At 38.6% G+C, this 1,153,433-nt stretch overlaps 16 protein-coding genes and 3 long non-coding RNA genes across 115 annotated transcripts; 9 read left to right on the forward strand and 10 right to left on the reverse strand.

The window, feature by feature from the left end:
- The first annotated feature begins 4,578 nt into the window (after window positions 1-4,578).
- Window positions 4,579-23,003, forward strand: HNRNPA3 (heterogeneous nuclear ribonucleoprotein A3). 50 transcript variants are annotated; one of them, XR_010473865.1, is made up of 14 exons: window positions 4,600-4,779; window positions 8,520-8,631; window positions 9,120-9,143; window positions 13,053-13,175; window positions 13,257-13,403; window positions 13,486-13,696; window positions 13,943-14,032; window positions 14,094-14,201; window positions 14,321-14,401; window positions 15,505-15,651; window positions 16,514-16,639; window positions 16,725-16,796; window positions 19,863-19,935; window positions 22,530-23,003. XR_010473865.1 is itself a non-coding variant. In XM_065069818.1 (13 exons), the coding sequence occupies exons 2-12, from the start codon at window positions 8,566-8,568 to the stop codon at window positions 16,775-16,777; spliced, it is 1,158 nt and encodes a 385-aa protein (XP_064925890.1). In that variant the 5' UTR covers window positions 4,579-4,779; window positions 8,520-8,565; the 3' UTR covers window positions 16,778-16,796; window positions 16,883-19,315. The 50 variants fall into 50 exon arrangements, 41 of the variants coding, with proteins under 41 accessions (XP_064925890.1, XP_064925874.1, XP_064925880.1 ...); XR_010473863.1 differs by lacking the exon at window positions 22,530-23,003 and adding an exon at window positions 20,133-22,504; XR_010473864.1 differs by lacking the exon at window positions 22,530-23,003 and adding an exon at window positions 22,188-22,504.
- A 2,045-nt stretch (window positions 23,004-25,048) lies between these two features.
- Window positions 25,049-50,248, reverse strand: NFE2L2 (NFE2 like bZIP transcription factor 2). 5 transcript variants are annotated; one of them, XM_065069788.1, is made up of 5 exons: window positions 50,004-50,248; window positions 30,731-31,000; window positions 30,471-30,566; window positions 29,617-29,796; window positions 25,049-27,616 (listed from the first exon to the last, which is right to left on the reverse strand). In XM_065069788.1, exons 1-5 carry the CDS (start codon window positions 50,031-50,033, stop codon window positions 26,411-26,413), a joined length of 1,782 nt encoding a protein of 593 aa, XP_064925860.1. In that variant the 5' UTR covers window positions 50,034-50,248; the 3' UTR covers window positions 25,049-26,410. The 5 variants fall into 5 exon arrangements, with proteins under 5 accessions (XP_064925860.1, XP_064925862.1, XP_021137401.1 ...); XM_065069790.1 differs by lacking the exon at window positions 50,004-50,248 and adding an exon at window positions 49,484-49,806; XM_021281726.2 differs by lacking the exon at window positions 50,004-50,248 and adding an exon at window positions 49,298-49,496.
- A 5,084-nt stretch (window positions 50,249-55,332) lies between these two features.
- Window positions 55,333-78,592, reverse strand: LOC110355776 (uncharacterized). 4 transcript variants are annotated; one of them, XR_010473876.1, is made up of 3 exons: window positions 78,282-78,592; window positions 76,947-78,137; window positions 55,333-55,445 (listed from the first exon to the last, which is right to left on the reverse strand). It is a non-coding gene; the product is annotated as an uncharacterized LOC110355776 (long non-coding RNA). The 4 variants fall into 4 exon arrangements; XR_010473874.1 differs by lacking the exon at window positions 55,333-55,445 and adding an exon at window positions 62,340-63,313 and having other exon boundaries at window positions 65,450-78,137; window positions 78,282-78,517; XR_010473875.1 differs by lacking the exon at window positions 55,333-55,445 and adding an exon at window positions 62,360-63,313.
- Window positions 78,593-78,639: 47 nt separating this feature from the next.
- On the forward strand, window positions 78,640-129,004 carry AGPS (alkylglycerone phosphate synthase). Its single transcript, XM_065069787.1, has 20 exons — window positions 78,640-78,895; window positions 86,086-86,175; window positions 89,774-89,864; window positions 93,938-94,058; window positions 94,140-94,214; window positions 95,877-95,948; window positions 97,797-97,876; window positions 100,062-100,142; window positions 103,752-103,877; window positions 105,234-105,342; window positions 105,749-105,876; window positions 107,273-107,324; window positions 109,573-109,649; window positions 111,205-111,317; window positions 112,939-113,008; window positions 113,945-114,006; window positions 115,114-115,203; window positions 115,641-115,740; window positions 117,518-117,575; window positions 125,636-129,004. The coding sequence occupies exons 1-20, from the start codon at window positions 78,702-78,704 to the stop codon at window positions 125,755-125,757; spliced, it is 1,911 nt and encodes a 636-aa protein (XP_064925859.1). The 5' UTR covers window positions 78,640-78,701; the 3' UTR covers window positions 125,758-129,004.
- Window positions 129,005-164,561: 35,557 nt separating this feature from the next.
- On the forward strand, window positions 164,562-190,798 carry LOC110364300 (uncharacterized). 2 transcript variants are annotated; one of them, XR_010473879.1, is made up of 4 exons: window positions 164,562-165,974; window positions 184,264-184,392; window positions 185,319-185,439; window positions 190,515-190,798. It is a non-coding gene; the product is annotated as an uncharacterized LOC110364300 (long non-coding RNA). The 2 variants fall into 2 exon arrangements; XR_010473880.1 differs by lacking the exon at window positions 164,562-165,974 and adding an exon at window positions 179,602-179,790.
- Window positions 166,728-169,333, reverse strand: LOC102090598 (intraflagellar transport protein 70B). Its single transcript, XM_021297810.2, has one exon. The coding sequence runs from the start codon at window positions 169,268-169,270 to the stop codon at window positions 167,270-167,272; it is 2,001 nt and encodes a 666-aa protein (XP_021153485.2). The 5' UTR covers window positions 169,271-169,333; the 3' UTR covers window positions 166,728-167,269.
- PDE11A (phosphodiesterase 11A) lies at window positions 174,040-307,836 on the reverse strand. Of its 3 annotated transcripts, none has more exons than XM_065069784.1 (20): window positions 306,596-307,836; window positions 289,809-289,967; window positions 250,305-250,394; window positions 248,057-248,197; window positions 244,481-244,545; window positions 240,000-240,135; window positions 237,539-237,614; window positions 236,032-236,099; window positions 235,588-235,680; window positions 232,285-232,335; window positions 210,721-210,867; window positions 210,508-210,615; window positions 205,205-205,314; window positions 202,114-202,204; window positions 198,947-199,047; window positions 194,645-194,722; window positions 193,208-193,271; window positions 190,286-190,360; window positions 188,349-188,432; window positions 174,040-175,065 (listed from the first exon to the last, which is right to left on the reverse strand). In XM_065069784.1, exons 1-20 carry the CDS (start codon window positions 307,391-307,393, stop codon window positions 174,904-174,906), a joined length of 2,697 nt encoding a protein of 898 aa, XP_064925856.1. In that variant the 5' UTR covers window positions 307,394-307,836; the 3' UTR covers window positions 174,040-174,903. The 3 variants fall into 3 exon arrangements, with proteins under 3 accessions (XP_064925856.1, XP_064925858.1, XP_064925857.1); XM_065069786.1 differs by lacking the exon at window positions 306,596-307,836 and adding an exon at window positions 300,735-300,850; XM_065069785.1 differs by lacking the exon at window positions 194,645-194,722.
- Window positions 307,837-315,255: 7,419 nt separating this feature from the next.
- Window positions 315,256-328,323, forward strand: RBM45 (RNA binding motif protein 45). 3 transcript variants are annotated; one of them, XM_065069793.1, is made up of 10 exons: window positions 315,256-315,911; window positions 317,448-317,570; window positions 317,704-317,830; window positions 318,958-319,068; window positions 319,424-319,603; window positions 320,508-320,637; window positions 321,908-322,004; window positions 322,349-322,515; window positions 323,948-324,144; window positions 327,285-328,323. In XM_065069793.1, the coding sequence occupies exons 1-9, from the start codon at window positions 315,633-315,635 to the stop codon at window positions 324,138-324,140; spliced, it is 1,407 nt and encodes a 468-aa protein (XP_064925865.1). In that variant the 5' UTR covers window positions 315,256-315,632; the 3' UTR covers window positions 324,141-324,144; window positions 327,285-328,323. The 3 variants fall into 3 exon arrangements, with proteins under 3 accessions (XP_064925865.1, XP_064925867.1, XP_064925868.1); XM_065069795.1 differs by having other exon boundaries at window positions 315,286-315,911; window positions 322,352-322,515; XM_065069796.1 differs by lacking the exon at window positions 327,285-328,323 and having other exon boundaries at window positions 315,302-315,911; window positions 323,090-324,503.
- An 11,255-nt stretch (window positions 328,324-339,578) lies between these two features.
- OSBPL6 (oxysterol binding protein like 6) lies at window positions 339,579-443,734 on the forward strand. Of its 6 annotated transcripts, none has more exons than XM_065069779.1 (25): window positions 339,579-339,878; window positions 385,555-385,792; window positions 399,457-399,552; window positions 401,630-401,752; window positions 404,421-404,474; window positions 405,177-405,290; window positions 405,410-405,574; window positions 406,101-406,233; window positions 406,647-406,750; window positions 407,668-407,760; window positions 412,036-412,110; window positions 416,337-416,502; window positions 417,476-417,606; window positions 420,180-420,287; window positions 422,659-422,796; window positions 424,126-424,213; window positions 424,415-424,668; window positions 426,226-426,363; window positions 426,698-426,761; window positions 427,376-427,454; window positions 428,705-428,849; window positions 429,975-430,119; window positions 431,148-431,274; window positions 431,857-431,979; window positions 432,911-443,734. In XM_065069779.1, exons 2-25 carry the CDS (start codon window positions 385,691-385,693, stop codon window positions 433,017-433,019), a joined length of 2,874 nt encoding a protein of 957 aa, XP_064925851.1. In that variant the 5' UTR covers window positions 339,579-339,878; window positions 385,555-385,690; the 3' UTR covers window positions 433,020-443,734. The 6 variants fall into 6 exon arrangements, with proteins under 6 accessions (XP_064925851.1, XP_064925855.1, XP_064925850.1 ...); XM_065069778.1 differs by lacking the exon at window positions 339,579-339,878 and adding an exon at window positions 339,932-340,077; XM_065069780.1 differs by lacking the exons at window positions 339,579-339,878; window positions 412,036-412,110 and adding an exon at window positions 339,932-340,077.
- Window positions 443,735-443,946: 212 nt separating this feature from the next.
- On the forward strand, window positions 443,947-463,265 carry PJVK (pejvakin). 2 transcript variants are annotated; one of them, XM_065069836.1, is made up of 6 exons: window positions 443,947-454,537; window positions 456,777-456,972; window positions 458,441-458,582; window positions 459,216-459,333; window positions 461,090-461,194; window positions 462,630-463,265. In XM_065069836.1, the coding sequence occupies exons 1-6, from the start codon at window positions 454,327-454,329 to the stop codon at window positions 462,929-462,931; spliced, it is 1,074 nt and encodes a 357-aa protein (XP_064925908.1). In that variant the 5' UTR covers window positions 443,947-454,326; the 3' UTR covers window positions 462,932-463,265. The 2 variants fall into 2 exon arrangements, with proteins under 2 accessions (XP_064925908.1, XP_064925911.1); XM_065069839.1 differs by having other exon boundaries at window positions 458,441-458,575; window positions 459,215-459,333.
- A 1,356-nt stretch (window positions 463,266-464,621) lies between these two features.
- FKBP7 (FKBP prolyl isomerase 7) lies at window positions 464,622-469,692 on the reverse strand. The gene is made up of 4 exons (XM_005504076.3): window positions 469,424-469,692; window positions 467,627-467,778; window positions 465,282-465,415; window positions 464,622-464,992 (listed from the first exon to the last, which is right to left on the reverse strand). Exons 1-4 carry the CDS (start codon window positions 469,627-469,629, stop codon window positions 464,831-464,833), a joined length of 654 nt encoding a protein of 217 aa, XP_005504133.3. The 5' UTR covers window positions 469,630-469,692; the 3' UTR covers window positions 464,622-464,830.
- A 92-nt stretch (window positions 469,693-469,784) lies between these two features.
- On the forward strand, window positions 469,785-482,241 carry PLEKHA3 (pleckstrin homology domain containing A3). Its single transcript, XM_065069840.1, has 8 exons — window positions 469,785-470,091; window positions 473,556-473,672; window positions 475,166-475,321; window positions 476,006-476,142; window positions 477,113-477,277; window positions 478,391-478,434; window positions 478,972-479,090; window positions 480,394-482,241. Exons 1-8 carry the CDS (start codon window positions 470,052-470,054, stop codon window positions 480,519-480,521), a joined length of 906 nt encoding a protein of 301 aa, XP_064925912.1. The 5' UTR covers window positions 469,785-470,051; the 3' UTR covers window positions 480,522-482,241.
- A 2,898-nt stretch (window positions 482,242-485,139) lies between these two features.
- Window positions 485,140-728,070, reverse strand: TTN (titin). Its single transcript, XM_065069777.1, has 320 exons — window positions 727,844-728,070; window positions 725,550-725,653; window positions 721,529-721,732; window positions 720,542-720,829; window positions 719,715-719,803; window positions 719,389-719,624; window positions 715,294-715,588; window positions 714,896-715,048; window positions 714,295-714,414; window positions 713,150-713,287; window positions 712,200-712,337; window positions 711,581-711,718; window positions 709,709-709,984; window positions 709,470-709,595; window positions 708,187-708,468; window positions 707,843-707,908; window positions 707,087-707,345; window positions 706,707-706,767; window positions 706,383-706,595; window positions 705,528-705,670; window positions 704,661-704,866; window positions 704,316-704,546; window positions 703,559-703,803; window positions 702,616-702,839; window positions 702,316-702,480; window positions 702,044-702,212; window positions 699,871-701,561; window positions 699,504-699,785; window positions 698,963-699,229; window positions 698,537-698,809; window positions 698,167-698,430; window positions 697,808-698,068; window positions 697,267-697,527; window positions 696,519-696,782; window positions 696,166-696,426; window positions 695,722-695,982; window positions 695,017-695,277; window positions 694,789-694,930; window positions 694,534-694,699; window positions 694,106-694,337; window positions 693,267-693,551; window positions 693,031-693,156; window positions 691,996-692,184; window positions 687,687-687,743; window positions 673,649-676,162; window positions 672,675-672,953; window positions 671,019-671,582; window positions 670,308-670,589; window positions 669,916-670,194; window positions 669,224-669,502; window positions 668,847-669,125; window positions 668,433-668,720; window positions 668,035-668,313; window positions 667,653-667,934; window positions 667,267-667,545; window positions 666,878-667,156; window positions 666,505-666,783; window positions 666,100-666,387; window positions 665,720-665,998; window positions 665,299-665,580; window positions 664,892-665,170; window positions 664,470-664,748; window positions 664,086-664,364; window positions 663,669-663,956; window positions 663,194-663,472; window positions 662,712-662,993; window positions 661,832-662,110; window positions 661,442-661,723; window positions 660,656-660,934; window positions 660,243-660,530; window positions 659,762-660,040; window positions 659,382-659,660; window positions 659,001-659,279; window positions 658,611-658,898; window positions 658,191-658,478; window positions 657,030-657,311; window positions 656,002-656,280; window positions 655,603-655,884; window positions 655,179-655,457; window positions 654,750-655,037; window positions 654,254-654,532; window positions 653,881-654,159; window positions 653,525-653,803; window positions 653,087-653,374; window positions 652,629-652,916; window positions 649,650-649,931; window positions 649,103-649,381; window positions 648,690-648,971; window positions 648,292-648,570; window positions 647,500-647,787; window positions 647,071-647,349; window positions 646,689-646,967; window positions 646,315-646,593; window positions 645,512-645,799; window positions 645,070-645,357; window positions 644,282-644,572; window positions 643,256-643,543; window positions 642,321-642,413; window positions 641,913-642,198; window positions 641,487-641,667; window positions 641,055-641,144; window positions 640,708-640,975; window positions 640,354-640,614; window positions 639,559-639,768; window positions 639,370-639,447; window positions 639,229-639,255; window positions 638,694-638,741; window positions 637,800-637,856; window positions 637,608-637,685; window positions 637,099-637,353; window positions 636,355-636,447; window positions 635,737-635,814; window positions 634,981-635,049; window positions 634,281-634,364; window positions 633,979-634,041; window positions 633,649-633,717; window positions 633,231-633,311; window positions 632,601-632,678; window positions 631,852-631,929; window positions 631,557-631,637; window positions 631,278-631,361; window positions 630,861-630,959; window positions 629,644-629,721; window positions 628,674-628,748; window positions 628,430-628,504; window positions 628,097-628,180; window positions 627,782-627,844; window positions 627,405-627,482; window positions 627,089-627,172; window positions 626,053-626,136; window positions 625,582-625,662; window positions 623,866-623,949; window positions 623,331-623,666; window positions 621,417-621,494; window positions 621,137-621,211; window positions 620,840-620,923; window positions 620,550-620,636; window positions 619,940-620,020; window positions 619,658-619,750; window positions 619,355-619,438; window positions 618,363-618,464; window positions 618,083-618,166; window positions 617,652-617,729; window positions 617,338-617,421; window positions 617,024-617,107; window positions 616,452-616,784; window positions 615,788-615,868; window positions 614,830-614,913; window positions 614,180-614,260; window positions 613,565-613,648; window positions 612,861-612,944; window positions 612,574-612,654; window positions 611,430-611,510; window positions 610,775-610,855; window positions 610,452-610,562; window positions 609,122-609,202; window positions 607,971-608,051; window positions 607,262-607,345; window positions 606,812-606,934; window positions 605,102-606,070; window positions 604,911-604,994; window positions 604,585-604,668; window positions 603,005-603,079; window positions 601,342-601,425; window positions 600,976-601,086; window positions 600,501-600,626; window positions 600,161-600,244; window positions 599,100-599,183; window positions 597,969-598,052; window positions 597,603-597,713; window positions 597,230-597,430; window positions 596,904-597,002; window positions 596,496-596,579; window positions 595,778-595,861; window positions 595,210-595,305; window positions 594,562-594,636; window positions 593,570-593,650; window positions 592,330-592,434; window positions 591,732-591,809; window positions 591,296-591,349; window positions 590,989-591,072; window positions 588,008-589,960; window positions 586,989-587,039; window positions 586,513-586,908; window positions 586,031-586,306; window positions 585,521-585,796; window positions 585,244-585,383; window positions 584,666-584,792; window positions 584,316-584,579; window positions 583,946-584,212; window positions 583,539-583,802; window positions 582,864-583,003; window positions 582,611-582,737; window positions 582,225-582,491; window positions 581,868-582,134; window positions 581,084-581,350; window positions 580,849-580,988; window positions 579,776-579,902; window positions 578,880-579,022; window positions 575,823-575,946; window positions 574,729-574,995; window positions 574,484-574,581; window positions 574,128-574,296; window positions 573,769-574,035; window positions 573,346-573,612; window positions 572,976-573,254; window positions 572,461-572,869; window positions 572,234-572,358; window positions 571,876-572,142; window positions 570,292-570,561; window positions 569,854-570,156; window positions 569,429-569,731; window positions 568,891-569,078; window positions 568,691-568,805; window positions 567,847-568,131; window positions 567,409-567,560; window positions 567,124-567,271; window positions 566,817-566,994; window positions 566,602-566,723; window positions 566,216-566,503; window positions 565,826-566,122; window positions 565,523-565,709; window positions 564,814-564,929; window positions 564,424-564,723; window positions 563,881-564,180; window positions 563,683-563,788; window positions 562,432-562,628; window positions 562,020-562,325; window positions 561,652-561,930; window positions 560,967-561,266; window positions 560,567-560,869; window positions 560,094-560,468; window positions 559,693-559,995; window positions 559,130-559,429; window positions 558,749-559,045; window positions 558,365-558,649; window positions 557,980-558,273; window positions 557,282-557,581; window positions 556,873-557,181; window positions 556,590-556,780; window positions 555,678-556,107; window positions 554,878-555,186; window positions 554,308-554,456; window positions 554,190-554,222; window positions 553,961-554,090; window positions 553,561-553,860; window positions 553,156-553,473; window positions 552,769-553,065; window positions 552,362-552,661; window positions 551,375-551,689; window positions 551,130-551,278; window positions 550,055-550,205; window positions 549,683-549,964; window positions 549,291-549,593; window positions 548,901-549,203; window positions 548,504-548,785; window positions 547,751-548,050; window positions 547,355-547,657; window positions 546,927-547,235; window positions 546,561-546,842; window positions 546,036-546,335; window positions 545,570-545,863; window positions 542,507-545,473; window positions 542,083-542,403; window positions 541,686-541,970; window positions 541,185-541,484; window positions 540,575-540,877; window positions 539,195-539,470; window positions 538,785-539,084; window positions 538,392-538,694; window positions 537,877-538,176; window positions 537,464-537,751; window positions 537,075-537,371; window positions 536,684-536,986; window positions 536,285-536,590; window positions 535,048-535,335; window positions 534,649-534,939; window positions 534,267-534,554; window positions 533,502-534,092; window positions 533,306-533,410; window positions 532,254-532,451; window positions 531,873-532,169; window positions 531,156-531,743; window positions 530,759-531,061; window positions 513,535-530,640; window positions 512,907-513,203; window positions 512,216-512,803; window positions 511,815-512,117; window positions 511,336-511,632; window positions 510,584-510,871; window positions 510,197-510,496; window positions 509,800-510,102; window positions 509,327-509,632; window positions 507,454-509,220; window positions 507,061-507,357; window positions 506,185-506,472; window positions 505,793-506,092; window positions 503,649-505,715; window positions 503,255-503,557; window positions 502,868-503,173; window positions 502,486-502,776; window positions 502,068-502,367; window positions 501,650-501,955; window positions 501,077-501,382; window positions 500,695-500,976; window positions 499,807-500,400; window positions 499,419-499,706; window positions 499,000-499,299; window positions 498,259-498,561; window positions 497,671-497,973; window positions 496,971-497,555; window positions 496,377-496,682; window positions 495,985-496,284; window positions 495,170-495,745; window positions 494,772-495,077; window positions 494,086-494,679; window positions 488,016-493,963; window positions 487,771-487,924; window positions 486,541-486,834; window positions 485,140-486,416 (listed from the first exon to the last, which is right to left on the reverse strand). The coding sequence occupies exons 2-320, from the start codon at window positions 725,638-725,640 to the stop codon at window positions 486,118-486,120; spliced, it is 105,543 nt and encodes a 35,180-aa protein (XP_064925849.1). The 5' UTR covers window positions 725,641-725,653; window positions 727,844-728,070; the 3' UTR covers window positions 485,140-486,117.
- A 6,384-nt stretch (window positions 728,071-734,454) lies between these two features.
- Window positions 734,455-813,769, reverse strand: CCDC141 (coiled-coil domain containing 141). Of its 9 annotated transcripts, none has more exons than XM_065068863.1 (31): window positions 812,348-813,769; window positions 807,093-807,285; window positions 801,140-801,372; window positions 799,375-799,497; window positions 789,992-790,183; window positions 788,064-788,172; window positions 786,011-786,264; window positions 783,466-783,585; window positions 778,707-778,901; window positions 774,644-774,816; window positions 772,212-772,353; window positions 770,321-770,440; window positions 769,430-769,621; window positions 768,263-768,439; window positions 766,558-766,737; window positions 765,564-765,689; window positions 764,776-764,964; window positions 764,276-764,455; window positions 763,062-763,211; window positions 757,215-757,355; window positions 755,392-755,586; window positions 753,565-753,748; window positions 752,212-752,321; window positions 751,585-751,692; window positions 750,868-750,951; window positions 746,397-747,280; window positions 744,267-744,439; window positions 736,885-737,039; window positions 736,657-736,786; window positions 736,397-736,562; window positions 734,455-734,750 (listed from the first exon to the last, which is right to left on the reverse strand). In XM_065068863.1, the coding sequence occupies exons 3-31, from the start codon at window positions 801,239-801,241 to the stop codon at window positions 734,624-734,626; spliced, it is 5,181 nt and encodes a 1,726-aa protein (XP_064924935.1). In that variant the 5' UTR covers window positions 801,242-801,372; window positions 807,093-807,285; window positions 812,348-813,769; the 3' UTR covers window positions 734,455-734,623. The 9 variants fall into 9 exon arrangements, 6 of the variants coding, with proteins under 6 accessions (XP_064924935.1, XP_005504121.2, XP_064924936.1 ...); XM_005504064.3 differs by lacking the exon at window positions 812,348-813,769 and having other exon boundaries at window positions 746,397-746,592; window positions 747,130-747,280; window positions 807,093-807,368; XM_065068864.1 differs by lacking the exons at window positions 799,375-799,497; window positions 801,140-801,372; window positions 807,093-807,285; window positions 812,348-813,769 and adding an exon at window positions 795,246-795,951.
- Window positions 807,493-820,217, forward strand: LOC135579865 (uncharacterized). The gene is made up of 2 exons (XR_010473690.1): window positions 807,493-807,619; window positions 819,402-820,217. It is a non-coding gene; the product is annotated as an uncharacterized LOC135579865 (long non-coding RNA).
- On the reverse strand, window positions 816,766-877,193 carry SESTD1 (SEC14 and spectrin domain containing 1). Of its 8 annotated transcripts, none has more exons than XM_065068873.1 (21): window positions 876,892-877,193; window positions 876,681-876,794; window positions 871,433-871,495; window positions 870,661-870,763; window positions 862,802-862,881; window positions 857,542-857,650; window positions 853,873-853,963; window positions 851,724-851,837; window positions 839,792-839,905; window positions 837,951-838,048; window positions 837,484-837,539; window positions 834,805-835,016; window positions 831,101-831,223; window positions 827,541-827,735; window positions 826,762-826,876; window positions 825,544-825,703; window positions 823,552-823,633; window positions 823,116-823,238; window positions 821,734-821,925; window positions 819,713-819,834; window positions 816,766-817,514 (listed from the first exon to the last, which is right to left on the reverse strand). In XM_065068873.1, exons 5-21 carry the CDS (start codon window positions 862,854-862,856, stop codon window positions 817,385-817,387), a joined length of 2,091 nt encoding a protein of 696 aa, XP_064924945.1. In that variant the 5' UTR covers window positions 862,857-862,881; window positions 870,661-870,763; window positions 871,433-871,495; window positions 876,681-876,794; window positions 876,892-877,193; the 3' UTR covers window positions 816,766-817,384. The 8 variants fall into 8 exon arrangements, with proteins under 8 accessions (XP_064924945.1, XP_064924942.1, XP_064924943.1 ...); XM_065068870.1 differs by lacking the exons at window positions 876,681-876,794; window positions 876,892-877,193 and adding exons at window positions 872,257-872,335; window positions 874,529-874,663; XM_065068871.1 differs by lacking the exons at window positions 876,681-876,794; window positions 876,892-877,193 and adding exons at window positions 872,257-872,335; window positions 874,177-874,335.
- LOC135579923 (basic proline-rich protein-like) lies at window positions 871,744-874,920 on the forward strand. Its single transcript, XM_065069887.1, has 3 exons — window positions 871,744-871,819; window positions 872,876-872,990; window positions 873,840-874,920. Exons 1-3 carry the CDS (start codon window positions 871,744-871,746, stop codon window positions 874,918-874,920), a joined length of 1,272 nt encoding a protein of 423 aa, XP_064925959.1.
- Window positions 877,194-917,785: 40,592 nt separating the features above from the next.
- ZNF385B (zinc finger protein 385B) lies at window positions 917,786-1,070,441 on the reverse strand. Of its 11 annotated transcripts, none has more exons than XM_065068878.1 (9): window positions 1,070,308-1,070,441; window positions 1,039,544-1,039,846; window positions 966,242-966,372; window positions 954,933-955,043; window positions 942,430-942,592; window positions 923,331-923,576; window positions 922,069-922,247; window positions 920,869-920,970; window positions 917,786-919,242 (listed from the first exon to the last, which is right to left on the reverse strand). In XM_065068878.1, the coding sequence occupies exons 2-9, from the start codon at window positions 1,039,842-1,039,844 to the stop codon at window positions 919,024-919,026; spliced, it is 1,452 nt and encodes a 483-aa protein (XP_064924950.1). In that variant the 5' UTR covers window positions 1,039,845-1,039,846; window positions 1,070,308-1,070,441; the 3' UTR covers window positions 917,786-919,023. The 11 variants fall into 11 exon arrangements, with proteins under 11 accessions (XP_064924950.1, XP_064924951.1, XP_021145501.2 ...); XM_065068879.1 differs by lacking the exon at window positions 1,070,308-1,070,441 and adding an exon at window positions 1,070,073-1,070,205; XM_021289826.2 differs by lacking the exon at window positions 1,070,308-1,070,441 and adding an exon at window positions 1,068,819-1,069,042.
- Window positions 1,070,442-1,088,608: 18,167 nt separating this feature from the next.
- Window positions 1,088,609-1,116,483, reverse strand: CWC22 (CWC22 spliceosome associated protein homolog). Of its 5 annotated transcripts, none has more exons than XM_065068889.1 (20): window positions 1,116,375-1,116,483; window positions 1,115,746-1,115,856; window positions 1,112,983-1,113,050; window positions 1,112,073-1,112,189; window positions 1,111,667-1,111,945; window positions 1,111,025-1,111,153; window positions 1,108,779-1,108,947; window positions 1,108,280-1,108,333; window positions 1,107,216-1,107,351; window positions 1,106,922-1,107,128; window positions 1,106,742-1,106,804; window positions 1,106,308-1,106,400; window positions 1,105,003-1,105,084; window positions 1,103,852-1,103,912; window positions 1,096,597-1,096,674; window positions 1,095,304-1,095,456; window positions 1,094,278-1,094,405; window positions 1,093,169-1,093,270; window positions 1,092,842-1,093,035; window positions 1,088,609-1,089,469 (listed from the first exon to the last, which is right to left on the reverse strand). In XM_065068889.1, the coding sequence occupies exons 2-20, from the start codon at window positions 1,115,770-1,115,772 to the stop codon at window positions 1,088,865-1,088,867; spliced, it is 2,745 nt and encodes a 914-aa protein (XP_064924961.1). In that variant the 5' UTR covers window positions 1,115,773-1,115,856; window positions 1,116,375-1,116,483; the 3' UTR covers window positions 1,088,609-1,088,864. The 5 variants fall into 5 exon arrangements, with proteins under 5 accessions (XP_064924961.1, XP_064924958.1, XP_064924962.1 ...); XM_065068886.1 differs by having other exon boundaries at window positions 1,111,667-1,111,948; window positions 1,116,375-1,116,480; XM_065068890.1 differs by having other exon boundaries at window positions 1,116,351-1,116,391.
- Window positions 1,116,484-1,153,433: the final 36,950 nt, after the last annotated feature.

A 1,153,433-nucleotide genomic window follows, 5' to 3' on the forward strand; every position in this document is an offset into this window, starting at 1 on the left:
ATATTGCCACAAATATATCCACCACTCAGCATTTTCCAACTGTTTATTGCACATGGCCTAAAATATTTGGTAAACAAGCATGTGCAGCCATTTTCATGGCAAATATTCTAGCATTACAGGGCATTTTTTTTTAACTCATAAAAACAATTTTCCATGGAATACATCAGTTCATACACTTGATGTCTCTGAATGTACAAATGACTGCTAGCTGCAGTTTCCTCACCTTTGGCTATATCATCCCAGCATTTTCAATATATTTCTCTTAATTAAGCAATCTAATCAGCCACAATGAGTAGATTGGCTCTTGACAATCTCTAGAGTTTTATTCTACTTACCCAGCATCTCCACTGAACTCCTGGTATTGGTCCATACGATCATTTTAAATGTACTGAGAAAGAATTACAAGATACTTACCAGAAACTACAATAATGCATATTATACTGGTTCAAATTACAATCACTTGTATTCTATTTTAGAGCATATTATTTTGCATTTAGCAATATCTATTTCAAAGTAAATACAAAATGTGTATGTTAGGAAGAAATAGAAAACTTGTATGGAATTCATTATGAAGACTCAATGAGGTTTTTTTTAAACAGATATCCCTTAATGTTCCAAATGCAAACATCAGCACATGTGGTATTAGCCTCTGGAATTTAAATTTATTTTGGCAGCTTTTGAAAGACATAAACTTATTCATATACATTTCATGCTATATAAAAATAACTGCACATATGTCATTGTATCATAGTAATCTAAAAATCTCAAATGCATGTTATAAAATGAATGTTTCTCAGCAGCAACAACCTGAAGATAGTTATGTAAAAAATCAACACAATGCATTTTGAAGTATCTGACTTGCCATGGGGGTGTAATACTTAAAAGTGGAGTACAATTTACAAACAGATTAAAGCATGGCATGCCATCAGAAAGTATAATCCTAGCATCTTAAGCATAGCTGGGAGACTAAATACAGGAAAGGAATCATCTATGTAGCCGTGTTCCCAAAAAAATCTTGTCTGTGACAATCCTTGCCAAAGCAGTTGTTAGGGTAGCTACAGTGTATACCAGATGAACAGTTAAAATTATGTTTGATATAAATCACAGTCTAAAGAATATATGTAAATTTAATTTAGAAAAAAAAGGGTGAGGTTTTCACATTTAGCAGTCAGAAAAGGCATTATGAGCCACACAAATTCAGTGCCAGATGTAAAGCTAACTATTGGCTGAACACTGACCATGTGTTTGAGCCGTGCGGATATGAAAACCCCTCCCAGAGCCAGATCTGCATTGCAGTCAAGGAAAGAACAAGATTTATTTCCCCTGCCCCACTCTGTTGTACAGATATGTAGGCAAGCAGGAAATCCACCTGCAGTTCCTCGTCTTAATATAATGTGCCAAATAACACTTAATATTTATGTAGTTGTACAGTTAATGCTACCTAGTGTTTTCCAAAACTTGGTAACAAAGAATGAACACTAAGATCAAGTATAATCATATATTATTTTTTACAGTTTTGATGTCAAGAACAGCAGATATTACCTGCTACCTCCTCTGTGTTTCTTCTTTCTTCTGCATCTCGAGTTTGTTTTTTTTTCTTCCTGTGTAAACAACATGAATCCCAATTAAGGATTATACTACAAATCGTATATTTCTTCCATTTTTCCCAGCTGTTATGATTTTATTACACAATTTTTAGCACGGCTGACTCCTGAGGCACTGGCATCTCAAATACAACGTATTAAATTACATTTTACCTAGAGTTTTCAACTGTAAGTGGCTATCAAATTCTCTTTTCCCCTAACAATACATATACCCCTTTCTATTTGATCTACATTTAAAGAAAATGTATGTTTGCTAACAAAATATATAGCACTAAAAAGTATTGCTTTTAAGAAATCCCTAATTTATCCCAGACCCTTGTGTAAATCAAGCAGCATAGAATGTTAGCCATACTTATCTCAGGTAAGCTCCTTAAATATTATTGTTGACACTTTACATGAAGCTTTATATTTTGTCTAGTGCATAATTTTGCTAGTAGCAGAATTTGCCCTATCCTACGATCTAGACAATAAACATGAAATTCTTGTGCATAAAGTCACAGAGCCAAACTATATTATAATGGCATCTCAGCAAGCTGTCTTTCCTTCACTGCGAGAGGTTTTACTGTTTGGTTACTCCTAATATCATCCCAAATGGACACTTCTCCCTTTAATTTGTGTCAGGAGGCTTCAAGCAAATAAAATGTTAAGAAGAAAACTCAGATAAAACACAGAGAGAGCAGAAGTCTAGTATAATATGTTCAGATTTAATTGGCATCTAAAGAAGAGCAGAACAAATGGGAAAAATGTTTAGGAAACTATTCAATATATGAAGTTCAATGAATTGGCTCTATTAACATCAATATTCTGGAGGCTAGAATTCAAAATCAATTTCATATTCCCATCCTAATCTCTGTGTAAAACTAAAACCAAACTTTGGCCAATTTCACCAACAATATTTACATTCCAAAGATTCACTTTACAAACAAACGCCATGTAAGAATCAAGCAACAAAAACCTCCAACAAATCCTCAACAAAAAAGGATAATGAAAATAAACCAACATTTCAGCCACATAAATACATAAAAGTTAAAAGCCTTTCAAATGTTTTGGGTTTTTTTAACAAGGTACAAACTGTTCCATTGGCTTACAAAGAGGAGAGAACATGTTTACAAACACTGCTAGCAAAAAAGAAAAGCATGTTAGGCATCTGCATAGATCACCAATACTGCATCTGCTACGTAATATAAAACTACATCTTACTATGAAAATAAATCAGCAATATTCTACTAGATAACAACCAACCTGAAAACACTTTACTAGCAGAAAGTTGTTTGCCTCAAATCAAAATTATTATTTTTCATCCAAGACCTCAATCTTGTGGATAATTTTCATCAGCAACTGTGAATCTTTGTAAAATGTGTATCTCCCTCATTTACTGCCTTGTCTTTTATGTCAGTGCAGTAAGCATTATATTATAAAATTATCACATTCTGTAAAACTGATTACTCATAGGAAAGGACAACTGTGAACTGAAACTATAGAATTCAAATGTGATCTACCTATGCCTGTGCAACCAAATGAGACTGCAAGACAATCAGGATTCATGAGTGACACGTAGCTGTGAAATGAATGACAATCAAACTAATAAAGGTATGGTGTGCTTCAAATTTGGGGAGGCAGCTCCTTTGTAAAACAGAACAACCTTTTAAACTAGGAGATACATTAAGCCAGTACTATTGTCTGTCTCACAGTATTATCACCTTGGGGGAAGAGGCATAAGAGAACAGCAACATAAAAGACACATATATGAAGAATTTTATTTGAAATAAAAAGTTGTGTGGTTTGCTTGGTTGAGAGAAAGAAGATGAGAAATTGTTTGGTCTGGCTTTGATGCAAAGAATATCTGGGAGCTGTTGAGATTTCCAGTGGGTTTTACTTTCTAGGAAGTCACCTTCTCACAGAGATAAAAATCTAGGAATAGTCTAAAAACTTCTGTCAGCTTCTATACACAATAGTGGGCAGAACGTTTCTAAACCTATTGGGAATTTCTCTACATATTAAGAAAATTCTCTTTGGTTAGAGAAATGAAACATGTTCTGACATTGCAAAAATGAAACATACCTATATGAAACTCAAAGATTATATTTTCCTCTTTTTTTGAGAGAACTGCAGGGTAAGGGTATAAAATTAAATAAGCAGTTAATGCTGAACTTCTAGTGATTGATAACCCTTTTATGCAAGTATTTCAGATGAGGGGCACCCACCTACAAATCTTTCAGTGAAACTACATCAACTGTTTTACTCCTTTATATAGCAAAAAGATATATTTAAAGAGAGTAAGTGCCAACACCTCCTGCCTAGGGTTAGGTCATTCTACTGAAATAGCTACTGGTACTGTGAGAGAATCAAGACTGAAGGAACTCTAAGGGTGAGTTTTTGAAACGCTGTTTTTCCTTACGTCATTTTACAGATAAAGAAAAAAATTGTTATGTATGTGCTTAACTCTGCTTTGTTCTATACAAAATTGTTGCAGAACACCCCTTTCTTTTGAACTCTCTATGCTAGTTTATGATGACAAACACCATTAAAAGATATGGGCACTGCCTGTTTAAGAAACCACAGGAAAGTTTATAAAACTTACTGCTTTGATATGTTTTGGTATTCAACCAGAAATAGACTAACCTGCCCTCACTTTCAAAGGGTGAGTGCTAAACAGTCTCCGGAGAGTGAATATTTTTCTTATTTCCTCTTTGCAGCACCTCCAGAATAAAAACAATGCGTGGAGAGAGAAGTAACTTTAGAAAGTTCTGGGGGCCATCAGGCATAACCTGATGTATCCTCCTGCACAAGTCCTCTCTATGTATCACATCCCCTTCTTCTCGTTTCTTTTCCACAAAGTATTTTAACGTGTCTAATCAACATTGTCCCTCACGGGCTCCCCTCCCGCCCAGCACCCCCATGGCTGCAGTCACACACGACACGCCCTGCAAGCCGCAGGCTGCGCTCAGGACTCTGGGCCGGCGCGGGGGCGGGGGCGGGCGACAGTGGCGGGGGGAGGCCGCGGGGCTGGCGGGCGGCCTGACGTGGCGGGGAGAGGCGGGGTCGGCCTGTGCGCACCAGTCACGGCTGCGCGCCGGCGTCACCACCCCCTCAGCGGGCGGCGGTTAGTGCGCGAGGCCGGCGGCTGGCGTGGGATCGACGAGGGCGGGAAGGCGCTTATCCGAACGCTGGCACGGTTATATCTTCTCTTTTCTCTCCTCTCGCACCCCTCCCCGCCTCCCCTCTCCGGCTGTCCCCGTTCTTTCCCCCTCTCTGGGTGAGGAAGGGGTCTTTGCGCTGAGCGCAGCCCAGCTCTCGCGGCACGCGGGGGGAGGGGCGGCGGGCGCGGAGAAGAAAGCGGTTAACGGCCGCCGCGCGAGCGCAGCTGCGGGCTTTCCCCTCGCGCCCTGTCGCGCGGTGCCTGGAGCCCGCCTTCCCGCCACGTGACCCCCCTCCTTCTCGGCTCCATGTTGGCGCTGTAGGAGGTGAGGCTGGTCACAAAATGGAGGTAACGGCCCACCGGGCCCGGCCGAGGCGCAGGTGGAAGGGACGTGAAGCGGCCTCCTCCCCTTCCCCCACCCTCGGCGGCAGTGTTGCTTGAGCTCTCCGGCAAAGCTCCCGGGCGGGAAAGGGGGGCGCTGGGCGCGGCGGGGGAAAGGGATCACGTAATGGTGCCCTTCGGCCTCGGAGCGGCCGTCGCCTCTTTGTCGCGTTTTTGCCGCGCTCCAGACGCGTTTTTTCTCTGCGAGATGGCGCATTAGCCCGCAATGGCGGCTGCTGGCAGGAAGAGGGAGGGTGCGGGAGAGGCTGCGCTTCCGCCCTGCGGCCCCGCGGGCACCGCGGCGCCGGCCGCCATTTCGCTGCGGAGCGTGGGGGTGGGCCTGGCCCTCGACGGGAGACGGGGCTGTGGAGAGTAGCGGCCTGCTCAGCTCTCCTGGGGGACACAGAAACACCGGGGCGCGTGTTCGGGAGAGTCTGGCGAGAACTGGGGCACACACATGCGTGTGTCGTTGTTCTGCCCTCCCTACGTAAGCTACCCGGAGTAGTGCGCCAAGGAGATGGCTTTCCTGCTCACTTTCCTGGGGACAGGCTTTTAAAGTATTAAGGTCGTTTAGTGAAGTTCCCTGCTTCTCGCTAAGGAATGCTGGCACACGTTGCAGCACCACCTTCCCCCCCTTTCCGGGAGGGCTCCCACGTGCACGGAGCTCTTGCTGCCCGGGGAAGCAGGAGGGCTCTCTGATAGCTTCCCATTTTCCTTTATCAACTCCCTCAGCCACACACGCACAAGAGCCACGACATTTGGCCAGAGTCCTGCCGTGATCCTGGTGGGCAACACGAAGCAGGCCTTCACAAACCTTGCTTCAAATTTTCCTCAACTTTAATGAGGTTGTGGTCAAATGCACGTCGACATACAGAGGAAAATACCGTCACGATGTCTTTTTGTTCAAGTATTTCAAGATATGCCAAGCAAAAATGCTGCAGATGATTTTTTTTTTCTTTTTTCTCTTGGCCCCCTTAATTGCAAGCTGAAAAGTAAGAGAATTGAGAACAGAGAAACCAACAGGTCACGCTAATTTCTGTTCTTACATTAAAAAGAGAAATTGGATCCCTTAGGAAAACAGCTAAAAATAACTTTTCCACGTAAACAATTGTTTTAGTTTCTTCAGGGTTGTTGAATAGTTTGGCAAGTGGGAAGGATTATGATCATTTGAACATGCTTGGAAGCTTGGAAACCCACCACAGAAGTTATTAAGCTAAAATATTATTGTTTTTTCTCAGCAGACGTTCCTATTGGCGTTGGGAATAAACTGCCAACACAGAGCTGAAAATGTGTTTTGCTGCTTTGACTCTTAGGTTTGGCATGATACATTGTATGCACATTAGGTCCAATGTAGCTTTTTACCAAAAGATCAACACATCTCCATAGTATTCTCTGGATGGACCGGTGAACTTCCATGTTGGAACTGTCTGTTTCGCCTCTTGTCTCTGTAAGAGATACAGTAGCACTATAAGTTCTTCTGAGTAATGAGGCATCTCCTAGTGACTTTTTGCTCCTTAGAAGAACAGATTTGTTCTCAGACTACTTTCAGTTCTGTAGCTAACTTGTGGTATATGACTGTTTCAATGCTACTTTGACTTGGCTGATAAAAATGTGAATATTTTTATTTAGAGTTGAATATAGCATTTTCTTGATGCTAAGTATAATAAAGCTAATATTGACAGCTTTTTTTTAAACAATTTTGTATCAAAGTAGCAATGGGCTGAACAGGGCTGTGTTCCACTTCAGCTAATGGTATCCATCAGCAAGGAGGCAACTCTTGTGGGCCATTGTGGCAGAAGCCTTCCCTGAGAGCCTCATGCTGGGCAGCATGGAGCCTCGCTGGGGAAAGCAGCAGGTGACAAAAGCAGGGAGCGATTGCATGCTCTTACTTAAAAACTTAGTTAGGCTTATAGCTTTCCTCCCTAACAATTCCCCAACTTTCATTTTGCTGTGCAGGTACTTTTTTGAGAGCCCTTGAGTTGTTAATGTTGTTTCATACCTCCCCTGTGTGCTCATTTGAAACATTTTGTATCCTAATGCCTCCTGAATCAAACTGATGTTTCACTTAAAGGATTTCAAGAGTGGACTTAACATTGTATAGAAAGGAACTGAAGATAATACAAACACTTTGGTGTTATTTCTTCAAACCTTTAAAACTGTCAATACACTAAATCATGATACTCATGATTTCACAGTTGACTTCATTTGGAAGAGGGATTTTAACATAAATTACATTAAATAATAGTTTTCACTCCGAGTAATGGTACATATTGGTCATTAGTAGAGACCTGTCTGCCTTCCCTATGCAGTATTTGCAGGAATAATAATGGAAAAAAAAACAACAAACAAAGCACAACCTAAACAAAAACCCTACTGAAATATACATCTAATCTTGTAAATTTCAGTAACCTTAATGTAGCACAAATATAGTTTTTCAGAAGCATCTTATTTGATTGACAGTATTCTATTTTGGCTACTGTAATAAAGTTTAAAGAAACATCCAAAGTAGCGATGGACTGTAGCCAAAGATACTAATATAGTATAGTAAGACAAATTAGGTACCTTAATGATCTAAGGAAACTTGAAATAATAAAAACTAAAGGAAAGCTTGTTGGTTTTTTATTTTTAATTTGAGTGCTTAGATTCAGATTCATTGAGCTTATCTTGTGAAATACCTGATTTTTTAGTGATACAAAACATTTATTGTGAATAGTTGGGCATGTGAATAGAGTACAGGGTAGTAATTGAATATATTACTTGGAAGGAAAGTGTTGCAGATGGTTAGTGCTACACATTGCTGAGGATCAAGTGGTAAAACTTTTGATGCTGCAAGAATAGAATCAGTAAAGGATTCTTGCACTGGTGTTAGTGGAAAATATTTTTCAATACAGAAAACAAGTAACACATCCTCAGTTTTGTAGGCTGCTGGGTCACTGATTAAAATAGGTTACACAGAAGATAATTCCAATAAGCAGTATTTGCGAAACGTAAAAAAAATCTGGATTTAAAATATGGAGAAGTAGAATTTGATTTATGTTGTGGGCTTGGGTGTCAAAGGTGGAATTTGCTTGCCCTGTGCCAGTGGTATTCATGATAGTTACGGAAGACAGTAATGGACATAAGTTGTTTGCTATTTTAGCTTTAGGTTGTACCTAGTTATTCCAGCAGCTGTAAAAAGACCTTTGCTAGGACAGCAGGCGTTCCCTCTGCAACTCTTCTTAATTGTGAGCAAAAGAGCTTGAGGATTTTAACTTTACTCTTTTAAATACTTTTTTTTTCTGCTTTCACCCCTCTCCTGTTTCCTCCCATAAAGCCACACCCATGCGTTACAGCCCGAGAAGGCCTCGCTCTACAGCATTTGGGGTAAGTACTGACTTATCCAACCTGTTTTCTAGGTTTCCTAGATCTAAAAGAAAGGCTGAGGTAGAGTACCCTTCCAAAATGGCTGCTATTAAGGAAGAGAGGGAAGTGGAAGACTACAAGAGGAAAGGAAGACGATCCTCACAGGTGAGAGGATTGCTTGTTTTTTAAAATTAAAAAGTAGCTATAAGGGGTAAAGATTAAAAAAAAAACTTAACCATTTTTATCTGATGTATTAATTCATAGCTTGCTTCCTACCTTCTTCATCCCCATATTAGTGGAGTAACTTTAAATTGCAGTATGTTACTTACAATTTTAAGGGGTGGGGTGTTAAGCATAGTGGGGATATTTTGCTTTCTTAGTTTTCTGTTATAACAAAACTAATGAAATGTATGTTTTCTGATTAAAGCAAGGTTTATTTTTTTTTTTAAGAAATTAATGCATCCTCAGTATCTGCAGGAACTTGATTCCTTCCTATCTTCAAAATCCTGTTTTTAGTGGGAATGAAGACAGGTTCCTTTTTTTTTCTTTTTTCTTTTTTTTTTTTTTTTTTAATAAAAATGGTTGCCTAATAGTCACTGCAAATGAAAGCGAGGCTGTACTAAGTAAAAATAACTGTTTTCTTTTGCTTCTAGCAGAAATACCGTAGACTGAATAAGGTGCGTAGTATAGAGAAGATGTTGGGGCTGTTTTGGGAGGATGGGAGCTAGTTACTGTGGGGCAGGGTGTGGAAATGGGAGGGGGGAATAAAAAATCTTGATACCCTTCAGAAAATAAACTCAGTTTTAAGATCAGCAAAGAGGGTGTTAAATATGTTTATGCAGCTTATAACTGAGACATTTTCTGATTGTTTGCTTTCTAACATTGTTTTTCCAGCGTGCCTGAATATTTTAGCTAGTTCAAGTTTTTCTGGAATGATAGACTACTGCAGTGTGGGGAGGGCTATGCACTTGAATTAAGAGCAAAACTTGTCGGAATTGCATGTGTCTGGTTATTTTGTATTGAAGTACAGCTGCTGGAAGGAGTGTTGTAACTGTCTCACTGCTCTTGGACTTTGGACAGAATGTTACTGGGGTCACTCTGCTGCCTGCAAAATGAGCTCTTGTACTTCACAAAAGTAGCTTGGGCTAGAGTGTACTTTAAAGTTAAGTTACTACAGAAAATGCTTCACAGAGCAATCTGAGGAGGCGCCAGATGTTTGTAAGCTTTCTGGTTGCAGAAGGCAATGCAGGGTTGAGCTGCCAGGGCACAGAGCAGTCTCACCGCGCAGGTTTAGGCGCAGGTGAGCGTGGGTGCAGTGCCACATATTTTGTGGGCCCTTGTAGGAGGTTCATATGGTGCACTGGAGCACTCTCCTGAAAACAGTGCCTTTAGAGAGAAACTCTGCAGCTCCAAAGGGCTGATTATTCAAAACCCCTGCTATAGAGAAGTTAGGTTAATAGCAAACTCTGAATAAAGGCAGCGCGTGTCTGCAGCAGCATTGTCAGAAGGTCCTGGGATTTCTGCAAAGATCCATATTTTTCCAGGAACCCTGGCGGGGAGGCTGCTTATTGCCTTTTTTTTCTTCCTCTCGTATGAGAGGTGCAGTTAGACTGCACTGAGCGTGCGGGGCTCTAGGTAGGACGCAGGAACCGGTAATTGGGTTTTGCTGGCCAGGAAGGGCGAGCAGAGGAACCAGCTGCTCCCGTAATGCCCCCCCACTCCGCACACTCCCGTGGCGCCACTGCGGCGCGCGTGCGGCCCGTGGCCCCGCCCCTCCGGCTCCATATTGAGGGTGGAGGAGATGAGACCGCTCACAAAATGGCGGCGGGCAGTGCTACGCAAGACTCGGGCTCAGGGGAGGGAGTCCCTAGTCAAGGCTGCAGAGAAAGTCTCCCGCCCCCGCGGATCCTGTTAGTGTGTTTGGGAAATCCCTTAGACTGCTTATGGGGGAGAAACAAAGCGTCTTGCCAGCTGCAGGCAGGCTGGGCATTCTAACTGCTACCCCCCCACTCCGAGTGAAGGAGTGCTGCAAGATGGCGTGTTGGCCCACAGTGTCAGCTGAGTGGGAGGGAGCCTGCTGATCTTGCTGAAGCAGTGTGGTAGTTACACTAGGGAGGGAGAGATGTTTTGTTGAAAGTTTGCTGCCCAGGAGAGATGGCTTTTATAGCTGGCTTGCAGCAGGACTGAGAAACAACATCTTGTGTGACAAAGGGCAGCACTTTGAAAACTCTAGAGATTCTCATCCTCACTAAGAACAAGATGCCTAAAACAAACAAAAAAAAAAACAAAAAAAAAAACAAAAAAAAATTCCCTAAGAAAGTGATGCCTTTTATTTCTGTGGAGAGCTTGTATACCATAGGTGTGTCCTGAGAATAATTTCTCTCTGACAGATGAGAGAAGCTGTAACAGCAGATGTTTTTCCTCCCCTATGAGAATGGCAGTTCATGTGCAAATAATAAAAATGAGCAGAAAAGAGCTTCACTTTTCCTTTCAGGAGTGACCTGAGGAGTTCTGTGGTCATTCTTTTAAGGTAAAAGCAGTCTGAGTTGCCAACTGAAAACCCCATAGACTTGAGGGGTGTCAGAGAACTGTAAAAAATCTGTCTGGTGTTTCTTTATATAGGTTTTTGTATTTGTATGAGTCGGAGCCCTACAATTTCACGTCATAGATTTCCTTTAATATGCATAGGAGAGTGTGAAATACTTAATGTTCCCAGCTTTAGCATAACCCTGCTAAAAATCCACTAGTGTCAGTAGATTTTAAAAAACATGCAATTAGCAACAGAAAACAACATTTCACTTAACCTAGAATACTTTCTATATACAGTAGATGTGTCACCCAGTAAGATTTTAAGTTTATATATAGTTAGAAGGAAGAATTCTTTTTTTATTCCTTAGTGCAGACCACTTGGAAGACCACAGAAAAGCAGCTTTACTTTGTACTCACAGAATGATTGATTGTCAATCATTTATATAATGCGTGTAGTAACAAAGTGCCTTAAAGAGGTAGTTGTTACTGAAAATGGTGGGGCTCTTTCTAACCAAGTTTAGCAGGTGTAAGAGCAGGGATTTACTTCCCAGCCAGCTTTTCATAGTCTTTAAGAGTGTTGTTTCCTCCAGTACAACCTGACCATCATAAGCCAATGGTTTCCTGAAAGCAGTATATAATTCAGAAATTCTCTTGTATCATGTGTTGCTTTACAACATTCATTGCTCTTTTGGGTGGTTGTGTTACACTCAAAGGGATGTGTACTTTTCTGACAAAGCCTAGTGCTGCCACCCCCTTTATTTGAACTGTGGCAGAGGTGAAAGCACTTTACCTTCAGGTTTGAAGCAAGACATCTACATGTATAAGTCTGTGGCTGGTTTTATGTCATTCACCTCTCAAGCTAATGCTGCATCTAGTCTAGATTAACCCACTGCAGCGAAAACAGTGAAGCCTGTTACATATTCATGCTGCAGAATTGAAGTCATATGTAGTATTGCTACCCAGCAGCATAGCTGGCCAGCACCTTGTTGCAGAGTATTTTACAAGCACAGAAGTACCAGCTTGTTAAATAAGATTTTAATCTGGTTGCTTTTTATATGACTTCTCTGTCTTGGGGGTGGAAGAAAGTTGTAAAATAATTTTTCATAAACTGCTGTTAAATGTGCAGGGACGTTCCCTGCCTAACTGAAAAAAAGCATGCAGCACTGAAAGAGAGCAGAAACACTAATGCACTTGTAGGCCCACTTTAATTGTGCTGTAGAAAACCAGACTCTGAAAATTAGAACATTTTAAAATGTGGCTGCTCACATGTAGGTGGTATTGTCAGGAGCTTCAGTTAAAATTGTTGTACAATGCTTGCCAAGGTACCGGTTGTATTCCAGTGGTTGTACCCACTACTGGTCATTGATTAGTCATTACTGAAGACGTTTTTTTAACCTATAAGACATAAGTCCATGTTGATTCCCATTTAAGAGGTATCTCCTGTAACACTGAAAACCACATACGTACTTCTACTTCATTGCTCACATGCACTCAACTTACAAAAGGATCAGAGTACAAAATTTACCATTTAAAGGAATTAAGAATTGATAAATTTCTTCAAAATGCATAAAACTAACCTTTCAAAATTTTTTCCCAAAAGATTAGACAGTTTGGACAATAACCTTTTTTTCTTGTACACTGTGTTCTTTAATTTTTTATAGTTCCTCATGATTATGCCTCATAAAGTGTTAGAACTTCCCTTTATCTAGCAGTGCTTCGCTGTTTATCCCTACAGAGCAACATGCAACTCGAAAGTAAGATAGGCATAAAATGGATGCGCATCCGAGGGGCTGGGGACCAACCGAATTATTTAGCGTATTGAAATCTCTTCACTGTTGTTTGAGCAGTCTTAAGTTGTTAGTTAGGGTTTTAATTAAAATCACGCCTCATTTAGTGTTTATTATGCTGCTGTCTAAACCCATTAGAAGTCACTGGTTTTATGTAAATGTATTCCACTTATTTGTAGTTATCATGTACACAGATAATTTTTATGAATTCTGTGGAATTTTAACTCTGGTTTTGTATTCAAAATATGGTTTTGATTTTTGATTTTGTAGGGCCACGAGCCAAAGGAGCCAGAGCAGTTGAGAAAGCTGTTCATTGGAGGTCTGAGCTTTGAAACAACAGATGACAGCTTGAGAGAGCACTTTGAAAAATGGGGCACACTCACGGACTGTGTGGTAAAGTGTCAAATATTTGTGCTTTTGAAAAGATACAGGTACTTAATACAGAAATGCAGAGTTCCCCCTGTGTTTTTGCAGGTGATGAGAGACCCACAAACAAAACGTTCCAGAGGCTTCGGCTTTGTGACTTACTCTTGTGTGGAGGAGGTGGATGCTGCCATGAGTGCTCGACCACATAAGGTTGATGGCCGTGTGGTTGAACCAAAGAGAGCAGTTTCGAGGGAGGTAAGTTGGTGTTTTGGTCAACCTTATTTTCTGATCTTTACCTAATAATTTAAAATGTTCAATGTCATTTTTGGCGTTGTAGGATTCTGTAAAGCCTGGGGCACATCTTACAGTAAAGAAAATATTTGTTGGTGGAATTAAAGAAGATACAGAAGAATACAATTTAAGGGAGTACTTTGAGAAATACGGCAAGATCGAAACCATAGAAGTCATGGAGGACAGGCAAAGCGGAAAGAAAAGAGGCTTCGCTTTTGTAACTTTTGATGATCATGATACAGTTGATAAAATTGTTGGTATGTAACTCTTCAGCAAAAAATGACTTACAGCATAAAAGCGTAATGTTAGATTTCAGAACAACAATGTGGAATGTAAGATGTTGGCATAATTAACTACTTGACTCTTCTAAGAGATGGGGTAGATTTAAACTTCCTTTTTAAAGTGTGGTCATGCCTTACAGTAGCTTTCTGTGAGAGTTCTACAGCATATTGGTTTCAATCATTTGATTTTCTAACTCTTTGCTGTTCCACAATTTTCTCCAGTTCAGAAATATCATACTATAAATGGACATAACTGTGAAGTGAAAAAAGCACTCTCAAAACAAGAGATGCAGACTGCTAGCTCTCAGAGAGGTGAGTTTTGAGTTGTGCATGGTTATTTTAGGTAACTGATTTTCATTTAATGTAATTTAAGCCAAATATTTTGTAGGTCGTGGGGGTGGCTCAGGCAATTTCATGGGTCGTGGAAACTTCGGAGGTGGTGGAGGGAACTTTGGCCGAGGAGGAAACTTCGGTGGAAGAGGTAAATGACTGGAATGTTTATACAGAATGCAATTTCTGTTTTTTTATTTCCGGTGTCACTTGGCTTAAACACCAAACACGTGTGTTCAGGGAAACATTCTCATCTGTTTTGTGTTCCAGGAGGCTATGGGGGTGGTGGTGGCGGTGGTGGGAGCAGAGGAAGCTTTGGGGGTGGTGACGGATACAATGGATTTGGTGATGGTAAGTGTATTGTTCACTTTTTTTTTTTTCCCCTCTCCCCACAATGTTGTAAGCAACTCTAAGTCTTGACTTCACCTTGGAAGCCAAATCTGCTTTGGTGATAATTTTTTCTACATTGTAGAGCTGTGAAGAGTTAAAAGTTTTTTTGTTTTCCCTACAAAATGATGGAGGGAAAAAAAATACTCCTATATTTACCTTTTAAATAACCTTATGGCATGAGGTCATACAGCAGCTGTTTATGATTATTTAGAACTAAACAAAGATTGTGGTGTCAGTTAAGATGACTAAAAACGAATAAAGCAGTGACCACCAGCTAACACACCAAGAATCTTCTCTGTCAACTGTTAGACTTTCCATGGCTCAGTATTATCTTTTTCATTGTCAAGTTTGGATGGGTGTCAAATGCATGTGAAGAGGACTGTGGAAATTAACAATGGCTATGGAAGTAGCGTTTTTGTATGGAGGGAAAAATGAGTGAAGTAGTATGTGGTTACTTGTCCTGATTCTGTAAGCAGATGCATTGTAGTGATGCTGGGGTGTTTTTTTGAACCATTTCCCGGTTTGGATCTAATCCATCAAAATGTTGCAGGCCAGGTCACCGTCTAGAATACTAAGAATTTCAGATATGCTTTATGAGACTATAAAAGAATACATGTGTGTCAAAGCTACTGGACATTCAAATAAAGCTGTGTATCTAGATAAAAACTATAAACCAGAATTATTTTGAGGGCTTTGCCTACTGAGTTATTTCTGTTCAGAGGAATAAAAGAATGATACACAGTACTGACGGAGCCATTTCATTTGTGTAAAGAGGCAGTTATTACACACAGTGCATGGTTGTGGTGGTAGCAGCATGTCCATGTGGTGAACTTTTAAGTATTGTACTTCAAGGGTATACATAAACCAATGGGCTTTTTTTGTCTGGATTAAATAGTTACGATAAATTATGCAATCACAATTAATATAATACAGGGAAAACATTGTGGGACTGTTTTATTGTATGTTTGTGTTGGTGTGTTTCTTGGGGGTATTTTTTGTTAAATGGGTCTTTTTCTTACCAGTATTGAGCTTTGGTGTGTTTTGTTTGACTCTTCTGTTCAAAGGTGGCAACTATGGAGGTGGTCCTGGCTATGGCAGCAGAGGAGGGTATGGTGGTGGAGGAGGACCAGGGTATGGAAACCCAGGTGGTGGATATGGAGGTGGAGGAGGAGGATACGATGGCTACAACGAGGGAGGAAATTTTGGAGGTGGTAAGATGCCAGCTTTAATTAGACATCCTTTTTTTTTTAGGCAGGTCTGAGTTGTACAATGCCTGAAGTATGATACTGCATAAAAGGAATTATACAATTAGGTCTTAATGTAGAATGCTGTGTTACTTAAGGAAAGGTTTTTTCCCTCTGGGTCAGCTTTGATATACTTCCTATACAATATTCTTTTGCCTGGAACTTATTTTTCAAAATGCAGCCGCTATAAATCAATGCATGGAGGTAGAGTAGGAGAATTTTGAAGCTTTTGACCATTAGAAGTACATTGTTACTGGCAAATACCAGTTTATACCATGTACCCCACATCCTCCTTTGTGAGGACTAGAAATTTTAAGTTTATACAAAGCTCTTGAATGTTTATCCCAAGTTTGGGGAGTCAAACTACAAAGTCTGCTACATACTTCATTGTGACCTCTGGGTGTCTATATACAGCATGTGTGTTACAGTTCTCTTTCTAGAGCAAGTAAATTGTAGTTAACACTGTTGTCATACGTGCAAAGTGTTGAGCAGTGGAAGAATGACAGTGAAGCTCGTGATTTTCTGAGTTCGGAGGCCTCAAATTTGGCCTGTTGCATTAACGTCAAATTACCTACTCAAATCTGTATATGTTTGCTGCTATTGTGTGATGTTTTTCATCTTCAATGAGATATCTTTCTAATCTTCAAAATGCTAAGGGTCTTCCATCATTTGTGTATTGTGAGTAGAAGTAGCATGCAAAAGGCTTGCAATTCTGTTTAAATTGTTTTAAACAATTAAAATTTACATCTACATTGGATGTCATAATTTGGCAAGCTTCATGGCCTAAGTGTTGAACAAAAGTGGCTTTATAAATCTGCATTTCTTTCAGGTAATTATGGTGGAAGTGGAAACTACAATGATTTTGGCAATTACAGTGGACAACAGCAGTCTAACTATGGTCCCATGAAAGGTGGTGGCAGCTTTGGTGGCAGAAGTTCAGGCAGTCCCTATGGTGGTAAATATGATTTTGTACAGAAAATACTTTTGTGGGCAAAATTTCTTGTTATTCGTTATTTCCATGTACGCTTTGTGTTTTGTAGGTGGTTATGGATCTGGAAGTGGAAGTGGGGGCTATGGTGGTAGAAGATTCTAAAAATGCTACCAGGAAAAGGGTAGGTGCAATGCATATTTTTAATGATGATTAATGATGTACAACTGTTCACTGAGAGTAATAATTTTCTTATCCTGTATTCAACAGGCTACAGTTCTTAGCAGGAGAGAGAGCGAGGAGTTGTCAGGAAAGCTGCAGGTTACTTTGAGACAGTCGTCCCAAATGCATTAGAGGAACTGTAAAATCTGCCACAGAAGGAACGATGATCCATAGTCAGAAAAGTTACTGCAGCTTAAACAGGAAACCCTTCTTGTTCAGGACTGTCATAGCCACAGTTTGCAAAAAGTGCAGCTATTGATTAATGCAATGTAGTGTCGATTAGATGTACATTCCTGAGGTCTTTATCTGTTGTAGCTTTGTCTTTCTTTTTTCTTTTTATTTTCCCATTACATCAGGTATATTGCCCTGTAAATTGTGGTAGTGGTACCAGGAATAAAGAAATTAAGGAATTTTTAACTTTTCAATATTTGTGTAGTTCAGTTTTTCCACATTTAGTACAGAGAACTCTATAACAGAAATAAAATGTAGTTTAGGGTGTTTCCTTGTTAGTTAATAGAGAGGATTAATGCATTTCTCAATTACTATTTTGTATTAATTTAAAGTTAACAATAGAAACACCTATTGATTTGCAGTCTTAAGGGGTCTAGTCTCAGTGTATATATGTAACTGTCATTGACATGAGTTACATAGGCATACAGAGGGAAAACATCTGTATGTTGCATTATAGTTTGTTTAGATGTATAACTAGGATTGAGTTACTCAAATTAGTGTTTGTGAATTATAGAACTAAGCTTTACCTTAATGAAAATTTCAAATTACTTTTTGGTTTGTGCATATTTTTTTAATTTGTAGTTCTGTATTAGTACTAGCGCTTCAAGAAATTAAGGCATGATAAATATTTTAACAAGACCAACTTTAGACACATTAAAGCTGTCTCCCGTCTCATTTGAGATGTATAAGGGATAACTGCAGTTGCTTAAGTCTTGGGTGAAGAGAAAAAGAAACTTGCTTTTTACTTTTATATTTATTGTAATTCCCAAGAAGTTAAGGTGGGGGGAATCAAGTGCCTGTTTCCTTGGGATATACAATGATTCTGTTTCAATAAAACTATACTTTGGGGAGGGTGGCTTGGAATTTTCATCCCCTTCCTTCGTCCCCATTTCCCCCTCCCTCACACCAGACTGCGCTGTTTCGATTAAATGAGGCGTCATAGTGAGAGTTATAGGTGTGTTCCTCAATAACTTAATGGCTATATACTTTCTTGCATGCACCCTAGGCAATTTTCTGGACACATTCTTCTGACTGGGAGCCAAGGGTAGCGCAGGTGTAATCACTGACAGTCCCAGGTAACGCGTTCCAAAAGCCCATCCACAGTGGGCTCTAAGTAGTATAGTTTTCAAGCTTCTTCCCTTGCAAACGTCTCAAGTAAGAGCTCAAAGATAAAACACAATCTAGTTGTATTTTACTGACTAGAAACACTTGCCACAATGTAGAATGGTACAGTCTTCAGTTTCCACAGGTAGAATGATAGTGTGTTACAATTTGGTTTGATGCACTGGAGTAGCAAATCTTATCAGCACATATGGCTAGAAATTGTACTTCATTCTCACTTCTGACCTCCAAATTAAGGCACTGCATCTGTCCTTTTCTCAGCTGATGTGAATTCTCTCAACTATTGCCAGGACAGTGATTTCTGTCAATTCAGACTCAGAAAGTAGGGACCCAGTCAATAGAAGAAATGCTCAAACACTTGACAATATGGTATTGGAATTACTCACACCTGTTTCACTTCTGGGTCAATGTGCAGTATAAGGTAAATGCAATTCCAGTGTAGGAATGAATCTGCAAAGATGTGTGAAATGGCTCAAAGGCATAATCAGTCATATTAATAATGAATTATAATTTTAAGAAGTAGTAGAAAAATGAGTGTGTTGTTTGGAAAAAAAACAATTAAACAATGTTATTTAAACACTGTTATTGGCGTGTATTTAGACTGCAGTACACTTAACCAAGGAACTGGTGTCAAGACAGTAGTCTCCAAACTGGATTTCAAAGTTTGCTTATTCTTTTCTGTGGAGTTTTAAAATATCTCTAAAGTGAAAGCAAGAATTGGTGATCTAGTGAACGCTTTTGTTGTACATATTAATTTGGGCTTGGGGTGGGGGGGAGGTTGTATTTCAATAAAGGCATTTTTTTAAACAACCCATTTGGAGTTTGAAAACATTGGAAACTAAGACACAACTCACTAGGGAGTGAGCCACCCAACTACTGCCTTGCTTTGTGCGTCACTATGCTTAGAAGATGTGTAGACTTGTACCCGGGGCCTGCATCTGATTGCAGGGACAACTGGAGGATGGGGTTGGTGTCCCTTCTGACAATTGATCTGGTATTTCTAAATTATTTTAGAATGTATTGACAGTGTTCTTGTTAACAGGGCCTGTACTGTTTTTAACAGTAGCTGTACTGTGACAACAATGTTAACTTTGAAAAATAGTGTCATAATAAACTTTATGAACAAGATCTGTATGCAACCTGTTAAAAGAGATGGATGTAAGTGATGGCTTTGTAGGTGGGTGGGGTAGCATAGCTGTTGTTTGTGTTGTGGGAAGGTGCAAGGACAGTGATTAACCAGCTTTAAAGAACCTAGGATGTACTTCTGTGATCCATACTTTGCTAAGGAGACTCGTAAGACAGGACTTCAGCAGCCTATTGAGTATGGAGAAGTCAGCATAATTAAAGAATGACAAGGCAGCAGGAGCGGCAGCTTCAACTTCCAGACAAGTGAAGGCATAAGATACTGTGCTGATAGTGAGCAGCTGTCCCGAGGCTAGTTAAATCTGCTAATCACAGCTGAAATATCGAAGAAAGTCTAGCAAGAGTTCTTCACGTTTTGGAACCTCCTTGAGTGATAGCTACTTGAGTTGACTCAAAATCAATAGGTCTAGCGGTTAGACCTGAAAGGAAGGGCAATGAGCATAGGTAAGGTTTGCCTTTAAAATTTTTCATGAATTATAAAGAGTAGTGGGAGATTGTTAAACAAGGTAAGAGTAATTTCTTTAATTTTCAGGTTGAATGAAGCTGCTGCTTGACAAAATGGGCAATGTCTTGCACATCCTCTTCAATTGAAGGTTTCTGACTGGGTAAGATTTGTAGTGTATAGTAAAACACTTGCTTAACCCTTATTTCCTTCTAGGCTTTCCTTTGCCAGCCTTTTGATACCAAGGAAAGCCTTAAGTACTGAGGAGCAAGTATTCCAGCCTGTCACTCAGTGCTGCCTGTGCTGGCTGAGGGGTGCTTGCTGCCACAGTGCTGTTCAAGAATCTTCTGTCCCTGGCAGGTACAAAATTGCTGTGTGTCCGAGACCAACAAGACCAAAATGATAAATGTTACGAAATATGAGCATTAGTTACCACGGGGAGTGTGCTCAAAGGGGTTTGAGAAATTGTTTGGTACCTTGTGCTAGAAAGCCGCCTTACAGAAGCCTGGAGAGGTGAAGACGCTGAAGCGGTTCCTTCATCACAGTTCTCAGCAGTGTGATGTGCTGCTGCTGCAGTTCTGTAAAGGCTCTTGGCACTGGTTAGAGCAGTGAGTTCTCTCCTAATTAATGAGTCTTGGTGTACCAGGTGGGTTTGGATTTCTCTGTACACTTCAGAGTTCCCTTTCAGGTTTTTGGTGCTTTCAGGCAGGCCAGTTTAGTGGAGGCCAGTGCTGTCACCCAATACCCAGCTGAAAGCACAACCACGTTTATACAGATGAATGGCAATGAGAGAACTTACCATGGAATCTGCTTTTATGCACACTGGTTCTTAACTCTTGGAACATGTATTTCCTTTTCTGCATCTTTGATTGTTACCGATCTGGAATATTTTTAACTGCTTTTATATAGTCTAGTATCTATTTATACTGATGAATGTATTTTTGAGTCTGTGACTTCCTTTTGTGAAGTCAGTTTCTATTTTAGTGTTGGTTATGCTCCAGTTACTCAGAAAAGAAAGTCAAATGGGACCTGTGCATTTCAGTTTAACCTGGGGCTTCTGCATGTTCACAGACTGATTCAAGTATTTAACCTCATTACCTGCTGTCTGTAAACGTCCAGAAAGCAAGCTGTTGACATTATAATGTACAGTTACAAGTTAACTTGGACGAAGTTTACAATGCTGACATTGAGATTTTCTTGTAATCAGGAGCTGCTTAGTGGAAATCTCAACAATGAATTGATAGATTTTTTTTTTTTTTTTTTTTTTAGAAAAACATTGGCAAGCATTTTTGTTGAGCCAGAATTTTTAAAGTTGCAGTGAGGTGACTGTCCTTAGCGTAGCATGCTAGGCAGGTTGGTGCTGAGGTGACGAGTGTCCTTACAGCTGACGGTGGAAGCTTTTGCTCTCCTCTGCTGGGCACGGTTCTCTTGGGAGCTCACCCAGGCGCCTGTGCGTGGCAGCGGGTGACAGGGAGCCGCATCGCTTGCCTCAGGATTACTCAGTTGAGGGCAAATGCCTGTGTACCTGGGGGAGGAGGAGTGTTACAATTTTTTAACAGTAATGTTTTAACAGAAACTCTAGTTTGCATCCCATTAGTAGGCCTGTGTATAGAACGAAGCTCTGCCCTAACAGGACAGGTTTCTACATTGCTGCAGACCTGCCTGTGCTGTGGAGAGGTCCTTTTGCACCACACATAAAACTAGATACACTGTTAGAATGATTTTCACATTTGCATTCATAACATCCTTGTTAGACTGACTTGCTTAGTTTCAATTATTCATATCCCAATTTATTCAGAAAGAAACATTGTCAAACACATCCTGAGGTAGTACTTTGTCAAGTAGATCTTTGTCCAAGAGTTAAGAACGTGGTTTCACGGCTAAGTTTTTCTGTGGTGGCTGCCATTGAAAACAGCAGCTGTAACTGGAGAGGTAAAGATGGGAAGTTTACAAAGAATTGGTCCCGAAGCTGCAGTTCTGCAGAAGTTTATTTGATACCTCAACCTGTGTGTTAATCTATACTAAAAGTAAATGGTACTTTATAATGTATTTCCCCAAAAGGGGCCCTGGTTGATGCAGATGCGATAGGTGTTTTGCTATTATAGAACAGTGAAATTAGACACTGTGTCTTAACGTTGATATCCTTTAAATATGTAAGGTGGGCAGGGGAATGCTCCTAGCCTTTCAGACATTGATTGTGTGATGTACTGACTTGCTGTCTTCGGTTCCTGTGTTTAAGACGTTAACATGTTCTCATATGCTGTCTGCACTGCGGTGGAACATTCACTCACGTATCAGTCTGTGGTCTCTGACAAGTGTTTGTGTCTTAAATTGTGTGGAGCATGAAAGATCTTGAGTATCACTAAAATTCAGGTTATCTGATGGATGATTCTTTTTCTGCTGTGGGTGCTACAGGTTGACATCTCTATCTAAGATTAGCTTTTTCCTGAACTAAAGTAATCCAAGTATCTCCGTAGAAGAAAAATGGCCTTCATGTAGAAGATAATATCGCAAGACTGGAACCACAATGATCTGTTAAAGTAACTGGCAAAGACTTCAAGAGCAATGGTGCTAGTGTGCTGCAATCTTAGAACTTGTGGTTAAACAAGTTTAAAAATAGCATGGAAAAATGAAATATTTCAGTATAGTCCATAATGGATTGAAATTTGTTAAAATATTTCTATTTTGTATCAGAATAAAGTGTACATTGTCAAATGACTTACCATCTAAAATGTGTTGCCATCACTTTTTTTTTAGTGCTGTGAGGAACACGATGTGGTCTTAAATTATTGTAACACATTATGAGTTACAGGATCATCTTTCCAACTCGGCTCTGCAAGTCAGAAAGCCTTGGTTCAGCCCAGCTCCTCTGCTTTTAACAGTTTTAAAACTGAACGTTTTGATCAAGAAATAAATGATCTCCAGGTCAGTGTATGGAGTCAGCGCTGTGATACATTGGACTTGGCAATGTCACTCGTCCCTCTCAGGTTTGGGAACATGCTCTCTATCTCAGTAATAATAAATTGAAGGATATAGCTTGCAATCTGATGTTTTCACATACACCAAAATAACGTTGGATTTTTTTTCCTTACTGATGTTGGGTGTTGTGGTGCGATAAATTCACTGTGTTCATGAGAAAAATACTGGTTTAAACAACACAAGTTGTTGTGGTCTGAGTTACTTCAGCCTGATTCTTTGCTTGGTGGAATTAAAACACGGCTTCTGTGTTAACTGTGGCTTTGTTGCTCTTTTCATCTTGGCAGTGGAGTAAGTCTCCCTGTGTAGGGGTTTAGACGGGTAGTACAAATCCAGCAGCCCCTGCAAAGGCTGTAAGGATGCTGTTTGCCTTCAGCTTTTGCATTAGTGCTAAAATAGGGAACAAACTGGAGGGCAGGTGGTTACTGAGGTCTCTTTTTTATAGCCAATTTGTAATGAAAGTATTTATATTACAGTGAGAGAGAACACTTCGGCTCGAAGTTGGAGACATTTTATTGCTCTGTTAATGGTGGGGGGGGACCCAGGAGCACTCCCTCTTTTTAGGTTCTCTGTGCTTTGCCATCAGACCTACCTGTGCATTAGACATAGGGTGGGGCAGTGCTGAAAAGACCACCCTGGGCCACAGCTGGCTGTGCTTCCCCCTTAATGCTTTTGCTCTGAAATTGCTGTCTTTAAACATGGATGAGATCCTCTTGCTTTTAATGGCAGCAAAGTGTGGCGTTCCTCGTGTCTTGCCCAGGTGTGGTGACTGTGAGGGATGTTTTCCTGCCCAGGCAGCTGGTGGCAAAGTCAATAGAGGCACATTTGAACAACAGCAGCAAGAAAAACCTCTTGCCGCTGCAGTATCTTCGAGTGAGTTTAGCTGGTGCGCGGCTGCCCTGTCTAGAGCAAATAAATCTGCTTCATCCATCTAATCCAGCCTCTAGGTTTTCAACCACTACTACTGACCCACTGCTTCAAAAGGAGTCCCTTGCGCTCGGCGCCTGGCAAGAGCTGTGCAGACAGGACTGACGCCGCTGACAAGAGGAAGGGCAGTACAAACAAGGTAAGTGGCCTCCAACTGCAAATTGTATCACCTGGATTTACATTTCCCAGCATCTTCTGCAAAAACACAGATGTTACTACTTGATGTCAGGTGTGGGATTCCTAGTGCTTCCAGGGAAACCTGAGGATATGTGTTTTTTTCATGAATTTGCGGTAGCTCAGATACAAACGTTTATGTGGCAGAAAGTTTGCAGCAAGTTAACACAGTATGGGAAGTGTGAAGCTGACTTTTCTCTTAAGGCAGACAGGGCTGGAGCATCTGACAGCCCCAGGCTTAGGTACCAAAGACTCTCCCGGTGCTGGCCCTTGGCCCTCAGGCCTGCCTTTTAAAGAGGACATGGCAGACAGGATCACGGTTCCTGGCGTTTCACTGCCCCGCAGCACAGCTGCCCCCTCAGTGAAGCTCTTGTTACTGTTCTGCTCTCCCCGGGTTAGCAAGGTCACACTGCAGGTCATGTTTGAGTGTGTGTTTGCACCAACTACTAGAGGCCTCCGCTATTCAGAATCAGTGAACAAGTTAGCAGGAAGATGAATTACAAGGTGACCAAGACTGGAAATACAAAATCATTTGGGGTTATTAAACCAAAAGCTGACTGTGAAGAGTTACACTGATAGTACTGTGACCACCTGGACAATAAAATAGCATGTGAAATTCTGTACATACAGGGAAAACCAAAACTGATGTCTACATAACCACCGGCTCCAAAGTAGTTAATGCCATTCAGCTGAGAGGGCTGGGAGGCACGAGAGTGTTGTATGAAAGTGGCAAACGCCACAGAACCGTCACAACCACCAGAACGTGCGCAGCGTCCCGTGGCAGAGCAACATTCATCAGAACCGTGGCTGCCTGTACCAGCCCCTGCCCCTCCTCTTTGTGTTCTTGGCGACACTGAGAAGGTCCATAAAAAGCGATGGAATGGGGATGATGATAATAAAAAAGTTGTGCTTTTGGCTTTTGTGGCCAACCATGAGAGGAGATGCTTTCTGCTGGATATACAGCTGCACCTTGGTTCAATGGTTTGGGAAATACAAACCCGAAGGCTGAGTTCATGAGCAACATATCATTTTATTTAGCATTACTCTGACTTTGTGAATAAGGAGCTGATGGAAGGCTGGTTTCATAATCGCATGTCCCACTTCAAACCCATTCTCCTACAAAATTATTAAACAATCTTTGCGGGTCCTATCCTGCCCTTCTCCAGTTCCTTCTTTTTCACAAAATATACTGTAAGCTCTTGCAAAACAAATAGTTATTTATTATACTAAACGTGGTCATGTATAAATATTGTAATAGACAAAATATTCCTAAAAAGATAAAGGCACATCTGATCTGAAATGTGGGGTTTTATTTTCCACTGGTGCTCTAATTAGAAGTGTCATAGGGAAGATAAAGGAAGATTAGATGGTTTTTAATGTTCAGGTCAATATGTATTACAAATTACACACTTTCTGTATTCAGAAAATACACAATGACCAGGTACAATGAGTCCGTTTGAAGAGTAAACAAAACGATGCTCTTGATTTGTCCAATTTTTATTCTCTTATAAATCGTACTTGAAACTCCACAATGCTTCTCAGTTAAGCGAGCGCAGGTTCCCAACAGTGCAGTGGGCTGGCAGCTCATCGGCCTCTTCCGCGAGCTCCAAAGCGACTGCAGTGACAATCGCTGCTCAGCGACACAGCGCGGGGACAGAACAACTGCTCCAAAGGGTACACAACTTCTGGTTGAAAAATGTGTAATGCTGACAATGTCTTAATTAACACATTTTAAATGCCTTTGGAGGAGAGATCTCATCATGAATTTCAGTAGTGTTTGAAGAGCAAAACAAATCATGTAAACCTACATCAACTGGAAACAACGTTCTGTTCCACAATCCTTCCACCAAATGGCAGTTAAAATTAGGCTGAACAAAGCGTCAGTGATGCCAACAACGCTGTGCGGTAGATCACTGGTTATTAAGCATATTTGTTACACAAAGACTTAGCCTTGGAAAACCAGTGAGGATTTCCCTGCTTTAGGGAAATAAACGTGTGTGAAGCAGAGTTAAAAACAAAAGTTTAATGAACTGATAAATCAAACTCAAGCACTATCAACTTTTATACTAAATTAAAATCATATATTAAATATAAAGCAAGTATAAATGTGTAAGAAAAATGGGAAACAAACACTTGCATATTTATAAAAAAAAGTATCAGAAGCCATACTGGTTGTCTTGCAAGAAATTATATTTAGAAGGCTAGAATCATTTATATATATATCAAATAAATCTATGAATATAACAAGAGATAGGAACAGTATATAAATACGGTATCTTTAAATATTTACATGTATATGGAAACTAGGCAAAGTGGTGCTATAAGAAGGAAACATCTGTTATAAAAGTGAGATTACAAATTTTGCATACATCCATCTGCATTACACTATTCATTTTAAACTTGCCTCTTCCATAAACAATTATTAACTTCAAAATTATCATTGCATAGAATTACTTCAAAAATATTACCTAATTCTGCATTCCACCTCACAGTACAAACTATCAGGATAATGATACAAAAATACTAACTCGGAAAACAACAGTAGCCAGCTGTGCTGCCCTTCAAAGTTTAGTCTCTGACTTCTTGCTCTTCGGAACAAGGAAGACGTTGCCATCCCTAGTTTGCTGCAGGGAATATTCGCTAGGAGAGTAGGACTTCCCGTCTTCATCACGTAGCATGCTGAACACCTCCAGGTACAGAGTGGTTAGTTGCTTTTTCATCTGACGAAGGCTTTTGTCATGCTCTCCTTTTTCCTTCAGCAATTTCTCTTTCTCATCTTTTAGGTTACTCAAGTCTTGCTCCAGTTCCACTATATTTTCCAGTTTTCTTTTACGGCAATTTTGAGCAGCCACTTTGTTCTTGCCTCTCCTGCGTATATCTCGAATAAGCGCAAGCTGGGCTTCGTTGAACTGCTCCTTAGACATCATCGCGTTGAAGTCATCGACGGGGAGATTGATGATTTTTTCGACAGGAAAAGGGATCTGCAGAGCTTTTGCTCTTTGCTCATCTCTCGTGAGATGAGCTTCAAGGCGGCTTGAAGGTTTGTCTTTTGTGAACGGAGCTTTGGGCTGGCCTGGATTGCCCGGGGGTTCTTTCTTTGGCGTGTTTGTACACTGCAAACCAGGCGCTTGAGTGCTTGGCCCCACAGAAGAAAACACCTGCTCCCGGAGCTGCAATGAGTAGGCGCTGGCGTTGCTCTGCGGCACGCTCCCCGGAGCGCCCTCAGTGTCTTCCATCTCAGAATCGCTGCAACCAAAAGTCTTATCTCCATGGGCAGAGGACTCCAGAGAGTGTTCAGGCGATGCTACGCCAGAACTTGCATTCAGTGAAATGCCAGAGTCTGAATCGTTACATTCTGGTGCGGTTCCTGAGTGGTTGCCATTAAAAGCTTTACACAGTGAGAAATCGGAAAGATCGATAGGTTCGCTCAGAATTTCTGCGAGTGGCTGACTGATAGGCAAACGGTGACACAGCAACAAACGCTTTGCATCAGTAAAGGTGCTGTAGAAATCATCACAGAAATCGGAGTTTGAAGGGGATGCGTCGTTTAAAGAGTTCACACTCAGCTGGCTGGTGTCTTCTGGCGGCAAAATGCTGGAAAAGGGGTCCTCAATGCTATCCAGGAAATCTGGACCGCAGTTAACATCTTTTCTCATGACGGGTAACGAGCTGTAGTAATTATAGCCGCTGTGCATCTCTGTTGGCTTGGTTTCGGGGCCTGTGATTGTGCTTACCTCAGCCAGGTTGTCGTTTTCAATGTTAAGACACTACACGGGAAATACAAGAGAGAAGTTGAGTAACACATCACCAACTAGTGATAAAACCTTTCCATATAACCCACCAACATTACATATTTTAGCTATCAACATGCACATAAAATGGGTATTACAACATCGCTGTAACCTGGCTGACTGCAACACGCTTTTGGCACAGAGATGCAATCTAGACTCGATACCTAAAGCAACGGTATGAAACAACTTGTTCTGGATGAAGCTATTTAGATCAAGACAGCAGAGCCTCTCAAACTCAGAGCAGGATGCTGGAGACCCATTCCAATGCCCTCCCGTTCTGCTGAATCGCTGGTGCGGATCCTGGAGCCGCCAGGTCTGAACATCTCACAAGCAGCACTGCTAGAAATGGCAAATTACTGCATGAGACTTAATGCACATTACTCGCACACAATTACTTGTTGCACGCTTAATTTCATGCTATGTGATGGATTTCCTCAAAGGACAAGACTGCTTCAGGATTTACTAAATGAAACAGCTGTTCAGTGCAGAGAAATGTAATTCTCAGTGAAATAAAGAATACGAACATAAAGCCTCGCAAACATTAACTCACCCCGCATACTTTTAGTTAAGCCGGCTGACATCAGTGTGAGCCACGAAGACCATCAGGCTGATGGGCTTCCAGTGGCTACCAGCCCCACGTGCTTTCCAGCGGGGTGGCATTTGCTTAACTGAAACTGAAGGAAATGTGCCTGCTGTCCCCAAAGAATCAGGCAATTACCAGAATGATTCTGTTTCTCTTAAGAAGGGACCACACGCTGATTATTTAACCAGAGATTTTTCAAGGCTTAAACTGAGGTTTGGAACATGAGGACTGTTTTTTTTAAATTTTCTTCAAACATAATCTGTAAACTGCAATGCCCTCAATTTAATTATCTCACTTCTTTCAGGAGATTATTCCATTATTATTACAAATGACTGCAACAGGTAATTTTGGTTTGGTTTGGTAGTGTATTTTCAGCATCACTGCTGCCCCTTCACAGCCACTTGCCCTTGTTACTTATGTGGGGCTTTTAAGCCAACCATGACAGTAAAGATTAGGAAAACTGGAAAATGTTCAAAAATACAAAGAGACAAAGAGAAAAAGTGAAGCGGCAGAAAAAATGCAGTTCCTGCAAACACCTTCTTTGGTTTTCTTACTATGAGTTGGATTTACAGGTATTCCACTGAGCAGTCATCTCTTGTATTAACAACAACAACTAGAGCAGCATCACGCTGATGCATTATGACGTTCTACAACATACTTGAAAATAAATTCACTCAATTTTATAATCAAATCTAAGGAAAATATAAATAAAAACATATGGATAGGAGAAAAAGAACCCCTAGATGTCTCCTGTAATGCACAATTTAGAAATATAGCAAAGTGATTTTTTTGTTGAAATATTCCACTCATGTACATTATTAGTTCTTTCTGCACATATATGAACAGTAGTTACATAACTATACCTGACTCTTCTATGTGTCTAAATGTATGTTCTATTATCATCTTTACAGGCCCTTTTCCTTAGATAAAAGTTGAATGCAAAAGTAACCGTAAAAGATTCACACAGACACAGTAAAACCAAAGAAACAAAACAGCATTTACAGTAATGCTTGTGGAAACAATTCCCGGTTTCAATCTATAATTCAGAAGCTCCATTTTTAAGCAGCGGACATTTCAACCACGATCAGGCTGTAACAAGGTGCATACAGAGGCAAACAATGATTTGCTAAACCTGAGGAAGTTCTGATTGGGAAGATACACTGTGTTTCACTAAGGCCTTCTGCTAAGCAACTCATTTCCTTCCTCCTACATCTTTTCAATATATTATTTTTATGAAAATTAAAGCTCATATGGAGTTACAGACAACCTATGGGTGTAGGATCCAACACGACAGTCATGATCACCATCTGTTAAGATGCTCTTGTACTGCAGTCCATACTCTTCCAAAATATCATGCTATTTTTTTAAGGTCTTTATCATACTAAACCTTTACCTGTAACTCTGTAAGGGACAATAATTCTTCCCAAACTTGCTCTATGTTCTGCATATTCTCCGCATCAGTGAGTGGAACTAGAACAGGTGATTCAGGTGGCTGAGTTTGGTCAGAGGAGATGAAGACTGGGTTGCTATCCACCTGAGCAGGATCCAGTGACTCAAATACAGCTGAAGAAGCCTGGAGTGTTCAAACAGACAAACAAAAAAATCAACCCTCCCCCAGACAAAACAGTAACATCAGCCAAACCAAAACAACACAACACTTTGAATTTTCCAAGGCTAAAATCTGGTTTTGGGTATTCTACAATTTCTTCAGAACAGACAGGTATTTCCTAACAACAACAAAAAATTTGTAAATAATGGGAATACAAAAATATTCCTATGAGAGGAGTTTTCATATTAAGGGAAGAAACGGTGGGGGTGGGAAAAAAGCTAGAAACTGAATGCGGCTGGTGAGGGGCTTCTCTTTACACATCCCATAGCGAGGGTCAGCACCTGGGAACTAAGCAGCTCAAACACAGCAGCTCCAGAGAGCTGCACGATGGCCACCGTGACAAACTGGCCCGGTCCAGCCACGCTGTTTGCAGAAGCCGGAGCAGCTGCCAACAGCTGGATCCACAGCAAGCCCCGGCTGCGGGTGCAGCCAGTAGAAGACAAAAGCAGCGCTTCGCTCCCTCCGGGTGCAGCCCGAGTTTAAGCCTAGGGCGGTGCTTTATTCCAGGTGGAGTCAGCTTGGGGACAAAAATCATATCACAAACCAATATTGTGGTGAAGACAAATCTTAGTAAGGGAAGACATGAGGCTGATCCCCTAGAAGACCACCCGCAAAACCACTGCATTGATTGTTTTTACCTCATCGTCCTCCAGAAATGGGAAAGCTTCTGCCAAGAGCTGCATGCAGTCATCAAAGGACAAGGCCTCTGCTTCTGGTTTTGAAGTCTGTGTGGTCTAAATAGGAAAGCGATGAAAAAATGTTACTGTATCTTTGCATAACTGAAGAATCTTCCATTACAGCAACAAATGCAAATCCATTTTAGGCAACCACTCGCATTATGGCTTCCTGTGAATGGAAAAAGGTTTAAACATGCTCACAAACGCACGTTAGAGTTTACCTGAGAAAAATCGATCGGTGGCTCAGTATTTTCTGCCTGAATGTGCTGAGCCGGCTGAACTGGAACAAATTCCCCCGTCTCTTCGTCTAACTCAAACTGAGCCAGCAAGGCTTTCTCCTGCTCTTTTTGGAGCTGCTCTTGTCTTTCCTTTTCAAGTTTCTTCTGTTTCTCGAGTTCATACTCCTTCTGTCGTTGACTAAAATCAAAAACTTCACGCCTTGCCCCAAGGTCTATATCTTGCCTCCAAAGGATGTCAATCAAGTTCATGTCCTGTAATAGAAATGATTTTTTTAAGCAAGCGTCCTCCCCAGCAAAACTGGTTTAGAACAACAGCAAAGCTTTCAAATTCTCTATTAAACAGGTACGCCCATGTAACCAAGGCTTCTTCTCTTAATCCTACAAAATCATCTAAGTGAAATATGGCTCTGCACAACCTTTCCGAAGTGTGCGAACTGACGGTTTGGTCGCTGTGGGCTGAACGCAGGCTCAGAGACACAGAGAAGCAATTTGTTACAACTGGAAAGGTAATACGTGAACTGAACAGAGAATAAATACATTTCTTCCTAAGTTAGCTCATAGAACGCATGAAGCTATAAAATGAATTATGTCACATTAAGAAAGTCATTTTTAGGAGAAAATAACAGAAATTTAAAAGTTTGCCCATGGAAATTTTTTTCAGTATGATCTTTTAATACTGTAAAAGCTGATTAAAAACATGACAGGGGCTGTCTGAAGTGGGTCTAACAGCCATACTGCACAATGTATTTTAAAATATTTATGTTCCATCCTGCTATTAAGTATGAAAGGACAGGAGAACAGGGCTTCAGAGCCAGAGGATAACCTGGTTTGAAAGGCACCAAGTGACATAACATCACTGTAGAACTAAACACAATTATTGAGACTGTTACTAAAAAATAATGATTTAATAATAATTACTAAGAAATAATAATTTAGTCTAAGTTGATGGCCTAGTGCAGTTGGTTTGGAGCAGCTGAGTGTAAACTAGAGGCCAATAGCTGTCAAATTTTGGTAAACCATTTGGCCTCTGGCTCGCCACAGAGTCAATCATTGCCAGACAGCTAACGATGACCTGTATTTATTGGAGATCAGCGATCCCTTGTGCCTGTAGTGTTTCAGAAGACAAATTAAACTCTGCTATTAAAAGAAATCCACCCCCTTAATATTATTTTATTTGGCTAGAAATTATTTTGATTTTTTGCACATGGGCTTTTTTAGTGAGAGGCGGGTTGGTGAATTGCTTTGGTTTTTTTACTGTTCAAACAGTCAATATTTTTCAGGGCTAAATTTGGATTACTTCTGTGAAGAAAATCTAGCACTCAAAAAATCATCGCCTTCAATGTCAGCTGATACAGAATTTTAACACTTGGTAGCCAAAATTGTCAGATGGGTAAATGCCAACCATTTCTAGCTGGTGTCCAGGAGTTTTGATTTGATGGCATGTTTCATTATTCTTAACATGACCCTTTAGAGGCAGCGCACAAAAATAATGTTCAGTGTAGGGCACTCTCACCAGGCTGCACACTACAAATAACACACCAAATGCCACATGTCATTTCAAGAGAACCTTACTGCTTTAGTGAACAGCTCTACACCCAAGATACATTCATTTGGCCACCATATCAAATTAAAACATTCCATTAACTCTAAAGACTATTTTCGAATAGAGAAGCAAAGTAACCTCAATGTCAAGTCACGTTGCCATTCAAAACGATCCCTTCTGTACGGCCGTTACAGCAAAAAGCTTTAGGGCAAGTCCACATCTGAACAAACCAATTCTGCATTCTCATTTCTTTATTAAAAATGCTACACTATTAACACTCCTATTTAAACATCGCACAAACTACCTCTACCAGTTACTAAAAAAATTACTTTTCTCTACAATCAAGCAGTTACATCAAATATCTGTGTGTAAAACAATGCAACCATTCCCAAATCTAAGACATATTTAATATACCTTGCTGGGGGAGACCACACTTGGCTTTAATGGCCAGCAATGAAGAAGCTGAAATAATTACAGTAGCTGCCCAACACAATGTTTGGTCTCTCCAAATTGGCAGGGTAAAACGAACTAATTAAGTTCTGCAGTAATTGGAGATATTGCAATATGGTATAGTTTCATTAAGGGCCCGTAGTTTACCAGCTGCTCATTGTCTCCTTCTGCAGCAGATTCAAAACTGTTTCCCAGTCTCGAAGCATTTGCAATATGTTCTAGATAAAACTGCAGGATCTGGATTTTAGGGCTCACTTCTGAATTATTCATTTACAAGGCACCATTTAAAATGTGACTCAAAAGATTTTCTGTGTGTATCATGCACGAGGCTGTGAATTAACAGAGCTGCTTTCATCCCCAAGTTGCAAAAGCCTAGAGCACAGAAATAGCAGAACTGGTGCTCAGTTTCAGTTTAAATCATGAAAAACAAAAGTGATGGAAAAAAGAGGCACAGAAGCCTTAACATGTTTTCCTTCAGAAGAAAAAACACTCAGCCTTAGCACACAAACTGAAGTCACAGCTATTAAATCTTTCAGTGACGCTACTGGCTGTATTCCTTACCAAAATAAGTAGCTTTGGGTGCTGCCTGGTGTGTGGGATGAGGGGTCTCCAAAGCCACCAGCTGACCAAGGACAAGGTGGTGGCTGAACACCAGCACCTCCAGCACCACCACTGTGTGTCGGGAGCAACCAGCCCAGCAAGCGGAATCACATTTGGAATGAACCTGCTTGCCTGCTTTCCAGGATGGTCAAAACCTGGGCTGTTGTCTGAGAAATACAGCAGCACTGATCTGCTCCTGTCACCATGTTTCCGGGGACCACATTCAGCCCCATATCTTGTCTCTGGCAAGGAGCGGAGCTTTGCTGACCCATGGGGTGCTCTGCCCTGGGGAGATGCTTGTCAGTGGCACCTTCTTAGAATATTATTTAGTTGTTGTGTTTGTGGCACATAAAACCAAAAGGGTAGGGGTTTTTTAATTACTAAATAATTGGAAAAGAGCCCGCCTACTTTCAATTAGAAAAGTTCTGTATAAATACAGCAATATTAGCTTTCGAATAACAGTTCGAGTAATCACTCTTCACATGAATGGGTTGCATGGAGGAAGTGTTCTTCTGTTCAATATGCTAATATGTAATATCATAAAACAGCACGCTGATTTAAATATTAACCTGCCATTTAACGCTTATCTATAAGCTCAACCAATGCTTTTAGTAATACTGCCCTTGAGAAAAAAAAAATCTAGGCACTAGTCCAAAGCCGCAGGTCAAAGCTAATGGAGTCAACATTGACCAGTGATTCACTAAGCCGTGAATCACAACCCCCAGCACGAGGTGATGGCAGAGAACCAAAAAAGAAAAATTTTAAAAATTGCAGTCTAAAGCAAATATTTTGCAATTTTGTTCCTTCAGCCTCCCACATCCATCCTCTTTAAATTATTTCTCTGCCTTGTTGAACACTGTCACACACACACACAGAGACAACCACAGATATAGGCAAGCGCTCTATTTTAGGTTTATCGCTGAAGCATTTTTCCCCCTCCACTGTGAAAGCAAAAATAACTGCGTATTTGATGCCTGGAGTGTTTCACTAAAGCTATTAAAAGGTATTTTACTTCTTGCCTGTGCAACAGCTACCCTCTGATTTGTAGACGCCTCAACGTGATGTGCTGGTCTCAGAAAGATTCACTTGGAGGGACGAGCGAGCACGGATTCACGTCTGAAATGGAGCACGAGAACCGAGCGCTCGTGAACGATTCACCTGCCCCCGGGGCTGCTGCTGCCCCTCTGAGCCGCTCCTGACCGCTCCTGACCACTTCCCTCAGTGTCAGACCGATGTAGTGTAAAGGCGCCAGCCGTCCCTCATGTGACAGAGTCCACAAGTGCCCGTTTGTTCTTTCCCCCGTTGTGCAATTCCTGGAATTGCATCAGAGGAAACGCTGGGTCTGGCAGCACGAGGGGCGGGGGAAGGACCCAGCCAGAGCTCAGCTCTTGCGCACTGAGCACCAACGCCTTGATTTAATGTAGTACAGTAACAGGGTTTTAATCCATTTCCCAAGCAGGCAAACCATGATTGTGCTTATAATATCTTCTTCACAAGTTTGCAAACGGAGAGAACTTCTCTGGACAGAGGACATGCTTTGCTTTCCCGTGACCCATGTAAGCAGGAGGTGCCTTGCACTCATGGTTTGATTTTTTTTGTTCATTTACTGATATGCTCTTCCACCACATTGATAGCTTAGTTTGGACATATAAAGGCACTTCTAATAAGATAAACATAAATGTTAAACAATTCACATTAAGCCACCATCTGGCCCCCAGTGGAAATTTTCATGTTTTAGATTTACATATCAGCATTTGCCATCTGGGCAGAGTCTGTTATACATTTTATGAGAAAATCTCTGACTACATTGTAAAGTTTGACAATTAACTCTTACTGCTCCTAAGTGAACATGCTTGCAGGAGGGTGAACAAAGGCAAGGGACCCTGTTTTCATGCTACTTTCAGAGACTGACTTTTGTGCTTTAAACAAAATGCCAATCTTTCATTTCATCCCTGTTTGATTTATCTGACTGGTTTTGGTTTTGTTTGGTAAATAAGCCTTTTACAGGTACCACTGGTAGAAACATCCAGCAGTGAAAACAATCCACTGTATCTCAGACGGCACTTTCAACCAGTTATTAGCTATCCCCTAAATGCAGAGCACATTTACTTCTTGAAGTCAAGCCTTTTGCAACATAAACTGGGATAACACCAGCAGAATATCTTCACCAGGCAAGGTTTTGTTTTGCTTGCCCACAATCCATTAGCACCTCACTCCAAAAAGAGAAAAGATTTCACATGCCAGCACAATTAAACTTCAGAGCTCAAGAGCCACCAAATCAATGGCTATTGCAGCCAGCAGGGAGCTGGACCAGGACCACACAAAAAGCAGAAAAAACACTCTTACAGCTCACTCACAGAATGAGAGATGACAAAGTATCCCCCAGTTCCTATTTGTTTTCCAGAAAGTGAAAGGAATGGACAAAAAGCACCTTACATTTTTGCTTTAATAACAAAAACAACATGTGGGAAGTGAGGATCAAGGACCTGAGATGCTCCAAGGCAAGACTGAAAGGCAAGGGGATGAAGCAATAAAGCAAGAGAAGGAGCTGGAAGCATCTTAACATTTCAGAAAAGCACAGGCTGCAGAAGCAACAGCTGAATGTCTACCCCTCTTTATCCTCAGGAGGAACTGATTTTATTCAAGTAGGTTTTAAGAAAGATTTATAAAACATTTGATGTCTTCAGAAGATCTCTGAAATCACCATAAATAGTAGTTTTCTAAATATTTTTCAAGGTAAGTTACTTATTTAATTACAACTCATAATTACAGAAAAAAATCCTGGACACATAAGCCTCGTGCTTCAGAGAAAGTACTGAAAGCAGATAAAATTAGTCCAACACTGTAACTTTTTTACAAACAACTGAGTTTTGAAGCTGACCCATGATTTTCAATCCCACACAACTGGAAACTGAAGAACAAAAGTTAACTCAAGAATGAGGAAGGGGCAGCGAGGACATAAAAACCTTCGAACGAGCAGCTGCCCTTATGAGAAGAACAGGGGAAAGGGAATGGCAGGAGCTATTTAGGCTGGAGGGCAGAGGGGTACAACAGCAATTTTAGCTGTCTGGATTTAGGATTTGGAAGCGTGACAGCATAGACAGCTGTCAAACTAAGCCACATGACAGCAACCTGTGATTTGTGAACACACAAGGTCACATCCCCGACTGCTCTGTGGAGCTCCCTGCTGTCCCACATTCTTCCCCAGGAGCTCCCAGGACATCCAGAAGGAAATGGTGCTTGGGTGGGTGTGAGAGGGTGTCTTTTTTCCCATGTTTCATACCTGTGCCAGCTACTACTGGTGTGACTGGACTGACACTAAACCAGTACACCATGACACTAAACCAGTACACCAGCCTGCTTCTGCTTCTTGATGCCCGTATGTTCTTCCCAGACATAAAAAGTCTTTGGATGCCTCATCTCTTGGTCAGTGTTTAAGCCCAGGTGGGCTAACTTACCTGAAAAAGGACACCAGAAGTGTTGCAGAGCCATAGCTTTAGAGAACTGACGTTGGAAGGGAGTTTCCACTCCATGTATATATAAATAAGCCTGTTGAAAAACACTGACCATGTGTCTTGGGACATTCTTTTGCCCAGACAGAGACATATGAGATAAGAGCAGTCCCTGAAATGTTAGTGCTTGTAGGCAAATTTCATTTTCTTACTGAAGTAAGAAACCTCTAGAATGCTTTGCCAGGCCAGGAACAGAAGTCGTCTTGATATTTCATTAGCCAAAAGCATTTGGCCTCTGTTTCATCCTAACATCTCATATTTCAGACTGTACCTCCCACTGTATTTCAGCAGAGTCTACCAATAAATGTTAAATTGTTCAGGATCTACTCTTACAAATTAGATTAGTTGAAAAACTCCTTGGCTGGATTGTCCAGCATTCTTAAGACAGTTTCACTACAAGCCTTGTCAGGGCGTTATTCTGACAGGGAAGGGGGAGGCTCTGCCCGGCTGGAAGGACAATCCTCCCCTGCAAGTGCAATTCTGGACACCACCCACCCACTCTCCCAACCCTCACTCCAGAAATAACTCCTCTGAGAGGGGGATGATTTATGTATTTCACCTGAAGCATCATCTTCCAGGAATGGCACTGACAAAGGCTACAACTGTAAGATCTGTACAGTTCCCAACAGGCTGCTCACGGTCATTAATGTACTAACATCATTCCAGCCCCAAAAGCTGCAAAATCCTAATGCTAACAGTAGAACAAGACCACAGCAGGTGAAGAAAAACACCCTCATCAGAAAGACCGCAAAGAGCAGGGCAAGAGGGGACACAAAGAGCCGTTTACTTCCACACTTTGACAATAGTCTTCTTTTTCTGCAAATCAATCCTCACCTCCATGACGCTCCTTAACATACCAAAAGTGTGCGAGAGCCTCAGAGCCCCCTGTCCAGCCTGGGGCACGGCAGCAGGAGCGAGATTCTCCTCCCTGGTTCATTAACCTCTGGAGACAGAAATACACACATTTATCCTTTTCCCACCACATCTGGTCTGCCTTGAGGTGACCATTTCTGGTACAACAGATTCTTGCTCAGCACCGCACATCTTTTTGCAAGAAGATTGTTTGGTGCTCTGTCTCAGACACTCCAGAAGTAGCTGTGTTTTTCTGAATTGTTTAATCAATATATATTTTAGAATGTAGCTTTGAAATAATATAGAGCATGCAGTTTTCCAGGGGCTGAATGGTCCCAAGACAGATCCTGCCTCAACTTTTTTTTTTATTTTTTTTAAAGCAGGGGGGAAGGCACCAAACCCCATTTCATTTGCATGGCTTACAGAAAGCAGTCTTACATTTGACATTGGTACTCCTTTGTGTAATACCTGATTGTTCAATATTTTCTAATATTCATGGCCAAATCTGTCACGCATTGTATTTGCTCCAAATTCCCCTATTTCTGCCTTAGCCTAAAGGAAAAGTCAGAGTGAGGTCTCATGTTGCGAGCTGATGATGATAAAATTCTCCTGAATAAATGTAACTATGCCCTTATTTACAAGCACTGCCCTCGCTGCCAAGCAAAAGCCAAAAATGGCCATGGGTGTCATCCAGCTTCTTCAAACTTAGTCTCTACATCTCCTGACATCCCAGAGTGCTTTCTGGAATATCAGTATCTGAAGTAATGAATCTTGCATGTTTTCAAGAGCTTTGCTGCTTCAGTTAGATGGGTTCTATTCTTCCGTTTTCAGGTCTTAATTATATTGTGTTAATCTAAATTTCACTTTTCCACAGTATATTTGGCTAGTATAAAAGTGTTTTGATCCCTTCTACTCAAATTCTGAATCCCGCTTTCAGCTTAACAGAGCCATTTCCTTGCCACTATCTTGCATCAGCAGCATTACAAAATGATGAAGTCAATAAGCACACAAAGTTAATGTGCATTCAAGTTACAATCTATTACACAAGTTGCATAATGAAATTGGGAGGCTGGCAAGAATATGGGATTGTTTTATAAATGAGTGGGTTAGGCTGTTGGTTTTTACATGCTTGATACATCAACAAAACTCTGCTGTGTTGCCTCAGCAAGTAAAGTGAGGGATTCTGCTGTGGAGAACTTCCTAGTTTTTGTCTCATCACCATGTAGCATACCGTGTAACTCCATTTTGAAAGGTATTAAATAGCAGCCATCTCAGACAGAAGTCTACTTCATTTCAGGAAAAGCTGAACTTAATGGCTTTATTTGTGTCTGGGTTTTTTTCCCTCCCAAGGAAAAACTGCATCATAAAAAACCCATGACATTTATTGAATTTTGTCATTTATACAACAAAATAAAAAACGAAAACAAACAAATCACATACAGCATCTGAAGATACTGCTGATCTTTTAACCATAGGAATACAAAAGCCTTTGTGTCCCAATTCATTTTATATATTGAACCTACAGTACTTGGAAAACAATTACCTGTTAAATTATTATCTTCAAGCTACCCTGCTGTACCCACCCAGTACAGTACCCTGTGTGTGGACATTGCCACAGGCTACACATTAGTTTATCTACAAGAGGATTTGTTTATAATAATGGCTCAGTCATCTGGGAAACACGATCCAGTCAAATTACAGCACACTCTTACGTCCCGTGAAACAAACCAGTAAGAAAGAAAAGATTAACAGAGAAACAGATAAAAGAGCCTAATAAAACTCAGATAACATATATCAGATTGTATTAACCTTGGGTTATAACCTATTAGCCACTACTTTGATTTCATCAGGATGCCATACTTTTTGGAAAAGTGTTTCAAACCATGCAAGAAAACAGTGTGCGAGTCAAAATATTATCTGGGTGTATTTAGAAACTCTCTTCTACTAAACATTCTCACTGCACTGGGATCTTCTTATAAAGCCCCAATTTTTAGCTGTAATTTTGCCAATGACTGGGCAAGTTACAGGGACAGGCACCAGACGGGACAACATAGCTGCCCCACAGCCTGGATGTGGAAACCGTGTGCTCTGGTATTAGAAGAAACGTGTCACAACAAGTTCCACTTCACTGATCTCACAAGTATCTTACTTTGTTGTTCGTGGACCAAAGGACAAATGCAAGCAACAGGAATACCTGTGTGGGCTAGAAAGCAAGACTAGAGGGTTAAGCATTCAGTTCCACTGAGGGGAATACAGCCTGCTCCAGAGGTTGTCAGCTGTGACATGTTCTGCATGTCAGCCCACATCTGGCAAAGTACATAAGTGCCCACCTCCCACTGCAGCCCGTGGGGCACGGGTGTTAAATACCTCTGTGGGTCAGAGTCTTGCAATTATTATGCACTTTTCACGTACATAATTTATATAGATTACGCTAAGAATTTAATGTCAATGCACATTTTTGAACAAATAAGCAGCGCTCGTTTTTGAGTGTTCAACTTCAAATACACTTGGAAAGGTTATTTTGTTTCTACAATAAGAAAAAAAACCCACACGTAGACAGAAAAAAGGCCAAAAATGCATTGCTATTCAACTGCTCACCACTGGACAGTACAGGATTGTAAAAGAATCGAGGAAGGGAGGCCCAGTGTGTCAAATTTTTGCTGTGGTGACACTATCTTTCCACACAACTAATTCACAGTTAAATGGTTTGACACTGTGCACAGCCTTTATTAATGACATACTACAGAAGAGCTTCAGTAAATAACAATACTATTCAACTGTGTACTGATGACCAAAAATGCTCTCCCTAAATTTACATGAAACATCATAGAAATTATTTAATTTGCATGAAAGGGATTTGTATAGCTTCCCCCCTTCCTGCAGCCACACCAAGATACATTATGAGAGTTGTTTTTCCATAGTATGAGGTAAGGACAGATTTTAGTCATTTTCTTCAGCACTTGCAATTCACATTTTTCTCAGCAAAAAGCAAACCTCTAGAAGCCATCAACCCCCACAAAGGTTCCAGGAACCTCTTCCACTTGAAGGTCCTGCAAAGTTAAAACACAGAACCAGAAAGCTCAAGAAGGGCCAACAATATAGACATCTACATGCCAGTTTATCGTTTTTGCACACAATGACAGCTTTTGCTTAAAAATGGTAAACCCACTGCGGAACTGAACAAGACTGTGTACAAAACTAAAGCTTTGTTTCTGCATGGGGCAATCCAACCCTCACTTTTTCAAGTCCTGCACTCCACCAGCACTTACGACAGCCAAAACAATACTGTTTGTCATGAATAAACATGTCAATATACCTCCTCCATCCATAAGCAGCAAACGTACTCCAGGCATGTTAATATGCTTAACAAACCTTATAGACTGTTTCTAAAATCTTCATTTACAGCTGATGTTTCTAGTAGTAGACATCACAGAAGATTTGATTGCTTCCCAGATGTAACTAGAATCAGTTTGCTGAGCAAGATGTTCAAGAAGATCACTTGTAAAATAAGAAAATATGGAATGCAAAGAAAATGTCAGGTTTGGATCTTAAAGTTTTCTGCCTTTTGGTCAAAACACTTGACTTCATTATGCCTCAGTAAATACTTGGGGAAAAAAACAGATCACAGCAAATTAAGAGTAAAAATGGCAAGATTCTGAAATTTCTCTATAGCATAGTTAATTCAGACAATGAGAGAGAAAGATCTTGTTATGGTAAGTCACTGCTCACAGAGTCAGCTACAAACTGTTAATTCTGTAATTACTACTTGCATTTTGTAAGACCTTGTACATCATCTTGGCCACATATACACTATTTATTAAAAACTCTCATCCCAAGCTCCATTTTGAATTTAAAATAACTCTATGGTTCTGACCTTAGTAACAGACTTTTTCAGAATAATTTAAAGCACTCTATTTAAAGTTTCATTATTTAAGTAGCTCCCATTCTTCATTTTGCCAGCAAAAAAACTGTGAGAGACAGGAGATGTCTAGAGATGTTTGTATTGTTTATCAGCTGAGCAAGGATTCCTCACAGCAGTAGGTGCAGACTGGATTCCTGAAGTGGGAGATGATAAAGGATCACAGATTGAGCTGGAAACATTCTGCAGAACTACAACATCTCACTAGAGTCACAACTATTTATACGAGTTGAAGAAGTGACCTGACAATATTCTAGCTCAAATACTAAAAGCAAATTGGAAGGCACAGCATCAGAAGTCGCTATTTCTAATTCTCTCTGTTACAGCTTATACAGCTATGAGGCACCTAAACATGACATGCATTTCCATAGTGAAAGAATTCAATTTAAACAATTTGGAAGACCAGCTGTCAGAAGTTATGTCCTAGTTTAAAATATAAGTTCTGTTTTATCATATTACGCTATTTTAATAGTACCATTTTTGTTACTGAAGTACTTCCATTTTCATCCTTAGGTATCATAAATCCTACTTGTTTCAAAAGCTTACTCAAGTTTATTTTACAAATACCAGTGGGATAATCTTACAGAAACTCCTCAGCTGACACAGATCTGCTCAATACCCATCTACAGCAGAAAAACAAAGTGCAAATATAATTCAATGTTATAAAACACAAAATATGTCTCTGTGACTCATGCCAAATAATTAACAGAAGGCCGCATTAGGGTCTAGAGTACACTTGTTGCAAGGACACTTAATGAATATATTAAGTGCACAGGTGCACACAGATCAGTCACTATTTCTGTGATACCAGTGAAGTTGAGTCATGTAACAAGCTGGGGTGGTATCCTACCACTGATTAGTCTCAGATAATCTTTGCCACTAAATTCTCCCCATTCTCCTCCCAGCTGTAAAGCTTCTGAAGAATTGTTACACATCTGAGCTGAGCTGCACCAACCTTCAGACCTGCCCGTCCACACACCCTACCACTCTCTTTTACCCATCTTTTTATTATTCATCTGATTGTGGAACATGTCATCTGGTCACATAACTGCATGCAATATAACTGGAAATACCCTCTTTTAGGACAAAATTCAGCCTTCTTACACAACAGCACATAACCAAACAGTTCCTGAAGACAAAAAGAAGGACTGACCAAGCTTCCAGGCCCAGGCAGCAAAAAACACAAGCCCCAGCTGTGCAGCAGACAGGACCGGCCACCTCACAGAGGAGCAGGTGGCACCCAGGGCAGCAGACTTGCATCGACCACCTGCTGCTGGGAATTCTGAATGAGGATCTTCCAGCAGCCCAAGCAGCATGCAAACTGCTCTACTCTAATTATAGCAATTAGTAGGGAGATACCAATTTTGGAGCACAAGTCTTATGACGAGTGGTTGAGGGAACTGGGGCTATTTAACTTGTAGAAAAGGAGGCTGAGGGGAGACCTTATCGCTGCCTACAACTACCTGAAAGGAGGTTGTAGCATGGAGGGTGTTGGTCTCTTTTCTCCCAAGAAACAAGTGATAGGATAAGGAGAAACGACCTCAAGTTGAGCCAGGGGAGGTTTTGAGTGGATATTAGTAAAAAATTCTTCATGGAAAGAGTTGTCAGGCATTGGAACAGGTTGCCCAGGGAAGCAGTGGAGGTGTTTAAAAGGCACATAGATGAGGTTCTTAGGGACATGGTTTAGTGACAGTGTTGGCTTAATGGCTGGACTCTATGATTTTGAGAGTCTCTTCCAAGCAAAACAATTTTATGATTTTACCACAAGGATTCAAACAAACAGAACTCCCCAGGATCTTTCTCTCATAGCTCTTTATAGCTAGACGGCAGTGATGATCTGAGCAGGAAGCAAATCAAAGTCACGGCAGCTTTTCACGTAACTCAGCAGTAGAAAAGTCAATGCTTCAACATTTAGTGGATATTAATTTCAAGCCCAGCAAATAGACGCACCCTTAATCTTAAAACAAACCTCTTCTGAAAGGCAGGCTATCACTCAAGCTCCTCCCGAGCCAATTTCTCAAGTATGCAAACTTGGTTTTGTAAGCAGTCTCCAGGAGTGGATTTTTTCATACTTAAAACAGCATGTAAAAGCAATACAGCAAACAGCAATAAGACTTGGAACTGTGAGACAGAGGTGGGTCCAAGGAGGGAGAAGTTATCTTTACATTTCAGAGTTATACAGAAGATACTTCCTTAAAAGGTCTGAAAGAGATGGCTTCAAACTGGTCTTACATAACTTGTTGCTGCAACATCAGACTTTAAGGAACTTTATTTTCCTTTCTCTTCTCTTTTTTAATTGCATTGCTCATAAAAATACTGCAGAAGTCAGAGTAAAAGTCTTAAGACTCTGCGAGACAAGTACAAGGCCTGGTGGTCTCAACTCCCCCAGTGCTGCAATAGCATCAGAGACCATACTTCTAGAAATGGTTTAGTTTAATTGTGAAGATAGGAAACATCAGCAGTCATTTACAGCACCCTCAAAATAGCATAGCTAAAAAAAAAAAAACACATTACTTTATAATTCCTTCTTCCCAGTATAAAAACTGCAGCTAATAGGCCAAAAGCAGAAATCTAAATTGACATAACGAAAAACTTAAACCAGATCTGTAGTATATAAGTTGCACTGACATAGCATTAATATTACTTCTAAACTATACCCATTCTGCTACAGCCTTGCCACTTAGTACTTGTGCTAGGAATTATTAATATATCACTGAGTAGCAGTTACACTCTGCTGGTAAAACAATGCTAATGTCCACTACTATTATTGAGTTATTAACACTCTTATTAGCTCCTATTAGCTTTCTAACAGCTCCACAATCATATCAAAACACTTAAATTAACTCTTTGAGAAATCAAGAGTCAAACACCAAGCACATCTATAAACACATAGCATTCAAAAAAACCTGTCAGCTAAAGAAAAATGAGCAAATATTTCACCAAGAATTCAAAATGGCTAAAGACCGAAAAAAGAAGATGCTTCATAAGACAAATCCTCTTCTCCAAAGCAGTCAAATAACTAAACATTTTTATCCATACTTGATGTTGTTACAGACCAGTTACCCAAATTAATATTTAATTTAAATGTATGGCTCTAAGAGACTTTGCTTCTATTTGAAACAGGTACTGCTGAACTAAGCATTTCAAGGTAAAACTAAACTAATAGTAGAACAAGATATTCTGCTGGGCAATGTACTTTTTTTTAATTTCCTTATTTTAAAAGGTAGGAAATAAAAATGAATAAATAGTTATGTAAAAACTCACTGAAACAAAGAAATCCTGAGGCAGAGCTGTCCCTGTACTTGCTTCAGTACTGTGCTGCACAGAGCAGAAATACTCTTCTTATACTTCAGAAAAACTTGAGCACTACATGATAAATTAACTTATTACTACCGATTAATATGCGACTGTCACTAGCTGTGCTTTTTCTGTACAGAAATCAGTTAGTGGGCAGGAAAGATAATAGTGCACAATGCCTATCTTTACTTGAAATGTATCTGCAGGTATCGGTTTCAGATAAGTCTTCTACAGTTTAATGCAGTTTTATACACCGCAGATAGTGTTGCTGGCTTCGTTTCTTACTGGCTGGTTTAATTGTTTACCTTAATAAAACAAATATGCCATAAAAGTATTACTGTTGAGCAACCCTGAGCAGGATTGGAGTTTGCTGTATATCAGTCATCTTTGGATAACATGAATTCAAAGTCACAACTTCCAGCTCCTCCTGCCTGACTTTTCATTAATCTGCATAGAAAGACCTGCAGAGGTAACAGGTGACGTGTTCTCCAAACCAGTTAAACCAGATTGTTACTGAAAAACAACTGATCTGGCCAATGTATTGTATTCTTTTGCCTTCACCTCAAGCAGTACTCTGTGGCACAAAGTCCAGCTTTGGTATCATAAACTGCATCAGAAAACTGAACAGACTTCAAACCCTTTCAAGTTCTTTAGGAATGTGCTATATTAAAATAATAGGTCACTTGGGGTTGGAATGAGATGCAGGCCACAACAAACTTTAACAGGGTGATTAACCTGGAGCCTTTGGCAGACTTTTTGCTGGCTGCAATCCAAACACAACAGCAGGGGATTAATATTTAATTTATGCCGAGAGGTTACTGTCTGGACTTGTCCAGACTAGCCTCAGCCAACACAATCATTGCAAATACATCACACTTCCACAAATTGGCCTAATTTTAGTGAATGGTTTAGTCATTTTAAAGCTTATCTTTATGATTTCAAAGGGGGGGAAAGGAAAGAAGCAGTGTTCTAGATACAAAAATCAACCCAAATCCTTCTTTGCAATTAAGCATGCATCCAGTGTTACAAGCAAAGCTGGTGTCATTTGATGTCATCATCTGAACCTTCTACATTGTCCCTAAGACCACCCCTTTCTGAGCCTGCAATTGACTCTTTTTCACTCTCCTTAGAAATCTAATGCATTCAAAAATTTTTCAGTGACAGACTCCAAAGGCTTTTGCTGGTTTAGAGTTTGTTGGTTCTATTGAAACATGAAAATTTTACAACTATGCAGGAAAAATTACATTTAAAAATAGTACGAATCGATTTTACTGAGAAAGTATATAAACAAGTATTTCACCCAGTCCCTTCCATTTCTAGTGTTCGCTGTCATCATCTCACAAAGCCCAGCATATTCCACAAAGATGTCCAAGATTGCAATACCTATCAGATATTCTTCTGTGTTAAAATTTAAGATCTAGAACTTGAGGAATAGAAACCACAAGAAATCAAAAAGGCATTTAGGTGCAACATTAAATGTAATAACCTGACATATTTTTAACAACATCCTTGTCCTTCAGGATTATACAAAACCTGCTGCATTCTTATTCAGGATAAGTATTATACTCTTTCTATTTCTTCAATTAAAAATAAAGAAGGTACAGAGAGCCAAAATTCATTCTTGTCCATGACCATTAGTGGGAAGTGTACACAAGCCTTCCTAACCACCCACACAGTGCTATAAAAATGTCACAAGTTCTTTAAAGCACACGAGATCATCCAGCTGCCCTCTGCTTGCACTCTATGTTCTTTTTGGTCCCAGTTTGGTCTCTTTCAAATATTATCCAACAAATTTTCAAGGCCAAACTCTTCTCTAGCTTTGAGTCCTAACCACACTTCAAGCTGAATTTTCTGAGGCAATTAGCTTCTTGCACTTCCATCAATTTCCAATATAATTGTAAATGATTAGCACATTTTGAAGACAAACTACAGAAGAGTGTTCCTACAACAGAGAGGATATTCACTACAATAACAGTGATATCCAGTTAGCTGTCCTCCTGAAGGGATTGACGCAGTCAGCTCCTATGAGTCTCCATACATTTCAGGTAAACATACCACATTGCATTGCATCTAGCACTGGCTTAACTGAAGATACTTTTTAATGAGTTTTGAAGGAACGAAAACCCCCTCAGTTCAACTTGATATCAAGGCAGGCACAGAAGAACTGAGAGGTTCAAAATAAATGCATTTTCGCTTAAGATAAAGCTTGTGGTACTCATTTGCTTCCTCCAAACTTGTCCATAATTTTAATAGATAACATTATATTCAGAAATTTGGATGTTTTCTTATATTTAAATGTATCTACATACATAGATAAATAGATACTTCTACAGACATCTTGATCAGATATTTCTATTCAACAATGTTATTAAACCTCATTATCAAGAAACAAAAAACCACCAAGCCAAAAAACAAAGACTTGTTGACAAGCCTGAGCAGTGCACTTGTTTGTCTTTGCCTCCAGAATCTACCTCATGTGGAAATGATAGGCCATTAGGGAATAAAAACATAAACCCATTCACTTGACAATTTAATGCACCATGTCCTAAGAAAAAAACAAAACCAAACCAAAAACACAAACAAAAAAACCCAAACAACAAAGTATGTGTAATTCCTCACTAAAGCCCTTTAGGCTGAAGAGATCATACTAATTGAGCAGGAGATTCTTCAGGACGGTTCTCCAGGTATAAAGCCCCCTAAGATACACAGGCACTCAGTTATTTGCTTACTTGGCTTTGCCAGTTGTTACAGTTGGTCTTGCTTCAGTCTAAATACAACCCATGTCTTCATTCTTTGTGCTGGAAAGCAAATTCTTTTTGCTCTCTTCTTGTCATACGGCTCAAAACTTAACTGATGAGCTTGTTGAGCTGTTTTACAAGGTTACAAGCAACCATTTCAACAACTTCAAATTTCCTGGAGAGAGGAACAGCTACTATGAGAATATCATGCCTTCACAAGTGTGATTTGAAACATCTTGACCCTTGTTCCAATGCACCCTTTTCTCTTAGGTGTTTTGATGTCCATGTTACTAGTTTGTAACAGGCAACATCCCATTTCAACTTTGCATACAGAGATACATCCTATTTCCAGGCAGAGAAGTCCTGTTGTTCCAAGCATGCTGCAGGCAATGGCACGGTTAACTCCCTCAGAATTATGCAGCAGAACGTGGTGATTTTACATCCTAGTTGAGGAGCTAAACCAACCCCTGTCTTTCACATTCACCTTTAATGCTACAGCAATTGCTACCAGGCACATAAAGAACTAAGAGCTTGTACTGCATTTGCACAAGTGCACACCCTTCCCAGCTACTGCCTTGCAAAACCTGAGGGGCTAAATGAAGACTGTGTTCCTTGTCTCTCATTTTGAGCAAACACTTTACGGGAAAGGGTATTTGAATTTTCCATTTAATAAATACATCTAAAACCATACATCAAAGATGGTAATCATTTATTATCTAAAAATGCAGCACCTTTTCAGGCTAAGTCTGCAAGGGAAGACACCAGCAGCTGCTGAGCTTAGATAGGAATATTGCAGCAGGTGGCTCGGTAGGAAGGGTTTGACAAAGCAGGCAAATGAAGAGCAAAAGCTAAGTTTGCTGGCAGAGCAGATACAGTGGATCGGACAAGAAGGTGCAAAAGCAGATACCCAGGAATCAGTCTGTCAAGATTCTCTCAGAAATGAGAGAAAAAACAATGCCATAAATGGATACTATAGGCAAAAAGAAATTAACTTATTAAATTTATGTAGCGCAGGCCAAGAGCCTGGTTTTCATTGCAGTATTTTCCAAGAAAGTGAGAAGGCAAGGTGGAGGTCATGGACATGCTACATGGGGCTAGAGAAACAGGTGGGGCATGAGTGGCCTAAGACAGAAAAGCAACAGCATTCAATGAACTGAGAAACTTAACAAGGTGTTACTTGTACTGACATACACTGAAGGACCCTCAAAAATCTCGAGTCTTAAAAGAGCTTTAGACGCAGTTTCAAATATTACTTTTTAAACCTAATATGTAATTGATAAGGGTATGTTTTCCATTTAAAAGCCCAAGAAAAACATGTAATGACATATATGATAAATGTAACTATATAAATTTAAAATGGAGTTCAATTATCTTTTCAGTTATTCACCCCACTCTTGTGCAAACAGTTTGTAATCCAAAAGCACTGAACTTCCCCAGCCTTCTAGAGAAGAGGCTTCATAGCACAAGAGCACGAAACACAAACACATGCAAACACGCTCATGCCTCCAAGAGCTCTGCCTCGGAGGAGACCACCAAGCCTCAACCTCGTCCTGTGCGGAGCCCCCGAGAAGCGCCCTGGCCCAGCCCGCGCGCCCAGCGGCCGAGGTGCGAGGGGAGGCCCCGGCCACAGCCCCTCACCTGCGGCCCAGGCCGGTGTCACCCCGGTTCAGGCTCCTCAGGCTGCATGTGAGAGAGGCTGGACCAAGGCCACCCCAGGGAAGTGCATGATTGTGCAACAGCTGCTGCCGGCCCGGGCCACGCTGAGGGGACAAGGCCCCGGCGGGGCCGCCGCGCTACGACAGAAGGAACTCTGCGGTCACTCACCCGAGTGCGGAGCGAGGGGTGCGCGGCCACGCCGGGGGCAGCGACGCGGGGCTGCGCCTCAAGCGGGCGGCTGCGCCTCAAGCGGGCTGCGCCTCAAGCCAGCAGCCCCTCCGGCAGCAGGCGGGCACCTCCCCGGCCGCTCCCTCAGGGGCCGGCGCCGGCCCTCTCGCCCTCCCCGGCTCCTCGGAGCTGCTGCCACCGCCCCAGGCTGCCCGCAGCGGGCAGCTCCCGCGGGGGCGGCTCCTGGAGGCCCTGACTGACCTTCCGCGCCCGGCATGGGCGGGAAGAGACCAGACCCGACCCGACCTGCCCCCCGCCTGGAGCGGGAGGGGGGGCTGTGTGGCCCCGCCCCGGCCCCGCAGTGACTCAGCGCGTTCGCAGGGGCGGGGCAGCGCCACGTGCTCCGCCAGTCTCGTGACCGCCCGCCCCACCCCTCGCCCGGACACCGGGCCGGGCCGGGCCGGGCCCTGCGGGGAGAGGAGGGGGCGCCGGTGGTCCCGCCCGCCGGCCGTGTTCTCACCTGAGCGTCGGGGGGAAGCTCGATCTCCATCGCGCGGGGCCGGGGGACACGGAGGGGCCGGTACAACGCGATGGCGGCTGAGCTGGCACCGCCTGTCCGCTCGCTCCGGTGCTGTTTGGGAACGGAGGCGGCCCGGCCCGGCCCGGGCCAGCAGCCGCCCCCGCGCTCCGCCCCGCCGCCGCCACCCAGCCACTCAGCGGCTGCGGGAGCCCGCGGAGGCGGCTCCTTTCCCGGCAGCGGCGGCGGCCGTACCGGGAACTTCGCCCGCCCCTGGCGCTTCCACAGCCCCCCCGCTGCCGGAGCCTCCGTCGCTGAGGAGCCGGCACCCCCCCGGGGCCAGCCCGGCCCTGCTCGCGGTAACGGCCAGCAGTACGCTCGGCCGCACCGGGCAGGCGCCGCCGTTCCCCGCGCAGCCCCCGGAGCCGGCTCGTTGTGTAGGGTCTTGTGCCTTAGCGCAGCTGCCCATCTGCTAGCGGATTTGCGTGTTTCACATTCGCAGAGCGCTTGTCAGCTCCGTGCGGTCGCACTGCGGGCTCAAGCACTGTAAGGGTGCGATGGAAGTGACGGCGAAACCCGGCGGAGCGCCCGGGGATCCCAGCGGGGTTGTGCGGGGAACGGACAGGCGGAGCGGCTGCCCCCAGCTGCCTCCCGCCCGGCAGGAGGTCCCCGAACGAGTGACCAACACGCGAACCAGCCAGTTCGGAGACGTGGAGATTTGGAGTTCGGTACACGAAATTGTTTCGACTTTACGTCTTCAGACAGGACCCCCACAGAGCAGTATTGTCACTGCTCCTAGTAACTTTTTGCCAGCCTTTTGACTCCTCCATCTGTTTAATATGGATCCATCAACGCATCGTATTCCTTGGGTGTGAGAACGAGCAAGGTGCCTCAGCACACCCAAAAAGCAGTAGGGAATGCTTTAGAGCAGGGGGGCCCGGGCCTGGATCCTTACACCTGTGTCACAGCGACCGAATTGTCGGGGTGCCTTGTCTTAAATCACTTCTCATTATTTCATAAATGGTATCAATCACAAAGCAAGCTGAATTCCATTTAGAAACGCAAGTAGCAGTCAAATAGTTAATCAATTTAGTGCACTGAATATGTCTTTGAACAGGGTGTGACCGCTGCCATTGTGTTTGTAGCCTGGCTGACAGTATATGACAATATATACCTTTCAAATGATCATTTGGGACCATTTTTGAGGTTACTTTCAATGATCGAATATAACCAAATAGCATGGGATTAGGACGATAACTAGCCAGAACAGAAGGTCTAACTGTTCTTTTGCAGGTGCTTATTTAGCCCCCGTGGCTGCTGTAGCCCCTCTCAGACTGGCACTGAGCCTGCTCTGGATAGTCACAGCTGCTGAGCTGTGTTAGTGCACCTTGCACCTTTAAACAGCACTAGGGTCAAGATCTCATTTGCACATTTGCCTTACAAGGTACAGGAGTGTGACTTTAAAAATTAAAAAATAGCGCAAGTGTATACGTTTGATAAAGCTGTAACAATTTAAAAAATTATTTGCACCACTATGTTGCAGGTGGGTGTCTACCCAAATATATTGCTTGCTGTAATTGTATTAAATTGATATATGCCTTTGAAGGAAGAAGAACCTGTAATCCATGTAGATTTATTATATGAACATTTGACAACTGTATTAGATAGAGCACTCGCCTTAAAATCAAAGTTCAGTTGAAACACATCCATAGAGCCACTGAGCATATGATGGAGTTCTAAGCAGAACATGCTGCATCACTGAATGAGCTGGGTGTACTGAAGGAGCTCTTATGATACTATGGCTTGATTCCTTGGAGGGAGAATGCATGACAACAATACATCATTTGTAATGGAGAACCAGCAGGAAAGTTTTAAGTATACTCCTATATATTATTTTTGTAATACCACTTCATTCAGTGGTCTAAAAGTGAACCCAACTAAATCCAGCTGAAAGGACTCTGTTGGAGGCTCTGGAGAAACAGAAATGGGCTGTCACAATTTAAAAAACCTTTTGAGTTCAGCTGCTGCCTGCTCCTTGCAAATGATGTTTTTATTAAGTACCAGCTTTTGACTTTCTCAGTACTGTAAGAGAAACAGCAAGCAGACCACATTAGCACAAAATGAGTAATACACAATGTCAGTTTGTGAAAAATTACCCTGAAGCTATAAAGGTGTATTTTCTGCATGCTTTATTTAATAGAATACAAAATAAAAGCAAATGTGAATCTCAGGCATTGGCATAGATTATATCATAGTGCAGAAACAGCATGCAAAGCTAAGCAGCTTGCTTGGAGCCCGGGGTGAAAAAAACAGGCAAGGACACTTTCTGGCTGGGCCAGATAAAAGAGCATTGACTATATATTTCATTTGTGCTCCTTGCTTAATTTCTTTTCTCCTTTCCTTATCTTCACACCTTGAGCTCAGGCAGGCCAGTGCTTCATTTCTGATGAGTAAGGCAGCCATCCAAAAATCAGCTTAATGAAAATCCTTTATCTGACTGCACTATTCCCACTGTATGCCACTGATGAACAAGGTGTATGGCATTAGGAGCTTTCTGAAACAAAAGTGTGAGCAATACTTTTGCAATATTGTTATTTTCATTTGATTAGACAACCTAAAATATCTGGAAACACAGACTTTTTGTTAGTTTCCCTTTATAGGGGCAACTGACCTTTTGTCAATTGCAATATTTAGAAAAACATTTATTTTATTATCAGGATTTATATATATATATTATTATTATTATTATTTATGTTTTCATGCTTTGTTTAAAATGATAGGAAAATTGAAAGATGTGGACATATTTTCAGATAACTGACTATTAACAACATTCTAATGAAGTTCTTTCTAATATATCTGCATAACATTTAATATTATTTTGTATTAGAACGAGTATGAAGATGGAAACTTCATAGTGCCACCTACTGCTGAAAGTACACATTTTATAATAAAAACCTTGCTAGATTTGATACCTTCACATAAAAGGGCAATGGTGGTAAATATCTGTTGGAATAACATCATTCAAACCTCTGGAAAACACTGGAGACAAGTCTTGACTTGTTGAGTGAATTTCAGTCACAGTGAATTTCTGAACTTTGAACCAGTGACTATTTTTGACTGATTCTGTAACAGGAAGAGAACTGAGAATCTGGGATTTTGACTAGAAGTATTTTTGATGTTACATTTTTAGCAAGAACTTTCATTTTAAAATTAGTCCCTGTGACATCACTAGAAAAACATCGATGAAAGGATTCAGTTAAAGTGTTTTTCAGTCAGTGATAAGGAGACATCCTCTGTTTTACAGAGAGCTCTGCATGAGATGTAAATCAAGGACCTTGGAATCAGGATCACATGTGGCAGAAATTTGTTCCCTTCTTACATTGCAAAGTCATGAGATGGACCACGGATCCCCACTTGGCTGTTGGCACAAGATGGTACATCCTCAGCCACGATGTTTGGAATTCATCTTCCCTGACCCTTACCATCTGAAAGTTAGATGAGGTTAATGTACAGTCTAAAGTACAGTAGCTGGTTCCTTCCTCACTCCGGGGAGAAGGTCCTGTCTCTAGTACTAGTGAAATAGTAACCGTGTGCCTACAACCGTTTCCCATGTCCCAGAGGTTAAGTATTTGTTATTATCTTATTCCCAGGAAACACGCAAATACAAAAAGTGGTAGGACTTTATACATGAGTATGAACAAGAATATAGACCTTTATTCTTCCCGAGGAAAGTTCAACTTTAAATTTGGCTCTGCGGAATCAGGAATTGTTTCTCTTCTGCTGGTACTTGTCTCATCCTGTAGAATAAACTGACATTGAAATGCTTTGAATGCATGACTGTCAGAGTTTATGTCTTGTTATGGCTTGATGACTTAAACTTAGAAATTAATTTCTTTTCAAGTTGAAAAACTCTTGAGAGCAGTGCATTTCAAACACACAACAGAGCTTCTAAGGACAACTTAGCCACTTTGTGGCAGTATTTTAGAAGCCTTTGGAGGAACTCTGCGTGACCACCCCCCTTTTCATTCCCAGAGAAGAACTGCTGTCGTGACAGTATCAGTCTGCAGTAGTTCATTTTGCAACAGCAGCCTGATCTACTCAACAGATAACAATTTTCATAAGAGCTTTTTGTAATGTACAGATGCTTATGTACATGCAAGTCCGGGTGCACATTTCACCAACCCTACACATTAAGAATTCACTTCCTGTTAAGTTAGCTTGATAAAAAACAAGATAAAAGACATTTCTTAGTTGTTGATCTTACTGTGTCTTTCATGCAATGAAAACTCATTATGACTTTTTGGTCAATTAATTATTTTTTTATTTACTAAATTGGTATTGGTTGGGAGAGAGTTAATTTTCTTCATAGTAGCTTGCACAGTGCTATGTTTCGGATTTGTGAAGAAAACTATTGATAACACAGGGATGTTTCAGCTGTCGCTGAGCAGTGCTCACACAGCATCAAGGCCTCTGCTTCTCAGGCTGCCCACCAGTCTGGGCATGCACAAGGAGCCGGGAGGGGACACAGCTGGGACAGCTGACCCCAACTGACCATAGGGATCTTCCACACCATACGACACTGCTCAGCAATAAATACTGCAGGGAAGAAGGAGGTAGGGGGGATGTTCAGAGTTATGGCGTTTCTCTTCCCAAGTAACCATTGCGTGTGATGGAGCCCTGCTTTCCTGGGGATGTCTGAACACCTGCCTGCCCGTGGGAAGTACAGAATAATGTCCTTATTTTGCCTTACTTGCACATGCAGCTTTTACTTTACCCACTAAACTGTCTTTGTCTCAACCCGCAAGTTTTCTCACTTTTACCCTTCCAATTGCCTCTCTCATCCCACCAGGGGAAAGTGAGCACATGGCTACATGGGGCTGAGCTGCCCACTGGGATTAAACCATGACAGTACTTTGTGGTGCCCAGTGTGGGGCCTGAAGGGTTCGAGGTAATGACAAATTTGCCTGGAGTTTGCTAGACCAAATCTATAGCTGTTACGGCGTTTTAGCTATTATTGTCAGGCTCCTATGCTTGCCTTACTGTACATTAAGAGTCCAGAGCTTGTTGGTGGCTGCTGTTTGCTCTTGCTGTTTGCTGTAGTGTTTATCATCTCACCCGGTTGTGCCTGGGAGCATTTTGATAACAGCAGTGGCCATGTGCCTGGGCTGGCTGGTGGCCAGGGCATCGCTGCTGTGCCTGTGCTGCTGTGCTGGACAGGCTGGAGCTCCAGTGCCAACTTGACTTGAAGGGACTGTGACCTGTGGATAAGTCCATGTGGGAGGAGGACATCCCGAAGTGCCTGTGGCTGTGGATAAGTCCATGGTGGAGCAGGTACACCTCAAGGCATCTGTGGCCATGGATAAGTCCAGGCTGCGGCAGGTTACACCCCTGAAGAGGCTGTGGCTTGTAAATCCATACTGGAGCAGAGGCAAGGGGAGGAGTACACTGCGGTGTCCAAACAGACCAGAGGCAGAGATTGTAATGGATATACCTTTACATTGTTGTAACCTATGACTGAAATTGCATATGATAAGAAGTACTATAGCAGGAACCACCCCCAGTGGAGGACGGGCCTCACAAGGAGCAGAGCAAGTGCAGCAGTGACCTGACCTGAGCTGGTTTTGGTGCCCAAAAACTCCACACAACACACCACCTCTCCCATCCTGAGTGACCAACGTAACAGACAGAATCCAAGTCATGGACTAATCAACTCAGTGGACATTTTGTGGATATTTTATGGATATTTTACAGGGGTGGTCCATAGATTAAGGGAACAATATCTGTGTATATATCAAAGGATGGGAAGGGGGAAAGTGTCTGAGGATCTATTGAATAGTGGTGGGTCTTGAGCATTATGTCAATGGTATGGAATAAGGGTTGGAGATTGTACCAGTTTTGGCTGGGATAGAATTAATTTTCTTCATAGTAGCTTGTATAATGTTATGTTTTTGATTTGTGATGAAAAGAGTGTTGATAAAACACTGATGTTTGTGATTCCAGTGTGATACAGGGGACCCTGCACCATGAAGGAGGAAGGATGAGCAGTCTCACTGTTGGCTAGGGAATTATTTTGCTCATAGGCGCACAAGTTACAAGTTACGAGTTAATGAATTGCGAGCTATGAATTAGAAAACTTGTGAGATAGAAACCTCATGACTTAAGTGACAAATTAGTGAATTCACGTGCTAGACTAGCTGGTACAAAGGGGACTGAGCCCTTGCTTGTCATGTTTGTTTTCTTTCATAAAATAAAGTTCAATTTTGTCCTGTAAATTTGAGAGATCCAAATGAACTGCGACACAGAGCAAGCAGTCTGTGGCCAGTCTCCCTGCTACCTCCTCCAAATACCTTAAAACTGCTTCTTTTCAGAAGAGCGAACAAGCAGTGACTGGGGACGCTGCTCTGACTGCAGCAGGGGAAATCCTTCACAATGCACGAGTTCTAATTAGTTGTCTACCCCAAATTCCTGCCTTCCCAGAGGCCTCTGGTGCCTCCTCCTCTTCCTAGGGCAGATATAATCCACTCGATCCTTCCCTCTTGTTTCACTCACTGTAGACTATGGACTTCTAGTGTCAATGTGTGTCAGCCTAAATAATTAAGAGCAACACATGCTGTATCCAAGAAACTAAAAAGGTTGAAAATACGCTTCTTCCTTCTCAAAGAAAGGCGCAAACTCAAATCACAGTCAGCAGGAAAATGAATAAGCTATTTGGTAATACCATGTACAACAAAATAGCATCATAAAAATGAAATTATTTGAAGTAATATTCAGATCTCGCAGTCATCGTTGATTTAGTTTCCAATTATACAGAGGTAATTGTATTAACGAACTGCCGCATTCAGTTTGGTGGGAAAACAATTGAAAGTCTTAATGTTCTGGCATCTGCAGATAATAAATGATGTAATCTATGGTCCTAACTCCTTATTCTTGTTTTACTCAATGCATACTATAGTATCAGTATGTGTGATGAAAGATACCTCTATGACCTTCTGGAGCCAAGGAAATTCTGGAATAATTCTAGAATGGAACAACTGCTCTAGAATTAAATCTTGAAATAACCTAAAATAGATGAAGGAACTTATTCCAGAATTAATGATTTGCAATTTAAAATCCAAGTTCAGTTCCATGAATAGAAATGTTTGCAACCTGCATTCCACTGAATACACTGGGAATAGTTTTAAAAGACTTAGCTTTGTGACTTCAACTGCTGAAGCCAGACTAACGATAAACAAACATTTTACAAGAGTCTAAAGTGCATCATGTGGTTTGAAGTTGGAACCCCACGCCTGACATGCTGTTGAACTCCCCACCATCCTCCAAGTGTTGGAATACATTTATGCCATAGGTGAGCTGCCCCAGCACCTGCCTGCCTTTCCCTTTAAATTCTCAAATGTTCCCTGGAGCTCAGAGAGCCTAGGCATTTCCCAAATGTATACTATAGTTCGTAAGTTTTTTTGTTGCCCCTTCCACCAACAAAAAAATCCAGAAAGTATGAAAGCAAGAATACTACTGAGGTCTCTTTGACTTTCATTTTCTGATGCAAGAGATAATCTCATCTTCATAATCTCCTCAAGGAAGTATCTTTCTTAACCTCTAATTAATCATTCTATATGTCCTCTTATAACAAAATAATTTGCTAAATAGGGGAAACCCCAAGTTATTTCCTGTTCTGATTTTCAAAGAGAAAGGGAGAAGCTGGCTGCTTTATTGTCGCTATTTTCCCTTCCCTTTTATCTTTTTTTGAGATCTCCCTCCTGATACTCATATGACATGGGAATACAATATGTTGTTTACTCCTTCGGCCTCTTGTCATGCCTGTATATTCTGCTAACCCAGCAAGCAGTCCTTACTCACCACGTTTAAAATACAAGCAGCCTGCTGACTCTATTCAGGCTGTTGTGCCGGAGCGGCTCCTGGAGCAGCAGCACGCATGGGGTGTAGCGCGGGCAACCCCTCAGCTGTCGGCAGCCTCAGTCCTGGTGCATCTGGTGGGTTCCGACTTCCAGATGCGCGCAGGGCTGGGAAGGTGGGCAAGGGCAGGAGGGCAGAGGCCAGCGCTGCTCGGCCGTGTTTGTGCAGCCCCAGTGCTGCGGGGCAGCAGAGGCGACACCCTGAAAGAGCCACACAGACCGGCTTCCAGTGTCGGTGTGTCCTCTGTGCCTCAGTATGAAGGGAACAGTCAGAAATGCAGAAACCCTGGAGTCGCAGGGTTTCTGCTGGTATTTTGTCTCATTTCTCTTTATCTTTTTTTCTTTCTTTCTAGCTTAACTTTTACTTCTTTCTCCTCTCCTAAATATGCCATTATATACGTGGTGCTGCCACCCATTAGCCTCACTCCTAATCTCATCCCCATTAGTGCACCATGGGGAGAGGACAGCACACAGGCCAGGGGATGAACGAAAGCTGGATTTCCATAGGAAGCAATATCAAGCAATTGGTGTGATCCTCAGCACTACATTGCACCGTGTGCCTACTTTTTATTTAAATATGTGGTAGAAACAGGGAGGCTTGTCTCCAGAAGTGTGTTTCTGAGGAAAGAAAAGCTAAGCTTGATTCTCAGAATATAAATGTAGCCCTCATTTTTACACGCTCATTTGGGATCTGCTACTAAAATAATTTGGCAGCTGCTCAGCAGCAGCAAACAAAGCAGTGTTGGGATCTCTGGCAGCCCATGACCTGCTGACCCTTTTTTCCTACTTTGTATTTCTAAGTACCCTGTTCCAGAAGAAAGCATCCATTATGGGTTTCTCTTAATCACCCTTTAAGGTTTGGACAAATTAAACATATACATGTATTTCCAAATAAATCTGGCCTCTGGCTGTTTATTTTTTTTCTGGCTTTTTTCAGAACTCTTTCTCATTTATCTTTGGTCTTTTTGATAGCACTGTGGATAGAACTGAACATTTTAGGCCAAAATCATAGAGAAAATGACTTAACCTGATGTTGTTACAGCTCTTCACGTGGAGTCCAAAGTGACATTGCTGTTTTGCCTTGCCATGTTCTGTGCAGACTTGCATCTGGTTTCCACAGGGAAAGGAGAATTTCCTATCATGTTATTTTCCAAGTCATGCTTTTTAGACTATTTCTTCCACTGAAAAATTATTTGGATTATTTGTACACTGTCAACCTTATTCTAGACCGAAACTATTGCTTTTTGAGTGCATCATTTCTTTACACCCCATCTATAATTCTCTCTTCATTGGTATTTGTGGCTTTTTGCAATGTACAACTATAAATGTCAGCAGCAGGCTGATGTTTACTTCATTTTCCCAAAGAATATATATGTAAAAAAAATCAGCCCTCACACCTCTATATATCATACCCCAAACTTCTACTCACAGATCAATATGTCGTATGTGTCTTCGCAGTGCTGTATTGAGGCTCCCAGTATATACCGGGTTTTCCAGCATGCTATAAGTGGTGCTGGAGGGGGGAAGTGTACCCAGGGCTGAGCAGAGCCTGGCAGAGGAGGCAGCTGGGCTGTGAGCAGCCTCAGGGCTTCCCAAGGAAACAGCCCACTGCTGGCAGGGCAGCATCCAGAGCAGCAGGAGGACACGAGGATGGGGGAGATACACCAAGACTGCCTCTGTGACTGGCAGAAGACTGGTGTGAAATGGCCCCAACAAGGTCCACCCCATATGATCATAATGCTCATTAGGTTCAGCTGCAGGGCTGATAATGTTGCCACTGTTAAGAGTTAATTGTGCTGAAGGGAGTTGCCCTGTTTGTTCTGAGAGAGTCGTGAAGCAGTGTTGTTTGTTCTGCAGAGCCTGGCTGTTGGAGGAGGCTCAATGGGCAACGGGAGCTCCAAAGGCTCTGCCACCCTTGCTGAGGGGCTGGGGGAGCCCTCTCACCCCTTTCCCAGCAAAGCCAGCTCGAATCCACTGCTCCAGTAAGATTTTTATGGAATATGATTTGGTATCTTTAAAAAAAATCTACTGTATTACACCTGCTGCCTTGTCTTCAGCCATTGCTTTTATAAATCTGTCTGAATGGATCACTCAGGTTTGCACAAGATTTTTTTTTTTAATAAGGCCATAGTGTTTGTTGATTGTGGCCTCAGAACCTTCCAGATGTTGTCCAATATTTCTAGTACTATTCACTAGTAACAGAAATAATGCTTAAGAGAGATTGTTGCCAAGTAGCACTCTTTTTTTCTTGTGAAAATTAGTGAGATGTTTGGTAATAAATGCTTCTCAGTTTCCTACATTTATTGTGATGATAATTTATGCTGTAATTACAATGAGCATATCCCACGCATTCCAGGAACTACAGTGGAATGCAGCTAGTATCTCTTGATCCCTGCAGCGACCGTAAATAATTTCCTGTATTCACTTACAGTTTCTTCATCAATTAAGAATTTGATTTTCAATCAAGCTATCTGTTTGCAAGGTCACCACGGCAGTTTTTATTAGCATGCAGTGTGTGTCACGTTTGCTTGCAGACTGTTTGCAAGCACAACAAAAGCGCTGGAGGTATGTTGCTTGATGAAAAACGTCTGCTGAACACCTATGCTTTGCTTAGATGAGCCGGCAATACCAAGCTGGAAAAGCAGTCCTGGAGCAGCTCATGTGCTATAATTTGTGGTGTTCAGGAGCTCTGCAAGTCTTTTCAGGTTTTTATGCAAACTAAACAAGAATGAGAACTTTTCAGAATATGCAGTTCACACACACAATTTTTTCTCTGCTAATACAGACAGTAAGTTGGCTATATTAGTTGGCTAGGTTTTCAACAAACTAAATTCCTGGGACTCTGCCCAACTTCCTTGGAAAATTTGAAACCATTTTTAAGGATGCTCTGTGAGAAAACGCGGCACAGTGGATTTCACTACCTTTGGCCAGCTTATAAGGGAAAGATTGCAGTTCCCCTCAGGCATGAACTTGATTACACGAAGAGTAAGCAATACAAAATAAATCATATGCTTTAATTCTAAATTACATTATTTGATGTAATAAGAACTTCCATACCAGATCAAATCTAAATTAGTTGTCTGCCAATAGTAATTCCCAGATGTCTCTGAGGAAATTGCCCTATTCTTCAACCTCTTTTCCCCCCCTCCGCAAGTATAATGGATAATTATGTAAGAACCTGACTAACGGGGAAGTTATTTTCTAACCTCAGGCTGGTGGCTGATTTATGCCCTGAACTGTGAACATTTATATCCATTATGAATTTTTATCAGGTCCAATCTAATTCCCTACATAAATGTATGAATATGTATGTATAACCTTTTACTGAATCCTGCTAAGCACTTGGCCTAGATACCATTTGCCAACATGTTTCAGAGGCATATTACTTTTGCCCATTTTAAATATATTGCCTTTTACTTTCATTATTACAATCAGTGTTTAGTTGGGGAATGTATCAGTGGTAGCAATAACCCCAGTACCTGTTTTCCCAGTCGCTCCCTACCCTAAACGTGTCCGAAGCCCCGGCTGGAGCACCCCTGACCTGCTGACATTCTCTGCTGCATCTCCTCCTAGCCCAGACCTTGCCTTTTACATGGACAGGTAGGTGAAAGGCAGAGGGATGATGCTTGCAGGAAATGAAAGGTTTCTAGGGCTACTATCATTCTGCTGCACCATGACCCGCCTGGACACCTTCCTGTGTAACCTCATCTGGGTGTTCCTGCTCCGGCAGGGGGATTGGACTGGATGATCTTTTGAGGTCCCTTCTAATCCCTAACATTCCGTGATTCTGTGTGACTTCCTGAATTTGCAAGTGTCATTCCAATATAATGTCAAGAGAAGAGTTTATTTGGGGGAGAAGAAGTTGTTTTGGACTATGGGAAATAAGTTAATTTTGATTTGGGTTGTGTTGGGTCAAAGAGGTGCTTTTGTGACATACTGGTGAGGGGGGAATTAATCTTGGGGTAGGCTATTATAGCTACATTTTATTTTGGGAGGAGGGTAGATTATCCATGATTATGAGGACATTGGTTATACCTGGTAAAAAAAGATTGGATTAGGAATGATTCGGAATAGAAAAGTAAGAACTATTTTACCTAAAGAAGGAATTTCATTGTATGTCAATGTGGACTGATTACTGTCATAAAAAAGTAGTCTGGTTTTGACTGGAAGCAAAAGAAGATGGGACACACTGTAAGGAAGACCATGCAGAAGAAGTAAGAAAAGATAGTGTTTCCCTTTCTCCTCTCAAACCTGGACATTACTGGCGGTATCTGCACTCATAGGAATTTGAAAGGCAGGCCATTCCCAGGGCTGCCAAACGGAAGAGGCACCCTGGCAAATCAAACCTTGAATAAGCACCTGAAATGAAATGAAGGCCATGAGACTGACTTTAATAGTCCATATATGAAAAATCTTGAGTTTGTGAATCCTCATGACACACTCCCAGTGAAGAAATATTATTGGGCTGAAAAATTTCATTTACAGCAAATGGGGATATATGTAAAGCCAACAGAGACACGCGGAGTGGTTACAACAGACAGCAGAAGTCAAGAGTCAATAACTGCAATCCAGAGAACTTTGGTGATCAGGGCATCTGTGGACTTAGCTACAGAGGCTCAATTTTGGTGTAAATTCTTTAGTTTGGGAGTGCTGATACACAGTCTCTTGTTGCTTCACTTAATCATATAATGAACTGCTGTGAAGTTTTTATTTGGATTAAAATTTCCCTGGAACTCAAGGTAATTTAGATCTGAGGTTTTGGCTCTGGTCCCTCCCCAGCTTGTTACTCAATATAAATTACTGCCCTAGAACTATGACATGTTCAATTTATCCTCCATTTTAGATGGCTGAAAAGTGCATGCATAATTCTGTACATGCCATGCTTTCTGTAATCTACTGTAACTAACAGACCAAATGACTAAAACTGCTAGGCAGACGCTTTATTTTAGTCACGAACACACATCCAGCATTAGTTTAAATACCAGGAAAAAATGACATTTGAATTATTTGATTTGAATCAATGCCTAATTCAACCTTACGCAAACTCAGAAAGTAGGGGGGGAGGGAGGGAAATCTTGGAATAAACCCAGTGATTTATGCATGGGAACATAAGGCAATAACAAGTAGCAATTGATTCAATTTTAACGGCAGGAGTGGACTACCATGAAAAATCTGACAACGTTTCACTGGAGCTGCTGTGACTGAGTGACTGGGAACGGACCGGTATTTTCACACATGGATAATGACCACAAGAAAAGTAGACTTGGGGACCAGCATTCCCAGTTCCACCTTCTATCAAAAACGCTGGTCCGGCTCCGTATGCGATGCTCCACGCGCACTGCCATGAGGTTCTCCATTGCTCAGTACAATGGAGGATGGAAACAGAAAATAGTTATATCACACCTGTCAGAGAGAAAGATATATATTTTGATGATCAAAGTCTATGTTCAATTAAGAGCTGTATCCAGAAATGATGAACCTTGGTGTTGAGTGTTGATCTTCTGGGTCAGCCTGACTTTCCCGTCAGTGCCACGAGTTCAGGTGCGGGGAGGCAATGTCCCCTGAGCATCCCCTGAGGAGAAAGCAGGGCTGCCCAGAATTTTGTCAGTGTTACACATCCCACAGGGATAATGATTTCCAGGATTATTTTACACTCTGAAATATTACTATTTTTCTTAGGGCTTTTTTACTCTGTAGCACGCCTTTCTAATGAGGCCATGTTTGCATAACCAAATACTAGGAGAAAAGAAAAGAGACTGGGGGGTAGTTGCCTAGAAAATTTGTTACTGCATTTCTCTTTGCCCACTGGTACCCAGAGAGACTCTGACTGAAGTTACACACAGAAATGTCTGACTCTCTATAGCCCTTTAAACAATTTTGTCCTCAGCCAGAGATCTATCCTCTAATTTGATGCCTCTCGGTGGATTTTTTTTCCTCTGAATTGTCATGCCAAACAGTTGTCTGCTTTGTTGTGATTTTTTTTACAGAAAGGCACCTGTTCAATTTTAGATACTGTTCATTCTGTTCCACTTCAGTGGTCTGCGCTGCTCCTCTGAGAGCCCTGAGCTAAGCATGTATTTCAGCCCGCCAGCTCTTCTGTGCTGTTCCCCAGCAGCCAATTTTGCTCTGAAGCTCTTACGACTGAGCCAACTACCATTCCTTCATAAAGGGATACCCTCTTGTTATTGCAATTGAGGAGTTCCATAAAAGGCTTTTAATGTCTCCAGAGTGTTGTTATGTACGATAAAATCTTGAATTAAGCTTTACCTAATGCTTGTTCATGCAATATTCATTTATTGGCAAATTGCATGTTTCTGCTGTTGACAAATACTTTTAGGTTTATTTCTAATATTGTAAGTACATGATCGGATTAATATAGGACAGAATAAAATGTTATATGCTCTGTTTGAGTAGCAGGAGCAGCTTGAAGCCTGAAATCACTACAACGTACACTGCCATCTTGTGTTCTGAAGTACTAGATAATATAAAAATGCACGCTATACATACAGGTTTTCAGAATAGGAGTTGGCTACATGAATGGCATACACAGGGTTAGCAAAAGTTGTTTACTGTAATTTTATTTTCTTTCTTGCAAAATGTAAACCAGTCAAAATAGTAAGTCTCACTGGTAACTCTGAATTCATCTGTTCTAAGTATCCATTCCTTTTAATTAGTGATTTGTGGATAACCCAGCTAAAAAAAAAAAAAAACAAAACACCACTATAGAGAAGATTGTCCTATAGCCAAGCCTTTCCCTTTTTCCAGCAATGCGATCCAGTATGGACTCCAAGGAATAGCTCTGTGGCGAGGCAGCCTCTGAGCTGGTGTGGAGCTGCCAGCGGAGCTGTGTGCCAAATGCTTCTCTTCTGCAGAAAGGGGGTATGACGGAAAAGAGGAAAGACTTGTATTTTTAGCTAGAATCTCCCTTTGGAACAACTGTAGTCTGAGCATAACTAGATCATCCCTGAGGCTGTTCCAGTATACACTGCAGTACTGGTCACTTGGTAGAAAGAGGACCTAAAGTGACATTTACTTCCAAAATGAAGACAGTGAATCTCTGCCTCGTTGTGTTTATTCAAAACACAAAACCAAGGACACATCTTGGTGGATGAAATAAGTACTGCATGCTCTTCCTCTAAAAATGATCATTCTTCACAAAGTGCTAATCAAAGAAGTCTTTTTGTACAAGTATACTTCCAACTGCTTTCACTGTATTATTTAGCTCTGCCTTTTTATTACATTTTAATTCATTCCAGCTTCTTTCTATAGTTGTTTACTATTGCAAACATGTAGGAGCACTCTTAAACACAGCTTTGAACAATGGCTCTATAAGACCCAAAGGATTTATTCCAGGCAGCTGCTGTTGCCTGAAACAAGCATTAGCAAGACAGGGAAAAGGGTGCCAAAAATCAAATACTAAGCTTAGAGATACCTGGGGCAGGGCAGGAAATAGTAAAAGCACATCAAGGTAACAGATGCAAGGTAAAGGGCAGAATGGCAGAGATCATTAGCAGGGGGGGGAAGCACACTCCACCTTACTTGCTCAGAAGTTCCCCTCAGGTTAGTTGCTTTCCATGTTAGAAACCTTCCATTCCACCTGTTCGGCATTTCTTAGCCCATTTGCACCCGGTTTTGTATGTGAACTTACAGTATCATTTGCCACCTCTGAAAGGCAAATGCCTGTGGCACCCATTCTTTGGTGCAGGCAATGCTTCTGTCTCCCAAGGCCACTTTTTATGGCTTACGTGCATAATATACCATGGCACAGAGTTTAAACAACCTCCCTCTCTTGTGAAATGAGCAGTTAGAATGATTCAAAAGAGCTTTTGCTGCTGTAACAATACTTTTACAATACTTTACTGCTCTTTAAACTTCTCTTCAAAAGGCAACGTGTGTATTGCGGTCTGGTTGCACAACCTCCTGTTTCAGTAAGAGGAGAGCATTAAAACTGTTTGCACAGCACATTGCAGCCCGTGTTTAAGTAATGCAAAAAGCTTATTGAGAAGGACTTTGTCATTTCAAAATCTGGAATGCTTTGCTAAGATTGTTAATGCTGTTTTATTTGCTTTATCTGCCTATAAGATTCCTGCCAGTTTTCTTTGTTTTCTAGCACAGAGTCATACTTTCTTAATTCATATTCTTTGCTGTGTTGCCATATGAGAGATTTTCAGACAGAAAATGCTAATTGGCTACATATGAGGAATAATAAAACAGTAGCTCAAATTGTGCTAGAAATTATACCAAATAAAGCGGGAAATGGTTTTCTGTAATGTCTGCACTACAGCAATCTCTGACGGGGTGTACATATTCCTCCCTGGCAATTGAACAGCATTGGCTGTAACAGTTATGGGAAAAGCAGAAGGGGGAAAACTACTGCAAACACAGCATGTCTGGGAGGACAGCTGATGTCTACTGTGTCCTCGGTTCTGGAGATGTGGGTTGACAAAGCCTGTGGTTGGTCAGTCTAAGGCTCTTAAGCACCTCATGCTCCAGCTTTTGAGTGGCCACCAACGGCTGCCACACTGCAGTAGACTGCATAATGTCCTAGCGATGGAGGAAAGTTTGTTGTTTACATTTCTAGCCTGTTTTCCATTTCATTTTGCAACTGTGAGACCTTTACTGATGCTAGAAGATGTTTGTCCATCTACCCGCCCATGCCTACCTACTGTTTAAAAGTTAATGGTGGGAGACAAAACGTTAGGGATAATTCTAAGTATGTGAGTTGAAGCTGTCCCCTCCAGATGAGTAACTGTACATTGCAGCACCGTGTCTGAGCTGCTAGGTTAACCCTGAATGTGAACTTTGGAGGAAATACTAGCTCAAGTTTAGATTTTCACGTTCCCATCTAGGAGCGCTCTCCGACCACCTGAAGTCACAGGCATCAGGCAGAATTGGAACCACTGCAGCTGGGTCCAGCTAAACCTGCAGTGCCATTGGGAACAGCAATGAACTTTCAGAGAAAGAACAGGATCAGGGAATGGCAGATGGAGATTCATTGAACAAAAATTCAAAATATTTGTTTATGTTTTCTCCTGTAACTAAGCTTTTCCAGGGATACAAAGCCTACCATTTCTGTTATTGCAGCCTTTTGCACTCCTGGTAGAAGCAAACCACCACACATCCCTGAAGCACATGCTACACTTCCCAGAGGCCTTGCATGAATTTTACTGCCCAAGGAGAGCTGTCTGGAAAAAAGGGAGATCCACCACAGAGCACAAAATAATCAGGCCTTGAATTTAAAGTTATTGTTTTTTGTTTTATTTTATACCAAAGCTGCCTTTCCTTTAGAGTGTCCATCTGCAGGGCTATAAATGGCACAGAGGAAGCCTCTGCTGAGGTTTATTCTCTGTTTCCAAGAGCAGTTGGCCATCTGCTGGGTAAAAGGAAAGCTGGGCTTTGTTGCATTTGAAAGCCAAGGTCACAAATAGCACACCCCAATCTTTTGCCAAAGACATGTTTACGCTGTGTCTGACCAAAAAATGTCTTGTTAACCCACCCTGCTCAGCTTACCAGACCTCATTAGATCAGAATTCAGTATTGTGCCATTTCAAATGGCTTTCACGTAAAGTTGCTGTCTATGTAAGACTCTTGCTGTCACCAGATGTGTTAGGACAAATGAAAAGTTGTCCCCAGATTTTGGGGCACAACTTCAGCCTCTGTGTTCCAGAACACGAGCTTTTCAGTTAAATCCAGCCAAAACATAACTGACTGAAATCTCAAGTAAGATGGACAAGGCAAAAGCATCAAGTCTGTTTTAACACAGCCAACAATACCGTACAAGTCAAGTAAGAGCTACAGAAGGCAGAAACGTTTGGCAATTCTGGGATACACGGTATCACCGGGAAAAGAAATCTGAGGCAAGTAATTTCTCCTTTTTAATTTCTTAATGGTGTTTAGAAACTGGTTAGAAGCTCAAATACAATGTATTTAGACACAATAATAAAAGTTTTTAGAAAATACTTTGCTGAGAAACAAATATCTGCTTCAGTTGACTACAAAAGAATTGCTAAAAAGCTCTCTGCAGAAGCAATGTGCTGTATCTCTGATTCCTGTTCCAAAACTAGAGAACCCTTCACTGAAGACCCAAAAGCAGTGCGTTCTGATCTGAGAGCTGGAGAATCTGAATGATGTACTGAGTGGTAAATGAGGAATTTAAAGATCTTGTTGGAGGAATAAGACAGAAATGATCTCTAGCCATTTGAGGAAAAATTGAAACACAGAAGAAAAACTCAAATTAGGGGCTCAAGAACAGACATTTCAGCTCTGTCTCGATTTCCTGTCTACAAGGAGTCTCACCCTCTCCATTCCAGCTGAAACTTGGTATTTAAATAGGGTTAAGGCAGTTTTAATGCTCTTGGCTCAAGCTGCTTTGTACCAAGATGTCCAGGCTAAGTACCACTATTGTAACAGCAAGACATTCATCCTGATAGTTGTCTCAGTTTTCCAACTTTTCCTGTGCAGAATTTATTATAATGGTTTTATTCTTCCTTCAGTCACAAGGTTGTACTCCCTGTTTCCTTGAAAATAAGACCTACCCCAAAAATAAGCCCTAGCACGATTTTTCACGATTTTTTGAGGATGCTCGAAATATAATCCCTACTCCAAAAACAAGCCCTAGTTACAGTTCATTTTAAAAGTCAATTTAAATAGTGTCCAGGCAGCTACACATGTAAAAAAATAATAGGTTTTGGAGGAAAAATTAAAATAAGATCCTGTCTTATTTTCAGGGAAATGGGATATTAACTTATTCTTAACTAATTCTTACATTGGCCAGGAGGGAGTGCTCTAGCAGGGCAGCCAACTCTATTATCCTAGAGTACTGCTGTACCAGCAAGCTTGGGAATGATTGCCCTGAGGTTTCTCACCAAGCTGCTTTCAGTTCACAAGAGCATGAGGAATCACTCAGTACTTCTTTTTATGGCGAGTCATTTGGTATATTTACAGTAGTACTTTCTCCCTCAAAGTTTGGCACTGCTTGCTTTGCCCCTACTTTCTGGTTTACAACTGTTCCTTTGCCCCTAAACTTCCAGTGTTGCAGCTCTGAGGAGCCACGAACACAAGGACAGTTTGTTTTTTTACTTCTCAACACACAAAGAATGTTGTGTTAAAGAGAAAATAGATTCTGTTTTTCTCTCATTTGAAAATGCCCACCTTCTTCAGCAATATCATTGCATGTAATGGAGCAGTAAGCTGGTCCCCTATCAAACAAAGCAAGCAGTAGAGATTAATTATCTCACAAATATTTTGGAGAATCAAGCAGTTCACCCATTTGTGCTGCTCCATTTCCCATGTTTTCAGCTGAAAGAGCAGGCTGCTGTCTAAATTGATGGCATCCTTTTCAGCTGAGACCAGCTTAATCTATTTGGTGTTCTTCAAAAAAAGGAGCTGCCTTTGTTATCCCTTGTATGCACCACATTTCTCTGTGGAAACAAAGCCCTGGTGAACAGCGCTGCCCCGACAGCTCCTGAGACTGGAGTCCTCAGGTCTGGCAGGGCTGCAGCACTGCGAGCATTTAAGGTGTCCTGCTGGTGCCAGTTCCTCAGAATGGACTGAAGCTATGCTTTCATTTTATATACTTACTTAAGCTTCTACAATACAATAATCAAATATGCAGATGAATTCAAATCACATCATCATCGGGAAGGAAACAAAATTTTCCAAAGTTAAAATAAACAAATAACCAATAATTTAAAAAATGAAGGGGAGACAGCCTGCCAGGATGCCTGCAAGTGACTCTCACGATTCAGCCCGCTCTAGCAGTGCTTGCTTACTTACAGGTAATGGTGCTTTTTAACAGTTCCTACCCATGACTGTCCACTCTGCCCTTCTCCAAGAGGCTCTTGCTCTCATCACAAAGACAGTTTAGCTGCCTGTGGAGCAGCTGCTGAACTGCACCAGTTTATAGCCTTGCATATTCAGATAAATTGCCATTCATTCCTCTTAATATACTGTGCTATAATTTGCAAAATCCTGAAAAACATAACTTTTTTACTAGCATCTCTCATGTTAAATCTGTATTTTAAAAACTGCAACAGATTTGCATCTGAGCAGAAATGTTGCTTTTACTCATACAAATATTCTGTTCAGCTGCCTTTGACTCCCTAGCCTAAATTATAGTTAAATCAACATTTGTTTTGTTTCACAGAATGACACACTTAGCCACATTTGTTCAAACTTCCTTGATTTACTACTTGATCTCATTATTATTACTTCAGCCCGTCTCCTCCTTCTGGTTTTTGTTTCTCAGATGGGGCAAAACTGAAGAGCTTCAATCCAGGTCCAGGAAACAGGGAATGAAAATGAGCTCTGGGAGATGCAGGCTTCTGCCCCAAACAAAACGCAAATGGGATAGTACTGGCATGATGACAATTTAGCTGATGTAAACCAGGAAATCACTCCCTTTCTGCTGTGGTTAGCCACAAGTCAACACCGCGTGGTGGATGGTGCTCACCAGCCTGTGGTTAAGTTCCCTTTTCACAGCTCTGTGCCTCCGGTTCCTCTTTCGCTGACTGCGACTCCTCCTTCCCATTGCTCTATTCCTTGAGGAACAGCAGAGGTACAAAAGAAACCTGGGTCAAGGACACAGAAGATCTTGTGCTCATGGCATTAGCAGTCTCCTGCTGAAGCTTTCTGTGGCACAAGCCCGTAAAAAGCCCTTGCTGGATGCTCAGTTTGCCTCCACTGTCTTGCCATACAATTGCTTAGAGTGCTTGATCCACTCTTGGCACAGCACATGAAAAGAGACCACTCAATGCCTAATAACACCACCTGTTTCTGTCTACACTCTGCCCAACTCTTATCTCATTTCTTCTCATCATCTCTGCATTTGTTCTTGAATGTCTTTCTAAACTTGCCATCCTGCAGCATCCCTCTAAAAACGAAGGTGAATTGTATCATTCCCCTATATCTCGTCAGCGCAGACAAGGAAAGCATCTCTGATTTGTCGGAAGGCACCTCTGATTTGGACATGCAGAGGGAAGCTGGGCCAGACTAGAAGGAATAATATAGCATTGCAGGAGAACTTGGGGGAACAGAGTCAGAGGGAAGTGGATATCCGTGAGGGCTAAACAAAGGTACACATATAGTGGATTGGGACAATGGTGGGTGTTTGGATACAAGTGCATGTAGCTCAGCACATAAACTGCCAGTCTGCTGCAGGACATGAGGACACAGCTGGACCCGCGCCCCCAGCAGACTCCGTGGCAGCCATGGTATTCACGCTTAGCTGTGTGTTGAAAGACTGTGCATCTGAATTATAAAAGGATACGGGTGCCCGCATGTATCAGAACAAACGCAGAGGCTTCGGAGTCGTATTCTGTCTACCATTTTCACAAAGCACTTATCATGCACTGGGAAATTTAGGTGTTTAATAAAATTCTCCCTTGTTAGTTATAAAATCTTAACTTTCCATTAGTAGCTACCTTTACATGGCAATTGTACTATTGTGTGGGAGATAATTATGCAGTAATATAAGATCATATGAGAATAATATAAGTATTATTGAGACAGCGTTAACAGCTTTAATCTAAGCTGTAGATGTTTCATTCTGCTTTGACATCCATTCCCTTGAGATCATTGAAAAATGTATCATTTCAAGCAAAAGAAAAAAAAAATCAATTGTGCATGAAAAGTGACCACAACAATGGCATTACTTAAAGGGAACCCTAAAAGTAGAATCAAACACTTCAGTCAAACACAACTCACATTTAAAGACTGTTTTGTTTATTTTAAAGAATCACATTATTATTTGTTAGCTTCCCTTTGGGAATAGTTTTCGCACGGTCTGTTTAAACACTTTGCCTGTCCCAAATACGGTGTTTATGCAATTACATTGCTTAATTGTGTGTCTGGTGCTGCAGACCTTGGTATTCCCTAGAGCACACTCAGGTAATTGTCTTAAAATGTAATAGACACTAGAAGAAATTGTTCCTTCCCATTAAGCTCCAAGGAAGGATTTGCAATAGCTGATTTGTTTGCTAAGCTGATGCTATCTGATCTAGGAAACGTTTGTTTTTTTTTAGCCACAACAGTTAAGTGTTACAGCTTTAACTGAAATATGTTAAACATTTCTGCTTAGTCTATCTTCCAGCAGTAAAGAATTCTGTAATACGATTCAGTCAAGAACTGCACGAATACACTAGGCTTTTCATCAGCACCTTATTCATATTTTAATTAAGCAAGTAAAAATCCAACAGACTTAAACTGCATTCAACCCCCATCATCCCTCTCCATACCCTTGTATTTCTCCTCCTCCTGAGATGCTATTTGTCACCCAGAAGTTGTAGAGCTCTTGTCATACCTCTAATATTCTCAAAACTATTCACAGGGATTGAGTTTCTAATTAAAACCAAAGCAACATTCTCTTCCACAAAACAGTTTATACGTTATATACCCTTAGGAGTAAAACAGTGGTTATTAGAAGCAATAATACGTCTAGGGACATAAGCAGGGGGAATGCAGTATTAAGCAAACGCCGTTAGTAGGTAATTTCTTCCTCCTCCTCTAAATTCTTGGAAATTGTGGCAGATTGAGAGAATTCCAGTGCAATAATTTTAGTGCATCAAACTACATACTTAAAATGGATTATTTAAGAAAATGCTATAATATATTTTAGGTTCCAGTAGCTCCCCGAAGGATCAGATGTACACAGAGATCCCAACAGTATCCTGAGCCCATCTCACACTCAGTACACATTAGAGCACAGGGGGGTGCCAGGATGTAGGATTATTGGGACAAATTTTTGAACATGATTAATGCTTACTGCATCCAGCTTCTCCTGCCTCAATTCCCCATTGAATGTTTCTGTACTGTCTGCTGGCTATCAAAGCAACATATTTTGAGAAAATATAGGAGGTCATCTTTCTTTACCAAACATATGTAACTATCTAAATGAGGAGAGTGTCATAATTGTATGAATTAAATCTCTCAGAAGGAAACTACCAACTATATTCAGGAGAAATTAATAAACTGGGTTGAGAAAGGTCATGCTACTTCTCAAAAGGGGATTTTCAGAGTTGCAACACTTCCCGCCAGACTCTTCCACAGGATGGCATAAAGCTGGAATGAAAAATGGAGCTTCTAAAAGTAAATAAAGATAACAGACAATAGTTATGAGATGAAGTCACTGAGATAAGACGCAGGTGTACAGGAGTTGCAACAGCCAAGAAAGTGTTGAGTGGGCAAATAGTTCCCACAGAAGCTCCCTTGTCGTGCTGGGCAGTTACATTTCACTTTGACAACTCTCTTAAAAAAAGGGGAAGGGGAGAAAGTCTTGGGGCAGTAAAGAAGAGTCTGCAAACCACACTCAAGCTCCTTGGGAGAAGCAACTTCAAAACTAATCGTCTGTAATGTCAAATTGTGCTTGCCTTCGCTGACAGAGCCATGGGAAGCCATATGTAGTAACTATGTTTGGTTTTACTAGAGCTGCCTCAATAAACAAATATTAAAGCTTTTTCTCTTGACAGGCTTTTGACATGTATTGTGGAAGAGTTGCAGCTGTGCAGAGCTATACATCTCTACACAGTTTCCTAGGAAGCTTGCCTTTCTTCCCTTCACTTATCTGGATGCAGCAGGACTGTTGTTACAGTAGAATGAACGTGAAATGAGTTAATTTGGAACCTGCACAGCAGGTACTTTGATAAACATATCTGCCACTATTGCTACCAGTGATGGAGTTTAACTGGTTTTACTGCCAGAAGTAAACAGAATAAACAAATAGAAACGTGTCTTATTCCGTTCGCAAAGGTCAACCTTGACTTGATTGATGCACAAACTCATCTGTGCATATAGTTAACAATTTAGCAAGTATTTTTCCTTCATGCAAAATGTGATATACAGAAAAGTCAGACCTGGAGTTATTACTAGAACACAGATGATAATAATAACATATTACTAATAACTCTGTCTTGGGGCACCAGTGGAAGGCTTACTGAAGTTACAGCAGTTCAAAGAGGAGTTGATATATATTTCTTTAATATATTAGGGACAAGGATTTAGCACTTGCTTCTCAGTGATCAGCTCTTGTTCAGATACAGACTTACTTCTAAGCTCTAGCATTTCTAAGCTGTTCAGATCATCTTGTTGACTGAAAGCTGAAATAGTTTATTATCTTTGACACTTTCCCTCTTTACAGGAGAGCTGACCAACATGTAGAAAAAATCTATTTTCGTATGTTTAAAGAGAGAGCATGCTGCCCATTAACCTTTTCCATATAAAAAAGGTCAGCTTCTAGGAGGAGATTCCTAGAGAGGAGGTTACATTCATGGCCCATATTCTGCAGGCTTTTAACACTTTTTTCTTAGTTTCAGCTCCTCCCATCCTTGTGTAGCCTTTCCAAATCCAGGCTGACCCTTGGCAATGGCTTGAGGTCCTGCAGGCTTCTCCCTAGTTGTAAGCTCTGAGGCCTGAGCCTTTCTTGTTCTGTGACACTGAGGCGTGCAAGCTGAGTCCCATATTGCCATAAGCTGGTAATGGATGGACGGACGGATGGATGGATGGATGGATGAGGTGCCTTTCCCCCAGGGTCTTTGCTGACTCTACAAAAATGGCACAAAGCCTAAGTATGTCTTAGTCAAATCCGTTCCTTCCAGAAAAACTTCTTGGTCCATTCAAATATATCAACAAAACTCCTCTCAGCACATGAATAACTTGGTGTTGAATGACATGTTCATGAATGGGTGTAAGCTGCTTTCTTTTTTTTTTTTTTTTCCCTCTGGTGAAAAAATGTCTAATTGAAACATGATCTCAAGGGCTTATGCCCTTTTCCCCCTTTTATTGCCTCATCAGCTTCTTCTGAGCCCATGACTCAGTTGCGCATGTCCCACACCCATCCTTTACCTAGGGCAGCCAAAACCCCACCTCTTCTGTAGGCGGCGGCTTTTTGTACAGGAGTGCAACTAAAAAGGTGTTCTTATATATTAGTGTCAATCGCATCTGAACAATAGTTGAACTGGAGAAAGCAAGAACATCTAAAACACACCTTATTCAAGTAGGCGTTTCGTTCTGTTTAAATCTTGCAAGTAGCGTGTTGAAATGAAGACTCTTGAAAAAGTTAGTTTCTGATTTCCCATCTTTCAGGAAAGCAGAGGATTCTTTAGGTTCATTTTCTCATTAGCTACTATTATGATAATGTTCTTGTGTTGCTGTCAGAAGCAGTGAGGTGAATTATCCCATAACTCAAAGCTGTGCCACTTTAAAAGTGAAAAATAAAAATAAATAAAAAGTCCCACAACCTTTTTCTGCTACTTAGTAAAGGAAGAGCACAGGCATGTACTACAACACTGGCAATTCCTGCTAGTTTTGGCTGGGGCCTGGAACTTTCATGGGTTTCAATAAAACTTCTTGGAAATTTTTCAAAATTCCTTTTACAGTTTAAGTTGGACATAGTACTCTACCTTCTCTTCTAGTTGTGTGTAAAGTTGCTCTTTCAGCAACTTGTAAGTTGCTGAAGCTTCTAAGTCTGGATGTGTGTACCATCAATTAATTTTCCACATCCGATACATACATCTCAAGGGCTCCCATGCTACATTAGGTGATTTTCAACAGTTGGTTGAAGAGCTTCATTCAAAGCAAGAAAATTTATCAAGGAGTCTTTTCTTTTCACAGCCTGTGTGTGGGTTGCACAAGAGTGTAGCCTTTGTCCTGAGCAGCATGTCCCCTCTGAGCCTTCCCACAGGACTACTGTGAAATAAGAGCTCCAAGACAGCTTGTTATGAAGACCTCTCTGAAAGTTTGAAGTATTTTGGCTACTTTATTTCGTATTACACTGTAAACTCTCCCTAAAACTATTTTTCTTGGAAATGCCAATGTGCACAATTCTGGAAATGCAGGTCTTTGATGACACGATGACGTTGAGCTGGCATCTCACACGTGCAGATGCACACAGGTATGTGGGAAGGACAGCTCATGGAATGGCAAATGCTGCTGCTTTGGCTTGGCAACGACCAGCATACTTAAAACTACCACACTGTAGATCTACTGGCATTTTTACTGAAATCAGTTCTCTTTGGTGTCACAACCCTATTACTTCCAAAATTATTGTGTTTCCTAAGTTTTCTTTTCAACACTTCTACTATCAGATAGACTTTATATGAAGCAATTAGACATATTTTTTGAAAACATGCCAGTGGTTCACTTCAGGCAATGACAAGAAACAGTGACCTCATGATCTGTTATTATGTTGCTGCTTCTTTTTATAAAGACTGCTGTCCTTCCAAGGGAGCTGGGGATTGCACGCAGAGCACTGGCATGAATTCAGCTTTCTTACCCCTCTTACACAAAAATGAGGTGTTGCTTAGCTGTACCTTCGCTCTGCGTAAGACAAGGGCTCTCCCTGGTTTCCAAACCATACCACCATGCCTCTACCACCCCCAGTTAAGTCTCTGGACACACACACACATGACAATTAATTTGGAACTTTTTGGAGAATTATGTTCTGAGGGTGTGACAAATATTGCTTATCAGATATTAGTTGACTTTTTTTTAGTGGGAACCTCTATGATTAGGATCAAATAAGTGAACAATGGGCTTACTGTTGTTCCTTACAAGTGACTGTGAGACAAAGAAATATTCTAGGAAAATCTGAAGCCTGCTGCAATGAATCTAGTATCTCTTTGCCAGCACTTAGCAATGTGGAAAAATTTAGATAACTGTGGCTTAAAGTCCCCCCCCACCTATATCTACAACTTCAGTAAACAATGTGAACGGAAACTCAGTTGAGAGACCTGTGTTTGTTCCCCACAGAGTGCCTCCACAGTACCACACAGATAAATGAGGATATGCATGAGTTAATCCAGAGATCAGTATACAAATCGTTCACAGGGGGGAAATTTAACTCCATAACCAAACTATCAAACTGCCGGAACAGCTGTTAATGTTGCAATAATACCGGAAAACTATCCTAAAGCGGAGACCCCACTGCAACTAGTGCAACTCCTGCCCCAGGAAAATTACAGACTATTTTATAGTCAAAGTACATGAAAGGAATAAAATCAATTAACAACGGTGAGAGTGAAAGCAAAATAAATAGTAATAATACCTAGGTGGTTTTAATATACTGCTTTTCACCAGTAGGTCTTGCAGAGCTTGATCCTTGATTGTCACACTGTCCTTAGTGTATTTGTCTTCAAGTCATTCTCTCTAGGAAGATACTGTTATCTCTGGTTTATATATGGGGAGCTATGACTCAAAGAAGAATAAATATCACATGTGAAGCACAGAACCGAACCAAAGTCTCACTGCTTGTGCACCACATACTGCTCCCTGGAGAACCTGCTGCTTGTTGCTTACCTAATGGAAAGGTATTGTGTTGAAGTATCATGGGCGAAATAGGTCCCTGAAGAGGGTAAGAGTTCTATGAGTTTTCATGTGTTTATTAGTAATCGCATAGATATTAACATTCCGCTTCAAAACTTACAAACGGCTGGTCAGTGCCAACCAACTGCAAAAGCTGATCATGTAAGTAGGTCCTGTGTGACAACCGAGTAGGCTTCAACAGCGTGAGTACAACCATATCATCTCTGATAGATGTGTGTTGTCTGTTCTTAACACTGTCTAATGAAGTGACTTCGTTCTCTGCTTAGGCAGACTACAACAGTTTTTCATTTTCACTGTCATTAGAAAGTGGTCTAATGCTAGTACTGAAGTTATATCTCCCTGTTTGAGCTCATTATTTCTCACCAGCATAGCAAAGACTTGAAGGACAGATTGACTGCCTCCTTTCACTTCACTGCAGTCTGGGCTCAGCTTGTTCAGCCTTTTTTTCATTGTCTGATGAGAAAACAAACACCTTATCTCTCTTATCTCTTCTCCTTTAAAATCTTTCCAGTTTCCACATCTTTTTGTGAGTGAAAATTCAAAGCTGACCAAAGCACTCTGGTGCATGATGGTAAATTCCTAGCAGCAGAAAGCACCTGGGGTTGCCATCACATCTATGTCTTCCCTTAAATCCCAGGTCTTCTCCCTCTGCAAAGTGATGCTACAGGGTGAATCCCAGCTGTTCCTGCAGGGCTCAAACACAGCTCTGTACCCAGTGATGGCTGTCTTGGGTACAGAAGGGGACACATTCCCACCAGTCGGTTGTCACATCACGGTGTGGGTTTGCTGGGGTGTGTGGGTGATGGGGAGGCCGGAGCCTCTTCCAGCAACGTGTGGCGTGGGACAAGCAGCAAAGCTTCTCAGGTAGCGGCAGCTGGATCCGCAGCCCTTCACTCACCAGGGTCCTGTGTCCCTGTCAACAATAATGACAAAATCTGTAACTCCTGCAGGATTGTCATCTCACCAATCTGTGTCTTAAGTAACCCACGTACGTTATTGCCATTAATTAGCATTTCATCATTAGCTTAGGCAACCCTCAGCTGTAAAGAATATGCACCTTTGTGTTCTCTCAAATCTGCTTCGAGATCTAGAGAGGCGATAATTACACCACAAGACGTGAGAAATCTCCAATAAACCCTTTTCTGTCTCCCGTTTCGTCCCGTAAGCACGGAACCGCTGGGGCAGGCTGTTCCGGCGGGCGGCACGACGGCTCATGGAAAACAGGCCACGGCTTCGGAGCGCCGGCGATCGCCGCCCGCTGCCGGTGAGGACGGGCAGCCCACAGACCGGGTCCCGCACCGGCCGGGCCGCGCTGCCCTGCCCTGCCCTGCCCGCGCTCCCGTCCGCTGCCCCGGGGCGGGGCGGGGCGGGAGGCGGTGCACGCCGGGACGGCCCATATGAGGGGAGCGCCGGGAGGCGCCATCCGCCTGCCCGACCTCTCACCCGGCGGCGATCAGCGGCACAACACGGAAGTGCGATGGCGGCCTCGGCGGAGGAGGCAGCGGGAAGCGGCGGCGGCTCGCCGTCCTCCGCCCGGCGGCGGCTGCGCATCATCTCCGGGCACCTGCGGGGCTCGCCGCGGGCCCCTGGGCAGGAAGCGCTCTCCCCAAGCCCCTGCAAGGCGCAGGGCGGCTCCGCCGCGCCGGCTTCCGGCTCCATCCCGAAAAAGCGGTGGGTGCGGGCGGGGGTCCCCGCGGCGCAGCGGGCCCCGGGCTGTGGCGGAGGGCCCGTGCCAGGCTGGGCGGGCTCCCGGAGCGGCCGGCAGCCGGTGCGGGTCTGCGCGGGGCAGCCTGAGCTGCGGATAGCGGTGTCGCTGCCGCCCGGTGCGGGCGTGGGCTGGCGGGGCCGCGGGAGGCCCCGCGGGGGCTGCGGGGCGGGCAGGGCAGGAGGCGGTAGAGCCCAAACGCGGGTAGAGTGCTGGAGCGGTTCGCCGCTGTCGGGGCCGGATGAAACCGAAGGAACGTGGTTTTTAGCGTCTTACTTGTGTCTGTAGTGAGGTTATGTTAAAATGGGAAGTCGCTCGCAGTCACCTTACCAACTGGAGCGGAGGTTCAGTATTTGTGAAGTGCTTTGAGGCTACCCGTGTCAGAAGCAAAGTTTGCATGTGTCTGTCAGTCCTCTGTTCACAGACACGTGAAACCTTCAGCTTACGTGAATGCTGCCAAAAATGTACGTGTAGATTAGGCTCTAACTCAAGTGTCAGAGAAGTTAATAGTTTTAACCATGTCAACTACCTTTTCTTTTTTTTATGTAGTAGTAAGGAATCTCAGGTCTTGTGAGACCATGGGAAGACAAGTAGTCAAGTTGTCTAGTTCAAAGTTTCACTGGCTATCGGATTTATTCTAGTAGTTGATTTTAAATGCCATAGTTATGATACCATGATATGGGGTTGACTTGTATTTGTTCTGTGATTTCCCCTTTATTGAGTGTGGATTTTCTACATATGCCTTGGCTTGATATCCTGTAGGAGCATGTTCAGTTTTAAGTTGTAGACAACCTGCTGCTCTCCATTGAGCTGTGTGCAGGGGCTAGTGTGTTAGTGTGTGGAGGCAGTAAAGTGGCAGATAGGGCAGGCAGTTGTTGTTGTTCCTTTGAGGAAAATCTATCCAGCCCATGGTTTGCTCTCAACTCTTTTAAGAAGAAAGTGAGGGACTGTCTGAATTATTCTAACAGGACATTTGTGGCCCAAGGCCATAAGCTGAGCTTGCCTGCTTTAGGAGGGCTAGGATGTCATGGGCATGTAGTCAAATGTTAGCAACTCTGAAAGCCTTTAGTTCTTATCACTGAGGGGTATTTGATGCTTTTGCAGGAGATCTGTCAAACAGTCTGCTCACTGTTTGCTGCTCACTGAGACAAATGGGTCTTTCAAAAGTTGTTGCCTTCCATATTGAGATTTTCTTTGGTTTGAATATATGAAGAAATTGCTGTTCCTGAAAAAAAATACCAGTTTAGCTAGCTTTCAGGGATTTATTTTAGATTGATTATTGCTTAATTTCTGCAGCCACTTATTTCATCTTTGAAGAGCAGGAAAAACAGGCTTTTGTGAAGATGCACGTGACGGGAGGGATAACCTTCTCTGTGGAAACGCAGGCATGGAGAACTTGACACCTGTATTTTTACAAGATATTGACATTGCTCTCTGTTGTGGTTTAACCTGAGCTAGGAATACAACCATGAAATCAGCTCACTCACCCCCTTCCCCCACATTGGCGAGAGAATCAAAAGAGAAGGGAGAAACTTGGACTGAGATAAACACAGATTAATAAAATAACAAAATACTAACACACTAATAGTAAATATATGTATAAAATAGAAATAAAAGATATTTAAGGCAATTCCCCGCAAACTCTGTCCACACTGAGCAGCCAGTCCCAGGAAGTGATACCCCAGTCCTGAACAGCTGATCCAAAAGAGAGGAAAACTGCAGAAAAGCCTAGAGACCTCTGCAAAATGGCAAAAGGGTGAACTAAATGTCCTGACTGAGACTTCCCCACTTGTGCCCCAGAGAGTAGGAGAGAGCAGAAGAGCCACCTGGGAGGTCCTGACTCTTCTTAAATAATTAGCATGGTGCTAATGGGATGGAATACTCTTACTGGTAAGTCTGGATGTCAGTCAAGCTTTGCCCTATCTCTGCCCCCCTTCCTTGATGCCTCACACCTGTGGGCAGAGCACTCAGACTGTCCTTGGCTCTCAGACCAGACCAATTAAAAACATTAGCTCTGTGCTGGGATGTTATCTCTTTTTTTTTAAACTAAGTCCAAATAAAGACTGTGCTAGCTAAGGAAAAGAAAGGCTCCTAACTGCATTAAGAAAATGAACCCATTTTCAGTCAAATCAGCACACTGGGGTTTGCTACAGGATCATAGGATCAGAATGGATTTCTATTTTTGCTCTAAATAATTTTTATTCTTAATCCAGAAGATTGTTTTGAAGGGTTTATGGTCAAAATGATAAAACTGCTGGATACTTGGCTTTGGGAGTGTAAGGGAGCTGCTGGAAAGCTTGATGCACACAGCAGGTACAACTGTCTTGATGTACATAGAGCCCATCCATTTTTTTTTGTGTAGCAACAACAACAACAAAAACAATTAAGAAAGCTATATCTCTGTCTTAAGGTTCCCTCTGATCACCTTAGACGTGTTTGAAACATGTTTGCAATGTTACACGTGAAAGTGCTGATACTGAAATATAGCTTGGATATGAGGACCTAGGTAGAGTTTGTGTTTGATGGTAATATTCAAGTCTTCAAGTGAGTGATGGGAGAGGAAGACAAATCTTTTGCCTATGCTGATTTGCAGGCAGCAAGTGATGAACTCTTGAGTCCTGCTCAAGTGATTTCCACTTAGTCTGGAGCTGCTTGATCTATTTGTGAGACCTAGAAGGCTCATTGAAAAATCTGGTAGAAAATAACTGGCCTGTTGTTGGGTACATTGGTACTGTATGGCTTTTTATCAGCAATATTAGGACAATCCAAACCAAGGTGCTTTTTTCTTGCAGCCTTCTTTATGATGATTCAGATTTTCTGCCTCTTTTGAAATATAAGGTTAGTTTTTCCTGGCAAAGCTGCAACCAAAACTACTTTAAACAAAATTTTCATTCATCATACCTGTTGCATCTTCCCTGCAGTGCTTGAAATGGTGTCGAAGCTGCAGATGCTATTGTGTCAGATTTAGGTGCACTCTCACGATGTTGCATTTGTTCTGCAAAGTAGACTTCCTATGGCAATAATAAAACAAACCAAAACACATTTGTGGTATTTTAGATGTGTATCTTTGATCAGATTTTTTTTTTTTCCTGCTGTTTATCCAATAGTCACAAGAGAGTGACCTGCAGAAACATGGCTTTCTTGATAGTTCAAAGACCAAACTGTTAAGGATCTTATCCAGACATCCATCACCAGTGAGGGGAGGAAGGAGAGTATGTGGTATTGACTCATAGTCTGTGGGTGTTTATCTAAATGTTCCTGTTTCCAAATAAAAATGCCTCTGGAGGCTAAACAATATAATTGGAAATTGATGTTTGAAGATTGTAATATGCTTCCTACTTTTTTAATACGAGTATTATGGAGATGGGAAAATGTCTATGAAAAGACAAGCAACTCTATACTTATCTGAGTATCCTGTTGAGGGAAATCTCAGGTGCTGTAAGAGTGGAGAGATTTTATATCTTGGTGACATTCCTGGCTTGAATTTTGTGTTTTAATACAGTGTTGCAGTGGAAGGTGGGGATCATAGTTGCACAATGCGTGTTGAAGCCTCAACAAGATTATAGGTGTGCTGAAAAACTTACTAAAAAAATTAGGAGGAAGATAACTCCTCCTTGAAATTACTTTTTTCTGAACTTTTTGGTTAAGCTGTTGACTGGTTATTTTTAGTAAGCTCAGTTTGGTGGTGAGATTTGAGTTAAAAACTTATGAGCAGGTATTTTGAGGATTAAGTGTTCAACTTGTACTGCTTTGAAATCAGTAGGATTCTACAACTCCCCAGGATGCAGTTGTACCAGAGTAACTGTTCTGTCTGCTGGGAAGTGAGAGTGCCTCAGAGGTGGAGTGTGCACTGATGTTAATCTTCCCATAATAGCTTGTATTATAACGAATTCAAATCAAACCATAAACAGTTTGGTCCGTGTTAAAAGGGAATATTGATTGAGTGTAACTAAATATTGACTCAGTAGCTTGTAGGCTTAAAATTTTTGTCATGGAGCAAGACAAAGCAGCACAGGATTTTTTTTATTTTTTTTTTTTTTGTGGAGAAGCTTCTTTCCTGTGAGATGAAGAGAGGCTTGTGGATCTTTTAATTACTGTGGGCACACTGTTCTCCAGGGTATGCGTGTATAGACAGCCACCTGCTTTGTGTCAAGTTCACACCCAGGTTGCTCAGGGTCATGTGTTGATATCTCCTTAACTTCATACAGACTCTTGCAGTTCTTGCTGTGGTTGCTGGTCACAATTAGGACTTTATTGAACAGCAACATGAATTAACTCCTTAAAGAGTTGATACTATTTGAATTTAACAAGTAATATTGAAGAGGCTTTGTATCTTCCCACCAATACTCAGATCAATATTTTATAATAAACACTTAACTCTTTAGACAGTGTCTAAAGCAACAGTTGGCACTAAGCTGAATCCTGGTGTATCTGACTTCTGAGCTTAAGGTGGTGGAAACTTGGGGCAAAGAAAGAAAGGGCTGGTGCCACTGGAGAGTCTGAACAGAAGAGTAAGAGCCTGTTGCATTGAGGAAGGTGTGGCAGTTCACAGGTGGCTTTGTGATTGTATCAAAGCACTTAATTACTAATCAAGGATAATTCTTGAAGTGGAGAAACAGATAAAGTAAGAAGATTCTCATATGGAAACATTAACCTGATAAAAGGAGGTGTCATCATCTGAAGGCAAATGTGACTTCATACGCAACAGCAATTCCTATCTGGCATCTTGCTGCAAACAGTTAAATGTCAGGGAGATGAAATGTAAGAATTTAAGTGGGAGAATATGTATTGTTAGATTATTTGATACCAAGTAAACTGGATATATTAATTGGTTAAATTTTATTAGGAAAAATCCCAGATGCAAGGTGGAAGTGTGAAATATGTTTAATATGTAAAGTACAATATGGATTATTATATGAAAGCAAGTAGCAGCTTACAGCAAACACTGGGAATGCTGTCAGCTTAGGAGAAAGGCCTTGCATCTGGACCTTTGTTCAGTGCCTTAATTAGTCGTACCACCCCTGGATTTTGTGGGAAGAATCTACATGTACTGATACTGGTACTAATGATACTTTGAAAGCTGTGTTTTATCAGTTAATCTCATGTCATGGGTTCCTTTAGAGCTGATCTTTTGTCTTTGTCTGAGTGTCTCCAGCTTTGCAGGTCGTTTCTGGAGCTGGTTCCATGTATCACAGCTTGGCATGTTCATTGTGGCACTGCCTTGCTAGGGGACTTATCTCTCTGGGGGGAAGCTGATTGGAAAAAATATCACTTATTAATATAGAGTCTATTCAGATTTTACAGGATTTGACAAGCTATAGAGGTCAGGTATGTAGAAATACTATGTTTAGTCAGCAGAGGGAGAAGTCTTGCCTTGAGGAGGATGCAAGGATGGGGATTTGAGGGGAACATTTAGTTTAAAAAATAAATGTCACTTGAGTTGGCCAGTTCTGTGTCAGCCTGTTCTCAGCTGGGAACAGCTTGACTGAATGTGACTTAGTGTCTTTGTGGAGTTTGTTATAAATACATACAATATTTATAAATATACATGTATAGAATATAGGAATACATGTGAAAATAGGCAAGAGTGCATAACATGTATTGAGGACACTTTTTCATAATATGTCATGTCAGTGGAGTAGCACAATTCATTCCTATGCTGTTGAACAGGAGTCCATACTTGCACTTTGAGTGAACACTACATGTGTGAAGACTGAGTCCATGGAGAGACGTGGCAGCCAGAGAGGCTTCTGGATCCGGACAGCTGTCTGATCAAACAGTTGAATTTTGGCTGAAATTTTAGAAAGTGATCCTCAGTGTGGAAGAACAACGTAGGCTGGCTGTTCACAAAACTGTAGTAATTACTAGAGTACTCAAACTGCTCTATAAAGTGTGCTTGAAGTGCTAAATTTGTTAAAGGCTCGTTGAAATGTCTGATTCAAACAATTGTAATGAAATACATGTCCGTGCTTGTGGGTTTCTTTTCCCCATTTGATTAAAACCTTGTGTACAGGCAGTTTGAAGAAAAATGAATTTTGATTAAGCCAAGTCTATTTCATTACAACATTGAGTCTGTTAGCAGCCTATGTTAATATTATCTTCATAATTAAAACCTTTGGTAATCAGTTATCACCCAGTTATCTTGTATGTAACGCTGGATTTATAACTGACTTCAGGCAGTGTTTTCTCTTAATTGCAAGGTCTTTTTGAAATGGTCACCCGATCATCATCTCACTCTTAACTAATACAGTCAAAGAGTAAGTCACATTGACTGGATATAGTGGAGTGAGGTAAATATTCTCTTTACAGACTTTAAGATGTCTTTTTAGGAAGTAAAATTCAGATTTTTGATTAGTACTTCATTTCTAATGTAAATAAATAGCGAACTTTTGAGCGAAGTTAGATTAATATGTAATTACTTTCTGTATCAGAGTTTTAAATATGTTTATACTGCTAGATTTTTGACTTCATCATAACTAAGATCCTGTGTTTTGGTATGGTTGTGCTTAAGGTATTTCAATTTTATCGTTATTTTTTTGTGGTTATGGTTTGTTTTGTTTCGGTTTTTTAATATTCCTATTCTTATGATGGCATGCTTTGACAGCACATTCAGGTTGTATTTGGTATGTTATTCCTGCAGTTCTTGCGGATTTTTACTTTCCAAAATATGTTTTCAATTCAAATGTCTTTGAGTGCCTCATAAGGGAATATTATTAAGAATGCAGCGGGATTACAGTAGTGATGTCCAACAACTAAAATTTTTAAATTATTCTCTTGACAGAGGGGGAAAAATGCCTAATGTCTTTTTCATTCTGAAAATATTTAGCTATTTGTGTTTTAGTATTTGTGTAGATTTAAAAACAATCATCTTTCAAACATCGTTCTTGCTAATTTCAGCGTATCACCATACAGTGTGCATTGGCTTAAGATGGTTGTTTTTCTAAAGTATCTTGTCTTTCAAGTCTTAGGATGTGATCTGAAGGAGACATGATTGGTTGCAGAATGACTTTTAGCTCTAAGATACGCACTGCTGATATGTACTTGATTTCTTGAACTGCTGTCTGATAAGACTTTTTTTTCCCAAAGCCATGTAACTACAGATCATTCTAGGTTCACAATATGCTAACATTCTCATATATATTTTTCTCCCTTTAAGGCAAGAACTTCTGAAGTGGAATGGCTGGGGATATAATGACTCCAAATTCATCTTCAATAAGAAGGGTCAAGCAGAATTCACAGGAAAAAGGTAAGTTGAAAATTTATATACGTGAAGTGTGTTAGTGTTGGTTTATTTTTCTTTGAAAAGAGTTAATCCAAAGAAGACAAACTTGCTTTATCTCATAAAATAGGTTATTTGTTCTCAGGTTTACTGATTTTTATACACAGTAATCTAATGTGGTAAAACAGACTGTGTGGCTTATTGGAAGGTTTATTAAAAGTATTACAAACACAAATTAATGCAAGTGTTTTCTGTAACTAGATACACTCTCTGCATTAAACTTCAATTGGAGAAAGGAATTGGGCTGAGGATCTGCACTGTGTTCTAAAGCTTTAGATAACATTGAGCAGGCCAAAGCAGTTTTGCCAGTTTTGAGAATCTTTTGAGCATCAACAAGTTGCTTTATTAAACTTCCAATTTGTGTTTTAGGTTTCTTAACTGTTGTGCGTGGGCATAATTTGTTCTCTGAGCTTAAAAATAAAAACTGCTCTTCAGTTGTATGTTCTGTAGTAGCAACACTTCTGATTTATTACCTGCTAGCTCTCTGTACAGCAAGCTTGCTTTTCCGATAAATACTTTTTTGAGGAAAAGACATTAAGTCTACTTGGGGATCTCTAACTTTTTTCCAGTGCGATTTAAGCCTGTCACTTGACATCTTACTGGGTTTTTTTCTGCCTCAGTGGAACGTAGTCTTGCAGTTTCTTCACTGGTTTTAAAAAAAGTACACTCTTTGTAAGAGTAAAGAAAAAGAATGGAGAAGTAAGTTTGAAATAATGCTGTCCTTAAGAAAAATTCTTTCCTGGTCTTTGTGTAAACTAGCAGGAGCTAGTTTGAGTCAAAGCTTCAAAAGCCTAATTTATGTTGAATACTTTAATCCTTAATTTCTTAATTTTCAGGCCCAGATTAAAAAGCAAAGCCTAGTCTTAGGCCCTTGGGTTCACTGTATAATATTTAGGGGGATCTTGGTGTCTCTCCTTCTGCTAGGATTCTGATTCTTGTCACTTTGCTCATTCTTTCATCTGATATTTTTAGTTTATCTGGGGTAGGTTATGCTGCACAGAAAATACATGCAGTGCGCTTTGAAAGAAGTTTAAGGGCTGGACTTAGATTATTTTTTTTCAGGAGGAGGTATATTAAGGCTGCTGTTTGAGTACCAGTTGCTGTTCTAGAATGGGAGGGAATGGTGTTTTCCTCCATTGGCATTCTCTCTCTCTAACTCCTGGATAATATTAGAAATGTCCTGTTGGGTACCACCAATGTAGTTTCTATGGAATACTTTGTCACAGTAGCAAAGGAGAGTCAAGTGAAAATAGGAGAATAGGCTTCTGCAAAAATATGGTAAATACCTTGTCCTTTTAGTATCTACTTAAAGATCTGTTGATAAATTTGTCTAAATAGGTTTCAAGTCTGTTTTCCTCTATAGCATCCTCTGGCACAAGTTGCAGGTTGCTGTTGTGTCAAGTGCTTGTGTTTTAAACCAAGTATCCCTTACTGTGTTGCAGGGTTAGGTTAATGCCAGTTCTTAAGCCCATCTACTGCTTTATTGATTATACAAGATTCAGTCATATCCTCTCTTCTCCTTTCTCTCTGTGCTGGGGAATCCTGGGCTCTTTAGTCTCTGTCAGGCCCCTTGGTCTTTATAGTTGCTGTTCTCTGAACCCTCTAGCTCCACTACGTCTTTCTGGAGATACAGGGACAAAACCAGTGTGCAACACTCAGGTGTTGGTACCTTGGAGTTCCACAGAGCTGCAAAAAGAGTTGAACTGTCTTTTGTATGCCTACCTGGTTGATGCATAACACTGGCTGCTGTTGTATGTTGTCAGTGAAGATGCCATGATTTTTCCTATACTAACTACCACTCTGATTCTGCAAAGTATGCAGGTAATTTTTTTTACTCTTGGAGTTATCTATATCTTCCTCCTTTGTCTGCTTGGGTTTAAGGTGCTGAGTTCCATCCTATCAGTGTAGTATCTGTTTACCCAAAAGAGCTTAGTATTATTCACCTGGTTGGAAAGACCATCCAGATCACTGATGAAAACTTGATGTAAAACAGTACTAGTATGTGGCAAGTTGCACTCCTGAGCCTATCTTGGACAGTGATCAAGAAAGCTTGCCCTTTGCTTCTTGACTTTCTTATCCTTCAGCCTGTAGGAGAATCTTTTCTTTAGTACTATACAAATGTATTATCTCCAATAGCTTTTAGGGTTGCATATAGCTGTGGAGGTATAAAGGAGTGTGAAACTTAGTGTTACTTCTATCTTCTTTATTCACTGACAGTTTTTACACACTGATAGAATTCCAAGGGTTAGTTAAACAGGATTTCCCTTTTTGAAAGTCATATTCACTTTCCCAAGAGACCATGCTTTTCCATATATCAAGTGATCTTTTTTTATTATAGACTCTACCATCTCACCAGAGAGAGATGATTCTTGCTAGTCTAGAAAAGAAAGCACACCAAGCTGACTTGAGTGTCTCTGTACCTTTGCAAATGCAAACTTCCATGGCTTATTGCACTTTCCTTTTTGTAGAATTCACTTAACTGTTTCATGTGGACATGATGAAACAATAACAGCTGTCACAAGGAAGAACAACTGAACGCTGTCTTTCAAGCTGAAGAGTCTAGCTTGAGTTGAGACAGGGTTATAGCCTTTTATCTGTAGCAGTAGTGTAGGGTTTGTTTGCCATAGGAGAACTGGGAGGTGGTTGACATGAGGAAACAAAAGGAATTGATCTTTCTGTGTAATAGGTGACTTAGTTGTAGAGGTGGTTGCAACAGCTCTGAGGACAGGGTCATAACTGAATTGACAGTGACAGAATAATCTCAGAAGGAAGACCCATGAGGTTTAATGCAGTGACCCAGGTACAAACTATAGTAAGGATTCTCAGCTGCTGAAAGTTCTTAATACTAAAGAAAGGTCCTTTTTCTGTTTTCTTTGGAGAATGCTTGTGCATACATAAACATACACAAGGTGTGTATATGTATACACTTAATAACAATAGATTATCCCTGGTTTGTGTCCTCAGCCCTCTTTGTTTTCACACGTGGTACACATATTCACCAACAGCTCCCTTGTCTGTAAGTCTTCATCTGTCACATGGCTAAGCTCTTGCCAAAGAGTGTGCAATAGAAATAAATTCATGTTGTCTGATGGATTCTGATGAGGGCAGAACCTTCAACACTGTGTTTCCTCTTAACATGTAGGGTGTATTGAGCTGTGTCTGAGACTGTTGCTGTTCACATTGCATCATGTCCTTACATACTGTCCTCTACCTGTAACTGCCATATAAACTGTGACACTGCTTTCTGTCCTACTGAAAAGGAGAGACCTTTCTTAGAAGACTGGGGTGGGGGGGTGGGATATCTGAAAAGCCTTATGCCACAATTCCCAAAGATCATGAAGGTGAATAATACCCAAGATATTGACAATTGATTTTGTGTGGCGTACAGAACAATAAAATACAATGAAATGTGCAGCTGTGTGAAATCTAAATCTGCAGAAGCTTTGCAGGCTTGTAGGTAAAGAATTTGGTTTAAAATTTAAGTATTTGTGCATACATAAAATCAAAAGTGTATCTGACATAGTCTTTTAATTTGAAATGACTCTGTGTAATGTTGACTTTTCAGGTACAGATTAGGTGGTATGGTATTACCAACTTTTAAGGAATGGATAGAAAAAACCTTTGGAGCAAGTCTGGAGCACAGAACTACCTCTAGAGTAAGTAAATAGCTGAACCAATTGCTTTGAACATTAGTCTTGGTGGTAATCAAGACCACATTGTTAAAGATTCAGCTGTTGTCCTGAAAGTCACCTTGCATGTTATTGAAATATACTGTATTAATATTAATACACAGTTTTTGAAAAAAGTGTTCCACATGAAATGTTTGACTTAGCATGACTTGTGGTTCCAGGTTAACTGGTAGTGCTTTCGTTGGAATCAAAGTCTCCAATACCAGGAGGTGTTTTTGTCCTTGTTTGCAGGTTGCTTTTCAAGATATGGAAACTGTTAGCCTAGAGGGAATTGTTTATGCAACTTGAGCACTGTTCATGATAACAAAGACAGAAGGTTCAGTGAAGTTAAATTGTGCTGTATTTTGAGTGTATTTAATTATACCCAAAGCCTGTTTCTTCAGTCTTCCCAGTCAAGACATACTTTAATCTGCTATGAGTTGCACAGCCTCCATCTGCCAAGATATTTTGGAAAAAACTCATCTTGATGTGTTTTCCTTGACCAGGATTGCTCTTAACTGTCAGCTGCTTTAATTTGCTGCGACCAGAGGTCTTGAGGGACATTGTTCCCTTTCTACATGTAGAGGAAATAATAGAACTAAGAGTCAGGATGAGTGTGGATTCTTGAATGGTGTCTTGGTTTCACAGCATATCTTGCAAAACAGGTTTTAAGGATATTTGCCAGCAATGTTGAATGCTTTCCTGTTGTGTTGTGCCCCTCTGGTTCTGACATTCTTGTTGCAATCTGAAACAGGCTGACTGCCTTGACACAGAATAGGACTCTTTAGTCTCCAGTGTGTATCTGGACTTCTCATAGCTATTCTCAACTACTACTGTAGGTCTCACATTTTCATGTCTCTGTCATGGTTCCTAGTTATCTTTCTGGTTGTTATGTTATACTGGTCCTTCACCCTCTATCATCTGAGCATGAAGGAACTTGAGTATTGGAGAGGCAGTAGGAGAAAGATCTCCTGGACCATTTGTCTTTCTATCTCATCATTTCCTGCTTCTGTTCTATAAGACTGGAAGATTCTCTGTTCCATGTGTTTTCATTTGTTTGTTTGCCTTTTTCCTGCTATAATTAGTAACAGTAAATGTACCTGCTTCTGTGATGCTCTAGGCCTGGTGTTTTTTTCCTTTTTCAGACAAGAATCCCTAAAGATAAGTCTAGACCTAGTTCACATGGGCTTACTGTCTAGCCTTTCAGTGCACAATCTTAAAATATTACAATACCATAAAAATAAAGATAGATATATTTTTGCTTGGCATTGTATGTAGGATTTATATGGACAATATTAACTCTTTAGTCTTTTGTTTTCAAAGATGAAAACAAAAGGATTAAAATGCTTATAGAAGAGAGATAAAAATCAAGATACTTAAAGCCACCTGGAAGGAATTGTCATAGTACTTTGTGTTCCTCTTATGGACAAAAAAGATCTTCAGGCACTTGATGTTCAACTTGAAATGATTGTTCTGTCTATGGAAATCCATGAGGAAACCAAAGTTTAAAATAGAAAATGTAAGCACAGCTAGTAGGGATTTTTTAAGTGTCTTAAAGATCTTATTTGGTACCTGGTTCTTTGTTTCTCATGTTTCCCAGTTTCTGTCAGAGCTCTGGTATTTGGGTTAGCAAACAGGACTGTGTGAAAGTGTATTAATAGCAGAATAGTAAGAGCTGAGAGCAGCATCCCAGGACCTGAGTTCCTCTGTGCTCGTTGTGACTGACCACTACAATCATGGTCTCAGCAGCAGTGTGCTCCTCACCTAAGCAACACTTGATCTCAACTTATGTGTTTGTAGGTGACAAAGTGAATATGTTGGAGGGAAAAGTCTTTCTCAGATGTCTGACACCTTATTTCAAGAAGTGTAATGTTATCCTTAAAGCAAGTCAGAACAGCACTTACCCTCTTCCAGAAGTCGAATCATTGTTGAAACTATATTTTCACTAGGCCATGTCTCCCATATGAAAACTTCAAAACAAACACTTGGCTATCCTTTTGAACCTCTAAATGTTAGCTATCAGTCATGAACATCCCATGCGGATATTGCTTGCTGAATTATTCATGTAAGTACTCTTAATTTCTATATAACCTTACATAGTTTCTTGTAGGGTGGACAGGCAGGTAAGTTCCAACACCATGGGTGTTCTAACTGCCTGAAAACTTTACTGTTGAAGGTTAAAACTTCCCTTCTTTGGCTCTTATTACTTTGAGAATCAAACCCATTCAGAATAGGCTGCTGCTGTGGTGGCAGATGGGAGACTATTAATCTCTATTTCCTTTGCTGTTAGTTTGGTAACTGGTGCTATCCTCTAAGCTTGTATCTTAGAGATGCATGTTGGCAAAAAGTATCAACTGTTCTGGAGGTTATGTAGAGCAAAGATGGGCAAAACTCTGTTCCAGGAAATAAAAGCTGAATGGGTGTGTATACTTTTTTTTTGTAGAAGACTGAAATTTCAGAAGGTGAAAGAAAAATGAATTCAGTATTGCTGTTTGCTCTTTGTAATTTCAAAGAAGTGTAGGCTAGGCTGGTCAAATAAATGTTTTTTGACTATGTGAGACACTATACAAAATACTTTTTGCTGTAAGCAACCTCATCCTGGCATCATTAGGCAGCCTGTAGTCTTTCCTAATGGCTTTATACCAAAATTGCAAGAATGTTCTTCTATTTCATTTGAAGATGATTTCTGTTAATTTGTCAGTAAGGTTTTCATGACAGATTTAAAAGCACTGGACTGTTCTGACATTTGTGCAACTCCTAATTTTTTGGAGTGTATTTAAAATAAACGATGGCATAGTAAAATTTTCTTTTGCAATAGGATTTGAAGTCCAGAAGTTAGTTTCAGTCATAAGACAAGCCTTATCTAATTTTAAACTGCTTGATTTGAGGCCACTTATAGTAGAAAACATATTGCTTTAGGGAGACTACCTGTAGAAAAGTATACATAAATTTACTGGCTCCATTTTTAAGGAGAAAGAAAAAACATGGCTTTGGAACCATCGAAGAACATTAAAAACATTACACTTAATGTCGACAAAGATCTTATTTTTTTTGGAACTGGATTCTGTAAAGCATCCTCATTCTCTAAGTGGGTTTAAAAAATAAGCACATGAACTATGTTTTTATGTGCTTGATATCTAAAGTGGACTCTAGAAAAGGGAATTAAGTATCTAGGTCTGCATTCTGAGAAGCCCTTAGAATACTATATGACATCTGTTGTAAGGACCTGGAAGAACAGGTTGTTTAAAAAACCTTAAGCAGGGATTCTCCCTCTGGATCTGCAGAACCTTGCTTCAACACCAGTTGGTAAGCCAAAATGTCCAGTGTACCTTCTTTGAAAGAAAACTTTTTTCCAAGGTGTTGATTAGCACTTCTAGCTAGAGGCTTTCTGGAAACACATGCATGTTAGTGGCTGAACAGGGATTTTTATGAAGTCTTTCTGATGTGTGAGGTCTACTCAAATTATGCTGGTTGTGTTAGATCAGTCAAACTTAGTTTTGCCTTGCTTTGGACTTAGGATTAGGCTTTGGTCCAAAGTGGATTTAACTTCCACTACATGACAGGAGGAGGGGGGAGTGGGTTGGTAGAAACAGAAGTAGAAGATTTGTAGAGTGGTTAGCTGCTTTAGTATATATTCCTCTGTATTGGAGGAGGGATTTATATTCAAAAAGGGATTGTGACCTTCCATTCTACCCCTTTATCAACAAGAGAGTCTGTAGTTCTGTTCAGGCAGCTGTTTTTGTTGGATCTTGGGAAGTCTTTAAAAAGGTATTTTGTTTGGTCTGCACTCATAAGGTGGTGCATTTCTCCAAACTTCTGGGGAGGGAAGAGGATAAGAATGTGTTATTTGAATAAAACTTCCTATGTGCATCTGGTCAGCTGAGTACCAGGTAGGACAGGTGGGATCAGCAATTGAAGATGAGGAAGAGAACTTCTGTATTTCTGATCTGAAATAGTTGTGTTTTGGGTATCAGTTAGTGTTAACCTGTTATTATTTCTATTGTACAGAAATGCTGTAACAGTGAACCTACCTTTACTGAACTCACTTTCTTATATTGTAGGCATCCTTAAATGTTAATGATGTACCTCCATCCATTGTAAATGAAGAATTTCTTCAGGATCTTAGAGCCACTAAAATCTCATATTCGCAGGATGCAGAAGATCGGGTATTCAGAGCTCATGGTGAGAGAACTTCATTTATGTAACTGTGCTGCTTTTGATGCTTCCTTGTTTGAACTTGTTAACTTATTGTTTGTGTTTCAGGTCACTGCCTACATGAAATATTTGTACTCAGGGAAGGAATGTTTAAGCGAATTCCTGATATAGTTGTATGGCCTGGTAAGCTTTAGTTGTCTTACTCTCCCTCCTGATCTTGGAGGCTGTTATTTACTAAACTCTTATGTTTTCTTGTTATGGGGAAGCTCTCTTGGTTCACCGACTTCACTCATATTTATAGACATTAAAGGAATTTTCTCATGAATGGTAACCATTATTGTTTAATATCTGGATTGCAGATTGTGCTTGTGAAATCCCATTTTGTGGGGAAGTCAAATTTATTGAATATAGCTTAAGTTCCTGTTGACAGCTGAATTTGTGACTTAAGTAACCATGGTGTAATTTGAACTTGTATGTTCACCAAGAATAGTTGTCTAAACTGCAGTCTAAGTCTTGTTTTTGAAAGGAGTACATAACAGTAGAAGGGTAGTGAAATGTTTGCATTAAAGAACTTTGGTTTATAACATGTTGTTCTTTAATAGAAAAGATATAGCACCTCTAACTCCTATCGGAACACTTTACAAAGGATCATTGACCTGAAGAAAGAGCAGTGCAATCTGAGTGCAGGCTAGGCTCGCTTTAAACAGAATAATAACTAATGCCGTTGTACATAATCAGTAGCAGAAAATATGCTTGCTTCTTTCTGGTAGAAGGGTACAAATACTTAAAACTGATATGACTTTATTTGTGCACTTGTGGGAATTTTCTATTTGAGTCATGATTCTCTGGTCCCTGGGAGCTACTTCCAGTAGCTAACCAAAAAGTCAGTTGATCTCAGTAGCTGCCGATTTCTGTTCAGCTGTACAAATCCAACTCTTTCCTTACCTCTTGTAACTTTCTGATATTTTAGCTGCACTACATTAAACAGCCCAAAATTTCTGGTAAGAACTTTGTCTTAGCTCAAGTTTGCTTCCTTTATTTAAGGGGAAAAAAGATCTCATATGGGAGGCATAAAAAGAGGTGCTGTAAATGCACCTCATTACTTGAGTACAGGTATTGACATGGCAGCAGTGATGACTATGAACAGCACTTGCCACAGCTTTTTGTGCAGCTCCACAATGAATAAAGTGATTGACTTACCACTGTTGAAAGCTGCATTGTGTGTCAAGAGCAATGTAGCCAGAGTTTCTAAGCATGTTTATTCAGTTCTGCTCATTCTGTGCTGTTTGCACAAGCTCAGGTACATGCTGTATTTGATCTTCTTCCTTGCCTGTGCACAAGCATTACTGCTTTCTCCTTTGACCAGATACAGAATACATTGTGAAAAAGTAAATTTCACCAGCAGCTCTGCTTCTGAAACTGAATGTTGGCCAGGAGGAAAAGTGTGGTGTTCAGCTCTCAGAAGAGACTTCTTTCTCACTTAAATTGGACCACTTATTTTCAACAAAAGCTTTAAATTTTGTTTTCCCAGACACCTAGATTAATTGTTAACTGTTTGGTAGCCCACCTTGCCCTGATAATTTGCATGTTTCAATTTGTGAGTAGAGCAGGAGACTAAGGCTATAGTTAGTTCTTCAAATGTAGAATTGTTTCAGGTTTAAACTTTGCCCTGGAACTGTGATACTTCTGAGCCCAGCTCTTATTTAGTGCTTAACCCTTTGAGATGTCATCCTTGCTGGTGTCAGAAAAGGAGCTACTGCTTATTCAGAAAGCACTATTTAGTACTAAGCACAAATAATGGTACTATGCATAACTCCTGGTTTTTAATTGTTTGGACTTTTTTAGTTTGCCATGAAGATGTAGTTAAAATTGTGGAATTAGCCTGCAAACACAATCTCTGCATAATACCGTTTGGCGGTAAGTGTTATGGAATCTCAAATCTGTTTAACATTACTAGTGAAAATATATTATACTTGGATTTGATTTAAATACGTGATCTTAGTGATATTTTGTAACAATAATTCAATAGTTAGAAATTTTTGGGGGAGTATTTTAAATGTGGTCTTAATTTTTTTTTGTGATCTTGCAGTATTAGAAGCTGCTATATTCAATTTAGTGGAAATCATTAAAAGTATGTCAACATTTTGAATATTGAATGTGCAAGAGGAATGATTGAATGAAGCTGAAATCTACCTCTATGCCTTGGAAGTCTTCTAGGAAATACGTCAAGAAATTCAAATATCTGTGTTAGAGATATTGTGATTTTGGATGGATTACACAGGCTCTGTTCCCAGAAACCTATATAAATTGGGTGTTTTTGTACTGTTGAATCTCATAGGTCCTGTGAGGATTGTGGTCACACGCTGTACTGCGAAAGCATTAATGATAATTCTAATTTTCTTTTAGACGTTGTTCAGTTTGAGAGTTAGAGTAGAGGTTCCTGTGACAAAGGGTTTTCAGGAAATGTTCCAGGTGCAGAGCACAGGTAAAGGCATCTATAATCTGTGTCTTTCTCAGCCTAAAGAACTTCTAAAGAACTTCAGGTTTTTAGTTGTGGATGCATTTTCCTTGAAGCCTGCTGAAGTAGAGTCATGAGCTGCTTTGTTTTGACTCAGCTCAGGGAACTTGGGATGTTGGCTTTCATGAGTTCATTCTGTGAGAAGCTTTTTGGTCAAGAACTCTTAATTCTGTGGGATAAATCTGTGTTTTACTTGGTACTTGCTTATGCTGTAGGAGAGTAGTCCCTGCAGGAAGGACATTTATTATTTGAGAAGATCAGCATGTCACTTGAAGGCGACACCAAACCAAAGGAGCTGTTTTTTCCCTCAAACACTGTCACTCTTGCCAGATCTGTAGAGTTGTAAGGCTGCTGCAGGTCACCTTTGAAACCAGTAAATTGGTACAGCTGAAAGCAGCAATACTGACTATCTTTTGTTCACTGAGCAGGACAGAGAAAGATCTTAGATTGTTTGCCAAGTCTGTTTGTACTGGACTATGGTTAACTTCTGGAGTTGCTACTGTAGGAGTTGGTATTTGAGGAAAATGCCACCTTTCCTGTCATTGGAAACCAAGTTAACAGGCTTTACTGCTCTTGGAGGCTGTTGTATTAGTTGGCACTGTCTCTGTACTTGCCATTGGTTTTTCACTGTGTATCTCCTAGCATATTAGTCTCTTTTCCTATGGCTCTTGCAGCCTTTCAGAAGCCAAAGGCTTCTTAGAGCCTGTTCTGGGACATCCTATAAAGATACATTAGAAAGCTCCAAAGAAGTCTGACAATTGGTTTTATGTTTTTTTTAATAGTTATATCGTTTTAGTTTTTCGTGCTTTCAGATAAGTATTGCGTTCCTCTATTAGGTAGACTTTTAAGCCAACTTTCGAGGTAGAAGTATAGTGGCTTCCATAGTGATCTCAAAAGTATATATAGAAACCATAGCTATCTCTGTTTCTTGGATGGCCTTTTTTTTTATCCTTCGCTGTTTTTAAACTATTTTGGACTTGAAAGAAGCAGCTGAGATGGTAACAGAACTTCATGGTTTGTTATTGAGTGCTGTTAAAACACTGTCAGCTCCAGTGCTGCATTAATTTCTGTGAAACCTGGTTTGGGAGAATGGACAGCCTTAAGAGGCTAATCACCAGCCTCAAACAGTTAACTTGAGTGATCTTAATAAAGTAAGTTCAATATCAGAAAGGAGGGAGTGAGAGGGATGGTATGTGAAGAAAAGCTACCTGGGAATTTTGTGATCAGTGTCACTCCCATATTTGCAGGAGGGACGAGTGTCTCTAGTGCCCTTGAATGTCCTGAAGAAGAAAAAAGAACAATTGTCTCACTGGATACATCACAAATGGTATGTGATTCTTAATGTTTTATTTCTTTAAAATTACCCTTTGTTTACTTTGCTGATAACCAGTGATTGAGCTTTCTTTGCAAGAATAAAGTAGGGATGGAAGTTTTAATCTGTACCACGTATGATTAAATTGATGCACCTTCAGTTTAACTGATATTTTGTTGATATTAGTCCTGTAGTACTTCATATGACCTGTATGTATTTAATAAGAGAAAAATCACTGTTAAGCCTCCTTATAGCAGCTTCAAGTGAGAATTGGAGGAAGCTGCTGTTCTTCTATATTGGAACTTGTATCTGAGGTTAAATGAAAGGTCAGGAGGTAGTTATTTGTTATTACAAATTTCACTAGTTTTTGCAGACTGTAAAAAAATACTTAAAGCAAAGGTTGGCAAGGTGAGCTAATATCTATAAATCAACTTGAAGGATCAACTTTAAAGGTAAAAATCTAGATTTTTAGTGTATATAGCATCTAGAGAATGTGAAGTTCATAGCTTTATGGCAGTCTAGAAATGGAGTTCTTTAAATTTTAGTGCTGGTTTTCATATTTCCATTATGAAGGAGCTTCATACTATTAAAATGATAGTTTTATGACTACATGGTAATGAGATGCCTCAGGAAGAGCTCTATCTTTGATGTAAGGCTCTGCTGCCTCTGAGCACCTGCTGAGCTTATTAACTCCTGTAACCTTGAAGGTAAGACCTGGGGTTTGGCTCCATTTTCTCTACTCAGTGGTCCTTCAGTTACGCTTATTTCTCAGCGTGTCTGGCTACAAAGCGATTTTTTTCTGCAAAGGCAGTAGCTGTGTGTTGAAGGAAGCTCTTTGGCTGTCTGTATGGTGTGAAATGTGAAGAGTGCGATGCTGAGCCAGGTCTTCATTTGAATGCATTGATTCATAGCCCATAACTTTGACTGGGGGTGGGAAGTGAATGTGGTTAACTCGTCATGCTTTTGTGTCAGCTGGATATGTAAGTATACACCAAGTCAGAAAAGAGACCATTTTCATGTGTCTCTAACTCTGCAAGCCAATTCTTTTAATCATTAATGAGGAGGGAAATAAAGAAATGAAGATGAAAAAGAAGCATTGTCAGAGTTAAAACCTGGATGTCTCAAAGCAATTAAGATGATTGGCTAAGCTTTAGTATTTTAATAGACACTTAATGGGCATTTTTGTCTTGTGTGTAGGGTCTGTATTGCAAAAAACTTGATTTACATAAGCATCTTAGATCAGTTAAGTGGTTTATGTTGAAACTAAAGGTGTCTGCAAAGAGCTGAAATAGCTGGCTTTGAATAATTGATCAGCTCAGATGTTGTGAGGGGAGACAATTGCTTAAAAACAGAGTTTAGTTGGACTACAAGATGTCTATATTTGTTGTTTGAAACGTCAAGGCAAAAGGAAATTAGAGCTGTTCTCCTTCTATACAAAATTAATACACAAAATTATGGAAGTTCACCAGCAGTGTAATTAATAAAAACTAAGAGTAGAAGCTGAAGCTTCTGTGTTGTCCTTATATAAACAAAGCTAAAACCATATTCGTTAAGTTTCTCCTTCAGATGGACTGTCCTCATTGACAATCATGGCTAGTGTACCATGTAACTTGCAGTGTTTACTATTTTTCCTGTTTAGTAGAATATACTAATGGGGCAGTGGGTGTCTCATCAGACAAAATATAATCCTTCCAAGTATCTTCAGTTTTTAAAGTATGTACATACTCTGATATCTTGCAGTAATATAGTGATTCTTGCTTGCTGTGTCAGAATCCAAGAGCTGAATTGGAATAACTTAATGTGGCCAATTTAACCCATTGAATATATTTAGGACTACTTTTCTTGCTGTAACTTAAGGACTGAAGGTGCCTGAATCCAGACAAGTTAATTGTGAAAATCCTTGTATTGCTTAACTTCTGTAAAAGTTTTGACTTATTTTTTTTCTGTCTTTTCTATATTATTTCTGTAAACATTCCTAGTGTAAATTGACTAATGAGTATATCACTCTTACAGTGATGACTTCATAAATTGTAACTTGCTGTGTAGCTGTTCGAGGGAGCTAAGGGCTCAGCTTCCACAGCTGTAATAACTGGAGTTGTATTAATAATAAACTGTGACCAAGGACGTTGATCCTATAGCATTAGGGAAGGAAATAAATAGAAATATTTAACACTGATTCCTAGTTTTGGCTTTTCAACAGAATCGGATTCTCTGGATAGATGAGAAAAATTTAACAGCATGTGTGGAAGCTGGCATTGTTGGACAAGATCTGGAAAAACAGGTATTTTTTACCTTGTCAAGCACTAGTATTTCTCCGTAGTACTCTTAGCTGTTCCTCATGTCTTGCCTAAATAATTGAATTCTAGCTTAGTTTTTGTGTTTTCAGGCAGACTTGTGTGGTAAGCATTATGTGCATGGCTGTGAACCAAATCCTGTATTTGAACACTTTTTCTTACTCTAGCCACAAAATGGCATTACAATAGTAAGCTGTGCTTCCTGTTCCAGAGCTTAGAATACATCTTGTGATTGCAAGGCATGACACCTGGTGCCAATTACCAGGAAAGGTGTGAATTGTCATTTTGTGGTGCATGTTTTAGTCATTTTGGCCAGAGGTAGTTTCCTCAGGTTAGAGCATAGAACAGATTTGCTGCTGTTGCTGCTTCCTAAGGCCAGGTACAGAAGAGAAGCAGAAAGGATGGAGAGCTGCCCAAAACAAGAGTCCAGTGGAAGATGAGATCACCTTCATTTCTAAGTGACCTCTAGTGGTTTTTAATTGTAGTTTATCAGATGAGCCACATCACCCTTTTTGGGGTCTTTTTCAGTGCAAGTTGTGGATGTTTGTTGCTATTCTTCAAGACATGCAGTTCTGCTTATCTAGAAATATATATCACAGTATCACAGTATGTTTGGGATTGGAAGGGACCTCAAAAGATCATCTAGTCCAATCCCCCTGCTGGAGCAGGAACGCCTAGGTGAGGTTGCACAGGAACATGTCCAGGCGGGTTTTGAATGTCTCCAGAGAAGGAGACTCCACAACCTCCCTGGGCAGCCTGTTCCAGTGTCTGTCACCCTCACTGAGAAGAAGTTTTTTCTCAAATTTAAGTGGAACCTCTTGTGTTCCAGCTTGATCCCATTACCCCTTGTCCTATCATTGTTGGCCACCGAGAAGAGCCTGGCTCCATCCTCATGGCACTCACCCTTTATATACTTATAAACATTAATGAGGTCCCCCCTTAGTCTCCTCTTCTCCAAACTAAAGAGACCCAGCTCCCTCAGCCTTTCTTCATAAGGGAGGTGCTCCACTCCCTTAATCATCTTTGTTGCCCTAATATTCTAGGACTTGTTTCATAGATAAATGTCTAAACTTTTCTTAGTGCCTAAATGCATTTTACAAATATACAGAAATTTGAAGGGTTTTTGAAGTTTTTTAGATGACTTTTTAGAAGAAAATTTGTCATACTTGACAAGCAGAGCTGTTTCTGATGAGAGAACCATTCTTGCCTCTTATTTTCCTTTTTATCACTTGATATAGTATGTTAACCTTTCTGGATCTGTTTCTTTCAAGATTGGAATTAACATGGAAAGAGAATATTCTCTGCATTAAATGACATTTTTTCTAGGGTAGTAGTTTGATATTTCACTACTATTCTATGCTTTAAACACCATTACTCCTCCTTTCACTGAGAGAAAGGGACAAAATTCCATTGCTGCTTATAGCCCTTATGAACTGAAATACTACTGTTGTAGTTATTTTTGAATATTTTTGATCAAAAAACTTTTTTCAATCAGGTGTTGGACTATGAAAAGTGTACTGGCTGTCAATTTGTTCAATATTGAATAAAAACAAGTATTCATACGAAGGGTTTGATACATGGAGTGATTCTGAGCATGTGAGGGATTACATGCAATTCCTTCAACATGCAAAGAATACATCATCAGATCATTTACTTTGTGTATATATGTTTTAAAAACTTATTACATATACTAGAATTCCAGCATTACTAACAAATGGGATGTGATTAAAGCTAGGACTTCCAAGTTGTGCTTGTTTGTATAGTATGATGTGAGCATAGCTGTGACTTTAGTTACTGCCAATGCAGACTTCCACTGGAGTACAGGTAGAATGCAGAGATAAATTTGGACCATGCAAAGAGGGAACTGTTTGAAAAGGGGTTTTCTTGGTTGGTTTACAGCTTGCTAATATTAAGCTTTGGATTGGAGACTAATCCAACTTCTGTCTTCATAACAGATTTTACCAGCATTATCTAGGAATTATGTTGCAGTGAAAAGGTTTGCTTCTTACTGTGTTCCTAACTTCCTGGGTGCTGGAGTTATTAGTAGGCTATCTCATTTACAGATGACATGAACCCTATAACAGTAACTAAAATCAAGCACTGAATTCTACACAAATAAGATCTGGAAAACCTGATAGTTGACAAAAGTTAGGCTGTAAGTGTTGTAATGGGGGATTCAAAAATCAGTGTACACTTCACACATTTGTCTATCTTAGCTAGTGACTCTAGTGTGAATGTGACACTGTTTTCTGTGGGATGGGAACCCCAGGTATTAGTGGGTTCTATAGAGGAGCCTCAAGTTACTTGTTTTTGTCAGAACATAATACGGAATAATAGCTGATAGTTGAAGACTAAGGGTGACAAATGGATAACAAAGGTAGAACAATCTTTGATATCTTTTTTTGTAAGAAGCATTATCAATCAGACTGATTCTGTAGGAATAGCTAGTACATGATCATTTGCTGGATGGGGCTGTCTCTTGCAACTGCAGTGTGCATAGCAGAGTCCTGTTCTGTCAGTGCTCTTAGCATGTGCTGTTCATCCAACAGGATTCAAGGAGTTTAGGCCAAGTGCTGTATACATGCGCAGCCAGTTACGAGTTTCCAAGTGCGTGGTCTTCTGCTGTACCTGTGTTTATACAACTTGTAGAAATTGGTAAATTGTAACTGCAGCAAATTTCTTGTCTTGGAGAATGAGGATGGTGCAGGCTCTAGTGCTTCCCTAATACATGACCAGTGAGCATCTAAAGCCACAAGCTCCTCTGGTGTGAGGACTGTGTCCTAGATGAGTCACTGTAGGTGTTATATAGAAGTGACTTCCAATTTTTTAAGTTAGAACCACTTTGTACAACAAACGTAGTTAATGATCCACATTGTGTGGTATATTTAAATACCAAAGTCCAACTGGATTGTTATCAGTTGGTCAGTGCAAATTGGTCGTCTCAAATGTGCTAACACAGTTATCGCTTAATGCGAGACTGCTGGGTCTTTAATTCTTCCTGTCCAACAGCTTTTGTGTTGTGATTCTGAGGCATCCAATCAACCTCAGGTGCTGTGCAGATGGCAAAGCCAAGCTAATGCAGAAGAATGAGAAACAAGTGACTCCTTAATGTACAGGAATGCATGATCTGCATCACAAATAGTTGACAGCATTGCATATGGGAAGCCCGGCCAGATGGTTGTATATTATAACACATCACTCCTTGAGAGAATTAAGTACAGGCAATTTGCTCACATTTTCTGCAGACCTGCTGCATATCACATTAGGATAGAAAGAAGAGATGAAGTGCCTTATTTATTGGCAGCATTTGTGCAAAGTTGGCAGTTACTTAGTTCTAATTTTTTTCTGAATTTGCAGCCTCTATTGTTTCTAAGAGGCCATGTGGGGGAGGAGTATTATAGGTTGATATGTAGCAGAGTGTATGCACAGTAGAAGCAGAATCAATTTTTATTTCTTTTACATATCAAAGACAACTTGTGCCTCAATAAATGGGCGTGTGCTCAGGATGTTTGTGTTAAAGAACAAATGTAGAATATAGAGACTTAGAGTACTAAGCAATACAGGCTCTGTAGAATGTATTTTTTTCTTCTTTTTAGCTTGCTGAAAGTGGCTTCTGTACAGGCCATGAACCAGACTCCATGGAGTTCAGCTCACTAGGAGGATGGGTAGCAACACGAGCATCAGGCATGAAAAAAACCATCTATGGAAACATCGAAGATCTGGTAAATCTTTTTAATACTTTCTCTAATCAATTATTCTAACTTAAGCCTTAACTTCAATAATGGCTCGCAATGAGAGGGAAAAGGGCCAGTAAAGTGTGGGTCTCTTAACAAGTGATACAGTTTTGGCATCAAGTCTTGTCTGAAATGCTTGTTTGCTTGCTTTTGGTATTAGTACTAATAATTTTTATTGCTCATCTAAAAGTCAGTTTCATTTCAGTACTCACTGGCTATGTTGAGGAATAGTGTTACCCTGTACTGGCTCTGGTGCCTTCTACCATTTTGTACTATTACTCCAGTGCAACAATCCCCTGCTGCCTCAGTGGTGCTGGATGAGTTTTGCTCATCCTTTGAGATGTGCAGCAGAAGGCTTTGCTATCATGGAAGCATAACTTCAGGTTAAAACAGCTTCTAAAATTTTCATTAGGAGGAAGTAGGGTTGAAAATTGGTTTGGACCAGTTCAAAATGCCATAGTGAGAAACTTTCAGGGAAGCATTTACCTTCTGAGGAAACTTTATATCTAGAAATGGTGTGTTATAAGCCACCTAAAATCCACTTATTGCAGAATCAACAGTTTATAAAATGCATTAATGAAATTCTTGAGCAACTGAGTACGTTGGAAGTTACTTAGCTACCGGTGCTTAAAAGTTTTGAAGTCATTAGTTGAAATTCAGTAGTTTTTCTTCATTTAAAGGTTTCACTAAAACCCAAACCCAACCCTTCCTTGATATAAAATAACTGACTTAAGGATTAAAAAATCTGGGCTCTATTGCATATGGCTGAATAAAGCTGCAAGCAATAACATAGAAAAATGTTTTGAAAAAAAACAACCCTCTAACCTTGCGTATCTGTCAGTCTTATGGCAGGTTTAGTATTGATAATCTATTTCACAGAGCTTACTTCTGTCTTTCTTCCTAATAGGAATACTTCTATAGCAACTGACTGAATTATACTAGGTTTATCAAGCAGCAGGTCTAAAGCAAAATTTAAAACCTCGCTTTTTCCTCTGAAGTACTATGTATAAATCCTGGATTAAAATCCTAGTATTCATAAAGTGCTGTCTATACTGAGAAACAAAACCATTTTAACTGGTACTGTCTGCACGTGGCCAGCATTTGATTTCATTTGGCATGGAACAAGAAACAATCTGAGTGTGCAAACCATGCTATGTTAGAAATAAAGGCTGGTAACAGTCCTTAGGTTATCCCAAAAGTTCCTGGGGCTGACTACAGAACGTCTAAAGTCTACAAAGCTGAACTGTATCAAGCTTACAATGTATTTTGAAGAAAATGAATATCATACAAAAATCCTCTGTCCTTAGTACTAGTATTTATAGTCATTGCCTTTTATTTAAACAGGTGATTCATATAAAAATGGTAACTCCTAGAGGAATAGTAGAAAAAAACTGTCAAGTACCTCGCATGTCAACAGGACCCGATATCCATCACTTCATTATGGGATCTGAAGGTATTTCAGTCATTTCACGTAACTGCATCTTAATTCAGCTTCTGTAATGGCTTGATGAGCATCTTTAATGCTGTGGCTTCCATTGTGTCTGTGCATTGCATTAAGTGTGCATTAATTTCTTGTGTTAGGATAATACATTGAGACCTTAATTATGACTGTGAAGTTCAGCAGTTCTGAGCAGTGCTTAAAACAGATCTGTGGAGGTAACAAACATGATGATTTAGAGGGTAACTTGTAAAAATTTGCCACGTAAATAGTCAGGAATAAATTGCCTACTACTGCAATACTGAATTTTTGGGGGTTTCCAATTTGTTACCTTACAACATCCCAGGAAACAGTTAAGTAAGACAACTTGTAAGAAGTACATCTTGCAACACTCCACTAATTTTTTTCTTTTGTCCTGAAGGAACTCTTGGAGTGGTTACTGAAGTTACGATAAAGATTCGCCCAGTCCCTGAATACCAGAAGTATGGCTCTGTGGTCTTCCCCAACTTTGAGCAAGGGGTAGCCTGCCTAAGGGAAGTGGCAAAGCAGGTAAAGAAAAGCTGGCTGACTTCACTCAAGAACACAGATTCTAGCACTAGGGGTGTACTGATGCTCTAGTAGTTCTGGCAATTGATAACCAAGGATTTGAAATAATGTGAACCTCATAAGTATGTATGGTCCATGAGACAGCTGGAAACTATACAATTGAGGATTGAGCATGTTCTGAATTTGCTTGATATTCTGGGTCAAATTATGGCTGTACCTTTTGACAGCTTATTTTTTTCAGTGGGAGTTATTTTCTGTGCTGAGATATGCAAATTTGGCTTTGCATCTCCTTCAACAGAGAGCTTTATCCTTAGATTAATTCAGGACTGTGTAAAAGGAACCAGTATTTAAAGCAGGGGTGTCAAACTCAGTTTCTCCAGTGGCCACATCAGCCTCACAGTTGCCTTCAAAGGGCCAAATGTAATTTTTGGTCTGTATAAACATAGGAGTAGTTACATTTATACATTCTTAAAATTGCATTTGACCCTTTGAAGGTGACTGCAAGGCTGATGTGGCCCCTGGTGAAAATGAGTTTGACACCCCTGATTTAGAGGAATTAAGTTGCAGGAAGCAACTAAAAGGCAGTTGAATTTATGGCTCTGAAGTAACAAAGGAACAAAAGTCATGCAATGGAAGGTTATAGCCTGTGTTTAAAAAGCGCTTCTTGAGGCAAAGTTACATGTTGAGGCGGGCTGGGTATTGTGAGGTGGAATTGTGCTTACACTGTAGTATTTAAGTAGAGCCTTCTGAATAGTGTGGTCAGATGGCTTCAGGTAGCACAACTCAGACATGGGTATCAAAATTGTGTAACATTTTCCCTGTGGCTATGCTTCCAAGCAAATCTTACACTGGCTATCCTCTTTCTTCATGATCTTACATTGTGCAAAACACATCAAATAATTTGTATGAATGGTGGCATGTACCCTGAATTAGGGAAGTAGTTTCAGAAATGTTTCAATTAAGGCCAAACTAAACACAGATTTACATTTTTTTAGGAAAGATTTCTTCACAGAAGGGTTTGTGAAGCAGTGGAACAGGCTGCCCAGGGAAGTAGTTGAGTCACCATCCCTGGAGGTGTTTAAAAGATGTATAGATGAGGTTCTTGGGGGCATGGCTTGGTGCCAGAGTGAAGTTATGGTTGGACTCTATTCTGAGGCTCTCTTCCAATCAAAATGATTCTATGATCATATCTAGATATACTGAATAAATGTTGCTACTCAAGGGAAAACAAGGGTCACCCCTTTTCAGTGATGGCAATGGCCATAGGTCTCTGGTATTAAAGTGTGCTTTCTTTTATGCTGTTTTTAAATGAAAATTTGAATGACATGAATTTCAGCAAAACTATGTACCTAATCTTTTTATTCTCCCTCCATCTGATTCCTGTAACTTTGCCTCCAAGAGGTGTGCTCCTGCATCCATTCGCCTTGTTGACAATGCACAGTTTCAGTTTGGTAAGTATGTCAACCTTCAGGGACAAAGCTTTCCAGGGGTTTTGATTTTTAGTAGCTTAAGCCTACTTTAGGCAGTAATTCCTTTGCTCAAAACTAGACAAAGAAACTAATGAACCTGAAGTACATACTCCAGATAGTGCCATAATGTGTACTTTCAGAAACAGAAGACTTTCTCTGGGAAAACAGTATCAACTACAACAGTCACTAAAGAGCTGTGGTCTTCATACAAATACATAAGATTTTTTTGGCTACCTTTCCATTCTTGGCATATAGTCTACTGGAGAGTTTGAAATTCTGGGGGTACTTCCTCTATTTTGCTGTAAAGAGCAGAGATGATAGTTTTGCAATGTAGTACTTGAAAGATTTTCTTGCTGAGAGTACTAATGAGAAGTTTGGTATAAAAATAATGGGATGCATGTGCCTTACTTTGAAGGTAAGCTGGTCGATTCCTCTAAATTTCATAAGAGCATCACAAGTGGTATACAGATTCCTCAGAAGTAGCAGGGGTTTTGAAAATATTCTAATGTGTCAGTGATTGGGTGGGAGAGAGGCAATGATGTATTTGTTGAAAGTGAGCTGTTTATTCTTAAAAGCAGCTCAAATGTTGTGAATGCATAACTGTATGCTAGTAGAACTAAGCTATAGGCCTTAAGTGTAGAAAGTCATTTGTGAAATTTCAACTACCTCAAATACCTAAATAGCACGGTGTCAGACATACAGAGCAATCGTGTTTAGCCCTTTATAGGGAAAGCTGTAGGAGATTGGGCAAACATGTGTTCTGGCTCAAGACAGTCTTGAGGAGAACCTGAAGTTACACTACTGAAAAGCTAATAGTTTACAGAACTTGAAGGTCTTGCTGAGATGCTGCTGTTTTGATTGTATCCCAAAGACAAAAATGTGAAGTGTGATTGACCTTGAAAACCTCTATTTTAATACCACTTGAACAAGTCCAAATTTCTGAAACATCTTTTGGGCAGAAGCCTCAGTGATGAATCTTGACTTCAAATGGCATTAACACAATGATGTTGAAAAAGTTGAATTTTGTTTTTTTCAAACCAAGGAAATCAGGATCTTTAAGACCTGAGAGCCCAGCACACTTTGGTTGCTTTGGTCACTCCTTTGTGTTGTATATGTCTGAGAGAAACACTATAACAGAAGCTAGATGCATTTTTCCTTCTTTTTGATTGCTAAGAAGTTTGACCAATTACAAGCTTTATAGAATAAATCATTCTTCTGCTCTTTAAGCTTTGATCTGAGGTTGCAACATGTATGGTCACCTGCAAAACATAATTTCAGGTGTAGCAACAGATTTTTTTTCTTGCAGTCATTATTAAGTATACTTCAATCCAATAACTTTTACAAATTGTGGTTAAATAAGTTCATGGTCTTCTGTTATCTGGTGCTTTTCTGTGCACTTGAGGTGTATGTCTTGAGGTTCTTTTATCTCCAAGGAGAGTCCCTTTTAACTGAAGAGTAAAGGAGACAGGTCAGTTGCTGAAGCTCATGCTTTTTTTTCCAGGAGGAAATACTCTGAAGTATTTTAGAAAGTATTATGGAAATGGTGCATAACTTTTTTTATGAATTGGGCTCACAGCATGTAGGCCAGATGCAAGACTGTTAAAGTGAAGCAGTAATGGGAGTTCAGAAGTTGCTTGAGACTGAAAACAATGGAACAAACAGTAAAAGACTTTCATCTCAATTAAACTCAGTCCTGAGGCAGAGATGTTAATTTAACAGACTCCAAGACACCATTTATATATCCTGGTAATTTTAGTTCCCTGTATGTGATTAAGGAAGCAATTACTGGGTTTATGTAGAAAATTTTGCACAAGTGACATAACCGTTAAGGAAAAAACTGCGTGACTCCTAAATTGCACCACTTTTGGCTATTGGTTTCAGTGGTTTTGGCATAACTTTAAAAAAGGTCACTGATTTTGTTTAGTCTAAGTGTAAAAAACCTAATGAAGTGCCCTTTTAAAATTTTCCATGTGCCATACTCGTATACTTGTGAAGATCTAAACTAGTGTGGCCTTAAAGTGTCAAATGAAATATTTGTGCACAGTTGTATGCTTTAAAAATTCCTAAATCATATTCTAAATGGGTAGAGAGAAGTCTCTTTAATCATGATCATCAAAGTGCTCTAACTTGCAACTTTGACTATCAAGCTGTTTTTTTCATTTGCACATTGAAGTAGGAACTGCAAGAGCACTGTTTGCCTTAACACACCTTTTTCCACTTTTTGCCAAAGGTCATGCTCTTAAACCACAAGTTGCATCTATTTTTACATCATTTTTGGATGGACTGAAAAAATTCTACATCACAAAGGTAACTTTTGGAGTTTAATACTGTTTGGAGCTTTGCATGCTACTCAAAATGCAAGGGTCTTTTTGGTATACTGTCTTTAATGCAATGGAGTTCGGGTGTAACAGATCCTACATTGTCATATCAATTAACTTGAGATTCTCAAGGTGGTTTAGTCCAAAATGATACTATCAGTTTGAGGAGTTACTCCATGAGAGCTGTTCTCACTGGTCATATCTGTAAATGGCATTAATGTCATAAGTGTTTATCACTATACTGACAACATTTCTTTTTTTGTTAGCTATGCTGTTTTTGTAGGACTAACTGATAGGACAGATCCTTTCCCTGGGGAGGTATATTCTGTTTCACTGTGGTTTTCATGGTGGTGTCTCGTAGGGGTGGCAGGATGCAATATCCTTTTCAGAAATAAGAATTTGGATGTCTGACTGGGGCTTACCATACAGATTTGAGCTCATTAGTTGGAGCACAGAGCCACCCCAAAATATTTTGCCTCCTTGCTGCTTTTTTTTTGTAATCTCCCTGGTACCTTGAGTTAATTTCCAGTACAGTTATTCTATTTGCTTAAGAGAATAATAAAAGGAATAGCAACTAACTGGTATTTTTGTAGTATAGTTCTTGTGCATAAAGGATGAATTTCAATCTCTTGACTATTAATGTAACTTCATATAATCTTACTTGGTGCATAAGTAACAAGTTACCGCAAGCTGAGCAGAGACTGGAAGAAATGATTGCCACTGGAAAGGGAAAGGTTTTAAAAAAAAATGCTGGTCAATATTCATATTAAGAATACATTGTTCTAAATTTTTACTCTTTTTACCTGGAAAAAGTTGTTAAACTTTGTTGCAACTTTAATCTCCATTCCTTCTGAATCTTGCTTAATAGTGGTACTTCACTGGAGCTAATTAATGAAAAAAAATAAAGGTAATGTAGAAAATAAGTCAGACTCTTCCTTTTTGGACCAGTTGTGAAAATGTAACTGTTGACTTACTCCTGAAACAAAGCCATACAGACAGCCTGACTGCATTACTATTAAACCTTTAATAGTTTTCTCCACATTTCCACTGGGATATGCTCCCTGCCACAAATTTAGAAGCTATTTTCCTTTTATAGTGATTTTCACAGCTTAGAGACTTTAGTTGTATCAGCAGTGTGCCACAATTTTGAGAGCAGTGATGTTCATTGTGGTCATCAGTCATCCTCCTGCTTTAATACGGAGTAGCTGATAGAATATGTCAATGTCTTGCTCAAAGCATTTAAGACCTGTTCTTTCTTCAGCATAGGTGGACAGCTGTTATGTCTATCCTGCTTTTTAATGGGGGGGAAAAAAGATGACGCAGATAATCTGTTATTTCAGTGGGTTTATAAATGTTTGCCCTGTCAAGGAAAACCTTGATTGTTCTGGGAGTAAGTTTTTGAAAGATTGTTTTCACAGTCTTTCATCTTAGTTGCAGCAACACGTATTAACCAGAGCACATGCTGTATATTTGAAAAGTAAAAACTTTACCTTGTATTCTACCACACAGGCTATGACATAACACAAAGTTTTCTCTCTTTGCAGTTTAAAGGATTTGATCCCAACGTACTATGTGTAGCTACCTTGCTCTTTGAGGGTGACAGAGAGAAGGTTCTTCAACATGAAAAGCAAGTCTATGATATTGCCACCAAGTTTGGGTATGTCTTTTAATATGCTTTTGAAAGAACTTTTTCCATATGAAGCTGGGAAAAAATAGGATTACTGTATTTCTATAGTGATTACTGTATGGATATGTTCTCAATTTACTAGTGGCAAGAATCAATTAGCTCCTGAATGTTCCCTTTGATAAATATGGCTCGTGCTATCTCTTAATTGGTAACCTTACTAAAAAATGTCACCTGTCTGTGTATTGCAGAAAAATAACTACTTGACTAAATATAGAACTGATGTTATTAAAATGGAATCAGCCCTTGTAGTTGCTTATGGGCATGGAGGCTGCCTATTTTGAAATACTAGAGTCTACATTTTAACTACAGAAGGGGAAGACAAAATCATAAGGGTGGTATTAAATCTTGACAGAATTGATGTGAGCATATGAATACAAGAAGCTTGTTTAAAACAGAAGTCTGTGTTTAGTTAAAGGAATTCGGTGAATTCCTGTCCCAGACTGTGTTCTGTTCTTACAAAGGAACAGAAAACATTCATTGGAGTGTCAGGCTAAGTAATGCTCAGGTAGCTTCTGTCCTTCTGCTTTGATTAAGCATGACTGAGGAAAATAGTCATTAAAAGTGTGATTTGTCAAGAAAATACTTTTCTTTTTAATAAAGTTATTGCTAGTATTAGTCTCAACTATTCAAATATACCTAAGTATTGTCTTGTCCATTTCAAGGCTGTCCTTTCTGAAATTTGTGTTTTGATTGTGCTTTCATTTACCACTTAAAATAGCTTCTAAAAGTGAGATTTCACTTGAGCAGCTTGCTAGCATTTGGTGATAAGAATAACATTGCTCTTGATCTTAGGGTGTTTTAGTTATTTTAATGGTATATGCATGAAGAGGCTTCAACTGTGAAACCTTTGGCTTTTGGTGTTTCAAGATGGTTTATTGATAAGGGGGAGACTTTTCGGTTAGAAGATGGTGCTGTCTGTGCTGCTCAGTTAAGGCTATTACCTGGTCTAAAACTCTAAACTGTTTAATGGTTTAAAATGCTTTAATTCTGTGTTTCTTCAGGATGTCTGATGCTTCCCCCCACCCTCAGACTTAGGGGAGCTTCTAGGAAGACAGATTACAGATAAATAGCGCTTTGTTGTTCTCAGAAACCAATAGGTCAAAGACTTCCATAATGCTCCTAACTTGAATGGTTTAGTGAAAGCAAGGCTTCCTTTAGTGCTGTGTCATCCTATCCATTCACACCACTTAGGCTTTTGGGATCTCAAGTCAGTAGTCTTGCTCTCATCACCTATGAGCACACAAGTGCGCAAATCCAACATGCTTAAATGTAGTTAAACATATTTCTGTAAATGTACAGCAAAGATATACTGTATCTAGTTCAGTTGCCCCTACTCTTTTGTGATGTTTGAAGAGTGATACTTTAAGATCACATCAAATATTTTGTTGTTGTTCGTCTCTATTCAGATTATGGAATTAAGAGAAATACAAAAAATTAAAGGTCTGGTCTGAAGTAATTTCTTTGCTGCTACTGTAACACAGCTTAGAGACAGCTATACGTGCACATATATTTAATAAAAGTATTTTAAAAAATATTTTGGAAACTGGTGACTACTGTTCTGGAAAGTTAAATAAATTCTTGTTAATTGCAGTGGCTTGGCAGCAGGAGAAGATAATGGACAGAGAGGATATATGCTGACATTTGTCATCGCTTACCTTCGGGTAGGTCACTGTTTGTCTGCCTGCTGAAACTTCTTTTCATTAATGTAACAAAACAGATGTCTTTTTGAAGATGCTTTCTCTGAAATCTAAATACAGGTTGCCTTGGTTGATATCTCAAACTTCTCCCAGAGGTGGTATCTCTTCCATTTCTGACTTAACATTTAGTTAGGGAACTTCATCTGCAAAACACCATAAAAACATTATTCTCTTTTAAAGAAAAGAGCTTCTAATAAAGGGTAGAAAAAATTAGATTGAAGTATCCACAAGCAGTTGCTAAATAAACCAGACCAGACTAATAAATCTACAGTTTGTAACGGAGGCTGGCAAAGTACTTGAAATACTCATGTGCTCACTCAGCTCTTACTCTTCTTTGGACATCTGCTTATGGTTGTGGTTTGAATCAGAAATACAGGACAAATTGACCTTTAGTCTGTACTGCTGCAGCTGTTCTTGCAAATTTTAGTCTGACTGTTTAAGAGTACATCTGGAATACTAGATTTTATTTGGCTTTTATAGTCAGGGATAAATCACTGAATTTCACTTTATTTCAGCAGGCTATGTGTAAAATAGGAAAAATGTTTGTCTTTGTTCTACCTAGGTAGGAATTATATTCTGCATAAATATTTCTACTAGGTATTATATTGGTTAGCACAGTGGAGCTCATGGCTTGATGCCATAGTGATACAAATATTTGATTACTCTGAGAAGTTACCTCACTGTATCTGTGACATCAAAATGTTTGTCATCTGTGTCTTTGAAGAGTTACCCTATTTCCATAATTATAAACTAACATCACTGAGACAGGTGGATATTTTTGCTTTCTGCTTTTTTTTTCATACAAACTAAAGTTGCTCAACTGGTAGCTGTGTAGCATACATTGGAATCCCAGATGCTGATGCTGAATGTTACTGATAATTTCCTTTCTCGATTTATTAGGACCTGGGCCTCGATTACTATGTAATAGGAGAATCATTTGAGACATCTGTTCCTTGGGATAGGTAAACAGTGATTATTCTTTAGAATTGCTTAAAGCTTGTGCTTGATTTCATTCAAATTATTCCTAACTCATGCTTGCTCATGGGGAAACTTAACTTAATTTAGGCCTTATGTGTATTGGAGGCTCCCTGATGTGCCTCAGGTGTTGCACCTGTGTGTTCTTGCTCAAGTTGCTAGTAAATTACATATCAGGGTTTTGTAAATGCAATATAGGCAAGCATTCAGTAAAATTTCTACTTATGTTAGCTTACAGCAACAAATTCAGGATTTGAAATTGCCTGGTTTAGGAAGCTGGACAATGGTGACAATAACTGTATGGTGTGATCAGCAGCTGTGTGTGTGGATCAACAGTGTATTTCAACAGAAACATAAAAAGGAAAGATCTTTAAGTCTTTTCTTTCCCCAGTAGTGCGGGGAAATGACAGAACAGAAAAGATAACTTTTGTCCAAGATAAATCTTTATCCTAAGCTTATCCTCTGTTAGCTATGGTTGAGAAACACTTGTTTAATATATGAAATAATTTTGGATGCTTCTGTCTGTTTGGTAAGCCAGAAGCATCTTATGTGGGATCTAAAGTAATGTAAATCAAAGCTTTACAGTATTGAATGTGAAGTGGAACATGTGGCTTATGAGAAATTTTAATAGCTCTTTGCCATATTAGAACTATTGATATAATATTTCAAGCTGGCAAACTATTACATGGCTGGAGTATTTCCAGGTTTGGCCTTGCAGTGTACCCAGGGTACAGTGTTAGCAGAGTATACAAGGCCTTAGAGTTCTCAGGCTTTCTACTGTGAGCTGTATTGGTTAGCTACTCTGGAAAAAATCTGACCCTGTTCTGCTGACAAAGTGAAGACATACAGAACTGGGTAGCCTCTGTTTTCTGTTGAAAACTCTTTATTCCTGCTCCTTATGGAAAAGAGCTTTATGTTCTCTGCTTCAGAATAAACTTTCTATTCAGAAGCAGTACGAAAAAGCAATACTAGTGATGTCTTGATGTTTTATTAGATTATACTTTTTTAAAGATTACTGAAACTGAAGGTATGTTTAAGAATGTGTATAAAAACATATGTTAAGATTTTACATTTTCATATGTTTTCTGTTACAGGGTTTTAGACCTGTGTAGGAATGTGAAGGAAAGGATACTAAGAGAATGCAAAGAAAAGGGTGTTCAGTTTGCTCCTCTTTGCACCTGCAGGTAAGCCATGCAACAACTTAAATAATAATTTTTCTTCAATCTTTGATTAGTAAGAGAACTAAGGAAGAGGTCATTGAGCTTGCTAGCTAGCAGGTAAATTTTATCTATTAATGATATTTCAAACACTAGTGATGTTGGTCTTCCTCTTAACCTGCAAACAAATTAGGAGTGAGTAATTCAAGGGATTAGAGTAGCACTTGATTAGTCTTGACACTCCTGCTTATATGCACAAGAGTTGAGTCTAACAATTTATTAAGAACTTCAACTCAGTCATAACATTGAGTTGCTCATGAAGTATGAACAAAAAGCATATAAAGTTATTGAAAAAAGATGCTACCCTTTTAAATAATATAAGTAACCTTATGAATTGAGTAATGTCGCATAGTGACTGACTTAATACTGTAGAGCTTTGTTTGTAATGCAGTTCTCTTCAACAGGGTGACACAGACTTATGATGCAGGTGCATGTGTCTACTTCTACTTTGCTTTTAACTACAGAGGAATTAGTGATCCTATTCATGTCTATGAACAAATTGAGGTAATGTATATAAGAACAATGGTTAAGGGGGAGGGGGAGAGGCTCAAGTCCTGTGATAATATATAGTGAACCCATTGGTCAAGCTACCTGAATTCTGCAGGAAAGATCTCAAAAGTCTGTTTGTAAAGCTTTGATCACTAGCAGCTTGGGAAAGAAGTTCACACTAATAGTACACCAAGTGGAGGAAAGACTACAAGGTGACTATTTTAGACATCAATAAATTACTGGTTATGACTATGCTCCAGGAAAGCTTGAGCTGGAGTTTGTTCTTGGATCATAGAAACTGGTCAACCACAAGAATCAAATCCATGGGAAGACTTCTGTAGTACCATTATTTACAAAGCTACTTCTTTCACTTAATACTCAATTAGTCTTTAAAACACATGGTAAAACTTTCAAGATCATACTTTATTAATAGTGCTGCATGTAGACAATAATGAATGTGAGGGTGTCTCTCATGCTGTTTCAGAAAGTCAACTGCTGTGGTTGTTTCTGTGTAGGCCTACATAAGTACTGGTTTAGGTCTGCTGTGTTAGAACAGTTGTGAACTGCTTCAGTGTTTACCAAAAACCTCCAGAATAACTCTCTGCTTTAACAGTTTGGCTGGTAAAACACTGTACTTGCCTAGTTAGAGGAAACCAATATCCTCATTACCTTGAAGATGTTAGACATAGAAGAACTTTAGCCAAATTGCATTTCAACCCACCTTTTGCTGCACATGCTAAAGCTTCAGCACCAGGAAATTGCTAATAGGACTGTGGAGAAAGTCTATTTAGAGCTGGGATACCATTCTTCTCATGCTTATTCTTTAGAAATTTGTATTGAACTTGGCAAGCAGATGTGAAATTTTATTTACATATTCTGAGGCTTCTGTGCTGTTGAATCTAGACCATCAGAGAATGTAATACTTGAGTGCTTATTTAATAAAGCTTTTTTAATACTTAAACATTACCGTTTATTGAAATGAGTTAGCAGTTTGATCACCTGGATGCATGTGTTTCACTGTAGGTGACTAAATTAAACCGAACAGAATGAGTTTGCCAACCAAGTATATGTACTCTGTGGCAGACTGAAAAAAAAATCTTTAACTGTATAGGTATGGTTATATACATTATTCTGAAAGTACACTGTTTAAAAAGCAAAAATAGGGCTTGTGCTTAGGAGAGCTTTCTTTGTTACAACCTTCTAAACTGTCTTAACTATTAATAATTAGAGCTGGATGAGAGAGAAGATTCTGGAGTTGAAAGTGTTCAAATATTTCTTAACATAAAAATATAAATTTTGTTTTCTGCCACAAATGTTACCCATGGAAGAGTTGTCAGTTGTAAAATACCTTGTTTCCTCAACTAGGATCTTGGAGATCTGAGTCTAAACTATGGTCTGAATAAGAATCTCAAGTCACTCTGGGGAGCCTGTTTTCAAACTTCTTTATTGCAATTTCAGTAGGCACTTAACCATCTTCCAGATGAGCATCACAGCCATTAGACTATTCTGGTTTTGGTAAGGGCAAAGTAATCCAGAATATTCCGATCTGGAATAATATATCTGTTGTAACAGATGCCATTTTAAATGTCTTGGCCTTGATAGTGTTTATTTGGAAAATCCCCACTTAAATTTATTTGCAGACTTGAAGGAAAATGTTTACCTGTATTGTGTACCCTAATTACTTCTGAAATTTTCATGCATCTGTGTAAATGAGTACAATGGCAGGCATTTCACTGCAAACAAACATCTTGTGCATTTGCTGTTGAGTAAATATCTTATCTTTCCAATTTAGAGGGCTGCTAGAGAAGAAATACTTGCCAATGGAGGAAGTCTGTCACATCACCATGGAGGTAATGTTTTCAGTCTAATATTAATCTGATATTGCTAAATATTCATGAGTATATAAAATCATTTGTAATAGAACTTTGAAAAACATTTCACAGGCATTAACTGAAATTACTGGGGGCTGGGGTGTGATCTCCTGGCATTCTTTCCAGAAACTTCTCACCTCTTTGCCAGGCTTTCAGGGGAAGTGTCCCTAGACCTGGTTTGCTTGACATCAAGTCACACAATGTGGTGTGTTTGAGCACCACCAGCTTAAAACCTTTGATAGGAAGTCTACAAGCTGTCTGAGAATCTGAAAGTGTAGTTGGTAAGTTTGTCTTAAGCAACTACTACTGAACCTTGTTCAGGGGTGTATTCAGTTATGAAGACCTCAAATGGGACTTTCACAATTCAAAGACAGTTTAGTGTCCCTGGTGGGCTATTAGCCCCAGTTCCAGAGCATTTCGTGAAAGTATCTGCATGAGAGCGCTAGTGACTGTCAGCTGGGCTGCGTTGCAATCTACCATTTGTTGCATGATTGGTGTTAGGTAAGTGTCAATATTACTGGCTTGCTGTCTGCTAACTTCTGATTATTCAGTTTCCTTTCTTGGAGTTTGGGAATTACTTGTTCTAAGTTACTAGCCTCTTTGCAAGCTGGTTCATGCTTTATGTTAAGAGCCAATGTCATATAAGTGATCCTTCATATAACCGGTGCTTTACATATGATTTTCTCAAATATTCAGGCTAATTTGATTGCATGTGTCCTATATAAAGTTGTAGACTCAGATGTCAGGAAGACTTGCTGTGAACTCAGTTTGATTTGTGTAGCTAGCCATCTTTAAAGTGGTTAATTTAATGCATTTCTTCTCTTCTCTTTTGGGGTATTGTCTGGCCGCAGAAATAAGGGAAAAGAGGAAGAAGTCTCGTAGTTTAAAACCAGATTAAAACTTTGTCTTTCCAAGAAAGCTCTGTGTGGGGAAGACTAAAGGGCAGAAACTGCACTTTAAAACATGTTGGTGACTTCTTGGACTTGAAACCCCTCATTGTTGTTATAGATCAGCTTATGGGTGTTTTCAGGCCTCTAGCTTTAGTGATAGAAACTGGAATGGACTCTCCTTTAGCTATATCAGGATATTGAAGGATGTGTAGCTAATATGTGAAAAGTTTCAGTATTTTCTTGTTTAATATGGTCTCTGATTAAATCTTTAATGTGCCAGTATAGGGGGCTGGTCAATTCTCACACATGGGATGTGGAATTACTCCCTCGATATACCAGTGTGCTCTCCCCTGCTGTGGCAGCTGTATTTTACTGTGACTAGCGTTTCATCCATTAATTCGTGTGCAGCTGGAGCTTGTCACATATTTGGATGTATTTGCCCTCACCATATGAAACCTTGCTTACAGCATATGTTGAACAAGAAACACTGTTTTGTAGTATTTTCAAACCTTTGCACACTTGAACTTTCTGACTCCACAGATATGGGAATCTTGCTTTCTGTTAGACTGCTTACGCGCTTGTTGCATGCATGACTGCCTCTTACACTGATAAACATTTTCTGCTTTGAGTGTTTTTCGTCTGGCAGTTCATAGAGTGTGACATTCAAGATCCATTTCTCAAGTACTTAGTAGATGTGCTGCTGAGAATTAACTCGATAGTGTCAGTTTTATTTACTGATCTTCAGGCCTTGTTACCCTTAGCACTGCTAAGACTGGTCTATTGTGTGGGGTAAAAGAAAATACTGGTGCAGTTTCTTTTAGTATTTGTCTTGTAATTGTGATTAATAACAGTTGTTTTCACTATCTGGAAACAGACAGGCTGGTTTGTCTGCCTACAATCACACTGTGATAAATGGAGCTATTTTAACTCTGGTTTTGTGTATCAAAGAAAACAGATGTAGTCTGGGACTTGAGGCTATAGGAAATACAAAGCCTGCTTAAGTCAATCTTCATACAGTCATTGAGTGGTCATAATGACAGTTTGAGATGTGTAAAGCTCTAAATTACTTTACATGTAGTGAAGTATTAACTGTAGGTAGATATATAGCTACAGTGAGAACTGAAATCATGATACTTTTCAGTTTTATGAAGAGTAAATTCAGAAAGACTTTACTTTGGATTGTATTTTAATCTTGGTATCTTTCTCTTGCCCTCCTGCCAGGCTAATGGAAAATATAGTAATTCATAGGCAAGACTTACTACAGGTAGCAGTACTGTGAGAAGATCACCCCTGATGACTTTTGAGATTTAAAACTTGTAAGAAGCATATGTTTTATTTGTTAGTGCATTATATTAAAGATCACATCTGGCAAGGTGTAAGAACAGCAACATTCCTATAAAGACATTGCATATGTGTATCAACACCAGCTTTGCAGCATGCATTTCATGGATACAAGAAGCTGTAGCAGAGCCAGACATGCACATCTCTTTAACTAATTTAACCGTTCAGTGTAACAATTACTTGTATTTTGGGGCAGAATATGGATTTGTGTTTCTATAAATCTGGATATAATTTCTGTGATACTGCAACTTTTTTTTGTCCTTTTAATCAAATTGGCCTTTTCTTTGAAGTCTTATGCTTGACTTTAAAACATGTAGATCTAATTGGCAAGTGTCAGGAATGGTTTTCCTACTTTAATGTCAGTATTTAATGCTTGATAAGGTTTCTGGATTATGTAACAAACAGAATTTACATTTAGGAAGAATCTGAGGCATGTAAGTTGCCTTAAAAATATACACCCAAAATACATAGCTGATCAGATAGGCACTTCTTATGCAGGGGAGTTCAGCCATTCTCCAGTGCATCCAAAAGAAGCTCCTCTATAAGGATCGGTCAGATTTTTTTTATGATCCTGACACTTTTGTCTAAATGCGGTAAGTCTGTTTCTCCCTAAATTTGTTGTGAACAAACTGCTGCAAAGCTTCTTAGCTGCTTTAAAGTAGTTTTCAATGTGTGACTTTGAAGTGGTTTCTTATGCCTTCTTTGTCCCTTTTAATTAATGCTATGACGTAATTTGTGGATTAGTAAGAGTTTTGGAAAGGTATTCAGGAATTACATATCCCGTTCGTAGCATTCCTTCATTTCATACATGAGATTTTACGATTTTGATTGTAGTTTTCACTTTGCCTTGACTGTGTCCTATACTAAGCAAGGAGTAGCTTTGATCCTTCTGTTCTTCTGGCCACTCAGTAGCTTTAGATTTGAGAGTTATGTGAGGGTTGCTAGAGCCAGTTATCTTCTAGAAACTTAGCACTTAAAGCAGTATTGCAAATGCCGATGTCATGTAGATAAGTTTTAGTTAAATAATTCTGCTAGTCATATAGGGCAAACCCTAAAACCACACATACAATGTCACACCTTGCATTCTTGAATTCATGTTTCATCAAATATAAGCTTTTTTGTATATATAAAATACCATTTGCTGAAGAGGTATCAATAGGTACAATTGGTGTATAAATACCCATGTAAAACTAAAAAACAGTGTAAAAAATTAATGATTGTTTCTTTCACAGGGAATGTTCTAACTAAAACTCCTCACTTAAGGAAGCAATTACCAGCTTGGGGGTTTGAGGAAAATATCCCCATTTAGCCATTTACCATAATAGAACTAATTTTCTTCAACTTTCTAGACAGATTGACGGGAGTAAAGGTTAATGTAGCCTAGGATTCACAGGTTTGGGTATAGTATTGATTCCCTGGCAGTTTATGTAGGAAAACTCTAAAAAATACCCGCAGAACACCTTATGCATTCAACTGTTCAGTTGCATGTTTGACATTGCAATTCATTGGAAGACTTTGGCATCATTAAGAGGCTGTGGCTTAAGCTATGCACTGCAGTAATTGACCCCCACAAACTACAAAATCTGGAATTATAAAATTCCCGTGTGGGAAGAGTTTAACATATTATTCTTTTCCTCTACACAGGAAATGTATCTTACCTTTAAGCACTGGAGACTTGATCATACTTTAATCTTAACACTAGAGCTTGCTATGCTGGTTAGATGAGTTTAAACCCTGAAGTTTGTCAGACATGGAGTAACATTAAGTAATAATGCATTTGTATTTTCTTCCTTGGTCTGTTGAATGTCTTAACAGAAAGTTACCTTCAGTGCCTCTTATACTAAATAAATACAAAGGACTTTCTGATTCATCAACACAGAGCCTGAAAGTACTTAAGTTATTCAGATATCAAGTGAAAATGTGCAAGATGTTATGGTGATGGTAGGTGTTAGTTATGTAGTGGACTTTAGGTACACTGGTCCAATATACTCCAGCACTACCACAGCATTAGGTTAATGCACTGATATTTTTCAGTATTGCAGAGTTCTCTCTCGAAGAGTAATAACCTGTTAAGCAATTTCTAAGAGCAGAGAGATGCTTTCTGTAGAGACAACCAGCTTCAGGAGGACCATGTAACAGCTGGAAGAGTGCCTTCCTTATGACCCTTCACTGCTTCTCCTTTTGCAGAGCTATCGTTCTGCAATAACTGCATCTTCAAGTTGAAAGGGCTGGAGCAGAGGAAGCCTCTGGCCATGAGCAGTACCCCTAGAGCCTGTTTCCAGTGCCTCCATGTGCTGCTATGATTCCGTTCTGCATGGGTGTAGAGTTATTCCTGGAATCTGTCAGCTACAACTTTACTACAAGGCTGTTCACATGTGCCCAGTTACTTCATATTCCAGAAGTGAGAAAACCTGCTGCTTGCTGCCATCCAGATGCATTTTCAAAGATGAACAAGTATAGTCTTAATGACCCAGGGGAGCTGTACTCCCACTTTATATTCTTTGTGGTCAGCAGGTATGGGCTGTCCATCTAATGGCACTTCTCTTTGAAAAACCATGCACATGGGAAACTATTGTCACTTTTGGCAGTGAATGTTAGCTCATGTTCGCTTGTTTTTGTTGTTGTTGTGGTTTTGTGTGTGTGTGTTTTTTGTTTTTTGTTTTTTTTTTTTGTTTGTTTGTTTTGTTTTGTTTTTGTTTTTTTTTTCAAAGGGTGTATTCTATATGAGCAGTATAGAGTATTTTATTGCCCAGCAGATTGAAAGGGCACTGGAACTGGCATGTATCAGAACTGGGGAAAAAAAACTACTTATCCAGCTCACATGTTTTTCTTCTGTACATGGACGATAATGGTAAAACTTGAAAGTGCAGCAAAAATTAATGTTGGACTGAATTTGAGAGTTGCTAATCAAGAAGCTTCTGGGCTTTCTGGTCTGAAGGACTTCATGTGAAGTAGATGCCATGTCAGGCTGGGGTGTTTGTACTCTGTATAATAGGCTGGGCTTCAGACTGAATACTCCTGGTTTCCAGGCAGCGAGTGTTTTAAGGGATTAGACTGCTCAGCACATCTTGGGAACAGGGCACTTGCTGCTTTTAAAACTTGAAAAATAATTCTGTTGGACTTCATCTTAATTATCTAAGATGCAAGATTGGGGGTATTCAGAGGAAGAAGATGCAAGAAGGAAGGGCTGTATTTGTTTCCAGTTGGGGCAACAAAGATCATATGTGTAATGGTGTGTATAGCTGAATTGACAAGTAGTAACTTGTTAAGCTACTACAAATTGACTGTATAAGGTTAAACTGATTTGAGAACCTTATTAATAATGTTATGGTGTATTGTAGAGAACCAGATGAATTTGAGCTCAGTTTTTAATTGAGAAAAGTATACTGGGCCTGAGAGCCTGTAAGTGGTAGATGCTTTGATAAAGTCTGATTCTCTGCACTGTCATGTTAGTTCTATGTAAATGGCATCGTCTAGGCCTAAAACTAAAAAGTCTGCTTTCTTTGGGCTAAAAATGGGAAGATGGTTTTCTCCATGGTCCATGGTAAGATCAGGCTTAACTGAGACTTTTTATTGTTGTGGAAGACTTCCTTGAGCCCAAAGCTGCTCTTTGGCTGGGCTTAGAGTGGAATTAAGCAATGTTGCCACTTGGAATTCTTTTTGCATTCATGGCAACATCTTTTACTATTATGGCATGTTCTTCTTCCTTTTTTTTCCTCATCCTTTAATCTACTTAGATCCTCCTCTGGAGGAGGACCAGAATACTTACAGGGCACCACTAACCTGAAAGTGAACCAAATACAAACATTGCTTTTCTAAGTAGTGCTCTCATCTGCACAGAGCCTTTCCTTCACTTTGTCTCCTTTCCATTTAATCAGATGGACCAGCTTAGAATTCTAAGAGTAAGGCTGATTCAATGCTTTTTAACTCTAATCTGAAAACCTGAGTAGCTGAAAAATCCATGTATGTCTTATTGATGTGAACTGTAGGAGCAGGGGCTCAACCTACTGTTAACAAGGGGTTAAAATCTTTTCATTGGACATGTTTGTGAAGGACTACTGGTAACTGTAGTACAGCTTTTTTTTCTTTCCAGTTCACTAATCAAATGTATGTTAGATTTATTATTGCAAAAGTATAAACCATAGAAAATTTGACAAGATAGATGTGTAAATTATCACTTTGACAGAACTAATGATGCACTCCCAGCACCTTCTGTTTTCCAGCACTTGGTGAGCGACTTCATTAAATATGCAACGACTGTTTGGTGCTGCTCAGACAGTAGTTCAGTTCCTTGTGGAATTGCATTATTACTGGAGGTGTAAAAGAGGCAGGCATGCTAGCTGTTGGGCATCCTGCTGTGATTCTAATGTGCTCCATCTTGTTGGAGCAGTTGTTTGCAGTCTTTTCAGGACAATTACATCCATAACCACAGGACACATTCACTGAAACTATATTACAGATAACAGTTGAGAATGGTAATGACTGTTCTTCAGCTGCTTGGGGAAGAGCCAGTGGGAGTCACTTGAGGTGATGGTCAAACCACATCCGTGATTTTTATTTTTTTAGGTAGGCAGTATTAAAGTATCCCCATATAAAATTCAACTACATCAGCTTGCTCAGACAGTCAAATTGTAGTGATGGTATATTTACGGATTGGAATTATTGTCATTGAGTTGGACTGGAAAATACAACCACAGTTCCTACCATGTAAAAAATTCTTTTGTCCTTCAGTTGAGTTTTGCTTTTGACATGCGTGCTACTAATAGTTGTTTTCTAGCAAACTGTAAATTTCATCCTTTCTCACAATATTTGCTTTTTCAGTTGGCATTGTGACTAGCTCATATTCCTCGAGGTATAAACAAATATACTCTGTTCTCTAGAGGTATCCCTGTAATTTATTACTCTGCTGACAGTTTGATGGTTACTCTGAGAACAGAGTACAAAAGATGGCTTGAATTTAGCTTCAGATACTCTTAAAGCATCTGTCTCCCAAACCTTTATTATATCACATCTTACTGACAAATGGATTGTGTGTCAGGCTGACAAGTTAAATGCTATAGTGCGTTTAATGAAAAAATGTCCTTTATTTTGAATGATCTGTTAAATCAGGGTTGATGACTTGGTTAATTAGTATGTGAGCACTTGGCCATTTAACAGGACTATTGTGAGACTTTAGTGAAATGAATTCTTAACTGGCGGGTGTTTCAGCTTTGCTCTGTGTTTGGTATCTGTTGTGAAAATACAGTTTTACATGGGAAACTAAGCTCTTGGGTAATGGTATGAGCAATTACCAGCCCATGTTAAATTTTTTGAATGGAACAAGGTGTTTTGTTGATTTAAAACTAGGATTTAAGCCTTTCCCTTAAGTTTTTTTGTTTCTGCTATCGAAGCAGATACTGGTTTAAGTTTGCTTGATTATTATGTCTTTACTATCAAGCAATCAAGATGTGTGGAGTCCTGCTTTTTAGTAATCTCCCTTTCAGTTTTCTACTTAAAATGAGCTTGGCCTTTTAAAAACCTACTACCAATTCCCTATTTTAATAGAACATGTAATTTCAACCTAAGCTTAATCTGAATTTCATCATTTCTAAAGAAAGTAGACAGTGTGGAACACAATCTTCCTCTGGGAGTATGCTGAGCTTAATGAGCTTGATAGTCTGCTGGGCTCAATAAATCAAATAAAGCAAAACATTTCTCATTTTTGAATAAAAGCATTTATCACACAGTGTTTATTCATTCATGGTCACAAGATTGATTGGCTCCTAGAATCCTGCCATATATTGAAACACTTTGTTTTTGTTTTTCCAGTAGGCAAATTGCGGAAGCGGTGGATGAAGGAGAGCATCTCTGATGTTGGCCTGGGAATGCTGAGATCTGTTAAAGAATATCTGGACCCCAATAACATCTTTGGAAACAAAAATCTTTTATAAAGCCCCACACAATGTGATATACTCAAACTCCTTCAAAATTACTGGTGAAATTCCTCCACTTTCATTGTATTGATATCCCAGTAATCAAATATAACATAGACTAAACTTTAGAAACTAGTCACTTATACTGTTTTTTGCCACCCCCTTGCTCCTTCCCCCAATAAAGTGTAAACATCACTGTTAATGTTTATGGATTTTTCACTTACAATGCTCTTAAACTCCTAAACAGTATACTTTGTGCCCACTGGGTTACCAACCAGGAAATGCAAATTTGCTTTTCCAAGTTTGGTTTGATTAGGTAACACAGCTGACAGTATCTTCAGTGTTGGGCACTGCCGGATGTTTCTTTCTACAGCACCCCCTGCGAGGAGAACAAAGGCTGACAACAGTGTTTCCCGCAGCAGCTGCTCAGCCCGGGCTCTTGCCAAAGGAAAGCTGTGGGAGGCAGCTGAGAGGACACCGAGAGAACGCCACTGTGCTGAAGGATGAGTGTGTAACAGACTTGTAACCAGCAAACACTTAAAAGTACAAATGTAGGCTTGATCAAAAGAGACAATGTAAGTCAAACTACTTCTTAAAAACTCAGTCTCCCACCATTGTACTATTGGAAAAACTTACACAATTGAGCTGTTCCGAGTTGTATTTGCATTGCTGGGATAATCTTAAATTAACTGTAGGTCAGTCACTATAAGTTTTGTACAATGGACATTTCTCACTGTATGTTGAAAACAGGTTTGTAACAAAACTCGCTTTCATCTGTACTTCAGTCCTAGCGTGTATGGGTTTTGCTCCTGTTTTGTTTGGTTTGCAGAGATGCAAAATATTTTTGAGTAAAAAAAGTTTTGGCTATTCAAATGAAACTGCCCAGCACTGTCTTTTGAAACAGTCTCACGAATTTAGTAAAACACCTAAGTGGACAACATAGTGTCATCCTAAAAGTATCATTTCCCATTTTAGTTTTGTACAGTTTCTTATGGCCTTTATGAATCATTTGTTTACTAGTAGCCACAATTTTAATTGTCCATTGAACTTTAAGAAAATGAAATATTTTCTTGATCAGTATCGTATGAGAGTAAGCATTTTTACATTGAAACTTGAATTAATCAGTAAAACAAACTAAAAGTGTTTGTCAATACTCATGATCCATTTTTAATGTGGGTTCTTTTCTTAAAGCAAATTATCCAACTTTTTGATAATTAATGTATATGGTTGCATAGGATAGAAAAAGTACAGACTCTCTTTTGAGAACACTATTTCTCTAGCCAACTGCTTCACAGCTCTGTAGTGTCAATTTGGACACCTTTTGTATTGGTAGTGCCCTTAATGAGGAGAAAAAGATAAAATCGCGTTTTTGTTTTTAAACTATTTTAGAATATTGTCTGATTAGCTCTCAGTTTTGGTAATGTACCAAAAAGAGTATAAAATGCTTGAGAAATAGTGCGTATCAGAAAACTTCAAACTTGTTTAAAGAATAATTTAAATTCTATAATTAGTGATCAAAAAAACTTGAACACTCAAAATGCATGCTGTCAAGGTACTTAAGGAAAATCTGTTATGATCTGCAGGTCATAAAACAATGTGATCTTTGCAATGCAGCTAGATTTATTTTAAATGGTCTTTGTTTCAGAACATTTCAACATAAATCTACTGTGTTTTTGGATTGGGCCCCCAGAGTTTGTATCTCAACAGCCACCAAACCAGTAGGTGTAGTCTGTTTTTAGGACTGTCACTCCTCACACCGTGGTTGAGTGTTCCTTAGGTACACGGTGGTGTCAGCACAGTCTATCTGTCCATGTTCATGCAGGGGACTCCCTCATCTCAGTGCTGCCTGGTGGTGAGTGTGTGGCCAGAGCTGGCATCTTGTATCACTCTGAAACAGAGACCCTTCCAGGCCTTGGTAAATACGAAGGGTGTTTATGTGCCTCTGTGGAAGTACATGTCTAACTAAAGAATCAGTTTTGAAGGATCTGAGGCCTTTTTGCAGAATGACAGCACAAACAGAATTAAAACAAGTAGACGTAGCTCAATAATACTGATCTCTTAAGCTTTTGACTTCAAGTACTTACACAGCTCTACAACATTCTTTTCAGTTCTTAATTTTCTGACTATGGTTTCTGCATCCTTTTTTTGTATTGAGATTAGACAGATAAACCTCCTTACACTCTGAGACATTTAAATAGCCACTGGCTTCTGAAGTGATTTAAAATGCAGTTAAGATTTTTACTGCATATCAATTGTCCTATGGGAAGGTGAAATAATAGGCTGTAAGGTCCCAAAGCAATGTCACCTGATAGCTCTGAGGGAAAGAATAGCTACAAATGTAATGGGTATTTTTTCAAATGGCCACCCTATTGCTGTCTTCTTAAATATTTTTCTGTTTTATGAACCAGTCAGAGCTTAGTGAAAGCACAGTTGAAATGCATGTATTACTGACTGTCTTTAATTTCACAGTTAAGTTCCTAATGAAAATAGAGGAAAGTGTAATGCAAGTTCAGGAGCCCTAGATACACACAGATGGCTACCCATTTAAAAGAAATCTTTCCTCCTCTCATACTGAAGTCATCTACCTTTCTTCCTTCTATATATTCTACTCTCTTTCTAAAGACTCAACTTCCCATAGCTGCAGCCTGTTCAGACATGGAGTTTGATCCATGCAGATCAGAATTGTATCTTGGCACAACACATTACTTTTTCATTTGCTTGACTATTTTGGCCATGTGTAAGTTACAAGCAGTTTTAATTGAGGTCGTCATGACTTCCAGTTACACAGCTGCTCTATTTGAAGGAGGAAAGCTACCAAGTGAGTATGGCTTGACTGCAGAATGTATTTACATTAGAGAGACTTTTATGAAGGTTTTGAGGGGAAAGAAGAAAATCTGTTATAAATTGATCCACGGTCTAAATCTTACAGTCAAAGAATCTTGTTTCTTCCTGAATTGATTTACAGTGTATTGGTGGAGTTATAGATATCATCTTTGCATTACAGCTGTGAACAGAGGCCAGGCCAACAGCAATGTTAATGAACATACTCCTACCTTTGAAATTGGTTTCAGTCAGCACTGAAATCCAGAAAACATAAATTGCTTTTCAATCTTGGAAATGTATGTTTATCAAGGCTGTCATTTAACTTTCTGCAAATAAAGCCAAACAGTGTTTGTCATTTTAGTGTGAGATTAACTGTAAAACTTAAGTTGTAATGTTAAGAGATTATAGAACCTTATATTATTAATAAAAAAATGGGCCTAAACAGTTGTGGTTTTGTGCTGAAACTAAACTAAACAAATATATTCTACTAACTTGTCATCTTTGGTTCATTTTAATTTGGTTGTAAACTCTTATATAAGGAAAACTATTAGGAAGGCTTTGGCACTTGCAGAGGGAAATGAGATTAAATTTCTAAATATATGCTAACAGAAGCTCGGCACGTAAAGCAAAATAGGAAAATGAGAGAATTTCAGTGAAGGAAGGGCAAAACAACACCCGAACACCAGCCTACCCAGTTCAGAAATGTCACCTTGGTATTTCCCATTTGGGCAGCCAGGGGACCATGTTCAACTGCTCTTTGAAAGTTCTCTCGCTATAATGCAGGACCATACCTTGTCTTACTTAGCTTCCCCTTATTTCAAAGACCTGCTGTATTAAGCTATTGCAACGGGTTTATAGGTTCCTGCGGTTGTGTGTGTCTCATTTAAAACCTCCTTGTTACAGGTCCTAGAATCTACTTGAAAGCTCTATGTGCACAAATGCACCGCGTGTGAGCAGGAGAGGTATTTCTCAGTTGTCTGCATCATTCATTGCTATGAAGTCCTTAGGCAAGTCCTTTAAGCAAAAATGGCTGAAATCGCATCTTGCTTGAAAGAGCTGTTCAATTGTTTTATGTTAATGCTTTATCTTCAATGCATATTATTCAAAACCTGCAAAAGTCATAGGTATGAAGGGGACGTGAGAGCTAATAATATGGTTCAGTTTGTAGAACTGTAACAACTTCTCAATATTATCCAAATTTTTGTGTGCTTGTTCACAGAAAGGAGAAAACTGACAGTCAAACATTTTATTTGTTTCCCTTCTATTACCAGCATAAAAATACAGTATTTTTACTTGAATCTAGATAGTCTCCATTTGAAGGAAATCTTAGATGATGATACACTTGCCTCAGGATGACAGCCAGATCCCATCAGTGTGTTTTTTGTTTCATGTAAGTTAGTTTTGTAAAAAGTTGGACCTGGAATCACAGCTGTGTAAATAGTATAGTCACACTGCTTATGGTTTTGTAGTCCCAACACTGACTCTGAATTCCACATTACCTTTAACATAAATCGATGTCTTTCCCTAGACTCTTTATGGAGACCAGAATTGGCAGGTGGTTGCTTTGTTCATGTTGAGCTTTAAGGTTTGCTGTGGTGCTCAAGAGCAGAGGTCGTCGTCAAAGATATTTTTCAAAAACATTTGCCATACTGTCTTTGAAAAATACTAGTGCTATCAGTTTTTAAGTTAAAATTCAGTTTCAAAAATATGTGGGTTATATTATTTTAAATCATATTGTTACTTGCAATATTTACCAATACAAGTTGCAATAATATATACCTCTACTGAAATGCTGTGAAATGTTTCATTTACAGATTTGTTTTTGCACTCTGGGAAAACAAGGAACTGAACTTTTTATGGGAAACTTTATGAATGTTGAATTTTAATTTAGAGTAAAGCTAAGTTTGTTTCAGTCATCTGTTCAGAAATTCCAGTATAACATTCCTATTACATGAGTAGCATTCAGCCTATTTCTACCTTCATGGTAATATGTAGTGGTCCCCCCTTGCCTATAGGGACATAACAGCTTTTAAATTAATGTATTTATTGTGGTATTATGAGGTACCTTCTAAAGGATAAAACAGTAGTGTTGATCACAGCAATGACATTGTGTGTATGCAAAAAGTTGATGGATAAAACCTGATGATGTGACTGTAACCATGTAAAGCTTAAACTGATGCTTCTAGAACTTCAAATCATATTAGGAAATAAGTGAAATGTTTTTGTTTAAAAACCATTTTAAAATTAAACTATATTTTCTAACAATGAAGAATGTCAAATGATTGTCACAACTTTGCATTTCAGTATAACGTGGCTTGTCCCAGGATGCCTCTGCAAGGTGAAATGTAAAGTGGATGGTCTTAAGATAGGGCCTTGATAAAGCTGCTCCCATTTCAGGCTGCTGGAAGGGCTTGGTTCTGTTCCCATGAGTGACACGGACACTCGGAGCATATGGAAATCTGGAATTGCTCTTGCAGTAGTCAGCACTAGCTCAGCAGCGTAACATTCAAAGCAGTCTGAAAACAATGAGTGGCATTGATGTAAGGTACCCAAATGAAGTTCAGCAAATACTGAAAACATAAAAGGACAGTTGGTAAGTTTGATTATTCATCAACTGGTTATTGATAGTGGCATTGATAAATGCAGTCCTGCCCAGACACAGGCCTGAGGATGTGGGAGCAATGAGAGGGTACAAACAGCCGCTGACCTTTCTCCGTCCCGCCGCTGGCAGCAGCCGGCAGCCTTTCCTGTCTCGCCCTGTTCTGCCGCTGTGAGCAGGATATCCTGGCTGCCCGGAGGCCAGGGTTAAAAGCCCTTCTGGAACAGGGAGTGACACACGTGCTCACCTAGCAAATACATAGCAGCTGGGTAAATACATGTAGAGATGAGGCCATAAAAGCTGGTCATTAAGTCAAGTAAATCCTGCCAGTGTTAGAAAGCAAATGCAAGGAAGATGTGGGTGAGCCGAATGCTGCATGAAAACCTCAGGTTTAAAATGACACTTGTTGACAGGACTTAGGTATGATACTGACCACACTACGGGCTTAGAGCCTAGTCCCAGGTGTATTTGCAGTTTGTTCATTGACTTGCTTAGGACAGAATTCTGGGTTTGCTTAATTCGCTACAAAAGCATAAGCAATCTCTGCTGCTTAGTTTTCTCGTCTTTCTTCTCCCTTTGTCCTCACCAAAGCTTTGGAGTTTTGTGGACAGCTTCAGCCAAACTCCAATAAGATAGAACTCTCAATGTATTAAATTCTTACGGCCCTAATTTGGGCTGGTAAGAAAGATGAAAACTGATATGTCAGCTTGACCTTTGTTAATAGCAGAGAATCCATGTGGTAAAAACCCAAATGTTATCTGGTGTACATCCACTTCAGATGGTCAGGGTACTCTGCCTTGCAGTTCTTGGACCCCTAAAATACTTGGAGTGGGTCAGCCCCAGGGCAAACCAGCCATTTTAGTACTGCTGCTTCTGGAAGTACAGGGCAACACTCTTCTTCCACTCAGGTTGTTTTGTTTTTTTAATTGAGATTTTCTTAATAAATGAAGGTTGTGTCTTTCTCTGTTCATGCTGTTAACTATGTTATGCCCAAGTTCTCAGTTGTGCACAGCTTTACAGGTTAGCATATTCTAGTGCAGGAACATGAAGAACAGAAGCTGCTGGCTTCCTTGAGATGGTATTGGAGCTCAGCTTACACATGCAGAAGGGCCTCAAATGGATTGTAGTTGGTTGCCTTGTCCTTAAGAGGTGAGATCCTTTTAAAGCATAGCATTAAAAACAGTCTCCAGGGAACAGGAGCAAGCTGTGAAATGGGGCTAAGGAGAGAGAAGGGGAAAGATTTTGGAAGAAGACAGCAATAGGCTGGGTCTGTATGTTTGTTAACAGAGTCTTGGCTGTTCTCCTGATGAAGAGTTGCTCTAGTTTCACAAGCCTGGAGTCCTTCCATGTTTTTGTCCCAACGTGTGATTGAGGAAGCAGAGTTTACTGTCTTAGGTGGAGGAGATGAGTGACTGCTGCCCAAGGGGCAGTGGAGAAAGGCTTTCAAGAAGGCTTTTACTCCTGTGCTGTGCAAAGGTTAGCATCACAACCTGGAACGCAGAGGCTGTCCATCTGCAAAGCTTCAGCAGGCAGCACAGCCCATCAGCACACTTAATAAAAACTTCTTTGTACAACCTCGCCTGTCTGTTGCATGACTTATTGCTAATGAAATAGTGACCAGGAAGCAAAGAGAACTGCTAACAGGGAAAACAGAGCAAGGGCAATACAAGCCAGTGTCTTGTGTGTGTGGCTAAATTACACTGAAATGAACATCTGGCAGCAACAGCCAGGCAGAAGGGGCCTGGTTGCTATGGAGAAACAATAAATTTAGGGCGGTAACAAATCTGCTGCCTTGGTTACAATTTAGTACTTTTTAAGGCTGATGAGAGGAAATCACTATCTCTTCATTTACAGAGCTGTGTGCTGCTCTGCAGACATGAATAAAATGTGACATTATTTCCTGTTCTCTTCAGTAGCTCATGTAAGATTCCCCTATGTATCTGAGCTTGAGCAGTCAGTTCAGGTGTTTACAGCTGAGCATTTCTGGGCTGGCCTGTTGAGCCGTGCTATGGTGTTTCAGCTTCTTCCACCCAACCTCTATCCAGCATAGATAAACCCAAAATGGTCCTTGTTGCTGTTGCAAAATGGATAGGCTAATTATTATCTACTCCTTTGAAAAATGATAGAAGAGCCGAAGTGTTGCTTTCGTTTTCTTTTGTTTGTTTTAAAACCACATGCTGATAGGCCACAGCTGCAGAGCAGTCAGCACACAGCAAAGTTAAAACATCTGTGAGGGGTCGGGGAGGGAACCTTATGATGAATGAAATGTTTGTAATGAGTTACACAATTGCAGAGACACTATAGCAATCAGCAAGACCTTCAACAGCCAGAGCACAAGTACTGACTGCTGAAGTTAAATGCAAGTTGTATGAACACAGGGACTAGTGTCTAGGCGAAATTGTGCTTGCCCCATTAGCCTCTGCGTGCAGAGTGGTCTGTTTGGTGCTGATGCTTGGCACCCTGAATCGTTACTGTGATGTTACACTTCTACTGTGATTCTGAATAACAGCATTTGCTTATTGCTTGCAAATAAGGTCTTCGGAAACAAAATGGTGGCACACACTGATTTCCCGGGAAGCTGGCTGTGGCGCTGCACGCTGAGAGCAGGGGCTTGCTGATCTCCCGCAGGCTGGACTGCGTTGGTGTTTGACACACAGGGAGCTTAGCTGCCTCACCAGGGCTGTCAGCATTCTCTGCATTTGCAAATGCCTGCCATTTTATACCAGATAGACTTTTCTTGCTCTGGCTGTGTGTATTCTGGCCCTGAGAGAGGCAGCTTTCGCTGCATATGGTTTCCAGCCCTGCCAGAGCAAGTCTCACCTGCCTTTGGCAGGTCACGTGTGGGCACATGCACCTCACCTGTCTTTGCAGCCACAGAAGTAAAGCTCTCACCCCTGAGGAAACGGAATATTTAAGAAAAGGAGAAAAAAATTCAGAAACTGCTGTCTGAGGGCTGCCCATTTGAAGATGGTGGTTGAACCTTTCCCCACTGCAAATGCCTCAAACTATTTATCCCCTTCCCCAATGGCAATGATGGGTCTCAGCTGTGGTTTTGTGGCAGATGAGGAGGAGATGGGTGCACCTGGTGGGAGGCAGGGTCAGCCCTCCCCCAGTCTGGGCATGGCTGTTTGTGAGGGGGCTGCTGCTGCCCCAGGTGTGTGGAGAGGGGCCGCAGTCCCCACACAGTGGCTGCTCTCCACAGAGCACCCAGAGGCTGGCAGGACGCTCCCTGTTGAGGTAAGAGGATTTGCCTGTGAGAACATGGATAATTTTAGTGCCTTGTTGACTGCTTGCTGATAGTAACATGAGGGCTTGGGGGAGATGGCTGGTGTGGGTCTCACGGAGGGAAGAATCTCCAGTAGGGCTGCCCTTGGCTGGAAGGGGTGTCCTGAGGAGGCCCTGTGGTCAAAGGGGCTTGGAGGTGACAGCAGAGCAGCAAAGACTCCTTTCCCTGGGCCAAAATGAAGCTGTGTGAGGTGTCCCCTCAGAGACAGGCCCTTGGAGAGGGGCTGGGAGATCCAGGTCTTCCCCAGGGAAACAGGGAGCTCAGGGGACAACCCGAGTGTAGCTGTGGGGAGTCCGGCTTCCCTCAAGGTGTGTCTGTTCATCTGTGGGTACCTCTTGGCTTTGGTTTGTGTTTCAGGTGTGTTGAGACAGGATTTGGATGTGAGACCTGTGAGTCCCAAATGTTTTAAAGAAGCTATTTTGTTTCTGTGCAGTTGTATTAGTTGCTTATGAGAACCACTCTGCAAACCATGTTCTGCCCTTGTTTACAAGCAGCCAACTCTCCTGTATCTAGCCTGACTTTGCTAGTGGATCCATTTTTTCCATGCTGAATGAGCTTGATGTTAGCAACTGCTCAGCTGCAGAGCAAGGACAGCAATTGTTATTTGCCTTCGTGCTCTGAAATCGCTTGGCTGTTTTTAGGAGAAAGAAGTAAAAGGAGTATCATCCAAATTTTGGTGGGTGTGCTGAGGTTTCTGAGAGCAGGAGTGTTCTGTGGTGCAGCTGTGGGTCACTTGTGTATTAATATGTGCTGTGAGTTTGGCCTTTAAAACACCCCTCTTTTCTATGGTGTTTCTCTCAGCTTTGAAATGTGACTATGAAATATTGACATACGTGCTTACGTGTTTGGATTGTGAAGAATGGCTCCTTTTTAAAACAATACATATGAAAAAAAAAATGAAACAACTCTTTCCTATACAGTGGAAGCTACAATTGAATTTGCCCTTAACCACTCTACTACAGTGACTTGGGTTTAACCTGCCTGTAAAACTCTCCAGCTGCTCTTACTCCTTTTCCTGTCAGAATGCTGGCCATAGAATAAATTAAGAGTACAGAACTGAAACCGAGATGTGAAATTAAACTTTTATTAAAGTAAATCAGGTCTTGGATTTATTTTAAAGAGTGAGGCAATAAAAGTGAACATATAAAAAATTGCAATTTAAAATAATGCACATTCTTTTTATGTCATTTCTCTGTTTTCAATTTTATTGGTACAACCGAGTTATATTTACTTAAGTTGCATACCTGTGTTTTTCCAACTGTGATGGTGGCTTGTGTGTTTGATGCCCTTTGCTTTCAGGATGCCATGGCAAAAGAAAGGGGAATATAGTGGAAAAAGGAAACTGCAGAGAGCTTGTTACAGCTCTCTGGTTTGCCGCCATCTGGCACCAGTGCAACACAGGGTTGCCCAGAGGTCTCCTTATTTCAGTACAGAAAAGGAAACCTCGGGCCTCTGCCCCACCGTGGGGTGTCCTACAGTGCTTTCCCTCTTGCTTTAGGATCTGCTGGGGTAGGAGGCAGAACCTTGGTTTCCTTTCTGAGTCTTCTGAATGAGTTATGTTTGTATTGCAGAAACTGTAATTCCTGTAAAAGAGCATTTTGCAGTGTGCCCTATGAGGAAGTCTGGCGGACAGGGAGGAGCAGGGGGGTGAGGGTGCATCTTGTGCCCAAAAGGAATGTTGTGTTTGCCATGGATGCAAAAGGAAGAATTACCTGACTGGAACAGAAAAATGACTTTAGAAAAAGTATGTAGCTCTGCTTGTGTAGTTTGCTCATTCTCTCTCTCCATCCTATTTTTCTGTAGGACTGCAGTCTCAGTCCTGCAACTACCAAGCCCCTTCAATGACCATTGTCTTTGAAGACACACTAATTGTAATGGAGCAAGCCTAGATCCCACAATCAGTCCAAAATGCTGCTCTGAATCTATAGTGGCACTATCCACAGGTGGCTGGCAAGGTTAATCACCTCTTTCACAGGTACTATAGTTGCTTTCAAACACAAAAATCAATTTTTCATCTGTTTGCAATTGAAAATTGCCCTATTTCTAAGAAGTGTTGGCTAGCAAAGACTGCAGGGGCAATACATTTTAAGGTATCAGCACAGGTTGGCTCAGTGCATTCTTCTGAGTTTCTTGTGTAGCAGAAACAATTTCTGTGCTTCTGGTGGTGATTTTCTTGTTTTGGATTATAGGGACATTAACCGGGTCTCCACTGGCAAAATTGTGCAGATGTTTTATGGAGGACAACATTTTCCTTTATCATTGTTTCTCCTGGCATTTGATAAGTTCAAAGGAAACAATGTATCTGCTTTGCCCAGTTTACAGAGCTGGAAGGAAAGGGTTTAGGTTATTTCAGCCAGACAAAAGATGAGGGTCCTGAGCCAGACCTGTCCACTCAAGATTCATCAGCTGGAAAGTGAGACTACGGTGGACCTTTGCTTGTGCTTCCTGATACTCCCAGTGTAGACCCTTCTCTCCTCAAAACTAGGGTAAGCTGCATATTTAGTGGTGGTCTTAGTTCACGTCAAGGTAGTCTAGATGGAGAATTAATACAGATTAGCTTCAGTAATGCAACCATTTTGTTACCTATTCATTCATTCGTAGAGACATAGTTTATGTCTCTATGTGGACAAAATGTTAAACTACCCTGGAGCTATGGTTTATCAAGATTTGCACAGTCAAGCACTAGCCTGGAATACTGATGTTCCCTTTTGGGTTTTGGGAATGGGCAAGGTTTTTATGTTGATAACAGGATCCTATTCTTGCCTGCCCCATTGTCCTCTGAACATTCTACTTTGGGACGAGAGAGATGCAAAGGACAGAGGAGGCTAAAGCTCTTGTGGTTTCTCTGCTGTTACCAGCATATTGCCATCTGGAAATCACTGAAGGAGTCTGTTAATTCAATTTTATTGCTGTATACTTTAAAGACTGCCAGAGAAGCTCAGGGATTTGGGACAGGTCTTAGTTTTATTTTAGTCTAAATCAAAATAAATAATAAAATCCTCATGAAGATGTACAGGCACTGTGAGATACTTATCCAGCCTGACATGATGAAGAAATAAACTAATGATGTTTTATAGCCTCATGAAAAAAATATTTACTTACCTCATATGACTGTGCCAATAAAGTTTTAAACAGATTAAAAGTGAAGACAGATGCCAATGTTCATATCAATTACTTTGCATGTGGGAAAAAAAAATAAGGCAAAAAACCCCAAACAAACAACAACAAAAATGCAAAGAAGAACACACAATTATCCCAAATGCAAACTTGCTAAATCTGATTTAAATCCATTAATGTCTGGTGCAACATGTACCTGTTTCTCTACTAAGACCAAGCAAGTTTTGCTACAGATTTGGCAAGCCCCTTGAAACTGTTGCAGAAAAATGGCACAAAAGTATATTGGATAAGATTTTGTATAAAAATATGCAGTTTAAGAATGCAACTAAGCTTGAAATTAGACTACTTCAGTGTGTGCAGTGATGTTTTTAAAGAGACATCTGATATACCAGTGGCTGTTAGAGTAAGGTTTTGTTCACCAAAAAGACAGGGCGCTTGCCAAGTAAGCATGTGAACCCAGCCGAATGCTCTGCTGAATACAGGTGCGTTTAAGTGTTTGCCCAGGAAGTATAAATGCCTAGAAAAACTGGAGGACATGAGGAAATGCTCTACCTAGCACAGTGTTCGCAAAGTCCATGCTGCATGCCAGAAATAACTAGTTTTGGTTGTATGTTTCTTAGACGGAAATTACTTTTGGCACAGAGCTGCACTTCTGCTGTGATTTGCATCCTCTGCTAAAAAAAAAAGCCAGATTGGTAGCTCTGGTGTTAGAAAACTTTGGAATGAAAACTTACCACATGGATAGCTCCATAATGAAAAAAACCCAAGTTTTGTCTATATAGCAGCTGCCAGCCCAGCCCCAGTGAACACAGTGATGAGGCTGGTGGGGGCTCAGGATGGCTGAGCAGGGCGGAGCTCAGGCATATCTGCAAGTACACACATGTGAGTGTAAAATGGAGCATTTGGTAGATGGTAGCAAGGAGAGGAAGTTCTGTTTTGAAGATTAAACAGTTCACAAGAAAGATGGAGATGTCTAAAAATTACTAATTCAATACATCAGCTGTACTGACTTCCACACAAGCACACCCCTTGCCTCACAGTATTTCAGCACTACTAGCCTTTCTCCTGTTGACTACCCCGAGTAACTAATAGATTTCCATACAGCAACAATCCTCCGTGGCTCTCAGGAAGCATCCCTGGCACTCCATCATGTCATTGTTCAGGACTTGCAAAGTCCCACAGTCGTGTAGCACCGGCTTTCCTCTATTTTCCCTGGATGACAAACCGATGGTGCATTAAGAAATTGTTATAAAATGTTTACTTTTTTCCTTGAACTTGGTCTGCCGCAGGAGTGAACACAGGATGTGCAAATATAAAAAATGTACAAATAAAAAATGGGAGAGAATGTGGTCTGGGCATCATGAACAAGCCCAGCCAGCTGCCTCGGGAGGGGCTGGGACTCGGGACACAACAGCAGAGCTGAACTTGAACTTTGCATGAGTTAAACTTCTCTTAGTGGCGTACTCAGCAGCAAACTTATCCCAGCTCTCCAGATCTTCTCTAGATCTCAGTTCTGCCTGTGAAAGGCCCCTATATCTGATTTATATCTGTGACAAGTTTTTCATAAGTCAACATGCTTCTAAGATGGATAATAGTGCTTTTATTTTCCTAACTTGTTTAATTCAGACCTGCAAACAAGCTTGTAAAACCATGTGCAAGAGTTGCCTAATGCATTCCTGCCCATGGGAGATCCATAGCAGGCTTTTTTTTTTTTTTTTTAAATTGGATTTGGAAACTTCTGAGCAGCCCCGAGTGTGATCAAGATTAACTGCTATGCAAAATGACTGTTTTCAGAGAAGAGTGCTGACCAAAGCTCAGCAAGAATAAAAGATGTGAGCTCTGTTAGGTGATACAAATCTATTGTGAAAAGACTGGCAGTGCTTATTGTCTTGCCTCTATCTTTCTTCCTCTTTTCTTTTCTTAAAAAAAATATAAATAAATAGTGCAGCATGTGTCATATCAGAGCCACAGTAAAAGCTGTCTCTGTGCTCCCTGGCAGCATGAGCAACACCCACTTGAGCTGAGCACTCACTGACTGATACAGCTGCTGCTGTCTCCTACCAGCCGTGCTGGACTGACATACCAGACAACGGAGTCACTTTCTCCTCTGTCTCTTCTCCAGTGCTGGCCAAAAGCAGTATGAAAATACAATAAAATATTCATTTAACTCTAGATCAAAGATCACCTTATGACTGCAAAGAAAGTTAACTTGTACTTTGAAGCCAGGTGGTGCAGGTTCGAATGCTAAGAAGAAAAACGTTGAAAAACAAAAGGGTGACAGTGTATTTACTTAGACTTACTGGACTTCGCCTCTGTTCTTAAAAAACATTTGCAATTGCCACCATACAGCAGCCACAGATCAGTCTGATGTTATTATTCTAGTTTTCTGAAATGAGTTTAAGGTGTCTAACACAAAAGTTTTAATCACAATTAGCAAGTTGACTTTTTTTTAAATTTGAGTAAATGCTTTTCTAAGCACTTGTCTTTATTTTCCTATTGCCTGCATGCTATACAACTATCATAACATTTCATAGGAAAAACTGAGCAACCTGGTCAGTACTTATGTCAGTGTATCCTAGAGAAGTACTAACTGGGGTTGGCAAGATTCCTCCATCAGTTCTTTTACAGTGTCTGTCGTGATCTGAAGGAACCTTGGTCAGAGGAGGAGGAAGACTCCCCGTTAATTTAACCTTTGGGCTTGCTGAAGGCATAACAACAGGAGTATTTATTACTGCTGTTTGTTTTTAACAGCCTTACTAAAGGCCAGCAAGTCCTCAAGTGTTTGGTGAGCCCTAGCCCTGCCATGAATAATGAACTGTCTGTGACAAACTCTGATGTGAATTCAGACCACGCAGGGCAGTTTGCCATAAACAGGAATTCACTGGCTTTCCTTTTGACAGTTATCTTTATCTCTCTTGTAGACTGAGCAAAAGGATCTGCTTCAAAGATCCCGAACTCTAAGACATTCAAAGTCTCTGTACAAACACTGCAGTTGAGGGGCATCTCTTAATCACCACTGACCTAGGCGAGACCTAGATGTGCAACTGTGAGATGCAAGGCTGCAATGGCAGAAAAGATTGTTCTCTTAGAAAACACTTGGGAAAAAACTTCAGTTGCAAAGGAGAACTAACCTGTTGGGCTGCCCCTTCTCCTGTCCCAGGTGACAGAGGGCGTCACCTCTGTTGATGAGTCCTTAGGTTTCACCATAGTCACTTCTAGGTCTGTTCTCCCATTCTCTTCCTGTGCTGTGGTCCCACGGCCACCCAGCCCCCAGGAGATTGCTGCTCGCGGGAAATTGCCCTTCCCATACAAAAGCACAGGTCCAATTCGAGCACCTCTGCTAATAAATGGCTCTGAAACAAGGACTGACCCTTCCGCAGTTTCAGGGTGCCTTCCTCATTTCACCTTTTTTTTTTTTTTTTTTTTTGATAATTGAGTCTGACTGCTGTTAGCTGCTCTGATTTACCTTTTGGCAGTTTATGGAGCTTAGCTTAGTTTTTGTGCTGGTTTAAATGAAAGTATAATTCTTTCTGTGGGTGGTGGGTTACAATTAGGAGGTATTAAAGGCCCTTGGCAGCGCAGTCGTGTCCTGGAGCACATTAGGTTTTGCTTCGGGCCTTCTATTCCATTTTCTCTACAGCTTGAATATGTGTTTGTTTGCTGTTTGGCTTTACCTCTGTCCCATTGCTTTCACTGGCTTTTGTTTCTGTTCTGCCAGGCTACGAAGTTTAGTGGGATTTTTTGCCACACAGAAATATCGCCATGTGGAGTCCTAAAGCAGCATTGCTGGTGGTTTGCTGATTAGTGTTGTGTTTAACCAGAGAATGGACACAATTGCTGTGCTTTGTTGTGTATTTAGATTTGTTAAGTCAAATAGATTTTACTGTTTCTTTCTTCCTTCTTGGGCTTCTTCTGTTTCTATTCATTACAGGGATTTGCTCAAAAATTAACATGCTTGGGCTGACCGTTTGCACTTTGTACTTTGTTCTGATTGAAATGGTAACTTTCTGTGATCTATGGCCCCAGGCACAAGGAATTGGCAAGGAAGTGCCAGATATGTAGTTTAGAGTCCTGTCCCTCTATTACTCTGCATTACAGACAATAGGCTAGATTGGGGCAACTCCACCAGGCTTTGATTCAGCAACCCAAAAGTTATACTAGCTGAGAATCCAGCCCAATGTCGTATTTGTAACTGAGATAAAATCTGCAGAGAGAGGTAATATCTTTTATTAGACCCCCTTGATTTATCGGGGGGCAAAAGGGGAGTGTGGAGGGCTAGCAAGTTTGTGAGGATGCCACAGAAATTGGTATCATAGTCTATTTGCAGCAAAAAGACTTTAATAAAAGATGTGCATGAAAAAGTGTGAATAATGATGAAGCTTTCTCTCCTGGGTCCTGCACCCTTGTCTTAGCTGTCTTACCTGGGGAAAGGAAGACTTATAGTCATCTGTTCCTAGATTTGTCAGTCTCCTGTGCAACTGGCCCTATTTCTTCCTAGAGTTGATCTGCTTGTTAGGGTTGGTGTGGGAACTTGCCATTCCCTTGTGGGAATGCTCCTTCTCTCTTCCCTTGAATGGAGTGCACAAAACCATCTCACTAGGTTTATGTAAGTGGGCAGGGACCTGGGACTTCACCTTCTCCACCACGTCCTAGGACAAGTCTCAGTTAGCTGTGCTGCTGTTTGCACCTCACAAGTAACAGGATGCAATTGGAAAATGTGCGTTTGGATGTAGTCTCAGAACTATTAACATAGGACCTCTTCAAATGGGACTTGAGAGGAAGAACAAGAACATTTGAGTGAGTGGACATCTCTGGGTCCCCCTCTGTAGGCCTGTGTTCAGCAATGGTGGCACTACAGAGAGTTTTTCCTGTGACCATAGTGAGGTGAAGGCTGCTCTCTGTTTTCTTCAGACACGGCTGCCAGGCCAGCGTGTGTGAACATGAGGTGTAGGTGTGTGATTTTGGCTGTGAGTACAACCAGCATGACAAACCCCCATGAAGCAGAAATGGCAACGCCACCTTTCAAAGCTTGTGTGCACTGGGAGTGCAGAGTCCCATGCATAAATCAGGATTTTCATAAACATCCTCGAGCAAGGGAACCACTTCCTCAGTTCCCCTAAGTGCAAGAGAAACCAATGCCTTGTCTGGGATCCCCGTGGGCCACTGCCAGCAGGTGTCCCAGCTGTGCCTGGGCCAGGGTCTGGCTCTACTGAAGGTTTACTGCTTGGTCTGTCAACATGAACACATCCCACCTTCTTCTACATGCTCTCTGACACCCTGGTGGGGTTTGCTGCAGAGGCAACACTTAGATTTCTTCTTCAAATTGGCCAAGGGTATAATAGGTGAAATGATGGAGGGAGCTCAGACTTAAATGCAGGGGATACAGGATAAAACAGAAGGAATAAATCTTTGTCCCCCCTTCCCAGCCAGATGCACCGTAAGCCTGACAGACTTATGATTTTATATGGAGAGCAACATATGCTAGAGTTTTTATTTCTCTAACCATTAATCAAAATGTATTTTGTATAAACAACGTAATTGCCAGCTCTGGCCAGCGTGGGTGGGCTGACAGAAAGGCTTTGCAGCTCTCTGCGGCACAGATAAGCTTTGCCAGACGCCAGCCCTGGTATCCAGTGGCAGCTGTAAGGACTGTACTTCAGTGCGGGCGGGTGTGTGGGGCCTCAGACTGGGCTCCAGCCTTGGCGCTGGCGGGGTGGGCAAGGCTGCATTGTCAGCTAGACCAGCGTAATGCTGCTAGGACTGAGACTATTAGTGTTTCAGCAGAGACAAACCCTCCTGCATCTGTCTGGGCTTTTTGTCTTCTTCACGGGTTACAGCCCGCGTTATGTCTGCTCATTTTGTTGCAAAACCAAACCTGTGATTTTTCTTTTATTAGATGAGCCAAAGAAAGTAAAACTGTAGACAAGACAGCTTAGTGCGCGGTAGCAGGAAACTTCTTGCCCACACCCCAAAATATGGCTGGAAACCAGAAACACTGAGAGGACTTTCCCTTGGTGCAAGGGGCCAGGGGCTGGTGGGAGCCAAGTGCTGGGTGTGGAGTTGGGTGTGATGTTCGAGCAGTGGGTGCCTGCTGGCAGCGAGCCGGGAGTGAAATGCTGGGCTGGAAGCCCATGGGTCTTCTGAAAACCACGCCACAGGTCCTTTCCACCTTATGGGAGCCTGCGGTGGAGGAATGGCCGCACGGGCCATGCCACTGCACGGATGCTCGAGCACCTTTCTCTGGAGGGCAGGGAGATTTGATTTCAGGCTCTGCAAGGGTGCCTGCTGTGAGTACTCACAGTGCTCAGATGTCTTCTGGGGAATTGGCAGGAGAGCACAGCAAAGCCTCACAATGTCAGAGTTATTTCTTGAAAGGAAAATGTTTTATTGTCCAGTTTTATGCTGCTATTTGGTGCAGTGGTCATTTATCTCGAAGGACTGTTTCCAGGCTACTGATGGCAGGTGATGTGAAGCTGCAGCCAGGCCAGAACTCCAGTGCCAAGGTGATTCTGAGTAGCGGCCAGAGAAAGAAGTGCCAGGGTGCTAATAAAATGTTGCTTCTGAAGGCACTTCCAGGAATTAACAATCTATTTTAACTTTAAGAAATCTGACAGTTTTGTAAGGGTAATTTCTAGAGTGCTGGGATAGATCTACCAAAGAGAAAAGGCTCTGATTCTCTTCTCCTATAAATATTCTTTGAGGAATTTAAAATAGCAGACTTACGATAGGATTAATGCACAGATGGCACCAGAAACTAACATTGTAAGAGAGTGACAAAAATCATGCATCTTTGTTGCTGTCTTCATCTATTAGGAAGGATCTCATCAACTACAGATTATCTCTGAACTCCGGTAGTTACCAAAAGCCTGCCAGTGGCAAACAAGGCTAATGTGAGGTGTGAAATATGCCACTGGGTCAGCAATCCTCCCCCTGCCTAATTCCAGCTGTTATACAGTGTTAGTCTGGTTTGGGAGTGGTGGTTCTGCTACATTTAATTTCCCTAGAAATCATCATAAAAGCAGGGGACAACGGGAAATGAATTCAGCAGTACAAATTGCTCCAACATAATTGCTCTTGCTTGGTTTTTGCTCAACTTGGACAGCTTTAAAGGGTTACAGAAAACGTAAAGAGATCGGCCCCAAGTAGTAAATTTCAGAGCCAGATCTTGATGCCCCAACCATGAAATTTTTAGATCTGGACTTTTGATTTGGCCCATTCTAGAAGTAAATTACTTTCTTCAAAACTTGCGCTGGAGCCAGGCTTGCATTCCTCACCATCTCAAAATTTAGTGCTGGTTACTCTGTGGTGAAAGCAGATTTATATTTTGCTGGTCTTGAAGTGACTGATTTGCTGAGCATCAGATGATAGAATTTGCTATAACAAATTGGTGGATCGATGATCTAACACGCAGGTATGCTGTTGCTGACAACATGTGATGATTCAAAAGCAACAAACATATCTTGCTGTGCCGTTTCTTAGGGGAATAATTTTTTCCTGACACTTCTAGTGATCGTCTTACACTGTGAAGCATGAGATTTGATTACCGATACTTTAGCATGCATAACTACAAAGGTTGTTATTTTTAATGGAGTGGACAGTGTGTCTCACGAGAGCTATAAACAGACCATGTGTGTTTGAAATGTGGTGGCTGTGATTTGGCTGATTCTAATGCAGAAGGCTTTGCACAATTAGATTAGCTGATGAAAACACAGCATTGCTCAACAAATCAGCGGGATTCATAGTTAACATTTTTCATTAAGATTCTATGTAAGGCAGTTAGTTTTCCTCTCGGTATTATGTCTATCTTGAGTAGCAGCAATTTCTGCTGAGAATGCCAGGCTGGGGAACAGGAGCCAGGAGTTGGATGTACCAGAACTATCACTTTTCTGTGTCTTGAGGTTAGAACTGCAATGACAGGGCACTATGGTTTGGAGTGACTCATCAATTAAGTAATGGATTCTTGATCAGCCTTTGTCCCTCTCTTCCATGGTGGTAATTTTGGCCAGCTACCTTGCAAATCAGAAGGATTTGTCTTCGATTCACGTCTTCTTATGCTATTTTTAACTACTGCTTCAAAAACTAATGAGTTGACTTCAGTCTTTGATGCACAGGTGTTTCAGAAGCAGCAACATACTAAAATCTCACACACTGCCTCAGGAAATTTCTAGCAGGTATGCACCAATGCTCTGTCTTGGATTTAACAACCAAATTTATTCTCAGCTCAAAGGCTACACAAGTAACCTTCCTGTGGTTGTTTTTGATTTGATTCTAAAGTCTCATATGAAATAAAAGAGCTGAAATAAATTCAGAATGGGCTATTAGCATAAGCTAAAACTATTTTTCTCACATTGTTCATTAGTTATTTCAGAATGTGGACTGTGTGGGATTTGCTGCTGAGCTGTACTGTACAGAGGATGACAATAAATGTTGAGAACTTTTTTTACCTCTGTTCCCATACCGAGTTTTGTAGTCTGACTCCTCAGAGCGATCAATTCAAGGCAATTTACAGCCTGGGTGCTGGATTTGCTTCCAATCTGGTGTGCCCTGCACAGAAAGCATGTACACTGCATCAGAACATGCTTTTGTGATTAGGCTTTATGTTTTCACAATGGATTGCTTCTCTGAAGCATCTATTCCTGTTACTGTATGGGTGCTTTTTCTTCTTGCATGATAACAACATTGAAAACTCAGTACAGGGCTATATAAGGGGGGCTTATGTGTATATATATATGTAGGGCTATATAGAGTATGCAGCCTCCATATAGGGCTATGCTTTGACATATACATAACTATATTCTGCCCTCCCCTTATTTCTTGATACAAGCAACTTCTAAGTGATGCCAAACATTTGACTGTGTAAGCTGATGGATGCATATCACGGAAAACAGGAAAACTAAGTTCTGGTTAACACTGATGCTTCAAAAACTGGGTGGGCTCCTTCTTGGGAATGCTTTTTGTTTAAAATGAGCTTTTGAGTTTCTAAGTGGCACTTGAAGCTAACAGACAAATCCAAGGAATATGGGGAGACCTTGACCACTAAAAAAACCCCTCCTGCTGAAGATAATGTTCTCATCAATCTTCAGCATAAGGTAAAATCCTTTAGCATTTGGGTTAGTTCCAAGCTCATAGGGTTGTATTTCTCTTTTGGCTCTTCTTCTCAGACAAATGATCCGAATGGGAAAATCCTACAAATAGTGCTCTCCTGTCCAATCTGAGTTCAGCCACGACCTTAAAGCCAGCCAAGGTTACTGTGACTTGCAGCACCCTTCTCATTCCCCCTCTTCTGCCTAGCCCATCCTCAAAAACTTGAAATATCTGAATAGATTAAGTTATTTTTTAAAATATTTTTTTTAAAATCACCTTTTGCTTGGTTTTATCATTAGACCACGTAGCCAGGAAGGAAACTGTTGGTCTACAGTGATTCATGGCTGAACCCTTTTCAGCTCCTTTACAGAGCTGAATGCATGTGGGTCTGACTGTACTCTCCACCAACAGAGATTTTTGGACCTTCAATTTCAGCAAAACTATATAGAGCTTACAAGCTGCCTACTCTTAAATATTTATGTAATTTTAAGGGACAGTTTTTTCTCTCTTTTCTCCCCTCCTTCTTTCTTGATAGCTTTCTTGTTTAGTGCCTTTCAGATCCAGTTCCTGCATTTATAGATGCCAGGGGAATATGTCTGCCTATCCACCCCACCTTTTGATTTTTATGGAGACCTGTAGCAGTGACTGCATTTACAGTGTGGCAAAATGGAATTTAAAACAAATTGAATCGCACCTCATGGCCACCACAACTCAATCCAAATGCTGCAAGTAAGAGGGACCTTAAGTTATTATGCAGAAACCCTTATTTTCTTCAAATATGCAACCAAATGTTTTGTGTCTGTTTCACTTTTTCTTCATTTCACCTTATTAGAAATTAGAGTGACAATGGATACAGACCATGCCTGTCTGCCCATGTCTGGCAGGATTTTGTTCATCTATGAATTCATATTGCTTTTTTAATATTGTTGATAAGTGATAGCTTTATTTGTAGACCATCTAGGGGATACAGAAGATGCATTAAGCCTTACACAGTAAAATCAATGCAGTGGCCAAGCTCACATTCATATGAATTTACCAATAAACTAAAGTTGCCAGATGTATGCAGACAATTATGAAAAGCCAAAATTGAAGACATCGTATAACCAGGTTTCTTTTCCAGACTGGATGTTAAGATCAGGTATTTATTTGTTATCTAAACCAGGTGAGAAGTAAGGTGAGTGGTGTTAAGACACACTACTTACAGTGCCATTCTGGACACTTTTTTAGTGGATTTATAATGGGCAGTGGATTGCCTATTGAAGAACTCTGTAATTTAGTCTTGAAAGGAGATTTGTTTGCTTCTGTACCACCCAAGCAATATTGGATGGCAATTATTCTCTCTATTGAGAGAGTGTTAACGTGAATCATCTCACTCTGTGTTATCACTCAAACCTTTCCAGTTCACACCAATAAACATGCTCATACTTACTATGGCAACACTAACAGCCACAGGGGAACAACCTAGCCTTTTGTGCTGCAGTGTAGTTTTATAAGCAACGGGCCTCTCCGACCGCATCCGTGCGGTTTAGTATTTCATACTGTTTCATTAACCACCCTTCTGACAGCTTCTCAGCTTAACAATGGGTAAGGCTACAGCTGCAGTAGGCGTCTCTTAAATTCTCCCTGATGTGAAGAAATCGTGCAGCTCCTCTCCTGTCTCCTTACTATGAAATCCTGCTTCTAATCCCCATTAAACCAGCTGATTTGCTAAAAGAATTTCTAGTTATTTATTTTTATGTCTTTCATTATTGGCTGTTCATAATCACTCTCAGACTTTCATTCACTGACATTTTATTTGCTGTAGTTCATATTCCCTTTCTATTGGCTTCAGTTGGGCTGGGGTTTCATGTTTTGGAAGGCACCTGTTTGGCTTGAACAATACCTTGCCATTTAACCATTTTATTGCTTTCCCCCATACTTTCCTGCCTCCTTCACCTCATGCACACCTCTTTTTTTTTTTTTTTTTTTTTTTTTTTTGTGCTCTCCATGATTATGTTCAAGTTTCCTAAATAGCTTCCATGCTGAGTCTAAAGATTTTAATTTCCTTATTTTGAATTTAAAGTCTTTGCAATATCCACCACAATTAAGCACAAAGTTTCCCTTCCACGGAGCCTGTTGACATGATGAGCTTCTCCCTGGGATGCTGAGTTACAGCATGGCCTCAGCTGCTGGGGCCATGTCCTCTCTGACCACCTTCTGGTCACTTCTGTCACCTCTCTCCTCTGCTCCAGCCTGGCCCCTATGACTGGGTTAGTGAACCTGGTGGAAAACTGCCCCAGGAAGAAAACAAAAGGGAGCTTTCTGCTGGTCTTGTTGGAAGGCAAAAACCAGCTCCTGAGATCCAGCACCTGGTGTGGGATTTGTAGCTCAGTGTTTCTTGCCTGACTCCTTGGACAGGGCTGGGTTTGGTTTCAGGTCCTGCCTGTGCCTGTGTGGTACAAGAAGATGGATGAAAAGGTATGGGATCATTTGATGTACTTTGGGAGCAGAATTAAACCTGTTTAGCCAAAAATCTTTGTTTCTTTATAGGAGCTGCAGTTTGACTGTTGGTTTGAGGAGAGTGGAAGGTCTTAAGATAGGCAATTCTATAAGAAACTCTGAGCTGGCAGGAGTGCCTGTCTGCAGGGATCCCACTGCTAATGACCTGCCCTGTATCCAGACCATAATGTGCTCCTATGGGGGCACAATGAGCCAGTTGTGAGAATGGCTCCAACTAATAAAGTAATTAGAACTCTCTATAGATTTGTGGACAGACTAATTGGGATCAGAAGATCTGGGAGCAACAGAAATCAGTGACATGCACTGGCCTTTTTTTAAAAAAAAGTTCATTTTCAATCAGTCTTTCTAATTTTTCTTACTACTAGACTGTGATTACTCTCCAGGAAAAGCTAAGTGTGTATTTTAAATCTCCTTTTGTATTAATCTTACACCACAACTTGTCTTTTCTCTGGATGGGGATTTTGCTCCCACTAGGTTGAAATAAACTACCTCTAAATCAAAATAAGTGGGTACCTGGCAGTTTGCACCAATAATCTCCTGAAACCTGATTTTACAGTTTGTTTATACCCTAAGAACGTGCTATACTAGCACCATACTCAGCCTGTCCTGACCCCACACACCCATGGGGCAGCTGCCTCTCTGGGGCCTGGCTGCTGGGAGCAAGAGACACCAGCTTTCTCAGCAGGTGCCTCATGTGCTGCCCCTTCTCCCTTCATGTGCATCCCTCTGGTGAGCTCCACACAGCACAGGCTGTTTCCTGTCGCATAAGTAGCAGCATGAAGACTCACTTGTTGATATTTGGGGCAAACAAGGAAACACCCAGAGACTTTCAGTGGAAAAGGACAAGCTGTTCTTTAATTTTAGTGGTGTAATTCCAGGAAATTCAGGAAGCTCGCAGACTTGGGAGAGCGGTAGTAAAATCTAAACAAAGATTTCAAGGTATAATTTCCTCAGGTTTTAAGGCAGCTCTTTTCTAAAGTTCAAGTGTTTCCTATCAAGGACTGAATGAAGGAAATAGAAATCTGAGCTTTGCAGAACTGAATCCAAATTGTCCAGTTCTAGCTTCATTCTGTTTTCTTTCTCTCTGCATTGTTACCTTGAAACTATCAAGCTCTATTTTTAGTTATTACTTTATTTTTTTTGCCATTCTCCAGTGTCAAAGCGCAAAGTTTCAGCCTCAAACAAATTTTTATAATTAGGTTCCAAAAACCTTAAACAAGTTATTTTATTGAAAGTACTGTTAGGCCTTTGACTGGGGCTGTGCTAGCAGGGACTGCAATAATATCTAATGGCGCTGTGAATGCTGTGGCTGGTCTCTATTACTACCCAAAAGGAAATTCAGACTGTAGGAGAAGGGGAGAACTTTAGCATTTCCCCATGGCCAATGGGACTGTGCTTGCTAGAAAGGTCCCTTGACCATTCTTACAAGATAAGACATGGAAAATAAACTATAGTTATTTGTAATGATCCTTTATCATTGCAGCAAAGCTATGGCCAGTCAGAACTGGTAATGAGTTTAGGTGAGTCCCTAGTTTTGTTACATTCTTATGTCTGGAGAGTTTATTTAATGGAACCAGTGTGTATTTATTATCAAACTTTCCAGGCTTGAACATACCACAAGGCAGCGCATGGGCCAAGGTGTGCTAGGAGAGCACAAATCAGCTTTAATTGTTTCAGATTCCCACAGGCTGTTCCTCCTCCTCCACTACTACGGTCTCTCCAGAGGTGCCTCTGGGTTGAATTGAATCGAGATGTTATTTAGTGTGAACACTTTAACATGCCTCGGTTGGTCCCACAGGCAGTGGGCAAGGTACCAAATATCCAGGCACTTCAAGAACAGCCTGAGGACAGCGTGCCATAGCAACACCACTGCCGGCTGCAATCACGGCTTGCATGCTTTTCTTCACCAACACTGTAATTCCTGCTATACTTTAAACAAGAACAGACACTGTCCTCTAGGTTTCTCTCCACAAATGCATAGAAACTGGGCCAAACTCTTTCCTCAGTTGCACTGAAGTAAATCAGAAGCAATTCCACTGACAACTGTGAATGTTACAGTGAAGTTACACCAGCTGAGGGCAGGAGCTGGACTGCTCTGCTGACACTGCCAGCCAAGCTGAAACGCTCATTTACTGCAGCACATGGGCAGCATTACTGTTGCTTCAGACTTTGTTTGGGTGGAAGTCAGTGGTTAAACACCTGAAATCTCAGTAGACAAAAGAGAAGACTATAAAATTTTATGACTGTAGAGTAGGAGATTGCAACATGTAGGTTCCACTAAAAAAAAGAATCAGAAACTATGTTATATTACATACCTTAGAGGTTTTGTCACTGAGTTGATTAGTATGACTTAGTTATTAGCTGTTAGTAGAAGCTTTCCACTGAGAAATGGAATTAGAAATACCAGTTGCTGTATTTTTTTTCACGATCTTGTTGAATTCATCTCAGTCTCACAGATGCACAGAGAATGAGTCCTAAGGCTGTTTTATATGTTTAAGTATTTGCCTATTTCATTGTGGGGGGATAAATTCAATCTGTGGAGAGAAACTCAGTGTTTTGTAACAGCTGGGTTTCAGATGCACATGCCAGAGCAGAAAGGGATGAGGGCTGTCAGCCACATTTGTACTCAGCAACTGTAATTTTGCTGACTGGGATACTTATTTTCCCAGGCCAGCACTAGGACCCCAGTTTCTGACTCTCTCCAGCATCCCCTGGCCTTCTCCTACCCCTTCTGTTTCCCTCTTCTTTTCTCTGCCATTGCCACAATTCTCCTTCACTCTGCATCCCCCGCCCAAGCACTGGAATAGCTGCCCTCACCACTAGAGAAAGGTGGGGGATTCTTTAAGAAAGCAAGGATTCTGCCTTTATCTCATATGGACAAGAACTCGCAGGCAGACATAATGTTATTCCTCATTTCTGAAAAATATTTTATGTGTTGTGTTGTTTATTTCCTTGCAGCTAGATCATATATATCTTTTTTAAAAAGTGGGTTTTTTTTGTCCCGTCTCTGACTGGACAAATACAGCTATTTTCAGCGCCAACACATACACGAGAGGATTTTAAATTGGCAGAGGGAGGTGGACTTGACTTTGAATGCAGCTTCTAGATGTCTTTTAGACAACTAAATTCACTACTCAGAAGGGCCTAAAACCAGAACAGAAAAGAGCCTTCATCCTAACTGTAGTGCATTCAGTAGAAACACAAAAAAATGTTTCTAGACATTCGTTTGTAGTATCTGTCCATCCCTATTCCTGTACAATGCCCCTGTTTCTGCTTCTTCCTCCCATTTCACTTCCAGTTTTCACATCTTATCCTGTGTATCTTTAGCCAATACAACTGGTGAGATCCAGCCTCTACCCAAATTGAGTGCCAGTAAGTGCATGTACTGGGCAGCAGCATTTAAAGGCAGGAAAAGCTTGCATGTAAGCACAGTGATTTTAGAGGGCAAGTTAAGGATTAAAATGAGCTTTTGAAAGTGTGTCAGATCCCCAGTCAGCCCACCCTGGTGACTCTGACTTGCGCTGGTTGCAGTGATGCTGCTTTGCAGTCATGAGGCTCCTCTGGTCTCTCTTAAAGCAACTGGCTCCAGCCCTCGGGCAGCTGCAGCGCTTCCTCCCAGCTCACACCGCAGGAGCCCGCCAAGTCCTGCCTCTTGACATGATCATGAGACACCCTGATTAGAGCAAAAACATTGATAATGCAAAACTTTCAATTGCTTTCACATTTGTAGTTGAGTGGTGTGTCCAAGGGAGATTTGTGGGTGTTCAGGAGTTGCCTGTTATTTTACCCATTTTTATTACTGATTGGAAAGTGCAGGGTTGAGGGGATTTCTTTTTCTTGTCATGTTTTTGCTGGTGAAAAAAAGCAAAGCAATCCCTTTTGGCATGGGAAATGATGTTATATTTTATTTAATAAAAAGTAAATTTTATTGTTCACCAAGCCGATTTATAAATGTGATCTCTGTAACTCGCACTTTTAATTACAAGGGGAAAGACGGAATTAGTTCATTAATGCTGTGAAAAGGAACAGTGCCCTACCTGCCAAATGACAAGGTGGAAATAATTAATCTGGTCAATTAAAAAGAAGCTGATAAATTAAAATGGAAAGCCTTCCATGTGGTGCATTAAATTAGAGAGTCACCATTTCCAGAATGCATGTTTATTGTCAGACTTGATCCTTCCTTTTCTTGCTTGACTTGACTCTGTGTTTGGCAAGTCCTGTTAGAGAGTTGTTTGGCGTTCAGAGCTGACATACGAATTCATACGCCCAGGCACATTTTGCAAAAGAGAGCTTGCAATATCAAGGTTGTTACAAAATCCAGCTGATGAAATGCACATGCCTTGTTTTTATTATCATATTACAAACCCCCTTATTCCCTTTGCTTTGTTTTCTTTCCCATCGTTAAATGTCACTTGCCTTTCCTTGGGATTTAAAAGATCCAGGCATGATGCTGAAATGCCAGGGTCATCTCAATCAATTTATGACCTTAAAAATCTGATCCACACGGAAACTACTGAGCTGCTGGAGCTGAACCCTAAAGTATACAGCATATTTGCTCCACAGAACTGGAAATAGTAAACCAGTTTCTTTTCTATAAATATCAGTAACTCCTCTTGACATTTACAAGTACATAGTATTTTTTTTTACACACTGCATGATCTCAAAAGTGTTTAACGGGTCAGTGAACTGTGTATCTGCTCAGCATAGGTAACTACAAAGCCATTATGTGCCCTGCACCATCCCTCACAAAAGCTCAGGACATTTACATTAGCTCCTGTCCATCTCAAGGCCATAAATTGCAACAAGAAATATGGGCTACTTACTGAATGGTTGACCAGTGCTCTGGTGCAGCCTACAGGAAAATATGAATGTTATTGTTTACTTTAAGTAGGGCATATATCATACAGAGCCAAGGTCTTCTCGTTTGTTAAGATGAGAGTTGGTCTGGTCAGAAACACTTTGGGGCACATCCTGTTGCTAGGAAAAAAATTCAAAAGCAAAAGCTAGGCAGAGGATAGTATGAAAGTTTTATATCTGAGGTGTTAGAATTGGCAAGCATTAAAAATACAGCAAGAGACCAGAGTCAGATGTTTCTGTGATGTGGTAAAAATAAGCAGTGTGTTGTAGCCTCTTCAGATGGCATGGGTTTGCCTCATGAGGGGGAACAGTATGAGATGGAATAAACAGCTGTGGCCAGAAATCAAATTCCTGGCAGTTCAGCAGCTCCGGTCCTCCTCCTCCTCCAAAACTATAAATCACCAGGGGGATTCCCCTCGCCCCAGATCCCGCCAGCAGCTCTGCAAAATCACTAGACAGCCCCCACAACTTGGTTTTAACTCTTGAATGCTCATGTGTCGATAGATTTCCTCGCTAAATTCTTAGGACATCATGAATCAGAGCTGAATTATACAGTCTGCACCTGTTTTTCCCATCTAAACCAGCAAATCATTGCCTGTGTCCAGCTGAGAACTTCCTGGAGATGGGAGACACAAGCAGCTCCTACCAGAGACCAGATACAAGGGTGCAGCTTCAAAGGGAATGGCACAGGAAAGGGGCAGGCAGGGGAAAATAAATTTATTTACTGTAAATGTGCACAGAATAAATAAAACCTGCCCTGGGGTATGAAACTTGCAAAACTCTGTTAAAATCATCAGGTTTCCCAACACTCCTGTCAGCTTCTGCTGTAACAACCCTATACAAACTAAGGCAGGAGTCATTGCTGCATGATGAAAGCTATCCCAATTAAAGAGGTGAGCTCTCCAAAAGTAGCTAAAAAGTTGCTGAGACCAGATATGCATGGGAGGCTGTTCTCACCTGGCAAATTGTACAACCGTTGCCAAAGGGAAATCCCAGCATTCCGGTGTCCGCCGAGAGCAACTGTGCTGTGCTCCAGGCTCTGTCCCGCTGGCTGGTGAGTCTTGCTCTCCTCTCACCCCACCGGCCCACGCACAGGGTTGTCAGCTCTCATGTACAGTCCCATCTCAGATCCAGATGTCCACCCAAGCTGTGTGATGAGACCTTCTTATGCTTCCTGAGCTTGTAATAGGACAAGGGGGCATGGGCTTAAACTCTACCAGGGGAAATTTAGGCTGGATATTAGAAAGAAATTCTTTACAGAGTGGTCAGGCATTGGAATGGCCTGCCCAGGGAGGTAGTGGACTCGCCGTCCCTAGAGGTTTTTAAACTGAGATTGGACATGGCACTTAGTGCCATGATCTAGTAAACGGACTAGAGTTGGACCAAGGGTTGGACTCGATGATCTCTGAGGTCTTTTCCAACCCAGTCGATTCTGTGATTCTGTGATTCTGTAATGAAGTGCTTTCCTTGCGTGCCATAAGCTTAGGCTGTGTAATGGAAACTGAGTCTCCCCTCCTCATCGCTGTACATTTTGTCTCAGTGTTTTGCTGCCACAACTGATGGTTGTGGATTTGGTGAGATTGACCTTGACATTGCATATAACAGCAGAACTGGCATAGGAATAAACAAACATCAAGCTGTGTTTCATGGCAGCACCAAGTTTTCAAACCCACAGCCTAAAGGTGGAAGACGAGAGGGTTTAAGACATGTAATAAACCAAGCCATTTAAAATGTGTTGGCAGCAGACCACTGAGCTCAGCATCCCATTCTCGAGGCCCAAAGCAGGAAGGTGAGGGTCCGCCTGCTCAGCAGGGGTTGAGATGCTGCTCCTTGCCACCAGGAACCATAGCCTGGCCAGCTCCTTGCTCTCCACAGGGGCAAGCAACCTTGCAAGGGCAGTGATGTAGCCCTGGTGCAGGTGTGCATTTTCAGGTGGTGTCTCAGCACGCCATATCCTAAGGTACAGATTCCCAAAGACATTCAGTAACCTCTTGCTGAAATGGCAAGGCCTGGGTGCCTACGTGCCACACAGATTTTGGCCCGAGGGCTCTATTGCTTCATCTGTGTTACTTCATCCCTGTCCTTGGGCCAGAGAGGGAAATGGCAGAGGGGACTTAAAGATCATTATAAGCCACTTCTGCACTGAGGGGCCAGCTTCAGGACCTGCATGGTTCAGGTCCCACTTGCCCATCCCCAGGGGACAGAAGAGCTGCTGCCTGCTGTGCTGGGGGCTGTCCCCTGACCCAGGGCAACCCTCACGGGTGTCCCTGGCCATTTACAGGCCCCACTTGGGGCTGAAGGAGGGGAGGGGAGCACAGTGCACAGCAGCAGCCCAGCATCAGTATGGCAAGTGTGTTATCAAAACTTGAGTCATACTTGGGCTTCCCCACTCATTACAGTTCATATTTTTCCAACAGGCTGTGGCTCCTTACACTATAGTTTAATTCTCCTCCCTCACTCTTTCTCTTTCCATCTCACCCATGCTATACTTGTCTTCATTTTGAAACATAAGTGCTCACCTCTAAGCAAGCTTCCAGGCTATGGCATGTTTTATGCATTTTTTATTAGGTCCGCTCCAATGCTGAACTGAGATTACATGATGTCTGGATTTCCCTGCAGTCAAACTTAATATCCTGAGAAATGGAAAATTTTACTGAAATTCAGCAGCCCTGGCCAGGGTGTAGGAAAGTCCACACCACCATTTCCATGCTTGTGTTATTGTCATGGATGTGCAGAATTATTGGACTTTTTTTTTGGAGGAGGAGGGGTTGTGGGTTTTCTTTGTTTCTTAGGGTGGGGCAAATGCACTTTAGGTAATTTTGCCACTGCTCAGTTTAAATTACTATTAAGTTGTGATGGGAATTTAAGATGTGTAAATACGAAAAAACCTATGGGGAAAAAATTACAGTGAAAACTGACCATGTTGCATGATAAAGGCACTCAGCCTAGCTAGTGCTATGAGAAAACAAACAGAAATAGCTGTGAGAAATAATCAGAAGGATATGAAATGCACACCAGATCTTAGCTAGTATAAATATTCATTGCTTCAGGGGAGCCAGGCAAGCCAACATCAACTGAGGATATTAGCTACATGTCATGGATTGAAATATTTATTTCTGTGCGAAGAGGAAGGGAGGTGGCTGTTAGCAACTGCATTTGCAAGGAGAGGCTGGGTCCCTGGGAGGCACAGCCTGCCCTGGCCCCCCTGCAGCATCCCCCCAGCCTGCCCCTGCTGTAGCTCCTGCCCTGAGGAGCCCAGTCTTCCTCCTGTGCCTCTTGTGGGTGTCCTGTTCCCTGCCAACTCACCCACCGAGGGCCTTTATCCCATGTCAATACCCTTGCTGCTGCTGGCACTCCCGCTCGGCTGCTCCCAGCCTGAGTTCCATTTGGGATGGGAGAAATGGTGCTGTGTTTTTCTCTGGGGAGCTCTGCATGGGGCTCTGCTGTACAAGCAGGATACACAGAGAGGGAAGGTGCTGGAGGGCCTCTATCAGAAGCACTCAGCTGGTCCTGGGGGCTGCACAACTACACGGCATTATCCAGCTGCAGGCTCACTGACACGTGGTGACAGGCTTGAAATGATCCCCCTGTGAGATCCCCACCTCTGCTCTTTAATGACGATGAGCAGGCTCTCAAGGAGAAAACGCAGGAGCAAGCTGCTCTCAGGAGGCAGCGTTGCCAGGCTTACTCCCCTGGTTGAAGGTGAAACTCCTGCTGTATGATACCTGGCACAAATCCCTGTTAAATGGCAATGTGGTTACTGTTAGTGCTACAATAGTGCCCGGGAAGGCTCCTCCAGGACTGCACCAGGTTGCAGGGAGTCACATGCAGGAGGCAAAGAAAATGACAGTCAGGAAAATGTGTAAGTGAATGTGTCTTTGTTCAGTGTCAGGAAATTAATGCCAGCTTCTTAAGGCATGGGAAATGACATTGGCTGCCAAATACAAAGTGCTCTGGATTTCATGGGAATAATTATGACAGTGAAATATTTTCCTAACTTGACCTTGGGCCACATACTAAATGGAAAGAAGTAAATTTGGCACTACAAATGCAAACTGAGCCATGGTAACTTATACCTGTGGAAGATCAGGCCTTACAGACCCTGCTCCACAGGACCAAATCCTGTTGTCACTTATACTGGTGTAAATCAGAGAGTGCTTTGCTGAGTTGGATGGAAGTACTGGGGCTTGCACTGAGTAAGTGTGAGCATAATTTAGCGCTTGGTGAGGACTGTTTTCTCATGGAGGTCACCAGTTATCTCAACTGAACAAATCACCAGCTCGTGTGGTGCTCTCAAAGAAGAACCATAAAACTAGAAAGCAGTGGCAAGGAATAAAGTTATCCACCCTGGAACACTGGATGGGGTTTGATAGGAATGTGGTCTGAGGTGACAATGGGTTCTCACCCCAGATCAACACCTGATTGCTGCAGGTTCAAACAACAAACAAAATGCCAGTTCCAGGAAATGACATGAGGATCTGTTTTGCATTCTCATTCTGGGCTCGTTTCCCCTTGTTTAATTCATTAATAACTTTAGAAGAATAATAGAAAAAAAGTGATATTACTCTATCAGTACAACAGGATAAGCAAAACCTGGACTCAGACCGGCTAATATTTTCGTCAGATAAAGGGAGAACAAAATAAATAGGCAAAAGTATTTTAGGAACGAAAATGTCACAGTGCACCTTTGGTTTACTTTTCTGCAGTAGCTACACAGCAGAAATATTAAGCAAGTGTTGTCACGTAGGTTGCTTTCCTCATCATCCTGAAGACAAAGCTGACTAACTTAAGAGTCAGAATGAAGGCACTAGTTGTTTAGGTTTGTTGTGTAAATATACATATATTTGGCAAATGGAAATTAGAGAAATAATTTTGGTACAGTCTTAAATTATGGGAGGTTAATACACATCCTCGGTCTTTTCAAATGCAAAAGATAGGAGGTAACTATTTAACATGTCTCTCTAGGGAGGATTTGTCTGATTTCTAACATGAGAAAACATGAAAGCCAAGGCAGAGGCCTGCTGTTACTCCACCATGGAAGAACATGTTCCTTTGAAATTTCATCAGCTAGAAAATCAATGAGCAGGGTTTTGGATTTCATAGAGGAATTTTACTGGGGCTTTTTCTAGGTCCAAATGATAAAAATGCTATAAATTCTATCTTAGACTCTGCAAGTGAAAGGTTTAAGAGATTACGTGAGTAAATCATTCATCCCTTCTGAATATCCTGCTGATAAAAGGGATCCCCTGATGTGATATGTACTGTCAGGTTTGAATTTGAAGCAGAGAATTTCTTTCAAGTTCCCTTTAGGGAATCTGTACATTTTACACTGATTATTAGGATCACCTCTCCAGGCATGGAGAGGAAGCCAGAATGAGACCCTAAAGCCATAGAGAAATTATCAGAAAGAGATAAACTGGTTTCCTTTTTTATTAAATTCTCTTATAACCAGCTTTATAACCTAGCAAGTAACAAAAATTTCACAGTACATTACACATGCTCACTTGCAGGCATTTCACAAGATCAGGGAGGCGTCCGTGCACTTTCTGCCCTGGACTGAGCACAAAGGCAGCAGGCAGGGCTCCCACATCTCCCTTCCCAGAGACTCCAGCCTGCTCTAACAGCTTTATATTTTGTTGACTGTTTCATTGCTATTAACTCGTTACCAGTATTTTGTGCCTTCGGAAGCCCCAATTTGATTCTTGAGCAGGAGCAGGCCAAAAGGCATTTAAGTGTTGCAGAAAAGAAGGTGCCACTCCTTACACTGGGAAAAACTGTGGCTGCTCCCTTTCTCTGGAGGAAGGGCGATTCCTATATGGCACACAACTGTAAGGGTTCAGTGAAGATTGCTGGGGAGGTGCTTCTGTGCATGCAAGTTAACAATCCCTGCAGTGAAACCAGCACAAGTCCTAGAGAAGTTCCAGTGGAGTCATGCCCTCGACTGTACATATACATATAGGTCAGACCTACATGTACTTAAGGGCAAGTTCTTCTACATGGTGCGATCCGTGTAAGGGTGCTACAGAGGCATGCAAGGGATGCAAGAGGCAGCAGGGGTGCACAGCATTGCCTGCACCTCTAGGAGGAAGGCACTGGTACCCAAAACTGCTCCCTCCCTCTCCCCGCCCCAGGGCTTGTGGTGATGCTGAGAGGCAGCACAAAATCCTCGCTGGCAGCCCGTGCATGGCCTCGCCCCTCCTAAATGCAGGGCAAGCAGCAGCAGGGAGCTGCAGGAGAGCCAAGGGCAGGGCAGGGCTGCCCTCAGGGAGCACTGACCTCCCCAGGGCAGAGATTGCCCTTCACCATTCGGCTTTGGCTTCCCTTTCTTCCTTCCTTCTCTCCAACCAGGAGGAGCAGCAAACTCTTGCGTGGGCCGGGAAAAACGGGATTTTGTTACCCTTCCGTGTCTGGAGTGAATATTAGCTGTCAGCATTTGTTCGGTCTCGTTCCCAGCGACGTGGCTGTCCCAGCCCCGTGGCGGGGACCCGGGAGGGCAGATGGGGGTCCCGGGGATGCTGCACGCCGCCGCCAGAGCCCGGCTGGGCCAAACCTGGCGTAGCAGCACCCCCTGTAGCACGGCTGGAGCATGGCAGCAGCCGCCCAGCCCTCTCCCTGAAGGTTACACAAAGGCAAGCGCTGCCAGGGAAAGAATAATGCCGCTCTGATAAATCAGGCGGTATTTCCTAATGGAGCTGTCTCCACACCTGCCTCGCACCCACGGACAGCTGCGGGAATTGTGTCAGTGCAGCGGCATCTCTTCGCTATCGAGATGGCTGAAGTAGCAATCAGATGACAGCCATTGGGAGACGTGGCTCTTCTTTTATTTTAAAAATGCATTGACCTGCTCTGCAGGGGATGAGTGAAGGATTTATGTGTGCTCTGAAACCTCCGTCCCTCAGCTCTGATGGAGAAGCAGACCCTCCCGCTCCGCATGGGAGCTGCAGTGATAAATACTATTGACAGAGCAAAAAAATCAGATACGCCATGTCAGAGCTCTTGCATTTCTGTTTGCTGGCTGTTTGAGCAGCCGTGAATCAGTGGAGGAGGACACAAAGAGCTCTGTGAGGCACTAGAGAAATGCAGTTAAGAAAAATCTGAGCTGTCTTAATTTTAATTTGGAAGACAGCTTTTAGAAAAGAAGTTCAACCCAACAGGATCTGAGTGTTAGCCAACTCCTCCTGACCTCTCCCACGGGAAAGAGGGCTATAAAATAAAACTGACTCATAAAAAGCTGTTAGTCAACCTGTCCCCTGCTTGTGACACAGGATGGCAAGGATCCTAGAGGCAGAGTTGCAGGGAAGGAGAAGGTAACCATCAGGAAAGGCTGAAACCAGAGGAGGAGATGATTGTGTGCAGCAGAGGACAAAAACACCACAGAGAAGCTTAGACTGTTCAAAGCCAGTGTGCAAACTCACCCTGGGAAGCTTAAAAGGTTGCAGTGCCGAGTGTTGATTCCCATGTTCCAGAAGAAAATCTGGTGCTTGTGTTTCGATTTCCATCTCCGAGCAGTTCCTGGTGGGGTGGCCTCGCAGAGCCGGGGCTGCACTGGTGGAACAACCTGACACTAGAGGCCCCAGAGCCACAGCAGGTTGTGTGGGCTGCTGGTGGAGGCTCTGCCTGGCTGGGTCCAGTAGAGGATCAGGATTCCCTGATGACTTGTACCTCTCATTGTGCAATGGTGATGTTTTCTTAAAGAGCAGCAGTTGCACCATGGGAAGCATGGGGTTAGCTGTCTTCTAAGCAGTATTTTAAGTGGGTGCAAACAAGGGGATTTGTCACTGGATTTGGGTTGTAGCATTTCAGTACTTTCCAAGAAGTTGCTCTTAGATGGCTTGAAATAGTCTGTGAAAACTGATATTTTCTAAGGTGCCAATTTCAAGCTAATTGAAGTCAGTGGGAACTTTTTTATTGGCTTCCCTGGGCTTCAGTTTGGGCTATAAACTATACTGAATTTAGGGGAAAAACCCCCAGAATAGAAACATTCTGGACTGAAGCTGCTGGGTTTGGCAAGGTCTGCTGTATGAGCGGGCTTTATTAGCTTAAATTCAGGCAAGGTCTAGGAAAATTATGCTAATCAAAAGGTTCTTTGGAAAATTAGTCCAAATGTTTCAATTTTTCTACTTGATGGAAAAGCATAATCCAAAAAAGTAGTAGTTTTGCTGAAAGCAAAGCCTAAAAATTCATCAGGACTGGAAGCCTCTTTTACTGTATTAAGAAACTGTTTCTTTGGGAGTCATGGGTAGGTTGCAGTGTTCAAATGAGTTGCAGAGGACTGCAAAACAGCTGTTCATTGTATCAGTTATGTCTCAGTATTTCCCTGCAGCATCTCCCAGACTGTGTGCAAACTTAGATGTTCTTATATTACTGATTAGAAGCAAATTGATCAAAGCTGGCAGGATTTTAACACTAACTGGCTTATCACCATTTCCACAAGTGTGGAAATCCTCCTTGCCACCCCCTAGGACACCAGCCAGGTTCACTTCTCCTGCTACCAACTTTCATTGTCCGTGTCCCCAGAGCAGCACAGAGTGACAAAGTGGTGTGTGCCTTCTCAGAAAGGCCAGCCTGCAGCTTGTGAAAGCTGATGGGGCCTCTTGTGCAGGCACTGACTCAGGGGTGCTCCACAAGAGCATCAGGGTGCACCTCGCTAAAGGCTCCTTGACTGGGGGTGCCATTTAGATATGGTGGATGTGCAAGGGAAGCCTAGAGATGCCCCTTGCTGTGCTTGTGAAAGAAGATGGTGTTTTACCATTCTCTCTTAGCTCTTCGCAATAAAAGATGGTTTTGCAGGGAATTTGATTTTTTGGACTAGTTCTTGGTAAACCAGATGGTATTTATGTGTTTATCTTTTTCTCTGTATGAACTACACGTCATGATGCGAAGAAGATGCGCCTTGTCCCAGGCATACTCATTCCTTTAGAAGACAGCAGGATTTAGCAGAGGCCCAAAATTTAGAGAAGGTTTTATTTGCTGAAAGGCCAAAGGGAGATAAAGGAAGAAAAGCTGGGGGAGAGGAGAAGATGGATCTTTTGGTGCTCTTCTTTCAGCCCACACAGCCACGTTATCACAGCAGTGTCCTGAATCTGCAAACCATCAGACAGGGCCAGATTCTGCCGCCTTTGCTGGAGGCTAAAGCCAACATGGGTGTGTGAAAGTTTTGAACTCAGGCATCTAAAGCAGGATGTTGTAAGTTAGATATTGTGGAATGGGCTGCCCAAATCAGCTTTTATTGCTTTATGCAACTTCTACCATTTTTAGAAAAATAATATTCCTCTCCCTTGTCCATTGTCTCATAGGGCTTGCTTACCCAGTAGTAACACCCTTGACTTCCCCAAGTAAGACTCTAGTCATGCTTCTCCCAGAATTGTACAAAAAAGACTCTTTTGTCTCATCTTTTATACCTGTCTTACCATAAAGTCAGCCACCCCTTGGTTACTGCAGTTTTTTGATCTGCTCTGACACTGGAGCTGATCACAAGTGTCCCTGGCATCCACTACCTCTGCTCCGCTGGTGGTGTCAGCAGACCTTTGATTAACTACAGAGATTTGAGCCCCAAGGGGATTCAAGGTGGGCCGTGAAGTAAATCACATCTCAGGCCCTTCATGCCTCCCCTGCTCCACCCACTAGTGCAGGGGAGCTGCTGATAGAATGGCAGTTCGAGGACTTTGCTTGTGTAGCGTGCGCTGTAATTACCGCAAGGGTAATTGGGGAAAAATATCACAGGTGGCAAGCCCTTGTAAGGTTTGAGGACAAGAACATCTCACAAGGTGCACTGTAAGGACATGGTCCAAAAGAGGCTATTGATTCAAATAAAAACCTGGAGATTGGTCTCAGTGCAGCAGTAGTGTGTGTGTGGGAAGCATCTCATGCTGCCCATCTTTTGGATGCTGATGCAGTGACAGAGGGCTGAGAGCTTCCTTCTCCTTGCTTCCACCAAACAAACAGCTGAGGTTCTTGCTATAGGGATCCATGCTTATCTGCAGCTGCTTTCCCTCTGCAGCTCCCTGAGAATGTGGTCAGCTATTTCTGGGTAGTGTTTTCTGTTTGCATTCTTTTAAATGAAAACAGTGATTTTTGGTTGTGGACAAAAGAACTACTGTTCTGGCTCAGGGCATTAATTTAGGTGGATTTTACTATATTTCTAAGGAGCATAAACCATTATTTGGTGTCCTCCCTTTTCTCCAAATAAAAATGTACGTGCTTTCCTTTAAAAATGTATTTTGTGTGTAAGTCACATAGTGATAACATTAAATGTGGTATAAAGATGGTAATAAAACTGGTTGTAACATTTATATACTTTTCATGACCAAAGTGCTTTGCAGTTGGAGATGCTATAAATGCATGCTTGCCACTGGAGGAAGCGACACACACTGCAAAAGATGACAGCTGCGTGACCCCAGGGGCTGTGGCCACGGGAAGGTTGGGTGGTTGATGCTGAGGAAGAGGCTGTGGTGGACAGGGTGGAAAATACTGCTGGGACGGGGAGGAGACCCTGCACAAAGCATCCATTGATGCGGCAGAGGAGGGAGCACTTGTCTCAGGTCTCCTCCTGTTGTGTCTCAGCTCTGCTGCTTCTCCCTCTCCTCTCAGCAGCAGGGGCCTCTCTGCATCGGGGTCATGGTGTTCAGCATCACCCAGTCTGTGCAGAAACCCATTTCCCCTGGGGGTTTCTGTGTTCGGTATTTTTGTTTGGTTTCGTTCGTTTTTTTTGATCGGGTTGTTTTGCTTTTGGTTGGTTTTTTTTTTGTATGTCTGAACTGTTGCAACAGGATGACGCAAATTCCAGACATGCTGACTGCCCTCTAGCTGTATTTTCTAAAACAGTCCGATCTTACACGAATCTGTGTCCTTTTATGGGGACTTTTTCCCACAGCAGCATGGCTGCTCTCCCGTCCCACCCTGCGGCCGAGGGCCCTGTGCGTTCCCCGGTGGCTGGCAGGATGGGGCAGTGTGTGCCAGAGCCAGTCAAGCCTGTCACCTCCGCTTATTCCTGGTGGAGCCCTGCGTGCCACGGGAGGCAAGAAAGAGATGAAGCGCTTAGCGCGGCTAATCCTGGCTGCAGTGCCCTAATGAATGTCACGCACTGGTTGTATGGAAACCGCTAGAGCATGTGAACATCCCTGAACAGTCAGCCGTGGAAAAGTCTCTAAATTGCTCTCCATGTGAGGGCATTCAACATTTGCACGGGCACAAATCTGCTACGTGATTTTTTTTTTTTTTTAATGTCCACTGACTTTTACAGAATACACACAATGAATATTAAATAAAGGGCTGATGTTCCTGAAGTCATTGCCCATTACTGCACTCCAGATGCCATTATGTGGCGTGATTTTTAAAAACTTTTTTTTTAAAGGTCATGCTGTTTATGCTGCATAATATATAATACAATTTCACTGTAAATTAGAAACATACTTTCCAGCCTGCTGCTGTGCTTCATGGAGGTGAACAAGATTTGAAATCACAGGTCTCCTCCTTGTGGGGAAGCACTTGTGGGCAATATTTAATAGCACCATAATTGGGGGCTTTATGGGCTAGTACTGAGCTATGAAGGCCTCTCTGGGACACCTTGCTGCATCTCCTGCCTGCTCTCTAGCCTCTCTAAAACATTTTCCCATTCTTAACACGGTGAAATTTATTTTTACTTTACTGTTATAGGAAGTTTTGGGTAAGCTGTAACTTTACCTAACCCACAGCAGTTTTCTTTAGCTACAGAGGATATTCTCAGTCCTGACAGGTTTCTCTCCTATCAGAGAAGTGGAGTTGACTTTCTGCATGTTGAAATAGTTGCAGGCCTGTTCAGTCCTTGTGTACACTAATCTCTGGAAGGATTAAGTATTCTAGAGCAACTTTCAAAAATGCTGTCCTCTTTCTTTCCAGGTAAACCACAGTATAGACACTGGATTTTGAGGGACATGCAGCCCGATTACAAAATTCTCCATGTGACAGCTCTTCAGGGAGCCCATATCAAAGGTAAGGAAATGAGTTAAAGCCATGGATCTTTGATCCTTATTTAAAAAAAAACTTCAGGTCATGCCTTGCTTCAGAAAGCAGAATACAGAAGAAAGAGAGGAGCCAGGAGCACAGAACGAGACTGCACAATAACATTGAGAGGTATTTTGGTCTCACTTTGCTGTGGAACATGTAATATGGTTGAAAAGGTATGGGAGACTACTGAGAAAATACACTGTCTGATGCCAGTGTGATGGACGTGGCAAGTAAAGGATTTAAGCAAATAAACAGGGTTTCAGAGAGGCGTTGAGAAACGCAGGAACAGTAGCATAAAGAGGAAACTGAGAAGCAGATTTCTTCCATTGATTGGTAGAAGATGTAAGCCTCGCAGGAAATGGAAGTTACATGCTTTTTGAGAAATATGATAAAAAATATAATTTCACATTCACAAGGTCTCTCACCAGAGACTGGTATGTTCTGAGAATGGTATTTGGATTAAAGGGGCAGGCCAGGCTGTGTTACCAAGTGTGTGCTCGCTATCAAATGTGTCTGTGGGGCAACAGCTGCCGCTCGGATGGCAGAGGCGTGGGGACTCTGGGGGTGCAGAAGCCAAGAGGCAGTACTGGGCAGTGTCTCTGACTCATAACCAAGGGTAGACCTGAACTGAAATGCCATCCCGATATATCCTTCTTGGAATATATTCCTGGTCCTTGTATTAGGTATACAGTTTGCCAGAATACTTGTGCGTTATTACTGAGTTAGCAAAAGGCAATGTTAATTTTTGTAGGACCGATTTTTTATTTTAAAGACATTTTTTGTGTTTAAATATACTATCAACATAGGCTGTAACATAATAAAAATACCTCAGAAAAGCAGAAAAAACATTTCATGCACAGGTACAGATTGGAGGATTAAACCAATTCTGTTTCTTCAGTTTCTGTGCTAGAAGAGATGAACAACAAATTATCTTCAACTGTCAATGACTTAAAAGAACCTTGGTCAAAATTTCAGATGGATAAGGTATTTTATAGGTAAAAACTCTATGGTATTTCTGTAATGAAAGTTTTTGATCAAGACATCTTAAGGTGTATTTAACATGACAGATTACTGAAAATGCCCCTAGTTATTTGGAACATGTTAATTTTATGCAAATGTTCTATTTTTCACTGAATGCTGTTAAAATACAGGATAAAATCATTAAAGCTAAGCAGTCAAGAAAACCCCATATCACTAATGGACTACCAGGGTGAGCATGGCCTCACAAGCTCAAGAAAAGAAAAAACAAAGTTCTTGTCTCTCCTGTAGGGGAACACCATTTACCCAGTCCACCCATTGATCTTATACAGCAGTGCCCTTAGAAGCCTGGCTTCATAGGTAACTGTATTCTTCCCACTGTGCATCCTCTTCTCTTCAAGGGGTTGCTCAATGACAGCTGGGATGTTTCTTCCATACAGCTCACACTGCTTCAGAAACTGAACGCACTCTTGAATAACGCTGTCCCGCAGCATGATCATGTGTTTGGACATGTTCTCCAGCAAGGACAGGAAACACCGTTTCGCGTAATACCATGTATCAGTGCTCAGTTTTTTGTTATATGGCTCCAGACTTTTAATGACTCTTGAAATACCAAAGTCATAGTTTCCCTTCACACAGTAGAGGGTACCAATGACTAGATTGACAATGCAAAGATGGTAGGTATTTTTATCAGGGTGATCATAGGACAGCTGCTCTTCTCCCTTCTCGATCTTCCTCATCAGTTCCTCTGCATCTTCATTCTGGCTTGTCAGGATGTAGGAAACACAGAGGTTGGCTAACACAATGGCACTAACATCGAGAATGTTGTCATAGTGCTTTTTAACTATTGGCTCATAGAAGCTAATAGCCTCTTTGTGCTTGTGGTCTTGCATGAAGAGCACGTGAGCCACGTTGAGCTTCCACACTTCATGTTCGTTACAGAATTCCACCGATTTGCGAAAAATCTTTTCTACCATTGTGTAATTCTTCATGTCCCAGTAGATCTTTGCCTGGGCCATCAAGACAGGGATATATTTATCCAGGGTCTCATCATACTCATTAATTGCCTTTTGCACAGCTTCATCATCCCAGTTCTGCCTAGCTTCCTGTACCTGCTTTGTGAGTTTTCTCAGCTGCTCAGTCAGCATCCCTGCTGAATCATCTAGCTTGTGGAAAGCCTCCTCAGGGGCAGTTTGACAAGTAATAATGGCATCCAGGAAGTTGTACAAGTAAGGCGTGAGCAGTTTGTAGGTCAGATGGGCATTCTCTGCCAGCACATCAGCTGCCAGGTCGTAGTACTGATGCTTGCAATAGAGGAGTAGCAAGTTTCCAAAAGTTTCTGGTGGACAGGGGTTCTGCAGCAGAAGAAACTGCAGCTTCTCAAACCCTTCAGTGGGCTGGCTGTCCATGTTCATTAGTGCTTGGTTGTGCAGCGTGACCGGATCCAGCTCTTCTTCAGCCCTTGGTGGCATGTCCGTGAGAGCCTCCTGGGCTGCTTTCAGGTTGCGCAGCTGGTACTCAATGGCGGCTTTGAGGTTGAAGGTCTCCACCAGGGCCGTGCGGTGCAGGAGCAGGGTGTTGCCCACACTGCGGACATCGATGCCCTCGGTGGTCATGCCCACGCTGAGCTCTGGGTGCTGGTGGATGCCACGCTCTATGATATCAGAGATGTGTTTGAGGGCGGGGGCGTACTGCTTGGCTGCGTAGCAGCACAGAGCCATGTTGTAGGACAGCTCAGGGCAATAACCCAACACCTGCATGGCACCAGCGAACTTGACGCTGGCCTCTTCGTGCCGCCCCTGCTGGTACAGCAGGCAGCCCAGGTTGACTTCGGCGTCAGCCCGTTCCGAGGGGTCCTCGGTCGCTCCGGGGCCGCCATCCGCAGCGGCGGCCAGCGCCTCCTCCACCAGGCTCTTGGCGGCCGGGAGGTCACCCTGGGCATAGTGGATGGCGGCCTGGAGGCGCAGGGCCCGGCCCTGGTAGGCGGGGAGGTCCAGCAGCGGGCTGACGGCCCGCAGGGCCTCGGCGTAGAGGCCGGCCCTGTAGAGGGCCTGCGCCTGGTAGAGCCGGTAGGCATCCAGCTCGGGGTGCAGCGCCGCCAGCTGCTCGTAGCACTCGGCCGCCGCCGCGAAGTCCTGCAGCTGGTAATGGCAGTAGCCCAGCAGGGAGAGGCCGCCCCGGGAGCGGCAGCTTTTCTGCAGCTCGCGGCTCAGCAGTGACACCGCCTCCGCGTAGCGCCCGCCGCCGATGAGCCCGTACACCGCGGCCGTGTACTGCCCGTCGGGCACCGGCTCCGGCCTCATCGCTGCTGCCACGGCAACGGCCCCGCCGCACCGGCAGCGGAAGCCGGGACCCCGCTGCCATGGCAACGCCTGCCGCGGAGCGGAAGTACTTCCCACGCGGGCGGGTGAGGGCGCAGCGAGGGCCGCTGCCCCGGAAGCGGCTGGTGGGGCCGCTCAGTGACGGGTTCGGTCGGGTCGGCCTACGCAGGCCGCGCCTCCTGGAACCCGGCCCGGCCTGCGTGCGGGCGGTGGGACGGTGACTTGGGCAGCTGGGAAGAACTGCGAGTAAAATCAAAATTACCTCACTGATTTTTTTTTTCCCAGCTCCTTTAACGTATATCTAAAACTTCCGTAATAGACTGTAGCTCTGTTGAGCAGGGAGTGGTCGTGTAAAAGCAGGCCCGATGCTAAACGCACAGTCCTGGAACACAGGCCAGTATTTTATTGATGGCTTTGGCTTTTTGAACGTGAAACATCCGCTCTGCAGCCTACCAAGATCCAAACTGTGGTACAGCTGGTGGGAGGGAGGTTGATTGTACCTTAGCACAATCTGCCAGCTTTTCTACAGCTTTAAAAACGTAGTAGCGACACCCCACTTCTCCATAACTACTTCAACGACATAATTGTTCTTTGGAGGGATATTTTTTTCTCTGCACAGTATGTTTACTGAACAGTGGCATGCCCAGTGTCACAAACTGTATAATACGATCGGTATAATTGCTGTACGTGTAAACAGCTCTGCTAAAGTCACCAGCCAGACTCGCTTGCTGGTCATTCCAGGCGAAGGCCAAGTGTACCCAGCCAAGCTGCCATTGCTTCCAGGGGCGAGTGCTGCAAGGTCGTGTGTCAAAAATCTTGTGTGGGCCGCTCAGTCACACGTTTCCATGCTCTTGTGTTTGCGTAGTTCAGTGATCAATAGATGCAGCTCTGATTCATCCCAACAGGGTACTTTCAAAGAAAAAAAAAATACTGAAAAACCACAGGAAGCCATTAAAATTATTTATTTATTTTTTTTTTAGAGAGACAAAACCAAGTTGTTAATTTCAAAAACATGCTTTAAAAATCTGAATCAGTGTTGTTTGATCTATTAAAGCAAAACAATTAGGGTAATGGTCTTAAAATGGAAAAAAAGGAGAAGGATGTAGAAGTCTTAAGTTACACATTTTGAAAGCCTGTAGGATTCGCTTGCATTGGAACATCCACAGAGTATTTCTGTTGTTGTTCTGTCAGTTGTTTCTCATAGGCAAAGGTTCGAAGCCTATAATGGTATTTTCCTCACAACTGTAAGATGTGGTGGCCAATGTGCTTATGAATTGGTAATAATTAAATACAAGGTAATCCAGGAAAGTAAAGGTAACAAGCAGTATACAGTACGTATTCCAATACGGGAACATTCAAGTGATGGGAATTTCTGGAGTCTCTCGTTTCAGCTGATTTATACATCCCACTCCACTGTTACGTTAGAAACCATTCACATGATTTTACTCTCAAAAAATTTCTGCTTCTTTGACAAAGCAAAGAAAAAACCTTCTTGCTCTATGTTTTCTTTCCCAGAACACTCTCAGCATTGGAAATTTCTGTTAATATGCTTTACATAACCTTGAAATAAATCTGTTCTAAAATTTCACACAATGCATGAACGATATATCAAAATCTAAGATATATATCAGTAACTAAAATGGTTTTAATTTTATGAAGGGAAAATAAATATTTGGCCTGTAGACTGAAACACTCCTATTTTTCTACTAGGATTAATTTGTCTAAATATTACAAATGATGTTAGGCACTGCTGGTTGCAGTTTTCAACAATAGTTTGTGAATGCTAGTATTGGCTTTGTTGGTAACTACAGGCACGTTGCGAGATTGCAGTGCACTCTAAGAAGGAGGAATTAGCAAGGTCACCAATCCAGAAAAATGCAGCTGCTGTACCAAGGACACCACCTAAGGAATACCTGAGCTAAATGAAACATGCTCCTCTACTCTATGGCTATTTTCTGTGGGGCACAAAACATGCTCATGACCTTGTCAGCAAGATCCCTGGCGCTGCAAGTGGCAGGGTCTGGCTGTGACAGGGCTGCAGGGGGAGGTCAGGCTCTAATTGCCACACGTAGCAATTCAGTTTAAAATTCTGTGAGCTGCTGCTGCTGCCTAACCTTGTGGTTCTGCTTGGAGTGGGAGCTACAGAGTGTTCTGACAGAGGCAGGTGTCTGCATCTCCATCCGGTTCTGTTGAAGCAGTTCTGTTTTGCCTGTAGGCCCCAGGCTGGGAGAAAGGCAAAATGATGGGACATTTTTAGGGGAAACTGTCTGATTAGACTATTGAACTACGGCCAAAGACACCTCTTGGACTTCAGGAGGTGGGAAACCCGTCTCCTGTCTGAGTCACAGGAGAGCCTTTTCCCCAGGTGCTCCTCACCTTGAACAGCGTTTGGGTTTCTGGTGCTGTCACAGTGTCATGTTGCAGGGGAGGGCTTTAATCCGGGAGTATGCACATACAAGACCCTCCTGAGCTCTTGCACCAAAGTCTGTCACGTCTGTGTTTCTCCCAGGTGTCATGCAGAAATTGGGGCTGTACTCACGTGTAAAGGGCTTGGGCAGGATACAAGCCCACCCTTGTGACTCCTCACAGGCTGGTGGAGAAGGTGCACCCACAGTTCAAAAGCCTGCTCCAAACCAAGCAGTATTACCCTCTGCAATGCTAGGGCATTTCTGTTTTGGTTTGGGTTTTTTTTTGGTGGTGAGGCAAGGTTGATTTTGGTAAGCAGACTCACAGGTGGGAATCCTGAGTGGAATTACTGTGTGGCCTGAACTGTCTCTGAGGATGGGGATGAAGACCCAGATCTTCTCCCAAGCATTTTCTGCTGATCAAGTGAGACCTCATGCCCTGTGATTCGTGAGACAAGAAATCTGACCCAATTCAGGCTGCAGTTAGCACTAGTCAGTAGGACACCTGGAGGAGGCTGGCAAAACTGACTGAAGTACTGGGAAAATGTTTCCCTATCAGAAATAATAAAAAGCTGAAAGAATTTAAATCGAGCTTGTAAGCACTAGCTAAAAAGTGTTTTCCACCATCTTAAGATATGAGAAATTTAGACTATGTTTCTTTACTCTGCTGCATGTTTCCATAAAGAATCTTCTTCCTCTCAAAAATGCAAGTCTCTTGCTGATTCCTAAGCCAAGTGTTAAAAAAAAAGTATAAGATTTTTGTTTGGTTGTTTTCTAAGTTGAGCTCTATCACTTTGAGAGACCCAATGCTGTTCTGACATGCACCACCGTGCCCCCTGTTTTCAGCAGGGTTGCTTCATTTGGCTTGAGAACATTTTGATAAAGATCTAGCCATGCTCTCTCATTTTCTTCCTTGTGATGGAGGAACAGAACCATAACATTAGTCAGCAGTTTCTGAATTTTGACTGACAATAGCAAAGATACTGAAAGACAGGAGAAATAGATGGAGGCAATTACGGTTGGTCACTTGATTGATGGTTGACATTGTTGAAGCTCCAGCTGTGTGTCAGGGTGCAGCGGTGCTGCCTCCCCATCCCTGCGATGTGTGTTGCTGTGGGCAACAGAGCTCTGAGGCCAGTCCAAAGGCGAGGAAATGGGGGAGACCTTGGCGGGTGCTGTCAGATATGCTCTGTAAATTACATTATACTTAGCAATATGCAATATCAAAATTCAGGAAAACTGTGTGTACCTGCCAGCAGTGCTATGTCAGTTCCTGGTGTCTGTTTCTTCCATAAAGTAGGTGATGTAAGCTTCATGTAGTTTGCTGCTTACTATACTGCAGCTGTCTTTATTCAGGGAAAAGAAAAAGTGGTAAAATAATAGCAGAAACATTTCCATTTGGTGCATGTGTTCACTGCTGTGCAGTCTGCATCTCTGCTCCTTCCCTGCTTCTTTCTGCTAGAGACAGTGATGGAGTTCAGTTGCACTAACAGATTGGTTTGTGATGGTACTGAATTTTCCAGCTATTCTCCTGTACACGTGATTAGTAGCAAAGAGGGTGTGGTGTTTTGGGGGGGGTTGTTTGTTTTTTAAATGAGTGATCAGCAGATTTGTTGTTTCTGTTTGATTGTCGGATAGATGTAGTCAGCATTTTAGAGGCGCTAACAACTCACTTTCCTTAGAAAGGAGGAAATCTGTTTTTAGCATCTGGTCAGCTGGGCCAGGTTCTGATTTCCATCAAGTCGGTGCCAGGTCAAGGTAATTCCACTGACGTAAATGGAGTTTGGCACAGGTGTAAAATTAAGCTGAATTCAGCTTTAATTTCTGCTGCCAGACAACCCTATATTTAGAAACCCATTTTTCATGGAGTACAAAGGCTTTTTTTTTCCTATGAATGGGAACTCATGTGAGCCCTGCAACATGACTCCTCTTGTGTCTGATCACGCAGCAGAGTACCCTCAAATCACAGGTCACAGCTGTGCTACACCAGTGATCTTTGCACCAATGCAGAGAGACCAACCCTCAGGTAATACTAGTGTCATCACACAGATCTAGACACATTTGGTTTTGTGACTTACCATGTTTGATTAGATTTTTATGAACACCGCTACCACAGATGTCTACGTGTAAGCCTTGGCTAGTGCTGTGCTAGCTCTAATAACAGCATCTCAAATTGTACTGAAAGAACTGCAAGAGAACTAAGAGGTAGTCAGTCCAGTATGATGATAGTCTTCCTCTCTACCATTTCAAGATATTAATTTCAACTGGAAATTATACTGAAAAGGCTTACCCATGCTCCATCTTTCAATGTAATACAAACCTGAAGCACAGGGCAACAGATTTACCTTTTTTTTTTTTTTTTTTTTTAATTTGTATTCTATTTTCATTAAAGACCATTAATCTTTTCCTTAGGGGACACTGTAATTGAAAAAAAAAATCAATTTGTTAAAGGAGCATTTTTTAAAAGAAAAAAACCTCTAAAATTACCATGCAATATTTTGCATTTATGCAAACTTCCCCTTGCTGAGAAATTTACTGCATTGTTAATATAAATTTTTCAGGGAAGCAGGGACAGGTTAGTGTTTTTAAAGATTATAAAGTTTGTTTTTAAATGTAGCAAAGGTAGGCAATTCTAAAGGCCCTGATCAATCACTAAGAAGCTTTGTTGTAAAAAAATACTTCTTTAGAATACAAAGCAGGCTTTTCAGAACATTCAGGCATAAAAGAGGGGGGAAAATGAGGAACATCGCAAAAGCAGGCATAATTGATTCATAACATTACTGAAGAGATGCAAAACAACAATGTAATTACATACTATTCTGTTTTCCTGCAGCTTCTTGCATATGAATTGACCAGCTTGCATCCCAGTTCTGCTCTGTATTATTAATTTTATTAAGCTGTAAGTTCTTATATTTCAGTCTGTTGTCAGCTTTACAGATTTTTACAGCAGCAGTTGAAATGTAGTGGAGCTGAATGAATGCTTCTTGTGCTAAATCTTCCGTGTTGCTCCAGATAGCAGCGCAGTCTCACCGCAAGCCCTTCCTTTCAGTCCCACTAAACCTCCCAGTAAAAGCAAAATGTGCTGCCGTCAAGATAATATCCAATCAATTAAGCGTGTCTGTGAAAGCATTTCTTAGAAAATGGTGGGCCTAAGCTTGTGAAAACGTTTCAGACAGCTCTTACTGTAAAGCGACACTGACATTTGCAGGCTTAATTTATGTCTTTGAGAGACATAGTAAAGCTAGAGGAAAAGGAGGATGAGGTGTCTGCCTGAGAAGGAAGTCTTTTTTGGTGCAGCTCCTCCCATTTACCTCTGTTCACTGCCACTGAGTCCAGCATAGGCTGCAGTTTCACATTCAGCTTCACCAGACACTGGAAGTTAAAAAAAAGGGGCGGGGGATGAGAGAAAAAATATTGACAATATATCCTTTGATGGACAGTCCAGGGAGCAATAGGGTACAAAGAGTTTAATCTGGGCCGTCTCCCCACCCTCCTCGCCACCAGCTTTAGATCCCTGTGTATGTAAAACTTAGTGTTCCCATTGAGATCTCTAACTTATCTTTTGCCTGAGGCATTAAGTAAGCCACCAAAAATGCCAAAAAAGTGCACATAAGGTGGCAGAGTTGCTGCTCAACTACTTTAGCATTCTTGTAATCCTTAAAGATAGTCCTCTTAGGCGTCCCCCAAGTGCCCGAGGCTCTCTGCTTGCTGGCATCTGCATGAGCAGGAGCTCCACTGCTTGGATGACAAGTTGGGCAAAGCTGAAATAACCTTCAGATTCTTCTTTCCTATAGATGAGTAAACTACAACAGTACTGTGCTTTCCAAAGCTGGCAAAGAATCCAGTTCTGTGTGCTCAAAATGAAGAAAAAAATAGTTTTCTTTTTCGATTGTGCTGAAATCACCTCTTTTTTACAAACCCAGCCCAAAACTCACAGCAGCCGGTAAGAATCTTCTATCTGATTTCAGCTGGCTTTGAATCAGCCCCCAAATTATATAATTGCTGCACACTTTTGCTAGAAGTTTGTTTTACTTTCCCCTTTAGTATCAAATGTTTATGTGAAAAGACCACGAGTGCTTCACTTTTTTTCCCCTACGTTGAAGAGAGACAGAACATAATTAACAGCAGCAACTGAATGATTAACCAGTTACCTCCCTAGTGGTCATCAAATATGCCCTTTCAGGACAGAGAAGGAGTATTGGTTTGCAGCTTTTTTGATGAGCAAGAAGTGGGTTTTGCTGAGGGTTGGGTATTGCGTTTTCTCTGCTAGCATGGAAACTACAGACTTGCCATTTGAAATAAGGTGTTGGTGCAAGATAGATAAAAAAAATAATGAAAGACGAGAGATCAAAAGCTGTTCTTCTAAAAGTGCAAAAAATTAGAAGGAAAAGAAAGGAGTTGGGAAGCAGGTACCTTTGCACTTGATAATTTTCAACATTTGTTTTAAATAGCAGGGTTAACAGCAACCACTTTAAATGGTCCCCAGAGCCCAGACACCACTGAAGAACTGGATTTTTTATAGCTAGGCTGCAATCTATGGGAGCTTGGGTAGCTACTGAAGTAAGTCTTGGTAGATTTTTAATTGAGCTATTATATGATAATTAAGGGTTAATGGCCTGATTTTAAGATGTGCTGAAAACTTGCAATTTCAGTTGACTTCAGGAGGAAATATGAATGCTCAGCACTTCTGAAAAATCACAAGTGGCTGATTTGTGTGGAACTTGAAGCAAATCCACTTGAAATTATTCCCTTAGAATATGGCAGAGACTGGATAGATAATTTTGCAACCTTGTGCCTGGGGTAAGAGGCAGAGGTTACTGCTGTCTCTGCGTATAGTTTTGCTCACTGGTGATGGTCATTCATTTGATAGAATGGATGTGGATTTATGACATTCCTTTCACCATGCCATCACTGAGCTCCCCAATTTTTTTAGCTCTTTATTTCAGATCATTGTGTATTCCCCAAACCTGCTTTTGGTGGAGTCCAAACCAGAGGGGCAGTGATGCACCATTAACACCTGAAAATCTCACTGCTGCCATCACTGGCATCTGCATTACCACTGGCTGCTCAGTGTCTAGAGGCAGCACATTAGATATTCAACTCTTGGCAGCAGCTTAGCACATCCTTTCTGTGCAAACCCAGGATCCATCCACTGGCAGTTAAGCTTGCTGGTTATTTCTTAAATCTTGAAAAAGTTCTCCTGAAGTATTTTTCCAATATACACTTTAAGCACAAAGACAGCATTCTGCATTCACACCCTGCCAGCTCCAGGACCCATAAGCACAAGATGCAGTACAGGCTGTTCCTGTTCGAGTGCTGTACCAGCAGCCTGTACCTGCCGCAGGCAGTGTAGAGGAGAATGGGCGCATTGAGACAGTGGCCTCTGCCTCAGCACCAGTGCGCAGCTCTAGGCTACCTCTGTGTCCTTTCTGTACTGTTTTGTTACCAAGACTGACCACGAGACTCTGATGTTTTTGGTCCTAGTGCCAGGGAGCAAATGGAGAGATCTGGGCATGACCCGCTGCTGGGCCAGCCCTGCAGGCCTGGCGCACAGTGGGAGCCGCTTCGGGCAGCGAGCTTTGCATCCACTGCGGCAGAGACCAGAAGCCCAAGTAGGCTGGGAATGGATTCAAGAAGCCCCCACGTGGTTCTACAGTAATCACTGTATCGTGTGAGCTGTAAACACCTTTTAAATCCAAAAGTACAGGCATACATTTCTTAGAAATATATGCCTAAGTGCATATTACAGGGTCTAGTAACCCAGGTGCAGCAGAGGTTACCACGTAAATAACAAGAATGGCTAACTAAAAACATTAACTTTGATTAAATAAATTAAAAGTAATATTTAAGAAAGAACAAACCATTTATTTAATATTCAGTTTTACCATAGCACAATCAATTAATTCTATGGAATACTTAAAATATATAGTGTAATTTTGACCAACTTTATTTTGTTACACATTAATTTAGATTAGGGATACTTGACAGTGCAGATTTTGCACTTGGTCTATAAAATGTCTTTACTCAGACATTGATTTGATGTTTAAACCACTGCTTCTGTATTTAGTATCCTTTCACTTTGGGACTCTTTCGTTCTGATCTATTCTTTTAATTAAACCAACTACCATAATTCCTATGGAAATTAGCTTTTATTTTATCTTTTCCTGCTACCAAAGCATTTCAGTAGGACTTTTCTGATACAAAGTACACAAATTGGATTTTATTTCTGCTTGAGATGTAATTAAAACCTCATTTGATTACTATATATCTGGTCCTGTTTTAATTATTAAACCTCAGTAATCAATTTTCTTTTATGAAGCTTCTGGGAAATTATCTCAAAAGCCACACATTTCTCTCCCTTCTGGCAGGCTCTCGACCATTTACTGAATTACATTCAGAGCACCTGTTCATGATCAGGATTCAACCACCAATTTATTCCCAAAGCTATTTAAGTTTATTTTGGCTGTAGCCTTGTCAGGGTTTTCTACCTTCTGGATGCACTTTTTACTTTCCATTTGATTGCCTAACCTCCCCCACGCCTTAATGTACTGCTCAGCCATGCCACTGGTTTTGATGTATGACTCATATGAACGGCTTTGCTAGTGATCTAATTTGATATCCAGCTTCTTAACCCCCAATTGGTTATTTGCTTTAGTAGGAAGAGGCTTGGTCTTCAGCAGTTGTCTGACATGGGGTCCCACCACATAAACTCATAGCTCCAGAAACCTCTTTTTCCTCAGCCTTCCTTGGTGGGGCTGAGGGAAGCCCTGCCTGGACCTCAGTGCTCCCAGCTGTCCTGCCACTGCAGTAGCTGCCTTGCTGCACAGCAAGAGGTGCTGGAATGGTGATCTTTCCTGTTTTATCCGCTTTGCTGTAAAAGTTGTTCTTAGCCGCAGAGCTGAAGGGTGCCAGGGCAGCGGTCGTGCTGGCTGCTGCGTGCTGCTGTGTTAGGAAATGCCAGAGAGGTTTGCAGTTTCCTTCTGCATCCATGTGTCACCTCAGGTCTGTGACTACACTGGTTTTCAGGAAGTTGATGTATAGCACTGACTTTTTCTTACCTCCTTCAATAGTTTAGGTGTCTTTTGTGACTATGTACAGCTCTGCCTACAGCATACCTTCACAAGGTATAGCTCCTCTTACAGATAAGCTCTTCCAGTACAAGAAGAAGTTAAATGCACTTCAGTGCTCTGTTGTGCACACCTGGGAGAGGGCAGGGGCTGCATGGAGAACGGGCTCAAAACAGCGAGAGCATGAGATACTCAGAGGAAGCTACTCGTGAGAGAAGGTAGGGAGGGGAGAATGTTGGGGGGTTTTTTCATTGGGTATAGAGAGCTATTTCTTAGGTATATTTTGCTATATAAAGCCTAGAGAATGCAGAAATAGTAGAAGTAGCAACAACCACCTTTGGGAGAGGGTAATGAGTAGCAGTGGAGCTATTTGTTGGTAGATCTGCCTCCTAGGTGGTGTGGAATTGGACTTCATCTGCTAGATCACCTTCATCTCTGGGAAATCATGTTATCTGAAACAGCCAAGATGCAGCACAGATGTGGCCAGAGCCTAAACTATTGCTAAAGCAAATACAACATTTTGTTGTATTCTAATACCGAATCCTTTAAAGAGGAGTATGGTGAGTCCTAACTAAGAAACACTGCAGGACCCTCAGAGTATATTCTTCCCCACCCCCTGAGATTCTCATTCAAATATTGACCAATTCTGACCTTGCCTAACTTATGAGCTTTGACAAAATTACAGCTCACAGAAGTATGGTTGCAGGTCTAATATTTGTAAAGTGAGTTTATGGAATAAGATCATATAAATTCAATTTTATGACTGAGCACATATCAAAAAGTTATAGGTCTCAGTGTTCGCTCTACTTTGGAACCCTGTGGTTTGTAATGAATCACTTTTATTATGTAGGCAGTTTCTGAGTTGGAAGGGAGGACTAGTGACCGAGAAGCCATAGGGATAAATTCAGACCTGGTGTAAGCATAAGAAGCATTGCTGAAGTCAAGAGAGTCGTGACCAGTTACAGCAAAGCTGAATTGGACTCCTGAGTTTTGCTGAAGTGGCTTTCACATGAGGATACACAGGCCAAAGGTGAGCCATCTGTCTTAAAGTCCTTGAACTTCAGATTAGTTCAGATAAAAGGGAACCTGTACTGCAGTCATCCACAGATTTTATCTTCATAATATAAATACTTGGTGGAAGTTGTTTTGAAAATCCAAAAGCATTTCTGTATATACACCCATGTACTAAAAAAAAAACCCAACCCACAACCCTGCTAGAGTTCTACCTTCTACAGGTAGAATACAGAAGATAAAGCGATACAGAGAAGATCTATGGATTAACTTCTATGAAGTTTTGACTGTGTTCGTATATGAATTAACTATTTGCCTTACTGATTCAGGGCCATATTTAACCATTATGTTCCAAAGAAAAAAATTACTGTATTTAGGAGGAGGCTGAATTAATGGAAAAAAAAATAAATTGCTGCAGTCTCCTCATAGTTGAAGGAAACTTCTTTATTCCTTCTAGAGCTCACTGAGGAGGTGTCCAGGTTGTCAAGTACATACTGCATCAGTGCATGACTTTCATATTTCTGCCAGGGCGTTTTTTTCTGATGCCTAAAAATCATAATTAGGTTAGATGAATATATTACTATCTTCTCTGATATTAATAGAAAACAGGAGTTTCTTTTATCTTCTCTGTAGAAATTGTTGGCAGTGCGGAAGGAAGTCAGTTGTGCCTGGAAAGGGATCTAGTATATGCACAAGTGTTCAGCTCTTCCACTATGAATTAGCGTTATGCTTCTTTCTGGTGATAGTAAACTAGCAAGAATAGTGCTGTACTCCTTTGTAAGCAAACATGCACATTATAGAGGAATGATAATAAAGTAGGATTCTTCAGTGGTCAAATGTACCAGATGCTTCAGGGATGAAAATACATACAGAGCTCCTGGTAGCCAAGTGTGATCTGACCAATATCAAGCATGCTGTGCTGTCAAAGGGAAAGAGTAATACTGAAGGACTGGGTACCTAGAAGTAGCTCAACTGATGTGTTGCTGTAGTTGCAGATGATTCATCTGTTCATAATAATTTCATGAAACCAAGGGTTTGCTCAGAGGAGAAAGAGTTATTACTTCATAAACAACTTGTTATTTGGCTCTGCTGTTTATGGTTTTGATTCTACATCTAAAGCATGCAAGAGACAGAATGTTTCTAACTCTTTTCCTTTCGACATTTTAACCAAGCAGCTGATCAATGTCTTCTGCCTTGCTATTAAATGGATTTTGAAAAACTTCTCAAACCGTATCAGTCTCATATCCTTATTTAGTTCTTCGAATTTGCCCTCAGCTGGGAATTCTGCAGGCAACTGTGATTCTGTTGTGTTAAACACTTACTTGAAGTGTTTCATCCATCATCACTTCTAGTCCTTTTCTGATGCAATGTAGTTTGTGCTTTGTCTTTCTTGAAAACTGAATGGCTGTTAAATTATCCATTTATCTTCTTTCAGATTTGCTGTACAATTTGAGTTCCCTCTATTGGCTGTCTCTTCTACCTTATCTGCCAGCTTTTCAATCTACTTCCTCAGATCTTTATATACATTTTCATACACCACTGCATGTCCTTCGCAACACATTGGGCAGATAATTCAAAATAAGACATCAACAGAAATTGTAGTGTTATGTTTTGGTCACTTTTTCTCTCAGATCAGACTGAAAGCCTTTTAGTGAATCCTAGCTTCACTGAAGTCAATGGCAAATGTTGGGTTTTCTGTCTTCTCCCAAATATCTTTCTTGATGACCTGCCCTTTCCGATGAGACATTTTTGGTGTAAGTTGACTCTTGGAGAAGTTGAAGTACTCTTGTTTGAGGGGAAAAAGTACTTGTTTCTGTTGTCTGTTCTTCTAAGCAATTTGGAGAAACTTGTAACTTCCTAAAATTGTTTCTAGTAGTGCATTTCATCAGTATCTCATCACACTACAAAAATCCTAGCAAATCTAATGTTCTGTCCATTTCCAAAACCAAAACTCTCACAAAACAAGAGGATCAGGATCTTTGTGCCCATTGTAAAAAGGTGTTCATGATACTCATACACAAAAAATTCTTGTTTTGGAACCACTAAAGATATGGCTTTCCTTATTACATTGTGAAATAGCAACTGACTGGGAAGGGAATTGCAAATAAAAGCATTCTTTCTTCTTCTCCTGTTTTTTCTTTCCTGTATAGCTCTTCTTTACCTTTTCTCTCTATTAATACAAAAGTAGCAGAAAAAAAGAGACTCTTAGGTTAAGGGTGTGAGGTAAGAAAGAGTTTGCTGATGCTTGTTCCATTACTGCAAGTTGTAACACAGTCATAGTATCTGAGTTTTCTGAAAGCTCAAGAGAGTTCATTCTGGGTGGCCTCGTTTAGGTTCATCGTTAATAGACATGCAGCAAGGCAACAAAGGAGCTGAACCTGCTCAGCTCCTGTTTCAAGGCTACAGAAAGATCCTTCTGCAGTGCCAAAATCTCCTTTCTCTGGGACAAACCCTTGTTCCTAATGTAATCCTTCCTACCAACTCCCCCCAGTACTGGCATTTGGCCTGATTAAGTTTCCTCTGAAGCAAATTTCTTACAAACACAGCAGAACAGGTTGCACCTGCTCTTCCTTAGATAAAATTACCCCCTGGATTTCAACACAAAGTAGGGTTAATTTGATCTGCTGACGTCTGTGCAGCCTAAATCCATGGTGTATCACATACGGCAGCCTGAGCCTATCTGCCTTACTAATCCAAGTCAGACCGGCAGTCCCAGGAAGCATAGATGCATTATCTCTCACTCTCTGTGTCCAAATCAAATGTCAGAAATAAGCCTTGCCGAAAGCATGCCTCTTTATGCCATTTGTTAGGATCTATTGAAAGTTACCCTCCTCTTCTACTACAAAGAAAAAGCTGATTTCAAGAGAATTGCACAGAGCTGATCATATTGCTTCCTGTGAACACATTTTTTCCCGAATAGCTTAATCTTGATTCCCCTTTTTGGTTTTTTGTTTTGTTTGTTTTGTTTTTTGTTTTGTTTATTTTGTTTTTTGTTTTGTTTTTGTTTGTTTGTTTGTTTTTGTCAAAACACTTCTCAACAACTCGTGAATGTATTTCAGGGAACGTCTATATATTGCTCACAGTGAACAGCTCACTACCCAGTGCTATCCCTGCCCTCTGACTAGTTGCAAGCTTTAAATAGAACAGCAGTGCTCTGACTTTCATACCAACAATCTCAGGTATGGGTGAATGGTGGTAAAACAAGCTGTTTCCAAAATGTTTGTGCAGATAAACCCTTCCTTATTAAAGAATTTTTAAAGTTTTTCAGAGTACAGAAACTTCAGAAGGAAGCAATCATTGTTTTGGCTTCATCCAGTGATGCTTGCTTGAGTGAGGACGAAGCCATCCCACACAGTCCATTTTGGACAAGTAGAGTGATCCAAACCCTGAATTTCTTATACGATATTTCCTTATGCAAAATTGTAATTGAAGGAATGAGGAAAAGGAATAGAAGGGGTACCCGAGGAAGGGCTGAATCAAGCCAAGTGTAAGCATGATTCTTAAAGCACACCTTTTCCTCCTCTGCAAAGGACCATTAAAGTTTAATCTCCTGCCTTGTAATTATAACTAGAGCATGGACTTTAAAAAAAAAAAAAAAAAATCACTGTTTTTGCACATGCACTTTCAATTCAGGTGTCAAAGTCAACTGGAACTGGAGAAGTTAAAGCACTGAGGTAGCCATGGTTATTGGAGACTTCTGTTTATTTTTTCCTCTGTTTTGTGGAGGCACTACCATTTATGATACCCTGTGCTTTTAGTATATGCTTACAAGCAGAATAGATGCTTTTGCAGCTACATCATCATAATCTAAAGATAGATTTAATTACAAGGCCAGATATTATCTTCTGTAGGAAGACAGGCATATCAGAGCTCGTGTAGTTGTAGACAGAGTGATTAGATTTCTTTCTAAGTACGTCAGACAATGTGATAAAGAAGGAATCTGTCCCTCCACATTCCGTTCAAAACATTTAAATTACTTGCTAGGCTAAACATAAATGTTTCTACTCTTCCCAGATTCCCCCTAGAATCTTGGATGGAGTAATGCAGATTCCCAGCTGTAGATACTATTATATGTTTAAAGCTCTCAGTACCCAAGAAAATCTTGAATAGCACTAAAAATAGCACTAAAATGGAGCAGTTCAATGGAGCACCAAGGTAGAGGTGAGCAGGGCAATCTCAGGCACGCATAAGTTGTAAAAGCTGTGAGCTTCTTTATCTTCCACAAAGACATGTCCCTTAAATTTAAATAGCTGCTGTCATTGTCACTGACTACCTGACTCTGTATTTATCTGCCCAGCAGCAGAGTGCATGGCCTTTGGCCCTGCTATTCATGGTGTTGCTGTCTCTGCCTAACAATGCTGTGAACAGAGCTGGGCTTCTGTTGGCATCTTTTGTTTGATCTGAATCACTGAAGCTTTGATGTTGTTTGTGAGAAAAAAAATGATTAAAAAGAATAAAATCTTCACTCTCCCACTTTGTTTGCTCCCCGCAGAGAAATCTAATCTGAGTTGGGAAAAATCTGTGACTGATCCTGTCTTAGGTACACACAAACCGCAGAGCCAAGAAGATAATGCTGTTGATGTTGAAACTCTTAGCATCTCTTTACTGGAGGCTCAGAGAGGTAATTTGTCTTAACGATCAAAATTCTGTTTCTTGTTGCATGAGCATATATGACCAAATAGGTACAGAATCCTTTATGTGGTGAACACAGCTGTCAGTGTAGCCACAGTGCTTTATTTTTAGTGGGTTGTCTTAGATTTTTCTGCTTTAGCTGCACGTGCTTCTCCTTTATAGAATATTCTACCAAAAACAAAGGGGGGAGGGAAATGATTACTTCATACTGAAGCTACATTAGTAGATTTTAAATGCTCTACAGTTCAAAAACATTTATTTTTCCTTATAAATTATTATTCTCATAACCTTGTTTCTCATCTGTACTGATGAGCTCTTTTCTTGCTGGCATTTTTGAATGAAGAGCAAATGTGATGCAGTAAAGCGTGACTAAAGCCCCTAAAATCAGAGCTTCAGAGAAATGGATGGCTGTTCTGCTACTCAAGGCACAAACTCCACTGTCACATAAAAATACTCTGATCAGTGATCACTACAGTAACAAAAAAGTAAATTCAATAAAATTATAATGTCCCAAGTGTAATAAAAAGCAATGAACAAAAAATTGGGAAGCCTTTATCTTCACAAACCTTTGATCCACAGTGAGAAGGAATCAGGTTTGATTACTGAGGTATTTTGAAATTGGAGGTTGGTTAACTCCCACACTGAGCAGCAGATGTGGGAGAGCACAAGGGAGCAGAGCCGTGGTTACCTTGTTCCAAGAGCAGAGTCAGGCTTATGGAGCAAACACAAAAAGGTTTTGGATTTAGACACTTGCATATGGAAAATCTAGCTGTGTGTAATTCCTGTGTTGTCTTTTTTTTTTTTTTTTTTCTATCCCCACCTGTCATTACTTATCTATATTTAGCTTCAAGCTCCATGTTAGGTTATGATATAGTGTGTTTTGTATATCTTTGACCTTTCTTCTGGTTTGAGCAGGCATTCCGAGGGACAGTCCAAGAGGATTACTAAGAGAACATGCACACATCTTGAGGATTTGCTAGTCACTTGTAAACCTTCTCACAAAAAGGAGCCAAACACAGAAAACAATTCTAGCCAGGTAAGCAGAGAGATGTGACACACATCCCCCAACAAAGGGGATTCATTATCCTTTAGTTGGGAGAACTGCACCTCAAAGTGGGTTGTCTTGAGCTGCCTTAAGGAAATGCAGAGAGCTGAGGAGATGCATAAGGAGGAGGTAGAGCCAAATGTCTCCAAAAGACTGATCAAGTCCCAAAGAATGTTTCACAATGGACAAAAAAAATAAGGCTAGGAAAGCCATAACTCTCTAAAATGCTTGGCAAAGTTTATATATTGTTTTTAAGTATGGAACATTCCTCGTGGGCACTCTGGTATGTAGCCTGGCTCATAAGCTTTGACTGTGGAGAAGATATGGTTTGTTATAGTACTGTCAGTGGCACTGAGGTGGCGTCAGACCCCTCCTGGAAATTTGGGCTGTGAAGTTCCTTCTGTATTGCATACTTCAGACATTCACGGCTGCCAAGAATAGTCTAGTCTGGGGAACTACTTTGAGCAAAGAAAATTTCAGGTGGCTCTGGTGATCTCCTCACTTTAACAGGAGTTGCCAGCGTTCCCATGGTTGCTGGGACCATCTCTACTGTGCGGGTGTCAAATAAAACAGAACACAGCATTAGGTCCTGCTGTAGCAACTGCGTTGGTGCAAACACACGCACTCCCCACAGAGCTCCCTTCAGGGTGCTGGAGGCTGGGATCTGCCCACATGGATCCAGGACTTCTAATCACTAGCATGGTAAACTCCATGGTTTAATGTTGTGATTTCAGTATCAAAATGAGTGTAAAATGTTTATTTCAAACATACCTTTTTTATTAGCACTATGCTAGTGAGCTCTATAAGGACTGTTAAGATTTTATTAATTTGTCAGCTGCCACTCCACCTCTTCATGTTGCATTTGTAATGATGTAACCTATTCTATCCCTACATGCAGTCCCTACAACATATTACAATGGTTAGAATTTTAAAGAATGTATTTGAAAAGAAAAAATAAAGAAATTTAGGACTTGGCCATAGTTGTAGTGTTCAGCGAGCCCTAAACGGAGGATTTATATAATGCCTGAATACACTGCTGATGTGATCTGTGTACTGAGGTTTGATTAAGCTAGATATGAAAATTAAAACTTGGCTTTCACATTGAAGAGAGAATCTCCCGCAGTGTGATACTATGACATCAAGTTTTCTGTTTACCCCTAAGGCTGGTGCTGCTATGACTTCCAGGTTTGATGGTGTCTCTTTTTTAAGTTGTTGAGCAGCAGGCTAATAGCTGCACAGCATGATGCAAAGACAGCAGAAAGCAGGGAAATCAGATGTGAATATATTCCTCAGAGATCTCCTGCTAAGATGGAGCTAAGTAACCAGAGCTTTAGTGCTCAGATGTAGTCTTCTCATGCAGAGGATGAGCTGATTATCAACTCTTCCTGCTTTATTGTACATTTTTGTATTGCAGATGCTATTACAAATCATGAATTCTGGTACAATATGCATTCTAGTATAATATGAACTATTATATTGAAAGGAACATTATTTTTAAAGAGTTTTTGTCCAAGGTCAGTTCTTCCCCCTGCTATGGTCCAAAATTATCTTGATATTTTAAAAAATACAGGTTTATATTCTTCTTCTGTGCTTGCTTTGCCTTAATTGTTTGGAAGCTGTAGCTTTAGTTTATTTCATCATGACAAAGACTGACCTAAGAAAGGGGCAGAATCTGCTGGCAAAGCAGCATCCCACCTTGCTGTTCACACAAGTTGTCCATGTCACACAACAGGAGCTGCCTTTGCTGCTGGGCAGTCACTTCATTGTTGCCACAGTGGCAGCCTCAGATGGCACAAGGTATAGAGGGCAGGGGAAGCACATCATCCTTCTTACCTCGTATGCTACTGGTGATGTATCTGGTCTATAAAGTGAAAGCGAACTGCCAATCCATTTTTGTAGGGAAGCTGCTTTTAGGCGCAAGTTCATCAGTTCAGTGTTAACATGGGAGCTGGTACCTGCTTCCCAGCTCTTGGCTTTTTATGACCACTGACCACTGCTTGGAGATGTGAGGCAGTTTTGGATGCAGTGGCAACAGGGAGAACTTGTTGCAGTTCCCCCAAAAAGCTAAGTGAGAACATCCCGATGTTTTCTCAGAGATCAGTGGCCAAACTGGCAATCTTTAGTGACTTAAGGCAGTCTGTGTGGTTTCAGTGAGTAGGAGGAAGACTGGCTGACACAGTTATCGATGATTAAGTTTCTAGAGTGTTATTTTCCATTTATCATCCTGCTCATATAGCTCTGTTTTTTATACAGATAAGAGGAAAAAAGTTAAAAAGGTGAAGCTTATGCTACACAAGTCAAATTCTGAAGCTGATCTAATCCATAAAGAGAGAAGCATTATTCTGATCATCTATAGTCTTAATATAGTAGCAACTGAGAGCTTATACATCTTATAGCAAGCACCCAAGCAGTCTGTGTAGAATCATGATTAGATAAGTAAACTCCAGGTTAAACAGTACACATGTTAAACTGTAAGTTGTTTGTCACTGACCTTGAAGGCTTGGCCTAGAGTGCCCCTTAGCAGTTTGGAAAAGAGCCAGAAGGAAGTGCAAAGGCTCAGCCTTGAGCTTCCCTTTGGGTCACAGCTACTCGGACAGGTTTGAGAGCAGCACCTCTCTGCAGAGCACTCCACACCGTGCCATGATGAGAATCAGTTTGTCTCAAACATGATAAAATAAACAGTTGCCGTATCAGCTTTCAGAACTTGGAGAGGAATTATGTTTACACATATTACCACCTCTAGTGAATCTGAAGATTTCTGCATAGAATTTAGGCTTTTGGTAAGGTCAGAGATAAGAATTCAAATAGCCTTCAAGGCTGCAATGTAAGCTAACTCTTTGTCCCTAGAGAGGCAAGAACAATCTTCTCTGGACTCTACTGGAACAGTAAGTAAAAATTACCTCATACAATGGCATGCAGATGCTATCAATCCACTCGAGCTGCAACCTGGGTAGTTCATCTTTCCTGTTCCGATCAAAAATGGCCTGAATTGAGAAGGGAACAAAACTGTCATGCTTTATTACACTAGAGTATTTTACAGACACATCATCCAGCACTTTGGAGCTATGATCAAATTGTCACAACCAGAACATTTTGTAAACCATAATCAATCTTTGCAGCAGTTTTCCTACTGCTTTGTCTGGCATGAAAAAGAAAATGTTTATTTTCAATTCTGTTTTGAAATTTGTAGGCTGAACGTATTTGAATTTTATAATCCTGTGATGTAAAGTAAATGCTCCACAGTTGGAGCTGATCTGGTAAGAAACCTCCTGCAGAAATGTAAAATAGATACCTTGGAGCAGAAATTTCCCTTTTCTCACATGGGCTTTTCCAGCTCTGCAAAATGACCAGTGATGGATCTGGGCTCCCTCCCTCCCAGTTACAGACCCCTCTGCAGAACCAGCCATGCCTGTGAATCCAAAGGGTGAGGAACCAACAGATTCATTTTGGGAGCAGTTATCAGTTTGTCCCTCTAGAAGCAGCCTAAGTCACTGCTCACTGCACTCCCCAGCAAAGAAGTTATAGAGGTCAAAGCTGATGTTTAAGAGCCTCAATTATTGGCTGAAAGGAGATGGAAGAAACTGAGTTCTGCAGAGTCTGAATGTGAGTTGAGTTTCCTCCATACTCTGTCTGAGATTACTTGGGTCCATCAGCTTTCTGCCTACAGAATTTTAATCCTCTTTCTAGTGACCTATCTGCACCATTTACTGAATGCCTTTTTTTTTGTTTAAACTGTCTGCATATGCCAAGTTGATGTCTCCTGAGAAAACCTACTTTCCTTCTTCACCTTCTAGAGCAGTGATGTCAAAGACATTTTCACTGGGGGCCACATCAGCCTCACGGTTGCCTTCAAAAGGCCAAATGTAATTTTAGGACTGAATAAATGTAAGAGTAGTTACATTATATCCATATTTTATGGAATGGCAATTGCAGTTTTTCAGGCCTAGATTTGGTCTCAGAACTGTGGGCTATAGCTACCATTTTTTTTTTGAGAAGATGTACACACACAACTACTATAGGGGAGAAATCCATTAATGTCCCAACCTTTGACTGCACACTAAGTGAAAAGCCATTTATTGTACCTGACCACTATTTACTACAAACTTAAACTTCATTGACTTCATTCCATTACCACAGGCTCATGTGTGAGTATTGTCAAAGTGAGAACAAGTCTGAACCACTGGAATGGTTTTCGTATTTCTGGAAGCATAAGCATACTTGTGAGTGGCTTCTAAGTTGAATTCTTTAGAATACTTTCTTTTCCCCTTCTCCTGTTGCCTCCAGATAATGGCTTGTCACCATTTTGAGGTATTTAACCTATGTAACAGTTTCTCTTCAAATTGCTCACTGAAAATCTTTATGGAACCTTTTTTCTTAGTTGTTGTTTGACACTTTATATCCATCTGCCTGTATTCCACTCAATACCAATTTATTCTTTCAATCACAGTATTATATTTAGTTATATACCTATAGAAATGCTTTTCAGCATTTGATACATCAATTAAAACAGCTAGGTGTGGCATAACGTAGATCTGACAATTTTGATTTCATAAGTAGCTGATGATTTTTTTATTTGAATACTGTATATTAAACCTAATATCTGTTGCTTAGAAAAACCTTAGGAATAGGTACAGAAAGTGGAGAAAAGACTCAATGCAAAAGGAAATGAGTTGAATGAAGAACTTCCCTATATGGCTCTAAATGCATGTTCTTATTGGACAGAGCCTTCATATATTCCAAAATTTTTCTTTACATACAAAATTTTTCTGAATGAACCCAATTATATTTTCTTACCCTATTCAAGTTAGTAACTATTTCAGATGTTATAAAAACTTACCGAAGGGGTGAGTTTGAGTTCAGATCTTTCTCTGTCTCCTTGTTCAAAGAACTCACTGGTTACCAGCTCAGCCGCCTAAAATATAAAACATGATAAAGATTAGGTTTCTGGCTACATAATTTTTAGGGTAATTAGTTCTTGCTCAGACCATGAGTTCAGCCTTAACAGTGCTTAACTGTAAAGAAGTTAATAGCCCCATGTATATGACTAACGGCACATGTTTGCATAGTTTCCAGGACTGGACATAGAGCGGTATAAAGAGCCATAACCAACAATCGACACACTCACCCCTTCCTGATGGGGAGCTGACAGGAGGATTACATTGCAATGTCGAGGTGGAACTCAGTGCAGATACATGCAACTTACTCAACTATTAAGAACAGAACAGAACATTATAGCTTCTTGTTTGTATCCACGATTGTGTCTGTAAAAATGCTTTGTAAAATGTGCAAGAGCTCTCTGGGTATTTACAGGCTGTTGCCCTACATAAACAACTTCACTTGTCAAAAACAACCAACGACCTCTGTTGTCTTAATTTAATGTGAAATCATGAGGCTTTTTTCCCCATGACTGTCATCACTATAGGATCTGAATATGAGCTCAGATTCTGATTATCATATTGAATCAGAATCAAACTGGTGGGTTGGAAGGTGGAATGCGTTTTTCTGACTTGTGTGAACGAGGATGTTCTATTCACAGCAGAGGTTTGTGCTTCTCAGAAAAACACAAGATTTAAAACCAAAATCAGTTATGGAAACAACAGGAGTTTTAGGAAAGTCAAACAGTGAGCAATCCTCATATAGTAAGTAGCCTTTACGTACTGTCCTCTTCTCATGTGAGGGGCTTTGAAGGCAGGCACGTGTGACATTTCAGATGCAAAAAAGAAAAAAAAGGAAACTAATCTGAAGATGTCATACAGTCCTTAAAACTCCTGTCACACCTGCTCATTGTTTTCAAGGTGGGAAGTGATTTCATAACACCAAGACACAAGAGCGTGAACTAAGGACAGAACCTGCACTTCATAAAATCTCAAAATTTCTTGCTCTAGCAACTGCATGGTAGCTAATATTCACAAATCCTAAGCTTGTTACAGTTGAAATAAGGAGTACCAAAATAAATTGGAAGTAGGTGAAGTGATGTTATAAAGTACTCTTAAATCTTGAGCCAGGCTATCACACAGTTTAGGACTTTGCAATGTATATGATCCCAGTGCACTAATAAAATTCTGGATCAATACTCAAGAGAGAGGAATAATTTAACAACTTAGCAGCAATTAAGGGTTTGCCAAGTGTATTGTATAAATATAATCAAGACATAGTCTCACCCCTCTCTCTCCCTGCTATTCTGATCCTGTTCTCCTTGTGTCACTTTCCCTCTTGTTCATTTCTATCTTCTCTTCCTGAATTTTGCCTTCTTACATGTAGCCTCTATTCCTTCTGATTAATATATTTTAGTCTCTTTCTCCCCCCCTTTTCAAGGTTTTTTTCCTTTTAGTACAGTTGAGGTCCAGCTATTCCCTGTTTTCCCTCTGTGGACTTATTAGCCTCTCTGCTCACCCGAGTAACGTTTCAATCAATCCCAGACTGGATTTTTCAATATAAAGTAAACCTGTACACGAGGCTGCAGGGGAGTTTTCACCTGCAGACCTCAAGAGTGATAAGGATAAAAAAACCAGTTTGCCAGAGACTTCAGCACTAATTCAGCATCACAGCATGAAGATTGACAACATGGGAAACAAACCCTACCTGACATTTTGGCTGTTAAAGAAAATGGAGAAGCTAACTGGGTTAAAGAGGAAAAATGAGGAGGGATTTCACACACCACAGCTGTGGCTGGTGGCACTGAAAAATCTTGTGACTCATTTTCCCTCTGCAGGATATGAGCAACCTCCCTGATTTCCATGCGAGGTGGCTGTATTCTGGCCTCACCACATAAATGTGTTTTTACTAAGTTAATGTGCGTATAACGTTTTTAGGTCCCTTTCAGCTTCTGTTGCTTCCTTGTCCTTCTCCAAGACATCTGGCTGCTCCTGCCTCACTAAATCTCTGGTCCAGCTTCTCTTTTTTGTCCCACCACTTTGCTGTTAAGCCAATCCAACTCTCTCTCCAGGTGCTCAGCCACACTCAGCTGCACTGGGCTATTTTCTATTCACTTCTTGATGCTGTATATTCCTCCAAACTCCTGCCCAGCCTGCCTTCTACCAGCTTGTTCTGGGCCTCAGTAAAGGACAGAGGATTTATAAGCATGGATACAGGAGATATTAAAGATGGATGCTGAGTAAGGAAAGATGCCTAGAAGAGGGAAAATCACGTGGCAAAGGACAAGACTTTTGGGGCAGGTTGCTTTCTCACATTCTAATTGTTTGTTAATGCTGGACCCACGTTTTATGTATATTTCTAAAGACCCTACTCAGGTGCAGAAGCTTGAAATTTATTTGTTTCTAAGTACAGAATGCTAAAAGAGGCTCTACACTACATCTGGAGTTTTTTCTATCAGTGTTGAGAAAACGAACACATTTTCCTTATTGTATATTCTGAAGATTTTATGTTAATCAAAGTTTGCAGATCATCTGCCGGTATTTTTGATTTAGGGAAGATTCTGCCGCTGCCAAGGAAAACTTTGGGACAAAACAAGTAAGCACAGCTCATGCTAACACTTTTTTTTTATATGGATTTAAAAGGTTAATAAGAGGAGAGGTTGTAAAGCCAGATCTCTTCAGGTACCTACACGCTGCTCACCAGCATGTGTACATGGAAAGGTTATGCAATAAACCAGTTTTTGGAGAAACCCCCTGCTATTTTTTTTATAGCATTAATACCACTGTAAATTGATTCCAGTTTTGGTCCCTTGTAAGCTGGGGCCCTGGGAATATTGTCCTGCCAGTCCCGCCTCCTCCCAGCCCTGCTATTAATCATGACTTGCCTGTCTTGAAATCTCCCACGGTTTGGTCACAGCTCCAAGGTCACAGGCTGTCATTAGCATTGATCTGAAAACCAGAAATGAACAATACCAGCTGAATAAAGCTTTGTTGGATTTCTACATAACTCTGCTCTGGATGCATAAATAAATAATACATATATAAAATGTCAGCCTTGGCACCTTCTTTTCCTCTCCAAAAGAATGACATGTTTGAAATCTCAGCCATCAGCATGGCTTTTACATCACAATTGAGCCTAGGAAGCCTGATGTGTTGCAGACTATGAATTTTGGTATTGTGCATTGTACTCTAGAAAAGAAATGATATTGCAATGGAATAACTGCTAATTTTGCTATACTTCTAATGCTACTTACATGAATACCTATAATATAATAGAAAACATGTGCTTCACATGATATAGGTAAGGATATTATTACATAAGAACACCTGCAAACTGGATTAATTTATATGCCTATTTGCAAGTGACTGCTGTAGCAGGAGAACCTATAATCACAGGAGGCATCCCAGACACTGTTTAAGCAGTTTCTACTGCTCATCTACAATAAAAATATAAGATTTACTATGAGCTATACTGTTCCGCTGTAGTTTAATACCTAGCTACAACCATGTTTTATATGCATTAGGAGAAAGAAACCATTCAGCTGTAGAAAGCGTTTATGTACAGTACATGATGCAGATAAAAGTCTAAGAAAGTTTAATTGAAGAACAAGGACACTGAAAATGAAGCATCAAATATATTGCCTGGATCTAAAATTAGGAATGGGTGAAATGATATGGAAAATAGAAAATGACTGATATTTTGGTCAAGAGACCAAAAGGAAAAAGAATTTAATGAAATTTCAGATAAAATGAGACATAATCAGGCATGCATATGCAAAGGCACACATTTTGCTGTCTCAAAAGCATGGTGTACTCAAACCACCCACAATGTCTGAGGTTTTCAACAGGATGCAAGCTCAGAGCATTCGTGAGAGCTGAAAGAGTACTGTGGATCTGCAAATTCCCAGGTACAGACTAGGAGAGCAGAGAGAAGCATGGCCACTGAAAGAAAGCAGCTGAGAGGAGGAGGGAACAGGGAACAGACAAGAAAGACCTTTGTGCCCTAAGGCAAAATATTGATGCTTTCTGGAGAAAGAGCAGAAGAGCTGAGCGGTAACTGGCGGGGCTGGGAGGAAGGGAAGAAAACATGGCAGAGTGTGAAGGCAGAACAGGAATGGAGAAGGTGAGGTCACACTGATTACAACCCTGCTGTTTGGTAATGTTTAGAAATCGTAGCATATATTTTACATCATGGATCATATGTTTTAAACAAGCTACTTTTTCTTATTACTCTAAGTCTTCACTCCATGATAGCTGAAATTCCTTAAACAGATATGGGTACACTTTTAAATAACCAGAAAGCAAGAAACAGTAGTGCTCACCGAAATATTTCTCGGTGGTTTTTTATATTCCAATCATAACCACCTTTACCGACAAGTTCAAAAAACTCGGTCCTTCTCCTGGAACAAAACAGATTATCAGAGAAGGAAACAAGACACTTGGAGGGCAGCACTGCAGTGGAAGCACAGTTCTCTGGATGATACGAAACCATTGCGCCTCATGTATTATTGTTAAAGTCGTTATACTGACAGTCCATTTAAGCGAAGCATACTAATTTCCGAACATGTTCTATAAATGTCTGTTATCAATGTCAGAGCTGTCTAGTAAAAGCAACATTGTATTTATGGTCTCTGCAGATAAGGAAATAAATGGTACCAAAATGTTCAGTCTTCCATGGAAGCATGAAATGTTCAGCGGCAGCAGAGGACAGACAGACAATAGAAACACCCCTGAAACAGATACACACTTCTGTCTACTTGTCCTTGCAAAATAATTTTTTACTTCTGGATCCTGAAGGGTTTTTCAGAGATGTGCAATTCCTGTTATTTCCAGCACACAGAACAATGAGACACAGGAGCTGCAGATGTCTCAAGTTAGTAGTTCTTATTGACTAGAAACTAGGTCCCTGTGCTTGATCTTCTGCAATATTTTACCTGTGTCCTCAGAGATGGACAAAACATGAGCCAGAACATGTTAATGCTTTTCTGTTGCCTCTAAGTACCAAAATTCTGAGTGATCGTAGTCTGTGATTTTTTATGGCACTGAGACTCTGAGCAGCTCTTATGGCACGCAGCGTACACTATAATATGAGACAGATCCTGCCCCAGATATAGCAGAAGTTGAGATATAAAAATATGTAAAAAATTGCCCAGGGTGACACAACATATTAACCTGGAAAGCAAATACTTGTGTTCTGAGTGACAGTCCAGTGCCCCCTCTCATGGGAGGATGTGCTGTCTCTTTGTCAGGTGGAAATGTACTTAAGATTCCCCTACAGGAGAGAGTTTGGAAAGCCTTTTCTACATTTACCTCAGCTAGACAGAAATTTTGAACAGTTATTGTTGAAAGCACAATACTACCTGACGGCAGGCAGTACAGGTTCTACACACGAGGAGATGCACACTTCCAGGAACACTGCCCTTGATCAATGGACAGAATTTTACATGGGGCATGTTGCATTATTCTGGTCCCTGACAGACATGCATTATAGACTAGTCACTCCTACTATAGGGCCTTTTCTAGAATGGATTTCAGGACAGCAACTAGAGCAGGGAGATACAAGGACAATGTGATGATATCTAATCCCTTATGTTTCATGAAATAAAAGAGTTTCAGGTTTCCTAATTTGCTGGGACAATGCAAAGTCACGCATGCAGAAAAGAAAATTCAGTTCTTTCACACAGTCATAGCATCATGGCCCCAGTGGAAACAAATATTGCAATGATGAAAATTTTAATGCCAATAGCAGTTGGCACATAAACCTTAAACCAGCCTAATCCTGAGCAGCTCATCAACAACTACATATTCTATTAAGAGAGTAAGCAGTGGATTTTTGCATCCTATATTTCAGTGTAAAATTTGGTAATGATTTCCTTTTGACATATTGGATATCCTGAGCAGTTCTTAAATGGCTACAGTATGTTACTGGACAAAAAACAGGCAAGAATGTTTAAAGCTGAAGGTGCAGGAAGATTACATCCAAGAAGCCTCAAACATTCAAATGTAAAATATAGAGATCCATAAACAGTAACAGAAAATCTGAGTCTCAAGGCCTTATGTTAATCTGAAAACTTTAAAATAAGAATTTTCTTTGAAATCCATTTTAATGGATCCGGAAGTAGTAGTCGAACTTCACAGAGAATTTCTAGTGTAGGAAGGTGTCCCCCTGAGGAAAGCAGCACATGGAAGGAAACTATTTAGTGTTTCCTACCGGTTGCTTATGCATGGTATCTAAAACAAAGATATTTGCTATTATTAAGCAAACACAATACGCCAGGATTTCAGAAATAAACAGCATGACAACAATTTTACAATGTCTTTGAGTAACATTGACACTGGTTGTATTTTGCCTGGAAGGGAAAGTTGTCTCGCTATATATAGCAAATCCACTTGCTCTACAGCCCAGTGGCTCAAGACATCATTTGAGTGAATTTCCATAAACTTTATTTTGGTTCTACACTTTTGTTTGTTGTATTATCTACAAACATCATTATCTGGAATTATCCACTGAAATCAAGTATATTTTTTTGTCTGATCTTTTACTGAAAGGCATCTTTTTGTTTGTTCGTAGAAAAGTAGTATCTTGAGTAGGTCGTAAAGCCTTACTCTGCCTGGAGTTTTGTTGATGTTTTGCTAGTTGGACTTTGCGATCATTAGGTTTAGGTATTCTAAGAATACTGATATGAGAATTTCCTTCTCTACAAAAATATCGAAAACACAGCAAACTGAAAAACACAAGTTAGGTACTTGTGCAGAAACATCTGTTCACAGAGGGTGACTTTAGGAAGTGTAAATCATCAACGTTTCCAGGGAGTGATTTTCAGGCACTTTTGGAAGTAAAGTAGCATAACAACTACCTGATTAATGAATCCTAATAACACAAGAGGAAAAGATAACTTATTTGCAAGGCTTCTGAGTAGAGAGGCCTTGTTTTCTGATTCATGTAGCACATAAAAATCAATTATGCAAGCAGGGAAGAATAATCCTGAAATTCAGCTGATGTCCCTTTTTGGACGTTATTTCTCTGCATTAAAACTAGAAAGACAACTGGACTGTGTAGTTTTTCAAGCTAAGGCAGGCAGGGAAGAGCTGGGCCTGGGCTCCCTCCCGGCCAGGGCAGCTGCCCGCCCGCCCCTGCCACTCACCTCTGCCTTGGCAGCACAAAACATTTCTGCAGCACTTGCTATTTGTGGTGACACAGGAGAACTCGTACTGACACGTCCCTGTGGTCCCTGTATCTCACTTAGACCTGTCAGCAGCTTCCCCTGCCACACCAGCCCCCCAGATATCAAGGGATCCGAACAGACAGCTACTCAAAGAGTGTGGCTTGAAAGGGTTTATTTGTCCTGCTCAGGGTTTTCATGTTGGGAAGCACTAATTTCTTCAAGGACTAATCTTTAGAAGTTATTTATAATAACACTATTCATTAAAACCTTTTCTTAATAAAACAATGCTGAGAATACACTTACAGGAAACAAACAATATCAGCGTTGGCTACTGTCAGGACTGTTTAGAAACAGCCCTTGGCACAGTGACCAAATACTGAGGGGGAAAAAAGACAAAGCAATATTGCAAAACCCCAGTTAGTATTTTTACAATTAACAGCTAAAGATACAATGTTGATATAGATGGTTGGACAGTTTCAGGGTAAAGACTTTGCCTGAAGTTTTCTAGAAACTTGGTTTGCTATCAACCATCAGTACAAAGGAGGGGTGGAATCCAGGTATATCACCCTAAGAAAAACATTACTAAATGCTACCTGAGCACCATACGGGACAGGATGCTAATCGACATCAAACAAAAATTCCTAAGGATGAAATATATAAGGCTGGGAAGGCAGTACGCTGAAACTGCACATCCAACAGCACTTCTCCCTGTCAGTCAGACCCAGGCACGTGCCGGAGACGGCGACGTCAAAAGCGCAATGTGATGGTGACACCACGACTCCTCCGACTACACACATGCTCCCACACATCTCGCTGGGAAAAGCTTGATAATAATGAATAGTATTTGAAAAACATAAAATAGCACCGACTTGAAGGTTGCTTAGAGATTTGATTTGCAAACAAGGGAAAGGACGAAAACTGGATGTGAGAGATCCTATTATGCTTCTCTCGAGTTAAGCTTTTTAAGACTTATCCTCATCGTATGCAAACTGGCAGAATTTGCCTTCAAAGAACCAAGGTGTATGCTTTCATTACCTCTGCACCTGGGTCTGTAACGAAATATAGTATTTTTCAGTATACACATTTAGAAGCTCTGAAATGATGGAAAATAATTCTAAAATGTCATGGATTTTCTACATGCCTGAGGAAATTATCACAGAGGGGACAGAAGAATTATGGGACTGAGCTGTAACTGATTCCTGGGATCACTTTGAACTATAAGCCTAGGATTTCACTTGCTTTTTGTTGGTACAGACATGTTACACATTAAAGCAAAACTTACTTGGACACTTGAGATATTTCTATTAACCTGAGATATACTAAGTATTAAACTAAATCTCTTCAAGCGTAGCTAAACACTGATTTCTCATATTATATATCCTTATTGGTATTTAATAGGTCATTAGAGTAAGTTCTTTGAATTTTCATTTGTCAAATACAAGAAATGCCAATACTTACTCAAAATACAGAGTGAGGTCTGTTGCCAATATCGATTGCTTTAGAAGCTGCATAAGGTCACTGTAGTCCTTAGAGGACAAGTTAGCAAAGATGTTGTGACCCTATAATGAAAGAGATAAAAGAGGTAAAGGGCTAGCAATCAATATAGTTTTTTAAAAGGCTTTCTAACTCTTTAAGTCTACTGTTTCCCTGTAACAGAGGCATTTTCTGATTCATGGCAAAACTACGACAAAATAATAATGTTAATACTGCTGAGATTACATGGGGGTGGAAGAGTTGATGACTGTAATCAAGCACCTGGGTTGTTTTTCTAAACTCTGCTGAAATTATGGCCTCTTGAGTAAAGATTTACTCCTTGCTCTGACCCTGCACAGACTCAGTTTATGGGGAAAAACTATGGATACATCTCAATCTTTCCTCTTATTAAATGTTTGGGGAACTGTGCATTGCAGCTTTTGAGTTGTGCTCCTAATAGATTTATCTGTGCTGCTGCTTGCAGGCACACAAACTGCTGTTAGAGCAGTCAGAGACACTAAATCAGAGTTTCATTCAAAAGAGCCCATTTGCTCACTCTGCCCATTACTGCGTTGTCTTACAGTCTATAGCAGCATTCCCTATGCGGGCTAAAGAACCACAACTTTATGCAGTTTAAATGCCCTTTATAAGCCCAATAGGATCATGGATTAAGAATTTGAAAGGTGCTCCACAGCCAGAATGAAAGGAAACAAATTATTTCATATTGCTATTTGAGAGCGGGAAGGTCTTTTTGTCACTGAATTTCTGACAACTAGGAGGGACAGAGATCTTATAACTTCTCTATGAAATCCTAGAGAAAATAAGCTGAAAGAAACAAAATTAATAGAAAATCCTAAATGTAAGTGTTTTTTGTGACATCAGACACATATAACTAAATTAACATAAATGAAAGTACAACACTTTTTTCCTAATCACCTGTAGAAATAGGTTCTTGCTAAACAGTCTTATTTTGGTGGTATTTAGCACTGTAATGCACACATTCAGTATGCACTGCCATCTGCTGCTTAGGAAGATTAAAATGCCCTTAAACCCAAGAATTTTCCACCAACTGGATTGTTACAACCACAATGGTCTGAGGCCATAAAGAAGATAAGGTCTGGAGGTAGGGATGGCATTTTTTTAATAGATCAACTAATTCTTGGACTAAAAAAAAAAATAATATGCCATACATAAAAGATGGTCTTCTCTGTGAAAATGAAATTATTGTTTCTTTTCAGCTCAATATTGAGAAGGATTTGAGAATCTAAAGCTTATTTACAAAAAACAATTTTTAAACCAAAGCACTCAAAGGAAAATAAAGCAAAATGTACCAGGAAATAACAGTCCTTATAAGAGGGTTAATTTACCAAGTTGTCTGTTATTCTATAATATCTGTTGCCTTTCTGACGTGTTTCATGGTGTATAAACCTGTGTCACTATAAAGCACAAGATCACTTATAATGAGTTTATCACGTCAAGAGTAAAGGATAAATAGCTCCTTTGTCCAACAAGCATAAAAATCTAAAGAAATAATACAATATACTATTTTTCCTTCTAGACAGCAATGACATGAGAATATGAACATTAGTGGATAGGATATAATCTAATTTCATCCTATTTGAGATTCACCAGCGCTGCTCAGCTGGTGAAAGGTGGTTTATCTTTAAGCAGGTTGAAGAATCCAAATCTGCATTTCTTCCAAACTAAGTGGTGTTTGTTCCATTAACAAACAATATCGAGTGGATAAAAATCCCGTAGGATTAATTTTCTTTCTGGTCTAGAAATGAGCACCTGAAGAATTTGCCTAAATGATCAAAGGGGAGGACTTGCATTTCAAGTAACATTTTACATCTCTAAAACAAGCTGGAATAGATTCCAAGGAAACAAGTACTTTTTTTTTCATAAATTTAGTTATTTTTAAGCTGGAAAAGATAAAGAAAAGCATCTAGACTGACATAGGCTATAAACTTCCACAGAGTTTTTTCCATGTCTTGAGCCTGTCTTCAGAGAGACATTCAGTCATGATGAAGTTTTCAGGAACTAGAGAAATCACTCTTGCCCTGGGAAGCTTGTTCCAAGGGCTGAACAGTTTCATTGATTTAGAAAAAAACCCAAACATTCCCTGTTCTGAATCAGTCTGTTTAACTTTCAAATGCTGCTTTTTCATATGTCTTTCCCTGGTAGTACAAGGAGCCATTAAATTCCTAGTATCACCTTTTAGATAAGCTAGGCTAGGCCAAACAGATGGAGCTGTTTAAATTTCATGCTGGTGCTCTCCTTTCCTATATCTACTTTTTTAACGTAATGTCAAGAACCTGAACACTGAAGCCACAGTTCCATGATGAATCTCTGTGGCACTGTACAAAGAGGTAAAGCCATCACCCTGTGCCCATTTTATTATGATCACAGGAAATTACCAGACGCTCTTCAGAAATTACTGCAGATCAGCATATGATCTGCAATCGTGCTGCACGAACATTTTTGCTTTTATATATACTGAATGCACTTTGTAACAACCTATACGTGTAAATTAAGAAAATACATCCGTTGCTTTGTAAGGATTGAGTGTTCACCCTTCTACTTTTCTCGCTTACTACATCTCGGGTGGTGCATGCTGCACACTGTTACGCAGAAGATATTTTAGGCAATAACTATATCTTTATAGGTATCTGCAAAGCAACTAGTATACTTCGAGCAGCATATTACTACTGTTTAAAAAGAAAAATAATTTAGTAAAATTATGCAAAACCGTCATAAAAACACTGCTTACAGAAAGCCTGTCAAAGCAGTTAAATTGGTCCAGTAAAGGATGACTGTGATACTCTGAATGCAACACCTGTGGGGAAAGGGAAGAGCCTGTTTCATATACCTAGAAGCCATGGAGCAGGATACACGTAAGAATACTGAGAAAAGCTGACAATGTGATTAGGATTTGTTCCTCCTTGCCCCTGGCTGATTGAGACAAATATAATCTCTGGGCTCTATGATCAGCATTTGTAGCTGTTTAATTTTGTGCTAGTTGTGACCTTTGTGGTAACCAATAAATAATTCCTCAAGGAGAGGGCATCAAAAAGGTACCGTGTGTGGTATTCCCTTTCCCAGCTGAAACTGCCCAACAGCTTACAGTGAGATTAATAGTCATGCTTTTGTACCTCACTTTGGAGAATCATGACAGCATGATTGAAATGGTGGTGCTCCAAGGTAGCAGAGGTGCCGTAGAGCTGAGCTAAGGCTGATCCGCTCCTGAAACAGAACACACGGAGTCAACAAATACTGATCATCTGCTTACGAAGCAGGTTTCAGAGACAATTTAGGAACGAAAGCATGTAGCCACAGTCTCCCTTCTCCACTTCAGCAACCATACTGAAGTTGACAAGATCAAAATACTAATTTAAAGCCAGATACAAGGCATTTATGCTCCAGATCTTGCTAAATATCATCAGCTGACTAAAGATTTTCCTAGAACTACATTAAATTTTGTAATGCAACTTTCAAAGTGTGTCAGTGATGCAACAGCACAGGCGCACCACTGTGCCGAAAGGACGAACAGTAACGTCCTTGAGCTAGGACTGGCTGTTCTGCTACTACCTTTTATTTTTAATTCTTAGTAGATGTAAACACAGTGGCTTATGATGGATGATTACAAACTCTTTAAAAGAAACCGAAACACAACTACAAAAAAACAACTGCAAAGGCAGTGAGGCTTTGTCTGTAAAATCATGCCCTTAAAGAAATACTAGTGTAAACAAAAAACCACAAGTGAGAGCAGTGGATATGGAAGTAAAGTTAAACATCTCCTTAGAATGTATTTTCTCATAATGTCTATTGTGTAAAACAATATTAGCTTCAAAATGAGCAGAGCAGGTGGGCTTTCTAAGTTTAAAGAACAAAAGTCTACAAAATATAATTATGAAATTGTGAAATGTTGAGGGGTGCAGAGGATGAGACTGAATTGTCAGAACAGTCACTCTTCACCATTACTTTACTTCTGGGATCCAGCCTGAAGCAACAAGATGGGTTTTCTTTCCAAAGAAGTGAGAATGAGAGATTATGCTAGAGACAAACAGAAAGAGTCTCCTAGGAGCATATACTGTAAAACTGCACTATACTGATATTTAATTATCAGAAGCAGCTATATTAGAGAGAAGGACATCCAGGAAACATCATCCCTAGAGAACATTGTGCTGAGATAAATAACAGAGACATTTCCGGCAACTGTGATATTGCCTCCATCATATACCTATTGAACTTTCATCACACAGAACAGCAGTATTGAATACTGAAGATAAAACAGGAAAATATGATGCTTCAATTTATGTCAAGTTAGAGGAATAAATCATAGCTGTTGTTATGAAACCCACAGCTTTTTTTTTCAGGGATGTGTTATACATGTGTGGTAATGTTTGTCTTTTGTTAAATGTCTTCAGCAATTTCTTTATGGAGTCATAAAATGGCAGCCTCCTCTTTGTACTCTGTTGTCAAACACCAAGTATAAGTGATAGCAGTGTAATGCTGGAACCTCTACCTTTAACTCAGCCGTCCCTCTGCATAAGAGCAATTGTTGTGTAATGTTACAGTGAGGAAGTGGTTAACTTAATCAGAGCCTAAAACGGTCAGAATGTAAATCTTAGGTCTAGTTTTTGTAAATTAGGAACATAAACATCAATCAGCTGAGCTTCCTTCCCATTTGTCTCGTCTTTTTTGATTCACTTCAAGATTCAGCTGCAAAAAGGCATCTAGTGGTGCTTGGTAACCTTTGCACCATGAGCTCTGTCTGTTGAGCACTGCAATTGATTTTCCTTGCTATGGTGATTGAAGATCCAGACAGTGTCATTGTTTCATTCAGACTGTATAGCAACACCAATAGCTCAGGAAATGGCAGCTCAGTGAATATCAGAAACATCAGCGTGAGTGATGTTCACTGAGGCAACTCACTCCCAGAAATGCAGCAGCCCGGGCACACACACACTGCAGCAGCAGAGTACTTCTGCAAAATGTAGGGAAAAACAGGCTAACACAACATCAGTCTGTCTTTCTTTGGACAACCATTTGACTACCTCCCCGTCACGCTGAAGGATTAGCAGTAATGCAGAACAGACAAAGCTGACAATGCGTGCTGGGATCTGCAGGACAACAGAGCCTCAAAGTCTCTTATTCTGATTGCAGAGGACCTGTGAAGTTGAAAAAACAACACAGGATTTGGAGGACTCTCTCTGTCTGACAGCTGTATTTCACAGCTTGGCCAGGATGTTGTCAGGGGACATTTCCTGTTCTCTGGAAACACAGATTTTGGAAAGAATTTGACCTTGGTCAGGGGAGTGCCCTTACCATCACAGAAGTACCCTCAAACCTTCCACAAACCTGCCTCTGCTTCACTGTGTCTGAGAGCAGCAACCTGGACGGTAAAAATATGTGCAAGTCAAGGCTGCTGAATCAGGTCCTAAGCATTTTAATACAATAAAATTCATTTTTAGAATTGAAAACAACCTGGAGATCAAGATTTCACACAGGTGATGGAAGAATCTGCCTTTGAGCTTCATGTTCTGGTGGGCACTGACCACATCAGGGGTGACCAAGCCCAGCCCTGCCCACTGCAGCACGTCACCCAACAGTCTCTGTGTGCCCTGGCATGGGGGGCATGCCAGGGGGAAGCATTGCAACAGAGAAGGGACCCTGTGTGCTCCACAACTGACGGGTATGGGGTCAGGCAACTACTCCAGCCACCCACTGCGGACAATATCCATTAGAGCTCCAGCATTGTGGCAACCGTTTCATACTTTGTAAGCCTGGAATTACTTTAAGTATGCTTGCTGTACTGGTGTGAAAGTTTTTGTGAAAGCATTATTTCAGTTTTACCTCTTTTCTTCTTAATAGTTGAACAAGGTTTTGCTTAATGTCATGCATTTATTTCAGCCAGCAAGAACAACCCAGATAGACTGTTTCAGTGTTTCCTAGGTTGAATACCAGAAACAATAATACCTGAGCCCGAAAAGAGCATCAGGTTTTGGCACCACGTTTCAATATGCGGTGTCAGTTCAACAGCCTGATACAAAGGACAAGCCAGCAATTACCCAGAAGAACAGAGAACGATAAAGATGGATAGTCCCCTGCTACATTCAAGAATAGGAACACTTGGCCTTGGCCTAGGAGGCCTGAAATTAATGCTTCATTCTTTATCCCAGTCACCTTTTGCTCTTCTGTGGAAGAAAAACAAATTAAAGTAATAAGAATTAGAAAACTTACTTGGCTTGGAAGGCATTGTTGGTTCCCCTGTGGTCAAGGTCGTGACATAAGCATCCCACAATCAAAGCTAAAATTTCAATTTCAGTTAGAATCTCCTGAAATCCTGCAGTCTGAGGACAGAAAAAAAATAGCAGCTGTAACTATCAGTAGCAAAAGGGATAAGTAATGTTAGTCTATTGAGCAACAGTCAACTTTGTTTTGATACCATGAATGTTTCAGTAAGGAGAAGATAAATGCTTGTCATCTTAGATTCCCTGCTGTATGTTAGATGGTTAGCAGAATAGATAACATCCTTGGAGCGATCTGTTGTTATCTCTGTTGCATTTCCAGCATGCCATTTCCCCACTACCCAGAAGGCATGAAAAGCAAAAAGAGCTGAAAACAAACACCAATAACTACACGCTAATACAGGAACTGGAATTTCATATCAGAAGAATACAAAACAAAACTGATTCCATTTTGATTTATTTTTCAGAGAAGTACTTAGGCAGATTTCCTCCATCCTGAAGTGACCATCTTAGCCAGCCCCTACTGTCTGAGATAGCTGAGATATTAAAGGACTTACAAAAGAATCCAGCTAAAATATACTCTATGGAACTATGACAAACTATTAAGAGATGTGTTATCTGGGACACATTGAATGAAGCGGCGTGATTAAAGAGGAAATGTCTCCAATGGCACATTTCTGCTGCAGATACCCACTTGAATTTAGGAGACAATTTTGAAAACTAATGTACTGAAATTCCCCATGAGTAGCCCAGACCAGATACACTTGTGTGAATAAGATTGCAGATCCTAGAAACATTTTTTTGCCACTATACTTCTCCTCATGGATCCTTGCCGTGGGAGTTTTTGTGCCTGTGCTGCCTCATATCAGAAAAGAAACACTGCGGTTCCTGCAAACCTCAGGCATCCTGAACAGATCCTGTTTGGAGGAGGTGCTGGAGCCAGCGTGGGGCACCACCTCTCTGGTTCTGTGCTTCTTACTCAGGGCAGAAACAACCTGGTTCTTCAGCTCTTCAGAACCATAAGGCCTATTGCCTGCAAGAATGACTGGCTGAGCTCAAAAATCATAACATTTGTCTTTCCACAGTGCCAGGCTCCAATGACACTCCTCAATTAGCCACGCAATCTCATTAGTATGAAAGGAAATTATATAAAAGGAACATAAAACACATTTACACGGGAGGACCAAACCAAGGCTGAACACTAGCAGTGTGTAAGAAATCCTCAATTCCACTGATTTTCAATGGGGCATCATTTCACCCACTGGCAAGGAGAAGGTTAAGTGATCCAAAGACAGTGAGTACCAGTGGGAGTGATGGTCTTACCTGGTAGGAACTTATAGCTCACTCAGAAATACCAGTCGGTTGCTGCAAAACCATGTGAGAACTCTGCTGTTCACCCTGAGGACCACAAATTCTACTTAAATAAATGGACATTCAAATCCAAATAGCCTCAGTTTTCATAGTCTGAAACGTGGCCACAGTTAATACTTAGGCAGTACGGGGAGCCAGACTCCCCCAGGGGCTCGGGAATGCATTTCAGTGGGAACTGAGGAAGTGCAGGACCTGCTACAAAAGCTTTATAATTTTGCTCAAAGTTTACATATCAGAAAAGATGATCAAATGTGAGGAAAAAAGATTCCTTTTGTGTAGAATCCACTGGTGTACAGAGTAATTTGAATATGATGCGATCCTTCTGATTTCTACTGACATTGCTTTTTTTAGTTTCAGTAACTGCTACACAGGCAGAGCAAATTCTCTAAAAAATAGTGTCTTCTCTTTTTAGTTTTTAAACATTGCTCATATATGACAAATAATAATCAAGGTCTATTTTTAAAAAAGGGATTAAAAATAGGTTTGTAACTGACAACATGCCATGCGCCAAGTTTCAATCTAGGGAAAACATTCATGGCTAACTTAAAACAACTTTTATATTTATAGTCTTATATTATAAAATTGATGCTGTAATAAATATTCTTTAGCATAACACAAGCTTTGATTAAACTCAAAGGTTCAACCTATACTGCAAATGCAGGAAAGCCGATTAAAGCATTTATTAACAGCAGCAATATCTCAAAAATAAATGCAACATTTTATTTAATCAAAAGTCTTGTAATAGAATATGTGAAAGAAATATAGCATATTTCACTTAATAAAAAGCATGTAATTTAAAACAATCAGGGGATATCTGTTTTGAACATAATGTAAGGAAACAGAGGATTACATTGCCCCGTTTTTTGAATTTACACAGAGAGAAAAAAATACATGGCTATAGACGACAGTGCAGCAAAATTTATTTTCACCAGAAAAGGAATGACCCATAAGTCATGAGTGGCAGAGTCTCCAGTGAGTTATGGAGGTCATTCTTCCATGTGAGGAAATGAATTGCATTCATTATACCTTGCCCCACATTTATATGTTTTGTTATTAGCACACCAGATGAGATTTTAATTTTGTACTTCTTACTTGTTCATTTTTACTTTTTGAACTAAGTATCAATGTGAACTGTGTTAGGCAAAGGCACTGCTAATGAAGCTAGGGCTTGATCCTGTGGTTTAATTTCATGTGACGCCCTTGACTAGCAGGAGCAGTCTCGCTTCAGCGCTTATCTTCAGGGTATTCGGGCGAGTCTGCAACATAGAAGCCCGGCTCGCAGGACTGGGCTTGTAATTTTCAGTGTCTAACCAGACAGAAAATACGTACTTAGATATACAGGAACATACAGTAGGCTATGCAGAAGGCTGACACAGGAGTGAAACAACTGGTTTAAGCTTTGTTGAATTTCTATTGTTTGGCTTGTTCAACCCAGCTGAATTTTCCTTCTGCATTCAGTGGGAGCATGCTTGGGCCATTAGAGGCTACTGCACTGCAGGTTAGACAGGACTATGCTTTGGTAAATCCTACCTGAAAATGCCCTAAAAGACACATATTGATTTATATTCGTGGTGCAGTCAATGTTGCTGACTGTCAAGATGGATCAGGAATAGGGTGAATTAACTGCACAAAGCAATGCATTCTTGACCACCAGGGCCCCTCTCTGATAGTCAAAGAATTTTCCCTTTATTGCAAGTGAAAAAAGGCACATTCTAACTCAGATGTTTCCCCCAAGACAAATGCAGAGCAACCCCTGTACTGTTACTAATCTCTTGACTCTTTTCTGTCTTTTTTCACAACATCAGTCTTCCTATCTCTGGAAAGGAGAGCAGATCATAGGATCCAAGCAGATCATACACCTGAACTTGTTCTGTTCCCAGCCAGAGCCACAGTGAAGCAGGTGGGATATGCGGTGAGTCCAATGCTGTGGGCACACGTGTCCAGCCCTGCACCTGGAATTGCTCATTTGGTTTATTACCAGCATTGTGGGCAACAAAACAAGCTGGGCTTGCAAATCCCAAATCACCTTCCACAGACACTTGTGTCCCTGTGCTGAAAGGATCCTGAAATTATCCTTTGAGAACCACGGTCAAAGCAGTTTATGGCTGAGGCCTCACAGGCTTGCTGGTGGCTGTTGAAGCAACAGGGATCTGCCTTCTCATCCATGTAGTCACCACTAGCTGGGATGGAGATGCCTGGTGAGAGGGAGCTTTCCCGCTGCAAGAGCAGCCTGCCAAAATCCCAGGCTCGGAGCTCCACCTAGAGCTCCTCACAGGGGACGTCTTAGGCATCTTCACACCCTGGCAGTGTTCAGCAGAAATTAATGTGATTCCCAGCTGAACAGTGCTGCCTGACTTTGCCTTCGCTATTCTGACTAAAAAGCTTTTCATTTTTCTATAACTGAGAAAAAAGGCATGTTAAATTTATAAAACTGTAAAGGCAACCGATACCCACACGTTACCATGAGATGTCATCAGAGATCAGAAAGTGCCTACTGAAACAATGTTAATTCTGCTCAGCTGAACAGCCTGATGCCCAGAAGAAGGGGTGACCTTTCTCTCTTGCCCAGCATCTCCATTTCCTTTGTCTCACAGCATACGGCACAACTTTGCTGTGCCTCTGTAAATGCTCACAGAAACAAACCCACACAGCTGGGACAGACCCAGCACTAGACCAACATCTGTCTGCTCGGGGATGTCACGCTCTTGTTTTTTCTCACTCGACACACAAAGTTCTGACACAGGGACAAGGCCAAAGGGAGGAGGACAGCTGGGAACCCACGCACACAGCAGCTGTGCCCCGTGAGCACAGGCCATGGGTGTCTCAAGTCCATGTAACATGGCACTGAGCTGTGCTGTGAAGAGCACAGGCTGTGCAGTCTCCATCCCTACAGACAGGGTCCAAACACAAACCATGCTGCGGGGACCAACCAGCAATGGGAGCACACGCATTCAGTGATTAAAAACTAGGGAACAAACACACAATATCCCAGATAAATACTTGCGCAAATGCTATTGATATGACCACTTTAAGGTTCACAATAGATGAGTCTGGCCATTAAAACTGAACATGAAGAAGAAATGGAAAAGCTTGAATTCTTATTTTTATCTGGAGATAAGGCAAAAACAAAATGTAAAGTACTGTGGAAAGTGTTGTGTGCACACAGACCTGTTGCTTCTCTTTTGCCATATTAACCAGAATATTAAACATCCAGGACTACTGAGCTTTCTATTGATACATTTACAAGAATTCATTGGCCAAACATGCATTATTTCAGGCAGTGAGGCTGCTGCGGGTTAGGGAGAGAGAACAGGTAAGAGCAGTGGTACTTTCAGCGGAATTTACTTGTATGCTGAGAGGAGTTTCTGGTACTGATGGAGATAAGTGTTAATAAAACCCAGAAGTGTTGCAGTGTCCAATGGAGACACAAGCTTCACTTAGATCACTATGTTGGAAAATTATTTTAAAATGTTTTAAGGCAGGCAATACTTTATACAACTATTTAGATGAAGCTGGATAAGAAGGTAATAAATATCAACATAATAAGTAATTCTGGGATTCTAATCTTCCTTGGTTTTGTACTTCCTAATTTAAGAGTCTGAAATAAATGTCAAATCAAAGAGTTCCAAAAGAAAATCATTTTTGTAAGATCAAGATCTATAATAACAAGCTCACTTCAAGACTGCCATCTGTTTTCAGTCACTTTAATGTGTCTGTGATATCATTGTCACTAAAATACTATAAGGTTTTGCCAAATATGTGCTGCCTTAAATTGAATAACCTAATTCCACGTGAATTTCTACTGGAAATGAATGAGTATCATAATAACTACAAAATAAATCAAATGTTGGAAAATGTTGAGACAGGTAAGGCATTGTGGCAGTAAAAGCTCTTATGGGATTGTGTCTGTAGCTGGATACTTACAGTTAACATGGCAAACATTAGCTGGCAGACGTTGAAAGCATGCCTCCAGTTGTGATACAGAACCATTCGGTAATTCTTCCTCACTGTCAAAAGCCACCTACACAGCGTCTGAAATGAAAAGTACAAATTATATTTGGGCTACTAAATGTGTCCAAATGGACAGAGCAGTGCCAAGCCAAAAGCAGCAGATATCTCCGCAGCACAGATGGTTACCTCGTAGTCAATTTTAAATTTCTGAACCATTCCAAGTTCCATGAACATCCTCAGGGCTGCAGTAATCATGGCATCCACATCAAGCGAGAAGTCATCAAAATGGATATCATCAATGCCAAGCTCTGACACCAGAGGGATATTTGCTGCCTGAAAATGCCAAAGGGAAAGGGAAACTTCTGATTCAGAACTTGGGTCTTTTTTTCTATGTCACTCTTAGAAGAAACCATCCATACATCTGTTCTGACTTGCCAGTGCATCCCCTGCTTGATTTGAATGCTGAGCAACAAAAGTCTTTATCTGAGAAATACAAATGTGTCAAGCTAACAGAGTGGGGGAACAGTGGAAGAAGAACCTGGTATGAGCAGGAAATCTGCTCACCATCCCAACTGGAGCCTGTATACAGCATTTAGACTGTGCAAGCTGACCACTTTACAGCTACTGCAGTAACACAGTATATTCCAATGCAAATTACAATGCTGTAATGCAAGAAACATCTGGACAGCCAGCAACTGTGAATTTTAATTGCTACCATTCAGAAATGCAGAGTAAATATACTGCTCTGCAGAATTTCTTCATCCAAATGTCTTTACATTTATAAGCATAAAAGTGCCCTCTGCTTTAGATTGTTTACTACACATTTGTCGAACCAAAAAAAGAGTAATACAAGAAATGTCTGGCAGAAGTACTTTTCAAAGTAAAAAAAAATAATTTTCAGCATGCTAATTATGCAGTAAGTCAATAAACAGCAACAAAAGCCTTATATTTTGCTTTGTCCATGTAACAGCAGAATTCTATTAGTGAGAGAGGAATGAGCTTTTCATGCACACAAAACCACACGAATGAGTGTACAGGACTGGCTAACACATCCGCTGTGTTGTGGTTGGCTGGGTGGCAGCGCCCGGGGGAGTTGGGTGGGGGTTCTGACAACCCCCTGGGCTCCTCCGCCCTCCCACATCCACCCCTTTGGGCTTGCCACTGTCTCCCAAGTGAGCACAGGTGGAGGAGGCTGTGTTTGCTGAAGGAGCATCCGCTCCCTGTCTCCTGCAGTGAGAAGGTGATGGGTCAGGTAGAAACCTCACAAAGGGGCTAGATCCAGCCCAAGCGCCACGAGCTGGACTGTGCTGAATTAATTAAAATCACCTGGACTCAGCTGGTGTGGCACATCCAGCTACTCGCATAAAACACTGATTTGCTCATGCAGCTGTAAGTTCACTTTCACAGTTACAGCTTCTATGTGACCACCTCATGGTTTCCTTCCTTGAAATACTGCACCCTAACTACAAGTTACTAACACATAAAAAGCTTCTTCTAGCCACCTCAATAATTACTTTATGCAGAGATTAAGCTGGCTTAGCTATACAACATAAGAAAAGATAGTGTCAACTTGCCATAAAATAGTATTAACATCGCAGTAGCAACTAACTTGCTGGGGAGGCGAAAGCCTTTTCAGGGCAGCACCCAGTAAAGTAAGCCAATAGCACAGAAAGCCACCATGTCACAGCAGTGAGCCTTGCTGACATACAAAACCCAAGAAACACATCAAGTGTCATCCCAGGACACTGCTGAAGAACCTCTTGAGCACGCAGGCAGAGATGTCATCTCTGTCAGCTGCGTACTTACTTTTTCTGGTAGCACACTTACCCACGTTGAATCAATTTGCCGTCTTGTTTTGAGTAATTGTTGAAACATTTCAAATACTCCTAGATGATCCCAACAGAAATAAAACCTTAAGAGCCTTTAAGATCTGGCTGAAAATCTATGTATTTACTTTGGAAGTAAAGAAAGAATTTGTGAAACAGAAACACAGACCCAGAAATGGTGCTGTCCAGACCTTCAGTGGTCTTACAAAAACTGTAACTTTTTAATCATTTACTTATTCTTCAGAGCTTTGGGGGATACTCAAGATGCATACTCATATTTATTCTGTGAATACACTCATTGCATAGTGAACGCACTTTCTATAAAATGTCTATGAGGGAAGAAACACATTTGTCCATCTTACTCATTTGTTTCTTAGAAAGAACTTTAACTAACAAAGATGCTGAAACAGAAGCACTTGATTGTAAGTAGACCTATTTGAAATTGTTTTATCGAAACTATCTTTCCAAACCTACTGCTGCATTTTCATTAACATTGAAGTGGGCTCTGATTAAAATTTTCACATTTTTTTGTCCTCTGAAAGGAAAACGTATTTTCCTTGCTATTTTTACTGGAAACAAACACTTTTACCAGCCTGCTACAATTCAAGGGAGAACACTTGAAGCAGTTCCTCAAGTACAATTGTTTTTCCTTTTGTCAAATAGTGGAGAAATAACAATATATTCCAAATCTATTACAAACTGAACAACAGGATATTAACAAAGCAAGTCAAAACAATTTCTTCCCACGTCAGTCTGAAACTTTTAAATATTTATGAGGTTTTACATTCCTAACAGGAGTGCCATAATCCAAAATAACTGCTGAATTAATAGCCAGGAGATAACATTTGTATAAAAGAACCATTTGCTTTATAACAGCAATAAAGGAAACAACAGAATTATGAGTGTTGAGACTAATTTGAATAATGTTAAAAAAATGATATGTTGTGAGGCTGCAGCACTATTCTGGCTGCACCTGGCATCATCTGTCCTATATGTTCAAAGGAGAGCAGTCACTAAAATGTCATTTTTTTTTTAAATGACAAAGATATAAAAAATATTAATAATACAGAATATTAAAACATATCCATCCCTGAAATTTTACTCCACTACAGCACAAATTCCAGAGATTTCTTAAAATAAACAGCAATAACAACACTCTCTTCCAGGAAAAGAGAGAGGATAAAAGTACCATGACAATAAGAGGAAGGGACAGGCAATTAAAATTCAAGTTACAGTGACATTATTTTTTAAAGCACCCCTGTGATTTAGAATCACTTAAAAGGCTTCATTTTGAAGTTCAATTTCCTCGTGCTAAAAACAATTAAGAACATTATTCTCTGAGGTCTTTTTACCCTGTGGATCATGAAATTTCAACACTCTCCATCCTTGAGAGAAATTCACATGACTCTTCTGTGAGCTGATGGTAAATTACAGCCTGAGGTGCCTCCTCTGGTCACATCTCCATACCCCTTGGTACCAAAGCAAAAACTTGTCTTGAAAGGAACCATGAACACGAGTTGGGCTTAACACATGGAAAGAAACCAAAGTGGCTTCTACCAATAATCAAGCCTCAGTTCTGGCCACTATAAAACACAGTCCATAGGAACAGAAAAATAATGTTTGTGGTGGTATCTATAAGCCTTTGGGCTGCTGCATATGAACAAAACCTAAGAAGGAAAACTTTAGAAAACTAGAGTCAAAGTTTTAGGGAACTTTTGAAAGGGTAAATACTTGCTATAAAACCTACTATTCAATGCTTACGTCTTAGTGCTGCTCTAGACAACTATTTCACAGTTTTAGAAGTATGTATAAAACATATGCTGTATAAAATGGTTTCTTTATATTGTCAGCACGCAACTAGATAACAATATAGATAAACATTCATTTTTTCTTCTGGGCAGTACGTGGCATGTGTAAATGTATATCAGAAAAATGCAGTATAATATGCACACACATATCCACAGAGCATTTTACAACATTCTCACTGTAAGGGCTGAATGAAGCGATCATAATCAATCAGCACTAGCAAAAGGGGAGACCTCTGCTGCTCTTACTGAACATATTTCCTGAATGAGATAGAGATTTTACACTCAGCTTGGTTAATGTCACTGCAAATTGCTTTCCTTTTAATCCTCCTTTCAGTTTCTATCACACGCTACACTAGTACCTTCATAACGGCCCATACCAATATTGATAAATGTATATGCAAAGCATAACTTTAAATTCCCTTTTACAAAATAACTCTAAATCAGTTTATAGTTATAAATAGCACAAGAATGATCCCTTGGAGATGGTGGAAAGGAAAGGGGGTGAGCTTCTTGTCCTCAATAACCTATAGGTGTGACAGTTTCTATAAGCTCATGCTATTTTAAGATCTGGAAACACATTACCAGTCCTTCCAAACAGGGAAGAAACATTACAGATTTCTCTAACAATCCACACAGTTTTACAAATCAAATTTCCTGTGTGAGTTGGAAGCCAAGTTTTCAGTATGCAAAAGCTTTACTAAGCCAAAGTCTTCCCATTCCAGCTAGTCAGATGTATCACCAGTGGAGACCAGCACACAGGTCACATGCTGCCAGACGAAGGTAACTCCTTATGCAGGGAAAAACTATATCATGTCAGGAACAAATACGAAATAGCAATTTACATGTTTAATAATCCCCTATAGCAGAATCTGGTTATGCGACAGTCTGGGTCGGGGTGGAAAGGGGGAAATTTCAAGGTGGTGATTACATTTTGTCTCATCTTGCCATAATCTTCTTATTCCATCCTTATTTTCTAGAAGCTGGCACAAACAGATAGACAGTTTCTTAAACAGAAGATACCTACAGTTCAAGAGTCTGGTTGAAACAAGTTCATTCAGCATTACACAATATATGAGAACAGAGTTTTTTATCCCATTTGAAACTAAGAACATGGGACAAAAATACAATTCCACAGATCGACAGGGAAGGCTTGCTAAATAATTTTCCACTAACTCTTGTAATATTAATAGCATATTCTTTATGATCTTACATATCCATATTTGATAATGTGATAAAATCAGATGTAAGGAAACTGGCAAGTTCTCCAGCAAGCATTCTTTCTCCTTGTAAAATGTTTACTACCATGGAAGCAGTCCAGCTCAACACAGAAAACACTGAAATCCTGGTTTGCTGTGTCAGCTTAAACTCTCTGTACTTCAGTTTTACTACCTGTGTGGATAAGACATCAGTGCTTATTATATGAGGAAAGTATTTTGAAAACAACTGATAAGTATATTAGTATGGTTTTATTAAAAAAAAAATAGCACATTCTGCCATTTGGTGTGCTCAGCTTCTTTCCCATGTGATCTCAGAAGTATTCTGTAACAATAACTTCCACTACTGAATACAGTCCAGTTTTTATATAGCCCTATGGACAAGGACATGTGGAATGGTGAGCAAGGTTTCCTAATCAGAAAATACTGACAGAGAGATAGAAAAAAAATAACAAAAAACTTGAAAATATATATATGACACATATGTGTCATGTATGTATGTCCCAATGTAGCAACAGAATGGCAAAACAATCTGATCTGCCTCTTACCTCCCAGGGGCAATCTTTGAATCAGGCATCCATGTACCATGATTTCAATAGTATGTCAGGATTTGACCTCATTCATACTCTATAGTGAAAATGGAACTTCAGACAATGACATACATTAAAAAAATAAAACTATCCTTTCAAGTATTCTCTTTGTCTAGAATCTCTCTCAGAAGATCAGGAACTGAAAAGCCTCAAGTTTGATCATCAAAACCTGCACAGAGAGCATCAAAGTGAAGGATATTTAAATGCCATGCCTTCTTTATCTCTCAATCTTCTATCAAGCCATACTGGAGACTGATGGCAAAGATTTTTATTTGTAAAGGGTTATTTTCATATATAGAGGCCTCTAAACCACTTGTATTTATAGCTGCAGACATCTTTTAAAATGTATCTTTAAAGTCAGTTATTAGCAGTAGTGGTCAAATTTTGCAGTTCTTTGTAGCCATGGAAGACCAAAGCCTGTTCTGTTCTAGTCCAGCACATTTCTTGCTCTCTCCAAAGGGGAAAGAATCAGTTGTTTCAGCTCAGGGATGCTTAAATGCCCAGAGCAACCCAGCTTTTAAAGGCCTCCATCTGTTAGTGCAGACTGCGGATGGCATCTCTCTGTCCTTCACACTGCTGAGTTAGCGCCTCTTTTCCAATGACCAACCGCAGCAGAAGTAACATAGAGGCATTTGAAGGGAATTTTATAATATTTATAGTAAAGAAGAGTGGGTATGGAAGAGACTTTAAAATGTGCACACGTGTTCTCCTCTGCACTTTGATTTTAGTGAACTTTTAACATGATTATCACAGTAGCATTGCTGCTGCCTTTGGGAGCAAAATTGCCCAGAATCACAGAACCCTTTGGGTTGGAAAGGAGCTCTTGAGACCAGCCAGTCCAACACCTGCTCAAGCAGGGTCAATAAAACCTCAACTTCATTTGCCCTTCAGCAACTCTCACCAAATTCCAGTTCTCTGAATGAGGTCACAAGGTGAAGGGATACTCAAATAAACACAACTGGAGACTGGGATTAGACAGGAGTGGGGCTTTGGACTCATCTGAAGGCAGCTGGATGAAAACGTGAGATAGAGAAACCTCATGCTGCCATACAAATATGCTTTGCCACCATCAGATCTACCAGACGCCCTGTTTCTGTGTGCCAGACTCCGTGAATGTTTTAACCAATTGTTCAGGTGTAAAAGACATCAAAAGTTGCTGGAACAGGATTTATGTATTTTAAACCTCTTCAGAGTAACCCAGCAGATAAGCAGAGGGTTGCAATTGTAAAATCAAATGCCCAAACTCTGCCCAAAGTCCCACAGTAGATGTCTGAGCCCTTTGCAGGACAAGGTCATTCATTGCTTTAGTCAAAGTTTCACATCTGTAAATTGAGAATAATGCTGCTTTTGTGTCCAGCTTCAAAATCTGCAGCTGAAGCACGTATATGTAGTGCATACTGCTTCATCCTCAACTGGCAAATTAACAGTGTAACATGTAATTTCAACATAAACTGTGGAACAAAGAAAGTGGCATTTAGTCTTGTTTCAAAAAGTTATATTTGCTTTGACAATTTACCAAACATTACTGCTTAGTTTGAATACTGGTATTTGCTTTAACTAAAAGGGAAACTGCATAGCATTAAGAAAGCTATGTATTCCGCTCCTTCTATTAGAACGAGAAGAGTAACCATTAAGCAATATATAATTATAAAATATAGCATTTATTAATCAGAATTTTTTTAATTATAATGCACTGTGGGCTTAGGACAAAAATACAGTATTTACTTTCTACTTTCGGTATAAGATGTATGTACCTGCAAAAAGGATTTGTCTTCTTAATTTTATTTTTAAAAGGACAAATGAAGATACGTCATTATAGCTTGACACATGCTATTTCCAACAGAAAGTCCAGAATTATAGCTAAAAAGCCAAAAGTATGGAGAATGTTTCTGATCAATCCTGTCTAAACATGCCACTTTCTAAAATTAGGACCCATGAAAAGGAATAATAAATTTCAGAGATAAAAATATTACGTTTAAGGTTTTGTTACAAACTGTAATAGAAAAGACACAAAATACATTATTTATGTTGCTAAAAATCAATCCTTGATGTTGAAGTTTTTTCCTAGTACACAGAAGCAAAATATATGGCAGCCTATAAAAGAAACAAGAAATTTCTGTTTTAAAAGAACAGAGACATAAAATAAAAGCAATTAATGGTCTGAGCATCTATTATTCTTAAGGCCAAAGTCCATAACCACAGCAGCCCAGGACTGAGTTTTACAGGGCATGCACATTCAACACAATGATCTCCTGAGGCGCACAGGGGAGTGTTCATGTCCTTTTGGCTTACGGTGACTGGGAAAGAACTCGAGTGTCACATACTACAGGCTAGCAACTGTCGACTTTTTATGACCATTGGTGCAGATGAGAAGCTCATACAAAAGGGTCTATTCAGTCTCTGTCCCAGAATTTTAAACAAACACAAGCAGCAAACCTAGGGCAAGTATTTCTCCATGATACAAAAAGTGTCAGGCATGCAGGCAGCCATTTCCCACAACAGCCTTGCTTGGTTTTGGTAGGCAGAATAGCTTGGTTGCTCCCATGAAGAACAAAATGGGCAATACGGACTGACCCCCTTGTGTCTCTCAATTTGGGAGGGTGAGGGAAGAGGGACAGAAGGTAGCTGCCTCCTCCACGAGACTACCTCGCAAGGGGAAGGAAGGCTCTAGCTGTTTCCTTGAAGACTCAGAAGAGGAAAAACCTCATTAAGGGTGCAAGGAACAGGGTCAGGGTTATTCTCACAGAGGATGCAATACAGCACAGGGAAGAACTGACTCTTCTGGTGGCAAACAGCCTGGATTGTGCCCTGTTATTCTCAGTTGAACACATGGTGTTAAATTGTGAGACAGAAAGGAGTGAAGGTTCTGTCAAAACCAGACAGAAAGAAAGAAACACCACCACCCACACACACCAAAAAAACCCACAACAAAAAACGACCAATAAAGCCTCAAGAACCCCACCAGTACGACAATGGTGTGTACACTGGTACTATGCTATTTTCTCTCCTGGTGTCCCACCGCAGCACTGGCTGCACCCGAGCCCATCTGCAGGGCCACTGGCCAGGTGGTGCTGCAGGAGTGCGCAGCGATGGCGCTGCATGGAGCTCCTGCTGGCTGCCTAAATTTTCTTCCCAAGCACCTGTGACAAATCAGGCTGGCAGCACGGCGACTAGTGGTGAGAGTTATGCAAATAGATGAGTGGACTACTGCTCCGCTGGGGAGAAAGCTCTATTTCATATCTGCCCAAATGACAGCTAGAGCAGAATATTGTCAGATAGACAATAAATAATATTGAAAACACCTTCAAACCTACAATACAGATTTACAGAAAAGCTGCAAAGTACCTTGATGTGATTATCCTTAAAATATGTTTTATCTTTGTCTTTTTCTCCTTAGTTTTCGTCAAGTTCTGATTGCAGGTTTAAAAGAAACCCATCCATCCTATTCTGAATCCATAAATCCCTCCCTAGGAGCGCTCAGAACTGCCCAAAAGAGCATCCTCCAGAAAAAACAGAGCTTCATCTTGCCACAGCCAAGAGGGTTATCCTGTGCAGGACTAGTGCAGGGCAGACTGAACACAGATCCCAGCTTCTCTCCCCACAGCAAAAGGACTGTCCTCCACAGTACCCTTCATCCCACAAAGCACAATACCAGGGAAAGCCTGAGCACCCACCCCACACGGAGCTCTAGTTCACACACAACTCAACCTAATCACGTTTTCCAAGAAGAAATAAAATGTACTGATTCTGCTCTTTCAACAAAAACAAATAATAGGTGCTTAAATGTTGCATTTATTTAACTCTTTACTTAATACTTTTATCTAACTAGCTTTGTAAATTTGCTTTAAACAAAAGTTGCTTTCATCCACCACTATGTTGAGGTGAAAGGCTGCAACACAGCCATAAATACTTGTTTCTTGTCATTCATGAGGTTCTAATGAAGGTCTTATAATACACATTAACTAGCCCCTATGAAAATGCCTTTAAGATGTTTGATATAACCGTTCCTTTTCTCCTAGACACTTCGCATCTGCCAAATTAATGTTTGAATATAACATCGTATCCTACATTTAGACAGCACTACATCAGCTAAGGAGGTATGAATCTCAGTGAAGAGGTCTGTCTGTGTGACTCCGTTTCGAGGGGCACTGAGGGTTGTCAGTGCCCCACAGAGCTGTGGGGTGCACAAGCACCTCAGCCACCAGTGACTCCAACAGAGAGGCAGTTCAGGTGCACACAGGTGAGACAGGAGCCACGCAAGGAGCTGGATCTGGGACCCTTCTGGGTGGCACTGCAGTGGGTCTCCTTCAGGGAAGTACAGGTAATGCAAGTAGGCACCCAGAATCACTTTAACAGCAGAGCTTATGAAGGCCATAAATAGAAATTGTTTTTTTCTTGTTTTGAGATGGAGTTTGTTATGTGCCCATAAGCTTGTACACCTGGGACAAAACACACGCTGCTGCATGGCAGCACAGAAAGTGGAGTTAGTCAAGTTAAAACACATTTAGCACACCAAACAGGGTGCTGTGTGTGCAAGGGGATCACAAACACACTGCAAACACCAATATACAATGTTCTCAACTTCTCTGTGTGTTTTCAGACCTGGGTGTAGCTGGTTGCAAAGCACAAGAAGACAGAACACTTCACAGAATTGGCCTCATAAAATATTCAGTTTCCTGGTTTTGCCTGGGGTACAATCTGCATATTTTCCATACATTTCCAACAATAAAGAGAAGTGCTAGAGTCTATTTCTCATATATTTAAAGTGTTTGCACATTGAATTTGAAAGACTAAAAACATAGAACTACTGCTATTATCTTTTTCTTAGAAAATACATTTACTCTGCCTGGGATTTTGCCCAGCCTAAACCAAGAGACTTTTGAGACTAAAACAATAGAGGAATTCTGCCCCCTCCCCGCCCCAAGCAGACAGTCAAACAGTGTAATAAATAACACACAGAAGGCTGCAATCACAAAGATTTTTTCCATAATATAATAGATACAGTTTTGCTTAGATGATTCAGGCCCATACACTCTAGATATGAATTGATCTAGAAAACAAGTGTGCATCCATGTAATTTTTTTCCCTTCAAACAATCCCCGAGCCCAAGTTAATACTGTACAGGAGCACAGTCACACACTTGTGTGTGGGAAGAGTCTTTCAGCACAGCCTCATTCTTACCAGCTCATGGAGAAATAAAAATTTTAAAAAATACATAAATTTTTTAAATGCTGCATATGAGACTGTGGCTGTAACATGGCTGAGCCTGTGGGGACATTTCTCCTGAGTCTCTTGGTGACTTGCACATGAAGGACACGCTGCCTGTGCTGCTAATGATGCTACTACATGCGCACACACACACTCACACAGAGACATTACGATGGTGTGAAATCACACTGGTGTTCCTTTTTCAGGATTTTACAGCTTAACAGAAATGCTGCTGGGCGATCAGCCTTACAATGGAGCAAGGATGGCACCCAGTGGCCAAACAGATTCATCTCAGAAAAACGTTTCTCATCTCTTTATTTTGCACTCTTCACTCTCTGAAGTTTTAATTATAAAAATGTTCTAGCTCTAATATGAATTTATTGGCAATGTCAGAGGACACTGCCTATTCCTTTGAGATATATTTTAAATTTCCTTTTGGAAAACTACTTTGTAAAAAGACTGCCTATGAAAACATCACCATGAATAATTTAAAATTAATACCAGGAAACATTTATGACAAACAAGTGTTCGTAGCCAGAACACTATGTAGAGGCAGAAATAAACAAAGAAAAGTATTTCTTTCCTTTTGTAGGTTAAATGCTGGGCAAAACACCAGTACTACTACAAAAGACCTTGTTTAATTTTAAAATTAACCTTGCTAATATTAATGCCAATTAGAAAATTTCTATCCAAAGTTTGGTGAAAAACAACTTGATTTTTTACCCAGAAAATTCCCAGTTATAACTGTCAATCTGCTGAGGCTACGAAAGGCATCCAAGCACAGATAAAGAATTATTTTAATGTGAAATATTATGACATTTTTCTGTATTTCTTTGAAAAATTCTTTTTTCCATGAATTAAAACAGACAACACAATGGTCTTACTGGCCCATTCTGGGAATGGGGGTCTCAGAACAGTGAGCTGTCACACGCAGGGCTCACCCCAGGGATGTCTGTCAGCTCTGTGAGGAATAATTTGTTCCTTATTGAAGGTGAAAGAACCATAAACACACAGTGAAGAACTCCTAAAGTACCATCATTTGCTGAAGAACCCAGATTTTTTAAAATTATTCTGGTCCAAATTAAGTGCACAAGTCTTTGCTAGATAGAGTTTTCTTCCTATTTGAAAACCTTCCCAAGTATAAATTCCCAAGTCTGGCACTGACTGAAACATACTACTTTATCATTTGACAAATGTTGATTTTCCTTTTTTTTCTTTAAAAAAAAATAAAATCATTCAGCAGATATTCCTCAGGCTGGTGTGACATTTTGCCTTATCACTGGTTCCATGGTCGTTGGCTAAATGCTGCAGCACTTTCCAGCTGACAAGAGATTCTTGTGGAATGTGGTGACTGATCAGATCGAAGGACACACAACGAGTCTGTTGGATAATAAATCATTTCACCTGCACTTGTGACCAATACTATGTTCCCAACAATTGCTATTTCTAATTTGTTTTCCTAAGCATTTTCAAGTCCTGGACCAATTGTGGTTTTGGATAACAAAACAGATGCAATAAATACAAAACTTCCCATGTAAATAACAAAATGCAGTATTTGAGAGCAGTGAAGGAGCAGCACACTTTTTTTAGTTATGGGTAAGATAATAACCGTAAGTGGTTTATTACTCTTCTGCTGAAAATTTCTGTTGAAGTAAGACCACATTAGTGTGCATAATTACTAGGAAACTGAAAAACAGCTACTATTAAAAGGCAATAAGTCAGTAATATTTCAAACTATTTAGAATGTTTTGTTAATACTATAAAAGAATATTAGAGCATATCAGAAATTCTTAGAATTATCTGAATCAACTGAAATCTATTTCAGCTTCACAAAAGAAGGCTTTTTTTAAAAAAGTAGTGCAAAGACTGGTTTTGACCATGCATGTAATTTTCATTTTCTGTTATTTTCAGTGATTGAAGTTTTCTACTTGTTAAGGTATTTAACAAGAAGATTCAAGCTCTGATCTAGCTATGAAGTAGCTGATCTTAGAAATAGTCATTTATTATTTAATGTTTCTAGTTACTGTGTGTCTTTGCAGTCAGAATATGAATGTTGATTTTTCACTTTTTTTTAATCCTAACCCTTAAGCTCACTTCTTGTTAACCTACAGTGTAAATGTATTCACAGGTTATTCTGTATAGCATAAATACTTAAGAAGAAATACATTTTGCCTTTGCATATTAAAAGAAAAATCCACAGGAAGTTCCTTATTGACATGTGCATTACGCCCTTGCCCTGATGTAATCCACAGACCAGAACTTACTCCTTGCTGAAAGAAGCCTATCCCTTTTAAAAATTGATTTAATGACCTGTGCCAAACTCATAAATGAACAGAAAAAAAATGTCTGGGCATGGGATATATGGTTAAATTGTGGGTTTTATCTAGCTGCCAGGCCACACACTTCTTTCATCTGACTTAACCCTCCCAAATCATATATAGCTTTTCCTCAAGAGCAAGACTTCTTTAAAACAGGATTTTTGTATCCCCTACACCACAAAACAAAATGCTTTTGTTGGGGTTTATTGCATCATACAAATATTTTGCAGTCATACAGCAGAAATGTTGAAATCTTTCACAGATTTATTTCAACATTTCTGTTCCCTTTTTGTAGATGGGAAACCAAAACTTGGAGTTACGTCCTGCCCTGCTCAGATGATACAACAACATGAGGCAAGGAACCTGCCCAGTCAGACCACAAATATTTGGAGGGAGGCAGACAGGTGTATGCACTCCTGACCGCTATAACCTCCCTTTACCCCTCTATAGCCAACAAAGGGGGCTGGCCCCTTCAGAGAGCAGGCCTGTGCCTGAGCCTCACCAGGTTAAATTACTCCTTGTGAACCTTTCCCTCCACAGCATCCTGGAAAACTCATATTTTGTCTGCCCTGGAGGGAACAGAACATTTTACTCTGGGAGCTTGAGGTTTTCACCTGGAAATAGTAGACATGATCATTTTAGAAATACAAGAACAATCTTTTACACAACAATTTAATCTCATATTGATCAACTGCAAAGCCAGTAGATTCAAATGCTGAAATTTCAATAAAACCGAATATTTAAAATTTTGAAAGCAAATCCAGAATTTCATTTAGCTTTTTGTATTAACTATTACTAGAATTAGGGTAGATACTATAGTATGACACTAAGTCTAGTAGGACAGCTCCAAAACTAATTCATAAACAGGTGCCTCTCATGCCTCTGACACACTGAAGTCATCCCACTTTATTTCTGATTAAATGCCTCATGGAAAAATTTAGGCAAGAGACCTCATTTTTTTTCCCCACAAACTGTCATGTTGCTCTTTTATATGCCTTATTCTCAATGAAAATACCACGCTGGAAAAGGGGTTTCATGATGGTAGCAGTATCTGTGTGAGAAGGGCTGTTGCATCAGAAGAGGTGCACCTGAGAATCACAGGCCCCAGCATTGACACAAGGAGCTGAAGAACAGCTTAGCAGGACAATCCAGAAATGCTTCCAGGGGCAGATGGTTGAGAAAGGAAAAGAAACAGCTTGTATTAAAGTAAACAATTCAGCAAACTTTGGAGTTTTCATCAGACCTGGTATCTGCAGTGATTTATAACAGTAATAATCAAGTCAAATCACATTTCATTTTTAAAAATTAAAGGTGTGGTCTCTTTTCTGGGTGATAAAAAAGTGATGCAAAGAATGTAGTTGTTTGGGGTTTGTTTGGTTTTGTTTTGTTTTCCCAAGCAGTGCTTTTGGAAGGCTCTGATCAGTAACACAAGAATAGTTGTCTTGGGTCAGACCAAAGGTCCTTCTAATCCCTATAGTACCTTAGCTGTGAGTGACTGAGAGCAGGAAGGACTATTTGAACTGAGAAAACAGGCTTCTTGGTGCCGTCCCCTCAGCTTCGGCAAGTTGCACGTCAGAGATTGCCTGAGCCAGAGATGACCGTCTTCATACAAGAATTCATCATTTTTAACTAATTTACATCTACATTTGCTGAAGAGAGATCTTTAGTCAAAAATCTGCAAAAATCTGCACCCTGATTTCATTTGATGCCCCTAAACCTAAACATTGTATGAGAAAAGACCACAAAAAAATTACTTCCCTACTCCTCCATGCCATTGCCTCTCTTCACTGAAATTTTTTAAAAAATTACCTTTATACATCTTTCAGCTACAGAGCACTAGCCTGATGCCAACAGATGACAGCCTCACATTGCAGAAACTAGTATAAAAACACCAGTATTTTCTTTTTAATAATTATTTTTTAAAAATTATTTTCAGTGTATGCAATGTGTTCCTGACTTCTTGTTTCCATGACAACTGGAGGCATAGGCACATGTAAAAGCATATGGAATAACGTAATACAATAAAGACCTCAGTTTCATGAATTATGAAACTCTTAACACTGTGCTTTAGGCCTTATGTGGGCAGTGCATGCGGAAAAGCAGAGAAAATAAACTGTGTTTTACATCTTGTGAGCATGTGCATTTCTCAAAAGGGGAAAAATGGAACGCGGTTCAATATTAACACTTAAGCCCTGTTCACCCTTGGGGTTTCTCCTTATTTTCTTCCCCACTGTCACTACTCTCAGTGGAACCTGAGCAGCTGGAATAGCATTGGGTAAAGGCTCAGAGCCAGCACAGGCCCTCCTGTGGCAGTCAAGGAGGAGTCCGAGAGCCTGTGTGACTCGTCTTGGAGGACAATCTGAAAAATACTTAAGCATGTGAATAACTTCACGCACTTAACACAGAACTGTAGGTCTCTAAAGAAAACTGTACGCTTCACCATGCGCACGGCTGGGCCCACGGCTGCAGTACTGGCTGTGCAGTGGGTCCTTGGTAAACGCTCCTTACCAAACAGATCGAAATGGTAACATCATCAATGCATTAAAAAAACCCTCATCTTCTAGCTAAACACATTTATATGGCAATATTTCATAAGTGATCCAAAACACAAAGACCAGCTTGCCTTTCTGAAATTTAATTACCGAGGAACACTATAATGTAATTATTATAAACCACTATGAATTATTGAATTACGAAAATATAAAAGTAACTAAAATAGTCCTAAGTTGAAAGATGGCATTACAGTGGAAAATAACATAGCCTAGGAACGCTTTCCCAATCCTTACAGGTATTAGAGATAAAATTAATACATAAAATTCAATTTTTCATTGTGCTGCCCGCTGTTATGCATTTAAGGATGGGTATAAAATTGTAACAGCATAAGACATTAATAGCAAATTCATGTTAGATTATACGGGTAATGCACTCTAAGTATCAAATTCACTTAAATCCACCATCTTTCATGGATTCAGCTGTTTACACTGTCACATACAGCAGCAGTCTTAAAAGTTGTTTCCTTTTCTGGTTCAGCTCTTTCCATCATTTAGTTAAATATCTGTGTGTGTCAGAGAGACACAAAAGCCTCCCTATGTGGGTGTAGGTCTTAACCAGCCATACCTCGGGTTACAGAATTGAGAATCACAGGAATTGTTATTCATGCTACATTTTGAATCTAATATTCTGTAAAGCAGGTAATACATTATTTTCCATTGTGTAGCTCTCCTGTGTGCTGTTTGACCTAAAAAAGGGAATCTCTCACAGGGCTATAAATAATGCATCATAGTCATTAAATATTGATCTGGCTTATACCATTCACAGCTGTGCAATTAGGTTAACTTTTTAAAAATAGCTTCTTGTGTATTACCCATAATAGGACAATGTTTACATATTCTCTTTGGAAACTATATTAGTTAAATGCAAAGGTGATATGTGTTTGTGGGACTGCTTGCTAAGTCACAGGACTTGTTCATTGCTGTCGCAGAAGCCAGTAACTCTTGCTATAAATATCCAGTCCTGGACACAATTCTGCTTTCTTTATTCATGTATCTTGTCTTTCTATATTTGTCTACAAGAAAACTATTTTTAGGATTGGAGAGCCTGCATTTCAATAAGAATAAACCTGGCACTACAGGACAATGCTGTAGGATAGCATCAATCTTAGATTAATCAGATTTCACTAGTCTTACATTCCTTTATTCCAATAAAACAAATGCTTATAGCTAAACACTAACGCTAGTACACAATGGAAATAATGGAATTGTCTTTTAAGTCTAAAATACAAGAGAACATAGTTGCCACAGTTCTTAAAAAAATAAATTGAATATTGATATGGATATGATTCATTGGTGCATTACTTTAGCTCATCCTGCCAAAATTCAGTTTGAATTTAGTATAGTTATGTAGATGCAAGTGAGAAGCATTGTGATAAATCCGGCTCTTGACACATTCTCAGATATGCAAGAAATGTTTGCACTCAAGGTGTTGTTTTTTCTTTCTTACTCTAAAATGCCCATGAAAAGTTTAATTTTTCTCTCCATATCTAGAGCAACAGTATCAGAAATTTACCTATCACAGTAATGCAGTACACATCAGAAAACTTTAAAAGTGTAAAAGTGTTTTGTTTATATTAACTTCACAGTTTGGAAGTTTGTTTTGTGGTGGGGTTTTTTGTGTGTGTGTTTTGTTTGTTTGTTTTGGAAGCCATCATAATCTAAATCTAAAAAAAAAAAATCAAAGTTGAAAAATGCTTAGTAGCAAATAAATGTAAAATGATCTAGCAACACAGAGCGTACATACAATACTTACTATAAATCATATGTTTTTGTTGCTCTTGTTGTAATCCTAGAAATTGATCACAAAAAAAACATGTCCTCTTTCTTAGAAGCTGGAAGTATGGCACATATCCCAAATTCAGGAACAATGATAGATGGCCCATGATTAATTCTGATTAATAATTACTTCTGATTTAATTATCTGTTACTGAAACTATTAATTAAGCTTCCATATGTCTTTCCTCATTTGAAAAACCTACCTGCTTTCAGGAAAAAGGCCCTATTTTACACTGCATGTAACTCAAGTGTTTACTTCACCTACATTTTAAACTGTCATAAAAAGAAGACTGGATCTTAAACCTTAACTTTTTTCAGAGATCTTGTTCTATCAGACAATGCAGCACAAAAGACTGACTGCCATGAACAGATAGAGGAGAGGTGACAGAAGGAACACTACTATGCAATTTTACAAGTGCCAGGTCAAGTTGAAGACAGCAACATGCTGCTGAAATCAGTGGCAAACCTCCCATTACATGGAATCACAGAATGGTTTGGGTTGGAAGGGACCTCTGGAGATCATCTAGTTCAACCCACCTGCTAAGGCAGGTTCACCCTGAGCAGATTGCACAGGAAGGTGTCCAGGCGGGTTTTGAATGTCTCCAAAGAAGGAGAGTCCACAGCCTCTCTGGGCAGCCTGTTCCAGTGCTCTGGCACCCTCAAAGTGAAGAAGTTTCTCCCCATATTCAGATGGAACCTTCCTGTGTTTCAGCCTGTGCCCGCTACCTCTCATCCTATCACTGGGCACCACTGAGAAGAGTTTGGTCCCATCCTATTGCCACTGACCTTTAAGATATTTATAAGCATTGATCATCACCCTCCCCAGGGTCAGATTACCACCTACAGAGACTAAGGGATTTTGCCCAGGCTCTGAATCCAGATCTCTGAAGTTCCACTTGTACCTGCCTGGAGGGCTAAGCCCCCTCTATCTCATCACTGAAACAAGCTCTCTGGGTTAAGGGCATGAATTTTCCATCCCACTGCCTGGGCAGGAGCAGCAGATGGGGCTGGTGGCTCCATCCCACTCAGCAGAGTGGCACCTGCCCACACTGTGTCTGAGCTGCATGCCAGTCCTGATCACCAGCCTCCTGAGCAATGCGTGCCTGCGAGGAGCATAGGTGCTACCGAATTCCAAAAGCTTTAATGCAAATAATGAAAGGGACTGGTGACACAATTTTTTACACTAATGATTCACATAATTGGATTTTCTTCTTGGGGAAAAAAAAAATGCTCCAATCATTAATAAAACAATTTCTAATCATAAAGCATGCTTAGACTTGGCTTTCAGGTTTTTATTAGTGAAAGCTATAGTCTAGTAACACCAGAAGTGGAATCTCTCAAAAAAAAGTGCAAAAAAACCCCATTCAATGTGACTCTATGTTGCTGCTTTTTTTTTTAGATAATTGTAAAATCAGATATGGAACAGGCCAGTTGCATGACATGGTCCATTATCATACATTCATGTTTCATTGTTCCATATTGTGAACTTCCCTCTGTATTTTCCAGCTCCACAACCAATGGTGCTCTGCATTTTTTCCCATCACCGCATCTGAAGAAAGGTATTTCATTTCTTAAGGGTTTGTTACTAAGATTTGTTGTTGTTGTTGTTGTTGTTTCATTAATTCTTGAACAGGTTTGGTAGCAACAGCAATAAATGTTATTAATTTTACAGAACATGCTCACAGTGATTATGTTTAATTCTTAAAAGGATACCAGTTATTATTTGTGAATTTGTATATTTGTGAACTCATCCAATAACAGTAGGAAATTATTGGCAAAATTTCAAGTAAAAAAAACAACTTTAACTAGTCTTGCTAATAATTGCTGTAATGCAATAAAATTAGTTAACTTGTAAAAGCCAGAGGAAAAATAAACTTTAAGTACACTTGCAATTTTTGACTTTTAACAGAATATTTTTGAGATCTTAGCCAATAAAAATTAATGGGAAAGCATTTTATTAAGACTATAAAGAAATGAGATGTCAAAGGTGGAAATAAACAACCTGAACTAGGAGGAAAGAATATTTAATTATTTCCAGGCTGCTGGGGCCAGTTACAGTATGTTTGGGGTAATGTGTTGAAAAGTTGTCAACTCAAATGCCTTGTCACTCCAGTGTCCCTAATTACTGTTAGGTCCTGTGTCAGTCAAGAGTCAGTAGGGCATTACTCTCATTTAGATGTTTCTGTCATGTGTGTTACTGCTTTGACTGAACCAGAACATCGGGTAAATCATAACAGGCATTTCCTCTGACATCTGCCAACAAATCACCAAAGGGAGCAGGGAGAGTTTTAGCCCCAAACACCCCCAGAGGGAGGAATTGTTTATTAGCCAGTCAAGTCTAGATGACCCTGATATAACAAAGGGCTTATGCAAAAAACAGCAATACAACGAACAGAGAAAAGAGCAGTGATTTCAGGGTAGGACGCCCTAGGAGACCAGCTGCCAGAGCTCTGCAAGAGGAGAGACAGGAGCAATTTCATCCCATGGATGGATGGTCCTCTCTGGGGCTGAGCTCTCTGTCGAAGGCCCACAAGACACACTGGTCCTCTTTGGGTTTTTGTTGTTTTGTTTTATTTACAACAAGTGGTGTAAAGCATTAACAAACACCACCTGGCACTCATTTTGCCAAGAGTTGAAAGCAAGACAACTGGATATAGAAAAGGGAAAAATCTTTCTGAAAAAAAATAGTTTAATTGAAGCACAACTTGGTTGTAGTCCTCATTTTCTCAGCTATGTTCTTTAAAAAAAAAAAAAAAGTATCAATTTGGGTTTGTTAATGAATAAATGTGTTTAATTTCTCTTTATCTTATCATTAACCGTTAAATATATAGTTATAAGTCTTCAAGGTAAATAGATAATGACAAGACCTTCCTTACTTGGACACTAGCCAATCTATTAATGAAGACACCCGGGAAAACAAGCAGAATAGCTCCTCATCACGCTAGTATCTAAGTCCAAAGAGTAAAATAGCAGGCTTTTATTTCAACTACATAGAACATGATGGAGAATTGTCTTTCAATGTCTGACAACAGTGAAGTAGTATGGCTCTCTTGTATGTAGAAAGATATTGGTTGAATCCTGACAGTCAACAGAAGACATATTGCAGACACTTTTTGTAAGGTAAACTAGAAGTAAAAAAAAATTAAAAAAAATATTGTCCATTATCCCTTTCTTTCACCTCTCTTTCAGAGAGTGTTCAGTGTTCTTTTTGCCAAACATGAAACACAACTTATCAAGCACACAATAGTATTTTCTGCTCACTGCAGTGGTAGAATGATCTTCAAGAACGTTCGATTCCAACATTATTAATTATTCATTAATCTAATCTTCAGCTTACAAAAGGGTGGGTAACTGCACCAATAACTACAATGGAGGGAGAATATTACACCCATATCACCAGGTATGAATACAGAGTTCTAAGGCACAGCTATCATTTGGGCAATAGTCCAAAACTAATTAACTAACTAGCCATAGCTACCCTTCCTCTGCCCAGGCTTCCCTATTCCACCACAGCCCTCCCAATGCTGCAGATCAGGTTGCAGCCAGCCAAGTGTCAAAATAACCAAAACAAATATTTTTCAGCCAGACTGGGGCCAGGGAGCCACAGCAGGGAATGCCAGCAGTGTGGCCTCACAACAGTCCAGATCTCCTTCCCAGCCCTTGCTACAGTCTCCAGCGTTCTTTGTGTGCAGGAGACCAACACTGATATCCACCATGAGAGCCTCCCAAACAGCTTTGAGGAGCCCTCTGCAACACAGGCTCCTCACAGCCAAGGAACATGACACCAAGTTTCCCTAATGTTTCCCCAAACAGAAAAGGACAAACAAAGGCTACCACAAAAGCAGCTCTGAGTGCTGGCAGTGATGAAAGAGCAAGGTCAGCATTCCCCCTACTCTCTCCCCTTTGGCAAGGCAGGATTCAGTGAGAAAACATAATTATTGGTCCCCTGCAATGCTTCAGCATACATCGCTTTACCGTTCTGCCCAGTGCACTTACACAAGTTAGAAGAGGATTTCTCACCTTCGGGTCCAACCTTCTGAGCCTATGCACAATCTTGAAAGCAAATGCTCTGCTTTTTTAGTAAACACAGGTCAGCTTCCACACTATAAGCATGTAAAGCCTCAAGTTCCCCTCATTTTCTATAGCCTCTCTCACCTCCCACTGTTACGACTTCCCTATGGTGGTTCTTGCTGAGGAGAGCACTGAACCCACACTGACGTGCAGTTCCAGCAGCTGGTGCTGGGACAATTGTATTTTGCCACTGTGCACCCATCACTCTTTATCCTTTGAAGGATTTTTTTTTTTCCACCTTTCCTGCCTAACATGTAATACGTCCTTCATAAATCCCTGTTAATTATGATTTTCTGCTTTTGATGTAAAACTTTTTTCTCATATAATCCAAATTATTTTTAATTTACTGTTATATTTTAAGAAACAACCAAAAACTTGAATCCTTACCTTAAATTTATCAACTTCTGCCTTCGAACATGTTGCATGATAAGACAACACCTGCCCCAGAACAAAAGATAAAACAAATTTTTGTAGACTTGACAAACAGAAATAATAGGGCTCTGTTCTGCAATCTAATCAATGATGTTTAAAACAAATTTAATTAATATTTATGCATGGTAATTCAGTTCTGAATGTCAGCGTATAATAACTAATTGCAGGTTATCAGCTACACATTTGGCATTTATGTTGCAGGGAATTTTACAGGGAATCATAGACAGTAAGTAATTTAATATTATAAGTATTTCTACATTGTTCTCCTGGAGTTCTACAATTAAAAAAGAACTTAATGTAAAAATAACAGTAGGTTTATAGACTTTAAATAATGCTTTTACTATGCTGTAAAAGCATTAATGCCCTTGCTAGTGGCACATCACTGCATACAAATTAACACCTCTGTGCTATGCTTGATGTTCTCCTCAATACCATTCAGGAGATTAAAGCATCTAATAAAATGCAAAGTAATACACAGCTCCTCTGTACTGGGCCCACTGCGCTCTGATGGTGCTTGGGAGAGTCGCTGGTCCATGAGTGAGCTCATGGAGCCAGAGCACCCTGAGCATGGACAGGTCCTCCTCACCACACAGCAATACACCATCTGCTTATGTGCTGCAGCTTTCACATACATTCCTCATTTTGAAATTGTTCTCATCTATGAATGTCTCTGTTACTCGTACAAATACCTAAACTCTATCTGAAATGCCCTTGGCTTGCAACGCCTTGTGGCAATAAGTCCTAAGATGCATTTACTCATAACAGTTTTAGAGGTTTCATCTTGTACAGTAACAGGAAATCATTCCTGCAGTATAAAATAAGTAACAAACAGCAATTCACTTGTTCTTTCCCACATTTTACTTTCTATAACTATACATCATGTCCTTCTTCAACTGGTATCTAATTGTCTGTCCAGCCATATTGTAGCTTCTCTCCAAATCTATGATTAGTAAAACTATATCTTCTGCTAAAACAGATTACATTTAATACCAAAATTCTCATCAAGCTTCTAATTTATCTTAATTCATTATATCCCTCTAGATTTTTACAGTCTTTCTTGTTGATTACTCTAATCTTTTAATAATTTCCAAATTTTGCATCCTTTGTATATAACAGAATTTACGCTGGTTTTGAACCATATGGCGTTCTCCTGTCAAACTTTCCCCGTTATTTACATTTTGGTCTTTAGTTTATTAGTCAATCTTACAAGAGTTCTATATGAAAACCACTACCTGTATATTTGGATAAGAATCTTATTATGGAATATATAAAATTGATGTATTTTACATCTGATATCAATGTCATTTTCAAATACCAATAATTGCCATCCTAGCTAAACACATGAATACTAATAAACTATTCTATTACTAAAAAATGGATTTACAGTCCTTCAGCATATACCATTATTTCGTTCAGGAGTTTTCTGTTGTATTTTCAAGCATTTTACACAAATATTATCTTAAGTTGTTGTTCATTTATAGAAAGAATTACTCTTCGCTAAAGCACATTGGCCTTTTATCAAACCTATAACCTACATTCAAGCTACATGGCTATTACTCTGTTTTAGACCAAAGAAAGGAGCTATATTTTAAACCAAAAAACGTGAATTTCCTTGATTTCAATAGTAAATAAACTTCTATGTTAGTTTTCATCCCTATTTATCCAAGTTTGATATCTGGCATGGCTAGTTTCTCTTGCCAGGAGGAATATTCATTCTAAGGAGTCATATTGCACAAATATCTGGGGCATATCAAGCCTTACAGTAATTCATTACTAAGATATGTAAAGGATAAGAAATCTTGCAGGAGGGCTAAAAAGGAAAGTTTAAAACTTTTCCTCCTAAGTGAATGCATACACAGGAATTATCTAAAAAGCCACTTAGGCTTAGAATGTTTCTTAACACAAACAGTCCTATTGGCTTCAAAAAGCCTACATGCTACATGCTTTACAGGACAGATTCCCAATTCATAAATAAAAATCTCCAACCCTAAAGCAAAGAAAGAAACTATGTGACCTCCATACCACTCCAGTTTGGTTTGATTTTTGTTTTAATGGAGATAAATTCATATCTCAATCAGGCCAATGTTATTTTTGGGGGTTCTTATTGTAATGGTGAGTATTGTATAAACTTGAAAGAGTTACACAGTTCTAGCGTGCACACATGAGGGACAGCTCTATCATTTTCTTCTCCTCTTCTCACATGTCAAATTTAAACTGATATGAAACCTCAGCGACATTACCCTTACATTGGAGAAATGTTTTAAGATTAATCAGTCTTGTGTAATGATTTTTAAAAGATCTTAAGGTTCATTGAAACAGTTCTTAATGGTTTTAGTAGAAATAAATTTGTAAAGCTATCCGCAAAACTCCAAGCTCTGTTCTCACCTAGATTATTTTAATATGATTATGTTTAAAATCTCCAGAATATAATAGAGAACAGTGCTTTACTGTTGAATCAATTGTTTTAAAAAGTATTATTATTTAAACTTCTAAACATTCTGCATTTTGGAGTTTGTTCTACAGGAGCTGGGAGATTTCATTCTTCATGAATAGGGGGAGCAGAAACAGGAAAATTAAATTCTACAAAGGCAGTTGGCAGAAAAAAAGAGAAAGCTTTCCATCCATTTGCCTACTCTATATATATTTCAAAGAAAGACATGATGTGTTGGACCTTGCATTATGTAGTGGTCTTGATCCACAGTGGAGCTCTTGCTGAGCTGCTAGCCATCCTGTGTTGACTTTATTCTAGTAAGACACATATCTGATAAGGGTTCAATAGATGTTGCTTTTGATACTAAAAACCCTTATAATGATCATAAGTTTTTTCAAATTTCGTCCTGTTCATGTTATGTTTTACTTACACTTCACAACACTAGAAAAACAACAAGCTACCTAAAATATCAAATTCTAAGGAATTTTCAGTTCCTAATGGACAAGAAAATACATAATGCCTAGATTAATTCCTGCACTTAGACCTGTAAGAAACTAGATCCTCCATCATCAATGTCCCCCCTTCTAATGTAAAGACATTGGCACCAAATGAGATATCCAGGTTCAAAATTACTGCAGCTGTGCATGAGCTCCACAGTTAAGCATTGCCAGAGAAAGTTTCCCTCCAGCATTACCTTAATGAGACAACTGTCTAAGATGCCGAGAGATAGATGTAGAAAATTATGCTAAGTACAATAAATTCAGAAGCAGTAGGTTCCTTTACATGTGACACAAGCAAGAAAAGGTATCATTAAGATATATACATACATCAAGAGCTACAGACTGTTTTGCCCAGGACTTCTTCACTTGGTCATACATAATCGTGTTATTGATGCCCAGTCCACAAAAAATAACAAAAGCCTAAAATCAAAGAGAAAAAAAGAAAAAAGAAAGCCAGTTATAATACAGACACAAAGATGAATGCTGGCTTAATCATGAAAAGGAATTGCATGGAAATATTAGGAATAATCATGCTTAGGTTAACTTGAGAATGCAGGTAAGTCGCTGGCCTCAACAAGAATAGAAATATTAGATGCAAGAAACTTGTTTTAATTATCATGCAACCTTTTTTAAGTGAGGTGTTCTGAGAATTAATGTCAAACCACAAATACAGACAACATATTCTTCCCCCCTCCCTAGAGTAGTCTGAAGTAGCATTACCAAATCCTGCTGAAATAATATGTTATTACTACAAAATTGAATGTCTCTTACTTCAAACAGTCGCTGGTCAGCATCATCAAAGGGTTTCCCATCAAGCCTGTTCAACACTTGAGCTACCCCTTTAGAAAGAGTTAATATGAATTATAATCTTCATTCGGTAATTCACAATGCAGATTATTTTAGTCATTGTTAACACTTAAAATACATCTTTCAAACTGAAAAGCAAAACTGCAAATATTTGTTCTGAAAATTGTTAAACAGACAGAAACACATGGAAGTCTGATTGTTTTGATACCAGGAGTCGGTTTATTACATTCAACTGTTACCCTTTACTTTCCAAGTATAATATTCCAAATCTAAAAGCTACTTGCAGTGCTTTTCACAAAAGGTTAAAAACCTCCTTGGGAAAGAACTTGAGCACTTTGCTAATAGCAATCATGTAAGTTGCCCTAGAAATCTGGAGTTACTAATATAATTTGCTGAATCAGTACCTTTGTTTCTAAAATCTTAGTTGGTTATCATCACCTGGGTGTATAAATCATTTCATTCTCATGACTGGTCCATAAATTTATCGAACCAATGAAATAAATGTGATTTCCTTAAACCACTTGAAAAAGTGTTCAAAGCTCTTGGCTCTAGCTGAACTAATACCAAGTTCTACTGCAACAAACAATGTCTATTTAATTTAGCTACAATATGCCCTTAGAAAAATACCATAAGAACTATCAGCAGTGAAGGGTTCAATTTCTTTCTACTTCTCTAAGGTAACACACACAACATACAATGAGCCATATTTTTAAAAGACTCAATTCCCACAGCACCTCTGCTGAATAGGCTCCAAGCCCCTGATCTGGAGTGTCATCCCTGACCTCAGCCTCGCTGACACACAACACCCAGGGATGTGAGGCTGCCCTCCTGGTTTAAATCGCTCTTGCTTTGACTTGGATTCTTCTGTGGAAAGTTAACAGAGGAATCTGGTGCCATTATTTACAACTAGCGCTCCTTTTTGTGCCAAAAGCAGGTAATAACCCCGGGCCACTGGCAGATGTATCACAGCTGGGAAGCATCTCTTCAAACAAGCAATAAAACCCTGTCACGTCCTGATCCAGCACATGCCATGGCCACGGGCAGCTCTGACACCTGCCACAGCCTCTCCAGTGACTCTGTCCTGAGTGGTTCATCATTAAAGAGGGAAATAACCACTTTGCTTGAATGCAAGAACAGTTCCCCGGGTCATATACAAAAAAGGGAGACCCACAAAAAGTATCAAAACATATCAACATTTTTCATTAGTATTGTTAGAATTGCTTTTTTCATCTCATTAGTGCTCAAGTTTCAATACAATGTAACTTAACAATAACACAATGGGAAAGCTGAAAAAGTCCATGCAGTATCCAAGTCAAAACAGCCCTTCTTGGATACTAAGCATGCATCCTAGGTACCATAACTTCTTAGCAATATTCATCTGGGAAAAAGAAGAAAAAGGAATATAGAATTGCAAAGACAGAATTAAATTTACATTAGCAAAAAAATGATGCAGCTACAAGGAAAGTCTTACCTATTATTTGGTGGCTGCTATTCCATATAGGAACACACAGAACAGACCTTATGTGAAAGCCAGAAATCTGGTCAGCCTAAAATATAGAAATGAGACCTTCCATTAGCAGTAGGTACCATTTGCAGCCTTTTGCATTCTTGTAACAGAAATGTCAAAGAGTATGCTTACATTTACAAATGTCATTCTGTATGGAGCAGTTCTCACTCAAAAATTTTGTGCTGAAACTTCATTCACAGTAAGATTAACAAAAAGTCATAAGTATTTTTCTAAAAATTGCCAAAGAAAATACAAACATTGCCATCTTTGCCACAGAAAGTTTACACTATTTGACCTTGATTTGGAATAAAACTGCAACTGAGGCAACGTCCAGACAATTCCCAGATTACTTACACTAGTGTATTAGTAGGAACAACCTTAATTGAGTAAGCATGCCTGAGAAACACACTCCCCAGTTGCCAAACTGAAACTGGATTTAGCATTTAGCAAAGCAGCTATAGAAGGAGGTTTACAGGAAATACGCATTTTCAGAAGAAAGGCAAGAGTAGGTAGGGAATTAAGCAGAAGTGCAAGCTAGAAAGAAAAGGAAGGAGGGGGTCAAAACCAAGACTTGAGATTTTCTATGTAGGTTTAATTGGTCCTGTAGTTCTGAAGAAAGTTTTCTGCCTCATTTATTGTTTTCTGTCTAATATGGTATAAAACTTTGCAATTTATTATAAGTGCCCCTGAACCTCTCTTTTCTACAGTTAATGAGCTTTATTCTTTAAGGTCATTGCTGTAAAATCTGAAGAAAATACTTTTTCAAAAGAGATGAGAGAGTGGGATGAGCCCACTCACAGGAGATCGGGAGATGTTCTCTTACTAAAACTGTCAGTGCTACAGGCAATCTGTAATATAAGAAAAGACCAGCAATAACACATATCACTGTGATTTCCTAGCTAGCATAATGTATAACTCAAGTTTTACTAGAGTACTGCTTATTTGTGCATACTCAGAAAGCATCACTGAAATCAGTGTAGAGTGCCACCTAAAATCCATGGGAGCAGGGGAAAAGTTGCCTCAGAATTATACACCTTAGAATGAAGTCAGTGAAAATACTTTGTCATTAAATTCTCAGTGAATTAGTTGAAAACTGAGCATCGACATTTGAAAACTACAATTAGTGTTCTGAGAGAAAAAAGAGTGTTTTAAACAGACACAGACAACAGAATACCTGTTAATAAACCACAAATGTATGCTCCTCTTGCTACACCTGACTGTCCGTAGAATTGATTGAAACAACTGTATTTAAGAATTAAGTTTTCATAGGAATTACTACCCTTTGTATTGTTTTCTTTTTCTCTATATAAATTGGGCAGTGCCTTTAACTTGGAAAGGACTAACTGTGAAACAAGTAAGAAACAGCTGAGTTATTCCAGGACATGATATATTAAAAGTACAACTGCAAATATATCAAAGGTAGGCATGCTTTATTTTAGCATAACTCTTCATCAAAAACAAACCCCAGGCATTAATTGCACTTTTTCAAATTCTGAACAAATTCGTATCAACACAGTTTTCTTGTACACTTTTACAGCAGGCCCCTTCTATTTTTCTTGTTTTGAGAAATTTAACTAGTTTGAGATGATCCCTTTAACGACACATAGAACAAAACTGGAACCAAGCAAAGTCTCAAAATGAAACATTTCCAAGCACACTTTTTATAGTAATATAGTTTAGCAAGCTTGCTGACAAAGGCTGTCCACTGATTAACGTGCTGCCCAACTGTTGGCCAAGTCCCCTGCAGTAATACTCTTTCACTGGATAGAATTCAGTGAAGATTTTGTCCTTCCATACGCTTCTAAGATTTCTTTAGGTGTTAAGTATGTGTATACATTTTTATCTGTACCTACCTACACCCTCCTAACTGAGGCTGGAATTAATACCTTCAGATACACAATTTTTATTAGGAGTTATATGTATCTTGGAGAAATAACAAATCCACTGGACATATTTTATTTGTGCAAATTAAAAGGTTAGTTGGCTAAGTTAGATCACAAACAACATTTGTCTCTCTAGATACGAATTCTGTTTACATTCTTTGTGTACAGTCCCTGTCACCCCAACAGCTAATAACGATGGTACTGCTAACACTGAACACCAACAGCAGAATTTTCAGCAATAAAAATCAGTTTGCATATATATCAAAGCACTTGATAGTATAGGTATCACTCATAAATAGAAAAAAAAAAAATAATGAACGAACTAACAGCCTAAAGTCAAACACTAATTCAGTGTCTTGTGTCTACTATATTAAGCCATATCAACACCTGCAGACCAAAGGGATGACACAGTGGCTAGAAAAAACAATTCCAAATAAATATTCACATGTTTTACAGCCACTTGGATATAACAATAAAATTGTGTTATATTAGTTGTAATGTCAAAAATATGACGTATATTTAAATTTCTAAAAACCTCTTACTTCAGCATCAAAGCGAGGATCCTGATAGGCGTCACTGATGTTTACCGGGAGACCCGTGGAAGCTACGAGTTCAGCAATGCTATTATTTATTAGCCAGTCTGAATAAGATGGTGATTTCTCCACACTGTCTTTGAAACTATCAAAAGGCATAGCAAGGGAAATAAAAAATACAGTTAAGGTTGCTTGGAAGTGCAGCATGTCTTACAGGCATATTCATAGGAACAGCAGAACCATTCACAGTTAGCAATGGTTACTAAGCATTATCTAGAGAACAATAATTTGATATTAATATTTATTGAAATGGCACATCAAACATTCTCTCCTTTACACAATTCCTTCTATTGAAAATAGCATTCGTCTCCCAAATAAAGTAAACACAGCATTTAATAATTAAATGCATTTACATGTGAAGCAAGAGTAGGATTATATTCCAAGTTTCTGTGGGATAGAGGCCCAGTCATCTAAATCAATCAGTTCTAAATAATATTTTCTGTAGAGCTAACTGAAAGTATATAATGAAGATTTTAATTGTTCAAATCAGTATAATAATTTGGGGTATTTTTAATTCATACTTCAAACAACTTTTCTGTCAAAAGAAATGCCATTTTTAAAATTTTGGTCTGAAATGTCAGACCTGAACAGATGAAGAAGGGATCATGAGTCTTAAAATCAACAAATCAGCAATACTAGTGTGTTGCAACGTGGGGGTCCAAGAAGACATACAATACATGAAGGTTTTTGTTTATTTGTTTGTTTGTTTTACCTGGCTGAGCTTCCACCACAACTACCAAGGGGTTAGAGAGCTGTCAGTAAATGAGCATAAGACACTAGAATTGTGGACTCAACTCACCACACTCCACCATGTCTCCAGAAAACTCAGATTATCTATACAGACCTTAAAAGTCCTCACCTCAAACCTCATCTAATTAGCAGGAAAGTTCTCATTGACTTAGTTCAGACAGGTTTTTGATATTGGCAAGGTGTAGCTATTCACATGTGAATAAATGAATGAATGTCGTCTTAGTTTTGAGAAGAAAACTGATCAATTTTCAACACCTGAAAAACATTACTTAGAAAAAAGTGACTCTGAGCAGCCATAGAGAAGTCAACAATAGTTTAAAGCTTCAAAGTAATGCACATGAATGAAAGAAGGATACACCGTGAAATGCTTGAAAGACTCAATCAAACTGAAAGGATTGATTTTTGTTGGCTGCATTGATTTTCTGGAGACTAATTCAAATAAGTCACTCATTTGAAAGAAAACTCAATATTCTTACAGAACTAAAATAAAGATAGTAATGATGATTTACTCAAATTTATGTGTATAAAATTTAATTTGATATAAGAATTTTAAGTGACTGTAATAAATGTTATGTGTATATTTGGACAGGAACCTTTACAGAAATATAACAGTTTTTGAGCTAAGTAAGAAATTCACATTTATAATTTAAAATTTATTTCAGGACATCAATACTTGAGAAGCAAAAAAAAAAAAAATCTTTAAGGATAAGAATCTAATTTTGAATGCCTAGCTTCCAGTTAATACTTTCAAAAATCTAGATTATATTATCATTATAATATAAGACACTTTACATTGGGACTGCATTATGGGTGTCAAGGATTTTAAGCAGTAACTGAATTCAAGTGAAAGAAACAAGATATAATTCAGGAAGAAGTTTTAAAAGTGTGTTCTGCTATGTAGTCCTCATTTGTAGCAGGTGCTTTACAACTACACTCTGGAAGAGAGGCACTTAACTTTCACTAGGAGAAAATATCAATGATTCATTCTGATGCAAATCACAGCCAGCTGGCTCCCTCTCCATCCTCAGCAGCTTGGAATGCTCAGAAGCTACTCTAAAAAATCACAAGCAACAATTTTCTCCAAACTGTGGAAAGTCGTGAGTGAGCCTTGCAGGATGGAGCAGCAGCTGCACGCCCCCAGCTCCACACTTGCCCACGTGCTGGCAGGAGCACTGCGGGTCAGGCCGGAGAGCAAACCCAGCTCCAGAGCACCGAGCTGTGCTGCAGGCTCCCTCAGGCAGCTGCTCGCCTTGCCATCGTCCCCAAAGCCCCCCAACAGGGGTGGCAGAAGGCACAGTAGGGAAGTGGTACAGCCAAAATCACAGGTACCTTCAGTCCCCTCTCAACAGTCATGTGGTGTGTCCTGGAAAACTGCAAACTGAATAGATAAATGCAGGTGTGGTCCTCCAAGATATTTCTTTACAACTGACAGCAAGGAAAAAAGATACCAGTGTTCATTATAATATTCAGGGACCAAACAGGTGAACTGCTGTTAGCCAGATACAAAAAGGGCAAAAGAAAAGCCAATTTCTTCTAAAACTGTGTGATAAAGTATGTTAAGACATGAAAATTTACGTTGTCCTTGAAGCCTCTCACTCTTTCAGACAAAACTTATAAACTAGAACTTCTCTGATTCTATAATGTCTTTGCATTTCCACAAAAATTTCAAATAAATAATATTTATCTTCACTGGTGTAATGATGGAGAAACTCATCTTGCCATTTTTTTCCAAATGAAATGTCTCATGACTTCACGTCAGTTACAGCTGCACAAGGTAGAATCAAAAGGGCAAAACTCACTAGAAAAGCGCTCAAATGTCAAGGGCTCACAGCATTGTTTTGTACCCTAAATAACCTTTATTCTCTCACTATAGTGCCAATAACTCAAGCTGCGCCTGTGATAGATCCAAATGTGACATCATATCTGCCAGTCTAATCTTGGTCTTTGTAAAACCAACTTCATTCTCCACTGGCTGAAAAAATGAAAGAAAAAGCAATAAATCTTTATATTAAGATGCACAGAAATATACCTTTATAAATATTGTAAAGACTAAATACCATGTTGCATGTGTTTATTCACTTCTCAGACTAAAGTTAAAATAATCTTGACTTGACTACATGTAGAGCAGGCTACTAACAAATTGCTTTTTGGTAACATGCTAATATAACTATGGTAACAAGAAACCAGCCAGCTTGGTTATCTTGACACCACTCTACATTGTTTTGACTAATCTGGCTGCAGATCAAGTTTGAGAAAAACAGGAATAACAACTAAATTCCTTGATTCACAGTCCTGTCCCTGAACAAAAGGAATGTATTTTCACCCATTTAATTAACCTAGGAAAGACAAACTGCTATGCTTGAAGCTCTTTGTCAAAAGCAATAACTTGTGATTCCCAGATGAATCAACAAATTACTTATTCATACTTAAACCTTCCATTCTTTATTATTTGTTTTCCATTTGTCTCAGCATGCCTCTCTCTCAACTAGTGGACAGGGCATGAAAGAGGTACAGCTTCTACCCATCTTTCTGTGCAGTCCTGGGCTGTGCTGTCAGCTTGCATATCTTAAAAATAACACTACTCATTTCTGTAATGCTGTGAAATCAATCCATGAAAAGCCTTAAGAATTACAACCTTTCGTAACCTGGAGCAACATGTGCACATTCACCTTAATGAAGTGGTAGCTTCTTACCGCACTGGAGGTGAAGACATAAAGCACAGAAGGAAAATTACCCCAAATTATTTTAAAAAGCTGCCTTAAAGGGCTTAAATATGGCAAAGCACACAGCAATCTTCAAGTTTGCTAACTTGCGGATAGCAAGTTGGACAAAAGGCCAGGTTTGTCATCATGACAGTCATTTGAAATAGAAAATTCTAGTGCAGAGTCAGTGTGAATTTTTTTGCATAAAATATGTATGACAGTCACTGAGTTTGGGTCCTGATAGATGGAAGAAGCCTTCTCATGATAGTCCTGAATCTTCATCCACGCATTTGATATGTAGGACATTCTATGTGAACTGTTACCAGTATTGTCTTGAAGGAATTAATACAGTAACCCTACACAGGCACAAAGCTCTTTCTACTAATACTTAAAATTAGCCTTTTGACAGTTTAAATACAGGTCCCACTAGGCAAAACATATACTTCTATCTTGATGGGGCTCCCAAACAAGATTTAGTCACAGGAACACAATTTCTAGGAAATAAATGTTCTCTGGGGTTTTTAGGCTTTCCAACTTGACAAGAGCAGAAACAAAATTTCACTGGAAACCTTTCAACACAACTGTAAGGCGGCATTTTGAAAGAGATCAACAAACAATCTAAAATAATTTTGTAATTTTTAATTCAGTATTAACTATGCAAAACAACATTTGCATGTTCTCCATGAGTTCAACAGTAAAAAGTCACCAGTTATTTCCTGGTTTCTTCTGTGAGACACTGATACAATGTCAGTGCATATATTTATGTGTATATATACACACAAATATAGACACATATATTTATTCAAGCAAGTCTCCATTTGAAGCAAGCAGAAGTCTTGTCTGAGTAAAAACTGTATGCTCACATTCTTCAATCAAATCCATCTAAAGTTCCATAAGAAAATAAAACTATGATCAAGCAAATTTAAAACTATGTGAAAAATAAAGCAATTCATTACCACAGAGGGCACGAGCACTAACCTGTTGTCCGTATCAGCACTGCATTTTGGAGATAACAACTCAAAGGATTTTGTAAATTTCACCACCTGTCACAAAAAACATAACTTAAAATTGTTATTAAGATCAATAAATATGTAAGAGAACAGTAAAGTTCCTTTATCTAAACCATATTTTTATCTAATGATCCTAGAATAAAAATTCTATCTGCATTCCCTCAGTGGAGAATTCTTGTTCAAAATACACACTGTGCACAGTTCACTAACAAACAATATCAAATCAAATGATATCTTTAGATTCCTTCATTAAACTATTTTCTGCAACAGTAGATGCTTCCCTTCAAAGGGCTTTGTGATATCAATTATGGAGCTTTACTCAAACTTCACTTTTTTAAAATAGGAAAAGTAACATGAAGATCTGTTTGCACTACTAATTGCAACCAATTGTCCTTTAACACATGGGCCAACAGCACATAAGTGAAACATTTTAAGAGTGGTTGATGTGACGTAGAACACAGATAATATGTTTGGATGCCATCATGGGTCACCATCTCCCACTTCAATTTGTATTGTAAAAGCTTTTCACACAATGTGAAAACAACAATATTTTAGATGTGGCTTAACACTGTGTTACTCTATGGAGATCTATTTTGATACATAGGTTTACCCTTCAAAATAGGGGAAGTCAGGAAAATAACTGTTCTGCCACTTGTAAAAACAACCAAGCAGGTGGTAAGATGCTATTCTCCTACTCCAAATTAACCTAAGATTTATGACTGTTTAGGAAAAGGCCAGGCTGAAACGAATACCTTGGCTGCCCACATTTCAGAATTTAGTCTAGAGAAATGAGAACACATTGCCTGTGGTTTGGGAAAAAAACCCACCACCCAAACCAAACCAACACTCTATGCTCAAAGGCAGAAACAGTGCTAAGAGTGGAAAAATTAAGTGAACAATGCCACCCACAGCCTGCTAATAACACTATGTACTGTTCTGTGAAAAACAAAAATCACAATATGCTTGCAAACATAGTGGCATAAGAATGTAGTAGAACTTTATCTTGCAATTATAAAATGGGGGGGGGGGGGTATAGAAAGAGAAAATGAACTAGCAACATTAAAATTCTATAATAGAGAATATATACGTTAAATACTTCAATCTTGCTTTTATGAAAGCTGGTGTAATTTAGGGCATACTCCACTGAAAGTACTTAATTTCTATTAGTTTAAATGAAATGAGAATCATATCTTTCCTCCAGGAAATAATTTTTTTTCTGCCATACACACAAACCTATGATTTTGTCTCTGATAATCATTTAGAATTGTCATAGCCAAGCAATAAATAATCAGTTACAAAGTCAGTGAATCCAGAGATACATCGACAGAAAAAAGAATTAAATCACAAGCAACATTTTTATCTTTCAACACTGAAGGTAGCTACAAATATTTTACTTATTTTACTACTAATAGTCATAAGGTTAAACATTTTAAAGTGCCTCTCATACCCTATGAATGGCAGTACAACAAAGTCCCAGTGAAAGCCTCTGTCAAAACAGTTCATGAAATCCAACTCTTGAAAAATACTTTAATGCAGCTTACATCCATCTGTTCAACTTAACAGAGCTCTGCAATAATTATTCCTTGGTCAACTGGATGAATCAATTGCAAAAAACAAACATCAGTAACGCCAAAAGTCGTATTTTTGGTCTACCTGCTCGATGCAGAACGAACTTCCTGTCACAAGTACATGACTATCTAGACATTTGTATGCAAATGTGTCTCTTCCAATGGATTTTCTGTTACCTCAGTGAAAAATTACTAGATCAAAAAAACAACACGACTTACCTTTTCACAGCACTTTCATCATGTAGGAACTGAGACCAGTTCTCATTATTTATTTTGAGAAGTATTAAAGAAACTTCTTAAAATGTGCAAACATTGCTACTCCCAAACATACCCCTGCCAACAACTAGAGTAAGTGAAAGACTATTTGGAAGGAACAAATCCCATGGTGGCTGGCCACCAAAAGTAGTTGAGAAAACTCCATGTGTTGCAGGTTCAGCCCTTATTGTCTTGCTATTCTTCCACATTAAAATACTGGATTTCAAAAAAAAAAAAAACCCCACATTCATGAGACAAGTTCAGGAGCTGACTACCGTTAAGACAGTGATTAGGTTACTGTAAAGCCCAGTGAGCTGCTGAATACACAGGATGGTCAGGTAAAGTCTTAATGAGTTTATGCATTATTTCTGAGTGACCAGTCTGATAAAGATATAACACGTTACATAGTAGAATAGAAACTATGTAAGTATTTCGGTTTGCTACAGTTAAACAAGAGTAACAGATGCAAAAGTATGCACACTGTAGAAATATCAACAAAGATGTCTGGTATTTATTGGAATGTATGCAGAAAAGGTTAGTTCTAAAAATGAGCATTAAAGATTTGGTTGATGATGGAATTGTTTCTGTTTCTGAAATGGCTTGGGAGCACCACCCATTTGATAAGTCATTAGCCTGAAAATGTCAGCAAGGTCACAAATTCCCGGTAAATGTAAATAAAGCTACAGACAGGATATTTCTTTCCTTCTAGTGGCTATACCGTGAAAGGAACTGAGCGTACAGATACTTGATATCAGGTCATTTTTCTTTTTAAGCAGACCACAGGAGCACCTTGCTTCTCAGTTAAGCTGCCATAGCTGCTCTGCAGAAAGTACTAATTCTATCATGCAGACAACTGAGAATCGCAGTGTGTCAGCTGGATCACATCACTGATAGTTGCTGATGGATCTAACTCACAAACAACCATTAAATGCCTTCAAATTGCAGAAGAAATCATCTTTTCCATTTCCATTTGAAAAAATGGCTATGCTGGTTTTGGCTGGAATAGAGTTAATTCTCTTTATAGTAGCCTGCATGGTGACACATTTTAGATTTGTGATGAAAACAGTGTTGATAACACAGGGACATTCTCATTAGTGCTGAACAGCACTTACACAGTGTCAGGGCCTCTATTTCTCACTCTGCTGCCCCAGTGAATAGATTGGGGGCTACACAATAAATTGGGAAGGGGACACAGCTGGGACAGCTGACTGGGTCATACCAAAGCGATATCCCATATGATGCCATGCTCAGCAATAAAAACTGGGGGAAGAAGGAGGAAGGGGGACACTTTCAGTGTTAGGTGTTTGTTTTCCCAAGTAACCATTACATGTGATGGAGCCCCGCTTTCCTGGAGATGACAAAACATCTGTGGGTTGACTGGAAGTAGCATATGAATTCCTTATTTTGCTTTACCTGCTGAACTGTCTTCAACTCAACCCACAGGTTTTCACACATTTATCCTTCCAGTCCCACCCCCCATGCCACTGGGGTGGGAAAATGAGTGAGTGGTTGCGTGGGGCTGAGCTGCCTACTGGGGTTAAACCACAACAGTGATGCTGATAAAGATTCAGTCTATATCAAACCTACATTTAATAATGATGTGCTGGAAGAATATTTGCTGTCCAGCATTACGCATGACATGAAACATCTTCACCACAATAAAAGCAGCTGCTCCACTACTTAAATATTAGCTTCTCTACAGAATGTGCCGCCATACTTACTGGTGATTCGATATCTTCAAGAAGTAATACTGAGCACCGTTCACACTTCAACAGAGTCTGGGCCCGATGCATAATTTTCTTGACAATTTTCTCTAGGTCAGTCTGTTCCTCGAAGAGGTCATTCACTACTTCCAGTAAAGCCTGCATACAATAACAGAAAACTCTTCTATTGGTTGCAGAATTAATAAATAAATTGAGCATAGCAAAGGAGGCATAATCTCTGTGATTCATTATAATGAGTGATCCATTGAAATCTTCATTCAAATAACATTTGTAATGATTATGGCATCAGTACTGGGGTGGGTGTATCTGAAGAAAGAAAGAAGTTAAGTGTCTCTTAGCTCAAAACTGGGCACAATCCAGCTTCCAGCAAACAATGGGAATCTTTCAAATTATTTCACTGTGGTCCAAAAATGAAACAATGACTATAACACAACTCTCCAAGTGCACAGTATGGATTGAGTTACTTGATTTGAATTTGCTGGTGCATTTAAACTCCATTTTGTTCATTTATTACCCATTTTGCATGTTCAAAAAACACACATCAATACTTCCATATTCTATACTACTAACAACACATCTGTGAAACACCATGTTTCAAAATGAAAGGCTTCCCCTCTCATTTCATTAACTTTACAAATAACAGGCCATGTTCCTCCTTACCACGGGTCCAAAGAAGTGTGCCTTTTCCTTTATTCTGGTTTAGAACACCAACACTAAAGAACAGCCATATATGTAATCATGTAAATGTTGGTGGTCTTAGCTCTCCTAATGGAGTGGTCATCAGCAAAACATTGGTCACAGTCACTGGAAGTTGCCAGAATTGGTGTCCAGCTTGATAGGGAAGGCGAAGTATGGGACTTGTCCATCATGTGTTACTTGCCAATTAATTTCAACCATGGACTAGGGCAAAGCTAAAGACCACCAACAGGTCAGAAATGCAGTTAAGTACAGGCCACCTTGTAGCTGTTGAATGGCAATAATATTTGTTATGCCTGCATGGCTGAATTGGCAACAAGAAACAAAGAATCTGTATCCCTAATCCAATTTCCTGATGTGTTCAACCACCAGAATTTACCATTCTCTAATGAAGCATGAGAATGTCCCTAATACTTTTCTGCTAAATGCTTCCCTCAGGAGATTAAATGCTGACTCCTCAGAAGTCTGTCATTGTTCCCTGCAGGCTTGGAATCTGCAGCAAATTTTAAGTCTCTATGTAGTCAACTTTATTTTTTTTTAACATCAAATAAAAAAAATATTTGGCAGAAAATCTTCACCCCCCAAGTCTCCTCTACATCTCCAGCCCAAAATATAATGGTCTGTAAGTCAGACCTGGACAGAAGACAAGCTCAGATGCATCATGACCCTCAAATCCATAAGCTTATTAGAAAGGGCTATTGTTAGTTTTCAAAGTATTGGAAAGCTTTCGCTTCCAGACATGGAAAGCACCAAAATTCCTGAATACACAAAAATGTCAGTGCTCAATACACAGACCCACCCCACTGTAGCTTCCACTGCTTTGTGAAGCACAATGAGGTTCAACACTACAAGTGGTATTTCTACAAAAGCTTTAGAGCTCTGATCCATGATAACAGAAGTATAATTTCCCATTATTGTACAATAAGGCAACTTGTTTAAAAAAGGCAAAAAATTATTTTAAAACCCTCAAAATTACCATTTTATTTCTTAAAAATTTAAGACCTCTGAGAAGTACATGATATGTGAGCTCAGCATTATTTTAACTTCTTTGGAGCCTTCTGTCTCAACTCATACATGGCATCAGCAATCGTGAGTAATGTACATATGCAGACAAAGACTTGTTAAAACCCTCCACGTACAAATTTTTTTTCTTGCTTATTTTTATAATGATATATTCCCATTATTTGCACATGAATTGAATATTTCAAATTCAGGATAGCAAAGATTTGATATTACTGGAATTTTATGACAGTTTGAATCTCTGCCAAGGTAAGACACTCTCCTGCACCGCCAGTGTTACAAATGCAATTGTTTCAGCACTACGAAACATGGAACTGACATCAGGAAACAACAGTGACCACCACGAGCGTGTTTCTCTCCCAAGCTCCCTTGCTTGCTGCCTCAGTCAAGATAGTGATCTGTTGAAAATGCATTTTTTGAAATAAATATAGTTAAAACTGTCTGTGTCGCAATCATGTATGCATAGCTGCAATCTGAAGGAACAAGAGACAAAGGTTTGATATTGGTCCAATACACATTTTTTACTTACCCTGCTTCTGTCATATTCCTTCCTTGAAGCTGCAAATAGCTGGGCATTGGATATGGCAATGCCACAGAACGGGAGATACATCTGCATCACCTAGTATCAAAAGAAACCCCCAGTCATTAAAAAGAACTGCTATTAGACAATCATGTTACTAACAAAGAGACCTAAACTTAGGTGACATGTCCCAGGAGTGTCTCACCTCAATCACTCTTCAGCAGAACACTAAACACAAAACAAACTCATAATGGGCAGGACACATAAATGGGTGGAATGGACGTCAAATAACTAGGAAAGAACAAATGCATCTGAGTTCACAGTTCCCAGCAGTTAGTGTCCTCTGTAGCTTGGCTGGAAATCTGCAGATTCTCAAGTCTATAAAATGCCTGAAGAATACATTAAATTACTGTAGACAATACAGCTGCCCTATGAAAAGTGTTCTTTATTTTTCTGGACTGCTTTTTTCTTCTAAGCTCAAGAAGCAAGCTTGAGTCACATTCTTCCTGAGTTCTAGAGAATGTAATTTTTGGAGAATACCAGGCATGGTGGAGCACAGCATATTGATCCAAAACTATTAGTCAGAAAGCTGACTGTCCACTCTATGCTCAATGAATGGGGAGAAGTGGGGACAAAACAAAAAACAAAACAAAACAAAAAACCCCACAAACAACAGCAATTAAAAAAACCCCACCCATCCAAAACAACCAACTAACTACACAAGAAAGGAAGGGAAAGCTAAAGAACATGCTTGAGAAACTGAGCCTTTATGCATCTACCATACATTAAGAAAGACTGGACAAGAGGAACTGGGAAAATATTTTGAGGTGCTATGACTTCAGATGAGTCAAATACTTGAATACCTGTAGGACTGGCACTTTCATAAGGATGACAGTGGATCAAAGTCCAATAAAACTAGCATTTTTAAGCCACATACTGGTAACAAGTCTGTAACATCTGCCATTGCTGAATGGTTCCCAGGCTTAGGTCTGGGACATTAAGTAAATCTTATGGGTGCTGAATAGCCTTGACATTTACAAAATCAGTGAGACTTGGGCACTGCTGTTCACAGAGCCAATAAATGCTGCAGCAGCAGCAAACTATCCTTCTCCTTGGTCTGCCGACTGGGAGATCTGCTGTAAGCAATCCTTTCTGTAACAAGTTTTGGCACTGAGAAAGTAACATTTGTCTTTGAAATCCACTTAATTTGAAAATTATTGCTAACCCAGGGAAGCAGGCTATTGAGACTACTTGAGGAAAAAGCCCAAGAACTGTAAGCATCCAGAAGATCCAAAACGGCAGCAACTGCCGTTCTACTTTATCTCCCTTAAACACTCAATTTGCTACACATCTACTTAGTCTGTGTTTGAGTAATGATGAGGTTCTGAAAAGGATCTTCTGAATTTTGCACCTTTGCAGCTACCCTTCTGTCAGAAGACTGCAGATTTTTAGGTGTATTTGTGTGCACCCTTTACTGTTAATTTGCAAACACTTTACTTTCATCTTCTTCCCACCATGGCTCCCTCTACAGGAAAACTATATACTTTAGATTCTACAAATAGTCATCTTTTTGGAGAGGCAGTAATTAAACTAGTCAACTATCACATCAGATCTCCAGGAAAGAGGACACACAAAATGAAAAGACTGTAACAAATTAGTAAGAGGTGTTTATTTTTTGTAAGGACTTCTCTGATAGAATTTTCTATATATCATTTTATTTCCAAAACAAAAGAAAAAAAACTATCTAATTTTCCTTGTGACAGTACTAAATACCACAGCCAAGTAAGAGATTCAGAGGACAGAAAAAAATAAACACCCTGAGAAAAATCCATCCTTTAGTGCAATTATGAATATCATAGTGAAACTGGGTACAGTTTTACTTAATAAAAATAAGTAAACACTAGTATTTATTGCCCCCACATTGGAACCTCTGTTCCCAAAAGTAACGTGACCTTGTGGCAATGGAAAGCATATAAGAGGTTTATGAACCTCCAGCGACCACAGAAACAGCTAGCAAAGATATCTTTTTAGCAATAAGAAAACACAATTTTGCAATATTGAAAACCATTGCTCTCTGGAACCCAAATTCCAAGCCATTAACTCTATATAGAAATTAACATCCATAAAACACTGGTTTATGAAATGTCAAGAGTCTGGAAAGCTGCTGACTTACATAATTCTTTTCACCACTCAAACTAATTGTGTAAGATGCAGTGCAAAGAAAGAGACACCAAGCTGTTTAAGATAACCAGTAGAAGAAATTAATGAATGTCCACAGCTATGAAAACAAAAATCAAAACCAACCAAACAAAAACTAAACCCCACAACTGTCAGGAAGAGGGGAACCACCCTGTAATAAATCAGTTATCCATTTTTATCTAAGAACAATTGACAAAACAAAAGCTTAGTATCATTCCTCTTTTGTACTTTCTGAAGAGTAAGGGTGATTGCTGCCTAAGCCACTTTTGGCAAACTTTAATACAATACCTAATAAACAAAGAATAAAGACATTTCTAATGGCAACTCAATTTTAAATAAGATTATTTAAGCAAAATTGCAGAATGCAGTAGAAAGAAATTATCACATTCTGATTTTGAGTTATGATTTTAAATCTACAGTACTCAAGAGTGCTTTAGAAGCACCTCCAATACGATGATGCTATGACTTTTGACACTCCATACAAATATGGTCTAACATAGTATTCAACTCTTATCTGAGCCACACACTGTAAGGAGCTGGTATTGTTATGCCAGATTCACTTCAGGGATTTTCCCTCCAAGGAGAACACAGGGTTCAAGAAATGGCACATACCACCAGAAACCGGACATTCTTTTTCCTCCTTCTAAGTGATAGGTACATAATTACTAATACTCTGGTGCTCCAAGGTAAAAACATTCTGCATCACTGAACCATAATGCACTGTAATTCTATTTCCATTCCTGCTGATTACTACTATTTCTCACTAAATAGAAGGTTGTAACTTATAATGGAGCATAAAGCACAGTCTGTATTTTACTATCTTAATTCTCCAGCATGGATGTGCTTCAGTAATATAATACTGACATTTGGTAACAGCAAATAAATTGGGCAGAAGATGAAAGTGTGTGGTAAGGACAGAGTATTGAAAGGTTGGTCACAGACACACTGCTAAGCAGCACATGACAGGAAACAACACAGATAAGTGACATGGTGATTTTAATTTGCCCTGGTGAGACAAAACCTTGTTAAGAAGGAGCTGTTTTCTTTTCGTGCCTGCTGTTCTTCCTGCAGCACTGAACAGGCCAGGAGAGCTTGCCTCTACCAGCCAACATCTGGACAGGTTTTACCATATAGTTTTATTGCACAGTGAAGCCAACCTGATGCTGAAATTTGTCAAGGAACCACAGATACCTGGTCCAAAAGCCCAGTATGAAATAAGTCCATTACACCAATGCACAAAAAAATTTTGTGAAAACTGTGGAAAACAAACCTAACATATTCTTCTGAGGGACTTAAGATAATCTCCCTTTGCTATACAGAAGGCCATAAAAAAAAAAAAAAAAAAAAGCAGCAAAATGGAATATATCTGAAAGAAAATCTCCTCCATGTCTATTTTGAACTAATGACCGGAAAAGAGCCTGCAGATTTATTAAACAAACAAACAATTTTTTCAATAACACAAATAGAATATAAAAACATTAACAAATATATATATATAGCTTTAACAGATATACCTCATTAAATTATTTTGGTAAATAAAATCAGTTGTAATGATTCATCACAGTACTTTGTGGCATATTAACAAACAAATCAGTGAAAATGTAATAGTATATTTGATAAAAATGATGTTCAGCCTGAATAATAAGCTAATCTAATGAACCTGCTGAGATGCTGGAAGAGACTACTGTTTTTTTCGTGCCAGTTATAAGGCATTCAGATAAAATAACTGCCGATTAACAAGATTATATTGTGAATTACTTGAGCATTAAGGTTCCAGGTAGCCTGACCCAGTTTGTCACACCTAACCCTCCAACTAGTACCACATCCTTCAATAGCAACTGCACTTACCTCGCAAGCTCACAGCAGCACACAAAATCTAAAAACCTGTGCTCACTCGAAAACTGTTCAATATTTTATCAAGGCAGGAAACCTTCTATGAAAAGAAAAGGAAGTAATGGACACTTGTTTAATCTCCTCATTTCTTAATTATATTATTCCATTATGAAGTTATTTTCTTTTAAGAGTTTTATAACACAACTACTTAGGGAATAACCAGGATAAGTACCAGAAGCTTTAATATTCAATTATGAAGTCACTTACTTCATCTTTGGGACTCAGCTGAAAATATATCTTTTCTACAAGAATACACCAGTAAGATCTAATGACTACCCTGACCACAGTTACTTTTTCCTTCTCACAGGAGGATATATTCTCACGGCTTTAGAATCTCCACAGATCTCCAAACTTGCATGTCCAAAGTTAGACCCTTAAATCCACAATAGGAACTGAAGCAGTAGCTTGATATAATACATGGAAGTACGATGCATTCCCAAGTTCGGCAATATTAACTGCTAGGATAAGAAAGCTGCAACCTGTACTTGATTCGTTGATTTTTTTTAAGGCATCAGTTCTGAAATCCAGATGAAGGCACACTAGCTCTCCTTCAGAATTTTAGAGGGCAGTCTTCCATATGTTTCCTCTTCATAATCACAATTTTATAGGCCAAAAGTTCCATACCTGGTTCCATCATTATTTGGACACATCAGTATTTGGACACCTACACTACAGCATCACAACGTCTAGAGATATGATGCTCATTTTCCTTTCATCTGGATTTTCATAGATGCTGAGACACAGTCAAAATAAATAAGTTAATAAGGTGCTTATCAATGTTCCTCTAAACTGCTAAAAATAAGTTAAGGGTTTCTCTCATGATCTGGGCTTGGGTTTCACAGTAACTTCATGCATTATGTAATTCTTTTTTTACCATCAGAAACAGGCAGGAGGAGACCCCTGGCCAAGCTCTCTCACCACCTGTCCTCAAGAGATACCACCTTTCACTTCGTCACATGGCCTGGATATGATGGTCTATACAGAACCTGCACACCCCTCCCTTGCTACACAAGGAAAGTCCCTGCTGGCTCCTACTTTAAAAGTTCAACAGAAGTCTATTTTCTAGAACTGCATGTCTCATGGAAAATAAGTTTTCTCTTCACAAGAAGAACGTGCAAAAGCCTTTGGTTTCCAGCCTCAGTGTTCTTTTATGCTCACAAATAGCATAAACTCCACATCAACTACAAAGCAGTATGAAATATTACTTTTCTTACCCTATTTAGGAATATCGGTGTTTGTATCTGCAGATCACAATGTGCCTTTTGCTTGTGTTTTTTTTTTTCTTATGACAGCTAATGATATAGACAATGAAGCTGCATGCATGCAGACCTGCAATGCAGACAGTTATTAGCTAATCGTGAAAAGCAGCCAGTGCTGCAATGCTATATGCTGCAGAGGTGAGATGCTTCACGCTTGCTGACTGGAAAGCAGTTCAGCTGCAGCTAATGCGATGATATTTACCTGCCTCCCCCACATGTGGTTTCACCCACAGTCAACACCCTCGGAGAGCACCCACTGCCATAACTATCTGATCAATGTAGTCTAACTCATGGCTTCTGACATAGTCCAAGTATCCCCCTGCCTGTGTCCACAAAAGAACAATTTTGATGTCTGATAGAAGAAAGAAGCCTCTCAGTAAGGCTTGTGTACCCAGCCTGGCACAAACTCCAGCTTAAGCTCTCAGCAAATGCTTGTCTGGTTCAACTGTTTTCTGTTGTGGCCACAGGAGCCACTTCTCTTTGCACGGCTTGCTTGGTAAGGCTGGGAGGAAGGCAGCTGGTACAGGCTTCCTAGAAAGAGAAAACAAGTCCTTTCAAAGTAAATGTCTTTGCTAGAGTTTAAAGTTATGTTTTGTAGACATACTTAAAACCAAGTCAGGAAAGACATCTGCCCTTTGAAACACTTACTAAAGTATTAAAAATAGGTTCAGAAAATAAAATATTCTATGGAATTCTGAAAATGGTAAACCAAAATCAATTGCAAAATAGTTAAGCACGAGCATTCATCCGGACTCCATTGCCCTTTGCCAGCTGTGCAGTGTCTGGCTATCCACACCTCTGGTAAAATCTGATCATCACCTAAGTTTGCAGTTCTCAGGAATATTTCCCAAAATTATTTTTCCACCCAAAGGATGGATAGAACGTTTACTTGATAAAGACACACCACAAATTACAGGCACACAAATAGGGCATATAGCTCCTGCTTTTATCAGTGAACCTACAGAGGCTCCTAGACCAGATATCTATTGCCCCTGACTTTTTTGTTGTTAGTTTCCATTTGCATGTGTTTATTATTTATGCAGCACCATAAAAATACCCCATTGCTTGCAAACATAAAGCAGCATCTCTGTCGTATAAAGCTCGCTGTCTAACTATGGAATCTTTTGGTGGCTATACACAGCCTGAAAAGGACCACGGGAACATTTCTTCAGAACTGACTCTGCACGTGGCTGCCTCACATAATTACTGGCACACACTCAAAGTGGATAACTGCGTCACCAGACAGATTACAACACATGTCTCCTGTAGGAGCAGATTTATTACAGTTTTAAAACCTGAATCCTATGTAGGTCACTGTCATCACAAGCCACAGCACGGGGAGATTATTCCATGTGGGAGCAAGGGGCAGGACAGGGCAGGAGTGAAGCTTAAAGTGGTTCATCTTCAGCCTCTGACCTTCTGGGCCCCATCACCACCCTCCAGGTGCTGCAGCACAAACCGCACCTTCTTCCTTTTCTGCTATATGCTTAAGATCTTTAAACTGGGAAAACAAACGAACGCATTGAATTTTATTTACAGTAACACACTTGTAAAACAGTTTATACAGTCAGATCTATATACATCTATCAATCCTATTTCATTTTTCTGGCAGGTATTTGGAGGTTTCTTGCCCCAGTCACTTTCCAGCTAAACAGTGTTCACATCTGCCAAACTCAAAAAATATCTAAACAAGCCACATTGAACTCTTCTGTCATACACACAAAAACATTGGCTGTGACTATTAAACCTATTTTTAGCAATATTCTGTGAGACATATTTAAACATTTTAACATTGCATTGAATTTAGCACTTGGTATAAAGTGGGAAGTACAATAAATTGTACTGTAAATTTCCACGGGGCACCTCATTTTGAGTGCTGTTGCTCCAAATAAATCTGAAATATGAAAACATTTCTGCTAAAGACTAGAAGGCCAAAACCAATTTAAATATATGTAAAATGGCTACTAGTCTAGGATCCAATCTTCTGATCTCATACATGCAAAACTCTGGCTATTTTCACTGGAAATTTCTCCTTACTTTACACACACCTGAATCAGTGATGCCCATTAATAAGCCCTGACCTTCACTTCAAACTGCCACTCGGTTATTCAATATGTGATAGTAAACCAGAATTTCCAGCAGAAAAGCAGTAACAAGAGGAGGAGAAAAATTACACAAGAAACAGCAGTGGTTCTATTAAAATGAGAAGTATATGAACTGAGGAAGAGGAGGGGTAGCAAAAACAAAAAAGCAGGAGCATCACCATGCTAGTGTAAGCATCTGTAAGCCCAATGCCTGGCATTCAGCACTTAGCCCTGGGGGTTCAGCAAATGCACATCAAGCTTGAAAGCAAGGAAAACTCACTTTACAGGCAGCGAGGGCTGCAAAGTTCAAGTAATGTGATTAAACCAGGAAAACAACAGGTTTCTATTTTATAAACAAGCTGAGAGCCACAAAAACTCCTGACTGCAATGACTGCTGAGGACTCCCAGATCTTCTTGGCAGAGCTATGCACTATGTCTGTTTGATCACCTACAGTTAGAAGGCCATTAAATCAACCCGACAATTATAGATGACATTTCTTTATCAAGTCTAGTGCTTCCATCCACTGGTTTTGAAAGCTGGCAGGATGCCATGCTTTGTAGCAAAGTCTTACAGAGAAATGCTAGGCAGCTTTTACTAGTTTGTCTGAAATAACATAAATGAGCAGCATTGTGGAGGGTCACCAATGTCCTCAAAACCACAACTCCTAACCACCAAATAACATTCTCTTCTTCAAAGGCTGAACGTCAGTCACATTTGATCCATCCAAATTATATCATCACCTTAAGAAAAGCGGAGAGGGTTCACAAAGGACATTTCACCTGTGTAGTGTTGTTCCGAGAGGCCAAGAGAGGCTGTTACTGTCTGGCTGCTCTCTTCTATCTAAGGATAAGCCACTAGAGGCCAGTCCCCAGGCACAGGAGCTCACAGCCATTGTGTAAGGCAGGCAGTTCTGCAGCACCTTAAATTTCATTATATCAAAGCACTTTGGCAGATGGTGAGTGAAGTTTTACAGCAGCAATATCATGTCATCATCTTTTTTCTAGAGACAGCAAAACCGAGTCAAAGAAAGATTAACTGATATATCTGAGGGGAGGAAGAGGGTCACAAAGATTTTGTCAAAATTTTGGAAAAACTCCTGGTTCTCACTATGCCTGAATCAGTGGACTCCGCCTGCCCAAAGACACAGTTATGAATGCTTTATAAATGTCACTACATGAGACCAGAAGATCTTGGTGTTGCCACTGCAGAGTGAGAGCAGTGAAAATTGATACTATCAACACTAAAAAAGGAGCTGCATATCAGAACTCTGAACTGGCATAGGAGAATTAACAAGTATCTGTTTAAAGTTGATTTTTCCTAAAACACGATTGCAGACTTTTGTTTTACCACTTGAAATTGCCCCTCATCTCTGATCTCCATCAAATTCTACCCATGATAACTGACCATGCTAATTGAATGGCACTGAAACCAAGAATAAATTCCGTATGAATCCATACATTGAGAATGTCATCTTTAAGTCACAATTCTATTTACAATTCAGTTACCAACTCTCAATTCTTGTCAGTGATGAGAACTGGATTTATTCACATACTCCTTGCTTGCAGTCTTCAAGTATCAGAGTACACAAACTAAAAACTATTTCTACTAATTCTTGGCTTAGCTATAACTGAATGAAAATTTCTTCTTTCAGTTTTCATACAAGTTAAATTTTGTCTTTAGAGCCACAGTGCAGGCACAGAATCAAAATCACCAACTGGTTGAGGCTGGCAGGGACCTCTGGAGGTCACCTGGTCCAATCCCCTGCTCATGCAAGACCACCTAGAGCTGGGTACCCAGGATTGTGTCTACACAACTTTTGAACATCTCCAAAGATGAAGACCTAACAACCTCTCTGGACAACCTGTGTCAGTGCTTAGTCACTCACAGTAAAACAAAAAATGTTTTCTGACATTTAGAGAGGAGTTTCCTGTGTTTAAGTTTATGCCCACTGCCACTTGTCCTGTCACTGTGGACCACTGAAAAGAGCTTGGCTACATCCTCTGTGTAACCTCCCATCACCTGTTTATATACACTGATGAGATCCTCCCATGACCATTCTCTTCTCTGCTAAACAGTCCCAGCTTCCTCAGTCTTTCCTCATAGGAAAGATGTCCCAGCCCCTTAATTGTCTTTGTGTACCTTTGTTGGACTCTGTCCAGTACATCCATGCCTGTCTTGTACTGGGAAGCCCAGAACTGTACACATTGCTATGAGTCACAAGTGAAACTCAATCCTGCTGTTGCCTAAATACTACGTGCAGTTTAACCAAAAAAAAATTTAGCTCGTCTATATATAACAGTCTGCATTGAGATCACAGTGATATTACTAAGTTTCTATTCAGGTTCCTCTCTTGCATACTTCAGAAGGTGTTGTTTTTATTTTTGAATAAAAAATTACTTGAACAGTAACTCCCCCCACCTCCCCACCATGGGACTTTGTTTAACAGAGAGAGAGTGTTTTTGGAAGAGTTTACTGCAGAGGCCCAATCCTTTGCCATTCTGAACTCCTCTTTCAGCAAGGTGGGTTTTCTTACTTGACTAAAGCCAATGCCAGTAAAAGTCCTTCCTTCTAACTGAAACCCCGACTGGAATACAACATCCTGAAATGAACACAAAAACCAACTAGATTTCCTGACTTAAACTGTGCCTGGTATGAATCATTTTAGCTCCCCAACTGCCCACTGTTTGCAGCATCAGACCAAAGGGGATGGAAAGGATGGCTTCTGTTCAACTACAAAAAAATGTGAAGCAAGTTTCCCTGTGCAAGTGATATCCAGCATTTGTGTGGCAGCTTAAAAGAAGGCCAGGGACACAGGACGCCAACTGTATTCCCTTAAATTAACGCTTGTCAAGTAAAGCATTTCTAGTGTTTCTTAAGCTACAGAAACTTTGCCCCCAAATGGAATAAAACCTTCAGTGGAATACAAATACCCCACAAAGAACAACATACAGCATAACTGACCTTTCCTTTCACCACACTATGTCTCTTTTCCAGCTGGGATGCACCTGTACCTTGACCCTTTCTTCCATAATACATAGAAGCATCACAACACATGATCACATCACAGTGTCCAGAAGAGGGCTACAAAGTTGGTGAAGGGTTTGGAGAGAGCGCCATATGAGGAGCAGCTAAAGTCACTTGGTTTGTTCAGCCTGGAAAAGAGGAAACTGAGAGGAGATCTCATCTCGGTCTACAGCTTCTTCAGAAGGTGAGGAGGAAGGCCAGGTGCCAAACTCTTCTCTTTAGCGACCAATGACAGAACGTGAGGGAATGGCAGGAAGATGTGCCAGAGGAGGTTTAGGTTGGACATTAGGAAAAGGTTCTTCACCAAGAGGGTGGTGGAGCACTGGAACAGGCTCCCCAGGGAGGTGTCACGGCCCCAAGCCTGACAGTGTTCAAGAAGAGACTGGACAACACCCTCAGACACATGGTGTGACCTGTGGGGTTGTCCTGTGCAGGAACAGGAGTTGGACTCGATGATCCTTGTGGGTCCCTTCCAACTCAGGACATTCTATATTTTTGACATATATCTTTATGCTATTTTGTTGAGTTTCTCCTTGACATTGGAAAATTTGCCAGTGGTGTTCTACATTTGCCTGGTTCGAGTTTATGTATATTTAGTGACTAATATCACTGTTACTGAATGTCATGGCACTTTATGCTGGTGACACTTCTCTTCATATGTTTTTTGTGAAAAAGCTGTTCTTACTTTCTGTTCCAGTTTTTAACAAGAAAAACAATTGTAAGGAATACAATGTATTCTCAGTGTATCATTTTTACTCATTTTTAATCAGAAATAAGACGTTTCTGCAAAAGTACAGAACCTTATTCTAGGAGAACTGGCTATACAGCTGAACACACTTGACAATACTTTTATTTGAATCTGATTATAGCAATTAGGTAATCTGAATGAGTTTCTATTATAGTATTTTCAGACCAAATTAAAAGCAACCCTAACACTTACAACATGTATTTTAATTTCTACCTATCTCATTGTGAGTGTTAATGTTTCATATGGGGAAGTGCGGGAATAAACCCTACAAACTATTGCCTTTAAGAAAATAGCTCACAAACCCTTATGTTGAGCTCATGTATGGAAAAAAAAAAAACAACAGCTACAGTGCGTAGTAAGAACATCATCATCCATGCAAAGTAACAGAGAATTTGCTAGAGGAAAACTTACCTATAAATCCAGACAGTATCATTCTTAGTGGTCTAAGGTTACTAACTACTAAATTAGGGACAGATTAAAACTAACATGATACCAAAGCAACAGAATAATTTCTTAATCCACAAGAAAGAACAAAAATGCTAATTCCTATTAATTTCAAATGAAAGGAGCATTTGAAAGACCATCACAAAGTACAGAAAAATTCCTTAACTGTTTTCTTAATAAAACTAATTACAGAAAAATGTGTTGAACAATTATATTACCTCTCCTTCATTAAGAGCACAGTTTAAAGCAACAACAGCAGAAAAGTAGCCGAGCCAAATATTGCTCATATAAACTACTGTGAACCTGCAATAATAACTCTGACATATTAACTTAGATTTACAGGGTTGTAATTTACAGATTTTTCTCTTCTTTGAAAATATGGAAAGGTTGTTGATGCCTCAAGGACATTTTTGTCAGCTCTGGCTGTATCAACTTCAAGAAGGCAGACTGACATTGAAGTTTATTTTACCCTTTTCAGGCAGATGCCAGTCAGAAGAAGCTGAGCATAAATATTTACAAGTTTTCTGTGGAAACATGTAATTTGTAACACTGCCCAATTCGTTTGACATTCCCTGCTTTCTCTGTGTCTGTTGTGCATCTAAATCTCACATTTTACTGTTTAATCCATGCACAAGAACATCCAATAGAAACAGGAAAGGAAGTGACCATCTCTGCACAGAACTTTGAATCCTGCCCATATTTTCAATGACAGCAAGTAAGGAAAATATATGGTATCTTTTGGTAAGATCTAAAGCCACAACTTTAGAGAAAGTGATCTAAACTTGTGCTTCAACTTTTTATCTATCTTTACTTCACTGCAACTACACATATGGGGAAAAAGATTGTCCAGCAAACAGTAAAATGTGCAGTTTACGAAAATAAACAATAATTCAATCTGCAATATTGAAAATATACCAGTTCTGGATTGCAAATGTGGGTTTATATGAAAAAGAATTTACTTATGTCTTTAATCTTTGCTTAAAAAAATAACCTGAAGCTTTTTTGAACTCAATTGTTTTGTCCAGAGTCTTCACTAGACATCAGTTAGAAAGAATCAGAGTATGGATGAGAGCCACGAGCTTCAGGAGTCAGGTATCCCCGTTCAGCTTAAGTCTTGGAAGGATTAACTTTGCCAGACCAGTTAGAAGTCAGTCAGGTATATTCCTGAACTAAAAGCTTTTTGTTTTCTTTCCATGGTGCTCTCTCTCCAAGACTAGCACCTTATCATAAGGGCTATTTTCTTATTTGTTGATTTCTTCCTTACAGTGCGCACTAACTCTGCAGTCAGGGAGGTCAATATCATTAACTGTTTCTAGTTTCAGCTCATGAAATTTTAAAAACAAAATCATGTAGTAACTTGGATATTCCTCCAATTCCTTAGAACTTGAAAGTACAAATTCTGAAACAATGATTCACAGAATGCAGCTTTGACACACGTTTTTTGTGTGTATGTGTGGGATGTTAATCTATTCAGTTGAAATTGTGGTAATTAACTCACAGAGTAAATTAGTGTCTCCCAAAATTGCCTTTTGAGCACAACTGAGCAGCAAAGCATCAGGAGAAGCACTGTGTTCCATATTACTGTATTATTGCACCTTTCAGTTTTAAGACTGGGTGAGCTACAGCAGACTGGCTTGAAAAATGTGATTTATTTATTTATTTATTTTGTGCTGCAGACTTCAAGGGGCTGATGAAAGTGTGTGGGCTGGTTTGGATGTGAGCCATGCTTTCTCCACACATCATTGTGTCTCCTGCACTAATGACTCACACCTGCACATGCTGCTATCTGATTTCTAGGCAGTTATTTATAAACTGGAACTCCAGGGCCAAATCCTGGTGGTATAACTTCACAGATCATGATTTACCTAGAGCACTTGTCTGTGAAGCACAAATTGGGGACACTGAATTCACTCTTCTTTCAGGCCATGAAAACCAGACACAGCTTCTCCCCTGATAAAAACTCTCACTGCAATTTTATCTTGCAGACTGCTATGGATCTGATGTAGTAAATCACGACTTTTCACCTGGCTGTGAGAGAAACACAATCATAGACCTCTAAGGTCTCCTGGACACAGAAAAACATCCTATCTTCTCTCACAGCAGGTACAGAAATTATTTGCCATACAGGCTGTTTATACCTGGAGACTTGCGTGTTGCAGGCCATCACAGACCAAAAAAAAGATATTTTATTCAATCAAAAATAGCGTTGCCCCAAGCTGATGGTTACAGCCTGGCCTGAAGTGGTCCAGAGAAGTATTCAAACCTTCACATTCCAGTCTCTGCTTTCAGAATCTTCCCAGTGCTCAGAGTCTTTTGCTAGTTAAGATTGCGGAAGCATCAGTATTTGGTAGCAATTATGTATCTTTTTTCCCCCTTTTGCAAATGGCCATGAAGTGTTTTTACTACAGCTTCAGATGAGGCTATTTGTCTTCCTCTCCTTCTTTGGGATAATTTGGTGAAAGGTACAGGGAAAAAGAAAAAAAAAAAAAAAAGGGGTTCAGAACAAGAGCCTAAATGACTTCTCTGTGAGAACAGCGTTACAAACCATACAATGAGATACATCAGAGATATAAAGCAGTGGTCTGCTGCAGTGTATATTTTCAAATAAGTTTATCTCACACCCAGTAAGCAACACAGCATCCTGCCCCTTAATGTTAAAAATCATAGTTTTAAATCTTGGACTAAAGTGATTGTGTATCTAAACAAAGCTTAGTTTAAGTGGAAAAAACCCCACGTCTTTATATAGAAAATCTCATCTATAAGCAAGCCTGTAACAGTTATTTATATAGACACACATTTTGCTTCCAGCAACACAAGTTTATTCTAAACAAATACTTACGTATGCTTCATTGTGTGACTCAGAAGAAAAGCAGCAAGGTATTAATATTAATATGGTTGTCGAACTGCAGACTGGAGGGCATTTGATTTCATGTAGCTGAGTTGTGTTCAGAAATCAATATGCTACTGTCTTTTTTGGTGCAAACTTACTGATGTTAAAGACTTCTGTCTGCAATGTTAACAGTTCAATCTAGGACCAAATTATTTTAAACATTTACAGAGCACCCAGCAAAACAAGGCTTCACTTCCAGTTGAAACCTTTCAATAGTATCATAGTTCACTCAGCCTAAACTTGATTTTGTAATACCAAGGAGTAAAATACCTCAAACAACTGCGTAAGGATATCTGGTCTTTAAGCTAAAGAAATAATAGAAAAACAGTCTGTCCTGTCATCATATGGGCTATCCCCACCCCCAGACATTTCATTTTAAAATGCAGGAAAAGAGCAGTGTTCTTTGATTTGAGTAGGCTTCTCTCCATAATTTTGAACTGCCAAAGTTGTCATTAAACAAGCAATGAACACTAGCCAGGGCAAGGCTGAAAGATGAGCTAAGACCCCTGGGTCATACACCCTTGCTTCTTACAGCTCAGTAGAACTACAACAGAGATGCAAAGAGAAGCTCCAACTCAGCTGACCGCACACCTGCTCACAATCACTTGCCTTCTGCTTTTATTCATTTTCCGTTCTTCATCTGCTTAAGAAACTAGTCTGTCTTAGCTAACCTTTTGAGAGGCATTCAGTCTTGCTGTGGTCCTCATGTCCACTCATTTCTCTTTTTTTCCAACATTGGTTTATTCACTTATCAAAACTCTTACTTCCAACTCCATTCTCTGCTTACAGAACAACCCATTTTCATTTAGCTATTGCTTCCCCCAAAAAATGTCTATTTTAGTTTGTTACAACTCATTTTATGTTATTATTTTTTTAATAGTAAGAAGTTAACAACCTCCATAAAGAGAATCTTCTCTTTATTCACAAAACTGGAACAGCCCAAGCAAGAATGGGTGAATTCTGTATGCTCACCTGTCAAGTGTCCTGAAATACTGTATAGGCAGGTAAACAGGATTTATCTTTGGTACTTTTTTCATGACAAAGCTTTTACCACAACCTGTGTGACAGTGAGTTTCTGAGAAACTGAACTCAAAGCATAAATTGATTTCACTGAAAAAAAACCCAAAAGATGGTGCCAGTACTATCAAGTCCAAAGGACCAAAGAGCTGTATGTCCTCATACAAATTGCCTGAGGCATTTAAATAAAGATCTTGATGCTCCTTTTTCTGTGCAAAGAGATTCTTGATTCTGAAAAGAGTTCAATTTTAATTAGAAACTATAAATCTGATTTCAGATGCCGAAAAACAAACACGCACAAACCCCCTCAAAAAAACAAAACTAAACACATGCTTTTTCCAGTTTCTTATTTCTTACATCTACTGGCCTAACATGCAAATAACTGGCCATCTTTTGCATTGGTGTTGTCACTCCTTCCCATCTATCCACCTTCACCCCCATGCAGATTCACAGAAGGTTCAAGATGACATCCACACTGACAGGGGAAAGGAGGCTCCAGAGCACAGGCGTATTTCTGGCTTTATCTGCTCCTGCCTGGGCTGGCAGCAGCCCTGGCACCACCAGTACCCTCGCACGCTCTTGCTGGTGGCCGAGCAGTGACAGCTGGCAGGTCACAACCACACACTGCTCCAAGGGTCTCTTCTTAGTCACATGTGTAGAGTAGCTTTACTGATCCCCAAATACCCAGCTGTCTGCTAAAGAGAGGTGCAAAATCAGAGCAATCTGTCCTTTTATACTCCTTCCCTACTTTTGTTCAGAGTAAGAAATACTGAAAAAACAGACCACACTGTAAAAACAAGACGGAGATATGTATAAAGCATAAAAAGTTGTCCTTTCACCAAGATTTTATTGATTTAGTTTTATATATTCCCCCCAAAAAGTGTTTCTAAAATGAAAAGCCCAAATAATTTTGTAAACCCTTCTGTGCTCACCTTGATAGCAAAAGTGCTCTAAATAAGCACCTTAGCTGATACTACATTTTGTTTTGAAATAAGTCAAAATAGGATCTTACTTCAAACCATGTATTAAGCTGATACTAACAAAGTAACTCAGCTGCCCGAATTACTATGCTGTTACTATGTTGCTCACAGCTACATCATGTAGCAAAAATACATCAGAATGATTATTTTAGTAGTTCTACACCAACAGCAAAAAAATGGGGGGGGGAGAGGGAGGAGCAAAATAAAAATTTGTAATTTATACGGTGATCAATGTTGGTGTATCTACAGACTTCCTATGGAGTTCACAGATGAGGAGAATAGATGTGTCATATTTGATCTTCCATGTCACCCCCCAGACTCAGTCCTGCTTCCCATCCTTTGGTGTTGAGGAATCTTTTCTCTACCTTGTTCTTGAGGTCTGCCTAATTTTACAAGGGGTTGGTACTTTCTAGTAACTTGTGCTAAACCAGTTTTGTGAACACTTGAATAGGAGAGAATTTCTCAACCCTAACTTGTGGTAATATGTTTCAGAAAAATCAGCTGGTCAAACCAAGAATGAGAACATCTTGTAGAGTCTCAAGGAGGGCAAAGTAAAAGCACACTGTTTAATGCACACCTCTGTGTTTACCAGAAAACCATCAATAGAATAGAAAAGAATGCCTGGCTGCTATATTTAGACATGCTGTTTCAGATGTGGGTATGCTGTTTTCACCCTAATTTCACAATGTTTATTTGAAAGACAGAAGAATAAAATGCAAAGATTGGCAACAGTATCGAACAAAATATTATACTATACACAAAGTTAAATCAAGAAACCACAAAACTGTTGGTTCTTCCTAAATTCTTTAGCAGCCACACTTAAAGAGCAGAAAATATCACATAATCTGTGGTCAAAAAAATATTTGTCATCCTGGCTGTATGGTATTGCCAGAAAACACCCAAATACAACCCTTAACTCTGGTGTTAATTAGTCCAAATAATTTGGCTCCTGACAAGAACAGAAGCTCAGACTTGTTCCTTCCATAAGTGAGCACTACACATTATGTTTCAGTTTATTTTTATGAAGACAACCATAACTTTAGATGGTGTTTCACAAATTGATACAGAAGATAGTTTTGTCACAGTAAGTCGGGTGCCCATATGTACATCATGCACATAAAACAGAAATGAAATAAGAGAGAGAAAAGAAGATACAGAAAAAGAATTACTGTTTTTCAGTTCTCCCTATTCATGTTGAAATACAGCATCACTGCCAAGCTCAGGACAAACTTAACTCCTTGGCTCCTCAAGGCCAGACCTAATTACTGTCAGAAGCAAGGTCTCATTGCAACAAGATATTGAAAAAGCCTGCAAAGAAATATGAGTTCTGAATCAAAGGGGTTGTGCTGTCTCATGTGTGTTCTGACTCTGAAACAGAGTTGCATATCACTGTGCCCCCAACTTTATTTTATGAAATTCTAAAAGGCTTCTAAACCAGAACAAACTCAAACATATCAGATACTAGCTATTTTTTCAAAATGTTGTTATTCTCATTCAGCTTCCTTTCAAGCAAACCACTGCTCTTCATTGAAAAACAGATCTTTCCTCTGCTCCCATATCAATATGAAAGTTTAAGTTCTTCAGAGATAAAGTTGTCCATAAGAACAATGCTTTTTTTCCCCCAATTCCTCCAAGCAGCTCTTTCTGTTCTTCTACCTTTGTTCTGTACCAAAGAATAGCCAAGGCACCGGACAAGCGTTGCTTCTTTTCTGTGTTAGTTACCACTGTGGGTCACAGCCTCTGGCTTCAGAAATGACACTTCTCCTTGTCCTGCAGCTGAGAAGGAGCATTAACATTTCCCTTCTTTGGGACCCAGTAGCAGTGATGCTGCTCTCAGGTCTCTTTGGGAGGAGGTGTCTCCATAAAAACATAGTATGTTCAGGTAATAACAGCTGGTAAATGAAGTGCCACGAAGCCAAAGCTAACTGAAACCATGGGTTTCTGTACCAGAACTTCATCCAGATTGTGGAGGAGCATACTGAAAGCTGAGGCTTTCACAGTCACCCTGCAAGCATGTGTTTTATGTGACAACAAATGTTATGCTTCCTACCGTAAATAAACAAGCTTGACTTGCTACCAGCAGCTGCGCTAGAGCTAGGAGACTATCTGCAAGAGATCCACAAAGTACTCATGAAGCTTCATTTTTAATATAAAACACAATTTCCTTCTGATATATTCAGCAGCCATTAACAATCTTAAAAAAAGGCAAGCTACACTTGAACTTATGGATTTATAAGTAATTCTTACTTATGAAAAAAAATCTTTCCCTTCCCACACACTCTATGAAGGCAGACAATGGGAACATCATTACATGAACAATACCAGCAGCAAACTGATGCTTTGTGCTTATTTTGTGTGTTCCTACATGTGCAAGAGAAATGTGAAAGGGCAGCAACCAGTCATCTTAAGCTTTTTGGATTTCTGAAGGCAAAGGTCAGGTCATTAATGTCTGCCACAAACGCTTCTGCAATTTCTAGAAAAGTGTGGGAAAACTCTTCAAGCACATGAGTTGGTAGAGAACTTCTATCGTTGAGAAGCTATTTCTATCACAAGAAATTTAAACACAGATAGCAGGTACAGATTTAATATTTATATTTGGATAGAAGTACAGAATTTTACACACTGATGCTCCCTATTTTCAGACCCATTCAGCCCAATTGTGACTGCGATTTGGTTTGATTAAAGGGAGAACTAGAATAAGGAAGTAAATATTGCTTTAAAGCAACGTTATTTTATATATGGAGTGTATTAAGTCTCATCACACTGAACCAAGCAGAAAATAAGCAGGATTTTTTTTTTTGCTTTAAGTGCTAACCTTCTTTGAGTCAGCCTTTCTTCCCATCTTACTAAGGGCTCTGCTACTTCTCACTAGTGTGTGCCCACAAACCTCTCTGCTATTTCTGCTTACACAGGCGCATACCACGTCAGCACCTCTGTTTTGGGCTGTCACAAGTGCACATCAGTTTGGGGATATCTGCAGACTTGACCTTTATGCTCCATGAAGGAACCTGATTCCTTCACACGGCTTTTAACAAATGAAGAGTCCAGTGAGTAAAGCCACTGACTTTAAGAAGGTTTAGCCCCACACTCAAAAGTACCAATACACATGTTTATAATGCACTTACTATCCACTAACCAATTAAAGGAAAAGCACTCTCCTTGTTTTAGGTATGAAAAAGAAGAGTGTTATGATTGTCTCCCTGTGTTTTACAGTGTGAGTCATCCTGCATAAAAAGTCCCTTGATTTCAACCATACTGCAGAACACCACATTCATTTACTTCCAGCTGCATGGAAGTCTATAATCTGAGTGTCTGAGAGCTCTTTGGATGTGAGCTGCTGCCCATTCATAGAGCTGCAAATACAACTGGCTAATGCTATTGAACCCAATTATTCGTGTTACCCTGTATAATACAAAACACGACTGAGAGAATTAAAGCCTCATGTGAAAAAATAACCGCATTTCTCACAAAGAGTAATGTAGTGCTCCCTACAAATTAAAAGACAGAATTTTAGTTAAGGGGGACAAGTTCTAACCTTTACTTCCCCAGTCCCAACTCAGGAGACAACTGACACGTCATCTTATCCCTAAGCCAAAGAAGATACATGTAGGTGGAAAGCAGTCATACGTGTGTGAGAACCGTATGCATAAGTGGACTGGACAGGTGGCATTTAGAGCTCTTACAGACTACGGATACGGCTCAGAGAAGCTGCAGTAAATTAGACTTGCTGAGTTTGACTGTTCTGATGTCTACTAAAGATTGCAATGACCTTCAGAATACCAAATAATCTTGAAAATTTAAAACAATCTCTCATTCCTCTACCTCCAGGCTGAGCTCTCCTTATGTTGTTTCTGACAGATACAACAGATTGTCAGCTAAGGACCACAGATTTGATTCAAACTCTGCCTGCTATGCTCCTAAGTCAGTAAAAGTTACAAGTCAGTAGGCCATTCATAATCAAGGCTTACAGCCACCTACAAAACCTTGTCCCCCATAAGTCTACTGTGTTGTATAACTCTCAGTTGCATGATACCTTGAACATAAAGTCATAATAAATAACTAATATTAAAATTACTACCAACCTGATAGAGATATGCTAATTCCTTTCATTAATTTAAAATAGTGCAAAATTCTGTTTCCAAAAACACACAGTAAGGGAAAACAAAGGACAGAGGAAAATGATAGTGAACGCTTCTCAAAAGAATGTATATAGATTTAACCTTGGGTTCCTGTTTTCATTAATAAGGCTTATATTGGTATGCCTGTGCAGAACTGAGTAATATTTTGTTACTACAATTTAACAGTACTGCCAACAGGGCAGAATTCACGAATAATGCCTTTTTTTGTATTTGTCCAGAGTCAAGGAAAATTTCCTGCCCAAAAGAATCCACATGCCTCCACAAAAAGAAGGAAAAACCTTCTTAGTGTGAATCTATGTCTGTGCTCTGGGATACATAGTGCCTGTGATGAATAACTATATAGTATGTCAAAAAAGAATACAAGAAAGAAAGGTATATTGAAGTATACTGATCCAAAAATATGATCTGGGAACAACACAGGATTTATGTAATCTGTTATAGAAAAGACAACAACAACAAAAGTATTCCAAAGAGCTGGCTTTAAGAGTATTCTGGAAAATATTAGCCATGTTAATACCACAAAGTCATCACCAAAGTTGTTTTGTTTGTTTGTTTTTAAGTATTAAACCATAATGCATAAGGAAAACACATATTATGTTTTTGATAGAAAAGAATCTTGAACACTGTATCTGGACCCTTCTACTGTATTGAAATCACTAACATAAAACTGGTTTAATGCAAATGAGTCAGAAGTCCAACTTTCGGTGCAATGGTAGTATTGTGTGATTACCTGAGCCACCCCAATCTGCAACTCTAGTCTTATTCTTACAGGTTAAGAGTTTGCCACTTCTACAGTTTCTTGACTGTGACTACTATTATGTGACTATACTTCTTCCCTTGATGTTCATTTTTGTGGCCTACTTTCAGCTGAAAAATTCATAAGGCACAAAAATTAAATTCCCTCAACATGTACAAAAGGTCTACAGAAACCTACTAAAAGGTCAGACATATTTATATCACCTCATCTGTCATTTTTGTAATGCATCCTACCACCTCTTGGGATATTGCCTGTACAGCACCAACTGTAGTGGGGTCTTGGGCCCATGCATGTGGCTGCTATGTTAAAAAAGAAAAATGTATGGACACATGAAATAAAGGCAAACTTCTTCAAAAAGGATAAACCTATGATGTACCTAAAAAAGCCAAGGATTCCTTATCTCCATAACACTTGTATTAAAAATTTTCTCATTAGATTTACCACTCCTGTTATTCTCTCGAGAGAACCATTTAAGTCAATTGATGTATTACATATGATTTCCTGAAGAGAAAACACAACATATAACAGAATTTAGTTTAGGACTCTTCAAGAGCAGCACATACTAATGATGACACAAAACACAAAGTAAATTAGGGGTTTGCTTGGAACTTGCACACAGTGAGCACCTGAGAAGGAGCCCAGAAATGAAGCCTTGTCCCCCATGCCAGAACCCACTCTGGGTTCTGCCGCGGTTAAACTAATACCAAGGCTCAAACCCTGGATTCCACATTTTTCAGTGAATTTTATCCAGATTATATTCTACCTGGAGCTTGTTCTGGCATTCAAGAGCCAGCAAAGGATCCCATATATACACAGTACAACCAAGTACCGAGTTAACTTCAGGATCTCCTTGCAGCACCCTTCTGCAGGACAGCTGGTGGTGGCTAAAAACAATAGTTCAGAGAGCTAAGAACACAGGATAAACTGGGGACTCTACCCAAGAAATAAATGGCATTATTTCCATTTCTACATGAAAAACAAGTACAGTATCAGTAGTATTTGCTGAACAATTTAAATTGTTTAAAACAAAGAAAAAAAAAAGACTTGAGGGTCTTAAAAACACATTAGCTTCCATATCAGAACTATTACCTTTTATTTCGTTCTTTTAAGCAGACAGAATATCCCAGAACATTCAGACAATCCAGTTAGGCAGACCAATGTATCTCTGTTTTATGGATTGCTTCTTCTTGACTATCTAATCTCCCTCCCTCTCATATGCTCTCCCCCCAGCTTCACCTAGGACAGGAGGTTTTCTATTTTTACAAAACACCCCCCCCCCCCCACAAAACAATGACAAAACCACACACAAACCCTACAAAACAAAACAAACAAACACACACAAAAAAAACCAAAACAAACAAACAAACACCCACAAGCAATAATTTGGGGCTCTGAAAAAGGCTTCAACATTCTGGTCAAATCTGACAGCTAGATACAAAAAGCAAAAAGTTCAAAGAACCAACTACTCCAAAATATTTTCGCATTTAGCACCCTGGCAAATGCTTTCTGAAAGTAATAGTGCTGACCAAAACATGACAAGAAGAAAAATTAAGATACATTTGTATCCTAACAATTTCCAAGACAACTAAAAATTATCACCATTTTTGTGTCTTTCAAGGAGGGTGCGAAAGCAAACATTATCTTACTATGAATCCTGAGGCTTCACCAATTATTTCAAGACAATTTTTCAACAATTAGAGTTCTTCCACATTACATTCCTCCTGCATATTTAAAGGTATACAACCAGCCCCTTGGCTATGCTATTATTTAGCCTGGCAAGCAGAAGACAACCTGCCATCCTGTGTTGTCTATCTGCAACACAGATGCTGTCATGTATGTTCTCCACCACTGCTATCACGACCAAAATTGTTTCCTTTTTTATCTGGTGGGTTCTTTCCCTTTTTTAGTTTCTGCTTTTGTTGAACACACAAGCAGCCCTTACAAAGTTCTCCACTTACTCTTGGCAAGGGATAGTCATTGCTTCCATACTTCCCACATACTTCAAATTTTCCTTTTTATTTTTTTAACCTTTTATTAGATACTGCGCCTACGCTTGTGTTGCTGGTTTTTGTGGTGCTCTATCTTTCATTTGCTTTGCTTCCTCTAGGTCCCTGCATGGCAAGGATGAATAAGGCAGAAAGAGAGGAGAAAAATCCCTTTGTACTGAAGAAAAATAAGTTAGAAATAAAGCAGTACTACATGATTAAAAATTAAATCCAAACAGAGATAGATTGGCAAAACAAAGGAAAATCATAAACAGTACTAAGATAAAATAGTAAAAAGAGTTAATAAAAGAGAAAAGTTCAAAAAGAGTGAACCTACTGCATTGTACATCGCATAGATCAAGTAAACTTAGTTGTTCCTATCTGCAAATTATTTAATGGAGATACAGGATATTCTATATCCTTGTATTCATTTCTAGTAATACCTGACAGTGGAGACATACAATACTGTATGACAAACAATGCCAGACTGTGACAACCTGTGGTAGCAGCTTTCATTGGTCTGAAGTCTCGTAGCCCTTTGAACATGCAGAAGTCCTTACAACACTGAAAGATTTTGTGGAATCACTGTTTTTTACCATCATGTTCAGTGTCTGAGTGAGAAGTGTTACATGCTGAAAGCTAACAAACAGCAAACCTATTGAGACTCTTACCCCTTTCACAAATGCACCCATCTGCACAAAGCGCAGGAAGACACATGAGCAAAAGGATAGCAACAGGATAAGAAAAAGGGAGCACAGAGAGAAGATGGGCATCATATACAGCACCAGGGTCCACTCCCTGTTGCAAAAAGGAGGATACAAGGGCTGAAGTGTGAGAAGAAAAGTGAGAGTCATAGAATGAGCCATAAACCAGAAAGAAGAATGACAAAGTTCTAAGAATACCATAAAAAGAAAAAATTCTAAACCACACGGACAGCATTAGGCTCCTCACAGAACCTCTGACGTGTATCCAGCCATGTGTATCCCAGCTCACAGCCCAGCATCAAGGCTTCCTTTCCAGAACTTTGGTGCGCAAGAGCTTGATAAAGAAAATATTTTCAAAAATACTTTGAGAAAAACTTATTTTGAGTAGATTAAAAGAAAAAAAGGCAAAATTCAAACGAGTTTCTGTTCGAGGAAAAAAAATCAGCATAGAAACATTCACCTTAAATATCTAAAATGTGATAAAGCTATAAATAATCTTGTTGGAAAATGTTCAGCTACTTTCAGCTTCTAACAAAAGAAAAGTTTCCTCAGTTTTTAATAGTCGATGATGCTGCCAGACTAAAGCAGCAACATATGCAGACATGCTGGATAACTTTGTGGGTGGTGCTACTGAGTGCATTTCTTGGATCAGGTAACCATAAGACTATTTTTGAGTGAAGATACACTTAAAGTACACTTCAGGTCTTGCTTTAGCTGTCTGAGTCCATTTTTGGATCTGATCATCTCCTCATCTCGGCATCTTCAGAACAACATTGAAAAGTGGGAGACGAGTAAGGTCTAAGATTACATAATAAAGTCACAAGAGAATAAAGAGCAAAACTTTGCTCAAAAAGCAAACACAACCCCTGGAAAGCTCTAAATGCAGTTGTGAACATTACTTCAATCCTGGCAGTTATTAATGTTTGAGTACTTCGGTCTACATTGAGCAAGTATCAGTAATTCACCTATGATAAGGACATGTATATCAAAATCAACCTTATTTGGTATATCAGTTGCAAACAAACTATGGAGCAAAAAGATCTTGATTTATCTTCCCATGTAAGCACATGTTTTTAGAGAACTAACTCTGCTGCTTCAGTATGGCAAGCAGAAAGGAAAGGCCTCTGCAGGTGTTGCCAGAATCAGACAAGCAAGTAAGTGAAGCTAGGTTTATTAAGATTTTGATGTTATAACAAAGGGGATGAGAAACTTCAGACGTGGTGCCGGTGCCGTGATACCTCGTATCCACTTGATGGCACTGCGAACAGGCTGGTGCTGCTCGCACACGGGACTGGGCGCAGCGAGCGGCCTCGGTCCTCACCTAGAAAGGTAAAGTGCTGTTTTGACGTGGATGGAGAGCTGCAAACACTTGTAGCATTCTTAGCCTAAAGTTGCCTGCATTGATGTGGAGTAAATGTCTACCAAAAAACGTGGAAGAAGCATAAAGATGAGTAACTAGATTTATATTTCATTAACACTTACAAAACACTCTGCCAGCTTTCAGTGTTAAAAAAGTACTAACAATACCAGAAATGCCAACCTAACAGAGAGTCACAAGTTATCTTTGGGAGGCACTGCTCTAGATATCATGTTCATTTAATTGTATATTATTATCACAACCAAGTAGGAACACGAGCCACTAGATGGGGTGAGACCCTTTTCTGGTGGCACACAAGTGCTAGATTCAAACGCAGGAGTGTAAAATGCTTAGCTTTTTGCTGTGCCCTCAGTTTGGATCTGCCCCAGCTTTTCACTCCCCCAGCCCTTGTGTGACAGTAATGGCAAATGAAAATGATAAGGTATCAATATGCAGTGCTGGTCAATGCAACGGTACCACTCACAAGACCGCAAATTTGAGTATTAATTCAGTAGTCTCAATGCCAGACCAACAAGGATGTGACAACCACACCACTAGGCATGGTGACAGATAACTCCCAGCAGCCGCAGCTACTGCCGGTCAGGCAGAGGCGTCTCCAGGAAAAGTAGAACTGAGGATTGGCTCAAAAAAATAAAATATTGAGGGAAAAGTAAATGCAAAATCACTCCATTAAAAACAAAGAAAACAAACACAGTTGTGCTGCTATAAACTCTGCCATTGTAGAAGATGCATCCGGATACACAATGCTCTGATTACTGTTCCCAGTACTTACTTCCATAATCATATTCACATAAAAATCACATTGCCTGATTAACTTCACGTCAGGAGTACAGCAACTATCCCAGAAAAGCAGGTTCTGATTAAAACAGTATATCATGGATATTTTTAACATATATCTCCAGCTTCAACATCACATACTACTATAAGCATCCAACATCTAAATTAATATTTTCATATAAGCAAAAATAGGTCTTTGTATCTGGCTTAACCTATAAATTCTCATAAAATCCACAAAGCTGACAGCAGAAGCAAAACAAAAGGCCATGAAAACTAGAATAAATTAAATTAGAATCAATCCAAATTATTCGTCTCTCTTTCAGTTTTCATTAAAAGAAAAAGTCTAAGTATATGATGAAACAGTAATTGAAGTATTTTCTTTTAATGTTCAGGACATACTAGCTTAGTATTACATCAATCAGGAAGACGACCAGTGGAAGGATTCATTTTATTGATTAACATATATTAAATCCTCCTTATACATAGAACACAGAGGATTATAAAATAAGTTTCTTAAAAGTCTTTTCAACTATTTCTACACTGGAAATGGAACCTAAGTTTAAGAGAATGTGAGAAGCCGTAATATATTGGGGGGGTGGAAATAATAATAACACTTGTCTTTATTCCAAATATAAATAGCAGTGCAGCAACTTCAAACCTCATAAGGCTGATAGCTGAACACACAAAATGCTCCAGCTTGCTCCTACAGGCTCTTATGGTGGTTTACACCTTTCTGCATCTCACTGGAATGGGCTCTGCTTCCTGCGTACAGTGATTTCCCAAAACACACTTCAGAAAAATAAAATACTTTCAATTTGTATATGAACGGCTTGGGTTGGCAGCAACTATTGAGTTTATCACTCAGTGGCCAGATTTTGTCAGATGTTCATGAGATCACACAAAAACGGAGATCGTCTCTCCACTTAAAATGAAAATTACAGTCTCTACTTTGCATGTTTTTCCAAAACTTCAATTATATGCAGTATTTGTTGCTCTAATTTGTTAGTGAGAAGCTTCTTGCCTACCTTCTAGTTTTGCACTTCCACAGGCAGACTGCGGCTTTTATAAGTCATCCCCATCCCTACTGCTCTATCAAATTTTGCCACCTTCTTGAAGTTCACAATTACTTGATATTCTTTGAGAGACTAGAGACTGGAATTTACCCTTGCGACAGTGGTATTATTGAGGCCACATTTCAGCTGCTGTGCATGTCCAGTAGGGTAGCAACAATCTTTGCCATCACCGAGAACTGAAACTTCTGGACATACAGGATTAAAACCTCACGACTTTACGCCTTGAGTTGAAGGAGAAGCCCTGAAGCCCTAGGCTAGAGCAGATAATGAACCATTGTGATTCAAGCACAAAAGCAAGTACATAGTACCCACTAACCACACTAAACATGTTTTCCACTGTGTGTGACAGAACAGGAAAATTCACATTGTGTTTACAGTAACATGTTTTGGCAAGCTTCCTTCTTTAAAAACCTCCTCTCCCTAGTAGGAAGCAGTACCAGATTCATAGTTATTCTGCTCTGTAGGACAAGTCTGCAGGGCTGCTCCAGCTCAGACCACAACACATGGCCCCAGTTGCCCTGCAAGACATCTTGCTGACACCTCACATGGCAGTCAGGACACCCTCAACTCTCACATCTCCACAACTCCATCACCGCTCAGTACTTGCCTCCCTGTATTTGGGATCCCATAACACAGCCCTACACACTGGGCCCTGTGCATTATAATTCCAGGGCGTTTCCCCTCACCTTCCAACTTAAAAGCACGCCAGAACACTGGAGAGCTATTATCATGCCAGAAAGTTATTATCATTGAATTTGACTTGTAACCATGACACCAACAATGCAAAATTCTAGTCTGTTTTTACATAACAAAAGCCTTTAAAAAAAACCACCACAAACCAGGGAAAAAAACAAACAAAAAAACCCCAAACAATCACAACAAACCACAAAACCAAAACAGACAAGCAAAAAAACCCCACAAACCACCCCAGAAGATTTGTTTTTATCTATTGTACCACATAGATAGCAAATCACCAACAAATTAATACTAAGGTTAAATTCACATCAAGTTCAGTTCAAAGACTGCAGCCTTGATAGCTGCCAGTATTTTTTTTTTCATTTCACTAAATATACTAAGTAAAAGCATTCCCCACAATCTGAATTGACAATTAAGGTGCTTACTCATAGCTTTCATAAAGCACTGTTAAACGAAGTGTTCTTTCTGGTGCCCCTGCCTGTATCACTATGCTGTTCACAGGAAATGTTTTTCTAAACACAGTTTGCTTACCCTGTTAAGAATTACTTAAGTGTGCTGCATAATTTCCTTGCTGAAATCCCTGACCATCATTTATGATTACAAACAATCTGGCTCAATTATCTCTGACAGCTCCAACAATGTTCCAACTGAAAAGAAGTCAACATAATATTGATTGTTTTAACACTAGTTTAGTGTCTGCCAGCCAGGCAGGAGAAGCAAAATTGTTATCGTTAGTTGGTTAAACTACTTTAACTTTGATAATTCTAGTCAGCTCCACTCTGAACATGTAGTCTTCATGCACAGTAATTGGTAATCTTGTTGACTAACTTTCACTGGTGACCTGACATGTTTTTTATGCTTTGTTGAAAGTTTTTAATTAAAAAACCACTTCCAAACATCCACAGTGATACAGGAAGCTCTGGAATCTTTCATAAGGACAGGAACGATGTTTGCTAAAGTTAGCAATTGGCAAAGAAGACTAGCTAGGTCAAATGATGAACAAGTCTTTTTGTTTCTTTACGATTTTGTTTGGTTTTAATCTTCCAGTAATGCAGTGGCATCAAGATGCCAACAAGCACTGAAGATTTGCCATTACTTTCAAAACCAGTTCTGGGCATACCTGACAGTTTTACACCACAAAGAAAAATGCAGTTCCTGATTGGTTTGGGATCATGGGGTTTGTTTTGTTGGTTTTTTTCCAGACTAGAGCGTACATGAAAATGGTTCAAGTGACTTTTGCTTCTCCAGACAGGGAAAATACGAACCGTCACCACAGAGCAGAGGCGCTGCCCAGGGCTCTGGGGAGCAGACAGCCCTTCTGCCAAAGCAAACAGCTGATGGCAGGGAATGCTGCTGCTCCAGGTGGGAACTTCACAACATTTAAAGGCTGAAGATTTTTATGGCAAAACAATTAGCGTGGAAATGAATAGGGAATGACTCTCCACTGTGTCCACCAAAAGCAGGAGCAATAACAAAATTAATGGCAGTCAGGTGGCATTTCTTCACACAATGTGCAGGATATTGTGGGAGCTAGAAGTTTATCTTGCTTCAAAAAAATGCCTGAATAAATTCATAGGCAAAAAAAAAAGTCCCCATACCTGGCCCTTAACTGCAAATCAAGGGAAACTGATGCAGTACATGAGAGAAATACCATGGCAGGTATTTGCTTTTGGCAGCTGACAGAGAAGGGTGAGACAGACCTTTCATCTGAGGAGGTCAGTCTCTTCTTATATTTATTTATTCACTTGTGGCCACAGAATTTAACAGCCAGTTTCCCAGATACAGGGGAAACTTGTTCCTATGCACTCCCAGCAGGCCTCACAGTTACATTGCTGCAGACGTGCTCCAACCACTGGGATGCAGACAGGAATCTCTTGGACCAGCAACTGCAAAGATGGCATGGAGGAGAACCAAGTTCCTGCTAATGTACAATCAGGAGTTGACCAATTATAGACCAGTTATACTTTTGCAAACTGATCAAGGACAGCAGGGTGGCACTAACTATCATGGAGGTGATAAATATTATATAAAGCTGGGACTATTAAGCAGCTGAAATCTATTTTTGTGAAATTGCTTTGGTGTTTTCTAACCAGATGTGTCCAGATTACAGCTACTCCATGCATGGACAGCATACAACAAGGCTTTAAGAGCTCAGGCTGAGCTCAATAAGAGGGAAAATTATTTCCTTATTAAAAAGTAAGAATACTTAAAATTGAAAGTATGACAGTACACATGGAACCACCCAATGTCATTTCCAGAATTATGTTTCAAAAGAGAGACCACTGTAAAATGTTTTGCCCTAAGGCATACTATACTGTGAGCCAGTGCTAGAATGACAGAATACTGTTTTAATTATAGTTTCTTATGAAACTTGTAATAACATGTTGAAGGTCAGAGGTTGACTTAATTTTTAGCAAAGTGATTTGCTAAGCAGTTTTCAATATCTCATCATGTAACCTATAGCTATAGACAGGCTCAGCATCACTTATTCCAGCGGGAAATACTTTTGATGGCAGGAACTGCTGCACGAATATTTCATTCTGCTCCAGGAAAAATAAGCAATTCGCAGGAGATGTGAAATGCTATTTTCTAAAAGTGTATCAAACCTTGAAGTTATTATGAAAAACAGCTTTGGAGAACTGAACAGACTGACAGAAGTTCAGAAAACACTTCACTAGGGACAAAGTCCTCCCCTCCATCCCACAGGGCACTTCTCCCTCCAGTAATTGTCAGAAACGAAGGATTCAGCAGCTGCTGACCAGAAAGGTTCCCTTTTACATGCTTCTGTAACGAGGCCCCAATGCAGGTTTCACTTGAAACAAACAAGATTTTTCCAATGCGCCAGTCGAACAAAATAATTTAGATGGTTTAAGGGACTCTTGCCAAGAAACGACAGCTAAAGGTAAAAATCTTTATTCCTTTGGTAATGTAATAAAATAGTTTTCTCCAGGAGAAGAAGAATGAAAAAAAAGATTTTCTAGTCAATTCCTTGTATAGATGGTACCTAAGAGTTTTACTGTAACACAAGTAGACACATCATAGCCCCCAGACTATTTTGTAGCAGGCTTTCTACTGACAGATGAACCAAACAAAATTCTAATCCACCTGAGCCCTTGTACTGTTGTTGTTTTGGTATTCAAAGCATTTAAGTGAAAATTCTATTAATATAATATTTAATCTTTTTTATTAATACTAAGATCACAGGTTCTAGTTACTAAAGTCTCCAAAAATTACCATCAGAACTGCAGAATGCTTGGCTTCTGAGCTTTCTGTTGAAAATTTTACACTATTCTGCTTCTGACTGAAGAACATAGCATGGCTGCACTGTGCCAAGGAAAAGGTGTCCCATGATCACATTTTGTTGCATTACCAGTCTTCCTGCAAAGTTTGTTGATGTTTTTGAGCCATGGAGATTTGGACTCCTTTCTCCAAGCCTGCTACAACCCCCTATGAATACCAGTGAAAAGGGAAAATAGAGCACAAAGCTCCAAGACTACTTTTGTGCTTCAGAATTTGCAGGAAGACCCATAGGTCTCATACTAAGACTGACATCCAAGGGAATACTGAATTTTTCATAATTTAGCTCTAATGGATCACTCCTCTGGAGTTTTGTCAAACAACGATAAAAACTGATAAAAATCATTGCCAGTCTAATTTTTGATAACATGACTGAACTAAGCATGAAGGAAAGCAGCAGTATGTATTCTCAAATAGTGCATTAGATACAAATACTTAATGCTGTCGCATGTGAGAAAAAGGGCTGCAGTTTCATAGGAAATCAGTTGGGCTGCTTCCATAAATTGCCAAACAGAACAACTAAAAACTTAACTCAGGCTGTAAAGCACTGCCTGTTACCATGGGCTTATTGCTTGGAGCCCTGTGTGTCTGTATTTAGACAAAAATCTTCTCAAGTCCTCACACAGTTGCAGAGGCTGCCCTACAATAACTACTACAATGCAGCCTTGGTGATCCTCTAATCTACTTGAAAATGTTGATCCAAGAGACACAAAGATCATCTAATGTATCTACTGGATGAATTTAACATAACCTGCACAGAGCTTTAGGTACATAAAAACCAGCAGCTCTCATGCCAATATTAGACTCAACACAGTTCTTGCGGAGGTGAACAGAGATGAGGCCCAACAAGAGAAATGCATACAAGGCTCCCATGTTCCAACCAGACTGTTCTGCCCACAAGCATCCAACAAACATCATTAAAGTTCTTTTTTCCTGTCTTGTGGCTCTTTGTACAGCTCGGTTTCCAGGACTGACTATCATTTCTAAGTCTGATCACATTTTACAAGCTCAGAAGCAACTTCAGGGTCCAGGCAGCTGACAAAATGCCTCCTGGAAAAGAAAATTAAACTTAACTTGCAGGAGACTGACCTTTATTGTAGGGGAATGGTTGGCCTAACAACCTCTCCAGTTTTCTGACTTTTCAGTGAATATTCATAAAAGGAATTAAGCAGTCTTTTTTTATGCTAGTGAACCAAGATATCTCAGAGAGGTATTTGATCAGCATGACAGTCTACCACAAACTGTATTCTGCTTATTGGGGCCCATTTGCCTCCAGTGGAAGGACACAAGCCAAAACTGATACTAACTTATGTATCAGTTTGATACTTAACTGATGAATTTAAGCTTCATAAAGTCAACTTGGGGATCTGCATTTAATAAGATGTTCTTATCCTAGAAATGGACAGAGGTTTGATGTTTAAAAGCCCATGAAGTCAGCAGAGATCCTTCCATTTAGCTTATTGAGCTTGGAGTCAAATACTACAAGCATTAGCCAAATGACAGTCTAGGTTTACAGACAAGAGCTCTTAATTGTTCAAGCCTCTCTGCATTAATTATTTAAGAAGATACTAGCACATGAAATATGGGAAGAGCCAACAGGTTCAGACTCCTGCTGGGAATTGCAGGAAGAAACTAGACACATTCCCCAATCTCACCATCATACAAGACAAGAACAAAACTTCAGCCCCATGAAAAAAAGGAAAATCTTCACTGAACTGTTCTATAGAGAAACACTTCTTGATGTCAAATCTGACAATGTGTGTGTTTGTTTTATGGCAGCACCTAGAGGCCTCAAGCAGGTATCAAGGATTTAGTGTAATGCAAACCATAAACACACAAAGTAGCCCCTGAGCCTGGGAAAAATATACATTTATATGTGGAAAAATAATCCACTAAAATCTCACTGTAAGAGATCTTACATATGTTTCCATAACTCAGATGAAGACATCCAATTCAAATACTAACTGCCAGCCTTAACAAACATATCTCTATCAATACCTCCGTGCTCAGTTTCAAGCACACTTATAGAGTTCTGTAATTAAGCTGAAAGTCTAGATTTCTTTTTAACTTGAAAGCATGACTGAAAATACACAAGAATGAAGGAAGCCCATTCAAATATTTGTCACTGTAGCCATTTAGTGTTGTTGGTTGCAAATCAGTGGTGTACAGCTGCATTGATAAACCAAATATTCTAGTGACAAATAGTTTTAAACTCTGCAAGCAAGAGAGTTCAGTTACTGTGATTTACTTTAATTTAGATTTGTGTAGCAAGTACTTTTCAAGAACTGTGCCTAATAGACCATTAGTTTTCCCAGACAGTTGTAGTGCTTCAGCATCTTCATCCTTCACATGCCTTTGTTATCTTCTGTCTTCGTTCAGCAAATTTGTCCCTTGCATTGGGATGTAAGTGGCATACAGGCCACATGATACCTTTGAGGGTAATGTCAATTTAAAATAATAGCTTTGAGTCTCACTGCATTGCAGATTTTCAGAGTACCAAGGCAGATGTTAGCAGGAGGTCATCACATACTGCAATATGTGAAACAAATTCATTACCTAATTTATTTCTTACATTACTTTCTAGGGAACCCATCGAAGTAATTTTCAAGTGACTTTTTTTAAGTAAATTCCACACATTCACAAAGATGAGGTCACCATTTTCAACAACAGTCAGAGATGCTTGTCTGTTCTGGATCACTCCCTTCCCTAGTAGTTTTATTTATAGTTGATTACTTCCCCAAGCTAAAGAAATTGTCCTGACTTTGAAATTGCTACCTGCCAGCATGACTTCATTTTCCACGAGTTTTTGCATGATAGGTTTAAATTAGTAGGTATAGCAGAACCCCTGCAAATCATTCATCATTATCATAGACCCATACAGAATATCTTTAAGCCTTAACTAATATGGACCAAGAGTAGCATTTCAAATTGCACAATTTAGAACCATAAGGCTGCTATTAAGAATGTAAGAAATAGAAATGTTGAAGCATGAGAGAAGCATATCTTCAAGTGCCTACAAACCAAACATACACCAGCTGAATCCTGGAATCTGTATACGTATATATATTTCTTAATAAAACTATCTGCAGAGCACAGAACCCAATCCAGTTCTTCCTTGCCACTCCCAGGAGGGATCTCATTCAAACTACTTCTCTTCAGTAACTCAAGCAGGATTTAATTTGAACTGGCTGCCCTGGGTAGTTTCCCCACAGTTGATTCACTTATGCTGGCCAGGAGGACGTCAGAGCCAGAGAGAAGGATGCCAGTTTAAGTGACAGTGGAGCTGCTACTGCTGTTTTTGTTGAACCTCTGACAGAAGATTAGATTTGTTTTGGCACTGTATCTCAGAAGATGCTAAAGGGCACACAGTAATCTTAACTCCAGACTGTCAAGCTCTTGTTAGGCTGAGTTGCTACCAGTCCTGGAACAAGTATGACTCACCAAAACAGCACAAATACTTAAACGAATCTTCAGTACAGTACTGGAAGCACATGCAAGGTGCATAGTTCATTTCAAGGGTTTGGATTTTAATCTTCCTACTTTGTGCAGATAAACTGGTGTCTTGTTTTGCAAGATATATGTCAAAGTATACCACCAGCTTATTTTTCCAAAAAGTTACCAGTTATACAATATAATGTAATAATAATGGCTGCTATACAAAAGTAATGAGGTATTCTGTTGTTTGTATCAAACTGGAAATCTCCAAAATCAGTCTGTTCAATGGAGCCACTGATGTTGCAGAGACAAGACACATGGTGAGACAGAACATTTTCTCTTGTGCCAGTGGCTGTCAAGTCCAGTTTTGCACTTCAGCATTGAATTGGCTGAAACATCCCTTATAGCCAAAGGAAAAAAAAATAATGGCGGTGGGGAACAATAATTACATGTGGAAAATTTGCTTAGACTTGTTGTTAGTGCTGTGTTATTATCACATTGGTCAGAGATGTAATAGAAAAACCTGAAAATTTGCTGTGAAAAACTAGAAAAAAACCCTTCAAAATCTAATAGTTCACTTTACATATTGCAAAGTATAAACTTGCTTACAGCTTGGGAGCATTAAAAACTCCTGAAATCGGAAATATTTTGTTTGTTGTTAATTTACCAAAAATAACTAAGAATACATTAAAATTATGCCAGCATCTACTTAATTCTAATTAAAAACATAATTTTTTGTTTGCCCACTGAATTAAGACAGTATTGTCCCCAACTGACATTTCAATATAGTCTTGCAGCTTTGGAAAAAACTAACATATTACTTTAATTGCTTAGCACAATACTAAGAGATGATAGACTAGGAAAGCAATCATTCCCCTGTACTCTGTGCTGGGGAAGCCATACCTTGAATATTGTGTTCAGTTTTGGGCCCCTCACTACAGAAGAGACAGTGAGGTGCTGGAGAGAGTTCAGAGAAGGGCAACAAAGCTGGTGAGGGGTCTGGAGCACAAGTTTTATGAGGAGCAGCTGAGGCTGTTCAGCCTGGAGAAAAGGAGGCTGAGGGCAGACCTTATTGCTGTCTACAATTACCTGAAAGGAGGCTGTAGCATGGAGGGTGTTGGTCTCTTCTCCCAAGTGATAGAACAAGAGGAAATGGCATCAATTTGCACCGGGGAGGTTGCAATTGGATATTAGGAGAAATTTCTTCATGGAAAGGGTTGTCAGGCATTGGAACAGGCTGCCCAGGGAAGTGGTGGAGTCACCATCCCTGGAGGGCTTTAAAAGGCATTTAGATTAGGTTCTTAGGGATGTGTTTTAGTGCCAGAGTTAGGTTATGTTTGGACTCAGTGGTCTTGAGGGTCTCTTCCAACCTAAAGGACTCTATGAAACAAGAGTCAGACTTAAATGATACTGACATTTTCTTTGAGAGGGCTTGGGGGAGAAAGAGAAGAAGTAATTCACATTTTCATTTTCTAACCATTCTGAAGTTGCTGATTATTGGAAATTGTAGCATCAACATAAAGCTTAATTTACATATTTTGCCAGCTACTCATTAGGCTTTTCTGCACAAACCACCTCAGTACCTCAATAGATCTTTTATTTTGAAAAAGATTTGCCAGTTTTCACTTGCTGTCTTTCCTCGCAACCACTTCTGCGGATGTTACAATTAAAGAAAACCCCACATACCTGTTTGTTACTTCTGCAAGACGTTCTCCTGGAACAGTGTGCTCTCTTTCTTCCCAGAATTATATCATTATTTGGAAATAGCAGCCTATGGACTGCCAGGCCTCATTTAATCTAAGATCTATTACAGGATATGATAATGGTTGCATTCTAATTTTTCCATAAACTCAATATGTGAGAACCCATTTAATATATGCTTGAAGAGTTCTAACATACAGGCTTATAGCAGTGAATGACTAGTAAAAATCATATAAAGATGACAAGTTATGGGCATCTTGATGATTTTATAAAATATTTAACAGTTAGTGAATGGAAGCAAATGCCACAACCTCAGTACTAGCATCAAATATTTATATTAATATGTTTATGCAATACACAATTAACATGTACACAGTTTTGCTAGTCAAGTGTATGATAATCAAATCCATGATAAAGTCTGTATTTTAAACAAAATTCTCTTTACACAGAGAGCAGTAATAAAATGAAGCGCAGAAAAAGCCTATTCTGAGAAGGTCTCATTTTGTCTAATTTGTATTTGGCTACCCATTGTAGCATACACTAACAAGATTTGTATTGTATGCTCATATCAATATTCAACATCCAAGACTTTCAAGAATCAAATGTAATTCAGAAGAAAACTAATTGTTACACAAGTTTAGGTAACTTACAAAGAAACAATTTAAGTACTGGGTCACTTCAGATATCTGAAAAGGTAGCATCTGAAGTTTGAGAACTACTTGTTAGTTATTTAATTCAAACTAAATCACAAAACAGAATCATTTACACTGACACCTTGCAAAAACATATTAAAAGCTAATTTTTATGGAAAAAAGTTTATAAGCTCTCTGCAGAAGAAAAAAGCTGTCTTTAATGTGGTACTAGAATAATTGATACTGCCAGAAACTGGACTGTGACTTTCTTCTTTGTTATTCAAAGCACATTTAGAAGAAAACATCTAACCAAAAAACAATGCCAGATATACATACACACTGCAATGAGTACTGTTCTTATAATTAATTTTTCCGCTTCATAAAACTACTAATACTGGTGGTGTGAAGAATAACCACAGTTAGTTGACATAGATAATTTTTTTTTAAAAGCTCACTCTACAGTACTACATGTATCTAGGGAGCTGAGTCATCTGTATTGTTAGTCTGTCAATCTATAAGCTTTGTTACTGTTGGCCTAATTTAGTCTCCACTCCTTTTATTTGTATTTTAAAGACTGTAATCCAAACATGTCTAGTCTTTCAACTGGGATCCAAATGACTAAGTCTTGAAGAGAATCTGAAGCTTGAAGCTTAACAAGAAGTTAAAAAGTAGCTCAAGAGCACATCAGATCACAATATAATGTTGAAACAGATTTAGGAAAAGCACCAAAACCAAACAGTGGTACATGGTAAACAAGCTGCTTTTCACTTGTAAGCAGGCGTTGCTAAGAATAACTGCTAGAAGACCTCCACTTGATAATAAAGGTGTGCTATGCTAAATAATAAAACTATAATGAAATATTTGCTTATAACTTTTCTGTTGGAAGACATCTGATAACAAATACAAGGTATAAAAATAATCAAGTACTCCTTTTTACTCTCTCAACTTCAATGCACCTACTTTTAATATTTCACTTGGCAAAGATTTTACCACCTGGACTGCAAAAGGTTCCTTCACATTCTAACATTTCAAAAAGGCAATCAATTTTTAATTACTCCCATTGCACAGTGAACCAGAGTATGATGCTATTAACAGACATAATTCATATAAAGATTCTTATTCTCACCAAACATTTGTTTCCAACTATGAAATGGTTATGCACAATGCTCTAATTGTATTGCTGTAAGTATATAACAAGTAAAAATAATAATGTAAGAGCAACTTCAAGTAGTATTCAAAAATGCAATTACTATGGTTATGTGGAAGAAGAGTTTGATTTGTGCAATAATTCACAGCCTTTATAAACCACTAAGTTTAGCTTTACAATGCATTTTGTTCATGTCAATCTATCTTGATTGTCAAAGTCATCTCCATCTATTGAGATGAAGCAATGAGACAAGATTTTTCCCTTCCAATAGGCATTTATCAAGACAAAAGGCTTGATAGCTTTTTGTCATAGCACAAATATGTCAACACATATGTAATACACCAACAATGGCTCTGCATCAAATATTGACTGCTTTTGAATCATCACAAAGAGCTTTTGGGGGCAAAGTCTGCCTCTAACAACAATGCCATAAAGGTTAAATTCAATGCTATTTTAATACACAGAAACATAATTCACTATTACATGAATGAAGGAGTCTCCATTTCTCTCTCCTGGGCAGAGAGAGTTGCTGTTCTGTTCCTCCACAGCTTGTTGCCCTCTACCATTCTTTTCCCCAGTCATCTTTTGTCTTCACACGCATTTCCTTCCACACTCTGTGATATGCATCTGCCTTCAAATGCACCATTTCCTATCCTCCCCACTTTCTTAAATTGTGGCTCCCTCTAGTCTCCTGCCTTTTAAGCTCAGCTCACTTTACTCTCCAAATTTCATTTCACATATACACCTAGTGTCCCCTCTTTGTCCTTTAGGCATTATGCTATTCTAAAATATAGCAGACTTGCAAAAGTCATATATGCATCATCTCCTCTAAAATAAAGTTCTTTTGCATGTGCTACAGGCATTTATCCCACAGAGACCACTAAGAAAAGGTGGCAATTTTTAAAGTTGGCAAGGTTAGGAGTGTCTGATAGTCTTCCCATCATGAACTTATTTTTACCTGTAAGTTCTCAAAATTAAAAAATTCATCCTATTAAGACCTACTGCATGAAAAAAGTTCACATAAGATTTACAGACCACTAAGTTGAAGTTTCAGGCACAAGGTCTCCCATATTTATGGAACAGATACATGTTTTATGTTGAGAAAAACAGAAATGTATATTTTATATTAAGCACTTCTAAAAAACATCATTAACACAAGAGCTGTGCCATTTACTTACTTGGATTAAGTATCTGTAGAAGACTGAGTTACAAAAGACATTTTTTTAAAACCACAAAAGTAAAGGTAATCTTACTTTTTCATCATCGTCTGAAAAAGGGGCACCTCCAGGAGTCTTATTTATTGCTTGGGCAACACCAATAATCTCTCCATCACTGTTCCTTATGGGCATGCACAAGAGTGACTTTGTCTTGTATCCAGTCAGCTTGTCAATCTCATCATTAAAGCGGCGATCCTTCAAAAGAAAACAAGGAAGCATTAACACGCATGTTGTACATCTAAGCTTTCTACAGGAAAAGTACTTTATTTTTGCAATGTCTCATACAGTATTTTCAGTATTATGTTGTTGTTTCTCTGTTATTACCCCACTCTTCATTAGCTGTTTTTCCTCAGTTAAGATATTATGCTTAGAAAAGGTATAACCAGTACAAGGTTTATTACATAACTGTATTCCCCGGAGTCCCACATTGATACCTCAGTTAGAAAAATGACCTACCTAAAGGATTGCTACCAAGCAGCAGATGATGTGGTTTGAATGAAACTATAACAAGCTGCAAGGAGTGCTATGTCACTTTAATTGAGAACACAGTGGAGGAGGGTGAGCCACACAGGTCTGGTATATGCTCATTTCTAGACTATTTCTGTCTAGGAAGTCACCATGTCTACCCCTACATGGAGCAAGGGTGTCCATTAGCTGTATACAGCATGGACAGCTGCAAAATGTAAAATATGGAGCAGATCAGCATGCCACTATATATCCATCTGAAGTCTTTGCCCATTTTTCACAAGCCCGTGGCAGTTCAATCTGATCAGTGATCAAGCTGTTCTGCTGATCTGTACTTACTCTTCACTGCAGGATACTTGCACCAAACAAGAGAGCTTCTGAATTTTCTTGTGCATCATCAGTTACAGGTTATACACCACCTTCTAACTAGTGCGTAAGAAATACCAGCAAGAATCAGTTTCAGACAGAAATGCTATGTAAAGCTGCAACTTTTTTTGTCAGACACTACATCAACTATTAAACAATGAAAGATTTCACAGAGATTGTCCCACATTACTAACACCCAACTAAATCATTGTACAACATGCTGGAAATGTGTAGGCAAATACGTGGTAGTCCAAAAGTTCCTAAAATACAGTATGTATCAAACCAGAGTATTTTTTTCACTAATCTGTAGTGCTTCAAGGGGCAAAATTAACACCACAATGCACTAGTGTTGACAGAGCAGAGCAAGTGAATCTCCACAATAAAAGTTTACCCTTAACCTTTACACGGAAAGTAGCAATTATGTATTCAATAATTTTGCAGGTATAATTTCTTGTGGTTTTGTTTATTTTCAAATTTTGCTGGCAAAGAATTGTATCTAATATCATCAAGTTGTTTTTAATTGTTGTTACATAGAATTTTAGGCATTATTATTTAATAATATCCACTTGCATTTTTTTTTGAACATGTTAATGCATAATTAACTATGACAATTTTTAGCTATTTTCACTAATGCATATATAAAATCTCTAAATAATTAAGTATGCAGCGTAATCCTACTGATCATGTAACTTTTAAAAAGCATGTACTTTAAAAAAAATACAGAACTCATGCTGTGAGCATAAAGACTCCTCTTACAATAACATTATGGAAATCTCTTACAACCAAATAAAAATGTTTATAAAATATCTCATTGAAGAGTAAAGATACTAACAAGATGCTCTTTGAAGTAACAGCAGCAAGTATTTTGTTACTTTAAAATTTTTCTAAGACAATGAATATGCCTAAGGTTACACATGTTTATTGAGGGACATTCATATGAAATAAGTGCTTGCATCACATTCAAAGAATAATTTGTTTTTCAACATAAGATACAAATCTGCTACTAAAATTGCTTCATACTTCTCGTCATTCCTGTTCTATGTGGGGTCGCAGCCCTGCACATAAAATCTATTTCTATCCCCAAAGCTATTCATGTACTAAAATCTTAGTAGTATAGCACTGCTAATGCCAATACATCAAAAAATTCACTTAAGCTGCATTTAGACAGGTCTTATTTCAGATTTGAAACACACTTCAGGGGTAACTGACAACGTTTTACACTAAAGCACTAGAAGTAGTGTCAGTGCCTTATGTCTTAGTGAAAACCCAGGTGCCTTCATATTTATTACATTCTGAATTTCCTATACTGTAAAAGATTATAAACTACCATCTTCAAAAACATATTTAGTAGTGAAAAAATACACACAGAGTGGTAACACTACATCTTGAGATCAAATTAAATTTGATCACCCTTCAAAAAAAATAATGCCATCACTTTATAGAACACCGCTACTGAATGACACCCAGCAAAGACTGATCCCTGGTGTTAGTACCACAAACATACACACACTCTTATGCTAGGCCATACCACCACTTCACATCTATATTTAATAGACCCTCCTGATTTCTCTGTCAAGTAGATGAAGACTTTTTGTCCCCATTCCTGTCTGTTGCACTTTAAATTTTCTAACCCAAATATGACTTATATAGGCTAGTATTCCAATAGAGTACAAATGCTTTTTCAAAGTAGTAAAATAAAACCTCATTTCTTTCTGGAAAATTCAGTACAAGAACATCTCTATTTAAAAAAAAAAAAAAACTCCCCCACATACCAGTATAATTCTCAGCATATAGCTTAGCTAAAGACATGACTCCAGGAATATACTGTTTGGATTTGCAGTTTGTTTAACCTTCTTCTGCAGGATACATGCAGCAAGTTACCTCTGGAGAAAGGCTACCATATATACAAACAGAAGAGTTTAAAACATATTAAATATCTTTTCATATGACTTCCTAGGCTTGCTAGAATAGTAAAAGGAGCTTACAGTACTTTTGATCATTAAACAATCTGAAGCTTTTCTTAAATACATTAATATTTGTAGTATGCAAACTACTAAAAACAAAATTCAAATCTTAGCAGAAAATTACTTTCAATATAGACTGACAAAACTAAAGGAAACTGGATTAAACATGGGTCATTTATTTACATGGCAGTGTGCAGAAATGGATTCTCTGGAACAGGACAACTCCAACTGCAGATCACAAAGGGACTCAAAAGAGGCTGCAAAGTTCAGAAGAAGTAGCACTAAGAGCATCTTTGTTCATCTTGTCTTCACCAGCTCTCCTATCAGCCAAAGAGGGAATTACTGCTGTTCGCTGGCAGCAGCTCCGTCCCTCCAGGTTAAAGTTAGCATTTATGCTGCGGACAACACTCACAGCCAGTTCCGACTCCCCTAACACGATGGAACTGAACTGTTCTACAAAAATAAGCAAAAGTTTTGTTTTCAAGAGTTCAGACAGTATTGACTGTGAAACAATGTCCATACTTGTCTCAAGTGATTAAAACAATTCATACAGCCCTTAACCTAATAAAAGTTGATTGTGACGAGGAAGAGATAAGGCATTATATGTTTACTAATGCTAAAAACTGACAGATTTTTTTCCCCGGCAAATTTATTTCTATTTTTATTTCCTTCTTGTGCATTGCAGATGCTACAGAAATAGGCTTTTTTAGTCACCTAAAGAAAGACATGATTTAGAAATGCTCTGTACTTACTCATCATAAAGATTAAACAAATTCATTTGGCTATTTTATTACATGTTGCAAGTTCACATACCTTTCAGGCACAAGGAATTAATATCAATTGTGGTACTTGTATACAGTTTATAGTGCTCTTCTGCAACAGAATACCAAGCTCTTAGTTCTTTATTACACTATTTTCTTTTGTTTTGTTTTAATTCTATAACTTCATTAGGAGCTGTTCTTCCTTAGACCTATTGCTGCCTCTGCAGTGTATTAAACAGTCTTTCCCTCCATAAAGACTAGATTACTAATATGCCATCTTTGATAAGGCTTTGATGAGATTCCCTTGAATTATTTGTGCCTAACAACTTCCTCAGGAGAACCAGAACCCCTGTGATGAATGATTTTTAATAATGGCATCAAGGGTCTAGACCTGCCTGATCTTGTGATCTTTCCACATGCTTCTAAACACTTATATCAGCTTGCATAGAAGCCAAACTGTTCCGCACTGTAGAGAATCCTGCTTAGAAAGAGATGTTTTTTCTACAATAGAAGAAATAGAAATGCAGTGCAATTATCACACAGTAGGCTTCACCAACAAATAAATTATACATTATTTCCTTAACTACATCTTGGTAATGTCTGAACTATTATTTTGAATTAGCAATTTTTACTAAAATACTGGTAATATGCTTTCTGTTACTGAAGAGACAGTCCCTGCTCTACTAATTTTCTTCAACGCAAAACAGAGTACTTGGTGAAACACCAAAATGTCACTGTGCCTCGACTAGTAATATTGCTGTTGATTTACATCTTGTGGGCCTTATAACAGAAATAAACCTTCAAAAGGGAGTTTAACTGAAAAAGGACAGTTGTTGGACAGACCAAAAGCAGGTTGCAATTTGTCAGGGACAAAAATTAACAAGGTGTACCCATGTTTTTCTGAAAGTTTCTTTTGTTTAGGTAACAAGGTTCACTGTAGTGGGTATTTTAATCCAATTGTAATTTAAAATCTTGAGCATATGTAGTCATTGCCTTTCCAACAGGCCTCAAGATTGATACATAAAGTTTTGTTTGACCTGCACTGGATGGTGGCACACAGCACAGGGGCTTGTGAAGCTGTCTGAGTTGAATAAATATGGTACAGCTGTCAGTGTTAGGAACAGATTTAATGGTGAGCTGTCAGTTCTGTGTTCCTTAATGGATACAATGCAGAACCACAGACACAGGAGGGATTGGTAATCTGAAAAGTGTTTTTTAAAGTACAGCTCATCCCTACCATATTGCTTCTCTGTTCAAGTGGACTTTGGAAGTTTCTTGTTTGTACCTCTTGCTGGGACTTCTACACTAGGAGGAAGGAAGCACAGGGCTCCTGGAGCAATCAGCCAGCCTTAGTCCCAGAAGCAGGCCATCCTGAGATGCAACAAAATGCTTTGGTCTTCCTGCCATCTGATATCAGATTATCCACCTATGACAGAGAACTGGGACTACCTTTTGCAGAAGGGTATTACATCTCTGGAGCAGGAACTAAAGGTACAGTAAGCACAGCATTGGGAAATTAATGCATTTAACTGGAAAAATTAGACATTTTTGAGGCTAACCCCAACAAGAACTCAGTAAACATCTTAAATCATCAAGATGTGAAGTGTCACTCTATCCCTAACCTTCTGTGGAAAAGCAGGCAAGAATTTTATTTTGGTAACATTTGGAAAGTGATTAGGAAAGATACAGAGAAGAAAAACCACTATTTCTGGCAACATTAACATAGTTGCATCATGCAATATACACATAAAAAAACTGGATGACTTGTATTATGTCCCAAACCTCTTTTATCCCCACACCCCCTTCTTTCATCCCTTTAGTTATAATAGGGTGTATGTCACAGGATCTAGCAGAGAGGTCTTAGTGGTTTTAACAGCATCAATAAAAACCTCAATGCCCAAGTGTGAACTGTGAAGGCTGAGAAGCTTGTAAAAGATTTATGTCTACCTCTCCTCACAGGGCAGCAACCTTGAGCAAGGAAGCCTGTTTAGCAGCTGATAACAAAGCTGCTAGGTCAGAGAGAAGTCCTCTGTGAAACTGCAAACACTTAGAGAAAGAAACTGTATTATCCCACATGTTAGAACAGTCTGCAACATAATAGGGTCCTCATCTGCACCAGGCTTCTGGCTAGAAAGGAGTATCAATGTTGATGACACCAATCGCAGCACTTGTTTAAGATTCTTTTATTATCAAGACTTCTATTCAGAAGTTAAGGACAGACCAGATACAAGATATTCTTTTGAGAGAGACTTCACCATAATTATAATTGTACTACCAGTGTTTTCATACAAGAACAGTAAAGAATTACAAGTAAAGTCTTCCACTGATGGTTTAAAACATTACTAAAACCAAACATAGTTGGTTTTACTGCTTTGGTTTCATACAATAATATTTCTAGATGCCAGAGACATTCAAAGTATGAAGACCAAGGCACTTTTAATTAGAATTTCAGAACTGCCAACAAGGAACAGTTATTCTGTAGGCTACACTTTACTCTTGTCTCAAGTTATTTATCAATTGTAAATTCTTCTTTGGGGAAATATCACCTTGTAAAATGTGATATTCAATCAAGACAAGACACCACAGAGAACAGGCTCAATTCATCAATCCAAGCACTGTTATCTCAGCTGCCTGTGCAGTGACACTGCTATCCTGGTTCTTTATGGACATCAAATTTAAGAAGCATCAATAAATGAGAAAAGACAAACATCTTGATGCTTTTATTCTATACAAGACCAGATTAAGGTACACACAGTTTGTTGGGGTTTTTTGTTTGTGTGGGTTGTTTTTGTTTTGCTGTTTTGTTTTTTTCTAGGGTTCTGGGGTCATACATTGTTATCAGAATCCCAACTTTCATTAAAAAATTCCCTGCAAATGAGAATTACATTAGAAGTGGTATTTGAAACTAATCAAGAACACAAGGATCAGAAGTGCTAGAGCCTGGAACAGCAGTTGTAAGCAGCATGAATTCTTATCAGTGAACTGATACATTCAAATTTACTTTTCTAGACCATATGAGCTAAAACCTAAAAATATTAACCATGCTTACAAGCTCTCACACCATAATATACACATTATCTTGATTTACTTGAGGCTTCAGGCAATTTAAATCAGGACCTTATGAAATCGACTTGATGATCCTAAGTGTCTCTTCCAACCAAAATGACTCTATGAAAGGTGGTTGTTAGAGGAAAATGCTTAAAATTGTATGTTGCCCTGTAGTCTAATGGTGCCTGAATGTCTTGGGGACCCCGAGTTGGTGGGTGAGTTACTCCCAGTCTTGGACCAACCCTGAGTTCATTATGAACTAGAGTTAATTAAAATTTATGCCTGAGGCATATTTATATTGCACCAAAACCACAAAAGCTTTAATTTTTATTCCCCATGAGGGCGGTAAGGCACTGGAACAGGCTGCCCAGAGAAGCTGCGGATGCCCCATCCCTGGAGCATTCAAGGGCCAGACAGGGCTTTGAGCAACCTGGTCTAGTCAAAGGTGTCCCTGCCCATGGCAGAGAGGTTGGAACGACATGATCCTTGAGGTCCCTCCCAACCCAAAGAGTTCTATGATTCTATGAAATAAAGCCCATGACCTATATGTCAAGCCCTCTAGACGAACCTCTTTAATTATAATATTAGTTTGTAAATCTGACTATAAGCACTACACAGATATTGGGCAAGGACTGAAAAAAAGTCAAACCAGCTGTAATACTGATAGAAGTGGCAAACAAAAGAAAAAAAAGGATACAACCCTCTTCTCTTTGATATCAAAAGTGAATTGATTATGGATCTGAGGTCACTAAATAACAATCATTGATTGTGATTAAACCTGAACAGGTACATTTAGAGGAGGACCACACAAAATAATCCATGCTGACCATTTAAAGTCACTACTTCTATCACTTACTAAAAGAATCTACATGTTTCCAATTAAAAAAACACCTCAAAATTCTAAGAACATTCACTACTCCACAAAAGGCCACAGAGGGTCTCTGAAACTCCCCATGAAACAATCAAAACAAGTATTTTGTACTTGTTTTGTCTTACTTCAATCTACGTTTCTTCTTTCCTCAAGACATTTGAAGTAACAGAATAGGTTATGTTAGAAATTAAAACAGTTTTAACTTCTGAGCAAACTTTCACCAACTGCATTTCAGTGTTGATTTTAAGTAGGTGGTTCATACATTGTTAGAAAAAGTACAGATGTGTGTGGGTTTTTTGTTTGTTTTTAAACATAGGATAGCTCTTTCAACCTTGAAAGAAAATATATACTTTTCTATCCTTATCAAAGCTAGTTCGATTTATGTGAGTATTATTTGCATGATCTATAACAGAAAAAGTATAATCCTAAACCAAGTTAGCTAAGAGTCAAATAACATAATGGAGGATAAAACCTGCCTGGACACTGTTTTCCTTCTCCGAAGTCTAAGGAGAAAGTGCTTAGTGAAATAGACTAAGTGACTTGGACAAAGCCGACAGCCACAAGGAAAAGCCATTTCTGAATTTTATGATTTGAAAAATACTGCTTTTTAGTCAAACAGAACAGAACACTACAAGAGGTTTTCAATTAACAGGCCCAGCCTACTACATTGGGCAGTTTACTGCATAGTGGTTTTTTCCTTGGGAAGGGCTCAAGAAAAAAAGAAAACTTGCAGCAAAAATTCTTTCACTATACTGTAGTTAAAATATTGATTGAGTCAGCCAAGTTGTATGAAACAACAGTAATAAAAGTAGTATGTTTGACAGCATTGTTAACCCAAATATTACTGTGCTACCAAACTGCATGTGATAGACAAACATGATTAATGTACTTTTGATTGACTTTATAGGAAGCCATACTGCAGGAGCCACTACATTTACAGAAGAAATTTAAGCTAGAAGAGACCTATTCAATTTCTTAATCATACTTCCTATGAGGATATAATACAAAAACTTTTACAGAAAACAGAAAGAGCAATGCTAAAAGACAGCAAGTTGCTTAGATTCAAAGCAGAACATTAAAAAAATCTAAATACAAATTAAAAAATTAAGGCATCCAGTCTGTTCCAGATACTCTTCTCTAAAAATCACATATGGCATAAATTACACTGTGCATAAACAAGAAGCAGAAATCAAGTACTAAACCACTACAGTAGATACAGGAAAAAACCTTGCAGAGAAAAAGCCTGCACACAAAAAATAATAAAGCAATATCTGAAGAGACTGCTGCAGCTATTGCTGTCATCTCCCCCCAGATCCCTAAAGCTCCAGAGATAAAGGCAGCAGGAGAACTAACTAGTACCATTCGCCAGCATTTCAAACCTAATTCTCCCAAGTAAATAAGCACACAGTCCAGTTATGACTATTTATAGAGCAACAGCAATATTTCTTATAAGATAAAACAAATAAAGCAGATAAGAACGTGCAAGACAGCTTAGCAAACTATTTTTTCACTCCCAAAACAATTATTAAAAAAAGTAGAGAACATTGAGCCTCAAAAAGTATTAATCTCCAAATTTAAAACTAGAAAAAAAAAAGCTTACTTTGGAAAAAAAAAAGAGAAGTGTTCATTTGCAATAATGCAATACTAGAGGTGGTTCTTTATGGTGTGAGTTTTCTTTTTGTTGTTTGGTTTTCTGTTTGTGTGGTTTTTTGTTTTGTGGGTTTTGTTTTTTAATGTCAGTAGTTTGGGACTTTTTTTTTTATTGGTGGGACTGTATTTTATCATTTATGTCCTTTTCTGACCACTGTTTCATTTATTAGTTAGACCATGGACATAAGTAACAATGCACATTGGCTATTTATGACTGGCACAAAACTAATGGGGAAAAAAAAATAGTATAGATTCACTTCCTACACAGGAATAAATAACTTTGTAAGCACTAGCAAGTTTGCAGACATGACTGCCAAGCTAATAATCATAATTACATTTCATGCCTCATAGCCAGAGCTGATCAACAGCAGGGATCAGGAAATATTTCTCTGTAGCACATTACCCAGATCCATCACATAAGGTTTTTGTTTTCCTCCCTCAAAGCAAACTCCTGTTAGATCACCAGTAGCACAACAGTAAATCAAGTTGTGGTCTTACCTATGGTAGATTCTGCGCACTTCTGCTCTGCCCATATCATTAAAGAAAGAAAAGTTTACAAAGAAAAATATTTTTCCTCCTATTCTAAATATTTAGAAATCACATCACCACTGTTTACTCCATCAGTGGCTCACTGTGGCCTTCTGTACCTGACCTGACTGACACCCCTCTGAGAACTAACAACAACCACGTCCACATGCCCATTTCATTCCAGCCTTGCATTGAGCCAGGTGCTAGTGCTGGTCTCCTAAATATTAATGATTACTTATATATAATATAAAGCCACTCACAGGGTGGCCTCAAAAAAACTGGTACTCCTCTGAACAAAGAAACCAGCAAGACTCCAGCATGTTTCAACAGACATCTGTGCATGTGTTCACAGCTGCAGGTAATTCCTCAGGTGAGCAACACATGGCTTTAAATATTACAGAGGCAGTATAATAAGATTCTTGAATAATAAATTGAGCAGATCTTATTCTGACAAAGCAGTAGTGTTATTAACTAAGCCACATTCATTTTTAAATGCACACTGTAGAGACATTAAGCTCAGACTGCACATGGTTGCTGCTACCCTGTTAACACGCAGCTCTGGTGAGCCATTAGCTTCAGTTGTTTGTATTTCATAGTTTGTCAATAGAGTTGTTTTATAGAAGTAAAACCAAATTAACTTGCATAATGATCTATGTGTGCTTGTTTATTAATTTCGTTATTCTACAGAATAACTACACAACAGCATACAACTGTAAATAAACAAAATGAAACACCCATTTGTTTCCAAAAATTGAAAATCAATCAAAGAGAACAGCAAAATCCATTACCAAGCAAAACTACAGCTTTATTCACTCTTGCCCTTGTAACAGGCTTTCAGCTAAAATTTGAAAGCCCTAGTCCTTCAATACTTTCTCAGTCACTGACCTGCTCTAATCATATATATATATATTTTCTTCTCACAAGGAAGTTAAAGGCCACAGAGGCACCAGTTTCACAAGGAAGTTTTATAAGTGTCTAAGGAGAAAAAAGATGAGTAACTGTTTTCTTCACACAGATAAACTGAGCAAGCAATAAACTAGTTAAAGTTCATGAGCTTGACAGAAGATGAGCTTGCAAGGGGGCAGGAAAAACATCCCAGGTCTCCAAAAGGCTTCTCCTGCTCAAGTCAGCTGCATGGGCAGAGCTGGGGGGGTCAGGCCTTACAGCCACCCCTTTTTGAGAAAGCAAATGTGCCAGTCTACTGAGCACTTGCTCTGTAAGGCAACTGGAAAAGTGAGCCAGCTAGATTTTCATTGTTAGTACCAAAAAAAAAAATAAAAAATAAAAATTATGCAACAAAATTACTAACCTGTTAATGCTTTGAAGTCCTCCATACTCACATTTGCCTGGGAGCCTACAGCCATGGTGAGCACCCCCTTATACCAGCACTGCAACAAAGCAGCACAACATCCTTCAGTGCTGATTTAAAGTGTGGAAGCCCCATAAAATGGCTGATAATTACCCAACAGATCCAGTGAGAAACCGAGACAACTCATTACACATGGGTATGGGCAGACTCCTCCCCTCAGCCCCCAAGCCCTTCATCACCCCACTGCTCCTACTGCAAGAACTTGTGTCAAACAAGTCCCACCTGGGCACCATGTGCACAGCCACCACCAGCCCAGCTGCTCTTCATTTCAAAGTGATGAGGCAGACACTGCAGGCTCATCTGGGGCAGCAAACAGGTGTTGTACAGCCATGGAGGATTGGCCACTGCCCACCCAGACAGTGGGGTAACCTTGCCTACCCCACACAAGGATAGAGAGGAGTGTGTGTTCCTTCACAATACCTGTGGCATACAGTGTTGTGCAGCCCTGTCTGTCCTGGTGATCCACTTGAGCCTAGACACACAAAGCTGCATGTGAGCCCTCAAGTGGCTTTGGACATGTGCCCTTCTGCATAGCCCTGGCATCCACCAGGAGCTCCTGCCCCTGGTGGACATCTCCAAGGTGAAAACAGTGATGCTGTGACCCAGGGCAGCCTTAAGACATTTTACACGTCAATCAGAAAGGGTTCCATGAGAAGATTTATGCAGAAAGGGAGGTGACAAGAGGTGAGGAGACCTTCTCAGCTGCTGCCCCAAGGGCTCTGCTGTGGAGATGCCAGTAGGGTGCTGCCTCCTGTGGGGACAGCCCTCTCTCCTGGGCCAGCATTGCTTTGACAAGAAGGATGTGTTTGCTTCTGCTGGGCAGCAGATTCAGGGATAATTACAACATTCCTTCACCAATTTACTGACTTGTACTTGCGGTTTCAAGTTTTCCTAAATTTTGCAAGATGGGCTGGAGCATCCTTTTGCGGGAAGTGCATTAGAGCAGTTTAGTTCTTTACTGTTGCAATTATCTCCTGCATTCCCCATGATACTTCCTAGTCATGTTTAATGCACAGCAAAAAATGTTTTAATTCATTTTTTTCTGCATTACGTGAAATTTTTCAAAATTATTGTTGATTCTGCTTGCCAGGTTTTATGTTCTCTGCTCTCTGAAGAGCCACCTCTGTCCTTGTTAAGAAACAGCACTGAAATAAATATGGCCATTGGTGCCAGCTGCTCAAGCACTGCTGGATGAAACAGTGCCTAAGTGCTTCCCATTTGTAGAACTAAACTTCCCAGGACCAGGGGTTTTAATAGTTTAACTGCTCTTTAAAATTGAAAGAGACACACTGTTAATATTGATGCTAACAAACAGCTATGCTATGTGATGAAACATGGCTCCCACCTGTTAGTGACCTTCTCTACCAAGAGCCTGTCCCCCACAGGGGCTCCAGGCTGTCAGCTCTGCACCTACCAGCAGCGACCCTGTATAGCTGCCCTGGCACAGCAGGGGATAATGAACCCTCACAGTTCACTCTGGGGGAGCTGACAAAAATCTATGCCTGTACCTGAGTGCTTAAGGATGTTTAAAACTCCCTGTGAAGGGTTGTGTGTGCACTAGTTGCATTACAGTTGGCCTAAACTCGAAAGAGGCAAGAGGACAGTCCAGAACAAAGAGAGCTCAATTTGTCTTCTGTTTCGCTTGATTTTCAGTTCCAGTAATATGGTTAAATTTTCTTTTTAAGGACTTGAGCTGTACTCAAAGATCATTTCTGATCATCTTTTTTGGCACTCTCTCTAACTTATAAAACCACATGTCTTAGCATGACTCCATTTAGTATTTCTCCTCTCTTTGCTCTTCATTTTATTAAACAATCCATCTGGTAAGCCATTTTTTCTTCTGTCTTTTAAAGATACTTTTAAAATTGCAAATTTAACATAAAGTGTACAGAAACTTTTTTTTTTCAGCTGACACTGGCAAATGGCAGAAGATATTTTTCACTGCCTTCTATTCTTCTGCTTACTATTCTAACAAGTAAGACTTTTTTTCACTAGTTAAAAGGACTTGGGATGCCCTTAAATTATCCCCAAACTTTTGCACAGCTGAAGGTACAACAATAAGCAAGCTTGTGATTTATATTATTTAAATACTGCTCTAAAAGGTGATACAAAATTGAAGTGATCAATGATTTCAGCTAAACATCATAGACAACCTTGAGAAGAAGGAATGACATGAAAAAATCCATAGCTTTAAATAGGAAAAAGCCATAAATTTTTAAACAACACCTAAGAACTGCATATAAAGGTTTAATGGCCTCTGCCTGTGTTCTTACAATACGCTTAATAATCTTTATACATGAATGCAAAAGCTACATCTGTGATCTGTTAAAAGGAGCATCAAAGGATATTTAGATCCCAAATTTCTCTGCCAGCATGATGAGAATCTTCCAACATACGTGCTGAAGATATAGTGCATTATACATATAAGAATAAGGAGTTAGAAATGCTTCCCAAAATTAACATGGGACGACCCAAGACCTTATTTTAAAACTTAAACTGACTAGGAGCTTGATTTACATGCCAACTGGATTACTTCCAGGAGAAAGTTTTAGACTGGTTTCAAAATGCAAAGAAAGTCTCCATCTCAAATCTTCTGTAGTGCTAACTCTTACAGATCGGACCATATATTTTGCAAACTGTTATAATTATAACCTCACTTTCATTGCCTGATGTGGTAATGTAATAAATAAAACTTCTAACATCATGAATGAAATTCTGCAACTTTTCAATAAGTCATGTAACATTCACCTAAACTTTCCCAAAAACTAAGTATTTGTCAAATTCTCTGATGCTGTGAACCTCCAAGAAGTTTGTTCAGTCACTGTTGAACTTCATAAATCAAATTACCATGAGATGTTATATATTGTGTGGTATTAAAATAATACATAATATTAATTTGAAATCTTGTATCTAAGTATGCTTATTGAATTAAGAAAGATTGTTTACATGAACAGGTTTTGAAAGTCAGATTCAACAACAGCAATAATCAACTGGATCAGAGAAAAGCCTCAGACTATTATTTGATTTCATTTTTTAGTATTTTTTTTTCTCTTTAGGAAAAGAAATCTGTAATTGAAATCTTATACTATCTCTGAAAATGACACTAAAAGTCATATTTCCTAAACTAATCAGTCTGCGTATGGGCAGAGGAGACTGCTTACATAAAGCACATTACATGACATGACAGGATTGAAATGCAGTGTTGATTGCACTGAAGTCCCATTAATGTCACCAGCAGCTGACAATACAAGCAGGCAACCCAATTTGTACTTGACAGTAGAATTCCGACTGGTATTTGATCAGGCTCTGAAAAAATAAAGACGATTGGATGACAATAAAATAAATTTCCCAATACTGTAAAGTAGCTAAGTGATGATATAGCAGTATCTTACCCCCTTTTTTTTTTAAGTTTGTTAATTTGAAAAACAAGCAAAAAACCTTCAAATTAATCAAGAGGTCTTCCTCTGACCTAATACGAGGCCTTATCCTACCGAATTGTTCTATTCAATGGACAAAATGGTGCTGTGCTATCGCCGTTTCTCTCAAACTCCGTCTGTCAGCCTGACAAAGTTTCCTGTTGGTGCTTTTTTTTTTCCTGACAGTTGATTAAACATTTCCATCATGAGTGGCAAAGCTGTCAAAAATCATATAATCATATTTATTAATTTTTAAAGTGCTGTATTGTGAGCACTACAATGATCTGAAATGGAACAGCTGTCACTTCTTTAGGCACATGTACCTGGGCTTCTATAGGGCTCTTTATACTATTAAATTAGAAAAGTCTCCTCTTAATGATGCATGATGGATATACATGTGCCAAGTAAGAGAAGATAAACCATACTAATTTCAAAACATAACAGAAAGCAGATCTCACATTATATTTTCAAGCAATTTTTTCATTAAATTTGCAAAGTCTAAAGTTTCTTTTGCACTAATCAAAATTAACTCCACTAAAAGCAGGGACATCACAATTGATGTAATTACAGGATGAGCTTGGCCTAGAACTTTCCCTTCTACCTAAACTAATTTACTTAAGGCTTAAATATACAATTAATTGTGTTCTTTATAATATTTAAATTGATTTTTAATAGAAGCGAGACAAAAGTATAATATAAATAGTACCAGGAATGGTAACTGGATTGATTGTTTTTCACTTTTCTCTACAAATGAAACAGACAATAAACTGTTCAAAGTAGCTGAGCCTTTTCACAGAGAAATGGACACAAAGTGAACAAACACTGAAGAAAAAATAGTACAGTCCCCTATGACTAGAAAATACTCTGCCTTTCAGTGGTGTTCTCCAAAAAAAGGTTGCTGGAGCTATCCAGAGTTGAAAGGAGAGATCGAGTTCTTTCACTGAGATATCCTTAATCTGTTCAGCCACTTAGGACTATAGAGAACATCTTCTGCTTGATCCCCAGCAGCAGCTATTTTGGCACAGTACAGTTTTAGAAGTTAGAGTATTTTTTAAAAATAGGTGGGGTAAGAGAAAGTGTATAGTGGGGAAAAGGAAAAATAAAGGAAGAAATCAGGCTTAGAGTTTTTCAAAGGGGATCCAACACTCAGTCATTTTAGTCTGAATATTACAGCATTTTTACCACACTTTGTTCTTTCCCTTTAAACTCTGTGGGTTGGGAACCTTTGTCACTCTGAATCTGTGAGGTGCCTAGTATTTTTCACTGTTTGACAAATAAGTAGATATTCAGGCCAAAATACATTTAGCCTGGCTCTTCTGTATTTCAAACAAACAACAAAAATCTTATTTTTCAAGTTTCTTCCTTGTATGGTTTACTATAAAGCATCATCATTTTTAATGCTTATTGTTTTTGTTATTACTGTAGAGCAATTTTACATATTGAGCCATGGTTATTACTAAAATTCTTAAAGATATACCTCTCCCACCTCTCCAAGATCCTAATTTAGAAAATCTGCCGCTCTGTGGTTCTTAATTTTCTCAAGAACCTCAAATTGCTGATAGTTTCTCACACTAATAAACACTAGAAATAGCCCCTAGGACTGAGAGACAGAAATTTCAAGCTAGTAAACCGAATGCACTCTTCTGCATCAACACACGCAGGTGAAGGCATGCCTATCCCTGCTGAAGTCAAAGGAAATTTTTGCCTTGAAGACAGGACTACGTTTCCACAATTCACACTGAAGCCTCTATAAAAATAAAAGGTGGAGAAAGCCCTTGTAGAAAAATAACAGGGCTGGTTATATCACTCCTAGGAATAGGTTTGAAAACACATGCCATGTGGGCTGACTGGGCATATGCAAATGTGAAAATATATGCTCTTTTGAAAGCAACGAGGTTATTTCAGCAGCAAGCAGGCAGGGAACATTAAGTGAGACAGAGATTTAAGAATATTATCATTGGGACTGTCACGAGCATTTTTTTTAAGTTTTCTTCGTCCGATTCCAAAATACGTTTTAAAAACCCAGGAAGCCGCCTACTGCTCCTGTAAAACCCAGACGCACTGCTGTACCGATTTTACGGCCACTTTAGCCCCGTTGGCCACCCAGGAGAGGCTTTCCCTCCCGCCTTCACAGGAGTCCCCTCGCGTCCCGCCAACAGTTGCCCCGAGCACAGCAGCGGCCGCTTCGCGCAACCGCCGGCGCCCCGACTGTGGCAGCGCCGTCGCCCGGGCAGGGACAGCCGGGGGAGGCAGGGCGGCGGGGAGGGACGCCCTGCAGGGAGGCAGGGCCGGGCGGCGCTAGGGCTCCTCGGCAGGCGCCTCCGCCGCCACGGACCGGGAGAGAGCCTGGGGCAGCGAAGCGCCGGGAGCCTGCCCGGCTCCTACCTGGTAGGCGTCGGGGATGTTGACCGTCTCGCCGTGTTCCGCCACGTAGCCGATGATGCCCTTGCCCCAGGGCACCTGCACCTCGTTGCTGTTCTCGGTGGACCCGCAAGGCAGCAGCGGGGTGCCGGCGTGCACGTCGAAGAACTTGGAGACCAAGCTCTTTTTGCCGGCGGCGGCCCCCTCCACGAGAAAGAGAGAGCCCCGGTCGGCGTCCACCATGAGACAGACGAAGATTAGGATCTTGTAGCTGAGGCTGGTGAGGTCCAGATCGTTGGAAATGTCCTTGACCAGCTCCAGGAAGAACTGGCGCTCGTTGTGCTCCTTGAGGTAGCGCTTGTAGTCCAGGGCGGTGGGGGGGTACTGGGGCAGGCTGACGCGGGATTCCAGGAGGGCGCTGAGGATGTGAGCGGTGGTGGGGGGCAAGGAGCTGGCCTTCCGCAGTAGCGCCCGCCGCCGCACGCTGCTCAGCGGCTCCTGCGCCCGGGCGTGCACATGCTCGTCGTAGGTGAGGTTGACGTGGATGGCCTTGGAACGGGCGAAGCTCTTCCGCAGCTCTTTCTGGGAGGCTCGCCGCTGCAGCCCCCCGCCGCCGGGGCCGCCGGGGCCGCCCGCGCTGCCCCAGGCGCTGCCGGGGCCGCCGCTGCTCCGGCGCTCCTCCGACGGGCCGGCGGCGGGGGCGGCAGGCGCTTTAGGAAGCGAGTTCTTCCTCTTCAGCCACTTCTCCACCAGCTCCGGGTGCCTCTCTAGGAAACTTTCCACCGCCGCCACGTCGAGGCCGGAGTCAGTGGCGTCCGCCATGGTGCTGACGGCGGGGGCGGCTCAGGCCCCGGGAGCCCCTGCGGGGGCCATGCCCCGCCGCCACCACGTGCTGTCGCTGCCCCGACGGCCGCCCCGGGGCACAGGGGCCTGCCGGCTGCCCTGGCGAGGGGCCGCTCGTGCCCCTTGCCCGGGCACCTCCTCGGAGGCGCGCCTTCTGCTCACCCTCTGCTTCCCCCACGACCTCCTTTTCCTGCCCACCACTCTTTATTATTAGTAGTAGTATTATTCGTATTATTCTAGGTGTTTTTCTGCTTCCCGGCTCTCAGCCTTTCTCTGGTTCTGGCCCGGCTCCCCGGCTCTGGGCCGGCTCTCCCGGTGAGCCAAACAGGCGCTGCCGCCGCGCCTCTGGAGATGCTCCGGGAGCGCTCGGGCAAACCCCTTCTGCCAAGTGCTGTCAGTGCTGGCGGCGGCTCCTGCGTAACCCAGCCGGCGGACCACTGAGGAGGGAGGGGAGGGCGGGGGGAAGACGCGTGAGCCGAGCGGGGGGGCAGGCGGGGAGGAGGGAGGGCTAGCAAGCCGCGCCGCGGGGGGAGGCACCGCCGCCTCGGCAAACCTCCGCGGGGCGAGGGCGGGCGTGCGGGGCGAGGCGCGAAGGGTCTCCCGGCGGGAGGACCCCGAGCAGCGGGGAGCTGCGCTAGGGAGGTCCGCACTGGCAGGCGCCTCATTCAGGACTATCTGGGGGAGGGTCCTTTTGTCTGTGATGCGGTGTAGGGAAGGGGCAAACCCGGCCGCAGCTCCCGCCTCCGGTCTGCTGGGGAAGGTAACGCAAGCGCTCCCGCTAAAGAGGTTTAATTTACAGCATCATTTGCGTTACTTCAGAGAACAGGCGGAAAAAAGTCAGAAAGACTAAGTGAATGCCGTTGATTAAATGCCGAGTTGAGACGCCTGCAGCCTCTCCCGTGCGGGGACCTGGCCGCCGCGCACGGTTTGTGCGGTGTCTCTCGGCCGGGGCTGTGCAAGAGGGGCAGAGCACGGGCTCCTGACCTCTCCCCGCAAAGCCGCCCAGGGCTTTCTGCCCGAAAGCTGCTTTCCATCGGGGCCGGGCACCCGCGGGCTGCCCCAGGGCGCCCCTGGGTGCCCGCTCCTACAGCAGCGGCTGCCAGGTTGGAAACTGGCCACATCCACCGAGGCAGATGGACCTGGGTTATTTTTATGCGCACGTGGAGCACGTTTCATTGCTAAATCGATGCCTACGCGTAAGCGATTGAAAAACCGGAGTCATGGATCTTAACACGTGAAAAATGTCTTTCATGCGCTCACCAAAGACTGAATGAAGGCGGCTCCAGAAATTCATGAATGGGAGTTTGGGCAGCTGGGAAAATACACAGGCAAATGTTAAAGCAAACGAGATTCCGACCTGCCGGGGAACCTGTCCCTGCAGCAGCCCCTCCCCGCGCAGGGTTCCGAGCAGTAAAGCCTGGAAGGAGAGGGAGGAATTTTGGGACGCGTGTGGATGGTGCAGGCGGGTGCGCGGATGTCAGCCGGGGGGGAGTGAGGGCTACATATGTGCCTATGTCTCCCGCAGCACTCGGGGGTGATGAGGGGCTCCGTTCAGGTGCTGTGGCTCCCGCAGCCCTGAGGCTGCTCAGGAAGCGACAGACAAAGGATTTCGCTTCCCGGCCTCGGTGCCTGTGCTGTTGCAAGCTGGGCAGCAGCTTCCTCGCTGCCGCCGGCCCCGGGCCGCCGTGGCAGCGTTCTGTGCCTGCCCCCTGCCCCGCTGGCGGGGTTTCATTCTGCTTTCCCGGCTCTCCCGACTGCGCAGGGAAGCTGCAGCAGGAGAACAGCTCTCCATTGAGAAACTGCGACGCCGACACCACCCACTCAGCAGTAGGGCGGGTGGGAGGGAGCGGAACGCAAGCGCACCGGCAATGGGGGCTGGGGGCACCGCCCCCGCTACAGCACCCGCCGTTTGGTGCACGGCGGAGGGAGCCAGCCTGGCCCCGGGCGGCCGTGCCGGTGCGCGGTGGCGGGGAAGGGGCCGGTCCCGGCAGTCGCACCGTGCCGCTGTCGCTGCTGACATGCCGGGGGGCGCCCGGCTGCAGCACCCGCGAAGCGTGGGCTGCGGGAAGCGGAAGGCTGGGCGAGGGGCGGAAAGCGGGGGCATCGGAGGACATCCTATAGGGGATCGTCCTCTAGCTGCTCGGTCCTCTAAGGAAGCTGGTACACGTAGCTTGGACGTGAAATTGCAGGTGTATCTCGGTAAGGGCAAGGGCGACTCAAATACTAATCTAATAAGCGTTTCTCTCAGTGCACTGCTGGCACACTGCCAGGGCTGTGAAGTAAAGGGATTTCAAGTACGGCAGCAGGCACAATCCCTCAGACCATCGTCTGTCACATCATCGCTGTCACATCATCGGCAGAGACCCTGCTCTCGGGATGACAGGACCGAAGTGCCACCCTCACTGCCCATGGCATCCATGCTGTCAGCACACGTCTGTACACAGCTGCCTGGGCTGCCACTGCACTGTCCTCAGCTGCTGGTGCTCACCCGCACTTGCGTCACCATCACCCTCAAAGGGCACCTGCCTGACTGCAGCTGCTAATTGCTGCCTGCCCTTTCCAGTGGCATTTGCTTTTTTGCAACACTGGCACAAACACTCAATTTATACAAAGAAATCGCATAAGCTGCTGAAGGCCTGGCAGGCACGTACCTGAGCTCTCAAGCGAGGACCCTGGGCATCTGCATGCAACTGAAATAATTGTATGTAAATAGTTTTTACCATCTCACTACAGTAAGGTTTGGTCTGCTGCTCACACTATAAAATGGTTTACTATAAAATGGTTACTGTGTAGCAGTTCTGTATGTAAATATTTAAAGCAATTTAGTGTTTCCATTAGCTTAGGTATAAACAAGGTCTTCTCTTACCATTTACTCAGTTTTGTGGCATCTCTAATTTATTTGCTGGGGATTTTATGCACAGGCTTTGGTTATGGCAAAAACCCACATACTGACGATCTCTCGAATAGGAGAGTCAAGACTGAAGAAAGTAAAAACACAGTTGTCTCCATTGCCTAAAATAGGTAGTGAACAAGTTACTGTAACACCTTAATGGTAAAGAACTCTGCAGCCTGAAATCTCTGTATAAGCTATAATCCTATCTTTTAAAGATAAAATGTAACAAAGCTGATCAACGTTGTTTTTCTAGCCTGTAATTTGCACAGGCTTTTGACATCCTGTAGCGGTAAAACCTGCCTCAGAAAGCTGGCCTGTTGTGCACCAGTGGATTGTAGGAGAAAATTTGGGTCTGTTTGGGTTCTGGGACACATCAAAACATATCTGTTTAAAGGGTGAGTAAACCAGCACACCGTATGCTGTGCTCCAGCACCATGTGTGGGTTTTAGTTTTATCCTTTCATGGGAGGGCCCAAAAGGCAGATGGATTTTATTGGCTCCATGAGATTGTGCTGCCTTTATAATTCTACAGGTATGCTGCAGTAAGGTGCAGGCAGCTTATATCTGATGCATCTTATGTGTGCTGCATCTGTTGTCAGTGTGGATGCACAGCACCAGCTCAGACAGCAAGGCAGGCTTTAGCCAGTTGCACCTGGTCTCTTCGGGTATGAACATACAGGGACACTCCACGAGAATCACAAGGAGAAATGTCAATGCATTTCTCAGGCAGAGTGTGTTGCCCTATGTCAAAAGGCAGTGGCAAATCACTCTTCAAAATGCAGCTAAGAAAAGCACTCAGAAAATTTTTGTCATTCAGGCAAATGCTTTAATTGTCTGAACAGTCAACAGAACAGGTTCCAACTATTAAACTGAGAGGGGGAAGTAACTTACAGCTACAGCACAAAAGAAAAAACAAATCAGGTACTTATCCAATTGCATCACAGAACTTCCTACCCAACTCTCATTTTCTCCCTTACTTAAAAACAGCAGCTCGGCTTTATGGAGCACTGTAAGACAATCAGTTAAAGCCCTCAGTGTGCAAGTATTGGAATAATACCAATAAAATGAGAACCTGGAAATAGACGCTATAGCAAGCTAGCAAGTTTTGTACTAATGCTCCTTTCTGTACTGACATAAGGAAACCTTGCTTGATTTAAGTATGTTTTACTCTATTGTGTTTGTGTAAACAGAGAATTAAATTGAAAATCAGAATTTTAATGGTAGATGTTCAGGAGGAGGTTTTAGGAGGACTTTAATCACCTTCATTGATCCTCTACCCTTGCTGAAAATATCTACTAATAAATTGTTTGAGCTAGTTAGTCCTCATTCATTGTACATGTTAAGAGATAAGGATATCGTAATATATACATATATATATACTCTCAAAGATGACAAAGTAGATTATTATGTTGTTTTAATACACAAGGGTTCACTAACTATACAGTGAGTAGGATTATATTTTTAAACCAAAAAGGTCATGGTTATTCAGGTATCTCCTCAAGATTCTTTTAGGGCAGCATCACTACAGAAAGGTTACTTGTCCCCTGAAAATATCTGATATTCTGGATATTCCACTTCCATCATCTTCTTATAGTGTTCTTTTAATTGAAGGATCTATTCTATTCTATTCTATTCTATTCTATTCTATTCTATTCTATTCTATTCTATTCTATTCTATTCTATTCTCTACATACATTTCTTTCCAGATAATAATGCTGAGGATTTTTTTTTTTTCTAAAAGAAAAACTTCATTTAGTTGTCAGCCCTAATACTTATAGGCACTTTCCTATTTACCTAGCCACAACTGAATAATAAGAGTTCCAGTGAGTACTTCTATAGCACAGTCCACAAAGGTCTATGAAATATATGACATGATATAAATAGTACTTACCTCCCAATGCTGTTTATTAGGTATGCATCCTAAAACATAACCTTATTTGATTTTGCCAAGGTCAGTCCCTAATGAATAATTAACATCAAAATAGTAAAACTTGACGTAAGAGCTAATCAAGATTCAAAATTTTTTTCATGGACATTACAGCTGCTGCAGCAATGTTTCATGAAGTTGCCTTTTTCAAGTATGCAATGAGATCAGCTCTTTCATTCTGCTTTTTCATTCCAGCAAAAATCACGTTTCTACCAGGAACGTATTACTTGATTCAAGCTGTTAATTACAAATACAGTACCTTTTCCTGGTTACTAAGGTGCTTTAGAATTAGCTGGTTTTATTTTTCTGTGTTTTCTAGGAAATGTGTATTTTCATTGCAGACAATTCCTGAAAAACAGAAGCCATAATAAAATACAAGTGTATGGGGATATAGCAGAAGATTTGGTGAGGAGATTAGTTAAATGTAAATATGCTCAAGTGACTTGCCCCTGTCTGTAGAAAAAGCACATACATCACACTAATCGTTTTACTGGCCTTGTGTGCTTGATGAGTAGTACCTCTGTGTTAGGTAACATAGGCCTGTGAGAAACTCTAGGCACCTTATCACTATGTCTGAAATTCCTGCTTTGTTGTGAGAAAGAGTGGGAGGCTGTAACTGCCTGAAGCCTTGAAATACAGGCGAGCTCAGCAGGCCCAGCCATCTTCCAGCAGGGCTGAATTTACTAGCGCCTGCGTCCCTGCTTGTGTCACCTCTGCCTGGGAGCTTATGTGCTACTTCAGAGATCCTCCAGTAGAGAGGTAACTAAAATAGAACTTGCTCTTTGCAATGCATTCATGGCCTCTGGCTCTTCTTGCGACATGCCTGCATATGTGTACACAACAAGGCTGGCCTAACATCATATATTTATGAAAATATTGATAGTCTCAAGTCAAAGGTGTGGTGTTCCTGAACATAATGTGCCTAGAATCTAAGAGGAACGTGACCAGAAATGATACATAATATAAATCGCACAAGGTATACATTGTCTTTGTGTCACTTTTATAACTCAGCCATAAATCCTTTTTGCATCATGGGGAGTTACAATTCTTTGCACCATTTCACATACAACTACTTATTATTTCTAAACCATGTAAGTATCTTTGTAATTCCAGTATCCAGTTGTTGAAAATGAGCATCCACAGGTTGACATGAAATTCTTCAAGGCTGTGCTCCATTGAAGGGCATCAGAAAAAGGGTTGTCAATGGCCAGTTCCTGGAATTTCTAGACAGAAGTTGAAAAAACATTGGTGTTTCATTCAAACCCTTCTAAAACCTGTCTGTCAACAGGAGCCTACCATTGTACTGAAGACCACTGAAATACCTCTAACAACATGTCTGAGTTTCTCTTCTGTCCTCTGGAGTTATCACTTCCCATTGTCTAAAGTGGATTTAGATATCACTTTGATGGTGATCTTTTAAAAACTTTTATTAGCATCTGTATGATACGTTCACTAGGTTTATAATGAGAAAAAATAGTTAATAGATGCTGACAATGTTTTGTATGAAGGAAGTCCCAGTGTAAAGTCAAAATCACAAAACATTTCCTAGAAATCACACAAAAATAAAGCCAGTCAATTCTAAAGCACCTTAGTAACCAGAAAAAAAGGACTGTATTTGTAATTAATAGCTTGAATCAAATAATATAATTTATATACAAATAATAGAAATAAAAACAATGAAATCCACACAGAATTACTTTCAATTTTTATTTATTTATTTATATTTTTATTTATTTCCATTGCTTTTCAAGAGTGACTGAAAACTACAAGATAAGTCATAGCTTACATGTAGGTGATGGTGTTTAGTCAAGTGTTCCGAGCAAGACAACTGCAGCACACCATGATGCCAGTAGAGGGTAGTGACCAGCAAACAAATCTAAAAGCGCTCTTAAGAAACAGAAGCGAAAATCTGCCCACTGATACTACAAAGTTCTGGGGAAGCTATATACCTTCTGACCTGATGTGCTAAATGTTGGTAACGTTTCTTTTTAATATAGGGACTGAGTATTTTTGTTTCTGAAACTATACTTTAGATTCATCTGCAGTAATGCAAAGTAAACAGTTGCGAGAGTAACTCCTTGTGCGTAAGGCTTTCTATTGTACCTCTAAAGAAAAAGGTTTTTTTTTTTCCTTCCAACACTGCACCTCATCCATGTCACCTGTTAAGTTTTATTTTTGTTCTTGTTTGCCTCCGAGTAAGAAAATCCTGCAGCCTGTCCTGTTCTGCTGCCACATATACCCCAAAGATTTGGTCCTGTTTGTGCTTTCCACCTCTTTCAACTGTATGGCACTGAGAACATTTCTGAATAAAGACCCAACAGGCTGGAGAATGTTCTGACAGGAGCATCAAGAAGTTCAAGAATGGGAAGTGCAAAGTCCTGCACCTGGGAACAAGCCCATGCACCAGTACCTGCTGGGGTCTGACCAGCTGAAAGTGGCTTTGCAGAAAGAACTTGGGCATCATGGTGGACACCAAGTTGAATATGAGCCAGCAACATGCCTTTGTGGCAAAGAAAGCTGCTGGTATCCTTGGCTACATTGGGAGTGTCACCAGTAGGACAAGGGAGGTGACCCTTTCCCTCTGCTCAGGACTGGTGAGGCCACACCTGGAGTATTGTACTCCGCACAGTACACTGGAGAGAGGGCAGTGAAGGGCTGCTAAGATGACTAAGGAACTGCAGCATCTTTTCCATTAGGAAAGACTTATAAAGCTGGGACTGTTTAGCTCAGAGAAGGCTCAGCATCGATGTTATCAGTACATATAAACAGCTGAAGGGAGGGAAGGAAGAAGACAGATATAGACTCTTCTCAGTGGTGCCCAGGGACAGGACCAGAGGCAATAGGCACAAACTGAAACACAGGACGTTCTGTCTGAACGTCAGGAAACACTTTTTCATTGTGAGGGTGACCGAGCACTGACACAGGTTGTCTAGAGATGTTGTGCTATCTCCCTCCCCGGAGACATTCAAAAGCTGTTGGTCATGGCCCAGGACAGCCGGCTGCAGGTGTCCCTGCCCGGGCGGGCTTTGGCCCCGCCGGCCTCCGGAAGCTCCGCCCGTTCGGTGCCTGCGACACGGCTCCTGGCCGGGCACTGCCAAGGGCGGCGGGGAGCCCGGGGGCGCCTCTCCTGGGTACCAGCCCTCCAGGTCACACCGCACAGCCCAGCCAAAAGCCACGCTGCCCCATCCGCAGGCCAGCCGCTGAAGTCCGGCGTGGAGCAGGCCACAAAACCCTCCTAACCTCCCACAGCCAGCGAAGCCTCGGCCCAGATTAGGGGCAGAGAGGCGGGCGGGGCGCGGCGGAAGAGGCGGAGGATACGTCGTTTCCCCGGCGGAAGGAGGGTTGCGATCGTTCCCCGCCGGCCTCCGAGAAAAGCCAGTGGTCCCCCGCGGCCTCACTATGGAGGAGAGCAGTGGTTTCCGTTTGTCGGCTGAGTGCCTGGATGAGCCGCCCAACAGCCGCATCTTCGTGGTGCTGGGCAAGGACACCGGGGAGGCACTGATCCGGGAGCGCTTCTCGCCCTTCGGGGACATCCAGAACATCTGGCTGCTGCGTGACAAGCGCACCAATGAGTCCCGCGGCATCGCCTTCATCAAGTTCGCCCGCAGCTCGCAGGCCTGCAAGGCCATGGAGGAGATGCACGGCCGCAGCCTGGCCCCCGACACCAAGCCCATCAAGGTACGGCCGCCGGGTGGCGGCCCCGCTCCCTTCCCAGCATGGCGGCCGTGGAGGGCGGCAGGCCTCGCCCGCCGCGCCCGGACCTTGTCGCTTTTAGGGAGCGCTGACCTACGCGGGGGCAGCGGGGAGCCCTTCGGCGGGGCCGGGCTGCGGGACGGCCGGTGGCGGAGCCCCGCCGGGAGCAGCCCCTGAAAGCCCGAAGCGAGCCGGCGGCCTCGCTTGGCGGCGAGCCGCCGCGGGGAGCCCAGGCCCGCTCCTCGGGGCCTCCTCGCCGCACATACGGCTGCTGATGCCACTTGTTGGGTCAGAGCGGGGCGGTTCGGTTGCGGGCGTGCGGGCTCGTCCCGCCTTTGCCTGACGTTCCCACGCGTGGGATAAGCTGTAACAGGCCTGTGGAAAACGTAGAACCTGGAAACTAGCTTTTCCTTCGTTAGTGTTTGGTTTGGGGTTTGTTGTGTTTTCTGTTGTGTGGATTTGTTTGGTTTTTTGGTTTTTTTTTGGGGGGGGGGGGGGCGGTGGTGGTGGTTTTTTTTGTGTGTGTGTGTGGTTTTTTTTAAACTTGATGGCATCTCTGAAATATTCTAAGACAGCAGGTTTTGAGTGTTGTAAACAAGATCCACATGGATAAATAGAGCTGGCTTTCAATAATATTTTATATTGGATTTGTATTTTGTGCACAAGTTCTTTTCAAATTATTTTTTTCTCACTGTTAGTTTTCAACCTTTTCAGTTGTTTTTGTATTCCTCAAGTACTGAGAAGATATCAATCACTTTGAACAGTGAAAAAAGGTTCCATGTGTTTCATTTGAAAAAGCAATTGAGTCAGTAAAACCTTTTCTGAAGAACTTGCCATTAGAAGCCAAGAGATCAGAGCTGTATTTCTTACTCCCCTGCATGGCCGTTAGAAAAATAATTTAAGAGCTTTGCGGAATCAGTTACTACTTTTGTGTCAGAGGCTTACTTTAAAGGTTGTTTGTGTTTCTCTTAATTGCTTGGGTTTTTCTGATTCGTTTTGTTTGTTTGTTCATTTGTTTGTTTTGCGTGTGTGTGTGGTTGTCTTCTGTGGTGCACTTCTGAGAAGAAATCTGTTTCAGTAATAAAAAAAGATTTTAACACTTACATATGCGAGGTTGTGATCCTTCGTAGAGCACTAGATGTGCAGACCTTAGCCCAGCTGAGCAGTGACCTGCGGCAGCAAGGTTTCATTAAGCTGCTGGGCTTTTCTGTTTGCTTGCTTATTTTTTGTTGCTACGGCTATACTAGGCCTGTTGCAGTATTGCATTTGTTGCTACCTCTTATGCCACCTGCGACATTGACAGTGCTGCTGAATCAGGATTTGTAATTCCTGACAGTTCTTCATTACCTCCAGTGAGAACTTCTGCTGGCCCCTGTCCTGTTTGAGAAACCATTTGAGGTGTATTGTATTTGTAGGTCTCTTGTTATAGATGCATCTGTGATCAGAAATGTTTTGTTTTGTTTTTAAAAACAGTTAAGACCCTTTCTCCAGTAATTAATGTTTTTGTGATTGTTTCATTAGGTATTTATCGCACAGTCAAGAGCTTCTGGAAGCCACCGAGACGTTGAAGATGAGGAGCTTACGCGAATCTTTGTTATGATACCAAAAACCTATACGGAGGAAGATCTGCGAGAGAAATTTAAGGTACTGATTTGTTGTTGCTTCATTGTTATTTGAAATTGGCTTTTTCTTCTTTAGTTTTTCTGGAAGGGTTTAACGCGTGGAACTTTAATGCATTTCAAATATTGTAAATTAATACCCTTTTTAATTGTTCTAGATGTATGGAGACATTGAATATTGCAGCATTATTAAAAACAAGACTACTGGAGAAAGTAAAGGTTTGGGCTACGTGAGGTATTTAAAACCATCGCAAGCTGCCCGAGCAATTGAAGAGTGTGACCGAAGTAAGAATCTGACTGAATTATTTCAAATTTTTCACAATAATTGTGTATTATTGTTGATGTACTTTTAATTTTTAGTTTTGTTTGCAGGTAAATTATTTATGATGTAAACACATCTTGAGACAAAGTTATATTGCAAATAAAAACCAGTATTATTAACATTAATTGAGAACAATCACCTGATTATATTCTTGCAGGACCAACCTGCAAGTAAAATCAGTGAAAAGAGTTTTGAAATGGATATAGAGTTTTCTTTCATGTGTTATTATTGGTCTGTAATGTAGGCTTCAAACACAGGAAAACCTCATTGTACTGTATCCCTGGGAATGTGCGTTTTTAGTCATATATTTGATATAAAATGAATTTATATGTGAAAACATATCTAATAATCCATGGAGATTCTGTTGTGGTTACACATGTGCTTTTTCCCCCTCCCATTAATACATGTAATACATGTAATACATGTATTCTACATCATATCTATCATAAGTGGTTCTACAAAAATGATATTTGTGACAATTGTTGCACAGGAATACAAGTCTGAGATTACTTAGCAGTTAAAATTTATTTCTTTTCTGCTGTGAAGATAAAATGAAGTTATTTGGATATCATGAGGGTAATACCTAATTCTTTCATAAAAGCAAAATCTAGACCAGTACAAAACATACATAAACTGTTGTTACAGCGTGTAAGTTCAGGTGTTTGCCTCTGGAGTATCTCTGAATCCTGCTGAGTATCGCCGAATGGCTGAGGTTGGAAGGTCACCTCTGGTGGTCATTCTGCCTGGCCTCCCTGCTCAAGCAGGGTTACCAGAGTTGCCCAGAACCGTGCCCAGGTGGCTTTTGAATATCTCCAAGGATGGAGACTCCACAGCCTCCCTGGGCAGCCTGTGCTCCGTCCCCCTCACAGCAAGTAGCAGTGTCTGGTTTGTGACTAGGAGTAGTTCTGTGTGGAACCTTCGTACAGTTATTATGACAGACTTCAGTTACAGATTAGTTATTTTCCTGAAGCCAGCACTTACTGAGTTTTCTGAAGAATATGCTTTTAAATACAGTACTTGAAGAATGCAGATCCAGTCAGGTAATTCACATGTGTTGAGGTGTTATAATATGTGTGGTTATTTCTTTCAGGCTTCAGGGCCATTTTGGCTGAACCTAAAAATAAGTCATCAGAGTCTTTCGAACATGATTATTACTGTAATAACATGAGGCAAGACATTAGAGGAAATACGCTTCAGTTTTGTAAGTCACAGCTTTTTATACTAAAAATGATTTGTAGCCATGAATATGGTCACAAAGTAAGAATGTAGTTTGGTAAAAGGGAAGCTAACAGAGGCTTACATCAATGCTTAAGTAGTAAAAGAGTAGATTGGGTGTTGGAGTTAGAAACAAGTCGGGTATTTTGTTTCAATATTTTTATGGCTTGCTTTGCTCTAGTTGGCCCATTATTTTGTGACTTGGATTGGTGATATAAATATGTTACCTTTAGTATATGGTTGACCTAGATTGCTTTTAAAAGTTGAATGAAAATTATGTATGAAATGAAGGCATGCTAGTGTGATGATTCAAATTATTCATTTTAATGTTGATTATTGAGGTGGGCAGCCAGAGTTTTGTAGTTTTGAAAAAAACGAGAGCAGAATTCAAGAGTCAGTCTCCAAACGTCTGTCAGTGTTATCGCGGCTTCCCTTTATCCAAGAGCAGCTGTTCGCCCTCTTTGATCTAGTCCCAGGACTGGAGTATTGTGATGTTCAGCGCGATCCTCATACAAATAGTGGTAAGTAAAGGTGCAAAATTTTTGATTTTGTGAAGGGAATGCATCTTAATTGTACTTCAGTTCATTTGTATTGCAAAATAACGGTACACTTGTCGGAAAGAATTAATGTTTTGTGTGTCAATGGCTGCTGCTATCACTGCATAAACTCAAGAATTCAGTTTTGTTTGAACCCCTGTTTACAGGTGGCCTTAAATACCTTTGTTTTCAGATAATAGAATCTTGAGGACAGAATCAAAACCATGAGAACTGTTCTTTCGTCAAATTAAGTTAGTAGCTTTGGTCAGAATAAAAGAAGTTTGAAAATTATTAGGCGTCTAGTTTTGATGTTCTCTGAACAGGTCTTCTGAGTTTTCATCTTGAAATAAGTTGTGTCTGTGTGTAGAAACTGACATAAGTAAATGCAAATAGATCATTCCAAAACAAATAATGTTTTGTATTGGAAAGATTTTTTTTTTTTGTTTCAGGCTTGTTTTGATATTGTTGAGGAAAAATGTGGAGGAGCTCTCTTCTTCAAGAAGCTTGAAATGGAAATGATTCAGAGAGCTAAAATTAAACTTTAGTACTTGAGATTCACTATTGGTGGGATAATTGCATTTTAAAGTGAAACTGTATATTTTTGTTTCTAAATCAGGGTTAGGGAAGAAATGTTTTTACTTGTGTGGCTTTATTATCAGCTTTTCAAGATAGCATAAATATAGTTGATCTGTCACTAGTTAATTCCACTGAAGCTTTCTTCACAAATCATACTAATGTTGCCATTAAGTCATATATCTGTGGTAAAAGACTTAAGAATTTTGTATCATGCCTGACAAATGTGCAGTTTAATTATATTGCTTTAAATGAGAGTAGTTTGTTCTTTGGATTTACCTGCATCATGCTGAAACTGTGTGCACTGTGTTTGTAGGTTACGCTGTGATTCAGTACAGTACTGCTGCATCAGCTATATATGCCAAGTATAAACTACATGGTTTTGAGTATCCTCCTGGAAATCGATTAACTGTAACTTTCCTAGAAGATGGGAATGATAGCTCAGAGTAAGTACCAGTACATAGAGATAGCAAGATTTAAGTTGTGTTCTGGAGAGCAAAGTTTAAAATAAATAAATGTTTTTAACACGAGTAACAGCAATGTCACTGTGATCTTATTTCATACTCATAGTATTTTCTGAAATGTAGGTGGTTTGGTGGTTGTTTTTTGTTTTTTGAATGGTTTAGAATTAGCTTTTTGAAACTTGCTAGTCTTTTGTAAAGGTAAGATTAAAATGTATATTCTTCAGATATATTGGAAAATCTTGGAGTTGGCAAGAACTGTTGTGAATGTCTCTTGTAATATGTAGCAAGGCTGGAATGTGTTTTTTGATGAGGTTTTTGTATTAAAACCAGATTGATCTGCTTGATCTCTTGGTTGTGTTTGTAGTACTGCAAATAGTAGCCTTGTGAAGCAGGTATGTAGAGTAAAACCGAGTGCTCAGCATCTGGTATCCCCACCATATGGGGATGATCAGGTTTTACTTAGACGATCTCTGGTCTGTTCCTGTGATTTCAATGCCCATTGCAAGTTGGAGCAGCCTGGGTGTTTTCCTGCAGTGAATATTTTGACCTAGTTTTCTTCCTGAAGGAATCTAGTTCATGTCAAACCTGTTCTGGGATATCGGTGAGGATATTGAGGAGAAACAATGGGGAGATTTGCTTCAGCAATCCATGCCTGATCTGAACTAAAAAATTAATTGCAGCCATCCTTCTTGCAAACAATTTCCTTCATTCTTCAATAATTCCTGCTATTTTGTGGTTCTACAACGTGCACTGAGAATCTATGCAAAAAGTGCAATTGCTTTTTCTTATTCCACAGCAGATCAAAGAAAATTACTGAAAATGAGAGCGGGAAGTAAACATTATGTGGTCATATTCTGACTTCTGAATTTTATTTCTGTGTTCTTTATTGAAACAGGTGACATTTTTCTGTCCCTTCTGCCTTTTAGGTACCTTTCACAAAATGTAGTGGGCTCTGTAAAGTCGGTGTTTAATTTATTTTTTTTTTTTCTCCTAGAGTATTAAAAAAACCAAAGATGTTTGTATTTTTTATATGTAGAAATGTATGAGTGTTTTAAGCCAATTGCAGCTGGCAAGCATAGGTCATGTCTGGAGTGTCATGAAAGCCCGATGTGCTTTTTGTTATCTACATGAGTTTACAGATTTCCAGGGATACTTTTAGATGTGCATTAAAACTTATTTTCTCTTGCTGAATTTAAGGTTACTGTAGCTTGGCTCTTTTTTAAAAATGGTTTATTATAATTTCTGCTTGCAGCCTTATCAGAAAAATGGCAACGCAGCTGGTAACGGCACAGGTGTCATCAGTGTTGCGGAACAGCAATGCAGTTGTTCAGCAGTATAGGACACCTCCTGTAAGTTAATATCATGGATACTGTTAATATTCTTCTGAATTGTTGTAAGAAACTTCAGAAATGTCAATAAAGAACACTGCTCGCTTCCTTCTGTAACTGCTTTAGGTGCTACATTTTTAAGATGTACCTCTGGTTCGTTTGTACAGTTTTATTCCCTGTAAAGTTGCCTGACATTACTTGAATTTATTGTCCCATTTAATGAAATAACCGAAGTAAACAACTTAATATGTGAACTGGTAGAGCCTGTTTCTGTCCTGTGATGGGAACAAAAACCATGAAATAGATAAAATGACTCTTCCCCCCCCCCAAATTAATTTATACTTGCATTTTTTTTCCTATTTCAGCAGGTGTTTGGAGGAGCTTCTGGCCCACAGTTACTTCAGCCCCAGACAGATGCCGTACTTCCACCAATCAAAAAAAAAGTTCCACCTGACACTTCCGTGAAGGAAAGGCTTTTCGTACTTTTTCATCCTCATCCTTTACCTGTAAATGTATTGGAGGATGTGTTCTGGTAAGACTCCATTTACAAATATGGACTCTAACAAAAAAAAATAACTGTTAAATATTTAAAATAAATGCTGGGAAAAAAAAAAAAATCATGAAAACTCCGGAAAAGACCTTGTACAGTGATCAATAAGTGATCAAAGGTACCAGTTGGTTTTTCAAACAAATGTGTAATGAAACTCGCCTTGAAATATAAATGCAGTGGCATCAGTACAGCAGCTTTATTATTGGTTAATGTAATTTGAAGTACGATGTCTAGTCTCATAAATGTTTTATTAGCAAATAAATGTAGTACTTCCTGGTCTTATAGCCTAATTTATTTGGCATTCTTACACATTTATTTAAGGAATTTAAGTATTTTGATAAATTTCCACAGTAACTTAAGGAAGTAAGTATAGGGAGGCTTTTTTTCTGGTATGTCCTGAGACATTTTGATGGTTTGCATCTTATTGGCTCTGTTTCAGTTGTCCTTTCACACTATGTCCCTATGAGGAGCAAAGATTTGAGAAACTATTTTTGCCATCTTTAAAACAAATCTGTAGTTCCTCAGTTTTCCAGTATTTTGTATTATTTATTTTTAGTATACTCATGAAGAAAAAGACATTTCCTTCTTGTAATAGCTGACATTTGCGATACATCATTGGAAAGCCGAAGTATTTTCAAAGCACTGGGAGGCGAAAGAAACAATATGCATCTGTGTGGAAAACTACTTATTTGATACACTGGATTTTCTTAATCAGATGCTGGAGAAGAAAAAGACTATGCATGCTAGTCTTGACACTTACAGGACTTCAGTATGGACCAAGTGGACTTTATTTTTTAAAAACAGTTTTTAAGGAACTGTGGGAATCTCCTGAGGACTGGAAATCTGGGGGTTTCCCTCAAGCTTCAGCTCTTGCTTTGAGTCATTTCAGTGAGACCTTTTTGAAGATGAGTCATAACTGAACAAGTTCATTAAAGTTTAGCCTCTGAATTATCTGCTGGTTTATGTGTGTGTATGTTCTTTATGGTTCATTTGTTGTTGTTTTGTGTGTGTGTGTTGTGGGTTTGTTTTTGTTTGTTTGTTTGTTTGTTTTTGTGGCTTTTTGTTGTTGTTTTTTGTGGGTTTTTTTTAAATGCCACTTACTGTTTGGGGACTATGGTATTGTTTGGTTTTACATATTCTTTTAAATGAGATAAATCACTGGTGCTTGTGGTTATGTTGTGATATTCCATAGAAAACATTGCCTACAAACTTCTGGTTTACTTCTATTCCTGCCTGGAATTCTAGAAAAGGAAATATGAAAATTGGGAATTCTGGAAGAGGGCAGCACAAGAAAGTATAGCATACATATGAGAATACAGTTTTTGCAGTTACCTATTATCCAATCTGAAGTATATATGATTTGGTATCTATGTTACGGCAAAACCTGTAAACTATTTTTTTTTTCCCTCCCCAGTCGTTTTGGAAACTTGATAAAAGTTTATCTTGTGGCTGGAAAAAATGTGGCCTATGCAAAATTTGCAGATAGAGCAAGTGCCAGCGATGCCATAACTGCATTACACGGCAAGATTGTAAATGGTGTCAGGCTAAAAGTCAGGCTGGCAGACTCGCTGACAGAAGAATCCAACAAACGTCAGAGAACTTACTGAGCGGGTGAGTACCCAGTCTGTGCTGTTACTTAAACTGGAGTTCAACTACTTGAAATAGCGACAGGCGGAGTATTTTGAAGTTAGATATCAACATGTAATGATAAACTTTTAAATCTATTTTTAGCTAACAACTTGAAATTTGATTTGTTATATATTTGTATACATATCTGTGTATTTATGGGGGGTGTGTATGCTTATATATGCATATGTACACTTTATTTTAGTACAAATCTATTTTTTATAATTTTTGAACAAATATGAACCAGTTGATTAACATCAGTCTGGACATTCATAGAAATGTTCACTTTATGTACGTAAGAGTTAACATTGAAGAGAGTATGTACAAATAAACAATAGAACTGAGATCAGCCTCTGTGTGTCTTTCTTTCATTAAAAACACCATCCCTCACACTGGTGTTGGATAAAGATGCAGAGTTTAGTCCTTCAAGGGCAGAGGAGGGAAGGAATAAATAAAAATGGGTATGGGAAGCACAGGGAAGGTTGTCAGGTGAAACCAAAGCTTTTGGATATTTGGTTCATCTGGGTTCTCAGAAATTGGCTGTAGCTGAAATGTGTATTAGTAAAAATGTTGTGGAGCCTGTTATGGTGGGATTGAGGTGTATGTTTAAGATAATTAGTTTGAAAATTTATTAGTTGGTGCTGATGGCACTGAAAGCTGGCTGAGCTTCTAGAGAGGTTTTATAGACTTCAGAGACCAAAATTCACATGTTCTTTTAAAACATTGGTTTGACTCAAATTATGGTTTTGTGTTTTTTAATCGTTAGGGCTATTGCCAAACGTGAAATATAGTTGGGGGAGAAAAAGCTAAGCCCTGTTTTCTACAGAATAACTCCCAAATATTACTGTAGCTTCCAAATAATTTCAGTAGCCATATTATGTTCATCGGGGACATGCAATTTTGCATTATCTCGTTCAGAAAACATCACATGAAATCCTGATGCTCTTCACATCAATATTTTGCTTCTAAGCTTCACTCTTTGTACCTTTATATGTGTAGATGCTCTTTGTGACCTGGGAGTTGCAAAGATAAAAAAAAGATTCTGCCCACAGTGTTCTTTTCCTCCTTTTGTCCAAAGGACTTTCATGTTGTTCTTTTGATAAGCAGCGGTTCCTAAAGGTGGCCTTAGTCTTTATGTGCAACTTGCTTTAAAAATAAAAATATTTTTAGCATTCTTTTTCTGTATTGAATTGTAGCTAAAACTCATTTGAAACTTTTTTTAATCAGTTGTTCTGGTGAATGCAACTTTAAGTAACTTGTACTCTTATCTTTGTACAAAGGTTTTTTGTTGTTGTTGTTTTTAATGTGAGTTTTATTTCCAATAATGAAAGGCCAGCCTCTTGGTCACTACAGGAAAAACTATGATGTAAAGCGTAACATAATACCAAGTCTATTCTAACTACTTCTTAGGAGAAAAGTGTGGGTACAATATGCATCCAAAATTAGAAGGATGATTTATCCTTCAGAAAGTCATTACCTCTTAAAAAATATGAAATCCTTTCTGAAGTCCTGTTGTATTGCTTGCCTTTTATCTGTAACAAAGTGTTTAGATTTCTGCAACAGACTTTTCTTTACAAGATTCTCTGATTAAAATCCATGATAAGATGTGTGAATTCAATAGAATCTGTATGAAAATAAATTGAATTAGTCAATTGAACTAAATTTAAATATAATGTTTATGATTTTGATGCATTTCTTATGACTTTTTGGAGTTTTCTCCAATAATATTTTTATTCTGTAAGTATTTTAAAATATAATTTACTAAATTGTTTTGTTAAAATGCCGTAGGGTAATGTGCTACTGATAAGACTCTTGAAATGTAAACTTCTGATCATAAGAACAGTTTATCTTATAACCACCTTTGTTTATCAGGAGAATTTGAGTACGTATGTATTAATAATCTAAACTAATACATCTAATGAATTTTGCAGGCTCTGGCTCTCCTTGTTTATATGAGTAGTTAAACGTATCAGAGAAATGATGGAAATACAGACTAATAAGATTCTCTTAACTACTTCAAGTTCTAACATAAGGGTTTTTTTTGGGGGGGTGAGGTTCTCACCTCTTATGCTAAGTATTACTGCTTGAAATAATCACTTTAAACTGACTTGCTTTGAGTCAGTGCAGGCTTGAGAAGGCAACCATGGTGTCTCTAGGCAGTTGCTAAAAGCAGGAACCATTTTAATGTTCTTGGTGTTCATCAGCTTGTGCTCTATTCTCAGGTTTTTTCATTGCCTTCCGTATTTCCTGAGAACCTTTCTGCATTTGTCTGTTGCCTGTTGTGTAAATTATATCACTTGGAAACAGGAGAGAAAGAAAATAATTTGGTGTCTTTCAGAAGAATGTATTGTGGAATTCCGATTAATTCCTTCATTGCAACCTAGTAATTGTATTTAAATACCACCCCCCAAAAAACGCAAGCAAACCCACAAACAAACAGAATAAACCACCAAAATAAACCAACCAACCATCCCAAACATTTTTCATGAAGCTTTCAAGCAGTCCTTAGGAAGCAGAGCTTGTAACTAGCACTATATTAGAAATGCAAAACACAGATATCTAAGGCTGGATTCTGTGGCTCTTAATAATCATCACTGATTGGTTTTAACCCCCCCCTCTGGAAATGTTTGGTGTTGCTTCTAAATAATTATTTAGTTACTTACTAAGTTGAAAAACATTCTGTCATGAAATACTTGGTTATTGTCTTGTATTATGCTTGTCCTGAAAAAGTTCTGCATCACTGATTCGATTTGCATTCCTTTTTTAGTTAAAACTTTACTAAAATTCTGATGTTTAACATGTCTATTTATAATTATTTATTTCTATGCAAAAATGTTTTAAAACAAGGAGTTGTGTCATAGTTGAAGTATAAATAAGTAAAAAAATTAACTCTATCTTGTATAAACTGTACACTTCAGAAAAATAGCTGGCTTTCGCACACTGCTCAGAAGAAAGGATACTTTAAAAGCTAGATAAGCATATATGAAATTTATTAATATTCTTTTAAGTGTACTAAAAGCCTTATATGCTGTTGTAACAATTATATTTTAAAATATGCATATTTTAAAATAAAAATAGGTATGTTGCTTTTTGATACTATTTTTGTACTTGTGTTTTTTCTACAGAAACTAAATAATGACATGACCCTCGACTGACTGACTGACTGAAAACGTGACTAGACATGGTTCCCGTGGACAGTGACAGCTTTTGTTTTAATTGTTACTTAGTTGATCTTCTCTTTCTCTCTCTCTCTCTTTCTCTCTCTATATATAGTACTTCCTGGTTTTGAAAATGCAGACGTGAAGTTCTCAAAATTGTCTAAGCGTTGAAAGTTTTAAACTGGTGGTTGTTCTTGTAGTAGTTTATAGCCTTTTATGACAGAAATGTATCTCTTGTGTTTAGCTAAATTCCTCCTCTAAGATGGAAATTACAATGATGGTGGAAATAAAGGAGTCAGCATTTTGTAGCTTGGCTGGTTAATTGATGATGATTCAGATTATAACTGTTGAAACAGGAGACATTTCTTATGATCCAAATTGCATTGAAAACATAAATACAGCAGTAAATTCAAAGAAAATGAAATAACTATTTCAAAAACTGCTAGCAAACCTGTCAGTTTTAAGCTAGTTTTTAGAAAGTAGCTGTAATCAAGAAAATTATTCAAGTGCTTAAATATTTTGTTGGTTTGGGCCAAAAGTATTCATTATGCTTTGTATGCTGTTTAGTGAAAAGGACATTTAACTGTGGATCAGACTACCAGAGCTGTTCACATTTATGCTTTCTTATCCTGACATCTTTTGGTTGTAGCTGTGGGGAAAGTATGGAGTTTAGGGATATTGTATTGTTTGGGGTTTTGTTGTTTGGTTTTGGTTTTGTTTTGTTGTTGTTGTGTTTTTCTTTTTTTTGTTTTGGTTTTTGTTTGTTTGTTTTTTGGGTTTTTTTAAAGAAGCTTTCAATGCATATGTTGTTTGAGTAAGAACTGGACATTTGAACATTTCAGCAGGATGAAGATAATTACAGTATTGATGAAGCATAAATGAAGATAGTTTCCATAAGTATTTGCACGGAGAATTTTCAAATGCTGAGTGCTTTTCTGTGTATTTCTGAATACTGCTTGTTGAATTGAAAATATCCTGGTTATTAAAATAATTTATACAGATAAAATTGATAAATTCTAGTTGTATGCATACTAGATGCTCTTGGATGCATCCTGCTTCCCAACATCTCCAGTCCTGCTCCCCTCATCGTTGACATGGAGCGCCCTGGAACTTCCTCTGGCTCTGAGCTCCTTCAGAAAGGTTTCCTCCCAAAGAGTCCCCAGCCCACAGGAAAACCGGTGAGAAAGCAGGTCTGGCTCCCTTAGTTACCAGGTGTGGGATAGTGCACTGGGTTTCAGAGTAGACATGGCCAGTGCAGACAATTCTAATAGGATGGGAGAGTTGTTTACATTGATAAGAGGGATTGTGTCACAGGGGAGACAGTGAATGACAGCCCATGGTGGATCTGGATAGCGGGGTTTATTTAAGAACCGCCCTTTACCTACTTTTCTCCCCTTCCACATAGCCTCAGACTGCCTTCCCAGCGAGGAGTTTGCTGCTGTAAGGGGGGGCTGAGGAGAAAGCTGCATTTGTGCTGTGCAGCTGCTCGCAGTCACCAGTCTGGGGTCCCAGTGCCCCTGGGCAGCCTTTGGTGTTTGTTTCTATACAGCTCAGTGAGCTCCAGGATCGTCCCCCCTGCCACAATCTTCGCCTTCTGCTTCTCCAGCCCCTTATTTTTTTTCCAGGAACTACTTCTTATCTGAAACCTCCCTTGCAGCCTCCTTTGTGTTGCTCTGAGCCCCTGACTTTCCCATCTCAATAGTGAATGTGCACAAGTACAGTCCCTTCTGATTAGTGGTTTTGTCTTCAGTCTCTTTATTAATTTAAGCTATGTTTTTATCTACGACAGATGGCCTCCTTTTCTTGGTTTGTCTGTTTCTTTTTCAAAAAGAAGAGGGAAGTGAGAACGTATTGGGAAATACTTCCAGTTGTAAGTAGCTGAAAGCTGTTGGTGCAACCCTCTTTAATTTGTCTCTATTGTTTTACCACAGCAAAAGACATCTACCCATAAAAGCAATGCCCCTGCTTGGGGTTTGGGGTGGGAAGAGGAGGGAACAGAAGAGCAGAGCTTTCAATACAGTCTTTTTAACTGGAAGATAGGCTTGCTTAAAACTTCACCATTTGGTGCTTTACAGTCAGCTGTCTTAAAATCCTGCTAGAAATCAAACCTACATTAGCCATCTTGTAATATTATGTGTCTTCACCGAGTATCAAATTAATGCAATTAGCCAAGTATCTACATGCAGGATACATAATGTTTCTTATGCATCATGTATTTAAAAACATCTGGTAAATTAGTAAGCATCAGTTCTACTGTGCAAATGTGACACAGATGTGGTGCTTGTGTAGCAGGTCTGACACATGCTGCTGAGTGTGTGTGATGTTGTGCATCTTACATCCTAGGAGTAAGTTAAATACAGCCTACAAGAGCTGAGATACTGTGCCAGTCCAAGCATCTTTTAAGTCTATGTGCAGATCTTAACTGTCTTTGTCTTTGCTCAAAAGAGTGCTTTAAAGTATAGGATAATGGTGTGTGTATTCTTTAGATGACAGGTGGAATGCTGAAAATCTCTGTGTAGTCAGTTGAGAAAAGAAAACCTAATTTATATGTTTGAATCTGCCTTTTTGATAAGTCTTTCCTGTGTCAAGATTCCCAGTGTAATGTGTTGCTGAAACTGGCTGGCTGTGTGTTCAGGTGACATAACATCCCCACACGTGTAAATACTCAAAAATGAAGTGACTTGTGTCTGAGCTTAGCCATCCAAGATGGGGAAAGAAGAATCATCTGTTAGAATGATCTTAACAGCTACATAAGGGAGCATTCAACACACACAGAGGGTTAAAAGGTACCATTTACATCTTGAAGTAATGTTACGAAGTAGATCAGTGCTGTTTTCTAATTGTTGTCAGCCCTGTTTCTGTTACTGCATGTCTGTGGGAATAGTGGGCCACTGCACTCCCCTGGGTATGGGAAATCGGTGCTCTGTATGTTGGGCTGCAGAGCTTTTCTGCCTGCTTGTTCGGTCAGGTCTCAGACTGCAGAAAGTTGGGCTGGTACTCAGAGGAAACCAGTTCCCTCTTTTCCAGTACTAAGACTCTGAGATACATTAAGAGGCAACTCTGCAAGCAGTCAGTATTTGTAGTCATTGTTGAATCTATTGTTACATAGCTGTTGTGCTATTGTTATAGAGCACTACTTATAAGTAGCTGGTGTGCTGTTCTTCTAGGTCATTTCATTGGTAAGAAAAAGCTCTATCTTCTGTGAGCATAAACATTAGGTTCCTGTGCTGAAAAAAACCTGTCACATGTATTCCTTTTGCTGGCGGTTAGTGAATCGGCTAAAACTGTGTAGGGTTTTTTGTGCGTTGTTTTGCAGTAATTATGCTTTCATGTTGGTGAGTAGAATTTCGCATGCTTATCTGCAAGTGACTTGGATTTCAGCTGTGTTCCTCAGCCATAGTTTCTCTTGGCATTTAGTGGGGCTTTTGTATCCTTTGAAAATGAGACAATACAGATTTCATACATTATGCTAAATGATATCCAGTAGAAACTATTTTATCCATTTGAATTATAACCAGTTGGTGAGCAGAGGAGCCTTTTTTCTGTCTAACTGGAGAAAGATACTAATTTGCTTATGTTGCCCGAATGTCTTCATTTGGTTATTTCTGATCATTAAGTGAAAAAAAGACCATTCTCAAGAGGGCTGTACATTCCAAACGTGATCTGTGGCTCATGAATGCAATTAGTTCCCTTCACTGGTCTTGGGGGTCCTACTTGAGGCTGTTTTCTTTGGTGGTACAAACCACTACTGGAGTGCCTCAAGTGGGGGCAGAGCCCAGGTTTGCTCTCCGCAGAGGAACTGGATTTCCTTTGCATCCTTTCTTTTTCTTCCTGTTAATAGTCCATTTTCTGACCCAGGGCACTCTGTCATGTTATTTCTGCTCTGTCTACAGTGATATTGTCTAATGTCTACAGTGCTAGGTATTCCCGTTCTTTCAATTACTGTAGCAGTAAGTGAGAGACAGATAAAGGAATAATCATATTTAAGTGGAAGCTGTTGAAGGTTAAACTAGCCTGCAAGTATGTGCACAGTTCCAGTTCAGGAAAACTACTCGCTTAATATTCTTACTGTAACATTTTTCTAAATTTTCTCTCTTTGTTAAACATTGACTTAAAACTTTGTGAAAGATTCTGCTCAAGTTTTTCACAAAATATCAGATTTGAACTGTTACATTTAGTCCACAATAAACCGGAGAAGAAATTATAAATGAAGGTAAGAGTTCCTGATGCAGCGTTCACTTACGGTCACTCTAGCAAAGGAACAAAGGGTGATGCCAGAGCCTGTGGTGCTAGGAGGCAACCCCCTGTTCCAGCAGAGCTCCCTGGACCCCTGGGTGTGCAGCTGGGGGCTGCAACTCCACATGGATGCTGCTTTTGAAAATCATAACCCACTCCTAAGGGAATCAACCTGAATACAGGATTTCTTAAACAAGACAGTGTGGATTTTTTTTTTTTTTAACAGATTGATACACCTTGAGAGAATTCTCCATGTCAAAGACAACATTTAAAATACTGTTTAAAAGTAATTAATTTACAAGTAAGAGATGTCAGAATCCTAGTTTAACTTGCGTATTTTCTTTGATTTTTTTTTTAAATCGTTGATTTCTTCATAGCCTCTTATTTTTGAACTACAAATTATCTACTTGTGCAAAGAAAAATATGCTTATTTCTGTTTTTCTTCTTCCTGTTCCAGAGGCTTTTTGTGATTTTGCAAAAGCAGAATTAGCAGAATACTTTTAAAATTATTGTGCTCAGTATGAAAATTTTCTGTGAGACACCTGGAAACATCACATACAGAAAATCTTTTTGTACCATTTCTTTGTAAAAGATTGAGATAATAGCAGGAACTAGGAAGAGAACCAGCTGAAAAAGACAAACTGAAGGAGGAAAAAAAAAAAAGGAAAACAATAAGGAGTTTTGATTTTGAGACAACAATAGGAAACAGTGTAAGAGATAAGGCATGGGGGGAGGAGTCCTGAGGGAAAGTCAATTCAGATGTTGGGAAAAGCAGGATAATCCGAATTATTCATATCTTAAGATAGAAAAGATGGGGAGAACTGTGGTGCTCTGGATGCCAAATGCTTTAAGATTAAGTTAGGTGTAGGGATTTGGAATCTTTTGGATGTATGTCTATCATGAATGAACTGCAGTCTTATGTCAGTCTAAAGTAACTTCACTCTTTTGTGTCTTATTTCTCCTTTATTTTGAAATCCTGTGATTATCATGCACCATATACATTTTATATACACACAATGAATATTATGGCACCCGGATTACTTTTCAAGCAAGATATGTCATTCAGAAGTGTGTGGGTAATTTCCTCCTCATCCCTCTGCTGTGTGGTGGTTCTGTTCCTCCTCCCTGTGCCCACGTCAGCTGCAGCCGCCTTCCCTTTGGTGAGCAACTTCCAGCACAAATTCACACCGGGTCGCTCCTCTGCAGCCTCTGCCTTTGGCAGGGACAGGCCGGCAGCAGAAGCTGGGGTGACAGGAGGGTCAGGCTCCTGCAGCCAGCCTGGTGCTGTGTCACACTCGGAAAGCTCCAGGTGGTGCCGGGCAGCTCTGGTGGCCGAGGCTGTGCAGAGGAAAAGGCAGCTCCACGTCGGGGGGTCTGGGTGCGAGAGCAAAGGGAAGTGCACAGCTGAACGTAACGCAAACTGCGGTTCAGCTGCTCGCTCTGCTTGGTTATAAATGCTTTAAAGGAAGGTTTAAGAAGGAGCTGCTTGGAGCGATGTTGGCCTTTATGGCCTTGGTGCTTTGTAAACATTGTAAATCACAGCTTGAAAATGACACTTCAGTACTGCGCTATCCTTGTATCTCATAGGTGGTGGGGCTGTTGTTTTGAACTATCCATGGCGCTGTCAGATTAATTAAATATTTTTATTTAATCTACTTTAGCACTATGCATCTGCCTGTTCCCAAACCTTAATTATTTTGTTTTGTTTTCTTGGAAATCTGAAAACTGTTGGGCCTGGGAAAGTGGGGCTTCACCAAACACAAAGTGTTCAAATACAATGTTAATATGCAATATCTGCAGGATCTTACTAACACTGAGGAGTTAACTGCTGACCAGACCCTGCTCTATATTTAGAGAAATTGTTTACAAATCTTGAGCATGGGAGTACAGAAGATACTCTGGGAATTCTTCCAACTCTTCTGACTGAGTTCTGTCTTCAGAAAGTGCTAATGAGTAACTTTTTCAGATGTTATTTTGAGAAATATATGACAATGTTAACAGAGAATATTCAGGTATGTGGAGATCAAAACTCTTACAAACACAAAATCAAAGGTAATGGCATGAGAAAATGTGTACTGTATGTCTTGACCCACTGATGTTTTTAACTTTTAATCAAGTTGACAGAGTTCATGTCTATTTGGAGTTCACTTCTATTATAATAATGCTGGGGGACATTAACATTTGCTGCCTTTCTTCTCTGTGACAACGTACCAACTTAGCTACTTAAAATTATTGCCAGAATTTTGGACACAGGTTATTCATACAGAGGTATCACAGTAGGTTTTTACTTTGCCTGTTTAAAGAACAAGGATGTGAAGCGGGTCTCAATGTCCATATATAACATTATTATTGGAATTTTATCCTGGAGGTAATCTGAAACCATTTGAAACTGGGTAATCTCTGCGGCTTTGGAAAAGTAAATTAAGCAGTTCTTGGAGAGTGCAGAGGAACCTGTACCTCTGTGACCCTTTTTAAAGCTATTCTAGGGTGGAGGTATTGAGAGGAAAGTTTTGTAAATATTGAAGTTTTAAATAACTTAGTCTAGAGTAGAAACTAGAGTGCTGGTAATAGCCACCAGGGTTCTAAGGGTTGTAGTAACAACCCTTTGAACCAGGGATTTCTTTCTTGTTGCTGTTTGAAATCTATAGCTTGAAGTGTTTATAATGCTTTGGTTTTGCACTCTACACAGTAAAGAAATCATATGGCCTCATCTTCACCAGAATGCATAGGACTACAATCTATTGCCCAAATCAAGTATGAAACAAACTCCTTTATATTTGAGTGAAGATAAATGGCTATATAGAGTAGCAACCATGCAGATTTTGTTTATATGAGATTTAACCACTCCAGCTGATTTATCATATGTTTGTCTTCAGGGATTCTTGGAGTTCTGCCAAACTGCATTTCAGATTTGCTTTTCGTATTTCTAGTTTGTTGTATTTAATAGGGATATTCTTAACAGAGTTCTTATAAATTGTGATTATCTATGCAAGACGTTTACCTGTCATTTGAGTTTTAAAGCATCTCTGGGTGGTTCTACTTCCCTTTCCAGTTTCTTCAGTGAGACTACATCATTATCCCTTTCTCCTTCAGGATGACCCAAGAATGGTTTAGATTTTTTTTTTTTTTTCCTGTGATGATCTAGGAATATGGAAAATATTTTTGTTATCTTTTACGAGTATCTTAAGTTATTAGGCTTCAGGATTTCTCTGTGTACTGAGTAGACTAGTGCATATGGATTATTGCTACTGAAACTGAAGAGCAAATATTGAAGAGAAAAACAGTTTTTCCAAATTATTTTCAGGGACATGGAAAATCACACAAAAGGGGAAGATGGTGAACTGAGAGTCTGATTTTTTTAGTCCCAGGGAAGATGAGCAGGAGTATGCTCTCATACCTGGGGATGCTGCTGGTCCTTGGTTTCTGGCAGCTAACTGAGCAGAAAGAAAAGAAACCATGTGGCTGTACAGGACCAGTGTAAATTTCCATTTAATCTGGTATCCTGCTCTCCACCACAGTAGCTGGAAACCGATGCCTGGGGAGATCATTGAAACAGGGCAAATAAAGAGTGTGCTTTCTTGGGAAACTTTCAGCAGGCAATGGGCAGGCACCTTTCAAGCAGGAACTGCAAAGAAGATTATTGTGCTTAACAGCTACAGCTATCATTTGTATAATCCCTGCTTAAAAACATCTGTCTCTTCAGCTCCATTGTGCTGTACAGCAGCAAGCCATCCGATTTAATAACACTTTGTATGGAAAAGTTCTTCTCAGTTGTTTTAAACCCGCTACCCGATCATTTAGTGAGTCTTGTGTGATGGAAAATAGCACGTGTTCATTTCCTGTTGGACTCCTATGTATCGTTCGGGATTTTACAGATTAGAAGACAAGCCTTTCTCAGTCTGTTCTCCAGCTAGAAATTATTACCTGAGATGTATTCCCATACCTCTGTGTGTATTCTTTTAGCTGCCTACATGCATTTCCTAGTTCTGAATTTTCATATGAAGGAACCGGAACTGTACACAGCACTCGAGTGCACAAGAGATTTACACAGGGGTGTAATGAGCTCCTCTGCTTTGTTCTCAGGTGCTGTTGGAGTAATTTCTAACGTTGTTTGCCTTTTGGACTACTGCTGAGTAGCAAGCTCATGTTTGCAGAAGACTATTCACAATTACTCCAAATGATAAAGGCTTATTTAGAGCCCATTATTATGTATGTTTAGTTAGGGTTATTTTCATTACTGTTTACATTATTTTGCAGTTATTGACATAGACTTTCAGCCACCATCTCACTGCCCTATCACTATTGTCAGATTGTTCTACAATTGTTCAGAGTCAGTTTTCATTTTGCTTACTGCAATTTTACATGATCAGGAAACTGTTGCAATCCTTGGTCCTCACACAAGTAATTTTAGGCTATTTAAGTACAAGAGTTCTTGGCCAGAAGTATTCTAAGTAATTCAGTCCTAAGGAAGACTCAAAGTAAGTAAATAATGTCTTGTTGTGTGGTCATTATTTGTGAAAGAGAAAGGATGTTGGTTTCCTACTCAGAACAGTTACCTGATGTCGTTCCTGACAGCAGCTGTGCTTTCTGATTCTTGGAGATTGATCATCACTCTTCTGGCCCTCCCGTACCTAGGGCAGGTCCAGCTTCCATCTCACTGGCACTTCCCTTTTGCTGCCTTTACAACTGCTACAAGCCTCCCCCTGCCTCCTAAATTCTCCCTCCACCTAATGTGTTTTATTACCAGATGCTCTTTACTGCTCTTGCTGCTGTATTTCATGCTTGTTCTTCAAAGCATTTCCAGTTCACTGGTTACTACTGCTGTACTCTCACAGTTTTTCATAATTCAAATAAATTTGCAAAAATCTTTAATAAAAACACGTCTACTACCTATGTTTTGCCTAAGGGTACAGTTTTGCCAAACACACACAAACCCTAATGATAAAGGACAGCAAAGAAACAACAATATTGCTACTATAGGAGAAAATAAAAATATTTTCTTAAGATTCTTTAAGTAAATATTTTCAATGCCCATAGGTCTGCTTAGCCTCAGAGTCTGTATGCAAACATTTCATATTCTATTTAGTAAACTTCCCTGCTGCCTGAATTAAAGAATGGACATTTTAAAGGCATTTGTGTCTGGACAAGAATAGCGGAAAGGATTCTATAGTTTAACTTCCAGAGGTTTTATCTTTGCATTGGAGAATTGAACTGGTTTACAGCTTTCCTTTGGAGAACAATGCCTCCCAGTTGTTAATGGGACTAAACTTGAGAAGAACAGGTCAAGTTCTTGGATGGACAAAATGGAATATAGCTCTTCTCCTACATTTACATTTTTACCTCAGCATTTCATGAGGCTGTTCAAACCTTTGCTCCTGGTGGTGTAAATGATGAGTAAAAATCGGTGAAAAAAATTTTCATGCATTTGGGTAACAACCACACTGATTTTGAAAAAGTTTACATAAGACTATGTAAGATCAGCTTCTATCAACATTTTTTGCCAGTGTTTCTGAAGTGATATGCTTATAATCTTCTACAGTTATCCAAGAAATGGCAATATGCATCCATCTAAATGGTGCCTTATTTCAGGACTAAAGTTTTACATAGATAATGCCTTGGATGAGGAGGTTATCTGCATTTACCAGCATTTTGTCATCCACCATCTATGTCACAAAAGTGTATAATTTAAACAATATTTAAGCTGCCTTTCTACATGTTTATTTGGTTTAGATACAGGCAAATTAGTAAAAAAAGAAAATATCTACAGAATAGCCACTTCAAAATTTGATACCAAGATCTGTAGAGAATGTTGAAGAATAAGTTGTTCAGAAACAAGCCAGCTTCATTAACAACACAGTTTTGTGTAATTTCTTTCTATCCATGGTTCAGTTTTTCAGGTTGCAGATGTTGAGCGGCCTCTTAACTGAAATGAATGATGGTGGTGTTGAGTCCTTTATTTCCTTCCCTGGTTACTTATTTGTTTTAGGAGAAAACTAAGTGACTACATTCCTGATATTATTAAGCTTTCCATAATGTATGTGGCCTGTTATTTAATCTTTCTATGGATTTTATATGAAAACTTACTCTGACACCTCTCAAAATCCCACTTAATGTTTTTCCTGCTTCAATTATTGGAGACTGAGCACAGAAAACAGAAAAAAATGCATTACTTAATGAATTCCCTAATTTTATACAACCACATTCAGAATGAGACTTGCAGGGTCAGCTGAGAGAATAAAGTGATTTTTTTTCTTTCTCTGAGAAACTTCTAGTATAAGTTACACTAAAAATACCATGTCAAGGGAACCTTCTCTAGAGGTCTCTGCTTCCATAGGAAAACAACCATGGCTTTTGTATGCTAGGGTCTCCAAAATGTTCCTTTGCTGCACAGTGATGCTGCCAAATCTGGAACTACCAGTTTGAGAAATTGGGAAAACATAAATGAGCATCACATGGACTGTTTGCTTAATGGATAGTGTAGGCTCAACAATTAGATTTCTGGAATCCTATAAATCTCTCTGCTTTTTCCAATTAATATGGCTTTTTCCCCCCTTTTCATACTGAAATTTGCTGACAGTGGCATCTAGTTCTCCAGGGATTTCATTTGATTTTCTTGGATGAAAAAATGTATTTCCTGTCTTGTTATCATGAACCAGACAGCAGGTCCAAGTGGGAGGATTTACGTAGGACAGGCAGGAGGAGCCCAGTTTGCTAAGAGAGGGCTTGGAGCCTTCCCCAGAGCACAGGACAGTGTGCCAGCCCAGGGGACGGGGAGCAACCAGGTTCTAGCAGAAGAACCAGACTGCTGGAGGCGAGTCATTAACCAAAAAGGTGAGTCTGCAACGTGTCTCCTCCACAGCAGGGTGACCTGTGCCACGCAGTAGCTTCTCTACACAAGGTAGTTCAGCTTCCCATTTCCAAACATGTGTCTAAGCCATCAAGGATGTCATGAAAGCTGTGATGGAGGATCTACAGAAAAAAAAGAAAATGCATTTTGCCAGATTTTGCACCTGGGATACGGCAACCATGGCTGTACATACAGACTGGGGGATGAGATGCTGGAAAGCAGCTCTGCGGAGAAGGATCTGGGGTTTCTGGTCAATGGCAAGTTGAACGTGAGCCTACAGTGTGTCCTGGTAGCCAAGAGGACCAACCGTGTCCTGGGGTGCATCAGGCACAGCATTGCCAGCCGGGCGAGGAAGGTGATTGTCCTGCTCTGTTCTGTCGTGGAGCACCGTGTGCAGTTCTGGAGGCCACAGGATAAAAAAAGATGTTAAGCTACTGGCGAGTGTCCAGAAGAAGGCTACAACGTTGGTGAAGGGTTTGTAGAGAAAGTGGTACAAGGAGTGGCTAAAGTCACTTGGTTTGTTCAGCCTTGAGGAGACTGAGGGGAGGCCTCATCCCAGTCTACAGCTTCCTGTAGACTGGAGAGGCAGGTGCCAAACTTTAACGACCCATGATAGAACGTGAGGGAGTGGCAGGAAGATGTGCCAGGGGAGGTTCAGGTTGGATATTAGCAAAATGTTCTTCACCCAGAGGGTGGTGGAGCAGTGGAACAGGCTCCCCAGGGAGGTGTCACGGCCCCAAGCCTGACAGTGTTCAAAAAGAGACTGGATAATGCCCTCAGACACGTGGTGTGAACTGTGGGGTTGTCCTATGCACAGACAAGAGTTGGACTCCTTGTGGGTCCCTTCCAGCTCTGGACATTCAAAGAAAGAAAGCTAATATAGATTAAAGTAAGGAAATAATAATCTCTGATAGTTTTCAAGAGTACATAATGTGTTTTTTTCAATAATCTCCCATTACCAGATGACAAAGACCAAATCAGCTAATGCACTGAAAGCCGCGGGGGAGGGAGGCGGTGACAGTGCAATCTTGGGTGTCATACTTGTGTTACCAAGCCAGTGTGGGGACAGGCCCGTTCTGTGCACACGCCCGGGTGTCTCGGCGGCACCCCTTTGTCTGACACCCCCTTCCACCGGGCACGGAGGTGCCTCTTGCTTCAGCACGTCCCCGTTGTTGCCCACGTGCTTTCCCTTTAATTTTAGACCTGATCTCATGGCCGAAGCCCGTTACTCGATCCGGGCCGCTGCCCCGTTTCTCCGGCATCAGCTCGACTCCGGGCGTTGCTTCGCGCACCGTCTGCAGGAGCGCCCGCCGAGCTGCCGTGCCGTGCCCCGGCGCCTCTCCGCCGCCCGGCGCACAGGGCGGCAGCCGCGCTCGGCAGGAGCATCCCGGCACCGCCTGCTCGCTCCGCTCAGCCCAGCGGTAGCTGTCACCGGGCCCGGCCCGCTGCCGCCGGCGTGGCGGGGGCAGGTGCCGCAGGTGGGTGCCGGCCGGCGCGGAGGGCACCTTGGCCGGCGGGCGGGGGCGGGGGGCGGTGCGGCGGGGTTGCGGCGGCGGCGCGGCTGCCCGCCCCCTCCCTCCGTCAGACGGGCGGGGAGCTGCGGCGGGAGGGAGCGGGGACCGGCGGGGTGCAGCCGCCTGGGCCGCAGCGGGGATGCGCCGCGGATCCGGCGAGGAGGTGGGCGCTGAGCGGCGGCGCTGGAAGCGCACAGGGGAGGGGCGCGGCGGCCCGGGTCCGAGCACGGGCACGGAGCGGCGGGTCAGGCCCTGCTGGGGAGCAGCGGCTCGGGTCGCGCCGGACCCCGCAGGGGGCTGCGCGGCGCGGCCGGGTGCCGGGGAGGCGGCGCGGGAGGCGGGAGCGGGCCGGGGCGCGGAGGCGGTGGGGCCCGTGCGGGGCTGTGGCCTGGCCCGGCAGTGGCTGCTGCCACCGCCCCCGGGGAGAGACCGGAGCATCCAGACCCGGGAGGGACGGGGCCGGGGTTACGTAACTGCATCCGCGCAGCGAGATGCGCTGGTGCCAGCCCCAGCCCGCGGCTCGCTTGTCGCTCTCCGAAGTCGCATTTTTCCCCCTTCGCATGCAGGGCAGTTTAAAATGCCCCATTAAACTGCCTGGTCTGTGAGAATGAATTGTAGATCAGATATTCCCAAGTTGATGCACTCCTAGGATTCCTTTTTGGTTTAATTCTCTGTCTCTCTCAAAAAAAGGCAGGCATGGCCTGTATTCTCAATTTGCTAGTAATGCTGCAAAACCCTTGCAAGTACTTTGAATATGCATGGATTCATTAAAACAGTTGTCCGGAAATAATCTATTTGCTAGAAGTGTTCATGCTTAAAATGACCATCTGATGGGTTTTGCTATAGGTCAGTAATTTCATTTTATTTTGTAACTGCTTTAGCATTGTGCAAGGCTATATTGTTGATATTCTTCCCAAAAGCTTCAGCAATGCAGATACTATGGACTAATAGCAACTGAAACAAAAGACCTCACTGTACATCTCAGAGTGAATTAGGAATCCAAGGTCGAACAGCAAACTGCAGTGCAACTTGTATGGGGTAACAGAACACAAGTATTCACAGATCTTATTAGAGAGCTTAAGTGAAAAGTGTTCCTTACTCAGATTAAAAAAAAAATTGCTTAGTGAAGGTGTGAGGAAATAGCTATTTTAGGACTACAATTAAGTATATCAGCTCGATTTTAATGGAACTTGTACATTTAATTGCATTCCTAACACATTTCTGTTCTCCAGATGATTAACTTGCAGAATGATACCAGCTCAAAGATTAAAATCTCATCAAATATCTAATGGTTTCTTTATAATATAATTGTGTTTGGTTTATAATAGTTCTTTTCTAATAACCAGCCTTTGTCCCTATAGTTGTAGATACTATAATTACACTTTTTAAATATTGGTATAAATGACATAACTTTGACCTTTAAAGGTTAAGCAGTTGTGGTTGTTAAGGGCCACGATATCTTACATGTTTAGTAAAAACACTTACCTTTATGTATATATAATAAATAGGGTTTTCTTTTATTTTTGTTTAAAAACTGCACAAGAGGAGGTCTGCTTTCTTTTTTTCTCTCCATTTTAGATAAATTAACAGAGGTATGTACGACACTTAATATTTAAAATACCCTAAAGAGTTTTATATTTAAACTACCTTTTCTGTACAAGCCAATGGCAAGATGTGTATCTGGAAAAACAAAATATTGCAGTATTGTGACTGAAGACCTTCTAAACACTTTCCCTTGCCTCCTGAGGGCTGGAAGAGTTACCTTTTATTGTAATGTAGTTCCTCAAGCTCGCTTGTTCCACCTCCTATTAGTTTGCTGTTACACTCCCAGATCCCCTGTAGTGCTTGTCAGCTATGCTGTTAGGGGTCTTGTTAGCAGTCTTATTACTGGCCTCTTTTTTTGTTCTTAGCCCATTCTTGGAGCTTATTCATAAATCTATGTGATGCTCCAAGTTTATATTGTTTTTCTAGTCTTTTTCTAGTCTTTAGTTTGCTTCAGTTCCACATAGGAATAACAAAACATTGGTTCATATACTTGTAGGAACAAGTGTGTTTGGGGTTTTTTTTGTTTGTTTTTTGGTGCTGAAGGTCTGTACTCTGTCTGTGTATTTATATGTTTGGATGTGTTTTTTACACAACCACCCAAAACAACTTTGCTCACAGGTGTAGTTACTGTGCAACTGAGTAGCCATCTGGATCTTACTGCAAAGCCACCCTATGGCTATGGAAAGATAAAGTCTTGTGACTTCTTCAGCAGGAAAGTCCCCTCTTGCTCTGTTGCTAGTACTGCTGAAGACGAGGGCTGCTACTGTGCCTTGCCACTTCTTTATTCAGTCCACCTTGGAGATGAAGGCAGAGGCTGTCTGTAGTACAGCTTCATTTTCCTTCAGCTCTTTGGCATGTCTGTGTGGGGGTATGTACATGTGCTTTGCACTTCTTACACCACCAGATTCTCAGTGTGACAGAAGTGAATGTTTTTGCTCTTGTTTTGCCAAATACATTAGTTATCATAGTTATCAGCATGGACTTTTTTCTGGGATTTTTTTTTTTTTTTTTCCTGTGTATAATCCTCTAGATTCCTGAGAATTTATGCCTCTGTACCATGCAGCTTTGTCTCAGGTGGGTTGTATTTCTTAAGGGACACGAGTTCTCCAGGTCAGCCCTTCTGTGTCATGATGGAGAACCTGCTGTTGCTGATACTGGTATTGCAGTGGGAGATGGGAAGTGAACTGCCAGCACTTCACAGCTGAAAGGGTGTGTGTGTGTGTGTATCTATATTTTTGGTGTGTGTATATGTATAGAGTGAGCATGTCCTAATGGTTTAATTAACCCTTATGCCTCATAATTGTCCATTAATCCTGTCTTTTTTTTTTTTCTTTTTCTGGTGGATGTGGTTCTTTGCCCCCCGTCCAGCCTCCTGGTGACTAAATCCTTGCTGGTTTTGAAGCTTTTGATTGTACTGGCATGGGAAAAGGCAGCAGTTTCTGTAGATAATTTTCATGGGAAATGTTACTCTGGGCAGTTGTACTTATAAAAGGAATTTCTCCAAGAATTTCCTTCAGGCTTGTATTTTTTTCTTAAGCTGAGTTTAATGAGATTAAAAAAAAAAATCCTTCCCACTGGAATAATAAAGCAAATGCTTACTTTCTTTTTTGGAGAGGGGTTGAATTTGCCATATCAAGGTTCTAGATATTGAAGGAAGCAGTAACAGATACTATAAACAGGTGAAAGTAAACATGCTCAGGGAGTGAACATGTGAGGAATGTTGGATTTTGGCTTTGGTGATAGATGAGAAAACTCTCCAGCTATAAGTAGTGTCATGACAAGGAAGCTGCTTAATGAGCTGCCAGGTAAAGTGAACTGAGTTTGATTGTAATAGTATGAAATAGTAAGGAATACAAAATCGTAGAATCATAGAATAGATTGAGTTGGAAGGGACCTGCAAAGCTCATCTAGTCCATCCCCCTGCAATGAGTAGGGACGTCTTCAACTAGATCAGGTTGCTCAGATCCCTGTCCAGCCTGGGCTTGATTGTTTCCAGGGATGGGGCATCTACCACCTCTCTGGGCAACATGGGCCAGTATTTCAACACCCTCACCATAAAAATTTCTTCCTCAATCTCACATGAATCCAGTCTCTTTTGGTTTAAAATCATTATGCCCTGTCCTATCATAACAGGTCCTACTAGTAGAGTTCATGTTATGAATGGTGCTTTTTATGTATGTTTGTAATTAAACTGCTTCCATACCTAGGTTTTCTGAGCTGTAAATACAAACCTACAGCTTTCAGCGGTTTCCTGTAAGAATACAGATGTGAAGGCAGTTAAAAGTTATCTTTAAATGCCACTGCTGTATACATCCTGGTGGATGGTGTTCCTAGCTTATCCCTCTTTTGGGTTATTCCTTTCAGAAGAGCTCAAAAACGATAGAAGAGCCTTTTGGTGCTGACAGCTGATAAGCCAGTGAAAGGGAGGACAGCTGAACATGAAACATAGAAGAGAAGACCACAGCAGTTATAATGTATAAACAGTCAGACTTGTGTCTTTTAGGGAAATTTATTGACTGAATAGACTTATTAAAGTATTAAGGAAGGAAAAAAGTGAACAATACCAAAATATTAGTACAACTGTTGAAAGAGGAAAAAAGGACTTTTAAGTGTTTTGTTGTTGTGCATTTTGTTGGTTTATTTGTTTTGGGTTTTTGTTTGTTTGGTTTTGTATGGGTTTTTTTCTGTTTTCTAAGGAGGTTTGGACCAAATACCATCCCGAGGCTCCTTGTAGCCCAAATTGTTCTGTAGTTCTAACTGTTCTGGGATTAAAGGCAAAACTCAGACTATTTACAATGAAAAATAGATGGTGCTTATAAACTCTGATTTTTTTAATATATTTTTTTTTTTTTCTGGAATATGTATATTAATCCTACAGAATTTCCAGCTGGTTTAGGAGCTGGTTCCAAGTGAAAGATATCAGTATGTACTGAGGGCTGTATGTAGTTATGGGTGATAGCAGCAGGGAGGGAGCTGCTGAATTTCCAAGCTTGTCTTTCTGAGAAAGCTACAGATTAGTTTTTTAAAATGCTTTCAGTGTGAGCCCTTCCACCATCAACTCAGAAGCTAAAAAAGATTGTATGTCATTACTTGTTACCTATAGCTTTAAAAACAGAAGATTTGAAGGAGGAAGAATTTTGAGATTGAAGAAGAGTAAGAGGATGGGACTGGAATGTATGGCAGTTGTAATGTCCTAAAGATTAGGAGAGTTTTATAATTATCCTTAGAAATGTCTCACTGTAGCAGAGAGAACAGCTGCATTTTGAAATCAAGTTAAGTAATTTCCTTATTCTTTGGGTTTTTTATTTGGAATTCCTTAAAGGTGAATATATTTTAATACTAATTGAGAACACTTATCTTAAAGGAAATTAAGTATACACTAACTTGAGTTGTAAAGAAAATAAATCTCTAGTTGATTGTGAGCTTAAGATAGAGTTGCAAGAACTTCAAGTAGCACGTGTCATGTTGTATTAGAGTCAAAGACTAAGTTTTCTGCCAAAAAATCAATTTCCTTCTGGGAAACTGGGTTTTCTTGCTGCCTTCTTGATGCGGGATGGTCTCTGTGTTTCCAGCAGAGTGCAGTCCCTGGGCATCTCTTAAAGATTCTATGTTACTCAATCAAATATTTCACATTTTTGGAATTTAAGCCCTCCCTCCACTCCAATGAAGCATTTCCTCCTTGTTTCAGGATGTTGAGAATCAGATGGATAAGTTGAATCTACCCAGAATTTAACAGATAGGAACTCCAGCCTTGGTTATGATCACTCACAATGAAATCTGACTGCTTGCATTCTTAACTCTGCTAAAATAAGAGTTTTATTTTCCCTGGTTTACCATGGAAAGTGAGAGTTGGAACTGCCTTTGGCCTATAGTCTATATAAAAAGCTCATAATTTTCAGTTTACATGAAACTGCGAAAATCACAAAAGCTATGCTTAGTACCTCTTAATTTGCATGTTTCTAGTCCTAGCAGAGATGCTAAGGAAGTTGTGGATTCCTTACTTAAAAGGCTGGATTAGTTTATTTGTATATGGTATTTAATGTAGTCCTACTTTCTAATGTAAATGATGTTCTGTTGGTACAAAGCTTTTCTATAGCATATATTGTTTCCAATTCAGTTAGTGAATTATGTTTTTGAAAGATTCAAAAGTATTAAAATAATGTATTAGATCCTTTACATTAGTACAGTAGGGCATATAGCTGGGATTGTTTTGTTATAAAAACAATGAAACTCAAAGTAAGTAACATTTGTGTCAGAATGATCTATAGATCAGTTTCAAGCTACCTTATCCTGGGCTGTGCTATCCTTTTTCAGATGGTGAACTGGAAAGTTTCCTGTTGGGAAATGGAATAAGCTTAGGTTGCTCAAAGAAAAGGCCATATGAAACCTGTGCCATGGGGTGAGGGCTACCTGCACAGACAGAGGAGACTTTGGCTACATCTACCCAACTCTACCTGACCAGATTAATCCTGGAAAATGAAAAAACAATAGAACTTTGTTCTGTAACTGTTGCTAACTTCACACTTCTGTAACCCATTTGGGGTGGGAGACCTAAGTGTTACAGAAACCCTGACAGTGACTGCTAATTGACCAGGTGCAGGGGACGAGGAAGCATGACATAGGATATGTACATATCTCTGACACTTAGAAGGCTGAGCTGGAGGGGGAACAGCCTGGTGTGAGGTCCAGGCCACCAGCCAGGACTTGGACACACTGAGCGATTGAGGTGAGCTTCTGTTCCCCTGGCTCTCTAGTGGCAGTCTTAGCTGGACCTTGATTTGTGTGTGTGTCATAGACAAACTGGAACAGAAATGCTGCACCCATCCTGCTTAACAAAACACAACTGGATTAGGTGGCACAGAGTGGTCTTTTTCTGTTTATGCAGCCACCCTCTCCTGCTCCCCTGTGACAAACCCAAGGTGGCTAAGGTGATGTTAAAGAGGATTTGGGTCAGGAGAAGTTATTGTGAACACCTTACAGGAATGGCTCCAAGCTGGTGATTCGTCTTCCCATTTCACCTGTACCCTCACTATCTCTCATGTGTGGTCTACCTGTTTGTGCAGTGGGACTGCAGCTGGGCTCTTTTCCACACTTCTACTGTATAAGCATTTTTATGCTTGACCCACTCAGGGTTGCCTGACACCCTTGTGGTCTTCTTCAGGAAAACAGCTTTTAACTGTTTATTCCTATCCTGTCCTCGAAAATAAAATTCAGTGTTGTTTGGAAAATAATGGCACTGTGGTTAGAGAAGTGGGAGAGAAATTAGTCCAGACAGACAATGGCTCATCTTTTCAGATTATGATTTTTGACGTTTTGTCCACAAGATCAAAGTGGTGAGGAGTTTTGTTGTTGATGTTTTTCCCCAATTTTTTTCTAGAGTAGGAGAACTTTTAGGAAAGTGCTGGGAGATAATGTGGTTACTGATGGTGGATATTATTCTTGGTTAAAAAGAAAAATCTTGAAAATAAAATAGCTTGTTGAGCTCTGAAACTGGCAGCTGGTGTTGAGTCATCTTGGGGTCCCTCTGACCTCAATGGGAACATGACACACACATTCCCCTGGGAAGTAATTATGTCTTTTTTGTGTTTAAAGTCCGTGTTTCTTGGTTTTAATCTGCTTCTAGAAAACAAAATTTCTTCAGAAGATGTTTGTAGGAAATGGAAAGATAGGAATTAGATGAAATGGAGCTGTAGCATACTCAGATGATGAGTCTGGATATAAAGTATTGCTGTGCCCCTGGGACTAGAAGGTTAGCTCTGTAGCTGTACAAATTCTGTGTCTTTTTCTGTAATGGTTGTTGATGCGTAAAATCCATCCTCTTTTTCCCCTGTTCCTGTCAGCTAAATTTGTGTTGGCTTTCCAAGTTCACTTAAGCCTGACGCAACTGTGCTTTTCTGTGTATGTAACTCCTGGTAAATATGGTCAGGTCATAGTTGCCACCTGATTTAATGTTCTTGGGTGACAAAATAATTGGCAAAAATAACCAATTCTCTGTCTGAAAAAATGAAAAAAAAAAAAAAAAGTTCTATAACTCTCCTTAACTGTGACCTGTATTTGTCTAGGTGTGTAAATATGCCATGGGAAGCTAAACTTAAAACATATGGTGGTCCAGTAAGCAGACTTCTCTCAGTCCCTCTTTCACCAGTAGTGTAGCCTACATATAAAACTCATGGTCAGTTTGCAGTATACAATTCAGAGTGATATGCAATGGAAAATAATCTTAAAAAAAATAAAAAATTAAAGGGTATTTTCTTTAGTAGTTGCACACTCTGTCCCCTGCCCAGTTGTCACAAATACCGATGTGTGACAGCTTACAAAGAAAATGAAATGAGTGTCTTCTGTCTCTAATTGATACGATAAAAGTTGTGTTTTCTTGTGACATGCGAGTTGAGGATTAATGGGGTAGGCCTCAAACCAGGTCAGAGTATGAGGATTAGAAGTAGCCAGACTGACTAACCCTCAGACTCTTACAGGACTCTTCAATAACACCACGTGTTTATACAATTTCTGTGAGTTTAGGGGGTAGAAGTAGTTTCAAAAGTAATCTGTGATATGCTATTTAATTTCTCTTTCTGGCAAAGCCCAAGTTGATGTTGGATCCCTAAAGTAGTTGTAACAATTAACATGGCAGCTTGGGTTCATGGCTCTTACCTGTTCCATAATGGTTGCTGTGTGTCCATCTGCCTGAAGAAGAGATGATGTGCTACAAATTTAAATAAAATTTTGTGTGAGCTGCACCAGGAAGAGATGAGATAGTGGCAGAGTCTTTGCCTGTAAAAGTTAGAAATTCCTATTAACCATTTTCTTTCTTTTTTCATAGTATTTTCTGACTTGGCTGCATCAATGAAACATGAACGTATGAACACTAAGTTCGGGTAGAGGGGGTGGTGAAACAGCCATGTTGTAATCACTTGGCCTTTCCTAAAGCTGTGATGTTTTTCCTAATACCCTTAGCTTTTTGGTTTCCCATCTGGAGTGTCTAGACTAGTTCCCAGAGGCTGTGTAACAGATCACTGTTCAGAGTTCTCCTGACATTTTGCTCCTTCTTGAGTGCCTCATTTTTCTCCTAGCTGTACCACCTCTATAGATCCAAATACATACTTGTCCTCTGTGGCGTGTGCACTTTCCAATTGTTGAAGTGCGATTCAAACTGCTAATGCAGTGTACCAGAGCTGGTGGGGGGAGAGGGGGAAGGATCATTGCCTTCAGCTCTGATATCTGCTGACTGTCCAGTCCAGAGCTCTTCTGGCCCATAGTGCAAATATGCTGTGACATTATTAGCCTCTGCAACATGATGCCATTTCTGGTATAATTATTTTCTTATTTTCTTCTTTCATTATTAGATTTCTCCCTCAATGTTCTTTAGAACTTTTTTTGAGAGATATATTCAGCATTTGCAGATCTTTGTTTTAATCTTAATTTTGTGTGCATTCTAACTCTGTCATTTGCATAAAGCTATCTGATAACACAAGTCGTAAACCTGTGCTGTATCTTTTTACTATTCTATATAGTATTTACTATTAGAATTATTTTTAAGATACATGGCATTCTATTGTAAAGTTTAAATACATTGATCTCAGCCTTTTCTAAATTTGCTTAATTCTTTTTCACTTGAAGTTATTTTTACTGACTTACTGCAAATACAGTCATAGAATCATATAATGGTTTGGGTTGGAAGGGACCTTGAAGATCATCTAGTTCCAACCCCCTTGCCATGGGACACCTTTCACTAGACCAGGTTCCTCAAAGCTCCGTCCAAACTGACCTTGAACACTTCCAGGGATGGGGCATCCACAGCTTCTCTGGGCAACCTTTTCCAGTGCCTCACCACTCTCATGGGGAAGAATTTCTTCCTTTTATCTAATCTAAATCTATCCTCCTTCAGTTTAAAGCCATTATCCCTTGCCCTATCCATACAGGCCCTTGTAAAAAGTCTCTCTCCAGCTTTCTTGTAGGTCCCCTTTAGGTACAGAAGGCTGCTGTAGGTCTCCCTGGAGCTTCTAGGCTGAACAACCCTAACTCTCTGCCTGTCTCCATAGGAGAGGTGCTCCAGCCCTCTGATCATCTCTGTGGCCCCCCTCTGGACCCTTTCCTGTCCCTCTTATGTTAGGGGCCCCAGAGCTGAGTGCAGTACTTCAGGTGGGGTCTGACAGAACTGGAGTAGAGGCGGAGAATCACCTCCCTCAACCTGCTGGTCATGCTTCTTTTGATACAGCCCAGGATACATTTGGCTGGCTGGGCTGTAAGTGTACATTGCTGGATCATGTTAGCTTCTCATCAACCAACACCCCCAAGTCCTTCTCCTCAGGGCTGCTATTAATGCATTCTCCACCTGGCCTGTATTTGTGATTGGGAGTGCCCCAGCCCATGATGACCCAAAGATGCAGTAAAGAGGAAAACTATGTAAAAATTGATAGCGACTAACAATAAGGACTTGATAAACATGGTGCTGTTCCCTCGAGGGCAACTGAAGTATGCTAGCTTACATCAGGTGAAGAGGTTTTAGGCACAGTAAACTAGAACCATTTAAGCTATTGTTGATGTAAATTAGGCTCATAGTGCTCTCTAGAAAAAGAGGCAATATCTAATAACAAATAAGTTTTATTTCTTCATTCTACTGCATGTGTTCAATGGTAGACTATCTTTTCTTTTTTTCCTCTGCTTCATCTGGTTGTAGACGCTGCTCAGTGCTGAGAAATGCAGAACATACTCACGGAGGGCACAGCAGCTTTACTCATTTCATACTTTACCATCTCTGGCAACATTCTTGCTTTGAAAGCTGGTGGAAACAAGCTACACTTAAGGCCACAGATATCTTGAGGAATGTGTAGTTCTACTTTCTTGGCTGCTGCTTGGTTGATTTGCCATGAAAAATATGTCATAGCTGTGTGATATAACACTTTAGAAAAAACACCAAGGTTAGATAAATTTGTTTATAAATCAAATTTAGTTTCTTACAATGAAATGTGTTTAGTGCAAATGAATTTGGAAGCTATTTTTTTTTTTTTTTAAAGACAGGTGCACCAGGGTTGTGTTCATTACTTCTCTGCATATCCAGTACCAAGATGTGCTTTCTCAGGTCTTGTCCTCTTTATCATTCTGCCTCTTCCACTGAATATCACTCTTTGCCTGTTAATACACGCCTCTCTGAATTTGGTCCTGTGCCCAAGCTTGTGCGTCCCCTCTGGGGACATAGGCACATTCCCTTGTCCAGGCTGTCAGTGTTCCATGGCTTTCCCCTCCAGCTGCCCCTTGTGCATCCTGGCAGCTGCAGTCTTCCATGCTTCTCTTGAGGGTTCTTTGCTGCCTTAAGACACCCTTAGTGGGGGCTGTCAGGGGCTGGGGAGGATGAAAGGAAAAAAAAAAACATGGAGAACAAACAGCTTGGAAATTCACAGTGTAAGCATACCAAGGAAAATCAGTTATTTCCCTAACAGGCCTTGATGCCTCATAGCAGCATGAAGTGCCATTTCTTAATGGCAGCAAGTGAATATTTTTGCACTTTATGTTGGTGATTCTGTCAAGGGGGGGTTATGCATTTCAGCTGTGCTAAAGCAGATTTAAACCTAATGGTACAACTTAAAAATGCAAGTGTCTTGTTTAGAAGGACAAGTCTGAACAGAAATAAAGGTATAAGTGTATTGTGAGATCCAGAAAGTAATTCAAGCAGAGCTCTCTGAAGTTCTTATTTTTAAACAATCTCAGTATGCTGCAAAAATGACTTTCAGTTCTTTAGGCTCCCACAGATTGCAGCACAGAAAATCAATACTTTTTCAGGGAATGTGAATTTTTTCTGTTAAAGGATAAATGAGGAAGTGTGAGGCTTCTGGGTTTCTCTGACTACTGTGTGCTTCCCAGAGAGCTAATCTTTATTTATCTTTATATTTTCTATAATGCATACTTAGTGCTTATAATTTTATTCTCATTGCCAACCGTTGCTTGTGTTTAAGAGTTAAATACTCAAGTAATGATGGAATTGTGGTGCATTTTTTAAGTCTTTGTTGAAGTAACTTAAGTTAAGAGGGTAAATGTTTTGTTTGAGAAAATTAAACGTTGTAAGAAGCTGCAAATTATCCCAAACATGGGTTAGTTTTTTTGCTGATTCAGTAATGTGGTGGTTTGTGTCATCTTTGTAGTCACTGAAATTTTTCAGTGTTTAAGTATTGGTATGGTGGAGGCTTCATTTTTCGGTTTAAGTTCTCTTGTCCAAAATGTTATAATTCATACATCCGTAAACAAAAGTTTCCTATTAATATATTGGCAGCAAGACAAATGTATTTAATTTTTCATTTTGTTTTTTGCATTAAGAGGATCTTTTTGCTTTAAGGGGATCTTTCTAGAGATCCTTATACACGTTTTTTGAAAACACCATAGGTCTGAATTACAGAAAGTTTTTTTTTTATTATCTGAAGCAAATATGTACTTTGCATTTCTGTTTCCATAGATTTATCAAAAGTAGCAAAAGAGTGGCATGATCAAAGGCAACACGGTGGGTCAAAAGTAAAAGACAGCAAATGTCAGGTTTTGCTCATTATTTCTGTTTTGCTAATAAGGGCATGTACACATATGAGCAGAATGCAGGAGGCGGTAGCATTTGCTTTGCCAGATGAGAAGTAGAGAGATAAAGTACTTAAGGTCAATGGTGCTCCATTACAGGAGGAAATGGGTCTTGCAAATAACCGTATTAATTTTTTGCTAAAGTTTCCCCCATTATGTTTGCTTCTGCTGTTGATGCAAATTTTGCCTGAACATGGGAGCAACCTCACTTTTTAGCAGTGGCTGACAGGAACTGTGAGGTATGAAGTTTAACTCAATGATCTACAAAAGACCCACATAAATCATAGAATCATAGGATAGTTTGGGTTGGAAGGGACCTTCAAAGGTCATCTAGTCCAACCCCCTGCAATGAGCAGGGACATCTTCACCCAGATCAGGTTGCTCAGAGCCCCATCCAGCCTGGCCTGGGATGTCTCCAGGGATGGGGCATCTACCACCTCTCTGGGCAACACTGGGCCAGTGTTTCACCACCCTCATTGCAAATTGTGGAATGTATATGTCAGAAGAAGGATATGTGGAGAACAATTGAACTCTCTGTACAGGATTTAGCAAATGGGTTCTTTTGATCGGAACTCATTCTGTTGATCGAAACTAAGCAGAGACAAAATGTCTTCCTCTTGGGGTTCTACCTGATGACAGTTCTGAGTGGGTTTCTGACCCCACACACCTAGTTTGGCCACGGTAGGTGCGAGCGGCACAGCCGGGCAGCAGTCGGATCGGGCAGCGGCTGCAGCCCCAAGCAATGGGCTTGTGCCTACAAACCTCTGTAGCCATATACATGTACATATACCGCCTGGATGCCTTCCGGTGTGTAACCTCATCTAGGTGTTCCTGCTCCGGCAGGGGGATTGGACGAGATGATCTTTCGAGGTCCCTTGTAATCCCTAACATTCTGTGATATACTTTGGGTAGCAATCCTGCAGTGAGCTGAGCAACATATTTCAGTATTTTTCATTGTAATTAACATTTCACATGCTTCAGTACATTTAGTACCATGCTCCAGTTCTTTCTGCACACAAAACCATATTTTCTCGTCTCTGTTATTAAACTATCTGGCTATGAAAGGCAGAGTCATTCTTAAAGGCATAAAGGAGAAAGTAAATGACAGAAAGTCAGAATTAAGCAAACAATTTCCTGTGTTATTACTAGATTTAAGAGAGAATAGGGTATTTTACAAAGAGTTTTCAGACTAAAACATAAATATTTAACTTGAAACTCATAGCAGTTGTTTGTCGCAGTCGCCTGGTGTCTTGCTGAGGGTCTGACTGGGGTGGTGTATTATAGAGCTGGAGACCAGTGCCCTGCACAGCTGTAGAGAGAGTTTAAGGAAAAAAAAAAGGGAGGGAAGTAAATTTCCTAGTTTTCCCAAATGCATGGGTGAAGCCCTTCTCGGTAGAATAGCTGCAATTTTTCTGCTTCAGAATGCCTGTTAAAATTCAGAGAAAATAAGGATGAATGTGAGATTTTTCTCTACAGAACACTGCAATTTCCAACTGAATATCCCCCTCTCTCTTTGTTAATCTGCCTTTTAGAATTTTTATATTTGGGAAGCTGTCCCAGAACACTTATTTGTTAGGTGTCACTGTGTAGTGTTAATACAATTAACCTTACAAGTCCTTTTCCCTTCCTTAGCGTATTTGCTTGGTAGTCTTTCAAGAATCATTTTACTGCTATTTTCTGATGTTGATTAATTTTGGAACAGGTATTTCATACAGCAGGGGAGTTTCTCTTCTGTGTAAATGGCTATGGGCATCTTGGCTGAAGTTGCTGACACAAATTTGGCAACACACTGACTTACCAGCTATTGTCAAGGACTAAGAATGTTGCAAAAATAAAATGAGTTACTTAAGAAAATGATTGTTATCCTTGGAGTGATCTCTCCTCCAAAGGAAGAAAATAATTTGTAACAGAACTAGAAAGCTGATATTGAGATAAAATAAATGTCAAGGTTAACAAAATATTCGATACTGTTGGGGTATGAAATTGTACTAAAGAGCTTTAAAAAAAAAAAAAAGTGACTCAGTATCTTAGTTCATTTGGTGGCAATATACACATTAATGAAAAATTTCAACTGAAGAACACTGACTAGGTCTCACTTTTGAGCAGAACTTGGATGCTTCTCTAATTCAGTCATCTGGCATAAACTTCCTGGAGGTATATTTGTTTGTAAAAACGACAGTATTATGACTGGTAATACATAATTTTTTTTTTTTTTTTTTTGTTAGATAAAGTTAATGTATAAATATGTCACAATATATTTTCCCTGTCTACATAACAGATGACTCAGAGTCAATGCAATCCAATAGTTTTATTCTAGTGAATTTACAAATACTGAGTTGTCCTGCATATAACCTGAATTTATAATTTGTGAAGGGTAAAAAGGAGCAGAGGGAGGAATTTTATCGGCATTTCTCTTCTTGTTTTATCTCTTATGGTTTTTAATATAGTAGCATTTTATAATTTATATTTTTGGCATTACTCTTGCATGCAGTATGCTTTTCAGGACTATTGTTTTGCTTAGAGGTTCTGTCAGATAGTGTCAGGAAATTACTCAGCAGCTAAGAAATCAGTAGCCAACAGTAAGAGATGCTCAAAAAGGAGATGCTGAACTTCCCATCATGGGTTGCATGGCATTAGAAGTTCAGAAAAACCCGATAACTTGAGTTGCAATTTCCAACACAAACTGTTTTAGGTCTTCGTGGCCAGCAAAACATGAAGTAAACCTCTCTATCCCAATTTCTGCCTCAGCAGTGGTACATAACTGTCCCATTTCATAAATATGTGTGATTACTCTGGAGAGGGAACAGGATGCTTGTATTTCAGTCACCGGTTCTGTTCATACAAATTTATCATTAGAATCCTGTCCATATTTCATTGAATCTTGCTCTGGAAAATCCACATTTATCAGCATCTCACATGAGCCATCAGAAGCTCTCAGAGTGGGGACAGTGATCCAGGGAGTCAGTGTCCAAGTCAGTGAGCAGAGAGAGGAGGAACATTTGATGAACCCTGTTGACAGCAGGGGTGGAAGTGTGGGCAGGATCCAGGCAGCTGAGGGGTTTAATGATACAAGAATGAAGTCTGATGTCACCATGAGATAAAACGTTTAGTGCCCTGTCTCAGAGCATGAATAGATACCTAATGGTAATAAATGCCCCCCGCTTCAGGTTGAGAATCAGTCCTCACAGGACTGGGTTTGAATGTTGTGCTTCGTCCTCCTGAGAAATCATGACAACAGTAATTGACACCACCAGATTTAGGTTCAGCTGCTTACTGCTGGAGGTCTTGTTATCTTTAACCTAGCGTTAACTTAGGTCACCCTTTAATCTAAGTAAAAGAGACCTCGTATGCTTTCTCTTATGACTGTATGTCAGTACAGAATGTCCAGAGAATGCGGTTCATTTTGGTGGTAGTGAATTGTATGACATTTCAGCTTATAATCTTTGATAGAAAACAATGTGGCTTTTAAAATTGATAGTTTATGTTGTGTATTTTTTTATTTCTTTTAGGTATCCTCTGTCTCCTTGCTTCTAAATACAGTTCCAAGTCCTTACAAATTATTTTTTTTAATTGAAGATTAGTGTGCATACTCAACTGTAGCAAGAGTCCATGAGTCTGCAATATTTCTGCCCTGTGAGCTGAAGTGCTCAAGCAATGTCTTTCTGCAGCCCCACTGGAACAGATGAAGGGCTTTTTGTGCTGTAAACTCCAAGGCCTGCATATAAATATCTGTACAAGCAAAAGTGTCTTCCCAAAATTAGCTCAAAATTGTAAACAGAATGCAAATACCAAAATACCCAAACAACAACCCATTTAGTTTTTTGTTTTGTTTTGTTGCTTATTTGTTTGTTTATCTTTCTTCATAACACCAAATACTACAAGGAATGTTTTAACTCATCATTTACTCACATAGCTCCTTAGAAAATTAACATCTTGTCAATAGTAGTAATTGTAAAGGCAAGTCTTACTTTAACTTTCCTGTTCTTTATCTGCTAAATACAGTCCACCACTGTCACTTGTTTTGTTAACATTTCAGAATGCGTAATAATTTATAATAAATAAGACTTCTGTTGTCTCTTCCTTTAGGCTTCAATAAGAATAATGTCTTTTCATATCTGTTTATATTATGTATGTTAAAGAGTCATTATGAAAATGCCTTTGAGTGCGTTTTATGGAAGTTGAAAGCCCGTAAGTGATAATGGCAGGGTATCACTGACCTTCTTGGTGTATTAAGTGCTAGTGGTAGCGTTTCAGGATGCAGAATGTCTTGACAGATGCAGAACGTCCATGACCTGGGCCTCTCAGGTGGTCTTATTGGTCAAGTGTTCTCAGTGGTAAAATCTGCTTTCTCATGTTAGAGAACTGGAGTACTTTTCTTGGACAGGGAAAAATGTCTGAAAGTGTAAAAACACGTGTACAAAAGTACGGCCCGTTCTGGAAGTATGGATGCCAAGAAAGATTTTGGCCAAAAATAGTTGCAAGTGCTTGCAAATCTAGCTAAATAAACACTGTAACAGAGCTTTCTGACTCATTGTGGCTAAGTAGGTCCACCAGAAATTGCTAAAGTTATATCTCTTACACTATTTAGTGGGAGCTATTCTCAGGCTTTGGGAACTGGGATGATCCATGGGGAAAAAAAAAAAAAAAAAGGGTTATAGTTAAAACAACATTCTTAAAAAAGTACTGCTACTGGCTTTGAAAAGGTGTTTCTGTCCTTTTTTCCTTTCCCCCATGTGAAAGCTGTGGCGCACCAGGCCTGCTGAGCCCCATGTCCTGCCCTGGCAGGGACTCCGAGCAGGAGCACAAGCGGCTGCTCTGACTGGCGCTTCTCCAGGTGCTGTCAGACTGGGAGGCATCTCAGACAGCTCCAGATACATCTTTCTCTCCCTAGCTGGTCCAGTCACTCCCCACATATCAAATTTGGTGTGTATATATGCTTACTGTGGTGTGCTACAGGGCATGTAGGTTTGAAGAAACGCAGGGCAGACAGACATTGCATCCATCCAGTACAGTGGACTGGATAGTGCAGGCTAGAGAAACTGCTGTGTGTTACAGGGCAGAGACTGAAGTGAAAATGGAGTAAACACAATTAAAATAAGAAGTTGGGTTATTTTCCATCTTTCTGGTAGGGTCTTAAAAGATCCACAGTAAGTTTCTGTGTGGCATCTGTCACACAGCTCTCCAAGGGTGATGAAAACTGTAGAGGTTCAGGTGGATCTGTATGTACCTCCTGTGGGCCAGGTGGAAAACAGAGAGGCTGTACTTGGATCCATTAAAAGAATTTTTGATAGATTAGGAGGTGCAGTTTATTGGTTTTTTGTACTCTGGGAAAAGTTGCAGTTTTGTACCTCCATTAGTGAATTTGGATTAAATTTAGGAAATGTTTTTCATAAAAGGGAAAATGAAGAAAAATTCTAAAAGCTGAAATTTCATTTTAATATGTTTGCTATGAAATCATCATTTTTGTGTGTCTTGATGTTGAAATGGACTTTTTCTTCCCAAGCTACTTGAAATCTCTCCTTTCCTCCTCCTTTTGGTCTCTGAACTAAAAAATCCACTATTGATACAGCCAAAGTAGGTTCTTTTTTGAGTTAAGGGTTTGAGGTTTATGAGATATGTCAATGATCATGGCCAAGGGAAAACTTGGCTCTTCCAAAAATATAAGGCAGACTTTTCCAGTTAAGAAAGGCCATCCCAGCATATGGTGTGTTCCTTTTAAGATGCAAAATATTCGTATGCTGAAATGAACCTTCTGGAGGAACTTTGAGGCAGTAGCGCCTGCTCTTGAAGCTTCTGCCTTTATTTGTTTCAGCAGAGATATACTTTCTGAAAATTTTTCTTCCCTATCTCTAAAATATGTTAATAATAGCCTGCCAAACTGTTGTTGACAATCTATTTCTTGTAGGACGTTTTTATATATAAATAGCGTCTTTTTATATGTTTAATTTTTCAAGCCAGGAGAAACATTCAGATTTGCTTTCAGCATGAGTCTAGAATGACATTAATGTCTCTGGCATAGTAGCTGTTGTAGTCTTGTATGACAACTGTTGTATACATTATCTTGCATGACTGTAGTTGTGGAACAGATTAGGTTTTATATGTGATTGACATGTTACTGCATACAAGGCTACCTCATCTATTTTTCTAATTCAGTGCCTCACTTGCTATAGCAGTAACCTGTGTTTGCTGCCACTGTGCTAGCGTGACCTTCACACAGACCAGCAAAAAACCCCATCTTCTTTGCTCAGCGTCCCAAAAGACAATTAGGAATGGTTGCCAGAGCAACATAACATCCTTGTCAAACACCCCAGGGAATTGCTGTGATGCCAGCTGGACTGTTCCGTCACATGTGGCATGCTTCCACGCAAAAAACAGTGGAGTAGCGAAGGAATGTTGTTGCTTCCCATTTGCTTTTTTATCTTTGCTTGGATTCTTTTCTGCTGAAATGGTAGAAAACAAGCAAAGGCATAGAGTAAACAGAGGAACAGGAAAAAAAAAAAGATTTAAAAAGCAGCATGAACAAGGAAAAGAATTCTGTGGGAAAGAGAGGTGAGGATGCTCTGCATGTTGAATACAGGAATAAAACAATGAAAAAATAAAATGGGAAAGAGTGTCAATGTGTAAGAAGCATTTAAACAGAATAAAGCCACTTAGTAAAGGAAAGAATGAAAAAACAAAATGCTGAAGGAGTAGTATTATGGGGTAAAAATATTTTAAAATTATCTAGTAACTTATGTTAAAACTGTATTTCTTCGTGAGAAGTACAGTTTTTGTCTTTGTTGAAAAATCTGTATTTCAGGCTTTTTTAGTTAAAAAGAGATCATCAGACTTACTGATGCGTTGATACTTGGGTGTGTTTCTCTAATACAAAACCTGCCAAAGATCCTTTCTGGGTGCAGGTGGCTTATCAGTCCTGTGTGGTTAAGGCACTCTTGTATTTTGCAGCCAACAGCACACAGGGGAGCAATATGGCTGGTATCACATCTGTCTGCCTTTTTTTCTTCTCAGCTTGAATGAAGAGCTACCTATTTACAGCTGGGATAACTGCAGGGAGGCCTTGGTACCCATCCAGACAAAGGACTCACATTCACATCTATAAATCCATAGTGGGATGCTGTAGCTACTTTCCTGCTGCTAACCCACCTAATTTTCCTTGTTTTATACACATATAGTCTGTGAATTCCTGGATAGCTCATATACTGCACGAAGCATTTGTTCCATCTGTTCAGAAAATTTGAACTTTATAATAAATTAAGAGAGATTCAGAGGTTTAGATCTTGACTGTTTTCTTTAGCCAGTAAAGAATTCTAATACATGGAAGTCTTTTGAAATAAAAGCTAAACCATGAGAAGAGAACAAGAACAACAACAAACTAAATAGGAAATAACAAATATCTTCTTTCAGTGTTTTTCCTGAGAGAGGTGTATGCGTTTGTTTGCTACCCGAGGTTTTAATAAGAGTCAGTTTATTCTGCCACTTAGGTGCTAGTTTCTTCAGTTCTTAAAGAAAGACATTACTTGTTAGTCCAGAAGTGTTTGTGTTCTCCATTAGCTGCTTTTCTGCTATGTAATTTCATTATGGATGCTGTCATCCTTAAGGCTTTTTTTCTCTCAGAGGATTCATGCACACAGACTTGGGTTTAAAAATTGGGATGCGCTGGCTTACATCTATTAGATACTTTCATGGGGTCCACTTCTGTTCACATCCTGTTTATATTATAACCAGAACAACATCTCTTCATGTTATTCTGCAATGTTTTGATAGCAAGGTGAAGTTCTGATTGTCTAGTCAGCTTCTTACACAAACATCAATGGCTAAAGTAGCAGAACATAATGAACCTGTTACATAAAAGTACTGATACAGGTTGCCCTGTCTTGTCCCTCTAAATTCCATCTGCAGAGCATCCCACTTCAAAGGACCTGTATTTTTCTTTTAGAGAGCCTGTATGTGATTTGAGTTCAATTTTTGCTAAAATGTTTATAAATTTGAAGCAGTTGCAGTAGCTAGGCATATAAAATTGTCACAGTGCTGTAGGAATTTGAGCATATTTCTTGTGAGGGCTTTGAGTCTGCTATTGGGAATTTTTGTTTTATTTAAATTTCAAGTTGAAATACAGATTTAGGAGCTTAATTTTAGGATCACCCTTGTTAAAAAAAGAATTGACTCTCTAAGATAAAACTAAATAAAGTGAAAATATTATATGTTTGGGTACACCGTCCTCAGGATAAAGCATCTCTGTTTATACAGAGATTTTTCTTTATTTATTTTAGATTATAAAGAACAGTACATCTTTAAAGTGTAGTTGCAGACAAAATTCTTCTGATCATTGTGTAAATGTTACAAAAAGCAGAGAGACCTAGATTAATTTCCCCATTTAGGGAACAGAATAAATTTTATTAACGTTTTTTTTCTCTTGGAGTAAAAATCTCTTTTATGGTATATGTATATAAAGATTCATGGTGCTTGTCTATTGACTAAAAGATATTAATAAAAGAAAGGAAAAGTTTATTAACTCTTTAATACAAAAAAACGGTTACTTTGTGCTTTGCAAAGCTTTGTATTTCATAGGTTGTTCAGTAAATTCTATCTGATGTACCGAGACTTTCTTGCATTTTAAACAATAACTTTTTTATAATAAAGTACTTCTACATAATCTCCTTTCAAAAAAGAAAATGACCATTCTATAACTAGAACTTTATTTTTCCTCTTCCATTTATCTTCTTTACCTGCAGTTTGTGTAATCTTGGTTTCTCTTCTTCTGATCCCATATTTCCAAGGAGATCTCTATGTATTATTATTATTTTTATTAGATTGTAGAATCATAGAATCTTAGAATAGTTTGGATTGGAAGGGACCTTTGAAGGTCATCTAGTTCACCCCCTTTGCAGGGAGCAGGGACATCTTCACCTAGATCAGGTCGCCCAGAGCCCTGTCCAGCCTGACCTTGAATGTTTCCAGGGATGGGGCATCCACCACCTCTCTGGGCAACCTGTGCCAGTGTTTTACCACCCACATTGTAAAAAATTTCTTCCTCCCCTCCTTCAGTTTAAAACCAGTACCCATTGTTCTCTCGTAACAGGTCCTGCTAAAAAGTCTGTCCACATCTTTCTTACAGGCCCCCTTTTAAGTACTGAAAGGCGGTAATAAGGTCTCCCCAGAGCCTTTTCTTCTTCAGGGTTGACAACCCCAGCTCTCTCAGCCTGTCCTCATGGCAGAGCTGTTCCAGCCCTCTGTGGCCTCCTCTGGACCCTCTCCAACAGGTCCATGTCTTTCCTGTGCTGAGGGCTCCAGAGCTGGATGCAGGACTCCGGGTGGGGTCTCATCAGTGCAGTGCAGAGTAGTACAGGTATAGAATGAAATAAGATGGAATATTTACTAGAATGCACATTGTAACTGAAAGGTATTAGCTGAATTTTTTAAATAACTACATAATGAGTTTCTATATTTGAAAATAATCAAATAACATATAGTTTTTTTTTTACAGGCAGCTTTGAGAACAAGTGTGTACCTTTATACGTATTAGGGAATTTTTAAGAGTATAGAAAGAAATGATGACTGTGTTGCTTGGCCTGCAACAATCCAATTGATCTGCAGTATATTTTTTTAGCAATAATTGTAGTCTTTGCTTATACCAACTCCATTTAGAAACATAAAAGTACAGAAGCAGAAGAAACCACCTGAATGTTTGAATCCAGCCAACAGCATCACATGCAGTTCTGTAGTGGACAATAAGTCCAGAAGGGCTGTAAAAGCACCTGCTGTGTCCAGAAGTCAGAAATATTCCCAGCATCATAAGATGAAAATGTGAATTGTGCTATCAAGAGAGTAAGGCTTTTTCTGTTGCCTTGAGGTTAACCTGATGACATGGAAGCATTGATATGTCTCCAGCAAAGTGTTGACACTCATATGTCACATGCCATGCTCCTTTCTTTCTTGCTGTCTCTCCATAAGCCTTGGCAGTTTGAACTAGAGGAAAAACTTTTTCTTGACCTAGGTCAGGTCAGATTAACTCTGGAAGTACACAAGTTCTTGAGAAGCTTCTCATTACCATTAGGATCATCAGTGCTTCCTGCTTGGAACCAGATCTGTGTCTTCTCTAAACCTCAGATGGTTCAGGATCTCTTCAGAAATGTGATGGTGGAAGAATAAGGCACTTCCTGATCCAGGCAGACTGTTGGCACCAACGGTGGAAGGTGATCTGACTCAGTTAAGAAAGAGTAAGCCCACTGTTGGTCAACATAAATTCACACCTGTGTTGGGAAGTCACATTCCGTACACTCCAGGAGCCTCCTAGACTGCTTCCTTTCTGCTGTGTTGTGTTTCCAGCAGACACCTCTAAGTTGAAGCCCCCCATGAAAGCAAGGGCTAGCGATTGTGAGACTTCTCCCAGCTGCTTACAGAATATTTTTCATCTGTTTCTTCATCCTGGTTGGGTGGTCTACAACAGACTGCCACCATGGTATCTGCCTTGTTGGCCTTCCCCATGATTGTCACATGTAAACACTCGACAATCAAGGCACTCCCTGACATCCAGGGCTACCCCACCTCCTCTCCTTCCTTGCCTGTCCCTTCTGAAGAGTTCATAGCTATCCATTGCAGCACTCCAGTTATGTGAGTCATCCCACCATGTTTCTGTGACGGCAACTATGTCGTAGTTTTCCTGCTGCACAATGGCTTCCAACTCCTTGTGTTTGTTGCCCATGCTGCATGCATTGGTGTAGATGACAGTAGTCCTGCTCAAAAATATGTACTTTTATTCTAGTATAAATATGTTAGGTTCAATTTGAGAACAGTGCTTTGTTTCTCTCTCCAAATCCCTGAATTTAGAGCAGGCTGAAATCCCAGACTTTGTGAATTGCACTAAGTATGAGCGCTGGTGATTGGTGTAAAGTCGTGCTGCATGTTAAGTGCGTGCCAAGACAGAAACAACAGCACTTTAAAAAAGCTGTAACTGCAATAGTAATCCTGTTGTCTGGGTCAATTCTTCACATTTTTGAGGTTGGAGAAAGGAAAGGTCACAAAGCTCACTGGGAAGATAAGTTTGGTGACATGATGGGGAGAGAAAGAAAAGGAAGGGCAGCCAAGCAAATTCTGAATTTCCATCAATAACACTTACTAAACTGTGATGGCCATAACCGTGTCCAGTATGCTGTGGCCAGCAGGGAATCTTATATGCCTCATCTTTATTAACCTGGGGTTGGATTTCTTTGTTTAAATTGCTGATAATTTTCCAAGATAAACCATACTGTTAATTGTTGTAGCATTAATCTATGATACACTGGATTAAGGAATAGTTTTTGTCATAATTGCAGCTCATTGTATTTTCCTTGATAAGGGCATTTAATAAAGAAAGTTATGTTTAAATGGGAAGAAAACAAAGAGAGGATTATATGCAATATAAAATCTAGTCAAAATAATTGTTTTAAATAATGAACTGTGGATTCTCACACTACTGCAGCTGTTCTGACTATTGAGAGGATTTATTTTGGAGTATTAGTTTTATTGATACTCTAACAAGATATTTGTGCAGTATTAAAATCTTTGCATTTCAATTGGTATACTGCAGGCAAAATTGGTGCTGAAGGATTCAACTTTTAAAATTGAAAGTGGAAAGTCTTTGTTTCTTTCTGAATGACAGATAACTGAGTAATTCAACAAAGTTGACCAGCAGATATGAGAATGGTACGAGCTATTAAAGAATAGTAATTTGATTGTTGTACTAGGAGAAAACCATTTCTTATGAGATTTACAATATTCTGTTTTCCATTCTGTTACATTAATAATTGTGAATAAATTGCTTTCCTGTAGAAGTAAAAATGCAGCAATTGGCTTATAATTTAGACTGATTTTTCCTTTTTAATTTTTATTTGTGTGATAAGTTTGAGGTTCCTCTTTAAATGGTTTGTAGTTTGCCTAGTCTGGAACTGCTGCATCTTCATCTCTCATGTGACTTCAAAGCACATAGTTTGTAGCATTGCAGGTGTAAAGATGATGCGTTTGGTCATTGTGTGCTCTGTTTGTCCTGGCTCTAATAGTGGCTCTTCTGGTTCAAGAAGGGCAACACAAGCAGCATCTGCAGCTTTGCCACAGCTTTGCTGCATTGTCAGTCTTCATGAGTGTATCAGCTTCTTCCAGTAAACAAATAGTTATATAACATTGTTTTGTCCTTGGTGGGTTTGCTTTGAGTGTGATATGTTCCTTAGGAACGGATCTGTTTCTTTTGTGAAACAGATCACAGTGAGAATAGGATTTGTGTCTTTCCCATGCATCGCTTAGAGTAAGAAATGTGTCCTGTTAAAAGACAGTGTTAATTTCAATGACCCTCTTTTGATGACAAATACATACATGTGTAATATCTTTGAGCTGGCTAGCCTAATACATTGACCTTTTTTTCAAATTCAGTTTTCCAAGATCTTGTACACCAAGATACACTAGAGTTGTCTTTCCCTGAAGAATGCAAAGCATCCAGGTTTCCTCTCAGCTTGTCTCATGTATGAAACACACTACTTAGACTAATTATCCTAAAGTTCTGTGATGGCAGTTGTCATGCACAGAAAAGGTATTTATATAGTAATGGCCAGGTGATACTTGCAGGTTTTCAGGAAGTGCTGGCACTTCTGACTGTGCTAGTTTATTCCTGGTGAGCAGGCCTGTCCCTGCAGCTCCATGCATGCAGCAACCTTTGGTTGTAATGCAGAAAGACAGTGTGTCCACATATCTGTGTGGTGGGGTTTCCCTCCTTTTTTAAGGTTTTGTCAATGTTTCTGCTTTAAAGCATTTATTGAAGCATCTCGATTAGGATGCAGCTTTTCACTCTACAGAGTTAAAGTCTTAAGTATTTTGTTGCATTGTATTAGAGCAAAAGTATTTCTGTAAGAATGGGCTTTTGTGGCCTTTGAGCCCACCAGATGAGCAAATGTTTGAAGTCTGAAACATTCTTATTTCAGGATAAATAAGATATTTTGGATTAGAATAGTTAGTGTCACTGTGACTAAAAATCCAAATTTTTCTGTCTGACTGAGGGGTTTAGGACACTGCAGAATACTCCTGGTATCTGCAGTGTGGAGCGTAGGCAGTGAGTCATACACACACTCCTTAACCAGCTTCAGAAGGAGGATAATGCAAACTTGGCGTTCCTTAGCTCTGGCTTGTCTCCAGGGGCTTTCAGGCAGGACAGAGTGGCAGTGGTCATAGTGGCTTTTGTGACGGGAAAGCTTTTATTGATTGCGTCAGGAACACCAGTGCCTCTTTGGATCTGATAGACAGCTAGCTGGTGTTAGTGAAGAGTGAGATGTGGTTGCTGTCGGTCTGCTTTTAAAATGTGATCCGCTGGACTCTGTTTTGAATTACAGCTCTGGTATTTGACATGGGTGTGCCAGCTTAGCTGGATAGGAAATTACTAAGATTCCTTTTAGAAATGCAATTATGAATCTTGGGTTTGCTCTGGTATGCAAGGACTCTAAAACATACAAATCTAGAAACTTTTATGAAACATCCCACCTTCCTCTAATTTCTGCCTTTTATTTCTCCTTTTTTTCCCAACATATTAAAAAAAAAACTGAAAAGGGCGCTTTTTTTTTTTTTCCTCATGACATAGTATTGTACCATTTTTTCTAACTGCCAGATAAGTGCTGTGTAGGTATTTGCAGATCCAGAAACCACCACCCTATTATGGTGAAACAACAGTTCAAAGAGAGCTAGCTCAACATTCTTCCACTATTAAAACACAATTAAATAGATATAGGTCTGTAGGAAAATACTGCAAGATGAGGTTTTATTTGTTTCTGTCCTGTTTGTTAGCTGTAAAATGTCACTACTGTCCAGGCAACTGATACTGGAGTTTCTTTTTGTGGCAGACTTTTACAAGACATTAGTTGAGGAGACATTTATTTTTGATTTCTAAATAAAAGCCTTATCTCAACACTGTGTAGCAAAAAGTAAGAGCATTTTCTCTGATGGGGTGAGACTAGAATGTTCAGTGTAGGCGGGTTGGTTTTCACTCCTTCCTCTATTTTATGCAGTAGGGTCATGATCAGAGGTTTTAAAGGAGAGTAGTGACTTCAATTTATGCCTAGCTACAACAGATAATGTGTTTAAAGTTGGAAGATGCTTCAAGGAAAGATGCTTCAAGACTTTGGCTGTATTCCATTTGATTGAATGTACCATCATTGGAACATTTCATCATAACTTAGGTGATGAGTCATTTCTGACTCAGGCAAAGAAAAAAAAAATCAATCTATAAAGAAACCAAGCTTTGAAATTAGAATGACAGAATAAAAATATGGAATATTGGAAATCTGGATGTGAAATTCTCTACCATTTCCATTTTGTGTGCTTTTATTTGTCTAGTGGATGAAGGCATGAAGAAAATGTTGCTTGAAAATCTATCTCCAATTAATAGAAGCAACTGTCAATATGGTAATAGAATAAGTGATTTAATTAAATATTCTTGAAATAGTTCTTGTATAGTGAATAGTGGTTGACTTAATGAACTGCAATATATGATACATTTCTCTTTCTTCTTTGCTAAATTCTTTGAACTGTTAGCTTTCAGTTTATTTCACTCAGGATAGTGAGGTGATGGGTGCCACACAGATATCTAAAGGTGGTGGAAGGGGAAGAGGAAGGCAGCAGAAATGTGACAACCTTATTGCTCGGATGTATCAACAGAATAAGGCCTTGTTCCTTGTTCTTTATCCTTTTCTGTGAGAGGCCTTATAGAAATGCCTCAACATCAGCGCCACTGTTGAGTCCTTTGTGTGCTAGATAGAGTTACATTCTATCTTCACTGTTGAATTGGTCTTGCCAGTAGTCAAAAGACATTCACAAATCAGTGCGTTTTCTCTTTGAAATGGGACCTACTGAGTTCCCTGCTCTAGTTTGGTGAAGCTCTCAGGGCAATAGGAGCAACAGGAGGTAAGGAGGGAGAGACGAAGATAAGAAGATTCATGGTGGACAAACATGTAGTTTCATAAAGCGTTTGAGAAAACATGCGAACATCTTAATAAAACGGAACAAAATTAGACTGCTACATTGTACACTAGCTGCTTGCTTTCATTTTATATTTTAAAGTCAAGGGAAATAGCTGAATATTTGCTAGAAATACACAGAAAATTGTAAACTTGGAATATCTTACTCGATGTTTCTGTCACTTGTGCTTTCTTACACAGCTTCCCCATTTAGAGGATAGACTGGATTAACCATTGTATTTGGGTGAATCAAATTTTGAAGACAATTTAAAGGTAGTTTATAATGGATCCTTCTCTTACAATGTTCTGTGCTGAATCATCCTGCAATTGTGAATATTGCAGTCTTAATCTTAAATTACTATTGCTGGGTAATCTTTTTATTATTTTTATTTTTGTGTCCTGTCGAGGTGTAGGCATCATTACTTCATCTTAGAAGGACTGAAAAAAAAAAAAAAAAAATCATATTCTAAGGAGCAGAGCTCTCGTAAATTCTAGGAGCTTTTATTTCTACTTACTTCTGCTTTATGTTTTAATTCCTCCTCTCTCAATATGGAAAGGGGCAGCTGTGTTAGAAGTAGCATCTCAAGAACATCATCTGTCATGTCAGCACTTCATTCAGTTTTGCTGTGCTGAGACTGTAAAGGAGTCTGCAACACAATGTTGATCCTCTGGGTATTGCTGGCTTTGGTCATAAATCATCTTTCCTCAAGTGTTTACCATCCTTGATGATGGTGGATTCAAATTTATGTATATCTTGGAAAGCTCTCTGACTCAAAATGTTTAGGACCACTTAAAACTTCCCTCAAAATAATTTTCATACACTGGTTCATTACCATGTGCTTGCTCTTGTGTAGTGGCTGCAGCTCTCTAACTTCTTGCTGTGACATTTCTTTGTACTTTAGGTTCCTCTACCTTCCAATGATTTGAGCTTCTTTAGTCACATCCATTAGATTTAAAAAGAATATTGCTGTGGTCTCTGTGACATCCTTAGCCTTTGATTTTTTTGGCATGTGGATTAATACAGTGTATGGCAAATATTGTGGTATTGGCCCTCAGCTACCACAGGTTCCTAAGGGTAACCACTAAAGACTGAAACAGCTTGTTTAAGCAAATAACCAAAACATATAATTACTTTGTTAATTAATGTAAAAGCTCTTCAGTTTTCTATGGCATCCTTTTTGGATTTATCATGATGTGTTAGAAGTAATAATTATAAATAATGAAACAGGATTTTTATTTGAACCTCTATGTGAAAACATGGTCTGGGAAAGCAGGCTTGTCCTCTTTATAAAAATGGTTTTGGGAGTTAGCTCCTGCTGAGCTGTTCTCTGGAGGCTGGGGGCAGAACTCGGCTTAGCGCCTTGTACCAAGAACGGCATTCAAACATGGCAGGGTTTTATTGTGGAGTGCGAAGGAAAATATTTTTTTTTACAGCTCATGTTGACAAACACAATTGGTTAATGGTTTGTTAGTGTAAAGAAAAACTTAAAAAGCAGATGAAAGTGGTTCTAGAAATACCTTTTTAGGCCGTGGTAAAGCCCAATATGATTTCCCAAACACTGACAAAATCTTTTTCACTTCAGTGCTGCCTTGTGGAGATGGCTCTGATGTGCACTGTTTTTGCATCCCTGTGCTGCAGCAGGCAGACTATGTTTAGGAATGGTCAATTAGCACCTTCATCTCTAATCCATGGTAGATAGTATGTCATGGAAATACCCATCTGAAATGTGACACAATTATGCAAAAAAAATAGTCAGATTTAATGGATCTATCTCCAGTTTATATTCCACAAGGTACCAGAGGGAAAGCAAGCAGAGGAAATTGGAGGCAGAATTTTAAAACTTTTGGGCTTTTGTTGGTAATGAGACATTTTTGAAGGTGAGTGACTGTTAAATTCTAGAGAAGGGTGACATAGAGCCTCTTTGGGTACTTGAGAAGATAGGCAGTGGGATTTTATTCAGACAAGGAAACACAAATGCCAGTGGCATAACTGGTCATTTTGAAACCAGATGTGTATCAGCACTTGATAGACACAGGGTATGGCATTCTTTTCATGACATGTTTTCAGCAGTTGCTGTAGGATCATACAAAGTTGTGTGTGTTGTGGGTTTTTTGGTGTGTGTTGTTTGTTTGTTGTTGTTGTTCTTTGTCGTCTGCCCACCCTCCTCCCCCCCACCCCCCCCGCCTTTTCCGTGTCTATTAACACAAATTGAAAATGCTTCGTATAGTTCCTAGGAATTTGTGGACTTGAGTGTAAAGCCACTGACTTACATGGTCCTGTTAACACTTTGTGGTTTTAAAAGCCTCTGATGAATTGCTTCAAAGTTGAGAAAACTGTAATGGCAATATTCTGTTAGATTTTGTTCAGGACAAAACACTGCAAGCTGCTTGGCGCTGTGCTGAGAGTACTTGGGAGTACAGCTACATCTTTGTGTACTGTTGCACAAACTATGCTGTGTATGCAGCACAGCAAGCATTTCATTCAGACAATTTGAGACAATAGGTGCATGCTAATTCAATTATTTTCCTTGGTGGTCTTTCCACTACTTAAAAATTTTATACCTCTGAAATACTTCTCAGTGTATCTTTTCATTACAGTCGTATCACAAAAGAAACCACCATTCTCCTGAGTAGACTGCCCCAAATCTCAGGAATTACTATGGAAGGTGAAAATACTGCAAAGTCATACTGACTTCGTTGCATCTGCAGATACAGATTGGTTTGCAGTCGCTCACTGTTTTTAATGCAGACATCTAATTTATGGCTATTTGCTGCTTACTAAATTTAAATTGGACAGTTTTACTTGACTATTTTTGAAACAAAGGTGAGGTATCTTACAGTTTGCTTTTGATTTGAAACTAATTTCTTTTTTTAAATTACTCATCAAGTTACCTTTTAAAAACAGGCCCCTCTGAATTATGTTTTGGAAGCAAATTTCATTTCATTTACATGGCATGTTTGTGGGCCAAGTCCAGAAGGCTACTCATATAGAAAAGTTGTGTTGCTTAGTGTTGACAAAGTGTAACAAGTAAGAGTAAGAACTTCTAAGTACCTCTTTGAATTACTGGCCTGTTCAGACAGGTGAACCCTCATCCTGACTCATCTGATGCCTTGTGGAAAGCACAGGTGCTGCATTGCTGTCATAGAGGACCTGAGCAAGCGAGGCTGTGACCATCCCTGATAACATCTGAAGCTGGTACTTAATCCTCCTGTCCCTCTGGGATTGGAGACTCCCTGGGTGGAGTGAACTCCAAGAGACTTGGAGCAGCTCCCTGTGTGGCTGGCTATTAATTTTACTCATGCCTGGATGGAAAATAGTCTGTAGTTTGGTTAAATTTCATTTAGTTAGAAGTACATAAGAATTGTTTTGCTATTCTGATTTCTATTTCAAGTATGGTAAAATGATTTAGTAATGAAAAGATTGGTAGAAAATGGCTTTATGGTCCATGCATAGCAAAACAACAATTTAACCAAGAGGTGAAGCAATACTAACACATCGTATCTGGGACCAATGGTGTCAGCCAGGATGTGGGGGTGGAAGAGTCCTTTTTTTCTTCTGTTCAGGGCGGTGTTCAAAGAAAATGTTTTCACTGAAGTGCTCATTTTCTTGGGTGGTCCTCTGAATAGTTACTGTACAGATGAGGAGACTAAGTTAATAATTAATAAGTCAACTGAAAAGCAGTAAAGTGTGTGTGTATAAAAACTTTATGACAAGAAATTAGTTATAATCCTAGTTCCAACAGCGACAGTTTCTACTTTCTGTAATATATAAATATAATGAACTTTCCACTGCTATTCCCAGTTTTTTGATAAAAATATTATAGTACTTTCATTACAACAGTCCAAAGATAACAGTCTGTTTGAATAGTTGCAGTAGCACAAGGCAGGAACAATTCCAGCTCTTTTTTGTTTTAATTTCGAACCTTGTTCCTGCACTGTTGATCTTTCCATGAGCCAAAGTAGCAACAGATGTAGGCCTGCACTGTAGGTTAGTTACTCTTGGTCAATCTTGTGTTACCTCATGTGCATGCAAGATTGTATTTTCTGAGTTAGCAAAAAATCCATGTAGTTCAGTGGTATATTGTGTTGCTTTTTAGACCTACCCATGCATATGATAAAAAATAAACTGTCTTCTAAAACAGTAAATGTAGAAGAGGTTGAACAGTCAAGGCTTTGTTATTTTGTCGATGTTCATAGGTATCAGAGGGCAAGAAGTTATTTTAGATCACATAAGGTTTTCATTTTTTTGAGTTCAGACAGAACTCAAATCTAACTTCATCTTTAACTGATGTTACTTTTAACTGAATGTATTGTAGAAAGAACTCTCACATTTCCTTTATGCTTTAAGCAAGGTCATTAATCATGAAAAGCCATCACTTGGTGCTTGTGACCGATGACTCATCCTGTCCAGCCCACCAGTGTGGAAATGGTCAAGACTGCAGAAGAGCCCTCGTTCAGTTTTATTTGTTAATTTCATCAGTTTTCTGCACTACAGCAGCAATTCTATCGGCTGCTAGATTTTGCATCCGTCTCTTCCGATGAGCTGTCACCATAGCTGAGTCACTGCCTTTGGCCAGTGCAGCCCAGATGCTGGATTTGCCTTTTGGCTGTTCTGAAAGTTGCCGTGTTTGCGATTCGCTTTGACGTTAATGCACATCGGACAGCAAAATGCTTGAGTGTTGCTCTCACAATTGAATCGCATGTTTGGCTGCTCATATTTGGTTAGCAGCTGACCAACTTGAGGCACTTGTGCTTGCTCAGGAAAAGGAGCAAACAATTTTTTTCCCCTATAACGTCCATTTTCTTTCTCTCTCAATTTAAAAGAAACCTCAATTTATCACCTTCCAAGTTCTGTGATGCGTGTCAAAGCTTGCTGCAGGTTCTCTACATAGTCTCCCTCACTGTTACCCTAGGAAGCTCTCCAAAAGGTGCCTCTCTAATGACAACTGCTTCTACAAATGTAAAATGTGAAACTGTGGCATTTACATATGAAGAACAATATATCATTTCATGTGCTACTCATTTTAAAAAGTTTTAAACTCACCTTAAATAATCAGAGGTCTTTTAAAACTGTGTTGTTTTGTGTGTGGTTTTTTTTCTGTATCAATGTAGTTAGAATGAAAAATATATAAGTACCTTATATATATAGCATGATTTGGAAAGTTCGAAAAATTAGATTAAAATGAAGAAATTCGATTTCCTGTATGATCCATCAAGTTTTAAAATTAAAATCTTTCCTTAAAAAATACAGGATTTTATTTCTTTCATTGTGTTAAAAGACTACTGAATAAAATTTTCAAAAATTCGGACCTGAATATGAGATATTGTATTTGTGTGGTGTTTTTAATTAAGAAAGTGTATTAAATTTTAATAAATATACCAGGTTACCAATATTCCTGGATAATACTAGGTGATAGTTATTTGCTGAAAACATTAGCAAATTAGTTGCAACCCTAAAACATTATTTAAGCTGTAAAAACTGAATTTATTTATTATTGGTGAAACAAAATATTTATTCTGGCTCTCTTTAAAGTAATATTGAAATCAGCCAGTTCGGAATTTTCTCAAGATCAGTTTGGGAATTTTGCATTTGAGTACAAAAGAAAATGTATTAGTTCCTAGTAAATATTCTGCTAAAGTACAATGACAGACAGTGTTGTGCATAATTGGCAACCCACTGCTAGTTAGAGCTTGAATGCAACTGTTATTTCAGATTATTAATAAGAACTTCGTGAGAATTGATTGCAGCCTGCAAACTCTGCATCTCCTGTGACTGGCTTGACTCTGTGCTAAAATTAAACTCCTTAAAATGCTTTTGAGAAGTACAGCTGAAAAACACTGTGTAAGTGTTGTTGCTGGCATCACTTCTCATTACAAATTGTTTTTCAAAGAAAATTACAAATACTTTGTGATAAAATGACAGTGTACCACAGGTTTAGTAGTGTTGAAAAAAGATCTCTTTTGCTTGTTGTTATGCCATTCAATTTTTCTTCAGATTAGGCTGAATAAAAACTTTATCGCAGCCCTAGAGAGAGAAAGTCTGGGGCATAGACCTAGATATTGCAAAGGGCAGGACTCAGACTTTCAATTCTAGTTGTAGGTTCTCTTCCTTTATTTATTTTTCTTATAACTGGAATCTGCAGCCGTGAACTCTCCCATGAAGAGTAGATTTTTGCAGATACAGAATATGTTTTAAATTGTCTCTAAAGAATTCGTTGCTGTGAGCTGACCTTCTAGGCTGTGCTGTGTAACATAAAGAAGTGGGGCATGTATAGAGCTTGGGTTCGAAAAGGAAAGATAAATTCAAATGATTGTGTGTAATTTATGAGAGGAGCATGAACAAAGAGGAAGAGGGACCTGGCATAGTCATGAAATACAAAGGAGTAACATGGTCTTTCGGGAGGTAGTGTGTGCTTTGTTCTTGCAGGATGTGGGAGAAGAATGAAAAACACTGGAGTAGGGGCAGAGAGGTTGAGCTTTGATGGGGATGGGGCTGCAGGACATAGAGTACTTGTGGGAATGGAGTGATGCGAGATCACAACCAGTGGGGAAAAATGAATTTTTAGTAAAAATGTAAGCTGTTAGTAATATATAGTGGCATGTTAGGGCTTTGTCTCTGCTGCTCTGTTATCCCTACAAGTCTTCCATGCTAGTTTTCACAGGTTATTCATATGGCGCTTGGGGGATAGAGTAGCACTAAACATCAAAGAGCTCGCAAGCACCTAGTGAGCTTAGTGGGTATGTGTGTTGATCACTAGCACAGAATAGCCCTCCTCTCTGGCCTGTGAAAATTAACCAATTTTTCAGGTGATTGACTGAACTTGAAACACCCTATTTCTGGACTGCACAGCTCCATCAGAGTCTCTCAGTCTTGTTCTTCTCTGCAGTTGTATACACTGTGGTTTGTCATGTGCCAGGTAAAAGAAAACTAATTTCACATCTTGCAAGTGGTGCTAATGCAGCAGGTCATGCAGTAATGACTATCACTCATTGAAATGTTAAAAGGCAAGTTGTTTCTAAAGAGTTTTACTTTTTTTTTTTTTTTTTCCAATTCTCTCCCACATCCCACTGGAGAGGGAGAGTGAGCAAACAGCCATGTGTGTGTTTAATGCCTGCTGGGTTAAACCACAACAATTAGCAATAGTTTTCTGTCTATAATGTTTTGGAGATGAATGATGGATGGAGAACATACAGCTTTTCAAAGACGAGAATATTCTAGGAGTGCTCACTTTTTATATGTAAGGTGCCTGAGGGCATTTCTGTTCTCATATCAGATGATGCTTCTTGCACAGATGGAGGGAGTTTAGTGTAGTGTAATTTCAGCTGAAATTGTTAGTAGTGTTGCAAGTAGAGAGTTCATTTGTTACTTTTGAGTGGTTTTACACTGTAGTTTTTGTCAGCGCTGCTAAATGTTAATTAAGTAGTATTTCAAAAGTAGGAAAGGCTAAGCATATCTATCTATTGATGTGTGCAGGACTTAAGTGTGATGATAGGAAATATATTTCCGTCATGGAAAAGACTCAAGAGATAACCAGCTGTGCATTAAGAGAAAAGGGTTTTTTTGTTGTAGTGTGCTTTTTTTTTTTTTTGTTACTGAGTGGCTCTGTCAGGAAACTACCTTTGAGGAACTCACCCATTCTTGTGCTCAGTTTAATTCCAGTCAATATATTTTAGACATTGGAGGAGCTTAAAAAGTGATTATGCCATCTCATGGATCTTTTCAGCTATGCCTGTGTTTCCTAATGTTTTTGTAAAGTGCTTGAGACATTTTTGTCTTTGACATGAACAATAAAAGTTTATTTTTCTTTTCTGTCTTTCTAATGAAACCATCACTCAGTGAGGTGCAAAGAAATTCAGGTAGTAATGAGATTAAAAAATGACTTTATGATGTGTCCCTGCTCTTCCATGGGAACGTGTTTTAAACATGTGTCAGTAAGACAGCAGTCTTTAAAGCAGTAAGAAAAACAAATATTAGCAGTGATCAGAACACATAGTTCTCTAGACTTGAAGAACGTTTAACATTGCTCCACATAAAAGATCAATCTTAATAAATGCCTAGTGACATATGAGGATAAAATTGGAGAACCTCAAGTGCAGAGGTTTTTTTTTCCTTTTAGTTTATCCCTCTTTTTTGTTTCAGTTGTGGGGATGGCGAGGGAGAGGCTGCATTGTGATCTAGCCTGAACTCTTACCATGGAATAGACCATTAGCCTGCCTTGAATGGATTCCTGCTTCCAAATCAGCAATGATGGCTGGAATATGTTTTAAAAAAAGAATTTAAAATTCCAGTCTTAATGTGAACATGCTTTCTCATACACCTACACTCGCTGTAATTCTCAGTGTATTTTATCGATGTTTAATTATCTTCAGCATTATAAATCTGCTTTATTTCTAACCTGCACATATTTATCTCTTCTTTTGTCCCCTTACATTTTGTTATGCTTTTGAAAAGAATTCTAATAATAAATTCCTTTGCCCCCATGTAGTGGGCTATAGATTGCTGTCCACGGACCCTTCAATATTTTCTTTGACAAACTAACAGATTGACCTCTATAAATCTTTTTTTAATAGTGATGTTTTTCAATCTTGTCGTCATGCTCATGGCTCTCTCTTGAACCCATTTGTGAATGTGTTTGAATGGCTGGCAGCAGAACTGGACACAGTGGTTTAATAACAGTCACAGATGTAATACAGCCTCCCTATCCCTTCTTGTTATTTCCCAGATTATATACGACCCATTAACTAGATTATCCTGTGCAGCTGTGATCCACCATGACACTTAGCGTTTGTCAAGCTAATTACTTCCAAGAATAAAATTGCATCCTGTTTTTTGTTCCTGGATGTGACCTTCCATTTAGCACCCCAAAAAACAGATTTGCTGGAAGTTCTCACTAATCTGCCACTTTTGTGTCTCCTCTCTGTGTTCCTCATGACCTGAGCAAACTCCATCAACTGCAATCTTGTATTTGCTCCCATAAATATGTCGTGATTATACTGAGACAGCAGTGAGTTTTTGTGGCATCCTCCCTACTGGCGTTTGATGATATGCCCTTCAAAATTCAAGATTGATTAAATAGGCAGTTCTTAATTTGCTCCGAAACAAAATTTTACTTGGTAGATTTAAAACATATAGCAAAAATGTAATGCTTCTGAGGTACTGGAAGTAAAACATGCAGAGAAACAAGAGATAGGTTAATAAAAGAAGGGCAGTAAAATGCAGCCAGACATGGATTTCAAGGTCCGCAGGAACCTTTTAGGTTCTCGCGCTTTGGTAGTTTAGTGCCATTTTTCTGAAAACATTTTGTGGCCCTTTTATAAGGGAAATTATGTTCTTTGCTTTAAATCATAGTCCAGTTGAGACTCTAATTAAAAAGCAATTTAAGAGTCTTTAGGCTTCTAATCTATTTTTTCATTGTCCAAGTTGCCCATCAGTAAAAAAATTCATTGCTAGAACAAGAAAAAAAGTTGTTTGTTTGTTTGTTTGTTTAAAAAAGAGCTTTTTGAAAATTGTGAGGATTTTTTTTCCTTGAAAAAAATCAGGGTACATGGAACTATTGCTTATTCTTTAAAGCATTTCCTGAGTTTTGATTAACATTTTCAATATCTTTTTGGCTTTTTTTCAAGAATTGAATAATTTTAGTATTTGCAAAAAATTTGATGGAAACAAAAATCCCCCAGTAATATTTTTCACTTTGAAAAAAGGGGTAGATGGATTGAAGAACATGTATTTTATTTTATTGATCTATATTTTAAAAGGTGTTCTAGACTGACGTTAGTCTAGAAGGAATAACGTCCACCACTTACTTTTCCTGTTTAATATTTAACTGGTATATATTACATGTTTGTATTTATGTGTTTGTAAATGTGTATACCTGCTTAACCCTCTACTCACAGCAATTGGTTACAAATGCATACAAGACAGGTCGATACGCTGCCTCTGTAGTATGCAAAAATTTCCACACTGTGCAAGTCAATAGTATTCTATTACTGTGACAGCCTGAGGAGTGTGGAGCAATAAAGACATCCTAATGAAAATCCTATGGTCACTTCAGCTACTGAGACAATCCTCAGAGAATGCAAATGAGCTGAGGGCTTATTTTGAAATTATCATCTAAACTGGACACTTGGAGATGCTGAAACTCCACTAATTACCATGTATGGTTTGGTGCTTCTGGAAGGGCAGGAAACTGCTTAATTGTGTAGGCAAGCAGACAATAGGAAAGGCAGATGTTGCACTAACCTCTTTTTGTTGGAATCTGATTATCTGATTTTTGACCTCATCCATCTATTTGATTTTCTGTCATAACTCTGCATTTTACAGACATATATACACATGCAAGTAATTTTTAAAATGTAGTTTTTTCTTTTTGTATTATTGAGACATACTTGAACTAGGCACTCAGAAAAAAAAAAAGATACCTCAGTATTAAATAAATCATACCAGGTGTAAAGTGTTGTGCGGCACTAGGTTCTGTTAAGGATGACATGAAAATAAATGTTTCAGTGATGTTTGCTGATACTGCAGCCTCCTGTGGAATATGCTGTTTAAGATGTAGAGACTATGTACAAAAGTAGACCTTCTTAAAAGCAAAAACCCCAACGAGATTCACCTGCCCCTTCCCTACCCCCCCAAATTAAACAAACAAACCACCCCTTAACCCAACCACAAAAACAAAGCCTAAGGACTTGAAAAAACACTGCGTTTAATAAACTTAGTCACCATGTTGGGAAACACCATGTTAATTCAATTTCTTTGATAACACTTCCAACAAATGCTTGTTGTGGGAGGTTGTCAAATGAAGTGCTGTAAAACGTGACAGCTATGAAATATGTATATTTTTTCCATTGCTTTTGCTGCATTGTTGACTATCAGTCAAGGAGAAGTGGTAGTCTAATTAAGGATAGTGATACAGGTTTAGACTTTGCTCTTATTGACGTAAACATTGTGTCTTAGCCAATTAATTATCTAATCTTGAAAGAGTTTATAGGGATTTGCATGCGTTAAATGGCTAAGTGCCGCTTTTGTCTATCATCTTATGAAATAAGACATAAAAAAGCAAGGGTTTGGGTGTTTGTTTTTTTTTTTTAATCGAGTTTAATAGTTGCATTGCTACAATGTACATCTAGTTATATATTTAGCTAAATTATCAAACCAAGTAATTGATGAGGTGAAGGAAACAAGTGTCCATATCTCACCACGCCCTGTTAGCAAACGTGAGATCTCAGAGATTTGGTGAAGCCCAGCAGCAGAGCAGCTGCAGGAGGGCGCCCATCGCACCGCAGTGGGGAGGCTGCTGGTCAGCACCGTGATCTCAGGCAGGTCAGCATCACTGGAACACTTGGTCAGTGCAGTTTGTAGTTTCCATGATCACAGGATCGTTTAGGTTGGAAAAGACCTTTAAGATCATCAAGTCCAACCATTAACCCAATGCTGCCAAGTCTACCACTAAACCATGTCCCTAAGCACCACATCTGCATGTCTTTTAAACACATCCAGGAATGGTGACTCAACCGCTTCCCTGGGCAGCTTGTTCCAATGCCAGAAAACCCTTTCTGTGAAGTAATTTTTCTTAACGGCCAAACTAAATCTCCCTGGTGCAACTTTAGGCCATTTCCTCTTGTTCTGTCACGTGGGAAATAGACTGACACCCACCTGGCTACAGCCTCCTTTCAAGTATATTCAGGTAGAAAAATTTATAGGATTTGAAATTCACTAGTCGAGGGCTAGGATATGTTTTTGGATCACTACTCTAAATACAAGATTTGAAAGTTACTACTGGAGCAATTGTGCTGTTTAAACTGTTCTAGAAAAATGCAGGAAATGGATTTTCCTGATGGGAATTTTGAATTTAAAAAGAAATGGTTTCTCTTTTTTTTTTTTTCCCCCTGTTGTCAACATGCAAATGTAATCAGTAGTTTTCCTGAATCTGGACTTGGCCCTTTATTATTTCTGACAGGACCTGCAAAAAACCACAAATCTTAAAATGCATTTATGAAAGCCATTTCCTAAAGAGTTTGTTTTGCTAAAATGATGTGGCTGATTCTGAAATTGTGGCTGTAAAGGGATTGGTTCCCTTGTTTATTATTAAAAAAAAAAAAAAAAGACAAAAAAAAAAAGACGCGAAAAAAGAAGAATTGCTTATTTCCCATAAGTGGTCTATTAAATCACCACAGCATTCCCACTGCACTGAGAGGTTTTAATTTCCATCATACTCTTCTGTTTGCAACATTCATGTACTGTAGAAAACTGAGGTTATGGTTTTCCTGCATGGAAGCTCAGCAGTAGGGGGAACAGACAGTTACACATTCCTGACAATGTGAGAACAAAGGTTGGCTGCCCCTGAGCATTCAAGTACAGAATGACGGTGTCACAGAACCACAGAGCACCACAGCATACCTCTTCCTTCTCAAAGGAAAAGCAGCTCTGTATTGATACATCAGTGTGAAGATGCTTTGCTTGAAATGGTGCTAATGACTGTCATATATTTTTGCTTCATTTATGTCTAGAGGCTCAGTTCTACACCCTTAATTGTCTTCTCAAATTACTCCAATACTGCAGAAGATATTAAACTGCCTATAAAGCATTCTGGGCATTCTTGCAGAAAAGACTCAATCAGAGGGAGAAACAATATAACATTTATGACAGAAGTCTGTTATTTGAATCCAGATTTCACTTGGAATTACCCATTGAGAGCTTCCATTTGTCTGTTATGTGACATGCAGGTTTATTTATAACTCTAGATTTACACCAGTCATGTGTTTGTACGTTTTCGTCACTTCTACTAATAGCTCTTTCACACACCACCCTGCAGCCTGTGCGGTTGCTCAGGCTTGGTGGAACATCTTCAGATTTTGGGAGATGACAGAGATTCTCTATCCAGTGTCAATGGACTTACCATACAGTGACAGCTTGTAAAGCGAGATAGCTGCGATATCCCTGCCTGTGATATTGCTAATATTCATTTCCACAGGCTGCCTCTCTCCTCTGTGTCACCCATTTATTCTGTGCAGTTTATACAGATTAAATTTCCCAGGCCTTTGTTCACTTTGCTCCCTGGTGTATTGCCTTATTTCACTCCTTGTGTATGTATTACAGTCGGACCTTTTAAACCTAATGTGGTTTTTTGGTTTGTTTTTCTCTCACCCCAGAAAATTTTCTTTTTCCATTTCCATTTCATTTTCATTTTCCTCTTTCTTTTCTTTTTTATCTATCTATCTATCTATCTATCTACCTACCTACCTACCTACCTACCTACCTACCTGCCTATTTCTTTTTTATTTTGAATTTTAGTCATTAACACAAAAATACTTGATTTTAAAATGAGATTTCAAATAATGACAATCTCTGTAACTCTATATACCGTGTAGCTTGTCCAGTGAATAAAATTAAGAGTAATGAATTCTTGTATGGAGAGTTAGTGTCTTCCTCAGTATTTTCAAAGTATCACAGTATCACAGTATGTTTGGGATTGGAAGGGACCTCAAAAGATCATCTAGTCCAATCCCCCTGCTGGAGCAGGAACGCCTAGGTGAGGTCGCGCAGGAACATGTCCAGGCGGGTTTTGAATGTCTCCAAAGAAGGAGACTCCACAACCTCCCTGGGCAGCCTGTTCCAGTGCTCTGTCATCCTTACTGAGAAGAAGTTTTTTCTCAAATTTAAGCGGAACCTCTTGTGTTCCAGCTTGATCCCATTACCCCTTGTCCTATCATTTTTTGCCACCAAGAAGAGCCTGGCTCCATCCTCATGGCACTCACCCTTTGTATATTTATAAACATTAATGAGGTCCCCCCTTAGTCTCCTCTTCTCCAAACTAAAGAAACCCAGCTCCCTCAGCCTTTCTTCATAAGGGAGGTGCTCCACTCCCTTAATCATCTTCGTTGCCCTACGCTGGACCCTCTCCAGCAGTTCCCTGTCCTTCTTGAACTGAGGGGCCCAGAACTGGACACAATATTCCAGATGTGGTCTCACCAGGGCGGAGTAGAGGGGAAGGAGGACCTCTCTCGATCTACTAGCCACCCCCCTTCTAATACACCCCAGGATGCCACTGGCCTTCCTGGCCACAAGGGCACAGTGCTGGCTCATGGTCATCCTGTTGTCCACCAGGACTCCCAGGTCCCTTTCCCCTACACTGCTCTCTAATATGTAATTTCCCAACCTATACTAGAACCTGGGGTTGTTCCTGCCCAGATGCAGGACTCTGCACTTTCCCTTGTTAAATTTCATTAGGTTATTCCCCACCCAACTCTCCAGCCTGTCCAGGTCCCGCTGGATGGCAGCACAGCCTTCTGGCGTGTCAGCCACACCTCCCAGCTTAGTGTCATCAGCAAACTTGCTGATAGTACACTCTATTCAGTAGTATTTTCATACTACTGAATAGTCCAGTCTACAGAATTCCCAGGAAATACTTTTAAGGTATGTTGAATCAAACATATTCTTGTAACCTGGGATTGAAGGTGAAGAGAATCAGTAAGTAGCTTTCAGTGCTTCCTTTTTTGTCAAACAGTTTAGTGTGATGTTGGTATAAAAAATAATAATGCAACATCTTGGTACTGGATTGGTCATTTATTTGGATGAATCTGAAATGTTTTTGTTTTTGTTTTTTTTTTCCAGAAAATAGAAGGCAGGACTTCTGGGCTAACATAATATATAGTGTAAAAAGCAGTGGTTTCTGATATGAGAAATAAAGGATGAAATTTTCCTTTATTTATTTATTTAGACAGAAAGAGACCAAAAGACAGGGTGGAAAGGAAGAATAACCTTGTTTTTAAGACATATTTAATACTTGGTTTAAGACATCAGGGAAAAAGTAAAAACCAACTCACAACACTAATGAACTGAGGAAAACATGGGAAAAAAATAATTGTCTAGCAAAATAAGTTAAAAACTGAGACTGAAGTAGAGAAAGATTGGGGAATCATAGGTTTCCATTTTCTTTTTTTTTTTTTTTCCTCTTTTTTCAAGCTTAACTGTAACAATTGAGATCAAGCACAAAAACACTATTGGGAGAACCCCACCTTGAATTCAAAGGCCAGCTTAAAATATAAACATAGTAGGGGTGAACTGCAAGAATATTGTAGTTTCTGTACAGTAATTTTTTTGTTCCTTTTGGTAAATTGTTCATTTTGGTAAATTGAATTTGTTGGCCAAAAAATTAGATTTATAATTGTTTGCCTCAATCTTAGTTTTAGAGAGACTGGCATCTTGTTACATCCATTTCACGACGTCTATTCCTTCTAATGTGCTCTAAACAAGATGTATTACAGAAATTTTATCCAATATTGGAAGATAGGCTCTTAGCAATATAGAGAAACACAAGCCAAATTCCATGTGCAAGAACAGTAACAAAAAGCTCAATGCTAGTTCTTGCTAGTTTGTATTAATATTTTTGTTGTGCTTACAGTGCTTGTTTTCCTAAATATCCCACTTGCCTTTTTTGACTTTTAACCCTGAATTGTTTCCCTATCAAAGAAATTTTGTGTTGAAGTAATTGTTGTTAAATAGGACAAGAAGAAATCTTTGCTTCTTGTAGTGTGAAGGGGAATGGCTTAGTTTTATATATCTTTTTGGTGGGGAGACTGCTATTAATAAATCAGTGTGGTTTGAGCAAATTGTTGGTTAGGTTCAGCTCTTAGTGGCTGGGCACTGCCACAGAACCACAGCAGAGTTTGGCTCAGGTATAAGCAACAATTTATTTTTTTTTTAAATACCTTTCAAAAGAAAAAGCCCATACTTAACAGAATCTCAAATCTGGCAGCTATTTGCAGAACTGTTTTTCTTGTGTTCTCCTTGCTAGCGTTGTGTTTGCTTCTTACAACAGCACCTACGCTTCCTGAGAGCCTTAAAAACACACTTGAAGTGCCAGATCACTGTCCTCCTGTGCCAATGCTAAGTATAAATTTTTGCACATGAGTCAACTGTGTGAAAATCAGATGTTTTAAAAAGGTTTGATTTTAATTTGCATGAAAGCTGCTCTGCAAAAGAAATTTCAGTGACCTCATAGCTGCAAATAACTGAAAAACTGTCCTTTTAGCTGTTAAATAACTCAACTGTTCTGCACAGCTTTGTGCACTAGGATTATAATTTTTGTGTTCTAATTTTTGTAACTTGGTTTTTGATTCATATGAAAATTGCATAGAGCTTGAGATATCACTGTTGGTACACCTCTCTTGCTGAAATTTGCCTAGTGCATTTTTAGCACATGAAAACGCTGTTAAACTAGATCCACAGTCCCTGATATGCTAGGATAGAAGGAAAAGCCTCTCTTTGGATGCAACTTCATTATTTTTTCTCTCTGAAATTCTGAAACAAATGTGCTGTGCAACTTGTTTCTTTCTTCCTGCAATCTCTGTCTTGTAGCTGGCTCTAGCGGCTCCAGCACAGTGCATCTTCTTAGGCCTCTTCTTGCAGCAACTTGTCATCCTGAAAAGACTAGAGAATTGGACAAGATGTTCAGGTTATGTGGGCAGCTTTGCTGGTGGAACAGCCATGTCCTCCCAGTTATGCTACTGGGATGCTGTGTGGGCTCTGTGGATATTATGTGATATCTGTAATTCTATGGGAGACTCCTTGATGGAGATGGAAGCTTGTTCATAAGATGTGGATGATAATCGGACTTGCAAAAGTGCTGATAACTAACAAAGTGAAGCCATTCCACTTCCGATAGTACAGCAAGCAGAAAAGGTGTCTGTCACTTGTGAGTCACCAGAGATCTTGTCTCCAGCAGGAGGGTGTTTGTTCGGGTGCAGTATTTGGAAGCTGGTGGCCACAAGGCAAAATGTAATTAATTATGTAGCTGCCTCTGTATGAGTATCTGGGTTCTGGATGATATTCTTGCATGGATATTGGTTGTGGTTGGATAAGCTAGAGCTCTCTCTTCAACATATCATAATTTCTTGAGCCTGCGTTCACGTCTGAGTGTTATTTAATGTGTTTTTGTCCTGATCTTGTTTAACATGGTGCAGGACAGCACCTTTCTCCTCACTCATCTGAAGCTAGCTGTGCTGTGCTGACCCTTGGTGAGCTGTCATCACAGTGTATGTGGAAGGGCACTATTTTAAAACTAGAGAGAGAGTGGTGGCAAGATAGATGCTAGCTTCAAGCACTTTACATCATTCAGGGAATGATTTTATCTAAGGTTAATGGAAGATCAGACACAGTATCTATCAGCTGAAGGAAGATCAAAGCAATCTGTTAAGCAGTGAGACCTATAACTCTGTTCCTGAACTGTCATGATGTACTGGTCATGTACTTCGAATATTTTCATAAGTGTTTGACAGGTAGCATTCAGCTATTTATTGACACAAATATCCTCTTGTGCTGCCCTAAGTATCCATTTTTCTGTTCATGGATGGAAATTAAGGATTTGGGTAGAGAGAAGCGAGAGAAAACACCTAATACTTGCAAAGAGGTAATCTGCATAGCGGTGGCTGAGCAAAGTGGAAGTAGAATGGCTCCTGTAGGGTGGGTCAGCCCTGGGCAGCAGCCAAACGCCTACCCAGCTGCCCACTGCCCCCACCGCAGGGGCATGGCAGGAGAAAACAGGCCGAGGCTGAGAAAGCTTGTGGGTCGAGATAAAGACAGACTGCTTATCAACTGCTGTTGTGGGCAATTTATTGCCAGTTCAATAGATTTGGGTAGTGAGATATGAAAGACACTAAAACAACAGCTTTCCTCCTGTTTTTCCCAGGTTCAACTTCACTTCTTCACTCCTGCCATCTCTAGTCTCCCCTGCCCCGGGTGGCATGGGTGGTGCTGGTGTTTGTGGTCAGTACATAGCAGTTTCTCCTCACCACTCCTGCCTCCACACACTTTTCCCCTGCTCTAGTGTGGGTTCCCCAGGGGCTGCAGTCCTTTAGGGGAAAATTTGCTCAGCATGGTGCTCCCTAGGCTGCAGCTCCTTCAGGGCTGTCCAGCTCCTCCACGAGCTGCAGGGGAGTCTCTGCCATGGTGCCTGGGGCACCTCCACCCTCCCTTCTTCTCTGACCCTGGTGTTCACGTGCTTGCTAAGTGTTTTGTTCCTCCTCCTCTGCTTTTATGATGTTTTCTGCCCTTTCTTAAATATCTTTTTGCTGACAGAGTCAGCTCTGCTCTGTGGTGGGGATGTTGTTGAGCTGGCTGGACCTGTGTCCAGCTTGGGGCAGCCCCAGCTGCTCCTCACAGAGGTAGATTTCTTAACCTGACTGCAAGGTTTTTAAGAAGTACTGATTATAATGGGGTGTTCAGTGGTATTTGTGTTGTGTTGGAAGTCCCAAGGAGTTACTTGATAATGTTTTGATATAATGCAAGATGGAATAACAACCCTTGTCAAAGATTTGTAAACTTTGCCTGAGAGTTGCTGTAAATTCCTGAAGCCTTTACGTAGGGGCTTTGGAAATAATATAATACCGCTTTAGTTTTCTGTGAGAATGCAGAAAAATGTATTTGTGTTTGTACTCAGTCGTTGTTATGAAGGGAAGTAAAAAAACTGGGAGATGTTGGATTGAATAGTGACTGTCAACAGATTTGTTTGCTGCACAGCTGCTTTGGAGCGAGGGTGTATTCATTCAGTCTCACATTTTTCTTTATTAAGGTGCAGTTCAGCTGAGATTGAATTCCTCTTTGGCTGTCCGTAAACTGTGAAACAGAAGGATGCAGAAGACTATCTCTTGGCTTTTTGTACATGAGTGATAAGAGCACAAGATCATTACTACAGGTTTGCTGCAAAGATGAGTTCAGAGGAGAAGAGTATATCTCCAGCTCACAAAACATCCACTCCATCACATAGAAGTGCCTCCTCTTCATCATCGTCTCAGAGGGACAGGAGGCAGGTAAGGAAAGATCTTGATATTTGTAACATGTGGTGAAATGATTCATTTGTTCCTGTAATGTGGCCATTAGTTCTCACCAGCTCTAAATTCACTTGCTTATCGCATTGGATGACATCACGATAGCCAAGAACTGTTGATTTCCCCCTGCCCCTCACTTCCTAGAGTAGCTTGAAGAAGATTCAGAAGCAAAATGGGCACTATGTGTAGTGCTGGAGCAGGAGGGATATAATCATGTGGACAAGTAGGAAACGTGCTCTGAAGTCTTTTGTGAAATGCTTTCTTTAGCAGTGGGAACATACAGTTGCTTCAAATTTTTTTATGTCCTCTGTGAATAACAATTTCTGTAAATCTAACTACAGAGATTTATTATCTTTTTACAAGGTGATATATCAATTCAATTTAAGTATAATATTGTTCATCCTTTATGGAAGCACCTAATATTTCAAATATTATTTGGTTTGCTACAAATTTAGACTGATTGTCCCGTGTCATATAGTACTAGTCCAACTTTGTTAGACTTCCATTTTCAAGAGACTCTTATCTATGTGGATGTAATATGTCTTTTCTCCTGGATCCCTTTGAGATGAGGGCTGTATTATTTTCCCTCCAAACAATTTAAGCGTTCTTGTGGTTTTTTTGAGGGGTGGGTGTACAGTGTGGCCCCAGCCTCAGTGGGAGCACTTCAGGAAGTATCAGAGCTACCCACTCGATTTCAGATAGTTTGGGACATGTATATTTTTAAATGCAAAGGTTGATACTGGAAATTTGATTAGAACAGAAACATACTTTAAAACTTTAATCCATGGAAACCTCGAACACTAAATCAGCTTCTGAGTTAGTTTAACATCATCACATTTAAAAAAATAAATGTACAAAATGCAAGAATATAATAACTTTATACATTGAAATATTGTGAAAATATTTTCAGTGATGCAATCCTGGCTTCTTTTCAGCTTGACAAGCAAGGAAAAGAGGCAGGAAAAGAACTTAAACAATTTTTTGGTGTGGAATGCGTTTACATGAATGACTGTAGCTTAAGAACATTTTCCCAGCTATTTGTATGCCAGCTGTGACACTATTTTCTCAGCTGCTGCTGAAGTATTTTTTTTCCTCTTACCTGACTTATACAAATTCTGAAAACTGAGAATTTTGATGAAAACTGAAACATTTACAGCTTTGAATGTAAGTACTCTCACCATGAAGTATGTTTAATATGTTAAATCGGGAGAAGAATTCTGATGTGTGTTCTATAATAGGCAGGAAATGTGTCTAGAATTTTTTTAATCAGCTCTGATGCTTTTCACTGAAGCTGAAGATGATATTCTCACAGGTGAAAAATATTTTCCCTTTCATGCTATACAGGATTTGGGATAGCTGTACTCAATTAAGTCCTGATTAGCATATGATCTCCTCTTAATTTTTCCTTAGTTCCATTTGGAACTAATTTTGAATAAGAATTTTGGACATCTTTTGTCTAAACCATCAGTATATTTTATCTCCTGCATTTAAACGCAAAGAAGGTGAATGCAAGACCTGTAGGAGCTGCTGAGCTCAACTAAGAGCATACTGTCTGAGTTCTCATTGTAGTCAGGTGGTTTGGTATGATTATGCAAGTGAGAATGAAAAAACATTACCTTTGGGGAATACATTTTACCATAAATCGAATGGCTAACGTATCTGTTACCATAGCAACAGGGTAGAACAGGGTATACCTGTCCTCATGTGAAATTGGTACTTCGCTTTAAGTCCATATTTGGTCACTGAAAACATGAAGCATCATTTTGAAATAATGCTAAAGATGTCAACGGTGCGATACATCTAAAGCTCTCTTGGATCCAATAATGTCTGATGATGCTTAACAAGTATATTTCAGCATGTAAATGGGGTCTGGGAAGGCTACTGCTAGGCATTCGTTTGTTTCCTTAGTGTTTTCAGTGTTAAAGGCAGAGAACTATCCAGGAGAATGAATGGATTGGAAATTTCTTCTGCTGTGAAACTGAGTTGCAGTGTGCAACACAATGTGAGGTGCAATGGTACCATAGCCAGGGAAATAAATATACAATAATTTCCTTTATGCATGTAGACACCATAAATCAACCAGCTTCATTGTGCCGTCTACTCTAACAATTGTATTTCTGATTTCCTTCCTTGCTTGTGGCATTATTTGTATATGTTCTTGTTTTCATAGGGTTTCTCTCAAATGCAATGGTAGCTAGAGGGTGGGGGATTTTGGATTGGGGGCTTTTGGGCTTTACTTTGAAAAGGCTTGAAAATTCTGTCTTGCTGCCTTCTTGGACTCTTCATAGCAGCTGGGAGAAACTCACTGTTCCTGAAGGAATAATACATATGGGTATGGAAAGTGATGTGACTGGATGAAGTGTCAATGCAGCTTTCATTGCCATATGTGAGGATAACGCTTGATATTTCTAGATGGTTAATGACTGAAATTTTTTCATCGTATAATTCTTGTCAAAGTCAGACCAGCAATTATGGAATAGTTTCCCAATAAATTATGGTGCAAGAGGCTGAATGAGTGTGAACATGACTATAATAAATCATTTCAGGGAGAGTGGAAAATGTCATGCTGTATATAATGCTGGCATTTTAATGTAGCTTTCTTATTTGTGCAATATACATCGCCTAAGAGAATTAGCAGTCAGCAAAAGCTCTGACATTGCCGATTTGCAGGCTCCATGACCAAGTTAAGTGACAAACGAACAGACTACTGAAGCCAGCAATAACCAAAAAACAGTTCAGATTTTTGTCATTGTAGGAACTTCAGTGTCATTAATTTTTGTCAAAATCGTGGTTAATTTCGACTATTAGATAGTAGAAGGCCAATGACAAACCTGTTTTCTTTAAACCCTGAGCCGAGCAGGATGGTGTCCTTGGTAAGGCATGCTTTAGAATGGAGCAGCGACATTTTTTCCTACTGTGGAGCTGTTACAGAGTGTAGAACCCTAGTCATTTCCACTGTCAGGGGATCTCCCTAAGAAAACTAGGAGTCCCATACAAAGGTGAGCATAAAACCTGCAATTCTGACATCTGCTTTTGTGTGCCATGCTGGAGAGGGAGATTCTTGGTTTTCATCTCTTGTGAAACTCTGAAAAGGCTAATCATATTCTGTTGCACAACAACAAGGAGGAAAACCAACACTGTTTTTAGCAAGTACAGCTGAATATGATAAAATCATATGTTGTGTATTCAGTTTGGGTGTAAGTTCTTTATAAATATTCCGTATTTAATTTATTGACTAAGTATGCAAGTCATACTGCAGACTGTAATACGTTGTATGTTCTCTGTAATGAATGGGTAGTAATATTGTGCTGGAAGGCAGAAAGAAATAAATACATTATAGGGTTAACAATTTGCAGTTTGGTAAATTGGGACCTGACCCCAGTCTATTAAACAGAGGGAGTGATACAGAAGGAGAGTAATAATAAAGAAACTGTGAACAAAGGAGAGATTTTGACTTTTCTGACCACCATGTAAAGGGTAGCAAATACATGATGTGAAGTGGATTTAGCAATGTCTGCAATTTTAAATGTGAGGATTTCTCTTCTGATGTCTCAGTTTTCTTCTTTGGTCTTTTAGGGGGGAGGGATGATCAGCTGTTATCTTTTAATTTCTCTTTGTCAGATTGCTGTTTCAACAAATCCTTCATTCTTTTTCCACAGAGCAAACACAAAAGGAGAAAAGCTTTTAGTCCTATTGCTTTTAGCCTTGTGTAGTCACCTTTCTACTAGGAGAGCCTTCGTATTTCCAATGACTGTTTTCTTTGAGCCCTTTGTAAAGAGTGAAAGATAGGGACTTTGGAGGAAAAAGACTTTGCAGAGCAGCAGTCATCTGCTTTTCAGATTTAAATGTGTGGGGATTTTTTTTGTTGTTGTGTTTGGTTTTTTTGGGGGTTGTTTTTTTGTTGTTTCTTTCTTTCTTTCTTTCTTTCTTTCTTTCTGTAAGAGCAATATTGACTAACAGGAGAAGGGGTGTACTCAAGGGATGCATGAAGGACTGTGTTTGGGCTGAAGATGGATTACCTGGCCTTCAAATTTAAGAGCAGAGCATGATTCCAGAGTCAAGGCTCTGGTCTTGCCTAGAGGTCTGTGCTGCAAAATCCCTAGTTAGCTTTTTATAACCACTATATTTTAATTGTCAAAGTAGTCTCCTCTAAGCAGTATTTCCTGAGGCGAGTATCACCATTTTGTAGATATAAAAGCTTTAATGATGATGGAAGGATCGAGTAATTTGTCTGCAGCAACCTTAACTAAAGCTTAGTTTATAGAATAACTAGAAGACTATAAAAAAGTTATTGCAGTAGGTGAATCTGGGAGTCAAATGTATGGTTCCTGAAAAAAGGACTAATAATTGTTATCTGGATATAGTGGTGTAGTAGAAATCCAGGCCTCACAGTGCTGTGCACTGTATTAAGCACGTAATAAAAGGCAGTTGCTAGCATGAAGTGCTTACTAGCAGAAAAAGAGAGAGGTGCCTTGTCTGTTGTCTCTTTCATCAACTAATAATAAAGCATAATGAGATGTGCATAATAGGAAAATATCATTATTGCCATTTTAATTCTAGAGTTTCACACTTTCAGCTAACTTAAAAGTAGAATTATGAAGGGAAGCCTGTAGGCTAAGAAAACCACCATCACGTTTTTTCCAGGAGATAATGTGCTGCAAATTTTTCATTGATGCATTGCAGGGACTATCAGGTTCTGTAAAGCTGAGTTCACGTGGACAATCTGCATTCACTGCAAGTGGGGGGTGCAGGAGAGAGAAGTAAGAAGTGCCAGGAGTGGAGTGCTCAGCTATGCAGTGTAGAAAGCAAAAGGTACTTGATTTAAAGGGTGAGACTCTTAGTGAGGAAATAAATAGGTGAAAAAAATGAGTAGGGGAGAGAACTGGGTGGGCCATGTGCTTTGAAATGTTGTAGGACAAGAACTAAGAAGCAAGGACAGGTTTGTAGGGAGAACAACTGGCTGAAAAAGTAAGGGCTGAGTAGAGAGTAGGAAAGCAAGAGGAGAGGTGTTCTTTAATTGTTGTGAGTTTTTTGTTTTGTTTTTGTGACCAGGAGTATTTTGCAGAGGTGGCTGATGTGAAGTTGCAAACAGTATTTATTCTAATTGCTTGATGTTTAAGATGATCTTTTTGTGTAGTTATTCTAAGCAATAGCAGATTCACTTTTTATCTGTCTCATAGAGAAAGCAGTCTAGTATTCAAGACTGAAGCTACTTAATGCAAAATGCTGGGGCTTAAAATGAGAGACCTGCTGTTGCTGTTGCCTTGGCTTCTGTTGCTGCTACACCTGTCCTGGCAGCTCAGTAGGAAGCAGCAGAGCGGTGGCAATGGGAAGAATTATGCCAGACGCGGCTGTGGCGGCAGCAGCTGTGGGACATCAGCCGCTAGTGCTTTTCCCTTGGTAGGCTATGTTGGCAGGCTGAGGTCCATCATATACACAGATCCATCTTGCCTGCTGGAAATTAAAGTCCTTTGGATTCTCTTTTTTCGTTGTCCTATTTCTTGTAGCATTTTTGGTGTGGCATTTTATTTTTTCTGGGAGACTGAGAACAATTCAATGTGTGGGAGGTTGTGAAGGGATAAGAGGGAGTGTTTGTGCTCGTGTAGTTTGGTTTTGGTTTTAATATATTGAGATACCTCAAACTCAACTTTCTCTTTGTTTGTGACTAGTTGCAATCAGTGACACAGTATCAAAGATGCTTTTATGGCTTCCTTATAGATTTCTGCCCCATAAAAAATGACTATATAATCAATTGGCATTTTTACCATGTCCAGTGTTCCTCAGACAGTGGTGCTGATACAAGATTGCAATATAATATGACATAATATATTCCATGTGGAAGAGAAATCTCAGTGCATTTATATCCCTTCTTTATTCTTAAATTGAGTGGCAACTTACATGATCGCTCACTGCTGTCAGCCTGATGCGACATCTGGGAAAAAATTTTTCATGGTTACCTGTAAATTTCACTTGTTCCTGTCTCTCTGTGACTTTAAAAGAAAGGAAGGCAAGGATTGACAGTTGCCTACAAGATATGGTACAGACCTGTGAACATGGAGCCTTATTCCTAGCTTTGCTCTGTACCAAAGCATAGACTTTAAGAGCATTTTTACTTCTCAGTGGTTTGTGAGAATTATTTCAATGATCATTATTAATCTCCTTGAGAGTTTCAAACTGAAGATGTTACTAAATGCCAAGTACTGTTATTACAGTGATGTAATTCTCTTTTGCTCTCTTTCCTCATTAACTCTGTTCACATAATACCGTTGAAGCAGCTTTAGAGCTGGAGTGTTAAATAAGTACTTTAAAAGCAACAACTCACTGGAGCAAGCAAACGTTCTGAGCAAGCCAAGGAATGAAGTAGCAAAATTGTTAACAAAAGCATGCAATTATCTTTACATTAGATAGCTGCTGCTACTCTACGATGTGTTGGGGTTTTTGTTTGCTTGTTTGTTTTGTTTTGCTTTATTTTGTTTTTCCCCCCTGTGCTTTTAATAGAATCCTAAAAAGTTCCTTATGCCTAGGTAGGGGTTCTTACTTCAGTATCTGAAAAATGTCTGTCACAGCACTTGTCTTAAATTAAATAATAAATCTTGGGCCTGTTAGATTCCTTTTTCATCACTCAAACAGGTAACAGTGAACTACTCACTGAGTGAACATCTACACGTGGCACAATCAGACCTTCACAAGAAGGTAAAGACTTTCAAAGTGAAGTTCTTTGGGCTACAGATTTCTCTGGGGAGGGGGTAGGAGCCCCTGTAAGTGAGCATGGGAGGGAACTGGTGCAGATTGACCCCAGGGGTGAGGCAGCCCCCACAGCATCAATGGGTGTGTTGAAAGCAGGAGGCACTCCTGCTCAGGCACTTCAAATCCTTGGTGTCGGGGCTGCTGGGACACGTTGGCAGCTACACATGCCGTAGAGCCCAGTTCAGGCTGGAGGCATCGAGCTGTCTGTGTGTTGTGCAGCCAGCCTGGAGGCATATGGCAGATGTGCCTGTATTTCTACCTAGAATTTGCATGGCAACCAGAAGAAGTACGTTCATGTGGGTCTGCACTGAATGGGCCCTCTCCAATCAATAGATATTTAGCTCACGAGTGCCCCTGCCCTTGGTAATATCTATAGTGGTTTAGAGACAAGACGTCCCAAAGCACAATCCTGGAGATTAATAGAGATGCTGCCTCTTCCTAAGAAAGACTTGGCCTTAAAGCCGTTGAAGAAATAAAATGGCCTGGATCAGTCAAGGAGAAACAGCCTGGTCTATAAGTCAAGCCAGCACAATGTCTGAAAGATCTGTGAAGAAAAAACAGGCTGTGCAGGAGGCTTAGTTTCGTTCTTATAGTGAGTGTGTGTGGGCCACAATGTCCCACGGGGCTGTGCGTACACATAATCTGAGCTGTATAAACATGGCTGTCTGAGCTGTCTTACCTTTAGGGTGCTTTACCGACCATGTGGAGAATGCTGAAGTTCAGATATATGTTATAAAGAAAGATTTTTTTTTTTAAACTGTATCAGTTTGATTAGAAATGGTGTATGTAACAATCTCTATATTACAGAACCTGGGAAATTGCTCACATAAAAGCTTAATTACCCATGCAAATTATGACAGATAATTTATACTGCTGTTTTCAGAACATGGTCACTCTTGCATTCCTCCTGTTTCACTTCTTCCCCTCTACCATGGATCCACATCCACACCTACATGAGTATGTCTCACTTTCCTTGAGAATATAAACTAAAAGGTCAGCTTGTACATTTAGAAAAACTGAATATTCATACAATCCAAGTGTTCTAAAACATTGATTGACATTATCATAATATGTAGTTATTTTCTAAATGCAATTTGATCCAAGATGTCTGGGATCAGTGAGGAATGTGTGTGTACACACATGAATTCAGAGGGAAGAAATGCAACTCTTCTGAAATGTCATTTAGGATTTCTGGGAAACAAATGGGGGAGAGAATAAAGAGAGGCTTGATTTTATTTTAATTTCATCAGTGGAGAGGAAAGACACAAAAGTAAAGATGGAGAGTGATGGCAGGTATGATATGAAGGGTTCTATTTTCAAGACAGTCATGCATGATTTGGATTATCCATATTCAAGATATACAAATGTATTAGACAGAACAAATGTGTGCCTTACTAAAACTATTTGCTGTTCTGACATCTCTCTTTTTCTGTTTTTATTAAATACTTTATCCTGGAACTGAAAATGTTACATACAAGCTTATTTTTTTTTTTCCCAGTAGAATAAGATTTCATGTAAAAAAAAAAAAAAGAAAATCTGATTAAAATTGATAATTTCTTCCTAGCTCCTGTATTTTTGTACTGCATATATTAAAGTTTAAAGAATATTGAAGAAGTCTAAGTGGTTAGCTTACACAAGGGTTTGAGAGCTCCAGGAAGAAACACCTTCCTTTTTTTTGAACCTAGGCACTTTTTCAGGTGAGCGTCAAGCTTTTTGGCCTATGATTTGTGTTAAGATGCCCTTGCAACCGTTTATTAAAGCAAAAATTCTATGTATTTTCTGAGGAAGGCCATTCAACGTGTCTAGAATGCTTTAGTTGACAAGTTAACGTATAAAGGAATGGTTTTATTTTGTGTATGTAATGTTATTTTCCCTCTTATTTTCTTTCTTTAACTGTGTCAGCATTAATAAAATGAATTGCTAGCCTGAGACTATTTAACAAAATATTTATCCTTGTAATCATGACTATTCAATACTCATAAAAAGCTTTGTATCATTAGCAAACATTTGAATTCTCTCTGACAGATATTCTCAATATATCTGTTTGCTCTGTTTTGAGATAAGCATGTCAAAATCTGAAGTGCAAAAGAAGATTGTCACTAAAGACTCAGGCTGCAACTTGGTAGTCATTCCAAACCATTGCTCTGGCAAAGAGAAGGTTGTTGTTACAATGATAGCTCTTTTCTGCTTTATCCAGTCGTGCTAATACTTCCCTTCAAGAAGCTCTTCAGATGAGCAAGAGCTTATTTCTCTTCAGAGTTTGTCAAAAAGTACCTTGGAAAGCAAAGCTTCTTTGCTTCCAGAGCATTGACGTGAAGTGCTACGTACAATACAAAGCTGCAGCTCCAGCAAGGGCTGGCAGAGAGCTCCTGAGCTAACAAATCCTTGACGGTTCTGTAGCACGAGAAGTGTTTGTTTTGCATCTCCCAGGAAAGAAGTAGACATACATACCTGTATGTTATTATTATGCTACTGAACTGCTGCTTAGATGTACTTGTCTTCCAGTGAACAGGTTACAAAGAGAAAACGTAGCTCTTAAGCACATTTCTGTACAAGATGAGCATGTGCTACAAGTACGACAAAAAAGGTGAGCTATATGTGCTATTCGTAAAGTATTGTTAAGTTCCTTCAGCTGCTGGTTGATAGCCAAGGTTGTTGAAAACAGCTATGGAGCAGTGTCAATAGGAGAGACTGAGGATGAGAATAGGACTGTGGTTGTTTTACACAGATTTAAAAATATGTGCTAGAAGAAAGAAAGGAGAAGAACATTGATGGAGACGTTGTTTTGCTTTGTACTCAGCCTTCTCGCACAATGATATATTCCAACATCAGAAGAAAAGCCAGAGCTGACTGAGAAGCAGCCTAAGATAAAAGCAAGTTTCAAGGTTATTCCCTTCACAAATAATATCGCAGATTAACTCAGCACATATCACAGCTTTGTTTAAAAGGTAGTAAAAACTGGTATGTCTGCAGTCAAATCTATGTCTGCCTTATTACTGCTGCTGTATTTCAGACAACTAGAGAATACGGTATTTTCAGCTGAGAGAAGGTGATTAAACATTGCACTTCATAATAATTGGAATTCAAATAAGAACAAGTCTGTTCATGGGTAGCTGCGTTGCAAAAAGAATGCCAGTGAATAGCAGATGATAAAAGATGCACTGCTTAGTCCTTTGGATTGAAATAAACCAACATAACAAACACAGAGAGAAAAGCCCTATTTTGAGTTACTCTTGTAGAACAATGTGTGTCTAGGTCCCATGGTTATGGGGTTTGCAAGCAAATAAGATGACCCACCAAATATTTTTCATTAATTTTTAGCCACATATTGTGCACATTTCTGAACTAAAGAGTCTGTGTCCAAGGTGAGTGGTAAATCCTCACCAGCTTGTCTTAGTCTTGGAAATGAATAAATTATAAATCAGAGAGAACTCATTATGTTAGATATAATTAATTCCATTAAGTAATTAAGCAGCAAAGCAGAAAGGGGAGGCATGAGTGCCAGACTTGTTCTTCACTGGATTTCCTATCTCTACTTACCCAATATCTCTGGTTTCATTGCCTTCCCTTTGCAAACAGTTGAATGTCTTTTCTTTTAATGGGAAGTCAGATTCAGTTAAGAAACATTAGCATCTGGCCTAATGGAGAACGGATGCTCTGTGTGCCAGTATTTGTTCTAGTGGATGAAGTGAATGGGTTACTCAACTCTTAACTGAGAAATAAAGTTGGCAACACATATACAAAGGTATTGTAAAGTACATTTTCCATTCTTGCCCTCCAGAGAAGATGAGATTATGAAACAATATCATACTGTTATTCTCTCCATAACCTTACTTCTCCCTCACATGTCTTTGGAAAGCAACATGAAGAAAATGTGGGGCAAGAATCAGAATTTGTGTTCACGTTGTGTAGGCTTGTTAGGGCCATTTTGGGGCAAATGTGTGGTCACATATACAATGTATGTTGCCAATAATCTCGAAGCTGAAGGAAGGATTGTAGTTAGGACTAAGATTGAGCAATGGAAATACAGAGCAATTTCAGTTAAATTTGTAATCTTGTTGAATTGATTTCCAAGAGCACACAGAATTTGATGGTGCTGGTGTTCTTCTCCAAGACAAGCCATCTAAAGCACAGGGGTAATCCTGAGCATGAGGGAAGTCTGGAATGGAGCAATGCAGAGGTTGCTTTTGTTTGCCTGTATTCTTGGGATGAGAGGAGAGACCACCTGGCCAATTCATAAATCTAGATTAATGGATTATTCATTTTTCTGTTTGACTATAAACAAAACGCAGGATCTGTACTGATCTGCCTCTTTCTTCCTTTCTTCTCATCAGCTTATTTTATATGATTTCTTTACCAACTCTATTTTTCTTATTAAAACAAAGAAAACCTTGATAATAACTTCAAGATCTAAATAATTTTTACTTCTGTGACACTAAATAAGTAAACTCCTGCATTATAAAAATAGCTGCTTTTCAAAATGTCAAATAATTGTAATTTCTAGCTATAATTTTGTAGTAAAAGAACATGCATTAATGGAAAACATTTTGAACCAAGTAGTGTCTCTTATTGTTATGCTAGAGACATTGCACAAATTTGAAGAAGTTATCTTCTGTCAGTGCAATGGTGGTCATGACAGAAATGAGTTGGAAAGCAGACATTTACAGACAACCGGACAACACTTTGTGAAGTTAGGAATGTAAATAAGGCAATTTTATGCTAAAAGTGTTCATTTTCTTATTTCCAAGCAGATAGTTGAATAAGTCAGCATTCATTAAAGTGCTGTTAAGTAATAATGTATTTCTCAACTGAAGTGGAACTGTAATGACTGAGGGCTGTTTATAAAAAAAAAAAGGGCACAAAAGCCTCTTGCCTTAATATCATGCAGTTGAAAATATCGCTGGAAATCTGGCAAGCCAAGGGCTGTTGTGTTCTTCCACTCTAAATATTGTACAAAATGGAATTGCAGTTATGTAACAACAAACTGCACTGCCTGCTACATCTGAGACCTTCGGAACATCTGTGTTGGGCATTGCTCCATCTCGAGATGGAGGGATTCCTGCCTGCCAAACAAAACTGGCAAGAAAGTTGGGAATCATCCTGATTATGCTTATCATGTGACATTTAAGTCTTCCTTGGAGGAAAAAAATTAAGTTTTCTTGTATATTGTTTAAATGTGATACTGTCTACATAAGTAGCATTTTGTCTATTCAAAGAGAAAACTTTATCATAGTAACTTTGTGGTGCTCAGCTCAAGCAAGCATATTAAATTATTTGACATGAAATGTAGGAACTTGTGCTCTGTAAGTACAATTTTCTTCTCATCTGACTAGTAATAAGCATTGGGTTAAGAAATAAGATTGGCCTTTCTTTGATAAAGAAGAAGATTTGAAAGCATAGATGACAAAGTGGTTCCTGGTTGGTCGTGCAGTATGTGGCAGGTAACATTATACTGCTGCTTTTCCACGTTCTTCACTGTAAAATTAAATTAAAAGTAACTGAAAATAAGTGCCAGTTATTGTTGCATAGTGGCAGGGATGCTTATTAATCTCCACCAACAACAGAGACAACCCTCATATTTTCCTGTTCTCATTCACAGTTGCAAAGTGAAAGCGAACAATGAAGGTCTGTGTGTTGCTCTGCAGCAAGATGCTGTCTGTGTTATATATGCACTCCTGTGAATTGCTGTGTTTAGTTTTGTTTATTTTGCTATGGTCATATGTACTTAGTTATGTGTATAAACACTAATATTTACACTCCTGTTTGTATGTATTTTTATATTCCCTGATTGTTTCTGCTGTCACTTGTACCTATGTAATCTCTTCTTCAGTGAACATAAAGAAGCTTAATTGTGTACAAAATTTAATTGTTGTTTTCAGTTCAGAAAAACTTACCCTTCTCAGAGGGTAATTGCAGTTGCAAGCTTGTCATTGTGCTACATGTCCTGGAAATGAAATAGTTTTATTGCATACCAAAGAGATACTACTGATACGTCATAGTAGAATTCTTACCAAATAATATTATGAGATGCAGCAGCATTTCACCAGAAAATGAAATACAAATCCAAACAGGCCGAATGTGGTTATTTTCTCCAGTTGCAAAAATGCTTTTTCTTTTAAAAAATATGAGTGAAACATTTCTGGAAAACAGGAAGACATTATTAGGTGCTTTTTAAAAATAGCAGTTTTTTCAGGTTTAGTTGTGACATTATGTATTTCTTTTCTGTATCATGCTTTGAAGATATAAAATTTTATAGTATTATCATACGTAAAACCAGCTGTAATGGTCATGTTCCTTAAATGTTCACCAGCAAACCCATCAGCTGAAACTCAGTAACTGATCTTGTGAACACCTGTAATCTACTAAAAACACTCATGTAATGAGTTACTTCACCTAAGTTGAGAAGCCAATAACAACATGCTAAGGCATATGAATATGTTAGAGTCAGAAATATCTTACGTGCAATGCTTTGCTTCACAAGTGAATGTAGGACAGTGCTGACTGCATGATATGTGTATTCAGTGTCTTGTATCTTGGCAGAAAATGTAATAGGGCTGGGTAGGAGCACTCTGCATCCCTACAGGTAAGAACTGCATTACTTGTCTTTCCTGGCCTTTTTTCATTCCCAGTCATTTTTAGGCTGAACAAAGTAATTAATTTGAAAAGGCATTAATAAAAAGGAAAGGAAAGAGAGGAAGGAAACAGAGGTTTATTGCTTCAGAAGACAAACTGTTTGTTTAGTCATGTCATGCATGGGTAGACTTGGTACATTTTGAGCCACAATGCTGATATTTTATATAAGTAGTCTAGTGATCAGTCATTCATTACTTAATATGTATTTTAAAAAGTAACACTGAATGATAAGTTATTATCTGTAATAACTTTTTTTTCTTTTTTAGAGTATTCATATTTTGGAGCGGAAGGCTTCCTCGGGAAGCACAGACCCTTCTTTAAGCAAGCAGTTCCTTGAAAGCGACCCTATTTCTTTATCCAAGGTAAGCAAAATCATGGGCTGTTATGTGGGTGTTAAGTTTCCCCCTAGTAGTTACAAAGTAGTTTGACTAGCAGCTTTGGGACATTATTTTGTGTGATTCTACTATTGAGTATATTGTGAGCCTGCCCTGGAGCTCCCTACTCCTCAGCTGAGGTGTCAGAGTAGATGTTGTATTGACAAAACCAAGGATTTGGATGGTGGTGGTCATCTAGTTTTTTTTTCCCATGGATGGTCCCCAGGAACAAGTTTTACAATCTCAGAGTATGGGGCTAGAAGGGACTTGCAGAAATGATTCAGTCCAATCCTCTTTATTAAAGTGGAGCAAATCACATCCAAGTCCAAAAGTGCTATTAATCAATAATGATATTAATTTTAAAAATATGTCTTTATGACATTCCGTGTGGGTAGTTTCTTAAAGTTTGAAACTTAAAATCTCTTGCTGAACCTTCTTTCCTGAGGCAGAGAAATGGATAGAACTGTAAGGGTAACACCACCAGTTCCTGAAAGGTTCAGCCTTGTGTGTCGTGCTTTGCAGTCAACTTCTTCCTGGCTGAATTCCTCAATTTTGAAATAACTGATTCCAAGGAAATCTAATTCCATGTAAAGAAGCTTCATTTTAAAAGACTTGATATGAAAAAGTCAAGATTGTTACTGAAAAGGTGAGGAAGCTGTGATGGAGTATTTGGTGCAAAAGAAAAATATGAAATTAAATGTCTGTAAGTTCTGAAATAGAGCTGGTGTAACAAATTCAAAAGGAAGCATTCTGTTCATCCAGGGAAAATTAAATAATTAATTCTGTTTTATTTGGAAAAGAAAATACTTTGCAGTCAAAAAGACTGGGTTCAGAAAGCTGTTGTTAGTGACTCCTTTTCTCCCAATTCCTGTGTCACATGAAGACCCAGGGACTGTCAGTTGTGCTTGTGTTCCCCTGCTTCTTCATGCAGAGCTGGATTTCATGTAATACACCGGGAACTGCAGAAGTCCTTAAGTACTAATGCTGTACTTGAGAGTTGGCATTGGATGAGGGTCCTTCAAGTGTGTAACTTTCACTCTGGTTTTCTCCCATTTCTGGCTGCTCTTGCATAATGTCCCTTGTATTGGCCATCTCTCATCACAACAAGCCTGTGGGATGAGGCACGCTTAGGATTGTTAGGATGGTTTTAAGAACAGCTTGCAACACTGGTGCAGCAGAAGATGTCCACATTGCACTGAATAATTGCTCATTTTGTCCTTCTGTATTAGGCCTTTTGTTTAAACAAATAGCTTTATGAGATTGTGTGATTTCTAGTTGAGAAGTAATCGATACTGATGTTATCTAGTAGATAAAAGACTTATGCCTGCAGCTGATGTTCTAAAGGAGAAATCAATATGGTGAAGAATCAGTTGGCAGAGTTGCAGAGAGAGATTCCCTGCTCGCCCCAGGGGACTCATAGCTTAATTTGCCCACCTCAAGTGCCAAGTGCTTCTTTGCAGGGAAAAATAATGCGTATGTGCTTCCCTCTACAGCAGTGGAAATAGAATACCTAAGCAAAACACAGGGAAGTAAAAAGATGGGTTTTGAGCATGACATTTACAGGCACTAGGATAGTTTCAGTTTATAGTTAAGCGGGGAAAATTAAACTAAGTAAACATTTTTACTAAAATTTACTGCAGTATGTATTGATTGGGATAGAACCTTTCACCCTTCTCAGAATAACAAGACCTAATTGAAACCATAGATTTGAAATTTGCTTTTACTTTTGAAATAATATTTTCATAATAATAGTAATGTTACCGTTATCAGGGCCATGTAACTTAATTGAAGGTGTTACAAAAAGTAAAAGTATTCATATTCAAAAAGTATTCATATTCAATAGTATTCATATTCAAAAGTATTCATATTCAATAGTTTTAAATCAGATACAGCTGGACATAATACAGTGACCATGTAGTATGATACCTAAATAAGCTGATTTAAAAGCCTAGCCCTCCTTTACTCTTTGTCTTGTACTGGGGAATTTGTGCTACATAAAAGTGCAATTTTTCATCGTGTGTGTGCACAGTTACTTAATCATTGTCTCTTCATACTTTTTCAACAGGAACCTGACAGCTGGGAAATCATAGAGGGTCTGAAAATAGGCCAGACTAATGTCCAGAAGCCAGACAAACATGAAGGTTTCATGCTGAAAAAGAGAAAATGGCCTTTAAAAGGTTGGCACAAGGTAAATATCTCATAGAACAGTCTAGAGATTATTACCTCATTTTATGAGTTGGGATTTGTCTAGAGGAAATGAGGATGTCAGATGCCCAGGATTTTGGTGTGTGACTTTTTCTTCAAATTGTGTAAAGGATTAGTTTGCACACACAGCTCATGGCTTCCGAATTATGCTGCCTGCTGCCTAACATTGTAATCAAAATTCAGGCGGAAGTTGTAAATAATGCAGCAGATGCCATGTGGTTTAAGAGGTTTAATCAATATCCCTTTCATTCTTTCCAATATATTATGACAAAATGTAGCCACGGACTATAAGATTGCCTTGTGTTTACATTAAAAGTACACAGGATTTCATGATAGCAGAGAAGAGCTGAGGGGCTTTTGCCTGCCACCCTTTTTTGTGCATGCCTATCTACCTTAGATTTTTTTGTTTTGTTTTACCTAAATAGAGTTTGTAGTTTCAGCAGCCAAATACATGTACACTACTTGAATTTTGTCTAGGGGAATTAAAGGATTTCAAACTGAGATACCTGAAACAGTGAAAGAACAGAAAAGGAGAGCGTATTTAAAAACTAAAACAAAAAAACAACAAGCCTAAACAAGCACACCAAAACCACTTCCAAACAAACAAATCCCAGCAAACCACTTGCCCCCCTCAACAAACAAACAAAACCAAAACAATATCAACAACAAAACACAAAAACATCAAACAATTAATCAGATGTATAGGAATATACTGATGATCTGTTTTTCCTGCTGACCTTAAAGCAATTATCTATAAATACTTTTTAATGTGATTAGGAGCTTCACAATTCAGCATCACCCCCTACTCTGCCTTACATTTCATCTAAGGATCTGTTCTGAACTTCTGTTTTGAAACTGTGGCTTTGTTAATAGGTTTCTTTTTTTTTTTTTTTCAACTGCTGCCTTGATATTTTGACATTTCCATGAAAATACTTTGTGCTGAGAACCCAGTGAGGAATTCCAGAGACAGTAGTTGTAGCACGTGCTGTGTTAGTGTTATGCTGACAAAGCCGTAGCATCCTCTGTCTATTGGATGTTCCATGTCATATTCTGAGAGTTCTGAATATGCTTTATTAGCATATCAGGTATAATGTGTACAACTTGGAGAGCAGCGTATCATTTTCTAAAGTGCAGTACGCTTTGGAATTAAATATGAGGAAAGGTTGTTTTCTTTTGTGTGTATGACTCAGAAGCAGAGTGGCATGAAATGACCACGATGTTCTTGTGAAGCCCAGTAATGACCATACTTAGTTGGAAAACAAACAAGCAAAAAACAAAACCAAACTGAACCAAAACCCCTCCTGTTGTTTTGACATCTTATTTAAGAAGTTAGATCTCCAGGAAAGCACTGTTTTCTTGCCATGCTTGATATATCGGTACCATCTGTTGTGCAACTGTCAAAATTTCCAGAACCGTCTTCTGGAGATATTTTCTGCCATCTAACTACTGACCCTGCTCATAGTGTCAATTTAACAGGTTCACATAATGAAAACATTGTCCTTCCCTTCCATGTCATACAGTGAGTCAAGGACAATATTTTGCTGTGTTCTAAATTTTTAACATATATCAGTGCTTTAGGTTAGACTCTAAAAATATGAATTAGTTAATATTAATTAGCTTGTTTTGAAAGTGAGTGGTGGTAAACACAAGTTAGTGAACCTCATTGCAGGTCTGGTTTCCTGCTGGGCTGTATCTTTACGCCGTGTGCCAAAGTCTGTGCTAACTTGTCTGCAGTGCAGCTGGAGTGGTCTGGGACACACAACCTGGGGCAACTTTAGTTGCAGGAGAAGCACATTGTGAGTAGGGGATTCTGGTCTCTGCTGTAAGAGCCACTCAGCAAAATAAAGGTGTAAGCAATGGCACAGAAAGACATCATCAAGTTAGGCTAGCCCTGGTAATGGTGTCAATGAAGACATAGTGGCTCACACCATATCAGTGGCTATCACCCAAAATGTAAGCCCTCCCATGACCTGGGTTTGTTGTGATGAATGCTGTAATATTTGCACTTGTACGAATACCCATATTGGCTAGATTACAGCTAGAAAAGGTATAACCAGCATGAATTACAATCTCGTCTCTACCTCACTGGACAGAGGTCGGCCATAAGGCACGAAGGTTGGGATGGTAGAGCAGTGTCTCACAGCCTGCATTTTTTCCCAGCTGGAAATCAAGGAGACCACAAGAACATGCATATGTGGGTCTTCCATTTGGCATGTAGATCTTGCACTAGGAAAAACTTTTCCATTTCTGGATAGGGAAGGTATGTTGTTAACTTGACATGTGACCAGCTTCTGTGGAAAGAAAAATGGGAAGAAAATGAAGAAACAGACTTGACTCTTTGGACCTGTAGTGCCTTTCTTATAGAGTTTATGGAATTGGCTGTAAAACTAAAAAATTACCCTTCATTATCGAGGTTTGTTAAGTTAAACATAAAACATAATGTTAAAAAAAGAGAATCTAGTTTTTCTTGCCTATAACATAATTGTCAAAAAGCAAGCAAGAAAATTATCCAGTACTGTATTTATCTTCTCTTTCCAACCCACAAACATTCCTTACTTGCTACAGAGTAATCCTTTTCTTTTTCAGAATTATTGTACAAAGTTTAAGTTGCATCTGCTCCTTAATAAAAAGGGTTTTTTTTTTCCTTTCAGAGATTTTTTGTCCTGGATAATGGAATGTTGAAATATTCCAAGGCACCAATTGATGTAAGTAAAGTCGAAGACCATTTAAAAATTTGTATGAGAATTCAGCCTGCCAGGGTGATTAAATCTCATACTCACTCTAGGCCTATGTATGACAGCACACACATGACAGTTGTTGATGGATTGAAAGAGAGATCTGTAAATGGAAAGCATGTAGGGTTTTGTTTGATTTCTGTGCTCCAGAATTCTACATTTTCTTACTTCTATGAAAATAAAAACTACATTACTTAAATAGGTTTATTTAATGAAGGTGCTTGAGAGATTAGTCTGACCATGTATTTTTCAATTTTTATGTCAGTCAGAGCTGATTATTCTGAGATATGTGGATAGGACAGAGAAGTGATTACAGTGTACGCAAGAGATATAAAGGGTAACATCAAATTAGCTAGGTCCGATATCAATAACTATGAAGAGGTAGCAGCAGGGAGCTGAGTACTGTCTAATTTTCTCCGCTTCTCACCTGTAGCTATGTACTAGTGTGAACCAACACACTAACTTTGGAGTTGGCTCTGCACTGAGCACTTCTTGTGAGATATTTTTCTCTGTCTATAAATATAGCAAAGGGTTAGTCTAACTACAGGTTTTATTTTTTAATATGGCTTTGTATTAAAATGTTCATAAAATGGGAAATCATTTGAGCACCAGATATTTTTCCATTAAATATAGTGAAAAAGTGCAATTTCTTACTCTGCTTTTTGATTTTAGATACAGAAAGGCAAAGTCCATGGGAGCATTGATGTTGGTTTATCAGTTATGTCGATAAAAAAGAAGGCTCGTAGAATAGACCTTGACACAGAAGAGCACATCTATCATCTCAAGGTAAAAAGTGGTGCAAATACTTATTCTCTTTTCACCCACAGTGGAAATAAACCAAACCATAAAAGATGTGCAGAAAAGTAATATTTTGAATGCTTTCTTGATAGTGAATATATTTCCAGGTGAAGTCCCAGGATTCATTTGATGCATGGGTTTCAAAATTACGCCACCACCGGTTGTACCGTCAGAATGAGATTGTGAGATCTCCAAGAGATGCGAGCTTTCATATATTCCCTTCAGCCTCTACTACAGAGTCTTCACCAGCTGCTAATGCATCAGAGGGAAAGGTACGTAGTGTGCTTTCATTGAAAACTCATGTCTGCTGCATTTGCTCATGGGCAGTTTCAGTGGGCTCTGCTTGTAATGCCAATAGAGAGGAGTTTCCATTGTGGGAACCAAAGGCCAGCTAAAAGCTGTGTCTGTGTGCAGCTAAAAGACTGTTGAATTTAGCCTTACTGCAGTCTTCATTAATGGTCTGCTGCAGAGATAAAGAATTCACCATCCCCAGAACAGTTTGCACTTGCCTTTGACATCAGGGATAAATCTATCTCTTTACTGTTTGATAATGTACTTCCTCTTAAACAACAGCTTTTCTAACTGGTGGTTAACAAACTGTTTGCCTGTGAGGTTCTCAGTTTGGTTCTCCAACATGCTGCTCAGAAAAATCTGCATCTTAGGGAAATATGTAGTCAAATCACAGATGTCACTGAAATCACAATGCGTATTTTATATTTCTTATTCTGAAGTAATATGGTAATTACATTGACTGAGCAACATAGGAACAGTAAATTTAAGAATTTTATTATGCCGTAGGTGCAACAAAATAGCTTCCCCTGGCAGTCTCCTATACCTTGTAGTAACAGCCTTCCTGCCACCTGCACTACGGGTCAGAGTAAAGTAGCAGCCTGGCTACAGGACTCAGAAGAGATGGACAGATGTGCAGAAGGTCAGTCTTTACCTTTTATTGCCTTGTTCTTTCAGCAAAATGTCTTGTTGATATAAAATAAGAAACATTCAGTTTAACAGTGGTTAAGTTGCATCTTTACATGCACATGAAGCTAATTAAATGCTTGTGGTGGGAACTTCCCTCTGCATGTTTTGGGTTGTTGCTTTAAAAATTGTCTTAATGGTTATCATTGTTAAAATATGATCAGTTTTTGAGGTCTGGACTTGTTGCTGACTCCTATAGAAATAACAAGTGTTCAACATCCCTAAAAATAAAGCTTTTACTTATATGCTTTACTACTAGACATTTGGATGTTTAGCTTTTATAATGCAATAAAGTGCTGATGATGGACATAGTAAAAAAAAGAAGTCTGAACTGAAGCATCTAATGTATTTTTGGTTTATATCTGTTAGATCTTGCCCATTGTCAGTCAAACCTTGTGGAACTCAGTAAACTTCTTCAAAATTTAGAAATACTACAGAGAACTCAGTCAGCACCAAATTTCACAGACATGCAGGTAAATATACTTGAACATAAATCATCACACTGAAACGTTTGTTCTTTGTGTTAAGGGAAACATAAAGATGTCTGTTAACTCAAGTTTTTTCTGAAATCATAGTAAATCTTGCATTAAGGGTTTATCTTAATGTGTAATAATGCTTCATGTGAAAACAAATAATTAAGATCTATTAATCTAATTATTTGAGTTCAATAGGATAAATAAAATTATTAAGTCATTTACAAAGCAAACTGAGAATTGTTACAATAGAAATATATGTATATGTCACATTGTATTTAAGGAGTTTTTGTTCTGCTGAGTAAGATACCATTTTAAGTTTTTAAGCACTGGAGACCAAAAGACCCTCAAAGATGACATTGCGTACTCTAGAAAAGAGAGCATAGTACAAAGGTCCCAAGGGTTGGACTATTTCCCAGTTCAGGGTGAGTTTTGCTCTTGACCATAAGAAAGTGACAGCAGATTCTAAATCCTAAGCACTCTCTTCCTTTTTCACTCAGTCCCCTTGAGTACAGAAATCTCCCAGTGATGCTGGTGCGCTGGGAGCTCTAGTTCCAATGAGGTAATGAGACTTACCATTGATTTCAGGAAGAGGCGAAATACGTATTTCTCTGAGTAGTACCAGAACAGAAATCCATTAGGATTTCAAGATCTGATCCTTAGTATTGTGCAGTCATGAAGAAAGTATACCTTTAGTTTTGCTAAACGAGCTAAATATACCATGTGTTTATAGAAGTGGATGGATACCTTCAGCTAGTCAGTGCTGTAGTTGCAGGCCCTGGCAGTGTCATTCTTCTTTTTACTTTCTAATTTGTAGATGTCTAATGCTGCAGTTCTCTACTAACTTGCTGTACTGTCTGTGTTGCTTGTGTCAACTTAATAGTACTTTGTCACTTTTAACTATTTGTGCAATGTAGGCTAACTGTGTAGATATTTCAAAGAAAGACAAGCGGGTCACGAGACGATGGAGAACAAAAAGTGTCAGCAAAGATGCAAAAATTCAACTTCAGGTACTGAATGCACAATGTTTTACTTTTCATTGTACTTTAAAATTAACTTTTAAGCATGAAATGATATATTAGCTGAGAACAGGAAGTTAGTGTAATGTCTCCTGTTTTCCTGATGAAGTAAATTAAATCTCAATTTGTTGTTTAAAACCAAGAGAAGTTAGTGAGAAAAGTATTGATTTTACTTTCATTCATATGAAAACATTGCCATCTAGGGAAAGGATTGGAATCTGAATGCTAATCAATTAAGGTGCAAGAAAGGCAATGCACATACAGCACGTGGGGGTACTGATGTTCTATCTCAAACCTACCAAGAATGGTAGTGACATCAAGCTAAAAGCAGAAAACATGAATGAAATACTAAACACGCAAGTTGTCTTTGTCAAGACCTATATTAAGAATGTTACTAATGAGAAGTATTTTCATAGACCTTCTCTAATGGAAAAGGCTAGTATGGGAACAAACTGAATAAACCAAATAATAAATTACATGAAGAAAGAATTTACGCCATCCTGCCTTAGAGCTGAAAATAAGCTCAGAAATAAGCATAATATGCTCATATTACTGCTAGATCCAGGGTGTCTAACAGTGTTTTGTCAGAAGTAGTTGTGTGTTTTGAGTTCTAATCCAAAACCTAATCTTTTTATAATTGAGCATCTGGTAATGGACACAATATTCAACTAACTTCAGGAACTAACAATCACCACTCTGCTGTCTGCTACAGAATAAATAAATGTCAGCAACTTTTGATCTATTTAAATGCCTTGAAATTAATGCAAACTTTGAAAGCTTTTAATACGTCTCCTAGAGCCACAATAAGGAGGTTTCTGTGACTCATTTAAGATTAATAATCTTAAAGAAAGAACAAATGGTAGTTGGATCAGCTTTCTCACTGCAGCCGTTGAGATTTTTCTATCTGTTATATTAGATAAATCACAGTAGGTTCAAAAATGAAGCATCTGTTAGGATTAAAAAGGAATTTTGGTGATTGATGTCATGTCCTTTTACCTGCATTTGAAGGATCACTGTGTTTCCCTGCTGCTGAACGGCATAGGGAAATGAAAGTATCAGGAAAATGAATGCAAGTAGTTGGTGCTTATGAAGAATCAACACTGCATGTTTTTCTTTTATGCCACAATAGTCTCAGAGAAATTCCTTACCACAAAAATGATGAAAAATATGATAAAATTCAATGCATGATAATCTAGGGTGGATTCTGTGGAAGCACAAGCTGTTCTTGTGTTGCCTGCACTTGGCCAAATTGACATTGGTCTCGGCTTCCATCGTTTTGGCACCTGACTCCCAAAACGCTTTTTGTGGCTTGGCAGGAGTTGTGCCTCACCTCTTGAAATTCTCAAATACAGTCAGTTTGCAGATTCCCCTGAGAGCATTTGCGTGCATAGCACTGCTCTGCATGGGCCTGTCACTTCTGGGTCAATAATGAACTCTGCCTAACCTGGGTCAACATTAACTCCTGGCAAGCTTAATGGTGGAAATGTGAAGTATATTTTGTTAGAGCAAAGCATGAAGTTATTGATGACTGATTTATAAAATAATTAGTCGTGAAAGAGAAACTTTTCCTGCTCCAATATCTTGCTTAGTTTGATGGGCCCAACACATTGTTTATTCTTCCAAGGGCTGTCTTTCCCTATGAATGGTCTAAAGCTGTGGTCTATGGAAGATGATCTCACTCTGACTCATTGTGTTATTCTTAATTTACTCATGTTGCCATTCTGCTAAAACATGGTTTTCCTCCCTTGCCTATGTGCTTTTTAATCTTACAGTCCCATTTTGTTCTTCTGTTAACTGTTCCTTATAGCTTCATTGGGCTCTGTATGGGTCATGTTTTCAAGACCACTCTAACTCTCTATGAACTCTCTATCATGGCATCCACTACTGACTACTAATACTAACATACTAAATTTAAGCTAGTTGCGCTATTAATTCCATTTGAAGTACTTGCACCTATTATTTTAGAATGAGGAGTTGTTACCTACCATCAAAAGACCCTCTTGTAGTATGATGTTGAGAGCCGTCCTTCCAGGGAGCATAAAAACTAGGAAACTCTCTCTCTAGATGTCTTTTTCATGAGTAATGGGAAACAAGAGAGTAATTTTTGCTAGGTCAGCATCTGCTATGTAAGGTGCAAGGAGAGAATTCTCCCCTCCAGCTTTTGTATTTTACTTGTTAACAGTTTTTTATTTACAAGATAGCTTTTGTTGTATTCTAGCTAACACGTTCTGCAATATGAACGCTAGGTGCATAATGTGTTTACAACAGACTTTTTTTTTGGTAAGAAAAGATGCTTGCTTTGTTTCTTAGAACTATATATTTACTAGCTAGGTGTACCAGTTCTGTATGCAGTTGACTTTGCTAACACAGCTAATGCCAGTGAATAGAGTGGGATTTATTCCCTGTAGTAAAATTGAGTGTAGCGTGTGTGTGTACATTTTCAAGTTTCGGGTTTTAGTATGCTAAATTGTTCAGACTTAACAGCTTAATTGACAGGCCTTTATCCAAGAGTAATATATGGACTGTTTCTCTGAAGAAAGATTGCTTTTATGAAGGAGGTTTACTTTGTTTTTAGAAAGCCTATTTAAAGTTTGCAACAATAGGTTAGTTAACCTGTATTCATTAATTTTATAAATGATGCTTTTGTACAAAACCTGAGTTGTGGTGGATTTTTTGTTTTGTTTATGTGTGGTTTTTGATTGTTTGTTTGTTTTTTCCCTTTGGGTAGAAGACGAATTTGTCATTCTCATGACAATCTAAAGGTCTTCAGAAGAAGAAGAAAAAAATTACTGAAAAGCAATAAAATGACCTAACATTAATTTAATTTCCCTCAAAAGCTCAGAGTTGTGAAGTTTCAAGACTGTTGTTTGTTTGTTTGTTTGTTTTATTTTAATAGAGAACTATATAGTATGGAGCAACCTGAAGAGTCATCTTGCCCTACTAAGGCTTTCAGCTCAGAAAGGAAACCAAACCCAAAGACTGGCTTATTACCTTTTCCCTTAAATAAGTATTTATTTATATTGTAACTCAGATTGTGACCTCTCTCTATTGTGTTGAAGGGAGTGTATGGTTCTGCAAAGCTTATTGTTCCCATTTTAATAATGTATACCTGCATTCAAAATCTTGCAGGCAGATATATATATTTGTGAATGTCTCTCCCTCTGTATGTATAGATACTGTTCTACAGCATGGTATCCGTGTATCCAGTCTACACCATTCTTACTTTTATGGATCCCATGGTGCTTTCAGAAGAAGTAAAAATGTATATAGATTTAAAAATACTGAAGTGGCTATAGCAATAGGTGAAACTATTAGGGAAGAGAAATGTAAAGGGTTTGAAAATTATTTTCTAAAAACAGAAGGGTGGGTTTTCTAGTCTTCTAAAATCTTAAGATTCAAAATAATGACATTTTGATTAGGCATTAAAGAGAAGGACTTTAATAATAGGTGTGGAGTTCCTCTGCATTAGACAATTACTTGCTTGACTTTAATGTACCATGATGAATTTTCATAGAAGTAAAATAAAGGTGAAATTAAGCAGGATGAGCCCAGAAGTTAGGCATGCAGAAAAGGAAGCTGTAACACCTAGTTTTCATTTGTGCTGCTTTATCTTAGTTTTTGCATTGGTTTGGAAGCCAAGAGTTCAGTAACGTATGGGAGAAGCAGTTGGAACTCAAAAAAGTGGTGTGTAGAGAAAATGAACAAATAATGTCAAGGATGGACACAGAAATGTTAGAGCTATGCACAGGAGTGTCTACATAAGCAAGCTCACTATAACATACACACTGAAAAGTTTTACCATGGAGATGCATGCATCTTCAATGACCACAGTTCATGCACTTCCACTAATGCAAAGTGATCTCTCTCAGAATTCATCTTCTAGATGGTTAAGTGACTCCCAGAAAGAGTTTGGGTTTTGTGTTTTCTGCCATGCCATAGCATCCTTTTTGTTTTCTTATTCCATAATTGTCTTATGACTCTGAATGGCAATGTTAACAGAATTTTGGGGGGTTTTTGATAGTCTTAGTGAGTGCACTACAGTCCAGCTCACCTGGAGTGAAGTATATAGCTTTTTTGTGTCTCTGGCATACACAACTGAAAACATATGATATGTCCTCAGAATGTGTAGGCCATAAGAGTTAACAAAATTGAAACCCACTTAAAGACTCTCCCTCTCCCTTTTCTGATCACCTTTCATCTTCCTGTGTCCCATCACCCCTTCCCTTCTCTTTTTCTACTTCCTTCTTTTCTTGCATTCACTGTCAGGAAGGGCCGGCACCGAAGGGCCAGTTCAGCACAACACGACGCCGGCAGAGACTGGCAGCTGCAGTGGCTACAACAGTGAGTGGATTTAAAAATCAAGGGATAGCTCTAAAGATGGGAAGCTTTGTAACTTGAATGTGTAATAAGCTCATGAAAATGTTTCTTGCACTTTTTGGAGGTGTCCACTTTCAGCTGAGTTTCTTGGAAGTGGTCAGGCGTGACACAAATGAAATCCATAAATGTGGATCTGAGATTGTTTATATTGTACACATCCCTCCTCCTTTATGCAAGTGCAAGTGATGGTTAGACTCAGGCCCTGCACTTTTTGAACGTGTCTTTGACATACTCTTCTATATACTGTACAAAATGGAGAGAAATGATCAAATTCTGTTAAGAGATTCTCATGATAGTCTCTAGCAAGACAGCAGATCCAAGGAGACTTGTTACAACCAACCATGGAATGATAAAATTTCCTGATTTTTTTTTTTTCCTTTTTTTTTTTTAAGTAGTATAAGGTTAGCCTTTTAATTTGAGACACTTTCTGTTTACATTCCACAATCTCAAAAAGTCATATTACTACTTCTAGTGTCTGTATTTAGTTTTGCAAATTTTTTAAGTCTTTGACACTAAATCTGGAGCTATGGAATCAACACGGGGGCTGGGAATTGGAAGAGTGAATTGCTGTTTGTGAAATCAAATTAGCATCAAAAGGATATCTTAGGCTGCTGCTTTATCAGGAAAGGACTTATTATGAATGCACAATATAGGCATTAGTATTAATCCATCAACTGATTAGTACAACAGCTAGATAGGGAAGACTCAGTGCAGCTTACCTAGCCCAAGCAGTGAATGTCTTCTCTGGGCTAAAGTATTCCAGGCTCTGCTGCTCCAGCCCATAGCTAAAATGCCCTCCATCAGACATAGCTTCTGCTTAAGCCTGAATACCTTGAGCTCCTGCTACCTGAACCACAAAACTCAGTTACTGTCAGCCCTACTAAAAAGTATGAGAGAAATCAATGTTTCTCCAGTTCCCAAATTAACTCACCTAAATTTAATCTCCTGTAATCATTTGATGCTGAATTCTGTGTTCAATAATTGATTGACATTCCGACATCATTGATCTGCCTGCCTAGCAAAGAAATCAACCTGCTTCTCAGTCTAGGTATCTGAGCAGTGTCGGTGAGAGGTTCTGACCAGCAGGTTCTGTGGTAGTTACACAGCGTTGGCCTGAGTTCTACCAAGGAGTGCTTCAGTGGAACAAAACCTGCTGCACTTTGACAGCAAAGCAGTAGGAGTCCAGGTAATCACTGAGTTGTTACCTGCAGCTGAACTGAGGACCTGTTGAGAGAGGTCTTGGAGGAGCTGGAAAAAGCACAGGAGGAAAGAAAACCAGAGACACCAAAATGTCTCTGCAGCTGTTGCTGTGGTTGTGGCAATGGCTTAGTCTTCCTGGTTGGTGTGGCAAAGTGCTTGTCTCTTCTGAATGGTGAAGCTGTGTGTATAGACTGAGGGATGTGAAATAATAATACATCAGGTAGATGCTTCACAGAAAGAGGAGGTTTTCCTTACAACCCACTCTACCAGGAACAGTCTGTTCCTGTTACATGAACACTTACCTGAAAAAGGTGATGGATGAGTGGGTATTATGCCTCTGGTGTAAAGCAGAGTCGGGACAAAGTACATCTGATGTCCTGTGTAGAAGAGTGTGTGTATGGGGGAAACCAGTGTGATGCATGCAAAAAGAAGCTAAATAATAAAAATAAAGAAACAACAGCAACAAAACCCCTTCAAAACAAGCCACAAAGAAGGGTAATAAAGTCAGAATCAAATAACCTTGGCAACAGAGAAAAAGCACAGCAGTAAAGGAAAAATGGGGGAGTGAAGTACATTGGCAGGGTTTCTTGGACTGTTGCTTATTCAACAGGATGAAGGGGTATGTTCAATGTGGATTTTTTTTCATTTGTTGTGGAAAATAGCTTGGAAACTTTTCTAAAAGATGCATATGAGGAGAGTTCATGTGAGTCAACAATTCAGTATTTTTGGTTCTTGTATTTAAAGCAGTTGGCAAAACAGCTACTTGTCTCTGTCATGGGAATATATATTTCCTACAAGCAGCGTGACAGTATTGGTAGAACATGTAAATGCTGTTTCTAGGACATGCTTTAAAAAGTTGTTTTTAATATAAAACTCAGTGTAGAAACATTGTTTTTCAGCCTGGCCAGCTGAGATATGAGGCAGAAATGATGGATTGAAAGTAGGTCTCTTCAGTGAGGTTTGTCACAAAATGACTGAAGAGCTCCTGCCACGGTTAGGCAGATTGCCTGCAGCTCTGCTGGTCTCTATGGGGCTGGGGCCACCTGTCCCATCACCACAGGCATTGGGGAGCTGTGGGGGCTCTCCCCCCTCGAGGTTCTGTGTTAGAGCTGGAATCACCTTTCTTTCCCTTGCCTTCTGGATGGGCTGGAGGGTTGGGTACGTGCTCTCCGCACACACAAGCTGTTGTGGAGCCACCTGAAGCAGTGGAACCTTTGTGGCGCTCCCTGTCAGAAACTTCTGGGGTATATGCTCTCTGATTTAAAAAGTGAAAATGTTTTGCGAAGGAAACTTGAAATTAACCTACATTCAGTCACAAGAGTCAATTAACCTAGTTGTTTCGGGCTGTTGAGAGAGGCAGTCTGGTACTTATGAAGAAGATAAAGGGATAAACATCCAGTACGAACAGAAGGAATTTATTCTACATCTCTTGCTAATGAAGTCTTCCTGATACGAGGCTAGAATGAGGCAACTGAAAAAACCCTCCTTTATTGATATAGCTGTAAATCAAAACACATGAGAGAAGACAATAAAGTTTAAACTGAATAGGTGCCATAGAGCTCTTATTTTATGTGCTATATGTATCTGGAAATTGAGGAAGAACAGGATGGAAAATGGTATTTTGCAGAATGTGCTCATGAGTGGAATGAGATGTGATGAATTGATCCAACAGGATTTTGAAGGTTTCATTGAAGTCAGAAACATAAAACATATATTGATGAAAACTTTTACAGAAAGGGATTGATAAAACTGTTCCCTGATCTAATCAAATATCAATGTACCAATTTCAAATACTACCAGTAGTGTAGAACTTATCTGTTGATAAGAATTCTTAGTAATATGACTTTTAATGTTGTCTGCTGCTCTTAATCATGCCTTGGAAGACGAATTTTATATTTTGGCCCCATTTTTCATATTTGAATGGTTACATTGGACTGCAGTGTAGAAATTCTAGATTTATACATTTGATCAATACAATGAAATAAATTAGATTTAATGTGTTTGATGTGTTTAACAGTGCTTAATATTTAAGTAACAAGATGTGGTTCTGCATGGCATTCCTTTGCATTTAAACTTGAAAATTGGGTTCTTGGCCTGATTTTTTACAAATGTGTGTAAATGGTAAAATTAAAATAAAATACAACATATGCTTACACACACACATCACATATACAGCAGGGGTAGCCATACACTGCATATGTAGCATATATGTTCAGTATACATGATACAGGTGTATATAACTTACAAAGATTTGCATGTATATTTTTATTACTATACCTGAAAATGTGGAAGGAGAAAGAGAAGTGGAAAAGATAATAAACTGAATTGTTTGTTCCATCTTACTACAATTTATCACTTTGCATTTATGGATCATGTACTTCCAAGGAAAATCAGGTGGAGTTTAGATTTTGTTGTTGGTGGTGGTTTGTTTAGTTAGAAAGACTGTAGAAAGACAATATGCTTTTTCCCTCTTCATAGTTGCCAGGACAGTGAGTTCCAACTCATGATTTACGAGTAGTTTCAAAACACTTCTATGATGTATTTGATAATATTATATTGTATTTCTAGATCTGTGGAGTAGCTTGCATACTTCAAATGTTGGTATTGTAACAACAGAGTCATACAACATGTATTTTCAAATGTCTGAATACAAAGCGGCATGTGTCATGGTTCAGTTTTCCAGTCATCTTTTAAGCATTAGGAAGTGGTCCATTTTTGTAAATCTTAGAATTGAAATGCTCCATTGTCAGCTTCTAGCTATGTATTTAGGCCTTCTTTTGTCTGTTTCTGTGGAGAAAAAAAAAAAAAGAAAATCAAGCCTCTTCTGCTTCAGCTGTGCTGAGATTTGGGAGAGTAAAAACTTACGTGTGCACTCGTACCATGTTTGTGAACTAAGTCTTCTGATTTCAGATGAAAGTTGTATTTTGCTTCAACAGAATCAAAGGGTCTGTTGCACTTTATACATATTTCTTGGCTGTTTCTTGCTGTAGGTCCCTTTCAGTGCTACAATGTCACCCGTTAGACTGCATTCATCCAACCCCAACCTTTGTGCAGACATTGAGTTTCAGACTCCCCCGAGCCACGTAACGGACCCTCTGGAGTGCTCTACAGAGTACATGAAGCTTCAAGAAGAATTCTGCCTGATGGCACAAAAAGGTAACTGGAAATTTCAAGCCTTCCCTTATTTTGCTTCTCTGTTGTGTTTACTTATTGTCTTCACTTAGCTGCGGCCAGAGCATTCAACTGCATTAGATAATCTTGGGGAAGAATTTTTAGCTGGTCAGGTGACTTAGATAAAGATGATGTGTTATCTATCTTACATTTTCTCTGGATGTCATAAATAAAGAGATAGGTAAATCCTGTCTGATAAGAGAGTTTTTTGCAAGTCTTCACAACTGCTTTCTGGATCTTGTAAATATGTGACTGAATTTGTAAACTTTTTTTTTTCCCCTCAATAAAATGCTTTATTCTTCCGCAAAGATGAATCAGAATGTCACCACTACATACAATGTTGTACAATTCATTTTTAGGCAATGTCTTCTACATCAGTGGGAACAACAGAAGAGCTTATTTCTAGAATGTAGTTTAGAAATGCCATTTTATTGCCAATAAATTAACAGTCCTACAGACTGAAAGATACTATTTTTAAAAGGGTTTATTATAAGTTTGCTATTTGTTAGGTAACATAGCAAAAACAGGAGACTGATGTCTTAAAAAAATGTCAAAAAACTGTTTAAAACCCAAGTAATCCTCTTTACTGGTGCAATACTAAGTCTTAGGAGACCTGATTTTTTTGTTACTCTGAAAAGAAAAATTTTAAAATTAAATAAAATAACACACATTGGATACAGGTTTTTCAAGTACGCACCTTTCCATATGTTTGGCACCAAGAATATGCTCAGATGACATATGTGTGAACACATGGTATGCACATTCCAATCTCAAGCTGTGTTTGTACTTAATTTCCATGGATTACTTGCAGTTCAGATCCCTGTTTCAAATTTCCGTAATTGTGGGGTGGAAATCTCACTGTCTGTATTGCTGAAATATTGTGATAGATGTCAATGTGCAGTTCTGTTGCTGAGAAAACATGTGTTTTCTTTTTTTTTTTTTTTTTCTTTTCGCTTAGTGCATTCTCTTTTGAAGTCTGCCTTTAACAGCATAGCTATAGAGAAGGAGAAGCTCAAGCAGATTGTTTCAGAGCAGGATCTTATAGGCCACAATGCTCAAATAGCACACCTCAGACAGTCCCTCTCTCAGGTATGTCCTTGATTTGATTTCAAGCACATCTAGCCTGCCAGATGCACTATTTATTTTGTATTTTGGCTATTTCCAGAGGTAGAAGGAGCCAAGAAAAAGCCAAGTTCTTGACCAGAACTATGACATGTGTTCTGTTATGACACAGGTTTAAGCTCAGTGCATGTGGAGGTGAAGGATATAATTAACTTCAGTAAGCATGTGTCTGTTTTGGTTTTCCAAAATAAAGAAAAAGGACCAAATTTTTTTTTATATAAATCCTAGATACCTATCTTGGAGCTGTTTCCAGTACAGCCAAGGAGATATTATTGTTTTCCTAATTAAGTTTTAAATTTTGACCGTATATTTTCATATTGTTTTAGATATCCATGTTTCTAACTGTAAAATGAATCATGGGTTACAGAATAATAATGGGTAAATTGGATTTTCAGATACACACCTGTAATTCTCTAGCGTCTCCCACTTAAGCCAAAGGAAAAATTGACATTTGCTTTAGTGGGAAGAAGATATAAAACAACAGTAAGTCCTCAGGTTGCAAAATAAATCAAATTTTTTAATTAATTGTCAAGGAAACTTAAAAGCTTTTACTCTGAGGAAGTGTAGGGTACTGCATCTGCAAGAAATGTGAGCAGAAGTTTAAAAGCAAACAGAACTTCACCCAAATGTGTATATATTTTCATACACTGTTATTCTTATTGAATTGGAGGTATTTGCTATGAGATTAAAACTGATGCACAAGGTTTCTATAGATACAGATGCATATTATGTTACACAGATGGATTACTGTGTGTTGTAGTGAAGAAAGATTAAGGACAAGAGACAAGGGTAACCATTTTTAGTTATTCATGCAAATTTAACTAAGACCTTTGGAGACTTATTAACAACTTGTATGAAACTTGGGTTCAAACTGGAACACAAGAGGTTCCACTTAAATTTGAGAAGAAACTTCTTCTCAGTGAGGGTAACAGAGCACTGGAACAGGCTGCCCAGGGGGGTTGTGGAGTCTCCTACTCTGGAGACATTCAAATCCTGCCTGGACACATTCCTGTGTAATCTCATCTAAGTGTTCCTGTTCTGGCAGGGCGATTGGACTAGATGATCTTTTGAGGTCTTTTCCAATCCCTAACATTCTGTGATTCTGTGAAACAGGTGATCCTATTTTCTTCTTGTTCCTAGCCTCCAGTGTCAGTCTAAAAGTCACTGTCACACATTAGTTCATAGTCTCAATGGGGAATAAGTGGAAATTTGACCTTAGTCACTTGGCTGGGTTTGACCAATCTGTTTAAGGAGCTGTTTAAGGAGCTGTTGACAGGCTGCTGTTAGTCAGCAGCTTTGCTTCCTGGTAGATGGTAACTGTGAACATGTCCAGACCATTTCAGAACAAAGCAAAATAGAGTAACTTAAACTGTTTAGTGACAGTGTCAGCTCACGTGTTTTACTTTGGTCCTACTTTGTTTCAGTACATTCATACAATCTATTTCTGAGTCTACACTAGGGAGAGGCAGAAGAAGATTCTTACTCCATTAACAGTAATTTTCTACTAAAACAGTATCTCTGTCTGTTGTTCTTTTATATAATCTCAGTGCTGGGGATGTTTGTACTATGGTTAAGTCAGTTCATGTAACATACTTTTTCTGGATTTCAGAATCTTGCATTTGACTGTTTCTAGATAACAGACAATATGTATATATGCACCCAAATTTATAATTGAGGTTGGGCTTTAAAAAAGGAGAAAAGTCAACAGACACCAGAGAGCAGTTGAATTTTATTGGCATTTGTGACACTCTAAAGCAGGGGTGTCGAATTAATTTTCACCAGGGGCTACATCAGCCTCCTGGTTGCTTTTAAAGGGCCAAATGTAATTTTAGGACTGTATAAATGTAGTATATAAATTTAGAGTAGCAAGTAGTATATAAATTAACATTCGGCCCTTTGAAGGCAATCGCAAGGCTGATGTGGCCCCTGGTGAAAATGAGTTTGACACCCCTGCTCTAGTGGATCAGTGGTTTGAAATGGGTACACACAAGCAAATACATCAGATGGAACTGGACGGGCAAACACCCAGTGATACCAGCAAGTATGTTGTTTTTGCTGGAAAGAAAGCATTATCCGTTTGCAGGCTCTAAGTGCTGATATTCTTGGTTCAGAAAGGGCTGTGTAGTTGTAAACCAAGAATTGGCTCTTTGGGCATTTTGCAGGTAGTTCCCATTTGTTATTCTGCAGTCTCTTTCTTTTTTGCTGCATTCACTCCCCATTTCCATAATGTACATAACCCATCAGTATACCTGCCAAAGAGCTACCTGAAGAATTAAAGCAGACTGCCACTGTTATTTTGTGGGAGAATATCTGTCCCTCCTGCCTCCTGAAAACCACTGAAGGCAAACCAACCAGAAGATTAAATTATGTTAGAGAGCATTTCATAATAGGTACCTCTCTAAAAATGGAAGAAAGGAGGTTCTGTGATTTCTTGGGAAATTGCTAGCAAGAAGCTGTTTTGTTTTGTTTTGTTCTGTTTTGTTTTTCTGTTTAATGCTTCCTCTTTAATTTTAAATGAAATGTGCAATTTTTATTTTAAGGCTCTCAACCAGAATGCTGAACTAAGGAGTCGCTTGAACAGAATACATTCAGAATCTGTTATTTGTGATCAGGTTGTCAGTGTAAATATTATCCCTAGTCCTGATGAGGTAAGACTTTGTCCTTTAATGGATTTAGAGTACAATCAAACCTTGCTAATTCTCACTAATAGCTGAAACACACCTGACAAATTGCATAATTTTTCAGATTGGCAAGTGTTCCTTTATAGAAAAAGTGAGATTATATTTCACTTACATAAAACTTCTGTCTCATGAAAAAACTCAGTTTGGTCTCTGTAGAGAAACAGGGAAGGAATCCAGGTTTGGAATATTAGTTGTTTGCTGTGGGAATTACTAAGGTTTTACTGTATTTGAATGTAGCACAGAAGCTGATCAACTCTGCATCTTAGTTTCTTGTCAAATCAACAGAACAATTTCGTATTTAATGGCCTGAAGTTGCAAGTGCTAAAGGGTCTGATGTTTAGTATCTTGAGTGGCACTGCTGAAAACTAAACGTTCAGTCTATGAACGAAGCACTATACTAATATCATGTTTGCTGCATCTAGTCTTGTTTTGCTTTCATCAGTCAACAGATTACCAAACATTTGTATTAATAACAAATCAGGTTCCTTCATGAAAAGGACAAATCTGAATTTGCGAGCTGTAATAGGTTACAATTAATGTGGTCACTTTGACAGCCATTCTGCTTGCATTTTAGCAAAAATATCTTTCATTTGTCATTTCCACTATTATTTTTCTATCCTTATGCCATTTCAATTAAAATACTCTTGTCTCCTAATTATTTCTTCCAACAAGAAAGAAAAGTTAAGGTATGTTTCTAATTGTTTGTGTTTATTTGCTTTTTGAAAACATCCAAACAATTTTTCCAAGAGTGAGGCATGTTGGAGACTGGCAACAGGAAACAGAGGTGAAGCGGTGCCACAGCACAGCAATCTACAGTGGAGTTCTGAGCAATTACCATTCCTTCTATTTTGTATTTTTTGTTGATTAGCTATGTCTTTTTCATATGTAAATCATTGTTTTGGTACAAGTGTTTCCGACTGAAGGAGTTTTTCAAAGAGGTCCGCAGATCTCTCATTTACTTCTTTTTGTGATTGCTTTATATACATAATCTTGCAGTGTGCAAATAGTGCCTGTGTGAGCATCTTTTTCAGGTAGGGTCATGTGTATTTTTCCAAGTCCCACTAGTTTAACAAAACTAGTTTAACAAAACATCTTTTTCAGGTAGGGGCATGTGTATTTTTCCAAGTCCCACTAGTTTAACAAAACCTGAAAATTTTAACTGAAATGAGCTTCTGTTTCCATTATAATTTATCAAACATAATAAACCATCTACAAGCTTATAAAGCCTAGTGAAAAAGAAATGAGGGAGTGTTTTTTGACCTCTTGGCTTGTTTAAGTTGTTTTTTTTTTTTGTTAGTGCATTTTGAGGCAACTATATAGAATAATTCTACAGGATTAAGATCTCAACAAAACCATTTGCAGGACTTTGTTAGGAAGATTAATGGGGATGGAGTTGCAATCCAAAGAGTTAACTGTGTTTAGAAGGGCTTCATTAGTTTCATTTGTATTATCTCCCAGAAGCTACATGCTGTATAAAGAAAGGGATTAAGCTAGAAACCTGTTTCCCTCCACACAAGCAGCTCTGTTGGTGGAATGGTACAGGGAGAGAAACATCATTTCACCCCCTGCCCTTCTTAAAGCGATAGCCTGTAGGGTAACACATTGAAACCTGGTGTCCTTCCCATCAATAGCAGGAAGAGGAAGATATGTTCCACTATTTAAATTAGCTAGCCCACCTACTGGTGTACACAATTTTGAACCCTTGCCTTTGCTGTTAAATTCTCTTTATAATAAAACATAGAGAGTTCATTACCTTTAGTAGTATTGAATCAGTGTTAATGGCATAATTCAAATGAGATTTGGAGTACAAACATGGGATAAAAGCACAAAAATCTATATTATAGCCATCCTCCTAAATATTCAAGTATTTGTTACTAAGCTGGTTCTCAAGTGCATTTATTTTTAAAGTAACTCATAACTCCCTGACCTTATAAATCTTTATATTTTAGTTTTGGTTGTATCAAAGTTACCTCCCAGTGATGTAATTTATTATCACCAGGTGACCTTTCATCTGAGTTTCATGGTTGAACTTGTCTGACACAGTCCAGCTATTGTCCACAAAATAATTACTCCGGATACAGAACTAGATTTGTGATTATTCATGCTGCTAAAACTTAGCAGTTGATGCTGAGCAGGCCTCAAATGAAGAGATGTATCTCAGTGCTCAAAATGCAGTTTGTTTTGTAATTGTTAGTACACACAAAGCCTTAATAAAATGCTGCCTTTACTATCTGTGCTTATAGTTGACATAGAAAAATTATTCAGGTGATTTACCCCTTCTATGCATACTTCTTTTCTATTAGAAATAATACTTTAATTGTCTGTGCTTTATTTCCAGACAGGTGAGCAAATTCATGTCAGTTTGCCACTGGCTCAGCAAGTTTCTAACGAGAGCAGGCTCTCGATGTCTGAGTCCATTTCAGAGTTCTTTGATGCACAGGAGGTGCTTCTCTCTGCCAGCTCCTCAGAAAACGAGGTAGGCTCTGACAGCATGCTGCAGCTTTGCTATCCAACAGATTTCCATATTGCTACCATTACTGTATGATTTTTTTTTGTAATGCTACCTAGAACAAAAGGTATCAGACTGTGTAAGGTGTAGGTGAATGAACCTGAGACTCCCTTGTGATGGAATGCAGAAGTTCCCTGAAGTGGAAAAATGAGTTGAAAATAGTTTGTATCAGTAGCTGTTGTTCAGTACATGTCCTTGCTAGAATGACATAAGCAGGAGAAATTATGTCTATCTATGCAGTCAACTAAAGTATTATTTTTTAAAAAATTCTTCTAATATGCATATAAAATTATTCTCTGTAATCAGAGAAGTAGACATAATAATGAAAAATTTCCTCGCTCTAGTCAAAGTTGAAGCAGGCAGATACAGTTTAGACTCCTGGATCATGTTCCTTTCCTGAATAAATTCTTCAATTAAAAAAAATTATTTTTAACTTACCTTTTAATAAAGCTACAGTAGTGCTGTGGTCTGCCCCAACTCTTCTGTAAGAAGAAATAAGAGCGTGCCATCATATTTTCTCTCTGACAAGGATTGCTCATGTGCCACGAGTTGGCACAACCATGGCTATAGTTGTTCATCTAAAGAATGCAATGGTTCCTTATTGTATTGCTTCTGGCAGGTGTAAAGTACGTGTTATGTTCAATAGTCTGGATTGTCTATATCAGTGTGGAAAATGGGTGTGTGTGCATGGTATAAACAAAATGGAAACTTTACAAAATCACTCCTAAATGGTATAGGCCTTATAATAAATATTCTGTCATAAGTAAGTTCTGTAAAATATTTTCAGAACAATATTTCTGGGGAAAAAAAAGAGTTAAATAAAAAACTCAAAAATAGTCTTAACACTGATGTAGTTCTTGTTTTGTGAAATGATATGTCAATGTTTATATGATTTTTTTTTTGCTGAAACACAGGCTGCATTTTATTGCTTGTTTTTTTCTTTATAAAGAACACAAATCTGTCTCTCTCTTCTCACCTCCTATCCCCAGCGCATTATGTTGTCAATTTTTTGTTCATCTCTGATCTCATTTGAAGTCACCTTTTTTGCAAATTTTATGTCTGTATTTGTCTTCTTAACAAGGAAATGAGAAACATGGTGAGAGCATGGCATTTGTTTTACACTTCTTGTGCATTGGCAATATGGGCTGATTGAAACATCCAGTTGATTTAGTTAAAAGCTCTAATTGGGTAGAGATGGTTTCTTTGAATATTTGTGTTTCAATTAATTATCTTTGTCTAATTTGTTAGTATATTTTATATGTATTTGACTTAATTAGTATTTTATTTATGTTTTAGGCTTCTGATGATGAATCTTATATCAGTGATGTGAGTGATAACATATCCGAAGACAATACCAGTGTTGCAGACAACATTTCTCGGCAAAGTATACTACTATGTTTTAAATTTTGGGAAATTATGTTGGTTATGTTCGTGTACCAGATTTACTGCATGTCTGTATAAGACCAACTCAGCTGAAATCAGTGAAGTTGTGCTTGTTTGTTTTGGCCGTGAATTGGTTCAATGGATAAATCTGTTTTTCTTAATCTGGTGCTTTCTTATTATGATAGTTTTATTTCTTTTCCAGTTCTTAATGGTGAGCTAACAGGAGGTGCATTCAGGAATGGACGGAGAACTTGTCTCCCAGCTCCCAGCCCTGACACAAGTAACATCAATCTGTGGAATATTTTGAGAAATAACATTGGCAAAGATCTTTCCAAAGTATCCATGCCAGTTGAGCTAAATGAACCTCTGAATACCTTGCAACATCTTTGTGAAGAGCTGGAATACAGTGAACTCCTGGACAAGGCTGCTGAAACAGATGATCCTTATGAACGCATGGTAATAAATGTAGTGTGGCACTTCTTATGTCTGTATTATAGAGAGAGCTGTTTCAGTGGAGGTCTGTGCAGGGTCCTCTTGCTCTCCCTGTCCACAGACAACAGAGCACCCTGCTGGGTGAGACGAATGCTGTGAACAATTGCAGGTGGTAGGTTGGATCTGAACAAGGCTTCAAACCAAGTCCTGCAATTGTGACTCATTGATGTGAAGACTGATCTCAGTCTCTAGGAGTGTCTCTGTAGGCATTGGCAGTTTCTAACCCTGCAGCATCCTTTTCTGGCTTTCAGTGATCAAGTCCAGCAACCTCCAAGAGCTAATCAAATCTGTGGCTGGCTTATGATCAATGTTGGTGTCAATAAGATGTTATCCTAGGCAATTTCTAATAGAGAAGTTCCAAAACACCAAGCCAAGGTTTGCCTGGGAAGCCTGACTCGAGATCCCCTGTGAGTGTGTCTTGTTTTTTTAACTGACAGCGTATGTTCATCTGTCAGGGTGTTTTGATCTGCCATGTCTCCTGTTCCTTGGGGAAAGGCTGCTAGGGGAAAGCGAGCAGTATTCTTGCTGAGCATATCTGATGTTCCCTGCTGTGGGTTGACAGCATTGTGGATACCTGGGAGAAGAGAGGTTCCCTGTGGCTTTCATAGCCAGATGCTCAGGTCCATGGACTGCCACATTCTCGTGGCCTGAAGGAGACCGATTGCTGCTAAACACTGGTATTTTTTCCTTGCCACTGAAGAAGTTGGCCTTGTCTTATGATAGGGGGTTGAGTTATTAATCATCGCATGCTGTTTTCCTACAAGGCTCCTTATGTCCCTCAAAAATGGGAGATCCTGTAGGACTCGGCAGATTCATACTGAGTAAAGCAGGATGTTTCCCTGTAGGACTCTGCCTCCTTTGTTGAAAAGCTTGGGAGGTGAGTAATGAAGGAGTCAGGAGGGCTCAGGAAGGAAAAGCCATAGTGCAACCGAAAGCTTCCTTGGAAATGTGGATTCAGTCCCCTTCTCTGCTACAGATATCTAGTGCAACACTGGGGATATGAGTCAAACTTTTAACATGCACCTTAAAAATGCAAATTGCACCCCCAGGCTGAGGCATGTGGGACTACTTGGCAGAAATGCTGAATACCCAAAGCATCGGTGGCAGCAGTGCTGTAAACATGTTACCTGCTTCTTCACTGTTCTCTGAAAAATCAGAACTTTGCTATCTTAAATAAACAATAATATTTATTACTGGCAGCACAGACTAGAACTGCGTCTGTGTTTTAAATCGTGAGTGTTAAGCTTGGTCAAAGGTAGAAAAATGGTATCTCGCCGAGATCGTTATTTTAGGAGACTTTTGAAAGGGACTGACTGAGGCCATGAAGAAAACCAAATTGTATCAATAAAAATACAGTTAATACTGGTTCTGAATGGGATATATGGCTTCACTCTCAGGCATGCTTCCTTAATCCAGATTTCACTCTGTGTGGAGTGAGTTGTCTGATATCACACAGTGATGACACAAATGAACCAGCATCTCTGCCTGTTGTCACTTATGTTCTTGTCTGTATTTTCACAGGTTCTCATAGCTGCTTTTGCAGCATCAGGCTATGCCTCTACATACTTTAGAGCAGGAAGCAAGCCATTTAACCCAGTGCTTGGTGAAACCTATGAATGTATTAGAGAAGACAAAGGATTTCGATTTTTCTCAGAGCAGGTAAAGCTTGTTTCCAGATAGACACTCCTGTTTAGATTTAGATATTGGTTTCTTCATTTCATAGAGGAACTTTGTTTTTTCTTTCTGGTTAGAATGGTTTGCTTTTTTAGTAGTAAAGAAAGGTTGTTAGTATGAGTGAACTTTGTTAAGTGCTAGAAGGTATATATTTTTATAGTAATCACAAGGAAGCATTTCAAGTACAAACTTAAGTTGCATCTCTTTTCATAGGCTAATTAATAGTGTGGGATATTTAGTATTTTCATATTGCAGTAACAATTTTGTTGTCTTAGAAACAAAAATTATTTGTTTTTAACTCAGACAAACTGTTTTCCAGGTTAGCCACCATCCTCCCATTTCGGCCTGTCACTGTGAATCGAAGAACTTTGTGTTTTGGCAAGGTATACTTCTTTAATTCAAAAGCATAAACTCATTTTTTATTAGCAAGTAAAATCTTCGTCTGTACAAGCTGAGCTTTGCATTTGGAACTTACTCAAAATTTCTGTACTTACTATTTTTGTAGTATCTCTGAGGCTCTGAATTATTTCACTCCAATTTCTCAATCTTTAGAGTGAGCAGATGTGTTATAATACAACTTCCCTTGTCACTTGCAGTCTGTTTATACTTTTCTGCTTAAAAACTTTTAACCAAGAAAATAATTATTTCTTACAAACACAAGCAGTTCTTTTTACACAGTTGAACAAGCAGCTCTTCCTTTCCTTGTATCTACTGGCATATACATTTAATTTGTATTGAATGTTTTAATGAGAGATTTGACAATAATGTAGCTAAGGCATGACTCCTAGAAGAAAGTCAAACTTATCTGTAGTTTTTCTGGCCTAATGTTATTTTCTAGTCTTTTGCTTTGTTTTCTTTTGTATTTTCATGGCAACCTCATAATGTCCTGTTTTAAACTGGATGATCTTGCACAGGTCATCTAGTGTGCCACACAGATCATTGCCGGGGAGAGACTTTGTTCTTTTCCATTTTGTAAATCTTTCACTATTATATTCAGATATCAGGTGGAAAAACAAATTCTGGGGGAAATCAATGGAAATCCTGCCAGTTGGAACCTTGAATGTGACTCTTCCAAAGTAAGCTACTGTCTTTTTTCCTTTTGTTTTCAATCTTTGCTGCAATCTAATCTCTGCTGCCTTGTGAATGGATTGGGGGAAGTGTATGCAGACATCACAGGAATTGTACTGGTAATAGCTAGTGCCTGGCTCAAATCTCTCCCCAGTGCACAGGTAGGGATACTAAAGCATTTTTGAGCCTGAAGACCCATTTGGGATTTTGGAGGAAAAGTATACAAACTCTCTAGAAAGCAACAGACAGAGTGGGATAGAAATATTTTAAAAGAGAGAATCCAAGTTTTGCATGTGCAGTAGTGATCGGCTGTTCAGAACAAGGCTGCGATATAGGACTGCCAGCAGCTAGCATTGTCTCTGCTGAGGGTCTCAATACTACTAAGTGTTCCCTCAGAACAACTACTAGTAACAATGTAAGGTCATTTATCAAAATGTAGATTAGCCAAAGCATGTTCCTCAAACATTGACAGAGTAAAGAGAAGAAGTTTCACCACAGGTAAGACTGGTTGCAAGTTCTAAATCCTGAAAATATGCAAGGAGAGGATACTTCAAACATGTCTGATAGTTTTGCAGTACTGTTGTTGCTCATGTACATTGCAGCCAGCCTTTCCTTCTGCCTCTACCAGTATGGCATCACCGCACTTCACCTCTTTATCTATTTCATGAAATTGAAATCAGTACACTCAGGAGCATCTGTGTCTTCTGTCGTCTTGCTTGCCTCTCAGCCCTGAAGGAGAATGTGCTTTGTACAGTATAATTCCCTTGTTTGACAATAGAGATGCTCTGACTCAGAGTAGTTGTTACAGAGGGAATGGGATGATACGCCAGTGAGCTTCTGCTTCCTACTTCCTTTCTGTTATCTCCTTTCCATATTAGTTTTGTTCTATTTGTGAATTAATTATGTTGTCTGCTTATAACATCAATTCGGCTTTACACTGATCTTTGGGTCACTCTCCTGCCCTTAAAAGAACTGGAGCCAAAGCACTTGATGCTCTGAGGACAGTGAATATGCTGTGCAGGGTTTTAGCGGTTCATAATGTCCATTCTTCAGTTCTCTGCACTAGAGCTTAGGTGAGCTCCTCTGTGGATGATTAGTAACATGTTCAGAACCAGTGCTTTATTAAAGTAAACTGTTGTTTCTTAACTTTTTGAGAAATATGGTCTTGTGTTTATGATAATGGAGCTATGTTTTACTTTCTTCTCTGTGATGATCATGATTAATAGATGTTACCAACTACTTGTTAATCTGTTCTTAGGTACGGAGACTACTATGTCTGGAACAAAGTCACTACTTGCATACATAATATTCTTAGTGGAAGGAGGTGGATAGAACACTATGGAGAGATAACTATCAGAAACACAAAAAGCAGTATTTGCATTTGTAAACTCACATTTGTCAAGGTAACATGTATTCTAATACATATCATATATTCATAAAATTGCACAGTTTAAGCATACCTCAAGCTGTTTCTTCAGTATTCCTGAAATCTACATTCCACATTTTGTCTTACCAACATTTGTAGATGTGTGAATTGTCAACTAAGATTGCTATATCAAGTAGCATGTTTCAAATTCCATTGAACATTTTCTATCAGTGTGTTGCATTGCTGTATAGCTGTGTGCTACACTGTTGCTGGTTTTAGGTTAAAAATGAAATGTCAGCTTTTCTATCATCACAATGAAAACACAACGTCACTGTAGAATTCTGTGCCACTTCACTTCTGCCTTTACTAGAATTTGGTAGTCAATATTTTATCTCTTTAGATTAAATAACACTGTTTGGGTTCATAGGATTTTAATATCCAGGCAAGGACCATATATATAAACAGGTTACTGTATAACTATGTTATTATCAATTCTTTTCCCTGAAAGTAAGTTATCTTTGTATTGCAACAAAATACATCAATACCACTGCAGTGTTAGCAATCGTGCATTACCGTAAATCTGAAATTCATGTTTTGATGGATGTTCCGAGAATGGGCAACTGGCTCAGTAGGAGAAGGTGTAAAAAAGAAAAGTGTTTAATAAAAGCAAAACAGAAAAGAGAAACAGAAAGCAACAACTAACAAGTAATACTGGCTGCATGTCTTCCCTGCTGCAAAGAGTAGTGTGAAGCACCCATCAAAGTATTCCCTTACATGTACAAGTATATTCAGTATTTCTCCATATAGAAAGAAGAGACGTGGCTGGATATGATCTTGCATCTTTCGAAGTGTCATTTTTGCTAAATTCTGTGGCATTTGGGTTAATGAACAACAATATAGTTCCCAGATGTGCAGATAACTTAAATACTTTTATAATAAAATCACATCTCAAATAATTCAGGGTTTCTCATCTGTTATACTAAATCAATTAATATTCACATCTTCTGCATTTGAAACTCTGATATTTTTGGTTCTGTGTGAGCTGTTCTGATACAAAATTAGGATAGTCGGTGCCACAAACTAAGATTCATGCAGTGTCTGTATTGGTACAAAGGGTAACCAAAACCCAGTGTAAACTAGTAATTCTTTGTTAAACTTGCAGGTGAACTACTGGAATTCAAATGTAAATGAGGTCCAGGGTGTTGTGATAGATCAAGAAGGGAAGGTGGTTCATCGCCTTTTTGGAAAGTGGCATGAAGGCCTTTATTGTGGGGTTGCACCTTCAGCCAAATGTATATGGAGGCCAGGTAAGAAGCTTGTAGTAAACTCTGGCAGGCGCTGTAGTGTAACCCTAAACTATATAAAGTGTTCTTAGCCATTAGTTTAAATACACAAAATACTACTGGAGACGTACAAAGTATTGGTCAAATAAACAAGAATTTACATCAGTTTATGATAATAGTAAATGGACATATTCTTACAGGGCATAGTCTTCTGCATCTTAGTCTGACTCCTGGTCAAATATTCTGGGGTCTTGGTGTCCACATAGGAATAAAGTTAAGAAAAATAATTGTATGTCCGGGCCTGCCTGCCTTCTCACTGAGAGCAGGGTAGCGTATCTGGATTCAAGAATTCAAGATTCATGTGCCAGTTAATTGAGCTTGTGGTCTTCATGCTTTATTAGCCTAAAGGATTGGTCTTCAGAGACGGCAAGCTCCTGTGATTTCAGGAGCTGGTTTCAACTTACTGCTTGCCTAGAGACACTGAGGTTGAATTAGCCATCCTTTGCACCTACAGTATCTTTCGTACATGGAGAGTGATTATCCTGGAATTGTCATTATTGTTAGTATTTTGAACCCTACTCTGTAGTGACAGTAGTTTGAACCCTACTTTACACCCTACTCTCTGCAATGTCTACTCTGTGTGCCGTTAGTGCTGATGGTGTTGGGCAGTGCTGAGTCAGTCTGCAAGTGAGTGTTATATGCCAAAATTAACTGCAGATCAGTTAAGGTTAGCTTTTACACAGATATTTGATAAGCCCACTTTCCGGCAAACAGGAAACTGTGTTTAACTTGAAAATCTTTAAAACGGTAATTTTTATTTTAAAAGGAAGGAAGACCATATAAGTTTTGAGTCTATTAGCTTGTAATTACAAGTTCTGCAGGATGGGCATTTGAAATTAATTTTTAGTGAATGTTTTGATACTTTTTAATTGTATGTAAGAGTAAAATATATTAATATTTTTGCTGTTATAATTTAGTAAAGAAATTAATATCTTGCATATTTAGAGTAATAGTTAAAAAATTTTTTTTCTTTCTCACACATACTCCTACAGGCTCCATGCCAACCAATTATGAACGTTATTATGGCTTCACGAGGTTTGCTATTGAGCTCAATGAACTAGATCCTTTACTGAAAGATCTTCTTCCTAGAACAGATGCGCGATTCAGACCAGATCAAAGGCAAGAATGCTCATTTATACACTTACATTGGGTGGTTTTAAGGTTGGATTTGTCTGAGTATTGAATTTTGTGTGTGTCTTCACTACAGTCTGAACTAAGCTTTGGAGGATTCTGCTAGCAGAGAAGGTATTCAGCATTGCGGTCAAATTTCTGCTTTACCCAGTTGAGGGAAAGTATTATAGAAAGCATCTTGTTGGGACAGTGCAGCTATAGTGTGATCTTTAGGCAGAAGTAGGATTCCTCATACCAACCTGGAAAGACAGGCTCTGAAATGTTGTGCCCTCCTGCTGAGAATGGCAGCAACATTAATTCCCTCCCAATTCTCAGTTCATAGTACTTCAATGTTTGTGACATGTGTAAGTTACTGAAGAAAGTGTATGCCTTAGGCTATAGGTCAGATACATGTAGCTGGGGCGTCACACCTTGGTTATTCTTATTTTACAAGGTAATGACTAGATCTGAAAGCGGGTACAACATAGACAACAGGCTTGGCTTCTGCTGGTCTTTTGTGATGATTGTGCTAGAAAATCCCTTGTTCTAGACACTGTGTGATTGCTATAGGACCTGCTGTTATTCACACAGGCTTCTGGAGGAAGGCAACATAGAAGCAGCAGCATCAGAGAAACAAAGAATAGAGGAACTCCAGCGAGGTCGGAGGCGGTACATGGAAGAAAACAGCATTGAATATGTACCCAAATTTTTTAAGTGAGTCAATTCATTTCAGTAGTAATTCTCTGTTTCCTGTAGTGTGACTGGACAAAGAGCTACAAGAATTATCACCGATGTGGTCTGTTAATTGTGAAAGCCTGGAAAATGGCAGTTTAAAGAAAAATAATCAGATACCTGATCTCTGCCTGAAGCAATTTTTACATAGTTTAAAGATTCATAATTGAAACATCATTTTCTTACAATGAGCAACAGCTGTACAAGTCTGCTGCACCCCTTGGTCAATGTTTTTTGAACTCCAAAGTGCCATAGAAGTATAATGTTCGGATGTAAGAACTATGTTATTTTAAGTCATTGCAAAAACAAGTTACCAAATAGTGACTTAAACAACAACATCATACATACGTCTGTAATATGTGTATATATATATACATATATATAGAGAGAGACTTAAATTACAGTTTAATTTTGACTGGAGGGTGTTTTTTTCTGTTTGTTTTTAATTAAGCATTCTTCTGAAACAAGGGATAGTCATACCAAATAGCCTCATGTTTAGCGTGAGGACTTTAAAGTGAAAAGATTGAATGTGTTTGGTGCAGTTTTGTAGTGGAAGATGAGCAAAATAGAGAGGAAATAAAATACATGGTAAAACACTAGGATTCTGCAAGTTAGATCTTTTGGTTGATCCCCTGCACATAATCAGAATCTGTAATGGCCAAAGATGCTGTATGTGGCTCTAAGACCTGCTCGCAGGGATCAGGCAACAGATTTGCAATCTTGGCTGTTCTAAACCTTCCACTTCTGACAGGTAGAGGTTGATTTTTATATTTAAACTCCTGACTGTTCTTGTATTCTTTAGAAATATGAAATCAGGTTCAGTATTCGGTTGCATCAGAAAGGTTTCATATTGCATAAGAACAGAGATTTATGGTCAGAACTTTTTTTTTCCTCTTTTTTTCCCTTTCTACAGGAAAGTTATCGACGCTAATCAAAGAGAAGCCTGGGTTACCAATGACACCTACTGGGAGCTGCGAAAGGATCCTGGCTTTAGTAAAGTAGAAATTCCCATACTCTGGTAAACTCAGAATGTAGATCTAGTAAACATATCACTTTGAAGAAAAAAAATAACTATGCACAATATGTTTCTTAGCTAAGCGTGGTTTGTGGGTCTGCAGAAAAACCTGTCATTTGCATTTATATTCATCTTTATAATGGACTTTTGAAAGTGCATTAGACCAGGCCCCTGACCACTTCTGGATCTTTTTAATTTTGCAGCAGCCATTAAAAAAAAAAAAAAAAAAAGAAAAAAAGAAACAGAAACGTTTTGAAGTTTAATACACTGAAAATTCAGAATAAAAGAAGCAGATGAGTTATCCAAAGTCACTCAGAAGAGATGGTAAATGCAAAACTGCAACTGGTGCTTTAAACAGACATTAAGAGTAATGTAATTTAAATGGGAAAAAAAAAAAAAAGAAAAAGAAGAAGAGAAAAATTCCATTTTGTTTCAACTATTTTTGTTAAAAACTCTTGGGTTACAACAGTGTCATTTCTGGCTTCAGGTCAGTCCTTTGATGTGATGTGTTTGGACTGGCCTTTGTCAAAAAGATATGCTTTTCTGGAAGCTGTTCCCATTCATATGCCATTGTTCATGCCTTAAACAAAATACGAAGATGTACAGTAAGTAACTTTAAAATACGTATGCTTAGGCTTGTGCGAAGGGCAGATTTTTAAAGCACTAGATTTTATCATGATATGAATATTGGAGAACCTGCATTAGTTAAAATCAAAAGACAACAAAACATCTAACTGTATTTTAGAGGAGTGAGATCTGTACATGCTTTAGCTTTGGGAAGCTGACTGTATAATCAGACTGAAGAGAAATTGTGAACTGGTTGAACGTGAGACAGTTGTGATAAATGCACATGAATTGCTAGTCAGAAAGTTCTTATTCTAAATGGCTCTTGATGCTGAGATGCAATCATCACTTTTATCACTGGCAGGACATAGTCTCACAGTGAATCTCATTTCCCTGTAAAAGTTTATACAATTAGAATTCCCTGAAGCTTTGCAGCAGCATTCAAAGCACAGAAATATTTCATGGGGAAGGTCTCTGGCTTCTTTCTAGGAGCTGGATAGTACTGTAAATGCAACTATTTTCTGCCACACACATTGTTTACTTTACTGGCTCCATTTTTTCCTCATCCATTTTCTTATCTAAATTTATATTTGAGAGTATGGCAGAGGCTCCTGTGTGTTGTCTCTAACAACTACTACTTGTGTTGCCAAAATAGCTTTTGTGTAAAATTATGTTTTACAGGTTTTCATAAAGTGATTCTATCATTTTTTGATTAAGAACCAAGTCTCTTATATGTTGCTAAGCCTCAGTTAACGTATGTGGGAGAAGGCTTGGCGCTTTCTACTTGAAGATCTCTGAAACATTAAGCAGTAGGAGGGCAGATTTTAGTAAATGGAAAAAAGTAATTTTATTAGGTAAAAACTGCGTTCCATATGGTGTGACCTAGTGTTCCATTTATGCATGTATTTATACATGCAGGCACTGATTATAGGTTAGATTTCATGCATATACACTGTATTTCTTTCTGCACATACACAGTGTACATAGTGCACTTGAATTTTTTTTATTTAAGGTTGATTCCAGTACTGAGACCTAAAAAAAGCATTAGATAGGTTTGCGATCCTGCCCGCAGAGCTGCTTGAACATTTCTCAGGAGATTGCTACACTTGCCAAGCTCTCCGCCTTCTTCTTCCTTTTGCAGAGTCAGGTTCGTACAGAACTGAGATTACTTCGAGTATTTAATATGCCTTTAGTTCTCCCCCTTGTTTGTATCACAAAGCAACTGGCAGAGCAACTAGCTATGAATGAATTCCAGGTTCTTCTCACAGCTCTGTTATGAGGAAGAACTAGGAAAGCCTAAAGAAAATGCCAGGTAGACTTTTTAAGAATTGTGATTGCTCATTAATCACTTATGAATATTTGGTATAAAAAAACCTGTGTGCAGATTAACGGGATTTCTTCCAAAGAAAATTTTGAATTATTCAAATAATATCTTTTTCTTTCCTAGTTGAGCCTAGTCCGACTTTTTTTTTTTTTTTTTTTTTTTTTTTTTTTTTAGTTCTGCACTTATTATTATAAGAAAATGAAAATATATCAAAGTTTGGGTTTTTAACCATCTTTGGTAAACTTCAACCTACTTGCTTTAATGACAGTACACTATGAATCAAATTGGCATGCTGTGTGCAAAATAGCAGTTAATTATTCTCTGTCACTTCCCTTAAAAACAACATTATTAAACATTTGCCCACCTCATGCTCCAGCCTTTGTGTGCAGTTCACCGTGATATTAGAAAGCATTATGTGAGCATGATTGCAACTACATTTGAGGGACAGAAACTGTAAGTCCTCAAATTTTTTGAAAGTAGGTTTGTAATTTAGATACAGAAGCAAGGCCTTTAGTTTTACAGTGTTCTGCTGGTGCTTTGTAAATGCCATTATTTGCAATGCAAACTGAAACCTAGTGAATGCTAAAGATGGTATCACTGATTTAATTATTTTTTACAATTGTTTATTTGACAGTCATTGAAAGAAAACTAACATTAACATTTTTAGAATTAGAAAAATCTGTGGTGTGCTAAATCTTTCCGTCGAAGGCACTTTTTAAGCCTACTGAGTATTAAATTGCTTAATTAGTAAGTAGAAGAAACACAAATCAATGTATCACAAAATATTTGCAGTCTTTTGTCAGAAATTGAAAAGTGCTAGCAGATGTACCATAAAGCATCTTTTATAGTATAGAATCCTCTGGATTCTCTGCAAAATCTTTTATAGTTTTTTTTTCTTGTAACCTTGGGGGACATCATGACATATTTTGTGCTGTTTCTAAAGAGAGTGTGTTAACAGAGGGCAGGTCTGGAGGCTTCTATCCAAATGATAAATTTTAGAGAACCTGCTCTGCCGCAGGGCAGCTGCTCCACCGCCCCTTCCCAGCACGGGGTTTTCTGCCCCAGGTGCAGAACTTCGCACTTTTGAGCCTCATGAAATGTCTTCTGGCCCTGTCCTCAAGCCAAGCAATGTCCTTCTGGCTGAAGTTCTGCCATTTGACATGCCATCTCATCCTCCTGATTTAATGTAATCTGCAAACTTGTTAGTATGTCATCTATGTCCTTGCCCAGGTCACTAGTGAGATGTTGACTGACATGGGTCACAAAATTGACCATGCAGGACTGTCCTCATTTCTAGCTGCCAGTGGAGCGCAAGCCACTGATCAATCCATGCCCTTCAAGCCTGGGGATTTGGGAAGTTTTCCATACACCTTACTCCATTCATCCAGGCAGTATTTGCTTTTGAAAGGCACGAAAAATAGATTTAATTGCTATAGGTTTGGTATGTGATGAAAATCAGTGTAAAGCATTTGATATTTATAAACCTTTAAACAATTTAAGAACTTCTAACTTTCACTACAAAGACATACCCTTTGCTTTTTCCTGTGTTTCCTGCAAAAACACTTATTTCTGTAAAAAATACACAACCCTTCGGCTTTAGTTTCACAATAGTGAACTGTACTTTCAATTAATATTTTGAAAGTGTACCTTAATTTTTCCTTGTTCTGGTACTGCAGATATGATAGGGTAATAATAATAATAGCTACTTTCACCAAATATGATGTCTTAGAAAGACTTAACTTCATTCCTATTATAGGTCTGTATTAACAAGATAGTAGATTTTTCTGCATATTAGAAATCGTTACCTCTTTGGGAGATACAATTTGAATACAAGTTATTTTCATGCAGTACGGCTGTGATTAAAGTCATCTAGACACCTATTCTTTGGACAGATTAAGTTGCACAAAATAGGGTTTTTTTGCTATTTGGCTTTAAAAGTGAATTCCCACTATAATACTCCTTTCATCTTACAAATAATGTTACCTTTATTTTTCTCATTTTGATCTTCTGACTGAATGATCTTGTATGGCATTTGTGGGTTGTTTGAATAGCACATCCTAGGCATATGTTGGGTATTGCAGTACATATACATGACACAGTTTTGAAAGATATTGCCCTTAATTCCCTACTGAACACTATCAGAGCTTTATGGAAACAAATTACAGAAACCTGAAGGCACACTAGGAGCCAGCCCTGGTCCTCCCCTCACGGACACATGATGAGGAGCTTGCATCTGGGCCATACCCTCTGTTTCCCATGGAGGTAACATGGGATTTTCTCACCTTTGCACCAGGCAAGGTGGAGCGCAGCACAATCCAGTCTTGCTTGAAGAGTTTCTCTCAAAAAATCTGAATTTTTAGAAATACCTGAAAGGGAGGGGAGATCATAATAACCAAGAGGGCTGAATATGCCAATTTTCTGTGAGTTTTGAAAAACTTCCTTTCACTAGCAAAGCCCTATTAGTATAGGGAAGGCTTGTCTGGTCTTCTTGTTTTAAAGGATTTTTAATATTGTCTGGTGCAGAGATAAATACTAGCTGTTTAACATACCATTGGCTGCAGTCATAATCTGAGGAATTAATTCTATTTTAGATGTCATTACTAATGCTGGGGCTGCTTAGTGAAAGTAGAGTTTTCAGATTAAATCCACCTGAAGGGGAAGGGTGTTTGTATTGATACACAAAAATGACAGGAGGGTTTAAGTTAGAGAGTTTGTTCCAGCTGGGGGGAAAGGTTAATATTGACAGAAGTGTGTAAGAAACACTGAAATGGCCTCCCCAGTCACCCTGTGTCATACACACACCTGGGAGAAAGCTAAGAAAGCTTACTGTGTCATAACCACTTACCTTGGCAGCTGCTGGGGTTGAAGATATCATCTTGGATTTTCTTCCTGTCTGTCATTAAGTATCAGTCATCAAAACTGTATAAAACTTGAATTTTATCTTTAGAGCGTATATTGATAAAAGTCAAGGTAGGCTGGGGTACAGGCATAGAATCAATCAATCATAGAATGGTTTGGGTTGGGAGGGACCTCAAAGATCATCTAGTTCCAAACCCTCTGCCATGGGCAGGGACACCTTCCACAAGAGCAGATTGCTCAGAGCTCCCTCCAGCCTGGCCTTGAACACTCCAGGGATGGGGCATCCACAGCTGCTCTGAGCAGCCTCTGTTCCAGTGCCTCACCACCCTCATGGGGCAGAATTTCTTCCTTATATCAAATCTAAAACTACCCTCTTTCAGTTTAAAACCATTATCTCTGGTTACTTTTATTATAGTTCTGGTATCACTCAGTAGTTTCATGGAAAAAGGTTGCTGTTGTTCTAACAGAAGAATCTAGACTGTGTTAATAAAGGTTTAATTATTCCTGGGAAGGCTACCTCCCTGAGCTCCATTAGAACAGTGAATGGCATCCATAAGAATGTTGCAAGTCCCAGTAAGCTCAGAGAAATGGCTTCTTTATAGCAATTTATTTTGTTTTCAGATACTATCTATTGTAAGGGGTCCACTTAGAAAAGCAAATACATTGTTTGCTCTTTAAACTAGGGAACGTAAAACACCTTGATTTGTTAGCTTTGGTGTAATCTATGTCCTTCTTCCCCTAAACTGGAAAGTCCCTTCATGAAAGGATTTTATATGGTATCTTGCAAGTTTAAAAGTGATAGCAATGTACTTGTAGGTGTTTTATATACCCATGTCCTCCTCTGTCGGGTTTCATGGTGTTATAAACTCATCATATCTTTAATTTTTTTCCTCTTTTTCCTCCTAATGATCTTGGAAAAAACCTCAGAAAAGAAAAGGGAAGGAGGGACTACAATGGGGAATAGTGAAACTAATCACAGGAGCTCTGTCAATGGCATAACTGTAACAAAATAAAGTTTTCTAACTTTTATGAACTAAAATGTTAGCAGAGCTGTTGAATCAATTTCAGGCAGGTTATCTTAATACCACTTTTCTTTCCACTGATCCGTGACAGCATGGAAAAGGGAAGATTGGTGACATTTGCTCAGAATTAATTCTGAAGGTGAAGAAAAGTTTTAATTCCTTTTATAAATCATGACTGTGGCCAGCATTTGGCTGAAGGTGCATTGGTGATGTGGAGAAAGAGAGTTACATATTTTATAAAGAAGGAAACCATAAAGTTGGAATATATAATCATGAGTGTGTAATATATTCTCTCTTGACCTATGAATAATTCATTGAAGTATGGTGAAGCTACTTCTTCTTACTCCTGGAGCAATGATCCAGATGCTGTCTCCTGTGAAACACTAAAACATATTTCCATGTTGACTCCTACTTTTAATGGTCTGCAATAATGAAAGAGGGATAGCTTATGCTAATGTATAATGTTGGTGTCCCAGAATATTAGGGATGCAAAAAGGGAAGAAGTGAGGAGATTCCTTCAAAATGTTGGAAGTGGGTAACTTTTACACCCAGAGCAGCAAACTGATCTAAGTGCTATACAAGAGCAGCATACACAGTGATAAATATTCAACCAAACCTACTTCTTCACTGAGGTACTTGCTCCTTGTGCCAGTCAGTGTAGCCGCACATGCAACATCTTTTTCTGTGGTTGTGTGACAGATTACACTTGTGGCCCAGGGATTGATTTGTCAGGTCCACTCAGGACAATCGGTGTCAGACTCAGGACTGCAAATTCAGGTTTCTTTTCTAGTAGTCCTGTGATGAATGCTCTCTCTCTTCCTTTATTAAATTCACCTGAACAAGGAATAGTACAGTAACATTAACGAAAGAATATGTTTAATCCTCAGTATTTTCCAGGCAAGGGAAAAATCGGGATAGCTTCTTTAACTGTACTGAAGAAATACAGATGAAATCCTCAATTAGATTTTAATTTGCTTAACATTTTATAAAATATTTTAAAACTGGAGCACCAATAATAACATTATACATAACCGTATTTAACTTGCTTTGTCACCTCTCTTGAATCAACATTGAAATTATGGTTCAAATTTGAGATTAGATCTATTTAGTTCTTGAAATGAATGTTACTCGTATTCCTTGGTGGTTGAAATATAGTATAACAAATTCAGATCACAATGAATTTTATTTTCAGCTGAGTCTTAAACTAGACCTGACTATGAACTGAGAAATAAGTACTGATAAGTATATTTTGATTTGCAGGCATAAACACAAAGACAGCAACTTCTACCTTAGTTAAGCTTTTCCTCTGATTAGCAAAAGCATCGTACTTGTCCCTTTATAATTATTTCTAAACTGATTATTTTCAGGCATTTGTACCTCACTAAGAGTTAATTACATGTGAAGCTTAAGTTTAAAAAATTAAACGATGTTTGGAGCTCCACAGACATGAGGAGTGGTGCTTCTGTCTTGCACCTAATGCTCAGATCTTGCTAAATCTCCAGCTCTCACAGCAGGGTGGATCTGTAGTTCATACTAAAATTTCATCCAAAAAGAAGTACCAGTGGCTTTTCTGGATGTGACTCTTCTTTGCTTATTGATATATGTCTACATTATTTATTATAAAATGAGTCAGAAATCAAGCTGCTAGCATCTGATGTTTGAAATCTTTTCCTTCACCAAAATGCATAAAAAACTTCTCGTTCTTTATCTGTTACTGCTAGATTGTATGATGCGAATACTTAGCACGTAAACAGCCATCATAGAATTAAACTACTGTGGTATCCAGAGGGATCATTATGATAGTTCTGTATTAGGATATTAGGTATATTTTCTTCGTTGTAAGTAGTAGCAAGACTCTTCACTGGGTCTTTATCTATTTTCTTTTTTATAATTAACTGTTTGATGACTTACGATTTCTCAGTATTTCAACAGCAAAGTATTCTGTATTTTCTTTCATTTTTGCACAAAGTTAATATGAATTGGGAATAATGTCACACTTTTTTTGTGAGATTAGATCCCATACGCACATGTATGAAATGTAGTAAATTTTAGTATTGATACGTTGCTCAGACTCTGAGAATGCCATTAGAAGAGTAAGGTTTAGATTAGTTGTAAATTTTACATTGCCTTACTGAACTTCTTTGCTTTTAACAGCCTTTAATTTCTAATGTGAAACAGCCCTGCATCAATTCTTTAGCAGGCCAAAACGTCAAAACCTAAATAGATAAAAAGCATTCTTTGCTGATTTACCCATATGCCTGTGCTTATTCTACAATAAAACCCCCAAATCTGTTGATTTCTTGTACACCTCTTTGTGTAGAATACTTGTAAAAGGAGGTCCTCAGAGTCCTTCCACTGTGATTATGCTATTATGTCAGCTAGAAAGGTATACAGAAAGTTGGTTTGTGGGTTTTAAAATGAATTGTAAAGGCAAATAGTTTGTTTCTAGAAGCCTAACATACAGAGCCAGTATTTCTTTTGGGTGCTGGATCCACAGTGTCTGTTTTAGAGGGAAGTAACAGACTTTAATTGGGAAGGGTCTGTGTTCCTAGATGCACCAGACAAAATTTGTCCTGTTGTTCAAAAGCAATAGAAAACTGTTACTTAAGGGAAAGAAAGAAAAGGAAGAAAAGCAAGTATTTATGTACCCAGCTACCCAAATGTTTATTTTTTGAGCACTGTAATATTAAACCTCACCTGCAGCACCCTTAATTCTATGCTAAGAAGTTCACTGTGGACTTCCATAATGAGATGAAGAAGAAAAGGACACTGGGGGAAAAAAAAAGTCAGTACCGTAATTTCTGAATAACTCAATAGAAAATCAATTTGCAAATATTTGTTTTGAAAACTATATAAACTACTCGAAGTATCACACTTTTTTAAAGTGCAAGTTTAGTCCTTCATAGTATGTTCAGTAATTTAAAATTTAAAAAGAAAACCTCTTGATTGATCTTGATTGCTTTCTTGCAAATGCATTCATTTGTGCTTGACTATTCACATGTTTTGGGTATCTTTCATGATGAGTATTCTTTACATCTTATTAATTCTGACTCCAAATACTGACTGTAATCATACCTGTAAAATCAATTGTATTGCTTACAGTTACTAAGCATCATCAGCTAAGGAATAAAATAGTTGGGATATAATTTGTATATTGCAAATCTGTAGACTTTTATTTCACATGCAAGAGCTAATCAGCAATGCGCATTTGAGATTTTTTTTTTCTGCTTCATCTGCTTTGACTCTGATCTTGCACAAGCATCAATATGTACTTAACATAAACATTGAAATAGTCTCGTTGAATTCAGTTTAAAATATATAGATACTAAAGTTAAAATGGAAACGCTTAACAGTGACATCCTAAGAAATCAAAACAATGTACCTGGTTACACCGGGCTTTGTGGTACTTGATTTTTAATTCCTACCTGCTCAACGAAATGAGCACATACGCAGATGAGGCTGAGCTGCTGTTGGTGCTCCATTGAGCTCAGTGAGCTCCCAGGTGAGTGGATGATCTAGCTGTCCAAATCAATTTCAGCCGTAGGCCTAACATGCTCTCAAGCCTAGCTATTCAACTAGTTACACTTAAGCTTGATTTTGAACATGTGCACTGTCTTGTGGAAGATAAATGTGTGAAATACAGCTGGTTTGGCTGCTTGTCAGTCAGAGCAATATATTTGACTTTCCTTTGACTCTCTTGCTTTTTGAAACCTTATTCTGGGGCATCTAGTATTTAAAAACCAGTTAACTTCATGTATCTGCAAAGCTCAATTATTTATGGCCTTTGGAAGAAAGGAGATTAAATCAATGATAATTCATTATATTATGTCTCACTCTGGCAGCTGAATTGTAAGAATATTTGCAGTTCCTGTTTCCCTGTACTTTACCCAGGATGGTGCCAGCCCAGAGTGAGGGTGGTTAGTACTGTGTGCCAATCAAAAAAGGAGACTAATCTTTCTGATTTGTGAAGAAGGGGGTGGCTAACTAAGAGCACACTCCTAATTTCAATCTAGAAAAGCATGAATGTGAGAAAGTGCCTCCCCTCTCTCCTTGTAGGCTTTAGCATATAAATAGAATTGCTTTTTTTGGTATATCAAGTTCTCTGGCTACTTCAGAGATTGAACCTAGCCAGGAAGTAGCAGTAAAAAAATGCATTTTTAAGTTCCCATATAATGCAGCTGCAACACTTGTTCTATGTCTTTGCATTGTAAGTTGGTTTTGAACATGCTGTTGTAGTAATGGAGAATGCAGACGAGGCCTCACGCTGACTACCTCTCATGCAATAAAAACCAGGCTCATATAGTAGTTAAAGTTGATGACAGTTGAGCATCTTTTGGCCACACGATTCAGGGAGGTGGTAGTGGGGGGAAAAGTAAGCGAAGGAAATTATTTTTATTAAGACTTTATCCCACTGATGTATGTGGCATACACAATACCCATAATACCAGCTCCAACCGAGGGAAGTCCTACAGCTTTTGGTAGGAAATAAAGGTGAATTTGGCTATGCTGTAGTTTATGTTGTGCTCTAAAATGTAACAAAAGATGTCATCTGTTTCCTTTAAGCCAAGCCGGATTTACCAGAATGTTGTGTCCAAAAACCACACAGACAATTCTAGTTTTTGAGGAAACATGATGCTCTTTTACCTGTTGCAATGTAATTGGATAATGCATGTACAAATGACTTGTTTAGCCTGCCAATGAATGTTGCTAATGCCTTACCAAAAAAAAAAGAAAAAAAAAAAGCATATTTTTTGTATTTTTTTCCTCAGAGGCAAATCCAAACAATGCTAGATTTGGGAAACTGTTTACTGAAAAGCATTTTCTAATAGATCTCTGAAGAAGTGCAATTGTATAATTATTATTGTTCGGCGCATACAGTACATTGTCTCCATCACTCTGTACACTGCTGCTATTAGTGCTTGTTCTAATAAATCTCTATGTACACTGTTTAAACTGTTGTCATCTGTGTTCTGATTTATCAATGTAAGAAACACTTTAGAAATGGTTCTTGAATGAGATATTTGTAACTAGTTAAGTGAATTGACTATTAATCATAACATTCTTAATGTATATTGTATAGACTGATTTTGGAGAGGTAGGTGGTAGTGGCAGCAATAGCACTGAAACAACATCTTCTCACTAGCATCACCCTGTTCCTTTCTAACCTTTTTCCACTGCAGGATTGTTTTTATAAAACTTTTCACATGTGATTCTTTGTGCAGTTCTTTTAAGTCTGGCAGGAGCTACCAACTACAGCCTCAAAGAAGATAATTTTCTTGAGAGTTCCTGGTTTTATCTTCATGTTACAGCTGGTAAGAGCGTTTTGCCTTTTTTTTTTTTCCCCCACTTCATCTTGCTCTTTATGATTAAAGGTTGCTCACAGTATGTTTCTCAAGTTTTGTGAGAGGGTGTAGGGAAGATGGTTCCTGATGTTCTCTAATGGAATTGAAAAAAGAAAAAAATAAAAATTGACACCCACCCCTTCTGGCATCTTGGAAAAATAACACTATGTGGGATTTTTCCAGTATGTGTTCTTGTCAGTTGTTCATCCCTTAAATCAATTACTTTTTATTTAAAATGAAAACATAATAGAAAACAAGAATTTGTTTGGGAGGAAAAATTAAGGGTTTTGTTGTTTCTTGGCATTATTATAAGAACAAGTGTTCAAACAGTCTGGAATGCTGCCTGAGTGGAAGCAACCGTGAAGGAAGGGAAAACACTTTTTTAATGAATGACAGCGCTCGCTTCCGTGTGTCAGAGCACACAGCTGAGCTCCTCCAAACTGATGCTCTGAGGCAGCTTGTACACTGGGAGCTTATTCCCTGTTGAACGATTCCATGAACAAAATTCAGCTCTGGTTTCACATTAGTGTAGTCAGGATCCCTGCTTTGCCTCTGAATGCTTTGCAAAATAAATCTTAACACTTTGAATGACTGTTGCTCAGCCAGACTGCTGTGCATAAGCATGGAAAGCTGTATGTCATTACTTAACTGATTGAAAAACCCAAGGCAATTCTTTGGGAATAGATTGGAGCGTAAGAGGACTGTGAGGCAGCACTACCATCCGACATCTGATTTAACATAAAAACTACTGCTTAAGTGTGGAAGAAATTTAACCAAGAAACAGATGATGCTTCATCTTACCCACAAGCGTGTGGGCGCTGTGCCTGGTGAAGTCAGACAGTGTGGGAAGCTGTTGACAAGATTTCATCCTGACTCAGCTAAAGGAGTTGCCCACAGAAAGCTGTTCCAAGTTTCACTGCCAGTACAGAAATCTGTTCTGATGTGATGATACACAGCATTTTTGTCCAGCCAACGTATCAAGCCACATGGTTCTCCAAGTCCTTATCAGCTTATTAAATATTTAAGTTGGTCTAAATGTCAAAAACCACAAGTATGCAATATTGACTGTTCCTGCACCTGAATAGGCAAACTTATTTTTTGAGTAAGTAATGATTACTAAATCGGATTAAATGAAACTAAGCTGAAATATAATTCAAAACTAATTGAGGTACTGACAGCTTGCTGAGGAGGTACTCCATAGTTTATTTTGAATGGGTGCTGAGTCTAAGTTTACTCAAGGCCAGTAAATAAAATGTCTTATATTTAGATTGTGCTTTTTATTTCTGAAAGCTAGGTCTAAGATGTAACTATTAGGCAGAGTACCTAAGAGACAGGCTAGGTCGTATGTTGTGGTTGAGACAGACAAACGACATAGACGAAGTTCCTTTCATGTACAAACAGCAGTCACCATTTATTGCCACAAACACCAGCTCAAGTGCCTTTTTGCTGTTGGTTACAGGCTGCACTAGTAACATATCGTTGGCTAATTTTGCTGTTGTCAATTTTACTCTTTTACTCCCTTCTTTCTCACAGGTACACCTTAATATCTCTGGATACTCCTTTACTCCCTTCTTTCTCACGGGTAGGCCTTAATATCTTCAAGGCCAATCTCTGTTCCCATGCCCTCCATCAGGGAGTCCATGGACCCACCATAGTCCCCCACAGTTGTATATCCTGTATCTACATCCCAAGCATTGTATTACTAATGGTAAATTTATAAAGAATTCAAACGAGTTAATAAAGTATGCATAAATGTATGTTACAGACATGAATCTGGTGTGAAGATGTTTTTTACCTGTGATTAGTCTACATTTGTAATCACATGGAAAAGGTTATATTTCCTTCAGCAAAGAAATGAAACCAATTACTAGCTCAAATTTTGCGACTGTTCTGCATTCCTTGAGTAGGTTTTTTGACAAGTCAGTGGAGGAAAAAAGTATAATTAACATTTCCAAAAGGTTGCACTTGTTGGACTGCAAATGGACTACAAGTTCTTGTAAGGACATTGAGTTATTTTTCTTTAACTGGCAAATTTTAAGGTGTAGATTGTCTTTTAAGTTCCTCTTTATATAGGTTATTTTTGAGTGCCTGCAATTACATTTAGCAGTCAAAGAAATTGAGGTGATATAGCACAAGGGCACATACATCCTTCAATTTTAGTTCAAGAGCTGATTTCACTTAAATGCTGATCAGCCAACCTAGTACAACAATATTAGTCAGGCTGTTTTTTGTGTTTGGTGACAAGAATTTTGTGTGACCTGTCTGTTAAAATGTTGAGTATCTGGAAACTGCTCAAGTATCCTCTTATTTTACGCCTACACATGTGAAAAAAAAACAACTTAGAAAACCAGATGAGGAAGTATTCTCATAGCATGAAAGTATAGGGGACATTATGAAAGAGGGTACTGAATTCTTGCATGCCCTACAAGCACCTACTTCATTTCATCTGTTTATAAATACTCTGTATCTAAAGATCTTAGAATACTTTAAAACACTTAGTCAGTTCTTCCAGTATCCTGCTTGGGGAAGTGATATATTATCACAGCTACACACAGTAGGTTTCACAGACTGAGGCTGATTGCCTGGTGTCTCAGGACAGCTAGTGTCAATGCCAAAAATAAACCCCGGTCAAGGCTGATTGCCTGGTGTCACAGGACAGCTAGTGTCAATGCCAAAAATAAATCCCAGTCAAGCCTGCTGCTCAGATTAAAACAGAAGAAGCAAGGAACAAGCTGTGTCTGCTACTGAAGGAAGTATTGAATAGAGATAACGCTGCCAGTGCCCATCAGACAGATTAACATGGACAATGTGCATTATATCACAGTAGGCAATTCTTCTGTAGTCTATCTTCAGACACAGTGGCACAGCAGTAGCTGCAGTTCTGCATCCTCATACAGGTGGATGTGCAAGCCCACAAAACTATCCTCTAACAGAGCCACAGCCATTCACAGAGGTTGGAAAAAAAGGATTTAGCCAATTGAGCAGCATCCTCCAAAGGAAACGCAGCATTAAACCTACTTTAGGTCACACCGGCTTGCTTGTTTCCAGATTTGCCTTCACAAGCTAATAATGCTAGATGATGAAAGTAGCTTCATTGTCTGCAGTAACGTTTATGTAACAAATGACTTCTTTTGGCTGAAAGATGTGCCCACTTCTCATTGGTAGCAAGTTTAAATGCAAACTTGCTGTCTCACTTTTGCATTTCTTATTAGTAAACGCTTCACAGCTAACACATCCATCTGCCCACTAAAAATACTGCCAATAATATTAGGGCAATTACAAAGAAGCAAAAGCTGGGATATTTCATACACTTTAGCCAGTGATAGTCATCTAAGAGATTATTTAAAGATGGATACACGAAACACAGATTAAGTAGTCCACACATCTGTGAACAAAGGTCTGAAACCTGAAAGGTAAGTCTGTGGAAGAGCATTTAAAAGTATCCCCAGAATGTATGTTCCTTAATCTCTTTTGTGTTTCCTTTTCATCATTAACATGGCTATGGTGAGAAGGCAGTGAAGTCGTACAAAGGAGCCAACTGTGCAACACATTCCCTTTTCATCAAGTCAGCAGATATATTTCTTGTATAAAGGTGAAAGGGGGATGATGTCAACCAAAAGCCATAGAGAAGCCAGTTGAACTCCACACCTTGTAGCCTTTCATTGATGTAACACTTACAGTACTCTGCAGTTTTTAATATTTTAATTGCTGAGCAAGTGCCACACTGTATTACAGGACCTCCTGGCGGGAGATCAACCTTTTATGTGTACTGTAGCATGGACTATGAATATGTATTACTGCAGTCTATTCTGTGGCAGAGAATAGAAGGAGGTTCCAACAGAGTTTACTTGAGCTGTAAACCTGAAGAGCATTATATAGGAAATATAGTAATAGTGGGTGTATCTGCTTTCCAAAAGGACTGTTAAAACTGACCTTGAATATAATTTAGAACAGCCCTAATAGTATGTTTTAGATATCTGTACAGAAAAGGACAACAGTTTCCTGCAGCTTCGTTTTTTTTCAAATCCACACTAATTGGTGAAGAAACTGTTCACCCACAAAATTCCCATATAAATAAAACATAAAAGTCCATTAAAATACCTCTAGAAGCTTCTTATTAAAATTTTCTCCTGAGACTACAGATAGTGGAATATTCAAAAGAATCTGGCTCCACAAGGAGTAAAACATACTTTATATATGGGGAACTTATGACATTTTAGGACTAGGCTTCTAATAAGTTGCCTCCTTGAATTTCTGAGTTCTGTAATTTTGTTACGGTCTATTTATCATGCTGCCCACAGAGGTTTCCATAAGGAACCAATTAAGTTTCACATACGCAAGCAGTAACTACGTCTTTTTACTGCTTTACCAAATTGAGAGCTTAATAAAGTAAGTCTACATAAAATGGAAATGTTGCCAGAGCTAATTTAATTTTTCCCCTATACTGCATAATTAAAATAGCATTTGTGAACTGATTTAAATTTTCCCTGCACTTGAGCTATATAATAAAGAAATGCAACATGGAAGTATCTTTGCTGAAAACCTTCATCTTGCTTTAACTTTTTTTCCCACAATGGTCTCCATATACCATGATGCTTTGAGAGCAGCAATCACCGCAAGCATTATGCCGAGTGACCCCAGTAACCCAAACAAACTGCTAGATGAGGAGTTCAGCATGACAGCGTCAAGTCAAGTGCTGTTAAAACCACTTAGGTAGTAAAAAAAAGGTATATGTGTAATAAGGACCATATTGGGTCCCATAAATTTGTATTTTTGTTACCTCCTGAAATGTAACAGGATCTATGTTGCACAGATCCTTGCTTTCTAGGGAAATACTCATGCCATCTGCTGGAAAGTTATGTAATTCAGCAAGTATTTTTTTCCATAGCATTTTACTTTACTGTTATTTAGGTGTTAAAATCTTGCACTTGTTTTGCAAAGATCTGTTGGTAAATGTAATATAGTACAAAGGCAATTAGGTCAGGTGGTCTGGCAACTGACAGCACCTTTTTGTACACTAAAAGGGTATTGAACAAATTGCCGGCATAATTTGGTACTGATTATTTGGTCATAACCTTTTCAAGTGAAACACCAACAGTTCATCCAGTCAGTTAGCACTTAAGACATCTTTTCTCGCCTGAACTGACTGGTTAATCATGCTAATTTTATAATATGGTTGATTGTGATTAAAAATTAAAATAAGATCAGTTCATGTGGATTGCAGAAACATCAGAATCATCTGCAGATTATTTCTAGATTTCTGGATTGAAATTAGTGACATAATTCCACGTTTTCAGTTCCTTGGGCAAACCTCTAGCTTGCATGTGGCTTAGGTCAGCCAATGAATACATCTTTAGACACCCCATAATTACAGATATACAATATTTCTGCAAAGATAATGTCGGATAACCATCTAATAATAAAACAAAAATTGTTATGGAGTTGCCTGATAACTACAAAAAGCATCCTGCATCCTCAAAGTTTATGCAGAAAGCAGGACTGTTCTCTAGATTTTACTATTAAGTATAATAATCTCCAGGTTCATATCAATATACTGTATGGAAAAAATACAGTATTTAATCATCAAAATTCTCAGCTATATATAGCCAATACTTTCTTGCTCTGTTACGACTCCATAGCAAAGGCCCGTTCTGAAGAAACAGGACTCATCTTGCATATGAATTAAACTATCTTGCTATTCAGCTTCTGTACTGAGTATTTTCAACTTGTTTCCTCTTGTAAATTCCATTTCTTGATTTCAGGGTGACATCAATGTTTGATCTTCAGTAAGCTCAGCTGGTAGTGCCTCTTCCTTCTGCAAAACAAGGAATCCAATAATCAGTTTTGGGTCTTCATCCAGCTAACTCAGTGATGGTCATTAGATCACAGAAGAATAGTTAACTGTTTCCAAGATAATTCTGTGCTTGTTTTATAAAACTTGCAAGAAAACAAGCGTTAGTGCAAAATCTTTGTGAGTTGATCAACATATGCAAGGTACGTGTTACAGTCAGTAATGATTCTTTGTTGAAAGAAACTTAATAGTGTATATTTGTACAGCATATTTTACAAATATAGAAACACGGTCTGCATGGACATGTTTATATCTTCTGTTTATATTAGTTTACAATTTCTACCCTGTTTTCTGTTGGAAAATAATTTCTCAAAGTAGGCAAGTTTTATTACATGCATTATTTTAGTAGCTAATTAGAATGTTAGCTGGGCTGGTTCTGTTTAGACCATTGATATTATTTCAGAGTACATTAGGTTTTTGATACCACTTTTAATCCCAGCATTAAGGCTTTTAAATATTATCTGTAACCTTGTACCCTAAAATTTTGCAATAAAGCTTGACTAAATAGTTGTCTGTTGATGCTAAAAAGCTCTCTTTTATAAACATATTAAGCTGCAGTAGGAAATCGGAAATGCACTTCAATATTTCAATATATGTAATTTAATGTTATTACATTATGAATGCTTGAAAAGCATAAAGTGAATGCCATATAATATATAATATTCAGATATAATATTCAGATTGCTTTAACATAGATTGAGGAAAGGAGGCAAAGCTCATAATGCATTGGGAACTACTAATGGCAATGAAACATACAAACAAGTTTTGAAGCTGTCAAATTCTGTTTTGAAAGAAAGAAAATAAATACCATCTTCTAGAAATTTTGCTGTTCTGTAAGTTACTGAAATCTGTCTTATAGGGGGACTGAGAATCATGTTAGAGTGAATATTCAGGAAGCCTCCATCCCTTTTGAACTGCCTTTATTTTTTTTAGAGAGAGGTTAGACCAAACTCCATCTAAGGATTTGATTATTTTCTACCTAGAAGCTTCTCTTTCAGCAATTAGTCTTTAGCTACCAAATCTCATTGGTCTTTTATTATTACAGTCACTGTTACTATTTTGGCAATAACAGTAGAAGAATAGGTATCATAAAATAGCCTTTCAGATGTCTGAAAAGAGTGCTTTTGGCAGCGGGAAAGGCTACAGAGATATACTGCACAGAGGCTGGACGAAAGGCAAAGCCTGTTTCACATGATGCCTGGAACGTGAGCTGCAGTACCACTGCAGTGCGAAAGTCAGCTCAGAGAAGCTGTGTGGTCTTAGTCCTGTTGGCCAGACAGTCATAAATCGTGTTGTCATGTTTAAGAATAAGGGAGAAGTTTTAAATATCAATTAATCCAGGAGAAGATACAGCAAAGAAACTGCAGAACACAGAGCTGAACAAGCTACCTTGACGCTGCTTATCCTGTTGAGACTTGTGATGTCTTCAGGCAAACTCACAAACACCTTCAGTCTGCGTGGGATGGACAACCCAAACAGCAGCAGAAGGGGGTGGTAGTTAGGAGGGGAGAGCAGAGTTAAGCTAGAGTTATAGGGACAGGAAAATCCATTTAAAACCCCCATATAATGCAGATGCTACTCTCTGTTTTTATCTTTTACATCACTTCATGTTTTTTCTTGCACAGAGTTCCACCTTACAACTAGAGATGAACCTGCTCTACAGATGAATCAGCAAATGAGTCTTCTGACAGTAAGAGTCTTGATTTATATATTTATTTGTAAATGTCAGAGGGTATATAATTACAAAGAGAAGGGATAACACAAAGTGTATTATCTTGATGAATAAAATGGGGAAATTGGAGGAATGATTTTGTCTCTAACACCAGCAAGGAGTTTGGTATTATTCAGGTGGGCTCACTTACGGAAAAAGATCATCATAGATGGATACTAGCCAATCTGGGTGGGGAGGGGAAGTGGAATTTTTTGATTCGTTTTTTAAAAAGCTGCCTGGTTCTTGGTGAGGGTTCAAGTCTGCCCTCATTCCTTTAGGTGGGCTAAGATCAGGCTAGAAAAGTCGTTTTCTTCTTCTATGAGGGATCCTGTGTGGTGAAGGCCAATGGGATGCCTGTCACTGTTGTTCTGTGATAAGGGGTACAGAAGGCCACAGCTCTGGCACCCCCCAGAGGAAGCCTTGAATCCGTGTGTAGGCAAGGGCTCTCATCTGCACAACTTGGCGAGACAAGATTTTATTCGGGTGCTGACTCAGCCGTAACGTATACACAGTGCGTTTTTAATTGAGAGGGTGCCAGGGCTGCAGAAATGCTGAAAGTTCGTAACTGTACCTATGTGAAAAGTACAAAAATGGCTAATGCTGGTGGAAAAGAAATATATCTTAGGTTTCTTCACTTGGATGCACAAAATTAGATAATGTTTTTTGAATGCGGCAACATTAATGTAGTTGCACTCCTCTGATCTGTAATGTGAGGATGATACAAACAGCTGCTGCAGCATTTCTGGTGGATTATAGGGTGTTAGAGTAACAGGAGTACCACATAAACATATCAGATGAAACTATTCATTATCAAAATTAGTGCTAGGATCAGACTGAGTGTGATCTATGACCACATATTAAGCAAGAGAAGTAGAAATGCACATTAAATATACAGTGCTGGCTGAGCTTAAAAACTAGTATCCTGTCAGCTGTAAGACATATAGAAGATAAATCTAAATCATGACTGAATGGGAAATTTTAATTTAAGAATTTCCTTAGCTTTTCCTTTCCTTTAAAATCTTTTAAGTTCTGTTAATATGTTTTGATTTAGCAAATATGTACAAGGTTTTTCTGTTAATGCAGTGTAATATGAATTACAGTCAGACTGAATTGCAGCATTTCACATTATTTTAATTCAAAGTCTATATACAACCAGTTTTGATTTATCAGCACCCTCTAGAGCAGGAGTGTCAAACTTGTTTTCACGGGGGCCCACATCAGCTTCGTGGTTGCCATCAACGGGCCAAATGTAATTTTAGGACTGTATAAATGTAGGAGTAAGCAGAAAGCTCTGGCAGCCTTTCCATTAATCTTAGATAGCTGAGGTAGTACACTCCTCTTTTTGCCTTTTATTGGACTTCCTGATACTCTAAACATTTAAAAATAGTTATGGATGTATTAGAACTAAATTGAAACATGTTAAATTATTAAGTGATTATATTATTAAAACAGACCGTAAAATGCTTTCATGTGAAAACCGTACTTCAGAAAAAAGAGCCAACGAAACAAAACTATTTACCTGGCAACCAGGGATAACATTCATATTAAAGTGCAACTTTACAAGCCTGTGGCTGATGTTCTACCTATTGCAACTGCAATAGGAGTGTCTGAAGATGTACCACAAGGTTTAGCTCACCACTGTTGCAAGAAAAACAAGTCATCGTTTATGTGAGGATGGGTCAGCTCCTGCTGCCTCCGTCACAGGTCCTCCATGGACTGTCTACTTTTTTCCCTTTAGGATTTATATCTTTCTATACTGGTGTTTTCCTTCTTCAGTCCTTGAACTGCTCCTTAACCCCATTTCAATAACCTCACTTCTGTCTGCCATTTTTTTATTTTGTGTGATTTTCACAATGTAGCAAATTTCTCAGTCTGAGCCACGTGCATCCAGCTGGCCTGTCTCAAAACAAGCCTTTGGGTCACAGAGACCTGGGTCCATAGGAGGAGAGTAACATATCAAGAAAGCCCACCTCTGTTCCCCCCAGTCATCACCAGTCTCCCTCTTGACCCAGGTGTTTCTGAAGACCCCACGCCTCCTACAGCCCAGCTGAGCTTTCACAGGTAGGTCATGCAACCGCTGTTGAAAGGCAATACCGTCTCTGCAGACCTGCCAGCCTTCACAAATGTGTAATTCAGGCTGTCTCCTGGAACGCGTCTGGGCTGCTTTGTTGGTTGTTGTTGGCAAAACACTAGAATTCAGCTGTAGCAAGCACCTGATAAACAGTAACGCACCAATAGCTCCTAACAGGAACCTGAGGGTTGCAGAAGTTACTGTCTTCTGTTTCTAAGATTGGGAATTTTGTTTTCAAACAGTGGTGCTTAACTGCCAAGGAAGAAGCAGCCATTTCCCTATCAGTTTACCCTGGGAATGCATTATTCATCATATGGAATTAGAGAGCTTAACTGAATGTCTTTGACAGAGCTCCTGAGCAATAGACCACAGAAGCTGGGTAGTTAAGATGCTGCTGATTCTTTCAAAGTAAAATATAACTTGATCTAAAAAAAAGTTTGACAGATTTTTTTTTTTGATATGTTAATTTGTTTGAAAAAAACATTGTAAAAAGAATTAAACATGGGCTCATCATCTGGAAGTTACACTTGATACAGAGATTTTTATTAGTATCCTTACTAGTGTCATAATATGTTTGCTGCTGCAACCAAAAACTTCGTTAAACAGGTTGGTGATGGAGGAAGACTAATTCCAGTGCCCAGTCTTAGTGAAGCTGATAAATACCAACCTTTGAGCCTTGTGATTAAGAAAAGAAAATGTTTACTTTCAAAAAAATCTAAATTTGCTTCAACACCTTTCACATTAAAAGATATTCTTCAAGGGGAGAAAGAAATTTCTGCAGGTAAGATTTCTGCCTTTTTCAAAGTGGAAAAATGCATGTTTTCTAGTAAGTATAGAATAGTAGGCATAGTTTAAACTGTGCAGGTAGCATGATGATTCTTTAGTACAACTGTAATAAAACTTGTCTTGCTTAGTCATGTAATATTTAAGAAAAAAATACAAGTCAAGCTGATGAAATAAAAAAGAAAATAAGGACTTTCTGGAAAAAGCATAGAAAAACAAACAAGTCAGTTATATTAAAAAGTCTTGATATTTTCTGAACTAATACGAAACAAGTTCAGTTAAGCCTTGTATTTTTTCACAGATCACAACAGGTTCTGATAGATGTATTGATGTATGTTGATTATTGCTACTTAAAATTTGGGTTTAATGTTCACTTTTCTCTGTCTACTGTCTTTTAAATATGTAAGAATGGCCTAGTTCTGCATCTGTTTCGTGCTGTTGTAGTAATCCCTGCTGTTGAACTGGGCTCTGCACAGGCAGGAGCATGTGACAACAGCTATCTGACTGAAGTAATGGGATTTCCATAAGATTAGCTTCCACATTTATCATCTTTTTTTTTTTGTGTGTATTTAAAGAGCTTAACTGTGTTTAAATTGCCTTTGCTTTGCAATATCAGAAAGTTTTGAAGAGATTCTGTAAGAATTAATAAGTACAAAATTGAACTCTACTGCCTACATTTTCCTGTACCTTCCTTTGAAAGGTCTGTGTAATTCATACATACATGCTATGTTTTCTCAAAACAGTTTCATTGCTTTATTTTCTTTTGAAAAAAAGGTCCATTTTGGCAAAAAGTATCAATCGCTTTAATTGCATGACTGTTGCATTAACTGAAAACTCTGCTCAGACAAATGAGTATGATATTGGTTGACCCCACAAAGGGGTGATTCCAGGGTGAAAACAGAATGCAAAATATTGGAATCCCACTAATCCTACCAGTCCGATATTGTTGCCAAGTCAGATAGTGTGTCCAGAATTAAAAAAAAAAAATGAAAAATCTCATTAAAAAGTCTGAGAGGAAGGTTGCAAAATCTCATTAAAATGCCTCACGAAAGCTTAATAGTCTTTTCTGTAAAGGTTAGATGTCATGTGCAGAAGGTATTGTTCTTTGATGTAAGCAAAGAACTTTGTAATTGAATTTCCCTTTTTATTGGACAAATACAAGCATATGCAATATTGTAGCATTATGAAAAATATGTGAACTTTTTTGTTAAAAATAGAGATGAAGAGGATTCATACTGGGTGACTTTATAATGTCACTTTGTCTTAAAAGCTTCAAAAGATTAAAAAAAAAGAAAGTAAAACTCAGATTCTCAAATGTATTTGGATTTATTTGGATACCTAATCCCTGTGTTCTACCTTTATTCTTTTTAATTTGGCAACCAATATGTTCTAATATTTTTCTGTTACTATAATGGAAGTGTATTTGAGGTTACAAAGAAAGCATTATAAAAATGCTTTGGCACGTACCCTTTTATTTATCAATGCAAACTTTCAAGTAAGTTGGAATTAATCCGTTGTTTTCCTTCAAAATAACATAGTCCCTGGAATCATCAGGCACACATGGCAAGTGTGGTGAGTCTTTCTAATCATGAGATATCAGGTAAAACGCAATGTTAGTGTTACTGGCAAACTCACGTCTCATTCACATATTGCAAAAATGAAGAAATGTTAGGTTTATTTGTACTGCATGCAGACAAAATTCAGAATTCACTAACATTGTCTTGCACACAGTGGCTTTCATTTTGTTCCTAGTTTTAATATTCTATGTGGCCTCCACTAAGCCATTTCTACAGAGCTTCTATCATTAAACTCAGCACACACTACACGTCTGTTTATACAAGTACCAACAGCCTAATTACAGGTAGAAGTACTTTAGGAGAATAATGATGAGCACAGAACTGTAGAAATGGCCCTAATCACCATTTCATGCCCAGGACGTACCACATGCAGGAGCGTGGGCACAGCTCTGCCAGACGGGCGCAGAAATCCCTCAGACCCTGAAGTGCTCTTTTTCCTAAGTCAGCAGTAGTAACAGCAATAAGTAAGTGCTCAATGTAGCTCTGAATTTCACATTGAAATGGTTAAGCACAGTGGGAACTGTACTGTTTATTCTCTTCTTTATGTTTATTCTATTAAAAAATGAAATAATTAAAATGTCCTGTTATAAATATATAATGCAATGTAAAAATACTGTGTTCGGACTTTTTATCACACAACGATTGTCTTCTTTTGCTCAGGTATCTCGTCTTACCAGTTGCTCAACTATGAAGATAAATCAGATGTTTCACTGAATGGTAGAAGAGGAAATCAGATAACCAATGAAGTTGGTTTTGATGTTGCTGGATCAGATTCTGTTGCCTTTAAAGCTTCATTTGGCATAGTGACCAAACATGAGGTTGAAGTACCAACATTACTCAAAGAACTTACTACAAGGTAATATTACATATTTTGCTTTCTATTTCCAGAATTATATTTCCTACAGTTAGGTTGTACCTCTGAAATGGTTAGGTTTTGATTATTTTTAGCCAGTCAATAGCAGTCACAATGTGGTATTTTCCAAGAGTCTCAAGTTAGATCCCTTGGATTAGACACAAGACCTTCTGTATAACAGACTGCATAGTTTTTCTGACTTAATTGCTGTTTAAATTACAGAGCATCTTTCAGGAAAAAGGAAAAAAAAATCCAGAGAGGAAGAGTCTATCCGAGGTCATATCTGTGTTATTCCATACTGTGGGAAATTTGACATTTACTTCGAATTACATTACCCAACTTCAGGTTTCAGAAACAGGATTTCTTTGCCTTTGTCTGATGAACCAGAGAGACATATGTGTTACTCCCAATGTAGGTACTGCAAGGTTTTATGAGGTTATTACACAGCCTTTTCTTTGAAAATCAAAGTAGGTTTATCTACCTGAATTTTTCATAACCTTCTGTGGCTCTTCTCTAAATGCAATCTCCATTTTTCCAATATCCTTGTTGAGCTGTGGACACTGAAACTGAACTTGGTGTTCCTGTAGTGCTAGCACAAATACCAAAAACAAGGGAGTATGATGCGAATAATTCTAGGTGTAATTCTCTAGTTAATATTTCAAAGATTATCCCTTGGCCACAATGTCGTCCCAGTGAATCCCAGTGTTGCATCCCAGTAAATTATTTACTATGTGTGATGTGACATTTAGTATTTTCAAAAATATATTGTTTCCTTGTATTTATTTACCAAGCAGTGCATGTAATTTTGTATCCATAACCTCTCTTGTTCTGTACCTACCTTTTCCTGGTTTATTTATAGTCTCCAAACATTATAATTAATAATTGGGTGTGGGGAAAGAGGTCCTAGTCTCCTGATAAAAATATTCATCATTGTTCCATGTTCATAATTTTTTTTCAGCTATAGTTGACACATACCAGTCAACCAGTTTTTAATCCATCGAGTACATGCCAGCTTGCATAGTCAGCATTTAGGCTTCTAACAAAAACATTCTGTCATCATAAGCTTTACAGAAGCCCAAAGGTAGAATATTACAGCTATTGCTTTTACTATCTATTTTCCATAAATTCTTACTGACATTAATTATATCACTTAAAAAAATGTGTGTTGACAGTTCCTTACAGTTACTAAGAGCAGTGTCAGATGGATGGACTTGGAATTTGCCAGGATGCCTCACGTATCTTCTCTAACGTTTGTACATTATTGGCTTTCTTTGAATTGTTTAGGGCTTTTGTTACCAAACACTGAAAATCAATGTTAAGCGTCCAGAGGCCTCTTCAGTCAGTTGTGCTACCGCCATGAGGCAGAAGTTATGGTGATTTGTTTACTGGTTTAAAGTTACTAATTCTATTAGCTGTTTTGTAAATTGCTAATAATCTCTGAATATCTTTCCTGCCTCCCTCTTGATTTTAGAAAAATAAATTTTGATCATTGTCTTGTCCATCAATCAAGAAAAAGTAGGATGGAAATTTTGTGCGTGGTCATGGAAAGTATTAGAACTACAAGGCAGTGCTCATTAACCGTCCACACTGGGATGCGTGGAGAGATGATGAGGGTAAATATGTTTGACAAAATTCTGTATCTTAAATGAACAAACATAAGAAGCTTATTTTTACAAATTTTATGGATGCAAGGTCAGGAAAAAATCTGAAGTAAATCAATACTGTGGCACTGATGGAAACTGAATTAGAAGTTGGTCTTCTGTTAATACTGCTTGTGTGACTAAGGGATGGGAAATGCATGTGAAAGGATGGCTAGGCAATGAGCCATAGCTTTGGGTGAAGCCATGGCAAAAATGTGGAATTTACTTTTTCGATTGAGTCATAAAGAAACGTATAATTTATCTTGCGTTATTATATTAATCTTCTATAACACGTTGGAATTTCAAGGGTGGGCATCTTACTCCCTGTTTTATGTTCTTCTTTCTTCCCATTCTCTGTTTGAATAATTGAACCCACAAATCTTCTGAGGTTTGCCTGTTACTAGTATTTATAAATCATTCACATAATTTACTTTATTACAATGCAAAGTTATTAATATAAAATTCTTTAGTGGGGAAATTTGATCTTTATTTTTGAAGCTTCCTCCTGGCATTATAATTCTCAATATCTAAAGTTAAGATATTATTTTGTTTCTTTTTTCATTTAAACTTGTAACGTTTTTTCTTTTGATGCTTTTCAAATCATAGTTTCACATTATTGAAGATCAGAATCATAAAGGGCGGGACAAAGCCATTGTTTTTCCTGCGCATACAACAATTGCTTTTAGTGTATTTGAACTCTACATTCATTTGGATGGTAATTTTGGTAAGTAATGTGCATTATTGTCATTACTGCTATTATTTATAATTGTCTGAGTTTTAAAACAGTTTTCTTGCTCTCAATATACATAAGCCGTGATCCGATACAATGTTCTGCCTTTAATTTATGCACATAAATAGTCTGACTTTCTAACAGAAACAATTCTTGAAAAGATAAACAAGGCAGGTACAAGAAAACAGTCTGTTGTGGAAATGTTTTTTAAAAGTTAAGTAAGATTTTTTGGTTTTGTTTTTTAAATCCTGCAGTTGCACGTAACAAAAAATCACTGTGTTCTGTTTCTAGCCTGTAAGGAACAGGCTTATGAGACCATTTGATCCGTTTTGCATAAAATTGGCAAGTAAAAAGATCCAAGTAAAAAGAAAGTCTGCAGAACTTCTAAACTAAGCTACCGTTTTCTTCTGTTTGGGCTTTAATTTCAGTCTGATATGTCATTACCTTATATGGATATCTGAAGCTATTTAGGAAGAAATAATTGCAATTACTGAAAACTAATTCTTCTCCATTTAGGAAAAGGATAGCACTTACGTACTTACATTATCTGCACTAATGAAAGTGTAGCCTGTAACATTATCAGTGTTATCAACATTGTTTTTAATAAACCAGAAAGTCATTTTTTTTAGGATTTGATCTAGTACTTGATACCATCAAATGCAAAACTCCCCACCAACTGGAGTCATGTTAGATAAAGATTTAACCACCAGAATCCTGTGTACTGGAGTACAGGAACCTCTGTGAGAGTCACTCAACTGTTTCAGGATTTGCTTGACTCTCTATAACATTCTGTAAATAGGAAGATAAAAGACCCGTCGAGGGAGCTGATCTCTGCCTCTGCAGATCTGTGCAGCACCATGGTTTAGAAGTTGCAAACAGCTCCATACCCTTTGGCATGCACAGCATAAACCTTCCAGGGCAGGAACTCTGCATTATAAAGCGCTTATTTACTGAACTGTGAGATACCTTTACCCTCTGTAAAAACTTTACATATACTCCAAACCAGGCATAACTACTAGATTAAAAGTAAAACAGACTATACAGTATGGTAGTTCTTTATATTTACTTCCATAATGCTCAACATTAATTTCAACTTTGAAAGTGTTTTATTTTACCTTTAATCCAGTGGCAGTTACATGCGTGATATTTTTGCTACAGTCATTATCAGTGAAATAATCAATAAAGCTGATATTTTTATTTGCATAGTTGAAAAGAATTCCCAATTGAGAAAATTTTTTTTTCAATTCCTTGTAATTGATTATCCTTGTATTCCACTTTAAAGGTTTTCTTTCAAGTTATGGATAGAAACTTAGGTGCTACTTATTTTTATTTAAAAAAATGTTTTGTAGTTGATTTGGTGTTGAAAGAGATGACTTGAGAGAGTCACAGCCATGCTTATTGTTTTTCATTTTTGTTTCACATGAGATCATAGAAATGTTTCTCCTTCAGAAGTAGGAGTTCCATTTGTGTAATATTGACTGTCTTTGTCCTTTAACATGGCCATAAATTGTGTAAAAACCAATCCAAGTGTGTGACAGCCACCAGCATTTTAAAATTCTGTGTCACTTGGTTCTGTGGACTATTTCTGTGTGCAGACTTGTATGAGAATGTGGTACTAGCCATTAAAAACAGTAGCAAGGCTGAATTTAATCACTGTTACTCTTATAGATTAGTAAGTGTATTAAACTCTGTTGTACAACTATTGCTTTCATATTTCATTCTTCTAAAAACTTGCTTTTCATTTTTACAGAATTGTGTGTGACTCCAATTTCAAAAGGAGGATTTGAAAAAGAGAAATCTGGATCCTCTTCACTGACCAAATTAAGGAGGTTAAAGACTAATCTGTTTCATCGAAGTATGACTTTTGATATTTATATCTAAATGTCTTAGTTAATGAATGAAGAACATATTTTTGTTTCTTTAATTTCTGTGCAAGATCAATGTTTAAATACAAAAATTTCATTGAAAAAATGTACCACTTTATTTCTTGTGTATTGAAATGCTATTAAAACTTATATTTGAGCATCTGACTTTCACAGGTAACAAATTTATGGCATTACTATTCACTGAAATGCTAAATATCTTAAAATAAAAATCTGTGGCTGATGATAAACTGGTATGGAGTAATTACACAACTAACTTCAGTTGACATTAAGCCTGTTTCAGGTATTTGTCTTTTATAGGTAGTGTTACGCAATACAAGTTATTATATAATCTAGAAATAAGGTTTCGGGGAAGACTCTTTGAGTTTAAATATCAAACAATGTTCATTTAAATATTTGGATGTACTCTTGAGGCTGTCTGTTTACCTGGCAGGGACACGGGCAAGATACCATCATAGTTCCCTTTTTCTCATTTTGATATGAACACAACATCCAAGAAAACTGAGTATCACTGCATGTAGCTATATATTCTTCAGAATAAGATCCTATACTTTGAACACGCCTTCTTCTAATTATTTGGGAAATCTGCAAATCTGGGTGTGAAGCTAAACGTTGAACAGCCTTCTGAAGGCTGCTCTGTGTCTGTCCTGGCTCCATTGCATCCTGTTCTGCATCAAAGTGCTTTGTGGATCTGCTCTGGTCCATGCTGAGGGAATAAATGTTCGCTGGGTGCGATACATCCCAGTAGCTGTAGCTGCTTGAAATTTTGTCACCCAATCTAATCAGTCCCTGAAGAGATGAAAAAGGCAGGTAGCTACAAAAATTACTTCTTCCCAGGCTGTTTGGATGGTTGCTCCTCTGCTAGGAGGTCAACATGGAGTCCTCCAAATTTTCTAAACCTTTTAAATATTGGTGGGGTTTTTTGTTTGTTTGGGGTTTTTTTTCGTGTGTGTGGTTTTTTGTTTGTTTGCTTGGTTTTTTTGTTTGTTTCTTTTTGGTTTGGGGTTTATTTTGTAAATACTAGGAAAAAAGTGAATTTCCAGTTTTTAGAAAATAAAACTAGAAATGCAAAAATAAGAATGGTTAAACAGGAAAGTACACAGGTGGGATTTGATTTTTCAAAAGCTTGCCTCATGCCTGTCTTTTCAGGGTATTTCTAAAAATACTGTTTCTAAAAATACTGCATAGGTCTTATACAAAAAAAATTCTGGATTTTGTCAATGTCTTTTGTGAAATTAAAGAATTTTCATGACAGCTTTTGCTGGGAAGCAATCTACAATGTGGCATGTTTAAAATGGTTTTGTGAATCAGTTGTTATTTCCATTATTAGATTGACAGATTGTTTTGGAAACAGTTCATAATGTAATGACAAATCATTGCTCCTTTTTTTTGTGCATTCTTTTTCAGATAAAAGAGTAGTGGATATAGTTGCTGACTCTGATGCTTACTTGGAGGACCTCTTTACAGATTACTATGAAAAAGCTGCGAGCATGACTGATGTCTCTACGAGTTATCTCAGAGAAGGATCTCATATCCGAATTAATTTACTTAATAACAACATCCCCAAAGGTCCCTGTGTCCTTTGTGGAATGGGAAGTTCTAAACGGGAGACAGTCTATGGATGCCTGGAGTGTTCTTTTAATGGACAGAAGTACGTACGACTGCATGCTGTGCCCTGTTTTGACCTCTGGCATAAGCGAGTAAAGTAACTGAGCAAGGTAAGTGCCTGTTGCCGCAGACATGGGCATAATTGTGCCACAAACTTTTCAGAATTAGTAAATATGATTCAGACTGTTGAAATGCAAAATAGTCAAACGCAAAACATTTTATTACACTACTGTCTTCAAATTATTTGCTTCACAGTCAATGACCTTTTACTTGAAAATGCCCTCATGCATTCCCTGATATTGCTTTTCTTCTTTCTAGACCATTCTCCATTATAATGATAAAGAAAAATGTACTTTTAAACTGTATTTTCATGTCAAAATGTATGCTAGAACTTACTGTAAGTTGTTTACATAAACTTGTTGCTAAACTCCAAAATGTTGCCTTTATCTAAATTGGCATATGATGGTAAAATGAGAATATTTGTTAATAATTTAGTGTTCTCATTAATGTTTCATTGAAGTATCCGATTAAAATACAAGCTAAAACTTAGCTCAGTATAATGTTTCATTTACAAAAGGGAACAACTAACTAAGGATAGGCATTTCACATTAAGATGCTATTACCATATGTCAAGCTGTTTAGATTACTAAAGCGTACCAGCCAGTCCACTTTCTGCATTTGGATTTTAGCTCACAGCTGCTCTCAACTTTCCTTTACGTGTTCAGAAAAAAACTGCTTAGCAGAAAATGCTTCAGAACCTTATGAAAATAACAGAACTACAGTCTTTCAACAAGACTTCATCAGTGGCATAGGTCTTTAACTGGCAGATCTCAACCACAGAAAATTAAGTCTGTGTTGCTGAGAGTAGAACACCAGAGGGCACTGGGGAGTTGTGTCTAGGACTGAGATTGGGAGCGCTGTTGATCAGGTACTGCTGAAGCCCTCCCCATGCTATCTTGAACTGGAAAACCAATAAAAATGTTTTTCTATCTTGTAAATTTATTTTAAGGCTAACCCAGTTAGGGAAGGATTTTTACTTGTGCTGCCACTTTCACTGGGTGCATCTGATTATTATATACTGAAATAAATACAGCCATTGCTTTTCACATGAGGAAAGTATGTTACACAACTAGTATGATGACCTCTGCATAAGCAGAATAGTCAATTATCCTGAAATACTTTCTATTAACTATTGCTATTTCTTTGCATTTTTCCAGAGTGAGGGGAAACAAAAACAACGCCCAAATAATGACTTGTGTTTATATAGAGCATCTCCCATCATCTTCCATGTCATCCAAGTATATCATGACAGTGCAGATTTTTAACTTGGTACTGCTGAATAAGCTGACTAACTTAGTAAAATTACAAAGTCAAAGTATAAAATCCATGTAAAATACTGCTTTTTCATGAACACCAAATTATTACATCAAAGAGGTTTTTTTAAGTTGCTTTAAATCCATTTGTGGTTTTATCCTGACATTCCATAAACAGAGTTTACTGATTTTAAGATCTTTTATAGTTAAACTTGCTGCAGACAGCAATTCCTCCAGAAGCTGGCCTAGAAGCCTGCAGAGGTTTAACAGTTACTTTCCTGGGATTCTGTTTTCCCCTTTTATTTTACAGGGAATTGAGAAGTATCCATCAGTTATGTTCTAAATATGTCAACAGGTACTTTTTTTTTTGTGCTTGATAAGACAGAAGTAATTATTTTGATCAGTAACTTACACAGTGAGAAAGACTACTGAGCAATACTGTAGATTAGGACATGACACAGGAACTAATAATAATAGATCATGGTGTTTTCCAATTTTATTTCTTTCTTTTCAAATATCAAACACATTTTTTAGTTCAATGTTTAAAAATAAGATTTTTACAGTCACCTTAAGAGATATAAAATGATGCCACTATAAAAAAAATACAAAAATTTCTGTGACAAAGTATTATTTTGGAAATGTTTAAAATTCAGTGTCCAGAAAACATGAAAAGATTTTTTTAAGTACTTAGAGTTCATCATGCTGGTAGACATTGTACTCCTTTGCTGATATGAAACCATCTCCATCATGGTCATTCTTCTTAAATATATCAGCTAAGATTTCATCATGCGCTGAGGGATGACGTTTTTTGCCATCTCTTGCGAATTCTTCTTTCAAATACTGGCTTATCTAGAAGAAAAGAAAAAGGTCCAACCATTGTGGCTTTTACACCAGGTGTATATACGTGAGTTCTTGCCACGCCAGGGCAGATACGTCTAAGTTTGTTTCCCTGCAAGTCTGAGACATACTAGCATGTTAATCACAGCAAATTTCAACATTACACATTGTAGTTTGTGTACACATACAGAAGCTTTACATGATGAACAGCAGCAGAGGCAGCTCCTGCAAAGACATCACCAATGCAACTATACCTATAGTTTTATAAATTATTTATTCCAAATTAGTTACATCATATTACCTCAAGTTGAGAGAGTTTCTTGTCACTGTCCTTGTCTATTTGATGAAATGCTTCAACACTGCGAGGTCCCTTATTTACTGCATAAAGTTCAATCTCAAAGATCAGTGTTGCATTGGGTGGAATCTTGCCCTGTGCTAAGAATAAAATTTTTAAAATCAATTTAAAAAATCAGACAGTATGGACAGAGATCACACATATGATAAGTCTACACGTAAAGCATCTTATTTGTCTATTACAAAAGGAATTTAAATATATAGTTAGACAGGAAGATTGTTCAGATTGTGTTAGATAAATTATACTGCGAGAGATTTGCAAATAATATACTTCCCTGAAATAAAATTGTATTGCTCACAGCAATTTGGGTACTTTAAAAAAAAAAAAAAAAAATCAAGGGAAGTTTGTGTTATCATGAAAACCAAATACTTCTAAAGTTCTCACTCTTTCACAAGCTGTCATATGATGAAGCTTATTGAGAGATTGATTCTAAGACATTTGCCTTTATGAAATATCTGGAACCTGACTTAAAAGATGACACCAATAGACCAACACTCATACATATTTTCTGTCTGAAGAAACAAGCAGGCAATTTCAAGTTCTACCAGCTTACTATGAATTATGCCTATGGTTAAAGGACAACATAAAATAGTGTATAAAATATACATCTTATTAGAAAGAAGCAGCAGAATGTAAGTCATCTGATTCATTAAAAAACAACAACAACTACTACTGGAATATTTTGTCCTGAAGGAAAAACCCAACAGGTTAGACCTCATTATTCCTGTGTCAAAGCATTTTCTGGTATCTGATGTAAAAAACCCACTAACTATAAACACAGGTAATCGTATCATGCATCTGGCAAAAAAGGGGAATGGAAGAGACAGTAACAAAATAAAATCTAAAAGTAAAGGCAAAAAAGCATCAAGAAATCATGCAGTGTAAAATTAAAATGTAAACATGCAAGTTGCTTCTATTAATAGCCAAAGCCAGTGAGCATGACATTGTAACCTCAGAATTTTGACAGAACTTTGAGCTTGTGCCCATCCTTCACAAACTGAAGAAAACCTGAGAATTTTTGTTTATAAACAGAAGGTAAACAAAACCATTACTTGCACTTCTCATCTAAAATATCCATAGTAAAAATGACAGGTTTCACAGTTCAAAAGATTTTAATCTTACAATCTTTAAAAATGTAGAAGCTTTTATATCTGCATATAATCTATGGTTTGTAAACTACTTATGAAAGAAAGATAAAATACTAGAATTCGGTGCCAGTAGTTCTCAAGTATACATACCAACAAAGGAAAGATATGTAAAGATTTAGAAAGCCACATGCATCTTTTCTAATTCAAGATTAGGCAGGCATCTTCCTCAGCATGCAGGAATACGCTGAGACAGAGGACAGGTGTGCTGTAGGAAAATTATACTTTCTTGAAGTGCTACCTAGGACAAACAGTTAACATTATTATTTGAGTTAAAGAACATACTTTTTTTGTGTCAGTGTTTCTCCTCGTTGTTATGAGACTCATTTATGAAACATTACACTCAAGGGGAAAAATTTATTCCTAATAAACTTCACTGGCTACAATGAAATTGTATGAAAGACAAAACTGGTGCATGGAATTCTGACATAATATCCCTACCAAACAATTATTATAGAGCAGGAGCTACCTTTTAACAAAAACTACTACCTCCAAGTCAGAGCTGAATTTAAGTAATCTGCAATTAAAGGTGCCCAAACACTGCATAAAACTCTGGCTGGAACTTTTTTTTTTAATAGACTGCACACTTAAACATCATAAATTCAGATCAGAATTCATGCATTATACTGTTGCAATTATTACATAGGATGATTACGTTTTCCATTAACTACCAGAATGTAAGCAGTATTTTAAGCAACTTATTTCTGCTCAGGTTAGTTCTGTGGCATGCACTGGATTACCTTCCGTTTTGCTCAGAAGATGCAGAATGTCATTAAAAGGCTAAGCAGGTGGGAATCAAATAATAGAAACCAAATATGAATAATAGATTAAGACAAAAAATGCTGCTATGAATCAGCAAGATCTTCCTTTTGCCGTCAATTTTTCGTATTATGGCAACACCTGGAAGAACACATCAGGTGCCATGTACTGAATTCTGCTGCAAGCTGCAAGGCCTGGGTGTGGGTCTCTGAGGAGAACTGCTTAAACTGCATAGGAATGAGCAGGATTAGGCTGTACAGCTGCAATCATCACCTTCAGTGCTGCCAGAAATAATGGGAGCACCAGTTTTTACAGTCATACAATACTGTATGCTTGAAAGGGTAAAACAGAGGAAGGACAAAGTTTAGTATTGAAACTTTTTTTTACCGTATCCTTGCTGTCCATAAGCTAATGATGGCGGAATGATCACTTTCCGTTTTTCTCCAGGACACATGTTCATCATAGCAATATCTAACCCTTTTATGACTTGTCCAACACCCAGAACGAACCACTTTGGATGACCTTCATTTTGTGTCCGACTATTAAAAAGAATTGTGAGCAGATAACAGTGAGTTTAGTGTTATTTTAAATATAAAAATAACTTTAAATTAGCAGTCAGTAAAAAAGTACATTAGATTAGTAGAACAAAATAATGTATAGAGTGCAATAATATAAAGCATTAACTGTTTTCTACTATTTTTATAATTAATTTAAGGTCAATTCTTGAGATGTGTAAGGAGCAACCTCCTTTAAAATTAAAAAAAAAAGTGAAAAAAACCTCATTTCTTAGAAAAACATCTGATCTTCCTGATCCTATATACTGCATGCCAGAAACAAGGTGCCATTGCGGGAAGTCTGCAAGAGCAGGAACACTGGGAGCATTTCACTGGTAGAAAGCGAAAATGTCTTCAAGCAGTTCACATGGCTGTAGGATGGGATAGGATGGGATGGGATGGGATGGGATGGGATGGGATGGGATGGGATGGGATGGGATGGAGCATGCACAGGTATGCTGGGGGAACCTGGCAATCTTGGCTACAGTACCGTGTGCTCACTCACCACTCTGTTTGGTTTAGATATTCGGTGCCTGAGCCAGCTTCTGGTCATACGAGGTGTTCCCAGTACAGGAACTACACTGAATGGCAACTGAGCAGCGTGTCATTCAAAATCATAGGGCAACACTGTATGTGCCAAAATCAGTCACTTCAACAGGAAAAAAATGCAAGCAAAATGGTACCATTAAATGTAGAATTATCCTATACTGATTTTTTTCTTAAATGATACAAGTTGGGGTAATGAATCAAGATTTTGTAATAAACTGGGCTACTGCCTGATCTGTTCAAACATGGCTAAAGAATGAGTCAGGTACCTGAAGGAAAAAAAAGACTCTCTTCCATAGTTCTGCACAGGTGAGTCCTGCCTCACTAGTAGGATGCACCACCAGCAAGGCACTGTAAATACAAAGCTTGTCCACAATGATTTCTGTGCAAAGCAAACTAAACTAAGCTGAAACATCTTGAAGGTAGATGGATGGGATGGAGTGAAAAAGCAAAAGCCATAAATGCTAACCATTTGGGCAAAGAGAAAGACAGCACAGATTAAGCAGGAGAGCAGCAACAGGGAAGGGGCATAAAGAGTGCAAACCACTAGCATAACGCAGCTGCCTCACAGAATGCCAGCAGTTGCATGCTGTACCCATGTTTCTGTCTAAAATAGTCTGTGTCCCTAGCGGGAGCTCCTTCTCCAAACCCGAGCTTTTCTGCACAGATTACAGCACAGAACAAGGCAGATAATAACATGGTGGGTTTTTTTTTATCACCCTGCCAAAGGGCTTCTCCATGTGAGTTGTGGGCTACAGGCAACCCTCCCATTTGGTGTCCAGTTCTCTGAAGCACAGGTTCCTCCGGGCCCTAGGTAAACGCTACACCCAGCACTCAATTGAGTAAAAATAAAGGCTGAGATGGGGGGAAATTACTGATGTTAACGTGAACCGCAAGCTGTGCCCGCACTGGGTCCCAGCAGATCCCACTCACCCCGCTCCGGGGACACGGCGGGGACAGGACGGGCCCACACCGGGCCACTGTGAGCGGGACCCGGTGCTCCCGGGGCGGGCAGGCGGCGCCACGTCCACCGCTGAGCCAGGGCCTTCCTTCTCTCCCACCTCCCCGGTGCCCCGGAGCCCACCTGCAGTAAAACTTGGATCCGTCGCTGGCCAGGAACCCATCGTAGTGCGCGTTCAGCAGATCCCCCTTCTTGCTCTTAGGGCTGCACACCTCGGGGAGCTGCACCACCTCGATTTTAACCTCCTCCGCCGCCGCGCCGTCCTCGGCCTGCGCCGGGGCCGCCAGCAGGGCCAGCGGCAGGAGAAGCAGCGTCAGCCCGCGGCCCATGTCGCTCCCAGAGGCCGCCGGCGTGGCACTGTCCCCGCGGGGCGGAGGGGAGCGCGGGGGTGGGCCTGCGCTGCGGCACCGCCCCGGACAGGCCCGGCCCAGGCAGGGGCGGGGCGGGCGGCCCGGCCCCCTCAGCTCAGGAAGTGAAAGGGACGTCAGGGGAAAAGCAAAGGGGGGTGTCGCTGAGGGGGTCCGGGGGAGCGCGGCCGTGCGCGCATGGGAGACGCGGAGCGCCCCGCGGGGCGGGTGCCGCCGCCGCGGGCCGTCGCTGCCGCCGCGCCTGAGCTGAGCGGCCCCGTCTCCACGCGCGCAGGGAGCAGCGGCAGCGGCGGCGGGGACGGGAGGTGAGCGCCATCCCCACGGCGGCGGCCCTTTCCCCGCGGCGGAGCAGGAGGATGCGGCCCGGCGTCGGGCTCTGAGCGATGGAGGGTGTCCTGTACAAGTGGACCAACTACCTGGCGGGTAGGCGGCGGGGCTGGGGCCTCGGGGGCGGTGGCTGGGGCGGCCTGGGCCTGCGGGGCGTGGCCTCGTCCGGGAGACGCTGCTGCCGCGTCGGGGGTCGCGTTGTTCCGCGGGCGGCCGGGAGCCGCTTCTAACGGGCCGTGTGCGGTGGAGCTGAGGCGCTGGGGAGCGGCCGAGCGCCGCGGGCGGCGGAGGCTGCTGGTGCCCCTGTGGGGCGGCTGGCGCGACGGGTCGCTTGGTCGAGGCTCCCGGCGCTGGGCTTAAGTGCTAAATGTGAAAGTCTGAATTGTCTTTTGATTTGCTTTTGGATGGTTTTTGGTTTTTTTTTTTGAGTCTGTGTTCTTGTATACTAACCTGTAAAACAGATACAAGACTTTAGTTCTGGGTGAAACATTCACAAAATGTATTTTAGAAGTGCTGCAGACAGGAATGCACCAAATGCCTGCATTTACTATCAAAGCTCTGGTTTTGATTGCATCATCCTCAGTTGTAACAGAGATACCACCTCTCTGGAGACAGCAGTGGATAGAGGCACTGCCAAGGTGGAACAGATTTCTCTCCTGACACTGCGATAGCACTAGTTGTCCCTCCAGAGCAGATCACTGTTGGATCACATACTGTGCTTACTCAGGCCCTGTGTTCGACTGCTTTGACAGTGTCTTCTTTGCCATCTTGTTCTTTGGCACCTCACACGTGTTGTTCTGCTTCAGCATGTTCAGATTTTGAATGTGGAGTGGTGTGAAACTCAGTGCCGAGGGCCACGTTGCAAGGATTGTGTGTGCTTGCTGAGAATTGAACTGTATGGAGCATAATATTGCATTTTTTGGAGTAAATATGTGTCCACATGCACTGACCTTCTGGTGAAAGACAACAATTGTACTGCAATTCAATAGGTATTTGATAAGATATTTTTGTCACCTTTTCACAATTAATGTAGAGAAAACACATATAGGAAAAATAGTGGTTATGAAAGTAATAATGAGTACAAGTTTCTTTTCAAAATAGAATTGAAATTGTCACTTTCACTTATATTACCAAAGATGTTACTGTAGCAAAATGTAGAAGGTCACAGGTAATGAGGCATTGTGGTGTTTGATGAAAGCTTCCCATTTGGAGTCTGTGACTGTGAAATAGACTGTGAAATAGACACGCAATAGACTGTCACATGAAAATGCAGCTCACTTCTGCTAAAAGTCAGTAGCCGTCTAAAACAGCAAAATCAGAACCCTTCCTTCTGAGTGTGCTGGCCAACTCAGAGCATCCACTCTTGCATTTCAGAATTACAGTGTGTCAGGAATTCCCTTCAATTTCCAGAATATAGGAGGGCAGCAAAGTTAAAAAAAAAATAATCTAATTGCATCAGTGAGATTTTTTTTTTAATGTTATAACCAACTTTCTTGTTGCTCTACTATCTACTTTTGTAGCCAGAAATAGCTTGTGGTGTTGATGTCATTAATGGTAGAAGCCAAGCAGCAGCTGAGCTTGTTATTGTTTCTGAAACATTGTGGAAAACATTTCCTTTCCTTCTTCATTGAAAGCAAACCAGAAATACAGGTTTTTGTTGTTATTTTGTTTTGTTTTCCCCTCAAATAATATGTGTGCATCTAAGAATTTGTGAAGTACAAGTTTATTACATACTTTGTCAAACATAGGACACTCTGCCCAATTTCAGAGCAGAAGAGGTGATTTTTTTTGCTTCTGTGAGGCACTTGTCTTATTTTAAATCCTTTGTTTCTGTTATGTTAATATTTTTTTTCCAATACCAGCATAATGTGAGGCTGGAATTATCCATGTAAGGTCCTTTTTATCTGAATCAGACTGTTGAGGCAGGCATTGACATACCACTGGTGCATGCACCTAGGAGATAAGGGCAGGACAGAGTCAATGTTTTGCAACACAGTGTGGCAGGAAACAAAACATTAGTGCATTTCTAAGCTGCATGTTACAGGACAGGGTCTAAAGTACAGTAATTTTATGACTGTTTGCGTATTCTTTAGGAGGTGATGTATACATACAATTTGAATTATTTCCTGTGGAAGCTGGTTTCACTCAGTGTTTGTAATTTTTTTCATTCTAATTTTATATCCCCATGTGGATCTACTTATTGGTTGCCACTCTGCATTTTAAAAGACACAGATGCTTGCCATTATAGCTAATAAATTTTAAAAATAGTTAGAATTCTATGATAAGGAAATAATAACAATGTAAGGTGAGTAATGGAGCCTGGGCTTAGACGAATTAGTGTTAAAACTTGTAATGACTTAATGTGAGTAGTTTGAAGCCTCTAGCTGATTTTCGAGAGTCTGGTACCTGGTTAAGCTCCCTGTGTTATAATGCACTATTGTTGGAATGGCAATTGGTAAGCACTGTGTACCACACCATCATATTGCCAAACATGTTGTGTTCTTGGCCACGCAGTTAGTGCCATTCCCAACCCTAAGCCAAGCAGGAAGTTTGGTGTCTATTTGTAAAATAGAGGGATAATCTGCTCCTGTTGTGCAACTGACCCAGACTGTAATGGGCCAGTGTAACTGTTGTGCTCTACTGGAATATTTTAGTTCTATGTTATTCTTAGAAACAAAGGTGATTTACTAGGAAAAAATGGTTTATGGTTTGCATTTAGTAGTATTAGAAATTAGGGAACCTGTTCTAGTAAGTGGTGAGATTTATGGGATAACTGTTAAAAAAAGGAGGAAAATAAATCCAAGAGAGCTCATGACAATAATTTACTGTGTGTTGTAATGCTGCATAGAGTTTTCACAGATATGTGTGTCTATGCATAAACTGCTCTGTTTTGTAGATGTAGAAAAATCAGAGATCACGATATAATTTTGCTAATGCAAAGCTGGTGGAAGCCTTAGAGGAGCTGGTGTATGCTGTCCTCGCAGATGGACCTAGGAGTATAAACCGTATCTCAGTTCCTTGCACAATGCCTGACATTAAATTGTTGTTGAGCAGTGGAACTGGGCTACTTTCAAAGAAAATGGTGTGTCAGTAGCTCAGTTTGAAACACAAAGTTTTCACTGAAATACAGTAGGCAGAGGACACCATAGTATAGCAGCTGGTGACATCAGTACTTGTTTGTATCTGACAAATGAGATCCTACAATCTTGAGAAAATACACTTGAATGAGAATGGTTCTTCAGAGGTGTGTAATTTAGCAACCTTCAAAATAGGATTCCTTGGTGGCTAAGTTAAAAATTAATTTTGCTCTGGAATATAGTGAAAACTGAAATACTGCTGATTTTGCATCCAAAAAGAATGGGTGTGAAATATACAATACTAGTCTGGTTATAGAGACGTGCTGGTCGTCAGACTGGACAGATTGCTTATTTCCTGGTGTGTTACAAGAATAATTTAATGCTTGTATTTTTAATAAAAGTTTTAATAGCCAAAGAGCTGAATCTGATTTGCAATTTAGTAATTAAACTAAACTTTCCTGATCATGTTTTTTATCTTGCTAGGTTGGCAGCCTCGGTGGTTTGTTTTAGACAACGGGATATTGTCATACTATGATTCCCAGGATGATGTTTGCAAAGGCAGTAAAGGAAGTATAAAGATGGCTGTGTGTGAAATAAAAGGTAAGAATTAATAGATTTCTGCTCAAGGAAATTATAGGTGCAAGGAAATAGAACAGATCACCCAACATAGATTTTGCATCACAAGTTTTTCCTCTTCTATTAATTTTTGTGTATAGTCCAATGTGACTGCTTCATAGTTCACAAATAATAATGAATGTGAATAATGAAGTGCTAACAAAGAAAAAAAATGTTTTTGACAGAGCTCTGTTTTGAGATTTAGAACCCACCATATATTCCTTTTTGTTTCATACAGTTGTGTGCGTGTGGCTTATGTTTGAAGTTACTTCAGCTAGTTATTTAGTTCTACTGCTTTTCCCTCTTTAACCGGGTATAAGAGACTGAACCATGAATGCTTGTTTTTCAGAGGAGCAGCAGTGGTGATCCAAAAGGGGATGTTCTTATAAACCGGAGATTGTTTAATCTTTTGTTTTCCTGAATAATTTTCATTTTTGTCACTGTTATCAGCTGCTCATGTGCATAGGTGGTGGATGTGTTAGTTACTAAGTGAACTGTTTGTGTCAGCCCATGCATTTAGCCTTTAGTGTACTTTAGTGTACAGCTACTTTAGCAGCTGTAGGTCTGCCTCCTTGGCTAATGGCAAGGAATTGTCTAACTCTGCGCTGCTTTCAACTCTTGACCTCTACCCAGATATCTGATGATGATGGGGCTTGTGATGTGGATACTTGTATAACAAAAAGAGGAACTCCTTATTTTACATGGGCCGCCTGGTATTTTTCATGTGATAATTCTATTTTGTTACTGTTTCCTTGGTGTAGATAAAATCAGTGATATGAAGTAGAAGATCCCATTTTTTTTGCCATTCCAGTTGTTCATTTTGATTGTCATCTTGTTCTTTTGGTGAAGGGAAGATAATAATTAAAGTCTGGATTTGGTGCAGTCTCCTGCACCCATGGCTAGTGGGGAGTAGGTCTGGAAGAACTGTGGTTGCTAGCACGAAACTCAGCAGAGTATTCAGTTAAAGATGTAGTATTGAATAGAATAGACTGTAAACACTGTTCTTGGTTCTAGAACTCTGCAACCTGAGCCAGATTTCATCTAGAAGGGAGGTTATTTCTGTTTTTAGCCTAGTCCTCCATAAATACTTGTGTTTGCAAAAAACCTTTCCAGTTTGCCTCGTTTAGACCAGGTTTGGAATACAGCAGTTATTACAGATGCCCACACAGTATATTGTTAATACAGAAAGGGAACTACACTGTGCTTGGGTCTGGCCACTGTTTGATGTCTTGTGTTCCTACCTGTTGACTTGAAGGCATGTTGGGGAGAAGGCTTGAGCAGTTCTGAGCTTTTTGTTATGTTGCAGTGGTTCATTGTGACTTACTGTGTTACTATGGGATTGTAATAAACATTTTAAAATACCTTGACCAGTATTTAATAAGTAGCTGTTACTGAATTGAGGTGTGTGTTTGCTGTTGGTGGTTTGGTTTTGTTTGTTTGTTTTTCCAAAAGTGTTTTTTTTTCTCTTCTGTCATAAGTTCATGCAACAGACAACACAAGAATGGAGCTGATCATCCCAGGGGAACAGCATTTCTACATGAAAGCAGTTAATGCAGCCGAAAGGCAAAGGTGGCTGGTAGCACTGGGGAGTGCAAAAGCCTGTTTATCAGATACCAGAACAAAGAAAGAAAAAGGTATGTGTGTTACCTAGACCATATACAATCTTGCCACTTTTTCAAATGCTTTTTTTTCAGATAGTGCAAATATTGTGGTAGAAAGTCAGTATTATTGTCTTTAAATATAAATCATAATTATTTCTAGTCATCTATGTGGTAAATTCCTCTGTGATGTTTGAATTAAAGGTTACCTCTATTGACCTCTTCTATATTAAGAAGCTGAAAATACCAGCAATTTATTGTTGTTACAAGAACAAACATACTGTTTGTAGCTGCTGTGAAGCCATTTCATTTCTGCTGTTTTGATTCTTTGTAGTTACTATTGAGGTTTTTTTCCATAGTTTTTCTTGGATGGCTTAATTTCCAGCCACTCTGGTGGGCCTAAATTTTATCCACTAAATTTTATCCACTAAATTTTTTCTACGTTTCATTGCAGCTAAGAAGGATTTCAACTTTATCTTTCTTAGTAATGTGCCTCTTTTTTAATGGTCATTAAATTAGCCACAGTTATCCAAAAGTACAAACGATCATCTGCTTCAAGTACAGTTCTTGACTAACTGCAGAATCCAATTTGCCTCAAGATTAACTGAAAGTTCAGGTGAATTTTTGAATTGATATTTCAATTTAAATGAAAAGTGCTTTAAAATTAAAATGTGTACATACATTGTATTAAAAAAAAAAATTTCCTTTAATTTTTTATAGAAATAAGTGAGACCAATGAATCTCTTAAAACCAAAATGTCCGAACTTCGTCTCTACTGTGATCTTTTAATGCAGCAAGTTCATACAATACAAGAATTTGTTCACCATGATGAGACTCACTCTCCTCCCAGCATTGAGGTACAGAATTTCTAGAATACCATTGCAGAACCTAATTATATAACAGACCTCAAGTTTCTGTTGACACCTTCTGCCTTTATCTCCCTAATGTTGGGACATTTAACCTAAAGTAAATTTTTGAGTGTTCGTGTCTATAAAATAATAACAGTGATTATATGTGCATAAAGTACCTGAGTGATTTAATTGTAATTGTAACATGCATTAGGAAGCGATTATGTTATTGAGTCATTTGGTTAAAAGGCAAGAAGAGCTGCTGCAATAATTTGTCTTGCTTTGTGTATCTGATATGGGCAGAGTAGTTGAAACGATTTTGTTTGTCCATTCTTTACTTCCTTGTGTAGGAGGATATTCCATTTTGTTATCAGTGAAAGCTAGTGTTACAGGAATTGGAAACCTGTGGTGTAGTTAAGTCTCTCAGAATATGCACAAGTAAAATTATTGTAGTATTTCTGCTTTTGAGTGAAAGTTAGTACTGGAAATAATGAATGGCTTCATTCTTTATACTCTTAAGCAGCTCGTGGACAATATTGTTGTCCGCTTAGGGCAAAGCAAGGGGTTGATGCTTAGTCACAACACAGCAAGTTGTTGTTAATTTACAGCAAGGTGAACTGACCTGCAGGTGCCTTGCACTGGAGCGATAAAGCTGTTTGCACATTCTGCTGCAATTCATTTTGCTGAATCATCTTCTGACACATGTTAACCAAGTGTTTGCAGTAAAAACCTTATGGCATTGTTGGGTGACACCACAAAGAAATTCAGATGTCAGAAAATTACAATGCTGTCACATTTATTTTGCTTAAATTAACCTTATTGGAAGGTGTACATTTGATTATATGAAATAGGAAATGAAAGTTCTTAGTGGTAATGAGGGAAATGAGTGTGTGTGGGAGTGGTGGAGAGGGAGAGTTATATTTGCATCTTTTTTTTTTTTTTTTTCCTTACCTATGCCTGTGCTTTCATTTATTTTCAGAACATGAATGAAGCCTCTTCCTTGCTTAGTGCCACATGTAATACATTTATCACAACACTTGAAGAATGTGTGAAGATCGCTAATGCCAAGTTTAAGCCAGAAATGTTCCAGCTGCCTCACCCCGATCCCTTAGTTTCTCCTGTGTCACCATCACCTGTCCAAATGGTTTAGACATTTTGAAATACTATTTTTTCTAAGTGCCATATTGTTGGTTGGATGGGGGGAGGAATAGCAGAAGACTACGCTCTTGCTATGTGCTGTGATATCAACAGCTGAAATCTTGACTCTGTTATGATCAGCACTAGTCCAAAATATAAATCAATGATTTTCCATTCCCAGTCTTTGTTTGCTAGGCTTTACATAACCAGAGTAATTTATCTTACATGTCAAGATTCTCAGATCGACTTTTTCTTTGTTTTTAGAGTGCTAGCTGTACACTGATCTTAAAGTTCGTAACCTTGCCTCCTATTTAAGCACATAAGTGCCTTGTGGCTTGCAGCACTTCAGCAAGATAGTGTATATAATTCAAAATGTTTGTGTTAGTCTAACATGCCCTTACTTAACAAAAAGGTAAATATTGGTAAAGATATAAAGATATTACTTGCATAACTCTTCAGTACTGATTATTTCCCTTAGAAGAAAAGTGTATGTGGAATCATCTTAAATGACTTCTCGATTATACTTACAGATTCCAAGATGAACTGTATTGTGGGATTTTGTTGTGGGAATCCCTTTCTTTGCACTTGGATCGCTTTGTCTCATCAATCAAGTTATTTATAAAGCTGATCATTATTGATTTAAATCAATAACTTTCTTTGATATGCGTAGAGATTTGACAGTGATATCAGAAGAACCACAAGAAATCAAGAGGAAGGATTTGGTTTTATTGTGTATTGGGGAATTGAAGTTGGCATTTGTTAAAGGAAAAATGTCTTGGTGTTTCTGTATATCATAGCAGTTAACAAATGGCTCTGTCAGTAACTTTGGAGCAAGAGAGAATGAAGTCCATAGAAACCAAGTAGTATTTCTTGTAGTAAACTATGTCCTGTGTGATTCCTTTAAAACTTCTAATAATGGTGGAAATCCACCTGTTTTCATATAGTTAAATCAGATTTTTAACCAAGAATGGTTGCTTTTAATTAAAAACAAAATTGCTGTATCTCTTTGTAGAGACTGTAAATAAAGTAAAATTTAGTGTAGGTATGCATATTATTATAAGTAGCTTGTGACATTTTTTGTGTGGTTTGTTTTTTGTTTGTGTTTGGTTTTTTTCCCTAGATGAAGCGTTCCATTAGCCAAGCTGGTCCTTGCTATTCAGAAAGGTAAATTTATATTTCATTAAGTTTTATGTCTCAAAAAGCATCCTTGAACGTGCTAGCATTAAAATCAAAATGTGAGAAAGATTGTTCACTTGGGGAAAAAAATTAAGTAGCATAAATTGATCTAATTTTGAAAAATAAGGGTGCGGATTATCAGTCAGTGGCAAATAATGCAGCTGTTGTCTCTTAATACACTGTAAACATTTCTTTATGCTTGAAAATTTGTGCAAATGACATTCTGACATTCATGAAATTAGACATAGAGCTTGAAACATTAATGTTCTTTTTGGATCAGTATTTCAGATTCTCAGGTTTTCTTCTGTATGCAAAGATTACATTACATTTTTATTTCCATTTTCAGGCTTTATAATTGTGGAAATTAATGTCCTCTTGAGTGTGTCATTTTTAGTTTAGTATAGTGAAAAGCATTGATACCAACAGTTTAATCTAATCACCAAAACTATTTTAAATTTAAGGTATATTAAGTTTGTGTGGGTTGTTACAGATTTTGCTTACTAAGAGATCTAATTTCTCTTGTAGGAATAATCACTCTGTAAAAGAACCAATTTCATCCCTTCACCAATTTTCACAGCGGCGCAGAAGAACGTACTCAGATACAGAATCGTACAGTGATAATACTCCCTTTGAAGATTCTCAGAGTAAGTTTGGAAGAGGGCTGGTGTTCTTTTGTGTCTTTCTGTACAATTTATTACGTTGTTTACAGCAGCTGATCTAGTGCTGATATCAGCACAAGGAAAAAGGTCCTCTTAGTTATGCAAAATTTTGGTTTTAAGATTCCTATGTTATAAATCAAAGCACTTGCACAATTTTGTTAGGTGGCTGACGTTGCTGGCTTTCATTTGTATTGAAAAGGATCTTACAGCTGATCAGAGTATTATTCCCTTCTGATTAGATGGGCTTACTGATTTAGTAGCCAGTTCTGTGTTTCTTTCTTTTGGAATCCTGCTGTCATTTTGACTCCATCCTACTCCTCTGAGGGAGACTTTAACATCACTAGTTCTTCTTGACTAGTTCTTCTTGACTAGTTCTGGTTTAGTCTTGCTTCCTTTTGGAGGGCCTGGTGCCTTACCTGGATTGAAAAAACCTGAGACCTGTGCATTGCTGAAGGTCCATGGGAGCACAAAGAGGTGCTTTACGTTCTACCATGGAGCAAGTTTTTGCACCTCCACACTGTTTGCTTGGTTCCCTGATGCTCACGTGTTGCAGGGTGACCACCTCTTTCGCTTCACTCATCTGCTGCCAGCATAGGGTGTCCCAGCATGTATCCTGAGCTAATAAACTTTGTTTAGATCTATTCTGTGTCTCATTGCTGATAGAGGTGCTCATCCGTCCAGCTTCCTATAGTGCAAGGCTTTTGTTGTTACCATCTGGACCTTCTGGTGTTGGTAACCCAGTCCAACTCTCTTCAGGATTGCTGAGAAGAGTCTTTGTCATGTGTGTTTCTGCTAATACTGGGCTTTTTTGGTTCCTTACTACGTAGCTCTAGTTTCTAGCTCCGTTTCTCTGATATTTTGTTTGGTTTTGTTTTATTTTCTTTTACTGTGTTAGAAGCTCCATCTGCTACCTTCCAGATATCTTAGTTATTTCTCTTTCTTGTCAGGTAGCCTAGCAATACTCAACTTGGAGTAAGTCACCCATTTCATTTTAATAATAGAAAAAAAAGAGTTCATGTGTTCCTCATACAGAATACATCTGCACCTCACAGATTACTGTCCTTCATAATGTAAAAATGATGGTGGAAAAAAAGAAATTACTCAATTTTTAGTGCCTGAACATTCTTAATATCGATCGTCATGATATTGGTTGAAATATTTCAGGAAAGTCCAGTGCAATTATGCTGCTGATTGCTTATATATATGAAATGGTTAGCAAATAGAATAACTGACAGACTGGTGAGGTTTTTTGGAGTTGAAAATTAAATATTTATTGATATCTTCATAGGATCTGCTCACTGTTCTAGAAGTGCTGTCAATGGAGATCTGGTATCATCAGCCATTCCTGAAGAAAATAGATCAGTATCAAAGGAAAGATCTGAACTGGAAGAGACTCTTTCATCCATTTCTTCTTGAAGAAAATGAAAGTATTCAATTTTCTATAAATAATGCTATGCAAAGGCTGCTGTGATTATACTGTTGTTATAGGAAGTAGTCATTTCCCTTTTTAGAAGGATTTCTCTGCACTTTATAGAATAACATAAAAACTATCTTTGAAGTGTATTTTATCTTTATATAGTTTATTTGCAAGAGTATTTTCCTAATATTTCACAGTTTGAATGTGCATTTTTTGGAACAAATGATGGCTTAACAGATAAGCATCCACATTTGTAAACGTAGCTCTTTTTAAAAAGTGTGAAGGTCTGACTGATATATTAGTAAACCTGCAGGTTATAAACTTTAGCAGAAAGGTTTCGTTTTTGCGTGGAGAAAACGCAACTTGTGCCATGGGCCTCTTGGTCATCCACCAGGAGGGAGCTGTGCTGAGCCCTGCAATGGCTTTGGTGCCTGTGTAAGGGCTGTGGGAATGGGCACTAGTGGGTCTGCTCTAGTAGCTTGACAGTAATGGACATTTGCCTTCTCTGAAAATGTAAGGATATACATAATCCGGTCCTTATTTTTAGCCAATGAAAGTAGAAATATTTAGTGTATTTTTCTAAACAAATGTATAAAAGTAACTTAATATGAAGCATTTGTACCAAACATTGGATATTTAATAATTTTTATTTATTTATTCTTTTTTGCATCAAAAATTTCTACCTACTTTCACTTCTAAAGATCTACTAAAGGCTTCAAAATGTGCATAAATTATTTCTGGGGTGTGTAGTGTCACAAGTAGCTAATGCAGCACTAAGATTTACTGTGCTCACTTAAGATGTGTTTTTAGCAAGTATTATAGAAGCAAGAGCTGAAACATTAGATCGTTAAGCTGCTGTTGCAATGAATATTTGTAGTTATACATATTTATGACATATTTATACAAAAGAGAGCTTTGGTTTTTTGCAACTCCTTTATATCACTTGAGGATGGTATACACCAGGAGATGGATTCTGCTTTCAGTTACATCAGTGTAAATTTCCATTAACTGTGAGATTGGAGTCTGACCTTCTTAATGATTAATGAGTAATGTAGTATAACAGTGCCTACTAGCACCTTGGTCCTTGAGGTTGTTAGTTTTGGGTATTCATTTAGGGAGAAACTTGGTCTATAAAGGGTTAGCTGTAGAGCACTTTAAGCAAGCCATTTACTGTTTTTGATTTACAAAATTGCGAAATAAATGTACAGGGTTTTTTGCACTCAAGCACATACCAAAATCGATTTTTATAATCAAATCTTCTTTAATTTGGTTTAATTAGTCTTCCTTTTGTGTATATGAATAATTTGGTGTTTTTGAAGTGGGCTGGAAAGGACAGATGGGAATGGAATGGAAGCTTTCCTGATAAATTTCTGTAATGGTGATTTATCTAAATCAAAATAGCTCCAAACATTGAGGAAAACATATGAGCCAGTGCCCATAAATGAAAATAGCTGTTCATAAACCATTATGTCAGGGTTGACTGAACGGAATGGCTCATACAAGCAAAGTTATTTGTGGATACCAGCTCAGAGCTGTCATTTGGGCTCAGTTCTGTCAGTTTTCATGCAACTAGCATTTGCAAATGCATATCAGCCACATACGTGCTTGTACATTTTTTTCTGAATGTTTGCTTTAATGTATTGTGTATGTCACTTATGACAACTGTAAAAGTAAGTATTAAAAAAGATGTTCAGAGAAGTAAACCACAAATTGCAATGAGAGTGTTGTCTTGAATCATGTTCTTAGAGCTGCATTTTGAAATTTCACTGAGGTTTCTGCCAGTTCCTACAGTGGTAAGTACATATCCCGTTAACATATTTTTCTGGCTTTCAGCTACTACAAATTAAATATAATAGTTTGGACTCCACATTGTGCAAAAAAACTCTGGAGACTGATCAGTGCATGTAGTGGTAGTAAATAATAATTTTTAAATACAAACACAGATAGGATTGTTTAGACTAAAGTTGTAATGATTAGATTCAAGCACAAAATCTGCATATAGTTACTTCAGTACTCTTTTGGATTTTTCCATTTCACTGAAGCTGGAATGAGGGCTTTATATATATGCAGCACGTTACTGCTAAAGTTAAATTGGCCTTTTTATACATGCTTGTGCCAAACTCTGTGGCATAAATCCTAAAATGTATTTCAGTGAAATCAGTGAAGATGCTGTGCCATCATACATTTGGTGTCTGGAGCCAAGAAGTTATTTCTGAAAATGATACTTATCTGGCTGTGTAGTAAGACTAAAAAAAACATATGGATGCTGTTACCTTTTCATTTCCAAATTTGGGGCAGAGATTATGAGGAATGCCTGATTGTATCATTTATCTTTCTGGTGGAAAATAGAAGCTGAACTTCAACATAGAATGTGTAATTAACACTTCTAGTTCTGATCTCAAATGCTTCTGAAGAGATCAATCTGAACCCAATTCCATTTTTTAAATAGTATTTATCACTTAAAGAACATAACTATACTACATAAATTTAGGTGACAAGTGATAACTTCTAGTTACCAAGTTATAGCTCTGAAGTCTCTAAATATCAGATAATTAGAAAGGGAATGTGTTCAACTGTCTTACCAACTTGTACTAGAAGAATTAATGACCAGACATTTAGTGATTTGGAGAATTGTGAATATTGAGTTGACAACATTCAGGGGCTTTACACTTCTGAAAACTAATGTTTATATTTCCACTTGGTGTATAATAAGTAAGTCAGCTTTTTAAAATCATTTTTTTTCCCTGTAGAAAGCAATCTTTGGGATTAAAATACTTGAGAGGTTGCATTTGCATAAAAAAATGTATGTAATTTATTTAAAAAGTGAAATCACAGCCATTTGTGTTAAGGTTATTTTAATAGACACTAAGTATTCTGATTTTTTTTTTTATTATTATTTTTTTTTCTTTTTGATCCAAGCAGGATAATGTTACCACCTTCAAAAAGGGGTAAGAAAAGTAAACAAACAAAAAAACCCCAAACCCAAACAACTAGAGACGGTTTAATGTTTTGTCAGGAATGTGATGGTTTTGGGTTCTGTTTGTATAATTTTCTCCTGTTGAAGGGAAAAGTTGCAACTGGAGATGATGGTGAAGGCTGAAATGCCATGTTAAGACTAGGGTTTCTTGTCTACTAGTGGTAAAATGAATCTCTTAGTGTTATTATGTCTATCAACTATCACAGTTACTTTTCTCAGGCTGCCAAATGTAAAATGTTAGTAGAGAATATATAGTCCTGTAGCTGAACTTACACAACAGCACATGACACTTTGAAATTTTTTTCCTTGTGCTTGTTCATTTAAAAATCCCAATATTTGACATGAATATAGTAATAATTTGAAGTGTTCATTGCTCATTTTATGTTTAGTGTATGTTTGTTTTCTATCCAGCAACTGCTCAATCTGTTGTCTCAAAATGTTACTATTTAGGGATGTGTTCTGTGAAACCGAACATTGAAGCTTTACGTTGTGACTTTATCAGTGTCATTCTATATTAGCATTTGCTTGGCAGTCTGGTGAGAAAACACTGGCTCAGCAGGTTGGCACGTAAAGTTCTTTGTTAAAGCTGTGCTTCAGCAAAGCCTGTAAGTACTTTAAATCCTATTTTTAGGTGTGTGAGTGACTCATCTGGTTAAAGTTTGGTGTGCTTGCTTAAGTGTTGTGCAGAGCTGGGCCAGAGAGGGATGGGCAGAATGAACATGCTTATGCTGCCAGCCCAGTGTGCTTTTCTCTTGAGCAGGCAAATATGTCTCGGCTCAGTAGAGGCTATGGAAGACCAAGTATCCTGTAGCATTTGTGGAGAGTCCCTGCCTAAATCTGCAGATGCTGTCACTAGTACTTTCTGCTGAGACAACTGACTAGTGCATTTTTAGTGTTAATGCCTGTGCACACAAAGTTGTCTATTTTTGTGTCTTGTATTGAGTTGTTTGTTGTTCTGTTTGTTTTTTTAAACACCTAATGGAATCAGAATGAGAAGCTTTCTTGAGGTGTTTGCTTGGTTTGGGTTTTTTAGTGCTTTCAATATTAAAATAAATGGCCTTTTACACCTCATTTTTATTATTTTTTTACTTCCTTCCTTGAGGAAGAAATATATCTCATATTTATGATTGTTTCTGGTTCCATCACTTCAAAAAGTCCCAGAACTTAGCTTTTCTGAAATCCTTTTTTTACTGTAGTCCTTGTTTCATCCCCATTTATTAGTTTCCAGCATTATCTGGATAGCTAGTGGTCGATAGTAAATAGGCTTTTAGGAAATAATTTAAAAACAAGTCTCCTTCTATAGGTATGTCAGCTGACTCGAGAGATGAAGAACTGGTGGCCTTTGATCACCCATGGGAGGGCCTAATGCTTAGGCATATGCTAGCATTTATCCTTTGTCAATGAAGAACCTGGGAAGAATTTGTTTATTTTTTAAGAAGTCTGTTTTTCTTTTTTTTTTTTAAGGCTGATGTTCTGCTGGCCAGGCTGTTTCTGATAGATGGCTGCATTTTCAACAGTTAGCTACCCCGTTTACACTGGAAAATTGCATTTCTACCCAGTCTTGCCTTTCAGCAACTCTTTTTCTGTAGTGTAGTACAGGAACTCTAAAACCAGCATAATAAATAACACAGTCTCGCAGATTTTTATGGTGCAGAAAGCATGCTTTATTTCAATTGAACAATTCTATTTCAAGGAGGTTCAACAGCTAACAAGTCTTATCACTACATTAGGAGAACTAAAGCAAGTTGAAGTGCAGGGCGGTATTTGGTGTTGTAACAACAGTTTGTTTTCAAACTGTGGTTCATTGCTTAGTTGCCCGGAGGTGACTACAGGATATCTACTACTACCACACAAACTCAATCACTCCACCCTATGAACCTCCCAGAGGGGGTACTGCTGCTGCACTAGAGTACCTTAATAGCTTAATTGATTCAGGGATGGCCAGGTGATGTTACTTTTTTAAAGCTATTCAGGCAGTCAATGTGCCAGAAGCAGTACGCAGACAGTGGGTGAACAAAGTGCTGGCCGCTTGCACTTTGTCCAAAAATTGTCAGTCAGGTATGGAAATTATGACACAATCAGATCCAATGTAAAACATTAAAGCAATGCTTACAGGAGGGTAATTGCAAACACCACCAATGCCTTACATTCCTGATTCAACATAAATATTTGTGCATGTATGAAATACTATGCACAGTATCATCTCTTAGGTGTAGGTAATCTTCAACAGGGAGCCTCTCTACCTGTTGAGGCATTCTTAGACATCAACAATGAGTTGAGGCGCAAAAATTAGTTAAATGTTGAGCAGGGTAGTCGTTTGCTAGGAAACTTTCTCCTACCAACGGTTAGTTCCAAAAGTTACGTTTCAAAATGTCATAAAATAATTGGTACAAAACTTCATAACCGTTAACTTCGGCTATATACAGTATGTACATGTCAGTGAAAAAAGTGTTTAAAATTCTTAGGTCAATAATGACTATAAGTCATAATGTATAGCTCTGGACTTTGTCTCATTCAGGTAGGTACAAAAATATTTTTTTTATATTTACAGATCAGATATTTCAGTCCATATATGAATCACTTGTAAAAAGACAAGTGTAAATAATACAGATCAAGCTCTAAATTGATCGAATATTAATATTCACAGAGGCAGAATCAGTACCAAATTCATTTCCTAAATTCAGGGTGTAAAGTCCACCGTCGTTCTTCTGGACATCCATGATGATCAGGGTGGTTAGATCTTCACTGGTTTCAATGTGGAATCTGCCTTGCTGGTCCTGACTGGTAATCTTTCTCCCTCTGCAGTACCATGTTATTTCAGGAGCAGGTTCACCCGAAAAGGCACAAGATAGTGTGAGAACTTTTCCTTCGTCGATGCTGATATCGGATGGGAGAGCTTCAATTTTGGGTGGTACTCCTTTACAAAACAGGAGAAGAAACAACAAGTTAGTCTGTTTTCACTAAGCCTGGCAGCAGCTTTGTTTGAAGGACTACTTCAGGGTATTAGAAGCACTAACTCTACCAGGAACTGTATTGCTCACCTCTCAGACCTGATTTAAGCATTTTACTAGTTGAACTCTCCAGTTGAGCCATACTAGATTTCCCCATAATACTGCTGGAGCTCATCTCTACAAAGGATTCTTTCATGGAAGACATGCTTTTGGCAGACATGCTTGCAAATTTCATTTCAGTCATGCTGCTACTGCTGAAACTGCTGAATGAAGCCTCTTGTTTAGAAGAAGCCATTTGAAAGGACTGAGAAGAAAAACTTTCGTGCATGCTTGCGTCGCCACTTGTCTTCAATACTACCTCTTTTGGAGGTTCTTCAATTAGAGCTGGGGAGCATCGCAAACATAGAAGGAAAAACCAATAACGTCACATTAATGAACAAAGTCATGCAGATCTATATGGTTAATTTCACAGAAATGAAGAGACACCATAGTTTGCTTTCAATGGAAAACTGCAGTGGAGTATAAAATTCTTTACAATCATTTGATTCAAGATCCAAATCACAAACAGTAATTTATAAATGAAACAAGTAGGAAACAGAATTGTTACTAATACGTATAAGCTTGAAGGAAAAACATACTTCAGAAGAAACAGGTTGTCACACAGCGTTTCCTATTAGAACCATTACTGGAATTAGACACTGAGAAATAGTGTGTGTTCAGTTCATGTTTGTAGAAGCTGTGAAATATTGTTTCCAGTTCTTACAAGCATGGTATAGCAAAGCCTGTATTTCACTGCATTGTTCTGCAGCTCTACAAGGCAAGAGAAAAGCTCAAGCACTGTAGCTTTCCTTTAAACCCAAGCACAGTCATCACAAGCAAATCATAGCAATGCTTTGATGCTAGGAACTGGGATATGGTATAGCCAATATAATACTAAACCCAGTTCAGTTATGGTTAAGTTACCATAAAGATTTTTAACTGTGGAATTACTTTTTTATTGGAACAGATTCTGTTAGTAAATGAAGAAAGAGTAATTGCCAGCACCAAGGTCGCAGCACAGTCATCCTAGAAGGAATGCTCACAGCCTTCTGTTAACATGCATCTCTTGATATAATAGAGCATTTGTGTGCTCCTCTGCAGGTGTTACGAAGATTTCTAATGCTGTTTTAGTTTTGTATTTATAATATACAAAAGAAACAGGAACTTGTTAAAATACCTAAATCAGCATTACCATTGGCTTTTATCATAAGTCATTTTAGTAGATAGACCACAGCAAATAGTTGTGATTAGTCGGAACACAAGACCCGGGCACAAACTTACGGAGTACAGTCAGAGATGCCGTAGCAGAGCACTGCCCGTGGTAATTTTTTGCTTTGACTGTGTATTTTCCAGTGTCACTCACGGCTGCATCTCGAATCTCAAGAGAATATATATTTTTGGAACGTGATACTCTGATGTGCGATGAAACAGCAATCTGAGGAAGGAAAACAAAACAAAACTTTTTTAAGAACAGTTTTATGGATAATTCGATTTTTTTCAAGTAAATGTATTAAATAAATACTTACAGGTTGATTATTCTTAAACCACTCAATTTCAGGAGAAGGATCCCCAGAAACTTCACAGGTGAGCAATACATCTTGTCCTTCATTGACATTTTGAGACTTGGGCTGCATGATAAACGCTGGTTCATTGGAGCGCTCTTTAGAAAAGGTCAGAACATACTGGCATTTAATAATGCCTTCATCAGTTTTACCCTCACAGGTGAGTATACCTTCATCTTTATTACTAGCCTTTTTGATAGTTAGTGTGTGATCACTTCCAGAAACACCGTATCTGTAATCATCTGAATTTCTCAGCTCCATTCCATTCAGCACCCATCTTACTTCAGAGGCACCAGGAATGTTGGCTTTCAGTGTCACTTTCTGCCCTTCGGACACTGTCATTTTTGTTGAAGAAGCTTTAATTTCTGCTTTTGATTGTTTGACATCTTCAGTAACAGTTGACTTTTTAATGACTTCTTGAACTGCTGCTTTTTCTTCAGTTGCCACTGCTGATTTTTTCTGGGTAGAAACTGTAAGCACCTCTTCTTCTTTCTGAACTGATTTATGAGTTTCAGATGCACTTTTTACCTGAGAATGGATATTTTTAAATACTTGGCCAGTAAACTGGAAGTTAGTTTTTGAAACACCTCCTTCCCCAGTAATTTCACAGATGTATTCTCCTTTATCAGATTCCATGAGTTCATGGATTTTAAGCTCATAGGTGCCATCTGCTGCATAATGAAACTTGAAATGATTGTCTTCTTTCAGTTTTTTGCCATCTTTATACCAAGCCACTTCTCTGACACTTAAAACACTGCTTTCAACTGCACAGGATAACTTTACCTTATCTCCAAGAATTTCTGCTTTCAGTTGCCGTTTTATCTTTGGTGGAGAAGCAGTTGGTAATTGTACTTTCTCTTCTGGTACTGTTTTGTCTACAGGTGGTGACTTTGCTTTTGGAGGGCTACTGACGGGTTCAGGAGACTTCACTCGTTTAGGAGATTTAACTGGCTCTGGAGACTTCACACGAGGCTCAGGAGATTTGATTCTTGGAGGTGATGTAATTGTTTTTTCAGGAATTTTTGTTCTTTGAATGGTCAAAGTAAAATGCGCCTCCTGTCTACCTTCAGAGTTTTCCACCACAACAGTGTAACTTCCTTCATCTGACATCTGGACTGAAGAAATTTCAAAGGTAGACTTGTACTGTGTTCGGGTCACTTGGTAGCGCCTTGAAGAAACAATGGGTTGACCTGCACGGAACCATGTTATTGTGGGTGCGGGTTCGCCATCAACGTCACAGGAAAATCTTGCAGTCTCCCCTTCAGAAACTGTAATTGACCGTGGTTTCGTAAGGATTGTTGCTGGCAGAGTGCTTTTAAATGCTCTGTGTACAGTCCGCTCTTCCAGTGATTTTTCTTCAGCTGCAGTGATTTTTTCTTCAGAAGAAGCATAATGTTCATATGATAAAAGTGATTCTCTTGTTGCTGACATTTCTGATTTCACCTCTCTTACTGAGGAACTTGCTTCTGTAGCAGATGCTTTCTTAAATGAGGAGATTGCATATGCCTCTGTTTTTGTCAAGTCAGGTAAAATTGACCTTGGTACTTCTTCATCTCTCCGCTGGGAAGAGTATGTAGTGTAATCTCCTCCAGTAACATCTAGTGTTGCATAATCAGAGCATTCCCCTTTGTAGTTTGTGCATACAGCCCGGTATGTTCCACTGTCATCAATGTGGCAGTCGAGAATCTCCAGAGTTAATACACCGCTGGTATTAGTAAAATGTATCTTACTGCTCTCCTGGAGCTCAATACCATTATGGTACCACTTCACTTCAGCAGTTGGTTTTGACTGGACATTTAGAATGAACCTGGTATTATGGCCACACGGTACCCGGTGTGAGCGCATTCTCAGGGTAATGCGAGGAGCATGGTCAAGGGTGAAAGGCTGCTGAGTCAGAACTTCATATTTCCTTTCCATAGTTTTCTGAGTTTTCAAAGCAGATTTCATGGACTCGTATCTAGAAAATATATCAAATCTCGCCATCCTCTCAAACCGAGAGAGTGATCTTTCACTAGAAACTGGGCTAGGTGAGCGTGGTCGAGTTCTCTCTGGTGTCGGGGATCTTCTCTCGCTTTCTTCAGGAGGCCGTGAGCGAGGTCGAATTAATTCAGATACAGGACGCATCAACTCAATGTAAGTTGGAGAAAGAGATCTTCTTCTCCTTAGTAACCTAGAGGGAGGTGAAAATTCTCTGTGAGTGTGTTGCACCATTTCTATTTCTTCATCTTCTTCTGATGCGATCTCAATTATTTCTCTTTCCCTCCTTCTCCTGAGTCTACGCTTTTCCTCCTCTGCCATATATTCGAGTTCACTCCTGTATTCAGAAAGTCGTTGAGTAGTGCCAACAGGACGGAGCAATTCTTCATCTTCTCTTTCATCCATTATTCTTTGCTTTTGTTTAGGTGGTCTGTAGGCAGCCCTGTCATGGCGTTGACGAAGCTCTGCATAGCTTGCGCTGGTCTCAGGTTTAGTTGGGATGTGATAAGTTGAATATCTCAGTTCTCTTTTTCTTTCTTCCTCTGAACTGACCTGTGTTCCTGCAGTAGAATACCGAAGTGCAGACAGTTCAAAGCGTGGGGGACTTCTGCTTGGTGGGGAAGCAGAAAAGCCTAACTCCAGCTCTTCTTCAAGGCGCAGTCTTTCCTCTTCTGTTCTCTTCATGGCTAAATAGTCATCAATAGGCAGGAGTAATTCCTCGTCAGACAAGTCACCAAGTGATCGCCTTCTTGGTCTATAGTAATATTCATAATCTGGAGATGGAGTACGCCGACGAGCTGGTCTCACAATTTCAAGGTCGTCTTGTGTTAGCTTTGGTATACGCCATTTAGGCTTATACTGATCAGAAATGCGTGGCAGTGGCATCACATAGAACTGCTCCCACCTGGAAAGACGTATGCGTTTCTGGCGTTTCTGAACAGTTCTCTCAAGTTTTCCTGGCATTTCGTACTGGTCTCGCAGCCTCTTGTACCACTTCATGTCTGACAGAGGCACAAAGTGTTTAATGTTCTGATCTTCCTCAATAGTAGTGCGCACATGTTTACGAGGCTCTGGGACCTCGTATGGCATACGAAGTCTTCTTTCTTCCTTCTTTTCTTCTTTCTTAATTTCATATTCACCTTTGACAGTCTTAGTGCTAACAGCTGGTTTATATAAGATAGCAGCTTCTCTGAGAGCCTCTTGTGCAGTTTGTGTCGGTGGAACAACTTCAGTGCCAGAAAGGATTTCTGCCATTCGTAAGGTTTTGTCAATTTGCCTCTGTACATGCTTTTCCCGCTCTTCTTCAGTCTTGTACTCACGCTTGATATATTTCACACGTTCAACTTTTAGATAAGCCTGGCAGCTTGTAGATCCAGCACTGTTTGTAGCAGTAACTCTGTAATAACCACTGTCTTCTGGTAAAGTATCTCTGATATGCAAAGCATAATAATCTAAACCTTCATGAACTATATCGAAGTTAGGTCCAAAGGACAGAGGCTGACCATCTTTCTCCCATGTCAGTGTTGGTTTTGGTACACCAGACACCCTGATCTCAAAACTGACATTTTGGCCTTCTTGACATTCAGCATTTGCCAGCAGTCTCTTAAACATTGGCCTTAGTGTGGCATCTGCTGGAGGTGGATGTGGAATCACAGTCAGCTTAGCTTTGCAGCTGTCTTCGCCATACCTATTGCGTGCCACAATACTGTATTCAGCATCATCCTCTTCAGTGACATTATTGATGACAAGTTGATAAAGACCCTTGTCTGATTCAAAAGTATACTTCCTATCATCATCACCAGGTTTGATTTTCTGGCCTGATTTGTACCATGTTAAGCGAGGTTCTGGGTGAACTGTTATAGTTACTCCAAACCTTACATTTTCTCCAACATATGCGGTGCGGTTATACAAAGGCAGAGTAAATTCTGGTGGACGCTCTAATAGTCTCATAGTATCAACCCGTCGTTTCACTTTCCTAACGGTTCTGCATCTGTAGTGCTCAGAAATTTCTCTCACACCTTTAACAAAAAGTTCTGCATAAGAGCTGTCTTCACCATAGTCATTTACTACCTTGCATCTGTAGGTACCATCGTCAGATTTAGAAACGTCTTTGACATACATGGTTGCCACACCTTCTTCGTATTTGATTTCATATTTCTCATTGCTTTCTAATTGCCTCATACCAAAGTACCATGTGACTTGTGTGGACTGATCGTAGTTTTCAATCCTACACACATATTTGGCATGCCCTCCTTCTTCTGTAACAGTGTGTTTTATCTGCCCAGCAATGGGACCAATGTCTATTGGCGCAACTTTAACTTTAGCCACCATTACACCTTTCTGAGACCTAATCGCACCTCCACAGGAAATGCGGGCTACAGACACAACTGTGTTCCACTCTTTCTTTACAAGGGTTTGATAGTAACGCCTGTGCCTCAAGGTTTTGATGGTTTTAGTGCTGATCTTTTCTGGCTGCTGTTTTAGCCACGCATGGTTAAGCGCTTCAGCAGCTGTCATCCGAGCTTTTCTTTCCTTTACTAGGAGGCGATCAATGAAGTCCATGGCCTCAATACTTATGTCTTTGAATGCTTCATCATCAAAGTTGTATTCAGCATTTAGAATATTTTCAATAACTTGTTGGTTTGTTTCAGCAATGAAAGGATTAAGGCCACTGAGAAGTATATATGTTAGAGCACCAACTGACCACATGTCAGTAGCTGTGCTGACCAAATCATGATGATGTACTTCAGGTGCACAGTATTCAGGAGAAGTGAACTGGAGTCTAAAGCTGTCTCCGGGCTTCAATTGTCTGGCTTGACCAAATTCAACAATTTTAATTACAGAGCTTCTTCTTGTGAAGTAAATAATATTGTCTGGTTTAATATCAAAATGTCCAATGCTGTGGCGATGTAAAAATTCTAGTGCATCACAGACCTGACGCACGTAATTTACTATTTCTCTTTCATTCAGTTCAAATGAAGCTGTGCTGATTCTTTCAAAGATGTCAACTCCAGAAATGAATTCAAAAATCATGACCAATTCTTCTAGGCTCTCAAATGATTCATGAAGATACAGGATATTTTGGTGCCTAGCAATGTTTAGAATGGAAATTTCTTTCTTCACCAAAACCTGGTCAGCACCCTTTACTTTGACAAACTTGGCCAGGTAGGTCTTTTTTGAAACTGTCTCAACACAGCGGTGTGCAATGCCAAACTGTCCACGTCCGAGCTCTTCTGCGATCATGTATTTGTCATAGAGTTCCTTTGTAGAATGGTGAGCTGCTTTGCCTGTGGTGATTTCTCTGGTCTCATCAACTTCTTCATCATAGTTCATTACTCTGGTCTTATCTTCCTTTGTTATAATTGGATCAGTAGGTTCAGAAGGCTGGCTTTGGCCAAACTTGTTTTCTGCAATTACACGGAACTGGTACGTGGTCTTGCCAAATAGGTTCACCACTGTGTATCGTGTATCACGAGCTTGTGCAACGCGAATCCATCGCTCTGCTGTTGTAGCACGTTTCTCAATAATGTAGTTTATGATCCTGCTACCACCATCAGTAGCTGGTTCATTCCAGGTTAAGTTGACTGAATCCCTTGAAATGTCAGTTACCTTCAGACCTCTTGGTGGATCAGGCACATCAGCCACATCTAATTCAACTGTTTTTTGGTCAATTCCAAATCTGTTTTTGGCACAAACAATGTAGAACCCTGCATCTTTTCTGTCAACACCATTGGGGAAAACAAGAGATGTGAATGATCGCGTAACAATGACTTGGTAGTGTCCATTAGTATCAATGAGGTCTTGTCCCTTCTGCCATGTGATCACAGGTTGAGGCTTGCCACTGAATGGGATCTTGATGCTCACTACTTCCCCACGAAGGGCATGAACAGCCCCCATGCCTTCCAGGTTTTTGGGCAAGTGAATCTTTGCAGGAACTGGAATAGAAAAGAGGAAGAAAAAACAACACGTGACCAAAAGCACATGAGAAAAGTACCAACAGTCTGTATATTCAAAGCTTAAAAACAATTTGTCTTAGGAATCAAGACCCTTCATTCACCTTCAACGTCCAAAGAGGCAGTGCCAGACACAGATCCTCCTTGGTTGGTAGCTCTAACTTGATATACTGTGGCATCATCATCTGTTACATTTGTGATGACCAGTTGGTGATATCCACCCTTGAATTCCTGTATCTTGATCTTTTCACCATCTGGCATGATTTCTTTGCCCTGTTTGTACCACTTGACAATTGGCTTAGGATGACCAGTTACTTTGCAGACAAATGTAGCATTAGCTTGAAATTTCACATTCAGATTCCTTAGTTCTTCCTTGAAGTGGGGAGCTTGAATTGGTACATCAGATTTTGGAATGACTGGTTCTGATACCTCACTCCACTCACTTTCACCGCCAAGATTTTCACATTTTACACGGAACTCATATTCAAGACCTTCAATAAGATCTTTCACAGAGTAGACAGTTTCACGAATTTCATCTGTGGTTACAGAAATCCACTTGTTCTGTTTTTTCTCACGCTTCTCAAGATAGTAAGTTCTAATCTTTGCACCGCCATCACTTGCAGGTGGCTTCCATGAGACAACACAAGAATCCTTTGTGACAGCACTTGCTACAGGCTGACCAGGTTGTCCCGGTTTTTCTGTGAAGAATAAAAAGGTTCAAAAACTGAAGTGAGCTTGGCCTTATTAATTACAGGGGCAGACAGAAATTGATATTTTGGCAGCCACTTACCAAATGGAGGCTTCATAACAACAACAGATGAAACTTCCAGTGCTTCACTAATGCCGTATGTATTCTGAGCAGAAACACGGAAATAATAGCCTGCGTTTTCAGTTAAGTTAACAATTCTACAGGTTGTGCCTGAAATGCTTGAAGATACAAGTTGCCATTCTGCTCCTTCCTTGGCTTCACGTTTCTCTATGATGTAATTCGTTATCATAGCACCTCCATCATCCTCTGGTGGTTTCCAGCTTATCACCACAGAATTCTTCAGTATAGACTCTATAACAATTGGCCCTACTGGCTTATCTGGCTTATCTGTAAAAGAAAAAGCATGATATTTTTAGTTCTTTTACCAGTAAATATTAGAGAAAATATTCCACAAAAACACTGAAAATAAAATAAATTACCTTGTATTTCCACATTAAGTACAGTATCAACTGTTCCAAATGTGTTACTGAGTTGCACTTTGTACTTCCCAGCATGAGTTTTGTGCTGGACATTCTTGATAGCAAGATGAGTATAATGCTCTGTGTTCTCAATAGTAACTGTTTCTGATCCTCTCAAAGGTTTGTTGCCATGGAACCAAGTTATTGCTGGTACTGGTCGGCCAATATACACAACATGAAGGCGGAGGGTGCCACCTGCACCTGCATAGTATTTCTCTTTCAATGGGAAGCCAGGATGGAACTGAGGAGGAGCCTGCAATAGTAGCTTGGCACTAGTTTCAATTTCTCCAACATCATTGGTAGCCATACAGGTATAGAGCCCTTCATCCTCCTGTTCATCTGTTAATACTGTCAGTGTATGGTTGCGTCCATCAGATGACATTTTGTATTTTCGGCTTTGCACCAGTTCTTTGCCAAAGCGGTACCATTTAATATCAGGCAAAGGTCTCCCAACAATCTGGCATGTCAGCTGAGCTGATTCACCCAGTTTAGTGGTAACATCCTGCATTTCTTTTCTTATGGCAGGTGCTTCTCCAGCTATGACAAAGAAAATTAAAAAATAATGAAGATTACTATGACATTTTCCTCTGTATTACTGGAAATATATTTTCATTTATACTTGTGCCTATTATACTTGAAAGACTATGCTTTAGGACAGTCATTATGGCAAATAACATGCAGAACAAATAGGCAGCATATTAAATATGGCACCACAGGTTATGACACAGCGAATCACAAGAATATCACCACAAATATAACAGTATCTTTTTGCTTACATGTTAATTTAGTTTTCACTGCCATAGCAGTCCTTCGAGGTCTGCTGAGGCCAGTCTGATTTTCTGCAAAAACACGGAACTCATATTCCGTAGCCTCTAGTAAACCTCCTACTGTAAACTGCCTGTCTTTGATGCGTTCTTTATTGCATTTTTTCCAGGTACTTTCTCCAGACTGGCGATATTCAACCCAGTAGCCAAGGATCTCTTTGCCACCATCACTTTCAGGTCGTTCCCATTCTAATGTGATGCTGTCCTTAAATATAGAAGTGATCTCAATTTCTCCAGGTTGGCTTGGTTTATCTGAAAATAAAAATAGATACAGAAAATATATTCCTCTCTAAATGTCAGTAAGTTGCTCTTCCAAAGTTCTGTTAATGCAAACACTTTCTTACCAAATGGATCCTTGCATACAACTGGTTCAGAAGCAGGACTTGCTTCACTTTCACCAATGTCATTTTGAGCAATGATACGGAATTGATATTCAGCATCTGGAACAAGTCCTGTGACTGTGTACATTGTAGTGGTAATCTGTGTTTTATTATGACGGACCCATTTTTCTGTAGATGTCTCTTTGCGTTCAATATAGTAGCCAGTTACACGAGAACCGCCATCATCTTTAGGTCTGGACCAGGACAAGTTGACAGAACTCTTTGTAACATCAAGTACTTCAGGTGGGTTGTTTGGAGGCTCTGGAGGATCTAATAATAGAAATAATAGTGACATAGCATTAAAAGAGTTGCATATATGATTGCAATTCTAGAACCATAATATAGTCATTAAAATTATTAAGCAAACAAACAAAAACAACACAAAAAAAACCAAATCCAAACAAAACCAAAAAAAACCCCAACCAACCAACACAAACAAAAAAAAACCCGAAACCCCAAAAACCCCAAACCAACACCTCCCCTACCCCCACCCCCCCCAAAAAAAAAGCAAACAACAAACCACAAAACAAAAAAACAACAACAAAAAAGAGAACTTACTTAGAGGTGTCTTTGGTACCGCTGGTTCTTCAGATTTGAGAGATTTGCTAATACCGAAATGGTTTTCAGCAGAAACACGGAAGTGATATTCCACATTTTCTTTTAGCCCTTTTACTACTAGTGATGTCCCTTTCACTCTAGAATCAACAGTGTACCAGGCAGTCTTCGGTACTTCTCGTCTCTCAACAATATAACCTAGGATATCTGCACCACCATCATCTGTAGGAGGTCTCCAGCTTACTCTGACAGAACGAGCTTGTATATCATCATACTCAAGTGGCCCTTCTGGTGGATTTGGAATGCCAATCACTCTGACTTTAATATACACAGCTTTTTTGCCACACTTGTTTTCAAGGGCCAAATCATAGGTGCCTGAATCTTCTCTTTCTGCATCTTTGATCACAAGTTCTGTGTGAGTCTCCGAAGTTGCAATCATGGCTCTCTTGCTGATGTCGTGTCCTTCTTTTGTCCATTTGCATATTGGGATGGGCTTACCCTTAATGGGTATTGTAAGCCTGATAACTCCACCTTGTCTCACCATGAGACCTTCCTGGTATTTTTCATCAAGTTCATAGTCAGGATATTCTGCAAACAAAATTAACATGTCATGCTATATCTGTTTTACAGACGCTATCATACCTGCTTTTGGCAAAAACTTTAGGACAACTTTCTATGAGAGTTAAGACTTGAAATGTCTTACCAAGCATTTCTGTTATTTTGACTGTTCCTGGCACTTCAGCAGGTTCTCCTGGCCCACCAGCATTACAGGCTAGCACACGGAATCTGTACTCTGCACCCTGGGGGAGATGTGTCAAGGTGTAGTCACGAATTTTGGTTGGCGTGGTATTGCATTTGGTCCATTCAATTTGATCAACCTTCTGCATCTCAATTAAGTAGCCAGTAACTTTAGAACCACCTTCATCTTCTGGTGGACTCCAAGCCAGGGAGACAGATGTTCTTGTAGTATCAGTGACTCTTGGATTCTGAGGTTTACCTGGAGGAGCTGGAAGAGAAGATCAGATGGGAATGGTGGGATCTTTTTTTTTTAATGAATATTTAAAAGATGTAACAAATGATAACTTGTAACATATGATCTCTATTAAGTCTATAGGATTTATACATGAAAAGTTAGAATGAAAGGTTTTCATTTTTTTTGTTTGTTTTCTCCAGTCAGAATCTCATTTGTTAATACACCCAAATAAATTTCCAAATTAGAAAAAAGAGTAAATTTTACTAGTATCACTCCCTTCTGCCATAATGTGCTTAATCTATGTAGGAAATTACGTACCAATTGGGTCTCTGGCAACAACAGACTTGGAAGGACGGCTGGGTTTCCCAGTGCCTCTGGCATTGATTGCTGTGACTCGGTGTTCATATTCTAATCCTTCAACCAACCCAGTGGAACGGTAGCGAGTCATAGTGACTGGAACTTTATTTGCACGGATCCATCTGTCTGCTCTAACTTCCTTGCGTTCCACAATATAACCAGTAATCTGTGAGTCACCATCGTCTTCTGGAGGATACCAAGTTAAAGTCATGCCATCTCGAGAGATATCAAACACTTCTGGAGTGCCAGGAGGACCAGGAATACCTGTAAAAACATAAAAAAGATTTAGTTAAGAAAGCTTTAAATGATTCTACACATTCGTAATAAGCAACATATTCTGAATTACAATGTAATACCTATGTCTTGTCAAACCCTTTTTATCAGCAGATACTAAAGTAGTTTACAAACTAGGTCAGTGAAATACTCCTGTTTTGTAATGAGGTAAAGCAATTTTAAAAACCCGAGCTGACAATCCGAGTTTACTATCCAGGTTCTGTGCCGTGTGTCTGTAATGCCTATATAGACTTATTTTTGTCCGGAAATATAACAAGACTACTGTGCATCATAACGTACCATTTTATTTGCCAAAAGGAAATAGTAAAATCTAGAAAAAAAAATCTTATATACGTGTAGATACAGAAGCCCATTTAAATATATGTTCTTATTTTTAAAGGTAGAGAACAAGCAAAAATTCAGACTTACGGATTCTGCTCTTGCATTCTACGATTTCAGACTGCAGGTAAGATCCGATTCCAAAGCGGTTTGTAGCAGCCACACGGAACACGTATTCTGCACCTTCAACAAGTCTGGTGAACTTAAACATTGTCCTGGTTACTGACTCTGACACTGGCAGCCATCCAGGACGGTGAGCATCACGCTGTTCTACCACATAGCCGCTAAGGGTAGCTCCACCATCCAGCTCAGGTGGCTCCCAGGAGATGGTTACATAATTTGAGTCAACGTCATCAATTCGGATAGGTCCAACAGGTGGTCCAGGTTTGTCTAGAAGAAAAAGAAAATTAAAAGACAAAAAAAAAAAATTGAGAAAAAGAATCATATTGCTAATGTAACAAAGTTCAGATGGAGAAAGATCATAGACAATTATTTTCATAAACACTTACCAAGGATTATAACCTTTATTGTATCACTAACTGTTCCAGTTGTGTTCTTCAGTTCAAGTGTATACTCTCCAGTGTCATGTATGGTGGTCTCACGCACAGTTAATTTAGCTGTTTTGGCAACAGTCTCCATTTTTATGCGTTCTGATTCTTTTAGTTTAGAACCAGCAAAGTACCAAGATGCAACTGGAGGTGGTCGTCCTTGAATTGGAATAGCTAACTCAATGGGCTTGCCAGCAGGTACATGAATTGTCTTCTGAGGTATTCCAGCGAAGTCAATTGTTGGCAGAACTAAGAAAAGCAAATAATTGATGTTTTAATATCCATTTTATAAATATTACATTCATTTGGTGTAAGCTTCACCCTGTTATTTTTAACAGTAGATACTTACCTTTTTGGTCTTGTACTGTCACTGCTGTGACAATCTCTCGTGGCTCTGACACGCCTTTCTGATTCTGTGCTCTGACCCTGAACAAGTACTGTTCACCTTCATTGAGAGAGATAATTGTATGTTCGTAGACAGTAGGCTTCAGGGTCACTACCTTCAACCACCTTTCTGTTCCAGCTTTGCTGGCCTCAATAACATAGCCAGTCAATCTGCTGCCACCATCATGTAGTGGTTTCTCCCATGCAAGAGTAACAGTTGATTTAGTGGTGTCAATTACTTCAAGTTTTTGTGGTACCATGGGGACATCAGATACTAGTACAGCATCAGATGTTTCACAGGCTTCACCGATGCCATAAATATTTTCTGGTAGTACTCTGAAATAATACAAAGCTCCTTCTAGAAGTCCAGTAACTCTATAAAATGTCTTGCTGCATTTGGTAGTGACAGTCTTGTAAGCTCTCATGGACGCTTCACGTTTCTCAATTATATAATTGCTGACTGGGGCTCCACCGTCAATGGTTGGAATATCCCAAGTAAGCGTCACAGAATCTTTTGATCCCTCCTTAATTCTCACTGCAGCTGGTGGACCAGGTGCATCTAAAATAAACAAAAAAAAATGTTATCCATTTGGATCCCTTCCTTTTACAGTCAATGACTGACTGTGCATTAAAAAACAACACTGGAAACAGCACTGGGATTTTATTTATAAACTAGCACAGCTTTAGAAACTATGTATTTTTCTTTGGATTAAATTGTTTCTCTTGACTTCAAAAACATTCTCATGTTACTCAAACTGCAAACTTCCTTTGGAAATGAATGCTTTTCTTACTCCTGAGGAAAAAGTGCACTAAGGGTGATATAATGCCCATATACAATTGTAGCAGTACTTACCATACACTTTTACAGAAATAGTTGCAGATTTTTTTCCTGATTGATTTTCAGCTTCAATGACGTATTTTCCAGCATCGTACCGATTAACTTTTTCCACAATAAGCAGAGTGTAGCTGTCTGTAGTATCGATAATAGCTCGACTTACAAGGTCAACACCCTCCTTGCTCCATGTGATTACAGGAGCAGGTCTGCCAGATACAGAGACCATTAGGCGCAGGGAACCACCAGCTCTTACTGTAACTGTCTTCCTCAGATCATCGGCAAGCTCAAGCTCAGGTGTTTCTGATGAAGGGTGTAAGAAATATGGAATTAATTAATATTTTAGTAGTTCTAAAGGAAAATCTATTTATTCATTAAAATATATATAAAGTATTCAAATTACCTATTCTTTCCACAGGTTCTATTTCTGCCGATGATTCACTAAATTCACTCATACCATTCACATTTGTAGCAGCAACTCTGAATTGGTATTTCTGTGTTGTTTTAAGACCAGTCACAGTGAACTCAGCATTCCTCAAAACGGCAGTTGTATGTGGTCGATACCACTGTTCAGTACCTTCTTCTTTCATTTCAAGAACATAGCCTAAGAGGTCAGCACCACCGTCATATGTGGGCTTGGACCATGCTAAACTTATGCTGTGCTGAGTAGTATCCACAATTCTTGGAGCTGAAGGTGGTGCAGGAGTATCTTTGAAAAAGAGGAAAATGCATTTCACATTGATGCAGGAAACATTTTACAGTAACAGCTAATGCCAGGAAATGCATTTAAAATTAACTGTAACTGCTTTTAAGTTTATTCTAATACTAGCAGTGAGAACATACATGCAGTGAGAACATACATGCAGTAATACTAGCAGTGAGAACATACATGGGTATCTTAATTGAAGCATCAATGTGGGTTTATTCTCCATTATTATAAGTAAATATTAAATATGTTTTAAATGTGGCAACTTACATGATGGTTCTTTACATAACATGTATTGTGAAGCTTCACTAGGCTCACTGTTCCCAGCAGCATTCACTGCAGTGACACGGAACTGGTACTGGCCGCCTTCCATGAGTCCAGTGACTTTCAGTCTGGTATCATAGATAGTGTAGTCTCTGTTCACTCGTGTCCAGCGGAGACTTTTCTTTTCACGTTTATCCACCAGATAGTCCTTAATCTCACTGCCACCATCTGATTCTGGTTTAGTCCACTGAATAATGATATGTTCCTTGCCGACACTCACTTCTTCAGGAGCACCAGGCTGTGTTGGGATAGCTGTGTTTTTTTTTTTTAAAGGTAAAAAAAGAGAAATATTATTTAACAAATTGTTTATCTGTGAGAAATATTCCACAAATTCTGATGCAGAATGGAAGGTATAAGCACTTACTGAAAGCATTCCTGGCAATCACAGGTTCTGTTTCAAGTGGAACACCTGGTCCATATTTGTTGACAGCTCTTACACGGAAGATGTATTCATTATTTTTAATAAGCTTTGTTGCCACACATGATAAAGTCTGGCATTCAGCTTCAACAATAACCCAGTGAAGTCTGCTGGTTTCACGTCTCTCTACGATATAGTGAGTGATTTGTGCACCTCCATCTTCCTCAGGAATGTTCCATGCCAGAGTACATTTCTCTTCTGTTACTCTGCTAATAGTGATTTTGCCTGCGCATGGACCTGGTGAATCTGGTAGAGAAGAAAATAAGTATTTTTATTATCAGCTAAGGAAAAGCATCTCATTCTTATTTAAATAATGTGGGGGTTTTGGTATACTGATTATGAATATTAATCATGGGATACATACCAAGCACTTTGACAAGAACAGAGAGTTGTTTCATCCCACTGGCATTTTTAACTGTTAGAGTATATTTTCCACTATCACTTCTGTCACAGAACTTGATAATTGCAATGGCTCGTTTGTTGGTGTATTGCAGAGATATTTTTTCACATAGCTCCAGTTCCCTGTCACCTTTGGACCAGAAGACTTTTGGTTCTGGTTTCCCACCAACGGCCGCATCGAGAACAAGATCCGATCCAGCCCTAATGGTCACGATTTCTCCCTGCAGTCTGGCATCGAGTTCAGCCTTTGGTGGTGCTGTCATAAGGAAAACAGATTAAAATCAAATTACATGACAGTACTAAAACTAAAACATTGTTTTTAATTGTTTCAAGTGAATATTTCTTACAGTATTCATCTTTGCAAATGACAGCACCAGTCGATTCAGATCCTTTGCTAATCACGCCAGCAGCATTCTTTGCTAGTACACGGAATTCATATGCTTCATCTTCACTAAGAGCTGTCACAGTAAAACAGTTTTCTGAGACAATGGTGTAATTGCATTTCAGCCAGCGTCCATCACCAGATTTATCATATGGTTTGCGCTCTATAATATATCCAATGATTTTGCTTCCACCATCATAAAGGGGTGCTGACCAGCTCAGTGACACTGTAGATCTGGTGACATCTGTTACTTCTGGTCTTCCTGGTGGATCTGCAGGAATAAAACAGAAAAATGAGAGATGCAATTCTGTTTTGGCTTAAATAACAACATAACTCTAAAAGTAATACTTACCAACTGGATTTTGAGCCACTACAGGTCTGGAAGCTTCACTAGCTTTGCTAACACCTGCAGCATTTAAAGCGTATGTTCTGAATTGATATTCTAGGCCTTCCACCAATCCTGTGACTTTGTAGTTGCATTCACAGCACGGCACTTTGTTTTCCTTCACCCAAAGGATGGTGTTGCGTTCCTTCTTTTCAACCCAATATCCAATTACTTTGCTGCCACCATCATGATAAGGTTCCTCCCAGCGAATGGCCATGGCAGTTGCAGACACAGAATAGACTTCTGGCCTTGAAGGTGGGCTTGGTGGGACTAAACACAAAAAAGAAGGGGAGGAAAATGTTACTTATTACAAATACCTCAGCCAGAGGAAAACACCAAATTTTAAAAGTGTTTCACTTACCAAATGGATGCTCAGCAACTATTGGTTTTGATTCAAGGGGTTTGCTGACACCAAATCTGTTTTCTGAGCTTACTCGGAAACTGTACTCCTGGTATTTTGTGAGATGAGTGACTTTGATCTGTGTACGCTTCACACTGGAATTTACCAGCTGCCATGCTGTTGTGCCAGATTCACGTTTCTCTACAATGTAGTTGGTAATGTCACTGCCACCGTTATCTTCAGGTTCTTTCCAGGTCAACACACAGGATTCAGCAGAGACAGATGATATTTCAATTGGGCCAGTGACAGGACCTGGCCTCCCTATGACTACCACTGTGACAGTAAATGTTTTCACACCAGCAGTGTTTTCAAGTGTGAGGTAGTATTTACCGGAGTCACCTCTCATACTGTCCTTTACAGTCAGTGTGGTTCTGTCTTTTGTTGTCTTGATGGTCACTCTCTCAGTTTCCTTCAGCCTCATCTCCTCAAGTTTCCATGTCACTTTGGGAGCTGGGCGCCCACTGATTGGTATATCAATAGTAAAGGTGCTTCCAGCCTTGCATGTTATGAGCTGTCTGCTTATTTCACTGAGATCTGCTGTTGGTTCAATCTGTGGCTCCTTAATAATAACAGAAGAGAAGGCTTCTCTTGCCTCACTGTAGCCAGCATCATTCCTTGCCTTGACCCGGAACTCATATTCAGTGTTCTCCACAAGGCCTTCAACAGTGAAAGTAAGTTGTTTGGTTTGTCCAGCTTCAATCCAGGAGTCAGATCCTTTTTGTTTCATTTCAATAAGGTATCCAGTAACACGGCTACCACCATCATGATCAGGTTTAAGCCAAGCTAAAACTACAGAAGATTTGGTTGTATCAACAATATCTAGTCTCTTAGGTGGAGCAGGTTCTTCTGTGGCTACAATTGGTTCTGTTAATTCAGAGGGTTCACCTACACCATATTCATTTTCTGCTGACACTCGGTAGTAATAAGGCAGGCCTTCTGCCAGATCAGTGACCTTAAAGATTTGTCGAGTGCACTTTGAACTCACCACTTGCCAGCTACGACGGCTTGCTTCCCGTTTTTCCACAACGTAGTGGTGGATACGTGAACCTCCATCCAGAACAGGAGCATCCCACATTAAAGTAATAGATTGTCGAGTCACATCTTTAAATGTAATAGGACCTGGTGGACCAGGTGTGTCTAAAACCTTGACAGTAAATGTGATAGACTTACTTCCACTGTTGTTTTCCACAGTAAAGACATACTTGCCAGCATCATTTCTATTGCAATCCTCCACAGTCAGTGTGCTAAATGAATCAGTTGTTTGAATGTCAGCACGCAAGCTAAGATTAGCATCTGCTTTGGACCACACAGCAGTAGGAACAGGTCTTCCAGAGAAGGCAATAAATAGACGTATGCTTGCACCTGCTCTTACAATATGAGTCTGCTTGAAGTTTGCATCAATATCAATTTCAGGTGCAGAGAGCCTGTCCACAGTTTGGACTGAAGCAGGAATTTCACAACTTTCTCCTTTGCCAGCACCATTGACAGCACTAACTCTGAATTTATAATGTTCTCCTGCCTCCAAATCAACAACGGTATATTTAGTAGCAATAACAGTCTCTGCATTGACTTTCTGCCATGCTTCAAGATCAGCTTTGCACATCTCAATGATGTACCCAATTATTTCCATGCCTCCATCAAAAACTGGCTTGGTCCACTCCAAGGTTACACTAGTCTTTGATGTATCTATCACCTTTACAACATTAGGAGCACTTGGTGGGCTGACTGGTTCCCTACATTTAATCAGCTTTGAAACATCACTTGGAGGTCCAACTCCTGCAGCATTTTCAGCCATGACATGGAATTCATACTCATTGCCTTCAATAAGGCCAGTTACTCTGTGTCTGTTCTCAGTAATGGGCCTCTTGCTGGATACTTTAACCCAGCGCATGCTCTTCTTTTCTCTCCTTTCTAGAATATATTCATTTATCTCACTTCCACCATCTGATTTTGGTCTTGCCCATGTGAGCGTGATACTGTCTCCTGTTACATTGGTAGGCTCTGGAGTTCCTGGTGCATCAGGGAGAGCTAAAGAAAGAAAAACATCATTAGAAAACAAGATGGCAACTTCACAGTTATTTCTACAGAATGTGGTGAAAACTTACTGTAAGGTATTTGTGCAGTAACTGGATCAGACTCCAATGGTCTGCCAACTCCAAATTTGTTCACTGCAGAGACACGGAACTGGTACTCGTTGCCCTTAATTAATTTAAGTGCTGTGTAGCTGCAGGCTTCACATTTATCTTCGACTAATGCCCAAGCAATCCTGCTGGTTTCACGTTTTTCAATTATGTAGTGAGAAATAGAAGCACAACCATCATTAGCTGGAGGCTCCCACCATAATGTGACTTTTTCTCCAGTAATGTTTGTGAAGCGTATTGGTCCACCAACTTTTCCTGGTGTGTCTGCAATTTTAAAAGTTCAGAATTGTAATTTGCTGGCACTTAGAATAAAATACTATTTTAAAAGAGCATGCTCAAAGTGTTTGGTGTAGTACCTTGTACTCTGAAGGTGATATCTTCCCGTTTAGTGCCTGATGCATTTTTGGCTTCTACTGTGTACACTCCACGATGATCCCGGGTAGCATCTCTAATGAAGATTGTACTATATCCAATAGCTGTAGTTATTTCTATACTCATTATTTTCTCAATCTCCTTACCATCCTTAAACCACGTCACTTTAGGTACTGGACGTCCTTTGATTAGAGCTTTAAGTCTAATGCTCTCTCCAGCTTTAACAGTAAGGCCTTCAAAGTGCTCAGGACCAAATTCAATAGTGGGAGCAACTGAAAAAGGAAAATATAGTTCAATTCCCATACAGCTAAGTCTATTTTTCCTGATATTATTTAATGTACTGATTATAAAATATTGTTGTATGTAGAATTCTTTCACTTAGAAAAATGGCATTCTCTAAAAAGCAGTTATGATATAAACTATAAACCTTTTTTATTTTCTTTTTTTTTCTCCTGTAAGCACATAGTGTATCATATTAACAATACAGGAAAGACACCATCAATATATGCTGTTACAGTATGCCAAGCTACCTGAAGCACATTTTCATTTCTAAATTATACAGTGCATCAGAATATTACAGTTCATAATTTTTTGCAATTTTGCTACTGCTGCTGCTTATCCAACACAAATGTAGAGAGCCATCCCTTTCAGCAATTGATTGTGTATGCCTGCCAGATTTGAGTCTTTAATTTAGACACTCCCACCTTGGAGGGCAAACAGAAATGCCCTGAGTTGCTGGATGGACCTCAGTCACACATTCTTCCCCTGCCTTGGCCTCCCATTTCCAATCAGTACAGCCAGATGATCTAGCTGGCTTCAGTACATATTAAGAATTAAGCATATTAAGAAATAATTCTTACTGTTTTCATCTCTGGTCATGATATAGCCTGAAGACTGTGAAGGCGGGCTGATTGTACCAACAGCATTTCTTGCAAGCACTCTGAACTCGTATCGATCACCCGAACTGAGTCCTGTAACTGTATATTGGCATTCACTGACATCAGTAAAGTTACATCTGAGCCAACGGTCTTCACTTCCTTGCCGTTTCTCAATGCTGTAGGCTACGATCTTACTGCCTCCATCGCGCAGCGGGGGAGTCCATTTAAGGGTGACTGTTTCCCTGGTGACATCAATGTAATCTGGAGTACCAGGTGGGTCTGAAAGGAAAATAATTAAAATTGATTTTTATTACCACTCACCAGAGTTTTACAAGACTAGAATTTTCTTGGATGAATGATTGATCATTCACTCACCCACTGGAGAGACCGCTGAAGTAAATTTGCTTGGCTCACTAGCTCGGCTCAGACCTGCAGTGTTTTCTGCATATACTTGGAACTGGTAATCCAGGCCCTCAAGCAGTCCAGTAATCCTGTATTCTCTGCTAGATATTAATGCAACATTAACCTTCTGCCACAAAATACTGTTTCTTTCCTTCTTTTCGACGTGGTATCCAATAATCTCTGAACCACCATCATAAACGGGGGCATCCCAAGATATGGTCATTCCATCAGCAGTTACGTTGTATACAACAGGCTTGCCTGGGGCACCTGGTGGTCTAAACTGATGCTTTGCCACAACATCTACTGAGACAAGAGGTGGGCTCACTCCATATCTGTTTTCCGCACGAACTCTAAACTGATACTCAGTGTCTTTAACAAGGTTAGGTACTTTGAAAGTTGTTCTTGCAGCACTTGAACACACCAACTTCCAGTTCATTTGTGAAGTTTCTCTCTTCTCAATACTGTACCCAGTAATTTCTCCTCCCCCATCATCCTCAGGAGCTTCCCACGACAAAACCACACTATCTGCTTTGATTTCATCTAGTCTTAAGGGTCCTTTTGGTTTAGATGGGGGGCCAAGAGTGATGACCGTGATTGTGAATGATTTTCTGCTAACTGCATTATCAAGAATTAAAGTATATTTGCCACCATGCTCCTTTTTCACATTCTTGATGCTTAAGCTTATCTTGTTTTCAGTTTTCTTGAAACGAAGATGTTCGGTTTCTTTAAGAGGGAGGTTGTCCTTGAGCCAGCTCATTGATGGCTTAGGTTTACCTTTGTAGGGCAATTCAATGTGCAAGTTATGTCCAATTCTTACTGCAATTTGACCTCCAGGAATATCAGAAAGGTCAGCCTCAGGTGTTATTATATGTTCTTTCACTGTAATGGGTCCAAGAGTAACACCGTCACTCATGCCTTTTTCATTTTTAGCAAAGACTCTGAATTCCATGACAGAAAGCTCCTTAAGTCTCTCAACTTCAAATTCACAGCTCTTGCTTGTGCCTGCATATGTCCATTCTTTTTCTTCCTGCAATTTCTTTTCGATAACATAGTCTGATATAATGCTACCACCATCATAGTCAGGTTTGCTCCACTGCAGTTTAACAGAGGTCTTTGTAGAATCTTTCATGGCTAGGTCTTTTACAGGTCCAGGTATATCCGCAGCTTTCACTGGTTCAGTTGTCTCACAGGGTTCACCCAGTCCAATTTCATTTTCAGCAAGAACACGGAAGAAGAATGCAGTCTTCTCTGACAGGTTAGTTAACTTAAATGTGGTATGAGAACACTTTGTTGTTACAGTTGACCAGGCCCTCTTTGTAGCATCTCTTTTTTCAACAACATAATTTGTTATTTCAGAACCACCATTAATGAGAGGTGGCTCCCATACCAGTGTCACTGTGCCACGAGAAACATGCTTAAGCTGCAGCTTCTGGCAGGCAGATGGTGTGTCAAGTACTTTTACATTCACAAATGATGATTTTGCTTCTCCAACTCCATTTTCAATTGTAAGAACATATTTTCCTGTATCATTTCGAGTAACTTGAGGAATAGTAAGTAGTGTAGATGATTCTGTGTTCTGGATGATATATCTTTCATCAACACCAAGATTCTTGTCACCCATTCTCCATGTGACTGTTGGAGGAGGTCTTCCTTTGAACGGAATCATTATTTGCACATCTTCACCTGCTTTAGCAACAACAGAGGTCCGGAGAGCAACATCCAGATCAATCTCTGGTGCCACTGTAGAAAAAAGTAAAAGTTAATAGTGCATACTTGGAATGTAAAATAGTATTTGAAAAACAAAACAAAACACACAAAAAAGATAAATCACTGAAAAGTACAGTACCAAGAATATCTTTAGCTTGAATAGGTTCCATCATTTCAATAGGTTCTCCTTGTCCAGCACAATTGATAGCAGACACACGAAAATAGTAATTAACGCTTGGCTGAAGGTGGGATACAACATACTCAGTTGTCCTCACTTCTCCCTTAGTACTGACTACAGTCCATTCTTGCTCTTCACCTTCCCTTTTCTCCACCACATAGCTGGTAATTGGACTCCCTCCATCATAAGCAGGTTTAATCCAGCTAAGGGTGACAGATGTCTTGGTTGTGTCCACAACCTTCAACTTTGTTGGTGAGCCTGGCTTATCTGTAAGTGACAGTTTACAGAGGGGAAAAAATAATCAGATACCATATTTATAATTAATCATAAAGAGGAATAAAATCTACCCTCAGTTAAATTGGTGCAATCCCGTACTAATTGCTCACTGTCCATTGATTTCTAGCCAATTAGAAATATTGCACATTGTATCTTACCAACAGGATCTGCGGCTTTGTAGAAGTCAGAAGCTTCAGAGAATGGGCCTTGTCCAGCTGCATTGACAGCACAAACTCGGAAATGATATTCGCTGTTTTCCGTCAGACCTGTTACTTTCTGTCTGGTGTCCCGAATGGTTTCTTTAGTAACCTTGAACCAACTCAGACTCTTCTTGTCACGCTTCTCAAGGAAATATCCTGATATTTCACTGCCTCCATCAACAGTGGGCCTATTCCAGACAACAGTCATAGAATTCTTGGTTATCATTGTGACTTCTGGTACACTAGGTGGTCCAGGTGTAACTGAGTAAAGAAAAAAAATGTCAGTAGATGAGTACAACTTACAAATAATACAGAAGACAATTCAATTGCCTAAGTTATTTTATACGTTTCTTACCAAATGAATTTTTGGCTGTAACAGGTTCAGACTCCAGTGAATCACCAATTCCAAACTTGTTCACACCACGGACACGGAACACATATTCATTTCCTTTGATGAGCTTTGTTGTAGTTATGATACACCCCTCCAGTTTTTCAGAAATTAAAGACCATACAACCCTACTTGTCTCCCGCTTTTCAACAACATAGTGTGTTACAGGTGCACCACCATCATCTTCTGGTGGGTCCCACATTATTGTAATCTTTTCAGCAGTGACTGTCTTAAACTGTATAGGTCCACTTGGGGGTCCTGGCTTGTCTGTGGAAGGCAGAAGAAAGAAGATGTTAAGTATTTATTACTGAATTATTGTTTCATAGCATAATACAGTTGTATCTCAAGACATACCAAGTATCTGTAGTCTAACATGAGCTGATGCTGAACCCATGGCATTCTTCAATTTTAATTCATAGGTGCCACTATTGAGTCGAGTTGCATCCTTGATGAGTATAGAAGCAAATTCCGTTGTGTTTTCAATAGAAACTAGTGAAGTGGTTTGTACCTCGTTGCCATTTTTGAACCATTCAATTGTGGGTATAGGCTTGCCTGAGATGCCTAGTTTTAGCTTAATTGAAGTTCCTGCTTTATATTTCACCACTTCTGTATATTCTGGTGGTACATCAATTTCAGGTGCACCTTAAAAAAAATAGAAGAATAAGTTTAAAACATACTTATTTTATACTTGTATATAATAAAAACAAAAACAAAAGTGCTTTATTTAAGATAATAGTTACAGGCATTTTATTAATACAGATGAAAATAAATACAGCATTTATAGCTTAAATCATAAACCTAGAACAAGTTAGAACTGATCCTACCAAAAAAAGGTATAAATGTATAAATATAACTACTTTGACCATGGGGCATGGCAGATTTCTGTTGCTCAAAGAATAAAAATACCACAAAACTTTAAAAATGCAAATACAGATGAAGATGTTCATTACAATCATGCCCAAATATCTCACTCATTCAAGCTTATTGAATCAATCACTGTAAATTAGCCTTCCATATTTAAAAGACTATGGTTCTACAAAACAGTGCTACCTTTAAGCTTCCTAGTATCACAAAATGATTCTGTTAGATCATTGCAAAACACTTACCGTATGTATCAACACATGTGATAGGACCCACAACATCTGAGGGATTACTAATGGAACCAACGGCATTCTTAGCAAAGACCCGGAATTCATAGCGGGAATTCTGTGTCAGACCAGATACTGTGAACTGAGTCTCAATAACATTGGTGAAGCTAGCTTTTGTCCATCTGCCATCTGGAAGATCACGTCTTTCTACAATGTATCCAGTGATCTTGCTACCACCATCAAATGCTGGCTTCTGCCATGACAGAGTGATAGCAGTCTTGGAAATATCTGAGACACGAACATTTCTTGGTGGTTCTGCAGTAGGAAACAAAAGGATATTGCTGCTTTGAATATTGAATATTGATATTGAATAACAGCTGCTTTGGATATTGGCTTACTGTACATAATGGAACACCACAGGGGGCTAATAAAAAGAAAAAAAAAAGAAAAGCACTAGTTAAATGGTTGGGCTTCTTTATTTTCTAGGGAATACCTACCACAAGCATCAATTGCAAGGACTGGATCTGAAGGATGACTTGCTTTTCCAATGCCAGCTGCATTTTCTGCATAAACTCTAAATTCATAAATAAGGCCAGCGCTGATGGTAGTGACTTTGAAGTGAGTTGTGCGAATGAGGGTCTTGTTAGCCTTCTGCCATAATATGCTATTCCTGTCTTTCATTTCCAGGTGGTATCCAAGGACTGCACTGCCACCATTAGTGACTGGTTCATGCCATCCAACCGTAATACTCTCTCGGGTGACATTTGTGACCCATGGTGTAGAAGGAGGGCCTGGGGTAGCTGATGATATCAAAAGAAGTAATTAATTGTTAAAAAACGTATTTTCAATATCAGAGCATTAAAACATTGACCTATAGTGTGAGAAGCATATTACTCACTGTAAGGAAGCTTGACAACCACACATTGTGAGTCTATGTGGTCACTGATGCCAAAGCGATTCTCAGCTTTGATGCGGAATTGGTATTCTTCTCCTGTTGTGAGCTTCATAACTTTGATAACAGTTCTAGCAACAGTTGCAGACACTTCAGACCAAGCAGCAGTACTTGTTTCTCTTTTCAGTACAATATAGTTGGTAACTTGACTTCCACCATCATAAGCTGGCGGCTGCCATCTGAGTGTTACACTCTCTTCAGTGATATCACTAAGGACAACAGGACCAACGGGAGGACCTGGTCTATCCAGCACGACAATGTTAACAAATGACTTTGTGGTTCCACTTGAGTTGGCAGCAGTAATGTCGTATCTGCCAGCATCAGCAGCCACACTTTCTTTAAGGTTAATGATAAGACTTTCTGCAGTGGTTTCTGTGTGAAATCTCATGGTAGGTTTCAGTGGAACACCATCTCTAGACAATGTCACCTTTGGCACTGGTTTTCCAGAAACTGGAATTTCAACTTTCAGGTTTGATCCTGCTCGAATATATACAGTGTTATGAGGGAAGCCCCTCATGTCAATCTCAGGAGATTCTGAAAAAGAAAACATATTCAAGCCATTAAAAAATGTTGTTTCTTTTTACATATGAATCCAATTTAAGGGGTATCAATTTTTGTCACATGTCAGGAAGCATACCTAATTGTTCTTTAACTGTGACAGGGAGCAGTAGTTCCTTAGGATCACTTAAACCAGCTTGGTTTTCTGCAGACACCCTGAAGAAATAGTCAACATTCTCCTTAAGACCATGGACTACATGATGAGTTGTCTTTACAACTGCACACTTAACCCATTTTTGCTGTCCTTTCTCAAGAGCTTCAATGAGGTAGCTCACAATTCTGCTTCCACCATCGTGTTCTGGTTTTAGCCATGAAAGAGAAACACTGTCCTTTGTGACATTTGTTACTCCAAGTTTTTCTGGTGGGCTGGGTTTTTCTGAGAAAAAAAGTGCAACAGGTTGAGCAATATAGAAAGTATTTACTTTTTACATTAGCAATTACACAGGAATGCCATCTGGATTCAGAAAATGTGATTTTAAATGAATTTGTATATTAGAAACATTTTAAGTAAATGCAAGTAAAATTTTAAATTCAGACTATTATTTAGCTCTTTTTCTTCTCTAAAACCACAGACATACCTTCCACGTTATTTTTTCTTCTACTGTAAATAGATTTAATACTTTTTATATTATTTTGAAGTAAACATTTTAAAACATGTATTGTTTTAAATATTAACAAATATCAAATATTCTTCTTAGTAAACTCACCTGTTATTTTTGTTCCTTCCTTGGTCTCAGAAGGCACTCCAACACCATACTCATTTTCTCCAGAAACCCGGAAGTAGTAAATGGCACCTTCTTGCAAATCAGTCACTTTGTAGGACAGGCGATGACAGTTGTTTGTCACAGTGACCCATGCTTTTTTGCTAGCTTCTCGTTTTTCAATAACATAGTTCTTTACAGGTGCCCCACCATCATTTTCAGGAACATCCCAAGATAACACAGCAGATTCTTTAGTTACATCTTTTGTTGCAATATTAGATGGTGGGCCAGGAGTATCAAGAACTTTGACAATTAAAGTCAAGGTAGCAGTGTTCAGGATGTTTTGCAATGTTAATGTGTATTTTCCTGAATCATTTCTTGTTGCTTTTTCAATAGTAAGAGATGTGCGATTATCTGAAGTATCAATGCTTGCTCGCGTGCGGAGATCAGTGTCTGGTTTGTTCCACGTTACATTTGGGACTGGTTTGCCTCTGAAAGGAACAGTCATTGTGAATGATTCACCAGCCTTTACAATTAAAGTCTTCCGCATTTCACTGTCAATATCAAAGGCAGGTTCTTCTTCTCTTTCTTTTGCCACCTCAGGTTCTGAGACATCACTTGGTTCACTGACACCCATTTTGTTAATGGATTTCACTCTAAAGACATACTCAGAGCCTGATACTAAGCCTGTTACGGTGTATTCTGTGCCTCTTAAGTTCTGAACAGCAGTTGTCCAGTCAGTTTCATCAGTTTTCTTGTATTCAACTGTATATCCTGTTACTGGCGCACCTCCATCGAACAGTGGCTTTGTCCAACCAATTGTGATATTTGTCCTTGTAGAATCCATAATCCTAGGTTTAGATGGGGGAGATGGGAGGAAGATTGGATCTTCTGCCCGTATCAATGGTGTGGTTTCACTTGGAAGACTAAGGCCAGCAGCATTTTCTGCATAAACCCGGAATTCATATTCACATCCTTCACGAAGACCAGATGATTTCACCCTTAAATCATAAACTGGCTTTTTGTTTACACGAATCCACCTTAGGCTAGTTTTCTCACGCCTTTCAATTACATATCCAGAGATCTCATTGCCTCCATCAGACTCAGGTCTTGCCCAGCACAGAGTTATCGAATCTTTGCTCACACTTGTGATCTCTAAAGATGTAGGTGGACTTGGAACTGTAAATGGGTCTAGGGCTTTGACAGCCACACTTTCTAAAGGCTCACCAACACCATATTTGTTAACTCCCATTACTCTGAAAATATACTCATTGCCCTTCAGTAGTTTTGTCACTTTACAGGATGTTGTTTTAAGCTCTGCTTCACAGAGTGTCCAGGCAATTCTGCTGGTCTCACGTTTTTCTACAATGTAATAATCAATGTCTGCACCACCATTTTCTTGAGGGGGTCCCCATGATAAATGGCACTTTTCAGCAGTAAGGCCGTTTATTTCTAATGGGCCTGCAGGTGGGCCAGGTCTATCAAGTACTTTGCAATTAATTGCCAAAGATTTTGTTCCTGCAACATTTTGTAATGTTAGTACATACTGTCCTGAATCACCTCGGATACAGTCTTTAATGGTTATTGCAGTAGTGTGATCTGTTGAGGCTATTTCAACTCTAGCTTTTCCTTCAAGCTCCTTGCCATCTTTTGTCCATGAAATCACTGGTATTGGCCGTCCTGCAAGATCAGCATTGACTTTGAACACTTCTCCAGCTTTCACAACTACGACATCCCTGAATTTGGCATCCACCATAATTCTTGGAGCCTCTACATCATCTTTTACAGTCACAGGTCCAGTTGATTCAGATGGTTGACTGAAGAGTCCAGCAGCGTTCTTAGCAATCACGCGGAATTCGTATCGCTGGTCTTCTGTAAGTCCACCTACGTCAAAGTATGTTTCTTGGACATTAGTAAAATTACATTTTAACCAACGACCATCTGGTAATTCTCTGCGTTCAATAATATATCCTGTTACTTTAGCTCCACCATCATATTCTGGTTTAGCCCATTTCAATGAGACACTTGTTCTTGTAATATTGGTCACTTCTGGCTGACCAGGAGGATCACATGGATCTCTTGCAGCAACTGGTTCACATGATTTACTGCACTTGCCTATTCCAGCAATGTTTTCAGCATACACACGATATTCATACAGCAGTCCTTCATCAAGACCTGTAACTTTCATTTGTGTATCAGTTATAAGGCTCTTGTTGACTTTTGTCCAAAGAATGCTGCTTCTTTCTTTACGCTCCAAGTGATATCCTAGTACACTGCTACCTCCATCATTAACTGGTACCTGCCAAGTTACAATCATGAAAGCTTTAGTTGCATGTGCCACCTGAGGAGTTCCAGGTGGTCCTGGAGGCTTAAATGGATACTCAGCCACAACAGAAGGAGAATTAGCATAAGTGCTTTTCCCATAGCGGTTTTCTGCACAAACACGGAACTGATATTCAGAGCCAGTGGTGAGTCGAGATACTTTAATTGATGTTCTAGCAACTGCTGCAGATACTACATCCCACGTTGTTGTGGTAGTGTCTCGCTTCTCCACAATGTAATTGCTAATATGGCACCCACCATCATATGCTGGAGGCTTCCAAGACAGAGTTACACTATCAGCACTAACTTCATCAATATGTACATCAGTTGGTGGTCCTGGTCTGTCAAGGACAACTATAGTTAGAGAAGCTGTTGTTGATCCGGCAGTATTTGAAAGATGTAATTCATAATGTCCCAAATCTTCATCTGAAGCTTCCTTGATGCACAGTGAAGTTGAAGTCTTTGATGTCTGAACATTTACCCTGGTTGTCTCTTTCAAGGGATTCCCATCCTTCTTCCAGCTAATTGTTGGAAGAGGTCGCCCTCTGAATGGCACATCAATCTTTAGATCATCTCCAGCTTTCACAGTGAATGTGTTGAAAAGGAGCTCAGCAGATGGCTGGATTTCAATATCTTTTGCAATGACTGGGACACCAAGTTCTCTTGGATCACTTTTTCCTTTTTCATTAACAGCAATCACTCTGAAACTGTATTCTTCTCCCATACTTAAGCCTGTTATTGTTGCTTCTAATATTTTCACCTGTGTGCATGCACTCCATTTTGTACTTCCTTTAGATTGCATTTCTACTATATAACCAGTAATTTTACTGCCACCATCGCTCTCTGGCTTTTCCCATTTAAGTGAAACAGAGTTGCGAGTCACATCAACAAGAACAACCTTTGCAGGTGGAGAAGGTGGTTCAGAAACCTTAATTGGGTCAGGTGTTTCTGCTGGTAAGCCAACTCCATATTCATTTACAGCTAGAACACGGAAGTAATAACTACATCCTTCTTGTAGTTGTGTAATTTTGAAGGAATTCTTATTGCAGTTGTTTGTAATTGTGGCATATGCCTTTCTTGTGGATTCTCGCTTTTCAACGACATAGTTGGTAATTTTAGCTCCACCATCAATAAGTGGTGGTTCCCAGGCTAATGTTACAAAATCTTTCTTTACTTCTCTGATTGTCAGGTTTATAGGTGCACTAGGTGTGTCAAGTACTCTGACATTAACAAACGCTGATTTTTTGCCACTGTTGTTCTCTAATGTAAGATTGTATCTGCCACTATCAAATCTATTCACATTGTCAATGACCAGCATTGTATAGGAACTGGTGACTTCAATCTGGGCTCGCTCACTAATTGTTCCTTCTGCTTTCTCCCATTTAACTTCAGGTTCTGGTCTTCCTTTGATAGTGACAAACAGGCGTAATGTACCACTAGCACGTACAGTGACTACTTTTCTGAGATCTGCATCGAGTTCAATTTCAGGAGGTTCAATCTTGTCTGCTGCTATGACTGTACCAGGTATAGTAGCAGGTTCTCCTACTCCTTCTGAGTTGATGGCACAGATGCGGAAGTTGTACTCCTGGTTCTCTTTAAGTTTTGTTACAGTGAACTGATTTGCTTGTAGGCCTGCTGGTGGGGTGCAGGTAGTCCATTCATCAGCAGCAGCTTCTTTTGCTTCTACTACATATCCCTTAACTGGAGCACCACCATCATAAATGGGCTTACTCCAGGCAAGGGAAACTGATGACCTGGAAGTGTCTGTAACCTTTGGATTGCTTGGTGGACCTGGTGGATATAACACATCACAAGCACGATAGAAAATGGATGGCTCACTGGGTTCCCCTACCCCTGCAGCATTTTCAGCAGAAACTCTAAATTCATAGAAATGCCCATCAGTAAGACCTGTTACTCGGAATCGCAAGTCTGAGAGCCTTTTCTTATTGCATTTGGTCCACCGGATACCATCTTTGTCTCGTTTTTCAAGTATGTAACCTTCAATTTCAGCTCCCCCATTGTCTTCTGGGCGACCCCATGTTACCACCATAGAATCTTTAGTGATTGCTGAAACTTCAGGTGTCGAAGGAGGACCAGGGGGTTTGTATGGATTACGAGCCACAATTGGCTCAGATTCCAAGGGTTCACCAGTTCCATATTTGTTCACTGCCATTACACGGAAAATGTACTCATTGCCAGCAAGGAGTCTAGTTACTTTGTGGCTTAGAGCCTGCACATCTGTTGCTACTTGTGTCCATGAAAGTCTGCTTGTCTCTCTCTTCTCAATGATATAATGTGAGATATTAGAACCGCCGTCATGTAAAGGTGGAGCCCATGCCAAGTAGCATTTTTCTGCAGTGACACCTGTAACATTCAAAGGTCCTTCTGGAGGTCCTGGCCTGTCGAGCACTTTTACAGTGATTGGTATAGATTTTGTGCCACCAACATTTCTGAGGTTAAGAGTATAGTGACCTCCATCTACTCTTATACAGTCTTTGACAGTAAGAGTTGTTTTCTGAATGGTAGATTTGATTTCCATTCTTGCAGTTGCTTCTTCAAGGTCTTTACCATCTTTTGACCATGTAATGTCAGGAATAGGTTTGCCATGGATATCAGCTTCAAGAACAAAGGTTTCTCCAGCATGAACAACAATTACATCTTTGTATTTAGGATCTAGGGAAGCCCCTGGTGCTTCAATTTCATCTCTGGCAGTAATGGGCCCTGTACTTTCAGATGGTTCACTCAAGCAACCTGCTGCATTTCTTGCAATTACTCTAAATTCATATCGTTGGTCTTCAACAAGACCGCTTACTGTAAATTCTGTTTCCAATACATTTGTAAAGCTGGCTTTCATCCAACGACCATCTGGTAGTTCTTTCTTTTCTACAATATAACCAGTTACTTTACTTCCACCATCATATTCTGGTTTTTTCCACTTCAGTGTGATATTATTTCTTGTAACAACAATGGCTTCTGGGCGGCCAGGTGGGTCACAAGGATCTCGGGCAACATACAACTCTGATACTTTGCTGACTTTGCCAATGCCAACAATGTTTTCAGCAGAAACTCTGAACTCATATTCAAGACCTTCTTCAAGGCCATCTGTTTTATATTTGGTGTCTGCAATGAGTGACTTGTTCTGCTTTGTCCAAAGAATGCTGTTCTTATCTTTACGTTCAAGATGGTAGCCAAGAACTTTGCTTCCTCCATCATTAACTGGTTCATGCCATTCTACAATCATATGGTCCTTGGAAGCTGCTGTTACAAATGGGGTTCCAGGTGGCCCAGGCACTTTGTAGGGGTACTGCACAACAACTGGTTTAGAATCCAAAGGAGAGCTCTTCCCATATCTATTTTCAGCAGAAATCCTGAACTGGTATTCAGAACCTGTTTTAAGCTTTGTTGCTTTGATAGTTGTTCTTGCAACAGTTGCTGACACAATGCTCCATGTAGTAGTGCTTGTGTCACGCTTTTCTACTATATAGTTGCTTATCTGACAGCCACCAGTATAATCAGGTGGATCCCATGATAAAACAACAAAGTCTGCACTAACTTCATCAAAGCGAACAGGTCCTCGTGGTGGGCCAGGCTTTTCCAGCACAATTATGCTCAGGTGCTCTGTTGCTGTACCTGCTGTGTTTGTTGCTGTTACTGTATATTTCCCAAAGTCGTCTTTGTTGCTTTCTTTAATATTTAAGATAGTTGATGTTGATGTATCCTGAATATGTAATCTGGTTGTCTGTTTCAGTGGCTGCTCATCTTTTGTCCAAGTGATAGTAGGTTTGGGTCTACCTATAAACGGTACTTCTACCTTCAGATCTTCTCCAGCCTGTACACTGTATGTATTAAACATCAGTTTGAAACTCGGTGCAATTGTCAAGTCTTTAGCTATCACAGGAATTCCAAGTGCTCTGGGATCGCTTTTGCCTTTTTCATTGTAGGCAATCACATGAAATTGATATTCCTGTCCTGGACTCAAACCAGACACCACTGCATTGCACGTTTTCGTCTCACTGACAACACTCCATTTTTCTGCTCCTTTAGGCAGCATTTCAACAATGTATCCCAAAATTCTGCTACCCCCATCATGTTCAGGTTTTTCCCATGTAAGGGATGCACTTCTCTGAGTCACATCGGTGAGTGTTACTTTTCCAGGAGGCAGAGGTGGCTCTGAGGCTTTGACAGCATCCGTGGTTTCAGCTGGAACACCAATTCCAAATTCATTTTCTGCCATAACTCTGAAGTAATAAATTGCTCCCTCTGTAAGGTTTTCAACTTTAAAACTTGTCTTGCCACACTTAGCACTTACATTTGCAAATGCCTTCCTGGTTGACTCACGCTTGTCTATTACATAGTTCTTTACTTTTGCACCACCATCAATAAGGGGTGGTTCCCAAGATAACACAGCAGAATCCTTCTTTATATCTTTTACCACTAAGTTTTGTGGCGGTCCTGGTGTGTCCAAGACTTTTACCGTAACAAATGCAGATTTAGAACCGCTGCTGTTCTCCAACTTAAGGATGTACTTTCCAGCATCATTTCTATCACAGTTGTCAATTGAAAGTTGTGTGTAGTTTATGCCTTTATCAATCTGAACCTTTTCTGTGAATTCACCTTCTTCTCGAGACCATGTGATGTCAGGTGTTGGTCGTCCCCTGAATGGTATGTGAATCCTAGCAGACCCACCAGCTCTAACCACTATCCCTTTCCTTAGCTCTGAATCAATATCAAGTTCTGGAGCTTCAAGTTTGTCTTCAGGTTTAATAGTACCAGGAACTGACGCAGGCTCTCCAACACCAACCTTGTTGAGGGCACACACTCGTAGTTTATATTCTTGATGTTCCGTAAGCTTTTTGATTTCAAATCGAGTGGCACGTAGACCTGTCTGTGGAGTAACAAGTGACCATTCATCTTCATCTGCTTTACAAATTTCTACAATGTATCCCTGGATTTCACAACCACCATCATAAATCGGTTTACTCCAACCAAGTGTAACTGAACTTTTGGTGGTATCCACAACGTGCGCGTTTGTAGGAGGACCAGGCTTGAACATGGGGTCACAAGCTTTAAAGTAAGGAGAAACTTGGCTTGGTTCACCCACTCCAGCAGCATTTTCAGCAGAAACTCTGAATTCATATTCATGATCCTCTGTTAATCCTGTAACTCTTAATCGCAAATCTGTAATTCGGCGTTTATTGCATTTTATCCATCTGATGCCTGCTCGGTCTCTCTTTTCTACAATGTAGCCTATGATTTCACTACCTCCATCGCTATCTGGCCGGCTCCAGCAGACAGTCATAGAATCCTTTGTGATGTTAGTAATTTCCAAGGCCTTGGGGGGTCCAGGAACCACAAATGGATTTTTCATCATTACTGGCACAGATTCTAATGGCTCACCAACCCCATATTTGTTAACTGCCATAATACGGAAAACATACTCATTTCCTTCTAAAAGTTTTGTTACTTTCAGCATTGTGGGTAAAACTTCTGAAGCAACAACAGTCCATGCCAGGCGACTAGTTTCTCTCTTTTCTACAATGTAATGAGAAATATCACTGCCACCATCATGAAGAGGAGGAGCCCACGCCAATGAACATTTTTCAGATGTAACTCCTGTCACTTGGACTGGGCCCTCTGGAGGTCCTGGCCTGTCCAGAACTTTTACATTTACTGGTACTCTCTTTGTTCCTGCAACATTAGAGGCTTCTAAAATGTATTGTCCACCATCGACTCTAATAGCATCTTTTACAATAATTAATGCACTGAAATCTGTGTTCTTTATTTCACATCTAGCAGTTTCCTCAAGCTCTTTATCTCCTTTGTACCACTTAATGGTTGGTAGTGGCTTTCCATGAACATCAGCTTCAAGTCTGAATGTTTCACCAGCGTTTACAACAATTACATCTTTGTACTTTGGATCCATTGAAATTCGTGGAAGTTCAACTTCATCCCTTGCTGTTATTGGTCCTGTACTCTCAGAAGGTTTACTTATTGCACCTGCAGCATTCTTTGCAATTACTCTGAATTCATATCTTTCATCTTCAGTAAGCCCAGTTACAGTGAACTGAGTTTCAATGATATTTGTGAAGCTAGCTTTCATCCAGCGACCATCTGGTAAGTCACGTTTCTCTACAATATAACCAGTAATCTTACTTCCACCATCATATTCTGGTTTGGTCCACTGTAGAGTAATAGAGCTTCTTTTTATTACAATAGCTTCTGGGCGACCTGGAGGATCACACGGGTCACGAGCTACGTAGCACTCAGAAACTTTACTTGTTTTGCCTACACCAACAATATTTTCTGCAGAAACTCGGAACTCGTATTCAATTCCTTCTTCAAGGTTATTTGTCTTAAAACTTGTGTCCTGAATAATAGTCTTGTTCACTTTAGCCCATAAAATGCTGTTTTTCTCCTTTCTCTCAAGATGGTAGCCCAGCACTCTGCTGCCACCATCATTTATTGGTTCATGCCACTGTACGACCATGGAGTCTTTCGTAACTGTTGTCACAAATGGTGTGCCAGGAGGTCCTGGTTCCTTGTAGGGGTACTGTGCTACAACCGGTGCAGATTCCAATGCGAAGCTCTGCCCATATCTGTTCTCAGCAAATATTCTGAACTGGTATTCTGAACCAGTTTTCAGTTTAGTCACCTTCAGTGTAGTTCTTGCAACAGTAGCCGAAACTGTTTCCCATACAGTGGTTGTTGTATCTCTCTTGTGAACAATATAGTTGGTGATCTGGCAGCCGCCTGTGTATGCTGGGGGATTCCACGACAGGGTAATACTTTCTGCACTTATTTCATCAAACTTCACAGGTCCTACTGGAGGGCCAGGTTTGTCCAGAGTTATGATCTCAACACAGGCAGACTTTTGCCCAACAACGTTTGCCACAGTGATTTCATAAGTGCCACTGTCCTCTTTGCTAGTTTCTTTAATATTCAATATAGTGAGATCAGCCATATCACTAACATTGACTCTTGTTGTCTGCCGTAATGGCTGGCCATCTTTTACCCAGGTGACAGTTGGTTTAGGTCGACCTGCAATTGGTACTTCTACTTTCAGGTCTTGTCCCACTTGGATACTATAACTGTGAAAAGCAGGTCTTACATCAGGTTCAATCACCAGGTCTTTGGCAACAATTGGGACTGCAAGTGCCCTAGGATCACTCTTGCCCTTTTCATTTACAGCCATTACCCTAAAAAGGTATTCTTCCCCTTGAGTTAGGTTAGTAATAACTGCTTCAAGTGTTTTTACGCGAGCACACTCTGACCACTTATCACTACCCTTTGCTTGCATTTCAACAATGTATTGTATGATTTTGCTGCCACCATCATGTTCAGGTTTTGCCCAGCTTAGTGAGACACTGTTTCTTGTGACATCATCCACTGTTATCTTCCCAGGAGGCTGCGGAACTTCAGCAACTTTAATTGGGTCACTTGTTTCTGCAGGGAGGCCAATTCCATATTCATTTTCAGCAGAGATTCTAAAGAAGTAGTAGCAGCCCTCCTGAAGTTGATCTACTTTCCATGAAGTCTTGTGGCAGTTTGTTACAACAGCTGCATATGCCTTTCTTGTTGCTTCACGCTTTTCAACAATGTAATTCTTTATTTTTGCTCCACCGTCCAAGAGAGGAGGCTCCCATGAAAGCGAAACAGAATCCTTAGTGATCTCCCTGATTTTTAAATTAACAGGTGCACTTGGGGTATCCAGTACTCTTACACTGACAAAGGCAGACTTTGTTCCACTGCTGTTTTCTAAAGTCAGAGTATACTTCCCCGTATCAAATCTGTTAACGTTGTCCAGAACAAGGGAAGTAAAGCTGCTAGTGGTATCAATAATAGCTGTCTCTCTGATCTCACCATCTGTTTTACCCCATTTTACTTCAGGTGTTGGACGACCTCTGATGGGAACAAACAATCTTAAGGAACCTCCTGCCCTCACATTTACAATCTTCCTTAATTCCATGTCAAGGTCAAGGTCTGGTGCCTCCATCTTTTCTTCCACAACAACAGAACCTGGAACATCTGCATGCTCCCCAACTCCCACTTTATTAACTGCACATATGCGGAACTTGTATTCATGTTTTTCCACTAATTTTTCTACTTCTATGTGAGTATTTTTAATTCCACTTGGAGGGGTACAAATTGCCCATTCACCATCACTTACATCACATTTTTCCACAATGTACCCCTGAATTTCAGAGCCACCATCATAGATAGGTTTACCCCATGAAAGGAAAACTGAAGATCTTGTAATATCCACAACTTTAGGATTATTGGGTGGACCTGGCTTGTAAACAGGATCACACGCTTTGTAGTAAGTGGAAGGTGGGCTTGGTTCACTAAGACCAGCAGCATTTTCAGCTGAGACTCTGTATTCATAATCATGATTTTCTATAAGACCAGTCACTCTGTATCGCAATTCACTTATCAGGCGCTTGTTACATCTTGTCCAGCGAATACCTTCCTTATCTCGTTTTTCAAGGACGTAGCCTAGGATTTCACTACCGCCATCTGAGGCTGGCCTTTCCCATACAACTATCATCGAATCCTTGGTAATGGCTGTGACTTCTGGTGCCTTTGGTGGAAGCGGCACTACAAATGGATTCTTTGCGAGTATTGGTTCGGACTCAAGAGGCTCACCAATGCCATATTTATTCACCGCCATGATGCGGAAAACATATTCATTTCCTTCTAAAAGTTTTGTAACTTTGCAGTTTAGGGTTTGCACATTAGAATCAACAACTGTCCACACCAAGCGACTGGTTTCCCTTTTTTCTACAACGTAATGTGAAATATCACTACCACCATCTTGTAGCGGAGGTTTCCATGACAGCATGCATTTTTCAGCAGTGATGCCTGTAATCTCAGCAGGTCCTTCTGGTGGTCCAGGTCTATCAAGAACTTTGACGTTAACAGGAACTTTCTTTTCACCTGCAACATTCTTTGCCAGTAGTACATACTGACCACTGTCAACCCTAATGGCATCCTTCACACTAAGGCTTGTTGCAAAATCAGTACTTTTTATTTCCATACGAGCAGTGTTTGTCAGTTCATGATCACCTTTTAGCCACTGAATGGAAGGTATTGGTTTGCCACGAACATCAGCGTCAAGCTTGAATGATTCACCAGCATGCACTACAATAGTGTCTTTGTATTTTGGATCCATACTTATATGAGGTGGCTCTACTTCATCTCTTGCTGTAATTGCCCCTGAGCTCTCAGAGGGTTCACTGAAAACACCAGCAGCATTTCGCGCTATGACACGGAACTCATACCTCTGGTCTTCAACTAGACCAGTTACTTCAAACTGGGTATCAATGACATTTGTAAAGCTTGCCTTCATCCAACGACCATCCGGTAGCTCCTTCTTTTCAACAACATAGCCTGTGATCTTACTTCCACCATCATATTCAGGTTTCTTCCACTGAAGTGTTACAGAGCTTCTTGTGACAATTATAGGTTCTGGACGACCTGGAGGGTCACATGGGTCATGTGCAGTATAGCATTCAGATCCTCTACTTGCCTTTCCAATGCCCACTATGTTTTCTGCATAAACTCTGAACTCATATTCAAGACCTTCCTCAAGGCCTGTTGTTTTAAATTTTGTATCTGGGATAGGTGTTTTATTCAGCTTAGCCCACAGAATGCTGTTTCGTTCTTTGCGCTCCAAGTGATACCCAATGATCTTGCTACCACCATCATTGACTGGTTCATTCCATTGTACCACCATGCTGTCTTTTGTGACATCTGTTACAAAAGGTGTCCCAGGTGGGCCGGGAACTTTAAATGGATATTGGGCTATGATTGACTCTGAAGTAAGATAGGTACTCTTCCCATATCTGTTTTCAGCTGCGATTCTGAACTGATATTCACAGCCAGTCTTTAATCGACATGCTTTTATAGTTGTTCTTGCAACAGTGGCTGACACAATCTGCCAAGTGGTGGTGGAAGTGTCTCTTTTTTCTACAATGTAATTATTGATAGAGCTACCACCATCATACTGGGGTGGTTCCCAGGAAATGGTAATACTATCTGCTGTTACGTCATCTACTTTTATTGGTCCAGTTGGAGGTCCTGGTTTATCAAGGACAACAATATTTAGTGTTTCAGCTGCTTCACCTGCAGAGTTTGTAAGTTTAACTAAATACGCCCCCACATCTTCTCTGCATGCTTCTTTTATTGTTAACACTGTGTTGTTTTCTGAACTTTCTGCATTTACTCTTGTAGTTTGCTTCAATGCCACGTTATCTTTATGCCAAAACACTGCTGGTTTGGGTCGGCCGACAAAAGGAACGTCAACCTTTAAGTCCTCTCCTGCTAGAACACTGAAAGTGGTAAACAGTAGTTTGAAAGCTGGTGGAATCACAAGATCTTTTGCAACAACTGGTATACCCAGCTGGCGAGGATCGCTGATACCTTTCTCATTCTGAGCTGAAACACGGAAGGTGTATTCTTCACCTTGGATCAATCCTGTGATAGTGGCTTCAGTAACTTTTACTGTAGCACAAGTTGACCACTTTTCACTGCCTTTGCTTTGCATTTCTACAATGTATCCCAAAATTCTGCTACCACCATCATGTTCAGGCTTTTCCCAAGACAAGGATACACTATTTCTTGTCACATCCAACAATGTTATTTTCCCTGGTGGAAGTGGTCTTTCTGATACTTTTATGGATTCTGAAGTTTCAACTGGAAGGCCTATTCCATACTCATTTTCAGCTAGGACTCTGAAGTAGTAGTTGCAGCCTTCTTGCAGTGAATCAACTTTCCAGCTGGTTTTGTGGCAATTTGCATTAACAGTTGAATAAGCTTTTCTTGTTGATTCACGCTTTTCAACAATATAATTTTTTATTTTAGAGCCACCATCTATGAGAGGAGGCTCCCATGTAAGAGTAACTGATGATTTTGTAACTTCTTTTATTTTCAAGTCTTGAGGTGCTCCTGGGGTATCAAGAACTCTGACATTAACAAATGCTGACTTGCTACCTGAGCTGTTTTCAATTGTCAGTATGTATTTGCCGCTATCAAATCTATTTACATTTTCAACAATAAGTAGAGTATAAGAGCTTGTTGATTCAATGCTTGCTCTATCCAAAGATTCTCCATGTTCTCTTGTCCATTTTACTTCAGGTGCTGGTCTTCCTTTAATTGGGACAAAGAGCCTTAGAGTACAGCAGGCTCTAATAGTGACAACTTTACGTAGTTCTGCATCCAGTTCAATCTCTGGTGGTAGCATTCTTTCTTCAGCTTTTGGAGTCCCAGGAACAAGAGCAGGTTCTCCAAGACCTTCAGAGTTCATAGCGTATATCCGTATTTTATACTCTTGATTTTCTTTCAGGTCAGTGATGGTAAAAGATGTGGCCTTTAGACCTATTGGTGGAGTTACAATCTTCCACTCATCTTCTTCAGGCAGTGCAATCTCAACCATGTAACCTGTGATCTCTGAACCACCATCATATATTGGTTTGTTCCACGCTATTGTAATTGAGGACTTGCTGCTATCCAAAACACGGGGATTACCTGGGGGACCAGGCTTAAATACAGTATCACAGGCTTTATAGAATGGACTTGTTGGGCTTGGCTCACTGACTCCAGCAGCATTTTCAGCCATGACTCTGTATTCATATTCATGGCCTTCTGTCAGTCCAGAAACTTTATAGCGTAAGTCAGTAACAACTCGTTTGTTACATTTCACCCACCGTAGGCCAGCCTTGTCTCGACGTTCCACAATATAATTAGTTATTGGGCTTCCACCATCAGAATCAGGATGGCCCCAGCAGACAACCATAGAATCTTTTGTAATTGCTGTAACTTCAGGTGTTTTAGGTGGATCAGGTGGCATGTACGGATTTACTGCAAGAACAGGCTCTGATTCCAGAGGCTCTCCAACTCCGTATTTGTTAACAGCCATAACGCGGAAGACGTACTCATTGCCTTTCAACAGCTTAGTAACCTTCACTTTAGTTAATGGAACTTCTGTGGCTACAGCTGTCCATGCCAATCTACTGGTTTCACGTTTTTCAACTACATAATGGTCAATCTTTGCTCCTCCATCATCCAGTGGAGGTAGCCATGACAGCACACATTTTTCTGCAGTGACTTCAGACACAGCCAAAGGCCCTTCTGGGGGACCAGGTCTATCAAGAACTTTAACGTTGAAGATATGCTTGGCAAAGCCACCGGGATTTGTTGCAGTAAGCGTATAGGCACCGCCATCTCTTCTTGAAGAATCTTTATTGATAAGAACAGTAGAGAAATCTGCTATTTTTATTTCTAATTTTGCTGTGTCTTCAAGTTCTTTTTCTCCTTTTGTCCATGTCATAGCTGGTGGAGGGCGGCCTGAAACATCAGCCTCAAGTCTGAAAACTTCACCTGCTTTCAGCACTAAGGTGTCTTTGTATTTAGCATCCACCCTTATCTTCGGTGGGTCAATGTCGTCTCTACAAGTTATTGCATCTGATGGCTCGGAGGGCTGACTAACAGCTCCACCAGCATTCCTAGCAATCACACGGAATTCATAGGCAGCATCTTCTGTCAAACCGCTTACAGTGAATTCAGTCTCTAGTATATTGCTGAAATTAGCCTTCAGCCAACGACCATTAGGAAGGTCTCTTTTTTCGACAGTGTAGCCGGTTATCTTAAAACCTCCATTATATTCTGGTTTAGTCCACTTAAGTGTAACTGCATGTCTTGTAATGTTCAGAGGTATCGGCTTACCAGGTGGATCTATTGGGTCTAGGGCAAACACAGGCTCAGATGGCTTGCTTGGCTTACTCTTCCCAGCCAGATTTTCTGCTATAACACGGAATTCATACGCAATGCCATCAGTAAGTCCAGTTGATTTAAAGATATTGCCTGATATCAGCATTTTACTTACAGTCTGCCAAAGAATGCTATTTCGTTCTTTTCTTTCAACGTGATATCCCAGAATTGGGCTTCCACCGTCAGTAACTGGCTCATGCCAGCTAATGGTCATGGTTTCCTTGGTGACTGCAATCACCTGAGGAGTGCCAGGAGGCCCAGGTACCTTAAATGGGTAGTTGGCAACAACAGACTCTGAAGTAATGGCTGGACCAATTCCATATCTGTTTTGAGCTTTAACACGGAACTGATACTCAACTCCAGTAGTAAGACGAGTGGCTTTAAATGTAGTGCGTATCACTGTGGTTGCCAGTTCAGTCCATGTGGTACTGTCAGTTTGACGCATTTCTACAACATAGTTACTTATTGGTACACCACCATCATTCAAAGGAGGCTCCCATGAGAACGTAAGAAAGTCACATGATATTTCATCAAATTTGATTGGTCCAGTAGGAGGTCCAGGTATGTCATGAACCTGAACTGTGATTACTTCACTAACTTCTCCAACAATATTTTTAGCTGACAGTGGATATTGACCACTATCACTTCGTTTACATTCATTGATGGTTAGTATGGTTGCAGTTGCTGTATTTTCACAATTTACCCTTTGTGTTTGCTTGAGTATCTGGTCTTCTTTCTTCCAAGTCACAGTAGGCCTTGGACGACCAAGCACAGGGATTTCAATCTTGATGTTGTCACCAGCTTTGGCAATTACTGTTTTCTGGTAGATACCACGGAGGTCAAACTCTGGTAGCATTGTCTGCTCCTTGATAATAACTGGCCTGCTTTCTCTTGGGGCACTTCTTCCAGCACTGTTAACTGCCATAACCTGGAATGTATACTCTTCATTTTCAGTCAGATTCTTTACTACACAGTCCAGCGTTTTTACAGTGGTGATGTGTGCCCACTGGTTGGTTCCTTTTCTCTGTGCTTCAATTACATACCCAGTGATCTTGCTGCCACCGTCATGTTCTGGTTTTGGCCAAGCCAGGCTAACTGAGTTCCGTGTTACATCCATAATATTAAGGCTCTCAGGTGGGGATGGTGCCTCAGAAGCTCTTACTGGCTCTGTGGTTTCAGCTGGTTCACCAATACCGTACTCATTTTCAGCCAGCACTCTGAAATAGTATTCGCTCCCCTCAGCCAAATTAGGAATCCTGAAGGAACACTTTTGGCAGTTAGTTGAGACTGTTGAATATGCTTTCCGAGTTGATTCACGTTTCTCGACAATATAGTTTGTTATACGTGAACCACCATCTATCAGAGGCATATCCCATTGGAGGGTGATGCTGTCTTTGGTTATTTCTCTAGGCTTAAGGTTTATTGGCGGACCTGGTGTATCCAAGACTTTCACATTTACAAAGCCAGTCTTCTTACCAGCAGCATTTTCAAGAGTCATTACATACTTTCCTGCATCATATCTGGTGCACTCTGTGACAATCAAGAGTGTGAAAGAGTCTGTATTTTCAATACTGGCACGTCCTTTGAGTGAAACATCATCTTTTGTCCATGTAACTTCTGGAGTTGGACGTCCTTTAATTGGCACAAAAATTCGAATAGTTAATCCAGCTCTAACAACAAGTGTTCTTCTTAGCTCAGCGTCTAATTCAAAGTCAGGAATCTCTTCCCGGTCTTGGATTTCCACACTTGGAATTATTGCTGGTTCACCAACACCCGCAGCATTCATGGCGGAGATTCTGAAATTGTATTTGGCTCCTGTCTGCAGCTGAGCAACAACAAACTGAGTGATTCTTAAAGCAGTCCCTGTCGTGTCTTTTATCCATTCCTCTTCTCCTTCCTTTTGATGCTCTACTATATAGCCAGTGATGTCCAGACCACCATCATAGTGAGGCTTGCCCCAGGCTAAAGATGCGCTTGTCTTTGTAGTATCAGTCACTCTTGGATTTGAAGGTGGACCTGGTGGGTCTGAAAAGTGAGGAAAATATAAAACATTACATTACAGAGAAAGATACTTTTTGCTGTCTGAACCTGCTCCCCCTGCTCATCTCACCCACTCCCAAAAACTAAAAGGCACAATACTAACATGTAACATCCTTGCACATGACTGAGTTTGAAGCATCACTTGGTGGTCCAACTCCTGCTCTGTTTTCTGCACTGACACGGAATTCATATTCATTTCCTTCCAGGAGACCAGTTACTTTGCATCTAAGATCTGAAACTGGTTTCTTTGTTGCTCTGACCCATCTTAAACCTTTCTTTTCTCTTCGCTCCACATAGTAACCTGTGATTTCACTTCCGCCATCATCTACTGGCCTTTTCCAGGTAACCGTCACAGTATTTTTAGTCACATTTGTAACTTCTGGTTTTCCAGGAGGCCCTGGGGGACCTGGATAAGGACAAAAAAAGTACAGTTAAAACAAAAATCAAGTCTTCAGAGATTAATAAAAGCACACTGAAACTACTTAGCTTGTTCTACATACCAAATCTATCCACCATTTTAACTGGTTCTGATTGTACTGGTTCACCCTGGCCATATTGATTTACTGCTGAAACACGGAAAACATATTCATTTCCTTGAATGAGCTTGCTAACAACATGCCTACAGCTTTCAATATTTTCAGCAACCAATGTCCAGAGCAGTCGGCTAGTTTCTCTCTTTTCAAGAACATATGATTTGACTGGTGATCCACCATCTTCTGCAGGAGGTGACCATGTAAGAGTTGCTTTTTCTGCTGAAACATTGCTGATCTCAATAGGCCCTGGAGGTCCTGGAACATCTAAAACTTTCACATGTACCGTCTCCTGCTTAGTGCCAAAAGGGTTGGTTGCAGTGATCATGTATTCTCCAGAATCTTTTCTGGCTGCATATTTGACAGTTAGAGTAGAAGAAGTTGGTGTGGTTTCAATGTGCACAAGTTCTGAAGGTCTAAAATCTTTTCCAGCTTTTGACCATGCTGAAGTTGGAGGTGGTTTGCCACGGATACTAATAGCAGACACTGTAATGGTCTCTCCTGCTTTTACTGTTAAACCTTCCTTCAAAGTAGGATCGATAACAATGCTTGGTGCCTCTGTCAAAACAAATTAAGAAAACAAAACAAAACAATTGTTATAATAAGAACATAGGAGAAAAAAAAAAAGAGATAATTTTGTATTAATTATTCAAATAAAATTCTACATTTTTAACGCCATCTACATACCATACTCATCCTTGCATATTATGGTTCCTGTGGATTCAGAAGGAGGACTGATAGCTCCAGCAGTGTTCTTTGCTCTAATTCTGAACTCATATTTGCAGCCTTCAGTGAGGTCAGTTACAGTAAATGCACAGTCTGGAACGTTCACATGATTAGCTTTTGTCCAGGTCTTTGAGGGTAAATCACGCTTTTCAACAATATAACCAGTTAACTTATGTCCACCATCATATTTTGGTTCTGTCCAAATGAGTGTTACTGAGTTCCTAGTTACATTGATAACTTCAGGTTTTCCAGGGGGATCTGCAAGAAAAAATAATAAATAGTGGTCAAGCAAAAGATAATGCAAATTTCAGAATTTTCCTTTATTTTCTCCTGATGACTTACCAATAGGATCAAGTGCCACAACTGGTTCAGATGGCAGACTTGGTTTACCTACTCCAGCCATATTGATTGCCATCACTCTGAATTCATATTCCAGACCTTCAGTTAATCCTGTCACTCTGAAATCTTTCATTCTTATTGGTGTTTTATTTGCTCTCTTCCACAGAAGACTATTTCTTTCTTTGACTTCAATGTGATAACCTAGAAGGTAAATGGTGAGATGAAAATGTGAGGGATTTTCTAGAAATCTTAATTTCTCATTGCACTGTGAAACATCATACTGCCTGTATGTCATGTCACATATGCATTGCACAAGAGGAACACTAAAAACTAGATTAAGAAATGGATCATAGAATACTTGGGGTTGGAAGGGGCCTTCAAAGATCATCTAGTCCAACCCCCCTGGAATGAGCAGGGACATCTTCGCCCAGATCAGGTTGCTCAGAGCCCTGTCCAACCTGATCTTGAATATTTCCAGGGATGGGGTATCTGCTACCTCTCTTGGCAACCTGTGCCATTATTTTACCATGCTCACTGTAAAAAATTTCTTCCTCTTGTCAAACCTGAATCTCCCCTCTTTTAGTTTAAAACCATTACCCCTTGTGCTATTGCAACAGGCCCTTCTAAAATGTCTGCCTTCTCTTCCCCAGGCTGACCAACCCCAAGTCTCTCAGCCTGTCCTCATAGAAGAGATGTTTTAGCCCTCTGATCAATTTTGTGGCCTTCTCTGGACCCTCTTCAACAGGTCCATGTACTTCCTGTGCTGAGGGCTCCAGAGCTGGACCCAAGTAATGTAACATATAGGTGAGTTTGTTTTTCTTTCTTTAGATATTTTGGCTCCATGCAAAAATATTGTTTCTTAGTCTTTTCCAAACTTTTAAGTTAAATTTTAAAAAGTACCCATGATAGAGTATGAAGTAAACGAGTGAGACCAATCAATCAAATCAATCAATCACTCAATTTGAAGCATAAACACCTGATAGTTTTATCTTACCCCTTGGCAGAGAGAAAGAACTACTAAGAACTGAAATACTAGGGTGGCTTTTGGGGAATACCTGTGATTGGTGAGCCTCCAGTTCTTCTGGGATCAGTCCAAGTTAAAGCTACAGATTCATGCCGAACATCAACAATGTTGGGAGGTGGAGGAGCATCTGGTACATCTAAACAATATAAAAAATGTGGTGACATTAAAAATAAATATCACCCCCAACATATTTTTCTTCAGTTTTGAAAATTACAATGGATACTTACCAAATGGATGTTTTGCAATCACAGGGTCAGATTTAAGACCTTCACCTACTCCATATTTATTTTCAGCCCTGATCCTGAATGTATATTCATTTCCTTCATGAAGTCTTGTGACTCTAAACGATGTTTTCTGGACTGCAGAGGCACAAGTCACCCACTTATTGTTTACATTATCTCTCTTCTCTAGGACATAGTTAGTGATTTCTGAACCACCATCATCTTTTGGAGGGCCCCACTTCAGGGTTATGGCATCAGCTGTGACTTCTTCAAATTTCACCGGACCTGTTGGTATGCCAGGTTTGCCAACAACTTTCACAGAAATAGTGCCTTCCCTGCTGCCAGCAACATTCTTCAGAGTTATTGTGTATTTTCCAGCATCAGCTTTCTGGCAGTCATGTACTACAAGTGTGGTGTTAACTGCTGTAGATTCAAATGCAACTCTTCCACTCTCAGTAAGTGCCTGGTCTTCACCTTTCTTCCAAGTTACAGCTGGGACAGGTTTGCCTTTAATTGGGATTTTAAGACGGAAACTGCTGCCTTCTTTAGCTGTATAGCACAAATCAGGTAGATCTCTTAAATCAAGGTCAGGTGCCACTGTAGAAATAAAAGAAACAACTTAATCAACTGTGCATAAACTCCATTATAAAATTAAGATGCTGTTTAAAAGCCATCTGATTTGTATGTATGCACAGTAATGATAGTAAGCATAAAATAAATGTAATTTGGGTAAGTGAAGCAATGAATTAATGATCTTAAGTTGCTTCTCACCAACATCATCTCTTGCCACAATTGTGAGCTCTGTTGGAGTTCCATATCCAGCATCATTTTGGGCTCTCACTCTGAAAGTGTATTCTTGTCCTTCTTTTAGGTCTCTCATTGAAAAATGGAGGTTCTTTGCCCGCATTACTTCTTGCCATTTATCTTCACCAATCAGGACTTCAACAACATATGCAAAAATACGGCTTCCACCATCACTGATAGGTTTTTTCCATACTAAATTGCATGATGATTTTGTTACAGCTGAAGCTTTAAGATCTACAACTGGTCCAGGTGTTTCTAGAAGGAAGAAAAGCATAGTAAGTGTCCATTCAAGCTAAAAATAAAAATTATTTGAATACCAAAATAGGCAAAGTGTATTCATTTTTCTTACCAGAAGCTTTAACAGCATCACGAGTTTCACAGGGGTCACCAATACCATATTCATTTTCAGCAAACACCCTAAAGAAGTAAGATTTGCCTTCTTCTAAGTTAGTTATCCTGTAGCTTGTCTTTGAACATTCTGTTGTTACTGTGGACCATGACTTTCTTTCTGCATCACGTTTTTCAACAACATAATTTGTGATTGGACTGCCACCATCTATTAGTGGAGGTTCCCATGTAATGAAGGCAGAATCCTTAGATGCTTCCTTTACAATCAGGTTAATTGGAGGACCTGGAGTATCTGCATAAACACAACCACCCCACATATGATTTAGTAAACAAAATACAAACAAAAATCAGTTAAAAAATTAACTAACGTATTATAATGGGGGAAAACCCTGATACTTACCAAGTACTTTCACGACAATGGTGTATGCCTTTTTGCCACAGCTGTTCTCCAGACTGAGGACGTACTTTCCAGCATCATATTTGTTTACATTTTCACATCGCAGGAAGGTATCAAAGTCAGTTGATTTGATGTCTAATCCTTGTCTGTCTCTAAGGTTGGCACCCACTTTAGACCACGTAATCTTTGGAGGTGGACGTCCCCTTACTGGCACATAAAGTCTCATTGTGACTCCAGCACGCAACACAAGGACTTTCCTTAGTTCTGCATCAAGTTCTCCTTCAGGAGGAACTGTGTGTTTAACAAAAAACATGCAATTAAAACATTGTCTTTAAGACTGTCACTAAAATCACTGTGACAAAAAGTCCCTCATTACTGACATTTCACTTGATTAACCAGCTTAGAATTATAGAATCACAGAATAGTGTGGGTTGGAAGTGACCTTCAAGGGTCATCTAGACCAACCTCCCTGCAATGAGCAGGTTGGTCAGAGCCCCATCCAGCCTGGCCTTGAATGTTTCTGGGGCCTTGCCTGGGCCTGGAACTTGTTCTCTTGCATGTGATGATGTTAGTGAGTTAGTGTCCTGACTTCATTTCAAGATCATTTGCAAACTTGGCATTTTTTTGCACTGATTTCACTTCATTTTTTTTCCTGCCCTTTCCACCATTTACATTGTTCATCATATGAAGGAGTCTCCTAGTTCCTCTAGAACTCAAAGGAGTTTCAAAGCGTCCTGGACTGTACTGTTTATCTTGAACCAAGACAGTTCTTTGAAGCAACGCTTTTGTACGTAAAGCAAAATATATGCAGAAGCCAGCACAGATCTTAAGGAATAAGTGTCATACAATTAAATAGGGTGCCACACAGATGCTTAGAATAGTAATCTTGTCTTCAAATTATTTAGAAGACATGAAGTAGACTGAAAGTTTTAAGAATAGAAGAGAGATCTGAAAAGTCTAATTTTAGGATTAGAGAAAGAAAAAATTCTTGAAGACCCAAAATAGGAGGCAGAAGAGTACCTAGCATATAGATGAAAAAAGCAGACATCTGTCAGATTCTACTGAGTTCCTAACTGCCTTATTCTCATCCAAATTAGCTACTTTTAGCCTACATTTTTTTGAGAAATGACACATTCTAAATTAATCTGCTCTTGTGATCTGTAAGAATCTCTGTCTCTTGAATCCTGTCCCATGAATTAAAGCAAAAGTCAACAGGGTAATTTGTTTTCAGTGAACGTACTTAAAATGTCTTTGGCAGTGTGTTTATCAGGAACATCACTTGGATCACTGTATCCAATCTTATTGACAGCATAAATGCGGAATTGGTACTCTGTATCTTCTATCAGCCCTGTTACCACAAATTGCGTAGCCTGTAAGTTCTTGGGTAGATTGCATCTGACCCAGTTGTCTGTATCAGCTCTTTTTGCTTCAACTAGATAACCAATAATAGGGCTTCCTCCATCAAATGCTGGTTTGCTCCACGACAGGCTTATCGAATTGCGAGTAGTATCAACAACTTTTGGGAAAGCAGGTGGGCCAGGAGGATCTGAGAATTAAAATAACATAAAGTTATCATACCGAATGCAGTACAAAAGCATTTGGAAATAACCATGGAAAATATCTGAGATTTTTAGCTTACATTGAGGATCACGAGCATACACTGCTTTAGATGGTGCACTAGGTTTGCCAGGTCCAGCCTTATTCAATGCTATCACCCGGAACTCGTATTCTGTTCCTTCTTGGAGTCCAGTAGCCTTAACAGTTCTTTCAATGACAGGCTTTCTGTTTACTTTTGTCCAGTTCAGAGCCTTAGTTTCACGCTTCTCAAGCATATAACCAGTTATTGGGGATCCACCATCACTAGCTGGTGGCTTCCAGCTTACAGTCATAAAGTCTTTTGTCACATTGCTTATTACTGGTGGATCACAAGGTCCAGGTACATCTGTGAAGATTTATTTGAAAGTTACATTCACGTTCGTAAGTGTAGATAAAAAAACTTGACTAATGAAGCTATCCCATGAAGCACTTACCATATGGATTCTTAGCAACTGCTGGTTCCGTCAAGATAGGGTCTCCAACACCGTATTTGTTTTCAGCACATATGCGGAACTGATACTCATGTCCTTCTATTAGTTTCTCCACTGTGCAGCTTGTAATGGGTATATTGGCACTGACTTGGGCCCAGTTTGGTCTGCTTGTTTCACGCTTGTCTACAATGTAGTTAGTAATTTCTGAACCTCCATCTTCCAGAGGAGGCTCCCAAGAAAGCATTGCACGATCTGCATACATATGTTTGATTTTAACGGAGGCTGGTGGACCAGGCTTATCTAGAAGAATTAACATCACATTGTTATAGTTCTATCTCTTGCTATACCATTTGAGTATAAATGTATTTATTAACAGACAGTCTTTAGCTTACCAAGTACTTTAAGCTTAAGTGTTGCTGACTTTGATCCACTTGCATTTTCAGCAGTAATAGTATAGTCTCCTGTTTGCTTCCTGTTAACGCTGAACAACTCAACTGTAGCAAGATTTCTCTTAGTGGTGATCTTAACACCTTCAGATGGCTTTAAAACTTCTCCCTCTTTCTTCCAGGTGATTGTTGGCATTGGTTTGCCATATACCTTTGCCTCCAGACGCACATTAGTTCCAGCTTTTACTGTAAGCTGTGATTGCATGGACAGATCCAACTCTATTCTGGGGGGAACTGAAAGGAAAGAGCAAAGGAGTTAATCAGTCTAGTAAGAGATAAACATCTCATTCTTCACATGAGGGTTAGTTCAACATGCACAGATTCTTATCAGAGTTCTCAAATGCTTTTACATTTCTTACCATTTTCTGGATGAATGGTCACTGGATCTGAAGGTTCTGAAGGCCGGCTAATGTTAACAGCTGTCTTGGCAATTGCTCTAAATTGATACTGAGCGTTTTCTTCCAAATCAGTAGCAGTGTACTCTTCTAGAGGTATTTGATGTGGAGTTGTATTGCAGCGAACCCACTTATCACCAGGTAATTTGCAAGCTTCAACAAAGTAGCCGATAAGTTTGCTACCACCATCATGCTTTGGTCTTGTCCATACCAGTGATGCAGTACTCTTAGTGACATCAATAACTTCAGGTTTTCCAGGGGGATCTAAAGCAAATAAGATCATGTTATAGTCTGCTTTTCCAGAAAAATTAACATATTAAAAAATAGCTATAATAGTGCTGAATCCTATTTACAGCATACCCACACAATGTGCTCACAGTAAACATGAAAATATAAGGGCAAAGTGAAATCATTAAGAGTTACAGAAAATTACCATAAAAACAGTAGTCTATTGGAAATTATTGTTATGTTTGGCTTACCTACTGGTGCTCTTGCTGTGACAAACTCTGTTGGCTTACTAGGTTTACTTGCTCCCGCTCTGTTCAACGCATAAATTCTGAAAGTGTACTCAAGACCTTCAATAAGCCCCACACATGGGTATTCAGTGGAGCGCACAGCTGTGTCATTAGCTTTCACCCACAGTAAACTGTTCCTTTCCTTGCGCTCAATGAGATAACCAGTGATTGGACTGCCTCCATCACTATCTGGTCTATCCCAGGCAACAAAAATGCAGTCCTTATTGACCTTGGTAATACGTGCATTCTTTGGTTCACTAGGAACATCTAGAAAGAAATATGAAGATGGTTATCAATCACAGGCTTTCTTACTAGAAGGGCTAAAAAGACAAATACTGCTATCAAAAACTGACATACCAAATGGGAACCTTGCAATCATCTTGTCAGAAGTAAGTGGCTCAGAAATCCCAAAACGATTTTCAGCACGAACGCGGAACATATACTCTTCTCCAGGAATCAGTTTTCCAATTCTGCAGCTTGTCTTTGTGACAGAAGCTAAAGCTGTTACCCAGTCACCTCTGCTTACATCACATTTCTCAACTACATAGTTTGTAATGTTACTGCCACCATCTTCGAGAGGTATATGCCATCCAAGAGTGCAAGCATCAGCATCTATTTCAGAAATATCAAATGGAGGCTGTGGTGGACCCGGTTTATCTGCACAAAAAAGGTATATGAAGAAAAAAAGGCATGAAATAACATGGCAACCACTGGAATACACTGATTTTGTATAAAGCTGGGTTTAAAAATAATAAAATGGAACATACCCATGACTATCACTCTGATTTTCTGACTATCGGTACCAGAACTATTTTCTGCAGTAAGAGTGTAAAAATCAGAATCTTTTCTAGTCACATCCTTAATGATAAGAACAGAAGACTTTTCTGTTTTATGCACGGCAAGGCGACTGGATGTAAGTACATCTTGATCTCCTTTCAACCATTTACAGACAGGTTGAGGCTTCCCATATACATGAGCTTCAATTCTCAGTTTCTTTCCGGCTTTAATGTGAACATGGTCAGGCATCAGGATCTTAGGTGGGACTGAAACAAAAAAAAACCACACAGACATATAATTTGTGTCAACTTCTGTGATATACTAATTCACTTCTCCTGGTACATTCGTGTGAAAATTCTCTGCTTCTCTCTGAAGTGGCATCACCAGTAGGAATGACATGACAATTTTTGATTTAGATTTCATTTATGGACAACTAGAGATTCTGCAGTGGGGAATATCTATTCCAGTCTTTTACATTCTTGTACAGTTTATAAGAGAATATTTTTGAGTCTGGATTGCCTTCTCACACAGTTATGTAGAGACTTAAGTACTATTAATGTATGACACATAATTCCTCTTTGTATCCAGAACTTGTCTTTGCTCACTATTGCTGTCTTTCTACAGATGAACATGAAGGAGGAGAAAAGACAGACTGAAGCTGTCGCTGAACTAAACTGATTTCCACAGTCAATCTGTTTATACTCTCGAATTATTGTTCAAGTAGAACCCTTTCTCCTACTTCTCTTTTTGCACAAAATCTTTCTGATTTCTTCCAAAAGAAATGTGGTGGTGAGTTTTGTGTACTTTTCTTCCTGCCATTGCCTAGTTTTCAATCTCCTTTTCTCCTGTACCTCTCTCTTTCTCTTTTTATGTCACAAATGGAGAAGGTTTTTCTCATCTGTCCCTTACCCCTACATCTTCCTGTGCCTCAGGGACCCTACCACCTTAATCAGGCAAAACTGTCCTCCCTGTCATTCACTTTACATTCTCAACAAACTCTACAACATAAACAACTTGTTTTATCTTTAAACGTCTCCCACTTTTGACTCCATTTATCTCTCAGACTAGCACTCTGACTCTTTTTCTATTTCATTTTAAACTCATTGATGGTAATTATTATTTCTCCTTTGTTCCTATTTTCTGGTTCCAACTGAAACCATATCGGCAAAATTTTTTAATAATTCTGAATTAGAGGTCATCTCTCATCCTTTCTGACTTCTCAAAATATTCAGTACAATTTACTATAATCCCCCAGATAACTTCACAAACCGTATGTCTTTCTGGGACTCACTCAAAGAACTAGAATTTTTGCTCATTTCATTACTAAAGCAGAATATTGCAGCATAAGTGATATTTAAATTGTTACTTACTGAGTTGTTCTTTAATTTCAAATACTCCTTCAGTTTCTCTTGGTAAACTTACTCCTACAGCATTTCTAGCTGCCACTCTAAACTTGTACTTCTTTCCCTCTTTCAGACCAGCTATGACAATGGAGAGATCTTTAACAACTGAATATTCTGTCCAGCGATCTGCTGGTTGGTCTTCTTCTTTGTAGCTGACGATGTACCCATCAATTTTAGAGCCTCCATCACGCAGTGGTGGCAACCAGCCTAAAGTAGCACTATTCTTCGTAATTTCAGCAACTTCAAGTTTTCGTGGTGGATCAGGTTCACCTTTTGGGGAAAAAAAAATAAGCACATTAAACATTGAATTTCCAGGATTTTCTGACTACTGAATACTTGTTAAATTATTGGATACTAACTCAACAAGGACAATATGGAAAAGAGCAAAATTCTTAATAATTGCAAAGGTACTATACTCATAGCTTTTATTATTTGACAGAAACTGACACATAAATATTTACGTTTATCATTGAGCAGTTAGTAGCATTGTCTAATTTTGAAACACCAACTTTCAAAAAATGCAAAATCTTATTAAAATAAGAGAAAAAACATAAAATGTGCAAAAAGGCATACTTACTTAGGGGATCTGTTGCTAGAACTGGTTTGGGTATGTCACTTGGAACACCTGACCCATATTCATTTACTGCTGTTACTCTAAAGAAATATTCATTTCCAGGTACAAGGTTAGCTATTTGGAAACTAGTTTTCTTTAGTTCTGCAGTGACTGTTCCCCAGGTCTTCCTGTCAGCCTCACGTTTCTGCAAGATGTAATGAGTCACTGGACTACCACCATCATTCTCTGGAGGTGCCCATGAAAGATGGCATGACATCTTGGTGACATCTGAAACCTTGAAGTCCGACACAGGTCCAGGAGTATCTGTAAAGAAATACCAATTTATGCTTTTGCTCTTTAGTAAGTAAAAATTAAAGGGGGCTAACAGATTTCTATGCAGGGGGAGTTAGTGTTAACTGATACAGTTGTGCTCAAGAACTGTAGCACCTGGGGACCATAAACATTTCTGCAAGGAACAGTCAATATAGTTAAAAATTGTTCAGAGATATTTCTCTCGTTACTTACCCAGGACTCTGACATTCACAAATACAGCCTTTTCTCCAGCTGCATTAACAAGTGTCAATGAATATTTGCCTGAGTCATCACGTGTTGAATCAGGGATGACACAGAAGGCCATAGTGTCAACTAGATCAACTTGTCCTTTTCTGATCACGTTATCGATACCCATTCTCCTCCAGGTGACTTTTGGTGCTGGGCGACCCCTAACAATGGCAAAAAGTCTAATAGGGCATCCTGCCCTGACTGTGACTAACTTTCTCATGCTTGCATCCAACTCAATCTCAGGAGGTTCTGAAAGACAAAAATAAAGAAATAAAATGCAAAGATTGCATGTGAAATAAAATAAACCCAAAGCAAATAAAGATTCTATGTAAATACTCATAAAGATAATGAGAAAACTCACCAAGTATTTCCTTGGGGGACACAGCTTCTTTCAGTTCAGCTGGTCGGCCAAGGCCAACCTGGTTTTGGGCAGAAACTCTGAACTCATATAATTGTTTCTCATCCAGGCTGGTGGCTGTAAATTCTGTATGAATAACTTGGGCCGCAACATTGCATCGTTTCCATCCTGCTTCAGGATCAGCACCCTCAACTTTTGGTCTAATTTCCACAACATATCCTATAATTGGAGCACCACCATCATACACTGGTTTTCCCCAGCCAAGGGTTATGGAACTCTTTGTGCTATCAACCACTCTCAAGTTTGTGGGAGGACCAGGTGGTTCTGAAAGACAATAAAAATTACAGCTAAGAATACAGTTGTGAAATTTACCAATTTGTTAAGTTAACATTAAAACAAAATAAAGTAGAATACAGTGGTACAATACCTATTGGGTCTTTTGCTACTACAGGTCTTGATGGCAAGCTTGGCTCTCCAAGTCCAACTTCATTTTCGGCACTGACGCGGAACTGGTATTCATGACCAGGGATGAGATTAGTAACCTTCTTGCGTCTCTCTGGGATTGCACTCTTAGTAACGGGAACCCATCTTAGTGATCGTTTCTCTTTCTTCTCTAAAATGTATCCTGTAATTGATTTGCCACCATCATATTCTGGTGGATTCCAAACTACAGTCATCTCTTCTTTGCTAACTCTTGTGACATCTGGAGGATCAGGGCGTCCAGGTCTATCATATTTTGTTTTGGCAATAATTGGATGTGTTTCTGTTGGTGGACCAGTTCCCATTTTGTTCTCTGCACGAACTCTGAATATATATTCATTACCTTCAATGAGGCGTGTCACATTTGTATAGTTTGTTAGGACAGAGGAAGAGTATGTAGACCAAACCATACGCTTGCTTTCACATTTTTCCAGGATGTAGTTCTGTATTTCACAACCACCATCATCTTCTGGAGGGTCCCAAGTAACAGTACATCTATCACTCGAAATGTCAGTGACTTTCAAGTTTCTTACAGGACCTGGTTTATCCAAGACAATAACAGTAGCATATGCTACAAAACTACCAGCTGTGTTAGTTGCTGTTATCACGTATTTCCCACCATCAGTGCGCCTTGATTTTGTGAGAACAAACTTAGATGTGTCAGAAGTTGTTTCAATAGTGATTCTTGGAGATCTGGTTAGATCTGTTGCATCTTTGTCTTTTGTCCACACAACTTCAGGCTGTGGTTTTCCTCTGACTCCAGCCTCAATCCTAATTGGGTCACCTGCTTTCACAGTTAGTACACCACTTAACTTCAAGTCTAGCACTGGTTTCTGCAGATCTTCCTTCACAACAACTTCAGCTGTTTTTACCCAGTCACTTTCACCTGCCTCATTCTTGGTTTGAACTCTGAATTGGTAAATCTTATTTTCAACACATTTATCTACCATATAGTGTGTTTCCTTAATGCTGCCTTTGTGAACCCTTTCCCATTCATCTGATTCTTTCAGTTTTCTCTCAACATGGTAACTTAAATTGGGACTTCCACCATCATAATCTGGCCTCCTCCATTTCAGATATACAAATGTCTTTCCTTTCTCTGCAATGTGAAGATTTTCTGGCTCTCCAGGCTTGTCAATGGGATTGATGGCAAGTATGGGGGTTTTGGTCTCAATGCAAGGACCTGGACCTATTTTGTTTTCTGCACAAACTCTGAAGAAGTATTCACGGTTCTCTATAAGATTTGCCTTCACTAATCGTTTAGTGATATCGGAGGAGACAATCGACCATCCCCTCTGGTTTGGTTGACGGTACTCTACTATGTAATTTGTAATTTCAGAACCACCATTATCCACCGGACTCTCCCAAGCAATCATACAAGAATCTTTTGTGACATAGCTTATTTTTAGGTTTTGGCATGGTCCAGGTCTGTCAAGTACATTAACAACAGCAAAAGCCTGAGCATGTCCACAGGTGTTCTTAGCTGCTATTATATATTTGCCATGATCAGATCTTTTGGCTTCTTTCACTTGCAGTTCAACATTAGGTAGATCATGGACTATTTCAACACGTTTTTCTTGGACTAGTACTTTGCCATCTTTAGACCATGTTATGTCAGGATCTGGCCTGCCTTTTACTTTACCAGTGATACGGATTGTTTGGCCTACTCGAACAGTAATTAAGTCTCTACAGGTCACATCAAGGTTTATTTCTGGAGGAGAAAGAATATCCTTTGCAAGTACAGTTTCTGCCAGTTCTCTTGGTTCTCCCTCTCCCACAATATTGACAGCTTTTATTCGGAATTTATATTCGTTTCCTTCTATTAATCCAGGTACTCTGAAAGCACACTGCCTAATGAGTTCATCCTTATTGATTCTATTCCATTGTGTAGTTCCAGTTTTCTGACATTCCACAATGTATCCCAGAATTGGGCTGCCACCATCTTTGAGGGGCTTTGTCCACACAAGATCAGCTGTTTCTTTGGTTTTGTCTTTTAATTTTGGATTTATAGGTGGTCCAGGAACAGTGATAGGACGTGATGCTTTTATTGGATCAGAGCTTGGAGATGGTTTGCTTAAGCCCACCATGTTTTCTGCAAAAACCCTGAATTCATATGTGTTGCCTTCAAAAAGACCAGTGACTCTGTATTTCATATCAAGTATTGGCGCCTTATTGACACGCACCCATTTACCAGATGCTTCCCGACGTTCAAGTACATAACCTGTTATTGGAGTTCCACCATCAGATTTTGGTAGAGTCCAAGACACTGTTGCAGCATTTTCTGTAATATCATAAACAACTGGTTTACCAGGTGGGGATGGTGGATCAAACATATGTTTAGCAACCGTTGGTTCTGAATCAAGGGGTGCACCAATGCCTATCTTATTTTCTGCTCGAACACGGAAAATATATTCGCAGCCTTTCTGCAGTCGTGGAATCTTAATTTTTGTGTGACTTGTTCCAGAGCTAACCACTCCCCAAGTTTCTTTCTTTGATTGACGCTTTTCAACAATATAATTTATTATAGGACTCCCACCATCATCTTTAGGAGGGCGCCAAGAAATAACCATATATTCCGGTGTTACTTCAAGAATATTAATAGGACCAGTTGGTGGGCCAGGAACATCCAAAACTGTAAGATGTAGAGCAACAGTTTTGCTGCCAGCTGCATTAGATACTGTAAGTAGATATTCTCCTGTATCTTTTCTGACACAGTCTTTGATGGTAAGTACAGTTGAATAATTGTCGGTCTCAATCTTGTATCTGCCATCTGATTTAATTTCACTGCTATCAGTAACCCATTTTGCAGTGGGAACTGGCACACCTCTCATAATTGCAGGAAGTCTCACTGTGGTGCCGGCTTTAACAACAAGACCTTCAATTAACTTTACATCTAGGTCCACGGATGGAGGTACTGAAATTGGAGAAAAATAGAAATTACCTTTTCAGGGAAAATTCTTTAAGAAAGAGAGAAGAATCAGTGAAATGACACACACACACACAAAATTACCGAGTTTTTCTTGACACTCTATTGGTATAGTTGTATCTGGAAGGCTAAGACCAACAATGTTCTGGGCTCTCACACGGAATTTGTATATTTTCCCTTTTTGTAGCCCTGTAACAACACACTCTAGCATGGGTACTGTCTGGAACTTTGTCCACTCATCTGCACCATCTTCTTGATATTCCACCAAATATCCAGTTATCTCAGCACCACCATCACGATCTGGTCGATTCCAAACAAGGGAAACTTCAGTCTTGTCAACATCCACATGATGCAGATTCTTTGGTGGCCCTGGAGGATCTTTTAAAATACAAAACCAAAATGGTTACTAGAATGACCTATCTGTGGTAGCAGTGTACCATGTTCCCATTAGTACCAATGAGATAATCTCAAAAATTACCAAGAACAATAGGAAAAAACCCAAATAATATCACACAAAAAACCCCAAATCATAAAACACAAAAACACTTACGCAGCGGATCTATAGCTTTAATAGGTTTGAGCGTTTCCACATATGGACCTCTACCATACTGATTCTCAGCTGCAACTCGGAAGAGATACTGAGTGCCTTCCATCAGATATTTAGCGATATGACTGCGTTTCTTGGAGGATGATGAGATGGCTACCCACTGTGCAGAAGCTACATCTTTCCTTTCCACCACATAGTTGGTAATGACAGAGCCACCATCATCTTCTGGTTCCATCCAAGTGAGATAGCAAGAATCACTTCTAACTTCACTGATTTTCAGATTTCTGGGTGGACCAGGCTTATCTAATTTGACAAAAAAAGAATCTGTTACTTATTTGATAATTAAAGCATTTTTTACAGAACATAGAAAATCTCAAGAGAAATTAATATATTTAATTTAATTTTTAGTCATTTTTCTACTGTGTATTTTCTACGACTCAGTTTATTGATATTTTCCATTGATTTCTTTCTTAATCTCTAATCATAGAACAAAAACATGGAATATAAAAAGAAGATCAAAAAGATTACCTAAGACAACAACTTTTACTGAGACAGTCTTTGAACCAGCTGGATTTTCAACTGTCAGGGAGTAAACTCCACCATCTTCATGGACAGTGTTACGAATTTCAAGCTTACTGCCAACTCCTGTAACCTCAATATCAGCTTTGGGTGAGACCTCATGATCTTCTTTCTTCCAAGAAACTTTTGGGAACGGAACACCTTTAATAACAGCACTAAGTCTTAGGGTATCTCCAGCTTTTACATGCTGTTCTCGGGCCATATTAGCATCAAGTATCAGCTCAGGAGGTTCTGGAATCAAAATGGTATGTTTTTAGAAAATGAGGAAAAAATAAATCTCCTTATGTAAGCTTATCTGACTTTTACTAAACTCACCAAGTCTGTCTTTTACTTCAACTGGATCAGGAACATAGGCTGGTTCAGATTCACCTGCTGCGTTGACTGCCTTGACCCTGAACTTATAGGTCAAACCCTCAGTAAGGCCAGTCACTTTATATTTTGTTTCAGGACAAGAATCTGCTGCAAGATTGGCCTTTTTCCATTCTTCATCTCCAACTTTCTGATACTCAACAAGGTAGCCAATTATCTTGCCATTACCATCATGGCGTGGTGGTTTCCAAGATAAATCAACTGAATTTTTAGTTTTATCTACTGCTTCTGGATTAATAGGTGGACTTGGTTTTGCTGTTAAAAAGGAAATAAAAAAAGAAATGGGAAAAAAAAAGGAAACTATTAAAATTATTTTCTAGCTGAAATGAAGAGTGCATTAAAATTTCAATGAGAAATGAAATGTAATACTTTACCGATTGGATCTCTAGCAAAAATTGGCTTTGATGGTGGACTAGGATCACCAATGCCAATTTCATTTTCTGCTGAAACACGGAATTCATATTCACAGCCTTCAAGAAGGTCAGGTACTTTGAACTGAGTACTGGGGAAAATCGGGTCTTTGGTAACTCTGACCCATCTTGTAGCCATTGTTTCCTTCTTTTCTACAATATAGTTTGTTATTGGCTTGCCTCCATCATAGGGTTTATTCCAAACCACTACTGCAGAGTCTTTGGTAACATCTTTAATGATTGGTTGCTCAGGTGCATCAGGAACCCCTGGGTGGGGGGTGGGAAAAAAAAGAGTTTATGAGCACTATAAACAGAGTAAAGATTAAAGTACCAAAGTAAGACAGGAAAAGAATAACATACGGAAGCGGTCCTTGGCTTTCATCTCATCAGAGATGAGTGGATCACTTATGCCATAAAGATTTTCAGCATAAATTCGAATTTGATAGTCTCTTCCTTCAAGCAGCTTAGGAATTTTGCAGGTTGTCTTAACTGTGGCAGATGTAACTGGCATCCACAGGTCTCTGTGTGCATCCCTCTTCTCAATAATGTAATTTGTAATTTCACTGCCTCCATCATCTAATGGAGGTTTCCAGGAAACCACCATATGATCTCTGTGAACTTCATCAAATATAACTGGACCTACTGGAGGTGATGGGCGATCTGTTTAAGAAAAAATGAAGAACACCCGTGATTTATATAAGAATGTCACATAAAAACATAGATTAAACAGTGTCAGTACATTCAATGTATTATGAAATTAGAAATCTGGCATCATAGTTTTAATAACAAATCAAGACCATTCCTCTTTAATACATGTTTGACTCACTGGACTTAATTCCTTAATGCTTATAAGGTGTTGGGTGATTGACATTTTCTACAGTGTTGACATTCTCTAAAGGCATATGTAGAGACATTAAATTATTCATGCTGAATAAACTAAGCCAGAGTTAACTATGTACACAAAATTTAAAAATATAAATAAATGAGAATGCAACTAATCAAAATATTGTAATTTAAGAACACATCTTAATATTTACATTTTATGTAATTCAATGAACTCTAATCACTACTAAAAATAACATACAATACTGTTTGTTGTCAAGTAAAACCTACCAACAACATTAACTTGACAAAATCCTTTTCTTGATCCTGTGCTGTTCTCTACAGTAACACAGTATTTGCCTGAGTCTTCACGGACAGATTTTCGTATCCCCAGGCAAAGAGTTGTAGGAGTTGTCTTGATCTTTATACGGTCATCATCTTTCACAACAATATCATCCTTTAGCCAAGTAACCTTTGGTGCAGGCTTGCCTGAGTAACGTCCTGTCAGGCTGAAAGCTTCACCAACCCGAACAATAAGCTTGTCTCTAAAGTCAAGGTCAAGTGTTGGAGGAGCTGAAAGACAATATTAAAAAAGACAATGCCCACGAATGTCAGAGATACTAATAAGAAAAAGGAATCAGGAAATTTAATCACTGTGTTCAAAAGAATTATGAAAAAAGATACATACCAATTTCATCCTTGCACGTGATTGGTTTTGTGCAAAATGATGGCTTGCCTTGTCCCACAATATTGCAAGCACTCACACGATACTCGTAGGTGTCACCCTCTTTCAAGCCTTCTACAGTGTATTTCCTATCAAGCATTTTCTCCTTCGTAACTCTGTGGAATTTCTCTTTTCCAATGAGACGGCTCTCTAGAACATACATGGTGATATCTGAGCCTCCATTATATTTTGGAGGGTTCCAAGTTAATGTAACAGAGTTCTTGGTAACTGCTTTTACTTCCAGGTCTTCTGGACGGTCAGGAACAGCTGTGAGTAAACAAAAAAATATGGTAAATGCATTTTTCTGCATATTCATCTCACATGACAGTAATCCAAACCCAAAAATATACTTACTTATTGGATCTCTAATGACAATTTCTTTTGTTGTCTCTGTGAATGGACCCATGCCAATTATATTCTCAGCTGCAATTCGGAAAAAGTAGGCTTTCCCTTCAGTGAGTCCCTGAACAGTAGCATTCTGTCTTGTAACTGTGTAGCTTACTGGAGTCCAAGCTCTATGGTCAGATTCACGTTTTTCAATTATATAGTTGGTAATAGGAGATCCACCATCATCTTCTGGAGTAAACCATGTCAATTTACAAGAGTCACTGGTTAGGTTCTCGGTAAGGAATGGCATTCCAACTGGGCCTGGTACGTCTGAAAGCAAAGAAGAAACGGACTATTTAAGTATCCAAGCTGCATGTTAGAAATTTTACTTGTTCACAAGGACTTAAGTCATTATTTACCTAGCACATCAACAATAATAGTCTTCTTTCTCTCGCCACCATCATTTTTAGCAAGAAGAGTGTATATACCCTGGTGGCTCCTTTTGCAATTTTTGATGACCAAAGAAGAACTAATAGCTGTTTCTTCAATTTTGGCTTCTTCTGGTAAAGCTCGGTCATCCCTGCTCCAAGTCACTGTTGGAGGTGGTTTTCCTGAGACATATGCTATGATCCGAATTACTCCTCCAGCATGAACAACAATTCTGTCCCTGACACTTGCATCCAAATTAATATCAGGAGCCACTGTTGGAGGTGAACAAAAAATTCAATTAATAAGGTTTTTTTTTTTTCTCACTTTGACTTAGAAGTACTAAAAGTGTAAATGATAAATACCAATTCTGTCTTTCATTTCAATAATGTCTGTAATTTCTCCAGGCTCTCCAATGCCAGCAGCATTCACTGCTCTAACTCTAAATTTGTAAAAGCATCCTTCTTTTAATCCTGCCACAACGAACTTGGTTCCTCGAATTTCTTTATCTTTTACCTGGAAAAAAATATTATAACATCAGCTAACATCAAGGTATCATAAATTTCTTTTGTGATGTTTGAAACAAATCTCAAACCAGATGTTGTTCCAGATTTGCAAGCACAAAACAGTCTCAAGCCTATATGGATCTCACACAGAATTCTTCAGAGTCTGTGTAAAGAAATACGGGACATGGACATAGAAGCTATTCTGAATATTCTAATTTTTGATAATTCTAACAGACATGGATATTGCAGCAATTACTATAGTCTGTGCTCTCAGAAGCATTACATGTATTAGTGGACAAGTAAACTCATATAAGCGAGAATGGCAGAAAAAAGGAATTATGTTTAAACCCTCATATGAAGCCTGTTTACTTGGAAACAGTGCAGGAAATCTAGGTATTACTTAAAAGCACCCAAATGTTTAGGAACATAAAAAAATAGCTAAGGTATGCATCACTTAAATTTTCCATAACGCATTATTGAGAAACAAAATTCAGTAATGCATTCTTGAAAAAAAAAAAAAACAAACAAAAACCAAACAACAGTAACGCACTATTGAAAAAAGTTGGGAAATGTACAGACATAGTAGTTGCAAATGATTTGGCATAGTCTGATACCAGCGACACCTACTTTTGTGCCACTTCTAACTTGGTCTTGTGTTATGTTATTTTATCATATTATTATCATATTACATATTTTCTCACATCTTTAAACAGAAATTTAAAAATTATAAGTTTAGGAAACTGTGAAGTTAACATGATGTTGTGGAGCAGCAACTACTGACTTTTACATTTGATCTTATATTTTAAACATGTGAAGATAATTATGGTGCAAAAATGTGCACTTTTAGAAAATAACTTGCACAGTGAAAATTTCTAAAAAATATGTTTTCTGGAGGGACTTCTTTTGATAGACACACAGAGGGTTTTCCACCTACCCGTTCCCATTCTTCCTTTCCTTCCTCTTTATACTCGACAATGTAGCCAGTGACCCTGGAACCACCATCCTTTAGTGGTGGAGTCCACTCCAAGTCTACAGAAGACTTTGTCCAATCAGTAACTTTTGGAATAGGAGGGCCAGGTGGGGCTGAAAAATATCATCATACCATTACATCATAACAATATGTTCTATATTCTTATTTGAATACTTTCAAATTAAAAAATAGGAATGTAAAACATTTACCAATAGGATCTCTAGCAATTGCTGGATCAGATGGCATGCTTGGTGGGCCAACACCAGCTGCATTGATAGCTGAAACACGGAACTGATATTCAGAGCCTTCAATAAGACCTGTAACTTTGTATGAAACCCCCAGTGTCATAGGTTTGATAGGGTCACGGTTAACCCTGGTCCACCTCTTTCCAGTAGTCTCTTTGCGTTCCAACCAGTAACCAGTAATAGGAGAGCCACCATCATGTTCTGGTTCTTCCCAGTTTACAGTCATTGAGTCACGTGTTATACTGCTAACCGTTGGTTTGTCACAAGGTCCAGGAACAGCTGGGGGAAAAAAAATTCACACATAGTGTTAAAAAAAAAAAAAGCTTAAAGAAGATGGAGGTAGAGTGCAAAACAGAGCTATGCACGTGGTCACAGTTGGATCGGGTGGTGACCTATTTGAACGAGGTGCCTCCCCTCATTCACCTTCCCATCTCTATTCAGGTACACATACTTCCGTGAAACATAAACTATCTTTCCTTCAAATAACAATTGTCAAAGATTAGTCTTTCTCGCCTTCCTGGATCAGTACCTCATTTCAGTGCCCTTCCGTGTTTTAACAATGATTTTCTCTTGCCAGCCTAACACTCCTTCTACATCAGAGCTACCCTGCCTAATTTCTCTTTCAAAACTGAAGACAGAAAATTGTCTCTTCTTGATCTATAAGGTCAATAATGTCTCAAACACAACAGAATGACTTGAATCTTATCAGATAAACCTTTATTTGCATAGTCAAATCTTAAAACTCCTTGAAATTGTATTTTAATATATAACAAAGTGGGAGAAAAGTACACATGCTTTTAAGAACTACCTACTAATGCTAAAACCCTTCAAGCCATTCTAGAAAATTTACTTAAATTAAGAGAGAAAAGTAATAATGGTATTTAAAAGATATCGTACATACACCAGTGTATGAAAACAACTTACACCATTTGAAAGCATATTCCTACTTACTGAAAAGGTTTCGTGCTGTTTCTGGTTCACTATCCAAAGGTTCTCCAATACCATATTTGTTTTGTGCCATAATGCGGAACACGTATTCATGGCCTTCCATCAACTTGGGAACAGTGAATAAGCATTCCTTAGGCTCATTAGTAACGGGTACCCATGTCCTCCTATTTGCTTCTTTTTTCTCTATAACATAGTTTGTAATCTTAGAACCACCATCATCTAATGGAGGAAGCCATGATATTGTCATTTTATCAGCCAAAATGGATTCAAATTTAATAGGTCCTACTGGAGGTCCAGGACGGCCTAAAAGATACATTTTAATAAAGACGAATTAATTCAAATGTTATTAAAATAAAGTATCACATGAATGCTATTAATTTATGCAATGCATAAGAGTTATTGATATCTACCCAAAACGTTTAGTCTCATCTCCTTTGAAGCAGTTCCCAGATTATTTACGGCTGTTATGGTATATAAGCCTGTATCACTTCTGCGAGACTGTTGAATCAATAAAGTGCAAGTATCTTCGCCAACAATCTTGTTGACATGTTGATCATACGGCACTGCTTTTTTGTCGTCTGGTTTCTTTGGAGAAGCTTTTAGCCATGTTAATGTGGGAAAGGGTACACCCTTTATCTTGGCCACAATGTTAACATCTGTTCCTTCTTCAACCTCCATAAATTCTTTGAGTTCAATAGATGGTGGGCCTACAATGAAATGTTAAAAAAATTAACATACAAAAATAGTTCATAATTTTAAAATTGAATTTGTATCTACTGGTATCAGTTAGTACTTACATGTCTGGTCTTTGACAACAAGTGGTCCAACTGTGGCTGAAGGCCTACTAGGACCTGCTATATTTACAGCTTTGACTCTGAATTCATATTCTCCACCTTCTACAAGATCCTCAACAGTAAACTTTGTTTCCTCTACATCACGTCTATTGCATTGCTTCCAAGTCTCTTTCACTTCTCCAGTACGATCCCAGCGCAGACATTCAACATTATAATGTGTAACAGGAGCCCCACCATCATTCTTTGGTGGTTTCCATGTCAGACTCACAGTGTTCTTGGTTACAAGTCCAATCTTTAGTTTAATAGGTGGATCAGGAGGATCTTCACAAACAAAACAGAAATGTGAATAAATCCACTGTGCAGTACTGTCTGATTTTAAAGAATTGGTTTGACTTCTATTTCACTTACGGATTGGATCCCTGGCTGTGGTCCGTTGGATGGTTTCTGCAGGAGGGCCAACACCAAAACGGTTTTCCGCACGTACCCGGAAGAAATACTCTTGGCCAGATATGAGATCAGGCACAACAAAGGAAGTACTCCCACAGTTGGCATTGACTTTAGTCCAGGCCTTCCCATCAATAGTTCTTTTCTCTATAACGTAGCCTCTGATTCTATCTCCACCATCATCATCTGGCATCTTCCATGAAAGTTTACAACTACCTCTTGTGATATCACTTACTTTTAGGTCTTTCGGTGGACCTGGGACATCTGTTAAGGCAAAAGCACAACAGAAACAAATTTACATAAGTATGTAGAAAAATAAGACTAAAACTTAGTGCTTGAACACTTCAATATGTGTAAGCCATACCAAGCACATTAACTCTGACATGCGCAGTTTTTTGTCCTGCTTTGTTCTTTGCTGTAATACTGTATCGTCCAGAATGACTTCTGTTGCATTCAGGGATGATAATCACTGAACGCGTATCAGTTGCTTCCACCTGCATGTTACAGAAAGGAAGAGAAGTTATAGATCAACCTTAAATATTTATGTATGAAAAATGCAACAATACTAAAGTTACAAAAATTGGTTGCTTTACCTGAGCTTCTTCAGGCACATTATGACCTCCCTCCTATAAACAAAGGGAAATAATGTAAACATAAAAGGGCACAGGCTTAAATGTCTAGAAACACATGCAGAAAAAAGCTTTTACTAACCTTTGCTGTTATCTTTGCTTTTCCTTCAAACTCCCAAAATGTTTTTGGAACTGGACGACCCTTGATAACAGCTGGGATTTTAATTGTTGTGCCAGCACGACAAGAGAGGAAATCCTGTGCTCCAAGATCAAGGAATATATCTGGTTCCTCTGCAAAAATATTTTAATATGTAAATTTTAAGAGCTACTAAAAGTAAATTTCTGTCAGCACTGAGCTAAAACCGAACACAAACATGCAGAATGCAAGATTATATGAGAAAGGTTGGGTGTGCAAAAAGGAAGCTGGAAACTATACAAAAAGAAAAAATTGTTGTAGTCATTTCTTCATAAAATACACATTATTTCCTTAGTATGACTGCAGGTACTCATCAGTTTTCTAATAGATCCTGCCCTGGTAATGGTCATCATGACAATTTCAAAAATGTGTGTCAATCTCTTGTTACACTTCTGCATAATTGTTTGTTCTGTTTTATTTTTGGCTTGCCTGGCATTTTGCTTGAACATCCACAGCAGTACGTAACATTTATGTATAAATATTATACCTATATTATATTATTCCCAGGACATTTACCTAGAATATCTTGAACAGGTATTTCTGATGTTGCAGGACTTGGTTCTGATTCTCCGGCAGCATTTACAGCTTTCACTCTAAATCGGTATTTTCTGAGCTCTTTCAAGTTGGGAATAACACATTCACAAGTAGGAAAGAGTTTGTCTCCTTCATTCACCTTCTTCCAGTCAGTACTACCTTCATCTTGCATTTCAACAATATATCCTTTTATAGGACTGCCACCATCCTTTTGTGGAGGTTTCCATGCAAGAGCTACAGATGATTTAGTTTTGTCTTTGACCTCTGGGCAAGATGGTGGACCTGGCACAACTTGTAAAACAAGAGCAAGTAAAAATTACCTGAGAGTTAGTGCCTGCCTATTTTTCTGAATAGTTTCTAGAAGAAGGAAAGTATTTTCATTTTCTTCTGTCATACATAGTGTACAATCCTAGAACATGCATACTAATTACATATACTACATATATTATTAAAGGATTCTTAAGGTACAAAGCATAGAGATTGAACTCATTAACAGTAAAGAAAAACAGTAATATAAATATCTGATTCTGAACCCAAGTTTAATTGGCAATGGTGTAATCACAGTTTAAGGCTCATAAAAGAGGTAAAAAAATAAAGAGAATTATTTTTAAAATGGTGAAAACCAGCAGATCAGCAAACTACTTTGTGTCAAGATATTGGTTTTGGTTTAATGAAAACAAAGCATTGGATTAATCGCATTAAAATCTAGAGAAATAGTAGTAGAACATTTGGTTCTGGTGTGATATAGCCCTTAAAAATAGTAATACAATTTATATACTTACATATGGGATCTGCTGCTAAGGCAGGATCCGATGGTTCACTGGGAGGGCCAATTCCAGCAAGATTTTCAGCCATAACTCTAAACTGGTATTCAACACCTTCAACCAAACGAAGCACATTGTACTCTAGACCTTTTACTGATGGTTTTGTTACTGGAGCCCTGTTAACACGTGACCAGTAGACGCCTCCCACCTCTCTCTTCTCCAACCAATAGCCAGTTATTGGGCTGCCACCATTGTCCAAAGGAGGCTCCCAAGTCACTAGCATTGATGACCTGGTGCGATCTAAAATTTTAGGCTTTCCAGGAGGTCCAGGAAGGCCATACGGATTCTTAATAACAACTTTTTCTGAGAGGCATTCATCACTTATTCCATATTTGTTTGCAGCCCGGACTCTAAATTGATATTTCCCATCTGTTTCAAGATTCCATACCTGAAAAATAAGAGTTAAATCAACACTTGGCTACTTACAGAATAAACTTATTTGAAGTTATGCAGCAATTTTCACTTTAAATTCTGTCTTGAAATATCATTGATATACCCGTGTTTATGGACTACACAGCTATATGTAATGCCCTAAGGGTATTCTTATTTCAAGTGCATAGGACAAAATGTAAATAAAAATGTCTTCATGTTTCTTTTTGCATGTGGTAAAGCTATGTATAATGCTGGGAAACTGAAAGAAAGATGTCTTCTAACCTCAGCTGTGATTAAGTTAAGTATCAAGAGAGAACCATTTCTTTTGTTTTGTCACATGAGGAAAACACACATACATGGACGGGTAACATTCCTCCAGTAATTCTGGAGTCTAAACAGAGCATGAGCACTGGTATCTATGCAAGTAGCATTTTCATTAGTACTATTGTTATATTTTATGCATACTGAAGTATGTAAGAAAGATGTTTTATAAATTACCCCAAATCTTCTCTCAACAGCACTTTTGGAGACTTCTTCCCATTCAGATTTCTTCCTACCAGCATCACGTTTCTCGATAATGTAATGCGTAATTTCACTGCCACCATTATCAAGAGGTGCATCCCATGTTAAATAGCATGAGTCTGCTTTAATATCAGAAACAGCAAGGTTTCTTGGTGGAGAGGGACGATCTGTATGAAAGCAACAGAGCATAGAACTACATTAAGAAAAAGGAAAAAATCATTTTATTAGCTGTCATTTTATTAAAATGTCGCATCCTTACCATACACTTCAACATGCACATTGCGAAATGCAGTGCCAAGACGATTGGTAGCTCTCACAGTGTAAGTGCCTTTATCAGCCCTCACTGCTGCAGGCAGGATAAGTTCAGTTTTTGCCTCACTTCTAGATACTTCTTCCTTGGTTATCTTAAGTGCATTGGATGTTTGGTCAATTAAAACTTCATTCTTGTCCCACTCAATCTTTGGCATTGGCAGACCTGTCACATCAGCAGGAATATTAACTGGTTCTCCTGACATCACTTTGATTGTATCTCCTCTCACAGCCAAGCGTAGTGTTACAGTCGGAGGTACTGAAAACAAGAAGAAAAATGGCAGAGTGAAGATGAAACAGAGAAATTTCCTTGCAGTGTTCTGGAGATATTTGTATGGATTTCTTTAAAGCAGATATACCTTCATCATCTTGTATAACAACATTGAGTGGCAATGATGGTTCACTTTCTCCAATAGCATTGACAGCTTTGACACGGAATTCATACATATGAAGTTCATCAAGTTTTTCAACGAGAAGAGATGTTTTTGGACAGAGCCTTGCATTAACTCTTTCATAGTCTTTTGAATCATGTCTCCTCTTCTCAACAATATATCCTAAAATAGGGCTGCCACCATCACTACGCGGAGGCTTCCAATCAAGTGTAATAGTTGACTTTGTCCTCTCTGTGTACATGAACCTCTCAGGTGCTGTTGGAGGACCTATTAACATAGATAAATCATAATGAAAAAAAAGTTTAAAAATTAAGAGAATATTTAATCATATCAATACAGGAGCTCTGGTTGTTTAAGGCCATAGCTTTTGCATGCAAAGTATTTGAGGATGGTTATGGATAGTATAAAATTTCTCATGTATGTGGATAAAAAAGCAACAAGTAGCGTCTCGTTAGATATCAGTATTTTGTTACATAAAGATTCACATTAGTTTTACAGAACTGATTCAGTTCTGACTGAAGCAATTAATCTAAGGCAGCTGCCTTATCCATGTAGTAGAAAAGTGAATGCACTTTCTGTATAGAAAGCAATCCACACAACAATACTGGTTTATTAGCCTATAGAAGAAATTGTTTAAAAAAACCCCATAAAATTAGTCATCTTACCTAATGGATCAACTGCAAGAATGGGTCCTATTTCAACTGGTGGACCAGTACCAAACTTGTTCTTGGCACTAACACGGAATTTATATTCCTGCCCTTCAACTAGACCTGTAATATCACATTTAGATCTCTCTGTGTCTATAGCTACTCTCCATGTATGCATTTTGGCATCCTTCCGTTCAACAATGAAGCCTATGATATCACTGCCACCATCGTCTTCAGGATCAGACCAGTTAAGCAAACACATCTTTCTGTTTGTGACCACTGGCTTTAGGTCAAGGACTGGTCCAGGAACATCTGAAAAACAAAATCAAACAAGTAGGATAAAGCCCAAAGATTATCTTACCAAAAGAATTTCTCAGTTGATTTCAGAAAATATTTTTCTTACCAAATACTTCTACTCTGGTTCCTGCAGATTTGGAACCACTGCTATTGGTAGCAGTAATTACATATCTTCCATGGTCTTTTCTCAATGCATTCTTAATTGTTAACTCAGATTTTGTGCCAACATTTTCAATAACAACTCGGTCTTTGTCTAATTCACCCTCCTCCACAGCCCATTCAATGGTGGGAGTAGGACGTCCTGTCACAGTAGCAGGAATTTTAAGAGTTTGCCCAGCCATGATCTGAATGCCTGCTTTGACAGAAACATCCAGCTCAACAGTGGGAGGCTCTGCAGAAGAGAGAGAAACAGTTCATTAGTTTAAGGGAGAGATTCCAAAACATCTTTCAGGTAGCTGGAAATTTCTTGAAAATACTACAAATGCAATACCTTTAGGTTCTGCAACTGTTACAGGTTCGGTTTCACCAGGTGGTCCTTCACCAGCTGCATTAAGTGCAGTAACACGGAGTTTATAGTCTGCACCTTCTCTGACTTCTTTAACAGTATACTGTCGAACTTTAATGGGCTTCTCTGTGCAACGAGACCACTCATTTACTCCCATGAGCTGTTTGTATACATGGTAACCAGTGATATCTCCACCACCATTATATGCAGGAGGTTCCCATTCTAATTCAATAGAAGTTGCGCTCGTATCAGCAATCCTTGGAATCGGTGGACCAGGTGGCACTGTAAATAAGTGTAAATCAAAGTTAAAAGCTATGAATTCCATTCTGTCACCTGTCTGCTGTTAGCTTCTTCTAAGCCACTTACTTATTGGGTCCTGCGCAGTTTTTGGATCTGATGGTGGACTAAATTTGCCAGGGCCAGCTGCATTTTCAGCACATACTCTAAAGATGTAAGTTAATCCTTCCAGCAGTCCTTCAACTTTTATTTCCAGAGCATTCACGAGGTTTCTGTTGACTCGAGCCCAATGAGTACTATTAATTTCACGTTTCTCAATCCAATATCCTATGATTGGGCTGCCATTGTCTTTTGGTTCATTCCATTTAACCAACATACTGTTGCTGGTAGCATCTTGCACATCAGGCTTATTAGGTGGATCTGGTGGAGCTGGAAAAAAGAATAATAATTTTGTCATCATTGCCCTCTTCTTCAGAGCTTACTTGAAGCTAAAAGAGAACTAAGATATGAGAAATTACTAATTTAAATTCATTAATAGTTCTTCTACTCTCTTTCTTAGAAACTTTGATTCTTAACTGCAATCAGTAATCAAACTTGAAGTGGTTTCCTTTTGGTAAGACTAGTAGTCTATTAAGCACAGAGAATGTCACTATTCTGATGTGAAAAAGTTGTAGTTCAAAATTAAAACTTACAGAAAGGATCTTTTGCTGTCATTGGTTTTGAAACACATGGTGGTCCTGGTCCAACTCTATTTTCAGCAAATACACGGAAGAGATATTCCTTTCCTTCAATCAGTTTCGTTACATGGAATTTGCAATGCCTTAGTGTTGAACTAACAGTGACCCAGCCCATTTCAGCTTTTGTATTGTCTTTCTTTTCCAGTACATAGTTCAAGATTTCGCTTCCACCATCATCAAGGGGAGGCTCCCACTTGCAAATGACAGAATTTTTCCTCACATCTTCAAATACAAAGTTGACTGGAGGCCCAGGTGTATCTGTCAGTAGAGCATGAAAAATGATGAGTACTCATCTTGTGCACTCCTTACCCAGTACTTTGAAAAACTAGGTGTTTTTGAGTGTATTCATTACATACCTAACACATTAACTTCACATGAGGCTTTTGCAACACCATGATCATTTTCCACTTTAATTGTAAACGTGCCATGGTCAGCTCTGATAGAGTCACGAATTGATAGTATAGACTCTCCTTCTTTATGGTTGTCAATACTCATGCGTTCTGGCAGTGAAAGTTGGAAAGGTTCCTCTTCTTCAGCTTCACCCTTCTTCTTCCTTGTATAAGTTGTTACTCTCTTTTTTATTTCCTCTGGTCTGACAACTTCATCATTCCTCAGCCAAGTGATAGATGGGTAAGGTGACCCTGAAATATGTGCCTCAAGTATGATCTCATCACCTCTCTTCACCTCAAGGCCAGACTGTAGGTTTGCAGCAAGGAAGACTTTCGGAGCCTCTGTAATAACACAGAATGAAAAAATGGAGAGTAGAATCTTCCAATGTGTTTGAGGATGCCTGGAAATTTCTACAAACAATCAAATGAGAAATTCATACCAATAGGATCCACAGCTTTCACAAAAGGAGTAATCCGTGATGGCTCACTGATGCCAGCAGCATTCTCAGCACGAACACGAAACTGATATTCCTTTCCTTCCTCAAGACCTTTCACTGGATAAGTTAATAGAGGTACCAGATAGTCATTGCATCTCTCCCACCTCTCCTTGCCCTTAGTAAGCTTTTCTATTATATAGCCCATAATCTTGCTTCCACCATCAAACAGGGGTGGTTTCCATGTAAGTGTTACTGATTTTGATGTTGGATTATGGACCTCAAGGTCAACAGGAGGATCTGGAGGCTCTGTGGGACAGTAGCAAAAGAAGTGTCTTGTGAGAAAATAAAGTATGATGATTTTAGTTAAAATTCATGAGGTTATTTAGTAGTAAAAAAACCTTACGTTTTGGGTCTTCTGCAATGATTGGGTTTCTTAGTTCAAGGTATTCACCTCCTCCAATCTTATTGACAGCTTTAACACGGAAGTAATATTCACTATTTGGGATAAGATCTTTGACTTGCCATGAAAGCTTATTTTCACCAGACATGACTGGGATGTATGTTCTACGACCAGCTTCTCTTCGTTCCAGAACATAATGCAGAATAGGAGTACCACCATCAAAGTCTGGAGGTTCCCAAGAGACTTTGCAAGAATTCTTAGTTACTTCACTTGCCTTAATGTCTTTACACTGTCCAGGTGGACCTGTTTTAAATAAGAATAATAAAATTAGTTAATTAAATAGATGGGAAACTGTATTCCTATAAATATTAAATTATATTGCATTTCTACAGTTTCTAAAGGTGAAAAATACTCAGAATTCTTACAGGCTTTTTTTTTATATTTATATGATGACTATTCGTAATAATTGGGTTTTGATCAGCTACCAACTATTGAGACCAGGTTTGGGCAAAGTGTTTTTTTTTGTGGGATTTTGTAACATTAATGCCTTTATGTCAATCTAGGTGTGTCTCAGTTGAAGTGATTCCTCCACATGGCAGAAAAGGGATTTATCTGTTCCTTTCTTCTGTCAGCTGCAGGACCCAAGTGAGGATAAGTATCTTTCTCAGAATGAAAGAGGCCTAGTTACCTATGACTTTGACATTGACTGAGCCAGTTGTTGATGCCAGTTTGTTCTCCAGTGTGATAGTATAAACACCAGCATCAGCATGAACACTGTCTATGACTTCGAGCAATGCAGAGGTGTAGTCACTCTTCATTGTTGTCCTGTCACCAGCTTTCAACTCTTTGCCATCTTTGTGCCATGTTATAGTTGGGGATGGAACAGCTCTGAAGGGTACAGGAATACTTAATTTCTGTCCTTTAACAACAATAATGTCACGAGTTTTTAGATCAATGGTTGGATTACCTGTAAAAGTAAGCATTACATTACTAGAAAGTTGCCCAATACCATTCTTTTTGCAGCTATGAAGATCTGAAAAAAAAATCTGCTCTTACAGTCTGGGTCCTTGGCAACAACTTTTTCTGAGATGTCTGATGGCTCGCTAGCTCCAACAGCATTGACAGCTCGGACTCTCAGCACATATTCCTTGTCTGGAACAACGCCTTCCTCCACTTTGCATTTTAGGTCTTTTATTGGACGGGAATTGATTCTCATCCATTTTTCTGTTCCTGCTTCGCACATCTCAACATTATACCCAATAATAGGGCTTCCACCATTCTTCTCAGGTGGTTTCCATGCAATGCAAATGTGGTTTCGACCTGCATCAGTAACATGTAAATCCTGAGGAGGTGAAGGAGGACCTGCAGAAATTGAAAAGAATTATGTCATTTTTTTTTCCCAGATTATCTATTCTACACAGTACACTGCTTTTATAATCCATACACTGTATATTACACTACTACTTACTTGTTGGATCTTCAATATGAATGAGGTCTGTTGGTTCACTGGGATGACCACAGCCAGCTTCATTTTCTGCACGAACCTGGAACTGTACATCTATACCTTCAATGACATCAGTCACTCTGAAATTGCAATCTGGACCAGCTGTCTTGCCAGCTTTTACCCAGCGAGTGGCTAGTTTTTCTTTCTTTTCAATAACGTATCTGAATAAATTGGGGAAAATAACATCAGGCACTTGAAACATGAACATTTCAGACTTCTTGCTCAACAAAACAGATTAAGACAGATTAAAATAGTTTGGGCAATGGAAAAGTAGAGAGAGTCATGAGTGACAGAGTCAATTAATTTTACTTCACACATCAGCTCCTTAGTCCTGGTAGGTCATGGACGTAATGGGGCTGACATTATTGACAGGCCCAGTTCTGAAATCCAGTTCCTGAACTTCTGCAGAGGTAAAAGAGCTTTCAAGCTATACTTGTATCTTTGCTAGTTTGGATCTCAGTGGTTAGTCCACTGAAAATATTTGTAGATGCTAGTATCCATGAGTCACTCAGCTGTCACAATTCTGCCTGTGGTAGGCTATAGGAAAGTAATGTGAATTGGGTGGCATGTTGCTTTGGGTGGATCTCTGTAGTTGTCAGTTTGTTTAAGATATGCTTACTGTGATTGGGAAGGAGAGGAAAAGTGAAAACATAAAGAGGAAAAAGCTAACTGGCATTCAAGGTGAATTTCAGAGGACAGATACTTTAGAAACCAAAGAAAAGAATAAGTTAGAAGCAATTCGGAGTAAAACAGTCTGTGTGAAAAGTGTAATGAAGAGAATGAACTGGAAATAGATAAAGCTTCATTTTAGCTCAGTGTTTACAGTTTGAATGATAAACTAAGGCAGAAGGAAAACATAAAAATATTACGTGGTGGATGGGTCTAAGTGGCTACAGCTCTGAAAGAACTGGAGCCAATGGTTGCATTAATTTTTTAAAATTTTATATAGAGTTCAATTTAATCTGATTTGATTACAAACTGTTTTGAGGACATTGACACACATTAATTTTTCATGTACATTAGGTTATTTATGTTTGCATGATTTCTGTGTTTTAAATTCAAACCCTTAATTGCTTTGATGACATGGCTTCTCTTTTATTATACATCAATTCACCTCTATCATGTTTGTCCCCTTAAAATGTAAACATTTTGAGAAAAGATCATTAAAAGATCTTCATCTACAGGAAACACTACACAAACTTAAAATGACCTTACCTTTGAATTGGTCTGCCACCATCATTCTTAGGTGGTTCCCATTTCAAATCGACATGGCCTTTTGTCACTTCAACAATTGTAAGAGCATATGGAGGCCCAGGGGTTGCTAAAGAAAAAAATACACACATCAGAAAAATAGGAATCCATTACATCTCAGCTGTTTCTACTGATCGCTCAGTAAGCAAATTTGAAACTTACTGAAAGTATCTTTAGCAAGCACGGAATCTTCAATTTCACAATAGTCACTCTGTCCAATGGCATTTTCAGCAGCCACACGGAACACATACAATGAGCCTTCAGTCAGTGGGCTTACTGTGTACTTTGTGTCTTTCACTGTTGTATCAACTGTCTGCCAGCCTTTTCGCCTTACATCTCTCTTTTCAACAATATAATTGGTAATTGGAGAACCCCCATCTTTTTCTGGTACTGTCCATTTAAGATCTGCTGTGTTTTTAGTAATATTAATAACTTCAAGCCACCGAGGTGGTGAAGGAGGATCTGTAAAATAGAAAAAGAACATAAAAAAGGTCAGTGTATTTCCCATCAAAGATCTTGGAAGACAGGGAATATACCCAAACTATTAAAAATTTGTATTTTCATAGCTAAAGCATGGCAGAGTCTAATCTTTCGTAAACCCTCCAAGAGTTCACTTGGTACCTACAGGGACAGACAGACATGGGGCTTTTTAAAAGACAGAGAGAGTGTATTTGCAGCAGCAGCACTTTCTGAAACAATACTCACAGAGCCTCTCCTTGCACAGCACAGGGTCACTGGGTTCACTGGGCTCACTCTCACCAGCCTTATTCACAGCTCTTACACGGAATGAATATTCTTGTTTCTCCATAAGCCCTTTGAGGAAGTGTTCAGTTGTGGGAACTCCTTCAGCCACTCTCACCCACTCATCTGTTCCAGTCTTTAATAGTTCGATGACGTAAGATTCAATCTTTGCCCCTCCATCGTGTTCTGGCTTTGTCCAGTTCAGGGTTAAAGATGTCTTGCCAACATCTTTCACAGTTGGCTTTCCAGGAGGCCATGGTGGATCTAGACAGGAGCCCAATATTAATTATGTGATTGAAAATAAAGAATTTTTTTTGTTGTTAAATTAAATTATTAAAAATGTGTTTATTATACCAATTGGGTCTTTCACTAAGATTGGCTCTGTTTCCTTGCTTGGTTTTCCAGGTCCTGCAAGATTCTCTGCCAAAACACGGAACTTATATTTCTTCTTATTTGTAAGACCTTTAACTCTGGAAAGAAACATTAAGTTGGATTAAACTAAATCTATGCACTAACTCATGCCTAAAACATTATCCTTTATACTTTTCATACTACCGTTTACTTGGAATATCTGAAAATATCCAAATTACAGCTGATGATGTTTTATGAAATGGTGAACATTCAAAATAGATATATTGTCAACACTAAAATGGTTCGCCATGACACAGAAACCAATGTTTTGAGAGCCATCTTGCATTTCTCTGTGTTACACGGTTGTTAGTTAATATGAGTATCTGGAGAAAAAATCCCCAGGGTTTTGGCAAATTGATACTTGAGGTGGCTATGTCTGCTTTTTTAGAATGTTTTATGAATAATCATATAGCACAGAAAATATTAAACATAATATTTTTGTTAAGAAAAAGAGATTATTTACTTTTCTGTAAAGATATTATTCTTTAAAATTAATTATCAAAAGAAGTATGCCATCAGATGCTAGTTGGATCTAAACTCATGAAAGCAAGGAAAAAAAAGAGCAAGAACAACATGAAACTTGTTTAGAAGTCTACTGTTACATTTTTGTGTCTCTGTGACCTATTTCAGACTAAAATCACTATAGTCTTACTTGAATGTTGTATCTTTCACTGGCATTTTATTGCATTTTATCCATTTATCTTGCTCAGGATCATATCTTTCAACCCAGTATCCAGTTATGGGGCTGCCACCATCTTCATCTGGTTCATTCCATGTTAAAGTGACTGAATCTTTAGTGACCTCTGTAGGCTTGACACCTGTTGGGGGGCCTGGTGGATCTGTATAAATTGACACATGAAAAAAAAAAAAAGACAAAAACCAAGCCCATCACACATATGCCTATTTTTTCCCATGAAAATATAGCAAAAATTTAATATTAATTTAATTAACTAACCGAATGAATATTTTGCAATGATAGGGTTACACTCTGCTGGCTCCCCAATACCATACATGTTCTCAGCACTGACTCGGAACACATATTCTTTATGAGGAGTTAAATTGGTGGCTCTGAATTTTGTATCCTTAATAGTTGATGACAACTTGTGCCATATTTCACTGTCTGTAGCTCTTTTCTCAAGGACATAATTGGTAATTTTAGAACCCCCATCATCTCGTGGAGGATTCCATGTTAGAAGGCAGGATTCATTTGTGATTTCCGATACATCGAATGCAGCTGGTGGACCAGGTTTATCTGTAGAGGACAAGATGTGAATGTTAATCTTACGCTTGCACACCTCAGTACATTACTAATGATTTTTATAAACAACTTGAAACATATGCATACCAAGAACATTAACTTCAACAACAGCAGTAGCACGTCCACTGGAATTTACAGCTTCTATAATATAGGTTCCACTGTCACTCCTCTTGCTATTTGTAATAGTGACTGTAGAATGATTAGGTTTGGTTTCAATAGTGATTCTGTCATCAGGTCTCAAAATTTTGTCAGCCTTGGTCCATGTAATCTGGGGCTCAGGCTGTCCAGTTACTTTAGCTGGCAGCTCAATTTTAGTTCCAGCTTTCACAGTAAGTCCAGCCAGAAGCTTCACATCTAAGAAAATTTCTGGAGCCTCTGATTTAGGAGAGAACAAAAACATAATTGTAGAAACAGTATTTCAGAGACTAGTAAAAACAAAGCAGTTATTGTAATTCAGTGACTGAAGTAACTACCTTTTGCATCAATAGCTTGAATATCATCTGTTGGCTTACTCGGTCTGCTAGCTCCTATTCTGTTCAGAGCCTTAACCCGATATGCATACCACTCTCCTTCCTTGAGCTTTGTTACTTCCATTCTGTTAAAAAAAAAAAAAAAATCCAAATATTTAAAGTGGTGAGGATGGCTCAGTTAGTTGAAAGAATATACCTTCTGATGATAATTTACTTACTTTGTTTCAACAACAGGTTCTCCGCATATCTCCCACTTGTCTGTGCCACGTTGGGATTTTTCTACAAGATAACCCTTAATGCGGGCACCACCATCATATTTGGGAGGCTCCCATGTTAGGAAGATTCCTTTTGATGTTGGATTTCTCCATTTAACATTCTCTGGTGGATCAGGCACCGCTATTAAAAATGAAAAACATGGGATCTTAGAAACCAGTCTAAGGAAGATGTTTTTTAATCTTATTTTGAAGAAAATCAGCAATATTTCAGAAACAGAAAATCAGCACCAATGTGAAACAGTGGACTCACTTGCTGGTGCTGACATATTTACAGGTTCATCAATATATGCAGGTTCTCCTGGGCCACATTTGTTGCATGCACAAACTCTAAATAAGTATTCTTTTCCTTGGATGAGGTCAGGTACAGTGAAGTCTTGATCAACAACATTATCCATAACCTAAAGAAAAGGAAGGCTCCAATGTATTTCTAAAAAATATTTCCAAAGGGCAACTATGAAAATAAGACACAAAATTCAGTAGCACATGTGGAGACAACATAGCACAGAGAAATTGAAATGAGAAAGAATGAACTTACTTTGCTCCATGTTTTCCGGCTTACTTCACGCTTTTCAATTACATAGCCAGTAACTGGAGCTCCACCATCATCTTCTGGAGGTTCCCATGACAGTTGCACAGTGTTCCTGATTATTTCTATAACTTTAAGTTCTCTTGGTGCACCTGGACGAGCTGGAAATCAGAGAAATTTTATTTATTATTTTGTAATCGGAGTTTGTCAAATGATATCTATGTAATCTATCTGCCAGAAGACTTACTCTTCTTAGTAATTCTTCTTGAAACAGCAAAGTGGGATGTTGAAAGTCAGAAAAGATATTTTTTTGAGGATGGATTTCTAGTTTTTGTTTAAATATACTCGGTTTACTGAAAGTTGTGTGATTTCACATCAATAACCTAATTACATTTTAGCAAGACAAATATGGAATGTTATTGCTAGAATATATACATGTCCACTTACCAATGACATTAACATCAATTTCTCCTGAAACAGATGACACAGGGTTTTCTAATGTTAGGGAATAAATTCCCTTGTCTGGACGTTCACTTGGAGTAATTACAAGTTCTGCAAAGGAGGCAGTGGTCTTCATTGTTACACGATCACCCTCTTCTAAGACTTGGTCACCGAAAGACCATGTGGCGGTTGGCACAGGGTAGCCAGTGATAGGAACACGGATCTTGATTGGCTCTGGGACAATAACTTCCAGCCCATCTTTAAATGCACTTAGGTCCATTGTGGGTCCAACTGGAAAATGTGGAAAAGAGATTTGATGAAATATTTTCAGATGTTCTGAATATGGCTCATGCTAGATGTGTTGAGAGGCTGATTCTGACTGGATCTCGGCCTGCAGGATGGAACTGTCTAGACCCAGCTGTGGCTTATCAACTCCCTACCTCTCCCTGGCTGAACCGTTTTTAGAAACACATGAGACAATAAGGCAGCTCAGCATTATCAAGTCAGAGATCTAAGTTACCCTTTAATCTAAAAAAATGGTATTGTTTAGATTTTTTATTTTATTTTATTTTCTCTGTCATTCTCTCCTTCTCTCTTATCTTCCAGAAAGCCAGGCAAAAGGTCATGCCTTGCTCTTCAGGAAACCTAATAGGTCTCTACCTAATAGTGCAGCTGATTATCTGCAGAATTTGTAATGGAGGTGAAATAGCTCAGAATTTCAAAGGTCTAAGGCTCTTTATACTAGCTGGCATCAACTATGTGGTGAAAAACATACATATTACCCACAAAATGCACTTTAATTGTGTGTCTTGTCTGATTAGTTAACTTTAATAAATAGCATATGGCTTACCAAAAGTGTCATCTGCAGTTAATGGCCCAATAGCCTCTGCTGGGTCAGACACACCAGCTGCATTTTCTGCTGAGACTCTGTAGTAATACCTGGATCCTGGTTTCAATCCAGTTACCTAAAAAGTGCAAAGAACCATTTAGTAACTGCTATAAAAGATGACCTACACATTGAATAGTTTGTTGATGAACAGAGCATCTTACCTTATAAGTAAGAGCAGGTACTAGTTTTGGGTTACAGCGAATCCACTTGTCTGTTCCTTCTTCTTGCCTTTCAACAATATAGCCTAAGACTGGACTTCCTCCATCATCGAGAGGAGGTTCCCATGTGAGCTGCACTGATGACTTAGTTTGATCTGAATGATCAAGGTTAATGGGAGGACTTGGTCTCCCTGAAAATAATTAAAGAGAAACACATTTTCACAACTGAAAAAGGAATAGGGTCCTGCATATCAGCAGTCTATACCTTAAAGTACTCTTTAAAAGTCTTTGCATAGCTTTTTGTAAACCAGTTTTTGAAACTGAGGTTGGATCCTAATTTCAGTATAAAAATACTTGGAGTTCTTGCTAAACCAAGTAGTAGCAAGGTACTTCTGATATGTTTGAAGGAGAAAAGTGGGAAAAATAAAACTGTACACGGTTTTTGCAGCACACATTTCTCAATTGAACACACACATAATACATAAACACTCAAAATGTCCCTGTCTCCTAATGGAATTACAATCAGTGCTTGCATACTTACCGATTGGGTCCATAATTTTTACTGCACGTGTGGCAGGACTTGGTTTGCCAACTCCAACCACGTTTTGAGCTCTTACTCTGAAGAAATATTCTTCATTTTCCACAACATCGGTCAGGACAGCTGACAGTTCATCAGCTCCAGTGACCATAGTTGGCTCCCATTTGATGGAAGCTCTGTTACGCAGTTCGATAACGTAGCCAGTAATCGGAGATCCTCCATCATACTCAGGTGGTTCCCAGGTAAGTGTAGCTCCAAACCTGTTCACATCGGTGACTTCTACATTTTGAGGAGGACCAGGAACTTCTACATTTTATTTTAGGGAGAAAAAGGAAAAACAAGGTATGTGTTTTTTACCTATTGTTAGAGTTTGCACTGCTTTTCTTACAGTGTCATCAGACACTGAATTTTTTTATAATTTTGCTCACCAAATTTGCTCTTAGCCTCCACAGGTGTCTCTGTTTCCACTGGCTCACCAGTGCCCACTCTGTTTCGTGCACTGACACGGAAGAGATACTCAACTCCTCCTTTTTGAAGTCCAGTGACAGTGTATTCACAATTTTCAGCACGATCAGTGACCACAATCCAAGTCTTACGCTTGATATCACGTCTTTCAATGACGTAGCCTAATATTTTACTTCCACCATCACTTTCTGGCTCTTCCCAGGCAAGGCCAACTTCACCATCATAAGTTTCAGTGACTTCCAAGTTTCTAACTGGACCTGGAACATCTAACAAAGACATGACATATTTTAGGGTATTGCATCTTTTTCTTTTTTTTTTTTTTTTTTTTTTCCCTCCTTTTTCCTTTTTATTCCTCTGGCTTAAATAAATGTAAGCAAGGTTTTAATAATGGGAATACTTACCAATGACTTCTACATTGATGAATGCTTCTGCTTGGCCATGTTTGTTTCGAAGAATAACCTTGTACCTTCCTTTATCTGATTTCTTTGCTTCATAAATTTTGAAGGTAGTGCAGTCAGTTGTTGTATCAACAGTTGTTGTGGGCAGACTTTCCTCCCCTTTCAACCATTCAGCTTCTGCTCTTGGGTAGGCATCATATGGAACAGTCATAGTTAAAGGCTTCCCAACATCAACCACAAGGTTTTGATCACCAGTCTTGATTTTAGGTGCGGCTAAGAAAGACAAATGTGATGAGTAAGTACTTACATATATATACATAAGATGTATGCGTGTAGTCAGCAAAAAAGCTAACATAGAAAAGTAAAAGGTGCTGTTGTGTGAATTCTAAGCAAATCCTTTGTATACTCACTGGATTGCTCCAGGGAAAGAAATTCAGTATGTACTGTGTCCTCCTATAAAATCGGGGAAGAGGGAGTTGCTTTTTGAGCACTCGTTTAATGTATTTTATTGGTTTGATCATGTAAAATAGACAAATTAGGAATTAATTTTCTTAGATGACTGAAATGAGTAGACCAAGTAATTTTCACATTTTAGATCTGCAGTGACCTAATGCAAAGGTTCTGTCTCCTTTAAGCTCAATTAATGCTCTTTGATACAGACACTGAAAAGTGACTTATATTTTCCTCAACAGTTGGATCAGTGTGGTATAATAAAAGATGTTTGTTGTCTGAATTATAATTCATACATTTTAACAGACTTGCACTTGTCTCAGCCTGATTGTATATTCATTTTAATTAGACTCTTTGAAAGAACAAAAAAGAATTTAGGTAAGTAGTTGTGCTGGTTTGACTGAAAAAGAGTTAATTTTCTTTGTGCAGTTAGGAACCTTTCCATAGCTAGCATGGTCATTATTTGGACTTAGTTTGAGAACAAGAGAAAACACCCCAGCACAGAGTTAATGTTTTTAATTGGTCTGGTCTGAGGGTCAAGGACACTCTGAGTGCTCTACCCACAGATGTGAGGCATGGATGGGGCAGAGCTCGACTGACATCCAGACTGATCAATAAGAGTATTTCAGCCTATTAGTGTCATGCTTCATATTTAAGGAGGAGGGGACACCTTCCGCTCTCTCTCTCACTGGGTGTTTCTCACTCTTGCTTTTTCGCTCTTTTTGTCAGAGCTGGGGAAGTTTTTGTGCAGGACGTTTAGTTTGGCTTTTTGCCATTTTGCAGAGGCCTCTAAGCCTTTCTGCCTTCTTCCTTTTTTTCAGGACCTGCTGTGGCTTCCTGGGACTGGCTGCTCAGTTGTGGACAGAATTCATGAAAAATGCCTTGAGTATCTTTTATTTCTATTTTATAGAGATATTTACTAGTAGTGTATTAGTATTTTGTTATTTTATTAAACTGTGTTTATCTCAATCCAAGTTTCTGCTCCCTTTTCGATTTTCTCCCCTATTGGGGTGGGCAGAAGTGGACAGAGCGAGTGAGTGGCTATCATGGTTGTATTGCTAGCTCAGGTTAAACCACAACAGTAGTTAATTCACTAATAAAAGATACTATAAAAGAAACACAAAGCAAGCAACTTACCAGCTAATTCAAGCTTAGCTCTAGCTTCCTTATCTTTGGCAATAAATCTGTATTCCCCTTGGTCACGGGGCTTTATATCGCACACCTGCAGCCTGTGGACTTTTCCTTCACTCATCATCTGATGTTTATCACCTTGGACAATAATCATGTTGTTTCTCAACCACTTGACCTCCACACCATCTTTGTTCAACTCAGCTGTGAAGATGACATCTGTACCAGGAGCTTCATAAATATCTTGTGGAGGTCGGATGATCTCAACAGGGATTTCTGAAATGTCAATCAATTTGGTGTCATTTGCATATTGCTTCTATTATTACTAAATAATGAATAAATAAATACTATTAAATTTTACTCGTACCTTCAACAAAAAGTCTTGCTCTAGACTTTCTGTCATCCACTCCACAGGAATATTCACACTCATCATGAAGTCTACAATCTTTTATGATTAATCTGTGCAGATTTCCATCCTTTTCAAACTGGTATCTTTAGAGTGGAGAAAAGTACACAGTATTTTAGTTTCCAGACAAAGCAACAAGGTAAGCAAGCATGTTTGGCATATTAACAAACATAATAAAATGTACACACTTTTTGCCTTCTTTGATTTCTCTTCCATTTCTGTACCATCTGACACTGGCTTTCTCTTTGGACAGCTGGCATGTAAAGACAGCATCATCAAATTCAGTGACAGTCTGGTCTCTGAGATGCTCAATGAAGTCTGCTGGTGCTTCTGTGATGAGAAGCTCTGCAACAGATTTGTCTTGACCAGCAGTAACAGTGTATTCCCCTTCATCTATAAACCCACAGTCTTTAATGATGAGTGAATGTTTGTATTTGTCAATTTTGTACAAAATGCGCTTGCTGAATGTGATCTCTTCGCCATTCTTTGTCCATTTGAGGGTTGCATTAAGGCGATTGACTTTGCACCAGAATGTGACAGTTTTCTTTTCCATGGTCTCAATGTCTTCAAGGGGCTCAACAATTCTGAGATCCTCCTCTGTTAAGACAAAGAAACCCAAGTGATTAATTTAGATCCTCATGATCCTCATGTGAAATTGAATGTAAGATGATGAAATAATTTTAATACAGTGCAAGTTATTTACCTAATACTGTTAAGGCAGCAGAGCTTTTGACGTGTTCACCTCTCTGGTTTGACAGTGAGATAGTATAGGCAGCTTGATCTTTCAGCTGTGCATCTCTGATTCTGAGAGTGTAAACTAGATCCTTCTGGACAATAATGTATTTTGCACTATCAAATATTGCCTCATCATTTTTGTACCACTTCTCTTTGGCACCTTCTTTATTGACTTCGCAGTTGAAGATAATTTCTTGACCCTCATTAACTTCTTGGTCCTTAAGAGGAGTTATAATCCTCAGTTTTTCTGAAATTGAGAAAATAGAAGAAATAGGACATCATCTAGCATAAGGAATGCAACAAAATATGTACATGCACATTGATAAAATAAAGCTTACCGATCACTGTTAAGCGTGCTGTAGCTTTAGCTTCACCAACCATGACATTATACTTTCCTGCATCTCCTAGAATAGAGTCTTTAACCACAAGCATTCTCTTTTTGCCGTCTGAAATGATGTCATACTTATCACCAGGCTCCAGGACTGTGTCACCCCTCAGCCACTGTACTGCAATTGCCTCTTTGGATACTGAACAAACAAATTCAGCTTTGTCTCCTTCAAGCACTTCAATGTTCTGTGGTCTGGTAAGAAATTCTGCTGCAAGTTCTGAAAGAAAATGTTTTTGCAGATAAATATGATTTTATTTTATTTTTATTTACTTCTGAAGATAATAAACCAAGTTGCGTATTCTTATTGATTTTTAGATTTTTTAATTCTTTATTTTTTTCCCAGAAAACAAGGCCACCAAAATAACTCTCTTACCATGTACAGTGAGTTTTCCGGTTGTGCTAGAGCTTCGGAGCTTGCAAGTATATTTGCCAGCATCATCAGGATGAGCATTACGTATGAGAAGAATTCTCTTTCGGCCTTCAGAAATGTGTTCAAATCTGCCACCATCAGGCACCTCATCATCTCCTTTAAACCAACTAACTTCAGCATTGGGCTTTGAAACTTCACAAATCAATTTTACAGTGTCATTTTCATTTACTTCAAGATCAGGAAGATTTTTTGTGAAAACAGCCTCTTCCTCTGCAAGAAGAATTTAGAAGGATGATTAAAGCCTTTCATCAAAACCCCATTTTTTCTTGTTCATAGATTAGATTATAAAACACTGTGTTTACCTATCACCGTAAGTAGGCCTGAAGTTCGAGCTGTTTTTGCTTCACATGCATATTCGGCTTCATCATCGAAGACACATTTATTGACCACAAGAATGTGTTCTGCACCTTTGGAAATTATGTCATACTTTTTGCCTTTTCTGATTTCAATGCCATCCTTAAACCACTTCACCTGTTTTAGAACAAATCAGCATGGTTATTAACATATTCATAATAGATTTCAGTTGTGTATTGTTTTGTAACAAAACAATAAAGTTGTCAATTAAAAAACAAAAAAACCCCAAAACAACAACAACAAAAAACCAAAACCAATACTCTAGTTGAAGGAGTTACTCAGATTAATAAGTATTATTATTGACCTTGACACCCGGACGAGAAATTTCGCATTCAAACCGAGCAGCTTGTTTTTCTTTAACTTCAAGATCAGTCAGGGGTTTCAGGAACTCAAGACGAATAGCTGTAAGAGAAAAGACAATTTTTAGTAGAGGAGAGTCTCCAGTAGAGAAGAATAAATTGCTGACATGGATATTATTGCCAGCCATAGATACCAGTACCTAGTGTTAATAGCATTTAGACATTTTGTAGAAAATTGTAAATTACTTACGTTCTACATTGAGAAAACACGATGTCTTAAAATCCTTAGCATCACAAGTATATGTTTTTGCATCATCCAGTGTGCAGCCATGAATAATGAGTTTTCTGACCCTTCCATCGGAAATTATGTCATACTTCTTCGTTTTGTGAATTTCTTCTCCATTTTTGAACCATTTAACTTTTGCATTTTCCCTGGAAACTTCACATTCCAGTATTGCAGTGGCCTCCTCTTCAACGGTCTGGTCCTCAAGTGGTTTAGTAAATTCAACTGGGGGTTCTAAAAGAAGAAGATTTTTGATAGAAAAGGTCTAAATTATAGCCATCCCTCTGCTGCTACAAAATTGTCCAACACTGTTTACTAAATTTTCCTTGATGGAATAATCAAAAAGGCTCTCAGATGTCTCTGCTGGAGCTTCTTTTATATTTTTAATGCCAAGACATGTTCAATTAATTCAGCTGATTTCCTCATTTTTAGCCTACTGTAAGATTAGACTGAATGATATCCTTGTCCATGGGGTTTTTACTCACAAATCATCACAAAGCCTTGCAACTCAGTTTTCTTTAGTTTAACTAGACCCATGTGATCTCAGTGACTCTGAAGTTACTCCCTGAACTTCAGGGATAGTTTTAAATTTTTTACTTGAACGATTACATTAGTTAGAAGTGTGTGCAGTTTTTGAACTTCTTAGCCATACACAGCTTGCAAGCAGTCAATATTATGTCACTTGACTGATGGTATAGTTGTGCTCTCATAGGTTTCTGAATACTCCAAAGAACAGAAAAAATGCATTTGGAGCCATAAAGGCCAATATTTGCAGGTCATCTTGAGGCCACTTGAATGTTCGAGTTTGTAATGAAGCCCTGGAAATCCTAATGAACTGATGCATGTCCCATGTCTGACAAATTTCCAGTATTTCCCTCTTTCCTCAGCACAAAGATTTTAAGTAAGTGGCTTTTTCAATCAGGAAAGTTATCTAACAGTCCAACATCATATGTATGATCCTACTAATTTTATATATGTATTATTATTAACATCCTATTCCAGGGTGAATCATTAATGGACCATTCATGCTGACTATGATATAACTAAAATGACTGACTTACCTTTCACAAACAGATTTGCTTGAGTTCTGAAATCTTTTGCTGTCAGTGATACCTCTCCTGCATCTGTTAACTTGACGTCTCTAAGAATAAGTGTGTGAACTCTCCCTTCAGCACGTGGCACGACCTTATAAAGTACATAAAAAACCCTTTTTAAGTATCCACAACAAATATTTAATAATTATTTAGTGAAAGAGCATTGCTATTTATAGTTATCTGTGGAGTTTGGTTGTTTACTTTTATAGAAAATTTCGATACTTTCTTTTTGTATATACTAGCTATAACTCAAGACACAAATGCTTTGTGGATTTTGAGAATCATTTCTGTTTTGTCCTTCCACTTACAAGAAACTGCAATTCTAAGTTTCCCCATGTTTTAAGGTATTTGTGTCCTTGTATTACAGAACCTGAGTCTACTATCCAAGTTCAAAATGAGGCTGACTTGAGCTCTTGATAAGACATGGACCTACTGAAGAGGGTCCAGAGGAGGGCCACCAAGATGATCAGAGGGATGGAACATCTGTTCTGTGAGGATAGGCTGAAAGAGTTGGGGTTGTTCAGCCTGGAGAAGAGAAAGCCCTGAGAGACGTTATTGTGACCTTTCAGTACTCAAAAGGAGCCTATAAGAAGCATGGGGACAGACTTTTTAGAAGGGCCTGTTACGACAGGACAAGCGGTAATGATTTTAAAGTAAAAGAGTGGAGATTCAGGTTAGACATGAGGAAGAATTTTTTTTAAAGGGTGGTAAAACACTGGCACAGGTTGCCCAGAGAGGTGGTACATGGCCCATCCCTGGAAACATTCAAGGTCAGGCTGGACAGGGCTCTGAGCAACCTGATCTAGTTGAAGATGTCCTGGCTCATTGCAGGGGGGTTGGACTAGATGACCTTTGAAGGTCCCTTCCAACCCAAACTATTCTATGATCATGTTTATTTTGAACATGCACTTATAAAGACCAAAGTAAGTAAACTTATAGGCAAAAGTTGGTATTACTCCTGGCTACATATAAAGTAAAAACTTTCAGAAAGACATAAAGAGGCTTGACACCCCCCTCACACACTCTTCTGTAAATGTTGATTTGGCTTACTATTATTGAATTTTTGTAATAATTTCTGCCTAAAAAAACATATTTCCATTTTGATCTTTTGCTGAAACTACTTTGCAAACACGAGTTTGGATTGGGCTACTCTTACACAAACATTCCTTTTGTCTAGGCGTGGAGCTGAAGGATTCAAGGATGCATCCTGCACTGCAGCCACTAAGAGTGTTGCTACTAATTTATGCCATAAATTTTGACATAGCTCTTGAAGAATTATTTTTATTTATTTTCAGAGAAGTACATGATCAAGTAGTACATGCTGGTTTAGAAGGGGAAAAGTGAGCTTCTGAGGAAGAAGACTAAAAATTTAAGTTACTTTTGAGAAGACACCCACTTTTGTTTCAGAGGTAAGGAAGGAACTGAGATGCTGTCCTTCCTCCCAAATGGTCACCGTGTCCCTGAAAACTAGTTCTATTGAATACTCATCTGAGATTGAGATGAAGCCAAACATATGTTTGACCAAGACAAGCAAATATATTGACAAAGAAGTCACTTCAATAAAGGTTACATGTGTACAGCTGAATGCCAGCCCTAGAGGTAAAATAATGGTTTGAATTAAAAACAGCTGAAATGTAACACTTGCAGATTTAGACTGATTCTTGAAGAAAGTCATGGAAGTGTTTCAAGAGGTTATTTTAAATGGGCAGAAAGTGATGCATCAAGTAAATACATGGTTTAATACAAATTTATTCTTGATAAAATTTCAGTTGAAGTCAAATGACAGTTTTGACAGTATGTGTAAACTGAATGAAAATGTGGAATGTTTTTTCCATGTAATTATAATGACAGCTCAGACAGAAAAGAACAAAATAATGTTCCATCATACAGAATATTGAACACAGAATATTTTTCTTGCCAGACAGTAACAACTATCAAGCCACTGCATTGATCAATGGCTTTCCACATTTTTATTCCTAGATGCAGAAGTGATTACCTATTACAAGTATCATCTTCTGAGTTTCAGTTTTGTTTATCTGTCCTTAACTACTGTAACAGGGTCACCTATCACCATGAACAGTTTTTCTTTTCCTGTGTCTATATTCTACTTCTTTTATGAAACAGCCTTTATTTAGGTGTATTTGGTGAAGCTCAGAAAGGTCTAGAAAAACCTGAAAATAATATATTAAAAATTGTATTTAAAAGGAAAAAAAATAGGTACCAAACTATTATTACAGGTTCTGAAACATTGCTAGGTCATGTAAAGCCTTGAAAGTTTGATTTGTCTGAAGTTTCCGATTTGTATTATCATCTACATTATTTCCCTTAGGCCTAGTATGTGAAAAAGAAGCCATAAACCCAAGAATATCAATTCATATTGTTTTTCAATGTATTTCTTCATATTTCTTCATGTATTTCCCCTACCATTAACTTCAAATATTAGACTGACTGCATTTCAGCCTACTTAGATCTCAGTTAAGAGCCAGCACTTGACGAAGGGTTAAAAATAGCTAGTGAGAAGTGCTTGACAAGCAAATCTGCCCAGAAAGTTATCTGGAGAGCCAGAACAAATGCCTGAAATGGAATTTGAATCCTCTTAATCCCCTTATATGCAGAATTGGACTGCAACCCAGCATGCAGAAGAAAAAAAGCATTTCCTGATAGCACCTTTCAAAACCCTCTCACTGTAACTACATTTAACCTGAGCAAAAAGCATTCAGAACCCCTGTAGCTGAGTCTCCAGCAGAATCAGGCACACAGTCATTATTGTAATGACTGGTATTGTGTAACCTTAGCTTCGCTATGTATGATAAATATTTGTAGTATTTCAGAATACTGGAATTTCTGGGGGAAAGAAATGCTATCTGATTTATTGAGGATTTACCATTTGGCACAGTAGCACTACTGTATTGCTGTACCTCAGTACTTTTAGTGGCAGAGAGTAAATGAGAAAAGAAGGGGAAGAGAGCTGAAAGAGAGTAAGTAAGAGGAAACATGAGGAAAAATAAAGTTTAGTTTCTTTACCTTATCACTGGGCTCCAGTTTCTTTCCTTTCAGGAACCATTCTACTGGGATTCCCTCATACGAGAGTTCACAATCGAAGGTTGCCGATTCCCCAGCTGTCACTGTTACGTCCTTGAGGGGTCTCAGCAAGCCAATTACCCGAGCTTGGTAAGGAGAAGACATCATTTTCAGATTAGTCCTTCTACCCAAGAGAGAGCTGCTGCCCTTATGTACTAATCTCCATGGTGGCTTCCCTCAAGAGAGACAGACATCGCAATGCTGCTCTTTAAATTCCCTAAATAGAAGAGGCCACCCTGGGTTTTTAGGGGGAGGGCTAGCCACCTAAAATTTCCTATTTGCAGAACGTGTTTCTTTAAATTGAACAAGGTCAGCAGGAAAGTTGCCGTGCATCTGTCTCCCTGCCAAGCCTTGCATGCCTATTGCTAGATAAGGCATGTGTTTTCCAAAATAGCAAGGGCTAGGACTGGAGTGGGAAACAAGTGTTCTTCAACTGTGTGATCTGTCCCTGTCCATCAAACCCTTAACCCTATCCCCAGACATCAATGTGATCCCAGCCTCTCAGGTTAACATGATACTTTAAAGCAGTAAAGTCTCTGTTTGTGTTATTTTGATTTCATAACAACATACGATGCCACACCATAAAGCAGCCTTCAAGGCCAACTCCTTTTTCTACTTCTCCTATATGAATAAACTATATACAAGGTTAAAAAACATGTAGGATATTCTTTAACTAAAAACTTAAGATGACTTGAGTAATTAATCCTTGAGTTGCTGTTCTGGAAAGAATTGCTGTGGGTTTAATACAGCACAGAGATTCATCCACCCATTCCAAAGAGACAATGAGGACCTTGTTTCCTTGTTTTTACTTAATTGATTTCAGTTTAAAAGACACCTACGTTTCACTCGAAGGTGAGCACCGGATTTGGCATTTGCTGCTTGGAAATCTACTCCACCAGCTTGATCTAAGCGTACATTGTACAGGGTAAGGAAGTGCTTTTTGCCCTCCTCCTTGATTTCACAATCCTGCAAAAAAAGACAGTGAAAAAAATTGTTTCACCTCTTTTTGTGCTCCTCACCACAAGAGACCCTACTTCTCATACCATGCTTCTGTTGTCTCTTGCTCCACTCACAACACTTAGGCCCACTGCTACCTGCAATATACCTTATAAACTTTCATTCATAGACCTTTCCTTTCAAAGTCTCTTCCTAATATAGTCTGCTTCCTCTTGGAAAGAAAGAGCAAGAGACAACACATTTGTGTTGGTGAATGGGCCAATATATCCATATGTAGACCAGTCAGAAGCCTAAGCGAACTAGATATTACTAAGCTTGTGCTGTGACCTTTACTTGAGAAGGGTCCTTTTTTCTTATCCAGGCATTGATTTTTGTAGAACTTCTGGGCTTTGTGTGTTATTCATACTGGTACTGCTACAAACCAGAGAGTTGCCAAATTATTTCCAGTCATGATTGTCTTGTTTCTTAATTTTCCAGATCATCCCAGCAAAGAATTAAAAATATTTGATTAAGCCTTAAACCATTTTAAACCAACTTTAGCTGTCATAGTAATGGAAAAAAGCTTGAAAATGTGACCTACATCTATTTAAACCAAACATAACTCAAAAAAAAGGTAAATGCAGACAATCCAAACTCTGTATTTTTAAATGCCATTATGTTTAAGCGAATTGCACAAAGTCATTGCACTTTGGATACAGGATTGTTAAAGACTAGCAATACAGAATGTACTTATTTATGGAAAACAATTTATTATTTAGCTATTAGATATGATATTTTGGATTAGGTTTATACCATATTTTAGTTTTATTAAGAAAAAAATACAGTATTTTTATTATAGTGACCCTTATTTAAAGCAGAAAGAGATTTCACTTAGATTCTGCAGCCACCTTCTTATCCCCCATATCTTACAAATTTTTGAGACATATGTAAGAAACATCGTGAAATATTTGCTTACAGCTGATTCAGTCAGGGGTTCTCCTTTTAGTTTCCAATTGCCATGGACACCTTCTTCAGAGATTTCAATATCAAAACGGGCAGTCTCTGTCTCAATCACCTCCACACTGTATAGTGGACGTACAATCTCAATATCCCGGTCTAGGGAGAGAAAAAAAAAAAGTGATTGATTCCCTCAATCTCAAAAAGATTCCAAAAGATCTCTACTACAGATGAGCTCACTAAAATAACTGTACCTTCAATATTGAGTTTAGCAGAGGTTTGATCAGTACCACAGTCACAAGTATACTGTCCAATGTCCTTCTTCAAAGCTTTCTTGAGGATAAGGATTCTCTTTTTACCATCAGCCTTAATAACAACATTCTTTGATGGAGTAATTGGTTTACCATCCTTCATCCACTTCACTGGGGCATCTGCTTTGCTGATTTCGCATTGTAAGATTACTTCATCTTTCTCTACAGCAGTGTAATCCTGCAGCTTCCCAGTGAAGTATGGGTCTCCCTCTGCAAGCAAAAGTCAAGATACATTTCAGTCTGACATTTTAGTCTTTCAGAAAGGACAATTAGTTCTTACCATAAAATAGATTTCCTTTCTATGCCCTGCAAGAAGGATTAAATATAGTTCTTACAAATATTACACAGTTCTGTTGCAAAAGAAAAAAACAACAAATATCTAAGAAACAACTCAGCTTATTCCTAATACTACTGACAACATTGTTTTGGTGCTCCAGGAGTTTCAGAGCACCATTTAAGTATCTAATAGTTTCTAATAGTTAATTTTGTAACAGCTGCATGACACTTTAAAATTATTGTACTTATCCTTTGTAAATTGTGAAACTGAGACTCAAAGAAGTCAAACAAATTGTAAAACGGTTAGAAAACACTATTTAGATTTAGGCCAAACCCAAAAAAACCCATCAAAATAAACCAAAACCAACCCCAAGACTTTCTGATCACAATATTTCATTATTAAGACACTTCCAATAATATATATCATGTAACTTATTTTGTGTATTCTTACCAAGAACAGTGAGCTTAGCTTCTGAGGATTTGTCCATAGCTTCCACTTTAATCTGAGAAGTATCATCAATAGTAAGATCTTTGATTGTGAGTGTATGGAATTTGCCCTCATCTGTCATTGAAACCACTTTGGTGGTATGTAATCGCTGGTCATTCTTGAACCAGGTAACAGGGATATTTTCATGAGAGAGTTCCACACTGAACACTGCAGTTTCTCGCTCCTTTTTAGTTACATCCTTGAGAGGAGTAATGAATTTCAGACGGATACCTACAACATAACATTTCATTAAGAATAATATTATCAATAAAAACTATTCAAGGACTATGGTCCAAATCTTTCCAAGAAAGTCAGACAAACCTTCAATAATTAGCTTGGCACTTGTTATCTTATCCTCAGCTTCAAATATGTATTTAGCTTCATCCTCAAATGCAACAGATTTAATAATCAGAGCATGCTTTGTTCCGTCTGAAATTATTTCAAATCTTTCATCAGGAGTGATCTCTTGTGTGCCTTTCAACCAGCGGAAAGTCTTGGGTTCTCTGGACACCTCACATTCAAACTTGGCCTCATCCTTCTCAAAGACCTTCACGTCACTTAATGGAGTGATGAAGATGAGAGGCAATTCTGAAATCAAAGAAGAGCACTTTCACTTCAGTAATAGGTTCATATAGACCTTTCTGCTGCTAGAGTTGTTCTGATGCCTTAAGATACACATGGAAATGATGGCAAAGTGCAGACTGTACCTTTCACTTTCAGATTAGCAGCACTTTTAGCATTAGCAGCTTGGAAAGACACTTCTCCAGTCATATCAAGTTTGCAGTTATGAAGGACAAGAGTATGCTTCTTCCCATCTTCAATGATTTCACAGTCCTGGCAAAAAAGAAACACCGCCCCCCCCCAATGTGAATATACTAAGAAATCACTCAGAAGACATTATTATTTAACATGTTTTTTTCCAGTGTTAATTATGGTATAAAAATAAAGAAGCTGTCTTACAGGTGAAGGTGTTAGGGTTTCTCCCTTTAGCTTCCATATAGGATGGACATCAGGCTCAGAAATTTCAATCTCAAAACGTGCTGTTTCACCAACAAATACTTCCACTCCATACAGTGGGCGCTCCACTTTAATTAAGCGAGCTAAAAAAAAAAAAAAAACAGAAGTTCACATCTGTTTATTCATTTATTCTGTACCATAGAAATGTAGTACTGGAAAGGATCTCATCTCTCTCTATATTCCTCCTTTAGGGCATTCAAATGCTATCGCTGATATTTATCTAACCTCTTTTTAAAAAACTGCAAGTTTGGGCAGTCTGCAACTGCCTTCTATAATATGTCTGAAAATTTAGTTATTTTTATTAAGAATATTTTCCTCATAGTTAACCCAGATATCTGTCACAGTAAATTAAACACAGTTTGATTTTTCTTGACTGTAAATTGACATATAGAACAATTGATCATCTCTGTCTTACAACAGCCATTTATATATCTTGAGATATATTGTCTCTTGCAAACACTCTTAATAACTGTAAATCTACATACTTCAGCTATTCGTCATAACAGCATGTTTTCTAAAGGTATAATTTTTGGTGTTGTACTGTAGAAAGTGTCTGTCTCCCTACACCTTTTTACAAAGGTTTCAGCACTTTCCCTTAGCCGAGGCATGGTAACTTACGCTCAACGCCAACATTAGCACTTGTCTTGTCGGTTCCACAGTCACACTCATAAACACCCTTATCACTCTCTGCAGCCTTCTTGATCTTCAGGATACGACGCAAGCCATCCGTTTTTATGGAAATTCTGTTTGAAGCAACTAGTTCTACACCATCTTTGTACCATTTTACTGGCACATCTTTGCTGAGTTCACATTCCAGAGTAACATCATCTTTCTCCAGAGCACTGTAGTCTTGTAATTTCACAGTGAAATATGGATCGGCCTCTACAAAAGGCACAGTGGATATGAAATGGTAAATTGATAACATAGATTTACAAAAACATCAATATTTTGTCACTTTCTATGTATGACATTATAAAGTGTTTATACATATTATATGGCATATTTTTAATTATTTATGTAATTACCTAAGACTTTGAGGTTTGCTTGTGTGTTCATGTCCTTGACTACAGCCTTTATTTCAGAGATATCATCAAGCGTTACTTCTCTCATTTCTAGTTTATGAACTTTGCCTTCTGAAGTAATAAGAACTGTTCTGCTTGTGTGTAGTCTCTTGTCATTTTGGTACCATTTCACTGGCATGTCCTCATGAGAAAGCTCAAACTGAAAGTGAGCTGTTTCCCCTTCTTTCACTGTTTGATCCTGTAGAGGTGAGATGAACTTCAGCCTCACACCTGTAAATTAGACACATAATTACTGTCAGAAAAAGGCTAATGTGGTTCTAAAAGATACATTCTTTAACCATTTATATTGTTTTGTTCATAATGAGATACTTGCCTTCCACAAACAGTCTTGCTGTGCTCTTCTTGCCCTCAACTTCAGCAGTGTATTCTCCCTCATCATCAAACTGAGAATCATTGATTACAAGAATATGCTTCTTTCCATCTGCAATGATGTCAAATTTATCTCCGATCTTGAGTATATCAGTGCCCTTAGACCATATAACATTGGCTTCTCTGGTAAGGACACATTCAAACCGTGCTTGGCGCCTCTCAGGGACAGTAACATCTTTCAAGGGCACAGCAAAATCCAGTTCAATTTCTGGAAGCAAAACAGAACACATCATTTGTAACATGCTCCATGTGAACTCTGCTTAAGTTGATACCATGCTCAATGGTGCATCGTACCTTTCACTGTCAGGATAGCTGTGGTAACTGCATTAAGTGCCTGGTACAGGACTTCACCAGCTTGATCTAACTTGACTTTGTGCAAGGTTAGGAAGCGTTTTCCTCCTTCAGATTTGATTTCACATGTCTGGAGAGATGACAGACTATGGTAAATACAATGCCTAGGTATGTTTAATAAAGGGATTCTATAAACAAAGTCAGCTAAAAAGATTGGAATTGCTGTTCATGGGAAGTTAACACTTTTACTCAATAATAAAAAAGTGGAATACATCTCTTCAGTGTTTCACACTTATTTTAAATGTCAGCATCACTCCTAGCAACATATACATGATATTTTTATTATTGTCTGAATAATATATTGTTACCCTTTGAGAAAATTAAGCCCTTCAAAACTTAGCTTTTATAGCATGTAATTCTTCCTTAGAAAGCTTGTGTTTTTTAATCACCATAATGCTTAGCCTTTCTACATTCTGGACTGAGAAGCAATGACAGACCTGCAAAGATCTTACAATAAAGGCTCAAGGGAACCTGTTCACATTATTTAAATAAATTGTGTTGTATAATTCAATGATGCTTACAGGTGAGGGTCTCAGGATTTCTCCTTTCAGCTTCCATTCACCAGGAATATCCTCCTCAGATATTTCTGTATCAAAGTTTGCTGTTTCTTTCTCGTAAACTGTAACATCCTCTAACGGCTTCAGAAGTTCAACTTCACGTTCTAGAATGCACAAATGAACACACATATAATTAGCTCAAGTTTTGATAGAGGTTACCTTTTTTTGTTTGTTTGTTTAGAGGTTTTTGAACATTGGCCTGTAAGCTGATTAAATATAATACAAACAAAAGCTTCCTTACCGCCAAGGGTCAGTTTAGCTGGGTATCTGCGACCTTCAACTTCCACTGAATATTCCCCAATATCAGCAGGGCCAGCATTCTTGATTTTCAGGAAAATTTTATTTCCTTCTTTCAAAATTTCTGTCTTGTCAGTTGGTTCAGCAGGGATTTCCTCATCTCCTTTAAACCATTTAATGTTTGGTGTATCCTTAACAATGTCACAGGTGAAAGTAGCTGTTCCTTTTGGTTTCACATGCTGGTCTCTTATAGGTTTTACTAACCAGTCTCTTATCACTTCTGCATATGACAAAAAGTTACATAAAAATACAGCTTAGCAGACTTTTACTACAAATAGATGGGTCATAAATAGAAGAAATAAAACTAACAGATTTTGTATTGAAACAAGATTTTAATAGCTGTAAAAATATTATCTGTCCATTTATGTTGTAATACAATGAGAAAAAGCTTTCCTAATTTTAAACCAGCCCAAGTATCCTAGAGAGAAAGGAGAACACAATCTTGATTGCTTACCTACTACCTTAACACAAGATGAGCATGACAGCTCAGAATCTTCCACAGTAACAGTGTAAGTGCCAGCATCAGCATCATCTGAATCAGTGATCGTGAGGGTATGTGACAAGCCAATAACACCCAAAGCAAATTTCCCAGGCTTGTCTTTGATGATCTTCCCATCCTTCCTCCAGACCACGTTTCTTTCTTTGTTAAGCTCACACGTCAAGTACAATGGCTGGCCTTTAATCACAGTGACTTCTTCATCAAGAGTTTTCACAAACCGCACTGGGAGTTCTGTGGGAAATACAACATTTTTATTTGTCTCATTTATATTCAGAAGGTGTGATGCAGCAATGTCTTACATATTAAATCAATGTGTAGTGATTGATGGAAGCAAAAGGGTCCATCTCTCAATCACTGTAAATTCACAAAGTACCAGTATTTCTAGCTTGAGGAGTAGCTAGCCTTTAAATTATTGATAAACTTCAAACAGGGAATACCTTCAACAATGAGTTTGGCTGTAGAGGTCTTCTCTTTGTTTCCCAGTCGTAATACACAAGTATATTCACCAGCATCTGACAGCTGGACATCAATAATATGCAGCTTCCTGTCTTTGCCATCAGCAATAAACTTGTGTTTTGGGCTCTCTCGGATGTTACTTCCGTCTTTCATCCAACTGGTAATCGCAGTGGATGGTGAAATAAGGACTTCAAAGATTGCAGAAGACCCAACAGATTCAGCTTCTGTTAGCACTATATCTTGCATCTCCTTGACAAACTTCAGTGGTACAGCCTTGAGTTGGTAGGTGAATGGAGGTTCTTCAGGAGGTTTTTCACCACCACTGCCTGGCCTGAGCTTCCTTCTTTCTGCATCTGCTGGTGAAGGTGTCTTCTTGGCTGCAATTCAGATTCAGAAATGAATAAACTAATCCCGATTTATTGCTTTTGCTTGTAGGTATTGACTTGTAGTATCCTACCTTTGACTGGACTGATACCTTTCGGAGTCTCTTCTTTTGGTGGCTTGGCCTCTGAAGTAGAACAGCAATATTATTAGGAATATAGTTAAATAAACATACATACCAAAATTAAGACAAACATTTCTTTTACAAATCAGATTTTCTCTTCCTTTAGCTATATACACATACAAGGGGAGGAAGATAAAAAACATATGTATATATTTATACAACTTATACTGTCTGTGTCTCAATGGTAAATTCAATATCTTGAAGCATGGGAAAGACACATATTCAGTGCTAGGGACTGAAAGGTAGCTTAGGAGCTCCTAGTTCCTCAGTTTATTGTCCTGCCTGTTGCTTTGTAAAATTCTGCCATTCCCTGACACTTTACTCACAATTAGGCCCTTGACCAATACCCACCTGACAACCAAAATAGCTTAAGTACCTCTTACAAATTAAATAGTTTTTTTTAGAAAAAGCACACACTTTTACTAATGAAGACAACAAAAATATAAGTTGTATAAATTAAATACATGTTTCAGGATAAAGTGATACTCTCACAAATGAGGGATGTTCTGTTAGTTGCCCAACTTGTGATCAACATCTCAGACTCCTGAAAGTATTTCCCATGCTATGCTGCTTCTCATCATCATTTTGTGAAAGGAAATATAAAAGATACTTTCAATGGGAGAAGGATATGAATGAAATGCAGGACATATTTTATTGCAGTGGATGGAAAAACGAATACTAGAAAAAATGTGTGAATTCTTCTGAGAAGATAATGGCACACAACATGATTTATGCAGTTGTAATAAAAGTGTAAGACTAAGACAATAAACATTGATGACACAGATGTATGTACAGACAGGTAAGACAAACATGTGAAGAGTGGCTGAATGCCAATACAGCCAGTTGACAGACTAGATGGAAACGTGAATGGTGTTAAAGAATGAAAACAAACATCACAATTGAAAATGGTATTCCCCTGAAGCAAACAGTACAAGCACTTCATGGAAGAATTTGGTGGAGGTCTTCCTCACCTCGCTTTGCACGAGACTTCGCAGGAACATCCCGAACTTCATGCGATTCTCCAGGTGCATCCAAATTCCTGTTCTCACTCAAAGGTCTACTGTCCTGCTCTGTCATGTGAGCAGGTTCTGATTTCTGGCATTCTTTCTCTCCTTCATCTTTCTTAGCAGTTATTATCTTACCTATGCTTGAGGAGTAAGTAACTTCTCCATTTGCAGGGATTCCTTTGCTTGATGGTATTTTGTCTGAAAGCTTTCCCTTCTCTTTTTTCATAGTAACAGATGTGCTTTTTCCAGTGTCAGGTTTAGGTGATGTTTTTTCATCTGATATACCTTCTGTCACTGGAAGTTCTTTTCCCAAAAGCATCAGTTCTTCTACAGTAAAAGAAGATTTCTTTTCTTCAGTTTTATCTTTGCTGCTTTTGAGAGATGGAGTTTCTTTACATTCATCCTGAATGGTATGAACTTCTTGGAATTGCTTTTTATCTTGACTCTGTGGTGGCTGAATAGTAACTTCCTCTGCTGACTCAGAGCTGTCAACTATTTTATCTTTGATTCCCTTTGCATGTTCTCCTATGGCATCTTCACCTTCCATTCCTTCTCCTGTAATCACCGTATCAAATTCTTCTTTTTCCACAGGCAGCTTTTCAGGGGCATCTGACTGTCTAATTTTGCCTTTTTTTAAGTGGGTGCTGAAGGTAGTTTTCTCTTCTTTCTCTGGTATAATCTTTTTCCCTGTTTTTTTATCACTTAGGAGTGCTTTCGCAGTCAACAGTTGTCCTGAACCCTCCTCATAATGAACTTCTCCTTCCTCTGCAGAATATTTTTCTCTTGCTTTCCTTTCCACTATTTCTGGCTTAAGAACAGATGGTTTAAAGATTGTGTAAGCTTTTTCTCTAGGAACCTTCTCATCTTCAGTGGGGTGTTCTAGGTCAACATCTTTTCTCAACACTGGTTTAGTCTCCTCAGACAGGTCTAAGGAATGCAGTTCTGCTGATGTAAAGTCCAGATTCTCATCTTCCTCATAATCTTGAATAATTTCCATTTTCTTTGCTTCTTTATTAAGAATCTTATCTATAGGAATTTCAGCTACTGTGGTACCAGCTTTCTTCATCCATTGAGTTTTATTTTGTATGCCATGCTCCTTTGTGGATTCTCCAAGAGGAACTTCAGATTTCTCTAGAGTAAAACCTCCTCTCTCTTCACTTCTAAGCAGAGGAGTTTCAGCTATTCCTGCCTCTGTGGTATCCTTTACAAATGAAGTCTTATCCTTAATGGAAAATTCTTCAGGCTTCAAACTGATCTTTGATTTTCTGTCTTTTCCTAGAAGTCTTTTCTGGTCCCTGGGCTCACATGGCTCTCTGGGTATATGTTTAGGTACATAAGTTGACTTGATTTCCTCTTCTTTTTCACTCACAGGAATCTTTCCTTCATGACGAACACCAAGCTTGTCAGAGACTTTCTCTACAGCATCTTCCCTATGAACAACCAATTTAATTTCATCCCCCTTTTCTTCACCAGAATCTCTTTCCACATGTTCAGATGCCATAGAAATCAATGTCAATTCCTCATCAGGTAGTAGTGGTTCATCCTTTGCATAAGTAATGTAATCTGCTGCAACTTCCATTTTCTCACCTGTAAGGGTAGTCTTGCTTAAAACTATAGGTGTCATTTCTGGCTCCTCTTCTTCAGGAGCCAGGATAAAATATTTAAAAGCCACTTTCTCCTCCTCATCTCCTTCTGGCTTCAGTATTCCATCAACTGTTTCCAGTGATATTTTATACTCAAGTGGCTCTACTTCCTGAATGTCCAGAACTGCCTCCTTTGGACTTACTTTCTCTTTCACTTGCAAGTGTTTCTCAACCAAAATCTTCTTTAGCACAATTGACTCGGCCTTTTCTTCTTCCACTGGAGGTATTTTATGTCTATGCTTTAGTACAGATGGTGCATCAGGCTTTTCTGCAGCTACAAAGGTTTCATAGGTAATTTAGAGAGTTAAAATCCATAAGAATAAGCATGAGGAACAATAAATTTTAAGATAAAATTTCCAGCTATACCTGAAATAAAATGAACATAGAACACTTTTCCTCCACATAACAGAAAACTTATAACACAATCACAAAACAAAAGAAAGACATGAATGACACATACAAACAGTACAGAATACCTAAGTAAACCACTGTTAAGGTACAGAGCACTGTACCACTATTCTGCCAACTTTATTCCAATCTAGGTTATAAGTAGCAGAAAATGATAGCTTTCTAAGGGCATATCTGGCAAACTGTATATAATGGGTTATTGATACAACTGCAGGCCTGGTTACGTCACCAAATTCATGGCCAGACTTCTCAAGTGCCCAAGATCTGAGCTCTACTGTAACAATGAGGCCCTTTGAACGATGGGCGAGCAGCATGTACATTAACTCGATTGAAGAACCTTGGACTCAGAGTGCTTCAGAGAAATCAAACTCTGAACATTTCTTTTTTCACAGCAGGGTATGATCTGCAGTCCTAAGCTTAGCAAATGAGGGTAGGAATACTCTAATTCTTCAACACCATTGTCACTTTGCATCAGGAATTCAATAACAAATTACAAGCAGAAAACCAAGCAACACAAGAAATGTTTAGAAACCTGTCACCTTTCTTTTGCTGTACAGAAAATACAAGATGCAGGTCACAAGACATACATCAGGACATAACCAACATCAAGGAATCAACAGAACACACAAATTTCACAGTAGGACAATAAATAAAGGGACACATATAACAATCCAGAAACAAGAGCACAGATTTATCTCTATGGTATATCCGAGAGACTTGTCTTTTACGTTAGCTGACAGTACCTAGAATAACGACATCCTTGAATGGGATCTCAAATCTTCCTGTAATGAATGAATTATGTGATTGTACAGCAATTAATTCTCTTTATCCTAAAGTTATTTAGGTATTTCAGAGAGAAAAACATGGTAAATAGCATAGAATAAACATAAATACCTGCTTTCTTTCCAACCACTGGGGCTGTCACTGGAGCAGTAACAGCTGGTGCTGGTTCTGCTGCTTGTTTTGGAGACTTTAGAGCTGTAGAAAAAAAAGAAAAAACAGTTCTTCTATATTTGTTTTAATAAATAATTTTGATTTAAGTACAATGTTCTTTAAAATTTTCTGTAGATTGTATGAAAGTTCCAGTCTTACTAATACTAATGATATTTGTTGAATGCCCTTTTAGCCAGAAATCTCTGAATGGAAAATACTAGGCACATAACAAAGGCTTCACCAGTATTCATAACTAAAGAATTCTTACCTACTACAGGTTTAGGTTCAGGCCCAGCAAGTGAGGGAGCTGCTTGCTTAGGTTCTGGGATTTCAAACACAACAATTACAAATAGGTTAATTTACATGTTTTGTAACCCCATTGAACATTAAAGTTAGAAGCCACGAGACAGAGAGAGTTAATCAAAGACAGAATTTATTTTGTATTTTATTTAGTCAGAAAGCAAAAAAATAACTTGAGTTGAACTCTTGTAAAGCAAGATGCAATGGAAAAAAGATGATTTTTTTCAAGCACCAAAGAAGTAAAGACAATAAGAAACCCAGAAGAATGACAAGGGGTTAATCATGACATGATACTCATGGACAGACTGGATGATAGTAATGCATTAGGTTAATACAGCATCATACTCAGCAATGAATATAATTTAGTTGCTGCAGTAAGGAAAACCAACAGCACAGGTCTGTACCTTTAGGTGGCTCAGGCACATGTTTCTCCTCTTTTTTTATGACAGGTATCTCAGTTTTCTTCTTAGGAACTTCTGGGACTTTAAAATATTATTTTTATTTTGTAAGATATATTGAAACACTTTGAGACCCCAAATGCAATTATTTCCCCTATGCCTAAGAATTTTCATTCTTTTTAGACATAAACAGTTTCAGATATTCATAAGGCTTAGAAACAGGTATTTTTAAGAGTGAGATTTTAATAAATTAGAAACACTCGGTGGACAAAAGGACAAATATTTGCAAAATGTTAACTAAAAGTATGATTGGATTAACTGTTTCACTATAGTTATATGTTTATCAGTATTATAAAATATTTGTAAAGTCCTCTTCTATACACAGTGAAGACTGAGAAGCAATCACCCCAAAAGACCCAAATGTGGATGTCAAATTTGGTTGTGCTTTCAGCAAAGCTTTAATTTACACAATTAAGTTAATGCAAGCCATCTTCTAAAATCTCACTTTCATTCCTTAATTTCAGAGAATACTACTGAAAAGTTTGATCTCTTAAACTTTATTCTAATTTTATTTTACTAGAGAGATTTGAATGTAATCTAGTACCTTCAGGTTTCTTAATTTTTTCTACTGGTGTAGGTACTGGTTTAACTTCTGGTTTAGGTTCTTTTTCTGGTTTAGGTTCCTCCTCTTCTGGTTTCTTTTTAAGAACTTTAAAATAAAAGGAATTTCAGTTTTTAAAGCACAGGTAAACAAAAGAATAAGATGGTGAACAAGGCAAAAGAATAAAAATTATCAACGATCATGAGAAAAGAGGAATGTAAAAGATATAGCTCAATATAAATGGAAGATTTTGTGTTACTATCCAAGATACTATTCTGAAAGTCTTTTAACATTCAAAGTCATCAGAACAAAAAGATGCTTTTATTAAGAGCAGACCATCTGTGAGGAACAATGTCAACATTACCTGTCTATGATAGAAAAAAATTTCTTATATTTATTGTATTGAAATGACTTTCTATACACAAATCTGCTTTAATAACTGCAGTTATAGATGATTTTCAGGGACAAAATACAGGACTATGGATTAAACTCTTATCAACTTCAGTGAGAGAACAAGACTGAGTCTTCAAGTGTTGTATCTGAAGAACTCAGATGTATATAATGTCTGGTTTTCCTTTTACTTATTTCACTTATTTTTGTCCTGTCAGATATCAGTCTTGGGTATCTAATGAGACTGTCATCTGAAAAACTGGATATCTGTATTTTATTATGTTCTCTGAAATCTGAAGGTTGGCTGCAAGGTATATGGGCATGAATCATTTTGCTGTGGTATTTCAAACAGAACTGGAATTAGTGTGTCCTTCTTCTAAGCAGTAATGGAGCATGAAATGATTGAGAAGGCAAGAAAGGGGAAATGATGCCCAATAGTACCACAGGGTTCTGTGATCTGTGCGGTACTTCAAAGAAAACCATAAAAGATAAAACAGATGCTCCATATGTAACTTCAATAACATTCACACTGTCACTGGAAAATATTTAGGGGTCCAGAAGCTGAAGAAAATGGAAAACTGGTAATTCTAGTATAAGTTTTACAGAGTTTAAGAAAACAGAATAGATTTATAGGGAACCAGATTTTCAGTGTTCTTCTCTATTTCCATAACAGATCCTTTGGATCAGATTTTCACAATATCTCCACTTCATCCCTGCAACTATAAAGGCTTTCTGCACAAAACAGTACTATGTGTATTTCCCATACCACACACATAAACCAGCGTTACTTAGGGAAATACACTGAACAATGTTAATATACTGGGTTTTTAAAAACAGAGCCAAGTTACTGTACCTCTTTTCAAAACAACTTCTTCTTTTGGTGGAGGAGTAACTTCAGGAATTACTTTGCGAGGTTTCTTTATGAGTCCAGGCACTTGAACAAATATTATTCCAGATTTTATTATGGGTTCATAATAGCAGTAAGAGCTAACCAACAACTAACCATTCCAAACACACAAATCAAATGCTGGTCCACTGTAGAATATTAAAAGCAAATGTAAAACTGCTGAGATATTTTTCCTATATTATTTGTGTACAGCTGTCTTCTAGGCTTATGCATAAGAGGAAATTTTCATACAACTCAACAAAAGAGAAGTATGGTTTGGCAAAACTATAAAGATTATGTATTCAAGGAGAGTTATCACAGTAACACTTTTATCTCCTTTTCCTCTTTCATTTCAGTCTTATGTTACATATTTATTCCTCTGAACTGTCTGTCTATGATGTTCATAAGTATCCAGTTAGTTTAATTCCTAAACCTGGAACAACATTTAGAAGAGATGTTCAGTGCTCAGCTTCTCTTGAGTTCCAGTAAATATGAAAAATACAAGGGAGTACTTGTAAACCGACTTCCTAAATTCATTATTCATCTCCATCTCTGGAAAGAGTCCTCTCACAAAAATAAGTTACATTTCAGACAAATAATAAACCAAGTATGTTTGAACAATTCTATATATATTTAAACAGTATGTTATTTTTCATTTCTCCCTAAGCAGAGAACCAAAGTGAGCATCTACTCAAGTGACAAAACTCATAAAAACTCTCTCACTCTTCTGTGATTCTGTCTCTTGCATCTCATTCATTGCATGACAGGAAATTAAAGTGGACATAAATATGAGATGAACATTTACATCCAAGATTGGATTCCACTATTGAGCATAATCTAACATAAACAGCTTCTTGATATTTCTGAGCAAATTAAAGACCAAGAAAAGCTACCAAGAACTACAATTTTGGGTTCATGAGAGGACTGATTTAAGTAAGATTGTTATATTAGCTAGGTACCTTTAGCAGGTGGTGGTTCCAATTTTGGAGGCTCACCAGGCTTTGCAGTCACAACTTTCTTCCTTGCTTCAGGAGCTTTAAAGAAAATTATTTTAATTTTACTACACACATAATTAGATTCAAAAAAGAAAAGAACTTTCTAAAAAGTTAAAAAGACCCAATTAATACCATTGACATAATAGAAAGACAAGAGATACAAAGCTAAGATTCTGGCTGATTAACTGTTTAGAAGAAGTCAGATGATCTGTAGGAAGCACAGTTGATCTAAACCCCATGTTCATATAGCAGCACCAGCAAATTATTGCTGGGGATTCTTTTAATTTGTAAGAACATGTTAAAGAGAGAAGAATTATGTTAAGGATAGAAGAATGCATTAATTCAGTTAAGATTTTTTAAAATAAACAGATTTTTTCCACAACTATTGAAAAGAGCCCATGTTAACTGACTTAGCGTAACACTGGTAAAAAAATCATAATGGACTGAGCATTAGCAAGGCACATCATTAGAGTGTAAATTAGAAAAGAAAAAAAAAAAAAAGAGACCTAAAGTGATATGTTTGAAAGCATGCTTTTCAAGATTCATCTGTATAATTTAAAATGATTATTTGCTTGAGTTCCCACTGTTAATTGTTGCTTCAGGTGATTATACCTTTAAGTAGTTCTTTTGCCATTTTAATATCCTCTGTTGGTGGAGTAGGTGGTGGTGGTTTTCGCTTTTCAGGGATCTTCTTTTCAGGTTCCGGTGCTTTAAATAACATTAGGTAGATTTAGTATAAATTTACTACCACAGTAGTTACCCAAAGAGTAACATACAAATGTAAAGAAGGTAATTTCAAATGAAGCCAGTGAGCAAATCTCAGTGTATTAAACGGGTGTATGAAACATACTTAGGTTATTCCTTTGTAGCACACACACAATACAAATAGCCAAATTGACTTAAAAAAGCATGTCAATAACATGAGAACAAAGGTGGGAAACCAGATGACAGGAAGACTCTTGTTGGCAAGAAACAAACTGAAAACATTTAAAATAATCTGTATGCTGTACTTAGAATTAAGAGATCAGAACCCATTTCCAAAACATAATGACAGAGGAGGAATTACACAGAAACCTACAACATACAGAGGTACACGTGAGAAGAATGACACAACAAGAACAAAACAACACAGTAATGAAAGTAAGGTGTCTGGCAGCCTCTAGGTAGGTACTTGGTATACCTTCAACTGGTAAAGCTTCTTCTACTTTTGCAACTGGAATTTCTTCTGCTTCTTGAGGCTCAATCTCCTTTACGATTTCGTATTCTTTAAAGAATATTGACAACCGGTGTAAGTTTCTAATTATAAGATTGTTTCACATGAACAATTACGTCACTAAAAAGAAAGCTACTCCCACACACACAGACAAATACATGTCAGGGTAAGTAATCACTCAATATCTGCTACCTGTGCAGTTAATGCATGCTTTTGAAAAACTATTCTCTTTCTATGTAAGAATGAATCGGGGTTGTGCAAAAGATAGTATTTTTATGTGTAGTAAACATTAATTTTGTGGATAAGTCATTGTAACTGGAAAGAAAAAAAACTTCAATGCTCTCAATTCATACAAGATTATAACAGTAATATAAATACTAGGGTTTAAGAGACCCAAATTTATTGGGAACGTGTTATTATCTTAAAGAAAGACAAACTTTGTTAGGAATATCCTGTGTAGGAGCATATGTCACTTAAAAATATTTAATTTTGGAAGTGATATTTTACTTCCAAAAATGAAAATATAATAGTAGATACAAGAAACATAGACTGGTATCATCAAAAATATGAAGTGTGAAATTTACAAGCATTACAATGGGGAAAAAAGGACATCCATTTTAAAGCTTATGTTGAGAAGAACAGGACAAAGGGTTGTCCTTACAGTAACAGCTATGATGGCATATACCTTCACTTGGTAGTGGTTCAGGTATTTTAGGAACAGCAACAGGTACTCTCTCCTCTGGGAAAGGCTTCTTGGGCACCTCATGCACTTTAAAAAATATTAATTCTTTTTATTGGTGTGTATATAAACATACATATGAAATATAAAAAAAAAAGACAAAGACACCTAGCACACAGAAAATCACAGTGAGTTACAGAGGTCAAAACCATGAAAGACAGTTTCTGCTTCAAAAGGTCTTTCCCAAGGTAGTCTACATAGAATTGACACATTTTATAGACTCAAAAATCACAGAATCACAGAATGAACAGGAATCACAGAAAATTAACAGATCACAGAATCACAGAAAATGAACAAAGAAAAGATAGAACAGAAAACATTTATTCTCAGGAGATGTCTCCTGGCAATGTATACCTTTGGTTGGAGGAGGCTCTGGCTTTTTTATTTCTGGCTTTTTAGGTGTTGTAAGAGGCACTTTCTCTTCTGGAACAGTTCTCTCTGGTACATCAGGTGCTTTAAAGATATTAGTAGACTTTCATTTTTGTGCACATTAAGATACATATATAGACAATAGTGGAAAATGCAAAGACTAAATAGAGTAATGCATTCAAAAAATGACACATGAAATTTTAAGTGACAGATTACTCTGACACCCAAAGCATCGCATACATCAGTGAAGCAAGAGAAAAAAGTATTCAGAGAATACAGAAAAAGAGAAGCTAAGTCACTGATATATGTACCTTCAGCTGAAGGAACTTTATGTTTTTTAAGAACAGGCATAGGTTCTGGTTTCTTAGGCACAGCCTCAAACACTGGTTTCTTGGGCACAGCCACAGGTTTCTTTGGTGCAGCCACAGGTTTCTTGGGCAAAGCCACAGGCTTTGGGTGAACATCCACTGGCACCTCCTCTTCTGGCTCTTCCTGCTCAGTCACCTCAGACACTTTAAAGATATTAGTTCTTTTTACTGACTGACTTAAAGGTCAGGCACAAATAGACACAACACAACCAAATGCCACTCACACCCCTCCCCATGGAACACAGAGGGGCAAAGAGCACTCAGAGCTGTGGCAACCTGGGGGCATGGCTGGCTCAATCCGCACACCACCCTATACCTTCAGCTGGAGGAGCTTCTGGCTCTCCAGGCTCAGCAACTGGTGCCACCTCTTCTGGTGCTTCCTCCTCCTCTTCCTCTTCTGGGACCTCTGCCTCAGGCATCTCAGGCACTTAAAAGATATTAGTGGGTTTCATTTTACATTGGTGAAATGACATGCAGAGTAGGAACAAAACACAGGGCAGCAAACACAGAACATCCCAACAGCCAGCTCAAAACCTCACACACGAAGAGCACTCTTTACCCAGCATGCACAACATTGAGAGTCTCAGACAGGAATCAGAGACAGGCCAAGAGAAGGCAGGACAATGCTTAAGAGAAGAAGATTAAGGATCTGCTTTGTTAAGTTATCCATGAAGACAGGTACCTCTGTGTGCTGGAGGCTCTGGTGCTTTGGCAATGGCCACAGGTACTCTTTCCTCACGAGTAGCCTTCCTGGGCACCTCAGGTGCTTCAAAGATATTAGTAACAGTCAGTTTTACACATTAAATAGAAAGATGAACAGTGAAACATAAAAGTAGAGATGCGCTGCCAACAGTAACCAAACTCATCTCACGGTATTGAGCCGTGTTCCACTCACTCGCACACAAAACTCGGGCACAGACACAGACACAGTGGTGATGCCAAGTAGGTTCTGTGAGAAAACTGCTGCTGTGGTAGTACAGCTCGAGGCTGAGCTGTGAATTAGGATACTCCCCGCTGTCCTCAGCAGCCTTCCCTCCCTGGGAGGAGAGACTGGCACCCTCAGCCCCGCTGGGATCCAGCTCTTCCCCGGGAGTAACGTCAGCCCATTTCTTATCTGCTGTCAATTCTCATGAAGCTGCTGGTGTTTTGCATTCACCAGTGTGGGCAGTGACAGAGGGAGGAACCCACTATTTTTCTTTTGTCACTATTTCCATCCTACTCTATTTCCAATCTTTTTTTATGTTTTTCTTTTTTTTTCACCTAAGTAGCTGTCTTGCCTGAATGCTCATATCACTGTGGCAACTTCCACAGCCCGTATGGTTCATTGGATTTTGTAACCATTTATTTTTCTTTATAATTTCTAAATTATCAGCATTTTCTTTAAAGACTTATATACTGTCACTTCTTCTTACTGTCCTCATATGTGCATTTCTCAGTAATAATTTTTTTTTCATTTTGAAAGATTCATGTCTATCATGTACATTAACTGAGACTGCCAAAAGAGTCTTGGATACATTCACTGTGTCAGTTTAAGACTACAAAATTGGGCAGTAATCAGCAAAATAATATGATCAAGTTTTAAAATATAACATTTTAGTATCTGCTGATTCAGAATATGAAAACAAAACAGTAAATATAAAATCACTTTTGGACTGTTTACACAAAATCCTAGATAACTGAATTCCTAACTGATATACATCACACAACATAGAAGTTTCAGGTAATCACAAACAGACAGGATAACAGACATCAGAAGTAACATGTAAGACAGTAAGAAACAGTTTCATTCAGGCTGATGCAGAGTGACAGGTACCTCGAACTGGTGCAGGTTCTGGCTTTTTTGGCACAGTTATAGGTGTGGGCTCTTCCAGAACACCTTTCTTGGGCACCTTGAACACTTCAAAGATATTAGTATATTTTAGTTTTGTGGGCACTACAGATGACTATGAAACAATAAGACAACCAGTAATACATGCACACAGTTTTCTTTGAGAAAGCATTGTGGTTACATTTAGGCATAAATTATGCTTTGCTTCAAATGAGCAGGTTGTCAAATATGTCACTCAGGAGATGGGAATTTTGAGTTTAGTTTCTCTTTCTGAGTCAAGGTGGAAATGCAGAAAACATATGTCCTCTCTGTAACACCTGATCAGAGACTTATTTATGGAATCCTACTGTATTTGAGTATCAGTCACATATCATCCATGACTACTTAGTCACTGTAACGTAATTTTTTTAGGAAAGGAACTTTATCTTTATCATTACCACTTTTTTTGCTATTAATTATTTCCATTCTTTACACCTCCTCTCCATTGTCAGTTTTCCAGAGTTCCTGTCTTTTAGACTCTTTTTTTTTTTTTTTTTTTACAGAAATATATACTTCCTCTCCTCTCTTTTGTATTATATTAATGACCCTTTCATGTGCTAATAAGATCACCAGTAGACATATCCAGTCTTTTTCTAGCAAATCTACCTCATACACACTGGTGTTAACTTACTTTTAAAGAGGCAGAGAACTGATACTGCTGCTGTCATCCAGCAATACAGTCTATTAGAAAATTCAGGGAGGAAACTTTATGTTCCTTAAATTGAAGACTTATTTGCATGCTCTTCTTCAGAACATGCTATTCTGTTTAAACTAAGCATTCAGTAAAATTTAACTCTTAAACTTTACAAAAAGTTCAGAAAGCTGCAGATATTTCTTTAAGGAACTGAATCTGGTTTTACTGCCATGTTTTTAACACACCACATTGCACTTCATATTTCTTATGCATCTATCTCTGATAGGTCATCACCAGAAAAATTAGTTCAACTTAAGTCCAGAAGAGCATGATGTTTCTTTCTAATAATGATACTAATAGTGATGACATGTACCTTTGGCTGCTGGTGGTTCTGGTGTTTTGGGTACAGCAACGGGCACTTTTTCTTGTGGGACAGCTTTCTTGGACACCTTGAGCACTTTAAAGATATTAGTTCCTGTTAATTTGACAGTTTAAAAAAATACAAAATATGATAACACATGATAAAATCAAAGAGTTTAGATATTTCTAACACGGTAACAGTCGTCTTGTGACAGGTTGGTTAGTCACATATTCAAACATAGGCACAGCAGAGGCTGGGGTAGAGAACACATAACAAATCTTACAAAAAAGAAGGCATAACAAATATTAATCAATACACTAAAATAAAAAGCAACTTCCCCGAAAATATATACCTTTAGCTTGTGGAGCTTCTGGTTTCTTTGGCACAGTCACAGCTTTCTTGGGCACAGCCACAGGTTTTGGAGGAACAACCACTGGCACCTCCTCTTCCGGCTCTCCCTCCATGATCACCTCAGACACTTTAAAGATATTACTTCCTTTTACTTGACTGATGTAAAGGTCAGTAAACAGCCAAATGCAAATAGCAAAGCAAGAAAGTGAACTCTTGAGGGACTATAAGATAGTCCTCTTCAGGCAACTACTCCTTCAGGTGGAAGACAACTGAAAAAGAGTCTAAGTATGGGCTTATGAAAGAGTGCTTGCAAAGTGACAACCTCCCTGCTCCTGCAGGCATATAGAGGCACAAACAGACACAACACGACCAAATGCCACTCACACCCCTCCCCATGGAACACAGAGGGGCAAAGAGCACTCAGTGCTGTGGCAACCTGGGGGCATGGCTGGCTCAATCCACACACCACCCTATACCTTCAGCTGGAGGAGCTTCTGGCTCTCCAGGCTCAGCAACTGGTGCCACCTCTTCTGGTGCTTCCTCCTCCTCTTCCTCTTCTGGGACCTCTGCCTCAGGCATCTCAGGCACTTAAAAGATATTAGTGGGTTTCATTTTACATTGGTGAAATGACATGCAGAGTAGGAACAAAACACAGGGCAGCAAACACAGAACATCCCAACAGCCAGCTCAAAACCTCACACATGAAGAGCACTCTTTACCCAGCATGCACAACATTGAGAGTCTCAGACAGGAATCAGAGACAGGCCAAGAGAAGGCAGGACAATGCTTAAGAGAAGAAGATTAAGGATCTGCTTTGTTAAGTTATCCATGAAGACAGGTACCTCTGTGTGCTGGAGGCTCTGGTGCTTTGGCAATGGCCACAGGTACTCTTTCCTCACGAGTAGCCTTCCTGGGCACCTCAGGTGCTTCAAAGATATTAGTAACAGTCAGTTTTACACATTAAATAGAAAGATGAACAGTGAAACATAAAAGTAGAGATGCGCTGCCAACAGTAACCAAACTCATCTCACGGTATTGAGCCGTGTTCCACTCACTCGCACACAAAACTCGGGCACAGACACAGACACAGTGGTGATGCCAAGTAGGTTCTGTGAGAAAACTGCTGCTGTGGTAGTACAGCTCGAGGCTGAGCTGTGAATTAGGATACTCCCCGCTGTCCTCAGCAGCCTTCCCTCCCTGGGAGGAGAGACTGGCACCCTCAGCCCCGCTGGGATCCAGCTCTTCCCCGGGAGTAACCTCAGCCCATTTCTTATCTGTTGCCATTCCTCGTGAAGATGCTGGTGTTTTGCATTCTGCATTGTAGGCAGTGATGTGGTGAGGAACATAAATCTCATAATCCTTACTATTTATTTCCTTCATCTCTGTTCTGTTTTTTCAACTCTTTCACAGTTTAAATGTGTAGGGGCTTTTGACATAGTGAGCTTTCAGGGCTTCTATATTTCTGGTTTCCTTGCTCTCCTTATCATGTGATGAAAAATTGTCCTGCACAAATACAGACAATCTGATGGTCTTATATTTAGTAACCATGTGCAACTCAACTGTAAATTTGCAGAACCTGCTTTCTTGGGTTCTCATGAACTTATGGTTTGAGATAATTACGTCAGTGTATGACTACAGACATGTTTGTTTCTCATATGAAGTTTCCCCACAGAATGAAGACTATCCTTATCTACCAAAAATTTAAATAAGCACTGCATTTGCTACTGAGTTTGGAGTATCTGTTACTTGCCATCTAGGCCCAGATCACATATGCCCAATTCTTAAAATATTTTTTTCCTATCTAGATACGCCCCTCTTTTTAACTTGGGACTTCTTTTCTCATAGCCACTTCAGTTCCTTCACAGTCCATTGAACCTAGCTCTTGTCCCTATTCTCTTGGAAGTAATCAGTTTCTATGTTTGGTGGGGTTTTTTTGGGTTGGTTGAGTTGGTGTGTTGTTTTTTCTTTGCGTGTGTTTGGTTTTTGTTTGTTTGTTTGGTTTGTTTTTTTTTAATATTGCTGTGTCATGACTGTGTCTGGTTGTTACAACCACACAATAGGACAGGGTTCTTAGTGGTTAAAGAAACACACTTTTTTAAAAAAGCCCATTTATATTACTTGAGATTCTTGGAAAAATGATAAAGACAGAAGTTTACATTAAAAATCCAAGGTAGAAATCACTTTCCCATGTATCTTCTCAGTTTTTATATATAGAAATTTAGATCTTGAACACATATAATGGAGATTGGGACAGTCCCTAGTATTCTTTATGCATTTGTCATCGGGATAGAATGTCCTGAGTTAGAAGGTACCCACAAGGATCATCGAGTCCACCTCCTGTTCCTGCATATGACAGTTCCACAGTTCATGCCATAGAATTTGTACACAGCACAGAATGTAGACACTTCAGGTAATCACAAACAGACAGGATAGCAGACATCAGAAGTAACATGTAAGACAGTAAGAAACAGTTTCATTCAGGCTGATGCACAGAGTGACAGGTACCTCGAACTGGTGCAGGTTCTGGCTTTTTTGGCACAGCTACGGGTGTGGGCTCTTCCAGAACACCTTTCTTGGGCACTTCAAAGATATTAGTATATTTTAGTTTTGTGGGCACCACAGATGACTATGAAACAATAAGACAACCAGTAATACATGCACACAGTTTTCTTTGAGAAAGCATTGTGGTTATATTTAGGCATAAATTATGCTTTGCTTCAAATGAGCAGGGTGTCAAATATGTCACTCAGGAGATGGGAATTTTGAGTTTAGTTTCTGTTTCTGAGTCAAGGTGGAAATGCAGAAAACATATACCCTCTCTGTAACACCTGATCAGAGACTTATTTATGGAATCCTACTGTATTTGAGTATCAGCCATGTATCATGCAAGACTGTGTGTTCTGTGCTGTTTTTGGCAGTCACTGTCATATTTTTACTTGTCATTTGGATATTATCACTATTTTTACTCTTCAAGTTGACTTTGTTTTTCTTTTTCTGTCTTTGTACGTTTCCTCTCTTTTTTGTGTCACACATTCTTTCCTGTAATAGTCTAATCTTCCATTCCACTGCCGCTTATAACTGTTTCTTGTTATGTTCATTTCATTTATTTCAATGCTTTAAATATCACTGCGAGGTGGTGCGTCACTTGGGGAATGTCGTCATATTTCAGATTGAGATAATCTGGTGGCACAGGCAATGTTTATTTCTCTGGCCAGTGCTTGGGACTTTGTAAAGGAAATGAAATCATGCAGCACTGCATGTGTCTACGGTGTGTATAGTTTTAGGGTGTCTTATGTACCTTTTTTGGTATTTGAATCAAAGTCTCTTATCCTGATTAATGTCAGAAAATAAATGTCTCTTACAGGAGGCAGTGAATTAGGTGTTCACAGGGGCTTTACAGCTCTTCAGTGTTATTCATACAATGTAACAACTTTGCAAATCAGAGTGGAGAACATTGACATATGATCAAAATACAGCAAATTATAATTAACAACTTAAAGAAAAGATTCTGCTTCCGGTTCATGTTGCTATCCATGGCAACACAGGTACATAGAGATATTTGCAATTACTTTGCTCTATGTACGGAAACTGCTACTCTCTGCTGAAACCTTCATTTTCTGCTTATTTCATCCTTTCTCATAGAATCACAAAATTGTTTAGTTTGGAAAAGACCTTTAAGATCATTGAGTCCAACTGTAAACATAGTGCCGAGTCCCACTATATCATGTACTAAACCATCCCTACAAATAATTTGAGCAACAGTTCTTGTTAGAATCCATAAATTTGGGGGATTTATTGGTAGATAGGAGATAGGAGTTCTTCCTGATTTATTGCTACAGCCTAAGAAATCAAATCTTAACTCCTGAACATTTTGAATATGTCAAAAAAACAAACAAACAACCAACAAAAGTTTGGATGGTTTTAGTTCAGGAAACATTTGATACTCCTGCACAGCAATTCATATTTGGTGCATATCTCTCACATTTTAGATATCAGAGTATATACTGAAAGATCAGTTTAAAATGAGATTAATAAAAAAAAAAAACCCAACCCTTCCTTATGACCATAATCATGGTGGCATGTACCTTTAGCAAGGGGAGCTCCTGGTTTTTTAGGTACAGCAATGGGCACTTTCTCCTCTGGGACAGCCCTCTCAGGCATCTCAGGCACTTCAAAGATATTAGTGCATGTTATTTTATAGTTACATTTACAGTACAACAATACAGAGACTGAAACACAGACAACAGAAATGTTCTGAGGCAACAATATGGCACATACTCATACTTGGTGTGATTTGTTTAGCAAGCATCATTTAAAACCTCAGATTCTAAATGACAGACGGAAGATGTTAAGATAATACTTAAGAGGAAAAGATTAGGTGTGTTTATCATGTACTCATGATAACATGTACCTCTGGCTGGTGGAAGTTCTGACTTTTCAGGAAGAGCTACAGGAATTTTCTCTTCTGGGACAGCCTTTTCACGCACTGCAGGCTCTTTAAAGATATTAGTATATTTTAGTTATGTGTGTTAAGCTTTAAAATGTGCAGTGAAACATAATATACTCATAAGAAGGAAAAGAGATCCTATTAATAAGAGGTACCTTTAGGCCGTGGAGCTGCTCGTTTTTTAGGTATAGCAACATGCTCTTGCTTTCCAGCCAGCTTGGCAGATGGTGGTTCCTCAGGTGCCAAAACAGGCTCTGGTTCTTCGGATGCCACTTCAGGCTTTGGTTTTTGAAGTGCTGTAGAGAGCTCTACTCTTTGGTACGCTAAAATTGGTCCTGATTCCTCAGGTATCACAACAGGTTCTGACTCGCAGGGTGCCACAACAGGTTTTGATTTTCTGGACACTGCAATATGCATTGATTTTTGGAAATCTGCAGCAAACTCTGTTTCTTCATGTGCTACAACAAGCTCTGTTTTTTGGGGTTGCACAAAAGGTTTTATTTTGGGGACCACCACAACATGCTCTGATTTTTGGGTCGATGCAGCTATCTCTGTCTCCTCAGGTGTTCCAGTGAGCTCAGGTTCCTCAGTGGCCATGAAGGGCTCTGGTTTTTGAGGTTCCACAACAGGCTTTTGTTTTGAGGGCATCACACCACGCTTTAGCTTTTGGGTTGGCACATCAAGCTTGGGTTCTTCAGGTACCATAACAAACTCAGGTTTCTCAGGCACTATAACATGCTCTGATTTTTGGGGTTCCGCAACAACCTTTTGCTTTGGGGGTATGGCACCATGCTTTAGTTTTTGGGATGCCACATCATGCTTGGGTTTCTCAGGTACCACAACAAACTCTGGTCTCTCAGACCCCACAACATGCTCTGGTTTTTGGGATGCCACAATGGTTTCTGGTTTTTGGGGTGCCAAAACGGTCTTGGGCTCCTCAGATGCCAAAACTTGCTCTAGTTTTTGGGGTGCCATAACAGGCTTTTGTTTTTGGGCCACTCCAGCAGGTTCCGGTTCTTGAAGTTCTATCTCTTGAGGCCTTGGTTTTGGAGGCCCTGAAATGGGCTTTGGTTTTCGGGAAACTGGAAGAGGTACTTTCTTTTCTTGGAAAGTTGTCTTGGCCACTTTATGTATATAAAAGATATTAGTTCTAAATTTAACAACTGGATAAACAATCATACCAACTTTAAGTGAAACATAAAACATAAAACCACAATTGCAATTAAAAGATTAAAAACATATCAGGTTTCGATCATTTGTGTTGACCTTTTTAAGGATGAGTATACCACATTTTGGCTTTTCTCCATTTTCTCTCAAACGTACCCCTCTTCCTCATGCCCCCATATACAAGTACACACATGCACTGATAGTATAACTTCAACTGTAAGTGAAATCCATGGTGATTGTAAACAGAATGGACAGGACAAAAGATATTAATAACATTGCAGGTAATAAGCTGAAGACTCTCAAGAATTAGCAGTGATAGCATCTAGTTTTTCTTGGTGGAGTTTCTGGTATTTCAATTACACTGATATCTTCTGCTCTTAGCTACTAGAATGGGTACTTTATTTCTTCTACTATTATCACTTTAAAGATGTTAGTTGTGGTTGTTTTCATTAAGCCAAGCAGGTAGAATAGATAAGAATAATCCAAAATAGTAGAATTGAAGTATAAAATACAGGCAATTCAGACATCCAGGATTTGTCACTATTCTTCAAAAAGAACCCCACATGTCTGTTTCACACACATATGCAGATAAAAAGAACAAGTCTAACCTGGAATGTCAGAAAAAAGAAGGCATAGAAAGTGACAGTGTTAAAGATAAAAAATATTGGGTTTGTTATTTTATCAGTATCAGGATTTACCTTTCTCTGGTAGAGGTTCTGGTTCTTCAGCCACAGCCTCCGGTTCTGGAACAACCACAGGTTCTGGTTCTTTAGGCACAGGTATTTTCTTTTCTGGAACAACTTTCTTCGGCACCTCAGGTTCTTTAAAGATATTTGTTTGCTTTACTTTCAGGAATTTGAAGAATAAAAATTGCAAAGGCAACAATAGCTCCAAGGTGAAAATTATAAAACAGCATTAGAAAAAAAAAAGCCCCTTAGAAATAGGCCGTGTTTTTTTAATCTTGCTTGATGCACGCCATTAATAGCTATTATTGCTTACTGGGCGCTAGTCACAAATGAAGACAATGCAATCTGTAACATTTATAAATATTAGAATATTAAAAAAAGAGGATAACACAAACTTTAGAAAGATAATATTTTGAGAAACATTAACATTTCTGTGCAATTTTACCAGGATTGAACGTGTACCTTTACGTGGTGGAGGTTCTGGTTTTTTAGGAGCTTCAATGTGTACCTTTTCTTCCGAAATCACCTTCTTGGGCACCTCAGGCACTTTAAAGAAAGTAATTAATTTTATTTGTATAAAATTTAAATATATGTCTGCAGCATCAAGAAACTAAGAAAAAGTAAAACCCCGGAACATCAAAAGCATCAGTGGTTTTGGATGTGAATGTCAACTTTTTTCTTTGCCTACGGAATAATTCTCTCTGATGTCCTACTGAGGTACAGGTGCAAAAACTACAATTTAAACAACAAAAGTATTTTATAGAATACTTATAGTAAAAGTAAATTAGTAATATGTTGAAATGGTACTCTAGACAATGAAGAGTTTTTCTTTCGTTAATTGTGTACAGCAATTTGCTGGTGGAGGTTCTGGCTTCTTTGGTACTTTAACTGGAACCTCTTTTGTGGCCACATTCTTTGGTATCTCAGGCACTTGAAAAATATTGAGAACTTTTACTATAAGAATTTCATAAACAACGTTAAAGCATAACAGCAGAACAGTATTAGTGAGAACATTAATGACCAAGACCTGTTTTTTGCACACAACACATCTGTTCACTTGAAAAACCTTTAAGAATAGAAGAAAATTCTAACAGATGTCTTGGATACTGTCTTCTATAGTGTTAAAACAATAAAAGAGTGATGTTTTTGATTTTGTCATAATGACAAGTACCTTTAGCTGGTGGAACTGCTGGTTTTTTAGGCTCCACAACAGGTATTTTCTCCTCTGGGACTTTCTTGGGCACTTCTGGCACTTTAAAATTAATAATTATGTTAATACTAAGAAGTTAATGAAATTTTAATATCTTGAAGTGGAAAAAGAAACAAACAAAAGGACATCAGATAACATCAACTAAATCATAAAAATCTTTAACAGATAGGCTTTCTGCTCTCAATCTTGATCAAGTCATTTAAGAGAAGTAAAGAGGATGCTCCCAAAAATGAAATACAAAAATCATAGTTTATAAGATAGAAAGATGGGGGACAAGTATCAAAAAGGTCGTATCAGTGAAAGTAAGACAAACCATTGTCATGGCTTTATTAATGACAAGTACCTTTAGCTGGTGGTATTTCTGGCTTTTTAAGCACAGCAACTTTGATTTTCTCTTCTACAACTACTTCCTTCAGTGCTTTAGGCACTTTAAGGAATTAGATTGTTTTCAGTTATATGAAATTTTACAGCTATGTTCAAAACTTTTCAGTAGAAATTGCAAAGTAGGGAGGTTCTTAATGAAATCATTGATTTGTCGTGTTTGTTTACTTCAGGTTCTTTTAAGTTCCTGTAAAGTCTAAGGAAACACCTCAGAGTCTTTTGGAGTGTCTTTTCCTTCTACATTACATTATTTTTCAGTTTTATTGAACCATTTGACTAAGGCTGCCGTTGTCCATTCTGTATTCCTTGTCATATTCTTCAATGCATGATGACGTCTTGGCATCAGTTTTTCAATGATGCATGAAGGGTTTTCTCTGGTGATAGACATCTGTATCTCTTATTCTATACTTTGAAATTATTAAACTTTCTTTTGTGGCTAATATTTTACTGTCAGTAGGGAGCATTTCAGATGACAGAAGCCCTGTTTTCTCTTGAAGATTTCTGCTGTGGTTCTCAAGTATCAGACTTATCTCTGCCAAGCCAAAACAGTATTTCTACCACAGTGGTACACTGATTACAGCTATGATTTAAAAAGAAGAATTTTCAAAACAGAACTGTGGGCACAAAATTAAAAGTAATAAGACAATACAAACAACCAAAAAACTAATCTGCAGAATCAAGGTAAAGGGTTTTTTCTCTTCCAAATTTTAGTTGTTCATAGTGCAACATACCTTTGGCTGGTGGTGGTTCCAGTTTTCTAGGCACAGCAATGGGTACCTTCTCTTCTGGAATTTTCTTGGGCACCTCTGGCACTTTAAAGAGAAAAACATTCATTTTTTTTACAATGAAGGCATTTTAAAATATGGAAATTATTACAGAAGAGTCTCACAAGAAGTATGTGAGAAAGAAATGTATGATCAGTTACAAAAAGAGATATGTCATACAAAAAATTTATAGTTACATAGTACTAAGATTTTTCATAAATGAGAAATAAGGTGTAATTTTTTCTTTTACTATAAACCCAGTTGCCCAAGAGAAAGAGAAATGTCCTCGTCGGAGAATCACAATTATTGACATATTATAAGCTTTAGGTGGTATTACTCTTGGCATTTTAGGCACAGCAACACTTACTTTTTTTTTTGGAGACAGATTTCTTAGGTACCTTGGACACTTTAAAGATATTAGTGTACTTTTAAGAATTACAAAAATAAAACATGCAATACAGAGAAATAAGACAAAACAAGTATTTGTATAAGGATACTGTGACAACAGTTACATGTTCTGAAAAGTCTCCGTGGTTTTATCTCTCTGGCAAACAAGTTAGAAGTGACTTGTCTGGGGATCTTTTGTCACACATGGTGACATGCCACACAAACTGCTAGTTCAGGCAGGCTTCTAAAATACCTGAATGAATTGTAACAACTGGTTTCTCTGCATAATGCTATTTCCATTCAAAATTCAATCAATTGATCCTTAAGTTTAACATCAACCATATGAATGAGAAAGCGTATACACTTCTTGCTTGAGTGTTGATAGAATGTCTATGGCTGTTCACACCACCTATAAACACCTATGATGGGAAAATGTTTGTTCTGTAAATCTCTCTCAGCTAGAGTTTTCCTTATTTGCAGTCTCTTTGACTAGTTTCTGATACAATTCCAGTGCCATCACAATGGATTACTGTTGGATAGAAGAAACAGACAAACTCAACTAATTTTTATTGATTCAACAACAAAAAACAAAGGACAGGAGAAACTTAAAGCAAAAGGAGAAGGAAAGGATATGTTGACCTACACCTTTGGCAGATGGAGCTTCTAGCTTTTTAGACAGAGGAGCTGTTTTTCTCTTCAGGAATAGTTATCCTGGGCAATTCAGGAACTTGAAATATATTTATTGAGTTAAATTTTAATTTTATGATTTAAAGACAAGCTGCGAAACAGGAAAAGGGACATATACAACATAAATGCCACAAGTGGACCATGAACTATTAAATCAGAGACAACGTAAGAAACACAGATGTTACCAGCAAAAGACCTCAGTTCTATTAGGCTATCAAAGTACCTTTAGATGGTGGAGATTCTGGTCTTACAGGCACAGGAGCAGGTTCTGTTTTTTTAGGTACAGCAATAGGCACCTTTTCTTCTGGAACAGGTTTCTTAATGACTGTGGGCACTTTAAAGATATTAGTTCATTTTAAGTATTTATCCAGAATAGAAAGATAAGTCATAAAAAATCCCAAGTTTGTGATGTAAGTAAAGTACTGAAAGAATGAACACAAATACTAATTACATCGAACAAGAACTAAAGCACAAACACAAATAATTTAATTTTCCTGGAGTTCATGACTGCAAATTGCCAGAAGAGATGATGAAGAACATATATACCTCTAGGTGCTGGAGCCTCCTCTTTTCGGTGAACAGTAGAAATTTCTTCTTCTATGTGTATCTCCTCATAAACTTCATGTACTTGAAAGATATTAGTTTAAACACTTAAATTAACTTAAATTAACTTCAGAATATCTGAATATCTTCAGAAAATGAGACAATGTGACAGACAACAAATATAATCAAATATTTAAGCTCACATTAAGATACACAGGTCTACTTTATATCTATCCTCAAAATTATTTCAAACAAAGGAAGACAACGATCTCATATTCTACCCTGATGCAATCTCTGCAGCTTGCCAGAAGAGAGATGTGTGCGATATCTTAAATTGGGCTGCTTCCTTGAGTGCAAAGAAATAGGTCCTGTCTGTCTAAGCTCTGTCACTTTTTCTATTCCTGTTTTTTTCCCCTCAGACTGATGTCAAGTAGCAGGGTCCCTTGCAATTCCCTCTTTTGCACATAAAGCTAATTTTCCCCTTATGAAAAACTAAAGGTGATATAATTTTTTAAAATTTATTTTATACTGTTGCAGCTAACTAAAGCTGGTAACTAAACTCTAGTTTACAGTAGAAAAAATGTTCTCAAAATAATTAAAGATTTATATATGAAAACATATTTTTTTATCCTTCAATACCTACTCAAATATATTATACCTTTAAAGTGTGAAGCTTCTTCTTTAGGTAGAGCAGGAGGTATCTTTTCTTTGCGGACAGTTTTCTTTGGTACTTCAGGAACTTAAAAATATTGGTTTATTTTAGAAATTTACACTAAGACACAAGTACTACAGATATATCAAACAACAAAAAAATTCTACTAGAAAAACATGAAAATATATGGTATTAACCTGTGAATACAACTTAACAACTTCACCGTTTTTCTAACTCTTAGCACTTACAGGTCTGAATTTACTCTTCTCTGAAAAGATAGTACTTTTTAAAAAAAAATTCTTATCAAAGAATTTTTAAGAATTTTGGCAATTTAACTTTTTTTTTTAAATTTTTGAAATTTCCTATAAAAGCAAGGTAAAACTCCAGAGTGGTTGACTAGATAATATGTTTCAAACATCTACAGAGGTCTTCAGCACTGCAATTTTATTACAAAGCTATGTTTTATGAAAAAAAAAAAAAAAGTGGCTTTATATTTTGTCCTGATTTAAAGTCTAACCTTAACTTTGATGTTATTAAAGTCCCTGACAGGACTGCAAAGAGTGCTTCTGCAAAGAAGCTTCTGCCACAACCTTTCAGATTTTTTAAAATATATTGTTAGAAAAAGTATTTTGGGAAAGAGAACGTGAGACAAGAAGTCAAAATAACATAAGGCTAATCCCTGGCCCTGCTATGAATTTCCTGTCTACTATGTTTCTTTGTATTTGTATAATTTTGCCTTTTTAACTTTTAAATTCTTGATGCAGCACATATTAATCTGTTTGAAAAGCTGCTAAGACAAAACAAAAATAAGAATTTCTATAAAATGTTCCTTAAATTTGTTTTCCTGAATGATGAATTACTCTGTCTTAATAATTGTTCTTTATTTGAACATATAAAGAAAGATTTTTTTGAATTCTTTGTAGATGGTTGCAAAATTATTACATTTTTACTTTCTGATCTCCCCTTATGTATGCTCTCTAAGATAAAAACAAACAGACAGACAAGATTTACCCTTGCAACAAGAGATCAAATGGAAGAAAGCAGTGTATATAGCACCTGCTTGTGTTGTTCAAGAAAAACAAGCAGGTTGGGTTTCTCATTTGGTGCCTCACTTTTGAGACTAGAGAAAATCCATTTGGAGGTCATGTACCTTTAGCTGGAGGAACTTCTTCTGCAGGTACAGCAGCAGGTATTTTCTTCAGTGGGACAGTTTTCTTTGTCACTGCAGGTACTTCAAAGATATTACATTTTTTTTTAAGAACACTATAATATACAAAACGTAAATAACAAAGAAGCAATGACAGACACATAGCGTCTATGGAAACATTGGAATGTACACATTAAATAACAGATTAGTACACAGATGGAATGACGAAGATGAATAACTAATTTGTAGGGATCACATTGCTTCATAGAATGCTTGAGTAATTGGTGTACCTTTAGGTGCTGGAGCTTCTGGTTCACTAGGAATAACAACAGGGACTTTTTCTTCCATTGGAACTTCTCTGTAAACTTCAGGTTCTTTAAAGATATTAGTTTATTTAACATATTTTAATATTATTTACAAGACAAGATGAGAAAGACAAGATATAATGCAAAAAAGCAGACATGTATATGGACAAAGAACTGCATAAAATATTTAAATATCTCATTTCAGCCTGATCATTTACCTGCTATTGCTAGAGGTGACCATTCCCAATTCGTAAAATACAAGTTTACAGAAATATTTCATTTTCTAGTTACTTAGTTCTATTTATTAGATAGAAATTATAATTGAAATTCATATGTCCTCATCTAGCGTTATCTATATCCCAGCTTAAAATTTAATTGTCTTAACTCAGTATGGCTGTTGAACCAGCATCTACTTAAGTTCATATCTTTGGTCCAATATGGCTAACGTGCTTGCCTGGATCAGAGACTTAGATTCTCTCCTATTCATATTTCTTTCTCCCACTAATAAAGAAGAAAAAAACACTTTAAAAATGCTAAACTACAACTAAATTCAGAGGGAGAGTCTCAAAGACACAGATGGAAGTTACTTTTAAATAATTAAAAAAATAATTGAAAATGTCTCATATTTTACAGAACAATCTAGAGCACAAATTTATATATTTGGTTTGGTAGATATGTCATTGATGTACCTTCATACAAAGGAGGCTCCTCTTCTCTGGGAATAATGGTGGGTACTTTCTCTTCAAGGAGAGCTCTCTTATGAAACTCAGGAACTTCAAAGATATTAGCTTTCTTTTAGTAACCTCAAAATACTTTTCAGCTTTTAAAATCCCAAATAGAAATAAACCCATAAAACTAAGTTTTTTGGAGGTCCCCAATACTGTGTCTTTTCAATACTGAAATATTATTCAGTTCTAGAACGGTCTAGCTGGAACAAATAATTATGTGAATAAATTTGTATCTTCTACTCTGAAAGAACATAAGCCATTTCCTTTTCTCACTGCATTGTCTTAATTTTCCTTCTGATATGTGTAACAGCTTTAATGGTTTTAACCTACTAGCTGTTGCCCTATTACTTCCTCATCAATATGACCTTCATAAACAAACATTTACTGTTTAGTATGTGCATAGCATATATCTGAAATGTTTGCCTCCAAGTTTTCAATTTATCAATGAGAGCTAAGTCTGCACTTAGACTCTTGCCATGGTGTAAAGAACATGAGGATCATTTTAGAAGATGTTAGTTAGGAAAAATGACAGAAATATTTCCTTTCCACTAAATCTCATATCAAAAGTTCCTTTACCTTTCATTGGTGGAATTTCTATTTCAGTTGTATGTGTAGGTTTCTTTTCTTCAGGGACAGTTCTTTTAACAATAGCTGGCCCTTTAAGACATAATTAACTTTTAGGGGTTTCAAAGTTATTTGGAAGAAGTTAGAAGAAGAACAAATCTAACAAGGAAGAGTCATAAAACAACAAAGGATTAAATGCTTCCTGAAAGAACATCTATGTTAATTTTGAAGGTTAGACAGAAGAATAACGTATTAAAAATATTCTTGAAAGATGGCCATACATTTGGATGGCAGAATCTCCTTCCCCTTCAGAAGAAACAAAAGTATTATTTCACAGAATCACAGAATGTTAGTGATTGGAAGGGACATCAAAAGATCATCTAGTCCAATCCTCCTGCTGGAGCAGGAACACTTAGATTTCTTTCTGAACTACCTTCATATGTAGCTTAGCAACAGAACACAGATTTTTTTTTTAAAGTGACTCACACATATTTTCAACAAATGACTTGAAAGAAACAGACAAAAAATGACTCAGTCACAAACAGTTGGAAAAAAACATCATGAGGACATAAAACATATACACATCTTTCTCAACAAATAATGAAGACTAGAGACTGAAATCAAAGTTCATAATTCATGAGGACAATGCAGACAAAGTATACCTTTAGCTGGGGGAGGTATTTCCTTTTTAGGAACAGCAGGTAGTACTTTTTCTTTTGGAACAGGTTTCTTCGGCACCGCTGGCACTTTAAAGACATTGGTATTTTTTTAAGAACTTTTGCAGTATGAACATTATGCAACAGAAGTTAAACAAAAAGCAAACAATGTAAAGCGTGGCTTTGCAGGCCATACATCTGACTATTTTGCTCGGATTCACATAGCTAGAGTATTCAATATTCACTAAAGAAAAACATTGCTCTTGTTGGGTGAATTTTTGACTGGGATAAGTCTTAACAATTAGGTTTCATGAACTATCAGCTCTAATTAATGCCAGCTGGGAATATGGTAAGGCTTTAATTTCATATCAACTAACTCCCAAGTCTTTAGGCAAAACACCCCACAACCCTTCCCCACTGATTTCATTCTGATAAGTTGTATGAGAAACAACTATAGAAGTTAGCACAAAATTAATTTGTGGAAAATTAAGTGCTCTGAACAGAAAATTGTAGAGCTGTAGACTGGTACAGAAACTCTACTAGCACTGACACTTGCTATTCATACTTATCTTTTGTACAGACTGACACAGAGAACATGTATTAAGATTATATGTGCTCCAGGACATCATCAGGTTTCACTGATATGGCACTATAACTCAACAGACTTTTATTAATTTATTAATCTGCTTGTTTTCAATCATTAGCTATATAATGTCACTGATATTGTAATGGCAAGAAATAGATCTTGATGGTTGAGCCTGCACTTCCTTTGTCCTCAAAAGTAATTTGCCTCAGTTTTGATTTATTAAAAACCAGTATTGTTTTAGTAACATAATCCCTGTCTTTGACTGTACGGTGAAAGAAAATTAAGGGTCTAGCAGTCAAATCAGAACAGGTAAATGACTGGATTTGGTGATTCAGAGACTCAGGCTATGTTTTCAAATTTATCTGATAGCTCATGTACCTTTAGCTGGTGGAGCTTCTTTTTTAGGAACAGGAACAGGTACTTTTTCTTCTGGTAGTGGCCTTTTAGGCGCCTCAGGCACTTTAAAAAATATTTCATTATGGATTTTAAGTTATTTATGAGGAATTACAAGAGACACAAAGACAGCAAGCAAAGCAATCTCTTATTTGTAGAGGAGCCATCTGAACATTTACACACAGACAAGTGAACAGCCCCTTGTCTCAGAGTTCTTGAGCAATGAAAGTTAAAGAATATCAGTGTACATCTTTCTGATGCATTAGTTTGGCATGAAGGATCCTACAGACCTACATGAGTAACTTAGGGGAGCTAACCTGTACACAAGAAACAAATACTGACACATGAAAACATTTAATTCAGGCTGAGGCTGAACTGCATCAGAAAATTATAATTTACTTTGCTTGTCTCATATCTACACTAGCTCTTGGGTAGTCAGATTGGGAATCCTTCCAATCCATGCCAAAGGGAAGGATTCCATAGGAAGGAGTCGAAGAGATAAAATCATTGAATGAATTTATCATTACCAGCAACAGACACACATAAGACTACAAATATGGAAAAATATAAAGAAACACCCAAAGGAGGCCTAAGCAGTAGCTGGGAACACAGCAAACTATAAGAATAAAGAAATCATGACATGATGTACCTATAGTTGGCTGGATTTTGTAAGCCTCCTCATATACCTCCTCGTGTTTCTCATATATCTCTTCCTTCTCCTTAAACTCATACTTCCCATAGACATCTTCTTTCTCCTCAGCCTCCTCTTCATATTCCTGTTCCTGCATCTCCTTGTATCTCTCAGGTTCTTCAGGTTCCTCATATGCCTCAATTTCTTCAGTTTCAGGAACCTCGAACTCTTCAATACTTTCATATGTCTCATACTTCTCATACTCTTCATATGCATACTCATACTTCTCCACCACAGGAGAGGGTGCAGGGACTTTTTCTTTCCGGACAAGTTTCTTGGATACTTCAGGCACTTTAGAAACAGTATTATTGTTACTACCTTACAGTTATTTTTTTTTCTTTCTTTTTTTTTTCCCTCACACTTAGTCAAGGCAATCTACATAGAACAGAAAATGTACATGATAATCACAAGCATAAGCTACGTTCAAATATAAGAACATGCTCCTGAAGCAGTAAATATACTATAAAAGATTTTAGGAATGAGTAGAAAAACCAAGTCTTTAGGAGGAATAAGAAGAAATATGTCCGTACCTTTAGTCGGTGTTGGTTCTTTGGGTTTGGGCACAACAGCTGGAACTTTCTTTTCTGCAACAGCTCTTTTATGCACCTCAGGGACTTTAAAGACATGGATTTCATTTTAGGAATTTTAACAAAAACACCTTAAAGCAGTATAAATAAAAAAGCACAAGAAACAGAGCTTTATGCTTCTACAATGCAAACATTTATAATTAAGAGTTCGAACATAAATTCCAACAGAAATCTCATATGACAACGACAAAAGTTAGAAAGAAGAAAGTCAAGAGTATTTTTAACATAAACATTAATTATAATCAGAGCATATATACCTTTTGCAGCTGGAACCTCCACTTTTTCAGGGGTGGCAACAGGTACCTTCTCTTCAGGAGCAACCTTCTTAGGCATCTTGGGTACTTTAAAGATAGGACCTAACTTGAGTGTTCTTTTGCACAATTTTTAAATAGACACAAACCCAGCTTACAAACAGCAGAACAAAAACTTACAAACAAATGGTACAGTGACAAATATAATACAAGATAGACATACCAATAGTATAGTGACAAATACAATACAAGAGAGACAAACTCAACATGTATGAAGAATGTCATGTATTATTGATAACAGCATTTACAAACTGTGATACCTTTGGCTGGTGGAGGTGGCACCTTTTTAGGAACAAGTTCTTTCTCTTCAGGAACAGGTTTCTTAGGCATCTCAGGCACTTTAAAGACATTATTGTATTTTAAGAATGTAATCCGCCAGTAGTACGAGAAAGACAACAGAAAACATATACAAACGTAGTGAAATAAGAACTGATCTGCAGAGCGTATTTAAATGTTTTAAAGATGAAACAGAAATTAGAACAAAATACATTTTATATCCAAAGACAGACTTCTTGAACAAATCAAACAAATTCAGAGGTTATTCTTGCTAGGAATTTGACAAGTACTCTGAGACATCAATACAGAAAGACAGCAGGGACACAAAACTAACATAAATAAGGAAAAAAATAAAACAAATCAGAGACACCGAATGAGAACAATACATAGTTTTCTTAGCTATTTATTCATATACCTTTTGCTGGAGGAACCTCCAGTTTCTCAGGAGTGTGTACGGGTATTTTTTCTTTTTGGACAGGTTTCTTAGGAATCTCTGGCTCTTTAAAGATATCATTTTGCAAACACGTTTTAAAATTACATTCAGAGCATTACAAACACAAAGAAAAACATGAAACAAGATCACAACCTCTTCAAAATGATAATGAAGATTTACATACAACTTAGAACAAGAAATAAAGATGAATTTTAGTGAACCCAAAAGATATAATGAATAACTTGCAAGAAAGGTCATGTACCTTTTGCTGGCATAGATTCCTCTAGAACACTTTCCTCTTCTTCCTCAGGAACAAAAATGGGAACCTTTTCTTCAGGCACAACTTTCTTTGCCACTTCAGGCACTTTAAAGATATTATTTTAAGAACTTTACTTTCACAACATGACAAAGAAAAATTCATAACACAAACCACAAGGACACCAACTTTAAAGTAACAACAGTAATAAGTAAGAAGGGAAGGTATTAGTTGTTTTCCGCTCCCTGAAAACAGCTAAGTACAGTTGGGTTACAAGGATGATATGAGGGTTAGCTCTTTTGCCCAATTTTTAATTACACAGCATCATTGCTAACGGAAAATATTAGCAAGATATGCTATAAATGAGAGGTTGTAGAAGATTATTAGTATCTAATTTTTTAATAAAAAACTTCCAGTGTCTGCTTTTCATTTTTTTTTTCTAAAAAACTCAGCTGCTGAGGTAGAATTTGCTGAGCACCAAAGGATGATCTCTGTAACAGTCTGCCTCCACCTTAGAGTTCACATTTGGGTTATATCTTCTGGTTACTTGTATGGTCAGTTGTGATTTGATTTTTATATAATTTCGCTAAAGGGCTTGAGCATACTTTCAAGGTACATGTCAGAATGATCTCCCTGAATTGAAGAGAGTAAGGCCCATAAAATATTATTCCAGGCATTTTGTTTAAATAAAAATTAAATTAAACATTAGTTCTGAACAATGATATCACAATGAATTCTTTCACTCAAAGCCATCACTTAAAATGGAAAACAAGGAGATTATTCAATGCCCAATACTCAGCCCACTCAAGTTAATAACAATAAATAGACAATCAACCCCTGGCTAAGACCTAGCGCTGCTCACTACAGGGGAGAAGAAGGGGGCCAGAACCAAGGATCTCACTTTACGTGAGTATAAATTGATTTTTAATTTTTGGTTCCAATGAAATACGAAAATGTAAGAGAGAGCAATTATCTGCACAAACCACAATGTGATATACCTTTAGGTGGTGCAATTTTCTTTACTTTAGGAACAGCAACAGGTACTTTGTCTTCTGGGACAGCTCTCTTGGATACCTCTGGCACTTTAAAGATATTGTTTTGATAAGAAATTTTCAATTACTTTTAGAGCATCAAAACTACTAACACCATGGAACAAAGTGACAAAGACCAACAAGATGAAGAAAACCCCACTCGGAACAACAATTAACGTCTACAGCCAGCTTACAACAATCAAAAGAGATGAAGATCTTTTAACGAATGGAGTGAAGCTCTCTGATAACTTTCAAGAAGGAATGGTGTACCTTTTGCTGATATCTCTGGAACAGCTTCTTCTTCTTCTTCTTCAGGAACAAAAATAGGCACATCTTCAGGAGGAGGTCTTGGCATTTCTGGAACTTTGAAGATAGTATTTAATTGTAGAAAACTTAGACACAACATCAGAAACTGAGAGACAACTTACACAGAAGCTAGGTATGGCTTAACATTCATCACAAACTGTGAAAACACTTCAGTTAAATTCTAACAACGAACATACAGAAACAGTAAGAAGAATCATCCACATGATAAGTTATAAGAAGAGATACCTTTCGCTGGTGGAGGTGCTGGCTTTTTATGTACAGGGACAGGTACCTTCTTTTCTGGAACTTTCTTGGGCACTTCAGGCACTTCAAAGACATTTTTGTTTAAGAAATTGATTTTCAGTGTAACGCAAAACATATTAAAGTGATAGCTGTACAACTGATATTAAGATAACTACACAAACGTAAAACTTGTTCATGAAAGATAACAGTGATTTTTATCTACAGATTTATGCACAGATGTAAACACACAAACATACAGACTATAGCATTACAAACATGTAGTAAGGCTAAGGGGGAAGTCTGGCTGTTTAGGTACATTGTTTATCTTTGGAAGCATCTGCTTTTGAAACAGCCTATGATTTTAAATAACTTAGATATATAAAATCCAAAAGACTAAGACAGTAGTAGACACAAACATAGAAACTTTCAAAGTGTAGAATAAGCGTAACAGCCAAGACAAACAGAAACAGCCATAATACAGTGTCCTGATCAAAAATACGTCAGTGAGTGGTCCAACAACACAGTAGGACGAGGAATGAGACTGTTACTTGCAGTCTTCTAAAGCTGAAGAAACCAAACTAGAATTACACAGCTGAACCAGAAACTGGTGTACCTTTGGCTGGTGGAGGTTCTTCTGCTTTTTTAGGCACTGGGACAGGTACCTTCTCGTCTGGAACAGGTTTCTTTGGTACTTCAGGCACTTTAAAGATATCATAGTGTAAGAATTTCATTTGTGAACCATAAGGTAAAGAACAATGATATGAATCAATAAAGTGGAATGACAAAGAAGAACCGTCAGAAATGGAAAACTCTCTTCACTCTACATTACACTAAGAGGGAAGGTGAACAAAGATCAACTTTTAATTTTTATTTTTTAACAAATTCAGTCAAGAGCTGATATACCTTTGCCTGGTGGAACTTCCTTCCTTTTTGGTACAGGAACAGGAAGCTTCTCTTCTGGCACAGGTTTCTTTGGCACTTCTGGAACTTAGTAAGATATTATTGTAAATTGAGCTTGGCACAAGACTCTAAAACACCATGACGTACAAGCCAGTAACACTAAACAATTGAACACAAACACAAAGAACCACAATTCTTAAGAGCAACAATCCTTTTACCATCCTAGTATCTAACACAAATGAGAAGATAACTGATGTCTAGAAGACCGCCCTGATCACAGCTAATGATAAGTTCAAATACCTTTAGCTGGGGGAGCTTCCTTCTTCGGTACTTGGACTTTCTTTTCAGGCACAGGTTTCTTCAGCACCTCAGTCACTTCAAAAACATTATTTTGGTTAAAAAATAATCCACAAGCTATTCAAAACAGAAATGAAACTAAAAAGACAGCAGCACAAACATTTCATATGAAGAGCCCCCTCCAAAAAGAACAGAAAAAAGTAACGATCAAGTAAGGCATCTGAAAAATACTGTGAATTGTATATTCAGAGGATGTCTGCTAACATAAAGAGATGACATATACCTTTTGCTGGAGGAGCTTCTTTTTTCTTCAGAATAGCTATTTTTTCCTCAGGAACAGGCTTCTTGGGAACCTCAGGCACTTGAAAGATACCATTAATGTTTTAGGTATTTACTTCTAAAACAACAGGAACATACAGTACCAGCAAGCAACACAAATACATACCCAAAACATACAGCTATGATTTAATGTGGTTTGATCATGAAGACAAAATAAAATACCAAACAGATCACATTAACTGCTATTATGTCCATTCTCCTTACTCAGCCATTGAGGCCATCAATAAAAATGTTTTTAACTGATCAAAAGATTGAGTCAAGACATGGTTTAACTTTTTAGAACCATCGATTAAAGAAGACTAAGTGTCATGGTGGGGGAACTTGGTAAGATACAATTTTATTTTTTTGTCCAATTTTTGGACATTTATTACAAACATTGTAATAAACAACCATTTAATTGCTGTATTACGAATTTTGTGGTTTTATTACTTCTTATTTTCCCCTAGAGCTATGATCCTAATGCTTCTTAGGCATATAATAGGTTGCATCTGAACATGTTCAATAAGCCAAGTTTTTATGTTTTGAATATGTATTGCTGATTACATTTTCTTCCTCAGAAATTTCCATGTGCTTCCCACATGTAAAAAGCAAGTATATCAAGTTTATAAATTGATTTACTTCAAACACAGAACTAGAAACTCATTACAAGTACCCAGCAGTTTACACCACACTTTGTTGTGTAATGGCAATGTTTGTGAGTGGTTTACTTAGATGAAAAAAAAAAAAAATCCTGACTCTGCTGAAAGCAACAGATTTTTGCTTTAACTGCAGTGAGGCAAAGGTCTCAAAATGTGTTTTAGCTTTTTTTTTTTCACTCCAAAACCCACAAATACCCATGCAAGTTTTATGATGGCAGGAGAATATTCCAACTGGCTCTGAGCATACTGAAGAAGGTTTGGAGCACTTACGAAATAAGCTTAACTAGTATGATAGAGTCAAAGGAAATTTTTTCTAACCCTAATCTTCTTGTTCAGGACTAACCTGGCTTTTGCAGTGTAGAACCTGGCCTCTTCTAGTGCAAACAACGTTAATTATAGTTTTGGCATTCATTAATTTGTTACAAGAAATTCTGAACTTTTTGGGGGGGGAAGACACTAGGAAATTTTTTGAATCAGGACTGGAAAATATGCATTTTTAAGTACTCTTAGATGGTTATGTAATTTTGCAAAATCAGATATAGCTAGTCTATATCTTTATATTACAATATAGAAAGGCTTTACTACCAAGACCTTGGCATGACCTAGTTGTCCTCTCTTATTAGTGAACAGTATGTTTATCCTGTACTAACAATGTTGAAAATTTACACCAGCACCGTAACAATTATCCTAAGGAAAACATCTAAAACAAAGAGAGTTTAAATATGGCAATTTAATAGAACTTTTATATCTTTCCTTTCCATGAAAACATATTATTCCCTTCAAGAAATAAATAAACCACAACTATAGGGTTTTCAAAGATTTCTGAGAGGAAGTCAATGTGACTTGTGTTCCTAAATCACTTATTTTCAATTACCCTACCTATTTTCTAGATAAATAGATATTTGTCTGTGATTGCAGAATTGTCATAAATATTTCTAAGTATTTCAAGCATAGTCTGAGGACTCGTATGAATAAAGCTCAGACTTTATATGAAAGAAGAATGAACATGTATGACATGGAACACTGACATTCATATAAGTAGTAGTAAAGAGTGGACATACAGCCATAGCACATTTTCTACACTACATACTAATGAATAAATATCTTGAAAAAAGGCAGAGTGTAAAGCACACTGGGACACACTAAAATAAATCTTCCGTACATTATTAGAATGAAAAGATACTACTGTTTCTCACACAAATCCTAGAATTCAAGTATACCTCTAACTGGTCGTGGAGCCTCCTCTTCATACTGGGGAATTTCTGACTCTTCCTCCTCATATTCAGGAACTTCCTGTTCATAATAAGCAGCTGCTTCTTCATAATGGGTGACTTCTTCCTCTTCATATTGAGGAACTTCTTCATACTGAGGAACTTCCTCCTCATAGTGACTAACTTCTTCATAATGGCGGACTTCCTCCTTGTAATGGATTACTTCTTTCTCATATCTGGTGGCTTCTTCCTCTTTGTACTTTGGAATCTCTTCTTCCTCTTCATACTGAGGAACTTCAACATACGCTTTTACTTTTCGGACCACTGTCTTGCGTACTTCGGGCACTTAAAAAGATATCAATTAAAACAATCTTAAAATTTAGCACATACCTCTTACTAATATTGAGGAGCACAAGACAGTGTCAAATAAGAATTAAACCAAATGAAGAACATTCCGTAGAAAACAAATCAGCATTCACTGTACATGGAACATACAAGACACGAAACACATTTATGGCAGATTTCAAGACTCTATCCAGTATACCTTTGGCTGGTGGTCTTGCCATTTTTTTAGGAGGATACATTGGTACTCTTTCTTCAATGATAGCCCTCTCTGGTACATCAGGCACTTAAAAGATACAGTACATTTACATTTAAGAATTTTTAAAAGTGTTGTTTGAAAACAAAAACATCATTGGCAAGAAGCACAAAAAGACGTCTCACAAATACATGGTTGATAAGTAAAAGACAAGTGTGCTTATTGACATTGGACATGTAATTATGGAAGCCATTAGGCTGCTATTCAATTAAGTAAAATCAAACATTTCAAGATCTCAATATAAGCAACTGATCTGATTCCTGCTTCATCCACTGCTGTCAGCAGGGAAGTTAAGATTGCTAATGGGCAGAACTCAAAATTCAAATTCAACCAATTACAAAATCCCTAAATCCCATTGTCCTCTGTGGCAGCCGGTCTCCACAGCACTATCTGAGTAATAGATCAAGAGTCCTCAGTCACTGGTAACAAAAGACTTGCATAGGAAACTCTAGATGAAGAGGGAGCACATAGAGAGAACCCCTGTGATTGACTGACAATGGATAAGAGCTCTGTTTTAATTAAAGGCAAAAGAATTAATTGCTCAGCGAGGAAGGTATTTTTCCTCTTCTGTTGACTGCTTCACAAAGTGGCTTGTTTGCTCAGGCACAGCAAGGGGCCATTGCCTATGAGAGCAGGAAAATTTCCAAAAGATGAAGGTGTGAATATGTTCAGGTTTTAAAATTTATTCAGAGAAGAGTGCACACTATGTTTTAAGCAGCATATTCTCTTTTTCAGAAGAACGGTGCATAGGTCTTGTCTTCTGAGGCAGCTGTCCTGGGAAATTTTTGACCAACCTAATGGGAAACTGCATAGAAAACGACCCTAGAATTTAATATCTGGGAGACAACTAGACTTGCCATGTTAGAGAATAACTTGGATGTTTTCTTAAGAGATTGGAGATCATTTTGGATCTTAAGAGATGGAATCCATTCTGTCAGTGATAGATTTGAGAATTTCTTTCATGACAAGGTACAGTGAGCTGTATGAGCAGCTGCCAAAAATCTTGATGCTTGCTAACTGGATGTTATTTTGGGGGCAATGTGAAGACTGACTAGATCATCAAATATTTTCTGGGAGAGGCCTGCTTGATATTTAATTGTAAGCATTGTGCATGAGTGCTGCTTTGGGATTCTTTTCTCCTAGCTACAGCACTTCTATTTGGTAGCCATTGGGAGAACTGTTGCATTTAATGTCCTTCTGCCTTAACGTTGTGTTTTGGTTTGGTTTGGTTTGGTTTTTTTTGTTCTTCCACATCAGCCAGCATATTACCTTACAGAAAGACAAAGTTCCTTTTCCATCCTCCTCTTAGTACTCACAATGTGCCTGTCCCCTATCATTCGCCAATAGAGACTAAACAGATTACCTGACTTCATACTGATGTATTAATCCTTCATTATATGAGTATGATAATAATGTTTATCAACAGAAGCAGATCTGAAAGTAGTAAATACGAGGCATCTTGTAGCTCATTTTTCACAAATCAATAGATCGCCTCCAAAAGTGATTCTACAAGCTCTGCATTCAGGTTAAACAGGTGATCTTCATGGAACACGAAACTGTGTTTTGTTGTCTTTTTTTTCTTCCCCCCCCCCTTTTTTTTTTTTTTTTAACTAAACGACAAGGTGCAAATCTTGACATAGTATGCTTTCAGCCCATTCATACCTGCATATGAAATCTCTTCTTCTGTGTGAAGAGAAATGGATACTTCCTCTGACATAGCCCAGTGTTCTTCTTCTGTTGATACTTCAAAGACAGAGTCTAACATTAATATGTTTCTCTGGTGCAATATTATGTACAATAATAAATATCCCATTTGTTTTTGTTTTTGTTTTTTTTTAATAGTTCTTATTTCCTGACATCTCCCACACCCAGAGTAATTGGGAAAAATATGTCTCTAGTGTTTCTCAAAGACTCTGTTAAGATTTCTTTAGGGCTACAGTGGAACATAGTGCGGGACTTGGTAGCGTTGGCTTAACAGTTGGACTCAATGATCCTAAGGGTCTTTTCCAACCTAAATGATTCTATGATTCAAACATTACAATTTCAAGAAAGGTGCCAAATGAGCAGGTTTGATGCTCTGACGGTTTTGCATGAGGACAATCTGTTCATGGATTAATCCAGGGGCAGGAGTACCTTCTGGTGGTGGAGACACTTTTCTTTTTGGAACAGCAATGGATACTCTTTCTTCTCTGGCAATTTTCTTCGGTGCTTCTGGCACTTTAAAGATAGTAATTTTAAGAATACTAAATTCTAAAAGAAATCACATACTTTCTGAAGTGATATGAAAGAATTATGGACAGACAGTTATGAAGAAATAGTACACAATTACATAGCAAAGATACTTAAAAAACCCACAACAATCACACCAGACATACAGACATTTAAATATAAAGACATTTAAATTAACCAAGAAAATTACCAGCTGAAGCTTTAATGCATGGTAGCTAGATATGCATCAAATATTTTGAAGACTACTAGTTTAGGGGTTTCCAGGAATTAATTCCCCAGATAAATTAGATACTTTGAACTGCCATGCAATTTTAGTAACAGCAAAAATATAGTTAAATATTAAAATAATATCTACTAAAATGATACATATAATATTAGAATAATGGATATATAGACCAAAACACATCAAAAAGCAAACAGTATATTCGCACATCATGAAGTAAGATTCAATGACTGAAAGTAAGATGTAAGTAAGTTGCCTCTAGTCTCTTCAGAAACTGACCCACAGAAGACCACACATAGAGGATACATAGCAAAATCACTTTTCAAACACAAAAAAATCACAGAAACAGAGCACATGTTTGTAAGTTTGAAAGCCTTCACTGAATATTGACAATGTCATAAAACATAACTTTCTTTCTAAATGTGATCATATTTATTTAACTTCAGTGAGTAATGTCTTCACTCATCTTTCCAAAGCTCTTAAGCAGCCGGAGCGATCTATGTAGTTGAACAGCGGTTAGAAAAAGCATGGAATGCAGGTGTGTGACTGTTCTATGTCACCTTTTGCATTCTCTTGCAGCACAAAAACTAAGGTCATTTTCGTTTATAATCAAGTCAGGACAGACTGGGATTTGATTAACCAGGCAGATGGTAAGTATGATGCCTGTGGATATTTGGTATTTAGAAACCTCCTCTACTTTCAAAAGACCTTGTATACCTTCAGCTGGTGGAGCTGCCACTTTCCGAGAAATTGGAACAGGTACTTTCGCTTCTGGCATGGGTTTCTTGGGCACTGCTGGCACTTTTTTTTAAAAAAAAGAGTTGATTTTAAAAGATTTTGAATTAATCACAGTTTATTAACATAATCAGATGACAAAACACAACTGCAGAGACATGACGTTTCTTCAGATCAAATACAAAGAAGACAGCAAACACTGAACATTACAGCTTGTGTTAGAGAATTAAACATTAAAAATATAAATGAGTATTCTGAAACAAGACTCCTCTCATGTAGCTCTGAAAAAATTATATACCTCTTTCTGGTGGAGCCTCCTCTTTTTTAGTAACTGCAACTTTTTCTTCCGTGATAATTCTCCTGTGCACTTCAGTCACTTAAAAATAATAAGTGTAGAATTGCAATATTTGAAATGCAGATATATGTAAGTTTTTCCACTTAAACTGATTTTTTTAAAAAAAGAAAATACTAAGTAAACTTCAACAGCAACAAAAATGAGACACTGCAGAAGACTGTACTTTACAGCCATAGCACAAAGATAAATAAAGAGTCAAAAGAAAGGGGAGAAGCAGGCAGAAGTTACAGAACCTAACAAACAAGTAGAATGCCTAAACACAAATATTGTAAGGCCAAACAAAAAAATCTCCATTATAATAATATTCTCAGTTTGTTTACCTTTGGTTGATGGAGGTTCTTCAACTTCTATCTCAAAAGTGGGCACTCGTTCTTCTGCAGGTTCTTAAAAAAGATTGTGCAACTTTAGAAAATCTGTTTGATTTCACCAACAGGTATAAGATAAAAGATTAAATAAGACATAAATGTCATCAAGACGACACAGGCCACATTGTAGACAAAGGGACATAAGTACACGTTTAATGCTGAAGAAATTTGATATGTGAGATATATTTTTCATCAACATGCATATATGTTAAAGATGGAATGCAGTAAAAAACCCCAGTTTCTTGCAACAGGAACAAACCACTGATATACCTCTTGCTGGTCGAGCCTCCATTTTTTTGGGCACAGGGACAGGTATTTTCTCTTTAGGAACTGCTTTCTTATGAATTTCAGGAACTTCAGAAAAATGAGTAAGATGAGAAGGAAGATGAGAAAGAATATTAAGGTGTAATACTTGTAATTGTCTACTGCATCACAATGTGTTTTCCTAAGTTAATATAAACAATACTTTTCATAGTACAAGATGGAATTTGAGATAACAATTCATCACTGGAAATGGACCCACATCAACACATACAAATAAGACAGTAAGACAAACATAATCCCCTTGAAGATACATCACCCAGAAGAGGAACTGTTTTATACCTTTAACTCTTGGAGCTTCCTTAGGGGCAGCTGGAACTTTTTGTTCAGGTACAACAGTCCTGCGCTTCTCATGCACTTTAAAAGATTACAATACATAGTTTTACAAAGAGGAATAGTATCACTAACATGTACACATTTAGTTAATACAAAAAAAACCAAAATACAAATGGAGATAAACATATAGTGGCAACATAACACTCAGAATGATGAAATAACCAACATTTTGTAATGAAATAACATATACCTTTAGTGGGTGGGGCTTCCTCTCTTTTAGGAACAGTTACCCTCTCTTCTGTGTAGTAAGACTCTTCTTCAGTCACTTAAAAAGAGTAAAATTTAAAAATACTTGAGTTTAAGTATTTGACATCTATTACTGTCTTTTTGGCTCTGGTAAGCATCAAAATAATTGAAAGACAAGAATAAGTAGTGTGCTTTACTAACACACACCTCTGCTATTACAAAATCTACATTCAAACCATCCTGCTCCTTCTGAAGCCAATGGAAAAACTTCAAGCAACATAAATGGAATGGAGATTGAACTCTCGTCTTGTATTTCTATGAAATTTTAAAATGCTCAACATCTGAAGTACTAGATCAGTACTTTCCATTCCTCTGTCTACTAGTTCATTAATGTTGGAATCTGTTCACTTTGAGAAATAAAATACTGAGAAAATTCCCTGACTCACAAATACTGAGAAAATTCCCTGACTAAAGCCATCCCTTGAAAATACTTTCTATGGTGTCAGTTGTAGCAGAAGTTGAGTCAATCAGTATATGTTACTGTCCTTCACAGCTTCGTTTTACTACCAATAAATTTACAGGTGGAAAAAAATTAGTCAGTTTACAATGAAATGGTCTGAGGACCAAGAGTGTACCATGATATTCTGAAGGACCCTTCCTTCATCCAGGGAACCTGGTGGAAGAGGAATTTCCAACAGAGAACTTTTGTAAAAGAAAAAAGTAGGGCTGATAATTCCAATATCCAAGAGATACCTCACTATTTTCATGGTATCAAAACAGGGTTAACAACTACACTATTCAAAACCATGTATTAAAAATCATAAACATTCTTAGTATTAAAGTTTATAAGATATGAAAAATATTCATATATGTGAATTTTTCTTTATGAATAGAGTAGATATTAATCCACACTATTTTTAGAACAAAACAAAAATTGTTTTGTTTTGTCTAGTATTCCTGAATTGTGGTTGTACCTTCAGAAATCTCTTCTCTGTGAAGGGAAATAGACACTTCCTCTGGTTCTTCTTCAGCCCATTCTTCAATTGTTGGTTCTTTAAAGAAAATTACTAGTTTTAATATTTTTGGTGGGTGGATGGATGGAGGTAGGGAGGGATCGATGGATGGAGAAGATGAAGACCATTTCTTACAAGTTCTACATGACAGTCACACATATGCGTACCATACAGAAAGTGCTGTGCACACATTTGTATGATTTGCTCTACATGATGTGTTTTGTCCATGCCTCATGTACCCTATTGTGTGCTGTTGTATCTCTCAAATGTCTTTCACTGGTCAACTGTCAGTCCATCAAAATCCTTCAGCACCCTAAACTTCCCCATCACAACAGCTGGAGGGGGGTGGGGAAACAACAGTCAAAGACTTAGAGGTTGCTCCTTGATCCAGCTGCATGAAACTAAGAAGGACAGGGCACATCAAAAATTGAAAGGAAAGTCTGGCATGTGCACATCTACAAGTGCAACTGTATGAGAGAAAACACCAACTTGTTCTGGGGTAAAAGGTTAATTTGCAGGAGACAAACAGAAATTAACACGGCATGTATCAATATGGATATATATTTGCTTGTTCATATTTTAGATAACTTCCATATCTGTTTTTAAAAGCTCATTTATGCTTTTTTAATAGAATATGTATATTATTAATGGGATCTAAAAGTGGTCAAGATGTTTATTTCAGCTACCTTGAAGCAGATATTTTGTGGAATTATACTAACTTAAAACAACTGATTCTCAACGTTCCCTGAGTATGAAAATGTGAACTAAAAAAGCTACCAACATTGCAGAGAGAAATAACATTGTTACCTGCAGGGGTACAGAGAGCTTTGTAAGGAGTATGACAAACTGATGGTTACAGGCTTAACTAGTGGAGTCTAATCTAACACTATCCATCCGTACTTCGCACTATGATTTCATGAGAGACTGATCTGAAGATCACTGTATTCAGTGCTAGAGTTTCCACACATGTCCCATTCAAGAGTAGGATCCTGGCACTGAAGACTGAAATGGTACATGGTGCTCAGGAGTCTCTTAACAGCCTCTAAGTCTGTAAAGCGTTCAACACAAAACTCATACAAGACAAGTAACACAAAATTTTTGTGTATTTTGATCTTAGTCTTAGAACAACAGACTTGTATACAGCAGAAGTTTCTCTCTATTGTTTGTTTATAGTGTACCTTCAGGTAGTGGGATTTCCCCTGGAATGGCAACAGATACTCTTTCTTCTGTAATAAGTACTCTTTCTTCAAAAGTGGCTTTCTTCTGCACTTCGGGCACTTTGAAAGATAACAATATTAAATGTAAACCTTTCTAATTCCACTGTGAAAACAATGTTGCAGAATGCTGTATCTAAGTTTCCAAAGAATTGCTTAAGGGTACTGAGCACATAACACACAACAGATATTCAATCTTTAGAAGTAATACTTTGTAAGTATTGCACAACACATATGACATACTGTAATGACTCACTGTTACTAAATCAGAAGAGTAGAATTCACAGGGGAAGCACAAATCAATGACAATACAGAAAAATACAGAACATAGAAACAGAATCTGAGAAACAGCTTACTCTTCCATTCTACTGGAAAGCATACCTTTAGCTGGAGGAGCCTCAACTTTTTTAGGAGCAGCGGGAGATACTTTCTCTTTAGAGACAGGTTTCCTAGGAACTGCAAGCACTTAAGAAAAAGTATTTAGTTTTAGGATCCATAAAGTGCAAAACTGACAAAAGCATCAACATAACAGAATTGGATTATTCAAAAACACTACACATGGACATGTTTTGTTTACAAAACACAACAGCTGAGAAAGCTGAGACAAATGAAATGTTCTACAGACTGCAATAAATGACATTACAATGAACATTATTGTACCTTTTGCAGGTGGAGCTTCTTCTACTTTAGGAACTTGTGATATTTTTTCTTCTGGAGGTGGCTTCTTAGGTACTTCTGGCACTTCACAGATACAAACGATAATAATATTAAGTAACTATAATTACAGGTGTTTTAAGACTTCATCTATAGCACAACTATCCACAAAACTGACACAAAAGATACATAACCAATGTAACTGACATACAGCTAAATCCAGATTCACTTAAAAACCAAAACCGGACATAAACAAGATACTTAAGATAACAAGAAAAGAATATTATTTATTTAAATGTACCTTTAGGTGGTGGAGGTTCCTCTCTTTTTGCAACAGCAATTTTTTTCTCTGGGGGAGCTCTCTTAGGCACCTCTGGCACTTAAAAAACATAAAATGTAAGCTAACTGAATTTAATATTTCAAAGATTTATTTGACTATTATAGGATTTCATCAATTCATTTATAAGAATATCAAGACACACCACAAAACACGTTCATACACTTAACATAGAAAGGTATGAGACAAGAGCAACATATATTTGAAAAAGAAAAAAAAAAAAAAAAGAAAATAAATCAAGAGCTTTAAGACTGATTTCTTAACTGAAGAAAGAGCTGCTAAAGTGTATTACCTGGCCTTAAGCACTGTTACATATGCACATAGACTTACACATTACAAAAAAACCCCAGTTTCTAACACAAACATGCTTACATACAGGCTAACTAAAACCAAATGTTTAAAAGATATTCAACAGGTACATGAACAGTCCACCACTAAGTATATCATCAGCACTCAGAGATTCCGCTTTGGGAACAGGAATGTCTACTTTTTCTTCAGCCACAGGTTTTTTTGGTACCTCAGGAACTTCAAAGGTATTAAAATTTGTTTAAGAAATCTTTCCAAGGCTTTTGAGTTTGTCTTAGATGAGAACAGACATACAACATAACACACAAAGACTCTATCATACGCTTATACTGAGAAGTGAATAGAATTTAGGGAAAGAGCACAATAGTACAGGACTGGTTAAAGCCCACACTCAAAAGATGCTGTACCTTTTGCTGGGGGAGCCACCTCCTTTTTAGCAACAGCAACTTTCTTTTCTGGAACAGGTTTCTTAGGGACTTCAGGCACTTTGAAAAACATTATCAAAGTGAGAGAGGATTAGTTTTTGGACCACTTACCCAGATTTCAGTAGTCCAAGATTGTTTTACAGAACATAGTGTCTGGACAAGGAGCTGAGCACTGCAACACAATACAGTGTACAACAATACAGTGGACGTACAGTGGATTACATGGGAAAAACACTATAATACAGTATATAATTACAATGTTAACATTGTTGCACTACCACCTTTCACAGCACGCTATTGAAGTAAAACCATGCTACCCTTGCCTGCAAAAGCCACACAACCTAAGTACAAACAACAAGGACAAGATTGTTAGGAAAGAGAAGGGCCAAAGCTGAGACAAATGCAAGCTGTAATGTAAGTTATAGCACAAATAAAAAAGTGAAAGTATGGAGATAATGCAAAACCAAAGCCACAAAGAGAGTAAAACCACAAACATATTCAAGAAAACAAAAAAATAATATAACAAAATATATTTTGTTTGTTTTCTGTTTTGGGTGTTTTCATTTTTTGTTTGTTTGGTTGTTTTTTTTTTTACTAGGGCAGAAGAAATACCTTTAGCTGGTGGAGCTTCCTTTTTAGGGACAGGAATGGGCTTTCTTTCTTCTGGAACACGTCTCTCTGGTATCTCAGGCACTTTAAAGAGATAGGTGGTGACAGTAAATGTATTTTGTAACTCACGGTAGGCTACTTTCAACACACTGGGCAAGCTAACAATACACATCAAAAAACATGATCTTTTATCAAACAGATACAATATGCTCTTCTCAAAGAAAAACAACTCAAAGAATTATTTAAAGCAGAGGTGAAGAAGAATTAGATTTAGAAATGCAGTAGGGATTGAACTTTTGAGAATAGAACCATACCGAGACAGAAAGAACTCGGTTCTGATACACCATCCTTTGGCAAAGTGTGGTACAGGCAGATAAGTTCAGAAAAATTGAGTGCCTGATGATACAAAGACTTTATTCACCTTCAACATGAGGGATCTCCATTTCTGTAGAAATAATTTCTTCTTTTTCCTCCTCTTCGACTTCATGTGCTACAATAGGAATTTTGAAGATATTAAATTTGAAGATAGGAAATATTAATGTCCATAGCAAATCTGAAAAGCTTTTAGGAACCTATTATTGTACGTCCAGTATACAAAGGTCACTGAAACACATATACTAATAGGTAAAAAAATTTCATCCAGAAAACCAACAGCATGTGCAAATCTCACAATTAGTTTTGATTAGCTATGGAGTCTGATTGTTTTAAAAATCTTAAATATTGATTAGCCTCTCATTCTTAATCAATCTACCTTCAATTGGGTAAACAGCTTCAAAGAATCTTTCTTCGAGTGTTTTCTCATGCTCTGTTGGCTCTTCAAAGAAAAGCATTTAAACAGTGTTAAGATAAAATAGTTGAAATGTTGACATCTATTAATCTAAAGAAAATTGAGGCTGCATAACACAACAAAAAGAAGCAATGCAGAGTGAAAGACAAATATACAATGTGTCTAAATATGTAATTTGCCATACATAAAAATAGATTAAAATAAAATCTAGTAGGACTGAAAGATTGTTTTGATTTGGGTGCACAGATTTTTGGTTTTGTACATACCTGTGACATATGAATACTCTTCTTCTCTGTGGACAGAAACTGACATCTTTTCTTCTGAAACAGCCCATTTTTCTACTGTTGGTACTTTAAAGATAGGATTTTGGTTTAGTACTTTGTATTCTAGATCCAGATTAGTGGTAGTCAGCATGTGAGTTTTTATCAAATCTGTATATTTATTGCACATTTAAGTTTTAGACATATTTAGACAGTCAGTATTCATATTCTAAATACTGAACACAAACCAAGCATACAAGTATAATATTTAGTATCTGTTAAAGACTAAAGGCACAGACACTTTAAACCTGAAAATTTAAAATAAATTCATGCACAGGTATTTGGAAATAGTATTTCAGAAGAATTCCAAAGGTGGTTCTTCAAAGTAATTTGGGGGCACTCTGCCATTATTATGTAAGCATAGGCCAGCAGGCAGAATAGATTAAGGAAAAGCTACATCATACTGCAATATCCTGTAGGCTGTTTAAACAAGAATCAAAAGGCTAGCCACAAACATGTTAAAAACAGTCTTTATGGAAGACAAAAGCATGGTACACATACTATTCGAACACAGAGGGTAGTCACAGCACAACTGGTACAACAGATTCAGGTACATACACAGAGGCCCACATATTCACAAGAACCACAAGAACACACAGGCTGCCGGAAAAAATGTAAACTGAAATTCAAAGATGCTGATCTGTACCTTCCTTTTTCATAACTTTTTCCTCAACGATCACTGGTGCAGGTTTTGGTGGTATAACTTTCTTGGTAACTGTTGGCATTAAGATTTTGTTAGTCATATATTTAGCAAAGAGATCAAAATAAGTCTACATCTATCTAGCAATGATGTTGAAAAAACAACAAACAAGATATACATAATCTAACTCAGCAACTAAGCCAGGCTGCTTGGAACCATGCAAAGCAGAGGGAATGTGTTTGCTCCTTTTTATTGCTGCCTTCTAAAGGGTCTGTGTAATTCAGCACTTTTAGGACACAGGTAATATCCTGACACACATTGAATTGCAGCCAACAGACTCCTGCTGCAGAATGCGAAATGTTATACAAGAGGAGGTGGTTGCCAAGAGAATAAGGATGCACCTTTACTTCCTAACTGAACAATTAACCAAGACATCTTGGTAGACAGTTCAACATGGAAATCTGAGGAAGGCTGGGATTTCACATCTTCAACTTACAGTGAAACATACAGTTTCACCCAGTGCAATTTCACACTCCCTTTCTTAAAGCATTGGTAGTTAGCATCTGCATTTAGTATTTTTCCCTAAGAGGCTTTTCATCTTCCTTTTGTACAATTCAGCAGAAGCTTTTATTAGATGTTTCAAAGCCTGAAAAATTGATCAGAACAATGTTAAATGAAGACAAAGCATATGCAGATCAGCTAAGTAATGAGAGCCTATACTTTCATGTAAAGATGACATTAAAGTAACTAAACAGTAGTTACCCTCAGACTGTTTGACTTTTTCTTCTGCAACCTTCTGAGTGGTTATCTCCACTTTTTCATCAACAGGCATCTTGACAACTGTAGGTGATTCAGATACATTTACTGTTTAGATCATCTTGTAAATTACTTTCTGGACACAAACCAGGAAGAACTACCTATTTTCTCATTTGGGTTGTTACAACCTTCATGCATCCTGTGCATTGTTCAGTGCATTGTTCACTCGTGGTGGACAGTGGTGGTAAAAGCACTTGTGAAACAGGTGCTCAGGCCCACCCTTCCCTAGGAGATATGCAAAGATCTAAATGGATGACACTTCTAAGAAGTACAGCATATACTGGCTCAAAAGCAGCACCCATGCCAAAGGTTAATCTACAGTGAGAAGGAAAGATAACTGAAGCTCAGTTTGATTTTGCCAGAAATTCTTGGTTTGCTTCAACCACCATTGACACTGTTCTCTCTCTGCTCAGAAATATGAGGTGGAAGAGAGGAAGGGTTGACATGAGCCTTACTCTTGCCACAGTCCAACATAAAGAGAATAACCACCACTGTTCAGCTTGAAGGAGATGCATGAGAGAACTTAATCTGCATGTTCCTGTTAGTTTTGCAAAAAAGTCATACCTTTATGGACTGTTACTTCTTTCTTTTCCTTCTTTTCAGCTGTAATTGCTGGTGGTTTTCGCTCAGGCACAGGCTTCTTAGGAACCACAACCACTTTAAAAATAATAACGTATCTTAATGATGAGAAATGCATTGTCTAAAGACTTGATACATACAAAAGTTGTTAGTAATGCCATAATAAGTTTATGAAGTTGAAAAACACATATAGAGTTTTGCAGATCCAATCATTGCAGTAAAATCTGCCGCCTATTTCCAAGTTTGACAGTTTCTCATCAGAGCCAAATTCTGTTCCTAGAGGCATACCTGTTACTACTAGTCAAGACAGTTAAAGCATGCAAGGAATTGCAAAATGCAGCTATTAATATCAAGCAATTAATGTGTGAAATATTTAACCTTAATCAAGTTAATCTAGAATTCATGAAAATGATAGAAGAAATATCCAAAACAACTAAAAATGACATCTATACTTACAAACAACTCATAATATGTATTAAAGATGTCTTAATCTGCAAAGTCTACTGGCAACCAAATTATAGCGTATGAATTTCTGTCTGCATCTACACCTCACCACATTAGAGGCCAGTTAAAACTTGGCAGCATATTAAGGTTCAAGTTATTGTAAAAAAAAAAAAAAAAAAAAAGAAGAAAAAAAAAATCAAAGAAATGAGCCTGGCTCAAACTTTCGGGCCTTGGTAACAAATATGAGAAAAGAGAAGAAATATAATGCTACAATAACTAAAATACCTTCTTCATGAATGACTCGTTTTTCTTCATAAGTCACTTCTCTTTTCTCATAAGTTTCTTCCCATTCCTCTTCCCCTTCATCATAGCCTTCTTCCTGGACATAATAGTCATGGTCTTCTCCATAATCTTCTTCCCATTCTTCATAAATTTCTTTTGGCTTTTCATATATTTCCTTCTTTTCTTCATGAATCTCTTCTCTCCTTGCCATGGATGTGATTTTGATCTCTTTGGGCTTCTCTGGCAGCACCTCAGGAACTTAAAAAAAGATTATTCGTATAGTAGCCTGGAATTTGCAAGGTGTATTGGATGTTCACAGTTAATGAAATTATTTCACACTCACAGGTGGTTTAAAGATGCAACTATTTTTTAAGCAGTCCTAATCAGCTTGGGTTTTAAATGTGTATGTTTTGAACATAAAGACAGAAGATAATACAAAACAAATTACCTTGTTTCCACAAATTAATTTTATTGTTTTTAAAAAAGTTTTTTTAAAAAAGGAAAAAAGTTACCTTTAGGTGGTGGGACTTCTTCAGGACCTTTTTTAACCACCTTTTTGGAGACTTTCTTTACTGGAACCTTTTTTTCTGCTTAAAAACAACATATTTTAAAATTTAAATTTTTAAAAATCAAAACAAAACAAAACAACCCAACAATCATAATGAAACATGTAAACACTGCTCAAATACTTTAAGTATTCTTACCCAGCTTTTTCTCCTCTGGTGGTGGAACAAGAGGTAGAAGAATAGGAATAGGGGCAGCTTGTAGGAAAAATGAAATATTTAGAATAAAATGTGAGTATGATGTTTTCTTGTAAGTGAAGAAAAATCCTAGTGCATTTGGAAAATAGATGAGATGATTTTATTGCAGCTGCAGAATAAGAGCAAACACGGTGCTCACTCTGACACTTTACTGTAGCTGGAAGAATATATTTTGAGAGGGAATCCCCAGTATACCACTATTTGAACCCTGATGTTTCTCAGCTTTATTTTCTTTACTGCCATCACGCTCCTATCTTTGCTGATAGTAATTCATCTAAATATCAAATCTTTCCTCTCCTGATGACACTACAAGCATTTACCAAATGATCCTAGAAATGAAACCAGGAAGATTGAACTTTTAAGGTTCCTAGTAAAGTATTGACTGTAACTGGAATATACATATTGTTCATAGTCTGTATTACAATATCAGAGATTGGGCACAGACCACTTGCAATAAACATGCAATCAATGTTATGGCTTTAAAAGAATATTTCTGAAGAAAAAAAAAAGGTGAAAATGAATTATAAGAAGAGGAACACAAATAAAAGGAAGGTAGAATGAACAAGAGACTGATAGGAAAAAAAAAAAAAAAGATGGAAAGAACAAACACTTTTGAAGATAAAAGGCTTAATTCTTACAACCACCTGTTATAGTTTTCACCTTCCACACAGCAAAACAAGCTTATCCAAGCCACGCCTTGCTCATATTGTAGTTGTATAGACACAACTAACTGATCTTATCACTGAACTAAGATTTTTGTCCAAGGTCCCCACTGGCCCACTGCTTCAGTGCAGATATAAGGCAGCACTATGGAACAAGTATGGTTTGTTACTCTACCTTCAGCTGGCTTTTCAGTTGGAACAGCAACCTTGGCATCAGGAACATCTAGAAAGTCGAAGTATTTAATTGACAATTAAAAAAGAATAGATTTGAACATGCTGTCCCAAAGCACAGTAGCTCAGGGTGTTATAATCTTTCTTGTTCTAGTTTACAAGGACTGTAGATTGCTCCTCAAGAATAAGCTAGCTAATAGATAACTAATTGTATTAATATTTCAGTCTGGCCAGACTTTACACTGTTTCTAGGTAATTCTTGCTTCATTTTGAAGTAGGGTCTTAAGAACATTCAGAAAAGAAGATTGTGTTTTATCATATGGAGATGGTTGCTACCCATTTTGCCTCCTTAGTTATTTTCAGTTGTGCAGAGGACATAGAATCTATTCATAGGTACTTCTTCATTGCTCTCTTCCTCAGTCATTCAAACAAAAATAAAGTTTTGTGTTTCAGAGAATAAAAAATAAAGCAGAGTAATGCACTAAATCTATGACAGAGTATAGACTTGATCTTCTGCCAGTTTTGCTCATGATATTTACCTGGTGGCTTCAATTCCAGTTTGATTTCTGCAAAAGAATATTAGACTTCTTTTAGGAGTATTTATTTTTCCAGAATCGTGTTTCAAACTCACAAATTTGCAGGTGGTTATGATCACAAGTTTGTTTAGCAAATTTGCTAACCTTTGGTTACCAGGTAGAGCTCTGCAGTGCTTCTTGCTTCTCCTCTTGGTTCAAGACGAGCAATTACAGAATATACGCCTGCAATAACCAAGAATGTTGATATTTGTATGCCTTTATGATTAAAAAAAACCCAAACAACAAAATCAGATAAAAGAATGGCAGCGACACAAATATTCCATGCATTTTTACCTTCATCTTCTGCAGTAACATTATGAATAGTCATGTAATGACAGCGACCTTCACTTCTGAAGCTGTACTTGGGACTCTCTGTCAGTTCAGTGGGGCCTTTATACCATGTCACAACTGCATCATCAAAAGACACTTCGCATTCAAAGGTTGCAGACTGGTGTTCACTCACTACGATGTTCTGTATGCTCTTTGTGAACTGAATTGGTTCCGCTGTTTGTAGAAACAAAAAATATATCAGTTGTTATGCACCACCAGGCCATCTAGCTTATTTAATTCCTTCTCATTGTTTTAATAATAACAGCTACATTATAAGAGGGCATAACAATACATCATAAGAAGTAGAGTAAGAAAAAGGGATTCCATCTTCTGTGAAGTTTTCTATGTAAGAATGAAGATTAGAAGACGTAAGAGTAAAATTATAACAAGATCACTATGCAGATAAATTATACAAGAGAAGCCATTATGGAAATTAGAGTTAAAGAACAATTAAGAAAGACATGAAATAGAAAGAAAATATAAGAGTGTCAGAGAAAAATAAAATAAAAGCAAGTATGACTCAGATTGTTTGAGGGCCTGGGGACATTAGTAATGGTGTTGTAGTTAAAAATACTAACTTAAACAAATATGTCATGTATTGGTCAAAGAGAAAAGAGCAAAATTTATTGTTTAGTCCATTTCCAAGTTTGTTAATATCTCTTTAAGAAATTCCTTTTCTTTTCATTTGTTCTGTTAATGGAATATCCAGAAATTGTTTATCACTACCGTAATAAGAAGATTCTTTATCTGTTTACAAACCTTCAATGGCCAGATCTGCAGTTGTTTCTAGATTGTCAAGCTTGCAGGTATACTGTCCCTGGTCTTCTGTTCTAACATCCTTGATGATGAGTTTGTGTACTTTGTCAGAGACATGTGTTGAATATCTCCCTCCTATCTTAATGGGTCTCCCATTTCTATACCACTGAGACTTGGCATTTGGGATAGAGAACTGACAAGACAGCGTGCATGTGTTTCCTTCCTTGAAGGCAGTATCATGAAGATGCCGTTCAACTGCAGGTTCTATTAGCATGTTAAAACATACATTTTAGCAGACATCAGACAGTGGCATAATTCAAGTGTGAATTGAAATACATACTTCAAAAATAGACTTACCAATGACAGTTAGTCTGGCACTGGCAATGTGTGGTCCACACACTATTCTGAAATTTCCCTGATCTTCAAGTTGACAGTTCCTGATTCTCAATATGTGACGATCACCTTCAATTCTAATTTCATATTTGTCATTGGAGTCCAGTTTCTGGGTTCCCTTGTACCATGAAAGTTTAATTTCTGGATAGTTAATTTTAATCTCACATTCAAAGATAGCATCTTCATCTGTCAAAACTGTCTGATTTTCAATGTCCCTGATCAGAGTAACAGGCTGAAAAATATTAGTTCAAATTAGTTTCCAGTTCCATGTTATAGGTTGGAATACACACAAATCAGTTCAACAATGTTACCTCTGTCTGTGTGAGTCGTTGCTGAATAAAAGCTACAAGTTCATCAAATTCCTGATCTTCTCTTCGAGCTTTTTCTGTGAGCTCTATTTCCTGTGAAAAGGCAGAATATACTCAAAGATTAAAGGATTATAAATGTCAAGCTGTCATGTATATCCAACGCAGAATTAGTTCCTACATCAAGTTTTCTGTAAGTAACATATCTTCCCATCTTAAAAACTGCAGTGAAGCTGTGAAGACAGAACATGCTTGGCCAGAATGACCATTCCTTCTCCTTGGGTTCAAACATACAAGACATCAAGAACTGTCAGAAGATCTAAAGAGGAACCAGAAATTCCTGCACACGTAGTAATATCAGAACATGGACACCAAGTCTGTTCAAAGGAGCCATGTTGATCCCAACAAAGCCAATGCTGCAGTCATGTTGTATCTTACCAATCTATGACTTTCTTCTGCTTGGGTTTGCTTCAGTAATTCAAAGGCTTGCAGGAGGCCACGGAAATCTGTAATTCCATACATGCGAGCATATTTCTCATATTCTTTGGGATCTACATTTTTGAGAAGTTCCAATATATCAATAGGTTGCTCTTCCTCTCCTTCCTTCCTTTTTGGAGTGCTATTCAAATCAATGATATAAGTTAAATATACTTTCCTAGAAAGTTGCTCACTTAAAAACTGAATCAGCTTAGAGCTGCCCTGTGCAGTGGAAGCCTTTAGTTTAATCTAGTCAGATATTTCTGGTTTTAGTACAGTTATTCATAGTTAGCAAATATTAAAAAAATGTATCTTAATCTGAGATTTATAATAAAAAAAGTTTCTTCTCTATTGATGGCAATTTAATCTACAAAAATTTCTATATACCTTTTTAGTTTTGCCCTGAGATCTCCTTCAACAACAGCTTCTTTCTGTCTTTCTTCGACTTGAAGATTTACACTCCTCTCAATTTCACCATGTTCATTAAAAGCTACACATTTGTACAGGCCAGAATCAGTTTTTATTGCATCCTTTATTTCTAGTTTGGCTTCATCTCCTCTCTGCTGGATTATAACGCGACCTCCCTGGTTGAGTTGCCTCCATTTTCCCTTCATCCATTTAACTTTTGGAATAGGGTCTCCTCCAACTTTTGCAACAAATGTTGCAACAGTCTCTGCAGAAAGATGCAAATAAGGAAGCTAAGTCTTTCCAGATGTCTATGACAGCAGGATATAATCTCAAACAAAAAGTATGGGCAAAGAGAAGACAAGTTACTTCTTTGATTAGAGTGCTTACTTTCCATGACTTTGATACTCTGAGGCTCTGACACAAAATAAAGTTTTCCTTCCACTTCTGCTTTCTTAGCTGCTGGTGCAGCTGCTGGTTTTTCTAAAAAACAGTCAAACAATTAAAATAGATGATTTCAGGTAATAGTTTATGGTCATGCATGATGATGCTTCCAAATGAATTAAAAAAAAAAAAAATTAAAATTACAGAAATAGAACAAAATTCATAGAAGGATACGCAAATAAGAAGCCTCATTTTCTAAAAATGGATCACTTTTTCTGGAGATATCATCTTTTCTGCCTATTTCTGGAAATTTCACCCTCAGAGTTACTTGTATTTTTTATCAGTGATCTGTTAATCTTTTTTTTCTTCTTCTTCTTTTGCACTGTTTTTAGCTTTGCAGCCACCCACAGAGTGAAAAAGATATTATTTCCACATATTACTCAACTCTTATGTCTTTTATGCCAGGCTAAGGCAAGGCCTACATGGAAGTACTCATGCTTAGATAATATTTACTTTCAGCTAAAAGGTCAATATGTCTTAGAGTTGTAACAATCCTAAAGCAATTAGCCTTTAAGGCCACACACTCAATCAAATTACTTTTATATTTTCCTTTAATAAATACTACTTCCCCCATTGGTTCCATAAAATATGGATTTTCAACTCATTTATCTTGCATTTTTGTTTAGACTTAGAAAGCAAATTCTTTGCCTTTTTGGTAAGAATATACTATTGATTTGACACTGATCTCCCACTGTTTATGTCACTATTTACAAATAAATTATTGTTAAATATATTGTCTTCCCAGATTTCACACTTTTGCAAAGAACTAAAAGATACAATTTGTTATTAGATTATTAACATTTTTGTCCCACAAACAAAGCAGGATGGAACTTTGTTTTATATTTCCATCATATACCTTGATTTTCTCCATATTACTGTACCTTTAACTGTCACTTTGGATTTGCAAGTATCAGTGCCAGCTGCATTTGAAGCTTTGCATACGTATTCTCCTGAATCAGATTTTGTAACTGCAGCAAGTTCCAGAAGAGCTACTCCATTAGCAAAGCTGAAGTTACATCTGTCTGAAGTTCTTATTTCTCTCCCTGCCTTCAGCCACTGAATCCGGATTGGTTGTGATCCTTGGACGTGACAGCTGAGCTGTACGGTATCACCTTCCTCTGCTGCTGCTGGCTGAAGAGGCCGGTCAAAAACAGGAGGCTTTTTGGGTTCTGGAATATGAAAATGCTTGAGTGAATACTCAAGGAAAGAAAGCATGATTGAGAGTGTAAGAGAGGAGGAGATACATGTGATTCTTAAGAAGACAATGGCAAGGAATGAAGGAGATTAAGCAGAAGCCTGAGAATGGCAATCATAGTTTCAGAGAAAGCAATAAATATCAAGAGAGTATGTCTTCTAGGCAAACATGGAAGAAACATATTTTCTCCAAGCAGCAAGGACATTCACATGCAAAAAATAGTATAGGAACTAAAGCACTGCTATTAGGCTACAGAACTATATAAGCACATTTAAAAAACCAAATATGCAATTTCCTGCAAGAGTATTATGATGAAGTGCCATGCTGTCACAACACACAGTAAAGGCTGTCCAAGCTTTCATGTGTTTGAACAGAAAAGCTGTTATTCCATGAAAAGAGTAGGATTAAAAATTCAACAGAAATGTCACATAAAGATTTCGATGTTCGCTTTAGATCATTCCTAGCAAATAGTGAAAAAATGAAGAAGACTCTCCCTGTAAAATAGTTTTATTTTAATCACAAAATTAAAATAATTCCTTGCTTTTGTGACTTAACTCAGTTTTATATTGTCCATCTCAGGACAAATTACTGCTCTTAAGGTAAGCACAAACAGGTCATAAGACAGAAGCTGTATATTTGCAGCCAATATACAACAAAGACAAGTAAGAAGCAGAAAAAAACCAAAACAAACCAAAACAAAACTTCAACTAACCTCTGATAACAACAGAAGATGTACACAATACGCTTCCTGCTTCATTGGAAACTTTACAGGTATATAAACCAGCGTCTGATTGGTCTATGCTCTTTATATGCAAAAGTAAGGTATTGTTTTTGAAAGATATTTCACAATGAGGGCTTGAATGAACTTCCTGATTGTTTTTATACCAAGCAACAGTCAAAGGCTGAGAGCCAGAAACACGTCCCTCAAGTTTAAGTTCATTCCCTTCTGTTTCTTCTACTGCTTCGGACAGTTTCTTAGTAAAAGTAGGTGGAATTTTTCGTTCTGTAAAAAGAAAATAACACACTATTCAAATTATATGAATCAAACCCAAAATGAAATACCCTAAAGAATACTTTCCAAGAAAAATTTGAACATTTAATGATATTTGCTCTCATTGAAATATTTTTTTAAAGAAAATATACAAAGATGAAAAACAGATGTTTTGCTCTTACAGTCGCTGTCATAGTTGGTTCTCCTAATTGAAAAAAAAAAAAAAAAATCCTCTTATATTGATTAAAGTCAAATGCCATTTAAAAAACCCAAGATTTTTGTCAAGTTCTCAAGAAAGAAGTAGGCCAAATCCTATAAAGAAACTAGGCTGAAGAAAATATTATTTCACCCTTCCTAATTCTCTTAAGAGATCCATGGGTATCTCCAGATAGGTACTTTCAAGCTGTATCTCAAAAGCTTTTCTCAAACTTACCTTGCAGCAATAAAGCTAACTTCCTTTATAATTAAAGGAAGAAAAACATACACACAATGTATTATCTGTTCAGTACCTTTAACAGTTAGTTGAGCTGTGCAAGAGTCCTTTCCAATTTCATTGCTAGCATAACATGTATACTTTCCAGAGTCTCCCCTGTCAACTCTCAGGATGGTCAAGTGGGCTGTGTTGTCTACATAACTGATCTGGTAGTTTCTTCCTGTTCTAATCTCTTGGTTATCTTTTGCCCAAGTGACTCTAATAGGCTGTGTTCCAGAAACATGACACTCAAAGTCAGCACTTTCTCCAATAATACCATCCACAGGTGCAATTGGCATGTCAAAGAATGGAGGAGTCTTCCCTTCTGAAGAGTGAAAGAAATAAAAAAGCATCACTTTAAAATGTCAATTTGTTTTAAACCTCTGTGAAATAAGTATTATTTGTACAATATTAAATTAATATATAAACAAAAGGTGAGTTTTAAGATATTTCCATTAAATATTTCACGGTCCACCGACCTGTAAGGACAAGCCTTCCACTAGAAGAAGCAGTCCCAATTGCATTGGTAGCTGTGCAGGTATATTGCCCAATAAGGCTCCTATCTGTCTTCAAAATCTGGAGAGTTGCTACGTTATCTATGAAGGATGTATGAAGATTGTAGTCCTCTTTTACACGTGCACCATCTTTAAACCAAGATACTTCAATAGGTTCTGAACCAGCAATGCCACAATCAAATGTAACTGGTAAGCCAACAGTTTCATGAACATCTCTTAATTTTCGTGTAAAAGAAGGAGGAAGTTTACGCTCTGTAAGAAAACAGGTTTTGTACAGTGAGGGCTTTCAGAAGACATGCACTTATTACTATATTTGCCAATAATCACTGCCTAATATACTGTAGAGTATACTGTATTTTCGCTCCTAATGTCTGATGAAAAATGTTACTCGGCATGTCATTTATTTGGAACCTGATATGCTAAGAGCACTGTGAATACAGTTGCAAGAAAACATATAACCATTGTGCCCCCAGTTACACCCAGTGAGCCTATTTAACCCTCAGGACTGCTAGTGGTGGAAAAAAACAAATACACTCATGGGGAAGGAGGTTGTATCCCTGCAGAAGAGCTGTAATCAGTAAGAGATGTATTTCGATTAGCTTTACTGGTAGGCCTTTGCTAATAGAAGACAGCACCAGAGGGTATCTTACAGATCAAGAAACACTGAAGTGTTTAACAAGGAAAAGATAATACTCTGTTTTTCAAAATAGCAAAGCACACTTAAGAAAAATAGGCCATCTTCCTGTTTTTAAAAAAGAAATATTCACCTTGAACTGTCAGCAAAGATGATGAAGAAGCCTCCCCAACAGTGTTTTCTACTTTGCAGATGTACTCCCCACTGTCACTACTGTCCACCTGGCTGAAAACCAGAGTGGCAACTTGGTTCTTAAAATGCATTTTCATAGTAGCAGTTCCTCTCAGCTTTGTGTCACCCTTGTACCATGACACCATCATTTCTGGTGTTCCAGCAACCTGGCACTGTAAAGATGCAGAATCTCCAACAGTCACCTGCACCGGCTCCAAGGGTGTAATGAAGTAAGGTGGTTCTGAAGAACAAACACACACCATTAGCATAAAAACATATTGCACCATGACTATTAGTAGTTCAAATGACACTTGAAGTGACGGTGGCTTGACGCACCTAGTATTGTGATTGCACCATGACAATTATCTTGTCCAGAATCATTTTCAATATGACAAGAATATTGCCCCTGATCTTCTAGTTTGCTACTAGGGATTTCCAGTATGGCAGATGTCTCTGTAGTGGTGATGCTACACTTTTCAGAGTGCATTATTTTTACTCCATTTTTCTTCCATGTCACTGAAATTGGTGGAGTACCCGTATATGTGCATTCCAAGATCAAATTTTTCCCTTTCTCTACACTTAAATCGTTCACCTTCTTCACAAATTTGGCTGGTTCTATAATGAACAATGGGAAGAAAACAAAATAAATAAAGCCAAGAGATAATTTTTAGAAGCATAAGAAGCATAAGAAGCATAAGAAACAGTAGTCTGGACAAACCTTTGACAAAAAGATGTGTTGTGCAAGAAATCTTCCCTGCCTCATTAGAGACTTGGCAGATGTAGTCTCCACTCTGAAGCGGATGTACATCAAACAGCTCCAGTTCTGCAACTGAATCTTGCAAGGTGATATTGCAACTGTGTCCTGGTACTAGCTCAACACTACCTCTAAACCATTTAACTTCCAACGGAGAGGAACCTTTTATGATACTGGTAAAGGTTACGTTTGCCCCAGACAAAACATTCAGTGGTTCAGGTTTCTTCACAAAAGATGGTGGTTCTAAGTATGCAAATAAAACAGACAGAGAAGAAGTACATTTGAATTTCTGATGAAGAGCACAGTAATCAGAAATATGTAACAAAGCAAAGAATGAAGTCCTTCTGAAAAGAAATGTGTGCCCTCTGACTCTGGCTTCTTATTGATACTGACCTCTAACACTCAAAAATGCGCTGCATTCATCAGACCCAGCTACATTACTAGCTGTGCACAAATAAGTTCCCATATCAGATTCCTGAAGTCCATTCACTTTCAAAGAACAGGTATTGTCTGTAAGGGTAGCCTGATACTTGTCTCCACTGGTAATCTCCTGTCCATCATGAAACCAGGAAACCAGAATAGGTGGTGACCCATAAACTTTGCACTCCAGTACGGCAGAAGAACCCAGCTGACCGTAAGTTTCTTTCAGTTTTCTTGTGAAAGAAGGAGGTATAATACGATCTGCATTTGTTAAAAAAAAAAAAAAAAAAAAAAGTAAAAAAATTACCATTCAGGAGTTTCAAATGCAAAAAGTTCTCCATATATAATAAAATCAGCTAACTTTCTTTTGATATATTTGCTTTAGCAATCTGCTCCTACACACCTAAGTCATTGAAAAATAGATAGTTGATGGTTACGGATATGCTGGAAACTTCGTTCACTTTTTCTGAGGGACACCTTTTATTTTTGCAGTTCTTTGTCATAAGCAACAATATTGCACCAGGTGTCCAAGAATACATGCAGGTTAAAGCTGAAGAAATCAATTCCTTGCAACAACTCCTGTCCCTCAAAGGTTAGGTAGGCATCTGTTCTTGACTCCTGTCAAAGTGGTAGGCCAAGTACTCCTAATATTATACAAGCAATTAGTCTCTCAGGTTGCCTGTCATGAGAAACTCTTTGCTATCCAAAAGCTTTAAAAAGGAACCATAGGATCAGATATGATTCAAAAAAGACTAGTCAACTAACCTGAAACATGCACTGAAGCTGTGCAGCTGCTTTTACCAACACTGTTTTTCACCTCAAAAGTATATTCTCCACTGTCTTCTAGTCCTGCATTGAGGATCTTAAGACCAGATACTTTGTTGAAGAAACTGATTTTATATTTATGGTCAGTGGACAGTTCATTCCCATCCTTAAACCACCTAGCAGTAAGCTCTGGTGTGCCGTCTACTGTGCATTCCAGAGTACAAGAGTCTCCAGCTGTAACTTTAACTGGGCCTGGCTTCTCTACAATGACTGCAGGTTCTGCAATGAGATGCAAGTCACAACATTTTTAAAAACAATGCAATAGTTATAAGTATCATAAAATTTGCAATTTTAAAGCATCTTAAAAGACATTGTGTTTTTTATCCCATGCTACCAACCTAGCACTGTCAGCGTGGCAAAGCATTCCTGAACTCCAGCATCGTTTTTTATCTGACAAATATATTTCCCAGCATTGGCTGGTTCTGCATTTCCAATCTGCATAGTTGCAATGTTTTCTGAATAGGAGATCGAAAGATTATCACTTTCTCTGATGATTTCCCCTTTGTCTTTCAACCACAGAACAGAAATGGGCTGTGATCCTTCTACTGCAGCCTGCAGTTCAATCGACTCCCCAGCGACGACAGTGAGATCACTCAGCTTCTTCACAAAGGTTGGTGGTGCTATTTAAGAGAAGATATTTAACAGTGAAAAAAAAAAAAAAAAACCACAAACATGCCAGGAGCAGAAAAGTAGGATGAGAATGACAGGAACAACAAAATGCCAAGAAAGTGCCAATCATCTTTATACAAACCTCTTAGTGTTATAGAGCCAATACAGGAGTCACTTCCCACATCATTTACAGCTTTACAGTGATATTCACCAACATCTGCAGTATCCACACCAAGAATGTGAATACTAGCTAGGTAGTTCTCAGACACGACCTTATACTTCTTGCTGCTCCGAATTTCTCTTTTGTCTTTATACCATGAAATCTGGAATGGAGGAGTGCCCTGAAGCTCACATTCCAGGTGAACATCAGACCCTTTCAAGGTCTGGACTGGATGGGGCTTCTTGGTAAACATGGGGGGTGCTGGAAAAAAAAAATGGGGGGGAGGTTGAAGTTTGTGTTATTGGAGCAAAGGCAATTAAAGAGAACAAACTATTCAAGAATCCATTCTAAAGCTGAACAGCAAAGACAAACCATAAATAAGAAAGATCTCCCACAGCCTAACAAAGAGGCAAGAGCTTTGCCATCTATTCAGACAGGTTTTAGCCTCATTAAAGAAAGTAGGATTTAACAGCTTTTTCACAAAGGACTCACACAGATAGAAAAGTGAGGAAAGAACTGGGATTCTAACCTTTTACTTTCAGTGAGGTACTGGTGCTTGCACTACCCGCTGGGTTCCGAGCTTCACAAGTGTAGTCACCGCTGTCCTCAACACTGAGGTTGTGCATTTCAATGACTGCCACTGAATCCATAAAGGACATTCTGTATTTTTCACTGGGATGGATCTCGGTTTCACCTTTGTACCAGGTGATTTTGATTTCTGGAGATCCACCTACTTTGCATTCATACTTAGTAGAATCATGCTGTTTCACAAGTCTTGAGGAGTCTAGTTTCTTAATAAACCTTGGTGGTTCTGGAAAGCCAAAAATTGGAGATGACGCTTTAAAATGCACTGATTCTTTGGATGATCAGGAAAATATGTAACAGAAAATGTAAACTTTGGGGGCTTAAGCAAACATTCTAATTTTGCAATTGTTATGATTTTTTTTCAGATTATTTCCCACACTACTTCTCCTTCTATGTATTCAGTACAGATAAGCTAACGTGTGGCTTTCTTTAAGTAATATCTCCTTGCAATATATTTGTAATCAAAATGCCTGATGGAAATGCAAGAATCCAAACTGTTCATCCAAGAAATATTATTAAGAGCATTTATGCTGAGCATTACAGTAACTTTGTATCTTAATATGTCATTAACAACGGATCTAGTCAATAAATGTATCTGCATTATAAACCTTCACACATTTATTGCAAAGCCAAACATAAAGGTGCATATAGGGAATAAAAGTAGGGAGCAAAACAAGAGGTTCAAAATAATTATGCTGGGAAGAATTATGAGATGGCTGGTATTACAGAAACTGGTGTTAAAGGTCCTATGACTGAACAGTAAACCGGATGGTTGCATTTTGTTCCGTAAGGAGAGAAAGGAGTGGATGTTTGACACTTTTCATCAAAAGTACCATACGGATGATTCAGAATCACAAGACTGACTGCTCATAGATCAAAGATGTAACTAGTAAAACCAAGTGGTGGTAACGTGGGCACAACAAACAATTCTCTCTGCAAAACAGGATGAAGTGCCTCTTTGTGCATCTGTCTGTAAAGTGTAGGATGAATATCTATTTTATTGTGGGTTACTTCAACTTGTGGGACATTTGTAGAACATCCTATGTTGTTAGTAACAAAACTTCCTTAGAGTTTCTAAAAATAGAAATTATGGCAAGGACTCTTGGAACCTTAGTAATTTACTATCAGATTTCACTTAGACAAAGAGTTGATTATCTGTCTGCACAGTAACAGTTGCTGTGTAGTCACACTCTTTCAATCTCAAAAAATTAAGATGTGTGAGTTAGCAAGGTATATACTTAAAATGTAAAGCAGTTTCTAGAACCTGAAGCAATTTTTAAAACTTCAGATTTGGAATATTAGATGTTAAAGTGGGAAAGTTAATAAAAAACTGGGAGATTTTCAGGGTCAATTGAACAAAAGATGTTAATTTACAAAGAAAAGGTTGTGTGTCATAGAAGTGAGACAGCATTTGCTCAAATGAAACACATGAAAATCAATGCACTCAAAGAGTTTGCCCTTACAAGTTGACAAACAATGAACATCATTAATTTTACAGTCCTGGGGAAACTGTACAAATTCTAAAGTACCAAATTTCAGGATCAAAAAATAAAATAATAATCCTGGGAAAAAAAAATAAATCAGGATTTTATGAAAAAAGAGTTGAAGAGTAAGAAAATAAATAGGGTCAGTTGGAATCATTTTATGAATGGTAACTCCTGTCAAGTAAACCTAATAGTAATGTTATCACTAATAATAAACAGAATTGTGATTCTGGTGGAAACAAGCTTTAAATCTATTGAAGAAGTTAGATTTCTTGCTACAATCTTTCAATACCTTTTTGAGTCAAGCTACATCATAACAACATCCCTACTTGCCACTGAATACACATGTAATTCAGTCTGTTGTACTCTCCTCATCCCCACCAATAAAAAACCCTATGGACAGAATATATTCTAGATATATATAATGCATTTGACAAGCAGTCATTGCAAAATCTTGCTAGTGTTAGTTCAGCTTGCTGTGTTATTTGTCTTAGAGAGTTAAAGTCATAGTATTTACTCTTAAAATGTTTTTGTCTTTGTCCCCAAAATTCATACAGAGGGGAAAACAAAAACAAAACAACAAAAAAACCCAAAAACAACAACAACAAAAAAAAAACCCACAACCAATCAAAAAAAAAAAAAAAAAAAAAAACCAAAACCCACACAAAAAACCCCACAAACAAACAACAGAAAAAAGGTAAGCACTAAATCAACAGGGACATTTGAACTCACACATAATTTAAGTAGTGTATTTACATTTGTTCTTTTATAAAATCAGTAAGAATGAGATATCCAGATATTCCCAACTACATTGAGAAAATTACGCTAATACTACCAAGGCAGTTTGCTCCAGTCATAAATTTAGATCATTGAAATGTGTAAGATCCACACACTAAGTGGAGAAGCAAAGTGTTGGTGGAATGAATATTTGTCACCAAGTCTGCCCTCAGAAAATCCAGTTTTGCTGTCTAGAACATCAGTTTTCAATGTTTTCCAACTGTGATAGAGTAAAACAATTTGCAAGAGCTGCACACCCAGTAAAAATACATTTAAGTCTCACAAGTGAACTGCATTTCTGTCAGTTACTTTTCCCTCCCCTGGACAACTTAGTGAATGCTGCTGCTGAAGAAAGACTTTAAAGAAGACAATTTGCTGGCCAACAGGGCCATTCATAAAGACTGAACAGGGTACTAAGACAGCGTTAACATTTCCACGGAAGAATCCCTTTGATAACACAAAACACGCACTATATCAGACTAGAAGAAAGTGAAGAAAGAAGAAAGTATTTAAATATTACAATAATATTTGAATGAACTAAGACATCTCAGTGTAGCTTCTTGTAAGGTTGTTAGTCTCACATGTCTGCATTCAGGGCTTTGTTTTTCAGGTGCCTGCCATGCAAAGAAAAGCTTCATGAACACTAAAGCTCACAGCAATACCTTGTACAGCCAGCTGAGCTGCGCACGCATCCTTTCCAACACTGTTGCTGGCCGTACACGTGTAGAGTCCAGCATCTGCTTTACTGACTTTCAGGACCGTCAAGCTGGCTGTGTTTTCTACCAGCGTCATCTTGTAGTTGCCACCTGGGCGGACCTCTCTGTTGTCTCTGGTCCAAATAATCCTCATGGGAGCAGAGCCAGTCACGTGGCACTTAAAGGTTGCACTTTCCCCTAGTGCCACATCGATAGACACTGGCTTGATGTCAAAGAGGGGAGGTTGTAGACGTTCTGCAAAGAGGAAAGCATGGCAGAGCTCACCACCAACCCCTCCTCACCATACGCCTCACCATGCCATGCCCACGTTCCCTGGCCACCATACAATGGGCAGAGTGGGAAAAAAGGGTGAAGAAATAAAAGAGCAAAGACATACAAAAGTTCTTTAAGTGTGAGCTACAAACCTGTGAGGAGAAGTTTGGCACTGGAAGATGCAGTCCCCAGAGCATTTTGGGCTGAGCAAGTGTATTGGCCACAGTGAGCCATACTAGTTTGCAAGATCTGGAGAGTTGCAACGTTATTTAAGAAGGCTGATTGCATGTTATCACTCTCACTTAAAAGAACCCCATCCTTGTACCAAGACACTTGGATAGGCTCTGAGCCAGTTATGCGGCCATCAAATGTCACTGGGGCACCAACCGCCTCCTGAATATCTTTCAGTTTTCTGGTGAATGTAGGGGGAAGTTGACGCTCTGCAAAACAAAAATAAACACCACAATAAGGAGGAAGCCACCCTGCCAATCTAGAATTAATTCACTCTGAAATTAATAAGAACCCCTTTCTGCAGACAACAAAGAGTTCCTACAAACTAGTCCAGGAAAGAGTGACCCTTGGCCCATCACCTTTAACAACAAGCAAAGCTGTGGAGGTGGCGAAGCCGACGCTATTTTCCGCTTTGCAGATATATTCTCCAATGTCACTGTCCTCCACAGTGGAGAATGCCAGTGTTGCCACATTATTCTTGAAGTGCATTTTATAAGCTTGTGTTGATCTGAGCTTGGTGTCATCTTTGTACCAGGAGACCTTGATTTCTGGTGCACCACCAATCTGGCATTTTAAGATCAAGGGCTCGCCAACCTTCACCTCCACACGATCCAGATGTGTGACAAAATAGGGGGGTTCTAGGGAAGGAGAGAGCATGGTAAGCAGAGGCAGAGCATCACTGGGGTGCCGTAGGAGGGCCAGGGGTGATGTGTACCTAAGATGGATACAAGGCTGTGGCAAACATCCCCACCCGCCTCATTTGCCACCTCACAGGTGTATTCGCCTTCATCACTCTTGGTGCTGTTGAAGATTTCAAGAATGCCAGATTTGTCAGTAGTTGTAACACTGCAGCGTGGAGACTGAGCAATGGGTGTCCCATTTCTTTTCCAGGTTACAGAGATGGGAGGGGTGCCTATGTAGCTGCTTTCCAGCACAATGGACTTTCCCTGCTCCACACTGAAATCACTTAATTTCTTCACAAAGACTGCAGGCTCTGTAGGGAGGCATAGATCAATAGTGAGGGACAGATGCGGCAGGGCTTCAGGCAGAGCATGAAGGAAGATACTTGTGCATACACGCAAACACACCTTTCACAAAGAGTTGGGTTGTGCATGAGGCACTGCCAGCATCATTTGTGACCACACAGGCATAGTCCCCACTGTGGCCTGGCTCCACATCATACAGCTGCAGCTGCGCCACAGACTCGTCCAGAGAGATGGAGCAGTTGCTGTCTGGCACCAGCTCCCTGATGCCTCGGAACCAGGTCACTTTGAAGGGAGTGCTGCCCTTGATGTAGCTGGTGAATGTCACACTTGATCTGGGCAAAACTTCCTGGGGATCAGGTGTCTTCACAAAAGAAGGTGGTTCTAAGGATCATGCAAAGAAATTAAGAGGAAGAAAGATGTCAACAGGAGAGTCTCTGTGGGGGAAAAAACTGGAGCAGGTTTGAGTCAAACAAAAGAGAAGGAAGGAGAAAACAAGAAAAACAAAACAAAAACAAACAAACAAAACATAGGAAACCAGAAGGAAGGAAGAGAAAAGGGAAGAATCTGGTTGAAAGGGCTGTAGTACTCTTCCACTGACCTTGTACAGTCAAGAAGGCGCTGCATTCATCAGATCCAGCCACATTGGTTGCCACACAGGTGTACGGCCCTGTATCTGTGACATCCAGGGTATTCAGCTTCAAAGCACAAACATTATCCAAGAATGAGATTTCGTATTTTTCTCCACTAACAATCTCATTCCCATCCTGCAACCAGGTCACAGATATGGGAAGTGTGCCAGACACTTTGCACTCCAGAATCACTGAGGATCCCAGCACCCCATTTGTTTCCTTTAGTTTTCTTGAAAATGAAGGAGGAACAAGACGATCTAAGTAGGACAAGGCAGAAGAATAGGAAGAAACACAGTTTTGTTTTGTTGTTTTTTTTTTTTTTCAGGGGAAAAGGAAAGAAAAATAAAAAAACTTCCTTTAAAGACAACTATGAAGAACAACAAAGATGTAGAGCTGACCTGAAACATCAACTGAAGAAGTGCAGCTGCTGTCCCCCACCTCATTGTGCACCTCAAAAGTATACAAGCCCCTGTCTCCCCTGTCTGCAGAAAAGACTTTCAAAGTGGATATGTTGTTGAAAAAGGTTATTTGGTATTTGCGGTCACTCCTTAGTTCTCTGCCATCTTTGTACCACTTGGTGATAAGCTCAGGTGTTCCTCCTACTTTGCACTCCAAGGTAAAAGGATTGCCAGCCATCACTGTGATTGGCTCAGTCTTCTCTAAGATGACTGCCGGTTCTGAAATAGGAAGGGAGGGGTCAGTGTGTCACCAGAAAAACTACCCACAAACCAGTAAGCATAGTATATAAGAAGAAAACAAAGGCTGGTAGAGGCAACTGTGCAAGCTGTAAGATAAAGTACCTATGAAGAGGGCTGTACCCACCTAGGACTTGTAAAAAGGCAGAGCACTCCCGCATGCCAGCATCATTTTTGATCTGGCAGATGTACTTTCCAACATCGGCACCCTCTGCGCTGGCAATCTCAAGAGTTGCAATGTTGTCCATAAACCACATTTGGACATTTTCACTCTCCCTAATAACTTCACCCTTGTCCTTGAGCCAGACAACAGAAATTGGTGGGGATCCTTCCACCACTGCCTGCAGGGCTGTTGGCTCCCCAATGAAGATTGCAGTGTCACTCAGCTTCTTGGCAAAGCGTGGGGGTTCTGATGACAAAAACAGGAGGCAGAGGAGGGTTAATCATGCATGCCTGCTTGGAAGATGAACAGCAAAGAGATGCAGAAAAGAAGGGGGTGATGCTGTTGATCTTTTAGCATACAAACCTTTGAATTTCACTGGGCAGGTGCAAGTGTCGCTTCCCACCTCATTCATAGCTTTGCATTGATATTCTCCAGTATCTTGAGATTCCAGATTGAGAATATGAAGACTGGCAATGGAGTGCTTTGCTGTCACCTTGAACTTCTTGCTGCTTCTGACCTGCCTCCGATCCTTGAACCAAGCCACCTCAAAGGGTGGAGTCCCTGCTATCTCACACTGGAGTATAACATCTGAGCCTTTAAGTGTGTCCACAGGGCTTGGCACCTTGCTAAAAACAGGCGGTTCTATAAAAAAAGAATCACATCATAATATGTGAGCCTGCTTCCCGACTCAGTTTCTGGATAGCAGCAGGAGGCAACACATTCAGGAAGGGGGCCTACACTTATTCCCATATTTAGCTTCCAAATTTGTGGCCTCACCTCTAAAAAATGCTCAATTCCCATCATCACCCAGCAAGGCATCCCAACACTCAGAGTCCCAAGGGCAGAAAATGTGACACTTCTGCACCTGTTTGGAATCAGTGCTCAGTAACTCCCCCCAAAAGCCACTGTCCCTTCTCTTCAGGACCACATTCCAGCTTTCCCCGCCTCTTTCCAAGTCAGGAAAGCTGCCACCAGTGAGGCTCAGCACCACAGCCTCCTCTTCCGTCTTAAATTTCATTCCTGCCAGGACTGCTGTGTATAAAGAGGAAGCAGAGGGATGGCTGCAGAGTATGCCCAGCTCCCTCACCACAGCCAGTGCTCTATCTAGTCCATGCTTCTCTTGTGACCTGACAAGCCTGCCTTATTCAGCTTGCAAATGACTTAAATGGGGAGACAAGGAAATGGCTGCACAGTGCTGAACACCCGCAACTGTGTCATGCCTGGTCTCCACTGCTTAAATAAAGCAGCATTTGGATGCGAGAGCAGCTGGAGAAACAACGCTCCAGCAACCGCCATCTGCCACAGCAGCAGCTCCCTGTTCGGGGTTTGTGCATCTGGGAATGGGCCCAGAAGCCAGGGATTCTGGTGTTGTGTGGAACCATGCTGCTAACCTTTCACTGTGACTGAGGTGCTGCAGCTGGCTGTGCCAGCAGAGTTATGGGCTTCGCATATGTAATCGCCAGCATCTTCAGTGTTGGCACCCAAGATGGTTAGCATTGCCACGGAGTCTACAAAGGACATGTGGAGCCTGTCGCTCGCCTGGAGTGCCTGATCATTTTTGTACCACACGATTCTGATCTCTGGCGTGCCACTGATTTTACATTCCAGTTGAACTGTGTCCCCCTGCTTCACGAACCGCAATGCTTCAGGCTTCTTGATGAACTTGGGAGGTTCTGCAGAACAGGATAATCATGTAAAGAGTAACAGTATACCCGTTTGCCATGTGAAATCTACAGTGCTGAGCAAGAGTTGCAGGGAGCACAAGAGTATTAGGGCGCAACAAAGAAAGCTTGCTACAGCAGGTGACTGTATCCCCAACCAGAGTTTCCTCTCAAAGGAAAACACAAAATGGAGAAAAGAAGGTAAAGACAACAACTGAAACTATGTTCTGCCAACTCCAGAGCCTGCTGCATCAGATAGCTGGAACTGTAAAAAACACACGAAGGACAATTACTCCAGCCAAGAGAAATTTTTCTGTTACCTCGGAGGAGTGAAAATACCCTCAAGGCCAACCAGCATGAAAGACTTGACAAGCACTTCACTCACAGGAGCAACAGAAACACGGTAGGGATAGTTGCTCACACTTGCTCACACATCTTTAAAGCATATGTCTGCATGAAGAATTTAAACAATTCTTAGTCTAGACTAAATTAGCAATTCAGAACTCTAATTCAAATCTTTAGCAAATCTGAATGAGTCACCAATGCTGACCTACAAAGGCAAGATAGTTGTATTTACCATATCATTATTTTCTGTATATTAATTGCTGTGTGAATATCACTGTGATTGTAGTTTAAGCACTAATGACGAAGTAAAAAGCAGGGTGAGTGCAATGTTCTTACAAAAAGCTTAATGACTGAGATTTTCACACGCGCATAAGGCTTCTACTGTCATGCATAATGACAGGAGGTCACCACATGGTATATGTCTGCTTTCTGGAAAGCTACTTCCTGTATATTTCCACAATGGAAAGAGTGGAAGATGAGACTCGGTAACAAAGAGGTCTCCTTACCCAAGAAAAAGAAGACACACAAATGAAGGTGATTTAATACCTTTGACACTGAGTTGGGCTGAGCAAAAGTCTTTCCCAGCTTCATTACTAGCTTGGCAAGTATATTGGCCAGAGTCTCCTTTACCCACTCTGAGCACTCGAAGATGAGCTGTGTTGGCTACAAACGTAATATTGAAGTTTCCTCCAGTTCGGATCTCCCGACCATCCTTAGACCAGGTGATGAGTATTGGCTGGGCTCCAGTAACATGGCATTCAAAGTCAGCACTTTCTCCAAAAGGCACATCAATAGATTCTGGTTTGGTGTCAAAGACAGGTGCTTGCTTGGGTTCTAGGAACACAAGAAAACAGTGTAATACTCATACCTCATGAAAAAGCTCATCCAACGCGCAGATAGCATTGCATGCATGAAATGGGAAAAGGAAGCCTGTGATTCAGGCAGAAGTTTGGTAAGCCAACACACCTGCCACTGTGAGCCTAGCACTGGTGGTGGCAGTGCCCACGGCATTGGTGGCTGTGCAGGAGTACTGCCCAGTATGATTCATCTCGGTTCGCACTAGTTGTAGCACTGCAACATTATCTACAAAGGATGTGTGCACATTGTGGTCATCACTTAGCTGCACGCCATCTTTATGCCAAGTCACAGTGATGGGTTCTGAGCCATTGAGCCGACACATCAATTTAAGGGGTAAACCAACAGGGTGCTCAATGTCCTTTAATTTTCTTGCAAAGGAAGGTGGTCGCTTGCGCTCTAAAAGAAAGCAAGTAAAGGATAAATATGCTCCAGGAAGCAATTTTTTTACCATTTTGCAAGAGAAAATGATTTTGTAGTAAGCTAATATAAAATAATCACCTTGAACTGCTAAGAGAGCCTTTGTAGACGCAGTTCCTACACTGTTTTCTGCCTTGCAGATATATTCTCCACTGTCATTGCTAGCCACTTTGTTGAAAATAAGTGTTGCAATGTTGTCTTTGAAGAACACTTTGTACTCGGGGGTAGACCTGAGTTTTGTATCACCTTTGTACCAAGACACAGTGATTTCTGGTGTTCCAGCAACCTGGCACTGCAACGTTGTATAATCACCAACAGACACCTCAAGAGGGTTCAAGTGTGTAACAAAGTAGGGAGGTTCTAAAAAACACAAGAAATTAGATAGGCTCATTATAGCAGTAGGTGTTGGAAAGCATACACTTGAAAGAATAGGCAAGAAAAAGAAGCAAAGGGAGCACACACCTAGGGTAGAGACTACAGCCTCACAAACATCTCTTCCTGCCTCATTTTCAACATGGCAAGTGTATTCTCCTGCGTCTTCTTTGGTGCTGTCAAGTATTTCCAGGATGCAGGATTGCTCTGTGGTGGTGATGTTACACTTGGGAGACTGCATGATGGTATGGCCATTCTTCATCCATGTCACTGAGATGGGCAGGCTGCCTGTGTAAGTGCCCTCTAGGATGATGGGCTTGCCAGGCTCCACATACTGATCGCTCAGTTTCTTCACAAAGACAGCCGGCTCTAATGAATGGTAAGAAGTCACACGTGTTGAGCATAACAGGACAAATGGAGGGAAGGAAACGATATTTTAAGGTAAACAGAGAGATGCAATCTTTACAAACCTTTTACTGTAAGGTGTGTTGTACAATTTGCCCTGCCAGCATCATTAGTCACTAGACAAGTGTACTCTCCACTTTGGAGAGGAGTTACATCAAATAACTCAAGTTCCACCGTGGAGTCCTCCAAGTAGATATTGCATTTCTCCCCTGACACAAGCTCATTGGCCCCTCTAAACCAGTTCACTTTAAAAGGAGGGGTTCCTCTGATAACACAAGTAAAAGTGATGCTTGTGCCTGGCAAGACATCCAGAGACTCTGGTGTCCTCTCAAAAGAAGGTGGTTCTAAACACACAAGAAAAAAAGAGAGATAAGATTGGTTGCTACAGCATAACCCAGGCATTTCCACACACCTACTGAAGATAAAGAACAAAATATTTTCCAGTCAGTAATTTTCCCTGAGTATATTTATGAAAGACCATAGGCAATTTTAAGAGAGAAAGAGAAAAGAATAGCTCAGAGAGCTTCCCAACCATCATATACTGACCTTGTACGGTCAACACAGCACTGCATTCATCTGAACCAGCTATGTTGGTAGCTTTGCAGGTGTAAGTTCCAGTATCTGAGTTGCTCAGTGAATTCACTTCTAAAATACATAGGTTATCGGAAAAGGACATTTGATGTTTTTCCCCACTGACTAACTTAAGACCATTTCGGAACCAGTCAACAGAAATAGGAGGTGAACCCGACACTTTGCATTCCAGCAATGCTGAGGAACCCAGGACACAAGGGGTTTCCTTTAGTTTTCTTGTGAAAGAAGGAGGAATTATTCGATCTGCATAAGAAAACATAATAAATCCATGGTTAGAGAGAAAAGAAAGGAAGAAATGGAAGAAAGGAAAGAGAATGTGAACAAAATAAAGTTTTTGTGAAAGACAGAAGACAAGCTACCCAACCAACCTAAAACATCAACTGATGCTGTGCAACTGCTTTTCCCCACGTCGTTCTGCACTGCAAAAGTGTACAATCCAGCATCTTCCTTTTCTGCATCCATAATTTTAAGTGTAGATACTTTATTGATGAAAGTAATTCTGTATTTTTGGCTGCTGGTCAGCTCTTTGCCATCCTTGAACCACCCAGTGGAAAGGTCTGGTGTGCCTGCCACTTTGCACTCCAAAGTACAGGCATCTCCTATAGTAACTCTCGTTGGCTCTGCTTTCTCTACAATGACTGCAGGCTCTGGAAGGAGAGATGAGTAACATATATGGTGAAAACAGGATCTGATTAGTACTAGTTGGAAGTATCATAGCACTATAACATGGGGCTTACACATTTGATACTAAGAATATCTCAGTTTGTTGGGCTGGGGAATTTTTTCAGCTCTGTTTTTTTCATCATTTATTCTACCCTAAACTGGACATTTGAGATACTCCCCAAACCAAAGTAAAAATATTTTTAAACTGCTAGGAGAGAAGTGCAGTATCTGTCCTTCTCCATGCAGGCATGAGCAGAAGACATGACTTAGAAATCCAGTCAACAAGGTCCCATCACAGTGTAGAGGCCTGTGGTTCCTTTCACCCCTATCTCCAGCGAAGCGGAAATAAGAAATTAGACTACAGATTGGGGATACAAGAATCCTCTGTTTTGGTTGTTTTGAACTCAGGGGCATAAGCAAATCATACAGTTGACAGGCAAGAAGTTCCTAACTTTTAAAAAATCTTTTATGAACTTGCACTTTATACCAACCTAGAATAGTTAAAGTAGCCATGCACTCGCGACTTCCAGCATCGTTTCTGATCTGACAGATGTATTTTCCAGCATTGCTTGTCTCTGTGCGCACAAATTGCAAAGTTGCAATATTTTCCATAAATGTGATCTTCGTGTTTTCACTTTCTCTAATAATTTCCTCTTTGTCTTTAAGCCACTGCACAGAAATTGGCTGGGAGCCCTCCACTCTTGCTTGTAACTCTACTGGTTCACCAACCACAACAGTCACACTGTTTATTTTAGTCAAGAATTTTGGTGGTTCTGAAGAAGAAATACGCAGTTATAGTAAACACTCACAGTGTCTATGTAAAGAAGAGCAATATAATGTAATTGGGACCACTGCAGAAGGCATATGTGCCAATACTTTACCTTTCAGTTTCACTGTGCAAAAACAAGTGTCACTTCCTACGTCGTTCTGTGCTTTGCACTGATATTCTCCAACATCTGCAGCTTCAACAGTAAGAATGCGAATGCTTGTATGGTAGTTTTTGGCTGTAACCTTATACTTCTTACTACTGCGGATTTGTCTCCTGTCTTTGTACCACGTGATGTCAAATGGTGGTGTTCCTGAAATCTCACATTCCAGGATAACCTCAGTTCCTTTGAGCATGTCTACTGGAGAGGGCTTCCTGCTAAAGACAGGAGGTTCTAACACAAGAAGAAAGGAACATTTTTAGAACGGAGTCTGGAGCTATTTGAACAACAAACAGTTTACTGATACCAGCTTCCACACAATGAAACTGCTGAGAAAGTCAACAGAATGGGCAAGGACTTTCCTAATTTTCTGGGCACACTATGAAATGATCTTGCAGGCAGGTGGGCATTCAGAGGCCTTAGCTCCTCTGTAGAAAAGGTAAACAAAGGGGCGACCCTTGGCAGAGGGTACAGGTCTCACTTAGCTGGTAGCAGTCTCAAATACAGGGTGTAAAACTGACACTGATCAGTTTGGGTCTGTTGTTTTTCTTCATATTTCAGCTCCTTGATATAACAATTCCCGCTATGATCTGTCTTGGACATTGACAATTATAAAACTGGGGAACACCTCTCTTAGGACTCATCTACATTAAGAACGATATCTCCCTTGTTCCGGCAATGGCAGAGGGAATGAGGGGGGCATTAAGAAACAAACATGACACAAAGAGAAAGATAATCCCGACATAAAAATTAATTTCATGTTCCTGTGGATTTCCAAGGGATAAAACCACCAGGGCATAATAGGCTGTAGTCAGAGAACAAGAGGACAGCTAACCTTTCACTGTGACTTTGGTGCTACAGCTGGCCTTGCCGGCGGGATTGTGAGCTTCACAGATGTAGTCACCACTCTCATCAGTGCTGAGATGATTCATTTCAAGCACGGCCACAGAGTCAATGAATGATGTCCGGAATTTTTCACTGGCAACAATTTCGTGGTCATTTCTGAACCACACTACTTTCATCTCTGGAGATCCACTTACTTTGCACTCAAGCCGGGCCGAGTCACCCTGCTTGACTACTTTTGTCGCCTCTAGCTTCTTAGCAAACTTTGGTGGTTCTAAAAAACCAGAAAAGTGTGATCAGGAAAGTCTGAATTACTACTTGAGAGAGGAAGGAAAAGAGCTAAACAACTGTGGGTTGCAAACACAGGATAGGGAAGTCACCTGGCCATGTATCAAAGATCACTGAGATGGGCTTTCCAAAAAAAAGGAAAGAAAACAAATAGGTGAAAAGACTGCAACACGAGAGAGTGCACACCTGTTACCATCAAGGTTGTAGTACAAGAGTCACTGCCAACGTCATTTGAAATGTGGCAAGTGTAGTGCCCACTCCTAGAAGTATCCACCGAAAAGAGGGTTAAGAATACAGTTGACCCTTCAATTCCAATGAAACAAGTTGGACCAGATACAAGCTCTAAGTCTTCTTTGAACCACTTTACTGTAAAAGGTGCTGTTCCTTTTAGCATGGCCTTAAACTCCACTGTGGAATCTGGGTTGGCTTGCTGGCTTTCAGGTTTTACCAAGAAGCTTGGTGGCTCTGCAGTTTTTAAGACAAAGAAATATTCAGTTAAGCCAGAAATGTGTAAGAATGAAGAAAGTTAGTGAGGTAAGAATGGAGACCAAGTTTTCAGCATTAGTATTAAGAGGTATAAGAGTTTTGTGTTAGAATAAGAGTTAAGGTATTTTCCCAGCATGTATCCCAAATAAGAAGTAGTAGTAAAAGAGTTTCAAACCTTTCACAGTCAGGACAGCGCTGCAAGAATCATTCCCAGCAACATTAGAGACACTGCATGTGTAATTTGCACTGTCTGCCAGCTCTAGATTAGCAATCTCGAGTGACATAGTGTTCTCATGGCACAGGCTTCTATATTTTGCACTGTCAGTTATCTCTTTTCCATCCTTAAACCATTTCGCAGTAATGGGGAGTGACCCAGAGACTTTGCACTCCATTTGGATAGAAGATCCCAGAACAGTGTCTTTTTTGGTTAGCTTTTTGATAAATGCAGGAGGAATTGCTTGATCTGCCCAACACAAAAAAATGGCAAAAAAAACCACGTGTTACCTTCTTGCCTGTTTTTCACAAACAGAGATTATTATCTTTTCATTCCCTCCCTGCTATATTGGCAAATTTGTCAAATGACAATACAAACCTAGCACAGTCAGAACAGCTTCACAGGTGCTACTTCCAAAGTCATTTTCAACCTTAAAACTGTATGTACCACTATCCTCCTTTGATACAGGTTCAATCCTGAAACAGGCCACATTGTTTTCAAAGCTCATTGTGTAGTATCTACTGGGTAGGAGCTGTTTGCCGTCTTTGTACCATCTTATTCGGAGCTCTGGTGTCCCAGCCACAGTACACTCCAGAGTCACAGGGTCTCTTTCAGTGACTTTAAGTGATTTAGCCTTTTCTGTGATCCGTGCAGGCTCTGAGGTATAAAGTGTATAGAATTGGCAGTTAGATACACAGATCAGGGACCGACTTTCCAAATACTCATAGAGGATGAGCTTGTTGGGTCACACTCAGTACACACCTTGTACAAAAAGCAAAGCAAAGCACTTCTCCATGCCAGATTCATTCTTTGCCTGGCAGGTGTATCTCCCCCTGTGGCTGAGGTCAACATCAATAAGTTTCAATGTGGCCACGCTGTTCTCAAAGGTAATATGGTGGTGCTCATCGTCTTCTAGTATTTTCTCATCTTTTATCCATAACACAGATAAGGGTTGAGCACCTGCTATGACGCACTGGAAGGATGCGGTACCTTTCAAAACAGCAGTGACATTCTCCAGCTTCTTGACGAAAGATGGTGGTTCTGTGGTATGAGGTTTTGATTGTTGTTTGGAAAAGAAGCCAGGGAAAGGGAAGAAGGAAAAGAGAGATCATATCAAGTCATCCTAGTCACTACAGTTTAGCTAGGGGATGTGACATTTGAGGTATGATTCCTAGAGGACTGACCTTTCAAGCTGAGCCTTGTGCTGCAAGAACAGCTCCCACCTTCATTTGATATAATACATTGATATTCAGCAACATCTGAGACATCACAGTTAGTCACATTAAGTGTAAATACTGATTCTTTGGTGGAGATAGCATATTTCTTGCTGCTGAACATCTCCTTATTGTTCTTCAGCCACTTCACCTCAAATGGAGGAGTACCAGTCACCTCACACTCAAGTGTGGCCTCCAAACCCTTCACTACCTCGGTGGGTCTCAACTCCCGAACAAATGTTGGAGGCTCTACAAAGAAGAATGAGGGAAAAGTAGATGGTAACCATGAATGGTTTTGAGGGGAGAAGTAGTCTCTCCTACTCCATCACCCCAGCTATGTGACATAGTTGGATGATGACAAGATGTTTAAAACTAACCTTTTACTTTCAGCTCGACGCTGCAGCTCTCACTACCTGCATCATTGTGGGCTTCACAAACATAAGTCCCACTGTCTGACACTCTGGCTTGAGTGACTTTCAAAGTGGCTAAACCATCTATGAAGGAGATGCCGTACTTAGCTTGGTCAGTCACTTCGTTCCCATCGATGTACCATGTGATGTGGATCTCTGGCGTGCCTACTACCTGGCACTCAAAAGTCGTGGACTGTCCTTCTCGCAAAGCTACTACAGAAGTTGGCATCTGAATAAATCTTGGGGGCTCTAGAAGATGGACACAAAAAGTGAGGCTTTATAATATTTGGGGGTGTTTTAAAGAAATACAAGGGTTTCCTACTCCCTACCCCCAAATTGCACAGAAAAGTAAGAACCACAAATATGAGAAGAACATTGGATTGCACACCTTTTACAAACAAAGCTGCTTTGCAAGTTGCAGTCCCCACATCATTGCTAATCTGACAAGTGTAGTTCCCAGAGTCAGACGTTCTAGCTGAGAAGAGTTCCAGTACGCTAGATGTGTCGTCCTTCCAGACAGATCGATTGGCTCCAGAGAGGAGCTCCTGGCTGTCTTTAAACCACTTTATCTGCAGAGGAGTAGAGCCTTTCACCAGTGCTTTGAACTGAACCCTAGCATTGGGCACAACCTCTTGGGACTGGGGTTTTTCCACAAAATATGGTGGTTCTATAATATGTAAAAAAGGAAGAAAGAGGATTACTCTCAGCCAGAGGAATTCTAAAATTACAAATGAGCAACCTAACACAAGATAAAGAAGGAGCTCAAACCTTTGACTGTTAAGAACCCACTGCATTGGTTGCTTCCTGCCTTATTTGTTGCTTCGCAGGTGTAAGAGCCACTGTCTGTGCCTTCCAGTTTATTGATTTCCAGAAATGCAGTATTATCATGGAAAGAGTATTTGTGCTTTTCACTTGCTGTTATTTCTTGGCCATCCTTGTACCACTGGATACTTATAGGGTGTGAACCAGACACTATGCACTCCAGGTGGACAAAGGACCCTTTAATGCTGTCCATTTTCTTGAGCTTTTTGGTGAATTTAGGTGGTATAATGAGATCTATCCAAGACAGAGTAAAAAGACAAAGTATGAAATTTAACCTTGATTGCAGCAAATGTCAGGTCAGGAGAAAAGATTTTGTATGTAAAACAATGATAAAAGAGAACCCATACACACCGAGGACGTTAATGCTAGCAGAACAGCTACTGCTCCCAACATCATTGTGAACCTCGAAGATGTATTCCCCACTATCTTTCTTTTCTGCATGAAGCACCTTTAGGACTGAGACAGTATCTGTAACACTGATCTTATATTTTGGGCCTAAAGTCAGTTCCTTGCCATCTTTGAACCATTTGGCTGTAATAGGTTTCGTTCCCGAAAATTTACACTGCAAGGTTGCTGGGTCTCCCTCAGTCACATCTATTGACACGGCCTTGTCCATGATTGTAGCAGGTTCTGTTGTATACAAGAAGACAGAGTGTTAAGGGCATGTGTAAAAATCACAAGGGAACCATCTGAGATCATTGCAAGCCCTCAGGGTAAGACCAACCTTTGACAGTCAGCAGAGCAGAACACCTCTGAATTCCTGCCTCATTTTTAGCCTGACAGAAATATTTCCCATCATGTTTCAGTTCAATAGACCTCACCAGAAGAGTTGCAACATTGTTCACAAAGGTAATTTTGATATTGCTGTCTTCAATCACTTCATCATTGTCTTTCAGCCAGGACACTGTGATGGGCGAGGAGCCTTTAATGGCAGCCTGAAACACGACCGTGCCCCCTCGAAGGGAACTAATGTTTTCTATCCTCTTCAAGAACTGCGGGGGCTCTGCCAGGAAGAAAGGGGTTTTGTAAGTATGGGTCTGGTGCACAACAGTGTGGCATGGAAACCACACTGGGGTTAGAGCATGTTAGTGGTGTTCTGCACCTTGCACTAACCTTTCAGTGTGACCTCCGAACTGCAGAAGCAGCTCCCAACATCATTTGTTACACTACATTGATACTCGCCGACATCAGAAGCATCAAACCTGAAAACGTGGAGGCTAATCAAAGATTTCTCAATGCTTATTCTGTGCTTCTTACTGCTCCGCACGGGTTTACCATCTTTCACCCAAAACACTTCAAAGGGAGGTGTGCCAAGCACCTCACACTCCAGAACCACATCAGAGTCTTTCAAGACTTCCATGGATTGAAACTCCTTACTAAAATAAGGTGACTCTATGGTGCAAAAGAGAAAGTGCAATTTGTATTAGTCATACTTTCAAAGCCTGTAAAATTGCACTGAGTTTAAAGAGACAAACTTTGTGGCTGGATGTCACACACACCTTTGATTGTAACAACGCTACTAGAAGTATCTTTTCCAGCATCATTTCTGGCCTCACAAATGTATTCCCCACTGTCTTCAGTCTCAACCTCTGTAACATGGAGTACTGCCAAGGATTTTGCAAAAGACATCCTGTATTTGTCACTGTCTTTTAGCTCTCTATCATCCTTGAACCATGTGATTTTAATCTCAGGAGTACCAGTGACTTCACAGGTCAGCTCAGCATATCCACCTTTCTTTACCAGATAGGTTGGCTCTAGCTTCTCCTTGAAGGTAGCAGGTTCTGTGGATTTAAGAAGAGGATTCAGGACGAAGAAGGCAGGAAAGAGTGCCACTGGGTCAATCCAGCAGCTGAAAGTTTAAAAGAGAGCAAGAACGCAAACCTTTTACAAACAAATTTGCAGTGCATGTTACCGAACCAGCTACATTGGAAACTTTGCAGGTGTATTTTCCCGAGTCTGTTGGTTTGACTGCATAAAGCTCCAAGTAACTTGCTAGTGGTTCTGTCATAATGTAGCACGCTCCTCCTGTCAACAGCTCAGTATCACCTTTAAACCATTTCACTGTCAGTGGTGTTGTGCCTTTAAATGTGCCTTTGAAACGTACAGTTGATGCAGGCAGCACATCTTGGGACTCTGGTTCTACCAAGAAGCTGGGTGGCTCTAGATTGTGTTGAAAGGAAAGAATTGTCAAGAGTAAGACACATGGCTCGCACTTTGCTGAAGAAAATATTATCACATCAAAAGTAAATCTCCAAGAAGTGTGAAATGAATTGCCAAACCTTTTATAAACAAAGTGCTACTGCTCTCTTTGCTACCAGCAGAGTTTGTGGCTCTGCAAATGTAGACCCCAGCATCACTTGCATCCAGGTGTTTTATTTCCAAAGATGCAGAGCCTTCTGCAAAGTGTACTGTGTACTTGGCACTTGAAGTGATCTCAGTGTCCTGTTTAAACCAAGAGACGGTCATTGGAAGAGAGCCTGAAATTCTGCAGTCTAGGCGGCACGAGGTGTTAATGATGCTGTCAATATTCTTCAGTGGTTTTGCAAAGAAGGGAGGGACAGTGCGATCTGTTGAGAGTGAAAAAAAAAATGGAAGAAACCAATACATGAGCAAAACGGATATGGAGCTCTGCTTCTGGCTTTGCTGGGCTCAGAGCAGAGAAGCAGGGCTCTTTGCAAAGAGTCAGTACCAACCTAGCACAGTGAAGCTGGTAGTGCAAGAGCTGATGCCCACATCATTGGATATCTCAAAGGTGTACTCGCCACTGTCCTGCATTTCAGCAGCATAAAACTTGAGCTGGGCAATGTTATTTTTAAAGCTGATCCTATATTTTTTGCTGGCAGGTAGTGGCCTTCCATCTTTGAACCATTTGGTTTTTAGTTCTGGAGTGCCTGTGACAGTGTACTCCAAAATGGCTGGTTCCCCTGATGTTACCTGGATCATGTCGGATTTTTCAATTATTTTGGCAGGTTCTACAACAGAATTAAATAACTGGTGTTAAGGACAAAAAGAAATCATTCTTCCTCTCAGGTGGGAGACAATGCTGGGATCACAGCACTACTCCACTGACCTTTCACTGCTAGTTCACCAAAGCAGGACTGACTTCCTGCATCATTCTCAGCCACGCAGGTGTATTTGCCACCAGAGCTCAGCTGGACACCGGTAATTTGCAGCGTTGCTAGACCGTGTTCAAATGTCACTCTCACTTTGTTATCATCTTGAATAACATCTTTGCCCTTCATCCACATCACAGAAATAGGCTCTGACCCTTTCACCACAGCCTGTAATGTAACACTATCTCCAGCCAGAGCTGTCACATTTTCGATTTTCTTAACAAAAGACGGTGGTTCTAGTTCAAAGAAAAGAGATAAGAAGAAATACTCATCTGCTACCACATCACACCATGAAATCTGCTGCTTAAAGGCAGTTTTATAAGACAGTATGTGCAGTACATGGGGCAATTCAGCTGAAGAGCAGGCAAGGAGAAGAGCTGCATGCCCCAGCTGAGAGGTAACGCATGGCCCTTTAAGCTCAATGCCCTTCAAATTCACAGGTTTGACGCCAGATAAGAATAAAGATATATGCAGAATTGTAAGAGAAGAAGGTACTCTCCCTCCCCACCCTCCCTAGACACCCACAAATCCAAAGATTCATTTTTAAGAAATCATTCTTAATTAAGAAAATTAAGAAAAAGTCGTTTTTAAGAAATGAGGGGTTCTTGACAACCCTTTCAGTAAGTGTAGTTTTCTCTCTCCCACTGACCTTTCAAGATGTATGTTGCACTGCATATGCACTTCCCAACTTCGTTAGCTATCACACACTCGTATTCACCAACATCCGCACTATTAAATGAAGACACCTCCAGAGAAATAACAGCTTTCTGAGAGGTCAACCTGTATTTTTTACTACTGCGAATCTGTTTCTTGTCTTTGTACCAGCTAATCTCAAATGGTCCAGTGCCAGCAACCTCACACTGAAGAACGGTGTTTGTTCCCTTCACTACCTCTGCTGGTTCAAGTGTTCGGACGAAAGAAGGTGGCTCTATAAAGGCAGCAAGAAAGAATTAGTCAACCATGCCAAAACAACAACAGCAAAAAAAACGCAAGAGAAGATTTTTCTCAAGAATATGACCGGCGGTAGCAAGAAGAACAGACCTTTGACAACTACTTCGGTGGTACAGCTGTCACTTCCAACCTCATTTACAGCTTCACAGGAGTAGCTCCCACTGTCATCAACTTTCATCTCTAAAATATCTAACACTGCCACAAAATTGACAAAGGACATCCTGTGCGTGTTGCTTTCATGGATTTCCTTATTGTTCTTGAACCAAGTAACCTGGATTTCAGGAGACCCCTTGATTTTGCATTGAAGGCGTGCAGAGTCACCTGGGGTCAGTAAATAAGACGGATCGACCTTCTTCACAAAGGATGGTGGTTCTAAAAATGGGAAGAAAGGAGCGGGGGAGGAAAAGGGGAGGGAACAGGGAAAGGAAAAGAGAAAAAGGAAAGAAGGATGAAATACAAAGCTTTGAAAGACTGGTTTCTAGCGCAAGAACAAAACATGACTTCAGAAAAGATAGCATATTCTTTGCTGAACTGCAGTTCTTGTGGTTTCTCTTGCCCTCTCTGTCCACCTCTCCCCTGCATGCAGGAGTAATTCTTGGATCTGGCTGGTGAAAGAGACACTGAAGCAACACACACCACACTGGAAAGCAGCTGGGGAAATGAGCAAGAGGTGAATGGACCTGATGGCGGGTCTGAGAAGAGTTCACAGCATGATTTCAGCCCAAATAAATCTTTTGCCTGCAACAGAAGAAATTGGAAACCAAAGAAGAGCAAAGGTAAAGGGGTGTAGGACTATCTTACCTCTGACAGTGACGCTGGCAGAAGAGGAGCTGCTTCCTGCCTCATTTGAGGCAGTGCATACGTAATGGCCTGAATCCTTGAGCTTAGCCAGAGGAATCTCAAGTGAGGCTATTTTGTCTTCAAAATAAATCTTATAATCCTTGCCTGGAGGGATTCTGTTTCCATCTTTTGTCCATTCTACTTTTACTTTCCTGTCTTCATCTACCTGACATTCAAGACGTATTTTTTTATTGACTGCTGACTGGACTGACTGCAAAGCTTTAATGAAGTGGGGCTTGTCTATAATGACCACTTCAGCCTGGCAAATGTCAGCCCCAAATTTATTGGAAGCTTTGCAAGTGTAAACTCCTCTGTCACTGGTAGTAAGAAGCGAAATTTCTAACACATATTTATTTTCCACTTTGGAGATCTTGTGGTGGTCTGAAGGTGAAATAGTTGTGCCATCTTTCTGCCAGACGACGTCGATGACTGGAGTGCCCGAGACAGTACACAGGAACTTGGCACTTTTGCCCACAAAAGTAGTGATAGATTCAGGTCTGGTAAGAAACGTTGGTGGAAATGCTTCTGCAAAACAAAGGGGTTCAATGTTATCCAGAGCTGAGGACCAGAGCTTATATTCTTTCTCTACATTTCCCAGGGAAAGAGAGCAAGAGGGCCCAGTTTGTCACTGGAAACTCTTAAGCAAAAGAAGCCAGCAGTGAAGGAGATAAGAGGTGCTAAAGATGATGAACTTTGGCTTTTAGTTTTATACTTCTTGGGTCTGTATATTGCTCCAGAGCTTGAAAGCAGATTGAAGGTCTGGAGCAATGTACAAACTAAACGAAAATAAACCAAAAGCCAGAACCTCCTCCACAAAGACTGACAGGTTTGTGCACCATTCTATCAAGATGGACAAGTTTTCACGCATTTCACAGTTTGTGTATCTTTTGTTAGTTTCTGTCATTTGGCTTGTCACAAAACCCACATATAGACTCCTCCCACAAAGAGAAAAGTCAGAGTAAAAAAATCACACAGTAAAAGCCCAAAAGATGGTGTGTTTTTTTAAAGGAAAAAAAAAAAAAAAAAAAAGGAAGAAAAAAGAAAGAAAAACAAAAAAAGAAAAAAAGTTAAAGAACTGTGTATCTTTCAGTGGACCAAAAAGTTCACAAATTGGAACAACTTTAAACCCTCCTTTGTTTGTTTAAAAAGATCTGTTTCCCCAATCGCACAGGCTCATGCCACCACACACAGATGTTTAGGTACACATATCTGCATAACCTGCCTCACAAATATAGCTGCAGAATAAACACAGGGTGTTAGGATAATCACACAGTGATTATTACATCAAAGAAATCAGATTTAAAGTGTATGTTTTCTTGTTGTCTGGAAGTTAAGTAAACCTTCAAGAGTGTATTCACGAAGCAATCCTGTTCTCTTGATGTTCTAGTTCCTCAGCTCTCTCTTTCTCCTTCTTTTCTTCCCTTGTGAAACCTAAAGCAGCATTCTCAAAAATTATTCCTTCTCTATGCCTGTGTCTGCCAGAATTATGTATGGATTATGTATAGCCATGCCAATCAAGAGCCCTACCATAAACACTTATAAATACAGCAGTGAAAGCATTACAATATACCAAGGTATTTTATGGAGAAGGAGAAGTGCTTGGAAGTCTACACTTACCAGTTACTGTTAAAAGGGCTGTAGAGCTTACACTGCCGTGCTGGTTGGAAGCCTTACAGCTGTACTCTCCACAGTCAACAACCTGAGGCCTTGGGATCTCCAGCGTCGAGAGGTGGTTGGAGGAACGAATGGAGTATTTGTCCCCATCGTATATCTCTCGGCCAGCTCTGTACCACTGGAACCTGACATTGGGAGCAGTCTCTACCTCACAGGTAAACTTGGCCACATGATTTACAGCCACTTCCAGAGGCTCGAGCCTTCTCCTCAGGATCGGTGCAACTGAAATCAGAAGCAGAGAGTGACTCAAAGACCTGACTGCTGACATTCTGGAAAGTAAAAGTAAAGTGACTGAGTGAAGGGGAAAAAAAAAAAAAAAAAAAGGTGATTCACTTGCAATCCACACAAAGTGACTGCAAAAGGAAAAAATATCTGTAAAAAATGAAAGCAGTACCAGGGTCAGTGGACAAACAGCGTTACGGTGCATAACAACATCAGGAAACACAGTGACAATACTGGAAAAACAATGTGCAATAGCAACGCACAATAAGAATGCGATACAAACCACAGTATTCTGAAGATGTGAGAAATTATGGTGTGAGTGAGAAATTGTGCTGAAACTGTGCAATACCTCTAAAGAGTGAGTGTGCAGCAGTGAGAAAAATGTGAAGAGCAGGTCCCCTTCACAGGCAACAATGGGAGAAGTAGTCAGGATTGAGATACAGCTTGGCCTGAATGTGCTTGTGTGGTGAGAAGAGGAAGCAATGAAGTTCCTGACCAAAGACCAGTGTGAGAGGTGAGAGATTTTGCAATGTGGTAAAAGAAGACCATAAATCCAGAGAGAAAGGGGGCTCTTTGATTACTGGTGTGATGGTATTAATACTACATCTGTATCCAAAGATACAGACACATAGTATGGCAACTCCATTAGTACAGCAGTGCATTAGAAAGACCATTTTTTATCCCCATAATCCAACCTCTTTTAACAACTGTAAGTTTTGCTGCTGTTGCTCTTTTTCCACCTTGATTCAGCGCCTCACAGGTGTACTCTCCTTGGTGAATCTCCCCACACACTTGGCTTATTACTAGTGTGTATGTATCCTGATCTTGCAAACACTTGAATTTGCCACCTGAAGACACCAGTTTATCCTCAAAATACCAATTCACCTCTCTAACATTTGTTATGACAGTCACCAGACTGACACTCTCTCCTTCCTCCACAACAGTGTCAGCCAGTTTGCTGTGTATGATGGGATAACTCCCTTTGCCCAGCTCAACCTCTAGCTTCCCAGCTCTAGTTTCCAGACCCTCTCTGCTTTCTTCCTCAAAGATTTCTTCCCTTTTCTCCTTCCTTTTCAGTATTTCTGTGGGTGTCTCAATGGGAACATCTGCAGAGGCTACATCAGCAGTGGCTGCACCTGCACCCACATCCTTGATTTGACCGTGCCCAGTCACAGCATTGATTGTTTGTGCAGGCAAAGGCTGTTCCAGGGGTATTTCTGCCTCCATAGTCCTCTCAGCCTGCTGGGGCTCCAGTTCAGAGCTTTCATCACTGGATGTTCCTGGCAATGCTTTGGATTCTTCATCTGTCAAGAGATGTTTTTCTTCACAAATAAGAGAATAGAAAGCCTCCTTCAAGACTGTTTTCTGGTCAGCTGTCCGAATGCTGCCTTCTCCCAATGAGATTGTGATTTCTATGGGACTAAGTCCTTCTGTGGTCACAACATAGGTGCACAGGGTGTGTTTATGTTCCTTGGTGATGCTTATTGTCTGTACTTCAACGTTTTCTTTATCAGCCAACCATTCTGAAAACAAGAGGTTTTGCTCACTTATGACTGCAGCTTTCAGTGCGTTTCTAATTTGAGACTTTATGTCTAAATGGCAGCTCTGGGGAACCTGAGTGGTGAGCTGGCTCTCTTTGTTGAGGACTTGGCTTGGCTGGAGCTGGTGAGTGTACATGGTTTCATGGGGTTGTTTTTCTGACCTTGGATGCTGCTTAAGTGGGCCAGCAAGATTGATAGCCTCCTCCAGAAGCTGGTTTTCTTCTAGCAGCAAGGGTAATCTCACAGTTTGTCCCTCATGGATTCTTGCAGCAAAATCTTCCTCTGCTGCTTCCAGGGAAGAAAAGTTCTCCAGGGCAACAGCTTGGCCCCCAGTGAAGGCCAATTCAGAGAGAAATCTGGGTTCAGCCTTCAGCTCACCTTGCATTGCCTGGAAGCCCTCAGGGACCTGCATGTGGTCACCATCCATGGTATGGCTCTCTGTTGTGCTTGACACCCGTAGAAGGACTTGGGAAGTCTCTGTCTTCAAAGCAGCCATTTGCTCTGCTGCCTTGGCAATGACTTGCTCTTTGGGCAAGAGTATCTGTGCAGCTACAGTCCCAAGGCAGTGTGGCAGCTGTGTCTCCACCTCTGCTGCAGGCACCACACCCTGGGGGCTATCAGGGAGGGTCTGCAGTGGCTCTGCCAGAAGCCTGCTGCTCTCTTGTGTTGTGGCCACCTGGGTAAGCATTTCCTCAGCACTCTGTGCAGCCCGGCAGGCTGGTGGCAGGCCAGGCAAGATGTCCTCCCTGGGCAGCACATGCTCTGCCTGGCTTGTCTGGAGCTGAAGGACAGCCAGGGGCTCCTTCATGACCTCAAGGCTGAGCGCTCCTTCCATGGCAGAAAGCTCACCAGCCTCCTCATAGGAGACGGGGCTTTGGTCCTCTGCCACCGCAGAGTGCTGCAAGGCTGGGCTCTGTCTGCACACAGCATGCTCCTCAGGGAGCACAAAGAGCTCAGCAGAGCATGTGGCCTCACCCAGGATGCTCACGGCCCTGCAGGTGTAGAGCCCAGTGTCCTCTTCCATGCACTCCTTCACTGTCAGGGAGCCTGAGCCATCAGGGTGATGAGCCATAGAATGACGCACATCGGAGAAGAGCTGCTCATTCCCCTTGAACCACTGCACATCAGGGCATGGCTCCCCAGCCACAGTGTACTCAAAGACTGCGGTGAAGCCCAGTGGGCACTGCACACTCTCCGGCTCCCTGACAAAGCACGGGACTCCTGGTATCCTTTGCCGTATGTGGAGGTGAGCACTGCACGTAGTCTCACCATGTACATTGCTGGCCACGCAGGTATACTCACCCTCATTCTGCTCATCTGCATATGGGAGAATGAGGCTGTGCTCATTGCCATCAAACACTAACTTACAGTCCATGGATGGCAGTAGCTTCACACTGTTGAAAAACCACTGGACTTTGGGTGTGGGGCTGCCAATAACGGTAACAGAGAGCCTAGCTACATCTCCCTGACAGACTTCCACATTTGAGACCTGTTTGCGGAAAACAGGAGCTTTGCCCTGCTCCTCTATTTTCATCTTTGCTTTGCTGGAATAAACTGGTTTCTCAGGCTCAAATTCAAGTGTTTTCTCTCTATCAGGCAACTGAAGGCCGCTGCTGTAGCCTTCACTTCTTCCTTCCTCAGAAGACACAATAAGAGAGCTATGGATGTCTGTACGGAAAAAAAATGTTTAGTTTTATTAGAATGTTTAAGAGAACACCTGTAGATAGCAATAAACAGTGCAACCATTTTTGTATATCTGGAGGCTTTCTCAATACTGTACAACAATTACAATGAACAGTAGGTCCTCTTGCTGTCAAATACACACCCGCCAAAACCAGCAAGACATGCTGTGCTGTCAGTTTACTTACAATTTTCCCATCTGGGTCAATATGGGTGTCTCTTCAAACCTGACATCACAGCATGGGTTAGGCATATCCCCAGGGTGTAAAGTGCAACTAACAGTCAAGCAGCATTGGTGTATTTCACAAATATAATTAAAGTGGTATGTGCCATACATATTTGTATGTATACTCATACAAATAAGTACAGCAGAGCAGTGCCAAGACTGTATTTTAATTCAAAACACCAAGAAAAAGCAGATTACCAGAATAATAACACGAACTTTTCAGCACACAACATTTCATCTGGTGCAGTTAGTTCATCTCTTTCAACTTTATCTTTTGTCTAACACACTAAAACATTACCTCTCCCTTACCAGCTTTGTCCTGTTTTTGTCGTTAGACCCTCATGCTTACAATACCATTATTACTAAAATCATAAGTTTGCACTGTTGATTTAACACCACTGATTTAAATCTCTGCTTTAAACTCAGCTCTATCACAATGTTGCACATTAAAACTCCCACAATACCAGAGAAAAAGAGGACAGAGCACTTCAAGGTTTCTCTTTTTCTTGCCTTTGTGAATTTAGACATTTACATGTTGAACCACCTTGTTCTAAGGGCTTAAAAACAAAAAACACCAAGAACATGTCATTCTCTGCAGACGCTTGACATTAGTAACATCGATGAAATCTGAGACTTCCCAGGAATGGAACAAACTGTCAATGAAAAATATGGCACAAAGAAAACTTCTGGAAATCATATCCTATTGTCCTCACCGAGTCAAGATTGCTCAGTTAAGGCCCACAGTATTTGATGTTGCAAAGATACAAGAGCTGTTAAATAATAATAAAATAAATGTAAGTGGACAGACGTATCCAGGCACTCTAATGGTGAACCTTGATAAGGTTCTCAATCATAGTGTGTTAAATTCCAGAACTTATTGTGAGATAACATTTTTTGCTGCACTCTAGTAACAACTGTAAAGAAGAACAGAATATTCCACACCCAATTCTTTCTCATGGGTTTTAGCAATCATTAATCTTGCCACAAACACCATAATAAACACAACATAGCACGGTGCATACAGTGATTAACTGCTGAGAAGAGATGCTTAGGAAAAAAAAATTACACCAGTCCTTCAGTACTACCTACCAGCCTGTTAAAAACAGGAGGGCAGTTTCGCAGAAATACAATGTGCTAGTGAAGTTGAGAACTAGTGACAGAATTGGGCCCAATAAAATATAAAAATTGCAGAATGGAATCTACATTAACACAAGAGAATGCTTTATATACAGGAGTGCAGCAAAAACTAACGCACTTTCGTGTGTTCCTGGATATTTATGACAGAAAACATATGCTGATACTTTCTCATATTTTAGCTATGTTTGTGAAATGAATAAAGTACAAGAAGCGACAAACTTAAATAATTTACATATTTATTTCACAAATTAACCATACATGTTAACATTCAATACAGATCAGTGACAAACAAACATGCTTCATTGTTTTTTAAAGATACTTGGTTTGTAGAAATGAAGACATTAACCCTGACAACAAAATTGTGAGTTTTGTAATTCCTATGAAAGCACAAAATTTTGAAGAGAGATGGTCAATCATGGCTCTTTGCTATACCAGTTGCCACAGAGTATGTTTATTCAAAACTAGGATTACTCCAGATTTTGTCATTGTAGCTTAGGTGAGACTTTGTCTCTCCATGAGCACATGATAGTGCTCCTTGCTAATGTATGAAACTTAGAACAAGACTCTTAAACTCACATAAACCACAAACACTACACAGATAGAGATGAAGATGCTTGGCCATATATTTCAGACATGAACATGAACTTGGACCTGTTTGGCTCACGGCTTCAAAAACAAGTTATGGGCCTGTTTCTTCTAAAAATTTCAGTTAATTTATGTGCAAATGAAACACACATCGTAATTGCTTAGGACCTAACCAAAGGGCCTCTGACGTCTTTGGCTTTGGACCTGAAAGTCCCCTCATGTCACAGCTGACATACAACATGAGACAGTTGTTGCCAACTTCCGTAGGGACCTCTGCTGTCTCATGAGTCAGTCAGTGCTACACACCTACCCAAGGAATGGATTAAGGACACATCATGAAGCAATTCTTTCCCATCATGATGTTGGGTCAGACACTCATGCTTCTCTTTCCTACCACCATTACCTATAAGAATTCACAACTATCTCTGCTTTTTAACAACATACAAATCTTAAATATTTATCACGAGGTCATGGCTAGGAAGAAACTGAAGTGACACACTGGTATTTGCCTAACAGCTCCTGTCATTTTCCACATGTACTGGGTGATTAGAACTCGCCACTTCTGGCTTTAAGGTTATATTGGGCAACAAACTGGGCAAAGTGAACATTTTGATCAAAAATTACTATCCCAAGTAAGTGATGGGATAGTTGCAAAAGATTATTGTGGTTTTGAGGCATACTGACCTCAGTGTGAGGACACATCAAACTCAGAAATAAGAACATACATGAACATAACAATATACTGTAGGAAAAGTTCTGTTATGCTTAAAAACATCATGCTCCTTGAAGCAGTTTGCAAGACAACTGACAATAATTTGTAAATAACTAGAAAAACCTCATGAATCAAAGTAAAAATAATTTTGCTTGGGGTTGTTGAACTCAAGGTTTCACCTTGACATACAGGGAACTGGAAACCTGGCATATACTTTAGAGTTATTTAACTTCCGACAAACATTAATTGATAACTTTCATATTTTTAGAATATTTTCTAAATTAATTTATCATTGTTTATGTAAGATAGATTTAGTTCTGATTTAATTATGTCAGCTTCTGCTGACTCCTCCTCCTAAATATGAGCATTATTTTAAATAAAAAAATATATACTCACAGTGAGAACATTAATGTAAAAATCTCTTCCGCTGAGAAAATGTCACAGATAACAATTCTACTTATTTCTGGTCATCTTGACACATAGCACACCTAACTGTTACTGATTTAAAAAAAAGAAAACGTAGAGATTTACCTTCGAATGTGACACAAGAATACTGCATAAAAATCTTTCACTTTTTTTTTTTCTACTACATATTTTTTATGAATGACACTGGAAAATGGGGACAACCAAAATTATTTTAATGAATTTACAGTTACATAATTGATTTATTATGCTCCCTTCTCCTTTCCCTTTAACTTCTAAAGATACAGTAAAAAATGTTTTCATGTTTATTACTTGGTAATAGAGAAAAAAATCCTGTCCAGTCTCTACTAATGCAAAACTTCCATTTTCTTCCATTTCTGTTGCTTTTCTTTGCAACAGTGTAATTCCATTGACTTAAAGAAAAAGTCATTTAAGTAATCATTAGAATGAGGCCCATGGACATAAGAATTTTGCAGTGATAGAAACTGTAAACACAGGATTTGAATCAATGAGACTCACATGTTCTGACACAACATTGTGAGAAGAGGAAATACCAATTAAAGGAGTTCTTTCACAAAACTATCTCCAAACTAAACAGCAAGCTTAAGTTAGTACTCCATAACGTTAGGTTACAAGGAAAACATGGTTTCTACATTTTCAGGTGATTTCTAGCCTACATAAACCAGTAACAATTGCACTGTTACAGACACACAGGAATATGTACACTATATGAAAATATTAGTCCTACATAAATTAGTGTCAATTAAAATATCTTTACAAGAATGAGTAAGGAGTTTGGAAGGAGCCTGAAATATACCTCAGTGCAGAAAGTATGCACAAAACCTATGCACAGATTAAATCTCACTTAAATTCCCCAACGAAGGGAAGTTTAAGTGAGATAAAACCATGCCCACATAGAGTGGTTTTCATCCCTAAAGAGATGAAAAACAATGCCCCTAAAATGAGTGCTGCATTTTTGCCTGCAGTGAACAACAGCATAAAAACATTTTGTGTTTCAAAAGAGACTCCAAAATAAATTATGGAAATTTAGTATAACGTCAAGACAGCACAAGTCTCAGCAGTTCCTGCTCTGTTAGTGGCTACACATTTGTACTGCCCACTGTCACTTTGCATCAAGTTTTCAATAGTAAGGTTATGCGAGCCCCCCTGTTCTTCCTGCACACAGTACCTGTCCCCTTCCAGCAACACCCCATCCTTGTACCAGCGGACACTGGGGTGGGGGGAACCAGTCACAAGACACTGAAAGCACACTGAGGCACCTACAAATGTACTATAGTCAGAAATGAGCCTTAGAAATTTAGGAGGGGCTTCTGTGAGTTGGAACTCAAAGCTGTAGCTCTCTGAGTTCTCGGCCCTGAACTCAACCCGTTCCTCTTGGGATCGCTCCGCAAACACATCAGAACTAACATTGACACACTTCTCTCCTTCCACGTCTTGCTCTTGTTGAGTTACTGCAAACAGCCTGATCGCTTTCTCCGAGTCATCTACACACGGCTCAAACTCCAGCTCTATTTCTGACTGGTCACCCGGGCTCACAGTCTTAGTCAGAAGCAAATCACACTTCTGGGGCCTGTGCGGTTCACTGCCCATGACTGCTTCACTACTCGCCTTAGCACATGTTCCCTGCTCAGCCACAACTATGAGGGAGCCTTTGCACGTTGCTTCTCCCAGCCTATTGATTGCACGACAGTGATAAACACCACCATCAGAAGGACCTACACTTTGGACCCTCAGACTGTGAAGTCCCTCCTTCTGACTCACAACAAACTTCCCCATGGCAGGTGTCACACAGATGTCACCTCTGAACCACTGCACTACTGGGACAGGAGTACCTGTCACAACACACTCAAACATTGCCTCTGAGCCTTCTGTCACCTTGACATCTGCAAAGGGCACAGCAAAGCGGGGGGGCATTTCAGTTACTTGGAAATCAATTTTTACATCCTCATTCTCCTGTGCAGCCAAGCTTGCTGCTTGCTCCAACAAGGCAAGTGGAAGGACATCCAGAGAAACCACCATGCTCTTCTTATCTGGGCTAAACTCAGGACTAGTTATGATTTTGACCTGCTTCTCAAACTCCTTCACCTCATTTTCATCCAGCTCCACTTCCAAGAGGATTTCTTGTGGTGAAGGTGACCTTGAAGACATGTTTTGCTCCAAGTCGAAGTGTATAACATGTTGGTGGGTGACAGGGGGTGGCAGTGCTAGTGATCGCCCATCTTCAGACAAAACTTCCACCTGTGCGACACTTTTAGCTTCCCCAACAATGTTCACTGCATGGCACAGGTACTGCCCTCCATCAGCTTTCTGGATGTTAGTGATCTCCAGCATGCATTTGCCCCCATCCTCTTCTATCCGCACTCTCTCATCCAGCTCCAACAGAGATTTATTATGATACCACTTCACCCCTGGCTTGGGCACACCCACCACCTCAACCACAAAGCTCAGTGTGCTACCCTCATACAGCCTCCTCTCATTCAAGGCCTTGAGGAATGCAGGTGGCATCTCCCTGCCTGATGGCTCCAGGGCTTCACAGGGTGTCCTAAACACCTCAGCCTGTGGCTGGTCTGGAGCCTGCTGCCTTCTCTCATAGAGAGGGAGCATGGTCAGGGCATCCATGTACTCCCCAGTCGGTGTCCGGTATCGCTCTGGTGGTGTGCTGTCCCCTGACGCAGAGCAGGGTCGCTCGAAGGGTGTGAAGTAGTACTCCAAGGGTGTGTTGCACTTTGAACCCTCAGAGGGTGTGGAGTAGTGCTCAGGTGGTGTGCCATACACTGAGCCCTCAGATGGTGTGGAGTAGCGCTCGGGTGGTGTGTTGTACTCTGAGCCCTCAGAAGGTGTGGAGAAGCGTTCGGGTGGTGTGCTGTATCCTGAACCCTCAGAAGGTGTGGAGAAGCGCTCAGGTGGCGTCTTGTACCCTGAGCCCTCAGAAGGTGTGGAGAAGCGTTCGGGTGGTGTGCTGTATCCTGAACCCTCAGAAGGTGTGGAGAAGCGCTCAGGTGGTGTCTTGTACCCTGAACCCTCAGAAGGTGTGGAGAAGCGCTCAGGTGGTGTCTTGTACCCTGAACCCTCAGAAGGTGTGGAGAAGTGCTCGGGTGGTGTACTGTACTCTGAGCCCTCAGAAGGTGTGGAGTAGCGCTCGGGTGTGCTGAGTGGTGTGTGGTAGGATGCTGATGAAGCAGTTTCAAAGATCTCCACCGAGGAGGGAGGTGTGTAGAAGCGGTCTGAATCAGGTGATTCCTCTCCACTCCTGCTCTCCAGCTCTATAGACATTTCTGACTCTGGAGAGAGGGGCCGGGCAAACTCCTGCCGGTTGTTGTAATAGTCATAAACCATACTGAAGGTAACCTCCTCCACTTCCAGTAAAGTGATGGTTTCTCGCTGCTCCTTCTGAACTGTCCCTTTGAGATCTGGAGTTTCTTGCATCCCCGTTGACCTTAAATACTTGGCCAGAGACAAGTCAGGCTTCAGCTCTGAGGCTTGAACAGCACTGGACTCCAGACCAGCAGAAGTATCTTCCCACAGTCCTTCTTCATCCAGGCTATTCTCAGAGGCTTCCTCAGTGGGAGTCATCTTATTTCCCCAAGACTCCTTCCTTTGCTCCTTATGTGCCACAGGATCATCCCTTATTAAACCAAGTAAGAGTTGCCCAAAAGAGAAGCCCTTGGTAGTGTTTGGTTCCTGTTGGCTGTCCCTGAGCATCTCGTCAGGGGAATCTGTTCTTTCTGTCTCACATATGGAGCTGCTCATTCCTGTCTCAAAGACCTTTTCTATCCCAGAACCTTCTTCCTCCTCAGCCTGATGCCCAGCTTGGGGTTTCTTTTCACATGCAGCTTTTTTCAAGTCGATGATGAAGCTGTCACTCTGGGAGTCTGTGGTCTCCAGTCGTTCCCCACTCTCCCACACATGTGTTTCCTGCACTCCTCTTTGGAAATCTGCTGTGTTCTCCACCAGAAATGTATTAATTTGTCCCTCAAGTGAATCATCTCCACAGACACTGACCTCTGACTCACAAATTTCTTTAGCAGAAGATCTCTCTTCAGCAGATATCATGATGCTGCCAAGGTCTCCAGAAGAGATTTGCAAATCAGCCCTTCTGATTTCTCTTGGCAGTGCCTCTTCCTGGGCATTGACCTTCTCCTGCTGCATCCTGTAGCTCTGACGCAGTTCCTCACTCAGAGACATCTCTTTCACAAGCACGTTATGTTGGTGCACAGGGGAGATGAGCCCCGTTACTCCTACCTCCACACTCTCCAGACCTGTGTTGGTTTGTGCCTGTTCTGTGTCCACAGTATCTGCAGCTGGAAAAGGCTCCACAAAGTTCTTCAGATCACATGGGATACTGGTCTCATCAGTCTCAGATGGCAACATCTGCTCTTTGAAATGCCCTTCTTCTAGGTGAACCACAACTTCCTCAGTAAAATCCTGACCTGAGTTTTCTGTGTCAGGAGAAGTGAGGATTAGATCCAAAGAGTTGCCTGCATCAGACTCCATTTCTTGCAGCATTTGTCTATCACGGTGCATTTCCAAGTGAGAGGCATCCCCAACATCAGTCATTTCTTCTTTACAAAGATGATAATCAACCTCAATGTCAACTGATCTCTCTTGCTCCTTAGTCTGTTCCTCCTCTTGCTCTTCTGTACGGAAGTCAGAAAAGCCAAATTGCTCCTTTGTGGGTGCACTTGCAATGTTGTCCTGCAGGTGGGGCACACTTGGCTCTTCTACAAGAGGCACATCAGGAGATACTGCCTCACAGGCAGCGGCATCACTCTCCTCCATGTAAATGTCACTCCTCTCTTGCACCACAGGTGATACAGGAATGAAAAATTGTGAATCCTCACACTCCCTTGCCAGAGCAAACTGCTCAGAGGCATGTGTTTGCTCTTTCACTTCCATAAATGGTGACTTAAGGATGTCCCAGGAGACAGTACCTGTATGTGGCACCACCTTGTCTCCTTCAGCCTCCAGTTCCTCTGAAAATTGACCTGAGTACTTGGCCCCCTGTTCATGCTCTTCCCTGGCCATACTGGGTTGCAGCTCAGTGGTGTCAATTTCAAAGCTGTGCTCCTCAGAGACAGCTTTTCTCCTATTCTGCCTCATCTCGGAAATATAATCTGTATCCTTCATGTTTTCCTCTGTATAGCCTGTTTCTTGCCTTGAATAAACTTCCATTATATCCAGCTCCATTTTTTGCTCCATCTTGCTTCCCCCGAACTGAGTTTTCTCACATTCCTCTTTTAACTGCTCACCAGGAGATGGAGACAGCCTCAGGGACCAGGGTAGGTGGGCTTCCTCTTCTGTTGAGAATGTGATCTGTTCCATTTCATCCTTCCCGAGCATGCTAGGGCCTTGGAGATCCAGGACATAGTCCATAGCAGGCAGTTCCTCAATGCCTTCATCCTTGCTGTACAACCTGGGTGGACTAGGCTCCACTGTCAGCTCAGAGGCAGTCTGCGCTGTTCCAGCCACATTCTTAACCACACAACAATACAACCCAGCATCTGTGACAGCGACCCCTTGGATGTGCAAGCGGTATGTGCCACTCTTGCCTTCCTCAAACCTCAGCCTCTCACTGGCAGAAAGGCTCTGGCCATTCACAGACCACACCACCGTTGGTGGGGGCTTCCCAGACACAGCACACTCCAACACCACTGCCTCCCCTTCATGGCAATGAATGTGTGCTGGGCCTTCTGCCACAATTTGGGGTGGCTCATTTCCCACATCAAATGAAAACTTGAACTTGTGCTTTACGGCAGGAGCAGCCGGGTCTGGAGAGGGACGTGTGAGGGTCTCCCTCATCTCTGTGTCTTGCTCTGGTGTTGGACTGGGGGCAGTGATCTTGATTTCCACAGGCAGTGACAGCAACTCTGAGTGCGTAACTGCACTTGGCAGTCCCTGCTCTGCTGCAAAGGCCAGGCTGACTTCTTCTTCTTCCTCTTCCTCCACCTTCTCCTCCTCCTCCACCCTCTCCTCTTTTTCCTCCTCCACCTTCTCTTCCTCTTCCAGCTTCTCCTCCTCTTCCTCATCCACCCTCTCTTCCTGTTCCTCTGCCACCTTTTCTTCCTCTTTCTTTTCCTCCTCTTCCTCTTTCTTCCCTTCCCCTTCCTCCTCCTCCTTCTTCATGACCACACAGGCTGGCATCCATGGCTTCACATGAAGTGCAGCTGAGGTGCTGACTGTTCCCAGTGGGTTGAAGATTACACAGGTGACGGTACCACCATGTTCTGGGAGCAGGGATGGGAAGGTCAGTGTAGAGCAGCACCCTGTGGTGTGAACGGCAGTGCCCTGGATGCGCCCCACGGGCTTGCCGTTGTTGTACCAAGTGACCGTGGGCTGTGGGCGGCCATGGAAGAGGCAGGAGAATGTGCACTTTTGCCCCTCAACAGCCTTCTGGGGCTTAACCTCCTGGACAAAGAGGGGTGGGCAAGGATCTAGGAGCCCACCTGGTGTCTGCTGTCTCTCCCCTGCAGCCCTGGGCCTGCGGTACCCTTTCACTACCTGCACTGTGAGGGGCTTTGAGCCATCCATTGTGGCAGCCACCTGAGGTGGGCTGGGCTTCCTGGGAAAGCCCTGCTGGGGCATGGACAGGAGGGATTCCTGCTTCTTTTTCAGTGCTGCCCTCTTTGCCTCCCGCAGCCGCTGCAGCTTCCAACGGATCTCCTCATCCAGGAGCTCCTCAGCATTCACCACTGTGCCACTGTGCTCCCTACCATGCACTTGCCCTGGACGATGAGGCCCCGCCAGCGGCAGCCTCTGGAAGCAGATGGTTCGTACCATGCCCTGGGCTGGGGAGTGGTCCCCAAGCAACTGCTCAGCTTCGTGCCCCTTGTCAAAGGGCGAGCCCGTGCAGCGGAGCACCACTCTCAGCCGCTCCTCCCGCCGCTGCTGCAGCAGGTGCTCCCAGCTGTCCCGCATCCACTCTGTTTTCCCTGCGAAACCCAAACGCTGCTGCTCCCTGCTGCGTGCCACCAGCAGTGAGGCAGTGGACTCAGCCGAGCCCTCACTGTTAATGGCAAACACCCTGTAGCTGCCGGCGTCATGTTCCCGCACGTCCTGCACCTCCAGGCTGGCATGGTGCATGTGCTCCTCGCTCTCTGTGCGGATCACCTTGCGACAGTCCTGGTGCACCGGCCGGTTATTGTGAAACCAGGACATGTGGGGTGCTGGGCATGCCACCAGCTTGCACTGGAAGAGTGCAGGGTCCCCCTCCAAAACAGACCTACACTTGAGGCCCTGTGTGAAGGTGGGTTTACAGTTCTGGGGGCAAGCCAGCACCGCCACGGTGCCAGGTCCCTCGAGGTTCGCCTTGCTGTGCGGCTCTGCAAGAGAAAGAGACTGGGTTACAACACACCAAACTCTGCCTGCCATATGAAAATAATGAAATAGCAATATATTGAAATAAAAAATGGGCATGCAACAGATTTCATCACACACCCAGGAAAAAAAAAGTAATTCACTCACCATATTTGTTCGAATAAACGCAACGCCTTGCTCTGTTTTAAAGATTGACACGAAAATCGTTCGTTGTCTGTTCTTTCTTCAGACTGCTGAAATTTCTTCTTGAACAAGCAAAAATGAATTTCAAAATAACACGTTCTTCTGCGTGTATGTTTTTGCTGCCTGGAAAAGCTGCGCGTCTTTGGGTGGCAAAGAAGAAACTCTTACCTGACTTGCAGACAGTAGAATAAACGCCCTTTCTGACCCTTCTGTTTGTAGATTAAATGTTCAAACAATTGAGAAAAAATATTTTGAAAGATATTAAAAAAAGTAAGTAATTAGCTAACACGAAATGAGAAGGCGTTTATTCGAACTAATACAGCCACTAACTTCACAGTGTTATGCACAGGGAAAAAGCAAGCAACATGAACCACGTATGCTATCTGCAAGCCAGGGTAAGAGATGTATAATGATGAATTAATGTATGTAAAAAAAAATGCAAGGAATCAATGGGAATGTACAGCTTTCATGTATCCTAAACAACAAATGTTTTCTGGTATACTTTATCCATCCAATAGTGTCCATTGAACTGATTAATGTTAGGTTGCTAACTTGTTTGAAAACAATGAGTAAGATTTGTGTAACTTCCTTCTGAAGTAAACTATTCCATGCATTCAAAAGGAAATTGAACAAATAAAAGCTCTGTGAACAGCTGCAAAGCATGAAGTAAAAGTTAAGAATATTGCTGCAAAATTATAAATTTGAAGTTTTAAACATATTTTAAAACTTAAATAACCTTATAATGCAGGTAACCCTTTGCATATCAAAACAAACATGCAACATGTTCCAATATGCTTTAAAGTGTGTCTTTCTTTCCCCATCAGACACTATGTGTAAGCAGATAAAAGCTTTTCACAATGTTACTAATTACTGGTACTAATTATTCAGTGTAACATCATTGGTGACGGTACCTTTCACTTCCATTTCAATCTCTTCCTCAAGCTTCTCATGAATAATTTTTTCAGGAGCTAGAATAAAAAGACAAATACTCTTAAGCTACAGTAGCTGTATGTGTCAATCAACAGTTTATGTAGTAAAAATATCAAATCTCTTGCAAATATACAGAAATTCATACGTACACACACATAAATGCATGCCAAACAATTCAAACACTTGACAAATTTTGAGAACAGAGTAATAAAATGTTTTCAAACTTGTTTGCAATGTACAGTTTCCTATAAGATCTGCTTTCTTTTTTGCAGGGTGGGGGAGTTTCTAATGTAACATGCCTTTATCATGCCTTAAATCCCTGAAGAGAACATTCAACAATCCACAGACTAATGAGATGCTTCTTGTTCTTTATCATCTCCCAGGGAATGAACGTACTGGAATGCAATGATGCTATGCACGAGGAATTGACACTTGGAAGGAACATGCAGTTGCCAACCTGTCACTCTCAGATGAGTGCTGCACTCGGCTTGTCCTGCAGGATTAACTATTCTGCACTTGTATATACCCTTCTGGTTCTGACCAACTTTGAACAATCTTAAACTGCACAGTGGACCATCATGTTTTAAGGAACACATTGCAGACTCCTCAACTATTAGCTGATTGCACAGCCAGACCACACAAGGTGTAGGCACACCCTTCATTATGCAAAAGAGTAATGCATCATCTCCTTCTTTTACAGTGGTTTCTGAAGGCAGAGTTTCAAGAAACTCTGGTGCTTTGGCATCAGTTTCAGTAATGTCTTCACATGGCACTACATCAGGATAGTAGACTCTGCTCCTTTGCTTCTCAGTTTCATATGGTCTTTGGGATGTAGATATAAATAAGCTTGAGGTTTTCTTGGAAGATTCTTGCTTAACTTCAGATTGTTTAAACTGAATATCTTTGGCTGCTTTAAAGCTTTTAGTATCTGAATCAAGGGTAACTTTTGTTACTGCTTTGGCTTGTGCTTCTTTTGCTAGGTAAGAATAAAGTTAGGAAAAGGATTAGAACAGATATTTTGCAGTAATAAAAAATATCCTTATAATATAGGGGGGGGGGGGAAGAAAACAATTAGTATTGAAAGAATGTCCAGCACTTTAGTGCTACAACAACACTATTAAATGTGAGTGCTTACACATTTAAGAGCTCTGTTCCTGCTGGGTTAATTCTATATACCAGTTAAGCCTATTGGACTTTCATGGGACCAAGACATGGTCTGTAATGCCTAATACATCTTTAAATTGAGAGCCTCAATTTAGAAAGTAGCAGCAGAAGATTATGGTAAGTGCTTTGAACAGCTCATATACTGCAGTTTCTTTCTTCACTCTTAAGAACCAAATCAATAGGGTAAATGGCTTCCTCATTATTCATCTTAGTTTTCTGCTCTTTTGAGCTCAGCAGAAATACTATCACCTGTCCAGTGCAGTGATAATACATTTTTAGGTCTTCACTAGAGGTAACACTACTAACATTTTAATATGCTGATGTGAGGAAGAAGTGGCAGGAGTCTTAGCAAAAATAAATACTTATATCTCAGGGAGAGTGAAGGGTAGAAGACAATTAATTAGTTCAGTAATACAATACTTGCACTCATTAACCCTTTTAAATAAATTGAGCTATATTGTTAACTTTGGAATTGGAACCTTGGATTTACTGGAAACAAGTTGGAGCCATAATATTTGAAAGACCAGGTATCTAGTTCAACATTGCTTATCTGACATTCTTATCTTACTTACACTTCAGCTTCAGGAATTCCCAAATTGTAAAAATTCCTTCCAACCTGTTTTGCTTTACATCTCACTGCATATCGTGAAGGATATGAGGAGAAAAAGCCTCAGACAACTGTGACTTGATAGCAAGAAGCATGAAGTTACAATGCTATATTTCCAGTACTACATGCCACTTATGAATAGAGCTTTAAATGTGGAGGAAAAAACCCAAAGTGGAGCTTTCTCAATTAAATACTGATAATAAAGGAAATATGAGTGAAGTGCAGGCAGCGATAAAGAAGTTGCAAAAGGTAAGTCATAATGTTAAAAGTCAGATAACCACCTTTGACTGTTAGTATTGCAGCAGTTGTTGTCCCTCCGTAATCATTATACACCGTACATCTGTACAGTCCTTGATCTGTCAGCTGGGCATTTAGGATTGTGAGCAGCAGGACATTTCCATTTTGTGATATCTTCAGTTTTTCAGACACTTCTATCCTTTCACCTTCATGAGTCCAAAGAAACTCAGAGAATAATTCATTTTCTAAGCCACATACAAACTGAGCAGTGTCACCACATTTCACAGTTAGGTCTCTGAGCTGCAAGAGAATCTTTGGAGGGACACCTTTCATCTCCTGAGCAGTGGCCATAGAGATCCTGGTGCTCTGAGATGTTTGGGAAAGGATTGTTGTGTGCGTGGCTTCCATTTCTTCAACTGATGTAGCCTTCATAGTCAAACTTTTTGATACACTTTCAAAAACCTGCACACCCAGTTCCTGTGATGGCTGTTGCACTGATTTAAATTCTTTTTGATAAGTTTTAATATTCTTCTTTGTGAGAGGAGCGACATGAAGTTGTGATATAGCCTGTGACCGGATAGACTCTTTTACATCTTTCCCAGAACTCTGCCTATCTAGGGCTTGCACTGTGTAATCAAGTAACAAAAATAACAACATTAGTGTCTAAAGTACTTTACTGGGCCATGTTCTGAACAAAATCAAACAGCATGGAAGATGAAAATGAGTGACCTTCATTTGAAAACTCAGCATGCCAGATGCATTATGCCATTATGCTCTTGACACAAAGATTATCCATTCACATATATGAATGACAAGTGATGCCTAAAGTAGTCATGCAGTTGATGCTTGTCTCTTTCACTAAAGTTGTCCATTTTAGTATTGGAAACTTATTATGGAATTTTTTAAGGAGGTATTTTTTGTTTTTCCCTACAGGATAGGGCAAAATACCCCAGTTGATACTATAAAGATCAGTTAATGACTTGTTTTAAAAATCTGAATACCTTCAGTAAAATTATTCCATTCTTTGTCCTATACCAAGATACAAATTTGCAAATTTCCAAATGTTACAGCTTAAACAAAAGAAATGAGAATGGCTAGGTTACGGAGGGTAGGTACTACTAACAGTAGCTAGTAAAGAAGAGGTGTAAAACAAGGAAAGATCATTAGTAACAGCATGAAAGTGTGATATACAACAAACTGCATCCCTTTGAAGTAAAAATGGGGCTTTACCTTCTGCAGTCACTGTAAGTGTAGCTGTGCAAGTTGTTTCTCCAGCACTATTTCTTGCCTTGCAAGAGTATTGGCCAGCATGCTCTAAGAAAGCATCTACTATTATCAGTATAGCTGTGCCTGTAGACTCATCAAAGTGGAAAACTAAGTCTTTTGTGGGCAACATGAGTTGTTGATTATGAAACCACTGGATTTTTGGTTTGGGCATGCCAGAGACTCTGGCTTGAAATCTGACTGACTCCCCACTGCATACCCTGCAGCTTGAAATAGGCTGGATAAAGGTGGGCCTTTGGCCAATAGATTCCTCCTTAAGTGAAACAGATGAAGAAACATGCCAATGGGACTCTGATGTAACTTCTTCAACCTTTTTAAATCCTGAAAAGAAGCATGTCAACTTTTAATTTCTTACCCTACACTATAATAAATTTTCTCTCTCATTCAAGATTGTTTTTCTAACTTACAACTTAACAGCATGAATTATTCTAATTCATCATTTATAAAATCTGTTGCAAAAAGAAAACAAAATATTTATGGTTAAATAATATCAAGGACAATATAGCATTTAAATAGCAAATTCTCCAGACAATATTTCTGTTCTAAAACTTTGGTCAATGTTTCATCAATTCATATGAATGTAAACTGTTTCTTTGCAGCTGCTCTAGTTTAACACGTTTTCGAACACTTTCAAAGTAATTCATTTTATACAAAAACTCTTATTAGATTATCCTCACAGTCAAATCAAAGAATGTGTAAGCAAAGCACTTATATCAGAAATAAGGTTTCTACCATGTTTGGTGCATGACAGACTCTAAGACTGGAGAGAATGAAAACATGAGGTGCATGGAACATTGAAAAATTGTGGAATAAGTTTTCTGTGCATGACCTGTATTTTAGAGACATAAATGTATGCTGTGGACATTGTAAATGGTAGCAATTAATTGAGTTAAAAGACAACAGGACAGACAATGACTCACATATAATTACCAGTGTGTGTTAAGATTAGTATTGGAACATGACTTAAACAAGACACCTTCTTTAATTGCACACTATACCTTCTAACTTCAAGGTAGCAGTGCTTGTCACTTGGCCTACAGAATTACTAGCCACAAAGGTATAGATTCCTTCATCCTCTGGATAAGCTTCAGCAATCTCCAGCTGGTAAGTGTCTTCAAACTGAGTCATTCTAAAAAATCGCGATGGCTTGATCTCTCTCTCTTTGCTGTACCAAGAGACTTTCAGATCTGCTCAAGCAACAGAAAGAAGAAAAAATGTGTGTTCCTATATTAGACTAGTAAGTAAACACTATTGTTGTATTTATACCTATCAGAAGTCTTAATGTCAAGTTTAAATGTGTCTTGTGTTACTTTGGTAATGTATGATCAGTGGAAAGTGGGCTATCTGTTGCTTTAAGTTTTGATTTTTGCATTGAAAATATTTGTCTGGGAAAACTGATTCTAGTGCTGCTGTATTCCTGAGTAAAAATAACTTTTCTTTTCCTCTCTTAATGTATACATTTAAAAATATTTTGCTACTACTAAAATCAGGGAAAGTGTCATTTTAAAAAAGTGACTCATGAATATTCAATTACTATTCATACTCAAAGTCATTTATTGAAGTGAAGAAAGTTAGTTTTATTTGATTTTGTGTTAGCTTGGGAAGAATTATTTTAATTGTAGAATGATATTCTATGTAACTAAAACTAGCAAACTTATTTAAGGAAAATCTACACACAAAAGGTTACTCTGTGTTTTAAAATGCCACATTTTACTCACTGACAGTTTTCCAACCTCAGCTAGCATTTGAAATGATGAGAAAATTCCAAAGACAAATTTTTTTGAAACAGACCTTATTTTTAGAAATACTTAATGTTGATGACAGTTTATAACTTCCATGCTCAACGACATCTTTGACAAATGACCTGCTTGACTGACAGTTGTCAGTGAACAACACTTTGCTCTGTGTGTGTATCAATTAACTGTACTTCCAGGGCAAGACTGATCCCAGCACATTTACTGTTTCATTTTTTCTGAGTTCAGGATGAAAAATTCTGAGAGATGAAAAGATGTACAGGATTTCTTTAAACCCACCTGTCCCTGTAACTCTGCACTGAAAACGAGCAGACTGTCCCTCAGAAGTAACAGCATCACGTAGTGGTACCATGACAGCAGGTGGATACACTGGCACTTCTAGCTCAGGAGAAACAACTTCTGGGACTAAAGGTTGAGGAAAAAAAAAAAAAAAGAAGTAATTTTTAAAGGTGAAGAGCACACACATGTTGACAATCTCATTTCATAACACATTGTTATGAGCACAGGAAACTCACTTTCTACTGAAAGAGAAGCTGAAGTTCTGGCAACTCCGTAGTCATTGTTTGCTTCACAGGTGTACACTGCTGCATCTTCAGGGAAAGTTTCAATCAGCAATAGAGTATATTCTTGTGCGTCATGAAGAAATTTGCACTTGAAACCTGGAGAAAGCTGTTGATCATCTTTGTACCAGGAAATTTTGGGCTGGGGTTTGCCTGATATCATAGCACAGAACCGGGCAGGTTTGCCAGACTCCACAGTGGTTGGCTCTAGCTCCTGAATAATCTGGGGTGGCTCTGGAGCTGCAAATTGGGACAGGAAAATGGAAGGGGAGAAAGGAAAGAGAGAAATCTCATTATTGATATTTATCAAACATTCAAAAATGTTAGCAGGGAAATTTTATTTTTAAAATATTATTTCCAGTGTTGCACGTCCATGAAAGTCTGCCCTTTTCCTTGATACAGGGGGAACGATCTAGCAACAAGTGCCTTAGCAGAATTAGCTCTGTTGACGTGTTTTCTGGTAAAATGTGTCCCAGAATTATTAGCTTGATTCCTCTGGGAAGGCATATTTGTCCATATGAACAAATCGGCCTTATTTGGACTTGAGTATGTCCTGGTCCAAATAAATACAGTGAGGAAAAGAACTGCTATAGCATTTTCATCAGCTAGCCAGCTATTTCAGTAGAGCAAGAAACATCCAGGTACATGAGGATTTTGGTAGTGTTCCGGACACAAGATTCTGTTTGGATTTTTATTTTTAACTTTGAGAGTTAGAATTCTAGAAAAGCTGTACAGAAATCAGAAAAACACAGAGTAATAAATACAGTCAAAGCATTGTTTGCAGGGACACTTACCATTCACATAGAGAACAACAGAACTCCTATTACGTCCTGCAACAAATGTATATTCTCCAGCATCAGAGTAAGTGGTTTCAAATATGGTCATTCGATGAACTCTCCTTTCCACCACGTAACTGTATCTTTCCTCATATTGGAAGTTGATCTCAATACCGTCCTTGTACCACTGTGGTTCAACATCATCTTCGTTGACTTCAAATTCAATTTCAGCTCTTTGTCTCTCAATTACCTTTGAACAAGTAGAATAAATATTAGAAAAGAAGCCTCTATTTATACACATGGTCCCACATTCCAGTTACCTAGAAGAAGGTCCTGACCTTTTTACATATTTTTGTGTTACGACTCTTGCCCATTAGCTATTGTTGGTCTTCCTTTGCATTATTCATTGAGTGACAAAGTTATGAAATATTTATTATAGGCCATACCTGAATATCTTTACGGGCACTTCTGATACGAATGTCACGACCTTCCACTATCAAATTGGCACTGGATGTGTTTCCACCTGCTACTACAGTGTACTGGCCAGCATCAGACATTCTTGTGGAAGCAATGATGAGACGATGGACATACTTCTCTCTCTGAATTTTCATCCTAAGCAAATCAGAAAAGCAAATGATCAAGTTACTTCTTGAGGGAAAATATATAACAAAAGTCAATATGGTGTAGAAGCAATAATTTACCTGTCACCAATCTGGAGTTCTTGTCCATCCTTCATCCACTGGACCTGAATGTCAGGTTCTGAAACTTCACATTCAAAAATAGCCCTCTTCTTCTCCACAACCTTGATGTCTTTAATATGCTTCCTAAATTCAATGTGACGAGCTAGGGCACAAAAAAGTAGAATGAGTACCATGACGATATTTAAGCCACTAAAAGTAACTAAATATGCAAATCAAGAGGGCAAATACCTTCCACATATAAAGTGGCTGACGAAGCTGCCTTTCCAGCAACAAAAGTGTATTCTGCAGCATCACCAAAATGCACATTCCTTATGGAGAGGGAGTGTGTGAGCTTCTTTGTTCGTATCTGGCATTTATCAGTGGATTTTATTTCTACCCCATTCTTTAGCCATTTATATGAGATACCTTCATAGTTAACAGTAACTTCAAAAGTTATTGTATCTTTCTCTTCAGCATTGATGTCTTTTAGCATGGAAGTAATAAGGATGGCTAAAAGAAAAGAAATGGACACGGTTTGGGGTTTTCTGTTCTGTTTGGTTTTATTTTAAACACATATTAACTAGATCAGAGATGGTTGAAATTCTTTAAGACAGATTCTGATTTTTGGTAATATTAAAAGGAAGGTTCTGTGTCCAGAATCAATACTACAATTAAATTTCCCAAAACTTCTGAATGACATCAGAATCCAAATTCTGTCTCCTACGGCAACTTGGCATTTAGGCATGTTGGTCTAAACAGAAGAAGCCAAGATCCGACTTTCAAGTTCACAGCTTCTAGATCTCTTTTAAAAATGTAACTGAGGCTGTCTAGGGTTATTTGAAAATAACTCTACAATAGTGCAGGTTTTCTCTGAGTGGCACCAAGTGCATGTATTAACACAAACTCTGTTATTGGTAACTGTAAAATATTCTGGTCCATTTCAGTTTTACATACGTTTTACAGTCAGAGTTGCACTGACTCTGTCATTTCCACAGACAAACGTGTATTCCGCAGAATCTTCACTGCTTGTGTTCATGATGTTGAGCTGATGGAGTTTCCCTTGGACCACTATTTTGAACTTTTCACTCATTTCAATCTCCACACCATTTTTCAGCCAGACAGCAGGCACATTGAAATGAGAAACTTCACATTGAAAAGAGGCAGTTTTGGTCTCAGGGATCTCAATATTTTTCATGGTCTTTGTGATGTGTAGGGCTGAAAGGAGTTAAAAAAAAGAAAAATACAAAAGAAAATTTTTTTTTCAAGTCAGTATGTGTGGAAGACTGCAAACAAACAAACAAACAAGGGTAACAGGCTACAAAGTGTCAGGTCACTTGTTCAATATGATGTGGTATAGCAATTAATATAATTACTTTATTAAAAACTTACAGTACTTACTTTCCACAAACAGTTTTGCTTTACACTCAATTTGACCAACAAGAGCTGTGTATTCCCCAGCATCAGCAGGAGATATGTTATGCAGCATAAGCTTGTGAACTTTCCTTTGAGAGATCATCTTGTATTTATCACTTTGTTTAAGCTCAACATTTTTGTGGAACCATCGGACTGGTACAGTATCATGGGATACACTCAGTTCAAAGGAGACAACAGCATTTTCCAAAGCAGTCACATCCTTTGGCTTTTTGATGATCTTAACAGCTTGAGGAAACAAATGAGCAAGATTCAGCAGTGTGTTTGATTTGAATCTCAAACCACACATTAAAGCACGTATTCAAACCAGATTGACTTACTCTCCACATGAAGTCTGGCATTTGCTCCTATCTTTCCAAGCTTAAAGCTGTAAACAGACTCATCAGTGATAACACAGTGTTTGATTTTCAGTGTGTGAACAGTTCCTTTCACTGAAATTTCATATTTGTCATTTGATTCAAGTTCAACACCATTTTTGATCCACAGAGCTCCTTTCACATCTGCGTGGGTCAGTTCTACACTGAAAACTGCCTCCTGTGTTTCTGTCACAGTCAAGTTCTTCAGTGTCTTCTTTATCTTAACAGCTAGGAAAAAAAAAAAAAAATTACAAAACAGAGCAAAATTAAAAATTAATAGTAAATAAAATAACCTTAATAAAACTGAATCATGGTGCTTCATTTTAAAATCTGGTATGTATGTTCTGATTTATATGGTTTCCACCAAAGCGGGATGCTCAGAAAACAAAAAGAAACATTTACTTGTGGTGTCCATGAGAAATGGGTTTTTTTTTATTTAATATGTTTACTACACAACTAGCAAAGGGTGAATTTCGATCTGATAGCCAGTGCCTTGAATAAAACGTGTTTTTATTAAAATACCATACTAAATTCCAAATCAGGCGACTCCAAAATGCAGTATGTTTGCTACCTCAGAAAGCACCTCATAATATAAAAACATTTTCGAAAAATGAAGCAAACTATGCTTGCATTTTAGGGCCTGATCGAAGACACAGTGAGTGATGTTGGACTGAGTCTTAAAGACATCAGCTAGTTATATAAAAATACCGACCTTCAACCTTCAGTTTGGCAGATGTCTTTGAGCTTGCTATTTCATAGCTATATTCGCCCATATCATCCAGTTTTGTGACAGGGATATTGAGCCTTCTCTTTGCACCATCAGATTCAGTACGGTACTGATCTGTCATAGCTAATGGTCTTCCATTTTTTAGCCACTGGCCCTCTGATTCTGGATTTGCCACCTCACATTCAAAAACTGCTGTCTGGGATTCAGCCACAGTCAGGTCACTGAGAGGCTTTGAAATGGCTCCACCTGTTGAGAAGCAAAAGCACGTGGTTTTGTTGTGTTGCTGTTCAACTTTCCCTCATACAGAAATGCAACCACATGAAAAGTTGATATTGGAATTCTTTGCCCTAATTTGCATTATGAGTTCTGTGAAAAATCGAGAACACAATGTGACCTGAACGTCACAAAAAGATGCTTCTTACTTCTATCCTAGTTATTCTCATTTATTATTTTACAAAATACAGTATGTTGAGCATAGTTTTTAAAGCACAGTGAAATAAAAATCTTGGACTTTAACCCTACTAACCTGCTACTATAAGCTTTCCAGATGTTTTCTTCTCTCCAGCATAAAATACATATTCTCCTTCATCATCTTTCATCATCTTCACCACTGTCAATTTATATATTTTGCCATGTGCTTCAATTTTATATTTAGGACCAGCCTTGATTTCTTGGCCTTTGAAATGCCAAATTACATCAATTCCTGAATGGGAGAGCTCGACCTCAAAGGATACATTCTGTGTTTCAGTGCAGGTGATGTCATGAAGACCTCTAATAATCTCAATTTCTATAAAAAGAAATGTGACAAATATATCAGTTGCTTTCACAGCTTTGTATTTAAAGAAATCATTTCACAAAGGACTGTGCATCTTAAAGGAAACCTACTTTCAACTGTGACATTGCAGCTTGTTTCAACTTTGCCAACCATCAGCTTAAAACGTCCTTCATCTGATGCGTGGGTTCTGGTAAGTACTAGCCTCTGTTTAGTGCCTTTACATACAGCTTGTACACGTTCATCAGGCTTTATCTGATGATCGTTTAGGTACCACTTAGAAGAAGACACATCAGGTGCTGAAACTTTGCATTCGAGGATAGCTTTTGTTCCTTCAACTACGTGAACATCTTTTAGAGGCACCACTATTTCCACACCTGTGAAGTTAAAAAATGTTCATTGTGAAAAAAACTATGCCTTTAAGAAGTAATCCTTAAGGATCCAAAAATCAAACACTCATTCAAAATCATGATAATGACTTACTGTACACTGTGATCTTTCCAGTGGTTGACAGTTCAAGATCGGGAACACTAAAAGAATAAGTTCCACTGTCTTCCTTTGTTGCATCTTCTATCAGCAACATGTGTGACTGTTTATCCAACACAATGTGAATACGATCACTCGATTGAATTTCATGACCATCTTTCATCCAGACACCTTCCACGTTTTCTAGGGAGACTTTAACTTCAAGTTGTACAATATCTCCCTCACAAACTTTTTGATCAGTAAGTCCTTGAAGAATAGCCATGGGACGAGCTGTGGAATGAAATGAACTTAATTAATCCTCATAGCAGACAAACAGAATATTGAATATCAAGGCAATATGGCATACAGTAATATAGCTATAATGTATGCTATAATATAGAAAATCTATAATATAGAGACAATATAAGTATTAGAAATGCTTACGTTTCATCTTCAGTTTGCAGTGAGTCCTTTTTCCATGAACAACAAAGCTATACTCTCCTTGATCATCTTTATTAACATCTCTAATAGTGAGGATTTGGCGACCACGGCGGGATGCAATCACGTATTTATGATTAGAGGCCAGTTCAACATCGCCATGATACCATTTCCCCTCCACGTCTTCTCGGGAAATCTCACATTCAAGTTCACCTGAGAAGGATTCTGGTACTTCAGCATCCTCAAGTTCTTTAATGAACTCAACCACAGCACCTACAGTCAAAAGTAATTACATTAATGAATAAGCTTGATTAGATATCCATGATGAAAAATTTCTTATTAAATGAGCCTAAGGAAATTAAAATATATACGTGGTGTAACCATTTTACGTAAATGTAGATGCAAACTTTCATACTGGATTCTGAGAACATGAAAGCAGCTGTAACACTCCTTAGTATGTTAGACATCAGTTTAAACTCTCTTATTTCTTCCTGAAGCCAATTTCACTTCAGCAGTGTTGCATGGTGCTAAGTTTCATACTGCTTACCTTCAACAGTAAGCTTTGCAGTAGTTTTGATAGATTCATCTTCTACCAGTGCACAGCTGTAGTCATCAGCATCAGACGTTTCAATTGCTAGTACAGAAAGAAAATGAGCCTTTCTGTCTGAGTGCATCCTGTATTTGTCTCCAGAATGAATCTCAATTCCATCCTTAAACCATTTCACTTTGACAAAGGGTTCTGATGTTTCACATTCAAATGTTGCCATGGAGTCTCTCTCTTTAGCAACAACATCTTGTAACTTCTGGGTGAAGTTGATTAACTGCTTGGCTGTAAAACAATATGCAATGAATCAACAGTGCACTGGTCATATAGACTTAACACACTATGATAAAAGTAAGAGAATTTAATTTACCTTGTACTAACAGGAAAGCATGGCTTGAAGTTTCACCAGCTATATTGACTGCTTTCACCATGATGCTGGCAGAATCATCAGAAGTCACATCTCTGATGACTAATTCGCAAACATTATCTTCAGGCCAGTACCAATACACACGATCAGTCCTTTCAATCTGCACACCATTTTTGAACCACTGGCACTCTGGGTCTGGTTTTCCCACCACTCTCACACGGAAGTGTGCATCTGTCCCCTGGGCTACAGTCTGGCTTTGAATTCGTTCAAATATTTTGGGAGCCTCCATGCTTGGACTAAGCTCAACCTTCTCTGGTTTGAATGCTGGAATGGTGATTTTGCCTTCAGGAGGAAGTGCCTTCTTCTCTTCCTCTGGGATCTCTTTGGTCCAGTGAAGAAGCTCTTCTTTTGTCTTTTTTAACAGTTCTTCATATGATTCATCTTTTTTGCGAGACTTAAGTTCTACAGCAGTGATGGCTTCATAATAGCCCTCTTCTGTTCTACGCTTGAATTTACTACGCAGCTCTTCAGATTCCTCTGAAAGCTTCTCATGAGTGATTCTTTCAGCCCTTTTCAGTTTCACCACTTCTTTGGTTGTTGTCTCTGCAGGTTTGTCTACCTTCTGTACCTCAAAGAGAAGTTTTCCAGGCTCTGTCACTACAGGCTCATGTTTGGGTTCAGGAGCACGACGAAGAACAGATCTGAAGTCTTCCCTCTGCTGGATCTCGAGTCTCACCTTATGTTCAATAAAGCCTTCTGGATTCTCTGCAGTGACTTTCACCTCTCCCGTGTCATATGATTTGCAGTCCACAATATCCAGGTAGTAGATTCCATCGTAACGGAGTCTAAACCTTTTGCTCTTACGGATGAGCTGCCCATTGAGGTACCAGTTGACTTTGGGCAAAGGATAGCCAGTCACACGGCAGCGGAATCGTGCTGTTTCACCTTCCAGAACTCTTGCAGGTTCTGGAACCAAAACAAGTTCTGGTTTTTGTTTTTCCTTTTGGTCCAGTGCAACTGCAGGAAGAGCACCCTCATGGGCCATTCTTTCTAACTCTTCAATTCGCTGCAGCCCTCTTCTGCCTTCTGGCAACTGGGATTCTTCCACAAGGCTTTTCTCATCCTTCACAATCAGAGTAGCAGATGTATGGTCTGTACCGTATTTGTTAGTTGCCCTGCAAGTGATCACTCCACTATCTCTGGAATAGGCTACTCCGTAGTCAAGGCTACAGTACCCAAACTCATTGATCATGCGGAGTCTGTTAGCTGCTTCCAAGGGTTTGCCATCATGCAACCACTCCACCACCATGGTTGGGTCACCAATTGGTGTAAGCCTGCACTCAAAGTGAGCTGGTCCAAATTGCTTGAGCCTTAAAGATGTAAGCTTCTTCTTAAAAAACGGTTTCTGTTGCTTTTCTTTGTCATAGAGATCTCCTTCTTCCCATTGCTCTTGGCCATAACGCAAATGGAGAGGTTCTAACTCTGGTGCTGCAATCTCCTTGGCTTTGTAAGTTCCTTTTGGAATTATTAATCTCCTTTCTGGTTCAGGTTCTGCATGTTCAACTTCAACATTTACTTTGCACCGAGTAGTGTCCCGCCCAGCTTTATTGATAGCAGTAGCAGTATACCATGCAGCATCTTGCCTGGCAGTAGATTCAATTTTAAGGGCAGCTGCCCCTTTGGTTCCCTCAATCCTGAAATATTAAAACAATTGTTTAAAACTTTTTTGTACTTCTCCAAAATTTGGTCAAAGCCTCCAAAGGCAAATCTCTGGAGCAATTAGACATGTTGTGTATGTTTATTCATGTTTATGAGTGCAGTGCCTAAGAATCAAACAGGTAAGGATAATAAAAAGAAGTCCTGAATTCAACAGCAGTTTTGCCCACTGAGGACTTAAAAATCAGAGACAGATACAGGTTCCCTAAACCTCTGCTCTAAAAGCATTGGCTTTGCAGAATACAAAATACACCAATACACAAGCTGGACAAATGGAGTGAGTCCTACAAGATATTTTAGATCTCTTAGCCTTACTGCAATGCAAAAGCTGTTAGTAGCTTCAGTAGCCATTGGACTAAGAACTTCTATGGAAGCAAGGGTATTCAGCACACTGTAGGAGACACTTTGCAGGATGGTGATTGTTAGCTCCTTACTATTTAAACAAAATAAAAATGCTTACTTTATTTGGGGGTATTTATGAGGTACAATGATGTCACTGTTCTTCAGCCACACAATGTCAGGATTAGGGTTACCAGTAGCTTTCACTGCCATCTTCAGTTTAGAGCCCTCCTTTACGCTAACATTCTTCAGCCTTTCCACAAAGTGTGGTCTGACTAGGTCTTCCTTAGCTGAAAGAGCAAGGGTAAGTTATAACAAGAGGAAATTACATAACCATGTTTTTTACTAAGAAATACACTTCAGCCTCCTAAAACTAGCACACACAGCAGTTACCTTCCACAGTCAGTGTCATTGAGACTGATGCTTTGCCTGCTCTATTCTGAGCAATTACAGCCCATTCGCCAGAGTCATCAGGCATAGCAGGAACAATGATCAATGACTGGGTGCCATCTTCTTTAATCACTATTTTATGAGTGTAGTCATTAACCACTTGCTGACCTGCAGATATATATGGGAAAAAAAAAAAAAAAAAAGAGAGAGAAGTTGCACTCAAAACAGCATCTCAACAAGATGTAAAATGTACGTAAGATTTTTTTTTTAAGATTATTCTTTGATTAAATGAGACTGATGTACCATTATGGAACCAGTATGTCTCTGGCATAGGTCTGCCAACAACTTTTAAGTCAAATCTTGCTGTCTGCCCCTGTGAACATTTAAACGATGTAGGTTTCAGCACAAAAACTGGCTTATATAGTCTCTCCAGTTGTCCTTCATCAGTTTCATCTAATCTGCGGGCAGGAGAACGAGAAGGAGAACTGCGAGCAGGAGATCGGCTTGGAGAACGTGGAGAAATAGACCTGGAAGGAAAAGACAAGGTATGTGTGTAAAACAATATCACATAGCATTGGGCAGGCATGACAAACAGAGTTCAACTTTTGCCTTTAGCATAATTTATTTTAAAGAGGTTAACCAATTTTTCTATGCGAGAAATTATGACAAAAATAATTTTTATTTGTAGTCAATTTTCTTCAAGTTTTTAACAGCAATTTGTGTAGCTGAATAGTGTTAGAACATACCACAGTCAGGGAAATTTCTGAGTTTTTGATACTGTACAGATATGGATGCAATCCTGTGTATGTTTGCGCATGTGTGTGTATGTATACCGAGACAACACAGTACATGACAACAGTGGATTTTTTTCTGTCGTAGAAATACAGCTATTTCAAGGGTGGCAGTAAGAGTTACACACAGTACTAAAACCTCAAGTGCAGAAGATTTTTTTTTTTCAAAACCAAGTACTTTAAGAAATATATAAGGTTGCTGAGGTTGTAAATCTGATACTGCAGCTGGATATGCTATGTGAATGCTGGTTTTCTGAAAACTGCACTGCTCATTAAGAAGGCTAATCAGACAAAGATTTGGCACATAAATCAATATAAACCATCAAAACAGCATTTAGAACTTCTCCAGAGGTATGTAAACTCCAATAACTTAAGCTGTTTAGCTGCTGTGTAATGAGTTTTTGGACTGGAGCAGACTTAAGTCTCAAGAAATTTATATGTTACTGAGTACCTACCTGTATCTTCTCATAACTTCTGGTCCTGGCATATAACCTGGAGTTGCTGTGGGTGCAACTGGCTCAACATACAGTTTTGCTGAGCAAATGGCATTTCCTTTCATATTACTGGCAAAGACAGTATAAATTCCTTCATCTTCAGGTAAAACAACAGGCAAACGCAGACTGGCACTGCCATCTTGCAGAACTTCAATGTGGTAGTGCTCTCCATGCCTTATGCGCTTACCATCTTTGTACCATGCAATCTGCATGGAAAGAAACAGTAGAATGCTATGTGAGTTCTTCTAAAAACAACGATCCAATAACAACGCATGCATACAACATATTACAGCTTCCTATTTTTCAGCTGATGAATTGTCACAGCCCATATATGTGCTAATATTAACATTTTTACTTCACACAAATAAGACTAAAGTAACATGCTTTCACAGCAGCCCGAAACACAAGTTTTGGAGCTAGAAACAAACGTAAAGCCCCTGTTGACAAAGAGCAAAGTGATCTAGACTGGACTTGCTACTGTGTACCCACTTGTGTGGGTTAACTCGGGGATACTCAGTAGACCAATTTAACTGGTAAATCTGGCTTAGCTCTGAATGGGCTAACCAACCTGACACTATTCTATTAAGGGACAAAATGAAAATTCAAAATATCAACATGAAAGACTGGGATATGTCTGACAATGAGATGTTAAGGGATTTTTCAAGTAGAGCAGCGGATAGTTTTTGAAATAGATTGATGTCATATAGGTTTGGGGTACCTTTGGCAATGGATATCCAGTTGTCTTGCAATGGAAAGTAACTCCTGTCCCTTCAAAGGTTCTGTAGTTCTTTAATCTTAAATCAAATCCTGCTTCTATAGCTTCAGATTCAGAAATATCAACCATCATCACCTCTCCATCTTCTTCAAGAAGTTCATCTAAGGTGGTCTTAATAATTCTGAGTTCAATTTCCTTGATAAGTCTTTCTTCGAAAGAAGAAATATGAAATTCCTATACAGAAAAGCAAAACCATTAGTTCTATGTGCCAGATGTGTACCTTCTGAAAAAGTGATTTGTACTGGTAAAATGTCAATATACAAAATTAGTATGGAGTGGCAGACATACCTCATCTTCTACGAAAGTTCTGACCATCACTGTATCTTTTGCCATTTTCTTCCTAATTAGGGCTTGTTCTTTTTCATATTCTTTTTCAAAGTCACCATATGAAATAGCTGGGGCTCCCTCAGCCACTTTAGGTTCCTGTACATATGCAGTCACCTGAGTTTGGTACATCATTTCTTGTTGCGATTTTATGTAGGCTTCATAATCAGCTAAGAATTAAGAACACATTAATTTTGATAAGCTTTCATGATTTTCCATGGACTGAATAGAGAAAACAAGGTTTTTTACTGTTTTTTACTGGTTTTGGTGATTCAAGCATAATTTCTGTCTGTTTAGCCAATAAAATACAAACAGCAACAAAATCCAAAGACTGATGCCCTGAGATGAGCCTTACAAACAGGTAAAAGGTTTTCTGTGCTATTTAAGGGTTCTAGTTCTCAAAGTGAAAGCACTTGTGGAGACTATTTTACAATTTATTCACAGCAGGTGTGTCTCCTGCAAACTTTCATGCATTTTCACCAGGACAAAAGAAAAAAATATAAAGTTAGCTTCTTTCTCTCTAATAGGACAACCTGCTAATTGACTAAGCTCCTTTCACCACATCACTCTCTGGACGTCTTATGTTATATAGACCGTTATGGATGTCAAAAGAAGAACATACCTATAGCTATTAATCCTAGCAAGGAATATAAGTCCTTCAAAAACCTGATGTCAAATACTCTGTCTAGCAGAAACAGAGCTATCAGATCTCCCTTTATGTTTCCTGAATTGACCAAACTAAGCTGCAAAGAATTTGCAATAACTTTTTTTTTCCCTTTTAAAAGTTAATTTTAAGAAATATTTTTCCCATTTCTTTAAACTACAATGTACCTTCTTCTAGTAAGGAGACCGTTGCAGAAGCTTCTCCATATTTATTTCGAACAATAATAGTGTATTCTCCGGCATCATCGGCAAAAGTCATGGAAATTTCAAGTTTGCATTCCCCGGTTTCTCTTTTGTAACTCACTTTGTATCTGTAGAAAACATAATAGTACAATTACTCTATAATTCCAACAAACAGACTTTTTAGTGAATTTCCTTGTAGTTATACAATTAATCAGAATAATTCCTAACTTGTACAAGACAAAAAAAAAAAAGAGAAACTTTTGCAAGCAACTCTCACTCCATGAATCATCAGAACAGCATAGGGAAAGTAACCAGGCTGAAACTAGAGTAGTTTCTAGAAACTCTGTTGTCACTAAAAGAAATGGGATGCAAACAGCATTACTGGAATACCAGAGATCTGCCTACCAGACACAATAAAATGGTACATGCTGTGTGCACAGTTTGTCCTAAAAAGGTCATTATAGCATGATATATTAAAAAAATTATGCAAATGCTTTGTTTCTCTGCTAGAAAGTGTGTTGCTTTTTACAGACATTCGCATAGACAGAATGCAAACATTGCACAGACAGAATAAAACAAACACAAAACCTTGTCCTGATTTGTTTTTAAGGATATGTAGCATTTCTCATTTTATGATCTTTCAAATATTTATATTTTAAACATCATCAGCCTTCTAAAGTCTCACATTAAGACATGATTCTATTTTTCCATTTCAAAAATAAAATTTCACAGAAATTGGTGACACTATTTGGCTCAGTGTCAGGGATTCAAAATTATGGCTCTGTCAAATATTCTTAAAAACTATGTTTAAATAGTTTCTGTGTATTGTATTCAAAGTACCTGTAGCCAGTCGTTAGAGGAACTCCACCTTTTTTCCAGTAGACATGTGGCTTTGGGTTGCCCCCTACTTGGCATTCAAAAATAATGCTCCCACCTTCAATTAATTTATGTACCATAGGTTTTCTTATGAAGAAAGGAGGTACGGGTTCTCCTGATACTTCCTCTGCTGCAGTAGAGACATCTTCCATTACAACGTCCTTTGTCTCCACATAGCTGAAATAAGAGTCCAGTGCAGGTAAGTGAGCTGGTGCCTGAACTGCTCATAAACAGAGTGCAAGAAACACTAATGACCACAGTAAGAGCAGTCTAAGAAAGCAAATTTACCGTTTCTCTTCTGCAAAAACCTTCTCAGAAATGGTTTCTCGAGTCTCAATTTCTTCTGAAACTGCAAGGCAAATATGACATAGTAAATTTTAAAATACCTTAGTAGGGCTTAAGCAGTGAGTTTAGTTGATGCAAAGAGGGAGAAGGTTAAGTAGTTAGTTGTCTCAGAGAGCCAGGTACTTCCACTGAGGAAGCAAGTTAAGAGACTACATCAGCCTGTAATTGCTCTTTTACTCATATTCTTACATCCCTGTTACCTAACAGCCCTGGAATACAATTCAAGACATATACTCAGGAGTTGACAAAATGCCTAAGTTACATTACAAGTAATATGCAGTTAATAAAATTATAATCTTCCTACAGTGATAAACAGCACTTACCTTTCACGTGTAAGTGGCAAGATGTGCTGACACTGCCAGCTTCATTGGTAGCAGTGCAGGTAAATCTTCCACTGTCTTCTGCAAAGGCTTCACGAATCACAAGGCGAGCAAGCCCTGCTTTGAAAGTGATCTGGAAGTCCATTGAACTCTCGATCTTGTAGTCTTCCCTGTACCACATCACAGTGGGCTCAGGATGACCAGAGATATAGCACTCCAGAGTGACAGACTCGCCTTCAGTCACAGTCTTATTTTTGAGGCCCTGTATGACAAAAAGCATCAGTCAGTAACTACTTTCCCCACTGAACAGACATTTAAATAACAAAAACCTGTTTGAATGGAAAATTTTATGTTTACTTCAAAACAGTGTTGTGTTCAGCAGTGTATTCAGAAAAAAAAAAAAAAAAGAGGTGTTTTCTAAAGGGAAGTATTTGAAACTGGATTCAGGATCTCTGAACAATACTGTTATTAAAAAAGAAAATGCGAAGGTAGGTTGATGTTTATGCAGTTCATTATGAGAAATTGCTTTACTGCAGCAAAGGTCAACCTACTATGTGATAGGATTGTGAATAATCACCCCATAGCAGATACTCACAATAGCTTGTACAGAGATATATCATATGGCTAAGTCTAATACAGATTCTAAAAAAAAATAAATAAAGCCAAACTTTCAAGGTCAGGTTTTCAAAGATAAAAGTTAGAATACAAAACAGGTAAAAACATAGTGCAACTCCCCTAATCTATGTACAAAGTACTTACTGAGACTAAGGTAGGTGGCGTAGCAGGGATTTCTGCAGGCACAGGAACTTTGGCAGTTTCTGTCACCTAGATTGTTTAAATGACAGTTAGTAAGCACCTAACAAAGCCAAGGACATAAACAGCAGAATTTAGATAAGATAATAAATTAGGTAAAGTGAACTCTTTGCTTATCATAGGTAAATATTAGGTCCTTAGAAGGATTTGTGTAAAACAACAAAGATAGAAGTCAGCAGAATGCTGTAAAAGTGCAAAGTTGCAATGAGGAAACAGCTGACAAGTGAAGCTATGCTACGTTTGTAAGATGAACATCAGTCAAAGTGATAGAAATGTGCTCAATAACATACCTTTGCTTCCACTTCTTTCTTAAACACCACATGTTCTTTCCGCACTGCTTCACCTTTAATGCTTACACCTGTCTCTGCTTTAGTCTCAACATCATAGTGACTTTTATAGGTTTCAGCAGCCTCTCCAAAGGGAAACTGTGGAGGGGCAACTGGCTCTGCTTTTATCCTGACTTCATGTGGCTTTAGCTGAGGTGGTTTCACGGGCTTGGTGATCTTTTGTGCAGCAGAAGTAGCTGATAATTCTTTTTCCAGAGTAGCCATGGCAGAGCCGGCTATTGAAACCTAGGGAACAGAAAAGGAAGAGTTACAGCTTTGTTGTTCTCTTGTTTTCAGAGGAGACAGAACATTTCTTGAGCAGATTGCATATGTGCCAGTTGCTTCCAAAGCTATATATACAAAAATGGCAGTAGTAGAATACCAGAGATATAATAACTTAATATTATTTTTGATGTTGCTAACATTAGATTTTTTTTACTTTAGAATTTGATCTTTAAGTGATCAAGAAGCTCTTAAGTTCAACATGAGAACTGTCCTCCAAATTTATTCACCTGATGCCTTAGCTTTCAATTTATTTAGTCTGCAATAAACAATACTACTAACTAGATAACTGTCAACAATTAAAATAACTGAAAAGATTTCAAAACGTTATTGTAGGTGTAATGACTTTGGTAAACATATATAAGTCTTTAAAGAGAAAAATATTTTAGGTAGTTTTTATAGTAATTATGTTTGAGGGGAAAACCAGTTCAAGTGAAGAGAGATGGGAACTTATAATATTATGTGAAGGAGCTGAATAGAAGAATGGAAAAAATAACATTAAAAATGGATTGTGTCATATTATGCAGTCTAAATTTTCTTTTTCAAAAACTAGCTTAGTATGTAGTATTCTGCAAGGAAGAAAGAAGCACTGTTCCCAACACACTAGTGAACTGATGCACATAAAAAGATCGAAAAGCGATAATTCTGCTCTGTAAAAAACATTAAGTTGCATGATAAATGTTTACAATTTCACTGTTTTACAAAGTATTGAAGCTGCATCCTTAAACAGATTAAAAGGTTGTTTAAATAACAAATAATTACAAATCACATTTTAGCAGTTCATGTGTCTGTTTACAGCACTGCTCCTTCTTAGGCAAAGCCAACAAAAACAACTCTAGAGAGCATGCAACACTTCTTGGGAAAGCAAATACTGGAGCAGGAGGAAAAGCCAAATAGAATGGGTTATCTGCTGGTTATTATAAATGAGTACGCTGTTCTTATTGGATACAGTTTTTACTTCTTACCTCATATGTATGATCTGGTTTAGGAACGGCAATTTTAGAGACTGTGAAGTGAGGACTTGCTGTGCGGGGTCGTGGATGTTCAACATGAATTGTTTTCTCAGTCTTGGTTTCTGTTGCTCTTTTTATCTACATAAAGCAATTAAAAAAGTTTTTGAGAATGTGATGCATTTCACCAAACTGAAACAGATTTCACTTGGACATAGTTTTTGGAAAATAATGCCATATAAACTGAGTCTAACCTCTGTGGATATATGAACTTCCTTCTTTTCAGCAGCTGGGACATGTTTCTCAGGAGGAACATAGACAGTTTTAACTTCTTTAGTGACAACATGACGTTCTGCTGGGGCCTCGGCAACGTGCTCTGTTGCAGCGTGCTCTTTATAGCCGTATTCCAAAGTTTTCTGCTTTACATACGCTTCATCTACTTGTTCTGGTTCCCAGGGTGATCGAACACGTGCCTGATCAACTGCTGCAACAACTGTAGCTACAGCTTCAGCCTTTATTCCAGCTTCAGTCTACAGATAACATTGGTGGAATTTATACAATTAGTCATTATGTTAAAGGTTTGCATATCCAGCAAAGACTTATAAATAAAATGTTCAGTAATGTGTATTCCAGACAAAGAGAGAGTGGATAGATATGCAAAAGTAATAATGTAAACATCAAATGTGTTCACCTATAAACATGCTTCAAGAGTCAGTATGTTCAAATACGGAGATATTTTTTCTAAGCTCTAAGTACGCATATTCAGAACATCTCTATGCTTGTGTGCTTCATACATATCAATAATTGTATGCAAGCCCACTTTTAATACTTTATAGTCACATTTATGGGTCCTTGTCTAAGCATACAGCAGGTATGTATATGTGCACATAATTTTAAAGTCGGTATGTTCATCAGCTCCATACAAATGTCAGATGTTACTAAAAATGTAGAGAATGTATCTAGCATCTGATGTGAATGTATTTGCTAAGGAATATAACCACAAAATTTTTTATCACAGGCATATGTTAATTTGGTGCTAATCTATTTTAAATGATTTTACAAAAGGAAAGCTCAGCTTTCTGAGAAACTGTAAATAATGCATTTGTATCAGGACTTCTATTTGTTTGTAGTAACTGATAAATACTGTCAACTTCTATGTTATCAGTGTCCCACAGTTTATCAGGGTCCTCCTAGTTTTTATTATTACTGTCATAGCTGATCTGGATGTAGCAACAGAGCATATGAAATGTATTCCTTGTAGATGGGAAATAACCTAATAGATCGTTTCATGCTGATTTAAAAATCATTATCACCTTAAACTAAAATAACTTAAGGAAGGCCAAAATGTAATTGTTTACAGAGATTTGAGGTTATTTTTAAAGTAGTGTTCAGGTAACAGGGACCTCGCATTCAGCATCTCCTGATTTCAAAATCATTGCTTATAGCAACTTGAATTTGGCCCTAAATTCACCTAATCTAAGTAGTAACTGTACCCTCTTAGCAGTCTGACTCCTCTGGCTAAATTTTATATTATATGCTCTTTTAATTATATTTTATAAAAGTACTTCATTAATATGCCATACTGTTTCTTACAAAGCAGGTAGATAGACTTTAAATAAAAGCTGTTGGCAATGAGGTTCTTCTTCCACAAAGTAGCGTCAACAAGTGTCTGATTGTCAGAAGTAATAAACCAGACAGACTTGAATGGATGTTGAAGTTTGTATTGTATAAAGAACAACACAATTCAAACCTTAATAGAGAGATTGTTTTACCAGACAACCATAAAATCGCAGGGAACAATCTTGTAGAAAAAAAGGATCGCAGAGTCAGAAATTTAAACTAGTAAACCTTATTTGAAAGTCATTGGTAAGGAGTGGGCTTTCACTGAGAAATCCCACTGTAGTCTTAAAAGTGGCATTTCTTAAAAGGGTAAGACATAAACATCTTTATTTCTAGAAACTTAATCACACCGACTCTGCTGCTCAACAATCATCCCACTGATCGAGTATGTTATCAGGAATTAATTCAGGGACATTCTATTGTACCCAAGTAGCTCTTAAGAGGTTAGGTTTGCAGATAAAACAAATTGTATCAGTGCATTCCACATCTGCAACAGCTATATTCACCTGATCATAAGCTAGATGAATTTGTTCTCGCTTGGCTGCAATTTCTTCTCTAGTTCTGGACACTGTGACTGGTACTTTGGTTTTATCAGTAGCAATTATTTTCGGAACTACAGTAGTTTTCTTAGCTTCCTTTTTAATCTAATTATTATGGCAGAAATAAAAGCTTCAGTTACATATGATCTTGAAAAAAATTTGAACGTCATAAAAGCATTTTGGAATGGGAACAGAGAAGGAGAATTAAGGGGTTAGATCTTTGTGCACAGCACACAGCTCTGTATTATATGTACACTGATAAGTATTGTTACACCCTCACACCTATTTAAATAAAAGTAAAGACTTATTTTTAAAAAAGTTAAAATGCATTTCAGGAGTCACTCAGTCCATCCCCAAAGGTCAGTCAGAAGAGAATTATGGGCATCCTATTAATGAAGACAGTTAGGAGAAAAAGATCAGATGTGGAATAATATAATCTAATTAATAGTATTTCTAAAAGCTTGTGAGTGAAATAAATCTTAGAAAAAATGAGCTGGAAATGTATAGTTAGTATTTTTTGAGGGACACATAAGGTTTCTAAAGAAGGAGGATAAAAAACAAGTATGCTTGCAATAGTGCTGTTCACCTTTTCATGGGTTATGCTCACTTGTTCTTGTTTGGTAGCAATTCCTTCTTTACTTTTCGATACTATGACCGGCGGTTTAGGTTTATCAGTGGTAATTACTACCTTAGGTACAGAAGGTTTCATATCTTCCTTTCTTATCTAGTTTTTATGGTAAAGAAAAATAATAGTAATCAATTATGCCTGTTGTCAAAATTACACAGCTTTTCAGGAAAGTGGGATAAGGTTTCAGAATGTATATCAGTAAAAGAAAAAGACCTGAGAAATTAAATAATTCCTTTGAACAGATCAACCTGTCTTATATGCTAGCTGAACAAAGGGCATTCAAAGTCATTAACATATTGCATTAATCTGTGTGTGAATTAGAGAGGAATCTTCCTACTTCCTAGTTAACTGTGATATATCATTGTTATGTTTGGAAGAAACTGTTTGCATAAAAAATGAGTATAACTGGCTTAATGTTTACTCCAATCAGTAGATGGAACTATTTCATTGCTTACTCCAACAAACAATGGTTCCACAATATGGTCTACCAGATGCATTCAGTGCTCACACAAACATGAACTTAATTGAATCAAACTCCACATGTTAATATCATATAATGAGAGATAATCTTTACAATTTGTCTTCAGAAATCTACTTTTAGACAAAAAGCAAAGGTCATTAAGCATCAGATGAAATTCTGAGTACCCTGGCAACAAAAGCCACAATGCTCAAAGGACCTGCAGGAAGGGCAGCAGCACTCTTCCTCCGTAGACAGAGATGCCACAAAGTCAGTAGTACTGGACTGCAATGTTTGGCTTATATCTGGAGTACCTTGCTTTACAAAGTTTTCATTTTGTCATCTTCTCTTCATAGAGAAGCAAAGATATGTAGCACACTTGATGAAGAATGACGTTTTATAAATCAACTAGTATATAATAATGAGCTAAACATCTGTAACATTTATTTACCGTTTCATGAGCAACGTGCACTTGCTCACGTCTAGTAGATATTTCTTCTCTAGCTCTCGATATTCGTTCCTGTTCTTTGGCTTTGTCTGTGGCGATTATTACTGTGGGTACTGGAGTTTTCTCTGGTTCTTTTCTTATCTGGATGTTTACAAATAAAGAAGTTTAAATTACATATTGTTTAAAAAAACGAGGTATGTGATTTTTGATACATTTGGAAAAGAGGATACAAACAAAAGAAAGGAAAATGTCAAACTCTGAATTTCAAAATAATCTGGTCTGGAAGCAACAATAACAACACAAACAGACATTTTATAAAACATACATATATTTAGCATTAAAATAATAAAACATTCCACAAATGCTTGCTTTGCTACTGAAAGCACTAATAAAAGAAATTGGATCAGAGAAAAACTGTCCTGCGTCATCAGTTTCAGAAAGTGTAAGATATTAAAAACAAGTTTTAGGTAACTTTCACTTTGCCAAGAAGTTCAGATGTAATCTGCAAATAAACATGTAATTTTTTTGCCCAGGTGGATTTCTCTTTCTCAGTACTTTCAGGATAGGTCACACTTTCTTCCTCATGCATTTCAGATGCTGGTCTTCCATTAAATCACATTTGCCTGATAAAACACATGCTAAAATAATCTGAATTCTGATCACTCATCAGTATTTTCAAAATTGATTTCAAAGCAGAATGAGTTTTTCCTCCTTTTTCTGATCCACTGTGCCACCAACAAATAAAGCAGGCTACAAATGGCAAGCTTAAAAACAAAATCAGAATTTAAAAAAACGGAACATTTAAGAAGTAGTTCCTACATGTCAATTCTTTAAAAGATTGAGAACACTATCCAGTAAATCACCACACAACATAAAAAATAGATTTTTTCTAAGTTAATGTTTTGCGAGTTTACCTATCACATTCTTAGGCATTAATAATGGAAGAGAAATAAAAAAGGAAATAGAGTCATCAGCAAGGACAGATAGAAGAATGATAGCCATGTAAAATAGAAGAGTGAACAAATATAAAAGGAAAAAATAATATTACTGTATGTCATTTTTCTTGCTCGTAGGCTTGTCTTTTTGATGAGATATTAGATTTTTGAACAAGGTAGGGTATGGCAATCATAGATAACACCTGTATTCACCTTTTCATGAGAGATGTGCCTTTGTTCTCGTGAAGTAACAATTCCTTCTCTAGTTCTCGATATTACTGTTTGTTTTGTGGCTTTATCACTGGTAACTACTACCGTTGCCTCCTTTCTCATCTGATTTTTACAGCAATAAAGAAAAAAACAAAGCCTTAACATTCATTTTGACAAACTGGTCATCAAAAGAAGGGGAAAAGGAAAAGTAAGAGAGGAATGCAAGTGAAGGAAAAATAGTAAGGGAGAATTATTTTATTCCTAGTGGGGAAATTATAAGTCAGATATTAAAGGAAAACCTTAGTGTAAGAATAATGTTAGATAATAAATGACAAGGGAAAATAAAGGATCACTTTCATAGAAGGCATTCTTAAACTTAAAAACAGTTTAAGAATAACTAGTTCAATCCTGCTATGATGGAAAGCAATCGAATAAGTGATCCACAAGCATTCTTTTACAGTCCAGATGCTCTAAACGAGCATGCATGCTTTCGTAGTGCACTGGGTAATATCTTGTTAATTTATCACAGTGAATCATGCTTTTTTTGCATGTTGGATGAAGGGATAAAGGGGAAAATTACAGAATGGCTGAGTTCTATTTCTACCTGCTCCTGAACAGGTGGAACGTGGACTGCAGTCGTTGCTGTCCTTTTAGCAGTTTGCTCTACAACACGGGGAGCTGGTTCTCTCACCATGGCTTGATCCACAGCAGCAACAACTGTAGCAACAGCTGCTGTTTTTTCACTGTCCCTTCTTACCTATATTAGTCACATCAAAATACATTTTTTTTCATGTTTTGCATACATTCAGAAGAAGCACAAAACAAGCACAGAGACAGCATGGTGCAAAGAAGCTTTCAAATACTGACAGCAGAAATCTCTCAAGAGCAGACACACAAACATTTTCATACACAGCCTCTCAGATTCCATTTAGCAGATCTATTCAGCAGTGGTCAGTCCAGACATAGAGCAAAACCAACGCTCTTTCCAAAAATAGACTTTACCTCTCTATCAGCAGCCACAGCCTCACCAGCAGCAGCACCACTAATGGTAACTTGTTCTTGGACCCCGTATCTCCCCTCCCATCTTTCTTCAGTTCTTATTTGGGTGGCACTTGTAGACACTTTTGTTTCCTTCATATGGGCTTCAGCGGTTGCAGTATATTCCTCCTGCTTCCAAGGAGGAAGGACTTCGGCCCCAGCTGTTGTCACTATATGTGTTTTACGAATTGGAGATGGAGATTTCACTGGTCTAATAGGTGAGGTGGAGGTGGAGATTCTTCCAGCAGGAGAAACAGACCTAATGGAAAAAAAAAAATATATATATATATATATATGTAATTAGTGTTATACAATGACAACTATATAAATAACTTCAGTCTGAACTTTAATTGACTCCCCATTTAGGGTATCTTCAGTACTCTGTAGTTTGATTTTCAAAAAAGCTTTTGAGGTGTTCTACTTGTAAATTGCACTTACCTGTTTTTAACATTATGCTTAATGTGTGTCTTTGTCACAACTGTAACACACAGAATCATAGAAAGGTTTGGGTCGGAAATAACCTTAAAGATCATCTAGTTCCAGCCTCTCTGCCATAGGCAGGGACACCTTCCACTAGACCAGGTTGCACAAAGCCCCATCCAATCTGGCCTTGCACACTGTGGGGCATCCACAACTTCTCTGGCCAGCCTGTTCCAGTGCCTCACCACCCTCATGGGGAAGAATTTCTCCCTTATATCCAATCTAAATCTACCCTCTTCCAGTTTTAAGCCATTACCTCTTGTTCTGTCACTACATATCCTTGTAAAAATAAATCTCTCTCTGGCTTTCTTCTAGGCCCCCTTTAGGTAGTGGCAGACTGCTATAAGGTCTCCCCGGAGCCTCTCCAGGCTGATCAACCCCAACTCTCTCAGCTTTTCTTCATAGGAGAGGTGCTCCAGCCCCCTCATCATCCTGGGCCTCCTCTGGACTTTCTCTAACAGATCTGTGTCCTTCTTACATTGGGGGCCATGGAGCTGAGTGCAGTACTGCAGGTGGGGTCTCACGAAAGCAGAGTAGAGGGGAAAATCACCTCCTTGGAACTGCTGGTCACACTTTTTTTGACGTAGCCCAGGACACTTGGCTTTCTGGGCTGCAAGTGAATGTTGCCATGTCACATTGAGCTTCTCATCAACAAACAGCCCCAAATCAGTCTCCTCAGGACTGCTCTCAATACATTCCCCACCTGGCCTGTATTTGTGATTGGGATCACCCCAACCCATGTGCAGGACCTTGCACATGGCCTTGTTGAACTTCACGAGGTTCGCACAGGCTCACCTCCCAAGCCTGCCAAGGTCCCTCTGGATGCATCCCACTGATACCCACATGAAACAGCAGCACTGGATAAGAGTCAGTGGACTGTACAAGGCTTGGTAGTCTCTTGGTGACCTCCCTGATATGAGCCCCCAGTAAGCAGCACACCTCCCTAGAGCGCACGTCAGGCCAGCAAATGGTGCCTCTGCACCTCCCACAAGACAGTCACTTACTACAATCACCCACCACCTTTTCTTAGTTGTGCTGGTTGTTACTCGGGGAGCAGATCGGGCTGCCTCACTCAGCTCCAGCATCTCTCCTGATGTGACGGGCCTTTCCCCTTCAGTCCGCAGAGCAGTGAAGTGGTTCTGCAAGGGCACTTCAGGCTCCGGGAGAAGCCTCTTTCTCCTGCTGGTCCTTGCCCTTGTAAGCTTCCATTGTTGTGCATTATTAGCCCTCCTCACTTCTGCATGTGCCACTGGGGGAATTTTTGGCTGTTTGGCTGTGGGCCCACTGCAGAACCAACTAACTTGTTCTCAGCCTCCCTGATGTTATGCAGCCTTCTCACGGCTTCCTGCAGCTCAGCCACCGGCTGCAGGAGGTCCTCCACCTGGAACACCTTTTGCAGGAAGGTCTGCACCTCTCCCTGCCCAAAGAGAAAGGTCTCGGCCGTTTCCTGCAGTCCAAGCTCCGCCTTGCAGCCTCCCCCTTGCGCAGCTCCCGCTGCCTGGAGGCATCGCCCACCTCTGGGACAGACGCAGCAGATCCGCCCGCCGGAGCTGCAGTCTTCGCTCTCAGACCAGCGCCCACCGCTCTGCGAGGGGGCTCAGGCGGGGCGGGAGCTCACGGAACGGTGCGGGCTGCTGGGCTGTGCGCACCTCCGGCTCCCGCTCGGCCGGAGCCGCAACGCCGCTAACAGGAGCGCCTCCCGCGCTGCCGCGCCTCGCGCTGTTCTTCTTAGGCGGGGTGGCGGCTGGGCGGGCAGCGCCCGGGGCTCGTCAGCGCCTCTCGGGAGAGCTGCCGCCGCGCACGGGCACCCAGCGCGCCCGGAGTCGCTGCGCTCGGCGGCTGACAGAGCGCGGGTCTGTCACAGCATCGTGGAATCGTTTGGCTTGGAAGAGACTCTCGGGATCATCCAGTCCAACCGTAACCTAAACCATGTCCCTGCGAACCTCATCTAAACGCCTTTTAAACCCCTCCAGGGGTGTCGACTCCACCACTTCCCTGGGCAGCCTGTGCCAATGCCTGACAACCCTTTCTGTGAATAAATTTTTCCTAATGTTCGAGCTGAACTTTCCCTGGTGCAACTTGAGGGCCATAGCTCAGTTTGATTCCCAAAGAGAAATAACGGTAAATGCCGAAGGGTGTTTCACTCAGGCACATGCTTAAAATATAAAAATACATCATTATGTTCCATTTGCTCTATCTTAACTCTCCTAGTAGCAAAAGTACAAAAGGCTTCCAGGCTGTGACCGTTACATGTTATATTGCAGTCCGGTCTCTGCAGAGGGACAAAATGATTAGTGTAACTGTTCTTTGTAAAAATAGCATGTGGCAGCCACCGAGCAACAACAGAACTGTACCTGCTCCTGCACCACATTTCCATGTGTTGTCCATAGGTGTGCTCAGTGTCCAGGCAAGCTTCTGATCAGGGCCTGCAGTTTTTCCCATACTTTTATAATCTCAGCCACAATAATTGGTAGTCACTTAGAAAGTGCTAGTTTCTAAATTTGAATATTCCAAAAATTCAACCCCAGCCCTAGCAGGTAGTTCTAAAGCATATCCCAAACTGCTTTAGCAGGTTTTCTAACCTAAATTTTCTTTGAGCCGATTTTTTAATGCTGTATTTCTCAGATAGCATTAACAAATTTCAGCAGTAGGGGGCAGCAGTATCATTAATTTTCAGATTTATTTTCTGATGTGTTTTAAGTCTAGAAGTGGTTTGCCCAGCAGTAGAGTATTAACTCCTAGTTCCATATGCGCTCTAGATGGCACTATTGAATTATTCTTTCATCTATGCAGTTTGTTCATTATTGCTAGTTCCTATCCATCTATTTTTCCAGTCCTTGCAAGTTATTGTCAATGTGGCAAAATTCACCAGCATACCTAGCTCTGGTGATTTAAATGGGGCTCTTTTGAGTACCCAGCTTGGAGATGTTCCTTCCATGACGCTGGTGCTCCAGGATGCTGAAGCTGCAGGACTTCCAATGCAGTTTTCTCCTTACCTGCCTCTCAGCATAGACCTCCGGTGGTCCCCCAGACCACGAGCCCTGCACTTCCAATCACTCACTTTCCCTCTTGAGACCCTTTACACAGCAGAGACAAACTTCATTTTTCCATAACCACATTTACCTTGCCTACCTTCAAAACATTGTTTCTGCAGTCATTACCAGCATACACATAAAACATGTTCACCTTTTTTTACATATCTTTCCATTCTGTTTGCCACTCATCAGTGCCATTGCTCTTTTCTCTGTGCATCTAAAATAATCAAGGGCCAATTGCTCTACTCTTTTATTCTCTTTCCTCATGAATTTGGAAGCTTTGAGTGCTACTTCAGCTATGTGTAGAGCAATCAAATAGGATTTATTCTCTAAATTATTTTTTTCCATATGGGACAGAAAATTTACAGGAGGCACACACTTCTATAGCAGTAGCAAATACAGCACATTATAGTTTATGGTCAGAACAAGCTCAGTCAATATTAAGCCATTCTTCAAATCTGTACTATGCTCTTGCTCTACAGCATTACTGCTATATATGAAAGTATGCAAAAAGCAATCTTGTTTGAAAGAATAATAAGTTTACCTTACTGGTGAGGGCGTTGGTGCTCTGACATGTCTTACAGGTGATGGTGATTGTCTAACAGGTGACGGTGATTGCTGTCGTGCCATTTGTGCTTTTGCAGCAATTATCGGTGGAGTTGGTGATTTTGAAGGTATAGGAGGCATTCGTGGAGGTGCTTTGTGTGGGAGCTGTTGGGCACCTTCCATGACCATTTCAACACTTGTAAGTGATCTGGCATCAAAGTGGGCTTCAATCTTCTACAATGAAATAAAGAAAACACGTCTGAGATACTGTAGGAGTAATCATCCACGTTTTAGCCTTACCTGGTTTGCTTTTGAAAAATATACCTTTTCAATTCTGGCTTGTCTTGTTTGTGAAATCTGAGCAGTCGAAACAATTGTCTTTGTCTTTTTAGCAGGAACGGCTTCTTCCTCAGCTTTTGGAAGAGAAAACATGGTCAGGAGAATTGCACATGGCAAGAAACGATAAGCAGTTGCAGAAATAAATAAATGGTCAATTCCTATTATATACAAATGTATATAAACAACAAAGAGTTAAGCAACCATCTGTTTTTCCTGCACTATCTATAGACAGATAACTGAAAATAATATTTTTGCATTACTGTGTCACTAAAAAAAAAAAAAAAAAAAAAAAAAAGTAGATTCTTCAGAATTAGTCCTGGATCTCAAATGACTATACAGTCTGGAAGTCTAACTGAGGTGAAATCCAAGCAAGACTGCTCTGGGTAGCATGATTCACTGCTACAATTCTCCTCTAAGAACTGTCTTCATCCTTACCAGGCTCATTTACAAGACCATATACAGTTGTGCAGTCTAATATATCTATTCTGTCAAGGCCATTTCACAAATAGTACTCTGAGAAACGTACGCAACAAAATGAGAACACCTGAAAGTATCCCACATTTTTTTCTGTGTCCTGGATCCTCAGATTAAAGACCCATTCTGGAGAAAGGGTCCTTTTAAATTCTCAGTCAAAAATCTGTGGCAAATTTCATCAAAGATATTGCTTTTACACAGCAAGTTAATAACCCTTGAGAAAAAAAAAAAGTTATAAATGAACTTATTGATATAACTTTTATGAAATGGTGCATATTGTACCATTACAACAAAGAATGCTCTCTTATTTTCATGGCTTGTAAGTTCAACTCTGTTACCTTGAATTAGCAATTCGGCTGTTGAAGTTGCACGTCCTACGTTATTTGTGGCATTTACTGAATAGGTACCGGAGTCTTCAGGGTATGCTTCTGCAATTATTAAGCTGTAAAGGTCTCCTTCTTGTAAAATTTGAAAATCGGGGGAACTTTGGATTTCTACTCCATCCCGATAGAACTTCACCACAGGTGTAGGGATTCCAGTCACTCTCACGTCAAGTCGGACTTGACTTCCCTGCCTTGCAGTCATGCTCTGTAGTCGTTGTGAGAAGTTTGGTGGCGCTGTTCCAGCTGCAGTTTTATTGAAGAAATACATAGAAAAACAATAATGTCTTTAAAAGAATTCTGAGGGCTAGATATTTTCATTACTAGAAGTGCACAAGGTCTGTTTCTTCTTCGCATGCTACCTTCAGAAACATTCAAAATATTAAGAGTTGATTTGTGAAAATGCGAACACCTTTAACTTTGTTTATGTGTTTAAAATTTCTGGTATTTCTGATTATGCCCATTATCACAAATATTTCTAGAATTAGAGATACATTGATTATAACCATAGGTAGTAAGCTCAGTCTGTTGGGTATGGTCCTTTACGTGGATTATTCTTTTAAATATCATTTATATCATTAAATATCATTAAGGCCTTCATCCTGAAGAACTTTCTCCTTTCTTTTATGTGTAGTTTGAATGTAAGGAGTGTGACAGATCACATGAGCAGAAGTATACAGGGCTAAGCCAGAAGTTTGTAATGGAGATTAAGAGTTTATAAAATCAAGATTAAACTTTATTCAGTTAAGGTGTGACAGATGCTGTCAGAAATTACTGGTGAGAATACATGCTGAATTCTAGACTGCTTTAGGAAAATTAATTTGGTTTGCTATTTCTTTGCTATTCATGTACTTAAAATCCAATTTTTTTTGTTATCTGTGACACTTCTGCTGTTGCTCTCTCACATTGCCAGCAGAGAGAGATGCTTCTTTAGCTGCTTGGTACCTGTGACAAGTAGCTCAGCAGTACTAGTTGCTTGCCCAGATCCATTGGTGGCTTGTACGGTGTATCTTCCACTGTTTGCTTCTGTCACGGCAGGGATCACCAGTTTAGCGCGGCCATCACTAAACGAGATCTGCACACCGGGCAGAGTTGCAGCAGAAAGAACCTGGCCATCCCGATACCAGCTCACCTCAGGAACTGGGAAACCTAAAGAAAAAGTAAGACAAAAGGAAATTTAGATGCTATGAAATTACAGATATCAAAAATTACCATAACAGTGATAGTGGAGTGCAATGGCATAGGCACAGATCTATGTCCAGTAATACAGTGGTAAAGAATTTCTTTTTAGAAAGATCTTTAAAATACATGGAGCAATAGGACAACTACACAGGCTACTGCATTTATGAAATTGCTTGAATAATGAGTGGACTGTAGTGTTTGGCAATCGTGTCAAGCAATAAAAGTTCATCAAAATTATAAAGGGGGTAAATTGATGCATGTGAGGTATTTTTTTCTTTATTTATTGCTGGTATTTTGGTAGTATAACTAATGAAATTATGCAGTCTAATAGTATGGAGACAAATTAAAAATCAAAGCTTCCAACCAAGTTAAGTAGTTGTCCTAACACTGAATTATTTTAGAAAATGAACTGACAGAAAAAGTGATTGTGACTGTTGTAGGCATTAATATTAAGTGCTATTAAAGTGCTTTGGGTGTTGTTTGTTTGTTTCTGAAGTGAATTCAGTTTGAGGTTGGTGGAAAGCAGCCAGCTGGAATCAGCTGATCTTCTGTTGTTCAGGATCATGGGCAGAAGAGTTGCACCTGTATCTACAACTGTTTTTTTATCTTTAAATGGTGATTTTAGATTCCCAATGGAATTTCTCTTCTCTTCTCAACCAACTTAATTGAACGACTCAAATCCGTTTGATGAACAGGTAAAATATTTAAATAAACCACATAAGGAGAACAGCTAATTTAAGGAGACAGGTTCAGCTCAAAGACTTTTTTGTAGTCCTAGAATACCATTTCTCCAAAATGAAAATCCCTGCAAATTTGCTTCATGTATTTCTCCACTCAAGCCAAATCACCAGTTGCACTGCACAGGGGCTCAGGAATGATATCTGAGCCTGCGCTTACTAGAGCTGCTCTCATCTTCCCAGTTCCACTCCTTGTGGTTTGGAAAACCCCAGGACCACAGAATTCTGCTTCCTTTGTAGAGTATTCATCCTACAAACTCATTTAATTATTTGGGGGTTTAATGTGCCAGGAATATGACTGTGTGAAACTAAAATGAGAGAGGAATTGAGATATGCAGATTGAAGCTTTTACTGGTTGTCTGCAGCAACACCAGACTTGGTTAGGGAAGCTTTAAATTTTGCTCATAGTTGAAAAACTGATTTTTAGATATATGTAAAACAGAAACACACTCACAGAGAATGTAACCAGTTTTAGAGATTAAAAATCAAAATGGTAAAAGTACATTTAAGTATTGTTTAATTTCACAGATGGAAGTTATCAACCAGCCCTGATGGGGCTGATATAATTCAGTTTTGTACTACTGGTATACGACAACTTGGGCATTATCACCATAAACATAGGCTATCCAGAAGATCCTACTTTAATTCAGAGCTATGTGTCTTCAACGTTCGTAAAATGAGTTCCAAAATGTTTTAAGCTAAGCTACCAAAAATCTTGCTGTCAATAGTGAATTTCTTGAAAGACTGCCAAAATACCTTATTTTCTTGTTGTAGCATCATAGGATGATTAGCAAACAGCATTTTGTGTGATAGGTTGAACAAAGCCTACGTTTTTAAAAACTGAGTCTATTTTGATGTCTCAAACTGGTATGTTCAAGGGATCCAAAGTTAGAAGCCATTTTGAATATCTGAGCACAAATTCATAATAAAAGAAATTCAGATTCTCGAACATCAGTGAACAAGCTCAACACTTGATCGGTGCTATGGAGACATGAGGATGGGCACAGTTCTAATGCCAGCAGCACAGTCGACTTTCCTGACAGTGACGTGCTATCTCATGTCCCCTCAGTCAATGCTCACCCAGTGGGGCTCCCCCATGACAATGTCCTGGCTGCTCTGGCACTTACTACTTGCAATCACGGGGTCTGTGTGTTCTGCGCTTTCTGAGCGCAAGGGGAGGTACTAGGGATTTTTGTCTGATATCAGACCCTTGTAAAGTTACACTTAATTCACATTCTGATACAACAGTACAGTTCATTTGTTCTAGTTTATGGACTGCAAAATTGCATCTCAGGTGGTTGCTAAGCTCTTTTTGGTACTTTTAGATTAACCTGTCTCTTCACATTGGAATTGTAGCTCTCTTAATACTTGTATATAAAAGGGCAGTGTTATCAGAGATGAACAGAAAATCTGAATTTCACATTCACAATAATTCACAAGAGACAGGAAGGGGAGACAGTGTAGCAGAACAAAACTTCGTAGTCCATTATCTATGTAATTAGTTCAAGAAATAAAACTTCCATATTTTTTATGCACTAGAAAAATTAAATACCAAGTCACTGTCATATCTGTCGATATTGGTGGGTGCTGTTGAGGCAAGAAAGATATTCCAGAATACCACAATGTGAATAAAAGCTAACAGGAGATTGCTTTCTATGATATTTGGGACAAAAATACAAATATAAGCTATTAGAAAAATTGCTGCATCTCCTCTTAGTAAGAAATTCCCCTCCCAAGTACTCCAGGATATCACACAAATGAAAATAGCCAAAATCACTACATTGAGCCATAACATTATCATCCTAACTTGTTCTAATGATATATTTATATATTTGTAATAATACTAGGAGTTGTAATCATTGTTGGAAAGAAACTTTTCATAGAAAATTTACAGTGTGCAGACAACAAGAGAAGGTCAAGGCAATTAACTGAGGAGTAGAGGGCCAAATAACAGAATAAGGCATGAAAAAATATAATGGATATAGACTACAGGACATGTTCAAACACCCCATTTGAACCTTGGGTGAATCAGTGTTAACCAAAGGGACCAAGGGATTAACCACAGTGGACCATAGATGTCAGAGATCTTTATAGTTGGACAGATCATATGTTTGCACCTGTCACAGAGCATCTGGGTAGTGTTTTATGGTATGTAGGTCATCACATTGCTAATGCCTGTAAGACAATATAATTCCATCAGCAGGAGCACATGCCATTTCTCCTTAGTCACTGCTGAGATCAGAGGCACTCTTGGAACAGGGTGTTGGTTATCTGGTAAAGTTATTTCGGGGGTTTGCATGGGGTTTTGCACAAGAAAGGGTGTTTTAATAGTGTGTGAACTGGCAAAATGAAGTGTCCTTTGAAATCATGTGGCATCTTTAAATTACATCAACAAATTATATTAATCCAGCCATGTGCTACCATCACGATCATGATACACATATACTACCTAGCAACTAGGGTTTTCTACCCTCTTCAGTGGTCACATAGACCTGGATTTCATGCTTTTAAGCCCCCCGCCAGAATTCTGAAGTTTAGTAAACTCAAGAGCACAGAAGGTAGAAATACAGATTAGCCAGAGTAAGGCTTAGCACTAGGTCAATAAAGAACTAGTATATGCTTTGCCTTTTGCACCTTGACTCCTAATTCTGTCTGATCATCATCCAAACAAGATTACTCTCTCCACCCTTATGAATTTCCCTTATTAGCACAGTAAGTATTTTTATGTAAATAGTTTGAATACTATTTCCCCCCAGTTTTGATTAATTTAACATACATGAGAATTAGACACCAGTCTTACTGGCAGAATAATTTGTTATTGCCTGAGCAATCTTGTAATTTATGCAGAATGTTTGTGGGTATCTGACAGCACCTCATAGCGCTGATCAGTACTGTGTGATGTGGATATATGTTCACATTTCAGCACTGATCTTTAACCATTTAGATCAGATTATGATCCAAGAAAAGTGTTATCATTTGTCTTAGCAAACATTACTAAAATAATATTAAAAAATAATCAATCTTACAAGAATGAATCAAAACCTTACCACTAATATGAGCCTCAAAGGTTGCGGCACTACCCTCCAGTGCCACAACACTTTGTAATGGCTGTGTAAATGTTGGTGCTTTTGTCGTCATCTTTACAGGCACTCTGAAAGCAAGAAAAAACATAATTAGAAATCAATGGTGAATTTGTTATTTTATGCACATAATTCTTTCTAGATTTTAGGAATATTTGTAATTATTTTAATAACGATTTACTTTTCTCAGTTTTAGATCATATTGAGCTGGTGAAACATGAAGACTGTACATTTTAACAAAGTTGTATAGCAAATTACTCTTAGGGCACACGTGGCTTAGATGGATGTGGAACTGTTATATTTAGTGAAGCTGTGATCTGGCATTACAAGTATGCAGCAGGAGAAAAAGTTCTGCTTGACTCATTGCATGACCTTGTGCAGGTCATCTAACCTCTATTTGTCCATTAATCTCCTTTATCTAAAGATAAAAAAAAATCTCCATGTATTTTTTTTTTAATTTAAAAGTATTTTGTTAGTGCAAAGTATTTCCATTCTCTAATGGGAAGACAACTAGGTCACTAAGTAGAAACTGTCAAATATGTGAAGGTCTGCAATCTATTTGGCTTTGAAAGAGTGCCAGGAGGCTTTCTTTTAAAAGCAGTCTGTAAGTAGCAAATAATTTCATTTTACACAGAAGCATATTGGCATTAAAGATGCAGATAAAATTCTACTCTTTCTTAGAGAGTATCTCAGTGGAATTTTGAATATGGGAAGACAGCCACATTTGAAATGTGAGCTAGGATATAAGGTAGCCACTGACACTGATGGTTTGAACAACTGCAGATCCATGTGAAATCTGGAAGAAAAATAGTTCACTTTCTCTTCCTATGCCACAAGATCCTACTTTGAAATAGCACATTGCCACTAGAAAAGCTGCTGTATTGCGAATGTAAAATATTTACATGAACATATTTATTTACTGATGATGAATTGTGCAGGTTTTCAAAATGTAGCTACTATCTTCTTAATAATACCACACATCTGTTAAAGTTACAATTTTTCTCATTAAGAAACTCCCCTGAGAGCTTATCATGTCTTACTAAACAAGGGTTAAACCCATAATCTTTTCAAGCTAATCTCACACATTTACTGTTGTTTACTTTGGCTTTTGTGCCTGATTTTGTGTCAGTCCCAGACTTAAGAATTAGTAAGAAAGTGAAATTTCTTTCACTATGAGCCAAATTTATGCTGCCTTTCAAAGGAGTAAAATTTCTTTATTACATGAGTTCCTTCATTGAAGTCAGTGTCCGATGCCTACATACAATAAGTGCATAAGGGCAGACCCGGATGTTGTTTTGGGATTTTGAGCTGCTTTTTATTGCCTTTACTGATTATCCGGACACTTGTTCCAGTTTGACAGAGGAACAGCCTTTTATCAAAGCTTTTTCTGCTTTGAAGGTGGGGGAAAAAGAGTTCAAATTAGAAATGACCAGCATTTCATCACAACATAACACAGTTTTCTGAAAGGAACATGAAGACAAATATCTGTCATATGTAATTCACTAAGATCTACTTCGGTTGTAACTATGTTTTGAAGCTCAGCTAAAATATATGGAAGTTATATTGCAATATAATTAAACATTATGAAAGCTTAGATATAGACATAGATATATATGTAATTTCCTGACTCTGGAATAGATTGGAAATCATTTAATTAAGTAGAATTGTCATTGAGTTCACACAAAGTCTATATATTTCATTGTCTAGGCAAATTTTGGTAATGAAGACCTGATCTTATAAGGCTTTTTGTATAATTAGAATTGAAAGTATGCATCTGAAATGTCATGTTCCAGAAATAACCTTCCCAGCCATGAATGACAGCTGACAAGTGTTCCAGAGCTGCCATGTAATTGATACCTTAGCAGTTGATTCCCTTAAAAAGTCATCAGCGCTTAGCTGATACCATGTGCATTTTATCAGAGCTATTCTTGGAGCTTCTCAGTTTATCTCTCAGTAGCAAGCATAACCTTGAACACTCCAACAGAAAGGAGTTTTTAAGTTAAGCAGACGTTTCCAAGGACTTTTAAAAATCTTAATTTATATAGTCTTTAACAATAAATATACTGGAAAAACTTTTTTGCTGAGTGTTATCAAAATTTACTCCCATGAACTTAAGACATAATCTTGCCAGAGAATTTAAGTGCTCCATGTCTATACTCAAACTCATACCCCCTATGAGCAAATTTATGAATAATAGATCATATCAGGATTATTCATGACTGAGAAAATAGTCATTACACTAGCAGAAACATGCTACTAACCTGATTTCTCAAAGTGCCTGTCAGAGTGGGCTAAGCCCAACGAAATCTTCTTGAACGACGTCCTTATCCAGAGTAAGATTTTTTTTAGACAATCCCAGCATGAGAATTGTAGAGCCTCTAATCATAAAAACAAAACTACACAGTCTTGACAGTGTAGTTTTGTTTTTTTGCAATCCCTACACCCGAGGCGAGGCGGGGAATGCACGACTGCTCAGAAGTGCTAACATAGTTGTTTTGCTTTATATACCCCAGCTCTGCTGACAGGTCTGCCTCATCATGTCAGAGCCAGTTCTGATTGGTGTCCTAAAAGAAAGTATCTTGTGAGAGGGGATCTACTCAGTGTAACCATACACCACCTGTTGGTTTGATTGACAATGCTAATTTTGGAAGCACAAAAGGGATTCACTAAGGAAACATCACCAGTTCCAAAGATTTTGATTTATAATTAAATTTCTTTTATAATGTGCAGTTTACAAGCCCTTGCAAATTTCCTAAGTCATAAGCACAAGATGGAGAAAGCAATAAAGAAGTTTTTTAGCACAGGATACAGACAACTCAGAAGTAGTCATGTCAGTGAGATTCAGCATTACTTTCTTTCATTATAAAACATGCAAGAAGCTACCAAATGCATCTGTCAGTCACCAGGCTAAATAAGTAAGCTGAGCTCAGACATGTGGCTGCACACTATTAGAATACACTGTTTGAATTATTTTTTCCATAACTTTGAATTCTAAAATTGTATTGGGTAATACAAAAATTTGGCACTCTGGGTTTGTTTGTTTGCTCATTTCCTTCATTATTTTTTTGTTGGATGTTCCACACAGTTAAGCTTAACCAACAACAGCACACAAAAAGCAAAAATAAAAATTCTGTAAGAGTAAATTAACAGTACTGTAATTTCTAATAAAGCAGGTTTTAAATGTCACAGCGTTTTTTCTAGACTTGTGGAGGCCTTGCGCAGACCACAGAGTTAATCATCTATGGAACAGGGTATTAGTTTGTGAACTTCCACTGACCCAGCTTTGTCAGTCTGTGCAGCTAATTGTACCATTAGATTGGTTGCCTCCAAAGCATAGGTCAGAGTTAGAAGAACACTCTTGTCTATAGCAGGAATAGGAGGTGTTTTGCCAGAAGACCACGTCTGCCTGTTTCCATTGTTGCCTTCATATTCAAAAATCCTTTTATTTCCATATGAAGCAGAATATATATAAAACATACCCAACAAACCCTTTAGGCACATAACTGGCTCATAAGCCTACGTACATGCTTGGAGGCAAGCACATGCTTAGCTCTTTTGGTAAATTGTGTGCTTCAGTCTGCTCTTACCAAGATCCACAATGAAAAGGATCTTCCAGAGGATACCTAGAGAAGTAAACACAAGCTGAAGTTTTGTACTATCAGCTGCACTAGTGTTCGGAAACAACCTGAAGGAAACCTCCAGTGCGAGCTCCAGAAAACGGCAAGGAGAGAGAATACCACCACTATGATTCCTGCAAGGGGGTCTCATACTAGAGCTTGCAGATCTGAAAGAAACAAGAAAGTACATATCACTGTGATCTCATAAAATAACTTCAGGAATTTGATCTGCCCTTTATTTTATCCATCTCATAAGGTGGCAAATTTACAGCTACTCTTGGCATGAAACTGTAACAGCAGCAACAGAAACGGGAGGAATAGTCTCTATACTGGCACTACCTGGACTCTCACAGGGGTTGAAAGTCAGAGTACTATGGCTCATTTAGAACATTTTGTTGCAAATGGATATCAGGGAGCCTCATCTCTCTATATAAGACTTAGTATGATAACAAATGCAACTCTGTGCACTAGTGGGGAGGACAAATTAGCTTCTATTAAAAGACACAAAATGTCCAAAGAAGTCTATGTAAACGATATCTAATTTTCAATTCTAAATAGCCGCTTGCTAAGTTGCCAGGTGGCCACTTTTGTCTGTATTTGAACATATAAATGTTCAGTGGAAAATCAAACTTGGAGAAAGAACACAAGCTAGTATCTGTGAACTTAAACACAGTCAGCTAATGGTGATGTCAATTAAACAATGGAAAAGTTTATGAACATGTGATAACTTCTAAATGACAGAAATGTGTAAACTGGGACTTTTGAAGTTCTAGCCAGAAGTTAAAATTTTCTATTTCAATCAAGTCAACAACAATTGATGACAATAACAGAAAGTTGCCAGGAAAAAGATTTTGCTGTATTCAAATACATAACTCAAATATGTTTTATTTTTAAAATAAGTTCCTTCCTTTTTTTTTTTTTTCAGAAGTTTTTAATTTGCGTTTGATCACTATTAAACCTCTTTCCATTCTAATAGAAATTTGTACCTTCTCAACTTTTTACTTTTACTGGTGAATTCGGAAATGAAATTGAATTGTGAAATATCTCTCATACTCTCAAGGAAATACAGATTATTTAGATCACATGCCTTCTGTTAACAGAATGACTGTCAGCCCAGTGTGACTTCTACATGTTTAGTGTCACACAGCATATCAACAATAAAAAGCAGAAGGATGACTTTGGTCTTGTTATTGTGTAGCAAAGACGCGGCTGGTAAAAATGACATTGTTTCTTTGTTCCAAGATCAAACAAAAGTCAGATCCAGATAATGACAAAGAATTTTTTTTTTTTCAGAGAGACATACACATTGGGGATTGTTATGAGAATTTCAGCATTTGTGTCAGTCTGCTGCTGTTTAAAGTATAAACTACATATTGCCAATGTTACTGCAGTATGCATATTGCATTGTAGGCCAACAATAAAGTTAAGAAATAGCAGACAGTCTGCACCACAATGAAGCACTGTGGTACAGGTGCCAGCAACCTCTTGGTATGTGATTCACTTTGATTAATTCTAATAATCCTATTGACTTGATGAGTAGAGCTGCGCAATGGGACCAATTACTTTAGTGGGCCCACACAAAGGTGCCTTGAAAGCTGAAAACTCTGATCAAAACTTAAAGACAAATTAATTCTTTTTGGAACACTGTAAGCTTCAGACTGCCACTTAGTCAAGTTTTCAATATGTGGAATTTCCTAATTAGTTGTTTGGTTTTGTTTTGGTTTTTTAAATTGCAATCTTCCCTTTTCTTCCTTATTTGTTAAACAGTGGCAGTGTACCATGTGCTGTAGCTGCACAGCCAATGCAGCATAAACCCTGCTGGTCCCTTAATCCATCTACACATGCTAATTTGCACACTGCACAAAAATAATCAATATCTTTACTGTTTCCTTCTCTACTTCCATTTGCCCTCGCTCAATTCTTTGTCATGTTCTTTCCTATATGTTGTCTGTGAGATCTCCTTTCATATATTATTTTAATTTCACTCTGCCCACCAACAAAATATGCAGAACCAAGGGAGTAATGAAATAAATAATTTGGTCTCTTCAAATAAAATTTCCCACTGGTAAGATGCTGTCCTGAATCCTTGTAGAACTCACAAAACACAACCTGAAATGTATTTAGATGTTACATCCTTGCTGAATTTCCAGTTTTCTAATGTTTAGTTTTTAACAAAAAATATGCCTTCCCTCCTCCTACCTAAATTTTCTTTAAACTTAGAAATAACTAAAGAATTATTCTTTTAACTATTAATCCATTGAATCCTGACTTGACATCAAAACATATTTCCAACACCTTCATGAATTTTGCTTCCCCTACAAATACTATACATAATACTTTGCAATGACACCTTTAGAATCTCAAATAAAGGCTATAAAATGCATTATATTCACAAGAACATCCATATTCGTATGCTGCAACTGGCTTCTAAATAGCTGCAGCATTTTCAAGTGCAAACTTCTCTTATCGGAGTTATTGTAACTGATTATGCAAGACATATTAATCTTTTTCAACACAAACTAAAACTTGCTTGCAGCAAGTTTTATTTGTTACTGAAGAAGGCACAGTTAGTTGCTCACAAAGCAGAAAAGATGACTAAGGCACTAAGCAATTTTAGAAACTACTTTAGGTATTTCACATGTTAACAACTTAATGGGACCTGTGACTATATTTGAACGGGTATGAAATAGTTATCAGTGCCCATATTCACTAACTTCATGTTAATAGTTGTCACTCATATAATCTCCTTGGAAATAGCTAAGGAGTAGATTTATAGACATCACTTTTCCCAAGTTTTCCCTACATATCATTTCTTTCTATATCATCACCACTTTTACATATGTGGAAAAAAGGAAGAATAAAAACATTACTGACTTGACACCTCAGCTTAGAAAGCAGGGCCCTACTAGCAAAACCTGAGACCTTGAGTAAAGAATTTATTTACTAACTATTCTACTTCCTTCCACAAAACAATAATTAAAATCATAACACTGGGGACAAATCTTAACTAACATCAAGCTAGTCCTTAGAATTTAATAGTCACATATATCCTGACAAATTTCACAGACCTTTTAACAAATTCATAGGCATCTATGATTTTTAAAATGAAAAGAAACAAACACACTTACCATGTTTCATAACAGATCCATTCGCCGGGAACACTGAGAACAATAGCTGTGTTCTTTGTTGGCAAAAGAAGGTTGTGGGGTTTTTTGTTTATCTGTTTATAAACACCAGTTTCTACTGTTTTGTAAGAAACCAAAGGTAAGAACAAATACACAGATTTCTGTTTTGCCTCATGGATTATTTAGAAAAGCATTAACACTTGCTGGGGTTTTTTGTGTGTGTGTTTTTTGTTTTGTTTGTTTGATTAAGTAAAGCTGTGTTTTGTGAATCAAGGGAAAAAAAGCCCACCTCAAATATTAAAGTTCAAGTTACTCTTAAAGGCTAACAAACAAAAGGAAAAGCAAGAAGAACTCTATGTCTTAAATCTGCTGAGGAATCAAGATCAGCAGGCACTGAATTCTACACTTCCATTTTTACAGAATGAATTTTTAAATAGGAAATCTTACATGTCATACTTACGGATTCCAGCTGATAAAAGAATATACATTTTAGTGCTTTCTAAAATTGTTGTGGACATCTGATAGGTATTTTGTCAGTGCTCTGAATGTGACTGCAGTTAGAAACACAATATTTTCTGTGAAATCTTTAAGTAACATGTGCAAAGGAGAGGCTTAGTTGACAGCAAGGTAATTGTATGTGATCCACAAAATGTTTGATATCTGTCTCAATTCCATTTTGGAAAAAAAATGTGAGAGATATTTGGTAAATAAGCAGAGCAGGAACCCCAGTCCTCAGCTACTATATTTATGTGCAGATATACACAGCCTTGTGACTCTTCTGTGGGCAGGATGCCATTGACTTTTCCATAATGTCAAGCAAGTGATTTATGTGATCAGGTGAAGACATGTACATGATATTTTTTTTCAGCTCATTTCCTCTCTATGCCTGTACTTTAATTTGGAGATAAATTTAAGTTTCTTCCAGCCAATCTGCATCTTGTTGGAGACAAATGTTTAATATTTTGGTATTATGATTTAAGCAACTCTGAAATATGTTATTTCAGTCCCAGTTTTGCACAGATGACATCTACCTGGATGAAGCAAAAAAACAATGCACTGCTTAAAGCCCTGTCTTTGGTATGTGAGAAGCAGATCACTGTGGTGACAAAATGCTGCACAATAGGCAGTTACACATTGCACATGTACCTGTGGTATTGGCCAAGCCACACAGAGCACACTAAGCAGAAGTCTGAGTAGTATTAATCATCTGCTAAGTAGGACTTCAAAAAATCTAAATCAAAAGGATCAAGCTGAAGAACAGTTATTCCCAAGTCTAACTAGATGTTCTGTTGGTTATTGTGCCAGTCAAACAGTCATCCAAAATGTGGCACTTTCTGAACTACTTTTTTCAATGCTGCAGATGGATGACACTCCTCTTTCTCTGCAAGGAGCTTTGCAGCGAAGCAAAAAGACACCTAGAATCTGAGTTCAAGAGACAGAGACAATTTCATCATGCTAATGACTGCCCTACAATCCAAAAGATTCCATTTCAGTTCAGGTTTTCTGTATACCCTGAATGGATGTGCTGGTTCTTGAGGAATTGGGAAGTCTTTGGCTAAACTAAGGGTGTGCTTTGAAACTAGCATCGGTATCACTTCATAGTCCTCTTCTTTTGCATCAACTGGAAATGGACACTTTGTCACACTAATCCAGTCCTGGAAACAGAAGCAATATAGTGGAAGGCTTCTCCATTATTCTGCCTTAAAGAGACTGTCTTCCCTGAAGATGTTCTTGGAACTAAGCATACATTAGACAAGGTTTGCTATTATTAGTAACCACTCCTTTTGATGTCCAGTCTCCTCAAAATGTCTCACAGCTGTTAGAAATAAGGAATTGAACACTGTATTTAATAAACAGAAGAATTCTGTGGTTATAAACTCATTTCTTTTAAGTCTTAATCCATTTGTGCCTGAATTTTCTACATAAGCTTGCAGGAAAAACTATTGATGGAATTGATGGCATTGATGGAATTTGTAGAAGAATAAAACAGTGGGTACTGATGAATCACCAAGGAGATCTGTAATTTTAAAGGCTAATGGCTCTTTTTTCCATTGTCATCTTCTGTCAGATTTATCCATCAAACCAGAACAAAACTGCAAGAAATTAGAAATCACAGTCCAATAAATGCTGTGCACAGTAGAATTTTATTAACAATTTGTTAAGAAACCAAATACAAATTTTAACCTATATGCATATTGAATAGCACTCAATGATTTGTCTTCTCCTCATCCATGGCCAATATCTGCTAATGGACACAGCAAACAACAAGAGCACCCTCATGAACCAGGCATCTTGCAGTTCAGTCCATCTTCTGATCCTCTGCATCAGGCAGGGGAAAAACAAGATCATGTCCCAAATTGAAGGTAAACTCTTGTGGCTTCTCAAGTTCAAGATACACTGCTTGAAGCCAGAGTTTCTCTTTGAACCTGTTTAAGAAAGGTCAGTTAATATTACATGTATTTTTAATGGTTGCAGCTGCAGCATTCCCTTTCATAAGCAACACTATGGCGGTTGGCATAGGCTGTGCACTGTGGTCTTGAGACAATATGAGATTAGAAATCAAATAAAGAGTGACTTCAGACAGAACACAAAATATCCTAAAACTTATCTTGTTGACAATAGCAAATAACCAGAGGTTACTTTAGTTATAAGGAACAGAAGAGATGAGAAAAATGAGGAGAAATTTGACCTTTCTTTATGACCTACACATTTTATGTGTCCTAAGTAAAATTAACGTGATCTTGCATTTGATATTTTTTGCTTTGGAATATCTGCCATCTCACAGCAACACAGAAAAAAACCTGAAAAAATATATTAAATCAATGCATGATCAGTTGGACATGGGATCAGCTTATGATGAAATGAGAACAGCTTTTGCACTAATTTTCCTTTCCTTCTACATGTCACTCTGAATGTGGATAGACAAACCTCATAAACTTAAAGACAAAAGAACACAGCTCTTTTTTCTGTGGCTGTTTGCCATAAAATTCACTACGTATTAAGAGAGCAGAAAATATGTGGACATGTTTAGACAACAAATTAATTTCTTTGTGACCAGTGTAAACTCATCCCACAGATTTTCAACCACTTTCCTAAGTCACATTAACCATTGCTTCTTTAAAGCCATGGGACTCCTGGAGACACTTTTCCCCTAAATGGCTCCACAAACCTTTTAGAAAGCAAGGCATTTTACTGTATCATCATTAAACTAGCTTTTCACCAAGTCTGACCAATTTTGGAGCTGTGTAATAAACATTATCAATAGAATTGTTCAGGTATTTACTATTGAAAACCTCTGAGAGCAAATCTTATTTTGATGTGCACAATCTCCTCCTAACCTTCACCTATATCCCTACATTACCTCATGTTACCTGATGTTTCCAGTGAAACGGTGAACTAACAATAAACCAGATTAATAACGGTCACAGGGTACAAAAACTCTCTCATCCCTGAATATATTACACAAAAGACAGGCAGTTCTAGCACCATGAACTACAGTTGGCTATCAGAGCCTAAATTCAGGAGGCAAGATTTGCCCTTGTGCAAGAAATCATCACAAGGACTATTCACTTCCTGTATCTCATTTAATCTTCTGAAAACGCACAGTGGGAAGTTTTGCAATCTCCAATCAATTAGTGAACAATGACTGTTCCTGTGCTATTAGGACTGCTGCTTATTCTTCTGAATAAGATGCTTGCCTAGGAGAAAACTGTTATTGAAACTTCATGTTTATGTAGTTGTATCCATATGAACTTCTGGAATACTATGTTTCTTTGAGCTGTTAAAATCTTATATTGAAGTCTAGATTAAGATACCTAGATTTTTAAAAATAATTTTGCTAAACTAAATACCTTATGACAAAACCTCCATTCTCTATTGTATTACAAAGTCTTTCATCTAACAAAATTGCGTATCTTCTGCTGAAGAATTAAGTGTAAAAGGCAGTCAGACTTCATCTACATTATGCAAAAATGTGTAGGATTAGGGAGTGTTTGATGTGTGCTTTGTAAATCAAGATACATACAGTTATGAGAGTATTACAAGATGTAGCACACAATAAGCTGCAAGTTACCTTACTGGGAGATGTTTAACCACTGGCCTTTGATCTCGCACACAGTGTGGGTCGTGGGCTCGCACTGGCTCAATTGTGGTGACATTCACTTCCTCTGAAAAGTACCCTTCTTCCCATTCTGATTTAGCCTGAGTTACAGTTGAAAATTCTGTGGGTTTTCTCTTCTCTGAAACAAAACACACATTAGTAAATGGAAACAAGGCGCTCACTTAATGTGGCAACAACATGCCTGAAAGCATGCGGCTGCCAGGATGCATCACCTATCACTGTTATGAAAGCTGAACAGTGTGCCTTTCCCATTTCATTGCTGGCAACACAGACATATTTCCCAGTATCAGCCAGGACTGCACTTCTTTTCAAAAGGTAATAGGTATCTCCTAATTTCTCAATCTGTAAAACAACAGAATGTACATAGGAGATTATTAGTAGCATAAAGCAAAATATATTATCTTTCTCCTAAGAAATATTTCAGGAACGTTAGAACATACACAGATGTCTCCAGATACCACTTGGAGATCATCCTTCATCCAGCAGACATGTGGTTTGGGCTTTCCATGTATAGTGCAATGCAGGATTAAATCTTCTCCTTCTTGTAGAGTTGTATGTCCAAATTTTTGTATGAAGTTTGGCTGTATTCCTTGTACTGAAAAAAAATTATACACTGTATTTTAAAAGGCACAACTAAAGCAGCTGAAGAAAAAAATCCATTCTCATAATTATAAAGTTCACCACATTGCATGACAAGGAGAGACTTTATTGCTGCATGGAACTCAGGATAACTTGCTTGCAAGACAGCAGGCAGATATACTTTACCTATATAAAGTTTGTTGAAACACATGGCTATTAAACATCCAAGAATTTCATGCATCAACATAGTGATATTAATACCATGGTAAAGCTAAAGAACCATGTTATTTGTGTAGGTAGTAGGCAAGTGCATTATTGTGTTTCAGTGAGAGTGGAAGATTAAATATTCTACACAAATTTAAAGTGATAAACTCGAGAGAAAATTTTGAATTCAGTGCATTGTTGTACATCATACTCTTCACTTTTTTTCCCTACTCTTCTAGTAAAAAAAGTTATTGAAAAAGTATGTATCTATATCTGATTATATATATGTATATATTGAAAAAGATTGATCTATATTTGCAACAATGATGAAGGCCAGACCTCAGAGCTCAGACTAAGACACAGAGAATCCAAAGTAGCAGATGTTAACAAACAGAAGCACACACAAAGACATATGCTACAACAAAAATGACCATTTTGCATCCTATCACATAAAGAATGTCTTCTTGTTCCTCTTTACTCTAAATTGCATCATATGTCTATGATATTTAACAAAACTAATCACCAGCCTTCTCAGAAATGGAAAGTTACTGAAATGTGTGATAAATAACAGAGCTTGAAACCGCTCTCAACTACTCCAGCACTGCTCCACTAGTCTGGGACAAAAATTTTTTCTTCATGCTATTGTGAAAAAAAAATCAGCATATCTCACCAAGGTGCCCAGCCACTTCTAAACCCAAATACATTAAGCCCATGACTATTTTTGCCAAATGTGGGACTGTCAGCATGGTGAGGCAGACATTTTCACCCACTATAGTAATAAATCTACTGCTTACGTGAACTCTTACTTGCAATAAGCTTTCAAGCTTAGCTGCTTTTATATTCTTCCCATGTACTATAGGACTGAGGCCACAATACAGAGCAGCAATACATGAGTTTTACTCTCTCATATTCCTGCTAACATAATATCTGTAGTAGCCAGTCCTAGCAGCTCAAACAACTCAGTTCTTAGCTGTTGAAAGTTAACATGTGCAAACTGCCACCACCATCGCATTGCATGCACCTGAAGCACAGAAATTTGGGATCTGCAGCATCACTTCTAGCAAGAGAATCAAGCTTACACGCCTTTCTCCTCTTTGCAGGCAGCTGGCAAACAGCGTGTGATTAGCTTGTATTCCAGCAAAAAACAGTAAGTGGGCATCAGCCACTCCTTGTGCTACTTTTGGCTAGATTCCATTACTTCTGTGGTTTGTATTACCTTGTGAAGTCAGGCTGCATCTCAGGAGAGTTTTTACCATTTACAAAAAAAAAAAAAAAAAAAAAAAGAAAAAGAAAAAAAACAGCTGAGTGGAATAGTGATAATGATAATGATCAGACCCCACCTTGATTTTGTATCAGAAAATCAGCAGAACGTAAAAACTAAAATGACTAGTTTCTAGAGAGCAAAGGGAGAAGTACGTGCAAGGTACTACAACTCTTCAAGGCACAGGCTGGAACTCAACAGGGAAACAAACTCTGCTAGTAATTTCCAGTCTCTGATGCCTTGAAATGTGTTATTAGCAAGTTTGTCAACTTCCTCCTATCTCCCCTAAAGATTTAGGCTAGATTGAGATTCGCACCATGCTACTGGCAGACTTTGGATTCACCCAACATAGCTCTAGATTAAGACACTGCACTTCGTTATTTAGCGATTTTTTTCTCAGTCAAGCTGCTAACACAATTAGATGGAATCTTATTAAGAAATAACAACTGGGTCTCATGACCCAATTGATCTGAACTATCCCTAACCCAGAGCTCCACTGTCCTTGAGTAACATAGCATAGCCTCATTAAAGGAAGTCTGAGCAGAGCTCCTCCGCGCCACAAAAGATATACACACACACAAATTACCAGCTTACCCTAGGAAAGTCTCCAGAGAGAGGTCCAGAAATAGGCATACCTTACCGGTCATTTGAGATGAAGCCACCTTCTCCATTGCAGCTCCAGACACATCTGATCCAAAGCCAACCAAGGGGGATGCCTCATCCTCCCTTTGCCTACTGACTCACATCTGGGCCCTCAGGCTGCTTCTTTTGAAAAATGAAAATAATTAATCCCTTTTCCCTCCAAAATTATGCACCTTGTGTAAATACACCTTCACACAACTCCACATCTTGTAGTCAGGCAGCCTCATTGACTAGTTTCTTTCTTAGTGAGTGTCTGCATATGGGGAAGGAGGAAGGGAGGTTAGGTTAGTAATATGCCTAAGTATAATATTGTTACTATAGGCTACAGAGATTGAGATTTAAGTCTGCTCTTTAAGAGACCAGTTGGGAAGCTGTAAAGATTCTGGGGTCTTGAAGCAACTGTAGGTTCAAAACTGTGGCTTTGATGAGGGGAACTCAGGACCATAAAGCAAGAAAGTAGCAGAATTGGACCAACAGAATGCCTAGATGTATTTGCTGCTTCTACAGTATGGTTAAAAGAAGAAGAAAGTAAAGAATGCACAACTTGAACTATCAAAAAAAAAGGGGGGGGGGGGAGCATTAGATTGAAATTATTGCTGAAACAAAATATTTGTATATCATGAGACTACATCACTGTCTTTTTTTTTTTTTTTTTTTTTTTAGATTATCTGAACAGACAACAGCAGGAATTTTCCAGGAACATTTTTTGCGTATTCATTACAGTCCTTCAGCAAAGAGTATTTAAACCCAGACTGCCAACACAGCAGTAATCAACACTGATTATTACACCTTTGTTTACAAAGCAAAACACTAAACCCAGGAGACTTTTGGTATCCTGCTGCATACCTGGTACCTCCAGTCTCTCTCTTTTCTTAATCTTGTTTCTTTCAGCAATTAAAAATGTGTTTGGCATCCACATACCCATTAAATCTGAGCATTTAAAACTATTCCTGATTTAGAGCAGATACAATACCATACTCACATAATCTAAAATTCACAGAAATGTTCAAATTATCAGAGAAAAGGTTTAATGAACAAAGGTATTAAAAGGTTTAATGAACAACGTTATCATGTTCTTCTACCAGGATTTATTAAGATATACAGATGTGCTAAGGTGATTTCTGGCCTTATATTTATACCTTTTTGCATTTATTAATTATAATATTTGACTATGCAAAAATGACAACAGAAGTGACAAGGTGTTTGTTTTCACCTTCTATTATTTCAGTGTCTGTTATATAGCAATAGCATGAATGCCATAATTGGATGTATGCACATTCACTTTCTTTTTTATGTGAGGCTCTGTTGAAATCTGGGCTACCTGACTTATCAGTTACAACAGGCATTTATGGTTCAAGCTGGAAAATTAGTATTGAGCTCACTAAGTGTGGCATTTCACCACCATTTTGCTTTTGTAGTTTTGAGGGCAGCTTTCCTTTAGTGACTTTCTAGGCAGAAGTGGCTTAAAAGTGTTTTTCTCCAGGCAATAAAATTGGGCACAGGTGCTGTTTTAACACCACATCACAGCAGTGAACACCTACAGGGGCTTCATGTCAATACAGCTTCTTCATCTAAAAAGCCTTCCTGGAACATATAACCCCAAATCAAGTCTCAAATAGCAACACCTTGAAAAAGTCCATTAAGATAAACTACTTTCATGTCTTGTTCAGTACTTAAACTATCAACAGTACTTTCAAAATATTATGAAAAATAGAAAAATAGATAAGGAAAATAAGAACTCGAGTAACAAGGGTCATTTCATGCACTATTTAAACCATAATTCAGAAGAAAAAAAAAATCAGTATTGTATGTTTTTCTGCTAAGAAGGCAAAACGTAAGTATACTTGGTTAGACATACACACATGATACATACTCAGAATTTTACTAAAGGCAGAATATGCTTGTTCATAGTCATTTGCAGCACAGACTAGTGAATGCTGGAATAAAATTTACTCTCTCTCAGAGACTTCTCTTTAACTCTTAGAGAAAAGATGACAATCCTCCTTGTTACATTTGGAACTGGGATTGTAAGCCAAACATCAATAAAAGGCTACATCACTGGCTAGCTTCTAAATAATGTTAATAAAAAGATTAAAAGGAATAAATCTCATTTGGATTCAAAGTTGCATCTCTTACTGTCACACAATTTTTTAAACTGTACTTGTATTCTGGCTGTCAAATCTCAGGTAAGCAAGTAGCTGTGATTTCTCCCACTTGTTCTAAAGCCTGTTAAATGAATTTAACAGAAACGTGTATGAGGGAGAAGGTCTGCTCCCTTGTCGTGCCCCATGAGCCTGGATGTACATCAGCAAGTGTTACAAGGGAAAGGAAAGAATTTGTTCCCATGATCTGTGTACACTCATCCAGTAGCTCTGTGTCTGTTTGTTGCCTTTTTAACTTGGAGATTGTCATAAATACTGAGCGGTCTTCCAGTAAGTGCCAACAAGCAATCAGATCCAGCTGCAAGTCTAGATCCAAGCTCCCTCCAATTCCTGCTCTCTGACATGAGGAAAAGTTCATGTCTTTTTCTCTTGCTTTGATAGAACTTCAAGTGAGTTTGGGACAAATTTTTCCAAGCAGCACTGAAACCCTATCTCTTATCTTGCTTTCTGAAGGACAGAGACTCACCTCGCAGTGCTGTTTTGCTCAATAAATGGCTCTCCTCCAACCAAAAGGTCAAATGCACATCTCTGAACTCACACACTGACCGTATTAAAAAGGCAGAATGATGATCATTCTAGCACTGAACTTGCTGTAGTTTTCAAGATGAAGGATACACCAGTTAAAAGAGAGATGCAGCTTTGAGCCCAGCATCTGTACATCTACAATGACTCTTTCCGTCACAAGCCTTATGACAGCTAATGCTTCATTTAAAGGCCTAATTCTGGCAGAGGAAAGGCAGAAGAGGAAAGATAACATGTCTTCTTGCACTCTGGGTTTTTTTAATATGCACAGACTTAGCCTCAATAAGGAAGGGAAAAATGACTGAAAAAGTGACCTGAGTATCATCTAAAGTTACTCAGAAAAACAGAAGACAAATCAAAAGAACATCCATGATTACTTTAATTTTTAAATGATAGCAAATCTTTACAAAAATGAAATTGAAGGGCAGACATCAGCTAGAAGATGCATTTTCAAGTAGAAAATGAGTTTCATGACAAGGATAAAGTTAGCAAGCACTGGTAGCTCTGCAGCAGGGAAAACCTTACAGCACATGTAGAAGAGCCATTTCGTTTGTTCTTGCCACGATATTGCTTAATGCACTGTTTATGCAAAGTCAGCTTTCTAACATAGCTTTTTTTGTTGTATGTTTATAAAACCCATACATAAAGTCACAAGGGCACAAACCCACTAAATTTTACTTTTATGAAAACTGAAACAGTCAAAATTGTACTAATGATTAAAATTAACTTTATTGTAAAATGGAAAGCACACTTTAGGAAAATAGATGATTTTTATACCCGAAGAGAATTCTTATGAATCAACATCTTTTGGGATGACTGAACTTAAAGCTGTTCATTAAGGGTAATAGCAATTTTAGTTAGGATTTACTTTGGTCCCCCATCTCCTCACCACCTCCTCCTGCTGCTCCCTCTCATATTGCTGTGAGGTTATATTTCCTTGAGAACATCTCCTGTTTCAAAGTTACAGGAATTTTAATAAAGTTGCAGTCACTGGGCCAAAATATCTAAATGTCAGTCTTCAATCTCACTGACCCCTGGCAATTTGCAATATATGTTCTGCTCAGAGCATGCTACGCAGTAAAAGGCTTACTTCATTTTGCCAAATTATGCAAGAGAAAGTAAGTATTTCCTTTCTATAAATTTTCCACACCAACACAGTTGTAATTTGAAAGTTGCAAATCAAAGACTCAGGAAAAATTGTGTAGCTGTTTGTCAACTGTTTTTTTCTGTACAAATACAAGTACTGGAGCTAAAGAATTAAGCTGTAGTTAAAGATTTATAAGTGAAATCTCCCACTGGCCCCGCTATGTCATTGTTATAAAATACCTAAACAAATTATTACTTTAACAAAAAATAATATTTGTGGTTGTCCTTGTCAAGAATGAAATGCAATAAGTAGGTGAACAAAGTTCTGGTTTGGATTTACCGCTTTGAAGATATAAGAGAATTCTATTTGACTGAAATAAGCCAAATTTTTGTGTGTGTGTGAAAACATTTTTGAGTATTGCCACAATTTGGTATGTTCTGTTTGAAATCAGTATGTTAATTTTAAACACACACAAAAGCTCACTTCATAATCTTTTATCTTACTTGTCTTACCCTAAAAATTTAGTACTTTATTAGAAATATTTATATCTTTAATTTTATTAGAAGGCAGAAAAAGTATCACAAGCATCTACCTAAGCAGATTGGTATGTTGGAATGTCTCATTTTTTAAACATTTAGGGGCTTTGTTCTGTTGTATGTTAGGGGCCACTTACACACATCCTGATGATTCTGGGCCAAATCTTTTTAGTGCAGACAATCACAATTCTATTGGAACTACTGCAGCTTTTATTTGTGAAGACTATCTGCTGGGCTGAGAAAGATTTAAACCTGATCTGTGCCAGTGGAATCACTAATTTACTAAGAAGCTTTATCCTTCAAATAATTTTTTTTTAAGTATATGAGAAATATGTGGTTGGAAATATTTCACATTTTAAAAACATTTCAACACCCTCCAAACCCCTTCCCAAAAAAAGGCACATCATAAAATATACGTTGATCTGAGCACACTACCTGGCTGTATCTTGACATTTAATACCTATAACCGTTAAAAATATTTCCAACAGTTCATAATGCAAACATTTTAGAAAGCAAAACCCTGTCTCAGATTCTAGAATATCTTTGCAACTTTTTAATCTCAACATCACTGTGAGAAAGGAAAATAAGCATGTAACACTGGTATAAAAGAAACAAGCAAGATGTCAAGTGTGACATAAAAGTGGTTTGATACAGGTTGTGAAAGATGCAGGGTAAGAAAATAAATGTAATGTTGTCTTAGCATGTGACAATTAAGTCCAGTGCAGTAAATATTGTACCTACTTTGTGAATAGCCAGTAAATTAGTGATATGCTCATATAGATGACACACAGCATTATCCAGTCTATTCTTCTAATAGGCGGCCTGTTACCTTTCACGTGGAGAATGGCACTTGATGAGACAGTGCCGTTCACGTTTTTAGCCCGAACAACATAGAGGCCAGCATCTTTATCACACACCTTCTGAATGAACAAAGTATGCTTTGTCTCCTTTTGTAAAAGCTTTAAGTGCTCATCTGCAGTCAGTTTCTGGCCCTTCTTGTACCTGAAGCAGAGAGTCAGTTTTCAAGTCAGACTTATATCACGATATGCCAAGCAGAACTTCGCAAATTCAGACCTGTATAACACTACACGGACAGCAAGACATAGAACCCACTACAGTGCTCTCATTCTTCAAAGATATATCTAAATATGGATGAATATTTAAAGAACTCAAATTACTGGATAATACATTCTTACCACTAGAAAACATGTTTCTGAAAATGGTTTTCAATGGACAAGTCACAGTTGTCTCACTGCAGTATTGGAGAGTAGCATGAAGGCCTGGGCCCTCAGGTTTGTGCTGAAACATTTTTGCCAGTAAGGTGTTGAGTCAATTCGCATTCAACACATGAATAAGCTCTTAAGATGCACAAGCAACCTACAAACCTTCTGAACTTGTGCCTTCAGTATAAAGAACAGCCAAGGACCTGTTCCTCCACCCCACCAGCTTCATGTTTACTTAGTTTGCATCATCAAACGGGGTAGAACAATGCATCTGGAGTCATTTCAGAGAAAGGGTGTCTTACTATAACACTTGAGAATCTGTCACCGTGCATTGGTACTGACTCCTGATTTACATATTGGACATGAGAGAAAATTCTGGCTCTTCTTGCCTCATGATGTTTCAGCATAAGCTACATTTGACTTAACACAAACACAGAAATGCTTTTCCACACACATACCAAATAAAATGTCTATATCAGTACAAAGTACCTGGTATTGGTGAATTTTTAATTACTAACCCCCACATTTTTTCTGTTTTCATAAAGTTCTAATTTTCAAAATGCTTTCAGTTGAATGTTATTATTTAAAAGACCATACATCAACAGTGCATATGTTTTTCAGCTAAATTAATGCTTTCTCATGATAAAATAAAACTAAAGGTACCTCTTGTTGCACCAATAATACTCTTCAATGTGTAGAATATCAGGATTTGAAACAAAGGAACTTTATTGATCCCATCACAGCATAGTACCAAAGTTGCAGTGTCCAGTATTTTTCTCAGTGTCATACAATAAAATTCAGCTTACTAAAAGCTTATGCTTTGCCTGTTTCTTTAGATGTGTAATAATAATAACATCAAAATGTTTCCAGTAAGAGGCATATCTAATTTTAATACATTAAAAGAAAGGCCTCCATTATAGAAATCTAATGGAATAAGTGGAGAAATGGCAAATGAGGTAAAATCTTGGGAAAATAAGCCAACACATAGAAGACTACCACCAAAATCTTGAAAACCTGTCCCTCTTTAGTCCCTTCTCCCTTTGGCAGGAAATTGCTAAAAAGTCATCTTAAAAGATGTTTATGTTACATTATCTGTGTTTCTCACAAATGCAGTATAAAGCAAACCAATTAGACATAAAGCAATTCAGAGACAGAAAATGCACACAAATGTATAATACAAAACTGTTTCTCTTAGTGTAGACAATTAGGTTTGTGGGTTGTTTTTGTTTTTTAATTTGTAACTTCTCTCCAGTTTTCAGCAACCAGCTCTCACATATATATGTGTGTGTCTGTGTATACATAGTGACTACATAAATATTTTATCATGCACACACATGTATGTGTTTGACTGTCCATATATAGTGCTAAGATGCTGAGAAATGCAAGTGAATTTACTTAACAATAAATCTGGACTGTGCATTTGTTTTAAGAAACTATTGAACAACTGGAATGTCATATTCCAGAATATAAAAACTATATGATGTATTTGCTTAAAAAACATTGGATATGCTTGCAGTAGTGTGATGCTCTCATTATTCATAAAATTAAAAACAGAGAGATTGTTTCAAGTAGGTTAATTGTCAAAAGCAATTTTGAAAGTGGGAATCATGCAGAAGTGTGGAGTAGAAAGGATACAAGCCATTTATTCTAGTCTATAGATAACTGATATGGTTATAAGGGGTTCAGAGTGTCTTGCTAATAAGTATGTTTACTACTTCTCATTATAAGCTACCCACCATGTCAGTGTAGGCTCTGGGAATCCCGTTACTTCTACTTCCAAAGTTACTGGAGAACCTTCCATGACGGTTTTGTTAGACAGAAGCTGGGAGAAGTTAGGCGCCTGTCCAGTTAGGCTGATCATGCTGTTCTTTTCTGATGAACTTTTAATCTCTTCTCTGGTGACCATCTGCCTCTGATCGCTTCTGGTAGTGTCTGATTGAAACACAAAACCTGAGAATGCATCAGGCAAAGCATGCAGCCTGTCCTGGGCTTTAGTACAGTTATTCAAGTCATGCAATTGTTCTTGTGTTTCTGCCATGCTTTTGTGAAGTTCAAGGTGTTGCAAATGTGTTTTGCACACTTCACTTATCATGCTATATACGGGTTTGGCATTTATAGTGCAGGAAGCAGTGCTAGCCTCAGATATTCCTTGCAAGCTACAAGTCAAAGGCGATACTGCTCTGACTTTTGGACCAGAATCTGTTGAAGATACACAAAACTCAGAATGATCTGATGAGCTTTCCGTTATATTATTTGTAGCATCAGCATAAGCAGAATTTGTTAAGAGATCAGATTCTTCCATCACTTTTTTAATACTAGTGGTTTTCTGCATTTGCAAGCTATAGGAACTGACATGCAGACTAGGAGAACTACAACAGCATTGCTCTTCTAGCTCTGTTTCAGAATGTAAGAAGTTGGATTCTGGTGTCTCAGAAAGCGGTGGCAAAGATATATCATCAGGTGATATACACTCATATTCATCTCCGGAGGGTATTTCTTCTGCCAGGAATTCAGTCTGTAAACTATCCTCTTTGGCTGAAGATGACAGCTCTGTATCCTGAGAAACAAGATCCTCACCAGCTGGACAGATAACTGGAATATCAGCCAATTTATTCCTCCCCTTAAATTAGGAGGGGAAAGAAGAGAAGGGAAAGAAGAAGAAAAACAGACAGTATGAGTGTCATTCTATGCAACCCCTTTTCATGCAGCAGCTAGCAACCGTATTTGAAATATTTCTTCTTAATTAAGCTTAATGTATTCTGAGAAGCAGGAGGAATTATGTGGAAAAGGCTAATTGAGCAGAAAATTTTGCAGCAGCTAACTGGAATTTCAAACTGTTTGGATAGGTTCTAACAGATGTTATTATAATTATATATAAGCATTTATTATAACAGCAAAAATAAAGGAAAAGTACTTCTTTCTATAAACAAAGGACAACCTGTAACCTGTAGATTCTGCCTATAAGAGCATTTGCAAGGGGAAGCTAGAGGAGGAGGTGCCCTAATTACATCTAAATGAGACACGGTTACATAGCAGTAAAAATACATTAACAGTCAAGTTACTGAACGTTGATTCTTTGAGAAATTGAGTCACCAGTCATGTTAAAGTGTTACAGAATTAATCCAACATCTTTAGGATATTTTACAAGCATTTTATATTTCCCTCATTTTTTTGCCAGCTGCTTCAAGATGTTGTCCAAACACTAACAGACAGTAACATTAACTTTATTTTTATGTTAGCTTGGATCCTGAATAAAAAAGAAAATTCCTCTTATCTTACTTCAAGAAGAATTGGAGGTGGAACTAGTGCATTAATTTTAACTACAAATCACCAAAGACACTATCCAATTTATTAATTACTTCTCTGCCTCTTGATTTTTATATAAATGTGTACTCACCTATTCAAACTTATTTCATTTATGCAAGGGCTCCCAAAGGTGTTCATAATGTTTTCTTATGCTATTATGTCATTGTTGAGTTCTATACAAAAATATGCAATCAACTAAACAATGTTTCTATCACTTTTAAACTGTTCACTCAAATCAATTGGATAATACACCGGATGTCACTGCTTTCTAAACCAGGTCTCTCTGGCAGTATCCAGTACAAAAATACAGTGGCACATTCATTTTGGCTTTCTTTTTGCCTTATTGCTTCAAATATAACCTAAGAATCAGTGCACAAAATTAACAAAATAAAAATAAAAAGCAACAGAACCTCACATGTGCTCTAGATATGGTAATTTTAATATAGATGCTTTTCCAAATTAATACACTTGTAGTTTCAAAGCCATGTTACGTGTACCAGACCCATGAATGAATGACTGGAAGAAAGGTGGGATTTTACTATGTCTATTTTACTACATAAGTTCAAGTTTAGGTATTAAATGTGTTTTCCCAAGGCATCCCCTGACGAAGTCTGATCCTCAGTGTGTCTTCAGTGTGAATATGTCATGGATATAAACATGACAAATTATGATTGACTCTCCAGTTTGGTGAAATGTGTCAATTTTTCCTCTTACTAAGTTACTTCTTCCTTCTGCACATGTACTTGTTTTTTTTTGTTTTTTTTTGGGGGTGGGGGGTGGGAGGTCTACCTAATTGTAAACTTCCTGAGAAACTTATTTTTAAGCATTGATTCCAATACACTCATACAATATATTTTTCTAGGGTTTGCAAATTTGACTGTCACACAGCTTTTAACCTTATCAGCACTGTTCTAAGTAATTGTCTCAGTTATAAACCTGACCAAATTTGAAAGTCTTTCTTAAACAAAGCTACAATAGGCCCTTAAGTAGAAAATTCTGGCTGTTTTGGTCTGACTTGCACTAAAAAAAACTAATAAAGCAAATTTAATTAAATAATAAGCTGAAAAATTATTTATTATGTTAAATTCTGAGCAGGCATATTTTGAAAATGTAGGTCAAAGTTTCTGAATAGTCAGTCTCTACTGTCTAAGTGAAATCAATGCTCTGAATTCATTCTGTCTGTTTGAGAAGTCTATGCACAGGCACACACAAGTGGCACACATTTGGATAACTACAGGAAGGTCACAACGATGTAGGAATCTTCTGGTGACTAATCTAGGACGTTACTGCAGGGATATGCTGTCAGGTTCATGGTCACCTCATCTGGAGACCACAGAACTAAACAGAGTTATTTCAGACATTGCTGGACAATGTCTCTGGGGAAAAGAATGGCCAGTGGGCAGTGAGTGAGTGAGCTGGCAGGTGGGCTTTGGCAGCATGGAGACTTTTGGTCCTGGTGTGCTATCTAGGATCAAAGCAGAATGAGGATGAATGTGCCACAAGAAGGTCTAGGTCACTTTTTAGAGGGTGAAAAATACTGGAGAAATAGCTTGCAGAAGTATAGACAAAATAAGAGATTGCTGGCCCACTAGACCAGAGGCTGGGGATGGGCCAGGTCTTTCCTTGGAAAATATGGAAATGGAAGACAGAAAAGCTCTAGTGAGAAGAACTTGCTGCTTCTTAAAGTGAAGTATGGAGTGATGAAAAGGGTGGAGGCATTGCAGTTGCCATACTTCACATCTGATATTTGCTGTTTTGCATACCCTTGACTTCTCTCCTTGGCAGCTGAGGCACAGTGTGATAAGGACAGCCAAACCTGTGGCCTAGCAAAAGAGGAAAGAGGGCTAAGACATCTGCTGGGTGAGGTGATTCTCCTGAGCGTGGCTCTTCGGAATAGTCACAAAATTCTGAGTGAAATCTGAGCTGCATGTCAATGTTGAAAGTTCCACTGGCTTGGAATGGAGGTAACAAAATTAATTAGGCTCAATGACATTAGATTACAGGACATTCTGTATTGAACTAAAGGGAACATTAATATTAGCTGAATTTCTGCAAAACATCACAAATTAATGTCCTGTAGTGTTGGTCTACAACACCAGCTTGCAAAATTGAAATTTTAGAGATTAAAAACAATTACCAATGTATCCTACATTTCTAAAGGCTTAAATATATTATTACCCACTCCAATTCACCAGGTTATTCCACACAGTAAATTATTTACATTTACATCCAGGATCCCAAGGCTTCAAAATGTTCTTCAAGCTAAAGGAATTAATCTCATAAAATGTAGGTCTGGTTTTGTATTGCCTGTATTCCTAAGACTACATTTATTCATTGACAATTTTGAACCTTTCACATTCATTTACTTTCTATCTTTGAATAATACATGCTTGTCTGCTAAGATTTTTCTCATTCTAAATGCATACCCAGTCTTTTACCACCTAATTTCCTTTTGTGCATTGTCCTCAACATGCAATCTCTACTGCATAGAATTTTGGCAACTGAAATGTAACATAAATGTTTTGAGGTAAGGGTGAAGTTGACTATTTGATGCTGAGTTCTGTTATTTACTTGATGTATAGTGTTGTACCAATAGTACAGAATATTATCTGTGACATGATGCCATATTGAACTGCTGACAGCTGTAGTTGCGTTCCATCATGTTTTTGCAAGAACTGCTTTCCTGTTTTTCACACTGTTGCAAAACTGAAGCAACTCTGTGCTTGTTTTGCATTGGATTTTTATAATACTGTAGATGAGAAGATAGTCAAAGCCCACAAATCTGTAACAATATCCATCACTTTTGAGAAGCAATTAATTAAGGAGCAAAATTCTTTTGAGAGTACACAACAATGCATATCAATTTGATTTTTAAAAAATAAAAAATAAAAAAATCTATACCTGTTTAGTGTTGGTAGGAGATGCAGCATCGTTTCCCTCCTCAGTAATGCTTTCTGAATTGGTAAGCAATTTACCTGATGCCATCTGAAAGAAAAATGTTTAAAAACCAATTTTTTTGTTTCTCCAATGAAGACCTTAATGATTCAACAAAGAATTGTCATTTTCACTGTTACTTAGTTAAAATTCTGGTCTGTGAGGCTTCTCTCAGAGCATATTACCTACAAATCAAATACTTTCATAGGTTGCCTCTAGGGATTATATCTATATTAAGGTTCTTGAAAATACTAACAGCAGTCTCCTCTGTTCCTTCCTATAGTCCCTTAAGTCCTGTAGAGGAAAGAGCAGAATGTGTTCTCCCTTGAGGAAGAAGAATGGTCACAAAGATGACATTCTGCATTAAGAATACTATGGCAAGAGGACCAAAGGAAAATTGGCAAAAATTATAAAAGTAATACTATTTTAGAAAAGAAAAATATATACACAGGCAAGTAAAGAGAAGGCAAAAAAAAATTCTTCCTAGACACGAATATGTGGATTGGATAGAAGGCAAAGGGATAACTAGAAAAAAAAAAAAAGGAGAAATGACCAAGACTACACTGATAACACACATCTTAAGAGAGGCTTCAAGACTGAAGAGAAAGAAGCTTTCTAGCAATACACAAAGCCTTTTAAGAGATAGAGTTCTAGTTAAAACAAAACAAAACCAATCAAACTGACCTGCTGCTTTTGTTCCTCTGCTTTGTCTTTAATAACAGCTTCACATGCTTCTTGACCCTTTCTTTCTTCTTTTTGAACAGTAACCAATTCTTCAGAAAACTCATCTTTCTGCCATGTGAAAAGAAAATTAAGTATGATTATACACGATAGAAGGTAGTAATTGTTAACTACACACTGACTTAACGGTCTATACAACAAAGTAATAAAAGAAAAAAGTGAATTCTTATCTTAAAAAATTGCTTATGACAAAAATATGCAGCAAAATGTGATTCACTCATCCCTGGACACACAAAGACAACTTTTTTCAAAGCTGAGGGGACCTTTTCTGAGGCAGAGAAAGTACAGGACACCAAAGATTGAAGAATTCAAGTGACTGGTCAAGCATCTGAGGATAATTAACCAACCCATACCCAGCATAAGTAAGGGAAAACAAAGGATTAAGAAAGTGACACTATTGCAGGGAGTGGGGGTGTGCATGAAGAGGATAAATAACAAATCCAGAAGAAAAAAAACAAGATCAAGATTTCAGGAAAACAGATTCAGACACTAAGCCTGATAAGTTGATGTACATGCAATACATTCTCCAGGTTAAAACAAACCAAAGCAAACCAAACAAATACAACAAACCTTAATCTCCTTAAGTTCCCTCAGAGTTCTACACAACTCATCAACAGAATTAATGATTTCTTTGTACTTTAACATGGCTTTTTCAACATACTTTGTTCCTTCTTCAATACCTACAAAGGTAAAACAACATTAATTTAGAAGAAATGGTTCAAATGTGTAACAATTAATGTACTTTTTAACCCAAACACACTATAATAATTACATTTTTCTGTGTTTTGTATTGCTGAAGGAGTTCTGTGATTCACAGCAATGTGCTTTCCTACCTCCTACTTGCTACTGAGCCCTCACACTTGCTCTAGGTCTTGTACTAGGCTTCTGCTTGAACACCGTTACTTCTATCTGGTTAGTAATACTGCTTTAAAAGATGCTGACCTCAGAGTATCTCCTAAACTAGTTGCCTTATTACACAGCTAGAAGGCAATTAGATTCCTATTATAAGAAATACAAAAGAAAGGCAGGATGGAGAAGCTTTCTCCTATGCAATGACTTAAAAAACACAAAGCAGCAGCTTTCTCCCAGTGTTCTTAATCAGCCAATGTCAAGATTCCATTCTGTTGGCTCCTTTCCTACAAACAGGAATGTTTAAAATAGAGAAGGTTAAAAATAAAAAAAAAAAAAATAAAAAAAAAAATAAAAAAAATAAAAAAAAAAACAGAGAGAGAAGAAAAACAAAAGCTATATGTGCTCTCTAAATAGACTTTTCAACACTAACTTTGAGGAACTTAAAAGCACAGTTTGATTCTGTATCCTTGCACTTTTGGATGGCCATCTTATCTTTGGATAACTTCAACAAGTAGATAATCATTATAAGTGGGAGGGAAAAAAAGCAAAACCTGAAGTTTGACTAGCCTTTTTGGTCAACAATGTTCTAAATCAATACAATTGCAAATATAGTATTTATATAACAATCTAGATTTTTGCTAATAAAATACTTACAGATGTTGGTAATCAAATACCACTAGTTATTCACAGTGTTACTGTAAAAATTCACTCAGCACTGATGTATATCACTGCAGTATACTGACTTCAAAGAATTGCCTGTTATGAGATAGCACAAGCCATGAAGTCCTAATTCCAAGCTCATTACCAGAACATTCACACTTTGATTTCAAGCTGAACTCAGACTGTATACAGAAAACCAAGTTAACTGCCAGACTGTTGAGTACTTTCATATTTTTATGTTTTAAATATTTCTTTTAAATCCTTCACCTCCTCCAGCCAATACTTTAAAACATTTGTTTTTGAAACTTCATAGGATTTTCTTCTTAAATGAATAAATCTAGAAATCTGCTTCCTCCTATCCTATGTTACTGTATTTTTCCCCCCTCGGTACATTACCAGACAGCTCCTCACCATATAACTGTTTAGCAAGGTCTGTAATCTGCTGCATTTTTTCTTCTTGTTGAGGCATTGCAGGCTCAATAAACGTATTGAATTGCTTGTAGAGAGTTTCTATCGCTTCTCTTGTTTCGCATTCTGCAGAATAATTGCCAACTCTAATTACTGTTGCACTCACATCTTCGAACCAAAACTGACACTGAGGGGAAAAAAACACTACATTATAATGAATTATCATCAACAGTTTTGTAGAATAGACTGGACTACTCTTAGACTTTCCAAAATCAGTGGCACAGTGTACGTCTTAAATTTTCTGATTTTAATTTAACCTGAAAAACATTTGCTCATCACCAATACTGATTCAAATATTAATGACTGTTACATTTTCTTTAAGCACTACATCCATTCCAATCTTACAAGCGTGGTGAGGTTATTAGCTAACGGTGCTGCAAACATATATTTTAGTTCTGAATTCTTTCCACCTTGTATATCAACTAACTAATTTCACAAACTTCATATCCTGGCCGCAGCTATACCTCTGCCAGAACAGCAAGGTTACTTGTATTTAGTCTACTAGCAAACAGGGGCTTTGGTCTCAGCAACCGTTGAAGTTGCCAGGAGGCATTCTGCTGATAAGAATGGACTTTAGAACAAATTCTTAATAAACATTTTTGGTTAACAATACTCAGAGGAGGATAGAATCTGGTGTGCCCTCAGTATCATCCATATTGCATCACTACAGCAAGTAGCTAATAAGCACCATTTTTAACTGCCAATAAAGTCCGTATTTAAGACTCTACCTATTCACTGAAAGAGAACTGTTGAGTAAAAAGTGATACTTTGCACTGAGTAAAAACAAAAATCTTAAATTCTAGCTCTAGGAAATAATTTATTTCCCTCAAAGTAAAGGGGAAGATTAAAAATGTAAATGAACAAGAAATGGTAACAAATCGCTTTGCTAACAATATTTAAAACTACACATTGGTCACTGGACACTAAAAACATCCTTTCAAACAAAACTTTAGTATTGTGATCCATCATTAAGAGAATTTATTTGTCATGCATTTAGATCACTTTGGAGATATGAACAGTATTATTTCTAAAAATAAACAATGATGACAGGAATCTGCTTGCTTCACAGCAGAGGCATCGACACACTGTAGCAAGAGGAAAAATACTGTTACAAACTTTATTTACTTTTAAAAATAACAATGGGTGAGGTAGTCCTTAGACACATTACAAAAAAAGGTACAGAATTCTCCAAAAAGAGACTGCAGTTCAGAAAAAAAAGGTACTTAACAATTAAGTCTATTACAACACCACCACCACAACACACACACACACAAAAAGCCCAAACCAAAACAAACAAAAAACCCACATACTGCTTTTAAGGAACTAAATATTTTACATTTCAGTTCCAGAATTACAACCCACATGAACAGCTCTTCCTGACACCAAACACAGTGGATATTGTGATAACCTGGCTCTCGTGGTTTTACAACTATCAAAGGGGCCCCTGTAGCACTTTCTGTGTTGCCTCAGAATATACTTTGATAAAATGAGTTCATGAGTATGATCATTGCCATGCTGAATCACTATGAAAGTCATATGGAGGTGGAGGCCCCAGTTGAGTGCATAGCAGCACAAGAACGTTGTCACATTGTGGCTCCCCCTGCCCCTCCCCTTTCTCCACAAAGTTACAAAGAAAAAAAATACAGATTTTTACCAGTCTACTACTTTTGGAAGCCACAGATTTTGCCTGAAGTAGTTACTAGCACTTTTATCTAACCCAGCCCTGGATCATTACTACAGTCACAGTGAGGATTTGGAGTTTACTAATACCTCTTCCATCATCTGTTGCAGATGCTCCACAAGGTCCAGATTTTGCTTGTAATCCTCCACAACTCTGCTAAAGTCATTCAGCTGTTTTTGTAAGTCACTGATTGACTCCAAGAGGACTCTAGCTTTAGCATTAGGTTCATTTGCTACCCAGCAAATTACTTTCTTCTCTAAATTATCCATCTTCTTGTTAAGAATCTGTTTAAAAAAAAGGTAGCAATGTTAAACACTGCAACAAAAATGTTTTATTTTTAGAAATAAAAAAATAAAAAACATGGGAAAAGCCGCACAAATATATTTCTTGTCCTGTGTTTTAAAAATTACAAGAAATCAAAGAAAAAAATCAAAGGAAACTGGGGTGCCTGTACAATGCTGATTTAAATCAATGTAAACTATATTTATGAAATGTGAAATTCAGTTATATTTTTCATCCTAAAATAAGAAAATATATGTAGTAATAAAACATAGGATCTTCAGCAAAATAACTTCCATTCAATCTGCAACAGAAAAAAATACTACTAAGTCTTTAGAGTCTGAGCAAATACAAGTCAATTTAAGCACCACAGTTATTTATGCCCTAGGATATTAACATATTGCTTAAGAATCTGAAATAAGCAACATCAGTGACAATCTAGAGTAACCCCAAAGGCCAGGAGGAATTAGCATTCATACTAGTACTTTATGATATCTGATATAAACATGACCTGTAAGTTTTAGGGTAAGATTATGTACATATATGCATTAATATACTTTATCTCCTGGTAACACTGGTCTTGCCAGTTGATCAATACTTCATTGTGCCAATTGTTTTACAAGTGATGCAAAAAGATGGATCCTTGATTTTTGTTTGAGAAGGAAGAAGTTGGTTTAAAATAGGAAAGCATTTCACGAACTGTCCACACATAAACTTGTAAGAGTAGACACTGGTAGGAAGAGTCTTGCCAGTGGGTCATAGGAGGGGATTATTCCCTTCTACATAGCACTAGTGAGGCTACACCTGGAGTCTTGTGTCCCCGGTACAAGAAATTCCTGGACATACTGGAGCAAACCCAGCAAGGTACCACAAAGATGACTGAGTGTGCTTTATACAAGGACAGAGAGAGCTGGGATATTTTTAGCCTGGAGAAGAGAAGGTTCAAGGTGGATCTCATCAATGTGTATAAAAATATGATGGGAGTGAGTAAAGAAAACAGAGCCAGATGCATCTCAGTGGTGTCTGGTGAAAAGACAGGAGGTAATGAACCCAAACTGAAACACAGGAAATTCTGTTTAAGAAAACACAAAACAAAACAAACCCCACTCTTTTTACTCTGAGGATGGAACAGCTTTCTGACAGAGGCTGTGAAGTCTCCATCCCTGGAGATATTCAAAACCCAACTGGACATGGCGCAGAGCAACCTTCTGTAATGGACCCTGCTCTGGGGATGGCATTTCAACCAGATGATCTCCAGAGGTTTCTTCCAGCCTCAGTGATTCTGCGATTTGAATTTGCATTAGTGGATAAAATTGTGCCGAAATAAAGAAAAAAGGTTGTAAATGGAATTGTCATCATCAAAAGAAAAAGCAAAAATAGAATCATAGAAGCTACTGAAAATTTCAAGTAAAAACTTTGTGAAGGGAGAGACTGGCAGGGCAAGCAAAACAAAAAGCGCTAGTTATGACTGGCAACTAAAAAGGTCATTGAAGGCTTTGGAAGAAGAGTTTCTGGTGAAGGCAAAGAATGGGTGAGCTCACAATACATTTTACCTTTCCTCTGTTCTGCTTGGCACAGGCCACAGCAATTCAATCACTGAAGTCTTCACTAAGACTAACATTTCTAATATTACCTGTATTTTCTCTGCATATGTATCAACATGCTGAATCTGTATTTTAAGTACTTTCAAATTTCGAGCTTTTTCAGTTTTCTTCATATAGTTAAATTTCAAATTGTTGAATTTCTTTTTGAGATCCTTAAATGATTCTCTGAGCTGAAACAGAGTAAGCATATATGTTAGCGAAAAAAAATGAGCACACTTCAAGTTTCATCAAGAGCTGTTTAACAGATGACTACGGTAGCAGAGAGATTCTGCCTAACAAATACCCAAAAAAAGCCTCACCTAACTACAGCTAGATGGATTTGATGCCATATGAGAGTATTATTCTCAGTTAGGATTGACTTCATGCAGCAAGCTCAGCATTAGGCAAAATGATTCCTGTAATGATAATAATTAAGATGAACCAGTAGCCCTGATTTTGAAGCATCTTTGCCTTTCAAGACTTTTCAGATGGACTTATATCAGCTGAGATAACTGCTATTAAATTTAGGTATATTAAATTTACTCTAAAACTCTTTGGCTACTTAGAATATAGCTACATTTTTTTTTAATCTTAAAAATATTTTAAAAATTCAGAATGACAAAAATTACACTGATGAAGCTCTAGGAAGCCACACTTTCATATACACACATGAATCATATGCATGGCCAATTTACCAGAATGACTTTAATACACATCAAAAAGAGGAGTCATTTATGATCAACAGAATTTTAAAAACCTGCTGTTTATGTACTGTAGGAACTAGTTATAATATAGGGTTGTTATATTATTTCATTATCTTATTTTTTTTTTCCAATGTCAGTTACCTGTTTGCTTTAATGTCCTCTTAAAAGTGTGCCCTTAATAAAACTTATGTCATTCTTTGCATTAGCGATGTTATATAAATAAGCATATCAAACATACTCAGCTAAATTAACTTTAAAGGAAACTTTTTTAAGTACAAAATTTTATTTTTCAATATTTTTTTTCTCTGAAAGCTGTGTAATTTTCTAGTTTATTTACAAATGCAAAAAATCCTTTTAGACATTACAGTTTCTTTTGAGTGCCTTGAAGCAACACATACAAGAACCAGACAAGTAAAAAACCTGCTTAAAATATGCTCCTGGTAACTTATAAAATGAACTGTTCTGATTACACTGCGATTCCATGGTCACATTTTCAAATTATTTATAATTAATTCATAAAATCTGAAATTGAAGTATATAAAAATTACTGTTTTTTCTTCTTTTTTTTTTTTTGAGAACTTCACATCCTTTGTGTTGACAATCTTTTGCTTTTAGGAGAATGTAGAATAAATTATGTGAAATGATATTTATCTAAAGGAACTGATATAAAAGAAACGCAGCAGTTCTAATGCTTTGCAATTTCTTTCTCCAGACACACAAATGAAAAGAACATAACTTACTTGATTAGTATTAATAAGTTCAGATCGCATCCACGATTTGATATTTTGTTAACATATTTGAGGCTTTTTAGTATTAAAAAGTCCTACAGACTTTCCCCTACCCCCCTACCAAAGAATCCAGGGAGTAATGAATGCTCATTTTGCAGCTACTGTTATTGGAACATCTAGCAATCAATTCTTGTTATTACATACTAATGTTAATCCATCAAGGGATATATTTTTCATTTTCATTTCATCTAGTGGGATGTTGTCACATTATTTCAGTGGTGAATAGACAGATGGTGTTCACTCAGTGTAATGGAAAGGAAGGGAATTCTGTCACAGGCACAGTGATCTCTAATTAGTTTAAGCTCTTCATCCCACCTAAGTACACAGAACAATAAAATCTATCTAAAAGCTCTCAGTTAATAAAACCACCTCTGCAGAACAATATTTTGTCTTCAGAACATAAGAGCCTTACTTACTGGTTTAATTTTGAGGAAAAGAAGAGGTGAGCAAGAGTTTATTTTAGTTTATTTCACTGGCTTATGCACATGCATATGCTAGTGATCATGTATAAGGCCAGAGGCTCTCCTCATAGCAGTAAGTGAAATTAGATCGCCTTGTTTCAGATATGACGGCTCATGTGTCAAAGGTCTGCAGCTGCTGTCACTCTTCTCTTTTAGCCTCAGTGGAAAAACCAGATTCAGCTCAGACTTGCACATCATCCCCTCAGAGTACATGTACACAACTCATCATCAGCAACTGTACCAAAGATGATATATCACTGCCAGTTTTTAGATATCTAAAAATATCACTGTTTTCCACTATTTTCTGCAAAATTAAATGAGAAATACTAAAGGAACTATATACCCTAATATGCTTTCGTGACTTCAGCCCACAAGTTTAGTGGGACTTTGTAACTTGGCCATTGTGTCATAGCCATTAATCAGGCAGCTGTTCCTAACTATAGCTGGCCTGTCATGGGTGGAGAATGATAGTAGAGAAGAGGGGTTTAAGTGCCAATTGCTCCAATTCATCACACATCTAGAAAGTAAATGGAAAAAGCAAGTTATGAAGCTGATTTAAACATTTTTGGTTTTGTTTTTGTTGATGGTACAGTTCCTATGTGAACCACTGTAGGAGGTACTTCAGTGTTAGCCACTTAATCTTCCCTTTTTATTCATAAACAAAACTTTTAATAGCACTAATAATCAAAATATCCCATGGGAGAAGGTTGCTGAAAATAGATTTTCAAAGCAACAAAGATGAAAGAAGAGCCAGCCAGAAAGTGGGAAGAAAGGAAAGGTGTTGTTCAAATCATTAATGATTACATTAATTCTGGGACCACAATCAAAATAAATTACAATGTGAAAAATGTGCTAAGAAGTATCAGTTCCTACTGACTTGTGAACAGAGGCAGCTCATTACCCTCTATGGTTAAAATCCACATTTTCAATCATATCTTTCCATAAGTATCTAAATAATGATATGATGAAGAGGAAAGAAGTGAGATGATTCGGGAGAGCTGAGAACCTACACCAGGATCTGTACTACTCTTCTGTTGAAAGCTTTGTGTATACTTGCATAAATGTTATTTTTCATTGCAAAAGTTATCTTATGTAAATCACTCTGTCACTTAGAATTCCATTAATGGATTCAGTGTAACATTAAGCTACAGTTACCTGTGGCTCTATTGCAAATGAATGCAGTGTTAACACAGCTGAGTTGCAGCTCTTTGGAGACTGCTCCCCAAGCCCAAAGTGACAAATTCAGACCTCAAAGGTCATATGCGCTTTCCTGATACATTTCAAAGATGCAGTGGGCATATATCTTTTTTTTTCGGCTTTTGCAAATTGTCTTTACGTTAGAGAAGGCACACAAAAGGCATTCATTTTACTCTTCTGTCCTCCAAAACTGTTTCAAAACTCATACTATGTATCCTTGGATGTAAATTTAAGTATTTGTTTGCTTGCTTCTTATACAAGCACTAACATGTTACACACAAAGGGAGCTAGCCAAGTCCTCCAAGTGTGATATATTCAAACACTGGTGAGTCCTAATCACCAAAGTCGTGTCTCACATGCTTTATTTACACCCTTCAATTCACCACATTAAATGTAAATTAATTTAAGTATTTTCAGCAGAATTTCAAATATTTTGAGTCAACTTTTAAGTTTGCTCAATACACTGGTAAATCACAACTAAACCATCTGGTCAGCTGTTTACTGTGTGACAGCTATGAACAGCTGCTGCTGCCACATGAAAGATTTGCTTAGACATAGTAGATGGTAAAGAAATTGTTATTTCAGACAGGTCTGCTATATACTGGCAATACTCAGACTAATTTCTGATGTTAAAACTTACAGAATTAAAAATACTGAAGTGAATACTTATAACTTTAACATTATTGAAGTAGTTCAGTGTCTGGTTTTGATCCCTAAACAGAATTAGTTGTAAATACCAAATGAAAAAAAAAATAAAGAAAAATGGCAGTGAATTAATGCATATACAGGCACCTTAGCCAAGTATTTGTTTGGGAAAAATATTCTATGCTAATCTTTAATAGAAAAGGAATCTAAAGAAAAAGGTATTCACACACCAAATTAGTATATTTCAGCTAGTTTACATTCAAATTCAATTAGGTTTGAGGATGACAGTTTTAATTCAACCAACCAACATGACTTTCCCAATTAAAAATGAAAACAACAAAAATCCCAAACCCCAACAATAATAAACACTGCAATTGAAAATATGCTATGCAATTTTTTTGCAGAGGGTGTCCATTAACTATGAGAAGCTAAAACATTACATTTGGCAATATAGGGCACGTGGTGAGTGACATGTGTCACTGACACACTTTTCATTTAAATTTGACATAGACGGACAACTGCTTTTTCCTCTACTTCCTGCTCTCACTGGAAGTCTAACAAGTAATAAAAATGGAAAAAATAATTCTTAGAAAGGAGTCACATTCTCCTGCCCTCATTATATAATGCCAGAATCAAAGGACAGGAACAAGAGATCTATTTGTGTCTTTGAATATGGCCAGACTTACAGGCTGCTCAGTGAATGTTTCTTTTTCTTCAGCAAATTTGAGGGACTTTCATTAAAAACCTAGAATTCTTTAGTTCAAACCTCAAATATACTGATTCTACTGTGCCACTGGAAAGCATAATGGGACTTCTTGTACTTGATATTTTCATTCTCTTCTACATCATGGTTCCCTCTGCCAGAGTGCTTCTCCTGTACCACCACCTGCTGTTCCCACTACCACTGGCCAAGAATTTGCACGGAAGATCAGAGGGTGAAACACACTCAGCATATAACTGGCAAGGTACTAGAACTGTAACTGAGCTTCAAAAACCCCTTTTATGATGCACAAGTTCTTTCAATTTCAAAATACCTTTTTGTGAAAATGGATATTTTTCACAAACACACACAAAAAAATTGTAAAAGAAAAGAAAAAACAAACAATTTTCTCATTAAAGAGCTGGGACAGAATTATCAGTCAGCTCTGCTTTGGGGATTTTGAGAAAATACAGTCTTTCTTTATTCAGGTGTAGATTTACTAAGTGAAAGATAGAATAAGAACATATAACCTTCAGTGTCCCGTGTTTCCACTGCCTATGCTTCACAATACAGGAAAACTGTAGTGTGAAATCCTTCCAGGTAAGAATCCAATTTCTGTACTTCATGGATGCACAGAAGTGCAGTCTACAGAACTTCAACTGTAAAGACCATCAGTCTCTTATTATAATGAACCGCTCTGAGAAAATTAAATCTATGAAATGTTTTTCCTAAAGTACTTTTTTCTGAGACATCTATCCAATTCAACCTGCTAAGTTGTAAGTGGATTTGTATTTGGCCAACTAAGATGCTAAATTAATAATAATATTAACTAAGTAATTTTTCCTAAGTATTATTATTTCCTAAATACATTCCACAGTATTGAATTCTAATATCTTGTACCAAAGAACATTTCCTTTTCTTCTAGCAGTTTTTTTAAGTATCATATCTTGGGTTTCTGAGAAAATATTAGGTACTAAATTACTCTGAAATTTTCATTAGAAGACTGAAAGTTCCTTCTAATAGCCTTACAACAGCAATATATGTAAATTCTACTTTTACTTGAAACTTTATCTGTGTAAGAAAGAAATCTGAAGACTCGTGTATTTCAGATGAACCTGACAGAGCCGAAAGCCAAAGAAAATATAGCTGCTCTATTCCCAGTCCTCTTGGTACAGTGAAAGCAGTTTATCGCCAGCCCAACAATTTGATATATTCCTGAACTGTGAAGGTATGGACCATAGATTAATATTGCTGCTGACTAGATCTAAGATTGCTGTTAAAATGAAAATCAACTTTTCTGTATATGTATGAAACATCAAGAGGAATGGTAAACAGTAACGTATAACAAAACACAACAGCCCTTTTAACAGTCATTTTACTTGTCGGGATTTATCTCATTTACCTCATTTATCTCCTCTTGAGTAGTGCAGTGCTGGAAATGCTGTGACAGTTCTTCCTCATGCTTATCAGCTTTGGAACTCCAGTTAATGCTTTCACACTCTAATCTAGAAACTTCTTGTTTCAGATACTTTACAGAAACATTCAAGCAATTCTAAACAGGGAATAGATAACCAACTTATGAAAATCAGGAAATGTAATCATTTTGAGGCAGAACATGCGTAGCCAGTCACAATGGGCTAAACTAAACTATTAAACCTCTAAAGTAATGAGATCAAGTACATAGCAGTTCCAATCACCAGCAGTCTGAGAAGTAGTTTTGCTTCAAAGTCAGAACTCATGCATGGTGTCTACTCTGAGCAAAGAGAAAGTGTCCTGTTTTACTCCTTTACCACCTGGAGATTAGCTCCTTTCTGCTCTCTATCAGTTTATGGAGTATGAAGAGCAGACTAGCAATGTGGATAATCTAGGCAGGTCATAAGGGAGTGTCTTGCTTTCTCCCCAGTAGATGCATACAGGGCAATAACCATCCTGCTCTGAATAAATAACTCCTTTCCAAAATTATGTAAGTTCTGTCATGCAAATCAGTCTGGAATTCACTGCTGGATAACACCCTTATTATATTTCGTTATAGTTCTTTTTTTATCCTTTCTTTAGAGGAGAATAAATACACAAAACAACCTTTACAAAGTAGCAGGAGTCTAAAATAGAGATGTGGCATTCAAGAAATGGCCAACAGGGCCTTGAACTGAACAAAAAATACTAGAGAACAGAAAGGCAAGGGTTTTTTTCCCCAGTGAACAATATGTTAAGATTAGTTTCCTCTCTATTTCAAATGTATTTCAATGCTTTCCAGAGTAAAATCTGTTCATAGACCATTAAAAAATTAAAACAGGACTTCAAATAAATTAATTTTTCTTTTCTATTAGCAAAAGCAATTTGCAATGTGAGTAACTACTGAAAATTAAATCTGATCATTTCTGGATGTTTCATTTAATTTAATGGCTCTATGGCTGCAAAGTCTAAAAGCAGAAATCTAAAAATTATGAACTGTTTTACATTTCATGTTTTGCCTTTTTTAAAAAGGAACTTAAAGGTCTGTACTTATTTTTCCAGAGTATTAATACATTTTCGTACATCTAAAAGTCAGTCAGGTATCTCCAATAATCTTCTTTTGTATTTATCCTTGATTTCACAGATCATTCTAGTTCTACTCACATGTTGCTGCACTGCAGACAAGATATCCACTCCCTGGGTAATAAGCAGTTTATATAGCTGTCTGATATGTGCATGTTTCTCCTGAGCATTCACAAGGTACGCTTTAGCATGGTGTATATTTTCAGGGTTCTCACATACTTTAGGAATATCCAGTTCTCCTGATTTCAACAGACGTTCCAGCTGGAATATATTCAAATGAAAACCAGTGCGTATTTAAACTAACATGAAAGGAAGTTTATAATTAATTCCTGATTCATAATGTTTTACCCTAGACTTTGTGGACATGGGATTAAGTAATTAAATTTGGGTTCAGATGTGAATATTAAATTCTACAAATTTCCTGCACTTTTAAATAAAAAATTCTGGTTCTGATGAACAGGTAGGTTAATGTTGGAGTAGGGAGTGGGAGGAATGGGGGCAGAGAAAGACCAAAAGATACCAAACCCAAAAAGAGTTTAACTGCAACAGGAAAAAGGTACACTTTGAAAGATTATACTCACTTCTTTTTTAGTGTGATGGAATTTGACTGTCTTGTTGAAAATCTCATCATATGCTGTCATTGTGTCCTTTACCATTTGATGGAAATGAGTAAGCTCACTTATTGTCTCAGAATTCTCTTTCACAGGAAATCCTTTCTGACTTGGCAATTCTAATAACTTTGTAAGGTACTCAAGCTCAGCATCCAGTTGCTGTCAAAAAAAAAAAAGCAAAAGCAGTTACTCAAATTACAGAAATATATTTGCAAGATTTCCCTTACATTTGTTGAAATAACAACTTCACAATGGTAAATTGCCTTGGGGAAAAAATCAATGCCATGCTCTTTAGAACTCTCTCTCCACATACTGTACTTTTTGCTAGACATGAATCTCAAGTATCACCCAGAAACAGTTTTCGATCAAACTGACTTGTAGGTGAATGGCAGATTGAATTGCTAAAACTCAGAAACAATATTCAGAGGAGGTAGGAAGCTCAGTATGACAGACCTCAGCCTCTGACCAACTCTGCAGCATGAAGCTGATACTCTCCTTGTACTTCCACCACCCCAGTGCTTGTGTGTCACTTCAATATACAGCTAACACCACACAAGACATTCTCTGGATACAGAAAGTAAAACGTCTTCTCCTTTAACCTTATAAACACAGACAAAACCTTCCTTCTGGAAAAGTAATACAAGACATAAAACACTGTGATCTCAGACACTCTTTCTAGGGTCAACATGAATGTGAATTTTTACTGTATCAAAAAGAGCTTTGGATCCATTATGCATTTCTCTAGCTTGGTTTCTCACTTGATACTGTGGTTTCATTTGGTTAAGCTTTTTTTGTAGTTCCAAAACAATAAAAGGGTCACTTCCAAGGTCAATTGTTGCCACAAGCTGGAGTGCATCTTGAAGAATCTCTAATCCATGAGTAGTCTAAAAGATAAAATGGTTCAGTGTTTCTATTTGCATTAAATAATTTAAAAAATACATTTAAATTCAAATCCAAATTTGTAACAAGAACCTTCCCCGAGCCAGACACCCAAATGTCAGTAAAACCTCTGTCTCAAACCCTCTGAGTGACAAGTGTGATAGGAAATCTTTAAGACAGCATGCAAAAACAATTCAGACATTGAGATCAGAGGACCCACACACAGTGTTTTCTGTGATAAGAGATGTTGTGATTTAGTGATAAGTTGCACTAGACAAAAAGCAGCTACAAACCTCTCTTTCTGCTAGTGTCCTGACTAGTATTGCTTTTAAGGAACACTGCACACTGTCCCTTGCCAAGGAGCCTTCAATCCTCTTTCTTTATGAACATGATTTGACTTGAGTTTAGTAAATATCAGGGTACTGTTTAGTTTAGTAGTTCTTCACAACAAAACAGTGCTAAAAAAAAAAAACCCCAACAAACAAACAAACCCACAAAACCAACCAAAACACAACACACCAAACAAACATGAACGAAAAACAGAACAAAAACAAACAACACCCCCCCACACACACACAAAATAACCCCTAAAAGAACACCACAAAATCTAAAGCACTGCTGGTATAGAATATGCATTTGATTAAAACTTGAAATCTGAAGTGGGGACTTGTGTATATTTGAATAAGGGGAAAGAGATAAACAACATTTCATATTTCTTGATGATAATCTGAATGGCAGAACAGACTATGGAGAAGTATCTTAGTAACCACCTCTCTTTCTTAAATGGTACCTGTAATAGTTGATGAGAGAGTCACAGACAAACTAATAACAATCTAGAAATGTTTACCTTTCTTCCTTGGCTAATTTACTTACATTTTTCAGTTGTTCTTTAAAGATCTGGCACTGTTGCTTGACTGGTTTTACTTGAGTAATTTTAAAATTCCAGATTGCCCAAAGACTGGTCAGCTCTTTCTTTTCTTTACTCAGATTAGCAATGATATCTTCTGTTACTCGTACAGATTTTTCTGCTTTTAATACTAAGCTCTCATTTACCTGGCAAATAAACAGACTTTTTTTTTCACATATGTTTTTATAAAATACAATTAAACCCTCATAACATTAAAGTCTCAACAAAGCTTCATAAACAGCAACTATTCTAGTGTAACTTCTTTGAAAATTTCTGGTACTCTAGATGTCCTTAAACAAAATGTTCTCTTTGAAAACACACTATTCTCTTAGAAACACACAAATTCAACAGAATTTGTATACTGAAGATGTGGCTAATGATAAAATTTAAAACCTAGAACGGGTCACTAATGACTGAATGATTGCCATCTGATGGCTGTTTAATGTTTACACAGAATAAAGTAATTTCTGAATAGACAGAACTACCCAACATGGCCTTTTGGGAAATAGTAACTGGAAAGTGAAGTGGATGTAGAAAAGATCACTGCTTTGTGCTGATAACCAAAGCAGCACTGAAGCATGAGAGGAATAAGGTGTTCAGCATTTAAACATCTCATGTCTTTTTCCTCTTTTTAACAGAGGCTGTATCAGAAATAACAGAAAACTAGGTAATACTGTTTCTGTTTTTTCCAATTCAAAATTTTTCTTTTAAGAAAAGTTGTGTTCATAGGTTACCCATATGATCTGTATCTTCCAGATATTTAAAAGCTACTACATAATAACATAATGGGAACAGCATAGCAGAAAATAAGGTGGCAACACATTTCCAGGTCTTTAGAGAGACAATATCTGAAGATCTGTTAGGACTTTACGTGACTGGAGTGCACTTCACATTCACAAATATTCAGCTTACGGTTACACTGACTCTTTCATGTGTGCCTGGCTACATCCAGCTGAGACAGCACACACTTTAGCCCATGCAAACTTCTTGACCACTTTCCCTAAGTAGGTTTTTCCAGCTCCTCTTGCACGCTGCTGGGTGCTACCAACACCAGCTCCCCCTTCTCGCCCTGATGTACCCGCTCCCTAGTCTGTCCTATAAAAACAGAACGAACAGCTGTGTATCCAGGCTGTCTACATTAACAGGGATCACTTTAGAAGGAGTGACTGAGGGAATGATTGTACATCTCAAACGATCATCTCGTCAATGGATGCTGGAAGATTAGATAGGGATGCCTAGGCAGTGAAGTTGAACCCACGACAGAACATAGAGACACCAGGAAAGATTATCTGTAAGGAAGTAGCTCTAGCACCCATTTCTTTAGAACTTCAAACACTCAATCAGTAAAGACTGCCTCCTAGTGGAAGTAAAATAAACTCAATACTTGCATATAGACTACTTTCCCACATGAACAAAATGGGTATATGCACATATTGTATGCATGTACCGGATCATTTATTAAGGACTTTGTCATTGTTAATCACAAAACTTTTTGTATTACTTAAATGTCATTAGTACTCAAATAATACTTTCATATTTTAAGAGTATATAGTAGCATCAGTTCCTTTAAAACTGGCAATGGAGAAATCACAATCCAGTCACAGAACTAGAATTAGACCTCACCGCAGGCAAACATCAAATATTCAATAAGGTTTATCAGATGATACTCACCATATTTACTAAATTAAGAAAATTGCAACCCAGATTTTCAGTGAAAAATATCTTCTTTATAGCCTTTTGCCATTGTGTATTGGCTGACTGCATTGCAATTTTATTTTCAGCCTCCCTGTTTGTTTGTAGTGGTTCTGACTGATAGAATTCCTTCAGATTTTTAATGTCATCATTCACCTACAGAAAGACATAAAATAAGCATTAAAAAAAAACAGAAATCAAGCTGCTATAAATCAGAAGGCATACAGATATAACAAAAGTGAATAGCAGCTTCTGAATCTTTTCCGAGTTTTAAGATCTATCATCCTCCCTAAAATCTATACAAATACTAAATGACAAAAAAGTTTTAAATAACCTGTAAACTGGTCAATGACAAGAAGACAGGCAGCAGCAATTTGTTTTGTTTCTGTCACATATTACACAGATATTATATACCAGTGTATCAATGCAAGTATTTTCACAGATCTGTTTAATATGAAGTAACTGAAGTTATCTGATAGGTTCTATTCCACCCGCAATTTATTTCTAAATACAAAAGACCAACAATGTTGTAGAATCTCAAAACAAGCTTTACATGAAAAATAAAAATTAACTGCCTTGGGCATCATTAGCACTGCTACCAAAATTACGTTGGTATTGAATTGATTATGATTTCAGCCAGAGCTGGTTTATATTTAACTTCTAAAAACCTTCTGATGAATTAGCATTTCAGTTGAAGTAGTGCAAGACAGTGATGAATATCTATATATTATACAAATTATAATAGGATAAACATGTATAATCAACATACTATGTGAAATACTTTAAAATTATATTAAGTAAAATCAGTAAATTTAAGAGTCATGGTACACAAACATAAGCATTTTTATTATGTATGTAGTGAGAGAGCACATGTGTGCAGGATAAAAAGTAAAAATTCAATTCCTATAATGGTGACTTAAATCAGCAGAAAATCTGTACTATACTAGTCACTATGATGATGTAAGTTCGACGATCAGGGCTGCTTGCTCTGGTGGAACAGATCTCCTAAAGTAGAAAAGACCTTATGAAGACTTGCAGCGCTTCCATGGCACAGCATCTACAGGAGTTGTCTTAGCTACCTAAAACCACATTTTTCACTTGTAAGATTTTCACAGTCTAGTCTGAGAAAAAATACATAATCTATACCTCCACAGCTGACTTTAAAAAGGCCACATAAGTTTCTAGAATTTCTAGTTTTGAACTAATATTTTTTTCAATCTTTTTCAGTTCTTCATTCAGGAAGTCAGTTCTGCCAGAAAAAGTTGCCACTTGCTCAGGTTCAAACTCTTCCATATCTTTGATGATTCTCTCAGCTGCTTCCAGTTCATCTGAAGTGTCCTTTGAGGGTACAAGCATAGAACAATATGTATAATGACTGAAAAGAACTTGTGAATATTGATATCGCATTGTTAATTATCACTAGTATTGCTTTCTTATGTGTAATTCAATTACTTGAAGGCTATGGATGTGACTTAAAACCAGCCTCCTCTGTGCTGCAGAGCTGAGTGCTGCAGTGTGTTCAAAGCTTGGCTGCATTCCCAATGTGACTAATGGATATTTGATGGCAACTTCACAGCCTCCTGCAAAGTTTCTCCACCTGGGAACTACCTTTTTTTTTTTTTCTTTTTTTTTTTTTTTTTTTTCTGATTCATCCCTTTTATTTGGCATGATAAACCACAAGAAGAGTTTTCTGTGCCTCTGACTATCTAGACAATTTTTAAACTTGGTGCCTTAGGTAGGAGTAGCAATGCACCTTTGAAGAGTCTTCCTGTCAGAGGTTGATACTGGGATCTTGAGGTAGAAACAAAAAACATGGGACAGAGACAACAGGTAAAACCAATGATGTGAGGAGGACTGACTTGTGATATCTGTCGTTTTGTTGATTAACTACAGTTTTAAACTAAACTACAGGCCTATTTTCTTTCCAAGAACACATAAGAAACTCAGCTTCTCATCTTATTTAGAATTACATACAGCATGCATTTGTTTCTAAAAGTGTTTAACATTACTAAAGCTGCCATTTTTATTTCTTTTTACCTGTGTTTGTTTAGCCAATTCAAGGTGTTCATTCAGAACTCTTTCTGACTCAGACAAATATGAGCCGATGTCCACACCAACTGCAAGCACCTGCGTGACTTTTTTAATCCACTGCGATACCTTTATTTGAAAACATTATTTTTATAGTTAATTTATACAAGCAGACAGTACAAAAACAGTATAAAACATCACTTTGGATAGAAAAAAGTGAAATAACATTTGTCTGTTGGTGTTTAGATTAGGTACTTTGTACAATAAGAGAAATTCAGGAATGAAAATAAAAAGGAAGAAAATCCTACTATTTATCTTGAGAAAATTCTAACGGGTATGGTCAGAATTTGAGAAAACCAATTCCTGTTTGCTCTCTTTTTGTCAATAGTACTTTCCTTTATCTCAAGTATCCCAGGCTTGTTATTTCAATAAGGCACAACTCCATTTTAATCTAGATATTATAACCTTGGCAGAAATACTTATATTATGCCCTGCTGTTTTTTCAAAAAGTACATTTAAAGCTTTCCTGACAAGAGACGTATTTTTATGCAGATATTTGCACAACTCCATTTCATTGTCACTGCAAAACATTATATAGGCATGATGATAACAGAACAGATTATGAAGAGCAGAGGAAGCTGATACCAGCCATAGTACCTACAGTTATTATTAGGTATGTGAATTCACACATACCATATATTTTAAAAAGTGGCTGCTGATTGAGGTTCAAGCTTTATAAAATGAAGCTTGGGGCAGCTGAATTTAGCACCAGACTCATTGGGATACTTTGCATTAGCAAAAGGTTGGAATGAAAAGTGTTTTCTTGGTAGGAATATAACAAAAAGCACTGTTCACTGTAAAGAAAGATCATGTATTATGACTCGTATCTTCAAAATGTTCTCTAATGCAAGTCCGGGAACAAAGTGATTAGAACAAACTGTAGAATGAAATGATATGTCAAAATCGGAGTCTAAATTTTAAGTAAAAATTACCTTCATAATTGAAGTTTTAGCTTAAGACTCACAATATGCTGATGACACCACTTCTACAAGAACAATAGCAGCTGTCAGCAAGTCTTATTTTCAGCTAAACTCAACAATATTTTCACTGTGTTCTAATATCACAAGGTCTCTTCTACATAAATTGTATGCAAAGGGACCAATTTATGGCAAATTGTCTGCCTATTTGATTCAGAGTAGTTTGTTACAAACATCATGCCAATATGATAAAATATCAGATTACAAACTTAATTATTCAGTCATTTAATTTTATTTACTTTTTAATTTGAATTCACACATAGAACCTTATTTAGGAGTCATGTGCCCACTCCATCTCTGAGAAGTTATTAAAAATGTGTGCAGTACTAATGAACATTCAACAGCTTACAGAAGGCTATAATGTCCTTGATGCATCCGTATCTTAATGAATAAAGGGAATTCTTAAAGCAAACAGAATGTACTCTCCTTGAGCTTTACTGAAAATTTGCTGTGGTTCACAGTCACCACACTACTTAACCCCCAGTTTTGCCACACTTCTGTTTTTATCTTCAGCCAAATGAAACAGAAGACATAGAAATGGTATACGAAACCTGCATGCAGGTCACAGTCCCGATTGCTCACTTGTTTTCCAAAAGATCATAAAGGCTCATTATCTAAGTAAATCCATGCTTTATTGAAGATGGTAAAATGTTTTCATGGAAACAGCTGCATTTTTTCAGAACAGCTTCAGGTTCATTTATGCTGATAACAGCATTCAACATTCTAACTACAACTGTGTCCTCTCTAACAAAACAATATGTTCTTTGTTATTATTTGAAACTACTTTAAAATTCACATAGCTAAATTATGGAAATGCAAGGTACTGTTCATGAATATATTTAGAAGAAGGCGTTATGATGCACCTTATTTAGATGATCTTCAAGTGTGGCAGTCCATTGCTGTTTCTTCAAAGTAAGTTCTTTATAATCTGGATGCTGTCTGATGAATTGATCTACTTTTCTTTGAACATATTCCATCATTTTCTGAATTCCCGTCACCCAGGAACTAAAATGGAAAAGCAGAACTGTTGTTATTTCTCATTTTTGATCAACAATCAGGATGATAATGCTTAAAAACAAACAAAACCAAAACCAAACCACCAGCTTTTCTATTGATTTCTATAAATAACTTATGTATTTTAAACTGTGACCCTTAAAAGAAAAACAACCAAGAGAAATATTAAAATTAATCTAGACAAAATTGATAACGAGTAGAACACAGGAATGACATTTCCAAACAAATCATTTTTTACCAGTGTGTAAGTTAGGTTCATGTTCCAGAGATCTTGATTCACTGAGAAATAACTCATTTCATGAATTACTCTGACTTCTATCTAAAGACTAGAACCACTAATGGAACAGCCTAAAATGAGTGAAAATATATGGCATATCACTTCTACTTTAAAAAACAAAGAATGTTTTCTTTAGACGTTCAAATATTTCAGTTTCTACAGTAGCTGAGAAAAGAATATCACATACATCCTAAGATGCTGAGCTGCATCTGGAAGAGACGAGCCAGCAGGTTACTCCCCGCTGGTTAAGGGCTCGGAAAACTGCATCTGGAGGCTAGTTTGTCCAGTTTGGGTCCCCACAATGTACAGACAAGCTGAAGCAAACAGACCGGAGGCCACCAACATGGCAGGAGACCGGAGCACATGATGTACAAGGGGTGCTGCCAAAACTCTGTTCAGAGCAGAGGTGAAGAGGTGACCTAACTGCTGTCTTTCATTACCTATGAGGCAGTGGTGTCTTTCCAGAGGTGTATGGCAAAAAGGCAAGAGGCAATTGTCACAAGTAGCAGCAACAGAAATTTTGGCTGGATGTAAGGAAAACACATTTCACAAGGAGAATGCTTAAGCAGTAGAATGGGTTGCCCAGAGAACCTATGGAATCTCCATCCTTGGAAATATTAAAAATTTGGCCCTAAGCAACCTAATCTAACCGACAGGCTTTGACCAAGGGACTGAGCCAAATGACCTCCAGAGTTCCTTGCCAGTTGAAATTGTTCCATGATTGTATTCCTTGAGCACATGCGTAGGAATATAGTGTTCCACCTGCACAGAAGTTCTAGCACCAGTCATTCAAATATATGGCAAATCCATTACATTCAGGTTGTGAAGCCTGAAGGCAGCAGGGAGAAACTGATAAGTTAGAATATTCTGTGTTTGTTTTCTCAGAACAGACCTTAATTATGTTTATGATGCAAATAAACATTTAAACTATTTGATAGCCTGGGATTTTTCACTGTTCTTTAGAAACAGCAAAATACATTTCTAGTGAGATCGCTTATTGATATTGCTTTAAGTTTCACCTTCCTTCTCTAAATCACTGCTGCTTCAGGTGTAATACTTGGCTGTTTTCTAAATTACAATGTCTTCTAGGCAGAAATCTTACTTTATATATTTATTTATAGAATATCTTGAGCAGCACTTTGACACACAGGATATCTGCCTGTGGCATTCCCTCTTTTGATTGAATTTTACCAGAAATTACTGGTAGGGTTATTTTGACAAAATAATTCATTTTTTCTTTATGTGCACCAATGATATCTTACTCTCCAACTGCTGATTTAAACTGTTTAAACATTTTTTCAAAAACTCTTCACAAGGAAGAAAGAAAATTAATGACTTGTTATTTTAGGGATTCATTGTATCAAGGTCTTTGGCATTCCTAGCACTAATTAATGCTGTGCAGACATAATTTGAAACACAATACCTGCTTCTGTTGAGGTAATGTCTAGCAGAACATCAAATCCTAGAGAACAGCAGCATACATTCTGGCATTACAGCTGGTTTAGGAATCAAAGTTTCACTGAGGAAAAACCCTTTGCTTTCAATTTAATTAAAATATCAAGACATGCCGAAGCAGTAACAATAGCCGTAAAGCCAGCTAAGTGTGTTCCCAAAGCAATTTCTATTTTATTTCAAAAAGATCTAAGAGGATTACATTGGGAAGCAGGGAGTGTTATAGCCATTCATATTTTGATTTTCATTTACATACATTTAGTTTTCCAAAATGCTAACTAAACCATTTTTCTGAACACTGCCCTAACATCAACTCCACTGTTTGACACCACTCTTAAAAGTAGCATGTAGCATTCTTAAATGTTTTTGTTAAGGAGATTGCTTTGTGTAAATATCAACAGGTAAGTATGGCAGAAACTTTGAGTTTCAGGTCATTTAAATGCACACCTACCTACATTGACTCTAAATGCAGTCTCATTCTAACTAGTTTAGTTATAAAGCAACATGTAGATATGGAGAAATGCAGCAGATATGCAAAAATGGAGGGAATACCTGTGAGAATCTGCTTTTTTAACTAGAGTTTGTCCCTTTTGCAAGGTAGTCACTGTGCAAACTTTAATTGCTTCCTGTAATTCTTCAAACTTCATTGTCAAGCTAGGTAAATGCAAGCTTTCAGAATTAAATATTTTAAGGTAATTCTCAATACCTTCAATACCATCAAGTACCTGAAAAAAAAAAAAAAAAAGAAACAAAAAAAGCATTTGTTGTCAACTTTTCTGTTTAAAACGTGCAAGCATATTCTTTTACATAATCATATGCTTGATAGACACTTAATAGCTGACATTACTTCAGAAATGAAAAGCAATATTTTAATTTAGGGCTTGATATTGACTTTGCAGGACACAGAAGAACACAGGTATAATGCAACAGAAGTTAATATAAGGGCATGCAAAATCATTATTACTCTTCAAATTTTAAACTACTCAATATGTTCAGCTGAAGCAGAACCAAAATAACAAAAGTGATACAGCACATCAGCCCTCAAAGCTTTATTTATTTTGCTTTTACATGTTTTAAACATATCAAGTGTATATCCAACAAGTAAATTACAATTAAATACATTTTTATTTAAAAGATAGGCTTTGATTTTGCACATATGCAGCTTTGGTTTTGTTATGCCTATTCTGATTTCCTTTAGTGCAAGCAGAAGTTTCTTATACAGATTGTAGTGAACCTCAAAGATTTTGTTTCTGTAAATAGAGGCCATTCACATGAATGCTCAAGAACTGAGCAAAGTTTATTTATTTGGGGTAATTTGTTCTGTACACTACAGCTTTGAAATTGGTTCCATCTTTTTGAAACACCCTGTGTAATGAATTCCAGTCTTCAGGGCCATACTTAAGAATATTAAAGAGTCATAGGTAAGTTAGAAGTGTTCAAGAATGACTATGGATTTGTAAGCATTTCAGAAAGAGCTGACCACTCAGCCACTCTAAGTATTACTAGTTAGCATATACAACTAGGTAGGCAGCAAATGTAAGTACTTATTTTGAGTCTTGCTATAAAGCATTGTTACATTCATCAAAGAGCAACATGAGCAGAACGGCAACTGGACGGGAGACTATTTAGAAGAGAACCAGGATGGAGGAGGGGAATCGAATTATGTCTTCTCTGCAACTTTACTTCCTAAACATCTGAGTGCCTTGCGTGTTCATCAGTCTGCATCTTCAAGGGTGACAGGCAATGTTACTGAGTTGCATTGCCTGCATTCTCAGTGCTTTTGCTGCTTTGATCAATTAAGGCTGCTACCACAAGCAAAGACTTGTTTTCCTCATCCTCAATTTCAGTTGCAAGTAGGAAGCCTGATAACAGCAAGATATTATCTGGATTGACTTTTTCCACAGCAGCCACTGCCGTCACCAGTAGTTCTATACCTTTCCTATTCTGCTCAGAATAGCAATATCAGGCCTGAAACTCAGATTTTAAAAGGCTCAACCAATTCAACATTAAAAAATGCACACAAAGCCAGTCTTCTACTTTTACCTTAGAGTCTTAGACTCTTTTAAAGAATTAGCATGTGTGTATATATTTTATAGCATAAGCATATTATGGCATAGACAACAGAGTATGAGGAAAGCACCACATCTACATGCAACTGCAGTTACCAGAGCATAAATTATATTGTGCGGTTTTAGAAATTTTATCACTTGATCTATCAGCTGATAACACAAAAATACTTTGCAACTTATATATTCAGAAGTTAAAGACGCAGGACAGTTGTAATTTATGATCTAAATGCTTAACACTAATGACAGGGTGGGTATTTTTTTTTTTTTTTTTCATTTCTGCATGGAAGAATAGTAGGGAAAACAATAGTTATGCTAGCCAGACCTTACAAGCTGTAATTAAATGAACACCAACACACTGAAGATAACACAGGCGTAATTCCTATGAGCAGAAATAATACCCTTCTTTCCTGAGCCATTTTGACATTTTCTCCTATTAAAATAAAACCTTCGTAATAAATCCAAATGTCATTCAAAAAGATTCTTAATATTTTTCCCTACATCTCTTTTTTAATGGTTAACTTGACCATGCTTTCTGATTGGAATCCATTTTAAGTAATTCTAAAAAAGCAACAAAAATCATGCTATGCACTTTTCCCAGTCTGTTCAGTTTTGTGATTATGTATATGCACTTTAGTTATTTGATTTTGATTTAGTTTTATTTTAGTTCAGTCTGTCTTCCTCATCTACTTGTCATGGTTTTGAGATCATTTCAAGGAAGTAAAGGATATAATCCCTCCGTACATCCTCTGTTTCTCTACTGTCATCTGGCTCCATATAGTTATATTGCTTTCAAAGTCCCATGCCTGTTCAAAGATTGTTGTTGGAACTATCCTTGGAAAGTATCTGGTTTTAGAGCTTCTATACATTGTCTGCAGACAATATGCTTAAAGAAAATAGAAAAAGACCATTTGGTCTTTGGACATCTTAAAACACAACATTTTCTAATGAGTATTCTAACTGAAAGGTTTTGGAAGAAAGGTTTTTGTCATTAATAATACTTGAAATATGTGGCCTTGAAGAACAGGCTTGTTGTAAAATAGAATCAGAGAGATTTCACATTTTACGTTTGATTTTTAATGTTGAGTTCCTTCTTTTCAGTGAAAAATTTCCTATGTATCACCTTATTTTCAAAATCATCAGAGACTTAAAATTAAATGGGACACCTTCAGATAGCAGAGTCTAAGCACTTAGTATTTCCAAAAAGCACACAAACCCTTGTTTTCTTGAACTTCATTGTAACAGGCAGTTAGTCAGCACTGCTGGTTAAAGACTTAATGTTTCAAGAGCTTTGTGCCCCAAATCACAGCAACAAAACTGAGACGCCATTTTTTAAAAGACAGGTCTCTGATCTCATAGCACACACCTGGAAAAGGCTTGAGTAAGGTCTCTACTGACATCAAGGACTGATGAGATAGAGGGTTCTTTGTTTAAGCCTTCAGCTCTAACTCAAATTTCCTTTAACAGACTGTTGTGTATTAATACTAGAATGTAATAACAGAAATTACTTTTACTATATGGTAAACCAAACAAATTACTAAATTATTTCTTGCTTTAACTAAATAATATAATCCAGTTTGCAGTTATGAGAAATCTAATACAGCTGTGGCAAATTTTTCCAATCACTCATTTCTTCACTGTTTAAAACATATGGTCTATTAGTGGTTGGAATTTGGCAAAGTTTGACACTCGTCTGTGGATTTTGCTGTCTGTTGGATAGAAAAATCATATGCTATTAAAATTTCCTTGCCTGTATAAGTGCTTATAGATTGCTAGTCTGCATTACCTACGACTCTTACATAAATTACAAATATCATGAGCAGAAAAATACTAGCAAACAATCCACAGTACTCCACTGGAAGCTCTTCTGTTGATAAATATACCTGTTTGTTTTCCAGTTTTAAGGGTTAAAACAGATTTAGCTCTGAATCAGCTTGAAGTGGCTTGAGGATTTTGTATTACTCTTACCATCAACACGTGAAACAGCAGTAATTCAACCTTACAGAAGTCTGTTATAACACAGTTTCCACCTTTATTGACCCTTATTTGGTCTTTTCATAAAAATCTATTGTTAACCCGACACACATCAACATATTTGAACTAATGTTATTAAGCTCCCTCAATTCCTTATTAATCGACTCAGTGTTCAGCTGTTCCCATGAGTTTGCCCAACAATGATTTTAGGTTGAAAACTTTTAAATCAACTGTGCCATCCTCTTCCCACCTCACCATCCTAATATTTCAGGGGAAACTGGAAGTTTTCAAGATTTTACAGCACTACTTTGACTCTTTTCTCTCTCTCTCTCTCTCTCTCTCTCTCTATATATATATATATATATATATATATATATTTAGTGTATTTAAAATGCATTTGTCATTTTGCATAGAATTTGAGGTGAAAGGCAATATTAAAGGGTAAGCAGATTTGTAATTTTCCACTCCAAACAGTTTAGCAACCTGCATTTGCATATACCACATTTATCAGCCTTCAAGAGCACACTGACAGCTGTATTATTAGGTTATTATTACAGATTTGGCTTCTTACCAACCTTGGCAGCAGTATGAAAGAAGTCATTGGCCTCTTGTAGCAGGGCTTTCCTTTCTTCCATATGGAAACACACTTCTTGTTGCAACAGACAGATTTTCTGATTTGAAATCTTTAGATGTTCTTTTTCTGTATAGTCCTCTGAGAGCAAGATCTTAAGTGCCTCAGCTTCCAGTTGTTCCACAGTCAAAATCCATTCCTAACAGGAAAAATTCCATCTTAATCAACTACTCATAGAAAAGTAATATACCTTCCATTAGAGAACCCCTACCAAAAGCCTTCTCAGAGATATTTCAAGTTCAGCTCTTCCACAAACAAGCACCTGAAGGCCAAATGCTGCCCACTATATTTCCTTGTATGCTTGTAAAAAATACTGCTGTTTTAGAACATCCTGCAACAAAATTGCACCACCTCCCACGAAAACACTCAAAAATATCCACTTGTATTCCTTGAGGACTTGAACTGACACCTTCAGCTTCTCAGTGAAATAAAAAGAAAGTAATCTGGAGGTTTCTTTTTCTTTTCTTTTCTTTTCTTTTTTTTTTTTCCCATTTTATCTGTTACTGATAAACTGCTATAGCAAAATCTTTATTGACTTTCTTTGTTTGTTTTATTTTTCTTTCAAATTATAATGACAACCACCAACCACTTCTGAGATCTGGATGCAATAATCTTCAGCCTTTTAATTAAGTGAAACCCTGTACTGTATTATTTAATGCAAAATTCTCCTTCTATAAAATCCTGTCTCTGTCTCGTCCTAAGTAATATTCAGCAAGAACGAGGATTTTCAGGATAATTACAGTCTGCTGTGCTGTATTTTATCTTTTTTATCTGAAGAATTTATCTTGGGAAAAAACAGTAAGGAGGTCTCTCCATAGACAGAGCTTAATTGGCCTATTTATGAATAAGGTGTGGACCCCCAACCTCAATTGTATCAGCACCACAATATCACCATTTTCCATTACGTACAGCTGGAATGACTGGTACCAAAAGCATACCATGGCTAGATTCTAATAAAAATTTCACTTACATGTAAACAAATAGATGTAAATGAAAATTAGCAAACAACACTGCATTTGGGAGCTTTTAACTGGAACTAATAAAAATTAAACAAAAAAAAGGCAAAGAAAGTACAGTTGAATACATGCATCCTCATGTTGTTATTACATACTATTTTTATAATAATTAAAAGTAATATTTTATGCAAGAATGATAAATGCATAATTTCATGTAACAGAAATATAAATTGTTTATAGCTAGCTTAGAAGCAGATACAGAAAACCCAAAAAGTTCTGAATTGTTTCAGTGTATCACAATGTGTATTATAATTACAGTATGCAATGCTAATTATAAGAAAATTACTCAACTTGCAGTTAAACAATTTCCTATAAGAGGATTTCACTGTAACCATGTCCATAAATCTGTTCGGTACAAGGTGCCCAATAGCAGCTTTTAAGTGATCTTAAAACAGAGGTTAAACTTTGCCTCATTTATAGTGAGGAAAGCTTCTTCTCGAACCTTTCACACAAGTTCAAAAAAACAGTTTATTGTAATACTTTATCGTTTAAAATAATCCATGAACATTACAACCTTGCGCAATCTCTGATGGTATTAAATGTAGTTAGAGTCATTTGCTATCCTATTTGATCATTACTCAAATTTGGTTCAATTTTTTATAAAATAGCTAGTGACAATTTCTTTTTCATCTTTCTACTCATAATGGAATGTTTCTACACATAAAAGCCTATACTTTCCCTCAACAGGACACAGAAATGCAGTGGAAAAATCTTTGTCAGTTTTTTCTGTACTTCAGCCTTCTACATGTTAAATTTGTAACAATCTGTCAGTCAGGACTAAAATATTTGTTACGCATTTTCCCTGAGAGAAACACAAAGCCTACCTTGACTTTTCAATAATTGCTTGTGCATTCCTCTGACCTATTAAAGACACATTGCTCTGTATATACTTATACTCAATGTGTCTCCTTAGCTCATGTCACTGTTCTTACTTTTCCTCACAGTAGTGAGTCTGTTAAACACTTGCTTTCACTCTTCCATTTGGCAAGGAGGATGAGCTCTTTCTAGGTTCCTTGATCAATCAGGTATTTTTCAAGAGTGTTAAAACTGATGAAGTAAAATTATTCTGGCTTTAAGTAAAAGTCTTGAACAAATACCTACAACTTTATCTTGTTATTAAAGAAGATCGGGTGAAAAAAGCAGGTAAATACAATATTCTCGATCCTTATGTTAACGGCAACAAATACAGCAATTAATACTATTGATAGTGACATTTAATTTGGTCATCAAAAACCATCCTGAAACCTCATTAGAGCATGTTATTGCCTAGCATGGCTACTCCAGACCCAACAAGCATGCAGAACTAGAAGACAGAAAACTACTCTCCATTTTGTTACTAAATCCTTATTAAAAGGAGGACTGATTCCAGCATTGCTCAGTCCCTAAACATGGCAGAAACTAGATAAAATACAAATAATTTAGAATACCACTTTTCTTAATCTCTAAAGTTATTTGGCCACAAAGTGGTGCTAGCAGTTTGTTTTTACCACGCCATGAGCCTCTGATACACATAGAAATGTAACAGCAAGTAGTTAATCGGTGCCAGCAGACCTGCTCATTGAAACGTGTTTTCCTAAATCTGCCTTTTTTCTGCTCTCAAATCTTGGGAGAGGTGAGGCAGGGCAGGAGGAGCCGGGCAGGGGGAAGGGGGTGAATCACTTTAGTATTTGGGAGGGTTAAGGTTTTTTTTTTTCAATTACGAATGCTTGGTTTCACCTCTCAGCAAGGTGAGGTTCAAGGTAAGATAACAACTTGAGAATATAAACATTCTCCTTTCTTCTCTCAGCTCAGTAATATAAACAGGGTTTTAAGTCTGTAAATCCTTCTCAGGCGAGCCTCTGAACAATTTAAGCAAAGATAACAAGCTCATTTCAAGGTTGTTCTGTATTTCAGTGCATTCAAACCATACATGTAAAAACACTGCTCTGTGCAGTGATGACACCTCATATTAAACTCCTAGCAAATACTGACTGGAATACACATTTGATTGCTATATTTTATCTAAATTTTAAAATCAAGATGCCAGACTCCTCCTTTATTCTGGTCTCGACGTCTGCAGTTCAGTGCAGTAAAAACTAATGCACAAAGCCACATAACTCAGCTTTCTGAAATACATTTTCAGTATATAGTTTAATGTGTTCACTATTTCCGCAAATCACAAGAATAATGAACATATTCAGTAGCATCCACTTCAAGAATTTCATTTCCCCTTCCTAGTAAGAACAGCAGAAGGCTAAAGGTAATATTTTTCTACATCATAATTCATGTGGATGCATAACAAAAATTAATGCTAAACACTTTTAAATGGCCCTAAGGAAAAAGTCAGATTATATGAATTAAAAATTCCATAATGTATGGGAGAAGAATTGTTAGGTGAAACTAATAATCAGTGTTTTCATTGTCGGTTAGTTTCTGGATGCTCAACCATGAAATGAATTGATTATTATACAAAATGAAAATGCATATTTTTCTCCTTCCCTCAACTTACAGTATTATTTCTAATTCAGACAACAAATTACAAGAATAGCCTTCCAATAAGAAATCTGAAGAAGGTTAATGATCATTTGGCTAAGTTTAAAATTTAGTAATACTTTAAAGACACCTCAAATAGTTTTGTGGGCCCCTGTTTCTCAGGAAACATCTCACAGCTTACTCATTTACTGCTTATCTTCTGCTTTTTGTGTGCCAAAGGTCTGATCAGGCTTTGCAGCAGAATTTGGCTTTTCATACTCATTTCCCCTAAATGAAGAAAAAGTGTTTTCTGACATGCTGCTTGGAGAAGCATAAGAAATGCTATGGCATTCTGCTTACATGACAATCCTGAAGCTGTTAACTGTAAATTATGCAAACAGGCAAACCTGTGACATTTACTACAAAGCTTACAAAGAAACAGAACTGTGAAAAACCTGCAAGTTGCTATGAATACAAAAACCTTTTAAAAGGCATTTTTTTCTATTGGAATAGTTTTAGGATGAAAAAAAAAAAGCCTACTTGGTCACCTGAGTTATCCAAATACAATTTCTTGAAAATCATACAGTGTGGAATGATCCTGACCCAGCAACAGCACTTACCTGATGACAGCATGTTTGAAGTATCTAAAGAAGTTCTAAATATACACAATTTACCTTTTTTTTTTTTTTTTTTAATATACCAACATTTTCTTTAATCCCATCTTGCTTTTATGAGTGAGGGTAACTGAATTATTTTCTGGAAAAAATGGTATTCACAATTAAAATAATATTTTCAATCACTTTTATTCCAAATAAATAAGTGGGCAAATACCACTTTCAATCATGTACACAGTTCAGTGAAAATCAATTATGGTAAAAGTGGTTGGCTTTTTATCCTTTATGAACATTAAAACTTGGTAATATACTAATAAAATTTCCTTATTTTTTGGAACATGGTTTAATATATGAACTACCAGTCTGGAACTTGACCACTAAACTGAATAAACATCTGAACAACATCAGAGATTACTCTTCTTTTACTGTATCAACAGCTTTTACATTTTTAAAAGAGAAAAACACTGAGAAACATGAAGGCTTGCATTAAAAGAAGTAAAATGAAGAAAAAAACCATTTAGACATACAGAAAAATATGTCTTATGTATTACTAAATTTCTGAGTTCATGTTTTGCTACTCATTCTTAAAGTTTCTTCACCAATGAATAATCGTATTTCTTACTTTCACTTTGACTTCCATTTCTTCAAGCTCTTGAAGTAACTCTTCGTTTTCCAATAGAGATGAGCCTAAGTTCTGCTTGTGAAAATAATCCCTGATGTTTTTCTTGTACCAAGAGGTTACCTAAATAAATAACAAAAAGTAATTCAGTCAGTGAAAAATTTTAGAAGCAACTTTCCATTTTTAATATAGGTACAACAGTTTCATCTACAAAAGAAGCCCTAATTTTTATTCCTTAAACTTTTCATACCTAATGTTCATGCTTTTTTTCACATATTTACATTTGTATTATTTAAATATTAATAAATGCAGAAGGAAGAATTGTGTTGGAATATGTGTAACAAAATAGAAGAAAAGGTATTCATGAAGTATGACCAAATTATAAATTAACACAGTAAAAGAAAAATCATATTATAGTCACAGATAGAATAAAACTATGTTTTCTAACATGATCAAGATATTGCATTTTTTCCCCTAGAATCACATTAACTCAAAGATATTCCTTTGAGTACAGTCACAGACTATAAATCCGAGAACTTTTGCAAGAATACAACAGCAAAAAAAAAAAAAAAAAAAAAAAAAAAAAAACCCAAAACACCACCACACCATGACACAAATATGACTTCCACATGACTGCCAAATATTTATGCCTCATGATGAGGACAAGTAGAATTCCCCAGTAAATTTTATGAAATCTTGACATTTAACATCTCAGGCAATATGATTTTTTTTAAAAAAAAGAAGGGTGCTTGTCTCCAAAAGACACCACAGATACAAATATATATCCCTTACTCTTCAACAGCAAGCTATTTCTGAAATATTTCCATTTTGAATGTTCCTCCATGTTTATATACTATAGAATAACACTGACATGATCATGTAATTGTAGCAACATCTAATATCTCTTAATGTAGAGAAGGGATAATTTTTCTAAATTAAATAGGACCTATTTCCAATATAGTGAGTTAGCCTGATACTGAAATTTCAGTTGTAGTTGTTGTAAATTTGTTAGACTAGATCAAATTGAAACAACATTTAATTCTGAGGATCTTTCTTTCGTGGTATAACTATGTGGTGATACTGAAAAAAATCAAAACCAGTAACAGCAGCAATAATACACATCTCTAAGCAAGTACTAGATGGTTTCTAATGATTTGCACAGAAATTGATACAGCCTCCTGTATTGTAGTTCTTATTATTATTTTTATTATTATTGACAGCTATTATTTTGTAACTACATAATAAGATGATGACACTTGCATAAGGTTATTTTTATTCGGGTTTGTGGGGTTTTTTTTGTTTTGGTTTTGTTTCTGTCTTATGAATGAGTAATAATTGCTCTGTTTCTGGCAGCTACTGATACTGAGTGCTCCTGAAATAAGGCTGTCAGCTTGCTTGTGCACATCAGCAACTTCATTCTTTATGCAAAATTACGAAGACTTGTGCTTATTGAATAAGGTGATTCTCACCTTAAGCTCACAGGCAAAGTTAGTGCCTACAGAATTGACTACTGCTAACAGTTTCTAACATTTTCCTCTGATACAGGGGGAAACTTTATTTTGGAGGCAAAGAAGGAAACTTACAGAGGTATTACAATCAGGACTCTACTGTCAGAGGCCCATACGAAATTTCAGTGTATTTACAACACACTGAAAATAATGCAGCTTCAGTCTTGTCATAGACTTTGGCAGTTAAATTTGCATAAATTCCTCCTCAGCATACTTAATATCCAAAGAGGTGGAGCAGGACCCTCCCCGTGTCTTTTTACAAGTTGGTGAAGTTTCTCAAGGAAAATGAGAGGAATCTTGCATTGCAGAAGTTTCTCTAATAATGCGGAGTACAACGAGAGCAAAGCTATCTGATCTGAATGCTGTGAGATGAGGCATGAAAAGGAAAAAGAGCAGTGGGACTGGAAAGAGGAAGAGCAAGTAAGACTTAAATGTACCTATAGCCCTGAATGGAAGGTACAAAAAACAAGCTGTATTTGAGAAACTCTGTAAAAGATGGGAGCTAAGATGTGAGGAAGAAGAGACAGAAATAGGTTGCAGGTATGGAAAACCTGCAATCACTATGCTGCCCCAGAGAATTTTGATTTGACTCCAAGAACAAAACACTTCTCAGCTTTCAAACACCTCAACTGGCTAATTATGCTGTATCTTCTCAACTGACCAGCCCAGCACCAGCCCATCGCAGCTGTAATTGCTGTTACCAGCTACTGTTATCACTCATGGCTAGAGGTTTGTATGTGCTGGGAATTCAATTTGAAGGGAATCTAGTTTAGCCTGAAGTACCACATTTGATAACTTAGAGGAGGGATCCACATAATAGAAATAGTAATTTTGAAGGAATTAAAGTTATATTAAAATAAATTATGAGGATGTTATTGTTACGAAGTCAAATATTCAAAAGTTAGGGTCTCAAAGGAAGCGGCCCAGAGATATTGGACTAATAAATATATTTAAGCTCCTTTTCTCTGATACTCTGTACTGTAAAACAGTTGCTAGATGTTTCTTTTTCCTGTGACTTCCCTTAACATTATGTGTCTTACCTGGTTCTCTTGTTGGTGCCACAAACAAATTTGCAGAACTTGCTCCAGTCCTTGGCGCTGATGTTTAAGAAATCTGTCCAGTTGTCGTCTCCTGTCCTGTAGCATTTCAAGGAGATTGTCAATTTTCAAGCAGCTGCTGTGGGCTCCCTGAATCAGTTCCGGATTTGCATTTGGCCCCTCACATTTGAAATCTTCTATGAACTCAGTTAGCTCTTGGCTTTTGTTTAAAAGTGCAAGTGACTTTTCCAAAAGCTCTGTAATAATAGAATGTGATAGAAAATAGAAAAAGTTATTTGTAATTCTAGTAGCATGTTTCAAATATTACTCAAGTATTTTTAAAATCTATATATCTATTTGCATACACAAGTGTAATGTATTTTTCTGCATTGCACGAGCAGGTTATAAATACTCTAGAAGGTATGTATCCTAAGTTATATAACAGCTGTCAAAACGGAAATATATGTGTAAAGGTGTAACAGCGTATACACATACATATATGGACCTATAATATTATATACATAATATCTATGCACATATAATGGTGTACTGAGAGCCATTGAGAGAAAACCCAGAAGCAATTTTGTTTTCTCAAAACCGAGTTCTTTTTGATTGTTCCCCAATCCTCAGGGAAGCTGAAGTGAAATTTCCTAACCTGCTTTCTGTGTGGGTCAATAACCTCTCTAGTTCTTCATTAATGATGCAAGTGAAGTTTAGGTCCTTATGCCCCTCATAGAAGTTGAAAGAAAAAGTTCGTCTGTCTGGGGCTTGTTATAACCTTATGACTAAATAATTAATGAATATCAGGAACACTTACCTTCATTCCATAGCTCTACCTAGATACATTCAGGGTTAAAATTCAGTGGACTAGTACACTTCAATGACCTACTAGTCACGCATCTTTGTTCCACCTCCTTAAAGACACATAGCACAAAAATCTATTGAACAGACAATGACCAGTATTTATAGGTCTTTCAAATGAAAAGATAAAAATTATACATACGGAGAGAGGAAGAAGAGGAGCCGTGCCAGAATTAGAGGCAAGTTAGGCATGAAGAAAAGTCTAAGGAAGGAATGTTTCCAAGGAGCTGCTAGTGAAGCAACAAATGACAAGCAGCAAACAGTTGAAACATTCATCTTCTCAGCTGAATATCTGTACTGGTAACTCAAGCCAAAGCACCCTAAATCACTGCCTTCCACGTGGAGCACCTAGGGAAGATGCAGAAGGGAAATGCCTGCACTTCTCCAGCCACCAAGAGCTAAGAAGATAGTTTAGTTTCCATGGGCTTACTGCAACAAGCCTGTCCATTTTGCTTCTTGCCTTCCAGAAAGGTGATATTAATCAGAACAATTAACATTTGTGATAAAGTACTCATCACATACTGGTAGAGCCAAGACTTTGTAAAGGTTGTATTTGCAGTCTTCTTACTTTGGAGTGGGTTGACAGTATCCTTCTTGCAGAAAAAAATACAAACACTGTTTTTTTTTAACAAATAGTTCAATATCAGTTTTCCAAATTTGATGTGGTTAAGATAGATTAAGAAGCCAATCAATTGCAACCACTTTCCTCCAGGAAAGGTTTATCCCCATCGAAGCAGTCTTTCTCTGGCAAGCCATTTCATCTGCTTCTTAACACTTATAGACCCTCTTTTCAGCAATAAATTACTGCCAGATACTCCAAGTTAAAATTGCTATACCATAAGCACTTGAAGATTGAATTGGAAGCCCCCAAACCAATATTAGAGTGACCCAAGTACAATTCTCTATTTAGTCTCCTGAGAAGAATACCTGGCATTCAAGATAGCAAAAAATAGTTAAACTGGTACTCCACTAGCTGTTCTGCAGCAACAAAGATGAAAAAATGAGAGATCTAGCTCAAAACCAGAAGTTTAATATCTTTCAGGAGGACTAATACAGAGTTATTTCACCAATATTTTTTCCAAGTATAATATTTTCATATTTGTTCTGTTTGTTTTAAATACACACAGGAAGAGTAAAATCAAAGAGTCAGTGCACAATCACACATCATCCATCAGAAGTAGGATACTGTTTGTACCTTTTGTATGATGTTCTTGTTGCAGAAGGAGTTCTCTCAAAGAGTCAATATTGTCAAACTCTTGGGCATTTTTCAGAAAATCTTCAACTTGGTCAATTTTAACAGCAAACTGCATTAAGAAAACAAAGGGTAGGAAGAAGTACAGTATAATTTTCTTTTGCAAAACTCTATAGTATCTATGTTATAGGGAAAGTTCATGAGGATTTGTAAATTCCTGAGAAAACTGACTGCTAGATACAGATTCTTTGTGGCCTCTATGCATCTTCTGTTTCTTTGAGGTTCTCATCGACTGAGAGAATCCAAATTTCAGTTGACTTACTCTGTAGCTACAGTTTGTCACTTTACGAGTCATCTTTCCTATATAGCCTTCAGACCTACTGAAAATACATTCTTATGGAAGAATCTGATAATTTCAAAGCCTTTGGTAAAATAATTTAACATGAATGAAGCTTTAGGTTTCCTTCCCATAACTTCTTCCAACTGTTAAAGTATAGCCAGAAAACAAACCAAAACAAACACTTAAGGGCAACATCAGACACAGATACCATCTTCAAAGCAATCTTTCAAAGGCAGAATGAGTAGGAAATTTAAGATAACTAATATTATGGTAAACACAGTAATTAATTATAGTAGGGAAACAGCATTTCTGTAAGAAAGAATGAGATTAGGCTACTCCTTTACAGCTCATTTTTCCATGGGTTCCATATTTTAAATATTGAAACATGCTGTGTTTCAGGGAGATCTGGAGCAGATTTCACAATCTGCTGAGATTCTTAAAACTAAAATTGGAATTCTTTATTTGGCTTCCAGCTTTCCAGGTGCAATTCCAAGTGTGAGTAATTCAGAGAGATTTGAGACACATATTGCATTTCTTCTTCCCTTCTGTATATAATGAGTGTGATCAGTGATGTGTTCTGGCTGCTGCATTTTCTTTTAATGACATAAGCCTGTTGCAGGGGCAATTCAGCTTGTCACTTAAGGACTTAGTCTGCACTAAGTCAAACTTTGATAGTACAGAATTTATCATGGTGATACTTATGCAATCTCTCCACTAATTTCTTTGTATAATACACATCACCAGGACACAGTAATTAGTAGATTGTTGCCCTTGGAGTTCTTAGGTCAGTTAGCAGTAGAATGGTTGCTTCTGTAATTTATAGTGGCAGTGGGCTATTGCAGAAACAAAATTATCAGGGAGAATTATTGAAGTCTTCAAAGCTCTGGGGATGCGGGGAGAATTGAATGTGAGGCTACACAGAGTGAACACACACCTGCAGGGCATGGAACCCCCCTCTGCTTGAGCTCCCTGTTTATCAGTGAATTAGCATAAGAGATACAGATAAATGGGTAAACAGAGAAAGACAACACTGAAATCTGTCTCTGGGCTAACACAATTGAGCTTTTGAGCACATCTGCACACAGAAGTCTCAGGTAAAGGACTGGAAAGTTAGACTAATATTTAGTTTGAATAATTACAATAGCTGTATGGATATTTCAATGTAAAACCTTCAGTGGCTAATCTTCAGTAAGCATTAGTGAAGGCATCTGAGAAGGTAGCTTTTTTACCACCAAATAATTTGAATCATAAAGAATGAAAGATATTCTGCAGAATGTCCATAGTCACTGAATTACATATTATAGGTTTTGGCCCAGTTCTGTTTTTCACTGTCATTTTCTGTCAAGTACAAATTTTGGAAACATCATGACAAAAGTATCTCTTAAAGTCTACATTGTTTTTTTGTTCAGTTGCATCCTGAACTATCCAGAAGGCACAAAAGGAAGGATGCATCTAGAGATTTTTATTTTCTTAATTGCTTCAGCCTTTAAGAATGCAATGAACATGTATAACAGAGTAAAATTACAGTGGACAGAGTACCTGTAAGATGTGGAAGGTTTCAAATTAAGACTCATTTGAATTGAATACAAACCTCCAAAGCACTTTCAAAGAACACTGAAGTAAGTTCCAGAAGTGACTGTCTCTTCTCTAACATAATTATGAGGCCATCCCATGCATCCCCAAGGGTCTCTGCCATGGCATCATAAACTTGACTCTTTTCTTTGTTCTCCTCTGCAGCCTTGTCTGCTTCATGCAACAGGTCCCATACCTGATCTTCCAAAGCCTGAGAAGAAAAAAAAAAGAAGAAATAAGTAAGCAGAAACCAAAACACTGTTCTGATAATGATATCAGGCTGCTTTTTCAGTGAGTCTAATAAACAAGTCTCCTGCTCCTGCTTCACTTCCATATCCTAGTGACAGGAGCATAGCTGTTCCTGCATGTTTCATTGCAAGCTTCGGAATTTCATCTGCACTTCAGAGGCAATATTTTTACGAAATTTCATTTAAAAACAAGTGTTAAGAGAATTTATCATTCTATCTGTAATATTTAGATTCAAATTAGTTTACATCTCCTTAAACACAGATCTTCCTGGAAGTGGTAGAAATGCAGATATTTTGGATCTTCTTTCATATTCCTTCCCATTACAAGCTTTATTATATTACTTACCCATAAGCCTCCAACGACTTCAAAGCAATCCAGACAAGAGTAGCTTGAACATATGCATGTATTCTCCAGAAAAACACAACATTTATGCAATGTTTCGAGTTTGGCTCTCCGTATTGCCCAAGCCGGCCAGCAAATAATACTACTCTATTGTCAAGAAAATCATTCTACTGTGTTTCATTCCCTTTACTAATCTCACCATGGGAAAGAAAACTGCTGGGCCATTTGCAGCTAATTTTTAAAATCTTCAGTGTGCCAGAAAAACTGGTTAGCATTTGTTCTATACTCTTTTTTTTCCCCCCCATCTCAGGTTTTATCATGAGCATGAATTAATACAGTGTCAATTTCTGCTGTTATTACAGGTGTTATCACATGAATGTGTAATGGGAAAATAAAACTATATTAGGCAAATTAAAATCTGTGATAACTCATACTCATGACACAGACTCTAATAAAGGCTAAAGAATTTGAAAACTTCAAATTCTCCAGACAGATACAACAGAAAAGAGGAAACTGCAGAAAGCTTTATTGTTCTAAACATAGAACTATAACCTCCAGTACTCCCTAGACCTTATATACTACATAAAGGGGTTGGCTTGAACTAAAGAGGCTCATCAGTCATCTCTAAAAACAGTACTGTTAGAACAATACAAACTATGGAGTTCTTGCTTTTTTCTTTGAAAAAAAAAAATAATTAAATTATTTTAACTTTACAGACAGCAAACTATGAAAACAAACAGTGGTAAAATTAACAGGCATAAGAGCAGCTCCAACAAATCCATCTTTTTTTACAGTATATAGGAAAGTCATTATCAGCAACATGAATGCAGGCTTATTGTTTGGTGACAAACACATCAAAAAGGGCATCTGATGAAAAGCCAGTGCTCTAGAGAACAATACACACTCCATTTGATTTTCTGAATACCAGCAATGGGAACTGTTGCTTTCTAATCCTTAAACAAAACCAATTATTTTTGTTCTGTTGAATCCCCACCCTGACTGCCTCGGAATGTAAGAAAAGCTCAAATCTCCCAAATGCTACCTGTTATGTATTTATGTAGAAATCTAATTAACATTTCTTAAAATGATGCTTTGACTTCAAATGAGGTAATTTGCATGCTGTAGATACTGTCACTCTGATGTAACAATTGAAAGCAACTGTTTTATATCTCCACTATGCCACAATGAGACAAGAATCAGATCAGGAAAAACAGTTGTCCTTGGGAATCTAATGCAAAGTACTCCAGTCAACTTTTATTCAAGAACAGTTATCTAGCTGACAAGGCACCTAAGGGTTGCTGCAGGTGTTCTTCTAGTCTTACATGCAGCAGTCAGAATCCTTATTACTGGAAATAAAAAAACAGCAGCACTGACTCATGATAACTTTTAAACTGCAGGGATTATATGGTTATACAATTAATAAAATTTAAAACCCAGCTTCATCAAAACAATGATAATGATAAGTTAATGAAAAGAGCTCATTAAAATTTTAAATTAAAATCCATCTTTCACTGCAATCTTTAACACAGTTCTTTCAACTCTCTCTCCGTTTTTCTGTTATAGGTTTGCATCATTATTTCTCAATTATTTTATACTATCAAAGCTGTCCATGTAATACTGGATTTTCCTGAATATATGCATAATTTCTTCAGAGCCAACAAAACCTTGGTTCTTTGTCCATCATCAGAAAAATAACTAACTGCCAGGGGCTACCTGTGCTGGATGAATCCTGGCTTATAGATCTAAAGGAAGTTTGTTTTGTTTCCTAGCACCAGAATAAAAGATCCTGTTAAAGTCTCGTAGAAGCTTTAAAGCCAAACAACAAATTACCTCCTATGTGGGTTTTTGATTCTTTCATTTTGATTCAACTTGTACAATCTTTTTGTATGAAGTGCAAGTTCATGTCAGAATTCAAATACTAAACAAGTCACTTTCATGCAGCATTCAAGTTTTCGTCATTTGGACTGTTCTAAAATTTGATGAGAAGACTGTAAACTGGTGAGGATACTTGCTTCTCTGGGCAACTACCTACCCTCAACAGACAAAGCATAAACCGAACTCATAGTTTTAACAATTGATACCATGGGTGAGATTCCATCAGGTCACTTTTCATCTGCTTCAGAGGACTGCAAAGAGCTGGAGTCCCCAAGCCCCCCAGTTTATTTCCAACTTGCAAAGTGTGGCTTTAGTGAAGAGGGAAAACTTGAGCGCGTTTCTTCAAGCCGTCCTTTGCCAGGTGAGGACAAAAACATAAAGCAGTGTGAAGCATACAGACCACTCGGCCTCAGAGACAGTTATTACTGAAAAAGCCACTTGTCCTGTTTCTTTGCTCCCTCTGCGTTTTGTTCAAGACCACTTCAGCAGATGTTCCAGCCCAGGGCTGAGATAACCCAAAGATAGCATCCATGTTATAACACACAGTTTACCCTCTTATTTAGAGGTAAGCATTTTAGTTGTGGTCTATAGGCTACAAAGTCACTTTCAAACATGCTGAGATATTTGTACACCTCTGGGGATACAAAATTCTCTCATTTCAACAACGTTATCTATAACATGTTACGTAGCTAAGATTGGCTCTAGGGAAAATAATAAACTTTCTATTGCAAGGAGCATACCAAGCCATGAACTATTCACAATATTTCTACATCTTGGTAAATCTTATACAGAGCTGCAAAAAAGTTACATTAAGTATGTGCATCTAAACTTCATGTTTCATTTCAGCATTATCTTCAACAGGAAAGATACTGATTTTTTTTATTCTTTTAAACTCAAGTCAGTTTATGCAGCAATTAAAAAAAAATGGATAAAATCCAGAATATCCTATAGCCCGATCAAGTCTGAAAAGTCAAGTCAAACTTCCTACACAGTCAAATATTCTAGAAGTGCTTACAGTACAGAAAAATTTTGTCAGGGGTACATGGAAAATGGCATTTATCTGTGTGTTGTAAACATCTGCTCACTTTTACCCCTGTCTGTACATAATCACAGCTGAGAAAAGGAAAGAGGAAACTGGAGCCAGACAAGAGAACCTGGGACAGAAGAAATGCATTTCTGCATTTCAGCAGCACCTGGTGATGGTGCAAGAGCTTCCCTCCAATTATCTCACGAAAAAAATGGATCAAAACGATGAGTTAACAATATGTTGAATACCACTGCTCATAAAGATTTACTGCTGATTGTCTTTGAACTTCTTTTTTTAAGTTAATATAGATCACAAAGATCTCATTGTATTGTAATAAATTGAAATTAACACCTCTCTTCACCTGGAAAGCTTATGAAAAAAAATTACCAGGTGGAAAAGCTGTGAGATACTTGACAGAATTGTACAACAACAATTCATAAACTGATGCTCATGGTACTGTGCAAGAATCATACTTTTATGCAAGAGTATATATTGCAAGAACTGTATTTACTGCAACAACAATAATAACCCCAACACTAAATTTACCATAATGTAGCCATCTCTAGTTTAATCAAGTCCTCTCCTGTTTCTTAATCTGTCCTTGCCAGTTTGAGCATGCTTATCCACAGTGCTGCCAGTTAGCAACAGCATTGTTTCAGGCAAAACAGTGCAGTAATGGGTAAGTCTACGCTACAGTATCTGTTCTGAGTGCAGCTAGTGAAGACACAACGAAGGTAAAAATCTAAATCACTCATTCAGTGCAGTGTCAGTAGCCTGGAACTCAGTGCAAGTGCAATATGTACTTTTCAAGTTGTTTTTACTACCTTCGCTGAGGTTATATCTTCACTAAAAGCTGAGGCCAAGCATTTCTGTCATCTGCACTGTAAATCCCTCAGTGCAGTACAGTTCAAAAAAGATCTGAGAACATTCCCATTGCAGATTACCACTTCTTGCCACAGGATGCTTGGAACTTAACTGAGCATTATTTGGCTTTGGGCACAAGAAACGTACCAGCTGCAAATGAACCAGCCTTGTTCTTGATGGACATAGACCATTTCCTTTGAAGGTTTCTAAAGGTATACATCTAGAGTCTGGCAGGCAATTTTACTGCAAGTGGTGGGTAATTGTGCTTCATGCTACTGCTGCTACACTGCTAGCTATGTCTGAGTTGGTTGTTTTACAGTGAGTTCACAGACGTCCACACAAAGTGTAAGCATAAGACGACCTGCAGTCAGAACTCAGAATATAACATACAAAACAGAAACAACATAGGTTTCCACTATCCCAATTACTACATTACCCATATGCAGCGAAATATCCAGAAGTTTTTCATTACCATAAACAATACTGTTCAACTTCTTCAGATCCCTTTCAGTTGCTCCCTTACCTTATAAATTCTGGTTGAATTGTTTCATGGTTCCACCGTCATTCAGTTATATACAGAAGAAATCATTAAGTACTGAATCCAGTTAGAGTTTAGGCATTGTCTTGAGCTTGCAAAACTATTCATTGCTCGTGACCACTTACATGTAAATATACAAGAATATCTAAAGTTACTAGTATAGTTAAAGAAGGATAATTGTAGCATATACAGCTAGAATTATTAGTCTACTTATTTGACCTAATCCACTCAGTTTAAGTGTAATTGGGTTTCCTTATTTATCCTTTCAGTGCAATTTTAATTTCAATTCGTAAACTTCAATTTCTAAACTTCAATTTAGCTAAGAAAAAATTAAAAATATATGTAGTGCAGGACACAGAGTTATATTGCAGTTCTTACCAAATTCATGCTCATTCCACAGCTGAGAGATGTTTTTCAGGCAGTATATATTATTCACAGAAGAGAAAAAAACCTGACTTCTTGGCTCTAAGGCCAAGGACCTGCCTTACTTTAACCTTTGTACAGCACATTTAAGAAATATTTAAACCCTGTCAAAGCAAATAAAGCTGTGGGGAAAAAAATAAACAAGGCATTTTTAAGGTATATTTCTGTTACTCTACAATTTTATGCAATCATTATAGGTTTTGGTTTCCTTTCTGCTATATGAAAAACCTGTCTTTCAGTAAAACTGCTAATGTTCAATTCACTCATACTTTCATGCAGAGTTTAACCTAAATGTCTCTTTATAAATATCTAGCAGCTTCTCCAAAACCAATAAAATTTTCCTGTAAAAGAAAAAAGAAAAAGCATCAGCCTCCCCCCAAAAAAGAACAAATCATCAGTAGGTGGATGGAATTTATGTTGCCATTTGAAAGACTATTTTAAAGGAAAGAAGACTGAAAATAACTTTTAAATGTGTCTGGGCTTTAGAAGACCCATGCTGGTAGACCCTGCTGAGGAAATTCAGAAGATTCTCACATGTCCTGGGAAGGTGATTTCCTACAGACCTCTCCCATCACACTACTGAAGAGCATGGAAAGAGAGGGGGAAATTCTCTTTTCCCTTTCCTGATTGCTGTACACTGAGCCTCCCTCCCTTTCCAGAGGGAAACAAAATTTGCCTTCTAGAATACACATGTAAGTCAACTCTTACGGTGTATATTCAGAAAACTTCTGGAGCACAAAGCAGAGAAGACACATAGCAACCAGAGAGCCTGAAGCAGCCAGAGACTGGCAAACTCTGGAGGAAACGAAAGACTAGATACAGGTAGAGCTTAAACTTCCTAGAGAGGATAGCATACAGCAAATGCAAATATTTCATGTACACTCAAAATTTCACGAGTAAAATAGATTTCACATTTCCTGAACTTCTTTACTGACTTGATTCTCAAAAAAATGAAAACTGCACGTCATTAAAGTTTGTATCTTTTGCTTTCTAAATCCAGTCATCATAAAATATGCTTTTCCCCCTGAAATACTATCCAATATTTCTCCTTAAAATGGCAGCAGCTCCTGAATCAATCTAATTCATAACTAATATTTGTCAACATGAATAACAGAGATGTAAATTATTAGCTATAGTACCATCAAGATTTCAGAAGTGAAAAACATCAAGAAAACAAAGATGCGTGAATTTTCATCCTCTCTTAAGGTTATACAACACCTGGGTCATCAAATTCAGTCCCTGGGGTTTTAGAAAGAATAATTTCCGACAGTCCTTTCCACAAATATTTCTTACTGCTAATCAAAATCACCTAGGATTTTTACTCCTTTTATTGCCATTGAAAAATCTATTTTGGGACACTGCTCGGACAGTTAGAAACCTTTTCCATCCTATTTCTTTTAACGATCTCCATGTGCTATATATATTCCTACGCAAGCAGTGGCCTTCAACTTCAACATTTGTTCTCCTGTGGTGTTTACCCATGCAATGTATTTATGATAACCTCAGTCCTTCTGCTGATCTAAACAAAACGTTTTCTTAGTCCTCTCTAAGAATTTAGATTATACTATTCTCTTTGTAACCTACTATGTACCTACCTTCAGCTTGGTGTCAGCTTTTTTCAGTATGGAAGACCAGAATCCTAAATTTCCACTTACGCTTCCTAATTGTCTTCAGAACAGTTGCAAGTATTGGTCCCTAGACTGTTTCCACAGCCATGAAGGTTAATAGCTGTGCCACAGTCAAGAAGTAGACTTAAGGCTGCAACACAAATACTTGCTATTCACTTTTAACTGTACCACCTTGTATATTGATTGTTAAACTTTATATTTCTGTTTTTATACTACTGGAGTTCATTCACTTCCACCTGACCATCTTCCTTTCATGACCAGGTTCAGTGCAGGTTCACCATTTCATGATGAGGTTCATGATCCAATTGCTCCCAATGAGCAATATTCTCATCAGAACTGGATCATGGATTGCTCTGGAAAGAAATCACTTTGGAAAGCTCTCTGCCTTTTCCATCTATTTCTGTCTGCCATTGTTATGCCATTGTTAGCATGAAAGGTGTTGGTCTATTCTCCCACGTAGCAAGTGAAAGGACAAGAGGAAATGGCCTCAAGTTGTGCCAGGAGAAGTTTAGATTGGATATTAGGAAAAATTTCTTCACAGAAAAGGGTTGTCAGGCACTGGAACAGGCTGCCTGGGACAATGGTGGAGCCACCATACCTGAAGGGGTTTAAAAGGTGTATAGACGAGCTTCTTAGGGACATGGTTTAGTGCCAGAGTTAGGTTATGGTTGGACTCAATGATCCTGAGAGTCTTTTCCAACCAAAATGATTCTATGATTCTATTTCCTGAAAAACAGATAGATCTTGTCAAACTGTTTGAGCAGACTCACATGTGCAGATGATGGGATCACACATTTCATCACACTTTTCCCCTTTTATTTTACAAATCGCTTCCACTACTCAGTTTTGCTTTATGATGAAAATGCAGATGAACTTTCATGCTAATTGTGCTGTTGACACTTCAATTATTAATTGTGAATAATTCAAAAGATATTAGCAAATAATTTCTTTCATAACAAACTTACTGAAAAAATAAGCATTATGAAAATATTTCTACTTGAAAAAACTGAAAGACTTCTTTAGAAGATATGAAATTAAAAAAATGAGCATATTATCACTTTTTAAAGAATGTAATTTTCTAATTTGTTTTTCTTGGATATTAGCATATAAATTACTATTTTGCAATTTATGCTCTGTGAATTGAAGTAAATAACATAATTAAGAGCAATCTTCAGGTTCATGAGCTAAATTAATATCAGTGCTGGTTTTAAGCTTGAGTTTATAGGCTACATCTATTTCTGTTTTGTAATGGTTCTGCCAGCATCTCTTTCATGATAAAAAGCGGAACTTTGGAAGCAAACTAAGAATGCCATGGTTTGTCCTAGTGGGGATTTTAACACGGTCATAGCCAAAAGTACGGTAGCACATGCACACACACAGTCTGGTTTTTGTTTCCTCCTGCAAGCTTTGTCTCTCAAGATTTTCTGGTTTTGATTCCTCTCACTTTTTCTTTTGAAAAATGTAAAGAATGAGTTATCAAAACATATATATATATATACATATGTACACATATATTTACATTATATTTACATTTTCACAATGCATAAACCTGCTGAAGGTCATCTAAAAAAAGGATTAGGGAAATGCTGGGAAGGAGACTTTCATGACATCATGGAGGTTGATGTTTTCAACAAAACTGTTGCTGCAGATGTGATCTAATTCAGCAAAACAGAAACTGAATTTATTATTTTAGATGCAGGACATATTAACAAATGTTAAGTGGAAAAAATTACTAGAATCAATACTTCAAAGACAGAGTCATTCTTGTAAAAACTTTTGAGGAGTGGATATAGTAACTTAAGCCTGAATAATTATTGACAAGTGTTAACAGCTTACTATATGACAAAAAGGTTCATGTCTGAAAAATGCATCTCAGTACAAATTATAATGATATTGCAGTCCTGTATTATTGCAGCTCTTAAAATGCTGAGAAAAAAAAATAGTCATACTTACCTAAAATCTTCCTGTCTCAAGCAGTATTTAATGTTATGGTATCATCCTTACTGTAATTTACATCAATTATATTCAATGAAAATGTGCCTGGAATATCTACTTCACACTTACAAAGAGCTTGCTTGTGTTTACAGCTGTTATAACCTAACCAAACTTCTCATAACATTGCAGAATTAAAAAAAAAACTCGACATTCCGTATATTGAACAGTTACCAAGGATTATAGGAATTTTTCACTTGACAGTAATGTATAAAGTGGGAAAAACTGTGTCAGTTCACTTTTACTGCTGTTGCCAGAAAAATAGTAATTAACACTGAGCATATTTTTTCAGTGCAAAGGCCTAACTCTGATCTGTTACACTGACAAAGGTTGAACATATTTTTTTCTACGTAGAGTTTAACCTAACAACCACATTGCAACAGGAAGCCCCCACAGCGATGTCAGCTGTGGTATATAAACTATAATTACTAGGTGTATTATTGTGTGGTTTTATCACATCTTACCTTAAGTTTAGCTAGGAGGAATTCATGATCTTGCAGTAATTTTTTAGTCTCATCTTGATTGCTGCCAATTTCTAATAAATTTGGTGTTGATTCAGCCAGCTGAAGCTTCACCCATTTTCCACACTGTAATAAGTAAAAAGGAACAGCCTTCAGAAAACACAGGCTTTCCTTCATGTATTTATTCACACAGACTCTCAGGTCACACATGCTTTCCACAGTCACAGAAGCTCAGGGACCCATAAACATGTATTCAATTGCAGAATGAAGACACAGAAGATGAAATACAAACATCCCACATTTGAAACAGGTATCAAAATCCCAGACTCTAGTCTTATCCAATAGCTACTGCGATTTTGTTTTTGCCTGTTAAGAGTAAGATTATCACAATGAGCCAAAAAGGTTTGTCCAGCTCATCTCCCCTTTCAGCTGCAGATTGCAGAGATAGTTAAGGAAACTGGGTGGGTGGACAGAAGGTACAAAACCATCACAACAGATGCAAAAACCATAGCTGCAAATCTTATTTCCACCACACAGATCCAGCATACTTGCAAACCGAATATAGAGATTGCACAGCTAGTAGCAGGGCCACTTAATACTTTGTGGAATAGGAACCTGAACAGCAATCTCCTATTGTGTCCTGGAGGAGGCACAAAGAAAGGAAGCCTGGCAGCCACCCCAAAGAGCTTGTTCTTTCTGTGCTGCAGAACTGCTGCAGTCTGAGCAGCATAACTTGGAGAGGATGGTGATAAAGAACGAAGCATGGATGCCAATGGAGACAAGCACAGTTCCCACAGCACATGGGGGAAAAAAAATAAATGTCTGCACTCTAAACTTAAGTCTCCTTGCGACAAAATTCAACCCCTGTGGCAACAGGCAGTCTCCTCAGGGGGCTGATAAGAGGGAACCTTCCCACCAGCATAACTGAGGTAACCCCATCCTAAATAATCACCCTAAATCAGCGACAGCCCTATTCATTATCACCTTAGTCTGCATTACAGACATACTCTAGTGGCTGAGGCTGTTCTCCAAGTTGACTGGAGAATGAAGAGTCAAACTGCCAATAAACTCCAGCTGGGATTCAGTACCTCAGCATCCAGCTTTACTTCCCATGACAAATTTTGTGCAAGCTGTTAGGTGCGGATTCCAGCTCACAGAACAGGCCTTTAGGTGCTCATAAGCACAGTTACATACACACAAAGGCTTCTATTAGAACACATGGGAATATGAACTCACAGCTTTCAAAAACAGCCACTCATTATCAGGTTTAGGTGCTTTTTTCCCCCTAGCAAATGCTAGAAGAAAAGGCACATAATCTGCATTTTTGGAGATGGTAGACTACTTATGCAAAATTTTTGCTGAGCATAACTTAAAAATAACATCTGAAGAGTCTCAACTATGATTAAAGGTAACATCATGTTTATCAACAAATTTTCATGGCACTCAGCATTTATCGCTTAATTTTTAAACAGATTAAGAAGAATTCCTTGCCTCTAAGAGCCTAAATATTTTGGCCAAATTACTTACTATATTTTAAAAACAAACCAATCAACCACAAACACACACATACACATACACACAAACAGAAGCTGTGAACATGAACAAGTGTTAACTTCCAAGGAAGCTCTATTAGATATTAACTAATTAAATGACCTTGCCTTATCATTTTATGTTATTTAGCTTCTCATTTGTGCGGAACTTCTAAAAGAAGCACTGATCACGGAGTAGCAGAAAGCCAAGAACAGCTCTGCAGCAGTTTCTGCCTTACCTTAAGCACAGCTATCACAATGCTGGCTTCCCCAGCCTGAACAGCAACTGAACTGACTGTTGTTGTCGAAAGCTTCTGCTCCGAACTGGCTTCATTTGACATGGTGTTTCAAAACGCAGCTTCATACACTAAAGCAGACTTAAAACGCTCTTGCAGGGTCCACTGTTCATTTCAGAAAGCGAGAGAGTTGCTTGGATTCATTCACTGAAACAGCTCAGATAACACTGATTACTCTGCCAAAAAGGAAAGAACAGGAGGTTAAAAATAGACAACGCCATTGAGTTTATCATTCTTGAGAGATATTTGACACACCCCTAGTTTGGTAGCATTAAGCTGCCTGTTCTTTTTTGTCACTATCTGAAGTGTGAAGGTCTTCTATGAACATCACCTGACATCGGCTAACCAAAGGAAAGAAGATTCTCAATTTAAAACAGCTAGAAAAAAATGTACTATTGAGTATATAGAGATAAATCCAGTGTTTTGAGTTTCCAAAACATGCAGCTATATAGACTATATTTTCATACACTACAAGTAATATATTTTCTTGTTTACCAGTTACTGAATATATTTGGTTAATATAAATCTTTCACTGACTCAAAGTATTTAAACAGGATGAACATTTGTATATAAATCAGATACTGAATCAAAACAGACACGGGGTTTTTAATCAAAAAATATTTAAAAGTATAGTGATCACAGCAACCAGAGAAGGAAACCAAGTACGTCGTGTGAATTCTTAGGGAGTGTTTTATTCCTGTCTGAGATTGAGATAATTTACCTGCTTTTCAATTTAATCATAAATTGTTTATATAGTCTTCATTTTGTTCTAAATGAGCTTAGGGAAGACGTCTCTAATAATTGTTTAAACTCCACTTAAGTCTTTTATTCAGTGCAGGGAAATGAATAGACATGTTTAAATCACAGTATTGGTTTGGCATATTAATTCTCTTGCCAGAAGCACAGAGCATGCCACAAGCAGCCTACAGAAAGAAACAGCAGCTGCTGGGTTTCCTTCCACAGAACAGCTGAGAAAGTGACACTGGTGGTTAGGTTTGCAGGTCACTCTGGAAACACAATTCCACCCCAGAAACTACACGCATAACTCTCCTCTAAGCATCTGCTTGCTTGATTTGTTTAAAAATATGGAACATTTAGATACATCTTAATATAAACAGGATTTGCTAACTGCAAACCAGAACAGATGCACCTGCAATTAAATCAGGATCTGGAAATTAATTTAAAATATTTTGGACTGGAAGAAGCTTAGGGTATTTACAGGAAATCTGAACAGATGTGTCAAGGTCTGTGATTTTCTGTTTGTTCATTTCTGCCCCTCTCCAACTGTTGGCAGACTATAATCTTAATCTGATCGATTATAATCTTAATCTGATCACCATCTTCAGACCACGAGTTTCAAATGGGGTATTGCTGTAGTGGTTTGTGTTGAACTAAATGTTCTTAGCAAATCAAAACAGCTTTCCTATCTCTTGTGCCAAACAGAGCCATGAATGCTCAAGTTGCCAACAAGAGAAAAAATATCACATAAATTTCAAAAACTCCTTGTGACACCTGTGAGAGGCCTGTGAACCCTTGCCACTAAAATATTATATAGACATTCATGAGACTTGTGCGTTATTTGTGTAATAGCTATGGCAGAACAAAATGTTTGAAGTTTAATGGCCACACAAAACCCAGAGAGTTGAAGTCCTGAAAAAAAACCTCAAAGGTGAAACAGAAGAGAGCACCCTATTGTGGTTTGAACAGAAGAGAGATCCATTGTACAAACCTGCTAAAAACTCAAGATTCGCAAAATCATTCCAGAAGACAAGTGACACTGGATTTTTTCACCCTGTTGGCAGAACTGAAAACAAAATGGACTTGACCACTGAAAAAACTGATTAGGAAAAAACAGTCTGACCTCTTGTTAGTCTTATAAAAGGAGTTACAAACCAATTTCAGTGCTATGTCCAAGTGTGTCCTTGAGTTTCTGTTCCCTCAGAAGCACATTTTAAGTGAATTTTCCCACAGCATAAGTTGAGCTAATCCATCTTCTCACTAAAGAAGACAGACATAAGAGCTGTCTTTCACTCAGGTTAAGTGAGAAATCATTTTTCATAGCGCTAGCAGCTGGAAATCATGGAAAAACACCATACTCAAAAAGTTGACCATAAGGAAGTTTCAAAACGTCTGATAGCACATGGATATTCTACTTCTTCAGCTTATGCTAAACAAATAAGATAGAGACAGGAAAACGTCAGAGTAGCAGGCAAATAAAAAGTATTAAGGAATCAAAAGAGATGATCTAGTATAATCCTGGGAGAAAAAGCTGAGGGTTTTGGCATAGCATGATGATCCATTTCAGCTGTGTCCAGGGAAATAAAATTTAACAAGCACGCCTTTCTCAGTCTTGTTTACTTACTTATCTGTCATCTGTTCCTCTGAAACAAACAAAGAAAAATCCCGCTAGAAGCCAGGAACAGGCAGGCTATCTGTATCAGTAGAGAGAAATATTTTCCCTTTGCTACTGCTGTGTGAAAGACAAGAGTAAGAATGGCAAGAGGAAACTAACATTCACCAGCTGTCCATGAGAAACAATGAAACTGAACAAATGAACAAAGGAAACAATCTCAGGAAGACAGAAAACAGATCAGCTCTCTCTAGTGTAAATAATGTCAAGTATTTTCTGTAACAACTATGTAAAAAGGATTTGAGAGGTAAACATGATAAAAATCACTTCATTTTCAGCATGGAGTGTGTCTCATCAGCACCTTTTTCTCTCATGTGGCAAGGGAAGCTCACTAATCACAGTTTTGCCAGTTATGCATAGGAAACAGACCTGTCTTTCTTGGAGATAACTCGCTTTTTGTTCAGAGCTTTGGAGCTGCCAATGCTCTATGAAGATGCCTCCGGGAGAGAAAAAATTCACTCCCTACAGCCTCAAACACATGGGGGCCTTCACTGTGACTGGTTTGTAAATGTTATGGGTCTCCTCTTCTTGCCTTGTCTCGTACCTGGGATAATAGGTGTACACAGCAAGGGAGAGGATGTAGAACAAGAGAAGGAAGCAGCCCTCAAATTGATGGGTTCCGTGTGGCTTGAGAAAACACTGCTTCCCTCTGGCAGCCCCACCGGAATGAGGGACAAAGATGTCAAACCTCTCCCAGTCTCTGGTTGCTGCTTTTTTGCTGGCTTCTACCATCTTACCTTTCGAGTAGGCACCATTTTCAGGTATCAGGAATAACAGCATGAGAGCAAGCAGTCTGCAAGTGTCCCTAGGTGCATAAAGAGGGGACTGTGCAGCCATGGAGGTCACATATAAAGGTGAGGGTTGAACGGGAGATAGGTTTTTCTCCTGGAAGAGGATCCTCTTTGCCCTATAGGGCAAATAAGTTTCTAGGATGAGAAACTGGTTGAAAGCCTAATCAAGTTTTGTCATGCTAAAAAGTCAAACCCAAGTAGGATAATAACCACCCTGGCAGCAGTAGCCAGCAAGGGAGGAAAGCGGGAAACAGAGCTGCCTCCTCTCAGAGGTCAAAACAGACACGAATGGCACATGGCGAACAGCAACTTGTAATATCACCTCTTTCTTAACGCCTAATTAGAAAGAAGTGTGTCTTGCAGAGAACCACACTATGAAAGCTGTCAGAACGCAGAAGGAAACCGAGGCACTCACAGACATTACCTTTTACCCAGGACTATGAGATTCGGACACAGGCCACGGCTGAGGGAAGCCCGTCTTCCCACAGCCACCCAAGGGCCACCCAACCCAGCCTCGCTCCCCTCACATCAGTGAGGAGTTTCTGCTGCCAAAGCAGCAGGTACACTGAGAGGGGAGGAAACCCTCCCCGCTCCCAAAACCAAGGTTATTGTTACCTGCAGGAGGGAGGGAAAGGGCCAGCCAGGGTAAGTCAGATTAACTTCAGGCAGGTAACAGCTGAAGCACTGGCAGAACCTGTTTCCCTGTCACCTTAGAGTCTATGAGCTTAAGAAAAGGCAGCTCTAATTTAGCCCAGGACCCTGGTGGCCCCAAAAAGGGGGTTGTGCTATGTTTGCCACTGTGGAAAGAGAAGGCACAGAAGTTCAAGTAAAGGGCTAGGAAACAGCTGTGAAAGAGTGCTCAAGGGGTAAAAGACACCACGCTCCAACACAGCAAAAAATTGTAAGAACTAATCACGGTCCATGTTGCATGGATTATTGTTTCATAGGTCCCAGATTAGTTTTATTTAAAAACTTACAAGCATAATGAAGCATTATATCTTGTATCTTTCCATTCTTTCTGTGCATCACCCCAACAAAACCCCTTCTACTCTTGATCTTCCACTGCCAGTCCTGGAGACACTTTATATTACCCTAAGAAAAGAGCAAGAAAAAGCTACCCAAGAAGCATCATCATGCAAAGCAAAGACCAAAACCTAAGGTATCCTGGTTCTTCCCTGTAACACTGAGTATGTCTCCACGAAAGAAAAAACACACAGCGCTTTTAACTGTAAAACCAACAGTATAACAACGATCAAGATACTGGCAAACAGTTTAACGTTGCTAATTCTGTGCAGTGGTACGAACTAAATCACTATTTGTTTGCTTCCAAGGACAACAATATTTAAAAAAACCCCATACAGTAAACAGACCTGGGAAGCAATGATAGCTGATACATTTCAGTCCACTGGTCACTAATTTTTTATGTCCCACTCTTTTGCTCCAAAGCATTCTCTTCCCTATACCCCTCTTTTGGATACTAGAGGATTTTCAAAAAGTCTACATGCTGTTTGTACCTAGAACTTGTCAAAATAGTTCCTAAATCCCTATTATTTATTAAATGATATAAAAGATCCACCAAATTTAACTAGGGCTTATAACCATATGTTATATTGCTTCAGCCTCCACTCTTATTTTAAGAAAGCTCATATAGCCTTTAAATTTAGAACTCCAGGTTCTAAATGTTATATAAACAGAGACTGTTCTTTCTAGCATCTGTTATTTTAAAAATTGTCTTCTTATTCTTTACCAGGCTTATACACAGGGTAAAGAGGAATGTTGACACATAGGCACTGCTTACATTTTTATTCACTAGGCATCATGTGTCTTGAATTCCTGAAGAGTGTACAATCGCCCTGACTGTTTTCAAATATACAGAAGTAATAAACCAAGCTTGACAGTAACCTGCTCATCTGACATGCTTTCTTCTTATTTTGTTATCTTAGCATGTGACTCAAGAAGGGCAGCATAGAAAACTGAGGTGTTGGGGTCTCCACTCAAGAACCCCTGCAGGAATCAGGTTTCTCATTCTGAGATTGTGATAAAACATTGGTGCTTTCAGAAAGAACCTCCTTTACTTATTAAATGTAACACCATGAAAAAAAATATTTGTTTAGATTCTTTACTGGCAGACAAGATAGAGGAGATTTCATACAACAAACTGGAGGAAAATGACAAAAAAAGCACCTTGGGTAAAGGAAGAAAAAGAGAGGGAGAGAGGAGCACAAGTCCCTGTGATAATTCTGAAACCATTGACAGCTTTGACTGATTAACAGAAGTACCTCTAAGCCAACTGATCTGAACAGATGTCCCCAAATCCAAACACATTAATTACTTAGTATCATTTTTCTTTGCAAGTTTAATTTTATTTTGCTGTCACAACCAGCAAAAAACCCAAGTTGAATTTGTACCTTAAAGTGACTGCTCCAGCAGGAAGGACTGGAAGAAAAAAGTGAACCAATGACTCTTCAAGTGTAAATAAAATGGCAAAACATAAACAATGAAGATTTTAACTGTTGAATACGGTGGAAAGATCAAATAAAACAGAAAACAATACACAAGTGTGAAGCACAAAGTGATCGCATCTTATTCTCTCTCATACTAAGTGAAGAGACCAGCGTGCCCTCTGAAGTTTACAGAAGAAACAGCAGGGAAGCTTTCTCCAGTTTGCTCAGAATCAGCTGGAGAGTGGACTTACCCGATCTGCACCCCCGGGGAAGCTCAGCATTTCTGTCTCACTGGGTCTTGTCCAACACAAATGCTGCACAATCCTTGGAGCTGCACTCCCATGAGCACAAGTGAGGCAGCTCTAACAGCTCACAGGTGGCATGTACGCTAGTCAGCCCAATTGCAAGCTCGTCAAAGAAAAAGGGGGCCCACTGTATTCAGCTCTGTCAGGAGAATGAAGAGACATTAGGTAGTTCATTAGTCCGTGGTTCAGGCTCCATCAGGAGCAGCAGAAAGAGAACAGTTTACTACACAGGATTAGTATGTTCCCTTGCCCATGCATGTAAGGAAAGCTAAAGGGACTTTTGTTACTAAATTCCTTGGGAGCATTTGAAATTCCTTCCTGATGTGGTGTGTTAGCACAGTGGAGCATGCACTCTGCACCAAATATAGATGTGAGACAGGCTGCGCTTTCTCCCTGTGAAGAAGGAAGACTAAGATGCAGATTGCAACCTACATCCAAGTCTCAAGGCAGCTGCAAACTGTCCCACTAAGAAGGTAACTACAATGTTAGTTTTGCTCCATGTCACTGATTTCCGTGTTTAACTTACATTTACAATCTAGCTGTATTAAAAGACTGTTTTTCTTTAATTATTTTTCAATGTTTGTACATGAATACCTGTCTGTATTAAACTTGTGAAAGAAAAATGTCAGTTAAAAATCACATGGATAGTTCAAAGAGACAGTTACATCAGTTTAACTGGGATCTTAAGACCAGCTTTTAGGAGTGAAGCATCGCTGTTCAATCTTATCAGAAGTAATTAGCCAGCAATGATGCAAAAAGATGAGTCATTCATTGAACAGGAGACTAATTAAATATATATAATCATGCTAACTACACCAAAACATTAAAGCCATATTGTTGCTATTGTTTTGAAGAGTAGATTCAAATGGACAAATTTCAGAAAGCTAAATTTAGAACAAGTTAGAACTAAGTTGCACAGCCACATTTCTAATAGCACATTACTTCAGACATCTAATACCGGGGACAGTTTATCCAGAAAAGAAAAATTCAGCATTGAAGTAGAATTTTAGGTGCTAATGAACCACAAGACTTTATAATCCTTTTAAAAAGTCATTTATCAGTAGAGCTATAAATAGCAGTGCTTTGTTTTGTTTTAAAAAGATAACTCCATCTTGTATAACCCTGCTGCTTGAAGGTTCACACTGCTCAGCATTCCTTTGTATGTACGTTCTGGTCACAAATTTCCCTCTTCCAGATTGGCAAGCACATACTAGGTCCTGCCTGTCCCTTTCACATAACTGCTGGATTGTGTGACATACTTAGAAGATGTTAAAAAGCAGGAAGTATTGATTGCCCCCAGCCCCACCCCTTTGCCTATTTGTCTGGAACTGGATCGTTTAACAGGTGTGTGCTCACTGTTGACACCCAATTTAACAGGGCTGTGACTACAGGATGTGAGGACATTCCCTCGCTGTTCCCAGTGACCCTTCTCACTCTACCGAGGATGGCATGTAACACTTCAAAATTCAAGTCCCACATAAATTTCGGAAGCATTGCCTATAATTAACAAACAAACAAACCTCAGAAACCCAAACAATACTTTTTTTTTTTTTTTTTTTCCCCTTCAATACTGTTTCAGAACTAACTGAAGAGCAGTTAAGATGGATTTACATGCTTCAGAGCCACTGTTTGCCATCCATAGCAAAAACTCCTGCTGCTGTACAATTGCCAAAAATATGCGATTTGTTTCTTGTTCTGGGCCTGGGTGCTTCAGATTCTGTTTGAAACAGGAAAAAGGGCACTTGACCCTTTCTAGGCAAGGACACCATGTCAGGGTATTGAAAGAGCTCTGCATTGTTAAAGATGTTGTTACTGATATGTCTTTAGTTAGGTATAAGCTGAGTTTGCTGAAAGGTGCCACATGCATTGTGTTGGATCAATTTAAATCACATTTGGATTTGAGCTTCCAGATGAGTTTTATTCTAAAAACTAAACTGTATGTGACAAAATGAGGACCCTGACTAATATTCTGTGAATGAACACAGGGGTTCACTTTAACACTGCAGTATTGCAGCAAAACAAATCACTAAATTGACTGTCTGACCTTGCTGTTGGTGTTAGAGCTGCAAGTTATAGGTTTTATCTATGACCCTTTTACAGATACACATTTATTGAGAGCCATCAGCATCATTGCCAATCACGAACATAAAACAGTTGCTCAAATATATATTTTCCAAGAGGTTTATCTGTCACAGAGCATCCAGTTAGCATGTCCAGGATCCTTTTGCCAGGACAGAGGCATTTTCCTGTGAATTGTGGAATGACTTTTTACCACTTTTTCCAATTTCTCAAACTAGCTGCTTCTGAAGTATCAGTCCTCAGTGAATTCTGCAGTCAGCTGCTTTGATTAATGATCCCCATTGCTTAATTACCTTACATTTCACACTTGAAAACAGTTTGCCCAGGACTATAATCACCATCTTTGTTTGAAAAAGGATACAAATTTAGTTTAATTATATGGTTGATACAAGATTTTCTGGTATAATCTCTTGTGATATTCCTCACAGTGCAGAGACAAAAGGCAGGCAAGCACTACAGCTGACATTTGCAGTCAGGCACAAAGATGCACTGGGGACCCTCTATATGTAGTGGGTGAGTGTGGGAGAAAGGAAACATCAAATCAAGTACAACTGTAAACTTCTTGCATTTTTAAAAGTGCATAGAGGTTCTTTTTTTTGTTTTTAACCTTAACAGGATTTCAATATTAGAATGCTTGAGGCAGAGTCCCACAGGATATTTTCTCAGACACCACATTAATTTGCCTGAATGGTATGGCTTGAGAACAGTACCATGTCCTGACTGGCAACAATTACATTGGTGGAGTGCTGAGGTAAAACTCACATAATGCAAAACAACTTTCAAATTAAGGGTTTGACTGGTGACATTAAAAATACACTGACATTATTACAGAAGGTTTGCAGAAGATATCACAGCATCACTGGCTGTGCCGTAGGTTTTGCTCCAGTTGTTCTCACCCCCTAATCTGCAAATGACCATAAATGAGGGTGTTACTCTCAAGGCATCTTGTAAGGCCCTGAGGTAAAAGGGATGTATATCAAGTAAATTTAAAATAATAATGCTAATGTATTTGCAAATCCTTAATATTTCATATTTGTCTGATTTTGCACTTGTTCTTTAAAATCATGCAATATGTTTTACAGTTCTCTTCAGATTAAAAAAAAAATCTTAATATCTAAATCTAGTGTTCCATATTGCAACTTAAGAGTATTTTTTTTTTCAGTTATACAATTACTGTGGGCTTTCTATTTATTCAGCTAAACCAAGAGAAAGTTCAATAAATAAACTATTTCACTGCCTCTATTTTTTTAACTCACAGAGCTTGAATCCAACATAAGCTGTCCAGGAGATAAAGGAAAGATTTAAAGCTGTATTTCAATAAGGAATCCTAGAACTTGGTTAAAAACTAGCAGAAACTTTTGAGGAGTCCTCTGTCATCCTTTCATTACATGAAAGTCTTTTCAGAAGGCAGAGATGGATGATGTACCATAGGTCATCCCTTGTCAGTGCAATGGGATCTGCAGTAATGACATTTTAGAACCTTGCTTTTAATGTTCCAGGAATAAAAATAGCATACAATAGTACTTCTTGGGCTGTAGAGCTTTTTTTTGTTTGTTTTTTTTTTTTTTTTTCTTTTTTTTCCCTGTTTGATCTGATATTTAGTAAATATTCCGTAACAAACCCCCTTTCTCTGAGTTACTCTTTCTTGCTGTGCTAATATTTCTTCTGTTTGCAGGATATTTGATTAGCTGCCTTCAAAAGATGAGCTTGACCTTCCCAAACTTCCTTACAGCCCACCTATTGACAATGCATGATTTTTATAAATATTTGCATCATAAATTAAACTTCTACAACTCAGCAAATTGCTTTATTACATTTCCTTGTTTTTCCATGCTTTGTTTTTGCTGACTACTGCTTTTCAGGTCCCACTATTATATATAGGAAAAAAAAACCACCACCTCAGTGTTCTAAGATGAAAATTATTTGAGCTGTGCTTTTTATATCCTCTCTGTGTGTGTGAGATTTCCATGACTATAACATCTCACCCACTCCCAAATATTACTGAGGCTTCCTTCCCAGCAACCCTGTGAAGCAGCAAATGCAGCTGTCACCCCCTCACAACACGCACACACTGGCAACCATCTCATCCTGAAAGTAAATTCTTCTTTGGAAACAATGAAGGAACTCTTTAAAATGTCTGTTGGATCACTTGTAAAGTCTTTGGCAAAAGTGTTAGCAGAGAAGACATTTCAGTGGTAGCCATGTGACAATCTCTGATAAGGTCCAGGAGACAAAGCAATACCTAGAGAAGAGGTTAACAGCTAACAGAGAACAGCAAAAAGAGCTTGGACAGCTCGCATTTCTGTCACCTGCAGAAGCAAATGTGCTGGCTTCTTCATGAATGACTAGTTCTATAGAGGTAACGCACCATGAAATGATGCTTGCACATGGCAGCTACCAAACAAATTGGCCCTTACAAGGCTCAATGAACACGTGGCTTGCTGCAGCCTTTTGATGCTGTTTCAAGCAAAGCATTAATAAAACCCCTTACTAACAGCTGACCACATTACTGTGTTTCTTTGGATACATTTGTCTTGGATAGGAAGAAGGCCATGTTCTGAAAGGCAGTGAGTAACATAAAGCAGACAGTGGGGCATCACACTCACATCATCACCACAGTTATGTGGAGTAGCAGTCAAATGTGTTGAATACATTGTACAATCTTCACCCTGCTGAGAGCAGCTTGCAGTTATCTATCATCCAATAGTGGCATGCAGAGCTGCATATAAGGGTTCAGAAAGAGAACAGTCTGGACTTAGTACCAGTTTAGCATATGGCTTGTTCCCAAGTCTCTGGAAGTCAGACTCGCATCACACAATCATAATAAATATCAAGTAACTGTGCTGTATACTTGCCTGTGGAAATGGTTAAGACACCATGAAAGATACTCTCTCAGTATGCTGGAAGCTTTAAGAGGAGAATGGAATGTTAAAAGGCACTTCTCACTTAACCAAGACTTAAAAAAAATTTAAAAAATCTGGCACAGTACTTGAGAGAAACTACTGGAGCTCTCCAGTCCCCTGGATCTCTGTGGGCTCTGATCCTGTGAGACACGGGGATCACAAACAATCCAGGCGTGCCTGGCAACTCAGCACTGACAGTGGGGACGCGTTGCCGCTTACCTGGCATCTGCAACTCTTGAACACGGGAAGCAGAAAACTCCAAAATTGAGATGGCAACCCATACACTGCAAACCACGTGTAACACAGTGAACCACATCTGGAAATTACACCACTGAAATTAGCACACTGATCGCTCCTGCTGAAATGGAGAAGAGAAACAAACAAAAATCAGGGGGTTTGAAAGATATTTGTTCAAGTTTTGTTCTGACAGAAAATACCTCAAGTAACAGGTCTTCCATCAGTTCCTCTGAGAGGCAGTTCTTACAGCTAAGATTAGTTCCACTCTCCATTTTATTTCTGTAACTTATAGATGATGGGAATTTATTTTTGGTGTAAGATCTAGGAAAGAGCCCAATAATGTTTTTTAAGGTCCAACCTACAAGCACAACATATGGGGAGCATTTATATCCATTCAAACACAGACAGTGATTCTTAGGACTTCATAGAAGTCTCATGGCTCTTCTACCTATCATCACCTTGTTCTACGTGTAACACACATCTACACAGAACCACCCTAGCATCTTGCTGTGTGTGTTCTGGGACCCATGGCTACAATGAGACCCACTTTTCATTATTTTCTAACCTACTTAACATATGTGTTGCCTTCTGACAGTGGCAGTATTGTAGCAGAGTTGACAGAACAAGACTGGGATATGTAATGTCAGGCTCCTCAGAAGAGCTAAGTGTATGTACACAGCCATAAGTAGAAATCACCTCTTACCTGGCTGCACAAAGCCATCATATAGGTTGTTTGGGTCATATGCAGCCAGTGGCATGGTTTGCTATCAAAGTTTGATGGATAATCTGTGGATAAATTAATCTTCCCAAAGAGAAACTATTACGTGCTGAGTATTAGAAACTAGGGATATTTTCATAGCATATAACATTCCTCCCTTTACATACAAAGCCAAAGTGTGTTAGAGGTTTCCCAACAGGAGCTTGCATCAGTGGTGTCTGACAGTAATCAATGGCTAGCTGCTTGTGGAACAGCTAAAAGGCTTGTTAATATGCAAAACATATATTTAAAATTGTAGAACTATAAAAAAGTGCTTAACAACTTAACTCCCTTTTTTTGCCCTGCAGTTCACATTCAGGAGCTTTTGCAGATATTACATATGCATGGATTGATACTGTGCGTGCTTAGAACGACCTTCCAATTATTTCTTTGAAACTGGAACAGAAGTCTAACATAACTAAGCATTTTTACCATGCTGACTCTCCTTTTATTGTTTCAAGAGTCCAGAGAGATATGAGGGATAGACTCCAGAAGTTAGGAATCCCCAAATCTTTACTTTCATCCCCATTTCTCAGCATTTTACCTCTGGAGTTTACATAATGTTCCTTCACAGAATTTCATCTGTAGCTTCAAAAGCTTCCCTTTTTCCTCCCTCCTAATAATCTTATACAGATTAAAATTATCCTGTAGAATGACTGCTGTTGCTGGAAGCCCATGACAACCTCTCCTAATGATCATGACCTACATTTTAACTGGGATGGAAAAATCTCCCCCATATCTGTCAGCTGGCAAGGATATTCTTAGGCTGCCACGGTGGTGTAAGAAGTGCTGCACAATCCCACTGCACACTCAACCCTTCTCCATCCACTGCTGTACCTCTAAGTAACTGAATGCTAAATCAGTCACACAAGCTATACAAGTCTCCATGGTCAAAACCTGCTTTTTCCAAGAAAAAGTTAACCCCATCAGCCCTACCAATCGCAATATAAAGTATTAAGCTGTAAACAGAATCAAACATTTTTATGGAAACTAATACAAATGCCCAAACACCTTTCACAATTGGAAGAGCTTATAGATACAAGCATTTTATGACTACCAGTCTACCAACTGATGCCCTACTGAAAACTGAGACACCTACCGAGTTGATCACCTTTCCAATGCTGGTTACTGTTCACTGTCACAAAACGCACTCAGGATTACATTATCAGAAAGAGTAACCAAAATACTTAGCACATTTTGAAACATTTCAAATACATCCAAACTTGGCTAACAGGAACTTAGAAATTTTCGTTCATGATTTCATTACCATGGAACACGGTTGACTCCATCACTTCCAAGTCATTAGTCATAATATACTTAGGCATATGATAACTACACTCCTTACAATCAATCCTTCCCTATTCTTTTGGCATCTCCCCATCTTACATGTAGCGCTGTATCCCTTACTACAGCTGATTTATCTTAAAAAAAAAAACCAAAACCAACAACCCAAAAAACACCAAAACAAGCACCCACATATTTGCATCTTTTGGAACTCCTGTGTTTGAATCATTTTTGCTACCAAAAAGTACAGAGCAAAAGCCACAGTTAGAGCCCGCACTACTGCCTGCAGTAGTACCTGCACAGAGAAGTAACAACATATTACTTGAGCATGGTTTTGCCTTTTAGCATGTCTCTATGTATCTTCCTGACTTTGTGTGCTATTAAGTATTGCACATTTCTAAACATTCAGTAGCAAGTACAACTATAGATGCTAGATTGACTAAGACCAGCACAACAAACTCTCAGTTACATTGAACAGTATCCTTAACAGATAGTGTTTATTCCATTTTTCAGTAAGGCAGGAAATCTCAAGAGTTCATAGGAAGGGTTCAGAATTATTTGGCAGACTCATGCTGCAACGAGCTGGAAAACTACTGTCGTCATTCCTGATACATAGAAAATGGGCAAATTGCAAAGCGCTGGTAAATAGCTCCTCACCAGGCATTTGATTTCCCTAAAGGCAAGGAATTCCAGAGAAGAAGGGGAAGGGTGCAGAGATAGAGAGGCAGCAAAAGCTAGCATAGCCCAAGGGCTTATATTGGAGACTCTGCTAGAGACAATAAGGTTAAAGTCAGAATCCACCAGCCTCAAGGAATGCTGGAGGCCAGATAAAGAAAACAGATAACAGCCTCAAGATCTGACTTCATACACGGAGCCAAAATTAACATTGGGGTTATTAGGTTGAACGGTCATCAGTTCCACGTTGTGCTCACCGCAGTCCCATGGATGAGTTAAGAGCTTCTGATCCTGCTCCAGTTCTGCTTACGTTATTGGGCCCCTAAACAGAAACATAGAATTAAAAATAAAAACCCGCAAATAATCTGTGTTTGTAACATGTGCCTACTGTAAACTAATATTTTAATGAGATTTTATACTGCAGACCATTATTTACTGTAAGTAGATTCAATTTACAGACAAATGCTGCAGAATTGGAGACGCAGTGCTTATTTATTATAATCCTAATTTACTTTTGTGTTTGCATTTTATATTAAATATATTTAGATTTTTTTAATGTTTGGGTTCTTTTTAAATAAATCTACCTCATCTAAATATTACCCATAGTAAAGGCAGCTTTTTCAAATGGAATTGAACTACTACGTTAAATTTTAGATAATACTGAAAAAGCCTCTTTATAAATAATGTCTGTGAAACTTCAGTTGGTTTTAAACTAGTATTAATGTAATATTGTACCATGGCATCAAATGCATAAAAAATATTTGGATTTCCTCTGCCAAAATACCCAGAGGGGGAAAAAGATAAACAAAACAAATAACAAAACCAACAACAAACCTTTATCACTGAACTTAAAGAGAAACCATTAATTTTGAATTATTATTTCTTATAGAGAAATTGCTTTATTTGACATATAACTTTCCTCCGGAGAAAATGTGGAAAAACTGGGATGAATAAACATAATTTGAATGACAGATCCATCAAGAAAACCTGAAGGGTAATAACAATGCCTTCAGGAAAAAAGCATTATCTTCACTGTGAGCAAAATATAATTTAGGAACAGAAGGTATTTAGACCTACAGTCATTTGTTTCACACACAGTATTCTAAAATGGTTAGAATACCACACCATCTTCCAGCAAATGCAATATTGAATTTACCCAGATTAAATCCTGACATTAATCACATTATGCGCACAGCTGATTCTGTTTCAATCCAATTCCCTTCTCTTAATAAATTTAATTTTATTACTAGTCTCGTAGTTGTTTATGAACTTCATGTTAATAATTTTTCATTAGATGAAAATCTTTAACCTCAAAGGTACTACCAGGGATATTCATATTATTCAAGATTCTCCATTCAAAGGGACACAAGACTTGGAGAAAAAAGCACAAGAGATGTGTACCAGTCTTGCATGGGAACAAAACTATAACAACACTGACACAATGTACGTAGCATCCTTTGTGTACTTACTGCTATCAGAAAGTAAGAAAAAGAACAGACTCTCACTCTTATTAATAATAGTTCAAGAGCAGTTCCCTTATAGCTACAGTGTGTTAAAAAGTATTTCATAAGAAAAACTCTACAGATTTTGTAAATATATCAGGGGAACAATGATTTTTACTACCATTTATCACAAAAATATAACACAGATGACATTTGGGAATACAGACCAGAACAAACTCATATTAGATTTTTAAAAGATGATTTTTTATTAAGCACAAACAGCTTTTAATACATTATCAATACAAATAGGAAAACATCTGTTTAATGAATTTGATATATCAAAGATTTGATGGGTAGGTTGCATACTGGCACAATAAAAATGATTTATTTTTTTTAAGTATTTCAAATTAAAATTATAGGGTCACCACTGCCTACACTGCAGGAACTTTACCTACAGTCTAAAATTACTACATCACCTGGGCATAGGGAGAAGCAAAGAGCTACAATTTCATAATACGGAACTCCTAACACTTTTATCAGCACCATTCAAAGCTTGCATCAGCTGTTTAACCAAGAAGCAGCTGACAGGTCAGGTAAAGCTTTACAGCAAATTTCAGTGCAAAGTTTACAGTTCTTTTTCATAAGATACTTGGAATCTATGGTTTCATAGCATGTTAAATAATTATGGCTTGACAGATGTACAGTGTTAATATGCTGAGAACATTTACTTCGAAAAAAAGATGAGATTTATAACGGCTGTGAAATGCATTTTAATATATTATGCCAAAATCTGTAATATGCAAACAACATGCTGGATTACAAACTGAAGTCCTATTATGAATTCATAGACAAGGGTCAGTATTAGCTCTCTGGGGTAGTGGCTTCTGGTTGTCTCAGCTGCTGCTTTTTCAGGCTAACTAGCTTCATCTTCTCTCTAATGTGTTCTGCTGCAGAAGCCATATCACTTGGGCTCCCAAAGTACTGCTCAGACCTACAAGAAAAAAACCCACAAGGAGTTATCAGTGAAAAGTAAGACAGTGTATGAATATACATGTGAATGGCACTAGGAAACACAAAGACAGTAACAAAAAATAGGCACGTTTTCCTCTTTTATAAGCCACCTTTAAAAGGCTTTGGAGACTCAGTGATGAGACCTGACAACAGACCTTGGTGAAGTCATTACAAATACTGAATGACCTTTTCATATGCAAAAGGTTTCCTCAACAGCAGAGTGCTGTTTTATAGGTGCAACTAGACACTTCCTAACGTTACTTTTTACAGCTGTTCTTCTGGCTATCCCCAAATCAGTCTGGCTGTTTCAGGTACTGTGACAATCCAGGAAATCTGAATTCTGAGGCTATACAATTTCTGCATTAATGAAGGAGTCTGTGTATGTGAAGTCAGTCACATGCTGTCACATTATGTCATCTCAAACTGAAAAGAACACATGGCTGCACGTGTTTCTCTCATTCACATACAAGAATGGTTGATATGTTAGGGAAACCGATAACTAAGCTGTCAGGAAAAGGAGGATTTGAACAGAATACACGTTTCAGAAGAAAAGCAGGTATCAAGTCTAACTAAAAAGCACAGACGCTGAAGACTTTGGAAATGGCAGTAGGACAAAAGACTTCAGACAGAGTCAGGGGACAGGCATAAGTTGTCAGAAGTCATTTCCCGCAGGAGCAGATTGGTTTGATAGGGGAACTCCCAAGGCCACCGACTGCACAGCTGAGCACAGGATCACAGCACCAGCAGATGGTTTTCCTGACACAGGTCAGAAGCCAAGAGCAGACCAAGGAGATACTTAATGTAAGTCTAAAGTGGTGAAGAGGCTGATGAAGATGCCTCCAAGCATTTAATAACATTTTGTGTACCCTGAGATGTAGGACAGCTACGATCCCACTTTTGAGAAGGGGGACACATAGAACTCTGCTGAAATGTCAGGATTCAGTCAGTTAGTCTAAAATACAGGTGTATATATACCAGCAGCTGTAGAAGAACTATATTAGACTCAAACCTTAAAGTATGACAAGCATCTTCTTCCATGGGGAGCTTTTCCAAATTCTAATATTTCTTTTTACTTTAATAGTTTATCTGCAAATTACATCCATTTTAAGAATAAACAGCAGGCACTACTTTACCAGGTCACTAAAATCTGCTATACAACAGTTATATCAAATTACTTCAACAACATAACACACTCCTTGGTTGTTTGTGGTCCAACCCCACCCCTCCAGCTATAAAATCCCCCACTATTTTCAAATACACTACTGAAAGGGCAGTAAAAATCACTACTAGTTCAGGCCTGGGGTCATCTTCATGGGTAGCAATCCTTACTAAAGGAAACTATGCTGCACAGGAAGCATGGTATTTTGCAAATAAGATGACAGGAAATGAATTTTCATGACCAGCTTCTTTCAACAGTATTTTTGAGATCAACTTCAGGTAACCCATAATGCAGTTGCCTGATACCATCTCAAAGTTTCAGGCTCTAATTCAAAACATTCATTTCACATCTTATTCATAATCTCACAAGATCGTACACACCCAGAGACTAGTTCCAAGGCTTGGTTATACTCAGGTAGAAAAAATTAACTACAAGCTCAGCATCACAATGGATAAGTGAATTTACTGCACAGCAAACTGAGTTTTATTATGGTTAAGATTCCAAATTTGCTTTTGTAGCTCAAGACCGCCACCAATTTTACATTAGTATGAATAGCTCATGAGGGAAGTGCTGCCTTGGTTGTGTTTGTTTGTTTGGTTGGTTGGTTTTGTTGTTGTTGTTTTATTTAAATACACTGACTTAATTCAGATAGATAGAATTGTAAATTTTAAAAAATACTAGGATTCTAATCTGGTATATTTTTTTCAGGGAGAAGAGACTGGGACTGGTAATTCTTCTGTTACTTCTACATACATCACTGGTGTAAAGACCGCATAAATATAATAATTACTGAGGGTGAAAAAGTCACTACTTAGAAAAAGTGGACATGTTGTCTTTGGAAGGTTTGAAATTAGATCTGCCTGTTTTCTGTGAAAAGATGGGAAAGAATTTCTAATGAGTATTAGTGCTCTGCCTTTTCCGTTTCAGCAATAAGCATTCAGGATTCTTCTGCATATGAGGCTACTATGAAACTTTACCAAAAGCATATTCAGAAGGCATTAGAAAAGTATTTTGCGTACCCATCGGGATAAACTACAGGCACCGTTAGTCTGTCCAACAGCGATTTTCCAACTGCTTCAATTTCATCAAATTGCTCCATTTCACTAAAAGCTTCAGGCTGCTCTGGACCTTCTTGCAAAATCTATTAAAAGAAATAAGGAAGTGCAAAATAAAGTACACAAGGGATACTGCATAGTTTTTCAAGTGTCATTAACTGGCAAAGTGAATGCTCTTTCACCATCTTCACTACCACATTGATATGAGATCAACTGAAATATTCATACAGTTCAAGAAAGGAAAATATCCATTAAGCTGCACTGAGAAGATAGTTCAGGGCTACCACTGTTCTGTACAGAACATTTTACATTACTTCTAAGAGGGGAAGAAAAAAGTACAAATAGTCTGGCTAGACAATATTCCAGCAACAAATATAAAATGCATAAAAATAGTAACCTGCATCATTAAACATACAAGACTTTCATACAAAATGGAAGAAACATGGATAACAAAGGGCCCCTTACAAGCCATTTCACAACTAAAATCCACATCTGGCATAGAACAAGTGGGGTTAAAAAAGCCTGAACATAGGCGTTTCCAGATGGGATTGGGGTCCAATGCTAGTACTTAGTTCTGTATTTTCTTGTACTTCTCCCTCTGCCACTTCTTACATTTTCCAAAGCAGCATGGATATTAACAGCATATTTTCCTCACAGACTCATTAATATGTCACGATAGTACTAGAACAATTACATTTTTGAACAAGCGCATTATTTTTCAGCCATTTACTTTTTTTAAACTTAGGATTGCCTAAAAACCTAGCAATTAACTACTGCAATTATGAAAGAATGCTCATAATACGGACTGAGACAATCAGCACTCTCAGGAGTTTGTGAGCCACTGAATTCTAATTTGTTATCAGGTAAAACCTTCAGCCATCTGTGGCAGCACAGGTGATATATTTCTGCTTTTGTGAACCTCCATCAAGTCCCAATGCATACAAACTCAACGTATCTTCCATCAATACAAATAAGAAAATAATAAATGCAAGAAGCATACAAATGAACTTTACATCCATGTTTTCCTTCAATGACAGAATTAATTCATTTTCTTTTACCATGTGCAAGGTTGGCTTTTTTAGTTACATGCAATTTTTTGTCAATATTAGACATACATATGCTAACTTGCTTTTCTAAAATGCATCACTTCACAGAAAAAAATGGTTCCTGGATGAAAAGACCCTATCTCTCATGATCTACATTAATGGACATTGTCTCAAATTCAGGCATTTGAAAACTCTTAACATTCCCTCCCTTCAGCAAGCTGTTACTGAATAGCAACAATCTGTCCTAAGGTTGTTGATTGCTCATCCTCCTCTGTGGCTTCTAGCATTGTCCAGCTGGACACAGCGGTGAGACACTTGGTTATAGGAGTCTGAAAACCATACCAAGGCAGAGGTGTGCTTTGAAGAAAGCATGTTCGAACTCTCCAAGTGCAAAATACAACACGCAGCAACACAGCATGCATGGAAACCAGTGAGAGCTGCTTTAATTTACACAGTTTGTGAGAAGGATACCGCATTCAAAATGCAGACAGCTTAAAAGGCAATACTCCTTTCAACTCTCCCAAGATCTTAAACAACCCCATAGCTATTTGTCAGACCTTGCACAAAACACAAATCAAGAAGTATTCCTTGCCTTTGAGAATAATTAGAGTCTAAATCACACAAAGAAATTCTTCACAATCAACCGTCAGAGTTCCCCTCTGAAGAGTTAAAAAGAATTCTCACCAGCTCCAACTCAATGCAGCTGAACATCAGGGCTGCTGTTCTCCTTTTTGTTAAGCAGGCACTATACCAATATAGGTATGCAAGCAATAATTGCATTAAGCATTGAAATTAACAATTGGAAAAAACACGCTTGAATTCTTCTTTCTGCTTTTTTTAATACTTAGGGAAAATACACACTGACAACTTCATTTTTCTTGCATTCTATTTGCTTAAATTCTGATAATAATTTTTTCTTCTTAAAAACACAACACTCACCTTTTCAGCACTCGAATGAAATGCAACAGCTGTTTCCAGCCTGTGTACTCTTTCTTCAGAAGTTACTGTAAACTGTTTCCACACTCTGTTCAGTCTTGGAAGAGTGTCCCCTGAGGACCTTGAAGTGCATCGCAGGGACTGGCACAGGACAACAGTTGCCTGCAGTAACTGTCTTCCATAATCGTAAGTACTCTAAGAGTTGGAGGGAATGGGAAAGAAAGTACATGTAAAATCTCTGCACATAGCAGACAAGTTTATGAAAGCTCCTCAGTTTAGGTCCACAAAGTATATTGAACTGATCTGGCCTACTTGAAAATGCTGCTGAAGTATGAACAAAAGTGTAATGACCAAACAGTGCTTTTGCTCCTCAGAAATAAAAAAAAAAAAAGCAGCACTCTGTTGTCTAGTCTTCACACTGGCAAAAGAGCAGAGCTTCCTAAAAAATTTCAAAGAGCTGCTTGGATCTTATATGAAGTACTTGCTATCTATTGCTGAGATGATACTCTCACTGACTTCACTGTCATGATGTTTGTGGTCACCCAGCATCCAGGTGCATTGTGGCACACCACTGCAACAGCAATGCCCTCTTGTCACTGTCAGTTCGAATTAATCAAAAGAGAAAAATCAGTTCCAGTCTAACAGGTACAATTTGAAAAACATCACATCTGTTTATTGTCAAGTTTGAGTTAGACATTCCAGAAAAAGCACCTGAAAAGGGCCCAGCTTATACCCTTTCTATTCTTCAGTGAAATTCTTTCACATGTACCTGGCTTCTGTTCGCATATTCAAGATTTGCAAACAGGTGTGCAAACATGCCCTATGGCATCAGTGAATTTCAGTAGATTCTTGTACAGCAGGATTCATTAATTGGCTGTTAGAGTCAAGAATTAAAGCTGTCTGTTCTGTTCAACCGCTAATTCTGCTAGAGCCAAACCTTCTACGAGCAGGATGATCAGACTCTATCAGGACAGTCAACTTTATCTGGAAAACCAACAGAAAGACAGACTCTGTTTCATCAAGTACAGCACAAAATAGATTGCAACCCAGTGGCTTATCCACATTTCAGTATTTTATTGCAGTCCTTCAGAAGTCATTATAAAGACTGTTTGAAATACATGCCTTTTAAGAAAGTCAATGTGAACTTTCTGGTTTGCGGTCTGCATTGCTTATATGAAGCAGACAACTGCAGCATCACTTCAAAAAAATCTCATTAGGCTCATCACCAATTCCAGCAATCACAATTTCTTCATTCAAGCATTGAGGCAACCATTAGGACTACTAGCAACAGCTGTTCCATAATTGTCCATGTAAGTACCAATTCTATTTAGGAGATCTTCTGAAACTGTACAAACCCCATATTGCTAAAAAATAATTAATTTCACCTGTGCAACATCAACAAATTTTCGATGTTTCTCCAGTAAAACTTTTGTTTCTTGAGCATCATCTCCCAATCGGATGTGTGTCTTCAGCAATGCATCCAACAGTTCACTTAACCATTCTACTGCCTTAAAAACAGAAGTTCAAAGAATAAAAACTAGTAAATTAAAAGTAAATTAATCCAGAATAGTGAGGTGACTTTAGTAGTAGCATATACTTCGGATACAGAAAAACTTAAAAGAAATATTACAAACTGATACATCATGTATGCAGTCACCCAATACACTATTTTCAGCCACATCCTTTATTTTCACTACACAAATTCACTAAATAAAGCTACATTTGAAAGTGACAAAAATACTGTACAGCTATCAACACCCATAAATTTAACCAGTGGACTGCAAAGACCAGAATGATGAAATTCTGTAGGCATTTCCATACCTGAGCAGCATCCTCTTCGCATTTAAATAACTGTACCATCTGAAGCATCTTCAGTCGCCGCACATCCACCATATCCTCACACCTTGAACAGTAGCACAGAAAGACTCACCAACATGTGCGTAACAGACACAACACACTCTGAGTTTCACAACGTTTTCAGTGAGCAACATTAAGATGCAAGTGTTCATTAAAAGGTGATTTTTGTGCTGCTTAGCTTGGCTAAAATACATAAGGACTCACATAGCAAGAAGAAACATGCAATAAATAGAACTGAGCGCTACAACCCATGGGAATCATGATCCTCAAGACTTCTGATGAGGCTAAACTACAGATAGTAAAACCAGCAGCAGCTACAAGGCCTGTAGCAGCACTGCAGGTTCCTTGCCTTGTTGCACTGGTAAGATTTGCTGCAGAGGCTCACACAGCTAAGACAGACTTTATCTTACTGAAGTCTAGGTGAAAGCTGGCTTAAACCTGGCATGATTCTGAATTGTACTGTGAGCTATTGGTGAAGTTTTCTGAGTGAATAAAATGAGGACTGTTTAAAAGATGTTAATTCATCTTCCCTTTTCCTTTTTAGCAAAAGATTGTAATAATTGAACCCTTATAAAATTATGTTCTTTGTTATGACCTGTCAGAAAGCATTTAAAATTCCCATTCATATAAAATCTAACTCTACTGCTCGTGTTCTCAATTAAGCACATTTTGCAGTCCTTTCTCTAACTAGAATTTAAAAAAACGTATTGAAAGTTCTTTTCTTTCCACAGCAAGAGCTAAGCTAACACATTCAGCAGAATGACCTTTCCACTTCAATTTCAGAGCCTCCTAAGTAGACAACAATATTCAATCTCCTGTCCAGTGCAAATGGAATTACTAATGTCAACAACAGCACTGGAAGTGAATGCAAGCGATGGTATGCACAGATCTGTTCTTTCAAACTGGCTGCAAACATAAGCACTTCCAGAGAACATTTTGTTAGCGTGCTGCACTTTGTAACATGGCCTGTAGTGCTGTGATGCTTACAGAAAGGAAATTTATTGGTCAAATAACACAGGAAAATAGTTTTTGGGTTCCAAAAGCATAACTAAAGCAGCAAAATGCCCCTAGAAATAAACATTATACTACATGTGTATATAAATAAGGAGAAACATTCACAAGAATTGGAAAAAAAAAAAAGGTAGTGTTGCAAAAATTACCATTAAATGCTACTGATAGTGGTCTTTATTGTACTTTTTTGTCTCTCATCCACAATGATGAACCTTGTATAAACATTCATCATCTGGAAGCTACTTCATACCTTTGTCTGAACATTTTATCGACTTTTCAATCCTTCAATTGACTTCTCATAATTCTATATCCCTTCTGCTAACAGGGACCAGATTTGTGTAACATTTAAAACAGAAATGACTTGAAACAGAAACAGACTACAAATCCATACAGTGGCACAACAACATTTTCCTTTTAGTTTTCTATTCCTTTCCCAATAATCCCTAGTGTTCTGCTTGCTTTTCACGGTATGACTGAACATTAAAGGAAATTTTGCAAAAGGTTTCCAACATTTAACAGCTGCTTCAGAATCCACTACTATGTATATATAATTTTTCCTTCACTCATGTATTTATTTCTTCAGTACTGAATTCTAGCTGCCATTTTATTGCACAGTGACTCATGATCCTCTTTGCAGCTGGCCCTCTAAACAAAAGTGCTCCTCAAGTAAATGGGATTGCGAGGACATACTTTAAACACTACCTTCTCTAAGTGTTACCAAAACACAGGGCTTCTTACACTAAGCTCTCTAAGAAAAGAATTAGTGAGTGGTGGAATTAATTTCTAAAATGAACAACCTGATGCTCATTAGACCTTGTTGTTCCCCAGAGGCACCTTTTTGTTCAGCCATTGCCCTCAAAGTTCAGGCACTTTCTATGGAGAGTACTACCTATATAAAGTGACCTATCAGCCCATGAAAATCCTAATGACTAGAGCTGTTATTACCTTTGTTTTCTAAGCTGCATATCTTCCATCACTCCTTGGATATGGTCCACATTTTCTTTGTTTTCAATGGTCACATCTTTTCCATAGGCCCAGGATGCCTGATTAGATATCTGATCAAGAAGACTTTGACCTTTCTCACGCAAGCCTTGCAAGCCTAAGTCTAAAGAAAGAAAGAAAAAAAAGTAAATGGTCACCTTTACGAATTTTTAATTTTTTTCCTCCAAAGAAGAGAAATTAAATATAACAGGACCTAAGATTGAAGGCTGGAAAGTGAAAAGGACATATGTACCTTTCACTGCCCTTTCCTACTTTTACATTTGAATGACCATTTGTCTATATTACCAAAGACCTAAGGCTTTGCTATTTTACAACCTAGCAGACAACAAGAAAAGGAAAAAAGGCTGTCACTATTAACTTCTCAGCATATAAATCACTAATTAACGTATTTCATCCACAACACTTAAAATATTTATCATTGCTAAGCAGTTATAGGTTAAATATTCTTCCATAGCTGGCAAAAGTTACTATTTCATACTAAATCTGATATGGCCGATGCATTTTTCTATACTGAAATATGCCAACCCTTAGAATGTCCTGTTACAGGTATTATTTGTCAGCTCAACCACCTGTTTTCCTAAAAAAAAAAAATCTAGTTTACACATCAAACTGTTATATTCCAATCAAAACTACTTCTTACCATATATGATTTTGCTTCAAAGGTTTATCCTACAACATAGGATTAGGCCTTCTAACTGAAATAAGCTATTCTACATGTTTGACAGTGCAACCACCTTAAACATGCCATTTATTAACATATATTTTCAAAGCTACTGCAAAATGCTCAGTACAAGCATTCTAAAAATGAGTGGATAACAACCTTAATCATGAAGGGGTCAGTTTTGCAGACAAAAAGATCATGTAAGCACTGTATTCCCAAGATACTAGGAATGATTAGTGAGGGGGAAAAAGTTTGTTTACAGACAAAATGCATGATAATGGTATATAACAAATACACATTACATGGAAAAACATTTCCAGATCACTTTGCCAGATAGAACTACTAAGGTAGTTAGGTGGAGCATTACTTGGCTAGGAATCAGAAGAGAGATAATTTTTCTGCTGTCATTTTTTAAAAGGGGCGGTGGGATTGATGTTTATTTTTCCTGTCATGTATTCATTAGAATGTGTGTATCTGAAATGCAGAAATATTTTGCTTACCAACACTTTTCAATTTCTCTTCAAGTAGTTTTAAAGTTTGTTGAATTGATGCTCCATCTGCTGGTGCTACATCTACACACAACATTCCTAGTAAGCCATCCAATTGCTGAGACAACTAAAACAAAAAAACAACAGAAATGTTGATATTTAAAAAGAAGTTTGAGCTTCAGATGGCTGGGTCTGCAATCTTCTTCTAAATGTTTGCTTTCTATTTGCATCTACAGGAAATGAAAGTCAAGATGAAAGATGAACTACCCATCTGCCTATAAAATTCCAAGAGCAGACATTTTTAGATGGGGAGAAGGGGAGAAGCCAAGATTTTTTTTTTTTAAGACAAGTATAGGAAAGGAATAAATGCCAAATTAAAAAAGAAACTACAAAAAGTACACCAAATTGCACTTCAATTAATGCATATGCCTCTACTTAAACAAACAAACACAAACAAACAAAACAACCAGACAAAAAACACACACACACACCAAAAAAAACCAAAACCAAAAACAGAACATGGGAGGAAAAGCAACTTTTTAAATAGTAAACATTTTATTTCAAAAGCTATTGAAATATTAGACTCATTACAAAGCTCTTCACTGCTAAAAAAGGGGAAATCCATCTTCTCAGTATTTCAGTTATGGTAAATGAAGACTTATGGCATTTTCTAAATGACATTATATTTCCCCCACCCCCCTAAATTGTTTCCAACATATTGAACATTTAGAATGTTAAGGCAATAATGTGTTAACAAGTGAGCCTGTGAAAAGTTAAAAAGAAAAACTTACATCCTGGGCAACACTGTGGAATTCAAGTGCTGCTTGTAATAGATTCTGCCTAAATTCCAGCTGACTGGCCTGCCGGTAACACACGTCACTCAGCTGTTGCTGCAATGCTTTCAATTCCACAAGGTCTTCCTCATCCCCTGCATTTAGAAGAGCTGCAATCTGCTGATTAAGCTCAACATAAACAGCAAACCACTCCTGCAAACACAAGAAAATTAAGCGTTAAAATAATACCAAACATAATTCTACGATTCTCTTAAGATGGCATATACCTAACTGCAGCCTAATAAATAATCTGATTTTAGAAGGGACTTATTACAGCTTACACTATAATTATGAAATCTCACACAGGAAGAAAAAGCATTCCTAATTGCCAATCAACTCAAAAAATGCCCAGTACATTTTAATATATGTACTGTCATATAAAAAAATGGCGCAGAAAGATGGGAAGATTACGAGTCATGGCTACCAGCTCCAAGCGCAAACTCCCACTCACACTATTTTACTGAACCAACAGAGGAATTCCACCATTTTAAAATAAATTTTGAATGCTTACATGCTTATAGTGCCCTACTGAAGCAGATTATTTGCCAGGTGGTAAGCTATCACAAAAAGATGTTCACGAGACTGTCTAGGTGTTACTTTCACTGTCATGATTTAAATCAGCAATAATTTTCTTAAAACATTTAGAAAAAAATACAAGTGTTGACAAAGTGGAAGTAACCTCTATCTTACAGATAGAGTATCCACATACAGAAATTTCAGACTGATCCTTGTTTCTTATTTAAGTAAAGATTTATACTACTCAATTCAAAACGTGTAGATTTGTTTTTCAAATGTTTTGATTTCTGAGTACATCCATAGGCATTAGTTACATTGTCACAGTGGTGTATTTACAAAAGAAAATAGTTCAAATATTTAACAATTTTGGGAGATATAAAAACGACTAGATACATCAAGATTACATTCACATCTTGCATGATTGAGATGCCTGTAAAGGAAAACATGTTTGTTTAACAGCTTTTATTTTTGCCTACAGTAAAGTGACCTTCAAATGTCCTGTTCATTTCTAATGCTATGGAATAGCACCATCTATTGGCCTAAAATATCTGTTTTAATTAGTATTCTTGTCACACTCCTACTGGGATGTTTGATTTTTTTTTTTTAAATCATGCCTTCAGCTTTTGCATCATTCATTTACTAAGCATGCAAAATATAGAGTATAAATATCCTCATTCTGATTTTTTTTTTCCTTTTTACCCAAAGCCACCTCTACCATCTGCTCACAGGAAGAAACAGAGTATGAAAAGATTCAAGGAAGGAAAAAGAGTAATGAGAAAGTTAAATCAGCAATCAGCCAAAAATTTAAGAGCAGGGTAAATCACTCATCTACCCCGAGAGGGGTAACTAAGATGACGTAATATGGAAACATCTTCCATTATCACATGTGTACTATAGGTATATATGCCCAATAAACTCAGTTTGCACAACATAACTCTTGTTATTACCTTTAGACACTGAACATACAAATTTAGCTTATTGAGTGTGACAAGTCAACTATCACATGAGAAGTCAAACAAAAATCTATATTAACAATTTTTAGGTTTTATTTTTAGCATTAAAGTGTAACAGTTGCAGTCACTGATTTTGATCAAGCTGTCAGTGAAATTAAGAGACTGGCAAACCAGATGTAAGAAGTGTGTTCCTGATCATTTCCATATGGGAAAGTTAGGCACAGCTGTATGTGACAGCTCAAAACCATGGAGAAACAGCCAACATTTGCTCAAAATTAACATCTCTAGTATATTACTCATGAATAAAACAGTCAGAAAATGCAACCCCAAAAAGAAAACAAAACAAACAAGAAACAAGCCAAACCAGAAAACTACCCTAAGAAAATTATTTTTTCACTTCAGAGAAAATTGAACAAAAAAAAGTCCTATCTTTAAACCAAATAAAGCATTTTTGCAAGTATCTTCAAAATACAAGTAGTATCATCAACAATAAATATGAGATGATGAAAGAAAGCAAGCTTATAAGCTGCCAATTCAATTATTAGGAGAGAAAAAAAATAAGAAAATAACAAAAGAGGAAGAGTACACTCAGCTATTATGAGATGTTTAAAAATCAAAGACGACAAAGCACATTTTTCCAGTGCTGTTGTCAAAAAAATTGTTTCGATTTATAAATAGGTATATAAATTTAAGGTAGGCCATTCGTATCCCAATTACTTCTTTTGGTATAAAATTGAAAATAATTTTTCTGACTGTTTTTTTCCTTACAAACTCCTGCTAGTACATAAGAAGCAAACAGCGTTCCACCTTCCAGTGCTTTAGTGATGAGCAAACAGCAGGCTGGCCTGCAGACTTCCGTGGGATTTCAGTGATTTCAGGGGCCATATTCAGCCCCAGCTAAAGCATAGTTCTCTGTGACAGATATCCAAATGAGTAAAAGTATATTAATTCTTGTTTTCTCTTTTCAGTTTGAAGCGCTAATATGACTGAAAGATATTAAAAAATATTTTTATCAATGAAGTAGGCAGGGGATGACTCTTTTTTTGTTTGTTTCCAATTAGGATTCTAACTGTAAGCTATTTTACACTTCACAAGCTACTGGTTTTCGGAGTAGAAAATTGCTTGAAGAGCTTAAAGCAACAAGAAGACAGAGGAGATGGGATTCAATTGACCAAACACAGACATCTAAACCACACACTTCTGCACCTGAGCAAGGAAACTGTACTGAGCAGAGATGCAGTCAACAAAACTGGTGTAGTCTAAGGTGCAGTGTTTCTTAGACTAAAGGTTTGGGTTATCTGTTTTTTGTAAATTACATTAGCAAAATTATAACTCAGTTACTATTTTCTTCGCCTTGACTGTAAAGGAAACTTCGGAAAAATGGAGAAAATTGTCAATGTCTACATCAAGGTAAGTCAGAAAAGAGAAAAAGCACTGTGAGCAACATTTCCTTTGTGAACACTGAGTATTCAATATTCCAGTTATAGTTAATCATCTGATGGAACAGCAAAATTCTGCCGAACTTTAGGAAGCTTTCAAAATGAGCAACAAAGACATCAAGTCAGTACACTAACAAAACAGTCTCTAAGATTTCATTATGAACGTAAACTATAGATCAAGACTATGTATAGACTTGATCAACTAAAATGTTATGTTAGTTTCAGCTTCTGGTAAACATAATTTAATAAAGACAAAAGTATTAACTTAGGCATCTGAGAAGTACAGAACTTCTCAACCATTTTGGCAGGGACAAAAAAGGAAATTTACTACTCCTCCTTGACATGAAAATTTAAGAACTGCTATAATGTAATAAATCCACGCAAAATCATAGGTGGAAATCAGTATTTTTTTTACACGGAAAACAAAAATAAATAACATGTACATATAATGACCATATTAAATTCTCAAACTGCTCAGGTACTTTAGTATGTAACCAACAAAGACATGCACTACGCAAAATTCCTGGATACTTATAACCAAAATACATTGCTCATAACTGTGTGTACTTAGAATTATTTTGCTATTTCAAAAGGGTATGGGAAATCTCACACTGTGTTGACTCTCAATCTCTTCATGTTTCTGTTGCAAAGCTTGTGAAGCTCTAATTGAATCACCTATTCCCCACTGGGTTCTCAGCTGTTCCGATCCAGGTCCTTCAAGCCAATTGACTACCTGTCAGTATGATAAAGATGACAAAAATACAGTAACAAATCAATTACACGAAAACTGTTCTAAGAATAATTTTGTAACATAAGCAGAAATATTTCAAGGTAAGTACATGTTTATGAAAAAGAAATCTTAGGATTTGGAGAAGTCTTGTTGTTGAATCCATTCACACCTTCAAAAGCTTTAGGTAGAAACTACTTTTCATTAACCTTATTAGCCTGTCAGCTCCACGAAAGCAGGCGGCCGCCAGCAAAAGATCAGTCACATACATACTTGTCGTTCATATCTCTGGGAATAAAAGAGCTTAAACCACAAGTTTCTTGATAACAGACCTCTCATGTTCAAACAAGAATTTATTTTTTTTTGTCTAAGTGAATAACAGTGCACTCATACCTGGGAGTTTTCTCATTTTCTTGAATATATTAACACTCAAGTGCAGGATACACATGTATTCCAAATCTAAATTTACACAACAACTTAGCATTTAATATATTTATGTATTTCAATTTGCTCTATTCAAATAACAGAAGCCTCTTACAGAGGCTTAATGGCCACATCTCATGGGATCTGCCTTTGGAAAAAATATTTGTATGGTCATGGCAGTACAATTTTGGACTTCAATTGTTGATTTCTTTGATGATGATGATGATGATGATTATTCTTTAGAAACTATTTCATTTAATATTAATATTACTAAAAACAGAGTATCTCAAGTTTTGGTCTCCTTATACACATTTGAATTACCAGATGATGTCTATGTCAAAGTTTTATGATAAATTCTTAAATATCTAGAAAACAGAGACAGCCATCATGAAACCTAGTGCGAGAGTCACTTACTACTGGAGCCCTGAAGTAAGAAAATACAGGAATACCCCACACACTCTGAACCTTAATGAAAAAACATAGGAAGCCAGCTTCCTCTCTTTGTTCAAATTTTTGTTCAAACAAAGATGACAGAACAGCTTTGCACAGCTTTTCATGAAATATAATACAATAGACAACGTAACACCATAACGACAAAGGAAAAAGAGACTAATGGGATCATTTTCCTCATGCTGCGAGGCTGCACCGCAGCAGTCATCATGAACGACCATCACCGTTACAGAGGTTTACTCAACTCACCCCACCTTTTAGTCATCACATCTGTGTCTTTCCACCTCCTTTTTTCACACTCCCCCCAGCACTGTTTCACAGCATATACTCCAAAAGCATCCTGAGCCTGCCTTTCCTTTCTGATTTCTAGGGCAAAGCCTCTACAGTTCTAAGTTCTTTTTGTTTAGAGAGAAACTTCCTGTGGTGCTCAGCAGCCCTGCACAGCTGCTGCTGGGGAAACAGGGAATGCAGCTACATGCGAGGGCACCCAGATGTCCCCCTGTTACCTCAGTGTGTTAACTCAGATTTGGAAACAAGAGGTTTTGTGCAAGTGTGAAGCAGCGTGCAGGACCACTCCTGAGCAGTGCTCTCACTGGCCAAGACCACCTCCCCATTATAAGTTTCCAGCAACCACTGCATCGCCTCTGAGACTGCTTAGCTTAGCACAGGGCTGCTTTTGTGTGATAGATACTTGAAGTGAGAAGAGCCACTAGGGGATCTGCAGGAAGAAGTGATGTTATTTTCATAAAACATATTTTTAAATGGCTAATGACTAGACTTCTGCAAGACCTGACATTAATTTCTATGAAATAAGATCAGAAAAATAGTAATTAACACCTCTGCCTAAGGAGGAACTAAGCTAGAATTTATCATAGCATGCAGCATTGCTCATCAGCAGTCTGAGTAGCAGAGCTGCTCATCAGAAAACATCTGGAAATCATTGCCATCTTTACACTACAGAATGGAAGACAAAGAAAACTATGAAATACAAGTGAGAGTGGTAGTTTAAAAGAGAAGGTAGGATATTGAAGGCACAAGGGAAGAGAGATGGTTACAGATAAGAGGGCTTTCAGACAGGAGTAAGAACTAAGCAGTTCACAGACAGCAGAAGTAGCAAATACCGAATACGAAACAGGAACATAAAAGCAATCCAGTAGCGGTTGCAATATGAGAAGCTATACAAAGAATAAAATAGGAATGTAATGGTAATGAAAGCTAACAGGAAATCAAAACACTTTAAAAAACCATCAGCAACACAAGGGAAAACCTTTCCATGTGCACACCCATGCCAACTGCAAATACTGCAAGCATGCTACACTGCAACTTCTGTTCATTTTAGCAAAATATATGCCATGGCACTTTGCCTATATTGGTTTCCTCCAGTCCGTCACTGTCTTCTTTCTTTCCTCCATTAGCCTAATTTTCTCCCGTAAATCAAAAGGAAACTAAATCAATTTCTAGATTTAGCAAGTTTTCCCCCATACATTTATATGCCATTTAGAGAGCTTGTAAACACACTTTATAAAAACTGACTAGCTAGGTAAAACAGCTAAACGCTTTTTTCGTGTGTACTGCGACCCAGCTTATATACCATGTTGCATCCATAGTGCAGACAGAGCAAACAAATAACTATTTCTAATAAAAATATTGCAAAATGTGCCTCCTGTCCCAGTAAACAAGTCTATTTAAATGCATTAACAATAGCAGATTGTGAAAGTATGTTATAAATTTCATTTCGATCAGAACGTCTTATTCAACACTATAACACAAAAAAAACCCTCACCTGATTATAGCAACAGCCATACTAATATGTTCTATAAAGTACTGTTTTAATCTCTTACATATTTGTAATTATTTCCAGCTCAACATATCAAAAGATTACATTTTTTTTTACTTTTTTTATCATAGTCTGAATGACTACATACATGGAAATTATTTCCTCAGTAGATTGATTAGTTTTTATCTTTACTGATGTCTCAAATGCTGTGAAGTGCAAGTACTTGATTTGCACTCCTCATGCATTGTCAATGTTGAAAGGTCAAAAGTAATATCCATTCCATTTTCTGCATAGTCAAACTATACAGAAGCTTAAAAATATATAAATCTAATTTCAAATAATAAACACAAGAGGAATAAATTAATTCTTTCCTTAATTTTCTCCACTGACACTCTGCAAAGAAAATGTTGAAAGTGCTAATTACACGCCTGTTTCCAGAGGACCAAACCAATACATTGCAACCATTAGCACACAATTGATTAAGAACATTTCTATTCATTCTTGTCAGAGTATCCTTGAAATACAGAAAATTTTATCACTGTAACTTAGTTAAAATGCCAATCATTAGACAAATAAAGGAATAAATAACGTCTTATCTTCGTGCTTCTTCCTCTCTTTACCAACAGGTTGAGCATCTGCCTCTCTGACAATGTAGCGATGCACTGGCATGGTAAGCAGCAAAGGGACAACATGAGCGTTCTTCAGCATGATGGCAAGAGATCACATTTCTAATTACCCCCACGTATCAGAGCAGCCTTTGGAAAGCCACTCTGGGAGTCACAACGTAAAGCAAGAAGTGCAAGTAGCATGTTGCAGTTTGAGGAGTGAAAACAGGTGTGAAGCTCTCACCTGCGATTCTTAGTTTTGCAGGAAACGCAGCTGGGGACTTGAACTCAAACCTCTGCCTCTCAGAATTCCAGAACAACGCCAGACTTACCTGCATCACCTTCTGCTGAATCTCCTCGAGCTGCGTGCGCTTGCTACGCTGTCTGCAAACTTCTTGGTAGCGGGTGTACTGCTCTCTGAGCGAGTCGAGCAGCTTCATCACCTGTGGCTGAGCAAGGAGCTCATCATCCATGGGAGACCAGGACACCCCTCCATCCGAACCATTGAATCGACGCTGCTGTAGCTCAGATAGCAACTCATGACCTTTAAGAATATACATAATTATGTGGTCAATTTAGATTCAAAAAACAAGCACAAAAATTAAGAGTGAGCACACCTGCTTTTAGACCATCTGGTGGTATGCTTTTGCAGCTAATTATCTCTCATGCATTGGGCCCACTGGCCACAGTTTGTGGAGTTGTATCAGTCACAATAGGGTAGAAATCAGGTGCTATATTTAGGATCTATAAAAGAGATACCATGACTAACATTCATGTTGACAACAGTATTGATTAATTTAAAGAAACAATTGCAAAACACAATCCTGAGTCTGAAACAACTACAAGTATTCTGTTTGACCTCAAAATACTGTGTAGCAACCTAAGTATTTATCTCAATCATATTCTTAAATTAAATTAATGATCTAGAAGCACTAATAAACTGAGCAAATAATTTCTCTGTTATCTTTCAGGATTTCTATAGCACGTATAATACAAAACTTTCATAGAAAACGTGGAGCTGAATACTAAGTATTTTGATCAATATTTCTTTCCTTACTTTTCTCACCTTCTTTGTGCTCTTAAGCACCACATCAGGGTACAGATTCTCTAGACTGTAATGACTTTCTTATATTAAAAATAGTATGTTTTGACTATTTAATCCTCTGTTTAAACTGTTTGAGAAATGTTATTGTTAAGATGTGGTAAAGTTTTCAGATGTAGAAACTACTGATGATAAATTTATTTCCCAAAAGCTCAGTCAAGAAGTTAGCAAATAAAACAGTGTTTGCTCACTAAAGAAGTGTTGGTGCAAAAGTGAAAATGTGCCAATTCCACATCATCAGTTCTGCAGGTCTTAAAATGGCAACATGCCAATTCACTAAAAGAAAAAAAAATACCACTACAATAGTAATTGTAATATGTCAAGGAAAATGTAGAAATATACACTCTAAATTCAACTGCTATTATCTAGACAATCAAAATGCCAAGGGCTTTGGAGACTGTAGCAAGCAACTTCAATTTACCCAGCATATATTATTGTGAAATGAACAAGTCTTAAGAATTCAAATACATTTTGCCATACTATGGCAATAAACATCTTGGATTTCATCTTTTATAATACTGTTTATATAAGCACAGATAGCTGCAGAGCAAACAGATTTAAAGGCTTTCATGAGTCATAGTTCTACTGGAAGGTTTATTTTATCATTTTAGTAGTAAAGGATTAAAATTTTCAAGGTAAAAACATTTCTTTAAACTAGACTCTTATCAAATTCTAAGAACTATATTTTATATGTGGATTTGGAGCTTATGTAAACAACAGTACTTGTAACTATGGAAGACAGAAACCTCTTATCTAAAACTTCAATTAGTTCATATTTACCCTTAGGAGATAAGAAAGTAGGAAATGAGAAAGTTTAATTGGGAAGAGTTTTATTTTTTATTCTCAAACTTTCAATATAGTGAATTTAACACAGAGAAAGGTTGCCTCTTAGGAACTCCCATGATTTAATTAAAGTTATTAAACTTCATAGCTCACCAAAAAAAAATCATTATGCCATAATTAAGAAAGCAGAGAATGCGCATAAAATAATGTTCTTTGAAGCCAGCTGTTTACACAAAAATGAAGCATTGTTTTGTCCAAAAACCTTACCATTAGAGCAAGATACAAAATTAGACTAAAATCTAGTGACAATTCCTGCAGACACTTCATATTTCGAAAATTTTAAAGACCACAGCAAGGAACTTCTGTTTCAACTTTTAACTCAAACAACATTATTCCACATCTAAATAACCTAAAATTTTACACAGAGGGCATGTAAAGCCAGTAGTTCTCTGTGGCAAACATTACACGTGACCCACACATTAGTTTGTAGGAGGCTATAGGATAAGGGTTCTGAGCATTCGGATGCTGATCGCTACTTCAGTACTATGCCTTGCTGCCTATTCTACAAAGGCACAAATCTTTAAGCAAATTTGTACTACAAGTCAACAGTCAATAGGAAATCCACCCTAAAACCCCCATTTCATAGAACCCCAAATTGTTTAATGCTGAGAGTCTAAGCAGCAAAGAGTCAGAAGACTGTATGCTTCACTTTTACAGATGGCCAGCTCAGAACTAGGCTGATGTAAAGTACCAGAAATGTGTAGGAAAATGCTATCTGTATTGTAAACTGTTTGGTGGCTACTGAGACAAATTCATTCTATAAGGCAAACATATTGACATACTCTAAAAACAAAGATTACTCAAAATTAAACATCTTTATTATGGTAATACTGTAAAGATGTTATCAGGATTATTAAAAACTGCATTTAAGAGACACATTTGGAGTCCTTCCTCTTATTTGTTAACATCACTTTTTTTTAACCCAGATAAAATTAATTGGTAAGCTTGTAACATTGTGGTGATGCCTAAAATAATTATTGTGCCCTCTGTGCCTTCACTTGGGGCTTAAAAATGAATAATGTTACTTTATTGACCAACATTTTTTTTTTTTTTCAACTTACTATACCTGTCTGCAGTACCGTCTCAGGATCAACCGATGGAAGGAAGTTCAAATCTATTGATCTGGAATAAAGTGACAAACATATTAATAATAACAATAAACTTAATTACTTAAATTAACAAACACATTATTGATAATTTGTATTACAGTAGCACTAACAATTTCAACTAAGGCCAGAGATACTGGATTCTGCTAAGAGACTGTACGTTTCTTTCCTCATACAAGAAAGCCACCTCCCCCCCTTTTTTCAATTTATTGTATCTAAGCAGAAGTGCAGCTGCAGGCAGCCAACAGCCAAATGAGCATCCATCTACGTGTACACGCTGATGAATTGTGTAGTCTACATTATAAACTTCCAGAATGTGCTTATGCATTTTAAAATATTAAAGGCATATCATATTTTCAATATTGTTTGGATTGCCCATTAAATTTTATAATCCAAAAGCACGGATTTCAAAAAGTGAATCACACACCTCTCTTTTTCTTGTTGAGTTCCTTTATCGCTTCCATTGTTAATTAGCGCAAGCTCATCTAGTAAGGATGTTGATTCTTTTGTGAACTTTTCAAATACCTAAAGAGGTGGGTTTTAATTTAAGAAATGAAAATTATATAAATGGCAGCATTGAAGGCATCAGTGCAAATTCATCCACTAGTTCTGTTAGTATATTTCCATCTTTACACAGTGCAATTATTTCCCAACATTCAGATGGCCGGGTAGAGTAGAAAATACAAAGCTTTGTTCAGGGAACACTTAAAAGCACTAAGATTCCTTTGGGAGACAGTAAATGTTACACTGAATATAAAAAAGATGGACTGAATTCTGAAATTCTGAAAAATTGTGAGATTTCTGCAAAACCTGTAAGTTCTTATTGATGTATTTACATCTTAATTTAAACCTTTAAGTAAATCTTACAAATAACGCTAGAGAATCAAGGCATGTTACACAAGCATCCAAGAGCTCACTTGAATGGATTAAAATAATAAACTTTGTGAAGATTCCAGGTTTTAATCACTACTACTATGGTCTGTATTTTAATTTATAACTAAAATAAAATGAAGATGTATCATATAGAAAGAAATACCCTCATCAGCTTATTTGAATACAGGGACTTCTGATCTCAGATAACAAGGCCAGTACAGTGAGACACTGGGTACCCTTCAGATGATTCCTCCGTATCTGACTTCTGAGGGTTGTTTTTTTGTTTGATTGTTTTTGTTTTTAGCAGAACTGATTATGATCAAGTGCTGTACATGACATGCATAACAACTTTCAGGTCTTTTTGGTACTAATAAATTATTAAGCAATAGCATGCAGATGAACCTTGTTTAACATAGCTAGGACTACTTCCAGGGAAAACCAAAAAGGACATGTGGTGGATAGCTCTTAAAAGCCAACTTATACAACAGTGGTTTATGAAATATAAGCTAAATTCAGTTGTTACAAAAGTTGTTACAGTTTGCTAAGATTCAGCAAAACAGAAACATGGTATATGTGGTGAAAGCCCTCAGATTTCTGCTGTTGGATTTGCTGCAGGGTATCTCTGAGGGCTTTGGGCAGCTATAGTTGGGACACACTGTGGACGATTCATTGTCCACGATCCCACCTGGAGATCCTAGATGGAGATGCACATTTTAAGAACAGATTGCATGGGAAAGGAACACACTGTTTCACTGAAGATTAAATATTGTTTTGAAAATTCAATTTAAATAACTGAAAACCAAATATCAACGAAGAACAGATAGAAACATTCAGGAGTGCTATGTGCACCAACAGATGCTTAAACAATTTGTGCCTATTAATGATTTAGGGGTGTATTTGCTCCCAGACATTTACTGCATCTGCGTATTTACTGGTGAAACTGCACTGACAGAGCTTTTAGTGTAGGACAGCTTAAAATCTGGCTCTAAATCCAAAAGAACCAAGGCCTATGAGATAACCTCTGAAGATCTGCAATGTCCAAGTATTTCCTCCTTGTTTTGGGTTTCTAGTATCAGCAGTCAAACGATTTCCCTTTGTAGGGACTACGTGTAACACTCAGGCTCTTCTAGAGTGAGGATCTACACAAGAGCTTCATTAAGGAACTTGTTTCAACAAATTGATTATATAAGCTTTTATCATCCTTTGAGCAAATCCAGTGTTATTTATCATAATGAAACTATTCATGCATTTGAACTGCGCTACTACACATATGACAATTTCTGCACACTTAGCAGTTTCTACACAAATAAAAATTCATGGCTCAAGAATTAAACATTTGAAAAAAAAAGAACACACAACAAATACAAGACAAAAACCACACAACAGAAAACTAACCAGCCTCTTATTCAACCAATCCATGTGATCGTAGGTGAGAGTTCCTCCAAAATCTTCTGTTAATTGGCATGGTTCTATATACCGAGTCAGCTTGTTAGCAGATACTAAAATAACCTGCAACAATAAAAGAAATTTCAGGTACACTTGTAAGTGTGTATTTTTCCTTAAGTACCTGCAAAGTTGGGAAGTGTGTCCAAAGGTATAGAGCAGATCTTTCTGTGATTCAGAGCAAGTGAACTTTTTTACTGCTAAATGTTTAAACAAAGTATGGCTGTTTGCAATCAGCACGGGCCTAAAACAGACAGGTAATTTTGACATGCACAATCCTGTAAAAGTATCATATGTACCACTTTGCCTATTTATAATAGCAAAAAGAAATGTGTTTCTTGGGTAACAATGTGTTTTGGTGGTAACTGATGCTTCTTGATTAAGTCATACACCACACAAGTAAATATAGTAACAGGATATCATATTGCAAAGCGCTTAGTATTTTTATCGCTCTCTTGCAATATGTCTGAGTCCCAAAGGTAAGTTTGTGCCATAAAAGCTAAATGCCTGCATTTACTGTGCAAATACGCTCAGCAAGATTTGGATCAACCACACTATTTCAATGAGTAGTCAAATTCAAATCTCAGTATGCTTAGAAGCCTGAGTCATTCTCCCAAAAGACAAATCTAGTTCATCAGCTACTTCAGTAAACAAAGGAAAATAGGTCTGCTGATAGACAGAAGACTAAATTCTTCCCTTCATTTCCACGTTCTAGAGGCTTCTGGCTGAGCCTTATTCATATAAACCTAAACCAAAAGCTGGCAGCACAGGTTGCTTTGATGCGTGATATGCTACGCCTGGAATAACTTATGTGGAACAAAACCTCTCTATGGAAGCAGACACACTGGCCAAATATATAACCAGAGAGAAAGAAAAACAGAGAGAATCTGAGAACCCATGAGATCATGCACATATTCTTGCAGGGGACAAGAATATGTGGAAAGAGCCTTTACCTCTAGTCCAGTTCCTGCAGAGACTAAAAGACAGGTTTTCTCCTTAAAATTACCTGAAGAGTTTTGCCTTCCACTATTTCAGGACAGTTTAGAACCGGTTAGATCACTAAACCAATCTAATATACCAAATAATTGATTAAAATACTATGTTTCTGAGATGGGTTTTGAGATAAAAGCCATTCAACAACTACTGGTCATCTTTAAAAACTGGAAGTACAGGTTGCGCAGTCTCCATCCTTAGTGGCTCTTCAAGGCCCACAGGAATAAAGCCGAGAGGAACCCGGTCTAATCTCAAAGACGATTCTGCTTTGAGCAGGAGGCTGGACTAGAATCTTCTGAGGGCCCTTCCAATTGGAATTACTCTGTGACTTTTCAGTTCTTACAACTAAAGAATCTAGAGTAGTTCCAAACAAATGATCTAATATTTAACATACAGAACATCTTCCAGCAACATTCAAATACAGGCTGTTCTCCTGTGTTCTTAATGGTATGTAGCTGCCATAAATGGAATTAGCCTGTAGTTTCTTTAAGTAATGCCAGTGACCAGCCAAAACCACAGATGACTCTAGGTCCAGGAAAAATAAAGCCTTTGTTTTTCCTCCTTTAGGCATGCATTTGTACTTTAGGTCATTTTCACATTCTCTTTCCATTTCTATGAGTTCATAAAAAAGGAGAAAATTAATTTACTCATTTGGGACATCTTGGTATGGAAACTAAAGAAAGTAGGGCAGCTGGTTCACATCACTGAAATACAGGTTCTAAAAGGAAAAAAAACACCCCCTCAAAAAACAAACCCAAACCAAACAAAAAAAACCAAACCAAACAAAAAAAAAAACAGCCTGAAGAGAAGGATAGACTGCATTGAGACCACTTATTGCCAAATTTTTTTTTAAACACACATCCTTCAGGAAGAGACGTGCTTTACCAACTTGTATCACAGAACCTTTTTTTTTTCCTTCTGCAAAGCAATATTTGCCTGTAACAGATATATGAGCTATATAACAAAATAATCCTCGGACAAAAAATTAAACCAAATTACCCCACAAATGATATTTGGTGAAAGAACATAAATTTGCTTTGCATCTTATTAGAAAAAAATTCTGAAAAATAAAAACTTTCACCTCAATAGTAAGCCTTGTTATAATTTAAGACATTGCTCTGAAAACTATTTATTCTCTAGGTTTTGTTTGTTTTTTTAAAACTGTTTCTTTCTCAAACTGTTTATTGACTGTTCACTGGGAAAATTGAAGAAATCCCGTCTGAAGACTTTAAAAACTAAATATTTCAATTTTTGACAAGGTGGTGGCAGAAGGGAGGTTCCTGACCAGAATTTAGCTCTTGTTCTAGACCTAGACTAGTGTCAGTGCTAATCTAACACCATCCATGTTCCTTAAATTAGTAACTTGGATATTTCTAGGTGTTAAAGTGCAAAAGTCTCTGAAGCTTCTGAAATACTGTTTTTATTCTATCAGCTACTACAGATTAATAGCCCACAAGAACACAGACCAAGAGCCAAAGCAAAAAAAAAAATGTTGAAAAGCAGTAGGTGTGATGTTGCACAGGCAGAAAACACTTTGCTTTTAAAGATATGAACTGTACTTTTAGTTCGGCACCTATAGCATGCAAACTTCTATGGTCAAAGATTTCTAAAACTTTTCAAATCCTTTGTCTTTGACCTTTTGTGAAAACGTCAAACTACCACATCCTGAAAAAGTCTTCCTTTCTGAGGTAGCGTTCCACCTTTGCATCTGAATTTCCTGCTCCAAAGCTTCAAAAAGCTTTTAATCATATGAGCTCTTCAAAATCCTCAATAGTTTAATACTTCATTAATAGCATACTTAATTATTTGTCATCCCTATAAAATTACCGTTACCAAACTGCACTAGATCACTAACCACAGAGAACATCTTTATTTTCTCCTCTCTGAAGAGAATGACGATGGCTTGAGCAGCTCTCAATACTCCTGGTGAGACAGAGGTACAGATGAACACCATTTACTGTTACAAATATAGAAATATCCTCCTGTTTGCTTGCAACGGGACTGATTTTTTTTTTTTATTTTTTTTTTTATTTTTTTAAGTCATTGTGTTTACCTCATGGAAAAAAAAAAAAACAAAACCAAAAAAGTTTTCTTAATCCTAAGTAAAATCCTTTGGACAGCGACTATAGCTGGATGTTAAAGTGAACAGCTTAAAGTCCCCAAGGGAGAAATGAATAGATCTGGACAGATGGTACGACGGAAAAAAAAAAAAAATGCACAAAATACTGAAACCTTAAATCTTTGCTTCCCTTCCCACTTGATCTGCCCATGTCTGACTACAATGACAGCTAATAAGGTGACACTGGCAGTAGGTTTCAAAAATGTCCTGTTTGCTATGGACCAGAATCAGTATCATCATCATCTGTACTTAGCTCTTTTTAAAACCTAGAAGAGCAGTAGCAGGTCTCATCACTGCTTTATTCTAATCAGCAAACTTGAATGCTGCCCTGCTAAAACACTGTGAAAGCCTTTACAGAAATAACTCAGAACAGTGCTTTGGGAGTAATAAAAGGGCTATATTTTTGAATAAAATCAAACAACCTTTTTAACAATTCCCAAACAAACAAGAAAACCCAACACACATACTTCAAAGTCTTGTGCTTCAACTGCAAAATTCCTTTATTTCTCAGGAGCAAGACTACAGCTATTTTTTCTAGTAACATGATTTTGACCCATGCAACAATGCCACTATCACTTATCTCTCATAATAAGAGCTTTGAATACTGTTCATACAAAGCTGACCTCTCTCTTTACACGATATGCTGTTTTTTGCAATTGTTTTCATTGATCATCTGCATCAAGATAGAGGCAGGTGTCAAGATGAGAGGGGAATTCTGGATATTCAATAGGACATGTAAACGTGCCCTCAAATGTTAAAAAAATCCATCCAAACCTTCTTTCTTGAGGAAAGAAATGAAAAAGCTCCTTAATACAAACATCACAGAGTCAAACCCAGGAGCTATTGAAAGACAGGATGGTATAAGTTCTCAGTAACAAGGCAGATTTTTCTCAAGTGTGCAATACCACAGCAGCCAATGCTACTGAATCTAAAAAGGACCAGTTACTTTCCAAAAGAACACATCACACACGTGTCTTGAGAATATAAGACTTAAGCAAGTGAAACCTAAGCACATGACCTTCTGAGAAAAGTAAATATTCATATTAATCTTCATAGCTTGATATCAATGAGTAATACATTCAAGTTCTGGGATAACTTAAGAAAATGGTCTAAACAAATTGGATGGTGATATACACCTGTTATCAGAGCAAAAACGTGATACTGGGAAATAGGTACAGAAGCACCACAAGGGGACTAAATCCTATTTTTAACCTCAGGAGTAAAAAGGTCTCAAAATCAGATCTAGTTTAAAAGAAAAATTGGTGTCATCTCTTAGAAAAAGTATTTATTAATAACTGACATTTTCTAAACACCGTAAAGGTAAAAATATGCTGAATTTCACAGAGCAGAAAAAAATCCAATTCTGACAAAATCATTTATGAAAACAGAGAAAATAATTAATTACATACACAAAGCTATACTGCTTATAATTTGTTAGTGTTTTTTTTGTTTTTATTTTGGTTGGGATTTTTTTTTTTAAACACTTCAAGTAACCCGATATCCAACAACCAAAAAGTCTGACCAAGTCCACAATTCTTTGTAAAGAATTCTTACCAGGTATACCCAACTGAGAAGTTCATATGGATTGGAAGTAGATTACCAACACATGCCACTGTTTTCCACTTATTTTAAGTAACCCTCATTGACAAGTGATGCTAGTCATGAAATCAGACACATCTTTAAAACAAATGATTCTAAGAATAATAGAATGTATATATTATACACAGTATTAGCTGTTCAATGTTACGCAAAAGTGACAGAAATGCAACTAATGGCAAAAACATGTGTACAATATATAATGTTTAAATTATCTGTTCCAATACAAGTATGTTAAGGTATTTACTCAATATGAACAGAACATCACTGCCTCATTTACTAATTTTATTAAACTAGCAACAAAATATTTAATACTTTTCATTCACTTACTGGAACATAAGAATCTGTTATTCCTAAAATACTTTCTTAAAAAGAACATTAATAAAGCAATGCTAAAAGCTGGTCATACTTATCTGGTTACTGATTGGTAATTTTGGACAAATTTCATTTAAACAGGCATAAGTAGAAGGGTTTTTCATTTCCCAAAAATTCCACCAGGAAACACTGGGAAGTCCAGATGGCTCTTCCCCACTCACAGCCTAATGATAGGTATAAGATGCTGAATTTTTGTGAAGTTGTTTGGGCTCAGTATTAAAACTGTTTTCTCAGTGGATTGATTCTTGATGATTTGTTATGCCAGCAGCTTACATATCCAAACAGCTTTGAAAAAATACAGGCAAAGCTTCAATGAACAAGGCAGAGATTTTGCAAGAATAAATGTGCACTTCAGCCTGTACAGAAATTCAAACTAAAGAATGCCTACGCTCATTCTTTACACTACACTGAAGGCAGCTTTTGTATAAAAAAACCCAGCAGTTTGTTTGGTTTTTTTTTTTAATTAAGCGTGACTCCTATTTGTTTTATAAAGCACAATCAGATTCATCTTTGTTGTTACTGTTGGGTATTGTTTTGGTTTTGAAAGTTAGTTGTGCTTATTCTCCAGCAAACTCAAAACTTAAACGTAGCCTGAACTATTCTCCTCGTGATTTTTCAAGAATAAGTATGGCAGTTTTAATGGACAAAACACAGCTGCCCATAGATCTGGTCTGGCAGTGATTCATTGCCATGGAACTGCAAAGCAAAGACTTCCTCTTCCCGAGGAGAAGAATCATCCTACTGTTTGATGATAAATATTGTTTTGACCAATTTTTTGAAACACCATTTGATTAAACAATGATTAGGATAGATTCTTATTTGTTAATACAGAACACTAATCTACATAATTATTTGCTGTAACATTACACTGAGAAACATAAGTTAAACATTCACTTGTCCAGTATCACACAGAAATCTGGCATACCAGAAACCCCAGAGCAGCGAGCAGAATTGAGATTCACACCAGACTGTCAGCCCCGCTCCCATAACTGCCTCCTTCACTTTGGAGCAAACAGGGCTTTGCTCACTCATTCACCTTCCCCTCTAGGGCTCACAATAATAATTAGCACACTATCTTTTTTCCATCCTGGAGAAGAGACAAATAGGCACACACAATCTGTTATTTTCCAACAGGACTGTATTTAGAACATGACATAAATGCAGGCTCATGAACTCTGGATCCACAGGGACAATTGCCTGATTTGGCCCAGGTTTTTGAAAGAAATGACCCATTGCCTCTGGTATTAAAACACCAGTAACAAAGATACATGTTGATGAAAAGGGAGATGGATTTAAATAAACATCACTCTGATAAACTTTGGAATTCTGTATGAATATTTGGGAAAGACCAGCAAAGCTATAAGATTTTGGTGCCTCAGTATAAAATACGGGACTGGAAGTTCTCATAAAAAATTAAAGCTTTCCTACAAAGTGTTATTCATTCCTCACTCTGCTTGTTAGCATTGTTCTTAAAAGGTGAACTGCACATGAGTGTGTCACAATAATTCCCAAGGAGAATACTGAGAGCTGAGATATAAAGATACATGTGGTAACATTAGTTAATTTCAAAATACAAGGACAGTACAAAAACTTCTTGTAATAAGACAGTAGAAAGTTCTGGACTGCAGTGTGTTTTCAATGGCACCAAAAAAACCCACATAAAAGGATCTGGGGTAGGGATTTTTGCATTTTGGAACATTAAGGATTGCTCTAACCACATAACAGGCATTTAATCCCTTTCAGAACAAAGACCATTAGTTATCTACTCAGGTATGTACCACTGACTTAGCCAGACAGAGGAGAGTTACTCCACTTGAATTGGGGACTGCTACAAAAAACTGGTCTAATCTACATTGGATTTAACCTTTTTAGTTATTTTCCTTAAACAGTTCCTACACTTTTAAACAAATGACAATATCTTACTAGGCTATTTTTCAGCTACATAACAAAGTCAGCTAGCTAATAGTTCTTTCACAGCAATTCTGATTTGTTAGTATATGGCCCATAAACAGGTTGATACGCAGGAAATTTTCACAGAAAAATGTGATTTTTAGGCTTCTCCATGATTCTATATATTGATAACTTGACATTACAGACTGGAGATTTTCCAGAGCAGATTCTGCTGATACACGATTGTAAGAAATTTCTGACACTGTTACTAGAGACTTAGAGTTGTCAACTGCTACAGTGCAGTCCTGAAGCACTTAGAACTACTAGACTTGAAGACCACCAGGATCCTTTTTGCTCCATATTCCAATTTTTCCAACTAGTTTCCAGTAGTTTACCACCTTTTTTCCCCCCCTCTTTTTTTTAAAAGCACTAGATTTCTTATCTTACAACACTAACCTGACTTTTAAATTTTATTCCATTATGTCCACAAGGATAAGAAACCAGGACGCACACTTTCTGCCTCCCTGCTTTTGAAAAACTGATTTTCAAAGCACTAATCCAATATCTAAACAAGGCTCAGGGATTATTTTTGCTCCCAGTCCCTTAAATGAAACATATGCAACTCCCTCTGCCCCATCTGTATGCAATTTTGCATTGTGTAGAAGCTTGTATATTTCTCCTACTTTTATGGTACACATTTTCCTCCAGTTATCCTAGTTACCTTTATGTGAAAAGCTCACAATAAAATATAACACACTACAGCTACTAACAAAGAGCTATTTGTTTCATATCACTATGTAGTGTACGTTAATAAAAAGGCAAAAAGCAACAGCTCCCAGCCCTCCAAAACACAATGATTTTTAATATTCAAACCCTGTTATTAATACATTAACAGTATTAATTATTACAATGTAACAAAAGCAACATTTCAGCTGAGAGACACCCTTGGAAAAATTATTAAGTCAACTCTCCTGTTACAAAGCATGGACACAGGACCAGAAAAAAATGCTTTAATGAACACATGGATTGGTTGCTAATAAGCATTTTAGGGAGGGATAAAGGGATAGATGAAAGCTCTGCTGGAGGATGAATGGCAACTGACCTGAGGCAGGTTCAAAACCAATACAAATACTAACCAGGAATAAGGAGATGCAGTTTTACAGAGCTGAATCAGCCCCCCTCGGTACATTTATCCACCCAGCAGCCTTTTGATCTCAGTTCCCACATTTACTTTCAGCGCTTTACAACTCACCAGCACCACATCTCACTCTGAAGCAGAGGATCTCTGCCTTTGAACAGAGAGGAAGGCATTGTAATTAATGGCTTCATATGACAATGTTACGCAAGGTATTAAAAACAGACCAGGTAGCAGGAAGTAGGAGGTAGATGTGATGCCCCATTAAGAAATCACAATTATGTTGCATTTACTTCAAATAAAATTAGATTACACTCTCAAGTGAAAAAAAGAGATTTCATACTTTCATTTACATTTTTTAGATCATTTATTTCATCGGTGCAAAAGCAATCTTGGATTTCCCTAATAGTCATGCATATCTAACCCGTGATCCAAAACACAAATTGGGTGTTGCTTTGTTTTTACTGACAATAATATACAGGATTTGTGCATGAGTTAGTGCACTGCACTCCTATCAGGAATAGAGCAAAGAAATATCACTGTCTCTAACATAAACGTTATTTGGAGCACAGAGAAGGTGGGTCATTTTTACCAAGCCGGTTTTCCTAATAACTAACCAGTAACAGACAACCAAGAGTTAAAGGCTGGTGAAAAACAAAGGCTTGCCTCATACCAAGGGTGATTCTTCATTATCTGGGAAAGCACAAGATTTTTCCTGCTGTTGTCTCAGCTTTCCCCGTCCTTTCATGAAGAATGCCGTTTTAGAATACAAGTTATCACACACACACAAAACACCAACAAAACCAAATAAACAAACAAAACCAAAACAAACAATCAAACAAAAAACAAACAACCAAACACAACACACCAGAAAAAAAACAAAGAAAGTGCAAGATACAAGAAAAAGCCATGATCTAGGATGGTATTACACAGTCTCTTTAGGAAAATATCTCACAAACCTCCATACCAACAGCTACTCATTATCCAACCTCAGTTAGATGACAACTGCCCCAAAGCTGAGGGTAGCCCCCCCACCCCATGCAAGCCAGCAGCCTCACCCTGCTTCAGTGCTTCTAAATTAGGCAGAAGGGTAGCTCAAGAACAAACACGTATTAACCAAAACGAGAATTCAGCAACTACTTCTTGTTATCCTCTACTCATAGAAACTCCTGATCTGCCCACGCATCAAGTCAAGATACAAGAAGTTTTCCTCCTGCCTAGGAAGCAGCTGCTGCATTTTAATGCTATGATTATTTTTTCTTGTAAAATTATACATCACTGACTACTTTTCTTACAACTGACACATTTTGATACACGTTTATGTTAAATGCATCTCTAATACTTTAATTATTTTCTTCTTCCTAAAACCTCAGAACTATTATTTAAGAGAATCTTGGATCAAAATTTCAGGCCAGGAAAAATGTTTATGGTTCAGTAATGAGAAAAGTAGTTTAGAAACAGAAACCAAAAGGTTCAGTTACACAGCTCCAATGGCCTATGTCAACAACGCAGACATCACTGGCACAGAACATGCTTCATAAAATTACTAAGCTTACTAAATTTCATTACAGAACTACCATTTAATGACTGTTAGACAATCCTTAAAGTTAAATAAAACAATCATTTTATTATCATAGCCATGTAAGATTATCCCTGCTTCATTAAAATATTTTCTGTAGGCTTTCTGCTTATTTATCTAGAAATAGATTCTAGCTAGTCATATTAAAGAAAAATCCAAGAGGAATCTTCTAGAGGATTAATTTCCAAACTGGCAGTACCATGATGTATACAGTAACAACGACTGTATATAATTCTGTTATACCACAACTTCAAAGGCTTCCACAATATGTATCAAACAGCTTTTTCCTCTTGGTGAGCAAAGAATGCCACACATTTCTAATTTGAGACCTACTTAATTTAACATTCTTCTTGAAGTAGAAACAAGTTAAAAGGCCACAGTGTTTTGTTTAGGGTATCCACAAAGCATCTGGAATATAATTATTTTTTAGAAACATTAATTTTCATGCAACTTGTCCGAGCACCATATTTACAGGTGTGCAGATGGGAAAAGAATATTAATCAGACAGTAGGAACTGCTAAAGAGGAGGGTTCACCTTTATTACTGCCACTTTCTGAACTTCGGGGTTTACCTTACGTCCTGAAAGCATTTGTGTGAAACTGAATATTGCACACTTAAGTCACTTTCTGAACACAAGCTCTAAATCCATCCCTTCCGAGTACAGACGTTTGATTCAGGTTCTTTTTTAATTCTCATCTTGGATGTGCTCCAAACAATAGGCTAGTTTATAAAAGGCGGACACCACCACACTCATGTTTTAGATGAACTTTGACCGCAACTCCTTGCCATTCCCCTCAAGGGATTCAGGTGAAGGGACACACTGTGAAACCCAAGAGATTTTAACTGTAGTGCAAGTCAAAAGACTATCACAGTTGGAACTACTTCCCATAGCAAAATTTCAGGCACTTCAGTTCCTTGATTAGTGAATATCTGGCTGGCTGCAGACTTTCAAACACACAAGTGGCTGTTCAGAGATTCTTTGGATTGCTCTGTTGAACTTGGGCTACTTTTCTTTAAAGAACTACTCAAAAAGAAAATATGATCTTCATTTGTAAGATAAACAATCTGAAGGCAAACATCCGGAAGTTCCTTACTTATAAGACTCTAAAGTAGCAAAAAATGAAGTGTTTGGTCATCTGACTGAAAAATCTTACCCCTTGCCCCTCACACGCCTTCAGAGCACTTTCACATGCAGGATTTGTTTCCAAAAATTAAGCCACGTATTCTAGGTAAAGTCTGATACAAGATTTAACAAGATGAAATTGATATGAATTGACAGAACTATATCTGGATGATACTGTTTTTAAGTTTATAGTATTTAGCAGTTACATAACCTTTCAGCCACCACCTTCCAATTCTCATTTTCCCTGAACTAAGTTTTCAACAAGAGTATTCAAGAATGCTATAATCTTGCCATGAGAAAGCACTACACAGCATTAGACAATACTGCAAAATGCTTTTCTATTCAATATCTTCCATGAAAAAGAATGCTCTCCAAGAGCTTTGTTGTACAGAACAAGCGGACATTTTATTATTTGGTCATCACAGCAAGCTTGTTGTAGTTCAAACCAGATTAGCTTCAAAAACAATTGGAAAGACTAATGATACAGATAATTTTCTAAAATAGGAAAAATTGAGGTTTCCATTAACCTCCCAAAAAGATAAAAGAATGGAACTGCTAACATTAGTCTGTAATCTCTTGCACACACTCTGCCTCACAAGCTAAGAACAATATCAGCTTATACTTAGCAAAATGAGAAGACCTATAACTTTTGCTACTAATGTCAACTCAAAAAATGAGAGAAGACATACAATGGCAACAAGATGTTATTCAGAATGGTTAATACTGATTTAGTGACACCACAAACCATGCATCTCTACAGTCTATTACAGAAGAATCATGAAACATTCACACTAAACCCTGTACAACCATTTCGTACTCAAAACATCCACAATATGTATCAAACAGCTTTTTCCTCTTGGTGAGCAAAGAATGCCACACATTTCTAATTTGAAACCTACTTAATTTAACATTCTTCTTGAAGTAGGAACAAGTTAAAAGGCCACAGTGTTTTGTTAAGGGTATCCACAAAGCATCTGGAATATAATTATTTTTTAGAAACATTAATTTTCATGCAATTATTCTTGAATTCCAGAAATGGTACTTTTACCTGAAGTAGGCAAAATTTCTACATACCTCAAAGCCAAGTCTATCTTTCTCTTTCCAAAAACAGAAGTGCGTAACCTTCTTATCCCAAAATTCATCTGGTTTTACTACACAAACAAGTGACACTTCAGCTGGAACAACGTTCTGTAAAACAAATTAAAAAATGAAGCAAACACGCAAGATTAAACCTTATTTTACTACAGAATTTAATTCCATTTGCATGTCATCATCTATTCAAGAACCTAGAATTTACAGAAAGAAATTAAACAAAGTCTGCTGCATCTACATCCCATGTTGGTGTCATCCCACTTTGCAGCAGATTATACTACATTTCATAGCAAAAATCATGTCAGAACTGAACAGAAGAGCTCACCTCTTTACTTCCATTCCTGAGGCCTAACTATTAGTCCATGCTACATCAGTATAAAAAAAACATTAATTACTGGCTAGACTTGATTTTATTTATGACATTTCATTTAAAAAATATTAAGAACAAAGCTTCCTACCACTGTAATTTGCTATGTAGGATGAAACAGTAATCATAAAGTTAGAAAATAACTGTATACTTTGTTATTAGATCACATCTCAATATTATATCCTATACTTCTCTAATGCATATTGCTTAGACTAGAATGAAAGAGCTTAATATGAACACTTCAGGACATTAATTCATAAAAGCATTACCAGAAAAACATTCCTTAGCCTAAAACAGTAATTTCATCTAACAAGTTGATTTTATGTTATCACCTTGAATGAAGATCAAGGAACAGAGACTCTTGACTACTCCCAAGTCATCAGCTACAGCAATAAGCAACAGTTCGATAATGACAGTGCTGACATAAAGGTGACACAATGCACGGGATTTCTCCTGAAATACCCCATTTTTATTTATAAAAATATAATTCTGAAAAAATTAACTATGACCAACAGAGAAATCATAGCACTGGGAAAAAAAAAAAAAAAAAAGGCTGTTTCATTCTTGCACCCTTCCTTTTAAGGAATATGTAAAAACTATTTAAAAGTAAGTAGACAGTATTTTTAACACAGAAGTGTCTGTCTGATGACCAGCCAACACCTTCGAGAACTACGTGTGTCCAAGCAGAGAGAAGTCTCAAGTGGTCTGCACAAGTGATTATTTCACATAGGAAAATCTTATTTATTGCTTCCTTCTCAAATTAAAGATACAGATGTGCAACTTGTGCCTCTGCAGGCTTCACATGGGTAGGAAGCCACTGAAATCTGAGCATGGGCAAAGAGCTGCCTTCCCCACTAGCTGAAGATCCCACTAAATGTGACAAATGCACATTACCTGAAGTGAAAGCTCAGTCAAGATCATAATCAGAATGCAGCAGATCCAATTACTATAACTCTATTAATAGGAATGCTATCTTACTCAAGAATAGGTGAAAGACACCTTGAAACAGACTGAAAAAGCCCAGGAGAAATAATGAGCCAGCAGGACAACAAAACTAAATTATTCGTATCTCCCACTTCATCTAAGTCTGAGAGGAAAACTACTCTGATAAAAAGAAATAATCTGTGCAGTACAAAAGGCTATTCAGAGTGCTGTATCTTGCATCTCCTTTGACCACTGAGGCCAGAAAGAAACCTATACTGTTTAGCAGGAAAAAAAAAAAGCAGCAGCATTTACTGTAACCCAACAGTTCTAAAAACTAAATAATAAATTGCTGTGAATTTCTTTAACTGGGAATTGGCACTTTTTTCTTCTTCTCCTAGTCTGTGTGGCATCCACAATATAATTTGTGGTTGGGACTATCACACACAACAAAACCAACTATAGCCAATTCCAATGGAAACTAAGTAGTGCAGCATTTTGCATCTGAACCTGCTCAGCTGCACCATCGGTGTGAATTGTTGCCCTGCAGACATTCTTACTACTCACAGTTGACAATGCCAGAAGCATATTTCTGTACTTCTTAACTAAAATTCTGTTTTAGAAAAAAGGCCCACAATTGTGTTGTCAGAATATAATGATTTGTCCCTCACTTGAGATTGTTTCAGATTGTTTCTTCCTGCACAGAACTCTGACACAGAACCACATTTGTGGTTTTAAAAGGCCATAAATTGTTTACTTCTCAATAAAGAAATCACTGCCTCTACAGCTATTAGGTTCACATCTACAAATCAGTCAACTACGAATATATAAAAATTTACTTACCTGTAGCATTAACACAACCGTCTTTACCACATTCCATTGAGATTTTCTTCCATCCACTATCACAGTAAATCCTCTAGCTTTACATTTCTCACTACAAGAAGAAAAACACATCAACAAGTGTCATATCACAGTGACTTTGTATTTCAATTCTACTGAAAAATAAAACTACATAGTTTTTTTACTTATAAAAACATGGTCTTATAAACCTTAAGTTTGCTTTTTTAGCAATAACTTTCAATTTTAATGCTCAAGCATATTAAGAGATATTCCAAGTTACAATTTCTCAGTAACACTGAAGTGTATTTCATAATACAAACATTTATTTAAACTTTAGCAACTCTGGAAAGGTTTTATAACCATAAACTTCAGAAAGAGGCTGATTTAGAGCTTTGTAAGGAAGAGAAAGGGATATGATTTTTCACAAGGTTACTTGTGAATTGGCACAGATTTGAGGATACAGCAACATATCCCTTGATGCAAATCCAAGCAGGAAACCATCTAAACATGCTTAAATTTCTTTCCTGAACAAATGAACTAGAAATTGCAGTGCACAAAAAACCTCTACAAGGAGAGAGGCTTTGCATATGAATCTACAAGAAAGATTATTTTAGACTGACATAATCTCTTTTTCTTCTAATAAGGTCTGAGTCTGTGCATACTACAAAAAAAACCTGCTGAAAATAGCTACACAGCTAAAATTTGAAAGGCACTCCTGCTCAAGTAGCAAATGGGAGAAAATAGTGAAAACTTTCTCTCTGTGCATTCCCACAAATACTGCTCCAGCCCATTGGTAACTGAAGCTGGCAAGAACGTGCTCACAACAACAGCTGGGCAGTGTTCAGTGGTGGCAGCAACCTCTGGATACCGCCAACAGCTGGGAAGCGTCACCTTCTCACAACCAGCACAGCCACAGCCAGAAGAGGACACGGAAGTGAGCCCATAATTTTAGCATTAGTTACCACATCAGATATCATGTCTCGGCTTGAAATTTTTGTGTTCGGCAAAGTTATATGTAACTAAAAAACATGACATTTACATGAGGGAGAAAAGCAGTATGTAATCTTTAGCACCAAAATCTACCCTTACAAAACAAAGCCATTTCTGTGATCTCCTTAGCTTACAAAACAAAACAAAAAAAAAGCAACTTGTGAGTAACAGGAAGCATTGTATTTCACACTGAGAAATTTAACTGCTATTTATTTCATGTTTAAACTGTAATTCATCATACATGGGTGGAAGACAAATTTATCTTGGAATTTTAAAAAAGGGGAAAAAAGCACCTTACTAGTCTATTTAGGAAAAATTAATTATGAAGTTGGCTGCCACTCCATACATGGAGCTTTAAGGAACCTCTGAGATCACACACAATTTCTCTGGAAGCACTTGAACATTCAGGCTCCACAAGCAATGTTTAATCAGAATGAACTCAAAAGGCACACTATCACTGCTTTTAAAACAAGATGAATAGTGTTACTACAGCATCTTGAGACATGGCTTCCTTAGGCTCAGTGGAATTTAGCAGTACCAGCATTTGCTCTTCTCTACTACTAAATCTATTTTTAAAAAGACCACACAAACAAACAAGCAAATTCAAAAGTAAGCTACCACTTCTGCAAAGTTCAGCCAACACAAACATAAATGTTTGTATGAAAGTTAAAATAAAAAACCATTTGGTGATTTGAGCCACAATACAGAGAATACAACAAAGGAAGCAAACTTTAGTATGCACAGAAAATAGTGCAGCATTGCCACATTTGTTTTTCTTGGATTCTGAAGAGGCCTCTCAGTAAAAAGGCCTCTTCAGAATCCAAGCATTTAAAATAGCATCAAAGAAAAGCATAACAGTAGACTTAGACAGGAGGAATAAGTTGTTTGAAGTTTTAGGAAAGCTTTACACATGCACCCCCCACAGAAATTTTACCCAAGACTCTATAGACAGCGATGCCTCTCAGCTTTTGGACACAGCTATCCATCAACACTAGAATGCGTATTTCAATATAGTTACAGTTTCAACGTATGTCATGCACAATTGAATTGAAAGTTACCTTACACATAGAACTTGGGGAAAAAAATTAACAATAATGTTCTTGGACAGCTATCTGGGTTTGTGACAACATCCCTCCCCACAACCTTGCTTTTTTCAAACACTATTCAGCAAGTCTTTCCAGAACAAATAAGGCAAATGTTTAGGCCAAAAAGTTTGCATTTCCCATCAAAAAACAACATGCAAACAAAAACAACGATTTTTCCATATTGCCACCATAAAAGAGAGGTCATGTTTTCCTCGACTGACAAACAGAATGTTAGATGTGGGAACACTACATTTTGCTTTCAAACAGATTTCCCAGCTTGTACAGAGTACAAAGAGTACTTTGGTTGAATTTTTAGACAGTTATTTTTACACTAATAAATGTAAAAGCATACATCAGGATGAGACTGTGGAATAATTAATGCTTGCTAGAATAACAATGCCTGCATCTGTTCCATAAATATAGCCAAGTCCTTAAGTCAATGAGATGACTTGCACAGATCATCATTTGGGATGTCCATCACTTTACAAAAAACAAGCTGCTTGAAAAATCCTAAAACTTCCGTGACTAAAACGCTGTGCAATGTACTCATACACCTATTGATGTTTTACTTGTAAGCAATCTGAATTTGTTCTTTGCTTCTCTCTCTCCTATCGCTAAAACAAACAAACAAACCAACCAACCACTCAGATCACTTAATGGCATTTTAAAAACATTTATAACTTGCAATAAGTACATTAAACAATCTCTCGTTATGCCATTGCTCCTGTTTCCAGAAGAGGGATACAAAAGCAAGCATTTATCTGAGAGGCTTCTTTCCTTCTTAAATCAGTGGTACAAGAAAATAAAACAAAGCTATGCTCTCATTCTTTAAAAAAATGCAGTTAACTAAGCTGGGACCAAGCACTGTCACTGTAAGCTTACATGTTTACATGCACAGAACTCAACAATAATTTTATAGCAAGGTCTGGATGTCAGGATACTTAAGTCATCACTCAGCACATTTAAGCAGTATCTTTACTTTAAACACTTGAGTTGCTTACTAACTTCAGTAAGACTTCATATGTTTTTAGACTCAGTACACCCTTTAAGCACTACAAGCTACAAAGATTAGCAAAGAAAGAGAAGGAAGCTTTTTTACTTTGGGCAATGCTACTTTTTGCAAGCTTAGGAGTTTCATTAGATTGGCTCATTAATTTACATAGTAATTTAAGTGCATTGTCATCAAAAAGGAATGACCAAAGATGTCCCAAGAAAAGAGGAAATACAAAAGACAAGACCTCCTCACCAAAAATCAACAAAACAAAAAAAACCCACACAAAACCAAAACACACAAAACCAAAACACACAAAACCAAAACACACAAAACCAAAACACACAAAACCAAAACACACAAAACCAAAACACACAAAACCAAAACACACCCACATACATACTGGACATAAGCAAGCCTTAGTAGACAGCCCTTAGTTTACTGTGATGTATGTTTCTAACTCAGTGACAAGGTATCACATTTTAAATGAGCATTTGTACAAAATTCATTTGGTGTAAAAACATAAGTAAAAAGAAAAACTAATAAAAAGATCCCTTCCACCACTGGAAAATAAGGCAGCTCTGAACAGAATGCCTTTGAAATCACCTTGGGATGCTCAGAAGGTAGTCTAGTGTGACACTCAGCTCGTCCATACTCGTCTGTTCGAGGCATAATGGAATCGTCAGAATGAGGCCACTTCTTCTGTCCTTCCCTCCTATTTTGGGGGTAAAAAAGTCATTATAAAGGTAATGTCACAGCTTTAAGGTAAAAGAAATACTTTGTAGTTACATGGTCTCAAAATCCATCACAAAAGCAAACTTAAAAGTTGCTGTGAAAATCACAACAGACATTTCACCTCGCAGTTGTGAGGATTCATTCTCCACATTGATATTTACAGCATTGCCAAAGCTTCAGAGCATAGACCACATCTGTAGCTGTCATGGTTTTTCATCTAGAACTTTCAACATAAGCAACCCAAACTAAGTTTTACAGAAGCATTATTTTTGCATATCTAGATTACATTGTTAAAAAGCATCTCCTAGACCTCCTGCATTACCAGCCTGTCAGAAACCTGGTGAGCTTCCAAGATGAGCATGTACCCAGTAGCTCTAGTTGGAACACAGCACCTCCCAGAAACACTGACTGAACAAAGGAGGATTTTGTACCACAAGGGCTGCCCAGGGCACATTCTCTAAATTCATAATTCGTCAAATGTGGAACTGCTTACAAACACGTAAGAGTCACCTCACAATTAGGGTAAACATTTCCAACTGGTTGCTTTAATCTTTATATGTGTTTTCAAACCCTTCTGGTAAAAGTTACAAAAACAATATCAGCAACAAAAATATTGAAAGAGCTGGCCTCACATTTATATGCCCATTAAAAGATTAATTAAGATCACATGTTAGTTGATACTGATGTGCTACAACTGTGGTTTGGGTTGTATTTGACTACACAGATTCTGAAGAAAGTCCCTGGAAAGGTACAGTTTAAAACAAAACCAAACAATGGATCTTTAAAGAAAGCTGAAATTTTCTCTTCTGGTTGTTCTTCTAAAAGATTGACTCGAGTCACATGGGTATGAACCAGTAACCAAAATTGATTTGGACTAGGTTCTTCCTCATAGCTTGGATTGGAACTGAAGCCAAATCCACTGAATACATGAAGAACACATGAAAAATAAATACTGGCAGAGCTCCCTGAAAGGGTCAATGTGCAAGTGCTCTAGAATGAAGGAAATCAGGTATGCAGTCGACTCTTCTATCATCACCACACCTCCAAGTACCAGGTATCACTAGTGATGTTTTGTAGGCAGAGGGTTTTGAGAGCAAAATATTTTCCCCTAACTGGCTGTTAACTCATGAGAGGATTAAGTAAAAGAGGCAAAGGTAGGTGTGATGAATCCTTCCACTTTATTTGGAGCAACTCTTCTAGAGTATGTATTTGCCATTTTGAGCAAACCACCTTATCTATTTTTTCTCTCTGCCCTTAATCTTTTAATGTCTATAACCAGCAAAAAGAAAAGAGATCTTAATTTCAAAATCCAATCAAATATTTTGGCAGGTGTTTTTGGTGGAAGGAACAGGAGAGGAAGTATGAGAAGTGAGGAGGGGAATTTGCACATGAAGTGAAAAACATGAATGAATCCAAACATACTCCAGAGGATACAGTGCTTGAGCTTATAGCTTATTACACCGCAACTTCAATCAATCATCTTAAAGTATAGGAGTATTCCTTTTCATCCTTGAGTATTTTTTTTTAAACTAATACCCATCTCTACATTAAATCAGTTTTGAAGTGACTCTTCCACAATCTGGAGTAGCTGAAAGCTACACTGTTTGTTTATACAACATGTGTTGGCATCTTAATTGTAATAGGTTTTTCCCCTTGTTTCCAAAGCTGTGCAAACTCCTCAAAGAGTATTAGAGATCCACTGACACACACGTATTTTTCACATCTTCATAAAGCATCTATTGCTTTAAGTGGCCCACTGCAATAGTTGTGTTCCCCTCCTGTTCTCTTTTTTGGGGAGGAATTGTCGCTGGAAAACAGGAAGGCACTTTTTTAATAACTATATTTCTAAACAGAAGAATTAAACATTGGTGCTACATGAGAAATGATATGTCCTCTCCACAGAAACTAAGAGGGAGTCATAGTTTAAAGCAACAGTTATTTACAGATTGTCTACCCTTCTCTGTTTCTGAATGGCAGAAAATCTGAAAATTGGAGTGGGAATGCAGGAGGAAAAGGAAAAATACCTCAGTGCTTTTAAAAACTGAGCATTGGTTCTCAGCTGTACCCTTGGAGTCAAAAAATTATTTCTCTCCACTTGCTACACTGCCAGTGAGCACACATTAAATCCTACATGTAAGACGAAAATGGTGTTTGTGGATGTAAAATAATACTTCAGAAGCTATACTGATTCAATGGTAGCTTATTAACTACCATCTCTCAACAAGAATAAAACTTTAATAAAGAAGCCTTTCCTTAAGTGTTCAGGCATCTTTTAGTGTCTCCTTATCAATAAGGAAATCCGCAGAGAAGAGAGGGTAGCAGTTTTTAGGAATATAGAAAAAAATCTGTTGACACTAAAAATTTGCAACAGCCAAGTTCAGAAATGGGTTACATGTTGAAAAAAGGAGGAACTATGAAAAACTACTAGAGCAGAGAAAACACTGTAACAAGTATTAATAAAAATTAAAAACACAGACTGTACAGAACTTAGTGATCAAACTGAGCAAGCCTGCAATAAGATAAATAAGAACATAAGAGGTTATGAAGGTATTTCTACAGTACAAGCGTCTCCTTGAACCAACTTCCAGGGTCCAGAACTGCTTAAGCTGTGGCACCAGCTCAAGAATCTACTGGAAAATAGATGCGTAACAACTGTATCTAATGCTCCCTCTCCTCCCTTACCCAAGAATTAATGAGCGCGGCATTGTTGTTCATTTAACAAATATATACATGGCTGAGGAATGAAGGGTTTGCAGAAAAAAACACACATTTTCTTCCTGCATTTATAGCAAGTTAGTCTGACCATAGCTGACTCATAACTGGAAGGGACTTGCTCTGTTCAAAATTACTGCTGGATTCATGAGACAAACAGCAGCCCCCACAGAAGTAGTTAACTATTAACAGTAGTTCATGTTTTGTTTACGCAGACTTGAAAGACTCCAGTGTTGAATGGCGTCTAACTTACAAAAGTTTAGAATTGGCTCATGACACACAGAAACTCTCATTTTCACACCTGGATTTAAACAGCATTTACTGAACAAACAAACAAACAAAAAACACAAAACACACCCCAAAACTATAGTCTCTTGACATTTCACAAAAACACCACAATAATTACCTAAATTATTCAGTTTCATGACAAGTCATCTTGTGTAACAACTGCCAGGTTTTCGCCCAGCTTGTAAACAGTACTAGAAAAGATTCAAACATCTGTATTCTGCCTGCACTGTGATTTTTGTACAGCTTTCTTGCACTGAAGTATGTACAGATCAGGTAAATATTCTGTCAACCTCCCACAGCACAAAGAGAGAGAGCAATGTAGGAATTATCACTGATCCTTTTCCTTGGTGGAAAATGAGGGCCAGTCATTTATGTCAAAGGTAACTGGTATATCTTCATCTGTCTAAGAACTGTTTTAACTCAAACCTGTATTTTTCAAGGAAATACTGAAAAATACAACCTGAATGAAGCTTTAAAGGAAGAGCACCTAAAGTTACCAGTTAAGAAGTGATGACTAATATGGACGCAGTCTAACATTTCTCAATACTAGCACACTAAAAATACTAATTATTTAATTAAACAGTATAGGAAGTTGTTCTTTGATCTTGGTTGTATCACTTGTAACTACTTTCTAAAAATTAAAGGTTGCATAAATATTTACTACCACCTTCCAAATATGATGTTTAGGGAAATAAACCAAATCACATGGTGATTTTAGGCTTGGCAAACAGCACCTCTATAATACAGAATATATTCTATAGAATATATTCTATATTCTTAGAATTACAACTCCCTGTCTTACAAAAAAAGCACACCACTCAGACTGAGTCTTTAGGCTAAGAATTAAACCTGAAAAACAAAATCAAGGGAAATTAACTTGATGTGTGTTGTAACCGAGAAAAACTGGTATAGTTTATAAACTGAAAATATGTTTACGTTAAGAAGAGAAACTAAGAGCATCACAAAAAGAAACAAAGAAATTTTTTAATTCATTTCGCATGAAACTGGTTGTTCAGGTTTTTTTCCGAGTCAGTAGTTTTCCCTTTTTTCTCCCCCCTGCTATTTGTAACGCCCTACCAACATGGAAGCTACACAGCCATGGATTCCAAACCTGAGGGAGATGATGCTCTATCAGAAACCACTCTGTTTTGCTTCCCGAAAAAAAGAAGGCAGGGTCAATATTATTTGTACCAATTTAACTCAAAACCAACAAGATACTTCAATATATAAACACTTGAGAATGCTTTCCTAAAACATGATTTTTCTGATGGTTTGCTTTTAACCATTACTTTTATTTATGAAACTATAAGGAATAAAATTGCTTTAAAGAGATATGATGAACTGATTTGTCTGTCAGGTTCCTCTGCTTATACTGAAGAATACTTAAAATCACTATTGCATGAATCTTTTCCATTCATTAAATGAAAGCATGCATTAATACTGCACAATTTCAAAAAAGTCAAACCTACTTAGAAATATGTAGGTTCAAAAAGGTTCCTGGCATTTAAACTGCCACTCAGTAAATTACTTTCCACTAAGGACATCTGTATTTTGAAATGGATCAGGAAGCCTTAATAGCAAATTGCAAACGCACTCTAGTTAATGAGAACTTCCCTTTCTGGTACAATACTGAACAACCAACACACTATGAATCTGCTACTGCTATGGAAGAAATTGCCCGCTGTCCCAGGCTTTAACATAAGTCGAGTTTGAGGGTTTTGTTTGTTTCTAAGGAATGGTTTGATCTGCAATTGCTGGGGACAGTGGCCAAATTCAAACCAAAACAAATTCTATTAACAAAAGGAACAGGTTTCGCTTCCCAAGTGACTGAAGCAGGCTAAACAGAAAGCATTATTCTTGGATGTCTGCTAAATCTTAATTCTTTTATATATGGACTGAAACTTCATGACATCAACTTTGTGGGTTGAGTTACAGGCTACAGCAAAAACAAGCTAAATGCCAACAGCAATAGCTTGGTTACTAGATTAAAAGTTTCAGAGACCCTTTTGAAATATGACAAAGTGCTAACCAACAAAATACTTCTGTTAAATACATCCAGCAAATACAAGTAACCAACATAAAAATCCAAATTATGCAGGGAGGAACCAACTGGGGAAAACAGAAATCGTACCTGAAAGAAAAGCCAATTTTTTCTTCAGAATGGGTAGTATTACTGAAGCTTCCATTCTACTTCAGATAATTTTCACAGCTCTGAAACACACGAAGTTAAAGTTATCAAGCATAGGAAATGAATTACAATGGTTCACTAGAATGAGCACTGGCCAAAATACTTCCAAAGGAAGCACAGAACACTGTAACCAACATGCAAAGTATTGTAAAAAAACAAAGAAAAAACATCATCATATGCATTTCTCCATGTAAATCTTCAAAGATTTTTACTCCTTATCACATTGTAAAGAGAAGAAAAAAAAAAAAAAAAAAAAAATCAAAGCAGAATCTCAGCCAAGGCCTCCGAGATAATTTATTTAAATATAATCCTATTTCCCAACCCCATTAAACTACAATTAATTTACAGGTAGATCATCTATTTCCTGAGTCATTCAGGCATAAAATAGCTGTAAATAAAAATCACACTTTTGAATACTCTGTCTCATATTACTAAGAAGATAATAATTATTTACATACAATACGCTGCATTTATGCCGGGACGCTGTCTTCAATTAAAGTAAAACATCCAACAGCCAGAGTTAAATATGCCTAACCCATAGCTGGAAATGCTTCTGCTCCTTTTGTCTTCAAATCCCTTCTTACCCTCATCCCATTTTTAGTGCATTATGAACTGCAATTCACTGTGATTAAACTTCTGTGTTTCATTGACAATCAACAGGATGCTTGAACTGCAACTTCCTCCTCTAGCCTACACAAAGTACAACAGCAACTGCCATCTGCCTGTCTTTTTAAGCCCATCCTTGCACAAATCAATCTATTAAATATTTTAAAAAACTAATAATGCAGAAATACACAATTCAATATATGCACCAGTATCCAGTCAAAATAAAAAAAAACAGATTTTTTTCTTAAATTCCAGGCACAGGACTTCAGACTGCAACCTGCAGTTCTCTGTCTAGGTATTTCAGCATTCATGCACACAAATGGGGTGGGGGGGAAGTTAGCTGAACCAAAACTATAAATGATCTAGCAAAAACAAACAAACAGAAATAAAACACCCCACCACCACAAATAAAGAGAACTCCAAATAGATAGCCTGAGGTAAAACAGAACAGTTATTTCCTTTCTTGTTAAAACAATGAGCTTCATTAAGAACAAACAAAAAAAGCAGAATTATTATTTCTGTTATGAAACAGAAATAACATCAGCAACTTTTTACTCTCCCTCCCTTTTCCAGTGCACAATGCTTCTATGTTCATTCCTATCCCTTATCCAAAATGTCCATCTTCAAGTGTCATTTCTGTCAATTATATAAAATACACATTTCCCATATTACAGAAGGAAACAAACAAACTTCAGTTCTTTCAGGAAACTGAGTCCCAAGACAGCTTGCACTTTAAACAATTACTCAAATAAGCACCCTATTAAAGCTTCCTGTATGCTTCAGACAAAATAATTGTACGTTATTTGTTCCATAAAACACAGAACTCAAGAACGACTCAGGCAGTCATTTTTGTCTCTCAAACACTATGCTCAAACCACCTCGTGTCAGCTATTTAACTTCAGCAGCATTCTTTTTTTTTCTTCATGTACCTAGTCATCATTTTTTCCCTCCCCTCCCCAAGTTACCTTTCAAATTGTTACAAATGGCTCTTTGTTATAACCAAGGAAGAAAGCCCCAACCTACACACACACTTCATTATCTTCATAGTTTCATATATGAACAAAAGTTTGCATCAACTTATTGACTCTAGGGAGCATGTTTCTTTGCTGTTGTGAAAAGACTGATTTATTTAATATGAAAGCACTGCCTGGCTTTCTGCCACAGCAGTGGCACTGTCCGTGGATCAAAATAGTTCTTTTGTTCAGTATTTCCTGAACCAAAGGAAGAATTCTGTTCATTCAGGATGGAGGGAGGGGAGTCAGAACAAGTGCTGATCATTTCAAACACCTTTGTTCCAGACACTCCTGAAGTTTTCAATTACCTCTCTTCTGGTAATTCCTCTTTGATGTGCTTCATCGAGAAGAAAACTCACCAGAGTAGGTTATTAGAACATACCAGAAAAAAACCTTCGGGTTTAAAAATAAGGTTTAACATCCTTCTCTATCTTCAACAGTCTGGAGAATCTCCAGATGAATTAAACTAAATATCTTTTTTTAGTATTGGAAAGTGAAACAGTCCCAAGAGAGCTGGCATCTGCTTTTCATTGGGAGCTATCAGAGGTGTTTTTAAAAGGTACACTGCTAAAAAGAAGATACAAGTATATTTGAACCTACAAATAAATTGTAAGGTCTTTTAAACTTGTTCAAAGGAAGACAAAATGACAGGCTCTTAAATGGGCCATCAGGTTCTCAGTCTAGAATGAGGACAGAATGATGTGTTGCTCAATGTTGTACCACTGTTTAGTGGAAAGAAATAGATCCAGTGTCTATTCATCAATAAAAAAAAAAAGTGCATTTGGATCCATTATAGAAGAAGCCACAGGAGAGAAAAAAAACAAACAAACAAGAGCACCGCCAAGAAGAGATTTCACTTGAGGAAAGCAAAATACTTCAAGAAGCTGAATTTGATCACTTCCAAAACAAAAGACATAACTTTTATATGCTCAAATTTTACAGATAGGAAACAAGTCAGAGGTTAAATCTGTTTGCTGAATTTCAGAAACAACCTAGAGTGCTGTATGACCACCAGCAATTTACTTTGCCAATTAAAATACCATGTGCCAAACTGTAAAACTTGTATACAGGAAACATGTTAAATGAAAGAGAAGAACCTCACTAAACTTTTTTGAAATGACCTGAGTTTTCAGGTTTTTAAATCAATACAGCAATGTTAATTTCCCACAACATATTCATTCTTTAATAGATTTCCACAGGAAAGTGGCAAGACTAAATCCACATAATATTGTATTTAAAACCTAAACATTTCAAAGGTGTTCCAGTGAAACAAAAAACTATTCCAGCCACCTCCCCCCCAAAAAAAGAAAGACACAAAACTCACATAAAATAAGAACATGTAATTGAACATAAAAGTGCATAATTTCTGATGAAGAATATTACGTGCATTTTCTGCTACGCATCTTCACTCTCATCTCAGAAAAAAATGTAAATAAGAACCAATGTCCAGACACTGTTTAAAATCATTTTAAAAGTCCATTAAAGACAGAGGGCAGAAGCAGAAGCTGACAAACTCACACTGACTATATGAGTGGAATTAGGATGCCCTGAGGATGCCAAAGAGAAGCTGCCCTGCAAGTAGCGTTTTCTTTTTAAGCAACTCAGTGGAAATGACTGCTTAAAAGCATTAACAACCAAAATGAACTCAGGCTCAATGAGAATATAAATATGTTTACTCAGATTTGTTAGACCTGAAACATTTAATAGTCTCAGTACCTCCTGCAAGGTCTTTATATGGGTTAGTCTGTTCATGAGCATCTATTTCAAGTTTCAAAGAACAAGCACTTTCTTAATTCCCTCATCATGTATCAAGCAAGAGTGCATAGCTGGTCTGTAAGTCAGGAAAAAAAAAAAATCTGGTTTCTATTCCTTGTTCTGATATAAAATATACATATGGCTTTCAGCAAGTCATTTATCCCTTTTAGTCTTCATACAGTCCCTGCATCTAATTCCCTTTTTACAAGAGTATTGTGATGTTTAATTCATTAATGTTTGTGATTACTTGAGAGGTTAGAAGGAACTCCATGGATCTGCCTATAAATAACCAAGCAGCAGATGGGAAGCTACATTCAAAACTGTAGCAGCTTGCAAGTCCAGGCACAAACAATAGCAAAGATAACAATAGACTTTCTGAAGTACTGAAAAAAAAAGCCTCAATCATATAGGATTAAATTATTTTTTTCCTTCTAAAATCAACTACTGAATTGCAGACCTTCAAAATTAACAGCTTTGTTCCCCGAAGCCAGCATGCAACTCTTTTCAGATGCTGACTCCAATCCACCAAGCATGTTCATCTGTCCCACGCAGAAATAAAAACCATGTGCAAAAGACAGAGAAAGCTGAATATGACAGTTACCTGTGTAGATTATTATTTCACCTTCCTTTAAAGCTACATTAAAGGACATGATGCCTCCCACAGCTAAGCGGCACAGAGAGAAAGAACACAAACAAAGGTGTCTGCAGGGCTGATACCCCAGGGTAATTTGAGAGCACATCAAACCTGCCCAAAAAGTACAAATGGGCTGTAAGCATTCGCTAGTTAATGCCGTCTTCAATTAAAGAGCACATGGAACTGGGTTACTCAGCTGGACACTTTCAAAGTAACAATAAAGCTCAAATGCAGTGCTTGGTTTTTACTCTTTAACATATTATGAGCAGTACTAATAAATTTTTGATGTTAGAGCCCTTCAAGAGCTCAGGAGAAAAGGTAACTCAAGATGTTCAAGGATGATCAAATCAAGTTTTCTTCTTTTTTAACTTTTTTTTTTTTTTTAATTTTATTTTTTTTACTATATGTAAAAAATATCCATTAAAAATGACATACTGAAGTTTTATTATGCCTGATTTTCGAGATGTACACAAAGAAAATATTCCTGATCTTCCATAACCTGCTAATTCACACTACAAGATTAAGAAAATAAACACCACAGATTCAGTAGATTTCATCAGTATATAAACTTGTTTAAAGAAAAATGCAACAATGTCAGTTCCATTACACATACACAGTCAGTACTCTCAGTAACTTGTGACAGCAGATGAATGGGTAGATTAAAAACCTGCCCTGGTTTCGATCAAACCTAGGGTTAACAGTTTGCTAGGCCATGATCCAAAAGCACATTGTCACAGCCATACCAAATTTAGCCTTGGAAAAACTCCATTTCTTCTGCCCCATTTTCACCTGGAGGTTCAAGACTTACCTTGAACACTTTCTCTTCTAACTATAGCTAATAATAGAATTTAGAAGAGCTGTCTGTTAACTACTTACTTTATTTAACCCATCTTCCATACTTGATTCCCACTCTTTCCCCCCCACAACATTCTGTGAAAAGTAAAATAAAAGATGAGTTGAAAAAAGAAATGAGGAGCAATATAATGAATAGCAAACCAGCAAATGGAGAACAAGTGAATAAGAGAGGTTGTACCATCCGAGAAGGAAAACATACTGTGCTCCTAAGTTTTAACTCTGATCTCAGTCAACTGTTCATTTCACCAAATCGTAGAGCTTTTCTTCAGACTTAGAGGAAGTATCAGAGTGAAAGAAAAGAAGGAAGAGCACTGAGTACAGGAACAATGTAACTAAGGATGCACAACAACATCTGCACATACAGCTGTGACACACAATACCGACACCTCAGTCTTTCCAAACAAGAGGGGCAAGCAGAGGCTACTGTGCAGCAATTAGCACTCCCCCAAAGAGCAACACTTCTCTGGGGTCTGGATCCAATGGCCATGCCCACAGCCAGCAGTCCTGCTCCAGCCCCAAGGAACACATGCAGAAGTTTGCAATGATGCTTCAACACATGACATACAAAACGATAGCTTGCTAGAGTTTTCTACCCTTCACAGCTTCAGGACAAGCTGAACACATATGGTGTATGTTACATTATAGTAGTTTCCAGACTTCTTTAGCCTAGAATAGAGAAGATAAGTCACAGGTTTTGGATACTTCTCCACATTTCTTTTCTGCCACATTTCAGAGAGTCCCCATGTTTATCTTCCTGCAGAACCCTATAGCTTGCCCTTGGATGTTACCACAGGAAACAGAAGACTCTGATCTAACATATCCCCACCCTTGTAACACCACCAAAGCAGCAGAAGTTGCAGTTATCTGGTATAACCCCAACTCGTTTAACAGCATCAAGTGACCACAGAATAGGCAAACTGACAAAATTTGGGAGGTTGCTTCTTTCACCACTTTCTACATAGCAATAGGTCAATTGAAATGTTATGTCCAAAGCATAGCACAGATGTTCTCTTCCTCATCACACTACCCTAAGACTCATTAAATAAAAACAAAACAAAACAAACAACAAAACCCCACAAACAAACAACAACCAACAAAACAAAAACCACACCTCTGGTTGAGCTCTTAAAATTTTACTTACAGATCACGTGGAAATAAGAGAAATCACAGACTGTAAATTTTCCCACAGATGCAGTTTTTGAGTCATGGGTTTGGGGGAAGAAAAATAATCAATGAACAGTAAAATAAAATTAGCTCCCTCTACTGAAAAACACACAAACAAAAACCCAAACAAGTCATAACAGCTTGCAAGAATGAACTGGGAGAAGAGGGTGCCTTCTCACTGGTTCTTTGAGGAACTGTCCAAAACCAGCTTATGATGAAAGATCAGAGAGTTCTTATGCCTTCAGTACTTCACAGAAGTATCTAAGAGAGTGGGACGAATGAGACTGGACAATTCAGGCTATAAGCAGCCAAGTCAAAAGACGAAGTCAAAAAAAACCAGCTGCACCGATGAGTACAACTGTTGGCAGCCTGGAGCAAATGAAAAACAACTTTCCTCTGGAGTGCAAGATTAGAACTTCTTGTTCCTTTTTCAACATTCATATAAGAAAACAATTCAAAACTTCATGACAACACATATACTTGGCATTGGTTACAAGTGCATGTGGGTCAGGCGCTCAGGAATCGCTTCTCAGCTCAGTATAGTGACACTACAGCTGAACGGAAGCAAAAAGAAATACTATTCTAAACCAAAAGGCATCTAGAGTGGTGGGGGGTACGAAAGGGCAAGGGATTGTTTGAAAGGAAAATGGTGTGTAGCAGATGTAAAAGCAGTCATCCTTTTTGGTGGAGAAAACTGACACAAAACAAGAAAGAAAACCATGAGAGGCTAATAAAAAGATTGTTTAAAAATCCCTAAAAATTTGGGGTTGATACTTAACCAAGAAGTTCCCATCTTAAGAGTAAGATTTTGTGTGACCTTGAAACATCCTGAGCAATTTTCTCTGTATTTTTAAAATAAAATTTATGGTAGTGGCTTCCCCACCCCTCACTGCACAACACACAAGGTAGACACAACAAGGATGAAAATCCCTTCATAAGGAATAAATAAGTAATTTGAGAACTTTGCTCATCTTAACCAAACATGAAAGCAGAAGAGATTGAAATAAGCCAGATCTGGTTCATAAATACCTCGTTCATTCATATTTTTAAGTTTCAAAATATTTCAGAATTACACAATTTCATTACTATGCAAAATAAAAAAAAATTATCTAAGCTGCTCTAGTGCAAGAGAAATAAATCTCTCCTTAACTTGCAAAGATGTCTCATGTTAAAAATTCTGCAAAATATTCATTTCAGCTGCAAAACAGAAATTAAATTGGCCACAGCAACCACCTGCAGTAACCACAGCACATCTCCCTCTGTCCCACCCCCTCAAAATAAAATATGTCACATTCCACTTTCATAAATAAATGGTCAGATGCTACAGAGAACATCAAGCCAGGCTTTCTAAACTGCTACCTGGAGCATCTTGCATAGATGTAACACTCATACATTTTCCACTGATTCTCTTTTCCAGTGCCAAATTAGAATCTAACATGAAAGAATTAGCACACACTGTGCTAGCAGAGAAAAAAACGACAACCCACATTGAGGGTATACTGATTAGAATGAAACCATCACTTTTACCAACAGTGCAAAGTAGATAAGCCATGGCACCTCTCATCTACCTATTATGTGTCCATCCTGACCCATTCCATCAAGAGCCATTTATTTTCTTAAGTTCAGCCATACGTATCATTTAGTGACCAAAACATCAAGTTAACATCAAGTTAACATCAAATCAATTTACCATTTTCTTCCAACACCTTTTACTCTTACTGCTTACTATATCTATCTCCCTTGAATCATTGATTCTGTGAAGCCCTAAGTCATACCTTCATCTCCTCTTAACTATTGTAATTTCCTTCTTAATGGATTCTTTATGTCCCAGCATTCCAAACTTCAGCTTGTCCAAAATGTAGCAGCTCATCTTCTCACCTAGAAACAGGAAAACAACACTCCAGATTGATTTTCACTTGCTTCCTTGTCAAGTTTAGAGTCTGCTCGAAGGATTTCCTCACTTCAGAAATATCCTACTCTCATTTAGACTAAAGAGTAAAACGCTTTGCCAGTGCATTTTTCTATTTGCTCACTCAAGGTGCTCAAGTCTCTCATTTCTCTTCTATGCAGAAGCTTATCAGCCCTATCAGAGCAGCAACAATCTACCTCAATGCTTCTTTCCTCACTCTCACCCACAACCACAGCTCCCTCTTCAAATTAGAGTTCAGGTATCTCCAGTGTTCTGCTTAAACACCATCTAATACATCTGCAAACACTACTCTGTGTGAGACACTAACACTACATAAGACACTGTAACACAGACTGCACTATTTTACAGTATCTAAGTCAAACTACGTAACATAACTTGAGTATCAGAAGCTTTGGTTATGCTATAGCACCTTTTAAAGATTTTTAAAAGTCAAAAGATGAAAATGAAGTAAGCTAAAGAAGGCACAAGTTACAGCCTAAATAACTTTGTGTAAAACATTGTCTGCAAAGACATTGTTCTATGCAGCGTATTCACCAGTATCAAAGCTTCATAAGAACAAAATATAACTCGTGGAAATTTTAAAGATCTTATTTTAGAAAGAGACTGATCTTACTTACCATTGGTACTGGAATGCAACACTGTCTGTTAGGGATACAAGTTTGAGTTCCAGATCCCAGATTCTGCAAATTTAAATGAAAGAAGTATTTTACCATATTTTTAGATGTCAATACTCAATCTAAAACTTTCTTTCCTTGGAGGCTGAAAACAAGGGTTTATTACAAAGCTACATCATAGGGGAGTCAATGTTTCCATTATATGTTCACAAATACTTGTAAGCTAGGCATTCAAGTTGAGCGGGACAGCAGGAATCCCGTATTTTCTACCAAAACATATGGTAGACATCAACATTGTTTATAATTAGCAGGCAATGCTCCTGAGGCAGCACCGGAAGCAGCGGGAAAGTAACAAGAACCAGAATCCTTGTAGTATGTGTTCAGTCAGAGGTAATCCACACAGGGTTTTAGGCAAAATCGAAAACAGAACAGTGTTAGTGGAGGGGTTTTTTTGTGAGAAAAGAAGAAGAAGGTATTCCTACAAACTAAGTTAATCATTACTATAAAATTTAAAAAGGCAAATTATAACTTGGATTGGGAAAAAAAAAAAAAAAGTAAATAGTCCCTATCTGTATTAGAAGATGCAGAATTAAGAGAAGCACCAAACCTAAAACCTCAGCAAATGCTTTAAGGCTTGCCTGAAACCTTGTAACTGATCAAATACCACCCACCAACAAAACCCAAGAACTCAATGTACATTGTGCTACAGGCAAAGCCAGGACGCTAAACACATTTCATAGGTTTTACAGCTATTCAGATGCAGCAGGCATCACAGCAGTCTCTCTTACAACAAGGTTGAAATTTAAATAAATAAACAAACAACACACCTTATGTTACCAGAAGCTTCCTAGCCAGGCAAAAAAACTAGTGGCTTCAAAAAGATGGAGAGAAGGCAAGAGTCCACACCTATAGATCAGGAACCAGAATTTCAATATAAGTGCTCAAGATAGTTTGAGCACAGCCTCGGTGGAAATCCTGCAACATCATTTCTTATCCCCACGAAACCCCAAGGTAGGCTCTGCCTACTTTAACAGAAGCTGCCTATTGAAGGCATTCTGTATTGGCCCAACCGCTCACAGTCACTGCAGAATAAAGGTGTTCCTCTTTGTCCTCTATTCCTAAGGATTCTCAACAGTCATACAGCATTGCATTAAAGTTCACCATCAATGTATCTTGTCTCTTCCAGAAGTATCACAGGCTCTCTCCCTGATACCTCTCCCAAGCAGCAGCCAAACGAAACTGAGCTGAACTTTACCGGACTCCTTTATTCTCCTACTGGAAAATAACAAACTTATGTCTATTTCCCCTGCTCGCATAAGTCTTACTGACAAATGGGATTCCATAGCCAATTTAGAATTATAGCCTACAATCCCAGAAGACACCATAGCACTTTTTCTTGTAAGAAATTTTAAAATACATATATTTTCTCTTAACTTCTTTTTCTAGAAAAAATGATGTTACAGCTCGTCAAAACTCCAAATAAGATATCACCTATCAGCATACTTCAGGAAAAACAGTTGTCTGAGATGATTTTACAGGATTCTTCAAGCAACAATATGATGTAATGACTCGTGCAAAATCCTAAAATTCAACACTAAAAAAAACTTATAAATACTCCTAGTTTTGGTGGGGTGCTCTGTTTTGTTCTTCCCTGACAGTAAAACATGATCAGCACCTTAGCAGCAAGCAGTAGGCCTCTCCGATCAAGTGTCAGTTCTATTCTGTGGTCCACCTTCCCCCTTTCCTCAAGTTTCTGCTTGGTGCAGACAATGGGACCAGGACTATAAAAGCTCACATTCAGAAAACTCAAAACCCTTACTAATGTGGAAGTTCATCACCATCATTGTTCCTGTAATAACAGTATTCATTATTTACTATACACCGAATCTCAGCAGACAATGTCACACAACCAGGAAAGAGAAAAAAAAAAAACAAAAAAAAAACCACAAAACAGTACTTCCTCATCACGGTGAATTTTAATGCATGAACAAAGTCAACATCCAACTGTTGGGACAATGCAGACACTGCAATACTAAAAATGCAGAGGACTAGTATGCCCTTTGGGATAAAGAAGGATGAAAGAGAAAGAACTGACAAAACCATCTACTAATACCCATCCATGTCTTACCCATTTTGCTCATTAAAAACAAACAAACAAACAAAAAACTCAACAAACAACCATTCTGCACTACTTGCCTCCATACCCTTGTTCAAATTCTCTAAAAACAAAGGTGCTTAAGAGGATCTCCTTCCTACAACTGCCTGTCTGAAAAGCTCTGCTAAGGGGGAAAAGGTCGGTTATTGGGGAAAAGACAAAATTGCTAGACAATGGAACTGTCAAAAATTAAAGAAATGGCAACCATGGCTCTGAGCAACCACTGCTTCAGCAGTGAATCAGCTTCCCGACCAGGCAGCGCTTCCAGAAACCCAGGAGCGCCCGACGCCGAGGCAGTGACACGGCCGTGACTCGTCCCCGCCAGCCCGCGGCCGCGCTGACCAGCGGCGACGCACCGGGAAAATCCCCGGGAGAAGCCGCGGGGAGCGGATGGGCGAGCCCCGGCCCCCGCGGGGAGCTCTGCCGTGCGTGGAGCCCCCTCCGTCCGAGCCGCCGTGACAGCCGCGGCGGGGCCCGGCGGGAGGGGCCGCCGCCCTCCCGCGCGTCGCCCGCACAAAGGAGCCCCTCCGCCACCGCGGCCGCACGAACAATACCCGGACCTGTTGCGCGGGTTCCCCTGGGTCGTACCGACCTGCCCGTGCCCCCGGCCGGCGCGACCCACGAAGGGGCAGGGAAACGGGCAGGGGTGGAGGGCGAGCTCCGCCGGCAGCCGCCAGGTACCCCGTTACCCGTCCCGCCTGCTGCGGGGAAGCGGCAGCGGCCAGGGAGAGCTACCTTGCTGCAAGACCGGGCCACCGCCGCCCCCCGGGAAGAGCGGGAACTGGCCGCCGCCCGACAGAACGGGGCGCCCCACAGCTCCAACGCCGCCGCCCGGGGAACAAAGCGCGGCCAGGCCGCGGGGCCTGCGCTGCGCTCGGAGCCGCTGGGCCGCTCCTCCGCGGGGCCGGGGCGAGGGAAGAGCCCCTCCGGACACGGCTACTCACCCGGCTGCGGCGCTCCGGGTGCCCGGGCTGGGAGGACGCCGGCGGCAGGGCGGGCGGACGCGGGGCGGAGCCTGGACCCGCCCGCTCCGGCCAGGCTGCGACGGCTGCCCTCAGCCGCCTCGCACCGCCTGGCTGGCCCGGCGGCAGCCCCCGGGGAGGGGAGCGGCTCCGAGCCCTCCCCCGTCGGCAAGGAGACAGCGCACACGGGGCACTACCGGGCCCGCCTCCGCTCCGCTGTCCCACCACCCCCGCCCGCGGAGCGCGGAGCCGCCGAACTGCCCGTCCCTCCTGCGGAGCCTCCGCGGCCGCTGCGCGGGACCCGGGCCGGCCCAGGGACGGCGGCGCGAAGCCCCACCCCGCCGGGAGACAATGCGCCGCCGCCGTCCCGCTAGGGGGTGCCGAGCGCTGCGCCCCGCAGGCCGCGGCCCCGCCAGCCACCGCCCGGCCCGGCCAGAGCCGCCGGTCAGTGGTCGAGGGGCCGCCGTAAACAGCCAGCAGTGGGTGGGCTAAGATCTGACAGAACCGAGTGGTAGTTCTGTTCAGATAACAACAGTCGCGCTTTAATATTTGGAGATGTGCGAGGGTGTTGAATGGAAGTGAAATTGATCACAGGTGAAACTGATCATTCATAGTCCCTGGGGCAGATGTCAGCTTCTACCTGCGGTGCTTTGCTATCAGTGTTCCACCCATCACACAACCAACGTGCATTTAGTTTCGCCCGGATTGCAGCTAACAAGCTATCATCTGTCTAGGCTCCTGGACAAACATCCCAAAACTCTTTTCATGCCAAGATTAAAATACAAGAAAAATGTGTAAGGAAATGCTATGAAGGAAACCAGCCAAGACACTTGTCTTGCTTTCAGTCTAACTGGCCTAAGTCAAGATGCTGTCTCTCTTGAATCTCCTGCTGAACACATAGTTTTTAGGTTACATTATGGCTCTTAAAAAAATATATAAAAAAATAAAAATGGCCTCTGCAAACTCCATCTTAACAGTTATTTTGCTCTTGTTATTTACAGAACATTTGGATATAATTTACTGTACCTCATTCCATATAAGACAACTATCTCACGTATCTGCGAGTGTTTGATTTCTGCCCTTTAAAATGCAGTTTGCAAACCCATCACTGTTTGCTTCCCTTCCCGATAGCTGCCAGTCAACATGTGCTGCAGAAATCATCACCATTAGAGCACGCCTGTGACACTGACCTCATCCCTCACCAAGCTGACTCAGAAAGCTGTCCCTCTCTCAGCAATACAACTTGTTGGACATGCAAGAGCTAAAGATAAAGAACTGTCATTAACACATCCAGAGAAGGCCTGTTGGCCAAGGCCTGACAGCCTCGAGAACATACCTTCTCTGCCAGATCTCTCTTAGCTGGAAGAACACTTAAAACAGCAGCAGCAAAACAAGAGGAAAAGCAAAAATACTTCCCTAGCAACCTTTAGAGATAAGCAGAAATAAGGAATGTTCATCAGCTTCCCACTGAAAGTACTTGCTGTAGAGAACCACATTAATGATTTTCTGTTTTATTAAAAGTAGAAAATGTAAAAAAAAAATATTGTAAGTGTGTGCACTAATGGTTTAAGAATGCACCAGATACAACTTGTAGGCCACTCTTCTACATTTATGCTTATTTATTGCATTCTTGTGGCTAGAAGGTAAGACAATAGAAAGAAGCTTACACTACAAATCAAGACTTACTTTAGATCCCACAGGCTGAATCTTTGTAATCTCTGACTGTTGGACATGCAGGATGAGTGATATGATGCCCAGCACTGATGTCCAGCATAAGCAAAAGCCCAGTGGAAGTCACTAACACATACATCTTTCCTCTTTAAAGGGAGTAAAACTAAAATTAAAGTGAAAACTACAGCTGACTGCCATACTGAGTTTTTCTTTGTCACTTCACACTTCTAAAAGCCTCTGTAGTACAGACATTACATTCTTCGTACCATTCCTATCACATAGCCTATACAATAAATGAAAGTATATCTATTTATGACAAGGTTGTGCACTTTTGGTGCTATTGGTTTGGCTTGTGGTTCTCAGACTTTTCGGTATATATGAGCTATTTAATCCTAATAAAATTTCTTATAGTTACTTTGAGAGAAGAGAAGAGAAACAAAATTTAGGCCAAAAGGACACATACCAAACTTCTCCTTCTCTGTTCTCCTGGTCACAACTGGAATCTCTTCTCAATGACTGAACAAGTCTTCTCCTCCTGCAGAGAGGAAGGGCAGAACTCCTGCAGCAGCTCCCAATCCTGCAAGACAGAGCAACCCAAAAGTCATTCTCATTTGTACTCTGGCTGGAACTGAACTAGTATTCAAGTATCAAGGTGTTGTAACAGGTTTTCTGACCTTTCTGTGTATATTCTGCTGAGCGATTTGCCAGGACAGAATCTGAGATGATTAATTTTGTTTAAGGTCATACCAGCAATTCAGAGTTGTAGTTAATTGCCTTTGCCACGAAAACTACCAGTAAAATGAAATCACAGTACATTTTTTCCATCAAGGATCCATTTGATTAAAACAAGCCTTAAAATATGTCATTATTCTTAGGAGCTATGCCAGATTTACTCAAATACGAACAAAAGTAAATAGGCTGAAAACAGCCTGAGCTTTGGGCTCTGTGCTGCGCACCAGCACAATGGAGCCTTTGTTCCAGGCAGAGCAGGGCTCTCACAAGGGACTTACTGCTTCCAGCTTCAGCTGCTGCACTTCCAGAAAAATCAGCCTTCAAAGAAAAACAAACCAGACCCCCACATGCTTCTAGTGGACACCAGCTCATCACCATGACACTGATCCCAGGTGCCACCAAGAGTGACAGTGGCCATCCTGTGCAGCACCCATGGGCCCATGATGCAACTTTGCTCTTGCTACACTTGCCCCTGGGCACAGGGAGTCACTGCCGGGCACAGCCTTGTGCCAGCAGGCTGGAAACCATCCACCTGGAGGGATTTACTCTGCTGCCTTGCTTGTTATTTCCTTCCACATCTCTCTGCAACAGAGAGATAATTGCTTTCACCTGTAACACGAAAATGAATCTGAGTAGTTAAATTACTGCAGGTTAGCACTATCCAGTGTAAGTGGCTAGAGCTGTAACTTGCAGACCATTGCAATTCATAAATAGTATATAAATTAAATAAGCAAATAACTATATGCAGTGGGATTAGTGTAGGCTGGCAGTAATTAATTGTAAATAAAAACTGAAAAATATTTTGTCTACGGAGCTTTATGATTATAACAAGATGGTATAATGGTATTCATGGGTAAGCAGCAGAGATATCTACTTCTTTAGAACCTTATGTATTTGTCATACAGCCAGATACATGTTGGCAAACAGTGGGAAAAGTCACTTCTGTGTTGATAAACAGTATTAGGAAGTTTGGGAAGTGCAAGTGACAGAAATATATAAGCATTCAGTACACATTCAAAACATCACAGAAACAAACAAAGGATCTGCTACAGTGCTAAGTATGGGAACTACCATCCGCTGGCTTCTGAAGGTAGTCACGTTCACCTGCTATTAGCATAAAAATTTGAAATGCCTTTTTAAACACAAACACTAGTTTTCAATCCTGAACTGAGGAGAGATTGTTTCTTCTGAAACAATTAGCAACAAAGGTTTAAATTGTGCTTTTAGTAGAATCTGAAACTCACATCCCAAATAGGCCAAACCCGAGACTGAGTGTACTGATTAGCACAATCAGAAAGCCGGGCACTCTGTGGCAGCAGCATCGAGGAGGTTTTTTAGGGTCTATGGTTTATTATATTCATACTTATCAAAGAGTGTATGAAACAATCTTTTAAATTCCTATCTCATGTTGGCAATAATTTTGAAGTTCTTCAGTTAAATTACAAAAGAAAAAAAAGATAAAGCCTTTGTTTTATAAAAGTCTTTGCAGGAGTGATATGTCTGTAAGGAGAGACAGCAGTAAGACTCTTTGTAAGATTCTGAAGAAACTGGAAGGGGGGAGAGGAGGTGTCTTTTTTTTCATCTGCTTCTTCATGTTCAGATAGGAACAATAAAGCATGCCGTGATCTCATCATATCCTTCCAAGTACTAGAGGCTATTGGATTGCATGTCCTGCAGCAAACTCCACAATGACTTTTATTACTTTGTTTAATTACTTTTTAGTTCTATAAAATGCAATCTTCATAACTTGTCTTTTCCTGTCTACTGAGGAAATAAGGGCTTTCTTGAAAAAAACAAAACAAAACAAAACAAAACAAAACAAACAAACAAACAAAAACAACAACAACCAAAAAAACAACCAAGAACAAACCTCAAATAGAAGCCTAAAGGCTACATTGTCTGAGTAGCTACCTGAGAAATGTTTAATGGGAAACAAAGTTATCTGTGGTAAGTATCTTATTGCCCAGGTTTCTTAAACGTAAATATGGTTTCCTCACAAATTTGTTTCATCTTGTGAAGGAGAAATGGTTTCTGGCTGGCAGTAGACCCCATGCCTCCATAGTACAGGGGAAATGTCTTCCTTTCTGCAGAGGGAATCAGTCAACTAGGTCTGGCCTGAGCCTCCCTGTGCCATTAGAAGGGTATAGATCTTCGTCCCATCTCTGTAGCCTCAGTCAGAAGTTACACAACAGCAGAATGGAGATGGACATATCTCAGGTCACATTTGTGGCTGCAGAGGAAGGAGATGAGAACCAATTTACCTGTCATGTTAGGTGCTTCTGCCATACCACTGAGCAGGCTTGGTGGGATGTCTACAGCATACTCTGTTGCTGGATGGCTCAGTCTGATCAGGGGTCACTGCTGTGGTGCTTGCAAGTTATCACAAGGCATAGCAGCTCTGCAAAAACATGGCTCTGAAATGCTAACTACGGAAGCAACAGAGAGTGCTGATAATCAGTGACATTTTGAACCATATTTGCAGCTCCATGCTGTTTTCTTCTGCTTACACCAAAACAAAACACACAAAAACCACAAAACCAAAACAACAAATAAAACCCACAAAACAAAACACCACAAAAAAACCCCCAGAGATTATTCTAACAAGGCTTGATTATTTACTGTCTCCCTGCAACTTGCTCACTCTTAGGCCATGGGGTTTATTAACAATGGCCTGAAGAAGCAGCTGCATTCGGTATCACCACCATTTTTGCTTGCATTAGATTTACATTCAATTTCCAGCTTCAAAATGAACTATTAGCAGGTATAGCAGAGTGTTAACAGTGGAAAGGGGGTTAGGATGATAATGTACATCAGAGATCAAGAAGCAGGTGTCCTGCACTTTAGCTGTTACTTTGTGTGGTCTTAGAAAAGGAGGAGACAAAGATGGCTTTACACTTTTTGTGTGCATTCCCCATATTGGGCGATTCTTGATTCTAGCGCAGTTCTAACCAGGACATGTTAACAAGCATGTTCTTGAGAAAACACTCCTGTAGTTTTATCTGGGGGTCAGAACAGGGATCAATTGGTGAAAGAATAAATTGAAAGGAGTGTCCCAATAAGTTTTGTTGTTGTTGTTGCTGGAGTTTTTTTGTTTTGTTTTGTTTTCTCTATAATGTCTAATCAGCAAATCTGTTTATGTTAACAAGAACTGCTCAGTTATGGGATTTAAATACACTCTCTGTGTAAGTTCCTCTTCATATGGCTTGGATATCTAACTTTACAAACAGCAGCTGGCCTCCAGGGTATATACTGACACTAATCACAATCATTGTAAGCAACAGTGAATTGAAAGAGGATAAGAAATATGAGCTATGTTTAGAGGCAATAAGCCAGAGCTCTTCACTCTCAGAGAAAAGCCATTTTTAGGAGTAAGTGGCTGAGCTGGTTAAAATTCATCACTGTATCTGCTAGTCTACGGATGTCCTTAAAGCTTCCTGACTTTATAGTTTATTACGTATATTAAGTATTTAGCAGCTTTAAATTGTGACCTTTGGTGTAGAACAGTGCTCATTTTATAGAGATTCAGTGTTAGTCAGTATTCAGCGTTCAGCCTGCACATCAGAAATCCTCTTCAAGGAAGATAGAATTTCATGGCTAAAACCCCAACTGTTTTACCAAAGACAGGAATTACAGCTGTAATTATAATTTAAAAGTAAAACATTTTTGAATGTGTGGAAGTAATTTCTTATAGCTTTCTCAAAACTGTTGTGTACAAACTTTAATGCATTTTGAAAGAGTAGTCTCAAATATAATTAATTTGGTTTATCCTTAACTTTAAAATATTTCTGAAATCTTAGTCTGAATGGTCAGGATTTTCAAACACATCCAAAAGCCCTAAGAGCCTAATCATGGGACAGGTTTCTAATCCACAGAGTTTTTTTAAATCCCACTTATTGGTCCTTGTTTTGGTTTGGTTTGGGTTTTTTTTGCATAGTTCACAAGTAAACCTCTTCCTGTATCACTTTTCTTCACACATACATCAGAAGTCGTGGGCAATCAGACTGCAATACTGATCTTATTCACACGGGTCACACACATTACAAATAGGTTGTTAAAGTAATTCAGGCCACCCTGAGAATAAGGTACTATTTAAATGGAATATGAATAATACTGTCTAATCCAAAATCCTGATAATTTTCTATTCTGAGACAAGGATTTCTTGAGCTTTTCGTCTTTACAGTGTTTGGTGTTATACAACAGCTGAAATTTGGATGTAACTGTTGAGTACTAAATTAGGTACTTGGCACTTTGTCTTATAGTGCATGAACATAATTTCAGAACAGCTCATACTTAGAGATGGGAAAAATAGGGCAGAGATTAATTAAATCATGCAACAATTTTTACTTAATAAGGTAATACCGAAAAACTTTCATAAAAAACAACGTTGTTGAAAAATGTTATCATGCACTGAGTTACTGTATGTAACAAAATTTTACAAAACATGAAAATCTACATTTCTAAATAAAAAAAAAGTCAAAAATCTTGCTTAATGCTTTAGCATTTTGCAAGGACTCTACTAGGTTCACATGATGTTATTAAATAATTGGTTTTGATTAATTCTTCTCCTAAACCCTTTTTCATAACTGACTGTGACCATCTTCTATTCTTTATCCATAAGTGAAACATGTGTGTCCTCTAACTATACTTAGCAACTGAAACCAGACTTCCGTTTGCCTTTCTATTTTAAAAGTAAATATTTTGTTTATAATTTGCAGCCCTGTATTTATGAATGCCTGCAAGATAAGAATCCGGAATAAAATAAGGGGAAAACCCCTATATAAAGTGGAGATTCTCAGTACTGGCAAGAAATGTTTGAGTTTGCCATACCTTGACATTGCAGCAAATTATCCTAATGAACCTTCCTGCTTAAAATGCATGGGCATACTAGGCGCACACAGAAGCAGCTGCTTTTAAACCTTCCTTAGGCTAAACAGGCCCCATCTGTTTTCATTGGCTTCTGGGCCACCGAGGCCAGCTATTACCCCTCCACAGAAACGTGTCCTTAAGCCTCTTGGTTGTTGTCACCAGTGCTAGTGCCAACTTTTCTCCCTCAACATCCTCACTAGCTTAGTGAAGTCCTTTTCTGAACTCCAAACGCACTGGCCTGTTTCGTGCCTAGAATTTATCAGTTCAGCATTCTGCCATAAAAGAACTAAAAATCCTTCTCAGCTTTGCCTCCAGCTAACAGTAGAAACTTTGTTACACGTTCTCTGTTTTGGTTTTCTCCGTACTTTAAATGTGTTTTGGGTTTAGCTCAAAATTCTCTGAGTGGCCCCTGCTGCGCGTATACCCATGTCTCTATTCCTAGTATCAAGCCCTGACTTCACTAGTCCTCTCTTCAAACATTTTGCTCTTGTCCAACAAAGCTGACCAGCCAGGGTTTTCTAAGTGGCTGCTCTGCCATTCACCAAGTGGCTTCCACTTGAGTGCAACCAGCAAAGTTCAGGGGCCCTCCAACATTCCAGTTCTTGTGTGTGTGTCAACCTCTGGCAGCATGTGGCAGCTTATACATATGCTGTGATATTTATTAATACAGAAATATTTTAAGATCAATCAGAATTTGTAAGTTGCACAGAGATTCCCCAGGCATTATGCATGACTTCTTCCCTCATTCTTTTTAATTTTCAACCCAGTGTAAGAAATTAAACCATTTTTGATAGAATGGGAAGAAAAGCCTTTTCGTAATTATTGCTCCAGTCCTGCTAAGCCTCAACAGTATAATTAGTGCTCTGGTATTTATAATTCACACTCATGTATATGAAGTTGCTTGTTTTAGCAAAATATCTGCAGAATAAGACATATTTTTTGCACTGGAGTACAAATCATGTAATCACATCTGTATAGGTAGCTGCTACTGACAAGAAGCCCTATTAATTTCGAACATTTCTGTAGTTCCACTGGCGGGACTGTGGTCTGGACTTTAGATCACTTACAAACTGTGTAAGTATATGAGTGATATAAAAGATTTCAAATCAGTTTTCTAATCATCAGAAGTTTTTTTGGAATAGCACAATGAGCTTTTAGCTGCATGAAAGATGAGGCAAACTGACAAGCCTGTCTTTGGATACCTCAGTTCTGTAAAGCAGACAATAGAGGCCAGACCCATGTTGCTCTTAGTCAAGGCCCTTTACCTCTCAGAGCCAGGGTGTACGGGGTAGATCCCAGATCACAACTGAAACTGCACAGCATTTCTTTACTTCTCACAGGGAGTAGGACACAGATATACAGTGTTAAACATTCACAGCAGCTAATCGGCAGCAAAGCAAACCAGAAAGCAAACAAACCCCTAGTGTCTTTCCGTTGTTGTAGTTAGTAAATAAAACATCCTATTCAGGTTTAATCCAGATTATGACTCAAAATTTTCACTCTTGAATGATTTAAAGTTTTTCTATTCTGCATATTCAATAATAACTTTATTTTTATCAGTGGCCACCATGCATTTTTTTCTATTATGTTTTTAGGTTTCCTTGGCAGACCATGCCTTCAAAAGTAATTAATAAACTGCAGTATCCCAAGTGCTCAGACACTATACAAACTTTTCAAAATATAATCTATGTTTCTCATTTCAGGTTTAAATGCAAAAGGAAAGATTTTTCTCTTTGCTTTGCAAAAAATCACTTCAAGGTTCCCCAGTTAAGGAATAAAAAATAAATTTTCTAAAATGTGCAAAATGTTTGCTGTTTGTTTCAGTAAAAGGATTGTACTTTTAAAATATAATCATATATTCTTTTTTATTATTTTATTAACAATAAACACCAGAAATAAGAAATTTTAAACATGTCATTAGGTATAACAAGATTACCTCCAGTCATAAGGAAATTAAAAAACCTAATAAAAGCATATGATTATTTTAACCTTATTAAATCGACAAATTAGCTCTGCTTATTGATAGTGGAAACAGGTGGCATGCAATTATTTTCCAAACAATTATAATATAGAAATCATGCTTCCTTTTTTATTTTGTTTACACATAGCAGAACATACTCTTGCTTGACAACGAATTTTGCATCTTTTTTACTGGGAAGGGAAATTATTTCACAGTGGCTTTGAAAGCTTAGACATCTGTAAGCCATTCCAGTGAAAATTCACTTCCTTTTAATTGATCTAGAGGTTTTCAGCTGTTCAGGGAAAGCAGGAGGCAGCAAAAATGTTAGCACAGGAGGAAAGGAAAACAGCAGTTACGGTCACATTCTTTCTCAACTGCATAGTAAAATAAGCCTGATATTTGCTCAACTTCCATTTTGTCATTTCTTAAAAATATATATGTAAATGACAGTTCTCCAGAAGCATCATGTAGGGGGTTTGTTTTTTTGTTCTTTTTTTGTTGTTGTTGTTGTTTGTGGTTTTGTTTGTTTGTTTTCTGTTTTTGTTTTTTAAGAAGAAGAAGAATAAAAAATAAGTAACTTTACGGTAGGAAAGCCACAGCGGTGGCACCTTGTGTGCAGGAGAAAGGCAGGCGAGAGGCAGGCGTGCTGATCAGCCGCATGTTGCACTCTCACACCCCTGATAGAGCAGCGCAGTGCTGATCCTTTCCTGTGCCGCAGAGGAAGGGATCTCTTTCAGTCTGGACCTCAGTATGAGAAGCATAGTGACAATGCAGAGCCTGGCGCTGATAATTAGGAAGCTATAGGGATTGATTTATGAGGAAATGGCATTGATTAAAATTTGCATTTAGAGCACTTTCTCACAGAAGATCACAACTGCTGTATTAGCGTTAGACCAGCGTTTTCAAAAGCCGGCGTTAATGGGCTGCGGGGCCGCCCGTGGCCCCCGGTAGGCAGCAGATTTGCTGAGCAGGTGTTTAACAAAACCGGAGCCTACTGAACGCACTTGTGCCAAACACTCCACGAGGAAGTGGTGGGGATACAGCCGGAGCAATAGACACATTACTTTTATTTGTGAAAACACTCAGCCAGCCACTTCTCTTTGTTTCCAGACAGGTGCCCCTGATTTAAACAGCTGAAAGGCATAAATGAAGTGAGAGAAGTGAAGGGTCATTAGGATTGTATAGACATCGTTGGTAATTCAGCAAACTATGTACCTTGGAACCTCTAACTGAAAAAAAAACAAAACGAAACAAGCTCTCTGCCACTACTTCCCTCAAAAACTCAGCCAAAAATAAAAAATTAAATAAAACTTTGACTGAATAAGAACGGCACGGCAATAGATGAAAGCACACAGAAAGACAGAAGTGGCTATTGAGAGGTTTGGGTGAAATGGGAGAAACTGCAATTCAAAGGGCAGTTGCATCAGCCACTGGCTGCAGAATCACATCCACCATTGAAGGTACATGATGTAACTGAGAAGAAGAATCTTGTAGAAAGGGGAGATGCAGGTATGTGATTAGATATAGGATATATCCACACCCTCAAAATGGGGAGTGAAAGCCACAGAAAGCTTTCCATGATTTTACCAAAAATGTATCTACAAAAAGGATGAACCTGAGAAGGCCTTGAAGAAGATCTGTGGACAGAGGTGTGATTTGGGAATCCTAACAGGGTCATCATAAGACTCTGTACACTAATTAACCACCAGAACTTTTTTTTCCTTAAAAAAAAAAAAAAGAAAAGAAAAAAAAAGAAAAAAGAAAATAATTAAAATGAGGAAAATAATTCGTTTAGGAAGCCACCAGGCTTCTGATAGATTTACGTCATGCTCCCATGGATTCTCCTGCCCCCAACCAATAAATACCTCTAGTTCCTCCGTGTGTACCTACCCTTGTTATGCAGAGGGTTTTAGTAGAAACGTTAAGTCTGGAGTGAGTGGAGAATGAAGGGGAGTGCCTGGAACAAAGGGCTGGAGAGGACATAAAGGTCCACGTTGATGGCACCTCGATTAGCAGGTCATCAGGATCCCAGCAGATCTGTGTGCAGCTTCTAACCATGACCAAGTCGGGAGACTAAGTAGAGTGAGTAAATCCCGGTGACTCATAGAGATGGGACAAGACTGAGTGGCTGACGACTGTCAGCTCCTTAAGGGTCTATAAAAGGCATATCCAAAGTCAGCACATGGAGCTCATTGACATGAGTGGAGAAAATGCAGAAAAACTCAGCATGCTAATCAGCTCAGCTAACAGAAGCAAGGAAATACTCAATACAAAAATAGGGAGGGATTATGGAGCCTTTACATTGTTTTCCACGGCTTATTCTGTGGAATAATTAATTTGTATTAGTGGAAATGAAGACATTGCAAAGTATTATAAAATGACCTTGGAGAAGCAGAGCTCAGCCTCAGCACACAAGTTGTTCTTTGCAGTGAGACAGGTCTTTATGCCTTGACATAGGACCAGGGACAGCTGTAAGTAACTAAAACATAAGCACATACATTGAAAGATCCAGCACATAGAAAGAGTTTGTGCTGTTGGTGAGCAGACATTGCTTTTATTTTGAAACAGATTTATATAGGTCATTGCTCCAGTGAAATACTTCAGTAATAATTTTCAAATCTCTCAGGTTCTCATCATTTAACCATTGTTAATTATTTAGCAATTATGCTGATGAAAGGTTAAAAATGATCGCAGAGGCATTTCTTCAGTCAAGGGAAGGAGAAATGGTTTAAAATTAAATCCTTGCAGTTGGTGCTTAATGGTAATGACATGCTATTTTTATATTATTTGAAGTAACAGATGATTACTTAGAAACTTCGACATTGGATAATGGGCTAGAGAAGTATGGTAATTTAAATAACAGACAAGCATTCTCTGCTGTGAGATTAGTACACGGTAGAGGCCTTTGCAGACATATAGCTTTACAAATTAATATATTGATGACCACTGAAAGCCACAACATGAGGTTTATATGTCAGGGTTCAAATGTAAAGGAGGCAGAGGTTATAGATAAGAGCATTAAGAGAAACTTTGCCTAAGAAAGAACAAGGTATATTTTCACATATTACTAGTACAGTAAGTCATGCATATCTAAATGAAAAATAGAAGTAAATTAAGCCTATAGTGGGTGCAGTACCTTTTTAAAATCACACCTGGACTACCAGTAACTTCTGTTATGTTGCGATTTTTTTCTCCTATTTTTAAAAATTTAGCATATTTAAGGAACTTAACTACCACACCTGAATGTCCCATCAGCCACTTCAGACTGCAAAAATGAAAATGCAATCTATTTAATTTCTCCCACAAGCAATAGCTGGTATCCAGGGTAGACACAAAAGCCTATATTTCATGCTTTCTCCTCTCTTTAAAGGAGCATTGGAACAAATGAGCCTTATGCCTCAAAGTAAGTAACTCCAGAGCATTCCAGTGATAGAGCAAGGAAGTATCTCAAAGCCGTCAGGGGTCTCTGTGAAGAATATCCTGCCAAGCACTCACACTTAGATTGAGGAAGGTGTATTATGAGCAGCTTTACCAATTGCATCCCTGACCGCACAGGCAGGGAGGTGGGAGGAACACAGCCTGCTCACACAAACTGGATCTCAGGTTGCCAATCACTTGGTGTCTTTCTGGTGCCTTATTCTAGACATTAGAAAACCATCACTGAAAGATGAGCCACTCTTTTCAGTATGGTAGAGGCATTTAATGTAATGCTGCGAGGCAATCAATGACCTTGTATTTGCTAGAAATAGCTAGAGCACGTATTCAAGCTGTAATAAGAGAGGTATCAGTACATGTAATTTAAATAAGAACAAATTTGAAGACTCAGCAATGCCCTGCAGTATGTGGAAGTACATGGCAGCATATGGAACTTCTCACACTTTTCTGAATATTTATTAGGGCTTAATATCCAAATGTTAACTGCAAAATATTTCAGGGAATACCATATTTATGAAGATGTGGGAGTACAACCCTTCTGTCAGGCTACTGACAGTGAACTTCAGGAGTTTCTAACAAACACCAGCTTAAATATGTACCCTGAAACTTGAAAATATAAACCTGAGCTAATTATTCCCATTTGTAAATGACAGATGAACTCAAATATTAGAACAGTATTTCACTGAAGAGGAAAGGAGGAAGCAGTAACAGGGAGACAGGGCAGTATATAATACATAACTACTCCTTTCCAGAATTGCAAGTACATAATATGTATTCCTTCTCTTTCATTTCTTGTGGTGGATCCTGCAGCTGTTTTTCTCATCTTATAGTAACACATCAGTCTTGCAGGTTGTGGCTGTTGGGCTGGGAGGGTATGTTGCATACACTGCTGAGGAGCAAGGCCTCCAGCTCCTGATGCTCCACAGGTCCAAAGCTGATCATCGTTTCCTATCCTGTCTTGTCAGTCCACAACTTCTGTGCTGCAAATCAAGTTTATGTGAGCTGATTTGCCCAGATGTTCATTCAGTATTGCATCTACATGATCTCACTCACATTATGATACATCTGCTTATTACAAGGAGAAATATCTCATCACCAACACCGGCAGCTGACCCTTTGCTCCTCTCCTGCCATCAGATGTCACAGTCCTTCTCCTCCTCTTCTGGTGGGGGGGCAGCTCTTCCCTTCAGCCATCAGGATTGCATTTGTCTAAAATGAGAGAAAATTGTAGCTGATCTTCCTGGTTCTTCCCTGAAACAGCAAAAAAAATAAATGGCTTGACTGAAACCTTATGTGAACATAAATTGTGGTGTAGATTAAGAAGTCACTTTGGTCATAAGAGTAGGCATAGCTTATCATTATATTTCATTTCTTTTAATAGACACTGCCTGCTGCATTTATATAAAGAGGGCCGTTCCTTTTAAGCTGAATTGTGTGTGTAATTCCTCTATGATTTAGAAAATCCAGGGCTTCAGGGTGTATATATATGAACCATGCCCATTTTGTGTGTGTGTTTTGCACTGACCAAATTGTCATTTGTCACCAATTCCAAGGCCATAATACCATGTCTTCTCATTTCAAGAGGACAAGTATTTTAGGCACTCCAAAGTTCCTCAAAGCTCTGATAGATTTTTTTTTAAAGTTTTTTTCTGCTGCTTCTCACAGTGTTCCTCAGATGTGAACACATCCTTTTTTCTTGCTGAGACTCAAAAAACTGCCACCCATTTTCACTTCATTAGAAACCATTCCCACTTTTGTGGTGGTGGTGGTTATGTGTGTGGGGGGGTGTTTTGTTGTGTGTTGTTGTTGTTTGTTTGTTTGTTAAATGACATGACTTTTTTTTTTTTTTTGAGATAGACAGCTCTAGAATTACGCATTATCTGAGAGACATTATACATTCATAGTAGCTTGTAAGTAGCACTCTTCTCTGGGATCATCTAAAGTACAGATGCATGCAGCAGTTTCCATTGAGGTTTCTACATTATTAAATTTATCTGTGTGAATCTGTGGTAGAAGTCATCTTCCAAGCAACAAACCTGCTGAGAGGCTTTAAGGGTGAGAAAACAGACCTAAAATGAACCCCATTTGTAAGAGTATAGAAATGAATGAGCCCATCATTCAGGGAAAAATAACCCCATTGAGTCATGTCATTCCCTTTTTGGAGCTCTGTTATCTTAAACTTGGTGTCCATGTGTCTCTGAAGGCCACCGAGCCTTCCAGATCAGCACTGCTGGAAAGCCAGAGAGCCACCAAGGCAGTCAGTAACAAAGTCCTCTCCCCACACCCTCACACTCCTCGTGGCTGGGTTGGAGCAGATCTGAAAGTATCCTCTCAGCCTCTAATTACCGTTGAAACACAAGCTGCTAGTCAGCACTTTTTAAAAGGTGTTATGTGCTGAGAGTGGCTTTTAATCTGTTTCTCCCTCCCTGCACACTCTATTCAAACAACAATTTCTAGTTGTCTCATAACACAGAAAACTTGGCAGCTGTCACAGTGCAGAGTGGGGCTGAACTATTTCAAATGCCCACAGGATTTCAATTATTCTCCTTGCACTTCTGTGATGATTAACGCTCTTGAGAACAGAGCGGCAGTGGTGAGGCTGGAGGCAGCTGTGACCGAAGGCAGGAGCAGAATCACCAATGCCCTGCTGACCGCAGTGTCCAAGCAATAGTCCATGGCAAAGACATCATGAGCTATACAGGATGTCAAGGCATTTGACAGCTGGCAAGTGGCACTGCTATTTTAGCAGCAGGATGCCTCAATGCAAATCTGGTTCTGGAGAATTTGGAATATTCAGAGTTTTGTTTTTCAAAGCACCTACTTGGTATCCACACAAGAGACATTTGAAAGAGAATGTGTTGGATGCAGTCATTTGTCTTTCTCCATCTCCACAAAACTGTTTTTTCCCAAAAGAAGAAATCATGCAAATGAAATTATCTCTGGTTAAAAATAGACATGAACCTATATTTCAACGTCATTAAAAGAATTAAAAATATACAAAAGATTTCCCTACAACCTGCAGGAATTAAAATCATATGTACCAGAACACTTTAAAAACTGTATCTGCTAAATAAAAGTATGAATTACAGAGATGTAGTTATTTTGTAAGGGTCTTTCAGACTCATGCATTTGTCACAAATCTGTGATTTAGTAGCAGCCAAAGACAGATGGAAGAGAGAGAGAAATGCTTTATGGGCATCTAAAAGGTAACTGCAACCTCAAGCTGCATTTGGGGATCACAACACGGCAATGCACCTCTTGTTGGTAAATCATTTTTCAGTTTGGTTACATGCACCCTCTTCTTATGAAGATCCACATCGCTGGTACATCAAAATTTTTGGTTTCTGATAATATAGCTTCACCAGAAAGCCCAAGACAAATACTATGAAACATTAATTTTCCTATTTTCCTCTTTAGTCTCTTTCCTCATACTATTCTCTATTTGTCCTTTGCATAACTATTTCTGTCCCTCTGTTTCACAATCCTTCTTTCCTTCTCTCCTATTACTCTTTCCTTCTACATTTTTTCCCTCAGATTTCTTCCTTTATTGTTTCTACATCTCTTATTCCTTCACCCTGTTTTTTATTCCTTTTTTCCCCCCCTAAGTTTCATAGAGTTGATTGCCTGCTTCTTGAGTCCCTTCACAAATGTTTTCTCATTTGCCAGCTACATTTCTGCATTGGACTCACCTACATCTTATTGCTTAGATGGTAATTCATCGTTAGGTTGTGGAGAGGCCAAGCATTCTGACAAGTTGAACTCACATATACTCCAATTAGATTATTTAGCTGTATCTGATAAATGAACACCACACTGATTAGGTTTTAAGGACAGACTCCTGATAAGCACAAGGATTCCTTCTGGACATCTCTTCTACCAGTTACCATTTGCTTGTGATCTCCCTACAGTGCTCACAATTTTTTCTTCTAAGTGCATCATCACTCTGAAACTACTGGCATTTCCACAAATACATTTGCTCATGGAATGACAACCGCAAGCAATTCAGATAACACTCAATTAGCAGGAGACTGCGAATAATGTGCTTGTCAGACACCTCCCAGTCCCACTTCCTTTCTCTGAATATTCAGGCCAGGGAATATTTTTTTCCTCCTCTACTTTTCTGTGATTTGCATTTTCATTTGCTAAGTGTATTACAATGTCCTATTTATCTTGGACTGCAGCATCAAGATCTTTGTGCATCTTATTCCATCCAGGAATTTCCCAGGCAAGTATTTCCCACTGCACTTATTTGTTAAACAAAGACAAAAGATTTCTCTAATGCAAAAAAGTATAGACTGTCCTCAGAGAAAGCCAAAATCCTTCTGAAGAATAATTAATCTTCTGGATTCTATTCAACAGAATGCCATTGTGTGTGTGAACATGTGTTAGCAAGAAATGAAAGCTTCAGATCATACAAACTCTCTCCTAGCTGATTGGAATAATCAGAAAAAAAAACAGTTCGATGTATTTCAGGGTTCTCATATGCCTCTAGTTCAAGCCCTCTCCCAGAATTTTTGGAACCACTAGATATATTCCCTGAGAGCCCTTAAAAGTTGTTCCCCGCTCCCAGGCACCAGATTCTTGGGTGTGGAAAGAGAGTACCATCATTAGAGAAACACAGCTTCAACCTGAATGCTGCCCCCAGCAATGTGTTCAGGATGATACACAAGATATTCCCTTAAGCTAGTGTTAGAAATAGTGCATTATTTTGATGCCTCACTCACAGGAAAGAGCATGTAGCAGGCACATAGGCTTTTAGCCATCAGTCCCTCTGGCTGGTACATGGTATCCATTGTGTAGTACCCTCCAAGAGGTCTCACAAAGAGGCTTCGGCTCCTTGGGAACACTGCCTGACCCTGGCTTTCAGTTCAGCCAACAGCAGCCATTTCAACTCTGTCCAGCTCTGTAAAAAAGGAGGCCCTCATGGAGCTAATCCAAAATTTCTATCACTCACTTCAGCTTCTGGAAGGGCCTGCACTTTGTTTGGAGATTCCTTCTGGAGGAGGACTCCAAACTGATCTCTACATTAAGTTCAGCTTCGCTATCCAAACCAGGTTTTAATTTGCTTCCTTTTATGATGGCTCAAAAGCATCAGTGGGGAAGTGCTGAGCTGAAGGTTGATGCAAATGAGGCTTTCTGAGAGCCGTCTTTTCCCTGTGTGCCAATAACTAAGAGCAGAGAGCACTTTTTTCTCTGCGGTTTTACCCCATAAGGAGTTCTGGATAAATAGTTTATGCAGATGGGTTAGCGCTCTGCCCATTATTTTCCCTTTCACTGTGAGATGAGAGTCCTGAAGACTCAGGGCATGGGGTTTAAATGGGGTTTTATGAAACAATATTTTTCTATTTTAGAATAATACCTGTCAGAAGGAAAAACAAACAAACAAAAATTTTCAGGAGTTAAGGCTCCCACAGACACATCCAAGTATTTTAAAAAATCTCATTATCCCTCCAGACTTACCCCAGTGTTGACAGTACTGCACAGAGGTGCAAAGATCTTCAGCTGAATCACTCTGTTCTCAGATGCCATGTGCTCTATGAAAACAAGTTTCTGTTGATTCAAGGTCAGGCAAGTTCCATTAATACTTATCTCTTATTGACTGGTCCGGAAAGCACCTCCAAGATTTAAGCTGGTCTACTAAACTTACATGAGTGCATTCTCTTCAATTTCCTCAAACATATATAAGTGCTTACTTTACTTCCCCCACTTCAGCATCCCCATGAGACCTGAGCCTCCCTCCTCAGTACCCTCCCCACCTTTGTCCAGATCATCACCTACAGCACCAAGAGACAGGATCACCTGGGGCATCCTGGGCTGACAAAACATACTCTTATCCCCCCATTGCACCTTTCAGTGGCACGCCTGTGAACGGGGGGAAAAACAAAAAAAAGGTGATTCCAGTGATCCTGCTTAGTATCCACCTGTGACATATGATTCTCTTTTAGGTCCTTTCACCCCTTATTTTTTCAATATAGATTTGACTCTCTGGCTTCTTCCCTCAACATAAAGAACGAGCTTTTAGTTGCAAGAATGTCTCAAGCCCACTCATTTTAGGAATTTTCTACCAGGGTGTGAAGTCTTTTTTTCAGCTGTTACACTCCATATATTCTCTTTGTCTCTTTACAAAAATATTGAATTACTAGTTTCTTTGTCTAATCTTATCCTTTCCAACCCACTAATGTTGCATTCAAAGGTATTTGAGAAACAACTGAACAGAGTCCAGAAGTGGGGCACATTTGATTAGGGCTGGCACTATGCAAATATAGCCACACTCATTCTGAACCTATTCCAGGCTGAGTCTTGAGGATCTACAGGCCCAGTTCAGCCTGGCGAGGTATGCACCATGTTGTCTTGCATAATATACGGATGTATCCTCCCTCACCTATGCAGTTCTGCAGCTATAGCTGTGCATAGTAGCCCTTTATTTTGGCAGTAGCCTCTTGCCCCTCCTCCACTTTCAGAGTTGCTTTTCTGTTATTGTCTCAGTACAGCAGCCATCTCCATTCTTGTGACTTGTAAAATCTGGACTGACTGTTAGCTTTATATTTGAGAGCATTTCCTTCAGGCAAGCCCCAGCCCATTTTTCTGGTCTTCACTGCTTTGCTCCAATTCGTGCACAGGGCAGATGCTGCACAGGCTGGGACAGTCGGTGCCTCTTCCCAATGCAGCTGCGTAGCTCCCGCTGGGCTCCCTGGCTGCCCCTGGTTCTCACTCTACTGTCAGCAATCAGGATGATTTTCCTTGGAAATATTATTCACTGAATCTACTAAAAATGTCGACCACCACTAGCTATTAGTCATGGCAGAAAGATGTACCTACACACTAATCTGAGCCATAGGAATTAATGGGAATATGAGTCCCCTGCTTAGCAGATTTATCATAATGGGAGCAATTTTAATCCCTCTTGAGAAAAACTGGATTTAAGACAGTTTAACCAATACACAAAAGACTCTGTAGCTAATTAACAGGTCTTTGTAATATCCAGACCCCAATAAATATTAATGTGATGTCCTAAAGAATGAGCTTTATGTTTCTGAATCATACATTTATTAAGTCAAGATTTGACCTTTTTGGAGATTACACGGGCAAACTCCTTCACTCTCTTCAAACACAGGCAAAAATCAATCTCCTGCAAACATACCCTAAAAGGATTCACATGCCATATCCTAGACTTAATGGACATATTTGATTAAACTGAATTCAACAAACAAAATAAATGGTACCCTCCTAACCTAGCTACAATAAATTAAATATTAACATAAGATCCATGACTTTAAAATGCTGTGTATTAGTTTGGAATAATGTCAACAATTACAACTCTTCTGTTCCTCCCACAATAAGAGGAGAGTCTATCTATATATCTTTACCACTAAAAATCTGCATTAAAATCCTGCTGTGGGTACAAAGTCAAACACACCCAAATTAGTAAATGCTAAAAGGAAATCTGTCAGTAAAGCAATTGTTCACTGTTACATTTGCATTATGGTGTTTTCGTCCCAAATTAATGATCAATAGGATTTAACTCTCATACTTCACACCCATCAGCACAGTTCCCTTGTGCAGAGGAGCAACTGATAACGGAGACATCTGTCAGCCTTCCCATGGACCACTCTTCATGCTACCCTGCCTGCCAGGGGGTGATGTGAAACAGAGGGGAGCTGCTTGGTGTGGGATTCCTGACTTCCAAGAGCCCCCAGCGGTCTGCAGTGCTCAGAGAGATTAATCCAGAAAGGACAACTGTGACACTCAAATGACATGCGTGCTACCTCCAAGGGGCCATGTAAATGAGTCAAGAGTTTTCATTTTGCTGTGATAGCCACCTGCATTGAGTTCCCGTAAATCTTTGGCTAAAGCTCTGGAGTACTATACTGACAAAAGCAAAAGGGGACTTGCTGGCTGCTGTGGGCAGAAATATTAGATCTTGGCCGGTGATAAGACTCATGGTCTACCCAGGAATGGTTACAGAAACTGAACAAAGTCAGAGTCCATCATCTTGCAACTATTGGCATACCCTGTTTCAGAATGAGTAAGCTCGTTCTCTGACAGCCTCTGCCACCTCAGCTGCAGCCCAGTGTGACAGGACTGCCTGTATCTTAACTGATGTGTGTATAAATCTCTGGGGAGAGGCAGTCCTATGGTGCTTGATGCTACTAAAATAACCCATTTGAGAATAATCCACTCCTCCCAAAAACTGCTTCTACTATCAGCTGATGTAATGTATACATGGCTGCAAATATTTGGGATAATGAAAGGTATCTTTTATCAGGCCATCTTTACTTTCAGTATCAGGTTTATTTTACTTAATTTTTTACTTAAAAACGAAGACCACCATAGTAAGCCGATATGCCTATTGCACATCTGCGGCAATGCTGCTACAGTTACCTAGCAACCAGTAAGAATTTTCTTTGCTGACAGAATTAAAAAAAAATGTAAAGGAAGAGAAAAATTGGAAGCAAATTGAGTTGAATTAAAAAAGCAAATGCCATATTAACATTCAACATGCATAATAACATGAGAATATCTCTGCTGTATGCACCAGCAACTGTTGCACAGCATTAAGTCAGCCTCTGCCATTAAAATCAAAGATCAATCTAACTTAAATTTTCATACCATTAAGATGTGCTATCTACCATTTTATGACTATATATTCTTCTCTGTTTCATATTACAGGCAGAAAGAGGCAACGAAAGGAAAAATGTTATGCCAACTTAAAGTTTCTCTCGGTGATCACCATCACTTGCACTGAGAAAGAAGGAAAAGCAAACCTCAGCTGGAAGAATTTGCGGGGAGCAAAATTTTGCTCCCTGTCTTCAGTAAGAATAACCACAGACATTCATGGGTCTTCTGCAGAATCAGAAACTTGGCTGCTGCAGAAAAAAGCACAGACACATGCCCATGCCCCCGTCAAAGCTGGCCAGTGGGTTTCATGTACACTGGTAAAATCTGCTCAGATGGACAGATGGACACGTCCCAACGCCTTCTTCGTTGACTGGATTGCCCTCCTTCCTCACCAGCTCAGGCAGGGTTTAGAAGTTTTTTTGATGCACTTTAAATGGTAAAGATTTAATATACATTCTAGCATGGAGCAAATGTAATGAAATTTCTATATGTTGACCAATCATATATAAATTTTGGCCCAACATTTATGATTTAGGAAGGAATGAATCATTCTGAAGGAAATTACAGACTTAATTACTAAAAGCAATGATGCTATGAATGAGCACTTATATTCTCAGCAGGAGATAATTACATTTATGGTAGTTTGCAAAATTTAGCACTGTGGTTTTCTTTACAAGACAGCAGTGTTTCATCAAGATGCCGTAATACATATTAGCTCCTAAGGCAAGAGTAGTCTTAAGTGTAAAATGCCAGAGCCCAGCATTCACTTCTGTACTTAATTATTGCATTATTTTTTGTGTTACATTTCAGCAAAGGTACTGGAAGTTACAATTTATTGAACATCTTCTGTGGAATCAAATGGATCAAAATGAAAAAAATAATATTTGAATTAATGTTTTCCACTGGAATACTCTTTTGCCACTAAAACTCACAAACTTAGTGGGCTTTGTTTTCATATTTGTTTGCAGGTAAAAACATTTCAGGACAAAACATCCCTCAAAACCTTTCTGTTAAGTTGTTTTGTTTTCAAAACCTGAAACAAAAATCTGAAGGGCTCTCCCACAATGTTTGATGTGTTGCTGCTCTGCCACCATTGTATTCTACATTTCTGTAAAACAAGTTTTTCTTGTCAGTTGCAAGAGAGGAATAAAAGGGTCTTTCTCAAGTATTAAAGAGACAAAGGTAATCAAAAAGTGGTTGTGAGCTGGGGTTTTGTTGATCTGATATTTCGGTTTAGCATCAATCATTTTAAAGAGAAGTGTGTCCCTAAAGAAAAGCCACGGTGAGTGGTGGCATCAGACGCATGATTCCTGTGCCTCGTTACTGAAGCCTGTTTTCCCCTGTTTTCTTGTATTTGATATCCCTTTATTTGTACAGCAAATACTTTTTTGTTGTTGTTGTTGTTGTTTTTTTGTTTTGTTTTTTTGTTTTGTTTTTGATGTGGTGTTTGAAGTTTCTCAGTGATACAGATTCCCTTTTAAAATGCAATAGATGCAGTTATTGTTAGTGTAAGTAATGCTGGTTTGAGGAGACCCATAAAGACTATAGGCTTGGTGACGGGCGTGGGGGCATCATTAGGAGGGGATGAAGTATTGGATTGTGTCTTGGCCCTGACCGCTAAGTTGGGCAACTGATCTGAAGGAGACTTATTCTACAGGGTATGATTTCTCCCTGTCTTGTTTCCAAGTGTTCCAAAATAAGGGGATGTTTTATTTTGGCTGATGCTGAATGGTGTAAGACCTGGCTTCATCTCACCTCTGTGCAACCAGTCCAGTCTGTGTGTTCGTTTGCACTGGGCAGAAGGAACCCTCTCCACTAAGAAGTACCCAGCATCAATATCTGCTTGCTGCTCTTATCCCAGTCTGTCACTGCCAAAAGAGGCTTTCACTGCCTTTGGACTTTAAAAATGACAGATTCTTCCACATCTTGTCCTGGAGAGCAGGGAATGCCATATGAAGTTGCAGTGATGTGGGAAGTTCTGATTTACAGTAAGCAGAGGAGTGGAACAAGGCCACAAAATCTTAGATGAAGAGCATTTTAAGAGGCTCAGATGAGGAGTATCAATGCCTAACCATTTCTTTATTTAGTCTTTTGAACGCTGCAGGAATTGTCACCGTGGTAGTGTAGGTCTGAAAGGCTGCCTGCGTGTTCTCTATAGCAATGGCAAACATGAAAGTGTTACTGTCAGACTGAACAGCGCAGGTCGAGTCCTTCAGAACAGGCACAGCAGCTGACAGACTGACTTTCAGTGATGATCTTAGTCCCATAAACCTCTAGCCACTTGAGACATAGATCTCTCTTATGTTTGCATCTTCATACATATCACACATTTGCTATCCTTCCTACGTAATCATATGAAGGTTTTATACAGAATTTCTATTTTCCCTTTTGTTACTTGCAGCTGGATTGATGTTTATATAAAATCCAGGAAAGGCCTGAAAATCAATTGTATTGAATTCCAAGAAAATAGAGATAGGCCTCCATATAAACAGGTAATAAAGTACCAGCATCCTAGTGGGAACCAGGTGCTCTCCCTGGACTACTAAAACGTAGAGGATGGTTTAAGTTCCAGACTGGTATTCTGCCAGTCATGTTTAAAGCCAAGGCTACCCACAGCTGGTTTTCCTCCCTCTCTTTAAAGAGAGAAGTTCATTATCTCTTCTTTGCTTCTACACGCCTCACTCCAAACCTTTAATTAAGGGAAGGATACAATAGATTGTTAAACTTCCCTGCTTTAGACTTGCCTCTTCCACTTCAGTGATTCATCATGTTAGTGAGACTTGCTCAGAGAGCACACAACTCAGAGAGCAGTAGCTTTTCTGTGCAACTTGCTAAACAGACTGACCTCTGTCATCTGGAAGGGATGACAATGACCTTTAAAATAGCAGGCCAGATTCACAGTTATGGCCGTGCCGAGGTGGCTACGCTGCACTGCAGGGAACAGAGGACAAAGTGTGGGTCCTCCTTTTCTGAACAGAGCAGGTGGAGGGACCATCTGTACTAACTGCTGCTTGGTAGGAAACTTGTTGCCTGTGAACTTGGCAAGCTCTGATGGTGCTCAGAATTGCAGGATTGCAAGAAAGCAGACTGAACAGTGAAGCTTCTACTGACTTACTTGGGCTTCTCTGCAAAAAAGTCCTCATGTGGCCCTCAGGAGGAAGACAGACCTTCAAGCCTGTCACCTAAACTAACATCTGTAGGCAAATAGCAGCCAAAGCTAATTTTGAGGCTGGCACTAAAACAGTCTCCCTCAGTCAAGCCAATCTATTCTTGTGCTATTCGCTTTTGAAGCCAAAAAAGGCGATATAAGCAAATCACATTACAGTGTGGTAAGTGTTAGTTATCACCTAAATGTATAAAAATTCGGTAAAGATTCGCTACCCAGGAATAAAATACATTCAACAACAATGATGTGAATTCAATTTCATTAAATCAAGAAAAGGGAAGTTGCATGTGAATCACCACACTGAGAAATGTATCCAAACAGCTTGACTTGGACCAAAACCTGGACAATAACTGAAGTGAAAGTACTTCCTAAAGAATCAGAATGAGGACACGTAAGCAGTATTATCAGATGTCTTGTTGTATTTCTAACCAGCCCAGGCTGCACTTCAAGCCAGAAGAGTCTGCAGGAGTGGACTTTTCCTATGGCACAGAGGCTCAGGCAGCGGTCCAGCCACAAAAATGCCCATTTTGATTTTTAGTTTGCAAAAATTATTTTGGACAAGGTCACTTCTTCCTCTTTATATTGACCTGACACCCAACCAGGCAAGCCAATACTGATAAATAACAAATCAAGAAAGTCCTGCTTTTTAACCCTCTGTTCAAATAATCTTTGCAGTAAATATTATTGCTACTTCTGAGCATTTTCAGTCTTACCCTGAACAGAGCAAACAATACTTTCAAAGATGAAATGAAAGCACCAGAAACTTGAGGGTTGCTTAGGCAGGATTAACTTTTTGTCCTCAGGCCTGAGCAATAACTTTCCTGCTTTCCTATGGCAGTGCCACAAGATAAAAAACCACAAAAAGCAGACTGAGAACATACCACTGCTGTCTATGAAAGACACTATACTGATCAAACCATTATTGTGCCACAAGGCAATGTGCCTGGGTAAAATGTGTGAGATCTCAACAGTTTGAAGCACAATTCATTCAATTACTCATCAAATATTATACAAATACATATTATACATTATACAAATGGAGAAGCTCTACCTTGCTTTGTCAAGATACATCTTTAGAGGTAACAATGTTCTTGATGGAAAACTATTCCACTGTGCTATCTGTAAATGCATGTTCCTACCTGTAAGTGAAGAGCCATTTGGAGACGGGGCAAGGGAACAGCAGAGGATCTGGTCTTGATAAAATCAATTATTGAGACCAATCTGATTTTGAAGCTTAATCCCAGTCTTGAAAGGTGGAAGAGCCTCTTCAGAACTGAAAAATACAGAAAATGGTAAATGTTAAAAATGGTTCACAGTTTCAGAGCAAGGAAGACACATTTTGGAATGAGCGAGATTTCAGAAGGATGGCATGACGTTGGATGGACAATTTTTTACTGTTTTGTATCTTGTAAAGCACAATGCTAAAAACTTGGTGAGAGGGCTTTGTAAGCAAATGAATGTAAGGTGCTGAGACAGACAAAAGAATTACCCAGGCTGAGGGCCAGCAGGAGTGCTGTGTGTTAAAGTAACCTGGACCATTATGGAAAAAGACCAAGAGTGAATAACAACTAAAAGTAAGAAACACCACTTTCAAATGAGGGGAAATGATGATGAAATTTGATTACTCCAGAAGCTGTAGGAAGGACACTTATCACCAATAACTGGATGGGGAAAAGCAGGCAGGTCTTTCTGTGGAAGAAAGATGTGGTCATGGTACAGTAGTTACATGGAGTGCCATTTCTATTATTATCTATTATATTCTGTTCTTTTGTCCAATTCATTTGCCTTCAGAGGCCCAAAAGTAGTTTCTTACATCAATTTATTTGTCATATGCCTAAGCTGTAGGCTTTCTGGGGCAAGACCATATTTTCTGTGTGCAAGCAGTAACAAGCACAGTGGAGGCCTGATTTCTGACTAAGACCACTTGAAATGCAAATACTAGTCAGAAATACTGAGGGACAGATTGATGAGTGATCTGGCCTAGTGTATAAAAAGCAATAATGGATGCTTGAGCCTCACACAAAAGTTTTGCTTTCTCAACACTGTACATTAAAAGCAAGGAAGCTTGCTAGGTTGGCATTTAAACTATTTTCAACCATTTTCTTATGTTGTTTGAGTTTAACTTAAGACACTACATTTCTTGTCTGTTTAAGATTGATTCCCATCAGTAGATCCAAAGTAGCAGTCTTTTGACCTTGGGGAAGAGGCTGAAATGCTTTGTTGCAGGCTCACAGGGCCATCTTCTTAGCTGAAGGCATTTTACCTGCAGTCATTGCCCATGAAGAGGAGAGCTGCAGAACCATAGAGTGATAAGGTTAGGTTCTGATGGCCAGATATGAATATTTCTCTTAGAAGTTAAATTGCATGACAAATATGCACCTGGGGTTTCAAAAAAGTTAAGTGTGAGGCAGAGGATGTTTTTAATTGACTCTCCACTCCTCTTGTCTGGCAGAACAACTGTCACTGTATCTGTGACAGATGCTGTGTTTTACAAAGCGCTAGTGACTTTTGGTAACCCTTTGGTATACAGCTAGGTGGGGATCACTGCTGAACCCCATTGTTTTCTTAGAAATATGCCAACTCCAGTAGCTACTCTTCTAATGTCAGTTATTCTAAGCTTTGCTGTTGGTATTCAAGGGATAGTTAGTAAGCCCCCTGTGTTCAATATAGCCTTTTTGGTCAATGCAAAAGTTGCATAACATAAATTTATTTTCTTTGCAAGACTGACACTTATAAAAACTTCACAGTTTAGTTCAGGACAATTCCATTTAGTGGACTGATTATGTAAGCATTCCATGGCAGATGAATCATAAATGCTGAAACCCAGCTCAGTTTTTGTTTTACTGTTGTGATAGGCAGCTGCACTGAACAATCTATGAGAATCTGAGTGACTCTGCATAATAAATATTTTATTTTCCAATTTATGTTTCCCTATCCATCAGACAGGCCTGGGACTGAGTCTGAAAATGTATTTGTGACAAACCCTTCTAGCAGCTGCAAGATGAGCAATGGGGACATCTTGGGGTCTTTATTAATTTAGAAAGTGGGACTGAGTTTCTTAAAACTGCCCTGGAGGCTTTCCTGACACATTTTACAACATGAGCTAGATCTTTTCTGGAGACAAAATAAAGATGACTTTTGATATTGGCGTAACTTCTTTTCCAGTTAAGAAGCTGTCCCTCTAAGCCAAGAGCTGCCCTCAGTGGTCACTGCCTGTAACCTCACATCACTTCTGCACCACTGGGTGTGTGGTGGGGAAAGGAACAGGAAGGCTGCAGGAGGTTTGTGGCCCTGCCAGACTGCTGGTCTGGGGAAAGCACTTCACAGCTGTTGGTCTTAACTCTGGTACCTGGAAGTCCCGAATTACTGGGACTTTCTAGGAAAAAGTGAATCTATGGTGGAAATGGATTGATCTAACAGGAAGGTCACAAACCCCCAGTGTCATGTGAGCAGTTGCAACTGTAAAATCTTTCATGCTGGAGCCTTCTGGGGAAAAAGCAGCAAATATTCCACTTTTCTCTTGGTTTCTACTTTCTGCTGTGGTGTATTTTTAACAACATTAATTATTGTTTGGCACTTTAAGTGTTCTATGTGAGTCAGGCTAAAAGTTAATGTGCAGTAAATAATAATCCAGAAGCAGCCAATTAGTACAAATGCATCAAAGCACTGTGTAATGCAACCATACTGGCAGCTGATACAGGATTTTTGATGTAATTACTGAGGCTAAGATGTCAAATGATTGAACAAACCAGCAAATCAATGAACTGTACATATACAGGCTGTTAAAATCTAGAGCAGCAAGGGATCTTAAGGTATCAGTCAACACATTACTTTGCAGTGAGTAATTTTTGGCAAAAATTTGCTGAGAGATTGTGAAATCTCCTCTGTTGTAAGTTTTAAGAACAAAGCCTAGGCAATCTGTGCCAATGCTTACTCACCCAAAACGTGAGAATTATTTTTTATTAACATCTAATTTAAATCTTCCTTCCTCAAATTTAAGCTCATTGTTGCTTCTGCTAGCCCCACTCAACACGAAGAACAGGTTGTTTTATTCTTTTCTGCTGCAGCCTTTTACAGGCTTGACACACAAGCAAATGTTGCACGGGGGCTGGTGAGGGCTGTGCGCTCCCTGACACCACACGGTGCAAATCACTGTCCTGCAGCTCCTGTAGCGACTGGCAGCAGGTCTGAACGGTGGCTGCACCACTGTCAGTGCTGCAAATAGATATTGGAGTTCAACGCTGAGGGCCAACGTGTCTTTGCATATCCTGTCTCTGCTATCAAAGCCAAGACAGGGGCTCTCATTTGTCTCATAGAAGCCGGCCCTATAAAATAAAATCCAGGATTGCTGTCATTGAGTCTTGATAAGGTATTTGCCTTATAAATAACTTCTTGAAGTTGGAAATATATACTTAATTCTCTCCTTATTTGTAAGCACAAATAACTAACACTTGCTTTAGATAGATCTTGGACACAGGCTTCCCTTGCATATTGTGAGAATATTATTTCTTCTTCACCGATATTTTTGTTTAAATCATATAATTAGAAAAAGACAGATAAGCAGGACTCATATGTTATTCAATATTTGGAAAAAAATTAAATGAGATTAAAAAAGCCTCAAGCTGGGCTTTTAAAGTTTGGGTTATTGTTCCAACAGGAAAAAATTACTGAGGGGCTGTCGGAGGAAAGAAGTGTTTGAAAGTTTCCTGCTTGCTTTCTTTTCTAGCTTAGAGTTCTGAAAGTGAAGTGGTTGCTGACCTCTAAATGTGATATTAAAAAGTGAAAATGAGGACGTTCTGGTAGGAAAATGGAGCTGTGTATGTCACATCATTAATACTGGTGCACCCAGATAATTGAATTTTTCAACTCAGAGACCCAAAATTTAGAGGAAGATTCATTATCTTCTAAAAAAACCCCAAACAAACCAACATAAAAATTAAGGTAACAGAAAAAATGGAATGGGGAAAGAGGAGCCAGTCATGAAATCTTCAGCAATTTAAAACAAAGAGAAAAACAAGAGTTTAATTTCACTGCTTCTCCGTGAACTATATGCTATTACATTTTTTTAAAAATGAAAGTTCAATTAACTGAGGAATCTCAAACTATTAATTCAGTTGTGCCCTCAGCAATAACTGCAGCAGGCTGACTGCAGCCCCAGTGCCTCCATTACATGGCACACAGTGGGAGATGAGGAGGATATTACCAACAACAGGGTTACAACAGCCCCCTCCTCTGTGTACATATCTCCCTATCCACACCATCTATTAGCAGACCTCACATGAGACCTCTGAAGCTCCTTGGGTGATTTCAGGTCTGTTTGCAAATAGCAAACAGAAGACAGCACACAAATGTAGCATGTGACATAGACCAGTTAAAGCAAAGCAAAGCGCTGAAAACATTTAGAGTGAAATAAATTGTTGTGTGAGGTAGGGTAGAGATTTGGGGCATCTTGCAGGTCTGTAACAGTGGTGGCGATCTTCGCTTAAGGAACTCAACTGCAAGGTACAGGAACAGTATGCCTGAAGAATGAAACAAAATGAAAAGCATGAAACTCTTTCTTCAGTGAAAGGCCTTTCTCAGGGCTCATACCTGAGAATAGAGATGCTGGTGTTTCACTTTAATGGCCTCAGAGATCCAGCTTGGCAATAAAAGAAATAAATAGGTAACACAGCCTACCCACAGCTTGCAGAAGGTACCTGTGGAGGGGGATGCTGCTGCAGTGGGTCCCAATGGTGCCGGGGTGGGGAGTGCTGCCCTGGGCAGGCTCCTTCCTCTGCCCCTGCCCTCACCTGCTGCAAAGTGTTTAAAGGAAACCCCAAAAATTCTGCAATTCTGCTCTGGAGAGAGTTTTCCACATCAAGTTCACATGGTGGAAGTTCATCTGAAACACTATATTTATTACCCTGAAGCTTGTATTCCCAGTTATTTCACATGAACAATGGTGGAAGTCACTTGAATGGTATCCAAGGAGACAACTTTACTGAACTAAACTAATCAATCTTATCTTATTGCTGTTTACAGTTGTTTTTAAACAGACAGTAACTGATCCCGTAGAGCCTATTATAGCTCCTCTGTATGGAACACTTTTAAAAGAAATGTAATATATTCATCAGAGCTGGTTTTGCTTCTTAAAATAATGTAGTTAAGCTTCTCCATTTCATTCATAACATAATATTTTCCACTCTTGCTGTCAGCCTCTTGTTCACATCATACTCCCCCTGGAGTTTCCTCTAGTTTCAATAACACTGATTTCACCCACATGTGCCTTCTATTTCTGGCGCATTATTCCAATTTTGCCACTAGGTGTCATCAAAACGCACACCGGCACCCAGCTCTCTGCTTACTGAAACCTCCAGGAATTGTTGAGGTCAAAAAAGAGAAATTCTCATTAGCTGCCAGTAAGTTGACACATGATGAAGAGGGACACACTTCTGATTTCCCGGTGCCTTTCTCTGTTTAGCTAGATTTTTGCATTATAGCTACAAGATGGAAACAGCAGACTAAACATTTGCACTGCCAGTGGTTGATATCAGCTTACCTTTAATTTCGCTAAGAGTTATTCCAAAGTCTGCCTGGATTTACAGTGCTCATCAGCACACCTGGATAAATGTCCTTCTCCCTGAGGCAGGTCTTCCTGGCTTTTCAACAAGCCACTGGAGCTCCTGATCACACAACATCTACAAGATTAAAAAAAAAAAAAAAAAAGCATTAATTGAAGAAAGAGGCATTAGATAAGACATATTTATTGTAAGGTTTTGGCTAAAAAACATTTTAAAAATCCCCCAAACCCCACAGTAGATTGTGAAGCAATTTCTTTTTCAAATCACACATCAACTTTTCATCTTTGTTCTCCATCTCTCCCTCCCCAAATGTCTACTTTTCCAACAAAAATGTCAAACACTGTTTCTACCCATCACATTCTAACTGCCCTTTTCTGTAAGCTGTCACTTGTCCAGCTCACCATTTCTGAATTCATTTAACGCATAAGGGATTTCTTTTTTTTTAAACCATCCGGACCAGAAGCTTGAATAAATTACAGATGTTCACCAGGGAAGATAATCAGATCCCTGATACAAAAACATTATCTGCCAAATGCAGAAATAAACCTGTCCTGAATCTGCATAGGTGGCCAGGCACCAAAGGACTTGCTGTGTGCATGGGGGCAAAGCGAACCCAGCCATGGGTGTGCCAAAGTGGTGCAACCACTGGGCATGGGCCAAGTGGTGCCTGGGGGTCCCTGAGGGCTGCGGGGTGCTGGCAGTGTCCTGTGGGCAGTGGCTGCCCATGCTGCCGAGCTGGCTTCAGCTCGTCTGTCACCAGCCAGGTGATTCACAAGAGCCAAATGTAGGGAGAGATTCACCCCTTTGTTTCCTTAACATCATCTATTAGCAAATTATAGAGCAGGTTGCAGTAAAAAAGAACAGCGTCACCAAAGCTTCTAATACCCTTCAGAAAAATTAATTAACTCCAGCGCACAAATAAATTACATATTTCTAAGTCTGTTATTTTGTTTCAGTTCACAGAAGCCAAAACATTTTCATTGATTTATCATTCCTGCAAGGCCTAGTTTTTTGATTTTTCACCTTTTGAGGTGGTTTAACTGGACTGGATGGTACTCAACACCTTTCATCTCAGCTGCCTTCTGGCTGGGTCAGCACAGGATCCTGCGTCCTTCCTGGATCCAAGGGAAACAACCTCGTGTCTTCATTTGTAGTTATCCCTATGTGAGACAGATAGCAGAGCCTCCTTCTCTTAAATTCTTTGGGGTTAGAAAGAAAACAGTAAATAGGATAAGGAGAATTGCAATCTAGAAACGCTCTACTTCTTTCTGCACCCGTGATGCCCAAAATCGCTACAGGGGAGGGAAGCATGTTTTGAGTATGTACAGAAGTCTGTGGAACTCTGGCCTATACTTTTGCCTTGTGTGACATGGCTACTTACATGAAACTCAGGCTTCGCAGTATTCCACAAACTGAATTTACTGTTAAATATAACCTCTAGATTTCACACAGGATTGGTTATTATTAATATCCAATCTATTTGACCTAGATTCGGTAGACTGCAAACTGCCACATTTAAATTTAATGTCTAAGGAAAAAATAATTAAATCGAAAAATCAATCACTGGGCAATTTCATATTTGGCTCATTTAAGGTCAGATTGTTGCTGTCTCAGAGAAGAGAAGTTATACTAGTTTTAGTTTTCTTAATGGACCAAGTTCAGAAGTTATGTGAAATTATATGTAATTACATAGTGGCTAATGAGTCTAAATTGTCATATGGCATACATATTGAGAGGTACGTACCATTTACATTCTCTTAGACTCGCTTATTAGTTGGACCCAAGAAGACCAGAGGCAGGAATTGCCACTAGGGGTTCTGGGTGGTTCAAAAGTTCGCAGCTGAAGAGGACAAGTACCTGTGTCCTTCCTGCCCCAGCAAGCACTCAAGGTGAGGACTTGGCAGAGGGCTCATAGGTTGGTTCCCAAGGTTGTTTCTGCTTCTGCACAGGAGATGCTGTGTTAGATGTCATCTGCTGTGGGTGACTGACCTTTGCGATCCCTGTGGTACCATTTCAAACATTCTGGACCTTTCTAGTATGCTGGCTCTAGGGAAAAATCCTAAGCCAGGGTGAAACTGAACATGTTCAGCTTGCTTCAAATTTTCATCCCCTTCAATCATCAATTCTATAATTTACGTTTTGAATTTCTCTAGAAAATCTATAATAAGCCAAGTAGAGAAATTCTTTGGCCTTACATCTAATTGGTTCTCCAGATGAGGGTGCTTTTGCCTTGCATTCATTTTTTCAAACTCAAAAATTTTATTCAGTTCTGAACATGTTCAGTTAAATTTTTTAGTATTATGAAGTACAGGGGTTTTCTAATTGCATCATGGTATATGCAGCTCCACTGTTCGGAGATCTTAGCTCGATGTAGTCTGGATCCAGATTGAGATTTATAATTCCAGATTTAAGGGTCTGTGCCTTTTGTTCTTGGGCTTCCCCCGCCACCCCTTTTTATTTTATGGGCTCTGACTAATTGAGTATAAAAGTATTTGCCTATAGAAAAAGGATCACTAGTATTTTTATTAAAGCATGATAAATGTTGGTTAGTGTTAAGTTTTTGATGTGTCTTTACAAGAAGAAGCATTTCATTGTATACTATATTTTAAAAACATTAGGTGGCAAACAATTCTATTGACTTGCAACAGTAAACTCTGTCATAATCTAATTACTTTAGGAAAGTAATTTGGAAAGTACTTTAGTAAAGTACCCTTTTCTTTTAATAATATATTTCTGATTAATCTGTGTTTTTAGGGAAGCAATGTTGATACAGCTTGTTCCCTTAATTAAATAATTATTTGAGAGGGAAGCATATGCAAGATACTTTAAACAGGACCTTGGTAGGCTGTTTTACAGACATGCAGAGCTTCTGCAACTTAAAGCTATAGTTCTAAAAAGAAGAAAGGAAAATGAAAGCTATTATATTTGCAAGTTTAACTGCACTAATCTTAAAATAACAACAGCTAGCCTTAAGAAACTCTGTGCTACTTTCTTTATTCTGAGATGCAGCGTAAATCCAATATAATGTACTATTCATCCCTAGTGCCGACTCTACTGACAGCCAAGAGAGTTACACTGTTATTCCTAAAGTTTTGCACTTTGAGGTAGCATGAAGCATCAAAGAGAATCACAGATTATTAGTCTTTATCTGCATATCAAGTCAGAGTTTCTAATATAAAGATCCGTGTTTTTCCTCTCAGTGGAAATGGCTGTGGGAGGAGCACAGCTGGTGAGACAGCTGCAGTGGGGTTAACTTCATGGAGGTTACTGCAAGGATTCTGCTCAACAGAGACTTACAGATTTCAGGGGTGCAGTTCGTTCTTGTTTCCTTCTTTCCTGGGTTAGTGAAGAAAACGAAATTCCTTAGATGAAACTCCTTTGTGCAGAAGTTCTGAGACACCTGTTGTCCTTTGTATTTTTCCTTCAACAGTAGGTCAAGCAAAGGAGGACAGAGGCCATGTCGGAACATGGAACTGAGCTGTGTCCCTCAGAAACTAGACTTCTTGTAACAGCCAAGGCTGTATCTCCAAGTGCACATATTGTGCAGATCGGTGAAAGTCTGGGCAAAATCTTTGAAAATACAGTTAGTTACAAATTCACGTTCTATGATAACTAATTAAAAAGCTTGAGGGTTTCTTCTTAGTTGTATTATGAGAATAGTAAAGATTATTTTCAATGCATTAAAAAAAATAAAAAGAGAAAAAAGGAAAACCAACAAGCATAATTAATGTGAAGTTCTCAGGTAGCAGTATTTTTTTTGAATCAACCTGAAAGCTTTTAGCAGATGAAATTATTTATATTTTAAATCCACATTCCAGGTGTGACAAGCTCTATTGAGCTTTCTCTGGGGTCTATTTTTGTCCTCCTGGTATGAAGAACCTGCAGGAACTTCAGAAATACTTGTCATTATCTCTCAATTTCTTTACAATGACTATAGAGATATTTCTTTGGAAGTACTTATTTCACCTCCGTACTTTCAATTGGTGCCAAGAGGAAATGCATTTCTGTTGGGGAGCAGTGGTGCTAATTTTAGGGCTTCTTTATCTTCTAAAGAGACCCTGGTCAGAGGCTGCTTATTCCAAGATTTAGCTCTGAGAATACTGAGTTCCAATGCAACAGACATGTTTCATTTGTTTACTTGTTTTAATGTCACTAGAAATAAGAAGGTCCTTCCCAGCAAATAGGGAGAAAAAAAATCCTGCCACTCATAGTATATGTAGACCAAATACCTTGCCTTCTTAACAGTACACAGAAAAAAGAAAATGAGTCAGACTGGTCTACAGATGTGTCAGATACAAATAACTTTGAGAACTGGATTTTCTCTTTACAATACCTGTACATACTTCCTGGAGATCAGCTTATAAATGGCTCCAGGTTCTCTACCATGCCAAGGGAGCCCTGTCTGTGGGCTGGCTGCACAGCCATAAGCTGCAGAACAAGTGCCGGAGATCAGAGAAGCCAAGAGTTCAAGGTTTCTGAAAGTTGTGGCCAGGGCACTCCACTGGCTGAAGAAATGGTGTCACCCCTTCCTCTTTGCCATGGTAAGGCAAAAAAAAGGACTGGGGTGTGATCTCCATTTCACTTTCTTAGTTCTCCTTTTTAATAACAGATAGTGGATGAGAAGCGAATTTCCCATCGGCACAGAGACCTGGCAGCTTGTTTCCCAGACTGCTTTGATTCAGTCCTGGTAGAACTGCCCGTGTTCTCCCCTTCTCAAAGGAACACTAGCTGTTTTTAAGGCCCCGGTGTTTCTTTCCGTCAGTAGACGATAAAAAAAAACCCTCCTTTTGTCTCAACTGCATCTGAAAGAGACAGCCACTGAATTTAAAATTTTCTTATTTTAAATGAAACTAGAAAGCAAGGGGGTGGTCTGTTGAAACGCTTCATTGTGTGAACTGTGTGTTGAAAGTATGCAGCCAAGCTTTGAGAAAAGGTGGGAACAGTCATTGCTATCAGCCTTCCAAATACCAAGTGAAAAAAGTTTGAAGATTTTCATCTTCTCTATCTGTCATGATGAGAAGAGACAATTCCTTTGACAATGTGGTGAAATATATTTCTAAAATGAAAGAGAATGACTGTAAATTTTTGATTCATATCTGATTCATACCTCCTCTGCTATCTATAGTCCATTTCTATTGACCTTAGTCTCTGAAAACCTCTACATGTATTTTGGAAAAATCTGATACTTTAGGATGCATCGAAGCAGGAGTAAATTTTCCACATGGGATATTTTAGAGGATGTCTGGTCATGTCAATAATGTCTTGAGAGGATTGCTGTTTGTAAAGCAGATATACCGTATTAAAATTCTGTATTGTAACCACTTCAGTGTTATTGCTCTTTGATAAACTGAAGAAAGAATGTGAGCAGTTATCCCATTCAAGCATCATCTTCAGTGCACTTAGTATTTGTACTAGCAGTAGAAGACAACATCCAAACAGCATCAGGCAATTCAAGTCTCATGAACAGGTTTCAAACCTGACTAAGAACATGAGGCAAAAAGAAAAGGTACGTCATACCTATATCCATACTAACAGGTTGAGAAGCCAATATTTTGTCAGTGATCTCAAGTTCTCTGTCTTTGCCTCCTGAGGAACAACATCCAATATCATCTTGTGTTTCTTCCTTATGCCAAGGTCGAACAATGCAAATGAATCAGGGTAAGAGAATTCCTTTCTCATACCAAGAAGAAAATTTCTTTTGATGCTAACCAACATTTTTACTGAAACATTGGAAATATCTGACAACTTCCATTAGTCTTGAAGTTCTACCTTCATTATCAATGTTCTATGTTATTACAGAAGTATGGAGTTGAACGACTACTTTAGAGTAAACACAGGCAATGAGCATACGAATAGAAAGAAAAAAAAGTCACTATTCGAGTTTCTTCATTGCTTTCTATTACCTTTTTGGAACATTTGCCAACTCTGGAGATGTTAACAGTAAATGTGAATGTGTCTTGTGGAAAATGACTAGAACTTCTGAACTTATGGCACATAAGAGCTTTTTCAAGTCACAGAATCAAATTTGGCAGTTAAAATTGTAGCCATGCTGCAAACAGTGCTGTTTTGCAAGGGGGGTGGACTGTATTCAGAACAGGAGTACATCTCCATGTGATCCCATCAGGAGACAAGAAAAAACAAAAATGGAACCAGTGTATTTGCTCTTATACAAACCAAACCCCTGGTATTTCCTTTACCCTCTCTGGCAACAGGTAGGTTTGCACTGTCTGACCCTGAGAGCCTCAGAGCAGCTCTGGTGAAGTCAGGCAGCAACGATCCATTTTTCATTTGGTCTTTGCAGAATATGTTAAAGAACATTTAAAATCTGAAATCCTGATTTGGCAAGTTGAACGTGAAAATTAGCTTTGAATAAAGCTACCACCTGCCTTCCTGAGGACATAATATATCCCAAAAAGGTAGTGTTTGCAGGCATCACTGACCCTCTAAGTCAACCATCAGATCTGCCAGAAAATGTGCTTAGCACAGTCAAGGCTGACAGAGCTTAGACAGATAAAATGAGAAGGGTCATGGTTATGTTGTTCCCTATTTTTAGTCATTCTTATGTGCTGAAATCTGACATCACAAAATCTCCTGCCAGTTTTACTCTCCCTGCTGGTGTTGTGATGGTGTTTCTTTTTTTTTTTTTGGAGGGGGGGACAGGTGGGAGGTGGGTTTTTGCTTCTATAAGTGAGCTGTAAGGAAGATATTGAAGGTGGACTGTTTAATGATCTGCTTTTAAGTTCAAGGGCCGAATGGAAAAATCTCACCATCACTTGCTGGAAAATGAAGACAGACTTCACTCAGGAGGTAGAGGAGGGAGCTGACATCTTGACAGGCTATAAAAAATGATACTTAAGAGGCTGATAGAGGGACAGAGAAACAAGCAGCATGTTTTGATGTAGTCAAGGAAGGAACTAGAAAGAGGGTCAAAGAGTCAGCTGATCTAATCAGAAGGCAAGGCAGGATAATGCTGCAATAGGGTTAGATATGGGATGGTGAGAACTTGGTTGGCAGAAATTGGTCCTTGAACAGTGGGAAAAACCTCCCTCTTACAGCTGGAGGTGAGGAAGTGTCTAAATGGAAAAGTAACTTGGGTGGATGGCTTGGGGAGAAGGCTAGACCAAAAATGACATCTTTTTATGAGCAAGAGACCTGCTGAAGGAAAAACAAAATCCTGGAGAAACAACAGGGAAATTCGTCTTGTTGAACAAGAGCCATGTCTGGGTCTGGACCACAGGAGAGGGTGCTCATTGCCCGGAGTAACTTGAAAGCCATGGCTCAGATTTAGTGCTCTGACAGCACCAACTGGCTGCTGTGCGTGTTGGGCATTTAAATCTGCTAAAATTACATCGTATATCTAAAGTGCAAACCACAGTCTCCGAGAAAGAAGCCTGTGTGCCATGGCTGCTCCTAGCCTGGCAAAATAGCTCATAGCAGCTAACACCTCCTAACCAAGTTGTTTTCCAGCACCACTACAGTCAAATGCTTTCATGTGAGACTGATGTAAACATGCTGGTTCCTTTCCTCATGCAACCTGCTCTACAGGGCCAGACGTGGTCATCCTGGCATTAGTGCTGCCTGCATTTTGTGGTTGAGACTGGCTATGCCTGTTCCTTTCCTCCGCCCATTGGATGGGGAAGGCATTCTTTTCCTCCAGGGCACCTGAGGTCTTCTGTGCAAGAGGAAGATGTCTGCTGCTTCTAAATAGTTCCTGAGCTATCAAACCCATTGCAGATGCCTGCACCTACCCCATCTCATGTAAGGGGATTGACTTGATTCTGTCCCTTCACACAACAGATTAAAATGTTTTATACTGATGGAATGTGTTTTACTTTTTTCTTCAGTTCCACATAAGTCCTTGATATCCTTTTCCCTTCTTGTGCAATTTAGACAAATAGTGGAGGCACTCAAATACTTTTTAGCACTCAGTGAGAAATTGTTTTTAAGGTATAAAATCCACTTTTCCATTTTGTTCAATTTTCCTCTGGCCTGTGCAATAAAATCACTATGTTTTCCTTACCTTTATTTCAGGGGAGAGAAAGGATTCATTTTGGTTTGTAAATTTGCATAGATCTGAGTTTGTTTCCAGGGAGAAAAAAATTCTGTAGTGGATTTATGTCTGACAGCACATTTATGTTGTGTGGATTTTGCTGGCCAGTTCTCCAGACACAGAAATCTGTCTCCACCTTACCTAACCCTGCTTCTGAGGTACCAGGTGCACTTTTTTCAGTCAGCATCTTATCTGCATAAACCAGTGGATATTCATCTGACTGAGCCAGCAGTAACCTTACTGTCTGTTGCACAGAGTATTTTTTTTCCTATTATAATCCATCCTTTTGCTGCTACTTTACAATATTACCAACATTACCCTTAAAAAGTCCATAATACTTTTCTAAAAAATATGGCTGTTTTGCATTAATCATTCCTTTTTAAGTCTGATAGGGTGTAGAATAAATATGCAATTCAATCCCCCGACAGCCTATTGCTCTGAAACATATGTACCCAGAGACAAATGCACAACAGGTGTCAGTCGCTGTGCTTGGTGCACAAATACAAGTTACTTGGCTGTGAACGTAGGATATGAGCAAGATTGACGAGAAGTTTTTAGCCACTGAATTAGTTAAACAGTTTCAGATTATCTAAACAAATAACTTTGTGAAAAAGTATTTGTTTTAGCAAAACTCACCCAGACTTGAAATACATCACATTGCAATTACTGCAAAGTCCTTCTTTTGGCATGAAAAGTACAACTTCAGCCCCTCCAAAATCCAGTAACAATACTGCAGCACAAATAATTTCCCCTCCCTGTCACTTTAATCCTCTTACCTTTCCACATACATCCTCATTCTTCAGCCTGTTACAGGTAAGATTCTTGTCTTCATTTTTTTCAGGCTTTCATAGCAGGTACCCACTACGTTATGAATGATCAGTCAGTATTCAGAGCTGTAAGGCTTCCTTCAGCTTCTAATTGCCCTGTAACACAATGATTACTTTCGATTTTTCAGCAGAAAACCTTTTTATCTTTTAGAACTATTGACTAATTTAAGATGGCAGGGTCTTCTGAAGGTCACCTACTCCAACCTCCTGCTCAAAACATGAAGTCTGTGTAAGTCTGTTGAAACCCCTGGTCTGCACAGGCAGGTCTCTCATCACAAAAAGCACCCGGGCTGCTCAGGCATAATTTTGCGTTTGGAAAACCCGTGTTGGCCAATCCAAATGACCTACTTATTTCCATGTCCCCGGATCCCCTTTCTTGCCATTTTGGAAGTCACTGGGGACCTCCCACAGCTGCAGCCTTTCAAAGGCGACAGGCTCAGTTCACCCTCTTCTGCTTCGAGTGCTTGGCAGGAATTGGTTCTTGGCATTCAACATCTGGCACAGTCCTCTATCAATACAAATAACTATGAATAGGAAACTAAACCAAATAGAAGCATTTCTAAATCAATGTCACTTTAATCCAAAACCATCATAACATCTAAGAATTCTGCATACTCAAAACCATATGTATAGTTTTACTTGAAATACAGGTCATTAGAATAAATACTTGAGGATACTCAGGATGTCACCTGAAACAAGAATGTTAATAAAAAATGGTTAAAAACTATTGAAGGTATAGTAAGAAAATCGTCATGACCTCTGTGACCAGAAGGTGACAGCTGCGGAGATTTACTGTCCAACCAAGCATGAATAAATAGTACAGTATCTCACTTATTCAAGGTGACATGTTCAAAAGATACACAGAGAAGCTCACTGGGTTATTGCCAGATGCATAAAGATATTGAAATACGTCCTGCAGAGCTTAAAAAAAAGTACTCTATTTTCAGACAAATGTGACAAATTCTTTTGCAAGACTTCTCTGAGCATAAAATTTATAGTCTACGATCACAGAGTAAGGGAGTAAAATAAGAGACATAATTTTTAATGAAATAATCTCTTTCTTACAGGAGACATTTATTAGATTATCAGTAGATGGACCCAGTGTAACATTATCATATGAGTTCAAGTGCTGATATGGACAGGGCAATGTGTGTGCTAGCTTCTATCTTCTTCCTTCTGCTATCTTACTAAAATCAGAGGGAAAGATTTTATTGTTTTCTTGACCAGCAGAAATGAGAGGCATACATACGATTATCCTGCAGTGGTCTTAGAAGATCCTATTTCTATTATTTTTCTTAAAAAAATATATCCGCATAGACTACTGGACCACGTCATCTGTTTGATACCCTTTGTGGAAATCTCTTGCAGTACAGGGGCCATGATCCAGACACATCCACCAGATGTGGATCCTTTTGCTTCTGCTACAGGAAGATGGCAGTACCAGGTGACAACCCCTGACCAACACAGCACTCCTTTTGACTTCTCATACAAGAACAACTTCTAGCTCAGAGTGCAGCGAACAGACCTAAATAATAGACATATGAGAGGACGTGATCTTATTACTTTACCCGTATTACCTTACTGACTTGCACATTCAACATATTTATTTAAAATGTTAACTGCCTTGCAAATACTATATTTCAGTACTAGTTCTTTGTTATAGCCATGAATTTCATAGCCAGCTGTCTGTAAGGATATTACACCTCAGAAGACAACATCCTAACATACCTAAAAAGCAGCTGATAGCCTCTGCGCAAGTACGATACAAATTTTCGCTCTCATGTAGAGCTCGTTTCTAAAACATGAGATCCCAGTAGGCATAATGAGAGGGTTTGCCATTTATCATGCAATTATCTCAAATGCTCAGTCCTGCATGTCATGGACAAAATGTTGCTGGCAAGTGGAGTTACAGTATACAAAATACAACTTAACACAGCAAAGAGTACAAAAGGTGTTGAATATGAATCTGAACATGAGCGTTCCTTGGCTTACATTCATAGTCTTTTAGCTCCATGTGTTTCACACGTTAGCAATTCCTCTTGTTGCTGAATGACACGACACATTCTTTGACTCTCAGTGACCTATATATTTCTCCAGTGTAAGATGTTATTTGAAATACTCAGCTGTCCAAAAAATCTACATACTCCTGGCTGATCCCCTCTTTAATATAGGCTGTCTCTTATATGGGAACATTTTCAATTGCAGAAACTCGTAATTGCTTTAAATTTCTCATCATCAACAGTAAGTTATTAAAAGCAGACAAAGGAGTGTTTTAATACCTAGACAACTCTAGCTTTCTGAAGAACCAGTTAAAATCCACAGTTCTGTAAACCTGTCTCGAGTTGGACAGAAACAGGCTCCTCATGGAAGCGACTCCTCTGAAAGCAGCTGAGCAGTTAAACCTGAGTCCCTATGAGCATGTTACAGACACAGATGCACATGGAACACTGCCTACCTGTACTACCTCGTACTTCTCACAGTCCATAGGATTAATACAGCTGTACCTGCTTCCCCAGAGAATGTTAAAAGCCTGTACTCCCTTACTTACCCTTCGTAGGTGATTCTCCAGTGAATTATCCTCTCACAACACAGCTCACTGCTCCACTAAATAGAGGAAACTGAGCAGAATTATATTTGCAGAAAATGGTCTCCTATACACATTGCAACTATGAGTTACATGTTAGTCTGTAAATTCTCTATTATAAAGTTCCTGAAATTTTTATTCTTCAGCCTTTGTGGATTTGTAATGGCCCTGTTGGCTTTGCATTAATGCTAACAGACTTACAGTTTTTTGCTTTTGTGCTCTTTACTTTTCACTTTGTATTAGCAAAGAAAATATTTTTACAGAACGGATCAAGCTTTTCAGCTGGAAAAAAGATAGCTTCAAAGCTTCCCCAAACACCTGCCTTCAAAAGCCTGTTGCGTCAAGCAGCTGCCCACTTTGCCAATGCTTCAGAGCAAGTCCTGGCTCCAAAGCCTTCCTATAGTCTTGGGTACACCCAGGCTGGTTTTAAAGTTAATCCTTTATCTCCATCAGAGATGGCATAACCATGTTGCAGCATTTTGGTGGTGCAATAATAAAAACATAATCACCCACCTGGTTCTACTGCTTCTTCCTCTGAATCTCTGATGTAGTGAATGTTTACAGCCTTACTGCAAAAACACACCAGCAATGGCTGTAACAGGATGTAGTAAGGAAAAACGTTAAAACACAAGGGAAGTAAACACAGGTTCTGTAATTATACTTCATTGCAAGTCTGTTGCTTTGCCTGCTCCCGAAGACTCCTTTAGCAAAATCTGTTTGTTCTAGGCTTCTTTTTTCTGTACCAATTAATAAACACAAGAAGCATATATATTTTTTCTTATTATTTTATTGAAAAGGTACATTTAAAAAAATACACAGACATTTGCTATTATGGATTGCAGATAAAGATGCTCTAAAAGTTAGTTCTATTTTTTTTCCCTTTCTTCTTTTGTCCCCATTATCACATAATTACTTCAGTCTGAGTACTGTATATTGATATCACCTTTATAAAAGGGCTGGGGAGGTAAGAAGACAGGTGGAGCATTACTGCAATATATTTAGTAAACAGAGAATATGGTCATTTATAAATATTTTATATTCTGTACATTATTGCATTAGGGAGCCACAACGTTATGCAGCATCATTACAAAGGAAACTAGTTAGAAATGAAGAAAAAAAGGATATTTACGTACAAATACATGGATCCATTGTCGTCTGAACAATGCATGAGAGCTGTGGTAATGTGCAATTGAAAAGCTTTTTTTCTCTTTAAGCATTGTTTAGCAACACCAGTGAAGAAACAACAAAAATAAGTTAAATGAAAGTAGCAAACAAGTAGTAATCTTAACTATATGTTATATGGCTTTCTATTTTTAAGTTCTCTAAATAAAGTGTGACACAAAAGAAATAATTAAAAGCTTCAGCGCTGCATTGCTTTCAAACATTTGCACATAAACTAAAAATATTAAAATCAGACATGTGGTACATCTTTAGTACTACACAAAATACACCAGTACTGGGGCCTAGGACAGCACACAATCCCTGTCAACAAGAGCACACTGAAAAAAAAGAGGACGCAATTCATTTTTGAGATGTTATCCATAATCAAACATTTGGTTCATCTACCTTCTTTCTCACATTAGATTATACTCCATTGGTTTTCAGAGAAGTATTTACATAAGTGTGAGTGAGGAAGACCCTAGTTTTCAAGTCTGTCAGGAAAATATTTTACGTTTCTTGATTCCAAGGTGCATCATATACATTGAAGAAAGAAAAAAAATAACAGCTGCATGAATATTTAATGGTATAAATTTTATGAGCAATTAAGTTTTTAATAAATCACTCTGCATTTGGATTAAAAAAGAAATACAGAGAGAGACTGAGAAAGAAAGCTGTCTAGACTCCAAAATGCAGTACCAATAATGATGAATTTTACGGCGTGGTTGGTTGAGGTGTCATGCTGGATGACGTTTCAAAAGAGAAAGACGTTTACAAATCTCAACCCCTTTCCTGCTTTTCTTTTGCCCTTTCTACTGGCCATAGTTATCTCTTTTTTACATCAATAAATTAGTATGGTGCAAAAAGTATGGAGGCGGGTGTTGCCCGGATGGGACCGTGGCCTGGCCTGAGGAGAGCTGGGGGGATGGCGGGCGCCTGGAACAAGGAGGCTGTGGGGCGGGGAGGGAGGGACAGGGCCGACGACACCGCTGCAGCTGCAGCCAGAGGAGATGAAAGGAAAGCAGGTGCCAGCGGCTTAATCATGTCCTTCTGGAATGCGAGTTTTGCCTGGAATAAAACACACAAAAAAGCAATGTAATATGGTTCTCCCCACGCCCACTTTTACTGAGGGAGAAAATGAACGCTGACAAAGGGCACACTGTGGTTTTGCACAGAAGCCTCACATCAGCTGCTTAGAAATTTTACCCACATTGTCTTCTTACTCCCAAGGCAATTAAAGCAACCAAATCCTATGTTTAAAAATACAGAAATCTCTTGAGAGTACGTGCAGTCACACTGACATTTAGAAGAAAGCACAATATGCAAGTGAACAATATTCAATTATATAAATCATAACTGTGCAAAAATATTAATAAAACCCCATGTGATTAAGACTTCAATGTCAAAAGTCAAATTTTCCACTTGCAAAAATGAATTGAAGAAAAGTAGAGTGGTCAAGATGGGGAACTAGTATTAGTCCAGTGAGTTTTTTCATCTGCCAATGCAGAGCTGCTCTTTTAAAAATATAAATATTTTTTAAGATCAATGCCATAAAGAATTCTTTCTGAAAGAATGGTTACTCAGTTTATGATCTACAATCGTTGCTGGTGGTTGTGGTGAAAAAGCTAACCAGAAATACATACACTACAGTCTTACAGAAAATGGTTTGCACCACAATGAAACATTTGTGTGGGCAAAGATACATCCTTCTTTTATTAGTGGAGGCCTCTCCTTATGCAATAGATTATAAAATGATGTATTACATGAGTGAAGAAGAATAGTGTGTGCAGAACCTATCAAACGGGGAGACTTAGAGAAAGTCTGCAGCATTTTAATTTGCCTCTATACAATTACAACCATGTATTAATATCTCAGCTTTTAAAGGCTTTTCACGTGCTAACTCTTGCATACACACATTTCCATCTCTCTCTTTCCAACCTCTAAATTGTTTTTGTGCCATAGGTGGCATGCACTTTTCCCTAATGAATAAAATACAGGCTGAGTCATGAGCAAATAAACATACAAGCTGTGCTGTGCTAGAGTCAGGCTGAACTCAGGCTGCAGCTGACTGGCAGAACCAGCTTGGGGAATTCCTTGAAATGTAAGTGGGTGTGAAAGGGGAACGTGCTGGGGCACAGAGGCAGGAGAGGTGTTTTGGGAGCCAGTGACAGACAGAGCCCAAGAACACAGGCAACCAATTCTCCTAAACACCTGGTAACTCTTTTGCATCAACATAATACATCCACACAGCACTCTGTTTTTCTGTATGCAGAGAATGAGCATTAGTATTTTTACATCAAAACACCTTCCGTACTTTTCCCTGACTGCATTTGTAATAACTGAGAGTTATCTCAGGTGCCCAGAAAGACAGCGTATGTACATTGCAGCCTCCTGGGAAAAGTGCACCAGCCCAGCTGAGCCAATACCTTTCCACAGGGCACGTGGCTCATTCGCCATTCCACTGATTATTCCCTTCTTCCTAGCAATAAATAACACTCACAGTGCTGTCTGCGTGCCTTTGACTGGGCAGACAGAATACAAAACTATCTTTGCATCTGATCCCCGTGCAGACCCAGCCTGCAGGGGAAGAAATGCTGTGGAACCGTCAGGTCTGTCATGTTCCTGTCTCTGTGTGGTGGGAGTCCCCAAGGTCACAAATTCACATAGACAGTGATGAGAAATAAAAATACTTACTGCTAAAATACTTGGGCTGCGCTGCAATTTGTTGTAAGGACTATATTTAGGCTTCATAGGCTTTCCTGCAACTCTGTCCTTATGCCTTCGGCTGGAAATGTGCTGAAATAAATATCCTCACATTTAATTAGCTGTATACACATTTCTCAGTTTTGAGTTTGAAATTGATATATCAGCAGGATATGCCTAAGCCCCTGTTTGTAAGACAAAGTAGGTTCTTTAGACAGAACAAAAATGAGTTTTGCTAAATTAAACATAACAATTTGGAGCACATCAAATAGAGAATCAGAAACTAATCAAATACAGCAGGTTCTGTCATCCGAGACAGGCTTTACAAATTATTGATATTTTGGTTAGTATTTCCTTTTTCCACTTGAGGAGCTTTGAACCAGGCAGAGCTGTAATCACTAGGACATAGGGATATTCAGAAGTAGGAGGTAAATTTCAGTCTTGCTGATCAGTTGTATAAATAATTCAATATTAGCTGAAGGAAGAACCAGTACGCAGGGATATGCCTACACCATGCAATTTAATACTATCTTAGAGATAACTGAAATAACAGGGAATGAGAGGACACATCCACACAGCACCATCCTGTCAGAGATTCCCATCTGGGTATCAGAAACAACGTATTTGTGTTGGCACAGCTCTGAACCCAGGGCTAATTGGCTTGGGCAGAACAGAGCTGCATGTTCATACAGCTACGCTGCTAATGATAACATTGTTCTACACAATTTGGACATATCTGCAGTATTATCCTCCTGCTGGTGGTCCTAAACCAACAGATTCAAGTCACATTCTCCTTCTCACGTAGTATCAAAAACTATCCCAGCAGACTGAAACAGCACCAAAAGAGGAATTCAAGGAACCTCAACCCAGAATTTCTTCCATTTGCGGGACCAGAGTTCAAATATCTCTCTTGAGATATAGCAAAGTTCTAAACTAGATCTGCTATGTTATTCATTGATACTGACACCTTGTCCCACTCTGCTTTATGACTCTCAAGTCCATTTTCTCCCAGATGAAACAATCAGGTGAGCTTGGCCTATAGTGAACTATTTGGAAGTAGTTATGGGATGACAGAAAATAAATACTAAGTTCACTTTTTGCAAAAACATCTTCACACAGATCTACATCACACCTACAATACTGCAATGCAACTAAAACCCACAAAAGGAACCCCAAATACATGTAAGCTACCTGTTTAAGTTGAATTTCTGAATTAACATGGACATCACAGATTTCACAATGAAATGTCTTGTTTTGCAGTCCTGAGCCTTTACTGCCGTTCTGCACCTTCAGCCGGGATCCAGGTCTAGGGTAGGACTTGATGGGACCAGCACCGTTTCGAGCCTCGACCATGGTCTTGTGCTTGGAGCCTAATGGGCAAAAAGACACAGGTAAGTTAATGATCAGCAACATACAACCATGTCTATCAGCCTTGGGACTTTTTGTAACACATTTATCTTCAAGACAGAATGGTTAAAGTTCACCACAGATCAGGATTAACAATGACTGGTTTTGTCCAGTGCAGTTCTCACTTACTCGATGTAAAGGGGAGCCAGACAATGGAAGAAGGGTTTGTACAAAAAGGGAACAATGGGTGCTGAAACACTGCCTCTCTGCTTGGGGCAAGTGTGTCGCTGTATGGCCAATGTGTTTGTTGTTTGTTCTTCTGCCAAAATCCATACAGCTGGTGAATCATGAGAAAGGACTTGAGCCAAGAGTGGGAGAGGAACCACAGCAATCACTCAAAACTTGCCTACGAACAGTAATACTTCAGTAAGTATCCTCAGATTTGGAAGAAATGGCTCCTTTGGCCATTTCAAGAATGGATTACAGCTGCAAAAACAGCTTCAGTGGTTTGTTAACAAGCTTTACATCACCAGCCCATTACTGAGCAGCAAGAGCACATTAGGGGTTGCTACTTGTGGCCTTTTAAAGGAAGCATATCTAAGTCACAATAATCAAAAGATTCTGGGACATCTAGGAAATCTAAGGAGACCACCTTAAAATTATCAAAAATGTCAAATAACAAAAATTACTATAAGTTGTACCAGCAAAAAAACAGACACCAGAAATGGTGAGATGAAATGTGAAAGAGAGAGCGAACTAACATTTTAGAAACCTTAGTGTTACAGAAACCACTATGATCATACTATGATTGCCACTATGGAGGTGTGACGGAATCAAGTAACATGAACTATAGGGATTTTGTCAACTAAAAGTTTACAGAGTACATGAAGGACACTTCAAACAATGCATAGTGAGCTTTAATAAAATAGCAAACATTACACATGAAATTGTCATTAGTGGAGATGTTCTTGTAAACTGCCATTGCAGGTTTTATCTAAAAGAGTCTTCAGTGAAATGTGGCTACCACAGTGTCAGAAAAAACAGACTGTTACACTGAATTTTTGAAGTAATAATACACAACCAACTTGCACCATGTGCACACTTACCTGTATTGTGGGCTTCTAGTTGTGACAGGGAATTCACAGCCACTTTGCATAATGAACAGTAAAGCAGTTTTTTGGCTTTTTCCTCTTCTGACTCAGAAACTGTGTTTGGAGCTCCATTCGTGCTCTTGGAGGATGAGGCAGGTGTTACAGGTGCCACGGCTGCCACCCCAGGTTTGGGAAGAAAAAGACCTGCTTCTGTACTGGACTGCTGACTTGCACTATTGGGTTTTGCTTTCCCTTTATCTTCTAAAAGAAGTAAAATACATATGTCATCATATGCTGCACACAAAAAAAATTCATACAGCAATAGTCCTGTGGTTTTAGTGAACCTAACACAACAGGAGCCTAATTCATCTCATTTTATACAGGACAGCAGCATCCTTGAAATCTTGTTAAAATCCTACTATGAAATGTGTGTAATTTGCCAAAAGAGGTGATGTTCCTGTTTTTAAGGTTACCAGTGAATACCAATGACTTCAATAAATTCATGCCAGCTGTCGTTGCTGTCATACTGAAGGTTTGGTCAGTTGAAAGGAGCCCAAGAAGTCCCAAAGGCAGCCAGGATTAAGGACTGAAGAGCACTCAGAAACATGCAAAACTTTGCACTGGGGATTACAAAAATATTTCTGAAAGCAATATATTTCCCTTTAGAATGGCTCAAAGTCACTGGGAGGATGCCCAAAGGCTACATCACCATCTTGACACTGATATGCCTCATTTGAGTTACAGAAGTTGATTATAGTACTGCACTACACAAATGAACACAGCTGCTAATATTTTCCAAGAAAAATTCCCCATATATCCAGAGATCAGATGGCTCCAATGTGCACTCAGTGCATTCCTCTATCACTTCACAAGCATGACTCAATCATCTGTGCTCCTATGAGACAGGCAGGCAGGTATTGCTTCATTTTACAGATGGCGATCGTGAGGCAAGAGATTAAATGTCCCAGCTGTGCCTAAAGCGGAACTTTGTGCCAGAGCCAATATTCAAATGCTCCTTGCCTACGTGTTGTCTACAAGAGCTCGTTGCATTTTCACCTGTTCAGCCGCAGTCCCTGTGACCACAGGCCGTACCAGTTGCCAGCAGTAAGACAAGCTCACCTTATAAAGAACACAGGGTGGGAGGGGGACAGTACAAAGGTGCTGGAATGGGCAACCTTGATCAAATGGACATAAAGAATGGTTGCAGAAGACTGTGAAACGTTGTCACTCCGAACCACATGAATCAAATGTTGTCATCTAAGCAACTACAGAACCTACATAACAGCAGCCTCTTAAAAACTACTTATATCCAAGTTGAAACCTACAGCATATTTTTAGTGCTGAACTGATTTGAAAAAATAGATTTTATTTTGGGCACTCGGTTATCTTTAAATATGAGCCCTTGTACTTTATGTTTACAGCTACCAGACTTTGTCTTAACATCACTCTGTGTATCAGGCCAACACTGTGCTACCAAGAATTCTGAAAACAGGATTATACCCCCTGCAACAAATACTTGAGAGTGCGTATGAACTACAAACAGGCATCTTGAAAGTAAAGCCCACAGTTGTTGGCATATTTCCCAGAAGCACATTGCAGTACATCAATTTTAGATTCTAAAGACCAGGAGAAAGAAAATGCTAATAAAAGAATTATTATTTTTTAAAGTAGCAATAAAAATCCTTTAAAATTACACAATATGAACTGTGTTAAACATTGAAAGTGAACAAATTTGAAGACTACTACTAGGACCAAATTAATGATAAAACCAGATTCTGAAGGTATTTTGATTGACAAAATACGACAAAAGAAACTGATGTTAAATCATAGTTCATAGACTATTCTATTTTAATGTCACTATAGTAATAAGTCACATCTGCAAAAATCTACAACATATTATATGGCTTGTGAGTCTTCATAAAATAAACAATTTTAATAAATAGCATTTGCTAACATTTTCAATTAAAGAGTTTTCAATATGGAAAATTCTCAGAGGTGTTAACATCTACAAAGGAAACACTCTGAATTGCTGCCATTTATGAATTCATATTACAAGAAAGCAGACTTGTTTTTCTTGTAATATGCAATATGATGCCATTCTGCAAAAGGTATAACAACAGGATATTTTGAACCTGAGTGCAATAAAAGAAAGTTCCTCAGTATTTTGAGTTTCACGCTTTAAAAGAATAATATGCCTCCAGAACTGCAAGCTGTATGTTAATATACAGAGACTACACTTCTAGTTTGAGGTTTTTTAATGTTGCTTCCCATGTTTTTTTGTTTTGTTTTGTTTGTATTTTTTAATGTAAGAATAAAGATTTCATGTTTTTGAAACACCTCCTGGAGATATAAATCATCTCCTCCTGGGGCAGCAGGAACATCAGCAGATGTGTGCTGCTTGGGGACCCCTGCCCTGAGCAGCACAGGCTGTGCTCACACTCCTGCCTCCAGCCCCCGCCCTCACTGTTCAAACCCTCTGCAACAAATGGGAACAGATTCTTATTTCTTTGGTTTGCCATCAAATGTCTGCGAAGTGAGATCCATTTTACACAGGCCACCAATTACCATCACAGAGTGATGGTTTTCCATTGCTGAATTTAACAGATGATTGAAAAAATGACAGATTGCATTTCCCACTTCTCCTCACCTAGTCGGCCACCAGCTGATGTAGTACGCCAATTTAAAAATATTCCCTAGATTTACAGTGTTTTCACTATTCATAATACAAAGCAATTCCAGAGTACACCATGCGTAACAAGCTAACAAGAAAACTTCTAGAAAACTAGAGAGAAGTTACCAGCATCCAGCTGGGCTCGATTTTGCCAGTATTGCAGCTTTTGGAAAGAACCTCAGTTCACATAATAATTCCATCATTTGGAAAGCTTTCTGACACAAATAAGCTCTTCGTCCATGGGGATGTATAAGGAGATACATACGCCCCTCTATGAATTAATGTTTTCTTCCACCATCCTAAATGCTTAATGCAGAACATCTTCAAAAATCATAATTGTAAGGTTATTATACAGTTTAACTCCCACAGAAAGTACATGGAGCTAAGTGTATATTTGTCACTGCAGTGGGGACAGAACTGGGTTTTTCTGGCTTCTAAAATCAGAAAATTGCACTTATCCAAATGGGTTTTTGATAACAGCTTATTGTTTTAAATCCACAGAATTCAAAACATCATTACTTATAGTTTTGTGTTTGAGACAGAAATGCCAAGTATTCAACTGTGCAAAGCACAGGAAATGCAAATTGCATGTATATACAAAGCTTGAAGATTACTCTTTTATTTGTACTTATAGCACAGATCTAACAAATAATATCTCCATGTAGAAATCAGAAATGTAACTGTTAATGCCTGCATGCACATACATGCTTCCAAACTGTAATCACTATATAAAATACATATGCATGGTTAGATGCAGCTGTAGGATTACAGTCCTCTTGCTATTTCTGAAGGCAAGTATTATTGAGAACAGTCTCAAATTTGCTCTAATTTCTACCTGGGCCAAGCCCAGGGAGCCCAAGAGAGATGAGCAGAGGCCAAACAAGTGCATGAGTGAGTCCCTGCTGCCCAGGACCAAGGATGCGCCAGCTCCTGCTGCAGAGCTCAGCAGAGCACGGCTGGAAGCAGGAGGCCACGGCGGCACCAACCTCTGCCCAGAAAACTGCAGCTGGGATTCAGCCTGAGTCAGGGTCAGGTTGAAATGCTCACATCGTAACTCACATGCATGAGGTTCATTCAAAATCTAATTCATATTGTTGCATTTTGTCCTACTACGTTCTTTTTGCACATAGAAAGATTGTATTTCATCTGTGTTAAATTCCTGTCTTTAAATTAAGTTTCTCTTTTCCTCAAGACTCCAGAGAAGTAAATCAATGGTTCATTTCAAGTTCTTACTGAAGCTTGAATTTATTTTGAAATAGAGCCTGAGGAAAAAAAATAAAGGAAGCTAATTAAGTATTGCTTTGGGCTCAGTAATACCAATGCTCTTGTCGCCTACTTACATTGTTTCAACTTTGCTTTGAAGTTGTTTTCATATATTTCTGGTTGTTTGCCTTATGTTTGTGTCAGCACCATGTTAAAATTCAAGACTCATTTATCTAGTTAGTACTGGCTCATTTCAACTGTACGTACCAAAGTGAGGACATAGCGCAGGATGACATCTGACAGGTTCAAATGTTAAGAGGTTCAAGCTGTCAATGCAAGAGCAGCTGAAGTGATTTACCTACCTTTGCAGGTCATGGGATTTTCACTACAGTTGCTATAGGATAATTTATAGGACCAGCATGTTAATGCTGAAATCCTAGTCAAGTTCAGTGAATGGGACTTGCCCTATCTTAAAAAGGGGTAAAAATGTTACTATAAATCTTCTTCCCTCCAAGACTCAAACTGAATCTCTCTACTTATTTTCTTTCCTGGTGAACAACTGAATGTGAACGTCGTGTCCCAGTTCATAGTCCAGTCATCAATGCAGTCCATGCAGAAAGCAAAAAGCATATAGTTTTTTTTATCCCCCTAACCATTCCATTAAGCAATTTGGTTTATAAGGTACCTTTATGAGAGTTCACTTGGTTTACTTTGTGGTTTATGTGAAGTGTTTACAATTTTATACCATACATATATTTGTACATTATAAAGTTATATTTTAAAATTATCTCTTAGCATACTAAGACGTGCCTATAGGTACTGCTTTCTGCAGCTAGGAAATATCTTTTCTTGGTTTGGGGTGAGAGTGGTGATTTCAGTGTATGTTAGACAGAAGTTCTAATTTGGACTTCATGATGAAAATAAACCCGCTATTTTCAATAGAACAGTAACTTAACATTCAGATCCTGAGTTCAGAACTGAGATTATTAATAAAAATAAAACCAAGGAGAATTCTAAAACTCATGTATAAATCTAGACATTCAAATGATAAAATTTTTCTCTAATAATAATCCTCATTGCTACTTATATCCCACAACATACCTATCTGCACAGTTTTTATCATTGAAGATACACAAAACATAACTTTCCAATCAACTTCTGTTTTGTAACAGCTTGTTCAAAAAGCAATTGAAATTAAAAGATTTTCCAAGGTAAAGATGATACATGTGATACAGTTGCAGGAGCCCTTTCTAACACACATTAAAACCTTTTAGATACGGAGTTCTGCTATGACCCTAATAACCCTTACAAAACTGTCACATATATTTTCTGCCTGTATGTAATAAATAAATAAATAAACCTGCTCTTACTGTGACAAGAACAGAAGAAAAAATATTTCGAGTACTGATAATATCTATTTTGTGTGTGTGCATGTGATAAGAAGTATGGCTTCACACCTGCCTGCCTGCACAGACATTGCTAAGTGGCAACAGCTGCTCTAGACAACCCTACACCAAAGTTATTTTGAATTATTTGCTAATCTCCCAGCCTAGAAAGGGAAATTTGTTTATATAATTCATCCACCTGCTCGCACAACAGAACATATTGCCAGCTTAGAAAAAAAGTATAAACAGAAAACTGTTTTCAGCAGTCTAGATAATTATGGTTATCCTTCATACAGGTAAGAAAATAGCAAATACTTGTCCTCCTTTTCTTCTTGAAAAACCTGAAGAAAGAGACATGTAATTTCAAGCCTAAACCAGCTACATTAGGTGAAACACAGCAACAAAATAATGTAAAGTATTAATATAACTGAATCACTGCATGTTTATCAACACTATGAAACCAATGAGCAGAACTGATGCATGGTTAGGTGCAAATCCTTTGGCACAGTCTTGTTTCCAGTGGTATATTACAATATCACGTCACTGCTGAAAGAAGGACTTTTAAAAACATGAACAGCTTGGTACTCCTGAACACCTTCAATAATTTCTGACAATGCCACTCCATATAATAACTAAACCAAAAGTGACTTCTGAAAGGAAGAGTTAATGTTTTATTTATGGATTACTAGAAATGTGGTGCAAAGACTGTCTTATGGTATAGCTGTGGGTTCACAAAATTGTGTTACAGGGACCTGATATTAGTCTGAACTGTTGATTTTTGAGAGTAATTGAGACTGAGGTAAAGCAAGCATATCTCCCAAACCAGCAGATCTGTACTGAGTGAAACCCATTTTCAGATTCTCCCTATAATTTCAGCAGCTCCAAATATGACTATGAATATTGGGCTGTATTAAACAACCTTTGAAGCATACAGTGATTACAGAATGGGAAGAAATCAATCAGGTTAGACTATTGTACAAATGCTCTTTCCCTGATCAACTGTGTAGCAAATGTAAAATCAGTTACAGCCATACACAGTCAAAAAAAATTTGCTGAAAAGCTTATCATTGTAGCTAATCTGGCATCAATAAAAACAAAGTAAATCCCCTATTTATTGAAAAATAAAATTCTCAATTAAAATTTGACATTTTAGATACTTGGCACATCTGACATAAAACTAAGAAGTAACATGTATTTCTCACTACACTTTTTCTTCCTAGACTTCTTTATAAAATATGCCCATTGACGAAGTAAGTTAGTTGATATTACTAAAGTCTATCACTTGACCTTGCTCTTCTAAGCTTTCTGCAGACAGAACAATAAGGTGGCCCTCAGACCAAGTGACTTTCAGTTTAAGGGCATAGATCACAGCTGTAAACAGACAGGTATGAAAACACAAAAGAGACAGAACAACAGGTCACCAGCACAGGCACTGGTGTGGCAGACAAACTTCTCACAAGCTTTTTTCTGGTTTTCTGTCCATCACAGAAAAAGAGAAATTTTCAGAGGTGAGAGTAACAGAAGTAAGTTTGGCAGCTGTTGGCAGGGAGCTCTTCACAAATGGGACCAGGAAAAGCCAGGATCTGGAAAGCCAGTATCAATGGCTGATGGGTAGTAGGTGCAATTCAGCATCTTTTACATTACAGAAGATGTACAGAGGTATGGAGAGCTTTGAAAGTGAAGGACATGAAGAAATTGGAGAGAGAAAAATCAGTAGCTTTATCTGTACCACGGACTAATTGTAACAGAATTTCAAGCATTTAAAACAAAAAAATCCCATAAGAGTAGAGAGATCACCGTCAAAGAAGTTATAAGCCTGGCAAAAATAAGGGAGATGTTAAGACCCATGACAAATAAAAGCAAGGTGGGGAAAACTTATTCAGCCACACTGTACTTCTTAACGGACTGCCTAAACAAACTCTGGGATCTACCCTGGGGCAGAGTTCTGAGGCAGAGAGAGAGGACCCACAGGTGATCATATTGGAAACAATAGTTGCTGTACCTCTCTTTGCCCTGAAATAAGATATGAAGGGAGAAGAGCATCAATGACTGCATTAAAAGAAGGATGAGAAAGGTCTCCTTCACTATATTAGCAGAAAAACTACTGAATAGAAGGGCAGACAATAGCTCCAACAAGAAAAGCAAGTTTCAAACCATTGTTCTTCACAGAAAGCTTTATCTTCTGCTGGCTGACACTGCTATAAAGGAATAAAGCATGCACTTGCACAATTGATTATCCTTTTTATGAAGAAAAAGATGAACACTATGAGTAATATATGCCATAAAGGAAATGGCAAGAAAGCAATTAAGTCACTAGTGGTCACGACCTTTACAGCATTTGTAAGCACTCTGTCCTGCATCTCAGCATCACTCAAAAAAAAAACCCCAACAAAGAGCATTAGATTATTTCCTGACATTCATTAAGACAGAGTTAGCTAAGTTTGATAAGGGATTTCAAAATCTGTTTTGTTTTATCTCCACATTTGCTGAATAATGAGACTCTAATGGCTGTCAGACAAAATACCTACTTTCTCACCAGTTGTGCAGTCTACTGAGAAATGAGGCTGAAAAACCCGTAGGGCTCTGTTCTAGAAAAATTTCACTGCAAACCTACATGCAAATCAGACAGCGCAGTGTATCTATTAACCCTTTGATTGCCTTTAGTTTTTTAAAAATGTTTTTCCTTGTACTTCAGTCCTATTTGAAAAATGGCTAGGTTTTATATAATGAAAGCTGCTACATGAAATAAATATATTTGAAGTGTTCTAAAGAAAACCAATTTTGTTTCTATACAAAGATGAGAAACAAATGGAAGTTACAAATATAAAGGTTTTCATCTCAAACACAAATAGGTACTGGAATAAACTACAACGTATTTTCTCAAGATACTGAAGCTACCTCAGGAAATGTCTGGCTGGCTCTGCAATACTGAGTGAACTTGGTAGCCAGACTGATTATTTGATTAACTGCACTACTACTTTCCAATGGGCTGAGCTGAAGCAGCTTTTTCATTTCAGAAGTATTGCTTGTTTGGCTATAGCACAACAGTGATCTTGATACTTAATATCTTAGATCTTTTATTCCTGATTTGGCATACCAAAAACTCCAGGGAATTTTTTACAAAGGAACCTCTCGGGGTTTTTTAGAGTACAAAAATACTTGGCAACTGATCAGATTAAAGATGTAATGTTACAAAGGTTTGGTTTTGAAATTTTGGATGGGCTTAATTTTTATGAAAGCAGACTGATGAGAATTAAAAAAAATATGCAGAAGTACACACAGTTCTGCAGCTGTAAAATCTTGCCTTGCAAAATCTAGTTCTGTGCCCATTTGTACACCTTATGGAACAGAGAGCAATAGGTGCTCCAGTTACTGGGGTGTCTGAGTTTATTCCACTATATCACCTATAATTTTTAGTCAATTTCTTGCATAGTTGGGGATTCCTGACAAATTGTTTTTGATTGGTTACCTGGTGTTTTAGATCTATTTTACTGATCAAGATAAAGAAGAAAAGAGGTGCAATCACTGTGCAGGGGCAGGGTAAGATATGCTGGTGGATACAAAAAAAGCATATATCAAAGCAACTGCGCAAAAGTTGTTACATATTGACAAAGGACGTTCATATTTAAAAATATCTCATATTTAATATTTCAACATAATGCAATTTCTCTGTGCAAAAGCAAGAGGAACAAGAAGAGTTGATTCTGCACTGTTAGTCAAAACTCAGGAGTGCCTGTACTATGTCTGGAGCAAACAAACTTCTAATATTCAGTCGAAACAATGTGCTGTGTCTCCATTTCACCTGCTTGATTTCACCTGCTTGTCTTCAATTCTGTTTTTTTTTTTTGTTTGTTTGTTTGTTTTTTTTTTTTTTACAGAATGCAGGTTATATAAGACTTCTCTTTTCCTCATTTGAAAATAGATTAATAAAATTTTTGCCTCTGTTAACAATTTTTAGACTGAACAGAGTGAACAGGTAACTGTGGTAAATGCAGTGCACTAGTTCTGGTTAGAAAGCCAGCCCATCTACAAACACAAAAAAAAGCAATTTCCTAGTGCACATTTCCAATATCTAATTTCTCAGTGACACATCATACCTTTATTATAGAAGGCTGGGAAAACTTTCACTAGGTGTTTGTCCATAAAATGCAGCAAGATCAGCAGCGCCATGCTGCCAGCAGTTGAAAATAAGGGATCTAACCAGGGGACACATAACAACACACAACTAGCCAGGATGGATGCTTTATGAGTATCCATAAAGTGAGATTATCCAACAGCTTAGTCTTCCTGGGTTCTGCTGCTGCATGTCTAGGCAAATTGACTTTAAATCTACCTTAACCTTTCATCTTTTCTGAGCTATGCCAGTCCATATTGGCTGGAAAGAAAAAATTTAAGAGTTGGAAAATTATAATACACTTTGGGCAAAGTTTGAAATACAGTATAAATTCTGTTACTAAAAAATGTGACTTTTGTTGGTTAAGCTTATCTTTTTCTGACACAGACATTATTAATTTTGCAAATATTTTATACTCCCATTGCAGACTCTAGCACATTTATTCTAGAGGTCCTAGAATGCAAACTTTCTTTAGTACTGCACTGTCTCTCTAACATTTCAACAATGCAGGAATGCTTAGAAAAATAACATTCAAAGATTACAACAAACATACTGTATTCTGCCCAGACATCCTTCACTTTTGCTTAAAAATGTTTTGGTTCATCTCCTCAACTATAAAAATAACATTGCCTTCTCCATCTATGAATCTGAAATATATTACTAGAAACACACATTTCAGTTGCTGTTTGTGAAAAAAAAAAAAATCTTAAAATTCTACCCACAGCTGCTAAAGTGCTTTAGAACTCAATACAAAATGTATGGGTTTCTAAATAAATGAATCAGGAAGAACTGACAATCTGCATGCCAGTACATTCTCATGGGCCTGTGTCTGATCTACTGACTCAGTACTTGCCCAGGCAGAACTGCCATTGAAGTCAACTGTGAAACACTCGTCTTCATTTCAGTTAAATGACATCTATAATTGTGCATTCTCACTGATTTCTGTGGCAGGTTTGCCTTAGGATTGTGTGTATTTAGTCATGCCCTCAAGATTTGACCAATAAATTGCATTTCAAATATAAACTGTCTAACAGACACCAAAATATCTTCACTATCCTTGAAAGCAAGTAAGAAGGAAATAATATGTAACCTAATGTTTATATGTATAGATTTTATACTATAGGAAATGTAGCATATTTCTCACACCAAGTCAGTAACATGGCAACTGTAGAATAAGGGCAGAAGGATGATAAAGAAAGATTTTTCAAAAGATCTATGTAAATGTCTGATGTGCCAGCCATTAATAGTTTTTGCTTCTATTTTTGATTCAGGATGTCTGAACAATTCCATATTAAAATCAACTCACCAAATTCTTGGTCTCACAATTGCCTGCTAGCCCCCAGCAACATGCATTTTTCCTTCTGTTCTAAATGCTGCTTGCATTTGTGTTACAAAAATGAAGATAACTATGAGTAAAAATAACATTACCATAAAAATTCCAGATCAAGCCACATTATTGATTGCATGGGAGTTGCTGCTAGACCAGCTTGTACTCTCAGAGGCCTTTTCTTTTACTTAAATAGTTGCTGAGATATACAGAAAAAAAAACCACCAGTTTTCCACATTTTCCAGAAAAAAAAAATTCAAAATTAGAATATTTATCTCAGTGGCAAAACCAAAGCATCCTGAAGCAACAGCATTGTGCCTGACCCATTCTTTCACGTTTGGAGACTAAATTGACTCAGAAGCTGAGAAAAAAATGAGACTTTACAGACTGGAGAAACCTTTAACTTTGGCACAACTGGACACAGACAAAACTCCATTCAACTACCAATTGCATGATTAATCGACAGCATTCTGTTATTTATTCTCTGATTATGTGAGAAAACTACATGTCTGGCATCAAAAGAATGGTCTTACTTCTTTAGCAATATATGTATTTCTTTAATAAGATTTGTGTATTATGTAAGATAAAGCTACTCCTCCCAGGCTTTTTAAAAAACCAAGAAAACCAGCTGTCTTTTTTGGGAGTTTTCCAGTCTTATGGATTTAAAGGGCTAATTTCAGTCCTACATAAATAAGGAGAACTTCCACTGATTCGAATTTCATAGTCATCTAAAACCAAACCTAGGGCTTGGTTCACAAATTTTTTTTTTCTGTCATTCATCATCAAAATAATAACCATCTGAAGGTGACAGAGTGGGATATTTTATTTCTCTCATTTTTACAAAATCTTATTACACAACACCACTTTTTAGGGTATTTCTGGATCACCTTTCTTCCTAACAGAAAATTGCAAAGCAGATGATTGACATTGGTATCTCAGTCTCAAGCCTTTTTTGCGAGGTATTTATTTTTTGTTCCATTTTCTCTCCTCCTCTATTTTCCTTACCTAAAGACTCAAGAACTCTTGTAATAATTTGTTGTAAAAACAATGATGAGTAAAGAATGATGCGATACATAATAGTTCTGGAAATGCAGCCTCTCTAGAGTTATGTCTTCTAGGGAAATACACATACATACATTTGCTAGCAATTTTTACTTCATATTCATGTTATTATCATGAGATAATAAGATAAGGCTGGATGAGGCTCTAAGGAAGCTCATCAAGATGAAGATGTCCCTGCTCATTACAGAGGGCTTGGACTAGATTACCTTTGAAGATCCCTTCTAACCCAAACTATTCTATGATTTTATGATTCTGTGATCATGCCGTTATCATCATCATCATCCTATGGAAAAAAAAAACAAAACTTCAGACATTCAATATTCACATCATTAGCAGAACAAACAAGAAAAATAGATGCCCTATTTCTCAATACAAAAGGGTTGCTGAAAGATGCGTTGTATATAAATAGATTCTTTAAATGACCACATACATCTAGCTTAAAAAAACCTCAGTAGCTGAGAGCATCTCTGGCACTGCTCCCACAGTCCGGCAACATTAGTAGAGTTAATCTTGCCTGGCCCAATGCCTGTGTTCAACTCTCCCCAAAGTAAGAAAAACTGAATAATTTTAAGAATGCTAATGAAAAAATATGCAATGAAATCCCTGTTTTTAGAATTGGAATAAGTAAAAGTAATAGTGGTACACAGCTTTAATAATACAGGACACGGGAATGTTCAGGCACAGAACACAGCACCCCAAAAGAGTCTTATTTCATCTTAACAATATATTTTTGATGCAGAGCTTCTGCTTAAATCACTGCAGGAGAAAAAGCTCACCATTTCTTCAAAGCAAAATCCTGCTTGCATGTGTTTCTGATTGATATAATAACTGGAGAAATAAAAGATTGACCTTTTTCAATTGAACAGAAACTGCAACAGCTCATCAATGTAATTGTGTCAGCTGCAGAGCTTATTTTTCAGTTAATGACACCTATAATCAGTTTTCAGAAGAGGTGCAGGATTTAATACGTGCTAGTTAGCATTATTATAGACAGATTGAAGAAGCATGTGAAGACTTCCAGGAGCGCCCAGGAGTTTATCAACATCAAAATGTGCAGTATAACAGCTCTTCCATTCAGGTTGTAAGACACACATGGAAAGATGAGGCTTGAGTGTCCACTTTGGAAAACCGTGAACAGTTAGAGTGACAGGAAATAAAATGTTTAATGATCCAACCTATTATAATGATTTCCTGTTAATAGACTTTGGTTTGCTAATTATTCTTTTGGCCAACTTTCCATCCTAAGAGTGTAAACAGCAACTTCCTGAAACAGCTGCGGAAATAAACCACCAGAAAATGGCCAGAAGCTATTTATTACTAAATCCAATACAGGCGTTACATGTGCTACTGACAGTATATTTTACATATCAACACTGGTAATAAAATGTTCCATGTAAGTACACGCATGGTACTTGCAACAGTGTATCTGTGATGAATTAATGAGCATTTATTAATTCTATTTTATATACCAACTATAAAAGCACTGTGTTCAAGCAGCAAATTCTATACTGTGTCTTTACTGCTGTTGTGGGGACAGAGTTTCAACAGGCAGCAATATAGAGCAACCTTCAGATGGCTGTGAAACATGGAATGAAAAGAGAACAAAACTTGCCAACCTCAGGGGGTTTAATGAAAAAACACCCTTGAAATGACTCTCCTTGTCAGATGAATCTGATTGAATTTACTACTTAGTTGCCCATAAACTGATGCCTTTATCTAACAGAAATGTGCCTGTGCTTAGCAGGCACTATCTGAATACATATAAACACAGATGCATGATTATTTTATGGTGTGTAACTTCAGCAGAATTCTCTATGTAAGCATAAATGTGAAGAACTGATGGGGCTCATCAGTAGCTTTAGATGGAGGCTAGACATAATGACAAGCATCTTCGAGGGCATAAGGCAGAACCTCTAAATATGGCTCATTGACACTGGGGGACAGTGAACCAAACACATTCTTGTGTTCCTCTCCTACAGCTTCTATCTCTCCCTGCCCCACCCTCAAAATTCAACTGTCACAACATATTTTAAAGTCTTGATGATTTGGATGCATTACAAATAATTAAAAGATTGAAGAATAAATGCCCTAGAAACATCATAAACTTTGACATTCTTATAATTGTAACTGTATGACAAATAACCCAGAATTCACCAGAACACCACAGTTGAATTGTGGATGCAAAGTGTCTTTCTCCTAGCTATATCTGAAGGATTATCTAAAAAGCTTTTATTGGAGCTATGTAAACGAGCCATTCCTTTAAAACAAGTGGAAAACAAGGTGATGAATGGAAATAAATGTTAAGGTGAAAAGGAATTTTGTTAAGAGAACAGGTATGATTTTTAGTATTACTCCAAGTACAGAGATGCATATGGAAAAGTTTAGAATTTAAGCATCGGCAAAAAGATTTCATAATAAGCAATGAAAGCAATGTGACTAAGGGAGTGTCCTGATGGCAGACTTGTGAAATACGAACTGAGCCCTCCCTTGGGACATTACACCTCATTGGTACTTGATGAATAAACAGCACTGGTAGTTGGGACACTGGAGAAATATGACCCATCACTATGTTCCTGAGCAAATGTGATTCAATGTGTTACACTCTGCTTTAGGAATAAAAGGAATAAACACTCAGTTTTGTTGTAAAAGCACCCACAGAAAGTCCTTAATGAACTAAAACCCACAAACAAGACCTCAAGGTGAACTTTTCTAAGTCTGATACAGCTTGGATTTGCCAGTCCTGTCTAACTGGCCAACTAATTACCATATATGTACATGAAATCAAGTGGCATTTATTAGGTTCATCAACATGTCTAGGCTGTTTTCAAAATGTGAGCTAGCCCATTCAGTGTCAGACAGTGCACTCCTATCATGACAATGTTCCTCAGAACAACCTCCAGCTGGTTTTAGTTATACAGCTGTAATGATTGGAACAACTCTTACAGGGCCCTGTTAGGATCGAGAAGCTGGCAAACAACTTTCCACTCGCATCCCTTTCCAGGACTGCTCATATGCTGGAATATCATCACCATGACCCTATGAACTCCTTGTTGAGCTGCCCTGAGACACATTTACAGAACACAGCAGTAGTAAGAGGGGTCGGGATTTGAAGCAGGGTCTAGGATTTGGCCTAGTTAGATGTGTGACGTTGCCTATCCCTGTACCAGATGAACAAAAAGGAGTTTTCTTGGAGCATGCAAAGGGTTTATCTGTACCTACTATGTCCCAAGTAGCAGAGCCTTCTGATCTTATTTGAATGAGGACTGAACTTGAAATGCCCATACCTATAACTTCACAAACAGCTCTCACTGGCACAAGGGAAAGACAGCATATACTGAACGGACAGGAAAACAAATGACCTTTATAATCCAAAACCTGTTTTTGACTCTATTGAGTAGCTTAAAACAGTTGCATTTACTTCCTGATTTTTGTATCAAAGTAAAAAGCAAAGAAGGTGATATCACATCATGTCTGCTTCACTTTCAGCTATTTATTTTAATTTGGAAGTATGATCAAAGAATTCCTCTTTGTTTGACAAGTAAACAGTGACATTTCAATCCAGTTATCATATGCATTCCTAAAGGACTCATCAGTGTAAGCATCTAGACTATGCTAACCTGGCATCACAGACATCATCTAATATTGCATTCTCAAAGCTATATTTAAAACACACTCTGAACATTCTAAACTGTGTTATGTACTGGTTGCTACCCCTGCCCTTTTCTAAAGCAATGCCATACATATATGTATATATCTGTGTGAACCCATCCTGAAAATCCGGGCTTTCACAGGGAGGGAAGGGAATCAATTCCCCACATGAATGTGCTATTAACACTGCTGTTCTGTAACCATGTCTCAAAGCAGCTACAAAAAAAAAAAAAAAGCTTGCAGTGTCACAATAGTGCTTATAGTGCTTTTCTCGTGTATAAAACTGTTCTATAGCCGTTACTAGACTCTTCCAGGGTAGCTAGAGAAACTGTGTGGGACACAGGTTATGAAAGGGTCCCCTATGGACACCTCCAAACTGCAAATACTCAACAGGATGAGCAGACATGATCTAGTAAGACATCCAGGAACAACAACCTTGACAGGCCTCATCTGTGGCATTTTCAATATCCACTTACTTGAGGTTGCAGCTCACTCAGCATTATGGTACAATGGCTTTACATGTTCGCTGATGATCAATGTACAAAATTTCTGGTTCGTAATATATTATTAAAGTCAGCAGGGAAGATCACTCTCTCATAACTTGGGCATTGCCATGCTCAGACCATGTTCCAGAGTCACCCATTTCCATTCAGCTCGGGTCACTTTTGTCTGCAGGAAGCTTCCCAAAAGAACTTAAAGATTAATTTAACTTCTGTAGCTCTACCAGCAGTCACAATTCTCAAGTTGAAAGGAACAGCTGTAGAGAGCTGTATCATAAGTTTTGAAAAACCAGAACTGGATGAATTTGGGTTTTGCATTTGGGAGATTCATCACACAAGCTGAGCTAACAGTGAAATAACTTCTCTGTTACTACTACAATAGTGACTTCTGACAAATAAGTGTTTTGTATCTCATGCTATGTCTGGCCCACAGAAGACATGGCTCCGTAACAAACTTAATGTGACATTGTAGTTGAATATATAGCAACTGTTGAGTCTGGAGAGCTCCAGATCACTCATCATTATCTCACTCAAAATGACAGCACATCCAAAAGGCTGCTAGGGCCTTTTATTAGCAGACGTATACAAGGCAATAGTAAATTCAGTTCATTAGTTTACTGTAACTCTCAATACCTATTCTGCACTAACACCAATGGAAGTACAGTGAATAACAATGGAACATAAGAAGTTAAAAATGTCACCTTTGTTTAGTTTCTCATTCTCCTCTTCCATACTCAAGGATGCCAGGAATTACTTACTTCTTGATGAACACTTATTGGAAACTTAGCGAACCTCCAAAGTACAAGGGTTAAACAATAGCTCCACAAGCAGTGGAATTTAATCCTCTTCCTTGATTTCATTTAGCTCCTACCTTATGTTCTTCTCATGCAATTTTTTTGGACCTACACTATACATACACACTCTCAGATCCCCCGTCCTGAAGGCAAACAATGCCTGGCCAGTGAGCAAGCCAAGCAAAACAGAGCTCACAGAGCAGCATCTCTCAGGGTGGACTGTAAGTTAAGACTTCTACCCAGGTAACAATTTCATCAAATGTATAGAAGCTTCATTAAAACATTTTCAACTCATAAATTTTTTTTCACACTAGGCAATACAGCCAAAGTTGGGAAGATAGGGCCAGAGAATAACAAGATAAAGACAGATGATGTGACTGTCTCATTTCCTCAAGAAATCAGGATAAAATACACACAATTAACTGAAACTCTTAGTATTAGAAATCTTTTAAGGAAAACCAAAATGTATCTTTTCAATTAAAATATGGTAATAAACAATTCTTTAGAGAAATCTGTGTTAAAATATTCAGAAAAATGGTATCAGTTAATTTGCTTCAAGGCAACGCCCCCCACCTCCCCTGATTCCCAGAAAGAACATAGTGATTGCTCTAGCTGCAATAATCATTATGTTAAAGAGATAAACATATGTTAAAGAACAGATGAACAATAGTATCTGTAAGGGAAAGTGTAGCTGAACAAATTATGGTCTGGTTTCAAGTCTATAGCATGGTAAAAACTCCAATCTCCAAGCTGTTCCCCACCTCTGTGACTGGTATTCCCTGCATATACAGAGAATTTTCAGCTCTGGGTTCAGGTGTTTGTCCTCCCAGATATCCCACTCACAATCTCCTGTAGAGCACTAACAGGCTCTGAGGAGCCTCTTCTTCACAGAGAATCCCACTGTTCTCCTAAGAGGAAGAAAATGTTTAACTAAATTGCCACTGTGATTTATTTTTAATGTACAAATACTTGCAGTGGCATAATCCAACAGACACAGATGGTAATCTGTCTAATTTGCAGACTAATTAATAGCATATAACAACACACTGTCAAAACAGGGCAACACGAAAATATCAAGTGCAGGTTTCCCTTATCATTGGTTTTATTATTTTACCAAAAACTACATGTAGAATTGTGAATGATTTTAGTTACATTGCACAGAGAAGAAAATTAAGTCAGGACAGATCTCATAGTCTGGCAAAGGAAATACAAGACAGATCCTGACTTATGGAAGAGATGACTGAATTTGTAAAAAATGCTGAAACCTTTGTTATTTGGCCCTCAGCCTTTGGCATAGATGGAGACAGGCATTATACAACTATATTATCACAGAATGCATTCTTACCATGTTAAATCCTCTGAAGTTTTAACTGATATCTTACTTACTGTTGTCTGAGTTCTTACAGTATATACCTGGAGAGTTTGCTACTGTTTTGTAGTAAAATGACTTGTTTACCTGAAGATGTGACTTGGGTTTGTGCTACCTTTCTCAAACCTAAAATTTGATTTGCTAGGTGAATCAACCCCAAATTTGGGATCCAATGTCATTGGTTAGGACCCAAAGACAGTTTTGGTGTTGCTGTGAAGAGAGCAAGATGACAAATAGCCACCAACGGGGATTTTTTTTTCCTTTTGTTTTTTGTTCACCTTATCGCATACAAGTCAAGCTCAGCTCCAGTGAAGAGGATAAAAAATGGCTACCAAGGAAGAAGCAAACTTATTAGAAACAGTCTATTAAATCAACAGTTGGGTAACCCACAGTAGATGTTTTATCTCGGATAACAAGTACATTATTTCAGACTGTCAGTGAGTTCAGGAAATTTTCTTGTTACATTCAGTAACTCAACACCGACAGAGCAGAAGGAGACTCAAGCAACTCCACTGCAATTAGTGTTACTGACCTTCCTCAGATTACTAACATGGAAAAAAAACCCACAAAAGTGATGATGAAGCATGAATGAGCTGTGGAAATCAGGAAATATCCACACCATGAGGCTTCTCTACATTTCTGTGGGTGTGTTTTCCTCTTTGAGCAAAATTAACTTATTCGGGAAGGGAAAATTTCTCACACAGGTTTCTTGTGCTTTGGTTAAATACAGGCATTTCAGACTTGCCTCTCTACCCACATCCATCCATTATTATTGCTGTATGAACAACATCCATACTTTATAAGAGTAAATTTCACAAGTTCAAAAAAATAATAGCCTTTAGCATTCAGGGACACCAGATGTTTCACAGATTTGAAAAAGCACTTTGATAATATCAAAACCAATCAATTCTGTACAAGAAAGCACAGTAAACAGTTTAGAAAACACAAGTCATGGATCAGTATCATGCAAACAGAATCTCTCATTACAAACACCAAAAAGGAGAAAATAAAGAACGTATAGAACAAAAAGTTTTCATTGACCTGATTTGTCAGAGATGTTGGCTGTGACGGGCGTGGTGGAGCAGCTTGTGTTAGCCTTTGCGCTGTCCTTGGAAGAACCAACTTTGGCTTTGTTTTTCGTTGCCTCTAGTGCTTTGACCTTCTTGGCATGTTTACTTCCTTTGTAGTGGGCCTCAGCCTGGCTCTACAAAGGAGAACAAATCAGGCACACTTTTTTCTGTACTTCTGTATAACACAATGGGTGACAAGGCAGAAAAGTGACACTTTCAATAGTAGGCACCATATTATCCCACCTAGAAAATTTTAGTAGCTTTACAGCAAGAGTTTTCTCAGATATAAGCTCTTATATATTCAAACAACAGGATGTTAATGAATGGTATGTGTTTTCAGTAACTCAGAAAAAGAAGCTTTAGGATTACATAAAGCTCTGTCACTCCTAATGTAATTCTTTGCTTCCATGATGCTGAAAGATTTAGAGTGCTATACAAATGTAAACGCATCCAATTGAGAAAGATGATACTCAGTTTCCATGTACTATTCCCTAGCCTTTATCGCTTGTGGTTAGAAAGCTGTACCATGCAGTAACATGACTAAATAATCAATTTTTCCTTCTGTTTGATCTAGTACAAAAACCCAAGTATTTTCATTGTTACACTAACAGCAACTGACACAGGCATTAATGATGATATGACTTCACTATTAGATCAAGTGAGAAGGGTTAAAATGAAGAAACACCATACCTATAAAGTTCAGTTAACCCAAGTAAACCACAGAAAATGAAATACTTATCAGTCTTGATTGTTTTATATATGTATATAGATATTATTTTTTTCTAAAGTGCTTTATGTGTATTCGTCTTGGACTGCCCAAACAGAACAGTAGAAATAGGTAATGAGTTGTAATGTTTATTGCATCTTTGTCTTAAAACTATCTTCAGAAACTAGTTCAGTGTTTTTGAAGTAGCACAGTTAAAACTAGACACAGAAAGGAATGCCCATTTTTTCAACAATTTTGAGTCCCCATTATTGTTCCTGATTCTACATAACCATCTGCCTTGACAAATCAGGCCACTTGTTAGGTGCGGGACTAAGGAACTACATGCTTAATACAAACTCCAGAGCTTGGAAATCTCAGCTGATGAATTTGAATGTTTTCCTTGACTTCTTAATAAACTAATTTACCAAAAATGGATAAGGAACATAATTTTATACAAAACACAGTCTATTTTAATAATGTTATACTATTTAGCTTTGCATTATTAGTATTTCCAAACATAATTTAAAAAAATTATTTCAGACATACAACTAGGTGCCTCTATTGAAGGTTACATATTAACTAAAAAAGTTAATATTGTAGTTTATTTCAAAGTAAAACACTCAGAGAAAGCATGCTTCATGTAACCAGATGACCACACCTTGGCACCTGGCATATAAAAACATCAGTGCAAATAGACTTTCACTATGTCCATGCAAAAACCACATTCTCTCTCTTGAGTTGATTAGGGTTATTTTGTTTAGTTCACTGTGTTAAATGAAGCAAGACAGGAAACAAGTCACATGCTTTTTATAAAAAGCAGCTATAACATCTAAGATGTCTGGATTCCATAATAAGTGCTGCCATAACAAGAAATATCATTTTAAGATCAGCAGAAATAGGCATTACAACATAGCCACCTTGGGGCAGCAGGTAATAAGAGTTTTATCATATGGTAGAGTGTAAGTGAAGAGTAGAAACAGCTGGACCAGAGAACAGACGCTGTGTTGGAGTCCTCACAAAAATTGTATACACAGTTAAAACCGATGGAGAACTGCTGCTAAAATAGAGGAATGAAGTTCGTATACACTGAAGCTTCTGAAGTGATTATACATCCTGTGAAACACAGCGCTCTCCACCTTGAAAGCTCGGTGTATATGACATGTTGTAGCTGCATCTTTTCTAGATTTCAGTAAGCAAGCATTCAGTAAAAAAGGTTGCTAGATAAGTTTTACTTTGAATTCCTTTGAAATTGAGATTTTTTTAAAAGAACACCTTCATTATAAAAACAGTAGTCTACTCATCAATGGCTATTAAACTATTTCTTGATTTTAAAACCTTTGAAATATTAACACGTATACAAACACAAATTAAGGATTATAAAGAAACAACTAAACAGCTATACCACTACTACTACGTGCACTACTTAAAGGGACACTTGTCAACTTCTGGGTTGGACCTCTTCAGTTCTGAATGCGGGCAGAGGCCACAAACAGACCTGTTTGCACCCTGTTATGTCCATGGGCTTACTCAGGCACAGGAGCCTCACCCTGTCTCTCTCCACCCATGCTGGGTTTTGTCCATTTCTCTTAAGCTTTGCTGTTGCTACATGATGCACTAGAAGGAGTGTTTGCCATCAACAAAATTAAATAAACTATTCACATGTTACAGTGTACAAAAGGTCAAAAATTGAGGTGTATATATACCCTTTCTCTTCCCATACTTTTAAGTAACAGCCAGTACAAGATTTTCCACTCAAGCATTCTCAAGTTGATGATGTCCCTTTAAATATTTAAACTCTATGCGCATATGTGTGCTGTTGATAGGATCATATGCTGCCTGAGGCCAAAGCTATAACATAAGAGACATAAGTGCACTCAAGAGAAAGACTTAGTAGGTCAATTCCTTGATAATAAGCCTTTCTGCTGATATTTGCAATAGTAATGCCTGCAATATCAGTAACAACCTACTACAGTCTTTGATTCCTTTCATTCAATCCTCATATAGTGTACATGAGACCTGTTGAGAACAAACAAGCCCAGGTAGAATTAAAATTAAGATTTCCATAAACACAAGCAAAGTCTCATGGAAACGTGGTGAACTGACTCACTTTTAATTTAAGTTTTGTAATTATTATAATATTTTTATTATCAAATTCACAATTGCACATTACAAGGCCAAAAGGTATTGCTATGACCATCTAAGTAGGGCTTCTGAAAACACAAGCCTTTTCCAAAACTGTTTGAACTAGTCCATATTCCTTTGGGGAAAAAAATTGGCCAGCCTTGATTTTAAAACAGCTGGGGATGAAAAAAAATTACCTTTGGTAAATAGTTTCAGTGCTTCAGTTCATCAGCACATAGCATTTCCACCTGGTTCTAAAACAGACTGCAGTCTACTAGCTTGTTATACACATACCGTGACATTTTAAAACAGAATCCCCCTGCTTATTTGAAAATATAGAAAGTCATCAAGTACTGGCCAGTATGATTTAATGAACAGGAAAAGCTTTAAGCTGCAATAGATGTGATATTATATGCCAGAATGCAAAAAATACCTTTGTACGGACAGGCCACACCAAAACAGACAACACAAAAGTGTTTATGTGTTTGCCTGATATTACTTTTTGATCAACAGGATACATATTTTAGGACAGTAAACATATTTCTAAATCTTTAGAAGATCATGGCTTAGCAAAAATCTGTATTTTGAATTTGGTTGCAAATAATGAAGAATATAATTGACAGACAAATAAATATGCAATTTTCTCCCATTATTTTTCAAATTTCATACCTTAAAATGGTGGGAGGATGCTCATCTTGTCTTTAAGCAATCTAGATTTTTAGTTCCATTCACAGTCTTTAAGCATTAATTAAAAAAAAACAAACAACAAACTACCAATCCTTCTATGCTAGAAGGATTAATGCCTTGATTAAAAGAAAGGACAAGTTTTCCTCTCTTAAAAATATATTTAACTGAGACACACAAATTATTAAAAAGCTACATTTTATTGGAAATCTACAGTTAATTGCTACTTGCAACACCAAATTATAATGTTTGGAATCTAAGCAACAGGATGTTAAACTGTGAGACCACATACAATATGTTAGCCTTATATACTAGATTGCATCTACTAAAACATCAACAATGCAAATCTTCACTGTCTACATGTAAACACGCTTGCTAAAATAAATAAGTATAACATTAGCATATTACAGTGCTTAAAATAACCTCAGTAGCTTAACTTTGCATAAACTTAACTATGTGTATATGTATGGATATCTATATATAGAAAGATATAGATAACCAGGAAACATACAGATCATACAGATTCATTGATAGGGGTATTACCTTTAAGGAAATCTTGAAATTCAGGTTAAGACCACAGTATAAAAGATGACAGAAAATTTTCCCTGTCAGGAGCAATGACTGACAGTATATTTGAACTCAGCACTATTCATTTTGACAGCTCACAAGTGACTGAGTTTTACAATCTATTTGGTGTGTGAATGACTAATTAACTGAATTTATTACTACACAAAGAGACGAAATATGAACCTACCAGATCCCTTCAATGACAGCCTGATGCAAGGTTTGACTAAGTCTAATGATTCAGTGTGTATGTGTGTAAGACCAAGATTTTTTTCCAGCTTTCTTGAGGATCAGCTGAAGTAGCCCTTGAGCTGAATGCTTAAATCTGCTACCACATTATCCATATGGTCTTAAATATATTATTGTCTTAAAAATATTTAGATCAGTATGACATTAGGAAAGAGAAATACAGAAATAAAGGAGGACTCTGAAGTGTCCCCGTGGGAAGTCCAGGTTCATGCCTTCAGCTCTGCAAGACCAGTGAGCACCACAACTCAATAGAACTGAACATGGTGACTTGTAGCTCCTACTTCTTCCTGCTGCTGCTTCTTTTTAAAGGAGGAATTGTAGCCTGGATCAGAAGCCTTCTCAACAGCAATTTTACCTCAAAAGCTGTGTTCATTTGGTGTCAATGTAATGGTAAACTCCAATGAAAAATGTTTTGCTGAAAATACCACAAAAGCTTCTGCCAATAACAATTCAACAACATAGACAATTTACAACTGGAAGAGTTAACAGATCTGTAATAATGCTGAAAACTTCTATTCTGCTCTGCAGTATCTGCAAAGATAAAATCTTCCAGCATATCACAAAAAGTTTTACATAATTTTAAGCTAAAAAAAAAAAAAAAATCTAACATGTCCTAAATACAGTCATAACACACAGTGAGGAAAGACCATCTTTCAACACCTGTGTACCTGCCCACTTTTACACATCAAGCTGAAACCAGTTCCAGGGGGCCCACCATTAATACAGAATTTCCTTATTTTGATAATTATTTCAGAATACTTACAACATCCTTATAATATTCAGGTCTTTATCCTGAATTATCAATAGCTTGAATTACCCACACTCATTTTGAAATCTATAGAATTTGTCTGAAAGAAATAAATAAGGTCTAAGTAGTGCTGGAAGATAAGTGATAGTGTTCTATGGATGGATCTAAACAAAGCTGTGACATCCAGAATTCCTGTTAACTACAGAATTCCATCGTAGCTACATATTCTCAAGTGAAAAACAAAATAATTGTTTTTGCAGGTAAAGCTCTTAGTGTTGAAGCGGCCAGGTTAAGCATAATTGCATTAGATTAGGCAATTAGGAGAAGTGGTTTAATGAAGTGTGAGCAGCATCCCTATGAGAGCTCTCCTGATGTGGCTGCAATGGCAGAGGGCCTGTTAGAAAAGGCATCTACTGTGCAGGATTGGAGGAGTACAAAGGTATTGATATCCATAACATATGGTTATCTTAATTCACATCAGGTCCTAAACTATAAAGCTCCCTTTCTTAAAATAGTAAGAGGTATACCAAATGTTCGATCACATAGGTTACCTGCTAGAACCATATTGTAAGAGTATGCATATTAATGTGAGGAGTATTTAAATTAAGAAGAATTTAGATTAGAATAATAACTTTAATAAAAATTACATTAAGCAATAAATTAGGAAGTGGTGTTGAAAAATTTAGTATTATCTCATTTAATATTAATAATAGATGTAACTGAAAAAGTCTGCAAAACTGAAGTGTTCATACATCTGTTATACCAAAGCTATACATTATTTTTTCAATTCTGTTCTCAATGGATTTCTGAAACCTAATTGCTCCAATTAGTAAGGTAGATTAGTGTTGAAAAGGACATAGAAAAATCCAACAGCTGTTAAGATCAGCCATGCTATGAGTAGTAAACTCATATTTTAAATACCTAACCAAATTTAGTTAAAAGCTCTGTTAAATAGCTGTTATTTGAAGAGAATTTTCAGCATGTTAAAACCCTGTACTCTATAATCACGCAGTATTTCTGTCATGTCGGAGCTAACAACTTCCATCATTTTGTCAGTTCTGTCTACAAAACAGAAAATTACCTTCACGAGTCCCTGAGATTTATGGTTTTAATTACCTCCTATCTGCTTCACTATCCTCCATATCCAAAGAATCAATATAAATAGTCTTATTTATAGGGAAAATGTAAAACATTTGACAAAAGACTGACAATTCTGTACATTTTCATTTGATGCTATTGATTATGGTGTGTGTTATTTTTTTGACAGCATGAGGGATCCATGCAAATCTGCAAAGTTAACATTAGGTAATACTTGCCTAAACTTCAAAAATTTGCCTTCTGGCTTTTTAAAAAGATGATCACTATCATTACATAATTTTTATTAGCTATAAATGCACTCAACAATAAGATGACCTTCAGCATCTCTTAGTGCCCAACTGCTACGGCTGCTTTTTCTGATCTGCCTATAAGGTGTTTTTTCTTGATTTCCGAGTCTTTGAGAGTGACACCACAAGGCAGTACTGACTTGCAGTCATCACTCACAGAGCAAAACAACACGAGTTTATTTCAATCAAGTGACAAACTATTAACAAAATAGTGCCCACCAGGCTGTATCACAGCCAAAGACAAGCAAGTGCAGACAGGGAGCAGATACTTCTTTCAGATGTGATTAAGAGATGACAAACTGTTTTCAAAACAACACCAACACAAACAAACAAATTAAAAACAAACAAAAAACAAACACCAAAACAACAACAACAAAACCAAACAAACACTGCCAAAGAACAAAAAAAAAAACAAATAACAAAAACCCGTGTAGGTTTCTGCCATAACATATCAGTGACTCTGGAGTACAAAGAGGTCTGGCTGCTGAGGAAAGGGACTGGATTAGCATTGACACTATTGTGTCCAAAAACTCTGTGAACTGTCAGTACAAATAAGGAGAGAGAAGAGCAGACAGAAGTTACTTGAACATAAGGCGATGATCCATAGATATGGAGAAAAAAAACAATTCTGGGGAAGCCAAATAGGTATCCTTCCAACTGCAACTCAATTCTCTCTTACGGCTGCAAGCTACAGTATCAGACACCATAACAGAGTATAATAGACATCTCAGGGACAGCCTGGCCAAAGCTCCACAGCTGCTGGAGGGACTTACTGCCACACCAGCAGCTGCAGGAGATGCTGCAGATTCATCTGGTGGCCAGAAGGAAGGAGAAAGAATGAGCCAAGACTAGGCAGAAAAGGAATCTATGTGGGATAAAAAACAAATGCTTTTTCTCTTGCTTTGTTGCTATCAGACCCTCTTACAGGTATCATAAAGATTCAGCAAGCTCAATCTGCTTTTTGTTTCTGCTAGAATGTCTGTAATATAAATAATATCAACAAGTGAGACCTACATAATTAATATGAAAACTTATTTAGCAATGCTTATCTATAGTCCACATAGACATACCATGGGTTTGGAAGGAATCCCAGAATTTTTAAGAGGAAAAAAAAAAAACCTCAGCATGTCTTGCTTCCTCTTGGTGGAATACAGTTAAGTCCCTTGCCTGGGTGGCCTTTAAGCAGGCATAAAATCTGACTCACTATCACAATCTGTTCCATTAAGAGCATTCTTCCTCTTCTACTGTCTCGGTGGTAGTAAAGATAACTAATATATTTCTCATTTTTTCTGAGCTAGATTAGGACACAAGACTGTAGCTTGAACTTCACCAACACACTTAGTCATTGCTGCACTGGAACACATACTGTTTCATCATCATGTAGAAATTAAAAGATAAAATGGTGTTAATAGGTATTTCAATGCAAAGATGGAAACAGCTGTGTTTATTCTCATATACTGGAGCAAATCCAACTGTAAATATTAAAGGATGGTTTTGCCTTTTATTCTTTTTTTAAACAATTTTTTTAAAAAATATGTTCCTCTGCATACTAGAATAAAGTTTATACAGGCAAGAATAAGAATCTCATTGAATATTTTGACTAATCAGTCTCATCAGCTACCAATCTTCATGACGCTGTCTAACTGAGATTTCCAACTTATTTCAACAGCAGTTGACTCCTGGTATCTACCATCATACATCTGTTACACCAAAGCTATACATTATTTTTTCAATTCTGTTCTCAATGGATTTCTGAAACCTAATTGCTCCAATTAGTAAGGTAGATTAGTGTTGAAAAGGACATAGAAAAATCCAACAGCTGTAAAGATCAGCCATGCTATGAGTAGTAAACTCATATTTTAAATACCTAACCAAAAAAAGCCATTTTCTCTATTCCCTCCTCACTTTTTTTGCCATTTCACTTTCTTTGAGTTGTTGAGAGCTCTGCTAACTTTCAATTTTTCTGTTATCATAAACATGAGGTCAAATAACTTTGTCTTTTTTGTTTTTGTTTTAATGCTTTTCGTCCTTACTAAATTCTGCTTTCTCTGCCCCCAATTTAAAAAAACAAAAACAACAACAACAACAACAAAAAAAAACAAAAACATAAACAAAAAAAAACCCAAAACCAAAAAAAAATGAAAAAAGAAAAAGAAACTAGACGGCAAACCTAATGAGTGGATCTGAAACAGGCATCCAGTATAATTTAGGATGTCCCCAGGTGTCCTGCCTGACCTCCCACTGCAGGTCCTCTCTCAGGTCTACCAGCCTGGTGTAGATGTCCCAGATACCTCAGATACTCAAACGAGAAGACACTGAGGTTTGGGCACACAATACCACTCTAAGTACCAGCAATGGCATTTTAACTAGATCCTGTAAAAAATTTGTTGAAGCAACCTCACTTTTCACTGTTCTCAGGTCAACACTACTATTACAGATAAAATTTGCATTCAAGGACATCATTTTTCAGGCTATTAGAACAATTTTAGTATGGTGTTACTTCACAGAGGTGATATTTTATTTTTCTGTTTTTCAAGACTTCAGATCATCTCTTCTGTACTACAGTTTCTCCTGGAGTTGACAGAGCTTGGAAGCGGTCCTCAAATTGTTTGTGCCAGAATTTATTAGCAGAAACACACAACTTCCAAACTGACCAAACTGCAGCTAATGAATTCTAGAAAAGGACAGGTAGAGTATGATGATGAATGTCTGTGAGTCAAAACCCCTAATTTCTTTTTTGCTAGAGGATAAACAGATTGGGCTAAAACTGAACTGAATATAGAGTTTGTACAAAGATGTTTTCTTTATGCTGCACTTTGAAAAATTGGTTTAAAAGTACAGGAGACTAGGAGATCCTGAAGAATTCAGTTAGGAAACACTGTGGAAAGTATAACATGGTAGAAGAAAAATAGCATCATCCCGGCAAATTTATTTTTCAAAATACAGAAAGCATCACATTAGATATGTTTACTCCCACACTGAAGACAACATATTTTAAAATTTCCTTCTATCCATGGTATCAGACTTTCTCTTCCTGCAGGGAGATGCAGATCCCTGTCTCTGAAGTTGCTGCCAGAACACTCTCACCAAAGCTAAACCTGCAGACGTAGTAGCAGAAGAAAACTGAAAACTTTACCATTTACTGTATTAATTCAGTGCGTGGGTTGACAACTATAAATTCACTAGTCTGAATTCTTTTGGTCTATTGATCCATACCAGCAAGTGTCCACACGGGGAGGAAAAGACTGCAGGCAAGGCAACCAATTTTCTTTTTCTCACAGATGAATACCAGCTGGTCTGTATGTTACTTATGCAATAGATAAAGCACTACTAGAATCAGGTCAGAATCTTCAAATGTCATGCAACTGAAATTCATTTAGGAGACCAAAAGTAAGAAAACTACTTAATAGCTTGCTTCTGACATTTTTATTTCATTTGCTTGCATAATTTAAATTGAAGGAAGCTCAAAGAAGCAAAATGCCCATCAACAAGAAGGAGCATGCCAGCCTTATAGAGCTAGAACTGGAAGTGTGAATTGGGCGCACTAAAGACCTCATTCTGCAATGTGCTATGCTCAAAGTTTTAATGCAGATTATCACAGTTTGATGCCACCCAAAAGGCTCTCAATACATTCTTAGGTTGTTACATAGTGGAAAAGATTCCCTGAAAGATTCAACAGTTAAAAGGTTCACAAGTATCTGACTCCCTTGTTCCCAGTCTGCAAAACCAAGGATGGATTATAATAACCATTCCATCCTTTAAGCATAATTCACATTATAAAGGGACCAAAAAGAAAAACACAAGCAAAGAATCCAGATTTTATTTCTTTGAAGGAGCTTTTAACAAGCTAAGAAAGTTTTACAAGAGTCTGCAGAGCTTAGTTGAAAGGCCATTAGCATTACCTCAGTGAAATTATAACAATGCAGATTGGGGGGGAAGGAGTGGATGAGAATAATATCTGAATAAAATCTCGCTCTCTCGGGGGGGGAGGGGGGAAAGAAGGCAACACACACTAAATAACTCCTCAGGTCAAAATATTGAACCTGGAGGAAAGATTTAAAATCTTATGTAAGCTTCCCAGGAGAAGGTGAATAATCTGATGAAAGGCTAGATAGCTTTTAAAACAGAAATGCTGTACTATGAAAACTTGTTCTCCAATTATTCCTATATGCTGGGGTTATAAAATACTTGTGAAACTTAAATTTAAGTACTTTCTGGTATTAATAACACTACTAGAATATCAGCACATTCTAAAATCAAATTTCCAGGTTGTTTGTGAATGTCCTGGTAAAGCAAACTGCTGTAGAAAGTAGGGAACTCCATCTTATCACTACCAGCAGCACAGTCCTGATACTTCATCCCTTCATACAACCAGCCATTATAGAAGGATGATGACATTTTCTAGTAACTGGAACTGAGCATATCGATCACATTTAGAAAGAAAGGAGCATGACACTGTATGAATAGACCCGCCGCAGAAGAAGAATGAAGGCTATAATCTCTCATGCTTTTTTGATGCCACTACAGAAAGCAGAATGTGATATGCACTCTGTTCTACTTTGCAAGTGTAGACAGGAAAAACTGCTTGGTTGGCAGATGTACAAAATGATATAATATTTCAGCTTGTTTGTTTGTTTGTTTTGAGCCACCAAGTTGTGATTCATTCCATCCACCTGAAGAGCTGTTTGTCCACCTGAATGTCAGTGCAGACAAAGTGAGTGACTCCATGGAGCTCAGGAACATTTTTAAAAACTTTATTGGTTCCTTGTTTTAAACAGTAAAAGTAGATGTCTGAACTGAGTATCAGAGGAGAAAGATTTTTTTGACCTTAAATCTTAACCTTAAAGAGGAAAGGTACTTGAACTACATTTTAAATAATGACTTTTGAAATTGGTTAACTAAGTAGATATTGCCACTTCAAAGAAAGTTTAATTAGCTCGTCAAAAGAGGACAGATTTATAAATCAATTTTAAGGCAAGATAGCACTGCTTCAAAATCCTTACCAGCCTAGACAAGAAAGCCAAACTGCAGAAACCACATTACAGGACACTTTTCAAAGTGGAATGGTGGGGGCAGAGAAAAATCAGACTAATAGTTATGGTTGCTTTATAGCAAATCTCTACGAGTACCAAGTGCACGAAGGCTTTGAGGATGTGCCTGCAAAGTATTTCTTAGACTGAAATTATAACAGCAAAATATGTCATATAAACAAGTCACTTCAGGATTTGTTCTTATGCTTGAGATCAACAAAAAATCTGAGACTTTGTTTTTTTTTTTTTATTAGCTTACTGACATTAATAAGTTGTCTCTAAGAACAAATAAATATTTTTAAAGTGTCAAAGGTCATAATTTTCTTAGACATAGCTTTCTTGATTTTTTTTTAAATTTTCAAGGTACTCAGGAAAAACATTAATTGAATATATATTCTAAACATATCAGTCAATGTACTCCTTTGTAATGCATTCTTTTGGAATTGTACCTCAGAACACAGTTTTCTTGAACTTTATTAACCTCAAAAAGACAACTAGAAGTTGTCACTGGAAGAGTGACTTTATTAAAAAATTGGAAGACATTATCAGCAAGGATGTAGGAACAACAGGAAAAAGATATTTCTTCTGAAACAGGAGTGGGTGTGACATGGAGAACTCACAGGGAAGCTCTTCTGCCTGCTTCCCCTCCTTTTAAAAACCAACCAAACAAAACCCAAATCAAACCAAAACAACCTCCAAACACTTCTTTTTGCAGTAATTCTTGAAGGTTACTGTCCTGTCAAATGGGATGCCATCAGTGGATATGGCATTGGATATCGTACCAGACCCATTCACGAAAAATCAAACAGCCATGTACCTCTATGAACTTCCACTTCTGAGTGGACAAAATATCAGCTCAGCAGGCTGAGCAGGAAGTAGGCAGAACTGGAATGATTTTTTGGGGAGAAAGAGGCTTAGATTAATTAAACCTAACATGCCAATAAAAAAGAAAAACAAAAAAAGGAAATGAAAATAACCAATACTCACATCAGAGTTAAAGCGAAGCTGGCAGACATTACAGGAAATGACTTGTTTCTTCTTTGGGGGAATGGACACTCCAAATGTATGGTTTATGACTGCTTTTTGCACAGGATCCATCTGGAGAACAAACAATAATCGATTTACAACTTTTCAAGGCAATATACAGTACAGAAGAAAAATAAAAAATAACACTTTCCGCTGGAAGCTTTTTCTTTTATTTTCTTTACTTCTTGAGATAAACAGGAGGAAATAAAATTTCAGCCCCCATAATAATTAAATTTAACACAGGTTAGGGATTTGGAAGTCTCCCAGAACTCACGAAGAAAGGCAGCTCCATTGTTGCTGCCATCCCCAGGCTACTAAATAGTTTCTCCCACAACTCTGCACATCCTCGTGCTGCAGGGCCCCACAATCACATCTGAATTGCAAAGAGCCCCCTGAAAGCCTTCCCTGATCACCTGCTGATCCAACAGACACATTGCGAGGAACCATTTTTGTGCCCTACCGAATCACTGTCATTTATCTCTACTTGTTTTTCTGTTCAGTGATAGGTATCAATATTAGCACTTAGTTGGAAAATATTCATCCCTGGAGACCGCTTTGTGAGGGGAGGTCCTTTGCAGGCTCCATTGGAAACATCACTTGCAGGGAAAAAAGGTCACAATCTCCAAACATTTCCATGCAAAACTGATGAGTGACAAAGCCCATGGGAAACCTGAGGTTCAGAGGAACACACAGGGAGTGTTTGTACCAGGAAATGGTATGGAAGTTACCAAGCTTCAGAAAACACTGTGACACTGTGAAAAAAATGAGATAAGTGAAGCACTGAATATATTAATCCTAAATTTGACATTTTCTGGGACTGGCAATTGATTCCATTTTTGCTAAATACCAGGAGTCCTGTTGCTCACCAGTTTAGGATATCCTCAATATCACAAAGAGCTCTGTTGTTAACACTGCAGGAACTGGGAAATGGCAGAAGATGTTAAGGAAAGAGAGTTTATAAACGCTACTGCTTCAACGTCTCAATTAAGCACAACATATAATTTTTCCTGATGTGGCATGGACACAGCTGAAAATTAATTTCTTGACTCAAAAAGATTCAATCGTGTTTTTCTAATTAATATAAAACAGCTGACCCTGATCTGAGCAAAAGGTTGGACCAGCTGACCTCTGAGGTCCCTTTCAAACCACATTATCCTATGAGCATCTATGCACACGTGGTCCTCCATCCCTACTTAAGATGAGAAATGGATTCTGAAGAGGAGAGGTCAAAAGATGGCAGTCTACAAGAAAAGTGCTCATTTCCCAACCTTGTTTTAAAACTAGCACAAAAGAAAATAGTTAAATTTGTTACAAAATTATATTTTTCTGAAGCTTGCTTTGCAGTCACTTTTTTTTTTCTTTTCCTTTACAGCACTATTTGAAGAAACCAAACCTGGCTGTTTAATCTTGGATGGTACACATCACATATTTGATATTAAGCTGCCTTAAAAAAGGAGGAGAGAAAAGTTGGAGTGGTTGATTTGTTGAAGAATTCTATCAGTAAACCAGATGCTTCCAGACTTTCGGAACGTGAAGATAAATACTGTAATTTTCCCTTAGTACACCTTTCAGCCTCTAGAGAAGCCTGTACTGGTGAGTATTTTCTCCATATATATACACATGCACAAATACACAAACTCAAGCAAAACATGCTGCATCATATCTGCCTAAGAAGACATTGTCTGATAATCTATTAGCTAACATTAAACACTTAACTTTTTCTTGACTATGGCTACATAAGTTTCTTGCTACATTCCTTTTAAACCAAATGCTGAGTATTGTAAATGTCATTGCTAAACATTTTCTGGAGATAATATATTTCTAATCAACTTTTGCCATTAAATGCTGTATTTCATTTCCATAAGGGTACCATATTAAGACACTTACCAAAGTAAAAATGCCTTGTCTAGAATGAACTATTGAATTATTAAATAACACTACAGTGTTGTCACCATGAATGTGATAAAGTCTAAAAGAACCTTAAAATAAATACCCTTATTTTCTGCTGTCTAGAATCTGGCACCAGTCCGAAAATTAAAAACTTAAAATATAACAAAAAAAAAAAATCTGTTTCTGACTTGCACCATTTATTGTATTACCCTGCATAATATATCACAATTATACATGCAGATTCAAAGTTTTTTGAACATGCGTTTTATAATACAATATATATTAAAAGATTGCTGTATCATTAGGGAATAGCTGGGGTTTTTTTTTAAGGACAGATACGTTTTGCTTTTCAACGTAACTACTAATTGTTAGATCAGGTAATATAGAACAAAAGACTAATGCTAAAAAGTACCTCAACCATTTGAAGTGTCTGAGATCGGTGAAAAGAAATAGCAAAAACACCCACTAGCGTCTGCAGTCCCGTTTAACAAAATAAAAAGGCAAGAAGTAGCAGTGATCAATGACTCCTCTGTGCATTCCAGATAACAATCCACAGCGCTCGCATTAGGCAACGCAGTTCAAAACCGTGCAATGCCGACTATGCACAAAGTCCCAGATTCAAACAAATGTAGCAGCATGAGGACAAAAATCTCACAAATAAAACAGCTCACGCTGCCTCCAGAAGGTACCACTTGGGATCCCCAGGGGAACAGGTAATGATCCTTCCCAAGCCGGAGTCCCGCATGTAGTCTGGTCATGATTAGAACTCAAGAAGTGCAACATTAATAATTAATTGCTTTTAAATATATCAGAAACTGGAGTGGATTACAGCATGCTGGAAAAACAAAATAGTATCTCTCTGTTAGAAGATTAATGCTGCAGGGTAAACTGATCTCAGATCACCACACAGAATTATTCTCTTCAGTGTACCGAGGGAGCAAGTAAGAAAGAGAGAGAGAGTAATTTGTTGAGGTATATATTAGGAAATGATGCAGCACAATTTCCCCAGTGGGAACCAATAGTATTTAAAAAACAGTTCTATAAACCAAAATAATAACAGAAGCTAACAGTTACCACAAATGCAAATAAAAATCTGTACTACAGTGTTTACACTGCAGGAGGAACTAATAAAGCAATTCACATTGCTCTGGTAGCCATAACTAAGTTTAACAACTTTTTAGTCTTGCTCTCCTATTTCAGTTGGTTTAATAAACATTAAACTTAAAAAAGTATTTCCCACAAACTTGAAGATACTATCTTTTTGCAATGAATCTCCTTAAAACTACTCAAACTATCAAAGTGAGCAAGGATTAACAGAATCCAGACAGGCTTCAGCAGTAATCTACTACTACTTCTTCCATTTTTGTCTCTGCTGACTCACAAGTTTAACTGTACATGAGTCACTTCACCTGAGTCTTATATTATTCATATGTAAAATTGCAATAAAAATATTTGCAATCTCACAAAAAGACTGAAAGGTATCACAGTATCACAGTAAGTTTGGGATTGGAAGGGACGTCAAAAGATCATCTAGTCCAATCCCCCTGCTGGAGCAGGAACGCCTAGGTGAGGTCGCACAGGAACATGTCCAGGCGGGTTTTGAATGTCTCCAGAGAAGGAAACTCCACAACCTCCCTGGGCAGCCTGTTCCAGTGTCTGTCACCCTTACTGAGAAGAAGTTTTTTCTCAAATTTAAGTGGAACCTCTTGTGTTCCAGCTTGATCCCATTACCCCTTGTCCTATCATTGTTTGCCACCGAGAAGAGCCTGGCTCCATCCTCTAAGTAACATGTTTACAACTCTTTGAAATCATCTGCTGGAAGTTGTTATATAACTGCTATTTATTATTAAGGCTGCTGTTATTCAGAACACTCTTCTGTGTTCAGCTAAACAAAAAAACACTACCCAAACCATCCTACCTCCAGATCCGACAAAAAATAAAAACAGATTACAGTTTGAGACTTGCTGAAAATCAAACCAATAACACACTGGGAGAGCAAAGCTATTCTTATTACACTGCCTATTTCCATCTGACAGTAAAATAATGTGAATAGGCAAAATAATATGAAAATTGTCTTTCAGTGGAATCCTGACAAAAGATTCAAACCTAGGAGTCCAGAGTCAGAAAAGCAGTTTAGATAACATGTGAGGTAAACAAGATTATTGATTTTTGCTTTCATCTTTGAGATGATCCTTAGGTAGGACCCTTTTCTTCTAAAGGGTCTGCTCTAAGTTTCACTGCCAGTTTTCTTGCTCCCAGCCTCCTGCACAACACCAACAGCTCAAACCGGAATGGTGTGCCTTTAGGTAGATTTGAATTTTCCCCTCAGTTCTGAACTGTGCAAAGAGAGCCTAGGACCAAATTCACATTCTTAATTCTACGAACAGGAGAGAATAAAGATATGGGAAGCCCGGTCTTCTGAAATGAATTAATATTACCTTTTGTTTACTGAAAAAAAATATCTAAAAATAGGATAAATTATATGTGTATATATACACTTGAACATAAATGTGTAAAATGGTTGAATATAAATGAGAAGCAAATCAGAACTGAGAATTGCATGAGTATGCTAGCTGACAGCTGTCATCTTTTCTTCACAGTATGAAAATAATAGACTTTCTTCATTTAAAAATCAATAATTATGTTTCTGGTTTGTTTGTTTGTTTTTTTGTTTGTTTTTTTTTTTTTTTTTTTGGTTTGATTTGGTTTGAATCAGTAGAACACAATACACTTCTGATTAAAAAGGGCTGTATTTAAATACGAATCTTTAAAGGAACATTCAACTTCTAATTAAACCTGTCTTGAAAATTAATGTAGAATCAAAGTCTGTTGTGTGTGGGGGGTTGTTTTATTTTATTTTCCTTTGCGTGTTTGTGGTTTTTTTTCTTTAAATCTAAGTAAATTACACAAAGCAAGGTGGAAACCTGTCTCTTATAACAAATACATGAGCAAGAAATGTGATCCTCTTTCCCTACTGTCAGCTTGTGGGGGCATCTGAAGTTTGTGGTATCTCTGCCATGAAGCCAGACAGATTGAATACAGAGAAGACCAGTTCAAAAGGCACATATCTACAAATCACCCTTGCTTTGATAGTTGAAACTAACTGGTCAGTGCTTCAGACCTCTGTATCATTGGTTTTCAGGCATGCTGCAGACAGGTTTCACAGTAAGATTTTTAAATTGCCATACCCTACTCTTAAATTTTCGTAAAATTGACAGTACCTAGATTAAAAGACCACTTGCTACATCCACATTCAAAAAGAAAGAACACAACAAAATTAATACTTAGCTACATTCTTATAATTTGTTATTTAATAATTATTGCAGTAATTATTAGTTTCTTAGGGAAAAATGTGATGAAGGTCTAAGGGAAGGCAGGAAAGTCAGCCATGTACAACCAGGATGTTGCAAAAGCAGCCGCTTCTGTGTTCATCAGACACAAGGAGAATTTAGATTTCCCTAAAGGTTCTCTAGAATTTTGCTTAAGACAAGACTTACAATTAGATACTACCAAAACCTTTATAAGCACAGTGATGCAAAGAGGAATTCCTTGCTTGGTACAAAAGTCTAAGGACACAAAGGAAAGGGACTACAGGTAACTGAAGAGTGGAAGACATTGAGGGCAGAGGGGCTCTGCAGGCAGGTACTGTGAGAGGAGAGAGTCAGAGAGAAAGCAAAGACCTGCCACAGAGCAGAGGGCTGTGCTGCCAGAATTTGGGCTTTATTATGTGGTTCCTGAACCTCTGCTTCACTGACCCACAAATATCTGGGAAAACACCTATTATTCTCTTTTATTCCCTTTGTAAAAGGTAACAGGCTGATTCTTCATGTTGTAGTTTGGGTGATTCTGGTTATGACTTGGATAACATGAACTATTATATCCACAATAATTAAAAGTGAAATAGGAATGTTTTTAAGTGCTCAGCACAGGAATAGAAGGCACACCTGAGGTGCCTTTTGTGCCTGCATGACTATAAAAAAGGATATAAAATGTCTGTAAGGAAAAATCGAACCATCTCTTGGTTAAAAAAAACCAACCAAACAAACAAAAAAAGCCAAACAAAATATCCATCTACCTCACAAAACTCCTCTCCTTCTACGTTGATTGCTTAAATTTCCTTTCTGTGATGTCAGTTAACGAGTGTGAAGTACAGCGGTCACGAAACTTCACCTGCTCTCTGGAGCTCAGTGTTTCTGAGGGAGAGGAGTGGAGCAGGTTGCTCCCCTCCCGCTTCATGAAAGTGAAACGGGGAAATCAGAGCCCATGAACAGACCGTAAATAATGGGTTGGCAACAGCCAGTTGGCTGCATCTATAATTCGCTCCTCCTGTATACAATCCTGAGTCCCAGAGCATACTTTGGCACTGCAGCTGGGCGTTAAGTGGCTGAATCCAGACACTGCTGAGGAACAGCGAGCTCCCGAGCCACTGTGCCAGAGGCAGAAGAGGCTCCTGGCGTAGAGGGGCGTAGAGGGGATGCCATTGCCCTGTGCTCCTGTCTGCAAGCCTGTGCTTCTGCCTCGACTGGTTACTGGGCCCTTCACATGAGAAGCAGATAGGTCACAAATAAAAATGAGGGACATAATTGAAAATGCAGAAAAATAGCAATATAGCCCCTCCCAGAAGCTGTCATTGGGTTAAGCCAAGGATACTTAGTCTAGGCAGGGCTAGTGCTGGAGAAGAGACAGAGATTTCTGACTAAGTTACTAGTCAGGTCCTCTTTCCCTTCCTGTAGCCCATTCCAGCTGGCTCACCTTCGCTGGCAGATGTAAAATACTTCTGGTCCACTTCGCAAGGAGACAGAGAACTCAAATATAAAGAACTGGCATAAACCTACCTGAAGAGAAATAGACACTGAAGCAGGAACTAGTCCACATTAACCCATGTGTCCTATAAAATATGAAGGTTAGAAACCAATCATGGGCTAGTTAGATGGAAAATATTTCACTAACGTGAAAGCTGTAAGAGATGCTATAATCTTTGATTACCCATGAGACCATTACCAATTCAGAAGGAAGCATATGAATTGCTGATTATTTTCTGTGATGATAGAATCTGAGAAGTTGCTGATACTGCTTTTGTGCAGAATGACAGCTACCTGGCTGTACTACTGTGACTAAGTTTGAATTGTGTAGTGCTGCTCTCATTTCAGGACAAGGTAGAACACATTAGAGTTTTGAGACTTTTTTGAAGGGGAGTATACATCCTTTGTAGGGAGTTGCAGACAGTGATCATTTGGTTTGCCTTGAAAGATAAACCCTGGCTTTAAGCCACTTTAGTGCATGCATCATGATGACCTTCCATAATGTGATCACAAAGTGTTCCTTCTTCATTCAGTCCACAAGATGGATGACATGAAAAAATGAATCAGGAAGGTGCAGAGAAAGAATGGTACAGAAGGTGAAAGCCAGTGAGTGTAAAATTCAAGTTTACATTATATTAAACACATAGTGGAGACCAAGTTAAGACTATTGTGCCATCTTTGGTTTCCATTGACTTTATACACTTGACTTTGAAGGCTTACAGGTCATTAAATGTGATCAATATGCAAGATGTTACATGCTAGGGAATCATTAAGTTCTTCTAGCATTTTAAAGAATGGCTCTACTTAAACACCTTTTTGTACAGCATCCGTTCTAAACTGGAGTTACCTATTTGGGAAGTTCCTAAAATGCTGTCTCTCATTCTGCTATAAACAAGAATATTTATGTAATACTAGCCGAGAATTTGATTCAAGCTATGTTCTTCAGACAAAAGGGTATGAGTAACTCATCAAGAGCTTTTAGAACTTGATGCCAGGACAAACATGCTGTCACCTTTGGATCCACTGCTGCAGCACTTCTGAGAGTGGGTTTGTCCTTCTGCGCAGTAACTTGGTTCAGTCTGATCATGCCTGTCTTGGTCTGACAAAGCTATTTGCTAGTGCTGTGAAAAGACCAGGAAAGAAGAGAGCACCTATTCCACTACACCTCTCTGCTTGAAATCCTCATTCTGCACTTAGAAGATCCCTTTCTGGGTGATTTGGTGGGAAAAAAAAAAAAAAAAAGCAGTGCTCTTACTGAGGAATAAAGGCGTGTATCCAAAGAGTTAGTGCAATCATTCCTCAGTTTTTCTGATATAATAAGCAAGTCCTAAGGAACAAAGGCAAATTTAATTGGGACATGAATTGATAAGTACTATACATGCATCCACAGCATTTTTAGAAGTATTAATGTTTTTAGAAGAAATAGAAGGGAGGCATTTTAAGATAAATCACACAATTATATCAGGAAAAGAAGATCTATTTGGGGTAGGCATTTCTTTAAAAAAAAAACAGGGTCTACTCAGTGCTTCATTTGAAAATACCTATGTGGAAAGAAGCAAGTGATCAGAATGCTTCCAAAAATGAAACGGGAACACCGATGCTTCATCTGGAGCACCACAGATGTTTTCAGAATTGAAAACTGTCAAAGTTAACTATAAAAGAAAGGGCTTACCCCAGATTTTAAATATATTTCCATAAATGAGAGAAAGTCTTTTGGAAACGCTGTAGGAGGTGTTCCTTTAAACATGTTTGTAGTTAAAATATTTTACCTTGTTTTTCCTGCCCTGATAGTTACCGTATCAAGCTCCTAAGCTTGACACTTGGTAGTTGATAACTTCTATTTTTTTCAGGCAACTGAAGTTAATTTAGAAACTACCTCCTGGCAAGGTTTAGAAAAATGTTTCTATATCTGACTGCCGTTAAAAAGGAACAGGCGAATCAAAGACATTTTCTCTTGAGACCACACTTCTTTTTGCACCCTTCAGTGAACACACGCAAGCGAGAGCAGTGGCCTTGGCACATGCTGCAGGGTCTCCTCAGTGCTACTGAAGGCAAAGAGATCAGGTGCTGCACGCTGGAGGTTTCACTGCCTTGACAAGTCCTCTTGGGAGCAAAGTGCATAGAGTTCCTGATGGATCCATAAGGCAAATGATAGGCTTTTTGGGGGAGAAGGGACAAAAAGCTCTTCTAATATTCTGTTCCTGCACTAGATGAAAAATTATGGCACTTTAGATGAGCCATACATTGTGGTTCAACTGGAATTAGCTTCTGCTCACTCAAAGTTTTCCTCTGGAAAAATGGTTTTTCCAAACTTTTACAGACTCCACCCATCACTTTGCAGTGAAAAGGAAGAAAAAAAAAAAGTATTACATATGCACAAACAAAAACCAACATTTGCAAAGGTTTTGTTAATTTACAAAGAAACAAAGTGCATGACAGCTGGTGTTCACTTTGCCTGTCAGTAGATAACCATGAATGATTTAGTTTTTCAATGAACTTTAAAGTCCATTGTAAAAGACCGTTAGGGAAAATCAATACCTGCAAGATAAATGGCAAAGTATGTGAATTTGAAATACAGCAGTACTGAACCACTGCTCCTCGAATAAGAGCATTTAAACATGTGGTGCCTGGGATGCGTAGCAGTGTGATTTTATATCATGGTCAAGAATTCCAAGGGAGGAAGTAGATATTGAACTAACAATATTTGCCGATTACCCCAGGCCTCTCTTTTTTAACAAAATCCATAGAAGTATGGAGAGGAATCACAGGTGTGAAGGATAAACACTCCAGGAATTAGGCAAACGGAATGTAACCCGGACAAAAGTAAGCTAGTATAGACAGGCAAAACTAGTCAAAATATTCAAATTAATCTGTCTCTCACAGCTACTGCAACTCAGAAATTCAGTAATACCACCAGTAAGCAAATAATGTTGGTTGACTCTACGACTACAGCATCCCTAAAGATAAAGTTCTTTGAGTCTTTATGCAGAGTTCTGTGGAAAACCTCACCTATAAAAACTGTGCACCTGGAAAGCAGACAAATCAATAACAAATAAAATACTTGAATCTATTAGAAAGATATGGAAAATTAATACGAAAATATGAGAATGACACACTGCTTTCTTAAAATTGTGTTGAGTTTTGGTCCTGCACTTTAAACATACCCAGATTTTTCTTTAAACTTTTCTCTTTGTATACATACATGGGCACACAAGCCCCTAATCTATACACATGCACATTCCCACATCTGCCTCATAAATACACAATTGTCACATACATATTTTGCAATCAATCAGTCAAATTTGCTACCATGTATAATGTGCATTGGGCTGCTGTCATTTGAAAGAAGTTGGCTGATACGCTACCTTACAACCACCCCCAGAACAGTGTGCTGTAGCACAAGTCCTGTCAGCAAGATATTTGCAAGCCATGAAAAATAACAACTCCCCAACAACAACAACCAAAAACAACCAAACAAAAAACCCCAAAAAAACAACCAACGAACCAACCAAACCAACCCATAAAAACAACCTCTTGCTGTTTTAACTTCAGACATAAGGTGAGTTTGCAAAACTCAGACTTGGCAGTGGTTCAGGTGATCACTGTGTGTCGGTGGCGACACTGCTACCCTTTCCATTCCCCTGAAATCATGGTGACAAGTGTGATGCTGCACAGTTCAGGCCACGGTCACGTACGAACAGATCGTACTCGTTGACTTGGCAGAAATAACCCAGGGCAGTTTCCTTTCTGTTGCTATTAACTTACTGTCTGCTGATTCGTTACATGCTGAATTACTTCCACACACGGAAACCTGAGTGGCAACATGCAAAATATTGATTTTGGTATACTCAGTGCATTTAAGATAATAATTAATTAAACAAATGATAAAGTGTGATAGCGAAAAAGCATTTTGATAACAATCAGAGTCATTTTCTGAGACATTAAATAAGTGAGAATCACAGAAGAGAGTATTTTTGTTAATGCTGTTCTGATAAACATGGAGAACTACAGAAGCATCAAGCATTATTATGGAAATAGTACTTTGTTGCAAAAACTCAAGATGCTTTGCCATGAACTAAAAGTAGCAGGTTCACATTTTTCACATTGGCTAGCAGCACAACTTTAGAATTTTGTTCTTATACAGAATTAATAAGATCCTGCAGTTATTTTACTGGTTGTGGTAGATTTAGCTTGATTCCAGTCAAGATCATCTAGGCCTTACCTGTCATGCCTGGTTTTACAATAGCTTTTGCTTTTTTCTTTTTTTACAGCACATGCCCAGGCAAATGCTCAAAATGACTCTATTGCTCATCAAATCTCTGTCGCAGGGATTTTTCTCAGTGTGCAAACACCATCCCAAGTTACCAAGTCAGAAAAGGATCAGCCCCATTCACAGTGAGGCAGCTGGGTACCACTCAGTCTTTTGCACAAGGGAACAGCAACCACCACAGCAAAGACAAAAAGGGTTTTCTAAAATTGTGTCAGTGATGCACTGATTTAAGGTAGTTTCAATACTGGATATTGGAACCAGCTTGGAAAGCATACACTGAAACTAAATGTGGAAACACCTTTACTTACTGTGTTAAAATTTGGGAAGAATCCAACAGCAGAGCTGCTGTCCACAGGGAAGGACATAAAGGGTTTGATATCCAGGGAAGGCTGCATCATCAAGGTAGGTGTGCGCACAAGGGTAGGAAGTGCAGTAGTGCCTGCCAAGAGCAAACAAAACCAGGAATTCATAGTATTCTTCTTTCCACATCACACGCAGTATAGCTGACACAACTGCCAAGCAAAAAAAATAACATAGGGAAGTAATGAAGTGGCTCTGTAGGAGTTAATAGCATTAAAAGAAACCTATTTCCACACACTAAAGATGAGGCAGAGCACTTCCCTATGGCCATGGATACTCAGATGCTGAAGAGGAGACATATGGTTTATAAATCACACTGGCAGGTAGAATAAATCCTTTCTAAAGCTGAAAAATTCTTCTGTGCCAAAAAGGCCAGGATGGATGCCCATGAAAGTCAGATGCTTTTGCAATTCATGGTTGCCTATTAGATCAGCTAGGACACACAATACATGTTTCCGAACAGTGAGCTGCATGTTTATTTTTTCCTATTCTGACAGTAACTCTCAAGTGCTGCACAAACACCTTTTCAGCTACCATTTAAAAAAATACCTTCTGTTTTACAGTGCAAGGGAAATATTAGAAAACAGCCATCAATTAAATAATCAGGTAGCATATCAAAAAATACAACTCTTTACCTGCAAGTCAAGCTAGCATTTTCTTAATTGGAGCCCAGATCTTCCTCTCCAAACAAGAGCTTTCCAGAAAACTACATGCTGAAATTCTTTCTATATACACTTGAGAATCATTCCCCAGAAAGACCTCAAAGGAATGGGAAGGCACATATGTCTCAATATTCATTTTTAACTAGCTATCTGCCCTATTCACAAAACAGAGTGCCTAGTGCACAGCTTCCAGCTATGCCCGTAGGAGTATTTTTTTCCTGAAATCATACAAAATAGATTTCAAATAACATTTCCCCTCACTGAAATAAAAAAATGCAACAACAACAACAAAAATCTCAGTTTCTCCTTCCTGGGCTGAATAAATAATTCAACACCGACTGCAGCAAGCACTGGAACACAAATGTCTCACACCTGTAGAGGAGCATGAGTCAGTCTCTCCCTCTCTCCCCTCTATCAGAATTTCTCCATAATTACCTCCTTCTCCCACTCACCAGTGGTCAGCACATCAGCTGGGAGCATAACAGTTCTCCTAGAAGTTTCTCTGGTCTCGAACAGAGCTGACACAACACCTAAGCTTGTTCTCATAGAAGTCGCCTGAGCTTTTTAAACTCAGTCAGGGAAGTCAGAAAGAGGGGGAAAAAAAAAAAAGGGAGAAAAACATGCAATTTTCCCTCGCTTCTCCCATAAAATCAAATCATTTGCATCCACTTGCCAGATGTTGGGGAATCCATATGAACTGCCAGAATACCAGTCTTCCAATAAGGGATCTCCCTTTCTCCCTGTTAAGATAGGCATAACTGAAGGCAGAGTTTCCTCCTTTTGATCTTATCATCCTGACTCCATGCACACAATTTCAAACCCATTTTAAGGTTTCCAAGAGGAAAGCTGAGTTCAGAAGCCAGATGGGGCTGCATGGATTTTTTGGATGACCAAACACTTAGAACTAGCCCTGAGCTCAAATTTTGTAGATGCTGGAGAGACAGTCATTTGATGACAGCTGTAGCCCAGTAAACATGATATTCTGGTCCAGCAGATGAATAACAGGCTACAATCTATTCTCAGTTTCTTCTTTATGAAAAGTGTGCTAATTGCAGAAAGATGGGCCATTGACAACTATGGAGAGCAAACTGTTGAACAACATCCCAACTGAGCTGTACAACTTGAAAGAAAAAAATAGGCTTGAGACATTTTCCACGATATTTTCTCCCTTCTACCCAATACTTTAATAAATGTAAGGTTTGTTTCTGCAGCTCATTGACAGTTGTGCTTAATTAACTGTAAGTCAAAACTTATTCAAGTGGAGTCACAAACGTCAAAAAGCTAAAGGCTAGCATGCCTATAGTTTCTTCTTCATATCCATAATGAAAAATATGCATCAATAGAAAAGCAGTGTGTCAGAGGATTTATCCAAAGGAAGTATCTTCAACTGCAAAAAATAATGATTATTTCTACTAGCTGGTTCCAAAACAGTAGGTTTACATAATTTGGATTTCAGAGTTGTATTCAAACAGCAGCTATGCTGTATTTAATCACATAAAACCCACAAAATGCCATCTTCAGTCTAACTTCTACAAGTTTCTCTTTGAAGTTAATAAGCAATTAAAGATCCATGAAGTTAAAAAAAGAACTGTCCTTTCTTTACACATGCATACTTCAATGAAGCTATGGTTATATATTTTAACTACATTTTACAGAAAAATTGTATCATTATAGAGTTAAATTGTGACGGACATTAAAAATCAGAGTTAAGCTGGGTTTTTGATTGCTGTCTTCACCCAAGGCACAGAAAACATCTGGCATAAAAGTTTTAAAATTAAAAAAACCAATCAGCATCCTCCTGCAAACAATGCAATATTCTTCGTACTCCTTGGCTGAGTACAGAAAATTTCAGGCAACAAAGATGTTTGAAGTCTGCCTGCAGTTTTGCAGTCTATGGTGTTTCTGCTGCCATAGTAATACATGACCAGTAGACTAGGATACATTTGGAGTCCATACAGAACAGAAAACATACACACTTATCAGACTGATTAGTGGAGGCATTAATAATTAGAACTTTGTTCCCCTTCTGTTTGCCAGTTTACTACTTCAACTTGTTGCCATTCAAATACCAGTGATCCTGCCTGCTTGACTGATTTTTCAGACCCACCTTTGAAAGCCTCTGCAAGAATGATCAGATGAAGATGACCTAAACTATAGGTATAAACATTCTGGGACAAAATAATGAAATCAAACAGACTAGGACACAGTTTTACACTGGTGTTGCTCCCAAAGGTCAAATAGATTCTCACTGTTCCACCAAACCTCTGTGCAGACCTGAGCTAAGCAGGAGCCCTGGCACAAGAAAGATGCAGCTGACAAGCTTCATTATCTTCAGAAATGTAACAGATGTTTACCATTTCACTAGCATTTTAATGATAAAGGCAACTTACCATGTCAAACACAGATTGTTTTAAACTACTTGTAATATTTAGCATAAATATAACTGATCTTCCTTGTAAATTCATTTGCTCATTTCAGCTTAGTAATTTTTAAACAGTATTTTACCTTTGTAACTTCAATTTTACTCCCACAGCATGGGAGCTGGAGATACAAGCAGATGACAAACTTTGCCAAAAGGCACTGGTCCCTTTTTACCGTTATCTAAGAAGAGGAAAACAGGTTTCATCTGAGCAGATGATCCAAAATGTCTGATTTTATTAAGTTCTTCTTCACCCTAGACATATTTATCTGAAAAGAAGTCCCTGTGTAACAGGCACTGTTTCTCTTTAGCCACATACATATGGTTTCATGCACACTGCAATGCAGTGGAAAACTGATGCTTTTGCAAAATTTATGAGAGGTCGTTGTCTTTACCCAAATGTGACCTGTCTCTAACAAAAAAGGTATGTAATGAATAGATTAAGCAGTGAAAGTGATATTTTGGGGAAGCAATTAGGAAGTCTTGTATCGGTCACTCTCGTAGTGAGACGAGTCCCAAGAGCCATACAAAATGTGGAAGTGAGAAGTTTCTACCAACAATCCCCCACAACAACTTTACAGTTTCATAGAAAAACTGCAGAAGCCAAGACTGGCATGATCACAGTTTTGGCAGAGGCAATCAGAGTTAACTTTGGCCGTGGTTAACAGTCAATGTTCATCTTTTTCAAGTAAGAGCAGTGTCAAGTTCAGTCAAATCTAAGCACACGATTTCTCTTTTTGTACCTCCTGAAAACTATTTGTGAAAGTATTTCTTCAGTGATTTTCTCTGTAAGTGCTTTTCTTTATCACTGGCAGACACAAAAAAAAGGTGTAAAATCTGCACGTTAATTTTAGGTTGGGTCAATATCAGACCATTACAAGAAATAAAACAAAACAAAACTATTTTATCATAAAAATTACTTATCTAAAACATATTTTGTGAACAATTTCAGCATACTTAAGTAAATTATTTTGCAGACTTGAAAGCATGCTCTTCTGAAGTCTTCATTAAAGGCAACTACAGAGAAAGCTAAAGCCATACTCAAGTTTCTCCTCTTTTTCCATTACCTAAAGACATTACTACAGTGTTCTAATCCTCTGTTCCAAGGAGAAGCCCAAATCCAGAACATGAGCACTGAAGTGCTATCAGGACTGAATAAAAGTACCCAGCTGACAAATTTCTGTGAACTGGACAATCAACATCCATCTCAGCTTGCACATGGTTGCCCCTGACCTGTGGACAGTGTCTGGGAATACTCCAAAGGAACATTGTCTTTGTTATTCACACCCACCACTACTTACGTGCATCACCCTGAGAGTTTTCAGTTTATGGACAGGCTGTGCTGGCTTTTTCATCCCTGAATTGTCTGACCATCTTAAGCTATGAGGAAACTTTATTTTCTACACCAAGATTGAGTAGCCTCATCTAGCCAGTGAACAGGAGCAATATAACTGATGGGGTGAGTCAGTTCTGGGCTTTCTCTTCCTTTGGGTTGGACTAGATGATCTCCAGAGGTCACTTACAACCCTAACCATTCTGTGATTTGGTGCAGCATTTTTTTAAACACTTGACCCAACAGTTTCCATTCAAGGGTGGATGACAAGTTTTCCCTTTTGATCCGTGCCATGATGGCTGAATTAACTACAGACTGCAACCACCCTATGCACAGCTAGCCTGCCTTTAGACCTCACACCGTCATCTCCATTTACAGTGTTTTCCTTCAGAGCACCAGAAGACAGAAGCCAAGGCAGAAAATATTTGAAATGGCTCCCTGGATCGATTCTGAGATAATTCTGCATGTGTTCCTCTATGCGCTTTTTCTGGGACCCCATGGTTTCAGAACAATTCCTTAATTTGTCAGTGAAAGCTTTAAACATTGTCAGAAATATTTACTTCAGCATGTGGCTCAAAAAGCAGTTTTATAAACAGATTAGAGCCAGAGGTAGTACCCAGGCTTTCATATTGAATAAAAAATCTCTTCAGCTCTACTGCCTATGCCTTGCAAAAAACTAAAAAAAAATCATCCAAAACCAAAAATCCCACCACAATCTAAAAAACCCCAACTTGCACAAGGCTTTCTTACACTGGCTTATTTGCAGCTTTATGGGAAGACTGGCACAGTGAAATGACGTTTATAAAAAACTCCACCTAACTACAGAAATGCACACCATTAAAAAATTGCTTTCTTCCCTTATATCTGATGGCCCTATTGCATCATGCCTTGGATCTATATGCTTTTGCTACAATTTTTTTTTTCCCCATAAATGACAGGTAAAAATCAATCACTTGCAACACTTGCAAGTCACTACGTTTTGTAGTTCAGGTATTTATATGACATTAGCCCCTGAAATCCTTCCAAATACTTGATATAAATATTAGTCTATTTCCTTCTCAGTATGATCAGTTTACAGGATTCAGAAATTTTATAATTTTGTTTGTTTAGTTACAGCTGTAAATGAGTATTAGAGAATGTAATGTGTTTTTGTTTATTGCTAAGATAAACTGCTAAAACCAAGTTAAGTGCAAGTAAAATAATTCTGAGTTTCTGAACAGCAGGTGTTGATATCAAAATGCATAAGGAAAAAGCTATTTTGGAAGTATTCCATTAATAACACTCATGGAGGTGAACCTTAAGACATTCTCCCCTCATAAACAAAAAGCAATGTGAATAAATACAGCATTTTAGTAGATTTTTTTCAGGATTCACTCAGCAGAATAAACATTCATTCCTTATAATATGGTATGATGATAAATTAGACTTATGATACCCGTAGGGATTGCAGTCTGTTAAAAGTAAAGTAGTCAAGGAGAGATAAGACCATTACTTCAACAGATTTTCCCAAACGGCAAATTAACACAATCCTAAGAGATAACTCACTATCCAGGCAACTTATTTTTAAAAATAGCTTGAAGCAGAAACCCAGCATATATGAGACATGGTACAGCCCCCAGCTGACAATAGGAAAAAATGTTAAGAACTTCTCTGCCCACAGGGCACCCTACAAATTAACTCACTAATGAATGAGGATGCAGTTCCTTTGGGAGCTGATGTGATTACCATCAACTCATACACATCTTTTAAAACCTGGAGAGTGCACTGAATTCAGACGTCTTAAACATTATTCAGATATCAACATAGCAGTCCTATCTCCCATTGACTTATTAATAGATTTAAAATCACAAACCATACATTAACATCCAAGTTTGGCAAATAAAAATGGGTAAACCCTCAAAAGTTGTGTTTTATTTTTCAGAAGCCACAAGGAGAGGTGGCAAGAACTGGTGTGGACATTATGGCTACTCAACAGCACTAAGGAAGAACCACTCCATAAAACACAAGACAAGCAATAAGAAAGCATTGGTCCAGGTCTAGCCTTCCATAGCAACATATGGATACAAAACAAAATGCCAAGTATTTTGCACTCCATTCTGAGTTTACTTTTTCAGTAGATGCTTCAGCAAACCCACAGGCATTTGATGCAAATTCACTGCGACATAAAAATTACCTATACACTGTACAGTTTAAGCTCTTTGTGCTCAAGAATGATTGATCTAAGAAACACGTCAGATTATAAAAATAATTCTCTCCCTACAAATGAAAACACAATTTCCAGTATGCTTGAGCATGATGTTAGTATTTCCATTATTATCCATCTAGAAAAAAATGTTCTATGAAGGTGTGCTAACAGAATTCCTTATTCTCCTTTTGTACAAAATCAAATACCATGAAATGAGGTGTTCCTGCATTTCAAATACGTGTAGAATTCCACCAACTAGGTCAATACCAAAAATAAATAGAAATCTGCTTCTGCTGAAATGAATAGAAGTTTTGGCATATGATCAATCCAAAAAGTCAACCAACACTTAACTAACATTCATAATTATATATAGTTCATTTACAACCAGAAAAGAAGTACAGCTATGTATTGCATCCATTTCACATAAGAATTCTAAAAATAAAAAAATAAACCTACTGGCACTTACAAGTAAGCAAATCTTAATTAGATCAGACCCTTTCTCATTGAAGTATTAGGGGCTGACTTGGAATTACTTTAAATTCCATGAATTGTTAATATTCCTCTGCCTATTTGTTTTCCGTCTTCAGTGCCTGATGACTGAAAGACATTAATTTCAAGAAATAAAAATTTAGTCAATAGATCATAAATATTATGCATATACTTTATGTGAAGACTATCATGGAAAAGCTGATATTGAAAACCTCTATTAGAACAGTATTAATATTCAAAAGAACTGTGTCAATATTTATTTCCTTAATCTCTACGTTTAGTACATCAAAATCATGGAAAACAAATAATTATATTTACCTAGTGCAGGAAGGGGACAGAAGAGGCATAAAAATAGGAAACTGGAATTTCAGTATTTTAGAGACAAGTACATCAAAACATGAACCAAGAAGTTGTACTGCAAGTCTAATAGTTTGCAATAACAACAGGAATCCCTGTAGGGTTTTGTACAGAAGATACCAGAACTGACAGAGTGGGAAGAGAAGTCCAGTAATTAGAAGTGGAACGGATTATCCTGCATTTTCCTTAAATAACTGTGTTACAATTGCCTGATAACATTTGGAAAAGCCCTGTCCCTCCATGCATTTGCAGAACCTGTGACTCACGATCCTGTCCCCTTCCTCCTTCAGCTGCCACTCTCATGTTCCTGTGGCTGCGAAGGCACCTGAACCATGTACGCCTCCTATTTCACAGCAATTGTGTGACACTGTCCCACTGCATTTTTTGAAGTATTTATATTCCCAAGTCAAGCTAAAGTACTACACTAGTATCAAAGCCTGTTTGTCAGCACTGGCTCCTTTTCAAGCCTAAGCAATTGCATAAATTATAGAACAACCCTCACTATATTTAGAAGAAATGTGCTGGCTGAAGTACAACTGTAATTTATCATTATCTATAGGTAGTATGGAAATATTTCTCACTGGTTTCTCAAAAGAACTAATTCTCTAGACTTCTAAAGCAAGCGAGACAATTTGTTTGACTGAAAAGCAGGCTGGCACATTATAGCTTAACACCACCGAGCTCGGTAACCTGGATTTTTATTCTAACCAAACAGTGACAACTATTAATAAATGCAATGCTCCTGCCTGCATTAAAGCCAGTTGGAACTTTGCAGTCTATCCTAGTCTCTTTTCCTCCAAATCTCCTGGCTTGCTCAAGCCTCTCCCACAGCCTGAGTGAGCAGTTCTGCCTCCTCCTCTGTTCTTATCTGCTTCCAGGAAATGCTCCTTTGGAGTTGTTTTTGCTTTGAAGTTTCCCAAGTATGACAGAAAAACCAGCTGTGTATTTTTCAGCTCCCTATTCTCTTGCCATCTGGACTAATGGAGATCTTTTCAAAATCCTTAGGATCCTTTTTCTTGATATGCTCAAACCAGGAACCCCTTGTCTTTTCCACTCTCCCAAAACCAAGGCAGAGTGAGAGAGGGTATTTGTTCACTTTTCTGCTGTCACCCTTAACTAAAACCAGTCTTGTTCAGAGCATGGTGCAACTTCCAGGTCAGTCCCCATTTTTTCCCTCACCACATATTCTTAGGTGCTGTGCATCAAGCCTGCGAGTGTTCCAAGAAGAAGCACAAACTCTCCTCTCCATTCAGCATTCTGATTAAACACAATGTTTTATTACAAACTGAAGCTTCCCTTCTAAGAAACAGGAACAAAAAAACCCCAATTTACATTACCTTAAAAGTTTGATAATTTTGGGGATGTGACTTGATTGCAGTTAACTTTTTAGAGAGTCTGTTATCACTTCATTTCTCACATAATGTGGTGTTTCTCAAAATCCAACCCTTATCCTGAATTCTGTCACCACATCATTGAGCTAACCACCACTAATCCTCAGTGAGCCTCAACACAGACGTCCTTTCATGAGGTACTGAGTTCCTGTCCACTAAAACCAAACAAGTCTAACAACAGGAATGCTGCTGGGTGACCATTTTGTTATTAGTCAGTCAAAACCATTATGCCTGAATTTTACATTTAGGGGGTTTATGTCTGCAGTTGGCTTCTTGCTCCTTATTCCATTTCAACAGTCCATTTCAACACACCTGCTCAGCAGTGCTGTGCACAAAGATAATAGGGGTCTAGACCCATATGCATCCCCACGGATGTGTCTGTTCACTTAACCACATTACACAATTTCCAAGTCTCTTAAAAGCCATCATAGCTCAGAGAATTTCATGCCTCATTTTCTTCTTCTACATATCACACAATCACCTCTAGAAAATACAGTTACCTAAGTTGCTTCTTGTTTTCTGTTCTTAAGTTCTTCTATTGGTACTGCTCCCTAAATATCCTTCAGATAAAAGATTGCAGCAACAGGTGATTTAGATGTTTGAAGTGGTCTATTGAAACTACCTGCAATGAAAATCAGGATCCCTACTGAACAAAATCTGGTTTTCCTTCTATCTAAAAGTTTCAATTTTTCAGAAATTTCAAAATAAGTTTGAACATCCAGTCCACCCTCTTTCTATCCAAAAGGTCACAATTTTAGTCACAATCTTCCCCTTAGTTGCTATCATTTCCATACTTAGGTACATGCTTTTAGAAGGACTACTATCTTTCTGTTTAGAAGTAATAAACAATGATACAGGGAAGAAAGGCAGATTTTAAAACCTTCATAACATTATCAAGGAAGCCTACTTTCCACACTGAATTTAAGTGCTCTACCATGGCACAGGGCAGGCAGCATACAAGCACCCATCCAAAAGAGGTCAAACATGTAAAGGCAGTAGGCAGGTCTATCACACATGCAGTTTAAGTTCAAGTGATATAATCCTTTTTCTAAGACTGGTGTACTGAAGAAATTCCTAGATGTCTTAGAAGCAGCTTAAAGAAAAAACAACTATTTAATAATTTCCTAGTTAATACTACGGAAGGGAAAATCTCCTTCTTCCCAAACTTCTCTAACTTCTTGGTGCTCTATTTGCTGCCCCTAACTAAGCAACAAGAACATCTTCATGGGATTTCCTGGAGGATTTCAGCTTTCTCCTAATCAAGATGGCATCCTGCATGTCCTTTTCAGAGCCCACGCTCATAAAAGCAAGGGAGAAGTCAAAGCTCTGTTTCTGGAGCTTTACATGTTCCCAGTGCACCCTGTGATACTGCACCTGGAAACACAAGAAGCACAGAGACCTCACCCTACTCAACAAAGCAGGAGCCTGACTCAGCCTTTCTCTCACCTAAAAATACAAATAAAGGTACCTTAACCTGGCTGTGAAAGAGCACAAGAGCTGCATTGCTGACCAAAGTTTTTTAGGTCATTTACAAATGGAAGACAGATACTACAAGTTCACCAGTGCCTTGCAATATTCAGAAGCTGCTGTGACCACATAACCATGAATCATTTTAGTAAAGCAAAAGCATAACAAAACAGAGATCATGTAGTTCCATAAAGGCTTCCCACCATTAATCAGTGCCATGATGCTTACCTTGGTCCCTAAGGTTACAATCCACCTCCTCTGCAGCATTTGACCATACATACAGCATAAGACTCAGAGATAAATAAGAATTTCATTTCAACATGGTGCTTTTGTGACGTTCGGTGCTATGAGACAGTGGGCAAGCAGCAAGCCTGAACAAATCCAGGCTGTTGTAATTCTGTGCTCAGCTTTAATTACCCTTGAGGAAAGTGTTTGCAACTTGACTCCAGAGGGAGGGCAGCCTACTATTGACATCAACAGATCAAATATAACTGGAAAGACTGATAAATTGTATTTTAGTGGCATTTTCCCTGCTATTATTCTTAGAATTAAACTTAGAGTGGTTACTAGCTAGCTGGCTGCCAGAGAGCTGCATTTTAAATAACTTCTGGGAAAAAAAAAGGGGGGGGAAAAAGAAAAAATAAATGGTGTCTGCTTGAATATTTTTAAAAGTTTGTAAAAGGGGCCCTTGGAGCACAGGGTTACAGATAGTGCAGCGTCATGATATTCAGAAGATCAAAATCCACAAATCCTGGCTCTCCTGAATTGAGGTGCATTGCTTCACTTTATTCTTGAAGTCAGGACTGATGAATAAGTAAGAACATAATTTATAGAACTATAATACATGCTACGTAATCTCTCTTATACAGGGAAGAATGAAGGCAACAGATTTCAAATTAACAAATCTGTTAGCACAGATCAGCACAGTCATGAACATTAATTAAACACTGGTATCTGACTATACACCTTACTCTGCTTCTGGGTGCCGCAGGGTACCAGACGTGCCAGGGCTGTACAGTCAAGATTTCTGATGCTGTTACATTTTCAAAGACTGCATGGCATGAACTTGGGCAACCCTACACTCGGTTACATTCAGAAAGAGAGACCAAAAAAAGAGCAATATGTAACAGACTGTTTCTGTTAAATTTAATTGTAACTGAACCAAAGAGGAAAGTTTGATAACAGAACATTAAAACTGGCTTTTAACAGGACTTCAGCTAGCATAAGCCTTTCAAATAAAGTCACCTCTAATTTCCCATCACTTGATTTTGATTTATTTCATAAAATAAACCTAATTAATCAAACACTATACTGAAAATAAAGAGAAATAAACAGAAAGTGAGAGTTGATGGGGAAAAAAAAAAAAGCATTTTTATGAAACGTGCCATGCAGCCTGCACCTACTGTCCATCTGTCTGTGATCAGACTGGGGGCAACCTCACCACCCCTCCCTTCCCAACACTCCCCTGGAGCCAGTGCAGGGGGTCAGACCAGTTGGAAACACATTGACAAAAGTCAACAAAAGAGAAATTTGCTTTTAACCAGACTAGTGAGCTAGCTGGCTGAGCTGAACTCTTTGTTGTGAAATGGACAGTACTGAGATAGAGGAGGCTGAAAAGAAAAATTTTGTGAGCTCTGATGTTTCTCATTCAGACTCACCCGAACCGCCCCCCATCTTTCTTGCAGTGTAGCAGACAAATTTCATGCCTGCCACACTATGTTTCAGGTTGTATCTCTCAGGATGGTATCAGTCTTAGTTGATAACCTAGCAGTGTTAACTGGCATTGAGCTTGTGATACACAGCAACTCTTTCCTGCATTCACAGAGTAGCGATTCCTGCTTATGTGCTGTGTCAGTTATTACTCAGTTCCTGTTTTCCTTCATATATTTTGTCATAATTAATTTGTCCCTTTCTTCAAAGGGAAGATAATCTATTAGTTATCAAACTTGGTTTGTTCTTTCTTCTCTTTTAAAAATATTGTGACCCCCATCGGCTCTCTTCTACTGCTCTGGGACTTCATCTTCTCTTCACAAGTGGCAACAGCCCTGATATTTTCATTTGTGTAAGTATCCTTGTATCACATTTGTCAGAACCAGCTTTTTGAAGATTTCAGTTCATTGAGAGACAATAAACTGTTCTTACAGGTTTTTGTTACTTATATTGATAACTGTCAGGTTAACACAATTGATCTTTCTAACAAAAGATAAAGAAAAAATGGCACCATGCAACCCAAACTTCTTGGCTTTCTCTGACAATCAAAGAATAACAATCCACCTTTTTCTTTGGTATTCTGTAAGTATTGTAAGTGCACTTACAGTAAGTTTTCTTCAAGTGTGATGCTTATTTCAACCTCATTTCTTTTCTAAGTTTGTCCTATACATTACTCTTTCTTCATCAACCTTAGTAATTTAGACTACTTTTCATTTCCTACCTATAGTTCTCTTGTACTTGACTCCATAAAGCTCTTGTAGTTTAGTCAAATTATCCTTGCCAAACTTCCTGTCTTTCCTCTGCCATTGGAGAGTTTACATTTGTGCCCTGAATAGGGTCTCTTTAAAGGAATTTCCAAACCCTTACAGTACACTTGATAAAAGAAATATCCTGATACGTGTATCTTGAATAAAAATATCCAGTCAATCCTCTCTTCAAAATTACTTTCACTACTGCTCACTTGGTGTATTACATTGTTTCTATTGATAAGCAGACATAGTAGCATTTTGCTGTATAACTTAAAAATCAGGTGAGATGACTGTTGTGTTATTATTTCCACAAAGAAAGAACGCTCTTTCACTTCTAGTAAATGTTGGGCTAGGTATAGATTATAGTTTGATAAATCAATCCATCAGGCAGCAGTGCAGACTTAAAGTCAGACTTAGGCAAAAACTACAAAAATAAAAGTATCTGGACATTCTGTCTGAAAAGCTTTTTTTAAAGATTACCTTGGTCATGCAGTGAGAAATATGGAAAAGCATACAAATAGTGAAAATGTTTTATGTTTTTCCCAAGAACACTTGAGTTGCAAGAGCAAGGGATTGATTGACCTGCCAGAGTAGCAATTAAGGTGAAGGAAGAAAAAGCCCAGTTCTCTCTTCTGCATAAAACCATCATCATGCATGAAGCCTATTAACCTGGCCACAGCATGAGGGACAATGCTCAAAGTATCAGTGTGTCCCTTAGATCAAGCAAGGACTTATCAGTCCCTGTCTGATAATGCTTATTGTGTTGAGCAGCAGGTACCTTTTAACTTGAAAAGGATTTACGAATTGAAAAGAGACTGAGGCAAAGCAATGTAAGAAGCAAGCTCTGGGAAGTTCAGAAAATACAAAAAGTTAAATATGGACCCCCTAGAGTACAATACATGATAGAAACAGACGTAAGAGGAGGGACAGGGTATTTGAAAGACTTCTGAAGTAAAGAATTCTGAAAGGTTTGGAGAATACAGAGAGCTGGAATAAAAGGATATAACTGAGAAAAACAGGTCTGAACATCAGTGAAAGCTTCTTGACAGCAAGATTAATCTGAGTGATATTTAATGTTCATGGTGGCAGCCCTTCTGAGTTGAACCAGACTGTGGAAATTATCTCCCAGGAGAATCTGGGAATCTCAACCACACATGCATTTGTATCCAGACCAAATAAAACGGTGTTATATGTACAAGAGAAGCAATTCCACATTGACAAGAAGAGCATTAGATGACCAGCAATGGGTACTATGATTGCAGTTGTGAAAGACAAATTGCAATAAGGTATTTACAGCCAGTGTCAGGCTTTCTTTCATGTAGTACAAACATGACCTTGCTTCATTTCAAGAAGGCTATGTCTTTCATAAATAGTTTTATCACAAGTTTTGGTCAAGATCAATAAAACAAAATTTAACAGAAGCAAACAAAAGCACAAACATATACTACAAGCTAACATCAATGATGTCCCCAGTGTGGTGCATTTTACTGTGTCTCTTCTACAGCACAAAAGTGTGTCCTTCCTGCACAAACCAGGCTGTCAAAGTCTCAACATCATAACGTGAAAATAAATATCTCTATATTTCTTTGTATAGAGAACTAAAAATCTGTAGCTTAAAAAGAAACAAGAGCACTTATTTCTGTTTGAAATTTGCATTTTAATTTTTCCTATGGTCCTTGCTTTTTTTTTTTTTTTTGCATTTGAAATGCAAATGCATTTGAACACTAACAGAATCACTCTGATAGGAATTATGAACTTATTAATGCAGAAAAGTAAAGCAAAAAAACTTTTCTTCTATCAAATCTGGTCGTTGACAATTGAACATTTTAGTAGTTCTCAATGCAGTACCAGCTGCAAATTCTGGGAAATGAAGATTGCTAAGATTCCCTCTCTGCAAATGGAATTTTCCACTTTTTCTAAATACTATTTTTGTCAAGGCAACTTGTACAGAGTTGTGCTACCATTGCACATGAAATGGAAACTTCCATAGCTGTAATGAAACTGGGAACTTTTGTTCATGGATACCTTTATTTTCATATTAAGGACAAATGTGTCATAGTCAACAGCAGGGCTACTTATCTTTGCAGTAAACAAAAGTTTTATAATTTTATTCCTAAATATAAGTTGCACCTGATTTTAAATATTAATTTTACATAATGCATTTCCAGCAAGGTCATGATAAAACACCCTGAGCACAGCTGCTAGTTGCCACATCCCTTACACCTACCATAACAACTTGCTTGCATGCAAAGCACTGTGAGCTGAATCAGCGAAAAGCAGAGACAACTTTCATTTAGGGACATTAGGACCTGTGGAAGTTGCAACAAAGCAAGATATCAAATAATTTATACTTCCTTTTGCTAGTGATGGCAACTTTCAACCATTATCACTAGGTACATCCAAGCATTTTGATTAAAAGCTGATCACTGAATCATGGAAATCAATCAAGAAGCTTCTGACAAAACTCAATTGGCAGAAGGAAGTTTACAGAATGGAGAAAAAGGGACAAGCCACTTAGGAAGAATATAAAAATGTTAGACTACGCAGGGATGTGGTGAGGAAGGCTAAGATCCACCTGGAATTAAATCTGGCAAGGGATGTCAGAGACAACAAGAAGGACTTCTTCAAGTACATCAGTAGAAAAAGGAAGGTTAGGGAAAATGTAAGCCCATTGCTCGATTATGTGGGTGCCCTAGTGATGGAAGATACAGAGAAGGCAGAGTCACTGAATGCCTTTTTTGCTTCTGTCTTTACTGCTAAGGTTGGCCCTCAGGAATCCCAGACCCTGGAAGTAAGAGTGGAAGCTCAGAGAAAGGAAGATTTTCCCTTAGTTGAGGAGAGTCAAGTAAGAGATCATTTAGGCAAACTGGACACCCATAAATACAAAAAGGGTGATTCAGGAAACTATAGGCCAGTCAGCCTCACCTCCATCCCTGGGAAGGTGATGAAACTATTCATTCTGAATGCCATCTCCAAGCATGTGGAGAAGAGGACAGTTACCAGGAGTCAACATGGATTCACCAAGTGGAAATCATGCTTGACCAACCTGATAGCCTTCTATGACTGTACGACTAGCTGAGTAGATGAGGGAAGAGCAGTAGATGTTGTCTACCTTGACTTCAGCAAGGCTTTTGACACTGTCTCCCATAATATCCTTATTAGGCAAGCTCAAGAAGCGTGGGTTAGATGAATGGACAGTGACATGGATTGACAACTGGCTGGATGGCAGAGTTCAGAGGGTTGTGTTCAGCAGTGCAGAGTCTGTTTGGAGGCCTGTAGCTAGTGCTGTTCCCCAGGGGTCAGTACTAGGTCCAGTCTTGTTCAACCTGTTCATCAATGACCTGGATGAAGAGACTGAAACTCAGCAAGTTTGCTGATGATACAAAACTGGGAGAAGTGGCTGCTACACCAGAAGGCTGTGCTGTTGTACAGTGAGACCAGGACAGGCTAGAGAGTTGGGTGGAGGAGAATCTAATGAAGTTCAACAAAGGCAAGTGTAGCGTCCTACACCTAGAAAGGAATAACCTCAGGCACCAGTACAGCTTGGGAGCTGACCTGCTGGAAACAGTTGTGCAGAGAAGGACCTGGGAGTCCTGGTGGACAACAGGTTGACCATGAGTCAGCAACGTGGCCCCGTGGCCAAGAAGGCCAGTGGTATCCTGGGGTGCTTTAGGAAGAGTGTGGCCAGCAGGTCGTGGGAGGTTATGCTCCCTGTCTACTCTGTCCTAAGCCACATCTGGAGTCTGTGTCCAGTTCTGGGCTCCCCAGTTCAAGAATTACAAGGAATTACTGGACCGAGTCTATCAGAGAGCTGCAAAGATGATTAGGGGTCTGGAGCATCTTTCTTACAAGGAAAGGCTGAGAAAGCTGGGTATATTCAGCCTGGAGAAGAGAAGACTGACAGGGGACCTTACTTATCCTTATAAATATCTTATGGGCAGGTGGCAAGAGGATGGGGCCAGACTCTTTGCAGTGGTGCCCAGTGATAGGATGAGGGTCAACAGGCACAGACTGAAGCACAGGAGGTTCCATCGGAATATGAGGAGCAACTTCTTTACTTCGAGGGTGACAGAGTGCTGGAACAGGCTGCCCAGAGAGGTTATGGAGTCTCCTCTGGAGACATCCAAACCTGCCTGGATGCATCCCCCTGCAATCTGCGATAGGTGAACCTGCTTTAGCAGGTGGGTTGAACTAGATGATCTCCAGAGGTGCCTTCCAGCCCCAACCATTCTGTGATTCTATAAAAGTAAGGCTAGATAATATCAAGTCAAAGAGATGGCTGCTACTGGCTCCATGGAATTCTGTGCATTTTCTGCACACATGTGTAGATTAAAAATAAAAAAATATCAGATATTTGAAACAGATCTTAGTGAATTGCAAAGACATATTCACTATAAACTACAAAAATCCCTGACAGATCTCACATTTGAATAAATGGTCTGCAAGTTTACGTGACAGTCACAGAGTAAATAGCAAATAATGATACGTGTCAAGATCTTGCTCATAGCCTGGAACTTTAATTATTTGAGAAAAAATTTAGAGGAAAATAATTAGATAGATTATAGTTGTTAATGATGCAAAATAATTGCTGGAGTTACAAAAACTGCTTAGGCACTTCCAAGTTCATCCTGCAACAGCAACAAGATGTTGAGAGATCTGTTCTGTCTAATACCAGTGAGAACAATGTAGGCTAATGGTCCATCTTTCCCTGAATGTCTGGAATTCTACTGCTGAAAGTTTTGCTTGCACTTGAAGAGTTAGTTACAAAGGGATAAATACATATTTGGCTTGCAAAAAAAAAAAGTAATTTGCAATAAATTACAGCAACTTTCCGTTTTCAGTCATCTACCCATCCAGTCTTAGATCTTTGTAAGTATCTTAGATCTAAATAAATAACTGGATGCTAGGATCTCCAGGAACAGGAGATACTAACAGCCTTGAAAATCTTGGTTTATGAGCATTGCACTCCCCAAAAAAAGAAGCAGGAAACATTTTTCCCTCTATGAGGCAAAGAAACAGTTGGATGTATTTCATAGTGCAAAGAGGCTAAAATATGTGAATAAAACAAATTAAAGAAAATATACTAATGTTGTCTTCATTTAGGAGGGATAAAAACAAGTGTAACTTGAGTCATGAGTAACCAAGGACGACATGAGTATTTGTCCAGTTCTCTGAAGTCTAAAACAAACATCAGATGGTTTCTTGTGCTGTTGTCACTGAATGAAGCTATTCTGTTTGTCTGCATTAAAAGAGGGTTTGTGTGATGCTGTCAAGGCAGACTCTGAATAAGAGCTGATTGCGATCTCTATCCTCCATCTTCCTTAAAGATAAAAAAAGCCTTCTTTAATAACAGACAGTTCAAACAATCAGGAACCCTGGGTTCAAGAAATGAGGTGACACCTTTACAAAATACAGAGCACTAGAGTGGTACACTAACTGGAGAAATTAGTGCTCAAATTCAGCTAATTTAAGACTTCAAGAGGTGTCTTGGTACATGCTGCATTGACAGCATACATATATACTAAGTGGCAGAATTCCCGCAGTACCTCCACCATCAAGATTCCAAAGAGATTTGTCAAATATTGGACACAAATTACTTAACATAGTTTTATTTTCAGTAACTCATCTGTCATTACTTTCGTTTTAGAATATATTTCCTAATTTACTATGTCTCAACTACCTAAAAAATACTTTAATTCCTATTCTCCCAGCTTTAATATCAAGCGTGGGTTTGGGGGGTTTTGTTTTGTTTTCATTTTTGATTTGTTCTCCTCTCACAGCTGGTTTCCAGCACTAGTCTCTGCAGTGTTCAGTTTGATTTTCTCAAGGCTTTTTCCTCATGAACAATTTTCAGTTTCACATGTCAGCAAAAAATTCAAGCCCCTGGCACCAAGGGGTTATGATCAAAAACTGGTGATAATTCCTTCCAAATCCCTTGTATTTTATTTATTTGTAAGAAAAGCACTGCCTTTTATTTTTTAATATGCTTCCTTTTCCAGATCAACAGTGAAGCTAGATGAGGACTTAAACCTTTAACTTTTATCCCCTTTGGGAACTGACTCCACTTTTCTCAAGTGGGGTTTGCTCTTTGTTCCATCAACAGAGAAGAAAGCTTGAGCTCCTCTCTCAAGGTGTCATATATTGCATATACAAGGAGCTCTTTACTTTTCATGCAACTCATTCCATTAGAGAAGGTAAACTACAGCTTCCTATTGAATTTTAAAACAGTACCTCATATATAATTTATAAAAACTGCCAATTGCATCAATCTTACTTTATTCTGGTATATTTTCTGCTTTAAAATGTCATGTGCAATATTTTAGCCATAGATGCAATATCTATTACTGGCTGTAAGTGACCCTGCACTGGCATCCATTTTGTTGCTATCAACAATCACTTGAGCATTACAGATTTTTTGGCTGACAACATCACCTACTGCTTTGTTGTTACGCTTAAAGTTGCCATGGAGACAAAAGAACAGCTGAATAGCAATTTTAATGCTTGAGAAATGCTTATTCTTTAGTAATAGGATGCTACTTGCCAGTATGGAGTCTCAGAGTTTAATGGAAGTTATTATAAATAGTAATTTTTGAATCAAAGCCTCTCTCAAAAAAATGACAAAAGGCAAATAAGAGACTTATGTTTCTTCTTGGCCACCCTAGTTCTACTGGTAATGAACAGAGGCAGAGAAGACTATCTCCCTGCTGTGGAATAAGAGATCAGCACGGAAGATGTTGCTTCCAGCCCCACATCCTGAAGGATATAACAGTCACTGCACAAAGATGCTTACCTTATTTTCTCTCCAAGTGCCTCTAGGCTGCAAATAACCTCAAAATGGGAAGAAATAAGGTTGTTCCATGCTTCATCTTCCTCACCAATTCAGGTAAAGTCTGCTCCATCCACAGAAACACAACACAAACTAAGAAAAAAAAAAATCAAGGATCCTCTCCTTGAATTTCCTCCTCTAGCCGTACAGATCTCCTTTTTCTCAAGCACAACCCTTCCTACACAAAGTATGTGTAGAAGTTCCGACTAACAGCTGAATCCCACCACTCTCTGCTCATAATCCATTAACTCACATTACTGTACAACTTGCAACTGCTGGGAATCGAGGGCGCTTATTCCCAGGATACTTGACACCTTTCAGATTCCAGTCCTGCATGTTTAATTCCTTACATCTCGCCACAGCTCCTGCTTCCAAGCGGACAGAATGCATGGGATCAAAATGAGTATCACCTAAACACTCCTCTACCTTAAATCCTGCTGTTGTTGAGTCACAGAATTTCTAAAGATCATTATAAACAGCAGATTATCCCTGGTTTGGTACAGTGGATCAGAGACAAAATGTAATAAAGCAGACCCTTGTCCCACAAAGCGAACCAGCAGGCAAAGCAAGCAGCTGTCAGGGACAGCTGAAGGATTATTTTCCTATATAAGAGCCTTCCCCTCACCCTCCACTTGACACTGCTGCTCCTTCTCCCAACACCGCAGTGGCAGCAAGAACACAGAACCTATTCCTGGAGTTGCTACCTGATCCTTCACTAGCAGTAGGAGCAGCTTTAGCCCCTTAGTTTCCTGCCCCACCAGTAGACCCTGACTTGCCTGTTCCCATCATGTACAATGCAATACTTGGAAAGGAATACAAGGAAATATTCTATAGCAAGACAGCAAGTGGTAGGGGAATAATGTATAAGAGGAGGAGGAAGACTGGGATAAAGATGAGTCCTCCTCCTCCTCACCAGACCTTCCTGCTGAAAGACTCCTGCATGACACTTCTCAGTCCCTGAATTGTCTCTGGCCTCTCTGCCTTTGCTCCCCACAGTCCTACTATTCCACGTGCAGCTTCTTTAAACTCTGCAGAAACCTCTTGCGAACACACAGCTTTCAACAACCCAGCCTCTGTGCCAAAATACATTTTGTTGACACTTCAGAAATAACACTTCACACAGAGGATTATGATCTTTTACTTGCGTTGGACAAAATCTGTTTTTGCTAAGAAGCCTTGAATTGACTTTGGAGCTCACAGAAGCAAAAATATTAAATGTTAATACAGGAAAGAACAGGCAGGCTGTAACAGCAGAGGTCTGTTCCTTTAGCTTGGAAGTTTCTAGCTGAGTGAGAGCATTCTGTTGATAAGCTGAAATTAAACAGATTGATCCTCATTTTAGAAATTCTTTGATCTGTAGCAAAGGTGCTTAAAGTGGAAATAAATTTCCAGAAGAACACTGTTTTTTTTTGTTTTTTTTTAAGCAAATACTTTTCTATTACTTGAGAGAGGACAGACAGTGATTAAATAAGTTTTATTACAGTTATTTTATTTCAGCATCTCAGCACTCATGTGCAATCCTAAGGTCTAAGGGTCACGATGCAAATGATCACAACAACAAAGCGGACGAGTGAAAACGTAAGAGCAACTTCATCAAAAAGAGGGAAAGACAATATTTTAAATAAGCTCCTTGCCCATTCTCAAAAGTTTCATTATTCCAGCCTCAGTTTTGCCTCAGCAGGTCCTGCTCTAGACTTGTCCAACCACAGAGAGATGGTGTGGTTTAAGCAAGTCACCTGGGCAGATGCCCAGAAGACAGGAACTTGTTCCAAAACCAGCAAGTGCTCTCCTCTTGTGACATCTTACTCAGAGGCATTAAGAGCCCAGACAGGGCTGCACGACAACAGTGTGAAGCCACCCCTTTGGAAGACTGGCCAGCGGAGGGACAGGACTTGAGCAGCACCCCACCAACACTGAAGCAGCTGCTGGTTTCTGGCCAGTCTAAGCCAACACGCTGGTCTCTGGCTACGGACAGAAAAATGCAGTCTGGCACATCACTTCTGACACATTGCCAGGCCAAATTCTCCATCTCTCTAGAAGAAAGGGATGAATGGAAAAGATCACTCTGCCAACAAAATGCCGAAGTTCCAGACCATTGCACCCCCACAGTCAAGCCTGAATGGAAGGAAAAGAAGTCCACGCACCACGAAACTAGGTAAAACTCAAAGGGCAAAGGAAAAAGCTGAGTCGCAGCTTCCGATCAGTCCCACTGGCATTTCTATCAAATGTGTTTGGAATTGCTCCCACTTTTGAAAAGAAATTCTTCCCTGAAACGCAGTTTAAAGAAATGTGTGACAGGGAAGGAAATAAAAGGTTTCAATTTAAAAGGCTATATGTGAAGCTCATTTAGATAAAGGGAATATTTTTGGAAAAGATTGTTCAATGACAAAAAATTCCAGATGGAACTCAAAAAGAAATAAAGCAAGAAACCGAAAACTTCAAGGTCGAGTTGTATTTGAACATTAACTTATATTCAGAAATTATTAGGAATATGAAAGGATGTGCATATAAAACTTAATAGCTATTCACACATATTCCTTGTGAGAGACATTGTGTTAGCATCTCTGTGAAGCCTAGTTTAATTCATTTAAAGACACCTGAGAAAAACACAGATATGTAACTTCCCTGGGCAAAGTATAAGTCTGTCTTTCACATGACAAATACATTAAAAAAAAAAAAAAAAAAAAAAATTAATGCCCTGAGATGATCAACAATGGTTGACTTGGAGTGGTAGAGGTTTGCCTAGGATTTCAGCTCCTATACTTCTATTTTAAACATCTTAAATAAAGGAGGACAATATTTGTGGGGTGAAGAAGTATGGTACTCAGACTACCAAGTGCAAAGCAAGAAATGCATTTAAGATGAAGAGTAAACGCAAGTCAGACACACACATTTTTAGAAGTGACCCAATCGAACTTTGAAAATGAAGAATGATGCAGAAACAGGCCAATACACCCACAGATCATCTAGCAATTTCTAGGAATAAACACGAAAGGAACAGACCACTGTTTTCTCACTATATTGGCTTAGTACTTCCTTGCTGCACCTTAATCGGTGAGATAAGAGATTTCTTGGTGTGAAGGCACAGATGTGGGAAGCCTTTCCCTGGAGAAGATGGGCAGAGAAACCACGTTGCTGCTCAGAGCAAGGGGTTGTGGGCAGAGCATGACCAAGCAGTTACAGCCACCGTGCAACGTCTTTGCAACAGCTCGAATTAAGAAACCTTGCTGCCCTTCCAGTAACTCCATCTTTCATCTTTTGTTTCTTGTGGCATGAACAATCATTCCAGATGCAACTTAATAGGAGTTTGTGTATTTTCTCAGAGGTCCGTATCAGGTAGTTCATTATTTATGTTCATGTTTCCTCAGGGTATCCTTAGGGTATCAGAGTTTTGAAATTTTGATGAAAGGTCTTAAAATTCCCCCTGGATTTGTATTCATAATTGACAGCATTGTATAATTTTCAAGTACTGAATGACTCACAGGTGGATATAAAATAGTAACACCATAGAAACTTTCTTATGCTTTTTAATATTTCTTACACTTTCCTTGCTCTAAGGGTCTAGGATTTCAACCCCTGATGTTTGGATTTGCAAAAAGCAATTCCTCTCTTTCAAGTAGAAGTCTTTCCTTTGTTTAATTTTAAAAAGCAAAGACAGTGCTGATATCCTCATTTTTGTTGGACTTGCATTACTATGTCTCAAAGTATAATACTTCTCAAATGGCTGTAACAGAAGGATTTCCCAAATCTTACAATTGGTCCTCCAACTATAAGCAAAATAAATCCCTAGGTTTACAGACTCAGCATGTTAAATGTATTTGGATGAATCTTTCCTTTTAGACCAAGTATTAGAAAATTTTATTGTTCAGTGGTTAGTTTTTTCTGTAATTTGCTCACCCTCTCAGTCCACAAAAGCTGCTAATTTCTTTTAACTCAAAGAGTTACTCACAGTGTGATAATGTATCTTTGAAACATTAAGACTATTTCTAGCTTCTTAAGTATCACCGCAATATAGTAAGTCTTTACTTTTAATTGAATTGGATTCCTGAAGAGGAAGAAACAGGGCAATTAGCTGTTTCTGTTTGCTTGTTTGTTTTACTAGTAGTAAGCTGTAATAGGATCCCATGCCCTTCATTTTCTGATACAAATAGTAAAATGATACTGCTCTTAATGTCCCAAGAGCAGACAGCTAAAACAGTAAACTGACACCATTTACAGCTGCTAGAAGTAAGCATTTGGCTTGAAAGCCTTTCATGTAACCTAACAAATGTTTCAAAGCACCACATATGTGCAGAGTGTGCCTCTAGAAGTAACTCCAAGGTTACTGAACACAAAGGAGCAGAAAAAAACAGATGGCACAACACTGAATGTCACCTTTATGAACGCAGTGACCAGGACAGGCACCACAAAGTAACCTCACTGAAGGGAAAGTACTATTCAAAAGGTATCTGTGAGTTGACTAGACACAGACAATTTTGAAATAAATATTTTATTGAAGTTAAGGCCCTTAAATGCAACCATAGAAAGCCATTCCTACTGCTATTACTAGGGCCAAATTAAAAGGAAATTAGTATCTGTACCCCTCACAAACGTTTGAGGAATACATACTGTAAGCAAATAATGTGCCTTAGTTTGATATACTGGGACATAATTAGTAATGATGGTATGGAAGAAATTACTGGTCTGCTAAGGCTTACTACTGGGAAAACCAATATCCAAAACAACTTATCCACTAAAGTCAAAGGAGAAATTCCCACGGGAAAGGTAGGAAAACCAAATAGCCTAAGACTTCTAAAGAAAGATCAGAAAACAATTAAATTAGTTGGGGCAGCCTATTTTCATGAGTTTCAATATCAGTTTTGCTTGTGTTTCAATTGTATTTTTAATATTAAAACTTGTAAGTTGTATTTTAAATGTGACAATTATCATAATTTTAAAATTTAAAGAGCACAAAACCACAGAGTAATCATGTAGTCTCTAACACTGCTGATCTTAAAGTGTATCTTTACTATTGAGTATGCTCAGTGAAAAGCTGATTGATTTTGTTCTATAGCTGTAGTTCTACCACACATCACTCCCCATGGACCCCTTTGCAGTCCAGATGCAGAACCAAAGCAAAAATGCCCCATCTTCCAAGGTTTTACTTAACTTTCATTTGAACTGGACAAAGAACAGATTTTGTGGATTGCTGAGCCTTTTTCTATTCTTACATATGCTCTAGTCCCCTAGATTAATTCCACTAGCCTCAGAGGACTCACATAGGTCAAAAACAAAGACTGAGCAAGCCAGCCACAAGACACTTTGACCTGAAGCTTAAGCCCCATAACAGATTGACCTGCAGTACTTTAGGCAACTTATCAGTTGGCAGTGGAGATGTCGATAAGCCTTTTGTTTTAAAGCGTGTTCGAAATACAATATACTACTTCAGAGGCCAACTGCCCATTCCACTGCAGAGTGTCAAAACTTCAAACAAAACCAAAATTACATGCTATAATAACAATTTAAGGATAAAAAACAACATTCACAGGGAATCTTGTAAAACCTGGTCACCCAGCTTTATAATTCAGCACATATCGTAAGCTATAAGAACACTGTGAAAGAGAGACAGACACCCTACTCCTTTACCTCCAAGTATTCTCTATCTTTTACTAGCTGAATAGCTATCCTTTCAGTGCCATTGAAATCACCTAAGCACATAAATTACTTTTTGAATTAAACCACAGGATTGAATCTATCCTTATTCCTCAGTCTTTTCAAAAGTGTTAGATGTTTTGAATTACTCTTTTCCTGTCTATAGAGCCCTTAATTTCCAATAGTTCTAAGAAAGTCTGTAGTAAAGTCTGTCTTCCCACTATTAGTTATATCCGTACTCTGATCTTGACTATATCCTCTGTGTGGTGTTGTTTTTTCATTTTGTGTTTGGTTTTGTTTGTTTGTTTTTCAGAAACACTGCTGCTGCCATAATTCTCTATTCCAGTGCTTTCCCTACCTGTTCTGATGTCCCTCTTTCCCTTCAGTTTTAGACAGCACATTAAAAATAAAAAAAAAGTTGCAAATACCTCACTCATACAGTTTTCCTTCTCAGCCTCAGCCACTGACTCATACCCATGATCTGAAGTTTTAAAATGTACATCTCTGAAATGACCTCTTTTCCCAGGCACCCTAACAAATCCTCTGTTTACCAAGAAGCACTTTAGCAAGTTATCTGTAGTTCTGGATATTTGGGACTACCTGAGAGAAAATAGGCTTTTGGATTAAGCTAAATGCATATACAGTTGTAGAATGACAGGGGAACAGTTCAAAAAGAAATTTTCCTTCCTCCATTCTGAAAGCTCTTTCTTCAGCTTCCCCATAAAATCTAGAAAGAACAATCTGATTCTGTAGGCATCAACTTCAGTTTCATACAAAGCACAGCATCAACACGGACACACATTTTAGTTACTGTCTAAATACCTGCTAAGAAGAGAGGAAAAAATACTTCAGAATATAATTTAGCTACATATTGAAGTCTTCTTTTATTTTCGCACCACACAAGCACACCCATACAAATGGGATGCTAAATAAGAAATGAATACCGAATGGAACTCTGCATAGACATAAAGGTCTGAGTTGGCCATAGGGTGGGTTTTGAAAATAATGTATAAGTAGTATCTTGTAAATGGTGGTGAGATGCCTCATCACTTGTGCATAATTGCATTTATAACTGTTATATCAATCATAACCTCTTCAAAAAAAGGTTTATCCAGGAACACTGGACATTGGTTTGAATCTATGCCCAAAGGGTATGTAAAAGTTCTTTGGGGAAGCATTGACCTTGGAAATGTGCAAGTCTGAGACACATTTCCCTTTGGTAATAACTGTTAATGAAATTGACAAATAAAACAGATATTTCAATCATGAAGACTAGAAAATTAAATTTGGTTTCATAGTATAAGCTGAACTTTACTGTTTGGCTTGTATTACTACAATAGGTAACACATTTAGAATAACTAGGAGGTTTGCATGACACTTTTTATTGTAAGACCACGTTTTTCAGTAGCTTATAATATGTCAGTCTATTAGCTAAAGTTTTCCTTGTCTGGTTTAAGTTTTTATTATTGTTTCAAATTTCAAGTCATTTCTGAGAAAAGCTTTCACAAATGACTGGGGAGCATATATACTTGAACAAAGCAAAACTAGGAGACCTCACCCAGTTAGGATTACCTGATGCTATCCATTGTAGAAGGTTTCTTAAAATTTTTGTGGAACTTCTCATATTTCTGTGATCCCCCTAAGCCTGCCCACCTTATCTATGATTTATTGATGTACCTTCTGAAGCATTAAAAATCACCAGTTCTACCCTCACCTTTGCCCCAGAGAGGTTTCAACAACCCACCAAACACTCTCACCAATCTGAGAAAGGACCATACTAATCGTAAAGCTCATTCCATATCTGCAACATTCACACAGTTGGAACCCCACAAGCACTGGAGCAGTGAAAAAGACCACCAGGGTAAGAAAGCAAAATGTCCACTCTCAAAACTGAAATTTAGGACAGTGTCTCAATACTCCAGCTACCTTCTCTCTTTCCAACGGACAGGTCTTCTCCAAGGATATGAGAAAAGGCAAGTCTTTCAACTATTCTTTGCAGGTAGCACATGTGATTAGTGACCATTCCTACCCACAGAACTTGGGGAACAACAATATTTTCTCAGAGTCCCTGCAAGAAGAATGTTGGAAATGAGAGGAACCAAATCAGGTTTAGCTTCCTCTTACAAGTTCTTGGATTTAGCAACTTTTTGTTTGAATTGAGAATTGCCAACTTTAATTGTCAGATGATATTATTAGATCAGACAATAACAAGAAATAGTAAGTATACTGCCCCCTGTCCCTTCTTGTCTGTGTCTGGTTGCACTGAGGTCAGTTGTCGTCTTGCTTCTATTTGCCTATCTGCCCACAGTGAGGCAGAACTTCTCCCTGAAGGCACACAGGACAAGCAGAAACAAACATCACAGCAAAAATTTACAGGAAGATATAAGTAAATCATACATAAAGAAACTCTTTATCTATGCCAAAGCAAGCTGTATCAGGATCAGATTTTTTCTTGACTAATCTTCTTTAGAATTTCACAAAAATACTAATGAAAGACCTGATCAAAATCCCAGAAATTAAAGCAGGAGAAAACTGTTCCATAAATAACATATTTCTAAACAATCCCTTGTTTTAATTGCACAACTCCGAATCTTGGCCAACAAGGTCCTGCAGAATTCAAGCCAAACCTGTCCCCAAGTGTACACACATAACTAAAAAGAAAGTTTTTGTTCAGATAGATCCTACCTTCTTTCACCAGTTAAACCAAGTTTTGTAGGAGAGAGTACTGCTTGTCTCTGTGTCCATTACTCTATTGATTGTTGTGTAAATATTAGGCTTCCTGCTTGTGGAGAAACTACTGCAAAGTTTCTTTCAGGTCTGTTTGCACATTTCAAACTTGTGCGTGGTTTAGAACAAGAAAGTTTATGTAATGTTCCCGAGAAAGTGCAGTACATCATGGCTCATTTTAATTCAGGTATGAATACATGACACAGATGAATTCACAAAACACTCCTTTCATCTGAAATTTAAGTAGTAACCCTTCTTTCCCTGAAGGTTTAAGCAGCTTTAAGTGATGAAATGATTATATTTTCCTGTTTATTTCAAGCAATACTGGCTAGAAACATCTTAGGATGAATTTTTCTGGAATTTATTCAAATACAGATACACCATCAACTATAAGAATATTTGAATAAGTCATTCCAAAAGATCTCAGTGTTCTCTACAACTATATAATATGATGATTTTTAACTTTGCTCAAAGCATTTTAGTATTACAGCACATAAAAGCATCTTTTCCCCAAAGGCCATATTTTCAAGTACTGAACAAACCCAAATATCTGTTTGTAAAAATCAAGAAATCTGTACATGCATCTGGGGTATTCACCTAAACACAAACCTATGATGCAAATTTTATCCATGCACTGCCCATTACCAGTGCCAATCACTGAAATTCTTGCTTACGTGTAAAGTTGGTTTCATCTTTCCTACAGATAAAGCTTTTAAAACTACCATTAGGAAATATCATTGGGAAATTGACAATGAATGACTTCTGGATTACCCTTCTTTATCCAGACAACTTCCCTAAGTGCAGAGTCCTGTTCAAACACCTCCTTTCCAAAACCCTCTCTGACTGCCATTGCTGCCTCTTGCCCCTACAACTCAGTGCCCTGTGTCTGCTTCCCCACAAGTAGGGTCTGTGGTGGTTGCTGTCACCAGCAAGGGTCAGACATTCTTCCTCACCTGACAGCATCTGTATTGCCCAGCTCTAGTCAAAATTCGTATCATTGTTGGTGCATGAGCTTCCAACTTTGATTGGGTTTGCCCGCTTAACAGAATATCTCAGCTCAACAAAGTTGCATGTTCTGCATAAAGTAGTTTTGAGGAATTAAAACTGGGTTTTGTTGGTTGGTTGCATTTGCTTTGGGTGGTTTTTGTTGTTGGGGTTTTGTGTGTGTGTGTATGGCTTGTTTTGGTTGGTTGCTTCTTTGGCTTTGTTTCTTTGTTTCTGTATGTGTGGTGTTTTTTCTTTGGGGTTTGTTTGGTTCGGGTTTTTTTGTTTTGGTGGGTTTTTTTTTGGTTTTGTGTTTATTTTACACTTCCTGTATAGACAGAATTTTCTCTACAATTTTCATCACCTTGCAACTGTCCCCAGAGGATTGACACCAATTCTGGAACTCTCACTTCTTTCCCACAGCTTGCAAGCCATTTTGCCAGGACAGTGTCAGCTCGGGCTTGCTACCTGCTGGCCAAGAGCAGCAGACAGACGATGCCTGGCCAGCACAGACTGCCCATCACCTCTGCCTTGTCTACCAGGAGTCAGGAGCAGCCCAAGATTTTGGGGCTGTCTGCACTGCTCAGTAGCTCAGTGCGGACAATACATAGCAGCCTGGTCTGTTCTGTGGGCTGTCAGATGAGCCATACTGGAAAAATCAAAGACAAATGTGAATCTAGACATTTTATCACTACCATGATAATAATATCCCAGGGAAATGACGACTAGAGATGTTTAGTTAAACATGCTGAATGCAGCATGGAAGATGTGGACTGCTCCACATCTACATTTCTAGATAGAGAATGCTGAAATCACGTAAGTGAGTAACAGGAACAACCAAATCTCAGACTTCACTGTTATAAACTTCTACAACATTTGCAACACAGCAAATTATTATCATGACGGTCTCTGAATAAAAAATGACCCAGAGAAGCAAAGGTCTAGAAAAATCAGAGAGCATTTCCCCATCATGAAGAATTCAGCAACCAAGCTGTAAAACTATGATCATCAAACAAAATGTAGGCACAATGTTACAAACACATACATGGAGAGAAAGAGAACAAGGGATAAATGCTTATGAAATAGCTGTAATTGCAGACCTGAGGCACCTATAAACATGCAACCTAATTTGCTGAAATCCGAACAATTTAACCAGACTAAGCTAAACACTGCACCAATCCCAAATTCTGCCTAACAAAAACATCTCTCCAGAAAGAGAGAGAGAGAGATAAAAAGTAGTTTTAAAAGCAACAGCATCCCACAAAACTGAATTTACCACAGCCCAAGGATGATCATACTTACACAGAGCAGAAGGTGTTTTACAACATCCAATTCAACTCAATTCACATCAAATGAGCATTCTGTTAGTATTTATTTCCACATCTGAAAAAACTGTCAAGGACATTTCTCCAGACAAGGTTGCCTTGTATTAAAAAAAAAAAAAAGCAAGCTTTCTACAAGCTAATTGAGCTAATTGTCCAACTATAGACAGGATAGAAGGAGAGCATTTATGTTTTTGACCTAATAAGGCATCCTAAGAGGAACTTTCTCAATGCATCATGCATATTTTCAACACTGCAGCCAAGCATTACAGTGTAATCTGCAACATATTAACATGTCATAAGTTCAATAGTTTGAAGTTTTTCTTCAAAATACACATGAAGGCATTCCCTATTTCCAATGCTATTACTATTTATGATTACTATTACATAACATAATATCAGCCAACAGGATTTAGTGGCATAATTCTAGAAGGAAATTAAAGACATAAAATAATCAAGCATTAATTTTTTACAGTGAACCATTAGCATGCTCACAAAAAGAAACAAATTTATTTTAATATTTAAGAAATACATTGTAGCAATGGGTTTACTAACAAGAATTTTCATTTATAGCCTTCCTTCAGAAAATGTCACGATTACCATCTGAACATGGAAAAAAAAAGATAAAGTTCAAATGCTGATTTTGGCATTTTTATTTCTTTGACATAGTTTACCTAAAGATAAAAAGTAACTAAAAAAATAGATCACAGGCACCCACAGTGCTAATAGTTCCTAATTCAAAATGTGTACAGCTTTCACTAATGGATTGCTATTAAAATAAATCAGCAAAAACGTTGCATGTATTTCTCCTTCCCTACAGCCAGAGCAAGCATACAGCGCTCTATTATGCAGCTAACTGAAAGACAGATTTCAACCTCCACATGGGATTACTTACCCAGAAGCATGTTTCTCATCTACAGTTAGCTCAGCAGAATAGAAAGTTCTGCACAATAGATCAAGCAAAGGGAACGTTCTCACAAGCTCCTTTTGACTTGGTGCAAGCTCTGAGTAGGGTTTGAACTTGAGCTGCTGAGAAATATGCCTTGCCCTGTAAATCTGCTGGGACACTTCACTCTCATTGGTGAATGACACCTCTTCAGACTATGGAGAACTGGTGCAGAGACAAGCAGTAGCTGGAGTCACCTCGATTTGAGGTTATAAAACCATTAAAAAAAAAAGTTGTCACTTCGCTAAAGTATTCATTTTTCTTTTTTAACATATCTGTCCTGCAATTAGTTTTGATCTAGTTGCTTATCTTTGACCAAGGGAAAAACTCCCTACAGAACTACTGCATTAGAGTAATACAGTATATCAAGGAAAAGCTAAATGGTAGGATAAATTCAGGTTTTGCAAAGGCAAATCCCCTGTCTTTCCACAGTGCTTGATTACATCACAGCTGAATTTATCTCCCCCGATACAAAACACTTCCCTTAAAGAAATACCAGCAGGGACCTGGTTTGGGATTTTTAAAATCTGGAATTGCTTAGTTTAAAAGTCACCTACAAGACTAATCTGGACATGAAATAAAAACATTTAGAATGCTGCTGTTACCATGGCAAGTACTTACCGTCCACTAAAATCCACCACAGACTGCTTGTGCACACTTAAAATTAACCTCTGCTATGAAAAGAAAAAAACCAAACCATACCTATTCCTATTATAAAAGCAAAACGCACATCATCTGAAAGCTGGGAGTCAAATCATAACATTCTGATCGAAAGAAATGCCCATGCCCTGCATCCTCTCACAATTGGGGTCTGCACAGAATTTCTGACTTGGCAAAAGAATTTTTCTAAGAGCATCCCAGGATAACTGATAGAAAGTTTTACCTTAAAAAAAATAAATAAAATCCAGGGGCATTAGGGACAGATTTTCATCTGATGCAATTTGCAGTTGCAGTAATGTCATGGAGAAACTGAAGATTATGGAGGAAACCTTGTACACAGCCCTTCCACTTCAGGGCTTTGCCTTAAATATACAGAGTTAAAATTTACTTGTTTTATATAAAAAAAAAGTGATGGGAGGAGGGGTAAAGAGGACTTTGAAAAGCAAAGTTTGGAGCTTAGAACAAATTTTCACATATTTAGAAATACCAGACAAAATTTTTGTGAGCAGATTAATTTTGTACCCAGTCCTTAATAAAACATACTGTTCCAGTGATGATATTCTTCTCTAGAGTGTGACTACCAGGTACTCCAAACAGCACATATGAAACTTCAGTTTAATCTTATTTTATTCTACAGCCTCCTGCTCCTCATTCTTTCTACTAAAAGGGGGATTACTTCAATAATTACCTGCAAATATGACTTGGCAGCAATTACATGATTTTGTTAATGTCCTGAAATATTTGGTATTCTTGCTAAAAGTCCCTTCTTTTTTTTTTTTTTCTTAAAAAGCAAAACAAAACAGAAAAAAAAAAGCAAAACAGAGAAGGGAGTGGGCATTGCTAGCAGTAACAATCACAGCTAAACAGTGGAAAAAATGAATCAGCTTTGACATAAAAAGGCAAATAAAAATGAAACCTAATTAAAAATAAGCCACTCTGATTTTTAAGCAAATCTTGTGATCTTGGAAGATGTGACTCATTCTCCTTGTGCACTTGGGACTGGCAACACCAAGCCTCTATGAAACTTTATGTGAGTTTTATATAGACTCAGATGACTTAGCAAGATGACCAGTATTCCCAAGTAAATATTATGTTCTCTCATGCTGACACACTACTACTTGTATTTTCTGTGAGGTCTGGAGGATTTTTGTTTTTAATTTCACTGTTAACTGCAGAAGTGTCTCACATGCTCCTTTAGCATGTAATATTAATATGTTTATGCATTAAAGCAAGACTAAATGGCAAGGACTCTCCGAAATGGCAGGCATGATTCTTCCACTCCCTCCACTTGTTCAATGACTGCAGTGTGTCCTTTGATGTTTGCTAGTTCCTTGCTAAAGCCATTACAACGCAGTAGCTTGCTAAATTTTAATCATTGTCGTGGTTTAACCCGAGCTGGCAACACAACCACAATAGGCACTTGCTCACTTCCTCCTCCACCTCCCCCCCTAAAATAAGGAAGAGAATCAAAAAGGAAGGTTGAAACTTGAATTGAAATAAACACAGTTTAATAAAATAACAAAATAGTAATACACTACTACTAAATATATATATATATATACATATATATATATAATAGAAGTGGCATTTTGAGCATTTGCAATAGGTTACTTATCATACCCGGCTAACAAGTTTTAATAGCAAAAGTCACCTAGAATGCATCATCGACTAAACAAAACATGGTGTTCAGACTTCCACTCTGTCTTCATTCTCTGTGCCCAGATTGCTTTGATACAGGTAAGTCTGGCAAGCAGATTGCAGTTTAATGTGCTTATATTTTGGCTGATGTTCAGAAACTTGGGGAATCGTACTATCAGCATATGACTGAAGAAAAACGGATAGTGTACGTAGATGTGCTGGATTTTCAGCTTGAGCACAGGGCAAATCATTCTTCCAGAAGTTCAAAATTTAGCACTTTGGACTTCCGTAGAGATTAGTGTCAAACAGCAATAATAGCATCCTGCTGTCAAACTCATAAGAGGCTTCTCTGCACGGCCATGCTTGGATCCTTTAGGTTTGGTCCTTTGCTTTTCATGCATGAGCAACTCTACAGACATGCTATGGCTGTTCTCAAGGTTATAACTTCAGTGCACCATATACTGGTCACATACAGTAGTGGTGCAGAAGTTTTTCACAAAATGGCAGTCTAGGAAAAATCGCCTATAGCTACTACCTCTGGTAATAACATAAAAGTTCATAAAAAGACAAAAATTAGTAGCTAAGCTTTGACCTTATTGTTATTGTACTACTAACCATGATCCTTAATCCTCAACTTTGTCTACCAAATATTTTCACATATATATTTTGAGCAGAAGAATGTTATTTTTAAGATCTCAGCTAAAGTTAATATCATTAATACCTCAATGAAATTATAGTGATGAAACATACGTGGAAGATCACACTAATGAACTACAAGTGTTTTCCAGAGACATTGACTTAAAACAACGATCAGTATGTGAAAGAAAGGATCTTTGTTCAATTAAAACCACAACTATCATACCTCTTGTAATAAAGGATTCGCACCAGTAATTCAAATTTTGCTAAGCACAGGGTGTGTCAAATCACACATACTTTGCTTTTAAAATTCAAGGCAAGAACCAAAGGCAAGGTAACTTTGTCAGGAGAATATTGAAGCCTTGTCAAGCATGCTGGGGAATCTGCCAGCCACACTCAAGTGGTATTTTAATTTAACGCATTTAATACAATCTTTAAGAATCATCTCAGTTTGAAGGAGGAAAACAGAAGTCAGAAGCAAAGTCAAATAACTTGGCCATAGTGTACAGACACACGGGAACAGGCAAAAGATGTTGTCAAGCACACATTCAGGGAGTAACAGTTAAATCCCTTTCTCACTATATAAATTTATGGGACATGACGAACTCCCAAGGCTTCTCAGAAATTTCTCAGAAAAGTGCTGAATTAGTGGAGTTCAGTTGTTCTCCTCCAAGTCTTTTTTCTACATGAGGTTAATTACAGTGAGTTGTGGTACATGCTGACACAGATTGAAAGGAGTCAAGCAACTCTTTTCTCCCAAACTCTCAAATCACAACCCCCATCAAGACATATGTATATTCAGTCACATATGAATTACACTTCTTCCTGTCATACAGAGCACCAAGCCCTCACTAGAAGTTTTGCTCTAAGAAGACTTAGAAAAGCAACACTTAAGTCTGCCCCAGTTTATGGATAAAACATAATTCTCACAGTAAACACATACTTGAAATGCATATGAAAGAATTATTAAAAACTATCAGCTCATCTGTGTGTCTTGTTACTTATGCTTACATGAAGTAAATTCTGCTTATTGCTACTTGCCTGTATATCTGTTTCACATAGATGCATCAAAATTACACACATATATTCACGTGTGCCTATACATCCCATTAAACTTAGCACTCTGTACTCTGGTGCTGACTAAACGGAATAATAAACCAGTATTCCCATTCCAGTTTATGGTTTTCAGGAAAAAAAAAATTATATCATTACATTCCAGATCCTTAGATCTTAAATTTGCCCTTTGGTATGACAGTATATCATGAGAGGTGACCTACAGTGCACCCTGGGAGATGACACTTTACTTTCAACAGCTCCTCCTAGGACACGGGCAAGATGACAAATATATTCCCCAATATATTTCTCTTCTATGGGGCACAGAACCATTTCCATACTCAGCAATCAGGTGTCACGCTGTTTAAGATGTGTATGTCTATGATGGCAAGGGATGAGGCAGCCATAAGAACTTAGTGTCAACTTAATTCTCACCTTCAAACAGGGAGGCTCATAGACAAATTCTTAAATCTTTCTCCAGCCTGAAGGCCTGCAATGGGTCCAACAGGTATTCAGCCCTCAAGGCCCCAAAAAATACTGATACTCCAGTTACAAATGCACAGTGAAAACTATTTTTGTTCAAGTCATTAATGACCATTTTCCCAACTCACTTGCTACTTTGATCCAAGAATTCGTCATTATAAGGTCTAGATGACAGGAAATGTTTTAGGAGCCATCCCACTAAGTAATTACTTCACTATGGTTGGGAAAAAAAAGAGAACAAACTTATTTTCTGCTTTGGAATTTGTGCTCCAAATCACCAGAGAAGAGTATGTTTCCCATGCAGTAAATCAAATTCCCTTAACCCTTCCTTTTTATCATGAGCACACAGATTCCAAAAGACTTATCACCTTCCAGTTCTCAAAATCTGTTTGCATCACATTTCTGTATAACCTTTAAAAAAATGAGAATTGAAAAAATGGTATATTTGAAAATGGCAAAACTTTAACAGTCATATATATACCTCTTTCCCAGATTTTGCTTCCAAAATTCAAATACATAAAGATTCCTCATAATGTTAATGATAATGAGTTCCTAAATAATGTGAATAGGGAATCACAGAGCTTAAGCAGCTGCAAGTTAGTCCAAAACAGGTGTCAAATGACATCAAGCTCCACAGTACTAAGAGCTCTACATAGACAAGTTAAGAAAGAATTCCTGACCTAAGAGATTACAGTTCAAGTAAGCAATACCAACAAAAGGTACATGACAAATACATCAAGTTTTATGTTTTATATATGAATTATTTTATGTTTTATATATGAATTAAAGCACCTGTGATTTTCCCTAAGTCAAAAACAAAGTATGCAATATGCCTTGCTTTATAATAGCAAATCTACTAAGCATGTTCTGACAATTTTCTCTAATTTAGACACCTCTACTGGAGCTGGAAAACAGTCATCCCATCACAACAGATAAATCCCAGTGACATTACTCTTGAAATATAAGTTTTTTTAGGAAGTGATAACACACCACTAAAAGCAACCAAACAACACCAAAAACCACCCCAGAAAGGCTTAACAGTCCAATGCCATTTGCAAAGCACTTTGTCACTGAGGAAGAAGCAACAGTCATGATCCAGAGATTCCCTAATTGTGGTGCAAGGAATTGCACAGTCCGGCTGGGGAAGCCTTTGTGCTTGAACAAAAGCATAAGCACCTTCAGGAAGAATGCAAAGGGGAAAAGGGAGCAGGGGACAGGGTTTTGGGGTGCTGAAATAACTTCCTACAGCTTGGACAGAGGGACTATGTTGTGGCATATGCTGACACAAGAGCTATTGTCTGATTTCAAAGGAAAGTATTTGACTTCACTGTCATGAATACCTTGCAAGAAACCCCATCTTGAAAGCCACCCCTTTCACACCAGAAATAAGAAAAAACAGCAAAGGCTGGGGGAGAGGAGCAATAAAACGTTCCATGCGGATTGTTTTTTCTTTAAGTCAGCATGCTTCCCTCTGTTGTTATGGGATAATAGATGTTAGCAAACCAATCATCAATGAATATGACATAAATGGGAGCAGAGTAGGCCACAGTCACAGAAATGTTAATGATAAGAAAATGTAAAAGACATTGCACTTAAATGAAAAAGTAAGTTTAAGACAGCCTTCTGAGTTGTTATTTAGTTTAAAAATACATTCAAATCCTTCCAATGACTCTAAGAGGCTTAGAAGATTAAAATAATAATTAAAAAAAAAAAAAAGAAAAAAGAAAAGAAAACCATGCATACTTTTTGCAAGGACTAACACACCAAAAAGTTTGAACATAGGTAGGATGTCTCAAGGCAATAGTACTAAGAGAATGAAGGCATAAGAAACAAACGACACGTCCAGGTGTATTATATGTGCTGACAGCTCAAGCTGCATTAACTCCCTGTTTCATAAAAAATTTTCATTTGTCCTTTTCGCTCTTTCAGGAGCATTTCAAAATAAAGTTTTAAATTAGAAGAAGCAGCATAGCAAATACAAAAACCATTTGAGGAACTCATTTGTTTCATTTATATTTTTAAGGAGATAATGACACATCGATCAATTTAAAGGTCATATTTTTGGCAAGACAGGCCTTTTTTGTAAATAATACTCAGAGCTGATGACAGCATTGAGCCACTGACTTGTTCAAATTTGTGCTAGTAATTTCCCCAAATTACCTTTTGACATTTGAGTGCTGGGTCATGAAAAGAATAACATCCTCCGGTAAGAAGAAACAGAGAAAGAAATGAAAACATGCCAAGAAACACTCCCCCTGACTCTCAGGCTTGCTCACTCACTAGGGGATCTTATTGGCAAACTTACGTGAGATATTAATATATATCTCCTTCTGTTCAGATTTTACCTTGTTTTGTTTTGGTTTTGTTGTTTGTTTGGTTTTTGGTTGGTTGGTTGGTTTTGAGGAGGGGGGGGTTGGTCTGTTTGGTTTGGTTTGTCCCTTGAATGGACATCCTCATTTAATGGCAGGGCACAACAGGAAGTTTCTGTAGGTGCAAACACTTCTGATAAAATGCAGAGCAGGAAGTCGAGTCCTAACCCAGGTGTTTCAACAGGACTCAAGTGTGACACAGCGCAACTCTCTCAGCATTTGTGTCAATCAAGAGTTGTAAAACAGATGCTGAGAAAAGTCTCCTGCCTTCAGGGGCTGAGTTGCTTAACTGGCACAATGTGAGAAACACCATTTCCACACATGTTCTGTAAATGTGAAGTGAGACATCTGTCTGTTCTTCTGTGGACTGTGTATTGGCTCCAGTCTTCTCCCACATAGTCCCTCCAGGTTGGAGAGGAATTGCATGTTCCCCAGGCTTCCTTGCCTTCAATCATTCCTCCTATTTGCCACTTTATCTCGGTTTTCCTTTTCCTCAGTCTTTCCATCTCTCCGTTCTCTACCCAATTCACACTCTGCTGTGCATAACTATGATGATACTGGCCTCTCTTCCTGTGTTTTTCCCTTCTTGCACACCAAATCCTTTTGCTCTTTTTTGCTGCTTGAGTTAGCAGCTGTTTCTTTTCCTGGGTTTGCACAATATCTCATTCTGTAGCCTCTGTTCCAGTATTTCTGTATTTCTGCAATCACAATGACATCCACTTCAGAGCCAGCTGGAAAGCAAGCACACTCTAGCATCAGCATAGCTTCATTGCAGATCATGGGAAGGGAGAAAGGTGTAAGGAATGGAGCCACCCAGCACACAAGAATCATGTCAGGGTTATTCTGGACACGGAGGATGTGTGTGAAAAAATGACCAAAGGCCCTACACTGCACAGGGGGGATTGTTTCTGGGGTCAGCCAGCTGAATTCCAGTGTAGTAGGACACAGTCTGTCATAGTAAATTCCCTCTGGAGCAGATGGATGTCTGTTACCCTCCAAAGAGACCAGTCTCTCAGAGCATGGTGACAAGTAATAGCTCACTTTTCTTTCAGCCTTAGGTGAGAAACCCAATTAAACTGTTTAACTGACAAAAGAAACAGTTAGTTTTTCTTGTCAGCCAGCCTTCTCTTTCTACAAAGTCATTGAATTCTGTGCATAGGCTTTGCAGAGATGGCATCTGCACAGACACATCAGAACTAGAAGCAGAATAAAACTGACTTTGGTTTCTTATTTTAAAACCTGGACTGCTAAAGAAAATCTAAAGACCACACATACAGGCAAGTGAGTGTTTCATTTTGTATCTCAAATCATTAAAAATACGTAACTGCTTTAGAAGTAAGTACGGTATAAAGATGTTTATATTCAAAGCAAAAATAAATACATAAGAAATAACTCATGGAAAGAAAAAGACTGTGTAATTAACTTCTACAAGTCACAAACTTTACACGCTTCACAATGAGTGGGAATAATGCAGAGCAATATTGGTCTTGTCCCAGACCATATTCTCTCTTCAGTAAGTTAACCTGCACAGGGAAGCCATTCTAAAATACACCACAAGAAAGATGTGGGTACCTCCTGAACCTACAAAAAAGACCCTCACAGAAAATTTTTGTCATCTTTCAAAATAAATTGAACCTGCAGCTGAGCAATTGTCTCCCATCAGTGTAAATACATATGAAAGAATAGCAGCAACAGAACTGTGATATATCAGTATTTCCACATTAAGAAATCAGCAAAACAATAATTAGGTATTTTACTCTTGGACATCTCTGAAGAGTAACACAAGCACTCTTCTGTGTACCCCTCCCTACAGTTCACATCCATTTGTATCAGTCAGTATTGCTGCACCCTGACAAGAGAAAAAGTGACTAATGAGACAAGTGTTGCTTCTGTACCAGAGCCAAATACAGATCTAGATTGAAACTTGAGATGCAAAGAAGAGACAGAGTAGCTTTGTCTCAGTCCTTCATATAACCTTTTATTTTCACATGGGAAGGCTGACCAGGAACACAGTTACATAATGACTAGCATTGAAATATATCTTCTTGTAACCTCACATCTATTTTTTGAGGAAAACTGATATCCTACTTTTCCCTTACAGAAAAACAGACATCTTCTATCAATAAAAGCCTACATATAAAGAATGGAATGAAACAGAAACCATGTCTGACATTACTGGCTGTCAATTCAAACACAGAGAGATGGCAGAACAGCATAACAAGTGCAGGTCATTGCAACCGCTTTTAAAATCTTAGTATGAAACAAAAACATGTCTAATCTTAATTAAGAGTAATCTGCAATCCTGGATCCACAGGGGCTTTATAAGCAGAGGCAGAGATTTGATGACTTGACTCAGCACTTGCCAGGCTGCACCTGGAGTGCTGTATACAGTTCTGGTCACCACAAATCAAGAAAGATGTGGACACACTGGAGAGATCCAAAGAAAGGCCCTGAAGATTATCAAAGGGCTGGAGAGCCTATGAACTAAGAGAACTGAAGCAGCTGGGTTTTTTCTACCTGAAAAAGAGAAGGCTTAGGGTGGATCTCATCCCAGTATTTCAGAACTTAAAGGGCAGTTACGAAGAAGATGGAAGCGCTCTCTCTAGAAGGAACCACATGGAGAAGACAAGGAGCAATGAGTACAAGTTACACAGGGAGAAGTTTCATCTTGATAAGAAGAAAAAGTGGGATTAGTCATTCACTGGAACAATCTCCTGAGGGACATGGTAGAGTCCACATCACTGGAGTTTTTCAAGATGCAATTGGACAGGGTGCTAGATAATCTCATCTAGACTCCCCTTCCCAGGCAAGGTTGGACCAGATGGTCTTTCAAGGTATCTTCCAAGCTGGGCTGTTCTCCAATACTGGAGTGCTGTATACAGTTCTGTGATTACTGTGATTAACCAGTTTTGCAAGAATATGTCATGATAAATATTGTAGGTATACATATATATGCTGATGATACCAAAAGACTTAAAAAGGGAAAAAAAAAAAAAAAAATCAATGTAGTGAAAAAAAGTGTCACGAGAATGTTATATTAACTTAACACAATGCTACCAGAGCTTATCTCTGGTTACTCTTTCAAAACAGCCACTGAAACTCTGATGATTTCCATGATTCTGCTTGTACAGTGTTTCTTCCTTAAGCAAGTTCTAAGGCACGGTAACTACATATAGCATGGTTGATTAAAGACAAACAGTTTTATTTAGTAATAAACAGGGGAGATAAACATACAATTCTAGAGCATAAAAATAACATCAAGAAATCTCATGAAATCTATGCTTATGAAGTTAACCCACAAGGGAAAGTGGTCATCTATGTTGCTAACAGCCACCTGCCAAACTCCCTGTGGACTATATGAAATGATGATGAGTTCATTCTTTGTACAGAACCCTTACAGATGGAAAATTATTGCTCTTATGACATAAAATACAACAACTTAAAATACAGTGACTTAAGATTTTCAAGACATAAAAATTCCAGTTAAGAGCTTTTAAGAGGCTTTTTAAAGACCCCTAGTGCTCCATGTATTCTCTGAAGCTCCAGTGTAAAAGTGACATAGGAAATCCACTTTTATATTCAAATAAAAAAATACCTCACATAACATCAGAGTTTGGAAAGGTGAATATGGAAATGGCAATTTCATCTTTTCAGCTTCAGTTGCTGAAACATGAGGGGAAACACAGACAAAAAAAAACGCTCCACTAGAGTTTGTCAGGTTTTATTTTCTTTCTTATTTTTATATTGACAAGAAAGTTCTTGTGGATTATAATGAGCTGTGATAGCACCTAACATTGCATGCTCTGTGCTCCTCTTCCTCAGAAAAGGCATTTTTTGTAGCTGATAAGAATAGCCAGTCAATACTGACCTGGAAATGTGCTTATTACTGTTTTGCATAAGACTGGCATCTTATTATGAAATTTATTCATTAATTTTACAAACAGAAAGGTCAAATCCTAAATCCTTTATGTGTCTTGTACCTCTCATTTTTGTGTTGTCTATCCAGAGAAAATTAATTTTCCAGAATAATGCTATTATAAATTTTCAGTATAATACATTACTCTGCCACAAGTTCTTTCCTCTTTCTTACCTTACTCATGTGGACTTTATTATTGTAATATTAGTTACTGGTTTTAGTTAAATAATTTCCTCTGTTACATGTTAAGATAAAGCAATATCATAACAAGTCAGACCATAATAAAACAGCAGCTGATTCTGTAAGACCTCTACAACACATTTTAATTCTTTCATATGCAGATGAGAGGTAGCACTAGCGGTTAAATTTAAAAAAAGGCATAAATACAGTTTTGCTAAATTATACTAGTCAGGAAATGAGAGACTAGCCCATTAACAAAAGAATCTACATTAAAATCCAGACATAGCCCACTGCTCAGACATCTTCAAGAAATGAACCAACAGAGTGAGCTAAGATTCTTTCAAACATCTCAACTACAGCATGTAAGAGGTCAAGTGTTTACTTGTCAATATTGATAAAACAGAGCTTCAATACTGTTCATAATAGATGGAATTTTTAGATAGAAGCCTCTATGTATTTTTGTTGAGCTCACTTGAACTAAAACAAAAATAATTGTAAAAATGCAAGCTTTTTTTCCCCTTTATATCTTCTGTAAGTTTGTTGGGTTTTTTTTCTATTTTTTGTTCCTTGCCTGTACAAAACAGCCAACATGCCCTTAAGCATGTGTAACCATCTTGCTGAAGAGGATACTCGTGTAAGTTCCCAACAGCAGACATATTTGTATAATTTACATCCAGAACAAAGTACAATGCTCAATTTTTAAAAAATATTCCATATAATTAAATATTATTATGTAGTTTCTGGTTTTGTCTCAACTTTTTATTAAGAACAAAACACTTTGTGCTTTACCATCATTTCCCCTCATCTTGAGTGACTTTTCCACCAGGAAAGCCATGCGTCCCCCCAACCCCCTCCCCAAAAAAAAAGGTAATTACATTTGGTAATTACAGCTCTCATCCTTTTTGTTGTCTACAAGTTTGGCAATCAGAACTGCTTTTGTTCAGTAAAGTAGCCGCTGAATTAAAATCCTGTTCATCTAACATCAAATCTTTTGAAGCGCTAAGGGTAAAATATTTAAGAAATTTTTCCCATAATAGCCACTGGCAAAAGTCTTAATTGTGTTGGAACTATGAGATCTAGTTTGTCTTATTTTTTCTTATCATGAATCTTCATTCTGAAACAGATAGAGTTGTTTGGAAAATTGCAGTTATGTTATCCCTTGGTGCCTCTTGGTCTTAAACAGACTGTTCTGATAGTTAACATGAGAGAGCAACAACCTCTTCATCTATAAAAGACTGAGCATCCAAGTTTTAACAACCACACTATGTATGAAGGTCAAGCTCACCATGCCACGTGGGAACTGAAAATTGGGATATTTCTTAACATTAGCTACAAGAATTGCTGCACACTTGTTTTTACATTTTAATTTACTGAAACTGTGACAATTCAAAAATCAATTAGTGATCTGTAAGAAAAGATCATTCTCTCAGATGATTCTGAAGCCCGGCTTTCCCAAAAAGTAGAATGGCTTCCTTGCTATATAAATGTATCCACAGACATGCATAAATGTATTCTGCCATAAAAGCCACACCATGAACACCACAGTGAGAAACAGCCTGACTTCTAGATCAGTAAGACCCCATTTCTTTTTTCCCCTCCTCCTCAAAATGCAGCTTTGCCAAGAATTTATAGCAGGTAAGAATGACTATTGCAGTTCCAGATGACTTTGAGATCACTAGGAGAAATATATAATTTAACACAGATTAACTACATTTCAGTCTTCTATAGATTATATGAATGCAATGTTTTCATTGATTCTACAGCCAAGCAAATTAAAACACATATTAAAGATTTATAGAAGGATAAAATCTTAAGTCTGTTTTTCAGCACTACATTATTTTCCTGTCTCCTTGACTGGAGACAAACAGGAGTATCCTGCAAACTCTTGGTCAAGTTTAGAAACCATTAACTCAAACTACAAGGTCATCAAGATAAGTATAAAATCAATCGGATTGTCCTTCTGGCCTTCTTTCAGATCTGGCTAATAAGTCTCTACAGCACACTCTTCTCCACACTGGTTCCTTTTTTTTCAAATATTTACCCTGGTTGCAATTTAACTTAGGGTTTGCTTTGAAAGGTGTCAGTGCTCTCGTTTTGACTACGGCACCATTTCTTGCACCTGGTGGGACTGCATTCCTGTAAAGCCTTGCTCAGTGCACACAGCATCCCAATCAAGCCTGAGTAATGCATGGCTTGCTGAAGAGAACACAAATATAATGCTCAAATAATGGAAGACAGTATCTGCATCATTAATGTCATGACCACCAGTATAAGCAAAGATGAATGCCTACATTAGGTTTGATGTTCATTCATTACACACAAGTGCAGAAATTGGACTCTCTCGAAATGCAGCCCACGATGACTTCTCCTGAACAGTCTGAAGGAGGGGATGGACTCCAGGCCCACCAAAGCTTGAGTGCATGAGCTGGTGGTGGGAGATCTCTCAGCAGATGATGACAAGCACTAGAGCAGCTTATGCTTACATGTTGAACTGTAACTTTTAAGGCCCTTTGCAAAGCAGTCTCTCTAACTCCATCACTAATTCTTCCGCCAGTAATGTGAACATCAACTCATTCGTTTCTTACAAGCAGATCACTCCTTATGCCACCCCAACACCATAAGTTCTCTGTAATGGTCACACTGTTTGCCATCGTAACCTTTTAATGCAGCATTATTTTAAAGAAACTGTTACCTCCTAGTAGCTAGGTAGATGGTTCATGAGAGGATTAATATTTAATGTATTTGTACTGCCCAGTTTGTGAAAAAGCAACAGTGCTACATATCTAGGCTATATAAATATTGGGTATTTTCTACATAATCTTATTTATTTTGGCCTATAACCTCTATCTGTGATCCCACATGTCCTGAAAATCAGTACTGTCTTATGCCCTCTACCACTGAGGAGCCTACTGCAACACAACCCTGACAGCCAACATGCAAAAAAACCACAACATTTTAACAGGACACTGAAGTTACTGCCATAAACATAAGATACCAAAAGTAAGAATTTGGGGGAAAAAATATAAAAATCTGTACATTTGATTGCATGTGGTAAACTCCAAGTTGTTTTCTTTACTTTGAGGATTCCTCCCATCCTGTAATAATGTAGCGCCTGCTGAATTTATTGTCATTTACTTAAGTGCTTGCAAAATAATTCAGAAAACATGCTACACAAAGGATACTAAAAAATATTTGGAAATTCAAATGAAAACATAGCATAATGCATATGAATTAATTCACATTTTATTTGTATAGGAATGTATGTAACTTGATAAAAGCAAAATTCAAGTTTTATCCAGGAAGAAACTGATTTTCTACAGTAACAACTGCAAGGGGAACAATCTCCCCAAACACATTGGAACACCACTGAAATAGTATAAAAGTATTATGTTTTTAACTCAGTTATTTGTTTTGATTCAGAGAGATGTGCATGTATTACACACGCTGGCTGGGAAAAATGACAAAAATATTATTTCTGAAACTCTCAGAGTCTTAGAGTTATAAACACGGCAAATGAATGGAAATATCCTATTAATATTTGTACTTCAAACACAGATGATAATTGGGTAGGTAAGTACTGTACTGTACTTTTATCTCCCTCTTGGTTAATCTGGATTAGCGTGTTGTAGATTTATTAGGAATAAGAGAAAGTAAGTTTCTAAATGCTATGTAATTCTAATCAGTCACATATTAACTGACTACATAAATCTTACAAAAGTAATGAGTTAAATTTCAGTACCATAATCATAAAGCCTGCGAATATCCGCCAACTAAATGGAACTTCCTAAAAAAATGTGCACCTAGTATTGTAAGGATTCCATGCCTCATGAATATTCTGAGTTCAAAGGGAAGGAATAATAAGTAAATAATAAATGTGAATGCCATTTATTGAGATAAGAGGATGGTTAGGAAATATTCTAGAAAGTGTGCAAATACAATCTCTCACAAAGTATATAGATTTTGGTGTATCTTTGCATAAGCACAATGCTGAAAGAGGGATGCAGCATTCACATCAGTTCATAGCAGACATTAACACTTGCTATTTCAACGTATAACGCAAACTTCAGCAGTGAAGTTCCATTCTTTCTTTTGAAATTATTCAATGCAATAAAATTGGATACAGCTAGGATAAATAAACCTTTCGGTTTTATAACTTAATTTCAAAATTTGTATGTAACTAAAGAAGAGGGAAAATATCGCCTGAATTTGAGTAGTACTGCCAATACATTTAGAGACACAAATACAAGTCAAGGTTTATTAAGTATCAAAAATCCAAAGACTTCTATGCCACTGTAGAAATTCAATCTACTGCTTTAGTCTTTATTTATTTAAGCAACTTTGGTAAATGAAAATAGAGGGAATATAGAAACACATTAGAAGTCATTCTCCATCAGCCATGTAGAGCTTAATCGCATCAATACCTCTTCCTATAGTTATTGATGGCAGCACATTTCAATCAAATCACATGTCAGAGCTTTACTTAAAAATGCATAAGTAGCCTATCAAAGCAATAAACACATCAAAACACAAATCAAGAGAATGAGCTGACTCATGTGGGTGCTACAATCTGAACAAAGTTACACCAACTCCAAGTTCTCTCCAAGTGTAACACATTGGACACACCAACTTTTCCATATCTTATTGATGATTTGCCAATAAAGGCTGGAGTGCCGCACTTCACTCACAGAACTTGCTTCAGTGTTTGACCTTGCTCTGATGTACAATCAATGGTAGCTGCTGCCACTGGTGAAGCTCCAGACTACAAGACATTGCACTGGTTTTTCTGCCTTTGAGTCATTGAATGGAAACCCATGTTTAACCACAAACCTTCAAGACAGTTACTTAAAAACTTAAAATTAAGCTCTCAAGTGCTCTATTGGATTGCAAACACACCACCTTGCCAGATTTAGTCCTTGCTGAAACCCAAATGTATGCCACTTTGTTTAGCCATTAAGTTATTAAGCATATGATGAATTATCATACAATTTTACCTTGCGTTTTTCCAGCCTTGCTAACTTTAATATCCATATTGCTGATGTGAATCTTCAAAAAGTTTTCAGCGAATACATTTTTTACCCCAACAGTAACTAGAAGTACAGTTTTTAGAAGAAAACCCAAATAAGTGTATCGCATGTTAACAGATGAACAGAGGCTTGCATTATTATGCAAGAAACACAGGGTTTTTAAAGCACAGATTGTAAGCCAACATGCCCTGTGGTATCACATTTATCTGATAAGAGTATCATGTTAGCAGTTACTGTAGTCCATCACAAATGAATACAGCTATTGACTCAAAAATCAGGACCTAATTCAATCATAACGCATAATTTCACATTATACAGGTTTCTACCAATTTCATATTAATACAATAAGAAAGCTTAATGTTGTCCACATGAGTCTGAAGACAGTCCAATCTGGCTAAAAGCGGAAGTTTCAAGCTCTTCAACTCAATTCTTTGTACACTACCATCTTGAAGGAGGAAATCAGGAAGACATTTCTAGAGGGGAAACTGTTTCAAGACTCCTGCTGAATAAATCAAGTGAACCCCTGAAACCTTTCCAGAGGGATGCTCAACAGAAAGCAGCTTGGCAACAGACAAATTTACTAATGTCTCAGAAATCTCAGAGACTGAAATGCAGAATTCTGCATGTTGGACATGCATTTGTTACTCCACCTTAGCAAGACAGAATTTAGAAACTAATGAATTATGGCAGTCGGATAATCCAACATTCGTTCTTGTGCAAAAGCTTAGTCATGCACAATACTTCTGTATGATAAACACAAAGTGATTCAGCTTGGGTTTCATGAAGTGGTAACTTGATCGCAGCTACGTTGGAACATTTTATCACAGATCTAATTTTGCAAGTGGTAATTCTCCTTTGATCAGTTGCTAAGTTGAGAAGATAATTGAGGGACAGTGAATATCTGGAGGCAACTATACAGGATATGTACAAAATACAAACAAGCTACGTAAACAACAGCAGCTCATATTTCACAAATGCAGAACAGCAGTACTCCCTATGAACAGACTAAGTATCAGCAATGCCACCACAGCACGCTAATCATGTGCACAGCCTTTAACAGCCATTGGTAGGCTAGGCTTAATGACACGCCAGAAAAAGCATTTGAGGAACAGACAGCAACACCTGCCATAGATGCAAATCAGCCTACCTAGTTTCTATTTTCAGCAATGTGGTGCTCAACTGCTACATTTTAGGAAAGACAAAAGAAAAAAATCTGGGTTTTTTTGTGAACTATGCAGAATATTAAAATCTAGACAGAAAGTTCAACTCACAGCAGTGGATAGAAATACAGGTTTTACTTGGCAATATGGAAAAAATGGTTATCACCTAGACCTAGGTCATTTCATGTAAGAAGAGAAGCTCCACAATCTCTTGCACTTGAAGAGATGCAGAAAAGCCTTTATCTAACATACTAAACAAGGAAGGCAGTCACGGCTTTTACAAACACAGCTAAGGACCATCTTAGGCCTTCAGAGTATAAAGGCACCATGAAAATGCTCAGCAATCCCCACTCCCTCAGCTGAAGCAATCTTTGTTCACAAGGAATACTATCTGGAAAGAGTTTTCCTAATGGCATATATGAGTCTGAACCTCCTCCAAAATGCTGACAACCATAGTCAAATCATCATTCTCAATTGACAAAGTGACTTCAATAGTTGACAGAGGCCATAAACATTACCAGAAAGATTTATTTTTTATTAGTTTATGTTAATGTTACAGAAACTTTGCCATATTTTCAAACAGTTGTAACTATAATAAGATGCTGCAGTATTTTATGAAAGACATCGAGGTATTGCAGATCTCTCAGTGACTTCAATCAGCATGTCTTCTCCTCTCTTGCTAGAGTCTGTAGTCCCGAATTACACATATTCCCAAGCACATTTCCTCTGCTTAGGTGTAACAGGGAATAAAATGAAATGAGAACCAAATAAATTATGCTCTCATTATGAATACACAACTCTAAATGAATTGCAGTTCCCTGAAATCATCTATCATTGCTTAGTATGGCACTTCTCCACCCACCTCAGTTTTGTACTCTGTAGCTATTGTAGGATCATAGAATCATATAGGTTGGAAAAGGTCTTTAAGATAATTGAATCTAACCATTAACCTAACACTGAGAAGTCCACCGTTAAACCATGTCCCTAAGCACCACATCTACACATCTTCAACCACTTCCCTGGGCACCCTGACAACCCTTTTGGTGAAGAAATTTTTCCTAATATCCAGTCTAAATCTCCCTGGTGTGACTTCAGGCCATTTTCTCTCACCCTGTTGCTTGTTACTTGGGAGAAGAGACCAACCCCCACCCTGCTACAACCTACTTTCAGGTAGATTTAGAGTGATAAAATGTCCCCCCCTCAACTTCCTTTCTTCGAGATGGGTGTACCTCACCTGTCACCATCAGGCCTGGTGTCATGTAAACTGACCCATAATCAAAAAAATCCAAAATTCTGCTGGTGACACCAGGCTCGGAGCCAGGTATTGAGCTGCTGGGTCTTCCTCTTTCTTCCCTCATCGCTCCCTGCAACTGGAGGGATAGAGGAGAACATTACTTGTGCTCTTGATTCCTTAACCAGTCATCCCAAGGCCCTGAAGTCTCTTACGATTGACCTCAGATTTCAAGTTGCAACCTCATTGCAGCCTATCTGAAAAAATCAATAACAGAAAATAATCTGAGGGGCACACCAGGGTAGGAAGCTTTCACTTCACATCTTTGATCTGGGTCCCAGGGAGGCAGCAGACTTCCCTAAGTGGGTCCAGTCTTCCCACTGGGCCTTCTGTTCCCTTCAGGAGAAAAGAGTCTCCTAGGACAAAAACCAATCTTTTTTTTTTATGGAAGCAGTTTTGATACAGGGTGCAGGTTGACTTAACCTCAGCAATACCTCCAAGCTAGATGAATCTTTGTTTATTATTTTACATGTGCATATGCTACACACAAGCATATATAGCCCTATAAATCATATAAATTGAAACGGCTGATTTAACACATTAGACAAAAGACTTAAACAAATCATTCTGAAAAATCAAATTATGCTCTGAACAATGATTTTAATAATAGATTAGGCAATTTATTTTTCTTTGAAAACTCAGTTATGAAGAAATAGGTCCTGAATCAGCTCCACATGCCCATAAAACTGCATGCAGAACTTGATTTTTTTTATTTTTCAGTTCTGTAACAGTGTACTCTGTTTATTTCTAATATCTCTCTGGTATATGCTCTTGCACTCGGGTATTTCCTTGCGTTATGTTCATGTACTTGAAGTGTTTTCACTGTCAGACACTGCTTAGGACTTACTTTTCTTTTCTGCTCTTTTCATTATTGAAATGTTTAAAAGCATTTCAGAAGTTTCCTGTGATGCAATCTTTACCACCTCCCATAAAAATAGCAGTTTTTCTTTATCCACGCCCTTTCTACACGACCTCAATCTCCTAACATTTGAAATAACTATTTTCTTCTTAGAACCGCTTAAAGCTTATTTTCTTTTGGTGTATGAGATTTATTACTTGTGAAGTATTTTATTGCCTTATTTACTGGCTTCAGTGTCCCATTCTGGGAAAGCAGGCAGATCAGCTACAGGCACCCTTAAAGACAATGATGTTAATGACTCCAGCTGATGTTCCTGCTCTTCCAGCCAATGGAAATGTGAGCCCTGTTCCCGCAAGCAGCATGTTTCCTGAAGCACTGCCCCAGCTTGTTCCAAGTGCTCACTGCCTGGAGCCAAGCCAGACGTATACCCAGGCCTGTTTCACAAAACTGTCAGATACTACACCCAGTTGCCTACCAAAGAAGACATTTGTATTTTCCATAAGCAGGACTACTCAACATAAAACCAGGTGAGTCATGAAAAGGAAAAAAATAAACCTAAAGCTTACCTCTCCAAGGAAGTGGCTTAAAACAAAGATAGTTCCATAATGGGAAGATAAAAAATCAGAATCAGTATATTTCTGTAAAATCTTTCATTTAAAGCTATTAATTCACTGAGCCTTTCAACATATCTTTGTTCACATAGCACTGAAAAATGAATGCGCAATCTTCTGCTCACAAATTTGAAACACATAAACCCAAGAAAATATACTTTTAAAAAATGAATGTTTTAGAAATGGTTCAGTTGCACACATCAAAAAAACACCTTAACAATGCTAAATATCCTTCTCCCAGCAATATGAAATTGGCCATTCAATTTTCAAATAAACAACCGAAAAGAGAATTCATGTAACAAATACCTATGACTAAGAAATTCAATTTCCCCTTAAGCATGGAGAAATAGGTGCCAAACTCGAAGGAAAACATCCTGGCTACTAGCTCTTTCCAATTACTGTGCCATCCGAGATGTACCACGTAGCCTATCAGCAGTCATTCCAATTTCCTCGATAGTCTCTCATACATACTTACATTCTATTTATCTGTGATATAGGGACCAAATGTTTAGCACCATCCCAACAACTCCAGATCAAAAAACAGTTTAACAGCATTTGACAGATGAAAAGAGAGAACAGACCAGTGTACAAGGACACTGAGATATATATCAGTGATGTAGTGAGCAGCTTACAATTCCATGTGAAAAAACTCCAAATTTATGCAGTTACATATTTGTATTTCTATTGATATATAACACAAGTTTAAGATTCAGCAAGCGTCAAATTTGGACTCTGCATTTAACACTGTGGACCTGCAAATGGATTGCTGAAAACCTGGGCATGTGCAACATACATCACAACTTGACATGGGGAGTTAGGAGGTCTCTGACCTCCTCCTATCTCATTAGACTGCGTACTCATTTTCTGAGGGTGGTTCATTGACTCATTCTTCCTTTCCAAAAGCAAATGCACTCATAGCTGAGTTTTACTTGCAAGGCAGGAAAAGAAACAACCAGCAACATGTATATGAAAAAAACAAAAATTTTTTATAGCTGTTTCATTAACATAACAGCTACATTGTGTTTAGTCCATTAAAACAACAAAAAAAAAAATGGCACACCTGCCTAAGCCAAAGACTGTCCTACAGGAACACACAAATTGAATATGCAGCAAAACAGATTAATCTTCAGGATACCATTCTGCTTGTTCTTGTTCATACATTAGCTATTTTTCTACTATGATAAAAAGACATGTTGCCAAAACAAACATTCACTTTCATGAGAAACATCAAGAAAATCACTTGACTTTAGCAGAATGATTGTTTCTAGATCATTCTTTACTTCCAATTTGCTCTACTGTCTTCATGCATTATGTCTCAAAGCAGATTTTTCAATTTTGGGGGCAAGTCTTTCGCACAATTCTGTACAAGTCTAGCATAATATACTGTGGATCTTAAGACCTGCCTGCAATACAAATAATCATTTGGTTAATTACTATAACAGAAAAGAGAGCAAGCTCCGCATAAAACATCTCTCTCATTGGTAAAGATGATCATGACTAGTCCTATGCCAAAAGAAGGCTGAATATTTGTTTTAAAACACCACCACCACCACCACAATGTAATCTAAAATCTTCTTTAAAGTTTCCTTTTGCTACAGGGCTATACTGAACAATTACATGATTTTTTTTGTCTTGAAATCAAGACATACAGTATCTACATAAGTAAGATTCCCTTATGGGATATTTATTGGCAAGCACATATTTTTCATTATAATTCATTATATCTTTCTTTTTTTTTTTTTTTCTAAAGGCATTTCATTAAGCCTCCATGCTCCACATCCTCTCCAGTTCTTATTACCATTTTCATACCCTATGGTGAGGCTGACAAGAAGCAGTGTAGATTTGACAACCAGAAGCGCAGGAATCTAGCAAGAAATTACTATGCAAATGTGTCTGGGAGAAGATAACATTAATAAACATTTGCTGATGGGCCTTTTGCTCCAGTAGGTGGCACATTTATAATGAAAATTTAACAGTAGTTTCAGCCAAAGATCAGAAGCCTCCAATATGCGTGTGGCTGATGGATGACAAAAGTGGAAAAACACTTGTGTGTGTTGTCATTTTAGAGGAACCAAGCCAACCTCACTACCTTAGATGAAAATATTTTCCTTCCAACTTCTTACATTCTATAAGTGGTTTATTTACCAGAAAAGAAGTCTTTTTGCTCAGCAGTCACAAACAACTTCCAAAACTGTGTTTCAAAATACTGAGATACTCTCAGAGCTGAAACATGAGGGAGAATAGGCAACACAAGGTTTGTAATTGAAAAAAAAAAAGGCCTAAACAGTTATTTAAGGAAAACAAAAAAGAAACCCAAACCAAAACAAACAAACAAATCCTGAAAAAAACAAACAAACAAACAAAAAAACACAAACAACGAGAAGCTTTGCATATGCTAGACTTAATTCTGCAGCTAAAAGAACATGTCACAGGAAAGTACATGTTTATTTCACTGTAGAGAAAAATCAGTTATACATTGTGACACTAAAAGAAAAATATAAGAGAAGGGGAGAAAAATACTACAGTGTGATTACATAAAATTTCAATTTAGACTACAAGAGTGTAAGATTATGTTTCAAGAAAAACAAAAAAAAAGTAATTGACCTGGGATAAGAACTTGTGTATGAGGAAGAATGCGGAAGGCTTACACAGCCAGAAAAAAAGCAGGGGATTCAGGAATGACCAGCCTTCTCAGACACTCAGTGACGGGCAGAAGAGCAGAACTTTACTGCTGTTTTAGTCTGAGTGTTTTCACTTTAGATACTGCTACAAAAAAACTTCCATTTTTCAAACCATGCCATGATTTTCAGTTCTTAAAACACAAAATTGAAACATATTTTTGAATTTATTCACAGACAGCAGTCTCAAAATCCTGAATACAGGTACACATACAGATCAGGGCTCATCCTGATGCAGAAGTGAGAAGAGCTTAGATAAAGGTCAAGTTTGCAAGCAATACAGAAATTGCAGAAATAAATTCCAAGCAATACTCAAATTCATAGAGTTTTTTCACTCACACTTTTGTGGGAAAAATTTCGGCAGCAGGAAAAAAAAAAAGCCATATTCTGGCAGCACACTCTGTGGAGTCAGAAATCCTGAACACCAGCTTGCAAGGTACTAGAAAGATTAGTATTATGTATTACAGTCCCAGGCGTCAGAGCAAGCCTGTTAACAGCGACATCTTGTCAAGACAGCTTTGTGCAACTAAACTGTAAGCATTTTACCTTTAGTAAAACAGGAAGGAATTAGTCATCCAAATAGTCTACTCATGCTGTGCTTCCACTCCTACCACAAACCACAGAAAGAAGTCTTTGTGGATACATGGACGTGGGTGCTGGGGACATGCTCCAAAGGAGTTAAGACATCCCAAGGATAATAGTCCAAATATAACACTGTATGATATTGGCTCTAAACAATCCCAATGAAGTGGGAAAAAGACAATGGTTAATAGGCATGCCTGGCAGGTACTGGTACCAGTGTACCAGAAAAGATAAAGATTCAACAAAATTATTTACATGGTTAGATTACAGATATTCTTAGTTCCAAAACTTCAAGTAAAACTGTAAGAAAATATGTGTCAGGTAAAACATATATGCAGTATCTTTACAAGCCTGTTAGGCAATAATCAGATATTCTGTATTCTCTGTTTTCTGTGTTTGCACTGAAGGAATGCTTTACATAAATAAAAGTCCTTGAAATTAATACCAGGAAAATTAGGTGAAATGATAAGTGCGCAGCATATAAAGGCAGTCAGACTAAAACTATACCAACCCCACCCTGACACTGATGTTAAGCTTCATGCACTAAACCAAAAAAAAAAAAAAAAATCAGTAAAATAACTTTGGGTGACAAAGGTCACTGCACAACCTGATTGGTATCCAGAAGCGGGCACAGAGCTGCTGCATAGGTGCCTTTCTGTATTTAACACACAGTTTAAGAAACAGAGGCCAACCTCTGCAGAGGAGAGTAACAAGCAGTGTACACCATAAGCAAGAGATTTGATCTGGCAAACTACCGTCCTTTCACAAGTGCTCACTGAGAAAAACATGATCCTGCCAGCTGAAAATTAACTGGAGGAAAGGAAAAGACAGCAAAAGTCTTGAAAAATCTTGAGAAGTACTGGTATCATGCTCCTAATTTGATGCTAAGAAAGAGAGCCTTATGAACTCTGTTCTGTCTGAAAGGGTATTTGTTGCAGTCTTTAAAAACCAGGACCCAACAGTCCACTATTGTGGAGGCAAAGTTGTTCTGATTCATTGGAGAGTCACTGAGAGCACTGATGCAAATCACGTTATCAAAAGAAAAAAGTAATACATACTCTTTTCAGATGTTACATGATCTGTGTCACACACTTAATATAAACAATGCTGGACTTTAAATTAAGCTTCCTTGCTATTTTAAAACGAGAATGTATCTAATAATAGGGATTCTTTAATAGTAGGGAAGAAAAGGCACCTCCTGGCTCATAACTAGAAAATTCAAATGGGCAGTAAGATGCAGTTTTTAACTGCAAAGGTAAAGGGTTATTTAAATAATTCAACAGTGTAACAAGTAAATTCATCACATCCTGAAGTCCTTAAATTGAACTTGGATGCATCTCTAAATAATGTGTTCTAGTTCAATTGCAGATTTATTGGACTTAACAGCAAGCACTGGCATATTAGGGAAAGCAATTTCTTCTACTGAAGGAATTAATGCTTGAGATTATTTTCTCTGGTATTGTGCAGGAGATAAGGCTCAGTGATTCCTCTGGTCCTCAGAGTTTATGAGCCCCAGCGGATGCACTGATTGTGATTTTGTTTATATCAGAAAAGCCAGGCTAGACCGTACCTGGCTTCCAGATTTGTTGACTTCCAAATTTCTTGGTAACAATTTCTCTTTGATTAGTGTAATAAGATTTTTCTCATTATTTTCAGTTAATTAGTAGATGTCCCTTCAGACTTCACTTTGGCAGCTGATCGCTCCACACTACAACAGTACGGTCATGTTCCACTAGTGTTCAGCAAAAAGATCAAAGAAAAAAAAAGACCATTTCTAAAAGATTGTGGCTCCTCAAAGACTCGTCCACTGCTGGTCTGCACTGTTACTGGTTGTTGCTCTAACAGCTATGTAACACCTGAAACCTTGAGTTTGCAATACAATTCCTACCAACCCTAGAACTCCATTAAAGGTAGGCAATAAACGTGTCTGTGGAATAGATGGCCTAGAAAATAATACGGTGAATAAAGGGATTTCAGTTTCAGGACAGGCAGTGTATTTACAGTAGAGCATCAGTTTCTTGTGGATACCACCATTCCACTACCTACTAAGAGCTGCTATTTTGACACATGATAGGATATATCATTTCTAGCTATGTGTTTTTGACCACTCAAGACAGAATAAAAATTGTGCTTTTTTCCACCCACATTCCATGCATGCTCCCTATCTTTCACATGGGCACCTTGTCCAGTCTTTCTAAATTCCTAATGTTTTTCTAGCAGTATGCTCTTGCCACAGAGGGATCGCTGTTGAACAAACAAGGCACATCCTCTTCCGGTGGGGCTGGATCAGATCTCTCTGTGCAATGCTGACAGTTCTGAGAACGATAACCCCTCGTACAAAATGGATGAGACCCTGAGCAGTCGCACAGCCTCCTGATCGGCAGCCAGCAGAAAGAACGCACTCTTGCTTTCCACTCTTTAGTTATTCAATTAATGCATGACAATTTCTGTCATTAGGATTCTTATCTTGGTTATTTAAAGCAGTTAAAGTAACTTTGATGCATTGCATCAGCCTTGCAAAGGGAAGTCTTGAAGCAGCCGGGGTGGTGTGCTCACCCTCTATCAAAACTACCCCAGGTTTTCACAGGAGGAAAGATGTATAAAGTAAATCTACTTTAAAAGTATAGACAGCATTATTTGCCCAGTTCATCCACTGAATTAAAGTCTGGATAATCATAAGTATCTCTGAAGCAAAACTGTAAAAAGATCAAAAAAATAACTGCATTCAGTCTAAGACAGAAAGTGTGTGTCCATCATTCCATCACCTCCCAAGAATTTAAGCATAAAATAACTACATTGTGATTGTAAACATGGTCTGTCTTTGCCAGGGTAGACATCCAGTGTAATAACATGCAACAGATGGGATTCATTATGCACTGAAACCTGCTCTTTCCTTCTGCAATTGCAGTCTTGACATAAAATCCGATTGAAATCTATAACTTCAATTTCAAATAGGTCTTTAAATTTCAGTGATGCTTGGTATTCAATAAATTAACAGCCCTTCAAATACATTTCTTGTCTAAAAAAAGACCACCACACAAAGAAGCCTATATCAACAATTAAAGAACTCTAAGATTCTCTTCAAAAGAGGCTTCAGTAAAGGTGATTGGAAGCTTTACTTGAAATAATTATAATAAAAATTAAATAAACAGAGAAAAATATTATTTATCAAGCTATTTTTATTCTTCTGATTTGTTTTGTTTAATAACATGCTTATTATGCATAAAATGGGCTTCTGATTATAAACAACAGTTTGGCATATTAAATTCTGTTTCTAAAAAGATAAAAAGGTGAAGTACACCATATTTACCATATTTATTCAAATACTAGTCTCTTGATATAGAAATATAAAGCAACATGAAACGATTAAAAAATTAAAATATTTGTGTATTTTTTCAGAATTATTTTTTTTACGAACAGTGCATTTGCTCAAAACAAATTTTCTCCATAAGATTTCCACACCGCTGCATTCCTTGCATTGCCTCCACTTTCTGCAGGCAGGAAAATAAGCAAACTCATCAAACTAGCAGCCAGAAAGTGAAAAATTTAACAAAACAAAACAAAAACCCAGTGTGCACCTCCTCAAGCAGTATTTCTTGAGGCTTATCCCCAAAAACATCATGTGTAACTTTTCATTTTGATTAAATGCAAACTTTTTAAAGGTGGAATTTTCAATGGCCAGAAGTTGTATTTTCTTCTGCTCCAATTCAAACTCCTATTCATGAACCATACCAAACAACCTGTGAACACTTACACAAACATTTAACCTTAGGTGCATGAATAACCATCACTGAAGTCTCAGATAAAGGGCACGTGTGAGGGTAGCTGGCTCTTGAAAAGTCTGGAACACCCTGACTCCAGCCATGTCACTGTTTCAATTCATGCATCAGGATGCAGCAGCACCTTCTGATCTCACTAATTCCTTCTCCTCGTTTAATTTACTTCTTGAGTTAATTGCTACATCATACTTAAGCTCTAATCCAAATCTCTCCCTCTTCACCACCAAGCCCATTAACATCTTTCCAACAAGTGAGCACGTGCTTAAAAGAGAGCAGGAGGAGAAGCCACGTGTTTAGGTTGCAGAGCACCTTTAGAGCATGGAAATCCCCTGCAGCTTTTATCTGTTCTTCCAGTAGCTCATTCTGCTTTGTCCATTTCTCATAAGACTCCAGTAAACTTGGGCTTGATCAGTGAATAAATAGAATGCTGTAAACAACATTTTGGGTAAAAGCTGGTCAAACAATTTGGCAAATGTTTACAAATCCTGTATCTACTTATAAATTAAGTTCCAATTACATAGCTGTACTTAGCAAATCACATATGAAACTATGTCAATTCAAAAATCTGTGGTTTTTTGTAATTACCTAATACTTTGGATACATATTGCAGACAAATGTTTCTATAACTTACACTTCTCTCATTTTTGTCACTTCTTTGCTAGTGGGTATCCTGTTCATTTACCAAGCAAGAGGCTGTTTCTGCCTCTTAGCTGAATAGTTATTAGTGAACAATATGACACACTTTAAGTATCAAGTACCGACTATTTGCAATAGAAGTCTTCTAAACCTTGAGAATTTATAAAGTATTAAGTAAATATCTTTGTCACTCAGATATTCATGGGTATTTCCTTATGAAGCATAACTAGATTACAGACTTAATTAATTAGCTGCTGGTAAATTATTACGTTATTGATTTGGATTTTAAGTTTCATTGATTTTCCAGTTGAGAAACATTACCTACAGAAGGATATCAATGGCATAGACACCACGCAATAACAATAACTTCCAGAGCAGAAATCTAGTACACAATTAAGAGAATGATGTCAGCTCAAATTTTTTTCCAGCAAGGGTAATCTGGAATAACCTGTAAAACAAAGTCATTTGACTGTTATAAATACTTGCTAGAGAGGATAAATTATTAAAATGAGCAAGTGTTTGCAAATGACAAACAGAACTAAGAAGGGACAACGATATCTCTACTTGTTTCTGCTACATTTTTTTTTGTTAATAACTATTGATAGAAACAAGAAAACCTGGTACTACACCACATGTCCACAAAAAATACTGAGAATGTTTTCATAATTATTTAACCTCCAGCAAATAAACTTCTGGTGTTCCAGCTTTGGCTTTACTGAAAGGTTGTGCCCTGCTCATCAGCCAAAGTGACTGAAAAGCTTAAATCTTATTTTCAGAAGTAACCTGGGTACACAGGTCCCAAGTGCTATTTATGTTTCTTAAAAAAAAAAAAAAAAAAAAAAAAGAACACACCACACACACACACAAACAACAACCAAAAAAACCCACAAAAAACCCCCACAAAACAAAACCCACCAAAACAAACAAAAAAACAAAACCCAACCACCCAAAACCTACTTAATAGAGGATGGATTTTTACTATTCAGAACCCTCCTAGAGATGTATCAGGCTTCAATGGTAGCACTAACAAAGCTGGCTACAATACACTAATTGCAATTCCTAACAATAAACTTCAATTCTTTCCAGCTAGTCTGCTTTTTCTTGATGAAGTGATTTCTGTGACTCTTTATCCAGATGTGCCACTCTAAAGCCTAGAAATCTTCCTCACCTCTTTATTTTCCTCATGTTCCATTTAAGTGTGTTATGCTGATTTTAAAAAGCCTCCATTTCTGTTCACATTTAAATGCTCAGACCCAGAACTGTGTTTTCATTCTACCTATTATAAAACAAAACATTTCAGGATGTCATTTTGCAAACTCCCTAGGCTGAGCAAGAGGAGATTGCACATATGTGAAAAATACATGAAAGTTTTGCATCCAGTTTAAGCAGGCAGACAGACAATTTTCAGAACTCACTTCAAGGATTTCTTCCCTCCCCTTCCTCTCTCTGCTCCCCCTACTATGAAGTATCCTAAAGAATGAAAATGGAGGCTCCTGGATGGAAATCACAAACTTCCAGGTGATATGTTCGGACTCCTAATTGTGTCATAACAAAATGCCTGCAGAGAGCAAAAGGGAAACCAGCACACTAGAGACCTGCTCTCTCTTGTCTCTTCTTCTAGCTCAGTAAAATTATTACCCAAGTGAACAGCTAACAAAGCAAACAAAAATTAAAAAAAAAGAAGCCCCAGACTGGAAAACATCCTTTAATCATCTGAGCACAAGTGACTTGAACACAAATCTCATACACCATTCAGAACGACCACATACGCCAGCAAGTGGTATCATCAAACGCATCATACTACAAATTCTTATCCAGTCAATCTTTTACTACAAATTCTTATCCAGTCAATCTTTTGACACTTTCACAAGTTGCCTACCAGGAAAAGTTTTGCCCACTGAGCTTTCACAGTCATATTATTTTCCTCAGGCAGCTCCTGTAACACACTAAATGAATCTGAAAATCTCAGTCCTTAAAGAAGCTGTATATTCATTTTCACAGAGTATTAAAGACTTCCTCATCTCCTCCTGAGATCTGTACTGCTCAATCACAGACAACCAACTTTTTCAGGGTAGGTCTTGGACCTATCCAAGGCTAAGGAATTTAGCCTTTCATCTGCCCTAACTGCTGGCACCTATACAAAAGCACTCTCCTTTCACCTGCACACATCGAAAACCACCCTGCTTTCCTCACTTCCAAAAAAAAAAAAACCCAAACAAACAAAAAACCAACACCAAACACAACACCAAACCACACCTCCTTACAGGAATAAAAAGTGTATGTGAAAGAGAGAAGTTATTCAGTTCATTTTCCCTTCAAAGACATATTATGAGCACTCAGAATCCAACATAACAGAAAGCATATGAAAAAAACACACAATTTCTTGGCTGAATATTCTGGGCGAGACCTCCAGAACACCTCTGGCTCTTCAGCCCATAGGCAGGGAAAACCATATACAAACTCCAGCTTCAGCAGTAAGACTTCAACAGGGCTGTCACAGGGAACTGCAGTTCTCAGTTTACTCAGCTCCTCTGGCAGGAATCACCAGTGACCTTCACTAAAAAAGGCGGATTCAAGATTTCCACAAAAAGCTTGGCTAGACTTGGGTGCCAAAGTCAAGTGATCAACATGGAATTGCTCACAACCTCATGCCACTTCCCCACTCATTTTTTCCTTTTAGCTCACAGTATCCTCTTCTGTTTCAGAATCTCCTTGTAAGTAACCTTGCACAGTTGTGAAGCTGCATGCTGAATGCTCTCAAACTGCGAGATCACCATACATTGACACTGATGTCTTCTAAAGGGGAAGAAATTAAAATTATGGTGCCATGTCATAATTGGCAGTCTGACACAGAAATGGCTCCTGAAACAGCAGAGCTCCCTACCAGGAGTGAAGCAGTTTTGCCCAGTGTTAAGGAGCACGCCAGAACTTGTTTTTGGCTTTCCCTACCAATGTGAAACAGCAGGAGGGGAAATGTGCAGCAGTAAAGACACTTGGAAGAGGATGCAAGATCTTTGAAGCTGAAAGCACCTTACAAACAACATCATCTTGGAACAAAGAACAAGCCAGCTTGAAATGTGACAAAGTTGTATTCATAGTGACAAAAAGCAGGGATAAAAAGAATTCCCAAAACAATAAAAGGACAAGGAAAGGCATTCTAGCTCAAGCACTTAAAGAAATAAAACAAGTTTTTATATGTCATGGTATAGACATGTCACACATTGTTTTCCAAATGTTTGTAACAATGTTTTCTGCCTGGTAGCCTTTAAACACATGCTGAAGATCAGCAAGCAAATCTATTCAAAGGTCCTAAGATGACACTTGTTTTTTTTTTTAAGTAGTATAAAAAACAAGCTGTCAGTCTGCATCTATCTCATGACTACAGGATGATCCAAACAACATGGCTTTGAGAAAGGAGCTTTGTTGAAGTGATACTCTGCTGCAACTCCTAAGCACCTTTGATGAAGAGCAGTAATCTCCACAGCTCCTACTTCTCTTCCTCCTCCGTAATGATGGAATAATAAAATATTGGTACAACGGCTTATTTCTTAACTAAATTTCTGGAAGCTCTGGCCTCCAGTTTCTTCTTTCCCAGGAAGGCCTATCAGCAACTGAGCAGGATCTCTCCTCAGCTCTTAGGAGAGGAAACACTACCAGTTCTTGAGCCTACCACATGTTCCACAGAACATGCCGTGTCAAATTTTGCCCCTTGCAGACAGAACTGAGCAAAGACACAAAGACTGTATCATTCAAAAAAATGCTAATGGCAGGATCAAGTCAGAATTAGGGAGACTTACATAATAAGCAGCGTAATTTAAAATTACCTAAGATACAAGAGAGGTTAATGTAAAGTGGACAAAGTAACCCAAATGAAGCCTAACAGTGCACAATGGTAACCATCTTAACCTTTCACTAAGGACAGCTGCTAGTGAGGGAACAGATAGCCATCTGGCAGAGCTAGAATGCCCTCTTCCAAGAATGAAACACAGGTTAAAAACTTGGCTTATCAATGCATGAATTATATGTACTAAAGGAGGTTTTACAAAGGTATTTACTAACAATTGATTTTGACTCCTATAGATTTCCAAAGAAAGGGCAAAGTTTGTAACTTATTGTAAAGTTGCTTTCTAAAAAACATCTTCTCCTGAATGTTTAGGGAGCTTCATGGACTTTTTTCAGGTGTATTTTTCCTTGACCATTAAATAAGAACACAGAGCAAATTAGCATCAAGTAATAGTAAATTTCCATGTCATGAAAAAAAGCTTATCGTGAAGTGATTATAAAACTCTGTATGAAGTGTAAGATGGTGACAATGAATATAATAATTTTATGTCACGAATGACAAACGGATGCTTATAAGTGTTATTTGAAGGTCTACAACAGAGCAACTCCAAAATGCTCTCAGAAATGGACATAGTTTAGGTCACTGGGGAGAATTTTCTTTTGTTAGGGTCTTCCTAGATCCCCAACACAAACTGTATTTTTGTTGGGTTTTTTTGGGGGCATGGAGGGGTTCTGTTTTGGCTTTTCTTTGTTTGCTTTTTATCTCCAAAGAACACCTTAGCAGAAGCTATCAGCTTTGACAGAACACCAAAATTCTGGCACTGAACCATAAATTGACCATTACCATAAAAAGAACTGCTAAATGAGAAACCATGTGCTCGGTATAAAACTAATTTCATGCTTTCAAAAGCACACAGTGGCTTCTAGCAAGATAGTGGCCCTGGGACTCGCAAAGACAGATTGGCTAATACAAATAGCGTGTGCTCCTGATGCAGTCTGCTTAGCCAAGCTTTACATGTACTGGCAGTAAATGGAAATTCTCGAATCTTCTGTCAAACAAATACACACTTATCTATAACTTTAGAGCTGAAAGCTATAAAACAGCTGCCTCATAAATATATTTAGCAGGAAAATGCATGAGCTGTCCTAGTTCTCATAAAAAAAAAAAAAAAACAAAACCACAACACAGCAGTCTTCACATAGTATGCAGAGACATTTCTCTAGCAAGCAAGAAAAACATTTTAATAAATATTTTTCAGCACCTTCTATTAAAAAAAATTACAATCAGCAATGCAAATATAATCATAGCAGGTCTCACCACAAACTAAGCATATTAGCAGAACAGCAATGCTTAATAAGTAACTCACTTGAACTATTTTTTGTGTTCTGCTATAGGTGAAATAGTCAATAAAAAACTTTTTTTTTTTTTTTTTTTTTTAAAGCACATAGGTACAAAGTCTAGTTTACAATAATGCTTCTTCCAAGCTTAAAGATTTACTACTAGAACTTCACAGGCTACCTTTAGCACACTATCTGTTCCCTTAAATAAAACTTAGTGCACTAAATCTGAAATGTAACTGGTTAGGGAGAAGCGACAGTAATTTTATACCCTTCCCAAAGCAAGCTGTTAGTGCAAATGAATTACTGGAAGCTATCCTGGGCATGACAGGTCATAACTTTTAATATTAACAATGACAGACATATGCAAGATGTCAAATCCAGTATACAATTTATTCCGTTCTTTACTTTCTTAGTTTATCTAGAGAATCCGACAGCGCTTGTGTTTTGCATATCATTATAACTACAATTTGAGATTTAACAAAGCAGAAAGCCCTGGTAAGAGGTGTTTAGTCACACTGCTAATTAGCTTCTTTCTATAACAATAATACAGCATCACTGACATGTTCCAAAAACATTTAAAATGCATAGGAAGTCACCTACTGGAAAGATGCCCTCTGCAAACAGCAAGCAAGGAAAGGGAGCTTGCCACATATTTAGAGTTACTTTTAATACTGAAATAAGAAGAGAAGAAAAATATGCATTATATGCCTTGCCATTTTTCTTATCCTTTCCACTGGAACAACTAAAACACAGATGACATGCACACACAAATAATGCCAAACATGTAAGCATCCACTCTTAATATCATATCACAAAGCAATTCAGTGAAGTTTAATAATAAAAATCATGCTCACCTCTACTGGGAAATCCACTCCACATTATGGCAATACTATTTAAGCAGCTTAAACAGCAACCAAGTTACATAAACAAAACTTCCAGTGTGTGACCAATATGATCTACGGTGCTACAGAGCCTTGGCTCCAGCCCTGCTCATCTGTGTGACAGGGCTCTGTTACCCCCGTGCAGCCTCAACCCTTCCCAGATGCCGGCTTATTGCATCGCTCATTGAAAATCCTTCACACGCTGGCAACATTTTAGGGAAGGACAAGCACACTCTGAGTCATTTGTAAAGAAAGCAAAGCAATTTCAGTTCTGTATCTTCATGCGTACTGAAACACAGAGCACTGTCAAAGTAGAAGTCTGAGGTGAATTTATGCTGAGAAACAGGCAACCCAAGCCTTCATTATCAATGCATGGAATCAGCTACAGTGATCAAATTCAAACAAACCATTAAAAAAAAGGATATGATTATGAAAGGCTCTACAGATTCAGCTCCAAACCACACAGAACGAAGAATCATCTATCTAGACTCTGTAAATGTTAAAAATAGCTCTGTCTTTTCTACCATGAACATGAGACAGAGGAGAATCAGTAGCCTGTATTCTGATGAGGTCCGTTACTGGAAAAAAATCCAGCAATAAAAATTAATGATTCCTTGCAGCATTTCTAAATAAGATTAATTTACAATTATGCAAATGAACAAATAAGTACTTTTTAAGCACAAAACAGACAATCTCTACTATACATAAAAACCAGGGTATCTATTAAAGAGAAGCATAAATATTTGGGTGAAACATTATAGAATTTTGACCCAGCAAAGATACGTACAGTCCAGCAGATTAAGTATTTGTACAAAATAAGAATCAACAACTAAAAGCATGACATGACCAACACCTTCATCTTTCAAAAACAACAATAATTTTTAATTACTTACAAGGAAAAATCTTGATAGCTCATTTAATTCATGTTCTCCCCACTCCTACACAGACTTCCCACTATGTCTTTTTGTCTTTTCAGGTACCTCATACGTTTTCTTTCCCAAAAAAGGTAAGAGGGCATGTGTCGCTGTGCATACTCACACTCACAGAGGTATATAATATAATAAGAATCAGATGTAACCACAACTAGGTTAAGTTTGCAAAGAAATAAAAGGACACAGGAGTTTTTATTATAATACTTGTACAGTTATCCAAACATACTACTGTGTCATGAGACAGCTATGAGAGAAATTTGGGCAGGATTTGATCCCAGAAGAGGATACTTAGTGTACAGAGTATCTGATTTACTTTTGAAAGATTAACATAATAAACAAACCTGACTTCATTATTTTTTTCAGTCATTTTAATACAGAAACCACTGTTGGAAATGTGCACTGAATAAAAATGATGACACTACATTTATAGATCCCTTTTCATCTCAGCTTTCTACATCTGTAAACTGTGGATGACAGCCTTCAAAGAGACAGTGAAGAAATCCTTGCAGCAACATGATGTCGGGGGCTCTGCCAGCCATTGGAAGATGCACCCAACCTGAGCAGAAGTCAGGTCATCATCAATCCTGCAGCCATTATCATCTTGAAATCATGGCTGGTGAGCAGCTGTAATTTTGGTCCTAGACTCTAGAACATCTGATTCTCTGATGTCATAAAAGCTGATTATTTACCACAGCATAACTGCCCCTGAACACAGGTTAAAATTCCAAGGGAGAATTCTACAAAGAATTTTGATACAAGCATATATTTATGCAAACTAGTGGCAAGGAGTGCCAGCTGTGGTAGCCAATTTTATTTTGAAACACTTCCCCACTCCACCATAAGCACCACCCCCCCCATAAGCTGCTTTTTTCTATACTAGCCAGATGCTCCATTTGTTAATTTACAAATATTATTCATGTCCTCCCAGCCTCCAAGACAATGAAGTGGAGGCTACGGATGAATAATTGGTCTGGTAACCAACTTCAAAAAGGGTTGAGTTTTCTTTGTTCTGTTAGGCAATTTTTAAATGTTTTGTTATAATGCAACTAGGCAATTACTTAAAAACAATCAACCTCAATGAAATAATAATTTCTCATTTTTTTCTTCTGTACTACCAGTAAGTACACATATCATCTAACAACTATTTTTATTAATTTTACCAATACTTTCACAGTGCAGTTACTCAAACTCAGAACAAAGTATTATACAGATTGTAGCTACTAGTAAACAAGAAAACATCTTCAATGTCACCTCTGTCCCTTGATATTAACTCTCATCAACAACATTTTGTGAGGAGTATCAAGTGCACCAAAACAATGTAATACCCTTAATTTTGGAACAGCTAATCATGACTGCTGTGAAAGAAAAAGAGCAATCACTTGTCATAAATACATTTCATATTGTAAGAAAAATGTTGGCTTATGTAACATAACATATTTCTTAAGTTGTGGAAGATACTCAAGTGATGGGAAGAATGTGGAACCATCTACCAAATGCAATCTTGTTCAAAAGACCGCTAAGTAAGAAAAGAAGTCAATGTACCCTGTAATGAGAAGTGAAATACTAACAGTTTCTCAACAGGTCACCAATCTAAGTTGCATTACAGGAACGTAACTATCTTTATTATTGTTTTTGTTGTTATTATTATTATATTGGAAAAGGGTAAAACTTTTGCTTTTTAGCAAAAGAGTCTGATCTTTTCCAACTAGAGTAGCAAATTAGGATAGCAAACCAGGGAGCAACCTCCCCTTTACACAGGGGGCAAAGGGAGGGAGCCCAGAGGCATCGCTCCACTTTGTGCCCCACAGCAGCAGCTTTTTTAAACTGCTTTCAAAAGGTTGGGCTGAGGCAGCAGATGTGGAAGGCAGCACAAATGCTGACCTTCTACAAGTCTACAGAACATTTTGGCGTAACACAGGAAAGAGTAAGCACACGGTGCTTTCTACTGTCCTCCTTTTCTCTGTAGTCTTACACATCGATTCTATAGCTCTGCATGCATGCATTTAGGAGGACTAGGTCCACAAATGTTTTCAAGATACTTTCAGTTGCTGCTTAGCATTCCTCCAAGTACATGGTACAAGAATTCATAAAGATCTTCTCCCATAAAAGTCAGATTAGCCTTGTTCTTTTTTTAGAAAAATGAAAAACAAACATTGATAAGGAATATGAGGACTTGATCAAGAGGCTTAAAATATGCAAAAAATCTTTTCTTCATTAAGTTGTCAAAAAGCCGTCTTAGGTGGCAACTAAGCTACCTGTCTGAAAGATGGTCTTGGACCAGCTAAGGATTCAAACCTACAGACAAAGACCTCCACCTAGGATCAGATTCTTCTGACAATTAAAAGCCAAGGAAAAACTCCACAAAAATCTGAGTAATGCACTGCAGTTGCATTCTGTTGTAACAGACCATCATTTAATCCTGCATTGGCCTAGTCACCTGGCAAGGCAATTTCCTTACAGTTTAACGGAAAAAAGGCAAAAAGGCTTTCTCATATGTACCAGGCCAAAGGTGGGCACGTGGATTTAAGGCTAGATTTTCAGGATTATTTCTCAATGCCTGCCAAGAGTCAGTTTTACTTTTGGAGAGAAAGGAAAAGTCAAATGCTTAGAAAATTAACTATTAATCTAAATTAGATGTTTAAGAAGGTCCTTTGAATTTGACATAGCTGAAGACACTATTCACACTTCCTAACTCTAGACATTTATTTTGGCAAACTAATAGAGTCCACTGATCCTTTAAAGGATATTTCTGAGCACTTTAATTGTAAGCCTCCCTGCCTCCATTAACTTGAAAGTCAGCCTAGACTAGAAAGAAGTCTAGACTTCCAACTTAATATGGCACTGCACGCAGAGGCAAAGCTGTTCTAACCTCTGTTGACAAAAGTGAAGAAAATCTGCCTTCTCCATACCCCTCTTGCTCTCCTTCAATGTCCAGGACTACTGTTTCACCTTCTCCCTTGCACTAGCACTACCAGGACCTTTTTGTGTCCTGATGTAACTAGTGATCACAACAGAGGTCTAGTCATTTAGGTATTTATTTTGCTAGTTTAACAAATCGCTGGCTGTCTTTGCTGCAAGATGGATCACACAACTGTGCATTGATAATCTTTCAGGAAATCATCCTATGATTATTTCCTCAGTATCACAGGGGAACACATTAACTTGTAGGACTGTTTCCTACGAGGAGTCACAGCACAGGGCTTCACAGCATTTCCAAAACTGCTCTGCAAGGTCAGAGATTTCAAGAGCAACAAGGCAGAGCTGCCACCAGAATATACTGCCAGAGGACTGACATCCCAGTCTCACTTCCAGCCAAACCTACAGAAAGATCTTCAAATGGGCATTAATGAGTGGCATCTGGACCCTAAGCCACATGTGCTGTTTAAAACAGCCTAGGACCCAGGAAAAAGTGATTCTGCTTTGCCTGCTTCCAGAATTTGGGCAGTTTCTGAAACTACCCTACATACTTCCAGGGATCTGTAAAATCTGGACTTCAATAGGTATTTCTAGTACACTTACCCTTATAACTTCAGCAGCTGTTCACGTTAGTATGGGACAAAGGAGAGAGAATCAGGAGATTCACCACAAGATACCACCCCAGGGAATGAAAATGTGAATTTGTGGAACAAAATCAGTGTTACCTCCAAATGAGAACTGGAAACATATAACGAAGTAATCCGCAAAACTAGCCACAGCATATATAAACAAAGAATTCGCTGTTATCCCCATAGATACCTTGCTTAATAAAACGGGCTCAAGAAAATGAGAGGCAGAGCAAGCCAGCAAACCCACGGCCCGGACTGCAGCACCATCTGGTGGCCGCTGGCGGTGCCGCAGGCAGCGACTCCTGCCCTCGAACCCTGCCCGCAGCTCCTGAACAAGTAACTCAGCAGCTGTTAGCTGATAGGGAGACAAGCAATACTAAATTAGCCAGGTTCGCATCATACTCCCAGAACTGGTTCCTCTTCCTTTGAAGAGTAGACCTCTCAGCCCTCGTTTTGGGGTGACAGGTGGGATTTCAGGTACCCAAGAAGCTGTGACCTGACACACGGCTATTGCTGCTGGTGGCTCCAGCAAGACATGCTGTTGAAAAGCTTTTAACAGGCCTGCTAAAAAATTCATTTCCCCAAGGCTGCAAGAAACTACCTTTTCTTTTCCTGCTTATAGGAAATAACTGAAGTAGTTTCCAATTCATGCTTCAGAAGCAAATACGCACGTCCTTATTTTCCTGAAACTTCATTTATTCCCTTCTGGCAGAAGCCTGGCCATACATCAGATATGCCAGGCACAACAGTAGGGATGACCCTTGGGAATGATACCGCTGACAAACTTCAGCCTGAGCTGCAGTAAGATAGGATGGGTACAAATGGTAATGAACAATCACTAACACAAGCAATAGCAAAGGCTCTAACATTGTGTGCAATATAATTTTCCAGCAAAATACTGTTTTCTTCATGCCCATAATTTTTAAAACCAATCTAAAGAAAGTGAAAAGTTCAGTGAGTGGATCAAATCACCAAAGCCTTCTAATTTTGTCAATTAATTTATTGATTTGATCAATGGAAAGAAAAGCTGTAAACTTTATTTTATATGCAATTTTACTTGCTGTGAAGTGACTGAAATTGCAGGTACAGGTAAAACAGCAAAACAGCTTTTATATTTCAGTTATGGGGTGGAGGAGGCAAAATAAGAGTAGGTTTTTAGAAAAATATGTTGCTAAACACCTTTTGAAATTCTATGATAATCATACCCTTACTCTAAATATAAGGAAATAACTTTAAAGTTACCTCTAAAAAGAAATTTAGACTTAAAATATGTAAAACCCCCTCACCTATACATTGGAGAGCATTACTGCCAAGGCCTGGAATTCCAGAGTTATCATATCTTAGTAAACTTTTCAACAGTGGTAGGACAAGGACCATTACTTATTACTGAAAGTTACGAGCAACAAATCGAGGTTGTAGCTGTAAAACACAGTGGAAGTCAACAACAAAAAGGTTGCTTTATATCAGCCTGGGTTCACCTGTCACAGAGAGGAGGATGAATGTGAAAATGTCTTGTGACTCCTTTGTGTTCATTCCCATTTGGAAGAAAGTCCACCAAGAGCCAAGGGGGCTGGAGGCAGCAGTGGTGCACAGATCAGTTCTGTCACACAGGATCAAGACAGTTCTGGCAAGTCTGTAATCCTGGTTTCTGTACTGTCAATGAATATTTACAGTCATGTATATTTTACAGTCACCTTATTTTCCAACAGAAATATGGTTAATTTCACATTCACAGAGGAAAACTCCAACCACAGATTAGCAGGAACCTTTGCAGAAAGCTTCCTGAGATGTGCTGAGCTGTGCACTACCTGGTTCATTAGAAGGGAATGTAGTTATAATAACAAAGTAGAAAGGGGGTACTTGCTTCCTTCACATGTGGAATAAAGTCTGTTCACTGGTGAGATGAGAGGAATATAATTGTTCTCTTATCATCTGCACAATGAATTCTGTTTACAAGGTTAGCTAAAGAAATGGGAAAGGCAGACTCCCATTACAAGGGGTAATAAACTCCAGAGGACATGGATCAAAACAGCCTGGATAATGTCAATTTATAAGAATATTAATTTCTTATTTTTGGAAAGTGTGCTTTGAGAACTACATTTCAGTAGTCTTGTTCTCCTACTGGCTCTTAAGCAGTATATTAAATCGCCTATGCACTAATAATAATAAACTGCCTATGCAAGGCATTTCTTTCCTTTAAACGCTATGAAACCAACATCCTTCAGCTATGAAAACAGAATGCCTATTTCAGCATGCACAAGATAGACCAGCATAACTAGTAAATACCTAGGATACAGTCTAATACAGAGATCAGTGAAAAAAGGCAAAAAGGAAATGTAAATTTTAACTCCTAAGCTACATAGTAACCCTAAAGAAAGTGTTCCAGCAAATGTAAAATATCCTCAGCATCAGAGCATTCCTTGAACAATGGTGCCAGAGCATCAGTTGTGATCCCCAGGAATGACTGCAAAGGCATCAGGTACAGGAGTCCAGCTGACAAAAGCAACAGAAAACATACAGTGCAAACATTTCTAATGTTTTCTATCAGCATACAGAGGAATTTAAATTAAATTAGAATGTCTCGTAGATATTAAGTTATTTTAATAATGCACACAATTAAGTAATTAAGGTGTTATTCAACAGGAATTCAACCTTTTGGACCACAGGCCTTATCCAAGTGTTACCCTTACACTACCTGTTTCTAAATCAGACAATACCACAGACTTCAAGAAAAGGCAAATTCAGTTGACAAGAATCAAAAGCAGAGAAAAAAGCTTAATGCCCTTTAATGCACATTTGATTGTTTCTATACAAACACAGAAAAACCCAAAGCAAATCCCCTCATGTGGCTAATAAAAAAAAAAAAGAAATAAAATTAATAAAGCTTTTTTCATGAAGATTTGAGATGTTACTTCATCAATGTCAACTGTTAATAAGCAGCAACGTTTGCTTCTGTAGACTATAATTACTTAAACATGCAGCACTTTATCTCAAAGCCAGAAAGAATAACTTGCTATACTTTCTTAAAATGTAAAGAGTAGGTTTTAAGATGTACTTTGGCCCTCTAAGATACTACAGGATGTCAAATGCCCCTGAGCTTTCTTTAACAAAATGAAATAGATTCTTCTTTTTCATTCAACTATCAGTAAGAAAAGCATCCTTAAAATGCTCTAACAAATTTTCTTCAGTGCTGTTGGAACATCACAGAAAAAGGGATCGTCCTGCAGCAGAATCTTTAAACTATGAACATCTAAGCAAGAGACTATGTGGCAAACCAGGACCCCTTAGAAAAGGAGAGTCACAACCTCCTTACCTGTACAACTATACGAGATGGTATCATTTGTTCTGTGTGTTCACTTTCTTCTATGCATAGAGAAGGAAATACTACATTTTTCTCAGAATAGCTATGAGCTAACATTGAAATTAAAAAATGGAACAAAAAAGCACATTATATGCTTTGCACCTTTATATTATGCATGTTAAATGCATTTTGACCAAACATTTGGGAGCTTTGTTCTGCCCAGTCAATAGAAAGTATTATTTCAAAGTACTTCTCACTTGAATGAGAGTAATTAAACCTAGACCGCTGAAAGCAGAAACAATGAAAGGGCCAGGCCTGTAAACTCCAGTTCTCCTCCTCCACCTCCCACCACTACATTTCTTTTAAAAGCTTCTCGTGTACCCGCAGCATCCTTTCAGAAGTTTGTTTTGGGAATAAATGCAGATGACAAAATACATGACTATTTGAATCCACAACAGCTACTTTTAAATAGACCATATCTCAATTACACAAGGCCCAACGCAGCCATGAATCATGCATTAAAACAATATTGCCTTAATCCAAGTGGGCTTCACAAGAAGAGAATTACACTAGTAATTCTGGACATGGCAAATATTATTAAAATATAGAGTAATACCAAGAGTTGAGTTTAAACTTTAGGTTTGATGGAGAAGGTGGACCTTAAAAGCTTCCTGAGATATGACCAAAGCCCGACATTTCATATGAATCATGTACCTGTGCTGGTACTTGCAAACAAAGTGCCAGGAGCTGGACTTGTAGGGAGTTTTCCATTATTCAGCTGCTTCACTCTTTTCAGGTGAGACTTCCCGTTGTAATGAACTTGAGCTTGTGCTGCAGAGTTCAGCTGTATATTGCACACTTCGCAGAAGGAAAACAGTATCTTCCTTTTTTCTTTGCTTAATTGGTAGTCCTGTCTGTCATTCCTCAGTCCTTTTTCTTCAAAGCCTCGTAGAACAGCTGCTTGATTCATAATCCCATCTTCAAAGACGTGGTCAGGACTTAATGGATGCTTCATATCTACAAAGCAAACAGACAAAATTGTTACTAGAAGCCAACTAATAATAATCTTTTCTTCTATATCAGCATTTTATTTTTTAAATTACATACAACGTGAACCAAAGACCAGTTCCGAATTGCAGAGGCATTGCTTAATAGAGAAATACATTCATTTGTGACACACCGCAGAGCTCAGAAATAATAAGTTGGCAATACATCACAGTCTGCATGCAACAACAACTCACAACAACTCATTATTTTGTTCTGCAAGCTCTCTATTTTAAAGTAGGTTTATTATTGCATCTCTAGCAGAGGTTAAGACTACTTTCAAATACCTTTCCTCCCCCTCACTAAACACTGGTTCCCGAGCTTTTCACTTTCCAATGTCCATAGCAGGACCCACTGCCCCAAACACAAGTATTTAACACCAGGTAGAAGTTAGTCTTATGGGATCTACACAAATACACAGTAAATGACAGTCCCTGGACAACAGTCCAATAGCCTGAAATATGTACTTGTCTCTACAGAATAAAAACTTCATAATGATAAATAAACCAAGCTGCATAAGGAACTGTTTTATATACCGTGGGGGAGGGGTGTATTTTATTTAAGGTATGCTGCTAAACCAGTAGAGAAGGCGGCAGGGAGGGCTCTTTGTAAGGAGGAGAAGGGACCAGGGTAAATCAAATAGAAAAAAAAATGTGTTTTCTTGGCTAAACAACTTGCTGTTTACACTTTATTCCTTCCACCACCATCCAAATATTCTGGATCAACCAGAGGCTGGCTCAGAGAGCTGTGCGGAAGAGCAGCTCTTTTGAGGTAACAGAGTACCCATAATTCAGCTTTCAGAAGCAAAGAGGCTTCAAATGCAAGGTCCTTTTTTCAGCCCAAATCTTTGTGGAAACCTACCACTCTGCCAGACAGGAGGACCAAGAGAGAACACTACTATGCACACAAAACACATGCAAATGCAGTTGGAACAATCCTCCCCAAAATAGTGTAATACCCCTCTCATTATCCAGACAAGTGTATTACCAGGAGAAAGTCTGTTTGGTTCTTTGGCACAGGTATGTAAATAGAAACAACTTCAGAAATAGGTTATTTAGAGTCATTTATATGGTGGAATGGAGTATTTCACCACATTCCTGAGTCTAGCCAATGTTTAAAATTTGTACACATTCCTCCTCAAGCATGATTCACCAATCAAGTATTCTAAATAAACAGAGTTCATAGTCATATATTTGTTTCATATAACGGACAGCTCTGTCATCAAATAATCAAAAAATATAACAATACATTCATTAAGATATACATCACATCAAATATTAAAACAAAAAATAATTATTAAAAAAAATGGTAGAGTCCAGGTACCGAATTGCTTTTAAAACCAAAATACTAATGATCCTGAAAACCCAGGCTAGACACTGTCAACTAAATCATTTAAGTGTAAGTATCATATTTCAAGGCAAGCAACCAAGATCCTTGACTCAGCTGAGCTTAGATGACATTTTCATCTGAAAATTTAATCTGCTTAGAGCTTTGGTATTTGTTACTTTTCCATGTATTTTTAAACTATAAATAACTTTCCCTATTTGCTTTGTTTTCTGTATATTTTTATTTCAACAGCACTGTTGTATTTTTTGTTCCCTGAAGTCAAAGGTTTTGAAACAAAAGTATTTTTATATTACATTGTTTTAGATGCTATAAACATGCAGGCATAATTATTTAATAACAAGTTAACTGTTTAAAAATCCTGGCTTGTCAGAAATCTCGTAAGTTTGGTTACAGAAAGCAAATAATAACTCAAAATAGTATTCAGTAATTATTTCAACACTCTATTAACATAAGATCTTCATGAAACTCAGTTGGTTTGGATACAATGAAAAGTGGCAGGTGAATATCTGCATCAGGAAGCTGTGCAGACCAGGAGTCAGACTGATGGAGCAGACAGCTGCTGCTGCTGAGCACCTGTAACAGCACCAGAACCTTTCCAAGGGGGTTTATTTTGGAAAGCACCAGCGTGGTACTGCATTAGCCCATTATAACTGCAGCACAAGATACACACATTCCTGGACTGCACATTTTGGTTTACTTTAAACCAAAGGTACAAAACCTGTCAGGTGGTAAAGTCTGAGTCTGCTGAAATACGTACCAGAGCAGGGTTAATTGGGAAAAAACAGAATACTTGCCTCACAAGTGCACTCCTGACGTGACCAAAAATGTTTTTAATATGGACACACCCAGAAAGAACAACTGAGCATAGCAAGGACTCAAACACCGCACCTACACCCTAAGGCAGCATCCCAGCTGCCAGTCCAGAAAGAAAATTAACCTTCAGACAAATAAAGAAACCACTGTCCAAATTTCACTTTTATTTTTATAAACAGAAATAGTTTTAAACTCATCTTTACTACAAAGTACTGTCCTAGTTGCATTAACAGATAAATGAGTCCTTAAAGCAATCTCTTGCTACTAATTTAAGCATTAAGAACCAAAAGCTGAAATTTTAAAATAACCCTGATTGCCTAAAGCTCTGCATCTAAATTAAAAGGTGACCTGATGATAAGCAGCACTGATCTCCAAACAACTGCTGGGAGTAGCAGATGCAAAGCACTTCTAAAAAATTACCTACATGTAGCATCTTTAACCTTGGCATTAGGAGCAGCATGCTCTGACCAGTCCGACCCTGGAGAGGACCTGAAAACAAACCACGCCAGCCCTCATAAGTCTGCCTGCTCCCATGCAGAAGTACCAGCCCTCATCTTCCTGGGATTTCAGAGAACTGAACATTTGGTGCGGCAAATCATCAGTGTTTGAAAAGCCTTGCCCAGGCCCTTCTGAATTGTTTAGTAAGAAAATGTTGGTGGCAAATATCCACTGAGATTTTACAGTGGGCTTGTCTCTCACACAGTAGTACATCTTTTATCATAACTCATCACTTTTTGTAGTGTACATATTTGTTGAAAAACCAAAATATTACATGAAAGATACCATTTGTATTTAAAAGGTCTGTCTCCCTCCTTTCTTCTTGGCAGTTAGGGTTGGAAAAACACACCTTTAAAAACACAGTCTCAAATGCCCTAGACCTAGATTTTACAGAACAATTCTGCATTGAGTCAGTGTAAGAATCTCTCATGAATGCAGATATATTTTGTCAGAGGTAACCTTTCTCTGGAAGGCTATATGAATGCTTTACACTTAAGAAAGAAACTTGTACATAAACATTAAATTGCAATTAAAAAAAAAAAAAAACACAAAGAAAAAAACTTGAGCATTCCTCCCATTCGCTACATTTCCTAATCACTCAAATCTATGCAAGCAAGCATCTGGCATGTGTCTCCTTCAAAAAGGAGCTTTTCATTGCAGACAGATTTTGAAGAATTCTGGATGCTACTTATTCTCACTCACCAGGAGTCAGATACAAAATGAGGCCATTTCATTCCTGAGGCTTACACATGGCACAATAACATCATGTAACAGAAGCAGCTACTTGAGACTACAGGCAGTGAATCGAGAATTAAGTTACATGACCATTATATTCTGCAAAAATCAAGCAAACCGTTTAGAGTAATAGTGATAGATGGGATTGTGAAGTATTTAGACGTAGGTTTAAGACTAAAAACAAGAATACGAGTTCATTTAAAGGGAGAAAGGATGGAAATTATCATATGGGGAATATAAAATAGATCAATTCTATGAGCTCCCACTTTTCTATAACCTGGATACAACAGAGTGTAGGCCACGTCTCAGCAGTGGCTGATACATAACAATATCTACAAATTAAAGTATCCCATACAAAAAGTACACATTCTGTGATTCTGTGAATCATACTGGAGTGACACACACATTACAAAGGTAGTGCTATATTACTGTAGCTGTATTTACTCAACTACAGAGAGGACTGGACTCAATGAAAAATTGAAAGGTGAGAATTTTAAAACAAGAAAAAGAAGCAGGAATCAAAGAAGAAATTCAAGTATTTTGGAAACAGTCCAGCCGAAAGGATCCAGAAAAATCCAAGTCCATAGAGGGATTGTTTGCCCTATTCATCTTTCATAGGTACTTGAAAGTTTGCTTCTTTCTCTGGCAAAAGTAAGTTCTGCCTCAAACCAGATATACTCATTTTTACTCTGATGAAAATCATGAAAGGAAGCAATGCAAGTATTAGAGCTTTTCAAGTATTTGACATAAACTGTTACCAGACTATACATGTTGTCCTCTCCATCACGTTTCCTCCCCAGTACACAGAATTGTGATCTATCCGAATAGATTCTGCAAGCAATACTGAAGCAAGAATAAATTAGTGATTTATGACACCACATTAAAATTCTTAGGTGTCATGAGATACCCTGTTAGGATTTCTGAAACCACATCTTCCCAGCCTCTTGCAGCTGGCAAAGAAATCTAAGCATGGACATCCTTTGTACTTGAAGCTCAAGGCAATTAGCCTTTCAATTTAGCTAATTTACTTTTAAACAGAGTTGTGCTTTCAGGGGAGCTACAAAGAAGTATTATATATAGTACACTGCTGTAGGTGAGAATGTGCAAATCTTTACTCAAAGGAAATGAGCTTTGGTTATCCTAATGAATTAGTGATGGTTACATGAAGCATTCTTCTCCTGAGTGCTGGTCTAAACTTTTGCAATGCCCATTCCTAATTAGTTGATACTTCAAAGAATCACTATGCTGGAAATGTAATTAGACTGCCATTCCTCTGTGGATCTGTGCCAGGTAAGCAAAAGTGAAAACATGTTTTGACAACTTACATATGGACAAAGAGAATTTTCTCATTTAGCCTTTGGAAACAGTCAAATGAATTACACCTAAGACACAGGAACAAATATAAAAATTAACTGGCTTTCTCTATTGTTTGATTTCCAAAAAGGGGGGGGAGCGGTGGGGAGGGAAAGAGAAGAGAGAAACCCAAGACTGAGTGAGCCTTGTGCTGTACACCTCTTAATCACCTCTATGGGAAAACCTATCTATGCAGCTGGACCAGTGAACTCTACATGCACACCCTAAGAGCTGAGGTCTTACACTGGAGCAAGTTCCCCATCTCTGCCATAAAACACACACATATACACCAAAAACCAAATAAACAAAGAAACCTACCAGAGTGTTACTTTAAAGAAACTCACTAGAGCTGTTTTTGAGAAGTCTTATGACCTTTCTTATATTTTTAGACAGTATTTCCCAAACATAGATAAACTATTGAGAGGCATATGGTTTGCACCATCTGGGCAACAAGTTCTATTGGGATACTGTGGTGAACAGCATATGCACAGTGCCTGGTGCACAGTATCCGACAGTGTTAAAAAAGCACTAGAGACTATTTTGAAGCCAACCTTGAAAAATCCCCCATATGTTTAAGGGACCAGTTTCCTTTCAGAAGATGTGTTCCTCTTTCTTTCAGTACAAATCAAAACAGAGAACTGCCATGTTCAATCTTCATCTTGTACTGAAATTCCTCAAGGAGGCATCATACTCTGCAATGCTCCCACCTGTCAAACTATTTATTACCCACGCATACACTTGTGATCAAGTCTTCCTTATTTCTTTCATCTCTGCTCACAAAGCACACAAAATGTTTTAACTCAAAGTTACAGTAAAAACTGCACGGTTCAGAAAAGTGAATGCATTTTTATTCCTTGTGACAGATAAAGAATAATCAGTTAATCATGGCACACTAACCAAATCAGGTTAAGTAATTTTTTTGTCTGCATTTCAATGCTGGTTTATCAATGCAAAGAGGAATAAGAAGTCAGCTTGTTATTTTTGTGCATGAAAAGTTTTGAATGGTGTTGTATGACAAATGGCTGGCAGCCTCTTCACTAAGATGTTTTAGAATATTTACATTTGAGCGAGATTCTCTTTAAACTACAAAACCAGATGGTTGTTTCAAAACACAAACATTAGCTGTTCAGTACAAGGTAATTCAGAAAACTGAAAACATTCAAGTAGCTAGTATTTTGCTTTGTTCTACCAGCCTTGAAATTGTCTGTGTTAAGGAAAGCTAAAATTAGCCCTAGTATACTAGAATGTAAGTTCACCTAAACTGGAGTAAATAAAATCACTCTTGACTTCAGTTATCACAGACTGCAGTTGCATGTACCCATGTTTGTCACTAGCTCTAATTGTAAGGTTCATTCTTTCCTCTTTAGCCCCTGTACTTACAGATTTCTGGCATGCTTAACATTAACAAGACTAGATTTACACATCAACTTATTTGCCAAAGACATATATCCTCACCTGACATAACATATCTGACTGATGCCAAGAAAGTTAACCAAGTTTGGAGTCCAGACAGCTGTCTTGAATCATGCTTCAAGAGGAACAGGTAGTTTTCTGGCATTTCCAGCATTATCACAACACAATTTGGCTTAAGTAACCATTTGACAAGTTGGTGCCTTCCACTCAGGAATATGTCATTAAGCCAGTACTTGTATTCAGGTAACTTGCACTCTAAGTTTTCTTATCTAATTGTAAAAGAACATCTAGATGCCCAAAGCATCCAGTGCATGGCATTCTCATAAAGAATAAAAAGAGTCCATGGCATACCAAACATCAGTGATAGTCAGCATCAGGTCATATTTACATCTTAGTTCATGCAGAAATTTTAGCTTGCTAGCAAAGAACTAAATCCCAAATATTCTGAAATTCTAAAGCAACATCCAGGATGAAAGAAAAAAAAATACAGGCAGACTTAAATGACTTTTGTTGGACAAAGCCAAGATTAAAATATCTCATGTACCAAAATGTCAAACAGCCAGCCAAAAATAATAATAATAATATTTTTTTAAAAAGGTGGGATGCTTTCAAAAGGTTAAACATGAAAAGTACAAATCATTTTAATAGCAACTCTTCAAAAAGTAGGTCAAAATTTTTAAAACTCTTTTTTTCCAAGTAGAAATGAACAAAGTGAGCTTTCTTAAGTGTATTCCAAATTTTGCCGATTTTCACAATCTGTGTCCCTGAGACTAGGGAACTGTCTTATCAATTACTAATTTAATGAAATAAATTGAACTATATTGTCTCTAAGATAATTTGTAAAGACTACTTCCTAAATTTCTAGACCTCTACAAAGTTACTAGATTGAGGTTTTTACTTGTATCTTTCCAAAAATTTTATCAAGTATTCTTTTAAATCAAAGAACTCCCCTGGTGTTCCTCCATAGAGGATTACAACATCTACATTGAATAACATAACACACTAATTAAATGCATCTCCACCAGATTTTACAACTCAGAAGAGCTGAAAATAAACTTATAGAAGGAAAATGATGTTGAGAACATAGTTTGCACCTGCCTTTAACAAAAAAAGGACCACAAAAAATTGAGTTTTTTAAAAGAACAAATTATTTCTATGTTTTAGAATCATCTCTTAAAACATAAGATAACTTAAGACTCACTGTAAAGCAAATGGATTGCAACTAATTGGAGAACTGGTACAAGATATAAAGTACTTCTAGGGAAGCATCCATTTTAATGATAAAAGAAAGTTTTAGGCATGAACTTGTGTGAATAAAGATCAAAACCCACTGACAAAATGGGAGATTCCCACAGGATATTTGTACCTGGCCGTTGCTTTATCCTGTATGAGCATGATCACATTTTGAGTACATAAAACCTTGGTCTCAGGAAGGAAAAACCTTTTCCTACCTTTCTTAAAAATATCAAGAATTCACCTGAGCATGAACAGAAGCCACAAGGGAAAGCCAGGCAGAGCAGCCAGCCTTCTTGTTCATATAGCATAAGTCTGACAATGCTAGGAGCTGAATGTAAGTTGTACTGGAAACTATTAATTTGGGATAAAGCCTGGTAATGCTGCAAAAGAGCTCTTGGACACAAGAGCAAGAACTTTGAGGACTGTGTGAAAATAATAGTTGGGCAGGAATAAAGAACAAGCTACATTCAGAAATAGCTTGAGATGGAGATATATCAGCTTGCTGGACAGCACTAAGAATTCTAAAAGAAAACCCTCCTTCAAAACTACAAGCATGATCTGTGGCAGTGAATGTCAACCCTAAAGTGCTCCTAAAAAGCCCCACATTAGTCAACCCTCAGAGACTGTCAACATCCATGTAAACTACTGATTCTCTTTTGGAACAGAACAAATATTGCAAGCACTGTCCCCATATAGGGCAAAGGTAAAGGGACATACGTTTTTTCTTAGTATCTACTTAAGATTTATGATCAAGTTATAAGAGAATTATCCAATGGGTAGTGACAGACCATAATAACAGGCAAATGAATTACCTAGTTTGAAGTCACCTGCAGGAAACAACCAAGTTAAAACTGGCATTGCCTCGAATGTAATCATTCACTTCCCATTTTCCTCGTTTACAGCATATTTTGTGCTGACACTGAACTCCAAGAGGACTCTTGGTGGAGTCAAAAATATGGCCACTCTCTAATTCCTCCTGCCCACCCGCAGAGTTGCACAGACCTCAAACTCAGGCTGTCAGTCACCTCAGGCTTTAAGCGACCACTGCCTGCAAAATCCATTCTCAATATCTATCTTATTCCACATTAAAATACACACTTCCATTCATCAAGAGTGAGGCTGCCTTTCACTGGTTTTGCTGACATTTCACACCCTGATCCAGAAATATTAATAGCACATGCATGTGCTTACATGCTGCAGACAATCCACCCTACTCTCCCCTCAATTAAGAGCCTGTTAGGATGAATGCATTTACTCATTCAAATTTGACAGACAAAACCTCCTCATTTTTTGCATTACAGCCAGTGCAACCATACTATTGCATTAATGTAATCTGGGTTTGATAAACTTTTGAACATACCTCTAATATTTACATTTTAATTTTGAGCTGAAAGGTAGTACTTGAATTAAGAATTCATGTGAGGTTTTGTTTGGTTTTCTTCCCTTTTATTATTCATTTGTATAAAATCATATACTATTTGCAAATCATACTCAAGAAGCAAAAACACTTGAAGAGATTCAGACAGTATAATCACCCTACCCCAAAACCTTCATACCAAGGAACCATTGGCAATTTCAACAGCACTAAACTGCATAGACATTTTAAAGCCCCACATTCTTGTAGATATTCTGCACCAAGTATCCTGAAGGTACTGAGAAAAAGAATAGTTAGGTCAGCTATTTGAATCACTAAAGTAGATGCCATTTCGTTAAACTGTTGCTTCATACACATTTCAGCAGATACACAGGACAGCTAAGTGAGAATAAAACATGCTTCAACACAAAACAAAATGGATGTCTTAATTGCCATATAAAGCAAATTGCATGATAGATGCACAGATTTCTTCTTTTCAAAGACATTTATACTTGATACAACACAGAGCTTCCTATAGGAGCAACTTTACTATCTAAAATATTCTGTGTAAAGAACCTGTCACGTGAATGACAGGAGACCTTTCCAACCAAAACTGGTCTAAATAGTATTTCTGAAAGCATGCATGTCTGCAAGAGAGGCTTAATGCATAAAGCCAGGGGCAGAGAAGATGAGGGAAGTGGCCTGTGGGTATCCTCATGGTTGACACTTCTGTCTGTGCACCCCCCACCTGGGAGAATGGGAGCAGACAAGGACCAAGAGTCAGGAATTTCTACTGCATCTGCAACAAAACTATGGTGTCTCCTTTCACAAGTAATTTTACACCTTGGTGTCTGAATCATCACCTCCCTTCACCCATCAACTCAGACTATGCTGCCAAAGCAACAGCATGTTTTATAGCCTGCATTTGTGCTCATGATTAGCATCAGGTATGATCTGATACGAGGCATCTAAACATCACCTCTGACCATACCTAAGAAACAGCATTATTTGTATCACAAAAGCACCAATGAAGATTAAAGGTCTGCTAAAATAAGTGCCATTCAAGTTCACCATCAAAATGAATGAACTATGGAAGAACCACATTACACCCACCCATATTACAGAGATGGACCCAAGGCACACAATTCAGCTTTTGCTGATTACTGCATAAAGTGAGCTTTTCGCAGTGTTGACTGCATACCAACTGCCGCACTAACAAGCGGTGTCTTCCTTCGGACATTTACAAACATCAGAATGCTTATTCATGACAGTCCCACATATCATCTGCCATCCCAGATGGTAACTGGTGGGATGCTGATTTGTCCTAAGGCAATTACCACCCACCAAGATAGTGTATGCAGTGCTAAACAAAAAGCATGTGCCATCTGCTGTCAAGTTTATAAGACTTTTTGAGACCTACTAGGTTACTTTAAGTTTATTTTAGATCAGATACATCAGGAGGCTACAGTTCTCTAAATGCCCAACAAATAATGGGTAAGCTGCACTGTAACAGACATTCCGTAAATCAAGAACACATTACAATGTGCTGCTGGTCCCACATCTAAGACCCTGAGAGCAGCAAAGGATTTTCACTGTCATCAGGAGCAAAAGGCACAAACAGCTCACAGGCTCAGAGGGAACCACAGGGAACCTGAGACCAAGAAGCAAGATGAAATTCTGAAGAACTTACAGATCTCTTTGAATTTCTTCTCTGAAGAAATTTTATTTCTTGCTGATGGGATATTTTTTTCTGCCTCCTTTCCTTGCATCTCTCTACTGCTATAATTTTGACAGCTGTTCTCCATCTTATGATTTCTTGCCAAGCCCCAGCTCTTTTCCTACCTCTATATCTCCATAGATTCTTCCCATCTTCCTGGTCATGTGCTGTCATGCTATATACACAGAGGAAAGAAAAGTCAATTAAAAAGCAGAACTAGTGTGACATCTTCTGTTTGCCTCACAAACCACGTGAACTTCCTCTTACTGACTTCATCTGTCACACATTTGTAGACGGTTAACAGAGAATACAGCAGTTTCCCCTGGGGTCATTAAGCACTCAAACTACATTAAAAAATTCTACATATTCTTCTTAAATCTTCTAATTAAATATATTTCTGTACATTGATGAAGACCTAAAGCAAGCAGAGAAAAATCGAAAAACACATCCACTGAAGCATTTTTCCAAATGTTTCTAGATCACCAGATACATGAAAACCTTTCACTGAGGCAGGGAATTAACCCTTGCAAAAGTGTAAAGGTTATAGCACAATCTGCACAGATTTAAAAAAAAAAAAAAAAAAAAAAGCATTGCTTAAACCTCCCCCCTTAGGAAGTAGTATTTCAAAACACAGACAAATTGCCTTTAAATCTTTCACATCAGAAAAATAGGACACACGAGAGAGAAAGCATAAAGATCCGTACTGCACAGTAATGAGAAATAGGGGTTGTGAAGGTCTCTGCAGGGGCCCAACATAGTAAGAGCCCCTGGTGTCACAGCCCACGCCAACACGGCTGTGTTGGCAGATCTTGCTGGCAGCCCAGCAGTGGATGCTGAAGGAAGACGCCTCCAGCCAGCACAACTGCATCACCTCCTCCAGCATTCACACCACGTGGGGCAGAGGCAGGGCACAAGAACAGAATACAACAAACAGGCACCTCCAAATGACAGCTCAGCTCTTGAAAAACAAAAAAGTAGAGGCCATCTAAATAAAGAAGATCTGGAAAGTATATGCAAAGAGAAGTACATGCAAAAAGTACATGCAAAGAAAAGGGCTTGTCGTTCCTCTCCACCCACGCAAGCAACCATAGGCAATGAGGGGCACAAGGTAGAGTTTCTCCATGCTCCCCAACCAATTTCCCTACTCTCCTCTGAATGAGTGTTAGTAAAGCCATCAGTTGCTTTAAATCATCCCTGACTGCTGCTTCTACTGCAGAGACCCCAAATACCAGTCTATACATCCAGCTGCAGCTATCTGCAGAACACATGGTTTTATTGTGTCAATGTAATCATAGATGTGATTAAAGATCAATACCCCAATAAAGTTATTTAATACAAAAAAGATTTGACAAATAAAATTACACAAGTTACTGTTAGTCTTATACTGTCATCCTGCACAGAGTACAATTCTGGCATCTCCTTGGGGATATAAATATTTTTCCACATTTCATTTTACAACTATGAATCTGAAGTCTTCACGGAAATTCATGCATACTGCTCCCATATAAAGTAAAAACATTATTTTGTGAAGGGATAAACTTCTGATGAAGGCAGTCACACTGAAAATTGGCCGTTAATCTCCTCTGAATAAATATAACCCCCAGAAATATAGAAATGTGAGCAGAATATATATATTTTTTTGCACTTGAAAATGCTGAAGTGCACAACAAGAAGCTTTTACTTCAGCATTTACAGCTGAAATTATCCTTCAGAAGCCTATTTTACCCTCATGAGAGGGTCATTCACTTTTCAAAGCCTTTTGCAACTTTAAGATTGCAGTGAAGCTGACTTTTACACCTTATTTCAGTAGATCTCACTCCTTAGTCCAAGTTGTCGCATTCCTTGAAGACATTTGATATTTTTCTACCTTTATAAACATTTTATTAAAAAATATTCTTTTTGCAATGTCCCAGTTGATTTCGTAATGCAAAAACATCCTTGTGATAAACAATTCCTCTAACAGGTTCCCCAATTAAAGATGATCTCGCTCTCTCACACTGGCTTACCTAGTTGAGCTGTGCTCAAGTTATATTTTGCTGAAGAGCTGATAACAGAACACAATTCCTGCTAAAAGACAGTTTTTAAACACACTTAGTCCCTTAAAAGATCCAGTGGACTGAATATGCCTCCTGTGCTGACATAACAGACACGACATTTTGAAACAAATATTTTTAAAGGTTCATTTGAGAAAAACTAATCTATGAATCTGATGTCTCTGTTGCTTATGACACTCCACTTATCAATTCAGGGCTGCAAGCTTTCAGAATTATATCTTGCAGTATTAGGTATTTTTCTTAAGCCTGGCTCATGCAGTCATAAAAATCCTTAGGAACTGTAGCTTTTTAAAAACCTCTCTAATCCTTGCAGAAATATGCAGAATATATGAACCCTAAAAGCTCAAAAACTAGAAAGGAATTAAAGAGAAACCAATCTCAATTTTCTTCTAGGACCTGACAACGTTTCTGAATGTTCAGAGCTGACAATATTTCTGGCAGCTAGGCAGGAGCGCTGATGGCCCTGTACTGCAATTATGTTTTATCACTGTAAGAAACACAAGACTCAAAAAAAAAAAAAAAAAGAAAGAAAAAAGACATTCACTTTTGGGACAAAGCTCTGACAATCAGACCTGTATTGGGCCATACAAGGTTTTCCAGGGTGATTCCCAGGCACTTGTTCTGAGCCAACACTGACTGTTGGTTTAAAGTTTCTCTTTCCCCTGTGTGTGCAGTCCATAAATGCACTAGAAAGCAGGTGTTTCCTCTTACACCATGTTCCCACAACCTCCCCCTTCCATTAGCCTTCATTTTCCAAGACTAAGGAAGTCTCCTCATAAAAAAAAACCCAACCAAACAGGATCTCCTTTTCCCTGACCAGAACACTTCTCTGCACCCATCTCAGTCTGAACTCGACACAAGCAGGAATCAGACCGGTTCCCTGGACTCCAGATGTGGACTCATCAGTTTTGCAATTGCAATGTTAATGCTTCCTTATCCCTAAAAAGCAGGAAGGTTAGGGGTCACTAGCTCATTTGACAGAGTACTTAAAAACAATGTTCGAAACATTTTTTTTCTTTGTTTAATCATGTTTCATTAGGTATAGCAATTAAATAACTGCCAAGTACCAGTGAGAGTTCTCTGCTATTGCAATTCATTCAGCTTATGCTAAATGGACAACTCCATCAGTAACCCAAGCTGTAAATTAAATGTCACTTCATTTTTTTTCAAATATTTGTCAGTCCTTCAGTGGCTTAAGAATTGCATAAGAACTTAGTTTCCAGAATAAATTTCAAAATATATAGAGCTGCAAATTTTCGAATTATATTTTTTACTTCCCCTTGGAAAACCTTGTTTTGTAGCCACAGTTTTCTCTAGAAAAGAATCAAATTAGACAAAATGTTATTTTCAGAAATTGCGTAGTCATTAAATAGTATCATGAGCATCAGCCAAACAATCTGAAAAATTGAAAACCTAAGAACTCTAAATTTGACAGAAGCAACTTTCAAAGGGTTTTTTGTTTGTGTTTAACATCTAAAGACATTTCCCCAAATGTAGAGCAGGAATCCAAACTGACATTGAGAAGCCAAGTGAGGTAGCAGCTTGTGTTTTCAAACACTTTTAACAAACAAGGTCTTTGATTCAGAGACCCTTTGTGAACTAGGCTGACACTGTGAAAGTCTCCTCAATCCTGTTCATGTTTTGAACTGGGGCATGGCTCAGGTGGCGGTTGTAGGTTGTCAACATATTTTTCAGGAAACAGCGCTGCATCCTAAACCCCACTCTCCCTCTTTGATGTATGAAATATCTCTTCTAAAAAACAAGCAATAAAAGCAAAACAAAACAAAAATAGGCACTAGGGAGGAAGAAGCATCTTAAGGGCTAAGTCTATAACTCAGTGCAACTACAGATTCTATATCAGAACTTTCAGCCACAGTACAACAACATCCTGGTATTGATCAACCTGGAGCTCTTGACCTCTACAGATATTCGAGATTCACATTGGATCACGACATTCTCAGGAGAAAGTCATGGAACAGTCACCATTTTCATTTTATTGAGCTTCTTATTGCATACCAGCCTTACGTTCCTCACACTGCAAAAATTCCCAAAAGTAACTGAAGCATACAGAGAAGGGGAGCAATCTCATGTCCAGCTTTGGGTATGCCAAGCTTCATAAACCCAAAAAATTCACACAGTTAATCACCTATGGATTAACCATATTCAAAATGTCAAAAGCTGTAATACACATTTAGTCTGCCAACACAAGAAGCAAAATTTAACAGGCTACTCTATCCCATCTCCTATCCTAACTTCAGGCAGACCAACATTCTTGCACAACTCCCTGAGCAAGCATAACATGTGACACCATTATATTCCATTGATACTTCTGGGCCAAGCATATATATGCACACATTTATATAAAACATATATGGGCACCTTGTCAGATTCTCTTCCTTTACCCTTTCCGTGAAGCAGCAGTAAAACGGACATCCTGTTACCCAAATGCACAAGCCAGTACTCAAATAGTTTTAACTCTGAAGATAGCACCTGTAGTTACTTTGGCACTAATGACTTCATTTTTGTTCTCAAAACAGTCTGTAGGTACAGCACACAGGCTGATCTAATGCCTGCTCCTTCCTTGAGGACATATCTTGCCTAGATTATCTGAATAGATCCTGAATAACAATAGAGGAATGGTCTAATCGTGCACATTTTTTAGATACAAAGACAGATAAGATAAAAACAGTATGGTTTTAAAGGACCTTAACTCTTTTTCCCCAGGTCTGACTGCTTGGACTGTAAACAATAATTTAAAACTGCTTCATCTGTTCTATTGTTGACCTTCCCAGACCAAACAGACAGATGGGCCATGGAATCACAAAGTTCAATTACTTTCCTTTTGCAGTCATTTATCTGATTCCTTTAATGAACATGCATATTTCAGGATAAGCATGAATTTTGGGGGGAAAATTAGGAGAGAACCTGAAACTTTGCAAAGTTCCTATTGTAACAACAACCAAAAAAAAGTAGTATAGCCCCAACACCTAGGTCATTAATATATACAGCCTGCCAAAATTTTTCATTTCACATCCTAAACAATGTTACATTGTACCCCTGAAACAGCTGCCAATTCTCACTCCCAGGACAGCAAAAAGTCATTGTTATGCAATGCAATTCCTGTTTTTAAAATACACATAGACCTTGTGAAACAAAGCACAGTACACAAATTCATGTAATTAATTATCAGGGATAAGCATTCACTTGCCATTCTTAGGCACTGACATTAGTAAGTATTCTAGAAACAAGTTAATACAGAACACCAGTTATTCAGCTTGCCTTTTTATTTTTAATACTTAAATAGACTTCATGCTCTGTTGATAGAAGGAATGAACAAGGAAGAACACCAGCTGATTTCCCTAAACCAAATCAACAATTTATCCCAGCATACTGCAAAACATTGAATAAAAACTCTGCAATTCCTCCAATGTGCGTAAAAATAATAGTGAACTCATTTACTGAAAGTAGAACAGAAATCTAATCAAAGAAAGCCATATGGAATAGCTATATTCTATGCAGAAATAATGATTTATATTTCAAATTAATTCTTGTGCAAGAGAAATAGTTGAGAACAAATAAATCGGTGTCCTAAAAGTCTGGCAGAGAGTGAACTCATTTGGGAACTACAGCTGTTGCGCTTTAGAGATTTGGATTAAAATCCATCATTATCTTTCAGTTAATACTCTTTCATCGACCAATCGGCAGTCATATGGTGTTTACCAACCCTGGTCACTTAACCCACTTGAATGGCCTTTGTGCTATAATTTGTACTTCAATACAATCAGATTACTTCTAATCTAAATGATTTGTGTCCTTTATGGGACAGATAAACACTAATCCCAAGGTTCCTAAAACATAGCAAGCCTAAACAGTGCCAGTACAGCATCCTCTGTTTGCTGTTTTAATAGAATATTTCATTCCAGTTAGGAAATATCTGATCCTACTGACCTCACCTTTTAGATACTCATTCCAAATTTCTTATAAAGACAAAGAAGATTTATCAGCAAACACCATCGCTCAGATATAGAAAATCAGCAGCAAATAAGCAATATACCTATACTTAAATACTACTTTTTGATCAAATTATTTCACAGGAAAAAATATTCTTTAAAAATTGATAAAGCAGGGAGGAACATTTTAAAACTTGTGCAGCAAAGAGTTACGCATGCTAATGGCCCACAGTCCCCAGTTCTCCATTTAAGAAGTCCACCTCTTCAGAATGGTTTTCCAAAGATTCAGCAGTTAAAGTGTCCTCAATCATTCCTGTTCTTCAGTTAATCTTAAGTGACACTTGGAAGAAATTCACTGCAGTGCAAGTCTAGCATCTAATTACATTTAACAGTAATACGCTTAGGCTCTGATCTCACAAATGTTTCTGCACAAGTGGATCAATGAGCATGCGACAATCTCCCTAGAAAAGAAGGACCCACAGAGGCAAATATATTTGCATGACTGGAGCCAGGTACAATGTATCTGTACCTTGAAAAATGCCAGAGTTGGGAACAAGAACAATTGAATAGTTCAGTAATCACCTCACAGTGACAGCACATACGCAAACACCTTTGTACATAAAGATATTACCAGTGTCACTCTATTATATTTGCATATTCAGCAACATATATATTTCTTTCTGACCTAGAAAAATGTGTAACTAAATTTCTAACTCCCTACAAAACATATCAGCTTGTAAAATATAACTGATCATATCCCAAATTAAGCCAGGATGAGCCTACTCAGAATTGGATAAAACATTCCCAAAGAAAAAATAAGATGGTGGATGATCTTAATAGCATCTGTAGCTATTACCTTATGCAAATCTAAACATGTTTACTTACAATACCTCAGCACAGGTGCTTATATTTCATATTAACTAAAACTCTTTCCTAGTTGATGACCTAAACTAAAAAAAGAAAGTCCATTTTCTTATAGTAACCTCATTCATACAGAGAGCTGCTCTCAGTCAGTGACCTCAGCCAACCTTGCAGTGATGCGCGAGCTTACACACATGCAGAGAATCAGGAACCACTACAATGGCCAAAATTCTGTTTTACCACTGAGATACAAGCCTGACACATAAACCTTTAAAGAGCCTTCATCCAGATTTGTGAGGAGTGAGGCAGATCGTCTTATATAGCAGCACATAGGTCATGAAGGGGATTGCACTATGGAGTTTGCCATTCCGGCATCAAGTATCCTCTGGATTATTCAGTAAATGGCATGTATACTCCTTACCCTACTCTGGAAATGGCTCTTTTGATGCCCCTTGTAATTTGAGCAAGATCCCTATTACATACTACAAAACAGCCTCTTTGGACGGCCTAGCAGAAATTACAACTTATTTGAGATTTCCCAGAAGTTGCAACAATCTCAGGGGTGCTGGAAAAGCATCTATTATATAATCCACTTCTTGAATTACAAGCTAACACATCACCAAATATAGAGCTTAAGAGGATTGATCTACCTTTCCAAGAGCAGTAATCTTTGCTTTTCACTAATTTCTCTACCTTTGTCACAACCTCAGGATGTTGAAGGTTGCATAGTTCCTTGAATACTGTATTTCTGTCATCTTAACTGCAATCATGAAGCACAAACCTCAAATGTAAAATGGCAAGTCACAGTATCTCTCCTACTGACATCTAGAAGAATAACAAGATTCCAGTGTCCGGAAGCAAAAGATACAAATACAAGAATGACCCGCACAGCCCACTTGCACAACTAGACCCACTGCCAGTACTTGGAGGACACTTGGAAGAGGGGAAGTGTTGTTATTTCTTTTTCCCCAATATCTAAAAATTGCTGGACCAGCTGTCCCAAAGACTGCTGGTTCCAAAAGAGATTGTGAAGTCCATGAACACTGAACAAATATTTATTAATACAGAAAGTGATAAGATCAGAAATTTGAAGAAAGAACTTGTAAATGCTACAAATCCTTAAATATTTAATTAACGAATAAACACCTGGCAATAGCAATATATTACCCTTTATGAACTCAAAAAATATATGCTAGAAATGGTATCTCCCATCATGAGAGTACCTACAAACTCAGTAGTTCACATATGCAGTATCAGATAAACTGCAAAGGTACTGCTATTTATCTTTAAAGAACTGTGTGGCAAGTCCAAACTTCAAAAGAAAGGGGGAAAAATAGTAAAAAAGTAATTAAAAAAAAAAAAAAAAAAGATTGGACCCACAGATCTGTCAGGACAGACAACAGCTCCCAGATGTGAGCCAGCAAAGGCTCTAGCCATCATGACTCCACAGAGATAGGACTACAGAGTAAATAAGGAAGGGACACTCCCTGGAATATGTAGGAAATGTCTATAGAACACAACAGATTCAGATTTAAATGTATGTGTGTGTCTCACACAAAAGCTAGAAACAGGTATACCTGTAATGTTAGTGCACTCTTGGCAGAAGGTGATAATTATTAAACTTAAACTATGCATCTGTACAGCAAAATAAAAAGGACCTCTAATTCCACTGCCGTATTTCAGGTGGCTCCCCCACATTGATTCCTGAAAGCAGCTGCCCTAAAGAGAAACTATATTTCTGTAGATGAAAACAAAGCTAAAGTCTGTTCAGTCCTGGGATTTTTCCCCCTTCCCACTCCAGAAGACACACTTAAACTATTAAGAATCCAGAATTAACTAGTTTGAATTTACAGTATTGTAGTTAAGAATATCAGAACCACCACATTAAAGACATTGCAAAGCCAAATATTCTGAAACCAACAGAAACATAACATAACTAGAGAAACTTCAGGTGTAAAAGTAACACAGTGAACAATTACCTCTTTTTTAAAAAAAAAAAAAAGTTACTTAAGTAGTCAAAGAAGCCATTCAAAAAAAATGCTCCCCAAAAACCCTTACCTAACAAAAAGTTAGCTTGCTAAGGGTTTTCATCTCATGACTGGAATGAATTCATTCTGGCATACCATTTTTCTAGTATCAAGAAAAAGATAGAACTAGGTTCCAAATATGTGAAACATCTGCATTAAACTAAGTTTGAGCAAAAAAGATTACATCTGCATTTCTAGTCTTACCTGCTATTTTTATGCTTTATGGAAGAACCACATTCCCTCTTCCCTCCAATGAATTGTGTATGTGACAAGGAAGAAAACAACCATAAGTCACAGCAACATGAACTTTTACATCCTTGTCATAATAAATGAGAAGATGCTTATGGCTGCTTTCTTCTTCTCCAGCACACCAGCCGCCTAGCTAGGGGAAACCATTAAACAACTAGAGGTGTGAACCCATTCTAGCTTTCTACTCCATGAAGCCATACATCATTTTTACATCGGAATCATGTGGCTATAAATCATGTGAGACAGAATGAGAGCTAATTAAAGAGTCAGATAAGCATATAATTTTGTGTTGTTGCATATCAGAAAGCTCTAAAATTTTCCATATTTTGTATAAAATATTGTCAAATATTAAAAGACATTTCAAGCAGATAGGTTATTTTCTTTTAAGAGGCGGGCATTGCACTCTGGGAGACATAGATATTTAATTTCCTAGCGGGGAAGCCCCATGAAACCCTGAGTAAGCCTTTTTTCTTATTTTAATAACAAACATAGCTCTACCTTGCACATGCGTTACACTGCAGTCTTGTACACAGTTTTTGAACTTAGTCAATTTTTTTTCCAATTAGAGCAAACTTCTATGTTTCTGAAGACAGAAAATCACAACACAAGAAATCTCTACATGCACTAAGGCAAAGCATTAATCAAATGCACCTAAATCTAGCACTTCAGGCTATTCACAGGATTCCTTTGCCACTTGAAAAAAACCAATTATTTACTGATACCAGATTTCTCAGTCAATGCTATTATCTGGTAAAATATTTTCTTTGAAGGGTCAGAGGTAAATCTGATGCAGACATGTTAACTGAAAAAAATATATATACCTATCTCACAACCCAAGAGGGCTTTTAAGTATGCATAATATTACTGTGACATCTAGAGCATCTGTTAGTGGGTGAGAAACCCATTATGCCATGTAAAAATACAGCATGAGGATGAACCTCTAACTCCAAGAGCTTGTTCTCTAAAGGCTTTTTATAGAGATATGAAGATACGTTTTATTTTTATTCCTTCTTCACCTTCTTTTTAGTGACCTAATAGTTGTAGTGACTAAACCAATTCATCAAATGCAAGAAAAATAATCTCAGAGTAATTATTAACTATATACATTTTAAAATATACGTATTCATCAATCTCAATAATGTGTAACTGGCAAGGGCTAGTCTAGTGCTTATATGGCATTCTTATACTCCATTTCAGAACTTCGGCGTTTCACCAAATACCTTAAAAAAAGGAAGAACAAATGTTTTTCCACTCTAAATGTATACACAGGTTTGTCAACTCAGCTTTAAAAATAGAAAGCATTCTTCTTCTATTCTACTGAAGGAAAAATAAAAAGTATGTGAAGTTTTTTAAAAATACTTTTTTCTCAGGCTTGACTGACTGGAAAAAGGGCTCAAAATCATTTTTTGTTAAAAATGTGGCAACACCCATCTGAAGATTCACATTTTGCTTGGGTATCCCAGGCCACTCTTGCAATTTGCAAAGTAGGCTGCAATCAGGAAAGGGGACATGGATCAGATACACAACTAAGTCAAAATACTAAGCTCACCAAGCAAATGCAAGGGTCAAGAAATGAAAAAAGCCAAGAAATACAACTACTGAAGGAAAGACCAAGGCATTAAGCTGCCCGAGGGCACAACAAGGAGGCAGGTGAGGAGGGTGGCCAGGAGTGGCAGGGCCAGGCAGGGCTGCCTGTTGTCAGCCCACCAAGCCACAGCTTGTACTGCTGACCTTCAAACCTGAAGGATCTCAAGCAATCTCGAGGAAGTTTTCAATCTTCACTCTGTCCTACTATCTCTAAGAAGTACTTGGTAACTGATAACTGAATTAAGCTCTACCTATGGCTTTTTGTGGAAAAACATGAAATACAAATCCTAATAACCAGCATTCTAGAGAGATTCTGACACTCCTTTAAAAAATGGGCATCAGTGTTTTTTTAAACTAGACAATTCAGAAATGAAGGCTGGAATTAACCTTTTAAACAACATAAAATCCTTCCATGGCCCAACACCAGCTACTTCAACCTTAGAAGTAATTTTAAAATTTATCTGTTTTTTGCAACACGTTATTGACATTAAAGGAAATAGAGGATCATCATAAGATGGAAGAAGCAGCATGACAGTAGCAACATACCAATAAATGACAGAAATAGATTAAAAATATATATATGGTAAAAAATACATAATCAGAAACATTCAAAACTTTGAACACAGTGTCACACAGAATGTAAACTCCATCTCTGTAAAAAAACAAAAGCCACTCCATACAAAGCATCATGTTAATATTACAAATACATTTATAAGGTAGTGTTAGTATACAAAAGCAAATCTTCCAAGATCCCCACGTTCAGCATTAAACATGCTGTTGACTCCTAGCTCCTCATGGCAGTTCCCTTGGTTATCACAACCACACGGTAAAGTAACCCTCTGATCAGCTGCCTCCAGCACAGAGGGCAGGAAGCAGCCACAGTGCTGCATGGAGAGATTACAAACCCCAAACGTTCCTGTCAGCCACAGGCTCCTTGCAGCCCTTCAGCATCGTATCATCTGAGGTTTAACACCAGTATGTGGGGGGTTTTTTTGTTTTGTTTTATTTTTGTTTTGTTTTTGTTTTTCTTTCTAAACATTCACCAAATCAGATTAGTATAAATCTTTTCCTCTGAACAAGGAGGAAGTTCTACTGTTGCTCAAGATCTAGATGTCCACTTAACAGATGGAGAAGAAAATCTAATCCTTTCTTACAAAACTAGGATACAGAAACTTGATCAATCTTCTAATTTACAGTTAAGCAAGCAAGGTGAAAAGCTTCTGAGAGCTACAAATAACACAGAAGAGAGGTCCATAAGGTTCCTTCAGGGGCAGAGGTTTCTTCCAGTTCTTTTAAACTGCAACAACAAATGGCCACCAAGTTATATGTAGAAATACTGGATAATGCAAATTCACTGAAAGAGTTAAGAACAAGCATTACAGCATTCCTGTTTTGTCTGCCTCTTGCTTTCTCCTCCCTATCCAAATTACATGATAAATTGTAATTACGAAGAGGACAATGGAGACTCATCAAATTCACAGAGTTAACATATGGCATTGCAACATAGTTGACAATATAATCAAATTATGAATTTGATAATATAATCAAAATTTTATATTCGTTCTGTCAACATTTTTTATTACTGACCATCAGTGCAACTTTCATTGATGCTTGCTGAAGTTTGTAAAGCTCTATTGTCTGGTTTCTTAAGCTGCTTTTGTAGCATTCTTGAGTTGGTAAGACTAACCCACACGCCAAGGAAAGACAGCAGTATTCGACTTGAAATGTTTTCTCAAACTTGTTTGAAAGAGAAGGAAAAAGCTGCTGTAGGCAGCACTTGTCCAGCCTTTCAGGAATATCACTTGCCTCAGAGCATCTGTCAGCTGCCTGCAATAGGAAGGGGTCTCCTGTACAGTGGAACTAGTCTTATTCAAAGCTTGATCAGTAAAGCTACAGCAGTCTCAGATACTACAAAGAGAAGAGTGATTTCCATCTTCAAAATTTATTTTATAGATTTGCAGACAGCACATATTAATTTTGAGCAGTTTAATACTATAGAGAATCAGGCAATAGCATCAAACACCCCTACCCTTATGTTAAAATACTTCCTTTTTTCATATTACCTATGGGACTAGGAGTGTCATAACTCCATTTTGGCTGCCCAAAACTGTCTATAATAGGTTTTGCTGCTTCTGATGTCACCTGTATAAAAGAACATGCTGAAGTGCTCCAGACTGGGATCTGATGATACCTGAGCAAATACCAGTGAAACTCAAACAAAGCACATCAAACCTCTAATGCTGCTCCAAATAGTGGTATGAAATTAATTTCTTCAATCACTCTGTAAGCCCTAGAGGTAGACTCCAGATCTAAATATTTGAAAAGTGTTGATGAACAATTCAAGATTTACCATGATTCTTAAGGACAGAATTTAGGGATTGTGTGGTTTGCCTTTTTTTTTTTTTTTTTTTTTTTAAAAAAAGGGGTTTTTTTTTGTTTTAAAAAAACAAAAGCTAACAGGCTCTTTAAATTACAAGATCTTGTTTTCCTTCTCATCACGGACTGAAGATGAATTGAGACAATCTACATGAGTCATAAGAACAGCTACCTCCTGAAAAAAACTACTTTGTTTGCTGTAAAAGTTGGAAGAAAAGCAGGAAACTGCAAGAGAAGATCCTCTCAAGGTTAAGGCATGTGAATGCTGCAGTGCAGAATCTGTCTGTAGCCTGAGCTCTACCATAGAGCTGACAGCAATGCTAGGTGAGTTGCTTGGATCAGTCCTTCCACAATCACTATTTGTGGATGCCTTTTCTGGGAGCCTAACTTGATAACTGTGAGCCCTAGTTTATAGAACTGCTGAATGCTCACCCTGCCATTCAAGGCAACAGCAGCTCTGCTGTGAACACACACTTCATCATTTCGAGTGGTGACGTACGAGTCCCCACAACTCGCAAACCGAGCACCTAATGTTGCTAAAGGCCTGCCTCTATGCCAAAGCTCACTCACTATGTCAGGAGAAGGCCATCCATTTATGTCATGGAAGTGTTGGAAAGATTGATTTTTTTTTTTTTTTTTCTGTTTCTGAAGCACAGAGCTACTATAGAGTGAGCACCAGTGAAAAGCTCACATTCTCAGAATAATGTTTGAGTGACAAACCACACACCAAGACATCCAGGAAGAGGCACTTGTTAGTAAGCAAGCATTACCTACCCTGCACACAAAGCCTAGTGAGAATCCCACAGAGGGGAAAAAAAAAAAAAAAGACTCCTGATTATACATGCCAACAGCCTTACTTGAGGTTGTATACACAACACTGTCTGGCACTTCCTAATTTTCAAATAGCCAACTTTGCAAGTTTGAAGTTGTCTTAATGTTGTCTGATATCTATAATATGGGTATTCTTGTTTCTCTGATTAGCAAGGGACCAAGTTAAGTATCGAACATGGTATTGACTATGCACAGGCCCCACAAAATACCAAATATGCAGCTTTCTGGCATAGACTGCACCTGCATTGCAGATAACATACTGCAGAAATGGACAAAGGCAGAATCTTTTTCCATAAAGCTTTGACGCTGACTTATAAGGGGTTTTCTTAACTAGTAATATGTATTAAATAATCTCATTTTAAGAGAAAGACGAAGTGCATCTTGGCACTTACATGCATTTGTAATTCCAAGTCAAAGATTCACCATCCAATTATTAGCAGGTGGCCAAAGGAAGAAAGATTACGCAATTTTTTTTTGGTCATATGCAGTCATGCAAAGATAGAGATGAGGTACTCCTCTGCTAGCTTGTATTAGCATTTTCATTGTAAAATCCCATTAGGAGGTTCCTATGCCTTCTTTGGAAGTCTTGCAGCACAGGGCACAGTAAGAACTTTAAGAGTGTTTACTTAATATCTTACCCAAACTCATCTTCTCTGGTATATGTCTTGATAATGAATCTCTATGGTCAATTTTTTTTCCCCTAGCTTAGGAAAACAAGCTCATTTTTAAAGCTCAAAATTATGATAGCAACAAATAAACACTGTAAAGTGCAAACCAAGTTACATAAAAATCACACTACACGTTTTTCCCCTCTCCTCCCATTTAGAAGCATATTGCAGTAATGCTGCCTGTCACATCACTAGTCCTTAAACTAATTAATCTTTGAAATTGTATCAAATTGTAATAGGACTAAGGAGACCTGATAGTCTACTGTATTTAAATAGGATGTACTGAGAAGTGTCAAATTAAAACTCAACAGCATGAACTGTTAAACAAAATCTCCTACCATATATTTAACTTTCTGGTACCTGCACAAGTATATACAGAGAAAACAATGTGGCCTAAAGCCATAACCACCTATGCTATAAACTCATTAGATCTTACAAGTTTAGTAATGGTGAGTAGTGTTAAAGATTCAGTAGATTACATGCTCTGCTGGGAATCAGCACTACACCAGCCACTGTTAAGTAAATTGATTATAAACCACTCGGCATGAGAAGACACTGGTTGTAGAATGGCAGGATTTTGGCTGCCATGATGCACTAAAACCCTCACAAACCATTAAAATACCCTGGCACATTAAAAAAAAAAAAAAAAAAAGAAAAAAAAAGGTACATTTTAATGTCACAAAATAATTCAAGCTTCAGTTAATTTTACTTTGCTCCCCTGACCTTAACCCTGTCATTTCAGTCAGGTACAGAATTGTTCTTCAGTACCTGTAGTAAGCAGTTACATTCTCTTCCTTTATCCAGAAGACTTACCTTAGTCTTATAAGGATCACTGTCCCTGTCAGACTGAAGCAAGTAATGGGGTGAACGCAATCTTATTTTCACAGAGTGGACAAGCTTTGAGCTTTGTGGGTTTTTTTGCAAGAGGTGACTTTGTGAGATGTCTCTCAGTATGATTCCATGTGCTGTAGGAGACAAGATTACCCTACCTCATAGTCAGAATGAGTGACTTAGTTGCAGGTGTGCCCAAGTCCTCTGTACTTTCAGCACTGGCATATCTCCACCAAATAGTTTGCTCACAGAAAGCCAAGAGTTAATGAAACACTGTTCAGTAGATTCCATAATCACAGCATTTCACCAACACCACAACCCATCGTCCCATTATGCAGTAAAATCACTTGGAAAGGGTCTAAAAAATTGTGAACCAACATGCATAATTATGCAGACCCTGCATTCTGCCACAGAAGAAAGTGCATTTCACCTGTCTGTACGCTTAAACCTACTTAAACAGTCTCTGTGTTCAGCACGCACTCACAACATTCTAAAAACCTATGAAACACTTAGAAGGCTACGTAACTGAAAAGGATTTAGATCTATAAGGCAAGGTGAAAAGGACTATAGGTGTCTAAAGCTTCAACTTGTATTCATGTTTAGCTAAACCCTCCTTAAATTGCTTATTGTAAACATTTGACATAAAAAAGTTGTTGTCAATAAACAAACTGTTACTGGATAATTTAACTGAGGAATGAAGTATTAGCAATGTTTTTATAACACCTTAACTTGCTCATATCCAAACAATATATAATATATATATATAAAATATATATGTAATATATATATTATATATATATATATTATAATATATAATATATAATATATGTAATATATACAATCAATCAATAACATAAACAGTACAGTTCTAATGTGCCTAGATGTGTATTAGCAACACCTGCCATTATAAGATCAGTCTGGCAGTTCAACAGCAGCAAATTGGTAAGGTACCAATATTGATAAGCGAAGGACTGGAACTGCACTGATACAGTTAGATTGGTTTACAAGGCTTCTATTTTTACAAGCCTTGGCAGCTCAGGTTCTCTAATGAATTTTTAACATGTCAGTTAATATGTTTATAGAAAGCAATGTCAGCTTTAGCGAATACATAAGAAAAATCACAGTTGCATGCCAATTGTACAACATAAGTGTTAAAATTCTGTGCTTTACATTTGAGAGATTCAAAAGAATTATTGCAGATGATCAGATGAGAACACTCATCTAGAAAGGAAACACAGTAAAATTGCAAAGTTAACGGGCATGATTCATCACTCTTGGAAATATTAGCTCAACTTTGTGAAATATTATGTATGGCAGAGCATAAGAAAAAAAAAAGCTTTCTTTTTGGCAAACAGAGTAAGACCCTGACTCCCTGTCATTAAAAGCCACATTATACCAAAACAAATTACTGAGTACTTTGTTATCTTTAGCAACATACTATTGACGCTATAAGTTGAGCTATGTTTACTTAATACTGTACGCTTCCACTGAATGTAACTGTATTAGAATACTAGCTACTGTTTTGCAGCCCTTTTTCCAACAACATAGAATGATGTCAAATGAATGCACTGTACAGATTTGCTTTTTGTTGTAATTCCGCAGTTTGCTCTGTGCATTACATAAAATCAGAAAACAGATTAATTTTATGAAACACATTTTTAAAATCCATAGGACACAGATTTTCAAAGTGCTTTAGATGTTTTATTTTTAAAACACTGTAATTTGTTAAATAATAAAAACCATAAACTTCCTACAGTGAGATTATGCACGTTCTGTGAAGTTGTCATAGAAAGAGAAAATTTACCTTTGAAAAGAAGCTCCACATTTTGCACTTGTGGGCAAAATAATAGAAAATAGCCCTTCTACCAGCATTTGAACAGCATCAGTTAGGCAAGCAGATCATCTAGTAAAAATCTACTAACCTATACAGCCAGAGGGATATTACAGTCACACAGGAGAGTGAAGTTCCTGTAATTCCTTCAACTCTCTGCGCATTCATCACCTTGAGGATAAAAGATGCAAGCACATCTGTGGATTTGGGTAAATGCCCTTTTGTTAACTAGAATATTATGGTATTTAACATCTGCTTCTACCTTTGCTGCATCAGAGGTAACGCGATATCATATCTAAAAAAATATTCACATTTGTATCTCGATGAGTGACTTGTTAAGTACCACAATTCTCTGAATGAAATGCAAAAATTAAAGGACTAAAATATTTATCTGCTACAAGTTGACATTCAAGGAATTTCAATAGTTTTAAGGTATATAAAGAAGCAATAGATGAATTCCAGAAAGCACACTATTCAGACTGCAAAGTCATCTTTTCTTCCCATTAACTACAAATGACCTGAGCTTTGCAGCATATTTCAGTACACAAGAGAGAACTTTGCACTCCAGTTCCATACTCCGTCACATCCCAACACAGCCTGACAAATGTTTCAGGATTTGAGACTATCACAGCTCTTCATTTTAAAAATAACACTAAAGCCTCATTTCATAAGTTATCAAATTCTTAGAGCAAATATTCTCAAACCACAATCCCTTGTGATAACCCAAAGAGCAAAGACTGCAACACCAGTTAAGTATCTGTTATGTTTTATGCAGCAATGCTCATTACTGTTTGAAATCCAAGGACTTGCAGAGCTAATTAACTAACAAGCCTACACTCCCCCAAAATATTATCTTCCACAAGACTTTTTCATGCTTCTATAGCACCTTAGCCCTGAGGAACTGTACTCCAGTAGGAAGGCATCCTTTCAATTAAAACTCAGCTGAAGAAATTCAAAAGAAGAAGAGATGCAGGCGGCTGAGAACAGTTGTTTAAGAGAGACTGATGCTGGTTCAAGTACATTTATCTCTGGTGCGAGTGTATGCAGAGCAAGGGGAACACAGGGTGCTGGACAGATCCCACCACTGCCCACAGAGCCAAGCAGGCACTGGACTGAATTTCAGAAAAACAGTTTGTGGCCACGGAGGAACACCTTAGCAACCAAAACCAAGAAAAATCACATCCCTTGTCCCCCACTCTGAGCAGCCTACTGACCTGATGAGGTGGAAGAAGCAGCAAGATTACTTATCTGGAAAAGGAGAAGTAGCATAACCCATTCGAACCTGTCTAGCATCAGCTCTGGAATGTGCAAAGACACACCTTTTTCTCCTTTTCAGAACTGAAGTAACAGGGCAGGAGGTGTCTACATCCACTGGTGAGCACAACGCTGCCTTTAGAGATAGAAGCTGCAGAGCACGTCCTCCCTGCATTCAACGGCCTGGGCATCTCACCAGTAACCTACCATTACACCTCACTATGAACCTGCAGTAGCTATGCTTCATCTACAGCTACTGCAATCACACAGGTGCATACTCATCACCTTAAGGTTCTTACACTACTGTTTCATATCACATTTCATTCAGATAAGAAAACTTATAGGTTCTTGACTTGTTTTGCACCTTGTTTTTATGCTTTGTGAAAGACATCACTAAAGTGGCAGCAAACAGGATGGGAAATAAAACTATCTTCTCCCTCCTCCTGTAAGTAGTATTTAGTTGTATAAAATGTTCAAAGATTTATTTGAACTTTTGAGTGCTCACAATGCCACCCTTCTCTAACTTTTCCATTTACAGACTTCCATTTGGGCTTAACAATAAAGACCTAAGAGTTAAAGCCCATGAAGAAAGTTCCCTAATTTGTTTAAAGGTCAAAAATCAACAGAAAACAAACATGATCATTCACACTTATGTTAATATTCTGACAATTTCTCTCAGAAAAGGAGATTTCGTCCCTGTACCCGCAGAAAACACAACCTTACATCTACCTCTCACTTGCAAAGTGTCAACAGGACTTAAAGTTTAACATTTGAAGCATGCCACCACCGTCCTCGGGCTCGTGAGGAAGAAGCTTGTGACGCCAAGCACCCACACTCACCACGGGTAATTAGCTCATCAAGGAGGACTCCTTATAGGTTAATTCCTCCTCCGCTGAAGAAATTTACCTTTCCCGAAGTCGGTGTGATTTATAAAACGAGAAAGCCGACCTAGACTCATGCCAGCATTTTTTTAGAAGTCACTCCATATGCAAGGAAAACAGAGCTCCATCTAGCCGGGCATCCCAGGGAAGAAGACCCGCACCTTTCCGAGGTAAGAAACGTTGTTACGCAAACCTCACACACTGCCGAAGCCCCTGACCTATTTAGAGACGCGCCTTATCTTTTCTGGAAACAAACGTTCAGCTGCTAGAGACGCCGATCAACCCGTCCCGCCCGGGCAGGCGGAAACCCCGCGGAGCCCGCACCGCCGCTACCTGCGGCTCCGCTCCCACCGCTCGCCCCGCTCCGCCACAGCCAAGTTTGCCCGGCGGCGCGGAGCGGGCGGGCTCGGCCGTGGGCTCCGGCTCCGCCCGCACCCCGCTGCCGTGCCGGGCATCCCCGGCTCGCAGAGCGCTCGCCCCCACTCCTCCTCGCCCTCCGCCGCGCCGTGACATTGAGCAAGGTCCCCGTCGGCACCCGCCGAGCCCCGAGGCAGCGCCCGCCCCTTACCTCGGCTGCCGGCCAGAGGGAAGGTGGGAGGCAGCGCGGCGCCGGCGGGCGGGCACGGCCGCCCCGCTCCGGCCGGACCGATGCGAGCGCGTCCCAACTCCGCCGGACCCCGGCGGTCCGCCGGCTGCCGCCGCCCCGGCGCATGCGTCCGCCCGGCCCCGCGCCTCCCCCGGCCCCGCCGCCGCCGCCCCGCCTCAGCGGGCGCAGGTGGGCGCGCTCGCGCAGCGGCCGGGAGCCGTTGGCACCTGTGGGCGCGGGAAGCGCGGTCCCCGCCGCCGCCTGCGGGTCCGGGAGCAGCGTCTGGGGGAGTCGCGCTGAGGGGTGAACCGGCCCAAGCTGAGCGCTGCCCCGGGAGCCGCTCAGCCCCGGGAGCCGCAACCGGCTGCTTCGGGAAGTGGCCTCGTCCCGCCGAGCGGGTTTATAGTCCCTGGGCAGACCCAGAGGTGGCTGGTGGCCGTTCCCTCGACGGTTTCTGATTCTTCTACCACAGCCTTGTCCCCGAAGCGAGAGCTTTCGAAACAAACCCTTTGTCTTTAAACGACCCGCTAGTGAGACTCCCAAAGCCTTGGCTTTGCCAGCCCACCTGTGAGCAGCGCAAAACAAGAAGCCTTACTAGTAAGTTACGTTTTGTAAACTCTACAAAACTGTACCTTAAATAAAAATATTACACTAGCAAACATCAGTGTTTGTAATTGTACCTAATAGAAAAATAATATTATGACAGAAACATTAAAATCAATACAAACTTAAGTATAGAAATTTTTACATAGTATCAGCTTCAATAATTCAAATATCCCTCCTGTAGAACATGATGCAAATGGGCAAAATTATGCAGTGATGCAGTACTTGATTTGTTGTTGCAGAAAGGAAAACAAGAACATTTGACATTGGAGAAAACCACCTTGGTGTATTTTAATTTCAGCTTTTGGAGAAGAGCAGTGATATTTAATACCATGAAGAATTGCATCATACCTTGTTTACAGTTTTATGTTCAATAAGTTCTTTTATAATCCAATACAGGAAATGTTCAGAGTTTGCATTAATCATCCCATGAAAACATTAATATAGCCTTTCTTCTGGTGTTTTACCTACCACAAACTTCTTGCTCTGAAGAAATCTCAACACTAAGTATTTTTGAAGGATTTGCTGGTGTCTTCTGCAGAGAGAAAGAGAAACTGAAAACAGGACACATTTCTTTTTTCCTAGAAATTCTGAGTCAATCTGGATCTGAAGTGGCAGAATAGATGACACAGTAGAAAGAATCTACTACTGAAACTGGGAATATCAGACCAAATGTAGAGGACTTGTGAGTGCACACAGTAACAAACAAAACACATACTGTGCTGGCAGGATTTGGGGTCAATCAGACACCAAACTGATTATCTTGAAAAGAAACATCCATGTATGATGGCTCATTAGCAACATCCAACACTTCCATATATTATTATCTTTTGTTTATCTTTTAGCCCTTTTGAAGACAAACTTTCTGTAATCTAGAACAACATATGCTCAGAAATCTTGAAATATCTATTAGGACTGGAAAAAATGATCAGCAGTTTTCTCTTCATATCCAACTGTTAAGTCCTATTGTAAAGAATTAAGAATATTATGTTCATGCAATATTATTTTTCTATATAAGCAGCTGTTGTAGTTGCCATAGAGATGTTATTCAATCTCAAATTGAAAGGTGGTCTACAATGACCATACACTATATTCACTGTTAAGCTGAAAATGTCTAAGAACCCCTGTGAATACTATAACAAACGCATTTCTATTCAGTAGGCTCAGGAAATACTTTTTTCTTTAAATACAAAAAAACTTTTCAGTGAATGCTAACCATTGACCTCCTATAGAGTGATGTAATGGCAGATAGATAATTGTATATGATTTTGAACACTTTCTGTGAAAGTATATCTTGGATCTGTCTTTGAAAGAGCTGTTCTCATCAGAAACGGCAACATTTAATCCATAGTCGTAAACATATTTTATCAAGTCTTCTGCTGTGCAACCCACCATTCTTGACTCCAGCTCCCTGTCAAATGCTGCACTTCAGAAGATGGGATAGGTGGCAAAGATGGAAAATGTTAAATGCCCTATGATCTTTATTATCCAAGCGTCACCTTTCATCTCTATCAAATGCAGAAGGCACACTAAAAGTTATGAAATTACAGAGTTGGTGTACAATTAGTAGTTCTTAGGAGTTGAAGAATATAAAAGCAACTGTAATAGTGGTGTGAGCAACAGTAAGACTGTTTAACTTCAGAGAGTTTATAAGGAGATAACTGGTCTGCAAACTCAGAGGAACATCACAGAAAGGAAAGGCTGCCAGTTGCTGCTTTTTCACTGAAAAGCTGCATGAACCAACTTACAAAAACAGGTAGAGGTGGGATGGTATCCTGAGTAAAGTAAGTAATCTGTACAGTTGGAGGAAGACATGCTGAATGTAATTAGAATTGCATTTCATCATTTTGGTTTATTCAGAACTTTAAATTTGACTCTACCAAAATAAACTTAGATTTTTTTTTTGTTGTTGTTGTCGGTTTTGGTTTTTTTAAACACTGTTCTCAATAACAGATGTTACATGATGTGAGTTTGTCACTGAAAGGAATAGATCCATGCAGAATGGTGTGTGCAAACAAACCTCTACAGGATGCCCGCAACCCAAAATCACTTAGAGAAATCCCAAAAGGTGGGAAGTATTTCCTGCCAAAGGGAAGGGTAACATTAAAGCCAGGTGACATTTTGTATCAGATGAAGAGGAGAAGTCACCACTGGCAGACTTTAAGCAACCCTCACAGATCCCATAAGAGACATAGTGCAAGAAATCTAAGTAACTTTTCCTCTTTCCTCCAGAAAACAAGGCAACTGCTGGGTTCTCCACACTGCACCACTTCATATATATGAAAGGCCTACTACTGATTTTGAGAAAGTCTTTCTTTGACTGTTGTACTTTTTATGAGAATTAAGGATCAATATTGTTTTATTATTGTCTATTTCAAAAATAAACTGCTTCTAAGCACCACAGGGCATTTGAGGTATGAATATTGGCTTTTTGTGTGTTTGTGTGTGGTCTAAAAACATGGCAAAATATGAGTTTAGAGTACCACTTATTTCTATGACCTTCAAAATTCGTGTCTAAGAGTAGAGTTTTAATAGAACACAGCTAAAAATCTAACCACTTTCATGCATGGAAAAAGTATGGTGAAGAAAGTACCTCTGATGACTGAAGCATGGTCTTCCATGCCTGAATCCATATCCCTGTCCCAAATCAAACTGAGATTTCCCTGGTATTTTTCCTCATGTTTTTTGTTTGTGCATTTTTTTTTTTTTTTTAGACTTTTGAAACTTGATTTCCATACTCAATTTAAAATTGACAGCTCTAAGCACATCTTAAGTTCCAGTTTCTCTAATGGAATCTGACATTTTATAACCAGATACCTTATATGCCTATACATTTTCTAGCTTCCCTGTTACTGCCTCTGGGGAAACAATCCCAGATTTAGTAGATCTCCATCTGCCTCCCCTGTAAAAACAGACAAAGCAAATACTTAGCCACCCTACTACTTGCTAACCAATCTATCTTTATTTTTTCAGTAGAGCATGATTTATTTTGTTGTTCTGAGTCTGTATTACTTGAGATGCCTTTTGCAATTTGCTATTAGCTCTTTACTGCTCTTTTTAATTTTTTTTTTTTTTTTATTATTCTTCCCCATAGATTTCCAATTACCTGGTGTTTTTAAGATGTGTTTAAGTGCCCCATTTGTCTTGTTAACTGTTTGAATCTACCCCTTTTTAAAACTTTTGTCTGCTAGCTGTAGCTAGAATGCTCAGTATCTGATGAATTTAGCTTGGGGAGGGTGCCTGAAAACTATATGCATTATTCAAAATTATTTTATAGGTTGTTTATATGAATGTACTTTACTCTCTGAATTATCTACCAACCATTCCATCTGACATAACTATGCTATTTGTACTGTGTAACAAGTCAGTTAATTCCCATGATAACATTTCTTTTTCTTAATTGCATGTTGAATAATATTATGTGGATTTAGATTGTGAGCTGTTTGGCACAAGGAACTCTGCATTATCTGTCTGCATCATGCTCAGAAATCCACATCTATAAGCTATGATTAGGGTTGTATGTGCACAGTCAATAAAAATAACAAATAAACAGAATAACTAGGTCATCATAGGAATGCTTCTTCACAAATGGGTTTTCATTTACATACTCACAATTCTTTTCAAAATGACTAGAGAGCAAAGGTTTGTGTTTTATACCAAGTAAAAACAACAGGAAAAGTTTCTGATCAGCAATAAGCATTTTATTTTAAGGAAATATTTGCATCTGTACTTCATTACCTTCCCAGCTACATTAAATGTTTTTGCCTTTTTGCAAGGGTGTTCTTCTTTTGAGAAACTGAAGCAGAAAAAAGTGATCTAAAGAAAAACATATGACATCTTTCCAAGCACTTGAAAAGCAGCTAAACCCTTCCTTTCAGTCACAATCTGTTCTAAGAATGAGAGCTCACTGGAACATATTAAGACTATTCAATGTTATCCTGCCCCCTGAGAATATCAGCTTCACAGATAACATGGAGGTTTATTCCTCTCCATAACTGATTTACTGTTAACGCTGGAAATGCAGCATTCATCATTTAAAGAATAAAAAAAAATGCCAACAACAGAAAGGGAAACTCTTCACAAGAGTTAGATTTTTAAAATTCTAATTCAGTTCAAGGAATAAGATAATTCCTAGACAAGGAAGAACAATTGGATAAATAAAGTGCATTAGTAAGATAGGACTTAAGTTGAAAAGTGGCAGAGGGAACATCTGAAAACCTCCTGGTAAAGTACCAAGGTAGGCTAGCCAGATGGCATGCTATTTGTTTTCACTACTTCATTAAACGTAGAAACAAACTGTTCTTCAGCTGTAAAACAAAACCAATTAGAATATTTCTTTCCCTCAGTGTTCCTAAACCAGAGTCCATTAAAAATCACCAGGGATTTCCAGATAAGAACTATACAGTTTCTATTCTAAAGTACAGGTGAAAGATCAGAGTCACCTCCTGAGTTCCCATCTGTTTTTAAAAATACTACTGCCTGCACAGCATAGGAGATGAGGAGGTGGCATAAGGAATTTGAGCTAATGCATTTGTTCTTTGATGTCACTCAGTCAAAAACAAGAATGATGTATCATGTATGTTTATATATTGGAAAAATTTCTATTATAAAACTAGTGCAACAAACAAGGATTCTAACAAAATCTGAATAAAAAAGATCGTTCTTCAGCTAAGGGATGGCCTCTTCTCTGAGAGATCTGCCACTAAAAGGACAGACAACAAGCCAAGCATAGGCAGCATAAATTTGCCACTTTTCCCCTAATGGAAAACTGTGAAATACAAAATGCAATGTAAATGCCCATGGTTTAGATCACAGGGGAAACTAGTCATCTTATATCTTGGCCTGTGTATTGAAAATGGTACCAAGGACACAAGCAACCTTTTATTCTTTACATGGCCCGAACTTACCTTGGAAGAGTTAGTGTGAGGAAAAATAAGAAGGATGGTGGTGAAAGACTCTTTTCTTCACAATGGCCTCAGGACCTTATCTGAACAATGAGAATAAAAGACAACATCATGAAAATGTACTGCAATCCTTGATTGCAAGCACTTGAATTAACACTATTCAGTATGAAATCTCAATGCAATATCCAGAATTATGAAATAAGTAATATTCCTTCTAATTAATCCCCAGGGATAATTGTTCTAGTGACAAGAAGAACAGGATCTGGCTCTAATTGCAGCTCTGTCTGTATCTCAAACAAGACCACCAGTGCAAATTTGGCAACACAGGTGATATTACTTAACTACTTACCTGAACTGGCATAGCATGCCATAAAAATCTATGTATGAGTGCGGACACATCTATTAGGGGTGCTTTATGGTGATATTGCAGCATATTCCAGTATAGGAAGGTTATGCAAGTACATTACTATACCAGGATATAGGTATACACATCAGCTCTAATGATACAAAGATCTGCAGTAGAAGTTTGTACTAGCATTACCTGTGGTATTGGACACTGTGTGTCATACTATTATTTCTGAAAATGTGTAAGTGTTTGCTACTGTTTGGTTTTGGGTTTGGTTTTGTTTTGTTCTTCCCACCCAGCCCAGCAAACAAACTGCATATCAAGACTTCTCTCTCATATGGAAACTTTTCCTTTTCTGTACTAAAACTTTTTTTATTACTTTTTTTTCCTGTCAAAAGATAACTGTTTCAGAAAAATACAGGACAAAACTCAAACCTAACTTAAATAGTTACATCTGTACAAAAACTGAACAGATACCAGGCCTAAGAGTATTTAAAGGACAAGCTGCAGCTGTGCTTGTTTAATTCCAGCAGAAATGGAGAAATTGCATCAATAGGGTGGATGTCTCTTAGACACACTGGGTGAGTCATATGAATCCATCTACAGGGCACAGTAATCGGACATCTGCAAGAGCATGCTTGTCCATGAGAACAGAAAGAGAAACACAAGGTGACCAAGAACAAGATTTAGATTATTCTGATTTCCTATTTACATAGGGATTTTAAACCTGTGTATATATATATTTAAGTTCCAGAAAGTTACTTCTGCTTAACCAGTAGGAGGGATGGATATATTATGCAGACATATTATTTTTAAAATACACAGGGATTTCATGCATAGTGTTGAAACTATATTATACTATTGGTTAAAGAGTAATACGGTGATTACTGAATTTTAGTTGGCAGATAATGTAGTAAAAAACCTTTAGGAAACTTAAGTTGGGTTCCTAATTTTAAAGATTCATTTTAATACACAGCCTTATAATTGTATATTTTTAAAAACCCAACACAATGTGTAATTAAATAGCTGCTTATTAAACATACAACCCTCTAGCCTTCCAAAATTATATCCCTACAATTACTGTATTTGCCACTAAGTCCCATGAAAATTTTTAAATAATTAAACTTTCTTTGACTGATTGTGTGGATCTTGTACACTAAAATTATAGGAGGAGCTCATTTCTCATAGAATAGAAATTACACCAACACTTCAATTCTACATCTGATTTTCTCAAGATTTATAACTCAGCTGAAAAAGTAGTTGCACAGAACATTTTCTTTCATCTGTTTACTCTTTCATTCTCTAGAAGTAAGACAGCAATAGATACAGTTTAATTATATACTAAACAGATCAAAAACTGTCTCTGTATGATTACACAGTTACAAAAAAGAACAGTCACCAAAATAGCATCCACCAAACCAAATTACATCTGACAGAACCACAGAGAAGCAAATCAAAGCTCACTGGATTCAACATTGTCAAAAGAAGAAGCCGAATGGAAGCTCTCATATCTCAGAAGTGAATTGCTTAGACCACAGTTAAAACAAAAAAAACCCCACACCTTGTCTTGTAGTGTTGGATTTGTTGTCACACTGAGCTCCTCAGAAAGCAGCGATGTTGCTGGAGCGGAGGGCGGGGGTCTCTGTGAAACCCTCCCTGTCATGGCACCAGATACGGGGCTGAGCCACCCTTGTGGCCATGGATGCCTGCAGGGCACACGGGCCTGAGGTGTTGGTCTAGTGCCTGTGCCGGGCACCGTGCCTTGTCAGAAGTGGTAAAAAAATACGATGTTTCTATTTCACAAAGCCTCTGTTGGCTGTAGAACAAATCTCTCTCCTAGGTGTTGTGAGTGCCAGCGACTAGCTGTAAGGAAATAGAACAGTGGTCCCAGGGACAACAATTAGGCACAGGGATCTCTGGGGGCTTTTCAAGGTTTTGCAGAATGTGCAGGGTACGGTAGCAGATTTACTGCCTGTGCTGAAAAGGGAAAACAAATTCTTCCTCCTGAGCTCCTAACATGTCCACTTGATGGAAGTTCCAAGGGGAATGCTAATATCTATCCTGCTTTACACATGGATAAGATAATGCTTCAGTGCACAGATACACATCTACATACAAAACAACAAACACAGTTTATATATTAGGGGGGTTTTATCAAAGTTGTTCCACCCTGTAATTTTGCTGAGAAATGAATTGAATGAAATTTGAGTGACTTAATGTAAATGAGCTATTAACCTACAGGACATTTTACCAAATGATTCATGTGCACTCTTTCCCAGTTCTCTCTCACTTCAGGGTAAATGTGAAAAGAGTGACTAGGCTGATCAGGACATCAGCAATTGTGGCTGCAGCAGTGTTAGCAGAAATGGAAAACAACTTTCCTTACATTAAACAATCCAGATATATTAAAACAGCATGATTTTTCTTTTTTTCCCCACATTTCCACCACGTTTGCAAACAGGAAAGAATCAAGTGAGACACTGAGGTAGTCTAATTTTCTTATAATGAGAAATCTATATTGAAAACAGCCAAAGAAATTAATGAATTAATTCTGGGATCAGACTGAGAGGAAGACTAAGTGATGCTCTGCTCAGATCTACACCTACACAAAGTCCATATCTGTCACAATTTTTAGCTCATTAGGGACAACTCTTTATATTTCTTTTCCCAGTAGGGATAGGAAATCAGCTCATTTGAAAATGTGTGACAGTCTGGCAACTGCATGGCACAGACAGGCTGTTGTGTCTCAGCAAAGGAAACAGTAAATGACACGACTGTCTCTACTGCCAGCCATCATCCCACCAAATAGTACAACCTTTATCCATTCCCTTTGGAGTTTAAAGTCTTCCTGACAGCAAATGTAGCAGGGAGATGGACTCCCTCTAAAAGTCTGCAGTAGTCCTTTCTTCACAGTAGCATGATGAATACTAAATGGGCAAGGAAAAAAAAGTATTTTCTGAAGCTGCAGCTTGGTCGCTGCCTGTCAGCAGCCCTTGTGCAGACTGGCAGGGTGACATCGGCCCTCTGGCCAAAGGTTGGAGTAAAATCTTACTCTCAGCACCAAAGCAAATGGGGTTTCCATGTGAACCTTGCACCAGGTGGTCCCTTCAGATTGAATCATATAGGTCTTTAACAAAAAAAAAAAAAAGAAATATCCCCCTCTCCTACAGAACTTTGCTATGACAAAGAAGATTTCAATCATTTTTCTCCGCTCTATCTATTTCTATGGGTAAAACTGATGTCAGCTGGGAGATCTTCTCTCTCCTCTTCAAACCAGGCTGTATTTTGGGGGTGGTGGTGGATACCCCTCTCTCCTGGGATTATGAAATTGTGTTTCCTGGTTTCTACCCCAAATACAATCAATCACACCTGAAAGTTAAGTATGCAGCATTCTGCTGTTTCATGTTGTAAACTACAACCCTGTTTGAGGCCAATCATTAAGATTAGGACCTAGAAATGATACAAAGCAGGATGACATAACTCACAATTTACAGAGAAGAGAGTAAGTAATCTGCAGAACAGACTGGGAAGACACAGCCAGCCCTGGCTGTCCAGCTCTGAGCTTCTCTGGCATGGACTGTGTCCATGAAGAGCATCTGCATAACCAAAACAGAGCACATTTATATGCAATGTTGTCTACAATAATGGAGTTTATAGCCCAGGAGATTGTTTCCTTTTCCCATATCAGTCACACAGGGGTTTCTACATGCTGTCCTCTGGGGCTGCATCAGGCAGGACCCAAGGAGGACCCAGTGCCAGAGACCAGTGCTGGGCTGCAGCAGCTGGCTGTTTCTGGGACATCGCTCTCCCTCCCAGCAGCCTGCTGCCCTCATCCCACCAGCCGTTCAGCTGGCTATAGGGCAGGGAGAAGGGCCCAGTCAGGAACCTGGCAATAAAGGCAGAGAGCAATCCAGAGAGATGTGGCGGTGCTGACCTTGGCCTTGCCCTCAAGCCTTTTTGCACGTGGTATTGTCCCTGTGCTCTGTGGCAGGCTGCTCCATCTCTGTGTGGGTAACACGTGGCCTGACAGTGGATTAGTAAATCCAGAGGGACTAATGCTGTGTTCACACTTCCTCCTGCTCTTGTCACCTGCTGTAGCAAGTCAGAGGCACAGCAGCTCTGTAATATCTACTTGTGATTGAACTAAGCAGTTCAAGGGATTAAGATGGTTTTCAATAAGTAAAATATTTTATTTTACTGATTTATTTTTTTTGGTCCTTGGCACGAACCGAACCAAACTCCAGCTCTTTCTGATGTAGTTTCAAATGAACTGCCCAACCACCTGGAGCCACAACAAGGGAGATGATTTTTCACACCTAGTCTCTTTATTTTATTCATTTAAATACCTTTCCCTTTAAATACCCTTTTAAATTTAAAAAGTCCTTGATTTATCCCCTTGGAAAGATTTTCATCTTTTCTTTAACCATTTAATCCTTTAATTCAAGTTGGCAGTTGTATAAATCATATCAAAGTTTTTTAGCAGAATTATTTACATCATTTTTAATTACATGGTAAATATTCAGTGAAAATTAAAAGTAACTCAAATGTATTTAAAATTACAGGAAGATACAGGAGGGAACCTATTTGGAACAATCTAATTCACCTGGACTTTCCAAAAGCCTTTAACAAGTCCTGCACAAGAAGCTCTTAAAGAAACCAACCAGTTGTGAGCTAGATCAGGGATCTGAAACATGGTGCTAGAGTATGAAGCATACAAAGGCATGGTCAGTATTCTGTATGGCAATAGTTTAACAGTGAAACAGTCCAAAACCTTGTTTTTACATTGTGTAATACTTCTAAGCTATCATTCAGCTTACTTGGAATAAAAGTGACAGGAACTAAAGAACTTGAATTAGTTGAAAGGACAACATAATGACAGCTGAAAGTCAGTCATAGTTGACAAGAACACGGTAATGGACTTTAGATGAAATCTGTGAATTATTCATACAAGTTTGGCACACCAGTTGTGGACGAAAGACCAGAGCATCGCTGTGGACAGCTCAGTCTCCCTGATCAACATTCAGTGGCTGTCAAAAAGTAAACATCCAGACTGCTCCAAAGCATATGGAAAAGCAAATAAAATTATATGGAAAATCCAATGTAATTTTCAAAATCAGTGGTATGGTCCCGTCAATCAGGATGCTGTGTTTGATGGCCCCAGAGTACAGCGTAGAATCAGAGGAGAGACTGAGAAAGAAGAGAGAATGAAAGTTATTTTCAGCTGTGAAGGCTTTCCTTCTGAAGTGAAACTCTGGAGAAGTATTTACAGTAAAGATGAATAGAAAAGCACTTAGGCCTGGACATTGCCAATAATTAATATTATATGGAAGAGAAAATGAGCACTTCTTACCCTGCCTCGTAACAGAAGAGACATTCAATGAAAATCAAAACAACACATTTAAAACTGATTACAGCTTTCTTTTAATGTGGTAGATGATTCCATAATAATAGTCTGCAAGATTTGTGGCATCATCTTCTGAAACACTGACTGATAAGGAATTAAATATTTCACATGCTATTCTAAACAATCAGGTAGAGCAGAAAGCTTATTAAGAAAATAAAAAGGGCCTTCTGCAGACATAAGGTTCCCCCTCATCCCCCTTTAATTTATTTTTTTTATAAAAAGAGATTATAATGGTCTTCACAGAGAGACTGGAGTTATTAGGAACAAGGAGGAAAATGGAGTTAGAGCCAATGCTAGGGTTAAAGTGTAGATTAAAACTGTCATTCAGAATAAGAATTTCACAGACTGATGACAACTGCCATGCGACTAACCTTGAAACTCACACTCCCTCGGCTGGAGTATAATATATAGATCATTAAAAGCATTGGTCTGCATGCTATATATATATATATATATATATATATAATGTGTGTGTATATATATATATATAATGTGTATATATATATTTTTTTATAAACTACAGTGAAACTGCAAGTATGGAAAAAAGCCTTCCTATAAATACTGTGAAACAAAGAAAGTTTTTGATTATATATGCACCCAAAATGAGGTGGACCTCGAGTCTTGGGTGGAAGCCCTGTGCACTAACCCAGTCGTTGCTGCTCACCACACTGCTCATCCCAGCCCCGCAGAGCACGGGCTGCGCCGCCCGCCTGCCCTGGGGCAGCGCCTGGGCCACACACGCCTGCTCTTCTGCTGGAGCTTCAGTCACTCCTGGAAAGGAAAATATAATTGCAGGCATATAAAACATCAGAATGCAACACCAAAATAACAACAATGCCGGTATCAGTAATGCCACCTTTTGAAGTAACTGTCATTAGGTACTATAAAAAAAAAAAAAAATACACATTGTTCCATTTTGGTAACATCAATATATTAATATTTTGTACTGTTTAACAGATGAAAAATAATGTTTGGGAGCTGTTCAGAAAAAGCTGAACAGAGTATAAGCTGAAATTCATTCCAATTAACTATATTAATTCACACATACAACCAATCTCAGGCTCTTGTGTAAAAAGAGAATGAAAATTCAAGACTGTGTGCAAGTGTGTGTTTATACATATACAGAAAACTGAAATACACTTCTCCAAAATGTCCGCACCTCTGTAAACAGAGAGCTAAAAATTAAATGGGAGGAAAGAATAACTTTGCAAAATGAAACAAACCAACTTCGAGTGCACAGGGATGAATTTAGCTTGAGGTTCCACAAGGAGCACAGAGGCTGTGTCCTTCCCTGCCATGGGCATAGAAAGGAAACTATCCTCACAGTTTCTCCTCACAGCCATAATCACATAAATATACTCTGCAAGACTGGAGGAAATGCCGGGCTGTGAAGCACTTGTGGATGGTATCTCAAAGAATTCCCATTTCAAACAGATACAGTGATCAAAACAGGCTGATGCACCTTCTTTCTTCTACAAATAGGTATAACAAGGGTTTTTTTTTTCTGTGCAGAGAAGAGAGGACAGGAAGGAACCGAGCTGCAAAGGGACTTTTTCTTACCCTCCAAAAGCCTTATTTTCAGTTTCTCATTTCAATCATTGATCAAGTAAGTCAGTCGGTTTCAATTTTATCTTACGCACTTTTGTGTTCCACCTCTAGTGACTCATAACAAAGTGTACAGCACAAGAAGGGAGCCCTGTGAATCTAATCAAAGAATGAGAGCCTGTGGACCAGTCATCCAACCTCAAAGCCTGAATAAAAGGAAGAGATTCATTAAAAGCATGCGTCCCATTTCAGGTAGTCATCACTTAAGTATTCCTTCCTCATGGGAAGCCACAAAGGCTATCTGCACCCCTACCGTAATACAATCTAATATATCAACTTTTCAATTGGATCTTTCAACCCCCAAATTAACACAACGTTCTGTTCACCATAACCACCATGGGACCAGCAACTCTGAAGGGAGAACACACATTTCAGTTAAGTAATTAATGAGCAATACCAGTCAACAAACTAAACTGAATTGGTGTTGCACCTACACACCTGTGTCAGTGGACACAGCTGAGAACAGGTTTGACCTCACCTCCTTACCTGCCATGAATACCCTGACAATGAAGACAATTTCTCTTGTTTCTTGGAGCCTTGCATCCTCTTCAACTCCCTTGCTCTTTCCTCCACCCTCAAGAAACATTGCAGATTATTTCCTCTCTCAGGAAAATTTTTGGTCCTCACTTTATTTTACAAAATAATGGAAAAAGACAACATTAAATGTACGTAGGTTAAACAGAGTCAGAATCTGACAGTTTATTTTTTTAATGGACTTGTCTGTTTTGTGGGTTAGCAAACCGTTTTCCCAACAACACTAAGCTATTCATTTGCAATCTCCTCCATCCCCTTTTTTTAAGTTACAAGAAAATACTTGATGATAGTCACAAGCCGTAGACAAGAAAAGAAAATCCTTGTCTCCAGTCTCAGCCAAATTATAGATTTGCTCGAGGAAAACATATAAAAAGCACAACATCTCTGAAGTGACCTCAAGTTTTTCCAGCAAATGAAGCAATGTTTTACTCATGCCACTTTTAACCTAGTAATACATGCTTTCTGTAGAGTTTTAATTAAAATGGCCCTTTATTCTGCATTTGACTTTACCATTTTTTAAAAAAACCAAACCAAAACAAAAAACTAATTTTAAAAAGCTTTAAAAAAAAAAAAACAAACTAACTTATCTAATTGAAAATAAATTGAATGACAAGTTTCCCTGCTCTCTGAATGTTATCAGAGTAACTAGAGTCGATCCTGCTAACATCATATACCGTGGCTTTTTCAGATACTCCAAGAAAATTAGCCTTAGGCTTTCATCAACAGTAAAAGATAATTCAAAGTAGTTTAAGAATGGTGGATGAAGATGATCTAGTGTCTTCTTTTATATTCATAAAACTGTACAAATTTAATGACAGGGAGGCACTTACATTGCTACCAGAGCTTGAAGTGTCCACCCTAGCCCACATAATTTTTGGTGACTGACATGCACTAAGTTATTTTAGAGTATACCCTGCATTCAGAAGTTAAGAAGAGTTATGTTACTGCAGTCTTAAGTAAATTAAAGGACATCATACTCCTCCATGAAAACAGTATACCATCTAAATCTAATTAGTACTTCTAGTAATTTTCAAAATTGTATTTGATTTTCAGTAGGTACCAAATCTGTTTATAAAATTCATTCAGCATGAACAACACAAACAGAAACACACTTGCCCACACAGAAGTGAGATGAACTATCTACAATTTGAAGTCTGCAATCCTGCTTAAATAGCAACTAAAAAGGCTTTAGAAATCATGATCCATTAATGACAATTTTAAAATATTTTTAACAAAGTGGACAGTTTTGTCCAAAATGTACCTAACTGGTCTCATACTGGAGGTCATATTTTGATGATTTATATAAAAAGATGGCCTAAATGGTAGTATTTTTTTTTCTTTTTCCCAAAAAACATTCTTCAGACTTGAGTGTATGAATAACCAAGCTTCACAGACCTTGCTCCAAATAAAGTTACGGTTACAGAACGTAACTATGGTTCTTACAAATACCACAAACACTTCAGTCAAGATTTATTCCTACAGGGATGGTGAATTCACTGGGTGAGTCAGCAGCTCATCTCCACAACTCCTAAAGCCAACACCATGAGAAAGTTCAGAAACTCATCCAGGGAGCCCTAGCAAATGGGATGCAGTCTCACTCTATCTATGGACTTGGATACTACAACTACTTTTGAAAGGTAAATTTCAAGCATACAAGATCAGAACAGATCATCACAAGCTCCTTCCCAAAAGTCTTTTGGGTTCACAGCGGCTCAGACCAGCTGAGCTGAAGTCTCTCCAGCAGCTGTCCCCCCAGCAGGCACAGGCAGTGAGCACTTGCAGCCTTGCTCAGCAGCAGCTCACACCTGAACAGTGACCAGCACCAGGGACTGGGAGCCAACCCCAGAAGCTCAGGACAGTTCTATGTTCAAACACACCGCAGAAACCAAGGCCCAAATGCCCAACACTGCATGCTATGAACACCCACACTCATCACACGCTTTTAAGTCCACTGGTGTAGGTTGCTCACAATAAGGCAGATAAACAGCGCATTTATTTCCTCTGACATCACATTTTCATTCTTCTGAGTCAGGAGCACTTGTATTTGAAACTTACAGTTCAGTAAGACCAAAGCAGCTTAGCATTTATTTTATCTGAGAGGCAGCCAAGGTCTTACCTCAACACAACCCAGAGGTACCTACATCAGGTGACTTCTGACAGCAGAGGTCTGTCAAAGTCATAACCAGACCCAACTGCAGAAAGCTAAGGCTGGGCTGTTTCAACCGTGCTTTTAACCAACGATTGAGCAAAAGAGAGAAAATGTCATAGAACCTTCACTTCTTGAAGTCTTTCAGCCAAAACTGCTACTCAAAACACAACCTGGAGCTCCAGTTTTGATCACAGACAAGATGTAGGAGTTACTTCGTTACCATGCATGATCTACAATTAACTGTGACTGCTGAGGAGAGAAAGCCCAGGATCACTGCAGACCATTCAATTCTCCAGCAATTGAGAGGATGGACTGAAAACAAACCTACCCCCAAAACACATTGTTGTGCAACTCCTGCAATTTTGAGTACTACTTAGCATTTTGACTACTCTCCTCTTATAAAAATTACAGTAAAATAAATAAATAAACAAACAAGGGGCAGGAGGACTCATCAGGGCTACAGAACAGTACCACACAAGGAGAGGTGAATTTTAACTTCTGGAAAAGAAATGGCAAAGAATATACAGGTCTATAACAATCACGCACAAGATGGCAAGCAGGAAACAACTACAAACCATTATCTAGAAAACACATCAGGAAGCGGAAAATGAAAGTGATCAGGGAGAACATAATGCCTCTGGCTCAGTGGGTTCTCAGTCACCAGCCAGCGCACAGCTGGAACATGCTCAGTGCTGCTGACCAGTGCCAGTACCAGCCCTGGGCTGGGGACTCTTCCACTGTCACAGCACAACCGTCCTGCCTGTTCCTGTCCACACATCAGAGCGGCTGCCCGTTGCCTTACTGCTCCAAGCGAACATTAACCTGCTCATAGGAGTACCAGTAAAAATAACAGCTATTTTTAATAGGTCATTCTACTAAATATCTATTAATATTTCTGGGAATTAAAAAAACTCACCACCACCAAGAGATTGCATATACAGCTAAGACCCCAGCTCAAGTCCTAATCTCACCCTCCACCTTCTTCTGCCAAACAGCACAATGTTTTTATCAGGTACTATGAAATAACAAAATTGCAGATGTTTAAGGTGGCATTTCCTGATCAGCATGTCTGAGATCAAATGCCTTATTTTTTAATAAATGTCTTATGTTTTCACATATATCATCTTAATGTATTTCCGTTTATTAAAGATGTCATTAACAAGCTTTTAAACTTGAACAAAATGTGTCTAAAGTTATGGGTTAATGAAATTTCTGCTATTAAGCCCATAACATAGTAAGGGAAGTATTAGTCTAGATAAATGAAGTTTGTACAATTAAACCATTATGAAGTACAGGTAATTTTCAAGAAAATTCATAGGGAGTTATCAAGGAAGCATAACAATTATGAGCACAATTCTTTTTAAAAAGCATTATTTCAACTGAAGCTTTCCTGGAGTTAACACACACTGTCAAATGCACAAATGATTTTGAAAATGAGAAGTGCATTGGACAAAAAAAAACCCCTACAGTTTAAGCAACATATAGCTCTTGATGCCACTAAAGCATTTTTAGCTGTGTGGTGTAACAAGTAGAAACCTTGTTTTTAATCTGCAATATGAATTCATTTTCCATGCAAATGTTTCTGACTGAAATGTTTTATTACACGAAAGCTTGAAGAAATAAATTCTGTAAATACTGATTTTTTTTTTTTTTAAATGTCACATTTTTCTTAGAAAAATGTTGTGACAAGATTTAGGGAAAACTGATCTATTTCCTTAGGAATTGTTGTATTTGCTGTTATAAAACAGCTCAAATACATTTTCTATGCTTTATACAAGATGAAACATGATTTACACATGAAATGCGTCAGTTCTCATATGCCCAGCAATTGTGTTCATTTTACAACGAAAAAAGTTATGGCATCAATCATCACATAAATTCAACTATCACCTCTGTCTTTCCTACTGACAATGTCTATGCTATTCTGCAGGGCTTTCAAAATTTTCTCGAGTTACTAGTAAGATTCAGAGTCTTAACCAGATTATTTTGATTCATTACTCTTACAATGAATGTTGAGATAGTTGCTTCAAATGATTCCAGGCAGAACAACTTACATTATAGACTGCGGCAGCAACTTAATTTTTTGTGGTAGCGTTGCTTCCAATAAACTTGAGCACCTCAAGCCACGTAGTTAAAATGTCTAAAAAGATTTGAAACACCTCATATTTAAATTTATTTTTTTATATATTGGGAAAGATATTCCTCAAACACACCTTTTGTAGGTATGGAGTTGAAACCTATGACTCCAAAATAAAAACCATAGTTGAAAAAAACCCCACCACCCCCCACAAAAAGCCAACCCAACTTTTTTCCCCGTCTCCAAGATCACAAGTGTAAATAGCTCAGGATGTTACAATATTAAAAAACATTGTGAAAAGTAACAGAACAAGTTGACACAATTTCAAATGTGACATTTAAAGCTGCAATAGTGCTTTTCCAATTCTTAACTCTTGAAGAAACAAAATCAACTGAAGCATTTCCTGAAAATTTTGGTCAAACTTGCTTTCATGTTCGCAAAGTGGAAAGAATATACAGCTACAGAATGCCTGAAGCACTCATGCTGATGTTTGAAAATTTCTATAAAGCTTTCTCATGTAACATTCACATTGTAATCTGAAATTTTACAGTTATCACCCTAGCCTCAGTACTGACTTTCAATTAACAAGCAAAGTTAGAAACCAATTGTTTTTAGACGATAAAGTTACAATTCCAAATACTCTAAGTGACAAGAACACCCATTTTGCTGAGATCTTAACAGTTTTATTCACAAAATAAACAGCTTTGTCTTTCCAAAGGAAGACTTTAACAGAAAAACGCAATGCGATAGTTATAAAAAAAGAGGTACAGAAAATTTGAAAAAAGTCTGATAAAATTTACAAATGCAAACTATCACTTTGTACAAAATCTTTTTTTTAAAGAAAGTTCCATAATAGGTTTTAAAGTACAGTTTTAACAGCTCAAAAATGCACATTTAGTTCAAACTCTTGTTAAGTATTATTTTCGTCTGTGTGGAGAATTCTCCTTTCGCCTGTCTTCATTCTTCCTGGATTCTCTGTACTGGTCAGAATAACGGTTGTGCTTCTCTCGGTGTTTCTCTGAACCATTCCTGTATCTGTCTTCTTGATCATCCTCTCTTGGACTTGAATTATTATGGATTCTCTCTCTGGATTTTGATCTTTCTCTGGATTTTGATCTCTCTCTTTTTCTACTGCGATGTCCGTTATCTTTGCTCCAGTGTCTGTAATTTTCATCATCAGACAGAGAAGCTCTCCGCTCTGCTTTCTTCGGTTTTGAATTACTGTGTTTGTTTTCTAGATCCTTACTTCTTTCGTGGTTCCTATCCTTTCCACTATGGTAACTGTCTCTGCCATTGGACTCATCTCTGTGATGATATTTTGACACATCATCTCTCCTGCGTGATTCTCTCACATTTCGGTGATTTCTTTCTGATTTGCTCTCAGTATCACTTCTTTCCTCTTGCTGCCTCCTTCCCATTTTCTTTTCAAGTGATTTCCTTTTTCTTTCTTGTTTTTTCCTGGATACTTTCTCAGATTCTTTATTTTTCTTTTGCATTCTCTTTCTTTTGGCTTTAGGAACATCTGAAATTATAACAAATTATGGCAATGAGGTTGCGTTTTAATTTATTACATTTGACTTGCTAAACTACGTAAGTTCTAGGGACTTATTTTTTGTCAGGAAACATTTGTGGGTTACATATCTGGACAAAGGTTTCAAAATAATGAGCTCTGATCTTGTTGCTTCCCGTCCCCTCCCAGCTGAATGTCTCATGCAATGGCAGACATTTCACTCATTCTTTAATTGGGCAGATACTGATTATTTTTAAACAGCTGTCTTCATTAAAGGCTTTTTATTTTATTACTGATTATTTTTAAACAGCTATCTGCATTAAAGGCTTTTTATTTTATATAAAGAAATTCTTCATAGAAGTGTAAACTATCAAGCCCAAGACTACTCTCCAATTTTCTTCTAAGCTTCAGTATTTCTCAGTAACTCCACTGCCATTAACACACAAACCTCACGTTAACAAAAAGCAACGTCACAACAAATCATCCCCAAACCTTAAGAGCATACTAATAAGAAATTAGGGAATAGCCTTCTGCATTTCATCCCATTTACAATGCCAATACAGGTATCGAGAATACGATGTAGCTCAATCCAAAACAAAACTTCTTCCTCAACTTACAAAGACACCCCAGCAAACCTGCACTTGAATGCAACATATCACTAAGTAGTTGCATCATTGTCAACATAGAGCAATAGAGCAACTCACTAAATAGGAAGCTGACATGAGATCTGCAAACCTGTCGATCCAAGAATTTTTTGGTTATGTAAGATATGCTTTCATATTTGAAAAGAAGTGAAATTTATGTACTGACAAAACTCCAATGACCTTGCTTTTCTTCCACTCCCCTCCGTTAACTGCTGAAGAGGGAACAACTCCAATTTGTACAGGTGTGGCTGCCACTCCCAAGTATCCATCAGCAGGACTGTCAGCCCTTAGCTGTGTGCAAGTGATGCCTGACTTCTGAGAGCCTCTACCCAGCATCCCCTTGGGGACCTGATACTACAGGAAAAGGCATAGGCTGTAACATCATCATCTCAAAGTTTTTTAGAAAGATCACCTTTCTCAGACCATCCAGTCTCTCAAAATCATTTACTTTTCTTATTACTTCCTGGAAAAGCTTATCAGTCAATGGAGATTAAAAACAGCAGATGGGAAAAAAATCTCCAACACTATCCTATGAGGAAACAGAGGCATGCTGAAACAGCTTGAGACAGTGGTACCGCAGCAACATTACCATGGCCCTCCGGCTCATTTTCAGGAAAAATAGTGATAGCTCTGTCAACAATTTAAGATTAAAACTAACTTCTGTATTTCTAAATATACTTCAGTGCTCTTCTCAGTGGAAGAGGCCTTACTGTTCCTGTTTGCTCTTTATAAAGGACCATTAGATTTCACTTGACAGTATTTATCTGTAACAGCCATTTAGAATAACCATTAAATTAACCTTATTGTATGAACTATAGAATCATATCAGCTGTTTCTAACCACCTTTTGAAAATACCACAGCCATAAACGGATTGAATAGTGCAACAAATATCTGAGTTGTACAGCAGATGGCTAGTTTCATGTCTGAATTAAGGCTTCCTGGCATTCTGATAAAATGAGATGATAAATCAATTCAGATAGGTTTTAATACATTAACTTTCTTAAACAGAATGCAGAAAAAGACCCAAGAAAGTAAATACAAAGGAACAAGCTTCTTCGATAACAAATTTTGTTCCCTGCTGGACCTGTTTTGGTTGGAATTACCTCTCCGGAGCAGTGCTAAGCTGAGCTAGCTGGTGAAGTTCCACACATTAACCGTCCATAAGACAGTCATGTCTAATTTAGGTGTATGCTCAATTTCTAATCAGCAGGGTTTTTTTTTTCTTTTCTCTTATACACTGCACTGTGAAACACTGTAGCACATTACTCCAAAAACTGCCTTCCAACTCTACCAAGTTATTATAAAAATTTAAAAAGATGTAAACACAGGAAGACTTGAAATTATAACCAATAATGGACCTCAATCAAATTTACCAGTAAATATAGTTCTCTCCAATTAATGCTCTAATCACTGTATTTAAGTACACAAGAACCAGACAAAAAAGTGAAACCAGGCTGCAAAGATATCAAAATGAAAATTTTAAATAATGTGTTCCCAAATGAAGAAAGACCAAGTAGTAAAAGGGAAGGTCCTAAATTTACAAAAATAAAAGTGTTCATTTGAGAAGACTGCAGACTGTCAGTTTGTCACTAAAGACTTACCTCTGTGGTTCCTACCAAGCAGCTCAGCAAAGCTGCAGCTGTCGATGCAGGAGCCATCTGGCTCTTTGCTGAACCAACACCTTCTCTAACCCCATTTAATTGTGTCATCCTCTAGTGCTTTGTCGTCATTAATGCAATTAACGCAATGACACACGAAGCTGACTTTGGACAGTGAGATTGCAATGGAGAACAAAAATGCATGTCCAAAGCATGAGCAGTTCATACTACTTTTATTTTATTAACCAACATTTTCATTTCAAAGGCATGCAATAAATCAAATTAATTTTGAATCAGCAAGCTTCTGTACTGTAGGAAGTCATGCTGTGTTATCATCTGCTTATGTTATATACAGCGGGGCAGACTGCACACACTAACTCACGCCAGCATGTACTTTATAGGTTAAGCAATGTTTATGACACTACTTGTCAAATAGAAGGTTCTGCATCAGCAGGATAGTGTAAGATGCTAAACACTAATTATAATGCATAAAACTATGAAATACTAAGTTGTCAGCAAAAGCTAATTATTCCTTGGAGATTTTTCTACAGACAAGAACCTCAACTATAGCACCATACAAACTCTTCCTGCGGAAGAAGAACTAGAAACGGAGACTCAGAGATTAAATTTTAAACACATTGCTAAAACTGAACAATGCAACTTCTGACCCACAAAGACACACATATTTACAGGGAAGGACTCAAGTAGTACCAAGCCAGGCTAAAAGAGTCATAGAAATCAGACTCTACAGTTCTCTAGTAAACATCCCAGAGACAAGAACAGGGAATGACTCTAATACCTCCATCCTCCATTAAGCTGAAGTAATAGTACTGTGCAACAGGTATCAACTGTGTAAAAAAAGTAATCTACAAAACAGTGTCCCTCAGATATTTAGGTCTCTAAAAATGGAGCTCAGTTTTTCTAAATTCTAAAATAAATTTCCATGAGAAATATTTAATATTTTAAAACTCGTAAGTTTTTAAAAAGTGACCAGTTTTTAAATCAGAGGAACTAACACTGTCCATAGCTAGTTTTTCCTCAAACCAAGTTTATATAGAAATAAATAGGTATTTTTAATTTACTTCTATACCTATTACATAAATATAAGAGAAGTAAATAGCTACAGCTAGTGTTTAAGTACCTGAGTCACTGCTGTTGTCACTGCTAGATGAGGAGTCACTGCTGCTGGATGAATCTGAGCTGCTGCTGCTTTCAGAATCCGAATCTGAGGAAGAGTCTGTTTCTGAAGACGATGAGGAATCTGATGACTCAACATCTTGTTTCTGTGTCATTATCATCTTTGGTGCATTTTTAAGATGCTCCCGCAATTCATCCCTAATCAAAGGAAAAAAAAGGTGTGATACGGTTTTTCTGTTTGTTTGGTTTTGTTTTGGTTTTTTTTTTTTTTTGGTAGGGGCAAGGTGGGAGAGAAGGAAAGCAAATATCAAATCAGAAAACTGTTCCTCACGTTAGTCCTCCAAGGCCAATAGAAGTGAAGAAATTGATGGCGAAGCGAGTGTTTCTTGGGTTATCCCGAGGTAATAATCCCTCAAAGAATGGATGCAATGTTCTGATGAAAAGAAAAATCTAAATTAAACACCATGCCAACTTAGCACTATTTCTCATTGACACTAAAACTAGAAAAAAAAAAAAAAAAAAAAAAACAAAAACAACAACAACAAAAAAAACCCACAACAAAAACCTGTATGGATCCTCTAGGACAGCAAAAGTTTTCCCTTCATGCATTTTACAATACTTCACGCTTTATACCTGTGATGTATCTGATCAAAATGCCATTTAAAAACTTGTTCTTTCATGAAAACAAACTTAACACAAAAAATAATTACATAATGTCAGATTATGACAACAGAAAGCCTGAATTTGTGAAGCCCTGAAGAGACTTGTGAAATTGCAGTAGCCTGTGATAAGAAAGGATAACATTTGTTGACCAACAAGTTCTAAGCTCTAGGTACTTCAACCGAAATACCACCAAACAAGGCCCTAAAGTATAGTTTCAAGTTAAAGTTTACATGAGCTAAAGCATCCTAAATTCTTCTTCATACATCAAAGAAATCCCAACTTATAGGAAACACCTCAAGCAACCGAAAGTAACATTGTCAGAATGCTATGCATTAAATCACATACAGGCTTAAAAGAATGTGTATCTTATGTTAAGGACAAGCAACTAATCCTAGGAAAAAAGCACAAAACTATTAATAAGCTTTCCTAAGTTTTGTCAGAAAAAGAAGCCACCGTAACATTTATTACGCAGCTAAACAGCTGACAGGAAATAAAAACAGACTTTTACTTGGAAAATTCTTATACAAGCTGGACTATCATTGGGAAAAAAGAAATACATCTTGCAAATAGGTACATACTTGAACACAAATTGATGGTAACACACTCAGCTTAATGGGACTCTTTCCAATAACTAAATCTATACATGAACTTGTTCTTGAGGTACTGCAGCTACAGAACTGTTTTTTAGTTGAATTTGAAAAGAGAGTTCTTATCTGCACTTCTTCAGATAAAGAATCTATTTAACTTTACAGTTTTGAAAATAAATTCTCAACTTACTCATCTTTTAATCTTGCATTTAGATTAGGAAGTCCCATATATTCACTGAGCTCTTGAAAGAATATTTTGACAAAAATTCTACTGGAGGATGTGGTAGTTTCTTCACTCAGTATTATACATTCAAGGACCTGAAAACATTTGGAAAAATATTTAGAAAACGTTTTTAAATTTTAAGATAAATAAAAGAATGTATGTTTAAAACTTTAGTCCTCCTGAAATAAACAGAAAAAAAACCCTTTTCTCCCTCCACAAGGACAAACTGTGCAATTCCTAGTCAAGATTTTCCTCCTCAGAAATTCTCTTCTACCACCTAGGTTCAGTTTCTGATCATACTTATGCCAGTCATTCTTCAAGGATTTATTTTACCCAGGAAAGCTCCATAAGAGAAAAATCAGGTCTGTGAACTTCTGGCAAGTTAAAGATTTGAGACTTAAGTTCTAAAGAGATTTGGACTGACTTGTGTGTGTCTGAAGAATGACAATTAGACTAGACTGTGAAACAAGAATAAAACAGTGTGACAAGAGATGTTACATTGATATTTATTTCTTTATTTTTAATGTTATACTATGTATCTCAGAATGCAAGATTGCTTTTATTTATTTGGCACTTAAATCACAAAATAGCAGCAATTTTTAATCTTACAATATATATGAAATTAAAAGTTTCATGTAAAATATAATTCTAAAAGTTTTTTAGGTTTGTTTTTAGAAACAGTTTTGCTATTTAGATCGCTGATTAAAATGTCAAAATTATTTTTTAAAAAGTACATTTTAATTGACCAATTCCAGAAAATAACAGCTTAAATTAACTACTTATGAATAGGGAAGGGAGGATGACGATACATAGGGGCAGAATGAGAAGATGAGGGTGACACAGAATTGTTCAACAGTGTCTGAAGATACTTAAAATAATCCAGTTTGCTACAAATACAAGTAGTTCCAAATCGTAGAATAAATACTAAACCTAATATATTATTTCTGAATACTGGAGATTAATTATTGAAATCTAGGACAATTTTTTACTTACGCTCCAGGGAATTGCATCGGTGTACAGTAGATGAGCAAACATCTTGGCAACATTTCTCAGTTTGTTCGTTTCCAAACGATGAATGGTATCATACTGTTCTTTGAAAATAGCTTCAAAGGATTCCATATATTCTTTTTTTAACATGCAGAAACGCTACGACAACATTGTACAGTTTAAATAACCAGATTAAACAATAGATTAAACATGCAAATAACCTATATGTAGGTGAGATAATGGTGCAAATATTTACAGCAAGAATTTCCTTTTAAATAACCCTTGGAGAAGAAAATACCTTCAAATGGATACGTTTTATTGCTTTCAGCAGTTTGTCAGAACAAGAAACTCATCTGCATTGCAAAGTAGTAATTATCAATTTTGAACTACAGCAAATTATCCTGAAATTTCCCTAACTTTCGTACATCCAATATTTTCACCTGATTTAACCCCAAATGTAACTTTTTTCATGACAACATTGAATTACTATTTAGAGAGGCAGCAGGGAACACAGTCAAGAGGGAACAGATTCCAGACGTAAACATTCCAAAGCACATGGAAATTAATGTTTATGTTCTACTGAATGTGTAGATTCATGTGGTTAGTACTTGGTAACTGACTGTCAGCAGAAGTATTTCCTCAAATAGTGGATAAAAAACAAAAATGGAAAAAACCACTCCCTTTCAGAATAAAGTGCTTCCTTGAGAAGACAAATATTTTATCTTAACTAGTCAGATATGTCAATATCACACATACAGAAAATTAACTAACAAATAACTGCAACTAAATTAGCAATTAGTTACACAAAACCAAAGAACCAGCTGTTCAGTGAAAAACAAACAAAACCACCCACAACCCTGCGACAGTAAATAGTCGCAGTCTCATGCTCTAAATAAAAACTACTAAGCTGCTTTGAACGAAGTGGTAGAAAGACAAGAGTCTCCAAAATCAACCTTTAGCACTGTAAAAGTGATATTTTCTGTTAACTCATAATACTTTTACCTCTTTTTAGTACCATTCCTTTGCCACTGATATATTGTTCTAACATAATGAGAAAAGAGGGAAGCAAAAAGAAGCAACAATATAAAATGAGCTCTCTGATTCTGCATTCACTACACTTGTTACAATCAAAATGTTAATTCAGTCCACTAATACAGCTAATCAACTAATATAACCATTTTTGGAATGATAAAAACCTATTCGTTTTATTTATCCATTAAAACTTAAGTTTGGCACACAAAAAGAGTAAACCAATGAAGTTATCTACCATAAAGTGTAAAATCTAAAAACAGAACTCACCCCTGCCAGCAATCCAAAGAATTTCTCATATGTTCTTTGCTGAGCACAGCAGTCAAGTATCATATTGCAGAGTTCTTTCTGGTTTAAGAAAAAAAACAAACATTCTCTAGGTAAATTCACTGTAGCAGCAAACCACCATTATTACTACATATCAAAATATTGAAGAAAACCTTACATAGACTCAAGCTTTGAAACAAGAGCATTTACATAAAACTTCACTGGTAACATCAGTAGTTTTCTAAGTTGCTCATGTTTTAGAAATTATCTGGGGCATGGATATGAACTTTTGCTATTCAAATTTCTTCTTCTGCCAAGAGCAGAGTGTGAGGTCAGTGAGCACACACCAGATTAAACACAAACTTATTCCTCTGACCTGCTATGTAAGCTATGGATTGTAATGCAGCTATGAACTGGTTTAGGGCACATTTTGAAACATTTATTAAGACAAACGAGGAAAACATTGCTATATAAATGAAGAGCCATGAAATACATGGTACTTAAACAGGACTGCACTTTTACCCTATTAACTTTTTAAAAACTATTATTATTATTTTCTCCTAAGACCAACTCCAATTTATGACATTCCCAAATCAGTTTTAGGCTGTCAGTCACTTATCTTTCACAATTAGTTTAAATTTCTCTTTAATAATAAAACTCTCATTAAAAAAGGGATAATTTCAAGCATTTCATTCTCTTTATATCAGTTTACTGTAACATAAGATTTCATATTCTCCCACTCGTACCACTCTTCCAAGCATGTATTCTGAAAAGAAACATTTTGCCCATGACAAAAACTCAAAACAAATAAAAGGCCAACCACATTCAACAAGAAAAAAATACCTCCTCCAAATCACAAGGCAGTAACATATCAAAGTTACAGCTACATTTAAAGGCTTTCCTTTCAACACTGTCACATTGCATTAGTGTGATGTATTAAAATGCATATTAACTTTTTATATTATCCTGTTTTACAGTAATGCTGCAGTTAATCAGTTTTTAAACAATAAAAAGGGTAAAGTGCTGCTGCCACTGCTAATATTGTCAGCAAGATCTGAAAAACAAATTACTTTTCTTTCCCATCTCAAATGCAATTACAACATTGGTATCCCCTGTGGTTTACAGTAATTAAATATTTTAACATTTTAATTAAATATTACCATGATTTCTAGGAGGCTATATTGAACTACCACACAAATGAAAATGGATTCACCCACAAAGACTTTCTTGCTAGACCAAAGTAACTCAAGGTTACGTTGAGAGTAACTGTTTACCAGATTAAAAAATTAACAAACTTTAAAAGGATCTAATTATTTTTTCAGATGTGACAAGTTCACATAGCAATTCTAGCTTCATTTATAGTTTGAAAGGTTAATTAACTCACTTCTGTACTCCCACTGGTAAAACTTCTGGTGATGTTTACGGCAGGAAAAGCCCGTGTTTTTCAGCCCGTCATGTGCTTTAAAGAATGCAATTAATTTGTTTCCCAGTTTAACAGGCAATGTATTACTCCATTGTTCAACAGTTCCCATATAGTGCTCAACGAGTGACTGTTCAGCTTAGTTAAGAACGTATGTGTAGCTGTCCAATCATGAAGTAAAGTGCTTCGAAAAATACCTGACATACCATACAGATGGTGAATGATCTTTTGAACAACCTTTAATTCATTATTGTATTATGGAAAAAAAAAATGGCACTTCCCAAAACTGCTAAGACAAAAAATAAAGACAAAGCTCCCTCTAAATATACTGCAGATCTTACAGCTCTCCCTAAACATTTCCTACTACCTTTTATCCAAACACAATAATGGTTTAAATGGACCATGGCTCAACTTCACATGGCAAGTATCATCATATATTTAAAGATGCTAAAGGGTAAACCAGAAAAAGACAGAAAAAAAACCCAAAAACAAAACCAAAACAGACTAGCTTTACCATTCTGAAAAAACCTGAGCACACACTGCCCACTCTGTGCGCTCTCAGCTTCACACAAAGGCTGTGTTCACTGCAGATAGAAGAGCTAAAGCAACTTTATCACTCCCTTCCAATCACAGGCTTCTTTTCACAGTTAGTAATTCCCCCCTCCCCCCCACACACTTCCATTCCTTCCCTTATTTTTTGCTATTGATTTTCTTTAAGACTTGCATTTAACTAGGAGCACAACTGAGGAGCTGCCTTCTGCTCTCCCTGGCTGGGAGCTCCTTACCACTCCACAGCTCTGGTCCCTCAATCACACACATGGGCTGAAGCAACCATGAGACATTCCCACACTGTAAGCTCATGTAGCTTCTTAAAATATAGAACTGTCAACACAAGCACTTGGTTTCTACAATCATATGAGGAACTAAAGGAATTGATTTGCTGGAAGCAAACCTAGTAAAGAACACAGGTTGGTTTAAAACAATGTGAAAGGAGAATTATGTAAAATTAGTCCTCCTTTTCTTTCAACTAAAAACATCAGGAACTGAACTTAACTCTGAACAAAGGCAAAAAAAGAAAATCTGTTAAAGGAAAGCATAAAGTAAAAAGCCTATTTGACATTTTAGTTGGGCTTGTTTGTTTCCTTTCCTCATAGCTCAGAACAACCAGTAATACCCTACTTCTCTAACTACAGTTTTATTTAAATTTTCTCCTTTGGTAATGTATGGGATTAATAGAGCTTTAACACAGATAATAACAGTAGTTTATAACAGTACTTTTTAGAAAAGGGAAGTTGTGTGCACTGTCAAGACTGAACATACGCCCAAAGAAGGAGCTTGAAGGCTTGTTCAGAACATCTGCTCACAAACGTTTTCAACTTTTGATCTACAGGCTTCGGTTGGGTCTAGATAACACCAAGAAAAGCAAGCCTCCTCCTGTGAAGTTTATTGTGAGAAGAAAGAATTTCAACTATTTGAATTTCTTTTTTTCCTTAAAAAATAATCAGAAATCAACACATAAGAATTAAACTCTGAGCATCTGACATACTTAAATACTACCACCTAATGCAGAAAAGCAGAACTAAGATACAAAGTGAGTCAAATCAACAAAAAAAGCAATAAGCCCCTTAGTTAAAAGCTTAAGAATCCACATGGAAGAGTACAAGGGAACAAAAAAGTCCCAGAGCACAGGAGATGCATTAAATTATCTTCATATTTGACTAACAAGATTGACAGATCTGAACTAAAGGCAGCAGAGGGATGCCAGGTTAGCAAGAGTCCACTTGGAACCTGCTCCTCCAGTGGGGATGGATATCAGCACAACTGAGAGCAAAGAAGTGAAGTTTACAAGGCTTTCATACCAGGGCAAGAATTCAGAAGAGAAATTGAAAACAAAGGGGGCTAATAATAATAATACAGAAGCGGGAAGACACAGATACCATTTAATCTGCTGAAGTAGTAAGAAACAAAGTAACAGGAAAAACAAAATTAACTTTAGGTTTTAGCAACAGATTTAAGGAAAATCCTTATAACAGAACAAGGAAAAAGTTTTTTGTATGTTTGGTTTTTGTTGAGAAACAGTGGTGGAACAGGCAAGGCTCTACAAAACATCATGCACAGGGGATCCTGAAAAGCTGTAATATGGAAGATACAGCATGAAAAAGGATTGGGAAGAAAGTTTGTGACAAAAAATTTGGAAATGCCTTCCCAATATTTATATCAAACAGGCAATGTACAACCACAGAGGAATAACACTTTCGCTTATTTAAGGTAACTATGACATGCCAAAATGGAAACAAAAGTAACCTGCAAGTTCACAAAAAAAGATGGAGAAACAAGAAAGCACATTGCTTATATCTATCAAATATTAATAAAATACAGAAGGAAATAATACATTTTAGAAGATTTAATTTTTAATGACTGAAGAAGGGGCCTTTGATGAGAAGACAACATTGAACATGCTAGAGTCATTGAAAAATGGATTAAGAAGGGTGAGAAACAGATCAAGTGTCATCAGAACAGTTTAAGACACGGTCCAGGTACATGAAGCAGATATATGTCCAGAGTCCTGGAGCAAAAATGAAGAAAAAGAGTCAAGGAAAACAAAGAAAAACTGGAAAGCTGGAAACAAATACTGGTTTGTGAACCTGGGAAAGAAAACTGTGGAAAGGTGTTTTCTAGAGAAAGAAAAACAGGACACTCTACTATGGAAACTTTTCACGCAAAAAGTGGATGGTAAGAAAAAACAAAGGATGAGGAGATAGAAAGACGTATTTTGAGGAAGGAAAAGTCTACAGTTGGAGACTAAAAATTAAATGCATGCAAATCTGATGGGAAACAGAAGATGGATGATTCTGTTTAACAGCATCACTCACTCCTGAAAAAGCAGAGTTTCAGTTCAGTTCATGGCAAAGTCAGGACACAACCATTTTAGGCTAGTATATAATAAAAAAAAAGCTTGTTGACATTCCCCATAGTACCCAGCACTAAACTGCAATGCCAAAAAGCAGTATTATGTTGTTCTATTCCACAGATTATCCATTTGAACCTTAATCCTCTTTCTGCAAGTCAGAGCTGTGCGACAGATCCATTTCTGGTATTAAGCACACGAACACTTGTGTTGCACAGCAGTTACCGTGACGCAATAATCTGATCATTCAACCACTGATCAAAACTGCTAAATATGTTCCTGAACTCAGCCCTCCTAAATCATGCCAAAAATCTCCATACATAAAGATTTCCGGAAAAATTAACCTGCAAGAAAATCGTTAAGACTATGTTAATCTCAAAACTGTCATTTATGTCTGTTATTAGGGTCTGAATATTCTTATCAGAATTTAGATTGTATTTTATTGACAAATCGCTACTCAAAACCTGTGGAAAATTGTCTTAATAACAGAATTAAAGAAAGATGATTTTTTCAAGGAAACTCTTTCAGAGGGAAAATACAAAGTTACTGTAAAATTAGACTTAATTTGAACAAAAATTTTGCAATAAGAACGTTAAGTTTCACCTGATTTTTAAGGAATAGAAACTGCATTAAACAATACTTTAGTCAAACACTAGTATCTGTTTCTTATGAAAACATCCATTCACAGTATGATGTGGCACAGAGAATGAGCTCTTACCTACAGGGTCTTCACTGGAAGAAACAACCAAGCATGACATTGCCGCCCCTCCTACACTCAATCTAAATTGCAATTTTCTTACAAGCATAACAAACTTTGAAGATTCACCCAAGAGTTCAGCAAACATTTCAGGAATTTCTGAAGACTGGCTAAAACTTTGAATCATAAGGTGGAGGTAAATTATATACAAAGACACATCATCCTGCAATAGAGCCTGCTGAAGCCTTCAGTAAAACAGACCCAAAGAAAGTGCTTTATGGCTAAAAACAACAACAAAAAAAGTAATCGTTTGGTTTGATTTGATAATGATGACAATTAACTAAAGGCTTCAATCAGAAGATATTAGCTTGAAAGTATAAAAGATGATTTTCCCTGTTTAGAAACTGGCAGTTAATTTGAACAGAAATTTCCTGTTGAGTATGCTCACTTTTTATCCACTTACACAGACTTGAACCCCAAAATTCCTTGAATAATTTTGTTGTCTGTATCTGGTTGTGCATTCTGCTCTCACATTGATCAGGAAACCCCCTTTTTTTCTTTTTGCCCCCATGAACACTCTTCAGGAGCTGCATGTCCATACAAATCAAGTAAAATCTCTCACATCTTTGATTAAGGTGAGGGGGAAAAGCAACTCTAATTATTAGGGGAAAAAAAAAGAAATCAGCACAAAGATGATGCTTTATGCAATAAGAAGATGCAGCCTTACAGCAGATTGAAACCTTGAATTGTAGTAATTCCTACAAGTAGTACTGAATCATAGGTTGATGCTGATATATTTTTATCTGCTTAGATAGATATACACTTGCACACACACATTAAATGCCAAAAATAACACTTCTGCATCTCATTCACAGCAATTACATCTGAATCATAACATCGCCTCAGGTTCTTCTTTTTTTTAATAGGGTGGTGTTGCTAACCAAAATAAATGATCTAAGCAACACAAACTCAAATATTCAAGTACATAAATTCTTATTCATCTAAATGTAGTTTTCAAAAAATGCAATAAATTTCATTAAAACTGTGAGGGTCAGTGAATTTTATACATTTTCCAAAGCATAAAGTGATAGGAAAGAATCTGTTGGAATGAGGTGTTAAGGGAACAAAATAATATTGTCTAGACTTGACTAGGCAGCTAGTGGGAGGTCACAGTTTGTCTCTTCCAATCATGTGTTCTCCAAAGAGACATGAAAGTCAGTGGAAACATTTCAGATATTATAGTGCTGCTATAACAGTCACAAACCTACTGGACTCTAAACTAGTTAGCATTGTATTTAATTGATTCCCAACAGTTCCATATACATATATTCAATTTACTTGTAGCTTCCCAAGTCTCAAAACTAGACCCAGGAGTTGCTCCAAGAGCTTTCCTACAAAATTAGGAGCAACAATTTTTGCTTTTGCAGTGCAACAGGAAAAAACCCACATTTGGACATTTTTGTGTGCAGCAATATTTATGTTTATTTAATTTGTGGTTGATGGGGAAATATAAAGTTTCTCAAATCTGAGAGAATTTAAGGCCATCAATGGATTATGTAAGGATTCATATTCAGTAAATTAGTACCCCATAAAGTATATGAAAAGTAACAGAAATTGATCTTGTACCTCTGGTTATTTTTATTTGCAGCAAGCAATGGAGTCACAAAAATCGTAAGAAAACAACCTGGCAGCAAATATTAAGTCAAATCCCAAAAATACCAAATCAAGTGGTGAAATAAGATCTACTACTTTTATGCAAAGTTTTCAACTAAAAGAAGACTGTGAAAGCAACAAAACCACAAATTCTTTTAGCACTATGCTAAATTTCAGGGGCCACTGACAAAGTCTACAGGTGCCTGCAAATGGGATCTTCAACTCCAAGTTCTTTTGGAGACAACGCTCCAAGAGTGATTGTCACGCTACAGTACTTGTGTCACAGGATAAACCCTTCAACAGTCCAACCAACAAACCTTTTCAAACTGGTTTTGAGCAAACATTTGAACTGCCTGGCAGAAAGGAGCAATTGTATAAGACAAATGTCTTTGAAATATGTGTCAGTCTATTTGCTCTAAAGGTTGTAAGACCATTTTGAGGTGTAACAGCTGTAAGGAATTACTCTCATCTGCTTGCTATACAAACTAGGTCCCAGGACAAAAGTCAGTATTCTAGATGCTAATGTAGTACTATTTCTTCATAATGTTAATAACAAAAAATAACAAAAAGTGAGGCTTACAGTCTGACTTTCAGGAAAGTCCATCTTCAGCAGTTTGTGAGCACATTCTTCAAAGTCTAAGCTGTAATAACAGAAAAAATACTTCTCATTATTTGTGCAATATACATCACACTAAAAATACTTCAGATCTACATTAACATTGATTGTTGGTACTCAAACTTACGCTGTTTTGAAATAACCATTCAGAAAGGTATTTGTTGTTTCATTTTATTTTTCATAAATGTTTTGTATTTCATGAGTTTATATCTAAAAATTAATCTAAAGTCATTACATTTACAGGCAAGCTGAAAACAAGATGACTTGGGTCATTATTATTACTATTATGTCATCTTAGAAAACCTGGCAAAACACAAACATGAGCTCATTTTGCACATGCTGAAAAACACTGAAATGCAAGCGCTGTACATAAGCTCCAAAAGCAGTATATACCACCCTCTCCTCTTTGCATGCCTGTCCTTGCATATTGGAAGCCTTTTGCTACCAGTAAGTGCTGGTATTAGTACTTACCCACCCAAATGAGGATGAACAAACTTGAGTATAGCAAGAAAGTATTGAAATGAGAAATACAAGAGCCTTTCATACATCTCAGTATGGTATTAATTCATATATCTAACGATCAATAGCGTAACTACATTATCTGACCCTTCATGCAGGTTCAGACCTGCAGAATATTGTGGCCATGCCTACTTTTAACTTTTCAGGGTTGGTATCTGTTACTTATTTCCCACACAATGCAAATGGCAGTAGGCCTAAATAGTACCATGCTGCAGAACTCCTTACCCTCAGAAGTGGAGAAACTCTAGAGCATCTCTACTTCAGGAGTGTCAACCATTTTTGGAACTTTGTAGGATGCTGTATGATCTTAAGACTTAGAAAATTTTGATTACAGTAATTGTTATAGAAAAGCCCCAGTGCATTACTCAAACACTTTGAAATAAACAGGATATATCATAGAATGAGAATTTGGGTACCCATGTGTCACGACAGTCTGCTTTATACAACTAGGTCAGGCTCCATAAAGAACACTTCCATGCTGCCTTTTTTTTTGTTTTATAAATTGCACACTAAAACAGAATTTAAAAAGAAAGAATCCCCATTCACCCATTTCAGAAGAACTACACTCATAGGTGCCCAAATTATATTATATTTACCTTGACTGAATGGCAAGATAAATTGTTCGACGGAAGGAGACCAAATTAATTTCTGTTTTGTCATGGACAGTAACCTTCTGACCTGGGAAAGAGAAACAAGGTCTTGTAAAGAGCAAAACATTGAGGCACATATGCCTAAACACTCTTAGAACAGCTCTATTACTAAGTCCGTAGCACACTATATAGTACTTTTTCTAGAAAGAGTTACAACTGTTTAGCAGGTTTATGTATTTTTTTATTTTTACAGAGAAGGAAAAAAAATGAATCAGTATTTGGCTCATCTGTAACTAACACGTAAATATTTAAAGATAAAATTTCAAGAGGATAACTCTCCTTTTAAAAAAACATTAACACAACTAAGCCAGTGCAACCTCTTCGTTTGAACATTTCTTGGCTACCTTATTAGCAAGGTTTTTTCTGCACAATTTAACTATACAATGCTTTATGAAGCCTCCTTGATATTACCAGGAAACTCTGTTTCTGTTATGTGTAGAATCTGCATTACAGAATTCTGCAAAGATCTGTTTTGTCCTGGAGCAAGTGTAGAAAAATGTGTTCTGAACTGGCAACACTTTCATTCACAAGGTATTTACTATTTCTTCTTTTTTTTAAAGTTTGGTAACAGCACAGATGATGAAAAAGTTATGTGAACTCTCATTCTTTTCATCAGCCTGGAAGCTCTGCTGCTGTTCTGTGAAATATTCCAGCAAGCTGACGAGGAAATCCATTCCTGGTGTTCTACAAGAACAAGACTTGGCTGGCTTTTCAATTACTCACACAGTCTGCCCAGACATTTGAGTTATGCTTATCCACTTTTTTTTTTTCCTGGGAAGAAAATACATTATTTGAAAACATGTAAACGCTGACTGCTTCCACTAAAGATCAAAAGAAGGGACCCAACTGAACTAAGAAGTGAGATACAGAGGATGTAAATACATTCTGATTTTGAAAGTGACTTAAAAATATGCTAGAGTACTAGAAAATGTCCAGAAAGGTTGTCTTTGTGGGTTTTCAGGGAAATGTTTTTGTTTGTTTGTTTTTTTAATGTTTGCAAGGCTTTTCCTGCGTGAAATTGGTCTGGTCAAGAACAATCAGGCAAAGCTGCTTTTTACTTTCTGGCTATGCTGAATGCTTCCTTTTAGACTTATTTTTATACTATTTGCTAGTAAATACTTAGATCTGAGAATAATTTCAAATTAAAACATCCCTTCACATTTGAACTTTTAGTTTTACAAAATGTTTAACAAGTTAAGCTCCTTTTTCATCTACAACCAATCACTATTAAGCTGCCAGTCATACACTTACCATCTTCATCCTCATCTTCATCATCATCATCTTCCTCACTACTTCCAGCCTCTTGATCTGCTTCAGATTCACTGTCACCTTCATCGAGAATTTCTGAAAAAGATTAAAGGAATATAGACCACAGCAGTTTCATTACAAAGAAAACCTGATCCATCACCTAAGAGTGAAAGGGTGTTTTGGGTGAAGAAATTGGCAGAGCCAAAAAAAGAATATGCCATAACTAAATGAAAATGTAACTTAAGAAACAATGCTGAAGAAATCAGCAGGAATACATTGGAAAGGTCTACGATGAACTGAAAGACAGTTATCTGGGACACAAATACTACCGCCGTTAAGTAATAAGGTTGTTAAAAATAGTGGGATAAGTAAACACCCTATAAATAAGTGTGTAAATATAAAATTACATCTAAAACGTGTATACACACACCCCCTACCTTTCTTCAGCGTTTTGTATTTCTCTTCATTTTCCAAAAAGTTCGGATCCATCTTGAAAACATCTTTAGAATAAAAGAAAAATTTTATTTAATATATAAAATGAAGCAAATAAATACTTAATCTTAAATTCATATTCACAGGGAATGCAGCCATAGAATTATCTTCTGTTTCTAACTTACTAAGAACATCCTCTGGGTTGTAGTCATCTTCTAATGGCAACATATGAGTAAACTGATCCTCCTCTTCCACTAGATCTAATCCTTCTGGAATGATTGGATGATCCTTGAAGCCATCCTTCCGTACGGCAAACATGACTTCTATCATATACTGAACACGCATATCAATTTTAGACTCATGCAGAATGTGCCGAAGGCGGTCAAAGATTGCTTTGGAAAATGACAGAAACGTAAATATGAGAAGGATTTACTAATACAAACACCAAAAAGACAAGTGTTCTGGGTAATTACACTTACCATTAATACCTCTAGGAGAAACTTCTGTTAATTTGAGCCCACTCTCTTTGATAAATCCAATTGCTACTTCAATACTGTCATCAGTAGGCCTTTCAAGAAGCAAAGTGAGCATTTCCAAACATAAAACCTCATGAGCCTATGGAAAGAATATCAGTAAAGAATTCAAATGTACAGAGTTATGCTACTATTACACAGATTTACTTGACTGAGAAATCCAGCCATTGAGGATGCCACAACACAGTTGTTTAAACACACACACAAGGCAACAGTAGTGGGACAAAGTTAATTAAGAGGAAGTCAACATTTCAAATACAGTTTTACCACCTGTCTTTACACCAACTTTGTAGTGAATGCAACTGTGCCATTGAAATGAACAAGCAAACAATGAAAAATATTTGCCATTACAAAAAAAAATAAAAAAATAGAATGCATTTCCAAGAAGCAAATATTATAGAACAGCTTACAACAGTTACAGAAGCTAGTTGTAAGTGCACTATGCCTATAACTAAATCAGGTGTTCCAGTTTCAGGCACACGATCAAATGGCACATCTCAGATTAGTTTCTTTTTTACCAATATGCTGTATATCCCAAAGCACTCCTGAAATGCTGCTTCTTGCCATTATTCAAATAGGAGTATCCTGATTTCTAACACACAAAGTGGCATAGAGCTGGATACAAATTTGATTCAGATACAACTGAATCTAGTTCTGCCTACTTAGATGTTTAAGTCAGATCATAGCATTGCAAGAAAACTCTCTTTAAGATATGTGAGACACTTGCTTTGCATCAAGATTTGGCTGAACACGAGCCCAAACATATTTACAAAGTCTGGGGAAGCTCTGGAGCATGAGTGCAATGGTAAATGACAGTAACTGCACAGGCAGTTACCAATGTCTTTTCTAAAAAGGTCCTAACAACTTAAAGCAGGCATAAAAGGAAACCAGAACTCAGATTTTCAGTGACCTTTAGAACAGGGAGAGTGTCTTGTCATAAGCTACTACTGTCTTCAAACTAAAGAAATAGTCATACAGGGGCTGGATTGAGTAGAAATGAAGAAACATACCACATTCTGATTCATCAAATGGGCAACAAATTTTGACGATGTTAGACAGAGTTGCTGCAAAAGAAATAAAATAGGAATTTTTAACACATTGCATATGAAAGAAAAAAATTGTAACTCAGTCATACTTACTATAGATTTGTGCATCTCACAATCAAATTATGCCACATAATTAACTATTCTGGGATACTGTAGTATTAGAATTAGAATTGTACATTAAAAACCAAAAAACAAACAAACCAAAACAAAAAAAAACACACAAAACCAAAACAAACACTAAACACTGCACCTCCCTGACGAAATCTAACACAGTACTAACCCAGAACAGGCTGTCAAGCTTTCACAAAACTCTTATACTACTATACTTAACATACTAACGATAGATTCTAACCCACAGGTCTTGGCTCTGCTCCTTTGAAGTACATAATTTGAACAGACTAGATACAAGGTTAACATAGCAGAGTTGCAAGTTTTGGCATGTCGCTTCTTCAGATATACATACCTTATCATTTCTGCGATATCCTTTGCGAAAATTTAGTATCAACCTCTTGAGGATCAATTCACCAATATTTGGAAACTTTGAATTGATAATTGCCACAAGAGCTGCATAAACATGGGTAAAAATTGGAGAGGCACTCTGAGCTTGCAAAATGGATCTAGACAGCAATCCCCTGTAAAAATACACAAGTTTAAGATTTTTCTGATAATAAAACGCTTAATGTTTTTATTCAGTATGTATCACATACAATAGTATTGTACAGTGGGAATATGAAGATCGAAGATGGTCACTTTCAAACCATTGTTTATCATGCACAAATGGAGTTTCGCAAAATGTGTTGTCCAAACATGTCTGAGCTGAGAAATTCTTAAACTGATACCTTATCTTTCATTATTCTTCCTATTAGAACTACATTTGGAAATAAGCATGTAAAAAGTCTTCATCTTGTAGCCCTTTTCTCACCCCACTGCAGGCTGTTTTTAGCTTTGAAATTTGTCTGATCGTGCTTTTTCTTTTTCTCAGTTAAAAAAAACCAAATTACTGTTTGTGACAGAAAAAGTAACGTTTTTCAACGCTTTTCTCTAATGAAATGGCATATTTTCAGCATAATAAGTATGTTTTGGAACTGAGAACTGATTATAAAAGACAACTACTTAAAGCCTAAATGAATGTAAACAAAGGGCTCATGAGATATAATAGTTCTTCTATTATACTAATAGGCTCTCTTACATTTATATAAAGACTGACGTCTGAAAAGAATCTGAGACTTCCCCCCTACTCAGTTTTGCCTTTTCTAACACTTTAGCATATAGAAATTGACTTTTGCTGTATTACTCCATCACAAATTGGGAGCAGGAGAAGCCCTGATTCTCAAAGTCCACACTGGTATCCAACTTTACCTTCCCTGTGGTCTATTGAAATATTAAAAAAAAAAAACAAACAAACATCTCCTAGACGGTACTAAATACAAACTGCATAAGGACCTTATTCCTACCTCAGACGTGACAAATGGAATAGAACTCATTTCACACTAGTGCACAGCAACAGAGTATTTGATTTTGAAACCATTAGTTACTTCTCACTAAAACTGTTCTGATTCAGATCCTATTTAACCCCAACTTAGACAATTCAGAAGAGCACTTTACAGCTAGGTAAAACTTCATGTCATTACTTTTATATGCACCTTTGTGCAAATCTAGAACTCAACTGTAAGAAGATAAATGGTCCCATTTTCTATCTACATTATTTTGACATTTATAGGCCACACACAAAAACTTGCACAGACAAGTGTATTCTAAAAACCTTCAATAAGCTCATTTTTAGACTAAAATATTACTGCTTCCACTAAAATTAAATTTCAGGGACATGAAATGCAGGCAAGTAAAAAAACAGTTCTGAAACAGGTTATTCAAGACTTCATTATTAATTTTAACAGAAGTCACATTCAGGAACTACTTGTTCACTCTCTAGGTTTTATTTAATTCTCTTCTGTTATTTTTACGCTATCTGACCATCAGGTATGACATATATGAAAGTTACGCATTTCTCAGCTACAACCTCCTCAAATAACAGTGATTCAGTTGTGACAGAAAAAGTGTTGCTATCTGTTTGAAAGGCAACAGAATCATCTCTGAATATTTTGTTCAGAGGGTTTTTTTGGTGGTTTGGCTCTGGCTATTTAAATGAAAGCCAACCTAAGAAACCCATACTCCTTTAGACTAGCATATTTAACACCTGTCGACATAAAAACTAAAGCAAGGAAAGTCATCACACAGCACTGGCGCAGTCACTATGACTTAGTACTGAGCTCAAATAGCATAATAATCTTTCTCTACATTACAACAATAAACAAACCAGACAGATAACTGTAGTAAAACTTGATTTGCTAAATACTGGCTACAAATATTTTCTGTCCCACAGAAAAAGAAAATCCAAGAATACAAAAGTAAATAGACATGAGACATCTGTAAATTGCAAGTCATTCAAGTAAAATCCATAGGTAAAACCTTTAAGAAAAGAAAAGACATACCATCTGTTGCACTCTTATTCCTCCAAGGACACAATTCCTTCCCCTACTGGTCCCTTCCACAAGTAGGGGACTACTCTGCACAGGACAATCCAGCCCAAGGTTAATTTTCAAATCTGACTAGCATCCATACACTACTCACTATACACATAGCGATGTACATGTGAACAGCATACATATCAGCAGAAAAGCAAGAGAATTGTTTTAAAATATTAAGCCATACCTTCCCCGAACAATATTTTCCTGAAGGAGCTCATGAATTATATTTTCTATATTAGAAACGTTCACTTTATTGACAAGACCATTGATCGACTTCTTCAAGGCTTCCCAACTCATCCTCTGATATGCCAAGCTATTACAAAAGTATCACAAATTAATGCATTAATTTGAGGCAGCACTGAGTAAATTTATTTATATATATATATATATATATATATATATATATACACACACATATATATGAAAATGTGAACGTAAGTTGTAATCAGTAAAAACGGTAAGAAAATATTCACCATGTAAATATGAAGACTCGTTCCCAATTATACATTTAACTACTACAAAATCACTGAAGCAACATGATACACCAAACTGTAATTCTCTGCAGATACAGTACAACCCCATATGTTCAGTTTTCTAAGACATTCCAAAAAAATCTCTGGTTACATTCGGTATCCCACTTTTCCATTTACATTTTGCAGCAGAAGCATGTAGTCAATCTGATTGTCTCAGCTTTCTTCTGATAAAAATACACCTTCAAAGGAATGATCACAGCACATAAAAGGTACCCCTTTTTCACCAATATTCACTAAAACCCTTTACTGTTTGGCTTTTGAATAAAAATTCTAACATGTTACTTTCAACTCACCTATTTTTATCAGTGATTTGCTCTTGCATCATCCTGAGCTTGGCAGGTGGAATATATGCACCACCTGTGCGAGTAAGGATGGGATCCACTTCTTCTTTCTTCTTCTTTGAAGTGGCCTCATCATGAGCAAGTGAGCTCTGGGCTGTCGACCGCTCTGGGCTCCTACGATCAGGCGATGAGTATCTTCTCTGCTTCCTTCGATCAGATTCTCTCTCCTCCCTTCGATCAGATTCTCTGTCTTCCCATTTTTCATAGTGTCTCTCTCTTCCCCTTTCCATCCTTCTAAACAAAAAAAAAAACACACAAAAAAACCCTCAAACACCCAAGGTTTGTGAAAAGTTTCCACACTTTTTTTTTTTTGCATTTTATTTTGTATTTTATAACAGATTAAGAAAGGGCTTGATACCTTCCTTCTGAAGTTCTGTCATCATAGTATTCCCTTCTTGAGTACTCCTGATCGTATCTGCTGTCATCAGAGTGTCTTCTCTTTCTGGGAGACGGAGACCTGTCACGCTCTACATCCCTATTCACAACCCAAGACATGAAATTCTTAGTAAAAGGCTTAGAAAAGCAATGCTAGTAATATCTATTTGCAATACAATGTTACAATACAGAACTGTTCCACTTCTGCAACCCGAGTTTCACTAAGCTCATCATTCAAATAGAAGATGCTCCTTTTATAACGGGAAAAAAAATCAAAATAAAAGCAGCACTGTGAAAAAAGTATATAATTTTAAGTTCTAGGAGGAGCTAACTGGTAATAATATCAAAAATTCAGCACTACGCATTCCTTGGAACATATGCATTCATTTGTTGCACCTACTTTTGCCTGTGTAACATGATACCGAATAGACACTATTAGAAAAAAAGGTAGTGTTTAGTACGAGAGGTTTCATTCCAATTAAAATATGAAATTAAAAATAAACTGGTAACAGTTCATCTCATGGCTATGTAGACTGCACTTCAAATGATATTTCTCCACCTCCTATTGGTATCAATAATCTTGCCAATGTGGCATCACCAATATGCAAATCCAATCAAAAAGCTGGCATGTAATTTCCATTTTCAAGTCCCATGACAATATAACTGAATGCTAAGAGGTTTTTCAAGATTTAGTTTTAAATAACAGATCTATTTAATTATTGCTGCATTACCATGTGTGTATTTTATTAAACCTACACTTATTTTCTTTTTATATATTATCATAACTAAACAGTGAAAACACAACCTGTTTTTTTTTTATTTTTTAAACTTCTCTAACTCACTATGTGAGGTATATGTATAGAACTGTAGGGTATAAAAATCAATCATTCTACCTGTCCTCTGGAGACAAGCTTCTTTGGCGTGAACTGTAGTTTTCCTTCCTTTCATAACTGGAACCATGCTTTAAGAAAACAAAAAGAAAAAAATCAAGACCCAATATTATACATTAACCACTGGGAACACAGGCATCTTGAGATCAACGTATTTCGTATCTTCGGCTCCCTAATCCTTTACAAGTCAGTTATGACATGGAGACCTGGCTCAAAACACAAGTACCTCAGCAGCTGGATTCCCTGCTACAGGATGCTGTAGATGCCAAATGCTTACATGGGTTCAAGAGACTGGGCAAACAGCGAAGAAAAATTCACATGGGTTACAATATAACTTCTCCAGCTCAGGAAGCTGCAAATAGGTAGAGACTGGGTGAGTATGTGGGTCAGTACTTTTACTGCTGTCCTGTTCCTAAGCTTTTCAAGGCATCTGCTGCTGATTGCTGCTGGAGACCAGAGTAGATGGACCTTCAGTCTGGCTTTCCTGCTTCCTTCTTCCATACACCATTTTACACTTGGTTGCATCACATACAATACCACTAACAGAATTCTGCCACTTCTTGCTTAAAGAGTGTCCTTCCTCTCTCCTAAAGATCCCCTTTATTGCATAATTTCTCCTTATCTTCCTCCTTTTTACTAACCATGATCTATTTTCTCACGAGTCATTCCTAGCTTCATACATCACAAATATCTAACTTGTGCTGTTCCACTTGACAGATTCTGGAATTTAATTCCAGATTTTTTTTTTAAATATAAGTTTGCAGGATTGTTTAAGCGATACACATTTAAATAGTCCACAGAGAAGTCTGTGGGCTGAAACATGACATATAGGAGTCTGGAGTCATACACAAAAATCAGAGCATGACAGCAGCTACAACACAGATTGAAAGATATTCACCTCATCAAGATGTTTCTAAACTACTTTGGCACAGGGAAGAAGCACCTTTTATGACCTCTACACTTTCATTGTAAGGGTCATCTCTTCCATTAAATTATTATTTATGATTTTTCAGAACCACAATCTCATGTTATCTGACAGTGATCAGATGTGAAACAGGTTACACTTCACCTTGACACAGGACTTGCTTATGTACCTTGACTGAACTTTCTGTGAAAATACTTATCTCATTTTTTGAAGTGGCATTCTATCCATTAACATGCTAGCACACTAGTTTTTGCTCCACCAAAGAATCAATTAAAGCCATTGGTTAGAAGAATACAATGACACCACCTTCAGAAGCAGACTCAAGCAGATGTATTCATTGATCTCCAAAAACTTAATTTAAAAGTATCTTTACTAAATATAAGTGTGGTGTCTATAATGAGCTGTGCAACTAAAACCAACATTAACTGAGGCTTCCTAAAGAAATACTATCAACACAAAGTTTATGAGCATCATCCTATCAATAGGCCAATGAGACTGACTTGTTATCACTGAAATTGGGGTATGTGTCTATACATGTAAATATATATTTATCTCTGTGAGGCCACTATAACATATTCTAGGATAACACGTTCCCTAGGGTACATTTCTAACACTGTGTTAAAATTGTCTTGCCTGAAACAATACAATGGTACGAAACAAATGCAGCATCATTTACTCGAAGTGTGTATTCCCACAAAAGTAACATCCATCTGACAATTCCAGAGTGACGTTATCTCTGATGACAAAGCTAATACAAGAAATTAACACATTTTCACCAAGGTTTTCTTCTACTGTCAACACTCATCTGTGGGACTATACCATATAGCAGATCACTGAAATCATTCAAGGTTAAAAGAAATCCTTAAGTTGTTTTTTGTTTGTTTGTTTATTTGTTTTGTTTTCTTCACACACACACAAAATAATAAAATGCAAGATTGTATGCTAAGCTTCTAAGAAAGTGGCAATAAAAATCTTAGAAAAATCACAGAACAGTTACTATATTTAAATAATATTTAGCAGATGGGAAGAAGTTTGTCTTCTTAGGATGTACCATTCTCGTGAGTTCTAGATCATCTGCCTTTGCTCAAGCAGACCCAAAAAGTGTCCACAGAAACCACCGTAACTACCAGACTGGGAAGACAGGAGAAGATACCAAACTATCCCTCAAGCACTCCTGTTAAAAAATACTTCAGTCTGAACAGCTAGAACCGAAAGAGTGAATAAGCCTATGCAGGGTCAAACTCTAGAAACATAAGCCAAGAAATACCATGGACTGGAGAGTGTATCAGAAGAGGAGCACTCTGCTAACCTGTACCAAACTTAGGGTATGTCACAAATGTGGCATTTCTAAACCATCACTTTAGGAGAATAATTTTGAAGCAAGTTTTTTCTTCTTGCATTTGTGAAAATCACTCGTATCCATTCAGAAATGTATTTTTAAAAGGGACAGCTTTAACTTTCATGGCAACAAGTACAGTTACCACATTAACTGTTACTTCCTGTCTCTTTATCTTTTCGTTTTAACATGATTGTTAATTCCTCAACAACTATTTTCTCCATTCCTCCACTTGCTCATGTTCTCCATTGAACCATCATTCAGTCACTTTCCACCAACTGCTTTATTATTATATGCCAGTAACATTCAAAGCTTCCATTGTTGGGACAACAAGCACTAGAAACAACAGTAATTGACTGACTATATCATAACATTTCTCTTGTAAACTGCTGCTGTCAATTATGGATAATGTTTGCTTTACATTCAGAGTGTTTTAACATAACATCAAATACAAATGCAATATGGGAATAATCAAACCCTACAATTTAGATTTAAGAACACTTACATTCACTTGGGTCACCCTGCTCTTCATCTTGACTTCCTACTTTTTTAGAGCTCTGAATGTGCAGCAATGAGACAATCCAAGATGGAGTTCAGTGTATGAAAAACATTTCACCTGTAACAAACAAAAGACAATCAAAAACCTTCTACTGCACACTGTGCAGGAACCTGCACTTTTAATATATTCCTTAGGCCCGCATAACTTCTGAAAACAAAACAAACAGCCCCCGCCCCCAACCCGACCCGGTCCTATCTCCTGAAGTTCCACAGCACCTGCCACAGGAGGTAAAGGCCGTAACACGGTGGCCGGGAACGCGCCAGCGCCGCGGCCACTCGGCACAGCCACCCACAGGCCGCGGCGGGGGATGCCGAGGCCCCGCTCACAGGCCCAACCCCAGGGCGCCCATCCCGGCCGGCCACCGAGCCACCCGCGGGGCTGCGTTACCGCCAGCCGCGGCCGAGCAGCGGGGAGGTCGTGACCAGCCAAGCCGCGGGCAGACCCGGCCGCCAACGGCGCCCGGAGGCTGCCCCGACTCCCGTGGGCAGCCGGGCACAGGCGAAGGGCACCCGCCGCGAGGCCCGCGGGAAGAAGGGAGATCCCGCACCCACCGCGGCCAGCGGGCCCGCACCTACCAGCCACCAGCAGCGCCACTTCCGGCGGGACGCGGCGCACAATGAGCGCGCGAGGCTCAGGCCCCGCCCAGCGTGGGCTCTCGGCGCACGCGCGTAGACGGCTGCAGGTCCGCGCGAGGGCAGCGCGAGGTTCCGGCCACCCGGGCCCCGCTGCACCACGGGAAGCGTAGTTTGCGACGGCCGCTCGCCCGGCGGCCATCTTGCGGGCCCGCGGGGTGCGGGGTCACAGGGCTGCGTTCCCTTTTAGTGTGCTCTGTAGAATAAAAGTGTTTGTGGCTGTTGTTGCAGGTGAAACACAAAGACACCAGCGGGAAAAGAGACAATAGAGTAACTCCTGAGTAGATCTGTATCGGGTGTATCATTCCTTTCAGCCTGTCCTCCTGTGGTGATTTCTGGGGTGATGCTGCCTCTGGAAAAACAGCCGCATCGTTACCAAATGTACAAGGTTCCTGTCAGAAATATACATAATAACAAGCACTCGATTCACTTCCCTGTCCAAAGTCTGGTAGCATGTGCATAAAACACAATGTATTTCCTGAGGTAATTTAGTGCACATGGCCCTTGTGTAACACCTGTAGCACACGGTTGTGTCAGTTACACATGAGTTGCTGGTCAAACATCACTTGAAATATACACAGAACATGTGTAACACATTATGCCACGGTGAGAGATGCAGTGCTGGTAGGATACCTGCTCAGTAGATGGGGTTTTTTGGCCTCTAAAAGTTTGATGTAATTGAGCACCACTGATTCATGCTAGCAGAGAGCCTGTGGCTTATTATAGGCAGAAATTTGTTTGAATTGTGGAAAGTAATTAAACACATAGGGAGAAAAAATTGTGAAAATGCTATGCAAGGTCTTAAAGTGCTCACAGTTCATTTTCAGCTCTTGTGAGATAATGAAAATACACTCTTAGAGGACAGAGCAAGTCTGGTCAGAAAGGGACTAATTCAGCCAAGAGTCAGGTAGTTTCTGCAGGGATGCGGGTGATGGAGCTCTGGGCAGCACAGTTTCTGCAGGGACACGGGTAACCAAGCCACGGGCAGCACAGTTTCTGCAGGGACACAGGTAACCAAGCCGCGGGCAGCACAGTTTCTGCAGGGACACAGGTAACCAAGCCGTGGGCAGCACAGTTTCTGCAGGGACACGGGTAACCAAGCCGTGGGCAGCACAGTTTCTGCAGGGACATGGGTAACCAAGCCATGGGCAGCACAGTTTCTGCAGGGACACAGGTAACCAAGCCACGGGCAGCACAGTTTCTGCAGGGACACAGGTAACCAAGCCATGGGCAGCACAGTTTCTGCAGGGACACGGGTAACCAAGCCGTGGGCAGCACAGTTTCTGCAGGGACATGGGTAACCAAGCCATGGGCAGCACAGTTTCTGCAGGGACACAGGTAACCAAGCCACGGGCAGCACAGTTTCTGCAGGGACACAGGTAACCAAGCCACGGGCAGCACAGTTTCTGCAGGGACACGGGTAACCAAGCCACGGGCAGCACAGTTTCTGCAGGGACACGGGTAACCAAGCCATGGGCAGCACAGTTTCTGCAGGGACACAGGTAACCAAGCCATGGGCAGCACAGTTTCTGCAGGGACACAGGTAACCAAGCCGTGGGCAGCACAGTTTCTGCAGGGACACGGGTAACCAAGCCATGGGCAGCACAGTTTCTGCAGGGACACGGGTAACCAAGCCATGGGCAGCACAGTTTCTGCAGGGACACGGGTAACCAAGCCGTGGGCAGCACAGTTTCTGCAGGGACACGGGTAACCAAGCCATGGGCAGCACAGTTTCTGCAGGGACACGGGTAACCAAGCCGTGGGGCACAGTTTCTGCAGGGACACAGGTAACCAAGCCATGGGCAGCACAGTTTCTGCAGGGACACAGGTAACCAAGCCATGGGCAGCACAGTTTCTGCAGGGACACGGGTAACCAAGCCACGGGCAGCACAGTTTCTGCAGGGACATGGGTAACCAAGCCATGGGCAGCACAGTTTCTGTATGGACACTGGTAACCAAGCCGTGGGCAGCACAGTTTCTGCAGGGACACAGGTAACCAAGCCGTGGGGCAGCAGCGCTGCCCACCCTCAGGCAGGTGCCTGTGCTGCCTGTGCAGTGGGACATGGGATTTGCTGAGGGGAAGAATATGGCACTGAGGTGACAGCAATGCTGGAAAAAACGTGCTCACAATTTCCACTTTTGAACAGAAGAGAGAAACACATGAACAGCAAAGTAATTCTGATGAGCTGTCATGTATGTTGGCCTTACGCTGACTCAGCCAAAAATACTGTGTTATCTGCTAATACATTTCCTGCACCTCTCCCACAGCTGCAGTTTGCTCAGCCATCATCTTCACAGACCAGTTCACAAGATTGTTCCCCAGTGAGTGGCAGGTATTTCTCCGCAGCAAAGGACCCAGGCGTGAAAGCATGGCATTTTAGGAGTCTCATTCCTGTTTCCCCTTCCCCTCCTGTGAGAACTGCATCCCCGATCATGTGCTCCAGTCGTGGCAGTGGGAAAACGTCTCCACTTTCTCACAACTAGGTAGCTGTCAAGAGGACGTGACTGTGGTCCTCTAACTTGCAAAACTCAAGTTTCAGTGTACCACAAAGTGTGGAAAAAAACAGTGAAATCAAAATGGTGAACTAAAGAAAGCAAAATGAACAATGTTTCATTGAAAAAAGCCCTAAACTTCAAAATTTATGACACAAAGCTCTGTAAGAAAACTCATATAAAGTAGACATCCTATTCAGTGCTTGTTTCTGAGGAAAATCCCTTAAATACAGAGTTACTCAAAATCTTCTGTTGACTTATTCTGTGATATTGTTTAGGCTACAAACTTCAAGCTGCACCCTTTTTTTTTTTAAAGCATAGTTCTCAGTAGTTTGCTACTTTCTCAAATTATTTACTGCCAGGAATCTCATAATTTTTTTCTTGTTCTCAACAGCTCATGCTTACATGCAATTGCTGGAATAGGTACCATTTTTAAAATGACCTTTCAGGATACCAGTTTGCTTTCTTTATTATTCAGCAGTCTCATTCTTCTTTTAGAGATTGATGTATACCTATGTGAGTCAGTTCTCATTGTGGGAATGATGCAAAGCTTCTGCTTTTAGAGGATTAAGATGTTGATTAAAAAAGGTAGTTACTGATATTTGTTACTCTTAATAACAAAACAACTTTAATTTATACATGTTCTGACAGGTTTGTCATTGCTGAAATACATACGTGTAGAGCACTAGATGAGAGTATTACAAATTCAGTGGTGCTTACATGTTTAACACTTCACATTTTATTCATTCTCTTCAATATAGAAGTACAGTATTTATTTTGTGGGAATCCTCTTGGGACAAGGCTATTTGTACTGAAATAAAATGTTTTGAAATCCCAGTGATGCAAACAACCTCCTCATTGCACCCTGTGGATCATTTTGCAAAATCAGGACCACAACATTCTCTGTATCCCGTTCTTGCTTGAGGTACAGTGCAGGGGTTGGCAAGTTTGCAGAGCTGGGGCATAACAGCTGTGCTCCTATAAACAGCATGGGATCAGCGGGATGACATTGACTGGGGCTTTATTGCTTAATTGCTTATGGAATTGGTTTTGTATTTGACTTGTATATTTTCCAAGGGTAAAGGACAGGCTTAGTTACATAGCTTGCAAATATTACCCTAATTATCCCTCACTCTAAATGGGAATTGATTCTACCAGCAGGTTCTGTCATGCAGGTGATTACCAGTGGCATTAGGACATTATATCACATAACCAGGTTTCCTGAAATGCTATAATTTACAAGAACCATTCCTCCCCAGCATTTATACTCACATAGAGTATATATTAGTAAATACGAGTCTGGGATTATTTTGATTCAAATATAGGAAGACATTTTAATCATGATAACTTTCATGTAGTCACATCATATAGTTAAAATTCAGATTCAGCATTTCATTCTGCAAAAGTAAATGGATACCATTAAGAGTCCATTGTCATGGGTGCTTTCTGAAGAAATACTCATTTTCATGAACACATCTACTTGTCCCGGTTGGCTTATAAAATATGTAAAGGGTGGAATAGATGAAATACATCATCAATTGTTTTGACACACTGTGATGAAACCCCAATATTCATTTTGCTTCTGTTGTCATCTGTTCTAAGTTACGTATTCCTCTGATATTTAATAATTGCACATTACTGGCCGTGGAATGGCGTAACTTGTTTTTTCCTTTACCATATAATTTCTTCTGAGTTTTTTTCCAGTTTTGCCAATGATTTGCTGTGATACATTGGGCTAATTCCTAATCTTCCTTGCTAGTCAGAGAACCCGTTTGCAGAACAATGCAGAAAATGGCTTCCTGGGTGTGTTGGGGGTTTTTAGATCTGGTTTATATTTGATCACAGTTTTTGTGGGTTGTGTTTTGTGGTGGTTTTGTTGTTGTTGTTGCTGTTGGTTTTTTGTGGATTAAACTGTATGAGTGCAATGCAATTAATATTTTTATGTAATTAAAAAATATTTTTCTGGTTATGTTAATTTTTAAAACTATGAACTGAATTTAACAAAATTTTCTCAAGGTTGGAAAATTCTACAAGTTGGGGTTTTTTTTCTTTCTTCGTCTAGGTTCTTAAATCAACTTATTTATTATTTACTGAACATTATATTACTTCTCTTTTGTCGCATCATGTAACACTGCTTTCATTGCAACAAGTATTACAGGCTTAAATCCTTTGTGCTCAACAAAAAAATCCCAACCGAGTGAGCAGGGGACATTTATTATTTGATAGACTAAGTCTGGTTAATCTGTTGCAGCAGTTTAAGACTTGGCCAACAACATTTAAACTGTCTGCCCTGCTCTTCTGTCCAGGATGATGATCCCGCAGAATTGTGAGGGAAAGGGAACATCAGCCCATGACTGTGATGATTGTTCATGCTACACAGCATTTTAACTCCAAACCAGTTTGGTTTAAACTAACATAAAAGGCTTTGCTCTCAAGCACTTGAAGTGTTGACAAAATCAGTACAAAACTCTTCTCAAACTTTTCCAAAGGCCAGTAGTGCTATTTTAAAATTGTGCATCATGCCCAATATAAATATTTTGCACTCCAAAGACAATAGCTGATTTTACTTACAAAGTCATAAAAGTCAGCTTTCTCACTTTGCAATACTAAGAAGAATAATCAATAAAGCAAGTAATCCCTAATCAAATGAAACACAGGGATAGTATATGTTAAGTAATAATAACTGGGAAAAGTGCCTGAGGGTTTTTCTGCTTATAACTAAATTTCAACTACAGAATTTGATTTCTTTGGCTTTCAAAATGACTTACACCTGTGGTGCTTACACAGGAGACTGAAACCAGCATCTATCTGGATGGTTATACAGACTCTGACGATATGAATTGTTAAATGCTTTCACTAGATATTCTGTGAACCCACTGCAAATTCAACATCCCCTGCCCTCGAATACTCTAGGGTTTCCTGTTCTGCTGTGAAAGTAATCTTCTTCCTGACTCACACTGTGTAAACAGGTGTCATCAAATAAAGAGGCATATGGCATCAGTGTGGCAGCAGCATCTCACAAGAGGGAGTCCTGGGGTTGATGGCGCAGGTACCATCACTTGGACTGTCCCTCCACATGCCCTGGGAGGCAGAAAACATCCCCCGCAGAGGGAGCCTGGGGACAGGGACGGGAAATAAACTGTCTGCTTGGCAGTGCCTTCACCTGGAGACAACTGATTATCTCTGAGAAAGGAGTTTATGCTTTGAAAATAGCTGAATAACACAGGGCAACATAAATTGCACTCAAATTTCTCTGCTTATATGTGAGAAACGGAGCAGGTGCTGGGAAGGTGGGATTCATTGAAGAAGAAAGGGAAAGGGCAGTTTAATGCTGAATAAAAGCAGTCAAGTGAGATTTTCCCATTCTCTTTTCCTAAGTTAATGCTTTTACTATTGGATTATGGAGTGAAGCTCCTCTCTGCTTATTTCTTCTCTCCTGTGCTCATCTTGCAGTCCCATTTCTGTAGTCTGTCACCCTTACATTTTATTCCTCGTCAGGGTGAACAGAAAATGCCTTCAGTTTTATAGTTGGTCTAATCTTGTGTCTTGGTGATGTGCTTTAAGAGATGTAAGTTTTAATTCTGCAAGGGTCAGAAGACATTCATGGCCAAAGCCTGCACTTCCCAAGCAAACGCTTTAAGGAGCAGACAGCAGTGCAGGTTGAATACCCCAGACCAGCCTTTTGGAATCTACTAAACTCAAGATCACAAATGTACAGAGTCTGAAGTAGAGCCATGACTCTGGTTTCTGACTTCTAGAGAGAACGAGGAATTCAGGTGCATCCTCTTGCTTGGTGTGTCTTGAACAGCTTCTTGCTCAGCATGTGGGGCCTTCTTAACTACTTGGGAGGCACTTGGGTCCCCCTCGTTGTGGTGGACAAAGCATTTCACTGTGGCAACTCTCATCGCCCTGCAGGAGTCATGCAGCTAGTCTGGGAGTAAGATATGGCTAGGATCTCTTATTTCTATCTCAGTCTGAAGTGAATTCTTGCAGTTGGAATGGATCATGATTATGATGGAGTCTATAAAAAAAACAAAACAAAACACCACCCCAAAAAACCAAACCCAAACACAACAACACCTAACAAACCCAAACAAACAACCAAAAATGGCAAAACCCAACAACAACATACAGAAAAAGAAAAAAAAAAAAGCCCCCACAATCACACAAGAAACAAACAAGCGAAAAAAAAAAAGCCCCAAAGAAGCATCTACTCAATTGTCAGTCCTACATGTAGGCACAAATAACACCAGTGACCTCACAGAGCTGTCCCAATGTGCAAAGAGCAGGTCCCAGGTAACAGCACCTTCATCCAGTGGAACCAGTTAGAGCATGGCAGGACACTGTTCAACCCTGAACTGAAACTTGAAACCCCGCCAGTGCCAGTAAAATGCATAAAAGCAAGAGGAACTCATCAACGTTATTGAACAAAGACATACTGGAAAAAACAGCATGAGACTGCTGTAACTAGAGCTCTTTGGAGATTACTTTCATGTGGGTTTATATGGATTTCTGAGTTATATCAGGGCATGTCTACTGCACAGTGCAAGTGGAGCTAAGTTAATGCTAAGTGAGCTAGTTCTGGTACCAGAAACATATTGTATAGCCACATTAAATAGAAATCTGTGCTGTCTGATATGCCTTGTTTCATTAGGCAGAGCAGTGCTGTGGATGGGCTAGCAGGATCACATAACTTCTGGTATTTGGATTAACTCTTGTCAAGTGGCTTTGTGTATATTTAGCACAGAAATAATCAACATAGAATGCTTGTCCTTTTTCTTAAAGTGAGCACAATGATAGATCAGACCTTAAAATATTATGACACCCAATTCATACAATGAAATCAACATGAGAAGTTGTGCGTTCAGATAAGGCAAACTTTAAATATAAATTTCTACATACTGAAAATGCTAAAAGCAGTGACAATTCAACTGAGGCTAATAGCAATTAAACAAAATATAATTATAATCTTTGAAACCTGCACAAAGGGAGAAAGGATAATCTATCCAGCAAATTCTTATTTATCAGCTTAATGTTGTGTATGAATACTCTATTAGTAAGCCACAGGAAACAGTTTTAGTAATGTTGTTTTCCCATGGCAGCTTTTGCCACTGAGTGTGAAATGGTACCAGTTAAAAATCCCCCACATGCTGCACTCCATGGGCTGGTGCCTCTCCTCCACAAGCAGCTGCAGCTCCATCAGCTTCCAGCCTTCTGCAAACAAGCAGTAAAAGTTTGTGTCTAGAAGCTCAGTGAGAGTAGCCAATGGTACTGTTACAGCAACCATAGCTGCTCCAACACCTTGTGCTGGTACCCAATTCCTTGCAGTTCATATTGCTTCATTAATTAATCACAGAATCATAGAGGCTGATTTCCACGCCTGCTTTATTAGGAGTAAGGCATTTATATACAACTAATGCCCATCCAAGATAATTAGCATGACCTTTAGCATGCTGTAGAATTAAAATTTTGTGCAAGGCTCAAACTGTATTTCCAGGTAGCTGTTACAACGCACCAGCTGTAGGGTATCGCTCCACACATCGCTGGTGTAAGAAGTCACATCCTCTGCTGTTTCAGGATCATGTTGGTGAAGTGAGCTGAGCCCAGCAGCAGAGAGCTCTGAAACAACAGAGCCGAGCTTGTTTGGAGGCAGGGTAGGACAAGCTACCGTTTTTTGTAGCAGCAGTAATCTATGCTACAGGGTCTTAAGAAGCAACACGTGTGAGAGAGAGAAAGAAAGGAAGAAGCTCTTACATCACATTTATACTGCTGTTTCAGAGGCATTTACTATCTGTGCTGCAAAGTCCCGTCACTGTTGCATTTTAATAAATGCTAGAAGATCATGGTCTTACAATATTAACTCATTTTAGTACCACAAATGTGTGACATCTGTGACATTCTGTCACGAATTTTATTTTTTCCAAGAAAATGCCAGCAGACTCCTAGCTTGTTTGGAAACCTCATCAAAGCAAAGCCATTCTCATGAACTCAGTGGGTAGGGATGATCATATGTGGAACTTCCACACAATTTTCACTGTGTGAAAACATATAACATATGCTTTTTATTATTTTTAATGACCGTCTCTCAGCTGCTTGTCATAGTATTCAAAAATCTGCTCAGCTCCTGTTTAAAGCAGGTTCCTAGTCTGTATGCTAGGATTTCCTTTATTTTAATTTTGTGGCAATGTTGTTCTTCGACCAGCTTTTAGGACTGGAAACAATCCCTGTCCCTTCAGGCAACTTCTGCTCTCAAAGTAATACACAAAGTAAGCATATTATTCAGAAAAGTAGGACACATCAAATGCAGAAAGGCATTTAAAAATATCTTTTTTAACTCTCAGGTTTTGCTCATTAGTGTTGTTAATGTTTGTTTGTTTGAAGTCATTTTTATTTAGTGTTGCGGGTTGAAGCCAGAGGCAGTGCTGCAGGTACAGGTCACTCCATCTGTGTGAACAGGTGTTCTCCTGTCCTTAGTTTCACTTTGTACTTATTGCAGAAAAATGCCAGTTCTTTTGCACAGTGCTGAGAGTTCATCAAACAAAGGTGTTATTCTACAGCCAGACCCCTGAAGTTAGAACACTAACAATGCAGGGAAGTCTCCCTGAAGTATTTCACAAAGGACTTTATTGTATACAGAACAGCAACACAATTATAAAAATAAAGACAGGACATTATAGAAACAAGAAAAGTAAAAAATTCTAAATTTAGGCATATTTTTATTAAAATATTTAATTCCTCTGTAACAGCTAACTAGTGTTGCAGTAAGTATTAGGTTTTGTAGAAAATGCAATGCTAATGTTATTTTCTTGGAAGTGATACATGTTAGTTATATTAAAAAGCAGCTCTTTACTACTCAAGATCAACATTTGTGTTCAGGGTGAACATGATTCAAGGATCTTTTCTGACTTCTCATTATACCTCGTCTAAATCCTTGCAGAGCCTTAATGCTGTCTTCTGTTTCTCATTTTAATCTTTCTAACCATAGTTCATATCATAGGAATTGTTCCTTAGTCCTACCCAGAAGACTGTCTTTCTTTTCCCTGGATCAAAGCTTCTTCTGCTGGTGTATAATGCAAAAGTTAGCACCTCACTCTGGAAAAGAAGATATTTCAGTCAGTAAATATAGATGCACTAAACAGATAGAAACAATGACTTTGGAGTGACAGTATGTCTGTAATTCAATATGATTTTATTAATTAAAAAAATACAGAGTTTCTGTCATGTTTAAAAACGTATATACTTAAAAAACAGTTTCACAGAAATTGGCAAAATGACGTTTTCAAAATAACAAAAACAAATGCCAAAATGTTGATGGTACTTTGATAGTTTTACCAGTTGTGGTATGGTTCTGCATACTGTATATTCAACGGTAAGAGCTCCACTTTACCTAGAGACAGATGTAAGCTCTCTTAACATGTTTTTCCTTTTAAATTCCTTTAGTATGCTGTCTAAAATTTTACTGAGCAGTGTTATCTAGTAGTCACTATAACAAGCGCCTTCAGAAATGTGTTCATCATGGAATGCTACATTTGTTAAATATCTTTTCTTAGCGCTATAGCAGACCTTCGCATTAATAGCTATCACAAACTATAGGCAAACAATAGGTGCCTGACTTAATTAACTTTGACTCTGTGTGCTGTGATCTGTATCTCAGTGTTGCTTGTGCTAAAAATGGACATTCATTTTCCTATGGCATATGGCTGTATTTCTCCAAAGGGCTGTGATATAGCAGCTTTAGGATCTAAAATACTTTATTGTCATTTGATGATTTAGTTATCTTCATGGCCTGCAGATCAGAAGATCTGCAAGCACCAAGACACAGCTAATGGAGTAATGCCAAACTAAATGAGTTATAATTTTGATGGAGATCTCCTATAACTAACAAATAAAAAACTTCTAATAGGTATACCAGGACAGATTTGCTATATGGCCTAAATAGAAACAGACTGTATGATGGCACAGGTGGGATCTTCCGAAGGGTAGAAACCCACTGCACTCAAGGAAGAGATTTCTTATTTTCCCCTGCAAGGTAAAATTCTAATCCCAAGCACTGTCTCCTCCCTGCATCACCATGGCCACACACAGCTCCTCTCAGCTGCCTGGGGTGGGAAACGCAGCTGCTGGTGTGGTTATACCTCTTTGCTGTCCTGTTACTGGTAAAGTATCTGCATTATGAAACTTTGCGGGGCTCCATGACTGCAGCTGAACACTGACAAAAATCCGTCTGCTTCCCAGGAGTCTTTCTGGATAGACAGATTTCATCCTTGCTCTGGGAAGCATCACATAAAATGACTACACTGTTCTCTTTTGAAAGCACAAAGCAATCATGAAGACTGCTCACAAAAAACCTATCTGGATACACATGGCACTCTCTGTCCTCTCTGTGTGGGGCTTAGTTGCTAGCTGGGCTTAAACCATGACAACAGCATACTGACACTTAGATTTTTTAAAAATTTGTAAGAATTTGAGATTTTTTTCCAAAATATGCAGTTGTGTATGTCACATCCTTTTTGATCATAGTTAAAAGACTTCTACATTTTCAGATGTAATATGCAGCAAGAAAGCATGTACAAAAATAGTAGTTTTGTTTTACACTTTGCTACAGAGTATGTGGTAAAGTCCGTATCAGAAAATGTCATATAAAACAACTATCAAGCAATTAACCAATAATTTTATCAATATTTAGAGTCAAAACATATTTCAATACCTGATGAATATCATAATTTTTTGGTTTTTAATAGGCTTTCTCCTAAAATGTTAAATTTGGAGGGAGGCAGTACACTCATCCATGGTTGTTAAGTGTACTTTCTATTTTGGGTTGAGTCCTTACGTTCTTTGCAAAGTACCAAATGTTCCTATTTCCTGTGAGAAAGGTTTCCAAATAAGCCTTTGGCAATATTTCTGAACAAAGTGGACCCACTGTAGAAATCAACTGGCTTTGCGTCTCAGATCTCCATGGGGCTTATGAGGCAAAACGGCTTCAGTAGAAAGCAGGTTAAAGCAAGGACAGACAGCTCCTCAATTAATAGAGCTGAATATAAGCACAAATAGTCACCCCATTCAGTAAACATAAGATTCAGTAGTTCTAAAAAAGAGAACAGGTCAAAAAGAATAAAATTACTAAGATTTACAAAAACACAAAATTTGAAGTTAGTCTGCTTTTGGACATGAATGTTTCCTTACAACCCAATTTGATTTCCTTTTTTGGTGTGTATTCCTGCCAGGAGGATGCATTAGTATGTGGTAGAGGTTTGTTTGGTTTGGTTTTTTAAGCATTGGATCAGAGGTAATTTGCTAATAAGAATTAGCAGGAGAAAGACTGCCTTGTTAGCAAATTCTTTTCAGAATTTCTTCTTTCAGGCACGGATTCTCTATGGATTAAAATATATTCCTATTTTTTCCCTACCTAATCAACCAACTGTTACTTTTTTCTACCATACCAATTGCTAGCAACAATATGGATTTTTTTCCCCACCTCCTACCTATACCTATAATGAGCTGTTACTTCTGGAAATCTTTTTGGATGTTCCCTGATACATCGTTCCACTGCTTCTCAGCTCCAGTTATGAATTACCTGGAATGTAGTCATTCATTTTTGACACGGAAGTGTTTTCATATCTCCAAAATTTACTGATAACGCTGCTATCGCTTATGTGTCATTCTCTATAGTATCACTATGCATCATTGTGGGAAATTAAATTCTGAGAACAGAAGCATCTTGTTTTTCTCAGCTTTTCTTCCTTCTTTTTGTAATGAAACAGTGCCCCCAAGAGCTTTTATCTAGAATGGGGCAGTTTAAGAAAATTAAGTAAATTAATTATTCACCAGTATATCAATCTCTACACATAAAAATTCTGCCAAGCATTGCTACCAGAGATGTTGGTTTCAAGACAGAGGCAAACCAGTTTATTTGGTTTTCTTATTTTTGCCCAATAACAGAAAATTAGCTAAAGGACCGAATTCTTTTAATATTTCCAGTCTGGAGACCTCTGCCCACAGAGGACATCTTCACTGGCATTTTGAAGAAAGGTAGGATGCTCTGTCTGCCGAAACTGCAGTGTTGCTCCTTGGCCAGTGTCTTCATTGCGGAGCTGGTTCTGTCCTTTGCCGGGTGACACCAGGACAGCTGGCAGCAGCCCAGGAGCCAGCGGGGAGCACTGTTTGTTTGGTTGGTTGTGTGTGGATAAGCAGAGAAGAAAGATGTCATGAAGTGAAGAAGAACAACGGTAAACAAGGAACAGCTTTAGCTACAGCAGAGTCATAAAAACACAAATAACAAGCCTACTGGGCATTTTCTCTAAAATACATGAAATAGACATGAAATTAATAACCTCTGAATCTCATAGAGAAAGATTTTTATAATAACCTGAAGCAATATAAATTTTTGACATTTTTTAAGTGTTAAGAGTCATCACTACTTTTTCACAGTAATATACACCAGTTGGCTGACAGCATAACTGTTGAAAAACTGAGGAATCATCATCACAGCATCTAGTAAGTTAATTGTCCTCAAAGGACATATTTTTTAATGCAAAATTTGGAAATGAAAAATGAACCTTTACATTCAGAGAGAGCATGAGGGAGAGGGGAAGGGTAGGAGAGAAAAACAGGGCTTGAAAAGAGGAAAGGATTCCACTTGGGAAAAAAAATCCCTTCATTAATCTTTGCATTTAGTGTAGAATTGAATTTAATGTGCTATTAGCACCACAGAGCACAAGATGTGTCATAAGCAAAAAGTTTGTGCATGGACACTAAACATTTAGCTCTGATTAGGTCATTGCTGGGAATGGCAAAGGGAGAGAAGAGGACTGGGATGGACAGCCTGAGGTTGGGTTTGTGAGAGGAACAGACAGGAGAACTGGGCATGGCCCTTCATCTCTCTGTAATCGTCGGGCTTCTCCTGGAGTAACAGATGCTACTGAGAAGGAAAGCAAGAAAAAGATTCCTACCAGTGAGGCCACACCAATGAAAACTACTTCAAAATAATTTAAAATGAAAGGTAAGAGCATCTGGCTTACCCAGCAGTTACCCCATACAGCAGTGACAAATTAAAATTCAAGCAATGAAAAGGAAGAACTCCCTGTCCTGGCAGACAGAACTTCCCCGTCAGTCCCCTGCACCACAGTCCCTGACAGATGTGGCATGCTGTGATGTTTAGCAATATAGGCTGTTTCACATCAAAATCCGGGCTCTGCAAGGCTACCAAAGTCACACGTTCACACACCTCAGCTGATTTTCCAGTGCCCAGCTGAGGCACCTTCTGGCTCCAGCAGGGTCCCTGTCACCTGCCGAGCTGGTGACCCCCAGCTTTGCTCGCTCCTTTGCTCACTGCTGGTTCAAGACGGCTGCCCCCTCCAGAAACAAATTTGTTCTCCTCCAATATTTCTTACACCACTCTGGGGCCCCAGTATTGTCTAACACTAAAAAACATCTGCCACAAACAGAAATTTGAGTAGTTCTATCTCTTTCTCTCCATCCAGTTGCATGCGTTGGCCATAAGTTAACATTTATACATGAAATTTAAAAATATACATATGCAAATAATTGCTTTAACTCATTTTCAATAACCTTCTGTAGGAACAGCTCAGGACTTTGCCTACCACAGACGCAGGAAGTTTAAATAGTAGGCACAGTCCCCCAAAACAGACCGCTAAGAGCTGTCTTTTGCAGAGTGATCTGGTTTTCTCAGGTCCATCTCAATTTAAATAACAGATGATTTCCAGCCAGGTCCTAGGCCACCAAGAGCTTTAGAGGTTGAAGCCAGCACTTTGAACTTTACCCAGACACTATACATTTCAGACCAATAAACAAGTACAGAAGTCTTGTGATGTGGTAAGATCTGTGCCAGAGCAGTAATGCAGTACACTAGATGATGCTGTTTGGATCAAATGTGCAGCTGGCCAGATGTGGTTATTTCTGAGTTGTACAGGTCTGTGTGAATGAAGGAAAGTCTCAGAAAAAGTACTATAAAACACACATATAAAAAATAAATCATAGTGCTCCCAGGTACTCCCAGGTTCCAAAGAACAAAACAAGGCTTTTGGTCATGGGAGCAGCACTGGAATTCAGCTTAACTCTATTTTAGCTTTGTTCCCTGCATAGGAGATGTTGAGATTCTGCAGCTTCCCTCAGCTTCATTACATATTCACTAAATATTTTTACATGGAAATTACAAACTCATTTTGGGTTGCAGAGTGTGTCCATTCTTTATCTCACTGAGTTTAAAAAAATAATTATTCCTTGTTGTGTAAGAATTACAACTAATAAAATCCCCTAATAGTAGTAAAAGAAACGTGCTGTAATTTATCTGTCAAATGCACCTATATAAATAATATTTTAAGGGCTATGTTCTTTTTAGCACTAACGCAAGTCAAATATGAAACTTGAACAGGTGTATTAAGGAATACAACATTTCCCAGTACAGCAAATAGTTCTGCTGCTCTTGAAATGTCTTGCCATTGACAACTGCAGTTGGCATTTACCAACTTGAGCTGGCAACACCAAAACGTGATCCCACACAGCAAGTCACTTGCTGGGAGAGCAATGATCTGCAAGCACATATGTAGTGGCGCTGCAGTGTTTCTCTTGTTTGAAACTATAGTATTCCAGGTGTGCATTTGTTATTCAGTTGGAGTGTGTGTGTGGGAGAGAAGGTCTGCTTTTTACTTTTTTTTTTTTTTAAGGAATATTTGTAACTAATTTTCCCATTTATAGAAGCAATTCCTACTTCAAATTAGAAGTAATTTCAACTGCAAAAGCAGTCATGAATTTTTCCCTTTCTTGGTTTGACTTCTGTGTGACAGTAAAATCACCCAAGACAAAATGCTGTGGAAGAAAAGGAGATTATAGATGGTTTTATAACTGGAGTGGAGTGATTGTTACAAAATATGGGAGAAGGGTGACCCCTGTTCAGAAGCCTCCCTGCTCATTAGCAGATACCTGTTGTTTAATGATTTCACTGTGGTGCAAAGAAGGAATCAAATTAGATGCTGTATGGAGCTGTCATTACTCTTGTGTGTTTCTCTGTACAGTTCCAGCTTACAGCATGTCGTTCCCTTCCTGTATCTCATCCTTTCCACATCAAAGTGCTGTCAGCACCTTTATAGTATAAAAAGAGTGTAGAGATAATTCTACAATACATTCTCTTCAAACAGCATTGGCTTGTACACTTGCAATGTTTCTTTTTATTCTGGGATTTGCAAAAGAAGATGCACTAAAATGAGTAGCACTTAAAGCTGAACAAAACCGGGAACAGAAATATCTATTTAAAATTGGACCAAAGCACCTTTGCAGGAATGTTGGGGATTTTAGAAAGTGAATTCTTCTCAAGTGTTGTCTGAATTGTATTTCAGTCAGCCAGTAAGAACCATTGTGAGTGTGGAAAGCGTGTCCATTCTTTGAAAAGCATGGATCATGTCTTTTTATTTACTAGCAATAAAAATATGGTACCTAAAAAAGTCTTCAGTGAAAAGTGTAGTAAGTCAGAACCCACTCAAAACATCAAGGGTGCAGCCTCAGCAAGTAACCACTGCACAGAGAGGTGGGCTTGCTGTGTTGACCTTATTGCTTTGTGACAAAGTGAAAAAAATAATAAGAAAAAAGAATACAGGAAGGAAAAGAGGGAAAGGCAGCAGAACAGCAGAAAGACATAACTTTGTAGGATTGTCTTTAACTTTGTAGGACTTTCTTTAAATCCACACTTCTTTCTACTTAGATACTCATTATATGCCTGTGCGTATATAACCTGTACATGTTTCACACTGTATGTCCTGGCCATGTTTGTAATTTGCCAGCATCTACATAAGAGATTGTCACAGAACCAAGTAATGATAGGACAGGGAAGAGAAATGTGAAAAGCTGATAGATGAACTTCAAAAGGGAAGGGAGCCTGTGTGCTGGCAGGCAGACAAGCAAATTGATGTGGTTCACCTGCCCGTCTCCCATTTCAGGGATTCTCAATGGCTGGGATTGCAGTGACATGATGGAGGACTTTGCGTTTTTTCACCTGGTGGAAGGATAAAGGTGTTGGATCTTACTGTGTCATTAGTGCTGGACTGTGCAAATAACAGTCACTCTCTTCATGATGAGTAACATACTGATAGTCATTTTGCTGATATTCTTCCTGCTGTTTTCTACAAAGCCAAGTAATAATGTAACAAGGCAAGTAATAATGTAACAAGTTCTGGGGTTCCAGGTGACCTGGTGTACCATTTGCAGGAAGACCTGTGAATCTCTGCAATTGAAGGCAATGAAACACAGAGGAAGAATTGTGGACAGGACAGACCTCTAGGTTGCCACAGGAAGAGTAAGGCTTGGTCAGCAGGCAGGAATTGCATGTTGCTTTCACAGAGAAAGTCTAGAATTTTCATTTAATCTTAAATTTCAGACTTTTTTTTTTTTTTCAACAGGAAACAGAACTACAAATCAATAAATAATTACCAAAGTGTCACATTTCATCTTCAAGGTTATAATACAGTACTCACATTTTTTTGAAAATAGAAAAGCAAAGCATTGCTGTGAAGTAAGGTGAGCACGTTCACAAGAAAGTATAAAGTTCAATGAGAGAAAAAGTGGATATTTGGATAACTCATTTTTTTGAACTTGATGGAAAAAATGTTCTCAAATCATGGAAAAGAAAGTTTAGATCTATATATAGTATGTTTGTGAGATCCATCTCTACCTAAATACTATTCAACTTTGTCTCGGAATTTTAAAAGATTTGCATTCAAAACTACTTCTTTCTTCCTCAGTCATCATTTTTCTCCCTTATTAGCATATGTCTGTCAGTAGTGTGTCCTTGGCTCTTCATGAATGCAAAAGGACAAATACTTAATAATAATGTTTTATCTTACACAGGGGTCACAAGCTGATCTCTGTTACATCAGCGTAAATCTGGAGAAACTCAGCTGAGCTCAATGGACTTACTCAGGCCTGAAATCAATTATTACTTTGGTGTGAGATGGAGCCCAGCTCATCAGTCCAGTTCTGGCATTGAGATGCAAATGGGAACCTCGGGGACACGGGAGCATCATTCAGGCATCTGGGTGGCAGACCCGGCGCTCGGTGCTCCTTGGCACTGCTTGTGCACAACAGGCGAGCGACAATGCCGGGGCGTGCCGGGGGCTGCGGCCCGTGTAGCTACACAGCCAAGGAGCAGCCAGCGAGAGATTCAATAGGAGTTAGTAATTGTTATGCAGCCAAGCACGAACAGAAACAAAATGCAGCTTAAATACTCCTCCCCCATCCCAGCCCCCATGATTATGCCTCTGTTAACCATGGTGGTAGCTGTTTCCCTGCTGCAGACATCTCTGAGTGCTGGGGGTGTACGTAAATGCTGACAAGTGCCTTTAATAACCAGTAATACACTTTTCGTATATTTTATGTTTCTGAAGTGGCTGTTGAGCCCATTTTTCCTTTTCTGTCTCTGGCATCTGTGGGCACTGGCACTGAAGCAGATGCCAGTGGGATGCCTGGAAGGCCATGCTGTGCCAGGTTAGTGATGGGCTGCATCCGCTCAGATAAACTGATGCTTCCTGACACCCACCCTGGGAGAGCCACCTTGTTGGAACAGCCTGCCAACACACACTGTGCAGTCCCTTCCCATCTCCTTCCTGTGTCTCACCTCCTACCGCCAACCAACAAGCAATTAAGAACATGAAGTAATATATTGTACCAGTTTAAAAATTACACTTCCCACCACACGTGTGTCATTAAATATCTTTTTACACAGAGAATTTAACCCAAAGGTGTACAAATCTGTTAGTGGCCGAGTCTCAATGATTCTCGCAGAGGTAGCCCTGTAGGAGAATGGGATGCTCCGAGGGGTTGGGGTTTGCAGATGTGCTTGAAACCCCTTCCCCAGGGAGCTGCTCCCCAGCTTGCATTGGCTTTAATAAAAGACAGAGGTGATTAAGAATTTTGTTTCTTCTGCCATATCAGTATTTTCCCCATATACTATTACTCTATATAAGACAAAATAACACTGAAAGATTTATTTTTGTCCTTGGTGTTATTTATCCTCTCTGGTAGCTGATGTTAGTAAATGTAAGAGCAGAAATATTGATTATGCAGCTACTTCTGAAAGCAAAGAATGACATCAAATGTAACAAGCAAACTAATTCTTCATTTATATTTGCCCAGTTTGTATTACAATCATTTAATGCTCTTTTCTACATCTGTTATGCTATGTTTGGCAAATCTGGGAAAAAAATAGCAAATAAATATATAACACCTTGACAAACCCCTTGATCTACAACAAGCAGTGGATAAAGCCTCATCTCAAAGGGATCAACAATAAATATTAAGGAATCGCTTGATTTTTCTGAAGTTGGCTTTTTTTGCCCTTTTTTTTTTTTATTCAAATGGACAAAATATCAACTCAATTTTGCAGTAAGATTGAACTAAATTAGCTTGTTCTTTGAAAATAGAGAAATTTCATCATGGACATTATTTTCTTCACTGGATTTGCCACTTTCTTTTGAAAAGTCTCTTAAATAGGGAAACTTTCTTGTTCCCCATTTAACTCTACTGCAAACTCCATATAACATTACAAGCTGTTGCCATACCTACCATATCAATATACTGCTGCTAAAACTAAGGGTGGTAAATTTCTTCATCTGTAGTGCTTCTAGACAACTTGAACAATTAGTAAAAAAATAACATTCTGAGGACACTGAAGATAGTGTTATATTTCTAGTTATGACGTGCAAAAGGCTATGCCACAGCCATGCCTGCAGTAGATGTTGTTGTACTGTGGGCCATGAGCTTTTAAGTTTCTCAGCAATTTATAAAGTCATGACTCTGCTTCCCTCAGCCTCCCCGACAGGTCAGCCAAATTAGGGGCTTGCTGCCCTGGCATGCTCTCTCACAGTGGTGATACATTGAAAAACAAGTTTAAATACATCTTCTCACAGGGAATAGGTAATAATCCTACCAACAAGTACCAAGACAGGCTTTGCACAGCAACTTTGAGATGCCAATATCCCAGCTATGACTAGGGAGCTCATCAGGCTGTGTAAGAACCATACAAGTGGAATTTCAGTTTTATGTATGGGCATGCACTAAATACTTTGTAAGTATTGTGATTTAGCTAACCACCTTTCTGCAGATCACCTACCGGTTCTTTAGCATTTATTTTCTCTTGCTATACACAAGCCTGAAATGGTCCTGATACATGTCAGTCAATCTTCTAGAATATCCTTCATCATCCTTACCACCAAGTGTATTGACCATGCACAAAATTAAGTGATGGGCTGATCAATTATTTATCCAAGGGCTCTTGTAGTAGCCAGAAGAAATAAGGACTGCACGTAGGGCCTTATCCTTCCTGAGCTGCTGAGTCACCTCATTTTCTGTAGACTTCAGTGAGGAATGGGGGACAAAAGCCCTTCATGGAACGGTGTCTTTGGGGAGGAGCATTGTCCCATGACAGGCAGCAAAGCCAAGCTGGCAGTGGGGACAGCTCACGTGCTCACCACGCATCTGGTGCTGCTCAGGTGACATTACTCAGAATATTATGAAGTGCTGGTATGTCAGAGCAGAAGGGCATTGCCGTCGCTGAAATCTGCACTTGTACTTACTGAAATAAAAGCCATAATAGAATATTTATAGGTAGATACAAAAATCCCTTTCCTCTGAGTTACTGTGGTGGTTAGTCTTAAAAGGTACTATAATAAACACAATGAGTAATAATAATTCCATGTAAAAGCAAACAAACCAATCCCTTGCTCTAGTTGCCCTGAAATGTCAAAGGATTGACTGGAATGGGAACTATCTGCTGTGAACAGTGGATTACTATGATGAAGCTGGAGGGTGCTTACTTTACAAAAATAAAACTACTGTATTAGGAAAAAACCAACAGTGATATGATAAGCTTGCTTTACTTAAATTAGTTGCTATGAGAAATCACTGGGAAAAAAAAGGCTTTTACCTTTTCCTTTTTTTTTTTTTTTTTTTTAACTGAAGTATGGTCTTGGTGTTAAAAGGGTGAATGTATAAAGGCAGTGAATTGCAGAATCTTTCATGTTGACCTTCTTTTGATAACTTAGCTTTGGCATAACCTCTGCTTTTAAATGAGAGCACTCAGTTTGTAGTGCTGGCTTAAATTCACTGTATGGCTAGCGAGCTTCAGCAGGTTTAGTGCTTCTCTACCTTAGACACCACCATTTGTATGTTTTTTTCCCTCCCTAAAGAAGTAAATTATTTATACAGCACCAACCTTTTTAACCTAGCTTCTGACAGGCTGGGATTTTTCCGATCTCAGTTGAAACTGTCTAAATAATTTATCAAGTATTCTTTCAAAGTACAATGAATTCTGAAACCTAAGAAATTTTAAATGAGATTCTTTGCCCTTTCAGCGTGAGCAGGTTACTGAGGTTAAGGTAGTGATTTCTTTGAACTTTCCTCAGTCCTTGTTTTCTCCCATTGTACAGATTCCCCTTTTCTCTCCTACTACCTATTAATTTTCATGATATTTTCTATTTATCAGACTTTTCCTTTGTGCTTCTGTATCTCTTGCTAACTCATCCCTTGCTGGTGTCTTCCTATACCTTTTATTTTCAGTTACAGCAAGGCTGCTTTCCCTTTAGATGGTCCTCCAGATAAGGAACCACTGATTTCTGTCTCCCAAGCTGTACAGGCAATACCAGTCCAGTCAGTGTCTTCAGTATTGGATTTTTCAGTCCAGCCCCAAATTTAACTGAACCTTTTCCCATCCCCACAAAGAAAACAGTGATAAACAGTCTCAAAATCTTTGCTAAAGATGAGCACAAAGAAGTTTGCGTAGAACTTGGATCTGCAAACTATGTGTAAGCTTGCAAGGACATATTTCCAGGTCAGGTATCTGACATCCCCACTCCCTCATTTCTGTCTGGTCAAAATTTCCTGAAAGATAGACTTTTATGTAAAACCTAGATAATTACATTTCAAAGTACGAGCCTAAGAAGTTTACAGAAACACACACACAAAACAAAACAAAAACAAACCCAAACCAAAATGACTGAGACTGTAAACAGAACAACAACAAACCAATGCAAAATTACTTAGGCTGTTCCAAATTTTCCAGCAGGTATTTTAATCCTTTTAAAATTTTGTCAAATATTTCATGTGGCTTCCTTTACCTGAATCAATTCATCCAGTTCTACTCCCCAAAAACCTTCCTATTTTATTTTCGGAAGGAAAAACTAATGAGGTAGCACCCCATACAGATTTTTATCTAGACTCAACGATTCAGTATTGTATCCTTTATAAATTAATGATATAATGAACTACGCTTCAAGATACCTGAAGTAGTGTCACAGTTGAAAACACAGATGAGCAGCTGAGTTTCTGTTACCTCTGCTGCACTGTAACTGTTCAAACTGAACATTACTCCTGTAAGGAAGCTACTTAATTTTAACATTTTAAAGCAAGTCACTGAGCCACAAACGCTGATTTTAGAGAAGCTGACCTGCATGAGTCCTCATGTCAGAGAAGAAATAGTGCCCAGGCATAATCTTGTAGGGAAAATCTCAATAAGAAAAGGCAGTAGGTATGTGGGTAACCCAGTAACTATAAAATGGAATAACCCCTGTTTTCTTTGTCTCCTTCATTTTGTCATTATGTCATACAACATTTTTCAGAGGTCTTGCAAGGCAACTTCTCCCTCTTCATCTCAGCTTTTTTTCCTGTCATAGTCACAATAAATACTTTAAAAAAACTGAGCATAAATTGAGCAACGCTCACTAAAATCAAGCCCTGCCACCTTCTGCTGTCCTAAACCCACAAATTGTGGGGTCTGCTGTTTGTCCCCACTTATTCTTGAACAATAACAGTAGCATAGGAATCAGAAGTAAAAAACAAAACAAAACCAACCAGACATGTCCCCCCCCACCAAATCCCAACAAAACAACAACAAAAAGGGGGTTGTAGACAGTGAATTAAGCAGCAGGTAAGCTCCTTATAATTATTAGTTGTGAATTACAGGCATGTTGCACATTTTTTTTTATTTTTGGCTTGCTGAATTTTGCCATCTTCTGACTCACACTGATTTCCTTTTCTGAAGGTTTCCTTACAGAAAACTACATTCTAGCACTAAGTCTTAAAAAAACCCCCTGTTGCATCCTAAATTTGGGTTATTATTTCACCATACCTAGTAAAAAGTCAGTCAAGAACAAAGCTTTGATCTTAATTTGTGGAATAACTGTTTTTACAATGTATGGGTACCATACTATTACTAAAAATATTTTAAAACTGTATATGTAAAGATGTGTTATGAGATATGTGAGTTTCCACTATTTAATTATATCTGTGGATAACATTTTTTTTTAAGTCTACACAATTTTAATTTCACTCCAGTACCCTAGTTTCCTTTTTATATTTGATAACAGTATAAAATTTAATTATGAAGAAAGCTTTGTTTTTCACTTAATAACATCCCCGCTACAGTATTTTTAATTTTACAAACCAGTATACCTTGATCCCAGGAAACAGGAAAGCTGTGTTCGTGAATTCTGACGTCCCAGTAGATGGTGCTCTAAGAACAAAAAACACGCACTTTGGCATTTTCATAAATTTATTCGTGAATTACTTGAACACATTACATGTTAATTCATTTACAGCTATTTTGTGTTCATAAAGGTTGATCATACACAGGCACAGTGATCTCTGAAAAATTCGTAAACCAGCAGTTCTTCTATTCAAAAGTGTTGGAAGCTGTTGAGATATTTCCCCTAGAATGCCAATGGTTGGGGCACATCACCTCAGTCAAAATGCATTTGCACACTTGTGGTACAACAGACACGCTCGCAGCATTTTTTTTCTTGTTTGGAGCTTATACATAATGTTGTTAAATACTGAAATTATTATGATTCACTCGAGAAGGGTGTAGTCATTTGAATAGCTACCTAGACATGAAAATACACCATGTATTATATATATACAAACACGCATACTCACAGAGATTCACAAACTGGAATACATAGGTAAGTGCTATTAATCAACTCTGCGTTCATCTGACACCTCACTCACAGATCTCTTTATACATAGCACAGTGTCATAAAGGAATTACTGTTATGACAATGCCTTCCTTGTAAAGTGTCTTCCATGTGCAAGGTTTCTTTATAAAAGATGTAAGACAAAGTTGTGAATATGGAACTGCACTGGAGAACTTGATGTGTTTGCAGTGCCAATTGTGTATAATTACTTCAATGCTGTAATTGCTTATATTTTTATCATCTATTTTTTAAAATGACTATTTCAAAAAATGACATTTTGATCTTTCCTCATTTAAGATGGTTGAAATGCTTATTGACAAAACAAATTATGCAAAATTAAAAAAAAAATACCTCTAGCAAAATTTCAACCAGAAAGGTTACTATTCTAAGCAAACAAAGCTGGGCTTAAAAATGTTTTCTGTATTCTAATACATAGTGGCCCCTGAGTGTCTTATCAGCAACATAGCGTGTTGTTCAACCTCTGTGCAAAAACTTGTAGATTAGGGTGAAGTGGGTGCACAACCCCAGAACAGTGTTAATTTGTTTGGAGGCGCCTTGTGTTTGCATCGGTGCCAAACCTGACAGATACAAATTCTTTGAAATCCATGAATAGTAAGTTTGAATGTGAACTAAATGAGAAAACTGATGTTTGCAGCAGAACATTGATTTACACGATCATTAATTGCTACTTTTATTTTCATTGATTGATAATGTTAAAATACTTCATGTACACATTCATCCCAGTCTCTTGATGTAGGTGTTTTAGGTGACATGGCAATGACAACTAGAATGGGAGCAGACTTGGTCACTCCCCTGTGACAGACTAGTGAATAATGCGATTTTAATCTTCCATGTATTGACTTTCTAACTCTTTAAAATACATTCTGCTACAGACACAAAAGATATTGAAGCTCTGTATAATAAACAATTTAACAGGTTTCTGATCTTCATTAATAAATTAAAGAATATATTTACTTATATGAATGCCTGACTTGAGTGTCTAAATTTCTTCTTTTCTTCTATATTTACTTGCTAAGAAAACCCTTGATCTTCTGGCTTGATGTAACTTTTATTAGGATTGTTGCTAGTGATGTGTTTTGTGGATTCATACAAAGGTATTTTTTTTTCTGCCAATAATATGCTAACTATTTTCTATACCATCCATTTTTAATTAAAAAAAAAATTGTTGTTGATAAAACAATAGTAAGGGTAGTTAACAAATGAGGTACCAACACTCTCTTATTTCCTGAAAAGATGTTTGGACCTTTAAGCAGTCATTATATACTGTTTACACCCTGCTTCTGCCCAAAGAACAGAGATTTGTGCCAATTTACGACTACACTGACTGCAGGGGTTTCAGGGCACAAGGGAAGGGCTCATGCAAATCAAACTGCCATGCTTCCAGTTACAAGAAAACATAAATCATGACCTGTGCCTCCCCATTACTGCAAATAATAAGATTTTTTTAATCATAACTTTGTTGTTATTGTTGTTTTATAGTTCTAGAGCCTTTTGGCTTCAGAATTTCAAGATTTCTGGAACAACCGTGATAGATAATTATTTTTCCAATCTAGAAATAAATTCACACTTCTAGTTCTCATAGCTGTGCCGGCAGACCTCTTCTGTGTGCTCAGCTACGTCAGCAGAAAAAAGCCGTCTTCGCTTATGGCAGTGAGGAACGTGGTGCAGCTGCAGCAGCCAAAAAATTCCTTCTGTCAGCATGTCTTGAATCTGCACCAGGGCCCCCGCCAGCCAGTGGTTCTGGCAGAGCAGCAGCGGCACTGGGGAGCAGCCCTCAGAGCCAGGACAGCTGGGACCGCCACTGCCAGTGCCCAGCTGAACCTTTGAACACCCCAAGTGATAAACAACGATCAGCAACTCCAGCTTATGTTTAAGCCTGCACTCCTATCCTAAGGATAAAACCTCTGAGTTTTGCACTGAGGAGTTTCAGCTTCCCTGCCATATCAGCTTTGCAAGGGTGACACTCGCACACTGAGAACCTGCCCAGTACCATCCATGCTGACATCCAGCTGTTTCTGCAGCATGAGGCCATGGATTCACAGCTGGCTGTCCTACAGCTGCCAATGGCTCTCATACTTCTGAGTCCTAGGAAAGCTTTTTCTCTTGACTTCTATTTCTGCCTTGCCCAGCATGGGAACAATACATTTTGTTAACAACTTTCTGGGCTCCTACAGCCTGCATCTATCAGGGATCATGCCACCTGAGGTGTGTGTGTGAGGGACAGGGTAGGTCTCAGAGTCTGCCCCTATTTGAATGGTGAGAAAGTGCAGCCAAGTTACAGTAAAAAGGATGAAAAACAGAAAGAACAAAGAAATCAGGAGTGGGGGCCCAGGTGAAACTGTGGATGCCAAAATTAACATCTCCTATGCTCATTTAGAATATGTTTTGAGCAAAGCTCATTTCCAATTCTGGTTGAGGCAAAACTGAGATTAAGCCCATCCTTCATTCTGTCTCACTTGTCTGAATGTAAAGCATTCCCAAGCTGGTGTATGACTTTTTTTTTTTTTAATGTACAAAAAAAAGGATAATGAAAAGCATCACCTGAGCTGTGATGCTGAGTGAATTCTCCAGCAGGGGCAAGTTCTTAGGTACTTTGGGTGGGAGAGGGTGTAAAGAAGAGGGTTGGCACAGAGCACAATGTCTCTGGTTTGGTCAGTAACTCTGAGATCTGTGTTTTGAAGAGAACAGAAGTAAATTGGGCACTATCCCAGTTGTGGGGGGGAAAAAAAAGCAACTTTACTCAGAGCACCTTTTGAATTAAGGCAAGATAATTTTCTACATGTCTGCACAACTCTCACCATTCTACTTACATAGTAGTTTAAAATGAAGGATTGGAATAAAATATTTGAAGTTGAATTGAATTGAGCAGACAGACATGATTTCAAGCTGAAATACAACTAATACTAAGAATACAGTCTCTGCGTAAAATGAAAGTATACACAGAACTGAGATTCTAACTAGAAATTCCTTTAATTCATTTTGAATGAATCCCTCCATCCCTCAGCAAGAAAAGGCAGAGAAAGGGAGAAGTGTTTGAAAGTCAAAATACTACTTTGCACATCTCTAATATTTTCCATGCAAGGAACTCCAGTGCTTTACAAGTTTAACGTGGTTAACTTTATGCTCAGTAAGCAGTTCTACCCATAAAAATAGGTAGGTCTTAGAGAATAGGCAATAGCAGAACCACCCGCACGGAACAGGGCTGAGGAGTCAAACAGCAAGAGAGCTGCCGTCAGGGACTTGGAGAAGGTTTTGGCAACTGAAAACCAGAGCTTAGGGTTGAGAAAGCCTGAAAAGGTTCCTGAGATCTACTGCTGGTGCAATGGAAGACTAGATTACAAAACTAGTTTTTCAAAGAAGTCATACAAACTGTTTTATTTTTTTTTTTAATTTTAATCTATTTAAAATTTAACGTGAAATTATGTGTAGAGCGAGCATATACTAAGACTTACACTTAGTATAATTTACTGCTGAACAAAACACGTTTAATTAATAAGTACCCTACTCAAGAATGAGTTAAAGAACATTGCTTTTTAAATTATATGCAGAGTCACTGAAATATTTTTTTATTTGTTTATGCTATCTTAACCATTTTATTAGCAACATATATATAATGTGCTACTGACTAGATAGATTTTTTTTTATATCTTTATAACAGAGCAGACGATGCATTCTGTTTACTTCTATAGCTGTAAATATTTTCAGGACTGCAAAAAAGGTTTGGCCAAATGACTTTCTGCTGCAGTTCAGCAGGAAGAGAGAGAAGATGTTCTTCTTCAAATAAGTCATTCATAGTGATGAGATCAATTTTGAGTTGAAAAGAACAGCCTATTTCAGTATTTCAAAATCTGCAAATAGACAGAGCAAGTGAGGATGAACTCAACTAATTTCAGAAATTTGAAGGTTCCCAGCACAGGTTTTTGAAAACAATTGCAGACAGATGTATCTGTGGATTTTCAAGCCTACCTACAGGTAACCTTGTATCCATTGATTTCTTTGGGATCAGGCACCTGATTGCCAGTGCAGCTTTGAAAATCTCATTCTGCCTCTACTGCAGCTTTGGAGTCCAAATATCTGGGTTATAGCAAAACCGAACAATCTTCCCATTCACTAAGTGTAGTAAATGCCACTATAATGCTAATAATGCTATTGGATATGTAAGGAACAATTTTGAAATCACAATTTTACATCTTTTGCACTGTAATTGTACATTCAATTTGATACAAATTAAAAAAAACCCACACTCGTACTGAAATTAAAGTTGTAGTTTACAATTTTCTAATGCCTGTTAAGGTTTCTACTGTAAAATTTGAATACCTTAAACATTCTGCTTAAATAAACACATATACGAACAGTACTTAGTGAGAAATATCCAGCTAAAGGCCATGTGCAGTTGCAAGTGCACATGTTGGAATGATTACACACACCAGTAAGAGCAAACATTTTTAGAATAACAATGAAAAGTGCAAATGCAAACCAAGATTAAAAGCAGTTTTTCAAAGCAAGGTTCAAGGATTCAGATCTGTGATTTATATCACTTTGATTTACATGTCAATCCATCACGTTTACAGTATTTCCCTCCAGTGCAATTAAGCTCAGGCACTGGAGACCATATAGTTGTATTGAGGTGCAAAGACACCCTTTTAATCTCTCTGAATCCATTTTACTCATCGGTTAAGAAAGAATAAAACTTTTGTCTCTTATGGGTGAAGGTACCATGCAAATGCAAATGATATTAAACAAAATGGTAATTGAAATGGTAAAAGCGCAAAGGGGTTTAATAAAATGACAACCTCAGACACATGTAAGTGTCCCTGTGTGAATGTTGATTGAAATGAAGAAAGTTAAGAGTGAATTTTAAGCACCCATAGAAAAATGCATCAAATGCTAAGAGTAAATTAAGAAGTGCACAGGGCAAGGGACAGAACTGTCTCAGAAATGGATAAAGAAAGAACTAAAATATTCCTTTGAGGATTTGGGACAAAGGATCTCCCAGTCCTTGAGGACAGTGCAAAGCAGGTTGGGGAACAGGCTGTGTGGAGCATGGGGCAAGTGACACTTCAAAAGACCCAAGAACTTGAAAAAATTGAAAGTGCAATTAGTGACAGATTTGGATCTGAAGAGGGAAAAAAGCGATAGTGATCACAGCTGGATGTGAACTTTGATATTGAATTACATGTGGTTAAAGAAGAATTAGGGCCTTTAGAAGAACCTGTCATTGGACATTCTGAGGGGTGACTTCAGGGCAGAGCAAGGGCCAAATTCTTCTCCAGGGTCCCCAGCCTGATGCTGCTGCTCCCTCTGGTAGAGGCTGGTCCAGGTGAGCAGAGGCTCGCAGCTGCTGCAACCTGTCTGCTCCAGGGTGTCCAAACGAAGTGAACAACAAAGATAAAGGAACCAGCAATGGCCTCTCAGGTGCACAAGAACCAGTGCTGAGGTAATAGTGCTGGGCCTTTTGCAAAGTTTGTGTGCTGGGCAGAGGTTGTCAGAGACAAGCATAAGGGTAAATGGTATGGGAGGGATGTACAGGTATCAATACAAAGAATGATGGGCAAGCTGCCCACCCTCTGGACGAGCTATGAAGACTATCCTATTTGCAGGAGCACTAAAGTTGTGGCATTAGTCTTGCAAATTTTACTTAAAACTGCAGAAAAGTGGTACACTGGTGTGCTGCTAGGAGGAGAAGAAAGAACCATGACAAGATGACTGAAGAAAAGAAGGGTGTAGTCTCATACTAACATGGGCATCCACACTAGCAACATAAGGCTTCTCACTGTACGAAAGGTACTGCTGAAAAAACTATGTGCAAATTCTACTTTTTAAGGATTTTTTTTTTTTTTAAATGTGCGTGGAAGTAACTGAGTGGGGCAAAAGAAATCCATAGGGAGAATCCAGGACTCACTAACGGACACTCTCTCAAAAATGGCAGATAATAAATAATTTCCAGCATTACTTTGCTAATGTGTGAGCTGAGGAGGAAGCCAGGAGAATCTCAGCACTTACTGGGAGATGGAGTCCTTTGGCTGAGACTATCTATTCATGCCAGGGTATGGAAGGCTTACTGAGCATGAGGAGAGTGGTGTCTCTGTGAGAAGACAAACCTTTGAAGTGAGTAGGAATTTACATCAAGCAGGCACATAACTGCTGCTGGCATCTAAACTCTCTTAGTTGGTCTGCTCCAGAATTTACACCACCAAGTGGAACAAACACCAGTACAAGAGAAGAGACCATCCCATAACTCCTACTTTGTCTCCAGAGACAGCCTCAGACAGTCAAGTCAACAGAAAGTGTCAAAGCACATTTTCTCTGATAATCCGATCAATCAAATCAGTCCCTCCTCTCCTCCATGCCTTCCCCCCCCCACCCCTTTGAATTCTCACAATTGCCGCTGCTAATGGAGCATCACTGGTGAAGACAAGAGCTGAGAAGACATCAGTATGGAAGTTTTTACTGCTTTACCCAGCTCCTATGAATTAAAAAAGGAAAAAAAAATTAATGGGTTCTAACTGGGGAAACTATAAGACACTGAGATATACTCTGCCTAAGATAAAACAGTTTTCTCACTTTTCATCATTTTACTGCCTGCTCAACTGGTTGGCAGTTACGATGCTGACAGTTTAATCCTACTTTCTAACTCAGTGTCAATAACTATTTCTGTCTCTGGAAATGATACAGAAAGACCATAAATGACATAGAGAGCAAGATGGCAAACAAGCCCTTTCCTTTTGACACACCATGAACACAAACAAACCCAAATAAACAACAAAAGAAAAAAAGAAAATAGAACCACAGCCATTCCTTCTTCCTAGGAAACTGCAAACCAAATGCAGTGTAAGAAGTATTTTCCCAGCTGACGTGGGCAGTCATGACTGTCAGCAGGTGTGACCACATTACATTTGATCCCTTTGGTCACTTAAGTTACAAACAGTTGTGCCTCTAAAAATTAAATGGGCAAACTAAAGAAATCTTACTGGATCAATGACTGTGATTTTCCCAAATCAAAATAGATCATCACTACAAGAGAGACGAGGAGTACTAACTTTAGTCTGAAATCAAATTAGACTTAACCTTTATTGGGGAAGAGGCATAATACAGGGGATGTCACTTTTTCTTTCATATAAAAGTGGAGCAGGCTTAGTGCACTTTTATTTGAAAAGCAGTTGTTAATGTTTCTAAGATTTTAACAGCTTCCAGGGATGTATGAATTCACTAACTTAAGCAATGCTGCCTGGATCAAATGTATACATAGAATGACTCACTTGCTATATGTCCTTTGGGTAGGAAGTTTTGGTTGTACAGGGCTGTTCTGTGACCCTGTATGAATGAGGTAGCTCACTTATGATGCTGCACGAAATGCAGCTTAGGAAGTAAAATTGCACATTGTCACAATGCACATCTTGTTGCAGATACCACACCTCATACCTCAGTGGAATGGATCCCTTTCAGCTCACTTCTTTAACCTGTACTGCTGTCTGATAGTATAAAAAACCTTAATTTCAGTATGGATCTTGTGAAGCTCATTAAAAATAGATGCTCATCAACAAAGGCTTGCTTCTGAGCATTGCTGAAAATGAATGCTGCCTATAATTTACATAAGAAGCCTTATGGCAAAACCCCGTTAACAACCTCTTCCCAATCAGCTTGTGCTGCCCTCACCTCAAGCCTGGTACTGGAAAGTGCCCAGTATCCTCAGCTCCTCTGGGATCAGGGCAGTCCTGCTGCCTTCAATGCACAGTGTGTCCTTGACGTCTCGCAGGACGTGGTCTGTAGGCTCCAGTTCACCAACACGTGCTTAACTTAAGCATGTGAGTAGTCCCATTAATGCTGAAGTACTTAAAGTTAACCATGTATGTAATTGCTTGCAGGGCTGGTTCCTTAATTAGCTACACTCATCCTTTAATTCTCTCTATCTTTTAACCCCTGTATTGTTACATGCCTCCATTTCTTTAATCAGATAATGAACATTAGGGAAGTTGTTATTTACTGCTTCTGCTTCAAGGCTTGAACTAAAAAAAAAATGGACTGTGATTAGAGACATTATTAAATGTGGTAAAAATAAAAAACATTTGTACAAAAAGATATTTACAAGTTTTGAAGGAAATAATTTAATTTTCCTTTTGTTAAAAAAATGACTTTTCATACTTTCTAAAGTCATGCATGGATTTCTTGCTGAGATTTCCCCCTAAGTTTAAAAATTGCACATGGCATTTGTATGATAAACTTCCAGGTTTAAACAAGGTATTACTATACCATCAAAACACAAATGCAACAATGCAAAGACACCAGAATGGTGAAAGAAGATCCACCACATTGAAAGAAGATCCATCACCACCAAAAAGTCAGCAAAAAAAGGATACTATTAAGTTCCAGAAATACAAAATTGCACAGGGAGAAGAAAGGGAAAGAAAAAAAAAAAGAAAAAAATAATAATAAAAAAAAAAAAAAAAAGAAAAGAAAAGAAAAAAAAAAGGCAAGCTCTAGCAGAAGTAGTTTTGGAGAAGCCATTTCCCAATTACTGTTTTTCATTACAAGTGTCTGCTAGTTGTGCTTGAATGTGCTGGTTTCACTGTCTGCTTTCTGCCAATCTCTCCTTATCAAGTGTGAGGGTGCCAGGAGGCCAGGAAAGCACATTTGCGGTTGTCAGGTTTCATTGCCTTTTCTACTCCATCGACCTATTTTTTTCCTAATCTTTTAACTTTCTCTTTTTCTTAGTTCAGCATATTAGCCTTCAGCTTGGACTTTCTCCACTTGCTTTACCTCTGAGTATTGAGCACCTACACTATACTTTACCCTAGCCTGACCCCCTGTAGTTTCCTTTACTTCATCTGTGTGCTGCAAGCTGTCCCTTTTTGCAGAGTTGCCTTGCAGTTTGACAGCATTGAAAGTCTATTCTTTCTTAGGTGGTTTCCCTGTCAGGTACCCTGCTACTGAAAACAGGACTATTGACAGTGTATGCTTTGAATCCAGCCATGAAAATCACTTTGTGATGATCTTTACCAAATGCTGCATTACATGGAACTACATTTGCTACTGGGTTGGGGATTCTTCTCTCTGTTTGTAAATCTGCTTTATGACCATATTATTTTGAACACTTCATTTTGTGCCTAATACTGAAAAAGGAATAAAGTATCACAGTAAAGCATTAGATGGTTACCTAAAAAGGGGATCACAGTATCACAAAATTGACTGGGTTGGAAAAGACCTCAGAGATCATCAAGTCCAACCCTTGGTCCAACTCCAGTCCATTTACTAAATCATGGCACTAAGTGCCATGTCCAATCTCAGTTTAAAAACCTCCAGGGACAGTGAGTCCACCACCTCCCTGGGCAGCCATTCCAATACCTGACCACTCTCTCTGTAAAGAATTTATTTCTAATATCCAGCCTAAATTTCCCCTGGCAGAGTTTAAGCCCATGCCCCCTTGTCCTATTGCTAACTGCCTGGGAGAAGAGACCCATCCCCACCTGGCTATAACTTACCTTCAGGTAGTTATAGAGAGTGATGAGGTCACCTCTAATCCTCCTCCAGACTAAACAACCCAAGCTCCCTCAGCCTCTCCTCATAGGTCTTATGTTCAAGTCCCTTCACCGGTCGTGTTGCTCTTCTCTGGACCCGCTCCAGCACTTCAATCTCTTTCCTGAACTGAGGGGCCCAGAACTGAACACAATACTCCAGGTGTGGCCTCACCAATGCAGAGTACAGGGGAAGGATCACTTCCCTTGTCCTGCTGACCACACTATTTTTGAAATAGTTGGGAGTTACAGTGTGAATGCCAGCCTATCCAATTTTCTTACAGTATTGCTCACTTAATATAGTCAATATACCCAAGGTCTAACATGATTCCTTCATAATGTATGCTGCACCTTTTAACTTTCTTCCTCAAGATGGTTTGCCATTGAGCCAGATGTACTCGACCCATCTTCTCATTATTATGATCAGTCTTCTCCCTGCTGATCAGAATTTAATCCTATTAAATCACTAGGCTTGCAGTAAATGTGTACCATAGACACACGTGCTTACCACAGTAGATTAGTATAACTGCCTTTATTTTTGGAACACGCTCTCAAGGTTCCCCCAGGCTTATCCATACAACCCCGCTACAGGGAGCAGTGCAGCCCTCCCATGGGGGAGCGGAGTGAAGGGACTGCAGGGAGGGCACAGACCCCCCCAGAATCTGTGCTCCGGGAGTGTCAAGTTCCAGAGCAACACAGAGCAAATGGCATAGGTGTCATGGGCTGCTTTTCACCTTACACAGCTGCTCACGGCTGGGCTTGCAGCTAGGAGAAGTCAACACCTATGGTCTGGTATGTGCAGGCTTCGATATATCTTGATACAGTACAGTTTTTCTCAGTTTTATTGAAATTTTTGATTATTTGCCCTAAAATAGTAATAGTGTGATAAAGGTCTTGACTCGGGGAAAAACATTCAAAGTCGTTTAGTAATTTGTAGCTGCCAATGTTTCAACTAGTTTGGGTCACTAGAGGGTGCAGATGAGCCTCTTCAGTCTCGGCAGGTCGTTTGTGACATAGACCCAGCCAGCCTCCTCACTTACAGTATTAAGTGCTTCAGAGACCAGGCGTGGATTACTCACTTTGAGTCTCTTTGCATGTGTCCAGTTTTCCTTTTACAAGGACAGTTTTCCAAGAACACTACCAGGGTGCAATATTATGTAGATTAAGTAATTTCATTCCTGTTCCTGCCATATACAAGGAAAGATTTTGTCAATGTAGCTATTAAACTGAATAGTAACATGAAAAGTCAGGTATGGCTTATTTAGTCTTTTAATGGTCTGAAAGCAGCACATTCAAATTATGTCACTTATTTTAAAAATAGAGAATACAGCCCAAAGAGATTTTCAGCCTGTAATTGAGCTTTTTTTCAGATAAGATGTACAGAATTTTCAGTAGATTCTTATTTCTTCCTGTGTGCGGCTTGCCAAACTATTTTTCCCGTTTTACTGCTTCTGGTAACAGAGTGATATAATTTAATGATCTCTGAACTTTTTAGGATTAACGAAGTGGCAAAGATGTAACAGATTACATGACAGGTATGTCTGAATCTATTTTTTTGTGTGTGGCAATAGTTTCAGATCACATTTTTGATCTCGCTGTTGTAATGAACAACTTGGATTTACAAATATTCCTCCCAGGGAACTAGTGCTTTGGAAGATAATTAGGATGAGAAAACCCTCCTTGTCCTCTGTGTAGGCCAGACTCTTAATGAGAGATAATGGTGATGATCTGTAAAGCAGAATGGTCCAGCAATGTTCTCCTGAAAGATAATAATCTAATTGTCCCAAGACCTGCACAGACAGAATCCTGAAACCACTTGCTGAATAAAAGCATGTCTAGAGTTTAATTAACAAAAAGTTATGCACTTAAGACTACTTAAGAAATTTAAGATCAGTCAATCAAGATTGTACTTCTGAGTTCACATGGTCATTAGTGGTTCTATTGAAGATCTAAACTGTTGCAATGAGGAACTAGAGAGAGTGTTTACAAACTTTGGCAGAAGAAGCAGATGTGATTTTTCATATGTTGTATATTGCTGGATTCACTTGCTGGACCACAGGTAAATCAATAAATACTATTTAAATAAAAATCTTTGACTTTACTCACATTCATCATTTTGTTATCTAACTTGTTAAAGAAAAAATTCTGTTATGAAATATTTGGGAGTTATGGTGTGAAAGTAATTCTTGACAGTACTCAGATCTACCATGCTGCACAAGAGTCAAAATGTCACAAAACAATATTAGCGACATGAAAAATAATGCCCCATGCAGGTTATCTAGCTGCCAGGAGGACATATAACAGCATAATTGTGGTGGTGTAGACAACGTCTGGACAGCACTTTGTCTATTATTATTTTTATGCCTACAGTCTCTACTATGGATCACAAGGTCTGTTCCATGGCAGAAGTGAATTAGCAACTAAAAAAGCTGAAACAAGTCCAACAACCTGTTAGGAAATGGAGCTGCAGATAAGTAAAGCCACAGACTCCTAGTTACTCCCTGTCAGAAGCCAAGATGTCTGAGTAGGCAAAGAAGATATAGTAAAGACAGAATAATTAAAATAAAAACATCGCCTTTTTCAACTATGAAAAATAACATCCTTACTGGGATAGGAAGCTGCTAGCACAAAGGGGGAAAGTAGGAGCAGCAGTGTTTTCAACTTTTCCCAAAGACACCACAAAAAGCTGTTGTCTTTGATAGACTTGTTTTCAGGATCTAAATTCATAGACTTCATTAAATAAAAAAAGTTCACATGCTATCCAACTTTAAACTGCATGTGTAAGAAATTCTAGTTCAAAGTTTGTTCTTTACCTGACCTGTTAGGCGATCTCAAATAATTTAACCATAAAAAAGTAAGTGGAGCACTAGAGAAAGGACCTCTGAGGAGTGGGTGACCTGAAGGGAAGACTCAGTGCAGACCTGGGGCCTGAGGACTGATACTGTATGGATTATTTACATGAGGATGCTGTGCAGAGAAATTTCTGGTGGAAATGTAAAGCACACTTAAATCCCCATGTGAACATCTCCACCCAGTCAGTATTTGAAAGTGAAACACAATATGAGGCAGAAGGAAATAAGACTCTACTTTTCTTCATCTGTGGAATTCTGCACAGAGCAATTGCACTAGAATTGATTCTATTCTGAGTCAAACAGAGCTTAGGAGAGAGGCAGTTTAATCAAACCTTAGTTCTAGTTCAGTAATCCATGCCCAGGAAAAACAAAACAAAACAAAAAAAACAACAGAAAACCCAACATTATGTACAAAAACAACATTAATAGATGAAAATACTTGAATAAAAATTCCTAGTCCAAGATAGATACTAAAATCACATTATTTCGCTCATGAATTAGGGAAATACATTGCAATATCATGTGTTTTTTTAAAAAAAGAAATCTTGTGATATCTTGCCTGTATTCATTGCTATGGTACAAAAGAAAAATAAAGATAAATGCATTTTTTCCTCTCTTTTTTATTCTTCTTTTATCTTTCATTTTTTATTGCTTTGTTCTTGTCATTTTCTGAATCTAAATGTCTAGATCAGTGACGAGATCCTTGACCCTCCACTAATCATTAGCATTTTGAGACAGGGTCAATTCAACGACCTATGGATCAAAAGCACTATAGCCTGTTACCAGCCTATCAGGACAGTTTGTCCTATAGTTAAGTATCATTTAGAAAAGAGGTCTCTAGTTTGTGATCTTGTACTTTTATTGTTTAAAAAGGAATTAATCCTAAAATAAGTAATGACAGTTTATATTGTTATAACGTATCTATCTGTAGGCTTCTGTTCACTCTAGCTGTAAATACAACAGGATTCACTCTTCTTTACCCTTCACGGTTCAATCCCTGTAATTGTAATTCATGGTCACGATATCTCTTAGCGCATCGCTCCTTTTGCTGGTTGATAGTTCATACAACAATGGAAGCTATCTGCCAAGCAGCACCTGTCTTTTTAATAATTCAAGGTATTAAATAAATAAAATAGAGAATGTACCTGCTGC

The sequence above is a fragment of the Columba livia genome, chromosome 7 (assembly GCF_036013475.1).
Source record: "Columba livia isolate bColLiv1 breed racing homer chromosome 7, bColLiv1.pat.W.v2, whole genome shotgun sequence".
Lineage (NCBI taxonomy): Eukaryota > Metazoa > Chordata > Aves > Columbiformes > Columbidae > Columba > Columba livia.

Bases quoted from the DNA above. Each gene is read 5' to 3' on its own strand.
- HNRNPA3 (XM_065069801.1), top strand. From the start codon at position 8,566: ATGGCTGCTATTAAGGAAGAGAGGGAAGTGGAAGACTACAAGAGGAAA. The intron at 8,632-9,119 runs GTGAGAGGATTG...TTTTGCTTCTAG, and splicing joins AAGGAAGACGATCCTCACAG to CAGAAATACCGTAGACTGAA. The intron at 9,144-13,052 runs GTGCGTAGTATA...TTGATTTTGTAG, and splicing joins AATACCGTAGACTGAATAAG to GGCCACGAGCCAAAGGAGCC.
- NFE2L2 (XM_065069788.1), bottom strand. From the start codon at position 50,033: ATGGAGATCGAGCTTCCCCCCGACGCTCAG. The intron at 31,001-50,003 runs GTGAGAACACGG...TTTCTATTACAG, and splicing joins AGCTTCCCCCCGACGCTCAG to GACATGAACTTGATTGACAT. The intron at 29,797-30,470 runs GTAAAAACAATC...TGAACACTCCAG, and splicing joins CATTTCTGGAGGACGATGAG to GCTTCTTCAGCTGTATTTGA.
- AGPS (XM_065069787.1), top strand. From the start codon at position 78,702: ATGGCGGCCTCGGCGGAGGAGGCAGCGGGAAGCGGCGGCGGCTCGCCG. The intron at 95,949-97,796 runs GTAAGTGTTATG...CCATATTTGCAG, and splicing joins CTGCATAATACCGTTTGGCG to GAGGGACGAGTGTCTCTAGT. The intron at 105,343-105,748 runs GTATTTCAGTCA...TTTGTCCTGAAG, and splicing joins CTTCATTATGGGATCTGAAG to GAACTCTTGGAGTGGTTACT.
- LOC102090598 (XM_021297810.2), bottom strand. From the start codon at position 169,270: ATGAGGCCGGAGCCGGTGCCCGACGGGCAGTACACGGCCGCGGTGTAC.
- PDE11A (XM_065069784.1), bottom strand. From the start codon at position 307,393: ATGGCGGACGCCACTGACTCCGGCCTCGACGTGGCGGCGGTGGAAAGT. The intron at 237,615-239,999 runs GTAAGAGGTTTT...TCTATATTTTAG, and splicing joins ATCCTCGCTTTGATGCTGAA to GCTGACCAGATTTCTGGCTT. The intron at 194,723-198,946 runs GTAAGTATTGGC...GTTTTGTTCCAG, and splicing joins GACCTCACTCTGTATTTTGA to GAGAAGGACCGAGTTTTTTG.
- RBM45 (XM_065069793.1), top strand. From the start codon at position 315,633: ATGGAGGAGAGCAGTGGTTTCCGTTTGTCGGCTGAGTGCCTGGATGAG. The intron at 317,831-318,957 runs GTAAGAATCTGA...TATTTCTTTCAG, and splicing joins AATTGAAGAGTGTGACCGAA to GCTTCAGGGCCATTTTGGCT. The intron at 322,005-322,348 runs GTAAGTTAATAT...TTCCTATTTCAG, and splicing joins AGCAGTATAGGACACCTCCT to CAGGTGTTTGGAGGAGCTTC.
- OSBPL6 (XM_065069779.1), top strand. From the start codon at position 385,691: ATGAGTTCAGAGGAGAAGAGTATATCTCCAGCTCACAAAACATCCACT. The intron at 416,503-417,475 runs GTAACTGGAAAT...CTTTTCGCTTAG, and splicing joins CTGCCTGATGGCACAAAAAG to TGCATTCTCTTTTGAAGTCT. The intron at 426,364-426,697 runs GTAAAGCTTGTT...ACTGTTTTCCAG, and splicing joins TTCGATTTTTCTCAGAGCAG to GTTAGCCACCATCCTCCCAT.
- PJVK (XM_065069836.1), top strand. From the start codon at position 454,327: ATGTTTGCTGCTGCAACCAAAAACTTCGTTAAACAGGTTGGTGATGGA. The intron at 458,583-459,215 runs GTAAATATGTTT...TTCAAATCATAG, and splicing joins TGCGTGGAGAGATGATGAGG to TTTCACATTATTGAAGATCA. The intron at 459,334-461,089 runs GTAAGTAATGTG...TCATTTTTACAG, and splicing joins TCATTTGGATGGTAATTTTG to AATTGTGTGTGACTCCAATT.
- FKBP7 (XM_005504076.3), bottom strand. From the start codon at position 469,629: ATGGGCCGCGGGCTGACGCTGCTTCTCCTGCCGCTGGCCCTGCTGGCG. The intron at 465,416-467,626 runs GTAAAAAAAAGT...TTTTATTCTTAG, and splicing joins TTATGGACAGCAAGGATACG to CACAGGGCAAGATTCCACCC. The intron at 464,993-465,281 runs GTAATATGATGT...CTTTTCTTCTAG, and splicing joins AGAAACTCTCTCAACTTGAG to ATAAGCCAGTATTTGAAAGA.
- PLEKHA3 (XM_065069840.1), top strand. From the start codon at position 470,052: ATGGAGGGTGTCCTGTACAAGTGGACCAACTACCTGGCGG. The intron at 475,322-476,005 runs GTATGTGTGTTA...AATTTTTTATAG, and splicing joins CAGAACAAAGAAAGAAAAAG to AAATAAGTGAGACCAATGAA. The intron at 476,143-477,112 runs GTACAGAATTTC...ATTTATTTTCAG, and splicing joins ACTCTCCTCCCAGCATTGAG to AACATGAATGAAGCCTCTTC.
- TTN (XM_065069777.1), bottom strand. From the start codon at position 725,640: ATGACGACAAAAGCACCAACATTTACACAGCCATTACAAAGTGTTGTG. The intron at 633,718-633,978 runs GTAGATTGATTA...TTCCTATTGTAG, and splicing joins AGCTGTTTACCCAATTGAAG to CACATGAAGTCGAAGAGGAG. The intron at 575,947-578,879 runs GTAAAGAAACTA...GTACTTTATAAG, and splicing joins AACTGGAGCCCAGTGATAAG to GTCGTGCCACGTGCTGAAGG.
- CCDC141 (XM_065068863.1), bottom strand. From the start codon at position 801,241: ATGTCAAATGAAGCCAGTTCGGAGCAGAAGCTTTCGACAACAACAGTC. The intron at 764,965-765,563 runs GTGAGAAACCAA...TTTTTTTGACAG, and splicing joins AAATGAAACCACAGTATCAA to CAACTGGATGCTGAGCTTGA. The intron at 737,040-744,266 runs GTAACAGGCCGC...ATTTTTTTTCAG, and splicing joins TGCCATTCTCCACGTGAAAG to TACAAGGAATACAGCCAAAC.
- SESTD1 (XM_065068873.1), bottom strand. From the start codon at position 862,856: ATGGAAGCTTCAGTAATACTACCCATTCTGAAGAAAAAATTGGCTTTT. The intron at 819,835-821,733 runs GTGAGTGTTGTG...TTCTTTTAATAG, and splicing joins TTCATTCGAGTGCTGAAAAG to ATTTTGCAAGAAGGTCCAGA. The intron at 817,515-819,712 runs GTACGCAAAATA...TTTTTCTTGTAG, and splicing joins CCTGTAGTTTATCCCGATGG to GTCTGAGCAGTACTTTGGGA.
- LOC135579923 (XM_065069887.1), top strand. From the start codon at position 871,744: ATGCTCCTGAGGCAGCACCGGAAGCAGCGGGAAAGTAACAAGAACCAG. The intron at 871,820-872,875 runs GTAATCCACACA...TTCTTTTTCTAG, and splicing joins TAGTATGTGTTCAGTCAGAG to AAAAAATGATGTTACAGCTC. The intron at 872,991-873,839 runs GTAATGACTCGT...CTTCCCGACCAG, and splicing joins TCTTCAAGCAACAATATGAT to GCAGCGCTTCCAGAAACCCA.
- ZNF385B (XM_021289826.2), bottom strand. From the start codon at position 1,068,897: ATGCTAGACAGGTTCGAATGGGTTATGCTACTTCTCCTTTTCCAGATA. The intron at 966,373-1,039,543 runs GTACATGATTCA...TGCTCTTGGCAG, and splicing joins GTTTGCAAGTACCAGCACAG to GCACTACTGCACTTCCTACC. The intron at 942,593-954,932 runs GTGAGTATTGGT...TCTCCTTTGTAG, and splicing joins AGCTTCGCTTTAACTCTGAT to AGCCAGGCTGAGGCCCACTA.
- CWC22 (XM_065068886.1), bottom strand. From the start codon at position 1,115,772: ATGAAGAGCAGGGTGACCCAAGTGAAT. The intron at 1,096,675-1,103,851 runs GTAAGCCTCACT...TTCTTAAACCAG, and splicing joins ACTTTCCTGAAAGTCAGACT to AAAGAACTCTGCAATATGAT. The intron at 1,094,406-1,095,303 runs GTAAGTAAAAAA...AAATGTTTTCAG, and splicing joins CCGATGCAATTCCCTGGAGC to GTCCTTGAATGTATAATACT.